The sequence below is a fragment of the Pseudophryne corroboree genome, chromosome 1, assembly GCF_028390025.1.
Source record: "Pseudophryne corroboree isolate aPseCor3 chromosome 1, aPseCor3.hap2, whole genome shotgun sequence".
NCBI lineage: Eukaryota > Metazoa > Chordata > Amphibia > Anura > Myobatrachidae > Pseudophryne > Pseudophryne corroboree.
Window position 1 is genome coordinate 740,606,483 of NC_086444.1, and position 1,102,526 is coordinate 741,709,008.

At 45.6% G+C, this 1,102,526-nt stretch overlaps 4 protein-coding genes and 2 pseudogenes across 6 annotated transcripts; 4 read left to right on the forward strand and 2 right to left on the reverse strand.

Moving 5' to 3' along the window:
* Positions 1–50,177: 50,177 nt before the first annotated feature.
* On the reverse strand, positions 50,178–222,522 carry ANKLE1 (ankyrin repeat and LEM domain containing 1). Its single transcript, XM_063916311.1, has 9 exons — positions 222,107–222,522; positions 180,013–180,165; positions 127,197–127,302; positions 127,011–127,110; positions 121,697–124,327; positions 121,017–121,191; positions 99,689–99,848; positions 82,150–82,279; positions 50,178–50,580 (listed from the first exon to the last, which is right to left on the reverse strand). The coding sequence occupies exons 1-9, from the start codon at positions 222,157–222,159 to the stop codon at positions 50,408–50,410; spliced, it is 3,681 nt and encodes a 1,226-aa protein (XP_063772381.1). The 5' UTR covers positions 222,160–222,522; the 3' UTR covers positions 50,178–50,407.
* A 75,899-nt stretch (positions 222,523–298,421) lies between these two features.
* Positions 298,422–299,813, reverse strand: LOC135048058 (paraneoplastic antigen Ma2-like). The gene has a single exon (XM_063955501.1). The coding sequence runs from the start codon at positions 299,811–299,813 to the stop codon at positions 298,422–298,424; it is 1,392 nt and encodes a 463-aa protein (XP_063811571.1).
* A 3,229-nt stretch (positions 299,814–303,042) lies between these two features.
* LOC134935522 (5S ribosomal RNA) lies at positions 303,043–303,161 on the forward strand (annotated as a pseudogene).
* Positions 303,162–337,583: 34,422 nt separating this feature from the next.
* On the forward strand, positions 337,584–620,066 carry LOC134909459 (rho guanine nucleotide exchange factor 18-like). Its single transcript, XM_063916346.1, has 6 exons — positions 337,584–337,814; positions 555,369–555,493; positions 597,694–598,112; positions 604,778–604,955; positions 607,164–607,278; positions 619,755–620,066. Exons 2-6 carry the CDS (start codon positions 555,455–555,457, stop codon positions 619,925–619,927), a joined length of 924 nt encoding a protein of 307 aa, XP_063772416.1. The 5' UTR covers positions 337,584–337,814; positions 555,369–555,454; the 3' UTR covers positions 619,928–620,066.
* Positions 620,067–635,348: 15,282 nt separating this feature from the next.
* Positions 635,349–962,047, forward strand: ARHGEF18 (Rho/Rac guanine nucleotide exchange factor 18). 3 transcript variants are annotated; one of them, XM_063916323.1, is made up of 23 exons: positions 635,349–635,428; positions 686,891–687,050; positions 759,751–759,818; positions 761,178–761,235; positions 781,186–781,324; positions 784,338–784,444; positions 786,247–786,387; positions 787,137–787,384; positions 840,220–840,345; positions 841,576–841,693; positions 843,108–843,356; positions 844,006–844,082; positions 845,744–845,922; positions 846,936–847,027; positions 847,115–847,303; positions 856,657–856,791; positions 870,509–870,594; positions 890,269–890,325; positions 911,433–911,480; positions 913,632–914,096; positions 921,265–921,583; positions 938,066–938,188; positions 958,487–962,047. In XM_063916323.1, the coding sequence occupies exons 2-23, from the start codon at positions 686,897–686,899 to the stop codon at positions 958,648–958,650; spliced, it is 3,342 nt and encodes a 1,113-aa protein (XP_063772393.1). In that variant the 5' UTR covers positions 635,349–635,428; positions 686,891–686,896; the 3' UTR covers positions 958,651–962,047. The 3 variants fall into 3 exon arrangements, with proteins under 3 accessions (XP_063772393.1, XP_063772399.1, XP_063772403.1); XM_063916329.1 differs by lacking the exon at positions 786,247–786,387; XM_063916333.1 differs by lacking the exons at positions 635,349–635,428; positions 686,891–687,050; positions 759,751–759,818; positions 761,178–761,235; positions 781,186–781,324 and adding an exon at positions 783,772–784,001.
* A 28,479-nt stretch (positions 962,048–990,526) lies between these two features.
* Positions 990,527–990,645, forward strand: LOC134939779 (5S ribosomal RNA; annotated as a pseudogene).
* The last annotated feature ends 111,881 nt before the right edge of the window (positions 990,646–1,102,526 follow it).

Consider the following 1,102,526-nt stretch of genomic DNA (forward strand, 5'->3'; position numbering starts at 1 on the left):
TCCCCTCTTCCAATGAGTATCTTGGACAAACACAACACCCGGTTTAAATTTGCAGAGATGCGTAACAATGCGTTTGCATTTAATTGGGCTGTTAGCTCCTCCAACATTCCAAGATAATAGCCAAAGATCAATCAGAGTATTGGGAGTGGAAGTGTTACAGGATGACATGGCTAACCCACCCCCTCAGGGGCCTCATAGAATGTGCAGATTTTAGGAACATTGATAAAGAGTGCGATGAGACTCCATTAGTTGTGCCAACATGAACAAGTCTTCCCAAATCCCAATGGGGATGCAGCTGAACAACGGGTGTCACAACATCTGTACATAATAAAAATAACAAAAGCATAATGCGATGCTTCAATCCTCCACATTTTCTAATTTTCCTAACCAATACACCAAACCAATTGAGACCTTGCAGCATTACAACTGACGTAGGCCACGAAAGAAAGAAAGAAAGAAAGAAAGAAAGAAAGAAAGAAAGAAAGAAAGAAAGAAAGAAAAAAAAGAAGGTGGGGAGGAAAAAAAACAAACATAACCGCCCCCCCCAAAAAAAACCACAGTTGGGAGAAGAAAAGATAAAATAAAAATTGAGGGGGGGGACCCATTAGTACAAAGAAGAGACAAAACAGGTATTGTGTTCTTGTGTTTCCGTATCGTTACCCCAACCAGACATCTCAAAGGTATATATGAGGCTAAAGGGATGACCTTCACGGTCATTCCTAATAAAGCATAGTGATAGTTTCTAAGCGGCCGTGGAACTGGCCAATGGGAATATTTGAACACATAGATAAAAATCAGGCTGTGACCAGGGCAGTATCTCAGGGAGAGTTAGAAGAGCGTGACGGGGAGCAAGGAGCCATTAAGCGGTGTTTAGCCAAGATAGGGTCATCGAAATATACTGGTTGGCCATCTATCATAACCCTAAGTTTTGCAGGGTATAGTAGGGCAAAACGGCGGTCATGGTCGTGGAGATAACGACAGACTTCTGAAAATGCTCGCCGTTTTTGAGAAACACTTCCAGAGAAATCTTGGAAAATTAAGAGTTTGTGGTCGTTAACCACTACAGACTGTGACCTGCCGTACTGAGCTAATATTTGCTCCTTGACTCTGTAATCTACGAATTTAGCAACCACTGGTTGTGGTTTCCCTTGAGCAGTGCATTGTGGTATGCCCACTCTGTGAGCTCTTTCAATTTGTGGTGTGGGAAAATCGCCATCTAGACCCAGTGCCAGGGGTGGTCTATACTAAGGAACTCAATTAATTTAGCATCAGGAAGTGACTCAGGAATACCGATGAACCTAAGGGCAACTCCTGTTCCGATTCTCTAAGTCATCAATTTTTTCCTGCAGGGCCCGAATTGTGTTCGAGTGGGAGTCGCTCTGTTGTTGAACTACATGAAGACAATCTACCACATCACTCATACGTTGCTCTACAGTATCGAGCCGTGTGGTGTGTGAATCAATTTTGGCCAATGTGTTATCCAATTTAGTATTCATCCCCAGTTGTTTATCAAAGGCAAAATAATTTTTGACATTTCCCTCGCCATGTCTGCTAAGGGGAGAGATTCCACAGGGATAACTTTAAGGTAGGGGTTATGCCCGACTCTCGAGAGTCTTCAGGGTGGGTAGTAGAAGTGGAGGGGTGAGATTTGTCCATTTTTTGTTTGGGCTTCACCATGTCTGGCGTGGGCGTTGATTGATGGGAGACTTGCAATTTGTCTACAAATCTATCCATGCCCCTCTGAGGGCACATCAAAATGACAAGGACACTAGTGTTTAGCTAGATAACACCCTTTGCATCCGGAGCCTACGTTTTTAGGTAAAGAACACAGACCTGAGTATTTTGTTTATCTGTATCAACAAGAATGAAGCATAGGTCCCCAACTCCCTCAAAACATAGCTATGACATTATTGCATTGTCAACAAAGCAAGAGGGGAAAAAAAGGAAAAAATAGGGAAAAAAAGGGGGGGGGGGGTGATAATAATGTTCACCGAGAGAGTATCAAGTGTCCGAGGATATAAATTATGTAGTTGCCTATTTTAAAAATGACTTAATAAGTGTCTCCACCAACTTTCAAGAGTAAGAGTGCAGTATGTCTTACATAAAATGAGTAAGCATCAATATGTAAACGATCGTCAATAAGTGACTGCACAAATGTGTCAAAACATTCCTGTATTAGAGTGCATGTAAGGGAAGGATATGCCAAAGTTTAACAGCACATACGTACAGATATAGTTTTCCCAGAAAGTTATGCAATGTGAAAATAATCTGATAGATGGCAACACAAAAATTCCAATAAAGTCGCCAAATATAGTGGGAACCTACAAACCCCCCCCCCCCCCCCCCCCCAAAAAAAAAACCAAAAAACCCACAACTCCAATTCAATTACTGTAGGCAATAGAATCAGTAAAGTGACCACAGAGTGACTGTGGAGCACCAATCAGAGCCGTTGGTTGTTAGATAGCCAAAGAAGGTCACATACTGTATATTAGACTTTACAATACAATCTTCAATTGGGCCACTAGATGGTAGTGTGGGATTATTTTTATAATGTCCCAGTGCAACTAAGCAGATATGTCTGGCAATTTAGGTTGCAGTTAATGTACCACAGAAAACTCATACTAGGGAACTAGATATTTAAAGCAAATTCCCACGTACCTGCAGTGAGAGGCATAAATTCAAACAGACTGAAGTGTGCAAACTATATGAAAACTTAGTACAGTCGTAGAGCAAACCACAGTATAATGTTAATATCAAGTATCACAGTTCGACAGATTAGAACAGGAATTGCTATACTTATACCACCAGGTTGGAGGCATAGTGTTCCACACAGTAGAAGAGGGTAGCAGACACAGATGTTGAGGTCACTGAAACAGCGAGGAATAGGAGTCCTCCAGCAGCATCCACAAGCTGGCAGCTGCGGTCACTGCCGTCAGCCACAAGAACCAGTAGAAGTGGGGCATCTGGGCAGCAGCACATGGGAGCTGAGCAGCCCCTCCACAAACAGGGGGGACAACTCAGAGTGAGATGTCAGGCAGACTACCCAAACATGCAGGGCCAGCTGGAGACCAGGACAGAATATGTAGATGCGCAGTGCTGGTTTTAAAAATACGGGGGGGGACCCCTACTTCTTTTGTCCATCGTATTTTTGAAACCAGGACCGGTCCAAGATCCCAGTGCTGGTTAATTAAATACAGGGGACTCATACTCACTTTTTTCCCTGTATTTTTGCAACCAGGACTGGTTCAAAGAGCCCAGGTCTGATTATGCTTTCAGGGGGGGAAAACTGCACGTAATTTTTTTTCCACATTTTTAACTATATCTTTACTGTCCCATGCAGAAGCATGCACGGATCTCACTGAAGTGTGCATGCTTCTGTCTAAATTTGCAACTTGTAATGCAACTCGGATTACAAGGTGCGAATTTCACGAGACCTCGCGTGCAGATTGAGTTTTTCACTAAAAAATTGCACAGCATTACATTTGCGAGTTGCGCCGCCAACTTGCACCCCTTAAAGTGGGAGAAGGTGCGAGTTGGAATTTGACTTGTACAGCATTACATCCCGGCCATGGTGTGGCAATACTATTCTATAATTCCCTACATTTTTAACTATCTTCCCAGACTTGAGATAAGGATGGTCGCTATCTGATTCTATAGGGAAATTAGAGGATAAAGATATAACGATAGTGTCCTTGTACGCTCCTAATTCTCATTGCAGCTATCTTTTCTGAAGACATTTTTTTAAATAATACAAAAGGGCCAGAAAGGCCATTTTGTTATATTGGGGGATTTTTATTTAGTTCCAGATGGGAAAATAGATAAAACGTCCTCTACTAAAATGTCCTCTTCTAAAAGTATAACTCAGAAACAAGAATCCCCCAAAAAATTACAACATTTCTTAACAGAATTTGATCTCTATGATGTTTGGCGTATTTGCTCCCCAACTGTTAAAGATGAGACTTTTTTTCTCACGTACACAACTCTTATTCTCATTAGATTTGATTTTATTAGACAAATGTATACTACAGCATTCCCGTAGTTCAACTTTTTCACCGGTAGTGTGGTCAGATCATGCGGCAGTAACCTGGACAACGGACTGCTACAACTCTAAAATACCTCCGCGTCCATGGAGGTGTTCAGAATACTTAATAACTTCTCCTGAAGCGATTGCAGCTATCTCTGGTGCTTTAACTACCTATTTCGCAATGAACTCTCCTAATGACACCTCAATTCCAACCCACTGGTGTGCCCTGTAAGCTGTTCTGAGAGGCGTAGTTATTCAGGAAGGCACCAGATTACGTAGACAATTCTTAAGCAACAGTCTGATTTAATGGAGAGATTACTTCAAGTAAAGTCATTAAAAAGAGCCCATCCTACATGATTTTTGAAACGCAAATTAGTGTCAATTCATAATCAACTTCATAAATTATTCCTAAACCTTATGAAACATGGTTATTTTAAAATGCAGCAGACATTTTGCTCCTTAGGCAACAAAGCAGGTAAATTCCTGGCTCATAGACTTAGACTAAGACATACTAGGAATAGAATCAAAGCTACACAATCTTCAGAGGAAAAAATGATACATAACCCAGCAGAAATTGTAGAGACTTTTGCCCATTATTATGAAAAATTATATAATTTATAGACTGACCCTTCTGTAGTCCAACCTAATTCTTCAATAATAGTTTCCTTCTTAACCACTTGCCTGGCATGGTTGCATCAGATGCGACCATGCCTGCAAGTGCTCTATCTGACCTGGTCGCACAGGATGCGACCAGTCAGATAGAGAGTGTTAGCAGCGGCAGGGAAGGGAAACTTCCCTCCGCTGCTTCTGTCAGAGGGACCAGAAGGTCCCTCTGCCTCCCTGCACTCTCCCCGTGTCTGATGTGCTGCCAATCACTGCTGATCGGTCAGCACAGCAGTATCCCCCCCCCCTCCTCCAGTGGCTGCAGACAATGGCAGCCGCTTGGGAGGGTTAATTTACTCTCCCAAGCGGCAGCCACCCCCAGACCCCCCCTGTATACCAGCAGGCTGTCCCAGCTTTCAAAATGAAAGCCGCGATGGTCGCGATGTTCCTGATCGATGTTTGGGGAAAAAACACCTATTTTTAAAAAATAAAAATAAGATTTTTTTTTTTTTTTGTTTAACTAAAATCATTTGGGATGATTTTAAAGTCATGTTCTTCACCTAATTCACTCATAAAACCCCCCGACAATTTCAGAGAGGTTTTCTGCGAAATAAATCGTCAGTTAAGTGGTTAAAAGACATACAGCTTCCTAGTTTGTCCTCTGACGATTTATATTTTTTGAATTCTGACTGGACAAATGAGGAAATACCAGCAGTTATTGGCTCCCTACCTGTGGGAAAGGCCCCAGGTCTGGATGGATTTACTAATTTGTTCTATAAAACATTTGCTCAAAACCTTGCATCCCCTTCTTACCACCCTCTATAGGTATGCCACTGAACATGGGCCATTAAACAAGGAAATGCTTCATGCTCGGATTATTCCTATCCACAAATAGGGAAAAGACCCTTCTATGTGCCAAAATTACAGGCCCATAGCGAATAGATTGTCACCCCTTATCCCTCATCTCATACACTCAGATCAAGTAGGCTTTGTGCGAAGTAGACAATCTTCGGATAATACGTGACGGATGTTTCTATTAGTGGAATATCTTGCAAAAGATGAAGGGGAGGCCATCTTTCTCTCTTTACAGTAGATGCTGAGAAAGCATTTGACCATTTGCATTGGGGATTTCTTAAAAAGATATTGCTGAAGGCGGGCCTAAATGAAGCAATCCTATTGTCAATATTAGCACTATATAGCTCCCCATCAGCCACAGTGTTCCGTAATGGCTTTACGTCTTTTCCCTTTGTAGTTTCAAATGGTACTAGGCAGTGGTGCCTATCCCCACTTATGTATGTTTTTGCCATAGAACCATTGGTGGCCTTATTGCAACAACCCCAATCATTCCCGGGAATATGAGTAGGCTCTTCATTCTCTGTCCTTCATGAGATAGTTAAACGTTACAATGAAGCTTCTTTTTATAAATTTTAATACATCCAAAACGGAAGCTCTACATTCAACCTGAGCCTTGACAAGCTGACCAGATTTAATTCCCTCTATAATTATAATTGGAAAACAGACTGCATACTCTATCTAGGTATCAACATTCCCAACACGTTGACCAAAATAGCAGAGAGTAATTACACCCTTTTACTTTCTCAGGTAGAAGCGATTCTAAAAAGATGGGGACGACTGGATATATTGTGGTTGGGCAGGTTGGCAGCTTAACAGATGTCAATTCTCCAAAAACTTATGTACCTATTTTGCACAATCCCCTATTTTGTCCCCCAAAAGTTTATCAGAAAAGTGCACTCAGTAATAAACCATACATTTGGAAAAAATGGATTTTGGTACTTCTCGGTAAATCCATTTCTCCGATTCCACAGGGGACACTGAAGTTCCATTTTACAGTGGGTATAGCAGCGTAGTCACTGGAAGCTGGGCACTTTAAGAATTTAGAAATGCGACTGCTCCTCCCCCTCTATACCCTTTCTCTAAGCCAGTCTTAGTAAACCATGCCCGAGGAGACTTGGAAGAATAACATCAGAGGAAGAATGTGGAAGTACACACAAGAACGCAACACCAACAGGTATGAAACAGGAAGTAGTAATTAAGTAAGAACTGACAACATTGAGACAGAAAAACCACATGCAACCATGGCTGAAAGAACTGATAACAGGGAAGCTGTAATAATATAAAACCATGGCAGGAATGAACAATGCAGGGTGGGTGTCCAGTGTCCCCTGTGGAATCGGAGAAATGGATTTACCGGTAAGAACCAACATCCAGTTCCATTTTACATTGAGGACATCCCAGAGCTCCCATCACAGGCAGGAATGCACTGAGAACCCTGCAAAACACCACGGCCATACCGCAAGGCAAAGGGCGCGAACATGTCAAACAGGTACAACCGGACAGAAGTATGGCGACCCGACCAGTTGGCTGCCCGACAAAGCTGTGCCATTGACACCCCGCGTGCAGCCACCCACGAGGTACCCACCGAGCGAGTAGAATGTGCTGGTATGGAAGCCGGAGGTTCCCTGGACGAGGCTATATCAGCCGGTCTGATGGTAAACCAGATCCATCGTGCTAGTATTTGCTTGAAAGCAGGCCAACCGCGACAAACAACAAATCTTATTTTTGTACAGAAGAAGTTCTGTCCACCTAGATCCTGAGAGCCCTGACAACGTCTAATGACCTGGAAGCAGGTGAGTCTTCCGGGAGAACCAGTACCACAATAGGTTAGTTAATGTGGAATGCAGAGACTACCTTAGGAAGGAATGACATCCTTGTGCATAGTTCTGCTCTATCTTCGTGGAAGATGAAATATGGAGGGCGACAAGAAAGAGCTCCAAGTTCGGACACCCTCCTGGCTGAGGCCAGAGCAAGTAGCGTGACCACCTTCCAAGAGAGATATTTGAGGTCTACTGTGTCCAATAGTTCGAACAGGGAATACTGTTAGAAGGAAAGGACAATGTCCAGATTCCACGGAGCAGTAGGAGCAATAAATGGTGGTTGAAGATAGACAACTCCATGTAAGAAGGTCTGAGCCTCTGGTAACACTGCCAGTTTCCTTTGGAAGTGCAGAGACCTGTACTTTAATTGATCCCAGCCATAACCCAGCTGAAAAACCAGACTGCAGCAAAAGAAGTAGGCGAGGAGTCTTGAAGACATTTTGGGACGTTCTTTGACATTCACACCAGGCTACGTGAACCTTCCAGATGCGATGGTAGTGTTTTGAAGTGACTTCCTTCCTAGCTCTAAGCATAGTAGGGATAACAGATGAAGGGATACCTTTGTTCCACAGGATTGCCCTTTCAACAGCCACGCCATCAAACAAAGCTGCCTTATGCCTGGATAGACAAAAAGGACCTTGTTGAAGCAGGTCATCATGTAGAGGCAGAGGCCACGTATCGTCAACTAGAAGCAGTTGGATGTAGGAGTACCAAGTCCTGCAAGGCCAATCCGGGGCCACTAATAGAACCAAGGCCTTTTATCTTTTGATGCATTGAAGATGCAGAAGTAGAGGGAATGGTGGGAACAGGTAAGCAAAGTTGAACTCCAGGGTGACGTGAGAGCATCTACCGCCTGTGCTGCTGGGTCCCTTGTTCGAGAGTAATACCTTGGCAGTTTGTGATTTTTCTGGGATGCCATCATGTCTACTTGTGGAAGTCCCCACCGATGAACTAGTTGTTGAAAAAGTTTTAGGTGAAGAGTCCACACCTACTGGAACCACATCCTGGCGACTTAGGTAATTGGCTTCCCAATTTTCCACGCCTGGAATGTACATTGCCGAAATAGTCATGGCATATTCTTCCGCCGACTTGAGTATGCGGCTGACCTCTCTCATGGCTGTCTGACTCTTGGCGGTTTATGTAGGCCACTGCTGTGGCGTTGTCTGATTGGACTCTGACTGCCCGGCCTAGCAACTGTTAGTGTGCTAACCGGAGTGCGTACAGTTCGAGAACTCAGAGCGGTGGGCTATTGAACCACTGTTCCTTGTCTGACAGCAAGGTCATACAGATGTTCTCTCTCTAATGTAACAACTTTATGAACATGTATGACCTGATAAAGGATCAGTTTGAGCAAGACATAACCTGGTCCCAAGCCATATTAGGCCTGCATAAGCTGCTGTTTGATCTGTATTTTTTTAATAGATCCTTCCAGTCAGTGGCCTCAAGGGTGGTGGGCATTTACTGTATTAACCTATGTTCTTCTGCCATCTCACCCAGATGTTGGCCAACCTAAAGACCTTCTCCAACTCTGCTACCACAGCGAGGAGTCACAGTGACATGAGCGAAGGGTAGCTTTCTATAGCATTGTAGGCATACCTAATGTCCTGGAATTATAGATTGCACACACACTTGGCTGAGACTGCCTAAGCAGAGAGTTCAGGCCTACAGTGCTCTATAGGCACTTTGCCTTTTAACTCACTGCACAGTGAGTTTGTGATGCAATAATTATGGGTGTAGAAGCTGGATCTACTGGTGTGTGTGTGTGTGTGTGTGTGTGTGTGTGTGTGTGTGTGTGTGTGTGTGTGTGTGACAGGCCATTATCCTCAGTCACCCTCCATGATAAGTAGAGGTAGATTTGCTGCAAGAGGGTTGGCTGTTAGGTAAGTTTTCTATGTTGCTTTTCAAGCCTTGTAGTGTCACACATGCTAAAACTGTTTTTATTATTATTATTTACAAACAGGTGATTATGATTCTGACTTTGTTGTCACTTCTGCAGACTCCTGCTGAGCATAAAAATAATGAGGTTCACAAATCCAACAGATCAGTGAAAGAGCATACTTTTAGACTTTTAAAACCAGGTTCAGATGTCTGGATAAATGTGATGGTACTGTATATTACTACACAGTCCATCTAACGTCTCAGATATTGTGTTTTACTGCTATCTATTGCATAATTTGACATTATATCAACATTAGTGATAATGTAATAGTGAGCATCAAATGACTCTGAATAAGGGAGTGGTTTGATATTAAAGTCTTAAAATGCTTATATTGTGCTTGGTTTAGTATGGGCATTTTATTAACACAGGTGGTGGGTCAACAGTTACTATGGTGACATTCATGATGTCAACATGATAATGTTGACATGTTGCAAGTGTTCACAGAAACACAGAATTTGACGGCAGATAAGAACCACTTGGCCAATCTAGTCAGCCCTTTTTAACATTGAAAACCTATTTGATCCTTAGAATTTTGTAAGGATATCCTTAGGTCTATCCAAAACATGTTTAAATTGCTCTACTGTATTGGCCTCTACTACCTCTGAAGGCATGACATTCCACTTGTCCACTACCATTTCTCAAAGTATTTTTTCGTTAAATTTTGCCTGAACCTACAGTAGCTCTCTACAGTTTCAATGCATGTCGTCCTCTAATAATCCTCTATTTTTAAAGAATGTTTCCCTCCTGTACCTTGTTAAAACCTTTGATATATTTAAAAAACTTTCCTGTCACCCTTTCCCTTCTCTGCTCCAAACTTACATACAGTATTAGGATCTTTTAGTCTTTAAAGGTATGTTTTGTGATGTAGGCTATACATAATTTTTGCGGTCTGTCTTTGTATAGGAGCTAATGTATTTATATCTTTCTGGAAATATGGCCTCCAGAGCTAAACACAGTATTCTAGAGGAGGCCTTCCCAATGAGCTATTCAATGGCCTTTTTACTTCTTTCCTCTCACTATGCAACCAAGCATCTGACTTGCCTTTCTCATTGCTCAAATAGTGACTCCTAGATCTCTTTCCTCCTCATTAGTTTCCATTATTGTGCCATTAATACTATATTAAGCCTTTGGGTTTTTGAGAAACAAGTATATGAATTAGTATTTTTTGGCATTAGCCTATTGTTGCCACGCTCTTGATTATTCCTGTTGTTACAGTACCTAGATCATCAATTATTTGTAGTACTCCTTCTGGTGTGTCTACCCTGTGGCATACTTATTTGTTATCTGCAAAAAGGCATACTTTCCCTTAAATTCCATTTGCAATGTAAACAATAAAGATATTAAAAAGCACTGGTCCCAGGGGGTGATTCAGAGATGATTGTAGATGTGCTAAAATTAGCATATCTACGATGAGATTCTCTGACATGCAAGAGGATGCCGAGTACAGGGCTAGTCCGCCCGGCATACCAGGCACTAACCCCCCCCCCCCCCCCCCCCCCCCGATGCTTTCGCACCTGGTGAGTAGCTCCCTGCCTGCGCTACCCGCCATGTTTTGGGTTGCAGTGGCTGCTTTTGCATCTCAAATGGCTGCAGGGTAAGATCAATGTTGTAGAAGTATGGATCCCTGGAGAACTCCACTGGCAACCTTTTCTTCCTATGAATGCTCACCATTTACTACAACCCTGTTTTCAATCCTGCAGTGAAGATCTCATCCATTAAACTATCCTAGAATCCAGTACCAAGCTTTCAAGTTTAACAGTCTGCAATGTGGGACAGTGTCAAAAGCCTTACTAAAGTCTAGATATACTACATATATGACCCTCCTTGATCTAGTCACCAAGTCAATAAGATTTGTTTGATATGATCTCCCCCAGTGTATTCATGCTGTTTGGGATCCTGTAAGTTGTTGGATTTGAGATGTTCTATAACTTTTTTCTTGAAAAAGAGAATTTCCATCAATTTCCCTACTACTGATGTAAGGCTCATTGGTTGATAGTTGCTTACGTCTTCTTTGCTTCCCCCACTTTTGTGCAGTGGGACTAGATTTGCTTTTTCAGCACTCTGGAATTACTTCTGTAGCTATTGCCTGGTTGAATAATTATATTTATGCTGTTACCAGCACCCATTTTAAGCTCTTTTAGAATACTTGGATACATTCCATCTGTCCGCATTGATTTATCCATTTTCTGCTTTTTTAGAGTTCTGTTAGATACAAGTCCATTTACAAAGGAGAAGGTCCTAACAAGTTTTGGAATCAGTATGAAATACCTACAATCAAAATCCCGACGGTCAAAATACCAACAACAATTGACCAATGGTCAAAATACCAACATGGTCAAAATACAGACCTTTAAATTGTCGACACGGTAAAATAACATTTGAAATGTTGACAGGTGAAAAATTCGACATAAGTTATTCATTGTTTTCTGGTGTGTATGTCGACATAGGTCGACATAAACACCGTATAAGTGTACCACGTCCCCTTGCATGGCTCACTGCGCTCACCATGCTTCAGGCACGGTGCCTCGCTGCACTCGGCACACTATTTTATTCCCCCTCCAGGTCCACTGGGATGGTAAAGTATGAACAAGTCGGTTTTAATGAAAAAAATCATGAAAAACCCATGTACACTTTTTGACCTGTTGACATTTTAATTGTCTGTATTTTAAATGTCGGTATTTTGACCATGTTGGTATTGTGACCTTGTCAGTATTTTGAACATTGGTCAATGGTTGTCGGCATTTCGACGGTTGAGATTTTGATTGTAGGTAAATCGACTGCATCCCCAATTTTTTATGAATATCATTGCAACTTAACTGTGGCCTCTTCCACTCTCATTCAAAAGTGAATACTTAGCAAAAATAATTAAAATGATCTGCTATTACATTGCCTCCTTCTACAAGACTCTATGTCACGATCCGGGTATCTGGACGCCATTTCTTACCTATCAGATGCCTCCTAAGGCTGGCTCAGCGCTCCAGGACCGGATCCCATCTGTCATCCTGATGTGCACATTCCCGCATCCTCTCCTGTCTCTCTGGACGCAGTCACAGTAACGCCTTATACATCTGGCATGGCGTCTCCCGCGGCCTCCGCCGCCGTCCCTGAGCTTCTGCATTCAGAGTGGAGATTACGCCAGCCGCGGCCTCCGCTGTGTCCGCGTGGTCGGATGTGCATCTGTCAGCCTGGCGTCCCCTGTCTCTGGTGGCCGGCGCCGCCGTTACTGTTTTCCAGACCACATGGATTACAATCCAAACTTCCCTCCAAGTGTCTGCATGGGCGCAGCCATCTTGGATTCTGTCAGCTGATCATTCCTACCAATCCGTTGTCAGTATTATTAATTTGCATAATTGCCTAGCCAATGCCTTCCTTGCTGCAGGTATAAATAGGTTGTGCCTGAGCAAGGAAGGCGTCAGTGCTTTGGTTGTCAAACCTAGTTCCAGTTTGTCTCTCTCCTGTGATTGTCTTCCAGGTTCCAGCTCTTGTCTCCAGACTTCTGCTATAGAGACCCGCACCAGCATTCCATCTGCGGTGTAGCCTGACTCTCCGATCCATTCTGGACTCACCTGTTTCCAGCTTCAACAATCACCTGCTTCCAGCCCAGCTTCCAGCAGTGTACAGCTTCTCTTAAAGGGCCGGTGTACCAGCATTCCATCTGCGGTGTAGCCTGGCTCTCCGATCCATTCTGGACTCACCTGTTTCCAGCTACAACAATCACCTGCTTCCAGCCCAGCTTCCAGCAGTGTACAGCTTCTCTTAAAGGGCCGGTGTCCTTTCTGCAGTTTACCTCTCTCCACCGGTATTATTATTTCTCCGTTCTCAAATTCTACATTTCATCCATATTGCATCGCTCTCAAGCCTCATTTATTATTTAACTGGTTCCAGCCAGTATCCACTCTGTGCCAACACCTGTCTGGTTCTAACCAGTACCCACAGCAGCATTTTATCTTCAGCAGTCCAGCTTTCCCTGGAACACCAGCTGGTACGACCCTGGGCTTTCTGCATTGCTACAGTTGAGCCTGGTAAGGACTTTCCAACTTGCAGATAATAAGAACTGTCTCATACCACCAGAGCTCTGTGGCCCCTGCCACCCTGTAGTACCCAGGAACTGTATTATTATTTCTCTGCTGATTTTTATGTTTCTTTACTGCTACTGTGATGCATGGAGTTTGTCATAAATAAACATCATTGACTTTTATTCCTGGTTGTCGTGGTCACGCCTTCGGGCAATCCTTCTATATGTCTAGGGGTCTGATACAACCTGCCAGGTTCCATTACACCTCAGCCCCTACAACTGAGGCTGCCTCCCGTCAGCTCAGGCCCTCAGTTGTGACAGTAAGCACTGACCTAATGAATCCAGCCGGAGACCAGGATCAAGCGGCTAGGCCAATGCAAGAACTGGCAGCCCGACTTGAACATCAGGAGGCTGCACAGGGCCACATCATCCGCTGTCTCCAGGATCTCTCTACTCGGCTGGATGGGATTCAGACAACCCTCCGTGGATCAGACGCGTCCGGTGCGTCAACCACAGTGACTCCAACTATAACCCCACCCACCTTACCCGTTTCTGCTCCACGTCTTCATCTTCCAACGCCAGCAAAATTTGACGGATCTCCAAGATTCTGCAGGGGATTTCTCAACCAGTGTGAGATTCAGTTTGAGCTACAACCTGGCAATTTTCCCAGTGACCGTACAAAAATTGCCTACATCATCTCTCTTCTCAGTGGCTCAGCCCTTGACTGGGCATCACCGTTATGGGAGAGGTCCGACACCCTGCTATCTTCTTACACTGCATTCGTGTCAACATTCAGGCGCATCTTCGACGAGCCAGGCCGGGTAACTTCAGCTTCGTCTGAGATTCTCCGTTTACGCCAGGGATCACGTACTGTAGGACAATATCTTATACAGTTCCAGATCCTGGCATCCGAACTGGCATGGAACGACGAGGCCCTGTATGCTGCATTTTGGCATGGTTTATCCGAGCGTATTAAAGATGAGTTAGCTACCAGAGAATTACCCTCCAAGTTAGATGAGCTAATCTCACTTTGTACGAAAGTTGACTTACGGTTCAGAGAGAGAGCAACTGAGCGTGGAAGATCATCTGCTCCAAAATCTTCTGCTCCTCCTCCTCGCCAACTGTCACCATCTAAAGATGAGCTCATGCAAATTGGTCGTTCCCGTTTAACTCCTGCTGAGCGCCGAAGACGTCTCTCCGAGTCTCTCTGTCTTTATTGTGCAGCTCCGTCTCACACCATTAATGCCTGTCCCAAACGTCCGGGACTCCAGACCCTAGCTCGCCAAGGAGAGGGCCGGCTAGGAGTAATGATCTCCTCTCCATCTCCTCAAGATTGTAATCTCCCAGTCTCGCTTCAAGTTGCTCAACGTTATCAGAACGTCATTGCCCTCCTGGATTCCGGAGCAGCTGGGAACTTTATTACCGAAGCCTATGTTAAACGGTGGTCCCTACCCACCGAGAGACTTCCTTCCTCCTTTTCCTTAACTGCCGTGCATGGCAGTAAAATTTTTGATACAGTTATTGCTCTAAGGACTCTACCAGTTCGTCTGAGAGTGGGAGTTCTTCATTCCGAACTTATTTCACTTTTAGTGATTCCAAGAGCCACACATCCTGTGGTCCTGGGCCTTCCATGGCTCCGTCTTCACAATCCTACAATTGATTGGACGACTACGCAAATCCTGGCATGAGGTTCCTCCTGTGCTGAGACATGTTTGTTTAAAGTGTTGCCTGTCTGTTCTTCCTCCCCCAGGTCGTCTGATGTTCCACCTCCTCCATATCAAGATTTCACGGATGTGTTCAGTAAAGCTTCTGCTGATATCCTTCCTCCTCATAGAGAATGGGACTGCCCGATTGATCTCGTTCCAGGGAAGGTTCCACCTCGAGGCCGAACTTATCCGTTGTCTCTGCCCGAGACGCATTCTATGGAGGAATACATTAAAGAAAACCTAGCAAAGGGGTTCATTCGACCTTCTTCTTCTCCAGCCGGCGCAGGCATCTTTTTTGTAAAAAAGAAGGATGGTGGTCTGCGGCCGTGCATCGACTACAGAGGTTTGAACGACATTACCATCAAGAACCGCTATCCTTTACCCCTGATTACTGAGCTCTTTGACAGAGTTAGTGGAGCTACCATCTTTACAAAGCTGGACTTGAGAGGTGCATACAATCTCATCCGGATCCGTGAGGGTGACGAGTGGAAGACCGCATTTAACACCCGTGACGGACATTATGAGTACCTCGTCATGCCCTTCGGATTGAGCAATGCTCCAGCTGTCTTCCAGCATTTCGTCAATGAGATCTTCAGAGACATTCTATACCGTCATGTCGTGGTCTATCTAGATGATATCCTCATTTTTGCCAACAATTTAGAGGAACATCGTTTTTGGGTAAAGGAGGTTCTGTCCCGTCTCCGTGTCAATCATCTCTATTGCAAATTAGAGAAATGCGTCTTTGAAGTCAAGTCCATTCCGTTTCTAGGGTACATTGTGTCCGGTTCCGGACTAGAGATGGATCCTGAGAAACTACAAGCAATCCAGAATTGGCCGGTACCCTTAACCCTCAAAGGGGTCCAGAGGTTCTTAGGGTTCGCCAATTATTACCGAAAGTTTATACGAGACTTTTCCACCATTGTGGCGCCTATTACTGCTTTCACCAAGAAGGGTGCTAACCCGTCCAAGTGGTCTGAAGAAGCCATGCAAGCTTTTCATCTTTTAAAACAGAGGTTCATCTCTGCGCCTGTCCTGAAACAGCCTGACATCGACTCTCCTTTCATCTTAGAGGTGGATGCCTCCTCCGTTGGAGTAGGAGCGGTGTTATCTCAGAGGGCTAAAGATGGCCATTTACATCCTTGCAGTTTCTTCTCACGGAAGTTCTCCCCAGCGGAGCGCAACTATGCCATTGGCGACCAGGAGTTGCTAGCCATCAAGCTCGCTCTAGAGGAGTGGAGATATCTGTTGGAGGGAGCTTCTCATTCAATCACCATCCTTACAGACCACAAGAACCTTCTATATCTGAAAGGCGCACAATGTCTCAACCCTCGTCAGGCCAGATGGGCACTTTTCTTTTCCAGGTTCGACTTTAAACTCCAGTTCTGTCCGGGCTCTCAGAATCGCAAGGCCGATGCCCTTTCCCGCTCATGGGAGCAAGAAAATGAGTCAGAGTCTTCAGACAAGCATCCTATTATAAATCCGTTGGCATTCTCCACGGTAGGGATAGACTCTACGCCCCCATCAGGGAAAAGTTTTGTGAAGCCGACACTAAGGAAGAAGCTCATGCATTGGGCCCATGCTTCCCGCTTTGCCGGACATACAGGTATCCAAAAAACCCTGGAGTTTATCTCTAGGTCCTATTGGTGGCCAACTCTGAAAAAGGACGTTTTGGAGTTTATTGCATCTTGCCCAAAGTGTGCTCAACATAAAGTATCCCGCCAGTCGCCTGCGGGGCAACTGGTTCCACTATCTGTTCCCCGTCGACCATGGACCCATTTGTCGATGGATTTTATTACAGATTTGCCCATGTGCAACAAGTTTAATACCATCTGGGTGGTAGTTGACCGGTTCACCAAGATGGCACACTTCATTCCTCTCACCGGTCTTCCGTCAGCTTCCAAGTTGGCTCAAGTGTTCATACAAGAGATCTTTCGACTCCACGGTCTTCCAGAAGAAATTATCTCAGATCGAGGAGTTCAATTCACAGCCAAATTCTGGCGAAGTTTATGTCAAGTCCTCCAAGTCAAGCTAAAGTTTTACACGGCTTACCATCCTCAGACCAATGGTCAAACTGAGAGGGTGAATCAGGACTTGGAGTCCGTCCTCCGCATCTATGTGTCCTCCTCTCAAGATGACTGGGTTCAATTACTTCCCTGGGCCGAGTTCTGTCATAACAACCAGTATCATTCTTCATCTTCTTCAACACCATTCTTCACCAACTTTGGATTCCACCCTAAAGTCCCTGAGTTCCAACCGCTTCCAGCAACTTCTGTTCCCGCAGTGGATATCACCTTGCATCAGTTTGCCAATATCTGGAAGAGCGTACGATCAGCTCTGCTCAAGGCATCGTTCAGGTACAAGAAGTTTGCGGATAAGAAGCGTCGAGCAGTTCCTGCTCTCAAGGTGGGTGATCGGGTATGGTTATCCACGAAGAATTTGAGGTTAAGAGTTCCCAGTATGAAGTTTGCACCTCGCTACATCGGTCCTTTTAAAATTGATCAAGTCATCAATCCTGTTGCTTACAGACTCCAGTTGCCTCCCTTCTTAAAGATACCCAGGACATTCCATGTTTCCCTGTTGAAACCGCTAATCTTGAATCGGTTTCATTCCTCACTTCCTCCAACTCCGAAAGTCCAAACTCAACGAGGCGTTGAGTATGAAGTAGCCAAGATCCTGGACTCACGTCACCGTTACGGTCAACTTCAGTATCTTATTGACTGGAAGGGTTATGGCCCTGAGGAACGTTCATGGACCAATGCTTCTGATGTCCATGCTCCTGCCTTGGTCCGGAGATTCCATTCCAAGTTTCCTCAAAAGCCAAAGAAGTGTCCTGGGGCCACTCCTAAAGGGGGGGGTGCTGTCACGATCCGGGTATCTGGACGCCATTTCTTACCTATCAGATGCCTCCTAAGGCTGGCTCAGCGCTCCAGGACCGGATCCCATCTATCATCCTGATGTGCACATTCCCGCATCCTCTCCTGTCTCTCTGGACGCAGTCACAGTAACGCCTTATACATCTGGCATGGCGTCTCCCGCGGCCTCCGCCGCCGTCCCTGAGCTTCTGCATTCAGAGTGGAGATTACGCCAGCCGCGGCCTCCGCTGTGTCCGCGTGGTCGGATGTGCATCTGTCAGCCTGGCGTCCCCTGTCTCTGGTGGCCGGCGCCGCCGTTACTGTTTTCCAGACCACATGGATTACAATCCAAACTTCTCTCCAAGTGTCTGCATGGGCACAGCCATCTTGGATTCTGTCAGCTGATCATTCCTACCAATCCGTTGTCAGTATTATTAATTTGCATAATTGCCTAGCCAATGCCTTCCTTGCTGCAGGTATAAATAGGTTGTGCCTGAGCAAGGAAGGCGTCAGTGCTTTGGTCGTCAAACCTAGTTCCAGTTTGTCTCTCTCCTGTGATTGTCTTCCAGGTTCCAGCTCCTGTCTCCAGACTTCTGCTATAGAGACCCGCACCAGCATTCCATCTGCGGTGTAGCCTGACTCTCCGATCCATTCTGGACTCACCTGTTTCCAGCTTCAACAATCACCTGCTTCCAGCCCAGCTTCCAGCAGTGTACAGCTTCTCTTAAAGGGCCGGTGTACCAGCATTCCATCTGCGGTGTAGCCTGGCTCTCCGATCCATTCTGGACTCACCTGTTTCCAGCTACAACAATCACCTGCTTCCAGCCCAGCTTCCAGCAGTGTACAGCTTCTCTTAAAGGGCCGGTGTCCTTTCTGCAGTTTACCTCTCTCCACCGGTATTATTATTTCTCCGTTCTCAAATTCTACATTTCATCCATATTGCATCGCTCTCAAGCCTCATTTATTATTTAACTGGTTCCAGCCAGTATCCACTCTGTGCCAACACCTGTCTGGTTCTAACCAGTACCCACAGCAGCATTTTATCTTCAGCAGTCCAGCTTTCCCTGGAACACCAGCTGGTACGACCCTGGGCTTTCTGCATTGCTACAGTTGAGCCTGGTAAGGACTTTCCAACTTGCAGATAATAAGAACTGTCTCATACCACCAGAGCTCTGTGGCCCCTGCCACCCTGTAGTACCCAGGAACTGTATTATTATTTCTCTGCTGATTTTTATGTTTCTTTACTGCTACTGTGATGCATGGAGTTTGTCATAAATAAACATCATTGACTTTTATTCCTGGTTGTCGTGGTCACGCCTTCGGGCAATCCTTCTATATGTCTAGGGGTCTGATACAACCTGCCAGGTTCCATTACACCTCAGCCCCTACAACTGAGGCTGCCTCCCGTCAGCTCAGGCCCTCAGTTGTGACACTCTAACTCTGTCTTTATTCTTATATATATTCAACTTTTGTTTTTTCTCCTTTCACTTACATACTTGATACTTCTTTCACAAACCACACGGGGGGTCATTCAGACCTGATCGCATGCTAGGTTTTTCGCTGCGATTAGGTCATAACTGCGCATGCATATGCACCGCAATGCGCAGGCTCGTCGCATGGGTACAAAGCCGCTCATTGCTGTGCGATGGATTGTACGAAGAATCCATTCGCAAAGCTGATTGCTAGGAGATTGACAGGAAGAAGGCATTTGTGGGTGTCAACTGTCCGTTTTCAGGGAGTGTCTGGAAAAATGCAGGCGTGATCAAGCATTTGCAGGGCGGGTGTCTAACGTCAATTCCAGGACCTGACAGGCTGAAGTGATCACAGCGGCTGAGTAAGTTCTGGGCAACTCAGAAACTGCACAAAACTTTTTTGTACCACTTGGCTGCACATGCGTTCGCACAATTGCAAAGCAAAAATACATGGGCGGCGACTATCTGCTTGCAGCAGTGCAAAAAATCCCTAGCGAGCAATCAGGTCTGAATTATGCCCCTTGTCTCCTTTTTCTAACCCTTTTGATACAAAAGGTCTGTTCTTTCAGTAGTGCACCTTTTCATTTATTTAATTTTTAAATAAAGTATCTCCAGTATAGCCCAGTTATGATTTGCATTGCACAATGACTCTATAATAGCTACAATATCCCTGTCATTCTTTGTCATTATTGCAGTTAGTTCTGGGATTTTATTTTCTAAACTCCTACCATTTTCACACATAGCTCTAAGGCGGTAATTTAGACTGGATTGCTGCAGCGGCAGCGATCGCAGTCTGAATTTTTGCGCATGCCCAGCACAGGAGCCCAGTGAGATGCTAACAGATTGACAAGCAGAGGGGGTCGTGGGACAGGAGGGGGCGTGCCAATGGCACTAGACCGTTGCAGCAGCAGTGATGGCTGCGTGATGTCACACATTGCCGCTGTGATCTGGGACGCAGTGGGTAGCCCCCTGCCAGTGTGCAGGAGCTGCGCAGGCAGGGAGATACTCGCCGGGTGCAAAAGCATCGCTGCCGTTCAATGCTTTTGCACTCTTGTGGGGAGGGGGGGGGGGGGGGGGAGGGCCTGACATGCGGGGCGGACTAGCCCTGTGCTGGCCGACCACCCGCATGTCTGAGTAAATGATCATAGATATGCTAAATTTAGCACATCTACAATCAGATCTGAATTACCCTCTAAGAGTCTCCTATTTTCTAGCTATGTTCTTCTCTACGCATGATTATTTGGTTTTGATCTACATGGTCTTCTGTTGCTGTGGATATGATTCCTGTTCCATTTGCATGCAGAAACAATACATCTTGGTTGGGGCAAGAATATTGCTTTATTACTATTTAATTGACAGACATATCAACATATTAAGCATGTCGACACTGATGAAGTGTCAACATGGTCGCAATATCAACAAGGCATTTTTCAGGTAACTATAAACCCTAACCCTTATGGTAATGTCAACATGTTTACTATGTCAACATGTTATACATGGACATCTTGCATATGTCGACATTCCTACCATATCAACATCATAACATTGAACATTCGCCATTCTGAATGTTAGATATTGTAGATATTTTGACTGCATATCCAAGTGGCTATTAATCAACGTAAAACTATAATAACTTTTTAAAGGTATAAACAGCAACCCAGGTTGAAATAATAATATTTATTGATACCTTAATAAACTGTAAACGCTGATTTACATACAGGACTAAAAGCAACACTTTAAAAAGACATTTCATACACTTTAAATGAAGCCGCTGCGGCCGCTATACTTAATACACAACCTACGTACTTATTACACCATTAGCGTACAGAGTCCCGTACCGTGTACGGACTTTGTGTACAAGCGCCGCGCTGGCTGTACAAAGTACACACAGCGCGTACACACCCAAAGTTACACAGTGAACCCTTAACAGCTATGCGTGCGATAGTAATACACTTTAAACCTTAGCAGGGAAAGAAAACACGACACCAGATTGTAGTTAAACGGCTGGGTTCCGACACCACAGCCTATTATTACTGAAAGGGGGTTACAATCACAAAGCAATACAATACAATAGAATGGCTACAGTCAATGTTACATACTTGTTGGAATTTCGCCGCGCTACCCAGTCTGGTCCTCGGTCATCTAGATAGATAACTTTGTGAGTCTTGAGAAAGAGAGACCAGGCCTGCAGCTGGCTCCTTTTATACAATCTTCCAAAACTTAACACAATGGATACTGTAATCTCTTTGTCCATTGGACACAAGGATTGTCATTTACAGTACAGGAGAGGTCATAGGTTGTTTTGAATAGGTGGGCGATGTCTGTTCCAGGTGCACTTGTAGGTGGTCTCCTCTGGGTTCCCGCCGCATACCTAATGTACAGTAAATAGTTTATATCTATATTCTGCTCCTGCACATAACTATTCGCAGGAACTTGCGATCTTCTGCAAACCAACACCGGAATATTACCCTTAAAATACCCTACAGCTGGATACCAAACAACACCTTATAACCTTGTTCTGTCCCCTCCTATCCTGTAAAGGTGAATCCCTTTGTTCTGATACCATTTAAACTGTTGTAACTTGCTGGTGTGATGCAGGGAGACTATGTGTACATTGTGCACTATTTGGATTAAATATGTAATGTGTTTTGATAGCTTTTCCATGCGTCCACAAACCCTACCGTAAATACTCATACCACGCGCTAATGCGCATGACCGCGGGAGCGACCATACGCAAATTGCGAATATGCGCACCCACGGCAGAACAAGTACACGCACGGAGGCCATCTGTGTGTAGTTTGTACGTGATGTGTGTACTGCAATATTTTTCGACTTCGACAGTCCACCCTTTGGCAGTCACCAATAACTGCCACTACCTAATCAATAAACAGAAAAATATCTATACAATATCTACAGAAGCTTGGATGGTTGGGGGAGAGTTGTAGCTGGGAAATGTATGACCTAGTGGGATAGTAAAAAGCATGTATGTATGTATGAATCCATGTCTGAGGGGCATGTATCATCGTGCCGTATATGTTCTACATAAGCTTCGAGGTATTGCGAAGTATACATTAAATCCTTCTCATCCCGTATTAAGGGTCTGTAAATGGGCCAACCAACACTACCGAGCTCTTTTCGGCTTCTTGTTCCAACAAATGGGGTGCACATTTAGTTGATGATACAAGGAGGGGGAAACATATGTGAGTGCTAGTATATGTGGATATCACCTGTCGACTGTGTGTGCCATTAACTGGAGGTTACAGAGATGAAGATAAGACACATATCTAAAAATACATTCACAAACATTTTGGGTAGGGCTGATGTCTTTTTCCGGATGGATGTATTTGGGCAGACAAAAGAAAAACGGGTGAAAGAAACAGGCCATGAAATTCATTTGCAATCCTTATCATAACACTGTCTCTATGGATGTGTCATAAATTAAATCTGCTGCTGTAATAGCGCCCTCGCTCCTTAGACTCATCAAATTTGTGCCGTGCTTGCACCGCATTAGAATTTGAACACACCTAAATATCGAACCAATAATTATGACGACTCCCAGGATACAAAGGAGAAACTTCCCAACACTCATAATGACATTCTAAGCCCACTCTCCTAAACCTGAGAACCATTTGCGTGGGTTCAACCATGAGACCCAGCCAGTCAGTTCATTACTCACAGTCGCTAAGGTAAGGTTGTGCTTCCTCCTGAACTCCCACTTCAACTGCAAGAGATCGTCCATCTTTTGATCGATAATCTCCGTTGGGTCGTCAGTGCTGTTTGTAATATACGTACAGCACTTCACACCATATTGAGTTGCCAGAGTAATACAGTACCCACCTGTCACGGCTGTGACATAATTAAGGACCATCCTGTTCTGAATCAGTTCCTTCTTGTAAGCTTGTAACTCCCTTCCCGTATATCTGAAGGTGTCGTCATACATCTCAGTGATATTATCTATCAAGTTCGCTAGCGCATGGATATACCTATAATTTATAGTTCCTCTGGCAGTACGAGTAATGTCTAATGCGAGAAGGAACTGAATCCCGGTGGATTTGTGGATCAAATCAGAGGCTGCGTGCTCTGCCCTATCTATGAGGTGTCTCTTGATGATGTGTTCATAGTGAGTATAAGGAGCCTGAGCACTGCGGTGAACGTCTTTCATGTTCTCATGGGTTATGGTCATGACCTCTGGTAGTACTCTCCCAATATAACACAATCCCTCTGAGCTCGGGGCAAGCCACTTGTACGCCTTCCTCCCACATATGAAATAGGCATCATCTGGGAGAACATAGGGGACAAAATATAACATCGCCATATTACAAATTTTCCAAGTAAAGAAACCAGTCCCTAGTTCTCCCATCTGTGCAGTACAAGTATCGGGCTGGATGATTGAGCACAATACCCTGACGATACTTTTCCAACCCACATGGTCTTGCTTCCACGAGTATACCTATACCGAAAATACCTCCCACTGTTGGCTATTTGGCGTACAAGTTCAGAGTCTATGGGTATCCTATCAGCTCTGTATGAAAAGGTCATTGTCTGGTTATTCCACGTCACTTCCCAATTTCCCGGTTTTCGGTAATTGGAAATATTAAAACACAATAAGGACCTGTCTACATGATACTGGTGGAGCTTCAAACTAGGGGGCCTAGAGATATTGAATTTCTTGTCCACCAGTCTCCCACCCCGCAATTCAAGTACCTTATATTTTGCTAAAGGGTATGGTACTAATCCTGACTTACTCTGACCTTGAGGTACTTGTGAGCACACCCAGCATTCTGTCTGGTTTAAGACCTTACCCACTAGTGAGTGGTAATCACTCAACGGATGGCGGTCCATGTCGATATTAAGGTTTGGACTGACATCTCTGGATGCACCCATCCTCTACTATATTCTCACTATTCCTACAAATACAATATTCATCAGACAATAACCCCTCACAGTGCCTCCGAGCTCCCTGACTACCAGAGCGCTTACTGATGCCAGCCTTTACTAAAGTGATGTGCTCCTGAGATCCTACAAATTCATACTCGCCATCAGAACCCATTCCAGATCCCTGCTCGACCTCTCTGGGACCCTCACCAAAACAAACTGTCCTGATCAAAACCAGAATTACTAACAGGACCCAAAACGCAGTCTCTTGTGATCGATCCATTTCGCTAGGGGAAAGGAGGAAAATAAGGAGAAAAGAAAGGAAAATGCAGGGGGAGGTGAAAAAAGAAAAATGGTGCGACAACCGTACTAGATCTTGTTACTCTCTGTGCTCAGATGCCCTTCAACAGTCCTGCCTCTCAACTTTCCCGAAACAAACACTCCAGTGATACGAGATTCTCTGTACTCTGCTCTTTGTCACGAGTTCTCTCCGGGTCAGCGACCTTCTTGCAGTGGGATGAATGGACCCAAGTCTCTCTTTCGGCGACCTTCAATACTGTCGTGCTGGGTAACAAGACTTGGTACGGTCCTTCCCATCTGTCTATGAGGCAACCAGTTCTTTCAGTGGGGAACACTGGTACTGCTCTAACTGGATGGACAGGCCCCACCTGACTTTCCTGCAAAGCGACTGCCTGAATAAGAGCTGTGATTTGGCTGGATCCTTCATCTTCCTGTGACCTATGACCTTGAAAAGACTTCATAACAGGATACAACTTGCAAAGGTTAGGGTTAATACATTGCTCTTGCATACTACTATCATTTACAGATGTACCATTGATTGTAGCCATCTTATTCCCTTCGACCTGTGTCGGTAATGGTGGGTTCGGGTCTCCATTCCTGCTAAGTTTGGAACCTGCTTTACGAGTTTGTTCCCTTTGCATCTCCCCCTCTTGCTGCCATAAATTTAAACAATCGTTATGTCTAATCCTTTGTTTTCTGGATTTAAGAAGACATATTTTACTGCTTACATTCTGCAGCACCTCGGGTTCAAAGCTGCCCACCCTAGGGAATGGTACCCTATCTTTGTCAGTCATACGTAACCATTCATTGCATAAAACTTCTGTGTGTGAACCATATTTTTCACACATGATAAACCTTGCTGAGCCTTTCGGCCACAATTCTGCCTGAACCCTGCCTAAACGTCTCTCACTTGAGCAACTGGCTCCCATATTTGTGGGTCTCTTAATAACTAAAAAATTCCCACAAACACCAAAATACTCAATGTAAGTAGACGGTGGAAGTATCTCCGAGCGCCTTCCACTCGCTCTCCGCCCACGTTGGCCAGTACTACGATACACTGTTGATAGCGAAGGCAATGTACCCAACCTAGGGCTCCTATCAGACTTTACAACACCGTAATTTCTTTCGGTGGAAGTTCTGTTTGGAATATTTTCCTGAGAGAGGCAGCAAAAAATAAGAATTTACTCACCGGTAATTCTCTTTCTCGTAGTCCGTAGTGGATGCTGGGAACTCCGTAAGGACCATGGGGAATAGCGGGCTCCGAAGGAGGCTGGGCACTCTAGAAAGATTTAGGACTACCTGGTGTGCACTGGCTCCTCCCACTATGACCCTCCTCCAAGCCTCAGTTAGGACACCGTGCCCGGACGAGCAGACATAATAAGGAAGGATTTAGAATCCCGGGTAAGACTCTTACCAGCCACACCAATCACACCGTACAACTCGTGATACAATATCCAGTTTGACAGTATGAAAACAACTGAGCCTCTCAACAGATGGCTCAACAATAAACCTTTTGTTAACAATAACTATTTACAAGTATTGCAGACAATCCGCACTTGGGATGGGCGCCCAGCATCCACTACGGACTACGAGAAATAGAATTACCGGTGAGTAAATTCTTATTTTCTCTAACGTCCTAGTGGATGCTGGGAACTCCGTAAGGACCATGGGTATTATACCAAAGCTCCCAAACGGGCGGGAGAGTGCGGATGACTCTGTAGCACCGAATGAGAGAACTCCAGGTCCTCCTCAGCCAGGGTATCAAATTTGTAGAATTTTGCAAACGTATTTGCCCCTGACCAAGTAGCTGCTCGGCAAAGTTGTAAAGCCGAGACCCCTCGGGCAGCCGCCCAAGATGAGCCCACCTTCCTTGTGGAATGGGCCTTTACAGATTTTGGCTGTGGAATGCCTGCCACAGAATGTGCAAGCTGAATTGTACTACAAATCCAGCGAGCAATAGACTGCTTAGAAGCAGGAGCACCCAACTTGTTGGGTGCATACAGGATAAACAGCGAGTCAGATTTTCTGACTCCAGCCGTCCTGGAAACATATATTTTCAGGGCCCTGACAACGTCTAGCAACTTGGAGTCCTCCAATTCACTAGTAGCCGCCGGCACCACAATAGGCTGGTTCAGGTGAAACGCTGACACCACCTTAGGGAGAAATTGGGTACGAGTCCTCAACTCTGCCCTATCCATATGGAAAATCAGATAAGGGCTTTTACATGATAAAGCCGCCAATTCTGACACTCGCCTGGCTGAAGCCAAGGCTAATAACATGACCACTTTCCACGTGAGATATTTCAGATCCACGGTTTTTAGTGGCTCAAACCAATGTGATTTTAAGAAACTCAACATCATGTTGAGATCCCAAGGTGCCACTGGAGGCACAAACGGGGGCTGAATATGCAGCACTCCCTTTACAAAAGTCTGAACTTCAGGTACTGAAGCTAGTTCTTTTTGAAAGAAAATCGACAGAGCCGAGATCTGTACTTTAATGGAGCCTAGTTTCAGGCCCATATCCACTCCTGCTTGCAGGAAATGCAGAAATCGACCTAGTTGAAATTCCTCTGTTGGGGCCTTATTGGCCTCGCACCATGCAACATATTTTCGCCATTTGCGGTGATAATGCGTTGCCGTAACATCTTTCCTGGCCTTAATAAGCGTAGGAATGACTTCTTCCGGAATACCCTTTTCCTTCAGGATCCGGTGTTCAACCTCCATGCCGTCAAACGCAGCCGCGGTAAGTCTTGGAACAGACAGGGCCCCTGCTGCAGCAGGTCCTGTCTGAGCGGTAGAGGCCACGGGTCCTCTGAGAGCATCTCTTGAGGTTCCGGGTACCACGCTCGTCTTGGCCAATCCGGAACCACGAGAATTGTGTTTACTCCTCGCTTTCTTATTATTCTCAATACCTTTGGAATGAGAGGCAGAGGAGGGAACACATAAACCGACTGGTACACCCACGGTGTTACTAGAGCGTCCACAGCTATCGCCTGAGGGTCCCTTGACCTGGCGCAATATTTTTTTTACTTTTTGTTGAGACGGGACGCCATCATGTCCACCTGTGGTTTTTCCCAACGGTTTACCAGCATCTGGAAGACTTCTGAGTGAAGTCCCCACTCCCCCGGGTGGAGGTCGTGTCTGCTGAGGAAGTCTGCTTCCCAGTTGTCCACTCCCGGAATGAACACTGCTGACAGTGCTAGTACATGATTCTCCGCCCATCGGAGAATTTTTGTGGCTTCTGCTATCGCCATCCTGCTTCTTGTGCCGCCCTGTCGATTTACATGGGCGACTGCAGTGATGTTGTCTGACTGGATCAGCACCGGCCGGTGTAGGAGCAGGGATTTTGCTTGACTTAGGGCATTGTAGATAGCCCTTAGTTCCAGAATATTTATGTGAAGGGAAGTCTCCTGACTCGACCATAGTCCTTGGAAGTTTCTTCCCTGTGTGACTGCCCCCCAGCCTCGAAGGCTGGCATCCGTGGTCACCAGGACCCAGTCCTGTATGCCGAACCTGCGGCCCTCTAGAAGATGAGCACTCTGCAGCCACCACAGTAGAGACACCCTGGTTCTTGGAGACAGGGTTATTAAGCGATGCATCTGAAGATGCGATCCGGACCACTGGTCCAAAAGGTTCCACTGAAAGATTCTGGCATGGAACCTGCCGAAGGGAATTGCTTCTTAAGAAGCCACCATCTTTCCCAGGACCCGCGTGCAGTGATGCACTGATACCTGTTTTGGTTTCAGGAGGTCTCTGACTAGAGATGACAACTCCCTGGCTTTCTCCTCCGGGAGAAACACTTTTCTCTGGACTGTATCCAGAATCATACCCAGGAACAGTAGCCGTGTCGTCGGAACCAGCTGTGACTTTGGGATATTCAGAATCCAGCCGTGCTGGTGTAGCACTTCCTGGGATAGTGCTACTCCCACCAACAACTGTTCCTTGGACCTCGCTTTTATTAGGAGATCGTCCAAGTACGGGATAATTAAAACTCCCTTTCTTCGAAGGAGTATCATCATTTCCGCCATAACCTTGGTAAACACCCTCGGTGCCGTGGACAGTCCAAACGGCAGCGTCTGGAATTGGTAATGGCAATCCTGTACCACAAATCTGAGGTACTCCTGGTGAGGATGGTAAATGGGGACATGCAAGTAAACATCCTTGATGTCCAGGGATACCATGTAATCCCCCTCGTCCAGGCTTGCAATAACCGCCCTGAGCTATTCCATCTTGAACTTGAATTTCTTTATGTATGTGTTCAAGGATTTCAAATTTAGAATGGGTCTCACCGAACCGTCCGGTTTCGGTACCACAAATAGTGTGGAATAATAACCCCGGCCTTGTTGAAGTAGGGGTACCTTGATTATCACCTGCTGAGAATACAGCTTGTGAATTGCCGTTAGCACCGCCTCCCTGTCTGAGGGAGCAATTGGCAAGGCAGATTTTAGGAACCGGTGGGGTGGGGACGCCTCGAATTCCAGCTTGTACCCCTGAGATACTATTTGCAGGATCCAGGGATCCACCTGTGAGGGAACCCACTGATCGCTGAAATTTTTGAGGCGACCCCCCACCGTACCTGGCTCCGCCTGTGGAGCCCCACCGTCATGCGGCGGACTTGGAAGAGGAAGCGGGGGAGGACTTTTGCTCCTGGGAACCTGCTGTTTGTTGCAGCCTTTTTCCCCTACCTCTGGACAGGCAGAGGCCTTTTCCACGCCAGTTTTTCTGGGTCCGAAAGGACTGAACCTGATAAAACGGCGCCTTCTTAGGCTGTGAGGGGACATGGGGTAAAAATGCTGACTTCCCAGACGTTGCTGTGGAAACTAGGTCCGAGAGACCATCCCCAAATAATTCCTCACCCGTATATGGCAACACTTCCATGTGCTTTTTAGAATCTGCATCTCCTGTCCACTGGCGAGTCCATAAGCCTCTCCTAGCAGAAATGGACAATGCACTAACTTTAGATGCCAGTCGGCAGATTTCCCTCTGTGCATCTCTCATATATAAGACTGAGTCTTTTATATGGTCTATGGTTAACAGGATCGTGTCTCTGTCTAATGTGTCAATATTTTCTGACAGTTTATCTGACCAAGCAGAGGCAGCACTGCACATCCAAGCTGACGCAATAGCTGGCCTAAGTATAATGCCTGTGTGTGTATATACAGACTTCAGGATCGCCTCCTGCTTTCTATCAGCAGGTTCCTTGAGGGCGGCCGTATCCGGAGACGGTAGTGCCACCTTTTTTGACAAACGTGTGAGCGCTTTATCCACTCTAGAGGGTGTTTCCCAACGTGACCTATCCTCTGGCGGGAAAGGGAACGCCATTAGTACCTTCTTAGGAATTACCAATTTTTTATCAGGGAAAGCCCACGCTTCTTCACACACTTCATTTAATTCATCTGATGGGGGAAAAACTACGGGTAGTTTTTTCTCTCCAAACATAATACCCTTTTTAGTGGTACCAGTAGTTATATCAGAAATGTTTAACACCTCTTTCATTGCCTCAATCATACAGTGAATGGCCTTAGTGGGCATCAGGTTTGACTCATCGTCGTCGACACTGGTGTCAGTATCAGTGTCGACATCTGGGTCTGCTTGAGGTAGCGGGCGTTTTAGAGCCCCTGACGACCCATGCGACGCCTGGGCAGGCACGAGTTGAGAAGTCGGCTGTCCCACATTTGGCATGTCGTCGATTTTCTTATATAAGGAGTCTATACGTGCACTCATTACTTTCCATAAGCCCATCCACGCAGGTGTCTGCCCCGCAGGGGGTGACATCCCTTCTAAAGGCATCTGCTCCGCCTCCACATCATTATCCTCATCAAACATGTCGACACAGCCGTACCGACACACCGCACACACACAAGGAATGCTCCGAATGAGGACAGGACCCACAAAAGCCCTTTGGGGGGACAGAGTGAGAGTATGCCAGCACACACCAGAGCGCTATATAATGCAGGGACTAACTGAGTTATGTCCCCTATAGCTGCTTTTTATATTATATATGTATTGCGCCCAAATTTAGTGCCCCCCCTCTCTGTTTTTACCCTGTTCTGAAGTGTAGACTGCAGGGGAGAGCCAGGGAGCTTCCTTCCAGCGGATCTGTGAAGGAGAAATGGCGCCAGTGTGTCTGAGGGAGATAGCTCCGCCCCTTTTCCGCAGCCTATTCTCCCGCTTTTTCCAGGATTCTGGCAGGGGAATTTACCACATATATAGCCTCTAGGGCTATATATTGTGGTATTTTTGCCAGCCAAGGTGTTTTTATTGCAGCTCAGGGCGCCCCCCCCCCAGCGCCCTGCACCCTCAGTGACCGGAGTGTGAAGTGTGCATGAGGAGCAATGGCGCACAGCTGCAGTGCTGTGCGCTACCTTGGTGAAGACTGATGTCTTCTGCCGCCGTTTTTCCGGACCTCTTCTTGCTTCTGGCTCTGTAAGGGGGACGGCGGCGCGGCTCCGGGACCGAACACCAAGGACTGGGCCTGCGGTCGATCCCTCTGGAGCTAATGGTGTCCAGTAGCCTAAGAAGCCCAATCCGGCTGCAAGCAGGCGAGTTCGCTTCTTCTCCCCTTAGTCCCTCGCTGCAGTGAGCCTGTTGCCAGCAGGTCTCACTGAAAATAAAAAACCTAAAACTATACTTTCTTTCTAAGGGCTCAGGAGAGCCCCTAGTGTGCATCCAACCTCGGCCGGGCACGAAATCTAACTGAGGCTTGGAGGAGGGTCATAGTGGGAGGAGCCAGTGCACACCAGGTAGTCCTAAATCTTTCTAGAGTGCCCAGCCTCCTTCGGAGCCCGCTATTCCCCATGGTCCTTACGGAGTTCCCAGCATCCACTAGGACGTTAGAGAAAATTCATTTTCGGTATCTTTCAACTGGAATTGTTTGTAGGGTGAAAAACAGAGAAATTAGATAACTATCCTTCACCCTTTCCAGTGAAGCCCACCAGGGAGATTTCCCGACGTTGTCAAAGAAAAAACCCTTTTGTCTATGCAATCACGTCTGCGTATGCTCTCCCACAGCGCATATGACACAATGGTATCACGTTGTGCTGTGCAGAACACACGGACATGCGATGCAATAGCACAGCCTATAGATACTAGTTATCTATATGCCCTACGATTGCTGTAGACCAGCTAGCCTAGACCACTTCAGTGTATGGGATCACTAAGACCACTTCAGACCACATCAGTTCTAATCACGCAGGGTAGCGAACCCTACGCCGCCGGGCCTCTACTAACTTGGTGTTACCACTTCAGACAACTTCAGTTACTGGATTCAGTTCCACTCTGTCCGCTTTCACTCACTCAAATACACTTTGGGTTTTCTGTACAGAAAATTTAAATTCATTCAGATAGGCAGCTTTACCCCAGAGGCAATACAGTTTAAAAAAAAGTTTTATACTAATCTGCTTTAGAAACCGTGTAGTTTTGTGCTATTGTAGCATGGCTACTGTCCCACCTTTTAACTAAACGACACTATTGTGTAATTTGTACTTAGCGCTCGCACTCTTACGCACTTTGCGTAAACACGCGACCGTGCGTGTCTCTTACGCTACGTGCGCAGTCCTGTACTTTGTCCGAGACAAAACCGTGCGTCTGCAGTAAAACAAATCCCACAACTTCTATAAATGTGAGCAATGCTAACTATAATCGCTCACTTAACACAACACCGTTTTTTCTGTATAAACCTTTACAACCAGGCCAGACTGCGTTTGTGTCTTTACACTTACTTCCTTAAACACTTATTTTAGTTTTAACTATATAGCAACAAATGTCTCCGGTTTCACACAGATCTAAATGAATCTAGCACTCTGAGTCTTTATGGCAACAATGTGAGAGGGTATGCAAAGTATGGGTGCCTTTTGTGTACGCTATTTGGTGCCAAAAAAAAAATAAATCACAGTTTTTTTAAATAGCTTTTTTCCTGTTGTTTTACGGGTTCCACCAGCACCTCTGCAAACCATACAGAGCAGACGTCATCTAATCAGCACACAAGTAGGGCTTTCAGTGTATCCATCGACCACGAAAAGGTTACGTAGGATACTTACTGTCCACCCTTTGCTGATAGATTAAGTCTGCTATGACCTGTTAGGCTGTGAGTATGTGGAAAATCGGACGATGCCCCCAATTGTAAATGCTGATTTACATACAGGACTAAAAGCAATACTTTAAGAAGACATTTCATACACTTTAAATGAAGCCGCTGCGGCTGCTATACTTAATACACAACCTACTTACTTATTACACCATTAGCGTAGAGTCCCGTACCGTGTACGGACTTTGCGTACAAATGCTGCGCTGGCTGTACAAAGTACACACAGCGCGTACACACCCAAAGTTACACAGTGAACCCTTAACAGCTATGCGTGCGATAATAATACACTTTAACCTTAGCAGGGAAAGAAAACACGACACCAGATTGTAGTTAAACGGCTGGGTTCCGACACCACAGCCTATTATTACTGAAAGGGGGTTACAATCACAAAGCAATACAATACAATAGAATAATGGCTACAGTCAATGTTACATACTTGTTGGAATTTCGCCGCGCTACCCAGTCTGGTCCTCGGTCATCTAGATAGAGAACTTTGTGAGTCTTGAGAAAGAGAGACCAGGCCTGCAGCTGGCTCCTTTTATACAATCTTCCAAAACTTAACACAATGGATACTGTAATCTCTTTGTCCATTGGACACAGGGATTGTCATTTACAGTACAGGAGAGGTCATAGGTTGTTTTGAATAGGTGGGCGATGTCTGTTCAAGATGCACTTGTGGGTGGTCTCCTCTGGGTTCCCGCCGCATACCTAATGTACAGTAAATACAGTTTATATCTATATTCTGCTCCTGCAGATAACTATTCGCAGGAACGTGCGATCTTCTGCATACCAACACCGGAATATTACCCTTAAAATACCCTACAGCTGGATACCAAACAACACCTTATAACCTTGTTCTGTCCCCTCCTACCCTGTAAAGGTGAATCCCTTTGTTCTGATACCATTTAAACTGTTGTAACTTGCTGGTGTGATGCAGGGAGCCTATGTGTACATTGTGCACTATTTGGATTAAATATGTAATGTGTTTTGATAGCTTTTCCATGCGTCCACAAACCCTACCGTAAATACTCATACCACGCGCTAATGCGCAGGACCGCGGGAGCGACTATACGCAAATTGCAAATATGCGCACCCACGGCAGAACAAGTACACGCGCGGAGGTCATCTGTGTGTAGTTTGTACGCGATGTGTGTACTGCAATATTTTTCGACTTCGACAAAACAACAACAGTATTGGTATACATTTTTTGTAGGAATGAATAATAGTTACATCTCATAAAATATATTTTTTTTCTGTAAAGAATACCTGAAATTGGAGGTATATATAAGTTTGGTGCAACTAGTGTAATAAATATAAGTAGTTATGGTAGACTGACTGTTGATAACTCTATTTCTCCAAAGTCCGCAGTATCCATAGGATAACATTGGGATATAAGTTAACGTCAGCGGAATAGCACCAATCAAAGCTTTCGGCCTCCCAGCATGCAATGGGCCAGTCTCCTATAACCCCAATTCCTGGCTCAGGCAATTCAGTTATTTTCCAAAGCTCAAGGCAGGAGCATCATAGAGAGCCCTAATTAGGCGAGAAGAATACATACACACCCTTCCACACAAGAGGGAAGAGGTTAGTAAGTGCAAAGATCCTCAAATCAGGTGCGTCAGGGTGGGATATCTGTGGATACTGCGGACTTCGGAGAAATAGAGTTATCGAAGGTAAGTCTACCATAACTACTTATTTCTCCTGTAGGGTCCACAGATTACCCACAGGATAACAATGGGATGTCCCAAAGCAATATTAGTGGAGGGGACGCTCCTGATTGGACAGGAGAATCCTTTGCCTGAATGCAGCGTCCTGAGAGGCAAAGCTATCAAAGGCATAATGTCTAATGAATGTGTTAATGGAAACACATGTGGCCGCCTTACATATCTTTCAGCTGAGGTACCACATTGTGCTGCCCATGAAGGACGTACCTTACGAGTAGAGTGAGCAGAGACATTAGCCAGAATTGGGAGATCAGCTTGAGAGTATGCTTCTGAAACAGTCAGCCGAAACCACTTAACCTGTGTCTGGTTGTCAGCAGGCCATCCTCTCTTGTGAAATCCATAGAGAATGAAGAGAGTGTCTGTCTTTCTGATGGCACTGGTACGATTCAAGTAGATTCTTAACGCATGGACAACGCTCAATGATGAATCTCCCGTAGAGAAGTCTGGTCCCTGAAAAGCCGGAACAACAATCTCTTCATTAAGGTGTAATTTAGAGATCACTTTAGGAAGACAACCAGATCTAATTCAGAGAACTACTTTATCTGGATGAAATATCTGAAAAAGAGGGCAACATGATAATGCCCCTAAATCTGAGACTCTTCTAGATGAGGCAATTGACAGTAGAAAACTTTTGCTGTCAACCATTTCAAATCCACTTCATTCAGTGGTTCAAATGGGGCAACTTGAAACACCCTAAGGACTATTTCTAGATCCCAAGGGGCTGTAGGGGGAACAAAAGAAGGCTGAATGTGAAGCATTCCTTGAAAAAAGTGCGAGCATCCTGTAGGTTAGCAATTTTCCTTTTGGAACCATACAGTTAGTGCCGACACTTGTACTTTTAAGGAACACATACGTAGACCTTTATTCATTCCTTAAAAAGGGTAGTGTTGAAGAACTGCGCTACTCTACCATGCAACCCAACAAGCTGGTTGCTGCTGTTGAACTGTTCGTGGGTGTACTACAAGACCCCACTATAGGGAGGATATATATGTAGAAAACAGTTCAGCGCTCCCTTAGCTTGTATTGGTGGAAATTCAATATGTTGTACAAAATTGGTATATAAATGTATATACAACGTTATTTCAAATAATGTCTGTATTTTATTTATAAATAAATAAATAGTATTTTTTTTAAAAAGGGGGGGGAGGGATAAATTATACCGGTATATGACTAACAGACATGTAACACTTAAGACAAGACAAACATATGGGACAATTCCCGTGGGCACACTGACTAGTGGTTTACCCCACTTGGATTAAGAATTTCCTCTGGGCTGGAGTGTGAACACTGTCTCAGTAAAAAAGGTACTTAAAAAGCTGGTGCTTATTTTGCAAGTGCTGTTGAATCTCAGCCTGGTGAATGCAGGGGTTAATGTCAGTGTGAACAGATCAGAGTTCTCCTACCGTATCCAATGCACAGTTCTTTGAACTTGTTCCCCGTTTGGGAAGTGCTGTATCTTCCTTGCTGTGGCTTCAGCGATACAGCGATGGTACTGTCTGCCGGCAGATACCCATCCGTGAGGCTCCGTTGTTCCTTGCTTCCGGGCGCTGTACGGAGCGGGATCGATTTCTCAGCGATCGACGCGTTTCACCTGGTAAGGCTTCGTCAGGATTGCAGTGAAGTCGATTTGTAGATTATCTAATACATTGGAACATATATTTTTGTGTATTATATGGATGTATTGCTCTATAACTCTTATTCTCACCTTAGCGTATGGTGTGTTCCCTAACATTACAGACTATCCTAACTGGAGCATAAACTTGATTATCAGACTATGTGATTATTGTATGGATGAATGATTCTTCTTATGCTGGTTTTGTTGTTGCTTATGTTGGTTTTATTACTTCAAAAAGGGTATGATTTCCATATCAATATTGAGCCCCCTAGGGGTCAAGGTGCCCAATTTGTATATCATCCTGGTTTCTTCTTTTGATAGGATATCTTCCATATTACCACCTCTCCATGGTCTTTGGATTTGTTTCAGTCCAATAAATTGTAATAGACTTTGATCCAAATTGTGTGCTTCCTTAAAGTGTAAAGGTACACTATGATTATCACGTCCATTCTTTATGTTGCACAGGTGTTCCTGGATACGTATATGAAGGTTTTTTTTTGTCTTTCCAACATACTGTAGGCCGCCACAGCATGTAGATGACTCCAGTCGTATGACAGCTTATTCTCCCCTTAATTTTAAACGTTTTCTTATTGGAAAAGGAATTGATTTCCTTAATTACTTTTATGGAGTTCTGTCTGGTCTTTTTGCAGGATGTACAAACTCCACATCGACAAAAACCTTGATTCTTTTGTGTTTGTTCTGTTTTGGGACGTATAAACACAGTTGCCTTGAATTTTAACAAAGGCTCTGTTGACTCCTATGAGGATAGAATGGCTTTCATAGCATTAACTAGCTCAGATATACCTACCGATCTTGAACCTTTGTCCTCATCTCTGTATGCAGACCCAGAATGTGAGGAATCATCTCCGAAGTGTCCCATCCGTGTAGACTGTGAAGACATGTGATTTAGACACCACAGGCCTTTCAGACGGTTTTTGTTGCAGCTTCCTGAACTGGATGTGTCATAATCCAGGGGGAATGTTGAATGTAAGGGTTAATAGGGAAACCTATACCTAGTACTGGAGCTGGCACTATTCGCTCAGCTATATTAGATAATGTTTGTGCAAATGATGCACATGAATGTTCTGCCTGAACCTGAGCCTGCCTTGGCATGTTAAGGAGGCTTTGATGGAAGCTATAACAATTTGCACATAACCCATTTTTAACCAGATCTTGAGAGGTTAACTCTGCTTTGCATGACAACCATGATATCAATGTAGGTACAACTGTGGAGAGTGTATCCTCCTCACCCTTGCCTCTCTTTGACATGATAAACAAAATCACACACCTGACTGGTATTAACTACACAATTTTTGACTGAAATCACTTTAATGTTTGCTAAAGTGATATACAATCCGATCCCTCCCTGCTTTGCACCAACATTGAGGATCAGATATATGGGAAAACAAAACTGACAGAAACACAGTATAAGTCAGCAGCCACACTAGCAATCAGTCACATTGTTATACATCAGAATACATTGGCAATATGAGCACATTTTCAACTACAGATACATTTCAGGTATGTAGGAAAAACATTACTGCATTACCTTATATAGGACTTTTAACGTATTCATTCGCACAGGTGAAAGAAACAGCAGTAATCGTTTACAAGACTCATATGCAATAGGCACTTGTACAACTACTCGTACCCCAATGGTAGGTAAAGACCCAGTGCTGTATCACCTGCCTCAGGAAAGCGGGATACAGGGAGACTTAACCCCACTTCCAGGATCGTTCAATACGCCTGCAAACGCAGAGTGGATCCAGATGCTAATAGTGAACACAAACGCTCAAGTGAACACATCCGTTATCAGTGAACACAGACGCACCAGTTACACAGCCGCCTGGGTTAGTTATTATCTAGCGCAGAGGTTCTCAAACTCGGTCCTCGGGGGCACACACAGTGCATGTTTTGCAGGTAACCCAGCAGGTGCACAGGTGTATTAATTACTCACAGACACATTTTAAAAGGTCCACAGGTGGAGCTAATTATTTCACTTGCGATTCTGTGAGACCTGCAAAACATGCACTGTGTGTGCCCCCGAGGACCGAGTTTGAGAACCTCTGATCTAGCGTCTCAGACGGAATCGGGAAATCAGTTCATGACGGGAGACTCGGAGGAAACTGGTTATGAACTGGGAGGAGGGGCAACAAGGGGAGCATTTTACTCCGCACTGCTGACTTCAACCCCAGGAATTGCAGCCTCATACGAACCCCTGGATCCTATGATCCCTGAGGCCTAGCGCTGGTGCACCCGAGGTGGCAGCCGCATCAGCCCCCGATAAGAGGAACAGACGCCTTACCTTCTCCCCGTGCTCCGGCCACAGCCTGGTAATGTCTGCTGGACTTGCTAGTACATCCTACACAGACGCGAGTCGAAACAGCACTGTACACGTGGGTAAGCGTTGCCGCAACCCGACAGGGAGTTGTTGGAGTGACTCTAAGGTAAGTATAAGACGGTGTTTAGAAAGATCACTCAAAAAGAATAAAATTATAAAAATGAAATAATAAAAAGCTAATGGCTGCTAAAAAAACAGCAGCCCATTGACCATGGTACGGCTCCTGCTGCACCAAACAAAAATTTGAATTGCCTGAGCCAGGGATATAGGAGACTGGCCCATTGCATTCTGGGAGGCCGAAAGCTTTGAGCGATAGGTGCCATTTCGCTGACGCTACCTTATATCCCAATGTTATCCTGTGGATAATCTGTGGACCCTGCAGGAGAAATATTTTTTCCCTTTAGGGTGAAAAATATGGGAGGACTTTTCAGGGTGACGGTGTACCTAACCACCTCTCATACAGAGACCAAGCCTGGGTGGAGATGGTGGGGTAGAACTTGGTGGTGTGCTGCTGGCCATGTCGATCTGGATGGATCTCAGGTAGGAGAGCTAATATTAGTGCTCCTAACATAGCATATTATTGTTCAATTCCCTAATTGCATTATTTTGTGACTCCTGCATTCTATTCCAAGCATTTCTTTGTGCATTTTGCATTGTAATACATGCAGAACGTTAAGCTTATTCACATCCTATAAAGGTTCTGGGTAATAGTCAACATATGGATACACCTGCTCATCTGCCTTGACATGTGGGTATTTTACCTTAACTATGTTGATATACTGTAAAATACACTTGTGTTTTCTCAAAGCCAACTGTGGCCCCAATCATGTCCATCGCAGAATCTCTTGCGAACCGCTCAGCACACATCTCTCCCCCCACTCAGCACAGCGCGTTGTGTGCTGAGCGTGCGGGGGGAGACGGGGGTAGGGGGGGTGGGCGCTCATTTAACCCAGCGGGTGAAGTGTGCGACCTGCTAGATTGGCCAATCTAGCACCAGCGATGTGAGGGTACACACGGAGTAATCGCTGCTTAAAATCTAAGCAATCTGGTCAGATTGCTTCGATTTTAAGCAACGATCGCTCCACTGTCGATGTCTGTTGGTTTCCAACTGACAGCAAAACAGATGCCTAGTATATTTACCCCATAATGTGATAGTCATCCAGGAGACACAGTTGATCTTTTACATGTGTCCTCGCAATTAGGTTAGCTTAATTAGCATACCAAAAGATGGTATATTTGGAAAATATATATTTTGTGTGCTTTTGTTTTAGTTGTTGACACTACTTGTAGTTCATAGACAAAACATAATAAGTAAACCAGAGAATATTGCTTACCATATTGAGCCATCAAATGAAACAACTCTTTAGCAATAAAAAATAATTTATTACATACTATACGGAGCAATAAAAAAAACAGGACATTTTCTGAAGAAATCCCTGTTGAGATTACAGGACCACTGTGAGAAAACAAGGAACTGTACAATTACGAGATAAATACCCATGAAATGTAAACAAGAGTCCATGTCCCAATAAACAATCTCAATAAATAAGGTGCAAAATGCCACACTTGCAATATATTGCAAATGCCACTTAGTTGATAATGCCCTTAAGCTTTTTTTGTCTATACATTGTGTTTTCTGAAGAGGATCTAGTCAATTCTTCTTTATTGGCTGCAGAACTACATATTTTTATATAATTTCTGAGCACCCATATCTTTTTTTTTTTCTTCTACTTGTAGTATACGAGTTTTATTCAATAATTTTACCAACGGGTTTTAAAATGTACCCTAGTTTAGGCTAAAGTGATGCAACAATTTAAAGCAGGCACAGTTTGCGTGTTCCTATTTTGGGAGTGCATATATGGAATAGTGGGGCAGATGTATTAACCTGGAGAAGGCATAAGGAAGTGATAAACCAGTGATATGTGCAAAGTGATAAAGGCAGCAGCCAATCAGATCCTAACTGTTAATTTACATATTGGAGCCGATTGGCTGGTGCCTTTATCACCTTGCACATATCACTGGTTTATCAATTCCTTATGCCTTCTCCAGCTTAATACATCTGCCCCAGTGTGCGCTATTTGGCAATACAAAGAATAGCTGTACTTAAAAAATAAGATTTTACTTACCGATAAATCTATTTCTCGGAGTCCGTAGTGGATGCTGGGGTTCCTGAAAGGACCATGGGGGATAGCGGCTCCGCAGGAGACAGGGCACAAAAAGTAAAGCTTTTTCAGATCAGGTGGTGTGCACTGGCTCCTCCCCCTATGACCCTCCTCCAGACTCCAGTTAGGTACTGTGCCCGGACGAGCGTACACAATAAGGGAGGATTTTGAATCCCGGGTAAGACTCATACCAGCCACACCAATCACACCGTACAACCTGTGATCTAAACCCAGTTAACAGTATGATAACAGCGGAGCCTCTGAAAGATGGCTTCCTTCAACAATAACCCGAATTAGTTAACAATAACTATGTACAATTTATGCAGATAATCCGCACTTGGGATGGGCGCCCAGCATCCACTACGGACTCCGAGAAATAGATTTATCGGTAAGTAAAATCTTATTTTCTCTATCGTCCTAGTGGATGCTGGGGTTCCTGAAAGGACCATGGGGATTATACCAAAGCTCCCAAACGGGCGGGAGAGTGCGGATGACTCTGCAGCACCGAATGAGAGAACTCCAGGTCCTCCTTAGCCAGAGTATCAAATTTGTAAAATTTTACAAACGTGTTCTCCCCTGACCACGTAGCTGCTCGGCAAAGTTGTAATGCCGAGACCCCTCGGGCAGCCGCCCAAGATGAGCCCACCTTCCTTGTGGAGTGGGCCTTTACAGATTTAGGCTGTGGCAGGCCTGCCACAGAATGTGCAAGTTGGATTGTGCTACAGATCCAACGAGCAATCGTCTGCTTAGACGCAGGAGCACCCATCTTGTTGGGTGCATACAATATAAACAACGAGTCAGATTTTCTGACTCCAGCTGTCCTTGCAATATATATTTTTAATGCTCTGACAACGTCCAGTAACTTGGAGTCCTCCAAGTCACTTGTAGCCGCAGGCACTACAATAGGCTGGTTCAGATGAAATGCTGACACCACCTTAGGGAGAAAATGCGGACGAGTCCGCAGTTCTGCCCTGTCAGAATGGAAAATCAGATATGGGCTTTTGTAAGATAAAGCTGCCAATTCTGACACTCTCCTGGCAGAAGCCAGGGCTAGAAGCATGGTCACTTTCCAAGTGAGATATTTCAAATCCACCTTATTTAGTGGTTCAAACCAATGAGATTTTAGAAAGTCCAAAACCACATTGAGATCCCACGGTGCCACTGGAGGCACCACAGGGGGCTGTATATGCAGCACTCCCTTAACAAAGGTCTGGACTTCAGGAACTGAAGCCAATTCTTTTTGAAAGAAAATCGACAGGGCCGAAATTTGAACCTTAATAGATCCCAATTTGAGACCCATAGACAATCCTGATTGCAGGAAATGTAGGAATCGACCCAGTTGAAATTCCTCCGTCGGAGCACTCCGATCTTCGCACCACGCAACATATTTTCGCCAAATTCGGTGATAATGTTGCACGGTTACTTCCTTCCTTGCTTTAATCAAAGTAGGAATGACTTCTTCCGGCATGCCTTTTTCCTTTAGGATCCGGCGTTCAACCGCCATGCCGTCAAACGCAGCCGCGGTAAGTCTTGAAACAGACAGGGACCCTGCTGAAGCAAGTCCCTCCTTAGAGGTAGAGGCCACGGATCTTCCGTGATCATCTCTTGAAGTTCCGGGTACCAAGTCCTTCTTGGCCAATCCGGAACCACTAGTATCGTTCTTACGCCTCTTTGCCGTATAATTCTCAATACTTTTGGTATGAGAGGCAGAGGAGGAAACACATACACCGACTGGTACACCCAAGGCGTTACCAGCGCGTCCACAGCTATTGCCTGCGGATCTCTTGACCTGGCGCAATACCTGTCCAGTTTTTTGTTGAGGCGAGACGCCATCATGTCCACCATTGGTCTTTCCCAACGGGTTACCAGCATGTGGAAGACTTCTGGATGAAGTCCCCACTCTCCCGGGTGAAGATCGTGTCTGCTGAGGAAGTCTGCTTCCCAGTTGTCCACTCCCGGGATGAACACTGCTGACAGTGCTATCACATGATTCTCTGCCCAGCGAAGAATCCTTGCAGCTTCTGCCATTGCACTCCTGCTTCTTGTGCCGCCCTGTCTGTTCACATGGGCGACTGCCGTGATGTTGTCCGACTGGATCAACACCGGTTTTCCCTGAAGCAGAGGTTCTGCCTGGCTTAGAGCATTGTATATTGCTCTTAGTTCCAGAATGTTTATGTGAAGAGACGTTTCCAGGCTTGTCCATACTCCCTGGAAGTTTCTTCCTTGTGTGACTGCTCCCCAGCCTCTCAGGCTGGCGTCCGTGGTCACCAGGATCCAATCCTGTATGCCGAATCTGCGGCCCTCCAATAGATGAGGACTCTGCAACCACCACAGAAGAGACACCCTTGTCCTTGGAGACAGGGTTATCCGTAGGTGCATCTGAAGATGCGACCCTGACCATTTGTCCAACAGATCCCTTTGGAAAATTCTTGCGTGGAATCTGCCGAATGGAATTGCTTCGTAAGAAGCCACCATTTTTCCCAGGACTCTTGTGCATTGATGTACAGACACCTTTCCTGGTTTTAGGAGGTTCCTGACAAGCTCGGATAACTCCTTGGCTTTTTCCTCCGGGAGAAAAAGCTTTTTCTGAACCGTGTCCAGAATCATCCCTAGGAACAGCAGACGAGTTGTCGGCATTAACTGGGATTTTGGAATATTCAGAATCCACCCGTGCTGTTTTAGCACTTCTTGAGACAGTGCTAATCCCATCTCTAGCTGTTCTCTGGACCTCGCCCTTATTAGGAGACCGTCCAAGTATGGGATAATTAATACGCCTTTTCTTCGAAGAAGAATCATCATCTCGGCCATTACCTTTGTAAAGATCCGAGGTGCCGTGGACAATCCGAACGGCAGCGTTTGAAACTGATAGTGACAGTTTTGTACAACGAACCTGAGGTACCCCTGGTGTGAGGGGTAAATTGGAACGTGGAGATAAATGTAATTTTTGAGACGACCGCCCACCGTCCCCGAGTCCGCTTGAGAAGCCCCAGCGTCATGCTGAGGCTTTTGTAGAAGCCGGGGAGGGCTTCTGTTCCTGGGAAGGAGCTGCGTGTTGCTGTCTCTTCCCTCGACCTCTGCCTCGTGGCAGATATGAATAGCCCTTTGCTCTCTTATTTTTAAAGGAACGAAAGGGCTGCGGTTGAAAAGTCGGTGCCTTTTTCTGTTGGGGAGTGACTTGAGGTAGAAAGGTGGATTTCCCGGCTGTAGCCGTGGCCACCAAATCTGATAGACCGACTCCAAATAACTCCTCCCCTTTATACGGCAAAACTTCCATATGCCGTTTTGAATCCGCATCGCCTGTCCACTGTCGCGTCCATAAAGCTCTTCTGGCCGAAATGGACATAGCACTTACCCGTGATGCCAGTGTGCAGATATCCCTCTGTGCATCACGCATATAAAGAAATGCATCTTTTATTTGTTCTAACGACAGTAAAATATTGTCCCTGTCCAGGGTATCAATATTTTCAATCAGGGACTCTGACCAAACTACCCCAGCACTGCCCATCCAGGCAGTCGCTACAGCTGGTCGTAGTATAACACCTGCATGTGTGTATATACTTTTTTGGATATTTTCCATCCTCCTATCTGATGGATCTTTAAGTGCGGCCGTCTCAGGAGAGGGTAACGCCACTTGTTTAGATAAGCGTGTTAGCGCCTTGTCCACCCTAGGAGGTGTTTCCCAGCGCTCCCTAACCTCTGGCGGGAAAGGGTATAATGCCAATAATTTCTTTGAAATTATCAGCTTTTTATCAGGGGCAACCCACGCTTCATTACACACGTCATTTAATTCTTCTGATTCAGGAAAAACTATAGGTAGTTTTTTCATACCCCACATAATACCCTGTTTAGTGGTACCTGTAGTATCAGCTAAATGTAACGCCTCCTTCATTGCCAAAATCATATAACGTGTGGCCCTACTGGAAAATACGGTTGATTCGTCACCGTCACCACTGGAGTCATCGCCTGTGTCTGGGTCTGTGTCGACCGACTGAGGCAAAGGGCGTTTCACAGCCCCTGACGGTGTTTGAGTCGCCTGGACAGGCACTAATTGATTGTCCGGCCGCCTCATGTCGTCAAACGACTGCTTTAGCGTGTTGACACTATCCCGTAGTTCCATAAATAAAGGCATCCATTCTGGTGTCGACTCCCTAGGGGGTGACATCCTCATATTTGGCAATTGCTCCGCCTCCACACCAATATCGTCCTCATACATGTCGACACACACGTACCGACACACAGCAGACACACAGGGAATGCTCCTAACGAAGACAGGACCCACTAGCCCTTTGGGGAGACAGAGGGAGAGTTTGCCAGCACACACCAAAAGCGCTATATATATATCAGGGATAGCCTTATAATAAGTGCTCCCTTATAGCTGCTTTGTTATATCAAAATATCGCCATAAATTTGCCCCCCCCTCTCTGTTTTACCCTGTTTCTGTAGTGCAGTGCAGGGGAGAGACTTGGGAGCCGTCCTGACCAGCGGAGCTGTGAGAGGAAATGGCGCCGTGTGCTGAGGAGATAGGCCCCGCCCCTTTTCTGGCGGGCTCGTCTCCCGCTATTTAGAAAAATCAGGCAGGGGTTAAATATCTCCATATAGCCTCTAGGGGCTATATGTGAGGTATTTTTAGCCTTTATAGGTAATCATTTGCCTCCCAGGGCGCCCCCCTCCCAGCGCCCTGCACCCTCAGTGACTGCCGTGTGAAGTGTGCTGAGAGGAAAATGGCGCACAGCTGCAGTGCTGTGCGCTACCTTTTGAAGACTGCAGGAGTCTTCAGCCGCCGATTCTGGACCTCATCTGACTTCAGCATCTGCAAGGGGGCCGGCGGCGCGGCTCCGGTGACCATCCAGGCTGTACCTGTGATCGTCCCTCTGGAGCTTGATGTCCAGTAGCCAAGAAGCCAATCCATCCTGCACGCAGGTGAGTTGACTCCTTCTCCCCTCAGTCCCTCGCTGCAGTGATCCTGTTGCCAGCAGGAATCACTGTAAAATAAAAAACCTAGCTAAACTTTTTCTAAGCAGCTCTTTAGGAGAGCCACCTAGATTGCACCCTTCTCGGCCGGGCACAAAAATCTAACTGGAGTCTGGAGGAGGGTCATAGGGGGAGGAGCCAGTGCACACCACCTGATCTGAAAAAGCTTTACTTTTTGTGCCCTGTCTCCTGCGGAGCCGCTATCCCCCATGGTCCTTTCAGGAACCCCAGCATCCACTAGGACGATAGAGAAATGACTGGCATTATACAACTCAACACGGTCTAAAAAGCTAGACAGATGATGTGGCTACAGAAAGGACTGGGAATATGGGATGAGAGGGTTACTATGTCATTTAGCAGATAATGCACCAAGTGACAATGTACTGAACAGCTACAGTATTTAACAAAATTGCATTTTTTTTTGTAAATTATTACAGCAAAACTTCCAGTGCACTTAAATCCTGTCACATATTAAGATGGGATGTAGTTAATTTCCAGGTGGTCGGGATCCCGATCACCGAGAAAGCAGACAGCTGAGCCAAGCCTATTCCCACTTGTGGGTGTCCACGACACTCATACAGTGGGAATAGAACCTGTGGTGAGCGGAGAGAGCCACAGAGCCCGCAGCGTGGCGAGCCTACAAGGGGCTTTCTAGCAATTGCCCCGCTGCTGGTCAGGATCCTAGTGTCGGTATACTGACCTCCCCAACCCCTTAAGATATGTATCCTTTTGCCTCAAATAACTACTTTCACACGCTTCAAACAATACCTAATGACTCCTAATTTAGGAACTAATAAATTCATTTATCAGGTACAGTTCTGTTACAAAGTAATATTAGTGAACAATATATACAATATATGCTTTGTAGAAAGCTATCTGGACAAAATCATCTGATAAAAATTGACAGCTGTATAATCATGACAAAGTATTTTTTTGTTTTGTTTTTTTAAGACAAGGTCAGTAATCCAGTTCTGAAAGAGATAATGGAATATCATGACAATTATGACTTTGTAGAAATAATTCTAAAATACAACTCTTCTTTGTGCATATGTGTGCAATAAGTACCATATAAATCGCATGATGAAGACTGGATAAATAGCAGACATGAAGCAGAGAATCAGTTACAATTATAAACATCAGAAACTGCACAACAGTCAAAAATCATAGTGCATAAAAACATTACTTGCATGCCGAAAAGTCTTTAACAATCAGAACAAATCATATTTTAATTTAGTCTATCAGAATTAAAATGTCATTATGCATTATTCTCCCCTTTCCACTGACGTGTAAATTGTTAATTTCCATGCAAGTGGGAAATCCAGCCATTCAGCAACAATAGGAGAACAGTTTGAGCATGATTTTCGTTTTCCATGTCAATCCTACCTTAGATCTGATGAATTTACATTTTATTTTACAAACAATTAAATTAATAGCAAATACAAGATTATTTACATCCTACAGATCTGACAATTTAATAAGTTACCCAACCATATAATGTACTTATTTGAGATGGTCAATACCGTGCGGCTCTCAGTCTGTAAACATTGGTACTCAGTATTATAACCTAACAGCAAAAACTACAAAGGGGATCTGCACTCTCCAATTGTGTATTCAAAGATATTAAAGTGAAAAAGATCACTTCTAATAACCCCAATGTATATTTCAGGGATTAATATACCTCAATCTTGGGGGTGCTACCTAAGACAACCAATTAACAACGTATATTACAGACAAAAGAGAATGGGGTTGTACAGGTAAGGTGCACATAAGGTCAATTAAAATATAACTTTTATTATCACATTAAGAGACCGTAAATCGGTCAGCATGGCGAAATATATGGTTAAAATTAAGTATGAAGAAAAACTTAAAGTGCTCTAAGATAGAAAGGTGGTGAAATTAAAAATATCTCCACTAGATGGATGCAAGAACTACGGATAATAGAAATTTGTTTAATTGGCAATTATCAAATGAGTTTGTTATATACTCATATAACTATATCATGCCTATATTTGTTGGCTGCTGTGAAACTTTCTCGGTATTCTATCTAATATGTGTCTCTATCATAGATTTTAGATATGTCTCACACCTTACACTCAGGGACACGACTAATGGATGCTTCCCGTTCACAGCAAAAGTGAACACTGCTTAAGTTATCCTTAATTGTTATGGGCTGATTGCGTATTGCCTACTACTACAACATATGCCCAATCTGTACTTGCCCCCTTATTGCTGCACCTGGTCTTATATTAAACCTGATGAATGCATGCTATAAGGATGGAATGCATGGCATGATGTGTTTCAAAATTAATGTGTGGACATATGATAAGTCCCGTATTTTTCTAATACCATACAACTTTTTTTTATCACTGAATGTCAGGGCCCACATCAAATAAATGAAGTAGGAAGCATAGAGAGTTAGCTCAATCAGCATGTGTGGAGGCAATACACATATTCTTTTATTAATCCTATAATCAGTGTCCCAGAAATATAGACAATTTATGGTTTGTAAAGAATATCATTGATCATTCAATTATTCATATACTGGTATTTCCTTTACTCCTATAGTGGCTAGCTGATATAATTGATATAATCAATGTAAAGGAAAACACATGTGACTAAGGATTGCAAAGGTAAGAGTATTGTTGCCGACGTATACAATACACGAGAGATCGGGAGATTGAGACACGCTGTAGTGGCATTTATCACATCGGCATTTGTCCGGTCATGGGTGATACCGTTTAGCCATGCAGTAGTCCTGCTCCCTGATGTATATGGAGTTTGATCAATGGTACACAAGAATTGGGAGATTAAGACACGCTGCAACGGCACCTATGAAATCGGCATTTGTCCGATCACGGGTAATCCCGTTTGGCCGTGCAGTAGTCCAGCTCCCTGTTATGTGAAAAAAATTTTTTTAGCAAATAGATTTAAGGTGGACACAATATATGGTAGATAAGGAGACTAAGACAAATTGCATCGGCACCTATGAAATCGGCATTTGTCCGATCACAGGTAATCCCGTTTGGCCGTGCAGTAGTCCAGCTCCCTGTTGTATATAGAATTTCACAAATGGATTTAAGGTGGACACAATACACACAAAATTGGGAGACTGAGACACACTGCAACGGCACCTATAAAATCGGCATTTGTCCGATCACGGGTAATCCCGTTTTAGCCGTGCAGTAGTCCAGCTCCCTATTATATCCGAGGTTTCAACAGCTAACGTAGTTATTGCAAAAACATCTCAGTGGAGAGAGATGCCCTTGGCATCTCTCTCCACTGAGATGTTTTTGCAATAACTACGTTAGCTGTTAAAACCTCGGATATAATAGGGAGCTGGACTACTGCACGGCTAAAACGGGATTACCCGTGATCGGACAAATGCCGATTTTATAGGTGCCGTTGCAGTGTGTCTCAGTCTCCCAATTTTGTGTGTATTGTGTCCACCTTAAATCCATTTGTGAAATTCTATATACAACAGGGAGCTGGACTACTGCACGGCCAAACGGGATTACCTGTGATCGGACAAATGCCGATTTCATAGGTGCCGATGCAATTTGTCTTAGTCTCCTTATCTACCATATATTGTGTCCACCTTAAATCTATTTGCTAAAAAATTTTTTTTCACATAACAGGGAGCTGGACTACTGCACGGCCAAACGGGATTACCCGTGATCGGACAAATGCCGATTTCATAGGTGCCGTTGCAGCGTGTCTTAATCTCCCAATTCTTGTGTACCATTGATCAAACTCCATATACATCAGGGAGCAGGACTACTGCATGGCTAAACGGTATCACCCATGACCGGACAAATGCCGATGTGATAAATGCCACTACAGCGTGTCTCAATCTCCCGATCTCTCGTGTATTGTATACGTCGGCAACAATACTCTTACCTTTGCAATCCTTAGTCACATGTGTTTTCCTTTACATTGATTATATCAATTATATCAGCTAGCCACTATAGGAGTAAAGGAAATACCAGTATATGAATAATTGAATGATCAATGATATTCTTTACAAACCATAAATTGTCTATATTTCTGGGACACTGATTATAGGATTAATAAAAGAATATGTGTATTGCCTCCACACATGCTGATTGAGCTAACTCTCTATGCTTCCTACTTCATTTATTTGATGTGGGCCCTGACATTCAGTGATAAAAAAAAGTTGTATGGTATTAGAAAAATACGGGACTTATCATATGTCCACACATTAATTTTGAAACACATCATGCCATGCATTCCATCCTTATAGCATGCATTCATCAGGTTTAATATAAGACCAGGTGCAGCAATAAGGGGGCAAGTACAGATTGGGCATATGTTGTAGTAGTAGGCAATACGCAATCAGCCCATAACAATTAAGGATAACTTAAGCAGTGTTCACTTTTGCTGTGAACGGGAAGCATCCATTAGTCGTGTCCCTGAGTGTAAGGTGTAAGGTGTGAGACATATCTAAAATCTATGATAGAGACACATATTAGATAGAATACCGAGAAAGTTTCACAGCAGCCAACAAATATAGGCATGATATAGTTATATGAGTATATAACAAACTCATTTGATAATTGCCAATTAAACAAATTTCTATTATCCGTAGTTCTTGCATCCATCTAGTGGAGATATTTTTAATTTCACCACCTTTCTATCTTAGAGCACTTTAAGTTTTTCTTCATACTTAATTTTAACCATATATTTCGCCATGCTGACCGATTTACGGTCTCTTAATGTGATAATAAAAGTTATATTTTAATTGACCTTATGTGCACCTTACCTGTACAACCCCATTCTCTTTTGTCTGTAATATACTCAGTATTATACTAATTTGTGGTAATTTGCAAAGCCAATAGAATTTCATCATTTGTAATATTTACTATTCCAGGTATTTTTCTATTTCTAAATACAGGAAAATAGGTGATGATTGTGCTACTCTGCCAATATGTCTAAAGCATAGAATTTAGTTTCAATGAGAAAAAGTAATATTGAAGACTCAGCTACTTCATAATCATTTGTGAAAAAATTCCACTTTTACTGCACTCTGTTCACGGTCTAATACGTATGTCGGGAGGACGGAGCTGGCGTTCACCTTCAGCCAGGAAGATTTGCATTGCTCTGTGAAGCATATGTACTCCAAGACTCCGTTGACGTGTGGGGGTCCAGTTCAGAGCTTGTCCATAGTATACTCCCTTCTTTTGATTGGTTAGCATTTTTAAGCCTAAAACAATAGAAGCAGATGCACAATTACACACAACAGCTTTCCAATAAATAGAACTGAAACCAGGGCCAGATTAAAAAAATAGAGATATAATCAACAAATTCTATTTATTGAAATTATTAAATATTCTGCACATTGACTTGTCTTCTTAAATTATTTAATGTCCAATGTGTGCGTGTTAAGCAGAGAAATGTAATTGACTAGGCTTCATTGCATAAGCAAGCAATGAAGCCTAAATAATGCTTGAATTTCTAAGCTATAGATTTTTTTTTTATTACTATTATTAGAAACAGACTTTTTGTGTGTTGTAATGTACTTTTCAGCATTGGAGCAGAGTAGGTTTTCCTAGCTGGGGGAGCTGCAGAAGGAAGGTATGTAGACTTACCCACCATAGCTCAGGATATCCACGTATACAGTTCAGCTCCAAACAGGGCCTCACCTGTAAATGATAGGTTTTCCACACCTTTCCTGGAATCCGCGTCCGCAGTCCACTGGCATAGCCATAGGCCCCTGCGTGCTGACACTGCCATGGCGGTGTTGCGTGCACTGAGCAATCCTATTTCTTTTATGGCCTCTACCATAACATTTGCAGAGTCCTGTATATGCTGTAGGAGTAAAACTATCTCCCCCCTGGATAAGGAATCTAACTCTTCAATTAGATTTCCTGACCATTTTGCAATGGCCCTAGTGATCCATGCACAAGAAATAGTGGGTCTCTGGGCCACCCCAGCAGCTGTGTACATTGATTTGAGAGTGTTCTCAATTTTGCGGTCAGCCATGTCCTTTAAGGAGGCTGCCCCAGGGACAGGTAAGACTATCTTACGTGACAACCTAGATACCGATGCGTCAACAATCGGTGGGTTTTCCCTTTTTTCTATCATCCTGAGGAAACTGGAAGGATGGGAGTAATCTTAGGGATCTGAAACTTTTTATCAGGATTAACCCAGGTTTCCTCAAACAGAGAATTCAACTCTTTTGTGCAGAAAAAGTAGCAGAGGATTTATTTTTTACATTAAAATAAGACACCTCATCCTCCTCTGTCACCATATCAGGAATTTGCAGAACGTCTCTAATAGTTTCTATCAGAGCCTGTACTATCTGTGACAGAGCTGCATGCTCCCCCCACTGAGTCTACCTCACCCTCCTCTGCATCTGACACGTCGTCATCAGTGTCAGTCTGCAGGATCTGGGCCAGTGTACTCTTATGTGGACAAGTGGCAGGGGTCTGAGATGCTGGAATGGCCAGCGTCTCAGACCCCTGCCATTGATGAATCTCTATTCATCAGGTCATCCACAGATTGTCTTAAGTATTGCATCTCCTCCTCATTTTGGGATAATTTATGTGAAATATTTGAGATCATCCCTTTTAATGAATCCAACCATACTGGTTCGGACCCACTAGCCTGAGAATGTGTACTAGCCTGAGTATACTGTAGGGATCCCCCTGAGTGAGAAAAACAATCTGCTGTGCATGTAACACACTCCTTTGACATAGTAAAATGTAAAAGAGCACACACACACATACAGGATGAATAGGTTAAAAGCACAGTTAACTAACATAGCCACCTAGGGAGACACAGAGTATGATGGAGCCAGCCACATAGCGCCCCTATAGCTAATTATAAGGTTAGCTGGGTCGCAAACTAAGCCCTCTTAATAAAGGCTCAGTATTCTAATACTGCACCCCCCTTTGTTATGACCCCCTGATCCCGCTGAGGCAAGCTGGAGTCCTTGTGGAGGGGCTGCGCTTCCCTGCCAGTCTGTCTGTGTAGAGCTGCAGAGGGAAAATGGGGCTGGTGAGCTGCTGGGTCTGCTCATAGTGAAGACCCGCTCCCGTAATGGCACGCGGTCTTCCCGTTTTTTTTTTTTTATACTGGCTGAGGTATGCATTGTACTTAACAGTGGGTTAGAACCCATGTAAACTAGTTTGCCAGTGTGGGTAATGTAAGTAGTGGCTCAGCGCGCCCCTCACAGCGTAACACGCGCACACAGCATGTCATCCTGAGCCCTGGAGCGCAGCCTGCCCATCAGCGCTGCACTCCACACCTTTATGCCGCCATTTCAGCCGGTGACCCGCTAACCGAGATACCGGCCACCTACTCCCCACTCTTCTTACTTCTGGCTCTGTTAGGGGTGGTGGCGTGCTGCGGGAACGTGCGCTCGCCGTGGCAGGGCTTGCAAATAGGACCCTCAGGTGCTTAATGTCCTGTCAGCAGGGAACGGGACCATTAATCCTGGAGGAGGTTGGGCCGTTTACCCCAAGTCCCACGAAGCAGACAGGCTGTTGCCAAACAGCACTGTCTGAAAATAACAAACAGAAAAAATAAATGTTGAAAACTCTTCAGGAGCTTCCCTAAGCGTGACCGGCTCCTCCGGGCACATTTTCAAAACTGGGTCTGGTAGGAGGGGCATAGAGGGAGGAGCCAGTGCACACTATTGATTTCTTAAAGTGCCCAAGGCTCCTAGTGGACCTGTCTATACCCCATGGTACTAATTTGGACCCCAGTATCCTCCAGGACGTAAGGGAAATAAGGAGTGTTATGGTAGACTTACAATTGTTAACACTTTTTCTGCGAAATACACAGGGTTCCATAGGGAAACATTGGGGTGTAGAGTGGATCTGGATCCAGAGGCACCAACAGGCAAAGCTTTAGCGGTCCCGGGATGAATAGGGGCCTTCTCTATATCCCCGACTCCAGGCACTGAGAGTTCAGTTTTATTAACCAGTCCAATGCATGAAGCAGGCAAGAGAGTAGGAAGATGTTAGTCACATAAGAACACATTCTCACGACAGAAGAAGGTACCAGTGGCTAATGCCATACAAACCCAAAAGAAGCTAGGTGGGGGCCCTGTGGAACCCTGTGTACTTCGCAGAAAGAGTGTTAACAAATGGTATGTCTACCATAACACTCCTTTTCTGCAACAGGGAAAACAGGTGTCCACAGGGAAACATTGGGGATGTCCTAAAGCAGTTCCTCAAGGGAGGCCTTAGCGGATGTGAGAATCCGGCGTCCAAAGATAGCATAATGGGAGGCAAAGGAATCAAAGGCATAGAACCTAAGAAACATGTTCACTGAAGACCACGTAGCCACCTTGCACAATTTTTCTGTGGACGTGTCACCGCAGGCCACCTAAGAAGGACCAACAGACCATGTTGAGTGGGCCTTAATCAGAGTAGAAGCTGAAGACCAGTCTGTGTGTAAGCAATAACCATTCTAATCCATCTGGCCAAGGTTTGCTTATTCGCAGGCATCCAAACAGGACAAATAGGGCATCAGACCGCCTAATAGAGGCGGTCCTGTCCACATAGACAAGGAGAGCCCTAACCACACCTAAAGACCGTTCTTTAGCCGACAAGTCCGAAGAGATAAAGGTCGATACCACAATCTCTTTGTTAAGGTGAAAAGATACCACCACCTTAGGTAAGTAACCGGGCTGAGTTTGGAGAACCGCCCTGTCACGGTGGAAAATCAGAAAGGGCGGATGACAGGACAAAGTGCCTAAGTCTGAGACCCTTCTTGCCGAGGAAATAGCCAACAAGAACAGGACCTTGGCCGTGAACCATTTAAGGTCCACCGAATCAAGAGTTTCGAAGGGAGACTCTTGACGGGCATTAAATACTATAGACAGCTCCCATGGAGCCACTGGGGTAACATAGGGAGGCTGAATACGTAGAAAACCCTGAATGAACGTATGTACATCAAGAATAGAGGCAATCTTGCGCTGAAACCACACAGACAAGGCAGATATGTGAACCTTGAGGGAGGCAAGACAAAGACCCAAGTCCAAGCCTCTTTGCAGAAAACTATACTATGGCCGATTTATAGATGATTTATTCATTATATGGGGTGGTGGTATAGAAACATTAAAATTATTCACGGAGAGTCTTAATAATAATACTTTTGGACTCAAATTCACGTCACAATATAGTCCAAATACAATAACCTTCCTTGATATAGAACTGTCTGTTGAATATGGGGTATTAAGTACCAAGACATATATAAAGCCTGTTGACCAAAATCGTTATCTACACTATAAAAGTTCGCATAAAACATGCTGGAAGGATAATATCCCTAGGGGTCAACTTATCCGCATACGTCGTAATTGTACATCAATTGAGACATTTAGAATACAAGCTACCACCTTACTAGAATCATTTCATGAACAGGGATATCCATCCGATATACTGGCAAAAGCATATAAAGAAGTGGAACAGATGGATAGAAGTGTATTGCTGAAACCTAGAGCAACATTACAGAAAGCGAAAGAAATTAAGTATGAAAAAAGTATGTGTTTCTCTACCCAGTATAACAACTGTGCCGATCAAATTAAACATATAATAAAGAAAAATACCTCATTACTCTTGTTAGATGAACTACTTCATGATAATATCAATCCCATAGGACCTACATTGTTCCGTAAGGCAGAAAATTTAAGATCTAAGCTTGTACCCAGTCATTTCTATAAAAAACCTGAAGTGACATCAATAAAGCCATGGCTCCCAGAAAGACCTATGGGTTTCCACAAATGTGGGAAAACCTCTTGTTTATCTTGTAAATCTATGCCTAGGAAAAGTACGGAAGTCCAATCAACAAGAACAAAGGAGATATTTAAAATTAAGGATTTTTTAAATTGTATGTCGACATTTGTAATTTATATAATTACGTGCCAATGCGGTAAACAATATGTTGGCCGCACTACTCGAACCCTCCATATAAGATACATGGAACACAGAAGAAATGTCATAAAAAAAGCAAAACACCCATTATCAAATCATATAGTAAATTGCCAGGATGCTGATTTTGATGATATTAAAATGCTAGCTGTTGAGCATATTAAAGCAACTAAACGAGGTGGGGATAGATACAGTATGCTTTGCAGACGTGAGGCATACTGGATTTTTAGGATGGACTCTTTAGTACCAGGGGGATTAAATGACACTGTGGAATTAAATGGGGTATAAAACAATAACGATTGAATATTGAATTGAACGGGGCTCATAATGATCTTTATTAAGCTTTGTGCTAATTTCCTTTTGAGAACTATTAATGGGAACTAAGGGGTAATATAGAGAACAATATATTATTCTGACCCCACCTGATAAAGAATAGAATGATTTTTTGGGTACATCCCCCCATCATTTCTTGTCTCTGTCTCTATGTGTATATATATATATTTCTGTGTGGTTTTTTTTTATGTGTTGTTGTTTGTCTGTCAAAATGTGCTTACGAATATTGAAGTGTAGAAAGATGAAAGTATATATATGGTGATCGACTGTAAATGGTTGTAGACACTGGGGTTGGTTTGCTGGGGTGGGGAATCGTTGGAGCTGGGGGTGTCGCCCGTGGCGACTGGCCGGACTATACTTACCATTCACTGGGTCGCTTGTGGCGGGTGGTGGGTGTGGTCTGGCTGGCGGCATCGTCAGGTTCTGGGGATCTCCTACCTCAATAGATTCACCCCATGATAAGTCACATTTTTATGTGTATACATGCATTGACGTCTGTATATAATTCTACAAACATATTTACTAGGTCGGACACATTTGAATGTTATTTTTATGGATACGTGTGCAGCACTGAATGAATATTGTTTCATATCTATATATATCCGTATATGTTTATATATATATATATATATATATATATGTGTGTTTTTAAAAAAATATGGTCTAATGTCATGTGAACAGATTCATTTAAGATTATCGGGTGATATCATCCAGAGAGTTTATTATTGAGTTAATACACAGTTTGATAAATAATTAATCAAATGGAACGCATAGAATCCCAATATGTGAAAATCAAAACGAGGTATGGACCGCAACATTGACGTATGCGCCATTAGGGAGGCGCCTGATTTAAAACCCTGTACCATTGCAGTGCATGTATGGACACTGAGGAAGCCGCTGAGCTGTATATCTAAGCGGGGAAACGCGTTTGTCGGATGCACTGCTAAAGAGCCTTTGGTGAGACACCTTCATTTATTACTGGCCGGCCAGAGACACTAATACCTACGGATAACACCTGAGATTATACCTGCTATCCACCAGGCAGTGGACTCCGGATAAGGCTGTTTATGGAAGCGACAGCCGGGAGAGGTATCTATGTGATATGTGCAAAGCTGTACATCTGTGCACAGTCTATCATCTTCACAAGAAACTATAATTACAAAACAGAATAATTATAGCTCACACTGGTTGAAAATTTAATGGTGTGAGGAAGTTTACCGGGAAGGTATAATTTATTGGCTGTATGCGTTTGCCAAAAGAACTGCAATCTGTGTGAATTAACTGACCGGATAATTGCTCATCATAATAACTGAGGAAATATATTTATCAGCTGGACAATTGTATCGATTGATAACATCTATGCGGTCATGATTTATTGTCAAAAGCACATAAAGAAATAATATCTAGCTTTAAATTCAGCTGTATATAATTATATAAAATCAGTGAGGAACAGTTTTCTCTGGTTCGGTATATAGAGCGGAATTATCCGGTGGGATATATAGCTTAATTAACATATATTATAATTGTTTTTACAGGATATGGATATGAAGGATGTATTTTAATATGCGATATTAAATCAATTAAATATATTTTTTTAGTGTAAAAGTGCCAGCGCTGTTCTTTTTCCTTCTTTGCAGAAAAGCCAGAATTCTGGAAGTCCTGAATCCATAGGCGTCATAATTCTTAATCAGCACACCAGGTGAAGTAAGAATGCCGAACCTTGTAATAAAACCGGGCAGATGCTGGTTTGCAGGCCTTCAGCATAGTCTGTATAACAGCCTCAGAAAACCCTGTTGCCCTTAGGAGTGAAGCTTCAAGAGCCACGCCGTCAAAGCCAGTCTGGCCAGGTCCAGATAGAGAGAAGGGCCCTGCTGTAAAAGGTCTTGACTCTGAGGAAGTAGAAGGGGACGCTCTGTCGATAGACACTGCAGATCTGAGAACCAATGCTGTATGGGCCACGCTGGAGTGACTAGAATTAGCATGCCACGTCTTGTTTGAACTTCCGCAGCATACTGGACAGGAGTGACACTGGAGGGAATATGAAAGTTTCACGGAACTGCCAATGCATCCAAGAACGCTGCCTGAGGATCCCTGGTCCCTGATCTGAAGACCGGAACCTTGTGATTGTGTCGAGACGCCATGAGGTCCACGTCCGGCAGACCCTATCTGTCCATCAGGAGCTGGAAGACTTCTGGATGAAGGCTCCACTCTCCGGAGTGAACGTCTTGGCGTATGAGGAAGTCTGCTTCGCAGTTCAGGACACCTGGAATGAATACTGCCAATATGGCTGGCAGATGGCGTTCGCCCAACAGAGGATTTTGGACACTCCCAACATTGCCATGCGGCTTCGAGTGCCACCTTGATGGTTTATGTATGCCACTGTGGTGGCGTTGTCTGATTGTACCTGAACAGACCTGTTCCATAACAGAGGCAGGGTGAGAGACAGTGCATTGAACACTGCCTTCAGCTCCAAAATTTTGATCGGAAGGAGTGATTCTTCCTTGGTCCAATGACCCTGAAATGAGTGTTGCTCCAACACTGCTCCCCATCCCCGAAGACTGGCGTCCATTGTTAGGAGGACCCAGTCTGGGATCCAGAAGGTACGATCCCTGCTCAACTGCTGGTCCTATAGCCACCAGGACAGCGACAGTTGTACCTCCGGAGTTAAAGAGACCATTTGGTATCTGATCCGATGAGATAGGCCGTCTGATTTGGAAAGGAGCAACCGGAGAGTGAAATTGAGCGTACTCTATCATGTCGAAGGACGACACCATCAGGCCAAGGACTTTCATCGCAGAGTGTATCGACACTCTGGGACGACGAATGAAGTATCTTATCATGTCCTGAAGTTTCAGGACCTTGTCTGGGGCCAAGAACAGTCTCTGACTGTGAGTATCCAGTAGCTCCCCTAGGTGCACCATGCTCTGAGATGGAACCAAGGAGGACTTTTTCCAATTTATCAGCCAACAGTGGGCTTGCATGAAGGTCACAGTTAGTGGAGATGACTGAGGAGGACTTTGTGTGAACTTGCTAGAATCAGGAGATCGTCCAGATATGGGAGGAATTCTGATTCCCTGGCAACGGAGGTGAGCCATCATAAAGGCCTTGACCTTGGTGAAGATCCGAGAAGTGATAGTCAGTCCAAATGGCAGAGCCTGGAATTGGTAATGAAGGTCGCCAATAGCAAACCGAAGGAACTGCTGATGCAAGACGGCAATAGGAATATGCAGATATGCATCTTCTATATCCAGGGATACCATATAGTCTCCAAGTTCCATAGCCAGAGCTATTAGTTCCATAGCCAGAGCTATTGGGAGTCATTCCGAGTTGATCATGTTCCCAGACATGCGGGGTGATGTCCAGCACAGAGCTAGCCCGCCCCGCATGTCTGTCCGGCACTCCCGCACAAGTACAAAAGCATCGCACAGCGGTGATGATTTTTACTTGTTGAGTAACTCCCGGCCAGCGCAGCTCCTGCAGCTGATCGGGAGTTGCTCGTCGCTGCCCCTGGTCGCAGCGGCTGTGTGTGACATTACGCAGCCGCTGCGGCCCGCCCCCACCACGGTCCGGCCACGCCTGCGTTGGCCGGACAGCGCCCCCAAAACGGCAGACAAATGCCGCCATGCCGCCCCCTCCCACCCAGCGACCGCCTCTGCCTGTCAATCAGGTAGAGGTGATCGCTAGGGAACGACTGCCTTCGGCCGTCCAGCATGCGCTGGCGCATTGTGGCGTCGGCGCATGCGCAGTTCCGATCGCTGTGCTGCAAACTGCTGCGAGCGATCGGGTCAGAATGACCCCATTGAGCACAGCGTTTCCATACGAAACTTGGATACTCACACAAACTTGTTCAAAGACTTGAGGTTGAGTATAGGCCGGAATGACCCATTGGGTTTCGGAACCAGGAACAGAGTCGAGTAGTAACCTCTGCCCCTCTGGGACAGAGGAACCGGTACAAACACTCCTACAGATGTAGCCACCTTTATCTTGACCGATTCTCCGCCAAGACGGACGTTTAGTGACGCTAAGGCGATAGCCGAGTTTAATCACAGGCAGGCGCGTTGAGGCGATTCTAGATACTCAGCATGCATTACACGTGGCTAATGCTCCACTAATCCAGTACTTTCGATCGTACAGTATAGTGGCGGATTGATCTACAGCTCTGGCAATTGGTCAGTGATGACTGTAATGTTAATACTGTAGGCGTAACGGTAGGCGGCGGAAAAAGATGGTGACCTACACTGTGCTTTTAAAATACATGTACAGTACATGAGCGTCTGAGTTCCCTAAGGCATAATGGGAATGGTGGGCTAGCGGGAGGCGGTGGAAAATACTGTGCTTTACAAATGCGAGCGTCTGAGTCCCCTAAGGCATAAACCAACACCAATGGGGAGGGGGCTGGGCGCTGTTTGCTGTACTTTTACACATGAAATTGGGAATCTCTTATGATGCGTTGTGGGCTAGCGATGAAGGCTCCCACCTCCCACGCTGGGGGTCTAGGGTTCGAGACCTGATGTGCCTTTTTTTTTTTTTTAATTGTAATAATATACTGTATTATTTTATTTTCATTGTAAGACAGTCAATGGAAAGGTGCACACAACTTACATATAAATCAGAGTACATCTGCAGGAGCGATTCTTTACGCTAAATGCAACTACACAGCGGCAATGAGTAGAAATGAGTGTATTCTGACGCAACGAATTGAGCAAAACAGTACAGTAGATCTTCGGCGTTTGTGTATTGCACAGGACCTGAATTCCCTCCCTGTCTACTGCATGATCTGTGCAAGCTCCCAGGGGGGAAGGGCGATGGGGGTAGGGGGAGACGATGGAAAATACCGTGCCTTTGAAATGCAATTATATTAGCGTCCGAGTCCCCTACGGCATAAACCAACACCAATGGGAAGGAAGTGCCAACCTTTTTTTTTTTAATGTGTTCCCGTGACATTCACTTTAATATTTTTTTTTTCTCTCTAATACATCCAATGGAAGGATGCACACAAGTTTCACATAAATCAGAGTAGATCTGCAGGAGCGATTCTTTACGCTAAATGCATCTACACAGCGGTAATGAGTAGAAATGAGTGTATTCTGAGTGAGCAAAACAGTACTGTAGATCTTCGGCGTTTGTGTATTGCACAGGACCTGAATTCACTCCCTGTCCACTGCATGATCTGTGCAGGCTCCCAGGGGGGAAGGGTGATGGGCTAGCAGGAGGCGGTGGAAAATACCGTGCTTTACAAATGCGAGCGTCTGAGTCCCCTAAGGCATAAACCAACACCAATGGGAAGGAAGTGCCAACCTTTTTTTTTTAATGTGTTCCCGTGAACAAGCACAAACAGCTAATTAGTACCCTAATAGAACATACTGTACAGAGATACTAAGTACGGTTATTTGGCATCTGGTAAAACAGCTGTTCATGCTAATTAGTACACTAGTAGAACATACAGTACAGAGATACTAAGGATGGTGATTTGGCAACTTTCAGAGGAGCTTTTATCTCTCTCCATTATACATAGAAAGATTAAACTTGCAACTGTACGTTACAAGCTGTTCGTGCTAATTAATACACTAGTAGAACATACTGTACAGAGATACTAAGGACGGTGATTTGGCATCTAGGAACTTACTGAGGAGCTTTTATCTCTCTCCATTATACATAGAAAGATTAAACTTGCCACTGTACGTTACAAGCTGTTCGTGCTAATTAGTACACTAGTAGAACATAGAGTACAGAGATACTAAGGACAGTAATTTGGCATCCAGGAATTTAGGGAGGAGCTTTTATCTCTCTCCATTATACTTAGAAAGATTGCAATGGAGAGATTAAAGCTCCTCCCTAAGTTCGTGGATGCCAAATCACTGTACTTAGTATCTCTGTACAGTATGTTCTACTAGTGTACTAATTAGCACGAACAGCTTGTAAAGTACAGTGGCAAGTGTAATTTTTCTAAGTATAATGGAGAGAGATAAAAACTCCTCCCTATGTTCCTGGATGTCAAATTACCATGCTTAGCATTTCAGTACAGTATTTCCTATCTAGCCAGAAACCCTGCATCCTGTGCAAGCTAGGCGGACATCTGGAGGGGACCCGATACATGGTTGCTTCACATTTCCCTTGTCACATAAACTAGTGGTTGGTCTGCCCCGAAAGCCAAGAGTCTCCTCTTTTGTATGGTAGCAGTCCTGAGTCTCTGGGACACCCAGAACCAGAGATATCAGTACGCAAAGTGGACCCATTTTCCCATAGACTATAATGGGACCGTTAATTCAGACCCACCATGGGTTCCGACGCTTGCCATGAGCCTTGTGGGGGTCACAGAAACTTGGGGTTGGTACCCTCCGGTAGCTAATTGTCTCCCCTTCCATACCAACCTAGTGATGAAGGCTCCCACCTCCCATGCTGAGAGTCACAAAGTGCCAACCTTTTTTTTTTTATATGTTCCCGTGACATTCACTTTATTATTATTTTTTCTTTGTTGTACATTCAATGAAAGGGTGCACACAGGTTTCACATAAATCAAAGTAAATCTGCAGCAGCGATTCATTCCACTATATACAAATACACAGCGGTAATGAGTATAAATTAGTGTATTCCGATGCAACTAACTGAGCAACACAGTACTGTAGATCATCAGTATTTGTGTATTGTACCTGACCTGAACTCCCTCCCTGTCCACTGCATGACCTGTGCAGGCTCCCAGGGGGGAAGGGCGATGGGGGTAGGGAGAGGCGGTGGAAAATACCGTGCTCTTGAAATACAAGTATTAGCGTCCGAGTCCCCTAAGGCATAAACCAACACCAATGAGAAGGAAGTGCCAACCTTTTTTTAATGTGTTCCTGTAACATTCACTTTATTATTATTTTTTTTCTTTGTTATACATTCAATGGAAGGGTGCACACAGGTTTCACATAAATCAGAGTGGGCGGGGGATTTTCCTACATACAGTAGTATACTGTTGCAAATGTCTTGTAACCTGATCGGAACTTCCTCCCTGTCTACTGCATGTACTTTGCAGGCTCCCAGGGGGGAAGGGGAAAGTGGGATGGGGGTAGGGTGAGGCAGTGGAAAATACCGTGTTCAAAGAAAAGGCATAATCAAAACCATGGGGAACTTTGCGGTGTATCATTATGTGCAAAGACCTCACTTATCCCTATCACCCCTGTGTATTTTAGCTAGGGGATTCTGACGCTCCTTCAGCATTGCCCCGTGACCTACCAAATCTGTGCTGTTACTTGCTCCATAGCCGAGGGCCTCCATTGGGCGAGGAGTCACAGGCGGTAGCCATTTCAATTGAGTCTGCCCTGCTACAGAATTGTATGTGTACCGTATGGTGCATAGAACCTTAACAGTACAACTGCTCCTGAATCTTTGCCCTGGTTTATGTGAATAACTCCCCCCCTGTCTACTGCATGACCTGTGCAGAATCCCAGGGGGAAGGACGATGGACTAGCGGGAGGCGGTGGAAAATACTGTGCTTTTGAAATGCAAGTACTGTATGAGTCCAAGTCCCCATTATGTTCTTCTAGTGTACTAATTAGCACGAACAGCTTGTAACGTACAGTGGCAAGTTTAATCTTTCTATGTATAATGGAGAGATAAAAGCTCCTCAGTAAGTTCCTGGATGCCAAGTCACCGTCCTTAGTATCTCTGTACAGTATGTTCTACTAGTGCACTAATTAGCACGAACAGCTTTTAACTGGATGCCAAATCACCGTACTTAGTATCTCTGTACAGTATGTTCTATTAGGGTACTAATCAGCAAGAAAAGCTGGTAACGTACAGCGGCAAGTTTAATCTTTCTATGTATAATGGAGAGAGATAAAAGCTCCTCAGTAAGTTCCTGGATGCCAAATCACCGTCCTTAGTATGTCTGTATAGTATTTTCTGTTAGGGTACTAATTAGCACGAACAGCTAATTAGTACCCTAATAGAACATACTGTACAGAGATACTAAGGATGGTGATTTGGCATCTAGGAACTTATAGAGGAGCTTTTATCTCTCTCCATTATACATAGAAAGATTAAACTTGCCACTCTACGTTACAAGCTGTTCGTGCTAATTAGTACACTAGTAGAACATAGAGTACAGAGATACTAAGGACAGTAATTTGGCATCCAGGAATTTAGGGAGAAGCTTTTATCTCTCTCCATTATACTTAGAAAGATTACAATGGAGAGATTAAAGCTCCTCCCTAAGTTCGTGGAAGCCAAATCACTGTACTTCGTATCTCTGTACAGTATGTTCTACTAGTGTACTAATTAGCACAAACAGCTTGTAAAGTACAGTGGCAAGTTTAATCTTTCTATGTATAATGGAGAGATAAAAGCTCCTCTGTAAGTTACTAGATGCCAAATCACCGTCCTTAGTATCTCTGTACAGTATGTTCTACTAGTGTACTAATTAGCACGAACAGCTTGTAACGTACAGTGGCATTTTTAATCTTTCTATGTATAATATAGAGAGATAAAAGCTCCTCCCTAAGTTCCTGGTTGCCAAATCACCATCCTTAATATCTCTGTATAGTATTTTCTATTAGGGTACTAATTAGCACAAACAGCTAATTAGTACCCTAATAGAACATACTGTACAGAGATACTAAGTACGGTGATTTGGCATCCAGGAACTTACTGAGGAGCTTTTATCTCTCTCCATTATACATAGAAAGATTAAACTTGCCGCTGTACGTTACAAGCTGTTCGTGCTAATTAGTACCCTAATAGAACATAGTACCCTAATAGAACAGAGATTCGAAGTATGGTGATTTGGCATCCAGTAAAAAGCTGTTTGTGCTAATTAGTACACTAGTAGAACATACTGTACAGATACTAAGGATGGTGATTTGGCATCTGGGAACTTCCAGAGGAGCTTTTATCTCTCTCCATTTTACATAGAAAGATTAAACTTGCCACTGTACGGAACAAGCTGTCCGTGCTAATTAGTACCCTAATAGAAAATACTATACAGAGATACTAAGGACGGTGATTTGGCAACCAGGAACTTAGGGAGGAGCTTTTATCTCTCTATATTATACATAGAAAGGTTAAACTTGCCACTGTACGTTACAAGCTGTTCGTGCTAATTAGTACACTAGTAGAACATACTGTACAGAGATACTAAGTACAGTAATTTGGCATCCAGGAACTTAGGGAGGAGCTTTTATCTCTCTCCATTGTAATCTTTCTAAGTATAATGGAGAGAGATAAAAGCTCCTCCCTAAGTTCGTGGATGCCAAATCACTGTCCGTAGTATCTCTGTACAGCATGTTCTTCTAGTGTACTAATTAGCACGAGCAGCTTGTAACGTACAGTGGCAGGTTTGATCTTTCTATGTATAATGTAGAGAGATAAAAGCTCCTCCGTAAATTCCTGGCTGCCAAATCACCGTCTTTAGTATCTCTGTATAGTATTTTCTATTAGGGTACTAGTTAGCACGAACAGCTAATTAGTACCCTAATAGAACATACTGTACAGAGATACTAAGTACGGTGATTTGGCATCCAGGAACTTACTGAGGAGCTTTTATCTCTCTCCATTTTACATAGAAAGATTAAACCTGCCATGTACGTTACAAGCTGTTCGTGCTAATTAGTACCCTAATAGGACATAATGTACAGAGATACTAAGTGCGGTGATTTGGCATTCCGTTAATAGCTGTTTGTGCTAATTAGTACACTAGTAGAACATACTCTACAGAGATACTAAGGACGGTGATTTGGCATCTAGGAACTTACAGAGGAGCTTTTATCTCTCTCCATTATACATAGAAATATTAAACTTGCCACTGTACGTTACAAGCTGTTCATGCTAATTAGTACACTAGTAGAACATAGAATACAGAGAAACTAAAGACTGTAATTTGGCACCCAGGAACTTAGGGAGGAGCTTTTATCTCTCTCCATTATACTTAGAACGATTACAATGGAGAGAGATTAAAGCTCCTCCCTAAGTTTGTGGATGCCAAATCACTGTCCTTAGTATCTCTGTACAGTATGTTCTACTAGTGTACTAATTAGCACGAACAGCTTGTAACGTACAGTGGCAAGTGTAATTTTTCTAAGTATAATGGAGAGAGATAAAAACTCCTCCCTATGTTCCTGGATGTCAAATTACCATGCTTAGCATTTCTGTACAGTATTTCCTATCTAGCCAGAAACCCTGCATCCTGTGCAAGCTAGGCGGACAACTGCAAGGGACCCGAAACACGGTTGTTTCCCGTTTCCCTTTCCAGTGTCACATAAACTAGTGGTTGGTCTGCCCCGAAAGCCAAGACTCTCCTCTTTTGTATGGTACCAGTCCTGAGTCTCAGGGACACCCAGAACCAGAGATATCAGTACGCAAAGTGGACCCATTTTCCCATAGACTATAATGGGACCGTTAATTCAGACCCACCATGGGTTCCGACGCTTGCCATGAGCCTTGTGGGGGTCACAGAAACTTGGGGTTGGTACCCTCCAGTAGCTAATTGTCTCCCCTTCCATACCAACCTAGCAATGAAGGCTCCCACCTCCCACGCTGAGAGTCCCAAAGTGCCAACTTTTTTTTTATATGTTCCCGTGACATTCACTTTATTATTTTTTTTTCTTTGTTATGCATTCAATGAAAGGGTGCACACAGGTTTCACATAAATCAGAGTAGGTGGGGGATTTTCCTACATACAGTAGTATACTGTTGCACATGTCTTGTAACCTGATCGAAAATCCCTCCCTCTCTACTGTATGTACTTGCAAAAAAAGAAGGGGTTGGGGAAAGGTCTAGGGAGGGCCGCACAGGATTAATTATTAGACAAATTATAACTACCTCAGAAAAACTGACACTCTTGGGATATTTTTCCCTTTTATTGGTCAATTGTATACCTATAACCCAAATGGTATAATTGGTAACAATAAATTTTGACGGTCAGTGGTGCTCCCAAGGGTATAGAAGCACAAATCATGAAGAAGACTACAAAGAAGACAAGATAACCCTGGTAGGAAGCACTCTTATCTGAGGTAACAAGATAAATTAATGGATAAAAATGAAATAATCTTAAAATTACAAATTTTATTAGATATGCCTTAAAAATGGTTTTACATAGTCCATGTGAATTCACTGATAAGTATGTGATCTTTTGCGAAAATATGTTGAAAAATATGGTCTTATCTATATGACCTCAGTCAGAACAATTAAATATATGTTCAAGTCCGTCTGCGTGATGATTCCCTTACCATTGTTGTGTGGCTAAATCAGAATGTGTCAAAAATTTGATAATGTGACCATCATCTTTATCATTTATATAGCCCATATGTAAATTCTCAGGGCAATAATTTTGAATCATAAGTCACTGATGGATTGTTTTTAGTTGGGTCACTTATACATCAGTATGAGGCCCAGTTAGCAAGGAGAAGTGTCTGTGAAGCCGTTTCTTAAAGATATAGCAGGCATGGGCATGCCATCAATTGGACATGAGATGGTGTCACCTGTGTGCAAAAATGATGATATTCAGTTTGTGTTAGTTTACACGCATACACAAATTGAAAGAATATGAGGCACCCGTACTTGAAAAAATAAGAATTTACTTACCGATAATTCTATTTCTCGTAGTCCGTAGTGGATGCTGGGGACTCCGTCAGGACCATGGGGAATAGCGGCTCCGCAGGAGACAGGGCACAAAAAGTAAGCTTTTAGGATCACATGGTGTGTACTGGCTCCTCCCCCTATGACCCCCCTCCAAGCCTCAGTTAGGTACTGTGCCCGGACGAGCGTACACAATAAGGAAGGATATTGAACCCCGGGTAAGACTCATACCAGCCACACCAATCACACCGTATAACTTGTGATCTGAACCCAGTTAACAGTATGACAAACGTAGGAGCCTCTGAACAGACGGCTCACAACAAATAACAACCCGATTTTTTTGTAACAATAACTATGTACAAGTATTGCAGACAATCCGCACTTGGGATGGGCGCCCAGCATCCACTACGGACTACGAGAAATAGAATTATCGGTAAGTAAATTCTTATTTTCTCTAACGTCCTAAGTGGATGCTGGGGACTCCGTCAGGACCATGGGGATTATACCAAAACTCCCAAACGGGCGGGAGAGTGCGGATGACTCTGCAGCACCGAATGAGAGAACTCAAGGTCCTCCTCAGCCAGGGTATCAAATTTGTAGAATTTTGCAAACGTGTTTGCCCCTGACCAAGTAGCAGCTCGGCAGAGTTGTAATGCCGAGACTCCCCGGGCAGCCGCCCAGGATGAGCCCACTTTCCTTGTGGAATGGGCCTTGACAGATTTAGGTTGTGGCAAGCCTGCCACAGAATGTGCAAGTTGAATTGTGCTACAAATCCAACGAGCAATCGTCTGCTTAGAAGCAGGAGCACCCATCTTGTTGGGTGCATACAATATAAGCAGTGAGTAAGACTTTCTGACTCCAGCCGTTCTTGAAATATATATTTTCAATGCCCGGACCACGTCCAACAACTTGGAATCCTCCAACTCGTTAGTAGCCGCAGGCACCACAATAGGCTGGTTCAGGTGAAACGCTGACACCACCTTAGGCAGAAAATGAGGACGCGTCCGCAGTTCTGCCCTGTCCGTATGGAAAATCAGATATGGGCTCTTATATGATAAAGCCGCCAATTCTGATACTCTCCTGGCTGAAGCCAGGGCCAGTAGCATGGTTACTTTCCATGTAAGATACTTCATCTCCACCGATTTGAGCGGCTCAAACCAATGGGATTTTAGAAAATCCAAGACTACATTAAGATCCCACGGTGCCACTGGGGGCACAACCGGGGGCTGTATATGTAGTACTCCTTTTACAAAAGTCTGGACTTCAGGAACTGAAGCCAATTCTTTCTGGAAGAAAATCGACAGGGCCGAAATTTGAACCTTAATGGACCCCAATTTGAGGCCCATAGACAATCCTGTTTGCAGGAAATGTAGGAATCGACCCAGTTGAAATTCCTCCGTGGGGGCCTTCCTGGCCTCACACCACGCAACATATTTCCTCCAAATGCGGTGATAATGTTGTGCAGTCACCTCCTTCCTGGCCTTTACCAGTGTAGGAATGACCTCTTCCGGAATGCCTTTTTCCTTTAGAATTCGGCGTTCAACCGCCATGCCGTCAAACGCAGCCGCGGTAAGTCTTGGAATAGACACGGTCCCTGCTGAAGCAGGTCCCGTCTTAGAGGTAGAGGCCACGGATCCTCCGTGAGCATCTCTTGAAGTTCCGGGTACCAAGTTCTTCTTGGCCAATCCGGAGCCACTAGTATCGTTCTTACTCCCTTTTGCCGTATAATTCTCAGTACTTTTGGTATGAGAGGCAGAGGAGGGAACACATACACTGACTGGAACACCCACGGTGTTACCAGAGCGTCCACAGCTATTGCCTGAGGATCTCTTGACCTGGCGCAATACCTGTCCAGTTTTTTGTTGAGGCGGGACGCCATCATATCCACCATTGGTTTTTCCCAACGGTTCACAATCATGTGGAAGACTTCTGGATGAAGTCCCCACTCTCCCGGGTGTAGATCATGTCTGCTGAGGAAGTCTGCTTCCCAGTTGTCCACTCCCGGAATGAATACTGCTGACAGTGCTATCACTTGATCTTCCGCCCAGCGAAGAATCCTTGCAGCTTCTGCCATTGCTGTCCTGCTTCTTGTGCCGCCCTGTCTGTTTACGTGGACGACTGCCGTGATGTTGTCCGACTGGATCAACACCGGCTGACCCTGAAGCAGGGGTTTTGCCAGACTTAGAGCATTGTAAATCGCTCTTAGCTCCAGTATATTTATGTGAAGAGACATCTCCAGGCTTGACCATACTCCCTGGAAGTTTCTTCCTTGTGTGACCGCTCCCCAGCCTCTCAGACTGGCATCCGTGGTCACCAGGACCCAGTCCTGTATGCCGAATCTGCGGCCCTCTAACAGATGAGCACTCTGCAACCACCACAGAAGAGACACCCTTGTCCGTGGCGATAAGGTTATCCGCTGATGCATCTGCAGATGCGATCCGGACCATTTGTCCAGCAGATCCCACTGAAAAGTTCGTGCGTGGAATCTGCCGAATGGAATCGCTTCGTAAGAAGCCACCATCTTTCCCAGGACTCTTGTGCATTGATGCACAGACACTGTCCCTGGTTTTAGGAGGTTCCTGACGAGTTCGGATAACTCCCTGGCTTTCTCCTCCGGAAGAAACACCTTTTTCTGAACCGTGTCCAGAATCATTCCCAGGAACAGCAGACGTGTCGTCGGGGTCAACTGAGATTTTGGAAAATTCAGAATCCACCCGTGTTGTTGCAGCACTAGTTGGGTTAGTGCTACTCCGTCTTCCAGCTGTTCTCTGGATCTTGCCCTTATCAGGAGATCGTCCAAGTAAGGGATAATTAATACGCCTCTTCTTCGTAGAAGGATCATCATTTCGGCCATTACCTTGGTAAAGACCCGAGGTGCCGTGGACAATCCAAACGGCAGCGTCTGAAACTGATAATGACAGTTTTGCACCACGAACCTGAGGTACCCTTGATGTGAAGGGCAAATTGGGACATGCAGGTAAGCGTCCTTTATGTCCAGGGACACCATAAAGTCCCCTTCTTCCAGATTCGCTATCACTGCTCTGAGTGACTCCATCTTGAACTTGAATTTTTGTATGTACAGGTTCAAAGATTTGAGATTTAGAATAGGTCTTACCGAGCCGTCCGGCTTCGGTACCACAAATAGCGTGGAGTAATACCCCTTTCCCTGTTGTAGGAGGGGTACCTTGACTATCACCTGCTGAGCAAACAGCTTGTGAATGGCTTCCAATACCGTCGCCCTGTCCGAGGGAGACGTTGGCAAAGCAGACTTTAGGAACCGGCGAGGGGGAGACTTCTCGAATTCCAACCTGTAACCCTGAGATACTACCTGTAGAATCCAGGGGTCCACCTGTGAGCAAGCCCACTGTGCGCTGAAATTCTTGAGTCGACCCCCCACCGTTCCTGAGTCCGCTTGTAAGGCCCCAGCGTCATGCTGAGGGCTTTGCAGAACCCTGGGAGGGCTTCTGTTCCTGGGCAGGGGCTGCTTGCTGCCCTCTCTTACCCCTTCCTCTGCCCCGAGGCAGATATGACTGTCCTTTTGTCCGCTTGTTCTTATAGGAACGAAAGGACTGCGGCTGAAAAGACGGTGTCTTTTTCTGTTGGGAGGGGGTCTGAGGTAAAAAAGTGGATTTTCCGGCAGTTGCCGTAGCCACCAGATCCGATAGACCGACGCCAAATAATTCCTCCCCTTTATACGGCAATACTTCCATATGTCGTTTGGAATCCGCATTACCTGACCACTGTCGCGTCCATAAACTCCTTCTGGCAGATATGGACATCGCATTTACTCTCGATGCCAGAGTGCAAATATCTCTCTGCGCATCTCGCATATAAAGGAAAGCATCCTTTAATTGCTCTATAGTCAATAAAATACTGTCCCTATCCAGGGTATCAATATTTTCAGTCAGGGAATCCAACCAGACGACCCCAGCACTGCACATCCAGGCTGAGGCGATGGCTGGTCGCAGTATAACACCAGTATGAGTGTATATACTTTTCAGGGTAGTTTCCAGCCTCCTATCAGCTGGATCCTTGAGGGCGGCCGTATCAGGAGACGGTAACGCCACTTGTTTCGATAAGCGTGTGAGCGCCTTATCCACCCTAGGGGGTGTTTCCCAGCGCGCCCTAACCTCTGGCGGGAAAGGGTATAATGCTAATAACTTTTTTGAAATTAGCATTTTTCTATCTGGGTTAACCCACGCTTCATCACATACATCATTTAATTCCTCTGATTCAGGAAAAACTACAGGTAGTTTTTTCACCCCCCACATAATACCCCTTTTTGTGGTACTTGTAGTATCAGAGATATGCAAAGCCTCCTTCATTGCCGTGATCATATAACGTGTGGCCCTACTTGAAAATACGTTTGTTTCATCACCGTCGACACTAGATTCAGTGTCTGGGTCTGTGTCGACCGACTGAGGTAAAGGGCGCTTTACAGCCCCTGACGGTGTCTGAGACGCCTGGGCAGGTACTAACTGGTTTGCCGGCCGTCTCATGTCGTCAACTGATTTTTGTAATGTGCTGACATTATCACGTAATTCCATAAACAAAGCCATCCATTCCGGTGTCGACTCCCTGGGGGGTGACATCACCATTATCGGCAATTGCTCTGCCTTCACGCCAACATCGTCCTCATACATGTCGACACACACGTACCGACACACAGCAGACACACAGGGAATGCTCTTATCGAAGACAGGACCCCACTAGCCCTTTGGGGAGACAGAGGGATAGTTTGCCAGCACACACCCAAGCGCTATAATATATATGGGAACAACTCTATATAAGTGTTCCCCGCCCCCTATTCCGGCGGGCTTTTCTCCCGGAGTTTTAGACATTTGGCATGGGTTAAATACATACATATAGCCTTAATGGCTATATGTGATGTATTCTTTTGCCATAAAAGGTATTATATATTGCTGCCCAGGGCGCCCCCAGCAGCGCCCTGCACCCTCCGTGACCGTCTGGTGTGAAGTGTGTGACAACAATGGCGCACAGCTGCAGTGCTGTGCGCTACCTTCATGAAGACTGAAGAGCCTTCTGCCGCCTGTTTCCGGACCTTCAATCTTCAGCATCTGTAAGGGGGGTCGGCGGCGCGGCTCCGGGACGAACCCCAGGGTGAGACCTGTGTTCCGACTCCCTCTGGAGCTAATGGTGTCCAGTAGCCTAAGAATCCAATCCATCCTGCACGCAGGTGAGTTGAAATTCTCTCCCCTAAGTCCCTCGATGCAGTGAGCCTGTTGCCAGCAGGACTCACTGAAAATAAAAAAACCTAAAAAACTTTTTCTAAGCAGCTCTTTAGGAGAGCCACCTAGATTGCACCCTGCTCGGACGGGCACAAAAACCTAACTGAGGCTTGGAGGGGGGTCATAGGGGGAGGAGCCAGTACACACCATGTGATCCTAAAAGCTTACTTTTTGTGCCCTGTCTCCTGCGGAGCCGCTATTCCCCATGGTCCTGACGGAGTCCCCAGCATCCACTTAGGACGTTAGAGAAACCCTTATGTTCTATGCCAAATAATCCTATATTAATCACCCAGAAGGAAATCAATTTACCTTTGATATGGATCACAATCGCTGCTATGTAGAGGTATGAGGTGCATGTGCCTCCATTTTCAGCAGTTGTCAACCCTTACACTTGCTGGGTTAAGGAAGGAGTATGAGGTGTCAGTACTCAAAACAGTTATCTGTATAAAACAGTCATGTAGTAATTGCACCAAAGGGGTTATGCCTCAATTATCAGCAGCTAAATACATCCATGTCTTGAGAGACAATTCTTTTCTGTAGGAAATCCCCGCCGTGTCACTCCAAAACTCTTTGCCATTAATTCTTCCACATATATCCCAGCAGTTTGTACAAAAAAACTGTATTGAATTAGTCAATGCTTGATGACAATTATCTAATGAAATTTAGTTGTTAAGTACACTCATGCTTGACCAGAGGTGTGAGGCACGTATACCTCAATTTGTTCAGTAGTAGCCTAACAATTTCAGAATGCTGAATTCAAAAACAGATATTGATTATAGTCATGTCCCAACAGAGGTATGAGGCACCAATACCTCAGTTTTTATCAGTGGCTCTCAGGCAGTTTAAAATGCTTTACAGAGGTATGTGGCACAAAAAATCTCAGTTCTTTTCAGCGGCTACCAAGCAATTTCACATACTGAATTCCTATACTAATTGCCATCTACTTTAACAGAGGTGTGAGGCATATATATCTCTCAATTTCTTCAACAAATGTCAGCCAGTTTAGAATGCTGAATTATTAACTTAGTATTCGGTTTCTTTAAACACATAGAGGTGTGTGAAGTGGCCAAGATACAGATAGACCTCCCTTCTGCTGTTCTCCCGTCTTGCCAGCAGGTATAGGACGAGGAATGAGAGAGGGTAGGTGCACCCAACTTGGCCAGAAGGAAGAAAGAGGAGGTATCAAGCAAGGAGACTTAGGCGGGTACTCTCTGGTGCCTTAACACTGAGTTAATTTTAAACAATTTGTATCCACATGACTAGTATCCTGGTCTATTGAAATGAAAAAACAGGGTATTTACAGCGTCGTGGAAGAAATCTATGAATAAATTCACCGGCCACCACTGTGTCTGTATAGTTACCACTCTTAAGATAAATTGCAGAGAGAAAGGGGGGATGCTGCCCCAGAGTCCCACTGGTAGGCGTCTTTAGTTAGAAATGATCTCCGCCGCCCATCAGCCACGCGGGGTCTCGTCCGCTTATGGCCGCTCCGATCAGCGGCAACCAAACACTCCCTCCGTTTTCTGCTGCCACACTGCTATTCGGAATGTTTTTTCATTTCAATAGACCAGGATACTAGTCATGTGGATACAAATTGTTTAAAATTAACTCAGTGTTATTCCCAAAGGGTTATCTCAAAAAAACAGCAACATGTCCTGTGACAATGTATCATCTCTCTTGATATAGGATTTATATTCAAACCACAATTTGTTACTAAGATGCGGGCAATAGCTGGAAATACTCAATAGGGAATAACTGATTGCTATACCTAGTGAGCTCTAATAGTGGCTGCAATTATTGGCAGCAGCAGCAAAACTGCATAGGAGGGAACAGCTGATTATGATACTTAATGAGCTCTGCTTGTGATTGTGATTTTCTCTACCATCTTTTTTCTCTGTTGGGGTGCATGTAGGAAGACAAATTTTGTGGTATAAAGAGAGATGAGGTATTATTATATATAATAGAAACCATTCTGTTTCATTACTGGCAATAGTCAATAGTGATCAGTTCTCCTTGGCTGTTAAGTTTCTTTCTCTTTATGTCTCTCACCAATTAAAAACTAACCATTCGGGAGTGTACCGCATTAGAGGCAAATTAGCAGGTTCAAACCTCTGCACTACCTGTTATAAGGCACCAGAGAGTACCCGCCTAAGTCTCCTTGCTTGATACCTCCTCTTTCTTCCTTCTGGCCAAGTTGGGTGCACCTACCCTCTCTCATTCCTCGTCCTATACCTGCTGGCAAGACGGGAGAACAGCAGAAGGGAGGTCTATCTGTATCTTGGCCACTTCACACACCTCTATGTGTTTAAAGAAACCGAATACTAAGTTAATAATTCAGCATTCTAAACTGGCTGACATTTGTTGAAGAAATTGAGAGATATATATGCCTCACACCTCTGTTAAAGTAGATGGCAATTAGTATAGGAATTCAGTATGTGAAATTGCTTGGTAGCCGCTGAAAAGAACTGAGATTTTTTGTGCCACATACCTCTGTAAAGCATTTTAAACTGCCTGAGAGCCACTGATAAAAACTGAGGTATTGGTGCCTCATACCTCTGTTGGGACATGACTATAATCAATATCTGTTTTTGAATTCAGCATTCTGAAATTGTTAGGCTACTACTGAACAAATTGAGGTATACGTGCCTCACACCTCTGGTCAAGCATGAGTGTACTTAACAACTAAATTTCATTAGATAATTGTCATCAAGCATTGACTAATTCAATACAGTTTTTTTGTACAAACTGCTGGGATATATGTGGAAGAATTAATGGCAAAGAGTTTTGGAGTGACACGGCGGGGATTTCCTACAGAAAAGAATTGTCTCTCAAGACATGGATGTATTTAGCTGCTGATAATTGAGGCATAACCCCTTTGGTGCAATTACTACATGACTGTTTTATACAGATAACTGTTTTGAGTACTGACACCTCATACTCCTTCCTTAACCCAGCAAGTGTAAGGGTTGACAACTGCTGAAAATGGAGGCACATGCACCTCATACCTCTACATAGCAGCGATTGTGATCCATATCAAAGGTAAATTGATTTCCTTCTGGGTGATTAATATAGGATTATTTGGCATAGAACATAAGGGTTTTTCAAGTACGGGTGCCTCATATTCTTTCAATTTGTGTATGCGTGTAAACTAACACAAACTGAATATCATCATTTTTGCACACAGGTGACACCATCTCATGTCCAATTGATGGCATGCCCATGCCTGCTATATCTTTAAGAAACGGCTTCACAGACACTTCTCCTTGCTAACTGGGCCTCATACTGATGTATAAGTGACCCAACTAAAAACAATCCATCAGTGACTTATGATTCAAAATTATTGCCCTGAGAATTTACATATGGGCTATATAAATGATTAAGATGATGGTCACATTATCAAATTTTTGACACATTCTGATTTAGCCACACAACAATGGTAAGGGAATCATCACGCAGACGGACTTGAACATATATTTAATTGTTCTGACTGAGGTCATATAGATAAGACCATATTTTTCAACATATTTTCGCAAAAGATCACATACTTATCATCGAATTCACATGGACTATGTAAAACCATTTTTAAGGCATATCTAATAAAATTTGTAATTTTAAGATTATTTCATTTTTATCCATTAATTTATCTTGTTACCTCAGATAAGAGTGCTTCCTACCAGGGTTATCTTGTCTTCTTTATGATTTGTACTGCATGTACTTTGCAGGCTCCCAGGGGGGAAGGGGAAAGTGGGATGGGGGTAGGGCGAGGCAGTGGAAAATACCGTGTTCAAAGAAAAGGCATAATCAAAACCATGGGGAACTTTGCGGTGTATCGTTATGTGCATTGACCTCGCTTATCCCTATCACCCCTGTGTATTTTAGCTAGGGGATTCTGACGCTCCTTCAGCATTGCTTCAAATCTGTGCTGTTACTTGCTCCATAGCTGAGTGCCTCCATGGAGCTAGGAGTCACAGGCGGTAGCCATTTCAATTGAGTTTGCCCTGCTATAGAATTGTATGTGTACCGTACAGTGCATAGAACCTTGACAGTAGAAACTCTCCTGCAGCTTTGCCCTGCTTTATGTAAAACTTGTGTTTTGTTAGTTTGCCATGCGATCGAGCCCGGTGTAACGTAATGTGCATATACCTCACTTATCTCTATCGCCCTGTGTTTTTTGGCTAGGGGATTGTGACGCTCCTTCAGCATTGCACCGTAGCCTGCAAAACTTATACCATCTCTCACTCCATATCCGAGCGCTGCCTGCCACATGGTGGGGGTTCAGGGGCAGTGGCCATTTTGCCAGTGTGCTATGCGATCGAGTCCGGTGTACCGTAATGTGCATAGACCTCACTTATTCCTATCGCCCCTGTGTATTTTAGCTAGGGGATTGTGATGCTCCTTCAGCATTGCCCCATAGCCTGCAAAATCTGCACTGCTACTTGCTCTGTAGCCTAGGGCCTCCATGGGGCAAGGAGTCATAGGTGGTAGCCATTTCTATTGAGTCTACCCTGCTACAGAATTGTATGTGTACTGTACGGAGCATAGAACCTCAACAGTAGAACCGCTCCTGCAGCTCTGCCCTGGTTTATGTGAATAAAAATAATAATAAGGTGTCTGGAAAAAACTAACATGCATTCGTACTTTAGGAATTGAACCCGGGACTATGAGTATAGGAAGCGGAACACTTCACCACTTCGCCGCAGACAGATGAATAAATCCATTGGTCTTTTATTATGCTGTAATGGCTACGGGATTAGGACGCTAACATACTGTACAAAATTCCTAATCTCAAGAGGCAATAGTGAACTTCTAACACGTCAATTTGCGACAGTATACACTACTGGTTTTATGTTGTTTTGTCTGCGGGACTTGGACGCTCACATATTCATAAAGTACTGTAGATGGATCATATACTGTACTATTTGCATCTGTACCGTATATACTGTATTAAATAACGCAGCGTAATGAGTATTTACTGTATTAAATAATGCAGCGTAATAAGTATTTACTGTATGCAGTGTAATGAGACGCCTTACAAAAGTAGTCCTTATTATATATTTCAGTATTGTATTTTATGGGAGACCACACGCATGCGCAGTGGTGATTGTAAAAAGCGACATCTGGTGGATGATCACAGGTATTACATGTAAAGGTAACGCCAAACGCTCTCCGTGCGATTAGGTACGCCTCTCTGTGACTAGGCGCGCCTCCCTACACCTCGGGACGCTGCGTATGCTCGATCGGGACAAACACCTCAGCCAGTCAAGATAAAGGTGGCTACATCTGTATACTCAGGAGGGAACTTACAACTGTTTGTAGAGACTGCGCTTTCAACGGGTCCGACGGGAGAGCCGTTGTGCAGAACTGGTGAGGGTCGACGTCTCCTGAATGAGACAGCATACTCGTGAGAGACAACTTCCAGTACCCAAGCATCTGAAGTGGTCGTGAGCCAGACCTGGGCGAACTGTAGGAGTCGGCCTCGCACCCTGGGGTCACCAGGGGGTGGCCCGCCCCATCATGCAGCAGGCTTGTCATATTTTGCAGCAGGCTGACGGGCTGCCCAAGACTGCTTCGCCTTGGGCTTGGAGGATTTGGAAACGGGAGACTGTCTAGGATATGACTGATCTTTTGCTTTCCCTTGAGGCCAAAAGGAGTGAAAAGTGGTACTTTTTGCCTTCTGAGAAGGGATAGTAGTGGGGAGAAAAGTTGCCAATTCAGACACAATTTTATTCAGGTCATCCCCAAACAAAATGTTCCCAGTGAAGGGGAGGACTTCCAAAGTTTTCTTTGAGTCCAAATCCACTTTCCACGACCTCAACCACAGAATGCGATGAGCCAGGACAGACATAGCTGACGCCTTTGCTGCCAACATTCCCTCCTCAGAGGACGCTTCTTGAATGTAACAAGAAGTGGTGGCAATATGAGACCGGTATTGTCAGAAATATCTTCAGGTAGCTCCTCCTCTAGCGCCTGAATCCATGCCTCGATAACTTTTGCGGCCCAAGAGGCAGCTATAGTGCATCTATGAACAGCCCGTCTGGGAGTAAACAGATTTCAGGCATCATTCAATGCGCTTATCTGACAGTTCCTTCTGCGAGGTGACAGTGCTGGCAGGCAGAGTGGACGACACCACGAGTCAGGTGACATGAGAGTCCACCGGAGATGGAGTCTCATTTGGTACATAACTCTGCAGGGAGAGGATAGCGAGCTAAAGCCCTTTTGGGAACAGGGAATTTCTGCCCTGGGTTAGACCAGGGTTCCCATCTGATGTCCACTAAATGATCAGAATGGGGTATAACAGTTTTAACCGTTTTCTGCTGTTTAAATTTGTCAGTTTTCTTAACCACTGTAGTGGAATCCTCCTGTGATTTGGAGACTATGCTTAAGAGCCATTATCAAGGCAGGGACATCTACCATTAAGGGAGCATCCTCATCTGCAACACAGGAGTCAGTGTCAGATAGGACCGTATGCTCCCCCTCCTCGTCAGAGGAATTATCAGAGAGGTTAGTAGATTGAGAGGAGGAAGCAGCCAGCTTAGAGAAAACAAAGACACGTGAGTGACCCAAGGTAGATTTCTGTCTACCCAGAGACTGATTTAGTTGTTGCAATTGGTTAGACAAATTTTCCGCCAGTGGGACAATTTGTGGAGGTAATGCATTAGGCAAGACGCTCCATCAGAGTACCTAGCAGGGTAGTGAATGCTGCTCAAGGTGGTTCCTGACTAATTGCAGGTGCTGCGGACTGACTGGGAGGTGCATCACAAGCAGTACAGAGAGCTCTGCATGTTGCAGGAGCTTCCGCAGATTTGGTGCCCTTTTTGTTAGACATTGCACAATGTAAACAAGTGGTCTTACACAGTACGATATATAACCAGACAATAACAATAATCTGTGGAGAGAACAGATAATGTATAGCGTGACTGTGACACATATGTAATATACTTATATATGAATAAACACTGTGCACAACAATATTACTTGACCCAAAAACATCTAGCCCAGGGTATAGAATATAGTGATAGGTATAGCTGGGAAACACTGAAAGTAAAACCATACAGCGGCACAGTCACATGCAATGCAGCATTTACAGCACAATAAAGCTGCACTGGACTAGTATATCACAGCACGGTCCAAAGACCGGAAGATATAGCAGACTACTCGTACAATATAATCTGCAGTATGCACTGGGACAGAATCTACTGTCCAAGGTCCATCCTGACAATGTTGTAGTACAGAATTGAAACATCAGCTATTGTTCTTAAACAGGGCCAGGTGTGATGTTTTATTCTGGACCAGTCACTAGACACTAATAACAGGAAGCGGGAGCAGCTGGAGCCGCTCTGAGGTCACAAATGACTATTAGAGGTTAAAACAGGGAGTGACTGGCTATCTTCCCCATCACCAAGGGATTAATTGCATCAAGATCCCATTGTTCTCCCCTAGGACTGAGTCAGACACTGGGGCATGAGAACAGCAGGGAGGATCTCCTCATGACTCATCTCTTTTACAGACCCTCATTTATCTCTACCAATCAGGCAGGACCTTTCCCTAAAGCCACCCTTTGCAGGAGGAACTTTGGTGGTGGAAATTGGAACCTTTTTTTAAAAAAGGGAATGCAAGAGATCTCCAAGGTGTGCGTTAGTTTGGCTTCTAAAAGCTTCTAGTCTTGGAGTCTCAGCTCCTGCTTGTGTGCGGAGGATTTTGCCTGGGAGTATTGTGACTACTGGATTACAAACTTTTCTCCGGATTTGCAGACTTGTTGGCTCTGCTGTATGAACATTCCTTCAAACTCCTGTGATCCTGCACAATTATACTGCATCCAGACAAGAGCATTTGGGAAAGTGTTGGGAAGTCGGTAGACTGGTGTTTATTGGGACCTGTTGTTCTGGAGTTAATTTCAAATGTGTTTATCTTAAAGCTAATTTAGAGAGCATGTACTAAGTAAATCTCTAATAAATATATTGTTATATCTTTATCTGTCTCCTGTCTGCGTGACCTGACCCAGAAGTCCCGGAGTACACTGAGTTTATGCTCTAATACTCCTGGTCCTCACATACACAATTTCTCACCTGACGCTGTCTCAGAGACAGGTAGGAGACTTAAGTGTAATGTAAATGTACAGCGCTGTATAGAGGTGGCTTTACACGGGAGACCTTACCCAGCAATCCCGGAGACCTGCTGCTGCTATGCTGTTAAGATGACGGCCAGCGTCTCTGTGAGGGAATAGAGAGTGAAGCAGCTCCAGGGCGGGAAATCTGCAAGGAGATGGTGCCGTGGGCCGGGGGGAAAGGCTACAGGTCAAGCGCCGCCTCCCCTATGCTAGTCTTCCACCCCAGGTACTATGGAGCCTTATTAAATGAGGTGTTAATACACCTGACCTGCGCTCCTATTGCCTTGGTGGTCTAGTGGGGTCCCTGCCCAGTGACAGTGTCCACGTCAGTGCCACGACCTGTCTCCCTAGGTCGCGCACGGAGCGCGATTTAAGAGCAGGTCCCGCAAGGAGACCCTCTTACCTGCCTCCCAGTAGCAGCCATGCGATCCTGGAAGGTGATCCGGGACTGTGCCTACATCTGCGGATGTCCCCACCGCAGGTACACGGGAACAAGGGCAGCGGGAGTATGCAGCGCCACTTGGAAGGTAATGGAGCTGCAGTACTGAACTCAGACTGACTTACAGTGCTGCCAGCTCTGGAGAAAAACACAATTCGTTCTGTCTGTCAGAAAAAAAGCTTTCAGGGCTGCAAGAGCAGCCCCCTATCTAGTGACCTGCTGCTGCAGGCACCAACTAAAAACTGAGCTCCCAGTGTCTGGAAGCGGGGTTATAGAGACGGCCCCTATGCATCCTGGGACAGCTAAAGCTTTGCCTGTTGTCGCATTTTCTACAAAAAAAAGTGACACGGACATTAGCAGTGTTGCACAGGACCTGGTAGCTCCCCGATGGCAGGCATTTTGTGCAGCATGACATACTGAGGCTAGATGTATGAGGACGTATGTGTACAGATGGGCTCACATTAGGCGGGATGTACTAAAGGGAAAATGTTATAAAATCCCCGTTTTCGGGGGTTTTATCGCATTTTTATATGTTCAAACCCCTATAGAATCCTATTACCTTCTTACCGCAGGCCCCTTCAACCCACCGCAGACTCCTCCCCCTGGCATACCTTCATCCAGGAAGCCCTGGTCCCGGAAGCCAAACTCCTCCTCCCCCTAGCAACACAGCCGGAGGTCCTTCCGGCTGCAGGGAGGAGGAGGCGGCGCCCCGGACAGCCTGCTGCCTGCTTCCCAGCAGGTGGACACCCCTGGGAGGTGACGGAGACCCCCCGCACACCACCTCACCTCACAAGTATCGCGGAGGGCCTCTGTCACCGCACTGCAATGCTAATCGCATATGTTAGTACATATGCGATCAACATCGCTGCGAGGGGCGGCGATGTATGTTAATACATCCCGCCCATCATGCATTTCATTATTATACACTTGCTACATAATACTGCATTCCCAGGACTATGGTATATTCACTATGGTGCATAGCAGTTATCAATCTGGTACATCGTCATATATGCAGTAGTATTTACTATACATGGCTACATATCCTCTGGTGACCGACCACAACCCTTAAGCATGGTTCCCCTAAACTGCATTGCCCCACTGGCCCTTTATGCCCCATCCAGACACTGCCATTTGCCCTAGGTTTGAAGCACTTATTAACCAAGTATTCCAGAATAGTTCATAGGTAGGATCAACAGCCAAATAAAAGTCTTACCCATGGCATCCACCATACAGGCTTCTCTTGTATATGCCTCCACTGGGATGGTGTTTTGAAAACAATGTAGAGAGAGCACACCCTGGCCACTTTTCCAGATATCCAGAATATGCTGTGCTTTAGAACATGGCTGAAAATACAATTTATGACAAAAGAGAAAAAAAAATAAGAATTTACTCACCGGTAATTCTATTTCTCGTAGTCCGTAGTGGATGCTGGGGACTCCGTCAGGACCATGGGGAACAGCGGCTCCGCAGGAGACAGGGCACAAAATTTAAAAGTTTGACCACTAGGTGGTGTGCACTGGCTCCTCCCCCTATGACCCTCCTCCAAGCCTCAGTTAGGATACTGTGCCCGGACGAGCGTACACAATAAGGAAGGATTTTGAATCCCGGGTAAGACTCATACCAGCCACACCAATCACACTGTACAACTTGTGATCTGAACCCAGTTAACAGTATGATAACCGAAAAGAGCCTCTTAAACGAAGGCTCCCAACAATAATAACCCGATTTTTGTAACAATAACTATGTACAAGTATTGCAGACAATCCGCACTTGGGATGGGCGCCCAGCATCCACTACGGACTACGAGAAATAGAATTACCGGTGAGTAAATTCTTATTTTCTCTGACGTCCTAAGTGGATGCTGGGGACTCCGTCAGGACCATGGGGATTATACCAAAGCTCCCAAACGGGCGGGAGAGTGCGGATGACTCTGCAGCACCGAATGAGAGAACTCCAGGTCCTCCTTAGCCAGGGTATCAAATTTGTAGAATTTTACAAACGTGTTCTCCCCTGACCACGTAGCTGCTCGGCAGAGTTGTAATGCCGAGACCCCTCGGGCAGCCGCCCAAGATGAGCCCACCTTCCTTGTGGAGTGGGCATTGACAGATTTAGGCTGTGGCAGGCCTGCCACAGAATGTGCAAGTTGAATTGTGCTACAAATCCAACGAGCAATCGTCTGCTTAGACGCAGGAGCACCCAGCTTGTTGGGTGCATACAGTATAAACAGCGAGTCAGACTTCCTGACTCCAGCCGTCCTTGAAATATATATTTTTAATGCTCTGACAACGTCCAGCAACTTGGAGTCCTCCAAATCGCTAGTAGCCGCAGGCACCACAATAGGTTGGTTCAGGTGAAACGCTGATACCACCTTAGGGAGAAACTGAGGACGCGTCCGCAGTTCTGCCCTGTCCGAATGGAAAATCAGATATGGGCTTTTGTACGATAAAGCCGCCAATTCTGACACTCTCCTGGCCGAAGCCAGGGCCAGTAGCATGGTTACTTTCCATGTAAGATATTTCAAATCCACCGATTTGAGTGGCTCAAACCAATGGGATTTGAGAAAATCCAAAACTACATTGAGATCCCACGGTGCCACTGGAGGCACAATCGGGGGCTGTATATGTAGTACTCCTTTTACAAAAGTCTGGACTTCAGGAACTGAAGCCAATTCTTTCTGGAAGAAATTCGACAGGGCCGAAATTTGAACCTTAATGGACCCCAATTTGAGGCCCATAGACAATCCTGTTTGCAGGAAATGTAGGAATCGACCCAGTTGAAATTCCTCCGTCGGGGCCCTCCTGGCCTCACACCACGCAACATATTTTCTCCAAATGCGGTGATAATGTTGTGCAGTCACCTCCTTCCTGGCCTTCCGCAATGCCTTTTTCCCTTAGGATCCGGCGTTCAACCGCCATGCCGTCAAACGCAGCCGCGGTAAGTCTTGGAATAGACACGGTCCCTGCTGAAGCAGGTCCCTTCTTAGAGGTAGAGGCCACGGATCTTCCGTGAGCATCTCCTGAAGTTCCGGGTACCAAGTCCTTCTTGGCCAGTCCGGAGCCACGAGTATCGTTCTTACTCCCCTTTGCCGTATAATTCTCAGTACCTTGGGTATGAGAGGCAGAGGAGGGAACACATACACTGACTGGTACACCCATGGTGTTACCAGAGCGTCCACAGCTATTGCCTGAGGGTCTCTTGACCTGGCGCAATACCTGTCCAGTTTTTTGTTGAGGCGGGACGCCATCATGTCCACCATTGGTCTTTCCCAATGGATCACAATCATGTGGAAGACTTCTGGATGAAGTCCCCACTCTCCCGGGTGAAGATCGTGTCTGCTGAGGAAGTCTGCTTCCCAGTTGTCCACTCCCGGGATGAACACTGCTGACAGTGCTATCACATGATTTTCTGCCCAGCGAAGAATCCTTGCAGCTTCTGCCATTGCCCTCCTGCTTCTTGTGCCGCCCTGTCTGTTTACGTGGGCGACTGCAGTGATGTTGTCCGACTGGATCAACACCGGCTGACCCTGAAGCAGAGGTTTTGCCAGGCTTAGAGCATTGTAAATTGCTCTTAGTTCCAGTATATTTATGTGAAGAGACGTTTCCAGGCTTGACCACAAGCCCTGGAAGTTTCTTCCCTGTGTGACCGCTCCCCAGCCTCTCAGGCTGGCATCCGTGGTCACTAGGACCCAGTTCTGTATGCCGAATCTGCGGCCCTCTAACAGATGAGCACTCTGCAACCACCATAGCAGAGACACCCTTGTCCTTGTCGACAATTTTATCCGCTGATGCATCTGCAGATGCGATCCGGACCATTTGTCCAGTAGATCCCACTGAAAAATTCGTGCATGGAATCTGCCGAATGGAATCGCTTCGTAAGAAGCCACCATTTTTCCCAGGACTCTTGTGCATTGATGCACAGACACTTTCCCTGGTTTTAGGAGGTTCCTGACGAGTTTGGATAACTCCCTGGCTTTTTCCTCCGGAAGAAATACCTTTTTCTGAACAGTGTCCAGAATCATCCCTAGGAACAGCAGACGTGTCGTCGGGATCAGTTGGGATTTTGGAAAATTCAGAATCCACCCGTGCTGTTGGAGCACTACTTGGGTTAGTGCTACTCCGACCTCCAGCTGTTCTCTGGACCTTGCCCTTATCAGGAGATCGTCCAAGTAAGGGATAATTAATACGCCTTTTCTTCGAAGAAGGATCATCATTTCGGCCATTACCTTGGTAAAGACCCGGGGTGCCGTGGACAATCCAAACGGCAGCGTCTGAAACTGATAATGACAGTTTTGTACCACGAACCTGAGGTACCCTTGGTGTGAAGGGCAAATTGGGACATGAAGGTAAGCATCCTTGATGTCCAAGGACACCATAAAATCCCCTTCTTCCAGATTCGCTATCACTGCTCTGAGTGACTCCATCTTGAACTTGAATTTTTGTATGTACAGGTTCAGAGATTTCAGATTTAGAATAGGTCTTACCGAGCCGTCCGGCTTCGGTACCACAAATAGCGTGGAGTAATACCCCTTTCCCTGTTGTAAAAGGGGTACCTTGACTATCACTTGCTGAGAATACAGCTTGTGAATGGCTTCCAATACCGTCGCCCTGTCGGAGGGAGACGTTGGCAAAGCAGACTTTAGGAACCGGCGAGGGGGAGACTTCTCGAATTCCAACCTGTAACCCTGAGATACTACCTGCAGGATCCAGGGGTCCACCTTCGAGTGAGCCCACTGTGCGCTGAAATTCTTGAGGCGACCCCCCACCGCCCCTGAGTCTGCTTGTAAGGTCCCAGCGTCATGCTGAGGCCTTTGCAGAAGCCGGGGAGGGCTTCTGCTCCTGGGAAGGAGCTGCTTGCTGCAGTCTCTTACCCTTTCCTTTGCCTCGGGGCAAATATGAATGTCCTTTTGCCCGCTTGTTCTTATAGGAACGAAAGGACTGCGGCTGAAAAGACTGTCTTTTTCTGCTGGGAGGTGACCTGAGGTAAAAAGGTGGATTTCCCGGCTGTTGCCGTGGCCACCAAATCCGATAGACCGACCCCAAATAATTCCTCCCCCTTATACGGCAATACTTCCATATGCCGTTTGGAATCCGCATCACCTGACCACTGTCGCGTCCATAAACTTCTTCTGGCAGATATGGACATCGCACTTACTCTTGATGCCAGAGTGCAAATATCTCTCTGTGCATCTCGCATATAAAGAAATGCATCCTTTAAATGCTCTATAGTCAATAAAATACTGTCCCTATCCAGGGTATCAATATTTTCAGTCAGTGACTCCGACCAAGCCACCCCAGCACTGCACATCCAGGCTGAGGCGATTGCTGGTCGCAGTATAACACCCGTATGTGTGTATATACTTTTTAGTGTATTCTCCAGCCTCCTATCAGCTGGATCCTTGAGGGCGGCCGTCTCTGGAGACGGTAACGCCACTTGTTTTGATAAGCGTGTGAGCGCCTTATCTACCCTAGGGGGTGTTTCCCAGCGCGCCCTAACCTCTGGCGGGAAAGGGTATAATGCCAATAACTTCTTTGAAATTAGCAGTTTTCTATCGGGGGTAACCCACGCTTCATCACACACTTCATTCAACTCCTCTGATTCAGGAAAAACTACAGGTAGTTTTTTCACACCCCACATAATACCCCTTTTTGTGGTACTTGCAGTATCAGAGATATGCAAAGCCTCCTTCATTGCCGTGATCATATAACGTGTGGCCCTACTGGAAAATACGTTTGTTTCTTCACCGTCGACACTGGATTCGGTGTCCGTGTCTGTGTCGACCAACTGAGGTAAAGGGCGTTTTACAGCCCCTGACGGTGTTTGAGACGCCTGGACAGGTACTAACTGGTTTGCCGGCCGTCTCATGTCGTCAACCGACTTTTGCAGCGTGCTGACACTATCACGTAATTCCATAAACAAAGCCATCCATTCCGGTGTCGACTCCCTAGGGGGTGACATCACCATTACAGGCAATTGCTCCGCCTCCACGCCAACATCGTCCTCATACATGTCGACACACGCGTACCGACACACAGCAGACACACAGGGAATGCTCTGATAGAAGACAGGACCCCACTAGCCCTTTGGGGAGACAGAGGGAGAGTTTGCCAGCACACACCCAAGCGCTATAAATATATAGGGACAACCTTAAATAAGTGTGTTCCCCTTATAGCAGCTTAAATATTATTAATATCGCCAAATAAGTGCCCCCCCCCCTCTCTGTTTTTACCCTGTTTCTGTAGTGCAGTGCAGGGGAGAGCCTGGGAGCCTTCCTAGCAGCGGAGCTGTGTAGGAAAATGGCGCTGTGTGCTGAGGAGAATAGGCCCCGCCCCCTTTTCGGCGGGCTTCTTCTCCCGGTTTTTCTGAAAACCTGGCAGGGGTTAAATACATCCATATAGCCCCAGGGGCTATATGTGATGTATTTTAGCCAGAATAGGTACTTTTCATTGCTGCCCAGGGCGCCCCCCCAGCGCCCTGCACCCTCAGTGACCGTTGGTGTGAAGTGTGCCGAGAGCAATGGCGCACAGCTGCAGTGCTGTGCGCTACCTCATGAAGACTGAGAAGTCTTCAGCCGCCGGTTTCTGGACCTCTTCTCTTTTCGGCATCTGCAAGGGGGTCGGCGGCGCGGCTCCGGTGACCCATCCAGGCTGTACCTGTGATCGTCCCTCTGGAGCTAGTGTCCAGTAGCCTAAGAAGCCAATCCATCCTGCACGCAGGTGAGTTCACTTCTTCTCCCCTAAGTCCCTCGTTGCAGTGAGCCTGTTGCCAGCAGGACTCACTGAAAATAAAAAACCTAACAAAACTTTTTCTAAGCAGCTCTTTAGGAGAGCCACCTAGATTGCACCCTGCTCGGACGGGCACAAAAACCTAACTGAGGCTTGGAGGAGGGTCATAGGGGGAGGAGCCAGTGCACACCACCTAGTGGTCAAACTTTTAAATTTTGTGCCCTGTCTCCTGCGGAGCCGCTGTTCCCCATGGTCCTGACGGAGTCCCCAGCATCCACTTAGGACGTCAGAGAAAATAATAATGGGTCAATGGCCAAACAAATTCCCCAATTTTTATGAATGGTTTGCTTGGAATACTATTTATCAGGAAATGAGCAAAGTTTTCAGTGTATTAGAGCAATTGGCCTGTCAGCAAATTGGAATAAAGTTTTATTTTATATCTTTGTATATGATGACAAAAAGATAAAATAAAAGCAAATATAGTAATTTATATACATATACAAATGAAATTACTCCCAATCATAGTTCTATGCAGTTAGTGTAACCCTGTATATCCGTTACCACAAGATTTAATTTATGGCCATTACAATGCAAAAAATAAGCTTTTACTTACCAGTAAATCTATTTCTCGTAGTCCGTAGAGGATGCTGGGGACTCCGTAAGGACCATGGGTAGAGACGGGCTCCGCAGGAGACATGGGCACTTTAAGAAAGAATTTAGTTCCTGGTGTGCACTTGCTCCTCCCTCTCTGCCCCTCCTCCAGACCTCAGTTAGAGAACTGTGCCCAGAGGAGATGGACAGTACGAGGAAAGGATTTTTGTTAATCCAAGGGCAAGATTCATACCAGCCACACCAATCACACCGTATAACTTGTGATAACAATCCAGTAAACAGTATGACAATAACATAGCATCAGTTCACGCCCGATGCAACAATAACGTAACCCTTATTGAAGCAATAACGATATACAAGTATTGCAGAAGAAGTCCGCACTTGGGACGGGCGCCCAGCATCCTCTACGGACTACGAGAAATAGATTTACCGGTAAGTAAAATCTTATTTTCTCTAACGTCCTAGAGGATGCTGGGGACTCCGTAAGGACCATGGGGATTATACCAAAGCTCCCAAACGGGCGGGAGAGTGCGGATGACTCTGCAGCACCGATTGAGCAAACATGAGGTCTTCCTCAGCCAGGGTATCAAACTTATAGAATTTTGCAAAGGTGTTTGTACCCGACCAAGTAGCAGCTCGACACAGCTGTAGTGCCGAGACCCCTCGGGCAGCTGCCCAAGAAGAGCCCACTTTCCTAGTGGAATGGGCCTTGATCGATTTAGGTAACGGCAATCCTGCCGTAGAATGCGCCTGCTGAATCGTGATACAGATCCAGCGAGCAAGAGTCTGCTTTGAAGCAGGGCCGCCAAGCTTGTTGGCTGCATACAGAACAAACAGCGCTTCTGTTTTTCGGACTCTAGCCGTCCTGGCTACATAAATTTTCAAAGCCCTGACCACATCAAGGGACTCGGAATCCTCTAAGTCCCGTGTAGCCACAGGCACCACAATAGGTTGGTTCATATGAAAAGGATGAAACCACTTTTGGCAGGAACTGAGGACGTGTCCGCAATTCCGCTCTATCCATATGGAAAACCAGATAGGGGCTTTTATGTGATAAAGCCGCTAATTCCGACACTCGCCTAGCCGAAGCCAGGGCTAATAACATGACCACCTTCCAAGTGAGATATTTCAACTCCACCGTTTTCAGTGGTTCAAACCAGTGTGACTTTAGGAAGTCCAAGACCACATTAAGGTCCCAAGGCGCCACCGGAGGCACAAACGGAGGCTGAATATGCAGTACTCCCTTTACAAAAGTCTGAACTTCTGGGAGAGAAGCCAATTCTTTTTGAAAGAAAATGGATAGGGCCGAAATCTGGATCTTAATGGAGCCTAATTTAAGGCCCAAATCCACTCCAGTTTGTAGGAAGTGAAGGAAACGGCCCAGATGGAATTCTTCCGTAGGAGCATTCCTGGCCTCACACCAAGAAACATATCTTCGCCATATACAGTGATAATGTTTTGCTGTTACTTCCTTCCTAGCCTTTATCAGCGTAGGGATAACCTCAACCGGAATACCTTTTTCCGCTAGGATCCGGCGTTCAACCGCCATGCCGTCAAACGCAGCCGCTGTAAGTCTTGGAACAGACAGGGTCCCTGTTGCAAAAGGTCCTTTCTTAGAGGAAGAGGCCACGGATCTTACGTGAGCATATCCTGCAGATCTGGATACCAGGTCCGTCGTGGCCAATCTGGAACAACGAGGATTGTTCTCACTCCTTTTCTTCTTACTATTCTCAACACCTTGGGTATGAGAGGAAGAGGAGGAAATACATAGACGGACCGTAACACCCACGGTGTCACGAGGGCATCTACCGCTACTGCCTGAGGGTCTCTGGACCTGGCGCAATACCTCTGTAGCTTTTTGTTGAGGCGGGACGCCATCATGTCTATCTGTGGCAGTTCCCACCGACTCACAATCTGTGCGAAGACTTCTGGATGAAGTCCCCACTCTCCCGGGTGTAGGTCGTGTCTGCTGAGGAAGTCTGCTTCCCAGTTGTCCACTCCCGGAATGAACACTGCTGACAGTGCGCTTACATGATTCTCCGCTCAGCAAAGAATCCTGGTAGCTTCCGCCATTGCCGCTCGGCTCCTTGTGCCGCCTTGGCGGTTTACATGAGCCACTGCGGTGATGTTGTCTGACTGGATCAGAACGGGTTGGTCGCGAAGTAAGGCCTCCGCTTGACGTAGGGCGTTGTATATGGCCCTTAGTTCCAGGATGTTGATGTGCAGACAAGTCTCTTGACTTGACCAAAGACCCTGGAAATTTCTTCCCTGTGTGACTGCTCCCCAACCTCGGAGGCTTGCGTCCTTGGTCACCAGGATCCAATCCTGAATGCCGAATCTGCGGCCCTCGAGAAGGTGAGCACTCTGCAGCCACCACAGGAGCGACACCCTGGCCCTGGGGGACAGGGTGATCAACCGATGCATCTGTAGATGTGATCCGGACAACTTGTCCAACAGATCCCATTGGAAAGTCCTCGCATGGAACCTGCCAAAGGGAATGGCCTCGTATGAGGCCACCATCTTTCCCAGGACTCGAGTGCAATGATGCACGGACACCTGTCTTGATTTCAAAAGGTTCCTGACCAGAGTCTAAGTTCCTGGGCTTTTTCTATCGGAAGATAAACCCTTTTCTGGGTCGTGTCCAGAATCATGCCCAAGAAAGGCAGACGAGTCGTAGGAACCAACTGCGACTTTGGGATATTGAGAATCCAGCCGTGTTGTTGTAACACTTTCAGTGAAAGAGATACGCTGTTCAGCAACTGCTCTCTTGATCTCGCTTTTATGAGGAGATCGTCTAAGTACGGGATAATTGTGACACTCTGCTTGCGCAGGAGCACCATCATTTCCGCCATTACCTTGGTGAAAATCCTCGGAGCCGTTGAGAGACCAAACGGCAACGTCTGAAATTGGTAATGACAGTCCTGTACCGCAAATCTTAGGTACGCCTGATGAGGTGGATAAATGGGGACATGAAGGTACGCATCCTTTATGTCCAGTGACACCATAAAATCCCCCCCTTCCAGGCTGGCGATGACCGCTCTTAGCGATTCCATCTTGAACCTCTTCAAGTATAGGTTCAGAGATTTTAAATTCAATATGGGTCTGACCGAACCATCCGGTTTCGTTACCACAAACATGGTCGAATAATAACCCCTTCCCTGTTGAAGGAGGGGAACCTCGACCACCACCTGCTGAAGATACAATTTTTGTATTGCATTTAACACTATCTCCCTCTCTAGGGGGGAAGACGGTAGGGCCGATTTGAAAAACCGGCGAGGAGGCACCTCTTCGAATTCCAACTTGTAACCCTGAGACACAATTTCTACTGCCCAGGGATCCACCTGGGAGTGAACCCACATGTGGCTGAAATTCCGAAGACGCGCCCCCACTGGCCCCGACACCGCCAGTGGAGCCCCAGCGTCATGCGGTGGATTTTGCAGAGGCCGGGGAGGATTTCTGTTCCTGGGAACTAGCTGTATTGTGCAGCTTCTTTCCTCTGCCCCTCCCTCTGGCAAGAAAGGACGCACCTCGAACTTTCTTGTTTCTTTGTGAACGAAAGGACTGCATTTGATAATGCGGTGCTCTCTTAGGCTGTGAGGGAACATAAGGCAAAAAATAAGAATTTACTTACCGATAATTCTATTTCTCATAGTCCGTAGTAAGGACCATGGGGAATAGCGGCTCCGCAGGAGACTGGGCACAAAAAGTAAAAGCTTTAGACTAGCTGGTGTGCACTGGCTCCTCCCCCTATGACCCTCCTCCAAGCCTCAATTAAGATACTGTGCCCGGACGAGCGTACATAATAAGGAAGGATCTTGAATCCCGGGTAAGACTCATACCAGCCACACCAATCACACCGTACAACTCGTGATCTGAACCCAGTTAACAGTATGATAACCGTAGGAGCCTCTGAAAAGATGGCTTCCAACAATAAACAACCCGATTTGTTTGTAACAATAACTATATACAAGTATTGCAGACAATCCGCACTTGGGATGGGCGCCCAGCATCCACTACGGACTATGAGAAATAGAATTATCGGTAAGTAAATTCTTATTTTCTCTGACGTCCTAGTGGATGCTGGGAACTCCGTAAGGACCATGGGGATTATACCAAAGCTCCCAAACGGGCGGGAGAGTGCGGATGACTCTGCAGCACCGAATGAGAGAACTCCAGGTCCTCCTCAGCCAGGGTATCAAATTTGTAGAATTTAGCAAACGTGTTTGCCCCTGACCAAGTAGCTGCTCGGCAAAGTTGTAAAGCCGAGACCCCTCGGGCAGCCGCCCAAGATGAGCCCACCTTCCTTGTGGAATGGGCTTTAACAGATTTTGGTTGTGGCAGGCCTGCCACAGAATGTGCAAGTTGAATTGTACTACAAATCCAACGAGCAATCGTCTGCTTAGAAGCAGGAGCACCCAGCTTGTTGGGTGCATACAGTATAAACCTATTTAAACTTTTACTTCTAAGCAGCTCAGGAGAGCCACCTAGCTTGCACCCTTCTCGTTCGGGCACAAAAATCTAACTGAGGCTTGGAGGAGGGTCATAGGGGGAGGAGCCAGTGCACACCAGCTAGTCTAAAGCTTTTACTTTTTGTGCCCAGTCTCTTGCGGAGCCGCTATTCCCCATGGTCCTTACGGAGTTCCCAGCATCCACTAGGACGTCAGAGAAAATTTGACTTTCCAGCCGTAGCTGTGGAGACCAGGTCCGAGAGACCTTCACCGAACAATTCCCCGCCCCTGTAAGGTAAAACCTCCATATGCCGTTTTGAGTCGGCATCACCTGTCCATTGCAGAGTCCACAGGACCCTTCTGGCAGAAATCGACATAGCGTTTATTCTAGAACCCAGCAGACTAATGTCTCTTTGAGCATCTCTCATATAAAGGACAGCGTCTTTAATATGCCCCAGGGTCAATAAAACAGTATCCCTATCTAGGGTATCAAACTCCTCTGATAAGGTATCAGTCCATGCCGCTACTGCACTACAGACCCAGGCCGACGCGATTGCCGGTCTGAGCAAGGTACCTGAATGTGTATAAATGGACTTCAGGGTACCCTCCTGTTTGCGATCAGCAGCATCCTTGAGGGTAGCCGTATCCTGGGACGGCAGGGCTACCTTTTTGGATAAGCGTGTTAAAGCTTTGTCCACCCTAGGGGAGGATTCCCATCGTAACCTGTCCGTTGGCGGGAAAGGATACGCCATAAGAATCCGTTTGGAAATCTGCAGTTTTTTATCTGGAGATTCCCAAGCTTTTTTACATAACTCATTCAGTTCGTGTGAGGGGGGAAAAGTTACCTCAGGTTTCTTTCCCTTATACATATAAACCCTTGTGTCAGGGACAGGGGTTTCCTCTGTGATGTGCAAAACCTCCTTAATTGCTATAATCATATATCGGAGTGATTTAGCCAACTTTGGCTGTAACTTTGCATCATCGTAATCGACACTGGAGTCAGAATCCATGTCGGTATCTGTGTCAACAATTTGGGATAGTGGGCGCTTATGAGACCCCGACGGTCCCTGCGACATAGGATCAGGCACGGCTTGAGACCCTGACTGTCCTAATGCATCAGCCTTGTCTAATCTTTTATGCAAGGAATTTACATTATCATTTAAAACCTTCCACATATCCATCCAATCAGGTGTCGGCGCCGTCGGCGGAGACACCGCATTAATTTGCTCCCGCTCCTCTCCCACATAGCCTTCCACATCAGACATGTCGACACAAGATTACCGACACACCACACACACAGGGAATGTCCTTTCTGAAGACAGTTCCCCCACGAGGCCCTTTGGAGAGACAGAGAGAGAGTATGCCAGCACACACCCCAGCGCTATATAACCCAGGAATAACACAGTAACTTAATGTTAACCCAGTAGCTGCTGTTTATATACTTTTTTGCGCCTAATTATGTGCCCCCCCCCCTCTCTTTTCAACCCTCTTCTACCGTGTATCAGCAGGGGAGAGCCTGGGGAGCTTCCTCTCAGCGTGCTGTGGAGAAAAAATGGCGCTGGTGAGTGCTGAGGGAGAAGCCCCGCCCCCTCGGCGGCAGGCTTCTGTCCCGCTTAAATTTTATTTCTTTGGCGGGGGCTCCTACATATATACAGTGCCCAGCTGTATATATGTGTACATTTACCAGAATGAGGTCCCAAATGCTGCCCAGAGCGCCCCCCCCCCAGCGCCCTGCACCCTAACAGTGACCGGAGTATGTGTAGGTGTGTGGAGCAATGGCGCACAGCTGCAGTGCTGTGCGTTACCTCCAGTGAAGATCACGAAGTCTTCTGCCGCCTGTGAAGTCTTCTTGCGTCTCATACTCACCCGGCTTCAGTCTTCCGGCACTGCGAGGGGGACGGCGGCGCGGCTCTGGGACGGACGGCGAGGGCGAGATCCTGCGTACAGATCCCTCTGGAGCTAATGGTGTCCAGTAGCCTAAGAAGCAGGACCTAGCTTCAGAGAGTAGGGCTGTTTCTCTCCCCTCAGTCCCACGATGCAGGGAGTCTGTTGCCAGCAGAGCTCCCTGAAAATTAAAAACCTAACAAAAAACTTTCTATCAGCAAACTCAGGAGAGCTCACTGAAAAGCACCCAGCTCCTCTGGGCACAGAATCAAACTAAGGTCTGGAGGAGGGGCAGAGAGGGAGGAGCCAGTACACACCAGGAACTAAATTCTTTCTTAAAGTGCCCATGTCTCCTGCGGAGCCCGTCTCTCCCCATGGTCCTTACAGAGTCCCCAGCATCCTCTAGGACATTAGAGAAAATATATTTTAAGTAAAATAAAGACAGGTAGCTAACCCCTACTCTCCTTCCCCCAGATGATGTATGATGCAGTACCTAGTCTTTCCTTAGGCCTTTGAGTGTCTTTCCAAACGGACTCTGAAAAATATATATCACTGGAAGGTATTCTGACATGTGACATCTACATCCTCAGTTGCAAATATCAGTATAAATTCTGACATTAAAATGTTTTCAATATTTCCAAATGAGGATCCAAAAGTGCCTTCCATTACCAACCTTTGCATAGAAGCTAGGATGAAAGTTTCTCTGTCCTGGGTGCAATTATTGATCCTAACATCTATTGACGCTATACACCCCTTTGTGCTATCTGTAGAATAATCTTTGAAACATGGGAGGGAGATCTGGACTGTATTACAGGTTGAGTATCCCATATCCAAATATTCCGAAATACGGACTTTTTTTTAGTGAGAGTGAGATAGTGAAACCTTTGTTTTTTGATGGCTCAATGTACACAAACTTTGTTTAATACACAAAGTTGTTAAAAATATTGTATTAAATGTCCTTCAGGCTGTGTATATAAGGTGTATATGAAACATAAATGAATTGTGTGAATGTACACACACTTTGTTTAATGCAAAAAGTTATAAAAAAATATTGGCTAAAATGACCTTCAGGCTGTGTGTATATGGTGTATATGAAACATAAATGCATTCTGTGCTTAGATTTAGGTCCCATCACCATGATATCTCATTATGGTATGCAATTATTCCAAAATACGGAAAAATCCCATATCCAAAATACCTCTGGTCCCAAGCATTTTGGATAAGGGAGACTCAACCTGTAGTAGTATTTCTCCTTTAATACTGTATGGCAGACATTACAATGGTATGTACCCAAGCAACAATAGAGGGGGGCTCCAAAGAAAAAGACACATAATACGGTAGCCCAACATGGGGTGCAAGGAAAATTCAGCTTTGTTTGTGGTCTTAAGATGCCAGTTAAATGGTTGATCATTGCTACTAATTGAATTGTACCCCTAAAGTCTTCTGTCCTGGATAAGTATAGTTATTGCTCTTCTGAGTTCAATTGCATTCAAGTTCATATTTTTTACATTGATTGCGTGTTAGTGAAAAATATGCTAGCAGAAATTCTTGGTCAATATGAAATATAGATACAACTTTTGGTTATAAAGTTAGATTCACTAAAACTCTCTCCTTCCTTAGTAATGACTGTAACTCTCCAACTCTTTTAGGCAGAAAAAAAAATGTCTGGCTTCAGACAGTGGCGGAAACCGGACCGAACACAAATGACCCAGGCCATTATCCAATTAGCTGCAGTAATTTACTTAAGCTAATGGATTCGCCAGGGGCTATCCAATTAGCTACGATACCCGGCACTTATCGGGAATTATGCTTCGGGTGCCTCAAGCAGATCCTTTTTTCCCTGCAATAACACATGGGTCTGGATACTTATCCCAGATCCTGTGTGTTATCAGCTGAAAACAGAGCATTTGTCGGCCAATGAAAACAGGCTATAATTGGATAGCCCGATAAAGGCCTGTTTTTATCAGCTAAAAAATGCGTGCATCTAATTAGATACCCCCCTCTAATAGTGAGGTCAATTATCTTCACCATTTAATCAACGGAAAGCAATTCTTCTGGGGTCAATGTGGTCTCCAATAAAATACTCAGCAGAAATACTTATATTTTAAATGTGAATAAGGAAAGACTTTATGAAGTCCATTCCATAAAAAAAAATAATCAAGGATGTGTGCAATAATTGCTTTAAATGTATTGGTTTTAGATTCACACAATGTTATTTCTGTGACCATGTACTGTATTGTGTGTTGCGTTTTCTTTGTGAAGAGGTTAGCTTTCCCAATCTGCAGCACAGAACTGGTCAACAGTATTAACCTATGGGTGCACAAAGAATATTGTTTAGGTCTTTAGCCTTACGTTTTGCCACCACTTCTTGGTTGTTGTTGATAATCTAAAGTTGAGCCCTAGAGTGGCCTATTTGTAGTCCTACAGTGCTAACAGTTCGCAGTAAACAATATTGTGCAAAGGAAACGACCCCTACAGTGAAGAAATACATGAAAAAAAGTTGATGTTCTTTCCTTACTGTTGGATCAGTAATTGATGTGCGAAGTACTATTTTTCTGACAGCATTACCCTGTTCTTCAGGATACAGAAACATAGCCAGATCTGTCGGTAACAAATTGGCCCACACCCATCACCTTTTCATTTCCAACTCTCTGAATCTACTAGCCATGACAGAAAGCTGGGTTTCCCCCTGACACCACGTGGTGGTGTTGGGATCTTTCTATCCTTCAGTTACTCCTACTAACTCATACACCAGAATCTTCCCTTACTTTTTATACATTTGAGGTCCACGCTATATGCCTCGTTCAACCTGTTCACCTTCCAGTAGCTGTCATTTACTGTTCACCTGGCAGTGGAGGAAATTACGCTCTAAATCTGACTAACATCACTTTCAAGTTTATGTTCCCATTCTCTAGCGCTGCACTTTCAGTCTCTAAACAATCGTGCTTCAAGAACATCATCTCCTCCCAATCCTCAAACCCATTATGTATCTTTGCTACGGCCAACCCCCTCCTCTGTCCACCCCCACCTCGACTCCCTTTTACCTTGTGTGTGAATGGGAATTATTATGGCATCTTTTGTCAGGATCCCGGCTGTCACAATGTCGGAATCCCAACAGGCGGTAAAATAGTGCCGCCGGAATACCGACGCCACTGGCTTTTCTCCCTCTGTGGGTGTCCACGACACCCATAGAGGGAAAATAGATCCTGTGGGGAACACAGTGAGCCACCGTGCCCGCAGTGTGGTGAGCACAGCGAGCTCCAAAGGGGCTTTCTATCGCTCACCTTGTTGCCAGCATACTGGTGGCCGGGATCCCGCTGTCGGGATCACGACAGCCGGGATCCTGTCCGCCGGTAATAGGTATGTATTCCCTTTGAAGTGTTCTGGCATACAGAAGTCTTTCCTGGCAATTGCATATATGTCTCTAAGTTGGTTTACTATTACCAATCATGCTTTTAAAGCTTCTGCTGGGAGGTAATCAATGCATTATGCTTTTCCATTCTTCAGCTTTTTAATTGCTTATATTATAATTTTGTCTGTATTTGGAGGGTTATCCAAAATGTCACTACAATATTTAAGCTCATTATTTTCTAGTAACTCAGTTTCTAACTCTTCAGATCTTGGGTAATTTAATAGGTGCTTAAAGCAGAGGTTCTAAAACACAGTCCTCAAGGCACCCCAACGGTCCAGGTTTTAAGTTTATCCATGCTCGACCACAGGACTTAATAAGCATCTCAGTCAATTTGATTTAACCATCTGTGATGAGCCATGGAAATACTTCAAACCTGGACTGCTGGGGTGCCTGGATGACCGCATTTGAGAACCTCTGGCTTAAAGTGTTCTTGCAATCTTTCAAGTTTGCTGCTCATTAATTTAATATGTTGGCCATTGAGATCTTTGATGGTTGTGGTGGAGGTTCTAAATTTTCCATTGCAGCTGCATAATATGATGCGCAGCAGCTGTGAATCATGCTTTCTACTGACCTATTCCATTTCTTGGGCTTTACCTTTCCACCATGCTTTTTTACCTGCTTGGCATAAGTTTATAAACAACATCCAGCAAAATATTAACATCAATTATACACTTAATGCTACTGAGAACACGAGACAGCAACTGCAGAGAACAACAAGCTGGATTTAGACCCAGTAGAGGATGCAGTGACCATATTTTCGCTATCAGGAAAATGCTCGAATGAGGTCTACAATCAAAAGAAAGAACTTTTTGTAGTTTTTGTAAAGTTTAAATATGCCTTTGACAAATCTAAAATTTATCTTGCAAGAATGCAATAGCACAAGCCTCTGTACTACTTACACACTGGGACACGACTCAGGAGGACTGTGTGTGTGTGTGTCTCTCTAGAACCGAAACCTGATACTCCTGTGTCAATGCCTGTACTGCATACTATTCTCACATTCTGGCTACCTGGTTCTGCCGCTGCAGAAGAGGGAGAGCTAGTGATGTCAGTGTGCTTCGGCCTGATAGATGGGGGCCCGGGGTACAGTATATCCTGCCCCCACCTTAATCTGTCTTATGCCTGTCAGGGTCTGCTCCAATTTTACACTGACTACAGGATACACAGTGCTGGAAGCATTACCCCACTCCACCCCCAACTGATGTGTGTGCAGTGCAGTAAATACAAGTCAAGATGCAGGCGGTCTGGACATGCGGCCAAAAGGCAGACACCGGAACTCTTACACCTGTACTGTTAGCATACAGAGGGGAGGTTAGGTTTAGGCACCCCCAGGGATGTTTAGGGTTAGGCTGTGGCTTGAAGTTAGAGTGGATTGGGGGAGGGAAAGTATACTTACCTGTTGGGACTCTATCCATCGGGATGCCACGGTCAGTATTCTGACCACCGTCATCCCGAACACTGGACAAGCAGTTCACACCCTTCTGTACTAGGCACCTAGAGGGTGAAGAACATTTCATTGCTAAACCAACATTGTACAGCTTGGATACATCCAGGCAGCCTCAACATTCTATAATCATCAACCACTATTATTATAAGCTTTGTCTAAGCAGCACTGACCATATCACATTTAAACTAGTAACTTTGGTGATATAAAGATATTTGTATAGTTGGTACCTTTTTACAGCTGCCTTTGTAGAAAGTCAATGCCTCGTACAGATGGCAATATGGACGAGATCTCTTTCCTTTTCCCACGTAAAATACAGCTCTGACAAAAGTGCGGAAGCAGTCATGTTGGGAAATATTATGATAATGTGATGGAAGATTCCGAGTAACCCTTAAGAAAGAACATGGATATAGTTATTATAAAGCACTCACTGAGGAGGTTTGTATTACAGGATTGATTAGCAGCATACATTTACTTTTAATATTTCTGATACTAGAAACACAGATTCACAGATTCTAGGGTACATAATTACATATGTTTAACAGTTGATGTTATGTCTATATCTTAGTGATCAAATATATGTACTGTATGTATTTACAATTTGTGAGGTAAAACCTCCCATAAGAGAGATATATATATATATATATATTTTTTTTTTTTTATTTATTTATATATATATATATATATATATATATATATATATATATATATATATATGTAGGATCTTGATCCAGGCTCAAAGCTTTGACCTTCTTCACAAGATGCATAGCGCCGCCTCCTCTATAACCCCGCCTCCGTGCACAGGAGCTCAGTTTTTGTTAACCAATCCAATGCAGTAGCAGGCAAAAGTGACGACAACTGTTAGTAGCCACAAACACCACACACTCACGACAGGAGAGGGTGTCAGCGGCTAATGCCATACCAACCCAAAGAAGCTAAGTGCGTCAGGGTGGGCGCATTGTGGAGCCCAGTGTACCTCGCAGAAAGAGATTTAACAAAGATAAGTTCTTACCATAAATCTCGTTTTCTGCTGCAGGGTACACTGGGCTCCACAGGGAATGACATTGGGGATGTCCTAAAGCAGTTCCTTATGAGAGGGGACGCACCGTAGCGGCCACAAGAACCCTGCGTCCAAAGGAAGCATCCTGGGAGTCGGAAGTATCGAAGGCATAAAACTTTATGAACGTGTTCACTGAGCACCACGTAGCCGCCTTACACAATTTGTTTAAGGGTCGCACCACGGCAGGCCGCCCAAGAAGGTCCAACTGACCGAGTAGAATGGGCCTTTATAGTAGCAGGAGCTGGAAGACCAGCCTGTACATGAGCATGTGCAATCACCATTCTAATCCATCTGGCCAGGGTCTGCTTGTGAACAGGCCAGCCACGTTTGTGAAAACCAAACAGAACAAGGAGAGAATCCGACTTCCTAATGGAAGCTGTCCTCTTCACGTAGATACGGAGAGCCCGTACCACATCCAAAGACCTTTCTTTGCAAGACAAATTGGGAGAGGCCAAGGCCGGAACCACGATCTCCTAATTAAGGTGGAAAGAAGACACCACCTTAGGCAAATATCCAGGACGTGTTCTAAAAGCCGCACGATCACGGTGAAAAATCAGATAGGGAGACCTACAAGACAAGGCACCCAAATCTGACACCCGTCTAGCGGAAGCAATAGCTAGCAGAAACACTACCTTAAGAGTAAGCCACTTAAGGTCAGCAGATTCAAGAGGCTCAAACGAAGACCCTTGCAATGCCACCAGAATCACCGACAAGTCCCAAAAGGGCCACAGGCGGGACGTAAGGAGGTTGAATCCGCAACACACCATGAGTGAAGGTATACACATTAGGCAATGTCGAAATTTTTCTCTGAAACTAAACCGAAAAGGCAGAAATATGAACCTTGATGGAGGCCAGACGAAGGCCCAAGTCCAGGCCTTGTTGTAGAAAGTCCAAAAGTTTGCCCGTACTAAACGTGTAAGCGTCATGATTGTTAGATGCGCACCAAGCAAAGTAAGAATTCCAGACCCTATGATAAATCTGGGCAGAAGCCGGTTTCTGGGCCTTCAACATGGTCTGAATGACCGCCTCTGAAAATTATTTGGCCCTTAAGACGGAAGCTTCAAGAGCCACACCGTCAAAGCCAATCCTGATATACAGGGGCCCTGAACGAGGAGATCTGGGCGCTGCAGAAGTAAAAGGGGCCGCTCTATCAAGAGACCCTAAAGGTCTGAAAACCAATGCCGTCTGGGCCACGCTGGAGCGAGCAGAAGTAGGATTCCTCCTTCTTGTTTTAACTTCCTTATTACTCTGGGAAGGAGTGACACCGGAGGGAACACGTACGGCAGCCGAAAGTTCCATGGAATTACAAGTGCATCTACGAACGCTGCTTGAGGATCCCTTGTCCTTGCTCCGAAGACCAGAACCTTGTGATTGTGTCGAGACGCCATCAGGTCCACATCTGGAAGGCCCCACTTGTCCACGAGGAGTTGAAAAACTTCTGGATGGAGGATCCACCCTCTGGCGTGTTAATCCTGATGATTGAGAAAGTCTGTTTCCCAGTTTAGGACCCCCGAAATGAACACTGCCGATATGGCTGGTAGATGGCATTCCGCCCACTGAAGAATCCGTGATACTTCCCTCATTGCCATGCGGCTTCGAGTGCCGCCTTGATGATTTATGTCAGACTGTACTTGAGCAGGTCTGTTCTGTATTAGATGCTGGGCCAAGTTCAATGAGTTGAACACCGCCTGCAATTCCAGAATGTTTATCGGGAGGAGAGACTCCTCCTTGGTCCACCAACCCTGAAGGGAGTGTTGCTCCAACACCGCTCCCCAACCCCTCAGACTGGCGTCCGTCGTCAGAAGGACTCAGTTGGAGATCCAGAAGGGACAACCCCTGCTCAAGCATTGGTCCTGAAGCCACCAGCTCAGTGACAGGTGGACCTCCGTAGATAATGAGATTATATGAGATCTGATCCGGTGAGGTAGGCCGTCCCACTTGGCTAGAATCAGCCTCTGGAGAGGGCGGGAATGGAACTGAGCGTACTCCACCATGTCGAAAGCCGACACCATGAGACCTAGCACTTGCATTGCCGAATGTATCGACACTTGCGGACGAGATAGGAAGCATCAAATCCTGTCCTGAAGCTTCAGGACTTTCTCCTGAGACAAGAACCACTGGTTGTGTGTGTCCAACAACGCTCCCAGGTGCACCATGCTCCGAGCAGGGACCAGGGAGGATTTCTTCCAGTTGATGAGCCACCCGTGGGCTTGCAGAAACCGGATAGTCAAAACTAGATGACGTAGGAGAATCTCTGGGGAATTTACCAGGATCAACAAGTCGTCCAAGTACGGTAGGATCCTGACCCCTTGACGGCGGAGTACAGCCGTCATTACCACCATAACTTTGGTGAAGACTCGCGGAGCCATGGTCAAACCAAAAGGTAACGCCCAAAACTGGTAATGGAGGTTGCCAACCGCAAACCTCAGGTACTGCTGATGCGACACTGCAATGGGAATATGCAGGTAAGCATCCTGTATGTCCAGTGAGACCATATAGTCCCCAGGCTCCAAGGCTAGAACAATAGAGCGAACAGTTTCCATACGAAACTTGGAGACCTTCACAAACTTGTTCAGGGACTTGAGATTGAGAATGGGCCGGGAAGACCCATTTGGTATCGGGACTAGGAACAGCAGTGAATAGAACCCCTTGCCTCTCTGAGCCAGAGGCACCTGCACTACCACTTCTGTGTCCAGGAGGGACTGTTCAACCGAATGAAGAGTCTTTGCCTTCACCTTATCCAAAAGGATGTCTGTCAGTCAAAATCAATGAGGGGGACGATTCTTGAAGTATACGGCGTAACCTCGAGTGACGGCTTCCCATTCCCAGGCATCAGAAGTGGTCTTCAACCATTCCTGGGTAAACCCTAGAAGTTGGCCCCCACCCTGGGATCCCCCAAAGGGAGGCCCGCTCCGTCATGCGGCAGGCTTGTCAGTCTTGGAAGCAGGCTGATGGGCAGCCCAGGCCAGTTTGGGTTTGGGCTTATTGGGTTTGGAAGTGCAAACCTGTTTTGGGTATGCCTGACCTTTTGTTTTCCCTGAAGGACGAAAGGAAGTACTTTTAGCCTTCGGCACCGAAGAAGTAGTACTACGAAGACATGCTGTTTTAGCAGACGCTAAGTTAGCCACTATCTTGTCAAGGTTTTCTCTGAAAAGAATGTCTCTTTTGAAGGGGAGTAGCCCCAGGGTTTTCTTAGAGTCCATGTCCACAGACCAGGACCTTAACCAGAGAATTCGGCGAGCCAAAATGGATGTAGTAGAAGCCTTGGCCGCCAGAATACTGGCATCAGAAGCCGCCTCTTTAATGTAAAAAGACGCTGTAACAATATATGATAGGCACTGTCTAGCATGATCAGAAGCATTGGAAAACAACTCCGCCTCCAGCTCCTGAGCCCAGGCTTCCACAGCTTCTGCAGCCCATGTTGCTGCAATAGTGGGCCTATGCACCGCACCGTTCAGGGTGTAGATTGCCTTCAAACAACTCTCCACACACTTGTCCGTCGGCGCTCTCAAGGACGTGGCAGTAGTTACAGGCAGAGCTGAGGAAACTACCAGCCGCGCCACTTGCGAATCCACTGGCAGTGGAGTTTCCCAATTTTTACTAAGCTCTGCAGCGAGGGGGTAGTGAGCCAGCATCTTCTTGTGAGGCGAAAACTTCTTTCCTGGATTTTCCCAGGACTCCTGATAGCCTCTAACAAGTCAGGAACATCCACCTGCAAAACAACTTCCCCATCAGAAGCATCAGGATCAGAATCTGTGGGGTCCGTATAAGCGCCATCCTCATCAGACGAGGTGTCTGGGACATGAGTGGATTGTGAGGAAGTAGTTGCCCGCTTAGAGGACCCCTTGGTCTTAGGCGGGCAAGAGTTAGACTTTTGAGTAGTCAGTGATTGGTTCAATTGCTGTAACTGGTTGGACAGTTGATCTGCCCATGGCGGATTAACCGCGGGGACCATAAGCGGTTGTACCGGTACAGGAGGTTCCATAGGGGGCGTTAGTCTAGTTACCAGCTTATTTAATAGCGTGGAGAAGGTAGCCCAAGGTGGGTCATTATGCACCCCCGTTGCTACAATCCCACTGGGGGGCAAGGAACCCCCAGAACCTGAACCCTCAGCTGCTGTGTTATCCTCAAATGTGTCTGCAGCGTGAACACCACGCAGTGTGGGATCAGCCCCAGCTCCGTTGCCCTTTGTAGCTGACATAATCCAAAGCTCAATGCAAGGCAACACAGTACAATTATCTGCAGCAAAATACCTGACAAGAACCCCCTGTGCTGTGTATCAGCACAAACAGGGGATTCAAGAGGTATATCGTGACAAACTCACAGAGAAAAATACACACTGAGTATATCCTGTGAAATGCCTATATTATGGTAAAACTGACACACTTAGTCCCCTCAGGTAATAGAATATAGGGATAGAAATCTGAGTGAGACACACGAAATGGAGTTCACACAGCAGCTACATGCACACACACAGAGTCACAGTTTGTACAATGCAGAAATTATGACATGCAATAAAACTGCACTGGACTAGCAATACAGAGTAGTACTATGTATAGCTATAAAATGAATTAGATATAACAATGCACAGTAAAGACTGGATGTATATCACAGGGTACTTGTACTAAATAACCCTGACTAAATGCACTTTTTCTTAACTAACACTGTCAGCAGACATGTAGAATACTTAAGTGTCCTGTAACATGCACAGCGCTGACAGGCAGATGGCTTTACAGAGGAGGATTTGCCCAGACAGTCCCAGGAACAGTGTTGCTCTGTGTAATGGCGCCCAAACACTGACTGGGAGTGAGGGAGAGAGAGATATGCAGCTCCAGGGCGGGAACATTTACTCTAAATGGCGCCCTGGGGCTGGGGGAGGGGCTACAGGTCAAAACCTTATCCCCCTGCTGGACTTCACCAACGGGTACTGGGGGTTTAAGAAAACGTTTTTTGAGAGAAAACCGACCTGTGCTCATGACCTGGTGGTCTAGTGGGGTTTCTGTACTGCCACAGTGTCCACCAGCCGCGCGGGATCGCGATTTACAGCGGGTCCCGTTGCGGGGACCCCTTACCTCCTCCCTGTAGTGCGGCCACGCGGTCTGGGAGAGCAGCGGTCGTGTGTGTGACTAACTTCAGAAGAAAACCGGAGCCTCCACTGTAGGTACCCGGCAACCAGGGCGCGGGAGTGTACAGCGCCGCTGGGGGAGGTGATGGAGCTGCAGCAGGAGATGTCTCACTGACATCTAACACTGTCAGTGTCTCTACTGTAACCCTTGAAGTCTTCAAATTTCTTAAAAAGCTTCTTTTAGGGCTGCTGGAGCAGCACCCCTGTTAAGTGCCTGCTTACTGCAAGGCACCAACTATAAAACTGAGCTCCTGTGCACGGTGGCGGGGTTATAGAGGAGGCGGCGCTATGCATCTTGGGAAGAAGGTCAAAGCTTTGAGTCTGTTGGTGCCTCGGATCAAGATCCTACTGTACACCCCAATGTCATTCCCTGTGGAGCCCAGTGTACCCCGCAGCAGAAAACTGGTTATATATATATGATATACTGTAGGTGTTTGCGTTGGTATATATGTAAATTGGTGGCCAGTGCTGTAAAGAAGGTTCTGGAAGCTCCTTGCGCTCTTAGCCATCAATCACCTAGCACGAAAAGAGGCGACTGCCATTGGGTGGGGCATTACCTCAGGAGCTGAGGGTATAAAAGAGCTATCAGTTACAGCTGACAGTCAGACGGGCATTCCCCCTCCAGAGCTAACCTTCTCGATGTCCTGTGCTGGCCAGGAGCTGTATATGGAGATGTAATCTGGGCAGCCAGGCACTGGGGAGAGTGGAGCCAGAGAGGGCATTGTGGAGGTACTGCTAGTGGGTAGGGTAGGGTAGGAAGTGGCTTTTGGTGCCTGCAGAATGGAGACTGTGGAATGCGATGCCGGTGGCTGGAAGTAGCTAGCCGACAAGGAGGATGGAGCTGGCTTAGTATTCAAACTGAGCTCCCACTACCACCAATGGCTAAGAATATGTGACCTAATGGGGGAGTGACTCCAGCCGTCCCTGGGAAGCTACAGCTGGGTTGCAAGACACAGAACCGCACACTGCATGGCACACCACAATATCTAAGGGAAGACAAGTCATAGCTATCCATTACCTTTGCTGCAAAGGATCCCGGGATCTTGGATAGTGCAGTATAAGCTATCCCTATCGGTAACCATATACAACCTGTGCTTAAGCTGGACAGTGGAGCTCAGTCAGAGAAGTTATGCCAGAACTTTAATATTAGAACAGAGATTTTTTTTATTTTTATCTGAGATTTTTTTAATTTTCTTTTATCTGCTGTACACCAGTGGTTCCCAAACGTTTTCCAATCACAGCGCCCTAGAGTTTTCAGCATTGTTTTCACTGCACCCCTAGGCCAAAAGTTTCTTATTGAGATATTTAGAAAGTAATATTAAATTAAGTAAATTGTATTTATAAGTCATTCTTAGGTTCAATTGTGTGGTGAGGGACAAGATTTTCTTGTTTGTCCACATATGTTATGATTGACAGCCACCAGCACTGTTTTTGCATATTACATTGACCATACATAATATGAATTGGTGTTGGACCACCAACCCGAGGCACCCCAGAGTGCCGTGGCGCACAGTTTGAGAACCACTGTTGTACACATTAAGACTGGTCTGCCAGACTGTAAAATCTTTAACTGGTGGTGCACCACCTAGTGACTGAAAGTAGTACAGGTTGAGTATCCCTTATCCAAAATGCTTGGGACCAGAGGTATTTTGGATATCGGATTTTTCCGTATTTTGGAATAATTGCATACCATAATGAGATATCATGGTGATGGGACCCAAGTCTAAGCACAGAATGCATTTATGTTACATATACAGTTTATACACACAGCCTGAAGGTCATTTTAGCTAATATTTTTTATAACTTTGTGCATTAAACAAAGTGTGTCTACATTCACACAATTCATTTATGTTTCATATACACCTTATACACGCAGCCTGAAGGTCATTTAATACAATATTTATAAAAACTTTGTGTGTTAAACCAAGTTTGTGTACATTGAGCCATCAGAAAACAAAGGTTTCACTATCTCACTCAAAAAAGTCCGTATTTCGGAATATTTGGATATGGGATACTCAACCTGTATATCATTTCAAAGGGAGCTAACATGATCTCTGGCAATACATATTTACAGGTAAAGTAGAGATAGCACTTTTGCTATTGCAGCCAGCAGGGACTTGAAGGAAGTGGTACAGTGAAGAGTGGCAGAGGACAAGTTATTAACCCCTTAAATCTGTCACCCTGTATCGCAATAGAAGCAGTACAACTGCCAAAACACTAAAGAAAAAAAGACCCAAATACAGATGGAGCAGCATTCATCCAGTGCGGCTCCACTGCATACGTGCACTACTGGCGTCACTAGGCGATGAGTCTGCCTAGCCCCACCGGGAGTGCACAGAGACGCTCCCATTCTAGTGAATGGGGCGTGTGTGCGCCCCAGACGCGGCAATAGACAGAGCCATGATTAGCGTAGCTCCACCTGTAACGTACATCCTATTGGAGTTATTCTTGTACACCCAACCATCTAAATATATGCATATATAGACAAATCTGCCACGTCTATGTACTTGTGCACAAAGGAAAGGCTATTGTTTCAGGTATATGTACTCATATAGGACAATAGTTTAATGAAATATATGTACAATTCTGTATAAGAAAAACATTGTTGGCATGGGAGTTGTTGGGACTCATGGTGTTTTACAGTATATATGAAGATTACAAGATTCCTGAAGATCAAAGGCCAGAAATAAACTACTTACTGATGAGTAACTTCCTGATTGTGGTGTAAGTGGTGAATTAAACATAACGTACACTTGTTTATGATACTAATGTAAGGGGTATAAAATAGTTACTCATTTATTAGGGTTTTCCCAAGTAGGCCACATAGCGAGATCAGGACATTAATAGTTGGGTGGAAGAACATAGTCTAAATATTAGCCCACTTTTCCAGTGTAGATCAGGGTGGGTTACATAGATAAAAGGTTCCATCCATGTAGAATCGGAGCTTGTCAGTCTTACCTTTGCTATTGATGACTGTCTCTATCTTGGCAGTTCACCTGCTAGCCAGCTGTATTGTGTACTTAGATCTATGGTGCTACTTGTTACTTGTATCCTATTTATGTTTATGTTTTGGCTATTGTGATGTTCTGTTTTACCCTGTTCTGTCTGTTGTCTTTGTATGGCGCTGCGGACCACTTGTGGCACCATATAAAGTATAATTGGTGTAAGCGGGTACACTCTTATGCAGTGCAAGAGCGTACCCACTGACACACTAGTCAAGGTTATGATGAGCATTGCCTCATCTATATGTATGGCATGGAGAAAAATGCCGTCCAGCATGGGGATAGCTCTTAATACTGAAGAACAGGATTTCCACGCTCCTGGTTAACTATAGTCACTCTAGTCATGGCTAGAATAGCATATTACTGATATCGACACTCTATCTTCCCTGCCCCACTGATTTGTGGATTTTGCCCAAGCCAGCTGCAATAGTGCTGGTATTGTTTATTTGAGAGGAAGGATGTTTATATAAATTTAATTAAAAAAATGTCTAGATCATTTGAATGGATGTGATAATCTTGCTCCTGACAGGCATAACGGTGTCTGCTTCCACCCCTACATTCTATGTAAGGTGCATGGGAAGCAATTGTTCTACTTGCGCAGGCTTGCCTCATTCATCCCGTTTCACATCTCTAAGTGTATTGATGTTCAACAGAAAGATACGTATAAGTCTGCATACTGACTTCTATATATGTTTTTTTATAATGCATGCTCCGTAATTAATGTGTATTTAGCGCTTTAGAGTTGTACAGAAGACCAACTCTACACCAGTCCTTGTGCTCAATACCACTGAAGTATTAAAAAAGAAAAAGTCCCTGCATTGGTTTCATTGTTCTTTGCATCCATCACATGTATACTTAGAGCCCCAAGTGAGGTGCACTTATTCTCAAATCAATTCCCGGAGGTGGATGGGCCAACGATATGGCTGCTTTTATCTGAGCTCCTATATAACTACACAAACCAAAATTAATAGGGGCCTTTTTGCTGGGTGTGGGGACCCTGAGGATTATAGCAGGCAAGCGGCAGAACATCGTCTGGCTCTCTGCAGCAGCCAAATCTTGGAAGCCTAAGGACTCATCTGCAGTAGCGACAGTTATCTTAATATCCTTGCCCGTCTACACTGCCAGCATATACCGCTCAGCCAGCAGCCTCTCTACTTGCACCAGGGGACAGAGAACAGACTGCTTCCCCCTCCTGCATAAGTGCCTGCAATTCTCCTGTGCATTGGAGTGCAGTGAATGAAGGCAAAGACGCCTGCAGCTGGTGACCCTTGAGCTGCATAGACGTGGTGGCCACAACTATCTGCTTACCACTCTTGACAACTAAAAAATAAGAATTTACTTACCGATAATTCTATTTCTCATAGTCCGTAGTGGATGCTGGGGACTCCGTAAGGACCATGGGGGATAGCGGCTCCGCAGGAGACTGGGCACAAAAGTAAAAGCTTTAGGACTACCTGGTGTGCACTGGCTCCTCCCCCCATGACCCTCCTCCAAGCCTCAGTTAGGATACTGTGCCCGGACGAGCGTACACAATAAGGAAGGATATTGAATCCCGGGTAAGACTCATACCAGCCACACCAATCACACCGTACAACCTGTGATCTGAACCCAGTTAACAGCATGATAACAGAGGAGCCTCTGAAAAGATGGCTCACAACAATAATAACCCGATTTTTGTAACAATAACTATGTACAAGTATTGCAGACAATCCGCACTTGGGATGGGCGCCCAGCATCCACTACGGACTATGAGAAATAGAATTATCAGTAAGTAAATTCTTATTTTCTCTAACGTCCTAAGTGGATGCTGGGGACTCCGTAAGGACCATGGGGATTATACCAAAGCTCCCAAACGGGCGGGAGAGTGCGGATGACTCTGCAGCACCGAATGAGAGAACTCCAGGTCCTCCTCAGCCAGGGTATCAAATTTGTAGAATTTAGCAAACGTGTTTGCCCCTGACCAAGTAGCTGCTCGGCAAAGTTGTAAAGCCGAGACCCCTCGGGCAGCCGCCCAAGATGAGCCCACCTTCCTTGTGGAATGGGCATTTACAGATTTTGGCTGTGGCAGGCCTGCCACAGAATGTGCAAGCTGAATTGTACTATAAATCCAGCGAGCAATAGTCTGCTTAGAAGCAGGAGCACCCAGCTTGTTGGGTGCATACAGGATAACAGCGAGTCAGATTTTCTGACTCCAGCCGTCCTGGAAACATATATTTTCAGGGCCCTGACAACGTCTAGCAACTTGGAGTCCTCCAAGTCCCTAGTAGCCGCAGGCACCACCATAGGTTGGTTCAGGTGAAACGCTGAAACCACCTTAGGGAGTAACTGAGGACGAGTCCTCAATTCCGCCCTGTCCGAATGGAAAATCAGATAAGGGCTTTTACAGGATAAAGCCACCAATTCTGACGCGCGCCTGGCACAGGCCAGGGCCAACAGCATGACCACTTTCCATGTGAGATATTTTAACTCCACAGATTTAAGTGGTTCAAACCAATGTGACTTTTGGAACCCAAAAAACTACATTGAGATCCCAAGGTGCCACTGGAGGCACAAAAGGAGGCTGTATATGCAGTACCCCTTTTACAAACGTCTGAACTTCAGGGACTGAAGCTAGTTCTTTTTGGAAGAAAATTGACAGGGCCGAAATTTGAACCTTAATGGACCCCAATTTCAGGCCCATAGACACTCCTGTTTGCAGGAAATGTAGGAATCGACCCATTTGAATTTCCTCCGTCGGGCCTTACTGGCCTCGCACCACGCAACATATTTTCGCCAAATGCGGTGATAATGTTTTTCAGTTACATCCTTCCTGGCTTTGATCAGGATAGGGATGACTTCATCCGGAATGCCTTTTTCCTTCAGGATCCGGCGCTCAACCGCCATGCCGTCAAACGCAGTCGCGGTAAGTCTTGGAACAGACAGGGTCCTTGCTGGAGCAGGTCCCTTCTTAGAGGTAGAGGCCACGGATCCTCCGTGAGCATCTCTTGAAGTTCCGGTTACCAAGTCCTTCTTGGCCAATCCGGAGCCACTAATACAGTGCTTACTCCTCTCCATCTTATAATTCTCAGTACCTTGGGTATGAGATGGCAGAGGAGGGAACACATACACTGACTGGTACACCCATGGTGTTACTAGAGCGTCTACAGCTATTGCCTGAGGGTCCCTTGACCTGGCGCAATACCCGTCGAGTTTTTCCCAACGGTTTATAATCATGTGGAAGACTTCTGGGTGAAGTCCCCACTCTCCCGGGTGGAGGTCGTATCTGCTGAGGAAGTCTGCTTCCCAGTTGTCCACTCCCGGAATGAATACTGCTGACAGTGCTATCACATGATTTTCCGCCCAGCGAAGAATCCTTGCAGCTTCTGCCATTGCCCTCCTGCTTCTTGTGCCACCCTGTCTGTTTACGTGGGTGACTGCCGTGATGTTGTCCGACTGGATCAACCCCGGCTGACCTTGAAGCAGAGGTCTTGCTAAGCTTAGAGCATTGTAAATGGCCCTTAGCTTCAGGATATTTATGTGAAGTGATGTCTCCAGGCTTGACCATAAGCCCTGGAAATTCCTTCCCTGTGTGACTGCCCCCCCAGCCTCGCAGGCTGGCATCCGTGGTCACCAGGACCCAGTCCTGAATGCCGAATCTGCGGCCCTCTAGAAGATGAGCACACTGCAACCACCACAGGAGAGACACCCTTGTCCTTGGTGACAGGGTTATCCGCTGATGCATCTGAAGATGCGACCCGGACCATTTGTCCAGCAGGTCCCACTGGAAAGTTCTTGCGTGGAATCTGCCGAATGGGATTGCTTCGTAGGAAGCCACCATTTTTCCCAGAACCCTTTCATTGATGTACTGAGACTTGGCTCGGTTATAGGAGGTTCCCGACTAGCTCGGATAACTCCCTGACTTTCTCCTCCGGGAGAAACACCTTTTTCTGGACTGTGTCCAGGATCATCCCCTAGGAACAGAAGACGAGTCGTCGGAATCAGCTGCGATTTTGGAATATTGAGAATCCAATCGTGCTGCCGCAACACTACCTGAGATAGTGCTACACCGACCTCCAACTGTTCCCTGGATCTTACCCTTATCAGGGAATCGTCCAAGTAAGGGATAACTAAAATTCCCTTCCTTCGAAGGAGTATCATCATTTCGGCCATTACCTTGGTAAAGACCCGGGGTGCCGTGGACCATCCATACGGCAGCGTCTGAACTGATAGTGACAGTTCTGAACCACAAACCTGAGGTACCCTTGGTGAGAAAGGTAAATTGGGACATGAAGGTAAGCATCCTTGATGTCCCGAGACATCATGTAGTCCCCTTCTTCCAGGTTCGCAATCACTGCTCTGAGTGACTGAATCTTGAATTTGAACCTCCGTATGTAAGTGTTCAAGATTTTAGATTTAGAATCGGTCTCACCGAGCCGTCCGGCTTCGGTACCACCACAGTGTGGAATAATACCCCGTTCCCTGTTGCAGGAGGGGTACCTTGATTATCACCTGCTGGGAATACAGCTTGTGAATGGCTTCCAAAACTGCCTCCCTATCAGAGGGAGACATCGGTAAAGCCGACTTTAGGAAACGGCGAGGGGGAGACGTCTCGAATTCCAATTTGTACCCCTGAGATATCCCTTGAAGGATCCAGGGGTCTACTTGCGAGTGAGCCCACTGCGCGCTGAAATTCATTGAGACGGGCCCCCACCGTGCCTGATTCTGCTTGTAAAGCCCCAGCGTCATATTGAGGGCTTGGCAGAGGCGGGAGAGGGCTTCTGTTCCTGGGAACTGGCTGATTTCTGCAGCCTTTTTCCTCTCCCTCTGTCACGGGGCAGAAATGAGGAACCTTTTGCCCGCTTGCCCACGAAAAGACTGCGCCTAATAATACGGCGTCTTCTTATGTTGAGAGGCGACCTGGGGTACAAACGTGGATTTCCCAGCTGTTGCCGTGGCCACCAGGTCTGAAAGACCGACCCCAAATAACTCCTCCCTTTAATAAGGCAATACTTCCAAATGCCGTTTGGAATCCGCATCACCTGACCACTGTCGTGTCCATAACCCTCTACTGGCAGAAATGGACAACGCACTTAGACTTGATGCCAGTCGGCAAATATTCCGCTGTGCATCACGCATATATAGAAATGCATCTTTTAAATGTTCTATAGGCAATAATATACTGTCCCTATCTAGGGTATCAATATTTTCAGTCAGGGAATCCGACCACACCAACCCAGCACTGCACATCCAGGCTGAGGCGATTGCTGGTCGCAGTATAACACCAGTATGTGTGTAAATACATTTTAGGATACCCTCCTGCTTTCTATCAGCAGGATCCTTAAGGGCGGCCATCTCAGGAGAGGGTAGAGCCCTTGTTCTTACAAGCGTGTGAGCGCTTTATCCACCCTAGGGGATGTTTCCCAACACACCCTAACCTCTGGCGGGAAAGGATATAATGCCAATAACATTTTAGAAATTATCAGTTGTTATCGGGGGAAACCCACGCATCATCACACACCTCATTTAATTTCTCAGATTCAGGAAAACTACAGGTAGTTTTTCCTCACCGAAAATAATACCCCTTTTTGGTGGTACTCGTATTATCAGAAATGTGTAAAACATTTTTCATTGCCTCAATCATGTAACGTGTGGCCCTACTGGAAGTCACATTTGTCTCTTCACCGTCGACACTGGAGTCAGTATCCGTGTCGGCGTCTATATCTGCCATCTGAGGTAACGGGCGCTTTAGAGCCCCTGACGGCCTATGAGACGTCTGGACAGACACAAGCTGAGTAGCCGGCTGTCTCATGTCAACCACTGTCTTTTATACAGAGCTGACACTGTCACGTAATTCCTTCCAACAGTTCATCCACTCAGGTGTCGACCCCCTAGGGGGTGACATCACTATTACAGGCAATCTGCTCCGTCTCCACATCATTTTTCTCCTCATACATGTCGACACAAACGTACCGACACACACCACACACACAGGGAATGCTCTGATAGAGGACAGGACCCCAACTAGCCCTTTGGGGAGACAGAGGGAGAGTTTGCCAGCACACACCAGAGCGCTATATATATACAGGGATAACCTTATATAAGTGTTTTTCCCCTTATAGCTGCTGTATCTTTAATACTGCGCCTAATTAGTGCCCCCCTCTCTTTTTTAACCCTTTCTGTAGTGTAGTGACTGCAGGGGAGAGCCAGGGAGCTTCCCTCCAACGGAGCTGTGAGGGAAAATGGCGCCAGTGTGCTGAGGAGATAAGGCCGCCGAGAAGGGGGCGGAGCCTATCTCCCGTTTTTCTGTGAATTCTGGCAGGGGTTAAATGCATCCATATAGCCCAGGAGCTATATGTGATGTATTTTAAGGTGTTTATATTGCGTCTCAGGGCGCCCCCCCCCCAGCGCCCTGCACCCTCAGTGACCAGAGTGTGAAGTGTGCTGAGAGCAATGGCGCACAGCTGCGGTGCTGTGCGCTACCTTATTGAAGACAGGACGTCTTCTGCCGCCGATTTTCCGGACCTCTTCAGTCTTCTGGCTCTGTAAGGGGGCCGGCGGCGCGGCTCTGGGACCCATCCATGGCTGGGCCTGTGATCGTCCCTCTGGAGCTAATGTCCAGTAGCCTAAGAAGCCCAATCCACTCTGCACGCAGGTGAGTTCGCTTCTTCTCCCCTTAGTCCCTCGGTGCAGTGAGCCTGTTGCCAGCAGGTCTCACTGAAAATAAAAAACCTAAAACTAAACTTTTCACTAAACAGCTCAGGAGAGCCACCTAGTGTGCACCCTTCTCGTTCGGGCACAAAAATCTAACTGAGGCTTGGAGGAGGGTCATGGGGGGAGGAGCCAGTGCACACCAGGTAGTCCTAAAGCTTTTACTTTTGTGCCCAGTCTCCTGCGGAGCCGCTATCCCCCATGGTCCTTACGGAGTCCCCAGCATCCACTTAGGACGTTAGAGAAAAAGGTGATCTCAACCGCGCTCACAATAGTTGCTGCCAGTAATGTCACAATAGAGCCTTCACCAAAACCTCCAAGTGCATAAATAAATCAATAAAAGTGATATCAATATTGCACTATTGTATTTTCTTCTGATTTTCAGAGATTGAAGTGTTAAAAGATTCCATATATCTTACTAAAGAATCTCATTGTTGTTGTGTAAGCAGTTCACACACAATTGAGTGATTTATGGTAGCGCTGTGTGATATCACTTTTATTGATTTATTTATGCACTCTTGACAACTGCCGAGTGAGAGGGCTAAGGATACCTCACACACCAGCTACATCTGAGCAGACACTGGCAGCTTCTTAGCACAGTGCTGGGCGTTGAGTAAAGATACGGTGTTTGGCAGCCTAAGCTTTCCTCTTGCAGTGTTAACAGACACCCCTTTGCCCCTTCCTACTTCTTTCGGAGATACTGTCCAAAACATACACCACTAGCTCTGCGACTCTCCCTTCTCATAGAAATACTGTGCAAAAGATACAGCACCAGCTCTGTAAATATTTCCCCTTATAGGGGGTTTTGTGCTGAACACAGCCACTCTGCCTTACTCTTGATAATTACCATGTCAGTATAATTTTTATTTGGAAGAGTGTGCAAACTGCAATATATATATATATATATATATATATATATATATATATATATATATATATATATATATATATATTTTATTAAGGTGCCAATACATGCAGTAATTGTTCTGTCTTACCTTAACCTTTTAACAATCCTACTCTCTGGGGCAAAAGGGTACACTTCTATAGAAGGTTACACCAACTCGCACTGCTATTGCCACTTCCTCATACAGCCCTTGGGAGCCTATAACGCTACCTATTTACTATTATGAAAACATTTGTGTTCAAGCACCAGAGAGGTTCTAAAGGAGGCGCTACAGGTATAACAAAGGAGAAACCCCCTTCACCAAACTGTCCTCCATCCTTAGCATCCTCCCATAGTGGGGAAGTGGATGATACTGCAAAGGATCTCCCTTGCTTCAGCACACACTTGATACAGAGAGCCCAGAACATTTCAGAAAGAAGATCTCCACTTTTAAACCAAAAATTTGCGGGCCACGTAAAGTTGAAAAACTTGCTAGATGCTGCTCTTGCCCAATTGCTAAAACACTCAAAATGCCTTATTAGAGCAGAGAATCTCTTCCTTGGACTATGAATTTTCTAAATCCAAAGCTGTGGTCCAAAAACATGAATCAACCATTGCCGCATTCCATGACAAGCGTAAAGATTTAGAGAATCTTTGCATTATTGGTCTCCCTGAATCAGTGTAAAGTAAAAGATCTAATGCAACTAGTTTCCCAATGGCTTCCGTCTGAGCTAGGCATCAATGAGACTTCACACCCCATTGTCATTGAGTGGATACACAGAATGGGACAGGAGAATCAAGCATACCAGTGCAGACCCACATCCGTCATTTTCAGAGTCCTTAACTATGCTGAGAAAGTTTGGGTTTTTGAGGCCTATCGGAAACATTCCAGTCTCACTTACCAGGTAGAGAAATTACTACTCTTTCAGAACTTTTAACACAATGTACCAATGCGACGACAAACGTTTTTCCAGATTTGCAAAGAACTTTTTGAAGGTGGAATCTGTTTTTCGCCTTGCGCTACACTGCAAAACTATAAATTCTTCACAACAGTAAATCTCGCTTATTTGATTCTCCCAAGGCCATCTCTAATTATCTCTGGGCTTCATTCAGTATGGATTGCAATTGCGACTGAATGCACACTGATTGCGTTTGCAAATCTGCAAAGACCTCTAGCCAAACCCACAATCTCATCTGTGATTATACAACCCCATCGCAAATATAGGCCACTCCCATTGCACGCATAGTTCTAAACGCAATATTGCATACATTCACTCAAAATTACGAGAATAAAATGAAACTCTTCTACATCGATGGGATGGTTTGTTTCGTGTTACTTACAATAGTAATAAAAACACTGCTGAAATGAGCATACACAACATACATACCTAAACAAAAGTGATATTTTGTAAATTTAAAAAAACTAATTTTATTTAATTAGGCATGCAGCAGACTAAACAGCATTCCCTGCATCACTGTTAACATCAACTGCCTGTGATTTTGAAATTAGCTTGACCATTGGAACTTTTGCTGCTGCGAACAGTATTTCCACAGTCCTCATCTTGCGTTGTTGAAGTGTTTGCAATTTCTGCAATCGTTTTGGCATATATTACGATTGCAACACCCACTACACGCCCATGCCTCTACCACTCCTTTTATCATTGCTAAATGCAATTGTTACTGTATTCGTAGATGCCTAGGTACAATCACGAAAAACAGACTTTGTGAGTGCGCACTGTCTACTGTTTGGTTGTGTACGCATGTGTCGATAATCGCTCACTGCATGATAATTCGCATTTGCAACTGATGCTGAATCAGGTACACTGTCCAGTTCAACAAACACCACCATGTCACTTCCTGGTTCATCGCATCCTTGGATTAGACTAAATGTTTTTCTCTAGTTTACGGACTTATTCAACACTACTCCTTACATCTGCAGTCCTTCTAACTGCTGGTGTTGTATGGATGAGAAGATGGTGGAAGGACTCAGGGCGGGATGTGCTAATGCTTACCGCCACGGTTTTTCCCATTTACCGCAGTAGAGGCTATTTAACGCAGAGAGATATGTACTAAACCTCGGGCACTGATATGCCCTTCTCACCGTAATACTGGGCGGGGGGACAGCCAGCAGGAGCAGCATGCTGGAGAACAGCAGTGGATGGTGCGGGCTGTACATACCTGAGGCAGCTGGATATACAGCATAACAGTGCTGAGAGCTTCCGGAGCCCACACCCTCGGAGCTGCAGTACTCGGGCAGAAGAGGACACTCATCCCCCGAACCCTGCCTGCGTCGCGGAAGCTGCAGCCACGCCCACTTGTTGCCAGTCAGCTGCTCCTACTGCTGTTGGCTGTCCACCCGCCCGGCTTGGCCACCCAGCATTACGGTGAGAAGGGCATATCAGTGCCTGAGGTTTAGTACATATCTTTCTGCGTTAAATAGCATCTGCTGCGGTAAATGGGAAAAAACCGTGGCGGTAAGCATTAGTACATCCCGCCCTCAACCTCTACGGCTAGTCCACATGGTGTTCTAGGCTTCATGTTTCTTAGTTGGTATGTACAATATATTTCTCTATATTGGATAAAGATATTCAGGATTATGGTGCACGCATTATAGTTAATATAACTAGTCCTAACATAAAAATAAGTAGTCCTATAATAAGACTGCATAGGAGACCACAAATAGGTTGAACTCAATGGACAATGGTCCTTTTTCAACCTTAGTTACTATGTAAAGGGGTGGGGAAGGGGGGCTAGCTAAATGGAATGATGACTTTCCTAACTTAGATCTGCCATATATGGTAAAGGTTACTAAAGAAATGAATACAGCTTTGATCCCTACATCTTATACTCCAAATTCTTACTTAGAGCATACTACACCCCCAAACTGAACTTCATGATAACCTTTTATAACATGGCTGTAATAGATGGAGGGCCACCATTTTAGTTTATTGGGCTGGTTTTCTTTTTCATACAGATTTTTCTAACCAACCTTCACATATCAAGACAGGTTTGCTGATATTAATGTTGAATCCACGATGCATGCGGTAGATCCTTTTTTCTTACCATGTTGTACTCATGAGATTTTCTAAGGCGTTATGGTTGTACATCACTCTTATATGTATTGTATATATGTCATGTCTACAACATTACTCTGGCACTTTCTATTCTACTGTGTACACTATGTCAAAAATTATTTAAAAAAAATAAATTATTCCTTGGTTTCAGAAGGGAGTACAAAAGGTAATGCAGAGGAATCATCTGTATTTATATATCCTAAACCTTGCATTATTATGAGATCAAGGACGGGATGTTATGAAATCAGAGTTCGGTGTCCGTGCGGGATGCCAGCTTAACGTTTTTTTTAAAGGGTCACTCATATACAATGATTTATTTTTTAGTTGTAATAATTTCTGTCATTTCATTGTGATCATATTGTATATTATGCCGAGCAGCTGATGCTTTTATGCTGATTGTGCAATTGATAGATCTGTGTATTTTTATAATTGTCCTTTTATATAATAAAGGCAAAAAAAAAACCTTTCTGCCACATACTAGCACTTTCCTCACTTTTTTTAATTTATTATTTTTCCTTACGGGTTGAGTATACCCGCTGAAGAGCAGCAGGTATCTGGCTAACCAATAGGCTAAGCCATGCCTTGTACATGATTGTCCCTTTAAAAAAATCATCCGAGTTTGTCAGGTATCCCAAAAGGCCGCCGAACTCAGGCTTCATTACATCCCGGCCCAAGTTTGAGTCAGGAATTTATTACCATTCTGCCTCAATCTGATGTGTAAGTGAAAGAGTTTGTATTCTGTAAAGTACACAAATAATAAAAATCAATGCGGTACGTTTCAACAGTAGATTTAAGGGACAGGGTTAAATTTTATTTTAATCCTAATAAAATTATTTTATTATTTGAATATAGCATGTCACCTTACATTATGTTTTGGTTATGTAGTCATACATGTATCTTAGTGTTATCCCTTATTGTCTACAGTATTCTGGCCTCAATAGAATAGGAAAGATTAAAAAGGTTGAATCGCTGCAAGATTATACTTGATGCCCCATTAGTAGAAATGAGAAAAACCTAAAGGGGTACACACGGAGAGATCTGTGTTAAAATCTAAGCAATCTGACTAGACTGCTTAGATTTAAGCATGGATCTGCCATGTGTATGCCCCCCAGCGATAGCGATGCGCGGCCCCGCGCATCGCTATCACCGGTGATAGATTGAGCCTGCATGCAGGCTCAATCTAGCGGGTCGCTCACTTCACCGCTCTGTGAAGTGAGCTGCCCCCCGTCCGTCCGTGCCCTCGCTCAGCATGCTGTGCTGAGCGGGGGAAGAGATGTGTGCTGAGCGGTCTGTGTTAAGATCGCTCAGCGCACCTCTTTCGTCAGTACCTAATTCAGAGTTGATCGCAGCAGCAAATTTGTTAGCAGTTGGGCAAAACCATGTGCACTGCAGGGAGGGCAGATATAACATGTGCACAGAGTGTTCGATTTGGGTGGGGTGTGTTCAAACTGAAATCTAAATTGCAGTGTAAAAATAAAGCAGCCAGTATTTACCCTGCACAGAAACAAAATAACCCACCCAAATCTAACTCTCTCTGCAAATGTTATATCTGCCACACCTGCAGTGCACATAGTTTTGCCCAACTGCTAACAAATTTGCTGCTGCGATCAACTCTGAATTACCCCCTAGGCTCCCCAGACATAAACGTGTACCACGTTAACAGAGAAACAAGAGATCATTTCAACAGTTATGTTAAAAGGAGAGTGAGAGGGAATCTTGTTTCTTACCTGGGATCCAGCAATAGGTAATTAAAGCTAGACTTCAAAACACCCTCTCGCCACTTGCGTGTCTTATCAGGCTGGTCAAATTCTAGAGAAAGTGCTGCCTCATCACTACTGCACTCTGGAATGTGAAAGGTTCGGAGGGCAAAGGAGAGCTCGGGGCTATATTCAGAGGACACACCTAACAAAGAATAGCACCGGGTAATTTGCAGAGTATACTACAATTCAACAGCAACCAATCAATCAAATACTGGACTTAAATCGGGTATGGTGCTAATCTTCAAAAGGAAAGATTTAAAATAAAGTTACTATTCTTTTCAAAATTTGGAGCAATTAATTCCTGCTTTATGCCATGATCCACAAGCACAACTCACAAAAATGTTCTAATATTCCACAGAATCCATAAAAATTATCAGAAATTAAATATATGGGGAGCATGGAATAATAAAGGGATTGGCATCTGCTAAATACACATTTAAACGCAAATACTAGAGAGAACAGTTATGGGCACAGATTCTCATGTCTACACCCAAATAATGTCACATGTATACTGTTTTAGCAGAGGAAGGATTGTATTAAAAAACTGGCAATTTATAAAAGATTTCCCTGATTTATTAAAAAAAAAAATTTTCAAAATGAAAAATTACAAATAGTAAATACAACAAAAGCTTCATTCTGTATCTTACCTGCTCTACCACATGTCGCTTGTTCCTTCAAATGCTTGTCTAAAAGTAATATGCAAGTCTTCCTATTTTTGGTGGTAACTTGAATAGAGTCCTCGCCTAGCTCCCTCAGTCTTTTTGCAAGTTCAGCATTAGAAAGTCTGTAGAGCTCCACTGCTACCCGATTAGGTGGACGTGCTGATGAGACTTTGCTTATTTTTTGGTTGCTACTATTATAGTTTCTCCAGTCATATAAAACGGTATCATCTACATTTTCTGAGATGTTGGAGGTCGACTGATCTTTGCATGGTATATGCCTTTCAATTAGTGCATGCCCTTTTTCATTGTCCATATACAGATATTCTACAGGTTCATCTTCATTTAGGTTTACTGGGCGACCACCTGGTGATAAAGGCACTTCCTGGTTACCAGACTCACTAAAGCGGTTTTGTTGGTTTAATTGTATTGAGTTGTTACCTATTTTCGGAACACAGGAAAACCTACTAAAGCTGTAACGTGGAAGTTTAGAACAATTCCCAGCAGAGTTTTCTGTTATTGTACTGTGAAGGAAAGATCCATTTACTAAAGATTCAGACCACGGCTTCCCTTCTATGGCAGAACCTATGACTGCATATTTATTATCTGATTCCCCAATACTTTCGGAATCTCCATCCTCTGTTAGCCATTCACTTTCAAAAATCCCACAATCTGCAAAGTTGTTTTTTTTAAATTGCAAACTAGATTTGATTTTAGTTTCTGAAGAAGACAGGTCATCAGTTAGAAAATCACTGATGTTGACTGTGGTTTCTTGCTCAGAAATGTCTCCTCCAACATTCCCTGGCCTTTGGTTTGTGGAGGCCAACTGTAAGAAATTTTGTTCCTCTATGTGTTTCTGTCTTGGAGAAGTATGTCCAAGTTCATATGGTTGCAATGGAAATACTGACATGCTGTCTGGACTCCTGACTCGCCTATCTCTTCTAGGCATTTCCACAGAGTCCTCAAATAGAGAAACATTTTTATGGCGAGACTTGGAAGATAGAATCCTATTTTTGGAGCGTGGTGTAAAGAAACAGGGACTTCTCTCTCCGTTCACAGGTGGGGACTGTATGGCTTTAGTTGCCAACATCATTTTTCTCAATTCTTCACACAGTTCACTGTCAACTTTATCTTTCACATTATGCTCATCAGATTCAGAAATCAACGTGTCTGCAGAGGTGTTAGAGAAGGATGAACTCCCATCTTTGAAATTCTGGTTAATTGCCAGATCATGTTCTACATGTGTTTTTGTTTCACTAAGAACTGAAACTGGAATAGTGTCAAAACAAGATGCTTCTGCTTCAGCCACTGGAATGGTGTGTACAGTCTGCAAGTCCTGCTGAGACATGTTTAATCTGCAGCCCTTAGTCAACAGCAGTAGCTCCCTTAAATTAATTTTTAAATCCTGGCTTTCACTTTCATAGTAACGAGTGCCTTCTACAGAAAGAGTTGGAGATTGTGAAGTGCATGATATTCCTGAGTTTCTAGCAGTTTTATGTTTGTCAACTGTCAATGTTACACTTTGAATGGATGTATCAAAGTGCTCTCTCTCTGTTCCTTCCTTAAATCCTTTGTGGTCTATTGTAATGCCTGGTATCCTTTCTGGCAATGTCTCAATAGCACCTAGTACTGAGGGTTTGCATAAATATTTCTGACAACATGAAAGTGCACCAGCACTATTCTGATTGCAAATCAGATTACTGTGCGAGTCCAAGAAAGATTTGTCTGTCACATCTGAGTCCCATCCTCTTTTGTCACTACAGTAGGAATTTTCCCAAGGGCTGGTATAGAACTCATTCTGGCAACTGTTATACCTACTGCTGTAGCTCTCTCCATGCTCTATAAAATGGCCACCCCCAGCAACTTCACCATAATTACACATATCCAATGTATTTTCCATGTCATTACCACTGTGTCCCTTGTTGTAAGTGTACGCATGATCTGGAGAAGTTACATCCAATCCTTCAACTCCATCTACAATCACAACGTGTGTTAAATTCGTTGTGTGGTTTAAAACCAACTGGTCATTGTTCTCCATAACGCTCTTAAATGCTGAACACTCCTGGTTGGTGGCATTAGTGCTCAAAGGTATTTCTTTTACTCCTTTGTTTTCAGCGCAATTATATTCTGAGGAGCCTGAATCCACTAAAGTACGAGTATTAAAGGGCACGGTTCGCTGTTGAATTTCTGTATTTAAGGGCTGATTATCCAAATCTATTAGGTCAGATTGCAAGCCACTAGAAGGGTCTTTATAACAACAAGCGGGCTGAGTCATCCACTTAACAGAGACTCCTGATTCAGTTGCTTCTAATTCACAGTTGTTATTATTCAGGGCTTTGTTATTAACACTAAAGTGCAATTTAGAATATTCTATATCACTATTTCTTTCATATTTGTTTCTTGAAGGAACCTTTGTATCCAGTCCGGACAGTTCTATCTGACTTGATATTGCTGCATCGTTCATGCCCTTTCCTGTGGTTACATTTCTTGGAGGAGACATGAAAGGAGAGATCTTTGTGCTGTTAAACGGAGATTTTGCGTAAGATGACTCAAGAAGGTGGGTGATGCTGCTCATCTCAGTGATATCATCAGTTGGACAAGAGTCATGTTTGCTATACCCTGTGGAGAAAATTGAAGGGATGTGAATAAAATGTTATATCTCTGGAAATGTTTTTATAGAAAAATCAAAGCTAAACCTACATTTAAACAGACAAAATCAGAAAAACTCAAATCAACAAAAGATCAAATAATAAGCCACAACAATTTTGTAACACAAACTTCTGAGCACACTACAACATTCTAATCTAATGTTTTTCTCAGTGCTACATGTCATCACTTAAAGTCAGATTTTTTTCCTTTAAATAGAAGACTAACAAAGCCGAGCTCAGCGTACAAAATACACCATTTGTATGTGCACCAAACATTTTACCATTCACTGGATATTTGTGTACCGGTTGAGTCTCCCTTATCCAAAATGCTTGGGACCAGAGGTATTTTGGATATGAGATCTTTCCGTATTTTGGAATAATTGCATACCATAATGAGATCTCATGGTGATGGGACCTAAATCTAAGCACAGAATGCATTTATGTTACATATACACCTTATACACACAGCCTGAAGGTAATTTTAGCCAATATTTTTTATAACTTTGTGCATTAAACAAAGTGTGTCTACATTCACACAATTCATTTATGTTTCATATACACCTTATACACACAGCCTGAAGGTCATTTAATACAATATTTTTAATAACTTTGTGTATTAAACAAAGTTTGTGTACATTAAGCCATCAAAAAACAAAGGTTTCACTATCTCACTCTCACTCAAAAAAGTCCGTATTTCGGAATATTTGGATATGGGATACTCAACCTGTAATATGGTCACTGCATACACCAACAATTCAGTGGCTGGAGCCCTTGAATGTTTTCATCAAGGGGAGTCTGAGAGGCTCAGCAGTGGACAAATAGCCATTTAAAAAAACAAATTGGGAATCCAGGAATCTGCCGAGAACATCAGATACGGGTGTAGTACGGTATGCCGGCGCTCGGGCTCCCGGCGACCAGCATACCGACAGCGTGGCGAGCGCAAAGGAGCCCCTTGCGGGCACGGTGGCGCGCTGTGCGCACCACACTATTTTATTCTCCACGAGGGAGAATAGTTGTAGGTATGCCGGGTGTCGGGATTCCGGCGCCGGTATACTGTGCGCCGGGATCCCGACATTCGGCATACAGAAGACCACCCTCAGATACACTAGGCCTTGTTGCAACTGCCAGACTGCTCAGACCAAGGCTTGTGTAGGGTAAGGATTCCTGCTAAGGGGTCTATTCAATGCCTGTTAGATCCTCTCCGACTGAGAGGATCCGACAGTTCAGTATTCAATTTGCGTGTATTTCGGACAGGTTTTGCCCGTTTTCGACAATGCTGATCTGACTTTTTTTAAGTCGAATCAGCTTTGCTGAAAATGGCCCAAACAGCTGTCAGAAAAGGCCGCAAATTCTACAAAATACGTGGATCCGCAGCTAATCCGCCGATCAACGTGTTTTCCGACAAGGAAAAACAGCAACTGAGTTGAATAGGTTGAATCCTGATTTGACCTAAAAAAGTCGGAAAGTGCAGTGTTTCCGACTTGACGGCAATTCCGACTTCAGATGAATATTTCCGTAAGTATGTTTGGTGTTATCGAAGAGATAGCCTCACCAAAACACTGGCATAGTAATTCAGCTATAAAAATAGGTCACCCAGGATTTTGTGCTTCGGTAGCGGTTTAAAACGACATAAAACCCCCACAAAAAAACGCTCAGAAATGGTCTGGTTTTTTCACTTAATAAAGATTAAAAGGTATTTAATGTATTAAAATATTTTATTTAAAAAATACATATATTTCTAGGAAGTGTTGTGCACCCCCCCCCCCCCCCATCATCCACATAGTTCCAAATTATAAAATAACTTCCCACATCCCATTAGCAATGGATCACCCCAGTAGTCATAGATCCTAACAATACCCCCCACACTGCCCAGAGAATTAAAAGAAATCCCTGTTTTATAAACCATTCCCTATGTAAAAAGACCCTGGTTTTTTTGCATCCCCACCTTTCTGACACCGCCCAGACTCATATGGCTCTATGATTCCCTTTCCCAACCACCATTGATACTCTTCCCCATGGGTATATACCCACCCTACCCCACACGCAGAATGCAGGGGATAGTGGGTCATGAGGGACTAATCATCAGACCCCCCTACTGCAGCTGATCTCTGTTCATGCAGAGATCAGCATAATTGTGCTGGAGGGTGAACTATGTCCCCTTCCTAGCCCTTTTAGTACCCATGCGTGCAACTTCTAAGGCATTCTGGGGCACGATTTTGGGAGTGATGTCAGAGGTCATAGACTGCAACCTCATTCCCTGGGGGCAGCAGCAGGATTTCCCCTATACAGACAGGGAACGCAGCAGTGCGGCATGGGCATATGGGATACAACCTAGTCAGGTAACACACTCCTGGCTACGGTCATATTCCATAAGTTACTACTAGTTGAGATGTGTAATATTTTTATCCCTTGGAACACTATGGGGGGAATTCAAATGTTTGAAAAGTCAGTTGGGTGTCTGTTTTTTCCTATCTAATAATTAGGAAAAAACAGACACCCAATCGACTTTTCAAACATTTGAATTCCCCCCTATGAATTGTATACTGTACATATTTCCTTGTTAATGGACTTGCATGTTTGTATGTTAGGTCTTCTATTTATCTCAATGTCAGAGAAATACAAAGAAATACAAAAGTACAATTTTAAAAATTTACCGTGCATTTGATCTGAACTTATCTCATCATATTCTTGAAGTGCTACAACGCACCTTCTATTATTTTCCATCAATGCCAACTCTAGTGCTGTATTTCCCTCCTACGACAGACACACATGATACAAATTCAGGTAAAGTGCTTCAGTATATTTCACATTTATTTTATGGAAGAAAAGGGAAATCAAACCTGATCTTGAAGAGTAGGGTCACCACCTTTCCGCAGCAAAAAGATAAGTGCCTTACAACAGCCCCAAGAAGCAGCTACATGTACTGGGGTCAACGCTTCTATGGACCTAAATGGAACAGCAAAACTGTCAACGAATGTAACATTCAGTTAAGAGATCTCTCTCACGGGACCCTAAAGGTGCCCATATACTAGATGACCTGTAAATGAAGATTTCTCGTTACATATGATATATCTTAAATATATATCTTAAGATCTGGGAGTGTCTACATCCAGGAGCATGCTGTCATTGACAAAAGCTTTAGATCTTTCCTGCAAGAGGGAAGATCAGAAGCTCCGATCAACGGGGCCGCGCATCGTGATCCTTATCGTTCACAGACACTAAACGATCTGCACTATTATGAATGACTTGTAGTTCCGATCCGTCGGAAATGGGAAAATTGCTCATAATATCGTCTAGAGTATGCGCACCTTTAGACTTGGTGCTACACTCTTGGCCCCCAAGATCCCCAGACATTACACCCTGTAACTTTTTCATGTGGGGATATGTCAAAGACAGTAATTTCGTGCCACCATTAGCGGTTAATTTAAATGACCTTAAAAACAAAATCACGGCAACGGTGACTTCATTGGAGAAAGACACTCAGAAGTGTTTGGGACTAATAAAACTATCGTCACGATGTTGTCTGTGCAGTAGGTGATTGTAATAATTGTAACACAAAATATTGTGAAATATATTGCTTTGAAATGGAGTCCATGGTTTTGAAACACCCTGTATTTACAGACATAGCCACTCTCATTCATCCTGTGTCTAGCCTCGCATTCAACTCATGTGGCGTGATGTGCATACGGCCATGCTGAAGGATGGATGAGCGTGGCTATGTATGGATGAAAAAAATAAATAAAAACACTGTTCCTTTCCCAAACACGGGTTGCAGTGTCCCACAAGTGGGAAAAGTTGCAGTGTAGCAATCACCACCGGGTGAATAGATGCCATGGACATGCGCACGGCATCTATTCACAGTCAGAGGAGAGCTTGGGGGAAGGCCAGCACCACAGTAAGTGTTGGGAACGTTTCCAAGAGTGATGCCTATGGGACCACGCCTCCGTTTTTGGGCGCTATCCCTATACCTTAGTGCCCTGCATGCATTCTAGTCAGAACACTACATACATACACACGTATGTAAACACACACAAATATATATATATATATATATATATATATATATATATACACACATATATATATATATATATATATATATATATATACCTACCTTGACAAAGGTCCGATAAGGACCAAAACATCGGTGTGATGATTCTATTTATGCCACATTAAACCTCCACTGACTACCAGTCTGGTGAGTGCACTCTGTACAGGATATATGATATATATATATATATATATATATACATACATATATATACACACACATATACACACACAGTATATTATATATTTACTTATTTTTTTATTATATATTTAAAACACACTTGAAAAGGAGCCCACACCCCTGTACAATGTTAATTGAAGGCGCATAGCACAACTTAAAACAAAGTAAAATGTTTATCAGATACATATTTTGCAAATAACAACCAATTTAATGACCATATAATGACTCAAACTTTCACACATTCGTTTGCTGCAAAGCGCTTCTGACCCATTTGTGAATCCTATTGTAGAGGTTTTGTTGCTTAAAATTGTTCTAGTTCCTGCTATACCATTATGATAAACTTCTACAAGTTCCATTAAAGCTATTTGGATGTAAAAGCTTTCTAGTATATTCAGGTGTTTTCAAAGATACCTATATACTTACATTACCTATTAGTAGATAAGCTTCACCAAAGCTATTGGGATTTAAAAACCTTAATTGGTTTTTATATCCAGGTTGTTGCTTGACCATTTGTATATACCATTTCAATATCGCATTCGGTCCTTCCTTCATTACTTAACTACCCCTGCTGAAGTCGATTAGAAGAAACACGTAGGGTCTGTCAGCTATGAGTTATTAATCCAGTTTGTGAAGATTCTCCCTTTTGAGCTCACACCTTGTTAAGGTGCGGGAGGATCTAATTTACCATCATCATATTCTGGGCATTTCTCAATGATGTACAAGTTTTATTTCTGTACAACTTTTTAATGTGTATGCTTAAAACCTGTGTGAATAAATGAACAACTGGTATTAATTTGCCTTGGGTCTCTTGTTTGGGTGATTCTCTGGTGAGGGGATATCTGTTTCAGGACCACGGGAAACAGTATTTACAAGATTTCTCCAGTTTGCTGTCTATACCCATTGGGTTTATCTTGGAAGAAACTATGAAAAAACAGCTTGTTTGTGCAATCATCTCAGAATGCTCAACAAGCTACAGAACAGGAAGGAAAAGGAGAGAGGATCTTATTAAGAAGGTTAAGAAAATTTAATACCTTCGTTTTTAGGAGGACCATATACTAAAACCCTATCTGTCAAATTTTTAATTGATTGGCTGGGACCGCTAACCGCAGAATTTAGAAAAAAAGGACATCAAGTACATGAGGGCCAATTTATAATCAACCACTCAATCCAATTTTTGGACAGGAGGAAGAGTCTGATTAAGCGCCACTAAAGACACATATTTGTTTGAAAATCCAATTGAAAAGGACCACACTATTAACAAAGAGTCCATCAGTACAGACTCATTTTGTAATACAGCCCTGATGAAGTCAGATGACGAAACGCGCTGAGTGATATAGTGTTTGGATTCAAGACAAAAGACAAAAGCTGTTTCTTCGATCATTTAGAAATACAAGTGTATCTATGTATCAAATTATTCTATTAATTTATTTTAAGTATTTTTAAAAAGTGTTTTAATAAATTATATATATACTTTGAAGATCAAGTACTGTGGTTGTATTTAATGTACAATAGGTTATAACAAATAGACCAATCTTGGTAGCATAGATATATATCTTGTTGCTCTATGAAGGGTGTTAATATATAAAAACTTTCACAATAGGCGCCCTCCAAAGATACAATTTCCATAAATAAAATATAATAAATAAATAAATATATATATATACTTATTTTTTTAATATATATTTAAACACACTTAAGCAGGAGCTCACACCCCTGTACAATGTTAATTGAAGGAGAATAGCACAACTTAAAACAAAGGAAAATGTTTATCAGATACATATTTTGTAAATAATATAACCAATATAACCATGTTTTGCTTGCTCTCTGTATGTCTACCTATCAGATTGTAGTCTAAAAGTAAAACTTATTTTCTCTAACGTCCTAAGTGGATGCTGGGACTCCGTAAGGACCATGGGGAATAGCGGCTCCGCAGGAGACTGGGCACAAAAGTAAAAGCTTGAACTAGCTGGTGTGCACTGGCTCCTCCCCCTATGACCCTCCTCCAAGCCTCAGTTAGATTTTTGTGCCCGAACGAGAAGGGTGCATGCTAGGTGGCTCTCCAGAGCTGCTTAGAGTAAAAGTTTATTTTAGGTTTTTTATTTTCAGTGAGTCCTGCTGGCAACAGGCTCACTGCATCGTGGGACTAAGGGGAGAAGAAACGAACTCACCTGCGTGCAGAGTGGATTGGGTTTCTTAGGCTACTGGACATTAGCTCCAGAGGGACGATCACAGGTTCAGCCTGGATGGGTCCCGGAGCCGCGCCGCCGGCCCCCTTAGAGAGCCAGAAGAACGAAGAGGTCCGGTGAAATCGGCGGCAGAAGACGTTCCTGTCTTCAACTAAGGTAGCGCACAGCACTGCAGCTGTGCGCCATTGCTCTCAGCACACTTCACACTCCGGTCACTGAGGGTGCAGGGCGCTGGGGGGGAGCGCCCTGAGACGCAATAAAAACAGAAATACCTTAGGATGGCAAAATAAATACATCACATATAGCTCCTGGGCTATATGGATGTATTTAACCCCTGCCAGTTTTCCAGAAAAAAGCGGGAGATAAGGCCGTCGTGAAGGGGCGGAGCCTATCTCCTCAGCACACAAGCGCCATTTTCCCTCACAGTTCCGCTGGAAGGACGGCTCCCTGACTCTTCCCTGCAGTCCCTACAGAATCAGGGTAAAAACGAGAGAGGGGGGGCACTATTGGCAGCTAAATTATAAACAGCAGCTATAAAAGGGAGTAACACTTATATAAGGTTATCCCTATATATATATATATATATATATATATATATAGCGCTCTGGTGTGTGCTGGCAAACTCTCCCTCTGTCTCCTCAAAGGGCTAGTGGGGTCCTGTCCTCTATCAGAGCATTCCCTGTGTGTGTGCTGGGTGTCGGTACGATTGTGTCGACATGTATGAGGAGGAAAATGATGTGGAAGCAGAGCAATTGCCTGTATTAGTGATGTCACCCCCTAGGGAGTCGACACCTGACTGGATGGTTGTATTTAAAGAACTACGTGACAATGTCAGCACTTTACAAAAAACTGTTGACGACATGAGACAGCCGACAAATCAATTAGTGCCTGTCCAGGCGTCTCAGACACCGCCAGGGGCGATAAAACGCCCGTTACCTCAGTGGGTCGACACAGACCCAGACATGGATACTGAGTACAGTGTCGACGGTGAGGAGACAAACGTAATGTCCAGTAGGGCCACACGTTACATGATCACGGCAATGAAGGAGGCATTGAACATTTCTGACACTACAAGTACCACAAAGAAGGGTATTATGTGGGGAGTGAAAAAACTACCAGTAGCTTTTCCTGAGTCAGATGAATTAAATGAGGTGTGTGATAAAGCGTGGGTTTCCCCCGATAAAAAAGTGCTAATTTCTAATAAATTATTGGCACTATACCCTTTCCCGCCAGAGGTTAGGGCGCGTTGGGAAACACCCCCTAGAGTAGATAAAGCGCTCACACGTTTATCTAAACAAGTAGCGTTACCGTCTCCTGATACGGCCGCCCTCAAAGAACCAGCGGATAGAAGGCTGGAAAATATCCTGAAGGGTATATACACACATACTGGTGTTATACTGCGACCAGCAATCGCATCAGCCTGGATGTGCAGTGCTGGAGTGGCGTGGTCGGATTCCCTGACTGAAAATATTGATACCCTGGATAGGGACAGTATATTACTAACTATAGAGCATTTGAAGGATGCATTACTATATATGCGTGATGCACAGAGGGATATTTGCACCCTGGCATCAAGAGTGAGTGCTATGTCCATTTCTGCCAGAAGAGCGTTATGGACGCGACAGTGGTCAGGGGATGCGGATTCCAAACGACATATGGAAGTATTGCCGTTTAAAGGGGAGGAGTTATTTGGGGCCGGTCTATCGGACCTGGTGGCCACGGCAACGGCCGGAAAGTCCACCTTTTTACCCCAGGTCACCTCTCAGCAGAAAAAGACACCGTCTTTTCAAACTCAGTCCTTTCGTTCCCATAAGTACAGGCGGGCAAAAGGCCACTCATTTCTGCCCCGGGGCAGAGGAAGAGGAAAAAGACTGCACCAGGCAGCCTCTTCCCAGGAGCAGAAGCCCTCCTCTGCTTCTGCCAAGTCTTCAGCATGACGCTGGGGCTTTACAAGCGGACTCGGACACAGTGGGGGCCCGTCTCAAAAATTTCAACGCGCAGTGGGCTCACTCGCAAGTGGACCCCTGGATTCTGCAGGTAGTATCACAGGGGTACAAACTGGAATTCGAGACGTCTCCCCCTCGCCGGTTCCTGAAGTCTGCTCTACCAAAGTCTCCCTCCGACAGGGAGGCAGTTTTGGAAGCCATTCACAAGCTGTATTCCCAGCAGGTGATAATCAAGGTACCTCTCCTACAACAGGGAAAGGGGTATTATTCCACGCTGTTTGTGGTACCGAAGCCGGACGGCTCGGTGAGACCAATTTTAAATCTAAAATCCTTGAACACTTACATAAAGAGGTTCAAATTCAAGATGGAGTCACTCAGAGCAGTGATAGCAAACCTGGAAGAAGGGGACTATATGGTGTCTCTGGACATCAAGGATGCTTATCTCCACGTCCCAATCTACCCTTCTCACCAAGGGTACCTCAGGTTTGTAGTACAAAACTGTCATTATCAGTTTCAGACGCTGCCGTTTGGATTGTCCACGGCTCCTCGGGTCTTTACCAAGGTAATGGCCGAAATGATGATTCTTCTTCGAAGAAAAGGCGTTTTAATTATCCCTTACTTGGACGATCTCCTGATAAGGGCAAGGTCCAGGGAACAGTTAGAAGTCGGAGTAGCACTATCTCAGTTAGTGTTACGTCAGCACGGGTGGATTCTAAATATTCCAAAATCGCAGCTGATTCCAACGACACGTCTCCTGTTCCTAGGAATGATTCTGGACACAGTCCAGAAAAAGGTGTTTCTCCCAGAGGAGAAGGCCAGGGAGTTATCCGAGCTAGTCAGGAATTTCCTAAAACCAGGCCAGGTGTCAGTGCATCAGTGCACGAGGGTCCTGGGAAAAATGGTGGCTTCTTACGAAGCGATTCCATTCGGAAGATTCCATGCAAGAACGTTTCAGTGGGATCTTCTGGACAAATGGTCCGGATCGCATCTTCAGATGCATCAGCGGATAACCCTGTCGCCAAGGACAAGGGTGTCTCTTCTGTGGTGGCTGCAGAGTGCTCATCTACTAGAGGGCCGCAGATTCGGCATTCAGGATTGGATCCTGGTGACCACAGATGCCAGCCTGAGAGGCTGGGGTGCAGTCACACAGGGACAAAATTTCCAGGGCTTGTGGTCAAGCATGGAAACATCTCTTCATATAAACATTCTGGAACTAAGGGCCATTTACAATGCCCTAAGTCAAGCAAAACCCCTGCTTCAGGGTCAGGCGGTATTGATCCAATCGGACAACATCACGTCAGTCGCCCACGTAAACAGACAGGGCGGCACGAGAAGCAGGAGGGCGATGGCAGAAGCTGCAAGGATTCTTCGCTGGGCGGAGAATCATGTGATAGCACTGTCAGCAGTGTTCATTCCGGGAGTGGACAACTGGGAAGCGGACTTCCTCAGCAGACACGACCTTCACCCGGGGGAGTGGGGACTTCATCCAGAAGTCTTCCAAGAGATGGTAAACCGTTGGGAAAAACCAAAGGTGGACATGATGGCGTCCCGTCTCAACAAAAAACTAGACAGATATTGCGCCAGGTCAAGGGACCCTCAGGCAATAGCGGTGGACGCTCTGGTAACACCATGGGTGTACCAGTCAGTGTATGTGTTCCCTCCTCTGCCTCTCATACCAAAAGTACTGAGAATCATAAAAAGGAGAGGAGTAAGAACTATACTCGTGGTTCCGGATTGGCCAAGAAGGACTTGGTACCCGGAACTTCAAGAGATGCTCACGGAGGACCCGTGGCCTCTACCTCTAAGAAAGGACCTGCTCCAGCAGGGACCTTGTCTGTTCCAAGACTTACCGCGGCTGCGTTAGACGGCATGGCGGTTGAACGCCGGATCCTGAAGGAAAAAGGCATTCCAGAAGAAGTCATCCCTACCCTGATAAAGGCCAGGAAGGATGTAACCGCGAAACATTATCACCGCATTTGGCGAAAATATGTTGCGTGGTGTGAGGCCAAAGAGGCCCCTACAGAGGAATTTCAACTGGGTCGCTTCCTACATTTCCTGCAAACAGGACTGTCTATGGGCCTAAAATTAGGGTCCATTAAGGTTCAAATTTCGGCCCTGTCGATTTTCTTCCAAAAAGAACTGGCTTCAGTGCCTGAAGTCCAGACGTTTGTCAAAGGGGTACTGCATATACAGCCTCCTTTTGTGCCCCCGGTGGCACCTTGGGATCTCAATGTGGTTTTGGGGTTCCTAAAATCACATTGGTTTGAACCACTCACCACTGTGGAATTAAAATATCTCACATAGAAGGTGGTAATGCTGTTAGCCCTGGCTTCAGCCAGGCGTGTCTCAGAATTGGCGGCTTTATCTTATAAAAGCCCTTACCTGATTTTTCACACGGATAGGGCAGAATTGAGGACTCGTCCTCAATTTCTCCCAAAGGTGGTTTCAGCGTTTCACGTGAACCAGCCTATTGTGGTGCCTGCGGCTACTAGGGACTTGGAGGACTCCAAGTTACTGGACGTAGTCAGGGCCCTGAAAATATATATTTCCAGGACGGCTGGAGTCAGGAAATCTGACTCGCTGTTTATTCTGTATGCACCCAACAAGCTGGGTGCTCCTGCTTCTAAGCAGACGATTGCTCGTTGGATTTGTAGTACAATTCAGCTTGCACATTCTGTGGCAGGCCTGCCACAGCCAAAATCTGTAAAAGCCCATTCCACAAGGAAGGTGGGCTCATCTTGGGCGGCTGCCCGAGGGGTCTCGGCTTTACAACTTTGCCGAGCAGCTACTTGGTCAGGGGCAAACACGTTTGCTAAATTCTACAAATTTGATACCCTGGCTGAGGAGGACCTGGAGTTCTCTCATTCGGTGCTGCAGAGTCATCCGCACTCTCCCGCCCGTTTGGGAGCTTTGGTATAATCCCCATGGTCCTTACGGAGTCCCAGCATCCACTTAGGACGTTAGAGAAAATAAGAATTTACTTACCGATAATTCTATTTCTCATAGTCCGTAGTGGATGCTGGGCGCCCATCCCAAGTGCGGATTGTCTGCAATACTTGTATATAGTTATTGTTACAAAATTCGGGTTATTATTGTTGTGAGCCATCTTTTCAGAGGCTCCTTCGTTTATCATACTGTTAACTGGGTTCAGATCACAGGTTGTACGGTGTGATTGGTGTGGCTGGTATGAGTCTTACCCGGGATTCAATATCCTTCCTTATTATGTACGCTCGTCCGGGCACAGTATCCTAACTGAGGCTTGGAGGAGGGTCATAGGGGGAGGAGCCAGTGCACACCAGCTAGTTCAAGCTTTTACTTTTGTGCCCAGTCTCCTGCGGAGCCGCTATTCCCCATGGTCCTTACGGAGTCCCAGCATCCACTACGGACTATGAGAAATAGAATTATCGGTAAGTAAATTCTTATTATAGATGGTACATAATTATCTAATAAGACTTAATAATAAGTGAGTCTGGAGATAAATGAACCTTCTTTAATACTGTAAGTCGTTTTTTTTTACTGCTGTATAACCTAATTTGTTTGTCCATCAACTTAGTAAGTGTATCATATCTACATAAAATGAGCATTAGTGTTTTACACTCCGTGCATAGATATATGTATCTAGATCTAGGAGTTACTGTACAGTACATGTTTTTAATAAATAGTTTTACATCCTGTAATTTTTAAGTGGGAGTGAGTGATGACACTCATCACTCACTCCCACTCAAAATTACAGGATGAGAGACAGATCTTATGCAGATTAGAGGGGTCGGGTAGGGAGATATTTTGAGATGAGTGAAGAAATGTAAATTATGTTGATGCAGTTTGGTTAATAGTCTTGTATGTAAAAGTATTTATTTTGAATAAGGTAAAATACCGGTAACCAATGGAGGGACTGACAGAGTGGATCTGCAGACAATAAACCTCTAACGAGGAAGATCAGCCTCACAGCTGCATTCAAAATGGATTATAATGATGAGACCAGTAAGTGGTGGGAAGACCAGTAAGGAAACTATTGCAATAACACTGCCCAATAAAAAATAAATAAATTTTGTTTGGTACTTGGAACGATAGTATGAATTTGGTTATATTGGGTGTGGTAATTCTAAATACAAAAACTGTTTTTCTGGGCAACCACAAAGCTCAAAACTATGCTGAGTTAGTAAACAACATGCTCTTTAATTTCAGAGACCTTGGATGGAATATGACTGGCCTGGCCAACCTGTGGCTCTCCAGATGTTGTGAGACTACACATCCCAGCATGCCCTGCCACAGTTTTAACATTCCCTAATAGCAAAACAGTGGCATGGCATGATGGGCCTTGTAGTTTTACAACAGCTGGAGAGCCACAGGTTGGCCAGGCCTGGAATATGAGCATAAAAGTTCATTACTTACACAGCCACTTGGACCATTTCCCAGAAAATTTGGGTAATATGAGCGAAGAGCAAGGTGGAATATTTCACCAGGACATTAGATCATGACATTAGATGGGGATGGGGGGAGATGGGATATACATATGATGGCAGATTACAGCTGTAACATACAAAGAGACTGTCCATTCAAGAATGTCCCACAAAAGAAGCTTCCTAAACTAATTGTCTTTTCATTTATGGTTTCATTTTATTAATTTGAAGAAAAAGTTTAGTGTTACTGTAATGTTAGTATGTTTTATTGATGGCACTAAAATATTATAGAAAATATTTTTATACCAAGTTTAACATACAGTAGTAACATAGTAATTGAGGTTGAAAAGAGGCAAAATGCCCATCGTGTTCAACCTGTATTTGTTTTTTTAACATTTTGTGTTTTATAATATGAATCATAGGGATGCGGTCAAGATCCCGCCGGACGGAATCCCGGCGGTCGAAATACCGATGCCGGAATCCCGACATATTCTCCCTCTGTGGGTGTCCACGACACCCATAGAGGGAGAATATAATATAGTGTGCCGAGCGTGGCGAGCGAAGCGAGCCCGCAAGGGTCTGCGTTCCGCTCGCCACCCCTGTCGGGATTGTGTGGTTGGGATTCCGGCGTCGGTATTTCGACCGCCGGGATCCCGTCCAGTGGGATTTAGTACTGATCCCGAATCATAGGCCTAATATGAAACAGGGTAACACAAATCAGACGATGTTTATAACTCAAAAATTAGAGCCGAGAGGCGAAAATTTAGGTTATAGTTGAAATCAGCACACCAAATATACATAAAATCAGCTCAAAAATACTGGGCACCAAAACACGTGTTGGGCTGTGTAACCGAAGTGGGAGACAATGAGAGCATGTATACATTTTTGGCAGTGTCTTGTGTAAGGAACTGTCGTATTTTAGATATGTTTCTTAGATGTATGTAACATGATCTTGAGACAGATTGAATGTGGGGAACAAAGGACAGTTCAGAGTCAAAGATGACACCTAGGCAACGAGCTTGTGGGGTAGGGTTGATTATTGAGTTATCAACAGTGATAGAGATATAAGGTTGGAAATTTTTATAAGTCGGTGGAAATATAATTAATTCTGTTTTGTAAATATTAAGATTGAAGTGACGGGATGAAACGGCAGAAAATAAGATTTTACTCACCGGTAAATCTATTTCTCGTAGTCCGTAGTGGATGTTGGGACTCCGTAAGGACCATGGGGAATAGCGGCTCCGCAGGAGACTGGGCACAACTAAAGAAAGCTTTAGGACTACCTGGTGTGCACTGGCTCCTCCCACTATGACCCTCCTCCAGACCTCAGTTAGGATACTGTGCCCGGAAAAGCTGACACAATAAGGAAGGATTTTGAATCCCGGGTAAGACTCATACCAGCCACACCAATCACACCGTATAACTCGTGATACTATACCCAGTTAACAGTATGAAATATAACCGAGCCTCTCAACGGATGGCTCAACAATAACCCTTTAGTTAGGCAATAACTATAAACAAGTATTGCAGACAATCCGCACTTGGGATGGGCGCCCAGCATCCACTACGGACTACGAGAAATAGATTTACCGTTGAGTAAAATCTTATTTTCTCTGACGTCCTAAGTGGATGCTGGGACTCCGTAAGGACCATGGGGATTATACCAAAGCTCCTAAACGGGCGGGAGAGTGCGGATGACTCTGCAGCACCGAATGAGCAAACTCTAGGTCCTCCTCAGCCAGGGTATCAAACTTGTAGACTCTTGCAAAAATGTTTGAACCCGACCAAGTAACAGCTCGGCAAATTTGTAAAGCCGAGACCCCTCGGGCAGCCGCCCAAGAAGAGCCCACTTTCCTCGTGGAATGGGCTTGTACAGATTTAGGGTGCGGCAGTCCAGCCGCAGAATGTGCAAGTTGAATCGTGCTACAGATCCAGCGAGCAATAGTCTGCTGAGAAGCAGGAGCACCCAGCTTGTTGGGTGCATACAGGATAAATAGCGAGTCAGTTTTCCTGACTCCAGCCGTCCTGGAAACATATACTTTTCAGGGCCCTGACTACGTCCAGTAACTTGGAATCCTCCAAGTCCCAAGTAGCCGCAGGCACCACAATAGGTTGGTTCACATGAAAAACTGATACCACCTTAGGAAGGAATTGGGAACGAGTCCTCAATTCCACCTTATCCATATAAAAAATCAGATAAGGGCTTTTGCATGACAAAGCCGCCAATTCTGATACACGCCTGGCCGACGCCAAGGCCAACAGCATGACCACTTTCCACGTGAGGTATTGTAGCTCCACGGATTTAAGTGGCTCAACCCAATGCGACTTCAGGAAATCCAACACCACGTTGAGATCCCACGGTGCCACTGGAGGCACAAACGGGGGCTGACTATGCAGCACTCCCTTAACAAAAGTCTGAACTTCAGGCAGTGAAGCCAGTTCTATTTTGGAAGAAAATCGATAGAGCCGAAATCTGGACCTTAATGGAACCCAATTTTAGGCCCATAGTCACCCTGACTGTAGGAAGTGCAGAAATCGACATAGCTGAAATTCCTCCTTTGGGGCCTTCCTGGCCTCACAGCACGCAACATATTTCCGCCATATGCGGTGATAATGGTTTGCGTTCACTTCTTTCCTAGCTTTAATTAGCGTAGGGATAACTTCCTCCGGAATGCCCTTTTCCTTCAGGATCCGGCGTTCAACCGCCATGCCGTCAAACGCAGCCGCGGTACGTCTTGGAACAGACAGGCCCCCTGCTGCAGCAGGTCCTGTCTGAGCGGCAGAGGCCATGGGTCCTCTGAGATCATTTCTTGGAGTTCTGGGTACCAAGCTCTTCTTGGCCAATCCGGAACAATGAGTATAGTTCTTACTCCTCTCCTTCTTATTATTCTCATTACCCTGGGTAAGAGAGGCAGAGAAGGGAACACATACACCGACTGGTACACCCACGGTGTTACCAGAGCGTCCACAGCTATCGCCTGAGGGTCCCTTGACCTGGCGCAATATCTTTGTAGCTTTTTGTTGAGGCGGGACGCCATCATGTCCACCTGTGGCCTTTCCCAACGGTGTACAATCATTTGGAAGACTTCTGGATGAAGTCCCCACTCTCCCGGGTGGAGGTCGTGTCTGCTGAGAAAGTCTGCTTCCCAGTTGTCCACTCCGGGAATGAACACTGCTGACAGTGCTAACACATGATTTTCCGCCCATCGGAGAATCCTTGCGGCTTCTGCAATCGCCATCCTGCTTCTTGTGCCGCCCTGTCGGTTTACATGAGCGACCGCCGTGATGTTGTCTGACTAGATCAGCACCGGCCGGTGTTGAAGCAGGGGTTTTGTGTAGGGAAGTCTCCTGACTTTTCCATAGTCCTTGGAAGTTTCTTCCCTGTGTGACTGCCCCCCAGCCTCGAAGGCTGGCATCCGTGGTCACCAGGACCCAGTCCTGTATGCCGAATCTGCGCCCCCTAGAAGATGAGCACTCTGCAGCCACCACAACAGCGACACCCTGGCCCTTGGAGACAGGGTTATCCGCCGATGCATCTGAAGATGCGACCCGGACCACTTGTCCAACAGATCCCACTGGAAGATCCTTGCATGGGACCTGGCGAATGGAATTTCTTCGTAAGAAGCTACCATCTTTCCCAGGGCTCGCGTGCATTGATGCACCGACACCTGTATTTGTATTAGGAGGTCTCTGTCTAGAGACGACAACTCCTAGGACTTCTCCTCCGGGAGAAACCCTTTTTATCCTGTTCTGTGTCCAGAACCATACCCAGGAACAGTAGACGCGTCGTAGGAACCAGCTGCGACTTTGGAATATTCAGAATCCAGCCGTGCTGTTGTAGCACTTCCCGAGATAGTGCTACTCCGATGAACAACTGCTCCCTGGACCTCGCCTTTATAAGGAGATCGTCCAAGCACGGGATAATTATTTCGTTCATTACCTTGGTAAATACCCTCGGTGCCGGGGACAGACCAACGGCAACGTCTGGAATTGGTAATGACCATTCTGTACCACAAGTTTGAGGTACTCCTGGTGAAGAGGGTAAATAGGGACATGCAGGTAAGCATCCTTGATGTCCAGTGATACCATGAAATTCTCCAGGCTTGCAATAATCGCCCTGAGCGATTCCATTTTGAACTTGAACCTTCGTATATAAGTGTTCAAGGATTTCAATTTTAGAATGGGTCTCACCGAACCGTCTGGTTTCGGTATCACAACATTTTGGAATAGTAACCCCGGCCTTGTTGAAGGAGGGGTACCTTGATTTCACCTGCTGGAAGTACAGCTTGTGACTTGCCGCCAGTACTACCTCCCTTTCTCCGAGGGCAGCAGGCAAGGCTGATGTGAGGTAACGGCGAGGGGGAGTCGCCTCGAACTCCAGCCTGTATCCCTGTGATAATACTTGCAGAACCTAGGGATCCACCTGTGGGCAAGCCCACTGGTCCCTGAAGTTCTCGAGACGCGCCCCCACCGCACCTGTCTCCACCTGTGGAGCCCCAGCATCATGCGGTGGACTCAGAGGAAGCGGGGGAAGATTTTTGATCCTGGGAACTGGCTGTCTGGTGCAGCTTTTTCCTTCTTCCCTTGTCTCTGTGCAGAAAGGAAGCGCCTTTGACCCGCTTGCTTTTCTGAAACCGAAAGGACTGTACCTGAAAATACGGTGCTTTCTTAGGCTGTGAGGAAACCTGAGGTAAATATTTTTCTTCCCAGCTGTTGCTGTGGATACGAAGTCCCAGAGACCATCCCCAAACAATTCCTCACCCTTATAAGGCAGAATCTCCATGTGCCTTTTAAAGGCAGCATCACCTGTCCACTGCCGGGTCTCTAATACCCTCCTGGCAGAATGGACATTGCATTCATTCTGGATGCCAGCCGGCATATATCCCTCTGTGCATCCTTCATATATAAGACGACGTCTTTAATATGCTCTATGTTAGCAAAATATTATCCCTGTCTAGGGTATCAATATTATCTGACAGGGTATCAGACCATGCTGCAGCAGCACTATTTATGCTGAGGCAAATGCAGGTCTCAGTATAGTACCTGAGTGTGTATATACAGACTTCAGGATAGTCTCCTGCTTTTTATCAGCAGGCTCCTTCAAAGTGGCCGTATCCCAAGACGGCAGTGCCACCCTTTTTGACAAACGTGTGAGCGCCTTATCCACCCTAGGGGATATCTCCCAACGTGACCTATCCTCTGGCGGGAAAGGGTACGCCAGCAGTAACTTTTCAGAAATAACCATTTTCTTATCGGGGGAACCCACGCTCTTTACACACTTCATTCACTCATCTGATGGGGGAACAAAACACTGGCTGCTTTTTCTCCCCAAACATAAAACCCCTTTTATGTGGTACTTGGGTTCATGTCAGAAATGTGTAACACATTTTTCATTGCCGAGATCATGCAACGGATGTTCCTAGTGGATTGTGTATATGTCTCAACCTCGTCGACACTGGAGTCAGACTCCGTGCCGACATCTGTGTCTGCCATCTGAGGTAACGGGCGTTTTTTTGAGCCCCTGATGGCCTTTGAGACGCCTGGGCAGGCGCGGGCTGAGAAGCCGGCTGTCCCACAGCTGTTACGTCATCCAGCCTTTTATGTAAGAAGTTGACATTGTCGGTTAATACCTTCCACCTATCCATCCACTCTGGTGTCGGCCCCACAGGGGGCGACATCCCATTTATCGGCCTCTGCTCCGCCTCCACGTAACCTCTCTCATCCAACATGTCGACAAAGCCGTACCGACACACCGCACACACACAGGGAATGCTCTGACTGAGGACAGGACCCCACAAAGTCCTTTGGGGAGACAGAGAGAGAGAGTATGCCAGCACACACCAGAGCGCTATATAATGCAGGGATTAACACTATAACTGAGTGATTTTCCCCCCAATAGCTGCTTGTATACACATATTGCGCCTAAATTTAGTGCCCCCCTTTGAGCCTGAAAACTACAGGGGAGAGCCTGGGGAGCTGTCTTCCAGCTGCACTGTGAAGAAAAAATGGCGCCAGTGTGCTGAGGGAGATAGCCCCGCCCCTTTTTCGGCAGACTTTTCTCCCGCTTTTTTCATGGATTCTGGCAGGGGTAATTTATCACATATATAGCCCTGGGACTATATATTGTGATGATTTGCTAGCCAAGGTGTATTATATTGCCCTCAGGGTGCCCCCCCCCAGCGCCCTGTACCCATCAGTGACCGGAGTGTGAGGTGTGCATGAGGAGCAATGGCGTACAGCTGCAGTGCTGTGCGCTACCTTGTTGAAGACAGAAGTCTTCTGCTGCCGATTTTCCGGAACACTTCTTGCTTCTGGCTCTGTAAGGGGGCTGGCGGCGCGGCTCCGGGACCGAACATCGAGGTCGGATCCTGTGGTCGATCCCTCTGGAGCTAATGGTGTCCAGTAGCCTAAGAAGCCCAAGCTACCACCAGTTAGGTAGGTTCGCTTCTTCTCCCCTTAGTCCATCGCTGCAGTGAGTCTGTTGCCAGCAGATCTCACTGTAAAATAAAAAACCTAAAATATACTTTCTTTCTAGGAGCTCAGGAGAGCCCCTAGTGTGCATCCAGCTCAGCCGGGCACAAGATTCTAACTGAGGTCTGGAGGAGGGTCATAGTGGGAGGAGCCAGTGCATACCAGGTAGTCCTAAAGCTTTCTTTAGTTGTGCCCAGTCTCCTGCGGAGCCGCTATTCCCCATGGTCCTTACGGAGTGCCAGCATCCACTTAGGACGTCAGAGAAAGGCATTCAGTGACACGGACCAATACAGATGGTGACAAATCTGAGGAGGATAAGTAGAATTGAGTATCATCTGCATACAGATGATACTGAAATCCAACAGAGCGGATTCGTTTTCCAAGAGATGTGGTATAGATTGAGAAAAGCAGAGTCCCTAAGTATGGGTACACGCCAGGACGACACAGTGTAAAAAGCCCCAATATCGACGCAATCTAATGGAAAAAGTGCTGATTCGTACCTGTTTTGCAGACTAATCCGATGCGCGTGCTCGCTGCTCGTATGTCGAATTGGAGATCTAGACCTGCAGCAGTCAAGATTACTCAATACGATCTCAGAGTGGGTGCTGATCGTGTGTTTTTGCATCGTACGACTGTCGTGTGACCTGCGTCCTTTGAGAGGCATTTCTGGTAAACACCCACCCGCCATCATCTTCTCCAGCCACACTCAGCTAGTCCTGCCCATTATTTAAATTTCAGGCCAATCGGCAAGACGGTCGCCTGGTGTTCTGTGTACCAACATGCATCGGATCGGATCGGAGTCGGGTCGGAATCGTTTGACACAAACGCACCGTTTTTGCCAAATCGTGAGCCTAGGCGCTCCGGGGAAGTTGAAGGGAAATAGTCTCATGATCGAACAATCGTTCTTGGCGTGTCCCCGCCCTTAGACTCCAACTGACAGAGGTAGCAAAGAGGAGGTAGATTCAGAGAAATGGATACTGAAAGAGCTACTGTATTAGATAGGTAGGATGAAAACCAAGAAAGGGCTGTGCCCTGGAGACCTAGGTATTGTAATATGTATTAGAATAGAGTCAACAGTGTCAAAAGCAGCAGAGACATCTAGAAGAAACAAAAAGTGAGTAATGGTCTTTAGAATTAGCATTGACCACAGCATTCACTACCTTAGTCTTATTTGCTATCTCTAAGGAGTGTTGGGCACAAAAGCCTGACTGAAATGGGTCCAACAAGTTGTGTGAGATAAGAAATTGTGTGAGGCGACTGTAAGCAAGTCACTCAAGTAGCTTGGAGAGACTTGGGTGATGAGAAGTGGGATTGTAGTTTGAGAGAATGTTAGGGTCAGAAGTTTTTTTTCAGAATAGGAGTAATCACTGGATGTTTTAACAGGGATAGAAAGATACCAGTAGATAGAGATTACAGATTTTAATTAAGGTTGGGATGAGCACAGGAGACGGAGCTTTACTTATTTGTGAAGGTATAGGATTAAGAGGAGAGGTAGTAGAGTAGGCAGAGGAGAAGAGCGTAGATACTTCATCTTCATTTGTGGGATCAAATGAAGATAAGGGGCTAAATTTACTAAGATGGGAGTTCTATTTAAGATGGGATGTTGCCCATAGCAACCAATCAGATTCTACTTCTCATTTATCTAGCAACTTCTAGAAGAAGCTAGATAAATTAGAAGCAGAATCTGATTGGTTGCTATGAGCAACATCCCATCTTAAATAGAACTCCCATATTAGTAAATATACCCCAAAGTGTTGTGAATTGAGTGTGCCATGGTTGACATCTAAGTCTACGTGGAGTGTGATGGGTAGTCAACATTCTGAACATCAAAATAAATGAGTACATACCGCTATTTGTAAAGAATAGCTAAGTAAAAGATGGCCTGATTCAGAGATTTACATACATTTGATATTTACAGGAATCTCTTATGTTTTCTGAACAGCACATGTGCAGGAGCCTAACTGTGCATGGGCAGACCTGTTTTTTTGCGATGTTACTTGTAGTAGCTTATAAGTCATAGCATGGTTGACATGCTGCTGGCATTTTAGGGCGGCTTCGGGAATGTTTCAGACAACATGAGAACTGCAGCCACATTTCCAGAGCATTATAAAACCAGTGGTTTCATCCTTGGATGCAGCTCCACTGGCCCCGACAGCGTGATTTTACTGGACATCCTGAGTAACCTGGTGGCTACTGAGAGGTCTGATGCTCACACAGATGAACAGGTGCTGCCTTTTCAGATGCCGCAGTGGATCAGAGAAACCAGCAGTGGGTAGTCTTTTTACTAAAGACGTCTCCTATGACTATTGCATAATTTCACACAGCTGCTGCATACAAAGACTATTAGCGCCAGAGCTAAAGCCAACAGACTTTTCTCCCCCAAGATTCTTTCTAACTATATTGTTTGAAATTGGGTAAACTTAGTATTTAGAACCAAAGTAACTGTTTTTAAGTGCAACAAGTGTTTTAGGAATAATATTGTTGAATTTGCTACTAATACACTCACAACAGTTTATGAAAGATTTACTGTCAGACAACTGTTTAAATAATATTTATATATAATTTTCAAATGAAAGATCACAATGAGATTATAACTGTGGATTATGCATAAGGTTTATTAGTTTGCTCAAACCTGCATAGCAAAAGATAATCCCTACAGTCTTTAATATTCACTGTTAGTTTAAAAACCATTCAGTAATGGGTTTTTGCTTTGATGTGAATGTAAGTAGAGTAATAGTATCCAATGAGAATGCTGCACCTGACTTGTTTTTCTAGGCAGCAGCTACCTGTCGCTGCAAGGGTTGACTGCCAGCATCGGGAAGATAGATAAGGGAGATGTGACTGGCTTACTTACTGGGGATGGGAAGCCACATTACAGTCTAGCTGGGTAACCGCTTCTCTTGGCAACCTTTAAAAGGGAAGTACAACTAGTCCTATGAAGTATCATTAACAAGCAGGCAGGTGGGAGATCCAGAGGTTGCAAGAAAGACTGAATAGGCAACATAGAGAAAGAAGAAAGAAAGAAAGAAAGAAAGAAAGAAAGAAAGAAAGAAAGAAAGAAAGAAAGAAAGAAAGAAAGAAAGAAAGAAAGAAAGAAAGAGAGAAAAAAGAAAGAGAAAAAAGAAAGAAAGAAAGAAAGAAAGAAAGAAAGAAAAGAGTGAGAAAGAAAGAGAAAGAAAGAAAGAAAAGAGTGAGAAAGAAAGAGAAAAAAGAAAGAAAGAAAGAAAGAAAGAAAGAAAGAAAGAAAGAAAGAAAAGAGTGAGAAAGAAAGAAAGAAAGAAAGAAAAAGAAAGAAAGAAAAAGAAAGAAAGAAAGGAAAAAGAAAGAGAAAAAAGGGAAAAAGAAAGAAAGAAAGAAAGAAAGAAAGAAAGAAAGAAAGAAAGAAAGAAAGAAAGAAAGAAAGAAAGAAAGGAAAAAAAAAAGAAAAAAAGAAAGAAAGAAAGAAAGAAAAAAAAAAGAAAGAAAGAAAGAAAGAAAGAAAGAAAAAAAAAAAGAAAAAAAGAAAGAAAGAAAGAAAGAAAAAAAGAAAGAAAGAAAGAAAGAAAGAAAGAAAGAAAGAAAGAAAGAAAGAAAGAAAGAAAAAAAGAAAGAAAGAAAAAAAGAAAAAGAAAGAAAGAAAGAAAAAAAGAAAAAGAAAGAAAGAAAAAAAGAAAAAGAAAAAAAGAAAGAAAGAAAGAAAGAAAGAAAGAAAGAAAGAAAGAAAGAAAGAAAGAAAGAAAGACAGGAAAGAAAAAATAAAGAAAGAAAGAAACCGAAAGAAAAAAAATAAAGAAAGAAGCAGAACGAAAGTAAAATACAGAAAATTTTTGTATTTTAATACCTACCGGTAAATAAAACCTTTTCTCGTAGTCCATAAGGAATATTGGGGACACATTAGTACGATGGGGTATAAACGGGTCCAAAGGAGCCAGTGCACTTTACATTTCTTCAACTGGCTGTGCTGGCTCCTCCCCTCTATGTCCCTTCCCACAGGCAGTATAGGTAAACAGTGCCCGAAGGACAAATGACATGCTTGAGAGAAGGAACATAAGAATAAGTGTGGTGAGATTTACACACCAGCACACCATAACGTAAACGGGCCAGCAACGGCTGGCAAAAGAAACAGTAACAGCTGAACAGGAAACACATAACAGAGAACCTGCAGAAAGTTACTGAACAGAGGCGGGCACCCAATGGTGGTCATTCCAAGTTGATCGCTAGCTGCATTAGTTCGCTGTGCAGCGATGAGGCAAAAAAACGGCACCTCTGCGGAATGCGCACTCGCGTCGTACTATTACAACGAACAATGTAGTTTTACGCAAGGTCTAGTGAAGCTTTTCAGTCGCACTGCTGGCCGCAGAGTGATTAACATGAAGTGGGCGTTTCTGGGTGGCAACTGACCGTTTTCAGGGAGTGGTCGGAAAAACGCAGGTGTGCCAGGAAAAACGCAGGCGTGGCTGGGCGAAACGTAGGGCGTGTTTGTGACGTCAAAACAGGAACAGAACAGTCTGAAGTGATCGCAAGCACTGAGTAGGTTTAGAGCTACTCTGAAACTGCACAAAAAAAACAAAACGTTGTAGCCGCTCTGCGAACCTTTCGTTCGTACTTCTGCTAAGCTAAAGCATAGCGTTTGCACGGCTGCTAAAAACGTTTAGCGAGCGATCAACTCTGAATGACCACCAATATCCCTTATGGACTACGAGAAAAGGATTTACCGGTAGGTCTTAAAATCCTGTTTTCTCTAGCATCCATAAGGGATATTGGGGACAGATTAGTACGATCGGGATGTCCCAAAGCTTCCAGAAAGGGCGGGAACATGCGGAGACATCTACAGCACCGCCTGCCCAAATTTGGTATCCTCCTTGGCCAGGGTATCAAACTTGTAGGACTTCACAAAGGTGTTCTTCCCCAACCAAGTAGCAGCTCGGCATAGTTGCAAGGCCGAGACACCCCAGGCAGCTGCCCAGGAGGAGCCTACCCATCTAGTAGAGTGGGCTTTTAGAGACTTAGGAACAAGCAAGGCTGCCGACACATGGGCCTGAGCAATGGACTGCTTTGAAGCAGGGCAACCCTTTTTCTGCCCATCATACAGCATGAACAAGGAATCCGTCTTTCTGATCCGAGCCATCCTCTTAACAAAGATCTTCAAGGCTTGCACTGCATCCAATGCCTCCGGAGGGGCAGAAGAGCCAGAACTGAACGGAATCACAAGAGGTTGATTCAAGCGAAACGTGGAGACCACCTTCTGCAGGAACTGCAGCCTAGTCCTGAGCTCCGCTCTGTCCTCGTAAAAGACTAAAGGCCAAATGTAATAGAGTGAGAGTTTAAAAAAGTAAGAGATTTAGTAAGGTTTTGAAGGTTTTTTTTGAAGTGTCAATCATTTGCACAGCAAGATCAACCTGGTTTTGCAGTGTAAATGATTGCCACTTGAAAAAAACCCTGCAAAACCTTACCAAATCTCTCACTTTCTGAAACTCTCACTCTTTTACATTTGGCCCTAAGTACAGACTTTTACAGGATAAGGCCCCCAATTCTGAGACACGTCTAGCAGAAGCCAGGGCCAATAACATCACAGTCTTCCACGTGAGGTATTTGTCTTCTACCGTCATCAGAAGTTCAAACCAGGAGGACGGTAGAAAGCGTAACACCACATTTAAGTCCCAAGGCGCCATAGGCGGCACAAACGGAGGTTGTATGTGACTCACCCCTTGCAAGAAGTCTGAACTTCTAGCAAGATAGCCAACTTCTTCTGGAAGAAGACGGAAAGCTGAAATCTGGACCTCAATGGACCCAAGACGTAAGCCTTTATCCACTCCAGACTGTAAGAAACAAAGGAATCTTTCCAAGTGGAATTCTGCAGATAGATATGCGTGTTCCTTGCACCAAGAGACATATCGCCGCCAGATATGATGATAGTGTCTTGACGTCACAGGTTTTCTGGCTTGCACCATACTGGCAATGACCTTTTTGGAAAGCCCTTTGTGAGCTAGGATGTTCCGCAAGACTTCCATGCCATCAAACAAAGCCGCCGTAAGTCCGGGTAGATGAACAGCCCTTGCTGAAGAAGGTTCCCTTCTTAGTGGCAGAGGCCAAGGGTCTTCTATGGACATGTCCAGAAGAGCCGCGTACCGTGCTCTCCGGGGCCAATCCGATGCAATCAAGACTGTTTGTACCCCGTGTTGTCTGATCCACTTTAGCACCCTTGGGATCAATGGAATCGGAGGAAATAGGTAGACCAGCTGGTAAGGCCAAGGCGATGTCAGCGCATCCAGTGCGCTCGCCTGAGGGTCTTTGGTTCGCGAGCAGTAGCAGCAAAGCTTCTTGTTGAGGCGAGATGCCATCATGTCGAACTGTGGGCATCCCCACCTGTCGACAATCTCATGAAACACCTGAGGGTGTAATGCCCACTCCCCCGGGTGGAGATCGTGGCGACTCAGGAAGTCCGCTACCCAGCTGTCCACTCCCGGAATTGTGGACAGTGCTCTTACATTTCTTTCCGCCCAGAGAAGTATTTTGGACACTTCTCGCATGCAGGCCTTGCTTTTTGTCCCTCCTTGTCGAATGACATACGCCACTGCCATAGCGTTGCCCGACTGAACATGGATCGCCTGATCCCGGAGTAAAGGGGAGGCCTGAATCAGAGCATTGTAGATAGCCTGAAGTTCCAGTATGTTGATCGGAAGTAGGGAATCTTGGGCAGACCACCTGCCCTGGAACTGCGCCCCCTGGGTGACAGCTCCCTAACCTTTCCAACTTGAATTCGTCATGAGGAGTATCCAATCCTGAATCCCAAAGTGTCGACCCTCCAGTAGGTTGGAAGACTGTAGCCACCACAGGAGTAAAAACCTGGCCTGAGGTGACAGCCGAATCATCTGGTGCATCTGAAGAGGGGAACCGGACCACTTGTTCAGGATGTCCAATTGGAAGGGTCTGGCATGGAACCTTCCGAACTGTATTGCCTTGTATGAGGCCACCGTCCTTCCCAACAATTTTATGCAGAGATGAATGGAAACTCAAGCAGGTCAGAGAACCATGCAACCCATTTCTTGAAGTGTTCTCACTTTGTCCTCTGGGAGTAACACTCTCTGAGCTACAGTATCCAGTATCATGTCCAGAAACAGCCGTTGAGATGTAAATTGAGAATCCACCGTAGGGAGACAGAAGTTGGATAGTGCGATCTATATGGAGCAGTAGAAGGTCCCTGGAACTCGCTTTTATCAGGAGATCGTCCAGATAAGGGACAATGTTGACCCCCTGGGCTCTGAATTGAAACATAATTTCCGCCATCACCTTCGTGAACTCCCTCGGAGCTGTAGACAGGCTGAAGGCTAACACCTGAAACTGGTAGTGATCGCTCAGTAGGGCAAACCGCAGATAGGCCTGATGAGGAGGCCAAATTGGGATATGGAGGTAAGCGTCCTTGAAATCCAGGGACACTAGGAATACTTGGTGTTCCAGACCTGCGATCACCGTTCTCAAAGATTCCATCTTGAATTTGAAAACCTTCAGGTAAGAATTCAAGGACTTCAGATTCAAAATGGGTCTCACAGACCCGTCTGGTTTTGGCACTACGAACAGACTGGAGTAGTAACCTTGTCCTTGCTGTAGCAGGGGTATTGGAACAATAACCTGGGACTGGATCAACTTGTCGATGGCCAGTAGAAGCGTAACACGCATATTTTCAAAAGCTGGTAAGCTTAATTTGAAAAATCGTTGGGGAGGTGCACCGTCAAACTCCAGCTTGTAACCCTGAGAGATAAGGTCCCTTACCCAGGCATCTTGGCAGGAACCGTCCCAGATGTGGCTGTAGTGACGTAACCGTGCTCCCACCATGAGATCCCCTCAGGGTGGGTGGGCACCGTTATGACAAAGTCTTTGTGGAAGCTGAACTGGTGCTCTGTTCTTGAGAACCGGCAATGGCTGGTTTCTTAGGCTTACCTCTGGAGCCCCTAACTGCGTTGGAGGCACCCCTGGCTCTAGATTGAAATCTGCAGGATAAAGGACTGAGTAGACATCCCGGGTAGGCATGCCTAGCAGGTGGAGCCCCAGAGGGAGAAACTTGGATTTCCCAGCAGTAGCTTTGGAGATCCATGCATCCAACTCCCCTCCGAAGAGCCATTCCCCTGTGAAGGGAAGAGATTCCACATTACATTTGGAGTCAGCATCTGCAATCCACTGACGCAACCATATGGCTCTGCGTGCAGACACAGCCATAGACGTGATCCTACCATTAATATTGCCAATCTCTTTAAGGGAGTCACAGAGGACTCTTGCCGTGTCCTGAATGTGTTTCAGGAAAGTTACAGTAATAACTAAGGTCATATCACCTGAAAGACCCTCCTGAATTTGAGTAGCCCACGTATGAATTGCATGTGTCATCCAGCAACCAGCAATGACCGGTTATTGAGCTACACCTGCAGCAGTGTAGACAGATTTCAGAGTGGTCTCAATTTTCCTATCTCCTGTGTCCTTTACCGTAAAGGAGCCCGGAGCTGGGAGCACCGCCTACTTAGAGAGGCGAGAGACTGAGAGGTCTACTGCTGGAGATTCTACCCAGAATTTCCTGCCTTCAGGGGCAAAGGGGAAGGTATGCAAAAACCTTTAGGACACCTGATTTTTTTTTCAGTTATTCCAGGATAACTGAAATAAATCATCCAATTCCTTGGAATTAGGAGATGTGACGGTCAGTTTGTATTGTGGGAGGAAAAACAACTGCTGATTAGTAGCGTCCTCTAGGGGAAGCTGTAACACATCCCGTATAGCCAATATGAGGGGGTTCAACACCCTGTGTAGGGGTGGAAACCCCACTAATGGGATCCACATCATCCCTATCATCCTGTACATCATCATCGGTATCTGATAGGATTGCAGGTAAAGCACATTTTTGTGCACCTGCAGTAGACATGGGGGGAATGTAGCTACTGTTTGTTGCAGTTCTTGTGTTTTACTGGCATTGGCAGTGAGTTGAGAGGACATATCAGACATCATAGTTTTGATAGCCCCCAGTCAGGAAGGCTCTTGACTCTCCCCCACATTGTTATCGGCATTTTGTGATGACTGACTAAACTGCTCACATGATATGGAGCTAGATGAAATAAGGGAGAATCTGGCATTACATACACTGCATAACTTCTGTTTCACCATTATGAAATACAGATACAATACACATACAACACAGACTGATTACAATACAAGCCCGCCCTAATGCATGTGAGAGGAGACACAGAAGAGAGGACCCCAGCGCACCCAACGCTGTACAGCCCCAGTGAGGCTGTCAGCGTTTTATATATATATATATATATATATATATATATATATAAAATAAGAATTTACTTACCGATAATTCTATTTCTCGTAGTCCGTAGTGGATGCTGGGAACTCCGTAAGGACCATGGGGAATAGCGGCTCCGCAGGAGACTGGGCACAAAAAGAAAGCTTTAGGACTACCTGGTGTGCACTGGCTCCTCCCCCTATGACCCTCCTCCAAGCCTCAGTTAGGATACTGTGCCCGGACGAGCGTACACAATAAGGAAGGATTTTGAATCCCGGGTAAGACTCATACCAGCCACACCAATCACACCGTACAACTTGTGATATGAAACCCAGTTAACAGCATGATAACAGAGGAGCCTCTGAATAGATGGCTCACAACAAGAACCCGATTAGTTAACAATAACTATGTACAAGTATTGCAGACAATCCGCACTTGGGATGGGCGCCCAGCATCCACTACGGACTACGAGAAATAGAATTATCGGTAAGTAAATTCTTATTTTCTCTGACGTCCTAGTGGATGCTGGGAACTCCGTAAGGACCATGGGGATTATACCAAAGCTCCCAAACGGGCGGGAGAGTGCGGATTACTCTGCAGCACCGAATGAGAGAACTCCAGGTCCTCCTCAGCCAGGGTATCAAATTCATAGAATTTTGCAAACGTGTTTGCCCCTGACCAAGTAGCTGCTCGGCAAAGTTGTAAAGCCGAGACCCCTCGGGCAGCCACCCAAGATGAGCCCACCGTCCTTGTGGAATGGGCTTTTATTGATTTAGGCATCCTACCGCAGAATGCGCCAGCTAAATAGTGCTACAAATCCAGCGCGCAATAGACTGCTTAGAAGCAGGAGCACCCAGCTTGTTGGGTGCCATCAGGATAAACAGCGAGTCAGTTTTCCTGACTCCAGCCGTCCTGGAAAAATAAAATTTTCAGGGCCCTGACTACGTCCAGCTACTTGGAATCCTCCAAGTCCCCAGTAGCAGCAGGCACCACAATAGGTTGGTTCAAGTGAAAACCTGAGACCACCTTCGGGAGAAACTGAGGACGAGTCCTCAACTCTGCCCTATCCATATAGAAAATCAGATAAGGCCTTTTACATGACAAAGCCGCCAAATCTGACACACGCCTGGCCAAGGCCAAGGCCAACAGCATGACCACTTTCCACGCGAGATACTTTAGCTCCATGGTTTTAAGTGGCTCTACCCATGCGACTTTAGGAAATCCAACACCACGTTGAGATCCAAAAAGTGCCACAGGAGGCACAAAAAGGAGGCTGAATATGTAGTACTCCTTTAACCAAAGTCTGAACTTCAGGCAGTGAAGCCAGTTCTTACTGGAAGAAATTCGACAGAGCCGAAATCTGGACCTTGATGGACCCCAATTTGAGGCCCAAACGTCACCCCTGCTTGCAGGAAGTGCAGGAATCGACATAGTTGAAATTCCTCTGTCGGGGCCTTCATGGCCTCCCACCAAGCAACAAATTTTCGCCAAACGCGGCGATAATGTCTTGCGGTGACATCCTTCCTGGCTATGATCAGGGTAGGGATGACTTCCTTCGGAATACCCTTTTCCTTTAGGATCCGGTGTTCTACCGCCATGCCGTCAAACGCAGCCGCGGTAAGTCTTGGAACAGACAGGGTCCCTGCTGCAGCAGGTCTTGTCTGAGCGGCAGAGCCCAAGGGTCCTCTGCCAGCATCTCTTGAAGTTCCGGGTACCAAGCTCTTCATGGCCAATCCGGAACCCCGAGTATGGTTTTCACTCCTCGCCTTCTTATTATTCTCAGTACCTTGGGTATGAGAGGTAGAGGAGGAGACACATAAACCGACTGGTACACCCATGGTGTCACTAGAACGTCCCCAGCGATCGCCTGAGGGTCCCTTGACCTGGCGCCATATCTTTTCAACTTCTTGTTGAGGCGGGACGCCATCATGTCCACCCGTGGTCATTCCCAACGGTTTACCCGCATTTGGAAAACCTCTGGATGAAGTCCCCATTCTCCTGGGTGTAGGTCGCCCATCGGAGAATCCTTGTGGCTTCTGCCATCGCCATCCTGCTTCTTGTGCCGCCCTGTCTGTTTACATGGGCGACCGCCGTGATGTCGTCTGATTGGATCAGTACCGGCTGGTTCTGAAGCAGGGGCTTGGCTTAGGGTATTGTAAATGGCCCTTAGCTGCAGAATATTTATGTGAAGCGAAATCTCCTTGGAAATTTCTTCCCTGTGTGACTGCACCCCAGCCCCGAAGGCTGGCATCCGTGGTCACCAGGACCCAGTCCTGTATTCCGAATCTGCGGCCCTCTAGTAGATGAGCCCTCTGCAGCCACCACAGCAGCGACACCCTGTTTCTTGCTGACAGGGTTATCCGCTGTTGTATCTGTAGATGGGACCCGGACCATTAGTCCCACAGGTCCCACTGGAACGTCCTTGCGTGGAGTCTTCCGAATGGAATTATGCTTCGTACGAAGCTACCATTTTTCCCAGGACTCGTGTGCATTGATGTACCGACACCTGTCCTGGTTTTAGGATGTCTCTGACTAGAGATGACAACTCCTCGGCTTTTTCCACTGGAAGAAACACTCTTTTCTGGTCTGCGTTCAGAAACATTCCCAGGAACAGAAGACGTGTCGTCGGGACCAGCTGTCACTTTGGAATATTGAGAATCCAGTCGTGCTGTTGTAGCACTTCTGCTACCCCCACTACCAACTGTTCTTTGGACCTCGCCTTTATCAGGAGATCGTCCAAGTACGGGATAATAAAAACTTCCTTCTTGCGAAGGAGTATCGTCACTTCGGCCATTACCTAGGTAAAGACCTTCGGTGCCGTGGACAACTCCAGCGGCCGCGTCTGGAACTGATAGTGACAGTCCTGTACCACATATCTGAGGTACTCCTGGTGAGGGGGGTAAATGGGGACATGCAGGTACGCATCCTTGATGTCCAGGGAGACCCTGTAATCCCCCTCGTCCAGGCTCGTAATAACCGCCCTGAGCGATTCCATCTTGAACTTGAATCTTCTGATATAAAAGTTCAAGTATTTTAATTTCAAGATGGGTCTCACCGAACCGTTTCGGTACCACAACCACTGTGGAATAGTAACCCCTTCCTTGCTGAAGGAGGGGTACCTTGACAATCACTTGTTGTGATTATAGTGTTGAATATCCACCAACACCGTCTCCCTGGCAGAGGGAGGTGCCGGTAAGGCAGATTTTAGGAAACGGCGGGGGGAAGAACGTCTCGAACTCCAGCCTGTACCCCTGAGATCCTGCTTGAAGGACCCAGGGATCCATGTGAGAGAGCCCACTGTCCGCTGAAATATCTGAGACGGGCCCCCACCGTACCCGGGTCCGCCTGAGCAGCCCCAGCACCATGCTGTGGACCTACCGGACGCAGGGAGGACTTCTGCTCTTGGGAACTAGCTGTGTGTTGCAGCTTTTTCCTCTACCTTTGCCTCTCGGCAGAAAGGATGAGCCTCTAGCCCTCTTGCTTTTCTGGGGCCGAAAGGACTGTACTTGATGATACGGTGCTTTCTTTTGTTGTGGGGTAGCCTGTGGCAAAAAAATCGATTTCCAAGCAGTAGCTGTGGAAACGAAGTCTGAAAAACTATCCCCAAACAGTTTTACCCCCTTATAGGGCAACTTCCATGTGCCGATTCGAGTCTGCATCGCCTGACCATTGTCAAGTCCATAACCCCCGTCTGGCGGCAATGGACCTAGCGCTTATTTTTGATGCCAGCCGGCAAATATCCCTCTGTGCATCACGCATGTATAAGACCACGTCTTTTATATGCTCTATTTTCAGCAAAATATTGTCCCTATCCATAGTTATTTTCCGACAGGGAATCTGACCACGCAGCGGGAGCACTGCACATCCATGCCGAAGCAACGGCTGGTCGCAATATAATGCCCTAGTGTGTGACCATATCTTATAGGGTAACCTCCTGCTTTCTATCAGCAGGTTCCTTCAGGGCGGCCGTATCCGGAGACGGTAGTGCCACCTTTTCTGATAAGCGTGTAAGCGCTGTATCTACCCTATGGGGTGTTTCCCCGCGTGACCTATCCTCTGGCGGGAAAGGGTACGCTGCCAATAACCGTTGTAGAAATTATCAATTTCTTACCGGGGGAAGACCACTCTTCCTCACACACCTCATTTAATTTCTCAGATGCAGGAAAAACTACTAATAGTTTTCTCTCACCAAACACAATACCCTTTTATGTGGTACCTGGGGTATAATCATAAATGTGTAATACATTTTTCATTGCCTCAATCCTGTAACGGGTGGACCTATTTGGAGGGTACACCAGTCTCATCGATGTCGACACTGGAGTCAGTATCCGTGTCGACATCTGTGTCTGTTATCTGAGGTAGCGGGCGATTTTAAAGCCCCCCATGACATTTGAGACGCTGGAACAGGCACAAGCTGAGTAGCCGGCTGTTCCGTGTCGTCGACCTTTTATGTAAGGAGTTGACACTTTCACGTAATCCTTCCATAAGTTCAACCACCCCGGTGTCGACCCCGCAGGGGGTGACAACATATTTACAGGCATTCGCTCCGCCTCAACCTCATTATCCTCCACATACCTGTCGACACAGCCGTACCGACACACAGCACACACACAGGGAATGCTCTGATAGAGGACAGGACCCCACAAAGCCCTTTGGGGAGACAGAGGGAGAGTATGCCAGCACACACCAGGGCGCTATATATCACAGGGATAGCACCTATAAAAAAAAGTGTTTTCCCTTATAGCTGCATATATTTGTATACTGCGCCTAAATTGTGCCCCCCCTCTCTTTTTAACCCTTTCTGTAGTGTATTAACTGCAGAGGAGAGCCAGGGAGCTTCCCTCCAACGGAGCTGTGAGGGAAAATGGCGCCAGTGTGCTGAGGAGATAGGCTCCGCCCCCTTCTCGGCTGACTTTTCTCCCGCTTTTTTCTGGAATCTGGCAGGGGTTAATATACATCCATATAGCCCTTGGGGTTATATGTGATGTATTGCCAGCCAAGGTGTTTATATTGCTGCTCAGGGCGCCCCCCCCCCCAGCGCCCTGCACCCCTCAGTGATCGGAGTGTGTGGTGTGCATGAGGAGCAATGGCGCACAGCTGCAGTGCTGTGCGCTACCTTGGTGAAGACTGATGTCTTCTGCCGCCGATTTTCCGGACCTCTTCTTGCTTCTGGCTCTGTAAGGGGGCCGGCGGCGCGGCTCTGGGACCAGACTCCGAGGCTGGGCCTGTGTTCGGTCCCTCTGGAGCTAATGGTGTCCAGTAGCCTAAGAAGCCCAAGCTGGCTGCAAGCAGGCAGGTTCGCTTCTTCTCCCCTTAGTCCCTCGATGCAGTGAGCCTGTTGCCAGCAGGTCTCACTGAAAATAAAAAACCTAAAACTAACTTTTTCTAAGAAGCTCAGGAGAGCCCCCTAGATTGCACCAAGCTCGGTCGGGCACAAAAATCTAACTGAGGCTTGGAGGAGGGTCATAGGGGGAGGAGCCAGTGCACACCAGGTAGTCCTAAAGCTTTCTTTTTGTGCCCAGTCTCCTGCGGAGCCGCTGTTCCCAGCATCCACTAGGACGTCAGAGAAATATATATATATATATATATATATATATATATATATATATATATATATATAAATAGGAGACGGTCCGGCACTCCAATAACTAATGCACTGGTCCCTGGTGCCCTCACTTTCCGAGGGGTAAATGCATTCTGAACAGTGTGCGGCACTCAGGTTTGCAGAAGAAAATCACCTACCACGGACTATCAACGTTTCAATTTTAATGAAAAAATTGTCATCAGGATAAACACAATGATTAAAAACTCACCTTATATCCCAGACACCAAAGTGAAGTGAAGTGTGCATCGCTCGCCCGGCGGGGACCCGCTCGGCCGTGGAGGCGCTGAATGATGACGTCATCGCGTATTACGCGATGCACGTCAGTGACCCGTCACCATGGAAACCCGGTGTATACTAACTGGGAAAGACAAAATAACATGGATATACAGTTGCTGTGTGTAAATACACACAAAGCTGGGTCAACAAGTGTAAAAATGTCAAGGAGGATACATGCCTATAAGGATTATGAGAAATTGAATAAATGTTAAAATGTCCATCTGTAATATGGGTGTAAATGTGTTGACACGGAAGGAGCCATAGAGCTCACCGCTAGTGTACATGCTAGGTAGTGAATGTCTGAAAGCACTGGGGCCAAGCCCTGGTCGTAAGATGTGCTGATCATAAAATGTTATCAGGTTAATGCAAATACAGATCTAGATAAAAGATCTGTTGCTGTGGCAAGAGAGCTTGCATATTGCTAAAGTATTAAATGAAAATTAGATGTATGCTCAGACAACATGAGCTGTGGTAAAGGAGAGGGAGCTATATAATGGTGGGAACAGAACATTAAGAACAGAATAAGGGTAACAGTGGAAATTAGAGACCACAATTAAAAGAAACAAGACAATGGTAGTGCATTTTCTAGATCTGTATTTGCATTAACCTGATAACATTTTATGATCAGCACATCTTACGACCAGGGCTTGGCCCCAGTGCTTTCAGACATTCACTACCTAGCATGTACACTAGCGGTGAGCTCTATGGCTCCTTCCGTGTCAACACATTTACACCCATATTACAGATGGACATTTTAACATTTATTCAATTTCTCATAATCCTTATAGGCATGTATCCTCCTTGACATTTTTACACTTGTTGACCCAGCTTTGTGTGTATTTACACACAGCAACTGTATATCCATGTTATTTTGTCTTTCCCAGTTAGTATACACCGGGTTTCCATGGTGACGGGTCACTGACGTGCATCGCGTAATACGCGATGACGTCATCATTCAGCGCCTCCACGGCCGAGCGGGTCCCCGCCGGGCGAGCGATGCACACTTCACTTCACTTTGGTGTCTGGGATATAAGGTGAGTTTTTAATCATTGTGTTTATCCTGATGACAATTTTTTCATTAAAATTGAAACGTTGATAGTCCGTGGTAGGTGATTTTCTTCTGCAAACCTGAGTGCCGCACACTGTTCAGAATGCATTTACCCCTCGGAAAGTGAGGGCACCAGGGACCAGTGCATTAGTTATTGGAGTGCCGGACCGTCTCCTATTTATATCAGCAGTGTTCCCAGACCACAGGGAACCCAGCAGGTCAAGGCAACCAACGGAGTTACTACCAAACAGTTCATCTACTTGCATCTGGAAATCAATTTGGATTATTGTGTGCATACAATAATCATATTCACTTTTGTTCACGGAACCCGGCACAGCACTCCTGGGAAACATTACCATGGAGCATTCATCACAAGGAGACGAGAACCTTTTCAATCCAGCTTTGATTCCCTTACAGGAACACTTCAGCTACTCTGAATCAGACACTGAAGCTATATTGCACAAAGAACAACTGTGGACTCAGGCTGAAGCACTGGCTCCAGAAGCAATATACAGAGATTTACTTCGCATGAAAAAGAAAGAAATTGACTTCACTTATCATGCGATCACACTGAGTGATTATTACCGGGCTAAAAAAATCCCTAGGGGATTTAGGGTGAGGAATTGTCCCACCATTGGTAGATTCAATCCGGCATTTTGCCGCAAATTAGTCTCCATTTTGAATAAGTGCTCAGCAGATCTCATGCTGTTAGTAATTGAGCAAGCTAATTTGGAGGTAGACAACTCCAAACAAAAATTAATAATTACGAAGCAAAACATCTTCCCATACTGACTGCTGACTCAGAGAATGACTGGCTGGCTAAACTGGAGAATCAATTAGCCATCTATAAGCGGGATCTAATCAAATTCAAAAAAGCAAAATTCGATAAGGTAGATCAGGATTATGAGAACCATCAAGTGTATAGATGGCTCTCTGGGAATGATCCTGATGCAAAAAGAAAACCATTCTTCAGACGACGACGTTATCCACGAACTGACATGGATACTGACACATCAGCGGAAGGCCAGAGTACGAATAGTGACCAGGACTTACCCTCTAAGGGAGTTGCCCCTTTAGGAGTTGGTACTCGCGAAGCAAGACCACGCAGAGCAAAGCAACACGCAGAGGGGGCCAATACAAACGTAGCCGCGGCTGGAAAGAAACCACCCGCGCCAAACAAGCGGAGGTAATAGTCAACTTATCCCATCACGAACTCTCTTCTAGTGAACGTAGTTTACTATCCAAAGGTCTATCATTTATCCCAGCAACCCCAATTGATGAATTAGATTGGCAAGTGGCTAAAAATCAGCTCCATCGTAAGCTGAAATTGAAGGAGCACTTTGCTGAGACAACCATGCAAAGTTCCAGCAATATACCTTCCAAACTGATTCAATTCAAACCACCATCTACCTTCGATCCACTATCAAACAACGCCAGCATCAAAACGTATATGCGTCTAGTGGATCTTGAATCGCAACATCTCACAGCAACCAATAAGGTTTTTAAGCACAATCTATCTAAGTCTGAATCAGAAGCTCTCCATAATCTATCACAGAATAAGCAAATAATTATTCGCCCGGCAGACAAGGGCGGAGCCATCGTCCTGCAAGATGTCTGTGATTACCGGGCAGAAATTTATCATCAATTGGAGGAACCGGGTGTGTACACAAGATTGAATGGCAACCCTACGTCAACATTCCTGAAAGAACTCAAAGAAGCACTACTGAGGGCCTGTGATGCAGGGATCATCACAGAGGAAATTATGAAATTACTACTCCCAGAACACCCAGTGGTCCCTATCCTATATACAGTCCCTAAGATCCACAAGGGCATCAACCCTCCTCCAGGGCGACCAATCATCGCGGCCAGGGGCTCACTATTCCAACCTGCCTCAGTATTGCTGGATTCCATACTGCAGCCGTATGTCCAACAACATCCCCATACTCTGATGGACACTACAGCTTTACTCAATCAATTAAGTGAAATTGGACCCATTCCTCCTGATGCATGGCTGGTAACAGCCGATGTTACCAGTTTATACACAATTATACCACACTCTGAGGGCCTCCATGCAGTTAACAAAGTTCTGCTGAATGAGCTGAAAATTGATCCAGCACATAGTGAGATTCTGGTTCATTTGCTGGAACTTGTATTAACAAAAAATTTCTTTTTGTTCGACAACAAGTTTTATTTACAACAGAGGGGGTGTGCCATGGGATCGGCCGTGGCCCCCACCTATGCCAACATATACATGGTACAAGTGGAACAGGACATCTTTTCAGATCTCAACGTCTCATCCAATATCATCCTATACAAGAGGTATATAGACGATCTGTTCATTATATGGAAAGGTCCACAAGCGACATTGCAGAGCATTCTGGATGCTCACAATATCTCCTCCAGTCCTGTAAAATTGGTCTACAAAATGGACCAACATACCATAGACTTCCTTGATGTTAGGATATCCATTGTGAACACAAACATCCACACCACTGTATTCACCAAACCGACAGACAGGAACACCTTCTTGCATAATGCAAGCTGTCACCCCAAAGGACTAAAGCTTGGTCTTCCATACTCACAAATGATAAGGATCCACAGAATCAATTCAGATATAAAGCAAGCAGCTGCTCAAATCGATGAGCTCATTAATCGCTTTATTTTACGTGGATATAACTCTAAGCATCTATATGAGACCAAACTTAAGGTGCTAACCATGAATAGAAATACTCTACTACAGAAGAAGCCAAAAGCTACCACAGCACCCAAGTTCATCTGGAAGAGTACCTTCAATGTGGCCTCAGAGGAAACTAATAAAATAACCAAAAAACACTGGCACCTTATCCAATCTGACAATAAATTGAACCTACAGGATACGAACATCATGCCATGTTACCGTCGGTCTAGAAACCTCAGAGATATACTGGTCAAAACAGATATCTCCACGAGAACCACTATTGACAGACCAACCATTTTCTCAAGCTGTAAAAGGGGCTGCTTTAGATGCACGTGCACAACGTGCCAATATCTCATTGCTGGAGACACCTTTCATCATCCACATTTGGGCTATAAAATACCCATCAAATACCATCTAACCTGTGAATCCTCTTTTGTGGTCTATCAAATAATATGCCCTTGTGGTTTGACTTACATTGGTAAGACGAAGAGGAAGTTTAAAGAAAGAATGACTGTCCACAGATCGGCCATCAGACTGGCCTTGACTAAAGGGAAGAGTGATCAGCCAGTGGCACGCCACTTTATGACCTTTAAGCATTCCTTGGCGAGTTTACGATACCGCATGATTGACCATATACCTGCGAACATTAGAGGTGGAGACAGACACAAAGCCCTGCTGCAATGCGAATCACGGTGGATATTTAAACTGGATGTAATTACACCGAAGGGACTCAATGAAGCACTACCATTGTCTTGTTTCTTTTAATTGTGGTCTCTAATTTCCACTGTTACCCTTATTCTGTTCTTAATGTTCTGTTCCCACCATTATATAGCTCCCTCTCCTTTACCATAGCTCATGTTGTCTGAGCATACATCTAATTTTCATTTAATACTTTAGCAATAATGCAAGCTCTCTTGCCACAGCAACAGATCTTTTATCTAGATCTGTATTTGCATTAACCTGATAACATTTTATGATCAGCACATCTTACGACCAGGGCTTGGCCCCAGTGCTTTCAGACATTCACTACCTAGCATGTACACTAGCGGTGAGCTCTATGGCTCCTTCCGTGTCAACACATTTACACCCATATTACAGATGGACATTTTAACATTTATTCAATTTCTCATAATCCTTATAGGCATGTATCCTCCTTGACATTTTTACACTTGTTGACCCAGCTTTGTGTGTATTTACACACAGCAACTGTATATCCATGTTATTTTGTCTTTCCCAGTTAGTATACACCGGGTTTCCATGGTGACGGGTCACTGATGTGCATCGCGTAATACGCGATGACGTCATCATTCAGCGCCTCCACGGCCGAGCGGGTCCCCGCCGGGCGAGCGATGCACACTTCACTTCACTTTGGTGTCTGGGATATAAGGTGAGTTTTTAATCATTGTGTTTATCCTGATGACAATTTTTTCATTAAAATTGAAACGTTGATAGTCCGTGGTAGGTGATTTTCTTCTGCAAACCTGAGTGCCGCACACTGTTCAGAATGAATATATATATATATATATATATATATATATATATACACATACATATACAAAAACAGTGATACTGTCTGTAAACTGTGCACCAGTAGCGGCTCTCCCCCTCTACACCCGGTACCAGTGATCCTGTGAACGTGCGGAGGAGCTGTATGAGGCTGCTGCTGCTTATGCAGGGGAACGCGCCAAAATGCCGCTGAGCCCGCTCTGATGTAGCTCCGCCCCCCATAATGGCGCCGGAGCTACTAATAATGTTTATACTGGCCATGTCTCCCACACCATTTGTAGCCTCACATAAATGTTTGGTACATCCTCCCCCAGGAGGAACTCATGCGCCTACCCGCGCTTCTGCTGCACAATGAACCGGGTGACCCCCCTAGCGGGCACCCAGTTTGTACTCACCACCGACGATCACCTTCAGGTTTTGTTAGGGGTGTGCGGCATGCTGCGGCAGCTAAAGCGCAGTGCCCCGCTGAACAAACAGCCCCTCAGGACGGTGGTCCTGCAGCGGGGAAGTGGCTCTGCACCTCACGAGACCGGTGACCATACCCCCTACCTCCCACAGCACAGGTATGCTGTTACCCAAAGAAATAAAAGTTTAAAAGAAATTGAAGAAAAAATTCTGGAGCTTGCAGAGTGTGCATCCTCTCCTGAGGGAACTTTTTTTCTAAACTGCCTGTGGGAGGGGACATAGAGGGGAGGAGCCAGCACACCCAGTTGAAGAAATTTAAAGTGCACTGGCTCCTTTGGATCCATCTATACACCATCGTACTAATCTGTCCCCAATATCCCTTATGGATGAGAGAGAGAGAGAGAGAGAGAGAGAGAGAGAAAAGAAAGAAAGACAGAAAGACAGAAAGAAAGACAGACCAATATGCAACAACATGAATAAACATACGTTTAAAACACTTATATTGATACTAGGTGATTCATCGCGCCCTATGAGCACTCTTCACACCGTCATAAGGGGCTACACCCCCTTAACCCTTGCACACCCTTGTGGCGTGCAATATTTTTATTATATGGAGTATTACCTCCAATCATAATTGTGTGAGTGGTTAAATATTGCACGGACAAAGGCCATGCGATGGTTATTTATTTTACAGGTTGAGTATCCCATATCCAAATATTCCGAAATACGGAATATTCCGAAATACGGACTTTTTTGAGTGACAGTGAGATTGTGAAACCTTTGTTTTTTGATGGCTCAATGTACACAAACTTTGTTTAATACACAAAGTTATTAAAAATATTGTATTAAATGACCTTCAGGCTGTGTGTATAAGGAGTATATGAAACATAAATGAATTGTGTGAATGTAGACACACTTTGTTTCATGCACAAAGTTATAAAAAATATTGGCTAAAATGACCTTCAGGCTGTGTGTATAAGGTGTATATGTAACATAAATGCATTCTGTGCTTAGATTTAGGTCCCATCACCATGATATCTCATTATGGTATGCAATTATTCCAAAATACGGAAAAATCCCATATCCAAAATACCTCTGGTCCCAAGCATTTTGGATAAGGGAGACTCAACCTGTATTTATTTATTAAGTTTCTTATATAGCGCAGCATATTCCACTGTGCTTTACATTTAGAACAACAGTAATAGAACAAAACTGGGTAAAAACAGACAGACATGGAGGTAGGAAAGCCCTGCTCACAAGCTTACAATCTATAGGGAAATAGGCATAGATACACAAGGATAGATGCTACATATTGCATAATGGTCCACCAGATTGCTAGGTTCTAAATGGGTTGTATAATATGATCACCCCACAATGTTGGCCAAGTGTCAGGAGGGTGTGAGAGTAAAGAAAGACAAAATATGTGATGTTATGTGTACTGTACAGAGAGGATGTAATTAGATAGGGAAGCACTGAAGGTTATGTGGGTGGGTCTGGAATTTGATAGGCTTGTCTGAAGAGGTGAGTTTTCAGGAAACGTTTAAAGATTTGGAGACTAGAGGAGAGTCTTATTGTGCATGGGAGGGCATTCCACAGAGTGGGTGAAGCCCGGATAAAGTCCTGTAATTTTGAGTGTGAACAAGTAATGCGTGTGGATGAGAGAAGCAGATCTTGTGCAGAACGGAGAGGTCAGGTAGGGAGATATTTTGAAATGAGTGAAGAGATGTATGTTGGTGCAGTTTGGTTAATAGCCTTGTATGTCAGTAAAAGTATTTTATATTTAATACGGTAGAATACCGGTAACCAATGGAGGGACTGACAGAGCGGATCTGCAGATGATGAACGTCTAGCAAGGAAGATTAGCTTCGCAGCTGCATTCAAAATGGATTGTACTGGTGAGAGCCTATGTTTGGGAAGACCGGTCAGGAGACTATTACAATAATCAATGCGGGAGATAGTGAGAGCATGGATTAGAGTTTTTGTTGTGTCTTGTGTAAGATATGGTCGTATTTTGGATATGTTTCTTAGATGTATGTAACATGATCTTGAGACAGATTGAATGTGGGGAACAAAGGACAGTTCAGAGTCAAGGATGACACCAAGGCAGTGAGCTTGTGGGGTGGGATGATTGCCGAGTTCTCAACAGTGACAGAGATATCAGGTTGGTAACTACTATTGGTCGGTGGAAATATAATTAATTCTGTTTTGGAAATATTAAGTTTGAGGTGGCGAGATGTCATCCAAGATGACATGGCAGAAAGACATGACACGGCCCAATACAGAGGGTGACAAATCTGGGGAGGATAGGTAGATTTGAGTATCATCCGCATACAGATGATACTGAAATCCAAAAGAGTTGATTAGTTTGCCAAGAGATGTGGTATAGATTGAGAAAAGCAGAGGACCTAGGACTGAGCTTTGTGGTACTCCAACTGAGAGAGGTAGCGAAGAGGAGGTGGAATCAGAGAAGTGAACACTGAAGAAGCGATTAGATAGGTAGGATGAGAACCAAGAAAGGGCAGTGTCCTGAATACCTAGGGATTGTAGTGTTTGTATGAGAAGAGAGTGGTCAACAGTGTCAAAAGCAGCAAAGAGATCAAGGAGAATAAGTAGTGAGTAATGGCCTTTAGATTTATTAGTGACCAAATCATTCTCTGCCTTAGTCGGTGCTGTCTCTGTGGAGTGTTGGGCACAAAATCCTGACTGGAGTGGGTCCAGTAGGCTGTGTGAGGCGAGTGTAGGCAAGTCTCTCCAGTAGCTTGGAGGGGCATGGGAGCTGAGAGATGGGACAGTAGTTTGAGAGAGAGTTAGAGTCAGAGTTTTGTTTTTCAGAATGGGAGTAATCACTGCATGCTTGTACAGAGATACCAGTAGACAGAGAGAGATTACAGATTTTAGTTAAGGTTGGGATGAGCAGAGCAGACAGAGCTTTACTAATTTGTGAGGGTATAGAGTCAAGGGGAGAGGTAGTAGAGTAGGCAGATGAAAAGAGTGCAGATACTTCATCTTCATTTGTAGGATCAAATGAAGAGAAGGTGTTAGAGGGTTCAGGCAGGGAATTGAGCAGGTCACTGGCTGTGGAAGAGCATACCATTTCATTTCAGATCTTTTCAATCTTGTCCTTGAAATAGGAAGCAAGATCTTGCGCACTGACAGTGGCTGGTGGGTTGTGTGAGGGAGGGACAAGAATTGATTTAAATGTAATAAAAAGTTGCTTCAGGTTAGAGGCTTGAGCAGAGATGAGAGATTGGAAATATGTTTGTTTGCCAGTGTCCAGAGCATTATGATAAGAGTGGCACACGGTCTTATATGTGAGAAAGTCACTTGAACTACGAGATTTAAGCCACTGGCGTTCTACTTTACGTGAGAGTTTTTGGTTGGTTGGTGCTTTGAGGTCTATTCATGTAAAAAAATAGGATTTTAATACCTACCGGTAAATCCTTTTCTCCTAGTCCGTAGAGGATGCTGGGGACTCCAAAAGGACCATGGGGTATAGACGGGATCCGCAGGAGCTTGGGCACACTAAAAAAAGACTTTGACTGGGTGTGAACTGGCTCCTCCCTCTATGCCCCTCCTCCAGACCTCAGTTATAGGAACTGTGCCCAGGAGAGACGGACATTTCGAGGAAAGGATTTTTGTTTAAACTAAGGGCGAGAAACTTACCAGCCCACACCACAAACATACCGTACAACCGGAGTAGCAGCAAACCAGATAACAGTATGAACCAACAGCAACAAGCTGTACATAACTAATACACAACCCACGTGTAATCAAATATAACCGGTAATAATAAAACTGCAAGTAACAGTCCGTACTGGGATGGGCGCCCAGCATCCTCTACGGACTAGGAGAAAAGGATTTACCGGTAGGTATTAAAATCCTATTTTCTCTTATGTCCTAGAGGATGCTGGGGACTCCAAAAGGACCATGGGGTCTATACCAAAGCTCCAGAGCGGGCGGGAGAGTGCGGACGACTCTGCAGCACCGACTGAGCAAACATGAGGTCCTCATCAGCCAGGGTATCAAACTTATAGAACTTAACAAAAGTGTTTGAACCCGACCACGTAGCTGCTCGGCAAAGCTGAAGTGCCGAGACCCCTCGGGCAGCCGCCCAAGAGGAGCCCACCTTCCTGGTAGAATGGGCCTTTACTGACTTCGGCAACGGCAGCCCAGCCGAAGAATGAGCTTGCCGAATCGTATTACAAATCCAGCGTGCAATAGTTTGCTTAGAAGCAGGATTTCCAATCTTGTTGGAAGCATACAGGACAAACAGAGCCTCTGTCTTCCTAGTAAGAGCCGGTCTAGCGACATAAATTTTCAAAGCTCTTACAACGTCAAGAGATTTTGGGACCGCTACAGCATCCGTAGCCACAGGCACCACAATAGGTTGGTTTATGTGAAACGAAGAAACCACCTTCGGCAAAAATTGTTGACGAGTCCTCAATTCCGCTCTATCCGAATGAAAGATCAAATATGGGCTCTTGTGAGACAAAGCCACCAACTCGGACACTCGTCTGGCAGACGCCAGAGCCAAAAGCATGACCACTTTCCAAGTGAGAAACTTTAACTCAACCTTACGCAAAAGGTTCAAACCAGTGAGACATAAGAAACTTTAACACATCAAGATCCCACGGCGCCACGGGTGGCACAAATGGAGGATGGATATGCAGCACTCCCTTCACGAAAATCTGAACCTCAGGAAGTATGGCCAATTCTTTTTGAAAGAAAATAGATAAAGCCGAAATCTGCACTTTGATGGAACCCAATTTCAGGCCTGCATCGACGCCTGCCTGCAAAAAATGGAGAAAACGACCCAAGTGAAACTCCTCTGCAGGAGCTGCCTTGGTTTCACACCATGACACATACTTTCTCCAAATACGGTGATAATGTTTCGCCGTCACCTCTTTCCTAGCTTTAAGGAGAGTGGGGATGACCTCCCTGGGAATACCTTTCCGAGCTAAGATTTGGCGCTCAACTTCCACGCTGTCAAACGCAGCCGCGATAAGTCCGGAAACACGCAGGGCCCTTGTAGTAACAGGTCCTCTCTTAGAGGAAGCGGCCAAGGATTTCCCGAAGATCCGGATACCAGGCCCTGCGTGGCCAATCTGGAACGACGAGAATCGCCTGAACCCTTGTTCGACGTATGATCCTCAGCACCTTTGGAATGAGAGGAAGCGGAGGGAACACATACACTGACTGAAACACCCACGGAGTCACCAGGGCGTCCACTACACTGGCTTGGGGGTCCCGTGACCTGGAACAATATCTCGGAAGCTTCTTGTTGAGGCGAGACGCAATCATGTCTATCAGAGGAATTCCCCAACGCCTTGTCACTTCTGCAAAGACCTCTTGATGAAGGGCCCACTCTCCCGGATGGAGATCGTGTCTGCTGAGGAAGTCTGCTTCCCAGTTGTCAACGCCCGGGAGGAAGACTGCTGACAGAGCGCTCACGTGCTGTTCCGCCCAGCGTAGGATTCTTGTGGCCTCCGCCATAGCCGCCCGGCTCCTTGTTCCGCCTTGGCGGTTTACGTACGCCACCGCTGTTATGTTGTCCGACTGGATCAGGACAGGAAGACCCTGAAGAAGGTTCTTCGCTTGCAGCAGGCCGTTGTAAATGGCTCTTAACTTGAGAACATTTATGCGGAGACAAGATTCCTGGTTTGACCATTTTCCCTGGAAATTTCGTTCTTGCGTGACTGCACCCCAGCCTCGGAGACTTGCACCTGTTGTCAGCAGGACCCAGTCCTGAATTCCGAATCGGCGTCCCTCTAGAAGGTGAGACCTTTGCAGCCACCACAGGAGAGAAATCCTGGCCCTGGAAGATAGACTTATTTTCCGGTGAATGTGCAGGTGAGACCCGAACCATTTGTTCAGCAGATCCCACTGAAACACCCGGGCATGAAACCTGCCAAACGGAATGGCTTCGTAAGCCGCAACCATCTTCCCTAGAACCCGAGTGCATTGATAAATCGACACACTTGTCGGCCTCAGAAGCTCCCTGACCATTGTCTGGATTTCCAGAGCTTTGTCTTCCGGAAGAAACACTCTCTGTAGCACCGTGTCTAGAATCATGCCCAGAAGGGGCAGCCGAGTGGCCGGGATCAACTGAGACTTTGGCAAATTTAGAACCCAACCGCGTTGTCGCAGAACCGACAGGGAAATATCCACATTTCTTAACAACTGTTCCTTGGACCTCGCCTTTATCAGGAGATCGTCCATGTACGGGATAATGGTAACCCCTTGCTTGCGAAGGATAACCATAATTTCTGCCATGACCTTGGTGAAAACCCTCGGGGACGTGGAAAGCCCAAGCGGCAACGTCTGAAATTGGTAATGACAATCCTGCACCGCAAATCTTAGGAAAGCCTGATGCGGAGGATATATCGGGATGTGTAAGTAGGCATCTTTTATGTCGACTGACGCCATAAAATCCCCCCCTTCTAGGCTGGCGATCACAGCTCGAAGAGATTCCATCTTGAACTTGAAAGTTTTCAAGTATGGATTGAGGGATTTTAGGTTCAGAATCGGTCTGACCGAACCGTCCGGCTTCGGTACAACAAAGAGGCTCGAATAGAACCCTTCCCCCCGTTGAGACTGGGGAACGGGAACAATGACCCTCTGTTGACACAACTTTTGTATCGCAGCAATTACCACGTCTTTTTCCGGAAGAGACACTGGCAAGGCCGAAACGAAAAAACGGTGAGGGGGCATCTCCTGAAACTCCAGCTTGTACCCCTGAGACACTATGTCTAAGACCCAGGGATCCAGAGCTGAATGAACCCAGACCTGACTGAAGATCCGGAGACGGCCCCCCCACCTGCCCGGACTCCCTTAGGGGAGCCCCAGCGTCATGCGGTGGACTTGGTAGAGACGGGGGAGGACTTTTGGTCCTGGGTGCCTGATCCTGCAGGCGACTTCTTTCCCCTTCCTCTACCCTTTGAAGTGAGGAAGGACGAGCCTTTACCTCGTTTGTATTTATTAGGTCGAAAGGACTGCATTTGTTGATGGGGTGCCTTTTTCTGTTGTGTGGGAACAAAAGATGACTTACCCGCAGTCGCGGTAGACACCAGGTCAGACAGGCCGTCACCAAACAAGACACTACCTTTGAAGGGGAGAGCTTCCATAGCTTTCATGGAGTCGGCATCAGCATTCCATTGATGGATCCACAGCGCCCTCCTGGCCGAGACCGCCATGGCATTGGCTCTTGATCCCAAGAGGCCAACATCCCTCGCCGCATCCTTTAGGTAATCTGCAGCGTCCTTGATATAACCAAGAGTCAAAAGAATATTATCTTTATCAAGGGTATCCATATCAGAAGCTAAATTATCAGCCCATTTAGCAATAGCACTACTCACCCATACCGACGCCACAGCAGGTCTGAGCAATGAACCCGTATTAACAAAAATGGCCTTCAAAGACGTTTCCAGCTTGCGATCCGCCGGATCCTTGAGAGCAGCCGTGTCAGGGGACGGAAGCGCCACCTTCTTGGACAAACGGGATAGAGCCTTGTCGACATTCGGAGACGACTCCCATTTTTCCCTGTCATCAGAGGGGAAAGAATACGCCATAAAAATTATCTTGGGAATCTGCCACCTCTTGTCCGGAGACTCCCAAGCTTTTTCACAGAGAGCATTCATTTCATGAGAGGGGGGAAACTTCACCTCAGGTTTTTTCCCTTTAAACAGGCAAATCCTTGTTTCCTGAACCGTAGGTTCGTCAGAAATATGTAAAACATCTCTAATAGCCACAATCATGTACTGAATACTCTTAACTACCCTTGGGTGTAAAATAGCCTCATTAAACTCGACCTCGGAATCTGAGTCCGTGTCGGCATCTGTATCTACCATCTGAGGAAATTAACGTTTTTGAGACCCTGAGGGGGTCTGCACCTGAGCCAAAGCATCCTCCATGGATTTTCTCCATGTCTGTGTCTGAGAATCAGATTTATCCAACCTCTTAGACAACAAAGCAACATCAGCATTCAGTGTACTCAATATTGCAACCCAATCAGTAGTCGACTGATTTTCTGCGCCCCCAGCAACTTCCTCCGGGGAGGAACACTCAGTCTCAGACATGTCGACACTAAGTACCGACACCCAACACACACACTGGCCAAATAAAGGGGACAGCCTACAGGGAAGCCTGGAGAGAGAAACACAGAGAAAGTATGCCAGCTCACACCCCAGCGCCCATATACTACACCAAAATAATATATGTCAGTAGCGTTGTTAAATACAATAAAAGCACCAAAATATTTGTCCCACCACTCCCCCGTTTTTGGTCCCTGTTACTTGCGAGGAGCTTGGAGGTCTGGGCCAGCGTTCTCTGCAGCGGCTGTGGAGAGAGGAAAATGGCGCTGGTGAGCTGTGCGGCTAAGCCTCACCCCTTCCCGGCGCGCTTCAGTCCCGCTGAAATTCAAATCTTTATACTGGCGGGGGTTTAATATACGGTGCCCGGGCACCGAATATAGCTTTCACCAGTCTGAAAAACCTGCTGCCCAGGGTGCCCCCCCCAAGCGCCCTGCACCCTGTGAGTGCCGTCGGTGGATGTGTGTGGGAGCATGGAGCGCAGCGCTACCGCTGCGCTGTACCTCGTTGCTGAAGTCTTCTGCCGTCACTGAAGTCTTCGGATCTTCTAATACCCGGCTTCTGTCTCCTGGCATCTGTGAGGGGGTTGACGGCGCGGATCCGGGAACAAGCAGCTAGGCGAACCAAGTGATCGAACCCTCTGGAGCTAATGGTGTCCAGTAGCCGAGAAGCAGAGCCTTGAAACTCACAGAAGTAGGTCCTGCTTCACTCCCCTCAGTCCCTCGATGCAGGGAGCCTGTAGCCAGCAGGTCTCCCTGAAAATAAAAAACCTAACAAAAGTCTTTTTCCAGAGAAACTCAGGAGAGCTCCCCTAGTGTGTGTCCAGTCACTCCTGGGCACAAAGTCTAACTGAGGTCTGGAGGAGGGGCATAGAGGGAGGAGCCAGTTCACACCCAGTCAAAGTCTTTTTAGTGTGCCCAATCTCCTGCGGATCCCGTCTATACCCCATGGTCCTTTTGGAGTCCCCAGCATCCTCTAGGACGTAAGAGAAACTAAAAATGAATTGTTACTAATACATCGCATCGGTTCAATTGATAAATAGCTGTAATAATAAGAATTTACTTACCGATAATTCTATTTCTCGTAGTCCGTAGTGGATGCTGGGGACTCCGTCAGGACCATGGGGATAGCGGGCTCCGCAGGAGACAGGGCACATCTAAAAAAGCTTTTAGGTCACATGGTGTGTACTGGCTCCTCCCCCTATGACCCTCCTCCAAGCCTCAGTTAGGTACTGTGCCCGGACGAGCGTACACAATAAGGAAGGATCTTGAATCCCGGGTAAGACTCATACCAGCCACACCAATCACACCGTACCACTTGTGATCTGAACCCAGTTAACAGTATGATAACAAAACGAAGTAGCCTCTGAAAAGATGGCTCACAACAAGAATAACCCGATTTTTGTAACAATAACTATGTACAAGCATTGCAGACAAACCGCACTTGGGATGGGCGCCCAGCATCCACTACGGACTACGAGAAATAGAATTATCGGTAAGTAAATTCTTATTTTCTCTAACGTCCTAGTGGATGCTGGGGACTCCGTCAGGACCATGGGGATTATACCAAAGCTCCCAAACGGGCGGGAGAGTGCGGATGACTCTGCAGCACCGAATGAGAGAACTCCAGGTCCTCCTTAGCCAGAGTATCAAATTTGTAAAATTTTACAAACGTGTTCTCCCCTGACCACGTAGCTGCTCGGCAAAGTTGTAATGCCGAGACCCCTCGGGCAGCCGCCCAAGATGCGCCCACTTTCCTAGTGGAGTGGGCCTTTACAGATTTAGGCTGTGGCACGCCTGCCACAGAATGTGCAAGTTGGATTGTGCTACAGATCCAACGTGCAATCGTCTGTTTAGACGCAGGAGCACCCATCTTGTTGGGTGCATACAATATAAACAGCAAGTCAGACTTTCTGACTCCAGCCGTCCTAACTATATATATATATATATATATATATATATATATATATATATATATATATATTCTTAGGGTCCTGACAACGTCTAGTAACTTGGAGTCCTCCAAGTCCCTAGAAGCCGCAGGCACCATAATAGGTTGTTTCAGGTGAAAAACCTGACACCCCCTTAGGAAGAAAACTGGAGACGAGTCCCAGTTCTGCCCTGTCCGAATGGAAAATTAAATATGGGCTTTTGTAAGACAAAGCCGCCCATTCTGACAATCGCCTGGCCGAGGCCAGGACCAACAGCATGGTCACTGTCCATGTGAGATATTGGTCAACAGCATGTTCACTTTCCATGTGATATATTTCAAATCCACAGATTTGAGCGGTTCAAACCAATATGATTTTAAGGAATCCCAACACTATGTTGAGATCCCACGGTGCCACTAGAGGCACAAAAAGGGGTGTATATGCAATACTCCCTTGACAATCTGGACTTCAGGAACTGAAGTCAATTCTTTTCGGAAGAAATTCTACAGGGCCGAAACTTAAAACCTTAAAGAACCCCAATTTTAGGCTCAAAACACTCCTGTTTTCAGGAAGTGTAGAAATCGACCTAGTTGAATTTTCTTCGTGGGGCCTTCCTGGCCTCACCCACGCAACATATTTTCACCACATGTGGTGATGACGTTGTGCGGTCACCTCCTTCCTGGCTTTGACCAGGGTAGGTATGACCTCTTATGGAATGCCTTTTTCCTTCAGGATCCGGCATTCAACCGCCATGCCGTCAAACGCAGCCGCGGTAAGTCTTGGAATAGACATGGTACCTGCTGAAGCAAGTCCCTTCTTAGCTCCCCAGGCCCTTAGTCCTCTGTGAGCATCTCTTGAAGTTCCGGGTACCAAGTCCCTCTTGGCCAATCCGGAGTCACGAGTATAGTTCATACTCCTCTATGTCTTATAATTCTCAATACCTTGGTTATGAGAAGCAGAGGAGGGAACACATACACCGACTGTTACACCCACGGTGTTACCAGGACATCCACAGCTATCGCCTGAAGGTCTCATGACCTGGCGCAATACCTGTCCCGTTTTTTGTTCGGGCGGGACGCCATCATTTCCACCTTTGGTCTTTGCCAATGGCTCACAATCATGTGGAAAAACTTCCCTATGAAGTTCCCACTCTCCCAGGTGGAGGTCATGCCTGCTGAGGAAGTCTGCTTCCCAGTCGTCCACTCCCGGAGAGAACACTGCTGACAGTGCTATCACATGATTTTCCGCCTAGCGAAAAATCCTTGCAGTTTTTTCACTGCCCTCCAGCTTCTTGTGTCGCCCTTTCTGTTTACGTGGGCGACTGCCGTGATGTTATCCCACTGGATCAATACCGGCTGACCTTGAAGCAGAGGTCTTGCTAAGTTTAGAGCCTTATAATTTTGCTCTTAGCTCCATCTATGTGGAGAGAATTCTCCAGACTTGATCACACTTTCCTGGAAATTTTTTCCCTGTGTGACTGCTCCCCAGCCTCTCAGGCTGGCCTCCGTGGTCACCAGCATCCAATCCTGAATGCTGAATCTGTGGCCCTCTAGAAGATGAGCACTCTGTAATCACCACAGGAGAGACACCCTTGTCCTTGGATATAGGGTTATCCGCTGATGCATCTGAAGATGCGATCCGGACCATTTGTCCAGCAGATCCCACTGAAGAGTTCTTGCGTGAAATCTGCCGAATGGAATTGCTTCGTAATAAGCCACCATTTTTACCAGGACTCTTGTGCAATGATGCACTGACACTTTTCCTGGTTTTAGGAGGATCCCGATTAGCTCGGATAACTCCCTGGCTTTCTCCTCTGGGAGAAACACCTTTTTTCTGGACTGTGTCCAGAATCATCCCTAGGAACAGTAGACGTGTCCTCGGAAAAGCTACGATTTTGGAATATTTAGAATCCACTCGTGCTGTCGTAGAACTATTAAAGATAGTGCTACTCCGACCTCCAACTGTTCTCTGGACCTTGCCCTTATCAGGAAAGCGTCCAAGTTTCTTTTAAGAAGAATCATCATTTCGGCCATTACCTTGGTAAAGACCCGGGGCGCCGTGGACAATCCAAACGGCAGCGTCTGAACTGATAGTGACAGTTCTGTACCACGAACCTGAAGTACCCTTGGTGAGAAGGGCAAATTTGGACATGTAGGTAAATGTCCCTGATATCCAGTGACACCATCTCGTCCCCTTCTTCCTGGTTCGCTATCACTGCTCTGAGTGACTCCATCTTGATTTGAACGCTTGTATGTAAGTGTTCAAATATTCCAGATCTCACCGAGCCGTTTGGCTTCAGTACCACAATATAGTGTGGAATAATACCCCCTCCCTTGTTGTAGGAGGGGTACTTTGATTATCACCTGCTGGGAATACAGCCTGTGAATTGTTTCCAATACTGCCTCCCTGTCGGAGGTAGACGTTGGTAAAACAGACTTCCGGAACTTGTGAGGAGGAGACGTCTCGAATTTCCAATGTACACCTGGGATACTACATGTAGGATCCAGGAGTCCCCTTGCGAGTGAGCCCACTGCGTGCTGAAACTCTTGAGATGACCCCCTACCGCACCTGAGTCCACTTGTACTGTCCCAGCGTCATGCTGCGGACTTGGCAGAAGCTGTGAAGGGCTTCTGTTCCTGGGAATGGGCTGCTTGCTGCAGTTTTCTTCCCTTTCCTCTACCCCTGGGCAGATATGACTGGCCTTTGCCCGCCTGCCCGTATGGGGACGAAAGGACTGAGACTGAAAAGACTGTGTCCTTTTCTGCTGAGATGTGACTCGGGGAACAAAAGGTGGATTTTTCAGCTGTTGCCATGGCCACCAGGTCCGATGGACCGCCCCTTTATACGGCAATACTTCCATGTGCCGTCTGGAATCTGCCTCACCTGACCACTGTCGTGTCTTCGTCTGGCAGATATGGACATCACATTTACTCTTGATGCCAGAATGCAAATATCCCTCTGCGCATCACGCATATATAGAAATGCATCCTTAAAATGCTCTATAGACAATAAAATCTTGTCCCTGTCAAGGGTATCAAAATTTTCAGTCAGGAAATCCGACCAAGCCCCCTCAGCGCTGCACATCCAGTCTGAGGCGATTGCTGGTCGTAGTATAACACCAGTATGTGTGTATATACTTCTTAGGCTATTTTTCAGCTTCCTATCAGCTGGCTCCTTGAGGGCGGCCGTATCTGGAGACGGTAACGCCACTTGTTTTTATAAGCGTGTGAGCGCCTTATCCACCCTAAGGTGTGTTTCCCAACTCGCCCTTACTTCTGGCGGGAAAGGGTATACCGCCCATAACTTTCTATCGGAGGAACCCCACGTATCATCACACACTTCATTTAATTTATCTGATTCAGGCAAAACTACAAGTAGTTTATTCACACCCTACAAAATACCCTTATTTGTGGTACTTGTAGTATCAGAAATATGTAACACCTCCTTCATGCCCTTAACATGTAACGTGTGGCCCTAAAGGAAAATACGTTTGTTTCTTCACCGTCGACACTGGAGTCAGTGTCCCTGAGGTAAATGGGCGTTTTTACAAGCCCCTGACGGTGTCTGAGACGCCTAGACAGGTACTAATTTGTTTGCCGGTCGTCTCATGTCGTCAACCGGCTCGCAGCGTGTTGACATGATCACGTACTTCCACAAGTAAGCCATCCATTCCGGTGTCGACTCCCTAGAGAGTGACATCACCATTACAGGCAATTTGCTCCGCCTCCTCACCAACATTTTCCTCATACATGTCGACACACACGTACCGACATACAGCACACACACAGGGAATGCTCTGATAGAGGACAGGACCCACTAGCCCTTTGGGGAGACAGAGGGAGAGTTTGCCAGCACACACCAAAATGCTATAATTATACAGGGACAACCTTTATAAAAGTGTTCCTCCCTTATAGCATTTAATATATATTTATATCGCCAAATCAGTGCCCCCCCTCTCTGTTTTAACCCTGTTTCTGTAGTGCAGTGCAGGGGAGAGCATGGGAGCCTTCCCCTCAGCCTTTCTGTGAGGGAAAATGGCGCTGTGTGCTGAGGAGAATAAGCTCCGCCCCTTTTTCGGCGGGCTTTTTCTCCCGGTTTTTAAGAACTGGCCTGGGTTAAAATACATACATATAGCCTTAATGGCTATATGTGATGTATTTATTTTGCCAATAAGGTACTTATATTGCTGCCCAGGGCGCCCCCAGCAGCGCCCTGCACCCTCCGTGACTAGGTCAGTGAGCCGTGTGACAACAATGGCGCACAGCTGCAGTGCTGTGCGCTACCTTCATGAAGACTGTGAAGTCTTCTGCCGCCTGTTTCCGGACCTCCGTTCTGCCGTCTTCTTCAGCGTCTGTAAGGGGGATCGGCGGCGCGGCTCCGGGACGAACCCCAGGCTGACCTGTGTTCCGACTCCCTCTGGAGCTCAGTGTCCAGTAGCCTAAGATCCCAATCCATCCTGCACGCAGGTGAGTTGGAGATCTCTCCCCTAAGTCCCTCGTTGCAGTGATCCTGTTGCCACCAGGAATCACTGAATGAAACCTAAAAAAAAAAACTTTTCTAAACAGCTCTTTAAGAGAGCCACCTAGATTGCACCCTTCTCGGACGGGCACAAAAACCTAACTGGGGCTTGGAGGAGGGTCATAGGGGGAGGAGCCAGTACACACCATGTGACCTAAAAGCTTTTTTAGATGTGCCCTGTCTCCTGCGGAGCCCGCTATCCCCATGGTCCTGACGGAGTCCCCAGCATCCACTAGGACGTTAGAGAAAAGTAACAATTCATGTATACTCACCTCTCAGCGATATGATCCATTATCCTAGGGTCCAGCGGTGAGGTCTTCCCCTGACGGTCCCCTTTGCAATGCACAGAGTCAGCCGGCAGGTCCTTCTACGCATGCGCTGCTGGCTGATCTCCCTGGAGGCCGCAGGGGCTGCTGGGAGGTCAGGGGGCCGAGCCAGCAAAGGTGACAGACAGCGAGCAGGGAAACATTGAGCTACCCTGCAGTCCCCGCACCACAGCTCAGGTTGCATCATCTCCGTTTTCCTTTCCTTCATGAATCGTAATCACCATACTAAAATATGGTGATGCGATTCAGCCGCAGAGCGGGAACTTCCCCACGGTAACCTGCTCTTTGAATAGCACGAAACAGAGAAAAGTCATGTTTTCCACAAAGCAGGGCTTTTCTCTGCTTTATGAATAGACCACTTTATCTCTCTCCACGGCATAGTAAATAGCCCTTAAAGTGCTGTCTGGCCTCAACTGTCTATTTCACAAAATATAGAACAGTTGCAAAGTTTGCAATAAAATGCCATTTATTAGTATATTAGTTCTTGAGTGGCAGGACTGCTGTGCTTGTGCTTTGACTCACAGGTCCCCAATAATACATACCATACCACCACACAAGTAAGCAAGAATCTTCACATTTTTTTATAGCCAATTTATATGCAAATGGATGATATTATTATTAGTAATACAGCATACCACACGTCTTCCATATTAGCCTATTATTACACCTGCAAAATTAGACAATACCAATTTCCAATCAGCATAATGGATCTCAGGCTCTCTCCTGATTAATTACAGTGTTCTACTTAAATATATCAATTTAGTGTATACAAAAGGTCTTTAACTGACGCATACCTGACATTGGGATCTCCACCATGCTGCAAAATCACTGTCAAACATCTGAGGGCACTCTCGCTCTCCTTCCCTGAGGCCAGGTGAATAGCTGCAATCCCTTCGGGGAGTATCAGGTTTGGATCAGCTTTGCATACCAGGAGATTTTCTACCTCCCTGAAGATAGGGGGGGGGAAAAAAACACAAAAAAACTCTGTGTATAATAAATAAATTATTATATATATATATATATATATATATATATATATATTTATTTATTTATTTTTATTTATTTATTTTGTTAAAAATTACGAAGGAGAATATGACATATACAAATATGCCACAGTATATTGTGACAATTATTGTTGAGCATATAAAAATAAGATTTTACTTACCGGTAAATCTATTTCTCGTAGTCCGTAGAGGATGCTGGGACTCCGTAAGGACCATGGGGAATAGACGGGCTCCGCAGGAGATAGGGCACTTTAAGAAAGCTTTGGACTCTGGGTGTGCACTGGCTCCTCCCTCTATGCCCCTCCTCCAGACCTCAGTTAGGGAAACTGTGCCCAGAGGAGATGGACAGTACGAGGAAGGATTTCTGTAAATCTGAGGGCGAGATCCATACCAGCCACACCAATCACACCGTATACTTGTGATAAACTACCCAGTTAACAGTATGAACAACAACATAGCCACGGTTGAACCGATAAACTGTAACATAACCCTTATGTAAGCAATAACTATATACAAGTTTTGCAGAAGAAGTCCGCACTTGGGACGGGCGCCCAGCATCCTCTACGGACTACGAGAAATAGATTTACCGGTAAGTAAAATCTTATTTTCTCTAACGTCCTTGAGGATGCTGGGACTCCGTAAGGACCATGGGGATTATACCAAAGCTCCCAAACGGGCGGGAGAGTGCGGATGACTCTGCAGCACCGATTGAGCAAACAGGAGGTCCTCCTCAGCCAGGGTATCAAACTTATAGAACTTTGCAAAGGTGTTAGACCCCGACCAAGTAGCTGCTCGGCACAACTGTAATGCCGAGACCCCTCGGGCAGCCGCCCAAGAAGAGCCCACTTTCCTAGTGGAATGGGCCTTACCCGATGCGCCTGCTGAATCATGTTACAGATCCAGCGAGCAATAGTCTGCTTTGAAGCAGGAGCGCCAACCTTGTTGGCCGCATACAGAACAAACAGAGCTTCAGTCTTCCTGATTCTAGCCGTTCTGGTCACATAAATCTTCAAAGCCCTGACCACATCCAGGGACTCGGAATCCTCCAAGTCCCGTGTAGCCACAGGCACGACAATAGGTTGGTTCATATGAAAAGAGGAGACCACCTTTGGCAGAAATTGGAGGACGAGTCCTCAACTCTACCCTATCCACGTGAAAAACCAAGTATGGGCTTTTATGTGATAAAGCCGCCAATTCTGAAACACGTCTAGCTGAAGCTAATGTTTGCAACATGACCACTTTCCACGTGAGGTATTTCAACTCCACAGTTTTGAGTGGTTCAAACCAAGGTGACTTGAGGAAACGTAACACCACGTTAAGATCCCAAGGCGCCACCGGAGGCACAAAGGGGGGCTGAATATGCAGCACCCCCTTCACACAAGTCTGTACTTCAGGAAGAGAGGCAAATTCTCTTTGAAAGAAAATGGATAAGGCCGAAATTTGGACCTTTATGGACCCTAATTTTGGGCCCAAAGTCACTCCTGTTTAAAGGAAGTGAAGCAGACGGCACAAATGGAACTCATCCGTAGGAGCAGCTCTGGCCTCACACCAAGAAACATATTTCCGCCATATACGGTAATAATGTTTTAACGTCACGTCTTTCCTAGCCTTGATCAGGGTAGGAATGGCTTCCTCCGGAATTCCTTTTTCCGCTAGGATCCAGCGTTCAACCGACATGCCGTCAAACACAGCCGCGATAAGTCTTGGAACAGACAGGGCCCCTGCCGTAGCAGGTCCTGCCTTAGAGGAAGAGGCCACGGATCTTCTGTGAGCAACTCTTGCAGCTCCGGATACCAAGTCCTCCGTGGCCAATCTGGAACAATGAGGATTGTTCTGACCCTGCTCATTCTTATTATTCTCAATACTTTGGGTATGAGAGGAAGAGGAGGAAACACATAGACCGATCTGAACACCCAAGGTGTCACCAGAGCGTCTACCGCTACCGCCTGAGGGTCCCTTCCTTGTTCCGCCTTGCCGGTTTATATGAGCCACTGCCGTGACGTTGTCCGACTGAATCAGAACCGGTTTTCTCCGAAGCAATTCCTCCGCTTGACACAGGGCGTTGTATATGGCCCTCAACTCCAGGACGTTGATGTGGAGACAAGTCTCTAGGTTTGACCAGAGACCTTGGAAATTTCATCCCAGTGTTACTGCTCCCCAGCCTCGGAGGCTTGCGTCCGTGGTCACCAGGACCCAGTCCTGAATGCCGAACCTGCGACCCTCTAGCAGGTGAGCACTGTTCAGCCACCACAGGAGAGATACCCTGGTCCTGGGAGACAGGGTGATCCTTTGATGCATTCGTAAATGGGATCCGGACCACCCATTGAAAGGTCCTCGCATGGAACCTGCCGAAAGGGATGGCCTCGTATGAAGCCACCATCTTCCCCAGGACCCGCGTGCAATGATGCACTGAAACCTTTTTTGGTTTTAAGAGGTTCCTGACCATGGCTATGAGCTCCTGAACCGTTTCGATCGGAAGAAAAACCTTTTTCTGGTCTGTGTCTAGAATCAGGCCCAAAGAAGTCAGACGCGTTGTAGGGACTAGCTGGGACTTCGGTATATTGAGAATCCAGCCGTGTATCTGCAACGTCTTCATGGACAGAGACACACTGTCCAGCAACTTCTCCCGAGATCTCGCCTCTATGAGGAGATCGTCCAAGTATGGGATAATTGTGACCCCCTGCCTGCGCAGGAGCACCATCATTTCCGCCATTTCCTTGGTGAAAATCCTCGGGGCCGTGGAAAGCCCAAACGGCAACGTCTGAAATTGGTAGTGACAGTCCTGCACTGCAAATCTCAGGAACGCCTGATGAGGGGGGAATATCGGAACATGAAGGTATGCATCCTTTATGTACAGGGACACCATCCAATCCCCCCCCCTCCAGGCTGGCGATGACCGCCCTGCGTGATTCCATCTTGAACTTGAACCTCTTCAAGTACAGGTTCAGAGATTTTAGGTTTAAAAGGGGTCTGACCGAACCGTCCGGTTTCGGAACCACAAACAGGGTAGAGTAATATCCCTCTCCTTGCTGGAGATGAGGAACTGTGACAAACACCTGTTGAATATACAATTTTTGGATTGCCGCCAACACTAGCTCCCTCTCTGACGGGGAAGCCGGCAGAGCCGATTTGAAAAACCGGCGAGGAGGCAAGTCTTCGAATTCCAGCCTGTATCCCTGAGAAACAATCTCTAATGCCCAGGGATCCACCTGCGAGTGAACCCAGACGCGGTTGAAAAACCGAAGACAAGCCCCCACTAGATCTGCCTCCCCCCGGGAAGCCCCAGCGTCATGCGGTGGACTTTGCAGAGGCAGGGGAGGACTTTTGTTCTTGGGAACTAGCTGTGTGCAGCTTCTTTCCCCTACCTTTCCCTCTGGCAACAAAGGACGATCCCCGTACCTTTTTGTTTTTATTGGAATGAAAGGACTGCATTTGATAATGAGGTGCCTTTTTTGTATGCTGCGGGGGGACATAAGGTAAGAAATTCGACTTACCAGCCGTAGCCGTACAGACAAGGTCCGAGAGGCCGTCTCCAAACAACTCCTCCCCTTTGTAAGGCAAGGGCTCCATATGCCGCTTTGAATCGGCATCTCCCGTCCACTGTCGGGTCCACAAGAGCCGCCTAGCAGAAATAGACATAGCATTTATTCTGGAGCTTAATAAACAAATGTCTCTCTGAGCATCTCTCATATACAAGGCAGCATCTCTGATATGCTCTATGGTCATTTGAATAGCATCCCTATCTAAGGTGTCAATCTCCGTAGATAAGGAATCTGCCCATGCCACAACCGCACTACAAACCCAGGCCGACACCATAGTCGGTCTAGCAATAGTACCTGAATGAGTGTAAATGTGCTTCAAGGTAATTTCCTGCCTGCGGTCAGCAGGTTCCTTGAGGGAAGCCGTATCCTGAGAAGGCAGTGCCACCTTTTTGGACAAGCGTGTCAGCGCCTTGTCTACTTTAGGCGAAGATTCCCTGCGTATCCTATCAGTTTGTGGAAAAGGATACGCCATAAGAATCCTTTTGGGAACTTGTGGTCTCCTATCCGGAGATTCCCAAGCCTTTTCGCACAATTCACTTAGTTCAAATGAGGATGGAAAGGTGACTTCAGGCTTTTTCCCTTTATACATGTGTACCCTCGTGTCAGGGACCGGGGATTCTTCAGTAATATGCAAAACCTCTTTAATGGCAATAATCATGTACCGAATACCTTTTGCCACCTTCGGCTGTAATTTTGCATCTTCATAGTCGACACTAGAGTCAGTATCTGTGTCGGTATCTGTGTCATCGATCTGGGATATGGTGCGCTTCTGAGACCCCGAAGGGCCTGGCGCCACAGGGACAGGCATGGACTGGCTACCTGACTGATCCCTAGCTTCTGCCTTGTCTAACCTTTTATGCAATAGATTAACATTTGCATTCAAGACATTCAGCATATCCACCCATTCCGGTGTCGGCGTTGCCAACGGCGACATGACATTCAAGCACTCCCCCTCCACATTAAGCGAGCCTTCCTCGTCAAACATGTCGACACACGCGTACCGACACACTTCACACACACAGGGAACCCCTTTCCTGAAGACAGTATCCCTGTCATGGCCCTTTGGAGAGACAGAGAGAGAGTATGCCAGCACACACACCAGCGCAATGATCCTGTTTTTCCCCAGCAGCGCTGTATAATATGTTATCCGCCAATTATGTGACCCCCCCCCTCTCTTTTAAACACCCCTTCACCGCGTGTAGGCAGGGGAGAGTCCGGGGAGCTTCCTCTCAGCGGTGCTGTGAAGAGAAAATGGCGCTGGTGAGTGCTGAGGGAGAAGCCCCGCCCCCTCGGCGGCAGGCTTCTGTCCCTCTCAAACTTACAAAAATATGACGGGGGCTCTTTTATATACATGTACAGTGCCCACCAGTACATGTATATTGTCTTTTGCCATAAGAGGTGTTTATATTGCTGCCCAGGGCGCCCCCCCCCCTGCACCCTTACAGTGACCGGAGTGTGTTAGGTGTATGGGAGCAATGACGCACAGCTGCAGTGCTGTGCGTTACCTCCGTGAAGCTGAAGGCTTCTGCCGCCTGACGACTTCTGTCTTCTGTTCTTCTAGCTCTGTGAGGAGAACGGCGGCGCGGCTCCGGGGGTGGACGCCCAGTAAGAACCTGCGTTCACCCCCTCTGGAGCTAATGGTGTCCAGTAGCCGAGGAAGCAGAGCCTATCTTAGACAAGAAGGTTTGCTCCTCTCTCCTCAGTCCCTCGATGCAGGGAGCCTGTTGCCAGCAGCGCTCCCTGTGAAAAAGTAGAAAAAGTAAAGAAAAAATCCAAACAAAAATGCTTTTAGGCAGAGAACTCAGGGGAGCTCTCTGCAGTGCACCCATCCTGCTCTGGGCACAGTGTAAAACTGAGGTCTGGAGGAGGGGCATAGAGGGAGGAGCCAGTGCACACCCAGAGTCCAAAGCTTTCTTAAAGTGCCCTATCTCCTGCGGAGCCTGTCTATTCCCCATGGTCCTTACGGAGTCCCAGCATCCTCAAGGACGTTAGAGAAATGGGAATATAAACCCTTTTGGTTTAAAATATACTGCACTAGAATATATTAGACGCCAATAATGTCTGTATTAACATAGGTGGACACGTATGTTCATGTTGGTGGTCCACTTTTAAGCCTGACTATGGCCTCCAATGTGAATGATGAAGCATCTGTGCACACACTTTAAACACACACACTGGGGTATATTTACTAAAGTCCCGATTTTGACCGAGATGGTGTTTTTTCTTCAAAGTGTCATCTCGGGAATTTACTAAACTCAAATCTCGGCAGTGATGAGGGCATTCGTATTTTTTTGGAAGTCAAAGAAAAAAAATACGAATGAATACACCATCGGTCAAATACGACTGTTTTTTGATACAACTCGGTAATTTACTAAAAAGTGTATTTCACGAACACTGCCGGCAATAGCCAAACACTGCCGTGAAAAAAATAAGAATTTACTTACCGATAATTCTATTTCTCGTAGTCCGTAGTGGATGCTGGGAACTCCGTAAGGACCATGGGGAATAGTGGCTCCGCAGGAGACTGGGCACAAAAAGAAAGCTTTAGGACTACCTGGTGTGCACTGGCTCCTCCCCCTATGACCCTCCTCCAAGCCTCAGTTAGGATACTGTGCCCGGACGAGCGTACACAATAAGGAAGGATTTTGAATCCCGGGTAAGACTCATACCAGCCACACCAATCACACCGTACAACTTGTGATATGAAACCCAGTTAACAGCATGATAACAGAGGAGCCTCTGAATAGATGGCTCACAACAAGAACCCGATTAGTTAACAATAACTATGTACAAGTATTGCAGACAATCCGCACTTGGGATGGGCGCCCAGCATCCACTACGGACTACGAGAAATAGAATTATCGGTAAGTAAATTCTTATTTTCTCTGACGTCCTAGTGGATGCTGGGAACTCCGTAAGGACCATGGGGATTATACCAAAGCTCCCAAACGGGCGGGAGAGTGCGGATGACTCTGCAGCACCGAATGAGAGAACTCCAGGTCCTCCTCAGCCAGGGTATCAAATTCATAGAATTTTGCAAACGTGTTTGCCCCTGACCAAGTAGCTGCTCGGCAAAGTTGTAAAGCCGAGACCCCTCGGGCAGCCGCCCAAGATGAGCCCACCGTCCCTGTGGAATGGGCTTTTATTGATTTAGGCTGCGGTAATCCTACCGCAGAATGCGCCAGCTGAATAGTGCTACAAATCCAGCGCGCAATAGACTGCTTAGAAGCAGGAGCACCCAGCTTGTTGGGTGCCATCAGGATAAACAGCGAGTCAGTTTTCGTGACTCCAGCCGTCCTGGAAAAATAAAATTTTCAGGGCCCCGACTACGTCCAGCAACTTGGAATCCTCCAAGTCCCCAGTAGCCGCAGGCACCACAATAGGTTGGTTCAAGTGAAAACCTGAGACCACCTTCGGGAGAAACTGAGGACGAGTCCTCAACTCTGCCCTATCCATATAGAAAATCAGATAAGGCCTTTTACATGACAAAGCCGCCAATTCTGACACACGCCTGGCCAAGGCCAAGGCCAACAGCATGACCACTTTCCACGCGAGATACTTTAGCTCCATGGTTTTAAGTGGCTCTACCCATGCGACTTTAGGAAATCCAACACCACGTTGAGATCCAAAAAGTGCCACAGGAGGCACAAAAAGGAGGCTGAATATGTAGTACTCCTTTAACCAAAGTCTGAACTTCAGGCAGTGAAGCCAGTTCTTTCTGGAAGAAATTCGACAGAGCCGAAATCTGGACCTTGATGGACCCCAATTTGAGGCCCAAACGTCACCCCTGCTTGCAGGAAGTGCAGGAATCGACATAGTTGAAATTCCTCCGTCGGGGCCTTCATGGCCTCCCACCAAGCAACAAATTTTCGCCAAACGCGGCGATAATGTCTTGCGGTGACATCCTTCCTGGCTATGATCAGGGTAGGGATGACTTCCTTCGGAATACCCTTTTCCTTTAGGATCCGGTGTTCTACCGCCATGCCGTCAAACGCAGCCGCGGTAAGTCTTGGAACAGACAGGGTCCCTGCTGCAGCAGGTCTTGTCTGAGCGGCAGAGGCCAAGGGTCCTCTGCCAGCATCTCTTGAAGTTCCGGGTACCAAGCTCTTCATGGCCAATCCGGAACCCCGAGTATGGTTTTCACTCCTCGCCTTCTTATTATTCTCAGTACCTTGGGTATGAGAGGTAGAGGAGGAGACACATAAACCGACTGGTACACCCATGGTGTCACTAGAGCGTCCCCAGCGATCGCCTGAGGGTCCCTTGACCTGGCGCCATATCTTTTCAACTTCTTGTTGAGGCGGGACGCCATCATGTCCACCCGTGGTCATTCCCAACGGTTTACCCGCATTTGGAAAACTTCTGGATGAAGTCCCCATTCTCCTGGGTGTAGGTCGCCCATCGGAGAATCCTTGTGGCTTCTGCCATCGCCATCCTGCTTCTTGTGCCGCCCTGTCTGTTTACATGGGTGACCGCCGTGATGTCGTCTGATTGGATCAGTACCGGCTGGTTCTGAAGCAGGGGCCTTGCTTGGCTTAGGGTATTGTAAATGGCCCTTAGCTGCAGAATATTTATGTGAAGCGAAATCTCCTTGGAAATTTCTTCCCTGTGTAACTGCACCCCAGCCCCGAAGGCTGGCATCCGTGGTCACCAGGACCCAGTCCTGTATTCCGAATCTGCGGCCCTCTAGTAGATGAGCCCTCTGCAGCCACCACAGCTGCGACACCCTGTTTCTTGCTGACAGGGTTATCCGCTGTTGTATCTGTAGATGGGACCCGGACCATTAGTCCCACTGGAACGTCCTTGCGTGGAGTCTTCCGAATGGAATTATGCTTCGTACGAAGCTACCATTTTTCCCAGGACTCGTGTGCTTTGATGTACCGACACCTGTCCTGGTTTTAGGATGTCTCTGACTAGAGATGACAACTCCTCGGCTTTTTCCACTGGAAGAAACACTCTTTTCTGGTCTGCGTTCAGAAACATTCCCAGGAACAGAAGACGTGTCGTCGGGACCAGCTGTGACTTTGGAATATTGAGAATCCAGTCGTGCTGTTGTAGCACTTCTGCTACCCCCACTACCAACTGTTCTTTGGACCTCGCCTTTATCAGGAGATCGTCCAAGTACGGAATAATAAAAACTTCCTTCTTGCGAAGGAGTATCGTCACTTCGGCCATTACCTAGGTAAAGACCTTCGGTGCCGTGGACAACTCCAACGGCCGCGTCTGGAACTGATAGTGACAGTCCTGTAACCACATATCTGAGGTACTCCTGGTGAGGGGGGGAAATGGGGACATGCAGGTACGCATCCTTGATGTCCAGGGAGACCCTGTAATCCCCCTCGTCCAGGCTCGTAATAACCGCCCTGAGCGATTCCATCTTGAACTTGAATCTTCTGATATAAAAGTTCAAGTATTTTAATTTCAAGATAGGTCTCACCGAACCGTTTCGGTACCACACCCACTGTGGAATAGTAACCCCTTCCTTGCTGAAGGAGGGGTACCTTGACAATCACTTGTTGTGATTATAGTGTTGAATATACACCAACACAGTCTCCCTGGCAGAGGGAGGTGCCGGTAAGGCAGATTTTAGGAAACGGCGGGGGGAAGAACGTCTCGAACTCCAGCCTGTACCCCTGAGATCCTGCTTGAAGGACCCAGGGATCCATGTGAGAGAGCCCACTGTCCGCTGAAATATCTGAGACGGGCCCCCACCGTACCCGGGTCCGCCTGAGCAGCCCCAGCACCATGCTGTGGACCTACCGGAAGCAGGGAGGACTTCTGCTCTTGGGAACTAGCTGTGTGTTGCAGCTTTTTCCTCTACCTTTGCCTCTCTGCAGAAAGGATGAGCCTCTAGCCCTCTTGCTTTTCTGGGGCCGAAAGGACTGTACTTGATGATACGGTGCTTTCTTTTGTTGTGGGGTAGCCTGTGGCAAAAAAATCGATTTCCCAGCAGTAGCTGTGGAAACGAGGTCTGAAAAACTATCCCCAAACAGTTTTACCCCCTTATAGGGCAACTTCCATGTGCCGATTCGAGTCGGCATCGCCTGACCATTGTCAAGTCCATAACCCCCGTCTGGCGGCAATGGACCTAGCGCTTATTTTTGATGCCAGCCGGCAAATATCCCTCTGTGCATCACGCATGTATAAAAGACCACGTCTTTTATATGCTCTATTTTCAGCAAAATATTGTCCCTATCCATAGTTATTTTCCGACAGGGAATCTGACCACGCAGCGGGAGCACTGCACATCCATGCCGAAGCAACGGCTGGTCGCAATATAATGCCCTAGTGTGTGACCATATCTTATAGGGTAACCTCCTGCTTTCTATCAGCAGGTTCCTTCAGGGCGGCCGTATCCGGAGACGGTAGTGCCACCTTTTCTGATAAGCGTGTAAGCGCTGTATCTACCCTATGGGGTGTTTCCCCGCGTGACCTATCCTCTGGCGGGAAAGGGTACGCTGCCAATAACCGTTGTAGAAATTATACATTTCTTACCGGGGGAAGACCACTCTTCCTCACACACCTCATTTAATTTCTCAGATGCAGGAAAAACTACTAATAGTTTTCTCTCACCAAACACAATACCCTTTTATGTGGTACCTGGGGTATAATCATAAATGTGTAATACATTTTTCATTGCCTCAATCCTGTAACGGGTGGACCTATTTGGAGGGTACACCAGTCTCATCGATGTCGACACTGGAGTCAGTATCCGTGTCGACATCTGTGTCTGTTATCTAAGGTAGCGGGCGATTTTAAAGCCCCCCATGACACTTGAGACGCTGGAACAGGCACAAGCTGAGTAGCCGGCTGTTCCGTGTCGTCGACCTTTTATGTAAGGAGTTGACACTTTCACGTAATCCTTCCATAAGTTCAACCACCCCGGTGTCGACCCCGCAGGGGGTGACAACATATTTACAGGCATTCGCTCCGCCTCCACCTCATTATCCTCCACATACCTGTCGACACAGCCGTACCGACACACAGCACACACACAGGGAATGCTCTGATAGAGGACAGGACCCCACAAAGCCCTTTGGGGAGACAGAGGGAGAGTATGCCAGCACACACCAGGGCGCTATATATCACAGGGATAGCACCTATAAAAAAGTGTTTTCCCTTATAGCTGCATATATTTGTATACTGCGCCTAAATTGTGCCCCCCCTCTCTTTTTAACCCTTTCTGTAGTGTATTAACTGCAGGGGAGAGCCAGGGAGCTTCCCTCCAACGGAGCTGTGAGGGAAAATGGCGCCAGTGTGCTGAGGAGATAGGCTCCGCCCCCTTCTCGGCAGACTTTTCTCCCGCTTTTTTCTGGAATCTGGCAGGGGTTAATATACATCCATATAGCCCTTGGGGTTATATGTGATGTATTTTTGCCAGCCAAGGTGTTTATATTGCTGCTCAGGGCGCCCCCCCCAGCGCCCTGCACCCATCAGTGACCGGAGTGTGTGGTGAGCATGAGGAGCAATGGCGCACAGCTGCAGTGTTGTGCGCTACCTTGGTGAAGACTGATGTCTTCTGCCGCCGATTTTCCGGACCTCTTCTTGCTTCTGGCTCTGTAAGGGGGCCGGCGGCGCGGCTCTGGGACCGGACTCCGAGGCTGGGCCTGTGTTCGGTCCCTCTGGAGCTAATGGTGTCCAGTAGCCTAAGAAGCCCAAGCTGGCTGCAAGCAGGCAGGTTCGCTTCTTCTCCCCTTAGTCCCTCGATGCAGTGAGCCTGTTGCCAGCAGGTCTCACTGAAAATAAAAAACCTAAAACTAACTTTTTCTAAGAAGCTCAGGAGAGCTCCGAGATTGCACCCTGCTCGGTCGGGCACAAAAATCTAACTGAGGCTTGGAGGAGGGTCATAGGGGGAGGAGCCAGTGCACACCAGGTAGTCCTAAAGCTTTCTTTTTGTGCCCAGTCTCCTGCGGAGCCGCTATTCCCCATGGTCCTTACAGAGTTCCCAGCATCCACTAGGACGTCAGAGAAAATACAAATCGTAAAAAAAAGCAAATTTAAAACAGACCTGCTTTTTTTTACCGTGTTCTGATAGGCATGCACGGATCCATGAGATCCGTGCATGTTTATTAGTGGGAAGGGGTGGGAAAGTGTTACATTTTCTGGAAAAAAATGCGTGGGGTCCCCCCTCCTAAGCAAAACCAGCCTCGGGCTCTTTGAGCCGGACCTGGTTGAAAAAATATGGGGGGGAAAATGGCAGGGGTTCCCCCATATTTAATCAACCAGCACCGGGCTCTGCGCCTGGTCCTGGTTCCAAAAATACGGGGGACAAAAAGCGTAGGGGTCCCCCGTATTTTTTAAACCAGCACCGGGCTCCACTAGCCAGGTACATAATGCCACAGCCGGGGGAAGCTTTTATCTAGGTCCCCGCGGCCCTGGCATTACATACCCAACTAGTCACCCCTGGCTGGGGTACCCTGGAGGAGTGGGAACCCCTTAAATCAAGGGGTCCCCCCCTCCAGCCACCCAAGGGCCAGGGGTGAAGCCCGAGGCTGTCCCCCCCATCCAAGGGCGGCGGATGGGGGGCTGATAGTCTTTTGAAAAAAATGTGAATATTGTTTTTATTAGCAGTACTACAAGTCCCAGCAAGCCTCCCCCGCAAGCTGGTACTTGGAGAACCACAAGTACCAGCATGCGGTGGAAAACCGGGCCCGCTGGTACCTGTAGTACTACTACTAAAAAAATATCCAACAAAAAACAGGAGACACACACCGTGACAGTATAAGTTTTTCTCTAACGTCCTAAGTGGATGCTGGGGACTCCGTAAGGACCATGGGGAATAGCGGCTCCGCAGGAGACTGGGCACAAAAGTAAAGCTTTAGAACTACCTGGTGTGCACTGGCTCCTCCCCCTATGACCCTCCTCCAAGCCTCAGTTAGATTTTTGTGCCCGAACGAGAAGGGTGCACACTAGGTGGCTCTCCTGAGCTGCTTAGTGAAAAGTTTAGTTTTAGGTTTTTTATTTTCAGTGAGACCTGCTGGCAACAGGCTCACTGCATCGAGGGACTAAGGGGAGAAGAAGCGAACTCACCTGCGTGCAGAGTGGATTGGGCTTCTTAGGCTACTGGACATTAGCTCCAGAGGGACGATCACAGGCCCAGCCATGGATGGGTCCCAGAGCCGCGCCGCCGGCCCCCTTACAGAGCCAGAAGACAGAAGAGGTCCGGAAAATCGGCGGCAGAAGACGTCCTGTCTTCATCAAGGTAGCGCACAGCACTGCAGCTGTGCGCCATTGCTCTCAGCACACTTCACACTCCGGTCACTGAGGGTGCAGGGCGCTGGGGGGGGGCGCCCTGAGACGCAATAAAAACACCTTGGATGGCAAAAAATGCATCACATATAGCTCCTGGGCTATATGGATGCATTTAACCCCTGCCTGAATACATAGAAAAATGGGAGATAAGGCCGCCGATAAGGGGGCGGAGCCTATCTCCTCAGCACACTGGCGCCATTTTCCCTCACAGCTCCGTTGGAGGGAAGCTCCCTGGCTCTCCCCTGCAGTCACTACACTACAGAAAGGGTTAAAAAAGAGAGGGTGGGCACTAATTACGCGCAGTATTAAAGATACAGCAGCTATAAGGGGAAAAACACTTATATAAGGTTATCCCTGTATATATATAGCGCTCTGGTGTGTGCTGGCAAACTCTCCCTCTGTCTCCCCAAAGGGCTAGTGGGGTCCTGTCCTCTATCAGAGCATTCCCTGTGTGTGTGCTGTATGTCGGTACGTTTGTGTCGACATGTATGAGGAGAAAAAGGATGTGGAGACGGAGCAGATTGCCTGTAATAGTGATGTCACCCCCTAGGGGGTCGACACCTGAGTGGATGAACTGTTGGAAGGAATTACGTAACAGTGTCAGCTCTGTATAAAAGACAGTGGTTGACATGAGACAGCCGGCTACTCAGTTTGTGCCTGTCCAGACGTCTCATAGGCCGTCAGGGGCTCTAAAGCGCCCGTTACCTCAGATGGCAGATATAGACGCCGACACGGATACTGACTCCAGTGTCGACGGTGAAGAGACAAATGTGACTTCCAGTAGGGCCACACGTTACATGATTGAGGCAATGAAAAATGTTTTACACATTTCTGATAATACGAGTACCACCAAAAAGGGGTATTATGTTAGGTGAGGAAAAACTACCTGTAGTTTTCCTGAATCTGAGAAATTAAATGAGGTGTGTGATGATGCGTGGTTTTCCCCCGATAACAACTGATAATTTCTAAAATGTTATTGGCATTATATCCTTTCCCGCCAGAGGTTAGGGTGCGTTGGGAAACACCCCCTAGGGTGGATAAAGCGCTCACACGCTTGTAAGAACAAGGGCTCTACCCTCTCCTGAGATGGCCGCCTTTAAGGATCCTGCTGATAGAAAGCAGGAGGGCATCCTAAAAGGTATTTACACACATACTGGTGTTATACTGCGACCAGCAATCGCCTCAGCCTGGATGTGCAGTGCTGGGTTGGCGTGGTCGGATTCCCTGACTGAAAATATTGATACCCTAGATAGGGACAGTATATTATTGCCTATAGAGCATTTAAAAGATGCATTTCTATATATGCGTGATGCACAGCGGAATATTTGCCGACTGGCATCAAGTCTAAGTGCGTTGTCCATTTCTACCAGTAGAGGGTTATGGACACGACAGTGGTCAGGTGATGCGGATTCCAAACGGCATTTGGAAGTATTGCCTTATTAAGGGGAGGAGTTATTTGGGGTCGGTCTTTCAGACCTGGTGGCCACGGCAACAGCTGGGAAATCCACGTTTGTACCCCAGGTCGCCTCTCAACATGAGAAGACGACGTATTATCAGGCGCAGTCTTTTCGTGGGCAAGCGGGCGAAAGGTTCCTCATTTCTGCCCCGTGACAGAGGGAGAGGAAAAAGGCTGCAGAAATCAGCCAGTTCCCAGGAACAGAAACCCTCTCCCGCCTCTGCCAAGCCCTCAGTATGACGCTGGGGCTTTACAAGCAGAATCAGGCACGGTGGGGGCCCGTCTCAATGAATTTCAGCGCGCAGTGGGCTCACTCGCAAGTAGACCCCTGGATCCTTCAGGTGATATCTCAGGGGTACAAATTGGAATTCGAGACGTCTCCCCCTCGCCGTTTCCTAAAGTCGGCTTTACCGATGTCTCCTTCTGACAGGGAGACAGTTTTGGAAGCCATTCACAAGCTGTATTCCCAGCAGGTGATAATCAAGGTACCCCTCCTGCAACAGGGAACGGGGTATTATTCCACACTGTTGTGGAACCGAAGCCGGACGGCTCGGTGAGACCGATTCTAAATCTAAAATCTTTGAACACTTACATACAGAGGTTCAAATTCAAGATTGAGTCACTCAGAGCAGTGATTGCGAACCTGGAAGAAGGGGACTACATGATGTCTCGGGACATCAAGGATGCTTACCTTCATGTCCCAATTTACCCTTCTCACCAAGGGTACCTCAGGTTTATGGTACAGAACTGTCACTATCAGTTCAGACGCTGCCGTATGGATGGTCCACGGCACCCCGGGTAATGGCCGAAATGATGATACTCCTTCGAAGGAAGGGAATTTTAGTTATCCCTTACTTGGACGATTCCCTGATAAGGGTAAGATCCAGGGAACAGTTGGAGGTCGGTGTAGCACTATCTCAGGTAGTGTTGCGGCAGCACGATTGGATTCTCAATATTCCAAAATCGCAGCTGATTCAGATGACTCGTTTTCTGTTCTTAGGGATGATCCTGGACACAGTTCAGAAAAAGGTGTTTCTCCCGGAGGAGAAAGTCAGGGAGTTATCCGAGCTAGTCGGGAACCTCCTATAACCGAGCCAAGTCTCAGTACATCAATGAAATGGTTCTGGGAAAAATGGTGGCTTCCTATGAAGCAATCCCATGCGGCAGATTCCACGCAAGAACTTTCCAGTGGGACCTGCTGGACAAATGGTCTGGGTCGCATCTTCAGATGCATCAGCGGATAACCCTGTCACCAAGCACAAGGGTGTCTCTCCTGTGGTGGTTGCAGAGTGCTCATCTTCTAGAGGGCCGCACATTCAGGACTGGGTCCTGGTGACCACGGATGCCAGCCTGCGAGGCTGGGGAGCAGTCACACAGGGAAGGAATTTCCAGAGCTTATGGTCAAGCCTGGAGACATCACTTCACATAAATATCCTGAAGCTAAGGGCCATTTACAATGCTCTAAGCTCAGCAAGACCTCTGCTTCAAGGTCACCCGGAGTTGATCCATTCGGACAACATCACGGCAGTCACCCACGTAAACAGACAGGGTGACACAAGAAGCAGAAGGGCAATGGCAGAAGCTGCAAGGATTCTTCGCTGGGCGGAAAATCATATGATAGCACTGTCAGCAGTATTCATTCCGGGAGTGGACAACTGGGAAGCAGACTTCCTCAGCAGACACGACCTCCATCCGGGAGAGTGGGGACTTCACCCAGAAGTCTTCCACATGTTTATAAAACTCGACAAGTATTGCGCCAGGTCAAGGGACCCTCAGGCAATAGCTGTAGACGCTCTGGTAACACAGTGGGTGTACCAGTCAGTGTATGTGTTCCCTCCTCTGCCTCTCATAACCAAGGTACTGAGAATTATAAGATGGAGAGGAGTAAGCACTATATTCGTGGCTCCGGATTGGCCAAGAAGGACTTGGTAACCGGAACTTCAAGAGATGCTCACGGAGGATCCGTGGCCTCTACCTCTAAGAAGGGACCTGCTCCAGCAAGGACCCTGTCTGTTCCAAGACTTACCGCGGCTGCGTTTAACGGCAGGGCGGTTGAACGCCGGATCCTGAAGGAAAAAGGCATTCCGGATGAAGTCATCCCTATCCTGATCAAAGCCAGGAAAGATATAACCGCAAAACATTATCACCGCATTTGGCGAAAATATGTTGCGTGGTGCGAGGCCAGTAAGGCCCCGACGGAGGAATTTTCAACTAGGTCGATTCCTACATTTCCTGAAAACAGGAGTGTCTATGGGCCTGAAATGGGGGTCCATTAAGGTTCAAATTTCGGCCCTGTCAATTTTCTTCCAAAAAGAACTAGCTTCAGTCCCTGAAGTTCAGACGTTTGTGAAAGGGGTACTGTATATACAGCCTCCTTTTGTGCCTCCAGTGGCACCTTGGGATCTAAATGTAGTTTTTGGGTTCCAAAAGTCACATTGGTTTGAACCACTTAAATATGTGGAGTTAAAATATCTCACATGGAAAGTGGTCATGCTGTTGGCCCTGGCCTGGGCCAGGTGCGTGTCAGAATTGGCGGCTTTATCCTGTAAAAGCCCTCATCTGATTTTCCATTCGGACAGGGCGGAATTGAGGACTTGTCCTCAGTTTCTCCCTAAGGTGGTTTTCAGCGTTTCACCTGAATCAACCTATTGTGGTGCCTGCGGCTACTAGGGACTTGGAGGACTCCAAGTTGCTAGACGTTGTCAGAGCCCTGGAAATATAGGTTTCCAGGACGGCTGGAGTCAGAAAATCTGACTCGTTGTTTATTCTGTATGCACCCAACAAGCTGGGTGCTCCTGCTTCTAAGCAGACTGATGGATTTGTTGGATTTGTAGTACAATTCAGCTTGCACATTCTGTGGCAGGCCTGCCACAGCCAAAATCTGTAAAAGCCCATTCCACAAGGAAGGTGGGCTCATCTTGGGCGGCTGCCCGAGGGGTCTCGGCTTTACAACTTTGCCGGGCAGCTACTTGGTCAGGAGCAAATACGTTTGTAAAATTCTACAAAATTGATACCCTGGCTGAGGAGGACCTGGAGTTCTCTCATTTGGTGCTGCAGAGTCATCCGCACTCTCCCGCCCGTTTGGGAGCTTTGGTATAATCCCCATGGTCCTTACGGAGTCCCCAGCATCCACTTAGGACGTTAGAGAAAATAAGAATTTACTTACCGATAATTCTATTTCTCGTAGTCCGTAGTGGATGCTGGGCGCCCATCCCAAGTGCGGATTGTCTGCAATACTGGTACATAGTTATTGTTACCAAAAAATCGGGTTATTGCTGTAGTGAGCCATCTTTTATAGAGGCTCCTCTGTTATCATGCTGTTAACTGGGTTTAGATCACGAGTTATACGGTGTGATTGGTGTGGCTGGTATGAGTCTTACCCGGGATTCAAAATCCTTCCTTATTGTGTACGCTCGTCCGGGCACAGTATCCTAACTGAGGCTTGGAGGAGGGTCATAGGGGGAGGAGCCAGTGCACACCAGGTAGTTCTAAAGCTTTACTTTTGTGCCCAGTCTCCTGCGGAGCCGCTATTCCCCATGGTCCTTACGGAGTCCCCAGCATCCACTACGGACTACGAGAAATAGAATTATCGGTAAGTAAATTCTTATTATTACATACATGCACACCTCCAAACATCCATACTTACCTATGTTCACACGAGGCTCGGTCCTCTTCTCCATGTAGAATCCTAGGGGTACCTGTGAAAAAAATTATACTCACATAATCCAGTGTACCTTCTGTTCTTTGTATAATCCACGTACTTGGCAAAATAAAAAAAACGGAAACCCGACCACGCACTGAAAGGGGTCCCATGTTTTCACATGGGACCCCTTTCCCCGACTGCCAGGACCCCCCCTGACTCCTGTCAAAGAGGGTCCCTTCTGCCAATCAGGGAGCGCCACGTCGTGGCACTCTCCTGATTGGCGGTGTGCTCCTGTAGCGTCCGTCAGGCAGCACACGGCAGAGATACAATGTAGCGCCTATGCGCTCCATTGTATCCAATGGTGGGAACTTTGCGGTCAGCGGTTGACTGTCCTGTCGACCTTTTGTACCGTCTACCTTTTACTTGTCAACCTTTTGACCATTAGTGGTTGACCTATAGTCCAGATCCCGGGCTGCACATGCACACAGTATTTTGACCTGGGTAGGGGGGGGCAGCAAACCATCAGCTTTGCTAGACCCCAGCAACCAGACTATGCAGATACCATCCCGAGATGGCATTAGCTGGCAGTGATCCTTGCATTACACTGCTTAAGAAATTGGTCACAAACAATGTTGGTGCAAGGTCTATAGTAAAGGCAGTAAGCTGATGAAACAAGCATATTTAGTGCACACTTCACAAATTCATTGGGCAACGACACAGACTTAATGGGCAATATTCAATTGTTTATTGCACCTGATCTTCCGGTTAGAGTGACGGGAGATCGTGGGGGCAATGTTCAATTGTATCCATTTATCGCGCTCATAGAGGCCTGACCAAAGTGCTAAGCACAGCTGCAAAAAGTGCCTCTTGAACCCAAACAGGTCACTTTTTCGCAAATTACAGCTCACCACCCCTAGGGGGAGGAACAACTGAATTCCATCCATTGTGTCACAGGAGTTTATGCTCAAAATCCAATAGAATGAGCTCTCTGGCTTCCCATTATTTCCCATCTGCCTTCTTCGCTCACAATGACAACTAGAGGATGGCAGCAATGGAATTCCATCAGCAGCGCCACACTCCCAATAACCGAATCCTCCATGGAATGACAGATGGGAAGAGTTCATGTGTCTAGTGGCAACCATGTGATTAAGAATTACTTTATCTTCTAAATAAACAGTGCTGTTTACAAATAATATGTAAAGATGGAAAAAGACAACAACATAAAAAAAACACACACTTAAGCAACATCTTAAAAACACTGTGCAGCTTCTACATTACCTGGTGACCAGGAAATATATGTGCTTGATCTGCTAAAAAATGTCAGTATAAAGATCAAAGTTACATTATACATAAAGCGCAGAACATTGTATTTTAGCCACACCCATCATCGCATGGCTGGGATCACTTCAGCACAAAAGCAGAGGAAAAACACCCTTAATAATGTCACTTTCAATATATGCAAATTCGTAAAATTACCTACATTCCTCGTCATTCCTTTGCAATGGTCCTCAATGGAGACCTGAATGGCCCCCACTGTGTGAAATTTTCTACCATTTTCTCTCAAATCTGGTTTTGTATTAAATTACGTACAGGAAAATAAAATTTATGTATAAAGTGACCAGCCGATCACTCGACATTTTTTAAAGGCCAGCACACATTAGTGTCTTTGAGATACCGTGTGATTGATCACATACAAGCCTCCCTGAGAGGAGGTAACCGACCATTTAAACTCCATAGAAGGGAATCGGAATGGATCTATCGTTTAGAGACATTGGGGGACATTTACTAAGCAGTGATAAGAGTGGAGAAGTGAGCCAGTGGAGAATTACCCATGGCAACCAATCAGCACTGAAGTAACATAGATCATTTGTATACTATGAAATGATACAGAGTTGCTGATGGGGCAATTTCTCCACTGGCTCACTTCTCTGCTATTATCACTGCTTAGTAAATGTCCCCCATTGTCCCCAAAAGGACTTAATGAACAACTGGGCCTTAATTGGTTCATCTGAACTTATGATTGTTGAATATTAATGGTCCCATTTCATTCAATACATCTAATATAAGTATCTGACATTTAATCATTATGCCCCCATACCTAATATTTAATATATAGGATTATACTGACTAGAGTCATTAGTAGCTTGATGTTATTCCAGCATTCTATATGTTTACAAATGGATTCAAATACCTATTCTGCTAGCAGTTTTCTTGCATTGTTTATATTGTAGTTACAGTGATGTGGGTGGCACTTCCAAACTGTGAAAACACGATGTGTGCGTCTCCGCAGTGATGACATTATACAGGCGTCGCCAGATACGGTTGCAGCGGGACCCGGACGGTACGCTTGTGATATATGGTGGAGGGTTTTTAAAAGGTGAGCACAAGTTAATTACAGTATATTGTATCATGATGAAATGGAGAACAATCCATGAAACGTTGACCGATACTGGTGTCGCTGGGTGAGTTTATTTGATCCTGGAGCACTGCATTCTGAATATATATATATGTATATATATATATATATATATATATATATATATATATATATATATATATATATATATATATATATATATATACACATACACACACACACACACACACACACACATATACATGAAACGAAATAGAGGAGATGGCGCCAAGGGAGTTATATCAACGCCCTACCTAAAAATGGACCCTTACAGTACTCTCCGGATAAATTACGTCAGATAACAAATACTAACATAAACATTTATTAAAACAACATATAAACCCGACACAAATGTTCATAAGTATACAGAGTTGATACATTTACATTTGTCGCACAATTTGAACAATCAGTTTGTAGTGATGAGGAAAAAGCGTAGATATATCACTACGATTTCATCCTTCTCCTTATTGTAGATTCGGAGGTAACATCAGATAATAGATAGATAAATAACAACGCGTTTTGTCTTGTTCCAAGACTTCATCAGGGGTAAAATCTCTTCATTTCAGAACATATTGTCAACACATAAAAGGTCATTCAAAGATGTATGAACAACGTTTCAATATTTCAATGGGACTTGATTGATACAGCGAGGACCATACCTCATATATCAGCTTGAGTCTGACATTCAGATATTCGAATATGGGGAAGATTCATATGTGTATAGAATCTAACTGGTTCACAAGCATAAGGAACCTCATCGGTCAGCAGCTTGAACCTGACACTCAGAGACTCAGGAGTGAAGGCAATTCAAATGGGTATAATGTCTAACCAATTTAGAACACGTGGTAGACCCTCCAGTAGTGCAGTGCTGACAGCCAAGTCTCTGTATACAGAGCGGTCAGAACTGTCAGAGTTCTGCCCAAATCCAGTACATCTCACCAGTCATGCACAAAGGGTGGAGAATGAGAATACTGGTGAAGGGAGACTGTGTACAGACACCGATATGCATGATGGTGTGACAGCCTGTTGATGAATGCCAAACCTGACATTTTCTTTTTATTTACTATTTTTCCCATCTCTTCTCTCATCCAGAGACGGTTTACTTCACACAACTGATAACACACGATCATTAAATTGAAATGCAAAATTTGTGTTCCCTACAGGAAAAGGCAGTCTGGAGGGCAAAGGGGTATGGCCAGGAGTCCTCAGGACTTTGGACAGGTGGACACGGTAAGCCAGTAGCCCCCAGAGCATATCTTCCAAGTCTAGCTGAGGTGGCACACGGTCTGACTCATCTAGGCAAAGAGGGTATGTGCAAGTTGGTAAGAGCCTACTGGTGTGCGCCAGGATTCTCTTCTCATGCAGGTAAGAGACAAATGACATGTTTTACTTGCTTGAGGAAGAATATTGGAAAGACAATATCAACAGAGCCATCCCATATCCCTCCGACAGACGGACCTTTTCAGGTAATACAAATCGATTTCATACAGTTACCACCCTGTAGGAATTTGAAATATGTGTTAGTTTGTATTGATGTATTTTCCAATTGGGTAGAAGCGTTCCCTGCTGCCATAAATACTGCTACGTTCACTGCAAAGAAAATTGTGCAGGAATGTGTGTGTAGATATGGTATCCCTAGAGTAATTTAAAGTGACAGGAGTACCCATTTCACAGGTGAAGTCTTTCAGGTCATGTGCAAACTGATGGGAATTAATAGCAAGCTGCATACTCCGTACCGGCCACAGGCGAGCGCAAAGGTAGAGAGAGTGAACAGCACTATTAAGAACAAGCTGAGCAAATTAATGGCTGAAACTGGATTGTTGTGGCCAGAAGATTTGCCACAAGTGTTGTACAGCATCAGAACCACTCCCAGGTCTCCACTTAACTTATCACCCTTTGAAATTCTTTTTGGTCGACAACTTCATGTAATGATAGACCCCCAGGATGATTTGAAATGTAATAATGAAGTGACTGTGAAATATTTGGTTGGGATGAGCCAGCAGCTGAGAAATCAACAAAGAAATCTAAAGCTGCTGATTCCTGACCTACCGAACAGTAATTGTCATGACATTGAGCCTGGGGATTATGTGATGATTCGAAATTTCTTACGCTCAGGTTGCCTCATAGACAGGTGGGAAGGACCATATCAAGTCTTGTTAACCAGCACGACAGCATTGAAGGTCGCCAAAAGAGAGACTTGGGTCCACTCGTCCCGCTGCAAGAAGGTTGCTGACCCGGAAAGAACTCGTGACAAAGAGCAGAGTGTAGAGAACCTTGTATCACTGGAGTGTTTGTTCCGGGAAAGTTGAGAGGCAGGACTGTTGAAAGGCACCTGAGCACGTAGAGCAACAAGATCTAGAACGGTTGTCGCACCATTTTCTTTTTTCACCCCCTCCCCCCTGCATTTTCCTTTCTTTTCTCCTTCTTATTTTCCTTCTTTCCCTTAACGAAATGGATCTATCACAAGAAACTGCGTTTCGGGTTCTACTAGTAATTCTGTTTTTGATCAGGACAATTTGTTTTGGTGAGGGTCCCAGAGAGGTCGAGCAGGGATCTGGAATGGGTTCTGATGGCGAGTACGAATTTGTAGAATCTCAGGAGCAGCACATCACTCGAGTAAAGGCTGGTACCAGTAAGCGCGCTGGTAGTCATGGAGCTCGGAGGCACTGTGAAGGGTTATTGTCTGATGAATATTGTATTTGTAGGAATTGTGAGAATATAGTCGAGGATAGGTGTATCCAGAGATGTCAGTCCAACCTTAATATCGTCATGGACCGCCATCCGTTGAGCGATTACCACTCACTAGTGGGTAAGGTCTTCAACCAGACAGAATGCTGGGTGTGCTCACAGGTACCTCAAGGTCAGAGTAAGTCAGGAATAGTACCATACCCTTTAGCAATAGATGAGGTACTCGAATTACGGGGTGGGAGACCGGTGGACAAGAAATTCAATATCTCTAGGCCCCCTAGCTTGAAGCTCCACCAGTATCATGTAGACAGGTCCTTATTGTGTTTTAATATTTCCAATTACCGAAAACCAGGAAATTGGGAAGTGACGTGGAATAACCAGACAATGAACTTTTCACACAGAGCTGATAGGATACCCATAGACTCTGAACTTGTACGCCAAATAGCCAACGGTGGGAGGTATTTTCGGTATACCCGTGGAAGCAAGACCATGTGGGTTGGAAAAGTATCGTCAGGGTATTGTGCTCATATCATCCAGCCCGATACTTGTAGTGAGCAGATGGGAGAACTAGGGATTGGTTTCTTTACTTGGAAAGTTTGGAGTATGGTGAGGTTACATTTTGTCCCCTATGTTCTCCCAGATGATGCCTATTTCATATGTGGGAGGAAAGTGTACAAGTGGCTTGCCCCGAGCTCAGAGGGATTGTGTTATATCGGGAGAGTACTACCAGAGGTCATGACCATAACCCATGATAAAATGAAAGACGTCCACCGCAGTGCTCAGGCTCCTTATACTCATACTCACTATGAACACATCATCAAGATACACCTCATAGATAGGGCAGAGCGTGCAGCCTCTGATTTGATCCACGAATCCACCGGGATTCAGTTCCTTCTCGCATTAGACATTACCCGTACTGCCAGAGGAACTATAAATTATAAGTATATCCATGCGCAAGCGAACTTGATAGATAATATCACTGAGATGTATGATGACACCTTCAGGTATACGGAAAGGGAGTTACAAGCCTACAAGAAGGAACTGATCCAGCACAGGATGGTCCTTAATTATGTCACAGCCGTGACAGGTGGGTACTGTGTTACTCTGGCAACTTAATATGGTGTGAAGTGCTGTACATATATTACGAACAGCACTGACGACCCAACGGAGATCATCGATCAGAAGATGGACGAGATCTTGCAGTTGAAGTGGGAGTTCAGGAGGAAGCACAACATTACCTTAGCGACTGTGAGTAATGAACTGACCGACTGGGTCTCATGGTTGACCCCACGCAAATGGTTCTCAGGTTTAGGAGAGTGGGCCCAAAATGTCATTATGAGTGTGGGGAAGTTTCTCCTTTGTATCCTGGGAGTCATCATAATTATTGGTTTGATATTTAGGTGTGTTCAAATTCTAACGCGGTGCAAGCACGGCACAAATTTGATGAGTCTAAGGAGCGAGGGCGCTGTTACAGCAGCAGATTTAATTTATGATCCATCCATAGAGACAGCGTTATGATAAGGATTGCAAATGAATTTCATGGCCTGTTTCTTTCACCCGGTTTTCTTTGTCTTCCCCTCTGCCCAGATACATCCAACTGGAAAAGACGTCAGCCCTACCCAAAATGTTTATGTGAATGTATTTTTATATATGTGTCTTATCTTCATTTCTTCAACCTCCAGTTAATGGCACACATAGTCGACTGGTGATATCCACATATACTAGCACTCACATATGTTCCCCCTCCATGTATCATCAACTAAATGTGCACCCCATTTGTTGGAACAAGAAGCCGAAAAGAGCTCGGTAGTGTTTGTTGGCCCATTTACAGACCCTTAGTACAGGATGAGAAGGATTTAATGTATACTTCGCAATACCTCGAAGCTTATTTAGAACATATACACATACATGCTTTTTACTATCCCACTAGGTCATACATTTACCACCTACAACTCTCCCCCGATCATCCAAGCTTCTGTATATATCGTATAGATATTTTTCTGTTTATTGATTAGGTAGTGGCAATTATTGGTGACTGCCAAAGGGTGGACTGTCGAAGTCGAAAAATATTGCAGTACACACATCACGTACAAACTACACACAGATGGCCTCCGTGCGCGTACTTGTTCTGCCGTGCGTGCGCATATTCGCAATTTGCGTTTGGTCGCTCCCGCAGTCCTGCGCATTACCGCGTGGTATGAGTATTTACGGTAGTGTTTGTAGTCGCATGGAAAAGCCATAAAAACACATTACATATTTAATCCAAATAGTGCACAATGTACACATAGTCTCCCTGCATCACACCAGCAAGTTACAACAGTTTAAATGGTATCAGAACAAAGGGATTCACCTTTACAGGATAGGAGGGGACAGAACAAGGTTATAAGGTGGTGTTTGGTATCCAGCTGTAGGGTATATGAAGGGAAATATTCCGTGTTGGTTTGCAGAAGATCGCACGCTCCTGCGCATAGTTATGCGCAGGAGCAGAATATAAATATAAACTGTATTTATTGTACATTTGGTATGCGGAGGGAACCCAGGAGGAGACCACCTACAAGTGCACCTGGAACAGACATCGCCTACCTATTCAAACCAACCTATGACCTCTCCTGTACTTTAAATGACCATCCCTGTGTCCAATGGACAAAGAGATTACAGTATCCATTGTGTTAGGTTTTGGAAGATTGTATAAAAGAGCCAGCTGCATGCCTGGTCACACACAGACTCTTTCATCTACCCTGATGACTGAGGACCAGACTGGGAAGCGCAGGCGAAACTAAACATGTATGTACCATTGACTGTAGCCATTATTCTATTGTATTGTATGGTTTTGTTATTGTAACCCCCTTTCAGTAATTATATGTTGGTGTGTCGGAACCCGGCATTTTAAATACAATCTGGTGTCGTGTTTCCATTTCCTGCTAAGGTTTAAAGTGTATTTACAGCCACTCGGGCTGCTGCATTGTGCTAACAGCGTATAGGCCTGTGTACGCAAACTGTGTAGTCCCTACACCCTTTCGGCGTACATACGCAGAGTGCGTACTGTCATACAGCCGCCGCGGCTCCCGTACTTGCCTCTCCGGGGGTGCTGGATCTCCGGGCGGCTGTCTTCGCTGGCGGTCTCCGGCTCTCTGCGCTCCGTCCAGCGCTCATAGTGTGGACGTCGCGGGTGCGGGTGACGTCATCAAGCGCTCCCCAATCAAACGCTGGCGGGAAGTTCAAATCAGACGCCGGGCAGAGCTCCGGCGCCTGAGTATCATCTATTCTGCCTACAGAAGTTGGGATCTCCAGTGCTCCCGCATTCCTGTGGTTTCCAGCCCTCCCAGACGGACTCCAAGCACCTCAGTGCCTCAGCGCCTCCAAGCACTTCAGCGCCTCCAAGCACCTTGGTGCCTCCAAGCACCTCAGTGTCTCCAAGCGCCTCAGCGCCTCCAAGCGCCTTAGCACCTCCAAGCACCTGTGTCTCCAAGCGCCTCCAAGCACCTCAGTGCCTCCAAGCGCCTCCGCGCCTCATTGTCTCCAAGCACCTCAGTGCCTCCAAGCGCCTCCAAGTACTTCAGCGCCTCCCCGCACCTCGGTGCCTCCAAGCACCTCAGTGTCTCCAAGCACCCAGTGCACTTTAGCGCAGTTTGTGCCTCCAGCACCTGGTATTCTTCACTGATTCATCAGCGCCTTTCAAGTTCTGTCTTTCAGGAGACCTTCAGCGTCCACGCGTGCCTCCTGTCTGCCGACCTAATCCTGCATGAGGAAAACTTACATTCGGCCATCTCTGCTGCGGTCCAGTTGCGATTCCTCTTCCCGGTCACCGGAAGAAACCCCGAGTCCACAACACTCCCAAACCAGGTCAGTGATAGTATACTCAGGCCACATGGACCCGGGGGATCGGATCACGGACTCAAGTGCCATCCAGAATTTGGCTTCCCGCATGCAAAGTCAGGAAGCAGCACATGGCCAAGTGATGCAGTATCTCCAGGAGTTGTCCGGTCGTTTGGATCAGATTCAAGCATCCTTAGCTTCTGTAATTCCGGCCCCAGCTCCCGTAGCCGCACCAGTTGCCGCTCCCAGCAATGTTCAACCATCGGCTGGTATCAGTCCGCGTCTTCAACTCCCTACTCCTTCCCGTTATAATGGGAATCCAAAAAATTGTCGAGGTTTCTTAAACCAATGCGAAGCTCATTTTGAGCTACTCGCACATAATTTTCCCACAGACCGGTCCAAGGTGGCATATATTATTTCTTTGCTTGAGGGATCTGCATTGGATTAGGTGTCTCCACTACGGGAACGATCTGATTCATTGGTTTCCAATTACACTGAATTCATTACGTCTTTCCAAAGAAATTTCGACGAGCCCGGCAGGATGACCACGGCCTCTTCCGACTTGCTACGCATCCGTCAGGGCTCCCGATCCGTGGGCCAGTACGTGGTTCATTTTCAGACCATTGCTTCTGAACTTCACTGGAATAATGACGCCCTGAGAGCAGCTTTCTGGAACGGTCTCTCTGATCGCCTGAAGGACGAGTTGGTCACTAGGGAACTCCCGGATTCGTTAGAGGAACTGACTTCTCTCTGCGTCAAGGTGGATCTCCGGATGCAGGAACGTGGAGGTGAACGTAGTCGATCGGAGCGTTCCAGGTTCCGGCTTCCTTCTTCTAGGCAAGCAGTGGTACCAAGTCCGGACGAACCCATGCAGATTAACCGGTCCCGATTGTCTCCGGAAGAACGACAGCGTCGTCGTGAGGGCAAGCTCTGTCTGTACTGCGGGGCCGCAGATCACTTTATCAAATCCTGCAGGTCCCGTCCGGGAAACGGGCAGGCCTAGCTTGTTCCGGAGGAGTCAAGTTGGGGGTCACGACTAAATCTTCTCCGACTTTGGATTGTTTGCTTCCTGTGTCCTTAATCACCAAGTCAGTCTCCAAGTCTTGTGAGGCCCTGTTGGATTCTGGAGCTGCGGGGAACTTAGTTTCTTCATCCTGTGTCCAAAGCATGTATTTAAAAGGTACGGCCTATCGAGCGGCCTATTTCGTTGACGGCTATCAATGGTACTAGTATATCCAAGGGTCTCATAACGTGGCGCACGGAGCCAGTTAAGCTGCAAGTCGGAGCTCTACATCAAGAATGTCTGGAATTCTTGGCAATTCCGGAAATGCATCATGATCTGGTCCTCGGAATGCCTTGGCTCAAAGTTCATAATCCCCACATTGATTGGAAGTCTTCTCAAATTCTGTCTTGGAGTTCTTTTTGTCACGCTAACTGTCTCACTCCCGTCTGTCCGCTCCGTGTCTCTTCTAAGTCGGATGAAGAGCATATTCCGGAGGCGTATCAAGAGTTCAAGGATGTGTTTTCGGAACAGGCGGCTGACCAGTTACCACCCCATAGGCCTTGGGACTGCCCCATTGACCTTATCCCAGGGAAGATGCCGCCCCGTGGCCGCACATATCCTCTGTCACTTCCTGAGACCCAAGCTATGTCGGACTATATTAAGTCCAATCTGCTCAAAGGATTCATTCGCCTCTCTATCTCCCGGCTGGAGCGGGCTTCTTTTTCGTGAAGAAGGAGGACGGGGGGTTGAGACCATGTATCGACTACCGCGGCTTAAACGATATCACCATCAAGAATAAATACCCCTTGCCACTAATCACAGAGTTATTTGATAGGGTTCGTGGCGCTCGCGTTTTCTCCAAGCTCGATTTGAGGGGGGCCTATAATCTTATACACATCCGAGAAGGGGATGAATGGAAGACCGCCTTCAATACCGGGGATGGGCATTATGAATATCTGGTGATGCCGTTTGGCCTTAGTAATGCCCCTGCCGTCTTCCAGGGATTCGTCAACGAAATCTTCCGAGACATGTTATATCGAAGTGTTGTGGTATATTTAGACGACATACTGATTTTTTCCAAAGATCTTGCTGAACACAGGACACAGGTCAAAGAGGTGCTCCACCGTTTACGAAAGAATCATCTCTATGCTAACATCTCCAAATGTACCTTCGAAGTAACATCAATTCCGTTCCTCGGTTATATCATCTCGGGGACGGAACTTCGCATGGACCCGGAGCAACTTTCTGCCATTCGTGACTGGAATCAGCCTCTCTCTTTGAAAGCAATACAAAGATTCCTGGGCTTTGCAAATTATTACAGGAAATTCATTAGGGGTTTCTCTACTATAGTTGCACCCATTACCGCCTTGACCAGAAAGGGCTCCAACCCGGGTTTGTGGTCTCCCGAAGCCATGGAAGCTTTCACCTACTTGAAATCAGCTTTTATGTCAGCCCCGGTACTTCAACAACCAAATTTCGAAGAACCTTTTTTCCTGGAAGTTGATGCATCCTCGGTCGGAGTCGGAGCCGTTCTCTCCTGGTACTCCTCGGATAAGAAATTGCATCCGTGTGGCTTCCACTCTCGAAAGTTCTCCCTGGCCGAACGGAATTATACTATTGGTGATCAAGAGCTCTTAGCCATAAAATCCGCTTTGGAGGAGTGGAAGTATCTTTTAGAAGGGGCCAAACATGTGATTACTATTTACACCGATCACAAAAATTTGTTGTACATTGAAACCGCACAGTGTTTGAATCCTCGTCAAGCTAGATGGGCGCTTTTCTTCACTCGATTTTCTTTTGTTATCAAGTACCGGGCCGGAACTTTCAATACTAAAGCGTTCACAAACTCCCCCAGATGAAGAGGATTCTTCTGAACGGAATTTAATTCTGAATCCAATTTCTGTTTCCGCTGGTTCCACTACTCCGGGCCCTCCCCCTGGGAGAATGTCTGTACCAACTAAATTCCGACCGAAAATACTGCAGTGGGCTCACATCTCCAAGTTCTCTGGTCATCCCGGCGTCCAGAAGATGCTCAAGTTTCTACAAAGATCTTACTGGGTGGGACACCATGAGGAAGGATGTACAGGATTACGTTAATTCTTGTCAACAGTGTACCGAGCATAAATCTCCTTGTCTACCTCCTGCCGGGTTGCTTCGCCCTCTGTCCATTCCTATGAAACCCTGGACTCATATTTCCATGGACTTCATTACCGAATTGCCCTGTTCCAAGGGTTACAATACCATCTGGGTGATTGTTGACCGCTTTTCAAAGATGGCGCACTTCGTTCCATTGACAGGTCTGCCGACAGCTCCCAAGTTGGCTTTATTGTTCATCCGGGAACACTTTCGGTTGCATGGTTTACCTCAAGAAATAGTCTCTGATCGAGGGGTACAGTTCACCGCAAGGTTTTGGAGAGCCCTCTGCTCAGCCTTACAAATTACACTTAAATTTTCGTCTGCCTATCATCCCCAAACGAATGGACAAACGGAACGAGTCAACCAAGATCTAGAGACTTTCCTCCGCCTTTATCTCTCCCCTTCACAGGACAACTGGGTGGAGTTGTTACCTTGGGCGGAGTTTGCCCATAACCATTCATTTCATTCTTCCACTGGCGAGTCTCCATTCTTCATAAACTATGGGTTCCACCCACGAGTTCCGGACTTACCAATTTTTCCAACAGAAGAGGTACCAGCTGTGACTTCCACTCTACTACACTTCAGACAAATTTGGAGTAAGATTCATGCTAGTCTTTAAAAGGTTTCTGTCCGATACAAGTTCTTCGCGGATAAGAAACGGCGAGCCGCTCCTCAATACAAGGTTGGTGATAGGGTATGGCTTTCCACACGCAATCTCCGGTTAAAGGTGCCCACTATGAAGTTTGCTCCAAGATTCATCGGTCTTATCCTGTGCTACAATTCCTGAATCCTGTGGTCTGCAAGTTGGGTTTACCTTCTCACCTACGTATACCAAATGCCTTCCATGTTTCTCTTCTTCGTCCTCTCGTCCTTAATCGTTTTCATTCAAAGTCTTCTAGCCCCACCTCAGTAGAAACTGAAACGGGAACAGACTTCGAGATCAAAACTATTCTGGACTCTCGTTACCATCACAAGAATCTGTAATATCTGGTGGAATGGAAAGGTTATGGTCCCGAGGAGAGAAGTTGGATAAAAGCTTCTGAGGTCTCAGCTCCTCGACTAATCCGGATTTTCCATTCTAAACATCCTACGAGACCAGGAAAGTGTCCAGAGGCCACTCCTAGAGGAGGGGGTACTGTCATACAGCCGCCGCGGCCCCCGTACTTGCCTCTCCGGGGGTGCTGGATCTCCGGGAGGCTGTCTTCGCTGGCGGGCTCCGGCTCCCGGCGCTCCGTCCAGCGCTCATAGTGTGGACGTCGCGGGTGCGGGTGACGTCATGAAGCGCTCCCCAATCAGACGCTGGCGGGAAGTTCAAATTCAGACGCCGGGCAGAGCTCCGGCGCCTGAGTATCATCTATTCTGCCTACAGAAGTTGTGATCTCCAGTGCTCCCGCATTCCTGTGGTTTCCCGCCCTCCCAGACGGACTCCAAGCGCCTCAGTGTCTTCAAGCACCTCGGTGCCTCCAAGCACTTCAGCGCCTCCAAGCACCTCGGTGCCTCCGCGCCTCCAAGCACCTCAGCGCCTCCAAGCACCTCAGCGCCTCAAAGCACCTTGGTGCCTCAAAGCGCATCCAAGCACCTCACTGCCTCCAAGCACCTCACTGCCTCTAAGCGCCTCCAAGCACCTCGGTGCCTCCAAGCACCTCGGTGTCTCCAAGCACCTCAGTGTCTCCAAGCACCTCAGCGCCTCCCCGCACCTCGGTGCCTCCAAGCACTTCAGCGCCTATAAGCACCTCAGTGTCTCCAAGCACCCAGTGCACTTTAGCGCAGTTTGTGCATCCAGCACCTGGTATTCTTCACTGATTCATCAGCGCCTTTCAATTTCTGTCTTTCAGGAGACCTTCAGCGTCCACGCGTGCCTCCTGTCTGCCGACCTAATCCTGCATGAGGAAAACTTACATTCGGCCATCTCTGCTGCGGTCCAGTTGCGGTTCCTCTTCCCGGTCACCGGAAGAAACCCCGAGTCCACAACACTCCCAAACCAGGTCAGTGATACGTACACTGTGCGACCTTGTGTACGTAAGGTTTGTAAATAATATAAAGGTGAAAGGTTAATTACTGCAGCCGCAGCGGCTCAATATTAAAGTGTATCAAGTGTGTTTAAGGTATATGCTTTTTAGTCCTGTAAGTAAACCAGCGTTTACACTCTCCAGTGCCAAACAATGAGAACCATTCTCATTGTTTGGCACTGGAGAGATAGGAACACTGCAGATTTTGTGTGCTTCTGAATTTTTAGCGAAGTGTATTGATCAGAGGCCCAAAAAATATTTTTTTAATTGAAAAAATTACAACATTAGGGTCATGGGACCACTATGAAATTCTCCAGATCATTGAAAGTGTCCAAACCCTGGGATTAGATTTATTTTTATAGATTTGTTGTTTGAAATCTCCATTGGAGAAATACATACATCCACCATAACAGTCATTAGGTGTTTTTACCCCTGAGGAAGTCCGGCTAATGGACGAAACGCCTAGGGTTTAAAGGTGACTAGGATACATAATTACATTAGGGAGCCCCTACCACTGAATTCACATCTTAGGGTGGTTGGTGGCACCAATTACATCTATCCTAATGTTGATTGGGTTCCTGGAAACACCTGTATGTTAATGCGAATCGATCTGGCATTGTACCATATTTTATTTGGATGTTCCAATAGCAATCAATTTTGATTAATCTAAGGCCTTTGGCCAACTGTTCTGGGTGTCTATATTTTTGGTGAGAGGGTATCATTACAGGAGGATTACCTTTTGGCTGAATCCGAATCCGAATTGTTTCCCTACCCTAAGTAGAATTTTGAATGAAAGTCCGGAAAAGAAAACATCGTTGGGACACTCATCGTATTGTGTATGGACTTTATTTGGACAATTTCATGAATTAGCGCCCTCCGGGTCCATCTTTCTTCTACAGATTTATTGTTCCTGCTAACAGAGGTTCTACTGTGAGGTGCTACTTCTAAAGCGCGTGAGAAAGGTCTTTTTTTCTCTTTTTTATATATCTTCTGTATAAAAATGAAAATCTGTCATTCTGTCCTTCTGTCTTTCTATCCAAATCCACAGTTTACAAGCGAAGATTGTGAAATTTCACATACAAGCGTATTAAAAGGTTGAAAGCGCTGTCCACAATAAAAGAGTTTTTTATTTGGTTAAAAAATTATAAAATCACTAGTTCACATATAATCACTAATCAATACTGATCTAAAAAAGTTAGACATCAAAGCATATTGCGGACCATAACTATTTTTCAGTGGTACCTAATAGTGAAACAGTTTAAACACAGTGGATACACTTGCATTAAATTGACACACTCTATTCCAAGTGAAACAATTGTATCAGATGTTATATATTACTCCACTCAGTGTTTTTTCCCCTTGGTAATTATCTCCTTTGAACAGCCTCCTAAAAAATAGAAGTAATTGGAAGGATTTAAATGTTCACAGTCCCAGACATATCTGGAGAGATATAATCACCTTAAATCTGAATTAATTTCACAGAATATTTATATATATCTCCTCACGCTGGGAAAATAATCCATCCAAAAGCACAGATTTGAAGCACGCAATATCTGAATTATAAGAGATACAGTTGCCACTTTTCGTAATACAGTCTCTTAATTGGAGGCTACTGAAACTGAATTAATAGACCGTTCTGACGGGCGTCCCCGTCTGGTGATGAGAATTAAATAAATACAGTAGAGCTCCTGTTAGATGATAAGCATGCTCCACAGTTCATTCATAAATTCTTATTCAGTAAATGGAGGCCGCATACACGGCTAGTCTCACCCCTGTTAGGCTCGGCTACTGCTCCCGCCGGGCGTCCGTCGGTATCATAGGCAGCACACAGCTGCTTCACTTGCACCAAAGATCTCGCGGCCCGCCTCTCCTATGACAGTGCCACAGAATGCTTGTGATGATGCAGCCTGTCGGACTAGTTAGCTCCGGCGGTATCCGTCAGCGACTGCGCGCTGTTTTCACAGTTCCCGAGACTTTACCAGGTGCCTTGCCGACAAGGGGGAACTCATGAGCTGTTTTCACGATTAGGTCCACACACGCAAGGAGCACTCTTGACGCGTTTCTCAGCCGTATGTCTATGGCTGTTTCCTCAGAAGAATGCACTCCCCTTCCTATTCACTGCTTTTATCCTCAGTGGGGTATCAATCAACATCTTAATAGGGTCCTTATGTTCATTAACCCTTTCACTTTCAGATTCCATTCTTAAACCTATAGTTGTTAATAGCAACCTTAAAGTATTGATCCTAAAAACCTACACAGTAATTAAACATCTCTAATATCAAACTATATAGGAACTGTTTTATCACACAGCTGACACACACTATAAGACATCCTCTACATCACAAAAAAATATAAAATAAATTAAATTAAATGAAAAACCAACTCAATTAAAATAGATGTTTTCCACTTGGATCGACCATCCAGTATTTTATATCTATTCATAACCCATATTATCATGAGCAGGCTATATGAAATTAGACATCAAGGTTATACAATATATCAAAGTTATAAAATACAGTCAGACTATGAATCAGACCCAAATTCACAGTACACCCATATTTGACGTTGATAGTTAACCAATTACTAATAACCCAAAAACAAAAAACAGCATAATAATATTATTATTACTTATAGTATTAATAATTAAAAAGAGACAGGATTCCATAGGGTGGCCCTCAGCAATTACCCATATGTACCACCTCCCTTATATGGGAAATGGGGCCCTAGTGGCTCACCACCTCGGTACCGACCCAAACAGGGTAGGCAACTCAGTATCATAGGTTAAATAGTATATATACACATAGTGTGATATATGTGGATATATAGAGTTAGGGACGTTGGTACCGTGTGGTCTTAATGACACAATTGAATTGAATAATGTTTAGTTAATGGTGTACCTGTCGGTATTCTCTATATTGTATAACCTTGATGTCTAATTTCATATAGCCTGCTCATGATAATATGGGTTATGAATAGATATAAAATACTGGATGGTCAATCCAAGTGGAAAACATCTATTTTAATTGAGTTGGTTTTTCATTTAATTTAATTTATTTTATATTTTTTTGTGATGTAGAGGATGTCTTATAGTGTGTGTCAGCTGTGTGATAAAACAGTTCCTATATAGTTTGTTATTAGAGATGTTTAATTACTGTGTAGGTTTTTAGGATCAATACTTTAAGGTTGCTATTAACAACTATAGGTTTAAGAATGGAATCTGAAAGTGAAAGGGTTAATGAACATAAGGACCCTATTAAGATGTTGATTGATACCCCACTGAGGATAAAAGCAGTGAATAGGAAGGGGAGTGCATTCTTCTGAGGAAACAGCCATAGACATACGGCTGAGAAACGCGTCAAGAGTGCTCCTTGCGTGTGTGGACCTAATCGTGAAAACAGCTCATGAGTTCCCCCTTGTCGGCAAGGCACCTGGTAAAGTCCCGGGAACTGTGAAAACAGCGCGCAGTCGCTGACGGATACCGCCGGAGCTAACTAGTCCGACAGGCTGCATCATCACAAGCATTCTGTGGCACTGTCATAGGAGAGGCGGGCCGCGAGATCTTTGGTGCAAGTGAAGCAGCTGTGTGCTGCCTATGATACCGACGGACGCCCGGCGGGAGCAGTAGCCGAGCCTAACAGGGGTGAGACTAGCCGTGTATGCGGCCTCCATTTACTGAATAAGAATTTATGAATGAACTGTGGAGCATGCTTATCATCTAACAGGAGCTCTACTGTATTTATTTAATTTTCATCACCAGACGGGGACGCCCGTCAGAACTGTCTATTAATTCAGTATCAGTAGCCTCAAATTAAGAGACTATTACGAAAAGTGGCAACTGTATCTCTTATAATTCAGATATTGCGTGCTTCAAATCTGTGCTTTTGGATGGATTATTGTCCCAGCGGGAGGAGATATATATAAATATTCTGTGAAATTAATTCAGATTTAAGGTGATCATATCTCTCCAGATATGTCTGGGACTGTGAACATTTAAATCCTTCCAATTACTTCTATTTTTTAGGAGGCTGTTCAAAGGAGATAATTACCAAGGGGAAAAAACACTGAGTGGAGTAATATATAACATCTGATACAATTGTTTCACTTGGAATAGAGTGTGTCAATTTAATACAAGTGTATCCACTGTGTTTAAACTGTTTCACTATTAGGTAGCACTGAAAAATAGTTATGGTCCGCAATATGCTTTGATGTCTAACTTTTAGATCAGTATTAATTAGTGATTATATGTGAACTAGTGATTTTATAATTTTTTAACCAAATAAAAAACTCTTATTGTGGACAGCGCTTTCAACCTTTTGTCCTTTGATTTATATAATAACTATTGGGATTCAACTACCCATTATTGAAAGCAGCAGTGCACAATTGGGAGGAGGTGTATTTTAATACTAATGCTAGCCGTACATCAGACCAACTTTTCTCCAACACTCCAAACTTCCAACCATCCAACTTGTCTGTTCAACTAAAACAGTGCCCCACACATCTCACCAACATTTTGCCAGTGCTCCACACATCTAACCAACTTTTCATCAGACCACCCAACCTTCCAACTTCTGTCCAACTTGTGATGTCACCGAAGTAGGCGGACAGTGCCTGCCTATAGTTCTTCAGTTTTGTTTTTTCATTTCAAAACATGCAGAAGTGTCTTTTACTCAGTGAAACTGGGCTTTTCTTTCACCACCATACATTTATTAGATTTACTTATTTTTATACTGAACTATGGATACCAGCATGGTTGGGCTGCCAAGGCAAATTATATATATATATATATATATATAAATATATACATACATACGAGATGTAGATATTCGGCACTCCCAATGTAGTAAAATGTACAGCTTGCCTGGTGCCCTCCTGGGGTGTGGTTTGTTTTATCGACAGTGCCTAGGTCGACAATGTTTAGGTCGACCACTATAGGTCGACAGTCACTAGGTCGACATGGATGGAAGGTCGACAGGGTTTCTAGGTCGACAGGTCTAAAGGTCGACATGATTTTTTTATTTTTTTTGGTGTCGTTTTCTTCGTAAAGTGACCGGGATCCCAAATTAGCGCACAACTTCGCTCGCCATGCTTCGGGCATGGTGCCTTCGCTCCGCTACCGCTTCGCTCGGCACACTTTACCGTTCCAATCGTAGTCCACATGGATCGTTAAGTATGAAAAAATAAAAAAATAAAAAAAATAAAAAAACTCATGTCGACCTTTAGACCTGTCGACCTAGCACATGTCGACCTAGAAACCCTGTCGACCTTCCATCCATGTCGACCTAGTGACTGTCGACCTAAACATTGTCGACCTAGGCACTGTCGATCTTCAGACCGGATCCCGCCCTCCTGAGCTTCAAAAAGCAAACATATCACAAACGATAGGCGGCACTCTAGGACTTTTCAAAAATCAAGAACATACGTGACCCTGTTCTGACAGCTTAACGTTTCGGTCATTTTCAATCCGCCACACTTTGCTGGCGGAATCTAATAAAAAAATTTAAAAACATGTTTTTTTTGTGTTTTTTTTGGGGGGGGTAATAGCATATCTATTTATATTAGAGGGGATTAGGTACTTGGTTTGTCTTTTTTGGAGGCACAAGTATTATTTATATATTTTTAAAAAGATTATTATTATTATTATTATTATTAATATTTTTTTTTTTTTTTTTTAAATGGAATGGGAAAAACCCGAAAAAAAATTGCGTGGGGTCCCCCCTCAAAAGCATAACCAGCCTCGGGCTCTTCGAGCCTGTCCTGGTTCTAAAAATCCGGGGGAAAAACGGACAGGGGATCCCCCGTATTTTTAAAACCAGCACCGGGCTCTGCGCCTGGTGCTGGTGCAAAAAATACGGGGGACAAAAAGAGTAGGGGTCCCCCGTATTTTTTACACCAGCATCGGGCTCCACTAGCTGGACAGATAATGCCACAGCCGGGGGTCACTTTTATACAGTGCCCTGCGGCCGTGGCATTAAATGTCCAACTAGTCACCCCTGGCCGGGGTACCCTGGGGGAGTGGGGACCCCTTCAATCAAGGGGTCCCCGTCCCCAGCCACCCAAGGGCCAGGGGTGAAGCCTGAGGCTGTCCCCCCCATCCAAAGGCTGCGGATGGGGGGCTGATAGCCTTGAGAAAATTAAAAGAATATTGTTTTTTCCAGTAGTACTACAAGTCCCAGCAAGCCTCCCCCGCAAGCTGGTACTTGGAGAACCACAAGTACCAGCATGCGGGAGAAAAACGGGCCCGCTGGTACCTGTAGTTCTAATGGAAAAAAAATACCCAAATAAAAACAGGAAACACACACCGTGACAGTAAAACTTTATTTCACACATGTCGACACACACATACTTACCTATGTTGACACGAAGCAGTTGGTCCTCTTCTCCAAGTAGAATCCACGGGTACCTGAAAATAAAAGATAATTATACTCACCTGATCCAGGGTCAAGATTATAATCCACGTACTTGGCAAAACAACAAACCGAACACCCGGACTGAAAGGGGTCCCATGTTTACACATGGGAACCCTTTCCACGAATGCAGAGACACCCCGGTGACAGCTGTCACAGAAGTGTCTCTTCAGCCAATCAGGAAGCGCCACTCCATGGCACTCACCTGATTGGCTCTGTGCGCGTCTGAAGTGACAGAAGGCTGGCGGGGGGAGGGGGGGGGGGGTGAGGGGGAAGGGGTGCCGCGATCTTGGGGGGCAGTGACTGCAGGAGGGGAGCAGAGGTCCCGCGTTTGCGGGTGATATGCGGGGGGTGCCGCGATCGCGGGTGATATGCGGGGGTGCCGCGATCGTGGGTGATATGCGGGGGTGCCGCGATCGTGGGTGATATGCGGGGGGTGCCGCGATCGCGGGTGGGGTGCGGGGGGTGCCGCGATCGCGGGTGGGGTGCGGGGGGTGCCGCGATTGCGGGTAAGCTGCGGGGGGTGCCGCGATTGCGGGTAAGCTGCAGGGGGTGCCGCGATCGTGGGTGATATGCGGGGGGTGCCGCGATTGCGGGTGGGGTGCGGGGGGTGCCGCGATTGCGGGTGGGGTGCGGGGGGTGCCGCGATTGCGGGTGGGGTGCGGGGGGTGCCGCGATTGCGGGTGGGGTGCGGGGGGTGCCGCGATTGCGGGCAAGCTGTGGGGGGTGCCGCGATCGCGGGTATGCAGCGGGGGGTGCCGCGATCGCGGGTGGGGTGCGGGGGTGCCACGAACGTGGGTGGGGTGCGGGGGGTGCCGCGATTGTGGGTAAACTGCGGGGGGTGCCGTGATTGCAGATAAGTTGCGGGGGGTGCCGCAATTGCGGGTAAGCTGCGGGGGGTGCCGCGATCGCGGGTATGCTGCGGGGGGTGCCGCGATCGCGGGTATGCTGCGGGGGGTGCCATGATCGCGGGTGGGGTGCGGGGGTGCCGCGAACGTGGGTAAGTTGCGGGGGGTGCCGCGATTGCGGGTAAGCTGCGGAGGGGTGCCGCGATTGTGGGTAAACTGGGGGGGTGCCGTGATTGCGGGTAAGTTGCGGGGGGTGCCGCGATTGCGGGTAAGCTGCGGGGGGGGGGGTGTGCGGGGCGTGCCGCAATCGCGGGTGGGGTGCGGGGGTGCCGCAACCGCAGGTGGGGTGCCAGTGATCGGGGGTGGCGTGCGGGGGTGCAGCAATCATGGGTGGGGTGCGGGGGGTGCCGCGATCATGGGGTATTGCGGGAGGGGTGCCACTGCTGGGTGTCCTGTGACAGCGGCAGCCCGGCAGCAGTGATGTGCTACCGTAGCTGCCCCTGCACCTCCTCCCGCCCCGCCGCCGTCGCCGCTCCACGGGGTCCGCTGTGACAGGGGCAGCCCGGCAGCAGTGATGAACTGCCGCAGCTGCCCCTGGTCCTCCTCAACGCCGCCGCCGCCGCTCCATGGGGTCCGCTGTAACAGGGGCAGCCCGGCAGCAGTGATGACCTGCCGCAGCTGCCCCTGAACCTCCCGGCTCGTGCTGCCCAGTAGGCAGTGATCGGGAAGAAGTAGGCGGACACTGCTGGTCAGTGTCCGCCTGCTTATCGTTCAGTTGGGGGGAAAGTTTCCCCTACACCTGAACGATTAGTTGGGAACATCAAACAGGTTTGATTTTCACAACTAGTTGGACAGACCGTTTCTGGCCGTTTTTCAGCGTGTGGGAGCAAACGGCTGATAATCGTTTGCTACCACACACTGCCAGATTATCGTTCCAACCAGCCAACTAGTTGGCTGGTTGGAACGATATCTTCCTGATGTATGGCCAGCATTAGGAGCTGCACAGCTGACACACACAAGAGCATAGCGCTTTCTAAGTTTGAGGAAGCGTATTAAAACATGCCGGACGCGACTAAAACAATTTACAACAAACTGGGTACACATATTACTTACACTTGGGAAACAAACAATGTGGGGGTCAGACACCCCTAGGGGTCGGACAGCAGCACAGAGTACGTCAGCAGATAGCATTAACGTAGAAGGCCTGGAGCAATTTACACCAAACTTGGTACACATCTGACTTACAATCTGGGAAGAAACTCCATGGGGGTTATACACCCCTACCACCCCTAGGGGTGGGACAGCAGCACAGAGAATTTCAGGAGACAGCATAACTCCAGAATGCCTAGACCAATTTATAACAAACTTGCTACACATATGACTTACAAGCTGGGAACAAACACTGTGGGGATAAGACAACCCCTAGGGTTGAGGCAGCAGCACAGAGTTTTTCAGCAGACAGCATAACTCTGGAATGCGTGGAGCAATTTACACCAAACTTGCTACACATATTACTTACTCTCTGGGAACAAACACTGTGGGGGTAAGACACCCCTAGGGTTGAGGCAGCAGCATAGAGTTTTTTTTAGCAGACAGCATAACTCTGGAATGCCTGGAGCAATTTACCCCAAACTTGCTACACATTACTTACACTCTGGGAACAAACACTGTGGGGGTAACACACCACTAGCACCCCTAGGGGTGGCCCAGCAGCACAGAGTATATCAGGACATGCATGATATGTAAGTGATGACAGGGCTGCATGGGACAGGGGCAGTGACATGATGTGAGGAGGGGAATGAAGGCAGCACGAACCCACACACTGAGAGTTATATAGTGGAAGTAGCATGGTCCCCCAGCAGCACATTGGGTTTTCATTTTTATTGATGTGTATAACATTTTACATGTTTTTTACACTATGGGGTCGATTCTATTCGGCAACTAATGAATAGCGCCGGGAATTAGCTCCCGACGCTATTCAATTCAGCAACTAGTTACGTCGGCGATGGCCCGTTCTCGCCGACAAAACAGGTAGTTTTGTCGGGAGAACGGGCATTCTCCGACTTAACTCCCCGGCGAGAGGCTGATTCCCGACAGAATCAGCCTCGCGCCGGCCGCGAGGCAGCACTTTTGTCGGGTTTCTCTTCTCATCCCCCGGGGATGAGAGAAGAATTCCCGACAATTGCAGGTAACTAGTTGCTGAATTGAATAGCGTCGGGAGCTAATTCCCGGCGCTATTCATTAGTTGCCGAATAGAATCGACCCCTATGTTATGTATACTGTGTGTTTAATATTTAAATTCATTTTTGTAAACAAACATTCTTAAACTCCTGGGCAACGCCGGGTACTCCAGCTAGTATATATATATATATATATATATATATATATATATATATATATATGTGTGTGTGTGTGTGTGTGTGTGTGTGTGTGTGTGTATTGCACACAATTAACAACAGACAATCCAACGTTATCTCCTGCTGCATGTCATTGTAGTGTATTTGTGTGAGAAGGTGCGGTGCAGTGCTGTGTACTGTGCCGGCGTTGTAGTAATGAGGGAATGCATTACTACACAATGTTAATGACGTCCCATAAGCCAATGAAGCACTAATGCACGCAGGCAGCACAGCTGCTAATGTACTGTAGAATAGCCCGGCATTGTTTCACTCACCGTGCATCATCATTCTCCACCGCCTCACACAGCTTGTGTGCCAGGGCCGCCATCCCCGGGCCGGACAGAGGGGCGCTGCACGGTGGGCGCAGGACAGGGGCAGCTAGAATGATGCCAAGTGAGGGCACACTCGTGGTGGCATGGTGCAGGGGAGTTCATGTGTACACCAGACCTAGGTTACTCGTGCTAAGGAGGTTAAGCCAGCGGCTCATCGTGTCCTAACAGCGGAAGAACACGGCTGGCGATTCAAACTTCCCTCCTTGGTGACAAATCAATAGCGTCCCTCCTCCATCCCTGCCACTGCTGCTGGTCCCGCCCAGTCCTGCCCCCGGCACACCCCCACTGCATCCTCCGTGCTCCGGCAGGCCGGAACTGAGCCCTCAGATTTGCCTGTACGGACACGCCGCCCGATCGCTCGAAGCTGTGTCGCCGCATCCACAGTTGCGAAAACACAATTTGCAGGCAAAAAAGCAGAAGTTAAAGATTTCTGTCCAACTCTACATGAGTCCACATATCTTCTATTTCTCTGGACTTTATGCATTATAATATCAGATGGAAAAATAGTATTTCACATAACACTGCTTTCTAACTGCAAACATTGCACGAAGGGGATTGTTGTGTACAAAAGACTTTGGAAATGGTGGGGGTCATGCAGGTCTCCAGTGAGGAGCAGTGCGGGAAGGAATGAGTAGCGTGTAGGGAGTTATACAGTTTACGAACTTGCAAATGTTGAAAGATACTTATATTCGTTCGGGGAAGGAAAAGTATAGAAGCGAGCCCTACAAAGCCTAAATCTAGAGGAAAAAGAATGTTATGATGAGACTAAGCATAAAATGATTTATGGTGCGTACACACTATGCAATATCGTTCGCAAGCTGAACTATATTGGCCCTCATTCTGAGTTGATCGCAGCAGCAAGAAAGTTAGCAATTGGGCAAAACCATGTGCACTGCAGGAGGGGTAGATATAACATGTGCAGAGGGAGTTAGATTTGGGTGTGGTGTGTTCAATCTGCAATCTAATTTGCAGTGTAAAAATAAAGCAGCCAGTATTTACCCTGCACAGAAACAAAATAACCCACCCAAATCTAACTCTCTCTGCACATAATATATCTGCTTCCCCTGCAGTGCACATGGATTTGCCCAATTGCTAACTTTCTTGCTGCTGCGATCAACTCAGAATGAGGGCCATTGTTCGGTCCTGAACCATATTGCATAATGGTGATCATTCCGAGTTGTTCGCTCGCTAGCTGCTTTTAGCAGCATTGCAAACGCTAGGCCGCCGCCCTCTGGGAGTGTATCTTAGCTTAGCAGAATAGCGAACGAAAGGTTAGCAGAATTGCTGCTAAATAGTTCCTTGCAGTTTCTGAGTAGCTCCAGACCTACTCCTAGATTGCGATCACCTCAGTCTGTTTAGTTCCTGTTTTGACGTCACAAACACACCCTGCTTTCGACCGGCCACTCCCCCGTTTCTCCAGCCACTCCTGCGTTTTTACCTGGCACGCCTGCGTTTTTTAGCACACTCCCGGAAAACGCTCATTACCACCCAGCAACGCTCCTTTCCTGTCAATCACTCACCGATCAGCAGTGCGTCTGAAAAGCGCCGCACGAACAACAGCAAAACTGCTAAGTTCTTAGTTAAATAACTAAGCGCATGCGCGCAGCGTACCATGCGCATTTAGCAGCAAATCGCAGCATAGCGAAAATCGGCAATGAGCGAACAACTCGGAATGACCACCCATGTGTATGCCCAAACCGACGTACGATGCGCCCTTCCGTGGGTCGCATACAACGTCGGACTGCATGCAGTCTTGAGGTGATATTGTGTGGTTTTTAACTCCAGTGATGACTTTGACATCATTTGTAGTGTGTACATACAATCCAATCCGATATGATCTCTTATACGATATCGTATCGTATGGGATTGCATAATGTGTACATAGTATTAGGGGTCTATTTACTAAGCCTTGGATTGAGATAAAGTGGATGGAGATAAAGTAGCAGCCAACCAGCTTCTAACTGCCATGTTACAGGCTGTGTTTGAAAAATGACAGTTAGGAGCTGATTGGCTGGTACTTTATCTCCGTCCACTTTATCTCCATCCAAGGCTTAGTAAATAGACCTCTATATCTGGTCAATACCCATGGGAAAAGGTGGACTATTCAACAGGGATCTAGAGGGGACGAAAGTAAAGTGTAAAACCAGGTGTAATGGTCCCAGATAGAAGGTGAGAAATGGCTTGTAGGAAAGGCTTTGACTATATCAGGGCAAACCATAAGGGGGGTACTCACGGAGCGATCGCTGCTAAAAATCTAAGCAATCTGACTAGATAGCTTAGATTTTAAGCATGATCGCTCCGTGTGTACCCCCTATAGCGATGCGCAGCCCCGCGCATCGCTATCGCTGGTGCTAGATTGGCCTGCCGTGCAGGCCAATGTAGCGGGTCGCTCATTTCACCCGCTGGGTGAAATGAGCGCCCCCTGCATGCTCAGCACACATCTGCTGAGCATGCTGAGCGGCGGGAGAGATGTGTGCTGAGTGGTACGCTCAGCACACATCTCTCCCGCATCGGCCAGTGAGTACTGGCCTTTAGAGGAGATCCATAGTAAACAATAGGAGGATTAGAATGAAAGCGCCTCTACTTCTATAGTGGCCCAACAACAATAAATAGGGGGTGCATGCCACAGGAAACATTGACAGGTATATTGCATGGTAGTACTTCACTAGGTTGAGAATACCTATTCCACCATGAGAATAACAGCTTTGTAGAATCTGCATCTGGACCCAGGGTTTCCTACCACCCCATATAAATTCTGATAGCTTTTTGCTAGTGTTAAAGAATTTTAGTAATAATGTAAGGGTGCCGATACAGTGTAATGCCTGCGGCCGTGCAGGTGTACCGCTCCTTACCTCAAGATGTTTTCCTCGTTTCCAGACCGCTCAATTTCTGTTTGTCCGGGCGAAATTCTTCCTCGGGACCTCTACACGGGGACTCGACCTGGAGGACCGACGACTAGAGGAAAAAGAAACACTGTCACCATGTGCCCACCCCTTCCACGACGGGGAAAGAGTGGCACACCGCGGTGGCTGCGACGTTCACCGGTTAGGTGAATGTCATCATTGGCCCGCGGGCCTCAGCCACCCAAAATGTCACCTACTCGGCACTTGCGCACCTAGGTGAAAGCGAGCCCGCTAGGCCTAGCGGGGTCTCGCAACCGGCAATGCAAGTCCCAGCGGATGCAAGCCCCTCCGTGCCGGAAGCTCGCCGCGACGCCATTTCCCGTCGCGTACCGCCGCTGCCTGTCCGGGGAAGACGGAGGTGAGAGACCTCCCTCATTCCCCCAGCCTGATGTCCCCTCACAAGAACATGAATCGGGAGCGTCTGCCAGATGTATTACAGTAGAGTAAAGACAATAATTTTAGCTGCAGCACTGCGACCAAACAAGGAAATTAAAAGTTTGTGCAGGGTTGAGAGATCTGAGAGGATGGATGCGAGGAGACTTGGGAAATTGGCATCTTATAGCTGTGAGTAATGTTTAGCTAGCTACTGTAGGTATTCCCCAAGGTACTTAAGTTTGTGAAGCTGCCAATGAAACTCATAATGGGTGGGATATATTAACATACATCGCCGCCCATCACAGCGATGTTGATCGCATATGTACTAACATATGCAATCAACATCGCAATACGGTGACGGAGGCCACCCGCAATACCTGTGAGGTGGTGTGCGGGGGGTCTCCGTCACCTCCCTGGGCTTTCCCTCTCCTCCCTGTCCGGGAATCAGGCAGCAGGCTGTCCCTGGCGCCTCCTCCCTCCCTTTCCCACTGCAGCAGGAAGGACCTCCGTCTGCGTTGCTAGGGGGAGGAGGAGTTTACCTTCCGGGTCCAGGCTTCCTGGAGGAAGTTATGCCGGGGGGGGTTCTGCGGCGGGTTGCTGCAGCTGGCGATAAGAAGCCCATAGGTTTCTATAGGGTATCACAACCCTGGGCGGCGAAAACTCGGCGTCCGGGTCTTGGTACAATTGAATATGTGGTAAAACTCCTGAAAACGGGGGTTTTACCGCATTTTTCCCTTAGTACGCCCCCCCCCCGATAAGCTTTTAAGGAAGTGGGTATGGGGGGATAATAAGATCTGATATTTCAGATTTATCCTTACTGAATTTATAGTTGGAAAGAAGACTGTGGGGTAAGTGTAATAGGGTGCGTAAAAACGGAGGTGCAGGTGTTTCTGTGAGAATGCCCTTTTTTTAAAGCGCCAATCATTTACAAGGCAAAACCAGGTTGTTTTTGCCTTGTAAATGAATGCTGTTTTAAAAATACTGGTATTTCTCATACGTCATAGAGGATACTGGGGACTCCAAAAGGACCATGGGGTATAGACGGATCCGCAGGAGCTTGGGCACACTATAAAGACTTAAACTGGGTGTGAACTGGCTCCTCCCTCTATACCCCTCCTCCAGACCTCAGGTAGACTTTGTGCCCAGGAGTGAATGGACACACACTAGGGGAGCTCTACTGAGTTTCTCTGAAAAGACTTTATGTTAGGTTTTTTATTTTCAGGGAGACCTGCTGGCTACAGGCTCCCTGCATCGTGGGACTAAGGGGAGAGAAGTCAGACCTAATTCTTCTTAGTTCAAGGGCTCTGCTTCTTAGGCTACTGGACACCATTATCTCCAGAGGGTTCGATCACTTGGTGCGCCTAGCTGCTTGTTCCCGGAGCCGCGCCGTCACCCCCCTCACAGAAGCCAGAAGAAAGAAGCCGGGTGAGTATGAGAAGTACAGAAGACGTCAGACGGCAGAAGACTTCAGTAACGGAGGTAAGCGCAGCGCTCCGTGCTCCCACACACCAACGGCACTCACAGGGTGCAGGGCGCTGGGGGGGAGCGCCCTGGGCAGCAGTTACTGAGGTGTGGTTTAACTGGCAAAAGAGCATACTACGGGCCCCGGGCACCGCGTACGATACCCCCGCCAGTTCATAGCAGCGGTCGCGCTGCGCGCCGGTGCTCCCACACACCAACGGTTTTACTTGGGTGCAGGGCGCAGGGGGGGGGGGACGCCCTGAACAGCAATATGTATAGGGTTTCAGGAGGTATATAGTGTGTATACACTATATACGGTCCCCGGCCTGCATATATACTATAACGGGGCTGAAGCGCGCCGATGGGGGTGGGGCTTAGCCCTCACACACAGGAGTCAGCGCCATTTTCTCACTGTCCCCGCCAAAAAATGTGTAAAGCACAAACAGGGGGGGGACAGTCTTTTAGTGTTATGTTGGACATATATAACACTAGTAGATTTAGAGATGAGCATGTAATCAGTCTTGTGTGTATTTTCTGTGTGCTCCCTGTCAGATATACCCACTTTAGTTCACTTGTGTCGACAGGCGTGAGTGTTCTGTCATAAACACCTATGGGGTTTACTGTCGTCATCGCTGACGCATGTGGGTACTTGATACAGTAGTCAACAGGTCAGTAGTGGTATGCTTGTAAAAGTAAATACTATATGGGAGGCACAGTAGTATGTGGGTGACCCTGTCGGCACCAACTGTTATCACCGGGTGTATATGTACATGTTGTAACTGACTTATACCTGTATATATACATTGATAGGTATATGTATGGTAAGGTTCCATGGGCCTATAGCTTGAGCACAGACATGGTAGTTTTTGTTGGGGAGTGATATTGGATTTGTATAGGTATGCTTCCCTCGGACCCCTCGGGGTAGCCTTGTTACTAATCCCTGCTGTCGACGAATACTAGGGTTTTCTGTCGACTATAATGTTTCCTGGTAGATCCACAACTGGGGCATTTCAGTACATGGTCATACACGTTCAGAACACATTAATGTCACTAGGGACCCGAAGGCTCCGTACAATCCGCTTATATGTATGATATATATATATATATATATATATATATATATATATTTATATATTTAGGATATGTGTGTATATGTGTATTACAATATGTATATTCATATTATGATTTATAATGTATACTGAAGTAATAGTATTCCTTCTCATGTGCTGGTCGCTCTGTTGATAAAGCTCTAGGTCGGCCGTGACTCACACCCTCTCAAGGTGTCCGAAGGTTTATTCTTTTCCCGCCACGGATAGAATACTGTGAAAGTCAACTCCTGGTCAACACAGGGCCCTGTCTCAAAGGATCGTTTACAGGAAAGCTAAGTGATATTATATTTCTATGCTGTGGGCTTATTTGCATTACATGCACATGAGGGAGTGTTTGTATTCGGTAAGACACCGGATAGATTTACCCTAAAGAGAGAGGGGAGGTTCCTTATGTTGGTTCTTCTCTATAACATTGCGGCAGGCTGCCATACGTATACAGGAAGTGTGGCCGGGGGAATGCTGAGGCTGACTCCGAGAGTTACTGGAGTTTTTCCCTGGGACGGTGTACCGCTGTTTAGGGGGATGCCTCAGTTCAGTCAATCTCGGTGGATACTGCTGGTGAGTCTAACTTCGGGAGTTAGATTCCCTCACAACGGTTGGTGACGCATTCTTTTGTGGGATGCAGTCGTTTTAACCGGTGAGATACAGTTCTTTTTTCCTTTTCTGTGTAGCCTGTGGATGGTGAAAAGGTAAGAGTTCTGCAGCCTTGTTAGGTTCGCAGAAGAGGATGTCGTTTCTGTTTCTACCACATACACCACATGTCGCGGAGTCTATATGGCTGGACCCCACTCCGGTGAGGACTCCGTTACTACTTTCAGTTTGTCCGGGAATAGACTAGGACCGGGGAGTTACTTATAGAATCCAAAGGGGGACATTTTGGAGTTACAGAAGTTTCCCCGCACTGATTTTCTAATGGATATTGCCGTTTCCCCACTGGAAGGGGAGGTAGTACGCGACGCCATACCAGAGGTGCGTCAGGTTCAGGGCCTTGACCCCCTGTCCCGGTTATAAAAAAAAAAAAGTTTACATGCGTTGTTCTACGCATTCAGATTACCTGGAGGGATATTCAGGATTGTCTTTGCCATTTCACCGGAGTGATGGTAGTATGATGGTTTTCTTTTCAATAGTAAGAGCCATTGTTATTCTGTTCTGAGACGTTCTCCTGATTGAGGCAAGGTCAAGAAACAAGTGGTGCAAATCATTGTTTCTCTCTGACTATTCTTCAACACAGGGAAGGGCTGTTGTTCCCAATGACGCTGATGTCGGAGGTGGGTATCAGAGTAGATACTGAACGGTTCAGGTTCTGTGTTTTCCTGTGGAAAGAGGTCTGAGGATCCAAAGTCGGATCAGATTTGCAGTGACAATCCATCAATATGTTCCGTTGATGAAGAAGTTGGGTGCGGCCTAAGAGGCCTTTTCGGCGTGCAGGTCAAATGCCAGAGTGGTTTTCATGGGACCAGTTGGAAATGTGGTCCGGGTCTCACCGGCACATGCATCGGAATATAATCCTAATGGCCAGGATATCGCTCCTGTGGTGTCTGCTCAGTTCTCACCTCCTAGAGGGACGTAGGTTCGGAATCCAGGATTAGATCCTGGTGTCCATGTATGCAGATCTTCGCAGTCATTGCATGGGAAGTATTTCCAGAGGAAAAGGTCAAGCTGCGAAACTTGTCTACAATAAGCTTTCTTGAATTAAGAGCTATTTTCAACGAACATATTCTTCGTGATCTGCCCGTGTTAATTCTGTCGGACGACTTGACAGCAGTGGCGTAAGTAAGCCGCTAGGGCGGAACAAGGAGCAAAGTGGCAATGGCAGAAGCTGAAATAGTTTTCCGCTGGGTGGTAAGACTAGTAAACGTTATATTAGCAGTCTTCGTTCCAGACGTAAACGACGGAGAAATAGATGTCCTCTGCAGACGCGATCTCCATCCAGGAGAAATACACTCGTCATTGCGACGTTTCACAGAAGTGACAAGTCTTTGAGGAGTGCCTCAATTGGGCATGTTGGCGTCTCGCCTCAACGAGAGACCTCAGGGATATTGTTCCAGGTAAAGGGACACTCAAGCTATAGCAGTGGATGCCTTCGTGACACCTTGTGTGTTTTTTCAGTCGGTCTATGTGTCCCCTCCGCTTTCACTCTTCTGAAGGTGATAAACGTAAGAAGAACAGAGGTTCCGGCGATCCTCATTGTTCCGGTCTAGCCAAGGAGGGCTTGGTATCCAGTTCCTCAAGATTTATTCATAGAAGATCCCTGGCCTCTTCCTCTATGTGAGGAACTGTTACAGCAAGATCCGGGCGTGTATCAAGACTTACCGTGGCTACGTTTGACAGTGTAGCGTTTGAACGCCATATCCTAGTCCGAAAGGGTATTCCCAGTGAGGTTATTTCCACACTTCTTCAGGCTAGAAAAGAAGTAACGGCAAAGCCTTACCAACGTATTTGGCGTAAATATGTGTCTTGGTGTGAATCCAAGTAGGCTCCTACAGAAGACTTTCAGCTGAGTCGTTCTTCTCCATTCTTTGCAAGCAGGTGTGGATGCAGGCCTAAAGTTAGGCTCCGTTTCAGGGCAGTTTTGGCCTTATAAATTTTCTTTAAAAAAAAAAAGAATTGGTCACCTTTCCGGAAGTTCAGACTTTCGTGAAAGGAGTACTGCACGTCCAAGTGGTCATGCTATTGCCTTTGGGCGACCGCAAGGCGGTTGTCGGAAGTAGCGGCTTTGTCTCCCAAGAGCCCCTGTTTGATCTTCCAAGTGGATAGAATTGAGAACTCGGATAGTAGTTCTGCCGAAAAGGGTTTTCTGTGTTTATCAAACACCTGCCTATTTTGATGCCTGTGGTAACTTCAGCTTTGGCTAATTCGAAGTCTCTCGATGTAGTCAGGGCTTTGAAGATTTATGTCGACAATTGGGCTCAGATTGGGGAAACAGAGGCTCTGTTTGTCTGGTATGCTCCCAGCGTGCTTGGGGCGCCTGCGTCTCTGCAGTCTGTTACACGCTGAATCTGTAATACGATTCAGCATGCGAGTTCTACGGCTGGATTGCCGTTACCGAAGTCGGGGGAGACCCATTCTAATAGGAAGATGGGCTCTTCTTGGGTGGATGCCCGAGGTGTCTCGGCGCGTTAACTTTGCCGAGCGGCTACTTGGTCGTGTTTCAAACGCCTTTGCTAAGCTCTACAAGTTTGATACCCTGGCTGATGGGGACCTCATGTTTGCTCAATCGGTGCTGCAGAGTCGTCCGCACTCTCCCGCCCGGTCTGGAGCTTCGGTATAAACCCCATGGTCCTTTTGTAGTCCCCAGCATCCTCTAGGACGTATGAGAAAATAGGATTTTAATACCTACCGGTAAATCCTTTTCTCTTAGTCCGTAGAGGATGCTGGGCGCCCGTCCCAGTGCGTACTGTGTCTGCAGTTATTGATTTTGGTTGCACTTTGTCAGGCTATCGCTGACATTGTTCATGCCATGGCATGCGGTTTCTTATTATTGGTTGTGTTGACACTCAGGTTGTGTTACATATTCTCTCAGCATATGGCTGTATGTTTTTCATACCATGGGCTGGTATTCTGTTGAATGCCATGTTTTGCGGTATGTTCGTGGTGTGAGCTGGTATAACACTCACTGGCCAGTATTTACTAAAAATCCGAGTTTGGCCGATTTGTGTTTTTTTTTCAAAGTCCCAATCCGGGAATTCACTAAGCACCAATCTCGGCAGTACTGGTCTATTCGTAATGGTTTGAATGACAACGTTCCGAAATACGAATGAATAGACCATCGGTCAAACGCGGCTGTTATTTCATAGAATACGGGAATTCACTATTCATTCGTATTTGGGTGTTAGTCTCTGAGTGCTCAAATGCGGTCGTATTTTTTTGTGATTCGTTAAAAAAAGCGGCAAAAAAATAGACCTGCTTTTTTCAGTCGTGTTTACATGTGTTGCAAATAAAAAATCACTCACACCTGAATTAGGATGCCTATAAAAGGATGTTAGGCCCATTTCAATACACCTACACTCAGAAATGGCAGCAGGACTGTGGGCCAGTGTTTTTTTGTGTGCTGTGGGATTCCTCAGACTCAGACATCAGCTTGTAAGTACCCAGGGCCAAGAAACTGAACATGGTCAGTAGGTTGTACAGGTTCCGCGAAGGCTGCGCAGGCCTCGTTTTTTTAGGGGGCGTTTAAACTTGAACGCATTGTCCGATGATAAGGTCATACAGATGTTCCGTCTAAATCGTAACAACATTTTCCGTCTATGACCTTGTCAAACTGGGCCTAGACCCTGAGACAGCACGCTCTCGCCCTGTCTTAGGCCTGCACAAACTCCTGGCTGTGTTGCACTTTATGGCTACTGGCAGCTTTCAGGCTGTGTCTGGGGATGTCATAGGAATCTCACAGCCCTCATTTTCAAGAATCTTAACACAGGTGATGTATACCTAACGACCTCTTCTGTTTTGTGTTTGTTTTAATTTCTCGGTGGCCAGTTCTGTCCTAAAATCTCATGTTTATTGTTCTTTAAAATGTTCACACAGGTGTTGGCTGTTTTGCAGCCCCACATCAAGGCCTCAATCTGCTTCCCTACCCAGGAGTCTCAGTGGCATGCCATCAGGGTAGATTTCTATGAGCTGGCTGGCATGCCCACTGTGCTTGGAGCCATAGATTGCACACACATTCAGCTGAGACCACCTAGGGGCAGGCAGCACATATATACAAACCGCCATTTCGAACACTCCACAAATGTGCAGGTGGTTTGTGATGCAAATCTCAAAATAATGAGTGTTGTTGCTGGTTACCCTGGGGGCTGCCATGACTCCTTCATCATCAGTCAGTCATCCCTCTTTGATAAGTTTGAGGATGGACAAATGCCAGATGGATGGCTGCTGGGTATGTAATTTGATATGTGTAGGCCTGCGTATACTTTGTCCAAATACAGGTGCAGATGTATTAACCTGTAGAAGGCATAAGGAAGTGAGAAACCAGTGATCTGTGCAAGGTGATAAAGGCACCAGCCAATCTGCTCCAATATGTAAATTAACATTTAGGAACAGATTGTCTGCTGCCTTTATTACCTTGCACATATCACTGGTTTTTCACTTCCTTATGCCTTCTACAGGTTAATACATCTGCCCCACAGTGTGTTACTTATGTGTTGCTGTATCTTAACATGAATCACGTTACTATATCTGTCTTTTAGGTGATGGAGGATATGGCTGTTTCTCTTGGCTTCTAACTCCATTGTCCCGACCTGATTCCCCTGCTGAACACAATTACAATAATGCACATAAGTCCACGCGGAATGTGATAGAAAGATGTTTTGGTGTGCTGAAATCTACGTTTCGGTGTCTGGATAAGTCTGGTGGCCTTTTGTTGTATAGTCCCTCCAAGGTGACTCAAATTGTGTTCTGCTGCTGCTTTCTTCATAACATGTGTTTGCAACAACATCTGCCACGTGTTGAGGAGGAGGAGGAGGAAGAAAGCAGCCAGCAAGCAGAGGAATTAGAGACATCTCGTGATACTTGGAGTACTGATGTAGGGAGGCAGGTTAGGCAACAGATCATCAATCGCTATTTCTAAGGTAAGCTTGGTTTGCTTATTTCATTTGTTGTGTATTCAGAAATAGATGTTTTGCCTTTTTTACCAAAATCCATTACTCAGAATGTGTCTGTCTCCTTGACACATACAAACATACCCTCGCTATATGAAAAACAAATGTTGCATGTGTATTGTGTGTATTTTGAATCTCAAAACAACAGATTATGAGTGGCATGCATTAAGTCTGGATAAGTGATCGTAAACTTGCAGTGCTAATTTCTTACAAGCCCACATCATCCATTTAGTATTTCACTTTATCATTGTGTGTAACGTCCTAATGCACAGGTTCACAAACTCGGCCCTCAGGACCACACACAGTGCATGTTTTTCTCGTAACCCAGTAGAAGCACAGGTGTATGAATTACTCACAGACATATGTTAAAAGGTTCACAGGTGGAGCTAATTATGTCACTTGTGATTCTGTGAGGAGACCTGCAAAACATGCACTGTGTGGGTTCCTGAGGGCCGAGTTTGAGAACCTGTGTTCCCAAAAAACACTCCTCAACATATAATATGTTAGCCTTGAGGAATACATGTGTCCCTATGTGTGATGCACCATCATATTTAAGACTCACAAACTTACTGTAATCAGGAATAATTTATTTCCTAATGTTTGATGCTGTAAACTTGATGATGTGTAAGTAAATACACAGTTTGCCACACATATACATTATTATACACAGTTTTTGTTTTTTGTTGTAAAAGTACATATTTGTTTGTTTCAGCATCATGTTTAAAAACGTGCTTAATAATTTTTAACACACACAAACATGTCCCAACAATACTGACATTCATTTGGACAATGTTTTTCAAACAAAACAAAGGCAACATATTACAAGCTTTTTACGAAACACAATTGTGTTCTTCTTGTAATGTTGTATAGATAAGATAGCTAAGATATGTATCACTAACAATGTAATTTGGATTGTCTGCAGGCAAAGAGAATGATTGGAATCTAGAAAGAGTAATGATTAGAAAAAAATCAAGTGGTCAGTTTACTTCCTGCTAAAGACATTCTGCCTGGCTGGCAATTATTGTATCTGCAGGCAAAGAGAATGATTGGAATCTAGAAAGAGTAATGATTAGAAAAAAATCAAGTGGTCAGTTTACTTCCTGCTAACATGTATGTGTGGCTCCATCAACATTTCCCTCCCCCAATACCAAAAAAAAAATGTTAATTAATAAATGTGCGTACTAAATTTATGTTTTTTTTTGGCCCACTTATAATTAATGATGTTGAAAAAAGGGTCAAGGAGCTAAGTGTTATATTTTTTGAGCAACAAAAACACTTGCTAAGTATCACAAATGTCTAACTTGTTTTTTTTCACGTTTTTTTGGGTGGCTGCTTGTCCTGCCCTTTGCCTTTAGCACTGTCATATTGTCGTGCTCTGGTGGACCGTCTTGGTGGTGATGAGACTGGCGTGATATTTGGAGTAGTCTTACCAGAACTGCTGCTTGTTTGCTGTTGGTGCATGCATGTTAGTGAGGGTGGCATTGAGTACACGTGTAGCAGCATTTTGATTGTCTACTATTCGGAATAAACTTTCATTAATCTTTTGATTGTTTTGAAAAATGCTCATATAACTTTGCTGTTGTCTGTGCTGTTCTTCCATTATGCGCTGTAAGTTGCCCATGACCTGTGTAATGTCTGTACGCATGAGTTCCATGGTATTGCCTATTCTGGTTGTTTGCTCATTTTGTCTACTCAGATTTCTTGATATTCTTCTGAGGTGAGATGGTAGGCTTGCAAACATTTGTGTCTGCTTACGCAGGCAATCTTCATTAGTGGCCTGCTGTCTAGCACAAATAGTCCAAAACACCTGATCAGGGCCTTGTGTTCCTGGTGTTGTTGGGCTGTGTTGTGGTGGTGGTGTGCTTTGCTGTGGTGGTGTACTCACAGGTGCTGGGGGGCTCATTCCTTGCATTAATGGCTGCATTTCTAAGATGTTTGTCTCCTCCATGTCACTGTGTTGGTGTTGTTGCGGAGGAATGCTGTTCCCAGGACTTGAAGCTGAAATGTTAAACAAATCTCCGTTAGCTATCCATATGTTTGTGAAATGTTAAAAAATCACTACACATGGAACACATGTCATTCACTATTGCTTTCAACTATTCTGGCTACCAACATCATCACTCATAGCTTAAATACATACATATGCCTGTTTGAGGCAAATGTGTCTGGTTACTTAATTGTGAAAGCAAACACTTTAGTTTTATTGTAGCTCACACATACTCCACCATAAAAACACATTGGAATACATAATGTGTTACCTTATAGCTTTGTTCAAACAAACATAGTAATGTTTTTATATGTATTTTGCAATGTTAACTCAAGCACACATGTGATTTTTGGATAAACAAACTTAATTTTTGCAAACAAACCAACATGCTTTTTTTGTTCCAGCATCTTATACCCAATGTCATACTGTATGGCTCAAGTGGACATACATATCTTTACTGGATGTGGACAAGGCCATTCAGTTTGGATTCCATTTCTGCTTTTACTTACTGCGGTAAGTATTTTAGTTTTGGATGTGTTTTGACTTAATGCGGTTATGACTGATTTTGATTATGTTCTGACATTTTACACATTTTTTTCAGTTTGATACTCACAATCAAGATGAGGGGAGTGTGGATGATGTCTTGGAGGTGTGTCCAAAATTTGGAGTGGGGGTACAGAACATACGGACGATAATCTTCGTGGCGGGGTAGCCTGCTGTGTTTGTGCCGGGACATACGACCTTGCTTTCTTTTCGGCCACAGGTTTCTTGTGGTGATGTCTTACAGAAGTGCCACTTCTGCTGCTCCATACTTCTTTTGATGGACCTTTTAATGAAAGTGCAATTTTGTTATGCCCATTCCTTTACAAGCATACCCTATACTACAATGGACACTTTACCTGCTTCCGCAGCGTCATCATCATCAGATGTGATAGGAGTTACTGGCCGACGAGTAGTACTGCTTTTTTCAGACAGTGTATAAAATGAATTATAATAAAAATTCATGCTATTGTATATACATCCACCCATTATGCTTATAAACATTTTTTCTTTTAGAAATGCTTGGTTTTAATTTAAAACAAACATAAGGACCAGAAATTAAAATACATTTTTTTTTTTTTAAACCAAAACACATATGCACTATGGCAACATCAACACAGGAAAACATGTACAGGACACTGACATAGGCCACAAGTTCAAGGAAAGGTTTTTTTTTGTTTTTTTAAAAACCCACATCTTCATTTTGTATTGGAAGTAAAAATATTACAGATGCAATATCTAATTTGCTCTGTGATGTGGCACTCCAAAGACACATTACCACTATATGAGCAAAAACAAAATGCTGCAATTTATAATAAAATTACACTGCAGTATGGTGTCACGGTACAAATACAAGCAAAAAAAAAAAAATGTTCATTAAATTAAATAAATAACATTATCTAAAAATGAAATTACACATGTAAGTGGTTTACAAACCACTTTCCAGTACTCCAGCCTCTAACATGACAACTACTTTTTTTTAAAAATTCAACATGGCTCATTTATATATAAAACATAGTCACAATTTTTAAAAACAAAACGCCCAAAAGGAAAACATTATTGCAGGACAATTCAGAGACACACCAAGTCCAAACTACACATGCAAAATATCTGTCTGAAAAACACATGACATACAATAAAGTAAGATGTTACATTGGCTTTTATATAAAACATTAACAAAAAATTTTTATTTGCTGACACACACTTGAAGATGGGAGTAATATGCAACGTCACATGACACATTACAAAAAAAAAAAAGTAAATGCAAATACACATGCTCACCATTCTTCCTGGGCCTATCTGAATCCCGGACATGGGTTGCAGAGACAACTTCAGGAGGTATTACACTCCGCATGGGCTCCTCATACTCCAGATAACTTGCAATATAGGGCTGCCCACCACCGGTTTTCCGAGCCGACTTGGCCTCCTTGGCCATTTTGGACTTGACACGTCGCTTTATGTCATAGTACCGTTTGCGGCACGTGTCCTCCGTCCGCTTGACCACCCCCTCACTATTGACAGCAGCAACTACTTTCACCCACAACACCGTCTTCCTCCGTGTTGGCACCTTGGCGGACTCAGGACCAAATAGCTGCCTCTGATACTTCATCAGCTCACGCACCAATGCCACATTTTCAGCAAAACTAAACTTAACATTCCGCCCAGTCTTAGTAGTGGTGCGTGGCTGCGGAGCACTCTGACTGTCACTATCACTTGAGGCTGCTGCAGCAACCTCACCCACCTCCTCCACCTCACTAACACTCACCTCCTCCACCTGACCAACCTCCTCCCCCTCACTCACACCCTCCACCTCTGAGTCACACATAATTGTGTGTCTAAACAGTTAACACAGGGAACTAAAAATACAAAAAACACACTCCTCCACTACCACTAAACAACTCACACACACACACAAACACTGACAAGGGACTATAAAGAAAAATAACTAGGACTAAAAATGAGACCAAACCACAAAATACAAGACAACAAGAATGACAAGACGACTTTCAAACACAATACCACACTCAGAAATCGCTACCACCACTCCTCTTCAAACCACAAATTCACCTACCTCCACAGCACAACCTCCCTCCTCCTCACCACTAACTAAACCCACGAGGTGCGGACGGTTTGGGGCGTATTTATATGGTTGCGCACAGACACTCCTACCATCTGAATCACAACCAGTCACGAACGGGGATGAAAATCGAAACTGAAAGTGAAAATGCGGCCGCGGGGGAAAAAAAACCCTGCCGCGTTTAACTTAGGAAAAAAAACAGCAAATTCAACAAAAACACGTACGCAAACGACAATGACGGCCGTAAATGAGGGAGGAAAAAACCGACTGGCATCGACATCGGAAAACACGAAAACCATAAAGTCGACTGCTTCGTAACTTTGCGTATATGGATTCAAAAAGTTGCATGAAAATGCACCCGATACAAAACGAGTTTAAACACTACACAAACCGACTCAAACACGAATATTAGTAAATATTGCCCACTGTGTTTAAATTATAAATCCTTTCCTCCAAATATCCGTCTCTCCTGGGCACAGTTTTCTAACTGAGGTCTGGAGGAGTGGCATAGAGGGAGGACCCAGTTCACACCCAGTTTAAGTCTTTATAGTGTGCCCAAGCTCCTGCGGATCCGTCTATACCCCATTTTCCTTTTGGAGTCCCCAGCATCCTCTACGGACTAAGAGAAAAGGATTTACCGGTAGGTATTAAAATCCTATTTTTTGCACAAACTCCTGCAACCTCGGCTTCTCGCACCCTATTACATTTACCCCTGTAAGTCCAAATTTCTTGAAATAGGTTTGAATGAGAAAGGGGTGGCTTAGCAATAGTAAGCATAGCATTGTCTGCATAAAGATGAATTTTGTGGTCTCGGGGTCCTACAGAGATACTTGAATTCAAATTAATACAAGAGACTACAGGCTCCATTATAATTGCAAACAAGAGGGGGGAGAGAGGATAACCCTGGTTGGTTCCACTGTTAATAGGAGAGGGGTCTGAAGAGAAATCACTCACTAGGATAGAGGCAGAAGGGTTATGATAAAGTGCAGTAAGACCCTTACAGAAGGCGCAACAAATCCACATACTTAGAAAAGTATGATGTATTAATGGGCAGGCCAATCAAAGGCCTTCTCAGCACTGAGTGTCACTACTACAGTCGGTAAGATTTATTTATTAGCTGTGTGTATAAGATTAGTGATTCTTCTTGTATTATCTGCAGTTTGCCGATTTGGAATAAAGCCACCCTGATCAGGATGGACTAGTGATGTCATGGCCAAACCAAGCCCTGTAGCCAAGATTTTACCAAAAAGTTTAAGATCTATGGCCCTCATTCCGAGTTGTTCGCTCGTTGCCGAATTTCTCTACATTGCGATTAGTCGCTTACTGCACATGCGCATGGTTCGCAGAGCGCATGCGCTTAGTTATTTTACTCAAAAGTTTGGTATTTTACTCACGGCATTACGAGGATTTTTCTTCGTTCTGGTGATCGGAGTGTGATTGATAGGAAGTGGGTGTTTCTGGGCGGAAACTGGCCGTTTTATCGGTGTGTGTGAAAAAACGCTGCCGTTTCTGTGAAAAACGCGGGAGTGGCTGGAGAAATGGGGGAGTGCCTGGGCGAACGCTGGGTGTGTTTGTGACGTCAAACCAGGAACGAAACTGACTGAACTGATCGCATGGCAGAGTAAGTGTCGAGCTACTCAGAAACTGCTAAGAAATTTCTGTTCGCAATTTTGCGAATCTTTCGTTCGCAATTCTGCTAAGCTAAGATACACTCCCAGTAGGCAGCGGCTTAGCGTGTGCAATGCTGCTAAAAGCAGCTAGCGAGCGAACAACTCGGAATGAGGGCCTATGTTTAAAAGATGGATCAGTCTATATTTTTCCATCTCCACTCTCTTCCTTCTCAATCAGATTTCAGAACAATCCTTATATTAGCATTTAGTGTTCACTCTAGGCTGTTTTAGCAGGGCGCCGCGCCCTGCCCGATTTTTTAAGGGCAAAACCCACCCTGCCCTTTCTGTGGTGCCCTGCTAAAACAGCAGCTCGCTTTCTGCCCTCTCGGCGTGTAAAGATGCCGCGCGGATGTGCACGGCATCCATTCACGCTGTCAGAGCTTGGGGGAAGCCCAGCACCTCCGTAGGTGCTGGGCACGCCCCCAACAGTGACGGCGCCGGCCGCCCACACCCCCGTCTGTGGACTGAACCGCCCACTTGCATTACGTGCAAGTGGCCACGCCCCCTATTTGCATGGTCACGCCCCCCTTTGGCACGCGCTTGTGCCCCTCACGGACCCGCGCCCTGCCCTGCCTGTCCCCTAGAGTGAACACTAAGCACTGGCAGTGGCACTGTCAAGTTTTTTGCCTTGAAGCAGAGACTTAAATGGACTGAGGAGCATGGTGGTCAGGGGCTCTGACATTTTTTTATAATACTGAGCAGTAAAACCATCAGGACCTGGAGCTGCTAACCTCCAAAGATGCTTAATTGTCAAATCTATTTCCTCAGAGGAGATTTTATTTATTTATTAACAGTTTCTTATATAGCGCAGCAAATTCCGTTGCGCTTTACAATTGGAGCTAATGATATAACAAAACTGGGTAATAACAATCAGTCATAGAGGTAGGAAAGCCCTGCTCCCAAGCTTACAATCTATAGGGAAATAGGCATGTATACACAAGGAAATGTGCTATCTATTGCATAGTTGTCCACCAGATTGCAAAGGTTGTTGGTGGGCTGTATGATATGGTCATACAGCAATGATGAACCAGGGTCGAGAGGAAGGGAAAGTGAAGAATGAGAAGACATGCGAGGATATGTGTGGACTGTGCAGAGTGGATGCAATTTAATAGGAAGGTTTATGAAAGTTATGTGGGCGGTTCTGGAATTTGATATGCTTGCCTGAAGAGGTAAGTTTTCAGGGAATGCTTGAAGGTTTGGAGACTAGAGGAGAGTCTTATTGTGCGTGGTAGGGCATAACACAAAGTGGGTGCAGCCCGATGAAAGTCCTGCAATCGAGAGTGGGAGCGAGTAATGAGTGTGGATGAGAGACACAGGTCTTGTGAAGAGCGAAGAGGTCTGGTTGGGAGATTTTTTGAGATAAGCGAAGTGATGTATGTTGGTGTAGTTTGGTTAATGGCCTTATGTGTGAGTAAAAGTATTTTATATTCAATACGTTAGAATACAGGTAACCAATGGAGGGACTGACAGAGTGGATCTGCAGATGATGAACGTCTAGCAAGGAAGATTAGCCTCGCCGCTGCATTCAGAATGGATTGTAGTGGTGAGAGTCTCGTTTTAGGAAGACCAGTTAGGAGAGTATTGAAATAATCAATGCGGGAGATAATGAGAGCATGGATTACAGTTTTAGCAGTGTCTTGTGTCGTATTTTGGATATGTTTTTTAGATGCTTGTAACATAATTTGGAGACAGATTGAATGTGGAGAACAAAGGACAGATCAGAGTCAAGGATGACACCTAGGCAGCAAGCTTGTGGGGTAGGGTAGATTGTCGAGTTTTCAACAGTGATAGAGATATCAGGTTGGTATCTACTATTGGCCGGTGGAAATATAATTAACTCTGTTTTTGAAATATTAAGTTTGAGGTGGCGAGATGTCATCCAAGATGAAATGGCAGAAAGGCATTCAGTGACATGGCCCAGTACAGATAGGGACAAATCAGGGGAGGATAGGTAGATTTGAGTATCATCTGCGTACAGATGGTACTTAAATCCAAAAGAGCTGATTAGTTTACCAAGAGATGAGGTATAGATAGAGAAAAGCTTCTGTGTTTGGGATAGCTTGGGAAGATGACAAGATCACAGACAGGACTGAATGGCTTCATCAAGTTGTTGGGGATCTGTCTGCTCAGGTAAGAGGTTGTAGAAAGACATATAGTAGTCTGAATAGTTTGAACATTTATTGAGGATTGCACATTAGGGTGCTAATTGAGCTCTTAAGAGACAGAATTCTGTTACATGTTCATTTGGCACAAAGTTTGCAGAGCATCTGCCCAATTTTCCTTCTCAAAATATCTCTGCTGGACCCAAAGTGAAACTTTAGTAGCCCTTTGGAATACAATTTATGCCTTGTGCTCTTGGCTGAGACGGGATGTGGGAGGCCTGAGGCACTGTACGAGACTTGCCCACCTTTCCCAGGGCCAGGACTGGCACCCAATTTTCAGGAGCCTCCTGGCCACTCTGGAAGGGTAGGCAAGTATGATAATACTACACAGGACCATGGTGTATTTTCTACAGTGTAGTGGTGTTATTAATCATTGCTGTTATTCTACGTTGCAATGACGTTATTACTTATTATGCATGCACTAGCTGTATGTACTATATATATTTATGAAGGGGGTCAGACCATGCACTTGCTAATGGTTAGCCAAGCCTCTAAGCATGGGCCCCAGCCACTGCATTCCCCCGGAGATCCCTTCATGCTCCAGTCCGACACTGTGTATGGGCCCCATTAGTTTTGATAATTTGTATATTGCAATGAATAGTATTTTACAGTTAATACTAAAAAGCAAAAAATGTTTACTTCTGCTTTCATTTCTGTTTTGGGAGTGGTATGTATGTACTTTTTGAAAACCACCAGGAAATTAGGAAATGATCAGTTTGATACAGTTGTGAGATAGAGTGAGGCCAGTCGTCAAATACTGTAATAAAAATAGATAGTATATGGAGCCCTTGCAACAATAAGACAGAAGATATAGATAATCGGGTTTACTGTGCGACTGGTCTTTATACAGTAAGCACTGAATGGTATTCTCTGCTGATGAGGTAAGTGATATATTGAGCTTTTGCACAGAAATATTAGAAGTATTATGATTATTTAAATTTGAAGTATACATAGTATATTATATAAGAGGGATTAAGTATTAAGTAGCTCCCATTTAGAACATTACAAATTTTGGCATCATATTTTGGTTATGCAGTAATTCAACTACAAATGGGCTGATAAAGAGTCTCAGGATTTAATACTTTGCACTGGATTTTCAGTCAATGTCAATAATGAGCACATGCATATGATGCATAAAACCTATATGATGGCAGCAAAAGAATGGCCATTAGATGTGGAGAGAGCACTAGTAGGAGATTAAAGACTTTAGGAATTCGTTAAAAATGTACTGTATTTACCTTAAATCATACAAAAATGTAATCATTCATGAACATTTTGTAATATTACCATGTATCACTGCATCAGGGAAGGGAATGGTAGCAAAATAGGTATCCATTCAGATGGTCGACCATGTGGACTACGATTGGAACGGTAATCTGTGCCGAGCGAAGCGGTAGCGGAGTGAAGGCACCATGCCCGAAGCTTGGCGAGCAAAGCGAGCCATGCGAGGGGACGCGGTGCACTAATTGGGGTTCCCAGTCACTTTACGCAAAAAATGACACCAAAAAAGTAAAAAAAAATGCATGTCGACCTTTTCATGTGTCGACCTTTCATGCGTCGAACATTTTCATGTGTCGACCATGTGTCCATGTCGACCATGTCAATGTCGACCAATAGTGGTCGACCTAATGACTGTCGACCATAACATGGTTGACCATTCATACCGGAACCACAAAATATACTATTAGAGATCTATATATGTTTCCCCATCAATCTATGTGGACTGATGTGAATGAGCAAATATTCTCTGTAAAGCGCTGCGGAATATGTGTGCGCTATATAAATAACTGGTAATAAATAATAAATAATAATAAATATTAGGAGCCGGGAAACTGAATAAAATAACGAGGAGTCTGACTAATGGAACTGTTGCACGAGAGCAGATATTAAGATAGCACATCTATATATAAAAAGTCCTTCTAATTAGATATGCATTGCGAAGGTACTAAATATATGTGTGTGGTCATGATTTATATCTGACTTTAATGTAGAATGGAATCCAATTGATCAGAGTCTGACAACAGATATATAATATAACACTGTCATATGAGTCTGTCATTGTATACTGCCAGAAGCACAATTTATGAATGAAACAAATAAATAACTGAAATAGATAGATGTAAACTGTTGCTGGAGAATCTGAGGACGTTCTATGGGGTTCATTCCGAGTTGATCGCTCGCTAGCTATTTTTAGCAGCAGTGCAAATGCGTAGTTGCTGCCCACGGGGGAGTGTATTTTCGCTTCGCAAGTGTGCGAACGCGCGTGCAGCCGAGTGGGACGAAAAAGTTTTTTGCAGTTTCTGAGTAGCTCTGGACTTACTCAGCCCTTGCGATCACTTCAGTCTTTTTGGTACCGGAATTGACATCAGATACCCGCCCTGCAAACGCCTGGACACGCCTGCGTTTTCCCAAACACTCCCAGAAAACGGTCAGTTGACACCCATAAAAGCCCTCTTTCTGTCAATCACCTTGCGTTCGGCTGTGCGAATGGAATCTTCGCTAAATTCATCGCCCAGCAGCGATCCTCTTTGCCGAGGCACAGTCCTACGCCCCCGCCAGTATAAAAATATATTGACATTTTCTGAGGAGAAACGCGCCATTACAGGGGCGAGGCTTCCTCCTCAGTCAGCCAGCACACTGCTCAGCGCCATTTTCTCCAGGCAGGCTGCAGGGGAAGAAACGCTGGTTCTCCACTTCTGAAACAAGTATCAGGGTGAAAATAAGGGAGGGCAGAGTGTATATTGGTGCTCAATTTATACAATTTGGCAGTGTAAAAGCGCTAACGGTCTCTGTAGACATTTTACATGCACAGGGATTTTAGTCACTGGCGCTGAGTTGTGTGCTGGCAAGTGCTTCTGTGTCCTTCTGACAGATTTTACTGTGGGTCTGTCCCCTATAAGCCCCGGAGTGTCTGTGTGTGTGTGTGTGTGTGTGTGTGTGTGTGTGTGTGTGTTTGTGCATGCAGGGCCGGTGCAAGGTTTCTCAGCACCCTAGGCAAAACTTCTGCCTACTGCCCCTTCCCCCTACCCGCCCTTCAGATGAATGGCATGCTGCTGGTCTCCCCCACGCCCAATCTGTTGCATGGCTGCTCTCTTCTCCCCATCTTTCCAGTATGTGTGGTGCCTGCTGCTCACACCCTCCCCCATCTCTGTTAAATGTCTTCTGTTCTATTCCTCCCACCATCTGTGTGCATGCCTGCTGCTCATATCCCCCCCTCCCCCCCACACACTGCTGCTCTCCCCCACTTTCCTTATCCAATTCAGGCAGTGCACTGTGCAGCCACCTTACCTGCAAGCTGTGATGCAGAGTTGGGACTGAGTAGTCTATGAAAAAGCCTGGACTGAAGAGCAGCGCCGCATGTCACCCCCAGCCAGGACTCCAGGAGCTGTCAAAGTTACTGCCTGTGCCGGGTGGAGGCAGAGCTGGAGGCTGCAATACGGGAGCTTGGTAGTCACAGCTACTGTAAGATACGAGTGTCGGGCGGATTGCGGCAGCTGTGAAAGGTAGGACCACACCACCTTAGTCAGGTTGCTATAGTTGACTGCCCCATCAGGTCCTGGTGCCCATAGGCAGCTGCCTAGTGGAAGCTCCGGCCCTGTGTGCATGAGTGTGACATGTCTGAGGCAGGGAGCTCTTCCCCTGAGGGAGCCATTTTAGGGACACAGAGTTGTAATGTGGTGGCGCTGCAGGCACACCATGAGCCTGAATGGTTGAAAAAATTATGTGATAGTGTGAATCATATCAGTAAGAGATTGGATAAGTCTGAGTCTCATGCAGGCACCTGGAGAAAATCCTTGGAAGATGTGATTTTTAGTAGTTCTGCTTTTTCATCCACAGGGGATCCCTCTGGGTCACATAAAAGGTAATTTGCACAAGTAGTACAAACTGATACAGACACGGATTCTGACTCCTGTGTCGACACTAGTGATTCCAGGGGAATAGATCCAAAGTTAGCATAAAACATACAATACATGATTATTGCTATAAAGGAGGTGTTAGAAGTTACAGAGCCCCCTCCTTTACCACAGGAGAAGGCTTACTTTTATAAAGAAAAGAAGATTAATGTAACTTTCTCTTACGTCCTAGAGGATGCTGGGGACTCCAAAAGGACTCCTCCCTCTATGCCCCTCCTCCAGACCTCAGTTAGACTTTGTGCCCAGGACTGACTGGACACACGCTAGGGGAGCTCTACAGAGTTTCTCTGGAAAGACTTTTGTTAGGTTTTTTATTTTCAGGGAGACCTGCTGGCTACAGGCTCCCTGCATCGTGGGACTGAGGGGAGAGAAGTCAGACCTACTTCTTCTTAGTTAAGGGCTCTGCTTCTTAGGCTACTGGACACCATTAGCTCCAGAGGGTTCGATCACTTGGTTCGCCTAGCTGCTTGTTCCCGGAGCCGCGCCGTCACCCCCCTCACAGAAGCCAGAAGAAAGAAGCCGGGTGAGTATGAGAAGTACAGAAGACTTCAGTGACGGCAGAAGACTTCAGTAACGAAAGATACAGCGCAGCGGTAGCGCTGCGCTCCATGCTCCCACACGCTTCACCAACGGCACTCACAGGGTGCAGGGCGCTAGTGGGGAGCACCCTGGGCAGCAGTTACTGAGATTATTTGGTGGTAAAAGAAGGCTATTCGGTCTCCGATCGCCGTATAGAGCACCCCCGCCACTTTGCAGTTTCAAATTTTAGCGGGCTACAGCGCGCCGGAAAGGGGGCGGGGCTTAGCCGCACATTGCTCACCAGCGCCATTTTCTCCTATGCTTACAGCACTGCAGAGACGCTGCCCGGACCTCCGAGCTCCTGCAAGTACTTGGGGAGGGAAACGGGGGGGGGGGGGGGGACACTTAAATTTGGTGCTTTTCAAGTTATATTGTCAGAGCTGAACATATTACTAATTTCTGTTAGTATATATGGGTGCTGGGGTGTGGGCTGGCATACTCTCTCTGTGTTCTCCCTAAGGGCTTCTCTGTGGGTCTGTCCCCGGGCTTGTGGACTGTATGAATGTGAGTGTGTCGGCAGGAGGTGTCGACATGTCTGAGCCTGGGTGTTCCTCCCCGGAGGAAGTTATGGGGGCTGCAGAGAAAGATTTAAGTATGTGTTTGTCTGCACAGCCGACTGCTGATTGGATGACTATGCTGAGTACACTGAATACGAATGTGGCTTTATTGTCAAAGAGACTAGATAAATCTGATTCTCAGACACAAACATGGAGACAGTCGGTGGAGGACGCATTGTCTCAGGTACAACCAGTCTCAGGGTCACAGAAGCGTGCTTTTAACCAGATGGCAGATACAGGTACCGACACTGACTCCGATGTCGATTTGAATGAGGCTTCTTTGCATCCACGGGTTGTCAAGAGTATTCAGTACATGATTATAGCCATTAAAGATGTTTTACGTATATCTGAGGAACCTGCCGTTCCTGACACAATGGTTTGTTTATTTAAAGGGAAAAGACCTGAGGTAAAATTTCCTCCCTCTCATGAAATTAATGAGCTTTGCGAAAAGGCTTGGGAGTCGCCTGAAAAACGGTGGCAGATTCCCAAGCGAATTTTGATGGCATATCCTTTCCCCTCTGACGATAGGGACAAATGGGAGTCGTCCCCAAATGTGGATAAAGCTCTCTCGCGATTGTCCAAGAAAGTGGCGCTTCCATCTCCCGACACGGCTGCCCTCAAGGATCCGGCGGATCGCAAGCTGGGGACGACGTTGAAGTCCATTTTCATCAATACTGGTGCATTGCTCAGACCTGCTGTGGCGTCGGTATGGGTGAGTAGTGCTATTGCAAAGTGGGCTGAAAATATGGCTTCTGATATGGATGCTCTTGATAAAGATAATATTCTTTTGACTCTTGGTTATATCAAGGACGCTGCAGATTACCCAAAGAATGCGGCAAGGGATGTTGGCCTCTTGGGATCGAGAGCCAATGCCATGGCGATTTCGGCCAGGAGGGCGCTGTGGATTCACCAATGGAATGCTGATGCCGACTCCAAGAAGAATATGGAAGCTCTTCCTTTTAAAGGTAGTGTCTTGTTCAGTGACGGCCTGGCTGACTGGTGTCGACCGCTACGGCGGGTAAGTCATATTTTCTTCCATATGTTTCCACACAACAGAAAAAGGCACCCCATCAGCAGATGCAGTCCTTTCGGCCTAATAAGTACAAAAGAGGTAAGGGCTCGTCCTTCCTCGCTTCAAAAGGTAGAGGTAACATAGAAACATAGAATTTGACGGCAGATAAGAACCACTTGGCCCATCTAGTCTGCCCCTTTTTTACTTTATCCTTTAGGCAATCTCAACCCTTTTTTAACCTTAATTCTTTGTAAGGATATTCATATGCCTGTCCCAAGCATGTTTAAATTGCCCTACAGTCTTAGCCTCTACCACCTCTGATGGGAGGCTATTCCACTTATCCACTACCCTTTCTGTGAAGTAATTTTTCCTTAAATTTCCCCTGAACCTCCCCCCCTCCAGTCTCAATGTATGCCCTCTGTCACACCTCGCGGGCAGCGGCGGCCGCGCTTGCCTCTGCGGGTGTCCTGGATGGCCTTGCGCCTCTCTCCTCCGGCGGTCTCGGGTGTCCGGCGTCGGGTCGGCGGGTCTCTCCGGCGGCTTCCCGGAGCGAGGGCGCCGCCATGTTGACTGGGACTAGGTAGGCGGAGCGGGGCGGACGTCATCTGCACGCTCCGCCAATCAGGCAAAGGCGGGAGGTTTAAAGCCAGACGCCGAGCAGAGATCCGGCGCCTGTGTATCATCAATTCTGCCTGTCAGAAACCGTGATCTCCAGAGCTCCCTTGTCCCTGCTACTACTGTGCTTCCAAGCATATCTGTGTTTCCAGCATCTCAGCGTTCCCGAGCACCTCCGTGCCTCCCAGCACCTCCGTTCCTCCAAGCGCCCGAGCGCCATCACGCACCTCCGTGCCTCCAAGCGCCCGAGCGCCATCACGCACCTCCGTGCCTCCAAGCGCCCGAGCGCCATCACGCACCTCCGTGCCTCCAAGCGCCCGAGCGCCATCACGCACCTCCGTGCCTCCAAGCGCCCGAGCGCCATCACGCACCTCCGTGCCTCCAAGCGCCCGAGCGCCATCACGCACCTCCGTGCCTCCAAGCGCCCGAGCGCCATCACGCACCTCCGTCCCTCCAAGCGCCCGAGCGCCAACACGCACCTCCGTGCCTCCCAGCACCTCCGTGCCTCCAAGCGCCCGAGCGCCAACACGCACCTCCGTGCCTCTAAGCGCCCGATCGCCAACACGCACCTCCGTGCCTCAGCGCCCGAGCGCCTCTACGCACCTCTGTGCCTCCAGCACCTCAGTGCCTCAGTACCTCAGCGTCTCTGTGCCTTCAGCACCTCAATATCACCAGCACCTCTGTACCTCAGCACTCAGCACTTTTACAAGTCTTGTTTTCCAGAAGACCTTCAAGCATTCCTCCGTGCTTCCTGCTTACCGTCTTCATCCTGTATGAGGAAGACCTACATCCGGCCATCTCTACTGCGACCCAGTAGCGGTTCCTCTTCCCGGTCATCGGAAGAAGCCCCGAGTCCACAACACCCTCCGACCAGGTCAGTGATAGTATACACAGGCCCCATGGACCCGGGGAATCGGAACCCAGAAGCGAGTGCCATCCAAGATCTGGTTTCCCGTGTTCAGAGTCAGGAAGCGGCGCAAAACCAGGTGATGCGGTATCTCCAAGAACTATCCGGCAGGCTGGATCAAATTCAGGTTTCCCTGGCTTCAGTAGTTCCGGTTCCAGCTCCGGTACCCACTCCGGTAGTCGCCCCCGTTAATGCTCACGCAATGTCCATAACCAGGTCACGCCTTCAGCTTCCCACTCCCTCTCGCTACAACGGCAACCCGAAGAATTGCCGTGGTTTTCTTAACCAGTGCGAGTTACAGTTTGAACTCCTCGCGCACAACTTTCCCACGGATCGATCCAAAGTAGCATACATTATTTCCTTGCTTGAGGGCTCAGCGCTGGAATGGGTGTCTCCGTTATGGGAGCGATCTGATCCTTTGGTTTCCAGCTACACCAATTTCATCTCATCTTTCCGCAGGATCTTTGATGAGCCTGGCAGAACGACCGCTGCCTCTTCAGATCTTCTCCGAGTTCGACAAGGCTCCCGTTCAGTGGGTCAGTATGTGATTCATTTTCAGACCATAGCCTCCGAATTGCGCTGGGATAATGATGCCTTACGGGCCGCTTTCTGGAACGGGCTGTCCGACCGTCTTAAAGACGAATTGATTACAAGAGATTTGCCAGATTCTTTGGAACAGTTGATCTCGCTCTGTGTGAAAGTGGATCTCCGCATGCAGGAACGAGTTGGCGAACGTTCTCGGTCTGATCGATGCAGATTCCGGGCTTTTCCGTCTAAACAATCGCTTACGACAGCTCCAGACGAACCCATGCAGATTAATCGGTCTCGACTGTCTCCAGAGGAGCGACAGCGTCGGCGTGAGAATAGACTTTGCCTCTACTGTGGAGCCGCGGATCACTTTCTCAAGTCTTGCAAGGTTCGCCCGGGAAACGGGCAGTCCTAGCCTGTTCCGGGGAAGTCAAGCTGGGTGTGGTTTCTCAATCTTCTCCAGAAGTGGACTGTTTACTCTCAGTATCTTTGTCTACTGAAACAGAAGTCAAAACTGTTATGGCTCTTTTGGATTCAGGAGCTGCGGGGAATTTTATTTCTCTCCCCTGCGCCCAGAGTTTGGGCTTGAAGTTACAGTTGGTCGAACGACCTATTACGATAACAGCTATTAACGGTGTTCAAATTCCTAACGCCTTGATTACGAGTCAGTCTGAGTCAATTCAGCTACAAGTGGGAGCTTTGCATCGAGAACAACTGAAGTTTCTGGTTATTCAGGAGATGTCTCATGATCTCGTTTTGGGTCTTCCCTGGCTCAGGCTTCACAACCCTCATGTCGACTGGGGGTCGACACAAATAATTTCTTGGAGTCCTTTCTGTCGATTGAATTGTCTTACTCCTGTCGTTCCACTCCGTGCATTGGCCAAGTTGGACGTGGAGTCAGTTCCTGAGGCTTATCGAGAATTTTTAGATGTCTTCTCGGAACAGGCGGCTGATAAATTACCTCCGCATAGGGCCTGGGACTGTCCTATTGAGCTCATTCCTGGGAAAATGCCGCCCTGAGGTCGCACTTATCCTTTGTCGGTTCCAGAGACACAAGCTATGTCAGAGTACATTAAGTCGAATTTGCAGAAGGGGTTCATCCGTCCCTCCACTTCCCCAGCGGGAGCTGGCTTCTTCTTTGTAAAAAAAAAGATGGAGGCCTGAGACCATGTATTGACTATCGTGGTTTAAATGAAGTCACCATTAAGAACAAGTATCCTCTGCCGCTCATCACAGAGCTTTTCGATAGAGTGCGTGGAGCTCGAGTATTTACTAAGCTTGACTTAAGGGGAGCATACAATCTGATACGTATTCGACAAGGAGATGAGTGGAAGACGGCTTTCAATACTAGAGATGGGCATTACGAGTACCTGGTAATGCCATTTGGCCTCAGCAACGCCCCCGCCGTCTTTCAGGGATTCATTAATGAAGTCTTTCGGGACATGTTGTATCTGAATGTAGTAGTCTATTTGGATGACATTCTGATTTTTTTCAAAGAATCTTTCTGAGCACCGACTACAAGTTAAGGAAGTACTCCTTCGGTTGCGCGAGAATCATCTTTATGGCAAAATCTCCAAGTGCACCTTTGAGGTTCCTTCTATTTCATTTTTGGGCTACATTATTTCTGGAACTGAATTGCGTATGGATCCGGAGAAACTCTCGGCCATCCGAGATTGGACTCAACCTCTTTCCTTGAAAGCAGTGCAACGATTTCTAGGATTCGCAAATTATTATCGGAAATTTATAAGAGGTTTCTCTACTATCGTGGCACCTATTACGGCTCTGACTAAGAAAGGGGCTGACCCAAGCAATTGGCCCTCTGAAGCAGTAGCAGCGTTCAAACAGCTGAAGACAGCCTTTATATCCGCTCCCGTACTTCAGCAGCCAGATTTCCTAAAACCATTCTTTCTGGAGGTTGATGCTTCCACGGTAGGCATAGGTGCTGTACTTTCGCAGTACGCCTCAGATGGGAAGTTGCATCCGTGTGGGTTTCATTCTCGCAAGTTCTCCCCTGCTGAATTAAATTACACCATTGGAGACAAAGAGCTACTGGCAATTAAATCTGCATTAGAAGAATGGAGATATCTTCTGGAGGGTGCTAAACACTTAATTACAATTTTTACGGATCACAAGAATTTACTGTATCTAAAGACGGCCCAATGTTTGAATCCCCGTCAGGCAAGATGGGCGCTCTTCTTTGCCAGATTTTCCTTTGTTATCAAGTATCGGGCTGGAACTCTTAATACCAAGGCGGATGCCCTATCCCGTTCAGTGATGGCTTCGGATGAGGAGAATACAATGGAGAAGGCATTAATCCTTAGTCCCATCTCTATTTCTGCAGCTCCCACTAGGTTGGGCCCTCCTCCTGGAAGAATGTCGGTACCAGTTAAATTTCGACCGAAACTGTTGCAGTGGGCTCACACTTCTAAGTTTTCTGGTCATCCGGGAGTTCAGAAAATGTGGGAATTTCTGCGAAGATCATACTGGTGGGACACTATGAAAAAAGATGTTCAAGAGTATGTCAATTCGTGTCCTCAATGTGCTCAGCACAAAACTCCACGTCTGCCGCCTGCGGGTTTGTTGCATCCTTTATCCATTCCAAAAAGGCCTTGGACTCATATCTCGATGGACTTTGTTACTGAATTACCTCTCTCTAAGGGTCATAACACCATTTGGGTGATCATTGACCGATTCTCTAAGATGGCACATTTTGTTCCGTTGACCGGATTACCATCCGCTTCCAAGTTGGCCCTGTTATTTATCCAGGAGCATTTCCGCCTGCACGGGTTACCTCTGGAAATAGTCTCAGATCGGGGAGTACAGTTTACAGCAAGATTCTGGAGAGCCCTCTGTTCGACTCTACAAATTAAACTCAAGTTCTCTTCTGCTTACCATCCACAGACTAATGGGCAAACTGAACGCGTCAATCAGGATCTAGAGACTTTTCTCCGTGTTTACCTTTCCCCTTCTCAAGATAACTGGGTGGAGTTGTTGCCTTGGGCTGAGTTTGCCCACAACCATCTATATCATTCTTCAACTGGTGAGTCTCCATTCTTTATTAATTATGGATTTCATCCCCAAGTTCCGGAGTTGCCCATTTGTCTTCCAGAAGAAGTTCCTGCTGCAGCCTCAACTCTCCGACATTTCACCCAAATCTGGAGTCGAGTTCATGCCAATCTTAAGAGCGTTTCCGGTCGCTATAAATTCTTTGCGGATAGGAAGCGACGAGCAGCTCCTCAATATAAGGTTGGTGACAAGGTATGGCTCTCTACCCGCAATCTTCGTCTGAAAGTACCTACTATGAAATTTGCCCCAAGGTTCATTGGTCCTTTCTCAGTGCTGCAAGTCTTAAACCCAGTCGTTTGCAAATTGGAGTTGCCTTCCCACCTTCGAATTCCAAACTCCTTCCACGTCTCTCTCCTCCGCCCACTCATTCTGAATCGGTTCCACTCAGCGTCTCCTAGGCCAACTACTATAGTGTCTGAAGCTGGGACAGAATTTGAAATCAAAGCTATTCTTGACTCTCGTTATCTTCATAAAAAACTACAGTACTTGGTAGAGTGGAAAGGTTATGGTCCTGAAGAGAGAAGTTGGATCAATGCTACTGAGGTAATGGCTCCCCGACTGGTTCGGATCTTCCATTCCAGACATCCAACTAAGCCCGGAAAGTGTCCAGGGGCCACTCCTGGAGGAGGGGGTACTGTCACACCTCGCGGGCAGCGGCGGCCGCGCTTGCCTCTGCGGGTGTCCTGGATGGCCTGGCGCCTCTCTCCTCCGGCGGTCTCGGGTGTCCGGCGTCGGGTCGGCGGGTCTCTCCGGCGGCTTCCCGGAGCGAGGGCGCCGCCATGTTGACTGGGACTAGGTAGGCGGAGCGGGGCTGACGTCATCTGCCCGCTCCGCCAATCAGGCAAAGGCGGGAGGTTTAAAGCCAGACGCCGAGCAGAGATCCGGCGCCTGTGTATCATCAATTCTGCCTGTCAGAAACCGTGATCTCCAGAGCTCCCTTGTCCCTGTTACCGCTGTGCTTCCAAGCATATCTGTGTTTTCAGCATCTCAGCGTTCCCGAGCACCTCCGTGCCTCCCAGCACCTCCGTGCCTCCAAGCGCCCGAGCGCCATCACGCACCTCCGTGCCTCCAAGCGCCCGAGCGCCATCACGCACCTCCGTGCCTCCAAGCGCCATCACGCACCTCCGTGCCTCCAAGCGCCCGAGCGCCATCACGCACCTCCGTGCCTCCAAGCGCCCGAGCGCCATCACGCACCTCCGTGCCTCCAAGCGCCCGAGCGCCATCACGCACCTCCGTGCCTCCAAGCGCTTGAGCGCCTCTACGCACCTCTGTGCCTCCCAGCACCTCCGTGCCTCCAAGCGCCCGAGCGCCAACACGCACCTCCGTGCCTCTAAGCGCCCGATCGCCAACACGCACCTCCGTGCCTCAGCGCCCGAGCACCTCTACGCACCTCTGTGCCTCCAGCACCTCAGTACCTCAGCGTCTCTGTGCCTTCAGCACCTCAATATCACCAGCACCTCTGTACCTCAGCACTCAGCACTTTTACAAGTCTTGTTTTCCAGGAGACCTTCAAGCATTCCTCCGTGCTTCCTGCTTACCGTCTTCATCCTGTATGAGGAAGACCTACATCCGGCCATCTCTACTGCGACCCAGTAGCGGTTCCTCTTCCCGGTCATCGGAAGAAGCCCCGAGTCCACAACACCCTCCGACCAGGTCAGTGATAGTCTCGAGTTCTAATACTTCTTTTCCTTTGAAGAATGTTTCCCTCCTGAACTTTGTTAAGACCCTTGATATATTTGAAAGTTTCTATCATGTCCCCCCTTTCCCTTCTCTCCTCCAAACTATACATGTTAAGATCTTTTAGCCTTTCCGGGTAAGTTTTGTGATGTAGGCCATGCACCATTTTAGTTGCCCTTCTTTGTACACTCTCTAATGTATTTATATCCTTCTGGAGATAGGGTCTTCAGAACTGGACACAGTATTCCAGATGGGGCCGTACCAATGACCTATACAGTGGCATTATCACTTCTTTTTTCCTGCTACTGATTCCTCTCCCTATGCAACCAAGCATCTGACTTGCCTTTCTCATTGCTTTGTTGCATTGCTTTCCTGCCTTCAAGTCACTTGAAATAGTGACTCCTAAATCTCTTTCCTCCTCAGTAGTTTCCATTATAGTACCCTTGATACTATACTTAGCCTTTGGGTTTTTGAGACCCAAGTGCATTATTTTGCATTTTTTAGCATTAAACTGTAGTTGCCACGTTCTTGACCATTTCTCAAGCCTACCTAGGTCATTAATCATTTGTTTGACCCCTCCCGGTGTGTCTACCCTGTTGCATATCTTTGTATCATCTGCAAAAAGGCATATCTTCCCTTCAATGCAATCTGCAATGTCACCAACAAAGATATTAAAGAGAACTGGACCAAGTACAGATCCCTGGGGTACTCCACTGGTAACATTTCCCTCCATAGATTGCACTCCATTAACTACGACTGTCTGTTTCCTATCCTGCAACCAGGTTCTTATCCATTTAACTGATTTATAATCCACCCCCAGGCTTTCAAGTTTATTTAGCAGTCTGCGATGTGGGACAGTGTCAAATACCTTACTAAAGTCTAGATATGCTACATCTACAGCTCCCCCTTGATCTATTATTTTCATCACAGAGTCAAAAAAGTCAATAAGATTTGTTTGGCATGATCTCCCACCAGTAAATCCATGCTGTTTTGGATCCTGTAAGTTGTTTGATTTAAGATATTCCACTACTCTTTCTTTTAATAGTTTTTCCATTACTTTCCCTACTACTGATGTAAGGCTTACTGGTCTGTAGTTACTTGCTTCTTCCTTGCTTCCACTTTTGTGCAGTGGAACTACATTTGCTCTTTTCCAGTCCTCTGGAATAGCACCTGTATTTAGTGACTGGTTAAATAATTCTGTTAAAGGTGTAACCAGCACATCTTTTAGCTCTTTGAGTATCCTTGGGTGTATCCCATCTGGTCCCATTGATTTATCCACTTTTAGTTTTGAAAGTTCTGTTAGGACCTTTTCCTCTGTAAATGTATTTTCATCTACCTTATTTTTATGAATGTCCTTGCAACTTAACTGTGGCCCCATCCCTTCTTCTGTAGTAAATACTGAGCAAAAATAATTATTTAGGTGATCTGCTATTGACTTGTCTCCCTCCACCAAATGCCCACTCTCTGTCTTAAGTCTTATTATTCCTCCATTTGATTTTCTCCTTTCACTTATATACTTAAAAAAAGTTTTGCCCCCTTTATCTACTGACTGGGCCATTTTCTCCTCAGCTTCTGCCTTTGCACGTCTGATCACTTTCTTAGCATCCTTTCGTCTGTCCAGATACACCTCTTTGTCGTTATTATTTTGAGTCTGTTTGTATTTCCTAAAAGCCATCTTTTTTGCTTTCACACTAGTTGATACTTCTTTTGTGAACCACACTGGCTTCCTTTTCCTGGTGCTTTTCCTAACCATTTTGATACAAAGGTCTGTTGCACTTAGCATTGCACTTTTCAGTTTTTTCCACCTCTCCTGCACTCCTTCCAAGTTCCTCCAGTCTGCCAATGAATCACTTAAACATCTCCCCATTTTTGCAAAGTCAGCATTTCTAAAATCCAACACCTTTGTTTTTGTGTGACAGGAGTTGGATCCTGTCTTTATACTAAACCATACTGCTTGATGATCACTGGATCCCAGGTGCTCACCCACATATAAATCAGATATCCTATCATCATTTGTAAGAATTAGATCTAATATTGAGTGTTTGCGAGTGGGCTCCCTGTAAGGAATGTAAAAATTTGCCACTTGTAGCTGAACTTGCAAAAGACCCCTCCCAATTTACATCAGTTAAATTAAAGTCTTCCATGATTATGACTTCTCCCTTAAAAGCCATTTTAGAGATGTCCAACAATAGGTTCCTGTCCAAATCCTGCCCCTGGCCTGGTGGTCTATAGATCACCCCAATACGAATAATGTCCTTCTTCCCAGTTTCTATGGTGACCCAAAGGGCCTCAGTTTTGGCTTCAATATTTTGTATTAAAGTAGCATTTATGCTTTTTTTTCCACATACATTGCTACCCCTCCTCCTATTCTTCCTATTCTATCTTTCCCAAATAAATTGTATCCTGGTATAGCTAAGTCCCAGTCATGATTCTCATTGCACCAAGACTCTGTAATTGCCACAAAATCCAGGTTATCCCTTGTCATTATTGCAATTAGCTCTGGAATTTTGTCTCCTAAGCTCCTGGCATTTGCACACATAGCTTTAAGAATTTTGTCTGTGCATTTGTTATTAGTAGCCATGTCCAGAGCGTACAAAATAAATGACAAGTTTAAAGTTGAAATGACCTGTTTGGGGATGTTGCTCAGTATTTGTTTTCTTTTACTAATCGGTAATCATACTCTGTCCTTTACACCATGACTACACCTTACTAAATATAAAGATATAGTACACCTGACCACAATGGTAAATGTTCAAAGGAGGTAAACACCAGTCAGTATGCAATAATAAAATGTTTCACCGGGCAACTTCCCCACACATGCAATGACATTTACAAGAAATCATTACATCAAGAAACATACATAAGTTTGCCTAAGAGAGAACTGTAGTGAGCAGATTGGGGATGCCTTTTCATAGGTTTTTAAAAACAGATAATATGCATAAGATGAATTACATACTTTTGAGGCATTAAAGCAGTCCTTTTGTGGTAGTGTTGGTGTGTTGATGTTTTCCTTCTGTTTTCCTTCGGTTTAACGCAGGTATAACGCTATTTTTATAATAACACTTTTATGTCAGCACTCCTATGGAAGCACGACCAGCCGATGGCTATCCAGCCGTATACTAGACTTCAAATAGGAACAATATCCATGTGAATGCAATGATTGCAAACTCCACCCAATACAACCCCCCCTTTAAGCTAAGGCCATAAATTAGCTTAGAAAAACAGACATTACATACCAATAAGGCAGCCAACTATATCTTTACAAAGAGAAAAACAACAAAACAAAAAAAAAACTTGCATTTTCAATATACCTAGACTATTCAATCATGATATTCATTTGACATAATCAGCAAATGCAGTACAACTTGCTGGGATGTGTAGTTCCACGAATCATACCTAGACTATTCAATCATGATATTCATTTGACATAATCAGCAAATGCAGTACAACTTGCTGGGAAGGTAGGGGAAGGAAGTTGCCTGCAGTGTCCAAAAGTCCTCCCCTGCCTCTACCAAGTCCACCGCATGATGCTGGGGCTCCCCTGGGGGAGTCCCTACCGGTGGGGGGCCGTCTCCAATTCTTCAGTCAGGTCTGGGTTCGTTCGGCCCTGGATCCTTGGGTCTTAGACATAGTGTCCCAAGGGTACAGACTGGAGTTTCAGGAGATGCCCCCAACCGGTTTTTCGTGTCGGCTTTGCCAACTTCTCTTCCCGAAAGAGAGGTGGTGAGGGATGCGATACAAAAGTTGTGTCAACAGAGGGTCGTGGTGCCGGTTCCCCCGTCAGATCGGGGGAAAGGGTTCTATTCGAGCCTCTTTGTGGTGCCGAAGCCGGACGGTTCGGTCAGACCGATTCTGAACCTAAAATCCCTCAACCCATATTTGAAAACTTTCAAGTTCAAGATGGAGTCTCTTCGAGCGGTGATCTCCAGCCTCGAAGGGGGGGATTTTATGGCGTCAGTAGACATAAAGGATGTTTACTTACACATCCCGATATTCCCTCCTCATCAGGCTTTCCTGAGGTTTGCAGTGCAGGATTGTCATTACCAATTTCAGGCGTTGCCTTTTGGTCTTTCCACGGCCCCGAGGGTTTTCACCAAGGTAATGGCGGAGATGATGGTCCTCCTTCGCAAGCAAGGGGTCACAATTATCCCGTACTTGGACGATCTCCTAATAAAGGCGAGGTCCAAGGAGCAGTTGTTAAGAAATGTGGATTTCTCCCTGTCGGTTCTGCAACATCACGGTTGGATATTAAATTTACCAAAGTCTCAGTTGATCCCGACCACTCGGCTGCCCTTCCTGGGCATGGTCCTAGACACGGAGATAGAGAGAGTGTTTCTTCTTGAGGTCAAAGCTCTGGAAATCCAGACCATGGTCAGGGAGCTTCTGAGGCCGACAAGTGTGTCGATTCATCAATGCACTCGGGTACTAGGGAAGATGGTTGCGGCTTACGAAGCCATTCCGTTTGGCAGGTTTCATGCCCGGGTGTTTCAGTGGGATCTGCTGAAAAAATGGTCCGGGTCTCACCTGCACATGCACTGGAAAATAAGTCTATCTTCCAGGGCCAGGATTTCACTCCTGTGGTGGCTGCAAAGCTCTCACCTTCTAGAGGGACGCCGTTTCGGAATCCAGGACTGGGTCCTGCTGACAATAGATGCAAGTCTCCGAGGCTGGGGCGCAGTCACGCAAGGAAGAAATTTCCAGGGAAATTTGTCTCCACATAAATGTTCTCAAGTTGAGAGCCATTTACAACGGCCTGCTGCAAGCAAAGAACCTTCTTCAGGATCTCCCTGTCCTGATCCAGTCGGACAACATAACAGCGGTGGCATACGTAAACCACCAAGGCGGAACAAGGAGCAGGGTGGCTATGTACGAGGCTACAAGAATCCTACGCTGGGCGGAACAGCACGTGAGTGCTCTGTCAGCAGTCTTCCTCCCGGGAGTGGACAACTGGGAAGCCGACTTCCTCAGCAGACACGATCTCCATCCGGGAGATTGGGCTCTTCATCAAGAGGTATTTGCAGAAGTGACAAAGCGTTGGGGAATTCCTCTGATAGACATGATGGCATTGCGCCTCAACAAGAAGCTTCTGAGGTATTGTTCCAGGTCAAGGGACCCCCAAGCCAGTGCAGTGGACGCCCTGGCGACTCCGTGGGTGTTTCAGTCGGTGTATGTGTTCCCTCCGCTTCCTCTCATTCCAAAGGTTCTGAGGATCGTTCGACGAGCAAGGGTTCAGGCGATACTAGTTGTTCCAGATTGGCCTTGGAGGGCCTGGTATCCAGATCTTCAAGAATTACTAGTGGAAGATCCCTGGCCGCTTCCTCTAAGAGAGGACCTGTTATTGCAGGGGCCCTGCGTGTTTCCGGACTTACCGCGGCTGCGTTTGACAGCGTGGAAGTTGAGCGCCAAATCTTAGCTCGGAAGGGTATTCCCGGGGAGGTCATCCCCACTTTCCTTAAAGCTAGAAAGGAGGTTACGGCAAAACATTATCACCGTATTTGGAGGAAATATGTTTCATGGTGTGAGACCAAAGCAGCTCCGGCGGAGGAGTTTCACTTGGGTCGGTTTCTCCATTTTTTGCAGGCAGGCGTAGATGCAGGCCTGAAATTGGGTTCCATAAAAGTGCAGATTTCGGCTTTATCTATTTTCTTTCAGAAAGAATTGGCCGTCCTGTCTGAGGTTCAGACCTTTGTGAAGGGTGTGTTGCATATACAACCTCCATTTGTGCCGCCAGTGGCGCCGTGGGATCTTGAAGTGGTCTTACAGTTCCTTATGTCTCCTTGGTTTGAACCTTTGCGTAAGGTTGAGTTAAGGTTTCTCACTTGGAAAGTGGTCATGCTTTTGGCTCTGGCATCGGCCAGGCGAGTGTCTGAGTTGGCGGCCTTGTCTCACAAGAGCCCTTATTTAATATTCCATTCGGATAGAGCGGAATTGAGGACTCGTCAACAATATCTGTCGAAGGTGGTTTCTTCTTTTCACATCAACCAACCTATTGTGGTGCCTGTGGCTACGGATGCTGTGGCGGTTCCAAGGTCTCTTGATGTTGTAAGAGCCTTGAAAATTTACGTCGCCAGAATGGCTCTTACCAGGAAAACAGAGGCTTTGTTTGTCCTGTATGCTTCCAACAAGATTGGAAATCCTGCTTCTAAGCAGATTTGTAGTACGATTCAGCAAGCTCATTCTTCGGCTGGGCTACCGTTGCCGAAGTTAGTAAAGGCCCATTCTACTAGGAAAGCGGGCTCATCTTGGGCAGCTGCCCGAGGGGTCTCGGCACTTCAGCTTTGCCGAGCAGCTACGTGGTCGGGTTCAAACACTTTTGCTAAGTTTTACAAGTTTGATACCCTGGCTGAGGAGGACCTCATGTTTGCTCAATCGGTGCTGCAGAGTCGTCCGCACTCTCCCGCCCGTTCTGGAGCTTTGGTATAGACCCCATGGTCCTTTTGGAGTCCCCAGCATCCTCTAGGACGTAAGAGAAAATAGGATTTTAATACCTACCGGTAAATCCTTTTCTCCTAGTCCGTAGAGGATGCTGGGCGCCCATCCCAGTGCGGACTGTTTCTTGCAGTTGTATTATTACTGGTTGTACTTGTTTACACACGGATTGTGTATTGGGTTTCTTCAGCTTGTTGCTGTTGTTAGTTCATACGGTTATCTGGTTTCATTCTATTCCAGTTGTACGGTATGTTGTGGTGTGGGCTGGTATGTTTCTCGCCTTAGTTTAAACAAAAATCCTTTCCTCGAAATGTCCGTCTCTCCTGGGCACAGTTCCTATAACTGAGGTCTGGAGGAGGGGCATAGAAGGAGGAGCCAGTTCACACCCAGTTAAAGTCTTTATAGTGTGCCCAAGCTCCTGCGGATCCTGTCTATACCCCATGGTCCTTTTGGAGTCCCCAGCATCCTCTACGGACTAGGAGAAAAGGATTTACCGGTAGGTATTAAAATCCTATTTTTCCTCCTTCTCATGAGCTGAACAGTCTCTTTGAGGGTGTCTGGGCAAATCCCGAAAAGAAATTCCAGATTCCCAAAAGAATTCAGGTAGCGGTAGGTATTAAAATCCTATTTTTCCTCCTTCTCATGAGCTGAACAGTCTCTTTGAGGGTGTCTGGGCAAATCCCGAAAAGAAATTCCAGATTCCCAAAAGAATTCAGGTAGCTTATCCTTTCCCTGCAGAGGACAGGAAAAGGTGGGAGTCACCCCCTGTTTTGGACAGTGCCCTGTCACGTTTAACAAAAAAGGTGTTTCTCCCTGCGCCTGGGATGGCTTCACTTAAGGAGCCGGCAGACCGCAAGTTGGAGACTATGTTGAAATCTATTTATGTGGCCAATGGGACACTACTCAGACCTACCATTCCCTGTGCGTGGGTGAGTAGTGCTATTGAAAAGTGGTCAGAAAACTTGTCATCAGACATTGACACAATAGATAGAGACGAGATACTCCTAACATTAGGTTATATCAAAGACGCTGCTGCGTATATGCTAGAAGCCATGAAAGATATTGGTCTCTTGGGATCAAAAGCCGCTACCATGGCAAACTCAGCACGGAGGGCGTTGTGGAGTCGCCAATGGAATGCTGATGCAGATTCCAAAAGGAATATGGAGGCTCTCCCGTACAAAGGTGAGACCTTGTTTGGAGATGGGCTGGATGCTTTAGTTTCTGCGGCTACCACAGGTAAGTCGACATTCTTGCCTTATGCTCCTGCATCGGCGAAAAAGACACATCACTCTCAGATACAGTCCTTTCGGCCCAACAAATACAAAAAGGGTAAAGGTTCCCTTTTCTTTGTGGGTCGTCTGAAACTCTTCAGTCATTTCTGGGTTCAATCTGGCCTGGACCCGTGGGTTGTACAAATAGTGTCCCAAGGGTACAAACTGGAGTTTCAAGACATTCCCCCATGCCGATTTTTTAAATCGGCCTTGCCAGCTTCTATCCCGGACAGGGAAGTGGTGGAAGCAGCAATACAAAAATTTCTCTGACGTCCTAGTGGATGCTGGGAACTCCGTAAGGACCATGGGGAATAGACGGGCTCCGCAGGAGACTGGGCACTCTAAAAGAAAGATTAGGTACTATCTGGTGTACACTGGCTCCTCCCTCTATGCCCCTCCTCCAGACCTCAGTTAGATTTCTGTGCCCGGCCGAGCTGGATGCACACTAGGGGCTCTCCTGAGCTCCTAGAAAGAAAGTATATGTTAGGTTTTTTATTTTACAGTGAGACCTGCTGGCAACAGGCTCACTGCAACGAGGGACTAAGGGGAGAAGAAGCGAACCTACCTGCTTGCAGCTACCATGAGCTTCTTAGGCTACTGGACACCATTAGCTCCTGAGGGATCGACCGCAGGACCCGTCCTTGGTGTTCGTTCCCGGAGCCGCGCCGCCGTCCCCCTTACAGAGCCAGAAGCATGAAGATGGTCCGGAAAATCGGCGGCAGAAGACTTCAGTCTTCACCAAGGTAGCGCACAGCACTGCAGCTGTGCGCCATTGCTCCTCATACACACTTCACACTCCGGTCACTGAGGGTGCAGGGCGCTGGGGGGGGGCGCCCTGAGCAGCAATAAAAACACCTTGGCCGGCAAAATAATCACAATATATAGCCCCAGAGGCTATATATGTGATAATTACCCCTGCCAGAATCCATAAAAAAGCGGGAGAAAAGTCAGCGAAAAAGGGGCGGAGCTATCTCCCTCGGCACACTGGCGCCATTTTCTCTTCACAGTGTAGCTGGAAGACAGCTCCCCAGGCTCTCCCCTGTAGTTTTCAGGCTCAAAGGGTTAAAAAGAGAGGGGGGGCACTAAATTTAGGCGCAATATTGTTTATACAAGCAGCTATTGGGGAAAATTCACTCAGTGATAGTGTTTATCCCTACATTATATAGCGCTCTGGTGTGTGCTGGCATACTCTCTCTCTGTCTCCCCAAAGGGCTGTGTGGGGTCCTGTCCTCAGTCAGAGCATTCCCTGTGTGTGTGCGGTGTGTCGGTACGGCTGTGTCGACATGTTTGATGAGGAGGCTTATGTGGAGGCGGAGCAGATGCCGATAAATGGGATGTCGCCCCCTGTGGGCCGACACCAGAGTGGATGGATAGGTGGAAGGTATTAACCGACAGTGTCAACTCCTTACATAAAAGGCTGGATGACGTAACAGCTATGGGACAGCCGGCTTCTCAGCCCGCGCCTGCCCAGGCGTCTCAAAGGCCATCAGGGGCTCAAAAACGCCCGCTCCCTCAGATGGCAGACACAGATGTCGACACGGAGTCTGACTCCAGTGTCGATGAGGTTGAGACATATACACAATCCACTAGGAACATCCGTTACATGATCCCGGCAATAAAAAATGTGTTACACATTTCTGACATTAACCCAAGTACCACTAAAAAAGGGTTTTATGTTTGGGGAGAAAAAGCAGGCAGTGTTTTGTTCCCCCATCAAATGAGTGAATGAAGTGTGAAAAAGCGTGGGTTCCCCCGATAAGAAACTGGTAATTTCTAAAAAGTTACTGATGGCGTACCTTTTCCCGCCAGAGGATAAGTTACGCTGGGAGATATCCCCTAGGGTGGATAAGGCGCTCACACGTTTGTCAAAAAAGGTGGCACTGCCGTCTTAGGATACGGCCACTTTGAAGGTACCTGCTGATAAAAAGCAGGAGGCTATCCTGAAGTCTGTATTTACACACTCAGGTACTAGACTGAGACCTGCAGATAGTGCTGCTGCAGCGTGGTCTGTGACCCGGTCAAACAGGGATACTATTTTGCGAACATAAGTCGTCGTCTTATATATGAGGGATGCACAGAAGGATATTTTGCCGGCTGGCATCCAGAATTAATGCAATGGCCATTCTGTCAGGAGGGTATTAGAGACCCGACACTGGACAGGTGATGCTGACTTTAAAAGGCACATAGAGCCTTATAAGGGTGAGGAATTGTTTGGGGATGGTCTCTGGGACCTCGTATCCACAGCAACAGCTGGGAAGAAAATTTTTTACCTCAGGTTTCCTCACAGCCTAAGAAAGCACTGTATTATCAGGTACAGTCCTTTCGGCTTCAGAAAAGCAAGCGGGTCAAAGGCGCTTCCTTTCTGCACAGAGACGAGGGAAGAGGGAAAAAGCTGCACCAGTCAGCCAGTTCCCAGAATCAAAATTCTTCCCCCGCTTCCTCTGAGTCCACCGCATGACGCGGGGGCTCCACAGGCGTAGCCAGGTACGGTGGGGGGCCGCCTCAAAAATTTCAGCGATTAGTGGGCTCGCTCACAGGTGGATCCCTGGATCCTTCAAGTAGTATCTCAGGGGTACAGGCTGGAATTCGAGGCGTCTCCCCCCCGCCGTTTCCTCAAATCTGCCTTGCCGACAACTCCCTCAGGCAGGGAGGCTGTGCTAGAGGCAATTCACAAGCTGTATTCCCAGCAGGTGATAGTCAAGGTGCCCCTACTTCAACAAGGACGGGGTTACTATTCCACACTGTTTGTGGTACCGAAACCGGACGGTTCGGTGAGACCCATTTTAAATTTGAAGTCCTTGAACACATACATAAAAAAATTCAAGTTCAAGATGGAATCGCTCAGGGCGGTTATTGCAAGCCTGGAGGAGGGGGATTACATGGTATCCCTGGACATCAAGGATGCTTACCTACATGTCCCCATTTACCATCCTCACCAGGAGTACCTCAGATTTGTGGTACAGGATTGCCATTACCAATTCCAAACACTGCCGTTTGGACTGTCCACGGCACCGAGGGTCTTTACCAAGGTAATGGCAGAAATGATGATACTCCTTCGAAAAAAGGGAGTTTTTAATTATCCCGTACTTGTACGATCTCCTTATAAAGGCGAGGTCCATGGAGCAGTTGTTGGTCGGAGTAGCACTATCTCGGGAAGTGCTACAACAGCACGGATGGATTCTATACATTCCAAAGTCACAGCTGGTTCCTACCACACGCCTGCTGTTTCTGGGGATGGTTCTGGACACAGAACAGAAAAAAAAAAAAAAGTGTTTCTCCCGCAGGAGAAAGCCAAGGAGCTGTCATCTCTAGTCAGAGACCTCCTGAAACCAAAACAGGTATCGGTGCATCACTGCACACGAGTCCTGGGAAAAATGGTAGCTTCTTACGAAGCAACATTCCATTCGGCAGGTTCCATGCAAGAACCTTTCAGTGGGACCTCTTGGACAAGTGGTCGGAATCGCATCTTCAGATGCATCGGCTGATAACCCTGTCTCCAAGGACCAGGGTATCTCTACTGTGGTGGCTGCAGAGTGCTCATCTTCAAGAGGGCCGCAGATTCGGCATACAGGACTGGGTCCTGGTAACCACGGATGCCAGCCTTCGAGGCTGGGGGGCAGTCACACAGGGAAGAAATTTCCAAGGACTTTGGTCAAGTCAGGAGTCGTCCCTACATATAAATATTCTGGAACTGAGGGCCATTTACAATGCCCTAAGTCTGGCAAGGCCTCTGCTTCAAAACCAGCCGGTACTGATCCAATCAGACAACATCACGGCAGTCGCCCATGTAAACCGACAGAGCGGCACAAGAAGCAGGATGGCGATGGCAGAAGCCACAAGGATTCTCCGATGGGCGGAAAATCACGTCTTAGCACTGTCAGCAGTGTTCATTCCGGGAGTGGACAACTGGGAAGCAGACTTCCTCAGCAGACACGACCGACACCCGGGAGAGTGGGGACTTCATCCAGAAGTCTTCCAACTGTTGGTAAACCGTTGGGAAAGGCCACAGGTGGACATGATGGCGTCCCGCCTAAACAAAAAACTAGATATTGCGCCAGGTCAAGGGACCCTCAGGCAATAGCTGTGGACGCTCTAGTGACACTGTGGGTGTACCAGTCGGTTTATGTATTCCCTCCTCTGCCTCTCATACCAAAGGTACTGAGAATAATAAGAAAACGAGGAGTAAGAACGATACTCGTGGTTCCGGATGGGCCAAGAAGAGCTTGGTACCCAGAACTTCAAGAAATAATATCAGAGGACCCATGGCCTCTACCGCTCAGACAGGATCTGCTACAGCAGGGGCCCTGTCTGTTCCAAGACTTACCGCGGCTACGTTGGACGGCATGGCGGTTGAATTCCGGATCCTAAAGCAAAAGGGCATTCCGGAGGAAGTCATTCCTACGCTGATAAAAGCCAGGAAAGAAGTAACCGCAAACCATTATCACCGTATTTGGCGAAAATATGTTGCGTGGTGTGAGGCCAGGAAGGCCCCAACAGAGGAATTTCAGCTGGGTCGTTTTCTGCACTTCCTACAGTCAGGAGTGACTATGGGCCTAAAATTGGGTTCCATTAAGGCCCAGATTTCGCCTCTGTCGATTTTCTTCCAGAAAGAACTGGCTTCACTGCCTGGAGTTCAGACATTTGTAAAGGGAGTGCTACATATTCAGCCCCTTTTTTGTGCCTTCTGTGGCACCTTGGGATCTCAACGTGGTGTTGAGTTTCTTAAAATCACATTGGTTTGAGCCACTTAAAACTGTGGATTTGAAATATCTCACGTGGAAAGTGGTCATGTTATTGGCCTTGGCTTCGGCCAGGCGTGTGTCAGAATTGGCGGCTTTGTCATGTAAAAGCCCTTATCTGATTTTCCATATGGATAGGGCAGAATTGAGGACTCGTCCCCAGTTTCTCCCTAAGGTGGTATCAGCTTTTCACTTGAACCAACCTATTGTAGTGCCTGCGGCTACTAGGGACTTGGAAGATTCCAAGTTACTGGACGTAGTCAGGGCCTTAAAAATTTATATTTCCAGGACGGCTGGAGTCAGGAAAACTGACTCGTTTTTTTATCCTGTAGGCACCCAACAAAATAGGTGCTCCTGCTTCTAAGCAGACTATTGCTCGCTGAATTTGTAGCACAATTCAGCTGGAGCATTCTGCGGCTGGATTGCCGCATCCTAAATCAGTAACAGCCCATTCCACGAGGAAAGTGGGCTCATCTTGGGCGGCTGCCCGAGGGGTCTCGGCTTTACAACTTTGCCGAGCTGCAACTTGGTCAGGGGCAAACACGTTTGCTAAATTCTACAAATTTGATACCCTGGCTGAGGAGGACCTTGAGTTCTCTCATTCGGTGCTGCAGAGTCATCCGCACTCTCCCGCCCGTTTGGGAGCTTTGGTATGATCCCCATGGTCCTTACGGAGTTCCCAGCATCCACTAGGACGTCAGAGAAAATAAGATTTTACTCACCGGTAAATCTATTTCTCGTAGTCCGTAGTGGATGCTGGGCGCCCATCCCAAGTGCGGATTGTCTGCAATACTTGTATATAGTTATTGCCTAACTAAAGGGTTATTGTTGAGCCATCTGTTGAGAGGCTCAGTTATATTTCATACTGTTAACTGGGTATAGTATCACGAGTTATACGGTGTGATTGGTGTGGCTGGTATGAGTCTTACCCGGGATTCAAAATCCTTCCTTATTGTGTCAGCTCTTCCGGGCACAGTATCCTAACTGAGGTCTGGAGGAGGGGCATAGAGGGAGGAGCCAGTGCACACCAGATAGTACCTAATCTTTCTTTTAGAGTGCCCAGTCTCCTGCGGAGCCCGTCTATTCCCCATGGTCCTTACGGAGTTCCCAGCATCCACTACGGACTACGAGAAATAGATTTACCGGTGAGTAAAATCTTATTTGTGTCAGGATCAAGGGTTTTATTCAAGCCTGTTTGTAGTTCCGAAGCCGGACGGCTCTGTCAGACCGTTTCTAAACCTGAAAAATTTTAATCTCTACCTGCAAAAGGTTCAAGTTCAAGATGGAATCTCTGAGGGCAGTGATTTCCAGTCTGGAGGAGGGGGAATTCATGGTGTCAGTGGACATAAAAGATGCCTACTTGCATGTTCCCATTTATCCTCCACATCAAGCTTATCTGAGATTCGCAGTACAGGATTGTCATTACCAATTTCAGACGTTGCCGTTCGGACTCTCCACGGCACAGAGGGTGTTCACCAAGGAGATGGCGGTGATGATGGTCCTCCTTCGACAGCAAGGAGTCAATATAATTCCTTACCTGGACGATCTCCTGATAAAAGCGAGGTCCAGGGAAAGGTTGGTGCAGAACATTGCACTATCCCTGACAGTACTCCAACATCATGGTTGGATAGTAGATTTTCCAAAGTCACAATTGGAACTGACGACAAGATTGTCCTTTCTTGGGATGATACTGGACACAGAAGTACAGAGGGTATTTCTTCCAGTAGAAAAGGCTCTGGAAATCCAGAGAATGGTCAAACAAATTCTGAAACCAACAAGAGTGTCGATTCATCAATGCATTCGGTTGTTGTGAAAGATAGTTACGGCCTACGAGGCCATACAGTTGGCTGATTCCATGCCAGAGTATTCCAGTGGGACCTATTGGACAAAGTGGTCCGGATCCCATCTGCACATGCATCAGAGGATAATCCTGTCATCCAAAGCCAGAATTTCACTCCTGTGGTGGTTACACAGTTCTCACCTCCTAGAGGGACGCAGGTTCGGGATTCAAGACTGGATCCTGGTGACCACGGATACAAGTCTCCATGGCTGGGGAGCGGTCACACAGGGGGAAAGCTTCCAAGGAAGGTGGTCAAGTCAAGAAACTTGTCTTCACATAAACGTTCTGGAGTTGAGAGCTTTTTACAACGGCCTTCTACAAGCGGTACATCTTCAAGATCAACCCGTACAGATCCAGTCGGATAATGCAACAGCAGTCACGTACGTAAACCGTCAGGGCGGAACGAAAAGCAGTGCAGCAATGGCAGAGGTGTCAAAGATCCTCCTCTGGGCAGAAAGACATGCAAAAGCTCTGTCGGCAATTTTCATTCCGGGAGTGGACAACTGAGAAGCAGACTTCCTCAGCAGACACGATCTCCATCCAGGAGAGTGGGGACTCCACCAAGAAGTCTTCGCAGAGTTGACAGGTCTTTGGGGAATTCCTCAAATAGACATGATGGCGCCTCGTCGCAACAAGAAGCTTCAGAGATATTGTTCCAGGTCGAGAGACCCTCAAGCAATAGCAGTGGATGCACTAGTGACCCAGTGGGTGTTTCGGTCGGTATATGTCTTCCCTCCACTTCCACTGATACCAAAAGTTCTCAAAATCATAAGAAGAACAGGAGATCGAGCGATCCTCATTGTCCCAGACTGGCCAAGGAGGGCTTGGTATCCAGATCTTCAAGAGTTGATCATAGAAGATCCTCGACCCCTTCCTCTCCGCGAGGACCTGCTGCTGCAGGGGCCGTGCGTGTATCAAGACTTACCGCGGATAAGTTTGACAGCATGGCTGTTGAGGGCTGAAAGGGTATTCCAAAAGATGTCATTCCCACTCTTATTCAGGCCAGGAAAGGAGTAACGTCTAAACATTACCACCGTATTTGGAGAAAATATGTGTATTGGTGTGAAACCAAGAAGGCTCCAACGGAAGAATTTCAGTTAGGACATTTTCTCCATTTTCTCTAGGCAGGTGTGGATGCGGGCCTACGATTAGGTTCAATCAAGGTCCAGATTTTGGCTTTGTCCGTTTTCTTTCAGAAACAATTGGCCTCCTTTCCAGAAGTTCAGACTTTTGTGAATGGGGTTCTGCACATCCAACCTCCATTTGGGCCTCCTGGGGCACCATGGGATTATTATAACGTGGTGTTGCAGTTCCTTCAATCAGACTGGTTTGAGCCTCTCCAAGAGGTCTAGTTGAAGTTTCTCACTTGGAAAGTGGTCATGCTATTGTCCTTGTTATCCGCAAGGCGGATGTCTGAGTTAGGGGCCTTGTCTCACAAGAGCCCTTATTTGATCTTCCATGAAGATAGGACTGAGCTAAGAACTCATCAACAATTTCTTCCAAAGGTGGTTTCTTCTTTCCATATAAACCAACCTATTGTGGTGCCAGTGGCTACTGACACCTTCGCTGCTTCAAAGTCTTTGGATGTGGTCAGAGCTTTGAGGAGCTATGTCACAAGAACAGCTAGGATAAGGAAAACAGAGGCTCTGTTTGTCCTGTATGCTCCCAACAAGATTGGGTGTCCTGCTATTGCGCGCTGGATCAGAGGTACGATTCAGCACGCTCATTCTACGGCAGGATTGCCGATGCCGAATTGGGTGAATGCCCATTCTACTAGGAAGGTGGGCTCATCCTGGGCGGCTGCCCGGGGAGGGGGGGGGGGTCTCTGCATTACAGCTTTGCCGAGCAGCTACTTGGTCAGGGGCAAACACGTTTGCTAAGTTTTACAAGTTTGACACCTTGGCCGATGAGGACCTACAGTTTGGTCAATCGGTGCTGCAGGGTCATCCGCACTCTCCCGCCCGTACTGGAGCTTTGGTATAACCCCATGGTACTGAAGTGGACCCCAGGATCCTCTAGGACGTATGGGAAAACAGGATTTTAATACCTACCGGTAAATCCTTTTCTCCAAGTCCGTAGAGGATGCTGGGCACCCAGCCCAGTGCCTACTTTACGTGCAGTTGTAAATTTTGTTGAAAATGTTTTCAGCACGTTTGCTGTTGTGTTTCATGCCTGTTGGCATGTGGTTTGTTGAATGCCATGTTGTGCGGCATGGTTGAGGTGTGAGTTGGCATGAATCTCACCATTAAAGTAAATCCTTTCCTCAAAATGTCCGTCTCCCTGGGCCAGTTCCTATACTGAGGTCTGGAGGAGGGGCATAGAGGTAGGAGCCAGTTCACACTCTGAAAAAGTCAAAGTGCCCATGGCTCCTGCGGAACCGTCTATACCCCATGATACTGAAGTGGACCTCAGCATCCTCTACAGACTAGGCGAAAAGGATTTACCGGTAGGTATTAAAATCCTGTTTTTTACCTGATCGCTGTGCTGCGAAAATCAACAGCGAGCGATCAACTCGGAATGACCCCCTATATGCACTAGACCAGGCCTTGGTAACCTTTAGGTATCAGTGTGCTGCCTATAATGTAATTAGTCTCAGTGTACATTCACATACAAATAGATACTGATATATAGCATACATATTGGGATCCCAGCAGTCACCATCCCATCTATCAGAATACCGACAGCGATATCAACTGGGGTTAGGGTTAGGTACTAGGAGGATAGTTAGGCTGCGGGGGGTAGGGGGGGTTAAAATTAGGCTATGGGAGGGAACGATTAAGCTTAGGCTGCGAGAGGGGTGGGTTAGGGTTAGGCTGCTGGAGAAGTGGGTTAGGGTGAGGATTAGGGTAAGGGTTAAAATTCTCCCTGGGATCCACTGGGATTTTAAACATCGAAATTCTGACCTTTGGCATGGTGACTGCCAGGATATTGATACCAACCCATACATATGATAACATATTGCAGTTGCCGGACATTTTAACCTGACTCATTGGAACAAGCTCCTGAGACAAAAGGTTAATGTTTTCTTCCTGAGCAGCAGTGGATGTAGCAGTAGGGCTTGCTTTGCTGGCCATGCAGCTCAGTGACCCCACTCACCAAAGCTCTCAGAAGATCCTCCATGATTGTGTCCTGCTGTATAGGGAAGCAGAATCTTGCCTCCCTGCGATCTCATTTGTTCTCCACCGAGGTTCTCCACCTGTGTGTAGCTGTGTAGACGTTGGGGGAGCGCATGTTTCCAAAAAAAAAGAAAATTTGTGCAGTGACCATGGCTTATGCTCCACAACAAATGGAATGTCTGCAATGCCGAGAACCACCTGGTCACTCTAGCACTGACTTTGTTGTGTGTAATTTTTGAATAAACTTTTTATTCAAGTTTAAAAGTATACAAATAGACAAGGGATTAATTTGAATTAAAAGTAAAGCAAACAAACATAGTTTATGCAATCTACATAATGTGAATAATTAGTACAAAGACATATTCTAATCTAATCGCGAATGTATACAGACAAAATTCCACACAAGATCATATGGACAATCAACAATGTATTTGGAGTTATGAGAAAATCCCAAATTGTGATAGCATCCCTTAATTGGTAAGTAATAAGTAAGGTAAACGGAAGAGGTGAGGAAATACACTATTGGGACACATAGTAGGTGGGGGGCAGAAGAGAAGAGAGAATGTGTAGAAACTTCATTAATTCAAAGCTGAAGTAATAGAAGCATCCAAACTAACTAGTAGTGGAATAGCAGTAGAGAAACATTGAAGGGAAATAAGCAGTTACTGATCACTAATACAGATTTAACCAATAAAGCCTGGGAGGTATATACTTAGTAACTAAGAGAGTTCTGAGGAGTCCACTAATAGTCTTTGATGGAGATACAATCTGTGGAATTTAGTTTAAATATGTGATTTTTAGTGGCTGTATTGAGTTTGTCAATATAACAACCCTATTTTGCATTTTCCAACCCCTCTGTTAACATCTGGAAGATTGGATTTCCTGTCGAAATATATAATTTCTAAGAGTTTTTGTTCCAATTCACGAATGGAAGGGGTGGATAAATTAGTCCAATGATTAAGAATTTTTAATTTTTTTTCCCAAATCACATTGATGGTAAGGGAGTTAACATTTTTTTATCCAGACCCAGCTTCCAATTAAGAATATAAGAACAAAGACAGGCAATGGGATCTAGAGGTAGATGTAACGCAAATACGGGCAGTACGGATGGTATAATGGTTAGCATTACTGCCTCACAGCACTGAGGTCATGGGTTCGATTCCCACCATGGCCCAACTGTGTGGAGTTTGTATATTCTCCCCGTACTTGCGTGGGTTTCCTCCGGGTACTCCGGTTTCCTCCCACAATCCAAAAATATACTGGTAGGCTAATTGGATCCCAACAAAAATTAACCCTAGCGTGAATGTGTGTGCGCGTACATGTGGTAGGGAATATAGATAGTAAGCTCCACTGGGGCAGGGACTGATATGAATGGCCAAATATTCTCTGGGAAGCGCTTCGGAATATGTGTGCACTATATAAATAACTGGTAATAAATAAATAAAATATGCAAATTAAAACAGTTTTGGAGATCTGAAAAAGAGAGAAGGATCTCATCTGGGTCAGATACCTTGGAGATTGTGCTTGAGCCTTTAGAATGCCAATGTAAAAATGTTTGGTCAGATAACATAGAGGTGAAAGATGGGTTATACCAGAGGGGACTATAAGGTGAGGTGGAATAACATCTGCAGGGATCCACGCATTGTTGCCTTGACGAAGCAGTACTGTGAAACGTACGTAGGCATTTCAGGGACTGCTAGGTCAAGTTAGATACCGCTGATTATGTGTCTATGAAATCTATGTCTATAAACTACATGTCTAACAATAGATCCAAAGTCCGTTGAATATAGAAATAGTATGCCTATGTGGGCAGCGGCGGAGATAGTGCCGGTAGTTGAGGGAACCTTATCCCAGCACACAGCCACGGCGGGATCACACGTGGTCTGACCTGGAGATACGGGAGCTAGCGGCTAATTATAAGTTGCAAGGGGAGCGCGTATTGATGTGGTTTTGGGAGCCTTTTGACATGGAGAGAGGTGTTTGTGCATATAATTAAATAAATGTATACTCCAATTTCTGATCCAGCAGCCCTCAATATATATCTTAGAGTTTAAACAGCAGCCAATCACCAGTATCCGCGTGGAAAGTATGTGATGCGAGTGGACAGATGTCCCTGTCACCTTCCATCAGGGGCACATATTGAGAGGAATATTGCCATTAATATACCAAAAATATCTGTACTAATCATATAGGTATATTAAGTTAGGTATAATTCCTATCAAGACTACATCAATATGTTTATAAGAGAGCGATTATTTACCCGCATCTGACACCATAGGATTTCCCTCAACAGTACAATCACAAATTACTAGCATGTTTAGTAGTATCAATGCACTAGAGCTTACATAACAATTGATCATAAGTATTTGTGTGTCAAGTGTCGAGTGATAGCGGTCACTGCAGGATTGCAGAAGGACATACACTGAAACTCAATAGCACAATTTTATATATTCACACAATACAGGACTTGGATTTAAGAATAACAACTATAAAATAACAACATAGACAGCAACCGACATTTTATTGCCCCAGGAAAGGATTTTAGATTGTAAGCTCTCACGAGCAGGGCCCTCTTCCCTCATGTGCTTATCCTTTGTCTTACTTTAATAATCTTCAATTGTACCACATCCAGTAGTCTTCTGCCACCTGATACTTATTCCAGTGTCATCTGCTGATGTAACTGTTTATTTACCCTGTACTTGTCCTATACTGTCATCAACTGTAAGCTGTTGTTTTCCTGTTTGATTATTTATGTACTCTGTAATTGGGCACTGCGGAACCCTTGTGGCGCCATATAAATAAAGGATAATAATAACAAGAGAAATAGGAAGTGAAGGATATAATTTATTGGAATAGATACATTTTATGTCTCAGTGATACATATTAATGTCCATCATAGCATGAAAAAGAATAAGAATGTTAAAGATTCATCACGTACCGTAGTTAGAATACATGCTATAGATTCGTGCAGGAAGAATACAGATATATAGAAATATCCACTATAATATAGACATTTCAGCGGGGACTATAATGTCCTAATAGGAAGAAACATTCTCTAATGAGCACCTAGCAGTCCCTGTTTTATAGATTTAATTCAATTTTAGTACACCACTTTTCACACTCTGTACATTTTAATATTTCATGTAGGCTATATTTACATTTTTAAGTAATTTTGGAAATAAAAGTTATATTTTAATATTTTTTTTGTGAGGATCCAAGTGCACCCAAACCATGGCTTCTGTTTCTGTGTGTTATTGTTGCTGTTATCATGCTGGGAAAGGTATATTATCAACTTTTTTTAAAAAATGTAATAAGCATTTGGATAATTTACATTATAAAGTAAATATGACGTACTGTATTAGGAAAAGAAACATTGGCAATAACAAAGCATGTTCAGAGCATTGAATTCCATCAGCTTAACCATAGAAAAATGAAAATATAAAAAAATTATCAGAGACTACTATTCATTATAAGCTTTGACATGACATCATATTTAAAAGAGAAATAGGAGAAAGAAAAACATGTAATAAAAAACACAGAAAACCTCCATGTTAAGTATATCAAGGAGCACCTGTCTAGACAAGCCTAGGGTCGATAGCAAAGTCCTACAAGTGTTTATATAACGTTGCAGGCAAAAGGCCTGAAATCAGCTTTGGGAAAAGGCAGAAGCCTTAAGGAAGGGAAGCTGTGTCCAACCTCAAGTATGGATTCAGGTTTGGAAAGGAAAAGGGTCCATGATATCTGAGCAGCCAGCCTGGTTCTCTTCTTGCAAACAGGCATAAGCATGATCTGGAGGAGTACAGTCCTTAAAGGAACCACCTTCAAATAGATGTAGCCTGACTGGTTAGATAAGGGCAAATTTGTTTCCTTAACCAATTGAGAACATATGAGAGAAAACGCCTTGCATGCCCTTGTAAGCTCCACTGAAAAGTATTGGAAGGTATAGAAAGCCATTTCATTCCCAGGAAATATAGTATTTTTTTCTGAATGCTATCCAGAAGGCCATCTTATGTAGATAATTTAAACAGCAAAAGAGAATCACTCCCGGACGAGCATCAGGTGTTCTTATGGGAGACAATCACCAGACCACCTGTCAAGATCCCGGCGGTCACAATGCCGACACCGGAATCCGGACAGGCGGTGAAATGTCGCCACCAGAATACCAGCAACACAGGCTTTTCTCCCTCTATCAGTGTCCACGACACCCATAGAGGGAGAATACAACCCTCTAGCACTCGCTGCGCTGCCGGCACATTGGTGGCTGGGATCCCGATGTTGGGATCATGACAGCCTGGATCCCGGCTGCCGGTAAAAAGTATGTATTCCGTTCTTAGATAGGGGCTAACTCTGTGTGCACATTCCACAACTAAATCCTTGCATTCCTCTATACCCAGCAAGTAGGGAAGGATGTTACAGATAAAATGTTACAAGCATGGTCCCTTGTGGTTTTTGGAAATCCCACAAGCCTTATATTATTTCTATGGGAGCAATTTTTATATCATCCAGCTTATTACATAGCTAGTCATTTTCTCTTTCTAGGTACTTCATGGAATATTGCATGTCCGTTATATCATGACAGACCACCCCAATCCTATTCTCAGTGTCAGTGACATGCTGATTCAATTGTTGCATTTGGTAGAAGTTGTCAGAAACAGCCTGAGATAACAGTGGCTCAATAGTGAATTTTATGGTGTCAACCATATCGCCATATGTAACAGGTGAGTCTGTTGGTCGGCGTACCTCGACAAAGAGTCTGTGTCCTTCTGCATTACACTGATAGAGAGGAAAGAAGTTCTTTTTTGGGCGCACTCTTGGGAAAAGAAATTAATAATTAGAAGTTAAAAAAAATGTTTTTAATTGATTATTATTAAAAATAGGTTGAAATGTATCCCAGGCAGACAAACATAACATAAAGGTAACACACAAATTAAAAAAAGCTATAAGTCCTGAGTCTATTGATAAAAGGGTAACCACGTCACCTGCCCATAGGGTGTGGTCTGTTCAGCGTGTACCCAAGGTACACAGATAGGTCTAGTTTTGATTATAAATTAGACCTATATATAGGTCAATTTCAAAGAAACTCCTGGGAAATGTCAGATGAGTGGTATCAAATGATACAATTTGATTAAATGGGACTTCTAAATCTAGATTAATCCTATTATACAGCTTCTAAATCTGAATGAATCCTGATATAGAGTATAATCTACAGTGCAATTGTGATGAAGTTATACTCGGTAATCCTGTTAGGAGAAATTCAGAAGTGAAAAACAGACAAGTGATTCTGCTGTCAGCGTTAGGCACAGAGTATGGTAGCTCCCATGATTTCCCAGGAGGTCTCCCATCCAAGTACTGACCAAGCTCAACACTGTTTAGCTTCCAAGATCGAACAGAATTGGGCATATACAGTATGGTATGACAATAGACAGCACTGAGTGGAATAACTCTGGGATCAATGATAAGAGTGCACCTATTTAGTACCAGAAGGCAGCGAGTACTGTAGATCAAAGAACAAAAGGATGATAGAGGGATAGTTAGATAAAAGGAGGATCTGCTGCCGAGGTTAGACAGAGAAACTGTGTGCAGGTAACCACCTCACATTCTCTGAATCATCGGTGAGAGTCCATATATATACAAGGGGGTATATTTACTAAGATTCGTGTTTCTGCTGATTTCATTCGAAATTGAACTCGAATGACATCGGACGTGCAAAATTGCAACTTTTAGAATTTATGTTCGGTAATTTACTAAGCGTTCGTGTTTGTCCTTTTCGTATTTTCCGATGTCGATGTCATTCGTATTTCTGGGGTGTCTTTTTCGGCCGAATGTGTTTGTGTTCAACCGAAGATACATATTGTGACGCATGATTCCTATATTTCCAGCTCGGCAGTGTTTAGTGTTTTTGCTCAATATTAAAGTGTATCAAGTGTGTTTAAGGTATATGCTTTTTTAGTCCTGTAAATAAACCAGCGTTTACAATTGGGACATCGTCCGGTTTTCACATGCTCACAGCCTAACAGGTCATAGCAGACTTAATCTATCAGCAAAGGGCTGAAAGTTATCCTACGTAACCTTTTCCTGGTCAATGGATAGGCTGAAAACCCTATTTGTGTGCTGTTAGATTGCGTCTGCTCTGTATGGTCTGAAGAGGTGCTGATAGAACCCGTAAAACAGGAAAAAAAGCTATTTAAAAATCTGTGAAGCGTACACAAAGGGCACCGATACTTTGCATACCCTCTCACATTGTTGCCGCAAGACTCAGATTGCTAGATTCATTTAGATCTGTGTGAAATCGGATACATTTGTTGCTATATAGTTAAATTTGAAATAAAAGTGTTTAAGGAAGTAAATATAAAGCACAACATGCAGGTCTAGCCCGGTCGTTAAAGGTTACACAGAAGAAGCGGTTGTGCTTGTGGGCGAGCATAGTTAGTAATGCTCACATTTATAGAGTTGTGTGATTTGTTTTATTGCGTACGCACATTGGTACACGTGGTGCGGAACATGAGGACAGCATACAAAAACATGCACGTGGCGCAAGGCCGCACACGTGGCATAGAGGTACGCACGGTTGCGTAATTATGCAAGTTTGCGTAGGGTTGTGTGCGCATAATAAAACCACACGATAGTTTAGTTAAAAGGTGGGACAGTAGCCATGCTACAATAGCACATAACTATCCGGTTTCTAAAGCAGATTAGTATAAAACTTTTGTTTAAACTGTATTGCCTCTGGGGGTAAAACTGCCTATCAGAACGAGTGAAAATTTTCTGTACAGAAAAACAAAGCGTATTTGAGTGAGTGAAAGCGGAGCGAGTGGAGCTGAACCCAGGAACTGAAGTGGTCTAAGTGGCTGGAGTGGTAACACTGGGTTAGTAGAGGCCCGGTGGCGTAGGGTTTGCTACCTTGCGTGATTAGAACTAAGTGGTCTAAGTGATCTTAAGTGGTCTAGGTGTCCCATACAACTAGGTGATCTGGAGTAGTCTAGGCTAGGTGGTCTCTAGCAATCGTAGTGCATATAGATAACTAGTATCTATAGGCTGTGCTATTGCATCGCATGTCCGTTTGTTCTACACAACACAACGTGATACCATTGTGTCATATGCGCTGTGAAAAAGCATACGCAGATGTGATTGTATAGACAAAGGGGTTTTTCTTTGATAACGTCGGGAAATCTCCCTGGTGGGCTTTCACTGGAAAGGGTGAAGGATAGTTATCTAATTTCTCTGTTTTTCACCCTACAAAAAAATTCCAGTAGAAAGATACCGAAAAGGAATTTTTTCTCTGCCTCTCTCAGGAAAATATTCCAACAGAACCTCCACCGAAAGAAATTACGGTGCTGTAAGGTCTGATAGGAGCCCTAAGTTGGGTACATCGCCTTCGCTATCGACAGAGTATGGTAGTACCGGCCAACGTGGGCGGGAGTGGGTGAAAGCGCTCTAAGAACTTTCACTGTCTACTTACATTGAGTATTTTGGTGTTTGTGGGAAATTTTTTTTAGTTACTAAAAAGACCCACAAATATGGGAGCCAGTTGCTCAAGTGAGAGACGTTTGTGCAGGGTTCAGGCTGAAGAAGAAAGACCAAAAGGGTCAGCAAGGTTTATCATGTGTGAAAAATATGGTTCACACACGGAAGTTTTATGCAATGAGTGGATACGTATGACTGACAGAGATAGGGTACCATTCCCTAGGATGGGCAGCTTTGAGCCAGAGGTATTGCAGAACTTAAGGATAAGGGTATGTCTGATAAAATCCAGAAAACAAAGGATTAGACATACAGATTGCTTAAATCTATGGCAGCAAGAGGGGGATGTGCAAAGGGAATTAGCTCGTGCAGAATGTTCCAAACCTAGCGGGAAAACAATGGCGACCGCACCACCACCACCATATATTGTTGGGGAGAAAGTGGCTACAAGCAATGGTGCATTGGTACAGGATAGGAATGTGATTGATAAATGTACTAATGCTAACCCTTGCCAGCTGTATCCCGTTTTAAATTTTCCCCAGGATTGTGAGCAGGAGGATGAGCCCAGCACGATATCGGCACTCTCTCTAGCAGCCACCATACAGGACACCCAGGTGGGCACGGCCCAACCACCAAGAGTTGTAGCAAGGCCTCCTAGTGGAGGGATAAGTGAGGTCGTGTCCACGGGTAAGCACGGTACCATATACTATACAGAAACAATAGCTCCTCACATTATAGAGTCAAACCAGAATGACGTAATTGAATTAAATCCTGCCAGGGTGATTGCAGTTCCCAACGGGAGAACTGACAATCAGGGAGTTACTCCCATCAGGAACATTGCCATGCATTGTCCTTGGTCCCGAGCAGAATTAAGGTCAATTATGTCAGAATTTCCCGATCCCAGAAAAGATCTAGTCGGATGCAAGAAGTTTGTTAAAGAGTTAGGTAACGCCCATGAGCCCACAAATAAGGATTGGCGAACAGTGCTACGAGTGTGTTTACCCTCAAATATTGACACCACGAAATTCATAACAGACTGTAAGTTAGATGCAGAAGTACCTCTCACTGATGAGTACAATCAGGAGAACGTAAAGCAAATCAATCTGTAATTAGGAGTGTATTTCCCTATTGTTGTCAAATGGAATAAAATCTTCTCCATAAGACAAAAGGAAGGTGAAACGGCATCCGAATATTTCCATCGAGCACTGTACGAAATAGCTAGATACACTGGGATCGAGGACATTAAAGATAATGCACATCATAGGGAGGTAGCTGTTTCCGTATTAATGGACGGGTTAAAGGAGGCACTGAGAACAAGAGTACAGACCTCTCTACCTAACTGGAGAGGTATCTCGGTGGCTGCATTGAGAGAGTCCGCTGTCGAGCACGATAGGAACATCAGTAAGCACAGGGAGTTACAGGGGAATAAGCTGATGACGGTAAGTATACAGGCTCTTACAGCAAAACCCCATCAGCCAAAATCCCAGACACCTGCTGTTTGGAAAAGACCTAGAATATGTTACATTTGTAAAAAGGAAGGACATTTTGCCCAGGATTGTAGGAGCAGTGGGACACATAACGTATACCGACCCCCTAGACCAGTATACGAACCACACTACAATTCACATAATTGGGATCAGGGACCACCTAGGAGGAATTACGAGCCACATGCAGGGGAAGCAAGGAGGTACCCACCAAAGAGAGATTGGCAGACCTCCGAAAATTCTCAGCTACCCCCCTCACATATTGTAGCTGCCAGTGCGCTGCGGGAGGGTCCCAATACACAATAGGGGTTGGACCACGCCTGTAGTCTGCAGGCAGTGAAGTTGATTGCTAGCCTTGGTAGTGAACCTGAGGTCACGGTTGATGTAGCTGGTGTACCATTATCATTTCTTGTAGATACAGGGGCGGCCAGGTCAGTGTTGAATTCCACATCAGGTATAAAGACCACGGGAAAAATGATTTTGGCAATGGGAGTAACAGGAACAGTGCAACAATACCCTTTGAGTAGACCTGCAGAGATTACTATAGGGCCCTTGCAAACCAAACATTATTTTCTGCTGGCTGCATCGGCTCCGACTAATCTACTCTGCAGAGACTTATTGTGTAAAATGAGGTGTGTCATATATTGCACTCCTGAGGGTGTCTTCTTGGATATACCTGAGAACCATGCTCAAGAAGTGCAAGATATACTAGACACCCCTCAAAGGCTAATGTCGCATTCTACTGTTATAGACAAGTGTCCATCAAAGGTAAAGGAAATGATCTCGCAAATACCTGGTTCCCTTTGGACCAAAGATGGACAAGACACTGGATTGATGGCGAATGTAGCTCCAGTAGTAGTACAAGTAAAAGATGGTAGGTTAGCTCCAAAAATCCCTCAGTATACTCTGAAGCCAAAGTTAGAGTTAGGAGTGTACCCCTTCATAGAGCGGCTGCTAGAGCAGGGCTTCCTAGTCAGGATGTTCAGCACCGCCAATAGTCGCATCTTCCCTGTGAAAAAGAGTGGGGGGAGGGGTTACAGGCTAGTGCAGGATCTAAGGGGGATCAACAAGATAGTTGAGAGCCAATTTCCCGTAATGCCCAATCCAACTGTCATCCTCATGCAAATTCCCTCTACTGCAAAATTCTTCACTGTCATTGACCTCTGTTCTGCTTTCTTTTCTGTCCCTCTTCACCCTGACAGCCAGTACCTTTTTGCCTTTACATACAGGGGAGTACAGTACACCTGGACTCGTCTCCTCCAAGGTTTCATTGACAGCCCAAGTATTTTCTCCCAGGCTTTGCATGACTGTTTACAATCCTTTCAACCTGAGAGTGGATCAGTACTAATACAGTATGTTGATGACTTATTGTTGTGTTCTGACTCACTCGAATCATCCTTGAAAGACACGAAACAGCTACTGTTTCATCTTTCCCATACGGGACACAAGGTTTCAAAGGATAAGTTGCAGTTGTGCCGGACCAGGGTCAAATATTTGGGACATTGCTTGACTCAAGGATTTAGACACCTCACTGCTGATAGAATAAAGGCGATTCGCGACATGACTCTGCCACAAACTCAGCAACAGATCCGCACTTTCCTTGGAATGTGTGGGTACTGTCGAAACTGGATTCCAGGGTTCTCTATACTGGCTTTACCTTTGCAAGAAATGGTCTCTTCGAACAAACCGGAACGGATTTCTCACACAGATGAGTCCGAACTGGCGTTTGAGAAACTCAAACAGTGCCTATCACAGGCACCTGCATTAGGTATGCCAGATTATGAGAAGCCCTTCGAGTTGTACGGTACTGAAAGTGCTGGGTGCGCGGCAGATGTCTTAACACAAAGACATGGTGATGCCAGCAGACCGGTAGCTTACTACAGTGCACAGTTGGACACTGTAGCGCGGTCTCTCCCCACTTGTTTGCGAAGTGTGGCAGCAATAGCTTTGCTGGTAAGTAAAAGCAAGGACGTAGTGTTAGGACATAACCTGACCATTCATACACCTCATGCAGTATCAGCCTTACTAAACTTCGCCCAAACCAGACATGTCTCATCTGCTTGGTTTACAAAGTGGGAATTATCACTGATGGCCCCGGTAAACATCACCATTAAGAGATGCAGCTCACTAAATCCTGCAACTTACTTGCCAAGTGTGCCTGGACAGGCACAAAGGGTGGAGGATGAGAATGATGGTGAAGGAGGATTTAGTGCAGATACTGATACGCATGATTGTATGGAATACCTGAATCAGACTTTCACAGCGAGACCACCCACTGGAAGGAGTAGACTTTACCTTCTACACTGATGGTAGTTGCCACAGACAGACAGAATCAGGAGACTTGTGCACTGGATATGCAGTTGTAAATGACGACGGTATCATAGAAGCTGAACCCCTGGGCCCACCGCACTCAGCACAAGTTGCTGAGTTGGTCACCCTAACCAAAGCGTGTGAATTGAAATGCAAAATTTGTGTTCCCTACAGGAAAAGGCAGTCTGGAGGGCAAAGGAGTATGGCCAGGAGTCCTCAGGACTGTGGACAGTGGGACACGGTAAGCCGGTGGCCCCCAGAGCATATCTTCCAAGTCTAGCTGAGGTGGCACAAGGTCTGACTCATCTGGGCAAAGAGGGTATGTGCAAGTTGGTAAGAGCCTACTGGTGTGCACCAGGATTCTCTTCTCAAGCAGGTAAGAGAGCAATGACATGTTTTACTTGCTTGAGGAAGAATATTGGAAAGGCAATACCAACAGAGCCATCCCATATCCCTCCGACAGACGGACCTTTTCAGGTAATACAAATCGATTTCATACAGTTACCACCCTGTAGGAATTTGAAATATGTGTTAGTTTGTATTAATGTATTTTCCAACTGGGTAGAAGCGTTCCCTGCTGCCACAAATACTGCTACGTTCACTGCAAAGAAAATTGTGCAGGAATTTGTGTGTAGATATGGTATCCCTAGAATGATTGAAAGTGACAGGGGTATCCATTTTACAGGTGAAGTCTTTCAGGTCATGTGCAAACTGATGGGAATTAATAGCAAGCTGCATACTCCGTACCGGCCACAAGCAAGTGCAAAGGTAGAGAGAGTGAACAGCACTATTAAGAACAAGCTGAGCAAAGTAATGGCTGAAACTGGATTGTTGTGGCCAGAAGCTTTGCCGCTAGTGTTGTACAGCATCAGAACCACTCCCAGGTCTCCCCTTAACTTATCACCCTTTGAAATTCTTTTTGGTCGACAACCTCATGTAATGATAGACCCCCAGGATGATTTGAAATGCAATAATGAAGTGACTGTGAAATATTTGGTTGGGATGAGCCAGCAGCTGAGAAATCAACAAAGAAATCTAAAGCTGGTGATTCCTGACCTACCGAACAGTAATTGTCATGACAGTGAGCCTGGGGATTATGTGATGATTCAAAATTTCTTACGCTCAGGTTGCCTCATAGACAGGTAGAAAGGACCATATCAAGTCTTGTTAACCAGCACGACAGCATTGAAGGTGGCCGAAAGAGAGACTTGGGTCCACTCGTCCCACTGCAAGAAGGTCGCTGACCTGGAGAGAACTTGTGACAAAGAGCAGAGTGTAGAGAATCTCGTATCACTGGAGTGTTTGTTCCGGGAAAGTTGAGAGGCAGGACTGTTGAAAGGCACCTGAGCATGGAGAACAACAAGATCTAGAATGGTTGTTGCACCATTTTCTTTTTTCAACTCCCCCTTCATTTTTCTTTCTTTTCTCCTTATTTTCTTTCTTTCCCCTAACGAAATGGATCAATCACAAGAGACTGTGTTTCGGGTTCTACTAGTAATTCTGTTTTTGATCATGACAATTTGTTTTGGTGAGGGTCCCAGAGAGGTTGAGCAGGGATCTGGAATGGGTTCTGATGGCGAGTATGAATTTGGAGGATCTCAGGAGCAGCACATCACTCGAGTAAAGGCTGGTATCAGTAAGCGCTCTGGTAGTCATGGAGCTCGGAGGCACTGTGAAGGGTTATTGTCTGATGAATATTGTATTTGAAGGAATTGGGAGAATATAGTAGAGGATGGGTGCATCCAGAGATGTCAGTCCAACCTTAATATTGACATGGACCGCCATCTGTTGAGTGATTACCACTCACTAGTGGGTAAGGTCTTAAACCAGACAGAATGCTGGGTGTGCTCACAGATACCTCAAGGTCAGAGTAAGTCAGGATTAGTACCATACCCTTTAACAATAGATGAGGTACTCGAATTACGGGGTGGGAGACCGGTGGACAAGAAATTCAATATCTCTAGGCCCCCTAGTTTGAAGCTCCACCAGTATCATGTAGACAGGTCCTTATTGTGTTTTAATATTTCCAATTACCGAAAACCGGGAAATTGGGAAGTGACGTGGAATAACCAATGACCTTTTCACACAGAGCTGATAGGATACCCATAGACTCTGAACTTGTACGCCAAATAGCCAACAGTGGGAGGTATTTTTATACCCGTGGAAGCAAGACCATGTGGGTTGGAAAAGTATCGTCAGGGTATTGTGCTCATATCATCCAGCCCGATACTTGTACTGAGCAGATGGGAGAACTAGGGATTGGTTTCTTTACTTGGAAAATTTGTAATATGGTGATGTTATATTTTGTCCCCTATGTTCTCCCAGATGTCTATTTCATATGTGGGAGGAAAGCGTACAAGTGGCTTGCCCCGAGCTCAGAGGGATTGTGTTATATTGGGAGGGTACTATTGCAGGTCATGACCATAACCCATGATAAAATGAAAGACGTTCACCGCAGTGCTCAGGCTCCTTATACTCATACTCACTATGAACACATCTTCAAGAGACACCTCATAGATAGGGCAGAGCATGCAGCCTCTGATTTGATCCACGAATCCACCGGGATTCAGTTCCTTCTCGCATTATACATTACCCGTACTGCCTGAGGAACTATAAATTATAAGTATATCCATGCGCTAGCGAACTTGATAGATAATATCACTGAGATGTATGATGACACCTTCAGGTATACGGGAAGGGAGTTACAAGCCTACAAGAATGAACTGATTCAGCACAGGATGGTCCTTAATTATGTCACAGCCGTGACAGGTGGGTACTGTGTTACTCTGGCAACTCAATATGGTGTGAAGTGCTGTACATATATTACGAACAGCACTGACGACCCAATGGAGATCATCGATCAGAAGATGGACGAGATCTTGCAGTTGAAGTGGGAGTTCAGGAGGAAGCACAACCTTACCTTAGTGACTGTGAGTAATGAACTGACCGGCTATGTCTCATGGTTGAAGCCACGCAAATGGTTCTCAGGTTTAGGAGAGTGGGCTTAAAATGTCATTATGAGTGTGGGGAAGTTTCTCCTTTGTATCCTGGGAGTCATCATAATTATTGGTTTGATATTTAGGTGTGTTCAAATTCTAACGCGGCGCAAGCACGGCACAAATTTGATGAGTCTAAGGAGCGAGGGAGCTGTTACAGCAGCAGATTTAATTTATGATCCATCCATAGAGACAGCGTTATGATAAGGATTGCAAATGAATTTCATGGCCTGTTTCTTTCACCCGTTTTTCTTTGTCTCCCCCTCTGCCCAGATACATCCAACCGGAAAAGACGTCAGCCCTACCCAAAAATGTTTATGTGTATGTATTTTTATATATGTGTCTTATCTTCATCTCTTCAACCTCCAGTTAATGTCACACATAGTCGACAGATGATATCCACATATACTAGCACTCACATATGTTCCCCCTCCATGTGTCATCAACTAAATGTGCACCCCATTTGTTGGAACAAAAAGCCGAAAAGAGCTCGGTAGTGTTTGTTGGCCCATTTACAGACCCTTAATACAGGATGAGAAAGATTTAATGTGTACTTCGCAATACCTCAAAGCTTATTTAGAACATATATGGCACGATGATACATGCCCCTCAGACATGGATTCATACATACATGCTTTTACTATCCCACTAGGTCATACATTTCCCACCTACAACTCTCCCCCGATCATCCAAGCTTCTGTATATATATTGTATAGATATTTTTCTGTTTATTGATTAGGTAGTGGCAGTTATTGGTGACTGACAAAGGGTGGACTGTCGAAGTCGAAAAATACTGCAATACACATATCACGTACAAACTACACACAGATGGCCTCCGCGCGTGTACTTGTTCTGCTGTGCGTGCGCATATTCGCAATTTGCGTATGGTCGCTCCTGCGCATTAGCGCGTGGTATGGGTATTTACGGTAGAGTTTGTGAACGCATGGAAAAGCCATCAAAACACATTACATATTTAATCCAAATAGTGCACAATGTACACATAGTCTCCCTGCATCACACCAGCAAGTTACAACAGTTTAAATGGTATCAGAACAAAGGGATTCACCTTTACAGGATAGGAGGGGACAGAACAAAGTTATAAGGTGGTGTTTGGTATCCAGCTGTAGGGTATTTTAAGTGTAATATTCCGGTGTTGGTTTGCAGAAGATCGCACGCTCCTGCGAATAGTTATGCGCAGGAGCAGAATATAAATATAAACTATTTACTGTACATTTGGTATGCGGCGGGAACCCAGAGGAGACCACCCACAAGTGCATCTGGAACAGACATCGCCCACCTATTCAAACCAACCTATGACCTCTCCTGTACTGTAAATGACCATCCCTGTGTCCAGTGGACAAAGAGATTACAGTATCCATTGTGTTAAGTTTTGGAAGATTGTATAAAAGAGCCAGCTGCAGGCCTGGTCACACACAGACTCTAAAGGTCATCTACCCTGATGACTGAGGACCAGACTGGGAAGCGCAGGCGAAATCAAACAAGTATGTACCATTGACTGCAGCCATTATTCTATTGTATTGTTTTGTTATTGTAACCCCCTGCAAGTAAAGAACTGTTGGTGGTTAGACCCCCAACCTAGTTTTGAATTACAATTGGTGTCGTGTTCCATTTTCCTTGCTAAGGTTTAAAGTGTATTTACAGTCACTCGGGCTGCTGCATTGTGCTAACAGCGTATAGGCCTGTGTACGCAAACTGTGTAGTCCCTACGCCCTTTCGGCGTACATACAGTACGCAGAGTGCATGCACTGTGCGACCTTGTGTACGTAAGGTTTGTAAATAATATAAAGGTGAAAGGTTAATTACTGCGGCCGCAGCGGCTCAATATTAAAGTGTATCAAATGTGTTTAAGGTATATGCTTTTTTAGTCCTGTAAGTAAACCAGCGTTTACAAGGTGTGTGTCTTGTCTGTTTTGGTTTTTTTGAGTGTTCAGTGCTGTTTGTCCTAAGCATGTCAGAGTCAGAGGTTGGTGAGGTGGAGGAGGTTAGTGAGGTGGAGGAGGGTAGTGAGGGAGGTGAGGTGGAGGAGGTTGCAGAGGAAGCGCCTGAGACTTCTAGTGATACTGATGTGGCTCCGCAGCCACGTACCAGGACGAAGACAGGCCGCAATGTCGTTTAATTTTGCAGAGAATGTGGCCCTTGTGTGTATGATAATGAAATACCATCGGCAGCTTTTTGGTCAAGCTGCAGCTAAAGTGTCATCTCGCAGAAAGGCAGTAATTTGGCAGAAGGTGGTTGATGCAGTCAATAGTGAGGGCCTGGTGAGGTGAACAGAAGAGATGCGCAGAAAGCGCTTCCGACGACATAAAGCGTTGTGTGAAAGCTAAAATGGCAAAGGAGGCAAGGTCTGCGCAACAAACTGGAGGTAGGCGGCCATTTATAGCAACTTATCTGGAGTATGAGGAGCCCCTGCAGAACCTCATTCCTCCTGAGGTAGTAAGGGCGACTTATGTTTGGGACTTCCGATCGGCCGAAGGATGCAGGTAATTTTGTTTTTTATTTTTTAAATACATTTAAGTGAGCAGTTTGTTTATTTTTAAATTGCCAATAATGTTGTATATTGTTTTTTTCTCATTTTCCATTGTGTATGTTGGCAGCACATACATTTATGATGTGCCTATTGTTCTTAAAACATCATATTTTTTGTTTTTATTTGTAAATTTTGTTTTAAACAAATCATTTAATAGTGCATAATTCATATTGCGTCACATGCCCTCATTTTAGCAAAAACAAAAATAAAGCAAAAAAATCTAGACATGAATCCAGTGTGTTCTACTTTGAAACAATATAGAACAGGTCCTGGGTAGCTAATTATAGTTGCATCAGTAAACAGCACTTTAACAAGTATCAGGATGGCTGACAACCTAAGGCAATTGTTCCCTCAAAGGGAGTATTGTTGTGAAGATGCATTAAGAGACAGGAGAAGACATGATGGAAGAGGGCCCTGCTACTGAGACCGTGCCTTTTTTTTTAAATTAAAATGTTTAATGTTTCTTTCATTTATCAACAAATTAAGTTCAAATATTTCTTCTCTTTTTTCAGGCTCTAAAAAGACACAAAGACATTCTCGGCCTGTGGCCACTTAGTGAAGCCTCGGATGCTGATGATGCTAGTAAGTACATTAGCATTGGGTGTGTTTTTACTGAAATGTTGAACCAATATTAATTGTTATTGACATAATTTTAAAGGTCCATCCACACACGTAATGCCTACGTGGAAGAGCAGTCTGGGAGTGTCTTCCAGAGCAGCACAAGAGCCTCCACCACAACGAAGAATCTCATAGGTCTAAGACAGGCCCCCACAGCAACTGCTCGACAGTCCACCGCCCATGTCACTGCAATCCCAAGACCTGCCTGGTGAGTTGATTGGCACAATAACAACACAAATATTTACACACACACACACACACACACACACTTTTCCATAATGCAAACATTGTACAAATTAAAGTAAGATTGTTGGGCTACTTAAGATGGTATGTTGGCCTAAACAACTCACAATAAAATGGACATTTATGTTGTACCTTGTAGAAGACATTATACATGAAATGTTATTGTTAGATATGTCCAATATCACACATTAAATACCATTACAATCTTAATTATAATACCCCATTGTATTTTCTCAGTTTAAGGAAGCAACTTAGCAAGCACATTTAGTGTTCAATGGTGGTCATTCCGAGTTGTTCGCTCGTTGCCGATTTTCGCTATATTGCGATTAGTCGCTTACTGCGCATGCGCAAGGTTCGCAGAGCGCATGCGCTTAGTTATTTTACACAAAAGTTAGGTATTTTACTCACGGTATAACAAGGATTTTTCATCGTTCTGGTGATCGTACTGTGATTGACAGGAAGTGGGTGTTTCTGGGCGGACACTGGCCGTTTTCTGGGCGTGTGCAAAAAAACGCTGGCGTTTCTGGGAAAAACGCGGGAGTGTCTGAAGAAACGGGGGAGTGTCTGGGCGAACGCTGGGTGTGTTTGTGACGTCAAACCAGGAACGAAACTGACTGACCTGATCGCAATGGCTGAGTAAGTCTGGAGCTACTCAGAAACTGCTAAGAAATTTTTATTCGCAATTCTGCTAATCTTTCGTTCGCAATTCTGCTAAGCTAATATACACTCCCAGAGGGCGGCGGCTTAGCGTGTGCAATTCTGCTAAAAGCAGCTAGCGAGCGAACAACTCGGAATGAGGGCCAATATTCCCCCGCAAACCAAATTATATTAGGCCCTCAACATACTTATTTACGAAAATGTGAGGGCCATATGATGACCAAAGTGATAAAACATATATATAAAAAAAGAATTAAACAAATTTAACATCAAAAAAGAATTAAAGTAACATTAGGAACACTAGTAAACATAACAGAAATGAACTTCTACATTAAGTATTCTAAATATACTTACACACAGCTGGTTTTTAATTTCAGCCGACAACATGCTTCAGCCAAGTCAGCCAGGACAACTGCCTGAACTGGACAGTGAGGAAACATATACCCTCATCTTCACTGCAATAACACCGCATGACCAAACACCCACACATTTTGGTATGCCGCCCACTCAACTAACACTTGAGCAGGACAGAAACACAACCACACTTACACCACAGACTCAAGACCAGGCTTTTTGGAACGTCTGGTCCACACAGCAAGCAAATAATTTAGAAGTTTGCGGAGGCAAACACAATGTATTTCAAGTATAGCCCATCACGTTCCTAGACTCTGCAGAAGCAACAGCAGACAAACTGCAGAACTAACCAGGATGGCCAACACCTTAGAATTATTGAGGGCAGACACCAATCGTATGATAGACACATTTCAGCGAGTCATAGATGACAATCACAGGCTCCATCAAGCTTTCTTGCAGATCATAACTGTCACGCAAAATACCCAAGACACCATGGTCAGAATCATGGAGAGTCACACGTCTACCACAAGAGACTTAAATGTAACTCTTACAACCCTTACCCAACATCTCGGTCATCAAGGGGAGCAGACAAGTTCCTCAACCACAACCCCCTTAGTAACACATATAACATCCCCACCCAGACGTTCTGGCCGAACACGACCATACACCAGTGGGAAAGGGCCATCCAGCTCAAGAAGGACGACCTGATAAATAAATGCAAAGTGTTGGAAATAATTTTTATTTTTTGCTGGTTGCATTGTTGTTTTTGTGTACACAATTCAGAAATGGGTTTATTTAGGATATCAAATGTACTTTTGATACATTCACAAGTAAAAACAAAGTAAAATGTCCAAAAGCTGTATGTGTCTTTTTGTATTATCCTTTTAACAATAGTTGTTTTAGAAAATAAGATGCATTGTTACAATCAAACTACATACATTACACATGCAGCAGTGGTTAAGTATATATTTATCAAAGTATGTTTAATTCGTAACTTCTCAATTCCGTTACATTACCTTAGGGAGATGGGTAAGCATGAGGTAACATTCACAAGCAAAAGTAAACACAACATAAATGCTGGACAAGTATATTGTTTATAATAACTGGACAGGAGTTTTATATGTGAAAAAATGGATAATGCATTTCTTCCAAAGTGTACTGTTGTGAAAAACAAAACAGGTGTACTATACAACATACACAATACATACAAAACCAGAAAGGAAGATTCTAACACTTAACATAGTAATTGGAGAGTACTGATAGATGTTAAACAAACGTCAGCCAAAAGAAGTTCTATTTGAAATGGGAACTTTTATACGATTCAAGGTATTTTGCGGCAGAGTTTAAGGTATTTTTGGCCACATTCATGTAACCCTTATTCTGTTTGAATCTGGTTAATTTAGGTCATAGAGTATATATAGTTTATAATTTGTTAGTGCCTCCACCCGGGCTTTGTTTTATGCGTGATAGCAATGGGTCAGCTCGGGAAAACCCACTCAGTTTTGCGGTAAATATTTTAAAGAGTTGTTACTTACTTATTACTTCTCTTTCTTCTGTTCGTAGGATGATACCGTACTCATCTCATCTATAAACCACTTTTTCAGGTAAGTATTATATAGTATATATTTATTTAATAATCATAGACTTTACTCATTTCAGGGAATAGCTATACACTACAATACGTACTACAATATTATAATTATACACATTCTATACAGTGTTTAATGCATGCAAATACAAAAAAGTTACCTTGGTACCAAAAATATTAATTAGTAAAAGATGTTTGTTATTAAATACCCGGGTATTATACTGTGGAGTATTGTTTTAGGCAATAAAAGTTATATTAAACACTACTCCTTCTGAGTGATTTTTCACTTTAGTTATTAGTATATTGATATATCTTCCAAGACTGTTTGTCTATATGGTTAACTCCGTATCTGAAACTTTGGTAGTAGCTTTCGAGGTGGAAATTATCAAGCTTCACTTAGTATATTTATGCAGGGTGATTCCTGTGCCTCAATAACCACGCATTTTAATTGATGCAATATGTCTCCTCAAAAAAAATGGGAAATGTGACATCAGTATCCCTTCAATGAACCCTATTTCCAAACGGCATCCTAACTGGAATAGTGGAGTTAATGATTATATCATCCGATGATAATCCAATCGACAGCGGGCTGGCCACATTTAATATATAAATTACCTTACTGATCAATGCTGTAGTATAGTCCAAGGACAGTCAATGGGTAGGTAATTGGGTAGCAGAAATAAAAGTTTACAGCGGAAATACTTCCTCAAATATTACTCTCTCTGATTCAATGAGTAGAGCTGCCTGTTACCACTTCAAATATATATTTAATTCAAAGTACACTATGCGTATTAGGAGCGGACTATTAACTGCTCTCTCCATCTGTTGTTCAAATGAAGGTCTTTGTGTATCAGTAATAGAAATAGATACGTATTTGCCCAATGTCACTGTCCTGGAGCATTTATATTACAGGCTTAAATATGGATCCCTTTTATCTCTGATCCACTATCAATATGAGAGGGGAAAGTGATAATGATCATGCTATATATCCCTGGATCCAGGTGGGCGCTGTGTTACAAATGTACCCGCTTTATCATCACATACTGAGGAGGAGGGTATCGTATGAAGTCCCCTCCTGCTGGGCGGCATTAATCTCAGGCCGATCCCCTTTTCTCTCTCGCAGAGGCGGGCCCGAGGAGTAGTGTTACCTCCGGTGCCTCCTTACTTGCTTCCAGCTCCTCCCCTCTGCTTCCCGCTCCCCTTTGGTTTTAGTGGTCTTCAGCCTTCCACAAACTCATGAGACGTGTCGGGGTGATACCGGAGTACTAGCTCCTTCGTATGGTAAGTCTCCGATCTCCACTCCCTAAGTCCGCTCCTCTCTCCGTCTCCGTCCGGCTTTCACCTCTCTCTCTCCGTCCCGCTCTCAAATCCTTCTGCGCCACCAACCGCCGGTATCTGTTCCCGTGCTAGTCCCTGCTCCCGGACACTCTGAATTCATCCTCACCGCTCCTCCCGCTATCCGCACGAGTACACTTATTTATATACATATGCTGTCAATGAGTCCACATCTCCCCTTGGAACAATCTTCCACCATAACTTCTATATATATATTATTTTATATATACAATCAAGTTGACACATTTGCTTCTATATATATTATTTTATACCAACTGACTAATAATGGCAAAGTTTAATGCATTACCTAAATCAATACCGGTAATATACTATAAAATGTTGCTCCTGTTAAACATTTAAAGGAATTATACAATATATACATACATCATGGATTAGTACTTAACACCCAACATACCACTGGGTTACATTCTCCCCCTGGGGATTTCATAGTCCTAAACATGAAGATCACCACCTCCCTCTTTTCCTATGGTGAATATCAATTTTTTTCTAAGAGGATGATTGCCTATAACTGTCTATCACTGGCCATATGATATTCAAAATAGGGCCACAAATTTACTGTCCCAACCGGGTATACTAATGGAATTTCTGTAGGTATCCCCAGCTGATCATATGTCAATATTTTTGGAGGCCGTCTTTCTCGTTGTGGTCGAGATATCCTACATTCTGAATCATCTATATTACCGTTGTATAGATTAGCGGTATCCATCACTTGTTCAGAACCCAACTCATCCCCTTCCCACTCTTCACTGTATAGACTCGGCATCCATTCAGTCTCCAAATCAGGTGTATGTCTTTTGACACTACTATCAGTACTAATGGGGTCGCCACTGTTACCACTGGGACTCGGATTCTTATAATACCACCCTGATACCAAATAGTCATCACTCTCCTCATTTATAGCAGAGCCTGAATCGCTCTCCTTATTCATCTTCATTGCTACTGGGCCCGACTCAGGTCCAATGGCTCCCTCAGGGATTGACGATTCAACTTCATTCTTTTCCCATCTTATGTCCTGCGCAATAGGTAACAAATGATGTCTATGATAACTTAGTATGGGCCCCACTTTCCCTTCTGGTTTCAACTGATATACAGGCAAGTCAGATAATTGTTGTACCACCACATAAGGATCTGATCTCCACCTATTATTCAATTTCTGTCGTCGACGAGACCCCAACAATTTGATTAATACTCTATCTCCCGGCATCAATCGATTCTCTTTTACATGACAATCATATCGACGTTTGTTTCTCTCCCCCAATTTCCTAGCTTCTTGCTGAGCTAATTGATGAGCTTCTTTTAAATGATGTTTAAGACGCTGAATATATTGACTGTGTGATTCCCTATCTTTAGTAGATATCGGAGTTTCGGGATTGCCCAAACATATATCGATCGGTAGACGTGCCTCCCTTCCAAACATCAATAAATATGGAGAATACCCAGTTGCCTCATTTCTTGTGCAATTGTATGCATGCACCAGGTGAGATAGGTACTGTTTCCAATGTTGTTTCCTTTTAGACCCTAATGTGCCCAGCATATTCAACAAGGTTCTATTGAAGCGTTCTGGTTGGGGATCCCCCTGAGGGTGGTAAGGTGTTGTTCGTGACTTCCGAATTCCACAACAGTTACATAATTCATGTATTAGCTTACTCTCGAAATCCCGGCCCTGATCAGAGTGTATCCGAGTGGGTAATCCATAATGGACGAAAAAATTTTCCCAGAGTGTTTTGGCAACCGTAATGGCTTTCTGGTTTGTCGTTAGATATGCCTGGGCATATCGCGTAAAATGATCTGTGATGACTAAAATATTACTATCCTTTCCGTCTGGCCCTTCTAATGCCAGAAAATCGACACATACCAGCTCCAAAGGGCCAGTACTGGTGATATTCTTCAGAGGTGCAGTCTTTTCAGGTAACGTTTTTCTCATCACGCAATTTCCACATGTCCGACAATATTTCTCTATATCCTTATTCATAAATGGCCAGTAAAACCTTTCATTAATTAACGATTGGGTTTTCTCATAACCTAGGTGTCCATGGTCATCATGCAATGCATGTAACACTGGCAATATATACTTCTCAGGTAACAACAGTTGTAAGTTTTCAGTGCCATCTCTCCTAACCGTTCGACGGTACACAACCCCTTGTATCACTCTTAATTTATTTAGTTGTCGGACTAGAATTCTCAACTTGGGAGACAAACATACAGCAATTCCAGGCCTTGCAGAACATCCTAACCTTTGTCTAATATGTGCTAGATCATAATCCTCTTCTTGCTGGATAGCCATCTGTTTCTGGTCCACCATCTCAAGTCCTTTTACACCAATGGTGCTTACACAACAATATAGCCGAGGTAGAGCCAATTCAGATGCTCCCATCCCAATTATGGCTGGACTTCCAGTCAGACCCATGTTAGTAACATGATGACACAGTCCTTTAACAGTGGCAGCTGGTACCTCAATCCACTCATCCACACAGGGCTCCATCTCCGGGTGAGGCAACCTGGATAATGCATCAGCATCTATATTAGACACTCCAGGACGATATTTGACGGTAAATTCATAATTAGACAGAGCCGCCAGCCACCGATGACCTGTGGCATCCAATTTGGCAGTGGATTGAATATAAGTAAGTGGATTGTTGTCTGTCTGAACGGTAAACAGAACACCATATAGGTAGTCATGAAATTTTTCCACTATGGCCCATTTTAATGCCAAAAATTCTAATTTGTGGACCGGGTAATTTTTCTCTCCAGTAGATAATCCCCGACTAATATAGGATATTGGCTTCAATTGTTGATCTTGCAATTGATATAGGACTCCCCCTAGTCCAGCGTACGATGCATCAATATGTACTTCATAAGGAAGTAGAGGATTAACATACGCTAACACAGGCGAATTAGTCAAACTGTTTTTTAATTTGTTAAATGCATCCTCACAAGATGAATCCCATCGTTCACCAAAAGGCTCATTAGGTTTGAAATATCCTCCTTCCTTCTTAAGCATAGCTGGCAATGTTCTTCGTTTTTTACATGGCGGATACCCTCGAGTTAAATCAGTCAATGGTCTTGCAATTCTGGAATAATTTGATACAAATTTCCTATAATAACCACAGAACCCTAAAAATGAACGGAGATCTGGAAGGTTGTTTGGCCGTGGCCAATTTTGAACCACTTTGACTTTATCAGGGTCAGTAGATATTCCATGTCGACTGACGATGTGCCCTAGATACTTAACCACCGACTGACAAAATTGGCACTTCTCCACGGATAGTTTCAAACCGCGGGCTTGGAGTCTATCTAACACCTTCAGTAGTCGATCATTATGTTCTTCTAATGTCCGCCCAAACACAATGACATCATCCAAGTAGACCAACACTTCCCGAAAACACATATCCCCAACAGTTTTTTCCATCATACGTTGGAATGTAGCAGGGGCGCCCTTTATGCCTTGTGGCATTTTAATGAATTCGAAAAAACCTATTGGGCATATGAAAGCTGTCTTGCATCGATCTTCTGTAGCCATAGGAATCTGATAATACCCACTACGAAGATCCAATACCGAAAACCACAGGCTCCCTTGCAGACAGTCTAATGCTTCGTCAATTTTGGGCACAGTATATTGGTCAGGTATAGTCCTGGTATTTAAGGTTCTATAATCTATGCAAAGTCGTATATCGTCACTCTTCTTGCGCGCAACAACAATAGGAGAAGCGTAGGGACTCTCTGAATCCACTATCACTTGGTTTTCGAGCAATCCTCGCAAATGCTTTCTTACATCTTCAAAGTCCGCTGGAGCCAGTCATCTAGATCGTTCTCTGAATGGAGCCTCATTGCTCAGCCGGATAGAGTGTTCCACACCATGAGCAGTACCTAGATCCCATTCTCCTTTGGAAAATACCAACTCACGTTGCTGTAGTTGATCCATTAATTTAGCTCTTCGTTCAGAATCAATATCACTGCCTCTAAAACATGGCTCCAACAAGGAAAACATTGTAGTTCCTATCTGTTTCACCTGATCTCCCTTCTCTGAAACCGTCCCCCAGCTTCCTTCCGTTACAGGCGTTATACCATAACATTCTACATGGCTATCAACACTAGGCACCTGTTTGTCACTCCATTCACGAAGGGTTCTGAAAAGATTAGTGTTAGTTCCCACAATCACAGGCAGCTTTCCATTATCTCCAGGAGAATCAGGGCACACTAGTGCCACCAATGGAATGGTCTCATTAGTGGTGCTCAGCCCCGGATCGAAGGTTATTCGGGTCACAATATATCCCAGATAAGGGTACTTCTGCTCACTGAGTCCCCATATAGTTAATCCACTAAGGGGCCGAATGGGAACCTCAGCCAAATGGGATCTATACCATGTCTCAAACACTATAGAGACCTGCGATCCACTATCCAACAAGACCATGCACTCCTGCCCATTCACCATGGCTTTGATCACTGGCGCTGGCCCTAGTAAACTATCTGGGATCTGATCGGACCATTGAGCACTCCCCATAGCCTTTACATTTATGATTGGGGAGTCTGTGAGGGGGCCACAGAACTCCCGCCTAAGTTCTCCGACGGGGATGATCTCTGTCGATTGTATCCTCGGTTCTCCCTTTGTTCTGAATCAGTAACCGGACACTCAAAAGCTCGATGTCCCACCTGACCACACGCATAGCATATTAATGGATTCCGATTCTCTCCTCTGCGGTTCATCCCTTGACCACGTCCATAATTTCCGAACATCCTATACGGCTGAGAGCTTTTACTGGACTGTAGGGCAATCAACTGCTCAATTTTCTTGTTTTGTTCCTCTATTAGAGTTAATAACCGTTCATCCAGCGACGGCTTATCTGGGGCAGGTATCACAACTTTCACCTTTTTTATAGTTTTTTCTCGATTCTCGATCTGTACCTCTTCAAGTTTAACCTCCCTTACCAACTCACTTAAAGTGGGGGGACTCGCCTTGCACATGGTACATCTTAACTTTTGTGCCACTGGACTACTGGTGAGAGCCCCTTTCAATACCTGCTTAATTCGATTTTCATCGGCTTGTGTCTTATTCATTCCTCCTTTATCGATGATTTTGTATATTAACCTATCCACCCGATATATATAATGAGTCAATGACTCTCCATATTCCTGGTATGTACTATTCAATCGCGCCAACAGATCTTCCACATCTTCTAAGGTGCCATAAGAGAAGTCTAACGCTTCTAGGTAATCACCCAGTGTGGCTTTAGGGTTGCTCCTCCTGGTGGCTTGAATAACTCCCATCGCAGGTCCCCTCAAACTTTCCACTACTCTTTGTCTTTTTACATGCTCCGGGCATTGCCACTCTTCAGAATGTTGAACGGCGGCTTCTCTCCACAATTCAAAATTTTCTTCGCCAGCTGGAACAGGGATGATCCCCGAGAATATTCTCAGCCTCCGATACCCCCCTTCAAATTGCCACCTTTCCAATTGGCTGACAACTTTATCTACCACTGCTTCAGCAGAGGAGCAACGGCCGGTGTCTACATTCACACCCATCGATTTGTCTTGTCCATCAACAGCAATATCCTCCATTTGATTTGGTACCTCTGGGATATCTCCTTCTCCCCCATCTCCACTCATTTCCGGCCAAAGAATTTTCATCCGTCTTGCCGGAACACTTTCAAGCGCTATCATTCCTGGTAACAGTATAGAGTCTAAACTATTATCATTGCTGATTAATAATACAACCGTGTTACCTACAGAACCCTTCCATCTATCTACCACATACGGATGACATACTCCATATAGTTTGACTACTTCCTTCAGTACCAATTCATCACTAATCCCATCAAAATCTCCCCCCAAGCCAAAACTACATCTACGGTCTATTCCCTTCTCTACACACCACTTATAAACATCACCTCCAGTTACATTTTCCATATTGAATGAGGTGCTATGGGCTTGTCTGTGATAACCAGGAGATCCTTCAAAAGGTCAAAGGTCACGATCTCAGCAGTGCCTCCAAAATGTAACCCTTATTCTGTTTGAATCTGGTTAATTTAGGTCATAGAGTATATATAGTTTATAATTTGTTAGTGCTTCCACCCGGGCTTTGTTTTATGCGTGATAGCAATGGGTCAGCTCGGGAAAACCCACTCAGTTTTGCGGTAAATATTTTAAAGAGTTGTTACTTACTTATTACTTCTCTTTCTTCTGTTCGTAGGATGATACCGTACTCATCTCATCTATAAACCACTTTTTCAGGTAAGTATTATATAGTATATATTTATTTAATAATCATAGACTTTACTCATTTCAGGGAATAGCTATACACTACAATACGTACTACAATATTATAATTATACACATTCTATACAGTGTTTACTGCATGCAAATACAAAAAAGTTACCTTGGTACCAAAAATATTAATTAGTAAAAGATGTTTGTTATTAAATACCCGGGTATTATACTGTGGAGTATTGTTTTAGGCAATAAAAGTTATATTAAACACTACTCCTTCTGAGTGATTTTTCACTTTAGTTATTAGTATATTGATATATCTTCCAAGACTGTTTGTCTATATGGTTAACTCCGTATCTGAAACTTTGGTAGTAGCTTTCGAGGTGGAAATTATCAAGCTTCACTTAGTATATTTATGCAGGGTGATTCCTGTGCCTCAATAACCACGCATTTTAATTGATGCAATATGTCTCCTCAAAATAAATGGGAAATGTGACATCAGTATCCCTTCAATGAACCCTATTTCCAAACGGCATCCTAACTGGTATAGTGGAGTTAATGATTATATCATCCGATGATAATCCAATCGACAGCGGGCTGGCCACATTTAATATATAAATTACCTTACTGATCAATGCTGTAGTATAGTCCAAGGACAGTCAATGGGTAGGTAATTGGGTAGCAGAAATAAAAGTTTACAGCGGAAATACTTCCTCAAATATTACTCTCTCTGATTCAATGAGTAGAGCTGCCTGTTACCACTTCAAATATATATTTAATTCAAAGTACACTATGCGTATTAGGAGCGGACTATTAACTGCTCTCTCCATCTGTTGTTCAAATGAAGGTCTTTGTGTATCAGTAATAGAAATAGATACGTATTTGCCCAATGTCACTGTCCTGGAGCATTTATATTACAGGCTTAAATATGGATCCCTTTTATCTCTGAACCACTATCAATATGAGAGGGGAAAGTGATAATGATCATGCTATATATCCCTGGATCCAGGTGGGCGCTGTGTTACAAATGTACCCGCTTTATCATCACATACTGAGGAGGAGGGTATCGTATGAAGTCCCCTCCTGCTGGGCGGCATTAATCTCATGCCGATCCCCTTTTCTCTCTCGCAGAGGCGGGCCCGAGGAGTAGTGTTACCTCCGGTGCCTCCTTACTTGCTTCCAGCTCCTCCCCTCTGCTTCCCGCTCCCCTTTGGTTTTAGTGGTCTTCAGCCTTCCACAAACTCATGAGACGTGTCGGGGTGATACCGGAGTACTAGCTCCTTCGTATGGTAAGTCTCCGATCTCCACTCCCTAAGTCCGCTCCTCTCTCCGTCTCCGTCCGGCTCTCACCTCTCTCTCTCCGTCCCGCTCTCAAATCCTTCTGCGCCACCAACCGCCGGTATCTGTTCCCGTGCTAGTCCCTGCTCGCGGACACTCTGAATTCATCCTCAACGCTCCTCCCGCTATCCGCACGAGTACACTTATTTATATACATATGCTGTCAATGAGTCCACATCTCCCCTTGGAACAATCTTCCACCATAACTTCTATATATATGTTATTTTATATATACAATCAAGTTGACACATTTGCTTCTATATATATTATTTTATACCAACTGACTAATAATGGCAAAGTTTAATGCATTACCTAAATCAATACCGGTAATATACTATAAAATGTTGCTCCTGTTAAACATTTAAAGGAATTATACAATATATACATACATCATGGATTAGTACTTAACACCCAACATACCACTGGGTTACATTCATAAATACGAACCCATAGTAAATGACAGAGTTCTATTAAATAACAGGCGTATTTGACTGATGGTCTGTTCATTTGTATTTGTGTAGACGGCCGTGAAAAAAGATACGAATGCCCCACTGTCGAGTTTAATGCTTAGTAAATTCCTGAGATCACACTTACAAAAAAAATGGAACTCGAATGGATTCGAATTAATTCGGGACCTTAGTAAATATACCCCAAGGTGGGAAAGAGATAGATTTGAGAATTGATTCTTACTGTTGGATTATACAGTACTTAGAAATTGGTGTCGAGTGACCTAGACTGTAATGACTCAATACATTAAATTTTGGTATATATGTAATACAAAGGGAAGGTCCCAATTATCGACAATTATGTCACAGCAAAAGAGATATATGTGCTATATGGATCTCTCGCAAACGGTCAATGATTGAATTACAACTGAGAAAAAATATATAATATATATGCCATGTAGAAATATCACATTCCATGTAAGGAGTAAGTATCAAACATCTGACTCACTATCAGGTATATGAAAAATAAATGAACATGGACAATAATTGTCCAGTACTTGTCAAAAAATGAGCATTAACCCCAGTGTTTAGATCACAGATGTATCACACTTGTGGATGTACACAAGAGTCATATAGTTGGGAAAAAACAGAATTTTATAGATACAAAGTATATCAGCTGAGACAAATAAGCTGCCAATGTATCACACATGCAATTTCACTGTAGAGAAATTTGTGGCCTTTGGAGAAATGGGCTTATTATAACACAGTGTATATCAGCTAAAGAAAATTGATCCGCATCAGCAGGTTACCAAGAGTCTCCCATATGCATAGTGTTTATCATGCCATTAACTAACTAACAGGTAACAAAAATTGAACCTGGACAATAATTATAAAGTACTTTTTAGCAATGGAGGATTAACCCCAATATTTGGCTCACAAATGTATCACGTGTAAATATAGACAGGATTCATATCATTGGGAAAAGTCAAACTGTATCGATACAAAGTAAATCAGCTGTGAAAAATAAGTTGCAAACTAAGTTACACATGCAAATCAATATAAAAAGGATTCATAGCATTTACAAAACCAGACTACTAAATAGGTGCACTCTCATTGGTGATCCTAGAGTTATTCCACTCAGTGCTGTCAACTATCATACCACACTGTATACGCCCAATACTATCTGATCTTGGAAGCTAAGCAGTGTTGGGCTTGGTCAGTACTTGGATGGGAGACCTCCTGGAAATACCAAGTGTCGTAGAAATCATGGGAACTGCCATATTCTGTGCCTAACGCTGACAGCAGTATCACCACTTGTCTGTTTTTCACTTCTGAATTTCTCCTAACAGGATTACCAAGTATAACTTCATCACAATTGCACTCTAGATTATACTCTATATCAGGATTCATTCAGATTTAGAAGCTGTATAATAGGATTCATCTAGATTTAGAAGTCCCATTTAATCAAATTGTATCATTTGATACCACTCATCTGACATTTCCCAGGAGTCCCTTTAAAATTGACCTATATATAGGTCTAATTTAGAATCAAAACTAGATCTATCTGTGTACCTTGGGTACATATTGAATAGACCACACCCTATGGGCAGGTCACGTGGTTACCCTTTTATCAATAGGCTCAGGACTCATATCTTTTTTAATTTGTGTGTTACCTTTATGTTATTTATGTTGTCTGTCTGGGATACATTTCGACCTATTTTAATAATAATCAATTAAAAACATTTTTTAACTCTTATAATTATTAATTTCTTTTCCTAAGAGTGCACCAAAAAAGAGTCTTCTTTCCTCTCTCTCAGTGTAACTTTGTACAACCCACTGACTCGGGGTGCACCACCAATAGATGGCCATTGGGGAAATCTTCCCCTTAATTAATTTTGTTCTTCTCATACATCTAGTATTTACATATACATCTTGATTAGTGTGGTGCTCATCTCTCCTTCCGCATTACTGCAGTCTTTTTAGCAGCAGGAGAGACTGCTGCTGTGTCAGCATCTGGTACCATTAGTGTCTATTTCGGAGCTTCTCCTTTCATGGCGGCTGTGGTTTATCAGGAAATGCGGTAGTCAGGAAATAAACTATAGGCTGCTGGGGCACTAAGGATAGTGTTTGTCCTTTGTGTGGAGGCTAATTAACAGCCTTTAAAATGTTTAAGTGATGGTACTGTAGCTAGCGGACTCTCACTCCATGCAGCCAGAACTTGAAGTCCCTAAAACTGATTTAGAGATGTGCACCGGACACTTTTAAGGTTTTGTGTTTTGGTTTTGGGTCTGGATCTCCTTTCGTGTTTTGGATCTGGATTGGTTTTGCCAAAACCACCGTTTTCTGGCTTAGGTTTTGGATTTTGGATTTTTTTTTTAAAAACAAAGCATAAAAACAACTAAAATCACAGGATTTGGGGGGAGGGGGGTTGTTCCTACAGTATTATTAACCTCAATAACATTAATTTCCACTCATTTCCAGGCAATTTTGACCACCTCACTGCTCAATATTGTTCACCAACATAGGCCAAAGCCTGGCTGGCTAAACTAAGCAACAGAGCAGCGTCATAAACACACAGCAGTAATTTACAAATTAGTACTGTATTACCAATAACCAAACAAACCAACTCACAAGTACTATCAATAGAAAACAATCCAACACAGAAATTTCTTGAGAATCATGTGTACAATAACATTGCTCTAAAGTAGTTACCAAACAGCAAAGAAAACCCCCCAGAAACCATGTGTAAATAAGCAACAGCAGACATTGATGCCCCCTACACACGTGCACATGCTCCCAGCACATGCCTATTCTCAGTGCCCAGTCTGTACCTCCCTACTAGGGGCCCTGGGTCACTGATGACTGGCACTTTGTGCCCGTGTAAACCCCGATCAATCAGCCTTTTTGTCAAACAGCTCCACAAAATCTCCCCAATCCCAAAAAAACAGCATTCTGTACCTGCATAGTACAGTGCGGAATACTTTGGGACACACAGTTAAATATTGACCAGGTTACAGTGCTAGTCGGATACAGTGCAGGTCAGACACAGTGCAGGTTGGATACAAAGTGGATCGGATACAATGCAGGTTACAGTGTGGGTCAGATACAGTGCAGGTGGATACAGTGTAGGTGGAATTCATTGCGGGTTGTATACAGTGCGGGTCGGATACAGTGTGGGTTGGATACAGTGTGGGTCAGATACAGTGCAGGTTGGAGTGTGGGTTGGATATAGTGCACATTGGCTACGGTGCAAGGTCGGATACAGTGCAGGTCGGAATGCGGGATGGATATAGTGCACGTTGGCTACAGTGCAAGGTCGGATACAGTACGAGATACAGTGCAGGTCGGCTACAGTGCAAGATACAGTGCGGGTTGGATATAGTGCACGTTGACTACAGTACAAGGTCGGATACAGTGTGAGATACAGTGCAGGTCGGGTACAGTGCGGAATACAGTTCGGGTTGGATACAGTGCAGATCAGAGTGCAGGTTGGATACAGTGTAGGCTGCAGTGAAGGTTGGATACAGTGTGTGATGCATACAGTGATGGTTGGCTACAGTGCAAGGTCAGTTACAGTGCGCATCGGATACAGTGCAGGTCAGATACAGTACAGGTCGCATACACTGTGAACTGTATATATTATGGGTCAGATACAGCGTGGACTGGATAAAATGCAGGTTACACTGTGGGTCAAATACAGTGTAGGTTGGATACAGTGCAGGTCGGATACAGTGTGGGTTGGATACAGTGCAGATCAAACACAATGTGGGTCAGATACAGTGTGGGTCAGATGCAGCACAGGTTACAGTGCAGGTCGGATACAGTACCGGTCAGATACACCAATAGTGCACTTACTGTGAGAGAGGGTCCTCAGTGCAGGGTTGTCAGCGGTGTCTTCAGTGTGTTGGTGCCAGCAGTGTAGGGGTGCCAGCGATTGTACTTAGAGTGGTAGTGTCAGCAGTGCAGAGGTGTCAGCGGTGTCCTTAGTGCAGTAGTGTCAGCAGTGCAGGGGTGCCAGCGGTGTCCTCAGTGCGGTGGTGCCGGCAGTGCAGGGGTGCCAGCGGTGTCCTCAGTGTGGTGTTGCTGGCAGTGTTGGCAGTGCAGGGGTATCAGCGGTGTCTTCAGTGCGGTGGTGGCGGCAGTGCAGGGGTGCCAGCAGTGTCCTCAGTGTGGTGGTGCCAGCAGTGTAGAAGTGCTGGAGGAGTCCTCAGTAAAGGAGTGCCGGCAGTGTCTTCAGTGCGGTGGTGCCGGCAGTGTCTGCAGTGCAGGGATGCCAGCTGTGTCCTCAGTATGGTGGTGCCAGCAGTGTGGGAGTGTGAAGGTGTCAACAGTGCAGGAGTGCCATCAGTGTCCTCAGTGCAGGGGTGCCAACAGTGCAGGAGTGCCAGCAGTGTAGTCAGTGCAGGAGTGCCGGCAGTGTCCCCAGTGCAGGGGTGCCGGCAGTGTAGGAGTGCCGGCAGTGTCCTCAGTGCAAGAATTTCGGCAGTGTCCCCAGTGCAGGGGTGCCGGCAGTGTGGGTGTATCGGCAGTGGTGTTGGCTATGCGGGCGGCAGCACTATTAGCATTGTGAGGGCATTGCCCATAGTAGACTATGGGGGGATACTGATTGGCTGAGATCCGTGACAGACGGCTCTTTCAGCCAATTTCAGCCAATCAGCGGTCTTCCATAGGTTACTGTGGAGACCGGCGTCCGAGGCAAAACCTCAGGATCCGACAGCGAGATCCTGAGGTTTTGCCTCGAATGGGGATCCGACTCAGGCAGGGAGATTTGAGCCTGACGCGGTTGCGGGATCAGATCCTCAAGTTCGGGCGGTTAGATTCTCAGGGAATCGTACCTGCTCATCCCTAGTTTCCATATAGTATGACCTTTAAGGACTATGGGGGTAATTCCAAGTTGATCGCAGCAGGATTTTTGTTAGCAATTGGGCAAAACCATGTGCACTGCAGGGGAGGCAGATATAACATGTGCAGAGAGTTAGATTTGGGTGGGGTGTGTTCAATCTGCAATCTAAATTGCAGTGTAAAAATAAAGCAGCCAGTATTTACCCTGCACAGAAATAAAATAACCCACCCAAATCTAACTCTCTCTGCAAATGTTATATCTGCCCCCCCTGCAGTGCACATGGTTTTACCCAATTGCTATCAAAAATCCTGCTGCGATCAACTTGGAATTACCCCCATTGTTCAATTGATGTGTATTTAGCTATACTAAGCACCGAACCTTATTCTCCACATGAATTTATGTCACAGTGCTCCTGCAGTAACTCCTTACTTGCACCTGTATTGACCAACCGGCCATAGCCAAGAACTAGCATTGTACTAGAAAATAGCTACTGCCCAAAGCCAAGAACCAGAACTGTACCAGTAATTATCTATTGCCTATAACTAGCTCTGTACCAGTAATTGTTTACAGCCTGGAACTGGGAACAAAACAAAAGCTACAGTACAACTGTTACCACTCTTTTATACCAAGAGTACACCACACCTATAAGATAAGCAAAATTAGGCAGGGCCATCTTTATCTTCTATTTCACATCAATGTATGTAATTTGTTTGTTTAATGGTCAATGCATTGTTCATCGCTGTGTAATATGTTGGGCTTTATGAAAAAATATATAATAATAACAACTATAATTGAAACACAAAGTTGCAGCAGGATTTATTTATTTATTTTTTATTAACAGTTTCTTATATAGCGCAGCATATTCCGTTGCGCTTTATAATTAGAACAACAGTAATAGAACAAAACTGGGTAAAAACAGACAGACATAGAGGTAGGAAGGCCTTGCTTACAAGCTTACAATCTATAAGGAAATAGGCATAGATACACAAGGATAGATGCTATCTATTGCATAATGGTCCACCAGATTGCTAGGTTCTTAATGGGTTGTATGATATGATCACCCCGCAAAGTTGGCCAAGTGTCAGGAGGGTGTGAGACTAAAGAAAGACAAGATATGTGATGTTATGTGTACTGTATAGAGAGGATGTAATTAGATAGGGAAGCAATGAAGGTTATGTGGGTGGGTCTGGAATTTGATAGGCTTGTCTGAAAAGGTGAGTTTTCAGGGAACGTTAAAGGTTTGGAGACTAGAGGCGAGTCTTATTGTGCGTGGGAGGGCATTCCATAGAGTGGGTAAAGCCCAGATAAAGTCCTGTAATTTTAAGTGTGAACAAGTAATGCGTGTGGATGAGAGACGCAGAACTTGTGCAGAGCGGAGAGGACTGGTAGGGAGATATTTTGAGATGAGTGAAGAGATGTATGTTGGTGCAGTTTGGCTAATAGCCTTGTATGTCAGTAAAAATATTTTATATTTAATACGGTAGGATACCGGTAACCAATGGAGGGACTGGCAGAGCGGATCTGCAGACGACGAACGTCTAGCGAAGAAGATTAGCCTCGCAGCTGCATTCAAAATGGATTGTAGTGGTGAGAGCTTATGTTTGGGAAGACCGGTCAGGAGACTATTACAATAATCAATACGGGAGATAAGGAGAGCATGGATTAGAGTTTTTGCTGTGTCTTGTGTAAGATATGGTCGTATTTTGGATATGTTTCTTAGATGTATGTAACATGATCTTGAGACAGATTGAATGTGGGGAACAAAGGACAGTTCAGAGTCAAGGATGACACCTAGGCAGCGAGCTTGTGGGGTAGGGATGATTGCCGAGTTCTCAACAATGACAGAGATATCAGGTTGGTAACTACTATTGGCCGGTGGAAATATAATTAATTCTGTTTTGGAAATATTAACTTTAAGGTGGCGAGGTGTCATCCAAGATGAAATGGCAGAAAGGCATTCAGTGACACGGCCCAATACAGAAGGTGACAAATCTGGGGAGGATAGGTAGATTTGAGTATCATCCGCATACAGATGGTACTGAAATCCGAAAGAGTTGATTAGTTTGCCAAGAGATGTGGTATAGATCGAGAAAAGCATAGGACCTAGGACTGAGCCTTGTGGTACTCCAGCTGAGAGAAGTAGCGAAAAGGAGGTGGAATCAGAGAAACGAACACTGAAGAAGCAATTAGATAAGTAGGATGAGAACCAAGAAAGGGCTGTGTCCTGAATACCTAGGGATTGTAGTGTTTTTATGAGAAGAGAGTGGCCAACAGTGTCAAAAGCAGCAGAGAGATCAAGGAGAATAAGTAGTGAGTAATGGCCTTTAGATTTATCCGTGACCAAATCATTCACTACCTTAGTCAGTGCTGTCTCTGTGGAGTGTTGGGCACGAAATCCTGACTGTAGTGGGTACAGTAGGCTGTGTGAGTTAAGAAAGTGTGTGAGGCGAGTGTAGGCAAGTCTCTCAAGTAGCTTGGAGGGGCATGGGAGCTGAGAGATGGGACAGTAGTTTGAGAGAGTTAGGGTCAGAGGTTTGATTTTTCAGAATGGGAGTAATCACTGCATGCTTGTACAGAGATACCAGTAGACAGAGAGAGATTACAGATTGAATACTGTACAGAGGATGTAATTAGATAGGGAAGCACTGAAGTTTATGTGGGTGGGTCTGGAATTTGATAGACTTGTCTGAAGAGGTGAGTTTTCAGGGAACGTTTAAAGATTTGGAGACTAGAGGCGAGTCTTATTGTGCATGGGAGGGCATTCCACAGAGTGGGTGAAGCCCGGATAAAGTCCTGTAATTTTGAGTGTGAACAAGTACTGAGTGTGGATGAGATACGTAGATCTTATGCAGAGCGGAGAGGTCGGGTAGGGAGATATTTTGAGATGAGCGAAGAGATGTATGTTGGTGCAGTTTGGTTACTAGCCTTATATGTGAGTAAAAGTATTTTATATTTAATACGGTAGAATACCGGTAACCAATGGAGGGACTGACAGAGCGGATCTGCAGACGATGAACGTCTGGCGAGGAAGATTAGCCTTGCAGCTGCATTCAAAATGGATTGTACTGGTGAGAGCCTATGTTTGGGAAGACCGGTCAGGAGACTATTACAATAATCAACGCGGGAGATAATGAGAGCATGGATTAGAGTTTTTGCTGTGTCTTGTGTAAGATATGGTCGTATTTTGGATATGTTTCTTAGATGTATGTAACATGATCTTGAGACAGATTGAATGTGGGGAACAAAGCACAGTTCAGAGTCAACAATGACACCTAGGCAGCGAGCTTGTGGGGTAGGGATGATTGCAGAGTTCTCAACAGTGATAGAGATATCAGGTTGGAAACTACTATTGGCCGGTGGAAATATAATTCATTCTGTTTTGGAAATATTAAGTTGGTGGCGAGATGTCATCCAAGATGAAATGGCAGAAAGGCATTCAGTGACACGGCCCAATACAGATGGTGACAAATCAGGGGAGGATAGGTAGATTTGAGTATCATCCGCATACAGATGTTACTGAAATCCGAAAGTTGATTAGTTTGCCAAGAGATGGGGTATAGATCGAGAAAAGCAGAGGACCTAAGACTGAGCCTTGCGGTACTCCAACTGAGAAAGGTAGCGAAGAAGAGGTGGAATCAGAGAAACGAACACTGAAGGAGCGATTAGATAGGTAGGATAAGAACCAAGAAAGGGCTGTGTCCTGAATACCTAGGGACTGTAGTGTTTGTATGAGAAGAGAGTGGCCAACAGTGTCAAAAGCAGCAGAGAGATCAAGGAGAATAAGTAGAGAGTAACGTCCTTTCGATTTAGCAGTGACCAAATCATTCACTACCTTAGTCAGTGCTGTCTCTGTGGAGTGTTGGGCACGAAATCCTGACTGAAGTGGTCCAGTAGGCTGTGTGAGTTAAGAAAGTGTGTGAGGCGAGTGTAGGCAAGTCTCTCAAGTAGCTTGGAGGGGCATGGGAGCTGAGAGATGGGACAGTAGTTAGAGAGAGAGTTCGGGTCAGAGTTTTGTTTTTTTCAGAATGGGAGTAATCACTGCATGCTTGTATAGAGAAGGAAAGATACCAGTAGACAGGGAGAGAGTACAGATTTTCGTTAAGGTTGGGATGAGCACAGTAGACAGAGCTTTACTAATTTGTGAGGGTATAGAGTCAAGGGGAGAGGTATTAGAGTAGGCAGATGAAGAGTGCAGATACTTCATCTTCATTTGTAGGATCAAATGAAGAGAAGGTGTTAGAGGATTCAGGCAGGGAATTGAGCAGGTCACTGGCTGTGGAAGAGCATACCATAACGGAGTCTGAGATCGCCGGAGGTGTGAGATGCCGGCTGATCTCAGATGTTTTAGTTTTTTAAAGGGGCAATTACTTACAGGGCATGGTTATGCTTTGTAAGTGTTTGCCCCTTAAAAAAAACGTCCGAGATCGGCCGGCATCCTGCACCACCGACGATCTTGGACTCCATTAAATCCTGCTGTGATGTAACTAGAGTAAAGATAAAGCAGTTATCAATCTTAAGTTTATGTCTATGACGTCTGTAGAAATGCATACATTTTAAAAATCAGGCCGATTTAAATGTGGTTGGAATTGCTGTTGCTGCAGCTTACATGGAAGCAGCAGCAACAGGACTAATATGTTAATGCAGCAGGAGGTGTCATGGATCCTGCATGCATTACTGATCCGAGCTGTGTCCTAGGAGATTCTAGCCTCGTCGCTCCATTTTGGAACAGAGACGCTGTTGCTGCCACCTTCACACCCTGAAATTTCATCACTGGCAGTCTGCTGCAGATGTGCGTTCGACATTGCAGACCCTTACTGCACATGCACACAGGAGTGGATCTACTATGAAACAAATGAAACTCAAGCTTCAGGGCCACTAATCCCAGAGGGGTCCATTTTCACCTCCTGTATTTATGTACTGTATGGTTATAGCACATTACCAATAACATGATAACCAGTCTTCTATCACAGCACAGTTGCTATTACAACTTGGCTGTGCGTTGTTTTGTACCACGGGAGCTGCTGGAAGTTGTAGTCTAGCTCTGTAATTTGCTATCTGTAAATAGCGTGAAACATCCATTTTAAACTACAATTCCAATGCCCGGGAATAGTGGAGCCTGAGAGTGCCAGTCCTAGGAGGCTGGGAGCAATGAAGGTGAGAAGGATCCCGGGACAAGAAGGCGTCTAATAAAGTCACTTTGCTGGTGCTGAGCAGTGCGTGCTGTCAGGTGTTTATTGTAGAGATGGGGGGAGACTGCTGTAAGAAGATTCATGTAGCGGGTGTTCTGCAAAGCAATTATTAGAAGGTGTGTGCCTGTGAGGTAATTGCTGAAGGGGGGCTGCTGTTCATAGGTGGATTTAGACCTCATGGGGCCCTAAGCAAGCCATTCTTTCTTGACACCAACACCCTCCTACACACACACACAACACACACACACACACATACTGTAGGTGCTGCCAAACTGACAGGACTGTGACATTAGTACCCTTCACAGACACATCCTACTGCCACCTTCTACGAGCGCTGTTAGTAGCGGCATACATTGTTTAATCACCATTGACACTACTGTAGTGAGCTGTGGGTAGAGTCCACCCCATGGTGCAGCCTGTGGGGAGCGTGGAAGGTGCACTGTATCCCTCCTTTCTGTCTCACTGGACACATGCAGTGGTCTCCCTGAGGTGTTCAGCCGGTCTGTGCCACTTCGTGTATTAAGGGTGGGCATTTCCAACACTTGTGCTGGAGCCAGCACCCGGCAGATGTCTAATCACTTACAGCCTGCCGGTTGTATTCTGCCAGCCCAGCGGTGCACGCAGTCCTCTGGAAATATCCTCTATACAGCCTAGTCGCGGGACCCCTGTAACCCGCTGGGACCTAAGCTTACCCCTATGTCGCATAGTGGTAAATCCGCCACTGGTGCTGTTAGGTAAGTATTGAAGGGGGGGCGGGGGTTGCTGTAACCAGACCCACTGTTAGGATTCTGTTCAGTATGTATCTGGTGTCAGCTGATCCATGTGTGTTCTGTTCCTTTGGCTCTGTGTACATGCAGCTCAGCAGGTGCACAGGGTTAGTAATTAGAGATAACACTCCCAGCCTGGCCTTGTTCATTGGTTAGTGTGGCTGTTAAAAGCCAGCTAGCTGAGTTCTCAGACGCCGGTGATATTATACAACTTTCCTGCCTGAACGACCGGCTTGCCTGGTCTGGGGCAGGGGCCTTTTGGGGTCTTCCCCTTGCGGGGAGCCCCTGGCTTTGAGTGGTGATCGCACACCGGTGCACACTTCTGCATTAGTACCTTGGGTACATCTTCCCTGATTGGAAATGTCTGGCGTAAAGAATACTATTCGTTTGGAGTTGGAAAAGGATTCATCGCAGAATGATCTGAAATTTGTCTTCCATGAGATACTGGAGAAGCTAGGGAAAGTGACTCTGAGTGACCTTTATTGTATTCAAGACTTCCCTAAACAAGGTATTTATGACGTGACATTTCATTCAAATGGCTTCTGCCTCAATGTGTATGAGGTTTTGAGGGGCAAGGAACATGAGCCTGCAATGAGGTTGGTGAGAATGAAACCTCTTTTTGCCCTTGAAGAAATTTCAATTACTGTTCATGTTTATAACCCATACACAGAGGTGAGCTTGTTAAAAGCCTTCCTACTGCAATCCTGTTCTAATGTGCGGGGTGGAGTAAAACAAAAAAATGCCCTGGGAATTTTCAATGGCAAAATACGGTTCTGGGTGAGACTAAAACCTGACCCAGATAATGTGGGTGGTACTAAGCATCCCCCTGCTAGTTTCTGCATTGGTGGTAATAGGGGATTCTTGTACTATTTTGGACAGCCAAGCTTCTGCAGACTGTGCTTTATGTATGGACACACTAAGGAGGAATGTTCCACAGGCAAAGTTTGTAGGAATTGCAAGCAAAAAGATCATGAGGCTGGCAATTGCCCAATGGCAAAAAGCTGTGATATCTGTGGAGAGGTAGGACACAGTGTCCGAAACTGTCCTGCTGCTAAAGTCAGTATGCGAAGGCAAATGTTTAAAGAGCTTGATGCTGAGATGAGAGCAAAAAACTTTGCAGATCGTGGGGTTAATATACAACAGTCTGTGCCTGGTGGGAATTCCACTAGTGAAGAGCAGGCTAGGTCTGGACCCAGTGCTGATAACGAGGAACAGCTTGTTCGGTCTGATGAGCCTGCATGTGTGGCTGCAGATGAGGGACAGCAAGAGGAGTTTGCTGATGTAATGGAGGATGTGGTGGAAGCATCAAGTGACTGTGTGGAGAGTCCAGCTCTTAGTCTGGTAATAGATGACTGTCAGAGTCCTGTACCATCGGTGGACTCTACTAGAGTGGAGGAGTTCAGCAGTGGGCCTGAGGAGTCTGGCTCAGTGGCTAGGAAAGCTGAACGACAGGTGCGCAGAGCTAAGAAGCCACGGATGGAGAATACAACAGGACATAATACTGAAGGTATAGAAGATGTGTCCTCTGCTGAGGAGGATGGCGATAGATCACAAGAGGCATCGGCTTATTTTTTAGATGGGGGAAATGTTATCCCAAATGTAAAGAAGTGTGCCTCTTACAAGGGGCCGCAAGGTATAGGGTGAGGAGGACTGCAAAGCTGTTGAGGAAGAACTGCTTTAGATCTCAGCTAAAGAGATGGTGGTCAAAAATAGCTATTTTTTGTGCTGTACCTTGGGCTGCTTAATTAGTTCCCTGATGTTTTTTAGGGTGAACTTTTGTTTACGTGCTGTGATGCTAACAGTGCATAGTGGATGTCTAATGTTTTTGTTTTACAAAGTTTATTATTATTTTTTTGTTGTCTGTTTGTTTTATTTTGTTTCAAATGTTTAATTTAAAAATATTCTCGCTGAATGTGAGATTAATCACAAGTAAAGCCAGAAGATCGGCAGTATTAGAATATGTGGCAGCAAGAAATGCTGATATTATTTGTTTGCAGGAATGTGGATTGCTCATATACCGAAAAAAGAGGAATGGGGCTATGGGGAGGCTATATGGTCTGGTTCTAGCTGTAACAGGAATGCAGGGGTGGGTATTTTGTTTAAAAATAAAGAAATTAATATAGAAAGTTATTTGGTGATAGAAGAGGGGAGAGCTATCTCTGTAAGTGCTAAATATAGAGGCTGGAGATTTAGGGTGTTTTGTGTTTATGCTCCAGCAGAGAAGAAAGAGAGGAAATGTTTTTTTGAAAAATTAAAGTTTTTTTTGTCTGGAAGAATTCCTACATTGCTTGTAGGTGATATGAATTGTATTCTAGAGAAGGAAGGTAGGAGTGGGAGAGGGGAGGTAGTTGTTGATATTACTGGGAAAATCCTGAAGGATATTATTCTGGATTTTGGTTTTGTTGATATTGCAGAGACAAGTATGGGTAAGCCTGTCCCAAATACCTTTTTTGCGGACAGAGGAGGGGTAATGTCTCGTATAGACTATTTACTTTGTTCTAAAGATGTGATGTTTGGAGAGTTTGTACAGGAGAAAGTGCCTTTTACAGATCATGATTCTTTATGTTGCAATGTTTGTTGTGAGTCTAGTACAATATATGGGAAAGGATTGTGGAGACTAAATGTTAAGCTTTTAGAAGATGAGGTGTTATTCAAAGATTTCTGTAAGAAATATAGTTTCTGGCAAAGTAGGAAAAATGAGTTTGTCAATATATTGGAATGGTGGGACTGGGTTAAGGAAAGGGTTAAGAAGTTCTATCAGAGAGCAGGATATAGGAAAGCTGTGAGAGAGAGGAATAAGTATCAGCTGTGGAATAGCAGGCTTAGTTTTCTTTATAAATTAAGAGAGGAAGGTGTGGATGTGAATGATGATATTATTAAAGCAAGATCTGAGGTTAGTAAATGTTTGAATAATAGAGGTAAAGAAATTATTTTTAGGTCTAGGGTGGAGGTATTAGAGGAAAATGAAAGATGTACAAGGTTTTTTTTTCAAAAAAAGCTTGAAAAATAAGCATGTGATAAAGTATGTGTTAGATAAAGATGGAGAGGAAGTGAGTGGTGAAAGAATGATGGATGTGATTACAGAATTTTATGAAAAGTTGTATGATAGGAAGGAAGTAGATAGTGATATGGAAGAAGAAGTATTGTGTGGTTTGTCTGAGAGAGTGTATGAGGGAAATTTGCCGGTTTTGATGGATAAGGTAACAGGTGATGAAGTGAAAAGAGCTGTGGATAGTGCTAAACGGAATAAAACTCCAGGTATGGATGGGTTGCCGATTGAGTTTTATAGTTGTTTTTGGGATGTCATAGGGAAGGATGTGTGTGATTTGTGTGCTTTTATGTTTGGAAATGCAAGATTATGTGATAGTATGAAAGAAGGTATTGTGGTGTTAGTGCATAAAAAAGGTGATAGGGGCTTGTTAGAAAATTGGAGACCTATTACGCTTTTAAATTCAGATTATAAAATTCTGGCAAAAATATTGGCAAATAGGATGCGGGATGTGGTGGATCAGGTGGTGGGTGATGATCAAGTGTGTGGTGTGCCTGGTAGAAGGATAACAGATAATTTGATTTTGCTGAGAGATGTGTTGGGTGACTGCAGAGAAAGGAAGAGAGTATGTATGTTATTAGCTTTAGATTTTGAAAAAGCGTATGACCGCGTGTCTCACAATTTTATGTTTAAAGTATTGGTACGTATGGGGTTCCCGGTGGAATTTGTAAGATGTGTGAGAGGGTTATATGATTCTGTTGTGAGTAAGTTTTTGGTGAATGGGAATATAAGTAAGAATGTAGTGATTAGGTCAGGAGTACGACAAGGATGTCCATTGTCAGCTATTTTGTTTATTTGTGTTATTGAACCATTATTGCAGATGATTAGGAGAGATAAAGTTGTAGGGGGGGTGTTGGTACCAGGTAGTGGAGGTAGGATGGTGAAAGTATTGGGGTATATAGATGATGTTGCGGTTGTGAGTAAGAGTGTTGCAGAATTGAGAAGAGTTAAATTACTGGTTAGTTTCTTTTGCAGTGCTTCTGCATTTAAAGTTAATTGGTGTAAAACAAAATTGAAGTGCTTTGGGGATGAAAGTTGCAGTGTGGAAGGGATTATGAGCGTGAGTGAAGGGATTAAAATATTAGGTGTGGTGTTTGAGGATGATTTGAAAGGGAGAGTGAGTTGGGAAGAATGTAGTAAGAGGGTACAGAAGAAGGTGGATTTTTGGAAGATGAGACAGATGACAGTGTTTGGGAAAGTGTTGGTGATTAAAAGTGTGGTGTTACCTATTTTATTGTTTCTGGCATGTGTTTTTCCTCCGTCTGTGCTGGAGATCAAGAAAATAAACAGAGTTCTTTTCATGTTTGTTTGGGGTGGGAAGATGGAACGTTTGAAACGTGAAGTGTTGATAAAGGCAAGAGAGAAGGGTGGGTTGGATTTCCCTGATATTGAAATCTTTTTGTATGTTAATTATATTCGTGTTATAGTAGAGTTAATGGGGAAGGGGAGTAAAACTGCCTGTATGGTGAGATATATGGCTGGGTGGACTTGGTATGGTTTAGGGTGGATCAAAAGGGACCTGAAGGTACCTGTGGCGTTTAGAAGTCCGTGGTGGTACAATGTAATTGAAGTTTTCATTAAAAAGAAAGATCTTTTGAATATTTCTTTAAGTGGGTTTAAAGACAGAAAGAAGGTTATGAAAGTTATAAAAGAGAGATAGTTTGTAATATCAATTATATGCGCTCAAGTGAAGCTGTGATTATATGGAAGAGGCTATGTTCGTATGGCATGTCAAATACACAAAAGGAGATTGTATGGTTGTGTATGCATGAGGGGTTGCCAGTGAGAGTGTTTATGAAAAAAAAGAGACTTGGTAGCTTCAGATGTCTGTCCGAGAGACAATTGTTATAATACTGAAACAGTGATGCATGTAATGTGGAATTGTGGTTTTGCAAATGATGTATGGAAGTGTTTGGGTGGCTTGTGTAGAGAGATTACTGGTGTTAGGTATATTGGATGGAAGGTGGCATTATTTGGTATGGGAGCATGTGATAGAGGAAAAGAGAGACTTTTGTGTTTGATCATGAGCTGTGTGATGGAAGTTTTGTGGAATGCAAGGAATCTGTGTGTGTTTAGGAGTGAGTGCTGGTCTGTGAATGAGTGTGTTAGAATGGTATTGGGTAAGTTATATGTCTATTATCTGAGAGATAGGAAAGGAAGAAAAGAGCCTGATGCTGAGGGAGTTTGGAAAGTAAAAAAATGGAGGCATGTGGTTAGATATGTTAACGAAGATTGATAGCCTAATAGTGTGGGTATGTGTTAAGTTGTATATTGTTTTTTGATTATGAACAGGTGTTTTTTTTTTGTTAATATTAATAATTGTTGTTTTTAAAAAAAATCCATGCTGATGTTTTGTTTACTGTCTAAATCTGCATTGTAGATGACTATGTTTACTAACCTAAATGGTTTAATAAAAAAAAAAAAAAAAAAAACCTGCATTGCCTGGTGTCTTCGTCCTAGCTCCTGTTCATGCCGAGAAGCCTGGTTTGCCAGTTCATGTTATCCTGCCTCAACCATTCTTGCCAGTTCATGTTCATGCCAAGACTATTTAGTTAAGTATTTTGGACTTTCACTGTGCTCTGTGGATTCTCTAGTATTCATTACTTGTGTTACATGTTACTATGGACTTCCTCTATGCCTGTATGCCGTTATGCTTTATTATACAAATCCTGCAATCTGAGTTCCGTGGATTATATTACTCTGGTTCCTTATTCAACTGTCTCATTACTCTGCTGCAATTCTCAGTCTGAAAACCCATTTACTCTTTGCTCATATTGTACCCTGGATTGTTACTGTGATTCCTCTGCCATACCTCATTATACCACTGCTATAATAAATACTTAGTATTCCTGCACTTCTGTGGACATTCATTACCTGCAACAGTGATTGTGATACATTCTAGTCCTGTAATCAAGTCCTGGCTCTTAGCTGTTATATTACTCACCTGCTGTCCATAATCAGTGTAAAGTGTGGTGCTGCACATTTCAGTATTAAAGGGAGAGTCCATAGTCTGCTAACCTTCAATTCTGCTACAACGTGCTCAAGTTATTACTGTATTCCCCAGTCTAGTCTGGTTAACCATTTCTATGTCACACTGCATCTGCCTGCACCTCCAGTAGTAATTCTCTCCTTGTAATTCACCTGCCAAACATTAGAGGCAGGTGAATCGTAACATTATCACCGGCCACAAAACACACTACTGGAGTAGTATGCTCAGAATGGACCCAGTCGTTTCAAGTCCAGTCCAGATCTCAGCCGGTCAGACTCATGTTGCAGATCCAGTTCCGGGTCTTCTGAGCAAGCTGCAGAACTTTGAGAGTACACAGACACTGCTGTTACAAGCCTTTGTAGGAATGTCTTCTCGTGTGGATCTGCTGCAGCAGCAGAGTATTCCAACCTCTCAAAGTGTCCAGGATGCAGTTAATCCTTGCCATAATCAGCCTGGTGAGGACAATTTTGTTGGTACATTTTCTTGCAACTGTTCCAGGTCCTCTCTGTCCCATGGTGGAGTGAATCCTGAGCGACTGAGTAATTTGTTCGTGAAAATTGAGCAGTTACAAACGTTTTTTACTGGTATAACTCAATTGATACCAGAAATTTTTGGGAGTTTTCTGGACCTTTTCAAAGCTTACTCTCAGGTTTCTGAGACCAATGTGACTACAGACTCTTGCTTCCCCACTACTGAAATTTCCTCGTCAGGTTGGAGTGAAGGGAGATTTCGGAGTTACCTGCGACCCAGGCTTTCTGAAGCTGAACGCCAGCTGCGTATGGAGAATGGTCTCTGTCTCTATTGTGGGAGTGCTGAACACCTGATTAAAGACTGTTCATTATGCAGGTTCAGAAATAGTGATAAACTTCAGCCTTCCAGGGTTCAAGCTGATAAATCACTCAATGTTCTTCCAGACCCTATTACTCCCAAAAGCCCAAAAGAAAACTCTTATTTACAATTGGAGTCCTGTGACGAGGGGCTCAGAACTTAAATTTGGGAACCAGCAGGAGACTATTAAGTCTCTTATCAGCAGTGAGGTGTTCACCGCCTGTGCCCCAGGAGGGGTCTCGAGTGGCTGTGCCCCAGGAGGGGTCTCGAGTGGCTGTGCCCCAAGAGTGAACTCGTGTGCCAAAGCCCCAGGAGTGAACTCGTGTGCCAAAGCCCCAGGAGTGAACTCGTGTGCCAAAGCCCCAGGAGTGAACTCGTGTGCCAAAGCCCCAGGAGTGGTCCCCACTGCCCTTGCCTCACGGCATGAGGACCCGTCTGCCCTTGCCTCACGGCATGAGGAACCGTCTGCCCTTGCCTCACGGCATGAGGACCCGTCTGCCCTTGCCTCACGGCATGAGGACCCGTCTGCCCTTGCCTCACGGCATGAGGACCCGTCTGCCCTTGCCTCACGGCATGAGGACCCGTCTGCCCTTGCCTCACGGCATGAGGACCAGTCTGCCCTTGCCTCACGGCATGAGGACGCTGTTTTCCCTTCCATCGGGCAAGCGAGGACTGCCGTGTCAACGGTCAGTCCAAATGTTGTCTTGTCTTTCAGGGTCACTCAGTCATCCAAGTCTGCCTTTCCAGAGGTCCGTGAGGTGCCTGCCTTGCCAGAGGTCCGTGAGGTGCCTGCCTTGCCAGAGGTCCGTGAGGTGCCCGCCTTGCCAGAGGTCCGTGAGGTGTCCGCCTTGCCAGAGGTCCGTGAGGTGTCCGCCTTGCCAGAGGTCCGAGAGGTGTCCGCCTTGCCAGAGGTCCGAGAGGTGTCCGCCTTGCCAGAGGTCCGAGAGGTGTCCGCCTTGCCAGAGGTCCGAGAGGTGTCCGCCTTGCCAGAGGTCCGAGAGGTGTCCGCCTTGCCAGAGGTCCGAGAGGTGTCCGCCTTGCCAGAGGTCCGAGAAGTGTCCGCCTTTTGCCAGAGGTCCGAAAGGTGTCCGCCTTGCCAGAGGTCCGAGAGGTGTCCGCCTTTTGCCAGAGGTCCGAGAGGTGCCCGCCTTGCCAGAGGTCATGCCAAGGCCTGTCCAGCCCCAGGAGGGGGTTCTGCCTGTCCAGCCCCAGGAGGGGGTTCTGCCTGTCCAGCCCCAGGAGGGGGCTCTGCCTGTCCAGATTCAAGAAAGGGTAGTTGATGGCCTCTCACCAAAAGGGTCATCAAACCCTGAAGTCCCAGGATGGGTTCCAGTTTTTGTGTCCAGTTCTGAAGCCCTAGAAAGGGCCTCTGATTCAAGTTCTAGTGTTAAACATTGTGCCTCAGAGTTGATTTCCAGTGTGAACACAGCTTTCTCAAATGCCTCCAAACACTATCATGTCGCATCTGTTAGCTTTAGTTCCAAGAAAGATCTCCATTGTAATACTCCAGGGAATATTGTCTTTGAAGGAGATCTTGCCCAGTTCCGTGCCCTGGCTCGTCAGTATCTCGTATACATCGAATCAGACTCGTCAATCAGCATCACTCCTGCCAATGCAGTTAATTATTTCCTCAGATCCTTCAGAGGGGAAGCTTTGGACTGGGCCAAACCCTTCATCAAGTCCAAAAATCCATTGCTCACTGATCTTCCTGCCTTCATTAAAGCGGTACAACAAAGATTCACCCCAAAATCAGACTGTTCAAAGTTGTCCATAGATTCAAATTCTGTTGTATCTATTTCCAGTCAAAGTCTACCTGTTCCGGTCAGTAAAGTTAAGTTAACCGCTTCTGCTAATGAGTCTCCATGTCTTGCTGATCCTAAAGAGAAATTTCCTGCCTTACCGGTTCCCGGGAAGAACCTTAAGTTTCGTAAGTCTCAAGTAGGGGCTTCATGTCCTGTTGGTCCTGAGAAAGTTCTTCCTTCTGTCAAGCCTGAAATGAAAGTCCAGTCTGTTGGTCCTGCTAAAGACTCTCATTCTTTTGATCCTGACCAAGACCCAGACCTTATTATCTTTAATGGGAGGTTGGAGCAATTTCGAGATCTGTTACTTCAAGTTCGGGAATTGGGTCCATGCCTTTCCTCTGATGCTGAGGTAATTCTATTCTTGGGCATGGCCTTCAAGGGGGAGGCTCTGGAATGGCTTAAACCACTCATCTCTTCCAACGATCCTGTTCTTCAAGACTTGAAAGCCTTCTGTAATGCTGTTACTAAAAGATTTAGTGGTCCTGAAATAGATTTTTCTGAATGTTCTGGGAGTCCTGCCTTGTCCACGAAAGAACCTTCTATTTCTGAAGTCGGATCACCTTTGAGGAACCAGCACACGAATGACTCTTCATCTCACAAAGACTGCAGGCTTCCAAAATCTTCTCCAAAACAACAAACCAAGTACATAATTTACTGGCTGTATGTCATTCTCCTCCCCATACAATTGGTCTTCTGAAAATTCCTGTCATTTGAACACATCATCTGCTCAGTCTGCCAAGTTTTTATCTCCTGCTAAGAAAGCTGTGGTTTTGCCTTGTGACGTTGACTCCAATTCGGATTATGACTCGGTAGCTGAAGAAACTCTGTTACTGGAGTCACCTGTAAGCTATGACAATGTCTTTATGCTTCCAGTGGTAAAACCAAAACGGTCCCGTAAGAAGAAGCATCGTCGGAGATCTTGAATTTATGATTTATCTCTAAGACTTTTTGTTTCCCTTAGTCCTGTTCGGGTGTCCGGAGTCCACCCTGAAGGGGGGGGTAATGTTAGGATTCTGTTCAGTATGTATCTGGTAAAAAAAGAGGTTTGAGGACGGCCGCACAGGAAAAAAACTGTACATTATATAGTTACCTCAGAAAAAACTGACACTCTCGGGATATTCTTTCCCTTAATTGGTCAATGGTATACCTACACCGAATTGGTATGTTGGTAACAAGGATTTTGACGGTCAGTGGTGCTCCCAAGGGTATAGAAACATGTATCGGAACAAGGGGGGGCTTACAGAGAAGACAAAAGATGACCCTGGTAGGGAGCACTCTTATCTGAGGTAACACAAGGATTTATTTTTTCATAGAACAATCATAAAATAACAATTTTTATTGGTATGCCTTAAAAATACTAATTCATTAATAAATATGTGATCATGAGCGAAAATATTTTCGGAGAGTGTGTGTATTCTTTAATAAATGGCCTCAGCCAAAATCATAGAATGTATAAAGGTCCGTCTGTATAGTAGTTCCCTTAACACAATGTGTTGGGAATCGAAGTATTTAAAAATTGAATAGTGTGACCATCATCTAATCAGTTATATAGCCCATACAAAAGTTTCACAGGGCAATTGGTTTGAATCATGGGTCACTGGTTGGTTACTTCGATTGGGTCACCTGTACAACAGTACAGGTCCTGAAAGTCAGCAAGAAGTATCTGTGGAACTGTAAGTGGTGGACATAAACATGTTATCCACCCACCTGGTGATACTGCCACCTCTGTGAAAAAAAATATATATATAGTTGTTATTCACATGTGTACTGAAAGCAGGGGTTTGCAACCCTAATGCTTGTACAGAGACTCAAAAGCAGCACATTTGCTCAATGTAGATTATTCACAAAGGACAGGGGCGGAGCCTGTGAATCTGCAATGTACAATAATCTCTCAATATATCTCTTTAGACTGTACACAATCTCCAATGCAGCATATTCCTGGACAAGTACTGTGATTATTGTGCTTTAACAGTAATGTGAGGCACACCTCATGGAGGATAATTTCCTAGTCGTGCTTATGGCTAAAATATAAACACATATACCACAGGAATACAAATTGACATGATTGTTAGAAGATTTGATATAATCAATTGTGAGATATGAGGCACATATACCTCAATTATTCACAGGTTGTCAGACAGTTTTAATACCAATTCTTTAAGCACTAGATAGAGATATATACAGTGGCCAAGATACAGGTATGACTACCCTTCTGCTGTTCTCCCGTCTTGCCAAATGGTATAGGACGAGGAATGAGAGAGGGTAAGTGCACCCAACTTGGCCAGAAGAAAGAAAGAGGAGGTATCAAGCAGAGTGACCTGCGGCAGGTGCTCCCTGATGCCCTTTTAACAAGCAGTGCAGAGAATGTTTAACCTGCATTTCGGTCTCTAGTGCGGTACACTCCTGAAATTTCCTTATTGTACTGTCAGATACTTGTATGGAGCATATGTATCTTTCAATTTCTCAAAGAGCTGTGTCTATTTTTTGAAAAAATGATATGCTCATGACAGACTGCTATTCTTGTTGTATTTGTGCCAGCAAAATAGAGCACATGTAACTCTTTGAACTTGCACTTAATCTCTCTAGCAGTACACTTCTATATAGTTACTTTTCTTAGTCACAGTGGTATATGGCACACAAAATACATCAATTTTCTAAATAATTGTCAAACACTTGTAGGTGCTTGTCAAACACTTGTAGGTGCTTAATTCACAACCTCAGTTTAGGATTAAAGGGGGTCGTGCTCCAGCAAAGGTGTAAAACTCACAAATTTAACATTGAGCAGACATTTACAATTGCTGAAATCATAATGTGATAATTAGAACGCAACCCCTGTTGGGGCTCACTGATAATCATAAACAGCTGTTCCCTCTTGTGCAGATACATCAATTGTACATGATACAATGTGATCTTGTGCAGATACACCTATCAGCGACCAAATAGCAGTTAGCTGATAATGTTAATCCTGCTACAATTGCACATGATACAATGTGATCTTTTGCAGATACACCTATCAGCAACCAAATAGCAATTAGCTGATAATGTTAATCCTGCTACAATTGTACATGATACAATGTGAGAGAGTATAGGATATTGCCAGCAGTCTGATAGCAGTTAAAATAGTAATTGTTAATCCTATTGTAATTATAGGGGATGCAATGTAACAATTACTTATTCAAAGAGTGGTCCACTACATAATCCTAAATTCTAATATAGTGAGAAACAATGTGCATGATTAGTCTCATATATCATATATAATTGGCAACATAAAGGAGGATTTGTGTGGTTAATCATACAGTTACCACTCCTAAAGCTGGCCTCGTAGGGGAGAGGAGACACTGCCCCAGGATCCCATACGAGAGTGTCCACAATCTCGGGCGCTTTCCTCCCGCTCGTTAGCCGCACAAAACCCGCCCGCCTGAGCCGCTCAAATCAGCGGCGGCTGGCCGCTTCCTCTGCTTTCGCCACCACAGTGCTGATTGTAACTGACGGACCCGTGAATCACGTGTGCGCACCACGTGACTCTCACAGTGTTCCTGACGTACGTTTCGCAATGCTTGATTACTGTTAAAGCACAATAATCACAGTACTTGTCCAGGAATATGCTGCATTGGAGATTGTGTACAGTCTAAAGAGATATATTGAGAGATTATTGTACATTGCAGATTCACAGGCTCCGCCCCTGTCCTTTGTGAATAATCTACATTGAGCAAATGTGCTGCTTTTGAGTCTCTGTACAAGCATTAGGGTTGCAAACCCCTGCTTTCAGTACACATGTGAATAACAACTATATATATATATTTTTTCACAGAGGTGGCAGTATCACCAGGTGGGTGGATAACATGTTTATGTCCACCACTTACAGTTCCACAGATACTTCTTGCTGACTTTCAGGACCTGTACTGTTGTACAGGTGACCCAATCGAAGTAACCAACCAGTGACCCATGATTCAAACCAATTGCCCTGTGAAACTTTTGTATGGGCTATATAACTGATTAGATGATGGTCACACTATTCAATTTTTAAATACTTCGATTCCCAACACATTGTGTTAAGGGAACTACTATACAGACGGACCTTTATACATTCTATGATTTTGGCTGAGGCCATTTATTAAAGAATACACACACTCTCCGAAAATATTTTCGCTCATGATCACATATTTATTAATGAATTAGTATTTTTAAGGCATACCAATAAAAATTGTTATTTTATGATTGTTCTATGAAAAAATAAATCCTTGTGTTACCTCAGATAAGAGTGCTCCCTACCAGGGTCATCTTTTGTCTTCTCTGTAAGCCCCCCCTTGTTCCAGTATGTATCTGGTGTCAGCTGATCCATGTGTGTTCTGTTCCTTTGGCTCTGTGTACATGCAGCTCAGCAGGTGCACAGGGTTAGTAATTAGAGTTAACACTCCCAGCCTGGCCTTGTTCATTGGTTAGTGTGGCTGTTAAAGGCCAGCTAGCTGAGTTCTCAGACGCCGGTGATATTATACAACTTTCCTGCCTGAACTACCTGCATTGCCTGGTGTCTTCGTCCTAGCTCCTGTTCATGCCGAGAAGCCTGGTTTGCCAGTTCATGTTATCCTGCCTCAACCATTCTTGCCAGTTCATGTTCATGCCAAGACTATTTAGTTAAGTATTTTGGACTTTCACTGTGCTCTGTGGATTCTCTAGTATTCATTACTTGTGTTACATGTTACTATGGACTTCCTCTATGCCTGCATGCCGTTATGCTTTATTATACAAATCCTGCAATCTGAGTTCCGTGGATTATATTACTCTGGTTCCTTATTCAACTGTCTCATTACTCTGCTGCAATTCTCAGTCTGAAAACCCATTTACTCTTTGCTCATATTGTACCCTGGATTGTTACTGTGATTCCTCTGCCATACCTCATTATACCACTGCTATAATAAATACTTAGTATTCCTGCACTTCTGTGGACATTTATTACCTGCAACAGTGATTGTGATACATTCTAGTCCTGTAATCAAGTCCTAGCTCTTAGCTGTTATATTACTCACCTGCTGTCCATAATCAGTGTAAAGTGTGGTGCTGCACATTTCAGTATTAAAGGGAGAGTCCATAGTCTGCTAACCTTCAATTCTGCTACAACGTGCTCAAGTTATTACTGTATTCCCCAGTCTAGTCTGGTTAACCATTTCTATGTCACACTGCATCTGCCTGCACCTCCAGTAGTAATTCTCTCCTTGTAATTCACCTGCCAAACATTAGAGGCAGGTGAATCGTAACACCCACAGACCCTTCACCCTGTCACACACCACATCAGACCCACAGACTCTCTAACCCCATCACCCACCACATCTGCCCCCACAGACTCGCACAGTGCCAAATACCTGACCTGAGGCTGGTGGGAAGGGACTCACTGTATGGCCCACTTTCAAAGACTCCACCCCACCATCCCGTAATCCACCATTCGGTTCTTGAGGTCCTTGCAAGGGCCGCAAGCCCCTATGGACCTTGTTGGATGTTCGCCACTGTATGCGCAGTACAGGTCTGGCACATGCACAAAGTACCAAACATGGGTACTACGCCGTTCTCTGCCACTTGGTCCTCAAGGTCCTTGCAAGGACCACAAGGTCCTTTGGACCTTGTTAGATGTTGCCCTATTGTTGCTGGTTATGAAGGGGCCCCATAACAGTTTAAGTTTGAAGGTCCCAAAAATGTAGGTCCAGCACATGGGCAAAGTACCAAACATGGGTACTTTGCGGAATGCATTGCTGATCCAAATCCTGAATCAGGCCCAAGGTGAGCCAAACTATTTAGCATTGCCCTAGTTTGTGGGCACACTTTGGGGGTCATTCAGGTGCGGTGCATTCAAGACCACACTCATTACTTGCTCCCATGCATAATTACAGAACTTTCTTCGGGCTGCACCCACTCTGTGGAATGCCCTACCACGTACAATAAGACTCTCCTCTAGTCTTCAAACCTTCAAGTGTTCCCTGAAAACCCACCTATTCAGACAAGCTTATCAAATTCCAGAACCGCTCACATTACTTTCATAGTTTTCCTATCCAATTATATCCCCACAGTACAGTCCACACATCCCCCACATATTTTCTTTCTTCACTCTCCCTCCCTCCTGACCCTGGTTCATTACTGCTGTGATGTAATATCACGCAGCCCACCAAGAACCTTTATAATCTGGTGGACAACTATGCAATAAATAGCACCTATCCTTGTGTATCAATGCCTATTTTCCCATAGATTGTAAGCTTGCGAGCAGAGCCCTCCTACCTCTATGACTGTTAGTTTTCACCCAGTTTTTCATCTAATTGTGTCCAGTTGTAAAGCGCAATGGAATTTGCTACACTATATAAGAAACTGTTAATAAATAAATAATAAATAAGACCATTGGCACAAAGCAACTATTTTCGGTACTTTATGCATGTGCAGAACCAGAAACTATGAGATTAATAACAATTTGAAGCTACTTGTACTCTGTAAAAAAATAATCAGTATAGCAGTTGAGTAGATCTATGTAGTGTGCAGCCACACATCCAATCTCTTGCAGCCACACGCTACATAGACCTGCTCAACTGCAATGCTGATCATTTTTTCATAAAGTACAAGGTAAGCTTCAACTAGTTAGAATTCTCATACTTAAAATTCTCTAGCTTTCTATATAAGGGCAGATAACTCAGTGAGTAGAGTGTCTCACTGCAATGCCACATGCAATGGGTTCAAATCCCAGGTATGTCAGCAACTTGAAATGCAATAGAGAACAGTGTGACTGAATAACAAAGAGCTATCAAGTTAAGTTCATGAATGTTGTATAGGTATTAGCGATGGTAGGGGTGGGTGTAGGAGACAGGAGCGATCAGGAGTTGCTGGACTTCAAAAAAGGGGAAAGCTGCAAATGAAAGTAACTAAAACAGGTATTTGACAAGTGCTGCCAACAGTGCCCCCCTACCCTGCAGCGCTATGTGCAGTGCACACTCCGCACACACATAGTTACTGGTGGCACACAGGTCACACATAGAGGTGGTAGCGGCAACACTGGCACTGTGATAGGTGGCACACATAGGTGGTTGTGTCAACACTGGTACTGTGATATGTGGCACACACAGGTCACTCAGAGGTGGGGGCAACACTGGTATTTTGTCCAGGGGGCCCTCTCAGCCAGAGCTGCTCCAACCCAGCTCTGGCCCCAGCAGCAGCACAGTTGCCATCCTGCTGCTGGAGACAAATACAATGAATCTATCCTGCCTTGCCAGAGAGGACTCTTCGGAGTCTACCCTCACTGTAGGCATGGCTGGGACAGGGTGGACTGGGCACTTGATTGGGTTACTGGATGTTGCCAAGCAATCGGGATGCCACATCACTACTGCCACACTATCCGGTGTTCCCACCGGGCAGGGAGTTCGGGTGGCTGCAGTGTTTCCTGGTCCTGGCTGTTGCTTAGTAGCCGGTATGCTGTGTATGGATGTGCAGCCACTCAGCTGGGGCTGCTGATTGTTCCAGGTGCCTAGCTTGTTTCTGGTTCCTGTTACAGGGCATTTAGCCCTATGGTACAGCGCCGGTGATATTTTCATGCTGCGAGTTTGTTGTTGTTGTATATGCTCCCTGGCCCTGCTCTGTGTTCTGAAATTGTTGTCCGCTGCTTGGGTGAAAGTTCCAGACTATGGCCTAGTGCCTTACCTTGCCTGCTGTTAGTCCTTGAATTCCAGTGTCATATTGGCAACCTTGGTTAACGCCTACACTACCACTAGTCCCTGCCAGCTGGTCTTAGAATAGCAGTGTTGGGGATTCTGGCCACATCATAACCTCCACCGGTGGCCTTAATATTTCCTGTAGGGTGACCCCTGTCCAGTCTGAACATTAGTCTTCGTCTACCTAGTGATCCCCTAACAATTATATAAACCCCAACTGTTCCAAGTGTAAGACCTGGTAGCATCCTAAGTACCGGTGAGTGTGTCATACTCTAAGGGAACAATGGGTGGTTGTTATAGGCAGACCTCACTAGCGTGACTAGGGGTCTTATGTAATTGCTCGGGTGTTTCATAACATTATCACCAGCAATTACTGGAGTGGATTGGTTTCCAGATGGATCCTGTAGTGCAAAGTCTAGCTCAGGTTCTTGCTAACCAGATTCTGAACCTGACCCAGATGGCACAAAATTTGTCCATATGTTTGAAAGCTCAGGGGAATCGTCTTCTATCGGTTCTGCCAGTCCAGGTGATTGTAAATTAGCCTAAGACAAACTTCCAGATCACTTTTCTGAAGACCGTAAGGATTTCTTTAACTTTAAAGATAGCTGCAAATTATATTTTCGGCTAAGTCCTCATTCTTCCAGCTCTGAGACCTAATGAGTGTGAATTGTCATTTCTTTGCTACAAGGGGATCCCTAGACCTGGGCCTTTGGGTTAAGACCCAATGACGTGGTACTGCAGTCAGTGAATGCTTTCTTTGAATGGAAGCAAGGGCAAAATTCCACTGACATCTACTGCACGGAATTTAGGCAATGGTCCACCAACTGTGGGTGGAATGACCTAGCATTAAGAAGCCAATTTTGCCTAGGTCTGTCAGAGCAGATCGAAGATTGCCTTATACAGTGCCCAGTTCCAGATTCCTTAGATAAGCTGATGCAGCTCGCCATGTAGATCGACAGGAGAGTCATGGGACAGAAGCTGGAAAAGGAGTCATCTTCGCCTACTCCTAGTGCTGTTGTTCCATCATGGAACTGGAAGAGCCCATGCACCTCGGGTCTTTTAGACTGTCTACAGAGGATAGAACCCAGAAATGAACATTAGGCCTATGTCTTTACTGCAGTGGTAAAGGTAATTTCGCTCATAATTGTCCGTGCATGCTGGGAAATACAAAGCCAAGTGAATTTGGAAGAGGTTCATTTTTAAATACGTCTAGTTTCTTCCAGAAATTCAATGCTAGTTCCAGCCCAGATTTCTATAATAGTCAGACAGCCAAAGTATCAGCATTTCTGGAAAGTGGGGCTGCTGGTAATTTTCTAGATTTAAAATTTGCCCAGACTCTCTGCATTCCTCCTCATGACCTCACCCCAGCTGTCATCATTTGTGGACTTGACGGCAATCCTCTTCCAAATTGCAAAGTTGATATGCAGACTCCATATGTACCTTTAACTATTGGAGATTTACACACTGAGACAATGATCTTCTACCTTATTCATTGTCCTATAGTTCCCCTCATATTAGGGCAGTGATGGCTAACCTTGACACTCCAGCTGTTGTTGAACTACACATCCCAGCATGCCCTGCTACAGTTTTGCTATTTGGCCATGTTAAAACTGATGCAGGGCATGCTGGGATGTGTAGTTCAACAACAGCTGGAGTGTCAAGGTTAGCCATCACTGAATTAGGGCATAACTGGGTGAAGTGTCATAACCCAGTGATCAATTAGGAGAATGGAGAAATAACCCAAAGGGGGCCAAATTGGGCTGCTGGATGTCTAATGTTGCTGGTCCGGATCTTGCAATTGATTCCTGAAGGGCAGCCTCCCCAGTGACATGAGTTTGCAGATGTATTTGTTAAAAAGAAAGCTGACATCTTACCCCTTCATGGAGATTATGATTGTACCATTGACTGAGTGGCAGGAGCTCGGTTGCTTAAGCAAAGGTTATACACCTTGTCTATTCCCGAAACTCATGCTATGGAAGAATACATCCATAATAATCTCAGTAAGGGTTTTACTAGACCCTCAAAATCCCTGGTAGGCACAGGATTTCTTCTTTGTAGCCAAAAATAGATGGTATCCTCAGGCCTTGCATTGATTTCCGAACCTGAACAAGATCATGATTAAAAACACATACCCTCTACATTTGATCTCAGTGTTACTTGACCAGCTTAGAGAAGCTACTATCTTCTAAAAAATTACCTGTAGGGTGCATTCAACCTCATTTGTATAAGAGAAGGCTATGAATGGAAGACATTGTTCAATACTCAATTTTGGCATTATAAGTATTTGGTTATGCCCTTAAGCCCCTCTAATGAACACACATCTTTAATGATCTGATTAATGATGCACTACATGAGTTCCAGGGAAAGTTTGCAATAGTTTATCTAGACGACCTCTTGATTTACTCCCAGTATTTGCAGCAACACCAAAGTTATGTCAAACAGATCCTGCTGAAGCTCAGAGAACACCATGTATATGCCAAACTTGAGAAGTGTGAATTTCAAGTTAAGGAATTTTACTTCCTGGGATACATCATCACCCCAAATGGGTTCACTATAGATCTCAGAAAACGTCAGTCCATTCTCAACTGGGTCCGGCCCACCAACCTTAAGGTGCTACAAAGGTTTCTAGGTTCCTCAAATTATAGGTGGTTTATTCGCTCATTTTCAGTGCTGGTAGCCCCAATTGCTGCTTTAACCAAGAATGGAGCTGATCCATCTAATTGGTCTCCTCAGACTGTCCAAGCCTTTGAATAATTTCTACATTTTCCATCCATGCTGGGTTAGCGCTGGACCTCTACACACAGTTACGGTCAATGCAAACCCAGGCTCCTCCAGAAACCCCAAATGACTTCTGTTCATTCTTGAACATTTGATATGTACTGTCCTGTTGGAATTTCATTCAAATAAAGCTTCTGATCATCCAGGAATAACAAGTCACTGGAACTACTTTTTCATTCTGCCTGGTTGCCAACTGTCTCTAAGGATGTCAAAGAATTTATTCAAGCATGTGAAATCTGTGCCAAGAACAAAGTTCCTCGTATACTGCCAACTGGATAACTCTTGCTTCTCTCTGTTCCCACTAGGCTGCAATCACACATATCGATGGATTTTATCATGGATCTGCCAGTCTCTTCTGTTTACGATACCATCACGGAGGTGGTGGGTCATTTCAGAAAGATGGCCCACTCTGTTCCCTAGACCAACCTTCCCAGTGTCGGAGATCTTGCCTCCTTGTTTATGCAACATGTTTTCAAGCTTCACAGGTTATCTTTGGATATAGTATCAGAGAAAGGTACTCAGTTTGTTGCCCAGTTTTGGAGAGCTTTCTGTTCTTTGTTGGATATGAATCTCAGTCTGTCATCTTTATATCATCCACAATCATATGGTCAGATGTCAATTAATCCCTCGAACAGTATCTATGTTGTTACATCTCCAAGTTACATAATAATTGGAGTACCGGTTGAGTATCCCTTATCCAAAATGCTTGGGACCAGAAGTATTTTGGATATCGGATTTTTCCGTATTTTAGAATAATTGCATACAATAAGGAGTTATCATGGCGATGGGACCCAAGTCTAAGCACAGAATGCATTTATGTTTCATATACATCTTATACATACAGCCTGAAGGTAATTTAATGCAATACTTTTAATAACTTTGTGTATTAAACAAAGTTTGTGTACATTGAGCCATCAGAAAACAAAGGTTTCACTATCTTATTCTCACTCAAAAAATTCCGTATTTCAGAATATTTGGATATGGGATACTCAACCTGTACTATATTTCCCATTAGTGGAGTTTGTGTATAACAATGCTCGTCACTCCTCCACTAGAGTGTCTCCATTTATCTGTGTGTTTGGATATAATCCTAGAGAATTCCTTTTTTTCCACTGTCGCCCAGTAATGTGTCTCTAAATCTGGCTATGGTTTCTCACCTCAAGACTATTTGGAAAAAAACTGCACTTTGCCCTCAAGAGAGAATCCTTCTGGGCAAGATTTTTTGCAGACAAGCATTGAAGGCCTTGTATGTTCAAGGTAGGTGTGGCTGTCTACTCTCAATATTAAGCTTCATCAGCAGCAGTTAGGTCCTAGGTATAATGGGCCTTTTTTGATTGTCAAGCAGGTGAACCCAGTGGCATTTCATCTTAAATTGCATAAATCCTTGAGAATTTCAAACACGTTCCATTGTTCATTTTTAAAGCCTGTGTTTTTTTCCAAGTTCTTCTCCAGTTATGATTCATGAACATCAGGAATATGTTGTGGAGAAAATCCTGGACTCAAAGTCAGGTCCACTTTTTGATTAATTGGAAAGGCTATGGGCCTGAAGAAGGAACTTGGGTTCAGGTGCAGCATTTTCATGCACTTCAGAAGGTCTTCAAAGAATTCCCTGATAAACCCAGGTCTAGGGGTTCCTTAGCCCCTCCACAAGTGGTGGTGGTGGGGGGGTGGTACTATTATGAGCCGTGGATGCGGCTCATTTCCAGTATCAGTCCCAACCATTGCCAAGTGACTGAGATGTCGCACCACTACTGCCACACTAGCAACCAGGCCCACCAGTTGCTAGGCAACTGGGACTTCTGGCGGACACAGTGCTTCCTGGTCCTGGCTGTTGCTTAGCAGCCGGGATGCTGTGCATGGACGTGCAGCTGCTTAGCTGAGGCTGCTGATTGTTGCTGGAGGCCTGGCTTGTTTCCTGGATGCTGATTGGTCCTGGGTCCTTTTATAGGGCACTCAGCCCTATGCTCCAGTGTCATTGATAGCTTCATGCTGCATGTTTGTGGCTGTTGTTTAGGCTTCTTGGCCCTGTGTCCTGAAATCCTGTTTTCTGCTTGGGTGAAAGCTCCAGACTATGTCATTGTGACTTATTTTACCTGCTTTTAGTCCTTGAATTCCAGGCTCATATTGGGAACTTTGGTTAACTCCTGCAGTACCACTAGTCCCTGCCAGCTGATCTTAGAATAGCAGTGTCTGCTGGGGATTATGGCCATGTCACAACCTCTATAGTCTCCATCTCCATCCATTCCTGCTACTACCTAGTGATCACCTGAAAATTATATAAGCCCCTAACATTCAGAGTGGAAGACCTGGTGGCACCCTAAGTACAAGTGAGTGTTTTGTACTCTAAGGGAACAATGGGTGGCTGTTATAGGCAGAAGACCTAGCTAGTGTAACTCTAGGGGTCTTATGTTATTGCTTGGGTGTTTCATAACAGTTGTGCTAGGGGTGTGGTTCAGTTGTTCAACAGCATGGTTCAACTTTTCAGCGGCCCTATGCAATCTTATCCGGTCAGCAGCCAGCACGCATGATTGTGGTGCTGGGGCCGGGCCTCCCTGTCATTTAACCCTGCAATGGGTTGATGTTTGGAAATTGAATCCTTTGTTTAATCATTAACTCCTTCAGTGCTTTCTGCACCCCCAAAACAGTTTGACCCACCAGGAAAACTCAGAGGGAGGTTTATTGCCAGTCTGTCTCTTTAGCCAGGTTTCACGAGACAAGTTATACAAACATTTGTATGTCTTTGCTGTCAATAACTTGTGCTTGCATTCCTGTGCTTGCTTCTCCAGGCATAGGGGTTTGCTATTGGGAATGACTGGGTGTAGTATGACTTATTGACAGTGACCATGTTGATATTCATTATGTCTACTCGGATGATAAGTCAGCATGACGATCTGTCGAAAAAACATCTTAAGTGGTGTAGTAGTCTCTTACTTTCTCCTGGTGGCAGTGGCTGTTTCATCATCATCTTTCTGGCCCTGGAGGTGCTGTGACTTCCGACAATGTTAAGGTCGACACTCATTAGGTTGACCACTATTGGTCAACACTGACATGGACGGCATGGACAAATGGTCGACACATTAAAATGGTTGACACATGAAATGGTCGACATGGATTTTTTTTTAAAAATGAAAAGATATTTAACTTTTTCATACTTTGCCATCCACATGGACTATGATTGGGAAAAGCATGGCGAGCGAAGTGAGCCATGCAAGGGGACACGGTACACTAATTGGGGTTCCAGGTCATGTTACGGAAAAAATTACACCAAAAACAGTTAAAAAATCCATGTCGACCTTTTCATGTGTCGACTTTTCATGCGTCAACCATTTCCATGTGTCGACTATTTGTCCATGACTGTTGACCTTAACATTGTCAACCATTCATACCGGAACCGTAGCCCTCCCCCCTAGAGCCTGACACTAACCCACCTGCTCTGCGCATCCTAGCCATAACATCCCCCCCTAGCAGCACCGAACTGTCGGCATCCTCAGAATGTTGACATTTTACATGGCAACAATTCAGCTGTAGATACTGTGAACCTGTCAACAGTTTGAGGATGTCAACCAACCTCGTGCCTGCCAAGCTTGATCCATGTCACAGTTCTGATTAGATATTGAGGTGTTCACAATATAAACGTTGACATGGTTACTAATGACCATTCAACCAGATAATAATTTACTTTAACTTACAATTCCACTTTGTTTTTTTGCACATGCACAGGGTGTTAAAAAACAAAAAAAGTGTTCCATAATCAAGTATTATGTGGCAAAGGTAATTTAAATTCTGTCTCACATAGATTGAAGGGCTACTTGAATTTATTTTAAAATAACAGTTTATTTGAATATATATCAAGCTATGTACTGTTTCATAGAGGTATACTATAAGATGTTTAGATAATACAGTTATTGCTTTTTTGTTATGCTATTAAGGTTCTTCATGTCACAGAACATGAGTCTGGGCAGTCTGCAATTAAATATTTTTCTTTTGGACATGAATTACACAGCAGCCAGAACAGACTCTTAGAGGATGTACCTCCCTCCCCCTGCAGTCAGCCCCTAATTTGGAGCTCGGATGGGAATCCTGGGCTGTTTTGGTCCTGATGGTTCAGATAGAGCTTGACTTCTGCATGCACACAGCTAATGTCTCCGTGAAAAAGCAGCTAGGTTTCGAGATGTCCGACTCTCTTCTAAACAACTCCTGGCCGTCATTTTCCAAATTATGGATGAAGAGATGGTCGTTCAAAAGAGGTAAATATAAATTAAACAAAATGAACACAGGGAGATTTCACTTGCTGAGAGAGCAGTCAGTTTGCCTGGAACAGGTGGCAGTACAAAGACAGTTGTAGGACAGTTGTAACATGCATGAGAAAGAGCATACAGATAACTGAAAGTTCTGATACATAAAAGTTTATATGATAACACTCTATAACACAAATGCTAAAAATTATATAAGGGCCCTTTAGATAATATAATCCAGTTGCAATTGTACAGACTGGCAATGTGCTATTTCACTTTAAAGTTATTCAGTTTTCAATATGAATATGTCATTATAGTAAAAAGACATACAGCAATAGAATGAAACAGTTGTTAACCAAGATTTTTTTTTCTGTCGAATCAAAGTGATATTATGTCATAACTACTGTTACACACTTTTGAAAACTGTCACTGTATTTACTGTGTATACTTGAAATACTAAGTCATACCTCCCAACATTGGTGGTTCGTGGAGCGGGGGTCCTGCACCCGGCGAAGGGGTTGGAGCCTTGGGGAAAGAGGGAAGCTTTGCGGCAACCCTGTTCGTGTCACTGTGGGGGAGTGCCCAGCACTCTCCGAGAATGCTGGGCTGCCCCCCGGCTCTCCCAGCACTGTGAATAGATGCCGTGATCTATTCTCCCAGTCCCACTGATTACTTGCTGTTCCAAAAAGCAGGCTGTGTTATCCTGGTGAGAGGTGCGGTCCACCAAGATATCGCCTTCTCAGCAAGTAGGACCTGACTACGCATGCACAAGCACTGCAACCAGCAGAACAGTGGATCATCAGGGACAGAGCAGGGGAGGCAGATGAGTTGCCATGGGGGGAGCAGTCAGCATCAAACAGCACAGAGCGGTTGGGGCAGAGCGAAGCAGCTAAGAGGAGGGGGGAGAGTCGGCATCGGGCCACAGTGTCCCGTGCAGGGGGGAAGGTTTAGGCAGGGGGGTAGTTAGGGGGTCCTTTGATCGCCCACTGCTCTGCACTGCAACTATACAGTACATGGAAGTGATCATGGGGCAGCCCCCAAAAATGCTGAAAAAAAACAGGTCCATGCAGCGAGGCCACACCCACTCAGCAGAGACCACACCCCTCCCACTCAAGGTCATGCCCCCTTCTCGGGTCGAGTGTCCCGAATGTCCACACTAGAAAGTTGGGAGGTATGATATATATATATATATATATATATATATATATATATATATATATATATACAAAAAGTTTGCTGGTGACCAGCACTCCATCTGACACATATGTGGAACTGCCTGGGTGCCATGACCTGAATTGTGGATGTCCCTCTAAGATGATTGGGATAATTTGAATTTGCATCAAGTCCTGAGAGTGCCGCAAACAACCTGACTTCTATATATAATACAGACAGGATGGGAGTATGGAGGAGAGGCAGCAAATAGAGAAGAGACATTGCTTTTACTCTCCACAGACAGGCTGAATAGCCCAGGCGCCTCTGATTGGCTGGTGTCAGTGAAAGGGGTGGAGAGGACAGGGAGGAGACACTGCTTTTCTCCTGTCTGGAGGCTTGTTACACCATCCATAGATTTAATGATATTTTTCTGACAGGAAATGGAAAGCTGAGCTTTCCAGTCTCGTATTAATCGCTTTCCCCATTGTAGTGTATTGGGAAGCAATATCTACACTAACCAGGGTCATCGATGAGAAAATATGAGGTTTCCCTACTGCTGCATGAATAGACCCCTGAGTTGAAACAGCTATGATCATTTTCATTCTGGTAATGACCTTATGTTTGCCTTTTTATCTTCAATCCTGTTATTTGTAAAAGGTATACGAGTAACTTGGTGCTGTTAAAGTATATGTGTGGTTATTCAGTTGGTGTGGAACTACAAGCCTCTGTGTGTCCTGACACAAGTTGCAGAAGTCTGTTGTAAATGCATTAACACAAGAAAGTCTTGTAGATGACAAGGTGGTACAAACCGCTGGACCTATCCATACGTAATTTGTGTATAATTAAGTTATTTGTGTTAATGTATTTTCATGTATTATAACAAAGGGCCTCATTCATAAACTGACTTTGGTTTTGCACTGGTATGCTCCAAAGGCCCACTTAACACACATTAAGGTACATACCTTACTTGCTCTTCACCCATGGAAGATGCCTATGGAAATGTGATGTGTGCAGGAAATGCTGAAGTGCACTGCACAAAAATGTAACCATCTCATTAAAGTCCAACCTCTTACGCCTTTGACCTCTTTCAGTAAATAAAACTTAAAAAACAACAACCTGACTTGTACTATTAAGCTTACATGAACTATTAGTGTGACTATTGGGACTTGTATTACATGACTTGTAGTGTGCCTAGAATTGCGCTTCTGTGCTGCTGTTCACACTGATCTGCCAAGCTATGCACATTAATGTTGTGAGACACCCACACTTGCCAAACTTCTCCTCTCACACAGTGCAGCTTTCTGCTTCTCTACCCATGTAACCGCCTTCAGGGCTGGAATAAGGGCCACATGGACCTGAGGCTGAAAATTACCATGAGGTCTATTGTGAAACATGGAGGAGCAATGGTCAGTGCTGTGTGAGTGCTGCCCATGCCATGTGGATGTATAACTTTTACCAGGGGCGTAGCCAGAACTCTGTGTGCCCCATTGCAACATTTTAAAGGGGTCCTTGTCCTAATGCTTCTAGAGAAACACCTCTCTGCAGCAGTTGTTAATGTTATGCCCCATAGTAGTGTCCTAGCTCATTTTATGAACCATAGTAATGCCTTTGTTCACATTATGTCACATTATGCAACACAGTACACCCAATTCACATTATGACATAGAGTTTTCCCCATTCATATTATGTCACACTATAGTGCTTCCTCTTCGTATTGTGCCACATTACAGTGCCACAATTTATATTATGTATCATTATAATGCCCTCCAGTTCAGTTTATACCATATTACAATGATATATTGCAGGCCCCAAGGCAAAAGTTTGTAAGGGACCCTATGTACCACCCAATGGTGACAAATATATATAACACATGTAACTATGACAGGGAAGATGGGCCCCACTGCAGCTACACTCCCTACACCTATGGTAGCTATGCCCTTGTCTCTTACACTATTCGCTCCAACGTCTCTATAAATATGTAAAAGCAGAACATTTGCATACTTTAGTGAGGAAACTAGAAATACAATTTTAATGCCATGTATTATGGCCGTGGCCGACCATGTGACCAGTTGGGCGACTACTCATCATCTTGAAATCATGATGATGGGGCTACTTTTATGTTGAGGGCTCCAGCTGTAGTCCCATCCACCCCATTGTTATTCTAGCCCTGGCCTCCTTGCTCCACCACCAAAAGATGATTTTGCACTGTGTGTCTGACATCTTGCTTTTGGTAAATGAAGTCTGCAGTGTTTTGAAAATGTCATCAACAGTTACATGAAATAATTGTTTCCAATGCCACTTACGACAAAGCTTCCCAGTCTGCACCACTGCCGTCCAGGTTTTCAGGATATCCATGCTTACGTCCAGATGGTTAAATTAAATTGACTGAGGTACCTATTAAAGTTATCTGTGCTTAAACACATAGGTGCCGATCCTGTGGGTGCTCCCGAGCCCGAGCACCCACGGAAAATCATGAGCACCCACGGGGCTGGCCCTATGCAGATCCTTACAGTCACCACCGGCGCTCATCCCCACTGGCGTCTCATTGAATGTCAACTGGGGGAAGCTGAAGTGCTGTGCCCGGGGCTCCGCTGAGACCATGCTGCGCTCACCCCTGCTGGCAACTCATGTACTCCACATGAGCTGCCAGCATCGGTGAGCGCAGCATAGTCTCAGCGGAGCCCTGGGCACGGCACTGCAACTCCCCCCAGCCGACATTCACCACATGAGCTGCCAGCAGGGGTGAGCGCAGCATAGTCTCAGTGCTCCGGAGCCCCGGGCACAGCTTTGAATCTTCCCCCAGCCGCCGAATACGAAAGAGACCAGGAGGCTGAATGTGAGCTGGGGGTGGAGCTGCAGGCCGGAAATTCCTCAGCCCTCGGCTCCACCCCCAGCTCACAATCAGCCTCCTAGTCTCTTGCATGTGAGGCCGTGGCGTGATGTAATTACGTCACGCGTAACGTGATTACGTCATCTAGCACTGCGGCACCCACCAGCAAAAAGAAAAATCGGCACCCCTGCGGATATCCATAAAACCTGGACTGTATGGCTGAGTTTGATGTAAGTCTACAGAGCTTTGATGGCCTAATTGTTATGAACTTTATCTTGCAAAATGACAACAGGTTTGTAGAAAAATGAGTAGTCCATTTCAAAAGTTTATGTTTTCTTCTTTGTATTAGTTTGGAACATGATATATTAAATGTCTTCTACAGTACTTGTAAAATTGCATATGAATGTCATACAGTAACAGTCTTAGGATTTTCATTGAATCATATAAGAGTCTATGCACAGAGAGCAATGTGGTGTTGCTTTCTGTGACCTTGGAGAGTCAGCTGCTTTTGCCAGTCAGTGTAAGTGTCTTGCTGATAACTACTGTATTGTGAATTCTATCGTGTTCTTCTCACTCAGTCTGAGGTTTGAGAGTGATTTGAAAGAGGTACAATGAGTTTAAAACAGAGCAAGCCTGCAAGGCTCCAAGGTCCTCCAATAAACCAGGAGAAATATATAGAAGTTAAAAGTTGGAGACTTGCTTGGTGCTAAGCCTTGTAAATATACATGAATATGTAGTACATAAACATTGGTCAAATACTGTATGAAAAAATAGGAACTTCCCTGTTGAAGTTACATGTTCAGGTTCTATATGAGATTCACTGGTCCTGGTCAAATTGCATGTAATAAAGATGGAAGAAAAGTCCACAAAAGTTTTACAGATTTTAAGATAAAATAGTGTTGTACAACATGTGTCATAAGTTCTTTGGTCTGTTCTGTTCTAAAAAGGAGTAACAGGTGGAAGGAAAATTGGGGGGATCACCCTTGTTGGTAATATGCTTACTTCAAAAACCTTATAAAAAGCCCATCTGTCGTGTCTTTACACTTGTACGTATGTCATGAAGTATTAAATAGTGCATATCCTTAAACAAGTTTAATGAGACACATAAAACATTCATTCATGTGCTATAGCTACAGTTTCTACTACATAAACTTTGTCAGCCCACATATCTATACAGAGAAATGCTGGGACTAAAGGGAAGTTATATCAGTAACAAGGATTTCTTAAAGGTAACCATTTAACCATTTTGAATGAGATATTCCTAATTTTGTGATGATAAAGGATAACACCACTAAATATTTAAATAAAATATAATAGACACATGCAAACTAAATATTGAACCAAGGATAGAGCTGGCAGTTGTGTAAAACTGGAAAAAAAAAAACACCTTTATTCTATAGGCTGTTAGAATAAATGTGATTTACATTGTGTAATGTTTCATACCCTATGCAACATTAGCACACCTATAGAGCCGCCTGAATAGAGACATACTGTATACGTAAAAGATAAACAAACTCACTCCCATACCGACGCCAGAATCATTCCAGGGAATGAAGAGGCAAAGGAGAGGCTTCAGTATAATATATGATAGCTTGTTGGGTCATTGTAGTAAAAGCCAAACAATAAACTTATCTAACAATCTACAGTAGGTCCTTGGTCCATTGGAGTAATCTTTAGATAATCCATCATTCTAAAGTATGTCATAGCTCAATGCAGGAAAATGTAGTACACCTACCGTTGAAATGTAAATAAAGAATACCACAGTATGCCTCTTCCAAAAATCCTGACTGCATGTGTGTTCAGCAGCATTAGAATAGGAAAGTATGAAAAAACACAATAATATATTCCACAGAAGGCTAAATTTGTATCACATTATATACATAAATAGCAATAAAACAGATTATTAGCAAATACACAACATTTTTTTACCAGAGGCTGGATACATTATTATTATTATTATTATTATTATTATTATTTAATTTTATGATGCCACTAAGGGTTTGTAGCGCCACAAAGATAAAAATACAGGGTGAGGCAAAAAAACCTCCCACATTTTAAAGGTTAAAGGGGGGTACACACGGAGAGATGGCTTCCAGAGATGTGTGCTGAATGATCTAGCACAGAACGCTCAGCACACATCTCAGGATGTTCAGCATACAGCGCGATGTGTGCTGAGCGAGGGGAAAAAAACAAAAACACTCACTTCACCCAATCTAGAGTCAGCGATAGCGATGCGCGGGGTTGCGCATCGCTATTACTATGGGCTATACACACGGAGCGATGTGTGCTTAATTTCTAAGCAATCTAGTCAGGTTGCTTAGAATTTATGCAGACATCTCTACGTGTGTACCCCCCTTCACAAAAAGGCATGGTATAAATGCTATTCACAATTTGAGTACATAATCTAAAAGTGCATGGAATAAAGTTTATTTTCAGGTTTTTTTATTTGGTACAGATGTTCAGAGGGTGATGACCACAATGTTCCAATGTTTGGGGGGGGAAATATTTTACAAATGGTCATTTTTTTATTTCTTTTTTTATAAAATCATTTTTCATAAGCTTTAAATTTATGTTCTTGACCCAATTCAGTTATTAACAAAAAAATCACAATATTTTAGCTGTTTTTGGAAAAAATCTGCTGGTTAAGTGCTTAATACCCACCTCTACATACTCCAGTGGCAGCAGCGTCGTCGCTGCACAAGTCATCTGTGCATGCGCAGTAGAATATTCGCCGGGAAAATGAATGGGCGCATTCATGTTTAATCCAAGGATTCTCTTTCTTACTGTTCTTTTTATTAACCAATATTTGTATATTTTTCAGTTGACACTGTATATACTTTGGAGATCATGTATATTTGGACACATTTACCCTGAAAGCTGTTTGGATAAAAATTATATGCTCAGACTGATGCATGTTAAAATCTGTCCAGCTGTCAATACTAGCGTACAATGGCCCTCATTCCGAGTTGTTCGCTCGCAAGCTGCTTTTAGCAGTTTTGCACACGCTAAGCCGCCGCCTACTGGGAGTGAATCTTAGCATAGTAAAATTGCGAACGAAAGATTAGCAGAATTGCGAATAGACACTTCTTAGCAGTTTCTGAGTAGCTCCAGACTTACTCGGCAACTGCGATCAGTTCAGTCAGTTTCGTTCCTGGTTTGACGTCACAAACACTCCCAGCGTTCGCCCAGACACTCCCCCGTTTCTTCAGACACTCCCGCGTTTTTCCCAGAAATGGCAGCGTTTTTTCACACACACCCATAAAACGGCCAGTTTCCGCCCAGAAACACCCACTTCCTGTCAATCACATTACGATCACCAGAACGAAGAAAAAACCTCGTAATGCCGTGAGTAAAATACCTAACTGCATAGCAAATTTACTTGGCGCAGTCGCACTGCGGACATTGCGCATGCGCATTAGCGACAAATCGCTCCGTTGCAAAAAAAAAAATAACGAGCGGTCAACTCGGAATGACCACCAATGGGGGTAATTCCAAGTTGATCGCAGCAGGAAATTTTTTAGCAGTTGGGCAAAACCATGTGCACTGCAGGGGAGGCAGATTTAACATGTGCAGAGAGAGTTAGATTTGGGTGTGGTGAGTTCAATCTGCAATCTAAATTGCAGTGTAAAAATAAAGCAGCCAGTATTTACCCTGCACAGAAACAAAATAACCCACCCAAATCTAACTCTCTCTGCAAATGTTATATCTGCCCCCCCTGCAGTGCACATGGTTTTGCCCAACTGCTAAAAAATTTCCTGCTGCGATCAACTTGGAATTACTCCCAATATGTATCAGTTTTACATCAGGAGTAATACAGCATGTTTGCAGTAAATAGCAGAGAAAGTTTAGAAATCACATAGAGATTGACAGCGTTAGTAATAAAATGCAAAATTCTCATTACCCAATTTGTACACAATGTAATTCAGCAGTTGGGATCCCAACAGTCAGAAGACCGACAGCAGAATCCAGATGGTCAAAATCCCAATGGCTTCTGGGTATTTCCACCCTATCCCTAATCATAACCTGCTGTTCTTTGAATATGGGGGACCCCTGTACAATTACACACAGAAGTCCCGCAGAGATCACATTAATCTGTACAGGCTTTTGCAAAACACGTTGCTGAGCATGTTGTCTAGTTGGAAAGTCTATTTTGGCCTGAGCTTGCACCATGTTTATAAGCACGATGCTTAGTGTATTTCCCTGTTGTTTCCTTTTGCATGGAAAATACGTGCGAGTTGGTTCAATGGTGTAGTGATAGTAAATTGATCCCCTACTGTTGAAATTTCACGTATTCTTTAAAATGGCTTGAGGAAAAATACGAAGAATCAATTTTTAAGTCTTCATCCTGAATGACAGCAGGATGAGGTCACACTGAGAGCATTCTGTATAATCCTTCTACAGCCTTCACTGATCCCAGAGAATGTACTAGCCTGTATTCGTGCTGAACTGGTACTGTTTTTCATCAATATGTGGCTGTAATAATGAGCATGCGTCATTGTGAAGTGGCATGTCAGAATGTTATAAATTTCATGTAACATACTGTATTTTAAATTGCAGTTTATATAACAGGACATTTTCAGAGCTCCTTTATCGTGGCTAAGTCATGTTATGTAGCAAAACATTGGTGGCTACGTCAACAGTGTAAACATTGTCATAGGCCATGGCTTGTGATGGGTCTCGCATGTTTTCTTTTTTTTGATCAGAATGTATTCTTTATATATACAATATATTTATTGGAGTTGCTCGTGTGAACACAAACGATACAAATAGCAACATATGTATTGGCAATGAATAGAGAAGGGTAGGGAAAGAGACCCAACGTGTGATATAGGACAATATCATGGTCTGGCACTATCAATACTGAAGGTTAGCCAAAATGCCCATTGCAACAGGGTGATTGTGGTCCAGGAGGGTTTACATGTTCCCGATCTTAGGATCATAGCTGTAGATTTAAGAATGTGCAAACATTAATTAAATATTAATTAGAGGGTTCATTAAAAAAGAGATAATATATGCAGTACTGAACATAACAACAGTGGGTATGCTTGACCGCTGCTGGGGATCCCGGCGGTTAGCATACTGACTGCGGGACCCCATGGAAGAATGCCAGTGGGGGGTGAGCCCAACAAAGCAGTTGCAGGCTTACTGCACTCGCCACGCTGAAGACTCAGTGGTGAGCTGCGTTCACCACAGGTTCTTCTATTTCCCCTCTATGGGTGTTGTGACACCCACCCTGTGGGCTCAGTGGTGAGCTGCGCCTGCCACAGGTTCTATTTCCACTCTGTGGGTGTTGTGGACACCCACGAGTGGGAATAGTGCCTACTAGTTGACATGGCGTCTGTCGGGATATCGGGGGTGCCGGATGTAGCCGTTGGTAATGTGACCGGTATGTATTACAGTATGTTTAGGCAGATTGTAAGTGATTTTACAATGTCTATCTTGGTAGTGTTCTACCTTTCCTGAGGAGCGACCCCTTTGATAACTGACAGGCATAAAACGTAATACCAGTACTGACAAGGTCATTACATGACTGTGTCATATGGTAGAATGCATTTTCTACTAACTTGATTTACCTCTATAGGAGCTGTCAAAGTCTAAAAATATTGCAGAACACACCGCACGTATAAAATACACACACATGCCCACTGCGCGTGCACTTGTTCCGCCGTGCGTGCACATATCCGCAATTTGCGTATGGTCGCTCCCGCGGTCCTGCGCGTGGTGTGGGTATTTACGTCGGAGTTTGTAAACGCATGGAGGGCTATCAAAACATTACATATTTAATCCAAATTGTGCACATTGGAGGTCATTCCGAGTTGTTCGCTCGGTAAAAATCTTCGCATCGCAGCGATTTTCCGCTTTATGCGCATGCGCAATGTCCGCACTGCGACTGCGCCAAGTAAATTTGCTATGCACTTAGGAATTTTACTCACGGCATTTTCATCGTTCTGGCGATCGTAATGTGATTGACAGGAAATGGGTGTTACTGGGCGGAAACAGGCCGTTTTATGGGCGTGTGGGAAAAAACGCTACCGTTTCCGGGAAAAACGCAGGAGTGGCTGGAGAAACGGGGGAGTGTCTGGGCGAACGCTGGGTGTGTTTGTGACGTCAAACCAGGAACGACAGGCAGTGAAATGATCGCAGATGCCGAGTAAGTCTGAAGCTACTCAGAAACTGCTACGAGGTGTGTAATCGCAATATTGCGAATACATCGTTCGCAATTTTAAGATGCTAAGATTCACTCCCCGTAGGCGGCGGCTTAGCATGAGCAAATCTGCTAAAATCCGCTTGCGAGCGAACAACTCGGAATGACCTCCATTGTACACATAGTCCCCCTGCACCACATCAGCAAGTATCAACAGTTTAAATGATTCCAGAACAAGGGGATTCACCTTTGCATGATAGGAGGGGACAGACTAAGGTTATAAAGTGGTGTCTGAATCCAGCTGTAGGGTATTTTAAGGGTAACATTCCGGTGTTGGTTTGAGGAAGATCGCATGTTCCTGTGGATAGTTAGGTGCAGAAGCAGAATATAGGGGGTCATTCCGAGTTGTTCGCTCGGTAAATTTCTTCGCATCGCAGCGAATTTCCGCTTAGTGCGCATGTGCAATGTTCGCACTGCGACTGCGCCAAGTAAATTTGCTATGCAGTTAGGAATTTTACTCACGTTTTTTTCATCGTTCTGGTGATCGTAATGTGATTGACAGGAAGTGGGTGTTTCTGGGCGGAAACTGGCCGTTTTATGGGTGTGTGTGAAAAAACGCTACCGTTTCTGGGAAAAACGCGGTAGTGGCTGGAGAAACGGAGGAGTGTCTGGGCGAACGCTGGGTGTGTTTGTGACGTCAAACCAGGAACGACAAGCACTGAACTGATCGCAGATGCCGAGTAAGTTTGAAGCTACTCAGAAACTGCTAAGAGGTGTGTAATCGCAATTTTGAGAATCTTTCGTTCGCAATTTTAAGATGCAAAGATTCACTCCCAGTAGGCGGCGGCTTAGCGTGTGTAAAGCTGCTAAAAACAGCTTGCGAGCGAACAACTCGGAATGACCCCCATAGATATAAACTGTATTTCTCTAACGTCCTTGAGGATGCTGGGACTCCATAAGGACCATGGGGAATAGACGGGCTCCGCAGGAGATAGGGCACTTTAAGAAAGCTTTGGATTCTGGGTGTGCACTGGCTCCTCCCCCTATGCCCCTCCTCCAGACCTCAGTTTTACACTGTGCCCAGAGCGAGATGGGTGCACTGCAGGGAGCTCCCTGAGTTCTCTGCCTGGAAAGCATTTTTGTTTGGATTTTTTCTACATTTTTACAGGGAGCACTGCTGGCAACAGGCTCCCTGCATCGAGGGACTGAGGAGAGAGGGGCAGACCTTCTTGTCTAAGATAGGCTCTGCTTCCTCGGCTACTGGACACCATTAGCTCCAGAGGGGGTGAACACAGGTTCTTACTGGGCGTCCACTCCCAGAGCCGCGCCGCCGTTCTCCTCACAGAGCCAGAAGAAATGAAGTCAGAAGACGTCTCAGGCAGCAGAAGCCTTCAGAGCTTCACTGAGGTAACGCACAGCACCGCAGCCGTGCGTCATTGCTCCCATACACCTCACACACTCCGGTCACTGTAAGGGTGCAGGGCGCAGGGGGGGCACCCTGGGCAGCAATATAACACCTCTCTTATGGCAAAAAGTATATATACATGTACAGGTGGGCACTGTACATGTATTTAAAGGAGCCCCCGCCATATTTTAGTAAGTTTGAGTGGGACAGAAGCCCACCGCCAAGGGGGCGGGTCTTATCCCTCAGCACTCACCAGCGCCATTTTCTCTCCACAGCACTGCTGAGAGGAAGCTCCCCGGACTCTCCCCTGCTTGACACACGGGGAAGAGGGTTTTAAAGTAGAGGGGGGGCACATATTTGGCGATTATACATTACAGCAGCGCTACTGGGTAAACATTCTGTGTTTTTTCCTGGGTTATATAGCGCTGGGTGTGTGCTGGCATTCTCTCTCTCTGTCTCTCCAAAGGGCCTAGGGGGGAACCTGTCTTCAGATAAGAGATTCCGTGTGTGTGGAGTGTGTCTGTACGTGTGTGTCGACAGGTCTGCGGTAAAAGGCTCTCCGAAGGAAGAGATGGAGCAAATCTGTGTGGGTGCGTGGTCTCTCCGTCGACAACGCCGACACCTGATTGGATATGTGAAATTAAGTGCTAAGATGACATCATTACAAAAGTTTAGAGAACAGACAGGGAATCTACCCATGTCTGCCCCTATGTCACGGAGACCTTCAGAGTCTTACAACGCTTACTATCCAAAATAATAGGCACTGTTATCGACACGGAGTCTGACTCCAGTGTCGACTACGATAATGCAAAGTACAGCCAAGACTGGCAGAAAAGTATTCAATATATGATTATTGTAATAGAAGATGTTTTGCATATCACTGATGACTCATCTGTCCCTGACACAAGGGTACACATGTTTAAGGGGAAGAAAGCTGAGGTAAATTTCCCTCCTCTCATGAAGGAAAAGAGCGGGAATCTCCAGACAAGAAGCTGCAGCTTCCCAAAAAGAATTCTCAGGGAATATCCTTTCCCTAATGGGGCCAGGATAAGATGGGAATCTTCCCCTAGGGTGTACAAGGCATTGACACGTTTACCCAAAAAGGTAGCGCTGACTTAACAGCTATCCTCAGGGATCCTGCAGATAGCATGCAGTAAAAGTACTTTGAAGTCCATTTACACACATTCTGGTACACTACTCAGACCGGTGATTGTGTCGGCATGGGTTTATAGCGCTGTAGCAGCGGTGGTTTAACCCCTAGATAAGGATGCCATGTTATTGTCCCTAGTAGATAGGTATATATATATATTTATTTATATGTAAAAGATGTTGTCTTTTATATATATATATATATATATATATATAGAGATCCGAAAGAAACAGCGGCACTCGAGGATTTTCGTGGAGCAAGCAAAAATGTATTCAAAGAAAGCTACAAAAAGCCGACGTTTCGGGGCTTACATGCCCCTTTGTCAAAGGGGCATGTAAGCCCCGAAACGTCGGCTTTTTGTAGCTTTCTTTGAATACATTTTTGCTTGCTCCACGAAAATCCTCGAGTGCCGCTGTTTCTTTCGGATCTCTGCATTTCTACTACAGAAGGCACCGGGGTACCTTCACGCCAGATAGGAGAGTGCCAGTCCCATTTGGGATATATATATATATATATATATATATATATAAGACATGCCCAAAGAGACGTTAGTCTACTGGGTTCTTGAGTCAACGCTATGTCGATTTCTGCTAGACTTGTCCTGTGGAACATGCAATGGACAGGTGATGCCGACTAAAAGAGGCATATGGAGGGTTTACCTCACAAGGCTGAGGAATTGTGTGGAGAAGGGCTCTCGGACCTGGTCTCCACAGCTATAGCTGGTAATTCTGATCTTTTGCCTTATATTCCCTCACAGACTAAGAAGGCACAACATTATCAAATGCAGTCCTTTCGGTCGCAGAATAACAAGAAAGTATGAGGAGCGTCCTTTCTTACCAGAGGTAAGGGCACGGGGCACAGCTAGTTCCCAGGAACAGAAGTCCTCCCCGGCCTCTACTACATCCACCGCAGGATACGAGAGCTCCGCTAATGGAGTCCGTCCCAGGGGAAGCACGTCTTTGACTCTTCAGCCACATCTGAGTTCACTCACAGGTGGATCCCGGGGCAATAAAAATTGTTCTCAGGGTTACAAAGGAATTCGAAAGGTGCCTCCTCGCCGGTTTTCCTTATCGGACCTACCGGCTTCTCCCCCAGCAGGGGAGTTATATTAAATACAATTCACACATTGTATCTCCAACAGGTGGTGCTCAAGGTTCTCCTCCTGCAACAAGAAAGGGGCTATTACTCAACCTTGGCTGTAGTCCCGAATACGTATGGTTCGGTCAGACCTATTTAAAATTAAAACCTCTGAACCTATACTGGAAAAGGTACAAATTTAAGGTGGAATCGCTCAGAGCGATCATGGCCAGCCTGGAAAGGGGGGATTTGATGGTGTATCTAGACATAAAGGCTGCATACCTTCATGTTCCCATTTATCCACCCCATCAGGCGTACCTGAGAATTGTGATACAGTATTGTCATTACCAATTTCAGGGTAATGGGCGGAAATGATGGTGCTCCTACGCAAGCTAGGAGTCACAGTTATCCCATACTTGGACGATCTCCTATAAGGCGAGATCAAAAGAGCAGTTGTTGAACAGCGTGTCACTTTCGCTGAAGGTGTCACAGCAACACGGCTAGTTTCTCAATATCCCGAAGTCACAGTTGGTTCCTATGACTAGTCTGCCCTTCTTGGGTATGATTCTGGATACGGACCAGAAAGGGGTTTACCTTCAGATAGAGAAGGCCCAGGAACTCATGACTCTGGTCAGGAACTTATTGAAACCAAGACAGTTGTCGGCGTCGCTGCACCCGAATCCGTGGAAAATCATTCCCTTCGGCAGGTTCCATGCGAGGTCTTTCAAATGGGACCTACTGGACAAGTGGTCCGGGTTACATCTACAGATTCATCAGTTGATCACCCTCTCCCCCAGGGCCGGGGTATCTCTCCTGTGGTGGTTGCAAGGTGCTCACCTTCTATAGGGCCGCAGGTTCGGCATTCAGGACTGGATCCTGGTGACCACGGACACGAGCCGCCGAGGTTGGGGAGCAGTCACACAGGGAAAAATAAAATGTCCAAGGTCTTTGGTCAAGTCAAGAGACTTGTCTTCACTTCTTGGAACTAAGGGCCATATACAACGCCCAACGTCAGGCGGAGACCCTACTTCGCCACCAACCGGTTCTGATCCAGTCAGACAACGTCACCGCAGTAGCTCATGTAAACCGCCAAGGCGGCACAAGGAGCAGAGTGGCGATGGCGGAAGCCACCAGAATTCTTTGCTGGGCGGAGAATCATGTAAGCGCACTGTCAGCAGTGTTCATTCCGGGAGTGGACGACTGGGAAGCAGACTTCCTCAGCGGACACGACCTACGTCCTGGAGAGTGGGGACTTCATTAGGAAGTCTTAGCACAGATTGCAATTCGGTGGAGACTGCCACTGATAGACATGATGGCGTCCCGCCTCAACACAAAGCCGCAGAGTTATTGCGCCAGGTCAGGAGACCCTCAGGCAGTAAGCTGTGGACGCCCTAGTGACACCGTGGGTGTTCCGGTCGGTCTCTGTGTTTACTCCTCTTCCTCTCATACCCATGGTGTTGAGGATAATAAGAAAAAGAGGAGTGAGACCAATTCTCATTGTTCCAGATTGGACACGGAGGACCTGGTATCCAGATCTGCAGGAAATGCTCACAGAGAATCTGTGGCCTCTTCCTCTAAGACAGGACCTGCTGCAGCAGGGGCCCTGTTTGTTCCAAGACTTACCGCGGCTGCGTTTGATGGCATGGCGGTTCAACGCAGGATCCTAGCTGTTAGGTGCCGCGGTCCACGGCGCCACTCAGTCTGCTTCCGAGCGACGCTCGCGGCCGCCGCACCTCCCTCCCTGCCCACCCGGCGCCTAGCAACGCCAGGACGCCATGCGTACTGTAGCCGCCAGGTCCATGGCAACGCTAGGACGCCGGGCGTCCTCAGCCGCTGGGTCCATAGCAATGGGGATGCCATTGGCGGACCGCGTTCCCCGTTGCCAGATAGGATTGATTAGTTGCTCGTGCAGCAGGGCAGCTGCACGGGAACTAGTAATTAGGGTCTGGGGGCTGGTCTTGCTGGCCCTCCTGTCATTGGCCAGCAGGGTCTTTTTATGGGAGCCAGCACACTGCAGCCTCGCCGGTGATAGCTTCCTGTATGCTGTTCCTGCCTTGCAACGTCTGTTCCTGGTCAGCTGTATCTGGTCGATCCTGCTCCCTGTGCTCCTGAGTTCTGGAGTTCTGAAGCCGGTCCTGGGAATCCTTCCTGTCCCAGTGAACCTGTTGCAGTCATCTGGGGGTTCTCGCTTGTTTGGGTTCTCTCCCGGTTTCATGAGTAGCGGCTTCTGCCGCGTGTTGCGGCCTAGGCCGCTTAGTCCTTGTGTTAATTTTGTATTGGTGGTTTTTGCGGAGGTTTCCGCTTTTCACTGTCCTCCCCGGAACTCGGCGGTGCCGTGTGGGGGAGTGGACAGTGGTATCTTTTGTTGTTCTTTTCCTTTGGCGGCGTGCCGCACATATATTTAGTTTTAGGGTAGTTAGTAGCCCCTAGCTTTCTGTTTGCTTTAGTTAGAGGTCCCCTTGTTATTATCCTGTCTCGGTTCACGCCTTGTCTCACTCTAAGACCTGGGGGCATCGGAGTTGGGCAGAACTAATCCGCCCTTCAAACGCAGCTGCCGTGGGCCCAAGAAACCATAGTCACTCAGGCGTGAACTGACCACACGGGTAAAACAATGGAGGTAGGGTGCTAGGGGCTATTCCCGTACCACCCCTTATTTCAGTGTCACGTCCTGGTGCTCTGGACTCACTACGCAACATCTCTCTAGTTCTGAGCATCAGGAACGTAACATTATCACCGGCCAAAAAACAAAAAAAAAGAATAAAATAAAGAGTTATTTGTTTTTGGTGGGCCTTGAAATTCGGCCTCATGAATCCGGCAGTATTAGGACCGAATCCCAGCCAGCTTTTGGCCAACCAGATTCAGGAACTAACTGAGATGGTTCAGGATCTTACTCTTCGGGTGAGATCGCAGGAAGATCTTTTGTGAGCCTCCCCGAGTATGATTCCAGAACCAAAGATGCACCTTCCTGACCGTTTTTCAGGTAACCGAAAGGATTTTTTTAATTTCAAGGAAGCTTGTAAGCTTTATTTTCGTTTAAGGCCCCGATCCTATGGTACTCAACGGGTCGGGATTGTGATGTCTTTGCTACAAGGCGATCCGCAAACCTGGGCTTTTGGGCTAAAAGCTGATGATGTTGCCTTGCTTTCTGTAGATGCCTTTTTTAAGTCTCTAGGCCTTCTGTACGATGACCCTGATAGAGAGGCGTCGGCTGAGAGCCACCTGCGTGCACTTAAGCAAGGGAAAAATCCAGCAGAGGCGTTTTGTACCGAGTTTCGCCGTTGGTCGAACGACTGTGGCTGGAATGACCCGGCCCTGCGCAGTCAGTTTCGCCTCGGTTTGTCTGAAGTTATTAAAGACAGTCTCCTTCAGTACCCCGCTCCAGAGACTTTAGACAAACTCATGGAGCTTGCTATTAAAATTGATCGTCGTCTCCGGGAGCAGAGGGCTGAAAGAGGAGCTAGTTTCAGGCCTAGTCCATGTATGTATACTTTCCCTGAGGACGTCGAGGAGCCCATGCAAATGGGTCTCTCCCGGCTGTCCCCAGAGGAAAGAACCAGAAGGCTAAATTCTGGCCTTTGCTTGTATTGTGGTGGCAAGGGACATATCGCACGTAATTGCCCGAATAAGCAGGGAAACGCTCTGACCAAGTGAATTGTGAGGGGGTTCACTTGGGTCTGCAATTGATCTCCTCTACTGATTCCTTATTAGTTCCTGTAAAAATTTCCTTTGGTAGTCTCAGTTCGTTGGTGTCGGCCTTCGTCGGCAGTGGAACTGCGGGAAATTTCATGGATCTTGGTTGGGCTCAGGCTTTGGGCGTTCCACAGATACCTTTGGATAAACGTATCACCATGCACGGCTTGGATGGTGGTCCGCTTTCTAATGGGGTAATCACTCACCGCACACCTCCAGTACAACTGACAGTGGGGGCCCTACATTCGGAGAAAATCGAATTTTACCTTACCCCTGGTCCGGATGTCCCCGTAGTCTTGGGTCACCCCTGGCTTGCCTTTCATAATCCCACCATAGATTGGCGGTCTGGGGAGATTTCTCGATGGGGTCCCTTTTGTATTAAGGGATGTATTTCCCGTCCAGTCCGGGTTGCGGCAGTCACCCCAGAACTTATTCCTTTGAATATCAGGACTTTGCCGATGTTTTCTCCAAGGGTAATGCGGATATTCTGCCTCCTCATCGGTCCTATGACTGCGCTATTGACTTAGTTCCCGGTGCCTCTTTGCCTAAAGGGAGACTATATGCCCTGTCTGGGCCGGAAACTACGGCAATGAATGATTATGTACAGGAGAGCCTAAAAAAAGGCTTCATTAGGCCCTCGAAATCTCCATTGAGTGCAGGGTTCTTTTTTGTTGAGAAAAAAGATGGGTCGCTCAGACCATGTATTGATTATTGGGCTCTGAATAAAATTTCTGTTAAAAACACCTACCCCTTGCCACTGATTTCAGTACTATTTGATCAGCTCCGGACAGCCGTTATCTTTTCCAAGATCGATCTTAGAGGGGCTTACAATCTCATCTGAATAAAATCTGGGGATGAGTGGAAGACGGCTTTCAGCACACAGTCGGGACATTATGAGTACCTGGTGATGCTGTTTGGGCTGTCTAATGCTCCTGCTGTATTTCAAGATCTCATTAACGACGTCCTTCGCGACTTTCTAGGAAAGTTCGTAGTCGTTTATTTAGACGACATTTTGATTTATTCTGAGTCTTTTGAACAACATATTACCCATGTGCGACTGGTCCTTCAGAAGTTACGGGAAAATCATTTATACGCCAAACTGGAGAAATGTGATTTCCACATCACAGAAGTGTCCTTCCTGGGGTATATTATTTCTCCTAAGGGGTTTTTCATGGAACCAAAAAAACTCCAGGCCATCCTAAATTGGGCACAACCCACGAACTTAAAAGCAATTCAGCGCTTTTTAGGGTTTGCAAATTACTATAGGCGTTTTATTCATACCTTCTCAGATTTGGTTGCTCCTATTGTGGCATTGACTAAAAAAGGAGCGGACCCTTCCAATTGGTCGCCTGAAGCCAAGTCTGCCTTCCTGGCCTTAAAGCAGGCCTTTGTCTCAGCTCCAGTACTCAGACACCCTAACACGGATCTCCCCTTTATTGTCGAGGTAGATGCCTCAGAGGTTGGAGTGAGGGCTATCCTTTCTCAGGAAGACCCAGAGTCTCAGGAATTACACCCATGTGCCTTCATGTCCAGAAAATTCTCCTCCGCAGAATCCAACTATGATGTTGGTAATCGAGAATTGTTGGCAGTTAAATGGGCTTTCGAGGAGTGGAGGCACTGGCTGGAAGGAGCAAGGCATACCATTACGGTGTTCACTGACCACAAGATCCTGCAGTATATTGAGTCAGCTAAACGGCTTAATGCTCGACAGGCACGTTGGGCGCTGTTTTTGACTCGTTTCAGGTTTATTATCACCTTCAGGCCCGGTTCCAAGAATACAAAAGCCGATGCCCTGTCACGTTGTTTTCTTCCGGTTCACAATAACCACCCAGCTACTACCCCCATAGTCCCATCGTCTGTCATCCGGGCTGGCCTCACACAGGATTTATTTACACAGCTAGTTCAGCTTCAGCAGCAGGCTCCCAAAGTCACTCCTGCAGATCGTCTCTTTGTCCCTGAATTTCTGAGAGGCACTGTTCTAGCTGAGTTTCATGATAATAAGGTTTCTGGTCATCCGGGTATCACTAAGACCTTGGAGTTAATCTCTCGCTCAGTGTGGTGGCCTAATCTTTCTAAAGATGTAAGGGAATTTGTCCGTTCCTGTCAGGTTTGTGCTCAGTACAAGGTATCTCGATCGTTGCCGGTCGGGCAACTCATGCCTCTAGCCGTTCCTCTCAGGCCATGGTCACATATATCCATGGATTTCGTGGTGGACCTTCCTCTTTCAGCTGGATTTCGAGTCATTTGGGTGGTAGTAGACCGTTTTAGTAAGATGGCCCACTTCATTGCTCTCCCCCGATTACCCTCTGCTCAAGGGTTGGCAGTTTTGTTTCTCCGCCATGTGTTCAGGCTCCATGGTTTACCCAGGGATATTGTCTCTGATCGGGGACCGCAATTCATCGCCCGTTTCTGGAAACGTTTTTGTGCCTCATTAAATATGAAACTCTCTATAACATCTGGGTACCATCCACAGTCTAACGGACAAACTGAACGTGTTAATCAGTCGTTAAAACAGTATTTACGGCTATATTCGGCCAAACTTCAGAATGATTGGTCTGAATTTCTTCCTTTGGCCGAGTTTGCCTATAATAACTCTTGTCATTCTTCCACCAAGGAGTCCCCATTCTTTTCGGTCTTGGGCTTTCATCCTAGAGCCAATTCTTTTTACCCTCATTTTCCAGTCTCCTCGTTGACCTTAACTTCCCATCTCAGAATGATTTGGAAAAAGGTGCACCTTGCCCTTAAGAAGGCTGCCTTCCGAGAAAAAAAAATTTCTGATAGGTTCCGACGCCCATGCACTTTTAAGGTGGGAGATAAGGTGTGGTTGTCAACCTGCAACATCAAGCTCCGACAACCCTCGGCTAGACTGGGACCCAAATTTATTGGACCGTTCCTTATCGTTAAGAAGGTCAACCCAGTTGCTTTTCGGCTACGCTTGCCTAAATCACTCAAAATTGGCAATACTTTTCACTGTTCCCTTCTGAAGCAGTATTTTTCTTCCAGGAGATTCCCTCGGAAGACTTCCCAGGGTAGACCTCCAGTGGATGTTCAGGGGCAACAAGAGTTCTTGGTGGAGAAGGTTTTAGATTCCAAAGTTTCTCGGGGCCGGCTTTATTTTTTGGTTCACTGGAAAGGCTATGGCCCGGAAGAAAGGTCTTGGGTCCTGGATAACAATTTACATGCCCCTAAACTTAAGAGATTATTCTTTCAGGAATTTCCTCAGAAACCCGGCTTTGGTGGTTCTTTAACCCCTGCTCAAGGGGGGGGGGGGGGTACTGTTAGGCGCCGCGGTCCGTGGCGCCGCTCGGTCTGCTTCCGAGCGACGCTCACGGCCGCCGCACCTCCCTCCCTGCCCGCCAGGCTCCTAGAAACGCCAGGACGCCGTGCGTACTGTAGCCGCCGGGTCCCTGGCAACGCTAGGACGCCGGGCGACCTCAGCCGCTGGGTCCATAGCAACGGGGACGCCATTGGCGGACCGCGTTCCCCGTTGCCAGATAGGATTGATTAGTTGCTCGTGCAGCAGGGCAGCTGCACGGCAACTAGTAATTAGGGTCTGGGGGCTGGTCTTGCTGGCCCTCCTGTCATTGGCCAGCAGGGTCTTTTTATGGGAGCCAGCACACTGCAGCCTCGCCGGTGATAGCTTCATGTATGCTGTTCCTGCCTTGCAACGTCTGTTCCTAGTCAGCTGTATCTGGTCGATCCTGCTCCCTGTGCTCCTGAGTTCTGGAGTTCTGAAGCCGGTGCTGGGAATCCTTCCTGTCCCAGTGAACCTGTTGCAGTCATCTTGGGGTTCTCGCTTGTTGGGTTCTCTCCCGGTTTCGTAAGTAGCGGCTTCTGCCGCGTGTTGCGGCCTAGGCCGCTTAGTCCTTGTGTTAATTTTGTATTGGTGGTTTTTGCGGAGGTTTCCGCTTTTCACTGTCCTCCCCGGAACTCGGCGGTGCCGTGTGGGGGAGTGGACAGTGGTATCTTTTGTTGTTCTTTTCCTTTGGCGGCGTGCCGCACATATATTTAGTTTTAGGGTAGTTAGTAGCCCCTAGCTTTCTGTTTGCTTTAGTTAGAGGTCCCCTTGTTATTATCCTGTCTCGGTTCACGCCTTGTCTCACTCTAAGACCTGGGGGCATCGGAGTTGGGCAGACCTAATCCGCCCTTCAAACGCGGCTGCCGTGGGCCCAAGAAACCATAGTCACTCAGGCGTGAACTGACCACATGGGTAAAACAATGGAGGTAGGGTGCTAGGGGCTATTCCCGTACCACCCCTTATTTCAGCGTCACGTCCTGGTGCTCTGGACTCACTACGCAACATCTCTCTAGTTCTGAGCATCAGGAACGTAACACTAGCGGTAATGGGTATTCCGGAGGAGGTCATTACTACCCTAATTAAGGCTAGATAGGAAGTGACATTGAAACATTATCACTGAATATGGCGAAAATATGTTTCCTGATGTGAGGCCAGGAATGCTCCTATGGAGGAATTCCTTTTGGGCCGTCTGCTTCGCTTCCTTCAAACTGTAGCAAACTTGGGCCTGAAATTAGGATCGATAAAGGTTTTAAATTTCGGCCTTATCCATTTTCTTCTAAAAAGAATTGGCTTCTCTTCCTGAAGTACGTTTGTGTAGGGAGTACTGCATTTTTAGCCTCCTTTTGTACCGCCGGTGGCGCCTTGGGACCTTAACGTGGTGTTACGGTTCCTTAAGTCACATTGGTTTGAACCACTTGAGTCAGTGGTGTTGAAATATTTCACCTGGAAGGTGGTCATGTTGTTAGCCTTGGCTTCGGCTAGGCGAGTTTCGGAATTGGAGGCTTTTCTCACTAAAAGCCTTATCTGATTGTCCATATGGATAGAGCGAAATTGCGGACCCGTCCTCAATTATTGCCAAAGGTGGTCTCATCCTTTCATATGAACCAACCTATTGTCGTGCCTGTGGCTACGCGTGACTTGGAGGATTCCGAGTCCCTTGATGTGGTCAGGGCTTTGAAAATTTACGTGGCCAGAACGGCTAGGATCTTCAAAACAGAAGCACTGTTTGTCCTGTATACAGCCAACAAGGTTGGCGGCCCTGCTTCAAAGCAGACTATTGCTCGCTGGATCTGTAACACGATTCAGCTGGCGCATTCTACGGCAGGATTGCCGTTACCTAAATCGGTTTAGGCCCATTCCACTAGGAAGGTGGGCTCTTCTTGGGCGGCTGCCCAAGGGGTCTCGGCACTACAGCTGTGCCGAGCTGCTACTTGGTCGGGGTCAAATACCTTTGCAAAGTTATGTAAGTTTGATACCCTGGCTGAGGAGGACCTCCTGTTTGCTCAATTCGGTGCTGCAGAGTCATCCGCACTCTCCCGCCCGTTTGGGAGCTTTGGTATAATCCCCATGGTCCTTACGGAGTCCCAGCATCCTCAAGGACGTTAGAGAAAATAAGATTTTACTTACTGGTAAATCTATTTCTCGTAGTCCGTAGAGGATACTGGGCGCCCGTCCCAAGTGCGGACTTTTTCTGCAAGACTTGTATATAGTTATTGCTTACATAAGGGTTATGTTATAGTTTATCGATTGAACCGAGGCTATGTTGTTGTTCAAACTGTTAACTGGGTAGTTTATCACAAGTTATACGGTGTGATTGGTGTGGCTGGTATGGATCTCGCCCTTAGATTTACAAAAATCCTTCCTCGTACTGTCCATCTTCTCTGGGCACAGTTTCCCTAACTAAAGTCTGGAGGAGGGGCATAGGGGAAGGAGCCAGTGCACACCCAGAATCCAAAGCTTTCTTAAAGTGCCCTATCTCCTGCGGAGCCCGTCTATTCCCCATGGTCCTTATGGAGTCCCAGCATCCTCTACGGACTACGAGAAATAGATTTACCGGTAAGTAAAATCTTATTTTACTGTATATTATGTATGCAACGGGAATCCAGAGGAGACCACCCACAAGAACAGTTGAGAAAGACATCGCCCACCTTTTTCAAATGAACCTATGACCTCTCCTGTACTGTAAAGATGCATCCCTGTGTCCAATGGACAAAGGGATTACAGTGTCCATTGTATTGCTTTTGGAAGTATTGTATAAAAAGCCTGTTGCTGCCTGGCCGGACACACAAGACTCTCAACGTTATCTACCTGATAGCGGAGACCAGACCGGGAAGCGCATGCGAATATTCTCACATATGTACATTGACTGTAGCCATTTACTCTGTTGTATTGTAGTGCATAATTTGTATTGTTAACCCCCTTTCAGAAATATTACTCTGTGGTGTCGGAACCCAGTGATTAACTACAAATCGGTGTTGTGTCCTCTTTTCCCTGCTAGGGTTTAAAGTGCCTAACTGTATAAGGTTTAAAAGTGTATTAATTGAGTGTGTACGCGCTGCGTGTACTTTGTACCCCCAGCGCGGCGTTTGTACGCAGAGTCCGTACATGGTACGGGACTCATTACGCAAATAGCGTAAAAGGTACGTAGAGTGCATATTAATTTTAGCGGCCGCAGCGGCTCCATGGTAAAAGTGTGTTTAAAGGTATAGCTTTATGTTTTTAGATAATATCGACATTATCAATTGGGGGCATCGTCCGGTTTTTCCACATACCCGCAGCCTAGCAGGTTAAAGCAGACTTTATCTATCAGCAAAGGGCGGACAGGTATCCTACGTAAACCTTTTTCTGGCCGCAGGATACACTGTAAACCCTATTTTATTGCTGATTAGATGGCGTCTGCTCTGCTTGGTTTGTAGGGATGCTGGTGGGACCCGTAAAGTAAATACACAAAGCTATTTAAAAAGTCTGTGAATTTCTGTTTGGCGCCAAATGCGCACACAACACAAGCGTACACCTGTACTCTGTATACCTGCTCACATTGTTGCCATAAGTACTGATTACTAGATTAGTTTAGACCTGTGTGGAGAAATTTGTTGCTATTTAGTTAAAATATATTAAGGACGTAAACGTAAAACACAAACACAGTCTGGCCTAGTTAAAAAGGTTTATACAGAAAGAAACTGTGTTGTGTTAAGTGAGCGATTATAGGTAATATCGCTTGCATTTATAGAAGTGTGGGATTTGTACTATTGCGGACTTACGGTTTTTGTACACGTGTCTCGGACAAAGGACGGGACTGCGTATGCAACGTAAAAACATACACACGTCGCGTGTTTACGCAACGTGCGTAAGGGTACGACCGCTAAGTACAAATTACACAATAGCATTGTTTAGTTTAGGAGCGGGACAGTAGCCATGCTACATTAGCACAAATTGCTCGGTTTCCAAGATTTAGTTTAAATAAAACCTTTTTTACTGTATTGCCTCTGGTAGTAAAGCTGTTTATCTGAATGAAAGATAATTTTCTGTACAGAAAAAAAACCAAAGTGTATTTGAATGAGTGAACGTGAGTGAGCAAACGTAACAGAGAACGTAGTGGACCCAGGGAATTCGGGATCCCGTCGAGTGGTACATCAAGTGAGTGGAGACTTGGTGGCGTGAGGCAGCTGACTCATGTTAATATAGATTGAAGTACAAAGGAGCAAGGTAGCAGAGTACCGCGGCCCAGGGGGTTAGCGAAGGTTTACCCATTTAGGTTTTTTTTATACGCTCCGGCTGAGGTTTCGCAGCCTGAAAATCGATTCCAGTGGTCGTACGGCGGATAAGTAACAAGTACCTATACGCTGTGCGATTGGACCGCGCGTTCGTGGGTGCAATATTTAGCGCAACGTGATACCCTTTTTACGAGCTTTGCGTAAAATCGTGGTATCATTAGCGCTGTATATAGCATACGCAAACGTAATTTGTGTATAATAAAGGTTTAGGGAGTTTTCGCTGGTCTCTCTCAGGAAATCTCCAACGGCTTATATTTACTGGAAAGGATAAATTATTCCCAGAAACTTCCAGTAAATAGAGGTTACATAGGGCCCTAAGTTGGGTACATTGCCTTCGCTATCGACAGTGTATGGTAGTACTGGCCAACGTAGGCAGTGAGCGGGTGAAGAGCGCTCTGAGAACTTTCACCGTTGCCTTATATTGAGTATTTTGTTTTTGTTTTGTGGGATTAGCCGAAAGGACAATACCTGCAAAATATGGGGGCCAGTTGCTTAAGTAAGGGACGTTCAACCAGGGTTCAGGTTGACATACCGCGGCCCAGGGGGTCAGCGAGGTTCATAATGTGTGAGAAGTATGGACCACACACAGAAGTTTTGTGCAATGAATGGGAACATATGACTGCGGGAGATAGGGAACCATTCCCTAAGGTAGGCAGTTTTGAACCAGAGGTATTGCAGAATTTAAGGATTAGGATATGTCTGATAAAATCCCAAAAACAAAGGGTCAGACACACAAATTGTTTAAACTTATGGCAGCAAGAGGGCGATATGCAAAGAGAATTAGCTCACGCAGCAGGTTCCAAACCTAGCAGGAAAATGATGGCAACCGCACCACCACCACCGTATATTGTGGGGGAGAAAATGGCTACAGACATTGGTATCCGCATATTGGTATCCGATAAGAGTATAGTTGATAAATGTACTAACCCTAACCCTTGCCAGTTGTATCCCATTTTAAACTTTCCTCAGGACTGCGAGCAAGAAGATGAGCCCAGCACGATATCGGCACTCTCTCTAGCAGCCACCATACAGAATACTCAGGTGGGCACGGCCCAACCAGCAAGAGCAGTAGTAAGGCCCCCTAGTGGAGGGATAAGTGAGGTCATGTCCACAGGTAAGTAGTGTACGGTACCATACATTATGCAGAGACAATAGCACCTCAGATTGTGGAGTCAACTCAGAATGAAGTAGTTGAACTAAATCCTGTTAGGGTGATCGCAGTCCCCAATGGAAAGACTGACGCTCAGGGAGTAACTCCGTCAGGAACATTGCTATGCATTGTCCCTGGTCCCGGACAGAATTGAGGGCAATTATGTCAGAATTTCCCGATCCCAGAAAGGATCTAGTCGCATACCAAAGGTTCATTAAAGAGTTAGGTAACGCCACCAAACCCACAAACAAAGATTGTCTAACAGTGCTACGAGTATGTTTACCTTCCAATATTGACCCCGCGAAATTCATTACTGATTGTAAATGTGACGCAGAAGTACCTCTCACTGATGAGTACACTCAGGAGAATGTAAGACAAATCAATCTGCAATTAGGAGTATATTTCCCTACTGTTGTCAAATGGAATAAAATCTTTTCCATAAGACAAAAAGAAGGTGAAATGGCATCTGAATATTTCCACCGAGCACTGCAGGAAATGGCTAGATACACTGGGATCGAGGACATTAAGGACAATGTACATCACAGGGAGGTAGCTGTGTCAGTATTAATGGACGGGTTAAAAGAGACATTAAGAACAAGGGAACAAACCTCCCTACCTAACTGGAGAGGTATCTTGGTGGCTGCATTAAGAGAGTCCGCTATCGAGCACGACCGGAACGTCATTAAGCACAGGGAGTCTCAGGGGCATAAGCTGATGACAGTAAGTATAAATGCTCTTACAACAAAACCGCATCAGCCAAAACCCCAGACCCCTGATGGTAAGTCACGTGTAGTAGTATGCTATAACTGTCAGAAGGAAGGACATTTTGCACGGAATTGTAGGTATAAAAACACACGTAAGGTATACCGACCCCCTAGACCAGGATATGAACCACATGATAATACACATAATTGGGATCAGGGATCTAATAGGAGAAGTTATGAGCCACATGCAGGGGAAACAAGGAGGTACCCACCTAGGAGGGACTGGCAGACCTCCGAAAATTCTCAGTTACCCCCCTCACATATTGTAGCTGCCAGTGCGCTGCGGGAGGGTCACAATATACAATAGGGGTTGGGTCACACCTGTAGTCTGCAGCCAGTGAAGTTGATTGCTAGCCTTGGTAGTGAACCTGAGGTCACAGTTGATGTAGCTGGTAGATCATTACCTTTTCTTGTAGATACAGGGGCGGCCAGGTCAGTGTTAAATTCGACGGTAGGTATGAAAACCATGGGTAAAACAATTTCAGCAATGGGAGTAACAGGAATAGTGCAACACTACCCTTTGAGTAGACCTGCGGAGATTACGATAGGGCCTTTGCAGACCAAGCATTCCTTTTTGCTAGCTGCATCGGCTCCGACTAATCTACTTGGGAGAGATTTATTGTGTAAAATGAGGTGTGTCATATATTGTACTCCAGAGGGTGTCTTCTTGGATATACCCGAGAATCACATTCAGGAAGTTCAGGATATGTTAAACACCCCACAAAGGCTAATGTCACACTCTGCTGTTATAGACAGGTGTCCATCAAAGGTAGAGGAAATGATCTCACGAATACCGGGATCCCTCTGGACCAAAGATGGACAAGACACTGGATTGATGGTGAATGTAGCTCCAGTAGTAGTGCAAATAAAAGATGGTAGGATAGCTCCAAAAATCCCTCAGTATCCTCTGAAGCCAGAGGTGGAATTAGCAGTATACCCAGTCAAAGAGTGCTTGCTACAATAGGGCATCCTAGTCAGGACGTCCAGCACTGCCAATAGTCCCATCTTCCCTGTGAAAAAGAGTGGGGGGAGGGGTTACAGGCTAGTGCAGGATCTAAGGGGGATAAACAAGATAGTTGAGAGCCAATTCCCCGTAGTGCCAAATCTAGCTGTCATCCTCATGCAAATTCCCCCTACTTCAAAATTTTTCACTGTCATTGACCTCTGTTCTGCCTTCTTTTCGGTCCCTCTGCACCCTGACAGCCAATACCTGTTTGCATTTACATACAGGGGAGTACAGTACACCTGGACTCGCCTACCCCAAGGTTTCATTGACAGCCCAAGTATTTTCTCCCAGGCTTTGCATGACTGTTTACAATCCTTTCAACCTGAGAGCGGATCAGTATTAATACAGTATGTAGATGACTTACTGCTGTGTTCTGATTCACTCGAATCGTCCTTGAAAGACACGAAACAGCTTCTGTTTCACCTTTCTAATACGGGACACAAGGATAAGTTGCAGCTGTGCCAGACCAGGGTAAAATATTTGGGACATTGCTTGATGCAAGGACTTAGACACCTCACCGCTGATAGAATACAGGCGATTCGCGACATGACTCTGCCACAAACCCAGCAACAGATCCGCACCTTTCTTGGAATGTGTGGGTACTGCCGAAACTGGATCCCAGGGTTCTCCATACTGGCTTTACCTTTGCAAGAGATGGTCTCTTCGAACAAACCAGATCGGATCTCGCACACAGATGAGTCCGAACTGGCATTTGAGAAACTCAAACAGTGCCTATCACAGGCACCTGCATTAGGCATGCCAGATTATGGGAAACCCTTTGAATTGTACGGTACGGAAAGTGCTGGGTGTGCAGCAGGTGTCCTAACCCAGAGACATGGTGATGCCAGCAGGCCGGTAGCTTACTACAGTGCACAGTTGGACACCGTAGCGCGGTCTCTCCCCACATGCTTGCGAAGTGTTGCAACGATAGCTTTGCTAGTAAGTAAAAGCGAAGACATAGTGTTAGGACACAACCTGACAATCCATACACCTCATGCAGTGTCAGCCTTACTGAACTCCGCCCAAACCAGACATGTCTCATCGGCACGGTTTACAAAGTGGGAATTAGCACTAATGGCCCCTGTAAACATCACCATAAAGAGATGCAGCGCACTAAATCCTGCAACTTATCTGCCGGGTGTGCCTGGACAGGCACAAAGGGTGGAGGATGAGAATGATGGTGAAGGACCCACCGCACTCAGCACAAGTTGCTGAGCTGGTCGCCCTAACCAGAGTGTGTGAATTGGCCAAGGGTAAGTCAGCCAATATATACACAGATTCTAGGTATGCCTTTGGAGTAGTGCATGATTTCGGGGCCCTATGGCGCCTCAGAAATTTCATGACGGCAGCTGGCACACCTGTAGCGCATGCATCCCACATAAAAAGGCTTCTAACAGCGATACAAGAAACAGACAGAGTGGCTGTTATCAAGTGCAAAGCAGCCAGCACCCCCATACAAACGAACATCACATCACTGATGACATTCAACACAATCAACACACAAAAATGAATTAAAACGCAAAATTTGTGTTCTCCACAGGAAAAGGCGGTCTGGAGGTCAAAGGGGTATGGCCAGGAGTCCTCAGGACTCTGGACAGGTGGACAGGGTAAGCCAGTGGCCCCCAGAGCATATCTTCCAAGCTTAGCTGAAGCGGCACACGGTCTGACTCATCTGGGTAAAGAGGGTTTGTGTAAGCTGGTGAGAGCCTACTGGTGTGCGCCAGGATTCTCTTCTCATGCAGGTAAGAGAGCAATGACATGTCTTACTTGCTTGAGGAAGAATATTGGAAAGTCAATACCAACAGAACCATCCCATATCCCTCCGACAGACGGCCCTTTTCAGGTAATACAAATTGATTTCATACAGTTACCACCCTGTAGGAATTTAAAATATGTGTTAGTCTGTATTGATGTATTTTCCAATTGGGTAGAAGCGTTCCCTGCTGCCACAAATACTGCTACGTTCACTGCAAAGAAAATTGTGCAGGAATTTGTGTGTAGATATGGTATCCCTAGAATAATTGAAAGCGATAGGTGTACCCATTTTACAGGTGAAGTCTTTCAGGTTATGTGATAACTGATGGGAATTAATAGCAAGCTGTATACTCTGTACCGACCACAGGCAAGTGCGAAGGTGGAGAGAGTAAACAGTACTATTATGAACAAGCTAAGCAAAGTGATGACTGAAACTGGATTGTTGTGGCCAGAAGCTTTGCCACTAGTATTGTATAGCATCAGAACCACTCCCAGGTCCCCCCTTAACCTATCACCCTTTGAGATTCTTTTTGGCCGACAACCCCATGTAATGATAGACCCCCAGGATGATTTGAAATGCAATAACGAAGTGACTGTAAAATATTTGGTTAAGATGAGCCAGCAGCTGAGGAATCAAAATAGGAATCTAAAGCTGGTGATTCCTGACCTACCGAAAAGTAATTGTCATGACATTGAACCTGGGGATTATGTAATGATTCGAAATTTTCTACGCTCAGGTTGCCTCATTGACAGGTGGGAAGGACCGCACCAAGTCTTACTAACCAGCATGACAGCATTAAAGGTTGCCGAAAGAGAGACTTGGGTCCACTCGTCCCACTGTAAGAAGGTCGCTGACCCGGAGAGAACCCGTGACAAAGAGCAGAGTGTAGAGAACATCGTATCATTGGAATGTCTGTTCCGGGAAGGTTGAGAGGCAGTACTGTTGAGAGGGCACCTGAGCGCGGAGAACAACAAGACCAGAGGCGGTTGTCGCACCAGTTTTTCTTTTTTATTATTTTCTCCATCTCCCACTACCCTCCTTCTCTCCTTCCCTTTCTCCCCCTTCTTGTTTCCATCCTCTTACTTTAACAAGATGGACCTACCCCAAGAGACTGCGTTCCGGGTTTTCCTGTTAATCCTGATGTTGACCAGGACAGTCTGTTTCGGTGAGGGTCCCAGTAAGGTCGAGAAAGGATCTGGAATGGGTTCTGATGGCGAGGATGGATTTGTAGAATCTCAAGAGCAACACATCACTCGAGCAAAGGCGAGTATCAGAAAGCGATCTGGTAGTCAGGGAGCTCGGAGGCACTGTGAAGGGTTATTGGCTGAGGAAAATTGCATTTGTAGGAATTGTGAGAACATATTCGAGGATGGGTGCATCCAGAGATGTCAGTCCAGCCTTAATATCAACATGGACCGTCATCCATTGAGTGATTACCACTCACTAGTGGCTAAGGTCTTAAACCAGACAGAATGCTGGGTGTGCTCACAAGTACCTCAAGGTCAGAGCAAGTCAGGATTAGTACCGTACCCTTTAGCAATAGATGAGGTACTCGAATTACGGGGTGGGAGACCGGTGGACAAGAAATTAAATATTTCTAGGCCCCCTAGTTTGAAGCTCCACCAGTATCATGTAGATAGATCCTTATTATGTTTCAATATTTCCAATTACTGAAAACCGGGAAATTGGGAAGTGACATGGAATGACCAGACAATGGCCTTTTCGCACAGAGCTGATAGGATACCCATAGACTCTGAACTTGTACGCCAAATAGCCAACAGTGGAAGGTATTTTCGGTATAGGTATACTCGAGGAAGCAAGACCATGTGGGTTGGAGAAGTATCACCAGGGTACTGTGCTCATATCATCCAGCCTGATACTTGTACTGAGCAGATGGGAGAACTAGGGATTGGGTTTTTCACTTGGAAAGTTTGTAATATGGTAATGTCATATTCTGTCCCATATGTTCTCCCCGATGATGCCTATTTCATATGTGGGAGGAAGGCGTATAAGTGGCTTGCACCGAACTCAGAGGGATTGTGTTATGTTGGAAGAGTGTTGCCAGAGGTCATGACCATAACCCATGATAAGATGAAAGATGTTCACCGCAGTGCTCAGGCTCCTTATACTCATACTCACTATGAACACATCATCAAGAGACACCTCATAGAGAGCACAGAGCAAGTAGCATCTGATTTGATCCACGAATCCACCGGGATTCAATTCCTTCTCGCATTAGACATCACCCGTACTGCCAGAGGAATGATAAATTATAGGTATATCCATGCGCTAGCGAACTTGATAGATAATATCACTGAGATGTATGACGACACCTTCAGGTATACGGGTAGGGAGTTACAAGCTTACAAGACAGAACTGATCCAGCACAGGATGGTCCTCAATTATATCACAGCCGTGACGGGTGGGTACTGTGTCACTTTGGCAACTCAGTATGGTGTGAAGTGCTGTACGTATATTACAAACAGCACTGACGACCCCACAGAGATTATGGATCAAAAGATGGATGATATATTGCAGTTAAAGTGGGAGTTCCGGAGGAGACACAACCTTACCCTGACCGCTGTGGGTAATGAGCTAACCGGCTGGGTCTCATGGTTGAACCCACGAAATTCGTTCTCAGGATTAGGAGAGTGGGCTCAAAATGTTATTATGAGTGTAGGAAAGTTTCTCCTTTGTATCCTGGGAGTCGTCATAATTATTGGTTTGATATTTAGGTGTGTTCGAATTCTAACGCGGCGCAAGCACGGCACAAAATTGATGAGTCTAAGGAGCGGGGGCGCTGTAACAGCAGATTTAATTTACGACCCATCCATAGAGACAGTGTTATGATAAGGATTGCAAATGAATTCCATGGCCTGTTTCTTTCACCCATTTTTCCTTTGTCTCCCCCTCTGCCCAGATACACCGATCCGGAAAAGACATCGACCATACCCAAGAATGATTATGAAAATGTTATGTGAATGTATTTTTGTCTTATCTTCATCTCTACAACCTCCTGTTAGTGACACACATAGTCGACAGGTGATATCCACATATACTAGCACTCACATATGTTCCCCCTCCATCTATCATCAACTAAATGTGCACCCCATTTGTTGGAACAAGAAGCCGAAAAGAGCTCGGAAGTGTTTGTTGGCCCACTTACAGACCCTTAATACGGGATAAGAAGGATTTAATATATACTTCGCAATACCTCGAAGCTTATCTAGAACATATACGGCACGATGATACATGCCCCTCAGACATGGATTCATACATACATGCTTTTTACTATCCCACTAGGTCATACATTTCTTGCCTACAACTCTCCTCCTACCATCCAATCGTCTGTAGATATTGTATTGATATTTTTCTGTTTACTGTTTTGATAGTGGCAGTTATTGTTGACTGCCAAAGGGTGGACTGTCAAAGCCAAAAAATATTGCAGAACACACAGCACGTATAAAATACACACACATGCCCACTGCGCGTGCACTTGTTCCGCCGTGCGTGCACATATCCGCAATTAGCGTACGGTCGCTCCCGCGGTCCTGCGCGTGGTGTGGGTATTTACGGCGGAGTTTGTGAACGCATGGAGGGCTATCAAAACATTACATATTTAATCCAAATAGTGCATATTGTACACATAGTCCCCCTGCACCACATCAGCAAGTATCAACAGTTTAAATGATTCCAGAACAAGGGGATTCACCTTTGCATGATAGGAGGGGACAGACTAAGGTTATAAGGTGGTGTCTGGTATCCAGCTGTAGGGTATATTAAGGGTAACATTCTGGTGTTGGTTTGAGGAAGATCGCATGTTCCTGTGGATAGTTATGTGCAGAAGCAGAATATAGATATAAACTGTATTTACTGTATATTATGTATGCGGCGGGAATCCAGAGGAGACCACCCACAAGAACAGTTGAGAAAGACATCGCCCACCTTTTCAAATCAACCTATGACCTCTCCTGTACTGTAAAGATGCATCCCTGTGTCCAATGGACAAAGGGATTACAGTATCCATTGTATTGCTTTTGGAAGTATTATATAAAAAGCCTGTTGCTGCCTGGCCGGACACACAGACTCTCAACGTTATCTACCTGATAGCGGAGGACCGGACCGGGAAGCGCATGCGAATATTCTCACGTATGTACATTCACTGTAGCCATTTACTCTGTTGTATTGTGGTGCATAATTTGTATTGTTAACCCCCTTTCAGAAATATTACTCTGTGGTGTCGGAACCCAGTGATTAACTACAAATCGGTGTTGTGTGCTCTTTTCCCTGCTAGGGTTTAAAGTGTATTACATTGCCTAACTGTATAAGGTTTAAAAGTGTATTAATTGAGTGTGTACGCGCTGCGTGTACTTTGTACTCCCAGCACGGCGTTTATACGCAGAGTCCATACATGGTACGGGACTCATTACGCAAATAGCGTAAAAGGTACGTAGAGTGCATATTAATTTTAGCGGCCGCAGCGGCTCCATGGTAAAAGTGTGTTTAAAGGTATAGCTTTATGTTTTAAGATAATATCGACATTATCAGAGCAATTCAGTTGTGGGCAATGGGCTTAAAGTGCCATCCAAATGTTATCACTTTACATTCACCAACATCACCAGTTTACTCTCACAAACCATACAGATGTTCAAGACAGTTTGGTATATTGGGCCTGATTCATGTTTGTAGCTATGGCTGATATTCCCGCAAGTGAGCGATTATTGGCAGACTGTGCATGTGCTGCAATCGCACTACGCATGTGGCAAGATGCAGCTGCGATCCTACTCACAATGAGGATTTCATGGGAAAGAGATTGACAGAAAGTGACTGTTTGAGGGTGTTAACAAGGAATGGTTGCAAAATGTCAAGTGTGTAATTTTTGGGGAGTGTAACTGCTGTCAGCTGCCGTCTCATATGTACAAAAACATGTCTCCTGCATTACTACTGCCATGTCCAGTCTGCATAGCCATAAGGCAGTTGATGTCCCTTGTTTTTGCATATATAGGCTGCAAATGTGTATGCAATTGTGAATGAGTTTGTGATGGCTTCATTGGACATGTCTTTTCATTTCTGGGTGGCAGCTTCACTAACATTGGCAGCAATTGCATTTGCGTACAAACATGAATAAGGCCCACTGGGGTATTGTATTCTACCGCAATGTGTGCAGATGGACATTATGAATAACTGAATACAGGCCTGTATGTTTTCATTAAAGCTAATGATAGCTACCCATGCATAAATTAAGACAATCGCAATGGGTCTGTAGATACTGTGGAGACTTTATGGGCAGAAACTGCATGCGGAGGAAAGGGAATTAAAAAGCTACTAATAGGGATTTGCTATAAGCTGCCTGATATTAATGTGATGAGGAATTGTTACTGAAGCAAATTGAAAAAGCAGCAGGATTAGGAGACCTAATAGTTTTGGGAGATTTTAAATATCCAGAGAATAACTGGACAAATGATTCATGTGATACTGCTAGGGGAAAAAGGTTTTTACACACACTAAATGATCACTACTTCAACTAATTGAGGAACCAACTAGGTACAATGCAATCTTAGACCTGGTATTAACAAACAATGGGGACTTGATATCAAATATTATAGTAGGGGAGCCCATGGGAAACAGCAACCACAATATGGTCACATTCAATATCAGTTTTCACAAGCAGCCCTATGTAGGCTCCACTAAGACTCTAAACTTTAGCAAAGCCCAATTTGACATGATGAAAGAAGCTTTAAGGGACATTGACTGGGAAATTTTGTTTCAAGGCAAGAATACCACAGAGAAATTGGATGTATTAAAGTTGCTGCTTGCTAGTTATACTAGTAAGTTCAATTCCAGGGGAGCAAACGAAGGAGTAATAATTCCAAACCAATGTGGCTCAACAAAAAGATTAAGGAATTAATGGCCAAATAAGGGCGAGCATTCAAAAAGTATAAAGCGGATGGGAGGGCGGAGTCATTCCAGCACTATAAGGATTGTAACAAAATATGCAAAAAAAGAAATCAGAGCGTCTAAAATAGAAACGGAAAAGCTAATAGCAAAGGAAAGTAAATCAAACCCCAAAAAGTTTTTTGAATACATCAACAGCAAAAGATTAAAGAAGGAGAGTATTGGCTCTTTAAAAGGCAAGTCGGGCATTCTAATCAAAGATGACAATGACATAGCGGAAACATTAAACAAGTTTTTCTCATCTGTATTCACAAGAGAGGACCAGATGGTGGGATTAACACATAACCTCAGCAATGATAATGTCCCACTGCTAAATGCTTGTTTAAGTGAGGAAGTAGTATGTGACAGATTTAAAAAAATTAAGATTAATAAATCAGCTGGTCCCAACGGAATTCACCCAAGGGTTCTCATGGAGCTACACTCCGAACTAGCAAGACCCCTATATTTGATTTTCAAAGACTCACTTATCAGGCATGTAGATAATAAATACTTGCAAACACATATAAAAAAAGAGAAATACGAATAGAAGCTTAGGTGGACCTATCTAACTGACGCAATAGAAACCAGTTTGTGGATTCAAAGATTTTCTGAATGTTAAGTTGGGTGTCAACATCCAATTTATTAATATAAATGTCCCATTTGTAATACAAGCGCACAACAACTTTCTCCACATCTGGGAGAGTGGCTTGATGGTCAAAATATAAGGTTCGAACTATTAGGTTTTTCACCTCCAAAAGCATTGGGGAATTCTTGCCAACCCAGTGAGTCAAAATAATTTTCCTAGCCACAGTTAAAATAACGGTTAACACTGGAACCACTAAACGTGACTCGGGACCAAGATCCCAGGAAGAGAAATTTAACAGTAGGTAGGGGATAGGGAGTTTAGTTAAATGTAACGCAAGAGTATCATTCAGGCTTGGACTGGCCCACAGGGGTACAGGGGAAACCACCGGTAGGCCCCACTGCCTGGGGGGCCCTCCTCCTCTAGGGATCAGTTTCCAGACTGTGCACTTGAAATATATATTATATATATGTTAATTTATACTGCAAAGGATTATGATGTATTCTCTACAGTACATTGCTGTCATTAATCTGGCTCATTATCATGCATGATTAGCATTAATTACTATATAAATTATCAAGGAGTCCAGACCAGGTACTCTATAATGGTTAGCCAAACCTCTGTGGTGGCTGGCCACACCCACTTTGGAGGCTGGCCAAACCTCTAATCATGGGCCCCTACCACAGCATACCCCCGGTGGGCCCTTCATGCTCCAGTCCGACACTGGTATCATTTATAAAACCTATAACCTTATCCCAAAATCTATTAATTTTGCCACACTCCCAGAAATTATGAAAGAAAGAAGTAACACTCGCTCCACACTTCAAACAGGCACCTGTCTCTGATGGAACCATATGCTTTCTTTGTGCTTGGGATACATAAGCTCTGTGTAAAACATTTAAGTGAACTTCCTGAAGAGAGGCAGAGGACAAGTGTTTTAGAGAAGTCGTGCAATGTTGTAACCATATTCGCGGAGATTCCACAGTTAGAATATCTATCACCCATTTACTAAACGTATGATTCCATATCTTACCACCATGAGGTGCAACAAGATAGTGAGATAAGTAACAAAGTTTATAAAATTTAGTACGAATAAATGATGTAACTGAAAGGATATGGGGGTAATTCAGACCTGATCGCTCGCTAGCATTTTTTGCAGAGCTGCGATCAGGTCAGAACTGTGCATGCATATGCACCACAATGTGCAGGCGCGTCGCACAGGTACTTTGCGGATCGCCACTCAGCAATGGGTTTGTGCGAAGAATGCGATCGCAAGGAGATTGCCAGGAAGAAGCCGTTTGTGGGTGGTAACTGGGAGTGTTTGGAAAAACGCAGGCGTATCCATGCGTTTGCAGGGAGGGTTTCTGATGTCAATACCGGTCCTGGACAGGCTGAAGTGATCGCAGCGGCTGAGTAGGTCCTGGGCTACTCAGAGACTGCACAAGGGGGGGGGGGGGGTCATTCCGAGTTTATCGCTAGCTGCCGTTGTTCGCAGCGCAGCGATCAGGCTAAAAATCGGCACTTCTGTGCATGCGTATGCAGCTCAATGCGCACGTTCGACGATGCAGTTTCACACAAGGTCTAGCGACGCTTTTCAATCGCACTGCTGGCCGTAGAGTGATTGACAGGAAGTGGGTGTTTCTGGGTGGTTTTTCGGGGAGTGTGTGTAAAAACGCAGGCGTGTCAGATACAAACGCGGGCGTGCCTGGGGAAACGCAGGCGTGGCTGGCCGAACGCAGGGCGTGTTCGTAACGTCAAAACAGGAACTAAACAGTCTGAAGTGATCGCAAGCTAGGAGTAAGTCTCGAGCTGCTCAGAAACTGCACAATCTTTTTTTGTAGCAGCGCTGCAATCCTTTCGTTCGCACTTCTGCTAAGCTAAGATACACTCCCAGAGGGCGGCGGCTTAGCGTTTGCACGTCTGCTAAAAGCAGCTAGCGAGCGAACAACTCGGAATGAGGGCTAAGATCTGTTCGTACAGCTCTGCAACACATGCGTGTGCACACTTGCAAAGCAAAAATACACTCCCCTATGGGCGGCGACTATCTGTTCGCAGCAGTGCAAAAAAACCCTAGCGAGCGATCAGGTCTGAATTAGGCCCCTGGTCAACATCTTGATCTGTAAAGAGAGTAGGGGGTAAAGTTTGAGTAAAATGTTGAGTCTGGTGGTACATAAAAATGTGATTATTGGGCAAAGCAAACTTAACTTTTAAAGCCTCAAAGGAAAGGATTACTTCACCTGGAACTAGTATATTGTCTCCACAGAGTCTTATTTAGAAAGCACCAAGTTTTATAGGTATCTCTAAATAATATATTAGAAAGTATTGATGGAGGAATCAATTTTTTAGTAGTATGTAAGAGAGTGCTCAATGAATATGGGTGGACTAAAGCTGCTTCCAGTATATAATTTGGAAAAAATGGGGGATTGCGTGAACCAGTCAGAGATATATCTAAAGAAAGCAGGATGTGTAAATGATACCAAGTCAGGAGCCCCAAAGCCACCGTCTCCCTTAGATTGTCTCAATTTAGGGATTGCCAAAACGCGGTTTCTTGCCATTCCAGATAAAACTTGAAAAGAGAGCATTCAAATTGGTAGCATCATGTTTAGAAACATGTAGGGAAAGCATCTGGAGTAAATAAGATAGATTAGGAACGCCACACTTTTTGCTACTGCAATTCGGCCCGTCAAAGAGAGGAGGAGAGACATCCAGTTGGATAGCATTTTATCCAAGACTGCCATAATGGGTTTAAAATGAGCCACATACAGTGTTTCCAGCAAGAGTGGGATCATGACACCCAAGTATTTCAAAGGGGTCCTACACATAGAAAAATGAGAGAGAACGGGGAAGGGACCATGTGATAATGAACCAGTGGATAAGGGTTGTCATTTAGATTTAGGGTATTTAACTTTGAATCCTGCGAACATCCCAAACTTATTGATAATATCAACGACAGACTAAAGTGGATTTATAAGAAACAACAACATGTCGTCTCCAAAAAGACTAGGTTTTACCTCTGAACTATCAACCTGGATACCAGTATATAGGGGAAAGGCACATAATGCTATGGCTAGAGGTTCTAAGGTGACAGCAAAAAGCAAAGGGGAAAGCGAGCAACTTTGCCGTGTGCCTTTCATAACCTGGAATGGAGAAGATAAGTAGCCATTACTTAAAATTTGAGACGCTGACCCTGAATACAGATAACGGAGTACAGAGATGAAGTCCTCTAGGGCACCAAACCTACGGAGAGACTCAAAAAGATGATCCAAAGAAATGAGGTCAAAGGCCTTCTCGGCGTCTAAAGAGAGGACAACCTGAGCTTGTGTGTCACCAGAGGAAGCCAACTGCTGCATCACTGTTAAAACTCTTCTAATATTTACAACCGAGTGGCGTCCCCAAATGATACTGGATTTGTCGTCATGAATTATAGAGGGTAAAAGTACTTTACAGTAAGTCTATCACCTAGATTTTTTGTGAATAATTTATAGTCTGTGTTTAGAAGGGAAATCGGCCTATAAGAACTAGGCAATTCCGGGTCCCAACCAGGTTTATGCAAAACCGTAATGAGGGCAGAGTTAAAATAAAGAGGGGGGTTATGTGAGCCAGAAAGAAGCAAATTGAATACTCTCTGCAAAGGTTCATTGAGTTTAGACACTAAAATCTTATCCTATTTGTAACAAGCGACCTTCCACCAGACAAGACGCTGACACAGTTGTATGAAAAAATGCAGACCGTTTACTTCCACAGCATAGTAAACAGACTTTTTTCACAACAAATTTCAATGTATACCTGAATTAGGCACCAGTTCACAAACAGCATGTACACAATCTCAGGCTCCTTGTCTCTAACCCAATGGCCCGCCCTCTATCGCCTGGCCACTTGTTGGCATCAGGAGCCCTGAGCCCTTGCCCTTGCCCTAACAAGCTTTATAAAAGTGTGGCAAGGTGTGCCTGATTTCTGGGAGTGTTTGCTACAATACCTGGACCGGACCTGCATGGATGGGATCTCATGTATGAAATTGCAGGGTATTTCTGTGTATCAACAGCAATACAATACTATCATTTCCAACTGCCAGATAATCTTTGACACAACATTACAGAGACAACCTGCTGTGTCCCAATGCCTCCCTGGGCTTCCTCTTGGTCCAGTCCTAAACCCAGGTTGCCTTAGCCCAGGGCACCCAAACTGTTGTGACCTGTCCTGGGGTGGCAGCCGGACTGGACTGCCACATATCCTCCCCCTAAGCTTCAAGCCTACAGGTGAAGCTGAGTCCTTCTTTGGCGCACATACCTGCTTGCCAATCTCAACAGGCATACCCCTTTTCCGGTCGGTCTCTCTCCGAGTCCTCCTTCCTTCCTCTAGCTTCACCCCACAGAGATCTGCATCTTTTGAGTAGAGGAACTTCCTTTAAAGGGCATCCGCGTTGCCCTGTAATCCTCCTGTTCTGTGCTGGACCTTGAAGCGGTACGGCTGGAGGGCAAGGAACCACCGTGTTACCCGGGCGTTGGTCTCATTATTCAGGCACATCCATTGGTGCGGAGCGTGATCGGTGATTAAGGTGAACTCCTGTCCCAGGAGATAGTACCTCAGAGTCTCTACAGCCCACTTGATAGCCAGGCATTCCTGCTCTACCGTGGCATATCGCTGTTCCCTAGGCAGTAGTTTCTTACTGAAGTAGAGGACTGGTTTCTCTTTCCCACCTACCTCCTGAGACAACACTGCACCGAGGCCTGTTCCTGAATCATCCGTCTGCAGGATGAACCTTTTACCAAAGTCCGGGGCTATCAACACTGGTGCTTTACACAGGGCACTTTTTAAATCCTTCCAGGCCTCATGTACCTGAAATGTCCACACAAGCTTGTCCGAACTTTGCTTTTTCAAGCAATCAGTGAGCGGGGCTGCTCTGGTGGCAAAGTTTGGGATAAACTTGCGATAATATCCCACCAGGCCTAAAAATGCCCTGAGTTGGATTTTCTTCTCAGGCCTTGGCCAGGCAGCAACCGCCTCCACCATATTGACCTGAGGTTTGATTTGGCCCCGGCCCACCACGTACCCCATTACTTGGCCTCCAACATAGGCGTGCGCAGCACATTTTATTAGGGGGTGCACCGTCAGAGGGGTGTGTCTAGCACCGCCTTTTGGGCGTGTCTAGCACCATCTATTGACGGTCAACGCAATATAAAATATCCACCCTTGCACCAATCCTAATAATGCAGATACATTGCCAGATGTTGTGGTGTGCACCAAACAAACACCCCTGATGGCACTTACTGCAATTACACTGCTCCTCCTCAGCCTGGCATTTTTTCCTTGGGCGGTGAGCACAAGAACAAGCCTCCAAAATCCATTTGTCTTGGAACTGTAGCACCTAATTATAAGGTGAAAAACCACAGTATAAAGTGGAAATACTAAGGGCACCAATCTACCGAGAGCAATTTAGGAACGGGCATATAGGATTGACTAAATCTGTGTATTATCACATTTCAGTGGGTGAGATCCTTGTTTTTAAAGTAATTTTATTTAACAAATGATGTGCAATATGTAATGGTTTTTAATAATATTAAATTGTGTTAATAATTCATACCAGAATTGTGTATTCACATAAGCGCTGGTTTAGGTTATTGTATTAGCTGTGGGGGTCATTCCGAGTTGTTCGCTCGCAAGTGAATTTTAGCAGATTTGCTCATGCTAAGCCGCCGCCTACTGGGAGTGAATCTTAGCATCTTAAAATTGCGAACGATGTATTCGCAATATTGCGATTACACACCTCGTAGCAGTTTCTGAGTAGCTCCAGACTTACTCGGCATCTGCGATCATTTCACTGCTTGTCGTTCCTGGTTTGACATCACAAACACACCCAGCGTTCGCCCAGACACTCCCCCGTTTCTCCGGCCACTCCTGCGTTTTTTCCGGAAACGGTAGCGTTTTTTCCCACACGCCCATAAAACGGCCTGTTTCCGCCCAGTAACACCCATTTCCTGTCAATCACATTACGATCGCCAGAACGATGAAAATGCCGTGAGTAAAATTCCTAAGTGCATAGCAAATTTACTTGGCGCAGTCGCAGTGCGGACATTGCGCATGCGCATTAAGCGGAAAATCGATGCGATGCGAAGATTTTTACCGAGCGAACAACTCGGAATGACCCCCTGTATTACGAAGACTGACTATCTCCACTCAGCAGCCGCTAGGTAGAAGCAAACCACATCAGCGCCTTAACTACCATTTGGTATAACTTCTCTTGCTCCTCATCAGTGGCTGGCATTGGCATAGCATAAAAGGAGTGAGGTGGGCGTGCGAGCAGCATGACGTAATCACTTCACAGCACGTTGTTTTTGTACATGGAAGTGGAGTAGGAAATCTGAAAGCTGGTGGCAGTGGCACCCTTGATTAACCCAGGCGTCTGGTCAGTAATGCAGTCCTGACAGGGTGCAGTGCAGAGGGGACAGTAATCAGCCTGCTCGGCAATCGCTGCATCAGGCATGTGAGATCGGGGTGCCAGACATTAGGGGGTGCCTGTGCGCACCAGGCACCCCCCCTGCGCACACCTAAGGCCTCCAACATACCTATCGCACACTTCTCTGGGTTGGCCGTGAGTCTTTAATACGGCTTCCACTTTGGCCAGATGAGACTCCCAGTCATCGCTGAAAATAACAATGTCATCTAGGTATGTGGCTGCGTACCTCCGGTGGGGCTGGAGGAGCTTATTCATAGCCCACTGGAATGTGGCCTGGGGCCCCAAGAAGAGCAAATGGCAAGACTAGATACTGAAACAGGGCATCTGGGATGGAAAAACCTGTTTTTGCCTTGGCAGCCACGGTTAGGGGAATTTGCCAATAGCCTTTAGTAAGGTTAAGAGTGGTCAAGTATTGGCTTTGGGCCAGTGCTCAATCATCTCATCAACGCGTGGCATGGGATAGGCATCAAATTTAGATACTTGGATTAACCTACGGAAGTCGTTGCAGAACCGCAGTGCTCCGGACGGCTTGGGAACCAGCACTATGGGGTTATTCTATGCGCTGGTGGACTCTTCAATAACACCCAGGCATAACAACATGTCCTACACTTCCTTGTGTACTGCGTCCCTCTTTGCCTCGGGTATCCGGTACGGGCGCAGATTGACCACTACCCCCGGAGGAGTAACGATATCGTGCTCGATGATCTTTGTCCTCCCTGGAATCGCCAAAAAGACATCTAAATTTCTCCTGACCATGTCTTGAGCTTGACGCGTCTTGACCTTGTCGAGCAATCTGTCAATTGGGACTGCGCATGCCGAGATCTTGGCCACTCTTGCAGTTGCTGTCTCTGAGCTTTCCTTCCAAGGCTTCAGCAGATTTATATGATAGATCTGTGTAAGCTTTCGCTTTCCTGGTTGGTTCACATTATAAGTCACTGGTGCCACAGCCTTGAGCACTGTATATGGCCCTTGCCAATGGGCATAAAGCTTGCCCTCCACTGTGGGTACCAGGACCAAGACCTTGTCTCCAGGGCTAAAACTCTGTTTCTCAGCAGGGACATCATAATGACATTTCTGCCTAGACTGGGCCTGAGTCATATGGTCCCTGACCAATGGAGCTATCTTCTGGAACCACCCGTAGAGCTGGTGAACGAACTGTACTACATTTGGTTCTGGGGACGTCTTTTGTTCCCATCCCTCCTTTAGGAGGTCCAGGATTCCCCGGGGCCGTCTGCTGTACAACAGTTCAAAGGGGCTGAAGCCCGTAGAGGACTGGGGAACTTCTCGGATGGCGAACATCAGAAAAGGTAGGAGCTGGTCCCAATCCCTTTTGTCCTTGGCGACTGCCCTCCTGAGCATCTGCTTGAGTGTGTGGTTAAAACGCTCCACCAAGCCATCAGTCTGGGGATGATACACTAAGGTGCAAATCTTCTTAACCCCCAGCAGCCGATATAAGTCGCCCATCAGCCGGGACATGAAGGGGTCCCCTGGTCAGTGAGGACCTCCTTGGGCATGCCCAGGTGGGAGAAGATCAGCAATAGTTCTTTGGCAATGGTTGCTGTCTTCATATTTCTTAGAGGGATGGCTTCAGGGTATCGTGTGGCATAATCAAGGAGGACTAAGATATACTGATGTCCCCTTGCTGATTTTTCTACTGGCCCCACAATATCCATCCCAATCCTTTCAAAGGGAACGGAAATTACCGGAAGAGGGATGAGGGGAGCTCTGTATTGGGGAGTTGGTGTGGTATGCTGGCAGATGGGACACTCCTGACAGTACTTTGCTACCGACGCTCGGATTCCCAGCCAGAAAAACCGCTGCTGTATCCTCTGCAGATGTTTTCTCCTCCCCCAAATGTCCTCCCTACAATTGTGAATGGGCAGCTTCTAGGACCAGAGGCTGATGGACCCGTGGTACTATAAGCTGCTCAACTTTCTTGCCCCATTCCTCGACAACCCGATATAGTAAATCCTTCTCTACTATGAAATAAGGGCTGCCCTCCCTGGGTAAGGGTGAATACATTTTCCCATTATAAGTACAAATGTTCTAGAAAGCATTCGCGAGGTTCGGGTCTTCCTGTTGATCTCGTCCGAAATCCTGAAGCGACATTACAGTTCTTAATGTCCCTTCATCACTCAACCTTTGAGCCACGAAGCTGGGAAAAGAAGGCAGCTCCTTGAGTTGAAATGCCAACAGTTCCAATAGGCCAGGGAAATCTCGTCCCAGAATCACAGGATAGGGCGAGCGCGGGGTGACGGCTGCCACCAGCTGGATTGTCTGCCCCCGATGTTGTACTGGAAACCGCACTCTGGGGTACTTGCGAGTTGCACCATGGACGCAGAGCACCTCAACCGCAGGTAAGACCTGGTCAGCTCCTTCAGGGACCGACCCAGCAGAGATAATTGACAATTGACTCCCGGTATTGACAAGCACCTGGATTGGCCATGCTGTGTTCTAGAGGTTCACCTGGAATCGGGAGGGCACAGACGAACCCTTGCTTCCAACACAGCCGTAGGCTGGTTGCCCTGAATTCCCTGTTCCACACTCCATAGGCTCAGGTTGTTTGGTACAGTCCTTTCGGATGTGGCCCTGTTCCCCGCACTCATAGCAGATGACCGGATTGGTCCGGGTCCCGGCTTCCGGGGTTTGACTGGTCCACGGTCTTGGGACTGGTCAAGTCTCTCAGTCTAAAGGCTTAGCCATTTTCCCCAGTGCAGCATATCTCTCCATTGCGGAGGCTAGGTCCTCCATATTTTGAGGGTCAGCCTGGAGAACCCACCTCTGCATGCCTCTGTCTAAGACCCGCACACAGTGGTCTATGGCTATGGTCTCCACCATTTGGGCAGTCGTATTCTTTTCCGGCTGAAGCCAAGACCTCGCCATTTTTAGCAGTTCAGCCAGATGGATTCGAGAATTTTCTATCGAGGTCCAACACCAGTCCTGGAACTGCTGGGCTTTGCAGGCCTTGGTTACGCCAATGCAACCCAGTATGGCAGCTTTAAGCTGCGAATAGGTGGATGCCTGGTCTGCTGGGAGGTCATGGTACATTTTCTGGGGATCCCCCGTCAAATATGGGGCCAGCTTATTCACCCAGCTATCCTCTTGCCATCCCAGGCGTGCGGCCGCGCACTCAAAGGTCACCAGGTAGGCTTCCACATCGTCTGAGGGACACATCTTTTGCAACGGCTTAGGCTCCTGGTGATGCTGTCGCAGTAGACCCACTTCATCACGAATCAGGTGCAGGGTTTCCTGCTGAGCCTGTACTTGTGTTTGGAGAAGCTGCATCTGGGATTGTTGCCCCGCAGCCACATTATTTAGGGCTATAAACAACTCCTCCATGGTGGAAGGGACGAATGCATGATATATGAATTTTGCGTCCCTTAACATACACCACCAAACCACAATTCAACAACAACAACAACAACAAAAAACACACAAAGGGAAACACCCCCCCCCTTTTTTTTTTTTTACTAATTGACACACACACCCTGGCTGGTTAATAACCTGACCAGAGGAAGTTTGCAGAGTCTGTGGAGACTGTCACGACTCTGCCTGCTCCTGCAGCCGCTGGGTTCCCGCTGCGCTTGGTGTATCCAGCAGATGGTTCCTGTTCGAGTGCCAAGTTGTAACAAGCGACCTTCCACCAGACAAGATGCTGACACAGTTGTATGAAGAAAAGCAGTCCATTTACTTCCACAGCGTAGTAAACAGACTTTTCACAGCAAGTTTCAATGGGTATCTTAATTAGGCACCGGTTCACAAACAGCATGTACACAATCTCAGGCTCCCTGTCTCTAACCCACTGGCCCGCCCTCTATCGCCTGGCCACTTGTTGGCATCAGGAGCCCTGAGCCCTTGCCCTTACGAGCTTTATAAAAGTGTGGCACAGGTGTGCCTGATTGCTGGGAGCACTTGCTCCAATACCTGGACCGGACCTACATGGATGGGATCTCATGTATGAAATTGCAGGGTATTTATGTGTATCAACAGCAATACAATACTATAATTTCCAACTGCCATATAATTTTTGACACAACATTAAAGAGACAACCTGCTGTGTCCCAACACCTCCCTGGGCTTCCTCTTGGTCCAGTCCTAAACCCAGGTTGCCTTAGCCCGGGGGCACCCGAACTGTTGTGCCCTGTCCTGCAAACAGGACATCCGGACTGGACTGCCACATAATCATTGGAGACCCCGTCCGGGCCTGGTGATTTACCAGATTTAAGATGGCCAATAGCAGACTTAACCTCGTCAATAGTAATCGTGTCAGGAGTATGGCAGTCTGGTCATTAGATAATTGGGGCAAGGGAAGGTCCCTCCAAAATGCTGCTTTCTCAGATACATCCACCCGGTGGAAAATAAATCAGTATAAAATGAATGCAGGATATCAGAAATATCCTTGCCTTTTTCAACAAGTATACCATCCCCTTTTCTAAGTGATTTTATGGTGCAGGGTGGACGCTGACCTTTCAACAAATTGGAAAACAATCTACTGGACCTGTTGCCATGTGTATAAAATCATAAACCTGAAAAGGAGAGTCTAGATTCTGATTGAGATAACACAGCATCAAAACCAGCCTTCTGAGTCAGATGCAACTCTCGGTGAGAAAGCATAGGGGAAGTCTTATATTGTTGGTAAGCTGTTGTAAGGGAGGCTTGCTGCTCTAGATAGGGATAAGACTTTTTGCCAAACCTATGAGCACAATAGGACAATATTTCACCTCTAAGGACAGGTATAGATGCCTGCCAGAATAGGAGCAGGGTTTCATGTGCCATTGACAAATTATTATTAGTATACGATTCCAACGCAGCTTCCAACATATTCCTAAACTGAAGATAGCTGCCTAAATGAGAGGGAAATCTCCATTGCCTGTAAGGACCCCTGTCTGCGGAAATAGCAAGCTTGAACCAGCACAATTCATAATCAGATACACAGATTGGCTCAATACAAGTCTCCAAAACTCTTGGGAAGAGAGTAGAGGAAAGTAGTAAATAGTCTATTATTATTATTATTATCCTTTAGTTATATGGCGCCACAAGGGTTCCGCAGTGCCCAATTACAGAGTACATATGCACATAATCAAAACAGGAAAACAGTGACTTACAGTTGAAGACAATATCGGACAAGTACAAGGTAATTAAGCATAACCACATCAGTAGACGACACTGAGATAAGTATCAAGGTGGCCAAGAACTGCAGGATTTGGGCAGTTGAGGATTATTAAAGTAAGAAAAGGATAATCGCATGAGGGAAGAAGGCTCTACTCATGAGAGATTACATTCTAAGGGGGGGGGGGGGCAGACAGACAGGGGTGACACAGATGGTGCAGACTGATCTAGGGACAGAGGGTTAGGATGAGATTTGGCTGGGAGTGGTAAAGAAGTGGGTCTTGAGAGCCCGTTTGAAGTTCTATAGAGAGGTGGAGAGTCTGAGCGGGAGAGGTAGAGAATTCTAGAGTAAGGGAGCAGCACGTGAAAAATCTTGGAGGTAGGAGTGGGAGGAAGTGATAAGAAGACAGGAGAGTCGGTGTGCATTAGCAGAGCGAAGAGGACAGGTGGGAGAGTAAAGGGAGATAAGGTCAGAGATGTAAATGGGAGAGGAGTGGGTGAGTGCCTTGTAAGTGTGTGAGAAGTTTGAATTGGATTCTGAAAGGGAAGGGAAGCCAATGAAGGGCTTGTAGGAGAGGGAAGGTGGACATAGTGCGTGTGGTGAGAAAGATGAGCCGGGCTGCAGCATTGAGGATAGATTGGAGTGGAGAGGTAATTGTCAGCGAGGCCAGTTAGGAGGAGATTACAGTAATCCAGTCTGGAAATAATCAGTTAGTGGATAATGGTCTTCGTGGCACCCTGGGTGAGAAAGGGTCTGATCCTGGAAATGTTTTTGAGATGAAAATGACAAGTTTGTGAGAGGTGCTGAATATGTTGTTTGAAGGAGAGGGAGGAGTAAAGGATTACGCCAAGACAGCATACTTGGGGGCTAGTGGAGATAGTCGTGCCATCAATGGATAATGAGATTGTGGGAGGTGAGGTTGTATGGGAGGGAGAGGAGATGATCAGCTCAGTCTTGGACATGTTGAGTTTAAGAAAGCGCTGGGACATCCAGGAAGAAATAGCAGAGAGACAGTTGGAGGTACGAGTGAGGAGAGCCGGGGAGAGATACGAGGAGGAAATGTAGAATTGAGTGTCATCAGCATAGAGGTGATATTGGAAGATAAAAGAACTAATGAGTTCACCTAAAGAGGATGTATAGAGAGAGAAAAGGAGAGGGCCAAGAACAGAACCTTGGGGGACCCCAACAGTTAGTGGAAGTGGGGGGGAGGTAGTGTCATGCGAGAGTGGAAGTGGGGGGGAGGTAGTGTCATGCGAGGAGACAGAAGAAACGATCAGAGAGATAGGAGGACAGACAGGAGAGGGCAGTTTCACGCAGACCAAGAGAGTGAAGGATTTGCAGAAGGAGAGGGTTGTCCACAGTGTCAAAAGCAGCAGAGCGGTCAAGAAGAATAAGCAGAGAGTAGTGGCCCTTAGATTTTGCTGCATAGAGGTCATTGCACACTTTTGTGAGGGCAGTTTCAGTGAAGTGGAGAGAATGGAAACCAGACTGGAATGGGTCAAGCAGTGAGTGGGAGGAAAGAAAGTCAGTGAGCCAGTTATAGACAATACACTCAAGGAGTTTGGAGGCAAAAGGGAGGAGAGAGATGGATCGATAGTTGGAGAGGGTGTTTGGATCAAGGGTAGGCTTTTCAAGAATAGGGGAGATGAGTGCATGCTTGAAGGCAGATGGGACAGTGGCTGATGACAGGGAGACATTGAGAAGGTGGGCAAGATGGGAACAGGCAGAAAGAGAGAGGTAACGGAGGAGGTGGGAGGAGATAGGGTCAAGTGGGGAGGTGGTGTGGGAGAGGAACGGATGAGGGCCATGACTTCCTCACCAGATACATGGGAGAAAGATGTCAGAGTTGGCGAGAGGGAAGGGAAGGGGTGGCAAGGGATGGGTGGTGGCTGGTTGCTGGTCTGGTGGGATGTGATGTCCTGACATATGGAGTCAATCTTGGATGTAAAATAAGTGGCAAAGTCAAGAGCAGAAAATGAGGAAGGGAGAGGAGGTTGTAGTAGGCAGAGGAGGGAGTTTACAGTGGCAAAGAGGCGCCGGGGGTTGGAAGACTGGGTAGAGATGAGAATTTTGAAGTATGATTGTTTAGAGAGGGAAAGGGCAGAACTGAAGGCATGAATTTGAAATGCCTTAGAGCGTGATTTCCTCCACTGTTGCTCGGCAGTACGTGAGCATTTTTGAAGATATCTGGTGCATTTGGTGTGCCAGGGTTGAGGTGTTGATCTGTGAGGGTGAATAGTGGTTGGTGGAGTACCAGAGTCAAGAGTAGAAGTAAGAGATGCATTGTATAGGGATGTGGCTTGTTCAGGGTATGTGTGAGAGAGAATTGGAGAGAGAAGCAAGTCGAACAGGGAGGATATGGATGAGGTGTCAATAGCCTCAATGTTACGCTTAGTGACAGTAGCCTTAGGAGGGAGAGATGGGGAAGCAGAGTGTCACTGACCTGGTTTGGGAGTGTTGTGGACTCGGGTTTCTTCCGATGACTGGGAAGAGAAACCGCAACTGGGCCGCAGCAGAGATGGCCGAATGTAGGTTTTCCTCATGCAGGATTTGGATGACAGGCAGGAGGCACGCGTGGATGCGGAAGGTCTCCTGAAAAGACAAGACTTGAAGAGGCGCTGATGAATTTGGTGAAGAATACCGTGAGCTCACCGAGAGCGATACTGAGGAGCTGGGAGGCACTGAGGTGCGGGGAAACGCTAAGGTGCTTGGAGGCACTGAGGTGCGTGGAGACGCTGAGGTGCTTGGAGGCACTGAGGTGCGTGGAGATGCTGAGGTGCTTGGAGGCACTGAGGTGCGTGGAGACGCTGAAGTGCTTGGAGGCACTGAGGTGCGTGGAGACGCTGTGGTGCTTGGAGGCACTGAGGTGCGTGGAGACGCTGAGGTGCTTGGAGATGCTGAGGTGCTTGGAGGCACTGAGGTGCGTGGAGACGCTGAGGTGCTTGGAGGCACTGAGGTGCGTGGAGACGCTGAGGACACTGGAGACTGTGAGACAGAGGACACGCTGAATGCTGGAAACACTGGAGACTGTAGAACAGGGAACACGCTTGCACAAAGGGAGCACTGAAGTCTATCACTAAGGAGAGACGATACTCAGGCGCCGGGCTCTGTCCGGCGTCCACCTTTGAATTCCCCGCCTTCCTCCGATTGGTGGAGGGGAGCCAGCGACGTCACCCGCCCACCACCCACGTGACAGCCGGGCGCAATGGCGGCGCCCACGCTCCGGGGAACCGCCGGGAGCAGCGCCGCCAGACGCTGGGACCCAGTGACCACCGGAGGCGGGGACCGCCAGGAGGACCAGCGGACACGCAGGGGTAAGCGCGGCGGCCACTGCCCCTGGTGTGTGACAGTACCCCCTCCTCCAGGAGTGGCCCCTGGACACTTTCCGGGTTTCGTTGGATGTTTGGATTGGAAGATCCGAACTAGTCGAGGAGCAGTGACTTCGGAAGCTTTTACCCAACTTCTTTCCTCAGGACCATAGCCTTTCCACTCCACTAGGTACTGAAGATTCTTGTGGTAGTAGCGGGAGTCAAGAATCGTTTTAATCTCAAATTCTGTTCCACCTTCGGTCTCCAAAGAGACTGGACTAGGAGACACTGACTGGAAACGATTTAAAATGAGAGGCCGGAGGAGAGAAACATGGAAAGAATTTGGTACACGAAAGTGAGAGGGCAAACCCAATTTACAGACTACAGGATTTAGGACTGGGTAAGGCCCGATGAATCTTGGAGCAAACTTCATAGCGGGCACTTTTAGACAGAGGTTGCGGGTGGAGAGCCATACCCTGTCACCAACTTTGTATTGAGGAGCTGCTCGTCGTTTTTTGTCTGTAAAGAACTTGTATCGAATGGAGATTTTCTTGAGATTAGCATGAACCTTACTCCAAATTTGACTGAAGTGCCGAAGAGTGGAAGTAACAGCAGGAACATCCTCTGTAGGAAGGAGTGATAATTCTGGAATTCGTGGATGGAATCCATAATTGATGAAGAATGGGGACTCACCCGTGGAAGCGTGATACAGATGGTTATGGGCGAACTCAGCCCAGGGTAAAAGCTCCACCTAGTCGTCCTGTGAAGGAGAGATAAATGCGGAGAAATGTCTCTAAATCCTGGTTGACTCGTTCAGTTTGGCCATTATTTTGTGGATGATAAGCAGATGAAAACTTGAGTTTTTTTTGCAACGCCGAACAGAGAGCTCTCCAAAACCTTGCAGTGAACTGTACCCCTCGATCAGAGACTATTTCCTGAGGTAACCCATGCAAGCGAAAGTGTTCTCGGATAAATAGTAGAGCCAACTTGGGAGTCGTTGGTAGACCTGACAACGGAACAAAGTGTGCCATTTTTGAGAAGCGGTCAATAATCACCCAGATGGTATTGCAACCCTTGGAGAGAGGTAACTCGGTAATGAAGTCCATAGAAATATGGGTCCATGGTTTCCTAGGAATGGACAGTGGACGAAGCAAACCGGCAGGGGGCAAACGAGGAGTTTTGTGCTGAGCACACTGTGGACAAGAGTTAACATTGTCTTGTATATCCCTCCTCATGGTGTTCCACCAATATGTCCTTCGTAGAAACTCGAACATTTTCTGGACTCCCGGGTGACCGGAGAACTTGGATATATGGGCCCACTGCAGTAACTTCGGTCGAAATTCCACCGGTACAGACATTCTCCGAGGAGGAGGTCCTAGAGAAGTGGGAGCTGCGGAAATGGAAACTGGACTGAGAATTAGACTCTTCTCAAGGGAATTCTCTTCGTCTGAGGCCGTTAGGGAACGGGACAGCGCGTCAGCTTTGGCGTTGAGAGTCCCAGCCTGGTACTTAATAACAAACGAGAACCAAGTGAAGAAGAGCGCCCATCTAGCTTGACAGGGGTTTAGACATTGGGCAGTTTTGATGTACAGCAAGTTCTTATGATCAGTGTAAATAGTAATTAGATGTTTAGCACCTTCCAATAAATATCTCCATTCCTCCAAGGCAGATTTTATTGCCAAAAGTTCCTGATCTCCAATAGTGTAGTTTCGTTCCGCAGAGGAGAACTTCCAAGAATGAAAACCACATGGATGCAACTTTCCATCAGAAGAGTACTGTGAAAGAACGGCTCCAATGCCGACTGAGGAAGCATCGGCTTCCAAGAAGAATGGTTCTGTGAAATTTGGCTGTTGGAGTACCAGAGCTGACATAAAAGCTGATTTCAACCGGGCAAACGCTACTATGGCTTCTGAAGACCACAGACTTGGATCGGATCCCTTTTTTGTCAATGCAGTAATGGGTGCAACAATGGTGGAGAATCCCTTAATGAATTTTCTGTAGTAATTCGCGAAGCCCAGGAATCTTTGTACCGCTTTGAGAGAGAGAGGCTGAGTCAAATCCCGAATGGCCGAGAGTTTTTCCGGATCCATGCGAAGCTCCGTGCCTGAGATGACATAACCGAGAAACGGAATTGAAGGGACCTCAAAGGTACATTTGGAAATTTTGCCGTAAAGACGATTTCTTCGTAGGCGGGAAAGTACCTCTTTGACCTGTACTCGGTGCTCCGCAAGATTCTTGGAAAAAAATCAGAATGTCATCCAATTACACCACTACACTTTGATATAACATATCTCGGAAGACGAACGGCATTACCAGATATTCGTAATGCCCATCCCTGGTATTGAAGGCAGTCTTCCATTCATCCCCCTGTCGAATGCGTATAAGATTATAGGCTCTTCTCAAGTCGAGCTTCGTAAAAACATGGGCTCCACGAACCCTGTCAAATAGCTCCGTGATTAGTGGCAAGGGATATTTATTCTTAATGGTGATATCGTTTAAACCACGATAATCGATACATGGTCTTAATCCCCCGTCCTTCTTCTTCATGAAGAAGAAACCCACTCCAGCCGGGGAGGTAGAGGGACGGATGAATCCTTTAAGCAGATTAGACTTAATATATTCCGACATAGCCTGGGTCTCAGGTAGTGACAAGGGATACGTGCGCTCCCGGGGTGGCATCTTCCCTGGGATAAGCTCAATTGGACAGTCCCAGGGTCTATGGGGTGGTAACTGATCAGCCGCCTGTTCAGAGAAGACATCTGCGAACTCCCGATAGATCTTCGGAATGAGTTCTTCATCCGACCTAGAAGACGCACGGAGCGGATAAACGGGTGTGATGCAACTAGAGTGACAAAACGAGCTCCAGGACAATATTTGCGACGACTTCCAGTCGACGTGAGGGTTATGAATTTTGAGCCAAGGCAACCCCAGGACAAGATCGTGGGGCATCTCCGGAATCACTTGGAACTCTGAACGCTCTTGATGTAGAGCACCGACCTGTAGCTTGATGGGCTTTGTACGACTTGTAATAAGACCATTGGTTATTTTGGTACCGTTGATAGCAGTCAGCGTAATAGGTCTTTTGATAGACTGCAGCTCTAAACCCAGCCTCTGAACACAAGAAAGAGAAACAAAATTCCCTGCAGCCCTAGAGTCCAGTAGGGCATTAAGAGGTTTGGCAACTGACTCAGAAAACAGAGATACGGAGAGTAGACAATCCACAGTCGGAGAAGATTTGGTCGTGACCCCCAACTTGACTCCTCCAGAACAAGCTAGGCCTGCCCGTTTCCCGGATGGGATTTACAGAACTTGATAAAGTGATCTGCGGCTCCACAGTACAGGCACAGTTTACCCTCACGACGGCGCTGTCGTTCCTCCGGAGACAGTCGAGATCGGTTAATTTGCATGGGCTCGTCCGGACATGGTACAACCGCTTGCCTCGGAGGAAGAAGCCGAACCCTGGACCGATCCGACCGACTATGTTCACCACCACGCTCTTGCATGCGGAGGTCTACCTTGACGCAGAGTGAGATCAACTCTTCTAGTGGATCCGGCAGATCCCTAGTGACCAGCTCGTCTTTCAGACGGTCAGAGAGCCCGTTCCAAAAGGCGGCCCTGAGAGCATCATTATTCCAGCGTAGTTCTGAGGCAATGGTCTGGAAATGAACAACGTACTGCCCCACAGAACGGGAGCCTTGACGAATACGAAGCAAATCAGAGGAAATGGCGGTTGCCCTGCCGGGCTCGTCGAAGATTCTTCGGAAGGACGTGATGAAATAGGTGTAATTGGAAACCAATGGATCAGATCGTTCCCATAACGGAGACACCCAATCCAACGCTGACCCTTCGAGCAGGGAAATAATATACGCCACCTTAGACCGATCCGTAGGGAAATTATGAGAGAGAAGTTTGAAGTGCACCTCGCACTGGTTTAAAAAACCACGGCAATTCTTTGGATTTCCATTATAGCGGGAAGGAGTAGGAAGCTGAAGGCGTGACCTGGTACCGGCCGGAGGTTGGACGTTACTGGAAACGGCAACTGGAGCAGCTACGGGAACTGAAACCGGAATTACGGAAGCTAAGGATGCTTGAATTTGATCCAATCGGCCGGACAATTCCTGGAGATATTGCATCACCTGGCCCTGTGTCGTCTCCCGAGTCTGAACTCGGGAAGCCAAACTTTGGATGGCGCTCGACTCTGTGTTCCGATCCCCCGGGTCCATGTTGCCTGAGTATACTGTCACTGACCTGGTTTGGGAGTGTTGTGGACTCGGGGTTTCTTCCGATGACCGGGAAGAGGAACCGCAACTGGGCCGCAGCAGAGATGGACGAATGTAGGTTTTCCTCATGCAGGATTTGGATGACAGGCAGGAGGCACGTGTGGATGCGGAAGGTCTCCTGAAAAGACAAGACTTGAAGAGGCGCTGATGAATTTGGTGAAGAATACCGTGAGCTCACCGAGAGCGATACTGAGGAGCTGGGAGGCACTGAGGTGCTTGGAGGCACGGAGGTGCGGGGAGACGCTTAGGTGCTTGGAGGCACTGAGGTGCGTGGAGACGCTGAGGTGCTTGGAGGCACTGAGGTGCGTGGAGATGCTGAGGTGCTTGGAGGCACTGAGGTGCGTGGAGACGCTGAGGTGCTTGGAGGCACTGAGGTGCGTGGAGATGCTGAGGTGCTTGGAGGCACTGAGGTGCGTGGAGACGATGTGGTGCTTGGAGGCACTGAGGTGTGTGGAGACGCTGAGGTGCTTGGAGGCACTGAGGTACGTGGAGACGCTGAGGTGCTTGGAGGCACTGAGGTGCGTGGAGACGCTGAGGTGCTTGGAGGCACTGAGGTGCGTGGAGACGCTGAGGTGCTTGGAGGCACTGAGGTGCGTGGAGACGCTGAGGTGCTTGGAGGCACTGAGGTGCGTGGAGACGCTGAGGACACTGGAGACTGTGAGACGGAGGACACGCTGAATGCTGGAAACACTGGAGACTGTAGAACAGGGAACACGCTTGCACAAAGGGAGCACTGAAGTCTATCACTAAGGAGAGACGATACTCTGGTGCCGGGCTCTGTCCGGCGTCCACCTTTAAACTCCCCGCCTTCCTCCGATTGGTGGAAGGGAGCCTGCGACGTCACCCGCCCACCACCCACGTGACAGCCGGGCGCAATGGCGGCGCCCACGCTCCGGAGAACCACCGGGAGCAGCGAAGCCAGATACCAGGACCCAGCGACCACCGGGGGCAGGGACTGCCAGGAGGACCAGCGGACACGCAGGGGTAAGCGCGGCGGCCGCTGCCCCTGGCGTGTGACACAGAGATAGATAAGTTGAAAGAGATCAGGTGGTGGTTAGAGAGGGAAAAATGGGAATTGGAGAAGTCAGAAATATCGCAGCAGTGAGTGAAAACCAGATCCAGTGAGCTCCCATTCACATGGGAGGGTGAGGCGGTCCACTGGGAGAGACCAAGTGAAGAGGTGAGGTTAAGGAGTTTAGAGGCAGGTGATTTTATGGGGTTATCAATAGGGTTGTTGAAATCACCTAGGATAATGGAGGGAATGTCAGAAGAGAGGAAGTGAGGTAGCCAGGAAGCAAAGTTGTCAAGGAATTTGGAGGAAATGCCAGGTGGACAGTAAATGACAGCAACTCGAAGATTAGTAGGTTAGTAGAGGCGTATAGCATGGACCTCAACTGTAGAGAATGTAAGGGATGGTTCTGGAGGTATAAGTTGGTATGTGTGGGTAGAGGGTAAAAGGATCCCAACACCACCACCATGGCGTCCCCCGGGTCGGGGTGAGTGTGAGAATGTGAGGCCCCCAGCAGAGAGAGCAGCAGGAAAAGTGGTGTCATAGGGAGTAATCCAGGTTTCTGTAATGAGAAAGGAGAGGAGAGAGGATGAGATGTAGAAGACTGGGAGAGAAGGATAGAGATGATACCAGGGGATAGAATAAAGGATTAGGAAAACAAGGATTAATGGGGGATTTTGCCAGCCTGACCATAGTGTGGATAGGGTAAATAGTGGTAGTAAAATTAGAATAGGAGGAGGAGTGTTGGCTGAACGAGAGAGCAGTGGAACTGCAGAAATAAAGATGATTTGCAAGTATTTAAAATGTGGTTAATGTCTACAGGTTAACAGTAAGGTAAATGTTTTGCTGATGTAAGATGGAAAATTACAGTGTCAGCAAACAGCAAGTCGGTGTTCCTTCATTAACTATGCTTCTTGGTGCAAAATTGTTTTTTTCAGGTATTTGTAGGGTCTGATTAGAAATTGCATTACCAGTGTTTTGTTTTGTTTTTTTGTGCAGAAAGTGATTGTAAAGTTGCCTGAGTCAGTAAAGATTGGAGAATATTAGAAGTGAACATACATTTGTCGTTGGGACGCAGTCCAAGTAGTGTTGGCTTTTGAAGGATTTTTCGTATTTGTTTGTTGTTTCATTTCAGTTTTCATCCAGTTTAAGTCCAGTATAAGTCACAGACGACATCCTTAGAAACATTCATCCTTTGATAACTTTCATCCCAGTCTGATTCAGCCAAAGCTTATTGAGCTAGACTACACATTAATTTCAAGACATACAAACATGTGTTTATAGGCACATTGATTGATTGGACCCACCCCTAGCCCATCACCCATTTGTGGCAATAAAACTTAAACAAACAAATGTTGCGTGGGGATGAGACCATCATAGATTCCCCAAATAACTTACAATAGAACCTGCTTAAATCTACTTATAACAATAAATCAACTATTCATTACCTAGTGCTAAACAATCATGGTATTCATTTGTGATAATCAGCAGATGCAATAAAACTTGCTGGTAAGTGTAGTTCCAAGAGTTATTATCTAGTGCTAAACAATCAGTCAATCAGGGCTAAACAGTCTATGCGGGTCATGTGCCGCAGACAGGCAGGTAAAGTCACGCTCCAGTGGATGTGACGCTCTCCAAACATCTACTAAATACAATTGATGGTAATATAAGGAATACCAATCTTTGGAGTAACCCGACCAGAAGAGACGAGGTGGGAAGATTTATCCATCTGAGGTGACGCTACAATATTAAAGTCACCTCCAAAAATAATAGAAGAATCCGAGAAAGAATATAACCGGGATATAATGTCTAAAATGAAATCCGTGGAATAAATATTTGGGGTATAAATATTACAAAAAACTACACGGGTGGATCCTAAAGAGACATCCACTATAACATAGCACGCTTGAGAATCAATCACGGAGGAATGTATAATCGATGGAATATGCTTTTTAACCAATATCACTACCCCTCTTGCTTTAGATGAGTAAGGGGCAGAGGCCAGGACAGACCACCTAAGCATATTTAATTTCAAGATTTCAGGGGGAGCAAGTGTGGTTCCTGTAATAAAGCCACATCAATATTAAGTTTGTTTAAATAGATAAGCAGCTTCTTACGTTTAACAGGTGAGTGGAAACCACCCACATTAAGGGTACCAAATGTTAGACTAGACATAAGACATCATAAAAAATGGCATAATCGTCACAACCTAAGAGTAGAAGAATAACATCAGTAACAATGCAGATAAGTAATCGAATGTACAAGCACACTTGAGGACAGACATAACAAGACACAGTGGGGGAAGAAACATGAGGGAAAAAGAGGACCAACAGATGAAAGAAGATGAGAAAAAAGAAAACCCAGAGAGTGAGAGGCAGCACAAAGCCCCAAACTCTTAGACAAAATTTTAACTTGAGACAACCAGCAAAAAAGAACAAGGCATAGCAAACTACAATACCACAAAATAGCACTATAAAAAAGGGGGACATTCTTAGCAGTCCTCAGCTAATGTAAACAGTATATTCATAAAAAATAGAAAAAATTATAGGGTGAGGCACGGAGCCCAACCCACACATATAGGTATACATATATAAAAAATGCAGCGATATAATAACATAATACAGTAAATACAAAGATGTAGTAAGAGCAAAAAATATGTGGATTAGTAAATTGTGGTAATGTGAGTCAAATGTAAAACATCATGTGTAATCAAAAGGGGGAAAAAAGGGATGGTCAGTACAAATAAGGCAAAATAGAAAAAATCAGCAAATGAATGATCTCGATGTGTGGCAAGTTCCTGAGGCCATTGTCCAAAGGAAAAAGTCTGAGAAGGTATATAGAGACATACTGTGCTCACAGCCAGGACTGACATGACGAAGCAGGAGAAATGCATAGTCCAGTGAAAATAATCACGAAAAATCATCCAAATCGAAGATAACAGAGATAGGAAAACATGGCATGCAGAAACCTCACGTACCTTGCATGTCTTGAATGGGAGCCAGGTTCCTCTGCAGCATCAGTGAGATACAGTAGCTTTCTGCGACCGTTAGGAAATCCGCAAAAAAGTCAACCTCAAATACGCGTAGGCGGGCGGGAAACAACAATGCAAGATTCCTGTTTTTCTTTACAAGCTGTGAACAGAGTGGAGCAAACTCCTTCCTTGCTCTGGTGACCTCTGAGGAATAATCCTGGAAAATAAAGATCTTTGATGCTTCCCAACGTAAATCCCTATGATGCCTGGACGCTGACAATAGAGCTTCCTTATGGACAAATTTCAAACATCTGAATATAACAGCACATGTTCTCAGGGGCATAGCCAGAACCTTGTGGGCCCCATAGCAACATTTTAAAGGGGCCCCATCCCAATGCTTCTAGAGAGACAACTCTGCAGCAGTTGTTAATTTTATGCCCTATAATAGTGCCCTAGTTTCTGAACCATAGTAGAGCCTTATTTAAGGTTATGCCCCATAGTAGTGCCCTAGTTTCTTTTTTGAATCGTAGTAGTGCTTAAGTTCACCCTATGTCACATTTCAGAACTGCCAGTACACATTATGCCGCACAGTACCCTCAATGCACATTATGATATATAGTGCTCCCTGTTCATATTGTGCATCATTACAGTGTCCTGGTTCATATTATATAACATTAAAATGCACTCCAGTTCATTTTATACCACACTACAATAAGCAGGTCCAGGGGCATACCTAGATATATGCAGGTCACAAGGAAAAATCTTGAAAGGACCCCTACGTACTACCCAGTGTCTAAAAATGCATATAACACATGTAACTTTGACAGGGAAGGTGGCCCCTCTCAGCTCTGGGCCCCGTAGCAGCTGCACTGCCTGCACCTATGGTAGCTATGCCCTGTATACAACATATGTAACTTTGACAGGGAAGGTGGGCCCCTCTCAGCTCTAGGCCCCATAGCAGCTGCAGCTGCACTTCCTGCACCTATGGTAGCTATGCCCCTGCGTGGTCTGCTGCCTGCAGCAGTGCGGGGGGGGGGGGGGGGGGTAGTCTGTGAACCCGTTCAATCACTAGGCCAGTGTATGCATCTTGTATATCAATTCAGTTCAGGCAAAGAGAATTGTGAAAAAGTAAAGACGGAAGGCCCATTGATACTTTCAGGGAAGCCTATAACACGGAGGTTATTTCTCCTTGATCTGTTTTTCAGGTCATCAACTTTATTTATACCCCTTATTTATACCCCTTTTCCATCTAAAAATGCCGGTCGCAGCCGGATCCTGACACGGGTGCTACCCGGCTGCGAACCGGGTCAGCCCCATTTCCTATCTGCAGTTACCATTCTGGCATATTGCCGGATTGGTGATGCTGCCAGTGACATGGCGGGGGCGGCGCTGGAGATCACATGATCTTCCAGCGCCGCCCTTCCATACAGTGTAAACAGGAAACGGGTCGCATCAACCCAGCTTCCATTTACACAGCCTTACTTGCCATGTTGAACCCGTGTTCAACCCTGCCAGCTACCCGAGTTGGAATACTGGGTCACTCGACCCGGATTATTCCAACTCAGCCCTTTTACACCAGCCAGCAACATGGGTTATGCGCGTTCATGTGCAATAACCCATGTTATATGCTGGTGGTGTTAAAGGGGTAATAGTAACTGAAGTGGGATTTTAGGAGAGTGTCATACTGAGATTTTAGATCAGAGACATCCTGGAAGTTTTCCCCTAATCTCTGCTCAGTGGTAACACTTTTCTTAGCCAATTTTTTGAGCTGAGATTTAATATCAAGAACAGCCTGATTAAGCTTTTCAGCATGTGCATCTAAAATCAGTCCCATGGTGTCTTTAAATGCTCTGACTACATCAGCATAAGTGACTGGCATGTCAGCAGGGAAAGAAGGTGTCTGTAATAACAAAGAAGAAGCAGCCTGGGAGCACAGCTCGGTGCTTCTGGAAGCATGGTCTCCCACCTGTGTAGCAGTTGCAGCGGCCGTCTTCGACACCGGCTGCCGTTTTTCCAGCTTCTGGTGCTGCTGTATAGGTGGCTTGTATGCGGACAAAAACTTGTCCATAAGATGCCCACAGTGTTCCCCTGCTGATAGAGGCCCAAATCGCAGCTGTTAGATGCGGTGTGGCAAAGTGCAAACCTAGATCAGGGTAAAGAGGTGGATGTAAACTTTTTAGACTTTGCCAACACTTTTGATACAGTACCTCACTTGAGACTTATCTACAAATTAAGAGAACTTGGGTAGGGAGCACATTATGCACTTGGATTAGAAATTGGTTGGACAAAAGGGAGCAGCGAGTGGTGGTAAATGGAACTTTTTCAAAATGGACTGAAGTACTAAGTGGTGACCAACAAGGGTCTGTACTTGGACCAATATTGTCCTTCATTTTCAAAAATGATATAGAAGTAGGTCTAGAGAGCATGGCAAAAAATTTTTGCAGACGATACCAAACTGTGTAAGATTAAAAATTCGGAGGGGTATGCTGAGTCTCTTCATAACAATTTATTTAATCTGGAAGCATGGGCAGCAAAATGGAGAATGAGGTTCAATATAGACAAATGTAAGGTAGCAAGAACAAAATACTACCTACATACAAAATGGGGGAAACTAGGGGATTCTGTACTGGAAAAAGATTTAGGTGTTCACATATATAACAAACTTAGCAGTAGTACCCAAAGTAGGAATGCAGCAAACAAGGTATTAGCATGCATAAAGCGGGGAATTGATACATATATACTCCCATTATATAAATGATGTTATACTCCCATTATATAAATCACTTGAGGTCACATCTCGAATAATGTGCACAATTATGGGCACCATACTACAAAAAGGATATCCTGGAACAAGAAAAAGTTCAGAGACGAGGTACCTAATTGATTTAGGGGATGGAGACGCTAGAATACGAGATTAAGAGGGGACATGACTAACATTTACAAATATATAAGGGGACAATACACAAAGCTAGTGGGGGATTTGTTTTTGGTAAAATCAACACAAAGTATACGTGGACACCCGCTTAGGTTAGAGGATAGGAGATCTAGCACACAGAGATGGAAAGTTTTCTTCACAGTAAGGACAATACGTATTTGGAATTCCCTGCCAGAGAGAGTAGTAATGGCAGACTCGGCCATCACATTTAAGAGTGGGCTAGATAAATTCCTAATGGATAAGGATATACAGGTTTAGGGCAAGTAAATCATGCACTATGGTAATAAAAAAAAAGAGGAATAGACACAATGGCTAAACATTCACCACAGGTAAAATTAGTTTTCAAAGTATAGGAGTGTAGGAGATCACAAACAGGTTGAACTCGATGGACAACTTGTCGTTTTTCAACCTCAGAAACTATGGGGGTGATTCAGATCTGATCGTAGATGTGCTAAATGTAGCACATCTGCGATCAGTTTCTCTGACATGCAGGGGACGCCCAGCACAGGGCTACTCCGCCCCACATGTCAGGCCCTAACCCGCCCCCCTTCCCCCGCAAGGGTGCACACACGGCGGCAATGCTTTTTCACTTGCTGAGTAGCTCCCTGCCTGCACAGCCTGGCATCACGCAGCTGCCGCGGCCCAACCCCGCAACGGTCCGGACATGCCTGTGATGCACGACCCTCGTTCTAATGACGGTGGCGCAACCCTCCTGCCCACTACTGCCTCTGCCTGTCAATCAGGCAGAGGCGATCGCAGCCCTGAGATGCTGGTAGCATCTCACTGGGTCTCCCGGGGTGCGCACTCCACAAAGGGCTTCAGACTGCAATCGCTGCCGCTGCAGTGATCCAGTTTGAATAACCCCCAATGTTACTATGTTACTATAAAGAGAGAAAAAAATCACATTCCAGTGGTTTTCTTTTTCTGTTAACTGCTTAACACAAAAAGTTAAAGAAAATCAAGTTAAGCACTTGTATTACCTAAACAAGAGGTATTAAACAAAGTTTTAAAGGAGGGCATGGCTATACTTGGGCAATATAATCACAAAACCTTAATGAAATTAGTACAACAATCACTTATGGCTTTTAGAAGGGAACAGAAGCAACAAGCGCTAATATTTCACAGAGGATACTCCAGTGGATCCATTGTTTTTAGTGAATACTTCTACTATATAAAAACAAAAGTCCACCTTCCGCTGCGCTATCCGTAAGTCCTTAAATTATAAATTATTCAAACAAAAGATAACAGTCTCAAATTCTAGAGTCCATAAAGGGGAATCCTCCACAATCTGGATAATTATAGGTGAATGATACGTGGGAGTCTTCAATTAACAATACTTGACAGAAGTCTAATCTGCACGTGTAAAAGGAGAATTCTGTATAGGTACGCACCGTACTCACATGTACAATGTGCGTGCTGTATCCATAAAGGTATCTTTCTCCCCCATGCAACTTGATCCTCCTCCCTTGTAGACTCCCCTCAAAAGCAAGGAGAAGAAAAGAAAAAGGGGTGGGAAACCCCAATGGTGTAGTACGTTCAATATGATAAATCAGATATGCAGAACTGCCACAGATGTTTTAAATCTTATTTATAATTGGGAGCATACCCGACTCACATGAATGGAGACGTAATACTCCTATAAAGGTATCTTTTATCCATTTATTGTTAAAAACAATTTAAAACAAATGAATTCATTTGTTTTAAATTGTTTTTAACAATAAATGGACACATTATCCTAAAAAAACTTCCTTCTTTGTGGGTTCTACATATCTGGTGGCCCTGGGTAGAGTGCAACAGAGAAGAGGCAGGAAAACCACCTTCTAAAGAAACCCTGATGTGCCTTTAGGAATCCTGTAGAACGTGAGTTTGGGGTACGCATCACCCCCATTTTTTCCTGAATTAATAAAAGATACCTTCATAGGAGTATTACGTCTCCATTCATGTGAGTCGGGTATGCTCCCAATTATAAATAAGATTTAAAACATCTGTGGAAGTTCTGCATATCTGATTTATCATATTGAACGTACTACACCATTGGGGTTTCCCACCCCTTTTTCTTTTCTTCTCCTTGCTTTTGAGGGGAGTCTACAAGGGAGGAGGATCAAGTTGCACGGGGGAGAAAGATACCTTTATGGATACAGCACGCACATTGTACATGTGAGTACGGTGTGTACCTATACAGAATTCTCCTTTTACACGTGCAGATTAGACTTCTGTCAAGTATTGTTAATTGAAGACTCCCACGTATCATTCACCTATAATTATCCAGATTGTGGAGGATTCCCCTTTATGGACTCTAGAATTTGAGACTGTTTTCTTTTGTTTGAATAATTTATAATTTAAGGACTTACGGATAGCGCAGCGGAAGGTGGACTTTTGTTTTTGTTCTAAGTGTTTTGGTACATCTCCTTGTACACCTTCACTGCTGTTATCTGCGGGCGCAGTGTATACTCCCCTTCCTTCTGTTTGCACTTCTACTATATATTGTGAGGAAATATGGATAGGGGTGTCCTTTCCTGGAGTAGATGGGCACCTCCAAATACACAGCAGCTAGGGAAACAGCACACCAATCCAGGGTTTTCGTGCAACCTAGCCGTGGCAAGTTTTATTGTGCAGTATAAAAACAAAAATAGGATTTTGATACCTACCGGAAAATCCTTTTCTCCTAGTCTGTAGAGGATGCTGGGGTCCACTTCATGACCATGGGGTATAGACGGTCCCGCAGGAGCCATGGGCACTTTAAGACTTTTCAAAGGGTGTGAACTGGCTCCTCCCTCTATGCCCCTCCTCCAGACCTCAGTTATAGGAACTGTGCCCAGGGAGACGGACATTTAGAGGAAAGGATTTACCGTACTTTAATATTAATGGTGAGATACATACCAGCTCACACCTCAACCATGCCGCACAACATGGCATTCAACATAACACACGCCAACAGGCATGAACCAAGTACAGCAACATGCTGAAACTAATATAACACAACATGTGTAATTCCAATAAACCAAACTGCAGGTAGAGTACGCACTGGGATGGGCGCCCAGCATCCTCTACGGACTAGGAGAAAAGGATTTACCGGTAGGTATCAAAATCCTATTTTCTCATACGTCATAGAGGATGCTGGGGTCCACTTCATGACCATGGGGTTTATACCAAAGCTCCAGTAGGGGCTGGAGAGTGCGGATGACCCTGCAGCACCGATTGACCGAACTTGAGGTCCTCATCGGCCAAGGTGTCAAACTTGTAGAACTTTGCAAATGTGTTTGACCCTGACCAAGTAGCTGCTAGGCAAAGTTGTAATGCCGAGACCCCCCGGGCTGCCGCCCAGGATGAGCCCACCTTCCTAGTAGAATGGGCCTTCACCGACGTAGGCAACGGCAATCTAGCCATAGAATGGGCATGCTGAATCATTCCTCTGATCCAGCGCGCAATAGTCTGCTTGGAAGCAGGACACCCAATTTTGTTGGGAGCATACAGGTCAAACAGAGCCACTGTTTTCCGTATCCTAGCTGTTCTAGCGACATAAATCTTCAAAGCCCTAACCACATCTAGAGACTTTGAGTCAGTGAACGTGTCAGTAACCACTGGCACCACAATAGGTTGGTTTATGTGGAAAGATGAAACCACCTTAGGAAGAAAATGTTGACGAGTTCTCAACTCTGCCCTATCTTCATGGAAGATCAGGTAAGGGCCCAATTCAGACACCCGCCTTGCGGATGCCAAAGCCAAAAGCATCACCACTTTCCAAGTGAGAAACTTCAACTCTATCTCTTGTAGAGGTTCAAACCAATCCGATTGAAGGAACTGCAACACCACATTAAGGTCCCATGGTGCCACTACAGGCACAAATGGAGGCTGGATGTGCAGAACCCCTTTCCCGAAGGTCTGAACTTCTGGAAGAGAGGCCAATTGTCTTTGGGAAAAAACTGACAAGGCCAAAATCTGGACCTTGATCGACCCCAATCGAAGGCCCGCATCTACACCAGCCTGTAGAAAATGGAGAAAACGTCCCAACTGAAACTCTTCTGCAGGAGATTTCTTGGATTCACACCAAGACACATATTTTCTCCAAATACGGTGGTAATGTTTAAACGTTACTCCTTTCCTGGCCTGAATAAGAGTGGGGATGACTTCCTTGGGAATACCCTTTCGGGCTAGGATCCGGTGCTCAACAGCCATGCCGTCAAACGTTGCCACGGTAAGTCTTGATATACGCACGGCCCCTGCTGTAGCAGGTCCTCTCGAGGAGGAAGAGGCCGAGGGTCTTCTATGAGCAACTCCTGAAGATCTGGGTACCAAGCCCTCCTTGGCCAGTCTGGGGCAATGAAGATTGCACAAACTCTTGTTCTTCTTATTATCTTGAGAACTTTTGGGATCAGCGGAAGTGGAGGGAAGACATACACCGACCTGAACACCCATTGGGCCACCAGCGCATCCACTGCTATTGCTTGAGGGTCTCTCGACCTGGAACAATATCTCTGAAGCTTCTTATTGAGGCGAGATGCCATCATGTCTACTTGAGGAACTCCCCAAAGTCTTGTCACCTCTGCGAAGACTTCTTGGTGGAGGCCCCACTCTCCTGGATGGAGATCGTGTCTGCTGAGGAAGTCTGCTTCCCAGTTGTCTACTCCCGGAATGAAATACGGGGACAGAGCCTTTACATGTCTTTCTGCCCAGAGGAGGATCTTTGTCACCTCTGCCATTGCCGCTCTGCTTTTCGTTCCGCCCTGCCTGTTTATGTACGCGACTGCTGTTAAATTGTCTGACTGGATCTGCCCGGGATGATCTTGCAGAAGATGTACCGCTTGTTGAAGGCCGTTGTAAATGGCTCTCAATTCCAGCACGTATATGTGAAGGCAGGTTTCCTGACTTGACCATTTTCCTTGGAAGCTTTCCCCCTGAGTGACAGCTCCCCAGCCTCAGAGACTTGCATCCGTGGTTACCAGGAGCCAGTCCTGAATCCCGAACCTGCGTCCCTCTAGTAGGTGAGAACTGTGTAGCCACCACAGGAGCGAAATCCTGGCTTTTGACGACAGGGTTATCTTCCGGTGCATGTGTAGGTGGGATCCCGACCACTTGTCCAACAGGTCCCACTGGAATACTCTGGCATGGAACCTGCCAAACTGTATGGCCTCGTAGGCTGCCACCATCTTTCCCAACAATCGAATGCACTGATGGATCGTCACACTTGTTGGCTTTAATATCTGTTTCACTATTTTCTGGATTTGCAGAGCCTTTTCCACCGGAAGAAAAACTCTCTGAACCTCTGTGTCCAGAATCATTCCGAGGAAAGACAATCTTGTCGTCGGTTCCAACTGTTACTTTGGAAAATTTATGATCCAACCGTATTGTTGGAGTATAGACAGGGAGAGTGTGATGTTCTGTAACAACTGCTCCCTGGATCTCGCCTTTATCAGGAGATTGTCCAGATAAGGAATAATATTGACTCCTTTTTGATGAAGGAGGACCATCATCATCGCCATCACCTTGGTGAATACCCTCGGCGCCGTGGAGAGACCGAAAGGCAACATCTGGAATTGGTAATGGCAATCCTGAACCGCGAATCTCTGATAAGCCAGGTGGGGCAGATAAATGGGAACATGCAGGTAAGCATCCTTTATGTCTACTGACACCATGTAGTCCCCCTCCTCCAGACTGGAAATCACTGCCCTCAGTGATTCCATTGAACCGTTTCAAGTAGAGATTCAAGATTTTTTAGGTTTAGGATTGGTATGACCGAGCCGTCCGGCTTCGGAACTACAAAGAGGCTTGAATAAAACCCCTCCCCTTGTTGTGAGAAAGGTACCAGGACTATGACCTGATCCTGACATAATTTTTGAATTGCCGCTGTTACTGCTTCTCTTTCTGGAAGAGAAACTGGCAAGGTCGATTTGAAAAATCGCCATGGGGGAACGTCTTGAAACTCCAGCTTGTACCCCTGGGACACTATTTGTAAAACCCAGGGATCCAGGCCAGATTGAACCCAACCTTGACTGAACAGTTTTAGACGTGCCCCCACCCGAGCGGCCTCCCTCAAGGGAGCCCCAGCATCATGCTGTAGATTTGGCAAAAGTAGGTGTTGACTTCTGCTCCTGGGATCCTGAAGCCGCTGTGGACTTCTTTCCCTTTCCCCTTCCTGCAAAGAAGGGGGAACCTTTGGCCTTTTTGTATTTATTGGGCCAAAAGGACTGCATGAGAGAGTGATATGTCTTTTTTGCCGGTGCCGGAGCAGAAGGCAAAAAGGTCGACTTACCTGCGGTAGCCGGCGAGGCTAACGCATCCAGTCCATCACCAAATAAGGCCTCACCTTTATACGGGAGAGCCTCCATATTCTTTTTGGAATCTGCATTCGCGTTCCACTGGTGAATCCACAACGCCCGCCTAGCCGATACTGCCATGGTAGCGGCTGTTGAACACAAGAGTCCAATATCTTTCATGGCTTCTAGCATGTATGCGGCAGCGTCTTTGATATTCCCTAACTTAAGGAGTATCTCATCTTTATCAATCGTGTCAATCTTGGATGACAAGCTTTCTGATCGTTTTTCAACAGCGCGACTCACCCACGCGCAAGCAATTGTGGGCCTGAGCAGCGTACCATTGGTAACATAAATGGATTTTAATGTAGTCTCCATTTTGCGGTCTGCCGGTTCCTTTAGTGAAGCCGTCCCAGGTGCAGGGAGAATCACTTTCTTTGTCAACCTGGACAGTGCACTTTCTAACACCGGGGGTGATTCCCACTTTTTCCTGTCCTCTGCAGGGAAAGGATAAGCCATCTGAATCCTCTTGGGAATACGAAATTTATTTTCGGGATTCACCCACACCCCTTCAAAGAGAGTATTTAGCTTGTGGGAAGGAGGGAAAGTAACCTTAGATTTATTTTCTTTATAGAAATAAGCCTTCTTCTGAGGTACAGGAGTGGTTTCTGTAACCTCCAGAACTTCTCTTATAGCCACAATCATATATTGTATATTTTTCGCCAATTTATGATCTATTTCCCTGGAGTCACTATCGTCGACACAGGAATCAGTGTCCGTGTTGGTATCAGTATTTACAATATTTGCAAATGGTCTCTTATGTGACCCAGAGGGGTCGCCTGCGGGTGGAAGAACAGAACCCTGAAATATCACATCTTCCACAGACTTTCTCCAGCATTCTGCATGAGATTCAGACTTATCTAACCTCCTATTGATATGATGCATACTATCACGTATTTCTTTCACCCATGCAGGCTCTTGGTGTGCCGGCAGTGCCACCACATTACAACTCTGTGTCCCTAAAATGGCTTCCTCCGGGGAAGAACTCCCTGCCTCAGACATGTCACACTCGAATACAACACACACACAGACACTCTGGGACTTATAGGGGACAGCCCCACAGTAAAATCTGTCAGAGGGACAAGTTTAGGAGCAGCCAGTTCACAACCCCAGTGCCAGTATACAATGCCTGTGAACACAAAATGGCCACTGACATGCAGCGCTGTTTTACAATGTAAATACACCTGTAAAGCACCAAAATCGCTGTGCCCCCCCCCCCCCCCTGTTTTGCACCCTGATACTTGCAGTCAGAAGTGAAGGAGGACCAGCGTTGTCTCTGCAGCCTGAGGAGAGAGAGAAAATGGTGCTGAGCAGTGTGCTGGCTGACTGAGGAGGAAGATCCGCCCCCGCAATGGAGCGATTTCACCTCAGATATTTTCATATAATATTTATACTGGCGGGGCTAGGGCTGTGCCTGGGCATCTTATGCCCCCTTTTAGCCAGTTTGTAATGTATTTTGCTGCCCAGGGCGACCCCCCCCCGGGCACCCCCCTGCGCCTTGCACCTTGCAGTGCCTGTGTGTGTGGGCAGCAATGGCGCGCTGCGCTCCCACCAGCCGCGCGGTACCTTTAGCCGTCACTATGTTGATTGAAGATCTATCTTCTTACACTCACCTGTCTACTGACTTCTGGCTCTGTGAGGGGGTTGACGGCGTGCTGTGGGAGTGAGCATCTAGACACGGCTAGCGTTCAGTACCCTTCAGGAGCTAATGGTGTCCTGTCAGCCAGAAGCAGAGCCATGAAACTCTTTAGGAAGTTGGTTCCTACTTCTGCCCCTTCAGACCCACGAAGCAGGGAGACTGTTGCAAGCAGTTCTCCCTGAAAATAAATAACCTAACATAAGTCTTTTCAGAGAAACTCAGTAGAGCGCCCCTGGAGTGCATTCAGTCTGCCTGGGCACATTTATAAAACTGAGGTCTGGAGGAGGGGCATAGAGGGAGGAGCCAGTTCATACCCTTTGAAAAGTCTTAAAGTGCCCATGGCTCCTGCGGAACCGTCTATACCCCATGGTCATGAAGTGGACCCCAGCATCCTCTAGGACGTATGAGAAACATAAAAATAAATCCTAGCCACCTGGACACCAACTAAACATCATAGATTCTCTCTCTCAAAGTGGTAGGACCTATTGTCCCTACCACAAACACATGCATATGCACAGTATTACAGTCAGTAAATCACAGTGTCCCATTACAGGCCTGCTGCCTATTTTCCCAGGTAGTAAGACCATGAGCCAAGCCCTGACACATGTATACATCAGTCTCTTACAGGTGCAGGCACTCAGCCTGCTCTCAGGCTGAAAGCCTAAAGGGGGTACACACGGAGAGATCTGTGATTAATTTCTAAGCAATCTGACTAGATTGCTTGGAAGTTAAGCACAGATTTCTCCATGTGTATACCCCACAGCGATAGCGATGAGCAGCCCCGTGCGTCACTATCGCTGGTACTAGATTGGCCTTAATGCTGGGTGAAATGAGTGCCCCCCCTCCGTCCCGCCCCCCTCGCTCAGCACATATCGCACTGTGTGCTGAGCAGGGGAGAAATGTGTGCTGAGCGGTCTGTGACAGATCACTCAGCACACATCTCTCCCCGTGTGTACGGGGCTTAAAGCATACTTGCCTACTTTTGAAAACTACTTTCAGGGAGATTATAGTTAGAATGCGCCGAGTGAAGCGCGGTGCACAGCTGAGGGGGAGTGTCATGCTCCACATGTCTAGCTCCACCTATGGGCGTATCTATTTCTCGTAGAGTGCAGACAGACTATTTTCAAAAAGATTATAAATAAGAAAAGGCTTCAGCTAACTGCGGCAGAACTACAAGTCCCAGAAAGTCAGATCAGTCACCATATACATATTGGGGTTCTTAATGGTACCAAGAGTTGCATAACCACTAGATGCCGGATCCTCTGTATATAGGCATCAGACTATTTCAATGACATGTGTCAGTCACTCAGCCATCTTTCTAGATGTTCTGCAACAGGTCTCCACTGAGTATGAGGGGCAAAAGGTGTGCATCTAAAAGGGGCACAATCCAGAAACCTTTAGGCAATAAATTAATATTTAATAAAGGAAACATATATTATGTCAGAAGTACAAAGAAGTAAAATAAAAAATTAAAAGAACAGTTGTCGCACAATATTGCATACGAGACTCATAGGAGAAAATAGTGTATTTGACCATTCACATCAGTCCCTGCCGCAGCGGAGCTCACAATCTACATTCCCTACCACGTGTTACCACACACACCTGCACCAGTGGAGCTTACAATGTATATTACCAAACACATGTACACACACACATACATTCATGCTAGGGTTCATTTTGTTGGGAGCCAATTAACCTACCAGTTGGATTGTTGGAGGAAACCGGAGTACCCGGAGGAAACCCACGCAAGTACGGGGAGAATATACAAACTCCACACAGTTAGGGCCATGGCGAAAATCAAACCCATGATCTCAGCTCTGTGCGGCAATATTGCTAACCATTATGCTGTCTGTGCTACAGTATTACAAGTGCATTATCTAAAACAATAGTAGGAATCAATAATAATACATTTTAATATAAGGTATTAAGTGCTTTGAATGGCCTTTGAGCAGGGGTGGGCAATTATTTCAGCTCGGGGGCCGTTTGGCAGGTTTTGGATAAGTATGGAGGGCAGCGCATGGTGGATCGGACCTGACCGCCTGGATGGTCACGTGTGTGTGTGTACAATATATGTTATTCCCACATATAAATAATGCATGCTCCCTATAAAAGTGATCAAAGATACTGTACAACCCCCTGCTCCTTTAACGGTACCAGTTTAGAATAGATTGCAGCTCTTTTCCCTATATAACTGAGGCAGATAAATTAGGCTGAAGGGTGTATAAACAGGGTATACTATATGATTGGGGATGAAGCTGTTGTGCAGTAATCTGAACCCCATATGCAGTAAATAGGACTGCAAGTAGTGCACATGAGGCTACTTTGGGCTTTATGCATTGGCTGTGTTTTATACAGTATGCATAGGGTGTACTTTTTTGCCATACAAAGCAACATAAATTAACTTTATCACCAAGCATGTATATTTATTTTTGAATTCTGCTATGAGTGGCACACATTATGCAGCCTTTGTTCTGTATCTCAAATGTATAATATATTTCCTTAATACTAAGTGCCCCACACTGCCTGGCCCTCCATCATGCATGTTTTCAAATTTTGCTTACGTGCTACTGTACCTGTCCCCACTCCTGCAGTGCTCAGCACTGCTGAATCAAGGTCTCTCTCTCTTATCTGGAGCTGAATCCCCTGCTCGGGACCTTCTGTCTCAGGACTGCTACTGCCGGAGGTTGGCTCCGCCCCCTGTGCACTAAGCTCAGCTCTCCAGCAGCTACGGCTGTCTCCTCGCCTGCAGTTTACCTCTGTTGGCCGGCAACAGTAGAGAACAGCGCAGGGACTGCATTAAACTGCCTGGACCCAAATGTACAGTATTTTGCCCACCTGCCTTAACCATGGGGTCTTGTGTAAACACGCCAGCTACATTTTGATGCTGGAAGTGGATTTGATGAGGCACCTCAGTTCTCTCCGAAGACTGGTTGTACTGCAGCTCAAACTCCGGGTGGTGTCACTTAGCAGCGGAGTGGGATAGTTCCGGAGGGAACAGGACACAGAGATCATTTGCTGGGCTGGCTCCTCTCATCTGCTTCCTGGTCATATGGTGCCATGACAGGAGTCAGTAGGGGAAGCAGTGAGCTCGGGTTTACAGCTGGTGCAAGTGTGAGGTCTTGGGGCATGTGACATACTCTCGTCATGCCCCTCCCCCGTAACTGCCCGACGAGACAGTGGGGAATCTGGGGGGTTTGTTAAATTGTCCGGGGCAGCGGGAGACGCCACTTAAAATCGGGAGTCTCCCGCAGAATGCGGGAGGGTAGGTAACTATGGCTTAAAGACCCAAAATTTACCTTGTGGATGGAGCCCTTCCTTCTCTCTCACATCCACATCTCCAGGACCTATTTCCAGTTTTTAATAAAAGCCCAAACTCTAATAAAGTCTGAGTAACAGAAACAGACATTTCCTGGGGGTTTAAAATTCATAGGCTAGAAACCTGGGACAAACATATATCCCCTTTACTAGTGCTTCTATCATATATAGCCACAGCTGTATATATGAAAACCTCATATACAGTAGGCATAAGACACACAGGTTTTGCTTCTACATCTGAACTTTATGCACACAGGAATTAGTAAATGCACTGTTTTGCCAAAGATATCTTGTGAATGAACTCTTTGCTTCTCTAGCTATAAACAGTCACATGCACAGAGCTGGGCTGGGATTCAGCTCTACGAATGAAGAAGAACCATTTTTGGCAGGCCATTAAAGGATGTTCCAAGAACAGACCTGGTTCTACTTATTCTCTGTATACTGTATATATCGCACTATAAACACCAGTGTGGCAAGGAGACAGGTGGATGAGTAGAGAGGAAACATGGATTCAGACAGATTTGTGGATGGCAAATAAATTGCTGGTGTTTGAATTCAGGCTTCTGCAATCCAATGTGTAGCAAATGGAATAGGTATGAATCGGGCTATAGGGACTGTATGAATAAAATGTAGGTTAGTAAATGGTAAAATTTATATGACTGACATGTTCAAGCTTAGTAATTATGCTACAAATTACGGTGGCCATTACACAGTAGCGGATCTTGCCACGGGCAAGCAGGACTTTTGCCCGGGGCGCCGCCTTCCGGAGGGCGCCGCACCGTGGCAAGATCCGCCACTGCTGCCCGCTGTGTCCCCCGTCCGCCTCCGCTGCCCGCTGCCATCCCCGTCCGCCTCCTGGGAAGGGAACTAGACGCTATGCGTCTAGTTTCCCTTCGTGGAGAGTAACTTTGCTGAGCGGTGCGCGATGACGTCATTGCGCACCGCACAGCAAAGGTCCTCTCCACGAAGGGAACTAGACGCATAGCGTCTAGTTTCCCTTCGTGGAGAGGACCTTTTGCTGTGCGGTGCGCGATGACGTCATCGCGCACCGCTCAGCATTCAAGCGGCGCTAGCAATGTACAGGGGGCGTAACTGACCACGCCCCCTGTATTAGGCCACTCCCCCTTTCCTGCCCGGGGCGCAGAGCGCCCTTGAACCGGCCCTGTCATTACATTTATAGCAGTAAAATGCATACATAGTGCTGGTCTATGTGTTACTTGTCTATGGACCTAATTTTGTAGGGCATATTGAAACAGATTTGCTGTTTTACAGGCAACCAGTGAAGAGAATGGTAAAAGTCTTATTCAGCAGACTCATAAATTGCGCCAATGAAGTTTATTGTATCAATGTACAGTGCTTCATTGTGGCTATACCTGCTTTTAACCCATACTTCCCAAATGTCCCGATTTTCGTGGGACAATGCCATTTTTGGGGGATTGTCCCACTGTACCACCCGCGGGCCGCAGTGTCCCGTGGTGGGGGCAGTTGGGAGGCTCCTGTCACATTCTGCCCTGCATGCGCACAGCATCTATTCAATGGAGATGAAGGGAGAGGGGGCATGCCAGCAGCTCTCAGAGCGCCTTAGTGACGTAAAACGGGGTCGTTCCTCACAATCGCAGAACTGCAACAAGGCCAAGCCCCTTTTTGGCTGCGTGCGCGTGCACAGAACTCCCGACCTAAACAACTTTGGTTAGAATGGTTGTCTCTAAGCCTGTCACTCAGCCTAAAAGGAGCAGACTTGCATTGTCAAGGTACTTTTTATTTCTTTTTCATCCACTACGGGTCACTGGAGTACTCTTGGGATATGGACGGCTTCCGCCGGAAGAAGGCACTGAATAAATTAATTTTTGAAACTACTCCCCCCCTCCATATCCCAGAGTACCTCAGTGTTTTTTCTGTGCTCGACACAGTTAGAAGGCTTGTGGAGTTTGTCCACACTTATTGGAATTTTTTCTAAGTTTTTATTTTTTTCATTGATTGCCACATCCCTTCCCCCCTTCCAATAGGGACCGGGATAGTGGAAGCTGCTATAGAGCAGCTGTGGGGGTCGGCCCTCTCTAAAAAGAGCTCCCTCACACCACGCGCAGGCTGCCTGCAAGAAGCTGGACGGAGCTTGAACAAGAAGCCCAGTCATAGCCCTCACTACAGGGAGTCCAGGTATGTTGGGTAGGGGTGGTCAGCTCACGCTGCCGCCCCGCTGTGTGGGGAACTGTATTGGGGAGAGCGCTGACACCGCTGACAAGCCCCGCCGTTACCCGGAGTCGCGCGTGCATAGGCCGCTTCACGGCTCTATGCCATGCGCTCTCCGGCTCCCGCTAGCCGCCGCTTCCAGCGCCGCCGCATCTATACAGGTTCCCCGCTGTCCCGGAGCCGCGCGTGCTTAGGCCGCTCCACGGCTCTATGCTGTGCGTTCTCTGGCTCCCACTGACCGCCGCTTCCAGCGCCGCCGCATCTAATGAGATCCCCGCTGTCCCTGAGCCACACGTGCATAGGCCGCTCCACGGCTCTATGCTGTGCGTTCCACGGCTCCTCCGGCTCCGTGTACAGAGAGCAGTACACGGAGCTCGGGGGGTGGGGGTGGGGGAGGCACATAAGAAGGTGCAACAGTGATACAAGGGTTTTTAGTAGGCTATTAAGCCTTGTATCAGAATATGTATATATTTGCAGTTTAGTGAGGATAATCTGCATTTTTGTTTGTGTTATACTGGAACCTTGGATATTTAACAATGCTTCCTGTTTTTTCCTGTCTGTTTCCAGGGTTCCTATATTACATCTCTACTAAAGACGCAGGGGTGTTAGGGGAATTTGGGAACAGGTTTTTTCATATTACTGGTGTGCACTGCACTTTGCCAGATATATATATACAAGAACCTTAGTGCTATTTACTGAGTCGTGCAAATTGTCTGTGTTTGTAGTTTGTATTGTCTGTCTGCATAATGAGTAAGGCACCAGCAAAGTCTAAAAAGCAATTTCCTTGTCATGTCTGTAAAAGTGTGTTGCCTGATGGATCTACCACATGTACAGTATGTTTTGTGAATTCAGCTACAAATATGATTTCCACTCCAGTTTTAAAGCCAGTTTCATCTCCGAACCCTCCATGGGCTATGCTTGCAAATGTCCTGGTTGGATTGCAATCAGAATTGGCCGCCACTCGTCTAGAGCGGGAGGCGGCAAGATCTGAGTCTAAGATGAGACCGCTAGAGTTACCAGAGGGGTCTCAATCTGGCCAAAAGTCCAAGTCCACCTTGGGTGGAAAGGATAAGTTTCTTTTGTCTGATAATTTGCCAGTTTCTGCTATGCTAGACCTCACTGCGGATGAGGGTGAGGAGGGCGAAATAGACCAGCAGTCAGATAGTGACGATTTTGACAGCCCGGGCATTGATAATCTCATCAGAGCGGTGCGTCAGTCTCTGAAGTTTACAGAAACTGAGGAGCCTCTGACAAATGATGAAGTAGTCTTTACTAAACGACAGAGATCTCCGATGTGTTTTCCTGTTTCGGAATCTCTTAATAAAATGTTATTAGAAACACGAAAGAATCCGGATAAACGGTTTTCTATACCTCGCAGATTTAAGTCGAGTTACCCATTTCCAGAGTCCATGACAGCTACATGGGAGAATCCGCCATTGGTGGATTTGTCTGTATCTAAGCTTACAAGGAAATTAACCATATCAGTACCAACTGCTACTACGCTTAAAAACCCTGCAGACCATAAAATAGAAACTATGCTAAAGTCCATGTATATAGCAGCAGGAGTGCTGCTGAGACCTGGGTTGGTTGGCATTTGGGTAACTAAGGCGCTAATGGTATGGATAAAAGAGCTCAAGTCGGCTCTACAGGACGATCATCTTATACTTCTCGCTGATCAAATCTGGGAAGCTGCTGGCTATCTATGTACAGCTTCTACTGACGTCTGTCAGCTCACTTCTCACCTTTCATCAACGCTAGTCACAGCACGACGAGCACTCTGGCTACGTTCTTGGCAAGCGGAGGCGGAGGTCAAAAAAGGTATAGAGGCGTTACCTTACGGTGGCGAGAAGCTGTTCGGTCCTGAATTGGACAGATGGATTTCTGAGGCCACGGGAGGAAAGTCTGTGTTCTTACCATTGCCTCCAACGGTACCTAGACGCAAATATTCTGGTCCGGCGTTCAAATCCTTTAGAACTCAGTCCTTTCTTGGGCGGGGCAGAGGATCGGCCACGGTTGGTAGAAGAGGTCGGGGACGTGGTGCCCAACAAACCAACACAAGTCGTCAAGACGCTAAGGTCGCCAACAAGCCAGTGGCATGACGGGCTCCCAGCCCATCTCGGATCTCCAATTGTGGGAGCACGCCTTCAGACGTTTCAGGGGGCGTGGCTTCAGACGTCCACAGATGGGTGGATCCGCAATTTAGTGTTAAAAGGTTACAAAATAGAGTTCGATTGTCTTCCGCCAATGCGGTTTTTCAAGACAGGTTTGCCTGTGTCGGACGACAAGAAGGCGGTTCTGCAGATTGCCATTCAGTCTCTGCTGAATGCAGCAGTTTTGATTCCGGTCCCTGTACAACAACAGGGGCAGGGTTATTATTCCAGTCTGTTTGTGGTACCAAAGCCGGACGGGTCGGTCAGGCCAATATTGAACTTAAAGGGCCTCAATCAGTACGTCACTTACTACAGATTCAAGATGGAATCTCTGCGGTCAGTAATTGCAGGTTTAGAGCCACAGGAATTCAGGATTGCGCTGGATCTCAAAGATGCGTACCTACACATTCCGATTTGGCCACCTCATCAGAGGTTCTTGCGGTTTGCAATGCGGCAAGACCATTACCAGTTTCAGGCTCTACCTTTTGGCCTTTCATCAGCGCCTCGGGTATTCACCAAGGTGATGTCGGTGATGATAGCTCATCTCAGATCCCTAGGAGTAATAATTGTTCCGTATTTGGATGATTTGCTCATCAAGGCTCCGTCTCAACAGATGCTTCTCCAACAGGCGTTGCTAACATACAATGTACTAGTTCGGCACGGTTGGATAGTCAATTTCAAGAAATCACATCTGATTCCGTATCAGCGACTTCAATTCCTAGGTATGATTCTCGATACAGTAAATCAAAGAATTTACCTACCAGAACAGAAAGTTCAGGTCATTCGTCATCTAGTACAATTAGTACTCAAGCCACGCACAGTCTCGGTACAAATCTCAACATAACCCTCTGTTCCACGCTCTCTATGTACCCCATCTGTGTCATCCCTGTCTGTCTACCCCTCCCCTTAGAATGTAAGCTCTCACGAGTAGGGCCCTCTTCCCTCATGTGCTTATACTTTTCTTACTTTAATAATCCTCAACTGCCCAGATCCCACAGTTTTTTGACCACCTGGAACTTATCTCTATGTTTACTGGTGTAGTTATGCTTAGTTGCCCTGTACTTGTCCTATATTGTATTCAACTGTAAGTCACTGTTTTCCTATTTTTTATGTGCATTTGTACTCTGTAATTGGGCGCTGCGGAACCCTTGTGGCGCCATATAAATAAAGGATAATAATAATAATAATTTGTGCATTCGCCTCTTAGGCACAATGGTAGCGGCTTTCGAATCGCTTCAGTTCGGATGATTTCACTCACGTCCTTTTCAACTAGATGTGCTAGCACAGTGGTCGGGCTCGCATCTGCAGATTCACCACAGGGTGAAGTTGTCGCCACAGGCCAGAGTGTCTCTTCTCTGGTGGCTAAAAGTACACAATCTAACCGCAGGGAAACGGTTCGGCGTCTGGAATTGGATAATTCTATCGACAGACGCGAGTCTCAGAGGCTGGGGAGCTGTAGTTCAAAGTTATCGGCTCCAGGGTCTCTGGGCAGATCACGAAAGATTGCTGTCTATAAATGTCCTGGAACTCCGGGCAATTTACAATGCGCTACGACAAGCAGTGCACATGTTTCGGTTTCAGACTGTCCAGGTGCAGTCAGACAATGCGACGGCGGTCGCATACATCAACAAGCAAGGAGGAACGAGAAGCCGCATGGCAATGCGGGAAGTAGCTCGGATACTCAGGTGGGCCGAATATCACCATGTGAAATTGTCGGCAATGTTCATTCCGGGAGTGGACAACTGGGAGGCAGATTATCTCAGTCGTCGGGATTTTCATCCAGGAGAATGGGCATTAAATCCAGAAGTGTTTCACATGTTGGTCCAAAGGTGGGGTTACCCTCAAGTGGATCTGATGGCATCTCGCCACAATCACCAAATGCCCCAGTATGTGTCCAGAACGAGAGATCCAAAGGCGGTGGCGGTGGATGCTCTCACAGTCGCGTGGCCATACAGCCTCGTGTATCTGTTTCCACCGTTTCCGCTGCTCCCTCTGTTGCTAAAACGGATCAAGAGAGAGTCCGTCACAGTCATACTAGTGGCGCCTCATTGGCCTCGGAGAGCTTGGTTCTCGGATCTCCGCGGACTACTCGCAGACGATCCTCGGCCGCTCCCACTACATCCGGACCTGTTACAACAGGGTCCGTTCCTTTACCCCGATTTAGCGCGGCTGCGTTTGACGGGGTGGCTGTTGAAACCGCCCTCTTAAGAAGAGAGGGCATTCCTGAATCGGTTATACCAACCATGTTACGAGCTAGGAAGCCGGTTACGGCAGCTCATTATTACAGAATCTGGCGTGCCTATATAGGTTGGTGTGAAGCTCGGAAGTTTCAGACATCATCTTTCAAGTTATCTCGTCTTTTGTTATTTCTACAGATGGGGTTAGATGGAGGACTGCGTCTATCCACACTAAAAGTGCAGATATCTGCGTTGTCAATTTACTTTCAAAGAAAATTGGCTCTGTTGCCGTCGGTACATACTTTTCTGCAGGGTGTACTCAGAGTACAGCCTCCATTCATTCCACCTACAGCGCCATGGGACTTGAATCTGGTTTTAGATTTCTTACAATCCTTATACTTTGAACCCTTACAGCAAGTGGATATTAAATTTCTCACTTGGAAAAAAAATTTCTTTTAGCCTTAGCTTCAGCAATTCGTGTTTCATATTTAAGTACCTTGTCGTGCAAGCCACCGTATTTAGTATTTCATGATGACAGAGCGGAACTTCGGACAAATCCCGCTTTCCTACCAAAGGTAGTGTCATCTTTTCACATCAATCAACCAATAGTAGTTCCTGTATTAACAGGAAATTCTGGAACCTTGGATGTGGTACGCGCATTACGTGTTTATGTATCCCGAACGTCTACAGTTCGTAAGACGGATACGTTGTTTGTTCTCTATGATGCTGCCAAGATGGGTTGGCCAACTTCTAAGCAGACCTTATCCAGATGGATTAAACTGACCATACATCAGGCTACCTTCATGCTAGCTTACAGCCACCTACGTCAGTAACAGCTCATTCCACACGTGCTGTGGGAACATCATGGGCAGCGAGTCGTGGAGCTTCTACGACACAGCTTTGCCGGGCGGCTACATGGTCTTTAGTGCACACGTTTGTGCGCTTTTACAAGTTTGATACGTTTGCGGCATCAGCATCTAGCTTTGGCCGCCTAGTGTTACAGGTGCCAAACAGCTCTCCCGCCCACGGGGAAAACTTTGGTACGTCCCAAGAGTACTCCAGTGACCCCTAGTGGATGAAAAAGAAAATAGGATTTTGGTACTTACCAGGTAAATCCTTTTCTTTGAATCCATAGGGGGCACTGGACGCCCACCCAGAGCAGTTTACCTGGTTTGTGGTAAGTTCAGGGGATCTTATGGTAACACATTCTCACCGACTGGTTCAAATTTAACAAGTTCTGATCGGTTATGGTGTCAACTGTTTAGTTGTCAGTTACGTTATGTGTCAACTTTATTGTTGTCCGTTATGTTATATGTAATTCTCCATTGTCAACCTCTCTATCGCTCCTGTTCGGCTCAGTAAAAAACATTGAGGTACTCTGGGATATGGAGGGGAGGAGTAGTTTCAAAAATCAGGATAGTTGGGAGGTGTGTTACTGGAACAGTTAAAGATGCAATTGTGTATAAAAACATACAGTAGCTCTGTCAGCCATGATTCCTGCAATGCTGTGAGCTGTACCGACCATCTTTTGTCCCCTTCTGACACCTCATCTTCCTGAGCCAAAAAGAGTCAATTTAAAATGAAATCCATGGTGTTTTAATTGCTGACCCGGGTTGAGTTAAAAGGAGCCAACCCTGCAATAACCCAGGTTGAAAGTGTAGTGTGAAACGGTCTGACCCATGTCCGACCTGGGTTGAACCCGGGTTCAAAATACTGGGTTGGACCCGGGTTTGCGGTGTGAAAGGGGTATAAGTGTAGGTCTCATATTATTTCCTGGCTGGGAAGAATCGTCACAATTAAAATGATCCTTATGCCCCAGCTTCTTTACTTACTTCAAACTTTACCTGTTAGAGTCCCATAGAGGGTTCTCAAAGATATCCAGGCCTGCTTTTCGAGATTTGTATGGAACAACGGACCTGCATGTATAGCTCTTAGTATACTTAAGCTTCCTAGATCGGGAGGAGGAAGAGGCTTTCCTGATGTTAAATATTATTATTTGGCTAGCCATTTGAGCCAGATTGCGACCTCCTGCACTCCTCCTGGATCTATAGCCTGGATAGATTTGGAATACTACTCTCTGGGAATCCGTTCTTTCGCTTCTCTATGGGGGTTGGATAAACCCTATAAATATTCTCTCTACTCAAATCAAAGAAACTTCCTATAAACTCTTCTATAGGTGGTACTACACCCCTGATAAGTTGTCTAAAATGTTTCCCTCCCCTGCTCCTGTTAGATGGCGGAACTGTGGCCAGAGGGGAACCCTCCTCCATATTTGATGGACCTTTAAGCAAAGGTTTAATATATATCTTGCTGCATGTGGAGCTGATACAGAGACTGACAACACGAAGGCATCCATTTTCCTCCATGTGATAGGAGAGGATGTGCTGGACATTTATAATAGTTTTCAGTTTGATGAGGGGCAGAATATGGTGCTATCTTCTGTAATGCAAAAGTTTGAAGATTACTTTGTGCCAAGGAAAAATGTGACATATGAAAGATATAAGATTTCACATGTGATCAGAAGTCTGTAGATGGATTTGATCAGTATGTTACAGAGCTGTAATCACTCAGTAAAACCTGTGAGTTTGGTGATTTAAAGGATTCACTGATTAGAGATCGTATTGTCTGTGGATTTCCTGATATTGGACTCAGAGAGAGACTGCTGAGAGAGCAAGACCTAACACTAGACAAGGCAGTGACTATGTGCAGATCTGCAGAAATAACTAGATTTCAAGCCAAGACGTTACACAAGGAAGTTGATGCTGCTGTCCATGTAGTGCAGGAAATAGAGCCAAGCAAACCTCCATTCTCAAGAATGAAGCAGTCTAAGCCACAGTCTAATAAGGAAATGTGTAGTAGATGTGGAAATGCTCACAATCCTAAAATGTGCCCGGCTTATGGTAAAACCTGCATGAAATGTGGTAGACTTAATCACTTTGCCAAATGCTGTAAAATGAAAAGTAAAACAACCAATGTGCATGCTGTTAAACAAACAGAGGAATTCTTTGTGGATTGCATTGAACTTTGCAGTGCAGATAAGAAAGAATGGATTGTCCCTTTAACTGTGAACGAGATTGTCATTCCCTTTAAGCTTGATACTGGCACGCAGGTGAATTTAATATCGTTTCAAGACTATAAGACTTTTAGAGTAAAACCTAAAATTCATCCAGCCAAAGTTACAGGGTACACTGGGGAGGAAATTCCTGTGAAAGGTACATGCTTAGTGACACTGAAATATAAGGGACAACAGTTTAAAACATCTCTACTGATTGTGGATAAAAATGTGCAACCGATTCTAGGATTAAGTTCCTCTGAGAAACTAAGCTTGCTAAAGAAAGTTTTTATGGTGACATCACAAGTAGAAGATGACTGCAAATCGATGTTTACAGAATACAGAGACTTGTTTGAAGGTCTAGGTTGTTTGCCTGGAGAGCATACAATAAATATAGACACACAAGTTTCTTCAGTCATACACCCCTGTAGAAAAGTGCCGTTTGCGATGAGAGAAAAACTGAAACAAGAGTTAAATCGCATGGAAGCCTTGGGTGTGATACAGAAAGTTGATGAGCCTAGTGAATGGGTAAGCTCCTTAGTAATTGTTGAAAAGAAAAATGGACAACTCAGAGTATGTCTAGACCCCAGAGATTTAAATAAAGCTATTAAACGAGAACATTTCAAACTGCCAACCAGAGATGAAATCATGTTGCAATTTGCGGGAGCAAAATGGTTTAGTAAATTGGACGCATCTTCAGGATTCTGGCAAATGAAGCTAGATGAGGCCAGCTTAAAACTTTGTACATTTAATACACCAGAAGGTCGATACAGATTTCTTCGACTACCATATGGAATATTGTCTGCTCCAGAAGTATATCACAAAAAGATACACATGATTTTTGAACATATTCCAGGTATTGAAACAATGATGGATGACATTTATTGTCTGGGGATCTACAAAGGAAGAACATGATTCTAGATTGAGACAAGTAATGGAACTTGTCAAGAAAGTGAATCTAAAGCTAAACAAGGACAAATGTGAATTTGGCGTGAATACACTTACCTTTATGAGCGACGTGGTCTCGGATCAAGGTGTAAAACCAGACCCAAGGAAAATATCAGCCATAGTGAACATGGAACATCCTAACAACAAAGACGACGTCAGAAGATTCCTAGGAATGATTACTTACTTAGGAAAGTTTATTTCTCAACTCTCTGAACGAACAGCCTCTCTTAGATGGTTGTTGGACAAAGATAACGAGTGGATGTGGTCACATGAACAAGAAGAAAGTTGGCAAAACTTGAAACAGATCATTACAGAGCAACCAGTGCTAAAATTCTTTGATCCTGCGAAAAGAATAAGAATTTCAGCAGATGCTTCGCAATTTGGCCTAGGCTCAGTGCTGTTACAAGAACATGAGGATACATGCCAACCAGTAATCTATGCATCAAGAGCACTGACAAGTGCTGAAACAAGGTATGCTCAGATAGAAAAAGAACTTCTAGCGATCATATATGCATGTGAGCGATTTCATCAGTTTGTGTATGGTCAAACATTTACAATGGAAACTGACCACAAGCCATTGGTAGTTATCATGACTAAATCATTACATGACTGTCCCATGAGAATTCAACGAATGCTAATCAGACTACAGAAATATGATGTACACTTGCTGTACTGTCTCGGCAAATACATGTACATTGCTGATACACTTTCTCGTGCTGTGGACAAAAGTGAAGGTTCCAAAAGTCTGATGGATGAAGAGATAGAAGCCTATGTTAAGTTGATCATAGCTTCTCTACCAGTGTCTCTTGCAAGACAAGAACAAATTAGGAAAGAAACTGAGACAGATGACACAATGAAAGTGTTGAAAGATATCATTCTGAAAGGTTGACCAGCACAAAAACATGCGTGCCCGCTGTCTATCCATGATTATTGGATGTACCGCAGTGACCTTACAGTTGTCGATGGTATTATATACAAAGGCAATAGGTTTGTCATACCTTTACGACTAAGAAAAACTATGCTGTGCAAGATACATGAAGGCCACTTAGGAGAAGAAAAATGTAAGCGGAGAGCGCGTGAAGTTATGTATTGGCCAAGAATGAACCAAGACATAGCACAGACTACAGCTACATGTGAATTAGGTCTTATGTATAGATCGAAACAACAAGTCGAGCCACTGAGTCCTCACGCAGTGCCAGAAAGACCGTACTAGAAAGTTGGCGCAGATTTGTTTGATTGTAATGGGAAAACGTACATTGTCGTGACTGATTATTACTCTAACTACCCTGAGGTGAAGACACTACATACAACTACTAGTAAAGCCGTAATCAGTTGCATGAAGTCAATCTTTGCAAGGCATGGTGTTCCTATGGAAGTGTTCACTGACAATGGTCCTCAGTTTTTCAGTGCTGAATTTAGACAATTTGCTGATGATTGGGAATTTGTCCATACTATGTCAAGTCCCCACTATCCACGCTCAAATGGGTTGGTGGAAAGTTCAGAAAAAACTGTAAAGAGTCTCATGAAAAAAGCTCAAGAAGGTTAAGAAGATTTCTACAAAAGTCTTTTAATCTACCGCAGTACACCTTTACAGAATGGACTTTCTCCTGCACAAATGCTGATGGGAAGGAGGATTAGAGCAAATCTCCCGATACATGATGAACTTCTTAATACACATAACTCAGCGTTGGTCAGACTGAGTAAGGAACGTCAACAGGCGAAACAGAAACTGTTCCATGACAGGCGAGCAAAAAGCTTATCTGATCTAAAATCGGGTGACCAAGTCAGTCTCAGAGATCACGAGAAAGGTATTTGGGTGCAGAAAGGTATTGTGCAAGCACAAGTAGCACCAAGATCTTATACTATACGTACACAGCATGGAACGGAAGTAAGAAGAAATCGGGTGGATTTAAGATCTCAACCTAACCATAATGAAGACAACATGACTGAAGAATACCCTTCATCTGACATGTATGATGATCCTCATAATGGTGAACAAACCACGATTCTAGAAAGATCCAACATGGTCGATGAAACACAGACTGTGTATGAAAGACCCAAAAGGGAAATACGCAGACCTGAGAGACTCATTGAAACGTGTTAGATGATGTTCTTAATATGACGTTGTTAATTGTTGCATTGAAGCGTACAGGGCTTATCTTTAAAGAAAATAGGATGTGATGTTAGTGTATTAGAATGCTTAATATTTGTAGACACTCCCTTACTAATATGTGTAAGCCTGAATCTTCAGTGATGGTCCCTGGGACCAGGGGGATGCTGGGAAGTGGGTGGTCCAGTGTGCAGTGTGTCTGGAGTTGGTGATGGAATAAAAAGCACAGCAGTGAACTCACATGTCTCTATGTCCTGATGACTGGATTTACAAACATATGAACAAAACACCATCTATCCAAAAGGTGTATTCAGACTTCAAGCAGGAATAAATACAAGAACTATGTGTTATCTGCTTGATTTTTCCTATAGCTATGAGCTATATAAATCATAGAAATATACATGATGTCTGTATGCAGGTCTAGTTATATTTTAGCGTACTGTACAGATGTGTTCAATTGCATTGCTGCTTCCAGCGCACTGCAGCATGCCAATTTCCGTGCAATACGCCACACTGCGGCACCATTTGCACCATGCAATCCTATGGGATTGTGGGTGTGAATGCCATACATGCGCCTGCTAGCAGAGCCCTTTTTCAAGTCATACATGCTGCAGCACAAGCAAAGATGGAAAAGGACACATTTGTACCTAGAACATATGGCTTGGGAAAAATGAGGAGTCTAACCAATCACACATCACAGTGTAGTTGTGTTTACACTCATATTATATCTGATGTCAGTAACATTAATGTGAACATACCACATGAAATGTAGCTGTAACACAGGGGAAATCACGTACAGTTATTTTTACGTAGGATAAAAGTTATGCGGGCAGTCCTCTTATGGATCCTGGGTTAAAATTAGCAAGCCAGTCAGACTTCAGGAGCATGGTTAAAATCACTTATGGGGTGGGGGAACCGGTGATAAAAGACATGGGAACCTTTGGTTCTGTATCAGACTTTGGGGCTCATTTCTAAGATGAAGCTTGGACTTGCATTTTTCTGCCCTGTAAGTTTCTTCCTTTTTATTTTGAAATTGCAACACATATTTATTAGTGATGTGCACCGGAAATTTTTCGGGTTTTGTGTTTTGGTTTTGGGTTCGGTTCCGCGGCCGTGTTTTGGATTCGGACGCGTTTTGGCAAAACCTCACCGAAAATTTTTGTCGGATTCGGGTGTGTTTTGGATTCGGGTGTTTTTTTCAAAAAACCCTAAAAAACAGCTTAAATCATAGAATTTGGGGGTCATTTTGATCCCATAGTATTATTAACCTCAATAACCATAAGTTCCACTCATTTCCAGTCTATTCTGAACACCTCACACCTCACAATATTATTTTTAGTCCTAAAATTTGCACCGAGGTCACTGGATGGCTAAGCTAAGCGACACAAGTGGCCGACACAAACACCTGGCCCATCTAGGAGTGGCACTGCAGTGTCAGGCAGGATGGCACTTCCAAAAAATTGTCCCCAAACAGCACATGATGCAAAGAAAAAAAGAGGCGCACCAAGGTGGCTGTGTGACTAAGCTAAGCGACACAAGTGGCCGACACAAACACCTGGCCCATCTAGGAGTGGCACTGCAGTATCAATCAAGACAGGATGGCACTTACAAAAAATTGTCCCCAAACAGCACATGATGCAAAGAAAAATAAAAGAAAAAAGAGGTGCAAGATGGAATTGTCCTTGGGCCCTCCCACCCACCCTTATGTTGTATAAACAGAACATGCACACTTTAACGAACCCATCATTTCAGCGACAGGGTCTGCCACACGACTGTGACTGAAATGACTGGTTGGTTTGTGCCCCCACCAAAAAAGAAGCAATCAATCTCTCCTTGCACAAACTGGCTCTACAGAGGCAAGATGTCCACCTCATCATCATCCTCCGATTCCTCACCCCTTTCACTGTGTACATCCCCCTCCTCACAGATTATTAATTCGTCCCCACTGGAATCCACCATCTCAGGTCCCTGTGTACTTTCTGGAGGCAATTGCTGCTGGTGAATGTCTCCACGGAGGAATTGATTATAATTCATTTTGATGAACATCATCTTCTCCACATTTTCTGGAAGTAACCTTGTACGCCGATTGCTGACAAGGTGAGCGGCTGCACTAAACACTCTTTCGGAGTACACACTGGAGGGAGGGCAACTTAGGTAGAATAAAGCCAGTTTGTGCAAGGGCCTCCAAATTGCCTCTTTTTCCTGCCAGTATACGTATGGACTGTCTGACGTGCCTACTTGGATGCGGTCACTCATATAATCCTCCACCATTATTTCCATGGTGAGAGAATCATATGCAGTGACAGTAGACGACATGTCGGTAATCATTGGCAGGTCCTTCAGTCCGGACCAGATGTCAGCACTCGCTCCAGACTGCCCTGCATCACCGCCAGCGGGTGGGCTAGGAATTCTTAGCCTTTTCCTCGCACCCCCAGTTGCGGGAGAATGTGAAGGAGGAGATGTTGACGGGTCACGTTCCGCTTGACTTGACAATTTTCTCACCAGCAGGTCTTTGAACCTTTGCAGACTTGTGTCTGCCGGAAAGAGAGATACAACGTAGGTTTTAAATCTAGGATCGAGCACGGTGGCCAAAATGTAGTGCTCTGATTTCAACAGATTGACCACCCGTGAATCCTGGTTAAGCGAATTAAGGGCTCCATCCACAAGTTCCACATGCCTAGCGGAATCGCTCTGTTTTAGCTCCTCCTTCAATGTCTCCAGCTTCTTCTGCAAAAGCCTGATGAGGGGAATGACCTGACTCAGGCTGGCAGTGTCTGAACTGACTTCACGTGTGGCAAGTTCAAAGGGTTGCAGAACCTTGCACAACGTTGAAATCATTCTCCACTGCGCTTGAGTCAGGTGCATTCCCCCTCCTTTGCCTATATCGTGGGCAGATGTATAGGCTTGAATGGCCTTTTGCTGCTCCTCCATCCTCTGAAGCATATAGAGGGTTGAATTCCACCTCGTTACCACCTCTTGCTTCAGATGATGGCAGGGCAGGTTCAGGAGTGTTTGGTGGTGCTCCAGTCTTCTGTACGCGGTGCCTGAATGCCGAAAGTGGCCCGCAATTCTTCGGGCCACCGACAGCATCTCTTGCACGCCCCTGTCGTTTTTTAAATAAATCTGCACCACCAAATTCAAAGTATGTGCAAAACATGGGACGTGCTGGAATTTGCCCAGATGTAATGCACGCACAATATTGCTGGCGTTGTCCGATGTCACAAATCCCCAGGAGAGTCCAATTGAGGTAAGCCATTCTGCGATGATCTTCCTCAGTTGCCGTAAGAGGTTGTCAGCTGTGTGCCTATTCTGGAAAGCGGTGATACAAAGCATAGCCTGCCTAGGAACGAGTTGGCGTTTGCGAGATGCTGCTACTGGTGCCGCCGCTGCTGTTCTTGCTGCGGGAGGCAATACATCTACCCAGTGGGCTGTCACAGTCATATAGTCCTGAGTCTGCCCTGCTCCACTTGTCCACATGTCCGTGGTTAAGTGGACATTGGGTACAACTGCATTTTTTAGGACACTGGTGAGTCTTTTTCTGAGGTCTGTGTACATTTTCGGTATCGCCTGCCTAGAGAAATGGAACCTAGATGGTATTTGGTACCGGGGACACAGTACCTCAATCAAGTCTATAGTTGCCTCTGAATTAACGATGGATACCGGAACCATGTTTCTCACCGCCCAGGCTGCCAAGGCCTGAGTTATCTGCTTTGCAGCAGGATGACTGCTGTGATATTTCATCTTCCTCGCAAAGGACTGTTGGACAGTCAATTGCTTACTGGAAGTAGTACAAGTGGTCTTCCGACTTCCCCTCTTGGATGACGATCGACTCCCAGCAGCAACAACAGCAGCGCCAGCAGCAGTAGGCGTTACACTCAAGGATGCATCGGAGGAATCCCAGGCAGGAAAGGACTCGTCAGACTTGACAGTGACATGGCCTGCAGGACTATTGGCTTTCCTGGGTAAGGAGGAAATTGACACTGAGGGAGTTGGTGGTGTGGTTTGCAGGAGCTTGGTTACAAAAGGAAGGGATTTAGTGGTCAGTGGACTGCTTCCGCTGTCACCCAAAGTTTTTGAACTTGTCACTGACTTATGATGAATGCACTGCAGGTGACGTATAAGGGAGGATGTTCCGAGGTGGTTAACGTCCTTACCCCTACTTATTACAGCTTGACAAAGGCAACACACGGCTTGACACCTGTTGTCCGCATTTGTGGTGAAATAATTCCACACCGAAGAGCTGATTTTTTTTTGTATTTTGACCAGGCATGTCAATGGCCATATTCCTCCCACGGACAACAGGTGTCTCCCCGGGTGCCTGACTTAAACAAACCACCTCACCATCAGAATCCTCCTTGTCAATTTCCTCCCCAGCGCCAGCAACACCCATTTCCTCATCCTGGTGTACTTCAACAGTGACATCTTCAATTTGACTATCAGGAACTGGACTGCGGGTGCTCCTTCCAGCACTTGCAGGGGGCTTGCAAATGGTGGAAGGCGCAAGCTCTTTCCGTCCAGTGTTGGGAAGGTCAGGCATCGCAAACGACACAATTGGACTCTCCTTGGGGATTTGTGATTTTGAAGAACGCACAGTTCTTTGCTGTGCTTTTGCCAGCTTAAGTCTTTTCTTTTTTCTAGCGAGAGGATGAGTGCTTCCATCCTCATGTGAAGCTGAACCACTAGCCATGAACATAGGCCAGGGCCTCAGCCGTTCCTTGCCACTCCGTGTCGTAAATGGCATATTGGCAAGTTTACGCTTCTCCTCAGACGCTTTTAATTTTTATTTTTGGGTCATTTTACTGAACTTTTGTGTTTTGGATTTTACATGCTCTCTACTATGACATTGGGCATCGGCCTTGGCAGACGACATTGATGGCATTTCATCGTCTCGGCCATGATAGTGGCAGCAGCTTCAGCACGAGGTGGAAGTGGATCTTGATCTTTCCCTTTAACCTCCACATTTTTGTTCTCCATTTTTTAATGTGTGGAATTATATGCCAGTATCAATAGCAATTGCCTACTACTATATTTACTGCGCAAAACTAAAATGCACCACAGGTATAGAATGTAGATGGATAGTATACTTAATGGATGATGAGTGACGACACAGAGGTAGGTACACAGCAGTGGCCTACCGTACTGCTATATATAGTATACTGGTGGACACTGTCAGCAAACTGCAAAACTAAAATGCACCACAGGTATAGAATGTAGATGGATAGTATACTTAATGGATGACGAGTGACGACACAGAGGTAGGTACAGCAGTGGCCTACCGTACTGCTATATATAGTATACTGGTGGACACTGTCAGCAAACTGCAAAACTGTCTAAAATGCACCACAGGTATAGAATGCAGATGGATAGTATACTTAATGGATGACGAGTGATGACACAGACGTAGGTACAGCAGTGGCCTACCGTACTGCTATATATAGTATACTGGTGGACACTGTCAGCAAACTGCTAAACTAGTCTAAAATGCACCACAGCTATACAATGTAGATGGATAGTATACTTAATGGATGACGAGTGACGACACAGAGGTAGGTACAGCAGTGGCCTACCGTACTGCTATAAGTATATATATATAGTATACTGGGGGACACTGTCAGCAAACTGCAAAACTGTCTAAAATACACCACAGGTATAGAATGTAGATGGATAGTATACTTAATGGATGACGAGTGACGACACAGAGGTAGGTACAGCAGTGGCCTACTGTACTACTATAAGTATATATATAGTATACTGGTGGACACTGTCAGCAAACTGCAAAACTAAAATGCACCACAGGTATAGAATGTAGATGGATAGTATACTTAATGGATGACGAGTGACGACACAGAGGTAGGTACACAGCAGTGGCCTACCGTACTGCTATATATAGTATACTGGTGGACACTGTCAGCAAACTGGAAAAATAAAATGCACCACAGGTATAGAATGTAGATGGATAGTATACTTAATGGATGACGAGTGACGTCACAGAGGTAGGTACACAGCAGTGGCCTACCGTACTGCTATATATAGTATACTGGTGGACACTGTCAGCAAACTGCTAAAAGAGTCTAAAAAAATGCACCACAGGTATACAATGTAGATGGATAGTATACTTAATGGATGACGAGTGACGACACAGAGGTAGGTACAGCAGTGGCCTACCGTACTGCTATATATAGTATACTGGTGGACACTGTCAGCAAACTGCTAAACTAGTCTAAAATGCACCACAGGTATACAATGTAGATGGATAGTATACTTAATGGATGACGAGTGACGACACAGAGGTAGGTACAGCAGTGGCCTACCGTACTGCTATATATAGTATACTGGTGGACACTGCCAGCAAACTGCTAAACTAGTCTAAAATGCACCACAGGTATACAATGTAGATGGATAGTATACTTAATGGATGACGAGTGACGACACAGAGGTAGGTACAGCAGTGGCCTACCGTACTGCTATATATAGTATACTGGTGGACACTGTCAGCAAACTGCTAAACTAGTCTTTAAAAATGCACCACAGGTATACAATGTAGATGGATAGTATACTTAATGGATGACAAGTGACGACACAGAGGTAGGTACAGCAGTGGCCTACCGTACTGCTATATATAGTATACTGGTGGACACTGTCAGAAAACTGCTAAACTAGTCTAAAAAAAATGCACCACAGGTATACAATGTAGATGGATAGTATACTTAATGGATGACGAGTGACGACACAGAGGTAGGTACAGCAGTGGCCTACCGTACTGCTATATATAATATACTGGTGGACACTGTCAGCAAACTGCTAAACTAGTCTAAAATGCACCACAGGTATACAATGTAGATGGATAGTATACTTAATGGATGACGAGTGACGACACAGAGGTAGGTACAGCAGTGGCCTACCGTACTGCTATATATAGTATACTGGTGGACACTGTCAGCAAACTGCTAAACTAGTCTAAAAAAATGCACCACAGGTATACAATGTAGATGGATAGTATACTTAATGGATGACGAGTGACGACACAGAGGTAGGTACAGCAGTGGCCTACCGTACTGCTATATATAGTATACTGGTGGACACTGTCAGCAAACTGCTAAACTAGTCTAAAATGCACCACAGGTATACAATGTAGATGGATAGTATACTTAATGGATGACGAGTGACGACACAGAGGTAGGTACAGCAGTGCACTCTGCACTGTACTACTCCTATATAATATTAATTATACTGGTGGTCCCCAGTCCCCACAATAAAGCAGCACACTGTGAGCACAGATATGGAGTGTTTTTCAGGCAGACAACGTATACTGGTGGTCACTGTCAGCAAAACTCTGCACTGTACTCCTGCTATAGCTGCTCCCCAGTCCCCACAATTAAGCAGTGTGAGCACTCAGCACAGATATATCATGCAGCACACTGAGCACAGATATGGTATGGAGCATTTTTTTTTTAGGCAGAGAATGGATAAAAAAACTGGTGGTCACTTATCAGCAAAACTCTGCACTGTACTCCTAACAGCTGCTCCCCAATCCTCCCCACAATTAAGCAATAAAAAACAAACAAGAATCAACTGTCTTCTACAATAAATGGAGAGGACGCCAGCCACGTCCTCTCCCTATCATCTCCAATGCACGAGTGAAAATGGCGGCGACGCGCGGCTGCTTATATAGAATCCGAATCTCGCGAGAATCCGACAGCGGGATGATGACGTTCGGGCGCGCTCGGGTTAACCGAGCCATACGGGAGAATCCGAGTATGGCTCGGACCCCTGTAAAAAGGGTAAAGTTCGGGGGGGTTCGGTTTCTGGGAAACCGAACCCACTCATCACTAATACAGGTTGAGTCTCCCTTATCCAAAATGCTTGGGACCAGAAGTATTTTGGATATCGGATTTTTCCGTATTTTGGAATAATTGCATACCATAATGAGATATCATGGCAATGGGACCTAAATATAAGCACAGAATGCATTTATGTTACATATACACCTAATACACACTGCCTGAAGGTCATTTTAGCCAATATTATTAATAACTTTGTGTATTAAACAAAGTGTGTGTACATTCACACAATTCATTTATGTTTCATATACACCTTATACACACAGCCTGGAGGTCATTTAATACAATATTTTAATAACTTTGTGTATTAAACAAAGTTTGTGTACATTGAGCCATCAGAAAACAAAGTTTTCAGTATCTCAGGCTCACTCAAAAAATTCTGTATTTCGGAATATTCCGTATTTCGGAATATTTGGATATGGGATACTCAACCTGTATTTATTAGAGATGTGCACCGGAAATTTTTCAGGTTTTGTGTTTTGGTTTTGGATTCGGTTCCATGGCCGTGTTTTGGATTCGGACGCGTTTTGGCAAAACCTCCCTGAAAATTTATTGTCGGATTCAGGTGTGTTTTGGATTCGGGTGTTTTTTTTCAAAAACCCCTCAAAAACAGCTTAAATCATAGAATTTGGGGGTAATTTTGATCCTATAGTATTATTAACCTCAATAACCATAATTTCCATTCATTTCCAGTCTATTCTGAACACCTCACACCTCACAATATTATTTTTAGTCCTAAAATTTGCACCGAGGTCGCTGGATGACTAAGCTAAGCACAGAGCCGGCCCTAACCAATATGATGCCCTAGGCAAGATTTTGGCTGGTGCCCCCTATCACCACCGCTGGTTCTCCTCTGACCTTGCACCTCTATCCCAGCACCATCACCTCTCACCCATAGCAGTCCTTATTTTGGTGTTTGTACCCCCTATATTGGAAATAGGAACAGTTGGCACATTTGTTGCAGAGCCCAAACAGGTGTGTTTTTGCTGGCAAGGGGCATGGCCACACAATAGTAACCCCAATTCCAATTACGCCACACAGTACTGCAACTTTATTCACATTTTATCATGCGATAGTGTCCATAATTCATATTACATCCCACAGTAGTATCACTTTACCTTATAAACGTTACTCCTCACAGTAGAGCCCCTTATTCACATTACATCACACTGAATTGCTCCTTATTCACATTACACCACACCCTATTGCTCTTTATTCACATTAGACGACACAGTAGTGCCCTTTCTATACGCAACGCCACATAGTAGAGCACCTTATACACATAATGCCACACATTAGTAATGCATTTATACACAATTCCACACAGTAATGCCCATTACACATATGACAACCTTTATTAATGCCCTTTTACACATAATGTCCCTTACACATATGCCGCACATTATTAATGCCCTTATACACATAATGACACACACAGTGCCCCCTACACATTTGCTGCACATTATTAGTGCCCCTATACCCATAATGACACACATACAGTAGTACCCTGTTACACATATGCCGCACATTATTAATGCCCTTATACACATAATGACACACATAGTGGCCCTTTACGCATATGCTGCACATTATTAATGCATTTTTACATGACACACATAATGCTCCTTACACATATTCCGAACACTACTGCACAACCAACCCACTCACATGCACACAGCACTCGCACTTCCACTAACACTGTGACCTCTGCCTCTGCTTGGATACTGATATATCCTTATAAATCTTGCATCAATGCTAAGGTCGGGCACCTTTTTTTATGAAAATGCATCTTATTTGCATTGCTATGTGGCTAGGATGCACAAGCAGCTTCTGCTGAGTAAACTGCAGCATGCCTATATACTGTGTGAGACTGTGGCTGTATCTGCATATGAAATGCTACATACAATATAGGCATGCCACATATCATTTTAATCAGCAGAAGCTGCTGATGCCCCTAGGCATATCAAATGCCCTAGGCAATTGCCTAGCTTGCCTATGCCTATGGCCGGCTCTGGCTAAACGACCCAAGAGCAAGAGGGCGGCACAAACACCTGGCCCATCTAGGAGTGGCACTGCAGTGGCAGACAGGATGGCTCTTAAAAAAATTGGCCCCAAACAGCACATGATGCAAAGAAAAGAGAAAAAGAGATGCACTGTGGTCGCTGGACGGCTAAGCTAAGCGACACAAACACCTCAATATCACAGGAATTATTCGTTCTAATCAATGGTATTATTGGTCCAAATCACTGGAAGAAAATGACAAAATCACTGGAATTATTTGGCAATATCACTGTAATTAATAATTAATTATAAATCACTGATATTAATTGGTAAAATCTCGCTATCGCCTGCCTAGTGAAGTGGAATCTAGATGGGATTTTGTACCGGGGACACAATTACTTCATCAATTGTCTAAATCCCAATGCACTAATGGCGGAAAACGGGCGCACGTCTAACAGCGCACTGATTATACTGAGAACTGATTATACTGATCACCGATTATACTGAGCACTGATTTTAATGAGCACTGATGATCCTACGGAGAACTGACACTAAGCAGCGAGAACAGCACTGGACTATTGTACTGTAGTATACTGGTCACCACAATGCAGCACTGACACTGAGCACTGATCAGGATACTAGAAGTGACACAGAGCAGCAAGATACAGCAATGGCCTACTGTACTGTACTACTATATATATACTAGTGGTCACCAAAATGCTGCACTGTACTACTATACTGCTCACAAACAATGCAGCACAGACAGAGGCAGAACTTTGGGAGGCAACGGAGTCATCTGCCGCCGGGCTCCTGCTCTGAAGGGGGACACCTCTCCTCCCATTCTGTGACACCATTGAATTAAGTTAATTGATAGCTGCCGCTGTCTTTTCAGTGGCCGACTTCCTCACTGGTCCCTGCACCTTACAAATCACACCCTCTTTATTATACACATTTTACAAGTGTCACACCCAGGATTAGAAACCACAACCTATTACACTGGAAGCAGACACCTTACTGATGAAGCTGTTTGCTCCTGTATAGGAAATATGAGAATTTTAACTAGATGAAGATACTTCTCTGACAATTACACGTAACTTCATATAGTTAGCATTCTCATGCTTCCTCTACAGGAGCAAATAGCTCCATCAGTAACGTGTCTGATGTCAGTGTAACAGGTCATGGGTTCCAATCCTGGGTATGACTGATAAGAAATGTGTGATTTAAAATAAAAGACAATTAAATGTATAAATACAGTATATACATTTTTTTTCAGAACACACACACACACACACACACACACACACCTTGATATTGGAAATAGGGGGGCACCAATATTTAACTTGCCTCCGGGCAACTGGGACGAACTTACGCCACTGAGCACAGATATGGATACTTGAAGTGATACGGAGCTGCAAGATACAGCAATGGCCTACTGTACTGTACTACTATATATATACTGGTGGTCCCCAAAATGCTGCACAGTACTACTATACTGCTCACAAACAATGCAGCACAGATATGGATACTTGAAGTGACACGGAGCTGCAAGATACAGCAATGGCCTACTGTACTGTACTACTATATATATCTGGTGGTCCCCAAAATGCTGCACTGTACTACTATATAGTATAATGGTCACACAACAAAGCAGCAGATATTGAGCAATGATCATCAGGATACTGTCTTGAACGGAGTCTGACACGGAGCTGCAAGATACAGCAATGGCCTACTGTACTGTACTACTATAATACTGGTGGTCACCACAATGCAGCACACTGAGCACAGATATTTGCAGCACACAGAGCACAGATATTGAGCTTTTCAGGCAGAGAACGTAGTGAGAAGTTCGATAGACTTCTTGGAAAACAGCCACTAACCCCTATTGCACACTGTAACTGAAGCCGCTGCGGCTGCTGTAATAAATACTCTGTCTCCAGTTAGCGTACACACGCCGGAATAGCCGTGCAGCTTACACTCAGTGCATACACACAGACCGACACACTGAGAGCACGAGGCAGCTCTAGGTGTGGCAATTATACTATACAAACGCTCAACAGAAACTGAATGCGACACCAGTATTTGATTGTATGTTGTGGTCCAAAGCAGCAACAAATAATAATATATTTGTAATAGGGGGTTACAATAAGTTAAAATATAATGGTACAACAGAATACAATTCAATCACAGAGAGAGAGTCACACCCAATGATACGTACGCTTTGTCGCTTGCGCCACCAGGATCCGGTCCCCAGCCGTCTGGCAAGACGACCTATGAGTCTTTTAAAAACCAGAGAGAGAGTGACCGGCCCAGGTGCAAGGTTTATATACCCTTGCCCAAAATACAATACAATGGGGTTGTATGCTCTCCACTGATTGGTTGGAGGGATGGTCGTTTACAGTACAGGAGAGGTCATTGGTCGGTTTGAAGAGATGGGCGATGCCTTGATCCAGGGGTGTGTAGCTCTGGATTCCAGCTGCATACCAAGTACATAATAAACACAAATATACCTTTAATCTGCCTTTGCGAATAACTATTCGTAACGACATGCAATCTTCTCCAAACCAACACCGGATTATTACTCATAATTATCCGAACACGTAGATACCATGCATGATGCTCTGATCAGTTACTGTCCCCTCGCATACTGTAAAGGTGTATAATTCCCTTGTTGTGCCTTGCAAATAAGTAAAAGTTGCATGAGGGGAAAGGGGAGTCTATGTGCAATGTGTGCACCAAGTTTGGGAAACATGCAATGTGTGACAGATATTTCCATGTTCATTAGGTTACCCTGTCATGCGATCTCTCAAAGCAACATGATCCTACACATGAAATGACCAACCATTCTCAAGATACACACAAATATATATATATATATAATTCCAAGAGTTTTGACTATAAATGTTACACCTCTGATCCATGTAAGTTGTCAGCTGCTAGTGATCTGTATCAGCAAGGCCTGTGCTCTTTGTATAGTATATTTGTCTCCTATTGTCCTGGTTTCCATTAAACAATGACAGTTTGGTTTGTGTGTATCTTTCTTCACAGACCAGGAGGTCTGTTCAAACATTGGAATACCAAGACATTGTGTTGGAAGGATGTGCATGTTTGGTTAGATTAGTGTGTGTGTGAACAGTGACTCGACACAGGCTGGGCACTGTGGCATGTCTCTGCATTAATATTAAGAATCTTTCTGAAATTGCTCATACCACGCCCCGTACGCGCACTCCCGTGGGAGGCGATTGTACGCAATTTGCGAGTATGCTGCACGCACGCCAGACTAAGTACATATATGGATGCCATCTGTGTGGTGTTTGCATGTGGTGTGTGTATTGCAATATTTTCCGACTTCGACAGTAGCCATGTCCTCTCCACTCAATCTCCAATGCACGAGTGAAAATGGCGGCGACTCGCGGCTCTTTATATGGAATACGAATCTCGCGAGAATCCGACAGTGGGATGATGATGTTCAGCCTCGTTTGGGTTAACCGAGCAAGGCGGGAAGATCCGAGGCTGCCTCGGACCCGTGAAAAACACGTGAAGTTCGGGGGGGTTCGGATTTCGACGAACCGAACCCGCTCATCTATAATATTTATCTAAGTAACCTGTAAACCTTTATACAGTATTTATATCCATATATATATATATATATATATGTAAATAACGTATTCCTTTATAAATCTATTTAATGTATACTGTTCTCCAGAACCCTGTGTTTGATCACTAAGGTTATACTATAACTATTATTGATTGCTAGAAGCAGGGGGTCACCAGCTAACTGCGTTGTAGTTTGTGTCACCGATCATGTCCAAATATTGAAAATATTGAAGGTGAGTACTATAGGTAACCCTGCCCTCACTACATCAGGGTTTTGGGATCTTTGCGATCACAGTCCTGATGCTAATTACCAGTAAAGGTAAATCAAATTACTGACTCTGACCACAAACTCAGGGATACCTACTGCAGATGTGTATGTACCCCTGTGAATTGGTTTTGGTTATAATTCATCATCATGTTTTGGCAATACCACACTCAAGTGTTTTGGTTCAAGAGTCGGCTTATGGTTCAGTTTTAAATCAATAAAGAATCGATAATCATTGCTAAGAATTTATAAAAACAACTAAAGTCATGTCATTTTTGCAATCCAAAACCCAAAATTCGTATTAAAATCTGAATGCCAAACCGCGGGAAGATCTGAACCGGGCTCTCTGGATCGGGTTTTGGTTTAGTTCGAATCCACAAAAATTGGGTGGATTTGGGATTTCTGGAGAACTGACCCACACATCTCTAATACCTACTGGGGTCTCTGACACTTTGTACTTGTGGGTTTTTTTTTCGAGCGTTGGATGTCTGGGCATACTGGTGCTTTCTGTTCTATAGTGCTGGTCCTGGAAGTCTGGGTTTTAAAGAGTGCTAAGATGGGAGCAGGCCCCCAATCTAGAGAGACACCTCTCTCCACAGTGCCCCACCAGAGCTTTTTAGAACATTAAACTAACCCATACATGCCTTCTCTCCCAGAAAAAATAGGCAAGTGTCATTAGTGAACGGGGCAGTCTGGGTAGCTTGATAACAAGATTTGTACAGAATTGCATCATCGTAGCCCCATTCCCGATTTACAGTGCTGGCAATGGTGGCATTTTATAGTGGGGGCAGAGTTATGACCTATGCACTGCCTATTTGTTTGCACCAAGCCCACCTGTACTTTACACCTGGACGACCCCATCGTGTTGGGGCAGCCAGGAAGTTCGCAAGTATGCTCTAACCCATTTTATTCTGTCTTCTATACATACCACTACACATTCAGTTTCTGCAGCGGGGTACACTGGTATTCCACAGGGAATAACATTGGGGTGTTGAGTTGGATCCTTGATCCGGGGCACCAACAGGCTAAAGCTTTGACTGTTCCCAGGATTCATTGCACCGCCTCCTCTATATTCCTGCCTCCAGGCACTGGAGCTCAGTTTGTAAGTTGGTGCCTGCACAACAGGTTACTAACAGGGGAAACTGCGCTAGGCAGCCCTGAAAAGAGCTTTTTAAGAAGACTTCAAGGGCCGCAGCACTTTCTATATCATTCTGACATGCTGTGCTGTGGCTCCATCACCTCCCCCAGCAGCACTGCATACTCCTGTGGCCTGGTTCCCGGGTACTTGTAGCGGAGGCACACCGGACTTTAGGCACACACCGCTGATGTTCTCATGGATCACGTGGCTGCACATCAGGGAGGAGGTAAGAGGGTCCCCCAGGTGGGACCCGCTGAAAATCGCGGTCCACTTGCGGTCCCAGGAGACGGACCACGCCGCTGGCGTAGACACTGTACAGCACAGACCCCACTATATCCACCAGGGCAAGGGAGCACAGGTCGGATTTACAAAAATTCCTTCAATATAGGCTCCATAGTACCCGGTGGTGAGGCCCAGCATAGGGGATAAAGCGCTGACCTGTAGCCCCTCACCCAGCTCTGGGCGTTATCTGCTGCTGGTGTTCCTGCCCTGGAGCTGCATTTCTCTCTCCCTCACTCCCTGGCAGAGATTTTGGCGCCATCTTCACTACTAGCTAGGCTGATCTCCGGGACTGCAGGGCTCTGTCTCCTCTGTAAAGCCGCCTGTCTCATCAGCGCTGTGCATTTACAGGCACTTAAATATTCTACATGTCATTTTAGACAGTGTTAGTTAAGAACAAGTGTACTACTATCTGAATATTTAGTACAAGTATTATGTGATATACATCCACTGCATTGTTATATCTATACTCATACATATTTATATGTAGTTTACTAGTCCAGTGCAGTTTTATTGTTTATATGTAATAACTTCTGCATTGTACATGTGACTGAGTGTGCCTGTAGCTGTTGTGTGGGATTCCATTCTCCTATATCACATATTGCTATCACTATATTCTGTACCCTGAGGGGCTAAGTGTGTCAGGGTCCCATATAGATATATATAGTGTTACACAGAATATACGATTGTTTATTTTTACTGTGTTTCAGCCATGTCACACCGCTTAAATCCTCTGTTTTATGTACCGTGTTCACTGTCACATAACATAGGGGTTATTTGCAGGTTTTGTGTTTGTTTTGCTATATTGTACTGTTACGCCCTAAGGCTACATTCCTTATAATGTCTGCTACACAGGGCGGGAAATCTGTGGACGCTTCTGCATCCTGCAGTACTGGCACCACGGATTTACCTGAGGGGGAAGTTTTAGCTGCTGGTTCAGGCGCTGAGTGCCATACACCCAGTCAATCTGCAGCACCTGTGGCCAATCAGGACCCACCATGGGCAGCGTTCTCAAGTCTGCTGACTACATTTGTGATACGTCTTACGCCCCCTGTGGGACCTCCTGTCCCACTGCAGTCCCTGTAGTTAATACACCCTGGGCGGATACTCTGTCTACCCAATTACAACAATTAAATCAATCTTAGGTTAGACAAAAGTCTACCCCACGCTCCTCTGGGACCAAGTGGTCATCTAAACGGGCCATTTCTTCCTCATAATACACTAAAATTTTGGATAATTCTTCCGATGAGGATGGGGAACATACTGATCCGTCAGACACTGATACAGTTGCTTCTGATGATCAATCTACAACCCTGGTTGATGTTCCTGACCTAGTGGAGGCTATTAAGCTATTTTTTCAAATAGATGATGACATTGAGCCTCCTACTGCGTCTAAGAAACCTGATAAGTTTTCAGAAGGCTGCTAAAGTAGTCTTACCACATTCTGACCATTTAATTGACATAAGTCAGGAATCCTGGATGTCTCCAGGAAATAAAATTTCCCTGTCTAAAAACATGCTAGCTCATTATCCTATCCCTGAAGAGTTGAGTAACAAGTGGGAAACTCCACCGCCGGCTGCGAAAGGTATTGAAGCATGGGTTCAGGCAATTGAGAATGAGTTGCCTCAGGATTTTTCTGACACTGCCAGACTATATTTGTCTTATATTACCACAGCCTCCCACTATATTCAGGAGGCAGCCTCTGATGCAGGTGTAATGGCGGCCAAGGCATCTACTACGTCTATCCTGGCTCGTCGAATTATGTGGTTGAGGTCCTGGAAGGTGGACCTGGACTCCAAAAAGACCTTGGAGGTGCTCTCTTTTAATGGAGACATCCTATTTGTGAATGACTTGGCTAATGCCAAGACTGCATGTCTCCCAAATACTAATCCTTCTGTTCCGAAGGCTAAGAGTACCACCTTTTGTTCTTTTCGACCTCCAGGAAAAGCAAAGGGTCAGGTATATCCGCAACAGGATTGTGCTTCCAAAACCACTAAGCCTAAATCTAAACAATCCTGGGCCACCCATCAGCCTGTTCCAAACAAGACAAGCCTGCTGCATGACGGGGCAGGCCTCCCCCTGGGGGACCCCAGGGTGGGAGGCCGACTTCTGCAGTTCGCCTAGGCCTGGATAAAGACCACTTCGGACGCCTGGGTGTGGGAAGTTGTCTCTCACGCGTATGCAATCTCTTTCAAGAGACGTCCCACTTGCCAGTTTTGCACAACGGTTATCTCTGCGGATCCGTTAAAGGCGCAAGCTCTACACTTGGTTGTACAATCCCTTCTGGATACAGTAGTGGTAGCGCTGGTACCTCTGTCTCAGAGAGGCAGGGATTACTATTTGACCCTGTTTCTAGTTCTGAAGCCAAATGGGTCCTTCCAGCCTATACTCAACCTCAAATCATTGAACAGGTTTGTGAGAGTATCCAAATTCCGTATGGAAACTCTATAGTGCTGGCCATGGAACCCGAAGACTATATGGTATCCCTGGACATACAGGATGCTTACCTGCACATATATGCGGTTTGCTATTGCCAACCTACATTATCAATTCCAGGCACTGCCTTTTGGATTAGCCATGGCCCCTCGGATCTTCACCGTCTTCACTAAGGTCATGACCATGATGACGGCTCTTCTCTGCCACCAGGGTATCAGGATCCTGCCGTATCTGGGCGACTTGCTGATCCTGGCGAACTCCCAAGAGGTTCTCCTCAGTCATCTGGAACTGACGGTCCAATTCCTACAAGCCCACGGGTGGCTCATCGACTGGAAAAAGTCCTCGCTGGTCCCAGCTCGGAGTATGGTGCACCTGGGGGCACTACTGGACACACACAACCAACGATTGTTTTTGTCTCCAGAGAAAATCCTGAAACTTCAGTACAGGATCAGATATTTCCTCTCTCGCCCAAAAGTGTCGATACACTCGGCGATGCAAGTACTAGGCCTCATGGTGTCGGCTTTCGACATGGTAGAGTACACTCAATTTCATTCCCGCCCTCTGCAAAGGTTAATTCTTTCCAAGTGGGACGACCTGCCTCATCGGATCAGGTCTCAATTAATTGATCTCCTTGACTCCGGAGGTTCGTCTGTCACTGAGCTGGTGGGTAAAGTACCAACAGCTGAGCAGGGCCATCCCTTCTGGATTCTCCACCTGGGTCCTCCTGACAATGGATGCCAGTTTGCGGGGTTGGGGTGCGGTGTAGGAGCAACACTCTCTCCAGGGTCGGTGGACCAGGGAGGAGTCTCTCCTCCTGATAAACATTCTGGAATTGCGGGCGGTACTCAATGCATTGACATAAATCATCAATGCAGCACTCGAAGCCTCATGGCAATGCTGGAAGTATCAAAAATCCTCAGTTGGGCGGAACGCCATCTGCCAGTGATATCGGCAGTGTTCATCCCCGGAGTCCTCAACTGGGAAGCGGATTTCCTCAGTCATCAGGATGTTCACGCCGGAGAGTGGAGTCTTCATCCGGAAGTCTTTCAACTCCTAGTGGACAAGTGGGGCCTACCAGACGTAGACCTGATGGCGTCTCGAAACAATCACAAGGTTCGGGTCTTCGGATCAAGGACAAGGGATCCTCAAGCAGCGTTCGTGGATGCACTGGCACAGTTTAGGACACGTGGGCACTCGCTGCGACTGGAGGAGAGAAAGTTCCGAACGCAACGGAGGAAAGGGTTCTTCACTGTTAGGACAATCAGGATGTGGAATTCCCTGCCAGGGAAGGTGGTAATGGTGGACTTTGTAATTGGATTTAAAAAAGGAATGGATACATTTCTGAATGAAAAAGCTATCCAGGGTTATAATACTTAAAATATCAACGTGGTTAATCCGGAGGTAACATGAGTTATAGTAGCTAACTAGTCATAAAACATTATTTTGCAAGTATGTAGAATCATCACAACTTAAAAGAGGTTGAACACGATGGGCAATTTGCCTCTATTCAACCTCAAATACTATGTTACTATATGTTATGTATGTCAGAGACCGGGTGTCACGATCCGGGTATCTGGACGCCATTTCTTACCCATCAGATGCCTCCTAAGGCTGGCTCAGCGCTCCAGGACCGGATCCCATCTGTTATCCTGATGTGTACATTCCTGTATCCTCTCCTGTCACTCTGGGACGCTGTCACAGTAAACGCCATATTACACCTGGCATGGCGTCTCCCGCGGCCTCCGCCGCCGTCCCTGAACTTCTGCATGCAGAGTGTCTGAGTGGCGATTACGTCAGCCGCGGCCTCCGCTGTGTCCGCGTGGTTGGATGTGCATCTGTCAGCCTGGCGCCTCCTGTCTCCGGTGGCCGGCGCCGCCATTACTGTTTTCATTACCACATGGATTACAAACCAAACTTCCCTCCAAGTGTCTGCATGGGCGCAGCCATCTTGGATTCTGTCAGCTGATCATTTCCACCAATCTGTTCTCAGTATTGATAATCTGCATAATTGCCTAGCCAATCCCTTCCTTGCTGCAGGTATAAATACACTGTGCCTGAGCAAGGAAGGCGTCAGTGCTTTGGTTGTCAAACCTAGTTCCTGTTTGTCTCTCTCCTGTGATTGTCTTCCAGGTTCCAGCTCCTGTCTCAAGACTTCCACCATAGAGACCCGCACCAGCATTCCACCTGCGGTGTAGCCTGACTCTCCAATCCATTGTGGATTCATCTGTTTCCAGCTACAACATTACCTGCTTCCAGCTCAGCTTCCAGCAGAGTACAGCTTCTCTTAAAGGGCCGGTGTCCTTTCTACACTTTACCACTCTCCACCGGTATTATTATTTCTCCGCTCTCAAGTTCTACATTTCAGTTCATATTTCATCGCTCCCAAGTTCATTTATTATTTAACTGGTTCCAGCCAGTATCCACTCCGTGCTAACAACAGTCTGGTTCCAGCCAGTATCCACAGCAGCCGTTTTATCTTCAGCAACCCAGCTTTTCCTGGAACACCAGCTGGCACAATCCTGGGTTATCTCCATTGCTACAGTCGGGCCTGGTAAGGACTTTCCATCTAGAAGATTATAAGAACTATCTCACACTACCAGTGCCCTGTGGCTCCTGCCATCCTGTAGTACCCAGGAACTGTATTTATTCTTTGCTGACTTTTACGTTTTCTTTTACTGCTGCTGTGTTGCGGAGTTGTCATAATAAACATCATTGACTTTTATCCAAGTTGTCGTGGTCACGCCTTCGGGCAGTTATTATTCATGTTACTTACATGTCCAGGGGTCTGATACAACCTTCCAGGTTCCGGTACATCTCAGCCCCTACAACTGAGGCTGCCTCCCGTCAGCTCAGGCCCTCAGTTGTGACAGTAAGCACTGACCTAATGAATCCAGCCGGAGACCAGGATCAAGCGGCCAGGCCGATGCAAGAACTGGCAGCCCGACTAGAACATCAGGAGGCTGCACAGGGCCACATCATCCGCTGTCTCCAGGATCTCTCTACTCGGCTGGATGGGATTCAGACAACTCTCCGTGGATCAGGCGCGTCTGGTGCGTCAACCACAGTGACTCCAGCTATAACCCCACCCACCTTACCCATTTCTGCTCCACGTCTTCATCTTCCAACGCCAGCAAAATTTGACGGATCTCCAAGATTCTGCAGGGGATTTCTCAACCAGTGTGAGATTCAGTTTGAGCTACAACCTGGCAATTTTCCCAGTGACCGTACAAAAATTGCCTACATTATTTCCGACGAGCCAGGCCGGGTAACCTCAGCTTCATCCGAGATTCTCCGTTTACGCCAGGGGTCACGTACTGTAGGACAATATCTGATACAGTTCCAGATCCTGGCATCCGAACTGGCATGGAACGACGAGGCCCTGTATGCTGCATTCTGGCATGGCTTATCTGAGCGTATTAAAGATGAGTTAGCTACCAGAGACTTACCTTCTAAGTTAGATGAGCTAATCTCACTCTGCACGAAAGTTGATTTACGTTTCAGAGAGAGAGCAACTGAGCGTGGAAGATCATCTGCTCCAAAATCTTCTGCTCCTCCTCCTCGTCAACTGTCACCATTTAAAGATGAGCCCATGCAACTTGGCCGTTCCCGTTTAACTCCTGCTGAGCGCCGAAGACGTCTCTCCGAGTCTCTCTGTCTCTATTGTGCAGCTCCGTCTCACACCATTAATGCCTGTCCCAAACGTCCGGGAAACTCCAAATCCTAGCTCGCCAAGGAGAGGGCCGGCTAGGAGTAATGATCTCCTCTCCATCTCCTCAAGATTGTAATCTCCCAGTCTCGCTTCAAGTTGCTCAACGTTATCGGAACGTCATTGCCCTCCTTGATTCCGGAGCAGCTGGGAACTTTATTACCGAAGCCTATGTTAAACGGTGGTCCCTACCCACCGAGAGACTTCCTTCGTCCATTTCTTTAACTGCCGTGGATGGCAGCAAAATTTTTGATGCAGTTATTTCTTTAAGGACTCTACCAGTTCGTCTGAGAGTGGGAGTTCTTCATTCCGAACTTATTTCTTTTTTAGTGATTCCAAGAGCCACACATCCTGTGGTCCTGGGCCTTCCATGGCTCCGTCTTCACAATCCTACAATTGATTGGATGACTACGCAAATCCTGGCATGGGGTTCCTCCTGTGCTGAGACATGTTTGTTTAAAGTATTGCCTGTCTGTTCTTCCTCCCCCAGGTCGTCTGATGTTCCACCTCCTCCATATCAAGATTTCACGGATGTGTTCAGTAAAGCTTCTGCTGATATCCTTCCTCCTCATAGAGAATGGGACTGCCCGATTGATCTCGTTCCAGGGAAGGTTCCACCTCGAGGCCGAATTTATCCGTTGTCTCTGCCTGAGACGCATTCTATGGAGGAATATATTAAAGAGAACCTAGCAAAGGGGTTCATTCGACCTTCTTCTTCTCCAGCCGGCGCAGGCTTCTTTTTTGTAAAAAAGAAAGATGGTGGTCTGCGGCCGTGCATTGACTACAGAGGTTTGAACGACATTACCATCAAGAACCGTTATCCTTTACCCCTGATCACTGAGCTCTTTGACAGAGTTAGCGGAGCTACCATCTTTACAAAGCTGGACTTGAGAGGTGCATACAATCTCATCCGGATCCGTGAGGGCGACGAGTGGAATACCGCCTTTAACACCCGTGACGGACATTATGAGTACCTCGTCATGCCCTTCGGATTGAGCAATGCTCCAGCTGTCTTCCAGCATTTTGTCAATGAGATCTTCAGAGACATTCTATACCGTCATGTCGTGGTCTATCTAGACGATATCCTCATTTTTGCCAACGATTTAGAGGAACATCGTTTTTGGGTTAAAGAGGTTCTGTCCCGTCTCCGTGTCAATCATCTCTATTGCAAATTAGAAAAATGCGTCTTTGAAGTCAAGTCCATTCCGTTTCTAGGGTACATTGTGTCCGGTTCCGGACTAGAGATGGATCCTGAGAAACTACAAGCAATCCAAAATTGGCCGGTACCCTTAACCCTCAAAGGGGTCCAGAGGTTCTTAGGGTTCGCCAACTATTACCGAAAGTTTATACGAGACTTTTCCACCATTGTGGCGCCTATTACTGCTTTCACTAAGAAGGGTGCTAACCCGTCCAAGTGGTCTGAAGAAGCCATGCAAGCATTTCATCTTTTAAAACAAAGGTTCATCTCTGCGCCTGTTCTGAAACAGCCTGACATCGACTCTCCTTTCATCTTAGAGGTGGATGCCTCCTCCGTTGGAGTAGGAGCGGTGTTATCTCAGAGGGCTAAAGATGGCCATTTACACCCTTGCAGTTTCTTCTCCCGGAAGTTCTCCCCAGCTGAGCGCAACTATGCCATTGGCGACCAGGAGTTGCTAGCCATCAAGCTCGCTCTAGAAGAGTGGAGGTATCTGTTGGAGGGAGCTTCTCATTCAATCACCATACTTACAGACCACAAGAACCTTTTATATCTGAAAGGCGCACAATGTCTCAACCCTCGTCAGGCCAGATGGGCACTTTTCTTTTCCAGGTTCGACTTTAAACTCCAGTTCTGTCCGGGCTCTCAGAATCGCAAGGCCGATGCCCTTTCCCGCTCATGGGAGCAAGAAAATGAGTCAGAGTCTTCAGACAAGCATCCTATTATAAATCCGTTGGCATTCTCCACGGTAGGGATGGACTCTACGCCCCCATCAGGGAAAAGTTTTGTGAAACCGATGCTAAGGAAGAAGCTCATGCATTGGGCCCATGCTTCCCGTTTTGCCGGACATACAGGTATCCAAAAAACCCTGGAGTTTATCTCTAGGTCCTATTGGTGGCCAACTCTGAAAAAGGACGTCTTGGAGTTTATTGCATCTTGCCCAAAGTGTGCTCAACATAAGGTATCCCGCCAGTCGCCTGCGGGGCAACTGGTTCCACTATCTGTTCCCCGTCGACCTTGGACCCATTTGTCGATGGATTTTATTACAGATTTACCCATGTGCAACAAGTTCAATACCATCTGGGTGGTAGTTGACCGGTTCACCAAGATGGCACACTTCATTCCTCTCACCGGCCTTCCGTCAGCTTCCAAGTTGGCTCAAGTATTCATACAAGAGATCTTCCGACTCCACGGTCTTCCTGAAGAAATTATCTCAGATCGAGGAGTTCAATTCACAGCCAAATTCTGGCGAAGTTTATGTCAAGTCCTCCAAGTCAAGCTAAAGTTTTCCACGGCTTACCATCCTCAGACCAATGGTCAAACCGAGAGGGTGAATCAGGACTTGGAGGCCTTCCTCCGCATCTATGTGTCCTCCTCTCAAGATGACTGGGTTCAATTACTTCCCTGGGCCGAGTTCTGTCATAACAACCAGTATCATTCTTCATCTGCTTCAACACCATTCTTCACTAACTTTGGATTCCACCCTAAAGTCCCTGAGTTCCAACCGCTTCCAGCAACTTCTGTTCCCGCAGTGGATATCACCTTGCATCAGTTTGCCAATATCTGGAAGAGCGTACGATCAGCTCTGCTCAAGGCATCGTTCAGGTACAAGAAGTTTGCGGATAAGAAGCGTCGAGCAGTTCCTGCTCTCAAGGTGGGTGATCGGGTATGGTTATCCACGAAGAATTTGAGGTTAAGAGTTCCCAGTATGAAGTTTGCACCTCGCTATATCGGTCCTTTCAAGATTGAACAAGTCATCAATCCTGTTGCTTACAGACTCCAGTTGCCTCCCTTCTTAAAAATACCCAGGACATTCCATGTTTCCCTGTTGAAACCGCTGATCTTGAATCGGTTTCATTCCTCACTTCCTCCAACTCCGAAAGTCCAAACTCAACGAGGCGTTGAGTATGAAGTGGCCAAGATCCTGGACTCACGTCACCGTTACGGTCAACTACAATATCTTATTGACTGGAAGGGTTATGGTCCTGAGGAACGTTCATGGACCAATGCTTCTGATGTCCATGCTCCTGCCTTGGTCCGGAGATTCCATTCCAAGTTTCCTCAAAAGCCAAAGAAGTGTCCTGGGGCCACTCCTAAAGGGGGGGGTGCTGTCACGATCCGGGTATCTGGACGCCATTTCTTACCCATCAGATGCCTCCTAAGGCTGGCTCAGCGCTCCAGGACCGGATCCCATCTGTTATCCTGATGTGTACATTCCTGTATCCTCTCCTGTCACTCTGGGACGCTGTCACAGTAAACGCCATATTACACCTGGCATGGCGTCTCCCGCGGCCTCCGCCGCCGTCCCTGAACTTCTGCATGCAGAGTGTCTGAGTGGCGATTACGTCAGCCGCGGCCTCCGCTGTGTCCGCGTGGTTGGATGTGCATCTGTCAGCCTGGCGCCTCCTGTCTCCGGTGGCCGGCGCCGCCATTACTGTTTTCATTACCACATGGATTACAAACCAAACTTCCCTCCAAGTGTCTGCATGGGCGCAGCCATCTTGGATTCTGTCAGCTGATCATTTCCACCAATCTGTTCTCAGTATTGATAATCTGCATAATTGCCTAGCCAATCCCTTCCTTGCTGCAGGTATAAATACACTGTGCCTGAGCAAGGAAGGCGTCAGTGCTTTGGTTGTCAAACCTAGTTCCTGTTTGTCTCTCTCCTGTGATTGTCTTCCAGGTTCCAGCTCCTGTCTCAAGACTTCCACCATAGAGACCCGCACCAGCATTCCACCTGCGGTGTAGCCTGACTCTCCAATCCATTGTGGATTCATCTGTTTCCAGCTACAACATTACCTGCTTCCAGCTCAGCTTCCAGCAGAGTACAGCTTCTCTTAAAGGGCCGGTGTCCTTTCTACACTTTACCACTCTCCACCGGTATTATTATTTCTCCGCTCTCAAGTTCTACATTTCAGTTCATATTTCATCGCTCCCAAGTTCATTTATTATTTAACTGGTTCCAGCCAGTATCCACTCCGTGCTAACAACAGTCTGGTTCCAGCCAGTATCCACAGCAGCCGTTTTATCTTCAGCAACCCAGCTTTTCCTGGAACACCAGCTGGCACAATCCTGGGTTATCTCCATTGCTACAGTCGGGCCTGGTAAGGACTTTCCATCTAGAAGATTATAAGAACTATCTCACACTACCAGTGCCCTGTGGCTCCTGCCATCCTGTAGTACCCAGGAACTGTATTTATTCTTTGCTGACTTTTACGTTTTCTTTTACTGCTGCTGTGTTGCGGAGTTGTCATAATAAACATCATTGACTTTTATCCAAGTTGTCGTGGTCACGCCTTCGGGCAGTTATTATTCATGTTACTTACATGTCCAGGGGTCTGATACAACCTTCCAGGTTCCGGTACATCTCAGCCCCTACAACTGAGGCTGCCTCCCGTCAGCTCAGGCCCTCAGTTGTGACACCGGGCGCTTACCTCCAGTGTCAGGGTCCCGGGCTTGCCCCTTCGGTTGCTGGCAGTGGCGGGGAACTGGTCATGGCCGAGATGAGGCGCGGCGGGTTTGGTGGCAGTGACTAGTGGTACCAGAGGTGGGTAACTGGGCAGGTGAGTGAGCGCACCCTTGTGTGTCTGCTGTACTGTGGGTCACCATGTTGGAGACCAAACTTCTCAGTAGTCAATGGATGGGCTCTGTGGTTTCATTTAGTCAATCCCAGGCAGCTTCCTCTTTTAAAGGGAGTCAGCCCAGACTCTAACACTGCCAGTGCTTCAAGTTACTGCCAAGAGCAGAAGATCCAGCTCTGCGCTTCCTCAGGAAATTCCTGTGGTTGTATCTCGTGCTTCAGGGGCCTCCATCTTCACTCTCCGAGTCTTCCCTGTAACCTGCCGCTGTACTCTTGTCAGCTGTCTTTCCAGTTCCGTAGATCATGGCTGACCGCTCTCCGAGCGGTGACCTCAGGTTCTCTGTGACCGTAGAGGGGATCTCGGGTCTGCAGCAGTGCTCTCCAGCCAAGTCAGCCAAGCATTCATTCTTCAGTGTTCTTCAACCACATCTGCCAAGCATTCAGTCTGAATCTTTATTCTTAAGTGTTCTTAGTCACATTTGCCAAACATTCATTACTCAGTCTTCAATCTTCATTTTTCAGTGTTCTTCAGCCACGTTTGCCAAGCATTCATTCTTCAGTCTTAAATCTTCATTCTTTAGTTTTCTTCAGTCATGTTTGCCAAGCATTCATTCTTTAGTCTTCAATCTTCATTCTTCAGTGTTCTTCAGCCACATTTGCCAAGCATTCATTCTTCAGTATTCAATCTTCATTGTTCAGTGTTCTTCAGTTATGTTTGCCAAGCATTCATTCTTCAGTCTTCAATCTTCATTCTTCAGTGATCTTAAGCCATGTTTGCTAAACAAACACTCTTTAATCTTCAAGTCTACATTTGTCAGTGATCTGCAGCCTTGCCCGTCAACCATATCTCCTCATCCTCCTTAGGCTTCATTTGCCTCCTCTGGCGCTCCAGGTTTCATGAGGAAGGAACTACATCCGACCAATTCCCTCCTGCTGTGACATCCACTCAGCAAATTCCCACACGACGGATCTTCATCTTCAGCACGTTGTGACAGTAAGCGCTCTCCTAGTGAATCCAATGGATGAGAAAGCAACTGTGGTTGACGTGACCATGGACATCTTGTCTCGCCTGGGTAAGGAGGAATCCACACAAATGCAGTTGGTACAGTTTATGCAGACCATGGGGGTAATTCTGAGTTGATCGCAGCAGGAATTTTGTTAGCAGTTGGGCAAAACCATGTGCACTGCAGGGGAGGCAGATATAACATGTGCAGAGAGTTAGATTTGGGTGGGTTATTTTGTTTCTGTGCAGGGTAAATATTGGCTGCTTTATTTTTACACTGCAATTTAGATTGCAGATTGAACACACCACACCCAAATCTAACTCTCTCTGTACATGTTATATCTGCTCCCCTCTGCAGTGCACATGGTTTTGCCCAACTGCTAACAAAATTCCTGCTGTGATCAACTCAGAATTACCCCCCATGTCCGCTTATCTGGATACACTTCATGCTGCCATAACGACGCTTCAGGTCTCGACTCCTGCAGCCTCTCCTTTCGCGATGACATCTTCCATTCCGGTTCTGGTGTATCGCTTACGGTTGCCGCCTCCTAGTAAACTTGACGGGAATCCAAAGTTTTACAGAGGATTTCTTAATCAGTGAGAGATTCAATTCGAATTACAGGCTGCCAGTTTCCCGTCTGCACGGACAAAAATCTCACTCTTAACTGGTCAAGCTTTGTGGGAAAGAGCTGATCCAGCCCTCTCAAATTATTCTGAGTTCATATCCTCTTTTTGCAAGATTTTCTATGAGCCGGGCAGAACAATCTCGGCCTCCCTTAGTAGCGCACGCAGGGGGGGTTTCCGAGTATCTGGAAAGCCCCCCTGATGAGCCAAATGTTTTATTACTGAGACGGAGACAGCATTGTATGCATCTCAGCAAAAGCCGCGATCGCAGAACTGCTGCAGCAGCAGCAGAGGGCTACAGCACGTAGCTCTCTGCAGTGCATAGTGAAAGTCCGGGAGGAGCTGCTGGCTATGGAAGCTCCCTCCCTCCTCACAGAACTCCCGCTCCCAGTCCCTGGTGCTATGTATACCACCATATATTTATACTGTATGACTGATATAGATATATATTATACATATGTGTGTGTATGTATTTATATATGTGTATGTATGAGTATATATATATATATATATATATATAAACAAGGGTGAAAAAAAGCGCTAACTACCGATGTTACTCAATGTAAATTTTTAAACACCAATATTTAAAAATGAGTGCTAAATGTATACCAAAAGAAGGATAACAATAAACATAAAATTCGAGTTTTCCTTATAAAAGTCTTTCTGTATTATTGCACCCCAGATAAAGTGGCAGCAAAACAGTTTTCAGGTGGCTTATATTTCTGTAAGTGCAAGTAATTAATGTTTATATATATATATATATATATATATATATATATATACTGCTCAAAAAATCACACAAAAATTATCAATGGAAATCAAATTTATTAACCCATGGGGGTCTGGATTTGGAGCCACACTCAAAATTAAAGTGGAAAAACACACTACAGGCTGATCCAACTTTGATGTAATGTCCTTAAAATAAGTCAAAATGAGGCTCAGTAGTGTGTGCGGCCTCCACGTGCCTGTATGACCTCCCTACAACGCCTGGGCATGCTCCTGATGAGGTGGCGGATGGTCTCCTGAGGGATCTCCTCCCAGACCTGGACTAAAGCATCCGCCAACTCCTGGACAGTCTGTGGTGCAACGTGGCGTTGGTGGATGGAGAGAGACATGATGTCCCAGATGTGCTCAGTTAGATTCAGGTCTGGGGATCGGGCGGGCCAGTCCATAGCATCAATGCCTTCATCTTGCAGGAACTGCTGACACACTCCAGCCACATGAGGTCTAGCATTGTCTTGCATTAGGAGGAACCCAGGGCCAACCGCACCAGCATATGGTCTAACAAGGGGTCTGAGGATCTCATCTCGGTACTTAATGGCAGTCAGGCTACCTCTGGGGAGCACATGGAGGGCTGTGCGGCCCCCCAAAGAAATGCCACCCTACACCATTACTGACCCACTGCCAAACCGGTCATGCTGGAAGATGTTGCAGGCAGCAGAACGTTCTCCTTGGCGTCTCCAGACTCTGTCACGTCTGTCACATGTGCTCAGTGAGAACCTGCTTTCATCTGCGAAGTGCACAGGGCGCCAGTGGCGAATTTGCCAATCTTGGTGTTCTCTGGCAAATGCCAAACGTCCTGCACGGTGTTGGGCTGTAAGCACAACCCCCACCTGTGGATGTCGGGCCCTCAAACCCCCCCTTGGAGTCTGTTTCTGATCATTTGAGTAGACACATGCACATTTGTGGCTTGCTGGAGGTCATTTTGCAGGGCTCTGGCAGTGCTCCTCCTTTTCCTCCTTGCACAAAGGCGGAGGTAGCGGTCCTGCTGCTGGGTTGTTGCCCTCCTACAACCTCTTCCACGTCTCCTGATGTACTGGCCTGTCTCCTGGTAGCGCCTCCATGCTCTGGACACTACGCTGACAGACACAGCAAACCTTCTTGCCACAGCTCGCATTGATGTGCCATCCTGGATGAGCTGCACTACCTGAGCCACTTGTGTGGGTTGTAGACTCCGTCTCATGCTACCACTAGAGGGAAAGCACCGCCAGCTTTCAAAATTGACCAAAACATCAGCCAGAAAGCACAGGAGCTGAGAAGTGGTCTGTGGTCACCACCTGCAGAACAACTCCTTTATTGGGGGTGTCTTGCTAATTGCCTATAATTCCCACATGTTGTCTATTCCATTTGCACAACAGCATGTGAAACTGATTGTCAATCAGTGTTGCTTCCTAAGTGGACAGTTTGATTTCACAGAAGTGTGATTGACTTGGAGTTACATTGTGTTGTGTAAGTGTTCCCTTTATTTTTTTTGAGCAGTATATATATATATATATATATATATATATATATACGCATACAGATAGGTGCAGCACTCCTGGGGGTAAATTTACCAAGATGGGAGTTCTATTTAAGATGGGATGTTGCCCATAGCAACCAATCAAATTCTACTTCTCATTTATCTAACACCTTCTAGAAGATAATACCTGGAATCTAATTGGTTGCTATGGGCAACATCCCATCTTAAATAGAACTCCCACCTTTGTAAATTTACCCACTGGTGTCTTAAGTAATGCAGGCTCAAACAGGCATGGGTAACAGCAACGTTTCAGTGCCCTTTATTACTGGCACGGGCACTGAAACGTTGCCTGTTTGAGCATGCGTTACTTAAGACACCAGGAGTGCTGCACCTATCTGTATGTATATATTTTTCCATTGTGCAGGTACCCGGCGCATTGTGACTTATACAGGGAGAGCCGGACCTGCTATGTATTTTATATATATAACGGGATGCTGTCTGTCAGTGTCAGCATCCTGTATGTTGGAAGCGAGGCAGCGAGTCACCTACGCTCACAATGCCTTGGGCCCGGTGGCTCACTTTGCTCGCCACATGTTATATTCACACTCGGTTGGTGGCTTGGACCTACCAACCGAGTGGAATACCCTGTGAATGTTGGGATTCCGGCATCAGTCTCCTGAACGGCGGGATCCCGGCAGCCGGCATTTTAACTGCATCCCATACATATACAGAGAGAGAGAGAGACACACACACACACACACACACACACACACATACGCACCCACGGAAACCCCCCTGGATAAATCCTGCATTTGCCCCTGTCCCTGAAGATTCTTAGTCTTCGTCAGGGTTCTCGTTCAGTCAGTCAGTAAGTGATTCACTTTCGCACCCTTTTGTCAGAATTAAACTGGAACAAGAAAGTATTGGTGGTCGCCTTCTGGAATGGACTATCGGATAAAGATCAAAGACAACTTGACTACCCGGGACATTCCAGTGAAACTTGACAATCTAATATCCTTATGTAACAAGCTTGATTTTCGTTATAGGGAAGGCTGTAGGGAGAGGTCCAAGTCCGAACGTTCCAGAACCCGGCAAAATGCAGCTCCGAGGCAACCCTCTCCACCAACTGAGGAACTGATGCAGACTAACAGTTCCTGGATCACCAATGAAGAACATTTGCGTCATCGACAGGGGAATCTCTGTATGTACTGTGGCTCACCTGACCATTTCATTAAATCTTGCAATCTTTGGCCAGGAAACTCCCGCTCCTAGCTTACATAGAAGAGGTTAAGCTAGGAATATCCTCTAAATCACTTCTTTACTTAACATCTCTGCATTACTCAAACCTGGTGCGGCGGAGAGCTATATTACCTCAGCTTTAGTCATACAAGCCAGGATTCAGACAGTTCATTTGGAACGGGTTGTCTCCATCACAGCAGTAGACGGAAGTCGTATACCGGAAGGTATCATTACTCTCCATACTGTATCACCCAGAATGAAGGTGGGAGCGCTATACTCCGAGAACATTTTGTTAGGGGTGCCACCAGGATGGTACTAGTTGGTGCTGTTGCTCTTGCCCAGCAGTCCTTTAGCCTCCTGCAGCCAAAGACTTCACCTATAGCAGCTGCCTTTCCCAGGAGGATTCCCAGTACTCAGATGACCCAAGGTTTTTATGATAGACAAGGCTGCTGTGGGTGGCTGGGCAAGGCAAGTGTGGAACTGGAGTCAGACTGGGACACAAAAGGAAGGACCAGACACACAGGACAAACAATAACTTAAGTACACTACCGTGTGCGACTGGCACGGGATCACTGCGGCAGATGGTACTCACTAGCACCAGAGTACTGGAGATGGAAAACCAAGCACTGGGGAAATAAAAAAACCTGGCATGCTGGTACAAACAGACAATGGCAAGAAGACAGAAACAAGCTGTGGCTACAGCTTGTAATACATTTTCTTTCTTGTGATTCCCAAAGCCTCTCATAACATTATACTTGGTCTCCCATAGCTGCAGAAACATAATCCACATGTTGACTGGCAGAATATAGAAATACTCGCCTGGGGAAAATATTTAGTAGTTGTTTAGTCTGTACAATTAATTCTTCGGAATTGCCTCCAGCCGATCGGTCCCTCTTAGATGTCTTTAGTAAGCATGGAGCGGATACGCTACCACCTCATTGGGAATGGGACTCATGATCAACTCGTTGCCAGAGGCCGAAACTATCCCCTGACTCAGGCTTGACTCAGGCCATGTAAAGAATTTGGATAAAGGCTTTATCAGACGATCTTTCTCACCCACTGGAGCGGGATTGTTAAATAGAAGGACAGTGGGCTGTGGCCTTACATTGATTATCGGGGTCTTAATGAAATAACTGCCAAGAACCAATATCCACTCCCTTTGATTCCCGAACTGTTCAACCGAGTTAAAGGGGGCCACAGTTTTTACTAAAGTAGATTTACGTGGAGTCTACAATCAGATTTGCATTTGCTCTGGGGACAAATGGAAGATGGCTTTCAACACTCATTAAGAATTACTCTTCCATTGTGACTTCCATCACTGCACTCATGAAGAAAGGAGCATCCTGCTGGCTGTCTGAAGCAGTAGAGGCTTTCTTGACACTGAAACGGCCTTCATGACTGCACCCATCCTTGGTCAACCCGATTTAAGTCGGCCATTTATGGTTGAGGTGGATGCATCCACAGAGGGGGTTGCAGCCATATTGTCACAACTCTTTGAAGATAGGAAGGTTCACCCTTGTGGGTACTTCTCTTGGAGGTTTTAGCTTGCGGAGCAGAATAACGCTATCGGAGAACAGGAGTTGTTAACGATTAAGATAGTCATTGAAAATGGAGGTATTTATTGCAGAACGCTCTACATCTACATATTGACAGATTATAAAAATCTCTTGTATCTACAGACCACACAGTGCCTTAATCCGCGTCAAGCAATGTGGGTTCTTTTATTCACCCGCTGCAATTTCAAACTTAGTTACCATCTGAGTTCACTAAACAGAAAGGCAGATGCTCTCATCCGTTCACTAAGTTCTAACTAATCCATGGATGTTACGCAAAAGCAGTCCATCGTGGATACAGCGTCTTTTTTAGTTACCCAAATCTCTCCAGCTCCGCCACCGGGAAAAACTTTCTTAGCCCCAGATCTCCGGAAAAAGCTACTCATGTGAGCTTATACCACACCTTTCATGGATCATACCGGGGGACTTAAAACACTCAAATTAATTTACCATTCCTACTAGTGGCCACAACTTATAGCTGATGTTCCGGACTTCATAGACGCCTGCCCGAAGTGTGCTCAGCACAACATGCCCCAAAGGTTCTCCCCACAAACTTTTACATATGTTACCTATACCCATGCAACCGTGGACTCATATATCGATGGATTTCATTACAGATTTACCACCTATAAAAGCACAAAACACCATCTGGGTAATAGTGAACTGGTTTTCAAAAATGGCACACTTTATCCCAATGTCGGGAGTTCCGTCAGCACCTCAACTGCATGGATTACCTATAGAAATTATTTCTGACCATGGTACACAATTTGTCACTAAATTCTGGAGATCGCTCTGTTCCTTTCTGGATGTTAAATAAAATGTATCTTCCGCTTACCACCCTCAGTCGGACGGGCAGACAGAAAGGGTGAATCAGAACTTGGAAACTTTTCTGTGGTTGTTTATGTCCTCCTCTCAAAACTAATGTCTGAGTTTGCCTATAATAATTTCTTCCACATGTCTTCCGAATCAATGCCATTTTTCACTAACTATGGATTCCATCCCCGAGTCCCAGACTTCCAAATATCTGGTAGGACATAGCAGTCCCACCAGATAGCAGAGACTGTCCTATGGTATGTAATTAGATATAAATACTTCTGAATGTGGGCGGTTCAGGAATTTGATAGGCTTGCCTGAAGAGGTGAGTTTTCAGGGAACACTTGAAAGTTTGGAGACTATAGGAGAGTCTTATTGTGCATGGGAGGGCATTTCATAGGGTGGGTGCTGCCAGAAGAAAGTCTTGTAATTGTTAATGGGAGTGAGTTATCCGTGCAGATGAGAGACGCGGATCTTGAGCAGAGCGTAGATGTCGAGTGGAGAGATATTTTGAGATAAGCGTAGAGATATATGTAGGTGTAGTTTGGTTAATAGCTTTATATGTGAGTAGAAGTATTTAAATTTGAATACAGTAGAATATGGACAGCCAAAGAAGGGACCAACAGAGAGGATCAACAGATGATGAACGTCTTGCTAGGAAGATTAGCATTGCAGCTGCATGCAGAATGGATTGTAATGGCGAGAGTCTTTTCTTGGGAAGACCAGTAAGGAGACTATTGCAATAATGAATGCGGGAGATAATGAGAGCATGTATTAGAGTTTTTTCAGTGTCTTGTTTGAGATATGGTCATATTCTGGATATGTTTTTTAGATGCATGTAACATAATTTAGAGACAGATTGAATGTGTGAAACAAAGGACAGTTCAGAGTCAAGGATTACACCTAGACAGCGAGCTTGTGGGGTAGGGTACATTGTCGAGTTGTCAACAGTTATTGAGATATCAGGTTAGTAACTACTCTTGGTTGGTGGGAATATAATTAAGTCTGTTTTGGAAATGTTTAGTTTGAGGTGGCGAGATGACATCTAAGATGAGATGGCAGAAAGGCATTCAATGACACAGACCAATACAGATGGTAACAAATCTGAGGAGGATAGATAGATTTGAGCGTACAAATTAAACTGGAATCTGAAGGAGCTGATTAGTTTACCAAGAGATAAGGTATAGATTGTGAAAAGCAGAGGACCTAAGACTGAGCCTTGCAGTACTCCAACTGATAGAGGTAGCAAAGAGGAGGAGAAATCATAGCAGCAAACACTGAAGGAGTGATTAGATACTGTATGTAGGATGAGAACCAAGAAAGTGCTGTGTCCTGAAGACCTAATGATTGTAGTGTTTGTGTGAATGGTCAACAGTGTTGAAAGCAGCAGAAAGATCTACAAGAATAAGAAGTGAGTAATGGACTTTTGATCTAGCAGTGACCAGATCATTCACTACTTTTGTCAGTGCTGTCACTGTAAAAAGCCTGACTGAAGTGGGTCCAATAAGTTTTGGGAGTTAAGACAGTGTGTGAGGCAAGTGTAGGAGAGACTCTCAAGTAACTAAGAGGGGTATGGGAGCAAGGAGATGGGACGGTAGTTAGAAAGAGAGTTTGGGTCCGAATTTTTTTTGTTTTTCAGAATGGGAGTAATCACTGCATGTTTGAACAGAGAAGGAAAGATACCAGTAGAGAGAGAAAGATTACAGATTTTAGTTAAGGTTGGCATAAGCACAGGTGACAGAGTTTTACTGACTTGTGAGGTTATAGGATCAAGAGGAGAGGTAGTAGAGTAGGATGAGAAGAGTGTTGATACTTCATATTTATTTGTGGGAGCAAATTAAGAGAAAGTGACAGAAGGTTCAGGTAGAGAATTGAGCAGGTCACTGGATGAGGAAGAGCATACCATTTCATATTGGATTTTATCAATCCTGTCCTTTAAGTAGGAGGCAAGATCTTGTGCACTGACAGTGGCTAGTGGGGTGAGTGGTGAGGGAGAGAAAAGAAGTGATTTAAAGGTATTAAAAAGTTATTTGAGATTGGTGGCATGAGGAGAGATGAGAGATTGGAAATATGGAAATATGTTTCTTTGGCAGTGTCCAGGGCATTACGATAGGAGTGGTAGGTGGTCTTATATGTGAGGAAGTCACTTGGATTCTGAGATTTACGCCACTGACGTTCTACTTTATTTGACAGTTTTTGGAGGTGTCTTGTTGATTTAGAGTGCCACGGTTGGCATATAAGACTACGTGGAGGGTGATGGGTAGCTAGAGCTACTTTATCAAGGGCTCTCTCTAGAGTCTGGCTTAAGTGGGATATAGCAGTCTCAGGAGAGGTAAAGTCTGGCTTAAGTGGGATACAGCAGTCTCAGGAGAGGTAAATGAACAAATTGGTGAGAGCAATTGTTGCAGAGAGGTGGAAAGTTGTTGAAAATGAATAGAGTTAGTATTTCTGTGGGTTAGCTTACTGAATTTCAGTGTCATAGAGTTTGGATTAATGGAAGAGATTAAGAAAGTGATAAGGTTGTGATCAGATTTAGGGGGTCATTCAGACATGGATGCAGATCACTGCATATGGGCTAGAGCATGACATACACAGTTAACTGGAAAAGCAGATGCATTTGCCACAGGATCTATTCTTACTCTGGGTGCCGTAGACACCCACGAGTGGGAATAGTCCTGTTTTGCTGGCATTCCAGCTGGTGGCAAATTGAACAGATCCTGGTCAGAGCAACAATGGGGGTATATTTACTAAGCTCCCGATTTTGACCGATTTTGCGTTTTTTCTTCAAAGTGTCATCTCGGAAATTTATTAAGCACAAATCTCGGCAGTGATGAGGGCATTCGTTTTTTTCTTGAAGTGCAAGAAAAAAAATATGAATGAATACACCATCGGTCAAATACGCCTGTTATTTTATAGAACTCGGTCATTTACTAAAATTTGTATTTCACAAACACTGCCGGCAATAGCCAAACACTGCCATGAATAAATACAAATCGTAAAAAAAAGCAGTTTTAAAATAGACCTGCTTTTTTTTACCGTGTTCTGATAGGCATGCACGGATCCGTGAGATCCGTGCATGTTTATCATTGGAAAGGGGTGGGAAAGTGTTAATTTAAAAAAAAAATAATGCGTGGGGTCCCCTCTCCTAAGCAAAACCAGCCTCGGGCTCTTTGAGCCGGTCCTGGTTGACAAAATATGGGGGCGGAATGACAGGGGTTCCCCCATATTTCATAAACCAGCACCGGGCTCTGCGCCTGGTCCTGATTCCAAAAATACGGGGGACAAAAAGTGTAGGGGTCCCCCATATTTTTTAAACCAGCACTCCACTCCACTAGCCAGGTACATAATGCCACAGCCGGGGGACACTTTTATAGTTGTCCCTGCGGCCCTGGCATTACATACCCAACTAGTCACCCCTGGCCGGGGTACCCTGGAGGAGTGGGAACCCCTTAAATCAAGGGGTCCCACCCTCCAGCCACCCAAGGGCCAGGGTTGAAGCCCGAGGCTGTCCCCCCCATCCAAGGGTGGCGGATGGGGGGCTGATAGCCTTTTGTAAAAAATGTGAATATTGTTTTTAGTAGCAGTACTACAAGTCCCAGCAAGCCTCCCCCGCAAGCTGGTACTTGGAGAACCACAAGTACCAGCATGCGGAGGAAAACCAGGCCCGCTGGTACCTGTAGTACTACTACTAAAAAAATACCCCAAAAAACACAGGACACACACACCGTGAAAGTATAATTTTATTACATACATGCACACCTCCAAACATGCATACTTACCTATGTTCACACGAGGCTCTGTGCTCTTGTCCCTGTAGAATCCTTGGGGTACCTGTGAAAAAAATTATACTCACATAATCCAGTGTAGATTCTGTCCTTTGTATAATCCACGTACTTGGCAAAACAATAAAACGGAAACCCGACCACGCACTGAAAGGGGTACCATGTTTACACATGGGACCCCTTTCCCGACTGCCAGGACCCCCCTGACTCCTGTCAAAGAGGGCTTCAGCCAATCAGGGAGCGCCACGTCGTGGCACTCTCCTGATTGGCTGTGTGCTCCTGTAGTGTCTGTCAGGCTGCACACAGCAGAGATACAATGTAACGCCTATGCGCTCCATTATATCCAATGGTGGGAACTTTGCGGTCAGCAGTTGACCGAAAGTAACCTCACCGCTGACCGCAAAGTTCCCACCATTGGATACAATAGAGCACATAGGCGCTACATTGTATCTCCGCCGTGTGCAGCCGGACAGACACTACAGGAGCACACAGCCAATCAGGAGAGTGCCACGACGTGGCGCTCCCTGATTGGCTGAAGAGACCCTCTTTGACAGGAGTCAGGGGGGTCCTGGCAGTCGGGAAAGGGGTCCCATGTGTAAACATGGGACCCCTTTCAGTGCGCGGTCGGGTTTTCGTTTTTTTTGTTTTGCCAAGTACGTGGATTATTCAAAGAACACAAGCAACACTGGATTATGTGAGTATAATTTTTTTCACAGGTACCCCAAGGATTCTACAGGGACAAGAGGACAGAGCCTCGTGTGAACATAGGTAAGTATGTATGTTTGGAGGTGTGCATGTATGTAATAAACTTATACTGTCACGGTGTGTGGTTTTTTTGGGGGTATTTTTTTAGTAGCAGTACTACAGGTACCAGCGGGCCCGGTTTTCCACCGCATGCTGGTACTTGTGGTTCTCCAAGTACCAGCATGCGTGGGAGGCTTACTGGGACTTGTAGTACTGCTACTAAAAACAATATTCACATTTTTTGCAAAAGGCTATCAGCCCCCCATCCGCCGCCCTTGGATGGGGGGGACAGCCTCGGGCTTCACCCCTGGCCCTTGGGTGGCTGGATGGGGGGGACCCCTTGATTTAAGGGGTTCCTACTCCTCCAGGGTACCCCGGCCAGGGGTGACTAGTTGGGTATGTAATGCCAGGGCCGCCAGGACCACAATAAAAGTGTCCCCCGGGTGTGGCATTATGTACCTGGCTAGTGGAGCCCGGTGCTGGTTTTAAAAATACGGCGGACCCCTACGCTTTTTGACCCCAGTATTTTTGGAACCAGGACCAGGCGCAGGGCCCGGTGCTGGTTGATGAAATATGGGGGAACCCCTGTCATTTTCCCCCCCATATTTTGTCAACCAGGACCGGCTCAAAAAGCCAGAGGCTGGTTTTGCTTAGGGGGGGGGGACCCCACGCATTTTTTTTTTAGGCTTTTTCACATTTTTTTATTTTTTACGAAAGGTGCACAATGAAGCCCTGCACGGATCTCACAGATCCGGCAGAGATTCATTGTGTTAATGTCGGCAGTGTTTTACTATTCACTCCCGTAAAGCACTGCCAAAAAATACGAATGACATCGACATCGGAAAACACGAAAATGCAGAATACGACAGCTCAGTAAATTAGTCGTAATAAATTCAAAAAGTTGCAAATTTACACATTCGATGTCATTCGTGTTTTAACTTTAACCTCATTATGAAAAATACGAATTTTAGTAAATATACCCCAATGTGTTTTATTATTTTCTACTGTATCTACTCTTCTGGTCTTTGGTTATGACTAAGCAATGTCATTTTAGTTTAACTACAAAATACAGACAAGAAGCAATGTACATAAACTTTAATATATCAAGAAATAGAAACATAACGTGTATTTTTATTTGGAAGGTTTACGGGAGCGTACTGTACAAAACATATTAGTAATAGTAAGTAAGATAGCTATATATTTTGTTTCCAAAATATTCTTAGTAATGAGTCATAAGCCATCTGCATTGTACAGCACATCCCACCCAATGACTCACACAGCCCATAAACCTAGATGACTGTACACGCTACTCTAAATATTATTACTTCTACTGTGGATTGACCTTGTACAATAAATCAGTCAGTACACCACATAAAATTCACACTAACTACCATATATTGCAGGGATACAGAAATAATGTGAATAAAATTAATCAAGAGGAAAAAAAAATATTTAAAGATTATGGATGAAAATGAGATATTTGTAAAAATAAAGTACTGTTCATACAAATAAATAAATTCTGTTTCTCTGATACAGTCAACAGATAATGAAACAATATTTGAATGGACAGGAGCATTATATGGATTGAATGGACATGTATGTAATAGTGGCACTAGAGTCATCCCGATTCCTCATATGCAGTGCAATCACTAGGGAGGCTGCAGACCAAACCCACGTGTCACCGTCTGAGAGGTGACACCAAAATGGCGGTTCCTCCCCAGTGACAGAGAGCTGGGTGCTGCACTGTACCATTAAGTGCAGCACTCGGCTCCCGTCACAGAGTGCATGCAGACTAGTGTCCGGGGCAGCCCAGCATCTCCGGGAACGCCTCTGGAGTGATGAAACTGGGGTTGGCCAATGAGCCCACACCCCTTTATCAATAGGTCATTCCTCTTTTTGGACTTTTGACCCTTTGGCGTGTGCGGTTTTTTCCCCCACTGAACTTGGTGTTAGTAATCACAGTGACACCCCTGCTCATATGTGACAAGGGCAGAATTGTGGGGAACATATGACAGGGTAGAGTGTGTAGGCCAGGGGTGGGGAACCTCCAGCCCGTGGGCCGTATAAAGCCCGCAAAGCCATTTGCTCCGGCCCACCCGCTTGTGTCAGTGAGATACGCTGCCGCTCAGTCCGGCGGCAGCGTGTCTCAGCTGTCAGGGCAGGGAGGAGAGCGCGGCTATGTCGGGCCGCGGCGGCGTGTAGGACTTCAAACCAGCCGCTGGTTCATGAGACAATCAGAGCTCGCGGACCGGCAGCCAATCAGGAGCTGCCGCTGCCGGTGCACGAGCTCTGATTGGCTCACAAACCGGCAGCTGGTTTGAAGTCCTACACGCCGCCGCCCGACATAGCCACACTCTCCCCCCTGTCCTCCTGACCCCCTGACACCTGAGACACGCTGCCGGATGGAGTAGCAGCAGCGTTAAGCAGCACAGTGGGGGGGGGGGGGGGCACTGTGGGGGCATTTGTGGATCTGGCACTGTGGGGGCATTTGTATACCTGGCACGGTGGGGGCATTTGTATACCTGGCACTGTGGGGGGCATTTGTATACCTGACACTGTAGGGTCATTTGTATACCTGGCACTGTGGGTGCATTTGTATACCTGGCACTGTGGGGGCAATTGTGGATCTGGCACTGTGGGTGCATTTGTGGATCTGGCACTGCACTATTGGGGGCATATGTGTATCACGTCCCATTTTAATTGTCCACACCCATTTTTTTGGCGCACACGCCTCTGGCGCGTTCACTCAGTACCTCTGAGGGGCAGAACTACTATGGGGCAGGGTAGTTTTTTAAGTTGAAGGATTTTATAAATATCCAAATGGCCCTTGGTAGAAAAAAGGTTCCCCACCCCTGGTGTAGACAAATGTTTTGTACATCAATTTGCCACACAAAATCCTCACAGGTTCTTATATGGCCTGGCACATCACAGCAACTCCTTCCAGGGCTGCCATCAGAAATTGTGGGGCCCCGTACAAATTAAACAGACAGGACCCACTCCTCCTTGGCCCAGCATGGAGGATGCAGAGATATAGCATAGAGCTATAGCAGCTCCTATCAACCAATGATTAAACTCGTTGTGAATGATACAACTTGTTGAGTATGATAAATGGTGCTCCAGACAATCAGCCCCTGTCATTTGTGGGAGCTGATTGGCTAGAGCACCATTTATCAGACACAATGTTTTATCATTCACAGACGGTTTTACTTGTTGATAAATGGGCACCACATGTTGAACCTTTTATTATATTGTTGACGTTAGCAGTGTTTATGCCAGCAGTAACCCTTCCTAGTGAGAAACCTTCATGATTTATTATGTGATTACCTGCAATCCATAGCTAAGTCATGTTGAACACAAATGTACCTCCGTTCTTCCACATCACATCTGAACGGCATGAAGAGGGGAGAAGTAGAACATGAAGGTGTGATTCAAGAAGAAAGTGGTTATTAGGGGCAGATGGTAGAAGGGGACCAATTGATGGGGGGGATATGGGATGAAGGGACAAAGGAAGGGAAACATGCATGCAAAGAGGAGAAAGAAACCAAAAGACATACACTGAGGCACTCATGGTAAGAGTCACAGAGGCTTGCCAAAGTGCTGGCAGCGTCACACATGTAGAGGAGTGGGTCAGAGGCGCAATGGGGGAGAGGGGGCAGAGGCACATATGCAGAGAGAGGGGAGGAAGCACACATGGGGAGGAAGGTGCAGAGGCACACATGAGGAGGGAGGAAGTAATAGAGGCACACATAGGGAGAGGGACAGAGATGCACATGGGCATAGGGAAGGTAGAAACACATGGGCAGAGGTGTCTGGAGGTACACATGGACAGGGGAATAGAGTTGCACATCGACAGGAAAGCAGAGACGAACATGGGCTAGAAGGGAAGAAGCACACATGGGTAGATATGGCAGAGGAATAAATGAGCATGAAGGGCAGAGGCACACATGAGCAGGGGAAGATGAGCAGAGTGCCAAGGAGCAGCTGAAGTACTCCCACACGGCGGTACGTAATGTGTTTACCTTGAGATCCGCTTCGGTTACTTCACTCCGGCGCAGAGAGGTGAGAATTATGGGAACACTTGTAGACACGCTGAGTCAGGTCTCCTCTTAAAAGGAATGAGTTTTTATTAGAGGGTCGACAGAAGTTAAGCAACACACTTATCAGAGACTTTTCAACAGATCATGACATACGTATAAAGCATGCGGTGAACTAGCAAGAAGCACTACCCTGCGTATTGACCATGACAAATCATGATATAATGTGGGATAACATTTACTAAGGCAATATACAAGTCTGATATTCACTATTGCAAATAACAATGGCTACATAGCATGTGCAGACTGTATCACGGTTTTCCTAAGCATGTGCTCCACATGACAATGCGCTTTTCAATACATTAGCATTTGCGACAATAATGGACCATAACACATTCAGTATCATAAATAAATCAAAACACCTCAATAATATGCATCAGCAATGTTATAAAATTCAATAAATCAAACAATATACCTGCTGGATATGTGTCAGGTACCCGTTATGAAACTAGCGTCCTGCAAAAGTGTTCCTCCCCTACCTGTGCACAGGGTTTTTGGAAAAGGGTTACTACATGAGCAATTAAAGTTAGGCGATGTCACTCCTCAATGGCAAAAGGGGAAATAGCAGGAATGTTCCTTTTCTGGGAATATGAAAATAAGTAGAAGTGGCAGAATAGCTTGAAGTAACACGCTGTACAATGGGACCTTGGATAGCAACGTAAATGTTGCTATCCAACCTGTAGCAGTGACACTTGCACACGTTACGCACCATGTACCATTGACGCTTGCACGAGTAATGCACCCTGTAGCAGTGGCGCTTGCACACGTAACGCACCCTGTAGCAGTGACACTTGCACATGTAACACTCCCTGTAGTAGTGACACTTTCACAAGTAATGCACCCCGTAGTAGTGATACTTGTACAAGTAACGCACCCTGTACCAGTGACGCTTGCACACCTAACACTCCCTGTACCAGTGACGCTTACACATGTAATGCCCCATGTACCAGTGACGCTTACACATGTAACACCCCCTGTACCACTGACGCTTACACGCGTAACGCCTCCTGTCAGAGCCGGCCTTAACCAATATGATGCCCCAGGCAAGATTTTGGCTGGTGCCCCCTAGCACCGCCGCTAGTTCTGCATGAGATGCCTGGCATGAGTCAGCTGGCAGCTCTGCTAACGTCGGGCACCTTTTGTTTATGAAAATGCATATTATTTGCTTTACTACATGGTTAGGATGCACAAGCAGCTGCTGCTGATTAAAATTATATGCAGTATGCCTATATTCTGTGTGCGACTGCAGCTGTATCTGCATACGAAATGCTACATTACAGTGATTTCCAGGAATACACGCAACATAGCAATTTGTATGCAGATACAGCCGCAGTCACACACAGAATATAGGCATGCCGCATATCATTTTAATCAGCAGAAGCTGCTGGTGCCCATAAGCATACCAAATGCCCTAGGTATTTGCCTAGTTTGCCTATGCCTAAGGCCAGCTCTGCCTCCTGTACTAGTGGTGCTTAGACATACAGTATAACGCCCCCTGTACCAGTTACGCTTACACACGTAATGCCCCCTGTACCAGTGACGCTTACACACGTAAAGCCTCCTGTAACACTGATGCTTACACACATTATGCTGCACAGTCACACACACACAAACTGTACATATATTACACACATACACAGTCACACATACATATACACAGATGCTGTATACACACACACACACTGTATATACAGATACTGTACACACACACACTCACTCACTTGTTTTCCAGCCACTTACATAAGGAAGTCTCTGGCAGCTTATCCCCTGTGTTGCAGTCTGCTGGTCCAGTGTAGCTCTGCCCCTTATTACTGTGAAGCCCCACCCCATTTTAGGTCCGCACACTGCACTGTGAGTGTGTGACAGGGGAGGGGAGGCTTGTAGCTGCCGGCGCCACTGCCTGTCATGGAGTGTGACAGGTGCAGCAGCCAGCATCAGCAGGGGGAACAGGGCAGCGCAGCAGGGACATAAGCTCAGCACAGGGATACAGAGCAGGCAGAGTGCCTCTCCTTCCTGTCGCCTCCCTGCACTGCATCACTTTGCTGAGCGGTTACCGCCGGGCCTGCTATGGGGGATGAGGCTGCCGATGGGAATGTAGGGATCACAGCAGGTTTCAGAGCTATATACTGCAGTCCTCTCCTACATACATTCCAGTGATACTTAATATTTGGACATTTAGAGCCAGGCACAGTTTATATGTGGCTGTATTAAATAGTGATGTGCACCGGACATTATTCGGGTTTTGTGTTTTGGTTTTGGATTCGGTTCTGCAGCCGTGTTTTGGATTCGGACGCGTTTTGGCAAAACCTCTCTGAAATTTTTTTGTCGGATTCGGGTGTGTTTTGGATTCGGGTGGGTTTTTTTTACAAAAAACCCTCAAAAACAGCTTAAATCATAGAATTTGGGGGTCATTTTGATCCCATAGTATTATTAACCTCAATAACCATAATTTCCACTAATTTCCAGTCTATTCTGAACACCTCACAATATTATTTTTAGTCCTAAAATTTGCACCGAGGTCGCTGGATGACTAAGCTAAGCGACCCAAGTGGCTGACACAAACACCTGGCCCATCTAGGAGTGGCACTGCAGTGTCAGACAGGATGGCACTTCAAAAAATAGTCCCCAAACAGCACATGATGCAAAGAAAAAAAGAGGTGCACCAAGGTCGCTGAATGGCTAAGCTAAGCGACCCAAGTGGCCGACACAAACACCTGGCCCATCTAGGAGTGGCACTGCAGTGTCAGACAGGATGGCAGATTAAAAAAATAGTCCCCAAACAGCACATGATGCAAAGAAAAAAAGAGGCGCAATGAGGTAGCTGTGTGACTAAGCTAAGCGACCCAAGTGGCCGACACAAACACCTGGCCCATCTAGGAGTGGCACTGCAGTGTCAGACAGGATGGCACTTCAAAAAAATAGTCCCCAAACAGCACATGATGCAAAGAAAAAAAGAGGTGCAATGAGGTAGCTGTGTGACTAAGCTAAGTGACCCAAGTGGCCGACACAAACACCTGCCCATCTAGGAGTGGCACTGCAGTGTCAGACAGGATGGCAGATTAAAAAAATAGTCCCCAAACAGCACATGATGCAAAGAAAAAAAGAGGCGCAATGAGGTAGCTGTGTGACTAAGCTAAGCGACCCAAGTGGCCGACGCAAACACCTGGCCCATCTAGGAGTGGCACTGCAGTGTCAGACAGGATGGCACTTCAAAAAATAGTCCCCAAACAGCACATGATGCAAAGAAAAATGAAAGAAAAAAGAGGTGCAAGATGGAATTGTCCTTGGCCCTCCCACCCACCCTTATGTTGTATAAACAGGACATGCACACTTTAACAAACCCATCATTTCAACGACAGGGTCTGCCACACGACTGTGACTGAAATGACTGGTTGGTTTGGGCCCCCACCAAAAAAGAAGCAATCAATCTCTCCTTGCACAAACTGGCTCTACAGAGGCAAGATGTCCACCTCCTCCTCATCCTCCGATTCCTCACCCCTTCTCACTGTGTACATCCCCCTCCTCACAGATTATTAATTCGTCCCCACTGGAATCCACCATCTCATGTCCCTGTGTACTTTCTGGAGGCAATTGCTGGTGAATGTCTCCATGGAGGAATTGATTATAATTCATTTTGATGAACATCATCTTCTCCACATTTTCTGGAAGTAACCTCGTACGCCGATTGCTGACAAGGTGAGCGGCTGCACTAAACACTCTTTCGGAGTACACACTGGAGGGGGGGCAACTTAGGTAAAATAAAGACAGTTTGTGCAAGGGCCTCCAAATTGCCTCTTTTTCCTGCCAGTATACGTACGGACTGTCTGACATGCCTACTTGGATGCGGTCACTCATATAATCCTCCACCATTCTTTCAATGGTGACAGAATCATATGCAGTGACAGTAGACGACATGTCAGTAATCGTTGGCAGGTCCTTCAGTCCGGACCAGATGTCAGCACTCGCTCCAGACTGCCCTGCATCACCGGCAGCGGATGGGCACGGAATTCTTAGCCTTTTCCTCGCAGCCCCAGTTGCAGGAGAATGTGAAGGAGGAGCTGTTGACGGGTCACGTTCCGCTTGACTTGACAATTTTCTCACCAGCAGGTCTTTGAACCTCTGCAGACTTGTGTCTGCCGGAAAGAGAGATACAATGTAGGGTTTAAATCTAGGATCGAGCACGGGTGGCATAAATGTAGTGCTCTGATTTCAACAGATTGACCACCCGTGAATCCTGGTTAAGCGAATTAAGGGCTCCATCCACAAGTCCCACATGCCTAGCGGAATCGCTCTGTTTTAGCTCCTCCTTCAATCTCTCCAGCTTCTTTCTGCAAAAGCCTGATGAGGGGAATGACCTGACTCAGGCTGGTAGTGTCTGAACTGACTTCACGTGTGGCAAGCTCAAAGGGTTGCAGAACCTTGCACAACATTGAAGTCATTCTCCACTGCGCTTGAGTCATGTGCATTCCTCTTCCTTTGCCTATATCGTAGGTAGCTGTATAGGCTTGAATGGCCTTTCGCTGCTCCTCCATCCTCTGAAGCATATAGAGGGTTGAATTCCACCTCGTTACCACCTCTTGCTTCAGATGATGGCAGGGCAGGTTCACAAGACCCACAAGGGTCTTCGTTGCGCTCGCCATCCCAGCGCCAGTCACACAACTTGAACCCCAAAAAAAAACACCCTCCAGTAAAGTAAGTACATATTTTAAAATTACAATTAGTTGCACTCACACATGTCTATGAGCTTGTAATGTGGAACCTTTACAAATAATAATGATATCGATAATGATGATGATGGGGCAGACTAGAATGGGCCAAGTGGTTCTTATCTGCCGTCAAATTCTATGATGATTATTAATGCTAACTACAAAATAAATATAAAATTGGGAGCTCTCTAACTTAGGGTTAGGGTTAGGGTTCTGAATGGACTAGTTCTATTATTATTTTTCATTTTATTTTATTTTCAACATGCATACAGCTACTAATTTTTTTTTTCAATTCGATTTAAAGAAAATTTTATTTTTTGTAATCTATTCAGTAAATTTACCACAATGCAAAGGTGCACATATTTTTTCTCTTATAAACATAACTTATGAAGAATTTGTCTAGTATTTATTAGCAAAATTGTTGGCACTAAAAAGGTTAGACACAATTTTGTTCCTGCTCTACTAGAGCTGGGGATTCTGCTTGGCTGAGAAAAACATCCCCCCCCCCCCCCCCCCTCTATATATCCTTTTATGGATGTCACAGAGGGGAGAGAGAGAGAGTGTATATATATATATATATATATATATATTGTATGTATGTACAGTATGTGTACAGAACTTAGCATGCCTTTTATTTGTCTCCAGTTATAATGGTATACTACGTACATAGTGACAGAAACAGTATTTTATGTTTTGGATTCATTTGGCAAATGTCACATTGTTTCCTTCATTGTACTATTTAGTATAAAAATATTTTTTTATTATTATACAACATGCAGTTTATCAATAAGTTTTGTTTTTGTTTGTTTTTTGCATTTTTGCATTGCAGCAGTAAATCACCAATTGTATCTAAAACGACAAACAATGGGGGTAATTCCAGGTTGATCGCAGCAGGATTTTTTTTTAGCAGTTGGGCAAAACCATGTGCACTGCAGGGGAGGCAGATATAACATGTGCAGAGAGAGTTAGATTTGGGTGGGTTATTTTATTTCTGTGCAGGGTAAATACTGGCTGCTTTATTTTTACACTGCAAATTAGATTGCAGATTGAACACACCCCACCCAAATCTAACTCTCTCTGCACATGTTACATCTGCCTCCCCTGCAGTGCACATGGTTTTGCCCAACTGCTAAAAAAAATCCTGCTGCGATCAACTTGGAATTACCGCCAATATTCTACATATAGGCCCTCATTCCGAGTTGATCGCTCGCTAGCTGCTTTTAGCAGCAATGCAAACGCTAGGCCGCTGCCCTCTGGTAGTGTATCTTAGCTTAGCAGAAGTGCGAATGAAAGATTAGCAGAATTGCTCGAAAATCTTTTCCTGCAGTTTCTGAGTAGCTCCCGACCTACTCCTAGATTGCGATCACTGCAGACTGTTTGGTTCCTGATTTGACGTCACAAACACGCCCTGCGTTCGGCCAGCCACTCCCCCGTTTCCCCAGCCACTCCTGCGTTTTAGCCTGACACGCCTGCGTTTTTTAGCACACTCCAGGAAAACAGTCTGTTTCCGCCCAGAAACACCCACTTTCTGTCAATCACACACCGATCAGCAGAGCGACTGAAAAGCGTCGCTCGCCCCTGTGTAAAATTGCTTAGTTTTGTGTGAAAGTACTTGGCGCGTGCGCCCTGCGGCCCATACGCATGCGCAGAACAGCCGTTTTTTTAGCCTGACCGCTATGCTGCGAAAAACAGCAGCGAGCGATCAACTCGGAATGAGGGCCATAGTAAAGTATCACATAAAACAGTTATTTAATACATATCTTGATGGGAGGCAGTCAACTTACCAGCTGTCGAAATCCCCAGTGAAATTTCAAGCGGTCGGAATTACGACCGCCTGCTGGAATCCCCACTTGGGTGGTAGTCCACGCCACCACCCGACAGGGAGTATAACCCTGTGGTGACCAAAGGTCGCTACCGGGCCCGAAGCATAGTAAGCGCAGCGAGCCAGCGAGGGGGCACGCTGCGCTCGCTGCCGGTATCACGGCTGTCGGGATATCATACTGATCCCATCTTAACAATTATGTACCTTCTACAATTACTTTTAGCATAGCTATAACATCATTATTAGTTTTCTCTGGTTTCAAGGACAATCCAAGTTTGCCAAGTATTGTCAACTTTGCAGCATGTTGTTTGTGCAAAGTGCAGTTTTTCAGAGCTGTTACGAGACATTATAGTACCCTGGGTGAGAGAGAACACAGGCGTATGATACAGCCGCTGCCTGTAGTTCTGTTATGTGCAGAATGTCTTCACTGTCAGGTGGGGCATGCACAGAGGGGGGAAGTGGCAGAAACATATACAAACTGTCAGTTCAGGCTTAGATATAAGTACTATACTAACACACCCACCACACTTACCCCTCTACAAATACACCACCCACCCATTTCAATACTTCTTGCCATACATTAATGCTGTACATTACCTCCTACCCATTACTACTCACAGATACCTTCATACAAACTTTAAAATATCCCTTTTTACCCCATAACTTACCCACTGAAATGCCCTTCACTCACTATCACCATCATGCTCTAACCTCATAATGACACCAAAAGAAAAATGCATAACATTTGTTAAATCATGGGTACATCTGTATAGTGTGTGTGTGTGTGTGTGTGTGTGTGTGTGTGTGTGTGTGTGTGTGTGTGTGTCTCTGTATAGATAGATAGATACTGTATATATTAGTGATGAGCGGGTTCGGTTCCTCGGAATCCGACCCCCCCCCCCCCCCCCCCCCCGAACTTCACCCATTTTACACGGTTCCGAGGCAGACTCGGATCCTCCCGCCTTGCTCGGTTAGCCCAAGCGTGCCCAAACGTCATTATCCCGCTGTCGGATTCTCGCGAGATTCGTATTCTATATAAGGAGCCGCGCATCACCGCCATTTTCACACGTGCATTGGAGATGATAGGGAGAGGACGTGTGCAGTGTTCTCTCAGTTGTGTTCAGTGTGCTGCAAATATCTGTGCTCAGTGTGCTGCAAATATCTGTGCTCAGTGTGCTTGCAAATATCTGTGCTCAGTGTGCTGAAAATATCTACGTTCTCTGCCTGAAAAACGCTCCATATCTGTGCAGCATTGTAGTATATAGTAGGAGGACAGTGCAGAATTTTGCTGACCAGTGACCACCAGTATTATATCAGTAAGGTACAGTAGTCCACTGCTCTACCTCCCTCTGTGTCGTCAAGTATACTATCCATCCATACCTGTGGTGCATTTAAGTTTTGCGCAGTATATATAGTAGGAGGACAGTGCATAATTTTGCTGACCACCAGTATATAATATATAGCAGTACGGTACAGTAGTCCACTGCTCTACCGACCTCTGTCTCGTCAAGTATACTATCCATCCATACATGTGGTGCATTTAAGTTTTGCGCAGTATCTATATAGTAGGAGGACAGTGCATAATTTTGCTGACCACCAGTATATAATATATAGCAGTACGGTACAGTAGTCCACTGCTCTACCTACCTCTGTGTCGTCAAGTATACTATCCATCCATACCTGTGGTGCATTTAAGTTTTGCGCAGTATATATAGTAGGAGGACAGTGCATAATTTTGCTGACCACCAGTATATAATATATAGCAGTACGGTACAGTAGTCCACTGCTCTACCGACCTCTGTCTCGTCAAGTATACTATCCATCCATACATGTGGTGCATTTAAGTTTTGCGCAGTATCTATATAGTAGGAGGACAGTGCATAATTTTGCTGACCACCAGTATATAATATATAGCAGTACGGTACAGTAGTCCACTGCTCTACCTACCTCTGTGTCGTCAAGTATACTATCCATCCATACCTGTGGTGCATTTAAGTTTTGCGCAGTATCTATATAGTAGGAGGACAGTGCATACTTTTGCTGACCACCAGTATATAATATATAGCAGTACGGTACAGTAGTCCACTGCTCTACCTACCTCTGTGTCGTCAAGTATACTATCCATCCATACCTGTGGTGCATTTAAGTTTTGTGCAGTATATATATTGTAGGAGGACAGTGCATAATTTTACTGACCACCAGTATATAATATATAGCAGTACGGTACAGTAGTCCACTGCTCTACCTACCTCTGTGTCGTCAAGTATACTATCCATCCATACCTGTGGTGCATTTAAGTTTTGCGCAGTATATATATAGTAGGAGGACAGTGCATAATTTTGCTGACCACCAGTATATAATATATAGCAGTACGGTACAGTAGTCCACTGCTCTACCTACCTCTGTGTTGTCAAGTATACTACAAAAGTTCAGTAAAATAACACAAAAATCAAAATTAAAAGCGTCTGATGAGAAGCGTAAACTTGCCAATATGCCATTTACGACACGGAGTGGCAAGGAACGGCTGAGGCTCTGGCCTATGTTCATGGCTAGTGGTTCAGATTCACATGAGAATGGAAGCACTCATCCTCTCACTAGAAAACTGCAGTGACACTCCTAGATGGGCCAGGTGTTTGTGTCGGCCACTTGTGTAGCTTAGCTTAGTCACACAGCTACCTCATTGCACCTCTTTTTTTCTTTGCATCATGTGCTGTTTGGGGGCTATTTTTTGAAGTGCCATCCTGTCTGACACTGCAGTGCCACTCCTAGATGGGCCAGGTGTTTGTGTCGGCCACTTGGGTCGCTTAGCTTAGTCACACAGCTACCTCATTGCACCTCTTTTTTTCTTTGCATCATGTGCTGTTTGGGGACTATTTTTTGAAGTGCCATCCTGTCTGACACTGCAGTGCCACTCCTAGATGGGCCAGGTGTTTGTGTCAGCCACTTGGGTCGCTTAGCTTAGTCACACAGCTACCTCATTGCACCTCTTTTTTTCTTTGCATCATGTGCTGTTTGGGGACTATTTTTAAATCTGCCATCCTGTCTGACACTGCAGTGCCACTCCTAGATGGGCCAGGTGTTTGTGTCGGCCACTTGGGTTGCTTAGCTTAGCCATCCAGCGACCTTGGTGCACCTCTTTTTTTCTTTGCATCATGTGCTGTTTGGGGACTATTTTTTTAAGTGCCATCCTGTCTGACACTGCAGTGCCACTCCTAGATGGGCAAGGTGTTTGTGTCGGCCACTTGGGTCGCTTAGCTTAGCCATCCAGCGACCTTGGTGCACCTCTTTTTTTCTTTGCATCATGTGCTATTTGGGGACTATTTTTTGAAGTGCCATCCTGTCTGACACTGCAGTGCCACTCCTAGATGGGCCAGGTGTTTGTGTCGGCCACTTGGGTCGCTTAGCTTAGCCATCCAGCGACCTTGGTGCACCTCTTTTTTTCTTTGCATCATGTGCTATTTGGGGACTATTTTTTGAAGTGCCATCCTGTCTGACACTGCAGTGCCACTCCTAGATGGGCCAGGTGTTTATGTCGGCCACTTGGGTCGCTTAGCTTAGTCATCCGGCGACCTCGGTGCAAATTTTAGGACTAAAAATAATATTGTGAGGTGTTCAGAATAGACTGGAAATGAGTGGGAATTATGGTTATTGAGGTTAATAATACTATGGGATCAAAATAACCCCCAAATTCTATGATTTAAACTGTTTTTGAGGGTTTTTTGTAAAAAAAACACCCAAATCCAAAACACACCCGAATCCGACAAAAATTTTTCAGGGAGGTTTTGCCAAAACGCGTCTGAATCCAAAACACGGCCACGGAACCGAATCCAAAACCCGAAAAATTTCCGGTGCACATCACTAGTATATATATAAAATAAACATTGCAACATTCCAAAAGTCCTGCAGTGCCATGTCGTGATTATATACCTGTGCTAGAGTGTTTTTCACACGGGATGCGGATAACTTTTTGCTAATGGCACACAGGCCGTTGCTCACTATAATATTGAGTGCCAAACCAAAGACTCACTCTCACTCTCTCTCTCTTTCTCTATATATATAGTTCAGAGTGTCTGCACTCTCCAATAAAATCTCTAATAGTTGGGTGCTCCAATAAAGACTAACAGTCCAAAATGGAAAAAATAGGATTATGGTACTTACCAGGTAAATCCTTTTCTTTGAATCCATAGGGGGCACTGGAGTACTCTTGGGATATGGACGGCTTCCACAGGAAGAAGGCACTGAATAAATTAATTTTGAAACTACTCCTCCCCTCCATATCCCAGAGTTCCTCAGTGTTTTTTACTGAGCCGAACAGGAGCTATAGAGAGGTTGATAATGGAGAATTACATATAACATAACGGACAACAATAAAGTTGACACAACATTACTGACAACTAAACAGTTGACACCATAACCGATTAGAACTTGTTAAATTTGAACCAGTCGGTGAGAATGTGTTACCATAAGATCTACTGAACTTACCCCAAACCAGGTAAACTGCTATGGGTGGGCGTCCAGTGCCCCCTATGGATTAAAAAAAAAGGATTTACCTGGTAAGTACCAAAATACTATTTTCTTTTTCATCCACTAGGGGTCACTGGAGTACTCTTGGGACGTACCAAAGTTTCCCCCGTGGGCGGGAGAGCTGTTTGGCACCTGTAACACTAGGCGGCCAAAGCTAGATGCTGATGCCGCAAACGTATCAAACTTGTAAAAGCGCACAAACGTGTGCACTGAAGACCATGTAGCCGCCCGGCAAAGCTGTGTCGTAGAAGCTCCACGACTCGCTGCCCATGCCGTTCCCACAGAACGTGTGGAATGAGCTGTTACTGATGTAGGCAGCTGTAACCTAGCATGACGGTAAGCCTGACGTATGGTCAGTTTAATCCATCTGGATAAGGTCTGCTTAGAAGCTGACCAACCCATCTTGGCAGCATCATAGAGAACAAACAGCGTATCCGTCTTACAAACTGTCGACGTTCGGGATACATAAACGCGTAATGCACGTACCACATCCAACCTTCCAGAATCTCCTGTTAATACAGGAACTACTATTGGTTGATTGATGTGAAAAGATGACACTACCTTTGGTAGGAAAGCGGGATTCGTCCGAAGTTCCGCTCTGTCATCATCAAACACCAAATACAGTGGCTTGCACGACAAGGCACCCAAATCTGAAACACGCCTTGCTGTAGCTAAGGCTAAAAGAAAAATTGTTTCCAAGTGAGAAATTTAATGTCCACTTGCTGTAAGGGTTCAAAGTATAAGGACTGTAAGAAATCTAAAACCAGATTCAAGTCCCATGGCGCCGTTGGTGGAATGAATGGAGGCTGTACTCTGAGGACACCCTGCAGAAAAGTGTGTACCGACGGCAATAGAGCCAATTTTCTTTGAAAGTAAATTGACAACGCAGATATCTGCACTTTTAGTGTGGATAGACGCAGTCCTCCATCTGTAGAAATAAAAAAGACGAGATAACTTGAAAGATGATGTCGGAAACTTCCGAGCTTCACACCAATCTATATAGGCACGCCAGATTCTGTAATAATGAGCTGCCGTTACCGGCTTCCTAGCTCGTAACATGGTTGGTATAACCGATTCAGGAATGCCCTCTCTTCTTAAGAGGGCGGTCTCAACAGCCACCCCGTCAAACGCAGCCGCGCTAAATCGGGGTAAAGGAACGGACCCTGTTGTAACAGGTCCGGATGTAGTGGGAGTGGCCAAGGATCGTCTGTGAGTAGTCTGCGGAGATCCGAGAACCAACCTCTCCGAGGCCAATGAGGCGCCACTAGTATGACTGTGACGGACTCTCTTTTGATCCGTTTTAGCAACAAAGGGAGCAGCGGAAACGGTGGAAACAGATACAAGAGGCTGTACGGTCACGCGACTGTGAGAGCATCCACCGCCTTTGGATCTCTCATTCTGGACACATACTGGGGCATTTGGTGATTGTGGCGAGATGCCATCAGATCCACCTGAGGGTAACCCCACCTCTGGACCAACATGTGAAACACTTCTGGATTTAATGCCCATTCTCCTGGATGAAAATCCCGACAACTGAGATAATCTGCCTCCCAGTTGTCCACTCCCAGAATGAACACTGCCGACAATATCACTTGGTGATACTCGGCCCACCTGAGGATCCGAGCTACTTCCCGCATTGCCATGCAGCTTCTCGTTCCTCCTTGCTTGTTGATGTATGCGACTGCCGTTGCATTGTCTGACTGCACCTGAACAGTCTGAAACCGAAACATGTGCACTGCTCGTCGTAGTGCATTGTAAATTGCCCGGAGTTCCAGGACAGTTATAGACAGCAATCTTTCGTGATCTGCCCAGAGACCCTGTAGCCGATAACTTTGAACTACAGCTCCCAAGCCTCTGAGACTCGCGTCTGTCGATAGAATTATCCAATTCCAGACGCCGAACCGTTTCCCTGCGGTTAGATTGTGTACTTTGAGCCACCAGAGCAGAGACACTCTGGCCCGTGGCGACAACCTCACCCTGTGGTGAATCTGCAGATGCGAGCCCGACCACTGTGCTAGCACATCTAGTTGAAAAGGACGTGAGTGAAATCATCCGAACTGAAGCGATTCGAAAGCCGCCACCATTGTGCCTAAGAGGCGAATGCACAAATGTACCGAGACTGTGAGTGGCTTGAGTACTAATTGTACTAGATGACGAATGACCTGTACTTTCTGTTCTGGTAGGTAAATTCTTTGATTTACCGTACCGAGAATCATACCTAGGAATTGAAGTCGCTGAGACGGAATCAGATGTGATTTCTTGAAATTGACTATCCAACCGTGCCGAACTAGTACATTGTATGTTAGCAACGCCTGTTGGAGAAGCATCTGTTGAGACGGAGCCTTGATGAGCAAATCGTCCAAATACGGAACAATTATTACTCCTAGGGATCTGAGATGAGCTATCATCACCGACATCACCTTGGTGAATACCCGAGGCGCTGATGAAAGGCCAAACGGTAGAGCCTGAAACTGGTAATGGCCTTGCCGTATTGCAAACCGCAAGAACCTCTGATGAGGTGGCCAAATCGGAATGTGTAGGTACGCATCTTTGAGATCCAGTGCAATCATGAATTCCTGTGGCTCTAAACCTGCAATCACTGACCGCAGAGATTCCATCTTGAATCTGTAGTAAGTGACGTACTGATTGAGACCTTTTAAGTTCAATATTGGCCTGACCGAGCCATCCGGCTTTGGTACCACAAACAGACTGGAATAATAACCCTGCCCCTGTTGTTGTACAGGGACCGGAATCAAAACTGCTGCAATCAGCAGAGACTGAATGGCAATCTGCAGAACCGCCTTCTTGCCGTCCGACACAGGCAGACCTGTCTCGAAAAACCGCATTGGCGGAAGACAATCGAACTCTATTTTGTAACCTTTTAACACTAAATTGCGGATCCACCCATCTGTGGTCGTCTGAAGCCACGCCCCCTGGAACGTCTGAAGGCGTGCTCCCACAATTGGAGATCAGAGATGGGCTGGGAGCCCGTCATGCCACTGGCTTGTTGGCGACCTTAGCGTCCTGACGACTTGTGTTGGTTTGTTGGAAACCACGTCCCCGACCTCTTCTACCAAGTGTGGCCGCTCCTCTGCCGCGCCCACGAAAGGACTGAGGTCTAAAGGATTTGAACGCCGGACCAGAGTATTTGCGTCTAGGTACCGTTGGAGGCAATGGTAAGAAAACAGACTTTCCTCCCGTGGCCTCAGAAATCCATCTGTCCAATTCGGGACCGAACAGCTTCTCGCCACCGTAAGGATGACGCTTCTATACCTTTTTTGACCTCCGCCTCCGCTTGCCAACAACGTAGCCAGAGTGCTCGTCGTGCTGTAACTAGCAATGATGAAAGGCGAGAAGTGAGCTGACAGACATCAGTAGAAGCTGTACATAGATAGTCAGCAGCTTCCCAGATTTGATCAGCGAGAAGTATAAGATGATCGTCCTGTAGAGCCGACTTGAGCTCTTTTATCCATACCATTAGCGCCTTAGTTACCCAAATGCCAACCAACCCAGGTCTCAGCAGCACTCCTGCTGCTATATACATGGACTTTAGCATAGCTTCTATTTTACGGTCTGAAGGGTCTTTAAGCGTAGTAGCAGTTGGTACTGGTATGGTTAATTTCTTTGTAAGCTTAGATACGGACTAATCCACCAATGGCGGATTTTCCCATGTAGCTGTCATGGACTCTGGAAACGGGTAACTCGACTTAAATCTGCGAGGTATAGAAAACCGTTTATCCGGATTCTTTCGTGTTTCTAATAACATTTTATTAAGAGATTCCGAAACAGGAAAACACATCGGAGATCTCTGTCGTTTAGTAAAGACTACTTCATCATTTGTCAGAGGCTCCTCAGTTTCTGTAAACTTCAGAGACTGACGCATTACTCTGATAAGATTATGAATGCCTGGGCTGTCAAAATCGTCACTATCTGACTGCTGGTCTATTTCGCCCTCCTCACCCTCATCCGCAGTGAGGTCTAGCATAGCAGAAACTGGCAAATCATAAGACAAAAGAAACTTATCCTTTCCACCCAAGGTGGACTTGGACTTTTGGTAAGATTGAGACCCCTCCGGTAACTCTAGCGGTCTCATCTTAGACTCAGATCTTGCCGCTTCCCGCTCTTGACGAGTGGCGGCCAATTCTGATTGCAATCCAACCAGGACATTTGCAAGCATAGCCCATGGAGGGTCCGGAGATGAAACTGGCTTTAAACCGGAGTGGGAATTGTATTTGTAGCTGAATTCACAAAACATACTGTACATGTGGTAGATCCATCAGGCAACACACTTTAACAGACATGGCAGGGAAATTGCTTCTTAGTCTTTGCTGGTGCCTTACTCATTATGCAGACAGACAATACAAACTACAAACACAGACAATTTGCACAACTCAGTAAATAGCACTAAGGTTTTAGTATATATATATCTGTGCACGCCAGTAATATGAAAAACCTGATCCCAAATTCCCCTAGCACCCCTGCGCCTTTAGTGAAGTAGAGATGTAGTACAGGAACTCTGGAAACAGACAGGAAAAAAACAGGAAGCATGGTTAAATATGCCAAGTTTCCAGTATAACACAAAAATGCAGATTATCTCCACTAAACTGCAAATATATATATCCTGCTACCAAGGCTTAATAGCCTACTAAAAAAACCCTGCATCACTGTTGCTGCTAAGTGCACTTTACTTATGTGCCTCCCCCCCGTGCTCCGTGTACTGTTCTCTGTACACGTAGCCGGCTTACATGCCTGAGAAGAGGCCGGGAGGCGGCTAGCAGGAGCCGGGGAGCGCACAGCATAGAGCCGTGGAGCGGCCTATGTACGTGCGGCTCCAGGAATCGGCGGAGTGTTAGAGGCGGTGGCGCTGGAAGCGGCGGCCGGGAGGCGGCTAGCGGGAGCTGGAGAGCGCACAGCATAGAGCCGTGGAGCGGCCTATGCACGCGCGGCTCCAGGAATCGGTGGGGTGTTAGAAGCGGCGGCGCTGGAAGCGGCGGCCGGGAGGTGGCTAGCGGGAGCTGGAGAGCGCATAGCATAGAGCCGTGAAGCGGCCTATGCACGCGCGGCTCCAGGTATCGGCGGGGCTTGTCAGCGGCGTCAGCGCTAGAAGCGGCGGCGGGCGGCTCTCCCCAATATAGTTCCCCACACAGCGGGGTGGCAGCGTGAGCTGACCGCCCCAACCCAACATACCTGGACTCCCTGTAGTGAGGGCTATGACGGGGCTTCTTGTTCAAGCTCCGTCCAGCCTCCTGCAGGCAGCCTGTACGTGGTGTGAGGGAGCTCTTTTTAGAGAGGCCCGACACCCACAGCTGCTAGTAGCAGCTTCCACTATCCCGGACCCACGCCTATTGGAAGGGGGGAAGGGATGTGGAAATTGTTGAGAGAAAAAACTTAGAAAAAATCCAATGAATGTGGACAAACTCCACAAGCCTTCTAACTGTCGAGCACAGAAAAAACACTGAGGTACTCTGGGATATGGAGTGGAGGAGTATTCTAAATTAATTTATTCAGTGCCTTCTTCCTGTGGAAGCCGTCCATATCCCAAGAGTACTCCAGTGACCCCTAGTGGATGAAAAAGAAACAGATCAGAATAAAACTATTCCATTCAGGAACTCACCAGTTTAAAGCAGGCTGTTTTAATAAAAAAAATTTAAAGTGCAAAAAAGGACATGGTCGACGTTTCAATCCCTCAGGATTTTCTTCAGGACATAGCAGCATAATCAACCATCCACCAAGCAGCCAAAGGAGTGAATGACAACCATCACCAGAAGCAGATATATATACCCCTATCAATTACTAATCAGGTGTTATGTCATATCATAATGCATCATGGGAGATGTACCAAATCTAACCATTAAAACACATCCCATAGTTCCACAAAATACTATAGTACCAGCATCAGATATAGGGCCTAATTCAGACCTGATCGCTGCTGTGCGTTTTCGCACAGCAGCTGATCAGGTCTGAACTGCACATGCACTGGTGCCGCAGACAGCCGACAGCCATCTCAGCGCTGCGATTGCCTCAGCCTGATTGACAGGCACAGGCAGTCACTGGGCGGGAGGGGGCGGGGCGGTGGCGTTTGGCCGCCATTTTAGGGGCGCAGTCCGGGCAATGCAGGCATGCCCGGACCGTGCGGGGGGCAGGTCATGGTGGCTGCGTGACGTCACACGCAGCCACTGAGACCCAGACTCGACGAGTAGCTCCCTGCCAGCGCGCAGGAGCTGCACTGGTAGGGAGCTACTCTTCAAGTACAAAAGCATTGCCGCTGTGCAATGCTTTTGTACTTGTGCGGCGGGGTAGGGCCTGACATGCGGGTTGGACTAGCCCTGTGTTGGGCGTCCCCCCGCATGTCAGGGAAGCTGATTGTAGATGTGATAAATTTAGCACATCTACGATCAGGTCTGAATTAGGCCCATAGTTAGACCGGCGCCTTAGCCAACTGAATAACCAACAGCATAAACAACAATAGATAAGAGGACTGAAACATACATAAATAAGAATAAATAAAAACGCTGGTCTGGACTGGAAGTGTCATGCATTCAACCGGCGGTGGAACGCATAGACGTCACCGGAAATGCCGCGGCCATTAGGTAAAGCCGCTAGCAGCCATGTTGACCGGAAGTGCCATGCGCTCCACTGCCAGTGGAGCTCACGCACATCACCGGAAGTGATGTGGCGATAGCTCACATTTGCGTTCCAGCTATCAAACCAAAATATAATTACAACTACAAGAGATGGCTACTCGTTTTGAGCAAAGGTGGTATACTCCTATGACCATAAGTAGGTGTCTGTCACAACTGAGGGCCTGAGCTGACGGGAGGCAGCCTCAGTTGTAGGGGCTGAGATGTAACGGAACCTGGGAGGTTGTATCAGACCCCTAGACATGTAAGTAACATGTAGAATAACTGCCCGAAGGCGTGACCACGACAACCAGGATAAAAGTCAATGATGTTTATTATGACAAACTCCGTAACACAGCAGCAGTAAAAGGAAACATAAAAGTCAACAGAGGATAAATACAATTCCTGGGTACTACAGGGTGGCAAGGGCCACAGGCACTGGTAGTGTGAGACAGTTCTTATAATCTTCTAGTTGGAAAGTCCTTACCAGGCCTGACTGTAGCAATGGAGAGAACCCAGGATCGTACCAGCTGATGTTCCAGGAAAGGCTGGGCTGCTGAAGGTAAAACGGCTGCTGTGGATACTGGCTGGAACCAGACTGTTGTTGGTACGGAGTGGATACTGGCTGGAACCAGTTAAATAATAAACGAACTTGAGAGCGATGAAATAATAATGAAGTTTGGAGTTTGAGAGCGGTGAAATAATAATACCGGTGGAGAGTGGTAAACTGCAGAAAAGGACACCGGCCCTTTAAGAGAAGCTATACACTGCTGGAAGCTGGGCTGGAAGCAGGTGATTGTTTGAGAGCGGTGAAATAATAATACCGGTGGAGAGTGGTAAACTGCAGAAAGGACACCGGCCCTTTAAGAGAAGCTGTACACTGCTGGAAGCTGGGCTGGAAGCAGGTGATTGTTGTAGCTGGAAACAGGTGAGTCCAGAATGGATCGGAGAGTCAGGCTACACCGCAGATGGAATGCTGGTGCGGGTCTCTATAGCAGAAGTCTGGAGACAGGAGCTGGAACCTGGAAGACAACCACAGGAGAGAGACAAACTGGAACTAGGTTAGACAACCAAAGCACTGACGCCTTCCTTGCTCAGGCACAGCATACTTATACCTGCAGCAAGGAAGGGGTTGGCTAGGCAATTATGCAAATCAACAATACAGACAGCAGATTGGTGGAAATAATCAGATGACAAAATCCAAGATGGCTGCGCCCATGCAGACACTTGGAGGGAAGTTTGGTTTGTAATCCATGTGAGAATTGAAACAGTAATGGCGACGCCGGCCACAGGAGACGCCAAACTGACAAGCGCACATTTAACCACGCGGGCACAGCGGAGGCCGCGGCTGATGAAATCACCACTCTGACATTCTGCATGTGGAAACTCAGGAACAGCGGGATCCGGTCCTGGAACGCTGAGCCAGCCTTAGGAGGCATCTGAAGGGTAAGTAATGGCGTCCAGATACCCGGATCGTGACAGCACCCCCCCCCTTTAGGAGTGGCCCCAGGACACTTCTTAGGCTTTAAAGGAAACTTTGCGTGGAAATTTCGGACCAAGGCAGGAGCATGGACGTCTGAGGCATTGGTCCAAGAGCGTTCTTCAGGACCATAGCCCTTCCAGTCAATGAGGTATTGTAACTGACCGTAACGGAAACGTGAGTCCAAAATCTTGGCCACCTCGTACTCGACTCCCCGTTGAGTCTGAACTTTGGGAGCTGGAGGAAGTGCGGAATGAAACCGATTCAGGATCAGCGGTTTCAACAAAGAAACATGAAATGTCCTGGGTATTTTCAAGAAGGATGGTAACTGTAACCTGTAGGCAACAGGATTGATGACTTGTTCAATCTTGAAGGGTCCGATGTAGCGAGGTGCAAATTTCATGCTGGGAACTCTCAACCTCAAATTCTTCGTGGACAGCCACACACGATCACCCACCTTGAGAGCAGGAACCGCTCTACGCTTCCTATCGGCAAACTTCTTATACCTGAATGAGGCTTTAAGCAGGGCTGCGTGGACGTTCCTCCAGTTAATTGAAAACTGACGCAAGGTGACATCCACTGCTGGAACAGAAGTTGCGGGAAGCGGTTGGAATTCTGGGACTTTAGGGTGGAATCCATAATTAATGAAGAATGGTGTAGAAGAAGATGAGGAATGGTATTGATTGTTGTGGCTGAACTCGGCCCAAGGAAGGAGTTGAACCCAGTCATCTTGAGAGGAAGACACATATATACGGAGGAAGGCCTCCAAGTCCTGATTCACCCTCTCGGTTTGACCATTGGTCTGAGGATGGTAAGCCGTGGAAAACTTTAACTTGACTTGGAGGGCTTGACACAAACTTCGCCAAAATTTGGCTACAAATTGTACTCCACGATCCGAGATGATCTCTTCAGGAAGACCGTGAAGTCGGAAGATCTCTTGTATAAACACTTGAGCCAACTTGGAAGCTGACGGAAGACCGGTGAGAGGGATGAAATGTGCCATCTTGGTGAACCGGTCAACTACCACCCAGATGGTATTAAACTTGTTGCAGATAGGTAGATCGGAAACAAAGTCCATCGACAAATGGGTCCAAGGTCGACGGGGAACAGATAATGGAACCAGTTGCCCCGCAGGCGACTGGCGGGAGACTTTGTGTTGGGCACACTTTGGGCAGGAGGCAATAAATTCCATAACGTCCTTCTTCAGAGTTGGCCACCAGTAGGACCTAGAAATAAATTCAAGGGTTTTCTGAATGCCTGTATGTCCAGCAAAACGGGAAGCATGGGCCCAATGCATGAGCTTCTTCCTTAGAACTGGCTTAACAAAACTTTTCCCTGGTGGAGGCGTAGAGTCCATCCCTACCGTGGAGAATGCCAACGGATTAATAATAGGATGCTTGTCTGCAGACTCGGACTCATTTTCTTGCTCCCATGAGCGGGAAAGGGCATCGGCCTTACGATTCTGAGAACCCGGACAGAACTGGAGTTTAAAGTCAAACCTAGAGAAGAAAAGTGCCCATCTGGCCTGACGAGGATTCAGACATTGTGCGCCTTTGAGATATAAAAGATTTTTGTGGTCGGTAAGTATGGTGATTGAGTGGGAAGCTCCCTCCAACAGGTATCTCCACTCCTCCAGAGTGAGCTTGATGGCTAGCAACTCCTGATCGCCAATGGCATAGTTGCGCTCAGCTGGGGAGAACTTCCGGGAGAAGAAACTGCAAGGATGTAGATGTCCATCTTTGGCCCTCTGGGATAACACTGCTCCTACTCCAACGGAGGAGGCATCTACCTCTAAGATAAAAGGAGAGTCGGTGTCGGGCTGTTTCAGAACTGGTGCAGAGATGAACCGTTGCTTCAGAAGGTGAAAGGCCTGTGTAGCTTCCTCGGACCACTTGGACGGATTAGCACCTTTCTTGGTTAATGCAGTGATAGGCGCCACGATGGTGGAAAAGTCTCGTATAAATTTTCTATAATAATTGGCGAACCCTAAGAACCTCTGGACCCCTTTGAGGCTTAAGGGTATAGGCCAATTCTGGATTGCTTGGAGTTTCTCAGGATCCATCTCTAGTCCGGAACCGGACACAATGTAACCTAGAAACGGAATGGTTTTAACTTCAAACACACACTTCTCCAATTTACAATAGAGGTGATTGACACGGAGACGGGAAAGAACCTCTTTTACCCAGAAACGATGATCTTCGAGATTATTAGCAAAGATGAGGATGTCGTCTAGATAAACCACGACATGGCGGTACAAGATGTCCCTGAAAATCTCATTCACGAAGTGCTGGAAGACTGCTGGAGCGTTGCTCAATCTGAAGGGCATGACAAGGTACTCATAATGTCCGTCACGGGTGTTAAAGGCGGTCTTCCACTCGTCACCCTCACGGATTCGGATGAGATTGTAGGCACCCCTCAAGTCCAGCTTTGTGAAAATAGTTGCACCACTAACTCTATCAAAGAGCTCGGTAATCAGGGGTAAAGGGTATCGGTTCTTGACGGTAATGTCGTTCAGACCTCTGTAGTCGATGCACGGACGCAGACCACCGTTTTTCTTCTTAACGAAGAAGAAGCCTGCGCCGGCTGGAGAAGAAGATGGTCGGATGAAACCCTTCGCCAGGTTCTCTTTGATGTACTCTTCCATGGAGTGTGTCTCAGGCAGAGACAACGGATAAGTTCGGCCTCGCGGTGGAACCTTCCCTGGAATGAGGTCGATTGGGCAGTCCCATTCTCTATGAGGAGGAAGGATATCAGCAGAGGCTTTACTGAACACGTCCGTGAAGTCTTGATATGGAGGAGGCGGAACATCAGATGACCTGGGGAAGGAAGAACAAACAGGAAGAACTTTGGCTAAACAAGTCTCAGCACAGGAGGGACCCCATGCCAGTATTTGTGTAGTCGTCCAGTCAATTGTAGGATTGTGAAGACGGAGCCATGGAAGGCCTAAAACCACTGGATGTGTGGCTCTTGGAATCACTAAAAAAGAAATATACTCAGAATGAAGAACTCCCACTCTCAGACGAACTGGAAGAGTCCTTAAGGAAATGACTGCGTCAAAAATCTTGCTGCCATCCACGGCAGTCAAAGAGATGGACGAGGACAGTCTCTCGGTGGGTAGGGACCACCGTTTAACATAAGCTTCGGTTATGAAATTCCCAGCTGCTCCGGAATCAAGGAGGGCAATGACGTTCCTGTAACGTTGAGCAATTTGGAGCGACACTGGGAGGTTACAGTCATGAGGAGATGGAGAGGAGATCATTACTCCTAGCCGGCCCTCTCCTTGGCGAGCTAGGATCTGGAGTTTCCCGGACGTTTGGGACAGGCATTGATAGTGTGCGACGGAGCTGCACAGTAGAGACAGAGAGACTCAGAGAGACGTCTTCGGCGCTCAGCGGGAGATAGACGGGAATGACTAATTTGCATAGGCTCATCCTTGGATGGAGATGGTTGACGAGGAGGAGGAGCAGAAGATTTAGGAGTAGATGATCTTCCTCGCTCGGTTGCTCTCTCTCTGAAACGTTGATCAACCTTCGTGCAAAGAGAAATTAGCTCATCCAACTTAGAGGGCAAGTCTCTGGTAGCTAACTCATCCTTGATGCGTTCTGATAAGCCATGCCAGAATGCAGCATACAGGGCCTCGTCGTTCCATGCCAGTTCGGATGCCAGGATTTTAAACTGTATAAGATACTGTCCCACAGTACGTGTTCCCTGGCGTAAACGGAGAATCTCAGATGAAGCAGATGTTATCCGGCCTGGCTCGTCGAAGATGCGCCTGAATGTAGCTACAAAGTCAGTATAGGAGGATAGCAGGGGATCAGACTTCTCCCATAAAGGTGATGCCCAGTCAAGGGCTGAGCCACTGAGAAGGGAGATGATATAGGCAATTTTGGTACGGTCACTGAAGAAATTGCCAGGTAGAAGCTCAAAGTGGATTTCACATTGATTGAGAAATCCCCTGCAGAACCTTGGAGATCCATCAAATTTTGCTGGCGTTGGAAGATGAAGATGTGGACTGGAAATGGGTAAGGTGGGTGGGGTTACAGCTGGTGTTACTGTAGTGGACGCACCGGACGTGCCAGGTCCACGGAGGGTCGTTTGAATCCCATCCAGCCGTGTAGAGAGATCCTGGAGACAGCGGATGATGTGGCCCTGTGCAGCCTCCTGATGTTCAAGTCGGGCTGCCAGTTCTTGCATCGGCCTGGCCGCTTGATCCTGGTCTCCGGCTGGATTCATTAGGTCAGTGCTTACTGTCACAACTGAGGGCCTGAGCTGACGGGAGGCAGCCTCAGTTGTAGGGGCTGAGATGTAACGGAACCTGGGAGGTTGTATCAGACCCCTAGACATGTAAGTAACATGTAGAATAACTGCCCGAAGGCGTGACCACGACAACCAGGATAAAAGTCAATGATGTTTATTATGACAAACTCCGTAACACAGCAGCAGTAAAAGGAAACATAAAAGTCAACAGAGGATAAATACAATTCCTGGGTACTACAGGGTGGCAAGGGCCACAGGCACTGGTAGTGTGAGACAGTTCTTATAATCTTCTAGTTGGAAAGTCCTTACCAGGCCTGACTGTAGCAATGGAGAGAACCCAGGATCGTACCAGCTGATGTTCCAGGAAAGGCTGGGCTGCTGAAGGTAAAACGGCTGCTGTGGATACTGGCTGGAACCAGACTGTTGTTGGTACGGAGTGGATACTGGCTGGAACCAGTTAAATAATAAACGAACTTGAGAGCGATGAAATAATAATGAAGTTTGGAGTTTGAGAGCGGTGAAATAATAATACCGGTGGAGAGTGGTAAACTGCAGAAAAGGACACCGGCCCTTTAAGAGAAGCTATACACTGCTGGAAGCTGGGCTGGAAGCAGGTGATTGTTTGAGAGCGGTGAAATAATAATACCGGTGGAGAGTGGTAAACTGCAGAAAGGACACCGGCCCTTTAAGAGAAGCTGTACACTGCTGGAAGCTGGGCTGGAAGCAGGTGATTGTTGTAGCTGGAAACAGGTGAGTCCAGAATGGATCGGAGAGTCAGGCTACACCGCAGATGGAATGCTGGTGCGGGTCTCTATAGCAGAAGTCTGGAGACAGGAGCTGGAACCTGGAAGACAGCCACAGGAGAGAGACAAACTGGAACTAGGTTAGACAACCAAAGCACTGACGCCTTCCTTGCTCAGGCACAGCATACTTATACCTGCAGCAAGGAAGGGGTTGGCTAGGCAATTATGCAAATCAACAATACAGACAGCAGATTGGTGGAAATAATCAGATGACAAAATCCAAGATGGCTGCGCCCATGCAGACACTTGGAGGGAAGTTTGGTTTGTAATCCATGTGAGAATTGAAACAGTAATGGCGACGCCGGCCACAGGAGACAGGAGACGCCAGACTGACAAGCGCACATTTAACCACGCGGGCACAGCGGAGGCCGCGGCTGATGAAATCACCACTCTGACATTCTGCATGTGGAAACTCAGGAACAGCGGGATCCGGTCCTGGAACGCTGAGCCAGCCTTAGGAGGCATCTGAAGGGTAAGTAATGGCGTCCAGATACCCGGATCGTGACAGCGTCTCACCAAAGCAAGGCAGAGATTTTCCCAGAGTGTTGGAAAACAATCAAGTGGATTAGATCCCTCATGTGTGATCTTCACAAGCACATACGATGTGGCAGCTAACCAAGCATGCAAAATAGTAACCAAACATTGGCCAAAACTATCTACAGATCCAACACTGACAACCAAAGGTTCAGCACCTCCTGTCTTTGCAAATAGATAGGGAAGAAATTTGAAGGACCTTTTGATGAGGCCCCAGTCACAATGCGACAGTTGGTTGCCAAGGGGCAGGAATGGTTGTTTCAGGTGTGCAGATTGCAAAATCTATGCTAACAGGATCTTATATTAAACATCCACATAGTGGAAAGAAAATGTCATTACGACATAAATTGCATTGCAGAATGGACTCTGTAATGTATGTCCTAATTTGCCCCTGTGGGCTGTATTATGTTGGAATGACAAAAAGATGTTTCCGTGATCGTATGGCGAACCATCGCTCTACTATAAGGTCGGCGTTGGAAACACAATCGTCCGATAAACCTGTGGCCATGCATTTTCAGGAAGCAGAACATTCTATTTCCAGCCTACGGTGTTGTTACAATCCTGAGCGCTCATGTTTTGTTTTTGTTATAAATTACATTTGCTTCAGTTTGTGGAACTACAGGTCACAGCTAGCTCCTGCATAGTTGTCTCCCAGTGCCTTTGCTCCTGCACTCAGCAACTGACTTCACAGGTGTCTGGATTCTGTAATTACAGCTCGTTACCTGGAAACTACTATTCAGCTTGTCAGCCTGCTCAGTCTGCACGGCAGCTGCATGTTATATCAATTACTGGGGGCCTGTCTGGTGCTCACAACTGATTGGTCCAGCCTGTTCTTTTAAGCCTCTCAATCCCAAGAGGCTTTGCCAGTTATAACTACTCCATGTGGTGTTCTGTTTCCTGGTTCCTCTCTGGTCTCAGTTCATCTGTCCAGTGGGTATTGCCTTGTTCCAGTATTGAATTCCAGCTTCAACATCTTGCTGACGACTTCAGTCTGCCGACTGCCGCTACCTCCTGTGTCACCCCTGGAGTGCCTGCTGCTGTTCCATCTCCACGGCCCCAGCGTACCATCTGGCCATGTGCACCTTGCCACCTTCTCCAGTTCCTGTTTGTTCCTGTGTATCCCTGCGGTTGGTCATATACAACACCTCTACCATAACTCCAGTCCAGTTCAGGTATCAAGTGACCCAGACAGGGGGCCGCGACCTGCACGTCGGAAGCCGCGAAGCCCATATCCCCTTGCGGGGTTCCCTGGTGAAAATCTTCCGGCGTGTTAGACTCCGCGCCTCTGTTCTGGGTAACGTCTACCACTTGGTACCTGATCCCGAATTCCGGATTCTGCACCAGTTCCTGACATTATAACTGGCCCACCACTTCCTGGGCATGGACCCATCACAGCAAAATCCGGCTCAAATCTTGGCTGGTCAAATACAAAATTTGACGCAGCAACTGCACGATCTAAAGCTCCGAGTTTCCACCCAGGAAGAAACTAGCAGGTCATTGGTTGTAACCAGAGCTCCTGGGCCTGAACCAAAGCTGCATCTTCCAGATCGGTTTACAGGTGACCGGAAACAGTTCCAGAATTTCCGTGATAGCTGCAAGCTATATTTCAGACTCCGGCCATTATCGTCTGGTTCTGAGGCTCAGCGAGTAGGTATCATCATCTCCCTCCTGCAGGGGGAACCCCAGTCCTGGGCGTTCGGATTAAAAACGGAGAATCCCGCCTTGCACACAGTGGATGCCTTTTTTAGCGCCCTAGGAATTCTTTATGATGACCCGGACCGAGCAGCTTCTGCAGATGGGCAGGTGATAGTGGTTGGAATGACCCAGCCCTCCGAAGTCAGTTTCGCTTAGGCCTCACTGAGCAAATTAAAGATTACCTTGTCCAGTATCCTACTCCTGAAACCCTGGAAAAGCTCATGCAGTTAGCAATTCAAGTAGATCGTCGGATCAGGGAACGGAGGATTGAGAAAGGTGGAGGGTCACCATCTCCCTCAGCAGTAGCCTTGGAAGAAGCCGAAGATTCCAGTGAACCCATGCAGATTGGGGCCTTTCGTCTTTCTGCTCAGGAAAAATCTCGTAGACGATCGATGGGCCTATGCTTATATTGTGGAGCAAAGGGTAATTTTGCTAATGTTTGCACCCTGAAGTCGGGAAAAGACAAGACCCAGGGGTAAAAGGGGAGTTACTCCTGGGTCTGGCTGGAATCTCTCAAAAAAAATTCAGTCTTGCTTCCAGTTCTACCTACTCAGCAAGTTGCAGTCAAGGCTTTTGTTGATTGTGGTGCAGCTGCCAACTTTATGGATATCTCTTTCGTCCGGTCCTGGAACATTCCTATACTAAAGATGAAGCCTTCTGTGACTATTTGTGGCCTTGACGGTAACCCCCTCCTCAGTGGGCAAGTGTCTCAGCAAACTCCTCCTGTTCATTTAACTACTGGTCTTCTGCATTCGGAGAAGATTATTTTCCTCCTTGTCAATTGCCCCATGGCCTCCATAGTCCTAGGGCTTCCATGGTTGAAATCCCATAATCCATCCATCTGCTGGAAGACAGGAGAACTCTTACAGTGGGGAACAGAATGTACAGGAAGATGTCTGTCCTTGCCAGTGCGATGCTCTCAAGTTATACCAGAGGCGCTACCGACTCCATATCATTCATTTGCGGATGTATTCTCCAAGAAAGAGGCGGATACTCTTCCCCCCCCATCGACCTTACGACTGTGCCATCAGTCTGGTATCCGAAGATAAATGACCTAAGGGTAGATTATATGCTCTTTCTTTGCCAGAAACTAAAGCCATGGAAGACTATATTCAGGAGAACCTAAGCAAAGGGTTTATTCGTCCCTCAAAATCACCAGTAGGAGCAGGATTCTTCTTTGTGGCAAAAAAGGACGGCTCCTTACGTCCATGCATTGATTATAGAGGACTCAACAAAATCACGGTTAAGAATTCTTATCCTTTGCCTTTGATTTCCGTGTTGTTTGATCAACTCCGGATGGCGGAAATCTTCTCTAAAATTGATCTTCGGGGGGCATATAACCTCATACGAATTAAGGCCGGTGACGAGTGGAAGACGGCCTTCAACACTCATTCTGGGCATTATGAATACCTTGTTATGTCATTTGGATTGTCAAATGCTCCTGCCGTCTTCCAAGATTTTATCAATGATGTGCTCCGAGAATTCCTGGGAAAATTTGTTGTGGTCTACTTGGACGACATCCTGATATATTCACGGTCACTTGAGCAGCATCGAGTCCATGTCCAGATGGTGTTGCAAAAGCTCCGAGAGCACCATCTATACGCCAAGTTAGAAAAATGTGAATTCGAAGTGAAGGAAGTCGCTTTCTTAGGATACGTCATCTCTCCCAAGGGGTTCTCCATGGATCCCAGTAAGCTTCAAGCAATTCAAGATTGGGCACAACCTACTAACCTTAAAGCTATACAACGCTTTCTTGGGTTCGCTAATTATTACAGGAGATTTATTCGTTCATTTTCAGACATTGTTGCACCTATTGTTGCTTTGACCAAGAAAGGTGCGGATCCATCACATTGGTCACCTTCAGCTCTACAAGCTTTTCTCAAGTTAAAAAAAGCCTTTATATCTGCACCTGTTCTTAGTCATCCAAATCCTGACCTGCCTTTTGTTATGGAAGTGGATGCTTCTGAAGTGGGAGTGGGAGCAGTCCTATCACAGAAAGATCCAGTTGATTCTAAACTTCACCTGTGCTCTTTTCTGTCCAGAAAGTTCTCTCCTGCCGAAGGCAACTATGATGTTGGAAATCGTGAACTGCTTGCTATCAAGTGGGCTCTAGAAGAATGGAGGCATTGGTTGGAAGGGGCGAGACACGTGATTACAATCCTCACTGACCATAAAAACTTATCCTATATTGAGTCAGCCAAGAGACTGAATCCAAGACAGGCACAATGGGCATTATTCTTCACTAGATTCAACTATGTGATCTCCTATCGGCCAGGATCGAAGAATCTTGAAGCAGATGCCTTGTCACGAAGCTTCCTTCCAATTCAAAATTCATCCTGCTCTTCTGAACCAATTATTCCTGTTTCCAATATCCATGCTGGTCTTGCTCAAGATTTAGTCTCCCAGATTCAAGCCAAACAGTCTCTTGCACCCATGGGGACTCCCTCAAGACTCCTCTTTGTCCCTAAAGAGTACAGGAAAGCAGTTTTATCTGAATTTCATGTAAAAAGAGTCTCTGGGCATCCAGGGATTTCTAAGACTCTGGATTTATTGTCTCGCTCAGTTTGGTGGCCTTCTATGTATCAAGATGTTGGAGAGTTCATGCTTGCTTGTGAGATCTGTGCTCAACATAAAACTCCTCGTAAAGCTACCATGGGACATCTTACGCCTCTTACGGTTCCCTCAAGACCTTGGTCCCATATTTCTATGGACTTTGTGGTTGATATTCCCAAGTCATCGGGGTACAATACCATTTGGGTTGTGGTAGACCGGTTCAGTAAGATGGCTCACTTTGTTCCTCTTCGCAAGCTCCCCAGTGCCAGAAAATTGGCAACCTTGTTTATCCAACATCTTTAAATTACATGGATTACCACAGGACATCGTCTCCGACAGAGGAACTCAGTTTATTGCTCAATTCTGGCGAGCTTTCTGTTCAGCCTTGGATATTAATCTTAGTCTGTCCTCTGGTTATCATCCGCAATCCAATGAACAGACTGAGCGAGTGAACCAGTCTCTTGAACAGTATCTCCGTTGTTATGTTTCCAAGTACCATAACGATTGGGTGGACCATCTGGCATTTGCTGAATTTGCATATAATAATTCCAGTCACTCTTCTTCATCCATGTCACCCTTCTTTTGTCTCTCTGGGTTCCATCCTAGGTCTAACGCTTTTGACATCCTGCAGCAACAGACTTCTTCCCTTGATCCTGTAGCTCGTCTGAGGAAAATTTGGAGGAGAGTACGTCTGGCACTCAACCAAGTCTCTGTTCGTTCCAAACAATTTGCTGACAGACGACGAAGACCTTGTACTCTTAAAGTGGGTGACATGGTGTGGCTGTCCACTCGAAATATCAAGTTACGCCAGCCCTCTCAAAAATTTGGGCCTAGGTTCATTGGTCCATTCCGGATTATTAGACAGATTAATCCAGTAGCCTTTCGACTCCTTTTACCAAAATCACTTAAGATCAATAACACTTTCCACTGTTCCTTGTTGAAACCAGCATTTGTGTCCCAGAGATTTAGCAGATCTCCTTCCAGAAGGCCTGCCGCTGTGTTAGTTCAAGGTCACAAGGAGTTTGTTGTGGAGAAGATTCTGGATTCCAAGTTCAGGAGGGGCAAGTTCATTTCCTCGTGCATTGGAAGGGTTACGGTCCGGAAGAGAGAACCTGGGTACCAGAGCGGTTTCTTCATGCACCCAGACTTAAGAGGTCTTTCTTCTGTGAATTTCCGGATAAGCCTGGTTCTAGGGGTTCTTAACCCCTCTTCAAGGGGGGGGGGTACTGTTACAATCCTGAGCGCTCATGTTTTGTTTTTGTTATAAATTACATTTGCTTCAGTTTGTAGAACTACAGGTCACAGCTAGCTCCTGCATAGTTGTCTCCCAGTGCCTTTGCTCCTGCACTCAGCAACTGACTTCACAGGTGTCTGGATTCTGTAATTACAGCTCGTTACCTGGAAATTACTATTCAGCTTGTCAGCCTGCTCAGTCTGCACTGCAGCTGCATGTTATATCAATTACTGGGGGCCTGTCTGGTGCTCACAACTGATTGGTCCAGCCTGTTCTTTTAAGCCTCTCAATCCCAAGAGGCTTTGCCAGTTATAACTACTCCATGTGGTGTTCTGCTTCCTGGTTCCTCTCTGGTCTCAGTTCATCTGTCCAGTGGGTATTGCCTTGTTCCAGTATTGAATTCCAGCTTCAACATCTTGCTGACGACTTCAGTCTGCCGACTGCCGCTACCTCCTGTGTCACCCCTGGAGTGCCTGCTGCTGTTCCATCTCCACGGCCCCAGCGTACCATCTGGCCGTGTGCACCCTGCCACCTTCTCCAGTTCCTGTTTGTTCCTGTGTATCCCTGCGGTTGGTCATATACAACACCTCTACCATAACTCCAGTCCAGTTCAGGTATCAAGTGACCCAGACAGGGGGCCGCGACCTGCACGTCGGAAGCCGCGAAGCCCATATCCCCTTGCGGGGTTCCCTGGTGAAAACCTTCCGGCGTGTTAGACTCCGCGCCTCTGTTCTGGGTAACGTCAACCACTTGGTACCTGATCCCGAATTCCGGATTCTGCACCTGTTCCTGACAGGTGTATGCTAGTGGACCATGTTCCTATCTTCCGACGTGGTGGTGACCGCCTAACTGCCCTTTGAAAATGTGAAGCCCGCTGGATTTATGAACTTGATACATTGGTACCTAAAGGACTAAATGAGTCAAAAACTTATAATATATTTCTGCGCTGAATTTTTTTAACATTTTTTCTATATGCTAAATATATTTTTTATGAATGACCTAGCACACTTCTGACATCAATTTTTGATGTTGTTATTGTCTTTTTCGATGTTATTGTCTTTTATGTTCTCATCATAAATATTTGTCTGTTATGTCACTAAGGGTGTTTAGAGCAGATCTATAATACTCCTGACCAGTTTTGATAAACTGTACTATTTTCACTTACTATGATGTTTAATATGCGAGTCCCATTCTTGTTTCTGGAGCCCTTGTGGTATATTGCACTATATTCAAACAGGGTCATAGTTATTGGTACCATTATATTATGGTTTGATAGCTGGAATGTAAATCTCAGCTATCGTTGCATCACTTCCGGTGACGTGCGTGCACTCCACTGACGGTAGAGGCTAGATCCAAGTGGCCTAAGGGACCTTTTCCTTCAGGGGGAGGAGCCACGAAACAAGGGGGAGGAGCTACGCCAGCGGTACAGTTGGTCTAGTATCCACACCACCAACTGTTACCTTTAGTAATTAGGTGGCGAGCGAAGCGGAGCGGAGCGAGCCACCGTGCCCGAAGCGTGGCGAGCGAAGCGAGCCCGCGAGGGTACTTTTCGGGCACCTTGTTCGGCCGCAGCTCCTCCCCCTGGTGACGGGTCTCCTCCCCTAGGTACGTCACAAAGTCCCTTCTCCCACTCCAATATAGAACCAACCCTCCACTGACAGTGGAGCGCACGGCACTTCCGGTCTATGTGGCTGCTGGCGGCTTTACCTAATGGCCGCGGCATTTCCGGTAACGTCTATGCATTCCACCGCCGGTGGAACGCATGACACTTCCGGTCCGGACCAGCGTTTTTATTTATTTTTATTTATGTACTGTATGTTTTGGTCTTCTTATCTATTGTTATTTATGCTGTTGGTTATTCTGTTAGCTAAGGCACCAGTCTAACTATATCTGATGCTGGTTCTACAGTATTTTGTGGAACTATGGGATGTTTTAATGGTTTGATTTGGTAGATCTCCCATGATGCATTTAATATGAGGTAACACCTGATTAGTAATTGGTAGGGGTATATACAGGGTATATACAGTATATACTATATATATATATATATATATATATATATGTATATATATATATATATATGTATATATATATATTTACTGTATATATGCTCCTGGTGATGTCTGTCATTCACTCCTTTGGCTGCTTGGTGGATGGTTCATTATGCTGCTATGTACTGAAGGAAATCCTGAGGGATTGAAACGTCGACCATGTCCTATTTTTGCACTTTAAAAAAACTCTATTAAAACAGCTTACTTTAAATTGTTGAGTGCCTGAATGGATTATTTTTATTCTTTTATATATATATCTATATATATATCTATATATATATATATATATATATATATATATATATACACAAAGCAGATGAATAGGCACTCCCACTAGTGACTTACATGCGCACCGGTGCCTTCCCAGAAAGAATTTTCAGCTAGTAGAAAATACCGACGTTTCGGGGCTCACATGCCCCTTTGTACACCTTGACAAAGGGGCATGTGAGCCCCGAAACGTCGGTATTTTCATGTGTTGTTTCAATACAAGTTTGTGATTTCAAGACGCCGAGTGCCGCTCGTTCTTTCTACTAGCTATATATATATATATATTATATATATACATATATATATAAGTTGTAACAGTATTAGGGAACAGCTACCATCTCCTGGGGTAGATGGCAGTGCACTGCTGCTGAAACATCTCATAAGTCTAATGTGTCTGGTGCAACTGAGTCAACCAGTTTTATTAAGCAGCAAAATAAAATAAAGCATCAAAATAAATACCTTGCCATTTGGCATTAACTAAACATAAGTCATTCCTGACTGACACTACAAAACACAAGAAGTTTCACCAAGCATAGCTCACTTGTTTTCAATAGCAGGTTTCCTGTCAAAGAAACTCTGCAGTCCCTTTTCCCCAGGCAGTGTGAGAGACAGAATAACTAGACTGATATCCTGTTAACACCCTTATGCAGGTGCACTTACTAATTAGCCTGCTGTAAGGCTAAAGGCCATAAGCATAATGACAGGCACAATTGATGGAGCCCTCCCTCACTCTCCATCCAAACTATTATCAGGGACCATTATCCAGCTTTTGCCAAAACAGGAACCATTATCCAGCTTTTACCAAAAGCTGTTAGTAACACAACTTCCAACACTTTCCAGATGTTTAAAATACATAGGTTAGAAACCTGGGGCAAATATACAGTACCTGCTTTCAAACACTATTCCAGTGATCTTGTCACACATCCTCCTCCTCTTCTGACCTAACACTTGTAGCCCCTATACAAAAGATACGAGACAATTCATCTGCATTAGCCAGTTGTGTACCAGGCCTATGTTCTAAGGTAAAACGTAAAGTCTTGCAATGCAAAAACTATCTTGTTACTCGGGAATTCTGGCCTTTATTTACACTCATTCGTTTTAATGGAGCATGATCTGTCACTGTGGTAGATTTATGTATATATACTGTGTAATCAATTATGTGTTTAAACAGCTGAAAAAACCCCAGCGTTTTATGTAAAAAAAAAAATACTTTCATGTATTTAATAATGTTCAAGCCCTTTTGTGGGTTTGTTAGTTTTTATGGGGTCAGTGGCTGTTTGGGCCCGTTAATGTTTTTCTTAATATTGCACTTTCCCAGCCGGCGAGGTCTGTGCAGCCGGAAGCGGCGGTATGAAGTATTTCTGGTCCCAGCAACAACGCGTTTCATGTGCGGTACACTTTGTCAAGGATGCCTCACTTTCTGTTTGGTCTAAACATAGATATGGAACTTAATGTCTTTTTACATTAACAAACTAACACACACAAGCAAAGAAATTTACTTTTTTAGAACAAAATGGCTGAACAGGCAGAACACATGTTTGCTGCTGTTTTTGTCCAGATTCGAGAATACTACTTCCGGTTTTAACCTAAAGAACAATAAAGTTTATTGAAATTCTTCTACTATAAGTATGGACCAAGCAGTAAGTGAGGCATCCATGATGCACATGAAACGCGCTGGATGCTAGGTCCAGAAATACTAGTATTGCCATCACCGCTGCTTCAGGCCGCACGGACCTCGCCAGCTGGTTAACGCTGGTTAACGCTGCACCAGAAGGGTGACCACCACCAAGAGACATCATGTAGTACAGGGAAAGCTAGTTAGCCTCTCGGTTTCTACCACTGGCACCTACAAGAGCAACATTAAGAATAACATCAGGGGACCCAAACGGCCCCCGGCCCCCAAAAACACAATAAAACAAATCCACAAAAGGGCTTAAACATTATTAAATGCATTAATGTATTTTTTTATTAAATAAAACTCTGTTTTTTCAGCCATTTTAAACAAATCATTTCTTACACCGTATATATACATAAATCTACCATAGAGCTCCTTGTTAAACAATTAAATGTACTACAGATGTAGCCACCTTTATCTTGAATGATTCTCCGCCTAGACAGACGTTTAGTCATGCTAAGGCGATAGCTTAGCTTGCTGAGTTTAAACACAGGCAGGCGCGTTGAGGCGATTATAGATACTCAGCATGCATTACACGTCTCCACCAATGGGTGGCTAATGCTCCACTAATCCAGTACTTTTGATCGTATTGCTGCAGATTGATCTACAGCTCTGGTCAGTGACGACTGTAATGTTAATAGATGGTGACCAATGGTCAGACGGTGAGAGTTCTCAATATAAATAAATAGTTTATACAGACACAAACGAACATGTTAAAACACTTGTGTATGCAGACGCAAGATTGTGTATGGAGACGCAACTAATTGTGTAAAAGGAAGTATGTACAATGCATAAGCACCGTGCTTTTGAAATACATGTACGAGTTCCCTAAGGCATAATGGGGAGGGGTCGCTATTTGCAGTACTTTTACACCTGAACTTGTAAATCTCTCATGAAGTGTCGTGGTCTAACGATGAAGGCTACCACCTCCCATGCTGAGAGTCCCGGGTTCGAGTCCTAAAGTGCCAACTTGTTTTATTTTTTTTATGTGTTCCCGTGACAGTCACTTTAATATTATTATTTTTTTCATGCTAATACATTCTATGGAAGGGTGCACACAGGTTTCACATAAATCAGAGTAAGTCTGCAGGAGCAATTCTTTACGCTAAATGCAAATGCACAGAGGTAATGAGTATAAATTTGTGTATTCCGCCGCAACTAACTGAGCAACACAGTACTGTAGATCGTCGGTGTTTGTGTATTGCACATGACCTGAACTCCCTCCCTGACTACTGCATGACCTGTACAGGCTCCCGCGGGGAAGGGCGATGGGGGTAGCAGGAGGCGGTGGAAAATAAGTGCTTTTGAAATACAAGTATGAGCGTCCGAGTGCCTTATGTCATAAACCAACACCAATGGGAAGGAAGTGACAACCTTTTTTTTTATGTGTTCCCGTGACATTCACTTTATTATAATTTTTTTCTTTGTTACAAATTCAATGGAAGGGTGCACACAGATTTCAAATAAATCAAAGTAAATCTGCAGGAGCAATTCTTTACGCTAAATGCAAATGCACAGAGGTAATGAGTATAAATCAGTGTATTCCGCCGCAACTAACTGAGCAACACAGTACTGTAGATCGTCGGTGTTTGTTTATTGCACATGACCTGAACTCCCTCCCTGACTACAGCATGACCTGTGCAGGCTCCCAGGGGGGAAGGGCGATGAGGGTAGGGGGAGGCAGTGGAAAATACGTGCTTTTGAAATACAAGTACTCTATGAGCGTCCCTAAGGCATAAACCAACACCAATGTGTTCCCGTGACATTCACTTTATTATAATATTTTTCTTTGTTATACCTTCAATGGAAGGGTGCACACAGGTTTCACATAAATCTTGTCTTGTAACCTGTTCGGAACTCCCTACCTGTCTACTGCATGAACTGTGCAGGCTCCCGGGGGGAAGGGGAAAGTGGGATGGGGATAGGGCGAGGCAGTGGATAATACCGTGTTCATAGAACGGGCCAATGCTGAAGGAGCGTCAGAATCCCCTAGCTAAAATACACAGGGTCGATAGGGATAAGCGAGGTCTATGCACATAACGATACACCAGACCCCATCGCATCACAAAGTGACAAAATGTCTGAGGCACATGAACCCCCACCTTGTAGCATTATGTGCATAGACCTCGCTTAACCCTATCGCCCCTGTATATTTTAGCTAGGGGATTCCGACGCTCCTTCAGCACTGCACCGTAGCCTGCAAAACCTATGTCGTCACTCGCTTCATAGCTGAGTGCTGACACAAGGCGGATGTTCATGTGCCTTGGACATTTTGTCACTTTGTGATGCGATGGGGTCTGGGGTATTGTTAGGTGCATAGACCTCGCTTAACCCTATCGCCCCTTTGTATTTTAGCTAGGGGATTCCGACGCTCCTTCAGCACTGCACCGTAGCCTGCAAAACCTATGTCGTCACTCGCTCCATAGCTGAGTGCTGACACAAGGCGGATGTTCATGTGCCTTGGACATTTTGTCACTTTGTGATGCGATGGGGTCTGGGGTATCGTTAGGTGCATAGACCTCGCTTATCCCTATCGACCCTGTGTATTTTAGATAGGGGAGTCTGACGCTCCTTCAGCATTGCCCCGTGACCTACAAAATCTGTGCTGTTACTTGCTACATAGCCAAAGGCCTCCATGGGGCAAGGAGTCACAGGCGGTAGCCATTTCAATTGAGTCTGTCCTGCTACAGAATTGTATGTGTACCATATGGTGCATAGAACCTTAATAGTACAACCGCTCCTGCAGCTTTGCCCTGGTTTATGTTAATAACTCCCTCCCTGTCTACTGCATGACCTGTGCAGGCTCCCAGGGGGGAAGGGCGATGGGCTAGTGGGAGGCGATGGAAAATACTGTGCTTTTGAAATGCAAGTACGGTATGAGTCCGAGTCCCCAGTATGTTCTTCTAGTGTACTAATTAGCATGAACAGCTTGTAACGTACAGTGGCAAGTTTAATCTTTCTATATATAATGGAGAGATAAAAGCTCCTCCCTAAGTTCCTAGATGCCAAATCACCGTCTTTAGTATCTCTGTACAGTATGTTCTACTAGTGTACTAATCAGCACGAACAGCTTTTAACTGGATGCCAAATCACCGTACTTAGTATCTCTGTACAGTATGTTCTATTAGGGTACTAATTAGCACGAACAGCTTGTAATGTACAGTGGCAAGTTTAATCTTTCTATGTATAATGGAGAGAGATAAAAGCTCCTCCCTAAGTTCCTGGATGCCAAGTCACCGTACTTAGTATCTCTGTACAGTATATTCTATTAGGGTACTAATTAGCTGTTCGTGCTAATTAGTACCCTAATAGAAAATACTATACAGAGATACTAAGGATGGTGATTTGGCAACCAGGAACTTACGGAGGAGCTTTTATCTCTCTCCAATATACATAGAAAGATTAAACTTGCCACTGTACGTTACAAGCTGCTCGTGCTAATTAGTACACTAGTACACTAGTAAAACATACTGTACAGAGATACTAAGTAGCGTGATTTGGCATCCAGAAACTTAGGGAGGAGCTTTTATCTCTCTCCATTATATTAGAAAGATTACAATGGAGAGAGATAAAAGCTCCTCCCTAAGTTCCTGGATGCCAAATCACCGCCCTTAGTATCTCTGTACTTTATGTTCTATTAGGGTACTAATTAGCTGTTCATGCTAATTAGTACCCTAATACAAAATACTGTACAGAGATACTAAGGACGGTGATTTGGCATCCAGGAACTTAAGGAAGAGCTTTTATCTCTCTCCATTATACATAGAAAGATTAAACTTGCCGCTGTACGTTACAAGCTGTTCGTGCTAATTAGTACCCTGTTAGAACATACTGTACAGAGATACTAAGTACAGTGATTTGGCATCCAGGAACTTAAGGAAGAGCTTTTATATCTCTCCATTATACATAGAAAGATTAAACTTGCCACTGTACGTTACAAGCTGCTTGTGCTAATTAGTACACTAGAAGAACATACTGTACAGAGATACTAAGGATGGTGATTTGGCATCCAGGAATTTAGGGAGGAGCTTTTATCTCTCTCCGTTATACTTAGAAAGATTACAGTGGAGAGAGATAAAAGCTCCTCCCTAAGTTTCTGGATGCCAAATCACTGCACTTAGTATCTCTGTATAGTATTTTCTATTAGGATACTAATTAGCACGAACAGCTAATTAGTACCAAAATAGAACATACTGTACAGAGATACTAAGTACGGTGATTTGGCATCCAGGAACTTAGGGAGGAGCTTTTATCTCTCTCCATTATACATAGAAAGATTAAACTTGCCGCTGTACGTTACAAGCTGTTCATGCTAATTAGTACCCTAAAAGAACATACTGTACAGAGATACTAAGTACAGTTATTTGGCATCCAGTTAAAAGCTGTTCGTGCTAATTAGTACACTAGTAGAACATACTGTACAGAGATACTAAGGACGGTGAGTTGGCATCTAGGAACTTACAGAGGAGCTTTTATCTCTCTCCATTATACATAGAAAGATTAAACTTGCCACGGTACGTTACAAGCTGTTCGTGCTAATTAGTACACTAGTAGAACATACTGTACAGAGATACTAAGGATGGTGATTTGGCATCTAGGAACTTACAGAGGAGCTTTTATCTCTCTCCATTATACATAAAAAGATTAAACTTGCCACTGTACGTTACAAGCTGTTGTTGCTAATTAGTACACTTGTAGAACATAGAGTACAGAGATACTAAGGACGGTAATTTGGCATCCAGGAACTTAGGGAGGAGCTTTTATCTCTCTCCATTATACTTAGAAAGATTACAATGGAGAGAGATTAAAGCTCCTCCCTAAGTTTGTGGATGCCACATCACTGTACTTAGTATCTCTGTACAGTATGTTCTACTAGTGTACTAATTGGCACGAACAGCTTGTAACGTACAGTGGCAAGTGTAATTTTTCTAAGGATAATGGAGAGAGATAAAAACTCCTCCCTATGTTCCTTGATGTCAAATTACCATGCTTAGCATTTCTGTACAGTATTTCCTATCTAGCCAGAAACCCTGCATCCTGTGCAAGCTAGGCGGACAACTGGAGGGGACCCTATACACAGTTGCTTCCCATTTCCCTTTCCAGTGTCACATAAACTAGTGGTTGGTCTTCCCCGAAAGCCAAGAGTCTCCTCTTTTGTTTGGTACCAGTCCTGAGTCTCTGGGACACCCAGAACCAGAGATATCAGTACGCAAAGTGGACCCATTTTCCCATAGACTATAATGGACCCATTAATTCAGACCCACCATGGGTTCCGACGCTTGCCGTGAGCCTTGTGGGGGTCACAGAAACTTGGGGTTGGTACCCTCCGGTAGCTAATTGTCTCCCCTTCCATACCATCCTAGCGATGAAGGCTCCCACCTCCCACGCTGAGAGTCCCAGGTTTGAGTCCCAAAGTGCCAACTTTTTTTTTTTTTATATGTTCCCGTGACATTCACTTTATTACTAAGGCATAAACCAACACCAATGGGAAGGAAGTGCCAACCTTTTTTTAATGTGTTCCTGTAACATTCACTTTATTATTATTATTTTTCTTTGCTATACATTCAATGGAAGGGTGCACACAGGTTTCACATAAATCAGAGTGGGCGGGGGATTTTCCTACATACAGTAGTATACTGTTGCACATGTCTTGTAACCTGATCAGAACTCCCTCCTTGTCTACTGCATGTACTTTGCAGGCTCCAAGGGGGGAAGGGGAAAGTGGGATGGGGGTAGGGCCATAATCAAAACCATGGGGAACTTTGCGGTGTATCGTTATGTGCATAGACCTCGCTTATCCCTATCACCCCTGTGTATTTTAGCTAGGGGATTCTGACGCTCCTTCAGCATTACCCCGCAGCCTGCAAAACCTATGCCGTTGCTCGCTCCATAGCTGAGTGCTGCCACAAGGCAGGGGTTCACGTGCCTCGGACATTTTGTCACTTTGCGATGCGATGGGGTCCGGTGTATCGTTATGCGCATAGACCTCGCTTATCCCTATTGCCCCTGTGTATTTTAGCTAGGGATTCTGACGCTCCTTCAGCATTGCCCCGTAGCCTGCAAAATCTGTGCTGTTACTTGCTCCATAGCCGAGTGCCTCCATGGAGCTAGGAGTCACAGGCGGTAGCCATTTCAATTGAGTCTGCCCTGCTATAGAATTGTATGTGTACCGTATGGTGCATTGATCCTTGACAGTAGAAACTCTCCTGCAGCTTTGCCTTGCTTTATGTAAAACTCGTGTTTTGTCAGTTTGCTATGCGATCGAGCCCGGTGTAACATAATGTGCATAGACCTCGCTTATCTCTATCGCCTCTGAGGCATCCATCTGTTCTTTCAACAAGAATGGTTATGTACATAATGACGCTTCTAATGTCTGAAATGCTCTTCCTATCTCAGGGTTCCATTACACCTGTTATGCACACCAGTGCCTGCAGGAAAGTACTGGTGTCAGAACTGTTATGCACTCCAGTGTCTGCAGGAATGTACTGGTGTTTGAACTGTTATGCAAAACAAATGGACTCACAGACAAACTGGGGAATATGACATAACGTACACAGAAGGTAATAGGGTAACAAAATACACACAAAGTGAACAGAGAAGCCCAGAGGCTAAGGAACTGGGTATCTCCTTTGTATTAGAACTGCACAGATGGAAAAAGCAAGATGTTGTGTTTCAATACATAGAGAACCCGAAATGCTGTTGCTAAGGGCAACAGCAAAACCCTAAAGGGTTACCAACGGGTGTGGCAGTAAACTCCTTGGTCAGAGATGGAATGATAGACACAAGGAGAGTCTCCACAATCCTATTTCTCACTTGCAGTGCACAGGTTTTAGCTTACTGCCACTAAACTGACCCCTGACACCTAGCACAGTGAGACAGGATTAGACAGGCAAGTCTTAGAATACAGCCGCAAACTTGCTAAGTTCACAGAGTGGTAACAGAACCCCAGCAAGCTAAACGACTGACACCAGTCTTACTGCTAGGTCTGGATTGGCAGAGTGTAATACCAAATCCCCAGGCCTATTTGCAGTAAGCAACAAACAAATACAAAGCTAACTTTCATGAACTGACTAACCAACAAAGATTCAGCAGCATCTGCTTATCCTGAAAAGAGGCCTTATAAAGCAGGTGCTGTCCACGCCCCACTCAGACCTCACAGACTGTGAGCACAAAAACCAGCACCGGATCCCCTGCCGTGCACAGAGCCTATAACCACTGCACAGCAAAAGACCCGAACCGGAGTATCAGCTGCGCTCAGGTTACTCCACTAGCACTTGTCTCCCGGTTGCCATGACGACGTGGCAGCACAGGGCAGGAGACCCTAACAGTACCCCCCCTCTGACGAGGGGTCAAAGAACCCCTACCACCGGGTTTATCGGGGAACTGCGAGAAGAAAGAGCGTATCAGTCTGGGGGCATGAAGATCACAACTGCGCACCCACGACCGCTCCTCCGGGCCATACCCCTTCCAGTGCACCAAAAATGACAGCCGACCCCGAACCACCTTGGAGTCAAGAATCCTTTCAACAACAAACTCCCTCTGGCCACGTATCAGAAGAGGGGAAGGTCTTCCACTGGAAGAAGGATTACTAATCGCCCGTTTTAAAAGGGAACAATGAAATGTTTTATTGATACCCAAAGAACGGGGCAGATCTAACTGAAATGCCACCGGATTGATAACCCTGGTGATCTTATAAGGGCCGATGAACCGGGGCCCTAACTTATGAGATGGCTGTCTCAACTTCAAATTCTTGGTAGACAACCAGACGAAGTCTCCTAATTTGAAGCTGCAGGGTCTTTTCCGCTTATCAAAAACCCTTTTGGTCACTAATGACACAGACACAAGGGCTTTCTTCACTTTCCGCCAAATACCTCTAAGGACCGAAACCACAGAGGAACCACCAGGCGTGGAGTCCAGGGGGTCAAAAGAATTGGCCTTAGGATGATGCCCATACACACAAAGGAAGGGAGAGATCCCTGTAGCAGAGTGAGCCGCGTTGTTATAGGCAAACTCCGCCATGGACAGATGAGCAACCCAGTCAGTCTGACACTTGGAGACATAACACCTGAGGAACTGCTCCAAGGACTGGTTCACCCTTTCAGTCTGCCCATTAGACTGCGGATGGTAGCCTGACGACAAGCTGACAGAAATCTGGAGATCGGAACAAAATGCCCTCCAGAATTTGGCCACAAACTGGGATCCGCGGTCAGAGACCACATCAAGTGGCAACCCGTGGAGACGCACAACATGCAGCATAAATAATTCAGACAGGCGTCTGGCTGATGGCAGCCCAACCAGTGGAACGAAGTGCGCCATCTTCGAAAACCTGTCAACGACAACCCAGATGGCTGTCATCCCCGAGGATTTGGGCAAGTCCACCACAAAATCCATTGAAATGTGGGTCCATGGCTTAGATGGGATAGAGAGTGGATGTAATGGGCCAACAGGAACCCCTCTAGGAGTCTTATTTCGGGCACAGATGTCACATGCCCGAACCCACTGATCCACATCCTTAGCCACCGAGGGCCACCACACCGCCCTAGATAGCAACTCCCGAGTTCTGGCAATACCCGGGTGACCTGCCGACTTCTTGGCATGGAATTCCAGGAACACTCGCTGTCTTAACCTAGGAGGCACAAACAAAAGACCTACCGGAAGGTCTGGAGGAGCCTGCTCCTGTGCTCTAAGGACTAATGATAAGAGGTCCTGGGTAATGCCCACTTTAATACATGATGGGGAAACAATGGGCAACGGCTCCTCGGTGGTCTCCTGGATTGGAGCAAAACTCCGCGAGAGCGCATCAGCCTTGATGTTTTTTGACCCAGGGCGATATGTTATCAAAAAATTAAAGCGAGCAAAAAACAAAGCCCATCGTGCCTGCCTGGCATTGAGACGCTTCGCTGACTCTAAATATGCCAGATTCTTATGGTCAGTGAGAATTGAGACCACAAACTTAGCCCCCTCAAGCCAGTGTCTCCACTCCTCGAGTGCATCCTTAATAGCCAACAATTCCCGGTTACCCACGTCATAATTCATCTCGGCAGGCGAAAATTTACGGGAAAAGTAAGCACAGGGATGAAGGCGATTATCAGACACTCCCATCTGAGAAAGCACTGCCCCAATACCCATCTCAGAGGCATCCACCTCCACCACAAAAGGACGCTCTGGATCTGGGTGTCGCAGCACCTTGGCCGAAACAAATGCCCTTTTGAGACGGGCAAAAGCCGCTTTAGCCTCACAAGACCAGTGAGCAACATCCGCCCCTTTCTTAGTGAGTGCCACCAAGGGCGCCACTATAGACGAAAATCCAGCGATAAATCGTCTATAAAAATTCGCAAAGCCCAGGAAACGCTGAAGCGCCTTCAAACTAGTGGGCTGCACCCAATCCAGGACTGCCTGTACCTTGGAACCCTCCATTTGGAAACCTTCTGGGGAGATAATATATCCTAGAAATGCGATTTGCTGAACTTCAAATTCGCACTTCTCCAGCTTCGCCCCAAGCCGGTGGTCTCTGAGTTTCTGGAGGACTAAGCGTACATGCTTCCGATGTTCCTCCAGGGAATGGGAGAAGATTAGGATGTCATCTAAGTATACAACTAAGAATCTATCCAAATATTCCCTGAGCACATCATTCATGAAATCCTGGAAGACTGCCGGGGCATTACAGAGCCCAAAAGGCATCACCAAATATTCATAATGCCCTGAGTGGGTATTAAAGGCAGTCTTCCATTCATCCCCCTCTCTTATTCGGATTAGATTGTACGCACCGCGTAGGTCAATCTTAGAAAAAATGGTGGCAGTACGAAGCTGGTCAAACAAGACCGAAATGAGAGGCAGTGGGTATGAGTTTTTAATCGTGATACGGTTCAATTCCCTGAAGTCGATGCAGGGTCGCAACGAACCGTCCTTTTTACCCACGAAGAAGAACCCCGACCCAACTGGAGACTGTGAAGGTCTGATAAATCCCTTAGCCAAGTTCTCCTGAATGTACTCTGCCATAGCCTGAGTCTCAGGACGTGACAGGGAGTACAACCTGCTCTTGGGAAGCTTAGCATTTGGCAACAAATCAATGGCACAGTCATAGGGGCGATGGGGAGGTAGTACCTCTGCAACTTTTTTGGAGAACACGTCCGCAAAATCTGCATAACACCCTGGCAATCCTGGCAAACTTAGCTGCGAGAGCCTGACTGGAAGGCTCAAGCATCTCCTGAAACAATCAGTACCCCAACTAAGAATCTCCCTAGAGACCCAGTCAAATTGAGGATTGTGGGCCCTTAACCAGGGTAACCCCAACACCAATGGGGCAAAAGTACAGACAGTCACATAAAAGGACAATTTTTCAGAGTGTGTGGCTCCAATAAACAAAGAAATCGGGCTAGTGCAAGAGGTAATTTTACCTTGGGATAATGGTTCCCCGTTTAACCCACAAATCTCAATTTCCGATGCCAAGGGTACTAAGGGAACAGAGTGTTTCAGGGCGAATTGGCGGTCCATAAAAACCCCGTCGGCCCCACTGTCCACAAAGGCCTCAGTCTTGACAGTTTGACCGAGGATCTTCAAGGTCACCGGAATGATAAAAGTCTTCTTGGGAAATTCTGACTTCTGGCCTGACAGGATATTTCCCATCACCCTCAGGCCCTGAAGTTTTCCGGCTTTTCTGGGCATGATACTACCACATGACCTTTATTCCCACAGTACAAACACAACCCCTGCTGTCTCCTCCGCGTCTTCTCACGCGAGGAGAGGCGGGTAGCCCCAATCTGCATAGGCTCCTCAGAAAATTCCTCAGAGTCTGAGGTTCCCTTGGGAAGGAAGGAAATCTCAGTCTCCCTTTCAAGCCTACGCTCTCTCAGCCGTCTATCCACCTGGATGGATAACTGCATGAGCTGATCCAAGCTATCAGGCAAGGGATATTGTACCAGTTGGTCCTTTATCTGGTTAGAAAGACCTCTTCGGTACTGGTGTCTCAGGGCTGGGTCATTCCACTGGGTATCATGGGCCAACCTCCGAAACTCCGTACAGTAAACCTCAACTGGCCTTCGCCCTTGCTTAAGGATCGAAATCTGAGCCTCGGCTGAGGCCGTCTTGTCAGGGTCATCATACAACATGCCCAGTGCCGTAAAAAAAGCATCAACACTTTTAAGCGACGGACAGTCAGGCTGCAACCCATATGCCCAGACCTGTGGGTCTCCTTGTAGCAAGGAAATCACTATGCCCACCCGCTGAATCTCCGACCCAGAAGACTGAGGCCTAAGCCGGAAGTATAGCTTGCAGCTCTCCTTGAAACAAAAGAACTGCGAGCGATCTCCAGAAAAACGATCCGGGAGATTTACTTTCGGCTCCTTAACCCCTGCAGGTGCTGCTGCTGCGGGAGCTCCACTAGCAGCCTGGGAGGTGTGCATTTTAATGGACAAATCATTAAATTGTCGAGTCAGGACCTGCACCTGATCGACCACCTGTTGCAACGTATTTTGAGGGGTATGCTCCATATTCCCACAAAATTTCAACAGGAGTATTAGGCTGCTGAATATGTTATGCACACCAGTGCCTGCAGGAAAGTACTGGTGTCAGAACTGTTATGCACTCCAGTGTCTGCAGGAATGTACTGGTGTTTGAACTGTTATGCAAAACAAATGGACTCACAGACAAACTGGGGAATATGACATAACGTACACAGAAGGTAATAGGGTAACAAAATACACACAAAGTGAACAGAGAAGCCCAGAGGCTAAGGAACTGGGTATCTCCTTTGTATTAGAACTGCACAGATGGAAAAAGCAAGATGTTGTGTTTCAATACATAGAGAACCCGAAATGCTGTTGCTAAGGGCAACAGCAAAACCCTAAAGGGTTACCAACGGGTGTGGCAGTAAACTCCTTGGTCAGAGATGGAATGATAGACACAAGGAGAGTCTCCACAATCCTATTTCTCACTTGCAGTGCACAGGTTTTAGCTTACTGCCACTAAACTGACCCCTGACACCTAGCACAGTGAGACAGGATTAGACAGGCAAGTCTTAGAATACAGCCGCAAACTTGCTAAGTTCACAGAGTGGTAACAGAACCCCAGCAAGCTAAACGACTGACTCCAGTCTTACTGCTAGGTCTGGATTGGCAGAGTGTAATACCAAATCCCCAGGCCTATTTGCAGTAAGCAACAAACAAATACAAAGCTACACAGTACTGGCTAACTTTCATGAACTGACTAACCAACAAAGATTCAGCAGCATCTGCTTACCCTGAAAAGAGGCCTTATAAAGCAGGTGCTGTCCACGCCCCACTCAGACCTCACAGACTGTGAGCACAAAAACCAGCACCGGATCCCCTGCCGTGCACAGAGCCTATAACCACTGCACAGCAAAAGACCCGAACCGGAGTATCAGCTGCGCTCAGGTTACTCCACTAGCACTTGTCTCCCGGTTGCCATGACGACGTGGCAGCACAGGGCAGGAGACCCTAACAACACCATATTTTTTTTATTTTTTTTTTCATTTTCTTAAGGTCTGATAATGGAACTGCTGTGGTGGCACAATTAAGATTAAACTGCCAGTAATACTCTGTGAACCCAAAAAAATCTCTCACTTGTTCTTTATTTACTGGATGGGGACAAGTCTGGATAGCCTCAATATTGTTCAGTTGGGGATGAATCAGACCTCTACCTATGGTAAACCCCAAGTATTTAACCTCTTCCATTGCTAAGCAGCATTTCTTTGCATTGGCTGCTAGCCCTGCCTTTCTGATTGAGGGCCTAATTCAGACATGATAGTAGCAGCAAATTTGTTAGCAAATGGGAAAAACCATGTGCACTGTAGGGGGGGGGGGCAGATATAACATGTTCAGAGAGAGTTAGATTTGGGTGGGTTATATTGTTTTTATGCAGGGTAAATACTGGCTGCTTTATTTTTACACTACAATTTAGATTTCAGTTTGAACACACCCCACCCAATTCTAACATGTTATATCTGCCCCCCCCCCCTGCAGTGCACATGGTTTTGCCCATTTGCTAACAAATTTGCTGCTGCGATCAGGTCTGAGTTAGTCCCCGAGTTCAACACTGCTTGTACTCTAATTAAGTGGGGCTTCCAGTCCTGACTGTGGATTACCACATCAGCCAGACAGTGACATACTGTCTATGGAGCTTCAAAATTCTATCCATTGCACGCTGGAAGGTTGCTGGGGCCCCATGCAACCCACAAGGCAACATCTTATACTGAAACAGTCCTTCTGGGACAGAGAAGGCTTTTGCCCTGTCAGTTAATGGTATTTGACAGTAACCTTTTGTATGGTCCAGTGTGGTGAGATATCTGGCTGTTCCTAGTGTTCGTATCAGCTCACCCACATGGGGCATGGAATACGCATTAAACTGGGACACCTCATTTAATTTACAGAAATCATTTCAGAAGCACCAACTAAACATAAGTCATTCCTAACTAATACTACCAAAACACAAGAAGTATCACCAAGCATAGCTCACTTGTTTTCAGTAGCAGGTTTTCTCTCTCAGAAATTCTACAGTCACGTATTCCCAAGGCAGTGTGAGAGACAGAATGACCAGGCTGATAGCCTGTTAACACCCTCATGCAGGTGCACTTACTAATTATGTGAACCATGTAGAAAAGCGCACTGGTAAACCAATAATCCACAAAGTGACCACGTGACAGGTGTAGTGATTAAAAGCTTTGAGATAATTTTATAAACACTCCTAAATTAGTGACTGACAGCTCTGGTCCGATATTTTGTGAGGCACAGTTTTAGCAATTTATGAACCAATGAAGAAAAACAGAGCGCCTACTAGTGCAATGAACAAGTGTAATAGGTGAAATATAAAGGGCCATTGCCTGGAGTGCTGTACATGCGACCTCTGCCTAACCCTGGTACGCCTCAACCCACCCACATCACACTAGGTCTGCCTAGAGATTACATTTACACGCTGTGGCCAATAGTATTTGACTGACTCTGTCTCCTGCAGTAACCAGCACCCACTAATCCTCCCTCTGTGATCAGACTGCATCTGATAAGTAGCCAGATACCTTCCCCTGCTGTACACTGAGGTGGGATGTTCTATGTGACATTGCCACAATGCTAAGCGCATATGTACTTACATATGCGCTTATCATCACGAAGGACAGCTCTCGTGTTCTCCGGCGTCTCCCTGACTCTGGGTTTCACCCCCCTGTGTCATTCTGCGTACGTGCAGAATGATAGGGGCGGCCGCGAGGCATGCTGGGAGGGATCCGACCGGATCAAAAATGCGGTAAACGGAGGTTTACCGCATTTTCCATTTAGTACATCCTGCCCTCATTGTTGACTAGGTTCACATGTTGTTTCAATTAAGCCAATCACAGCTCAATATGCTACAGGCTCACTTTTCCAGCTATTTCAACAGAGGAGCAGCCTGATTTTAGGTCAAGTGTTTTAATAAGCTTTGCTAGTATTGTCCTGCTTATCCACTTCAGAAACCAGAATACTTTACAAAGTGTGTTGGTATGAACAGTATGTGCTATACTTTATATATTTTTCTAATTCTAGGCTAAAAAATGCTACATTAAATAAAGACAAACCAGTCATTTGCTAGTATAGCCACCCCTGGATGTGGTGTTTATTATGAAATGGCACCTTTATATACTCAATTACTTTGATGTATACCACAATATTCCATACTTGCCTACCTGACCCTCTCCATGAGGGAGAAAATGCTCTGTTCCTGGACTTTCCTGGTAATGTATGATTGCCATCACCTGTGGTGAAACACCTTTCTTATCAATTAACTAGCTCCCCACAGGTGATGGCAATCATACATTACCAGGAACGTCCCGGAACAGAGCATTTTCTCCCTCATGGAGAGGGTCAGGTAAGCAAGTATGCAATATTCACAGCTATGTCCAGAATTAACAGTATTTTCTTTTATTCTTTCAAAAGCTGTGTTTGTATATAAAATAAGATGTTGTGTTTTAAATAAACTTCCTATCTCTGTTTAGTTCCACTTCTATGTCAAAATAATATTAGAAAGTTAATCCCCTCTCAGACTGGGCCTGTAAGCAACAAACAGTGCAGACATGCATTATGTCAACTGAGCCAGTATGCAAAGGGTAATGAATGGTCTCTGGGATGGCATATAAAGGGGCATGTGGGGGCTCTGGACTATCATAAAAGGGCATGACTGAGATCCGGGTTGGCATATTAAGGGGCATGAGGGAACACTGAGACACACAAAGGGGCATGAAGAGGCTCTGAGACTAATATGATCAAAGACTCCACTTGGTATAGAACCAAGTATATATATATATATATATATATATATATATATTGGTATACTGTAGGTATATATATATATATATATATATATATACATACACACACGCACACACAGAATCCATAGGTGCGGCACTTACGGAATAAATTTCACAGACACAGCATGTTGTATCAACGTTTCTGTATTTTAACCATCATCAGGATGTAAAAGATATCAAACAGCTCTTACGTTTATAGCAAACATCTCCAAGTACAGGAGCAGGACATGGGGTGGACACCTGCGCCGGACTGAAGCTGCACGCTGCTCCCGTTGTTCTCGCTGCTCAATGACGTTACTGCACAGCCATGCAGAGCGACAGTGTGTGAACACATCACCATGGAAACAGCATTGGCAACCACATTAATCACAGTAATACAGTAGTGGTAACAAATAACAAGAGAACTCCAGCATAATCATAAATCCAATACATTATTTAGGAATAGAGATAATATATCAGAGAACAGGATGCTACACATAGAATAATGCACAGTATGATGTAAAAATACATGGATTATTAAATCTTTATACAAAACACCACAAAAGAATAAACACTCATAGGAACACTGACCAAGAAATGAGACCATGAGGGCTAAGTACATCCAGTGTATAAATCCACTTATTCTCACATTTCAATAAGAGAAGATTTCTGTCACTACCTCTGCGCAATGGGGGAATGTGATTGATCATTCTATATTTAATACTAGACAAATTGTGGCCCTTCTCCACAAAATGCCTGGCCACTGGTTGCTCACTCTTCCCACTATTAAGTAGAGATGAGCGGGTTTGGGTTTTATTCGGATTTACGCGGTTCTCAAAATGGCATCTTATTGGCTTTCCAAAACAAGAGACATCCGTGAGCCAATAAGATGCAGTTTTGAGAACCGAGTAAATCCGAGTAAAACCGAACCCGCTCATCCCTACTATTAAGTGCTGCGATAATCGCAGTCCTATGGGCTGACATCCTTTCTTTGAATTTACATTGTGTCTACCCAATATATGAGAGGCCGCATGGGCAAAAAATTTGGTAAACAACAAATGTGCTGTTACAATCAAGGTGGTGTCTGATCTGGTATTGCTTCCCAGAATGCGGATGAGCAAATTTATCTCCGGTAATCATAAATCTGCATGTCGTCTAAGTGCATCAAAAACACGCCCATCTTTTATTGGTAAGAAAATGTGGTTCCTTATTGATACCTGTGATATCGGTATGCATAAGGATGTCTCTAAGGTTTCTATCTCTAGTATAACACGGCATGGCTGTGTGTTGATTAAGATGGTGCATTCATCTGATTTTTTGGTCGTCTTTTTAATTACTAGAGAGAGACTATTAAATCTATTAATGACAGGAAATTTATTAGGCAATGGGTTCCTAACCTTTTTCTGTAATAGTAACCTCCCATACATACTTAGAACTTTCTCCTTCATCTGTAATAGAGCTGTACGGTCATAACCTGTATTGATACATTTATTGATTGTTTCATCTATCTGATTACCAGCTCTTTGTAGATCGGAATTGATTCTATGTATCCTAAGTAACCATCTGTGAATATGGGAGTCCTAATTTCAGTTCCCGTAGATGGTTGCTGTTCATATGTAGCAGTGTATTTCGGTCAGTAGGCTTACAGTAGACTGAAGTTGATAATTCATTACCATTACAGGATACCTGCACACATCCAAAAAATGTATCTAAGTTTGACTCATGTTAAGAGTTAACTTGACTGGACTATTGGCATGATTTATGGATGATGGAGGCCACTGTGCTCATTGGGACCTTCAAAGCAGCAGATATTTTTCTGTACCCTTCCCTAGATTTGTACCTTGAGACAATCTTCTTTCGGTGGTCTACAGACAATTCCTTTGTTTGGGTTGTGCTCAGAGATGCACTGTCAAGTGTGGTACCTTATATAGACAGGTGTGTGCCTTTCCATGTCATGTCCAATCAACCAAATACTACAGGTAGACTCCAATTAAGCTGTAGAAACCTCTCAAGGATGATCAGTGGAAACAGGATGCACCTCAGCTCAATTTTGAGCTTTATGGAAAAGACTGTGAATACTTATGTATATGTGATTTCTTAGTTTTTTATTTTTAATTAATTTGCAAAACTCTAAAAAAAAATGTTCACGTCGTCATTATGGGGTATTGTGTGTAGAATTCTGAGGGGAAAATTAATTTATTCCATTTTGGAATAAGGCTGTAACATAAAAAAAATGTGGAAAAATGTAAGCGCTGTGAATACTTTCCAGATGCACTGTATGCTAGTTACAGAACAACATAACAGTAATATCAGTGCTGGCAACTGTGCACGCCCAAACGGAGCAACAACTAAATTGCTCTGTCAGATGCCATCTAGTGGCAAGCAGTGCGCAAAATAGTTGTTTTCCCCCCATAGACGTGAGTAGCAGCGTTAGCCTTTTATTTTATTATATAGGATATATATAAACAGGTTGAGTATCCCACATTTAAATATTCCGAAATATGGAATATTCCGAAATACAGAATTTTTTGAGTGAGAGTGAGATAATGAAACCTTTGTTTTATGATGGCTTAATGTACACAAACTTTGTTTAATACACAAAGTTATTAAAAATAATGTATTAAATGACCTTCAGGCTGTGTGTATAAGGTGTATATGAAACATAAATGAATTGTGAGAATGTACACACACTTTGTTTAATGCACAAAGTTTTTACAACTATTGGCTAAAACTACATTCAAGCTGTGTGTATAAGGTGTATATGAAACATAAATGTTTTCTATGCTTAGACTTAGGTCCCATCGCCATGATATCTCATTATGGTATGCAATTATTCCAAAATACGGAAAAATACGATATCCAAAACACTTCTGGTCCCAAGCATTTTGGATAAGAAATACTCAACCTGTATATATATATATATATATATATATATATATATATATATATATATGGAAAAGACAGCACTCAGTGAAAGATGTAAACAACAAAACAAATGGTGGTACAAGGTTAAAATAGGGTTAATATTGACACTCACTTTTCCCAGGTAATGAAGAAAGAATATACCAGCACTCACTTTTAGAGATAACATAAATTATTATTTAGTCTTCATAAAGATTCCATTGCATATAGACCAACAGCTGCAGCCAGACAGCTGTTTCAACCAGCACAGAGTGGTTTTCTTCAGGGGTCTATATGCAATGGAATCTTTATGAATAATAAATAATAATTTTTTTCACCTCTAAAGGTGAGTGCTGGAATATTCTTTTTTCAGTACCTGGGAAAAGTGAGTGTCAATATGTGTGTGTGTGTGTGTGTGTGTGTGTGTGTGTGTGTGTGTGTGTGTGTGTGTGTGTGTGTGTGTGTGTGTGTGTGAATTACCCACATTGTGGGATCAACTCCCTCTAAGGGAGACAAAGTAAACCCTTTGCACTCTGCAGCAGCAATTCCGTGTTTTCCAGGTTGCCCAGAGTCAGCTGGGAATCATCACAGAGAACCGGAAAAGTTTAAAACTCCCATTCACCTAGAGTTCTGGGCACTGATAACGGCAGCAGCCAATTAGTAGGCCAGAGTCTTCTTAGTGCCAGGGACCGATGATATTAGCTGTGCCAGAGGGGCACAGCGAATTGGAGTTGCATGCCATTGCAAGAGATCACTAAGCAAATTAGTGCTAGGACATTTACTTTGAACTTTTTTTTATTTTTATGTGCCTGTTTGTCCAGGCCTTTGTATATGCATGTATATGTCATTAAATATACTGATCTCCGTGAACCTGCCTGTCATGAGTTCTCATTTCTACAACCTTTTACAATAACTATATATATATATATATATATATATATATATACACACATACAAAAGGCTTTAATCCACAGCACTCAAACATTCCAGTGGAATATTTGATTTAATTAAGAAAATTATACAAACTCAGCACTCACCTAATTATACTCCAAAATATACATTATCTGAATTCAGGGAAAGTTAATTCCAACATATTGTTATAATTTATTAAGCTGACCAGCTCCATCATGGCCTTCTCTTTTGGTCAGTCCCTATACTGACTTTCAACATTGTAAGTATTGCACGGGCTCAGGCATCATATGGATTTTAAATACACAGTACAGTATGTTTCTATCATGGGTTTAGGGCCTGTCCCACCAGGGCCGTCTTAACAGCAGTGTAGGCCCCTGGGCACAGCAATGCACTGGGCCCCCTACCCATCATCCGGCGGTAGGGGTGGGGGGTGCTCTCAGTGGCAGCTTTGATGTCCTGCGGGTGGTAGAGGGTGTTTTATCTTCCGCTCAGCATGTAGGACCTGGAGCAGTAATTTCTGCTAATTACTACTTTACTGCACAGATGGGGCTAAACTGTGGAGGGGGCATTAGGCTGAATGAAGAAGTCCTGGTACATGACGTCCAGGGTGGTAGGGGGTGTTTAATACGTAAAGGAGGGGTGGATAGTGGAGTGGGCTTAATATTTATCATTTTACGGTGGGAGGGCAGTTAGCTTGACTGCAGATATCTCAAGTTCCTGAAAATATATTTCTTAGCTTTGAATGGGATAAAAAAACTAGAGAGTCCCACCTTGCAGGAGGTGTTGGGGATTTGGGTATCTGTGGTTCTGGGCACAGTAGAGACAAGCTGCCAGTGTCCACTGAAAGGGGAGAGTCCCAGCTTTAGGATTATACCTGCAGAAAAACTCTATGTCAGACAGAACCTGAGATATCTGGCTGGGAAGAGCAATTAACAGGCTTGGATTGGGACCACTGCTTTCAAGTCAGATATCTCCGGTTCCCCAGGGCCGATTTTCAAAAATCTGGTACCCCTGGAAAGAGGGGACCCTCCGCTAGCAACCTAGGGCCCTTATACTCATGGGGCCCTTGGGCAAGAGCCCATTGAGCCCATACGAAAAGACGGCCCTGTGTCCCACTCTTTTAAAGAAACAGAACCAGCTCCAAGCATATTAGTTAATGAACACCTTGGGAATATCTAACAACATTTGTCTTACTTATGGAAAATAAGGGTTCACCCCAAATACGGTGTGGCCACAAATTCTTTTATATAAATAAGCTTTAATCCACAGCACTCAAACATCCACGGTGCCAGTGGTATGTGACCACACCATTTAAATAAAAAAAATCATACAAACTCAGCACTCACCTAATCACACTCCAAACTGTAATTCATCTGAATTCAGGGAATGTTTTATATATACAGTACCAGTAAAATGTTTATGTTTAGACACACTTTCTCATTCAAATGAATGAGAAAGTGTGTCCAAACTTTTGACTGGTGCTATATAGCTATATATATATTAGTGATGAGCGGGTTCGGATCCTCGGGATCCGAACCCCCCCGAACTTCACCCATTTTACACGGGTCCGAGGCAGACTCAGATCCTCCCGCCTTGCTCGGTTAACCCGAGCGCGCTCGAACGTCATCATCCCGCGGTCGGATTCTCGCGAAATTCGTATTCTATATAAGGAGCCGCACGTCGCCGCCATTTTTCACTCGTGCATTGGAGATGATCGTGAGAGGACGTGGCTGGCGTCCTCTCAGTTTCTATGTTCAGTGGGCTGCAAATATCTGTGCTCAGTGTGCTGCAAATATCTGTGCTCAGTGTGCTGCAAGTGCAAATATCTACGTTCTCTGCCTGAAAAACGCTCCATATCTGACTGTGCTCAGTGTGCTGCAAATATCTGTGCTCAGTGTGCTAATTGCTTTATTGTGGGGACTGGGGACCAGCAGTATTATATAGTAGGAGGACAGTGCAGAGTTTTGCTGACCAGTGACCAGTGACCACCAGTATTATACGTTCTCTGCCTGAAAAACGCTCCATATCTGTGCTGCATTGTAGTATATAGTAGGAGGACAGTGCAGAATTTTGCTGACCACTAGTATAACTATATGTATAGCAGTACGGTACAGTAGTCCACTGTTCTACCTACCTCTGTGTCGTCAAGTATACTATCCATCCATACCTGTGGTGCATTTCAGTTTTGCACAGTTTGCTGACCACCAGTATATACTATATAGCAGTACGGTACAGAAGGCCACTGCTCTACCTACCTCTGTGTCGTCAAGTATACTATCCATCCATATCTGTGGTGCATTTCAGTTTTGCACAGTTTGCTGACCACCAATATATACTATATAGCAGTACGGTACAGTAGGCCACTGCTCTACCTACCTCTGTGTCGTCAAGTATACTAGTATCCATCCATACCTGTGGTGCATTTCAGTTTTGCACAGTTTGCTGTCCACCAGTATATAATATATAGCAGTACGGTACAGTAGGCCACTGCTCTACCTACCTCTGTGTCGTCAAGTATACTATCCATCCATACCTGTGGTGCATTTCAGTTTTGCACAGTTTGCTGACCACCAGTATATAGAGCCAGTTTGTGCAAGGAGAGATTGATTGCTTCTTTTTTTGGTGGGGGCCCAAACCAACCAGTCATTTCAGTCACAGTCGTGTGGCAGACCCTGTCGCTGAAATGATGGGTTCGTTAAAGTGTGCATGTCCTGTTTATACAACATAAGGGTGGGTTGGAGGGCCCAAGGACAATTCCATCTTGCACCTCTTTTTTCTTTCATTTTTCTTTGCATCATGTGCTGTTTGGGGACTATTTTTTTGAAGTGCCATCCTGCCTGACACTACAGTGCCACTCCTAGATGGGCCAGGTGTTTGTGTCGGTCACTTGGGTCGCTTAGCTTAATCACACAGCTACCTCATTGTGCCTCTTTTTTTCTTTGCATCATGTGCTGTTTGGGGACTATTTTTTTGAAGTGCCATCCTGTCTGACACTGCAGTGCCACTCCTAGATGGGCTAGGTGTTTGTGTCGGCCACTTGTGTCGCTTAGCTTAGCCATCCAGCGACCTTGGTGCACCTCTTTTTTTCTTTGCATCATGTGCTGTTTGGGGACTATTTTTTAAATCTGCCATCCAGTCTGACACTGCAGTGCCACTCCTAGATGGGCCAGGTGTTTGTGTTGGCCACTTGGGTCGCTTAGCTTAGTCATCCAGCGACCTCGGTGCAAATTTTAGGACTAAAAATAATATTGTGAGGTGTGAGGTGTTCAGAATAGACTGAAAATGAGTGGAAATTATGGTTATTGAGGTTAATAATACTATGGGATCAAAATGACTCCCAAATTCTATGATTTAAGCTGTTTTTGAGGGTTTTTTGTAAAAACACACCCGAATCCGACAAAAAATTTTCAGGGAGGTTTTGCCAAAACGTGTCCAAATCCGAAACACGGCCTCGGAAACCGAATCCAAAACCAAAACACAAAACTCGAAAAATTTCCGATGCACATCACTAATATATATATATAGATAGATAGATAGATAGATATGTATATATATATATATATATATATATATATATATATAAAACAAAAACAGATTCCTGAGTGCGCTGATGTATGGATGTCTACTGGAAGGAATATGCCAGAATCTGAGCTTTCCAATAGAGGTTTCTCCAGTTTCTTGACCTTTTGTGGTCTCTCTGATGAGGGCCTGTAGAAAACACCCTCTCACCAAAAAGTCACCCAAATTTAATAATGAATTATTTTAAAACAGACAATCAATAAAAGATACCAAAACCGATTTATTTTACAGATTCTGAAATGATTGATAATACACGATCAATGTGAGTATTGGTTACAGTTTCTCATAACAGGATTACAGCAATAACAATTTTAACTCGCATAAACACACCAGTGTGAAAGAATAGTTGACAAAATCAAGCTACCCTCACCTTCACAAGGTGTGAGCTCAAGGGTGGGTACTCAGACAATTGGGTGATAAACGAGAATTGATAAACCCTACGCGTTTCATCCAAGGTGGACTTCTTCAGGGGTAGGTATCTAATAGGTGAAGAAAAATGTTGTTCAAAAAATGGGGGTGTGGATATGAAGGATTATTAAATTAATAGTAAATTGATCAATGGTACATACCTAGAGAAAAGCTTCCATAAATCACGTATATCAAGTGAATTCTGAAGGCCATGAATAACACTAAAGACTGTCTTTAGATGCCTAGCGATAAAGGATGACTTCATTATTAGTGTGAACTTTCACTTAGATACAGAAAAAAAAATCTTTTTTTTTTTTCTTTCTGTGTATCAAGAGTTAGTACTAAGACAGACTCCTGGTGGCCTCTCTCTTTAACTAGTGTAGATACTGTGAACACCAGAGAGAGTAACTAATTGTGCCTACAAACAGGCCCGGCGCTACCCGCTCAGCGAAGGGATGCAGTGCAGGGAGGCGCTGGGACAGAGAGGCGCTCTTCCTGCTCTGAATCCCTTCACTGCTGCGCCGTCCTGTCCCCCTGCTGCTGCTGTGACTGTCACGGTATGACAGTCACTGGCAGCAGCGCCTGCTGAATGAAAAACCTCCTGCCTCCCCTCCCCGTGTGACAGCGACTGAGTACGGGACAGAAGGGGGCGGAGCTAAACGGTCCGAAAGGGGGCGGGGCTAAACGGGATAGAAGGGGCGGAGCTACACTGACCAGGCTGCAGTACAGAGGGAGACTGGCTTAGGTAAGTGGTGTGTGTGTGTGTGTGTGTGTGTGTGTGTGTGTGTGTGTGTGTGTGTGTGTATATGGTGGGTGGGTGTGTATGTGTGTGTATATATGTGTGAATTGTGTGTGTGAGGTATGTCTGCGTACGCGCACTTTATGGATGCTAGTATTGGGGGGGCATTACGTATAATGACGCTACTACTAGGGGAGGCCATTACATGCAAGGACGATACTACTACTAGGGGGGCATTACGTATAAGGACGCTACTACTACAGGGGGGCATTACGTGAAACTACGCTACTACTGGGGTGGCCATTATTTATAAGGACGATACTACTACTAGGGGGAATTACGTATAAGGATGTTACTACTACTGTGGGTGCACTACGTATAAGGATGCTACTACTACAGGGGGGGCTTTACGCGTAACGACGCTACTACTACTGGGAGGGTGCATTACGTATAAGGACGCTACTACAGGGGGGGCATTACGCGTAACAACGCTACTACTGCTGGGGGGGGGCATTACTTATAAGGACGCTACTACTACTACGGGGGAATTACATATAAGGAGGCTTCTACTGGGGGTGCATTATGTATAAGGACGCTACTACTACTGTGGGGCATTACGTATATGGACGATACTACTATTAGGGGGAATTACGTATATGGACGCTTTTACTACGGGGGGTGCACTACGTATAAGGACGCTACTACTGCTGGGGGGGGCATTACGTATAAGAACGCTACTACTACTTGGGGGCATTATATATAAGGACGCTACTATTACTGGGGGGGCATTACGTATAAGGATGCTACTACTAGGGGGGCATTATGCATAAGGACGCTACTACTACAGGGGGGGGGCATTACATGTAAAGATGCTACTACTGGGGGGGGCATTACGTATAAGGACGCTACTAGTACTGTGGGGGGGCATTACGTATAAGGACGCTACTACTACTAGGGGGGAATTACGTACAAGGACGCTTCTACTACTGGGGGTGCACTACGTATAAGGACGCTTCTACTACTGGGGGGGGCATTACGTATATAAGGACGCGTCTACTACTGGGGGTGCACTACGTATAAGGATGCTACTACTACTCTGGGTGCATTATGTATAAGGATGCTACTACTACTGGGGGGGCACTATGTATTAGGATGCTACTACTACTGGGGGCATTATGTATAAGGATGCTACTACTACTGTGAGTGCATTATGTATAAGGGTGCTACAACTACTGGGGTGCATTACATATAAGGACGCTACTACTACGGGTGGGGCATTACGTATAAGATTAATAAGATTGTGCTACATTGTGGCGTAATTTTAAATGGGGGTACTATTGTGTGGCCATGCCCCTTACTTGTGAGACCACACCCCTTTTCCCGGCGCACGCCAACGGAATATGGGAGGGCGCAATTTTATAGTTTGCAGGGGGGCGCCGAACACCCTAGCACCGGCCCTGCCTACAAAGTAAATAATATTTAATATATTTATCTACTTTTATTTATATATATATATATATATATATATATATATATATATAGTCGAGTCACATTATTATGACTACCTCCTACATTTGATGCCAGCTGCACATAGCCCATGAAGTAGTTGGTGGGTATATAAGGTGTGTGATAGGCCGTATGCACACATATCACTTGCTGCTGTCATAGGTAAGAGGGGAGATTTATCCAAATTGCAAAAAGGGATGATCATCAGCTTTCGGGCCAAGGGTGGCAGTATTTCTGAAACAGCGCAGTTTGTGAACTGTTCGCATGCTGCTGTGGTGAAGTTATATTGTGACTGGACAAATGGCACCATTGCAAATAACCGACGTGGAAACTGCGGAGCACCACGTGCCATTTATGTGAGAAGTGAACGTTGGCTATGAAAGTGCGTGATGGCTGGCCGACATGCTACATGTGTCTAAAATGACAGTTCAGCCCATCTAGCTGCTGTCCATGCTGCATACACAGGTTACTCTGGCTATTAGCTGGTGGTCATAAAAATGTGACTCGACCGTGTATATATGTATTATGTATTTATGTAAGTGTGTATGTGTGTATCTGTAGAGAGAGAAAGGTCATGGAATCAAGTAATTCTAATTGTAAATGATCTGTTGTTTGTATAAAGATTGCCTTTATACTATTTGACCTTCTATGTCCAAATGTACTTGCCTCCTATATCTCTATATGTTGCACTCAGGACCCCCCCCCCCCCCCCCCCCCACACACACACACTGTTTTTCTTTACTTGAGAAAAATCTATAACTACTTTCTGAACAGATATATACAGATGTGTCCATATGCATCAGTGCCCTGGTGCGTACGCATCGCAAAATAAGAGGCCCTGACATTCATGCTCGCACCCGCGATCCATACGCACTGCATGTTGAAACCATGTGGGCATTTTCATTCACTAATATCCACTCTCCAATTAGCAGAACCCATCCCCCAATTTAGTGGAACTCTGGAGCCGGGGTGGATTTAGGGGTTAGGGCACCGCTAGGCACAAGAGTTATGGCTGCCCAACTTTGCTTAGTTTTGTTATAAGCCCTCATTTGATGATTGGCAAAATGATATACTAATTAAAAAAAGTCATGAACTATGACAATTTTATTTTATTTAGAATTCTGTATACATGCAGTATTTACCAAGTAAGACAGTTTACAGGGGCAGTATGTGATAATCCTACCGGTTTACATGCCACTCGAGATGGTACATGGTATAGTAGAGTGGAAATATTTAGAAATTATTGGTATATTTTGGACTGTCGCCCCCCCTAAAGGGCCCTACACACTACCCGATCCCAATATCGGCGTCGGGCAATATCGGCGTCGGCCGGGACCCGGCAAGGGGGGAGCTGCATCGCCAAGTGCATACACACTTGCCGATGCCAGCGAGCAAGGGACCAATGGCAGGGGGGCGGCAGGGGGGTAGGCGGGGGGGAACGACAGATGCAGCATGGCTAACATTAACGAGGACCTCCCTCGTCCGTACATGTTCGGACGAGGGAGGGGGTCGTTAACGATGCGCGGGAGCGTGCCTCGTTAATAACGACATTTAGTGTACACACTGGACGAGATTGTGAAAGATCTCGCTCAGATCGGCCATTCTGAGCGAGATCTTTAAAGATCTCGTCTACTGTGTATGAGGCTTAAGAGTGGCATCTCTAGGCGTGTACATCACATGCCTAATGGGAAATTCACCACTGCTCTGTAGAATTCATTCCAGTGGTGAGGATTCCAAACTTGTTATCACAGTATGAGAAGCAACATCAGGATCTTCATAGCTCTGCTAGCTGGAAGGAGGGTGATTGTAGCCAGAAAATGTCCCATGCAGGTGGTTATATTGTAATAACCCTTAGCATTATACCTGATGGTGTTTAAATCAAATGTAAGTTAAAACACAAGTAAAAACACGTCAAAGCATATACATTAGTCATTTGATTTGTTAACTAGCATTTTTACTTGCATTCAGGTGATGTCTTTCCATTGAGATCAACTTGATTATTTTTAACATAAAACCTAAAAAGCATTTAAAAAACTGAAAAAATGAAACAGCCAAATGCCAGTGAAAACAGAAGTGGCTATGCTGACACTTGTTTCCATTATCCTAACATTCCTAAACATTTTGTTTATTGAGTATTATGCGATTCAATATTATTATTTCAACAGAGAAACAAAATGTCTGTTTGTTTTAGAGGAACAGGCAGGCCGCAGGCATAATCTCAAGATGTGTCTCAAGGTGCTACATGTACCTGTATGCAGGGTGAGCTGTTACAGTGAAGTAAGCTGGAACACTAGCAAGACAGAATTCAAATCAAGGAGATGGGGCCGGTAAAGCTGTGTCCAAAGACCCCTAGAAAACAGGGCTGACATGCCGCCATTTTCTGGATCACTCCTCATCACTGTCACCAACTGCCAGCTGCATGTCAATCATAAAGAGGATTTGCGGGTACTGCAAGTGACATCACATTCCCAGATCTGAACTATAGGCCAACTGTAAAAATTATCGAAATAGCACCAATCTCATAATCTGCCCCAGAGAGAAGAACACAAGCAGGGCAGAGAGAGAAACAAGAGCAGGGCGGCGAGAGGCAGAGGCGTAACTAGGGTTTTTGGAGCCCAGGGCAAGATGAAGAGTGCCCCCCCCCAAAAAAAAACAAAAAAAAAACAAACACACAAAAAGAAGTATGTGCCGAAAAAAACGGGCGTTACCATGCACCGGAAGGGAAGTGGCCACGGCCCAGAAGGGGTGTGGCCACTGAAAATGGGGCATGCCAACATGACTATCACCTACACCCTGTGTCGCCTCTCAGCACACTATGGGGGTAATGTTGAGCTGATCGCAGCAGCAAGTTTGTTAGCAATTGGGCAAAACCATGGGGGTAATTCCAAGTTGATCGCAGCAAGAACTTAGTTAGCAGTTGGGCAAAAGCATGTGCACTGCAGGGAAGGCAGATATAACATGTGCAGAGAGAGTTAGATTTGGGTGGTGTGAGTTCAATCTGCAATCTAAATTGCAGTGTAAAAATAAAGCAGCCAGTATTTACCCTGCACAGAAACAAAATAACCCACCCAAATCTAACTCTCTCTGCAAATGTTATATCTGCCCCACCAGCAGTGCACATGGTTTTGCCCAACTGCTAAAAAATTTCCTGCTGCGATCAACTTGGAATTACCCCCCATGTGCACTGCAGGTGTGGCAGATATAACATTTGCAGAGAGAGTTAGATTTGGGTGGGTTATTTTGTTTCTGTGCAGGGTAAGTACTGGCTGCTTTATTTTTACACTACAATTTGGATTTCAGTTTGAATATACCCCACCCAAACCTAACTCTCTCTGCACATGTTACATCTGCCTCCCCTGCAGTGCACATGGTTTTGCCCAACTGCTAACAAATTTGAAGCTGCGATCAACTCAGAATTAGGCCCAGTCACCTACCCCTTGTGTCGTCTCTCAGCACACCTTCATTCAATTTTTGCACAGTACGCATGCAGAGTCCCCTTTTTACACAGTGCCAGATACACAATTGCCCCACAGTGCCAGATACACAGTGCCCCACAGTGACAAATACAGTGCCCCACAGTACCAGATACAATGCCCCACAGTGCCAGATACAATGCCCCACAGTGCCAGTTACAATGCCCCACAGTACCAGATACAATGCCCCACTGTGCCAGTTACATGCCCCACAGTGCCAGTTACATGCCCCACAGTGTCATACATGCCCCACAGTGCCAGATACATGCCCCACAGTGCCAGTTACATTGCCCCACAGTGCCAGTTACAATGCCCCACAGTGCCAGATACATGCCCCACAGTGCCAGTTACATGCCCCACAGTGCCATACATGCCCCACAGTGCCAGTTACATGCCCCACAGTGCCAGTTACATGCCCCACAGTGCCATACAAGCCCCACAGTGCCAGATACAATGCCCCACAGTGCCAGTTACAATGCCCCACAGTGCCATATACAATACCCCACAGTGCCAGTTACATGCCCTACAGTGCCATACATGCCCCACAGTGCCAGATACAATGCCTCACGGTGCCAGTTACATGACCCACAGTGCCATACATGCCCCACAGTGCCAGATACATGCCCCACAGTGCCAGTTACATGCCCCACAGTGCCATACATGCCCCACAGTGCCAGATACAATGCCCCACAGTGCCAGTTACATGCCCCACAGTGCCATACATGCTCCACAGTGCCAGATACATGCCCCACAGTGCCAGATATAAGACCCCCAGCCCCCCGTCACTCACCGCTTCCTTCCCTCTGCTATGTGAGGGGAGGAGAGCGCAGCGCCTCTCCTATCCCTCAACGCTCCAGGTCTCCGGCGGCAGCAATGTGGCGCCGGTTCATTAGCCAATCAGAGCTCGCGGACCGGCAGCCAATCAGGAGCCGGTCCGCAAGCTCTGATTGGCTAACGCCACCGGAGACCAGACACACGCGCAGCGCTGCTGGCAGCGCTGAGCGGCAGGCAGTTAGCACATTGAGGGGCAGGAGAGACGCTGCGCTCTCCTCGCCTCACATTGCAGCATGACGGGGGCGAGTGGGCATGATGCCCTGGCCGCCGCCGGAGCCCTCCTCTGCTGGGCCTGCCAAGGCACCCAGGGCACGGGCCCCACTCGCCCTGCCTTAGTTACGCCTCTGGCGAGAGGAGAGTAAAAACAGAGAAAATGCACTTGGCTGCTGTAGCTAGCTGTAGGATGAGGTAAGACACCCCGGACAAAGAGGTCAATGATACCGTTCTAGCGCTTGATGCTGGAGTCATGGGTGTAATAATATGCAAATGCTGGTTTAAGCCTTCCCCTCGTGTTCTAGCATGCGCCCGAATGTGCAGTACCAGAGATGCCCCATTTATGTGCCTGTGCATAGCCGGTGGTTCTTGTCACTTTACCATCGGAGCACCATCTCACGCACCACCAACACTTGCACCTGCTCTATGATAGGTGCAATTCCTCCATCTGCACATAGCCTGGGTAGTTTCAGACTCTTAATGACTGAAGAAGTTCCATTGTAGATTAAAAAAAAACTTTGTAAATAGTTTATATTAATCCATGCTTATATCATGAGTTTTTTGGGTCTACAAGTTGGCACTCCATTCATATGTATCAATTTGGTTTCATGAAGTGAATGACAAGGAGCTGGCTTGGCAGCTTCCCCTACCATTCTTCCAGAGACTCATCAAGAAAAATCTTTTCAAGCAGCGAAAGGGTTAAGAAAATGTTTTGGGGGTTTTTTTGGCAGAAGGTATTGACTTTTATGTCATTTTGCTGGTGGTGCTCTTATTTCTGACTACAACTCTCCATATATGGTCTGTGCACTGTCTGCCCTGACCTTTCATTGTCACTGAAACAGGTACAATGATTTCCTGGATGGATTTATTGCATGTAATAACACAGTCCAACAAAAGGAAGCAGTCAACATCCAAATGAAGATTCAAACTATTCTCCCAAAGAGGTTATATATTGCAGCAAGACATGTTTTGGTAATATGGAAAATCAGCCATATATTTTACATGGGTGTAGTATGGTATGCCGGTGCCCTGGCTCCCGGCGGCCAGCATACCAGTGCCGGAATCCCGACCAACGGCATACCGACAGTTGGGTGAGCGCAAATGAGCCCCTTGCGGGTTCGCTGTGGGCGCAGTAGCGCGGTACGCGCGCCATGCTATCTGTTCTTCCTCCAGGGGGTTGTGGACCAATCAGATCTTCTAAGGCAGTAATTCTCAAATTTTCTTGAATCACAGTGCTCTAGAATGTCAGCAATTGTATCATGGTATCCAAAAGATTGAGAAGTTCTGTAAACATTGTTGAATTAAGTAAATTGTGCTTATATGTCATATTTAGATTCAGTTTTGGTGGCGGACAGGAATGTGCTTATGTTTGTCAATATATTTTATGATTGCCAGCCACCAGCACTGTTTTTGACTATCACATTGACTATACAAAATTTGATTTGGTCCTAGACCTTCGACTCGTGTCACAGGGCCCCACAGCACCCAATTTGGGTACCACTGTTCTAAGTCATTCCTGCTAGAAGATTAGATTTTGACATCGGCTACCTCAGAGGGCAAATCATGACCCACACAAATTTTCCTTATACAGCATGAACATTTGTCATATAATTCATGTATATTATATAAGCAATGTTACATCTAGCTACAAGGCAAAATATATTAAATTAGAAGTTTGTGTGATATGCTTTATTTTCAAAATGAATTACATATATTTTTCTACAAAATCTACTACCAACCACTACACAAAGGAGACTACTGAATTTCAAGGAGCTCTATCGATCTCGGCCTTGTGTATGGAAGTGTGTGGTCCAGACGCTCGGTGACAGCAACACGCACCTGGCACCTACCAATCAAGTAGCGTCATCACCCTCCCATGATGTTTTACCGCAATATTTGTAACACCACCCACTTCACCTGAAAAAACTCTCCAAAAAACAGAATGTGGGAGACTTGTCCACTTTCATGATTGCTGAGAAATACTACCTGGCCCCCTCAAATTCGAGAGTCTCCTGGAAATTCTGATGGAGTAAGTAAGCATGAACTTCTCAGGCAACTACTATGGGACAGATGTAAGAAGCAGAGGAGTGTGCCAGTGAAGATGGAGACTCCCTGAAATAGAAGCAATCTCCCTGACTCCCTGAATTGTCCATCAATCTCCCTGATTACACCTTATCTCCATTATGCAGCTGTTACATTCTTGGGGGAAAATAGAAATCAGAGATACATACATTCAAATGGGATCATCAGTGCCATTTCCCTGCATTGGTTATAAGGCACAATGGTCCCTATCGCTACATGCATTTTAAATAAGGTTTCTTGTGGCCTCTTACAGTATATGGAACCTTTTGTAAAACTCAATATACAAAAAAATCCTGAAAAATATCTGTGTCTTTTCTTCAACAAGTAGATCTTACTAACTTTGGGGCTCATTTACATTTGGATGTAAGTAATTTTTATGACACGTCTCTCAGATGTAGCAGTACACTTCTGCACTGATAGGTGTTACTTTCACAATCTTCCTGAAATGCTTTTTCAAAAGTAGGTAAGTATGCTCCAAATATACAAAAATATAAACTCTGGGAAGTTTTGCTTTCTGGAGATTGATGCATATGGAGAATGCAGTCAAACCTCTGAAAACAAATTTTTCGGAAGTTTGACCACATTTTTGCGTTTGATTCATCCCACCCTAAAGCAACAGCCCTAAAATTGTTGTGCCTACCTCAGCTATGGTACAATCCTGCCTTTCTCTCTTTCTAGTCTCTTTGCACTAACTCTCCGTATTTCATGAGCTCTAACTAAGGCTGTATTAAGGCTTGTGGTGGCCTCGGGGCAACTAAATTGTGGGGCTCCACCTCCAAAAATTTGTCCCCTTAACCACCTCCTCCAACATGAACACAGTCCACACCTTCCTAACCTGTATGTCATGCAGTTGCCTAAGTGTGACTCCTCCTTACTGGGGTCCGAATGTAACACCTACTTACCTCTCCTGCTATGCGCCAGACATCCAGACCCTGTGCAGGGGTGCGGGGTTGCTATAAAGCAAGGCTGGTCGGGACAAGTTGTGACTGTGGCTGTGGTATGGGACGCAAACACCCTGTTTATCGCTGCTGCCCATTCCTCCCCGGATTCGAGTTGGGAGCTGCTCAACACTGCATGCAGTCTATCTTTATGCATTATGCAGAGCAGCAGCAGCCTCCATATAAGAATAGGTACTGCTGGATACCTTTTCTCAGCTGGGGGCTGCTGCAGCTATTCATTCAGACAGACTGCATACAGCGCAGAGCAGATCCCAACTCAGATCGGGGGTTGGGGAGGAGGGTCACAGTGGTGAACAGGGTGATCGCCCCCCCCATAACACAGCCACTCTTCCTCTGTAACTGAACTCCTGAAACCTAGAACTCCTTGAAAGTTAACCTTCATATGACAATGATAGCATCAAACTATGGGGGTAATTCAGACCTGATCGCTAGGTTGCGTTTTCTCACAGCCTGCGATCAGGTCCAAACTGCGCATGCGTATGCACCGCAATGTGCAGGTGTGTTGCACGGGTAAAAAGCAGATCGCTGCTCAGCGATGGGTCTGTGCGATGGATCCGTTCGCACTGGCATTCGCAAGGAGATTGACAGGAAGAAGTGGGTGGCAACTGACCATTTTCAGGGAGGGTTTGGAAAAATGCAGGTGTGTCCATGCGCTTGCAGGGAGGGTTCCTGACATCAATTCCAGTCCCGGACAGGCTGAAGTGATTGCAGCGGCTGAGTAATCCTGGGCTGCACAGAGACTGCACAAAATCAGTTTGTGCAGCCCATTCGCACACTTGCACAGCTATTTATTTATTTATTTATTTATTAACAGTTTCTTATATAGCGCAGCAAATTCCGTTGCGCTTTACAATTTGAAATAACAATAACAAACTGGCTGATAACAGTCATAGAGGTAGGAAGGCCCTGCTCGCAAACTTACAATCTATAGGGAAATAGGCATATGTACACAAGGAAAGGTGCTATCTATTGCATAGAATGAAAAGACATGTGAGGATATGTGTGGACTGTACAGAGTGGATGTAATTTGATAGGAAGGTTTATGAAAGTTATGTGGGCGGTTCTGGAATGTGATAAGCTTGCCTAAAGAGGTGAGTTTTGAGGGAACGCTTGAAGGTTTGGAGACTAGAGGAGAGTCTTATTGTGCGTGGTAGGGCATTCCACAGAGTGGGTGCAGCCAGATGAAAGTCCTGCAGTCGTGAGTGGGAGCGAGTAATGAGTGTGGATGAGAGACGCAGGTCTTGTGAAGAGCGAAGAGGTCGGGTTGGGAGATATTTTGTGATAAGCGAAGTGATGTACGTTGGTGTAGTTTGGTTAATGGCCTTGTGTGTGAGTAAAAGTATTTTATATTGAATGCAGTAGAGTACAGGTAACCAATGGAGGGACTGACAGAGTGGATCTGCAGACGATGAACGACTAGCGAGGAAGATAAGCCTCGCCGCTGCATTCAGAATGGATTGTAGTGGTGAGAGTCTCGTTTTGGGAAGACCAGTTAGGAGACTATTGCAATAATCAATGCGGGAGATAATGAGAGCGTGGATTAGAATTTTTGCAGTGTCTTGTGTAAGGTATGGTCGTATTTTGGATATGTTTTTTAGATGCATGTAACATGATCTTGAGACAGATTGAATGTGGGGAACAAAGGACAGATCAGAGTCAAGGATGACACAGAGGCAGCGAGCTTGTGGGGTAGGGTAGATAGTCGAGTTTTCAACAGTGATAGAGATATCAGGTTGGTACCTACTATTGGCCGGTGGAAATATAATTAACTCTGTCTTTGAAATATTAAGTTTGAGGTGGCGAGATGTCATCCAGGATGAAATGGCAGAAAGGCATTCAGTGACACGGTCCAGTACAGATAGGGACAAGTCAGGGGAGGATAGGTAGATTTGAGTATCATCTGCGTACAGATGATACTGAAAACCAAAAGAGCTGATTAGTTTACCAAGAGATGAGGTATAGATAGAGAAAAGCAGAGGACCCAAGACTGAGCCTTGCGGTACTCCAACTGAAAGAGGTAGCGAAGAGGAGGTAGATTCAGAGAAGCGAACACTGAAGGAGCGATTAGATAGGTACGATAGGAACCAAGAAAGGGCTGTGTCTTTAAGACCTAGGGATTGTAGTGTCTGTATGAGAAGAGACTGGTCTACAGTGTCAAATGCAGCAGATAGGTCTAGAAGAATAAGTAGTGAGTAGTGGCCTTTAGACTTCGTAGTGACCAAATCATTAACCACTTTAGTCAGTGCCGTCTCTGTGGAATGTTGGGAACGGAAGCCTGACTGAAGTGGGTCCAACAAAGTGTATGAGTTAAGAAAGTGTGTGAGTCGAGTATAGGCAAGTCTCTCAAGTAGCTTAGAGAGACAAGGGAGCTGAGAGATAGGGCGGTAGTTTGAGAGAGCATTAGGGTCAGAATTTTGTTTTTTTAAAATAGGAGTAATCACTGCATGCTTGAAGAGTGAAGGAAAAATACCAGTAGAGAGAGAGAGATTACAGATGTTAGTTAAGGTAGGGATGAGCACCAGAGACAGAGCTTTACTTATTTGTGAGGGTAAAGGATCAAGAGGAGAGGTAGTAGAGAAGCAGGATGAGAAGAGTGATGATACTTCATCTTCATTTGTGGGATCAAATGAAGAAAGAGTGCCAGAGGGTTCAGGTAAAGAACGGAGCAGGTCACTGGCTGCCGAAGAGCATACCATTTCATCTCGGATCTTAGCAATCTTCTCCTTGAAGTAGGAAGCAAGATCCTGTGCCTTGATAGTGGCTGGTGGGGTAGGTGCGGGAGGATTCAGAAGTGATTTAAATGTATTAAAGAGTCGTTTGGGGTTAGAGGCTTGAGCAGAGATAAGAGTTTGGAAATATGTTTGTTTGGCAGTGTCCAGGGCATTTTTATAAGAATGGTAGACTGTCTTATATGTGAGGAAGTCACTTGAAATACGAGATTTACACCACTGACGTTCAAGTTTTCGTGTGAGTTTTTGTAGTTGTCTTGTTAATTTGGAGTGCCATGGTTGACATCTAGGCCTACGTGGAGTGTGATGGGTAGCTGGAGCCACTTCATCAAGGGCTAGTTCTAGAGTCTCATTAAGGTGTGATACAGCCATCTCAGGAGAGGTGAATGCAGAAATAGGTGAAAGCAGTTGTTGGAGTGAAGTGGAAAGTTCTTGAAGATTAATTGTGTTAATATTTCTGCGAGTTTGAGGAAGATTGGAGAACTTCCGCAACACAGGGTTTGAATTAACAGAGGAAAGCATGCAGGTGATAAGGTTGTGATCTGAGAGGGGGAAAGGAGTGTTGGTGAGTTCAGCGATGGAGCATAGTCTGGTGAATACTAGATCAAGGCAGTGGCCCGCCTGATGAGTAGAGGAGTCAGTCCATTGGGAGAGGCCAAGAGAGGAGGTTAGAGAGAGTAGTTTGGAGGCAAAATACAGACCCCCTGTAGGCGGCGACTATCTGATCGCAGCAGTGCAAAAATTGCTTGCTAGCGATCAGGTCTGAATTAGGCCCAATAAGTCTGGTTTGTGCACCATGTGGATACTGGTGACTACAATAATTAATTTTAGCCCCAATCTAACCTTCAATTGGGGCTATGAGGAGAAGGTTAATAACCTAGGAGAACCACCATTTTGTAGTGGATGACTGATGTAAGCCTCTAATATAACATATGTGGCATTGGGGGAACTGAGGCTTAAACCTAGCTAAACCTTGAGTCATGGAAGTACTATGCAGTGAACCTAAAGCCTAGTTCAGGGTAACTTTATCTGACCCACTGATACAAAGTTGGCTAAGGCTTCAAACCAAGGATAAACAGTTACAGTTTCCCTTGTGCAGTTGGGACGTAGCGACATTATTGTCACATCCAAAGACTTATCCATCCCTCATAACACTGGTGCTTTTGTATTGGTCTTGGGGTCACAATGCTAAACTTTACAACACAGAAATCATGATTCATTAGCAGGCAAATATTATGAATACATCCTTTTGTTGGCAGAGGTTTGCAGATAGCAAAAATGGCTTTTCTTTGTTTTTTCTTCTTTTTTTTTTGTTACCCATAAGTGTGCGTACAACTCTGCTGTTCTACAAGCTTAAAGAGTTTCAGCATTGCATGCAATGGAAACATTTCACATCAACATTAAATTCATTTCTACCTTAACCCGAAAGGAAAGTATGCAAGTCTCAGACACATCCATCCTGGGACAGCTGTGAGAGATTTACTTTACTTTAGTTATCATTAGAAACTAACCTTGACCCTGAAGATGTGTCTCCTACATTTCCTAGAGCAAGCCTTCTGTAAACAAAATTGTACTTTTTGTGCTAGATTGATTTACAGTAGTAAATTCAGTAGCAAATCTGAGCAGTATTAAGGGCCCCATAGACTAGTACGATTTTACACATTTTCATACAATTCCAATATATCCGTCTGATATATTGTATGAAATTGTGTACAATCGTATGTGTTTTAGATCGTATCCAATCTGATGCGCGTCCCCGTGGCTGTCAGATAGTATCCCCTAGGTCGTTGGTGCTGCACTAATGATTTATCGGAATTGGATGGAATCGGATGAAAAAAGTGTGTTTTTTGTGCATGTGATATATCGCATGCAATGTATCACAGGGAAGTTTGACTGGCATTCTCAGGACACTCCCAGCCCCTGTAGCCCTCTATCCAGCACATCAAATATATCTCATGGTACAGTTGTATGCCGTACGATATATTGCATGCGATGTATTGCGGCTTCATCAATCTCATGCGATATATCTTATGCAAAAATAGCACAAAAGTGCCAAATCGTATGGTATCACTCCCGGAAAGGTCCCGGGGGAGTTCAAGGGAAATAACATCCGACTTCAGCCTCAGACATATCGTTGTAGTGTATGGGGCCCTTTAGACTGGGGAATGAGAGGCCCACTAGGGAATGCAGTGGTAGGGCACCATGTTTACAGGTGTGGCTAATCCCCAGAGGGTTGTGGTCAGCCACCACATTGGTTAGCCTAACAATTAACAAGAGCATGGTCTGGGCTCCTTGATAACTATACATAGTAAATACTGCTAGTGCATGCCTGATAATGTACCAGATTAATGACAACAATGCACAGTAGAAAATACACCATAGTCCTGTGCAGTATTAGGTAACATATGTATAATGTATATTGCAAGTGCACAGTCTGGAACCTGATCCCTAGAGGAGGAGATGGACCCATAGGCAGTGGGCCCTCTGGGGGGTTTCCCCTGTACTCCTCTAGGCCAGTCCAACCCTGAATTTGAGTCTCTAACTTGGAAATGTGGAATGTTAATGATTACCCATTCTTGATTTAAAGGTATAGTAACAAAAGTGGAAAAAAAAAAAACATAATATCAGGTATCTTGGTTAAATAAAAACTGTTCTGACATTCATTTTTTTATTTCTTACTTTTATTATTTATTTATTATGGAACAGTTGTTCGATTACCAACACAATGAAAGTGAAGGATCTCGGTAAATGGCTGTAACTCTTGCTTATGAAGGTGCAAACGGCATTATAAATGTTCTTTTACTTACCTTAGATGCACCCACTTTATGTAGCTTTCCCTATCTTTTATTAGGCTGCAATATATTTCCTTCCCCCACGAAAGTACTTGAATTTTTGGTGCCCTTCACTATGATGGAGTAAAGCACTTTTAGTGGTTTATAAATTACCCTTCTGTCATTTGCTTATTGTAGAAACCAATGTTAAACAATTGTTGGTCGTGCTTCCAGCCTAATGCAATGTTTTATAATAACTCCCAAGCCATTGTATTTGGGCCAAACAGCACATGGGGCCTACTGCCAAAGAAAAACATGCATCTGAAGGTTTCCTGAATCTGACATTACGTTTCTTCAGGTAGCAATTGAAAATACCAATTACTGAGGATAAAACAAATATTCATTATTCAGACAGATTGATAAAAATGAAATGTATGTGTTACTATGTGCTGCTCCAGAGCAGATACTGATTAGGGACTAGGGAGTATAATATTGCTAATCATTTCAAATCAGAGACTAGTTTAGAAGGGCAGACAGACTGTGGTGCCCAGTATTTGTGAACTATGAATTTTAACCTATGCATAAAATGATACTTCTGTTCATTGGATTACATCTGCTTTGGAATCATTACATTATTCTCCATTCATATGATGTTTGCTGATAATAATTGTAATAAATGCTTTAGGGGCAGATGTGGATGTTCTTGTGATTGCTGTTGCTATCTTTTGCCATACACAATTGCGATTATATACTAATATGGGCAGAAGCTAACCTGAGCATAGGGACGCCCACTGGGACACCCACTGTTGCATCATTTCCATCTGACGGTGTACAGATGCTGATATATTGGTACCATCGACACAAATTGGGTCATGTTGGAAAGTCTGACTGCCTCTGAAGACACGCAGGCTAAGTTCTCCCAGGATGCAGAGGGCTCCCCAGTAGCATGTAAGATCACAACTGCCAATTTATACATGCCCAGAAAATCCAAACCCACAGAACCTGACCTTAGCATTCTACTCTCCCCTGTTTTGTAGAATGGTCCGCGTTTTTCCCACCAAAAATGCCACAGCATGTCAATCAGGCTGCAGGTAATGGGGACTGCAAATGATCATGCAGAACCAGTTCTGCACATGTGTAGACCCACAAACACTGGAGATGCCAATCACTCATACCTCCCAACTTCAGAAGGCGGTGATGCGGGATCTGGTGCACATCCAAAATAATTATGCTCGAAAAGGTGTGGTGCCTCACATTGAGGGGGCAGGGCCTCGCTTTATGACCCCCATTACGTTCCCTGAGCAGCTGGGCAGCCCCTGTCTCGCCTCCCTGCCTGTGTGAGCGGGATCTATTCAGTGATCACCGGCTGCTTTACAGAGCAGAGCAGCAGTGATTACAGGCTCTTCCATCTCCCATGGGCGGGACAGTGTACTGCTGAAATTAGGACAGTTGGGAGGTATGCCCTCATTGGATTTATGCACATCACATTTTACACACATATCACATGTAACCATCTGCAACATTGTTTTACCCATGTGCAAAGTCACTTGTTTTTTTTCACTTTCAACTCAGAATCAGCTCTATGACTTTACTACATTGATTTATTTCATATAGCATTGCTTTCTAAAAAGGATTACAACATGACAAAATATGACCTATTACTCAGATTAACCGGGCACTCTTTGTTCTACACTGCTTTGCAATATATTGGACAACTGTGCTGTTTTATTTGTACTGCATTCCCTATAACTTGGCCTTTGAAATTATCCAGATCCTGAAATACAGCTTCTAGTTCAGACTGTTTACCGGATACTATCAAACAAATACAAATTTTTTTGGCTTATATTTTTTCTGCATATAGGACCTGTCTTATAACACTACATTAGAGTGTGCTATAAGCAGGAGACATTTCTGAACTTCCGAGTACAGTAATGGCTTTCTTCCTACCATGGACATTCATTCTACAGATGAGTGGGTTCAGTTCTCAGAGAACCGAACCCCCCCAAACTTTGGCTTCCGAGTCCGGATCCAATCTTCCCTCTTGACTTTGAAACCCAAATTTGGCAAAACGTCATCATCCTGCTGTCGGATTCTCGCGGGATTTGGATTCACTATAAGGAGCCGCACGTAGCGGGCATTTTCACTTCAGTCTCGGAGAGTGAGAGGACGTGTACTATTCAGTGTGCTCAGTCTCTGTTTATTCGGGCGGGAAAGTGGTTTGACAAGTGTTATGCTGCTCAGTCCAGTCCATATATCCAGTGTAGCTGTATAAAGTGGTGCTGTGTTGTGCAGACCAGTCCAGTGTAGTCACTCAGTGTATTGTGCTGCATCAGTCCAGGCAGTCACAGTGTTGGTGTTCTCTGCTGCCATATATCCAGTGTCCTGTGTCATCAGTAATTCCAGTGACGACATACGCTGCTGCTATATATATACACTGCTGCAGTATAACAAATTACAATTATATTATTATTAAAAAGCTGTTAGGCTGTATCAGACCAGTGGTAGTGTGTGTCCTGTGTCATCAGTAATTCCAGTGACGATATACGCTGCTGCTATATACATCCACTGCTGCAGTATAACAAATTACAATTATATTATTATTAAAAAGCTGTTGGGCTGTATCAGACCAGTGGTAGTGTGTGTCCTGTGTCATCAGTAATTCCAGTGACGATATACGCTGCTGCTATATATATCCACTGCTGCAGTATAACAAATTACTTACAATTATATTATTATTAAAAAGCTGCTGGGCTGCATCAGACCAGTGGTAGTGTGTCCTGTGTCATCAGTAATTCCAGTGACGATATACGCTGCTGCTATATATATATCCACTGCTGCAGTATAAAAATTATAACAACCTGTTAGGCTGCATCAGACCATTTGTAGTGCCCTGTGTCATCAGTAATTCCAGTTATTCCTGTGACGCATATTGTCTCTTATAACTCCCAAAAAATAATGAAGAACAAAAAATTTGAGGAGAAAATAGGGAAAGATCAAGAAGAACCACTTCCTCCTAGTGCTGAAGCTGCTGCCACTAGCCATAACATAGACGATGAAATACCATCAACGTCGTCTGCCAAGGCTGTTGCCCAATGTGATAGTAGAGGGCGTGTAAAATCCAAAAAGCCAAAGTTCAGTTAAAAGAACCAAAAAAATTAAATTTAAATTGTCTGATGAGAAACGTAAACTTGCCAATATGCCATTTACGACACGGAGTGGCAAGGAACGGCTGAGGCCCTGGCCTATGTTCATGGCTAGTGGTTCAGCTTCACATGACGATGGAAGCCCTCATCCTCCCGCTAGAAAAATTAAAAGAGTTAAGCTGTAAAGAGCACAGAAAAGAACTGTGTGCTCTGAGATGGTATCACAAATCCCCAAGGAGAGTCCAAGTGTGTCGGCGGTTGCGATGCCTGACCTTCCCAACACTGGACGGGAAGATGTGGCTCCTTCCACCATTTGCACGCCCCCTGCAAGTGCTGGAAGGAGCACCCACAGTCCAGTTCCTGATATTCAAATTGAAGATGTCACTGTTGAAGTACATCAGGATGAGGATATGGGTGTTGCTGGCGCTGAGGAGGAAGTTTACGATGAGGATTCTGATGGTGATGTGGTTTGTTTAAGTCAGGCACCGGGGGAGACACCTGTTGTCCTTGGGATGAAGAAGCCCATTGTGATGCCTGGGCAAACTACCAAAAAAGACACCTCTTCGGTGTGGAATTAGTTCTCCTCAAATCCGGACAACAGGTGTCAAGCCATCTGTTGCCTCTGTCAATCTGTAATAAGTAGGGGTAAGGATGTTAACCACCTAGGAACATCCTCCCGTTAACGTCAGAAGTCACTGTCAAGTTCAGAAACTTTGGGTGAGAGCGTGAGCAGTCCACTGACACCTAAATCCCTTCTTCCTCCTGTACCCAAGCTCCTGCAAGCCACACCACCAACTCCCTCAACGTCAACTTCCTCAATCCGGAATGTCCGTAGTACTGCAGGCCATGTCACTGTCAAGACTGAGGAGTCCTCTTCTAACCGGGATTCCTCCGTAGGATCCTTGAGTGGTATGCCTGCTGCTGTTGTTGCCGCTGCTGTTGTTTCTACTGGGAGTCGATCATCATCCCATAGGGGAAGTCAGAAGACCACTCGTACTACTTCCAGTAAGCAATTGACTGTCCAACAGTCCTTTGTGAGGAAGATGAAATATGACAGCAGTCATCCTTTTGCAAAGAAGATAACTGAGGCCTTGACAGCTATGTTTGTGTTAGAGGTGCGTCCGGTATCCACCATTAGTTCAGAGTCACTTAAAGATTTGTTTGAGTTACTGTGTCCCCGGTATCAATTCCCATCTAGGTTCCACTTCTCTAGGCAGGCGATACCGAGAATGTACACAGACGTCAGAAAAAGAGTCACCAGAGTCCTAAAAAATGCAGTTGTATCCACTGTCCACTTAACCACGTACATGTGGACAAGTGGAACAGGGCAGACTTAGGACTATATGACTGTAACAGTCCACTGGGTAGATGTATGGCCTCCCGCAGTGGCACCAGTAGCAGCATCTTGCAAACGCCAACTCATTCCTAGGCAGGCTACGCTATGTATCACCGCTTTCCATAAGAGGCACAAAGCTGACAACCTCTTACGGAAACTGAGGAACATCATTGCAGAATGGCTTACCCCAATTGGACTCTCCTGGGGATTTGTGATATCGGACAACGCCACCAATTTTGTGCGTGCATTACAACTGGACAAATTCCAGCACATCCCATGTTTTGCACATACAATTAATTTGGTGGTGCAGAATTTTTTGAAAAATGACAGGGGTGTGCAGGAGATGCTGTCAGTGGCCCGAAAAATTGCGGGCCACTTTCGGCATTTTGCCACTGCGTGCCGAAGACTGGAGCGCCTGCAAACACTCCTGAACCTGCCCCGCCATCAACTGAAGCAAGAGGTGGTAACGAGGTGGAATTCAACACTCTATATGCTTCAGAGGATGGAGGAGCAGCAAAAGGCCATTCAAGCCTATACATCCACCTACGATATAGGCAAAGGAGGGGTAATGCACCTGACTCAAGCGCAGTGGAGAATGATTTCCATCTTGTGCAAGGTTCTCCAACCCTTCGAACTTGCCACACGTGAAGTCAGTTCAGACACTGCCAGCTTGAGTCAGGTCATTCCCCTCATCAGGCTTTTGCAGAAGCAGCTGGATAAATTGAAGGAGTTAAGACGGAGCGATTCTGCAAAGTATGTGGGACTTGTGGATGGAGCCCTTCATTCGCTTTGCCAGGATTCAAGGGTGGTCAATCTGTTGAAATCAGAGCACTACATTTTGGCCACCGTGCTCGATCCTAGGTTTAAAGCCTACGTTGTATCTCTCTTTCCAGCAGACACAAGTGTGCAGAGGTGCAAAGACCTGCTGGTTAGTAAATTGTCAACTCAAGCGGAATGTGACCCGTCAACAGCTCCTCCTTCAATTTCTCCCGCCACTGGGGCTGCAAGGAAAAGGATAACATTTCCTAGCCCACCCACTGGCAGTGATGCAGTGCAGTCAGGAGCGAAATCTGACATCTGGTCCGGACTGAAGGACCTGCCAACGATTACTGACATGTCTACAGTCACTGCATATGATTCTGTCACCATTGAAAGAATGGTGGAGGATTATATGAGTGACAGCATCCAAGTAGGCATGTCAGACAGTCCGTACGTATACTGGCAGGAAAAAGAGGCAATTTGGAGGCCCTTGCACAAACTGGCTTTATTTTACCTAAGTTGCTCCCTCTCCAGTGTGTACTCCGATAGAGTGTTTAGTGCAGCCGGTAACCTTGTCAGTGATCGGCGTAGGAGGTTACTTCCAGAAAATGTGGAGAAGATGATGTTCATCAAAATGAATTATGAAGTCTTCCGGGAAGACCTTTACCAGCAATTGCGTCCAGAACGTACACAGGAACCTGTGATGGTGGATTCCAGTGGGGACGAATTAATACTCAGTGAGCAGGATGTACACGGTGAAAGGGGTGAGGAATCGGAGGATGATGATGAGTTGGACATCTTGCCTCTGTAGAGCCAGTTTGTGCAAGGAGAGATTGATTGCTTCTTTTTTGGTGGGGGCCAAAACAAACCAGTCATTTCAGCCACAGTCGTGTGGCAGACACTGTCGCTGATATGATTGGTTTGTTAAAGTGTGCATGTCCTGTTTATACAACATAAGGATGGCCGGGAGTTCCCAAGGACAATTCCATCTTGCACCTCTTTTTCTTCTTTGCATCATGTGCTGTTTGGGGAAGAGTTTTTTTTAAGTGCCATTCTGTCTGTAACTGCAGTGCCACTCCTAGATGGGCCAGATGTTTGTGCCGCATACTTGTGTCATTTAGCTTGGCCATCCAGCTACCTAATTGCACCTCTTTTTCTTCTTTGCATCATGTGATGTTTGGGGACTAGTTTTTTTTAAGTCCCATCCTGTCTGTAACTGCAGTGCCACTCCTAGATGGGCCAGGTGTTTGTGCTGCACACTTGTGTCGCTTAGCTTAGTCATACAGCCACCTCGGTGCAACTTTTAGACCTAAAAACAATATTGTGAGGTGTGAGGTGTTCAGAATAGACTGGAAATGAGTGGAAATGATTGTTATTGAGGTTAATAATACTGTAGGAGCAAAATTACTCCCAAATTCTGTGATTTTAGCTGATTTTATGGGTTTTTTCAAAAATCATCCAGATCCAAAACCAAAACACGAAAGGGTGGTTTTGGCAAAACCAAGCCAAAACCAAAACACGAAAATGGAATTAGAACCAAAACACAAAACACGAAAAGTGCCAGCCGCACATCTCTATTTCATTCCTAATTTTACTGTAACCCTGTTTGCCTGGTTGGTGATGGGTGAACTATTAGAATGACCTGTGCGGAGCATTGGATCAGCTTCTCAGCTGCACCTCTCCCTCACAACTGATTTCTGTGGATGAACAGCAATCGTTCATCCCTGCGATACATGCTAGTGACAAAAGCAAATATATATACTGTGGCATCTAACTTAATGTAGGCTGCAATATTGTGGCCCGAATATATATGCAAATATTCAGCAGCAAAATTGTGGCCTAACATCTATTTATTTTGAGTTACATATACCTCAAGACAGGGTCGGACTGGCCATCTGGCAGTTCTGGCCATAAGGGCCGAGCCACCCACACAGAGTTACCTGGACTGGCCGTGCAGCTCAACCTTCCATTTTTTTGTGACTGTCCCCGCTGTCCCACCCACGGGTCTCAGTGTTCCACGAGGGAAAAGTTGGGGGAGCGTTGTCACGTCAATAGAAGAGATGCCGGCCAATCTGCTTGTCATCTATGCACAATGAAGGGAGAGCCTGGGGGCAGACCAGCATCTCAGAGAGTGCAGGACACGACCCCACATTGATGGAATTGGGGATTTGCTGCAAGGCCATGCCCCTTCACCATGAGGCTCTGCCCTTCACCATGAGGCTCTGCCCCTTCACCATGAGGCTCTGCCCCTTCACCATGAGGCTCTGCCCCTTCACCATGAGGCTCTGCCCTTTCACCATGAGGCTCCATCCCATTTTTCATACCTGCCAAAGTTGGGAGGTATGCTATATTTTTTATTGATTTGTATTAGGGCACTGCATCACATTACAAGAAAACATTGAAATAGTCTTAGAAAATCTTAGCAAAACAATTCAAATGCAACAGAAGAAGCAAAAAGCTCCACAATAATGTAATAAATCTTCTTGTGGTGTGTATCACTGCAAACAGTTATATGAGGTGGACATTCCTGCCAAAATTGGCTGTGAGGAGAAAAATTGGTTTTATGGAATATGTTGAAAAACATTTCCTGAAACTGAGCTAAAAAAAGTGTTGCACGAGAAGTTTTTAAAGCTTTTAACAACACCTCACATAAGTGTCTTGGGAACAGGGCTGGTTTGGGACTGAAAATAGGCCCTGGCGTTTAAAGCACACAAGCCCACCTCTGCCTCAGCATCTGGCTCCTGACATAGGCCCTCATTCCGAGTTGTTCGCTCGCTAGCTGCTTTTAGCAGCATTGCACATGCTAGGCCGCCACCCTCTGGGAGTGTATCTTAGCTTAGCAGAATTGCGAACGAAAGATTAGCAGAATTGCTACTAAATATTTCTTTGCAGTTTCTGAGTAGCTCCAGACCTACTCCTAGATTGCGATCAGCTCGGTCGGTTTAGTTCCTGGTTTGACGTCACAAACACGCCCTGCGTCCGTCCAGCCACTCCCCCGTTTCTCCAGCCACTCCCGCGTTTTTCCCTGACACGCCTGCGTTTTTTAGCACACTCCTGGAAAACGCTCAGTTACCACCCAGAAACGCCCCTTTCCTGTCAATCATTCACCGATCAGCAGTGCGACTGAAAAGCGCCGCATGAACACCAGCAAAACTGCTAAGTTTTTAGTTAAATAACTAAGCGCATGCGCGCGGCGTACCATGCGCATGCGCATTTAGCAAGAAATCGCAGGATTGCAAAAATCTGCAATGAGCGAACCACCATAGACTCCTCCCTTACAATAAAATAGGTTAAAAGTGGGCCAAAACCATATAAGTAACCTTACATATGTGTCCTTATGAGGCTTGAAAGGAATTATCTCCTAGTTTAGCAGGCTCTGTGTTCTAAGGTCCCTTATGTGCATATCTTCAAAGGTAGAGAGCAATTCTTATCTCGGTAAAAGAAAAAGGATCATGGTGCAGACCAATTTCACAGGGACAACAGATTTATTCACACAGAACACTCACAATTGACAAGAATAAGAAAGCGTATAGCCACGATCCAGAATAGATCACCACCTGCTTTACGCATTTTGGACGCTATGGTCCTTCCTCAGAAGACAGGTAGTGAGGTAGTGCATCTGAGGAAGGACCATAGAGTCCGAAACGCGTACTGACCTGAAACATCGAATTCGTTTGCACTGTTGGTGATCTATTCTGGATCATGGGTGAACTGACCTGGAACATCGAATTCGTTTGCACTGTTGGTGTCCGGGACTTCCAGTGCTTCCCTTGGTGCCATCCTGGGAGGGTAATTTTATGATGTCAGATGCCAGCGCCCCTTTCCATCCACATTTGTGTGGCTATATGCTTTTTTATTGTCAATTGTGAGTGTTCTGTGTGAATAAATCTGCACCATGATCCTTTCTCTTTTACCGAGATAAGAATTGCTCTCTACCTTTGAGGATACGCAGATAAGGGACCTAAGAACACAGAGCCTGCTAAACTAGGAGATAATTCCTTTCAAGCCTCATAAGGACACTTATGTAAGGTTACTTAAATGGTTTTGCGCCCACTTTTAACCTATTTTATTCTATGCTTTGTTATTTGGAATTGTTGTGAAGATTCCCACATTAATACCTAGGCAGCGTATTTGTTTGATTTTTTCTGTTTATAGACTCCTCCCTTTACTATTCCTGACTCCTCCTACTTCTTAGTCTAGGCTCTTGCAAATATAATTAATATTAGAGCAAAAATACAAGTGTACATCATTCTCTGTATTACAATACACACAACAGAGCTCATCCTGCAGGGGAGTCACACATGTGCCATAGTCAGACATTTGGTATTTGGTTGGTACTGTTCGGTAAAGCTGGCACTACACTGGTGTAGCTCACACACAAAGAAAAGGGAATGCATTTTCCCAACTGACCAAGCCCTGGTTTAGCAGTATAGGGGATTAGAAAGTGTTCACTGTAGGACTTTTTTAGGATAGGGGAGCTGAACACAGGGAAGCACACATAAGTGCACACCAAAGCAGAGCCATTACTATACATTTTTTTGCCCTGTGCAAAGAGCATTGGTGTCCCATAATTTAAGTAGAAAGAATGTGCTTCTTTGGGACCCACCAGAAGGAAAAGGTGTGGCCTTGCTGGGAAGGGGCGTGACCACACAATATATTCTCACTTTATTATACTACACAGTAGTAGTGCCCCTTATGACACATTATGCCACCAGCAATGCCCCTCTTCTGTTCCCCTGAGTTTCTGCAGTAGCCTTCTCCCCTCATGGGGGAGGGGCATGCTGCATATCATTTTAATCAGCAGAAGCTGCTTGTGCATCCTATCCACATAGCAATGCAAATAAGATGCATTTTCATTAATGTGCCCAACGTTAGCATTGAGGCAATATTTATGAGGACACATCTGTATCCAAGCAGAGGCAGAGGTCATAGGTCACAGTGTTAGTGGCAGTGTGAGTGCTGTGTGCATGTGAGTGGGTTGGTTGTGCAGCAGTGTTCGTAATATGTGCAAGGAGCATTATGTGTGTCATGTAAAAATGCATTAATAATGTGCAACATATGTGTAAGGGGCACTATGTGTGTCATCATGTGTATAAGGGCATTAATAATGTGCGACATATGTGTAACGGTACTACTGTATGTGTGCCATTATGTGTATAGGGGCACTAATAATGTGCAGCAAATGTGTAGGGAACACAATGTGTGTCATTATGTGTATAATGGCATTAATAATGTGCAGCATATGTGTAAGGGACATTATGTGTAAAAGGGCATTAATAAAGGTTGTCATAATGTGTAAGGCGCATTATGTTTATAAGGACATAAATAATGTGTCTCATATGTGTAAGGGGCTTTACTGTGTGGCATTATGTGAATAAGGTGCTCTACTATGTGGCATTGCGTATAGAAAGGGCACTACTGTGTTGTCTAATGTGAATAAAGAGCAATAGGGTGTGGTGTAATGTGAATAAGGAGCAATTCAGTGTGATGTAATGTGAATAAGGGGCTCTACTGTGAGGAGTAATGTTTATAAGGTAAAGTGGTACTACTGTGGGATGTAATATGAATTATGGAAACTATCGCATGATCAAATGTGAATAAAGTTGCAGTACTGTATGGCGTAATTGGAATTGGGGTTACTATTGGGTGGCCATGCCTCTTGCCAGCAAAAACACACCCCTTTTTGGCCTGTGCGCCAAATGTGCGAACTGTTCCTATTTAAAATATAGGGAGTACAAACACCAAAATAAGGACTGCTATGGATGAGGGGTGATGGTGCTAGGAAAGAGGTGCAAGGTCAGAGGCGGAACCAGTGGTGGTGCTAGGGGGCACCAGCCAAAATCTTGCCTAGGGCATCCTATTGGTTAGGGCCGGCTCTGATTAAACGTAACGGTAAAACCACTGCAATTAATATTATTTTAAATCCTGCAGGTGAAACCAATGAAAATTGGTGGAATTTAAAGTCATAGCTTAGTAAATATAGGGCCAGATTACAGTATGTTCGAAATTGTACAGCTACAAGGTAGCGACTGTGCAATACCGTACAACTGAAATGCTAATACAGCTGGATGCATCTCTAGGAAAAAGATATCTCTTGTCAGCATCTGAGATCTGAGTGGCGTATGTATTATAACTAGAGATGTGTGGCTGGCACTTTTCGTGTTTTGTGTTTTGGTTTTGGTTCTAATTCCATTTTCATGTTTTGGTTTTGGCTTGGTTTTGCCAAAACTACCCTTTCTTGTTTTGGTTTTGGATCTGGATGATTTTTGAAAAAGAAAAAACCCACATAAAAACAGCTAAAATCACAGAATTTGGGGTTCATTTTGCTCCTACAGTATTATTAACCTCAATAACAATCATTTTCACTAATTTCCAGTTTATTCTGAACACCTCACACCTCACAATATTGTTTTTAGGCCTAAAAGTTGCACCAAGGTGGCTGTATGACTAAGCTAAGCGACACAAGTGTGCGGCACAAACACCTGGCCCATCTAGGAGTGGCACTGCAGTTGCAGACAAGATGGCAGATTTAAAAAATAGACCCCAAACAGCAGTGGACATATAGCAGCAGCGTACATTGTCACTGGAATTACTGATGACACAGGACACTACCACTGGTCTGATGCAGCCCAACAGGTTGTTGTTGTTAATAATAATAATAATAATATAATTGTAATTTGTTATACTGCAGCAGTGGATATATATATAGCAGCATTTTATTTGTATAGTTTTCACTTTTCCTTTTAGAGCTACTTGTAGGCAGCATTATGTGGCATCACATGTCAAAAAGAGATGATGAACTAAAAGAAGCTTTCACAATTGATTTTAATGAAGAGGAAATAGAAATGACAGATGATAACTTAGAGACAGCCATGCATGGACTAGGGGAATGGCTGATAAAGGAAAACAAACTTTGGTGGGAAATTGCCACACTTGAAAAATATTCTGCAGAGCAAGTAATCCCCAAGGGCCTAAAATTTGATAAAAAACCTTTGTTTGATGACGCTACAGAAGAATTCAGCAAAGATTGGATAAAGATTTTAGATGACTGTTCCATGAAGTTAATTGTGCTCATTATGAAAGAACAGAAACACAAACTTAAGGAAGTTAAAGAAAGAATTAACATTTTGAAAACCTTGATTACACCATATGACCAACTTCCCATGTATAGTGTTTTGGAGAAAGATATCGCAGGGAAGCTAGACCATAATACAAAAGAACTAATAAAGAAAAAAAAGTAAAAACTCCAACGGGACTTCGATTTTTACAAATTTGTCATCACAAAAGTAAGAAAACCACTACCTACAAGAGAGAATCAGAATAGACCCTATGACTACAAGGGGACACGAGGACAACATCCACAATACATACCATATCAACCGCAGCGACCACGATATAACCAAAGTCTGAGAAGACCTGTGAGATATGAACAACATGACTACAGGAGAACGACATACGACCAGAGGAGAGACGACAATCACTATCATCAAAAATACCGAGGATCACAGAGATACTATGAAGATAGGAGAGTCAGATATCCTATTCATCAAAGTGGGAGACGAACACCAGCCCCTAGAGAGGACACAACAATGGAGAATCAGAAGACCACACATAGAAATCGTCCAAAAGAAAGAACATCAAGACAGTCACCTTTTTTAGAAGAAAGGAAGAGTCTAAGATGATGATGCTAAAGAAGATGAGTCCAAAGAAGAAAAGGAGAGGGAAGAGAGCTGGGAAACATTTGCAAAAGAAGAAAAAGACTAATACAACCATAACGCCCAATACTGAGGATACAGTGAGTGAGGAAACAGAGAACAAAGTCATATATACAATTTAAGTTCAAGAATTCTCACAAATATAGAAGAACGAGTCCTGAAAAAAGGCTTAACATTTGCGCCAACTACAACTACCGATGACTTCGACAGATTTGTGGACATACACAAATTCATAAGGAAAATTTCCCTGAAGAAATTCTTTGAAATGAAACGGAAAGAAGAAACCCTTACACCACAAACTACAGAAGATCAAACTACTCAATCAATACACATAAAAAAAAAAATCAAAATTTTACCTTGCACATATTAAAGGCAATTTCATAGAAACCTTCCAGAGACTTGTGATTGAGGACATCAGCAAAATGGACGAGAGAAAGGGGGAAGAATAGGAAATTTAATCTCACCAAGAAGGAACGGGAAGCGATAAAATCCCTCCAAGAAGATCAAGACGCCGTTATCAAACCATGCGACAAAGGGGAGGCATAGCCATTTTGAACAAATTGGACTATGTGAATGAGATTTACCGCCAACTATCAGACAGTTACACTTATCAAAAACTTAAAGCAGACCCTTCAACAAAGATAAGGAACAATTTTCAGAAACTTTTACAAACCCACTTGGAAAAAGGAGGTATCTCGGCATCTGAATTTTCTTTTCTTAATATTGAAGATCCCATCACTCCAACCATCTACGCATTACCCAAGATACACAAAAGCATCACATACCCCCAGGAAGACCAATTGTTGCCGGAACAGGATGCCTAACTTCCAATCTTTTAGCTATGATTGACCATGAACTTCAACCGTTGGTAATAAAAAATCCTTCATACCTTAAAGATACGAGTGACACCATCAAAAGATTGGAAGAAATACCTTGGGATCCTGAGATCATCATGGTGACAGCTGATGTCACTTCCCTGTACACCATTATTGAACTTCAGAAGGGTATAGAAGCCACATCTTGGTTTATTAATCAAACTGAATTTTCAGAGGCAAGGAAATCATTTATTATCGAGTCCATTGATTTTATTTTGAAAAATAATTTATTTTTCTTTGAAGGGAATTATTACCTCCAAAAACGGGGAACTGCGATGGGCACACATTTTGCCCCCAGTTTTGCAAACCTTTTCATGGCACATTGGGAGAAAGAAAACAAATATACACACAATGCATGGAAAGACAAGCTAATAACATGGAATCTTTAAATTGACGATGTCATATTCTTTTGGAAGGGAGACATGGACAGCCTTACTCAATTTTGTGATCAATTGAACCAGAACGACAGAAACATAATTTTTACTTTTGAAAAAAGTAAGAACGAAATTAATTTTCTGGATTTGTCAATTTATATCAAAGATAATCATATTCACACAAAAACCTACAATAAACCCACGGACTCTAACAACTACATTTCCAAAGAGAGTGAACACCATAGACAGTGGCTCAATGGTATACCAAAAAGCCAATTTTTAAGAATACGTAGGAACTGCAGTGAGGATAGCATTTGCCTTTCTCAAATTAATAAATTGAAGAGTGCCTTCATTGAAAAGGGATATCATCCGCATAATCTGGAGAAGATTCAAGCCGACACTATGAAGATGAACAGGACATCTCTCATACACAGAAATAAACAAGACAGAAGTGAAACCAACATTCCTAATCATTCCCAATGGTCTTTCATCACCGGGTATGACCATCAGTATAAGAAAATAGAATCTGTTATCAAGAAATATTGGCACTTACTACGTATGGACAATACATTAAAAGACATTATTCCCAAGAAACCAACATTTATATACCGTAAAGCATCCAATTTAAAAAACAAATTAGTACGGAGTGCACTACCACAAAAAAGCATTAACCCTATCAGAACCAGTGGGTTTCATAGATGGGACTTTGCCCACCTTGCAGACAAATCAAGACAGAAACATCAAAGTTTACAGAAGTAATGGCCAATGGAACCACCTTTAAGATCAAAGACTTTATCACATGCCACACTAGCAATGTTATTTATCTTGTGGAATGCACATGTGGCAAGATTTACATTGGACGCACATCTAGAGCGCTGAAAACCAGATTAGGCGAACATTTGCGAAACATCAAGAATGGCCTCCTCACTCACAATTTATCTGAACACTTCAAATTAGAACACAACTGTTCTTCCACTTCTATAAGAAAATTTGTGGGACTTCAGCATATAAAATCCACCTGGCATGACAGAAATATTGGGCTACTGGACACTTGTACGCTGGGACCAGAACAACTGCTGACAGAACTTCATTGGTAATCTTCGGAGCCAGAGCAAGGTGAAGTCTGGACCACCCTGCCATTATATACCACCTGCGGCTCCTTGGCTACCATTCTGGTACGCTTTGTTTGAAATAAGAGATTGGGATATTTATCCCTATTTTATGCATATTGTGTCATATTAAACCCATATGTTTTTATTGCTTTAACACTGCTACTGTATGATAATATATCAGAGGTACCGATTCAGTCTGGATATCAGTTTAGGCAGCAAACCATTATCGTGGTTATTATATTCGGCCACTGAAAGAGGGCGCCCAGGCTACACCATCTTTTGCATTTTCACATACGTTTTTTGTTTGGGGGAAGAAGGAAAACCCCTAGGTGCATCCAAGGCAGCCCACTTCCTTTCCAGCGCCCAACAAGTTCCTCCGCATTTTATTTATATATAGCAGCAGCGTATATCATCACTGGAATTACTGATGACACAGGACACTGAATATATGGCAGCAGAGAACACCAACACTGTGAATGGCTGGACTGATATAGCACAATACACTAACTACACTGGACTGGTCGGCACAACACAGCACCACTTTACAGCTACACTGGATATATGTCAGCAGAGAACACCAACACTGTGACTGCCTGGACTGATGCAACACAATACACTGAGTGACTACACTGGACTGGTCTGCACAACACAGCACCACTTTACAGCTACACTGGATATATGGCAGCAGAGAACACCAACACTGTGACTGCCTGGACTGATGCAGCACAATACACTGAGAGACTACACTGGACTGGTCTGCACAACACAGCACCACTTTACAGCTACACTGGATATATGGCAGCAGAGAACACCAACACTGTGACTGCCTGGACTGATGCAGCACAATACACTGAGAGACTACACTGGACTGGTCTGCACAACACAGCACCACTTTACAGCTACACTGGCTATATGGACTGGACTGAGCAGCACAACACTTGTCACCCCACTTTCCCGCACCAATAAACAGAGACTGAGCACACTGAATAGTACACGTCCTCTCACTCTCCGAGACTGGAGTGAAAATGGCCGCGACGCGCAGCTCCTTATATGGAATCCAAATCCCGCGAGAATCCGACAGCGGGATGATGTCATTTTGCCGAGTTCGGGTTTCCGAGTCAAGATGGAAAATCCGAGCCTGGCTCAGATCCGGACTCGGAAGCCAAAGTTCGGGGGTGTTTGGTTCTCTGAGAACCGAACCCGCTCATCTCTAATTATAACGGCATGGATCATGCAGCTGTAACACTTTCTGCTTCATCTTATTAACAAGGCGAAGCAGGAAGCTACACCGACAAGATGTACTAACATCTTGTCTGCCGAAGCGAGGAAGTGATAAGTCCCCCCTCCGAGGATCCCCGTCTGAGATCACAGCACATCAGCTTAGTGCTTATATGCTGTGTCTCCCCCTTGGTCAGCTCCAGGGCGCATGCATGAGATCTCGCTACTCATGCGAGATCACACATGCAGCTGGTAGCCGCCGCAGCCAGGGACAGCACTGTCCCTGCTGTGGTGTATGGACAAAACTGTCGTGCAGAGTGTGCTATGCATATGGGCCCCTGAGTCCAGAGGGGGCCCCCACCGCACATGCTGCACCCATTTTTTTTATAATTACCCCTCTGGAGTCCCGCGCCAACATCAGCAGTGTTGTGGAATGACTGAAAATGGCACAGCGGCCATTTTCATGGTGTTCTGCTCATGCGCAGTAGAGAAATCACTGGGAAAATGGCTGCTGCAACATTTTTCCGGTGATCTGCACATGTGCAGTAGAGTTTGAGCCCTCTAGTACTCAGACTCTCCAGTGTTGCCGGCAGAGAGGAGGGGGCCCAAACTTAGGAGGCTGCACACAGGCCCCCTCCTCTCTTAAAGTGCTCCTGATGGGCAACGACATCTGCAGCTGTTGAAATCGATAGCTGCAGTTGTCAGAACAGTCAGTGCCACTGACCATTCATAAATTAACCCAGCATATCGGCGTGCTATCTTAAAGATAGCACATAGCAGTGCTGATAATGCACCCCTGTCACCTTGCTCGCAGCACCAGAGTCATAAATGGGGGTGAAGCATACTTGCCGACTTTCTGGCTGCTCTCTCCGGGAGAGAGCAGCCAGGTCGGCTAAGCAGCGGGGCGGGCAGTGATGGGGAGTGAAGAGGGGGCGGGCCAGAGGCATCATGGGGCGTGACAGAAGCGGAACGGGGCGTGGCTGCAGAAATCGCGTCACGTAAGCCACGCCCCCGCTGTGTAATGCCGCTATTACCGGCATTATACAGCAGGGGGCGTGGCTATGATGACGCGATTCAACAACAATTGCGTCATCGCCTGCCCGGACCGCCCACTTTACTCGCTAAATGGGCGGCAGGGCAGTGGGGAACCCCTGCAATCGGGAGACTTGCCTATTCTTCCGGGGGGCCAGGAGGGTCACACGATTTTCGGGAGCCTCCCGGCCATTCCGGGAGAGTAGGCAAGTCTGGGGTGAAGCAGTATCAGTGCACATAACTTGCACTGATACCACTTCTCCCCCATATTGGAGGATCGTACATTTACCCTTGAGTACTGCATCTTAACCCTTGGCCACCTGTACCTAACAAAAACAAGGTACCATAGCTCATAATTTTACAATGAACACAGAAATTCCATGTCCACTACATGTTATAATTATTAAATGATTACATATGGTAAAAATGTGTTAATAAAAAAAATATACAGTACTGTATAATGCAAATTTGTAGCTTTCCCATCCTCTTTTCGATTATTTTTTAACCAATTACTGTATCTCTACAGGGAACAAAGAGTGTATAATGTAACCAACATATTTTGTAGCATGGGAGTGGACACTTCCTAAAGTTTTACATTTTTATCAATTATTATTAAATGATGGCCTTTTGAATAGCATTACTCAATAAAAATAAATCAAAATTAACCTGAATCCAAGGAAGGTTTGGCTTGAATTTATCCAATCATATTCACTTGGAGGCCAGGCCTAGCAACATTCTCTAAATATCATATAATAAAATGTTAAACTTCATGACGGTGTCCCATAATAATAATAATAATAATAATATAATTATATTGTGCAGAAATAAGTTTGTGTTCTCATTCTTACTTTTAGCATCGGAATGTAAACCATGTTCAGAATTCTCTGCTATCCCTGATTCGCGAAGTGTGACTCCTGATACAGAGCCACGCCCACCCTCGATGGTTAACGAGGAAGTGTTTTTCATGCCAGAAGAAAAGGTAAAAAAACCCTGTTTTTTTATTTCAAATTAAACTAAACTTTATGGGGTCAATTTACTAACATTCGTGTTTTTGCCAAGTTTAAACTTGGCTGGTTACAAACGTACTCAGGTGTATTTTGAAAAAAATTCTGGTAATTCATTAAGCTCCCGAGTTCGCTGGACTCATGTTTTCCGATGGTGTATGCATTCGTGTTTGACTGCTGGGTTTTCTGGCACTCAACTCAGACACTGCAAAACATGAAGTCCACACAGATCAGTGAGATACGTTCAGTGCTTATTTGTGTAAGAGTTGAAAAAAGAGTAAAAATTCCCCAAAAAATGCATGAGGTCCCCCCTCCTAAGCATAACCAGCCCCGGGCTCTTAAAAGCCGGTCCTGGTTCTAAAAATACAGGGGGGAAATTGCGTATGGTCCTCCTGTATTTAAAGAACAGGCACTGGGCTCTTGGACCAGTCCTGGTCACAAAAATATGGGGGGAAAAGGATGCTGGGGTCCCTCATATTTTTTAAACCAGCACCGGGTTCCACTAGCCAAGGAAGTAATACCACAGCTGGGGGACACATTTATTCTGGTCCCTGCAGCCATAGCATTACTCCCAACTAGTTAGTCCTTGCTGGGGTTTCCTGGGGAAGTGGGTACCACCCAAATAAGGGGTCCAGGACACCCAAGCGCCAGGATTTTTCCCATAGAAGCGTATGGGCTCCACTTGACTGACAGTCCAGCAGCACTAAACCAATCAGGAGAGCGCTACTACGTGGTACAGATGTCATATGGAGGCCCACCATTCATGAAAGGGGATCCATGTGTAACTGTATACATATGGATTCCCTTACATCCGCTGGATTGGGTTTTTCGATTATTTTATTTTTTTAACCACTGGGAAGTCTTCATAGACGAAAGAGGACCAATCTACACTGGAATAAGGTGAGTATTTGTTTTTATGAGTAACCTTTGGATTACTACTGGACAAGGGGACTAATAACGCTATGGGGGATGGTAGGTAAGTATGTATGTGAGTGAGTTTGAATGTGCAATGGTGTTTGATTAAAGCTATACTATCTAAGGTGTGTGTGTACTTTATTGTAATATTTGTTTTACTGGTGGGACTACAGGTACTAGTGCCCCTTAATGTCCGCATGCTGATACTTGTGGTTCTCACAGTACCAGCATGCGGGGGAGACCTGTAGTTCCATAAGTAACACAATATTAATTCTACTTTTTACACTCAATTGACGGACTATCAATTTGGCATCCACAGCCCAGGGATGCCGTGGATAGCCCCGGGTTACAGCTCTTGCTCTTGGGTGCCCTGGAGTGGGGGACTCCCACTCCCTCAGGGAACCTTAGCCAGGGCTGACTAATTGGGGGGTAATACTATGGCCGTAGTATAAACGTGTGTTTCACGGATGTGGTATTACCTCCTTAGCTAGTGGAACCCGGAGCTGGTTTTAAAGATATGGGGGACCCCTACATCCTAGTTCCCCCATATTTTTGGAACCAGGACCAGTCCAAGAGCCCGTTGCTAGCTCATTAAATACAGGGGGACCTCACACATTTTTCCCCCTGTATTTTTAGAACCAGGACTGGCTCAAATAGGCCGCGACTGGTTATGCTTAGGAGGGGGCACCCCACGCCATTTTTGTTATTTTTGTTTTACATTTTAACTCTTTACTTAACTTTACACAAAGATGTACTGCACGGATCTGAGTGATCCATGCAGCCTTCTCTAAACACTCTGCTCAAGGGGATGTCTATTTGAAAAGTGCATTTTGAGCCGTATCACAGTTATTTTTGCAGTAACTAATCTTGGTACATTTCCGTGTTGTAGTGAAACTTATGGAAAGTCCTTACGAGTTTGGCTGATGATATATTCATACACATCTGTTTTACTGTGTTTCTCAGTTCTATTTGAGCAAACAGTGCCATGTTTTGTGTTTAGTAAATTACCGAGATGGGAATTACGCCGTGATTGCCAACTCGAATGAACACAGTGCTTAGTAAATTTACCCCTACGTATCTTGTATTACCAACATCTCTTAGATTGTAAAAGCATTTGGACAGAACTATTATTTGTTACTATTTTTAGTTCTATCTATTTTACCTTATGTTATAGTAAATTAGTTTATTTTAAGATGGTTCTTCAGGGTCTTTTTCTTCAGTAAGAGCACCAAACTAAGGGCCCGATTCAGACCTGATTGCTGTGCTGCAAATTACACTGTCCTGCGATCAGATAGTTGCCGCCCAGGGGGACTGAAAGTTTGCCTGTGCAAGTGTGCGAATTCATGTGTACGCTGTGCGATAATTCCACTCAGTCAGCAGACAGCTAATAAACCGATCGCATCACACTCACCATCAAATGTTTTTCCCATCATGTGCAGTGTATGCAGTCTGTGCGTAGCTCAATACTTACTCCTATAGGCCCTCATTCCGAGTTGTTCGCTCACTAGCTGCTTTTAGCAGCGTGCAAACGCTAAGCCGCCGCCCTCTGGAAGTGTATCTTAGCTTAGAAGAAGTGCGAACGAAAGGATTGCAGAACTGCTCCAAAATATTTTCGAGCAGTTTCTGACCAGCTCCAGACCTACTCCTAGCTTGCGATCACTTCAGACTATTTAGTTCCTGTTTTGACGTCACAAACACGCCCTGCGTTCGGCCAGCCACGCCCGCGTTTTCCCAGGCACGCCTGCGTTTGTATCTGACACGCCTGCGTTTTTCAGCACACTCCCTGAAAATGGTCAGTTACCTCCCAGAAACGCCCATTTCCTGTCAATCACTCAGCGGCCAGCATTGCGATTGAAATGCGTCGCTAGACCTTGTGTGAAACTGCATCGTTTGTTGTGAAAATACGTCACGCGTGCGCATTGCATCCCACACGCATGCGCAGAAGTGGCACTTTTTAACCTGATCGCTGCGCTGCGAACAACGGCAGCTAGCGATCAACTCGGAATGACCCCCATAGTGCGAAGAAATCATGCTGATCGGGTACGGAGCTGACGTTACACACCCTCCCTGAAACACCCAGAAAATGGGCAGTTATCACCCACAAGCGTCCACTTCCTGTCAATCACCTTGTGAACACCTGTGCGATTTAAATTTTCGCACCATCCTGTCGCTGCTTGGCGACGCGCGTGCGCATTATGGTACATATGCATGCGCAGTTTATTGATGATCGCATGCTGTGTGGAATTGGGCCCTAAGTTTTATCATTTGTATTGGTATTATTCACAAGAGCGCTGTGTCCCAATAAATCTTTTCTCTAGATTTAAGTGACCAGTAGAGTATACTATCTCTCTGCATGTGATGGATATAATCACTATTGAATGCATACTTCATTAATCCCTATGCTACATAAAGAGTGCCAGACTGATTGCTGTAGCGCGTACACACACACACACACACACACACACTTCTGGAACATGTAGATTAATGACAGACGTCACTCATTGCAGGAAGCGAGAGGTTCACCAAAGTTTCGATGTTTTGTGATTAACATTTGCCCTGATGAAAATGTTAATGACATAACATTGAAACATTGGTGAACCTCTCACCTCCTGCTGTGTTATTTCTGCAGTGAGTGTATGTGGATGTCAACCTTGTTTTCGTATTCTGTAAGTTTATCCATCCCAATGAAAACCTATACTGTATACAGGAGCAGTTCTTGGTGCGGGCAAGCAGCTGCGGACTGGGGGTGCAGACGCAGTCACCCAGCAGGCAGCGCCGCCTACCTGCACCCCGCTCCCCACCTACCCTGCAGCAGACACCGTGGGCTGTGTGGACATCCGCTGCAGCCGGCTCCAATGACAGACACTAGAGGTCATTATTGACCTCTAGTGTCTGTGCGGCGCTGCTATGGGAGAGACGTCATGACATCTCTCCCATAGAGAGGAGCCGCGGGAGGCCAGACGGAGCAGCAGTGGTCGGGAAGCAGGAGCGGGGCAGTGGTAATTATTGTTTTTTTTTATTTTTGTGTGTGTTTGTAAGCGGCTACTAAGGGGCACAGCGACAGGGGGCACAACTACTGGGGGCAAAGCAACAGGGGCCCAGCAACAGAGGACACAATTACTGGGGGCCAAGCAACAGGGGGCACAACTACTGGGGCAAGTCTACTGGGAGCATAGCTACAGGGGGCACAACTACTGGGGGCACAACTACTGGGGCAAAGCAACAGGGGGCACAGCGACGGGGCACAACTACTGGGGCAAATCTACTGGGGGCATAGCTATAGGGGGCACAACTACTGGGGCAAATCTACTGGGGGCATAGCTATAGGGGGCATAACTACTGGGGCAAATCTACTGGGGGCATAGCTACAGAGGGCAAATCTACTGGGTGCAAATCAACTGGGGGGCACAACTACTTGGGGCAAATCTGGGGGCACAGCTACTGGGGGCATAACTGTGGCCACACCCCTCCCCAATGAAGCCACGCCCCTATTTTTATGTGCACTAACTGTTTTGCCCCCGGGGGGGGGGGGTGCGCGCCAGTGGAAACTTTCGCATTGGGTGCAGAATCGGCCCTGATTGTATATAAAGGATGAAAGTTTAGTAGAAATGTTTCCATTCTTCTCATGGTGCTAGGAAGACCTAACATAGATTTGGGACCTGTTTTTCTGTGGTTCTTTAGAATACTTTATCCAGGTGATGCCTGTGGCAGTGAGCTGAAAAGTTTGTTGGATATAAATAGTTCCCTGGTGTCACCAGCAGATGTAAACACTCTTGTAGCAGATGTAAACACTCTTGTAAGATTAATGGTGGCGCGTCCAGACGCAGCAACTGCAGCTCTTACGCTAAGGAGGACTCACCGGGCGCTTCTTGGACTACTCCTGGGGCTATGGCTTGTGCTGGCCGCTGCTGTGCTCCCGCCGTGTGCGGGCAGGATTGTGTACTTCAGGGGGGACCTGTTGTGGGTCTTTGGAGAGGATGAGTGGGCTGGTGGCTCCGTTGGTCCGGTGGTGGTTGCCGTGGCGATGCATCTCTGTCTGTGAGCTCCACTGTGCTGGAGGCTGTGTCGGGGGCATCCTCGGTGGGCGTTCTATGTGTCTCCTGCAGCGCTGCCCCCTGGAGGGGTGCGAGGGCCGCCAAAGGCTCTTCTCAATCTGTGACAAGGGGTTCATCGTTCCCTGCTCTCTCTGGCGCTGTTCCTGGGAGAGGTGCCAGGAATTACCAGCATTAAAGCTGGAGCAGCGGCAGAGGTGGTTGGAGGAGAGGACAGTCCGGGCACTGGGAAAGAGAGCAGCAGCATTCTGCCAGTAGTGTCGGCGGCACCCTCGCAGGTTGCGGAAACAGAAGAGGGGGAAGAGAGCAGGTACCCTGGCAAGATTGAGGGACCATCCCTTTAACCCTGCCCTGCCTAGTGTGTTCTTAGCAAATGTAAGATCACTAACCAACAAAATGGAAGAGATTAGGCTGAAAATTGCCTGTAGCCAGTCACTTAATAACTGCTCGGTTTTGGTATTTACCGAGACCTGGCTGGGGGGGAATGATCTGGTATGCTCCTTTGAACTACCTGGGAGGTCCCTGTTTACAGTCGATAGAACCTTAGAGTCTGGGAAGAAAAAAGGTGGTGGACTTTGTACTTATACCCATAATAAATGGAGTTCGGAACTGGTTTGAATGGAGAACTATTGCTCTGTGGACTTAGAATTTATGCTATTAGGGTGCAGGCCATTCTATCTGCCTAGGGAGTTTTCCGTCATCTTTGTAGCTGTGGTTTACATTCCTCCTCAAGCTAATGTCAGCATAGCACTGGATTTTCTATTTGTTTCTTTTTCACAACAGCTCACTTGTCACCCAGACTGTGCTTTTGTTGTGGCTGGAGACTTTAATCAGGCAAACCTGAAATCAGTCTTCCCTAAGTTTGTGCAGAATGCAAAGGTGCCGACTAGGGGTATTAATACACTTGACCATGTTTATATGAACATTAAGGACGCCTACAAGACCATTCTGTGCCCTCATATTGGACAGTCTGACCATTGTTCGCTCTTTATGGTCCCTAAGTACCTTCCAGTAGTAAGGAGGAAGAAACCTGTTACTAGGGAGGTAATGGTTTGGTCTGATGGAACTTTATTGAGTTTGCAGGGTATGCTTAGGAAGACCAATTCTAAAAAGGTCCCGGGCCCGGATTGTATTCCGGGAAAGGTTCTACGTGTATGTACCGATCAATTGGCTGGGATTTTAACAAAAATGTTTAATTTATCCTTGGCACAATGTATTGTCTCACGTTGTTTCAAAACAACCACTATTGTTCCCATTCCTACTGTAAGTCTTTTGTAGTAACTGGTCTGAATGATTTTTGACCGATTGCTCTCACTTCATTGGTTATGAAGTGTTTTGAAAGTGTTGTTTTGAATCATTTAAAGGGCGGCATTTCACTGGGGTTGGACCCCAATCAGTTTGCAAAATAGGTCAACTGAGGATGCGGTCCTTATGGTTCTTCATAGGGTTCTCTGTCATTTGGAGAACAGAGACTCCTATGTTAGACTATTATTTGTGGACTACAGTTCCGCTTTTAATACTGTTGTGCCAACTGTGTTGATTAGTAAGCTTCTAAAGATTAGCTATGACACACATATTTGTAATTGGTTATTGGACTTCTTGACAAATCGTCCACAGTCAGTTAGGATAGGCTCTGTTTTGTCATCAGAATTGACATTAAATGTAGGAGTCCCTCAGGGTTGTGTCTTAAGTCATTTTTTATATTCTGTGTATACTTTTGATTGTATGTTTCATTCAGATTTAAATTTTATGGTAAAATTTGTGGATGACACTACACTTGTGGGGTTGATTACTAAAGGAGAGGAGGACAGTTATAGGGTAGAAGTAAAGCAGCTAGTTGAATGGGGAGAGCATAACAACCTGCTGTTGAACAAGAAAACAAAGAAAGTTGTGATCGACTTTAGACATCCGCTTTTCATCAATGGTGAGGAAGTGGAAAGGGTTTCAGGAATAAAGTTTTTAGGAATTAATTTCTCTGAAAATCTGTCCTGGTCTGCGCATATCACTGCTGTGGCGGGAAAGGCTTAGCAATGCCTTTTCTTTTTTTGTAGACTTCGGGCAGCGGGTTTGCAAAAAATTATTTTAGTTCATTTCTTTTCTATTGCTGTGTGATTGAGAGTCTGTTGACATGCAATCACGGTGTGGTATGGTAATACTAAATGTACTGATCCTAGTACATTGGGTAGGGTACACAAATGTGCTGAGAGGATGATTGGTTTATCCCTGCCTAAATTGGAGGAGATATTTAATAAAAGGAGTATGGCTAAGGCTAACAAAATAATTATGGATTGTAGTCAGCCTTGTTACTCAGTTTTTTTCTCTCTTGCCCTCTGGGAAGCGTTTTATATGTGTCTTGGTTGCCATACTAGCAGGATGAGAAACAGTTTCTTCCCTTCCATAATTGTTGGTTTGAATTCTCATTTGTCTATCGAAGCATAAGTGTACTGTACTATAATTTTACTTCTGCATTTTCTAATGTTTTTAGTGACAATAAACTATCTTATCTTGTAAATGTACCTCTTCTGCTGTTTGATTGTTATAAAAATTTCTTATCAATTGCCAGATTATCTTCCCCTCTTTCTGACAAATTGTGGCCTTGATGTTCTGGCTTTGTACATTTTCTTTGCGTTATGCCGACAGAGCCATTGATTTAGCAGCTACTGTTTGAGACTTTGACAATGACATTTATTATTGCATTTGTGTCTTTCTGAGCATTACACTGTGTATTACATCCATAAACTCTGCCATATTCGTATTACTTGGATCTTCACAACATAATCTGGCCAGCAGGACTCAGTTGTCATTTTTGGTACTGAGTTCATTTTTTTCACTCTAGTACTCAGTGGAGCACCGGGGTCAGTGACACCTGGTGGGGCTATTACCCCTTCTACCTTGAAAAGGGGTGTGGCCTCCCAGAAAGGGGTGTGGTCTCACAGTAAGTCTCCCCGCTGACATCACTATGGAGTAGGGTTGCCACCTCATCCCTTTAATTCTGGACACATATTAATTACACAGTTTCTATGGCTGGCTGACTTCAAGACTCCATTTCACCTGGTTTTAATCAGCCACAGAACCTGTGTAATTAATATGTGTCCAGAAATAAAGGGATGAGGTGGCAACCCTACTATGGAGGTATGGCCTTGTGGTAAGTTCCCCATTTACTTCACTTCGGGTGCATGCCCAGCATCCCTGAAGAAGCTATGTTGCACCCAGAGACGCTTATCTGCACTGTCGGCTCCTTCTTAGTGACAGGAGACAGGCACTGCAAGATAATGTCACACTGCATGCACCCGGCTCCCGGTCACTATGGAGAAGCCAGGATTTTGGAGTCACACCCTGGAAGGGTGACACTCAGGTAGACATGTAACCAAGGGTGGCTCCAGAGGTGGGGCTGCAGCTCAGTTTAAAATTGAAATAGGAGAGACACACCAACTGCCAGTGAGTCAGTATGAAATGACAGTTGGGCTGGCTACCCTATTTAAAATTTGAACTGACCTGCAGCCCCACTTCTGCAGCCACCATTGGCCGTAACTAGACATTTTGGTGCCCTATGACAGAAAGAGAATCCATAATCAAAATAGGGACAGTGCGCGCCGAAGGCACGAGTCAAAAATGTAAAGGCATGGTTTTATGGGGAAGGGGCATGGTCACAAAATTATACCAATTCATATTACACCGCACTGTAGTCTCCATTATTCAAATTACGCTGCACAGTAGTTCCACTTATATAAATAACGCCAGGTAGAACTCCTTTTACACATTTCTTTTACACATTATTCCAGGAACAGCCCACTTTTACACATTGCACCAGGCAGAGCCCCCTTTTACACATTCCTCCAGGTAGAGCCTGCTTTTACATATTACTTCAGGCAGAGCTCCCTTTTACACATTACTTCAGACAGAGCTCCCTTTTACACATTTCTTTTACACATTACTCCAGGCAGAACTCCCTTTTATACATTGCGTTAGGCAGAGTCCCCTTCACACATTATATCAGGCAGAGCCCCCTTTTACACATTACTCGAGACAGAGCTTGATTTTACACATTGCACCAGGCAGAGCCCCCTTTTACACATTAGACCAGGTAGAGCCCCCTTTTACACATCACTCCAGGCAGAGCCCCCTTTTACACATTACTCCAGATAGAGCACCCGTTTACACATCACTCCAGGCAGAGCCCCCTGTTACACATTACTCCAGGCAGAGCCCCCTTTTACACATTACTTCAGACAGAGCCCCCTTTTACACATTACTCCAGGCAGAGCCCCCTTTTACACATTACTCCAGGTAGAGTCCCCATTTACACATTACTCCAGGCAGAGCCCCCTTTTACCTCCCACTCATTGGAACCTCAATCTCAGCCCAGCGTGACACTTTAAAGGGATTAGTTACTGAGCTGCACTGAGAGATAATTGGGCAGGTAACACCAATGAGTAAAAGTGGTGATAGAAAGAAATTAATTAATTCTGCAGAGAGAATTATTCTGGTCGAAACCTGCTTATATACAGCTGAAGGGGTATGGCTAAATTGCTAGGTGATGTATTCAGGATCTATGTCACATAAGTAGTATCTTTTACTTTGAAGGGATGATAGAACGTATATAGTATGGATAGAGTTTGGAACGTTATGTGTGGACGAACATTGTTCATTTTATTTATATCATTGATTCATTGTCTCAATGTATTCCTTATGCTATTACTAGATGGCTACATTATGATTAATAGATGGATTTATTGGAAGTATCCAGTGTGTTTTAATGCATTACATATGATGTAATAATACAGCACTGTAAGGTTATCTGGCTGCAGGTGACTCATTAATGTTAACTCTTAAATTTTTTATGATTCTGCATTCTTTTAATTTTCACTAAGTTATCACAGCAGTGTTTGATGATGGAAACAGTAATATTATCAGAAGGCATTGGACTTATCATTGTTAGATTTTACATTATGCATCAATGTTTCTTGCTCATATAGTAATGTGTCAGGTTAGTAGGCATCTGTCATGGTACTGTATATATGCATCACATAACAGGAGCTTCATGTTCTGTGTCAGACTTAACTCAGTCAGATACTGTAGCTTACACCTGTCACTCTGCTGCCTACTTTGGGTCCCCCCCATGCATCATTGGGAGGAGGGTGGGGAGGGGGGGGGGAGGGGATTGTATTGGAGAAGGCACCAGAGGATCTCAGAACAACAAATAAAATCTGAGTTATAATAGCCCATAGGTCCACATGTTAGCAGATAAAGCCATCATCAGATGGCATTAGCTGCTGGGACCAGTAAATCTAGAGAACCTGGGGGGGCTATTGGTTGTCAAAAAAGGAGGGACAATGAGCCTAATTCAGACCTGATCGCTGGGCAGCGATTTTTGCTGTCCTGCGATCAGATAGTCGCCGCCTACAGGGGGAGGCTATTTGAGCTGTGCAAGAGTAGCAGAGCTGCACAAACTGATTTTGTGCAGTCTCTGCGCAGCCCAGGACTTACTCAGCCGCTTCAATCACTCCTGCTTTAGATCATTTTAACTGGATCAGCATTATAACTGCAAACAGGGCTCAAAGTGGTCCTGAAGAGGTGGTGGAACTCATTTATCCACCTCCCCCTGTCACCCCCCTCCCCCATCACTAATCCCCCACCCACCCCCCCACCCACACATTAAGCGGAGCCCGGACCAGTGCTAGTCTTTTCTGCACCCCCCTGCAAACTTTAAATTAGTACCTTAATTACCATACTTTACATCGATCTCACAAAGAAGTAGCGTGGTCACATAATAGTGCCCCCAATTCAAATTACACCACATACTGTAGTAATACCCCTTATTCAGGTTATGTCACTTACAGATGTGTCCACATACATCTTTGCTATATCCCACCATGTATGTCACAGTTTTGCGTGCCATAGACTCAGAGATTTAGTAGTGCCTTGTGATTTTTCTTAATTTGCTTCTTTAATATGTTACTTTATGCATATTCTGTTATGGCAAACTTTATTCACATTGCACTACACCATGGTACCCTCTATACATGTTATGCCACACAATAGTGCTCCTTATATACAATGCCCACAGTAGTGTCCCTTATACAGAATAGTAGAGCCCCTTACACATAATGATCACAGTAGAGCTGCTTATATACATATTGCCCACAGTAGTGCCCCTTATACACAGCTTCTCCACTCTCTTGTCCCTACAGCCCCCTCTCATCTTGTTTTCAAGATGCTCAGAGCCCGCTCCACTTTACTTTAGCAGCAGTGACAACATGACATAACATACACCGTGCTAGAAAATGAAGCCACTTGGACCTGAGGAGGTAATTAATGCTGTCCAACAGACACCGCGTGTGTGAGTACCAGGAGGAGTGGGCTGTAAATGGAGGAGGACTGTGGAGCCACCAGGACCTGAGAAGGAGGTGGCTGCAGCTCATCAGTAACACTAGCGCCGCCTGTATCATCTATTGATGTAGATGATGAGGCAGGTTTTTCTGTTAAAATGACTAGTGATGTGCACCGGACATTTTTCGGGTTTTGTGTTTCGGTTTTGGGTTCGGTTCCGCGGCCGTGTTTTGGATTCGGACGCGTTTTGGCAAAACCTCACCGAAAAAATTTTGTCGGATTCGGGTGTGTTTTGGATTCGGGTGTTTTTTTCAAAAAACCCTAAAAAACAGCTTAAATCATAGAATTTGGGGGTCATTTTGATCCCAAAGTATTATTAACCTCAATAACCATAATTTCCACTCATTTTCAGTCTATTCTGAACACCTCACACCTCACAATATTATTTTTAGTCCTAAAATTTGCACCGAGGTAGCTGTGTGACTAAGCTAAGCGACCCAAGTGGCCGACACAAACACCTGGCCCATCTAGGAGTGGCACTGCAGTGTCAGACAGGATGGCACTTGAAAAAAATACTCCCCAAACAGCACATGACGCAAAGAAAAAAAGAGGTGCAATGAGGTAGCTGTGTGACTAAGATAAGCGACCCAAGTGGCCGACACAAACACCTGGCCCATCTAGGCGTGGCACTGCAGTGTCACGCAGGATGGCCCTTCAAAAAAATACTCCCCAAACAGCACATGACGCAAAGAAAAAAAGAGACGCAATGAGGTAGCTGTGTGACTAAGCTAAGCGACCCAAGTGGCCGACACAAACACCTGGCCCATCTAGGAGTGGCACTGCAGTGTCAGACAGGATGGCACTTGAAAAAAATACTCCCCAAACAGCACATGACGCAAAGAAAAAAAGAGGCGCAATGAGGTAGCTGTGTGACTAAGATAAGCGACCCAAGTGGCCGACACAAACACCTGGCCCATCTAGGAGTGGCACTGCAGTGTCACGCAGGATGGCCCTTTAAAAAAATACTCCCCAAACAGCACATGACGCAAAGAAAAAAAGAGGCGCAATGAGGTAGCTGTGTGACTAAGATAAGTGACCCAAGTGGCCGACACAAACACCTGGCCCATCTAGGAGTGGCACTGCAGTGTCACGCAGGATGGCCCTTCAAAAAAATACTCCCCAAACAGCACATGACGCAAAGAAAAATGAAAGAAAAAAGATGTGCAAGATGGAATTGTCCTTGGGCCCTCCCACCCACCCTTATGTTGTATAAACAGGACATGCACACTTTAACAAACCCATCATTTCAGCGACAGGGTCTGCCACACGACTGTGACTGAAATGACTGGTTGGTTTGGGCCCCCACCAAAAAAGAAGCAATCAATCTCTCCTTGCACAAACTGGCTCTACAGAGGCAAGATGTCCTCCTCATCATCATCGTCCGATTCATCACCCCTTTCACTGTGTACATCCCCCTCCTCACAGATTATTAATTTGTCCCCACTGGAATCCACCATCTCAGGTCCCCGTGTACTTTCTGGAGGCAATTGCTGCTGGTGAATGTCTCCACGGAGGAATTGATTATAATTCATTTTAATGAACATCATCTTCTCCACATTTTCTGGAAGTAACCTCGTACGCCGATTGCTGACAAAGTGAGCGGCGGCACTAAACACTCTTTCGGAGTACACACTGGAGGGAAGGCAACTTAGGTAGAATAAAGCCAGTTTGTGCAAGGGCCTCCAAATTGTCTCTTTTTCCTGCCAGTACACGTACGGACTGTCTGACGTGCCTACTTGGATGCGGTCACTCATATAATCCTCCACCATTCTTTCAATGGTGAGAGAATCATATGCAGTGACAGTAGACGACATGTCAGTAATCGTTGGCAGGTCCTTCAGTCCGGACCAGATGTCAGCACTCGCTCCAGACTGCCCTGCATCACCGGCAGCGGGTGGGCTCGGAATTCGTAGCCTTTTCCTCGCACCCCCAGTTGCGGGAGAATGTGAAGGAGGAGATGTTGACGGGTCACGTTCCGCTTGACTTGACAATTTTCTCACCAGCAGGTCTTTGAACCTCTGCAGACTTGTGTCTGCCGGAAAGAGAGATACAACGTAGGTTTTAAATCTAGGATCGAGCATGGTGGCCAAAATGTAGTGCTCTGATTTCAACAGATTGACCACCCGTGAATCCTGGTTAAGCGAATGAAGGGCTCCATCCACAAGTCCCACACGCCTAGCGGAATCGCTCTGTTTTAGCTCCTCCTTCAATGTCTCCAGCTTCTTCTGCAAAAGCCTGATGAGGGGAATGACCTGACTCAGGCTGGCAGTGTCTGAACTGACTTCACGTGTGGCAAGTTCAAAAGGTTGCAGAACCTTGCACAACATTGAAATCATTCTCCACTGCGCTTGAGTCAGGTGCATTCCACCTCCTTTGCCTATATTGTGGCCAGATGTATAGGCTTGAATGGCCTTTTGCTGCTCCTCCATCCTCTGAAGCATATAGAGGATTGAATTCCACCTCGTTACCACCTCTTGCTTCAGATGATGGCAGGGCAGGTTCAGGTGTTTTTGGTGGTGCTCCAGTCTTCTGTACGCGGTGCCTGTACGCCGAAAGTGGCCCGCAATTCTTCTGGCCACCGACAGCATCTCTTGCATGCCCCTGTCGTTTTTTAAATAATTCTGCACCACCAAATTCAAGGTATGTGCAAAACATGGGACGTGCTGGAATTTGCCCAGATGTAATGCACACACAATATTGCTGGCGTTGTCCGATGCCTCAAATCCCCAGGAGAGTCCAATTGGGGTAAGCCATTCTGCAATGATCTTCCTCAGTTGCCGTAAGAGGTTTTCAGCTGTGTGCGTATTCTGGAAAGCGGTGATACAAAGCGTAGCCTGCCTAGGAACGAGTTGGCGTTTGCGAGATGCTGCTACTGGTGCCGCCAATGCTGTTCTTGCAGCGGGAGGCAATACATCTACCCAGTGGGCTGTCACAGTCATGTAGTCCTGAGTCTGCCCTGCTCCACTTGTCCACATGTCCGTGGTTAAGTGGACATTGGGTACAACTGCATTTTTTAGGACACTGGTGACTCTTTTTCTGAGGTCTGTGTACATTTTCGGTATCGACTGCCTAGAGAAATGGAACCTAGATGGTATTTGGTACCGGGGACACAGTACCTCAATCAAGTCTCTAGTTGGCTCTGAAGTAACGATGGATACCGGAACCACGTTTCTCACCGCCCAGGCTGCCAAGGCCTCAGTTATCCACTTTGCAGCAGGATGACTGCTGTGATATTTCATCTTCCTCGCAAAGGACTGTTGGACAGTCAATTGCTTACTGGAAGTAGTACAAGTGGTCCCAGCAGCAACAACAGCAGCGCCAGCAGCAGTAGGCGTTACACTCAAGGATGCATCGGAGGAATCCCAGGCAGGAGAGGACTCGTCAGACTTGCCAGTGACATGGCCTGCAGGACTATTGGCATTCCTGGGTAAGGAGGAAATTGACACTGAGGGAGTTGGTGGTGTGGTTTGCGGGAGCTTGGTTACAAGAGGAAGGGATTTACTGGTCAGTGGACTGCTTCCGCTGTCGCCCAAAGTTTTTGAACTTGTCACTGACTTATGATGAATGCGCTGCAGGTGACGTATAAGGGAGGATGTTCCGAGGTGGTTAACGTCCTTACCCCTACTTATTACAGCTTGACAAAGGCAACACACAGCTTGACACTTGTTGTCCGCATTTGTGTTGAAATAATTCCACACCGAAGAGCTTATTTTTTTTGTATTTTGACCAGGCATGTCAATGGCCATATTCCTCCCACGGACAACAGGTGTCTCCCCGGGTGCCTGACTTAAACAAACCACTTCACCATCAGAATCCTCCTGGTCAATTTCCTCCCCAGCGCCAGCAACACCCATATCCTCATCCTGGTGTACTTCAACACTGACATCTTCAATTTGACTAACAGGAACTGGACTGCGGGTGCTCCTTCCAGCACTTGCAGGGGGCGTGCAAATGGTGGAAGGCGCAAGCTCTTCCCGTCCAGTGTTGGGAAGGTCAGGCATCGCAAACGACACAATTGGACTCTCCTTGGGGATTTGTGATTTCGAAGAACGCACAGTTCTTTGCTGTGCTTTTGCCAGCTTAAGTCTTTTCTTTTTTCTAGCGAGAGGATGAGTGCTTCCATCCTCATGTGAAGCTGAACCACTAGCCATGAACATAGGCCAGGGCCTCAGCCGTTCCTTGCCACTCCGTGTCGTAAATGGCATATTGGCAAGTTTACGCTTCTCCTCAGACGCTTTTAATTTTGATTTTTGGGTCATTTTACTGATCTTTTGTGTTTTGGATTTTACATGCTCTGTACTATGACATTGGGCATCGGCCTTGGCAGACGACGTTGATGGCATTTCATCGTCTCGGCCATGACTAGTGGCAGCAGCTTCAGCACGAGGTGGAAGTGGATCTTGATCTTTCCCTATTTTTTTAACCTCCACATTTTTGTTCTCCATATTTTAATGCGCACAACTAAAAGGCACCACAGGTATACAATGTAGATGGATGGATACTATAGTATACTTATGGACGACGAGTGACGACACAGAGGTAGGTACAGCCGTGGACTACCGTACTGCTATATACAGTATAATGGACCTGGTGGACATTGTCAGCAGACTGCGTTTATAGTATAAAAAAAAGACACCACAGGTATACAATGTAGATGGATGGATAATATAGTATACTTATGGACGACGAGTGACGACACAGAGGTAGGTACAGCAGTGGCCTACCGTACTGCTATATACAGTATAATGGACCTGGTGGACACTGTCAGCAGACTGCGTTTATAGTATAAAAAAAAAGACACCACAGGTATACAATGTAGATGGATGGATACTTTAGTATACTTATGGACGACGAGTGACGACACAGAGGTAGGTACAGCAGTGGCCTACCGTACTGCTATATACAGTATAATGGACCTGGTGGACAATGTCAGCAGACTGCGTTTATGGTATAAAAAAAAAGACACCACAGGTATACAATGTAGATGGATGGATACTATAGTATACTTATGGACGACGAGTGACGACACAGAAATAGGTACAGCAGTGGCCTACCGTACTGCTATATACAGTATAATGGACCTGGTGGACACTGTCAGCAGACTGCGTTTATGGTATAAAAAAAAAGACACCACAGGTATACAATGTAGATGGATGGATACTATAGTATACTTATGGACGACGAGTGACGACACAGAGGTAGGTACAGCAGTGGCCTACCGTACTGCTATATACAGTATAATGGACCTGGTGGACACTGTCAGCAGACTGCGTTTATGGTATAAAAAAAAAGACACCACAGGTATACAATGTAGATGGATGGATACTATAGTATACTTATGGACGACGAGTGACGACACAGAGGTAGGTACAGCAGTGGCCTACCGTACTGCTATATACAGTATAATGGACCTGGTGAACACTGTCAGCAGACTGCGTTTATGGTATAAAAAAAAAGACACCACAGGTATACAATGTAGATGGATGGATACTATAGTATACTTATGGACGACGAGTGACGACACAGAAATAGGTACAGCAGTGGCCTACCGTACTGCTATATACAGTATAATGGACCTGGTGGACACTGTCAGCAGACTGCGTTTATGGTATAAAAAAAAAAGACACCACAGGTATACAATGTAGATGGATGGATACTATAGTATACTTATGGACGACGAGTGACGACACAGAGGTAGGTACAGCAGTGGCCTACCGTACTGCTATATACAGTATAATGGACCTGGTGGACACTGTCAGCAGACTGCGTTTATGGTATAAAAAAAAAGACACCACAGGTATACAATGTAGATGGATGGATACTATAGTATACTTATGGACGACGAGTGACGACACAGAGGTAGGTACAGCAGTGGCCTACCGTACTGCTATATACAGTATAATGGACCTGGTGAACACTGTCAGCAGACTGCGTTTATGGTATAAAAAAAAAGACACCACAGGTATACAATGTAGATGGATGGATACTATAGTATACTTATGGACGACGAGTGACGACACAGAGGTAGGTACAGCAGTGGCCTACCGTACTGCTATATACAGTATAATGGACCTGGTGAACACTGTCAGCAGACTGCGTTTATAGTATAAAAAAAAAAGACACCACAGGTATACAATGTAGATGGATGGATACTATAGTATACTTATGGACGATGAGTGATGACACAGAGGTAGGTACAGCAGTGGCCTACCGTACTGCTATATACAGTATAATGGACCTGGTGGACACTGTCAGCAGACTGCGTTTATAGTATAAAAAAAAAAAGACACCACAGGTATACAATGTAGATGGATGGAGACTATAGTATACTTATGGACGACGAGTGACGAAACAGAGGTAGGTACAGCAGTGGCCTACCGTACTGCTATATACAGTATAATGGACCTGGTGGACACTGTCAGCAGACTGCGTTTATAGTATAAAAAAAAGACACCACAGGTATACAATGTAGATGGATGGATACTATAGTATACTTATGGACGACGAGTGACGACACAGAGGTAGGTACAGCAGTGGCCTACCGTACTGCTATATACAGTATAATGGACCTGGTGGACACTGTCAGCAGACTGCGTTTATAGTATAAAAAAAAAAGACACCACAGGAGTGTTTTTCAGGCAGACAAACGTATACTGGTGGTCACTGTCAGCAAAACTGTGCACTGTACTCCTGCTATAACTGCTCCCCAGTCCCCACAATTAGGCAGTGTGAGCACTCAGCACAGATATATATCATGCAGCACACTGAGCACAGATGTGGTATGGAGCGTTTTTTTCAGGCAGAGAATGGATAAAAAAACTAGCAAAACTCTGCACTGTACTCCTCCTAACAGCTGCTCCCCAGTCCCCAATCCTCCCCACAATAAGCTAAGCAATCAGATCAACTGTGTTGTATACTATTAATAATTAACTATATAAACGGAGAGGACGCCAGCCACGTCCTCTCCCTATCAATCTCAATGCACGTGTGAAAATGGCGGCGACGCGCGGCTGCTTATATAGAATCCGAATCTTGCGAGAATCCGACAGCGGGATGATGACGTTCGGGCGCGCTCGGGTTAGCCGAGCAAGGCGGGAGGATCCGAGTCTGCTCGGACCCGTGTAAAAAAAGGTAAAGCTCGGGTGGGTTCGGTTTCTCGGAAACCGAACCCGCTCATCACTAGAAATTACTGTGCAGTACAATGGAGGTGGTGGAACTTTGCACCACTGCCAGAAATGGCAGAACTTTAAAAAAATAAAAGTAAATCATGTACACGCCCAGTGCTTGATGGCAGACAGGGGCCTCCCAATATAAGGGGGTCCTTGGGTACTGTGTCCCCTGGGCACCCCCATTAATCCAGCTCTGCCCCCTACACATCTTGTCCCTGACACATCTAATACCTAACAGATTTCTCCCCATTCACACAGCTCTCCTACCTCAGATTTCTTCCCTTTCATACAGCTCTCTCCCCTTACACAGCTTATCTCATGTGACTCCCCCATGCAGCTTATCTCTCCTCATTTGCCCCCACCTTATGTAGCTTATCTCCCCTCTTATGGCTCCCCCCATGTGACTTATCTCCCCTCTTATGGCTCCCCCCTACCCTGTAGCTTATCTCCCCTCATTTGCCTCCCCCCCCCCCCCCTCCCATGTAGCTTATCTCCCTTCTTATGGCTTCCCCCATGTAGCTTATCTCTCCTCATTTGGTTTATCTCCCCTCTTATGGTTCACCACAGGTATCTTATCTCCCTGCTTACGGCTCCCCCATGTGGCTTATCTTCCCTCTTGTGTCTCTCCCCATGTAACATAGTAACATAGTTAATAAGGCTGAAAAAAAATAAAAATGTCCGTCGAGATTAACCTGTATTACATTTCTTACACTAATCTGCATGTAATTATAGTTTAACTATAGTGACCTAAATGAAGTTATGTTTTAAAGTCTAAGTAACCACTATGATTCGTGCTTTTTCTAAAAATACTCTTCCCTTAAATGCTATATCCTTGAATATTTCTTTCAGCTAGGAATTTATCTACTCCATTTTTTAACATATTGGGTTAGATTCAAATGATATATCACGCCCAATTTCCTTTCTAAAATGATCTCCGTTATCGCGCATATTGCGCCCATAGTAATCAGGTTTAGCTGTGTAAAGGGTTGGGTGCCTCGCTACTCCGGGTAGTGAGCTGAAATAATGATACAACATCCCAAAGGGCAGAAACAGAATGGGTGTGGAAAGGGGTGAAAAGAATTGAATCCCGCCCATTGAGTCCACCATTACTACCTTCTCTGGCAGAGAATTCCAAATTTTCACTGCCCTTACTGTAAGGAACACTTTCCTTTCGTTGTGTATTAAATTTTCTCTCTTCTAACCTCAGAGGGTGTCTGCATGTCCTGTGTAGAGGTTTTTAAATAAACAAATCGCCTGATAGATCCTTTATTGTCCCTTTATATATTTGTAAATATTAATATTGTCCCCTCTTAGCTGCCTCTTTTCGAGTGTAAACATATTTAACCTAATAAGAATCTCCTCATAGTCCAGTGCCTCTAACCCCTTTGATCAGTTTGGTGGATCGCCTCTGGACCTTTTCAAGTTTGAAGATATCTTTTTTATAATGCAGTGCCCAGAATTGTACACAATATTCCAGGTGTGGCCGCACCAGTGATTTATACAGTGGCAGGATTACACTCTCATCTATTGTCTCAATTCCCCGTTCCTCAATTATGTAGCTTATCACCCCCATTTGCCCCCCCCCCCTCCCCCATGTAGCTTATCTAACCTCTTATGGCTTCCTCCATGTAGCTTATCTCCCCTTTTATGGCTCCCTCCATGTAGCTTATCTCCCCTCTTATGGCTCCCTCCATGTAGCTTATCTCCCCTTTTATGGCTCCCCCATGTAGCTTATCTCCCCTTATTCCCCCCCCCCCCCATGTAGCTTATCTCCCCTTATAGCTCTCTCCATGTAGCTTATCTTCCCTCTTATGGCTCCCTCCATGTAGCTTATCTCCCCTTTTATGGCTCCCCCATGTAGCTTATCTCCCCTTATCCCCCCCCTCCATGTAGCTTATCTCCCCTCTTATGGCTCTCTTCATGTAGCTTATCTTCCCTCTTATGGCTCCCTCCATGTAGCTTATCTCCCCTTTTATGGCTCCCCCATGTAGCTTATCTCCCCTTATCCCCCCCCCTCCATGTAGCTTATCTCCCCTCTTATGGCTCCCCCATGTGGCTTATCTCCCCTCTTATGGCTCCCCCATGTGGCTTATCTCCCCTCTTATGGCTCCCCCATGTGGCTTATATCTCTTCTTATGGCTCACCCATGTGGCTTATCTCCCCTTTTATGGCTCCCCCATGTAGCTTATCTCCCCTTATTTGCCCCCCCTATGTAGCTTATCTCCCCTCATTCCTCCCCCATGTAAATTATTTCCTCTCTTGTGGCTCCCCATGTAGCTTATCTCCCCTCTTGTGGCTCCCCATGTAGCTTATCTCCCCTCTTGTGGCTCCCCATGTAGCTTATCTCCCCTCTTGTGGCTCCCCATGTTTCTTATCTCCCCTCTTGTGGCTCCCCATGTAGCTTATCTCTCCTCTTGTGGCTCCCCATGTAGCTTATCTCCCCTCTTGTGGCTCCCCATGTAGCTTATCTCCCCTCTTGTGGCTCCCCATGTTTCTTATCTCCCCTCTGGTGGCTCCCCATGTTTCTTATCTCCCCTCTTGTGGCTCCCCATGTAGCTTATCTCTCCTCTTGTGGCTCCCCATGTAGCTTATCTCCCCTCTTGTGGCTCCCCATGTTTCTTATCTCCCCTCTTGTGGCTCCCCATGTTTCTTATCTCCCCTCTTGTGGCTCCCCATGTAGCTTATCTCCCCTCTTGTGGCTCCCCATGTTTCTTATCTCCCCTCTTGTGGCTCCCCATGTTTCTTATCTCCCCTCTTGTGGCTCCCCATGTAGCTTATCTCCCCTCTTGTGGCTCCCCATGTTTCTTATCTCCCCTCTTGTGGCTCCCCATGTTTCTTATCTCCCCTCTTGTGGTTCCCCATGTTTCTTATCTCCCCTCTTGTGGCTCCCCATGTAGCTTATCTCCCCTCTTGTGGCTCCCCATGTTTCTTATCTCCCCTCTTGTGGCTCCCCATGTTTCTTATCTCCCCTCTTGTGGCTCCCCATGTAGCTTATCTCTCCTCTTGTGGCTCCCCATGTAGCTTATCTCCCCTCTTGTGGCTCCCCATGTTTCTTATCTCCCCTCTTGTGGCTCCCCATGTTTCTTATCTCCCCTCTTGTGGCTCCCCATGTAGCTTATCTCCCCTCTTGTGGCTCCCCATGTTTCTTATCTCCCCTCTTGTGGCTCCCCATGTTTCTTATCTCCCCTCTTGTGGCTCCCCATGTTTCTTATCTCCCCTCTTGTGGCTCCCCATGTAGCTTATCTCCCCTCTTGTGGCTCCCCATGTTTCTTATCTCCCCTCTTGTGGCTCCCCATGTTTCTTATCTCCCCTCTTGTGGCTCCCCATGTAGCTTATCTCTCTATTGTGGTCTCTTCCCTCATGTAGCTTATCTCCCCTCATTTGGCTCCCCCTTGTGGCTTCCCTTCCCCTCATGTGGCTAACCACCCCTCTTGTAGCTCCCCCATCATGCAGCCTATCTTCAATCATGTAGCTCCCCCCTTGCAGCTCTTTTTTGCTTCTCTTTTGCGCTCCTCGTGCAGCTCTCTTCAGTTCTATACCACTTGAAAGCTGTCACAGATGTCCCTTTTCAGTGTCTAAATGGGTCCCCCATGATGTCGTACTCCTCTCTGGGCGTTGGCTGTTGCACTTCCTGTGGCAGCACAGACAGACACGCGGCAATTACGTCACTGCGTTATTGCCGCCAATGCCCACAGGGGGACTGAGGGAGGTGGGGATATGCACACAAGGCACCCCCTGTCCGCACGCCTAGGCTTACGGTCACTATGAGATGCACTGTGAGAGTTGATGTGTGGTGGTTAAAGTAGTTAGTGATGGCTGCCCTTTAGTCCAGCTCTGTGCCCTATCTTCCATATAGTCTTTCTCTCACAAATATAAAAGATTGGAATACCTGTTTGAAATTACAAGTTAGTGCTGATAACATCATCACACCAAAAGTAAGGTTGTTTTGATGATCTACTCTGTTCAGCTGTTGGACCCACTAAGATTGAATATACTGTATTTATCAGATGATTCTGATTAATCAGCAATGTCACTAGGGGCCTAATTCAGACATGATCGCAGCAGCAAAATCTTTCTGTAATGGGCAAAACCATGTGCACTGCGGAGGGGGGGGGGGCAGATATAACATGTGCAGAGAGAGTTAGATTTGGGTTGATTATATTGTTTCTGTGCAGAGTAAATACTGGCTGCTTTATTTTTACACTGCAAATTAGATTTCAGTTTGAACACACCCAGGGCCGGTTCTGGGGCTTCTAGCGCCCCGGGCGGCATTAGGGGCGTGGCTTCGTACAGGGGGCGTGATCATTTACGCCCCCTGTACAGACTGAAATGATGTGCGGTGCGCGATGACATCATCGCGCACCGCACAGCAAAGGTCCTCTCCACGAAGGGAAACTAGACGCGTAGCGTCTAGTTCCCTTCGTGGAGAGGACATTTGCTGTGCGGTGCGCGATGACGTCATCGCGCACCGCACAGTAAAGGACCTCTCCACAAAGGGAAACTAGACTCGTACGCGGCTAGTTTCCCTTCCAGCGGGCAGCGGCAGCGGGCAGCGGGGGGCACACAGCAGCAGCGGATCTTGCCCTGGTGCGGCGCCCTCCGGATGGCGCCCTGCGCCCTCCAGATGGTGCCCTGCGCCCTCCGGAAGGCGGCGCCCCGGGCAAAAGTCCTGCTTGCCCGTGGCAAGATCCGCTACTGAACACACCCCACCCAAATCTAAAATTTTGCTGCTGCGATCAGGTCTGAATTAGGCCCTAGATATAATTTTGTATGGGGTAGTTTACCTGCCTACTCTCACCTAAAAAGTAACAGCTCTATGTATCGGAGCATTCAAATTAGAATATGCTTTATTTCTAAGATTATTTATGAGCAATGGCGCCACAACATTTTTAGGTTTGGGGGCATATACACAAGCGCATACATTTATTTTAAAAACAGCATAAAGAACACTATGGGGAATGCAGATAATAGTGTAATAGAATAAAAGGAGTGCCATGGAGGTGGGTGGAAAAGAGCTACTGTATGGTGTGGGAATAGGTGAAACAGCTGCAAAAGGGAATTATCTCTATCCTGACGCTGCCTCTGGTAACACTAGATGACCTAATACATTGACTGGCGTCTTTCAAATTTTTGGGGGGGCAAGCCACCTCCTTGCCCAAGTTCCGACACCTATGAGTCATCACAGCTGGGGAAAGTACTCCATGAGCAGCTGATGAACCAATGACTTAGCATACTGCCTGAGGAAGGATTACAGAATTGGTTGGCAAGTACACAGTATTCAACATGATACCAACTACAAGACAAGTAGCAGTATACAGTCATTGTAACATTTTTGATGTTGAAAACCTGGGATTGGAATTTTCAAACCCAGGGCAAAAATGTGCCCTTCTGTACTCAAACCACAGGAACCATTAGGCTTCTTGGGTATAAAGGGAATCACCAGGCCCGCCATTAAGGGGGGACGGTGGGTACTGCAGTCCTGGGCCCAGATTGAGATGGGGCCAGGTTGCTTGAAGTCAGGATCAGGGACAAAGGTCAGCTGCCTGCCTGCACATCGGTGGGCAGCAACGGAGGGACAGAAGCAGAGCAGCGGTGCGCAGCCATATTTTTAATACAGAACCGATGTGAGCCAATCGGAGCTCACAGACCGGAAGACAATCAGGAGCTGCCATTTGGAGCTCCTGATTGGCTGCCGGTCCATGAGCTCCGATTGGCTCACGGCCAGCTCTGTATTAAGAATATGGCTATGGGCCGCGGCTCTGCCTCTGTCCCTCCGTTGCTGCCCCTCCAATGCGCTCTGCCCATCCGTGGTGCTGTGACCTGGCCCACCTGATCCTGACTACAACCACCCCGGCCCCCTCAAAAGGTACAGTTTGGGGAATGCAAGGGAGGAGGGGGAGTAGACAGTGTGTGTGGGGGTGGGGCCCTGGCTTGTGAGGGTCAGTCCCGGGCCCCATCATTTCTGATGGCAGCCCTGGGTACCACATTGTACTTGCCTACTTGTGATAATGCTCTTCAGGGAGATTGTGAAAGCAACATCTACAGTATGTGTGCATCTCAGCAGAGAGCTATATATTAATAAGAGATTAGGTGTAAGAGCAGGGATGTATTAAGAGAGGAAGGGACCCGTGTGCAGTCTCCATCTGAACCCCCTACTCTCTAGCAGGCAGCGGTAGTGACTCTGAGCACTAGGTAGAGCACAGTTTATTTCATACAGCGATTTTTCCTACTGCACATGCGCAAAATGCCAAGAAAATGGTAGCTACACCATTTTTCCAGAGACCTAAGCACTGCTAGTGCTCAGAGTCACTGCTGTGGGAAGGGAAAATATTGAAAGTACGCAGTGTGGTCCCCTCTGGACCCAAGGGCCTGTGTGCACTGCGCACACTGCACCTATTATAGATACACCACTGTGTAGGAGCTAATATCTTAAAACAAACAATATAAATAAATATATACTGAGTAGCCAAATTATTTTGAACTCTGGGTTAGTATATTGATGTGCCACCTTTTGCCCTACATATGGCTTGAAGTCTTCTAGGTATGGATTCTGCTAATGGTCGGTATGTTTAATGGAGAACATAAGCCTAATGTGATGAACTGCATCTCCAGTGTTGCCTCAGCAGCTAGCCTGAATAGTGGGATCCTTGCTTTAGTGCTGTTGTGTCCATACCCTCACTCTGTTATCTGCATGGTGTAATTGAAAATGTGATCAGATCACGTGACCCATTTCCAATTATTTACTGCCCAATTCCTGTGTGCCTGAGCAAACTGAAGGCATTTCACCCTGTTTACAGCAGATAGCAATGTCATACAGACAGGCCTTCTGCTTCTGTATACAAAATTTGGACAACGGAAAAAATACTTGTATAAGCACTTAATGGAAAGCAAATGAAATATACATTCCTTATATGTTATGTAGTATTTATCTTTGTTCCTTATGTCCGTCTCCCATCCACGGTGATCTTAAACAGTAGGCTCTCAGTTCCAGCAGATATTTAAAAAAAAAGACAAATAAAGCAAACCAATGTGTAGAATTGCCATATAACAAGTTGATTCTGTACAGCCCACTGGACCCCAAGGAGGAAACGGTAGAAGTCAGGAGAGCGTACGCCAACTCACAATGAAGCCCCACCGAATGTGTGCATAAAGGCTTCTTTATTTCTTTAAGCCCTCATGTGACCTTCACCATAGAGAATAAAAGGAGGTGCATACCCTACTCACTTATGAGCAGGGAAAATATATGCAACAAAAGGTTTCTTTTATCTGTACAGTTATACACTTGAGATGCGTACCACACTCACAGGTCAAGTAGTAGTGTAAATCCAATCTGGGTTTCTTTATCCACCATCCTAGTCATTCATTCCAATCCAAAGACCACAGATGTTAGAGATATAATTGGTGGTGTGAGATGATCACCAAAACTCCCAAAAAAATATTCAAACAAAGGATCCAGACCAATTTAAAAGTTCTTTATATTAAAAATTGATTACACAAACCCTATAGTTGGGGTGAAAAAGAATAAATAAAAACAATAATAAAAACAGTACATCAATTATTAAAAATCAGGCACAGAGGAAAAATCCCCAAAAATCACCATGAAATGGGAGATCCAGACCCCCAAACAGGTAAGTGATGGAGTGTTACCTTTGGTCGCAGATGGTAGAAAAAAACAATTTGAGTGTCACAGTGCCCAGTTCTGTCAACTAGTGATGAGCGGGTTCGGTTCCTCGGAATCCGAACCCCCCCGAACTTCAGCCTTTTTACACGGGTCCGAGGCAGACTCGGATCTTCCCGCCTTGCTCGGTTAACCCGAGCGCGCCCGAATGTCATCATCCCGCTGTCGGATTCTCGCGAGGCTCGGATTCTATCGCGAGACTCGGATTCTATATAAGGAGCCGCGCGTCGCCGCCATTTTCACACGTGCATTGAGATTGATAGGGAGAGGACGTGGCTGGCGTCCTCTCCGTTTAGAAAATAGAAATAGAGAGTGAGAGTGAGACACTTGATTTACTGGAGCTTAGGAAGTTAGGAGTACTCAGAGAGTGCAGAGTTTACTAGTGACTGACCAGTGACCACTGACCACCAGTGCAGTTTTATTATTATTTAATATAATCCGTTCTCTGCCTGAAAAAAAAACGATACACAGTGTGACACAGTCACATACCATATCTGTGCTCAGCCTCAGTGTGCTGCATCATCTATGTAATACTGTATATCTGACTGTGCTGAGTGCTCACTGCTCACACAGCTTAATTGTGGGGGAGACTGGGGAGCAGTTATAGCAGGAGTACATATTTTAACAGTGCACACTTTTGCTGCCAGAGTGCCACTGCCAGTGTGACTGACCAGTGACCACTGACCACCAGTATATTGTGATTGTCTGCCTGAAAAAGTTAAACACTCGTCGTGTGGTGTTTTTATTCTATAAACGCATTCTGCTGACAGTGTCCAGCAGGTCCGTCATTATATAATATATACCTGTCCGGCTGCAGTAGTGATATATATATATTTTTTATATCATTATCATCCAGTCTATATTAGCAGCAGACGCAGTACGGTAGTCCACGGCTGTAGCTACCTCTGTGTCGGCAGTCGCTCGTCCATCCATAATTGTATACCACCTACCCGTGGTGTTTTTTTTTTTTCTATCTTCTTGATACTAGTAGCTTACTTTAGGAGTCTGCAGTGCTGAGCTGACAGTGTCCAGCAGGTCCGTCATTATATAATATATACCTGTCCGGCTGCAGTAGTGATATATATATATTTTTTATATCATTATCATCCAGTCTATATTAGCAGCAGACGCAGTACGGTAGTCCACGGCTGTAGCTACCTCTGTGTCGGCAGTCGCTCGGCCATCCATAATTGTATACCACCTACCCGTGGTGTTTTTTTTTTTCTATCTTCTTGATACTTGTAGCTTACTTTAGGAGTCTGCAGTGCTGAGCTGACAGTGTCCAGCAGGTCCGTCATTATATAATATATACCTGTCCGGCTGCAGTAGTGATATATATATATTTTTTATATCATTATCATCCAGTCTATATTAGCAGCAGACGCAGTACGGTAGTCCACGGCTGTAGCTACCTCTGTGTCGGCAGTCGCTCGTCCATCCATAATTGTATACCACCTACCCGTGGTGGTTTTTTTTTTCTATCTTCTTGATACTAGTAGCTTACTTTAGGAGTCTGCAGTGCTGAGCTGACAGTGTCCAGCAGGTCCGTCATTATATAATATATACCTGTCCGTCTGCAGTAGTGATATATATATATATATTTTATATCATTATCATCCAGTCTATATTAGCAGCAGACGCAGTACGGTAGTCCACGGCTGTAGCTACCTCTGTGTCGGCAGTCGCTCGTCCATCCATAATTGTATACCACCTACCCGTGGTGGTTTTTTTTTTTTTCTATCTTCTTGATACTAGTAGCTTACTTTAGGAGTCTGCAGTGCTGAGCTGACAGTGTCCAGCAGGTCCGTCATTATATAATATATACCTGTCCGGCTGCAGTAGTGATATATATATATTTTTTATATCATTATCATCCAGTCTATACTAGCAGCAGACGCAGTACGGTAGTCCACGGCTGTAGCTACCTCTGTGTCGGCAGTCGCTCGTCATCTATAAGTATACTAGTATCCATCCATCTCCATTGTTTACCTGAGGTGCCTTTTAGTTGTGCCTATTAAAATATGGAGAACAAAAATGTTGAGGTTCCAAAAATAGGGAAAGATCAAGATCGACTTCCACCTCGTGCTGAAGCTGCTGCCACTAGTCATGGCCGAGACGATGAAATGCCATCAACGTCGTCTGCCAAGGCCGATGCCCAATGTCATAGTACAGAGCATGTAAAATCCAAAACACCAAATATCAGTAAAAAAAGGACTCAAAAATCTAAAATAAAATTGCCGGAGGAGAAGCGTAAACTTGCCAATATGCCATTTACCACACGGAGTGGCAAGGAACGGCTGAGGCCCTGGCCTATGTTCATGGCTAGTGGTTCAGCTTCACATGAGGATGGAAGCACTCAGCCTCTCGCTAGAAAAATGAAAAGACTCAAGCTGGCAAAAGCACAGCAAAGAACTGTGCGTTCTTCGAAATCCCAAATCCACAAGGAGAGTCCAATTGTGTCGGTTGCGATGCCTGACCTTCCCAACACTGGACGTGAAGAGCATGCGCCTTCCACCATTTGCACGCCCCCTGCAAGTGCTGGAAGGAGCACCCGCAGTCCAGTTCCTTATAGTCAGATTGAAGATGTCAGTGTTGAAGTACACCAGGATGAGGAGGATATGGGTGTTGCTGGCGCTGGGGAGGAAATTGACCAGGAGGATTCTGATGGTGAGGTGGTTTGTTTAAGTCAGGCACCCGGGGAGACACCTGTTGTCCGTGGGAGGAATATGGCCATTGACATGCCTGGTGAAAATACCAAAAAAATCAGCTCTTCGGTGTGGAAGTATTTCAACAGAAATGCGGACAACATTTGTCAAGCCGTGTGTTGCCTTTGTCAAGCTGTAATAAGTAGGGGTAAGGACGTTAACCACCTCGGAACATCCTCCCTTATACGTCACCTGCAGCGCATTCATCATAAGTCAGTGACAAGTTCAAAAACTTTGGGCGACAGCGGAAGCAGTCCACTGACCAGTAAATCCCTTCCTCTTGTAACCAAGCTCCCGCAAACCACCCCACCAACTCCCTCAGTGTCAATTTCCTCCTTCCCCAGGAATGCCAATAGTCCTGCAGGCCATGTCACTGGCAATTCTGACGAGTCCTCTCCTGCCTGGGATTCCTCCGATGCATCCTTGCGTGTAACGCCTACTGCTGCTGGCGCTGCTGTTGTTGCTGCTGGGAGTCGATGGTCATCCCAGAGGGGAAGTCGTAAGACCACTTTTACTACTTCCACCAAGCAATTGACTGTCCAACAGTCCTTTGCGAGGAAGATGAAATATCACAGCAGTCATCCTGCTGCAAAGCGGATAACTGAGGCCTTGGCATCCTGGGCGGTGAGAAACGTGGTTCCGGTATCCATCATTACTGCAGAGCCAACTAGAGACTTGTTGGAGGTACTGTGTCCCCGGTACCAAATACCATCTAGGTTCCATTTCTCTAGGCAGGCGATACCGAAAATGTACACAGACCTCAGAAAAAGACTCACCAGTGTCCTAAAAATATGCAGTTGTACCCAATGTCCACTTAACCACGGACATGTGGACAAGTGGAGCAGGGCAGGCTCAGGACTATATGACTGTGACAGCCCACTGGGTAGATGTATGGACTCCCGCCGCAAGAACAGCAGCGGCGGCACCAGTAGCAGCATCTCGCAAACGCCAACTCTTTCCTAGGCAGGCTACGCTTTGTATCACCGCTTTCCAGAATACGCACACAGCTGAAAACCTCTTACGGCAACTGAGGAAGATCATCGCGGAATGGCTTACCCCAATTGGACTCTCCTGTGGATTTGTGGCATCGGACAACGCCAGCAATATTGTGTGTGCATTAAATCTGGGCAAATTCCAGCACGTCCCATGTTTTGCACATACCTTGAATTTGGTGGTGCAGAATTATTTAAAAAATGACAGGGGCGTGCAAGAGATGCTGTCGGTGGCCAGAAGAATTGCGGGACACTTTCGGCGTACAGGCACCACGTACAGAAGACTGGAGCACCACCAAGAACGCCTGAACCTGCCCTGCCATCATCTGAAGTAAGAAGTGGTAACGAGGTGGAATTCAACCCTCTATATGCTTCAGAGGTTGGAGGAGCAGCAAAAGGCCATTCAAGCCTATACAACTGAGCACGATATAGGAGGTGGAATGCACCTGTCTCAAGCGCAGGTCATTACCCTCATCAGGCTTTTGCAGAAGAAGCTGGAGACATTGAAGGAGGAGCTAACACAGAGCGATTCCGCTAGGCATGTGGGACTTGTGGATGGAGCCCTTAATTCGCTTAACAAGGATTCACGGGTGGTCAATCTGTTGAAATCAGAGCACTACATTTTGGCCACCGTGCTCGATCCTAGATTTAAAACCTACCTTGGATCTCTCTTTCCGGCAGACACAAGTCTGCTGGGGTTCAAAGAACTGCTGGTGAGAAAATTGTCAAGTCAAGCGGAACGCGACCTGTCAACATCTCCTCCTTCACATTCTCCCGCAACTGGGGGTGCGAGGAAAAGGCTACGAATTCCGAGCCCACCCGCTGGCGGTGATGCAGGGCAGTCTGGAGCGACTGCTGATGCTGACATCTGGTCCGGACTGAAGGACCTGACAACGATTACGGACATGTCGTCTACTGTCACTGCATATGATTCTCTCCCCATTGAAAGAATGGTGGAGGATTATATGAGTGACCGCATCCAAGTAGGCACGTCAGACAGTCCGTACTTATACTGGCAGGAAAAAGAGGCAATTTGGAGGCCCTTGCACAAACTGGCTTTATTCTACCTAAGTTGCCCTCCCACAAGTGTGTACTCCGAAAGAGTGTTTAGTGCCGCCGCTCACCTTGTCAGCAATCGGCGTACAAGGTTACATCCAGAAAATGTGGAGAAGATGATGTTCATTAAAATGAATTATAATCAATTCCTCCGTGGAGACATTGACCAGCAGCAATTGCCTCCACAAAGTACACAGGGAGCTGAGATGGTGGATTCCAGTTGGGACGAATTGATAATCTGTGAGGAGGGGGATGTACACGGTGATATATCGGAGGATGATGATGAGGTGGACATCTTGCCTCTGTAGAGCCAGTTTGTGCAAGGAGAGATTAATTGCTTCTTTTTTGGTGGGGGTCCAAACCAACCCGTCATTTCAGTCACAGTCGTGTGGCAGACCCTGTCACTGAAATGATGGGTTGGTTAAAGTGTACATGTCCTGTTTATACAACATAAGGGTGGGTGGGAGGGCCCAAGGACAATTCCATATTGCACCTCTTTTTTCTTTCATTTTTCTTTGCGTCATGTGCTGTTTGGGGAGTGTTTTTTGGAAGGGCCATCCTGCGTGACACTGCAGTGCCACTCCTAGATGGGCCAGGTGTTTGTGTCGGCCACTTGGGTCGCTTATCTTAGTCACACAGCTACCTCATTGCGCCTCTTTTTTTCTTTGCATCATGTGCTGTTTGGGGAGTAGTTTTTTTAAGGGCCAGCCTGCGTGACACTGCAGTGCCACTCCTAGATGGGCCAGGTGTTTGTGTCGGCCACTTGGGTCGCTTATCTTAGTCACACAGCTACCTCATTGCGCCTTTTTTTTTTCTTTGCGTCATGTGCTGTTTGGGGAGTATTTTTTGGAAGGGACATCCTGCCTGACACTGCAGTGCCACTCCTAGATGGGCCAGGTGTTTGTGTCGGCCACTTGGGTCGCTTAGCTTAGTCATCCAGCGACCTCGGTGCAAATTTTAGGACTAAAAATAATATTGTGAGGTGTGAGGTGTTCAGAATAGACTGAAAATGAGTGGAAATTATGGTTATTGAGGTTAATAATACTATGGGATCAAAATGACCCCCAAATTCAATGATTTAAGCTGTTTTTTAGGTTTTTTTTAAAAAAAAAACACCCGAATCCGACAAAAAAAATTCGGTGAGGTTTTGCCAAAACGCGTTCGAACCCAAAACACGGCCGCGGAACCGAACCCAAAACCAAAACACAAAACCCGAAAAATTTCCGGTGCTCATCACTACTGTCAACGCGTTTTGGCTCTATTGGAACATTTATCAAGACATGTGGGCACTGTGAGAACCCCTGCTATTTAACTGAGAGGTAACCAATTGGATAATACCAGGAAGTGACATCATCATTGGTAAAACATAATAACACAAGTGACAAAAAGAAATTATATAACAATTCTCAATAACGAAACAAGTTCATAACATACAATTTCATTGTTACATTTCCATTTTTATCAACTTTATACAATAAAATACTTCAGAGTAAAAACTCTACCAATGGACTTTTGCAGAAAATCATTATGTGCGGATACTGTCTTTTGTCTTTGTACAGTTCTCCTTACTAAATATTATGGAGTTCGTTTTGTGCCTCCCACTGGTGGGAATGTCAGGTTGCCTCAGACGCCTGGTCCCGGGCGATGTGGTGGTCTTTATTCCCTCCCGATGGGATAGACACAATGGACTGTATGTATTTTATTATGCATGTAAATACGTTACATAAAAGTAATATTTGTCATGAAGCGGTAGTGTATAAATAACTGAATCACTTTCCATTGTGTGTCATGCCATATAGGTACTGTTATGCTAAAAAAAAAATTGTCATAATTAGGGTAAACTTCCGCATATGTGGAATACAATGTGGTGACCGGCTGACACGCATGTGTCATTTCATCTACGCCAGAACCCGGGGGCTTTTGGAATACAGGGGCGCCGCGGTAGAATGCATGCGGCACCGCTGATATCTATTTACCATCCGACGATCATGACTCGCATACGTCACTTCTGTTGAGACGGAGGTGGGTGGCCGTTGGAACGCAACGATGCAGCAGTGGAACGCATGAGGCACCGTTGCATCGTTTTTTCGGATTGACGGTCAGGACATTCAAAATAGAGGATCACTATTTAAGATTATGGAGTACTTATGTATGGCCTGACACAATTGGGGCTCAGTTGTATATTATTGTAAAGAATATCATTTTGGATGCAATGTGATTTTACTTCCGGTATTAAACTTCCGGATCATATTTCCCGAAGTATATGTAATTTATGTGTAAAGTTGAGGAAAATGGAAATGTAACAATGAAATTGTATGTTATGAACTTGTTTCATTATTGAGCTTGTTTTCCATAAAGTGCTTATACGAGTATTTTTTCCATTGTCCAAATTTTGTATACAGTTGTTTTGTGGGTGTGGTGACATCCACTTTGGAAAAAGTCAGCTTGTTAAAGCAGCTAACTGCGCACATCTCTGAGATTCCAAATTTTTTTCAATTCTTCTGCTTCTGTAGCCCATTATTATTATTATTATTATTATTATTATTATTATTATTATTATTATTATCTTTTATTCATACGGCACCATAAGGGTTCCACAGCACCTAACAAAGTATATAAACAAATGAGCACACAAGAAAACAGTACCTTAGGACATTGCTAATAAACATTTCTGTATCAGTGGTCATAGTAGTCAAATAAGCAGCAGGGTGGTGGTAAGCAAGGGTTAGATGCCGTTGAAGGGAAAAGGGATGGTGTAGATGATAATATAAGTAAGGGAAGCCAAAGCACATGAGGAAAGAAGGTTGGGTACGGAATCCCAACGGTCAGAATCCCATCGGTCAGAATGCCAGCAGAAGAATCCTCATGGTGAAAATGCAAGCAATTTTTTTGTAAGTATCCTAAGGCTAACCCTAACCCCAACCCACACCTGCACAGCCTTACTCTAACCCCTCCTCCCTTAGTGCAGGCTAACCCTAACTCCCTCCCATAGAGCATAACCCCAACACCTTCCATTACTGCAGCCTAACCCTAATCCCCCTTCCCACAGCCTTACGTTAAACCTCATACTTATCGTTTGAAGTTGTTGACATTTTGACTCGCCGATATTGTGAAAGTAGGAGGAAGTAATCAGGTGGCATGATATGTGGCATTCATTTGTGGAGTGTGATGGGAGGTGAGATCATAGATGTAAATGGAAAAATGGATGGGTTAGGGATTTGTGAGTGTGAGAAGCTTGAATTGGGTTATGAAGGCACTGTTCATTGAGAGGCCATCTGAATTGATACCTAATTCAGATTATCCGTAATTTTATGCCCTGTTGCCCAACTGTGGGAGTCTGCCCACTCTCCATTCTGCTCAGACCCAGATTTTTGTCTGCTGGACATTCTTTGTATGCTTTAACCACTTAACTGATGATTCCCCCCCCCCCCCCCCCCCAAAAAAAAAAAAAAGCGCACAGAAATTGTTGAGTTTTTCATGAGTGAATAAGGTTAAGAACATGTATTTCTTTTTCGTTGATTTTATAATAAAATAAAATTATATTTTTTATATTTGTAAAAAATCATCATTGTCGTCCCCTCCCAAAAACATCGGAATATCAGATCATCACTATCAGAACATTAGGAATATTAGGCAGCCACCAGGTACACGCTGGGGGGCCTAATTTACATTTTCCCGAGCTGCTGCTAATGTCTGTAGGTGCTGAGTGGGAGGTCCTGCCATGCTGACTGATCAGCAATGATTGCTAGCACAGCAGACAATGGGGAGGATGCAAGGAGGCAGAGGGACTCTAAGAGTGGCAGCTGCTGGAAGTTTCTCTTTCCTGCAGCTGCACACACTGTGTATTTGACTGGTCGCACTTGCTGGTGTGGTCGCATGTGACAGGACCATACCAGGCAAGTGGTTAACAACTGCTACCAGTGTAGCTGTTTTGCTAATGCTTGCACCACTGCTGCAAGTCATTCAGTGCAGGTTTAAAGTCCATCAGATTGCGTTGTTTGCCCATTATTTCATGAGTGACACACTTCATCAGTTTCTGCATGAACCTTTAGCTATGGGGAGGAAGGGGTCTGTTGAACAGCTATTACCCCATGGTTACATGAGGTGGAGGAACTATGTCTAGACAGTGCCTTAGTTCTGGGGCTGTGACCAGCGGTTGTGGCAGGTGGTGGGCGGAGAGACTGGGCAGAGGACATACTCAAAGAGGCTGTGCAATAGATCAGCACTGTCTGGTGTAGCCGTGTAACAGGCAATCACCTCCAAGCAAAGAGAAATGCCCCTTGGAGCTAGATCAGTGTTGTCAAATCTAGCAGGGGATAGGCAAGAGCCACAAGGTATGAGTTACACACCCTATGTAGTAGCCACTAGCAGTCCTCCTGCCTACTCATAACAACTCTGACACCACTATTGGAATAACAAAGGAGGGGAAGTGTCAGTTAATGGTGCTAGCCAGAACTAAAACCCAGCCATCTCCATCTCTAGAAGGAGTCGTTTAGTAATGCATTGCTACAGTACTTGCTGCTTTGGAGACTGGATTTTGCAACATTGTAGCCAGTAATTAAATTGCTGCAATGAACCTTAAGAGCTGATAGAGATTCACAAGTGAGATATTCCTCATACTGGTTAAAGTTGCATTACTTTTAGTAAAAGTAACCCTTCTTAGGACCAAAAACTCAGTTCCATTACTATGGGGCTGAAAGTCAACTATCCAGCCAGTATTGACTGCAAAAATGACAAAAGAAGCCAGTGCACCAACAAGGTTAACCTAGCCTTACACCCTTGAGGGGGGTTTTATATTACTGTTATTCTAATTGATGATGTTCAATGTAAGTATTATTTATAATAGTATAAGTTGTTAATATTATTATTATTATTATTATTATTATTAATACAATTATATGTCAACGCCTTATGTGGTAAAAGTACCGTGTAATAGAGTTTAGAGAAAAGTTTAGCTATTGAGTAATGACGTTGCTTTTTTTCTTTGAAAGTGGTTAATATAAACTGTGACTAGACATAAAAGGGTTGGGGCTGGGAGACCGACGTTTGGGATTCCGGAGGTCAGCATGCCGACCCCGGGATCCCGGCAGCAGAATGCTGGCGGAGGGTCAAGCGGGGGGGTCAAGTCCCCTGCGGGCTCGCTGCGCTCGCCATGCAGAGGGCTCAGTAGCTTGCTGCGCTCACCATAGGTTCTATTCCCACTCGATGGGTGTCGTGGACGAGTGGTAATAGAGCCTGTGGGTCGGCATTCCGACTTCCAGCATTTTGATCGCTCGGGATTCCAGTGTCAGCATGGTCATATGACCGCATCCCACATATAACGCACATTTGCCTAGTGTCCAAGAAGTCGCGAGAGACACCCAAATGTAATGCAGTTATGAATTGATTCTACTGTGGTTCCCTTCTAATAGCATTACGCATACAGTATAATATAGTTGCTGTTTTGGATATAATATAATTGCTGTTTTGCTCACAGGAAAGGAGTTTGACGTAATAGTCCTCAGAGTGAAAAAAAAAATAGACACATTTCCTTCAGATTTAAGACCATGCATAAAATTTGCCAGAACAGTAGGTCTCTAATGATTGTAAGAAGTCCATCCCCCTCACAACTTAGTTTAGGTTTACTTAAGCTTAACCATTGAAAAAAGATAGAAGGCAGTGAGGTAGGGAGAAATGCAGAATATTTTATATAATACAAGTACAGCATTATTGGAATTTGGCACCTTCCAAGGAAGCCAACACACACTTAAAAAGAGCTTAAAAATAACTATAGCACAGAGATCACTACAATGAAGATAAATTAGAATGCAACCATAGTCTAAAAATAATCTTTAAACATAAAGTGTGGGGCTGGTGGTTTCTTGAACTACAGATGTAGCCTCCGTTATCTTGACTGGCTGAGGCGTTATTCCCGATCGGGCATACGCAGCGTACCGAGGCGCAGGGAGGCGCGCCTAGTCACAGAGAGGCGTGCCCAATCGCACGGAGGCAGACAGAGCGTTTGGCGTTACCTTTACGTGTAATACCTGCGATCATCCACCAGATGTCGCTTTTTACAATCACCACTGCACATGCGTGTGGTCTCCCGTAAAATACAATACTGAAATATATAGTAAGAACTACTTTACTAGTGCGTCTCATTATGCTGCATACAGTAAATATAGCGTCTCATTATGCTGCATTATTTAATACAGTATATACAGTACAGACGCAAATAGTACAGCATATATGATCCATTTACAGTACTTTAGGAATATGTGAGCGTCCAAGTCTCGCACACAAAACAACATAAAATCAGTAGTGTACGCTGACACAAATGGACGTGTTAGAAGTTCACTATTGCCTATTGAGATTAGGAATATTGTACAGTATGTTACAGCATAATCAAAACCAATGGATTAATTCATCTGTCTGCGGTGAAGTGGTGAAGTGTTCCGTTTCCTATGCTTAGAGTCCTGGGTTCGATTCCTAAAGTAGCAATGCATGGCAGTTTTTTCTAGACACTTTATTATTATTTTTTATTCACATAAACCAGGGCAAAGCTGCAGGAGCGGTTCTAACTGTTAAGGTTCTATGCACCGTACAGTACACATACAATTCTGTAGCAGGGCAGACTCAATTGAAATGGCTACCACCTGTGACTCCTTGCCCCATGGAGGCCCTCGGCTACAGAGCAAGTAACAGCACAGATTTTGCAGGTTATGGGGCAATGCTGAAGGAGCGTCACAATCCCTTAGCTAAAATACACAGGGGCGATAGGGATAAGCGAGGTTTATGCACATCACGGTACACCGGACTCGATCGCATAGCACACTGGCAAAATGTCCACCACCCCTGAACCCCCACCACGTGGCAGCGCTCGGATATGGAGTGAGAGATGGCATAAGTTTTGCAGGTCATGGGGTAATGCTGAAGGAGCGTCACAATCCCCTAGCTAAAATACACAGGGGCGATAGGGATAAGCGAGGTCTATGCACATTACATTACACCGGACTCGATCGCATAGCACACTGTCAAAATGTCCGCCGCCCCTGAACCCCCACCACGTGGCAGCGCTCGGATATGGAGTGAGAGATGGCATAAGTTTTGCAAGCCACGGGGCAATGCTGAAGGAGCGTCACGATCCCCTAGCTAAAATAACAGTACACAGAGGCAATGAGGTCCCGTAGAATGATCAATTATTAAATACTTTATAATGTATAGTATAGAGACCCAAAACAAGGAGTTTAAGCAACAGTGTGGTCTATTAAAGTCAGGGATATGGTACAGTACAGTAAGTCAGCGGCCAAGTCCCCTAGCCATTAGGGCTTAATATAAAACCAATGGCAAGGGATTACTTCTTACTGTACATTTAGACATGAGCTTGTGTACAGTATCTGTCATGAGGTGTTTTTTTCACTGACAGTATTATTTTTTCTATTGTAACAAACAGAGCCGGCAAACTAGCCAAACGGGGCACAATCAGCTTCTGCTGAATAAAATGAGATGCTGCATGCCTATATTCTGTGTGTGACTGCGGCTCTATGAAATGAAATATGAAAATTGAAATATGAAATGCATTACTAATGTGCGGCATTATGTGTATAAGGTGTACTACAATATTTTCTGGCGTAACATAAAGATAGGGCACTACTGCATGGTCTAATGTGAATAAAGATCAATGTGGTGTGGTGTAATGTGAATAAGGGGCAATACTGTGAGGAGTAATGTGGTACTATCATATGATGTAACGAGAATAAGAGACACTATTGCATGGTATAATGTGAATAAAGTTGCAGTACTGTGTTGTGTCATTTCAACTGGGGGATTGCAGTAGACAGGGAGGGAGTTCAGGTCATGTGCAATACACAAACGCCGAAGATATACAGTATAGTGTTGCTCAGTTAGTTGAGTCAGAATATACCCATTTATACTCATTACCGCTGTGTATTTGCATTTAGTGTAAAGAATCGCTCCTGCAGATTTACTCTGATTTATGTGAAACCTGTGTGCACCCTTCCATTGAATGTATTACATAGAAAAAAAATAATATTAAAGTGAATGTCACGGGAACACATTAAAAAAAGGTTGGCACTTCCTTCCCATTGGTGTTGGTTTATGCCTTAGGGGACTCGGACGCTCAAACTTGTATTTCAAAAGCACTGTATTTTCCACCGCCTCCCCCTACCCCCATCGCCCTTCCTTCCTGGGAGCCTGCACAGGTCAAGCAGTAGACAGGGAGGGAGTTCAGGTCATGTGCAATACACAAACGCCGAAGATCTATACTACTGTGTAGATCTGCACTACTGTGTTGCTCAGTTAGTTGCATCAGAATACACTCATTTATACTCATTACCGCTGTGTTTTTGCATTTAGCGTAAAGAATCGCTCCTGCAGATTTACTCTGATTTATGTGAAACCTGTGTGCACCCTTCCATTGAATGTCTTAGAAAGAAAATAAAAATTATATGTAAGTAAATGTCACGGGAACACATACAAAAAAAAAAGGTTGGCACTTTAGGACTCGAACCCTGGACCCTAGGCGTGGGAGGTGGGAGCCTTCATCGCTAGCCCACGATGCCTCATGAGAGATTTACAAGTTCATGTATAAAAGTCCTGCAAATAGCAACCCCTCCCCATTGGTATTGGTTTATGCCTTAGGGGACTCGGACGCTCATACTTGCATTTCAAAAGTATGGTATTTTCCACCGCGTCCCGCTAGCCCATCGCTCTTCCCCCCTGGGAGCCTGCACAGGTCATGCAGTAGACAGGGAGGGAGTTCAGGTCATGTGCAATACACAAACGCCGACGATCTACAGTACTGTTTTGCTCAGTTGCATCAGTATACACTCATTTATACTCATTACCGCTGTGTATTTGCATTCAGCATAAAGAATCGCTCCTGCAGATTTACTCTGATTTATGTGAAACTTGTGTGCACCCTTCCATTGACTGTCTTACATAAAAAAAAAAAATATGTACTGTAAGTGAATGTCACGGGAACACATTAAAAAAAAGTTTGGAATCCCCTCCCCATTGGTGTTGGTTTATGCCTTAGGGGACTCGGACACTCATACTTGCATTTCAAAAGCATGGTATTTTCCACCGCCTCCCGCTAGCCCATCGCCCTTCCACCCTGGGAGCCTGCACAGGTCATGCAGTAGACAGGGAGGGAGTTCAGGTCATGTGCAATACACAAACGCTGAAGATCTACAGTACTGTTTTGCTCAGTTAGTTGCATCAGAATACACTCATTTATACTCATTACCGCTGTGTATTTGCATTTAGCGTAACGAATCGCTCCTGTAGATTTACTCTGATTTATGTGAAACTTGTGTGCACCCTTCCATTGACTGTCTTATAAAGAAAAAATAATAATATGTACTGTAAGTGAATGTCACGGGAACACATGAAAAAAAATGGCACTTAGGGACTCGAACCCTGGACCCCCAGCGTGGGAGCCTTCATCACTAGCCCACGTCGCCTCATGAGAGATGCACAATTTCATGTGTAAAATTACTGCAAAGGGCGACCCCTCCCCATTGGTGTTGGTTTATGCCTTAGGGGACTCGGACGCTCATACCTGCATTTCAAAAGCACGGTATTTTTCACCCCCCCCCATTATGCCTTAGGGAACTCAGACGCTCATGTACATGTATTTCAAAAGCACGGCGTTTATGCATTGTACATTCTTCCTTTTCCACAATTAGTTGCGTCTTGATACACAATACACAAGTGTTTTAACATGTTCGTTTGTGTCTGTATAAACTACAGTATTTACAGTATATTGAGAACTCTCACCGTCTGACCATTGGTCACCATCTATTAACATTACAGTCGTCACTGACCAATTGCCAGAGCTGTAGATAAGTCCACCGCTATACGATCGAAAATACTGGATTAGTGGAGCATTAGCCACCCAGTGGTGGAGATGTGTAATGCATGCTGAGTATCTAGTATCGCCTCAACGCGCCTGCCCGTGATTAAACTCAGCAAGCTAAGCTATCGCCTTAGCGTGACTAAACGTCCATCTAGGCGGAGAAACAGTCAGGATAATGGAGGCTACATCTGTATAAACAGTTGCATTTATTTGGTATGGGTTCTTGTGAGCAAATGTGCGTCCAACAGGAGCAGTATGGCTTTGCCCTGGATTTGTATTCAAGTATAAAAAGAACTCCAAATGTTCTATGGGGGTCATTCAGACCTGGACACAGCCACACGCTCGAACGCAGCAGGATGTGGGCGCAAGGTGATTGACAGCGGCAGCCTTTGGGGGTGGGGGCGGTGACACAATGTTGCAGGTGCATGGCGGGCCAAATGGGGGCGTGTTGGCAGCGTGCTTGCTCACTAAAAATATGGATGCAGATCTTGCTGCGGATGCGACATTCTGCGTCCATCTCTGAATGAGGGCCAATATAGCATCCCGAAGAATCCTATGTGGGGGTATAAAGTCTGCCATGTTTATGAAAAAATGCCATTGGTGCTACCTATGTGGCTCTGCTTTTTAAACTCTCGATCTTGCAGACACTTTTGTTCTGAGAAAATTCCAACTATAGTTAAATATTTCCACTGGTCAACACGGAACGGCCCTGGAACATTAGTTGACATAGTAATGTGAAATACATAACTTAATTTATCTGAATGTTAAGTGATTTTTTATATATTACCTACCATACTGTAGCTATATATATATATATATATATATATATATCCTCTTCTTCATGTGCTTATCCTTTTCTTACTTAAACTATCTGCGACAGCTCCAAATCCCGCGGTTTTCTACTACTCTGATATTTATGTCTGTGTCATCTGCTGCTGTAGCTATGTTTATAAATCATGTACTTGTTCTATATCGAATTCAACTGTAAGTCACTATATTCCTGTGGCGCCATATAAATAAAGGGTAATAATAATAATAATAATAATAATAATATATAACTATATAGTAAAAGTAGTGAACTGCTTACATAAACTCTTTAAAGGGGTTAGTAATATTACTCAAATTTGTAGAGATTAAGGGGTATATTACTAAAGTGTAGGTTTACAGAAGTGAAGATGTTGCCCATAGCAAACAATCAGATTACAGCTGTTACCTTCTAGAAGGTGCTAGATAAATGATAAGTATAATCTGATTGTTTGCTATAAGCAATAGCTCCACTTCTATAAACCCACACTTTAGTAAATATACCCCTGAGCCTGTTTTTGGAATCTGAGCTGAAACTTTTCTATCTATCTATAGGATGACCAGTCAGATGACCTTGAGAATTGTTGCAGTGAAATGATGAGCAGCAGTGAAGACTTGCACTCTCTGGACTCATCGCTTCAAGGAACTGAATACTATAAGGATCTAGAACAGCTAGAAGATAAGAGCACTGATCAAGAAACCTCAAAACCTACAACTGCTGCTTTCTGTGTTGCCAGTGGACCCAATATTAGCTTTGATAATGGGGAGGTTGTCATTACTTATTCCAAGCCTTTTCTATGCCCCTTGGTTTTTGAAGCTGGAACCAATTCAGAATCTGAAAGAGAAAAGAATGAAGGATCACAAGAAGATTTGACAAGAGCCAAAGAAACCATTCCTATCTTAGTGAGGTCACTTTCGACATCCAGGAGACACAGCTGGGATGATGCAGTCTCGCCAACAGATACTGTACGCAGGTAAAAGAGACAAAACTTTTATTGAAGAACTAATTGCTTAACTTTGAATCTGCCATATAATGCTCATTAAAAGACAATTCTATGTACTAACTATTTAGCTTAGAATTTGAGATTTGCGCAAGCTGCATGTTTTTGCTCTGAGAATGCTCCAGTATTAAGTGTACACAGCTACAAGCAATGCAGAGTCATATGCAGACAGAAAGCATCCGCACTTGCGGCTGCTGGGGCATTACTGGGTGATGGAATTGTAGGCTATACAGAGCAGTACTTATGTGTAAACAGTAGAGATGTGCACCGGACATTTTTCGGGTTTTGCGTTTTGGTTTTGGATTCGGTTTCGTGGCCGTGTTCTGGATTCAGACGCGTTTTGGCAAAACCTCCCTTAATTTTTTTTTTTTTTTACAAAACCCCCTCAAAAACAGCTTAAATCATAGAATTTGGGGGTAATTTTGATCCTATAGTATTATTAACCTCAATAACCATAATTTCCACTCATTTCCAGTCTATTCTGAACACCTCACACCTCACAATATTATTTTTATTTTTAGTCCTAAAATTTGCACTGAGGTCGCTGGATGACTAAGCTAAGCGACCCAAGTAGGCGGCACAAACACCTGGCCCATCTAGGAGTGGCACTGCAGTGTAAGACAGGTTGGCACTTAAAAAAATAGTCCCCAAAAAGCACATGATGCAAAGAAAAGAGAAAAAGAACAGCACTGGACTATTGTACTGTAGTATACTGGTCACCACAATGCAGCACTGACACTGAGCACAGATATTAAGCACTGATCAGGATACTAGAAGTGACACGGTGCAGCAAGATACAGCAATGGCCTACTGTACTGTACTACTATATACTGGTGGTCACCACAATGCAGCACTGTACTACTATATACTGGTCACAACAATGCAGCACAGATATTGAGCACTGATCAGGATACTAGAACTGAGTCTGACACGGAGCTGCAAGATACAGCAATGGCCTACTGTACTGTACTACTATATACTGGTGGTCACCACAATGCAGCACTGTACTACTATATACTGGTCACAACAATGCAGCACAGATTGAGCACTGATCAGGATACTATAACTGAGTCTGACACGGAGCTGCAAGATACAGCAATGGCCTACTGTACTGTACTACTATAAACTGGTGGTCACCACAATGCAGCACACTGAGCACAGATATTGAGCTTTTCAGGCAGAAAACGTAGCCACGTCCTCTCCGCTCAATCTACAATGCACGAGTGAAAATGGCGGCGACACGCGGTTCTTTATATGGAATACGAATCTCGCGAGAATCCGACAGCGGGATTATGACGTTCGGCCTCGTTCGGGTTAATTGAGCAAGGCGGGAAGAACCGAGGCTGCCTCGGACTCGTGAAAACCACGTGAAGTTCGGGGGGGTTCGGATCTCAACGAACCGAACCCGCTCATCTCTAGTAAACATGCATGATTTCAGACAAATATAGTTGCATACAAGTACATACATACAGACAGACGTACATTATAATTGCTTCCTTTCTAGCTGTCCCCACCGGGAAGAGGCTGCCAGGTCTGCTCAACAGGGGAAGGGGCATTGGCGTAGATGGGCAGTGCTGGGGCATGAAGGAGTGATCGTGTCATCATGGCCCTGTCACCCACTGTATAATGCCTAGATCACTGGCATTGTGAAGCAGGAGGTGGGGCTATGATGACGCAATTCAGCACGGATTTCATCATCGCCCTGCCCACGCTTGCTCTGCAATTGGGTGGATGAGGGGGGAAGCAGGGGATGCGTTGGTGGCTGGCCAGCTTCGGGAGACTTGCCTTCTTTTCAGCTGGTTGGGAGTGCCATCTGATTTTTAGGAGCCTCCCACCCATTTCAGGAGAGTAGGTAAGTATGACATACATAGTTTGCATGCATGTAGTACAGAAGTAATCATGACTAATTAACATTCAACTCAGCCCACAATTTAGAAAATAAATGAGCATAGTCTAATCATAAGTTATAGACTTAGCTTCAACGCAGTAATAATTTTGTGTTATGGTGGTTTATTCTTAGAACCATACCTTCCCTGTGTGTGTCCTTGTTGTTCCATAAGTGTAATAATCATTCTACTGATGCTTCTAGAATGGGTGTAGTTATGTTATGCTGGCACTTGGGATCCTGGCGCCCAGCATTCCGGCACCGGGATCCCGACCGCCGGCATGCAGGCAGCGGGGTGAGCGCAAAAGAGCCCCTTGCGGGCTTACGAGCTACGCGTGCCACGCTATTTATTCTCCCTCCAGGGGTGTCGGTATGGTGAGCGTCTGGATCCCGACAGCCGGCATACCAAATGCCCCCCTTCTAGAACTGAGAGCAACAAGATACACTGAGATAGAATGAGTTAACCAACTGATATAAGTCAGTATAAGATAATTTGGCACTTACGTCATGAATAAATGTCTATTACATGGAATTCTATATTTTTCCAGGGTGGGTTTTTTTTTTTTAAATAATAAGAAAGACAACAAAATAATGGAAATGATAAGTACTGGTTCTTTGTTCTACCGTCTACACTTCAATAAATATATAAAGCAGTACATATTTATACTGTAGTACAATTTGCTGTCTGTGTGCAGATGTGATCCAGGCCTAGGTGTACTTAGAGAATGAATCCCAGTGGCTAGATTTCTATCAGTACGTAGTTTGATGCAACTCTATATTGATCTGGGCTATTTTTATCAATTCCCTCCTTTTAAGGTGTGCTCCTGTTCTCTAGAGGCAGCCTTGTCATATACAGGACCCTGATCTACAGTTTATTCTGAGTAACAGGGGATTGAGAAAAAAAAAAAGAAATAAGCCAGGCCTCAACTAAGGGGGATGTTTGGGTGAAGGAAAGTAAGGAGAAATGAAATGTCTTAGGGAAATCCCTGGTAGACATTAGAACTGAAGTAATACATAGTAACGATGAGTTTATAGAGTTAGCAGCTCAGGAAGGAATGTGTTAATAAAAAAATGTTTATGATGAGAGAGCCAAAGACATATTAAACAGTAGAAGCGTGTGTTCCCTGAACCAACAACTGCTTGCAAAGGATCCTTGTTACATAGAAAATCTTTTCAATTGTGTTTCTAATATATTTTCTCTCTCACCACACTGCGGGAGTGTAAAAAGCTTCCTGTCTTATGCCAGAGAAAGTCATGGGCAGGGTGTGGGGAATGGAGTGTGTCTCCCTTCATAGTACATTATTCATGCCTAACATGCAGCAATCATTGTGGGCTGTCAGGCAGGTACCTGGTTGTACTTTGGGGCAGTCCAGGACATGTGAGGCTGAGTAAAATATGAGAGCAAAGCATGATGCGGGTCTGTGGTCTGATCCCACTGCTAAGGAGTCAGAGGATACATATCCTTACCCATCAGCAGCTGTAGGGGAGATGTCTGGCTTGGTACAGTGATCATATGACCTCATGCGGCCAGGCGATCACAGATTTGATGTACGTAATAGGAGGTTACTCGTCGTTGAGCAACCTGAATGGGCTTACTTTACCACTCCTATGGTCTAGGATTTCCCTTTTACCATCAATAACCACTTATTACTGATTACTCCCTTTGTGTCATGTCTGTGTGACTCACTGCTACCACCAGACTCCTAAACCAGCACCTGGAACTACTTGTTCACCCCAGAGATGCCGAGCGGGGGGGGGGGAGGGAGTGGATACTAGTTACCCAGGCCCGGGCTGCTGGAGGGGCCAGTGTCCACTGCCCCCCACCTATCGCGAATATACCAATTCTTACCGGTGCCATCTTCTCAGTGATATGTTTGGGAAGATGGCACCCACACGTTGAAAGCAAAGACTCTGGCACTGTGCAAGAGTCTTTTCTCTATAGTGCACATTCGCCATCTTCCCAAATATCACTGGGAAGATGGTGCCGACCGAGGAGGAAGGACCCGCTTCCCATAAGCACAGTAGGATGCCGGTGCCCTCCCCCGTGCCTCCTCCTGCCCCCCCTTCATTAGAATTGCACCTCCTGTGAAGCGCCCTCCAAGGCTTAGTACATAGACCCCACTGTCCCTAATGGACAGCGGGTAGTGGTTGCTCATCTTGTGCCTGGAAGACTTGAAAGGGGGGAATGATTTCCCTCCAATTCTTACTTCCAGGATTCTGCTGGGGAACCTAATTACGTCCTCGGACTGAATTTGGGCTCCAGAGGTAGAGTGACCGGAAACCCGGGCAGTATTCCCCAGGATACCATGGTACCTGGTCCCCAGCCTTCCTCTCCAAATAGTGCCATGATACCCAGTACTTTCTTTCCCAGTCTGCCATTTGGATGCACACAGCCCTGTAGCCAGGAAAACATGCTTCTGGATGTAAGGTCCTTGCAGTGACATACATCCATTACTATGGTGGACTGAGTGCCACATTTGCCGAGATTAGACCAAACATGTGGCATAAAGTAAAACACTTTGGTTGCCACAGCAACCTTTTACACAAGGGGGTGGTACAGTAGTTTGGCTCCTTTTGTAAATGTTGTAGGGTAGTAGGCTCAGACAGAAAGTAAGCAGCCACTTTGTGTCTGCTATTATGCGTACTGCTTAGCTTGGAGGAAGGAGAGACCGCGTGGTAACTGTAGCTCAGTAGCTCTTTACTGAATTTGTGCTAGACACACAGCCTTAACTGCTCATACAATAGATTTTTTTTTCTTTAATCTTGTAAAACAATGCTTGACCTTTTACATTGAGGAGTCTCCAGAAGTACTCATCTACATAGAGACAAATTAAGCATTGATCCATATATGCTGACTTTTAAAGCTTCCTCCACAAGATAGTTTCGGTTCAGAGATGCAGCTGACCAGGCACTTCTTGTCATTAGGCTCCACCTCCTTGTGACATAGAGACACAAATTGCTGTTGTGTCATGATTATGTGATCTCCCCTACTTTTTACTAGAAAGTGGGTGGGATTAGGTTGGCTGATTTACTCTTTCAGGTGTCCATGGGACTCCCTGTGGGCATATTTATCAAAAGATATTGATATACACTGAAAGCACCCATTTTCAGGGGGGAGGGAGTGTATCTAGGGAGGACTGTAGCAGCTAAAATGTTGTGTTTTCCTTTGCATTCCGGAGCTTGGCTCTAGTATCCAAAACCATTTTTAGATTGTATTAGCCATTATAGACTATGGATCTGAAGTAGTACTGCTGACCCGGAACCAGAAAGTAAAGTGGTAACATTAGCAATCACGTTACTTCTAGCACATTACAGGGACAGGCTTCTATCAGAGCTCCTGTCCCTGCATGCCTACCAAGGGATTCAGGATTTGCACTGTCCCTCTATAAAGTATGGTTGGGAGGAGGTTATGGGTATTACACTTATGTCAGAAAAGACTATCTTTCACTGTTAAAAAAATTCTGAAATGGCAGATTCTATAATTAGGGCGGGCTGGAGATTACTGCCTTGCCTCAGGTGACAATTCCTAATTTTGTCCCTGGAAGTAGAAATACATCACAATTATTGCTGGGTGAAACAGGAGTTTGTGCAAATTGGGTGCAGAACAACGTGTTCCAATTTTCTAATTTTGAATTGTTGGGAGGTATGACGGGCTGATTAGTACAACGGATGAACATCTACATTAACTATAACACTCTATCCAAGTTATATGGGTGTAGATTTCAATTTTAATTTAGAGAAATATCCAATCAAATACCAGCACCTACCACAAATAAAATAAGAATTTTGTTGTAATGAAAGATTTTTTTACTCAAACAAGTCTTATATTAATACAGTTGGCATGATACAGTATTTATTACAACAAGGCCCATTTACAAAAACGACAAAGTCACTCAGCCTGTCCACTTCCAATGCCCCTACTTTTTCAGTTTGCACAAAAACCTGAAAATGAGCATGATGGGCATGATGAAAAGAGTCATGTCATTGAATTGTAACATCTAAGTCCTACCTACTACCACTTTAGGATGGCATCCTTCATTAACTTGGCATGATCATCATAGGCAAATGCAGGGGGAGGGGGGGGGGTTCCGGTTTCCCAGAAACCCTGCTTCTCTTGGCAAGTGGCTCAAATTATGACAACAGTAGCAATGATATAAAATATGATTACTAGAGCTGCTGCCACATCATGCAGTTTGAGGGAAAGAGCAGAGCTGCTGCACATGCTCAGTGGTAGCAACTTCCTCTACCAAGTTTGCTGTGTGTGTGTGTGGTTCAATCAGTCCTTAATCTGTGCACTGGACCAAAGAGTTGCTACCAGGAAGAAGAGACAGGAGCCTTACCATGAGGTGGGAGAATGTGTGCTTAGAAAGTGCAGTGCTGGTTCTATTATGTTTGTGTATTTATTTATTTATTTATGTATGTAATTATTAATTATAGTATGTTTAACCTTTTCCTGACCACTTATTTATGTTATTTAAATATGTTTGATACAGCCTATACTATAGACCATCTGTTAATTATTAATACTGTATTCCATGTTCCGCAGAATGGGAGATTGTGGATTGCATTTGTAAACCCACCTCTAGAAATCCTGCATTTACCACTGTTTATAAGACATTCTTCAATTACATATCTTAATTTATGTCTTCCATTAATCAGGAGTAACGGGATATCAGAAATGGTTTCAATAGATGTCTGATTAAAGGCTCAGTATATACAGTAGTTATGTATTAAATTTTATGTGTCTTGGAAGGTTTAGCCTTGATACTTCAGAGATGGACAGTGATGGAGAGAGGGAAATGGAAGACACCACCTGTGTCACAACTCAAGAGATTCTTCCATTATCACGGACATGGGCAACAAAAGCGAACCTGAGGATAGAAGCAGACATTGGGAGTCTTGATCTAATGAATACTGATACAGAGAATAAGGTACAGACATACAGTATTTCATAAGAAATATCTTGTAGATACAATATAAGAACAGATTTCACTATGGTAAAATACATTTGCTTGTACTACTGTATTATATGCAAAATTCCAAATTGAACAAGTCAGACCTGTAGGTAGCAGCACTTTTAAGCAGGTCCGGGAAGATACAGCCGGCGTAAAGTTCCATCAGAGCCTTTCAAAAAATATTGATAAAATATCTGTGGCAAAAAGCACTTTTTTACCACTGCAATGAAGAGATAATTTTAAAAAAAAGTATACTTTGTGCTATGGAAAAATACAAAATATATTTTAGCAAATGAGCACTTACTGTCCATTTGTATTTATAAAGAACCAAAAATGCAGGCTCTTTAGATTACTTCCATAGGATTGCTAATATATTACTGAATGTAAAAAAAATAAATTACATTACATTTTAATGTACTGTATTTTTAACAAAGCATGTTGGTACTTTTGATATTTGCCTTATATTTTCATGTTAATATTTCTTAAATGTATAGTTTACTTGTTATGTTACTGAAGATGAAAAAAATCTAGTATGCAGTTAACCCAAATATGTCCACAAATGCCTGTGTTTGTTGTGCCTTTCACAATCTGTTTTTCATTTAATATTGATAGATGTATATTGGTTGTGGAAAATCTGTATAAACTGCATTCAGTTCCTGTAATTTTGAATATGGTGTTTCTTAGTCAAGTTAATTTGAGTTATCTTAGAGGAGGGACTTTCAAAATGTCATGTCAGTAATATGTTAATAATAATAATCATCATCATCATCATCATTTTCAATATAATACATTAAACAGGAGAGAGTTTTTATTTAAAAATCACTAAAAAGAATAAAAATCTTCATTATTATTGATCATTAAGATATTACATATGCTGTAATATTAATTCAGATGTGACATTTCTTGACTGGAATTTAAATAAAATAAGTATTTTATGAAGCCACAATCCTTATGGAACTATTTGTGCTGTATGCTTTTTATATATATATATATATAGAAGATAGATGGTACGGCACTCCAAGCGTCTTGAATAATTCAATCTTACACCACCATCTTCATGCTGGTGTAAGATTGAATTATTCAAGACGCTTGGAGTGCCGTACCATCTATCTTCTGTTGCTATCACTTCCTCGCTCAGGCACCCGGCGCACAGACACTATTGAAGGGAGAGCCGGACCTTCTACTGTATATATATATATATATATATATGCAATAAAGCTGGATATGGCTCCTTATATAATTAACATGTCCAGGTGCCTTCTACAACAGATTACTATGTCTTTATAGGTTGTATTTAGCACTCTAAACAATTTGTGTATACTGTATGTAGGCTTGCCATAGTATTCCTTTATTCTGGGACACCTGTGACTTACACAGGTTCTGTGGGTGAAAAACACAGGTGAAAAGCAGGCTTGAATTTAGCCAGCTATAGAACCTGTTTAAATCATAGGAGTCCCAAATTAAAGGGATATTATGGCAAACCTACATAAACATAAATTATTGAGAAATATTGAAGACATGGGTGGTGTTTATAACCTACTGTATAAAGACATAGCTGTTTAATTAAAACCACTTAATTGGCATGGTCAGATCACATGCAACCGTGCCACCCCACTGTGTCCCCCAGTTTTTTATAAGAAGATCCGTTCTGCAGATGTGAATAATATAATATTTAAATATTGGAATAAATTACTTTTTACGCTATATTAAATTGAAAAAAATTGAAAAAAATATTGTTATGAACAGTTTTGAAGGGAAAAATCATTAGTTAAGTGGTTAAACGGGAAATGGTTAATTGCCTGAAACTATGAAAGTGTTCTATCTTCTGCCACTATACTATGAAGATAAAATAAATCCTCTTTTAAAAATCGAAAACTGATATTTCAAAGTGGTAACTTCATTTCTTGTTGACAGTGTACCCTTTCTATATAATACAATTTTAGTCCTTCATTTGGGTCTGACATTTTTATCTTTGTGGTGTACATCTGCAATCAACAAATAGAGCATTCAGCTTACAGTAGACACATTTATGGAGCAGATTTTAAGTGCCCATTTATAAACCCCCACGTAATCATCTCTAACAGCAACGAGTTGCTTGCTTAGCCAGGATAGTCATGCACTATTACTACTACTGCTGGAAAGCTGTGTTATGAAGCTAACATTTTTTGACTCAAATACTGGCAGGATGAGGACAGCACTGGTAAGAGATTGCGTTCAAAGTCAATGCCTTCCACACTGGATAAGATTTCAACCCCAAGGATCTCTCGAAGTTTGGAATCATCCTGTCCAGTAATTGAAGGTGAGATAATTGTATGCCTGAACCTAAATATGTTTTCACAATATAAGTATTATATGCTGGAAATATAATGGAAACTGTTTAAATAAACATTAGTGATGATAAATGGCAATGAACAAAATAATGTCCATGTTTCTTGCCATTGCTTGCATTAATACTCATAGATAGCTTAGTGTGTTGTCTTGCTTGCTATACTCTAGGTGCTGATTCTAAAATCATATTCCCATGGGGAGGCAGTTGATAGACAGACAGTTAAAAAATAGACAGTCATTTGGTCGACATCAAATGGTCGACAGTCAAACGTCCGACAGGGTCAAAAGTCCGACAGTCAAAAGGTCAAAACATTTTTAGGGATTCTTCACGCTTTTACAACTTTTTTTTATTTACTATCCATGTCACACAAAATTACCTTTACCACCTTTAGTGGCGAGTGAAGTAAGCTTGAAGTGTGGTGAGCGAAGCGAGCCCGCGAGGGGATGAATTTCAACAAATTTGTGAAAAAAAATGTTTAAAAACACAGAATAACACAAAAAAAATTGTGTTAATATTTTGACTCTGTCAACCTGTTGACTGTCGATCTTTTGACAGTCAGACTTTTGACCGTGTCAGACTTTTGACCCTGTCTGACTTTTGACTGTAGAGCATATGGTGTCAACCTAATGACTGTCTATCTTTTAACTGTCTAACTTGTATACCACACCCTTCCCATGTACATAACTTCTACTGTTTTCTAGTTGTTGCTCACAGAGTACAGGCTAGAAACCTGTGACGTGATTAGAGTCAGACTGAACATTTCCCAACATGTTACAGTGAACCTCTAACCACATATGTGAAAGTTTCATTCTAAAAAGATAATGCCTTTGTGGCAGGGTGGAACTCTTACATTTGAAGAAAGGGTTAATCCATTGTGGCTTAGGAAAGAACCACAGCTTTCCTTCAATAAAGGAGAGCGAAGGTATATAAACCTGCTTAAACTGTATGGGTTGAACGGGGTGAGAGATAGGAGGGTTAGCACCTTTAGAACAGCACTGTGCACCGAATGATGCATACCCTGACTTCCCATAATGCTGTGTTCGTATGACACTACATTGCTATGTTCCTGAGTTGCTGTTTATACTCCTGTAAAAGTTTTTGAATTGGCTGTACCTTTCTGCTGGAATAAAAGACTATTTATTTTGAAGCACTTCATCTCCAGTGGTCACCTGAATCTACCTACTATAAGTTGGTGAAGTTGGTGTCACAAGTGGGATCAAGTGTGTCCTTTTCCAAGGGATCTAAACAAATTGCTATGAAGGCTATGATGCAACAATGTTTAGGCTACAGTAGTAGTGAGGGAGAAAAGAACCGCTCTCCATAAGGAAAATGGGCAAAATCACTGCTGATGCAGTGGCAACGACTGGCTCAAAAATTCAGAGGCCATATGGATGCCCTGCTGTTAACGGATGAGACCCAAGCTGAATATATGGCCCTCTCCACAGAGGATGCAAAGGTTTATGACTGAGTGAAGGTTGCCATCTCAGACCACTTTTACCTCTGTCTGGAGGCTTACCATCAGAGGTTCTGTACCATATGATCCTCCTGTCAGAACTCGGGTTGTGGCCAGAAACTGACCAATATTGCCATTAAATGGCTGTGACCTGAACAGCATAACTCTGCCCATTTGGTAGAACTGGTCCCTTTGAAACAGTTTACTGGCCATGTGCATTGAGCTGAGAATTTGGAGTCTGCTGTCCAGCTAGTGAAAAATGCATTGCTGACGAGAAGTCTCCTCACTTATCTCCGCAGCGAAAATCACCCCTGCACTAGTTGTCTCCAGTCCTGGATTTCGACAGGCTCCAGTTCAGAATAAATTCCAGATCCACGGTTCCCCAGCCTCGCTTTACGTCAAGAGGCTTTTCACCCCCGAATTTGCTCTACAGGAAAGGGGATGGTCACTTGCTTTACAGAAGTCAGTGATCCAGAGTTTTGGAGTTACCCAGTATTTCCACATCAGGTGTGTTCATCATGTGGCCAATTCGGGCTGCGTAATACACACTAGTGATATGTGCAATCTGCAAATTAATAATGAGTGTAGACTTCTGGAAGAGACAGGTACTGTAAATGTGGACTGTACCTGGAATTGCAAACTAAAGTATGAGAGCAGTAAGTAACACACAGGATGAGATGCAGGCTGTAGTGGGTACTGCATGATGGTGAGCAGTCTGTAGCTGGCAGTACACGTAGTAAATGCATATGGTAGCTGGTAGCACACAATGGTAATGCCAATGGTAGATGATAGCACACAGGTGTAAATTAAGTAGGGCTGAGTACAGGACTTATAGCAGTGGGTAAGTGGAATGGAGCACATTGCTTTTAATAGAGTAGCGCTAAATACAGGAGCAATAGCAGTGGGTGACTGAAAATGGAGCACACTGCTTGTAACAGAGTAGCACTGAGCACAGGATCAGTAGTGTAAAATACAGAGAACACTTGCACAGTGTAACAGGTACTGCAGGCTATTAACGATGTGCACTTCATAGGCTTAGCTGAGACTGCAGGCTGGCAATGATGTGTACTTAGTAGGCTGAAGCAAAGAAATAGGAGATGCACTCTGGTGTAGCAGAGAAACTCAGAGCACAATGAGGAATGCAGAAAGCTCTAAGCCCGAGGAGTCAGATATAGTATAGCATAATGGAGTGAACGCAGGACAGACAGCAGTGAGTAACTGTAGATGGAGCACACTGCTGAGCTGGAGTGCACAGGACTAAAACGTGTACAATGGAATGAACAGTAGTTACAGGAGTCAGAGGGCAGACAGTGCTGACAGTGGAACCAGTAACTAGTGTAGACAGGTTGTACTGGCAATGAGCAGGTGCAGGTGAGGAGTTTAAATAAGGTGCTCTGAACAGGCACTGGATACACAGGTCATGTGGGAAGCAAGTCCTCAGCGATAGTATGCAACAGAGTCAAAAAAAACATTTCCTGCTGGCCTCAGGAAAAATGCCATCATGTATAATGGTAATTAGGCACAGTATGTGAATCCTTAGAAGTGCCAACAGCGGAAGTGCACCAACTGATGAACTGACAGTGCTGGAAGTGGTAAGAGGGTCAGTCTGTTGTGTAACAGGTAGAAAGGATAGACACCCGATTCTTTTAGGCCAATGTTTATAATGAGGTTGCTTGGTTTTGTGATGCCTGCTCAGAGTGTCAAAAGACAGCGGTGGACTGGCTGTCTCCTGTTCCATTATTTCTCCTCCCAATTGTAGGGGTCCCCTTTGAGAAAATAGGTATTGATTTAGTAGTCCTATTCAACCAACAGGAGTAGTGGTGTGGCAAGAGCCCTATAGGCCATCAAGAGGAATATGAGAGCAGGTAATTAAGGCGGGGCATCACCAACCATAACGTCTGCATGTGAATGCAAACTTTTTATCCCGAACAGGGCTGAGGAGTCGGGCTTCCATCAAGGGTGATTCAGAATCACTGGGTACTGGTGTAAGTCTTATGTTTCTGTAGATCTGTGGCCACATATAGCAAATTTTAGCAAACAGCACATTTACTGTAGCAAACATGCATCTTCATATTCATATATACAGTAACTGTTTTCTAATTTCAAAAGTGGATATTGGGTATAAGGTATTAACTATAAATATTTAATTTCATACTGGTCTCCAGTTTTTGTGTCCTTTGGTGATGCCTTTGTAAAATCATAACATACACATTTTAACACTAGCCTGTACTCCTATATTAATGTTATGAAACAGTGACATGTTATGATGCTAAGCAGTGCCATCTGGCTGTTGCAAATACAAGTGGCACCAAAATAATCCAGGGCTTCCAAAGAGGATGTATAACTGTTCTACATGCACTGCATATCAGGGATATTTCAGAGTTTAGAGAAACCATGTAGCACTGCAGGTGGGTAGATTTAAAATGTGCAGAGAGATTTATATTTGATAGGAGTGTGTCCAAACTCAAATCTAAATTGCAGTATAAAAATAAAGTTGTTCATCATTTGTGGGCTACATTCAAAAGCAACTACAAAAGAAACTAGGTGACCCAAAACAATATCAAATTAGGTTAACATGAAAAGGAACACCTGCTGTCATTAGCAATAGGGGGTGTCAGTTTTATACCCCTTTTCCACTGCCGCTAAAACCCAGGTTATTGCCGTGATAACCCTGGAGCAGCTCAGTGGAAAAGGGTTAACCTGGGTCCAGTGACCCTGGAATCCAACCCGGCTAGCTTGCAGGGGTGCAGGGGCAAACGCAGGATTTGTGAAGGGGGGTTTCCAGTGTGGGTGTGGAGCCATGCATACAGTAGGTGGGGGCAGGGGAAGGACTAAAGTGACACTATATGTGTACATAAATATATAGCACACATACCTCTTTCACTTTATACGCACACACACAATCTCACTTATTACGCACACACACAATCTCTTTCATTTTGTATATGCACACACACCCCTTTCACTTTATACGCACACCTCTTTCACTTATAACACACACACCTCTTTCACACACACCTCTCACTTATTGCACACACACACACATCTCTTTCACTTTAAACGCACATACACCCTTTTTCACTTTATACGCACACCTTTCACTTATTACGCACACCTTTCACTTATTACGCACACACACTTTTCATTTATTACGCACACACATCTTTCACTTTAAACACACACACATTTCACTTATTATGCACACACACACCTCTTTCACTTTATATGCACACACACACCTCTTTCACTTATTACACAAACACACACACACACACACACTCCTTTCACTTTATATGCACACCGCTTTCACTTATTACGCACACACACTTTTCCCTTATTACGCACACACACACACCTTTTACTTCAAAATATGCACACACACCTCTTCACTTTTAACAAACACACACCACTTCACCTTAATAACACACACACACACACAAACACACACACTTCACCATAATAACACACACACTTCACCATAATAACACACACACTTCACCTTAACACACACACACACACACACACACACACTTCACCTTAACACCCACACACACACACACTCACTTCACCTTAATAACACACATACACTTTACTTTCCCCTCTCCCCTATATCACTTAATAATATGTATGCACATAAACACAGGTGGATGCGATGCCTCCCCTGCCGTCCCCCAGCACCCCATACTTGCGCCACACATGCTTGATCCGCGGGCTTCATAACTGTGACTATGGCTGGCCGGGACGGAGGAAGAGAGTGCTTATCCCGGCCAGCATTGTTACCATGGGGCAGATGTATTAACCTGGAGAAGGCATAAGGAAGTGCTAAAGCAGTGATAAGTGCAAGGTGATAAAGGCAGCAGCCAATCAGCTCCAATATGTTAATTAATAGTTAGGATCTGATTGGCTGGTGCCTTTATCACCTTGCACATATCACTGGTTTATCACTTCCTTATGCCTTCTCCAGGTTAATACATCTGCCCCCATGGGCACTGCTGCTCCTGAGAAGCTGTGCTCCTCAGCGCCACCTATTGTCGAGTCAGCCCGCTGCCGGCGCCTCTATGAATAGACCAGCTCCTCCGTCTTTATTAAAAAAAAAAATTTTTAAACTAATCGTTCAGCTGGGGTGATGGAGTGGAGAGCAGGGGGGGGGGGGTTTTCTAGGTACTCAGAAACCCCCCCTGCGTGCACTAGTGGGGGTGGTCCCGGGAAGGACCCAGGTCATGGTGCAGTGTAAACGGGTAAGCCAGGTTGATGCATCCGGGTTCAGTATGATTTCCCGATGGACAGGATGCAGTCAGTCAGAATCCCAACAGTCGCATCCCGTCAATCAGAATTCTGACAGCCTCCTCTAAAGTACCCTAACCCTCCCTTGTGGGTGCCTAAACCTAACCATTTACAGTATAGGGAGAGACAATACTGAAAGAGAATATCATCTCCAAGCACCGGCGGCTGCACCTGTGTGCGGTGACGTTGCTGTCCATGCAATAAGCCGGGTCCTGCCGCCAGTCTGAAAGGGGTCTCAGCTGGGGCGGCCCTCCTCATGCTTGACCTTTATACAAAATCCTGGGTGCAACCCAGCATTTTAGTCTAAAAGGGGTATAAAATGTAATAAGATCCAAAGAGAAAGCTAGCTGCTGGGGTCACATGCAGGAAAACTACTCAATAGATATAATTAATGCATTTAATAATAAATAACCCACAAAAAACTATTACACAAAAGAAAAAAAAAACTCCCAGGAGTAAAATACCCACTAATTACATATATTCACTTCAGCAAGTGTCCATCGTAAGTTAAAAACAAAATACTTTACATGGAAACATAGAATATGACGGCAGATAATAATTTCTAGGTCAATCTAGTCTGTCACTTTTTCTTTTATCCTTTTGGTAACTCATTTGTTCCTTAGGTCTTTGTTGGGCTCCTCCATTTCTTAACCAGCACTAGCGCTTTCAGCTTAGTGACTGTTGCCCAAAAAGCAATGAAAAAGATGACATGAGGTCCCCCTTGATTTTAGTCTCAGACCAGTTGGCAATAGGGATGGCTTCGCAAAAAAATACCTGCTCCCCTTCATAGGCATTTACCAGTCCTTGTGTAAATAACACTAAGGTTCTTCCAGGAGCTGTGTAGCAGTGGGTGTTGGGTAATAAGTGTAAGAATATATTTATGACTCTTTGTTCTTGATGCATTACAGGTATCAGAGTGGTCATGTGCCAAAAACAGAAATGTTGGCACTTGGAGAATTACAAGTGCTAGTTAGTCTCTAAAACAAAGGCACAAGTTTAATAACAAAAGCTGCCTGATATCGCTCCGAAGAAGATATTTTTATTAACTTCCTGAAGTCTTCTACTTTTAATCTAATTAGGGGTTAAGAAAACCCCTAACCTAACAATTGCAACTGCATGCCACAGAGTCTACCAAATGACTAAATATAGTATAGATGGAAATTCACCTATACTGCTTAATACTGGGAGGCATTTGATATGCCGGCTGTTGGGATCCGGGCGCTCAGCATACCGGCACTGGAATCCCGACAGCTAGCATACCGACAACTATCTTCCCTCTTGGGGTGTCCACGTCACCCCTGGAGGGAGAATAAATAGCGTGGAACGCATAGCACGCCACTGTGCCTGCAGCGTGGCGAGCGCAGCGAGCCCGCAAGGGGCTCTTTTGCACTTGCCCCGATGCCAGCATGCCAGCTGTCAGGATCCCAGTGCCGGTATGCTGGGCACTGGGATCCAGAGCGCCGGCATACTGTAGTAGACCCCTTAATACTGTATGGTGCATTTCTGCAGTCTCCTGGTGTCAACTGGCCTGCCAAAGCCTGCTAACGACACTAGGCTGAAAGTGATAGTTCTGGTATACAAAAGGTACATAGAACATGAAACCAATCCCACACCAGTACTTCAAGAGCTCAATAAATAAATATTTACTAGAATATCCTATGGTTCCTATTCATTTTCTTATTATTGTGTCTGATATCACAAATATATTTTTTAGGTGCTATCCTAATGTTTCAGGTCTGGGACCAAAAATTCAATAAAGAAAACGAAAAATAAGTGAAACATTTATCTGGATGCACACTGGAACCAATAAAATTCATTTAAAATTTCTTAATTTTTAATGGTATGCATTAAAATTATTTCAACAAGAGTGGTGAAATATTAAAATATAGTGTAATGGAAAAATAAAGTGTGACAATAAAAACTAAAATGTCCGATCAGTGTTATTTGCTGTGAACTTTTATGTCTTTAGAAAGGCGATATTGCCTATAGAATCTGTGTGTGTTTATATTACAAATAATCATCCTGCACATGTATGTCTCTTATCTTGACACCATGTTTTTAATATAATGATGTTTGTTACTGTGCAGCAGGGGTATAGTATTATCTTAGTATTTTACACTTCTCTCCTCTCGGCTTGCAACACAGGGGGTAATTCCAAGTTGATCGCAGCAGGATTTTGATAGCAATTGGGCAAAACCATGTGCACTGCATGTGGGGCAGATATAACATGTGCAGAGAGAGTTAGATTTGGGTGGGTTATTTTGTTTCTGTGCAGGGTAAATACTGGCTGCTTTATTTTTACACTGCAAATTAGATTGCAGATTGAACACACCCCACCCAAATCTAACTCTCTCTGCACATGTTATATCTGCCTCCCCTGCAGTGCACATGGTTTTGCCCAATTGCTATCAAAAATCCTGCTGCGATCAACTTGGAATTACCCCCACAGTATCTATTATTCTGAAACTGTATTCTTAGTGTAGCAATTACTTTTAAATTTATGCAGCAGACATGGTGAAGTTATTTAATTAGCGATGTTTGTTATTTCCAATGTAGTAAATTAAATAAAAGTTCCCCTATCCAGGATTTTTATCCCCTTTTATTTATTGCAGTGTCTTATACCCCTTTTCCACTAGCTAAATTTACCCGTGTTTTTGCACAGAGGCGCGCATCAACACAGGTTTTTAGTAAGTGGAAACAGCTCAACACGGGTTGAGTGACCCTGGAATCCTACCCGGGTAGCTACCTGGGTTGAACACGGTAACATGGTAATGACCTGGATAATTGTGCAGTGAAAACGGTCATTACCCGTGTTTTCAGACCCAAGTGACATCAATAGCTTTTACAGAGCTTACCCGGGTTAAGTGGAAACAGATCCAACCCAGGAATAACCCGTGTCGAAGTGCAGTGGAAACGGCGTGGCCGACACGGGTTGTAGCCGGGTTAAACATCCTGGATCGGACCCGGTACTCAGGTGGAAAAGGGGTATTATTCATTCACATATCATATTCACTAGATTTTCTTATTGGCACACTGGAGGTATTTTAATTTGTATCAGGTATATAGTTTCAAGATGTCTCTGTCATCCTTTATTACATTTCTCAATACTTCCAATGTGTCCCTAGATATGATATTGTGTTTTATTGATTGTAGGGGTTCACTTTATTACCCTTTATCACCTCTGTATTCAATAATCCACCATCCTATGCTGTGAATCATGAAATATAAAACAGCACACTGTTGTTATTCTAACCAATCCTGGTTTGTCATACAATGAATATGGATTATATGCGTCTTTGCTGTTAGTATATTTACCTCAAGTATCAGCTGTGTGCACGGCCCTGCTGCACCGTCCCGTTAAGAAAGTTTTAAAAAATTGTATTGGTTCCAGTGTGCATCCAGAAAAATGTTTCACTTGTTTTTCTTTTTCATTATTGAATTTCTGGTATACAAAAGGTGTCTGCCTGTATAGGTGACACGGAAATTGTTTAGTTGATAGAAAATAATGCAACATTCCAATACACTGGCTGTAGGTCTGTCAAATAAAGTATGTTGGGAAACCAAATTACTGTAGTTTGTGACATTTTTTTTCTCGTTTTTTTTTATTTTTATTTTTTTTAGCATTTGCTTAATTATAGTTTAGTACCATTCCCTGAACAATAATCGAACAAAACAACAAGCTTACATGATTATCAAGCAGTGTATGGTTCTAGTTGTGGACATGTAATCACATATGAAACAAGATTTTGCAACATTCATAAATATAACGTTTTCTTGCAAGTTGTTGGTTGATATTAAGTAGTCTACCTCTGTATCCAAACTGAAGACTTTAACAGCCCCACATGTCTTGTTTATTGTTGTTTGGCAAAGCCATTGGATAACCAGATCAGTCAGCAATTTGGGCAACTTTCACTGATCTATTGGTTATTACTCCTTGCCAGGGGCACATTGGGATGGAAAACCAGCCCAGGAAATTTATGGAAGCAGCCCTAATGGGGGTGCGGTCTGATAAGGTGGTAGGGTCTGTTGAGGGAGTGGCCTTGTAAAATTGTAGCAATGGCAGCATCACTGGATGGCAGAGTTGCTGTACAGCAGAGATGGAATAACAGAATGAATGGGGAAAATGCAGTGTACTGAGTGCGGTGGGCTGCCTGTCATAAGGGGAGTGGGGCCACATGACAACACACAAAACAGGCCCCACAGACATGTCGGCCTACCAGGAACCTTCCTGGTGAGCCCTATGACCAATCCGCCCCTGCTCCTTGCAATACTATTGTATTGTATATATGGTCCACTACACATGGGATTATACTGGGACAGTTCAGCCAGACATTGGGGTCAGTGTATTAGCTGCAGGTTAGTTCGCAGCATGAGTAACAGTGATTATATACAGCACTTATGGTACCTCCAGACTTGCTGAATTTAGTTCTCAGCTCCAAAGGGCATACAACAATCTGCAAGTGTGGGGCAAGATTGTACCTTGGTGTGGGGTGCCATGGAATCAGTCCCCTCCCCCCACGCCCCACACCTAATCAAATCTAAAAGTGTTACCACTATTTTGTAATAATAACAATTATAATATCATAACCAGGCCCGGACTGGCCATCTTGCACGTCTGGCACTGGTCTGAAGGGCCATCCCCCCTGGCACAGTCCCTCCGTGATTGGCACATTTCCCTTCTGCCATCATGGGAGTTGTATCTCTGCAACCCTCTGGAGGCATTTTAGCTGATATACTGTATATACACCTTATCAATGAGTTTTAATTTAAATTCCCTTGTATTTAAAACAAACGTGCTCAGCATGCCATGCAGGGAACTTGAACTCCCATCCATATATACTACAGTCAGACACTTACCACATGAGCTATGTGCTCCTGTGCAGTAAACCAGTCTAATTCTAAAGCTAGGCATGCACTATTCAATTATCTGGCAGATGCTTGGAATGAAAATCTGTTAATGGGTGAAAGCAAATTACAATTGACCATTTGTTACCAAACACTGAAAAATGGACAAAAACTGTTGTTCATACAAATTGGTTAAATCACTGTCAGATTTTGTCCAATTTCCAGTGTTTGGTAACAAATGGTCAATTGTAATTTGCTCTTATCCATTTCAAAATTTTCATTCCAACCAGCCATAATTGTATAGTGTATTCCCAGCTTAACTATATGATAATAGTAATTCTTAGCTAAGAACACTACAGCTAAGCAGATCTATGGAGCTGCCTGCTAGTAAGAGATTCTGAGACAGCCCATGCTGCCCTTACTAGCCTGCAGTTATACACAAACTACATAGATTTACTTAACTACAGTGGTATAAACTAAGAATTACAGCTAGCTTGCATATACAGTACCGTAGTTAAAAATAGAAGAGTATCAACAGAGAAACAAATATCTCATGTGTGAACTGTCTGACACCAGTACATGAGGTTGTGAGTTCAAGACCCCTACATGGCATGCTGAGAATTGTATATTTTAAATATAGGGAAGATTTAAATGAAAGTAACTATTGACTAGGTGCACTTATATTATATTATACTATTACTGATAGCTCAAAAGTTTACTGTCTGAATCCCTTACTTGGAGTGTTGCGCATTTTAATACAGGTGGATTATACCTATACCTATCCTGCTCAATGTGTGACTATGGCACATGTATTTTGGAGTTTCAGTCCTCCCACCCCTCCTTCAGAATGACCTGTGATGTGTGTATTTACAGAGAATGATGTACATTTGAGTGTTGTTTTCATTGTAATTATATTTGTATAGTGAGTGTATAGATTAAGAAGTAGGAGGAAGGAATAGAAAGGGGAGGAGTCTATATCAATTGTTAATATGCCCCTCCTAAAAAGTCTACATCAAGGTGTCATGACATACTAAGGGTAGCTTAGAGCAGCTCAGGGAACCAAAAGTAGGACGCCAGGAGTCCAACGCTGTTGCCCAGTTGGGGCCTGTGTGTTTTATATGCCAAAAATGATTTTTAATCCCAGTCCAGCCCAGCTCATAGCTCTAGTGCTAATAATGGTTTGAGGATTATTCAAAATGTAAATGAATTCCATTTCCACACTGTAACCATATCCTTAACATTATTCTTACCAATGTGAAGTATTTGTCAGTAGCAAGGTACCCCTCACGTTGCAGCTGCTGGAAAGTAAACAGAAAGTTGGGATGGACTGAGGCTCTTAGACCGCTTTGGCAGTGCATTATGTGCGCACACGCACAACAGGGACATGGTCACATTTCACAGGGACAAGCCACAAGTCAGGGGCACCAGCCTTTGTTTAACTGTGTGAAGTGTGGCCGAGCAGAGCTAGACAGGCCAATCAGACCATTGGTCCCTCTGGCATTTGCCAGAAGTGCCAGGTAACAAGTCTCTCTCTGGCTCTCACTATATAAACTTGAATAATTGACAGAATTCTGTGTATGAGTTCATCGTTCACATGGAAAACGTAAAACACACTATTTAGCTATTTAAGACGTAACATGTTTGAACCTATTTGCCTTGCTCAAATTGTGTACTCTATCTAAAGTTCACACATTTATCACAAATGATTGAACATTATAAGAGGTTACTTTGAAAATGTAATGTGTACATCTACAGATTCAGCTATTACTGACAAATGGCTACTGTACTCATCCAATCAAGAGCCAACTGTCAGTTGAATAATAAGTAATAATAAGAATAATAATTATGTACGTTTATTTTTCAGTAATCCAACCACCTCAGATGGAAGTTATTGAAAAGGACCATGTGGAACCAACCCATGTGTATGACAATACAGTAGATTTTTTATATTGCATAGGCCGAGTCTTCTTAGAATTAAGACATAATAAGCCTGAGACACCTGAACTAAACTATTTCAAAAGTTCACACAAACTATGAGGAAACACAGCATGTTTGGTTTTGCGCAGATGTGCCTATTTCACTGCTTAGCACATATGTAGTAATTACCCATCATTCCTGTTTTGGGAACTTCCCCTGTAAATTGTGGTGGCACTTATTGCAGGTGCACTTGACTAAAAATGCATGGTGGAAATAATAAAATAATTTATTTTAATTATCTGAGGGGGCATCAGTGCTCTCTATCTTATGTTTCACTATTGTGTTTAAATTGCATGTAAGTTACAATAGTTATTCTGTATGCTTAGCAGAAAGGTTACATTATTGGAAGTTGAGAATGACTCCCAATTACTAGTACCTCATGTAAATATGTGTAGAAGAAAAATAAAATACAGGGAACAGTCACTGTAGCTACCCACTAACTAGGGATGGTCCCCAAAATGCACCATCTGTACTTACATACTGTGAGTCCTGCTCTGATATCAGTATGGAGACCCTGACAGTTCTTTCCATCAATATTGCACCACCCAGAACATTGAATCATACCTTCCAATGGTCCCAGTTAGTGGGCTTTGAAAGGGGATGATCAGAGATTAGTCTTATTTCATCCCATCTTTACACGTATTACTGCTTCCCAGGATTGTCAGGGGTGTACACCTTTGCATGAAGAATGACACTGTACATACAATGCAATATTTTTACATATATGGTAATGACAAATAATATCTTGCCAATTCTCTAGGGGTATGATGTAATGCACCTCACCCTCTCAGGTGTGATATCATAGGTGTACTGCCCCCCAGGATTTACAGGCTGTTGTAAGAATAACCCATATATATATATATACTGTAAATATATATATATACTGTATATATATATTGTGTTGTAATACTTTTATGGCCACAGATTACCATGTAGTAGAATTATTAGCGAAAACCCATAATAATGTGCTATGACTATTGTGGGTCTTCATCTATGCCATAGGTATCTAACAGACTATAAATTAGGAATCAATGGCCTTGTAGTGGAAATATCATACAGTGCAAGCCTTTAATTGTTAGGTTCAGTGCTGGTTTTAACTTAGGGACCATACATCTTTACCAGACACAGAACATGTCATTTTCTAAATGTACAGGATGCGTAGCACAGCGAGCCAATGTGCATGCCTATACTCTGCACTCAGGACATGTCTTCTGCATGCTACAACTGCATCTAATGTAACTGTGTGGAGAGGTGGAAACTCTTAGGGGTATATTTACTAAAGTGCGGGTTTACAGAAGTGGAGATGTTGCACATAGCAACCAATCAGATTCTACTTATTATGTATCTAGCAGTTTCTAGAAGATAATAGCTAGAATCTGATTGGATACTATGGACAGCATCTCACACTTTAGTAAATATATACCCCTTAAACCCTGTGCAAAAGTAATCAGAAAAGTCCAGCCCCCTATCACTTTAGAGAGCCATCCTTTCACATTTCTAAGTGAATGGTACACACATTTATTCATTGAAATACTGCTCAGTCTAAACCAAGAAATGCATCTTAAAAATGCCCATCCACATCTCTTTTTGATTTTAATAATCTCACAACTGAAATCTTTTTTTGCACTGCTCTGCAAAATTAGGCCCACTAGTATAACTTACTGTTGAGTAAGAAATGCCCACTCACCTCCTCCCATTGGCCACTGCAAATGTTTGCTCCTCCGCATATGTAGTCATCTTGCTTTGTAAGCAAGTTACCTGTTGTTAATTAGTGTTAAGAACTATTGTTGGAATATCTATACAGGTTTCACATTCTGCAGTGTATTAGACGACTTTCCTCCTCTCCATCACCGACCTGCTCAAATCTCTTACTATGTGTGCTGACCCTTTTGCATCTTCCTTTTGCTTGAATGATGTGGTCTCTATTAACTATATATATGCCTCTTACCGCTTTTCCACTGACATAAAAAATCCCGGGTACTTGCTCGTGAACGTGCAAAACCCGGGATGTTGGTCAGTGGAAAAGGAGACTACCCGGGATTAAGTCCCACGGTCCCTGTCCCTGCTCTCGACCAGGGTCAAGGAGTGAGACCTGGGAATTTGCTGAGATGATAGACATGGCAGTTTCCTGGGTCGCAGTGGAAAAGGGGCATAAGGCACTCTCTAGACCAGTGATGGGCAACAGGTGGTCCTTAAGCCTCATTAGCGGCCTCCAGTTACTTCCTACTTTGATGTCATAATTGTTTGTTATAATTTATAATGCTTGTTTAAAAAGCCTACTGATGTGTTATTACAGACCGGTGTTTCTTTCAGTAATTAAATGTATTCATTTAACTTTCTACTGAGAGTTATAGGCCCTATACACTGGACGATCCGCCGCCGAGCGACCCGGCGGCGGGGGGGCAGTGACGGGGGAGTGAAGTTTCTTCACTCCCCCCATCACCCGGCTGCATTGAAGTGCAGGCAAATATGGACGAGATCGTCCATATTGGCCTGCATGTACAGCCGACGGGGGACCAGCGATGAACGAGATCATTCATATCGTGCAGTCATGTCAGCCAGTGTGTAGGGCCCATAAGAGTACTGTGCAGCCCTTTGAAGGCTAGAAGGCTGCCCAGAGCGGCCTCTGAACACTGTATCAGTTTGCCTATCACTGCTCTAGACTATGCTTCACAAGCACCTTTACTCTCCAATAACCATCCTTATTGGTGCTGTTAATATTTTTTACTTGCTATGTAATACAATATATCATCTATTACAAATATATCTATCTATATACTCCCAGATATCTCTTTGTCTTTTTGACAATTTTCAGTCTTGTTTTACTACTGTGTTTGTTTCTGATTGTAAAGTGTTGCTGAATATGCTGCCCCAGTTTGCGCTTCTTAAATGACTTCCACCTTATACAGAAGATTATTAAAAAGAAAGTTTGGATAAACATATTCATGGCATATTAAACTCCATTTCTACAAGTAGGGCGATTTAAGAAACAGGGGATGCTTTCTTAGCTCTTTCCTTTAGCTCATGAATGTTTTTAATGGTGTCCTTAACGAAGATATAAGAATGGTGAGCCAAGCAAGGTTGTAGAAAAAAATAATTATACTAGTTGATCTTTCACAAGTAAATGGAAAAAAACAAACAAACAAAAAAGTTGTTTTTCTTTGCAGATTAATTGTACAACAAGTGCTCCAAGAATTAAAGCAATATCATGGGTAGGTGCACATTACTTACTGCTTAATATGGTGGTAATTGTGCTGTAATGATTAGTCCTAATAGTTCTTTAGTAAAAAGTATTTTATTATGAGAGTCCTATAGGACATTTCATTCTTGATTTTACTTCATTAGGACCAAAAATAAGCAAGGGAGCTGTGAGCCGAAGCAAAGTCTAACCTGGTTCGAGTTCCTGTCAAACGAGTGGGTAATTTCACAAACTACATATGTAAACTGGAACTATGGGTTAATCCTATTACATGTGTACCTTTTTTATTTTGTTATTTGCCCTACATTCTGTATCTAATTCCCCTTATTGAATAGAATATGTTAACAAAGCAAAATAGTTGGTATCTGATCGCCCTATATTAAGTAGGGGTAATAAGTAAGGAACGATACAAAAAGTTTAGAGAGTAATTAAAATAATTTTATGGAAAAGTTATACAGTAATTATATTTAAGCGAAATGTCAGGGTATGTTACAGACTGGGCGCTGCTCCATGTGAACCAACATGCAGGGTGATAAAAAGGTATACTGAACACACACACACACATATATATATATATATATATATATATACCGTGTGTGTATGTATATATATATATATATATATATATATATATAGAAAAAATCCAAGAATAACCACAAAAGCGATCAAACCCAGAAGAACCAGCACACAGCTTAGATGCAAAAGGAAGTTTTACTTGTCCAGAAAATTCATTAAAAGAGGCAACAAGCATATAGCACACATGATGGTAGCAGCATGAATATATCAATGAGTACTTATCATTCCATTCCGACAGCTGTTTCGATTATCTTCTTCATGGGAATAGATAAAGTGACATGGTGCTGTACACTGCCAACCGCAGTGTCTATTTCCAAAGTGACATGTGCCTTGAGTGCTTAGCCCATGAGTGCCTTATATAGTGTGTGGAGTACTTACCTGTGAGCTGTCTCACCTGTTCCCCGTCACATGTGGAAGTCAGTTACGTCACCTCCAAGCAGCACGGCGAGCCGTGAACCGGAAGTGACGTACAGGGGAAGGTTTTGTCCGCTACACATCGTCTGCAGCCACACGATGGAGCCGGACCCTATCCTTCCTGCACGGAGAAACACGTCTCCGTAACTGTGTCCCAGTGCTGTGGGTCGCCCTCGGGCTGCGCGTCACCACTAACGCGTCACCCGTGGCAACCAGCAGGCTGCGCTCAAGACAGTCCGGGCAAATGAACACACCCGGAACTGAAGAGCCACCTAGCCTGTTTCCGGGGACAAGGGGAGAGGCGCACAGGCATCGAATAACAACAAATACTATACAGTACAAAATGACATAAAACAAATAATATAAAAAGATGAATCATATGATTAATGCACAAATATAGTATGATAATAAAGCATGTATATGGCCAGTAATGAGTTATTTGACAATAAGTTGATATGGATTAATGTATGTCACTGGCTACATTACTAATTACTATGCGTTAATTATATCCTATAGATCATGCTTTATAAGAAAGCCAAAACATGCAGGCCTTTTAGTAAGTAGATATATGAATCATCAACTGAAATATACATATAAATACAAAAAAATTTTTTTTAAAATGAACAAATAGTAACTAGATTAGACAATGGATCCGGATGCAAAGTCATCAGGCCCACATGTGCTCAGATACAAAAAATGAAAAAATATATAAAAAAGGAAACAAAAGAAAAAAGAAAAAAAAGAGAAAAAAGAAAAAATGAATTATTTATAAAAAAGGTACCAAAGAGAATTCCTCATTAAGTCCCAATGGTGAAAGGGAAAACAGCCGTCGGATCCAGCGGCATTCCTGTTGTAGTAGCAGCTTATGACGGTCACCACCCCTCTTCAATGGTGGTATATGGTCGATGGGCATAAATAATAGATCTTTAATATGATGACCTTGATGAACAAAGTGTTTAGCAACTGGCGGAGTAGAGTTCTCAATTTTAATGAACGCTTTCTTAATCGATGACCGATGCAGGGCCATTCGTTCTTTGAGCATTCTGATGGTCTTTCCAACATACAGTTTCTTGCAGGGGCATTGGATCACGTAAACGACATATTTAGTCTCACATGTCATTCGATGTTTCAATCGAAAAATATCTCCCCTGGTTGGATGGACAAACGTGCTGCCTGTGTGCATATGCTTGCAATTAACACAGGAGCCACATTTGTGTGCTCCTGGTCTCAATTGTAGCCAGCCAGTGCCTTGTTGTGACATTGGTGCTATATCAGAGTAGGTGATCTGATCTTTGAGATTTGGACTACGTTTGTAGCTGAATAATGGTAAGCTGTCGCAGAATTTTCCCATAGTTGGATCTGCCTGTAGAATGTGCCAATGCTTGGAGATCGCACGTCTCATGGCACCAGAGGCAACGGAATATGTACTGGAAAAGACCAATCGTCCAATCTCTGGATCGTTATTCTTAGATCTTGATACTTCTGAGCGTTCCATCTGGAGGCATCTCGTGATAGCCCCTTGTATCTCTGTCGAATCATAGCCCCTCTCAATAAATTTCTTGCCCATCTCGGTCAAAGCAGCTGGTATTGATAATTCATCAGAGGTTATTCGCATCACACGTAAAAGTTGAGAAAAAGGTAGTCCCTTCTTTAATGGCTGCGGATGGAAACTTGTAGCCAATAAGAGAGAATTTTTGTCTGTAGGCTTCCTATACACCTGAGTGGTGATAGACCCATTGTTTAATTTAATCGTAACATCCAAAAAATTAATAGAAAAAAAGTCGTGAACACATGTGAGCCTGATAGACCCTGGAATTTGATTTAATCTGGTAATAAATTGTTGAAGCTTAGTCTCACCCCCAGTCCACAGCATGAACAGGTCGTCAATATATCGCACATAGAACAAAATATAAGATGAAAATTCCTGATCTGCCATGATATATTGTTGTTCATACTGAAACATAAACAAATTAGCATACGATGGGGCCACATTGGACCCCATCGCTGTGCCCTGTAATTGTAAGTAAAATGAATTTTCAAACAAAAAATAATTTTTATGTAAAATAAAATCTAACAAAAGTAGCAAAAATTCACTTGGTGGACCCTCATACTGTGGACTGGAGGCGATGGCCTTCCTAGTTGCCTCAATGCCCTCAAGATGATTAATACAAGTGTATAAACTGGTGACATCAAGTGTCACCAGTATACAATCATTGGGAACAGAACCAACCGCCTTTAATTTCGATAGAAAATCTGAAGTGTCTTTGATGAAATATGGCGTTGATTGCACAACCGGCTGTAAAAAGAAGTCTACAAATTGGGATAATGTCTGGCACAAAGAGCCCCTGGAGGATATGATAGGTCTTCCAGGGGGTTTGTCCAGACATTTGTGGACTTTGGGCAAAACATAAATCAAAGGAATACGGGGAAAATCCTGAGTAAGGAATTTGGCAGTTTGGTCGTCAATCCAATAATTAGACACACCTAAGCCAATAATGGAGTCTGCCTCGCGTTTAAAATTATTGGTTGGATCAAAACGCAGTTGTTTGTAACATTGTTTGTCGGCCAGTTGTCGGTTAATTTCATCAATATAATCAGTACGGTTTAATAATACCACGCCCCCACCCTTGTCGGCGGGGCGTATGATGACCTTAGGATTATCTCTTAGAGATTTGACTGCCAGCCTTTCTAATTTGGTCATATTGTGATTTTTAATTTTGATGTTCTTAATGCAGGGTAAGGTTTCTTTTTTAACTAAATTCATGAAAACCTCAATGGCAGGATTCATAGACGGTGGGTCAAAATTACTGGGTGTTTTAAATTGACTCCTATTGGCAGAATCAGTGTCCTTTTTTGAGAAGTAGTCTTTAAGTTTAAGTTGTCGAAAAAATTTAAATAATTCAACCTCACATTCAAACTCATTTTGTTTATACGTTTGAACAAAAGTGAGTCCTTTAGATAGTACTGACATTTCTGCCTCAGTTGGAGTATATTCTGATAAATTAAAGACAGTTATTTCCGTCCCCCCTTGTAATTCCTGCCTCCTGCACTTTTTGTGTTTGAGCCCCCCTCTCCTGCATGGTCTCTTGAGTCCGGGGTCTCTTTTGTTTTGCTCCTGGTGAACGTTTTGTCCCCTAAAAAATGGAATGGAATGATAAGTACTCATTGATATATTCATGCTGCTACCATCATGTGTGCTATATGCTTGTTGCCTCTTTTAATGAATTTTCTGGACAAGTAAAACTTCCTTTTGCATCTAAGCTGTGTGCTGGTTCTTCTGGGTTTGATCGCTTTTGTGGTTATTCTTGGATTTTTTCTACATGATTATACCAACCGTGCACTAGCGTTCTGTCTAATTGTAAGTGAGAAGCGGCTGCTTTTGTGGATTTGTTTATATGTCATGGTAACGGACTGTTATTATGGACTGGGAGCTGCACCACAAATATAATCTTCATTTTTTTCATATTTTTTCATTTTTTATTTTTCATTTTTCAGTTTCTTTTGGAACTTGTTTTTTCTAAAGTAACTGTTTTTGTGCATCTTATTTTTTTTTGTGTGTTGTGTATTTTTTTGGGACAATGGATCTGGATGCTAAGGATATTACTGGGACAAAACGATTCTTGGACAAAGAAGTTTCCAAGATTTTGTTTTCTTCCACTGAACAATTAGCATTTGATGTAGATACTCCCACTGAAATATACTCTGATTTGTTGCAATTACGTAAAAGGCTTGTAGAACTGGAACTACACGGTTTAACGATATCCCAATATCATAAAGAAAATTTAATTCCCCGTGGTTTCAGAATTAAAAACCAGCCTACACTTGGTCGGAACAACAAAGAGTTTTGTCGTCAGTGGTGTCAGATACTCAATCAATGTAGTTTTGACTTAATGGTATTGGTGGTGCAACAAGTCAACACTGACATTGACAATATTAAAAAGGAAATATTGGGCTATGAGCGTGCAGGCTTAGAAACTTTAAAAACAGACTCTACAAATGATTGGTTAACCAAACTAGACGACTCAATCCAAACATTTAAAAACGAATTATTGGTTTTTAAAAAAACTAAATATCGTAAAGTAAAAGACGATTATAGGGATCTGAGAGTCTACCCGTGGTTATTCACACAGACTAACAGACGTCCCTGGAGAAAAGGTCAAAATTTCCGTAATAAAACTGAGGTTCAATTCACGGATATAGAATCACACACTTCTCAAAGTGATTCGGACCATTCAGGTAACTACAGGGGTCGTTTTTTAGGGGACAAAACGTTCACCAGGAGCAAAACAAAAGAGACCCCGGACTCAAGAGACCGTGCAGGAGAGGGGGGCTCAAACACAAAAAGTGCAGGAGGCAGGAATTACAAGGGGGGACGGAAATAACTGTCTTTAATTTATCAGAATATACTCCAACTGAGGCAGAAATGTCAGTACTATCTAAAGGACTCACTTTTGTTCAAACGTATAAACAAAATGAGTTTGAATGTGAGGTTGAATTATTTAAATTTTTTCGACAACTTAAACTTAAAGACTACTTCTCAAAAAAGGACACTGATTCTGCCAATAGGAGTCAATTTAAAACACCCAGTAATTTTGACCCACCGTCTATGAATCCTGCCATTGAGGTTTTCATGAATTTAGTTAAAAAAGAAACCTTACCCTGCATTAAGAACATCAAAATTAAAAATCACAATATGACCAAATTAGAAAGGCTGGCAGTCAAATCTCTAAGAGATAATCCTAAGGTCATCATACGCCCCGCCGACAAGGGTGGGGGCGTGGTATTATTAAACCGTACTGATTATATTGATGAAATTAACCGACAACTGGCCGACAAACAATGTTACAAACAACTGCGTTTTGATCCAACCAATAATTTTAAACGCGAGGCAGACTCCATTATTGGCTTAGGTGTGTCTAATTATTGGATTGACGACCAAACTGCCAAATTCCTTACTCAGGATTTTCCCCGTATTCCTTTGATTTATGTTTTGCCCAAAGTCCACAAATGTCTGGACAAACCCCCTGGAAGACCTATCATATCCTCCAGGGGCTCTTTGTGCCAGACATTATCCCAATTTGTAGACTTCTTTTTACAGCCGGTTGTGCAATCAACGCCATATTTCATCAAAGACACTTCAGATTTTCTATCGAAATTAAAGGCGGTTGGTTCTGTTCCCAATGATTGTATACTGGTGACACTTGATGTCACCAGTTTATACACTTGTATTAATCATCTTGAGGGCATTGAGGCAACTAGGAAGGCCATCGCCTCCAGTCCACAGTATGAGGGTCCACCAAGTGAATTTTTGTTACTTTTGTTAGATTTTATTTTACATAAAAATTATTTTTTGTTTGAAAATTCATTTTACTTACAATTACAGGGCACAGCGATGGGGTCCAATGTGGCCCCATCGTATGCTAATTTGTTTATGTTTCAGTATGAACAACAATATATCATGGCAGATCAGGAATTTTCATCTTATATTTTGTTCTATGTGCGATATATTGACGACCTGTTCATGCTGTGGACTGGGGGTGAGACTAAGCTTCAACAATTTATTACCAGATTAAATCAAATTCCAGGGTCTATCAGGCTCACATGTGTTCACGACTTTTTTTCTATTAATTTTTTGGATGTTACGATTAAATTAAACAATGGGTCTATCACCACTCAGGTGTATAGGAAGCCTACAGACAAAAATTCTCTCTTATTGGCTACAAGTTTCCATCCGCAGCCATTAAAGAAGGGACTACCTTTTTCTCAACTTTTACGTGTGATGCGAATAACCTCTGATGAATTATCAATACCAGCTGCTTTGACCGAGATGGGCAAGAAATTTATTGAGAGGGGCTATGATTCGACAGAGATACAAGGGGCTATCACGAGATGCCTCCAGATGGAATGCTCAGAAGTATCAAGATCTAAGAATAACGATCCAGAGATTGGACGATTGGTCTTTTCCAGTACATATTCCGTTGCCTCTGGTGCCATGAGACGTGCGATCTCCAAGCATTGGCACATTCTACAGGCAGATCCAACTATGGGAAAATTCTGCGACAGCTTACCATTATTCAGCTACAAACGTAGTCCAAATCTCAAAGATCAGATCACCTACTCTGATATAGCACCAATGTCACAACAAGGCACTGGCTGGCTACAATTGAGACCAGGAGCACACAAATGTGGCTCCTGTGTTAATTGCAAGCATATGCACACAGGCAGCACGTTTGTCCATCCAACCAGGGGAGATATTTTTCGATTGAAACATCGAATGACATGTGAGACTAAATATGTCGTTTACGTGATCCAATGCCCCTGCAAGAAACTGTATGTTGGAAAGACCATCAGAATGCTCAAAGAACGAATGGCCCTGCATCGGTCATCGATTAAGAAAGCGTTCATTAAAATTGAGAACTCTACTCCGCCAGTTGCTAAACACTTTGTTCATCAAGGTCATCATATTAAAGATCTATTATTTATGCCCATCGACCATATACCACCATTGAAGAGGGGTGGTGACCGTCATAAGCTGCTACTACAACAGGAATGCCGCTGGATCCGACGGCTGTTTTCCCTTTCACCATTGGGACTTAATGAGGAATTCTCTTTGGTACCTTTTTTATAAATAATTCATTTTTTCTTTTTTCTCTTTTTTTTCTTTTTTCTTTTGTTTCCTTTTTTATATATTTTTTCATTTTTTGTATCTGAGGACATGTGTGCCTGATGACTTTGCATCCGGATCCATTGTCTAATCTAGTTACTATTTGTTCATTTAAAAAAAAAAATTTTTGTATTTATATGTATATTTCAGTTGATGATTCATATATCTACTTACTAAAAGGCCTGCATGTTTTGGCTTTCTTATAAAGCATGATCTATAGGATATAATTAACGCATAGTAATTAGTAATGTAGCCAGTGACATACATTAATCCATATCAACTTATTGTCAAATAACTCATTACTGGCCATATACATGCTTTATTATCATACTATATTTGTGCATTAATCATATGATTCATCTTTTTATATTATTTGTTTTATGTCATTTTGTACTGTATAGTATTTGTTGTTATTCGATGCCTGTGCGCCTCTCCCCTTGTCCCCGGAAACAGGCTAGGTGGCTCTTCAGTTCCGGGTGTGTTCATTTGCCCGGACTGTCTTGAGCGCAGCCTGCTGGTTGCCACGGGTGACGCGTTAGTGGTGACGCGCAGCCCGAGGGCGACCCACAGCACTGGGACACAGTTACGGAGACGTGTTTCTCCGTGCAGGAAGGATAGGGTCCGGCTCCATCGTGTGGCTGCAGACGACGTGTAGCGGACAAAACCTTCCCCTGTACGTCACTTCCGGTTCACGGCTCGCCGTGCTGCTTGGAGGTGACGTAACTGACTTCCACATGTGACGGGGAACAGGTGAGACAGCTCACAGGTAAGTACTCCACACACTATATAAGGCACTCATGGGCTAAGCACTCAAGGCACATGTCACTTTGGAAATAGACACTGCGGTTGGCAGTGTACAGCACCATGTCACTTTATCTATTCCCATGAAGAAGATAATCGAAACAGCTGTCGGAATGGAATGATAAGTACTCATTGATATATTCATGCTGCTACCATCATGTGTGCTATATGCTTGTTGCCTCTTTTAATGAATTTTCTGGACAAGTAAAACTTCCTTTTGCATCTAAGCTGTGTGCTGGTTCTTCTGGGTTTGATCGCTTTTGTGGTTATTCTTGGATTTTTTCTACATGATTATACCAACCGTGCACTAGCGTTCTGTCTAATTGTAAGTGAGAAGCGGCTGCTTTTGTGGATTTGTTTATATATATATATATATACAATGCTCAAAAAAATAAAGGGAACACTAAAATAACACATCCTAGATCTGAATGAATGAAATATTCTTATTAAATACTTTGTTCTTTACATAGTTGAATGTGCTGACAACAAAATCACACAAAAATTATCAATGGAAATCAAATTTATTAACCCATGGAGGTCTGGATTTGGAGTCACCCTCAAAATTAAAGTGGAAAAACACACTACAGGCTGATCCAACTTTGATGTAATGTCCTTAAAACAAGTCAGAATGAGGCTCAGTAGTGTCTGTGGCCTCCACGTGCCCGTGTGACCTCCCTACAATGCCTGGGCATGCTCCTGATGAGGTGGCGGATGGTCTCCTGAGGGATCTCCTCCCAGACCTGGACTAAAGCATCCGCCAACTCCTGGACAGTCTGTGGTGCAACGTGGTGTTGGTGGATGGAGCGAGACATGATGTCCCAGATGTGCTCAATCGGATTCAGGTCTGGGGAATGGGCGGGCCAGTCCATAGCATCAATGCCTTCGTCTTGCAGGAACTGCTGACACACTCCAGCCACATGATGTCTAGCATTGTCTTGCATTAGGAGGAACCCAGGGCCAACCGCACCAGCATATGGTCTCACAAGGGGTCTGAGAATCTCATCTCGGTACCTAATGGCAGTCAGGCTACCTCTGGCGAGCACATGGAGGGCTGTGCGGCCCCCCAAAGAAATGCCACCCCACACCATTACTGACCCACTGCCAAACCGGTCATGCTGGAGGATGTTGCAGGCAGCAGAATGTTCTCCTTGGCGTCTCCAGACTCTATCACGTCTGTCACATGTGCTCAGTGAGAACCTGCTTTCATCTGTGAAGAACACAGGGCACCAGTGGCGAATTTGCCAATCTTGGTGTTCTCTGGCAAATGCCAAACGTCCTGCACGGTGTTGGGCTGTAAGCACAACCCCCACCTGTGGACGTCGGGCCCTCATACCACCCTCATGGAGTCTGTTTCTGATCGTTTGAGTAGACACATGCACATTTGTGGCTTGCTGGAGGTCATTTTGCAGGGCTCTGGCAGTGCTCCTCCTGTTCCTCCTTGCACAAAGGAGGATGTAGCGGTCCTGCTGCTGGGTTGTTGCCCTCCTACGGCCTCCTCCACATCTCCTGATGTACTGGCCTGTCTCCTGGTAGCGCCTCCATGCTCTGGACACTACCCTGACAGACACAGCAAACCTTCTTGCCACAGCTCGCATTGATGTGCCATCCTTGGATGAGTTGCACTACCTGAGCCACTTGTGTGGGTTGTAGGGAGGTCATACAGGCACATGGAGGCCACACACACTACTGAGCCTCATTTTGACTTGTTTTAAGGACATTACATCAAAGTTGGATCAGCCTGTAGTGTGTTTTTCCACTTTAATTTTGAGGGTGACTGCAAATCCAGACCTCCATGGGTTAATAAATTTGATTTCCATTGATAATTTTTGTGTGATTTTGTTGTCAGCACATTCAACTATGTAAAGAACAAAGTATTTAATAAGAATATTTCATTCATTCAGATCTAGGATGTGTTATTTTAGTGTTCCCTTTATTTTTTTGAGCAGTATATATATATATATATATATATATGATATCCAGTAGTATTAAAAAAAGTAGCAGTAGAAGTAGTAGTAAAAAAAGGCAATTTAATATTAAGAACAGATACAATGGACACAAAAATGTAAAATATGGTTTAAAGGTGTGCAAAGACAAGTTAAAGCATATGCAATGCTGGGAGCAGTGCTTCATCAGTGTCTTCATTTCAGAATGTCAAATGAGAATGGATCCTACCCATATTGGTCAAGAGGAGCCGCAGGTTTTTAGAGAACAGACATGCAGGGTACCCAGGTGAACCCTGCATATAGCTCCTAGACTTTGTCCAAAGTGGGCAATCAAATCCTGATGAAGGTGATCCGAATGCACAGATCAAATTTTCCAACGCGTTTTGAGACAGCTGCGGTCTTTTCTTCAAGTACTAGCCAAGGATCCATTATGATTTGACATTCTTAAATTAAGGGGTCTATTAAGGGGTCTATTTACTAAGCCTTAAGGGCCCTATACACTACAACGATAATGCCCGATTTAATCTGATTTTGACCTTTCGGGTCGATAAATTGGATGGAAAGTGGCAAATTGGATGTGTTTTACATCCGATCCGATGCGCGGTCCCGTGAGCATCGGACCGGAGCCCCTAGGTCATTGGTGCTGCACTCGTGATATGTCGGTTCCCGCAGGCATGGCTGGGATCGCATAAGATACATCATATGCAAAAGGATCGCATACGATGTATCGTATGCGATCCTGCCGCCTGGAAGGCTGCCGGGCGGGCCAAGGGAAATCTTATGTAACATGAGGGTCCGACATGTCGCTGTAGTGTATTGGGCCCTTTAGAGTGAGATGGAGATAAAGTACCAGCCAATTAGCTCCTAACTTCCATGTTACAGTCAGTGGGGCAGATGTATTAACCTGGAGAAGGCATAAGGAAGTGATAAACCAGTGATATGTGCAAGGTGATAAAGGCAGCAGCCAATCAGATCATACTGTTAATTTACATATTAGAGCTGATTGGCTGGTGCCTTTATCACCTTGCATTTATCACTGGTTCATCACTTCCTTATGCCTTCTCAAGGTTAATACATCTGCCCCACTGTGTTTGAAAAATGACAGTTAGGAGCTGATTGGAACTCTGTCTTCATCCACTTAGCAAATAGACCCCCAAGACACATACAAAGCTCTGTTCCCAGCACTGCATATGCTTTAAGTTGTCTTTGCACACTTTTTAATCATATTTTACATTTCTATGTCCATTGTATTGTCCTTAGTATTAAATTGCCTTTTTTTTTTTTACTACAAATACTACTGGATATCTTTATTTATATATATATATATATATATATACAGTATACCTTTTTATCACTCTGCATGTTGGTTCACACGGGACATCGCCCAGTCTGTAACATACCCTGACATTTCACTTAAACTAAGGTTCCACAAGGGAAACCCCTTTGTTGGAATACGTACAGGAGTCCACCAGATGGGATGCCGGCTGTCACTATACTGACAGCGGCATCACATCAGCTGGAATCCCAGCAGTGAGGTAGCGAGTCCCCTTTTGGGCTTGCTGCGCTCACCACGCTTCGGGCTCAGTGGCGAGCTTCCCTCGCCACAGCTAATAATCCCACTTGGGTGGTGGCATGGACCCACGACCCGAGTGGGAATACCGAGCTGCATTCCTGAATGCCGGGATCCCTACAGGTGTTATTTTAACCGCATCCCCCTTTGTCACAGCAGGCTTGCTAGCATCCAGGGAAGCAACCAATTGGCAACCTCAAGCATACCATCTAGCAGTTATATTTAGTTTCAATTTGTGTGGTATCATCTCCTGGTTAACATACTTTATTATTGTTGTCCCACATAAAGGCTAGAAGGCACAGGGAAACCTGAGAAAGTGGAAAGGGGGACAAAAGTGAAAAGAAGACTTAGCTCACTGAAGAATAGAGTCACTGGATCCTGGCAAAAAGATAAGGTACTAAAATGAATTTATGGGTTACTATCACTGAGTCTTTAGCAATCTATATTGTAATACAAATAACCATGACTTACCAATAAACCTCCACTAAGGATTAACAGTCCATGGGTTGAATGTGACGCACTGTAATAGTTGAGAGTCAGCGTGATTCAAGGCCTGATTCAGAGGTGGGAGCTAAGTGAACTGAATGCTAGTGCACATGCATCTGAGTCACACTGTGCATATGCTCATTGGTCTTACAACGGTGGTCACAGTGCAAATTTGTATGTAGAGTGATTGATAGTCAGTTACCATTAATGGGAGGTAATGGCGATAGTGAATCAACTGCAGGCATGTCTCGATCATTTTGGGGGCATGTCTCAGCCTACAACTGCACCAGTGTACACAGGGGTGTGGTATGTGTGACCGGCGGTCAAGAGACCGCCAGTCAGCATATCTATGCCAGTATCCCAGCAGCGGAATGCCGGTGTGTGTGTGTGTGTGTGTGTGGGGGGGGGGGGGGGGCGGCGATGCAACAATCCCCCACGAGTGGGAATAGTCCCTGTTGCCGACCATCGGGATTGTGAGGGTGCAGGATGTAGGGGGAGGTATTGTGACCGGCGGTCTCCTGACCACCGGTCACATAACTACATCCCATACACAGTTACAATGGCGATGCGGCTTATTTCCAATGAACATTCTGAGCAACCATAGGTGGTGTGACTGATGCTGCATCTTTATACGCAAACATCAGATTAGAGACACCATTAGTGTACATCTCTGTGCACATAACAATGGCTGCATCATTAGGATATTTTTGCAACTCTGTTGCATACAAAAACCACATCCACCTCTGAATCAGGCCCTCAGTAAAAGCATTACACAAAAATTTGTCGAATAAGTCTTTAACTTTGTGTGGCAACTCTCAGGGCTGACATCAGAAATTGTGGGGCCCAGGACTGACAAATTAGGCAGCCCCCCACCGAAACCATATTATGCCCCATGCACCATATTAAGGGCCTAATTCAGACCTAATCGCAGCAACAAACTTGTTCTCTAATGGGCAAAACCATGTACACCGCAGGTGGGGCAGAGAAAACATGTGCAGAGAGTTAGATTCGGGTGGGCTATATTGTTTCTGTGCAGGGTAAATACTGGCTGCTTAAGTTTTACACTGCAATTTAGATTTCAGTTCGACACACCCCACCCATATCTAACTCTCTCTGCACATGTTATATCTGCCCCCCCCCCCCCCCTTCCTGCAGTGCACACAGTTTTGCCCATTAGAGGAAAATTTGCTGCTGCGATCAGGTCTGAATTAGGTCCTACGTCCCCACAGTAATGCCCCTAACACCATATTATGTGCCTACAGTTATGCCCCTATCACCCTGTTATGCCCCACACTGTAATGACCCTGACAACATATTATGCCCCCACATTAATGCCTTTGTCACCATAATATAATAATTATGCGGTACCTGCTCGTTGTCAGGGCGTTCTGCTCATTGTCAAGGGCTTTTGCTTGTTGTCAGGGGTTCTGCTCATTGTCAAGGGGTTTTGCTCACTGTCAGGGCCTTCACCCCCCTTCCCCCTCCCCGACTGCCGCTGCAACCTGTCTGCTTCCTTTCAATAGTTAGAACTATTGAAAATGTCCCTCCCAAAATGACCACCCCCTCAGAGGAGACAGTTATTAAAGATACTACAGCCCCCCCTAGTATCTTTAATAACTGTCTCCTCTGAGGCGGTGGCCATTTTGAAAGGGACATTTTCATTAGGGAGCTGTGGGCAGACAGTGGCAGATGACAGTGACTAGTGGCGGTGAGCCGCATGTGTGGACCTGCCCTTTCCTCTCTATTAAAGAGGCTTTACCCGGGGACAGCTATGCCCGCAGCACTCCCCTGATGGCGGGCTTGCCAACTCTTACAGCACTATTATCATGAACTTAAGTAACCTGGTTGTTGCAATGCGTGTGGGTTACTGTGATAACTGTAAGCAATATAAATGTTGGTGGTTCTGTAGACAGTATTACTATTTTGCTAATTATAAAAAGAAAATATATGTGTTTATGTAGTGAATGAATAAGGAGGCTTGGTAAAGTAAAATAACATGTTTAAACGCATAACTTTCAATCAATAAAATGACGTCAGGAGCATACAGTTTGTGAGAGTCCAATGGAAATGCAATTTTCCTACAATAAGCTAAATGATCTGTACTGTAAAATCAGATGTGTTCTAACTATTCTATGGGCCCTTAGATTTTATTTTTATTTATACAATTATATTTAGTGTGTGTACTGTATTAAGGAGTACATGATATTTCTTCTATTTGGAAAAGGCAGCAAAATATCAGGAAAATTGGTAAATCTCCTTAAAATGCTGAGTTACAGATGGTTATTGACAAAATATACTATAGAAAACTGGATATAAAGAAGACCACGACTAAACATCTACAGTATGAAAAAAAAAAATCCAGAAGCTTGGGATTGTTCTGGTCTTGTCCTACAGTTGGTGTGCGTATACCCAGTAAGAAAGAGTAAAAATTGTTGCCAACTGTATAGCAACAGTGAACTGGATAGCCTGTCAGAGACTGCAAGATTCCAATAATTAGGAGTAGAGTGCCAGCTAATGACAGGGTGCAATAAGATCTTGAAAGTTAATATAAACAGGAGCTGCTTCTGCAGTCACAAGGAGAACCTTCACTGACTTGGCTTCAGTTAAGCTTCAAGCTGCTGTACTCAAGATTGTTGCATACGCACTGTATGTGATCAAAGTCGGATCTGAAGGAGGTGACAGATAGGTGAATATTTATGTTAGGAGGAGAATGTGGTCCCCCCTTGGCTGAGCTAGTGGCTGGATATGTTCTAGCATTAGCACCATGGTGGCACAGTGCTTAGGATTGCTATGTCAAAATGTAAGGAATGCGCACAGAAAAGAGAGGTTGCGTAACCATAATTCTAGCTTTTGTGTCTTTGCCATGTTTCCAACCCAGCAGAGTAAGATATTGGGTCAATGTCAGGGTCCATTTGAGGTTATATATACAAGTTGCAGAAGTAGACTATGAAATTGTTCTGCAGCATGGCACCTAAAGGTGAAAACAAATAAATCATGTATTGTTAACTTTCTAATGTTTGGAGGAATCATGGAGCCTTATTTGTACACCCACTTAGGGATGGCATTAAGCTGTTTCCTCATGACACTATAGACCCTAGTCAGACTCCATGGTCCTTTATAAGCTGGTCATAATTCCTAAGTAGGAGGAATCTTTAGAAGCTTATTGTGGAATTGTGGAAATTTTAAGCATTCTCGGGAGAGAAGAAACCTTGTACAGCCCAACATTGTTATGTTTTCAGGGCTTGTTGTTCATTCCCAATATACTGTACTTCCAGAGGTGATGGTGATTAAAAAGTTCAAGATATGCCAAGTCTGTAGGTCATTCTGGAGTCCATGAATGAAGGGTGTAGACCTACTGTATTGGTCCCAAATTGGAGAGAGGTACCCATTTAATTTGTTGACTTTCATAAAGTTAACAGTGTCTTCACATTTGGTGCCTACACCATTCCACATGTGAGCCTCTTAACCATCTCAGATCTGCCAATTATATTTTCATATTAGGTCTCAAAATGGGGGAGTTGTAGATAAAGGAGGATTGATAGGAGTAGAGGTAAACCAAGAAGACAAAGCATAAAATCCTCTTTGTCAATCCCATAGGGCTAAAGTTAGGATCTTTGGTCTCCATGGAATCCATTTCTCATTAAATATAAATGGGAAGTATATTCTACTTAAAAGCAGGTTCTGTGATCACTTTACAATAATAATTCATGCTGTAAGACTACCACCTATTTCTGAGGTCTACCAATCAGATAAGCTCTACTACTGCAAACAGAATGTATGCACATTAACTTTATTGGCTGTCTTCCATTCTAAACAAACTATTTAACTCTCACATTTTTATAATTTATTTAGCAGGTGGATTGTTTTCTACAATAGGCAGCAACAGAAGTGGACTGATCATTGAATCTGTGCAAAACTTGTATCAGGTGCTATTAGGGTGGTGTTTTACAGGATTTTCATTTCATCAGCTAAAAGATCTGATGAAAAACTCAACCACCAAACTCATTCCAATGTGTCAGGTGGTGCTTTGCATGAACAAACAATTATTCTGTGAAAGCATTGTCCTTTGTCCTCTGATTTCCAGCAAAAAATAGAGCTTCTGTTGGTGGGATTGGTGTTCCCTATGTGTTAGGGTCTCATGCCCTGTGCTGCCACGTCGTCGTGGCAGCCAGGAGACGGGTGCTAGCGGAGTGGCCTGAGCGCAGCTGATGCTCCGGTTCGGGTCTTTTGCTGTGCGGTGGTTGCGGGCTCTGTGCACGGCAGGGGATCCGGTGCTGGTTTTTGTGCTCGCAGTCTGTGGGGTCTGAGTGGGGCATGGACGGCACCTGCTATGTGGGGCCTCTTCTCGGGTTGAGCGGATGCTGCTAAGTCTTTGTTGGTTAGTCAGTTCCTGAAAGTTAGCCAGTACTGTGTAGCTTTGTATTTGTTGTTGCTTACTGCAAATATGCCTGGGGATTTGGTACTACACTCTGCCAATCCAGACCTAGCAGTAAGACTGGAGTCAGTCGTTTAACTTGCTGGGGTTCTTTTGCTACTCTGTGAACTTAGCAAGTTTGCGGCTGTATTCTTAGACTTGCCTGCCTAGGTCCTGTCTCACTGTGCAGGGTGTTCGGGTGTCGGTTTGGTGGCAGTGGGCTGGGCCTGTGCACTGCGGGTGAGGATTAGGATTGTGGAGACTCTCCTTGTGTCTATCATTCCATCTCTGACCAAGGAGTTTACTGCCACACCCGTTGGTAACCCTTTAGGGTTTTGCTGTTGCCCTTAGCAACAGCATTTCGGGTTCTCTACGTATTAAAACACAATATCTTGCTTTTTCCATCTGAGCATTACTAATACTAGGGAGACACCCAGTTTCTTAGCCTCTGGGCTTCTCTGTTCACTTTGTGTTTATTTTGTTACCCTATCACCTTCTGTGTACGTAATGTCATATTCCCCAGTCTGTCTGTGAGTTCATTTGTTTTGCATCCCTATCCGTTCAGACACCAGTACACTCCTGCAGGCACTGGTGTGCATAACAGTTCAAACACCAGTACATTCCTGCAGGCACTGGTGTGCATAACAGTTCAGACACCAGTACATTCCTGCAGGCACTGGTGTGCATAACAAATTTCAGCAGCCTAATACTCCTGTTGAAATTTTGTGGGAATATGGAGCATACCCCTCAAAATACGTTGCAACAGGTGGTCGATCAGGTGCAGGTCCTGACTCGACAATTTAATGATTTGTCCATTAAAATGCACACCTCCCAGGCCGCTGGCGGAGCTCCCGCAGCAGCAGCACCTTCAGGGGTTAAGGAGCCGAAAGTAAATCTCCCGGATCGTTTTTCTGGAGATCGCTCGCAGTTCTTTTGTTTCAAGGAGAGCTGCAAGCTATACTTCCGGCTTAGGCCTCAGTCTTCTGGGTCGGAGATTCAGCGGGTGGGCATAGTGATTTCCTTGCTACAAGGAGACCCACAGGTCTGGGCATATGGGTTGCAGCCTGACTGTCCGTCGCTTAAAAGTGTTGATGCTTTTTTTACGGCACTGGGCATGTTGTATGATGACCCTGACAAGACGGCCTCAGCCGAGGCTCAGATTTCGATCCTTAAGCAAGGGCGAAGGCCAGTTGAGGTTTACTGTACGGAGTTTCGGAGGTTGGCCCATGATACCCAGTGGAATGACCCAGCCCTGAGACACCAGTACCGAAGAGGTCTTTCTAACCAGATAAAAGACCAACTGGTACAATATCCCTTGCCTGATAGCTTGGATCAGCTCATGCAGTTATCCATCCGGGTGGATAGACGGCTGAGAGAGCGTAGGCTTGAAAGGGAGACCGAGGTTTCCTTCTTTCCCAAGGGAACCTCAGACTCTGAGGAATTTTCCGAGGAGCCTATGCAGATTGGGGCTACCCGCCTCTCCTCGCGTGAGAAGACGCGGAGGAGACAGCAGGGGTTGTGTTTGTACTGTGGGAATAAAGGTCATGTGGTAGTATCATGCCCAGAAAAGCCGGAAAACTTCAGGGCCTGAGGGTGATGGGAAATATCCTGTCAGGCCAGAAGTCAGAATTTCCCAAGAAGACTTTTATCATTCCGGTGACCTTGAAGATCCTCGGTCAAACTGTCAAGACTGAGGCCTTTGTGGACAGTGGGGCCGACGGGGTTTTTATGGACCGCCAATTCGCCCTGAAACACTCTGTTCCCTTAGTACCCTTGGCATCGGAAATTGAGATTTGTGGGTTAAACGGGGAACCATTATCCCAAGGTAAAATTACCTCTTGCACTAGCCCGATTTCTTTGTTTATTGGAGCCACACACTCTGAAAAATTGTCCTTTTATGTGACTGTCTGTACTTTTGCCCCATTGGTGTTGGGGTTACCCTGGTTAAGGGCCCACAATCCTCAATTTGACTGGGTCTCTGGGGAGATTCTTAGTTGGGGTACTGATTGTTTCAGGAGTTGCTTGAGCCTTCCAGTCAGGCTCTCGCAGCTAAATTTGCCTGGATTGCCAGGGTGTTATGCAGATTTTGCGGACGTGTTCTCCAAAAAAGTTGCAGAGGTACTACCTCCCCATCGCCCCTATGACTGTGCCATTGATTTGTTGCCAAATGCTAAGCTTCCCAAGAGCAGGTTGTACTCCCTGTCACGTCCTGAGACTCAGGCTATGGCAGAGTACATTCAGGAGAACTTGGCTAAGGGATTTATCAGACCTTCACAGTCTCCAGTTGGGTCGGGGTTCTTCTTCGTGGGTAAAAAGGACGGTTCGTTGCGACCCTGCATCGACTTCAGGGAATTGAACCGTATCACGATTAAAAACTCATACCCACTGCCTCTCATTTCGGTCTTGTTTGACCAGCTTCGTACTGCCACCATTTTTTCTAAGATTGACCTACGCGGTGCGTACAATCTAATCCGAATAAGAGAGGGGGATGAATGGAAGACTGCCTTTAATACCCACTCAGGGCATTATGAATATTTGGTGATGCCTTTTGGGCTCTGTAATGCCCCGGCAGTCTTCCAGGATTTCATGAATGATGTACTCAGGGAATATTTGGATAGATTCTTAGTTGTATACTTAGATGACATCCTAATCTTCTCCCATTCCCTGGAGGAACATCGGAAGCATGTACGCTTAGTCCTCCAGAAACTCAGAGACCACCGGCTTGGGGCGAAGCTGGAGAAGTGCGAATTTGAAGTTCAGCAAATCGCATTTCTAGGATATATTATCTCCCCAGAAGGTTTCCAAATGGAGGGTTCCAAGGTACAGGCAGTCCTGGATTGGGTGCAGCCCACTAGTTTGAAGGTGCTTCAGCGTTTCCTGGGCTTTGCAAATTTTTATAGACGATTTATCGCTGGATTTTCGTCTATAGTGGCGCCCTTGGTGGCACTCACTAAGAAAGGGGCGGATGTTGCTCACTGGTCTTGTGAGGCTAAAGCGGCTTTTGCCTGTCTCAAAAGGGCATTTGTATCGGCCAAGGTGCTGCGACACCCAGATCCAGAGCGTCCTTTTGTGGTGGAGGTGGATGCCTCTGAGATGGGTATTGGGGCAGTGCTCTCTCAGATGGGAGTGTCTGATAATCGCCTTCATCCCTGTGCTTACTTTTCCCGTAAATTTTCGCCTGCCGAGATGAATTATGACGTGGGTAACCGGGAATTGTTGGCTATTAAGGATGCACTCGAGGAGTGGAGACACTGGCTTGAGGGGGCTAAGTTTGTGGTCTCAATTCTCACCGACCATAAGAATCTGGCATATTTAGAGTCAGCGAAGCGTCTCAATGCCAGGCAGGCACGATGGGCTTTGTTTTTTGCTCGCTTTAATTTTTTGATAACATATCGCCCTGGGTCAAAAAACATCAAGGCTGAAGCGCTCTCGCAGAGTTTTGCTCCAATCCAGGAGACCACCGAGGAGCCGTTGCCCATTGTGTCCCCATCATGTATTAAAGTGGGCATTACCCAGGACCTCTTATCATTAGTCCTTAGAGCACAGGAGCAGGCTCCTCCAGACCTTCCGGTAGGTCTTTTGTTTGTGCCTCCTAGGTTAAGACAGCGAGTGTTCCTGGAATTCCATGCCAAGAAGTCGGCAGGTCACCCGGGTATTGCCAGAACTCGGGAGTTGCTATCTAGGGCGGTGTGGTGGCCCTCGGTGGCTAAGGATGTGGATCAGTGGGTTCGGGCATGTGACATCTGTGCCCGAAATAAGACTCCTAGAGGGGTTCCTGTTGGCCCATTACATCCACTCTCTATCCCATCTAAGCCATGGACCCACATTTCAATGGATTTTGTGGTGGACTTGCCCAAATCCTCGGGGATGACAGCCATCTGGGTTGTCGTTGACAGGTTTTCGAAGATGGCGCACTTCGTTCCACTGGTTGGGCTGCCATCGGCCAGACGCCTGAATTATTTATGCTGCATGTTGTGCGTCTCCACAGGTTGCCACTTGATGTGGTCTCTGACCGCGGATCCCAGTTTGTGGCCAAATTCTGGAGGGCATTTTGTTCCGATCTCCAGATTTCTGTCAGCTTGTCGTCAGGCTACCATCCGCAGTCTAATGGGCAGACTGAAAGGGTGAACCAGTCCTTGGAGCAGTTCCTCAGGTGTTATTTCTCCAAGTGTCAGACTGACTGGGTTGCTCATCTGTCCATGGCGGAGTTTGCCTATAACAACGCGGCTCACTCTGCTACAGGGATCTCTCCCTTCCTTTGTGTGTATGGGCATCATCCTAAGGCCAATTCTTTTGACCCCCTGGACTCCACGCCTGGTGGTTCCTCTGTGGTTTTGGTCCTTAGAGGTATTTGGAGGAAAGTGAAGAAAGCCCTTGTGTCTGTGTCATTAGTGACCAAAAGGGTTTTTGATAAGCGGAAAAGACCCTGCAGCTTCAAATTAGGAGACTTCGTCTGGTTGTCTACCAAGAATTTGAAGTTGAGACAGCCATCTTATAAGTTAGGCCCCCGGTTCATCGGCCCTTATAAGATCACCAGGGTTATCAATCCGGTGGCATTTCATTGTTCCCTTTTAAAACGGGCGATTAGTAATCCTTCTTCCAGTGGAAGACCTTCCCCTCTTCTGATATGTGGCCAGAGGGAGTTTGTTGTTGAAAGGATTCTTGACTCCAAGATGGTTCGGGGTCGGCTGTCATTTTTGGTGCACTGGAAGGGGTATGGCCCGGAGGAGCGGTCGTGGGTGCGCAGTTGTGATCTTCATGCCCCCAGACTGATACGCTCTTTCTTCTCGCAGTTCCCCGATAAACCCGGTGGTAGGGGTTCTTTGACCCCTCGTCAGAGGGGGGGGTACTGTTAGGGTCTCCTGCCCTGTGCTGCCACGTCGTCGTGGCAGCCGGAAGACGGGTGCTAGCGGAGTGGCCTGAGCGCAGCTGATGCTCCGGTTCGGGTCTTTTGCTGTGCGGTGGTTGCGGGCTCTGTGCACGGCAGGGGATCCGGTGCTGGTTTTTGTGCTCGCAGTCTGTGGGGTCTGAGTGGGGCGTGGACGGCACCTGCTATGTGGGGCCTCTTCTCGGGTTGAGCGGATGCTGCTGAGTCTTTGTTGGTTAGTCAGTTCCTGAAAGTTAGCCAGTACTGTGTAGCTTTGTATTTGTTGTTGCTTACTGCAAATAGGCCTGGGGATTTGGTACTACACTCTGCCAATCCAGACCTAGCAGTAAGACTGGAGTCAGTCGTTTAACTTGCTGGGGTTCTTTTGCTACTCTGTGAACTTAGCAAGTTTGCGGCTGTATTCTTAGACTTGCCTGCCTAGGTCCTGTCTCACTGTGCAGGGTGTTCGGGTGTCGGTTTGGTGGCAGTGGGCTGGGCCTGTGCACTGCGGGTGAGGATTAGGATTGTGGAGACTCTCCTTGTGTCTATCATTCCATCTCTGACCAAGGAGTTTACTGCCACACCCGTTGGTAACCCTTTAGGGTTTTGCTGTTGCCCTTAGCAACAGCATTTCGGGTTCTCTACGTATTAAAACACAACATCTTGCTTTTTCCATCTGAGGGATTACTAATACTAGGGAGACACCCAGTTTCTTAGCCTCTGGGCTTCTCTGTTCACTTTGTGTTTATTTTGTTACCCTATCACCTTCTGTGTACGTAATGTCATATTCCCCAGTCTGTCTGTGAGTTCATTTGTTTTGCATCCCTATCCGTTCAGACACCAGTACACTCCTGCAGGCACTGGTGTGCATAACAGTTCAAACACCAGTACATTCCTGCAGGCACTGGTGTGCATAACAGTTCAGACACCAGTACATTCCTGCAGGCACTGGTGTGCATAACACTATGGCAGAACTTTAAAGGGTAGAGTATCTGGTGTATATTGAAACCAGAAGTCCTATCTCTAGGAAACCTCAATTTAAAATGGATGGTTGAGGCCTTTCATTACCACCTGGGTGTGGATCATTAGATCGACAGTGTCTAGGTTGACAATATTTAGGTCGACCACTATAGGTAAACAGTCACTAGGTCGATAGGATCAGAAGGTCAACATGTTCTATGTCGACAGGTCAAAAGGTCGACATGAGTTTTTTATGTTTTTTTGGTGTCGTCTTCTTCGTAGAGTGATCGGGAACTCCAATTAGTGCACCGTGTCCCCTCGCATGGCTCGCTTCGCTTGCCATGCATCGGGCAAAGTGCCTCGCTCCGCTACCGCTTCGCTTGGCACAGATTACCGTTCCAATCGTAGTCCGCGTGGATCGTTAAGTATGAAAAAGTAAAAAAATTAAAATAATTTTTTTTATAACTCATGTTGATCTTTTGACCTGTCGACCTATAACATGTCGGCCTTCTGACCCTGTCGACCTAGTGACTGTCGACCTATAGTGGTCGACCTAAACATTGTCGACCTAGACACGGTCAATCTTCAGACCGGATCCCTACCACCTTGGGTGTTGGCATTTGTGACCGGACGCCTTTCGTACGAAAGCACTCACCGCTTCCGTGTCCCATTCCCAGTGCACAGAATGGAAGGTTTAGGTCACACGGGAACTGACCACATAGGGGATTCCCGCTTACCGTCAGTAACCGCCTGTTACTGACTCCACCCACTGCACTGTCGGCGGGTTTATGCTGCCACCACCAAACTCCTAACCTGCCGTGGCGTTTGGAACCACGGTTCTGCTCTGTATGTGCCGACACACTGCCTTACCACACCTGTGTGGTATTGACGAATCCCCACTAGCCACTTGCTAGGCCTCTACCGGTAGCTGGTGGAAGGCGGAACTTGGAGACGTGAGGTGCTTCCCTGGACAGCCGGAGGACGGGGCTATGTTTGGCATAACCCTGTAGGTCAGAAGATGAAGCAATCTTCTTGAGGCAGATGATGTTTATTTGCTCAATAATAGTCTTAAAAAAGACTATTGCTAGGGGCAACAGCATACAGCAAGATGTTCCAGCAGAATGAAGATGGTACAAATACAATTTCCAAGGGGCAACTGCCCTCCTTTTATCCTACTCCAATACACATTACCACAGGGGGTAAGCCCGTCCTGTGGTGTACAACCAATCAATGTTTACCCATGGGCTGTGCATGCCTTGGTCACATGCACAGCTAACATTGTTCTCTATGGACAGTGGGGAGTGGTCACTCTCCTTTGACTGTCCTATTCTGGAGGATCAGGATACGCCCCGGTGCCATTCAGTCTAGGCTGGGGGAAGTTTTCCCGCCTAAACTGACTTCCAGAAACCTGCCCGGGACCTAGCCCACTGCCTGCAGCCTGGATTTGGGCTCCAGAGCTGGGCAGCCTAGATCCCCGGTAAAGGTTTCCTGGCCACTACGGGTGATCTCCATGGAGCTCCAGAAAACCACTCAGCTTGTTTCAAAGCTGAGCATCTCCTCTCTCTCCCAATGCCCCTTTCAAGTGTGAGGCTGGAAGGGAAAGTATTCAGTTTTTGGGGAAAAGGTCTGGGAGAATCCATCAGCCTGCACAGCCATGGATTCACCAATCCTGGAACACACAACCAAGTAAGTGCAATTTACCTTTAAATACATTTCATTTAAACACATGTGTTTCCCTTTAAATCTACACTGAGCCTGTGCCCTGCACAGGCTCCACATTCCCAGGCACTGCAGTGCCTCATAACACAATATATTTATATATATATTACATTTAAAAACCATTGTTCTGTGTTTATTCCTGTAGCCTGGGGGACCGCTGGGCTCTCCCCAGGGGCAGCAGGACACACTGGGAGCTAGAAGCACCGCTGGGGGTGCTGGCTGCAGCAGGGGCTAACTTCCACATGCCCCGCTGCTGCCCTCCGTCCTCCAGCGTGGCTGAAATTGCCGCCTCGCCGCAGCCCCCCGACCCGAGGCTGCGGCCCACCCCCCTTCTGAAACCCGGCGGCTCGGGACGCTTATCCCAGCCGCCGTGGCTCTGTGCCGCTGGAGCGCTGAGGCGCAGGGAGCTGCGCTCCCTGTCCCCAGCGTCCGGTTGCCTTCACATGCCTCCGCCGCTAGGGAGCCGGCTAGCCCGGTCACTGTGTGCGGCGCACCCCCCAGCATCGCAGCAGACCAAGACGAGCTCGTCCCGGCGGCTGCGCTCAGCCAGTCATGTAGCGCTGAGGCGCCGGGAGCAGAGCTCCTGCCCCCCAGCGGCGGCACACACAGAGAGTGCTGCAGCGGGAGTGGATCTCCCGCCTGCAGCGGCTCTCCCTTCTCCCCGGCGCGCACACAGCTAGTGCGCCAGGGGCTGTACTGACCACTGCAGTTGCCGGGAGCAAAGCTCCCAGGCTCCGGCGGTCAGCAGCTCCCCTCTCCCCCGGCTCGCACACAGAGCTCAGTGCGCCAGGGGCTGCCCTCACTGCCGCAGTCGCCGGAGAGGTCCGGGACCGCGGCAGACATTAAAAAATACAATTTTTAAACATTCTATACACACAGCGCCTAGCGCCCACAATATTTTAAACCTGGTGCCAAGTGCCCATTGTCCTTATAATGGCGCCGAGCACTAGGGGTTAACCCCTTCAGTGCCGCGGCCGCCATTTTTCACGGGGGCTGGGGGGTCTCTCCGGCCACACTCCTCCCCCCCCCATTCAAGCAGGGTCAACCAGGGACCCATGTCCCAACGATTTGGTCCCTGGTCCCGCAGTCCTTAATGAGGTTACCGGGAGTTCTTTGGGGGTTCAGGCTCCTCCTGACATGACAGTCCATCCGCATTGCTATGAGCCTTGCCTTGCTTGTGAATAATATGAAAGTCATAAACCTGAAGAGCAAGGCTCCACCGCAGCAGTCTGCTGTTTTCCTCCGTGGTGTGCTGGAGCCACCGTAATGGATTGTGGTCCGTTACCACCATAAAATGGAGGCCATACAAAAAGGGCTGAAGCTTCTTCACAGCCCAAACAATAGCCAAACACTCCTTCTCAATTGTGGCATACCCCACCTCCCGCGGTAGCAGCTTCCTGCTCAAATAGGCCACAGGGTGCTCCTGTCCATCCGGCCCCTCCTGGCTCAGTACTGCCCCGAGTCCGTACTGTGACGCATCAGTCTGTACAACAAAGTTTTTACTATAGTCCGGCGCCATCAGTACTGGGGCTTGTACTAGAGCTGTTTTCAACGACTGGAATGCCAACTCACATGCAGTCGTCCAGTCAACTATCTTGGGGAGTTTCTTCTTAGTCAGATCGGTCAGGGGTTTGGCCACGGAACTAAAGTCAGGGACAAAACATCTGTAGTACCCGGCGATCCCTAAGAAAACCAGGACCTGTCTCTGGGTTGTGGGCCGGGGCCAGTCGCGGATTGCCTCCACTTTCACTGGTTCAGGCTTCACCTTACCTCCCCCCACACGGTGTCCCATGTACTGTACCTCTGACATCCCCATTTGGCACTTGTCTGCCCTGATGGTCAGACCCGCCCACCGAATCCTCTCTAACACCAACCCCACATGCCTCAGGTGCTCTTCCCAGGTTCGGCTGAAGACGACAATGTCATCCAAGTAGGCCTGGGCAAAATCTCTGAACCCCTTCAGCAGGTCATCGACCACATTCTGGAAGGTGGCTGGCGCATTCTTCATCCCAAATGGCATGGTTTTGAACTCAAACAAGCCAAAGGAGGTGATGAAGGCAGACCATTCCTGAGCCTCGGGAGTCATTGGTATCTGCCAATACCCCTTGCTCAGGTCAAACGTAGAGATGTACTTCACTCCAGCCAACTCGTCTAACAGTGCGTCAATGCGGGGTAGGGGATAGGCGTCGGATTTGGTCACTTCGTTCAACCGGCGTTGTCCGGTCCTTCTTGGGAACCAGTACAACAGAGGCGGCCCAGGGACTGTTGGAGCGCGTGATTATGCCTAGCGCTAACATCTCCTGCACCTCCTGGTAGATACTCGTCTGCGCCTCTGGTGAGACCCGATACGCGGGTTGCCGAATCGGCCTATGCTCACCAGTGTCTACATGATGGGCACGTAGGGAAGTCAGGCTGGGCTTCCTGCTGAACTGGGCCTCAAAGGACTGCAGCACTGACTCCAGCTGCTCTCTCTTGTGGTTACCAAGCTCACTGCTCCAGCTTACTTCCTCTACACCACCCTCACCCTTGGCATCCGCGAGGAGGTCAGGAATGGGATCTTTTCCTAATTCCTCCATCGGCAGGCAGCACACAGCGGCTACCGACTCCACACGCTCGTTGTATGCCTTTAACATGTTTACATGGTAGGTACGCTGCCTCCTACAATCGCTGTCAAATGACACCACGTAGGTGAAGTCGCTTAGGCATTTTGCGACCAAATACGGTCCCGCCCAGGCAGCCTGGAGCTTGTTCTGACGTGTGGGCACCAGAATCAGCACCTTCTGCCCTACTCCAAAGACCCGAGCACACGCGCCCTGGTCATACCAAGCCTTCTGCTTGGTCTGTGCTTCCGCAAGATTCGCTTGCGCTAGTCCCATGAGATTCTCTAACCGATCTCTGAGCTTCAACACATACTCCACCACGGACTCATCCTGGTGGATCAGCTCCCCCTCCCAAGATTCCCGGAACAGGTCGAGAGGTCCATGGACTCTGCGGCCATATAGTAACTCGAAGGGCGAGAATCCAGTTGAGTCCTGGGGCACTTCCCGCTATGCAAACAGGAGGTGCGGCAGGTATCGCTCCCAGTCTCCCCCCCCCTCCGAAGTTACAAATAATACACCACGGTGAGGATGTATCTCTTCCCCGATCTACTGGGCACAGGTAGGGGACCTACTATGTCCACGGCCACTTGTTGGAAAGGTTCCCACACTATTGCAAAGACCTCAGGGGAGCCCGAGCACTGGGGCGTCCAAGCCGTTGGCATACATCACAGGACTTACAGTAGGTCCGGACGTCATCCGACACTCCGGGCCAAAAAAAGTTCTGCGTCAGGCGCCTCAGTGTTCGATCCCTCCCCTGGTGTCCCGCCAAAGGAATTTCGTGTGCAACTGACATCAGTTGCTCCCGAAAGCTCCTGGGAACCACCAGTTGAACTTGCTCCCGCACCGGCCTATCCCCTTCTACCTTGGCTACCCGGTACAGTAACCCTTTCCACCATGTCACACTCCCTGCCCCCATACCAGCAAGGCCGCGGCCAGCTTGGCTCCTCATACCTTCCAGGGATGGGTCAGAGAGCTGAGCTTCCCTAAACTCCTGCCTGCGGCCCTCACTTTCTCCTAAGTCTGGACACTCTACAGGGGGAATATTGGGGTCAGTCAAGTTGGGGTCAGTCATGGTAGGGTCGGGGTGGTCGCTCATACTCACCGCCGGAGTTGGAAAACCACTAGGGACAGGAGCATCACTGGGCACCCCCACAGGATTCAACAAACTGGAACCGACATCCTCTGCGTTGCTAGGGGACGTAGGGCCACCAGAGGCAAGGGGCAGATGTGCTGATCTGGCCGCTGTGGTCTTTTCCTCTGGGATGGCTGACGCTGTGGTTGGCCGTTGTTCAGCCGCTGTGGTCTTTTCCTCTGGGCTGGGCTGTGCTGGCAGAGACGATGAAGACTGTAGTCTGTACGCTTGACTCCGGGTGATGGCGTTAGCAAAGGCAGTAACGATTCCTCCACCGAGATCATTCCCCAAGACGACATCAGTTGGGAGGCCATCCATTACGTGAACATCTCTTAGCTCTTGTCCAGCTCCCCAGTCGAGGTAGACTCTGGCCATGGGCACTTCTCGCTCTAGCCCATCAGCCACTGTAACTTTTGCAGTGCAACCCTGCAGTACTGCAGCAGGATCGACAACGTGGGGGCTCACAACAGTTATGGAGGCCCCAGAGTCTCTTATGCCTTCGCCCTGCAGGGACCCCACTTGGACCGGCTGCAGGTGCTGCCACATATTTGGTGGGGGCTTCTTAGCCATACAGGTGACTCTCTCCGCAGAGTCCACCTGTTTCTCGCCACACTCCATCGGACTGACTGGAGGGGGTACAGTCTCTGGAGGCTCACCTCCACGGGTTAAGCAAGCAATCCGGGCTCCAGCACTCGGATTTGGGGCACGAGTCTGGGGTGCTTGGGATGCAGGACAGTTCATCCTCAGATGTCCGATTTTCCCACAGCCATAACACTTTTTGTCCAGGCGTGGCTCCGATGTACTCTGATTACTGGCAGGGGCACTGCGGGGCGATTGCTGGCCAAAAGCACCCGGGTTGGAAGATGCTTTCTTTGGGGGGCGATGAGCTGAAGAGGGGTGTCCCCCTGGTGGTACAGTCTTTTGGGGCAGGCTGCTGGTTGGGCGCTTCTGCCCCTGCAGCCGAATTGCCACATACTTGTCTGCTAACTGGGCAGCCATCTTTAAGCTGGGTGGCTCCCGGTCTAGCACCCACTCCTTCACTTCTGGGGCGCACCTGCGGTAGAACTGCTCCCTGCAGATCAGGTCGATCAGTGCGTCCCATGTAGTGGCTTCCGAATCCCTCACCCACTTCACCACGTACTGCCGCAGCTGGTTGGCGAACTGCTCATGGGTGCTGCTAGGATTCTTGGGCAAGTCTCTGAACTTCTTCCTGTAAGACTCTGGAGTGATGAAGAATCGCTGGAGGAGGGCCTTCGCGACTTCGTCGAAATCCCCAAAGTCCTCCGTGGCCACTCCTCGATAGGCCTCCAATGCCTCTCCATGCAGTGTGGGCACAAGGTGTCTCACCCACTCCAACTTGGGTAAATCGTGTAGTTTACAAGTCCTTTCAAAAACTTGTAAATGTCCATCAATGTCCCCATTACTGTCTGCAAACTTGGCAAACTGAATACGTCCCGTTCTGTGTACAGCAGTGGTCAACGGCTCCCGGGGTATCACGGCTTGTGATGCCGCTCTGCTTGCCACATCCGAATGACAAGCATGCGTTCTTGCTCTGTTGCCCTTTCCCCCAATTCCGCTAGCCGATCTACTAGGGTATCTGGGCCGCCCTCCCTGGGACGAAGGGATCCTGGCCCTGCTAGGGATGGCTGGGAAACATGGCTGCCGCTAGAAGGGGCAGGGCTTGTGGGTCTCACCGGTTCCGTACGAAGGTCCACTGGTGGGCCGTCCTCTGCGATGCTGACGCCGTCAGTGCTTTCCACCTCCGCCCGATGGGACTCCAAGCTCATGAGTGCCGCCTTCATGACGCTTCTGGACGCGTTGAAAGGGATATCCACACCCTTCTCCTGGCACACGATCTCCAGATCGCCCTTAGACGTTCCACTGAAGTCCGTCATCTTGTGCGTTCTCCTGCGCTGCAGTTACTCCTCTCCTGAGTAACTCGGCTTCTCCAATCGGGTGACCAAAAAGCCACCTGGGATTATCCCACCGCTGCCACCAATTTCTGTGACCGGACGCCTTTCGTACGAATGCACTCACCGCTTCTGCATCCCATTCCCAGTGCACAGAATGAAAGGTTTAGGTCACACGGGACCTGACCACATAGGGGATTCCCGCTTACCGTCTGCCTGTTACTGACTCCACCCACTGCGCGGTGGGCGGGTTTATGCTGCCACCACCAAACTCCTAACCTGCCGTAGCATTTGGAACCACGGTTCTGCTCTGTATGTGCCGACACACTGCCTTACCACACCTGTGTGGTATTGACGAATCCCCACTAGCCACTTGCTAGGCCTCTACCGGTAGCTGGCGGAAGGCGGAACTTGGAGACGTTAGGTGCTTCCCTGGACAGCCGGAGGACGGGGCTATGTTTGGCATAACCCTGTAGGTCACAAGATGAAGCAATCTTCTTGAGGCAGATGATGTTTATTTGCTCAATAATAGTCTTAAAAGAGACTCTTCCCTATTGCTAGGGGCAACAGCATACAGCAAGATGTTCCAGCAGAATGAAGATGGTACAAATACAATTTCCAAGGGGCAACTGCCCTCCTTTTATCCTACTCCAATACACATTACCACAGGGGGTAAGCCCGCCCTGTGGTGTACAACCAATCAATGTTTACACATGAGCTGTGCATGCCTTGGTCACATGCACAGCTAACATTGTTCTCTATGGACAGTGGGGAGTGGTCACTCTCCTTTGACTAGAGATGAGCGCCTGAAATTTTTCGGGTTTTGTGTTTTGGTTTTGGGTTCGGTTCCGCGGCCGTGTTTTGGGTTCGAACGCGTTTTGGCAAAACCTCACCGAATTTTTTTTGTCGGATTCGGGTGTGTTTTGGATTCGGGTGTTTTTTTCAAAAAACACTAAAAAACAGCTTAAATCATAGAATTTGGGGGTCATTTTGATCCCAAAGTATTATTAACCTCAAAAACCATAATTTACACTCATTTTCAGTCTATTCTGAATACCTCACACCTCACAATATTATTTTTAGTCCTAAAATTTGCACCGAGGTCGCTGTGTGAGTAAGATAAGCGACCCTAGTGGCCGACACAAACACCGGGCCCATCTAGGAGTGGCACTGCAGTGTCACGCAGGATGTCCCTTCCAAAAAACCCTCCCCAAACAGCACATGACGCAAAGAAAAAAAGAGGCGCAATGAGGTAGCTGTGTGAGTAAGATTAGCGACCCTAGTGGCCGACACAAACACCGGGCCCATCTAGGAGTGGCACTGCAGTGTCACGCAGGATGGCCCTTCCAAAAAACCCTCCCCAAACAGCACATGACGCAAAGAAAAAAAGAGGCGCAATGAGGTAGCTGTGTGAGTAAGATTAGCGACCCTAGTGGCCGACACAAACACCGGGCCCATCTAGGAGTGGCACTGCAGTGTCACGCAGGATGTCCCTTCCAAAAAACCCTCCCCAAACAGCACATGACGCAAAGAAAAAAAGAGGCGCAATGAGGTAGCTGACTGTGTGAGTAAGATTAGCGACCCTAGTGGCCGACACAAACACCGGGCCCATCTAGGAGTGGCACTGCAGTGTCACGCAGGATGTCCCTTCCAAAAAACCCTCCCCAATCAGCACATGATGCAAAGAAAAAGAAAAGAAAAAAGAGGTGCAAGATGGAATTGTCCTTGGGCCCTCCCACCCACCCTTATGTTGTATAAACAAAACAGGACATGCACACTTTAACCAACCCATCATTTCAGTGACAGGGTCTGCCACACGACTGTGACTGATATGACAGGTTGGTTTGGACCGCCCCCAAAAAAGAAGCAATTAATCTCTCCTTGCACAAACTGGCTCTACAGAGGCAAGATGTCCACCTCATCTTCACCCTCCGATATATCACCGTGTACATCCCCCTCCTCACAGATTATCAATTCGTCCCCACTGGAATCCACCATCTCAGCTCCCTGTGTACTTTGTGGAGGCAATTGCTGCTGGTCAATGTCTCCGCGGAGGAATTGATTATAATTCATTTTAATGAACATCATCTTCTCCACATTTTCTGGATGTAACCTCGTACGCCGATTGCTGACAAGGTGAGCGGCGGCACTAAACACTCTTTCGGAGTACACACTTGTGGGAGGGCAACTTAGGTAGAATAAAGCCAGTTTGTGCAAGGGCCTCCAAATTGCCTCTTTTTCCTGCCAGTATAAGTACGGACTGTGTGACGTGCCTACTTGGATGCGGTCACTCATATAATCCTCCACCATTCTATCAATGTTGAGAGAATCATATGCAGTGACAGTAGACGACATGTCCGTAATCGTTGTCAGGTCCTTCAGTCCGGACCAGATGTCAGCATCAGCAGTCGCTCCAGACTGCCCTGCATCACCGCCAGCGGGTGGGCTCGGAATTCTGAGCCTTTTCCTCGCACCCCCAGTTGCGGGAGAATGTGAAGGAGGAGATGTTGACAGGTCGCGTTCCGCTTGACTTGACAATTTTGTCACCAGCAGGTCTTTCAACCCCAGCAGACTTGTGTCTGCCGGAAAGAGAGATCCAAGGTAGGCTTTAAATCTAGGATCGAGCACGGTGGCCAAAATGTAGTGCTCTGATTTCAACAGATTGACCACCCGTGAATCCTTGTTAAGCGAATTAAGGGCTGCATCCACAAGTCCCACATGCCTAGCGGAATCGCTCCCTTTTAGCTCCTTCTTCAATGCCTCCAGCTTCTTCTGCAAAAGCCTGATGAGGGGAATGACCTGACTCAGGCTGGCAGTGTCTGAACTGACTTCACGTGTGGCAAGTTCAAAGGGCATCAGAACCTTGCACAACGTTGAAATCATTCTCCACTGCACTTGAGACAGGTGCATTCCACCTCCTATATCGTGCTCAATTGTATAGGCTTGAATGGCCTTTTGCTGCTCCTCCAACCTCTGAAGCATATAGAGGGTTGAATTCCACCTCGTTACCACTTCTTGCTTCAGATGATGGCAGGGCAGGTTCAGTAGTTTTTGGTGGTGCTCCAGTCTTCTGTACGTGGTGCCTGTACGCCGAAAGTGTCCCGCAATTCTTCTGGCCACCGACAGCATCTCTTGCACGCCCCTGTCGTTTTTTAAAAAATTCTGCACCACCAAATTCAAGGTATGTGCAAAACATGGGACGTGCTGGAATTTGCCCATATTTAATGCACACACAATGTTGCTGGCGTTGTCCGATGCCACAAATCCACAGGAGAGTCCAATTGGGGTAAGCCATTCCGCGATGATCTTCCTCAGTTGCCGTAAGAGGTTTTCAGCTGTGTGCGTATTCTGGAAACCGGTGATACAAAGCGTAGCCTGCCTAGGAAAGAGTTGGCGTTTGCGAGATGCTGCTACTGGTGCCGCCGCTGCTGTTCTTGCGGCGGGAGTCCATACATCTACCCAGTGGGCTGTCACAGTCATATAGTCCTGACCCTGCCCTGCTCCACTTGTCCACATGTCCGTGGTTAAGTGGACATTGGGTACAGCTGCATTTTTTAGGACACTGGTGACTCTTTTTCTGAGGTCTGTGTACATTTTCGGTATCGCCTGCCTAGAGAAATGGAACCTAGATGGTATTTGGTACCGGGGACACAGTACCTCCAACAAGTCTCTAGTTGGCTCTGCAGTAATGATGGATACCGGAACCACGTTTCTCACCACCCAGGATGCCAAGGCCTCAGTTATCCGCTTTGCAGTAGGATGACTGCTGTGATATTTCATCTTCCTCGCAAAGGACTGTTGAACAGTCAATTGCTTACTGGAAGTAGTACAAGTGGGCTTACGACTTCCCCTCTGGGATGACCATCGACTCCCAGCGGCAACAACAGCAGCGCCAGCAGCAGTAGGCGTTACACACAAGGATGCATCGGAGGAATCCCAGGCAGGAGAGGACTCGTCAGAATTGCCAGTGACATGGCCTGCAGGACTATTGGCATTCCTGGGGAAGGAGGAAATTGACACTGAGGGAGTTGGTGGGGTGGTTTGCGTGAGCTTGGTTACAAGAGGAAGGGATTTACTGGTCAGTGGACTGCTTCCGCTGTCACCCAAAGTTTTTGAACTTGTCACTGACTTATTATGAATGCGCTGCAGGTGACGTATAAGGGAGGATGTTCCGAGGTGGTTAACGTCCTTACCCCTACTTATTACAGCTTGACAAAGGGAACACACGGCTTGACACCTGTTGTCCGCATTTCTGGTGAAATACCTCCACACCGAAGAGCTGATTTTTTTGGTATTTTCACCTGGCATGTCAACGGCCATATTCCTCTCACGGACAACAGGTGTCTCCCCGGGTGCCTGACTTAAACAAACCACCTCACCATCAGAATCCTCCTGGTCAATTTCCTCCCCAGCGCCAGCAACACCCATATCCTCCTCATCCTGGTGTACTTCAACACTGACATCTTCAATCTGACTATCAGGAACTGGACTGCGGGTGCTCCTTCCAGCACTTGCAGGGGGCGTGCAAATGGTGGAAGGCGCATGCTCTTCACGTCCAGTGTTGGGAAGGTCAGGCATCGCAACCGACACAATTGGACTCTCCTTGTGGATTTGGGATTTCGAAGAATGCACAGTTCTTTGCTGTGCTGCTTTTGCCAGCTTGAGTCTTTTCATTTTTCTAGCGAGAGGCTGAGTGCTTCCATCCTCATGTGAAGCTGAACCACTAGCCATGAACATAGGCCAGGGCCTCAGCCGTTCCTTGCCACTCCGTGTGGTAAATGGCATATTGGCTGTCATGACTAAGGTTTTGTGAACCCGGTGTTAGTGAAGTCTGTGCGGGCGACTGGAGGATTATATGAATACTACCACTGACCTGGTTTGGGACTGTTGTGGACTCTGGGTTTCTTCCGGTGACTGGGAAGAGGAACCGCAGCAGAGATGGCCGAATCTAGGTTCTCCTCATGCAGGATTAGGTCGGCAGACCGGAGGCATGCTGAAGGTCTCCTGAAAGACAGAACTGGAAAGGCACTGATGAATCAGTGAAGAATACCAGGTATAATTGTGCTAAAGGGCACGGGGTGCTTGGAGACACTGAGGTGCTTGCGGACCCTGAGGTGCTTGCGGACCCTGAGGTGCTTGCGGACCCTGAGGTGCTTGCGGACACTGAGGTGCTTGCGGACACTGAGGTGCTTGGAGACACTGAGGTGCTTGGAGACACTGAGGTGCTTGGAGGCACTGAGGTACGTGGAGGCACTGAGGTACGTGGAGGCACTGAGGTGCGTGGAGGCACTGGGGTGCGTAGAGACACTGGGGTGCGTAGGGGTGCTGAGGCACGGAGGTGCTGGAAGCACGGAGGTGCTGTGGCACGGAGGTGCTGGAAGCACGGAGGTACTGAGGCACGGAGGTACTGAAAGCACGGAGGTGCTAAGGCACTGAGGCACGGAGATGCTGAGGCACTGAGGTGCTGAGGCACGGAGATGCTGAGTCACGGAGATACTGAGGTGCTGGAAGCACGGAGGTGCTGAGGCACGGAGATGCTGAGGCACGGAGATGCTGAGGCACGGAGATGCTGGAAGCACGGAGGTGCTGAGGCACGGAGATGCTGAGGCACGGAGATGCTGGAAGCACGGAGGTACTGAGGCACGGAGATGCTGAGGCACTGAGGTGGTGAGGCACGGAGATGCTGAGTCACGGAGATACTGAGGTGTTGGAAGCACGGAGGTGCTGAGGCACGGAGATGCTGAGGCACGGAGATGCTGAGGCACGGAGATGCTGGAAGCACGGAGATGCTGAGGCACGAGGTACTGAGCCCTGGAGATCCCAACTACAACAGTAGTAAAACTGAAACACGACAGCTGTGGTTTTCAGTGGAGAACACGGAATTCAGTACTGTGCCTTTAAGACGAAACATTGCAGCTGTACCTTTACATTGAGACTCAGGGAAATGGTGAAATCAAATGGCAACACACAAATAAACCAAACGGTAACAAGGGAACAGAGTTTCCACAGGAACTTAGGTACAAAGGTTACCTTTAGGGAGCTCAGCTTAAGACCCACACAAGGCTGTATGTGACACAAGGAACTGGCCCAGATTCCAACTCAGCCTCCTGATTTATACTTCCTGGTCCTTGATGATTGGTGGGCAGGATTAGGTGATGTCACTGTCATGTGACTACCCTAGCCAAGGCTGTGATGTAGAATGAGGCCTAGCAGGCCAAGAGAACACTGAAGCCTGGACTTCTGCAAAACACAGGATGCTTGCTTTTAGATTACTGAATTCAGCCTCACACAGGAGATCACCACAGGTGGAGCTGATTACCTCTCAGGCAGAGAACTCAGGAAAACTCATAGTGCTGACAAGCTGTTTAACTCCGTGAGTGAAAAGACACAGGATCCAGGACAGATGGCAGGGGTAAGTCACCAAATATAAACCTACAGTCAGGATTGTGACAGTATCCCCCTCTTCAAGGGTGGACTCCGGACACCCATCTTGAATCTTAGAGGAACTTGATGAATAACTTGTACACAAAGCTTCTAAAAAGTGGAAACCAGAGGGTCCAGAACAAAACTTAAGCTGGATTCTTTAGAAGTCTTCCTGATCTTCATCTTCAGAACAGGTAGACCATCCATCATAGACAAGACTGGAATTTCCTTCATCCGAAAGGACTGAGGAATAAACTGTAGAAGGTTCCTCTCCTCGTTTTGTAGTGAGAGAAGATTGTGCTTTCGAAGCTAGCACTCCACTGAGGCTTAAATTAAATCTTGTTCTATAACGAGGACTTTTCATACAGAGACCTGTAGAGCTTTTTGGTGATTCTGGAACCTCTTCATGCATGGAAGCATAACAGGAAGGAACAGCACCTCCCAGGAAAGGAGTAGCATCATAAACTGGATCAAATTCAGAGTCTGAGTCCAAGTCTAACGGAAAATACGAATCTCCTTTAGATACACAGTTTGAAAATGACCTAGAAGTGCACTGTAACTTTAAATTCTTTGGCGGAGAACTTAGTATTGAGCTAGGAGAGACTCCTACATGACCAACCTGAATGGTCGGATTCCTACGGAAGGAGATACTTGGACTATCTTTGGCAGGCTTAGAGGATGAAACTGAAGAAAGCTTTGGCTGGACGAGTAGGACTGGATTGGATCCGAGGATACTTGAATTGGCTGGAGCCAAAGGAGACGGACCAGGCTGGTCCTGGAGTATTGCTGGACCAGCTGTAACCGGGACGGACTGACCAGGCAGAACCTGGAGTATTGCTGGACCGGCTGGAACCGGGACGGACTGACCAGGCGGAGCCTGGAGTATTGCTGGACCGGCTGGAACCGGGACGGGCTGAGCCCTTTCTTCACAGGGCTGGGCTGAGGCAAGAGCCCCCACTTCACGGGGCTGGGCTGAGGCAAGAGCCCCCTCTTCACGGGGCTGGGCTGAGGCAAGAGCCCCCTCTTCACGGGGCTGGGCTGAGGCAAGAGCCCCTTCTTCACGGGGCTGGGCAGCACTCTGTAGAATCTCTGGCTGGGCAGCACTCTGTAGAATCTCTGGCTGGGCAGCACTCTGTAGACTCTCTGGCTGGGCAGCACTCTGTAGACTCTCTGGCTGGGCAGCACTCTGTAGACTCTCTGGCTGGGCAGCACTCTGTAGACTCTCTGGCTGGGCAGCACTCTGTAGACTCTCTGGCTGGGCAGCACTCTGTAGACTCTCTGGCTGGGCAGCACTCTGTAGACTCTCTGGCTGGGCAGCACTCTGTAGACTCTCTGGCTGGGCAGCACTCTGTAGACTCTCTGGCTGGGCAGCACTCTGTAGACTCTCTGGCTGGGCAGCACTCTGTAGACTCTCTGGGGCTGGACGCTCTGAAGACGCCCCTCCTGGGGCTGGACGCTCTGAAGACGCCCCTCCTGGGGCTGGACGCTCTGAAGACGCCCCTCCTGGGGCTGGACGCTCTGAAGACGCCCCTCCTGGGGCTGTGGACACGGACTCCTCTGTGACTGTAAATGGCTTGAACATTCTTCTCTGGACACCCAACTTGGGATAAGGTCTTTTAACCACCGGACCCCAGTCATAAATTTGAGTCTCTCTCAGAAGAGTAGCCTTCTTGATACCCCCGTCAGCAGCAAAAGGATCGGATACTGTGGATGACTTGTAGACATGAGCACTATGATACTGAGATTTGTCACTATTACCTGGCTTGCGAAGAATGCAGTCTTTAACAAAATGACCAGAATTTCCACAGTAAAGACAGAGATGTAGCTCCTTACGCCGCTGACGTTCAGCTTCAGAGAGCTTGGGCCGTGGATAGCTCTGATGAAAAACGTTCCCTTGCGCAGAGGAAGAGACTCTATTAACTGGATGGGACAAAACAGGATCAACAACGTTGGTAGTATTCCTGAGGAGATCAGGCATCACAGAGAGAATACTAGGCAAAAGTTCTTGTAACTGTAGTAACATCTGGTAGAAAATCTGCAGTTGGTCAGGAGTCTTAGAGCAGAAGGTCATAGAATCTCTGGAGGACGAATTCCGCTGCAGACACTGTGCCAATCGATGCTGAGTCGACTCCAGACCTTCCAAGCGTCCTGCAATATTGCTTAGGAGGTCATGCGTCAGACAAACACTTTCGGCCGGGTCCATGTGGCCAGTTCCTACTGTCATGACTAAGGTTTTGTGAACCCGGTGTTAGTGAAGTCTGTGCGGGCGACTGGAGGATTATATGAATACTACCACTGACCTGGTTTGGGACTGTTGTGGACTCTGGGTTTCTTCCGGTGACTGGGAAGAGGAACCGCAGCAGAGATGGCCGAATCTAGGTTCTCCTCATGCAGGATTAGGTCGGCAGACCGGAGGCATGCTGAAGGTCTCCTGAAAGACAGAACTGGAAAGGCACTGATGAATCAGTGAAGAATACCAGGTATAATTGTGCTAAAGGGCACGGGGTGCTTGGAGACACTGAGGTGCTTGCGGACCCTGAGGTGCTTGCGGACCCTGAGGTGCTTGCGGACACTGAGGTGCTTGCGGACACTGAGGTGCTTGCGGACACTGAGGTGCTTGGAGACACTGAGGTGCTTGGAGACACTGAGGTGCTTGGAGGCACTGAGGTACGTGGAGGCACTGAGGTACGTGGAGGCACTGAGGTGCGTGGAGGCACTGGGGTGCGTAGAGACACTGGGGTGCGTAGGGGTGCTGAGGCACGGAGGTGCTGGAAGCACGGAGGTGCTGGAAGCACGGAGGTGCTGTGGCACGGAGGTGCTGGAAGCACGGAGGTACTGAGGCACGGAGGTACTGAAAGCACGGAGGTGCTAAGGCACTGAGGCACGGAGATGCTGAGGCACTGAGGTGCTGAGGCACGGAGATGCTGAGTCACGGAGATACTGAGGTGCTGGAAGCACGGAGGTGCTGAGGCACGGAGATGCTGAGGCACGGAGATGCTGAGGCACGGAGATGCTGGAAGCACGGAGGTGCTGAGGCACGGAGATGCTGAGGCACGGAGATGCTGGAAGCACGGAGGTACTGAGGCACGGAGATGCTGAGGCACTGAGGTGGTGAGGCACGGAGATGCTGAGTCACGGAGATACTGAGGTGCTGGAAGCACGGAGGTGCTGAGGCACGGAGATGCTGAGGCACGGAGATGCTGAGGCACGGAGATGCTGGAAGCACGGAGATGCTGGAAGCACGGAGATGCTGAGGCACGAGGTACTGAGCCCTGGAGATCCCAACTACAACAGTAGTAAAACTGAAACACGACAGCTGTGGTTTTCAGTGGAGAACACGGAATTCAGTACTGTGCCTTTAAGACGAAACATTGCAGCTGTACCTTTACATTGAGACTCAGGGAAATGGTGAAATCAAATGGCAACACACAAATAAACCAAACGGTAACAAGGGAACAGAGTTTCCACAGGAACTTAGGTACAAAGGTTACCTTTAGGGAGCTCAGCTTAAGACCCACACAAGGCTGTATGTGACACAAGGAACTGGCCCAGATTCCAACTCAGCCTCCTGATTTATACTTCCTGGTCCTTGATGATTGGTGGGCAGGATTAGGTGATGTCACTGTCATGTGACTACCCTAGCCAAGGCTGTGATGTAGAATGAGGCCTAGCAGGCCAAGAGAACACTGAAGCCTGGACTTCTGCAAAACACAGGATGCTTGCTTTTAGATTACTGAATTCAGCCTCACACAGGAGATCACCACAGGTGGAGCTGATTACCTCTCAGGCAGAGAACTCAGGAAAACTCATAGTGCTGACAAGCTGTTTAACTCCGTGAGTGAAAAGACACAGGATCCAGGACAGATGGCAGGGGTAAGTCACCAAATATAAACCTACAGTCAGGATTGTGACATTGGCAAGTTTACGCTTCTCCTCCGACAATTTTATTTTAGGTTTTGGAGTCCTTTTTTTTCTGATATTTGGTGTTTTGGATTTGACATGCTCTGTACTATGACATTGGGCATCGGCCTTGGCAGACGACGTTGCTGGCATTTCATCGTCTCGGCCATGACTAGTGGCAGCAGCTTCAGCACGAGGTGGAAGTGGATCTTGATCTTTCCCTAATTTTGGAACCTCAACATTTTTGTTCTCCATATTTTAATAGGCACAACTAAAAGGCACCTCAGGTAAACAATGGAGATGGATACTAGTATACAATTATGGACTGCCTGCCGACTGCAGACACAGAGGTAGCCACAGCCGTGAACTACCGTACTGTACTGTGTCTGCAGCTAATATAGACTGGTTGATAAAGAGAAGATGTCTATGTAACTATGTATGTATAAAGAAGACTGAAAAAAATCCACGGTTAGGTGGTATACAATTATGGACGGACTGCCTGCCGAGTGCAGACACAGAGGTAGCCACAGCCGTGAACTACCGTACTGTACTGTGTCTGCAGCTAATATAGACTGGTTGATAAAGAGAAGATGTCTATGTAACTATGTATGTATAAAGAAGAATGAAAAAAAACCACGGTTAGGTGGTATACAATTATGGACGGACTGCCTGCCGAGTGCAGACACAGAGGTAGCCACAGCCGTGAACTACCGTACTGTACTGTGTCTGCAGCTAATATAGACTGGTTGATAAAGAGAAGATGTCTATGTAACTATGTATGTATAAAGAAGAATGAAAAAAATCCACGGTTAGGTGGTATTACAATTATGGACGGACTGCCTGCCGAGTGCAGAGACACAGAGGTAGCCACAGCCGTGAACTACCGTACTGTGTCTGCTGCGACTGGATGATAAATGATATAAAAAATATATATATATCACTACTGCAGCCGGACAGGTATATATTATATATTATATAATGACGGACCTGCTGGACACTGACACAGAGGTAGCCACAGCCGTGAACTACCGTACTGTGTCTGCTGCGACTGGATGATAAATGATATAAAAAATATATATATATCACTACTGCAGCCGGACAGGTATATATTATATATTATATAATGACGGACCTGCTGGACACTGTCTGTCAGCAGAATGAGTTTTATTTTTATAGAATAAAAAAAAAAAAACACACAAGTGAAGTCACACGACGAGTGTTTAACTTTTTCAGGCAATCACAATATAAGTATACTACTAACTATACTGGTGGTCAGTGTGGTCAGGTCACTGGTCAGTCACACAGGCAGTGGCACTCCTGCAGCAAAAGTGTGCACTGTTTAATTTTAATATAATATGTACTCCTGGCTCCTGCTATAACCTATAACTGGCACTGCAGTAGTGCTCCCCAGTCTCCCCCACAATTATAAGCTGTGTGAGCTGAGCAGTCAGACAGATATATATAATATTATATATAGATAATAGATGATGCAGCACACTGGCCTGAGCCTGAGCAGTGCACACAGATATGGTATGTGACTGACTGAGTCACTGTGTGTATCGCTTTTTTCAGGCAGAGAACGGATATATTAAATAAACTGCACTGTGTGTCTGGTGGTCACTCACTATATAATATATTATGTACTCCTGGCTCCTGCTATAACCTATAACTGGCACTGCAGTAGTGCTCCCCAGTCTCCCCCACAATTATAAGCTGTGTGAGCTGAGCAGTCAGACAGATATATATAATATTATATATAGATAATAGATGATGCAGCACACTGGCCTGAGCCTGAGCAGTGCACACAGATATGGTATGTGACTGACTGAGTCACTGTGTGTATCGCTTTTTTCAGGCAGAGAACGGATATATTAAATAAACTGCACTGTGTGTCTGGTGGTCACTCACTATATAATATATTATGTACTCCTGGCTCCTGCTATAACCTATAACTGGCACTGCAGTAGTGCTCCCCAGTCTCCCCCACAATTATAAGCTGTGTGAGCTGAGCAGTCAGACAGATATATATAATATTATATATAGATAATAGATGATGCAGCACACTGGCCTGAGCAGTGCACACAGATATGGTATGTGACTGACTGAGTCACTGTGTGTATCGCTTTTTTCAGGCAGAGAACGGATATATTAAATAAACTGCACTGTGTGTCTGGTGGTCACTCACTATATAATATATTATGTACTCCTGGCTCCTGCTATAACCTATAACTGGCACTGCAGTAGTGCTCCCCAGTCTCCCCCACAATTATAAGCTGTGTGAGCTGAGCAGTCAGACAGATATATATAATATTATATATAGATAATAGATGATGCAGCACACTGGCCTGAGCCTGAGCAGTGCACACAGATATGGTATGTGACTGAGTCACTGTGTGCTGTGTATCGCTTTTTTCAGGCAGAGAACGGATTATAAAGTAAACTGCACTGTCCTCACTAGTAAACTCTCTCCACTCAGTCTCTACACTTCTACAGTAACAGTACTCCTCCTAGTCAGCTCCAGTAAATCTCTCTCAGTCTCTTATAATCTAAATGGAGAGGACGCCAGCCACGTCCTCTCCCTATCAATCTCAATGCACGTGTGAAAATGGCGGCGACGCGCGGCTCCTTATATAGAATCCGAGTCTCGCGATAGAATCCGAGCCTCGCGAGAATCCGACAGCGTCATGATGACGTTCGGGCGCGCTCGGGTTAACCGAGCAAGGCGGGAAGATCCGAGTCGCTCGGACCCGTGAAAAAAAACATGAAGTTCTGGCGGGTTCGGATTCAGAGAAACCGAACCCGCTCATCTCTACCTTTGACTGTCCCATTCTGGAGGATCAGGATACGCCCCGGTGCCATTCAGTCTAGACTGGCCACTACGGGTGATCTCCATGGAGCTCCAGAAAACCACTCAGCTTGTTTCAAAGCTGAGCATCTCCTCTCTCTCCCAATGCCCCTTTCAAGTGTGAGGCTGGAAGGGAAAGTATTCCGTTTTTGGGGAAAAGGTCTGGGAGAATCCATCAGCCTGCACAGCCATGGATTCCCCCCTCCTGGGACACACAACCAATAAGTGCAATTTACCTTTAAATACATTTCATTTAAACACATGTGTTTCCCTTTAAATCTACACTGAGCCTGTGCCCTGCACAGGCTCCACATTCCCTGGCACTGCAGTGCCTCATAACACAATATATTTATATATATATTACATTTAAAAACCATTGTTCTGTGTTTATTCCTGCAGCCTGGGGGACCGCTGGGCTCTCCCCACGGGCAGCAGGACACACTGGGAGCTAAAAGCACTGCTGGGGGTGCTGGCTGCAGCAGGGGCTAACTTCCACATGCCCCGCTGCTGCCCTCCGTCCCCAGCGTGGCTGAAATTGCCGCCTCGCCGCAGCCCCCCGACCCGAGGCTGCGGCGCACCCCCCTTCTGAAACCCGGCGGCTCGGGACGCTTATCCCGGCCGCCGTGGCTCTGTGCCGCTGGAGCGCTAAGGCGCAGGCCTGTTCCCAGCGTCCAGTTGCCTTCACATGCCTCCGCCGCTAGGGAGCCGGCTAGCCTGGTTCCCGTGTGCGGCGCACCCCCCAGCATTGCAGCAGACCAGGACGAGCTCGTCCCGGCGGCTGCGCTCGGCCAGTCATGTAGCGCTGAGGCGCCGGGAGCAGAGCTCCCGCCCCCCAGCGGCGGCACGCACAGAGAGCGCTGCAGCGGGAGTGGATCTCCCGCCTGCAGCGGCTCTCCCTTCTCCCCGGCGCGCACACAGCTAGTGCGCCAGGGGCTGTACTGACCGCTGCTGTTGCCGGGAGCGGAGCTCCCGGGCTCCGGCGGTCAACGGCTCCCCTCTCCCCCGACGCGCACACAGAGCTCAGTGCGCCGGGGGCTGCCCTCACTGCCGCGGTCGCCGGAGAGGTCCGGGACCGCGGCACACATTAAAAAATACAATTTTTAAACATTCTATACACACGGCGCCTAGCGCCCACAATATTTTAAACCTGGCGCCAAGCGCCCATTGTCCTTATAATGGCGCCGGGCACTAGGGTTTAACCCCTTCAGTGCCGCAGCCGCCATTTTCCACGTGGGCTGGGGGGTCTCTCCGGCCACACTATTAATGTTGTTTTTGTCACCAAAGTGTTAACTTCTCTAGAAATTTGCGATAGCTCAAACCCTTCCTCACTCTGGCCATTGTTCTTAAAGCCCAGTATGAGATACAGTTCTAAGTGGAACAACTTAAATATATTAGCTCACTCTGTGCTACTATCTGCAGGTGTAGAGTGTTTAAAGTTGTATACAGCCCCTTCAACTTCTCAACACCTCCTGCTGTATTGCTTGTTTCTCCACACATGGCACTAACAAAACTACTACAGGTTGAGTATCCCATATCCAAATATTCCGAAATACGGAATATTCCGAAATACGGAATTTTGTGAGTGAGAGTGAGATAGTGAAACCTTTGTTTTCTGATGGCTCAATGTACACAAACTTTGTTTAATACACAAAGTTAATAAAAATATTGTATTAAATGACCTCCAGGCTGTGTGTTTAAGGTGTATATGAAACATAAATGAATTGTGTGAATGTACACACACTTTGTTTAATGCACAAAGTTATTAAAAATATTGGTTAAAATTACCTTCAGGCTGTGTGTATAAGGTGTATATGTAACATAAATGCATTCTGTGCTTAGATTTAGGTCCCATCACCATGATATCTCATTATGGTATGCAATTATTCCAAAATACGGAAAAATCCGATATCCAAAATACTTCTGGTCCCAAGCATTTTGGATAAGGGATACTTAACCTGTATTGACCTGTATGTCAGTCTAATAGGGAGTATACACGTACCAATGTGTACAGAGATGTGTGTTGAGCGATCTAGCACAGAACGCTCAGCACGCATCTCTCCCCCACTTTACCCAGGCCCATCTAGAGTCAGCGATAGCGATGCGCGGCCCCTATCGTCGCTCGGGCATACACACGGAGAGATGTGTGCTTCATTTCTAAGCAATCTAGTCACATTGCTTAGAATTTAAGCACACATCGCTACATGTGTACCCCCCTTAAGAACTCCAAATCCCCGCTTGTAACAGAAGACACCACCCGTTATTAAGTTTGTCTACTTTGTATTCTCGGAGATGGATGACATATGGGTTGGGATCGGGTGACTGGCGGTCGGGATCCTAGTGGGATCATAACTACATACCTGAGATATTGCTTGTTAGGCTTCTGAGTAATTTTATAGATATAAAATTTTTGTAGCTTAATGAAGCCTAGTAAAATACATACACTTTCAGTCTTAGCAAACTATAATGTACAAGGATTGTTAGTTATGCAGCACTCGGACTTGTTTCTATGTAAATTAAATAATGGCCAGTGATCTATAAATTAATACGGAATGGGTATGTGTGTGACAAGGTTTATTTAGGTGCAATTAAACAATCAACTATAATGTAGATGTTATTTAGGTACACCAGAAAAGTGTACTTCTGACTACTTATATCTTTGGATTAACGTAATATAAATTCAGTTTTATTACATATTTTTAAGCCTGCCACTATAAAGTGAAAGTAGCTTATAACTTTTCTGCAAATGCATCAATGACATGACAGTAACTATATCCAACACATACATAACCAAATCAAAATAATTGTTTATTTAAGTCTGCTTCCAAAATAAATTCTGGTTGCTAGTTTGCTAATTTTATGGTGCCACACTTGACACAGAAAGGGATATTCAATTACCCGCACATACTGTCGGGTGCAAAGTATCGCCAGGGGGGGGGCTATCTAATTTGCCCCGATAAACCGGCGCGTGCCTCCGGCAGGCAAAGCAAAATCCCTGATAACAGCCTCGTTTTCATCCAAAACGGGGCTATTTCACCATGTGTGTTTTCAGGTGAAAATGCACTTTTTAACCGACAAGCTAATCGAATAGCCCAATCGCAAAACCCGAAGAAACATTGGGGGGTTTTCCACCTAATGTCTCTTCGGGGGTAATTGAATATCCCTCAAAGGATGAGCTGTGCAGCTTCATGCCCTGCTATCCAGCATATCTTTCCTTTCACAGACACATTGGGGGATATTCAATTGTTTGAAAAGTCAGTTGGGTGTCTGTTTTTTCCTATCTAATAGATAGGAAAAAACAGACACCCAACTGACTTTTCAAACATTTGAATTCCCCCCATGGTGTCTCCCGATTCCCTAAAAAAGTACATACCCAGTAACAGGTGGGTGGAGTTCATGTTTGAGTGGCTCCTCTGTTAAAAGTGTGCTGTCAGTACATAAATTATTATGGAGTTGACCACTAATCAGAATAAATATATCTTGCCCAATAAGCATATATATATAATCCTACTAACACTAAGGGGGGTATCCAATTAGCTATGGTAATTTACTGTGGCTAATTATGGACCTTATTCAGCTTCAGTTGCAGTTTTACTATTTTAGCAAAACTGCAACTGGCTACGATCACATGCTGGGGGATGTCCAGCACAGGGCAAAGCAACCCAGTATGTTAATGGCCGGCAGAGATGCGTTCGCAAATCAATTGCGATCACATCCCTGATTAGTGGATGTCCCCCTGTCTCCGCAGCTAGGCTGCAATGCCAGGTGCAGGACAGGAATTTTTCGGGTCACAGCAGCCGCGTGCGATGTCACGTGGCCACCCCTGTTTTCATTACCACCACGCCTACCCAACGACAAGTCGCCACTCCCCGTAACACTGCGTTGCCGCCCCGTTCTGCCCTATGAATGTGAGATGCGATCGCATCTCACTGTCTGCGCACACGCAGTACGGCTGCTGTGCGCTCGTATTGTGCACAGAAAAGTCAGTTTGCTGATGCGACGCATACTGAATCGGACACATCTCCCCCATGGCTATCCAATTGGCCCTGATTGTCTGAAGTTATCTGGGATTTTTTTTTTTTTTTGCGTGCTTCAGTAACACAAAACAAAATCCCTGATAAACAGCCCTTAGAGAGCCATTTTTCCATGAAAATACATGAGTCTGGGAACTTATCCCAGATCCTATGCGTTTACAGATGAAAAAGTAAAAAAAAACTGTCTGAAAAAACTGTAAAATTGTATTTAAAAAAAACTGGCGCAAATAATAAAAATCATGAAAAAAGAAAAAAAGAAAAATTTTCATGGCTAATTGGATGACAAGCATAAATAAGATGGACTATGTTCTGTAAATATGGACAGTAAGATGAAACTAATATTATATTGCCTAGTTATATTGCAATCCCATCAGGAAGAGTATCCTGGCTCAACTGGATCAATTATTTGTAAGACTCTTATACCACTTTCACACCGCAGCTTTAACCCGGTAAATTGCAGATTTTTAAGCCTTCCAAAACGGTTCTAGCTCCGGTGTGAAAGGGCCACCTTGAATTTACCGTTTTCAAAATACCGGTATTTTGAAACAGTTAAAAAGCAGGGTCCTACCCGGTTCAGAACCGTTTCACTGTGCAGTGCGAAAGGCTCAGAAAATAAGATTTTACTCACCGGTAAATCTATTTCTCGTAGTCCGTAGTGGATGCTGGGACTCCGTAAGGACCATGGGGAATAGCGGCTCCGCAGGAGACTGGGCACAACTAAAAGAAAGCTTTTGGTCTAACTGGTGTGCACTGGCTCCTCCCTCTATGACCCTCCTCCAGACCTCAGTCAGGATACTGTGCCCGGAAGAGCTGACACAATAAGGAAGGATTTTGAATCCCGGGTAAGACTCATACCAGCCACACCAATCACACCGTATAACTCGTGATACAATACCCAGTTAACAGTATGAACAATAACTGAGCCTCTCAACAGATGGCTCAACAATAACCCTTTAGTTAAACAATAACTATATACAAGTATTGCAGACAATCCGCACTTGGGATGGGCGCCCAGCATCCACTACGGACTACGAGAAATAGATTTACCGGTGAGTAAAATCTTATTTTCTCTGACGTCCTAAGTGGATGCTGGGACTCCGTAAGGACCATGGGGATTATACCAAAGCTCCCAAACGGGCGGGAGAGTGCGGATGACTCTGCAGCACCGAATGGGCAAACTCTAGGTCCTCCTCAGCCAGGGTGTCAAACTTGTAGAATTTAGCAAATGTGTTTGACCCCGACCAAGTAGCTGCTCGGCAAAGTTGTAGAGCCGAGACCACTCGGGCAGCCGCCCAAGAAGAGCCTACCTTTCTCGTGGAATGGGCTTTCACTGATTTAGGATGCGGCAGTAGCCGCAGAATGTGCAAGCTGAATCGTACTACAGATCCAGCGAGCAATAGTCTGCTTTGAAGCAGGTGCACCCAACTTGTTGGGCGCATGCAGGATAAATAGCGAGTCAGTCTTTCTGACTCCAGCTGTCCTGGAAACATACATTTTCAGGGCCCGGACTACGTCCAACAACTTGGAAGCCTCCAAGTCATTAGTAGCCGCAGGCACCGCGATAGGTTGGTTCAAATGAAAGGCTGATACCACCTTAGGGAGAAACTGGGGACGAGTCCTCAATTCTGCCCTATCCATATGGAAAATCAGATAAGGGCTTTTACATGACAAAGCCGCCAATTCTGATACACGCCTGGCCGAAGCCAAGGCTAACAACATGACCACTTTCCACGTGAGATATTTCAATTCCACGGTTTTAAGGGGCTCAAACCAATGTGACTTTAGGAAATCCAACATCACGTTGAGATCCCAAGGTGCCACTGGAGGCACAAAAGGGGGCTGAATATGCAGCACTCCCTTAACAAAAGTCTGAACTTTAGGTAGTGAAGCCAGTTCTCTCTGGAAGAAAATCGATAGAGCCGAAATCTGGACCTTAATGGAACCCAATTTTAGGCCCATAGTCACCCCTGACTGTAGGAAGTGCAGAAAACGGCCCAGGTGAAATTCCTCCGTTGGGGCCTTCCTGGCCTCACACCATGCAACATATTTTCGCCAAATGCGGTGATAATGGTTCGCGGTCACTTCTTTCCTAGCTTTAATCAGCGTAGGAATGACTTCCTCCGGAATGCCCTTTTCCTTCAGGATCCGGTGTTCAACCGCCATGCCGTCAAACGCAGCCGCGGTAAGTCTTGGAACAGACAGGGCCCCTGCTGCAGCAGGTCCTGTCTGAGCGGCAGAGGCCATGGGTCCTCTGAGATCATTTCTTGAAGTTCCGGGTACCAAGCTCTTCTTGGCCAATCCGGAACAATGAGTATAGTTCTTACTCCTCTTCTCCTTATTATCCTCAGTACCTTTGGTATGAGAGGAAAAGGAAGGAACACATAAACCGACCGGTACACCCACGATGTCACTAGAGCGTCCACAGCTATCGCCTGAGGGTCTCTTGACCTGGCGCAATATCTTTCTAGCTTTTTGTTTAGGCGGGACGCCATCATGTCCACCTGTGGCCTTTCCCAACGGTTTACAATCAGTTGGAAGACTTCTGGATGAAGTCCCCACTCTCCCGGGTGGAGGTCGTGCCTGCTGAGGAAGTCTGCTTCCCAGTTGTCCACTCCCGGAATGAACACTGCTGACAGTGCTAACACGTGATTTTCCGCCCATCGGAGAATCCTTGTGGCTTCTGCCATCGCCGTCCTGCTTCTTGTGCCGCCCTGTCGGTTTACATGGGCGACTGCCGTGATGTTGTCTGACTGGATCAGTACCGGCTGGTTTTGAAGCAGGGGTTTTGCCTGACTTAGGGCATTGAAAATGGCCCTCAGTTCCAGAATATTTATGTGTAGGGAAGTCTCCTGACTTGACCATAGCCCTTGGAAGTTTCTTCCCTGTGTGACTGCCCCCCAGCCTCGAAGGCTGGCATCCGTGGTCACCAGGACCCAGTCCTGTATGCCGAATCTGCGGCCCTCTTGAAGATGAGCACTTTGCAGCCACCACAGCAGAGACACCCTGGTCCTTGGAGACAGGGTTATCAGCCGATGCATCTGAAGATGCGATCCGGACCACTTGTCCAACAGGTCCCACTGAAAGGTTCTTGCATGGAACCTGCCGAATGGAATTGCTTCGTAGGAAGCTACCATTTTTCCCAGGACTCGCGTGCAGTGATGCACCGACACCCGTTTTGGTTTTAGGAGGCCTCTGACTAGAGATGACAGCTCCTTGGCCTTCTCCTCCGGGAGAAACACTTTTTTCTGTTCTGTGTCCAGAACCATCCCCAGGAACAGTAGACGTGTCGTAGGGACCAGCTGTGACTTTGGAATATTTAGAATTCAGCCGTGCTGTTGTAGCACCTCCCGAGAAAGTGCTACCCCGACCAACAACTGCTCCCTGGACCTCGCCTTTATCAGGAGATCGTCCAAGTACGGGATAATTAAAACTCCCTTTTTTCGAAGGAGTATCATCATTTCGGCCATTACCTTGGTAAATACCCTCGGTGCCGTGGACAGACCAAACGGCAACGTCTGGAATTGGTAATGACAATCCTGTACCACAAATCTGAGGTACTCCTGGTGAGGATGGTAAATGGGGACATGCAGGTAAGCATCCTTGATGTCCAGTGATACCATGTAATCCCCCTCGTCCAGGCTTGCAATAACCGCCCTGAGCGATTCCATCTTGAACTTGAATTTTTTTATATATGTGTTCAAGGATTTCAAATTTAAAATGGGTCTCACCAAACCGTCCGGTTTCGGTACCACAAACATTGTGGAATAGTAACCCCGTCCTTGTTGAAGTAGGGGCACCTTGACTATCACCTGCTGGGAATACAGCTTGTGAATTGCCTCTAGCACTGCCTCCCTGCCTGAGGGAGTTGTCGGCAAGGCAGATTTGAGGAAACGGCGGGGGGGGAGACGTCTCGAATTCCAGCTTGTACCCCTGAGATACTACTTGAAGGATCCAGGGATCCACCTGTGAGCGAGCCCACTGATTGCTGAAGTTTTTGAGACGGGCCCCCACCGTACCTGGCTCCGCCTGTGGAGCCCCAGCGTCATGCGGTGGACTTGGAGGAAGCGGGGGAGGACTTTTGCTCCTGGGAACTGGCTGTATGCTGCAGCTTTTTCCCTCTACCTCTGCCTCTGGGCAGAAAGGACGCGCCTTTAACCCGCTTGCCCTTATGGGGCCGAAAGGACTGTACCTGATAATACGGTGCTTTCTTTGGCTGTGAGGGAACATGGGGTAAAAATGCTGACTTCCCAGCTGTTGCTGTGGAAATGAGGTCCGAGAGACCATCCCCGAACAACTCCTCACCCTTATAAGGAAAAACTTCCATGTGCCTTTTAGAATCTGCATCACCTGTCTACTGCCGAGTCCATAACCCTCTCCTGGCAGAAATGGACATTGCACTTATTTTAGATGCCAGCCGGCAAATATCCCTCTGTGCATCTCTCATGTATAAGACTGCGTCTTTAATATGCTCTACGGTTAGCAATATAGTGTCCCTGTCTAGGGTATCAATATTTTCCGACAGGGAATCTGACCACGCAGCTGCAGCACTGCACATCCATGCTGAAGCAATAGCTGGTCTCAGTATAATACCTGTGTGTGTATATACAGACTTCAGGATAGCCTCCTGCTTTCTATCAACAGGCTCCTTTAGGGCGGCCGTATCCGGAGACGGTAGTGCCACCTTCTTTGACAAGCGTGTGAGCGCTTTATCCACCCTAGGGGATGTTTCCCAACGTGACCTATCCTCTGGCGGGAAAGGGTACGTCATTAGTAACCTTTTAGAAATTACCAGTTTCTTATCGGGGGAAGCCCACGCTTCTTCACACACTTCATTTAATTCCTCAGATGGAGGAAAAACTACTGGTAGTTTTTTCTCTCCAAACATAATACCCTTTTTTGTGGTACCTGGGGTAACATCAGAAATGTGCAACACATTTTTCATAGCCTCAATCATGTAACGTGTGGCCCTATTGGAAGTTACATTAGTCTCATCGTCGTCGACACTGGGGTCAGTATCCGTGTCGACATCTGTGTCTGCCATCTGAGGTAGCGCGCGTTTTAGAGCCCCTGATGGCTTTTGAGACGCCTGGGCAGGCACAGGCTGAGAAGCCGGCTGTCCCATATTTGGTATGTCGTCAAACCTTTTATGTAAGGAGTCGACACTGTCACGTAATTCCTTCCACATAACCATCCACTCAGGTGTCGGCCCCGCAGGGGGTGACATCACATTTATCGGCATCTGCTCCGCCTCCACATAAGCCTCCTCATCAAACATGTCGACACAGCCGTATCGACACACCGCACACACACAGGGAATGCTCTGACAGAGGACAGGACCCCACAAAGCCCTTTGGGGAGACAGAGAGAGAGTATGCCAGCACACACCAGAGCTGTCACAACTGAGGGCCTGAGCTGACGGGAGGCAGCCTCAGTTGTAGGGGCTGAGATGTACCGGAACCTGGGAGGTTGTATCAGACCCCTGGACATGTAAGTAACATGAATAATAACTGCCCGAAGGCGTGACCACGACAACTTAGATAAAAGTCAATGATGTTTATTATGACAACTCCGCATCACAGCAGCAATAAAAGAAAACGTAAAAGTCAGCAAAGAATAAATACAGTTCCTGAGTACTACAGCATGGCAGGAGCCACAGGGCACTGGTAGTGTGAGATAGTTCTTATGATCTTCTAGATGGAAAGTCCTTACCAGGCCCGGCTGTAGCAATGGAGATAACCCAGGATTGTACCAGCTGGTGTTCCAGGAAGAGCTGGGTTGCTGAAGGTAAAACAGCTGCTGTGGATACTGGCTGGAACCAGACTGTTGTTAGCATGGAGTGGATACTGGCTGGAACCAGTTAAATAATAAATGAACTTTGGGAGCGATGAAATGTGAACTGAAATGTAGAACTTGAGAGCGGAGAAATAATAATTCCGGTGGAGAGTGGTAAAGTGTAGAAAGGACACCGGCCCTTTAAGGGAAGCTGTACTCTGCTGGAAGCTGAGGCTGGAAGCAGGTAGTGTTGTAGCTGGAAACAGATGAATCCACAATGGATTGGAGAGTCAGGCTACACCGCAGGTGGAATGCTGGTGCGGGTCTCTATGGTGGAAGTCTTGAGACAGGAGCTGGAACCTGGAAGACAATCATAGAAGAGAGACAAACAGGAACTAGGTTTGACAACCAAAGCACTGACGTCTTCCTTGCTCAGGCACAGCTTACTTATACCTGCAGCAAGGAAGGGGTTGGCTAGGCAATTATGCAAATCAACAATACAAACAGCAGATTGGTGGAAATGATCAGATGACAGAATCCAAGATGGCTGCGCCCATGCAGACACTTGGAGGGAAGTTTGGTTTGTAATCCATGTGGTCTGGGAAACAGTAATGGCGGCGCCGGCCACCGGAGACAGGAGACGCCAGGCTGATAGATGCACATTTAACCACGCGGGCACAGCGGAGGCCGCGGCTGATGAAAACACCACTCTGACACTCTGCATGTGGAAACTCAGGAACAGCGGAATCCGGTCCTGGAACGCTGAGCCCGCCTTAGGAGGCATCTGAAGGGTAAGTAATGGCGTCCAGATACCCGGATCGTGACAGCACCCCCCCCTTTAGGAGTGGCCCCAGGACACTTCTTAGGCTTTAAAGGAAACTTTGCGTGGAAATTTCGTACCAAGGCAGGAGCATGGACGTCAGAGGCATTGGTCCAAGAGCGTTCTTCAGGACCATAGCCCTTCCAGTCAATGAGATACTGAAGTTGACCGTAACGGTGACGTGAGTCCAGGATCTTGGCCACTTCATACTCAACGCCTCGTTGAGTTTGGACTTTCGGAGTTGGTGGAAGTGAGGAATGAAACCGATTCAAGATTAGCGGTTTCAACAGGGAAACATGGAATGTCCTGGGTATTTTTAAGAAGGGAGGTAACTGGAGTCTGTAAGCAACAGGATTGATGACTTGATCAATTTTAAAAGGACCGATGTAGCGAGGTGCAAACTTCATACTGGGAACTCTTAACCTCAAATTCTTCGTGGATAACCATACCCGATCACCCACCTTGAGAGCAGGAACTGCTCGACGCTTCTTATCCGCAAACTTCTTGTACCTGAACGATGCCTTGAGCAGAGCTGATCGTACGCTCTTCCAGATATTGGCAAACTGATGCAAGGTGATATCCACTGCGGGAACAGAAGTTGCTGGAAGCGGTTGGAACTCAGGGACTTTAGGGTGGAATCCAAAGTTGGTGAAGAATGGTGTTGAAGAAGATGAAGAATGATACTGGTTGTTATGACAGAACTCGGCCCAGGGAAGTAATTGAACCCAGTCATCTTGAGAGGAGGACACATAGATGCGGAGGAAGGCCTCCAAGTCCTGATTCACCCTCTCAGTTTGACCATTGGTCTGAGGATGGTAAGCCGTGGAAAACTTTAACTTGACTTGGAGGACTTGACATAAACTTCGCCAGAATTTGGCTGTGAATTGAACTCCTCGATCTGAGATAATTTCTTCTGGAAGACCGTGGAGTCGGAAGATCTCTTGTATGAATACTTGAGCCAACTTGGAAGCTGACGGAAGACCGGTGAGAGGAATGAAGTGTGCCATCTTGGTGAACCGGTCAACTACCACCCAGATGGTATTGAACTTGTTGCACATGGGCAAATCTGTAATAAAATCCATCGACAAATGGGTCCATGGTCGACGGGGAACAGATAGTGGAACCAGTTGCCCCGCAGGCGACTGGCGGGATACTTTATGTTGAGCACACTTTGGGCAAGATGCAATAAACTCCAAAACGTCCTTTTTCAGAGTTGGCCACCAATAGGACCTAGAGATAAACTCCAGGGTTTTTTGGATACCTGTATGTCCGGCAAAACGGGAAGCATGGGCCCAATGCATGAGCTTCTTCCTTAGTGTCGGCTTCACAAAACTTTTCCCTGATGGGGGCGTAGAGTCCATCCCTACCGTGGAGAATGCCAACGGATTTATAATAGGATGCTTGTCTGAAGACTCTGACTCATTTTCTTGCTCCCATGAGCGGGAAAGGGCATCGGCCTTGCGATTCTGAGAGCCCGGACAGAACTGGAGTTTAAAGTCGAACCTGGAAAAGAAAAGTGCCCATCTGGCCTGACGAGGGTTGAGACATTGTGCGCCTTTTAGATATAGAAGGTTCTTGTGGTCTGTAAGGATGGTGATTGAATGAGAAGCTCCCTCCAACAGATATCTCCACTCCTCTAGAGCGAGCTTGATGGCTAGCAACTCCTGGTCGCCAATGGCATAGTTGCGCTCCGCTGGGGAGAACTTCCGTGAGAAGAAACTGCAAGGATGTAAATGACCATCTTTAGCCCTCTGAGATAACACCGCTCCTACTCCAACGGAGGAGGCATCCACCTCTAAGATGAAAGGAGAGTCGATGTCAGGCTGTTTCAGGACAGGTGCAGAGATGAACCTCTGTTTTAAAAGATGAAAAGCTTGCATGGCTTCTTCAGACCACTTGGACGGGTTAGCACCCTTCTTGGTGAAAGCAGTAATAGGCGCCACAATGGTGGAAAAGTCTCGTATAAACTTTCGGTAATAATTGGCGAACCCTAAGAACCTCTGGACCCCTTTGAGGGTTAAGGGTACCGGCCAATTCTGGATTGCTTGTAGTTTCTCAGGATCCATCTCTAGTCCGGAACCGGACACAATGTACCCTAGAAACGGAATGGACTTGACTTCAAAGACGCATTTCTCTAATTTGCAGTAGAGATGATTGACACGGAGACGGGACAGAACCTCCTTTACCCAGAAACGATGTTCCTCTAAATCGTTGGCAAAAATGAGGATATCATCTAGATAGACCACGACATGACGGTATAGAATGTCTCTGAAGATCTCATTGACGAAATGCTGGAAGACAGCTGGAGCATTGCTCAATCCGAAGGGCATGACGAGGTACTCATAATGTCCGTCACGGGTGTTAAATGCGGTCTTCCACTCGTCACCCTCACGGATCCGGATGAGATTGTATGCACCTCTCAGGTCCAGCTTTGTAAAGATGGTAGCTCCGCTAACTCTGTCAAAGAGCTCAGTAATCAGGGGTAAAGGATAGCGGTTCTTGATGGTAATGTCGTTCAAACCTCTGTAGTCGATGCACGGCCGCAGACCACCATCTTTCTTCTTTACAAAAAAGAAGCCTGCGCCGGCTGGAGAAGAAGAAGGTCGAATGAACCCCTTTGCTAGGTTCTCTTTAATGTATTCCTCCATAGAATGTGTCTCGGGGAGAGACAACGGATAAGTTCGGCCTCGAGGTGGAACCTTCCCTGGAACGAGATCAATCGGGCAGTCCCATTCTCTATGAGGAGGAAGGATATCAGCAGAAGCTTTACTGAACACATCCGTGAAATCTTGATATGGAGGAGGTGGAACATCAGACGACCTGGGGGAGGAAGAACAGACAGGCAACACTTTAAACAAACATGTCTTAGTACAGGAGGAACCCCATGCCAGGATTTGCGTAGTCGTCCAATCAATTGTAGGATTGTGAAGACGGAGCCATGGAAGGCCCAGGACCACAGGATGTGTGGCTCTTGGAATCACTAAAAATGAAATAAGTTCGGAATGAAGAACTCCCACTCTCAGACGAACTGGTAGAGTCCTTAGAGAAATAACTGTATCAAAAATTTTACTGCCATCCACAGCAGTTAAGGAAAAGGACGAAGGAAGTCTCTCGGTGGGTAGGGACCACCGTTTAATATAGGCTTCAGTAATAAAGTTCCCAGCTGCTCCGGAATCCAGGAGGGCAATGACGTTCTGATAACGTTGAGCAACTTGAAGCGAGACTGGGAGGTTACAATCTTGAGGAAATGGAGAGGAGATCATTACTCCTAGCCGGCCCTCTCCTTGGCGAGCTAGGATTTGGAGTTTCCCGGACGTTTGGGACAGGCATTAATGGTGTGAGACGGAGCTGCACAATACAGACAGAGAAACTCGGAGAGACGTCTTCGGCGCTCAGCAGGAGTTAAACGGGAACGGCCAATTTGCATGGGTTCATCTGTAGTTGGTGACAGTTGGCGAGGAGGAGGAGTAGAAGATTTTGGAGCAGATGATCTTCCACGCTCAGTTGCTCTCTCTCTAAAACGTAAGTCAACTTTCGTACAAAGTGAGATTAGCTCATCTAACTTGGAGGGTAAGTCTCTGGTAGCTAACTCATCTTTAATACGCTCGGATAAACCATGCCAGAATGCAGCATACAGGGCCTCGTCGTTCCATGCCAGTTCGGATGCCAGGATCTGGAACTGTATAAGATATTGTCCTACAGTACGTGATTCCTGGCGTAAACGGAGAATCTCAGACGAAGCTGAAGTTACCCGGCCTGGCTCGTCGAAGATGCGCCTGAATGTTGACACAAATGCAGTGTAAGAAGATAGCAGGGTGTCGGACCTCTCCCATAACGGTGATGCCCAATCAAGGGCTGAGCCACTGAGAAGAGAAATAATGTAGGCAATTTTTGTACGGTCACTGGGAAAATTGCCAGGTTGTAGCTCAAACTGAATCTCACACTGGTTGAGAAATCCCCTGCAGAATCTTGGAGATCCGTCAAATTTTGCTGGCGTTGGAAGATGAAGACGTGGAGCAGAAATGGGTAAGGTGGGTGGGGTTATAGCTGGAGTCACTGTGGTTGACGCACCAGACGCGCCTGATCCACGGAGAGTTGTCTGAATCCCATCCAGCCGAGTAGAGAGATCCTGGAGACAGCGGATGATGTGGCCCTGTGCAGCCTCCTGATGTTCTAGTCGGGCTGCCAGTTCTTGCATCGGCCTGGCCGCTTGATCCTGGTCTCCGGCTGGATTCATTAGGTCAGTGCTTACTGTCACAACTGAGGGCCTGAGCTGACGGGAGGCAGCCTCAGTTGTAGGGGCTGAGATGTACCGGAACCTGGGAGGTTGTATCAGACCCCTGGACATGTAAGTAACATGAATAATAACTGCCCGAAGGCGTGACCACGACAACTTAGATAAAAGTCAATGATGTTTATTATGACAACTCCGCATCACAGCAGCAATAAAAGAAAACGTAAAAGTCAGCAAAGAATAAATACAGTTCCTGAGTACTACAGCATGGCAGGAGCCACAGGGCACTGGTAGTGTGAGATAGTTCTTATGATCTTCTAGATGGAAAGTCCTTACCAGGCCCGGCTGTAGCAATGGAGATAACCCAGGATTGTACCAGCTGGTGTTCCAGGAAGAGCTGGGTTGCTGAAGGTAAAACAGCTGCTGTGGATACTGGCTGGAACCAGACTGTTGTTAGCATGGAGTGGATACTGGCTGGAACCAGTTAAATAATAAATGAACTTTGGGAGCGATGAAATGTGAACTGAAATGTAGAACTTGAGAGCGGAGAAATAATAATTCCGGTGGAGAGTGGTAAAGTGTAGAAAGGACACCGGCCCTTTAAGGGAAGCTGTACTCTGCTGGAAGCTGAGGCTGGAAGCAGGTAGTGTTGTAGCTGGAAACAGATGAATCCACAATGGATTGGAGAGTCAGGCTACACCGCAGGTGGAATGCTGGTGCGGGTCTCTATGGTGGAAGTCTTGAGACAGGAGCTGGAACCTGGAAGACAATCATAGAAGAGAGACAAACAGGAACTAGGTTTGACAACCAAAGCACTGACGTCTTCCTTGCTCAGGCACAGCTTACTTATACCTGCAGCAAGGAAGGGGTTGGCTAGGCAATTATGCAAATCAACAATACAAACAGCAGATTGGTGGAAATGATCAGATGACAGAATCCAAGATGGCTGCGCCCATGCAGACACTTGGAGGGAAGTTTGGTTTGTAATCCATGTGGTCTGGGAAACAGTAATGGCGGCGCCGGCCACCGGAGACAGGAGACGCCAGGCTGATAGATGCACATTTAACCACGCGGGCACAGCGGAGGCCGCGGCTGATGAAAACACCACTCTGACACTCTGCATGTGGAAACTCAGGAACAGCGGAATCCGGTCCTGGAACGCTGAGCCCGCCTTAGGAGGCATCTGAAGGGTAAGTAATGGCGTCCAGATACCCGGATCGTGACAAGAGCGCTATATAACACAGGGATAAACACTATAACTGAGTGATTTTCCCTTATAGCTGCTTATATATATATATCTCTGCGCCTAAATTTAGTGCCCCCCCTCTCTTTTTTACCCTTTGTAGCTTGAAACTGCAGGGGAGAGCCTGGGAGCGATCCTTCCAGCGGAGCTGTGAGGGAAAAATGGCGCCAGTGTGCTGAGGGAGATAGCCCCTTTTTCGGCGGACTTTCTCCCGCTTTTTTATGGATCCTGGCAGGGGTATTTTTCACATATATAGCCTCTGGGACTATATATTGTGATTATTTGCCAGCCAAGGTATTAATATTGCTGCTCAGGGCGCCCCCCCCCCCAGCGCCCTGCACCCATCAGTGACCGGAGTGTGAGGTGTGCATGAGGAGCAATGGCGCACAGCTGCAGTGCTGTGCGCTACCTTGTTGAAGACCGAAGTCTTCTGCCGCCGATTTTCAGGACCATCTTCATGCTTCTGGCTCTGTAAGGGGGACGGCGGCGCGGCTCCGGGACCGGACGATCGAGGTCGGGCCCTGTGTTCGATCCCTCTGGAGCTAATGGTGTCCAGTAGCCTAAGAAGCCCAAGCTAGCTGCAAGCAGGTAGGTTCGCTTCTTCTCCCCTTAGTCCCTCGTAGCAGTGAGTCTGTTGCCAGCAGATCTCACTGAAAATAAAAAACCTAAAATATACTTTCTTTTCTAGGAGCTCAGGAGAGCCCCTAGTGTGCATCCAGCTCAGCCGGGCACAAGATTCTAACTGAGGTCTGGAGGAGGGTCATAGAGGGAGGAGCCAGTGCACACCAGTTAGACCAAAAGCTTTCTTTTAGTTGTGCCCAGTCTCCTGCGGAGCCGCTATTCCCCATGGTCCTTACGGAGTCCCAGCATCCACTTAGGACGTCAGAGAAACGGTATTTCCAAGCCATAGAAGGTGATAGGCTGTATCCATGCATGATGTCACCAGGCAGAAGCAGGAAATAAACTGGAGGAAACACATGAGAGTGAAGGGAGCGTTTTATTATACAGAATACAGTTTAAAATGGCAAATTGGAGTGATGAGGAGCAGGGCCGGCTCCACGGTTTGCAGCGCCCCGGGCGGGCAATAGGGGGCGTGGCTGAAATGTGCGGTGTGCGATGACGTCATCGCGCACCGCACAACAAAGGTCCTCTCCACAAAGGGAAACTAGACGCTACGCGTCTAGTTCCCTTCGTGGAGAGGACCTTTGCTGTGCGGTGCGCGATGACGTCATCGCGCACAGCACAGTAAAGGTCCTCTCCACGAAGAGAAACTAGACGCTAGGCGTCTAGTTCTCTTCACGGCGGGGGACAGCGGCACCGGGGGGCACAGCACTGGGCACAGCACTGACAGCAGCAGCGGATCTTGCCATGGTGCGGCGCCCTCCGGATGGCGCCGGCGCCCTCCGGAAGGCGGCGCCCCGGGCAAAAGTCCTGCTTGCCCGTGGCAAGATCCGCTACTGATGAGGAGGTTAGGAAGCTGCTTAGGATCAGAGGGGATGAAGAAATATGTAGACAAACCACAGACAGTGAAGGATGTAGTAATCTACAAAAACGTGGTAAAGATGCTTGAAGCTGCTGGGTTCCATCGTACGACTAGCCAAATTATTAATAATTAATTAATACTTAATAATTATTAATAATGTGTGGGCCAGAAAAGTCCATTTACAATGACAACCACTGTTTTCTATGGGTGAAACGGGTTCAGTGTGAAAGGTACCAAAACGGTAATGAAATGGTAATATACTGGTTACAACATGCGATGTGAAGGGGGTTTAACTGCTCAGACCCGTTTTAAAAGGAGGGTTTGCGATGTGAACGCAGCATTACTTAAAGGGGACTTAACATTAAAAGCGGGTTTTGTTACTGATAATCGCCACTAAAAAGCATGGAAATATATGTACAATTTAACAGTGTCCATAGTTTTTACTCTTGAAGTCTTTCATTTAATTCAAGTTTTCAGCTCTCACAGTAGCTGGTCTCCTTGTTCACAAGTGGAATTGTTTTTTTCAGCTAGTTTTATCATTTTAGAACACACAGTTCTATCACAGTTACATTTGTTAGATCTGATTAAGGAGGACAAGTCAATCTGTTTGCAGATGACCTCACACAAATGCCAATGTGAATACTTTATAATGTACTGTCAATTTCTGCTTGTTAAAAACAAGGAAATTTGTGCTCGCTGTCCTGAAAACTTTATAATGTATATTGGCAAATCAGAATTACTTGTGAATTATACTGTACCGTGGGGGTTATTCAGAGTTGTTAACAAACCAAAAAAGTTAGCAATTGGGCAAAACCATGTTGCACTGCAGGTGGGGTAGATGTAACATATGCAGAGAGAGAGTTAGATTTGGGTGGGTTGTGTTTAAACTGAAATCTAAATTGCAGTGTAAAAATAAAGCAGCCAGTATTTACCATGCACAGAAACAAAATAACCCACCCAAATCTAACTCTCTCTACACATGTTATATCTGCCCTACCTGCAGTGCACATGGGCCCTCATTACGAGTTGATCGATCGCTAGCTGCTTTTAGCAGTTGCAAACGCTAAGCCGCCGCCCTCTGGGAGTGTATCTTAGCTTAGCAGAAGTGTGAACGAAAGTTTAGCAGAACTGCACAGGAAATATTTCATGCCGTTTCTGAGTAGCTCCAGACCTTGCGATCACTTCAGTCAGTTTAGTTTCCTGCTTTGACGTCACAAACACGCCCTGCGTTCGGCCAGCCACTCCCCCGTTTCCCCAGCCACTCCTGCATTTTTGTCTGGCACGCCTGCGGTTTTTAGCACACTCCCTGAAAACGCAGAGTTGCCGCCCAGAAACACCCACTTCCTGTCAATCAAACAATGAACACTTGAGCGACTGGAAAACGTCGCACGAGCCTCTGTAAAACGGCAAAGTTTTGTGTGAAAGTACTTAGCGCATGCGCATAAATGCCGATTTTTCACCTGATCGCTACGCTGTGAAAAACAGCAGCGAGCAATCAACTCGGAATGAGGGCAATGGTTTTGCCCAATTGCTTAATTTCTTAGTTTGCTAACAACTCTGAAAAACCCCTAGTAAGTACTATTTTGCACACAAAAAATAAAAAAATCCATGTAGGTGATAAACAAGAAAAATGTGTGTGTGGAGATGATTTGCTGGCCACATTGACAATTCAGCCTAATCTTTGAATTTGGGTAAATTACTACAATGATTCAAAGAGTGGTAAACATCATATAGTAAGTTGCATTTTGTGTTTAATGCCATCAGTTCCTATGCTGATGTGTGTATAAACTAGGGGGTATATTTTCTAAAATCGGAGTTCTCCAGATTCCAGGTATTATCTTCTAAAGTGGGGTACACACGGAGAGATCTGTGTTTAAAATCTAAACAATCTGACTAAATTGCTTAGATTTTAAGCACGGATCTGTCGTGTGTATGACCCCAGCGATAATGATGCGCGGCCCCGCGCATCGCTATCACTGGTACTAGATTGATCCTGCATTCAGGAACAATCTAGCGGGTTGTTCACTTCAGCGCTGTGTGAAGTGAGCGGCCCCCCTTCGTCACCCCCCCCCCCCCCTCGCTCAGCACATCGCGCTGTGCTGAGCGGGGGGATAGATGTGTGCTGAGCAGTCTGTGTTAAGATCGCTCAGCACACATCTCTGCCGTCAGTACCCTCATTTAAAGCATACTTGCCTACTCTCCCGGAATGGCCGGGAGGCTCCCGAAAATCGGGTGACCCTCCCGGCCCCCCGGAAGAGCAGGCAATTCTCCCGATTTGCGGGGTCCTCCCTGCCCGTCCGCCCACTTAGTGTGTAAAGTGGGCGGTCCGGACAGTCGATGATGCGATTTTTGCTGAATCGCGTCATCATAGCCACGCCCCCTGCTGTGTAATACCTGTGATCGCGGCATTACAGAGCGGGGGGCGTGGCTTAAAGAAGGTGTCACTGTGACCCCGCCCTTGCTCCGCCCCATCCCGCCCTTGCTCCGCCCCTGTCCCGCCTCCGGCCACCCTCTCCTTTACAGCACAGCCTCCCCTGCCCGCCTGCTGAGCCGACCTGGCTGCTCTCTCCCGCAGAGAGCAGCCAGAATATTGGTAAGTATGATTTAAAGGTGCTAGATAAATGAGAAGTAGAATCTGATTGGTTGCTCTGGGCAACATCCCATTTTAAATAGAATTCCCATCTTAGTAATTTTACCGATACGTTTTCTTTGGTTACAACATACTGTATAACTTCACATTATTTCACTAAGTTTAGAAGCATGACTCAACTGAAATCGACCTTGAAATAGGATGTGACAGGTGAAACAGAACAAGGCAAATGCTGATTTGTGTAACAGTCATGTATTTTTGACAATTTGGAAGAGTTCTAAAAGCTGAAAATGTACCACTTAATTTACTAAGCGTGATAAAAGAGTAAAACAATGTCATTACAATTAAGCAATTTGAATAAGTACAATAAGTTCTGGTTCAACCATGTTTAAGTGTGTTTTCTGATTATCTCCCCCTTGTCTCCTAGGGTAAGATGAAAGAGCAGCTGAAAGAGAAGGGCAAAGAGCCAATAGACAAGTGGATTTATTCCAGTGGGCATGAGCTGGTGCCAGGCTGCTTCTCAAGTCACGCCAAATGCACTTTATGCACCAGGGCACTTGCAAACAGGCGTGGACTGCAATGCATGCGTGAGTAGGCACTGCTTGATTGAGGGGGGAGGGCGCACTACCACATAACATTATTTTCTTAAAGCACTCTGCTTTATATGCACTCAAAAAATTACAATTCCCAATATTATCAGTAACATTTATTTACTAGTATACTCCTCAATGCTTTACAAGTCGCAGTACCTGGCTACAGCTAACCAATGGAGCAGAGATATTTAGGCAAAGTAATGTTTACAAAACATGGGCTGTCACCTGTCTAAGCAATAACACACTTCTTTCAAATGCCATTGTTCTGTACTGCTTTGAATGAAATACCACTGTTTGTTTATACTTTACCACTCTGCTGATTGCACAATCCGGTCCTGAATAGTGGAGACCTGTGCTGTAAGAAGAGATACAGATTATTCTTGCAGGAATGTTCTACAGTATGGGCCTGATTCATGTTTGTAAGTAAAGAAAACAAGCCATTGACTGGGCAAAAACCATGTGCACTGCAGGTGTGGCAGATATAACATGTGCAGAGAGCGTTAGATTTGGGTGGGTTGTGTTCAAACCATATTTGCCGACTTTATGGCTGCTCTCTGCGGGAGAGAGCAGCCAGTTTTGCTCAGCAGGGGGGCGGGCTGTGATGTGACGTCCAGAGGGGGCGGGCAAGAGGCGGAACGGGGGGGGGGGGGGGGGAGGGTGGCGGGGGCGGGATGGGGCGTGGCTGCGGGATCGTGTCATGTAGGCCACGCCCCCCACTGTGTAATGCCGCTATTACCGGCATTATACAGCAGGGGTCATCGCCTGCCCGGACCGCCCACTTTACTCGCTAAGTGGGCGGCTGGGCAGGGGGGGACCCCTGAAATCAGGAGACTTGCCTGCTCTTCCGGGTGGCCGGGAGGGTCACCCGATTTTTGGGAGCCTCCCGGCCATTCCGGGAGAGTAGGCAAGTATGGTTCAAACTGAAATCTAAATTGCAGCATAAAAATAAAGCTATCTAACATTTGTGAGCTAGATGCAAAAGCAACCAGTATTTACCCTGCACAGAAAAAATATAACCCACCAAAATACAAATCCCTCTGCACGTGTTACATCTGCCACACCTGCAGAACATGGTTTTGCCCAGTTGCTTGCTTTTTTGCTTTACTTATAAACATGAATCAGGCCCTATGTCTCCGGCCTATGTACAGTAGCTAACATTTCACAAGGAACCATTGTCTCATGAATACTGATGCTAGGCCTCATGAATCAGTGTGGCAGATCCCAAGAAAGGTCAATACATTTTTTTATTTGACAAAAAAAACCCAACATATATAAAGTAGTATTTAACCAACTATTAACATGATTTAAAAGCAATGCAAAATAAAAAAATGATTGTTTTATCTTCCTTTTTTTATGACAGAAAATGTGTAAGTTGTAGATTTGGGTGCCCCATGTTGGGTTAAGAAAATTGCTATAATACATTGTAGATGCTATCTACAGTGTATTATGGTGGTCATTCCGAGTTGAACGCTCGCTAGCAGCTTTTAGCAGCCGTGCAAACGCTATGCTGCCTCCCATTGGGAGTGTATTTTAGCTTAGCAAAAATGTAAACGAAAGAATCGCAGAGCGACTACAAAATAATTTTGTGCAGTTTCAGAGTAGCTTCAGACCTACTCAGCGCTTGTAATTCCTTCAGACCATTCAGTTCCTGGTTTGAAGTCACAAACACACCCTGCGTTCTCCCAGCCGCGCCTGCGTTTTTCCTGGCACGCCTGCGTTTTTTCAAACACTCCCTGAAAACGGTTAGTTGACACCCAGAAACGCCCACTTCCTGTCAATCACTCTGCGGCCAGCAGTGCGAATGAAAAGTGTCGCTAGACCTTGTGTGAAACTACATAGTCCATTGTGAAAGTACGTCGCACATGCACATTGCGCCGCATACCCATGCGCAGAAGTGCCTTTTTTTGCATCATCGCTGCACAGCGACCATTTTCAGCTAGCGATCAACTCGGAATGACCACCAATATGTTTTATTACTCCCTTTTGTATAGTGCAAACATATTATGCAGCTCTTGATAGAAAGTTTAATTATTCTTATCAGTCAATGGGCCTAATTCCGACCTGATCGCTGTTGTGTGAAATCTCACAGCAGGTGATTATCCAATGACTGCACATGCATACAGATCTTAATGCACAGGAGCGAGGCCAAACTGTGAAAAAATCCTGCATCTTTTTGATCGCTAGGCGAACGCAGGCTGATTGACAGGAAGCAGGCGTTTGGGGGTGGTAACTGCCCATTTTCTGGGAGTGCCTGGAAAAATGCAAGTGTTTCCAAGTGTTTTCAGGGAGGGTGTGTGACGTCAGCTCCGGCCCGGTCAACCTGTTTCTTTCTCACTGTAGGATTAAGTCCTGGGCTACGCACAGACTGCAAAAATCATTCGATGGTGAGTGAGTTGCACACGGATTTGCAGATGATCGGCGTTTGCAAAGCTTTTCACATTGGCGTATGCGGACTTGCACGGGGCGGTATTTCACTCTGTGTGGGCAGCAACTATCCGATCGCAAACATCTGCAAATTTGCAGATGTGCAATCAGGTCTGAATTAGGCCCAATGTGTAACGTTTTTTAGGGGTCATTCCGAGTTATTCGCTAGCTGCTTTCGGTCGCTGCACAGCGATCAGGCAATTAAAGGTACGTCTGCGCATGCGTAAGCGTCGCAATGCGCACGCGCGTTGTACTATTACATCGAACGCACCTCTGGCCGCCCAGTGATTGACAGGAAGAGGGTGTTTCTGGGTGTCAACTGACCGTTTTCAGGGAGTGTTCAGAAAAACGCAGGCGTGCCAGGAAAAACGCAGGCATGGCTGGCCGAACACAGGGCGGGTTCATGGCGTCAAAACAGGAACTGAACAGTCTGAAGTGATTGCAAGCGCTGAGTAGGTATGAAGCTACTCTGACACTGCACAAAAAAATGTTGTAGCCGCTCTGCAATTCTTTCGTTCGCACTTCTGCTAAGCTAAAATACACTCCCAGAGGGCGGCGGCATTGCGTTTGCACTGCTAGCGAGCGAACAACTCGGAATGACAACCTTAACCCATTAATATATACATTTTAACACAAGCAATGTCAAGCCCTCCAACTATCCATGAGATGAAAGGCCGCTCCTGATGGATAACCATTTATTAAGTAGGCAGACACTCATAGATTTACTAATTTTGCATTAGATGCTACTGTATGTGTGAGTGGTCTGTGTCATTTTAATTGCTTTTTTTATGTTTGTTTGTCTTTTAAACCATGGATTACTTTGGATTAAGAAGAGTGTAGGTAAGCATTTGGTGATACCACTACACGGTTGGTAATTTTAAGGTCCTATAGGTAACGGGGGAAAAAATCTAACAAAAAATGGGGCAATATTATTTATTGTAATCAATATGGGGCACTTTTATTAAATCACTATAGTTGAATACAATTAAAAAGGGAGTATGGCTATTTTAATACTATTAGTATGGGAGGCGGTCCTAGTTAATAATGTAAAGAGGCACTTATACTGATTAATATAAATAGAGGCACAATTACAGTATGTATTAAAAGTATACGTGGCCACAATTATTTACTTTTTAGAAACAGGGTACTAGATGATTATTGCCAAATCAAAAGTAGCATGGTATGTTAGTAAAGAAGTTATGCTTTTTTTTTTGCCGGCACAGGCTGAAACTACCGCCTCTTTTCTGGAGCGCTCTCCGGTACACTTTCCTGTGAAACTGCAGGTTGACATTGCCCTTGTTGTGACAAAATAGAGTGAAACAGATACAGGAGAAAAAAATAGTTCAGAATATGCTGTTTAATTTGAATTATTTTTCATGAATAAACATTTAACTGGATAACAGTGTAAGTGAATAAAATAGCTGTCAGAAATGTCTATGTCACTATCAGTGAGGCAGGGATGTGCCGCTGTCATTGAGGCAGGGATGTGCTGCTGTCAGTGAGGCAGGGATGCGCCGCTGTCATTAAGGCAGGGATGTGCTGCTGTCAGTAAGGCAGGGATGTTCCGCAGTGAGGCAGGGGTGTGCTGCTGTCAGTGAGGCAGGGATGTGCTGCTGTCAGTGAGGCAGGGATGTGCTGCTGTCAGTGAGGCAGGGATGTGTGGCTGTCAGTGAGGCAGTGATGTGCTGCTGTCAGTGAGGCAGAGATGTGTTGCTGTCAGTGAGGCAGTGATGTGCTGCTGTCAGTGAGGCAGGGATGTGCTGCTGTCAGTGAGGCAGGGATGTGCTGCAGTCAGTGAGGCAGAGATGTGCTGCTGTCAGTGAGGCAGGGATGTGCTGCTGTCAGTAAGGCAGGTATGTGCTGCTGTCAGTGGGGCAGGGATGTGCTGCTGTCAGTGAGGCAGGGATGTGTGCTGTCAGTGAGGCAGGGATGTGCTGCTGTCAGTGAGGCAGTGATGTGCTGCTGTCAGTGAGGCAAAGATGTGCTGCTGTCAGTGAGGCAGTGATGTGCTGCTGTCAGTGAGGCAGGGATGTGCTGCTGTCAGTGAGGCAGGGATGTGCTGCTGTCAGTGAGCCAGGGATGTGCTGCTGTCAGTGAGGCAGGGATGTGCTGCTGTCAGTGAGGCAGGGATGTGCTGCTGTCAGAGGGGTAGGGATGTGCTGCTGTCAGAGGGGCAGGGATGTGCTGCTGTCAGTGAGGAAGGGATGTGCTGCTGTCAGTGAGGAAGGGATGTGCTGCTGTCAGTGAGGCAGTGATGTGCTGCTGTCAGTGAGGCAGGGATGTGCTGCTGTCAATGATGCAGGGATGTGCTACTGGCAGTGAGGCAGGGATGTGCTGCTGTCAGTGGGGCAGGGATGTGCTGCTGCCAGTGAGGCAGTGATGTGCTGCTGTCAGAGGGGCAGGGATGTGCTGCTGTCAGTGAGGAAGGGATGTTCTGCTGTCAGTGAGGCAGGGATGTGTGGCTGTCAGTGAGGCAGGGATGTGCTGCTGTCAGTGGGGCAGGGATGTGCTGCTGCCAGTGAGGCAGTGATGTGCTGCTGTCAGAGGGGCAGGGATGTGCTGCTGTCAGTGAGGAAGGGATGTTCTGCTGTCAGTGAGGCAGGGATGTGTGGCTGTCAGTGAGGCAGTGATGTGCTGCTGTCAGTGAGGCAGGGATGTGCTGCTGTCAGTGAGGCAGGGATGTGCTGCTGTCAATGAGGCAGGGATGTGCTGCTGTCAGTGAGGCAGGGATGTGCTGCTGTCAGTGAGGCAGTGATGTGCTGCTGTCAGTGAGGCAGGGATATGCTGCTGTCAGTGAGGCAGGGATGTGCTGCTGTCAGTGAGGCAGGGATGTGCTGCTGTCAGTGAGGCAGGGATATTACGTAGAGAGGCATGGGTGTGCTGCTGTCAGTGGAGTGGTGATGTGCTGCTTTCTGTCAGTAGTCTCATTATGGGTAATGCACATGTTTACAGTTGGACTGATTTACAGATGTTAGTGTGAAAGTGGGAAGTAGTTCAAGCATGTGGTTAGTTACACTGGGAACTGTGCGGTCATTGGTAAACAATACATGGTCATATGATCTAGTGTGTCCAATCATGTTAGTTAGTTTTCTATCATTATATTCTGGCATCCCAACATAACCACAAATCGGCATAGGAATTTGTACTCGCGTATCAGGGTTGGATCAGGCAGGTTTGCAACAATTTTGCTTCAATAAATCCGGCGGTTTGTAATCTGCCCAATCATATACGAATAGTAGAGATTTCACAAACTCTGCACTTCCCAAATTTAACCACAGTTGTGTGCAGGATTTTAGGGAACTTGACGAACCTTAGGCAGTAAGACTTGGGTGGGATCAGAGGTGGATTGGGATGGAAAACCAGCCTGAGAAATTTATGCAAGCAGTCCTAATGGAGTTGTGGTTTTTATGAGGGCATGGGGTCGGTTGAAGACAGGATCCCCCTTTATAGTGCCTAATTGTATGCAAATGTGGCTTTCCTTGCGTCTTTGCTGCCACTGTGTCTGAGACCAGGGGCGGATTGGGAACTAAAAGTGGCCCTGTACTATTGAGTAGAAGTGGCCCAACATGGGCAGCACAAGAGGTACAGTATAACATACTGTACCATGCAGCCATGGCGGCATCACTGGATGGCAGAGTTGCTGTACTGTAGAGATGGAATGACAGAATGAATGGGGACAATGCAGTGTACTGAGTGCAGTGGGCTGAATGTCATGTGTGGGCTGGGGCCACATGAGAAAACACAAAACAGGCCCCACAGACACATCGGCCTACCAGGATTCTTCATGGTGAGCCCTGTGGCCTATCCACCCCTGGGTGGGATTGATCTAATGATATTCCACCAAACTTTAATTCCTAGTTTTATGTTGAATCATTACTTAACCTACAGTACCACAACACAAAAGAATGGAGACTGATAAATAAATTCAGCATACAGAAATAGACGAGGTGCTGAGCAGTTTTTTATTCTTGTTGCACGCAGAATTTTGCTACTGAAGTTCATGGCCATTGGATATGGATTTTGTCATTCAGCAGTCTGGGTGGTGCAAGAGACGTTTTTGCCCACAGATGTATTGTATCTCTGCCTAGATACTTATCAGACCGAGGGCACTGTGTCAACAATAATGGAATTTTAGATATATTTTTTTGTAAATGATTTTATTGTATGTAGATACTGCTTTCAAGTAACCACTAGGTGGCAGTACACACTAAAATGATTTTTTCTTCAACCAAAGAAAAATACAAAGAAAAAAAAGGTAATATTTATTTTAGGTTTATTTTTTATTTTTTTTACTGTTAAATGCACAATCAGTCAGTTCATTACCAGAAACTAGCTTTTGGAAGAAATGTTACTGACTGAATATGTGCTAATAAAATTGCTTGCGTTTTGTGTGCCCTGCATACTACACCTTCACTGTTTTTTTTTTTATATCATTGCATCTATGGCTGTTTTTCTGGTGCCCTATAAATAAATGTTAAGGATAAAATATATATCTGAATAGAATCACTACCAAGGGTTATTCACATATTCTAAAATACAACTGATTTCCATCATGCATAATATTTTGTGGCTTGCAGTATTATTTTATCAGAATTTTTTTTGTAAGCACACCAGGAAACAACATGTGGAAAGAATAATGTAGTTGGATACATTTAAATAGCTAAAACCTAATAATAATCAATGAATGATGCTAATAAAAATCAATTTGAAATTGCCTTACGCTAGAGCAGTGGTTCACAAACTTTTCTGAATCACGATGGCCTATTAGGATTTTTTTCACGGCACCCCTAGTACAAAAGTTTCTTGAGAATTTAGAAATAAATATTAAATTAAGTAAATTGTGATTATATGTCATCCTTAGGTTCTACTGTGTGGGGAAGGACAAGATTTGCTTCTGTTTGTCCACATATTTTATGATTGACATTGACAGCCACCAGCACTGGTTTTACCATAAATAATTTGAATTGGTACTGGGCCACCAACCCAGGGCACCTCTGCAAGTGCTCTGAGGCACCCCAGGGAGCCACGACACACAGTTTGAGAACCACTACTCTAGATGGAATATATATACTTTGAAATGTCCTACATTTGATGAAATGATTCTTATCGACTGGGTCAGAACCAGGGGCGGATCCAGAAAAGAATTACAGGGGGGGCACCATAAGTGGTTGTGCTATCAAGGAGGGGTGGAGTTAGAAGTGCAGTGGGCGTGGCCAAGTGTCAGTGCGTGTGACCAATTGTGTGAGGGGATGTGGTCAAGTGCTCAATGTGAGTATCGAGTGTGTCTATGATCGAAATGCACTGCTGGAGGGGGTACAGGTCCACAGGTAATTCTTATACCTTATGGGGATCATTCCGAAACGTTCGCACGCTGCTGGTTTTCGCAGCCGTGCGAACGGGTCGGAACTGCGCATACATGGCGGACGCAATGCGCAGGCGCATTATTGCCCAGCGACGGCCGTTGCTGGGCAACGATAAGAACACAGAAGAAAGCAATCGGCGGCGATCGCATGAAGATTGACAGCAGAAAGGTCACCCCCACTCCCCCCCCCCAGCAAAAGACTGCTCACAGCAGCACCATTCTCTCTCCCCGTGTCACCCTCACTCCCCCCCCCCCTCCCCTCGAGGGGGATATACAGGGAGGGTGAGGGTGCTTAGTGATAGTCACAGGAAGAGTGAGGGTAAGGGTACTGAGGGTGAGATACAGGGAGGGTGAGGGTGCTGAGGGGGAGTTACAAGGAGGGTGAGGGTAAGGGCATTGAGGGGGAAATATGGGGAGGGTAAGGGCACTGAGGATAGTTACAGAGAGGGTGAGTGCTCTGAGGGGGAGTTACAGGGAGGGTGAGGGTAAAGGCGCTGAAGGGGAGATACAGCGAGGGTGAGGGTAGGAGTGCTGAGGGGGAGATACCGGGAGAGCGAGGGGGAGAGTAAGGGCGCTGAGGGGGAGTTACAGGATGAGGACAGGGACACTGAGGGGGAGTTACAGGATGAGGACAGGGACACTGAGGGGGAGTTACAGGATGAGGACAGGGACACTGAGGGGGAGTTACAGGATGAGGACAGGGACACTGAGGGGAGATACAGGGAGGGTGAGGGGGCTGAGGTGGCGATACAGGGACAAAACTTTTGTTTCAGGAAAGAAAAATATACAGTATATATATTATATACACATGATGTTACTGTACATACTATTCTCAAAAAACCATACTTTCCTATTCAAAATAATCTAAATAATGAAGCATTCCCTGACAATATTGCACGCCCATGCCTCCCTCCCGGCATCACATTTACTATAATACTACAAGTGCATGGACTGTAATATAACGCTACAAGTGCCTGTAATATAATGCTACAATGCATGGGATATAATATAATTCTACAAGTGTATGGACTATAATAAAGTGCATTATAGCATTATATTACAGGCACTTGTAGCATTATATTACAGTCCACGCACTTGTAGTATTATATTATAGTCAAGGCAGTGGGCATTGATTATTTTAGAGCAAATACCTTACAGCAGGTTTGCCCCACTGGCTGGAACCTGAGGACTGGAAGGAGCCGACAACGCACGGCGGGTACAGGTCCTAAGGGTATAGGAGAAGACAGCTGCTGCGGATGGCGTGATGTCTTCACATTACGTTGCGGGCACCAGGTTCCCTTTGGTTATTAGGCAGGGGAGGATCGGCCCTGGCGGCTAAGAGTGAGAGTGTGAGTAGTACACTTTCACTGCACAGCGTACACGGCGTGGTGTCAGTGGGGAGCACAGCACCACGCCGGAGATCGGTAGTAGAGATCCCCAGCGGCGGCGGGCTGCATCTGTGAAGTTCCTCCTCCTGCTCGGCTCCTCTGCACTGACTACATGTCACATTTCTCCAGGGAGCCAATCAGGAGGAGGAACACACGTGTGAGCAGAGCAGCAGCAGCAGGTGACAGGAGAGCAGGGGGACATGTCAGGTGTCGGGGGCGCACAGCGGCGGGGGACATGTTGGGTGCCGGGAGCGGATGCGCACAGCGGCACGGACAATACAAAAAATCTATTAAAAATGACAGGGGGGGGCACGTGCCTTGGTGCCCCCCCCCCCCCCCCCCTAAATCCGCCACTGGTCAGAACACCCCCTAAATAGCAGTTTGTTTGGTGTTCCTGGTATACAGTGGATAGTACCCACCAAAAGTGGTTCAAAGAAGGCCAACTGGTGAAGCGGTGACAGGATTATAGGCGCCCAAGGCTCAGTGATGCACATGTTGAGAGAAGGCAAGTTTATCTGGTCTGATCCCACAGAAGAGCTACTGTAGCGCAAATTGCTGGAAAAGTTAATTCTGGCTATGATAGAAATGTGTCATGACACTGAGTGCATTGCAGCTTTCTGCGTATGGGGCTGTGTGTGCAGCCACAGAGCGATCAGAGTGCGCATGCTGACCCCTGTATATCACTAAAAGTGCCTACAATGGGCACATGATTAGGGATCGGTATGAAATACCAGCGGACAGGATCCCGGCTATCATGATCCTGAAAGCGGGATACCGCCTGTCGCAATGCTGTTAGCGGGGCAAACACTAGAAAGCCCCTTGTGGGCTTGCTGCGCACGCCATGCTGCTGGCACGGTGGCTCGCTGCACTCTCCACAGGTTCTATTCTCCCTCTATGGGTGTCATGGACACGCACAGAGGGGGAATAGCCTGTGTGACCGGTATGCCGGCGGCGGCATTTCACAGCTAGTTGGGATCCCGGTGGTGGCATTGTGACCGCAGGGATCCCGACTAGCAGTATTTTAACCTCTTCCCCATGATTATCAGAACTGGATAGCATACATTTGATTTCCACCCTTTGAATATAAATGATAACCACACTTACGTACTTGCACCGCATGGGTGCTAATAGGATAAACCCCAAAGTCACATTATTTGATTGATGTTTGAACTTCAGAGATTGTCTCAAGTTCTGATAATGTTTTCAATTATTTACAAAAACTTTTTTATTGATTTATGATTATAAGAGTTAGGGGGTATTTAAAAATTAAGAATATTACGTTATGCAGCGTTTCATGGCATTTTATTTTGCAATTTTCCTCATATATAATTTACAATGCTGAGACAGACCACGCAATAAAGGTCTGTCCAGGTGAAGACATACCAATTATTAAGTGACATCCTTTGCATTTGCCAGTATCCGCACTGCATATGTGCTGCGTTTGCTCAAGCGGTCATGTGACTCTCCGGAGCTGAGCAATCAGTGCATTATGGGAGAAAGCAGGAAGGGATCAGTCTCTTCTTTGCTTTTCTCCATGTCTGTCTCCTGACACCTCGGAAGTGTACATACAGTAATGCCACCTTTAGCTGACATTATGTTACTTTTGCATTGCAAAACTTTAATGTTTCTTTAAATCTTGAAGTGTATGGACCTTGTTGTAAGCTGTGGGGCCAGCACATCCATTGGTATTAATTCAATTAGCCGTATGGCAGTAAGTTGTCATTGTAATGGCCAGGGCAGTCAGTGGCGCACCCAGGGGGGGGTTTCCGAGCACCCAGAAACCCCCTCCACCAAAAAAAAAAAATGTTTTTTATTTTTTTTTTTGCTGCATGAGTATTATTAATGGCTGTCTAGCGTCATCTGCAGCCTGCTGTCTTCCTGGTGGCACTTGTAAGTGCCTAATAAAAGTTTACTTTATTTTAATTATAGTACATACAGTATATATCCATGTGCATGCATATATATATATATATATATATATATACACACATGTATATACATACATATAAACACACACACACACACATGATATATATACATGTGTATATATACGTGTACTGTATGTATGTATGTATATATATATATATATATATATATATAAATATGTGGAGGAAAGAATGGCACTCCCAAAGTAATTAAAGGCAAAACAGCCGGTGCCCTCACGGTAAATGCATGTAGTAGAATGGAGGTGCGGCACTCACGGCATTCAATAACGGACTAGCAGCGGTCACGTACTTGTAGTAACGTTTCAGTGCCCCAGCACTGTCGTCAGACTTTATTAAACGATAAAAACAGAATACACATACCTTTATAGCAAGTGAACAAAAGAAGTGAAACCACGGTGAACGCCGGGATCGGGACGAAGCACCCGCCCAGAGGCAGCAAATGATGACCATAATACTGAGCACCAGTAAACGAGTATCATTAAACCCACATCACCATGGTGATACTATAAACAGGAAGTAAGCGAAAAAATACAGCAGCATAGTAAATGATAAGAAACAAGCATCATAGATATAATACCATAAACGGAGCTATGCAAAATCAATACTATAAGCTGGCATGAGAAATAGCATCATTAAAAATCCATAAATACCAATCAATGAATTATAATGCCACATACTTAACAAAACAAACTGACAAAAATAGCAGCATATGAAACCAGACCAAATGAATCACTCAGTAAAAACAGGCATATGAGATAACATCATTAAGGCCTTTTGGTGCTAATACACCCAAACGCATAATCCAACGGGTCTCACGCTGTAATAGTTTGCGTGATCTATCACCCCCTCTAATAAAGGGAGGGATATGATCGATCATACGATTACGCAAGCTATTAAGAGGATGACGGAGCTCGACAAAATGACGGGCAACAGGTTGATCGGAGCTACCTGATTTCAGTGCATTCCTAATTACAGACCGATGCGCGGACATCCGTTCTTTAAATTTACGTTCAGTCTTGCCCACGTAGCTAAGGCCACATGGGCAAATGAGCTGGTAGACAACAAAAGTGGAATTGCATGTTAACAAATGATTAATATAAATCATTTTTCCAGTATGAGGGTGTGCAAACTGCGCAGCTGATACTCCGGTCCGGGTTTTTACTGTGTAGTGGTTACAGGCTCTGTGCACGGCAGGGAATCCGGCGCTGGTTTTGTGCTCACAGTCTGTGAGGTCTGAGTGGGGCGTGGACAGCACCTGCTATATAAACCATCCTCTCAGGCTAGGCAAATGCTGCTGAATCTTTGTTTGTTAGTCAGTTCCAGAGAGTTAGCTAGTACTGTGTGACTTTGTATTTACTTGTTGCTTACTGCGAATAGGCCTTGGGATTCGGTACTTCATTCTGCCAATCCGGACCTAGCAGTAAGACTGGAGTCAGTTGTTTAACCTGCTGGGGTTCATTTGCTATTCTGTGAACCCAGCAGGTTTGCGGCTGTACTCTCAGACCTGCTTGCTTAATCCTCCCTCACTGTGCAGGGCGTCCAGGTGTCAGTTTAGTGGCAGTAAGCTGAACCTGTGCCCTGCAAGTGGGGGTTAGGATTGTGGATACTCTCCTTGTGTCTATATTTCTATCTCTGACCAAGGAGTTTATTCCCACACCCGTTGGTAACCCTTTGGGGTTTTTCCTGTTGCTCTTAGCAACATCATTTTGGGTGCTCCACATGTTAAATCACTACATCTCGCTTCATTGTCCGCTCTATTCCATCTGAGCATTCCTGACACTAGGGAGACACCCAATTCCTGAGCCTTTGGGCTTCCCCGTTCATTTTGTGTTTATTAGTTATTCCATCACCTCCTGTGTATGTTGTGTTATACTGTCTGTGAGTTCGTTTTGCCTCGCATCCCTCTCTGTTCATACACCGGTATACTCCTGTTAGCACCGGTGTGCGTAACATATTCAGCAGCCCTACTCCTGTTGAAATTTTGTGGGAATATGGAGCATACCCCTCAAAATACTTTGCAACAGGTGGTCGATCAGGTGCAGGTCCTGACTCGACAATTTAATGAGATGTCCATTAAAATGAACACCCCGCAGGCCGCTAGCGGAGCTCCCGCAGCAGCAGCGGCAAGTTTAGGGGTTAAGGAGCCAAAAGTAAATCTCCCGGATCGTTTTTCTGGAGATCGCTCGCAGTTCTTTTGTTTCAAGGAGAGCTGTAAGCTATATTTCAGGCTTAGGCCCCAGTCTTCTGGGTCGGAGATTCAGCGGGTGGGCATGGTGAATTCCTTGCTACAAGGAGACCCACAGGTCTGGGCATATGGGTTGCAGCCTGACTGTCCGTCGCTTAAAAGTGTTGATGCTTTTTTTACGGCATTGGGCATTTTGTATGATGACCCTGACAAGATGGCTTCAGCCGAGGCTCAGATTACGGTCCTAAAGCAAGGGCGACGGCCAGCTGAGGTTTATAGTACGGAGTTTCGGAGGTTGGCTCTTGATACCCAGTGGAATGACCCAGCCCTGAGAAACCAGTACCGAAGGGGCCTTTCTGACCAGATAAAGGACCTACTGGTACAATATCCCTCACCTGATAGCTTAGATCAGCTCATGCAGTTATCCATCCGGGTGGATAGACGGCTGAGAGAGCGTAGGCTTGAAAGGGAGACCGCAGTTTCTTTTTTTCCCAAGCGAACCTCAGACTCTGAGGAATATTCCGAGGAGCCTATGCAGATTGGGGCTACCCGCCTCTCCTCGCGTGAGAAGACGCGGAGGAGACAGCAGGGTTTGTGTTTGTACTGTGGGAATAAAGGTCATGTCGTAGTATCATGCCCAGAAAAGCCGGAAAACTTCAGGGCCTGAGGGTGATGGGAAATATCCTGTCAGGCCAGAAGTCAGATTTTCCCAAAAAGACTTTTCTCATTCCGGTGACTTTGGAGATCCTCGGTCAAACTGTCAAGACTGAGGCCTTTGTTGACAGTGGGGCCGATGGGGTTTTCATGGACCGTCAATTCGCCCTGGAACACTCTGTTCCCTCAGTACCTTTGGCATCAGAGATTGAGATCTGTGGGTTAAACGGGGAACCATTGTCCCAGGGTAAAATTACCTCCTGCACCAGCCAGATTCCTTTGTTTATTGGAGCCACACACTCTGAAAAATTGTCTTTCTATGTGACTGTCTGTTCTTTTGCCCCATTGGTTTTGGGGTTACCCTGGTTAAGGGCCCATAACCCTCAATTTAACTGGGTCTCTGAGGAGATTCTTAGTTGGGGTAGTGATTGTTTCAGGAGTTGCTTGAGCCTTCCAGTCAGGCTCTCGCAGCTAAGTTTGCCAGGATTGCCAGGATGTTATGCAGATTTTGCGGATGTGTTCTCCAAAAAAGTTGCGGAGGTACTACCTCCCCATCGCCCCTATGACTGTGCCATTGATTTGTTGCCAGATGCTAAGCTTCCCAAGAGCAGGTTGTACTCCCTGTCACGTCCTGAGACTCAGGCTATGGCAGAGTACATTCAGGAGAACTTGGCTAAGGGATTTATCAGACCCTCACAGTCCCCAGTTGGGTCGGGGTTCTTCTTCGTGGGTAAAAAGGACGGTTCGTTGCGACCCTGCATCGACTTAAGGGAATTGAACCGTATCACGATTAAAAACTCGTACCCACTGCCTCTCATTTCGGTTTTGTTTGACCAGCTTCGTACTGCCACCATTTTTTCTAAGATTGACCTACGCGGTGCTTACAATCTAATCCGAATAAGAGAGGGGGATGAATGGAAGACTGCCTTTAATACCCACTCAGGGCATTGTGAATATTTGGTGATGCCTTTTGGGCTCTCTAATGCCCCGGCAGTCTTCCAGGAATTCATGAACGATGTGCTCAGGGAATATTTGGATAGATTTTTAGTTGTTTATCTAGATGACATCCTAATCTTCTCCCATTCCCTGGAGGAACATCAGAAGCATGTACGCTTAGTCCTCCAGAAACTCAGAGACCACCAGTTTGGGGCGAAGCTGGAGAAGTGCGAATTTGAAGTCCAGCAAATCGCATTTCTAGGGTATATTATCTCCTCAGAAGGTTTCCAAATGGAGGGTTCTAAGGTACAGGCAGTCCTGGATTGGGTGCAGCCCACTAGTTTGAAGGCGCTTCAGCGTTTTCTGGGCTTTGCGAATTTTTATAGACGGTTCATCGCTGGATTTTCGTCTATAGTGGCCCCCTTGGTGGCACTCACTAAGAAAGGGGCGGATGTTGCTCACTGGTCTTGTGAGGCCAAAGCGGCCTTTGCCCGTCTCAAAAGGGCATTTGTCTCGGCCAAGGTGCTGTGACACCCAGATCCAGAGCGTACTTTTGTGGTAGAAGTGGATGCCTCTGAGATAGGTATTGGGCCAGTGCTCTCTTAGATGGGGGTGTCTGATAATCGCCTTCATCCCTGTGCTTACTTTTCCCGTAAATTTTCGTCTGCCGAGATGAATTATGATGTGGGTAACCGGGAATTGTTGGCTATAAAGGATGCACTCGGGGAGTGGAGACACTGGCTTGAGGGGGCTAAGTTTGTGGTCTCAATTCTCACCGACCATAAGAATCTGGCATATTTAGAGTCAGCGAAGCGGCTCAATGCCAGGCAACCACGATGGGCTTTGTTTTTTGCTCGCTTTAATTTTTTGATAACATATCGCCCTGGGTCAAAAAACATCAAGGCTGATGCGCTCTCGCGGAGTTTTGCTCCAGTCCAAGAGACCACTGTGGAGCCATTGCCCATTGTGTCCCCATCATGTATTAAAGTGGGCATTACCCAGGACCTCTTGTCATTAGTCCTTAGAGCACAGGAGCAGGCTCCTCCAGACCTTCCGGTAGGTCTCTTGTTTGTGCCTCCTAGGTTAAGACAGCGAGTGTTCCTGGAATTCCATGCCAAGAGGTCGGCAGGGCATCCGGGTATTGCCAGAACTCGGGAGTTGCTGTCTAGGGCGGTGTGGTGGCCCTCTGTGGCTAGGGATGTGGATCAGTGGGTTCGGGCATGTGACATTTGTGCCCGAAATAAAACTCCTAGAGGGGTTCCTGTCGGCCCATTACATCCACTCTCTATTCCATCTAAGCCATGGACCCACATTTCCATGGATTTTGTGGTGGACTTGCCCAAATCCTCGGGGATGACAGCCATTTGGGTTGTCGTTGACAGGTTTTCGAAGATGGCGCATTTCGTTCCACTGGTTGGGTTGCCATCGGCCAGACGCCTGTCTGAGTTATTTATGCAGCATGTTGTGCGCCTCCACGGGTTGCCACTTGATGTGGTCTCTGACCGTGGATCCCAGTTTGTGGCCAAATTCTGGAGGGCATTTTGTTCTGATCTCCAGATTTCTGTGAGCTTGTCGTCAGGCTACCATCCACAGTCTAATGGGCAGACTGAGAGGGTGAACCAGTCCTTGGAGCAGTTCCTCAGGTGTTATGTCTCCAAGTGTCATACTGACTGGGTTGCTCATCTGTCCATGGCGGAGTTTGCCTATAACAACGCGGCTCACTCTGCTACAGGGATCTCTCCCTTCCTTTGTGTGTATGGGCATCATCCTAAGGCCAATTCTTTTGACCCCCTGGAATCCACGCCTGGTGGTTCCTCTGTGGTTTCAGCCCTTAGGGGTATTTGGAGGAAAGTTAAGAAAGCCCTTGTGTCTGTGTCATTAGTGACCAAAAGGGTTTTTGATAAGCGGAGAAGACCCTGCAGCTTTAAATTAGGAGACTTCATCTGGTTGTCCACCAAGAATTTGAAGTTGAGACAGCCATCTCATAAGTTATGCCCCCGGTTCATCGGCCCTTATAAGATCACCAGGGTTATCAATCCGGTGGCATTTCAGTTAGATCTGCCCCGTTGGGTATCAATAAAACATTTAATTGTTCCCTTTTAAAACTGATTATCATATAAAAATAAATTTTTTGTTAAAATCAGTTCAAGGAGTGTCAGAAAAAATTCAATGTACAAAGCAGAAAATGACCCACTTTGCACCATGAATTTCCTGACAGCATGAAGACCATGCAGGTTAAAGGTTGCTCAATGGGCTCTAGTGCAGCCCCTTCTTATGCAAATACAGTAATGTTTGCCGTTGAGCAAGATTTATTCTTTATGGATCCTTTAATACCTAGCAGATTGGAGTTCTTTACACGCTTTATTGACGATCTACTAATTGTCTGGCATGGTGATATCGGTGATTTTATTGAAATCATTGATACTCATAGTGCAGGGTTATCCCCCATCAAATTTACTTATAACTATAGTAGAGAACAGATTTCTTTTCTTGATGTTATGATTTTTTTGAAAGATGGACAAATCAATACATCATTATTCATGAAACCAACTGACCGCAACATGCTTTTACAAGCTAGTAGTTGCCATCCTAAAAGCCTTATTCGCAAATGATTCGTTTGTACAGGATTAATTCTAACATCGAGGTAGCTGCTAAACAAATTGACACATTGATTACTAAATTTGTCCAAAGGGGTTATTCTTTCAGTGATCTGTTAAACACCAAGGCTAGAGTATTGAAAATTGACCGTAATACACTTTTGGTATCCAGTTCAAGAAGTACTAACACCTCTAACAGACTCCCTTGGGTTAACAGATATAACGTTTCTTCCCCTTTTATTAATAACATCACTAAAAAACATTGGCCCATGATTGAGTCCGATCGTAATTTGCCATTAAGTCACACTCGTCTTATGCCCTGCTACTCTCGTGGTCATAATTTACGTGATTTCCTTGTGAAATCTGATATTGCTAAAAAAACCTCTACCTCTCAACAGACAGGGTGTATATGCTGTACTTGTGTTACCTGTCAATTTCTTTTGACGGGTAACAAGTTTGCACACCCTCATACTGGAAAAATTATTTATATTAATAATTTGTTAACATGCAATTCCACCTTTGTTGTCTACCAGCTCATTTGCCCATGTGGCCTCAGCTACGTGGGCAAGACTGAACGTAAATTTAAAGAACGGATGTCCGCGCATCGGTCTGTAATTAGGAATGCACTGAAATCAGGTAGCTCCGATCAACCTGTTGCTCGTCATTTCGTCGAGCTCCGTCATCCTCTTAATAGCTTGCGTTATCGTATGATCGATCATATCCCTCCCTCTATTAGAGTGGGTGATAGATCACGCAAACTATTACAGTGTGAGATCCCCGTTGGATTATGCGTTTAGGTGTAACTGTATTAGCACCAAAAGGCCTTAATTATGTTATCTCATATGCCTGTTTTTACTGAGTGATTCATTTGGTCTGGTTTCATATGCTGCTATTTTTGTCAGTTTGTTTTGTTAAGCATGTGGCATTATAATTAATTGATTGGTATTTATGGATTTTTAATGATGCTATTTCTCATGCCAGTTTATAGTATTGATTTTGCATAGCTCCGTTTATGGTATTATATCTATGATGCTTGTTTCTTATCATTTACTATGCTGCTGTATTTTTTCGCTTACTTCCTGTTTATAGTATCACCATGGTGATGTGGGTTTAATGATACTCGTTTACTGGTGCTCAGTATTATGATGTCATCATTTGCTGCCTCTGGGCGGGTCCTTCGTCCCGATCCCGGCGTTCAGCGTGGTTTCACTTCTTTTGTTCACTTGCTATAAAGGTATGTGTATTCCGTTTTTATCCTTTAATAAAGTCTGACGACAGTGCTGGGGCACTGAAACGTTACTACAAGTACGTGACCGCTGCTAGTCCGTTATTGTATATATATATATATATATTTTTTTTTTAATATGCTATGTATATATATATATATATATATATATATGTGTATATAAATATATATATATATATAGGTGTATATATGGGTGTAGTATGGTATGCCGGCGGCCGGGCTCCCGGCGACCAGCATACCGGCGCCGGGAGCCCGACCGCCAGCATACCAACAGCGTGGCAAGCGCAAATTAGCCCCTTGCGGGCTCGCTGCGCTCGCCACGCTGTTGGCACGGTGGCGCGCTATGCACGCCACGCTATTTATTCTCCCTCCAGGGGGTCGTGGACACCCACGAGGGAGAAAATCTGTCGGTGTGCCGGCTGTCGGGATTCCGGCGCCAGTATACTGTGCGCCAGGATCCCGATAGTAGGTATACTGAAGACCACCCGTATATATGGTATATATATGTGTAGATATGTGTGTCTGTATATATATATATATATATATATATATATAGACACAGACACACTAGTTTTACGGACCCAGCATATACTGGGTCACCTCAGTCCCCCCACCCCCGTGATTGGCTCCACCCAGTTCTGGAAACCCCCCCATGCAAATCCTGCGTTTGTCACTGGCAGTAGAGAGCCTGGCTGGGCCCAGGTACTTTTCAGGGTGTGTGGCCTAATCACAGGAGGTGTGGTCATGCACCCTTAGAAAAAACTACAAAATAATTGTATTTTAAGCGCCTCCCTGTCCACAATGCAGCCCAGCACACAGCAGCGTGTGCTGGGCTAAGGAGAAAAGCTGCAGCTGCTGCCGTTAGGTAAGGGGGGTCTGGGCCCCCACTGGGCCCCTCCAGCAGACTTGGGCTCGGGTAATTAGTACCCCCCTCCTCTGTGTGCCACTGGTAACGGCCAGAAAACGCTGGCAGCGGCAACAGCACCTTAAATTGCTCCCTGATCTTACTCCGTACTCGTGGATGTTTGTATGAAGCCCTATGGAGGCGCACTTGCTCAGATGGACTGGTGGAGCGAGTCTAATTAAATCATACTTGCCTACCTTGCTGCCCCCTCCTCCGGGAGGAGGCAGCGTTGTAGGTGCATGGGCGTGTGACCGGCGGCATAATGGGCCATCCAAGGGCGTAGTCAGAGCCAATGTGGGCTGTCCGGGGCCGTGATGATGGGGAAATGGGCAGTCCGGGGGCGTGACATCACGATTGCGTCATTGTGGCTCCGCCCCCCGCTATACAGTGCCAAGAATATAGGCACTGTATAGCGGGGGCAGAGCTACGATGAAGCGATTCAGCACGAATCGCATCATCGGATCCCCCAGGCTGCCCACTTGTTTTCTGCTGTGGGTGGCCGAAAGGGAGAGTGGTGGACCTAACAGGGAAAACGGGAGGCTTGCCCACCTTTCCGCCCCGATTTTCGGGAGCCCCCCGGCCATTCCGGGAGGGTAGGCAAGTATGAATTAAATCAACACAATTATGGGCAAGTGAAACAGCGTATATCTGAGTGCTTTCTCTGCTGTTTCAGGTTTTTCTGTATAGTGTGAACCCATTTCTCCTACTACAAAGCATTTATTACTATTCTAAATAAACCCTTTGGTCTATTAGGTGTCAGATGCAAGATCCAACTTTGACTCAGCTACTGAGACTTCAAGTTTACCTTGTTTGCTTCATTACCTAGAAGTTGTTTTTCTTATGGTGATAAATGCACCCTTAAAATATTTTACCTATTTGTCATCCTTTTTATAATAATGACAGAAATGATTTTATACATCAGACAGGTTTTTCCTTTAATCACATGGTAGGTTTTATGTCTATTAAAAACAATGCTATTTGAAAGATTAAATAATCCCTTAATTAGCTTGCATTAATACTGATTTAGCTGTTTTTTTCCGTATAGTTTTAAAATTTTAATATATAATCGGTAAATGAGGAAAAACTTTTGTTGAAGTATAAATTAATGGCGTTTTCAGACGTGTGACCCAGGAATTTGCTGGGTCTAGCAGCCAGAAAATCCACAGGTCTCTGCTCCATGACCCTGGTCGGGAACAGGGTCAGGTTGTTTCCTTTCACACATGCAGAAATCCCAGGTTGATGCGTGTTCACATGCAGAAACCCGGGATATAGCTGCATGTGTGAAAGGGGTAGAAATGGCAGTCTTTACTACTTGGTCAGTGACTAATGACGTTTGCAGACATCTGGGTGCATTCAACTTTTAAATGATTTCTGATTAACCAGAGTTGGCTTGCAATGCGTGAATGATAACGCCCAAACGGACAATCACATAAAAATTTGGATTGCACCTCCAGTGTGTAGAATTTAATAAACTACAAAAAATGGTCCTGTCACTTTTTACCGTATCTGCTACGGGTGCTCCTCAGGTAACGCCAAGAAACATGGATTAATTTTGACTTACATTAAGACGTCTCAAATTTACATCTCTGTAGATTGACCACATTTTTAACACTCAATTATATTTACAGTACAACCATGAAATTCAGAAACTCCCATACACAAAAAGGAGTGGGGAGGTGGGAAAACTGGAACAAAGAGGCGGATCCTTTGACTCACACCATACTTAAAGACAAAAAACTCTTCCCCATTTAACTACTATTGGCTGTTAAAAATGAATCTGACTGCCTTGAAGGGGAAACAACCAGCACATTATTAGGGGGAAACAATCAAACTCCTTGTGGTTTAATGTCCGTCAGGGCTTATACAGCCTACGGTGAACCTTTTATTTAAATATTCAGATATTTACAAGTTATTTAGGTTCATTTTAATTATTTTTTTTTGCTAAAAATGCTGTGAACATTTTGTTTTTCATTATTTTTGCTATCCAATGCTGTTCCTGTGGTACACAGAAATTATCACTGTTATCACCCCTTTATAGTGATATATTAGATATGTTTTATGCTATGCAGAGATAATGTAAAGTACAAAAGTACTCAAAAGTAGGATGAAATGCACATCTTTGCTCAGAACTTTCAAATCAGTCACCATACTGGTTGGAGCAGGGAAAGCTGTCTGTACACAATACTTGCCTACTCTCCCGGAATGGTCGGGAGGCTCCCGAAAATCAGGTGACCTGGGAAGAGCAAACCTCTCTCCCGGAGAGAGCTGCCAGAAAGTAGGTAAGTATACTGTACACTGATTGATCAGAGCTTGAATACCAAATAAGTGTAATTAGCAGAAATAAACTGTAGGAGGGGTAAGGGAAAGATTTTGTTTTAAGTGTAGAGAAGCTTATGTACAAAGTAGACTGAGATTTACATGAGTTTACAGAGCACATATTGACCATTTGCTCATATGTACAGAATAAGAACAAATGCAGGTTGTATACAGAACTGGAAGCAGAGGCGTAACTGTGGTAGGCAATGGAGCCAGCTGCTGTGGGGCTCCTGCTCTGTAGGGGGGCACCTCTCCTCCCATTCTGTATGTTCGAGCGACACCATTCAATTATTCAATTAAGTTAATTGCCACCATCTCTTCCTCCCTGCAGCTTACAAGACATACCATTTTTATTATACATACTGTACACATTTTATAAGTGTCATACCCAGGATTAGAACCCATGACCTATTACACTGGAAGCAAACACCTATTACACTGCACCTTACTGATGGAGCTATTTGCTCCTGTAAAGCCAGCATGAGAATCCTAACTATATAAAGTTACTTCTTTAACAATTGGTAACTTCATGTAGGGGGTCATTCCGAGTTGTTTGCTCATTATTTTTTTCTCGCAACGGAGCGATTAGTCGCTAATGCGCATGCGCAATGTCCGCAGTGCGACTGCGCCAAGTAAATTTGCTATGCAGTTAGGTATTTTACTCACGGCATTACGAGGTTTTTTCTTCGTTCTGGTGATCGTAATGTGATTGACAGGAAGTGGGTGTTTCTGGGCGGAAACTGGACGTTTTATGGGTGTGTGCGAAAAAACGCTACAGTTTCTGGGAAAAACGCGGGAGTGGCTGGAGAAACGGAGGAGTGTCTGGGCGAACGCTGGGTGTGTTTGTGACGTCAAACCAGGAACGAAACTGACTGAACTGATCGCAGATGCCGAGTAAGTCTGGAGCTACTCAGAAACTGCTAAGAAGTGTCTATTCGCAATTCTGCTAATCTTTCGTTCGCAATTTTGATAAGCTAAGATTCACTCCCAGTAGGCGGCGGCTTAGCGTGTGCAAAGCTGCTAAAAGCAGCTTGCGAGCGAACAACTCGGAATGACCCCCATAGTTAGATTCTCATGCTTTCTGTACAGGAGCAAATAGCTCCATCAGTAATGTGCAGTGTAATAGGTTGTGGGTTCTAATCCTGGATATGACACTTGTAAAATAATTGTCAGAGAAATAAAAGGCATTGTGAGTGACTGAGCAGATCTATGTAGAGTGTAACAGCACACTACATGGATCTGCCTAGTTGCAACGGTTTTGAATTGATAATTCTAGCTTCATATAGTTAGAATCTGCAGGCTTGCTATGCAGCAGCAAATAGCTCTATCAGTGTAACAGGTCATGGGTTCTAATCCTGGGTATGACCATAACTCCCAGCTTTTGAAGAGAAGGGGACGGGACCCTCGTGCGTCAAAGCCATGCGTGACCCGGAAAGGGGGTGTGGTCTAGGGTTAGAGGGGACGTGGTTTCTGTTTGGGGGGGCGGAGCCTCATTATGTGGAGCTCTTTTTCAACACTTTGGGGACGTGCCCAGTGCTTCCCGAGCAGCTAGGCAGCCCCTTGCTCACCTCCCAGCACTGAATACATGCCGTGCGCATCTATTCAGCAATCACTAGCTGCTTTGCAGAGCAGTGGGTGATCAAAGGATTCCCCAACTCCCCCCCTCCCCCGCGGTACAATGCGACTCGCGGGTGGGACAGCGTCCAAATATCTGGACTGTCCCTCTGGAATCGGGACAGTTGGGAGGTATGCAGTGTCGGACTTGGGCATGAAGGGCCCACCGGGGGAATGCTGTTGTAGGGGCCCATGCTTAAGGGTGTGGCCAGGCTCCATTAGGGCGTGGCCACAGCCACCACACAGGTTTGGCTAACCATTACAGAGTACATGTTCTGTACTTCTTGGCAAATATATAATAAACCATATTCTTGTGAAGTATAACGTAACATATGTATAATGCATAATTCAAGTGCACTAGGATAGAGTCTGGAACCTGATCCCTAGAGGAGGAGGGGGGCCCACAGGCAGTGGGGCCCACCGGTGGTTTCCCCTGTTACCCTGTGGGCCAGTCCGACCCTGGAGGTATGGTATGAAATAAATGACAATAAAATGTATATGTGTGTATTTTTTTTATCAGAACACTCCACACACACACACACACACACACACACACACACACACACACACACACACACACACACGTGTATACATACATACATACATATATTTATTTATCTATATATCGATATCTTGCCTCCGGGCATCTGGGATGAACTTGCACCACTGACTAGAAGTGCTACTGTGCAGTTGTCTCAACATACTGTACATTAAAATCCAAAACTGATGATTACTTTCTTATATGCAGTGGTGCGAGTATAAAAAATGTCTTATAGGTATTGTATGCGCTTGCCGAAGGCGCACGCATGTTAAAAAAATGGGTGTTGCCAAATGCCACACGGGGCGTAACCAATTAAAATGGGGTCGTGATACACAAATGGGGGGGCCAGATACACATATGGCCCCAATAGTGCCAGATACACGTTGCCCCACAGTGCCAGATACACGTTGCCCCGCAGTGCCAGATATACATTGCTCCACAGTGCCAGATACACATTGCCCCAGAGTGCCAGATACACATTGCCCCAGAGTGCCAGATACACATTGCCCCAGAGTGCCAGATACACATTGCCCCAGAGTGCCAGATACACATTGCCCTACAGTGCCAGATACACAAATGCCCCCACTGTGCCAGATACACAAATGACCCCATAGTGCCAGATACACATTGCCCCAGAGTGCCAGATATACAAATGCCCCCACAGTTCCAGATACACAAATATCCCCACAGTACCAGATACACATTGCCCCACAGTGCCAGATACACATTGCCCCACAGTGCCAGATACACAAATGCCCCACAGTGCCAGATATACATTGCCCCACAGTGCCAGATACACAAATGCCCCCACTGTGCCAGATAGACATTGCCCCACAGTGCCAGATACACATTGCCCCACAGTGCCAGATACACAAATGCCCCCACAGTGCCAGATACACAAATGCCCCCACAGTGCCAGATACACAAATGCCCCCACAGTGCCAGTTATATATTGACCCACAGTGCCAGATATACAAATGCCCCCCACAGTGTCAGATATACATTGGCCCACAGTGCCAGACACACAAATGCCCCCACAGTGCCAGATATACCTTGCCCCACAGTGCCAAAAAACACAAATGCCCCCACAGTGTCAGATATACACTGCCCCACAATGCCAGATACACAAATGCCCTACAGTGCCAGATACCCATTGCCCCACAGTGCCAGATACACAAATGTCCCCACAGTGCCAAATACACAAATACTCCCACAGTGCCAGATACACAAATGACCCCACAGTGCCAGATATACATTGCCCCAGAGTCCCCCCCCCCCTGCTCACCGCTGCCTCTGTTGCTGCTGTGTGAGGGGAGGAGAGCACAGCGCGCACCTCTTCTGCCCCTCAGTGCTTGTGAAGTCCGGTCTACGGCGGGTATCTCAAATGAGGTGCCGGTTCATTAGCCAATCAGAGCTTGCAGACCGGCAGCCAATCAGGAGCCGTGGCTGCCGGTCCGCGAGCTGATTGGCTAGCAAACTGGTGTCTTATTGAGATTCACCCCGCCGCCGCCACAGCCACCGGAGACCGGACATCACAGAGAATTGAGGGGCAGGAGAGGCGCTGCGCTCTCCTCCCCTCACATAGCAGCCAGCGGGATGCAGGTATGGTGGATGGCCCGGTAGTACGGCGTACCGGCTGGGAATTTCTTACCGGTACGCCATACCGCTCCGTACCGCCATACTTGCAGCACTGCTTATATGTGATGTAGGCGAGTTGTATGCCTACTGTGTGTTACTGTGGAATTGTCTATTATGTTTACTAAACTTCATTTACATAGATCCAACATACAGTATAACAAAGTGCATTTACACAGAATGGTTAGCCTTTTCTCACAACACAAACACTAGTTAATTTAATCAGAAACAAGTTAGTCTACAAGTATTTTTTGAGAAAGTAATGTTCGTTTTGTTAACATCCTTTCCCTTAGAAAAACAAGGTCAATTTGTTTGTCTCCCTCCAGCAAATGAACAGGTATGCCCACTATAGCTGTACTCTGTCGCCTAGACCGCTACAAACCAGATTTCTGCAAGTCACTAGATGCGCAGGTTCAAAATGTATAGTGGTTTGCTTGTACTGTAACTTGACTTAATTGTGCAAGATAGCTACTGTTTGTTTGCAATGCACAGAAAGCGAAGTCTGGTTCAGACAATGCCCATATATAAATGACCCTACTAAATATGTATTATTTTCAATGAATAAAGTATGTTATTTATACCATATTAGATGTGGAAAAACACAGAGGAGATGTGGTAGAGGAGAACACTAAATTGGAAGAAGATCACTGAAAGCAATACAGGCCTCAGGACACACCTTAGAGATAAGCAGAGGCGCATCAACAAACATTGATCCTTGAAACTCAGTGTTAACCTGGTGTAGGGAAGTGACATTAGATCAGAACCATAGATAATGGGACATTCGTTAGGTTATAATTAAAAGTTACAGTGTCTTACATAAAAGTAATCAGCATTTTCTGTGCTTGCTAAGAAATCATGATAAAATAAGTTTCAGTCATTTATAGGTTAAATTGTCCAACGTGCCAAGGTACTGAGGTTTTGTTTTTTTGTTTGTTTTTTCTTAACAAATCAGCCTCGATTTTCCTTGATTAGAAATTGTTCTGAATCCAATGCTGATAGTGTGTGGGAGTCCCACCTAAAGGGGGGTACTACACATGGAGAGATCCGTGCTTACATTCTAAGCAATCTGACTAGATTGCTTAGAAGTTAAGCATGGATCTCTCCATGTGTATGCCCCATAGTGATAGCTATACGCGGCACGCGCGGAGCTATCGCCGGTACTAGATTGGCCTGCATGCAGGCACAATTTAGCACATCGCTCATTTCACCGCTGGGTGAAATGAGCGCCCCGCATCCCCTCGCTCAGCACACATCGCGCTGTGCGCTGAGCGGGGGAGAGATGTGTGCAGAGCGTTCTGTCATAGATCGCTCAGCACACATCTCTGCCAGTGTGTACTGGCCTTAAGGGTTGATTGGTTTAAAAGTAAATACGTTACTATACTATTATACAGTAATGAGATATGTCTTAATTCAGCACTGTACAATGAAGCAACATTTACCTAAATATTACTTGTAGGTACAAGGTAAAGCAAAAGTTAAAGATATGTGGCATCACAGCCGGTGTATTGGTTGGCATTTTCGCTACACAGCCCTGAGGTCATAAATTAAATTCCCGAGTAAGGAACTATGGGGGTCATTCCGAGTTGTTCGCTCGCAAGCTGCTTTTAGCAGCATTGCACACGCTAAGCCGCCGCCTACTGGGAGTGAATCTTAGCTTAGCAAAATTGCGAACGAAAGATTCTCAAAATTGCAAATAGAAATTTCTAAGCAGTTTCTGAGTAGCTCGACACTTACTCTGCCACTGCGATCAGTTCAGTAAGTTTCGTTCCTGGTTTGACGTCATAAACACACCCAGCGTTCACCCAGACACTCCCCCGTTTCTCCAGCCACTCCCGCGTTTTTCCCAGAAACGGCAGCGTTTTTTCACACACTCCCATAAAACGGCCAGTTTCCGCCCAGAAACACCCACTTCCTGTCAATCACACAACGATCACCAGAACGAATAAAAAACCTTGTAATGTCATGAGTAAAATACCAAACTTCTTAGCAAATTTACTTGGCGCAGTCACAGTGCGAACATTGCGCATGCGCAGTTTGCGGAAAATCGCTGCGATGCGATGAAAAAGAACGAGCGAACAACTCGGAATGAGGGCCTTTGGCCCTCATTCAGAGTTGATCATTTGCTAGCTGCTTTTAGCAGCCGTGTAAATGCATAGTCGCAGCCCACGGGGGAGTGTATTTTGGCTTTGCAATTGTGCGAACGCCTGTGCAGCCGAGCTCTGCAAAAAAAATTTTGTGCAGTTTCTGAGTAGCTCTGAACTTACTCAGCCCTTTCGATCACTTCAGTCTTTTTGGTGCAGGAATTGACGTCACACACCCGCCCTCCAAACGCTCGGACACGCCTGCGTTTTCCCTACCACTCCCAGAAAACGGTCAGTTGACACCCATAAACGCCCTCTTTCTGTCAATCTTCTTGCGATCGGCTGTGCGTATGGATTCTTCGTTAAATCCATAGCTCAGCAACGATCCCCATTGCACCCGTACCATGCATACGCATGCGCAGTAGAGACCTGATCGCAGCGTAGCGAAAATTGGCAGCGTGCGATCAACTCGGAATGACCCCCTATATGTTGTAGTTTATATGTCCTACCCATGTTTGTGCGGGTTTCTTCTGTTTACTCCATTTTTTCCTACACTCCAAAAAGAAGCATACTGGCAGGTTAATGGCTTCTTACAAAATGATACCCTATTGTGTATGTGTGTCCATGTGATAGGGAACATAGGAACACCATTTTACATTTACCCCATAGATTGTAAACTTTACTGAGGCAGGGACTGCTGTGATTTACTGAAATATTCTTTGTAAGCACTGTATAGTATGTGTACCCTATATAAATACCTGTCAATAAATACCCTGATTGAGTCAAACGGGGGTTATTCAATTAGCACCAGCAATTTCGGAGCTATCGAATCTACCCCACTCAGTATTCAATTGCAGGCCATTTTCGCCCATTTTTAAGGCATTTTCGCCAATGCCTTTTCATTTCATTTTTTTTAGTGGAAAGGAATTATCGAAAACTGCCTCAAAATCCCTATTCGCCCTAAAAATAGAGGAGACTGCCGGTCAGCATATCGACACTGGTATCCTGGTAACGGAATGCCGGTAGAGGAGGGCCAAGCGCAACAAGCCCCTTGCGGGCACGCTGCGCTTACAATGCTGCGGGCTCGGTGGCAACCTGTGGTCTCCACGGGTTCTATTCCCACTCTATGGGTGTCGTGGACACCCAAGAGTAGGAATAGTCCCTACTAGTCTGTAACCCTGTGTATAAAATGCTAATGTATTTCGGTATACTAATAGTAATGGATAGTTCCTGTGTATACTAATGGTGGGTGATTGGGGTCCCTGCCACTGTTCCTGTCCCTTCTGCATTGCTGACTATTATGACCATAATTCAGCGGTTAGCTGTGACTGAGTAGGACAGAGGGGAACGTGCTGTCCGGAGGTGAAGAGAGCGCGACACAGCACGAGGAGAGAGGCGGTTGGTGGCGCAGGAGGATGGGTAAAGGAGTAACGGCCGGAGAGGGATTGGAGGTCATGGGATGACGGAGCGGCTGATTACCGAGGCTGACGGCGGGACACGGAGCAAGGGAACGGATGAAGCAGAATATAATTACCTGCTTCAGGCGTCACTGCGGAACCGTTCACGGCACTGGAGATCATTGAGGCAAGGAGGTAGCTGATGATATGGGAGGATGCACCTCCAGATGAGTTCCAGCTAAAGTCGCCCTGGGGGAGGATCTGTCTGCCGGAGGTCTCCAATCCCCATCCAAGAGGTGTGAGTACCCGCTGGGGAGCCGCCCAGTAGGGGAAGGATTGAATTGAATATTAGTTCACACCCATCCGCATTGTCCTGGGTAGTGAGAATAGGTGCACAGCCAAAGGGAGATATGATGATAGCGTCAGTAGAGAGCATCCGGACAGGTAAGTACCGCTGGTCCCGGACCCCGATCCGCCGGACCGTGACATTACCCCCCCCTTTTAGGGATGGCCACTGGACAGCCACCAGGTTTGCTGGGATTTTCTTCATGGAACTTGTGAAGTAAAGCGGGAGCATGAACATCCAAAGAATCCTCCCAGGAATGCTCCTCAGGACCGTAGCCCTTCCAATCCAGAAGATATTGTAGACGTCCATGTCTTACTCGGGAGTCAAGGATCTCCTTGATCTCGAATTCAATACCACGATCCGTGACAACCTTTGGAGAGCGAGGAAGGATCTTACAAAACTTGTTTAACACTAAAGGCTTCAAAAGAGAAACATGAAAGGCTGGGAAGACTTTCAGGTACGGGGGTAACTTAAGCCTATAAGTTACGGAATTGATGATTTGTTCAACTGGGAAGGGCCCAATGTAGCGAGGAGCGAACTTCATAGATGGAACACGTAACCTTAAATTGCGCGTAGAGAGCCAGACCTGATCTCCAATTGCCAATTAAAGTTACCACCCTTCTCTTCTTATCAGCCCAGAACTTATAGCAAGCGGAGGCTTTTTGTAGATTTTGGTGAACTTTTCGCCAAACTCCGGAAAGTCTCTTGAGAGATTCCTGAACCGCAGGAAGATCTTGAGCTGGTAAAGCCAGGAACTGAGGAACTTGAGGATGGAAGCCATATACGGTATAAAAAGGGGTATGACCTGTAGAAGAGTTGTAGGAGTTGTTGTGAGCAAACTCTGCCCATGGTAGTAGTTCTAGCCAGTCGTCTTGAGAAGAAGAGACATGAATTCTGAGGAACATCTCCAAGTCTTGATTGACTCTCTCTGTACTTCCATTGGTTTGAGGATGATATGCCGTTGAGAATTTTAACTGTACCCGTAGGGCGGCACAGAGAGCCCTCCAGAATCTAGCCACGAACTGGACTCCCCGGTCAGAAACAATTTCGGTCGGAAGACCGTGGGACTTGAAGATCTCTGCAATGAAAAGCTGAGCTAACTCGGGTGCGGTGGGAAGACCCTTAAGAGGTACGAAACGAGCCATCTTAGAGAAGCGGTCTATGATTACCCAAATAGTAGTAAATCCTTTACAAGAGGGTAAATCCGTGATGAAGTCCATAGAAAGGTGGGTCCATGGCATCTTAGGAATAGTTAGGGGTATTAGCTCTCCCGCTGGCCGAAGATGAGGGATCTTATGCTGTGCACACTTGGTGCAGGAGGCGATATAAGAGGAAACATCAGACTTCAGTGCAGGCCACCAATACGAGCGTTGGATAAGGTCGGTTGTCTTATGGACTCCAGCATGACCGGAAAACCGAGAGGTATGGGCCCAGGTCAGTAATTTCTTCTGAAGGTGAGGAGGTACGAACACTTTACCCAATGGAGGCTGTAGTTTAGTGGAGGCGAAGTTCCGAGACTCCAATACAGGCTGAGGAGAAGGAGAGTCGTTGGAATCCTCAGAGGAGTAGGATTGGGAGAGAGCATCTGCCTTCTGGTTTTGAGAACCAGGTCGAAAGGTTAGGGATAATTAAATATTGAGAAGAACATTGCCCATCAGGCTAGACGAGGATTCAAACAATGAATATTCCTGAGAAAGATTAAATTGCTTGTGATCAGTGAAAATAGTGATAGGAAACTTAGCCCCCTCCAAGAGATACCGCCACTCTTCCAATGCTAACTTAACAGCCAGTAGTTCTTGCTCTCCTATCGTATAGTTCCTTTCTGCTGGTAAGAACTTCTTGGAAAAGAACCCGCAAGGATGAAGTTTGTTGTCATTCAGACGTTGGGAGAGAACTGCTCCCACAGCATCGGCCGAAGCATCTACTTCTAAAACAAAGGCTTTATTGACATCGGGTTGCCTCAACACTGGTGCTGTAGTAAAAGCCTGTTTTAATCGTTGGAAAGCTTCGTCTGCAGATGTTGACCATTCTCTGGGATTAGCCTCCTTTCGAGTGAGAGCGGTGATAGGTGCCACTATAGAGGAGAATCCTTTGATAAATCTCCGGTAGAAATTTGCAAAACCCAAAAAGCGTTGGATTGCTTTAAGGGTGGTGGGTTTGGACCAATTTAGAACCGCTTGTACCTTGGCTGGATCCATCTCTAATCCTGAACCAGATATTGGGGGTAATTCCAAGTTGATCGCAGCAGGAAATTTTTTAGCAGTTGGGCAAAACCATGTGCACTGCAGGGGAGGTAGATTTAACATGTGCAGAGAGAATTAGATTTGTGCAATCTAATTTGCAGTGTAAAAATAAAGCAGCCAGTATTTACCCTGCACAGAAATAAAATAACCCACCCAAATCTAACTCTTTCTGCACATGTTATATCTGCCTCCCCTGCAGTGCACATGGTTTTGCCCAATTGCTATAAAAAATCCTGCTGCGATCAACTTGGAATTACCCCCATTATGTAGCCCAGGAAGGGCATGGAGGATTGTTCGAAAATACATTTTTCCAATTTGCAGTACAAATGATGTTGGCGAAGCCTCCGCAGCACCTCTTGGACTTGAGAACGGTGATCTTTCAGGTTGGTCGAGAAAATTAGTATGTCATCTAAATAGACTACTACAGAACTATAGAGTAAATCACTGAAAATTTCATTTACAAAATTTTGGAAAACTGCTGGTGCGTTGCTAAGCCCGAAGGGCATGACTAAATACTTGAAGTGCCCATCACAAGTGTTGAACGCCTTTTTCCATTCGTCACCCGCTCTGATCCGGATCAGGTTGTATGCTCCCCTGAGGTCCAACTTGGTGAAGACAGAGGCACCCTTAACCCGGTCAAATAGCTCTGAGATCAAGGGCAACGGGTAACGATTTTTTATTGTTATGTCGTTCAGACCCCGGTAGTCGATGCAGGGACGAAGACCACCATCCTTTTTTTGGATGAAAAAGAACCCCGCACCGGCTGGAGAGGTAGAAGGCCGAATAAATCCTCTAGCTAGATTTTCCTTGATGTATTGCGACATGGAGTCGGTCTCAGGGGCCGATAGAGGATATATTCACCCTCATGGAGGAATCTTTCCCAGAATCAGGTCAATAGGGCAGTCCCAGGGTCTGTGGGGTGGTAAGACTTCTGCTGCCTGTTTGCTAAGACATCAGAAAAGGAGGAATACTGAGACGGAATTTGTGGTAGGATCTCCAGTTGGCTCTTATTCACATGTTTAACACTGGTAAGACAAGTTTGAGTACACGACTCTCCCCAGGCCAAAATTTGCATATTCACCCAATCGATTCTTGGGTTGTGCTTCTGGAGCCAAGGAAGTCCCAAAACAATTTCACGAGTAGCTATTGGAATGACTAAGAAATTAAGTAACTCCTTATGGAGAGCTCCTACACATAGCTAAAGAGGAAGAGTCTGGTGGGTAACTACTCCACTGCAGATTCGACTTCCATCTACAGCGGAAAGGGCAATTGGTCGGGAAAGCTCAACTGTAGGAATCCGTAGTCGCTGTACCACATCTGCCGTGATAAAGTTTTCAGCAGCTCCTGAATCTAGGAGAGAGAAAAACCCTTTAGAACCCTGTGGCAGGCCCAAAGAAACCTCTAGGACAGGCTCAGAACGAGATGGAGACGATGTCACCACTCCTAACCTAATGTCTCCTCTTCTGGTTAGGAGCATTAGTTCCGGACGCTGGGTGCAAGAGGCTACCAAATGTCCTGAACCTCCGCAGTATAGGCACAAGTTCTCCCTGCGCCTTCTCTGACGCTCCTCTGGCGAGAGACGAGCCCTATTGATCTGCATAGACTCATCCTGGGACGCTTCAGCTGACACCATCGAGGAAGAAGGCGGAGGAGGACGGAACCTTGGGCGCTCCCCATGATTCTTCTCTAACTGGCGCTCTCTAAAATGAAGGTCAATCTTGGTACAAAGGGAAATCAAGTCGTCTAATTTGGGCGGATGGTCCCGGGTAGCCAACTCGTCCTTGATTTTGTCAGACAGACCTTTCCAGAAGGCCGATACTAGTGCCTCCTCATTCCACCGTAATTCTGAAGCATAGGTCTGGAATTGTACTACATACTGTCCCACAGACCGGTCTCCCTGCCGGAGGCGCATTATCTCGATTGATGCCGACGTGGTTCTTCCGGGCTCATCGAAAATTTTTCGGAAGGTAGCGATGAATTCATCATATTTGTCAAGTAGAGAATCAGCTCTCTCCCACAGGGGTGACACCCAATCCAGGGCTGGACCGGCCAGGAGGGAGACGATATATGCTACCTTTGCCTTCTGTGATGGGAAGTTAAAGGGCTGTAAAGAGAAATGAATCTCACACTGGTTTAAGAACCTGCGGCACATCTTCGGGTTCCCGTCGAATTTGGTGTGCGTCGGTAGTCGCAGGGATGAAGGGGAAGCTACCATAGGAACTGGGGCGGTCGGCACTTGCTGAGTCTCCGGGCGTCGACCAGTGGCGACATGAGCAATGTCGGCTTGCATGGAATCCTGGCGGGTAGCCATCCCTTGAATAAATTGAGCTAATTGGCGCTGGGATTCCTCTAGACTCTCCAGACGAGCTGCTATGCCCTGCAGAAGATCCGTACCGGAACAATGAGCACCCTCCGGATCCATAGGGCCAGTGCAAACTGTCACGGGGACTGGGTTTTGTGAATCCGGAATTGTGGCGTGCGGTTTGGTATCGGTGACTTTAGGCAGGATTAGCCGAGCAAGTTGAATGAAAGTCTTTTCATAGAGCTTTAAAGGAGGTTCCACAGGTGCCCTAGCTGTTTACTTGTTAGAGCGGTTGCGTCGGCAGGACCTGTACGTCTGTGGACGAACGTCTGGCGGAAACCCGGATAGGAAGACTGTAGACTGGGGTAACTGAGACTCGCTGAGAGGGATGGTGATTTGGAGAGGTCAGCATACGAGGAGAAATAACCGGGTGTAGATCCAGCAATCCAGGTGAGAACTCAGGGAACAGGATGCTTTAGAAGCAATGCTGTGGAGCACAGGGAACTAGCACACACAAGGCTGTGTGAGAGACGTTGCACTGGCAATTTGCTTACCCAGAAATCCCTAGATTTATACCTACCTGCAGACTGTTTCCCATTGGTTTTGCAAACCTTGCAGGTGACTGAGTGTTTTAGATTAGCTGACCCTTCCAAGGCGGCGACGCCCATCCCGGACCTCTGCAGTTGGAAGCTGCACAAATGTTTGCTGCTGCCTCTGAGCCCTCTACTCCCAGACATGCCTGCAAGTTGTGCCCCTCGCCAGCAGCCCGCACCCCCACCGGAGGGACCACGCCAGAGCGTCCGGACAGGTAAGTACCGCTGGTCCCGGAACCCGATCCGCCGGACCGTGACAAGACCTTTAAAGACCAACCTATGCAACTGTATCAATCAGCACTGCATTAGTTATAGTGTAGCATATAGTGGCTACAGGAAAAAATAATTCCCCAGGGTGAGGATTTGTATTCCAACTTCGGGAGTATACAGGGAGCTGCAACTATCATCAAGGAGACCAGTGAGAGCAGTGAGATTTACAAGTGAGAGGAGAACCAGACCTCTCCCTATAACTACTTACCAGACTAAGGATATATAAGTGTAAGTTCCGTACACTGGAGATTTCGCCTATCTTCAAGGGCCCCAACGTGTGCACCAACCTAACATTGGAGTATATTGACGGGACCAAAACTAGTGCTAACATTGCGTACCCTATCATACTAGAAGTACTCTTGATGACCTGAGTTTTTACATTTTTAACCGGTTTTAAATATTTTTTGTGTGTAAGTGCATGCATAACAGAGTGTATAGACCGAGGGTATAATATTAGGAATATGGTAATATAGATATGTATATGTGAAAGAAATAATACAAATACTATTTGGTATCTAGAAAGGTGGTGGTGTGTTATTACTTAACAACCTTACCTGGCTATTCGAAGTTTGAAGAAGCTTGCCGGAACAGGTCTGAAAGACAATAACGACTACAATAGGTAATTGTAACATAAATATAAAGATTGTATAACTGTTAAGGTATTAAAAGTTAGTATAACCTAATACTACGGGCTTTCCCAAGCAAGCTCAACCCTAAAATCGCTTGGGTGGAGGCACGCCTTAGATTTAATTATTAGTAACTTCCTTTCCCCGGATAACAGCGAGTAGGGAGGGGTTACATGTCGACTGTCGGGATTGTAAGTGGGTGGGATGTAGGGGGAGGTGTTGTGTCCCGCTGGTCACAAACATCCCGCTTTACATGGAAGCAGAATGTGTCAGGATAGTCCTAACTGGCGCTAAGCTGCTCAGATGTAACAGATTTCAGAATAAATGTCACCACATTTAGATCAAGAAATAAAAACCAGTAATTTGAAATACTGTCATACACCACAAGCGCTAATTTGAGATATCACCATAACGTCCCTTTTAGGCTGAGTGACGGATCCTTTCCTCTCAGATGTATCTCCAATTCAGATCAGTATAATATAGGATTCCCAGGTATGGATACCGTAAAAAATACAAAATAACAAGGACAAGCCAATGTGTAGTAAGTAATATCAAAACTAATTAACGTTCATATGGTGCCTTTAAGTGATTGAAGTGAATTCAGAGCGTACCCCACTCACACTAAAAATGGAGGTGTAAAACGCATCAAGGTTTCTTTGTGGGGGTCACCTTCATTTATTCATATAACACCCAGTGTGCCAGAGATGGGATCACACTCAGATTCAAGAGTGACTTGTGATAGTTTTCTGAAGAAGGCAGGAGATGTGTACCCCAACACTCACACTTGATAAACTGGTTGCAAGCATATAAAGGTATCTTTCTCTCCTTCAAGAATAATCCAAAAATCGCGTACTACAACTCACAATTTGAAGGACTGTGTAACTCCTATCAAGGTATCTTTCAATTTTCATATGAGGATAATAGCTGGATATTTCTGGTATGGTCTCCAGGCGTGGGTCATAAATAGAAGTAATAGAGACAACCAATATGTAACAAATCCTACTGATATTGAGTGTGATATACACAATATCTCTAACAAACTTAAATGGATTTAGGGCGTACGCTATTATCCTCATATCCCCAGGGCATGATTCTTTCCTCATTTGTTACATTCTATCCCCTAAAAATGAAACATGTTTTACTCGTGTTACAGAATATTATTATAGTTCTGAGACCTCCTTTCTGCCACATTAATCGGTCAAAACGGTACTAAAAAATGTTTAAGTGTGACTTGATGAGGAAACAATTAAATTAAGGCATTGTTTGCATGATGTTTGCTATAATAAAATGAAAGAGTTGCTGTATGGCAAATATGCATTCTTAACATACATCAGATAGCAGTGTCAATGTAGAATGGTTTATTTTAGACTGTTAATTATACTACGTGTGTCTACTAATTGGTGTTGCGTTCTACACCAATTTTCTTAGTTGCTGTATCCCGTGAAACTAAGCCCCGAATGGTTGGATGCATGATGATCTCTGAAGTGTACGGATAGAGGGTGATATTCCGCCCCTTTCTTAATGTTGCGGCTATGTTCTCCTACTCTTATCTTGAGAGGTCTGATGGTTCATCCTATGTACTGTAGTGGGCAGGCGTATTCTAACAAGTATATGATACCCTTGCTGTGGCATGTGATCCTATCCTTGATTTTGTAGGTGTGAGAATTGGCTGTCGATTTTTTGATAAGTTTCGTTGTTGTGCTCCTTGCTTTTGTTGTTTTGCATCCTATGCATGTGCCACAGTGAAAAAAGCATCCTTTCTGATGTGTATTGTCTATGGTTGTTTGTACTGATTTAGTCGGCGGTATGTGGCTGTGTACTAAATTCTTCTTGATATCTGGTGCCTTTCGAAAAACTACTCTAGGTTCTGTCGGTAGAACTCCTGATAGTGTATGGTCTTGTAGGAGAATAGGCCAATGTTTTTTCAAAATCTTTTTAACCTGATTTGCTCTGTCTGAATACTGCGTAATGAAGAGTGGGGTGTCATTCATGGCATTATGTTCTGGTTTGTTCTTGTAAGCTAAAAGGGGGGCTCTATCATCTTCCCTCACTGTTTCAAAAGCCAATTGAATTTTTTCAGTGTGATACTTCCTTTCCTTAAATTTCTTACTCAAAGACTGCCCTTGTGTCTCATAATCTTCCAGCCTAGAACAATTCCTTCTGAGTCTTTTAAATTGTCCCATTGGTATTCCGTTAAGCCATGTTGGATGATGTCCACTGGAGGCTAGAATAAAGCTGTTAACATCAACCTGTTTGTTGAATGTATTCGTGTGTATCTCATGATCATGAATGAAAATGTTGAGGTCTAGGAATTCAACTTTCTCTTGGCTATATGTGGTAGTGAATTGAAGATAGCGATAATTTTGATTAAGATGTGTGATGAAGGTAGTTAGGGAATTTTAATCTCCCTGCCAGATGAAGAATACATCATCAATGTATCTGGCACAGAGGACGAGGTTCGCGTAGAGACTACGGTCAGACTAGATGACTTCGTCCTCCCACCTACTCATAAAGAGATTTGCATAGCTCGGTGCAAACCTCGTCCCCATAGCGGTGCCAGTGACCTGGAGATAATGTCTGTTGTTAAACCACAGATAATTGTGCATCAATATGTATTTGATGCCTTTGAGGATAAAATCCCATTGTTCCTGTGTCATCTCAGGATCCTGTTCCAAATAGTGTTGTGTACTGGCCAGTCCCTGTGTATGGTCAATAACTGAATATAGGGATTTAACGTCACTTGTATCTAGCCAGTAGTTGTCCTTCCATGTGATGGATTTAAGTCTCAATAGAATGTCTGTAGTGTCTCTGAGGTAGTCCTTTTGTTGTTTGACGTATGGCTGTAAAAAAAGTGTTGATGTATTGTGACAGGTTGGAGGTGATGGAACCTATTCCGGAAATAATTGGTCTGCCTGGTGGTTTTGTGGAATTCTTGTGAATTTTTGGTAGATAGTAGAAGACTGGTATAATGGGATGTTGAATGTTTAGATATGTATATTCATGAGTAGTAAGTATCCCTGTTTCTTGACCCTCTTTCAATAGCCTTTGCAACTGATGTTGGAATGTGCTGGTTGGGTCCCCTTGTAATTCCTGGTAGGTGTTTGTGTCTTTCAGAATGTTGCTGTCTTCTTCTAGGTAGTAATCCTTGTTCAGGATGACTATCCCTCCCCCTTTATCAGCTGGTTTGATTATAATGCTCGTGTTTCTACTCAAATCATCCAGTGCTTTCCTCTCTTTGGCCGTCATGTTTTGTGTTTTTGCTTTGTTTTGTGTAGTTTCTAGTTCCATGATATCTTTTTCTATCATGCTTGTGAAGGTGGCTATGTGACTGTCCATCATGTAACTGGGGTAAAACTGTGATTTGGGTTTTAAGTTGGTATGTACATATGAGTCGTTGTTTGGAGGTTTATATTGTGGAAGCGGTGCTTTATGAAAGTATTTTTTCAATGTGAGTTTGTGTGTAAATTTCTGTATATCCATGTAAGTATCGAACTTGTTTAATGATGTGGTTGGTGCAAATTTTAATCCTTTGTCTAACTCGCTGATTTGATGTTTGTCCAATACGTGACTGCTCAGATTAAAAGTCCCTTTTCCTTTTTCTTCTCTATCTTTCAATGTGTGTGTTTTGCTTTTTTGTCCTCCCCTACATCCTCGTCTGATTCTGATAACTTTCTCTTTGTTTTCTGGTTCAGTGTTCTGACAGACCCCTCCCGATGGGCCAGGTCTGTCTTGTGACCTAAAAAAGAATCTCCTCATGTCTGTGATGTGTTGGTGATGTTTGGTGCTACGCTGGCACTGATGTTGTCTACATTAAGATCAGTATGCCGTTCGGATTCAGCTGGTGTCCTATTAATGAGTGCTAATTCTGTGTCAAGCCAGTCTTGTTCCACAGATTGTCTGGCCAGATCGAGTGTGAATTCTTTCTCTATGTCATATATGGAGAATGAGGTGTCACAGTTGGTGTCAATGGATGAGTCATTGGATGTGTCACTAGTTCTTGGTGCAATCTTGTTATGACCTATGGGCAATTGCTGAGAGTGAAGTTTTGTCATGTATTGTTGATATGTGAATTTAAGGCTTTTGTAGACCGGTGTTCTGGACGAATTTGTAGTTTTAATTTTGTTTGTTCTAATCTCTTTTCTCTGATTTCTACCAGTATGTGCTGATGAGGTGTTTTTCTTTTTGGTAAGGTGTTCTTGTGTATGCCACATTTATCTCTGAGTATCTTGTTTTTCTTGGTCTGTATGATTTTCTCCTCCCCCTGTTTTACCCTCTTGAGTGTTAGTTCAGTCAGTGTGTGAAATTCCTTCTCCTGTTCATATGGCTGAAGGTCTGCATTCAATTGTTCTATGGTGGAACCCAATTTCTCTAATTCCTCGGTATGTGTGTCTATCAATAGTTGTATCAGCTGGTGGGAGCATTCATTTATGATGTTGTTCCATTTGTTCACAAATGCTTTGTCTGGCTCATGTAATGCTGGTGTTTTTTTTATTTTGAGTCCTTTCGGTATAATTCTATTATTCTGGTAGTATTTCAGGGTCTGTGTATCCCACCATAACTTATTCTTTTTCGTGATGCATTTTTCTAGTTGTGTAATTTTATTGAAGAAATTGACAGTGTTTGGAACATGAGGTATGGTGTCATCAAACTGTGAGAACAGTTGTTGTGCCCTAATTTCCCTGTCTTTGTAATTGTAGTTGATACCCATATGAGCGTACCTCACCACTTGCAGCAGATTAATGGACAATTTGCTGAAATTGTAAAGGAATGGCAATCTGCGCACTGGGGTATTATGTATTTGGGGGTCGGGGTGTGCTGCAAGTTCAAGGGGTGTCCAATCCCTATTGATGCAATCTCAAAAATTAGAATACACAATGCAGATAACAGTGTGATAAACTAAACTGCGCTCGACCCCTGATGAATGTATATCTCAAGTGGTTGATGTTTGGCAATACCTTGTGCCTGCCCCAGTATTTTATAACAATGAAAAACAGTGGGAGATAGTAACTAAAGGAACATTTATTATTTATAAGACAGGTTAAGGTGTTCTTTTAACCCATGTACCATCCTTGTTCACAAAAGAAATGTACAAAAGTTCCGAAAGTTCTTTTTGCCTGCTCTGGCTAAAGATGTCCTTTCAAAAACAGTCTGATACTTGTGTGACGTCCTTATCCTGAAGGTGCCAAAATTTTACAAGTACTTAGTTCCTTAGTGAAAAGTAACAGAGACCGGCGTCCCGTGTCTCTGCGTACAGTCTGGTCGATAATTTAGTTCTTACCGTTGCGGCTGTGTTTATGAGGAGTCCGAGTGCGGGTAGGCGCCGGGATTCTGCAGGGGCTCCTGGACTGATCAGTTGGCGGCAGTCAGCACTTGCTCACTCGGTGCATCCTGGTTCGGACTTACTGGGAGCCTGCTGTATATGCCGTACTGATCGTGCATCTGTGTGGATGGCCGCTGTGGAACCTGTCCGGGAATCCACAGCAAGGCACACAAACACTTGCTGAGCCTCCCTGCAGTCACCCTCCTCGCTGCCCGTCCGCCTGCGCTCACTTACCAATCTTCCTGTGCTGCTGCTGCACGTCTGTCGTCGAAGCTCCGGAGTCCTTCTATTATCCACTGTTCACTTTGCTGTTGTAGTTCTCCTTAATGTCAACCAACGCGTTTCAGCCGGGTCTGGCCTTCCTCTGGGAGTTTTGCAGTATCTAAAAGTCTGTGCTGTGAGGATTTTGTATCGTCATGATGGGGCGGGATCTTTGTCCATTCGTCCATTCCTCATTGTCTAATTGCAAAAATGGTCCAGAGGCTTGGTCCAGGCTTCACTGTGAGCCCCACAGCTTGGTCCAAGGTGTGGTACTCACAGTGAAACGCATTAGTGCAGCACCCTCCACTTGTCTTCTTGCTGCTTGGAACCACCAAAAAACCTCTGATAACCTGGACCAAGCCTCTGGACCCATTTTGCAGGGCAGCATTATGGAATCTCCAACTAACCACTGTAAATCTGACCAACTGACATCAGGCTGATCAAGGCCAAGGGACCAAAGCTTCTGCATGACCTAATACCCCTTACACATCGCACAAATAACCCAGTATCGACCCGATATAATGCCGGATTGACATGGGTCACTGTGCGGTGTGAAAGGGTCCCTTCAGAAATCCTGTGTCACCTGACCTGGTAATTCAACCTGGATTATAAAAAGGGTTATTCCTGGGCAGTGTGAATGGGTTGCCGGGTCGATGTGACCCGGGACCCGTTCACTACATAGGGAGAGGCGGCACGTAGATGAGCTCATCTCCAGCGCCGCCTCCGCACCCACCCCCAATGACACCACAGTCCCGCCCCCGCATAGCAACCCGACCCGCCATATTGCCGGGTCGGGATGGCAGCGCATAGGGTCCAATGCCAGATCCCACCCGGGTAGAACCCGTTTCCAATTCCCGGGTGGGACCCGGCATTGGCGATGTGAAAGGGGTATATGAGGGAATCCCTTCTCGTGGTCGTGGCTGTGGTAACCATATATTGCTGAACTTTCCTGCTTTTCAATTGACTGATAAATAAATTCCCCACTATCTCTACTCAGTGAGTTATATATATCAACCGCTATCATAGATCTTTCTGGAAACTTAAAGGCGCTTTTCTTGCTGGACAAACACCCAAGTGCAAATTGCTTGCTATAGAGGACAGTGGATCACCTATGTTATTACATGTTACATCACTGATTGTTAACTCAGTATACATGGACTAAATGGGGAGATTCAAATGTTTGAAAAGTCGGTTGGGTGTCTGTTTTTTCCTGTCTATTAGAAAAAAACAGACTCCCAACTGACTTTTCAAACATTTGAATCTCCCCCAATGTGTTATATTGTTTGAAATAATTTGAAATGTGTTTTTATTAAATGTGACTAAAGATTTCTAAATCCATTCCATTCCTACTGAATGTGTTTACACTAGCTCTGTGTTTTTATATTTTGCGTTGTCAGTGATTGACAGTCTGATGCCATTTGGGGGTGGTGATGGGGTAGAGATTTCCTCTCTTTCCCAAAACGGAGGCATATCACGCTGTTGTTGGGGAGGGACGAGGCCAGGATCTCCATTGGAGGACAGAGATTTCCTGGCCTCTTTGTTGTACCTGTGGTAGTCGGCTTGCGCAACCCCATGGGTCACACAGCCAACGCATAATGTTGTAGATGATCCGATGCAGCTTGGATCACTAATGCAAGCAGGCGGCTTGATGCCTCTAGCTGCATTAGCATATATAAGTGCTGTCGCTGCTGCTTCCATGTAAGCAGCTGCGATAGCTACTCCAAGCACATCTGAATCAGGCCATGTGTACAGTTAGCCCAGAGCTAGGTTCTCCCATGCTTGCATTCTTTAAAACAGCTTTGTTTGACACTACCCCAGTCTTTATTGAAGTTTCACATTAGCACATCCAGATCTCCCCCACACTCAAACATATATCACTGAGTGAACACTAAACTTCTCTTGACCCTTTAGCTGCATGTAGTATTTGTCTGGAGTATGGCTTTCTGCTGAATGTGTTTCTGATCAAGGCATGTGCTCAGAACTGCCAAGTTTGAAACTAAGGAGGTGATTCAGACCTGATCGCACGCAGTCGGTTTTTTGCAGTACTGCGATCAGGTAGTTGCCGCCTACAGGGGGAGGTGGTAGTTGATGTGCAGGGGTGCGAACACTTGTGCAAAGAGCTGCACAAACAAAAGTTTGTGCAGTCTCTGCACAGCTCAGGACTTACTCAGCCGCTGCGATGCTCCGATCAAGAGCTGACGTCAGGAATCCTCCCTCCAAACGTCTGGGCACGCCTGCGTTTTTCCAGACACTCCCTAGAAACGGTCAGTTGACACCCACAAACGGCCTCTTCCTGTCAATCTTCTTGCGACCACCGGTGCGATCGCTTTCTTCGTAAAATCCATCACTGTCCGGTGATGCCCGTCGCTAGCGGCCGACGCACCTGCGCATTACGGTGCATACGCATGCGCAGTTCAGACCCGATCGCACCACTGAAAAAAAAGCTAGAGTGCGATCGTGTTTGAATGACCCCCAAAGTTACATACAAAATATAATTTACTGTACATTACAGGCTTCCGTAAGATAAAAGCTGGAAAGCTTTACAGTACCATGTGTAAAAATCACATTTATTTAGGTATTTATGGACTGCTTGCAATTTTGTGAGAAACCACTTTCTAGTCTTATGCGTTGTGTTATTGATATTGCTATTATTACCTATGTTTTGTTTTGTCAACATATTGACTCACACAGCGCTGAACATGCCCCCATAGTGATGGAAAACAGGGGCCCTTTTCGGACAGGCACGACTTTGGCCCGATGATAGTGACCGGCAGCTATTCCATTGTTTTGCGCCAGCAGTCCAGAGGCTTGCGGATTTCTGCTTGCACCTCATCCGTGTAAATTAGTACTTTGGGGCTGCTTGTGAGTGCCAGGTGCACTGTAACTGCACAGCGTCTATTCACGGGAGTCAGAGGGACTGGAGGCACGCCAGTAGCTCACAGAGTGCTGGCCATGCCCCCATAGTGACAGAGAACGGGGGCCCTTTTCCGACAGGCATGGCTTTGTCGCACCAGGAAGTCACTCCTTATCATCTCCTGATGTTGGGAGGTATGCCTGTGTGTGGAGTTTGTGTGTTCTCACAGTTTTCATGAGTTTCATCTAGGTGCTCTGGTTTCCTACCACACTACTAAAACAAAAACATATTGCTAGGTTAATTGACTTTTGATGTGATAGTGAACTGTAAGCTCCACTGGGACAGGGACTGATGCCTACAATATTCTCTGTAAAGTGCTGTGTAATGTGTGTTCTATATAAATAACTGCCAATAATAATACAGTCTGATCTCAGTGCATTTATGCAAGAGTTTGATTAATGCATGTGTGATTTTTCCATCCACTTTGCAGGGCATACTAATTACCACATACTTGGCATTCCTGAGCCCAGCCCAGTTTTGGTTTCTGTTTCTACTAGACTGAGAGTTGTATGATACATTATTTACGGAGTCATTTCTTTACAAAGCATTGCATGCACAACACACTTAAAAATAATAATAATAATAAAATTATCATTGTTATGATCATTATCATCATTTAAAGTATCCAATAAAAATCTGGAATCATATACGTACTTAAACAGTTGCAAAGCAGGCATACTAAAGAGTGTTAAGGGACATACATTTGTAGCGATGTGTGCTTAAATTCTAAGCAATCTGGCTAGATTGCTTAGAAATGAAGCACACATCTCTCCGTGTGTATGCCCCACAGCGATAGCGATGCGTGGCCCCGCGTGTTGCTATCGCTGGCTGTAGATTGGCCTGTTAGATCGCTCACTTCACCGCTGGGTGAAGTGAGCGCCCCCTCCTCGCTCAGTATATATCACGCTGTGTGCTGAGTGGGGCAGAGATGTGTGCGGAGCGTTCTGTACTAGATTGCTCAACACATATCTCTGTAAACATTAGTTGTCGATGCAATGTTGTGTAAACAGGATAGCAGTGTGAAAGATAGGTAAATACTAAATTATCATGTACCTCCCAACATGACACTCTGCATCTGGACTTTTCTCTTACTGTATGATTGCTGGCACCTGTATTGAACAGGTTAATAGATAAGAAAGGTGTTTCAGCACACGTGATGGCAATCATAAATTAGGAGGGCAGTCCAGGAGCAGAGCATTCTGTACCTCCTAGAGAGGGTCAAGTTGGGAGGTATGTTTTAATGCAAAGTCCTGCCTGCTAATCTATGCTCTTTACTTTTAAACTCATTTAGCAGGGACAGGGCCGGAGTAAAGGTGTTTGGCACCCCCATGCAAACTATAAATTTGCACCCTCCCATACATAATAAAGGGGTGTGGTCTCACAAGGAATGGGCATGGCCACATAATAGTAACCCCAATTCAAATTACGCCACACAGCATACCTCCCAACATGACCCTCTCCAGGAGGGACACAATCCTCTGCTTCGGGACTTTTCTCTTAATGTATGATTGTCTGCACCTGTGTTGAACAGGTTAATAGCATACTTGCCTACCTGACCCTCTCCATGAGGGAGAAAATGCTCTGTTCCTGGACTTTCCTGGTAATGTATGATTACTGTGGTGAGCTAGTTAATTGATAAGAAAGGTGTTTCACCACAGGTGATGGCAATCATACATTACCAGGAAAGTCCAGGAACAGAGCATTTTCTCCCTCATGGAGAGGGTCAGGTAGGCAAGTATGGTTAATGGATGAGAAAGATGTTTCAGCACAGGTGATGGCAATCATGAATTAAGAGGGAAGTCCAGGAGCAGAGCATTCTGTCCCTCCTGGAGAGGGTCATGTTGGGAGGTATGCACACAGTAGTACAATCTTATTCACTTTACACTGCATGTAGAAAATGGAATGCAGATTTTTTTTTTTTTTAATGTTTGATATTGAAAATAGGCCCATTGTTCTATACCAGATTTCTTTAAGAAGCTTGGAATACATGGTTACAATGTCACATACCACACATGTCCACCATTGTAGCCGGAAGGGCAGCAGCGGCCGTTCCGCAGGCAGAATAGTAGCTGCTGATGCCTGATACAGTGCGTCCTTGTCCCTGGGTGACGGCGCTGTGGGTGTTCAGCTGTAATCTCTGACGCCATGTCAACAGCGTAACAGGTGTTAGTTGGCTCCCTGGCAATCGCTGGCTGGACGGGACTCGGCTGCTTTCTGTGGGCGCTGATAGCGCCGGGAAAGGAGCGCTTAGTGGAGATGCACATGGTAAGCATTAGGTGATGGAGGGGCAGAGGAAGGAGCATGTCGCGGTGGCGGGAGCAGCCTCAGGGAGAACCTGAGGCTGAACCTGAGGGAGGCCTTCCAGTCCCTGCCATTGTTTGATCTGTGTAGGGACGGGGAGAGGTCAGTGATGAGATGGGCAATGGGGCGGGGCCTCAGTTGGATGGGCGCTGGCAAGGCTGCTGTAACAGGAAACATGCTGGATGAGCCGGATTTCATGGCACCCGCCTAAATCTAAATCTGCCCCTGGTAATGCCCCTTACATATAACACCCACTGTAGTAGTGCCACACATAATGCCCAGAGTAATTGTGTCCCTTAAACATACCGCCCACAGTAGTAGTGCCACACATAATGTCTATAGTACAGGGGCATTTTAACAGAGGAGGGGGCCTGTGTGCAGACTCCGGGTGGGCCCCCTTCTCTCCACAGCTCAGTAGGCTCTGGCATTGTGGCACCCGCCATGTCTTGGAGACTAATCACTACTGTGCATACGTGGTGCCCATTTTGACAATGATTTTGCCACAGCTGCATCGTTCAATGAAGGGGCTTGTGTGCACCGCACACATTGCGCCCAATATAGAAATCTCAGTGCCACAGTAGTGGTGCCCCTTACACATAACACCCACAGTAGTAGTATCACACATAATGCCCACAACAGTAGTGCCACACATAATGCCCACAGTGGTAGTGCCCTTTACACTTATGTCTACAGGAGAGGAGTTTTTAGACAATATAGCCCCCAGTGCGAACAGTACAGTAAAAATGTGCCCCCCAATATTTTCAAAATGCAGTATAGCGAGAATTATTTCTGTGCACCGCAGGTGCACACCCTAAAAATGGGTATGACCTCACTACAAGGGGCGTGGACTCTAAAGAAAACACTACCTTGCACTCCAGTTTTGCACTCTGCACCTCCCAGACATTGTATCCAAAGGATTAAGGGAAAAGAAGTAACGGATCAGAGAAAGCAGTTCTTAAAAAGTTGTTATTAAAAATAAGAAACATGGGGAACCACAAACAAACATTTCCTGGCAAGTCGACATTTTTAGTTTGTTTTGGGCCTCCACATGTATATGTATAGACAGTCTTCAGCGTTTGGGTCCCCCATGCAGTCACCATGCAGAATCAGCAGGTGTTTGAAACTGAATCAACATGGGTGATCAGTCAGTCAGCTCCGCAGCACCACCATCCAGTCTAGCTCATCACAGAAGCAGCCAGGCAGCTGAACAAGCCAGAAGCCAGCAGGAGAGCAGCCACTTTTAGTGAAGCAATTCCCAGGATGGCAGGGAGGAATAGCTGGGAACCAGCAGAACAGGACCACTAAAGAAGAGGTGTGGAGTGAGGGACTGCAGCCCCAGGCAGTGAGAGGACTCTGCAGTCCCTTTTCCCCCAGGCAGTGAGAGGACTCTGCAGTCCCTATTCCCCCAGGCAGTGAGAGCACTCTGCAGTCCCTATTCCCCAAGGCAGTAAGAGTTCTCTGCCGTCCTTTTTTCCCCAGGCAGTGAGGGGACTCTCTAGTCCCTTTTCCCCCAGTCAGTGTGAGGACTCTGCAGTCCCTTTTCCCCCAGGCAGTGAGAGGACTCTGCAGTCCCTTTTCCCCCAGGCAGTGAGAGGACTCTGCAGTCCCTTTTTCCCCAGGCAGTGAGAGGACTCTGCAGTCCGTTTTTCCCCAGGCAGTGAGAGGACTCTGCAGTCCCTTTTTCCCCAGGCAGTGAGAGGACTCTCACTACCTGGGGAAAAGGGGACTGTAGAGTTTTTGTGACAGAAAACCTGTTACTGGAAACAATCTTGTTGTACAGATACATCTTGAAAAAGATGCAGCAGTGCGTATTACATTATTGTATGCTTTTTCTCTTTTGTTCATATGTATGGACTTCCTCATTGAAAATAGCTGGAAACTGTGACATCTAGAGCGCAAGTGAGATTGTTCTCTGTTTTAACTGTCTATATTATCACTTATAATTACCTATATTCAATTTCTTATATAGTTTATTATTTAATTGTTGAAGTTATGCTTCCTACTATACATTGCAATGCAACATTTTCTATGGCTACCACGAGTGACTAAATAGCAGGCTATAGACTTTGGGGGTCATTCCGAGTTGATCGCTAGCTAGCAGTTTTTAGCAGCCGTGCAAACGCTATGCCCACTGGATAGTGTATTTTAGCTTAGCAGACGAACGAACGCATGTGCAGCCGAGCTCTGCAAAAACAGTTTGTGTAGTTTCAGAGAAGCTCTGAACCTACTCAGCGCTTGCGATTACTTCAGCCTATTCGTGTCCGGATTTGATGTCATACACCCGCCCAGCCATGCCTGCGTTTTTTCAGACACGCCTGCATTTTTGCAAACACTCCCTGAAAACGGTCAGTTGACAAACAGTAACGCCCCCTTCCTGTCAATCTTCTTGCGGCCGCCAGTGCGAAGGAAAACTTCGCTAGAACCTGAGCACAACCACAAAGAGCTTTGTACCTGTACATCGCGCGTGCGCATTGCTGCCCATACGCATGCGCATAAATGCTGTTTTTTCACCTGATCGCTGCGCAGCGAAAATCGGCAGCGAGCGATCAACCCGGAATGACCCCCTATGTGGGGGTGATTTAATTCTTTGAAAAAATTTAGCTTCCATCTAAAGTGGCCCAGAGCTAATTCGATTGTTTTGCATGACTAGCTCCGTGCTGGTAACGCTGTATTCTTGTACGGGATTAGCCGGGATTACCGTTAAGCAGTTTCTCCCATGCTAAGTGCCAGGTGCGCTGCAGTGCGCCAGAGCCCTACTTTATGCAGGTTTCTGCTTGCGCCTTCAAAGGGAGCAACCAGAAATTCATGATTAATGCTGCTCAGGGTTGGTCACCCAAAACAATTGCATTAGCTTGTGGTCACATCAGATGGGAGCTACAGATGTGGCCCCCGTTAGCTTACCCATGAACAGGTCGTACATGAGGTCGCATTGCAATTGTGACTAGCCATACCTGCGTGAGACCCATTTCACAGGAGTGCACGCACATCTGTACATGCTCTCATACAATTTTCATTGCCCCCTACACCGATCACCCATAGCACTAAAACCACCTACCTAATAATGTGTAGGTCCCCTAATGCCACCAAAACAGCTCTGACCTTTAGAGGCATGGACTCCACAAGACCTCTGAAAGTGTCTTGTGGTATCTGGAACCAAGACACTAGCAGTAGATCTTTTAAGTCCTGTAAGTTGCGAGTTGGGGCATCCATGGCTCGGATGCTCGATAGGATTGAGACCTGTGGAATTTGGAGGAGAAGTGAGCACCTTGAACTTTTTGGTGTATTCAAACCCTCCCTGAACACTTTTGCATTGTGGCAGGGTGCTTTATCCTGCTGAAAGAGGCCACTGCCATCAGGGCATACCGTTGCCATGAAGGGGTGTACTTGGTCTACAACAATGTTTAGGTAGGAGGTACAGTACGTGTCAATGTAACATTCACATGAATGTCAGGACCCAGGTTTTACCAGCAGAACATTGCCTATAGTATCTCTGCCTGCTTGTTTTCTTCCCATACTGCCACCTGGTCCTGTGTCTTCCCCCGTAAACACCACACACAACTGGCCATCCACATGATGCCATTTATAAGACCTCGCCACCTTCTTCCATTGCTCTATGGTCCAGTTCTAATTCTCACATACCCATTGTAGGCACTTTCATCAGTGGACAGAGGTCAACATGAGCAGTCTGACCGAACTACAGCTTCAAGCTGCAATGCACTGCATGTTCTTACACCTTTCTATCATAATCAGCATTAAGTTTTTCAGCAATTTGTACAGAATTTCTTTTATGGGATAGTCGTGCTAACCTTTGCTCCCCATATGCATCAATGAACTTTCAGCACTTAAGATCCTGACGCCGGTATCCCGGTTGTCCATTTGTTAACCATTTTTTGTAGGTAAAACCACTGCATTCCGTGAACACCACACAAGGCCTGCCATTTTGGAGATGCTCTGACTCAGTCACCTATCCTTGATAATTTGTCCCCTGTCAAAGTAACTCCTTATGCTTGCCCTTTTTTACTGCTTACAATACATCAACTTCAACAACTGAGTGTTCACTTTCCCACCCCTTAGCAGCTGTCATTGTAATATGGTAATCAATATTATTCAAGTCAACTTTCAGTGGTTTCATTGTTATGGCTAATCGCTGTATATACTATATAGTCTCAGTACAGTGGGGCCAATTCAACATGGATCCCATTTGTTAAGGTGCCTCCTGCTGGCTAATATTAGCCAGCCCAAAGGGGTGGAGTGATAATGTTGTGAGCTGTGGAAATCTACCAATGCAGTGGTGGAAACCTACCACCACTACCCTACGCCCACTGCTGAACGTTATAGTAATGGCTGACGGGGACAGGATACTCCAGGATCCTGACCAGCCACCTCTGCCGTGTCCACCGCAGATCCAGGTCTGCTGCCTCTGACAGGTCCCTCTGGATCTGGTACCGCCGCCATGCCCGACTGCAGATGGTGTGCTGAGCTGCTGGAACTGGAGATTGGTAGCGAGCTCCAGTCTTAGCACCCTACACACTGCACAATTGGTCTGCTGGTCAGTAGTCAGGTTTAGAAACCAGGAGACCCAATAAGTGGTTAGGATTAGGTGGGCTGATCAGTTTGGGGAGGGTACACACTTGCCCAATGTTGGACCAACTGGTCAGTCGGGAGTCTGATCTCCTGAGGAATGGACAAGTGTGCATCCGACTTAGGTCTCCGGAATAATCAGAATTTGGATGGACAGTCTGTGTACTGATACTCAAGAAAGATTAAGTTTATAAAGCTTCCTAACAGATATGAATATTATAAGGAAAATTATTTTGTCAAGTCTCAATGGGTACTTTTATCCTTACAGCTAAAGGTATATAATCCACAGCTGTGTCTAGCAGAGCCCTATGGCGTATCAGCCACCTAAAAAGAGCTTAACTACTTTCAAGATGGTTACCTCTTTGGGAAAAGAAAATATATATATAATAAATAAATAAATCTTCACTTAGGCGCTCTTAGGTATTACCATGTTGATATCAATCCAAATAAGCACAGCTGGTAGTGGACAGTGGATTTTTTCGATATAATTTATATGCTTCTTTTAAAAAGATATGTGTCTTTCTGCTCAAATACACTCATACAGAGTGAATGCAGATTTGGGACAAATTAACCATGTTGTGTGTGTTGTAAGGAATGTAGATTGTAAGCTCCCATGGGACAGGGACTAATGTGAATGGTGAAATATTCTCTGTAAAGCGCTGCAGAATATGTGTGCGCTATATAAATACCTGGGAATAATAAATAAATAATGGCTTCATTGGGAAAGTGCGTGGACACAGAATAGTACTAATTCACATTATACTGCCGTGTCTGTTATTCACATTGCACCACACAGTAGTACCCCTTATATTTGTTACGCCACACAGTAGAGCCCCTTATACTCGTTACACTATGGTTGAGCCCCTTATACACATTACACCATGTTAGAGCTGCAATGGAAGTAGCTGTATTTAACTATTTACTTGTTTAATCAAATAAATTAAAACACTATATATGCCCCGACTGACCTGACCTCACAACCCCCTAATGCCTCAATGAAAATAATGCCCCCAATGTGACCCCTCCTTCCACAGACCTGAAACTCCCCCAAACTCTCAATGATAATAATGCACCAAAATTGTCCCCTACCACGACGATTTGATAATTTCCCAATCTCTCAATGAAAATAATACCCTAGAACTGTCACCCCAGACCTAATAATCCCACTTCATTGAAAATAATGTCCCAGAATTACCTGAGTGGCAGATAGAGCTTTGCCACAGCAGCCTGAGGGGCAGAGAGAGGTGTTGCAGAAGCTTGAGGGCAGAGAGGTGCTGCAGCAACCTGAGAGACAGAGTGAGGTGCTGCAGCAGCAGCTGGGACAGAGAGAGGGGCTGCAGCATAAATGTAGAGAGAAGTGCTTCCAGGATGTTTACCAAGCCACACAAATGAAGAGCACCTCTGTATCCCTGATCTATGTTTATTTATTTATTACCAGTTATTTATATAGCGCACACATATTCCGCAGCGCTTTACAGAGAATATTTGTCCATTCATATCGGTCCCTGCCCCAGTGGAGCTTACAATCTATATTCCCTACCACATGTACACATTAGTGCTATGGTTAATTTGGTTGGGATCCAATTAACCTACCAATATATTGTTGGCTTGTGGGAGGAAATCGGAGTACCTGGCGGAAACCCACGCAAGTACGGGGAGACTATACAAACTCCGCACATTTAGTGCCATGGTGGGAATCGAACCCATGACCTCAGTGTTGTGAGACAGTAATGCTAACCATTACACCATCCGTACTGCCCATGTTAAGAAAAATACTAAAATTGTGATATTTGTGAAACTCTGTACACGTATTTCTTGTTATATGGATATGTTTAAATAAGATTTTACTTACCGGTAAATCTATTTCTCGTAGTCCGTAAAGGATGCTGGGGACTCCGTAAGGACCATGGGGAATAGACGGGCTCCGCAGGAGATAGGGCACTTTAAGAAAGACTTTAGGATTCTGGGTGTGTACTGGCTCCTACCTCTATGCCCCTCCTCCAGACCTCAGTTAGGGAAACTGTGCCCAGAGGAGACGGACAGTACGAGGAAAGGATTTTTGTTAATCCAAGGGCAAGATTCATACCAGCCACACCAATCACACCGTATAACTTGTGATAAACTACCCAGTTAACAGTATGAAAAAACAACATAGCATCAGTACATGATCGATGCAACCATAACATAACCCTTATTGAAGTAATAACTATATACAAGCATTGCAGAAGTAGTCCGCACTTGGGACGGGCGCCCAGCATCCTCTACGGACTATGAGAAATAGATTTACCTGTAAGTAAAATCTTATTTTCTCTAACATCCTAGAGGATGCTGGGGACTCCGTAAGGACCATGGGGATTATACCAAAGCTCCCAAACGGGCGGGATAGTGTGGATGACTCTGCAGCACCGATTGAGCCAACAGGAGGTCCTCCTCAGCCACGGTATCAAACTTATAGAACTTTGCAAAGGTGTTTGACCCCGACCAAGTAGCTGCTTGGCACAACTGTAATGCCGAGACCCCTCGGGCAGCCGCCCAAGAAGAGCCCACCTTCCTAGTGGAATGGGCCTTAACCGATTTTGGCAACGGCAAACCTGCCGTAGAATGTGCCTGCTGAATCGTGCTACAGATCCAGCGAGCAATAGTCTGCTTTGAAGCAGGAGAGCCAACCTTGTTGGCCGCATACAGAACAAACAGAGCTTCAGTCTTCCTGATCCTAGCTGTTCTGGACACATAAATCTTCAAAACCCTGACCACATCTAGTAACTCGGAATCCCCCAAGTCCCGCGTAGCCACAGGCACGACAATAGGTTGGTTCATATGAAAAGATGAGACCACCTTTGGCAGAAATTGAGGACGAGTCCTCAATTCTGCCCTATCCACATGAAAAACCAGGTAGGGGCTTTTATACGACAAAGCCGCCAATTCCGAAACACGCCTTGCAGAAGCCAAGGCCAATAACATAACCACTTTCCAAGTGAGATATTTCAATTCCACCGTCTTGAGTGGTTCAAACCAAGGTGACTTGAGGAAACTTAATACCACGTTAAGATCCCAAGATGCCACCGGAGGTACAAAGGGAAGCTGAATATGCAATACCCCCTTCACAAATGTCTGTACTTCAGGAAGAGAAGCCAATTCTTTTTGGAAGAGAATGGATAAGGCCGAAATTTGGACCTTTATGGACCCTAATTTTAGGCCCAAATTCACTCCCGTTTGCAGGAAGTGAAGCAGGTGGCCCAAATGGAACTCCTCCGTAGGAGCAGTTCTGGCCTCACACCAAGACACATATTTTCGCCATATACGGTGATAATGTTTCAATGTCACGTCCTTCCTAGCCTTGATCAGGGTAGGAATGACCTCCTCCGGAATACCTTTTTCCGCTAGGATCCGGCGTTCAACCGCCATGCCGTCAAACACAGCCGTGGTAAGTCTTGGAACAGACAGGGCCCCTGCTGCAGCAGATCCTGCCTTAGGGGAAGAGGCCATGGATCTTCTGTGAGCAACTCTTGCAGATCCGGATACCAAGTCCTTCGTGGCCAATCCAGAACAATGAGGATCGTTCTGACTCCTCTTAGCCTTATTATTCTCAACACCTTGGGTATGAGAGGTAGAGGAGGGAACACATAGACCGATCTGAACAACCAAGGTGTCACTAGAGCGTCTACCGCTACCGCCTGAGGGTCCCTGGACCTGGTGCAATACCGCTTTAGCTTTTTGTTGAGACGGGACGCCATCATGTCTATCTGAGGCAGTCCCCACCGACCCACAATCTGTGCGAAGACTTCTGGATGAAGTCCCCACTCTCCCGGATGCAGGTCGTGTCTGCTGAGGAAGTCCGCTTCCCAGTTGTCCAGCCCCGGGATGAATACTGCTGATAGGGCGCTTACATGGCCTCCCGCCCAGGGAAGAATCCTGGTCGCTTCTGCCATGGCCACTCTGCTCCTTGTGCCGCCTTGGCGGTTTACATGAGCCACTGCCGTGACATTGTCTGACTGAATCAGAACCGGTTTGTCCCGAAGCAATGCCTCCGCTTGGCGTAGGGCGTTGTATATGGCCCTCAACTCCAGGACGTTGATGTGGAGACCAGTCTCCAGATTTGACCAGAGACCTTGGAAATTTCTTCCCAGTGTGACCGCTCCCCAACCTCGGAGGCATGCGTCCGTGGTCACCAGGATCCAGTCCTGAATTCCGAACCTGCGGCCTTCTAGGAGGTGAGCACTGTGCAGCCACCACAGGAGAGATACCCTGGCTCTGGGAGACAGGGTGATCCTTTGATGCATTTGTAAATGGGACCCGGACCATATGTCCAGTAGATCCCATTGAAAGGTCCTCACATGGAACCTGCCGAAGGGATGGCCTCGTACGATGCCACCATCTAACCCAGGACACGTGTGCAATGATGGACTGAAACCGTTTTTAGCTTTAATAGGTTCCTGACCAGGGCCATGAGCTCCTGAGCCTTTTCCATCGGAAGAAAAACCTTTTTCTGGTCTGTGTCTAGAATCAGACCCAGAAAGGTCAGGCGCGTTGTAGGGACTAGCTGGGACTTCGGTAAATTGAGAATCCAGCCATGCCCCTGCAACATCCTCACTGACAGCGACACGCTGTCCAGCAACTTCTCCCGAGAGCTCGCCTTTATGAAGAGATCATCCAAGTATGGGATAATTGTGACCCCCTGCTTGCGCAGGAGCACCATCATTTCCGCCATTACCTTGGTGAAAATTCTCGGGGCTGTGGAAAGCCCAAACGGCAACGTCTGAAATTGGTAATGACAGTCCTGTACTGCAAATCTCAGGAACGCCTGATGATGGAAAATCGGAACATGAAGGTATGCATCCTTTATGTCCAGGGACACCATCCAATCCCCAACTCCAGGATGGCGATGACCGCTCTGAGCGATTCCATCTTGAACTTGAACTTTTTCAAGTACAAGTTCAGGGATTTAAGATTCAAAATGGGCCTTACCGAACCGTCCGGTTTCGGGACCACAAACAGGGTTGAGTAATACCCCTTTCCTTGCTGGAGAAGAGGAACTTTGACTATCACCTGTTGAAGATACAATTTTTGAATCGCAGTCAACACTAACTCCCTCTCTGACGGGGAAGCTGGCAGAGCCGATTTGAAAAACCGGTGAGGAGGCACGTCTTCGAATTCCAGCCTGTATCCCTGAGAAACAATCTCTATAGCCCAGGGATCCACCTGTGAGTGAACCCAGACCTGGCTGAAAAATCTAAGACGCGCCCCCACTTGAGCTGACTCCCCCCGGGAAGCCCCAGCGTCATGTGGTGGACTTTGCAGATGTAGGGGAGGACTTCTGCTCCTGGGAACTAGCTGCATGCAGCTTTTTTCCCTTGCCTATTACTCTGGCAAGGAAGGACGATCCCCGTACCTTCTTGCTTCTATTGGAACGAAAGGACTGCATTTGATAATGAGGTGCCTTTTTAGTATGCTGCGGGGGAACATAAGGTAAGAAATTCGATTTACCGGCCGTAGCAGTAGAGACAAGGTCTGAGAGGCCTTCTCCAAACAACTCCTCCCCCTTGTAAGGTAGCGACTCCATATGCCGCTTTGAGTCGGCATCCCCCGTCCACTGTCGGGTCCACAGGAGTCGCCTAGCAGAAATAGCATTTATTCTGGAGCTTAGTAAACAAATGTCTCTTTGAGCATCCCTCATATACAAAGCCGCATCTTTGATATGCTCTAGGGTCATTAGACTGGAATCCTGATCTAGGGTTTCAAGTTCCGTAGATAAGGAATCTGTCCATGCTGCGATAGCACTACACACCCAGGCCGATGCCATAGCCGGTCTAATGATAGTACCGGAATGTGCGTAAATGTGTTTCATGGTAACCTCCTGCTTACGATCAGCAGGATCCTTGAGGGAAGCTGTATCCTGAGAAGGCAGTGCCACCTTCTTGGATAAGCGTGTCAGCGCCTTGTCTACCTTCGGCGAAGATTCCCATCGTATCCTGTCCTTTTGTGGAAAGGGATACGCCATAAGAATCCTTTTGGGAACTTGTAGTCTCCTATCTGGAGATTCCCAAGCCTTTTCGCACAAGTTGCCTAGTTCAAATGAGGATGGAAAAGTGACCTCAGGCTTTTTCCCTTTATACATGTGTACCCTCGTGTCAGGGACAGGGGGTTCCTCAGTGATATGCAAAGCCTCTTTAATGGCCATAATCATGTAACGAATACCTTTCGCCACCTTTGGCTGTAATTTTGCATACTCATAGTCGACACTAGAGTCAGTCTCTGTGTCGGTATCTGTGTCAGTGATCTGGGATATGGTGCGTTTTTGAGACCCCGAAGGTCCTGGTGCCACAGGGACAGGCATGGTCTGACTACCTGACTGATCCCTAGCTTCAGCCTTGTCTAATCGTTTATGCAGTAAATTTACATTTGCATTCAAGACATTCCACATATCCACCCAGTCCGGTGTCAGCGTTGCCGACGGCGACCTGACCATCATGCACTCCCCCTCCTCCTTAGGTTAGCCTTTCTCGTCAAACATGTTGACACACACGTACCGACACACTTCACACACACAGGGAATCTCTTTTCTGAAAACAGGTTCCCCCTGAGGCCCTTTGGAGAGACAGAGAGAGAGTATGCCAGCACACACCCCAGCGCTATATGTCCCTGGAGAAAAACACAGAATGTTTACCCAGTAGCGCTGCTGTAGTGTATAAACGCCAATAATGTGCCCCCCCCCTACTTTAAAACCCCCTTTCACCGTGTGTCAAGCAGGGGAGAGTCCGGGGAGCTTCCTCTCAGCGGTGCTGTGTAGAGAAAATGGCGCTGGTGAGTGCTGAGGGTGAAGCCCCGCCCCCTCGGCGGCGGGCTTCTATCCCGCTCAAACTTTAAAAAATGGCGGGGGCTCTTTTATATATATGTACAGTGCCCACCTGTACATGTATACACACTTTTGCCATAGGAGAAATGTTTTATTGCTGCCCAGGGCGCCCCCCCTGCGCCCTGCACCCTTACAGTGACCGGAGTGTGTGAGGTGTAGCGGAGCAATGACGCACAGCTGCAGTGCTGTGCGTTACCTCTGTGAAGCACCGAAGTCTTCTGCCGCCTGAGACGTCTTCTGTCTTCGTTTCTTCTGGCTCTGTGAGGAGAACGGCGGTGCGGCTCTGGGGTGAACGCCCAGGACGAACTGTGTTCATTCCCTCTGGAGCTAATGGTGTCCAGTAGCCGAGGAAGCAGAGCCTAACATTTAAGTAGGTCTGCTCCTCTCTCCTCAGTCCCTCGATGCAGGGAGCCTGTTGCCAGCAGTGCTCCCTGAAAAAGAGAAAAAATCCTAACAAAAAAGCTTTCTAAGCAGGAAACTCAGGAGAGCTCCCTGCAGTGCACCCATTCTCCTCTGGGCACAGTCTAAAACTGAGGTCTGGAGGAGGGGCATAGAGGGAGGAGCCAGTGCACACCCAGAATCCTAAAGTCTTTCTTAAAGTGCCCTATCTCCTGCGGAGCCCGTCTATTCCCCATGGTCCTTACGGAGTCCCCAGCATCCTCTAGGACGTTATAGAAATTAAATGAAATATGGAATCACCTAAGATTCTCCTGTCCTCGGATACAAATGGGTCATTGGCCCAAATGTATGAAGCCTTAAAAAGTGAAAGAGTGGAGACAGATAAAGAGTGATAAAAGTGCCAGCCAATCAGCTTCCTAACTGCCATGTTACATCATGTGTTTGAAAAATAAGTTAGGAGCTGGTTGGCTGGTAACTTTATATCATTCTTTAGCCATCCCCACTTTATCATTTTGTAAGGCTTAATACATTTGGGCTTATGTACCAAGCCTTGGAGAGAGATAAAGTATCAACCATCCAGCTCCTGGCATTATTCAAATACAGCCTGTAACATGGCGGTTAGGAGCTGATTGGCTGGCACTTTTATTACTCTTTATCTGCGGCGCCAGCGCATGCGCAGTTCCAACCCAATCGCACGGCTGCGAAGCAGTGCAGCATGCGATCGGGTCGGAATGACCCCCTGTAATCCCAACCACCTTCACTAATGCTGTTTAGCATCTTAAAACTGTTTTCACCCATTGTTGGTCTCTTCTAGATTACTATGCCCCATCTGAACAAAATGTTTTTTTTCGCAGTATTCGTCACCAGTTGAACAGGCAATAAAAAATATTGTAAGATGGAAAAAATAATAATAATAATAATAATAATAATAATAATAATAATAATATATCAATTTCTTAATGGTTTAATGGTAGAACTATAGAGGAGCATGTAGTCATGAGTGGGCAGAAACCTTTTTGCTCCCCAAACATCACTGTCTTATTTTGACAATTACATATAGATCCATATTTACAAACTGGTATACAGTAGCTACTAGGATTAGCCATTGCTGTAGATTTGGGACTTTTCAATAAACACAATGTTTAGCTATTAGTTTTTTGACCAGGTAGGCTATAGTGTTTCTAAAAGTAACATACAGTACAGTACCCATGCTGGACCCTAGCTTGATAGAGAGTCAGCAACTGGGATTTCAGCATTGCCATATACAGTAAAAGTAAATTACCTGTAATCAAAAACTTTTTTTTTAACAAAGGTTTTATTGGACTTTGTAACAATTGTAAGAGAAACAGCAATAGCTAACAACATCATGATAAATCATGTATGCATAAGGGATGTGAAGTAAATGGGATCAGGGGTGAATAGTGGAGAGGGAGGAGGGGGAATCAGAGGTAGACGCCAGGGAACATAAAAGATGGAATGGAAGAGAAATATAAACTTCTACATGTTATGAATAAATAAATGTTTTTTTCTTCTTACTTTTCCTTACAAACTGTTGTATGTGTACTATTTATTAATATTAATAAAGTTGGGTTATTTTTTTTCAAATATTTTTTGCAATGATCCAGTTGCAAAGGTAAGCTGGCACTTGGAGAAACACAAGTATAGCTTGCCCTTGTAGTTCAGTATCTACTATAGTGATTTTCTTGTTTAAATGTTAAAATGTACCCTTTGGATTACTTCTGGATAGCTGGACCAGTGTCAGTGTATTTATTACCATTTTGACTTTGTTGAAAAACAGTTTACAGCATTCCCTGGAGTTAGGGCAAGCTGGCACTTGTGGTCCTGCAAGTGCCAACAGTCTCTGCCAGTCAGTTATTTTGACTGCCAGCCCATGCACTGTCTTTTGGTGTGTGACTAGTGAGATTGTGCGTGCATATTTAACATATGCATGTGTGTACTGAATAGATAGCTAGATAGATAGATATACAGTAGATGTGTTTGTTCTATGTAATGTCAAATGCAATAATTACAGACCACCATGTACCCTTCAGCGTAAAGCAGATGCCCCCGAGTCTGGAGCAGGTACCACTCAGCATGGATCAGGTACCCTCAGTGCAGGCTACTTGCAGTATGTGTGCACACTGTGTGTTTGAGGGGACAAAAAATTAGCTGGTGGAACATTTGTACAACTTTTCCATGGATGACAAAGGAGCCCCTCCATACACAATTTACGAGAACATTTGGAGACTAACATGGGTGTATACCTTTCACAAATTGTGATCGTGTTATTTCCTTAATGTACAGAAATGTGGGGTATGTTGCTGGTGCTGAGAGCACTGAGAGTGGCATCAGGGGCACCATCTAATTCTGGCACAAATCTGCCCCATGTCCACCCTAATAAACCCCTGTGTAGTGTGTCCATGGGCTGGTTGAAAGTGGTGAGGTCAGCTATGCATGGTCAGGTCTCTCCTTGATGGCTAGCATGGCATCCCATGGCCACCCCGACACTGTGCCTCTCTACTCCTTTGCACTCTCCAAGTAGCTTTCTTCATCCAGCAAGCAGAGATAATGTAATTGGCTGCCCTATCACAATATGCATCTCATGAATGAAAGTATACCAGTATCAGTGTCTGATACCAATGGTGAGACCGTATCATGTGGTGATCGCCATCGCAGGGCTGTATGTGCAGGGGGCAGAAGTAAGTGAACGCCTACTCCTGCTAAATCGTGCAGTTGGGAGGCAAAGTGTCAAACTTTCCCCCTACACTGAAACGATTAACAGCCAACTGATTGTGAAGAATCAAACATGTTTCATTTCTCCTGCTAGTTGGAACGACAAGTGTGGGAGCAAATTAATGATTACTGTAACTGTTTGGCTTGTTGGAACAATAGGCCAAATTCAGACCTGTTCGCTGGGCTGCTAATTTTGCTGTCCTGCGATCAGATAGTCGCTGCCCAAGGGGAGTGTACATTTTTTCTGTGCAAGTGTGCGATAGTATGTGTAAGCATAATAAAAATGTCCCTTAGTCAGCGGACAGCTGCAAATCCGTTCACACCTCACTCTAATGCTTTTTCACTGTGTGTAGTCTCTGCGCAGCCCAGGACTTACTTCTACAGTGCGATGAGAACAGGCTGATCGGGTTCAAAGCTGCCGTCACACACCCTCCCTGAAAACACTTGGGAACGCCTGCGTTTTCCCTGACACTCCCAGAAAACGGACAGTTACCACCCACAAACGGCCTCTTCATGTCAATCAGCTTACGAATGGCTGTGCGATTGAAATTTTCGCACCAGCCTGTCGCTGTTTGGCATTGCGCAGTCTATCGATAATCACCCGCTGTACGAAAACGCACAGCAGCGATCAGGTCTGAATCAGGCCCAATATCATTCTGGTGTATTGCAAGCTTCAGGGGTTCATTTATCAATCTGAGGTTTTCCAATGGGATTAAAAAGCTGCGGTTAATTACATTATTAATTACAGTTATTAATATTACCAATCATTACAAATAATTGTTTGTCTTGTTTGTTGTGCGATAGGCATAGAAATAATTTAGCTTTTGGATGAATATTCTGAAAGCAATTTGAAAAGCTATTCTATTGTATGAACAAGTACAAATAATTGTCTAATGGTTCTAGTTGAACAAGGGTGTTCTGATTCAATAGATTGTTAAATGTATTGTTTATTTAAAAACAATGAAAAGTGGTGATGTGTATTTCACTTTTTATGTTATTAAATTAATACTTGTTTCTTGCATATTTCTTTTTGCTTTATACTATGAAAAGTGATTTGCTAATTGCGAGCTTGATTCATGTTTGGATGGAATTGCACAGCTGCAAGGAAGTGGCTGTGCAATTCCGTGTCAGTAAAATTCTAATGTAACAGGAGGGGTCTGTAGGAGATAGACGCCTCCTGATAGCATTTGCGAAATCCAAGTGCTGCGTCTGAGGACTCAGCCTCGGACCACCATTGGGACCATGAAGCCTACTCGGGCTGGCCGTAGGATCTGGACACCCGAGTCCAGGAAGTCTGTAACCGATAACGCAGACCCTGGACCCGTCACGCCTTCAAAATGCTTGCCCACCCCCAAACGCTGCAGCATGTCAATTATATCGCAGCTGATAGTTGGTTGCAAGCAACATCGCAAGACCTATACATGTGCAGAATGGATCTTGATCCTGTGCAGACCCCCAAACATCGTATTTGTACTAAAACCATTGGGTTTGCGTAGAAACATGAAAAAGGCCCTGTGAATGGGAAGGATACGTGTTGAGATAAATGTTTAATATCTGCTTTAATGTTTTACATTGCAAGGTGACAACTTTGATTGGATATTATTCATGTACATCCCTGTGTTGTGTTTAGCAACAATTACATGTACAGTACACCATGTCTTTAAGGAAAGTTTAAATGTATGTCAACCTGAGTACAAGTTTTACGTTTTATATAACCTTAACATCATCTCCATAAAATGTTATATAAGGCATTTTGCTACAGCTAAATTTATAGTCAGGAAAGCTCAGATGTATCTTATCTTAGTTTGAAGCTTCCTTCAATCAGCAATAGATAGTTTTCAGGCGGTCATTGGATTAGTGGACTTTGTCTTGAGATAATTAGGTCTTCTGTAAGTGGTGGATGAAAGTGCAGGTCAACCAGCAGGGTCCAATTTTGCTCAGATCAATATGTCTTCACTGTGTTAGTTTGCGGTCGATGCTTAGAGCAGCAGGGACACCAGGGAAACATTAACAAACTAACAAGCAGCACTACAAAGCCAGCACACACATTTTTAAATCTTAGGGCAAGCTGGCACCTAATTTGTTGTCTGCCACCCTTTCCGAGCCACAGGGCTCATATTGCACCCTGTTGTGGCATTGCTAGGGCTTATACACATTGGCTTCTAAAGACAGTGTATGTTTAGTTCAAAGTGTACATATACTTTGTCCTTGCTTGTAGGTATAAGCTTTTTCTTTGACTGTATGTAGCATAGTATACTGTGTGCTTTATACGCTTATCTGTGAACAAGCAGAAAAGAATGTGAAGTGAAAGTATGTTTAGGTTACTTGCATATTGGTCCACTTGCTTACAATACAACACATTACCAGGCTTTAATAACCTGTGTTAAATGCTTTATATTAAGGAGCTTTAGCTAATTTGAAGGATGTGCTTGTTTAATAAGAGCAAACATTTTTTATTATTAAATGGTATGCATTTATTAAGTCAACATTTAGTGTTGACAGTCATGTTGACATGGATAATATAAATATTGTGATGGACAAAATGTCGACTATGTGAAAATGTTGACGTTAGGCTTTTACACGCACATTGTCAACATTCTGACCATGTCAACATTTCATGAGATGAACGTGTTGACCTTATGTACTGAACCCTACTATTATTATTATGGTTGGATAGACAAGAGTAATTTGATCGAGAGTGGAAATTGGGACAGCAGTGGCACTAGTAAAGCAGGGGGTAAGTAAATGAGCAATCAATTGGGGTAATTTAACATTTTGCAGATATTTGTGTAAATAATCTGCAATGTACTGTATATGGATCACAGATCAAAAATTCCGGCCAATCTGGTAATGCTAGTGTATGTTTGCATTCTGCAGATTTGCACACCGTTTTAGTAAAATTATGAGCCTTTCAAGACTGGCAAATCTGTATTTGCTGAAAATGATCTGCAAATCTGTTAAGAAAATCTGTAATGTACGGGTGCAGATTGACGGATTGGGGAATCTGAAAATTGGGTAGAAAAATAACAGAATCTGTGTTTTTATTGTGTGTGATTATTGGAGTATGGGCCCCTGAATCCCAATGGTGGGTCGCAGCAAAGGAGGGTAAATAGTAGATAGATGGTCACATGAATCTAGTACAAAAGGAAATGTCAGAGGATGGAGAGGTAGATTTGGTTGTCAAAGTTGATAAACAGAATGAGCAAATAATTTCACTAAGAATAGGCGTACAGTGAGAAACACTGGAAGTGAGGAGAGTCTTGTGGGAACAGAAAGCTAGACGAGAGTATGCCCAAGAGATAGAGACACAGAAGGAGTGATTGAATAGGTGCGACTCAAACCAGTAAAGGTCCTGTTGGAGGAGTATAGAGAAGTGACTGTAATACTTTGCTGTAAGTAGATCATTGATCAGTTCTGTAGGGGTTGTCTCTGTGAAACGCTAGTGACAGAGACCCAATTGCAACAAGTGTCAGTGCTCAGCCAGAGAGAATGTGGACAACCCCAGATATTACATAGCCAGGCCCTTGCTCTACCATTTTCTCTATTTACCATACAATGACAGTGTCCTGTACACCTCTGATTGTGGCCCTGTCCTTAAAGTTACGGTTTGCCAGCCACAAATTCTTAGAACGATACAATGGAATAATTGATTGAATGAATCATTGTTTTATGGTATTATGTGCTCAATAGGAAGCATTAATATTCTGCATATGCTGGGGCATTTGACATTAAACAGTTGCCTATCCTAAGAGGTTGGGCATGTGTGACTGGCGGTCAGGAGACCGCCGGTCACAATATCAACGGCGGGATCCCGGCATTTACACAATATTGTACAAAGAATATTCTCTCTGCATATGTCAATTGTTTTAACCTAGATGTTTTGGATACAATTAAAGTTGACATGTCACTTAATGTACGAACAACTGGGAAAAATGTGAGACATAGCAGTGTCTAGTTGCTATCTAGCTGCCTGTCTACATTTTTCAGTAGAAATTCCTGAGCTAATCATATTATGATGTCTGAGGACAGCTTGTTAAAATTACAGGCAAATCCTCTACTTCACTGTAACAATCAGTACATGTTTTTTATGTATTGTAATTTGTGTCTACAAGTTATAAATAAAGCTGCAACATGTTACAGGCATTTGCAGAAGGAAAAATAAGATTTTACTTACCGATAAATCTATTTCTCGTAGTCCGTAGTGGATGCTGGGGACTCCGTCAGGACCATGGGGATTAGCGGCTCCGCAGCAGACAGGGCACAAAAATAAAGCTTTAGGATCAGGTGGTGTGCACTGGCTCCTCCCCCTATGACCCTCCTCCAAGCCTCAGTTAGGATACTGTGCCCGGACGAGCGTACACAATAAGGAAGGATTTTGAATCCCGGGTAAGACTCATACCAGCCACACCAATCACACCGTACAACTTGTGATCTGAACCCAGTTAACAGTATGACAACGTAGGAGCCTCTGAACAGACGGCTCACAACAAGAACAACCCGATTTTTTTGTAACAATAACTATGTACAAGTATTGCAGACAATCCGCACTTGGGATGGGCGCCCAGCATCCACTACGGACTACGAGAAATAGATTTATCGGTAAGTAAAATCTTATTTTCTCTAACGTCCTAGTGGATGCTGGGGACTCCGTCAGGACCATGGGGATTATACCAAAGCTCCCAAACGGGCGGGAGAGTGCGGATGACTCTGCAGCACCGAATGAGAGAACTCCAGGTCCTCTTTAGCCAGGGTATCAAATTTGTAGAATTTTACAAACGTGTTCTCCCCCGACCACGTAGCTGCTCGGCAGAGTTGTAATGCCGAGACCCCTCGGGCAGCCGCCCAGGATGAGCCCACCTTCCTTGTGGAATGGGCCTTGACAGATTTAGGCTGTGGCAGGCCTGCCACAGAATGTGCAAGTTGAATTGTGCTACAAATCCAACGAGCAATCGTCTGCTTAGAAGCAGGAGCACCCAGCTTGTTGGGTGCATACAGTATAAACAGCGAGTCAGATTTTCTGACTCCAGCCGTCCTTGAAATATATATTTTCAATGCCCTGACAACGTCCAGCAACTTGGAATCCTCCAAATCGCTAGTAGCCGCAGGCACCACAATAGGCTGGTTCAGGTGAAACGCTGACACCACGTTAGGCAGAAAATGAGGACGCGTCCGCAGTTCTGCCCTGTCCGAATGGAAAATCAGATATGGGCTTTTATACGATAAAGCCGCCAATTCTGACACTCTCCTGGCTGAAGCCAGGGCCAGTAGCATGGTTACTTTCCATGTAAGATATTTCAAATCCGCCGATTTGAGTGGCTCAAACCAATGGGATTTGAGAAAATCCAAAACTACATTAAGGTCCCACGGAGCCACTGGGGGCACAACCGGGGGCTGTATATGTAGTACTCCTTTTACAAAAGTCTGGACTTCAGGAACTGAAGCCAATTCTTTCTGGAAGAAAATCGACAGGGCCGAAATTTGAACCTTAATGGACCCCAACTTGAGGCCCATAGACAATCCTGTTTGCAGGAAATGTAGGAATCGACCCAATTGAAATTCCTCCGTGGGGGCCTTCCTGGCCTCGCACCACGCAACATATTTTCTCCAAATGCGGTGATAATGTTGTGCAGTCACCTCCTTCCTGGCTTTAACCAGTGTAGGAATGACCTCTTCCGGAATGCCTTTTTCCCTTAGAATTCGGCGTTCAACCGCCACGCCGTCAAACGCAGCCGCGGTAAGTCTTGGAATAGACACGGTCCCTGCTGAATCAGGTCCCGTCTTAGAGGTAGAGGCCACGGATTTTCCGTGAGCATCTCCTGAAGTTCCGGGTACCAAGTTCTTCTTGGCCAATCCGGAGCCACGAGTATCGTTCTTACTCCCCTTTGCCGTATAATTCTCAGTACTTTGGGTATGAGAGGCAGAGGAGGAAACACATACACTGACTGGAACACCCACGGTGTTACCAGAGCGTCCACAGCTATTGCCTGAGGGTCTCTTGACCTGGCGCAATACCTGTCCAGTTTTTTGTTGAGGCGAGACGCCATCATATCCACCTTTGGTTTTTCCCAACGGTTCACAATCATGTGGAAGACTTCTGGATGAAGTCCCCACTCTCCCGGGTGTAGATCGTGTCTGCTGAGGAAGTCTGCTTCCCAGTTGTCCACTCCCGGAATGAACACTGCTGACAGTGCTATCACATGATCTTCCGCCCAGCGAAGAATCCTTGCAGCTTCTGCCATTGCTCTCCTGCTTCTTGTGCCGCCCTGTCTGTTTACGTGGGCGACTGCCGTGATGTTGTCCGACTGGATCAACACCGGCTGACCCTGAAGCAGGGGTTTTGCCAGGCTTAGAGCATTGTAAATCGCTCTTAGCTCCAGTATATTTATGTGAAGAGACATCTCCAGGCTTGACCATACTCCCTGGAAGTTTCTTCCCTGTGTGACCGCTCCCCAGCCTCTCAGACTGGCATCCGTGGTCACCAGGACCCAGTCCTGTATGCCGAATCTGCGGCCTTCTAACAGATGAGCACTCTGCAACCACCACAGAAGAGACACCCTTGTCCGTGGCGATAAGGTTATCCGCTGATGCATCTGCAGATGCGATCCGGACCATTTGTCCAGCAGATCCCACTGAAAAGTTCGTGCGTGGAATCTGCCGAATGGGATTGCTTCGTAAGAAGCCACCATCTTTCCCAGGACTCTTGTGCATTGATGCACAGACACTTTTCCTGGTTTTAGGAGGTTCCTGACAAGTTCGGATAACTCCTTGGCTTTCTCCTCCGGAAGAAACACCTTTTTCTGAACCGTGTCCAGAATCATTCCCAGGAACAGCAGACGTGTTGTCGGGGTCAACTGAGATTTTGGAAAATTCAGAATCCACCCGTGTTGTTGCAGCACTACTTGGGTTAGTGCTACTCCGTCCTCCAGCTGTTCTCTGGACCTTGCCCTTATCAGGAGATCGTCCAAGTAAGGGATAATTAATACGCCTCTTCTTCGCAGAAGAATCATCATTTCGGCCATTACCTTGGTAAAGACCCGAGGTGCCGTGGACAATCCAAACGGCAGCGTCTGAAACTGATAATGACAGTTTTGCACCACGAACCTGAGGTACCCTTGATGTGAAGGGCAAATTGGGACATGCAGGTAAGCATCTTTTATGTCCAGGGACACCATAAAGTCCCCTTCTTCCAGATTCGCTATCACTGCTCTGAGTGATTCCATCTTGAACTTGAATTTTTGTATGTACAGGTTCAAAGATTTCAGATTTAGAATAGGTCTTACCGAGCCGTCCGGCTTCGGTACCACAAATAGCGTGGAGTAATACCCCTTTCCCTGTTGTAGGAGGGGTACCTTGACTATCACCTGCTGAGAAAACAGCTTGTGAATGGCTTCCAATACCGTCGCCCTGTCTGAGGGAGACGTTGGCAAAGCAGACTTCAGGAACCGGCGAGGGGGAGACTTCTCGAATTCCAACCTGTAACCCTGAGATACTACCTGCAGGATCCAGGGGTCCACCTGTGAGCAAGCCCACTGCGCGCTGAAATTCTTGAGTCGACCCCCCACCGCTCCTGAGTCCGCTTGTAAAGCCCCAGCGTCATGCTGAGGGCTTTGCAGAACCCGCGGAGGGCTTCTGTTCCTGGGAAGGAGCTGCTTGCTGCCCTCTCTTACCCTTTCCTCTGCCTCGGGGCAGATATGACTGTCCTTTTGCCCGCTTGTTCTTATAGGACCGAAAGGACTGCGGCTGAAAAGACGGTGTCTTTTTCTGTTGGGAGGGGGTCTGAGGTAAAAAGGTGGATTTCCCGGCAGTTGCCGTGGCCACCAAATCCGATAGACCGACGCCAAATAATTCCTCCCCTTTATACGGCAATACTTCCATATGCCGTTTGGAATCCGCATCACCTGACCACTGTCGTGTCCATAAACTTCTTCTGGCAGATATGGACATCGCACTTACTCTCGATGCCAGAGTGCAAATATCCCTCTGAGCATCTCGCATATAAAGAAAAGCATCCTTTAATTGCTCTAAAGTCTGTAAAATACTGTCCCTATCCAGGGTATCAATATTTTCAGTCAGGGAATCCGACCAGACCACTCCAGCACTGCACATCCAGGCTGAGGCGATGGCTGGTCGCAGTATAACACCAGTATGTGTGTATATACTTTTTAGAGTAGTTTCCAGCCTCCTATCAGCTGGATCCTTGAGGGCGGCCGTATCAGGAGACGGTAACGCCACTTGTTTTGATAAGCGTGTGAGCGCCTTATCCACCTTAGGGGGTGTTTCCCAGCGCGCCCTAACCTCTGGCGGGAAAGGGTATAATGCCAATAACTTTTTTGAAATTAGCCCTTTTCTATCTGGGTTAACCCACGCTTCATCACATACATCATTCAATTCCTCTGATTCAGGAAAAACTACAGGTAGTTTTTTCACCCCCCACATAATACCCCTTTTTGTGGTACTTGTAGTATCAGAGATATGCAAAGCCTCCTTCATTGCCGTGATCATATAACGTGTGGCCCTACTGGAAAATACGTTTGTTTCTTCACCGTCGACACTAGATTCAGTGTCCGTGTCTGGGTCTGTATCGACCGACTGAGGTAAAGGGCGTTTTACAGCCCCTGACGGTGTCTGAGACGCCTGGGCAGGTACCAACTGGTTTGACGGCCGTCTCATGTCGTCAACTGATTTTTGTAATGTGCTGACATTATCACGTAATTCCATAAACAAAGCCATCCATTCCGGTGTCGACTCCCTAGGGGGTGACATCACCATTACCGGCAATTGCTCTGCCTCCACACCAACATCGTCCTCATACATGTCGACACACACGTACCGACACACAGCAGACACACAGGGAATGCTCTATTGAAGACAGGACCCCACTAGCCCTTTGGGGAGACAGAGGGAGAGTTTGCCAGCACACACCCAAGCGCTATAATATATATGGGAACAACCCTATATAAGTGTTGTATCCTTATAGCAGCTTAAATATAGTAATATCGCCAAAAAAAAAGTGCCCCCCCTATCTGTTTTACCCTGTTTCTGTAGTGCAGTGCAGGGGAGAGTCCTGGGAGCCTTCCTCACAGCGGAGCTGAGCAGGAAAATGGCGCTGTGTGCTGAGGAGAATAAGCCCCGCCCCCTATTTCGGCGGGCTCTTCTCCGGAGTCTGTGAGATCTGGCAGGGGTTAAATACATCCATATAGCCTCAAGGGCAATATGTGATGTATTTTTAGCCATAAAAAGGTATTATACATTGCTGCCCAGGGCGCCCCCCCAACGCCCTGCACCCTCCGTGACCGCTGTGTGAAGTGTGCTGACAACAATGGCGCACAGCTGCAGTGCTGTGCGCTACCTCAGGAAGACTGAAAAGTCTTCTGCCGTCTGCTTCTGGACCTCTTCCATCTTCGGCATCTACAAGGGGGGTCGGCGGCGCGGCTCCGGGACGAACCCCAGGGTGAGACCTGTGTTCCGACTCCCTCTGGAGCTAATGGTGTCCAGTAGCCTAAGAAGTCAATCCATCCTGCACGCAGGTGAGTTCACTTCTCTCCCCTAAGTCCCTCGATGCAGTGAGCCTGTTGCCAGCAGGACTCACTGAAAATAAAAAACCTAAAAAACTTTTTCTAAGCAGCTCTTTAGGAGAGCCACCTAGATTGCACCCTGCACGGACGGGCACAAAAACCTAACTGAGGCTTGGAGGAGGGTCATAGGGGGAGGAGCCAGTGCACACCACCTGATCCTAAAGCTTTATTTTTGTGCCCTGTCTCCTGCGGAGCCGCTAATCCCCATGGTCCTGACGGAGTCCCCAGCATCCACTAGGACGTTAGAGAAATGTATTTACTTTTTGTAGGATGAGCTAATTCTGTTAAATTATAAAAAATATTATTATTTATTAAAATATTATTTATTTTCAGTGTTTATTTTTCAAACTAACATTTTACTGGTCACATTCCATTACGCAGGGGTTGTGTTATGCAGTCTCTTCTCCTGGGTAGAGACCAATGATCGGCCCGAAAGCAACCCCTGTGTAGCTAGCAGAAATTGGTTATTTTCCACACAACCCATTGGGCAATTGAATCTGCTATTATTATTATTATTATTATTATTATTATTATCATCCTTTATTTATATGGCGCCACAAGGGATCCGCAGCGCCCATTACACATTACATAATCAAATGAGCAAACAAGAAAACAGCACTTACAGTTCAAGACAATATAGGACAGGTATGGAAACCAGGGTTTAGGTGCCATCAAAGGGAGTATGGAGTATAAGATAGTATAAGTAAGAAAAGGAAAGGCACATGAGGAAAGAAGGCCCTGCTCTTGCGAGCTTACAATCTAAAAGGGATATGGGAAGACTATAAATATTATTCTGAAAGCTTCTACAGAAAATATTGCAAACATTGCTTGAAAAGTATACTTAAGTGCCATTGTCCTTTTCCGATCATCCTGTTATCGCCTCACATGTTATAGGTATGTAATAATGCTCACATAAGTAAATTGCTTTCAGACATGATCTATTGGTTATTGAGTGTTGGAAATACCTTAGACCAGGCATTCCCAACCGCGGTCCTCAAGGCACACCAACAGTGCAGGTTTTAGTAATATCCAGGCTTCAGCACAGATGGTTAAATCAAAATAACTGAGGTACTAATTAAATCACCTGTGTTCAAGCCTGGATATCACTAAAACCAGGACTGTTAGTGTGCCTTGAGGACCGAGGTTGGGAAACACTGCCTTAGACAGTAGAGCAACTGCATTTATTATTTCACATTCTAGGCATTATTAGGAAATGTTTGGCTTTAGTGTCATTGAATATCATCAATAGATTCTAACTGAAGACTGCTTTTAGTGGTTTATTAATGAACTTTACCTGGGCCAAGTTCTAAAATATATTTTGTCACATTCTATCACTACACAATACACTGTAATTTATTAACTGGATATGTGCTCACAATGGGCTCTACTCAGAGTTCACAGAAGTGAGCCGCAATTATACTGACGTTGTATACATAGAACTAAATATGGATAGTTGCCTGCTATTTTGACTTATATGCATCTATGTGACTGCACTGCTCCAATCCATAAACTTGCTTCCATAGTGCCATCATTATCAGTGCACACATGCGCCAGCCCTGATCTTGGTGCAAAACATCTATGTGAAATAGGGCCAACCTCCGCAGACTCACAACTCGGCATAAGCCGCAATTCCCTCATCACATCCTCACTAAACTCTGCATACTCGTGAAAGCCACATTACACCCATTTAGCCTAAATTGGAGATACATACAACTTGTAATCACGGCTAGATGCGTACCCACAGCTATAGAGCACATGCAGTGCGATAAATAACAAGATCTGTCCTGGGCCATATAGAGTGGGTCTGGGCCCAGGTACTGTAGGAGGCATGGCCATGCATCCTACAAAAAATATATATTTATAAAATACTACTTGCAGGCCTGCGCAGGGTAGAGGCACTGCTTGCCCCACAGCCAGGGGCAGATACAGGGTGGGCAGTCAATGAGCTTGGATAATTAGTTCCACCTCTGGCACCAGTGAATCTGTCTGATAGACAAACTTGCATGCAACTCTGCATCAGACCCAATGTGACCTGCTGCATCACTGTCTGGAGTCACAATTCTTTACGAATGTCCTGTCTGCTGATCTTAGATCACCCCTCACTGTCTAGCAGACTGAATTGAATTTTGTAAAAATTCTTGTTTATTACAGATTGTGCTGTAAATGTCCATAAAAATTGCAAAACATTACTCCCTGAGTGCACAAGCAGCAAGTCGAAGGTAATTGTTTTTGTGTGGTGTTTTATTTTGTATTGTGCTTTCTTTTTGTATTTTCTTTACCATTATACATTTTTGCTTCATAATATTAAATGGCAATACATTTGTTACATGTGGAGGACATTTTCTAGCATATTTGCTTTGCACATATTACATGCTTCGCTTCCTGACTAATGACATTACATTTTGTGTAAATGATCTTGAAGTTGCTTTATGGAGGAATTAACTTCAGTGTTGCATTTAGCGTAGGCCTATATCCAGCTTTGCCAGTGTCTACATTCAAGAACACAGACACCTGTAATTCGGCAGCATACATGGCCTAATTAAGATGCCGTTGCAATGCCAACACAGGAGCAATCCTTTTTGGTAACGGAACTGTGATGCATCGCAGATGCTAGGAACATCGATTCGCTGAATGCCTCCAGAGTGGCTGCGGAAGCTACCACTCTGGTGCCATGTTTTATGCTTACAAGATCGCAGTCACATGCCGGGACATGCCCCCAAAATGGTAACAATGCGCCTGCGTTTTTTGTAGGCACTCTGTTACATCCCCCAAATGGCCTCTTCCTGTTAATCACTCTGCGACTGATTCTGCCCTGGGAGCAGCATCGCAAAGGTACCACTGCAGCCATGATGCATATGCAGTCTATCGATAATTGCTCAGTTGCGTCACCATCACAGTTGCGACCACATCCGAATCAGGCTAACAGTATCCAAAAATTGTTCACACTGCTAAGCTTTTGTGACAAGTACACTACTAGTCATTAGAGATAAGCGGGTTCGGATTTAATGCCAGTTCGGTTTTATCCGTATTTTTCTTATTGGCTATCCAAAACACGTGACATCCGTGAGCCAATAAGATGCTGTTTTGAGATCCAAGTAAAACCGAACCCGCTCATCTCTACTAGTCATACAGGATACCACACATGCTATTTTGTGCATACCTTTGGTTTGGAATCTCCGACTATTTGATGTCAAGGAGTACATTTATTTTAATACAAAAATGGATGATCACCCTAATATTTCTTTTTCTAGCCACAAAGTGGCCATTGTCAGGTCAGCCTGCAATAGGTGATGGTATCACTAGCAAACAACAGTTTGTCAAAGATTTTCTTGTTTATCTAACAGAATAAATCAGAGCCATACCAAAGTGCCAGTAGCAGCAGACGTTAGCTTTTCAGCTCTTCACGTTAGTTCAATATGCACAGGCCTACATCAAGAGAAATGTAGTGAAAGAAAATAAATATGTAATTCTAGGAAGATTTAAAACCTGAATGCATTCACCCATAGCATGCTAGACCCAGGATATTTGCACCATATCAAGGTTAGTAGTCAAGGCTTTTCTTCTGTATGTCTTTGCAGAAGGACAGCTCCTATAAACCTGTAACATCTCCCCAAGTATCGTCTCTGACCTACAAAGGTAAAAGCCTGTTTTTGTCTTAATTGTAAATATTGTATCTACAGTGACTTAAGGGGTCCATACATCAGGGAAGTAACAGGGCAATTCCTGATGCTTGAATCAGCAAAATCCAACATGTTGGAAACTCTCGATTTGCTGATTCCGACCCAAAATAATTTTTATTGTCTGCTTTCCTGTAAAAAAATTAAGCTAGGTGGATTTTTTTTAAATCATAAAATATTAATACAGGTTGAGTATCCCTTATCCAAAATGCTTGGGACCAGAGGTATTTTGGATATGGGATTTTTCCGTATTTTGGAATAATTAGATACCATAATGAGATAACATGGTGATGGGACCTAAATCTAAGCACAGAATGCATTTATGTTACATATACACCACATACACACAGCCTGAAGGTCATTTTAGCCAATATTTTTTGTAACTTTGTGCATTAAACAAAGTGTGTCTACATTCACACAATTCATTTATGTTTCATATACACCTTATACACACAGCCTGAAGGTCATCTAATACAATATTTTTAATAACTTTGTGCATTAAACAAAGTTTGTGTACATTGAGCCATCAAAAAACAAAGGTCTCACTATCTCACTCTCACTCAAAAAAGTCCGTATTTCGGAATATTTGAATATGGGATACTCAACCTGTATTGTGTTATTAAAGTAATTAATCTGTACATTTTATATGTACTTTCTCTTCACTATGTGTTCTCTCTTGTGGTTTAAATACTGTATTTATCTAAAACTAATTTTGAGGTTGGGCACTGGGACCCTGTCTGTTTGTGAGGAGATTGAATAGATAACAAACAAAAAAAATACAATAAAAAAATGGCAATAACTTTACTTATATGAAGTCAGCTAGTATTTCTGAGTAGCACTCAGGTCTTGGGTTCGATTTCTATCAAGGCCCTATTGAGGTGGAGTGTGTATGTTCTCCCTATGTTTGCATGCATTTCCTCCGTGTACAGACAAGAAAAAATGTTTCCGCACAAGTCTAGTATGACTTAATCCCCATGTAACATATTAACCTTAAAGTGTGGGTATATTCATGAGGGGACGTGCTACCTACTACCTAAGGAACCTATATTGTATCGAAAAAGAGAAAGAAAAGAGGTAGCATTGTGGTGCACACAGTCAAAAATTGGCTATTAATTGATACCTTAAAACATAACTTTTATTGTTGTATTTCAAATAAACTCCCCACTTATCTAAAAAGCGAAATATTAAAAAATAGAGAAAAGTAAGAGATGAAATATTAAAATCTGGCACTGAGGCACCTGATATGGCTCCTATTAATGTTCAATAATAGATCTAAATATCAATAATAATATTGTGTGGTGGTATATCAATTGTCACCACTGTGTATATTGTGTAGTGATCCACTAATCGACACCAATAAGAACGGTGACGGAAAAACACTCCTCATATATTTAATCCATATTATTATATAATTAGGGAGTGATACAAGGGTTATTATGATATGTGTTTATCACTGAATGATAGAGTACTATGTCTCCCCCATACACTGTTGCAAAAAATGTGTTCTTCTAAGTTCTCCACTGTTAGGTAGTAGCAGAACAGATTACTGTAACAATAATGTAACAAATACGCTATGCATTCCTTTATCTTTATCTGTGGTGCAGGACATCATCTGCAATACTTGTTATTCACAATGTCTGGATGATTATTCCTGGTGAACGTGTTACAATCTGCATTGGTGCAGAATACCAAGGATAATAGAGGTGACAGAGTAATTGATTGATTAAATAATAATTGCTTCACTGATTATTCTGTCCTCTTTGTGCTGTTTGAATCTATGATAAATTGCAGAGTGGATACCCAACACGTCTCAATAAGGAATTGACAATTCTCTTCCAAATAGATGCAAGGGATTGTCATCCCATTCATATGCTACCCATATGGTTAATTATAGGTGTTATTAATCCCATATAATTGATTGCTCTTAAGGGTATGTGGTGAACCATCTGGTTTGGTTACCATTTAAACATGATTATATTACTGACGCGTTATCTGTCTTGCACTCGTCAGTTATTATACTGTATATGCAATAATCAATCGCCAGTATCTACTTATATATTAGACTAGAAACAATCTGTTGCGGTCACATAGATTATGTTAAATGGAAATACCCGTCTGCACAGTGCTAGACTAGAAATAACATGTGTCTCATATTGGGGGCAATGTTGTATTGCATAAACATTTGCACCCACAGTTAGACAGTGTTTCTTGCTATATTGGACTAACACTGATCAGCTAAGTTCACGTTAGCCGTGCTACATGAAACGGCATTAAGTAATCCTGGTCTGCACAATGTTACAAACGATCATGAATCTCTTACAGTGAAAGAGACTAGAGATATCATGTGTCTCCTATTCAGGGGAGCAGTGTTATGGTTTATTAACCCTTGCAACCTCGGTTAGATCACTTTAATAACACTAACATATATTATATACACAATATCATTAGGAGCCTATCTAGGGCCGTCAGCGCCTGACTCCAATGCGCATTTCGCCCGTAGCTTAATCATGGAGCTGACCCAACTGTGGGGTCTGCCAAGTATATATAAGGGTATGTGTGTCCGTTAAAATTCGTACTGACCAATTAGAGCCGCTCTGGATGTAAACGCGGCTCATGCGTCTCATGCTAGTCGCTCGCCGAGTTACCGACAGGGCTGAGCAATAGAGCTCCTATCTTACTCAATACGTAACTAATGCCGTTCATCCCGTTAGTATGAGCCTATGCACATTAAAAATTATTATCCTCATGCTAAAAGGTACATTCGAGCAGTAGGATAAATCGGAAGGCAACAATAGGAGTGTCTTCATAGTTAAATTGATATTATATTGATGGGCAACCTGAAATTACTATCTCAATATAGTCGTATATAAATCAGTTGCAGCGTTGCTAACAATGTTAGAAAACCAAACCTAATTGATCAAAAAAAAATTTATGTTTACCAAAATTACCAAAATTCGTGTTAATATCAAATGTCTATACTATTAAGGTTAATATGCCTTATCTCCAGCCTACAAATATCTATGCATATTAAAGTGCAATCATAATTAAACCTATGACTCTCTTTATTGGACTACAAGTGAAGTGTGGACAAAAACAATAATAAAAAAATAAAAATATATATATATGAAAGTGATGAAAAATATAATGTAAGGGAGGGATATTAATTACCCATCTAAGACCCTCCAGAAAAAATATATATGTGAGGAGAATAAAAGAGAGATATCACATTCCAGAACCTCCAAAAAAAAAACGGGGGTGTATAAAGGGAAAATAACAAAAAGATTAATGGATGCTTGTAATAGCTTCCATTCATGTATTGAACAAATATATGTGTTAAATAAATCAGGATATTGATCCAAAAGGTTACAAATTTCTATAATTTTGGTCTACTATGATTAGGAAACAAAAATTAATTATCTATGAATACACACTAATTGTGCAATTGATCTATTTTTATTGTTTAATAACAACTACATCCAGAGTAAATATTGAATAAACTATAATGCTCCCAGGTATATCTGTTCTCATAAGAAGGCAGAATAACTGATGTTCTCATTCAGTCCATTTGGTTGGATGCTTCCCATCAAGAAGATGAGACGTGCTTCTCTCCTCAGCAGTTGATTAGTCATGTTTCCTCCCCTATTGTCTGATTTGACTCTTTCCATCGCAAAGGCCTTTGCGTCATGCTGAAGGCTTAGAGGAAGCAGAACCGAGGTTCTGTTCCTGTGAACCTGCAGTTGCTGGTTTTCTGAGTTTACCTCTATTGCCTTTGAAGGCCGTAGAAGAACCTTTAGGTTTGTTTTTAAACTTCACTGTCCGAAAGGACTGCAGAGTTGGAGCAGTGTAGGATTTTCTAGCCGGGGGAGCTGCGGAAGGTATGTAGACTTACCCGCCATAGCCTTGGACATCCATGTATCCAGTTCATCTCCAAAAAGGGCTTCACCTGTGAAAGGTAGGCTTTCCTGGAATCTGCGTCTGCAGTCCACTGGCGTAGCCACAAGCCCATGCGTGCTGACACTGCCATGGCAGTGGTGCGTGCATTGAGTAAACCAATTTCCTTTATGGCCCCCACCATAAAGTTAGCAGAATCATGTATATGCTGTAGGAGTAAAATTACCCCCCCCCCCCTGGATAATGAATCTAACCGGCCAATTAGATTACCTGACTATTTTGCAATGGCCCTAGAGATCCATGCACAAGCTATAGTGGGTCTCTGGGCCAACCCCGCAACTGTGTACAGAGATTTGAGAGTGGTCTCAATCTTGCGGTCTGCAGCATCCTTCCAGGAAGCTGCCCCAGGGACAGGTAAAACTATCTTACGTGACAGCCTAGAAACCGATGCATCAACTATCGGTGGGTTTTCCCATTTTTTTCATATCATCTTGAGGAAATGGGGAGGATGTGAGTAACCGTTTTGGGACCTGAAACTTCTTGTCAGGATTTATCCAAGTTGCTTCAAGTAGGGAATTCCTTAGATGCAGGGAAAGTAGCTGAGGATTTCTTTTCCACGTTAAAATAAGATTCCTCCTCGTCCTCTGACACCTTATCAGGAATGTGCAGGACATCTCTAATAGCGTCTATCAGGGCCTGTATACCATGTGACAAAGCTGCATCTCCCCCTCCCGAGTCCACCTCACCCTCCTCTGGGTCTGATACATCATCATCATCATCATCATCATCGGTATCAGCCTACATGATTTGGGCCAGAGTACGCTTCTGTGGACAAATGGCAGGGGTCTGAGATGCTGGAATGACCACTGAATCTCTATTCATGAGGTCATCAACAGATTGCCTTAAGTATTGCGTCTCCTTCTCATTTTGGGATAATTTGTGTGAAATATTTGAAATCATCCCTTTTAATGAATCTAACCATACTGGTTCAGATCCACTAGCCTGAGAATGTGTACTATCCTGAGTACACTGCAGTGATCCCTCAAAAAAAACACTCTGGTGTGCATGATACTCCTTTGACATAGTAAATGTGAAAGAACACACACACACACACACACACACACACACACACACACACACACACACACGAATATAGGTTAAAAGCACAGTTAACCGACACAGAGCCCTTCCAGTGAGACACAGAGTGTAATGGAGCCAGCCACACAGCACCCCTGTAGCTAAAGAACAAGGTTAGCTGGGTCGCAAACTAAGTATCCTTAATAGGGCTTAGTACACCAAATACTGCTCCCCCCCCCTGCTATGACCCCCTGATACCTTGGAGGTGTTCTGGAGTCCTTGTGGAGGTGCCAGTCCCCACTATCAAATTCTTAACGTGCCCATGGCTCCTGGTGTACCCATCTATACCCCATACTAATAAGGACCCCAGTATCCTCTAGAATGTAAGAGAAAATTGTTCTGAGAAAAAGTTCTATTTTCCTATCCACTGCATCCTAAAGGGAGGATACAGACGTAATGGGTAATGTAGAGCTTTTCACTAAACAAGCTATATGAGCATCTACTGAAGGGGCACTTACAACTTAGTACATTCTCCCTGTGGTAGGGTAGAGAGAAGCCAGCTTTCTTTCTTGGTAACTGAAACTTCTTCCTGTTCGGTGTACTCCAAGCCTCACGCATAAGTTCCGTGAGCTGGTCTGACTGAGCTGGTCTGACTCTCTTAAAGACTGGACCTTTAGGCTTAGAAGCCGGCTCCTCTTACTCTATGTTAAAGACAGTTTTAACTGTCCTAACTAAAGCGGGAACATCCACATTGACGCATTGCCCCTGACGCAGAACCAGGGTCTGAGGCATAGGTGTCATCTGCCTTTTCAGGGGATATCTCAGAATCCAAAGCTTGTGCTGGCTGAGATGAAGGTGCCCGTCTAAGCTCTTTAGAGCCTTCTGGCCACTCACTTTGTAACACTTCTTGAAAGGCGACTGACGTCTGTGCTAAGCTCTGGACAGACTGTGAAAACATGTCCATCCTAGGAGGCTGCATTGGAGGAGCCAACAAACCAGGCTGAAACTGTTGAGGCAATCCCTGTTGTGCAGACAGAGTAGGAGCTGGCAAGCGTTCTACTAACTGCATCATAACCAGAGATAAAGAAATCACCCATGGTGGTTCTTGAACAGGCACTGATGTGACAGTCTGTTGTGGTGGTCATAATACCTTAAATATAGACTGTCCTGTCCTGTACTCAGGGTCTAAGCCAGCCAAACATGATCTGCATGTAATCGGTATACGAGTTTTAGCCCCCACCTTGCCTTTAGACATAGTTAATAAACACAATGTGTAATTACTAAATATGCAAGGCGACACCCTTTCCAATTTACATGTAAATGTGAGGTACAATAAAGACCTTTAAACACCTGGTATGGGTTACAGGAGAGGAAATACAATATAAATATATACAGTACAGCATGTATTTGAAAAGCACAAACAGCAGTACCTAGCAAGTCACATACAATGCATATAATTTGGGCACTGAATCAACTACACAAGCTTCATAAGTGCTATATTACATGGCCCGTGGGAGAGGTATACAGGATTACTAGATACCAGACCTGGCTCATGAGACTTGCTGTGGCAGGCTTGTGTAACAGTAGCTGCTGAGTGTCTCACTGGGGGAGAAGGGTAGAAGTAGCAGATCAAAAAGGAGGGAAAATCCTCAGAGGAATCTTTTTTTTTTTTTGTTAAAATAAATACTGTAGTCAAATTTGGGGTACATAAAAATGCCCACAAGTTGATTTGTGAGTCATTTGAAGCCACTTTAAAAAATTATTTCAAAAACACTTGTAACTCCCTGCAGTCTAAAAAATACCTGTCCCATCCATACAGCACCCCAGTATACATTGTAGTACCTGTTTCACATCTTTAAACCCATTATTCTGCATTTTGGAAAATACTACCCCAATAATGACATGTGCTTTTAAGATTGTCAAGATTTCAGACTGAACAATGCTTGCTCCCAAACCAGCCTTCTGATTACCTCACATGCTGGAGAAAGCTTTCCCAGGAGAGACTGTGGCATGTGAATAGCATCTAAAACCACAGTTTGTTTGCTTTCTAAACATACAATATAAATAAAAAAATATTTGACATCATTTATTATGGTGACAAAGTCCTTCTTAAGATAATGTTATTAGTATGGGGTACAAGTTATCATACATTGTTGATAAAGAATGCAAATATTCACTCAGAAATGTTAACTACAAAAAGTACAGTTGCAACAAAAAGTATGTGAACCCTTTGGAATTTCCTGGATATGTGCATAAATTGGTCATAAAATGTGATCTGATCTTCATCTAAGTCACAACAATAGACAAACACAGTCTGTTGAAACTAATACCACACAAACAATTATATGTTCTCATGTTTTTATTGAACACACCATGTACACATTCACAGTGCAGGGTGGACAAAGTATGTGAACCCTTGGATTTAATAACTGGTTGACCCTCCTTTGGCAGCAATAACCTCAACCAAACGTTTCCTATAGTTGCATATCAGACCTGCACAACGGTCAGAGGGAATTTTGGACCATTCCTCTTTACAAAACTGTTTCAGTTCAGCAATATTCTTGGGTTGTCTGGTGTGAATCGCCCTCTTGAGGTCATGCCACAGCATCTCAATCGGGTTGAGGTCAGGACTCTGACTGGGCCACTCAAGAAGGCGTATTTTCTTCTGTTGAAGCCATTCTGTTGTTGATCTACTTCTGTGCTTTGGGTCGTTGTCCTGTTGCATCACCTATCTTCTGTTGAGCTTCAATTGGTGGACAGATGGCCTTAAGTTCTCCTGCAAAATGACTTGATAGACTTGGGAATTCATTTTTCCGTCGATGATAGCAATCTGTCCAGGCCCTGAGGCAGCAAAGCAGCCCCAAACCATGATGCCCCCTCCACCATACTTCACAGTTGGTATGCTGTGCCTTTTTCCTTTTTTTCTCCACACATAGTGTTGTGTGTTTCTTCTAAACAACTCAACTTTGGTTTCATCTGTCCACAGAATATTTTGCCAGTAGTGCTGTGGAACATTCAGGTGCTCTTTTGCAAATTTCAAAATGTGCAGCAATGTTTTTTTTGGACAGCAGTGGATTCCCCCGTGGTGTCCTCCCATGAACTCCATTCTTGTTCTGTGTTTTACGTATGGTAGATTCGTCAACAGAGATGTTAGCATGTGGCAGAGATTTCTGTAAGTCTTTAGCTGACACTCTAGGATTCTTCACCTCATTCAGCATTCTGCGCTGTGCTCTTGCAGTCATCTTTACATCTTCCTAGGGAGAGTAGCAATAGTGCTAAACTTTCTCCATTTATAGACAATTTGTCTTAACATGGACTGATGAACATCAAGGCTTTTAGAGATACTTTTGTAACCCTTTCTAGCTTTATGCAAGTCAACAATTCTTAATCGTAGGTCTTCTGAGAGCTCTTTTCTGCGAGGCATGGTTCACATCAGGCAATGCTTCTTGAGAATTGATAACTCAAAACTGGTGTGTGTTTTTAAGGGGCAGGGCAGCTTTAACCAACACATCCAATCTCGTCTCATTGATTGGACTCCAGGTTGGCTGACTCCTGACTCAAATTAGCTCTTGGAGAACTCATTAACCTAGGGGTTCACATACTTTGTCCACCCTGCACTGTGAATATTTACATGGTGTGTTCAATAAAAACATGAGAACATATAATTGTTTGTGTGGTATTAGTTTCAGCAGACTGTTTGTCTGTTGTTGTGACTTAAGGGCCCCATACACTACAGCGATATGTCTGAGTCTGAAGTCGGATGTAATTTCCCTTGAACTCCCCCGGAACCTTCCCGGGAGTGATTCCATATGATTTGGTACTTTTGTGCTATTTTTGCATTAGATATATTGCATGAGATTGATGAAGCCGCTATACATCGCATGCAATATATTGTACGGCATACACATACGATTGTACACAATTTCATACAATATATCAGACGGATATATCGGAATTGTATGAAATCGTGTAAAATCGTACTAGTCTATGGGGCCCTTTAGATGAAGATCAGAACACATTTTATGACCAATTTATGCACAAATCCAGGAAATTCCCAAGGGTTCACATACTTTTTCTTGCAACTGTAAGAACTTGCATCTTCAGATGTGTAATTATGTGGCAAATGTACCTGTTGTTAGATGACTTTTAAACACTCTAGCAGAAATGTACAACGTGTCTTTTATTTATTATCTCTTTCCCACCAAAAATAGGATTTTAATTACCTACCGGAAAATCCTTTTCTCGTAGTCCATAAAGGATGCTGGGGTTCCATTTAGTACCATGGGGTATAGACGGGTCCTTTGGGAGCCACTGGCACTTTAAGAGTTTAACAGTGTGGGCTGGCTCCTCCCTCTATGCCCCTCCTACCAGACTTAGTCTAGAAACTGTGCCTGAGGAGATGGACATACTTCGAGAGAAGGAAATACAGATAGTGGTGAGATACACACCAGCTCACACCGAATCGAAAAAACCATGCTGACCAGCATGCAACATGGAGAAACCATGCTAACCAGCATGCACCATGAAGAAATCATGCAAAACCGCATGAAACATGAAGAAATCATGCCAACCATCATGCAACACGAAGAAGACATGTTATCTAGCATGCAACAGGAAGCAACCATGCCAATCAGCATGTAACCTGAAGAAACCATGCTAACCGTGCATGAAAGAGGAACAGCAACAGCTGAACCAATACTTAACCAAGTAGCAACGCAGGAAAACGAAGCACTGGGCGGGCGCCCAGCATCCTCTACGGACTACGAGAAAAGGATTTATCGGTAGGTAAAATCCTATTTTCTCTTACGCCCTAGAGGATGCCGGGGTTCCATTTAGTACCATGGGGATGTACCAAAGCTTCCAGTATGGGAGGGAGAGTGCTAAGGATCCTGCAGAATGGAGTGACCAGTATTTTCTGATAACATGCTGCATTCATCTTGCTATCAATTTTGACCAAGTTTAAAGTGCCTTTGTAGATCACACATCCCCAAAACATCAGCGATCCACCTCCGTGTTTCAAAGTACGAATGGTGTACCTTTCATAATAGGCCTTGTTGACTCCTCTCCAAATGTAACGCTTATGGTTGTGTCCAAAAAGTTCAATTTTGGTCTCATCACTCCAAGTGACTTTGTTCCAGAAGTTTTGAGGCTTGTCTCTGTGCTGTTTGGAATATTGTAAGCGGGCTGCTTTGTGGCATTTGCGTAGTAATGGCTTTCTTCTGGCGACTCGACCATGCAGCCCATTTTTCTTCAAATGCCTCCTTATTGTGCATCTTGAAACAACCACACCACTTTTTTTCAGAGTCCTGTATTTAAGCTGACGTTATTTGTGGATTTTTCTTTGCATCCCGCACAATTTTCCTGGCAGTTGCGGCTGAAATTTTTGTCGGTCTACCTGACCGTGATTTGGTTTCCCTCAGAATCCCTCATTTTCCACTTCTTAATTAGAGTATGAACACTGCTGATTGGCATTCTCAATTGCTTGGATATCTTTTTATATCCCTTTCCTGTTTTATACAGTTCAATTACCTTTTCCCGCAGATCCTTTAACAAATCTTTTGCTTTCCCCATGACTCAGAATCCAGACACGTCAGTGCAGCACTGGATGAAAGATGCAAGGGTCTTTCAGGAGTCCAAAAACTCATTGACCTTTTATACTGTAAATGCTGATTTACTTACAGGACTAAAAGCAATACCTTAATACACTCAATACACTTAAAATAAGAATTTACTCACCGGTAATTCTATTTCTCGTAGTCCGTAGTGGATGCTGGGAACTCCGTAAGGACCATGGGGAATAGACGGGCTCCACAGGAGACTGGGCACTCTAAAAGAAAGATTAGGTACTATCTGGTGTGCACTGGCTCCTCCCTCTATGCCCCTCCTCCAGACTTCAGTTAAGGAAACTGTGCCCGGAAGAGCTGACACAACAAGGAAAGGATTTGGAATCCAGGGTAAGACTCATACCAGCCACACCAATCACACTGTACAACTTGTGATAACCATACCCAGTTAACAGTATGAACAACAACTGAGCCTCAGTAACAGATGGCTCATAACAATAACCCTTTAGTTAAGCAATAACTATATACATGTATTGCAGAGAGTCCGCACTTGGGACGGGCGCCCAGCATCCACTACGGACTACGAGAAATAGAATTACCGGTGAGTAAATTCTTATTTTCTCTGACGTCCTAGTGGATGCTGGGAACTCCGTAAGGACCATGGGGATTATACCAAAGCTCCCAAACGGGCGGGAGAGTGCGGATGACTCTGCAGCACCGAATGAGCAAAGGCAAGGTCCTCCTCAGCCAGGGTATCAAACTTGTAGAACTTAGCAAATGTGTTTGAACCCGACCAAGTAGCAGCTCGGCAAAGCTGTAAAGCCGAGACCCCTCGGGCAGCCGCCCAAGAAGAGCCCACCTTCCTTGTGGAATGGGCTTTTATCGATTTAGGATGCGGTAACCCTGCCGCAGAATGAGCCTGCTGAATCGTGTTACAGATCCAGCGCGCAATAGTTTGCTTTGAAGCAGGAGCACCCAGCTTGTTGGGTGCATGCAGGATAAACAGCGAGTCAGTTTTCCTGACTCCAGCCGTCCTGGCTACAAAGATTTTCAAAGCCCTGACTACATCCAGTAACTTGGAGTCCTCCAAGTCCCGAGTAGCCGCAGGCACCACAATAGGTTGGTTCAAATGAAACGCTGATACTACCTTAGGGAGAAATTGGGGACGAGTCCTCAATTCTGCCCTGTCCATATGGAAGATCAGATAAGGGTTTTTACATGACAAAGCCGCCAATTCTGACACACGCCTAGCCGAAGCTAAGGCCAATAGCATGACCACTTTCCACGTGAGATATTTCAGCTCCACGGTCTTAAGTGGCTCAAACCAGTGGGATTTCAGGAAATCCAACACAACGTTAAGATTCCAAGGTGCCACTGGAGGCACAAAAGGGGGCTGAATATGCAGCACTCCCTTAACAAACGTCTGAACTTCAGGCAGTGAAGCCAGTTCTTTTTGAAAGAAAATAGATAGGGCCGAAATCTGGACCTTTTTGGACCCCAATTTTAGGCCCATAGTCACTCCTGACTGTAGGAAGTGCAGAAATCGCCCCAGCAGGAATTCCTCTGTTGGGACCTTCCTGGCCTCACACCAAGCAACATATTTCCGCCATATGCGGTGATAATGATTTGCTGTCACATCCTTCCTAGCTTTTATCAGCGTAGGAATCACTCCATCCGGAATGCCCTTTTCCATTAGGATCCGGCGTTCAACCGCCATGCCGTCAAACGCAGCCGCGGTGAGTCTTGGAACAGACAGGGCCCCTGCTGTAACAGGTCCTGTCTGAGAGGCAGAGGCCATGGGTCCTCTGAGATCATTTCTTGTAGTTCTGGGTACCAAGTTCTTCTTGGCCAATCCGGAACGATGAGTATAGTTCTTACTCCTCTCTTTCTTACTATCCTTAGTACCTTGGGTATGAGAGGAAGAGGAGGGAACACATAAACCGACTGGTACACCCACGGTGTCACTAGTGCGTCCACAGCTATCGCCTGAGGGTCCCTTGACCTGGCGCAATATTTTTTTAGCTTTTTGTTGATGTCCACCTGTGGCCGTTCCCAACGGTTTACAATCTGCGTGAAGACTTCTGGATGAAGTCCCCACTCTCCCGGGTGGAGGTCGTGCCTGCTGAGGAAATCTGCTTCCCAGTTGTCCACTCCCGGAATGAACACTGCTGACAGTGCTAGCACGTGATTCTCCGCCCATCGAAGAATCCTTGTGGCTTCTGCCATCGCCATCCTGCTTCTTGTGCCGCCCTGGCGGTTTACATGGGCGACCGCCGTGATGTTGTCTGATTGAATCAGCACTGGTTGGTTTTGAAGCAACCTCGAGAAGATGCGCACTCTGCAGCCACCACAGCAGAGACACCCTGGCCCTTGGGGACAGGGTGATCAACCGATGCATCTGAAGATGCGATCCGGACCATTTGTCCAACAGATCCCACTGAAAGATCCTTGCATGGAACCTGCCGAAGGGAATTGCTTCGTAAGAAGCCACCATCTTTCCCAGGACTCGCGTGCAGTGATGCACCGACACCTGTTTTGGTTTCAGGAGGTCCCTGACCAGAGATGACAATTCCTGGGCCTTCTCCACCGGAGAAACACCTTCTTCTGTTCTGTGTCCAGAATCATGCCCAGGAAAAGCAGACGCGTCGCAGGAATCAGCTGCGACTTTGGGATATTCAGAATCCAGCCGTGCTGTTGCAACACTTCCCGAGAGAGTGCTACGCTGACTAACAACTGCTCTCTGGACCTCGCCTTTATAAGGAGATCGTCCAAGTACGGGATAATTATAACTCCCTTCTTCCGAAGGAGTATCATCATTTCGGCCATTACCTTGGTAAATACTCTCGGTGCCGTGGACAGACCAAACGGCAACGTCTGGAATTGGTAATGACAATCCAGTACCACAAACCTGAGGTACTCCTGATGAGGTGGGTAAATGGGGACATGCAAGTAAGCATCCTTGATGTCCAGCGACACCATAAAATCCCCCTCTTCCAGGCTTGCAATAACCGCCCTGAGCGATTCCATTTTGAACTTGAACTTCCTTATATAAGTGTTCAAGGATTTTAAATTCAGAATGGGTCTCACCGAACCGTCTGGTTTCGGTACCACAAACATTGTGGAATAGTAACCCCGTCCCTGTTGAAGGAGGGGAACCTTGATTATCACGTGCTGGAGGTACAGCATGTGAATTGCCGCCAGTACTACCTCCCTTTCCCTGGGAGCAGCTGGCAAGGCTGATTTGAGGTAACGGCGAGGGGGAGTCGCCTCTAACTCCAGCTTGTATCCCTGAGATACAATTTGTACAGCCCAGAGATCCACCTGTGAGCGAACCCACTGGTTGCTGAAGTTTCGGAGACGCGCCCCCACCGCACCTGGCTCCGCCTGTGGAGCCCCAGCGTCATGCGGTGGACTTAGAGGAAGCGGGGGAGGATTTTTGTTCCTGGGAACTGGCTGCCTGGTGCAGCTTCTTTCCTCTACCCCTGCCTCTGGGCAGAAAGGATGCGCCTCTGACCCGCTTGCCTTTCTGAGGCCGAAAGGACTGTACATGATAATACGGTGCTTTCTTAGGCTGTGAGGGATCCTGAGGTAAAAAAGTTGACTTCCCAGCTGTTGCTGTGGATACGAGGTCCGAGAGACCGTCCCCAAACAATTCCTCACCCTTATAAGGCAAAACCTCCATGTGTCTTTTAGAATCAGCATCACCTGTCCACTGCCGAGTCCATAATACTCTCCTGGCAGAAATGGACATTGCATTAATTCTAGATGCCAGCAGGCAAATATACCTCTGTGCATCCCGCATATATAAGACGACGTCTTTTATATGTTCGATGGTTAGCAAAATAGTATTCCTGTCGAGGGAATCAATGTTGTCTGACAGGGTATCAGACCATGCTGCTGCAGCACTACACATCCATGCTGAAGCAATAGCAGGTCTCAGTATAGTACCCGAGTGTGTATACACAAACTTCAGGATAGCTTCCTGCTTTCTATCCGCAGGTTCCTTTAGGGCGGCCGTATCCTGAGACGGCAGTGCCACCTTTTTTGATAAGCGTGTGAGCGCCTTGTCCACCCTAGGGGATGTTTCCCAACGTAACCTGTCCGTTGGCGGTAAAGGGTACGCCATCAGTAACCTCTTAGAAATCACTAGTTTCTTATCGGGGGAACTCCACGCTTCTTCACACAATTCATTTAATTCATCAGATGGGGGAAAAGACACTGACTGCTTTTTCTCCCCAAACATAATACCCTTCTTGGTAGTAACCGGGTTAACATCAGAAATGTGCAATACATTTTTCATTGCAGTAATCATGCATTGGATGGCCTTTGTAGACTGTACATTTGTCTCATCCTCATCCACACTGGAGTCAGACTCCGTGTCGACATCTGTGTCTACCATCTGAGCTAGCGGGCGTTTTTGAGCCCCTGATGGCCTCTGAGACGCTTGGGCAGGCGCGGGCTGAGATCCCGGCTGTCCCAAGGCTGCTGCGTCATCGAACCTTTTATGTAAGGAGTTGACACTGTCTGTTAAGACCTTCCACATATCCATCCAATCCGGTGTCGGCCCCGTCGGGGGCGACACCACACTTATCTGCCCCTGCTCCGCCTCCACGTAACCCTCATCAAACATGTCGACACAGCCGTACCGACACACCGCACACACACAGGGAATGCTCAGACTGAGGACAGGACCCCACAAAGTCCTTTGGGGAGACAGAGAGAGAGTATGCCAGCACACACCACAGCGCTATATAACACAGGGATTTACACTATAATGAGTGATTTTTCCCAATAGCTGCTTATTATCCTATTTGCGCCTAAATTTATGTGCCCCCCCTCTCTTTTTTACCCTTCTCGTACAGGATACTGCAGGGGAGAGCCTGGGGAGCGTCCTTTCAGCGGAGCTGTGAAGAGAAAATGGCGCTGGTGTGCTGAGGAAGAAGGCTCCGCCCCCTCAGCGGCGGGCTTCTCCCGCGTTTTGTATAGCTTAATGGCGTTTTTTTTTACACATATACAGTCTCCCAGACTGTATTATGTGTATTTAGTGCCAAAAGGTATTCTTATTGCTGCCCAGGGTGCCCCCCCCCCCCCCCCCCCCAGCACCCTACAGTGACCGGAGTGTGTGGTGTGCAGTGGGAGCAATTGCGCACAGCTGCAGTGCTGTGCGCTACCTTAATGAAGACAGGAGTCTTCTGCCGCCGATTTAATCTGTTCTTCTGTCTCTGCAAGGGGGACGGCGGCGCGGCTCCGGACGATCGAGGTCAGGCCCTGTGTTCGAACCCTCTGGAGCTAATGGTGTCCAGTAGCCTAAGAAGCACAAGCTATCTGCAAGCAGGTAGGTTTGCTTCTCTACCCTCAGTCCCACGTAGCAGTGAGTCTGTTGCCAGCAGATCTCACTGAAAATAAAAAACCTAACACTTTTTTTCTAGCAAGCTCAGGAGAGCACACTAGGAGCACCCAGCTCTGGCCAGGCACAGATTCTAACTGAGGTCTGGAGGAGGGGCATAGAGGGAGGAGCCAGTGCACACCAGATAGTACCTAATCTTTCTTTTAGAGTGCCCAGTCTCCTGCGGAGCCCGTCTATTCCCCATGGTCCTTACGGAGTTCCCAGCATCCACTAGGACGTCAGAGAAATTCGAGCCGCTGTATGTGATCTTTAACCTACATACCTTTTACACAGTTAGCGTACGAAGGCCCGTACCGTGTACGCACTTTACGTACACACACCGCGACGTACGTACAAAGTACACGCAGTGCATACACACACAGACCGACACACTGAGAGCACAATGCAGCTACACGTGTGTCTGAAATACACTTTAAACCCTTAGCAGGAAGGAGACACGACACCAATTGTATTTAAGATGTTGGGATCCGACCCACCAACATATAATTGCTGAAAGGGGGTTACAACAGATATACAATCACAATAACAGAAAAGAGGCTACAATCAATGGTACATACGTTTGGTTTCGCCAGCGCCACACGCTCCGGTGCTCAGTCAATCTAGCAAGATGACCTTCAGAGAGAGATGAATGACCGGCTAAGCAGCTTGGCATTTATACAGTTGGTCAAAACACAATACAATAGAAACTGTAACCTCTTCATCTATAGGACAAAGGGCTGGTCATTTACAGTACAGGAGGGGTCATAGTGAATAGGTGGGCGATGTCTGGTCCAGGTGTGCTTGCAGTTGGTCTCCACTGGGTTCCCACCGAATATCAGAGTACAGTAAACACAGTATCCTGTTCCTGCGCATAATTATGCGCAGGAGCGTGCTATCTTCTGCAAACTGCAACCGGAATGTTGCTCTTAAAATACCCTACAGTTGGATACCCTACAGTTGGATACCAAACACCACCTCATAACCTAATGCTGTCCCCTCATATCCTGTAAAGGTGAATCCCTTTGTTGTACCTTTTAAACAAGTATAACTTGCTGGTGTGGTGCGTGTGGGCTATGTGTACATTGTGCACTATGTGGATTAAATATCAGATATGTCTTTGTGGCTTTTCCATGCGAATACAAATGCTACCGTAATTACTTATACCACGCGCTAATACACAGGACCACGTGAGCAGTCATATGCAACTTGCGAATATGCGTACGCACGGCAGAACAAGTACACGCACGGAGGCCATCTGTGTGTAGTTTGTACGTGATATGTGTACTGTAATATTTTCCGACTTCGACTATACACACACACTGATTACAAGCAAACAGATCACAGGTGAGGATGGTTACCTTTAGTAGCCATTCAAACCCGTTTGTGTCAACTTGTGTGCATGTTATCAGGCCAAAATCTCCAGGGTATGTAAACATTTGATCAGGGTCATTTGGTAGTTTCTGTTGTCATTATGATTTAAAAAGAGTAAACACAGTTGTTTGTCAATAAATGGCTTCACCCAACCACTAACCATGAGTGAAAGAAAAGTTTGTGAGTTATCATTCATAGTCTCTGACAAATGGCCAGAAAATCACAAATTCTGCTAGGGTATGTAAACTTATGAGCACCACTGTACATATAATAATAATCCTCATCCCTAATAGCCTCAAACATATGTTGGACCCCTCATATATATGCATTATATGGACAAGTGTATGCTTTCTAGGGTACGGAGTTGGGGTGAGAGGCACAGCAGTCGGATTTGAAACCCCACACTTCTCAAAACTGCGGCTTCTACCCAGTATGGGATATATTTGAAGCAATATATTTTAAAGTACACCTTATGGAGGCCACCCCAGGGGGAACTACCACCAAAGTTTGAGATGTGTACAGTTTTGAGCATGGTATAGACTCCCCAGGAGAAGATATACATTCTGCAGTACAGGACAAAGTCCCTTAAACATGGTAAAGTAGATTACACATACACAGGAAAATGTCAGCACAGTTCCCCCCCCCTCCAGAATATCTTCAGAGTCACAGAGCACAAGAAGCCAGCCACAGCGCATCCTTATAGGCTTTTATAAAGATAAAAACCCTGCTGAGTAGCGTTACCTTAACAGGGTAGCTAGTACATAATATCACTCCCCCCTTGTTTATAACACCTTTTACCTCAGTGTAGTTATGTGGGGGACAGCATTCCCTGTCAGCGTTTGTCTGCAGGGAGAAAATGGCGCTGGTTAGTGCTGGAACCGATCTGAGGAGAAGCTTCGCCCCTGTAATGGCGTGTCTTCCCGCACTTAGAGATTATACTGGCCTGAGGTAATTTTTGCAGCAAACATTGGGTTAGACCTTGAAAGCTATGTTTGACCAGTGTAGGGTATCGCGCTGGCCCAGGACGCTCCTCACAGCGCCGTACAGTGGGCCGCTAAGCCTTCCGCAACACAGCCTGTCAGAGCTGCGCTCCCACCCTTGTGCCGTCATTCACGCTGGGGACCCGCTTACCGGGACTCCGGCGTCAGATTCACCACTCTTCTTTCTTCTGGCTCTGTTAGGGGGTGGCGGCATTCTGCGGGAGTGAGCGGTAGCCTCGGGCGGCTAACGATCATCACCCTCAGGAGCTCAGTGTCCTGTCAGCGGAGATAATGGCCATTAACCTCTCTGGGTTGGACACTACTCCTCCCCCAAGTCCCACGAAGCAGGGTGGCTTTTGCCAGCAGCCTGCCTGTAAAATAAACTCTAGAAAACAATAAAACTAAGAAAACTCCTGGGACCTCCACTAGCTGTGACCGGCTCCTCCGAGCACATTTTCTATACTGAGTCTGGTAGGAGGGGCATAGAGGGAGGAGCCAGCCCACACTGTTAAACTCTTAAAGTGCCAGTGGCTCCCAAAGGACCCATTTATACCCCATGGTACTAAATGAAACCCCAGCATCCTCTAGGACGTAAGAGAAATATACATGTTCTGGGTATTCAACACTACAGATGTTGCTGACAACACTGATTGGTGAGTTACAGATAATTAGAACATTTAGGCCCACATTTATCAAGCCTCGGAGAGTGATAAATTGCACAGTGATAAAGTACCAGCCAATCAGCTCCTGTCATTTTTCAAACCCAGCTTGTAACATGTCAGTTAGGAGCTGATTGGCTAGTACTGTACTTTATCACCATGCAATTTATCACTCTCCAAGGCTTGATAAATCTGGACTTTAGTTATCTGATTGATAGTGTTACACCGTGGAAATTCTTACTAGAATCCACTTTTACTGCGTTTAAACTCCACAGCAATTAGCATAATTTACCCTAAATTGAATACCTCTCTAATTGTCCTCAGTTACTTGTTTTTCTCCTAAAAGCTGTATTTATATATTTTGCAATTTATTTCAAAATGTCATGTTATGCATATTATCATCCTTTTGAAAACATTTAATGAATTGTGTATACAGGTTTTTCTATCATTTTTTATTTAATATGTTGAGGAAATCTCATATTATACAGTATTTGCATACAGGAGACAATGTGCATGTGAACAACTGCTACAGTACTCCCTACATAGGAGAGCTAACTTCATTTATCTCATAGCTACAATTGACTGTTAAAAAGCACCAGGAGAGATGGTCTATGATTGCCATCTACGCAGTTTTAGTCAATAATGGTTTGTTAAGCAGCAGGAGGGTTTTCTAGAAGACTCTCTAGTGCGTTTCAAAGACAGAAATCCTGAGACTCCGGCCGTCCATTTAGAGGTTAGCAGTGACCGTCAGCAGCATGGGGAATGCTAGCTTCAGACGAGAGAAGGGAAGTGGATGCCAAACTTTTCCCCCTAGAATTTCACTATACAGTTCCTACCCAAGGAAATGGGGTAGAAACTTTGTCCTGGAGAATGAGCTGTTGACATTTCGCATTTTCTCTGGTCTGCGCCAGAGAGCCCATCGGGGCATCCAGCCTGACAGTAGATACTCCTACTCCAACTCAGTGTTTGCATCTGTTGCAGCTTCCTTGAAGGATCATCCCCGCATTAGTTTAGTGGGATTGGATGGGACTCATGCACAGGTACGGGGGCTTGGAATGACTGCCACCAATAGAGGATATTCAAGAGTGGAAATACAAGCAACAGCAGGCAACAGAGCTGGGTAAGATATTTCTGATGTTCCCCTTTTCTCCTGCAGACACAGAAGCCAGTTTATATCCCATAATATTGTCCTACCAATACTGCTATTGGAAAGCATTTTTTCCATAGATTCTTAGAAGAGTTTGAATGGAAACTGCTTGCACATATAGGGGCCTATTTGTCAAGATAAAAAAAAAACATATAGAGAGAAACTGGAGTTTCTGCATAACTTTATGTATTCCCACTATAAAGTAACAGCCTAATGCAGGATATTTCACAGAAATCTCCTGCAGGCTAAATTACTGCTGCAGCAAGCAGTCCCCACTATTATCAATAGGGACTATGACCTGACCCTCTGTACCAAACTCTTAAAACAAAGCAGTTTTTTGGAGTTTGGCATCGCTAGTTTACACCAGCTTTTAGCCGATGGAGGAATAGCAGCAGGAGAGAGATCTTCTGGTCCCTTTCCTGCAGCCTCCTTCCCTACAGAAGGCTTTCACAAACGTGAAAAACTCCTCCAAAATGCTGGGGATGGATGGACAGTGGTTATTGCTACAGCTGTCCCTGTGAGTTTCACTTAGTACACAATAGGGATATTTTCATTAAAAAGTAAAGAAAAAAAAAAAATCTGCACAGCAATTATTAATACATAGGCTCCTTACCTGGCGTGGTCGCACCAATCCAAGCCAGGCTTTCCCTGCCACAGGGGATACGGTCGTTAGGTCGACAGTCATTAGGTCGACCACTGAATGTCAACATGCATTAGGTCGACATGGTCACTAGGTCGACATGGTCATTAGGTCGACACAAGTTTTTCACATTTTTTTTCATTTTTGGGATTTTTTCATACTTAACGATCCACGTGGACTACGATTGGAATGGTAACGCGAGGCACTTTTCCCGAAGCATGCCAAAAACAGTCAAAAAACCCATGTCGACCTCATACATGTCGACCTATTGTCTCTGTCGGCCTAATGCATGTCGACCTAAGTTGTGTCTATCCAACGACCCGTACCCCTGACACAGTCACAACTGATGCAACTGTGTCAAAAACACCCTCGAGTGGCCTCTGGAAGGTAATATTCCAGCGGTAGGCAGGCTCAGGAGGCAGTACTGGCCACTCTGCTCCCTCCAACCCCCAGCAGCCCCCTCCTCTGTCTCTGGGCGTAATAGAAGGATCGCAGCTATGGCTGGAGGAAGACAGTCTTGCTGCAGCGCAACCTCACAGTGCTCAGGTAGCCGAGGCTGCCTGAACCTCTCTCTATTCAGACTGTGATCATGATCCCATCAGGATGGCTCACAGTCTGAGTCTGCCTCTCAGGTCACAGCAGCTGCGCCTCCCACCAAGCTCTGCTCCTACGCAGAGAACTGCAGCAGCACCCAGTCCCTGCTGCTACTCTTCTTACACTTATGGCTCTTGCTAGATTGTCAAGTCCTGCAAGAAGTAGGTTTTATGCCACATACAATTTAAAAACAAAACAATAAAAGAACACACACACACATATATATATATATATATATATATACACATATTTTTTTCATTGTTTAACTGTATAAAACCTTTTTTCCAGATATGTCCCTAAATTGTTGATTTTTTTTAAATTGTCAAAATGTGCATATAATAGCTTTATAACCTTGATTAGCTAGAATTTTATTACCAAATCAAATATGCATAAAAAGCTAGAGAAATCTAATCATTTGAAGCTTACCTCGTACTTTGGGAAAAAATGATCAGCATTGCAGCTGAGCAGATCTATGTAGTGTGTGGCAGCAAGGGATTGGATGTGTGGCGGCACACTACATAGATCAGATCAATTGCAAGGCTAATTATTTTCTTACAAAGTACAAGTAGCATCATGTTGTTAGAAATCTCAGTTTTTATAGAGGATCAAGTAGACCAATGAGTAGGGTGTTTGGAATGCAACAGGTTATAGGCTTGAATCCTGGGTATGGCAGTATATTGAAATGTGTTATGTAATAAAAGGTATTGTAACTGAATAACCTCAAGAGTTAAGTGCATGAACGTGGTATAAAGAGGATTTATGTCTAAAGCCATTTTCTGGCCGTGTTCTATAAGAGTGTGTGTGTGTATATATATATATATATATATATATATATTAAAGCACGGGCTTTCGCTGGGATCAATTTTGTCATGCCCTTTCTCCACAAGGTATTCACCTTATGCCCTATTGGAAGAATGGGTGGACGGCGCCAATCCTCTTTTTGGCACAGGTCACTAAAAAGTCTAGTCAGGGGTCTATCAGATGTTGTCTGTCATTCTGCTGTAAGAGAAGCAGCTACTACAGGGGACCCAAATGTGTAGTTACCCAGAGTGATATAATTAAACCATGGCATGAATAAAATAGTCATTGTATAAGTTATTGGAACTATGTTCTGCCATTGCTCTGTCACAGTGTCCTCCCCACGTTGCCGCTCGCCTGCCAGGCTGCCACTGATCCCCGCCGCCCGGCACTGTGCGTGTATGATGTTGTTGCCGATGTCGCCCTGACGTGAGCTCAGCGCGACTCATTGACCGCGTCACTGTCCGCGTCATATGCTGCTCTCTCTCTCTCCTCTGCTCGGAGCCGCCCCCGCCGGAAGGAGGTTCCTGGCCGCCCCCTCCACTTCGTCCCCGGCCCACCCGGCACTGGAGGCGAGCACTGCAGCCTCCCCCTCTCCTACCCGGAGCCCACCAAACAGTAAGTGGGAGGGGGTGCACAATGGGCTGCTGCCTACCTCCTGTCATAGGGTTCGGTAGAGTCCCCGTATCCATGGTTTTCTGTATATGTTATCTCTAGTCTTATATTGCATTCCTGCTGCTAAGTCTTCTTATATCAAGGTAGAAGTGAGCACTGATTTGCTGTGGATCTTAGAAGATGGGATACATGTAGATGTATGTGTAGTGACCAGCAGCTATAGCGTATACCTCCAGTCCGTAAATCAGAGCACACACATCTATATCACTCCACTTGTTGCATACAGTTATAGCTCTTACATGTTTTCAACACAGTTTATATTTTCACTTTTTTATGTAGTTCTGCATCAGAAATGGATGAATTAGATTCACATTTCACAAAGCTGAAGATATTCACAGATGATAATGTTTCCCTGGCTTCTACCACTGAATCCACTTTTGTAGAAGGTAAGTTTTATACTATAAAAATTAAGATTAGTAAGACTGCACAGGTGAAAGAGTGATCTTTATTATCCATAAAAAATATTAAAACATCATTAACTTAATATGGTAAACTACCTGCTGGTGTATTCCCATGCATACAAAGCATAAAAACGTTATAAGCTTGATATAGTTAATATATTAGCTCCTGTAAGCTCGGACTTGTGTGTATATATACTTCTACAGAAACATATTAGTCAGGGTTAGCGGTCCGTGCTCTTCTTAGTTGATAGCCAGGTAGGCAGTCGATATTACTTAATTTATCCTCAGTCACTATGGTGTTAGTGTCCTCAGCAGTTAGGCTCTGTTAAATATACAAGCAGTCTGGTTAGAGAATAAACTAGCTTGCTGTAGCAGTCATTCTTAAGTGCTTCTCTGCATGTTTTATACTAAGGACGGATCCAATTACAGGCGATCTGTGTTCAGCGGATCAAAATGGCTGGATATCGCAATTTTTGACCGATGGTCATTTTTGCATCATCCAATTAGAGACTACTTTGACCGAAAATGGACCCGTGATTATGCGATAGCACATGGGATCCGGGATAAGCTCCCAATCCCATGTGTTATCTGGCAGGCCACTGCTTCGGCCATAATTTCCGATATGTGCCGGCATGAGGGAGCTTGCCACTTCGGGGCTAACAGGATTGCCCCTGGCGATACAATTACCTGCGGCCGTTGACAGCGGCTAATTGGATACCAATGTGACAGGCACAACTTGTACAGCATGGGTCTTCAACTTGCGTCCCTCCAGCTGCTGTGGAACTATCCATCCCAGCATGCCCTGCCGTAGTTTTAGCCTGCCTTAATAGCAAAAATGTGGCAAGGCATGCTGGGATGTGTAGTTCCACAGCATCTTGAGGGCCGCAGGTTGAAGACCCATGCTGTACAGTTTAACTACTGTAGCTCAGTTCACAATAGATGGGTTATATTTATAGCATATGGCGTAACTCCATACTGCATCAGCTCACGCTTTTATGTAAGACAATTCTTATTTAACCTTTATCTGAATTAAACCATCCCTAGTATATTTTTGGTTCAAATAGTTTTAGCGTTGTTGATGTCAATGGAACAATGGTTTTTCAGTTAGACATTTTCCTGGTAATTATTTTTACCCTATGACATCGATTATAATACTGGTAACAATGGCAAATCAAAAATCGTTCAAGAAAAACAATGGAACTTGAATGAGTAATACCACTAACCATTAAGTAATGCACATGTTCTGTAAAGGTCTAATTCCACCTTTTATTTTAGATATTTTGAAAATATACCCACAACGCGGCATGCTCAGCTTTGTATTATGGGAATCTCTCCCCAATACTCTCTTTTGCAGGTTGGGGTCAATATCTTATATGGGTCAGCACAGCAGTGAGCCCAATGTGTTAATTGGTCTAAAGCTGAGCCATGTGTTGTTCCACCTCCTGTACAGTATCTCCTCATTACATTATTGAGGCGCTTCAGGAAAATTACATGATACTGCAGTACTTTTGCAGGAAGCACAGACTCTGAATGACCAGATGAGATTGATGTCCTGGTATAATTAGCCCACAGGATAACCCGCAACATCAGCTAAATGAAATATTGCCTATAGTATTCTTGTAGAGTAGGGTGACTTTTACAGCTAATTTACGGCTAATTGTTTGTGAGATTAGTCTAGTTACTAATTAAAATGCAGTTGGATTTGGACTATTCTAAGCTGCCAGACAGGCACTCCTTGCCATATCATTTCCTATAGCATGTAAGCTTTTGTTCATTCCATCTTTTAGATGCTTTTTATTCCTCTGTGAGAGCCGAATTAGAAGCTGATGCTGCTGAATTTGAGTTTGAGACATGGAGCAGTGCAGTAGAACCCCCGTATGCCAAAAAGCAGAAAAAAGAGGTTATCAAGCGCCAGGATGTCATTTATGGTGAGAAAAAGTTGCTCTCTAAGAATGGCATACCTTTTGTTACTCTATATCAGGGGTGGGGAACCTTTTTTCTACCGAGGGCCATTTGGATATTTATAAAATCCTTCGGGGCCATACAAAAATTCTCAACTTAAAAAATTACCCTGCCCCCCAGTAGGTCTGCCCCTTAGAGGCACTGTGTGTGCGCGCCGGAGGCGTGTGCGGCAAAAAAATGGGTGTGGCCAGTTAAAATGTGACGTGATACACATATGCCCCCAATAGTGCAGTGCCAGATCCACAATTGCCCCCACAGTGCCAGGTATACAGATGCCCTCACAGTGCCAGGTATACAAATGCCCCTCACAGTGCCAGGTATACAAATGCCCCTCACAGTGCCAGGTATACAGATGCCCCTCACAGTGCCAGGTATACAGATGCCCCTCACAGTGCCAGGTATACAGATGCCCCTCACAGTGCCAGGTATACAGATGCCCCCCACAGTGCCAGGTATACAGATGCCCCCCACAGTGCCAGGTATACAGATGCCCCCCACAGTGCCAGGTATACAGATGCCTGCGGGCCGGAGGTTCCCACCCCTAATCTATATACTGTACACAGTGGCATAATAGTTTGTGCAGTTTCTTCTAGATTACTTGCTTACAGTATGTGTGAGGTTCTCTGATATACCAATGCTTTTTCTTTTTGCCTTTATTTATCTATGGAAATTTTGAAATGCATAATATTTATTGCCTTTTTCTATGTGTTATCAGAGCTTATGCAGACAGAGATGCACCATGTGCGAACACTAAAGATCATGTTAAAGGTGTACTGCCGAGCACTGCGAGAAGAACTGCATGGGAGTAAAGAAGTTCTCCAGCTCTTCCCTTGTGTGAATGAGCTTTTAGATCTACATGGACAGTTCCTAGCACGGTTTAAGGAGAGACGCAAAGAGTCTCTTGAAGAAGGCAGTGATCGTAATTACATCATACAGAAGGTTGGAGATATCCTTGTACAGCAGGTGGGAAATAGCTATTGTTATGTAATGCCTTGTGATAAGCCCTTAAGGGTAACATAGTATCTAAGGTTGAAAAAAGACAATTGTCCATCGAGTTCAACCTATTTGTGGTCTCCTATGCACGATTATTTTGTATAAAATTTTGACTGAAGTTGATGACTGCCATTACGTTTTACCCCTTTTTTTTATAATAACCATAGTGCGTGACTATGCCCCGTAACCCTGGATATCCTTATCCATTAGGAATTTATCTAACCCATTCTTAAAGGTGTTGACTGAGTTGGCCATTACAACTCCCTCAGGCAGGGAATTCCAAACATGTATCGTCCTTACCGTAAAAAAAACCTTTACGCCGTATTGTGCGGAATCTCCTCTCCTCTAACATGAGCGAGTGTCCACAAATTCTCTGTGTTGATCTAACCAAAAACAGGTCCTGCGCAAGATCTGTATATTGTCCCCTTATATATTTGTAAATGTTGATCATGTCCCCTCTTAATCTCCTCTTTTCCAGTGTAAACATGCCTAGTCTTGCAAGCCTTTCCTCGTATTCCAGCGTCTCCATACCCTTAATTAGTTTGGTCGCCCGCCTTTGAACCTTTTCTAGCTCCAGGATATCATTTTTGTACTAAGGTGCCCAGAATTGTACACAGTATTCAAGGTGTGGCCTCACAAGTGATTTATATAATGGAAGTATAATACTCTCGTCCCTAGCATCAATTCCCCATTTTATGCATGCTAATATCTTATTAGCCTTCTTTGCTGCAGTCCTACTTTGGGTACTACTGCTTAGTTTGCTATCTATGAGGACACCTAAGTCCTTTTCCAGTACAGAATCCCCTAATTTTACCCCATTTAGTAGGTAGGTGTTATTTCTGTTCTTGTTACCACAGTGCATTACCTTACACTTATCTGTATTGAAGCGCATTCTCCATTTCGCTGCCCAAGCTTCTAGTTTAACTAAGTCGTTCTAAAACGACTCGGCATCCCCCTCCGCATTTATAACTTTACACAATTTGGTATCATCTGCAAAAATTGACACCATGCTCTCTAGACCTTCTGTTAGGTCGTTAATGAAAATATTGAACAATAGCGGTCCTAATACTGAGCCTTGCGGCACACCACTTAGCACTTCAGTCCAAGTTGAAAAAGATCCAACGCGCTGCTCCCTATTATTTAACCAGTTTTTGACCCAAGTGCATATTGTGCTTCCTAGCCCTGATTCTTGTAGCTTGTAGATAAGTCTCATGTGTGGTACAGTGTCGAATGCTTTGGCAAAATCTAAAAAGATTACATACACCTCTTTACCCTGATCTAGGTTTGCGCTTACTGTTTCATAAAAGTCAAGTAAGTTGGTTTGACAGGATCTGTCCTTCATAAACCCATGTTGATTCCTTTTAATTACCTTATTGACTTCAAGGAACTTCTGAATACTATCTCTTAGAATACCTTCCAATACTTTCCCCACTATAGATGTAAAGGTCCATACACACGGAGCGATATAGCTGAGAGATTTTGACTATATAGTCAAAATCGCTCAGAAAGTTAGTGCAGATCGTCCCCGCCAGATCGCTATCGCTGCTAAAAATAGACTGTGCAGGCAAGTCAATTTTGGCTAGGTCGCTGGAAAAGAAAAAACATCCCCTTGCTTAAATGAGTTAGCCAAAATCGCTCATAGCCAAAATCGCTGGTAAAGTTAGTCAAAATCTCCTGCTGCCAGTTCAATGGAAAACGCTCAGTCAAAATCTCTCATAGTTAAAATCTCTCCGTGTGTATGCACCTTGAGACTAACTAACTGGTCTATAATTACCTGGTTCAGCTTTACTTCCCTTTTTGAATATAGGCACTACTTCCGCTATACGCCAGTCTTTTGGAACCATACCTGATATTACTGAATCCTTAAAGATCAAAAATAGCGGTTTTGCAAGTTCAGAGTGAAGCTCCATTAGAACTCTTGGGTGAATACCATCGGGACCTGGTGACTTATTAATCTTTAAATGTTTTAATCGGTCACAGACTACTTCCTCGCTTAAATAAGTACCCATCAGTGGGATATTCTCATTATTGAGATTGTGTTAGTCCCTGAATTGGGTCCTCTCTAGTAAACACTGTTGAAAAAAACTCATTTAGTGTGTCCGCTATGTCATTATCATTTTTGCTTAAGACTCCCAACTTGTCTTTTAAGGGGCCTGTACTCTCCTTCTTTAATTTCTTGCTATTAATGTATTTAAATAATTTTTTGGGATTCGTTTTGCTTTCCTTTGCTACTAGTTTCTCTGACGTCCTAGTGGATGCTGGGAACTCCGTAAGGACCATGGGGAATAGCGGCTCCGCAGGAGACTGGGCACAACTAAGAAAGATTTAGGACTACCTGGTGTGCACTGGCTCCTCCCTCTATGCCCCTCCTCCAGACCTCAGTTAGAATTTTGTGCCCGGCCGAGCTGGATGCACACTAGGGGCTCTCCTGAGCTCCTAGAAAAGAAAGTATATTTTAGGTTTTTTATTTTCAGTGAGATCTGCTGGCAACAGACTCACTGCTACATGGGACTAAGGGGAGAGAAGCGAACCTACCTGCTTGCAGCTAGCTTGGGCTTCTAGGCTACTGGACACCATTAGCTCCAGAGGGATCGAACACAGGTCCAGCCTCGGTCGTCCGGTCCCGGAGCCGCGCCGCCGTCCCCCTTACAGAGCCAGAAGCAAGAAGACGTTCCAGGAAATCGGCGGCAGAAGACTTCGGTCTTCATCAAGGTAGCGCACAGCACTGCAGCTGTGCGCCATTGCTCCCCATGCACACCACATACTCCGGTCACTGATGGGTGCAGGGCGCTGGGGGGGGGCGCCCTGGGCTGCAATATGAGTACCTTGCTGGCAAATACCACATAATATAGTCATAAAGACTATATATGTGTAAAATACCCCTGCCAAATATACATTTAAAAAGCGGGAGAAGTCCGCCGGAAAAGGGGCGGGGGTACCTCCCTCAGCACACTGGCGCCATTTTCCCTCACAGCTCCGCTGGAAGGACGCTCCCAAGGCTCTCCCCTGCAGTTTCCAGACTACATAGGGTAAAAAAGAGAGGGGGGGCACTAAATTTAGGCGCATATAATATATATATATATAGCTGCTATAGGGAAAAATCACTTGTGTGGTGTGTATCCCTGCATTATATAGCGCTCTGGTGTGTGCTGGCATACTCTCTCTCTGTCTCCCCAAAGGACTTTGTGGGGTCCTGTCCTCGTTCAGAGCATTCCCTGTGTGTGTGCGGTGTGTCGGTACGGCTGTGTCGACATGTTTGATGAGGAGGCTTATGTGGAGGCGGAGCAGGGGCCGATGAATGTGATGTCACCCCCTGCGGGGTCGACACCTGAATGGATGGACATGTGGAAGGAATTACGTGACAGTGTCAACTCCTTACATAAAAGGTTTGACGACATAGCAGATGTGGGACAGCCGGCTTCTCAGCTCGTGCCTGCCCAGGCGTCTCAAAAGCCATCAGGGGCTCTAAAACGCCCGCTACCTCAGATGGCAGACACAGATGTCGACACGGATACTGACTCCAGTGTCGACGATGATGAGACTAGTGTACATTCCAATAGAGCCACCCGTTACATGATTACGGCAATGAAAAATGTGTTGCACATTTCTGATATTACCCCAGGTACCACAAAAAAGGGTATTATGTTTGGGGAGAAAAAACTACCAGTGGTTTTTCCCCCTTCTGATGAATTAAATGAAGTATGTGAAGAAGCGTGGGCTTCCCCCGATAAGAAACTAGTAATTTCTAAAAAGTTACTAATGGCGTACCCTTTCCTGCCAGAGGATAGGTCACGTTGGGAGACATCCCCTAGGGTGGATAAAGCGCTCACACGCCTGTCAAAGAAGGTGGCACTACCGTCTCCGGACACGGCCGCCCTAAAGGAACCTGCTGATAGGAAGCAGGAGGCTATCCTGAAGTCTGTACATACACACTCAGGAATTATACTGAGACCGGCTATTGCTTCAGCATGGATGTGCAGTGCTGCAGCTGCGTGGTCAGATTCCCTGTCGGAAAACATTGATACCCTTGACAGGGACACTATATTGCTAACCGTAGAGCATATTAAAGACGCTGTCTTATACATGAGAGATGCACAGAGGGATATTTGCCGGCTGGCATCTAAAATAAACGCAATGTCCATTTCTGCCAGGAGAGGATTGTGGACTCGGCAGTGGACAGGAGATGCAGATTCTAAAAGGCACATGGAAGTTTTGCCTTACAAGGGTGAGGAGTTGTTTGGGGATGGTCTCTCGGACCTCGTTTCCACAGCAACAGCTGGGAAGTCAGCATTTTTACCCCATGTTCCCTCACAGCCAAAGAAAGCACCGTATTATCAGGTACAGTCCTTTCGGCCCCAGAAAGGCAAGCGGGTTAGAGGCGCGTCCTTTCTGCCCAGAGGCAGAGGTAGAGGGAAAAAGCTGCAACATACAGCCAGTTCCCAGGAACAAAAGTCCTCCCCCGCTTCCTCTAAGTCGACGATGGGGCTCCACAGGCGGAGCCAGGTACGGTGGGGGCCCGTCTCAAGAACTTCAGCAACCAGTGGGCTCGTTCACGGGTGGATCCCTGGATTCTACAGGTAGTATCTCAGGGGTACAAGCTGGAATTCGAGACGTCTCCCCCTCGCCGTTTCCTCAAATCTGCCTTGCCGACAGCTCCCCCGGACAGGGAGGCAGTGCTGGAGGCGATTCACAAGCTGTATTCTCAGCAGGTGATAATCAAGGTACCCCTCCTTCAACAAGGATGGGGTTACTATTCCACAATGTTTGTGGTACCGAAACCGGACGGTTCGGTTAGACCCATTTTAAATTTAAAATCTTTGAACACTTATATAAGAAGGTTCAAGTTCAAGATGGAATCGCTCAGAGTGGTGATTGCAAGCCTGGACGAGGGGGATTACATGGTGTCACTGGACATCAAGGATGGAGGAGAAGGCCAAGGAGTTATCGTCTCTAGTCAGAGACCTCCTAAAACCAAAACAGGTGTCGGTGCACCACTGCACGCGAGTCCTGGGAAAGATGGTGGCTTCTTACGAAGCAATTCCATTCGGAAGGTTTCATGCAAGGATCTTTCAGTGGGATCTGTTGGACAAGTGGTCCGGGTCGCATCTTCAGATGCATCGGCTGATTCATTCATTCTCTCTGAGGAAGCCGCCGAGTCGCACATAGGCGGGGAAACGCGTTAGAGGAGTGCTATCCTCGGCTGGGATCAATTGCCGTTCACAACCAGCACCACAAGCGTGAGGACCGGCTAGGAGCATAAGGAGTGAGACGTCACCCCGGATAATCACCATCCAGGTCTGAAGACACGCCGAGTTGCTGCTTGCTAAGCGTGGCCACGCTGGACTGATAAGTACATAATCATTACCAAAAGCTGTTTGCAGTGGATATATTGGAGCAAAGGGATTCCTGCATTAATACGCTTGTTACTAACAAATTCCATGCTTTGAACTTTATTCAAAATCTCCATCAGCTGAAAGAGTTTCATGCTTTGAATTTTCTCTGATGATTCTAAGTTTTCCATTATGGCATGATTAATGGCTACTAACATCTATTGCACTAATTAAGCTTATTAACCCCGGAGTGGCTACAATATATATATATATATATATATATATATATATATATATATTATATTATATTATATATTATATTTTATATATATATATATATATATATATATAATATATTATATATGTTTTAAGTGATATTAGAATAACACCGGCCGTGTGATCTATGTTTGTCATGTATTTGTTAAATAAATGTTATATGTTTAAAAATACACATTGATTTGGACAGCGCTTCATTATTGTGTACATATCTTTTGGAACTTTTTGTGAGGTTGGCAGTGACCTCTTGGTGAAGCAGCAGTCTCAAATCAGTGATATTCAATATCATAGTAATTATTGTCAGCGCCCAGTTATTTGTTATATTATTTTTCTGGCTGATAACCCTGTCTCCAAGGGCCAGGGTGCCGCTACTGTGGTGGCTGCAGAGTGCTCATCTTCTAGAGGGCCGCAGATTCGGCATATAGGACTGGATCCTGGTGACCACGGATGCCAGCCTTCGAGGTTGGGGGGCAGTCACACAGGGAAGAAACTTCCAAGGACTATGGACAAGTCAGGAGACTTCCCTACACATAAATATTCTGGAACTAAGGGCCATTTACAATGCCCTAAGTCAGGCAAGACCCCTGCTTCAACACCAGCCGGTGCTGATACAGTCAGACAACATCACGGCGGTCGCCCATGTAAATCGTCAGGGCGGCACAAGAAGCAGGATGGCGATGGCAGAAGCCACAAGGATTCTCCGATGGGCGGAAAATCATGTGTTAGCACTGTCAGCAGTGTTCATTCCGGGAGTGGACAACTGGGAAGCAGACTTCCTTAGCAGGCACGACCTCCACCCGGGAGAGTGGGGACTTCATCCAGAAGTCTTCCAAATGATTGTACACCGTTGGGAAAGGCCACAGGTGGACATGATGGCGTCCCGCCTCAACAAAAAGCTAAAAAGATATTGCGCCAGGTCAAGGGACCCTCAGGCGATAGCTGTGGACGCTCTGGTAACACCGTGGGTGTACCGATCGGTTTATGGGTTCCCTCCTCTGCCTCTCATACCCAAGGTACTGAGAATAATAAGAAGGAGAGGAGTAGGAACTATACTTGTGGTTCCGGATTGGCCAAGAAGAGCTTGGTACCCAGAACTTCAAGAAATGATCTCAGAGGACCCATGGCCTCTGCCGCTCAGACAGGACCTGCTGCAGCAGGGACCCTGTCTGTTCCAAGACTTACCGCGACTGCGTTTGACGGCATGGCGGTTGAACGCCGGATCCTGAAGGAAAAGGGCATTCCGGAGGAAGTCATCCCTACGCTGATTAAAGCTAGGAAGGAGGTGACCGCAAACCATTATCACCGCATATGGCGGAAATATGTTGCGTGGTGTGAGGCCAGAGGGGCCCCAACGGAGGAATTTCAGCTGGGTCGATTTCTGCACTTCCTACAGTCAGGGGTGACTATGGGCCTCAAATTAGGTTCCATTAAGGTCCAGATTTCGGCTCTGTCGATTTTCTTCCTAAAAGAACTGGCTTCACTGCCTGAAGTTCAGACGTTTGTTAAAGGAGTGCTGCATATTCAGCCCCCTTTTGTGCCTCCAGTGGCACCTTGGGATCTCAACGTGGTGTTGGATTTCCTTAAGTCACATTGGTTTGAGCCACTTAAAACCGTGGAACTAAAATATCTCACGTGGAAAGTGGTCATGCTGTTGGCCTTGGCCAGGCGTGTGTCAGAATTGGCGGCTTTGTCATGTAAAAGCCCTTATCTGATTTTCCATAAGGATAGGGCAGAATTGAGGACTCGTCCCCAATTTCTTCCTAAGGTGGTATCTGCTTTTCATTTGAACCAACCTATTGTGGTGCCTGCGGCTACTAAGGACTTGGAGGATTCCAAGTTGCTGGACGTAGTCAGGGCCCTGAAAATCTATGTTTCCAGGACGGCTGGAGTCAGGAAAACTGACTCGCTATTTATCCTGTATGCGCCCAACAAGCTGGGTGCTCCTGCTTCAAAGCAGTCTATTGCTCGCTGGATCTGTAGTACGATTCAACTTGCACATTCTGCGGCTGGACTGCCGCATCCTAAATCTGTAAAAGCCCATTCCACGAGGAAAGTGGGCTCTTCTTGGGCGGCTGCCCGAGGGGTCTCGGCTTTACAACTTTGCCGAGCTGCTACTTGGTCGGGTTCAAACACGTTTGCTAAGTTCTACAAGTTTGATACCCTGGCTGAGGAGGACCTTGCTTTTGCTCATTCGGTGCTGCAGAGTCATCCGCACTCTCCCGCCCGTTTGGGAGCTTTGGTATAATCCCCATGGTCCTTACGGAGTTCCCAGCATCCACTAGGACGTCAGAGAAAATAAGAATTTACTCACCGGTAATTCTATTTCTCGTAGTCCGTAGTGGATGTTGGGCGCCCATCCCAAGTGCGGATTGTCTGCAATACTTGTATATAGTTATTGCTTAACTAAAGGGTTATTGTTTAGAGCCATCTGTTGAGAGGCTCAGTTATTTCTCTGACGTCCTAGTGGATGCTGGGGACTCCGTAAGGACCATGGGGAATAGACGGCTCCGCAGGAGACTGGGCACATCTAAAGAAAGATTTAGGACTATCTGGTGTGCACTGGCTCCTCCCCCTATGACCCTCCTCCAAGCCTCAGTTAGATTTCTGTGCCCGGCTGAGCTGGATGCACACTAGGGGCTCTCCTGAGCTCCTAGAAGAAAGTATAGTTTAGGTTTTTTATTTTCAGTGAGACCTGCTGGCAACAGGCTCACTGCAACGAGGGACTAAGGGGAGAAGAAGCGAACCTTCCTAAGTGGTGGTAGCTTGGGCTTCTTAGGCTACTGGACACCATTAGCTCCAGAGGGATCGAACACAGGACCCGACCTCGTCGTCCGTTCCCGGAGCCGCGCCGCCATCCCCCTTACAGAGCCAGAAACAAGAAGGTGGTCCGGAAAATCGGCGGCTGAAGACTTCTGTCTTCTCCAAGGTAGCGCACAGCACTACAGCTGTGCGCCATTGCTCCTCATGCACACCACACACTGCGGTCACTGATGGGTGCAGGGCGCTGGGGGGGGGCGCCCTGAGCAGCAATAATAACACCTTGGCTGGCAAAACTAACACCATATATAGCCCCAGAGGCTATATAGGTGTATATTAACCCCTGCCAGAAACGATAAAATAGCGGGAGAAAGCCCGCCGAAAAAGGGGCGGAGCCAACTCCCTCAGCACACTGGCGCCATTATTCCCTCACAGCTTCGCTGGAAGGAAGCTCCCTGGCTCTCCCCTGCAGTCCTGCACTACAGAAAGGGTAAAAAAGAGAGGGGGGGCACAATTTAGGCGCAGTATATATATATAAATAATTTATAGGCAGCTATAGGGGAAAACACTCTGTATAGTGATATCCCTGTGTTATATAGCGCCCTGGTGTGTGCTGGCATACTCTCCCTCTGTCTCCCCAAAGGGCTTTGTGGGGTCCTGTCCTCTGTAAGAGCATTCCCTGTGTGTCTGCTGTGTGTCGGTACTGCTGTGTCGACATGTATGATGAGGATAATGATGTGGAGGCGAAGCAAATGCCTGTGAATGTGATGTCACCCCCTGCGGGGTCGACACCAGTGTGGATGGACTTATGGAAGGAATTACGTGACAGTGTCGGCTCCTTACATAAAAGGTTTGACGACATAGGACAGCCGGCTACTCAGCTTGTGCCTGTCCAAGCGTCTCAAATGTCATCAGGGGCTATAAAACGCCCGCTACCTCAGATGACAGTTACAGATGTCGACACGGATACCGACTCCAGTGTCGACGATGATGAGACGAGTGTACCCTCCAATGGATCCACCCGTTATATGATTGAGGCTATGAAAAATGTATTACACATTTCTGATAATACCCCAGGTACCACAAAAAAGGGTATTATGTTTGGTGAGAAAAAACTACCAATAGTTTTTCCTGCATCTGACGAATTAAATGAGGTGTGTGAGGAAGCGTGGTCTTCCCCAGATAAGAAATTGATCATTTCTAAACGGTTAATGGCTGCGTACCCTTTCCCGCCAGAGGATAGGTCACGCTGGGAAACTCCCCCTAGGGTAGATAAAGCGCTGACACGCTTATCAAAGAAGGTGGCACTACCGTCTCCGGATACGGCCGCCCTAAAAGAACCTGCTGATAGAAAGCAGGAAAGTACCCTAAAAGCTATATACACACACACGGGCATTATATTGAGACCCGCTATTGCATCAGCTTGGATGTACAGTGCTGCTGCTGCGTGGTCAGACTCCCTGTCGGAAAACATTGATACCATGGATAGGGACAATATTTTGCTAACGATTGACCATATTAAAGACGCGGTCTTATACATGCGTGATGCACAGAGGGATATTTGCCGGCTGGCATCAAAAATAAGCGCTATGTCCATTGCCGCCAGACGGGGGTTATGGACTAGGCAATGGTCAGGTGATGCCGACTCCAAGCGGCACATGGAAGTTTTACCCTATAAAGGGGTGGAACTTTTTGGGGAAGGTCTTTCAGACCTCGTTTCCACAGCTACTGCTGGGAAATCGACCTTTTTGCCACAGGCTACCCCACAGCAAAAGAAAGCACCGTATTATCAGGTACAGTCCTTTCGGCCCCAGAAAAATAAGCGGGCTAGAGGCTCATCCTTTCTGCCAAGGGGCAGAGGAAGGGGGAAAAAGCTGCAGCGCACAGCTAGTTCCCAGGCGCAGAAGTCCTCCCCTGCGTCCGGTAAGTCCACAGCATGACGCTGGGGCTGCTCAGGCGGAATCGGGAATGGTGGGGGCGCGTCTCAGGTTTTTCAGCACACAGTGGGCTCTCTCACAAGTGGATCCCTGGGTCCTTCAAGTAGTATCTCAGGGGTACAGGCTGGAATTCGAGACGTCTCCCCCCCGCCGTTTCCTAAAATCTGCCTTGCCGGCAACTCCCTCTGCCAGGGAGGCAGTGTTGGTGGCTATTCAAAAACTGTATTCACAGAAAGTGATCGTCATGGTACCCCTCCTTCAACAAGGAAAGGGTTACTACTCCACAATGTTTGTGGTACCGAAACCGGACGGTTCGGTGAGACCCATCTTAAATTTAAAAGCCTTGAACACTTATATCAAAAGGTTCAAGTTCAAGATGGAATCGCTCAGGGCGGTTATATCGAGCCTGGATGAGGGGGATTACATGGTATCCCTGGACATCAAGGATGCGTACCTGCATGTCCCCATTTACCCTCCGCACCAGGAGTACCTCAGATTTGTGGTACAGGACTGTCACTATCAGTTTCAGACGCTGCCGTTTGGGTTATCCACGGCACCGAGGGTCTTTACCAAGGTAATGGCCGAAATGATGATACTCCTTCGCAAGAAGGGAGTTTTAATTATCCCGTACTTGGACGATCTCCTGATAAAGGCGAGGTCCAAAGAACAGTTGATAGGGGGGGTGGCACTTTCTCAGGAAGTGCTACAACAGCACGGCTGGATTCTAAACATTCCAAAGTCACAGCTGGTCCCGACGACACGTCTTCTGTTCCTGGGAATGATTCTGGACACAGACCAGAAAAGAGTGTTTCTTCCACTGGAAAAAGCCGAGGAATTGTCATCTCTGGTCAGAGACATCCTAAAACCAGGAAAAGTGTCGGTACATCAATGCACACGAGTCCTGGGAAAAATGGTAGCTTCGTACGAAGCAATTCCATTCGGAAGGTTCCACGCAAGGACGTTCCAGTGGGACCTGTTGGACAAATGGTCCGGGTCCCATCTCCAGATGCAACAGCGGATAACCCTATCAGCCAGAATCATTTTTAAATGCTCACCTTTTCTTGCCCATAAGTTCCTTTTATCTTTTTGTTAAGCCACATCGGTTTATGATTTTTATTCCTTTTTTTGCTGCTCGTAGGAATAAATTTGAGTGTATTTTTAGCTAGCAGGAATTTTAGTACCTTTCATTTCTCCGTAGTATTTTTTCCTAAAAACAAACCTTCCCATTCAATATCCCTGAAAAATACCCTCATCTTTTCAAAATTCGCTTTGCTAAAGTTTAGAGTCCTAGTTGAGCCAGTATAGGGCTGTTTATGAAAACTGATATTGAATGTGACCATATTGTGGTCGCTGTTTCCTATGGGTTCCCCTACTATAATACCTGATACCAAATCCCCATTGTTTGTTAATACCAGGTCTAAGATTGCATTGTACCTAGTTGGTTCCTCAATTAGTTGAACTAAGTAGTTATCATTAAGTGTGTTTAAAAACATATTGCCCCTAGCAGTATCACATGAATCGTTTTTCCAGTTTATCTCTGGATAGTTAAAATCTCCCATCACTACTATGTCTCCTACTCCTGCTGCTCTTTCAATTTGCTTTAGTAACAATTCCTCATCAGATGCGTTGATACCAGGCGGCCTATAGCATACACCCAATACTAACTTTTTTATTCCTTTTTCCCCGCATGCAATTTCTACCCATAATGTCTCGACAGTGTCTACAGTCCCCTCCTGAATATCTTCCCATATATCAGGTTTTAAAAACGGCTTTACGTAAAGACACAACCCTCCACCCTTTTTATTTAGTCTGTCTCTCCTAAACAGTGTATAGCCCTCTAGATTGACTGTCCAATCATGAGATTCGTCCCACCAAGTTTCAGTAATGCCTATAATATCATACTGTTTGCTTGCTGCAAGTATTTCTAGTTCGCCCTTTTTACCAGTAATGCTTCTAGCGTTTACATACATACAATTAAGATAAGTATTTTCCCTTGCGTTAGGGACATCTTTCACCTTATGTAGCAATGATGACCTGTAATCGTCATTGGTTAGTGCTTTGGTAAAATCTCTTTTAGTACCCATGTTAGTAACCTTACCGCCTGCTCTTACCCTCCCCCCAACTTCTCCCCCATTTCGTTTACTACCGCCATCCCCACTATTCTCACTGCACGCCCCGTAGTTTATAGCTAAACCCTCCCCTCCAGGCTCCTAGTTTAAAATCTCCTCCAACCTTCTAACCATCCTTCCCCCAGCACCGCTGCCCCCTCCTCAGTCAGGTGCAATCCATCACGACAAAAGAGATGGCGCCTGACTGAGAAGTCCACCCAGTGTTCCAGGAAAACAAACCCCTCTTTCCTGCACCAATCCCTAAGCCACACATTTACCTCCCTAATCTCCCTCTGCCTCCCTGGACTAGCGCGTGGCACGGGTAATATTTTGGAGAATATTACCTTCAGATGTCCTTGCCTTAAGTTTCTTTCCTAAGTCCCTATAGTCTTTCTTAAGGACATCCCACCTTCCGCTAACTTTGTCATTGGTGCCAACGTGCACCAAGACCGCCGGGTCTTTCCCAGCCCCTCCCAACAATCTATCTACCCGGTCCGCGATGTGCCGTACCCGAGCACCCGGGAGACAACAGACTGTACGGCGATCTCTATATTAAGAATGCAGACACCAGAAGTCAATATGCTTAAGTTATCAATATTTGTAATAGCAACAAGGATGCTATGCTGACAGTCAAATGTCGACAAGCACAGTGTCGGCAGCTCATGTAAGGGCTAGGTTATGGCTTAAATGGACAAAAAACACTGTCAACATGCTGACGTTGACATGTCAATTTCCACATGTCAACATAACTCCATGTCGGAATTTTTTACTGCATCCGCCACTTACCAAGTACTTTTAAATAGGCATGGAACGTGTAGGGAACAAGTGCACAGTAATAAAATAAATGCAAATGATGTATGGTAGTATGTTCACCTGCTGTGAAATCTGAGACTACTAGTCACTGAGACCGCACACCTTGTGCTGTAGTACAGTTTCATGTTAGTGTTTTTCCATAGTATCGGGCACATTTATTCCTTGTTCTACATGATTAGTAGTTATTTATGAAGCATTTCAACGTTAAGATTTGTAATGTATCTGTATTGCTGCTTTTTTATGAGAAGGAAAGCTATCATGCGGCTGTGTTCCTGTCAATTCATGACAGACTATTATAGGGAGAAATTGGCTGGAAGTGAAACCAGGTGCCTGGGTGGTGCTGTGCCTGTTTATGGGCAGTTCAGTCTCTTACAGTATTGTACCTTCCTTACTTGATAGCATATTCTGCCTAGAAACACAAATATAGTGTTCTGTTTTTGTCATTGTATAGATGATAGATGAAAAATGTTCTTGATTGGACTCCATAATGAAATATGCTGTTATCTCTGTTGCTTAGTGACAAAGTCGAGGCTGTCTTTCACAATTGTATTATACTGTAAGTACATAACGTGTCATAGGCTAATAACAATATAATGGCCATGCAATGGGAAAAGGTCAAAGGCTGAAGTTGTAAAACAAAAAAAAAAATAACAAAATGTTTGAATAGTAAAAAGCTTATCTTGAAATTAATTATTTAGCAAAAACACTCACTGAACAGTTTTTTATTTCTCTTTTCATTTTAAAGATAATTGAGGTACTGCAGTCACTAAATGGCTTAACCTCCATCAGTACCAAGAGATGTACTGTATAAAGCAAAACCTGGTGAATAATTTGATATATATGAAATATGAAGTACTTTACTTTGCGATAAGTTTTAAATGACAAGAGCACACCACCATTTAACCACATCACTGGCATGGTCAGATCACATGTGACAATGCCGTCCCAATGTGTCACCCAGTTTTTGACAAGGAGGTTCATTCTGCAGATGTGCATAATATACTATTTAAGTGTTTTAAAAAAAATACTTTTCAAGCTATAGTACATTTTTTATTTTATTTTATTTTTTATTTTGAAGGGAAAAATCGTCAGTTAAGTGGTTTTAAATAGTTACTTAAAGTGTATGAATCAAAAAGCAGACCTAGTAATCCAAGGCAGTGTCAAATCTGATTCCGCAATATGCAGGCATGGCACACTAATCTCTGCCATGTGCTGAATGAAGTGTGCAATTAATGGCCATTGATTGTACTGTATACTTCAACATAAGGCAGATATACATTTTTGGATTTACTATGGCTGCTTTCTCAATAATACCCTTTATGTAACTATTTAGATAGTGGTGTGCGGGTCTTTTTTTAGATTATCGCAAGCTGAAGTGTATTTTATCTTCAGTATACTGTATATTGGTAGCGATGAGCTCTCTACCAATTATGGTCTGACTAAAGTCTATTAACAGATCAGTGTCCTGTTCATATATGTAGTTACATTCCTCTGTGTGGTGGCTGCGTATATTCTTTAGTGACTGGTGTTGTTCAGCCAAAATACCTCTAAAACAATGTGTTGAACAGCGCCATCTAGTGTAGTATTAATATAATTTCTGTTAGAAAATCAAATAATGTGCAAATTTACAAGAAATAAATAATATAAAGCTTATCTACAAGATTATGTAATTCCTCCTGGATAGCTTTTCTTAAGATGACGAAAGAGACTGCAGTAATAACACTAAAATATATATTGTAATGTTAATGATTATCTCCCGTTTATATAATTTGTTGCTAATTGTTATTACTAAAACTCTTGCTGCAAGTCGCTGATGAACAATATTGTTCTTTTAACCTAGAATCAGTTGTACCTGAATTACCGTGTGTTGTCTAATTTGTTGCTTACAGACATCAATAAATATTTATTTTCTGCAAGAAGCTCCTATACAAAATTGCTTCACTAACCAAACAAAATATCCATTTGTCTTAAGTTGCATACACACGGTGAGATATTGACTTTGCGATTTCCCCTGAACTCCCGGGGAGACTTGGCCACCGATATTGACTATCTTTACTTGAGATTTTCACTAAGTGCCAATTTTGACTATACTATGTACTAGATAATACACAATATAGTGAAGATTGACTTGCCTGCACACAATTTCTTGCAATACCGACCCCATGGGAGTGCACATCGGTATCGCAAGCTGTGTACACACGGTGCAATTTGCAATAACTTTCCTTACAATTTTTACAATATAGTCAAAATCGTCAGGTCACATTGCACCGTGTGTATGCACCTTAAGTGCTGGGTTTGCTGTATGCGAGGAATATAAGTGGCTGGAGGGCATTTAACCACTTAACTGACGATTTATTTCACCAAAAACTGCTCCGAAATTGTCGTTTTTTTTTATGAGTGAATTAGGTGAAGAACATGAATGTAACCCTATCCCAAATGATTTTAGTAAAAAATAATATATATAAAATATTTCCCCCCCAACATCGAAACATCAATTGGGTACATCACGACCATTGGAACATCGGGAACATCGCGGCTTTCATTTTGAAAGCCGTGACCGCCTCCAGGTATACAGGGGGGTTCTGGGGGTGGCTTGGGAGGGTTAATTTACACTCCCCAGTGGCTGCCATGGTTTGCAGCCGCTGGAGGGGGCGTCCTGCCATGATGACCGATCAGCAGTGATCGGCAGCACGGCAATCAGTGGGGGAGAGTGCAGGGAGGCAGAGGGACCTTCTGGTACCTCTGACAGCCGCTGCTAACACAGTTTATCTGACTGGTCGCATCCTGTGCAACCAGGTCAGATAGAGCACTTGCAGACATGGTCGCATCTGATGCAACCATGCCAGGCAAGTGGTTAAAGAAACCTTGTTGCAAAATGGCGAAAGCCATGATTAGCCACTTGTTACAGCCGTATATGAAGGATGGTGCTTCATTAATACCACTTTCATGCTGCAGTCCCAGGTCCATCACGGTCACTGAACACAGGTTTCAAGCCATTTCACAACGGATTGAAGCCTGTACACACTGCAGGCTGGACCAAGGTTTTTACCGAGGTTTCTCATCTCCTGTCATTTGGAGATGATGTCATCTCCAAGTGCCAGTTGGCTCCACTGACGCGGGTTACCCGGTCAGGTATCCGGTCTTTAGGTTGACCACTATTGGTCGACTTGCATTAGGTCAACATGGTCTATAGGTTGACATAATCACTTAGTCGACATGAGTTTTTTAAAAAAAATGTGTTTTTTTTTGTTTGTTTTTTTTTGAACGTTTTCGTACTTTATGAACCATGTGGACTACAATTGGGAACGGTAACCTGTGCTGAGTGCAGCAAGGTATCTTGCCCGAAGCATGGCAAGTGAACACTGTGCCCTAATTTGGGTTCCCGGGCACTTTACGGAGAAAACAACACCAAAAAAACATAAAAGACCCATGTAGCCTTCTTTCCATGTTGACCTCATGACCATGTTGAACTATTTCAATTGTCAACCCTGCAATAACGGGTCGAAGTGCCGTGTGAAAAGAGTATAACAGAAGCAAAGCTTATTCTTTATACTTGCAAAAAAAGAGGATTTGTGCATTTGTTGAAAGCTTTATGGATAACTGTGGAATTAAATTCTTCATCCGGTTCTAATGTTGAAATCAGACTGCAGTAAAATCAATTTATAGTGATCACATTGGTGATATATAGGGCAGTATGGATGCTGTAATGGTCAGCATTCTTTCCTCACAGCACTGAGGTCATGGGTTTGACCCTAACAGTAGCCGTAACTGTGTGGAGTTTGTATATTCTCCCCATGCTTACTTGGGTTTCCTCCGGGTACTCTGGTTTCCCCCCCACACTCCAAAAATCAACTGGTAGGTTAATTGGCTCCCCATCAAAATTAACCCTATTGTGCAAGTGTGTGTACACATGGGCAGACTAGGTGGGCCAAGTGGTTCTGATCGTCCATCAAATTCTATATTTATATGTTTATATATGTGGATGCACAGAGGGGGGGATATTCAATTGTTTGAAAAGTCAGTTGGGTGTCTGGTTTTTCCTATATAATAGACAGGAAAAACCGGACACCCAACCGACTCTTCAAACATTTGAATTCCCCCCCAATGTGTTATTAAATCTGATAAATGGAAGTTATATTTCATTACATCAGCTGTGTGATTTTAAATACATATTTTGTGTGTGTGTGTGTACAATAAATATACTTGTTTTTAACAAACAGCGCTTCCTTTTTTGTCGATGATTGTAGTGCTGAGATCACCAATAAAGTGTGTCTGCTCATACCAATTATTTAAATGGTGCCTTTCAATTGTATTCTCAGCAGTTTTTAAATACTTATGGACTTATGTTTGGGTGCATTTTTAAAGGTAGGCTCATGGCTGCTGGTGTGTAGATGGACTTATTGTAGCTGATGGGTGGGGTAATATGTATTAGATAGGAGTTGCGGTGATGTATGTGAGGCAGGGTGAAGGTTTGAATGTTCTGTCTGTTAATGTTTGTTACAGGGAAAGGTATTTGTGGTTTGCTGTGGAGGTATGGTATCGTGTATCGGGTTGGTTCTTATCTGTGGCGATTAATGGTATTTCATAATTGGTTGCTTATGGTTTTGTTACATTTGTGTGCAGGGCCGGCCTGGGCTTTTTTATTTGTTTGGGGTAAGCAAAATTTTGGCGCTCCTTGATGGGATGAACATTTTAAAGGGACAGTGTGCACTGTAGGCAAAAAGGAATGTGGTCTCATAAGAAAGGGGAGTGGCCACACAATTGTACCCCCAAAGTCATAGGGAGATAGTTAGTGACTGGGGAGGCAGGGGTGACAGGGAGATAGTGGTCACCCATTGCCACTAATAGTAGAAGCATTAAGCCCATACCATACAGGTACATGTGTCCAGTCCAAATATTTTAACAAGGCTTCTCCCTCATCGGCCACTCCACGTAAGCAAACCATGCAGTGTGGCCTGAGATGCAAGCATGGAGTCCTCATCTCAGTGGATACCTCCCAGCTAACAGATGCGCTGTGGTGGGTCCTCCTACAGTGCTCTTCAGTCCTGGATGGGGGGACTGTCCAGTGTCCACTCTGACGGTGGTGTTTTGAGAGCAGGGATGCCGGCTGTATCCTGGGGGAGTGCAATGTATGGAGAATGCAGCTGCAGTGCCTCTATAGTGTGGTGCTCTACGCAGCTGCGTACTCTGCGTAATGGTCAGGCCGGCACTGTTTGTGCGTTACATTTGTGTGATGTTCCATATTTTGTGTGGTAGGTATCTTCGATTATGGGTGTGGGTTTACGTAGGGATGAATTGTGTATTGAAATTTATATTCAGTCCTTTTTTGGGTTTTAGGGTTTTCAGTGTATAGTTTCATCCAGGGTTGGCTGAAACATTTTTGGTAATACTAGTAATGGCAGTTTATCTGTTTAAAACAACAACAAAAAAAGGCTATGAGAGCGCTAGTTGGAGTACTGTATGTCAGTTTCTACACCTATTCAATAAAAGTACCCTGTGACATGGACTGTGGCTTTCATAAATGAGGTGCTGACCCTAAAAACTTGTAGACAATCAAAGACAAAAAATAGAAAGCGCTGTTAATATACAAATGGGCATTTATTCAATAGAAATTTGTGTATGTGTATATATATATATATATATATATATATATATATATATATATATATATATATATATATATATATATATATATGTGTGTGTGTGTGAGTAGCACAAAGAAATGTATTCACATTAATGTATCCATAATTATGCGGCAGACACATAAAACATTTAAAAATGTTAATTCATAATTGACGCGTTAGTATAAGCCAGAAGCAGGATAAAGGCAGTCTTGTCCAATGTTAAGGTGCGTACACAAAAGGCAGTGTGCTCCATGAATGATATTGTCTAGTGTGTCCCCCTCCCAGCTTGGGCCGCACGACGTGATATCATACTAGCGATATCATACAGTGACGTCATACAGCGGCCTGGCAGTGCATGCAGCTTTGGACAATGAGTCCAAATTGAGCTGCATGCACGGCCGACACGAGGGTCCCTGTGCCGGGATCCCGACCGCTGGCATAACATACTACACACGGCATGCCGGCAGCGGGGTATGCGCAAATAAGCCCCTTACAGGCTCGCGACGCTGCGGCCACGCTATTTATTCTCCCTCCAGGGGGGGCGTGGACCCCCAAGAGGTAGAATAGTCGTCGGTATGCCGAGTATCGGGATTTCAGCGCCGGTATACTGAGTGCCGGGATCCCAATAGCCGGCATACTGAATACCACCCTCTTTTGAGTGGTCTCTCTGTAAGCGATGTTAATGTTTACACTTGTAGCTTTGTGATGAGGTTTTGGTCACAGTGGGAAGTAGATCAGGTGTGTATTCACGCTGGGAAGAGTGCAGTCATTGGGTAATAATGCATGGTCATGTTATTTTGTGTGTTCAAACATGTTATTGGGGTTTTTGTGTATATGTGTATATATACAATACTGTGCAAAAGTTTTTAGGCAGGTGTGGAATAAATTTTGCAAAGTAAGAATGCTTTCAAAAATTGAAGTGTTAATAGTTTGCATTTTGTTAATTGACGAAAATAAAGTGAATGAACAGAAGAGAAATCTAAATCAAATCAATATTTGGTGTGTCCACCCTTTGCCTTCAAAACAGCATCAATTCTTCTTGCACAAAGTCAGGGATTTTGTAGGATTATAGTCGGGTGTATGTTTAACCAATCATACCAAACAGGTGGTAATTGCTGTGTAAGAAGCTTAAAAACTGGGTACGGAACAACTAAACTCTGCTACAAAGGTGAGAGGTTGTGGAAGACCGTTTCGTGTCACAGATCATAAACCATGGCAAGCAACAGCAACAAGACACAAGGTAGTTACATTGCATCAGCAAGGGCTCTCACATGCAAAGCTTTCAAAGCAGATTGGGGTTTCAAGATGTGCTGTTCAAGCTCTTTTGAAAAAGCACAAGGAAACAGGCAATGCTGAGGACCGTAGACACAGTGGTTGGTCAAGGAGACTTGGTGCATCAGATGAAAGACGTATCATGCTTATGTCCCTTCAAAATCGAAGATGTCCAGCAGTCCCATCATCTCAGACTGGCAGAAGCCAGTAGGACCCATGCACACCCATCTACTGTTCGGAGAAGACTGGACAGAAGTGGTCTTCATGGAAAAATTGTAGCCAATAGCCATACCTTTTGACGTGGAAACAAGGTCAAGCGACTCATCTATGCATTAAAACAGAAACTGAGGTGCAGAAAAATGGCAGCTGGTGCTCTGGACTGATGAGTCAAAATGTTAAATATTTTGTTGTTACAAAAGGCAGTTTGTGCACTGAAGGGCTGGAGAGCAGTACAATAATGAGTGTCTGCAGGAAACAGTGAAGCATGGTGGAGGTTCCTTGCAAGTGTGGGGCTGCATTTCAGCAAATGGAGTTTGGGATTTAATCAGGATTAGTGGTGTCCTCAATGCTGAGAAATACAGGCTGATACTTATCCATCATGCAATACCATTATCTGATTGGCTCCAAATTTATTCTGCAGCAGGATACCCCAAACATACAGCCATTGTCATTAAGCGCTATTTTCAGCATAAAGAAGACCAAGGAGTCCTGGAAGTGATGATATGGCCCCCATAGAGCCCTGATCTCAACATTGTCGCGTCTGTCTGGGATTACATGAAGAGACAGAAGGATATGAGCAAGCCTACATCCATAGGAGATCTGTGGTTCGTTCTCCAAGATGTTTGGAAAAACCTCCCTGCCAAGTTTCTTCAATAACTGTGTGCAAGTACACCTAGAAGAATTTATGCTGTTTTAAAGGCAAAGGGTGGTCACGCCAAATATTGATTTGATTCAGAATTCTCTTCTGTTCATTCACTGTGTATTTTGATAATTCAACACTTCTGTTAGTGTTTTCCCCACACCTGCCTAAAACTTTTGCACTGTACTGTGCGTGTGTGTGTGTATAATATATATATATATATATATATATATATATATATATATAAATATAGCATGTGTGTGTATATGTATATATATATATATATATATATATATATATATATATATATATATATATATATATATATATATATATATATGTGTGTATATATATGTATAAATACAGGTTTTTTTTTTTTGGAAAAAATGATAGCACTCTCCAGACTTCGAAATCAATTAGTCAACATTGAAAATTTAATAAAGGTAGTCTCACAGTTCCAAGGTGGTATTCAGAAACAATCTCCAACGTTTCGGTCCTCGGCGGGACCTTTGTCAAGGAATGCACAGTTTAGTCAGCAGTGTCAGCGTCATAACAAACATCAGAGTAGCAGGGAAACCGGAGACAGAGATATTGCCTCACCGGCCCCTGCTAAATACCCCTCAAAAACGCGCAAAAGAGCATAGGGCACGCCCCCAGCACGGCTGCAAGCCGTGTGGAGCGCACCTGTGGAACGCAGGCACGTCACTTCCGCCGGAAGTGGGCTGCGTCCCTGGTAACAGTAGATCATCGAATGTATCCTGCGAGTGAACCGCATGCGTGGAACGCATCGCGTCACTTCCGGTATTACCGGAAGTTGGCTATCACTATGGTAACCGGGATAAGCAGCGGGTTTACTGTCCGCGGACGTCACTATTGCTAGCTCTGGTGTCACGGCACCATGCCACTAGGGCATGACACTTTGTTGGGAAACGTCGGACCCTCATACCACCCTCATGGAGTCTGTTTCTGATCGTTTGAGTAGACACATGCACATTTGTGGCTTGCTGGAGGTCATTTTGCAGGGCTCTGGCAGTGCTCCTCCTGTTCCTCCTCGCACAAAGGCGGAGGTAGCGGTCCTGCTGCTGGGTTGTTGGCCTCCTCCACGTCTCCTGATGTACTGGCCTGTCTCCTGGTAGCGCCTCCAGGGATGCGGTCAGAATGCCGCCGGACGGAATCCCGGCGGTCGAAATACCGACGCCGGAATCCCGACCGCCACAATCCCGACATATTCTCCCTCCGTGGGTGTCCACGACACCCATAGAGGGAGAATATAATAGTGTGCCGAGCGTAGCGAGCGAAGCGAGCCCGCAAGGGGCTGCGTTCCGCTCACCACCCCTGTCGGGATTGTGTGGTCGGGATTCCGGCGTCGGTATTTCGACCGCCGGGATTGCGACCGGCGGCATTTAGTACTGATCCCCGCCTCCATGCTCTGGACACTACGCTGACAGACACAGCAAACCTTCTTGCCACAGCTCGCATTGATGTGCCAGCCTGGATGAGCTGCACTACCTGAGCCACTTGTGTGGGTTGTAGGGAGGTCATACAGGCAAGTAAAGGCCACACACACTACTGAGCCTCATTTTGACTTGTTTTAAGGGCATTACATCAAAGTTGAATCAGCCTGTAGTGTGTTTTTCCACTTTAATTTTGAGGGTGACTCCAAATCCAGACCTCCATGGGTTAATAAATGTGATTTCCATTGATAATATTTGTGTGATTTTGTTGTCAGCACATTCAACTATGTAAAGAACAAAGTATTTAATAAGAATATTTCATTCATTCAGATCTAGGATGTGTTATTTTAGTGTTCCCTTCATTTTTTTGATATACACACACACACACACACACACACACACACACACACACACACACACACACACACACACACACACACGTGCTTGACAGTTTGTGAACCCTTCAGTATTTTCTGTTTCTGCTGAAATGTGGCCTAAAACTACCTCTAGAATTTCGAACAAGTCTTAACAGTGGAAAAGAGAACCAAATCAAACAAATAAGACAAAAAAAAAATATTAGACATGCTAATTTTTTTTTTTTTATTGCGTAAAATGATCCAATATCACATATCTGTAAGTGGCAAAAGTATGTGAACCTTTGCTTTCACTATCTGGTATGGGATGTAGTTATGTGCCGCTGGTCACAATACCGACACCTGCATCCCGTCCCCTCAAAACTGACGGGGACTATTCCCACTCGTGGGTGTCCATGACACTCCCGCAAGCACCTTTGTTGCACTTGCTCACCTTCCCCGTCTGCATTCTAGACCCCGGAATCCCGGTGTCGGTATGGTGACCGGCGGGATCCCAAAAGCCGGACACCCATACCCAACCCTCTGGTATAACCCCATTGTGCAGCAATAACTGAATATAAACTATTTCCGATAATTGTTGATTTGTCCTGAACATCAGCTTGGAGGAATTTTAACCCATTGCTCCATACAAAACCGCTTCAACTTTGTTATGTTGGTGGGTTTCCACTCATGAACTGCTCACTTCAGGTCCTTCCACAACATTTCGATTGGATTAAGGTCAGGGCACTGACTTGGCCACTCCAAAACTTTACATTTATTCTTCTGTTATCCTTCTTTGGTTTGACTTGTTTGCTTTGGGTCGTTGTTTTGCTGCATGCTCGTGGGCAGGGGTTCGGTATGTATTACCGGCAGACGGGATGCCGGCTGTCCATATCCCAACAGCGGCATCCCGCCCATCAGAATGCCGGCAGCAGGGCGAGCACTAAGAATCCCCTTGCGAGGCTGGGCATCCACGAGTGGGAATAGCCCTGGTGCACCAGCAGTCTGGCTGGCGACATTGTCAGTTGTCAGGATTTCGGCATCTGTATCCTAGACGCCGGGATCCCGACTGATGGCAAATTGACTGCATCCCCATGGTCCTGACATTTTCCTTTTAAAATATTCTGGTATGATTCATTGTCCCATCAATGATGGCAAATCATCCTGGTCCAGATGCAGCAAACCAGGCCCAAACCATGCTACTACCACTGACGTGTTTTACAGATGGTATGAGGTTTTTAATCTGGAATGCAGTGTTCTCCTTTCTCCAAACATAACTCTTCTCATTTAAACCAAAAAGCTCTATTTTGGACTGATTTGTCCACAAACCATTGTTCCAATAGCCTTCTGGCTTGTCCAGGTGATCTTTAGCAAACTGTAGACGGGCAGCAATGTTCTTTTTGGAGAGCAGCGGCTTCTTCCTTGCAATCCTGCCATGCACACCATTGTTGTTCAGTGCCCTCCTGATGGTGGACTCATGAACATTAGCTAGTGTGAGAAAGGCCTTCAGTTGCATAACTGCTAACTTGCGAACTATTAGACACCTTGCTCTTGACGTGATCTTTGTTTATCACCCACTCCTGGGGAGGGTAGGAACGGTCTGGAATTTGCTCCATTTGTACACAATCTGTCTGACTGTTGATTGCTGGAGTCCAAACTCTTTAGAGATGGCTTTGTAACCTTTTCCAGCCTGATGAGCATCAACAACTCTTCTTATGAGGTCCTCAGAAATCTCCTTTGTTCGTGGCATGATACACTACCACAAACATGTTGTTAACATCAGACTTTGATAGATTCCTGTTCTATTAAAAATGTTGACCACTCACACCTGTTTGTCTTCCCACAGATTGAAAATACCTGACTAATTTCACCTTCAAAATATCTGCTAACCCTAAATATTCACATACTTTTGCCACTCGTAGATAAGTGATATTGGATCATTTTTCTCAATAAAAAAGCACGTCCAATTTTTTTTTTTTTTTTTGTCTCCCTTGTTTTGATTTGGTTCTCTTTAACTACTATTAAGACTTGTGAAAGCCCTCACTACGTAATTAGAATGTTAATAAACCTCCCTTAAGGGGATCAAAAGTGGGTTGGCATAATGACATCACCGATGCATGGCTTGCGTAGTGTATGTGTGTATGTGCAAATATGTATAATTGCAGGGATTTGGATATAAATAATTCAACATCCACATTATTCTAGTGACATCAGAAAAACCAGCACACCAAATTGCAAATGTTGAAAAAGTGTGATGTAGGTGCTTCAGAGCGCAGAAACGGTCGTCTGATTGCTTGCCAGATTGCTGCTGATGATACTTATCAGACATCCCATGACTCATGTAGTAACAAGTTTCCTCATGCACGTGGAACGTTTTGTAACTGTTGGTATTAATTTTGATATTTGGCGATGCAGTTTGATCATATAGAAAAGCTTCTGCATTTGCAGTTATATGGTATGTTTTTGGGTGGGTTTTTTTTTGTTTGTCGTTTCCAGAATACTGTGGAATTATTATTTTTTTGGTGTGAATATATTAAAAATCTCACTCCGATCAGCCATAACATTTAAACCTACTGATAGGTGAAGTGAACATTGATTATCTCCAAACTTTTTTCTCTAACGTCCTAAGTGGATGCTGGGGACTCCGTAAGGACCATGGGGATTAGCGGCTCCGCTGGAGACTGGGCACAACTATAAAGAAAGCTTTTAGACTACTGGTGTGCACTGGCTCCTCCCACTAAGACCCTCCTCCAGACTTCAGTTAGATTCTTGTGCCCGGCTGAGCTGGATGCACACTAGGGGCTCTCCTGAGCACCTAGAAAGAAAGTATATTTAGGTTTTTTATTTTCAGTGAGATCTGCTGGCAACAGACTCACTGCAGCGAGGGATTAAGGGGAGAAGAAGCGAACCTACCTAACAGGTGGTAGTTTGGGCTTCTTAGGCTACTGGACACCATTAGCTCCAGAGGGATCGACCGCAGGACCCGACCTTGGTGTTCGTTCCCGGAGCCGCGCCGCCATCCCCCTTTCAGAGCCAGAAGCAAGAAGAGGTCCGGAAAATCGGCGGCAGAAGACTTCGGTCTTCACCAAGGTAGCGCACAGCACTGCAGCTGTGCGCCATTGCTCCTCATGTACACCTCACACTTCGGTCACTGATGGGTGCAGGGCGCTGGGGGGGGGGGGGCGCCCTGAGTGCAATAAATAACACCTTGGCTGGCAAATATACATCATATATAGTCCTAGAGGCTATATAGATGTAAAATTACCCCTGCCAGTATTACAGAAAAAGCGGGAGAAAGTCCGCCGAAAAGGGGGCGGGGCTTCTCCCTCAGCACACTGGCGCCATTTTTCCCTCACAGTTCCGCTGGAAGGAAGCTCCCTGTCTCTCCCCTGCAGTCTGAATACTACAGAAGGGTAAAAAAGAGAGGGGGGGCACTTAATTTAGGCGCAGTATAGATATTAAAAGATATATAAAAAGCAGCTATAGGGAAAACACTCATTGATAGTGGGATCCCAGTCTTATATAGCGCTCTGGTGTGTGCTGGCATACTCTCTCTGTCTCCCCAAAGGGCTTTGTGGGGTCCTGTCCTCTGTCAGAGCATTCCCTGTGTGTTTGCGGTGTGTCGGTACGGCTGTGTCGACATGTTTGATGAGGCTTATGTGGAGGCGGAGCAGATGCCTGTAAATGTGATGTCACCCCCTGCGGGGTCGACACTTGAGTGGATGGTGCTGTGGAAGGAATTACGTGATAGTGTCGACTCCTTACATAAAAGGTTTGACGACATACCAAATGTGGGACAGCCGGCTTCTCAGCCTGTGTCTGCCCAGGCGTCTCAAAAGCCATCAGGGGCTCTAAAACGCCCGCTACCTCAGATGGTTGACACAGATGTCGACACGGATACTGACTCCAGTGTCGACGACGAGGAGACTAATGTAACTTCCAGTAGGGCCACACGTTACATGATTGAGGCAATGAAAAATGTGTTGCACATTTCTGATGTTACCCCCGGTACCACAAAAAAGGGTATAATGTTTGGAGAGAAAAAACTAACAGTAGCTTTTCCTCCATCTGAAGAGTTAAATGAAGTGTGTGAAGAAGCGTGGGCTTCCCCTGATAAAAAGCTGGTAATTTCTAAGAGGTTACTAATGGCGTACCCTTTCCCGCCAGAGGATAGGTCACGCTGGGAAACATCCCCTAGGGTGGATAAAGCGCTCACACGCTTGTCAAAGAAGGTGGCACTACCGTCTCCGGATACGGCCGCCCTGAAGGAATCTGCTGATAGCCTCCTGCTTTCTATCCTGAAATCTATATATAAACACACAGGTGTTATATTGAGACCGGCTATAGCTTCAGCCTGGATGTGCAGTGCTGCTGCTGCGTGGTCAGATTCCCTGTCAGAAAATATAGATACCTTAGACAGGGACACTATTTTGCTAAACGTAGAGCATATAAAAGACGCACTTTTATACATGAGGGATGCACAGAGGGATATTTGCCGGCTGGCATCCAAAATTAGTGCAATGTCCATTTCTGCCAGGAGAGGGTTATGGACTCGGCAGTGGACAGGTGATGCAGATTCTAAAAGGCACATGGAAGTTTTTCCTTATAAGGGTGAGGAGTTGTTCGGGGATGGTCTCTCGGACCTCATTTCCACAGCAACAGCTGGGAAGTCAGCATTTTTACCCCATGTTCCCTCACAGCCAAAGAAAGCACCGTATTATCAGGTACAGTCCTTTCGGCCCAATAGGGGCAAGCGGGTTAAAGGCGCGTCTATTCTGCCCAGAGGCAGAGGTAGAGGGAAAAAGCTGCAGCATACAGCCAGTTCCCAGGAGCAAAAGTCCTCCCCCGCTTCCTCTAAGTCCACAGCATGACGCTGGGGCTTCACAGGCGGAGCCAGGTACGGTGGGGGCCCGTCTCAAAAATTTCAGCAATCAGTGGGCTCGCTCACGGGTGGATCCCTGGATCCTTCAAGTAGTATCTCAGGGGTACAAACTGGAATTCGAGACGTCTCCCCCCCCCCCCCCCCCCCCCCCGCCGCCGTTTCCTCAAATCTGCCTTGCCCAACCACTCCCTCAGGCAGGGAGGCAGTGTTACAGGCAATTCAAAAGCTGTATTCACAACAAGTGATAGTAAAGGTGCCCCTACTTCAACAAGGAAGGGGTTACTATTCCACAATGTTTGTGGTACCGAAACCGGACGGTTCGGTGAGACCCATTTTAAATTTGAAATCCTTGAACACACATATAAAAAAATTCAAGTTCAAGATGGAATCGCTCAGGGCGGTTATTGCAAGCCTGGACGAGGGGGATTACATGGTATCGCTGGACATCAAGGATGCTTACCTACATGTCCCCATTTACCATCCTTACCAGGAGTACCTCAGGTTTGTGGTACAAGATTGTCATTACCAATTCCAGACGTTGCCGTTCGGTCTCTCCACGGCTCCGAGGGTCTTTACCAAGGTAATGGCCGAAATGATGATACTCCTTCGAAAGAAGGAAGTTTTAATTATCCCGTACTTGGACGATCTCCTGATAAAGGCGAGGTCCAGAGAGCAGTTGTTGGTAGGGGTAGCACTATCTCGGGAAGTGCTACAACAGCACGGCTGGATTCTAAACATTCCAAAGTCACAGCTGGTCTCTACGACACGCCTGCTGTTCCTAGGGATGGTTCTGGACACAGAACAGAGAAAAGTTTTTTTCCCGGAGGAAAAGGCCAAGGAGCTGTCATCTCTAGTCAGAGGCCTCCTAAAACCAAAACAGGTGTCGGTGCATCACTACACGCGGATCCTGGGAAAAATGGTAGCTTCCTACGAAGCGATTCCATTCGGCAGGTTTCATGCAAGAACCTTTCAGTGGGACCTGTTGGACAAGTGGTCCGGATCGCATCTTCAGATGCATCGTCTGATAACCCTGTCTCCGAGGACAAGGGTGTCTCTGCTGTGGTGGCTGCAGAGTGCTCATCTTCAAGAGGGCCGCAGATTCGGCATACAGGACTGGGTCCTGGTGACCACGGATGCCAGCCTTCGAGGCTGGGGAGCAGTCACACAGGGAAGAAACTTCCAAGGACTATGGTCAAGTCAGGAGACTTCCCTACACATAAATATTCTGGAACTAAGGGCCATTTACAATGCCCTAAGTCAGGCAAAACCCCTGCTTCAAAACCAGCCGGTACTGATCCAGTCAGACAACATCACGGCGGTCGCCCATGTAAATCGACAGGGCGGCACGAGAAGCAGGACGGCGATGGCAGAAGCCACAAGGATTCTCCGATGGGCGGAAAATCACGTGTTAGCACTGTCAGCAGTGTTCATTCCGGGAGTGGACAACTGGGAAGCAGACTTCCTCAGCAGGCACGACCTCCACCCGGGAGAGTGGGGACTTCATCCAGAAGTCTTTCAAATGATTGTAAACCAGTGGGAAAAACCACAGGTGGACATGATGGCGTCCCGCCTAAACAAAAAGCTAGAAAAATATTGCGCCAGGTCGAGAGACCCGCAGGCGATAGCTGTGGACGCTCTGGTAACACCGTGGGTGTACTGATCGGTTTATGGGTTCCCTCCTCTTCCTCTCATACCAAAGGTACTGAGGATAATAAGGAGAAGAGGAGTAAGAACTATACTCATTGTTCCGGATTGGCCAAGAAGAGCGTGGTATCCGGAACTTCAAGAAATGATATCAGAGGACCCATGGCCTCTACCGCTCAGACGAGACCTGCTGCAGCAGGGGCCCTGTCTGTTCCAAGACTTACCGCGGCTGCGTTTGACGGCATGGCGGTTGAACACCGGATCCTGAAGGAAAAGGGCATTCTGGAGGAAGTCATTCCTACGCTGATTAAAGCTAGGAAAGAAGTAACCGCAAACCATTATCACCGCATATGGCGAAAATATGTTGCGTGGTGTGAGGCCAGGAAGGCTCCAACGGAAGAATTTCAGCTGGGCCGTTTCCTGCACTTCCTACAGTCAGGGGTGACTATGGGCCTTAAATTGGGTTCCATTAAGGTCCAGATTTCGGCTCTATCGATTTTCTTCCAGAGAGAATTGGCTTCACTACCTGAAGTTCAGACTTTTGTTAAGGGAGTGCTGCATATTCAGCCCCCTTTTGTGCCTCCAGTGGCACCTTGGGATCTCAACGTGGTGTTGGATTTCCTAAAGTCACATTGGTTTGAGCCACTGAAAGCCGTGGATTTGAAATATCTCACGTGTAAAGTGGTCATGTTGTTGGCCTTGGCTTCGGCCAGGCGTGTTTCAGAATTGGCGGCTTTGTCATGTAAAAGCCCTTATCTGATTTTCCATATGGTTAGGGCAGAATTGAGGACTCGTCCCCAGTTTCTCCCCAAAGTGGTATCAGCTTTTCATCTGAACCAACCTATCGTGGTGCCTGCGGCTACAAATTACTTGGAGGCTTCCAAGTTGTTGGATGTAGTCAGGGCCCTAAAAATGTATGTTTCCAGGACAGCTGGAGTCAGAAAGACTGACTCGCTCTTTAACCTGTATGCGCCCAACAAGTTGGGTGCACCTGCTTCTAAGCAGACTATTGCTCGCTGGATCTGTAGTACGATTCAGCTTGCACATTCTGCGGCTGGACTGCCGCATCCTAAATCAGTGAAAGCCCATTCCACGAGGAAAGTGGGCTCTTCTTGGGCGGCTGCCCGAGGGGTCTCGGCTCTTCAACTTTGCCGAGCTGCAACTTGGTCAGGGGCAAACACGTTTGCAAAATTCTACAAATTTGATACCCTGGCTGAGGAGGACCTTGAGTTCTCTTATTCAGTGCTGCAGAGTCATCCGCACTCTCCCGCCCGTTTGGGAGCTTTGGTATAATCCCCATGGTCCTTACGGAGTCCCCAGCATCCACTTAGGACGTTAGAGAAAATAAGAATTTACTCACCGGTAATTCTATTTCTCATAGTCCGTAGTGGATGCTGGGCGCCCATCCCAAGTGCGGATTGTCTGCAATACTTGTATATAGTTATTGCTTAACTAAAGGGTTATTGTTGAGCTATCTGTTGAGAGGCTCAGTTGTTATCATGCTGTTAACTGGGTATTGTATCACGAGTTATACGGTGTGATTGGTGTGGCTGGTATGAGTCTTACCCGGGATTCAAAATCCTTCCTTATTGTGTCAGCTCTTCCGGGCACAGTATCCTAACTGAAGTCTGGAGGAGGGTCTTAGTGGGAGGAGCCAGTGCACACCAGTAGTCTAAAAGCTTTCTTTATAGTTGTGCCCAGTCTCCTGCGGAGCCGCTAATCCCCATGGTCCTTACGGAGTCCCCAGCATCCACTACGGACTATGAGAAATAGAATTACCGGTGAGTAAATTCTTATTTTTTTGTGTCAAAATTAGGGGAACTTACACAATATTAGGCAGGTATGTTATTGTAAAGTTACTTTTATTCTCTTTCCAGTTTAGAGGAGCTTGGAGATCTTACCTTATTGCCATGCTAAGGGGACCCATACACATGCCTGCAGTGGTAGTATAGTGCTTAGATCGACTCCTGAGAGGGTCCCACTGTCAGCCCATGCTAGGCTCACCAACAGTCATGGAAGCTCTAGAACCCACTCCAGGCATCATCAGCATCTGTTGACTAGAGATGCCATTATAAGAGGAAAGAAGGCTTCTCCAGAGAGAGACTTAAAAAACACTAGTTTGAAAGGTAGCCAGTAGAGGTACTGTATAGAGGAGTAGAAGCCTTAGTTAAGAATTTGCCCAGGCTCCTCACACCAATTGCTATGTCCTAGTGTTCCAGTCTCCCATAGGCTGCAGAGAAAAGCTAATTTATCTTTCATACATAAATACAATTTTGGCTTAAATAACATAATGCTTTTTCATTAATTTGAATAGGTTGTGAGATTATTGAACTTTAATAGGCTTGTATTTCTTGTGCGTCCCCTAGGGGGCACAGAAGATGCTTATACGCTGGGTATTGGTGGTGTGGAGTGAGCAGGCACCAAAGAGTTAAACAAATGTTCCTTGCATGCCTCAGTACCCCTTTCCCTATACCCTGCCCTTCCGGCCCAGACATGCCAGTTTTTTCTTTGGCACTAGTAGGAGCCGCACTGTTATGAGTGGGGCTGATGTTTATCCCTGAATTTTTTTTATTTTTCAACGCGCAGCGGTATGGGAGTCTAGGGAATGGCCAAACAGCAGCTCCAGCACATGGCGACGGCGGCGTCAGCATCGGCGAATGTGTCAGTGACTTCTGCTTTGGGGGATCTCAGGGGAGAGCGCACACTCCGGGAGACTCCGCATCCGGATGCCGGGAAGGTTACAAGGAGCCGCGACATGGCGGCGATCCTCCCTGCTGCGGGGGGGCAGCAGGTGACAAGTGCGGTGGGAGCACAGAGTACTGCACAACGCCACTAGACCACCAGGGCATATGCTACAGGCTGTGGCAGGTCCTTGAGGGTTAAATTGGCACCGGAGGGGGAGAGGACCAGGCCTGTAGCCCCTCCCCCGTCCTTGAGGCTAGCTTGGAGCCTGAGCTAACGGTTGATTCTATATCGGAGTGGGAGAAGGGACCTTCTGACGTACTAGGGGAGGAGACCCGTCACCAGGGGGAGGAGCTACGGCCGAACAAGGTACCCGAAAAGTACGCTCGCCATGCTTCGGGCACGGTGGCTCGCTCCGCTCGCCACGCTTCGGGCACGGTGGCTCGCTCCGCTCGCCACCTAATTACTAAGGGTAATAGTTGGTGGCAGAGCCGGCCATAGGCATAGGCAAACTAGGCAATTGCCTAGGGCATTTGATATGCCTAGGGGCATCATCAGCTTCTGCTGATTAAAATGATATGCGGCATGCCTATATTCTGTATGTAACATTTCATATGCAGATACAGCCACAGTCTCACACAGTATATTGGCATGCTGCATAACGAGGCTGAAGTTAGCTTCTTATTCACTTCTTATTCAAGCTCCAGCTTCTTATTCAGATCATTCAGTTTTGCAAGGGTTAATGAGTCTTGGGCAACACATTTGACACCTGAAATTCACAGAGTAGGGTCCCTTTCATATGACCCACATGTATTTTGGCTTGCCCAATGCTGGTTTGGGCATGAAATACGCTGGCAAAGTGGGCACATACACTATAATTCACCATTTTGAATAAGTAGCTGTAGTTTTGCAAGGGTTAACGAGTCTCTGGCAACAATTTTGACACCTGAAATCAACTGAGTTGGGTCACTTGCATATGAATCACATGTATTTTGCCTTGCCCAACACTGATTTGGGCATGAAATACGCTGGCAAGGTGGGCACATACACGATATTATAATTTACTATTTTGAATAAGTAGCTGTAGTTTTGCAAGGGTTAACAAGTCTCGGGCAACAATTTTGACACCTGAAATCAACTGAGTTGGGTCACTTGCATATGAATCACATGTATTTTGCCTTGCCCAACACTGATTTGGGCATGAAATACGCTGGCAAGGTGGGCACATACACGATATTATAATTTACTATTTTGAATAAGTAGCTGTAGTTTTGCAAGGGTTAACAAGTCTCGGGCAACAATTTTGACACCTGAAATCAACTGAGTCGGTTCAATTGCATATGACCCACATGTATTTTTGCCTTGCCCAACACTGGTTTGGGCATGAAATATGCTGCCCAATTGGGCACCTAAACACTATCTTTTTCTATTATGAATAAGTAGCTGTAGTTTTGCAAGGGTTAACGAGTCTCGGGCAACAATTTTGACACCAGATCTCAATAGAGTCAGGTACTTGCATATGACCCACATGGATTTTGCCTTGCCCGACACTGGTTTGGGCATGAAATACGCTGGCAAGGTGGGCATATACACCGTATTATGAATTACTATTATGAATAAGTAGCTATAGTTTGGCAAGGGTTAACGAGTCTCGGGCAACAATTTTGACACCTGAAATCAACTGAGTCTGGTCACTTGCATATGACCCACATGGATTTTACCTTGCCCGACACTGGTTTGGGCATGAAATACGCTGGCAAGGTGGGCATATACACAGTATTATGAATTACTATTTTGAATAAGTAGCTGTAGTTTTGCAAGGGTTAACGAGTCTCGGGCAACAATTTTGACACCAGAAATCAATTGAGTCGGGTCACTTGCATATGACCCACATGGATTTTTCCTTGCCCAACACTGGTTTGGGCATGAAATACGCTGGCAAGGTGGGCACATACACGATATTATAATTTACTATTTTGAATAAGTAGCTGTAGTTTTGCAAGTTTTGTAGTTACCGGCCCCCCTGACAAGCGGGGACCAGGTGTGAAGATGGCGGCATCAGGGTAGGGAGCGCAGTTAGTCCTGCGCTCCCTACCCTAACCCTAGTGCTAACTGCGCTCCAGGGCTTAGCGATACTTAGTGCGGAGCTGAGAGCGGCGACCTGAGCCAGCGCCTACACCCTACACTGTTTAGAAAGCCTGTCAGGGTCCCAGGATCACCGCCAGCACATTCCTCAGGCCAGTATAAAATTCACATCAGAGCGGGAAGCGTTCAGTGCCATCTTTCTTGCATGCAGGGACGCTGACAGGGGAGAGCTGTCCCTCCACATCAACTCCAGCTATCTGTACGGTACCTGGGGGTTGTAGAAGGGGGAAGGGCTGTGTAATAGACTTTGTAACATATTAAGGTACACAGTTAGCGCTGGTAAGTGGTATCCTTTATCTTAAATAGCGCTGTGTGTGGTTAGGTCCAAACTCTGTGGGGTATATTTACTAAGCTCCCGATTTTGACCGAGTTGGTGTTTTTTCATCAGTGTGTCATCTCGGGAATTTACTAAACACAAATCTCGGCAGTGATGAGGGCATTCGTATTTGTTTGGAAAACAAAGGAAAAAAATACGAATGAATACACCATCGGTCAAATACGCCTGTAATTTTATACAACTCGGTAATTTACTAAAAATTCGAATTCACAAACACTGCCGTGAAAAAATACAAATATAAAAAAAAGCAGTTTTAAAATAGACCTGCTTTTTTTTTTACCGTGTTCTGATAGGCATGCACGGATCTGTGAGATCCGTGCATGTTTATCAGTGGGAAGGGGTGTGAAAGAGTTATAAATCAGGAAAAAAAATTGCGTGGTGTCCCCCCTCCGATGTATAACCAGCCTGGTTGTAAAAAGACGGGGGAAAAATGGACAGGGGTTCCCCCATATTTGAACAACCAGCACCGGGCTCTGCGCCTGGTCCTGGTTCAAAAAATACGGGGGACAAAACACGTAGGGGTCCACTAGTCAGAGAGATAATGCCACAGCCGGGGGACACTTTTGTATTGGTCCCTGCGGCCCTGGCATTAAATCACCAACTAGTCACCCCTGGCCGGGGTACCCTGGAGGAGTGGGGACCCCTTAAATCAAGGGTCCCCCCTCCAGCCACCCAAGGGCCAGGGGTGAAGCCCGAGGCTGTCCCCCCCCATCCAAGGGCGGCGGATGGGGGGCTGATAGCCTTCTATGTAAAAATAAGAATATTGTTTTTTGTAGCAGTACTACAAGTCCCAGCAAGCCTTCCCCGCAAGCTGGTACTTGGAGAACCACAAACATCAGCATGCGGGGGGGGGGGGGGGAAACGGGCCCGCTGGTACCTGTAGTTCTACTACAGAAAAATACCCAAATAAAAACAAAACACACACACCGTGATAGTACAACTTTATTACATACATGCACACCTACATACACACATACTTACCTATGTTGACACAAAGCAGTCGGTCCTCTTCTACAATAGAATCCCGGGGTACCTGTAAATGAAAATTATACTCCCCAAAAATCCAGTGTAGTTCGGTCCTCTTCTATAAATGTGTAATCCAGGGACTTGGCAAAACAAAGAAACGGATTACCCGAACCACGCACTGAAAGGGGATCCATGTTTACACATGGATCCCCTTTCCCCGACTGGCGGGAGCCCCCGTGACTGCTGTCAAAGAGGGTCCCTTTAGCCAATCAGGGAGAGCCACGTCATGGCACTCACCTGATTGGCTGTGCGCTCCTGAGCTGTCAGTCAGGCTGCGCACTGTAGATACAATGTAGCGCATATGCGCTCCATTGTTTCTCTATCGTCCTAGTGGATGCTGGGGTTCCTGAAAGGACCATGGGGAATAGCGGCTCCGCAGGAGACAGGGCACAAAAAGTAAAGCTTTTCCAGATCAGGTGGTGTGCACTGGCTCCTCCCCCTATGACCCTCCTCCAGACTCCAGTTAGATTTTTGTGCCCGGCCGAGAAGGGTGCAATCTAGGTGGCTCTCCTAAAGAGCTGCTTAGAAAAAGTTTAGCTTAGGTTTTTTATTTTACAGTGAGTCCTGCTGGCAACAGGATCACTGCAACGAGGGACTGAGGGGAGAAGAAGTGAACTCACCTGCGTGCAGGATGGATTGGCTTCTTGGCTACTGGACATCAGCTCCAGAGGGACGATCACAGGTACAGCCTGGATGGTCACCGGAGCCGCGCCGCCGGCCCCCTTGCAGATGCTGAAGTCAGAAGAGGTCCAGAATCGGCGGCTGAAGACTCCTGCAGTCTTCTAAAGGTAGCGCACAGCACTGCAGCTGTGCGCCATTTTCCTCTCAGCACACTTCACACGCAGTCACTGAGGGTGCAGGGCGCTGGGGGGGGGCGCCCTGGGAGGCAAATGTAACCTATATAAAGGCTAAAAATACCTCACATATAGCCCCCAGAGGCTATATGGAGATATTTAACCCCTGCCTGGATTCACTAAATAGCGGGAGACGAGCCCGCCGGAAAAGGGGCGGGGCCTATCTCCTCAGCACACGGCGCCATTTCCTCTCACAGCTCCGCTGGTCAGGACGGCTCCCAGGTCTCTCCCCTGCACTGCACTACAGAAACAGGGTAAAACAGAGAGGGGGGGCAAATTTATGGCGATATTTTGATATATATAAAGCAGCTATAAGGGAGCACTTATTATAAGGCTATCCCTGTTATATATAGCGCTTTTGGTGTGTGCTGGCAAACTCTCCCTCTGTCTCCCCAAAGGGCTAGTGGGTCCTGTCTTCGTTAGGAGCATTCCCTGTGTGTCTGCTGTGTGTCGGTACGTGTGTGTCGACATGTATGAGGACGATATTGGTGTGGAGGCGGAGCAATTGCCAAATATGAGGATGTCACCCCCTAGGGAGTCGACACCAGAATGGATGCCTTTATTTATGGAACTACGGGATAGTGTCAACACGCTAAAGCAGTCGTTTGACGACATGAGACGGCCGGACAATCAATTAGTGCCTGTCCAGGCGACTCAAACACCGTCAGGGGCTGTGAAACGCCCTTTGCCTCAGTCGGTCGACACAGACCCAGACACAGGCACTGACTCCAGTGGTGACGGTGACGAATCAACCGTATTTTCCAGTAGGGCCACACGTTATATGATTTTGGCAATGAAGGAGGCGTTACATTTAGCTGATACTACAGGTACCACTAAACAGGGTATTATGTGGGGTGTGAAAAAACTACCTATAGTTTTTCCTGAATCAGAAGAATTAAATGACGTGTGTAATGAAGCGTGGGTTGCCCCTGATAAAAAGCTGATAATTTCAAAGAAATTATTGGCATTATACCCTTTCCCGCCAGAGGTTAGGGAGCGCTGGGAAACACCTCCTAGGGTGGACAAGGCGCTAACACGCTTATCTAAACAAGTGGCGTTACCTTCTCCTGAGACGGCCGCACTTAAAGATCCATCAGATAGGAGGATGGAAAATATCCAAAAAAGTATATACACACATGCAGGTGTTATACTACGACCAGCTATAGCGACTGCCTGGATGTGCAGTGCTGGGGTAGTTTGGTCAGAGTCCCTGATTGAAAATATTGATACCCTGGACAGGGACAATATTTTACTGTCGTTAGAACAAATAAAGGATGCATTTCTTTATATGCGTGATGCACAGAGGGATATCTGCACACTGGCATCACGGGTAAGTGCTATGTCCATTTCGGCCAGAAGAGCTTTATGGACGCGACAGTGGACAGGCGATGCGGATTCAAAACGACATATGGAAGTTTTGCCGTATAAAGGGGAGGAGTTATTTGGAGTCGGTCTATCAGATTTGGTGGCCACGGCTACAGCCGGGAAATCCACCTTTCTACCTCAAGTCACTCCCCAACAGAAAAAGGCACCGACTTTTCAACCGCAGCCCTTTCGTTCCTTTAAAAATAAGAGAGCAAAGGGCTATTCATATCTGCCACGAGGCAGAGGTCGAGGGAAGAGACAGCAACAGGCAGCTCCTTCCCAGGAACAGAAGCCTTCCCCGGCTTCTACAAAAGCCTCAGCATGACGCTGGGGCTTCTCAAGCGGACTCGGGGACGGTGGGTGGTCGTCTCAAAAATTACAGCGTGCAGTGGGCTCACTCGCAGGTAGATCCCTGGATCCTGCAGATAATATCTCAGGGGTACAGGTTGGAATTAGAGACAGGTCCACCTCGCCGTTTCCTGAAGTCTGCTTTACCAACGTCCCCCTCCGAAAGGGAGACGGTTTTGGAAGCCATTCACAAGCTGTACTCTCAGCAGGTGATAGTCAAGGTACCTCTTCTACAACAAGGGAAGGGGTATTATTCCACTCTTTTTGTGGTACCGAAGCCGGATGGCTCGGTAAGGCCTATTCTAAATCTGAAGTCCTTGAACCTGTACATAAAGATGTTCAAGTTCAAGATGGAGTCACTCAGAGCAGTGATAGCGAACCTGGAAGAGGGGGACTTTATGGTATCCTTGGACATCAAGGATGCGTATCTCCACGTTCCAATTTACCCCTCACACCAGGGGTACCTCAGGTTCGTTGTACAAAACTGTCACTATCAGTTTCAGACGCTGCCGTTCGGATTGTCCACGGCACCTCGGGTCTTTACAAAGGTAATGGCCGAGATGATGATTCTTCTTCGAAGAAAAGGCATATTAATTATCCCATACTTGGACGATCTCCTAATAAGGGCAAGGTCCAGAGAACAGCTAGAGATGGGATTAGCACTGTCTCAAGAAGTGCTAAAACAGCACGGGTGGATTCTGAATATTCCAAAATCCCAGTTAATGCCGACAACTCGTCTGCTGTTCCTAGGGATGATTCTGGACACGGTTCAGAAAAAGGTTTTTCTCCCGGAGGAAAAAGCCAAGGAGTTATCCGAGCTTGTCAGGAACCTCCTAAAACCAGGAAAAGTGTCTGTACATCAATGCACAAGAGTCCTGGGAAAAATGGTGGCTTCTTACGAAGCAATTCCATTCGGCAGATTCCACGCAAGAATTTTCCAAAGGGATCTGTTGGACAAATGGTCAGGGTCGCATCTTCAGATGCACCTGCGGATAACCCTGTCTCCAAGGACAAGGGTGTCTCTTCTGTGGTGGTTGCAGAGTGCTCATCTATTGGAGGGCCGCAGATTCGGCATACAGGATTGGATCCTGGTGACCACGGACGCCAGCCTGAGAGGCTGGGGAGCAGTCACACAAGGAAGAAACTTCCAGGGAGTATGGACGAGCCTGGAAACGTCTCTTCACATAAACATTCTGGAACTAAGAGCAATATACAATGCTCTAAGCCAGGCAGAACCTCTGCTTCAGGGAAAACCGGTGTTGATCCAGTCGGACAACATCACGGCAGTCGCCCATGTGAACAGACAGGGCGGCACAAGAAGCAGGAGTGCAATGGCAGAAGCTGCAAGGATTCTTCGCTGGGCAGAGAATCATGTGATAGCACTGTCAGCAGTGTTCATCCCGGGAGTGGACAACTGGGAAGCAGACTTCCTCAGCAGACACGATCTTCACCCGGGAGAGTGGGGACTTCATCCAGAAGTCTTCCACTTGCTGGTAACCCGTTGGGAAAGACCAATGGTGGACATGATGGCGTCTCGCCTCAACAAAAAACTGGACAGGTATTGCGCCAGGTCAAGAGATCCGCAGGCAATAGCTGTGGACGCGCTGGTAACGCCTTGGGTGTACCAGTCGGTGTATGTGTTTCCTCCTCTGCCTCTCATACCAAAAGTATTGAGAATTATACGGCAAAGAGGCGTAAGGACGATACTAGTGGTTCCGGATTGGCCAAGAAGGACTTGGTACCCGGAACTTCAAGAGATGATCACGGAAGATCCGTGGCCTCTACCTCTAAGGAGGGACTTGCTTCAGCAGGGTCCCTGTCTGTTTCAAGACTTACCGCGGCTGCGTTTGACGGCATGGCGGTTGAACGCCGGATCCTAAAGGAAAAAGGCATGCCGGAAGAAGTCATTCCTACTTTGATTAAAGCAAGGAAGGAAGTAACCGTGCAACATTATCACCGAATTTGGCGAAAATATGTTGCGTGGTGCGAAGATCGGAGTGCTCCGACGGAGGAATTTCAACTGGGTCGATTCCTACATTTCCTGCAATCAGGATTGTCTATGGGTCTCAAATTGGGATCTATTAAGGTTCAAATTTCGGCCCTGTCGATTTTCTTTCAAAAAGAATTGGCTTCAGTACCTGAAGTCCAGACCTTTGTTAAGGGAGTGCTACATATACAGCCTCCTGTGGTGCCTCCAGTGGCACCGTGGGATCTCAATGTGGTTTTGGACTTTCTAAAATCTCATTGGTTTGAACCACTAAAGAAGGTGGATTTGAAATATCTCACATGGAAAGTGACCATGCTTCTAGCCCTGGCTTCGGCCAGGAGAGTGTCAGAACTGGCAGCTTTATCTTACAAAAGCCCATATCTGATTTTCCATTCGGACAGGGCAGAACTGCGGACTCGTCCGCATTTTCTCCCTAAGGTGGTGTCAGCATTTCATCTGAACCAGCCTATTGTAGTGCCTGCGGCTACAAGTGACTTGGAGGACTCCAAGTTACTGGACGTTGTCAGAGCATTAAAAATATATATTGCAAGGACAGCTGGAGTCAGAAAATCTGACTCGTTGTTTATATTGTATGCACCCAACAAGATGGGTGCTCCTGCGTCTAAGCAGACGATTGCTCGTTGGATCTGTAGCACAATCCAACTTGCACATTCTGTGGCAGGCCTGCCACAGCCTAAATCTGTAAAGGCCCACTCCACAAGGAAGGTGGGCTCATCTTGGGCGGCTGCCCGAGGGGTCTCGGCATTACAACTTTGCCGAGCAGCTACGTGGTCAGGGGCTAAGGAGGACCTGGAGTTCTCTCATTCGGTGCTGCAGAGTCATCCGCACTCTCCCGCCCGTTTGGGAGCTTTGGTATAATCCCCATGGTCCTTTCAGGAACCCCAGCATCCACTAGGACGATAGAGAAAATAAGATTTTACTTACCGATAAATCTATTTCTCGGAGTCCGTAGTGGATGCTGGGCGCCCATCCCAAGTGCGGATTATCTGCAATAATTGTACATAGTTATTGTTAACTAATTCGGGTTATTGTTGAAGGAAGCCATCTTTCAGAGGCTCCGCTGTTATCATACTGTTAACTGGGTTTAGATCACAAGTTGTACGGTGTGATTGGTGTGGCTGGTATGAGTCTTACCCGGGATTCAAAATCCTCCCTTATTGTGTACGCTCGTCCGGGCACAGTACCTAACTGGAGTCTGGAGGAGGGTCATAGGGGGAGGAGCCAGTGCACACCACCTGATCTGGAAAAGCTTTACTTTTTGTGCCCTGTCTCCTGCGGAGCCGCTATTCCCCATGGTCCTTTCAGGAACCCCAGCATCCACTACGGACTCCGAGAAATAGATTTATCGGTAAGTAAAATCTTATTATCCAATGGTGGGAACTTTGCGGTCTGCGGTAGACTGCGAGGTTAAGAGGGGTCACTCTTGTGGTTGTCCCGACTCTGTTGATTTCTGGTGTCAAAATTGTTGCCCGAGACTCGTTAACCCTTGCAAAACTACAGCTACTTATTCATAATAGAAAAAGATAGTGTTAAGGTGCCCACTTGGGCAGCGTATTTCATGCCCAAACCAGTGTTGGGCAAGGCAAAATACATGTGGGTCATATGCAAGTGACCCGACTCAGTTGATTTCAGGTGTCAAAATTGTTGCCCGAGACTCATTAAACATTGCAAAATTAGAGCTACTTATTCATAATAGAAAAAGATAGTGTTAAGGTACCCACTTGGGCAGCGTATTTCATGCCCAAACCAGTGTTGGGCAAGGCAAAATCCATGTGGGTTATATGCAAGTGAACCAACTCAGTTGATTTCAGCTGTCAAAATTGTTGCCCGAGACTCGTTAACCCTTGCAAAACTACAGCTACTTATTCAAAATAGTAATTCATAATACTGTGTATATGCCCACCTTGCCAGCGTATTTCATGCCCAAACCAGTGTTGGGCAAGGCAAAATCCATGTGGGTCATATGCAAGTGACCCGACTCAGTTGATTTCAGGTGTCAAAATTGTTGCCCGAGACTCGTTAACCCTTGCCAAGCATAAGCTACTTATTCATAATAGAAAATGATAGTGTTAAAGTGCCCACTTGGGCAGCGTATTTCATGCCCAAACCAGTGTTGGGCAAGGCAAAATCCATGTGAGTCATATGCAAGTGACCCGACTCACTTGATTTCAGGTGTCAAAATTGTTGTCCGAGACTCGTTAAACCTTGCAAAACTACAGCTACTTATACAAAATAGTAAATTATAATATCGTGTATGTGCCCACCTTGCCAGCGTATTTCATGCCCAAACCAGTGTTGGGCAAGGAAAAATCCATGTGGGTCATATGCAAGTGACCCGACTCACTTGATTTCAGGTGTCAAAATTGTTGTCCGAGACTCGTTAAACCTTGCAAAACTACAGCTACTTATTCAAAATGGTGAATTATAGTGTATGTGCCCACTTTGCCAGCGTATTTCATGCCCAAACCAGCGTTGGGCAAGCCAAAATACATGTGGGTCATATGAAAGGGACCCTACTCTGTGAATTTCAGTTGTCAAATATGTTGCCCAAGACTCATTAACCCTTGCAAAACTGAATGATCTGAATAAGAAGCTGGAGCTTGAATAAGAAGTGAATAAGAAGCTGGCCGAATAAGAAGCTAACTTCAGCCTCGTTGCTGCATATCAGTTTAATCAGCAGAAGCTGCTTGTGCATCCTAGCCAATAGCAATGCAAATAAGATGCATTTCATTAAAAAAAAGGTGCCCGACGTTAGCATTGATGCAAGATTTGTGAGAACACATCTGTATCCAAGCAGAGGCAGAGGTCACAGTGTTAGTGGAAGTGGAAGTGCTGTGTGCATGTGAGTGGGTTGGTTGTGCAGAAGTGTTCAGAATATGTGTAAGGAGCATTATGTGTGTCATGTAAAAATGCATTAATAATGTACAACATATGTGTAAAGGGCCACTATGTTTGTCATTATGTGTATAAGGGCATTAATAATGTGCGGCATATGTGTAACAGGGTACTACTGTATGTGTGTCATTATGTGTATAGGGGCACTAATAATGTGCAGCAAATGTGAAGGGGGCACTATGTGTGTCATTATGTGTATAAGGGCATTAATAATGTGTGGCATATGTGTAAGGGACATTATGTGTAAAAGGGCATTAATAAAGGTTGTCATAATGTGTAAGGTGCATTATGTTTATAAGGACATTAATGTGTCTCATATGTGTAATGGGCATTACTGTGTGGAATTGTGTATAAATGCATTACTAATGTGTGGCATTGTGTGCATAAGGTGCTCTACTATGTGGCGTTGCATATAAAAAGGGCACTACTGTGTCGTCTAATGTGAATAAAGAGCAATAAGGTGTGGTGTAATGTGAATAAGGAGCATTTCAGTGTGATGTAAAGTGAATAAGGGGCTCTACTGTGAGGAGTAACGTTTATAAGGTAAAGTGATACTACTGTGGGATGTAATATGAATTATGGACACTATCGCAAGATAAAATGTGAATAAAGTTGCAGTACTGTGTGGCGTAATAGGAATTGGGGTTACTATTGTGTGGCCATGCTCCTTCCCAGCAAGAAGATGCCCCTTTTTGGGCTGTGCATTAAATGTGCGAACTGTTCCTATTTAAAATATAGGGGGTACAAGGACTGCTATGGGTGAGGGGTGATGGTGCTGGGAAAGAGGTGCAAGGTCAGAGGCAGAACCAGCGGTGGTGCTAGGGGGCACCAGCCAAAATCTTGCCTAGGGCATCATATTGGTTAGGGCCGGCTCTGGTTGGTGGCGTGGATACTAGAGCAACTGTCCCGCTGGCGTAGCTCCTCCCCCTTGTGTCGTGGCTCCTCCCCTTGACGGAAAAGGTCCCTTAGGCCACTTGGATCTAGCCTCAACTGCCTGCCTCAGGGTGAACACACCTTCCTAGCTGTATATATTTATATTTAAATAGTATTTGCTTCTTGCCTTTGCCTATCTTTTTTTTATTTTATTGTATTTCATTTTCATCATCTGTGATCAATGACCAGAAACAAATAGAAATGGAATGAAAGTTGACCATTATTTACTTGAGTTGCTAATTGCTTGACCTTTTCACAGAGCTAAGCTTTGCATGTCATATTGATATATCTGTGTGTACAGAGCGGTTATCAGTTTAGTCCAGGTTTCTATTTCCTTCTTTATTTAGAACTTCAAAGAAAGAGAAATATATATCTATTTCTCTTAAGTCCTAGAGGATGCTGGGGACTCCAAAAGGACCATGGGGTATAGACGGGATCCGCAGTAGCTTGGGCACACTGAAAAGACTTAAACTGGGTGTGAACTGGCTCCTCCCTCTATGCCCCTCCTCCAGACCTCAGTTAGACTTTGTGCCCAGGACTGACAGGACACTCACTAGGGGAGCTCTCCTGAGTTTCTCTGGAAAAGACTTTGTTTTTTATTTTCAGGGAGACCTGCTGGCTACAGGCTCCCTGCATCGTGGGACTGAGGGGAGAGAAGCAGACCTACTTCTTCTTAGTTTAAGGGCTCTGCTTCTCGGCTACTGGACACCATTAGCTCCAGAGGGTTCGATCACTTGGTGCGCCTAGCTGCTCGTTCCCGGAGCCACGCCGTCACCCCCCTCACAGAAGACAGAAGTCGGATGAGTATGAGAAGTACAGAAGACTTCAGGACGGTAGAAGACTTCAGTAAAAGTACAGCGCAGTGGCAACACTGCGCTCCATGCTCCCACACACACATTTCCTCCAGCACTCACAGGGTGCAGGGCGCTGGGGGGCGCCCTGGGCAGCATGTTACTGTGTCTTCTTGGGCCGGCAGATGCTTGTTCGGTGTATTAGCACCGTTTTTGGGACCCTCGCCGGCATTTTAGTATTTTTGAATTTGGCGGGCTGAAGCGCGCCGGGAGGGGGCGGAGCTTAGCCGCGCTGCTCACAGGCGCCATTTTCTCCTCGCGTGCAGGCAGGAGACGCTGGTCCGGGACCTCCACGAGCTCCATTAACGTAACGGGGAGCTTATCGGGGGGGGGGGGGGGGGGGGGACACACACAGAGTAGCTGGTGCATATTTGGTATATTGGGCAGCGCTGGTACATATATTTTCGTTGGTGGGATATATGGGCGCTGGGGTGTGAGCTGGCATACTCCCTCTGTGTTTCTCTGTCCGGGCTTCCTTGTGGGCCTGTCCCCTGGCTGAGGCATTGAATGTGTGTGTCGGTGGGTCGATACTAGGTGTCGACATGTCTGAGGCTGAATGTTATTCACCGGAGGAGGTTTTGGGAGAGGCAGATGCGGGTATGTAGTTGGCTCTGTCGACGCAGCCGACACCTGACTTACTTGCACTGTTGAATACAATTACAGGTTGAGTATCCCTTATCCAAAACGCTTGGGACCAGAGGTATTTTGGATATCGGATTTTTCCGTATTTTGGAATAATTGCATACCATAATGAGATATCATGGTGATAGGACCTAAATCTAAGCACAGAATGCATTTTTGTTACGTATACACCTTATACACATAGCCGGAAGGTAATTTTAGCCAATATTTTTGTTAACTTTGTGCATTGAACAAAGTGTGTGTACATTCACACAATTAATTTATGTTTCATATACACCTTATACACACAGCCTGAAGGTAATACAATAGTTTTAATAACTTTGTGTATTAAACAAAGTTTGTGTACATTGAGCCATCAAAAAACAAAGGTTTCACTTACTCACTCTCACTCAAAGTCCGTATTTCGGAATATTCCGTATTTCGGAATATTTGGATATGGGATACATAACCTGTAATTCTAATGTGACTTCTTTATCAAAGAGATTAGATCAATCTGAATCACAGACACAGGTGTGGAAAAAATCCATGGAGGATGCTTTGTCACAGGTACAGACCCCGTCGGGGTCGATAAAGAGGCCGTTCACTCAAGTGGTAGATACTGAGACCGACACGGATTCTGAATCCGATGTCGACTTCACTGAGGCTCCTTTACATCCTAGATTAGTTAAGAGTATTCAGTACATGATTGTGGCTATAAAAGATGTGTTACGCATTTCTGAAGAACCTGCCGTACAGGAAACAAGGATTTGCTTGTATAAGGAGAAAAAACCTGAGGTGCAGTTTTCCCCCCTCTCATGAGATGAATGCTCTTTGTGAAAAGGCTTGGGAGTCGCCGGACAAGAGGTGGCAGATTCCCAAGAGGATTTACATGGCGTATCCTTTTCCATCAGTTGATAGGGGAAAGTGGGAGGTGTCTCCTAATGTTGATAAAGCTTTATCTCGTTTGTCTAAGAAGGTGGCGCTTCCGTCTCCTGAAACGGCAGCTCTCAAGGATCCGGCGGATCGCAAGCTGGAGACGTCTCTAAAGTCCATTTTCGCTAATACGGGTGCATTGCTCAGACCTGCTGTGGCGTCGGTATGGGTGCGTAGTGCTATTGCTAAATGGGCTGAGAATTTAGCTTCTGATATGGATACCCTTGATAAAGATACTGTTCTTTTAACTCTTGGTTATATCAAGGACGCTGCAGATTACCTGAAGGATGCGGCGAGGGATGTTGGTCTCTTGGGGTCAAGAGCCAATGCCGTGTCGATTTCGGCCAGGAGGGCGCTGTGGATACATCAATGGAATGCTGACACCGATTCAAAGAGAGCTATGGAAGCGTTACCCTTCAAAGGTAATGTCCTGTTTGGGGAAGGCTTGGTGGACCTGGTTTCTACCGCGACAGCGGGTAAGTCATCGTTTCTTCCCTATGTTCCCACACAACACAAAAAAACACAACATCAGCAGATGCAGTCCTTTCGTCCAAATAAATACAGGCGAGGAAAAGGTTCATCCTTTCTCGCTTCAAAAGGTAGAGGAAGGGGAAAGAAGTCGCCTGCAGTGTCAGGCGCCAAGGACCAGAAGTCCGCCCCTGCCGCTATCAAGTCCACCGCATGACGCTGGGGCTTCCCTGGGGGAGTCCATCCCGGTGGGGGGCCGTCTGCAGTTCTTCAGTCGGGTCTGGGTCCAATCGGACTTGGATCCGTGGGTTCTAGAGATTGTATCTCAGGGCTACTGGCTGGAGTTTCAGGAGACGTCCTCTCACCGGTTTTTCATGTCGACCCTGCCAGTGTCTCTTCCGGACAGGGTGGTCGTGCTGGCAGCAATACAAAAGTTGTGTCTACAGAGGGTCATTGTTCCCGTTCCCCCGTCTCAACGGGGGGAGGGGTTCTACTCGAGCCTCTTTGTGGTGCCGAAACCGGACGGTTCGGTCAGACCGATTCTGAACCTAAAATCCCTCAATCCATACTTGAAAGTTTTCAAGTTCAAGATGGAATCTCTTCGAGCGGTGATTGCAGCCTAGAAGGGGGGATTTTATGGCGTCAGTGGACATAAAGGATGCTTACTAACACGTCCCGATTTATCCTCCGCATCAGGCTTTCCTAAGGTTTGCGATACAGGATTCTCATTACCAATTTCAGACGTTGCCGTTTGGGCTTTCCACGGCCCCGAGGATTTTCACCAAGGTCATGGCGGAGATGATGGTTCTCCTTCGCAGACAAGGGGTTACAATTATCCCATACTTGGACGATCTCCTGATAAAAGCGAGGTCCAAGGAACGTTTGCTGAGGAGTGTGAGTTTGGTACTGTTGGTGCTCCGGCAGCACGGTTGGGTGCTAAATTTGCCGAAATCTCAGTTGATTCCGGCCACTCGGCTGTCGTTTCTGGGCATGATTCTGGACACGGAGTTACAAAGAGTATTTCTTCCAGAAGAAAAAGCTCTAGAACTGCAGTCGATGGTCAGGGAACTTCTGCGGCCGAAGACTGTGTCCATCCATCAATGTACTCGGGTTCTGGGGAAAATGGTAGCGGCGTACGAGGCCATTCCGTTTGGCAGGTTTCATGCCCGGGTGTTTCAGTGGGATTTGCTGAGCAAATGGTCCGGGTCTCACCTGCACATGCACTGGAAGATAAGTCTATCTCCCAGAGCCAGAATTTCTCTCCTGTGGTGGATGCAAAGTTCTCACCTCCTGGAAGGTCGCCGGTTCGGTATCCTGGACTGGGTGCTTCTGACAACAGATGCAAGTCTCCGGGGCTGGGGTGCAGTCACCAAAGGAAGAAACTTCCAGGGGAAATGGTCGCTCCAGGAAGCTTGTCTCCACATAAATGTTCTCGAGTTAAGAGCCATTTACAACGGCCTGCAACAAGCAAGAAGCCTTCTTCAGGGTCGACCTGTCCTGGTACAGTCAGACAACATCACAGCGTTGGCACATATAAACCATCAAGGCGGAACAAGGAGCAGAGCGGCAATGGCGGAGGCCACAAGAATCCTTCGCTGGGCGGAACAACACGTGAGCGCACTGTCAGCAGTCTTCCTACCGGGAGTGGTCAACTGGGAAGCAGATTTCCTCAGCAGACACGATCTCCATCCGGGAGAGTGGGCTCTTCACCAAGAGGTATTTGCAGAGGTGACAAAGAGTTGGGGAATTCCGTTAATCGACATGATGGCGTCTCGTCTCAACAAGAAGCTTCCGAGGTATTGTTCCAGGTCAAGAGACCCCCAAGCAAGTGCAGTGGACGCCCTGGTGTCTCCGTGGGTGTTCAGGTCGGTGTATGTGTTCCCTCCACTTCCTCTCATTCCAAAGGTACTGGGGATCATTCGACGAGCAAGGGTTCAGGCGATTCTCGTCGTTCCAGATTGGCCAAGAAGGGCCTGGTACCCGGATCTTCAGGAGTTACTGGTGGAAGATCCTTGGCCGCTTCCTCTAAGAGAGGACCTGTTGTTGCAGGGTCCATGCGTGTTTCCAGACTTACCGCGGCTGCGTTTGATGGCATGGAGGTTGAGCGCCAGATCTTAGCTCGTAAGGGTATTCCCGGGGAGGTCATTCCCACTCTCATTAAGGCTAGGAAGGAGGTTACGGCGAAACATCACCGTATTTGGAGAAAGTATGTTTCCTGGTGTGAGACTAAAATGGCTCCTGCGGAAGATTTTCACTAGGGTCGTTTTCTCCATTTTTTCAGGCAAGTGTAGATGCAGGCCTGAAATTAGGCTCCATCAAGGTGCAGATTTCGGCTTTGTCTATTTTCTTTCAAAAGGAATTAGCTGTCCTCCCAGAGGTTCAGACTTTTGTGAAAGGAGTAATGCATATCAATCATCCGTTTGTGCCTCCTGTGGCTCCATGGGATCTTGACGTGGTCTTACAGTTTCTCATGTCTTCCTGGTTTGAGCCGTTGAGTTGAAGTTTCTCACCTGGAAGGTAGTCATGCTGTTGGCGCTGGCGTCTGCCAGGCGGGTGTCTGAGTTGGCGGCTTTATCTCATAAGAGCCCGTATTTGATTTTTCATTCGGATAGGGCAGAATTGCGGACTTGTCAACAATTTTTGCCGAAGGTGGTGTCTTCGTTTTACATTAACCAACCTATTGTGGTGCCGGTGGCTACGGATGCTGTGTCGATCCCAAAGTCTCTGGATGTGGTGAGAGCTTTGAAGATCTACGTCGCCAGAACGGCTGTTGCCAGGAAAACTGAGGCGCTGTTTGTCCTGTATGCTTCTAACAAGATTGGTCATCCTGCTTCAAAACAGACTATTGCACGCTGGATTTGTAGTACGATTCAGCAGGCTCATTCTTTGGCCGGGCCACCCGTGCCGAAGTCCGTAAAAGCCCATTCTACCAGGAAAGTGGGCTCGTCTTGGGCGGCTGCCCGAGGCGTATCGGCTTTACAGCTTTGCCGTGCGGCCACCTGGTCAGGGGCAAACACTTTTGCCAATTTCTATAAGTTTGATACCCTGGCTGATGAGGACCTTGCGTTTGCTCAGTCGGTGCTGCAGAGTCGTCTGCACTCTCCCGCCCGGTCTGGAGCGTTGGTATAGACCCCATGGTCCTTTTGGAGTCCCCAGCATCCTCTAGGACGTAAGAGAAAATAGGATTTTGGTACTTACCGATAAATCCTTTTCTCCTGGTCCGTAGAGGATGCTTGGCGCCCATCCCAGTGCGGACTGTTACTGGCAATGTATTCTTGTTGGTTAACTTGGTTTATACACTGGTAGTGTATTTCTGGTTTTCAGCTTGTTGCTGTTGTTATTTCATACGGTTATCTGGTTTACTATTACTCCGGTGATACGGTATGTTTGTGGTGTGGGCTGGTATGTTTGTAGCCCTTAGTTTACACAAATCCTTTCCTCGAAATGTCCGTCTCTCCTGGGCACAGTTCCTATAACTGAGGTCTGGAGGAGGGGCATAGAGGGAGGAGCCAGTTCACACCCAGTGTAAGTCTTTTCAGTGTGCCCAAGCTCCTGCGGATCCCATCTATACCCTATGGTCCTTTTGGAGTCCCCAGCATCCTCTACGGACTAGGAGAAAAGGATTTATCGCTAAGTACCAAAATCCTATTTTTTGTAGGTGTAGGACTTTTTTTTTTTTTTTTTTTATGTGCAGTTACTGCTTTTTTGACCAGAGTAATACTCTGGGCACTAAAGACTTATTTACCTATGCATACCAAAACATTTGTGTTGTATAGCATTATGATATGTTATTTCTGAAAATATTTTAATATTTATTTATATGTATATACACTACATGGCTAAAAGTATTTCAGTAACCCGTATATGCATCGCATGCCAAAACCAGGGGCATTAATACTGTATGGCCCATATACACCAGAAAAAAATTCACTACAGTAATTGTAATGTAATCATAGAAGGTACAGTTTTCAAAATACTATTTGAGACCCTTGCACTGTCCTGCAGAGGTTTTTTAAATTCTTGAAGGAACGATTTACTAGTGATTTTTTCTTTTTTTTTCTGGTGTATATTTTCTATGAACAAAGTTTTTCAAACTTGGACACCAGAAAACAAATATTTGTGATATAGAAACAGCTCTAGTACTTGAATGTATGTACTGTAAATGTTACATCACACAGGGATTCGCCCAGGAATGAAGATATCAGTACAAACAACAAAAACACAGCCCAGGGCTTTATTCCTCCATCTACAAACTTGGCATGTAGGTTCAATCCGTGTGGAGTGGTCCAGCCCTGGTTGCTTGACCATTTAAAAAGAAAAATATTTTGTGTATGAGAACCCCTGTAAGTTAGTAATCAGAAACCACCATGCTTGTGACAAACCAATCTAGGTTCGGCAATGTCAGAACATTCTTAGTTTATTATTTTTCGTGTGTGAGAACCCCTGTAAGTTAGTGGTCAGAAACCACCATTACTTTTTATTTAGCTTCATATGAAGATGGCGGACATTTTTAAATCATGGTGTTTGACATTTCTCACTGTTGCGGGCGTTTGAGGTAAATGCAATATCTCAGCTCATAAAAGTCATAGAAAGCTGGGATAATATATATATATATATATATATATATATATATATATATATATATATATATATACACACACACACTTGTGTGTGTGTGTGTGTGTGTGTGTGTGTGTATATATATATATATATATATATATATATATATATATATATATATATATACACACTTTAATATCACACCTACGTATGCTAATGACAAAACAATCTAGGTTTGTATCAAGGCGTATGACATTTTTCACTGTTGGAGAAGTTTGGGTTAAATGCAATATGCATTTATGTGCTGTAAATAATGGTTTATATATATATATAAACAGACACCAAGGCCGGATTATATTTGGAGGGAGGTCGAGGTCGCTAATCACACAAGAGCTGCCCGGTTTCTGCTGCCGAGAGCCAGAGCTTTGTCATGCTGTGTGTCTGTCTGTTTTCAACCTTTTTATAAATATAGATGCTGTATATCTGTAATGGGCAGGCTATAGTATATGCAGCATAGTATATGGAGGTGGGGATGCAGAGTATGCGGTATATGGCGGGAGTAGTATGTGGAGGAGGGGGGTGCCCTGTATATAGGGGGCACTATATGGAGGGATTTGAGGGTGCAGTGCATATAAATAGGGGCAGTAAATGGTGGGGGGTGTACAGTATGGTAGATGATGGGGGTGCAGTATATATAGGGGCAGTATATGGTGTGGGGTACAGTGTAAATAGGGAGTGTGTGTGTGCGTGTCACACACAGGGGACTATTGAAAAAATGTGCATCTCTCTGTCCACTGTTCATATCTGACCCTACCACTCTACACTCTCCGCAGACAATATCTCACCCAACCCCTCCCCACTCGCTCTCCCTCCAGTCCCTATCTGCCCCAACTCTCCTGCCCGTACCCCACTTTCTACCTCCCAGTCCCTATCTGCTCCTACGCTCACTCCCTCTCCACAGCCCCCTCTCTCCATATGCGGTAAGTTTGAAACAGTCAGATCAGTATTATTAATATTAGTAGCAATATTGGCGGCAGCAGCAGGCTAGTATGCTGTAACATCTCCCTTCAATATTAGTTTGATTCTGAGCTGTGTCCGCTTTCCAGCACATAAAGGAATCATTTGGTCCATGTGGCGGCCACTAGTGGCCAGCAGTGCACATAATAGAGGTGAGGAGCAGACTTGGCTTTTATAATATATATACACATACGCAATTCAATTAGGGGACTACCCTGCTCGTGAGTCCGCGTACAAATGGCAATATTCGGCATTCACGCATGAGAATCAAACATCGATTCAAAGATTACATGCCTGACATCCCGACTGCCGCAGGGAATTTTGGCCTACAGTTAGCCAGTGGCTAATTGAATTCTCCCCCACCCCCCTTCCCCCCATAGTCAGAAAATATATAATTTGTCTGATGTCCTTGTTTGATTTATAATCTCTAAAACCCCTGGTTAATGTGCTCAGTTCTCAGGTGAGACTGGTGAGAAGATGAAGGACATGTATGGGGTATTCTGTAGCCAGCATAATAAAGCAGTAACTTACTACAAGTTCCTGATGCGAGAGAATAAAAAGTTCCAAAACCTCATGAAGGTGAGTAGAGGATTTATGAAAAAAACAAAAAACATTGAATGCAGTAAGGTGTTTTTGTTTTTTTGTCATAGGTGTATATTAGAGAAGTACAAAATGACACTTCATTGTTACATGCGATATAAAGAAACAGTGGGAAACCCCCCCAAAAAAATTATATATTTATTAAATATATGATATAGATAATTTTTAAAGAATGCACTCACCAGTTTTATCCATAGTGAAAAAAAATGGGTTTTAATCCAACCTCACATCAGTAGTAGGGTCAAGGTCAACGTTTCGGTCCCTGTCAGGACCTTTCTCAAGACCAAAGCTTCAGGCTGCCAACTCCCCTGCCTGAATCTTTGGTCTTGAGAAAGGTCCTAACAGGGACCGAAATGTTAACCTTGACCCTGTTACTGATGTGAGGTTGGATGAAAAACCACTTCTTTCACTATGGATAAGACTGGTGAGTGCTTTCTTTAAAGATTGTTCTATTGTTGGGATTGCCTGGATTGGAGAAGTCTCTGGATTATGCATCCCAGCTGATATGGACACCTACCTTGTGAGTGCAACTTTGTGTACTAAGTATATATATCCAGGATTTGTCATGGAGTAATCTGTGTATCAGGGACTATACACATATTCAGCAAATAGACCATCTGAATAGGTAAAGTAGTTAGATAATCTTCATTCCTGTATAAATTTCAGGGGGCTGTTGAGGTCAGGGATTTTCTATCCTCACTTTCTGTAGCTTAGAGAACTTTCCCGTGCAGAAGTAATATTATAAAAATAATCACAAAGTAGAATAATCATAAATTGGTGAATCTAAAATAAAATAGATTGCTAAATATATCACTCGTCCTCAGGACCCCACACAGTTCACGTATTCCATGTTACCTGTGGATTTTAAAAATGTGATATTTGGTGATTCACACTGTACCTGGCAAGTGACATGGAAAACGTAAACCCTTTGGGGTCCTGAAGACAGAGTTTGAGAACCACTGATCTAGAGCAGTGGTTCTTAAACTTGATCCTCAGGACCCCACACGGTTCATGTTTTCCAAGTCACCCGGCAGGTACACTGCGTATCGCCAACTGCCACATTTTAAAAATCCACAGGTGATCTGAAATACGTGAACTGTGTGGGGTCCTGAGGACAGAGTTTGAGAAGCTGTGATCTAGAGCTTCAACTCTCATCCATCAGGAAAAATACTTTCAAAAACAATGTATTATTTTTATTTCCTTGAACAGAAAATAGGTAACTCCTCTATTGTGAGGCGGCTGGGTGTCTTGGAGTGTATTCTTTTGGTTACTCAAAGGATTACAAAGTATCCTGTTTTGCTGGAAAGAATTATTCATAACACAGAAGGTAAGGATTAATTTTCTCTACATAAATATTCCTAGTCTGTACCGCCACTTCTGCTGATCTATATGCATGTAAAGGGCGTAGATCATTTTTCTTCAGTTCAACTTAGCCGGTTTAACATTTGCTTTTTTATTTAGTCTGTTCCCTTTGGGCCACAAAACGATTGGGAAAAATTTTGAAGTGTGACTAATATCCAAGGTTGTCCAGTGCCGGATATCTGTGTGATGGGATAGGGGGAAATTTGTTGGTATAGAAGTGTTGTGAGCCATACAGTTACTATCTTGTGTAATGCCGGAGGAGTCACAAGTTGTGTAGAATGATGAGTCAAATGTACTGATGTCTCCTCACACACTATTGCTTCAGTCAAACAACCCTTCTCGGCGTTCCATGTCCCATGCAACTTGGCTTGCGTAGAGCATCTTTTTTGCTCGGTTGTGCATCTTGGTCACAGTCAAATGCAACAAAACCACTTCATAATACTGCACTGATATGCGACACTTGTATATCTGTGTGTACGATGCAGCGGCCGCTGCTTTCTTTCATGCCAAGTTCCGTTGTTCTCCGTGTACAGATACAGAGAGATGCAATTGTGTATATCAGATTAATCAGTGCAGTCTCGTGCAGCAGTTTTGTCACACTCGATTACAAGTAAAGGTCCTTCTACATATGATCCACGCAACTGGAACCTCTGTTCGGCGATCCATAGGGGAACCAAGGAAATTCTTTGTTTTAAAAATCCTTGATTTACCAATCTTGACCGTTGCCAGGGTTGGAGAATCAAGATTTTTAAACATGTTTAATATTCCCAATTCCCTGAACTGGCTGTTGTGGGATCAGGAAATTTTGACAGTATATTGTTAATGTATAGGGGCCATAAGAAGCACATTGGAGTGAAAACAGATGCTACATTCCTCAGCATGGCTCACTTACGCCAGGTGTTAAGCACTGCATGGCGTATTAAGTCTAGGTGGATGAGGACAAATTTATAATTCACTGTATACAGTTGATTCCCCTTTTTCGATGTCACAGAGCTGATATCATCGTGTCTGATTTGTGAAGTGATATTAAGGCTACTTTGGTGAACGATGATAAATGCCAGCTGGGGGATCATTAGCTGCTGCAGAATTAAGTAAATGTCTTTAACGCCTTATATTTTATCACATATTTTTGCTAAATGTTTTTAGGACTCTGTAGAAGGTAGCAGCATTTGTGTCCTGCTAGTGGGGATTTTCTATAAGTGAGAAAATAATGATTCTGTATGGGTTTTTTTTTAATCTTAAACCAATTTGCTGAGAGAAAATCTGTATTTTATTTTATTTTTTTACTGCCAACTCTACTTTGAACTCTTCCCGGAAATATTATATGTCATAATTGATTAAAGAGATTTTTTTATCGAGTTGTTTGTGGTTTTAAACAGAGGGAACAGAAGATTATGAGACATTGACTCGGGCGCTCATACTACTGAAGGAAACCATCACAGAAGTAGACACCCGAGTGCATAAGAGTGAGAAGGGACAGCGTCTGGATGAAATCATTGGAAAAATGGAGCCAAAGTCCACTGGTAAATTAAAAAATGGGATGACATTTAGAAAGCATGACATGGAGCAAAGGCAGCTTCTACACGATGGCATGCTATACTGGAAGACTGCTTCGGGACGCTTGAAAGGTAGGACATCTAATTACATGGGCCCTCATTCCGAGTTGTTCGCTCGTTCTTTTTCATCGCATCGCAGTGAAAATCCGCTTAGTACGCATGCGCAAAGTTCGCACTGCGACTGCGCCAAGTAACTTTACTATGAAGAAAGTATTTTTACTCACGGCTTTTTCTTCGCTCCGGCGATCGTAATGTGATTGACAGGAAATGGGTGTTACTGGGCGGAAACACGGCGTTTCAGGGGCGTGTGGCTGAAAACGCTACCGTTTCCGGAAAAAACGCAGGAGTGGCCGGAGAAACGGTGGGAGTGCCTGGGCGAACGCTGGGTGTGTTTGTGACGTCAACCAGGAACGACAAGCACTGAACTGATCGCACAGGCAGAGTAAGTCTGGAGCTACTCTGAAACTGCTAAGTAGTTAGTAATCGCAATATTGCGAATACATCGGTCGCAATTTTAAGAAGCTAAGATTCACTCCCAGTAGGCGGCGGCTTAGCGTGTGTAACTCTGCTAAATTCGCCTTGCGACCGATCAACTCGGAATGAGGGCCATAGGACTTTACTATACCTTTTTAGATTAATTTATATAATCCAATAAATGGTGATAGCTGATATTGCACAATTATCAACTTGTTTACTTTTATACATGTTTCCTGTTTTGTAGACATCTTGGCTGTTTTACTGACTGATGTCTTGCTGCTTCTTCAAGAGAAGGATCAAAAATATGTATTTTCTTCTGTGGTGAGTGTGGGGGAAAAATTTTCTTCTTTTATTATTTATATGATTTGATCAAAAGCAAATTCATAAAATCAGATTCTGTTGTAGTTCTCTTTCAAGAGCTGATATTTCTAGGTCATCTTAAATATATCTGATGAAGGACAATAATTAAATGCAAAATACATAGGGCCCAGACCAAAATTGCACGCATTGCTGATGTTCAGGGAAAAATGCATTTGCCTGAAAATCCCTAGAACTCGTACAGCACCTGCGTTCTAGATTGTGTGTGCATAAAGGCCCTGGTGCATCTGATGGGGAGTATTATGGGACTGACGCTGAAGGGTTTGCATACGCAGATACTCAGTCGTTCACATCGGAGGTCCAATTAGGATGGGAAAATCCATATGTCTAGTGCATATTTCGATGGTACGACCAATGGCAGCTACTAAAGACACCCCAGACAGTGTCTACAGACGTACGGATGTGCACCCTGGAAGGGCTTTGTTGCGTCATTTTCACGAAGTTGTGGTAGACTGGTGACCATCAGCACACACAGATGCATCTGCTTTCACCTCTGAATCTGGCCCATAATGTTATTTATCTTATTAATTGGCTGAAGCATCACTGGCCATGCCCCCTGTACATTATTCCAACCAGTCCATACCAAGCATTTCTTTAGGGAAAGAAACCCTCTTACACACAACTGCTTATTTTATAACATTCGGTGATAAAGCCTATAATGATTTCATACATCAGTGCTCCATTTCTTTTCTTTTAGTTTCCAACTTGTTTACTTTTCTCTTTCTCTCTCTCTCTCTTCTGAAGCTGGATATATACAAAATCGATCTAGCAAACTCTGACAGAGCTGATATATAGAGCCCATGTGCATGCTTCATGGTCCACCGCACAGCAGCACAATTTATCATTGCTGTATCAATGTTAGCGAACATCAGATGGGAAGATGCGACCATGCAATTCATGAAACGATGAATTGGATGTACACACTATACAATGGTCTTTGCAATCCATTGCAGATCCCAAGTTTGGCCAATATATTGTATAGTATGTATCCAGCTTAATACTGGTACACCATTAACTGCCATCTCTGTTTTAAGCATACATATAGGAATCCGCTGCTCACTAGTTATGGTGAAAATCTAAAATGTTTAAGTTATATTAATGTGTTGATGTTGTGCAAGACATTGGGCCTAATTCACAGATGAACGCTAAACTGACAGTTTACGTACATCTCCGATGTTTACAGAATTTGTACTGCGCATGTTCAGGTCTGAGTCGTAGAGGGCGGTCACAGTGCCTCCTTAGCCTCAACTTGATTGACGTTTGGATACAGGGAAGGGGCAGTGGCGGCAGCCAGCACTTTAAAAAAAAAAAAATTAGGGCATGTCAGCCCTGTTTTTTGGTGCAAACCTTGGATACTCAGATGACCGGTGTTTACACAAAGTAATGCCGTGAACTGATGCTGTGAACTGATGCTATGTCTTCGGACATAGCAGTGGTTCATAGAAGCTGTCAGGAAGCGTCTACTTACACATTTGCTCCCATACATTACAAGCTTTTCATTCTAACCCAAAACAACTAATTAGTTAGATGAAAGTTGGTCTATTGTATGGTCAGCTGTAATTATTTTATGGTAGTCACATTAACTACAGTCATTTACCCTGCAGGATGCCAAGCCGCCTGTAATTTCACTGCAAAAGCTGATTGTTCGTGAGGTGGCTAATGAGGAAAAGGCTATGTTCTTAATCAGTGCCTCACTGCGGGGCCCAGAGATGTACGAAATTCACACTACCTCTAAAGAAGAGCGGAATTCTTGGATGACTCTAATTCGTGGGGCTGTTGAGAGGTAGTATTCATAGTTTGTGATGCACCTTTGTTGTTATGACAGATATGCACTTTGTCCATTTGGGTACTGTGCTTTGGTGTCCCGGAAAGTGATGTGTTCAGATCTTGGGTTAAATATTTTAGTTGTGTTTTAGCAAATAATGTTGTAAAAGCAAGTTTCATGTAAAAAGCACTTTACATAAGTATCACCTTTACCCCTTTCAGACTGCATGGCCCAGTCGCACAGGGGATTTGTACACTGTTCCTTTCCTGGGTGTGACCCGCCTGAGGCTCCTTTCAGACTGGGGGCTTGTCCTGGCTTATTGCCAGGTTGGTGACTTCACCTCTGATGCGTGCGGAGGCGGCGCTTTGAGATGAGATGATCTCGAAGCGCTGCCTCTTCTTATTCACTGAACGGGTGCCGGAACTGATCGACCCTGCTTACCTGTTCACTGCACCATGAGCCGGGTTGAACACGTGTTCAACCCTGCTTGCCACCCGAGTTGAAATACCGGGTTGCTCGACCTGGGTTATGTCAAATGGCCTCTTTCAGACTGCGCCGCAACCTGGATTGCTGCACATTCACATTATTGCTGATGGTCTGAAAGGGTTCTATGTCAACTCTGATCAACGTCAGGTTAGTTCTGAGCCTGTGATCATTTTTGTCCACTGAATGAAACATAGAAACTTAGAATTTGACAGCAGATAAGAACCACTTGGCCCATCTAGTCGGCCCCTTTTTCTTTTATCTTTTAGGTAATCTCAACCCTTTCTGATTCTTAGATCTTTAATGACTACAGGCTTTTCCAAGAATGCTTTCTCCAAGGACTAAAAAAGTGCTTACATAGAATTGATCAGTCAAGTATACCTGAAAATACTTAAATCCTTTTTTATCAATGCCCCCTCAATAGTTTCACATTATATTCTAGAAGCCTGAAGCACATGACCTGTGAACACTGTCACAGAGAAAGTTTTTATACTTTTAGACTCGTCGCCATTTGTATTTTAGCTAAAGTTGTTTAATCCTATGTGCAGTTGCCCTGATGAAGGGGAAGAATTCCCCAGTGAAGCAGATGAAGAACGAAAACAGGCCATTGAGCGTCTTGCTAGAATAAAGGAGCTTCAAGGTGATGAAAAATATTACTGTCATTTTTCTCTGGTTCCCACATTTGAGAAATAAATTAAAAGACATTGTGTTCTCTTTACTCGTACAGACCGGCTGAACATGAAGGATTCATTTATCATGCAAAACCTTAGTGAAAAGCTACAGATTACTATGGAAATGGCTGATTTGTATGGTTTTGAGGATTCTTCTCAAGTGTCCAGGGTCAGACTTCTTGTTGGATGTGACAATGGAGGGAGCCTCCAAGGGGAAACCATTCTTCTATCTGTCATAGCCAGAGGTACAGTTGTACAGTTCCTTTTGACAAGTTAAAAAAAAAAAAAAAGCTAAACAAAGAAAATTAACGTTCATGTAAACTTGCGCACACACACATTATTTGAAAAATATCTCAAGATGTTAGACTCTAAATTACGTTAGCGGCAAAATGTTTATTTATATGACACATTTTGATATTTTGTGTGAGTGGGAGGTATACACATAGAACTGATACATATGTATATTCCTCTATCATCCATCTGGGGAACACTCCCATTACCTTTGGGTTATGTGCATGACCATTGGAGTCTGGCACTAAAAAGGTTAAAAAGCTTTCTGCTTTCCCTTTATAACCTCTCCCACTTCCGGTAACCCCTCAGTCTTGTTTTAGTGCCTTGGAGCAAGGCACGATTTCTAAGCTTAGCTTTTAGTTAGGTTATATTTATTTTATTATTTGGGTGCTTAGTCCCTGTTACAGGTGGTAAGTACTAACAGAGTGGGAACAATTAATATTAGATGCTTGCTGGAGCCTGAAACCCGCCTCTGCAGAGTTACCATACCGTGAGCGGTCCCTGGCGCACTGCCTTTGCCGGATAGGTAAGAGTGATTTGTTCTGCGATTCCCCTCTTTCTGCTAACCTGGCACGCATGCCTACCTTAGCTGCGGCCAGGTCTCGGGGATCTCTGTGCAACTTCCGGTCCCAGAGCCGGTGAGGGCTTAGCTGTCTGCATAAACCACTAAGCCTTGGCCGACTACGGAATGGATGGGCATGGCAGTGGCAGTGGTGGTACATACGGATTGGGTTGTGTGGGGGCGGCATGAACAGCAAGGCTGGTGCTTCCGGGTGCCGGTTAAGCTCTGCCCCAGCACTCTGAGCTCGGCTGCTGTGCTAAAGCTCCAACATTTGTCAACAATTTAGGCTTCGTCCCCAGCATTATTTGGTGGCCTCTGAGCGCAGGCACCACTGTACTCTCCACATCAGCCACTGGAGACCGCTGCTTACACTTTGTAGTTTAACTTAGGGGGTCATTCAGATCGGATTGCTGCTGTGTGTTTTTGCACAGTGGGCAAGCAGGCACTAAATGCGTATGCACTGCAATGCGCATCCGCGTCGGACAACAACAACTGGCATCTCCGGCCAGCGATGGGATGGTGCGAAAATTCCATTCGCACAGGCGTTCGCAAGGTGATTGACAGGAGGAAGCCGTTTGTGGGTGACACCTGACCATTTATTGGGAGTGTTCGGAAAATAGGATTTTAATTACCTACCGGTAAATCCTTTTCTCGTAGGCCGTAGAGGATGCTGGGGTCCACATTAGTACCATGGGGTATAGACGGGCTCACTAGGAGCCACTGGCACTTTAAGAGTTTGAGAATGTGGGCTGGCTCCTCCCTCTATGCTCCTCCTACTAGACTCAGTCTAGAAACTGTGCCCGAGGAGACAGACAACTTCGAGAGAAGGATTTTACACAGATAGTGGCGAGATTCACACCAGCTCACACATACAAGGCAAAGCAAGCTAACCAGCTTGAAAAATCAGCAACGGCTGAACAATATTACTTAACCAAGTAACAAAACAGTACTTAACCAAGAACAAAGCAGTACTGAACTAATAAATCACTGCAGGATAACGAAGCGCTGGGTGGGCGCCCAGCATCCTCTACGGACTACGAGAAAAGGATTTACCGGTTGGTAATAAAAATCCTATTTTCTCTTACGTCCTAGAGGATGCTGGGGTCTACATTAGTACCATGGGGATGTGCCAAAGCTCCCAGAACGGGAGGGAGAGCGTGGAGGCTCCTGCAGAACCAATTGACCAAACTTTAGATCCTCAGAGGCCAAAGTATCGAACTTGTAGAACTTGGCAAACGTGTTTGACCCTGACCAAATAGCTTCTCGGCAAAGCTGTAAAGCCGAGACACCCCGGGCAGCCGCCCAGGAAGAACCCACCTTAGGAGTAGAGTGGGACTTAACAGATTTTGGACACTGCAATCCTGCCGTAGAATACGCATGCTGGATAGTGAACCTGATCCAGCGAGAGATCGTCTACTTAGAAGCAGGACACCCAATTTTCTTGGGATCATACAGGACAAACAGAGAGTCCGATAAGCTGTGACGAGCAGTCCCCTTCACGTAGATTTTTAGAGCCCTTACAACATCTAAGGACTTTGATGAAATTGAGGAGTCAGTAGCAACTGGCACCACAATAGATTGGTTAATATGAAAAGCCGACACAATCTTTGGAAGGAACTGCTGACGTGTCCGGAGTTCAGCTCTATCTTCATGGAAGATCAAGTAGGGGCTTTTACAGGACAAAGCCCCCAACTCCGACACACGTCTAGTAGAAGCTAAGGCCAACAAAGTGACAGCCTTCCACGTGAGAAACTTGACCTCAACCTCCTGTAGAGGCTCAAACCAATCCGATTGGAGGAACTGTAACACCACGTTAAGATGCCAAGACGCCAAAAAGGGAGGCTGGATGTGCAGAACCCCTTTCAAAAAAGTCTGAACCTCAGGGAGGGAAGCCAGCTGTTTCTGGAAGAAAATGGATAAGGCCGAAATCTGGACCTTTACCGATCCCAACCTCAGGCCCATATCCACACCTGCCTACAGGAAGAGGAGAAACCATCCCAGTTGAAACTCCACCGTAGGAAACTTCTTGGATTAAAAACAAGATGCATACTTTTTCCAAATGCGATGGTAATGTTTAGACGTTACTCCTTTCCTAGCCTGTATCAGGGTAGGAATTACTTTGTTTGGAATGCCCTTCCGAGCTAAGATCTGGCATTCAACCTCCATGCCGTCAAACGTAGCCGCGGTAAGTCTTGATAAGAGAACGGCCCCTGTTGCAACAGGTCCTCCCGAAGAGGAAGAGGCCTTGGATCTTCCAGCAGTAGATCCAGAAGATCCGCGTACCAAGCCCTTCTTGGCCAGTCCGGAGCAATGAGGATTGCCTGAATGCTTGTTCTCCTTATGAGTTTTAGAACTCTTGGAATGAGTGGAAGTGGAGGAAACACGTACACCGACTGGAACACCCACAGAGACACTAGGGCATCCACTGCCACGGCTTGCGGGTCCCTTGACCTGAAACAATACCTCCGAAGCTTCTTGTTGAGAGGAGAGGCCATCATGTCTATTTGAGGTACACCTCCGTGAACACCTCCGGATGGAGGCCCCACTCTCCTGGTTGTCTACTCCCGGAATGAAGATTGCTGACGGCGCCAACGCATGTTTTTCCACCCAGAGGATGATTCTTGTTACTTCTGACATTGCAGCTCTGCTCTTCGTTCCTCCCTATCGGTTTATGTAGGCCGCCGTCGTTACATTGTCCGACTGCACTTGAATGGCTCGATCTCGCGGAAGATGGGCCGCTTGGAGAAGACCGTTGTAAATGGCTCTTAGTTCCAGAATGTTTATTGGAAGGCTGGATTCCAGGCTTGACCACCTTCCTTGGAAGGTTTCCCCCTGAGTGACTGCACCCCAGCCCCGGAGGCTTGTATACATGGTTAGAAGGATCCAGTCCCGAATCCCGAACCTGCGGCCCTCCAGAAGGTGAGGTATTTGCAGCCACCAGAGGAGTGAAGTCCTGGCTTTCGGCGACGGACGTATTCTCTGGTGCATGTGTAGATGGGATCCCGACCACTTGTCCAGGAGATCCAGTTGGAAGAACCTTCCGTACTGTAGAGCCTCGTAAGAGGCAACCATCTTCCCCAGAAGGTGAATGCACTGATGAACAGATACCTGGGCTGGATTCAGGACATCCCGGACCATTAATTGAATCACCAACGCTTTCTCCTCTGGCAGAAACACCCTTTGCACTTCCGTGTCAAGGATCATCCCCAGAAAAGACAATCTCCTTGTCGGCTCCAAATATGATTTTGGAAGGTTCAGGATCCAACCATGTTCCCTGAGCAGATGAGGCGTGAGAACAATGGACTGCAACTATGTCTCCCTGGACGATGCCTTTATGTTCACCCCCTGTCTGTGGAGAACCATCATCTCTGCCATCACCTTGTTGAACACCCTCGGTGCTGTGGAGAGGCCGAATGGCAGCGCCTGAAATTGATATTGACTGTCTAACAGTGCAAATCTGAGATAAGCCTGGTTCGGCAGCCAAACCAGAATGTGGAAGTACGCATCCTTGATATCCAGGGATACCAGAAACTCTCCCTCTTCCAGACCTGAGATCACTGCCCTGAGAGACTCCATTTTGAATTTGAACACCTTCAGATAAGGGTTCAGCGATTTTAAGTTCAAAATTGATCTGACCGAACCATCCGGTTTCGGTACCACAAAAAGGTTTGAATAATAACCCTTGTTTTGCATATGAGGTGGAACTGGATCAATGACCTGTGACTTTTCCAGTTTTAGAATGGCTTCCTGTAGGATAGCCCTGTCTGTCAGCAAGGCTGGCAAGTCTGATTTAAAGAATCGGTGAGGCCGGGAGTTCTTGAAACTCCAGTCTCTACCCCTGGGACACAATATCCTGTACCTAGGGATCCAGGCCGGACGATACCCAGACGTGCCTGAAATGCCTGAGTCTTGCACGCACCAATTCTTCCTCCAGGCTGTGCAGTCCACCGTCATGCTGAGGATTTTGAGGAACCAGAAGCAGGTTTCTGGTCCTGGGAGCAGGCTTCTTGGATTTCACACGACCACCTCTAAAGAAGATGGTAGGAGGCTTGGACTTTTTGGCCTTAGCTGTCCGAAAGGACTGCGAAGCAGCTGATTTCTATGCAGGGGGTGTAGCAGAGGGAAGGTGACTTACCCGAGGTTGTTGTGTATATCCACGCATCCAATGCTTCCCCAAATAGAGCCTGACCTGTGTAGGGTAGGTTCTCCACACTTATCCTGGACTCTGCATCTGCAGACCATTGGCGTAGCCAGAGACCCTGCGAGCTGTTACCGACATGGAAGTTATCCGCGCAGTAAACGTACCCAGGTCCTACATGGATTCCACCATGAACCCCGCAGAATCCTGTATGTTACGTAAAAACAATTCAATGTCACTTCTATCCATTGTATTCAGATCCTCTAGTAATGTGCCTGACCACTTTACTATGGCTTTAGAAATCCACGCACAGGCAATAGTGGGCCTCAACGCCACTCCTGAAGCAGTGTAAATGGATTTGAGCGTAGTGTCAATCTTACGATCAGCCTGTTCTTTTAACGTGGCAGATCCAGGGACAGGTAAAACCATCTTTTTTGACAGTCTGGAGACAGATGCGTCAACAATGGGTGGGTTTTCCCATTTTTTCCTATCTTCCTCAGGGAAGGGAAAAGCAACCAGAACCCTTTTTGGGATCTGGAATTTTTTCTCCGGGTTTTCCCAGGATTTTTCAAATATTGCGTTTAATTCCTTATACGCAGGGAAGGTTAGCGAGGCTTTCTTATTGTCAGTAAAGTAAGCCTCCTCAACCTGCTCAGGTGGCGTCTTAGTAATGTGTAACACATCTCTAATGGCCTCAATCATGAGCTGCACGCCCTTAGCAAGGGATGCCGCCCCCCTCAGCACATCCCTATCACCGTCTGTAGTATCAGAATCGGTATCCGTGTCATCTTGCATAACTTGCATAACTTGGGCAAGTGCACATTTCTGTGGGAACATGCTACGGGATTTTGCAGGAATAGAAACAGAACCTGACCAAACTGCCATAGACTTCTTCAACACCTGAGTGTCAGTCTCAGTATTAGCTACCCTAGTAGAGATCTGAGAGATCATTCCTTTGATAGGTAGGTAGGATAACCACTCAGGCTCAACAATAGGTACCTGAGACAAAGCATTACATTCCTGTGTACATGGAATGAATTCCTCCTGAGAGGAAACATCTTCTGCAGCATATGACACAGTCCCTAGACATGGCTATGGGAGATATTAAAAACACACACACACACACACACACACACACACACACACACACACACACACACACACACACACACACACACACATGTCTGCTCTGAGGAGAAGCTCCGCTCCCCGAACATGGCGCTGCTTCCCGCTCTTCATTTTATTATACTGGCCGAGGATGTTTGCTGGCAGCGATCCGGGGACCCCGACAGGCTTGCTGGCCAGTGTAGGCGCTGGCTCAGGGCGCCCCTCACAGCGCCGCACTATGTACCGCTGAGCCCCGGAGTGCAGTTAGTACTGCGCTCCCTACGCTGTTGCCGCCATCTTTAAACCGGCTCCCCACTTGCCAGGGGGGCCAGTGACTCACTCGCCACCGAAATCTTCTGGCTCTGTAAGGGGGTGGCGGCATGCTGCGGGAGTGAGCGGTCGCCTGGAGCGGCTAACGATCAGCACCCTCAGGAGCTCAGTGTCCTGTCAGCAGAGATAGTGGTGCAGACCCCTCAGGGCGGACACTACTCTTCCCCCTTAGTCCCACGAAGCAGGGAGGCTGTTGCCAGCAGCCTCCCTGTGCCTAAACTAACTCTTAGAAATAAAATAAAACTAAAGAAGCTCTAGGAGCTCCCCTAGCTTTCTAACCTTAGTCTGGTAGGAGGGGCATAGAGTGAGGAGCCAGCCCACTCTCAAACTCTTAAAGTGCCAGTGGCTCCTAGTGGACCCGTCTATACCCCATGGTACTAGTGTGGACCCCAGCATCCTCTAGGACGTAAGAGGAAAACACAGGCGTGTCCAAGCGTTTTTTTGGGAAGGTGTCTGACATCAGCTCCAGCCCTGATCAGCCAGATGTGATCGCACTGTAGGAGTAAGTACTGGGCTGTGCAGAGACTGCACACACTGGATTTTAGCAGCTCAGTGTACACACAGCATTTTACACTTGCACAGCGAAAATACACTCCCCCAGTAGGCAGAGAATATCTGAACGCAGGACAGCAAAATTAGCAGCCCAGTGATCAGATCTGAATGTATTTTGAATAGTTGGTGTTTGAATTATACATACTGTAGTGGTAGATAGGTATTGCTGAACTGTTATTGTAAACGCAACATACATTGCGCCATTCTCTTTTTGGGGATTTAAGCAGTTTTTTTCTACATTTAAATTTCTCTTCACATTACATGTGTATAGCAGAGAGTTTATTGTGGTTCTAAGTAGACATTCTGCACTATTCCCTCCAAGGGCTTAGTCAGGCTTACTTTTGTAGTACTTACTATATTTTGGGCATTATCTCTGGGAAACCAGACAAAGAGGTTCAGTAGAATCTCCCAACAGTCAGGATCCCGGTGGTCGAAATACAGACGCCGGAATCCCGACAGTCAAAATCCCGACATCGAGCACAGCGTGTCCTCTCGCAAGCTCGCCCCACTATTATATTCCATGCCACCACCCTAGTGGGAATACTGGGCGGCAGTCGGGATTTTGATCGCCGGAACTTTGACTATTGTTGGGATTCCGGCATCGGTATTTAGACCACCGGGATCCTGGCTGTCGGGGAAATTAAATGCATCCCCTACAAAGGACCCTGATCAGGTTCAGTAGCAGATTCTCCTAAAAAGCTGAATCTGCTACTGCTGAAGATCGCATGCTGGGGGCCGCCCAGTGTTGCAATCTAATTTTAATCTCATCATTGAACTGGAATTTGAGGATGCCCCTGCATACGCAGCATGGCTGCGTATACAGCCACACCGCGCCATCTCTATTTTGCAGTGGTTGCGTTTGACGTCATGCAGCCACCCCGAAAATGGTTCGGGCACGCATTTGTTGTCCAGACCATGTCCCTGCAACACCGCGTTGACACGCCTCTCGAAGCCCAATGCTGCAATCGCAGTGCGATCGCACCCTTCAGGGATTCGATCACACTGTGAGGGTTTACACATGCGCTGTGTGTCTGCAGCACATACGCAGATTGCTGAAAATCACTTATTTGCAATTTTCAGTAATCTGCTGGCCTTTCTGAACAAGGCCCATAGTTCCCAAAGGTAGGCTGGGATAGGCTGTTTATTTTACCTGTGCTAATTGCTGTAAGAAATTACTTAAAGGTTGTGCGGATATGGGCTTGCTATGTGTAGCATGCTCAGTGGTGTCAGTGGCTTCACAGCCCAGGTGTTCTGCAGAGCAAACGGTGATGCCTGATTGGTCCAGATCTATGGCAGATGCTATAGCTGAGCTACGTCAGTCTCAGGCTAGTGAAATACCCTGTGCTCAGTCGCAATATGATTCCTCTGTAGAGCCACATTTATATTAGCCCATAATATGGACAGGTATCTCTCAGATATGGCCAGATCCTTAAATAAAATGGTGGCATCCGTAGAGACTGACTCTACAATCTCCCCATGAATTTCCTGGAGAGGATTCAAAATCTGCCACCTCTTCCCAGGAGGAAGGGGAATTAGATCCTGACTGATACCTCTGTTTGGGAGGGGGATACACACCCCAGTTCAGGAGTGGCTCTTCTCATTGAAGCAGTCCATCAGACTTTGCAATTACAAGGGGCTGCTGAAAGTGGGAGGGGATATATAAGGGAAAGAGCTAGCTTTTTAACAGTTTGAGCGTCGGACTCCAATAGTCATACACATAACCCAGAGGTAATGGTAACGGTGAGGGGAAAAAATCCACTTCTTTCTGTTGGAGATATCTGTGACTTTGCTTTCTGTTTTCTGATTAGTTAATTGTTAATGTGATCTGTGCAAGAAGAGTAATGTGTGGCTGTTTTTGTGTTTGTGTATCTGACAATATGGGGGAATTCATTTAGCATTGCAGTAATGTAGCCCAGGTTAAGTGCCTGGAGCCATCCAATTGAGTGCATCACGTCTGGCATTTAACCTTGGAGATGTAGTTTATTGCAACTAATGCCCGGGGATCTGTCACAGTAAACTGCATCTCCCAGGGTCAAGTGCCAGGAACAATGCTGTTACTGCACGCTGCAAGGCTGCGACTAGCCCCAAGGCTCTCGTGCCTGCACCCTCAGGAGCAGAAATCCACCAGTTGCAGGCTTACAGTGTGAGCAGTAGAATAGCTTTGGGCACTTAACCCAGGAGGAATATACTTGTGATGCTAATTGAATCACTCTCTATGTTTTAATGGGTGTCTTCCAGAATGTTGAGTGTTTGAAATGAATTGGGTGTATTATGAGTAATCATGCACCCCTTACAGTGATATGTAAGGTTATTAGAAGTCATCTTGGATTTTCATGTAAAAACACAAGGTGTTAACTTATCAGAGACTTCACATTATCTTTTCTTACTCAGGGGTGGATTATAGAACATATTACTACACTCCCAATGTTTCTTAATTTTCAAAGGATATATTGTACTTCTATGAAATAAGGATATATATTCCTTGCAATATACTTTATAAACAGAAATGTTGATAAAATCAGGATGATTTTTGTTAGCTTTTATTTGTGATCAAATTTCATTTACATCCTCATTATTTTATAAATTAAGTGTGTGTTAAATTATGATTGATTTTGCAGCTGAAGAAATACAATCCTTGCTACTGACACAGTTTTCCAAACCAAATGATGACACCAGCACTGGCCTTTCCCCTCTACCCAGAAGATCAGAGACTTTTGGAGGCTATGACAGTAGCTTCGAACATACAAACAAAAGTGAGATTGCTTATTTACTACACTAACAAAGAATTGGAGTACACTGTAATAGCAAATTGCAAAGTTAGATGTATCAATAAGCAGTGTTTGGTTTTTTTTTTTGGGGGGGGGGAGGGTTTACTGGCTCTGATGTCATTTTTTCTTTTTTTTTATTGATTACATTTCATTCCAATATTACGGTCTAGGATATTTTTCATTCTAAATCACATTTCTTATCACTATTTTCAAAACAGCAAATTAATGAATCATTACATAATTTGTACAGTGATGTATAGTATGTTCGCAATAAATAAATCACAATATTATACAGCCCCCCCCCCCCCCTTCCCCCCACACACACAGAGGCGTAGCGTGAAAATATGACACCCGGAGCAGGGTCACGTCACTGCGCACCCCCCTACCCTCCGCGACACACACACGCGCGCGCGCACACACACACACACACACACACACACACACACGTACACATAAACATAGATATATTCAAAGACATACATATACTGTACAAACAGATATACACAGACATACATATATACACAGACATACATAAACACACACATACTGTATACAAAGAAATATACACAGAAACACACATGTACACACAGACATACATAAGCACACACACATACAAACATACACAGAGATAAATGTATACACAAACACACACATGCACACACTTACACACACAAACACACACATACAGACATATACACATAAACACACAGTATACACAGACATAAACGCAGAGTATACACACATAATACTAACCAAGAAGGCAGCAGCTCCTCGTTCTAACATGCAGGGGCGTCGCTTCTATGTGATTGACAGGCAGGGCCTCTGTGGGCAGGAGGAAAGGACTGAGCAAAGGGAAGGGGTGGCCACCACACTGCCTGCATGTTCCATATCAGAGAAATGCAGATACAGTACCTGACAGCCAGGAAGGTTTTTCTGACTAGCCTCCTAACCTCCCCTCTTTCCTAACAACACACTGCACTGCACTGGACTCTCTGTGCTGCAATCAGTGACATGGAACATGCAGGCAGTGTGGTGGTCACCCCTTCCCTCTCTCTCCTCCAGTCATCTCCTTCTACCCTGAGTCCCTGCTCTGTTACAAAAAGCCGGCGTCTTCTGTCTCCAGCGACGCCTGGAGCTCAAGCTCCACTCGTTCCACCCTCGCAACGCCCCTGCCCCCACATTGCGGTCACTGAGATTTTAGGCCTAATGTTAATTCGTATGAAATATCAGTGTATCCTTTATCACATGTGTAAGTAGGTATTTCTTAAATGGAGTTTAAAAATAAGTATCTGTATTCATTGCGTATTCTTCAAATAGACTTTCTTGCGCTTCATGGGATGTCTCTTTCACAGCTCATTAACACAACTTAAAGTCAAGTGGATTACTATAGTCGTACAATTTACGTTAATGTGAGTTAAAGGAAGAGCAGATTGACACATTTTGCAGAATGCATGCTTTTGTTGATATTGCCAGTACAGTTGGTAAATCCTTTTTTTTATGTTCTCTTATGGTTTTTCCCTTTGGCTATTTATTTTGAGAAATAATGGAAGTAGGAAGAATCAGATGTTAGCCTGTTCCCTTAACAGTTAAATTGAGACACTGTTTTTTATTCACTTGAAAGATAATATGATGTTTGCATCAACCATTCTTGCGTAAAGACAATTTACCTTACACATACCCTATTTTTGTAATTTAGTTTATCCGTTTTCATAATAATTATTAAAATGTTAACTCTCTTTTGTATTTACATTTTATCTAAAAGAACAAAATACATAGGGGGTATTCAATTTCAGGCGAAAAAACAGCACTAATTTGACACCGGGTATTCAATTGCGGACGTTTTTGCCCATTTTTTGATTCATTTTCGCACATGCTGTTTCACTTTTTTTTTTTTTTTAATCGGCATGGGTGAAAATTCCACCAAAAAGGGTCGAAAACCCCTGCGAATTCACCAAAACTCGTGTATTGGCGGCAAATTCACCGATACACGTGGTGTTCGCCAGTGCTGGATTTTTCGACAAGTCGAAAAAACGGCACTGGCATTGAATAGGTGGAATGTAAATTCAACCTAAAAATGGGCAAAAAGTTACGTTTTTTTTTCCCGACTGGTCGAAAAAATAGCACTAATTGAATACCCCCATATTATGAAAAAAAAGTCTTAATTACTGTGCATTCAGAATCGAAACAGGTTCTGCCCCTTAATGTGGAACTAAAGTTAAAATAAATAATGCTTAAAACTTTTAGTCTTATGTATAGAAGTGAAAGTGAAGGTTCTACAATACAGATGGTTCTTGTGAGACTTTGACAGAAATATCTTTTGCAGAGTAAGTGATTCATTTTTACATGCAGAGAGCAAAGAACATTGTGTTGGAAATTTTTTGCTCCTGTCTGTTTAAATTTTGAAATGTATTATACAGGAAAATATTATATACACAAAAAATAATCAGCGAAGTCCAGATGTGCATAATTCACATACTGCATGAAATGTAATTATTTTATGCTCTAGAAAACTCCAACCCTTTTTTTCATCAATATACTGTAAATGATATTTTAGATAACATCAAACTAAGCTTGATGCAGGTGTATGTAATGAAGGTTGTTAAGCATGCCTGTCCATGGTGTGAGATCCTTTTATTCTTACATTAAATACCTTTCCCAGAATTCATTAGGGGGGAACACTGGGAACGGAGTATAGTGTAGTATCCAAGAGTGTGGGCACCCATAAATTTTAAACAGGTTTGTAGTGTTTCCATTTCTATAATCCACGCCTACTGTGGCCTTTTTGTGTTTCACCTGGCTTCATATAACATGATAGAGAGGTATGACCAAGAATGAAGAGAGGAACATTGTTCTACAACCAACAAAACCTATAGAAGGGCACAGTGTAAAGGGTGGGAAACTAATGTCTCTCAATGTATTCAGACAAAAGGAATTGGCATAATTATAAAAATCCTGTTTTCACAGTCATCTAATTGTGGTTGCACTAGAAACATTGGCATGCCCTGGATACAAACTTTTTAAACTTGTAGAATAATGTCTTGCGAACTTAATTCATCCTCCAAATATGTCCTGACAACATCCAACGAACGACAAGACCCCTCCCCTAGTAAGGTCTAAAGCTGAAATCGCAATATACAGATTAATGTGTAACCTGGACACCACTTTGGCAGAAAGGGTGGCATTGCCTGAAGGAGGGCCTTTTTGGGAAATGAGAAAAGTAGACATTGAACACCAGATAAATATCCCATTCAATAATGAGGGACATATGGAGGCTCTACCTGCATATGCCCTACAAAAAACCCCTCTAGATTTTTATTACCAACTCAAGTTTTCTGTAAAAAAAAAAAAGAAGAAGCAAAAAGAGCCGAAACCTGCCAGACATCGCTCTAAGAATAGTAGCATTGTGGACAACCAGAAGGAAAAAGTAAGAAACCCCTGACTCGCTCACACTACGAGATATATCTTCCATACTGTGCAATAAGTCTTGGCCAAAACTAGTTTCCTGGCTGCTGGAAAGCAATATAAAAATCCTTTGCACTGCTAGGACACTTAAACGATAACTTGGCATAGTTGCATGAGATGCTAACACAGCCAAATGGGCACTCACTGACCGTCACATACCATGTCTTCCTCCTCTATTCCCTGATGATTTGCGGAACTGATTTCCTGCACTGTCTGCCCCACCAGGCAGTGTGACCAACATCACAATGCTGTGTGAACAGCGGTAAAGAAAGTGCTAAGTGTGGAACAGAAGTTCCTTTCTGAGAACTATTGCTGATCTCTGCACTCCAAGTTCATCTGCTCCAATACACTCTGCAATGGGGCGTGGGGGATGACAAATGGGATCAATGGCCACTGGAATGGGTAATGCCTCAAGGGTATTTATTGACAATGAGAGATATGTTTCTGCCATTGACACAATGCTTTCCGCATCACCTGATATGCAGTATTGTACCTTGTACAGAGATACCTTATGCAGCAAAGGGCTGCATAGTCTGCACATCTCCTGTCAGTGAAGGGGTAGTGGCGTCTCTTCTACCTTGGTCTTATGAGTAAGAACTCGGAAATGTGTGATAACCTGAGTTTCTACACATCACAGCCTGGCATACACATACACACACTGCTCCTTATATGGGAGTTCTTGGTCGATCATATGCTAATAACAATTAGTGGTGATTCTACTGAAAAGATTTCTTTTCAGTTGACCGTATTAGATTCGATTTGCCTGTTGTCTTGCCCATAAACTGTGATCAGAGGAGCTTACTTTCTATCATATTATCAGATAATGCACAGTTTCTCCATCCATCCATCAATATAGAGAACATTTTCAAGAATGTGCGCAATAAAACCACCAAGTGCAGCTGGACGATGTGCTAGAGAGGCAATCCACAACCACTCAAAAGATAGATTAAAATTTAGCTGGAAGCACACAGAACATATAGCGCACTCAGAGATAACATGCAACCATATACAGATATTTCACAATAGAGTAAAAAACAGGATTCACCCTTCTGTTTATTAACTTGAATGTATCGACTTGATATATTCCAACATCCAATAAACGCATCTAAAAGACAAGTGTTTCTCTTGCCACACAAAACAGGTGAGTTTAAGAGAAACACATAAATAGACAAATATAGTGTAGTCATTTTCAAACACCATTAATTCAGAATTCCAAATTTACACTTACAGACGTAAGTAAAATGACAGCATGTATAGAAGTATCCAAATAAGCAAAACTGCTCCCAGGTGATTCATTCTTCTTCTTAACCGGTCTTTCATCACCAACCTAAGAGGACAAAACCTCTAATCCCTGGACACTTTGTAGTGTACCCAAGTTAAAGAGGGATAAGAATAATAGTGCAGCAGTTCTTTTTAAAAACATAACAAAATTTAATACTGATTGCACTTACAAACACACACAGGATAACAGCATGTAAAAGTACTCCAAAAAAGGCAAACTGCAGACAAGCAGGGCTTCTGTCACCTTCCCAGATGGAACAAAGATGGGAAAAGGGGGATGAAGTCCGGAATTCCAGCCCCTCAGACAGCGATTCCTGATGTCCATTTGTTTGCCTGGAGTCACACGTATATAGTCCCGCTTAACGCGTTTCAGACCGTAAAGGTCCTTCCCCAGAAGCGTACAGGACTAGTTTACAGAGCCACTATATATACCCCCAGACAAAGAAACCACAGGTGAAATCACTCGCCGCTAACCGGCGTGTCCAGCAAGCCGCGCATGCGTTCGTCGTCCGGGACCCGGAAGTTCAATGCGTTCCAAATGCGTTCCACGCGGCAGCCGGGTCAGAAATGAAGAGTTCCTTTCGTTCTGTCTGTAGAATAATATTTCCCAAGGTTTATAGTTCTGGGGGTTAGTGGTCCTCCCAAACAAGCAGTAAAGTCCAAAAGGTCCATATATCCATAAAATAAAAACAAAATAAAATAACATTTTAACTTTTTAATGTTATTTTATTTTGTTTTTATTTTATGGATATATGGACCTTTTGGACTTTACTGCTTGTTTGGGAGGACCACTAACCCCCGGAACTATAAACCTTGGGAAATATTATTCTACAGACAGAACGAAAGGAACTCTTCATTTCTGATCCGGCTGTCGCGTGGAACGCATTGAACTTCCGGGTCCCGGACGACGAACGCATGCACGGCTTGCTGGACACGCCGGTTAGCGGCGAGTGATTTCACCTGTGGTTTCTTTGTCTGGGGGTATATATAGTGGCTCTGTAAACTAGTCCTGTACGCTTCTGAGGAAGGACCTTTACGGTCTGAAACGCGTTAAGCGGGACTATATACGTGTGACTCCAGGCAAACAAACGGACATCAGGAATCGCTGTTTGAGGGGCTGGAATTCCGGACTTCATCCCCCTTTTCCCATCTTTGTTCCATCTGGGAAGGTGACAGAAGCCCTGCTTGTCTGCAGTTTGCCTTTTTTGGAGTACTTTTACATGCTGTTATCCTATGTGTGTTTGTAAGTGCAATCAGTATTAAATTTTGTTATGTTTTTAAAAAGAACTGCTGCACTATTATTCTTATCCCTCTTTAACTTGGGTACACTACAAAGTGTCCAGGGATTAGAGGTTTTGTCCTCTTAGGTTGGTGATGAAAGACCGGTTAAGAAGAAGAATGAATCACCTGGGAGCAGTTTTGCTTATTTGGATACTTCTATACATGCTGTCATTTTACTTACGTCTGTAAGTGTAAATTTGGAATTCTGAATTAATGGTGTTTGAAAATGACTACACTATATTTGTCTATTTATTTGTTTCTCTTAAACTCACCTGTTTTGTGTGGCAAGAGAAACACTTGTCTTTTAGATTCGTTTATTGGATGTTGGAATATATCAAGTCGATACATTCAAGTTAATAAACAGAAAGGTGAATCCTGTTTTTTACTCTATTGTGAAATATCTGTATATGGTTGCATGTTATCTCTGAGTGCGCTGTATGTTCTGTGTGCTTCCAGCTAAATTTTAATCCATCCATCCATCCATCCATCCATCCATCCATCCATCCATCCATCCATCCATCCATCCATCCATCCATCCATCCATCCATCCATCCATCCATCCATCCATCCATCCTCACACTATTGCTGCAGTTGCATCAAACAGCCATTCTTGGTGTAAAAGATCCTGTGCAACTCCGCGTTTAGCCCAAAAATGTCATTGCAAATGGATGATTCATGATTTCTCTAGCATCCATAATGGATATTGAGTACGATGGGGTATAGACGGGGTCCAAAGGAGCTAGTGCACTTTAAATTTCTTCAACGGGGTGTGCTGGCTCCTCCCCTCCATGCCCCCTCCCACTGGCAGTTTAGAAAAAATTGCCCTCAGGAGAGGATGCACATCTCTGTAGCTCCAGAGAGTTTTCTTCAATTTATTTTTTTCTGTTTGTTATTTTCGGTATGCTGTCTGGTCAACAGCTTACCTGCACCATGGGTGTTAGGGGGGATGTGGTCACCGGCCTTACGAGGTGCAGAGCCACTTCCCCGGTGCAGAACCACCGTCCTGAGGGTATTGTTGTTCAGCCGGGCCCTGCGCCTTGGCTGTCACAGCCACAGCACACCGCACACCCCTAAAGCTGCCTGAAGGTGACATCGGGGGTTCCCTGGTTCAAAGTGCGGCTGACCACAGGCGCGGCATACGGGACCCTCCCAGGGGAGTCCCGCTAAGATGCCCCATGTGGAACTGGCACAAAAGGCTTGACTAGCACTTGTTGTGATGTTTTGTGCTAAAAAGGAGACTTTGCCAGTATAATATATTAGTGTAACTCCGGCGTCATTGAAGGGGGCGGAGCTACATCAGAGCGGGACCTGATGTGTTTTAGCGCCTTCCTCTGCTTACTGCAGCCATATATAGCACACACAGCGCTTCCTGACTCCTCAGCCACGCTGGATATCTGGTACAGGGTGTAGCAAAGGAGGAGAGCTGCTTGTGTACACTATCTGGATCCTATTTAGGACAATAGTTATTATTGTTTACGGTATTATAGGGAGCTGACAGCCTCACTGGGGCTGTGCAGCTTAGAGTGTGCTGGTGTCCTCTCTCTGTCTCCTCTCACATACAGTAGGGCAGGCTTGCAATATAACTGTATGAATGTGTATTCTTACTGTGAAACATGGGTAAACACAAGCTGTGCAGTGTATGTCACACCAGATTCTCTCCATTATCTACTGATACTGTTTCATGTGAACAATGCAGTCTATCTTCACAAATCAGTGAATGGGTTGGGGTAGAGGGTCCAGAGCCCCCATGGCTAGGGTCTCTTAAAACTATGATGTCCGATCTGTCTTCCCAGCTCACTGCTAATGTACAGAAGACTCAGCCACTGTAACAAGCTATTTCAGATTTAGCTGCTAGGGCTGATGCACAGCCCCCACCTCTCTCATGTATGTCCACAGAAGTGTGGTTCACCTGCTCTACACTCTGATACAGATGATGATATACAGGAGGATGGGTATGACCCGGATCCCGATTCTGCTCAGGGTATTGAACCCCTAATTTTGGCTATAAGGGATGTGTCAAAGCTCCCTCTAGAGGACGCTGCGTCACAGCAGTCGTTTTTTTTTTTTTTTTGTACAAAAATAACCTAATGTCACTTTCCCTGACTCTGCAGAGTTAGATGACATATTCAAACAGACCTAGAAAAATCCAGACAAAAAATTCCAAGTGTCCAAAATGTTTTTGCGCACTTTCCCATTTGCTCCTGAAGATCGAAAATTTTGGGAGGATCCCCCTGGGGTGGATGTATTCATCTCTCGCCTGTCTAAAAAGGTCGCTGCTGCCTGCCCCGGGCTCGTTTACTATGAAGGATCCTGGGGATAGCAAGATAGAGACTACACTAAAGTCTGTATACACGGTCATTGCGTGTTGCTGGATGACCCATGCCATTCATTCCTGGGCCACTCAAATTCAGGTGGGCCTCCCGGGGGATATGCCCTTAGATACTATGGTAACTCTCCTAAAACACATTCAGGACACTACACATGTCCTCTGTGATTCTCTCAAGGAGATGGGGAACATTAATGTTTGGACTTCTGCCATGGCAGTGTCTGTGCGCAGGACCTTGTGGTTGCGTCCGTGGATAGCGGATGTGGAGTCCAAGCATAGTGTGGAATCCCTCCCGTTTTCTGGGGAATGGCTCTTTGAAGTTGAATTGGATACCTGGATTTCCAAAGTTAGGGCTGGGAAATACATGTTTCTCCCCTCTGGGGCACCGCCGACGAGACGCTTCTATCCAGGACAGTCTGTCCAGTCCATTCGGTCTCACAGATTTTGTTCTATGGCCAGAGGTGACTCCAATATAACTAGAGGCACCAGAGGTAAGTCCAGAAAACCTGGCAGCACCAGTCCTCAGGAACAGTCCACCGGTTCTGTGTCCACTAAGGCCTCAGCATGACGATGCCCACCCAGCCCGAGGGGATCTCGAGGTGGGAGCTCGACTACATCACTTCAGCCGTGTCTGGGAGACTTCCTGCCAGGATGCCTGGGTCAGAGATCTCATTTCTCAGGGCTACAAGCTGGAGTTCGACAGTACTCCTCCCCAACGATTTTTCAAATCAAGCTTACCAGCTTTGGAGGATATGCAAGTTACTTTGCAACAGGCCATCCGAAAGTTGGTCCAGTCGCACGTCATTGTTCCAGTACCAATACCGTAACGCGGCATGGGGTTTTACTCAAACCTGTTTGTGGTGCAGAAACCGGACGGTTCGGTCAGACCTATTTTAAATCTAAAATCCTTGAATCCTTATTTGAAGGTGTTCAAGATGGAATCCCTGTGAGCAGTGATTGCGGGCCTGGAAGAACAGGAATTTATGGTCTCTTTGGACATCAAGGACTCCTACCTCCATATTCCGATTTGGCCGCCTCATCAGGCGAACCTGCGGTTTGCCCTTCTTGACAATCTCTTCCAATTCCAGGCACTGCCCTTCGGCCTGTCCACAGCCCTGAGGGTGTTCACTAATGTGTTGGCGGAGATGATGTTCCAACTCCGGGTCCAGGGGGTCCAATGTTGTCCCTTATCTGGATGATCTTCTGATGAAAGCACGATCCAAGGAGCTTTTGTTGCTCCATATCAACCGCACTATCCATCTTCTGTCGGACAATGGGTGGATCCTCAACTTACAGAAGTCCCACCTGGAGCCAACTCAGATGCTCCTGTTCCTGGGGATGTTGCTGGATACTGTGGCCCAGAAGGTGTTTCTACCAGAATACAAGGCCACTTCAGGAGATGGTCTGCATGGTGCTCAAACCTACTCGAGTGTCCGTCCATCTTTGCATCAGATTGTTGTGAAAGATGGTTGCCTCATACGAGGCAAGCCAGTATGGGAGGTTCCATGCCACAACGTTTCAGTGGATCTCCTGAACAAGTGGTCCGGATCACATCTACAGATGCATCGGATGATTCGGCTGTCACCTCAGGCCAGGATTTCCCTCCTGTGGTGGCTACAGTCTTCCAATCTCCTGGAAGGCTGGAGTTTCGGGATTCTGGATTGGACCCTCCTCATGACGGATGCAAGTCTACGGGGATGGGGAGCTGTCACCCAAGGGGCGCAGTTCCAGGGCAGGTGGTCAGCCCACGAAGCCCTCCTTCCGATCAACATTCTGTAACTTCGGGTGATCTACAATGCTCTGCTTCAAGCCTCTCTGCTCAAGGATCACACGATCCAGGTACAGTCAGACAACGCCACGGCAGTGGCGTATATCAATCGTCATGGAGGGGCAAAAAGTAGAGCCTGCATGCGAGAGGTGTCAAAGATAATCCTCTGGGCAGAAAGAAATGCGAGAGCAGTGTCGGCAATCTTCATTCCGGGTGTGAACATCTGGGAGGCGGACTTCCTGAGTCGTCACGATCTCCACCCAGGGGAGTGGGGGCTCCACCAGCTGGTGTTCCAGCAGATCATCGAGCGGTGGAGTTGCCCACAAATAGACATGATGGATTCTCGGCTCAACAAAAAACTTCCCTGGTATTGCTCATGGACCAGGGACCCTCATGCGAGGGCAGTGGATGCACTGGTGTCGCCTTGGCTGTACCGGCTGGTCTACCTGTTTCCTCTGATTCCATTGCTCCCAAGGGTGCTAAAGCAAATCAGGAAGGTGTCCAGGCACTTCTGATTGCCCCGGATTCACTTCGGAGGGCGTGGTACGTGGATCTTCTGGACATGTCCGTCGAAGACCCTTGGCCTCTGATCTTCTTCAAGGTTATTACTACCATGGTTCAGGCCAGGAAACCTGTGACTTCAAAACACTATCATCATATCTAAAGGAGATATGTCTCTTGGTGCGAGGAACGCACGTATCCATCTTCAGAGTTTCACTTGGGACGTTTCTTACGTTTCCTGTAGGCTGGTGTAGATAAGGTCCATATTTCAGCCCTCTCCATTTTCTTCCAGAAGAAATTGGCAGTGTTGCCAGAAGTTCAGACCTTCTTGCAAGGGGTACTCCACATACAACCACCTTTTGTGCCGCCTACGGCACCATGGGATTTGGATGTAGTGTTGGCATTTCTAGAGTCCTCCTGGTTTGAACCTCTGATGACGGTAGAAGACAAGTACCTCACATGGAAGACGGTGATGTTACTGGCCCTGTCTTCTGCTCGTTGTGTTTCAGAATTTGGGGCCTTATCGTGTAAAAGTCTCTACTTGGTCTTTTACGAGGACAGAGCGGAGCTCCAGACTAGACAGCAGTTCCTGCCGAAGGTTGTCTCCACGTTTCACCTGAATCAACCTATTGTGGTTCCGTCCAGTTCTGGCAGTTCTGGCATTGGATGCTGTGCATGCCTTGAAGATCAATGTCAAGCACACAGCTCGGGTCAGAAAAACCAATTCCTTGTTCGTGCTCTATCATGCGCAGAAGAAGGGTTGCCCTGTTTCAAAGAAGTCCATTGCTCATTTGATTAGGCTTACTATCCAACAGGCCTATGTATCGGCAGCCTTACCTGTTCCTCAGTCTCTGAAGGCCCACTCTACAACATCAGTGGGCTCTTCCTGGCCGGCTGCCTGTGGGGTCTCGGCCTTGCAACTATGCCGAGCTGCTACCTTGTCGGGGAAGAACACCTTTGTGAAGTTCTACAAATTTGATACCCTGGCCAAAGAGGATACCCAGTTTGGGCAGGCGGTGCTGCAGCAGTGTCCACACGTTCCTGCCCGTTCTGGAAGCTTTGGGACGTCCCCATCATACTAGATTCCCCAATATCCCTTATGAATGCTAGAAAAAACAGGATTTTAAATACCTACTGGTAAATCCTTTTCTCGTAGTCCATAAGAGATATTCTGCACCCGCTTCAGTTCGTTCACTTTTCTGCCGGTTTTTGTTATGTGGTTACCTGTTCAGCTGTTGTTGTTGTTGTTGTTGTTGTTGTTGTTGTTGTCGGCCGTTGCTGGTTGTTATATGTTAGTGGTGTGCTGGTGTGTAAATCTCACCACCCTTTATCATGTTCCTTCTCTCATATATGTCCTTTCTGCTTCGTGCACGTTTTTACCTATAACTGCCTGTGGGAGGGGGCATAGAGGGTAGGAGCCAGCACACTCAGTTGAAGAAATTTAAAGTGCACTGGCTTCTTTTGACCCCGTCTATACCCCATCGTACTAGATTCCCCAATATCCCTTATGGACTACGAGAAAAGGATTTACCGGTAGGTATTAAAATCCTATTATCTGCCACTTCTTCAGTATATCTATGTTACTGTGTCTGAATCTATATACAAAGTGATGTGGCTTTTTCAAGCTAAAATCCGTTGTGCGTATGCAGACATCAAGCTGCTTGGAGAAGGTCTTATAACCTTTACCTTTAACGTACTTGTCTTTATTTTCTTGATGATCTCCTCAGACAACTATCTCCTTGCCTTTTTCTAGTCCAAGCTCAGTGGTGCACACAATGATATCAAACAGTAGGCTGAATGACGGATTAGAGCAGTGGTGGCCGACCCGCGGCTCTTTCTCCCTCCACATGCAGCTCGGTCGGTTCCTTGCTCCCGCTGCCCGGCACGCAGATCACCGTTTCTAAGGGTGCCGGCCTGTGAACCAATCAGAGCTTGTGGACTGGCAGCCAAGACTCCTGATTGACTGACGGACCGCAAGCTTTGATTGGCTCATGGATCAGCGCCTGATTGGATATATACACTGCCGCCGGAGACTGAAGGGCAGAAGAGGCATACGCTGCGCTCTACTCCTCTCACACACAGCAGACTGAGCAGAGCAGCAGCGCGGTGAGCAGCAGTGGGGAAGGGGGGGGGTGTTCCTGGCACTGTGGGACATATGTGTACCTGTCACTGTGGGTACATATGTGTACCTCCCTGTCACTGTGGGGACATATGTGTACCTGCCACTGTGGAGGCACCCATTTTTTGGCTTTCGGCGCCCACACACAGTATCACTGACAGATTTTTTTTTTTTCCTACTTGTACCACTGACTGGGGCATTATATATATATATATATATATATATATATATATATATATATATAGCACTGTACTGGGGCATTATATATATATATATGTGTGTGTGTGTATATATATATATGTATGTGTATGTATATATAGCACTGTACAATGTGGCTAAAAACAGGGTTGTGACACAAGGTCGTACTGAAAGGTGTGTGCACAAAAATGGGGTGTGGTTTTGTAACAACTAGGCCATGCCCCCATTTTTGAGCTCTTTCACTTGACTACAGGTTGGCCACCCCTGGATTAGAGGATTAAAGTTGTGTGATATTAATTTAAGAAAGCAATTAGTTTGAAATATCACTATAATTCAATTGTTTATTTTTGTTGTAAGGGGTATCAACAAATCTGTCCAGGCTATTTTTAAATATCTTTGGAGTATAAGTTATAATTAGTCTCTTTTCACAGTTTCTTTATTCTATGACATACTAAAGACATGCAGTTTTTCATTAGACTATAGCTTTTAATTGCTTTCCTCACTTTTCAGGAGGAATTAAACATGTAAGGTTACTAAGAAATGTGTACACAAAAATAATTTTTTTTGAAGGGATGGTTGGGCGGTTGTGTTATTGTGTGGTATGATATCATAGCAGTTTCCCATCTAGTCAGTAACAAATTATCTGGGTCATATCTTCACAGATATAGATTTAATTCCCTCACAAGTTGTATTGACACACTTTAAATAAAATTGACACCACTATTTAGAATTTCTGAACTCACCATTTGCTGCATTTTGTTTTCAGCTGGCAGCTTTAAACAGAGGGTCAAGGACCGGCGTACCATTTCTACAAGTTCAGAACCCCAAATTCAAGACCTTGTGTTTAATGAGGTAAGCATTGCTTTTCCCCCTTGTTTTAAAACAGGTTGTATGGAAGATAAAGTGCTGCTGTTTGGTATGTTTTTTTTTTTCCAGTTTTGAATTATATAATGGATAAAAATCCTATTTCTTTTTGTTTCAGTATTGTATTTCTTTTCTGATGATAAAAAAGCTGACATGGTTTATAATTGTGTTGCCATTCATTTCTGTTGGTATAACTATACAATTTCACTAACGTTACAAAGAGTTTGGCACATTGTGTTTTCTTTTAAAACTAGGATACTAACTATGTAGCCCCCATTGGTATCCAGATGATAGGTCGACATGCATTAAGGTCAACTGATACAAAAGGTCAGCAGGTACAAAAGGTTGACATGACAATGGTCTGCACACAAATGGTCAACATAAGTTTTTTTGTTTTTTTTTACAATTTTCTGTAGTATCCATAAGGGATATTGGGGGAAACTAGTACGATGGGGTATAGACGTGGTCCAAAGGAGCCAGTGCACTTTAAATTTTTTTCACTGGGTGTGCTGGCTTCTCTCCTCTATGTCCCCTCCCACAGGCAGTTTAGAAAAAAAAGTTCCCTCAGGATAGGATGCACATCTCTGCAGCTCCAGAGAGTTTTCTTCAATTTCTTTTCAGTCTTTTATTTTTTTTGGTATGTTGTCTGGGCAACAGCACACCTGCGCTGTGGGCGTTTGGGGGGAGGGGTCGCTCACCGGCCTTGCGAGGTGCAGAGCCGCTTCCCCGCTGAAGGACCACTATCCTGAGGGGCTTTTTGTTCAGCGGGGCACTGCGCCTTGGCTGCCGCAGCACGCCGCACACGCTGCCTGAAGGTGACATTGGTTTTGAGTACACGGGGCCCCCGGCTCAAAGTGCAGCTGATCACGGGCGCGACGTACGGGACCTTCGCTGGAGGTTCCGCTAGGATCCCCCTGGAGTACACTGGCTCAAACATGCTTAACCAAGTACTTGTGTGAGGTTTTAATCTTAGGGGAGACTTTGCCAGTATAAATATTGTGTAGAGCTCCGGCGCCATTGGAGGGGGCAGAGCTTTCTCAGAGCGGGACCAGCCACGTTTGGAGCCTTCCTTTGCTTACAGAAGTCATCAGCAGCACACACTGCCTCACAGACATGCTGGAAACTGGTACAGGTTGCAGCTAAAGAGGGAGAGCCGCTGTTGTACACTATTCTGAGCCAGTTCAGGACTGCATTTATTAGTGTTATTGTGATACAGAGCTGACAGTCTCACTGGGGAAGTACAGCTCCGGGTGTGCTGTTATTTCTCCCTCTCTGTGTATCTCCTCTCACATACAGTAGGAAAAGCAGGCTTGCATTATAACTGTCTGTGTGTAAGTTGTATGTGTTTGTACTTACTGTGAATATGGGTAAGCACAAGCTGTGCAGTATCTATCACACCAGATTCTCTCCATTGTATAATGACTCTGTTTCCTGTGAGCAATGTAGTCAATCTTCACAAATTAGTGAAGAGTTTGGGGGAGAGGGTACAGAGCCCCACTGGTTAGGGTCTCTTTAAACTATGATGTCAGATGTCATCCCAGCTCACTGCTAATGTGCAGAAGACTCAACTACTCAACAAGCTGTTGCAGATTTAGCTGCTAGGGCTGATGCACAGCTCCCCCTCTCTCATGCAGGTCCCCAAAAGCGTGGTTTACCTGCTCTACTCTCTGATACAGAGGATTATGTCCAGGATTATGGGGATCACCCGGATCCCGTTAGTGGGGATCCCGATTCTGCTCAGGGTATTGAACCCCTCATTTTGGCTATAAGAGATGTGTTGAAGCTCCCTGTAGAAGATGCTTCTTCACAACAGTCTTTTTCTTTGTACAAAACAAGCCCAATGTCACTTTCCCTGAATCTCCCGAGTTAGATGACTTACTCAAACAGGCCTGGAAGAATCCAGACAAAAAAATTTCAAGTGTCATTTTGCGCACTTTCCCATTTGCTCCTGAAGGTCGAAAATTTTGGGAGGAACCCCCTGGGGTGGATGTATCAGTCTCTCGCCTGTCTAAAAAGGCGGTGTTGCCTGCCCCAGGCTCCTTTACCATGAAGGATCCTGGGGATAGAAAGATTGAGACTACCCTAAAATCTATATACACTGCAGCTGGCCTTTCCCAAAAACCGGTCATTGCGGGTTGCTGGATGACCCATGCCATTTGTTCTTGGGCCATGCAAATTCAGAGGGGCCTCTTGGGGGATATGCCCTTAGTTACCATGGTTACCCTCCTAAAACATATTCAGGACACTACTCGTGTTCTCTGTGATTCCCTCAAGGAGATGGGGAACATCAATGCTCGGACGTCGGCCATGGCGGTTTCAGCGTGCAGGGCCTTGTAGTTGCGTCAGTGGATTGCAGACGTAGAATCCAAAAGTAATGTGGAGTCCCTCCCCTTTTCTGGGGAATGGCTTTTTGGGGTTGAGCTGGATGCCTGGATTTCCAAGGTTACTGCCGGGAAATCCACGTTTCTCCCCTCCCCTATCCGGGACAGTCTGTCCAGTCCTTTCGGTCTCCCACATTTCGATCAAAGGCCAGCGGTGCCTCCAATGCTGCTAGAGGTACCAGAGGTAAGTCCAGGAAACCTGCAAGTACCAGTCCTCAGGAAAACTCCACTGGTTCTGCTTCCACTAAGGCCTCAGCATAACGGTGCCAACCCACCCCGAGGGGATCTCGAGGTGGGAGTTCGACTGCTTCACTTCATCCGCATCTGGGAGTCCTCCTGCTAGGATGCCTGGGTCAGGGGGCTCGTTTATCAGGGCTACAAGCTGGAATTCGACGGTACTCTCCCCCCCTTACATTACAACAGGCTATCCAAAATTGGTCCAGTACCACATTGTTGTTCCAGTACCTCTACCGCAAAGCGGCAAGGGGTTTTACTCAAACCTGTTTGTGGTGCCGAAGCCAGACTCTTCGGTCAAACCAATTCTGAATGTGAAAGCCTTAAATCCTTATTTAAAGGTGTTAGTGTTCAAAATGGAATCCCTGCGTGCAGTAATTGCGGGCCTGGAAGCCCAGGAATTTATGGTCTCCTTAGATATCAAGGACTCCTATCTCCACATTCCGATTTGGTCTCCTCATCAGGCGTACCTGCGGTTTGCCCTGCTGCACAATCACTTCCAGTTCCAGGCTCTACCCTTCAGCCTGTCAACAGCACCGAGGGTATTCACGAAGGTGATGGCAGAGATGATGCTTCAACTCCAGATCCAAGGGATAAATGTGGTGCCTTATCTAGACGATCTCCTGATAAAGGCAAGATCCAGGGACTTTTTGTTGCTCCATATCGACCGCACCATCCGTCTTCTGTCCGACCATGGGTGGATCCTCAACTTACAGAAGTCCCACCTGGAGCCAACTCAGAGGCTCCTGTTCATGGCGATGTTGCTGGATACCGTGGCACAGAAGGTGTTTCTACCAGAGGACAATGCGAGAACTTTTCAGGAGATGGTCCACATGGTGCTCAAGTTTCCATCCATCATTGCATCAGATTGTTGGGGAAGATGGTCGCCTCATATGAGGTGATCCAATATGGGAGGTTCCATGCCAGAACATTTCAATTGGATCTCCTGAGCAAGTGGTCCGGATCATATCTCCAGATGCACCGGATGATTCGGCTGTCACCTCAGGCCAGGATTTCCCTCCTGTGTGGTGGCTTCAGTACTCCAATCTCCTGGAGGGCAGGAGTTTCGGAATTCAGAATTGGACCCTCCTCACAATGGATGAGAGTCTGCGAGGATGAGGAGCTGTCACCCAAGGGGTGCAGTTCCAGGGCAGGTGGTCTTCCAACAAAAGCCTCCTTCCAATCAACATTCTGGAACTTCGGGTGATCTACAATGCTCTACTTCAAGCTTCTCCTCTGCTCAAGGATCACGCGATCCAGGTACAGTCGGACAACGCCACGGCGGTGACGGAAAGAATTGCAAGAGCCATGTCAGCAATCTTCATTCCGGGTGTGGACAACTGGGAGGCTGACGTCCAGAGTCGTCACAATCTCCACCCGAGGGAGTAGGGCCTCCACCATCTGGTGTTCCAGCAGATCATCGACCGGTGGGGTTGCCCACAAATAGACATGATGGCTTCTCATCTCAACAAGAAACTTCCCTGGTGTTGCCCGCGGACCAGGGACCCTCAGGCGATGGCAGTGGATGCACTGGCGTCGCCTTTGCCGTACCAGCTGGTCTACCTGTTTCCTCTGATCCCATTGCTCCCAAGAGTGCTAAAGCAAATCAGGAATCAAGGTGTTCAGGCAATTCTGATTGCCCAGGATTGGCCTCTGAGTGCGTGGTACGCGGATCTTCTGGACATGTCCGTCGAAGACCCTTGGCCTCTACCACTAAGAAGCGATCTTCTTCAACAAGGACTGTTCGTCTACCCGGACTTACGGCGACTCCGTTTGACGGCATGGAGGTTGAGCGGAACATCCTAGCTCACAAAGGTCTTTCCAAAAAAGTTATTGCAACCAATGGTCCAGGCCAGGAAACCTGTGACGTCAAAACACTATCATCATTTCTGGAGGAGATAGGTCACTTGGTGCAGAGTTTCACTTGGAACGTTTCCTACATTTCCTGCAGGCTGGTGTGGATAAAGGCTTATGTCTGGGTTCCATTAAGGTCCAGATTTCAGCTCTCTCCACTTTCTTTCAGAAGAAATTGGCAGTGTTGCCAGATGTTCAGACCTTCTTGCAAGGGGTACTCCACATACAACCTCCCTTTGTGCCGCCTATGACACCCTGGGATTTGGATGTAGGAAATTTATACAGACCTCCTGGTTTGAACCTCTGATGATGGTAGAAGACAAGAACCTCACATGGAAGACAGTGATGTTACTGGCCCTGGCTTCTGCTCGCCGTGTTTCAGAATTGGGGGCCTTATAATGTAAAAGTCCCTACTTGGTCTTTTACGAGGACAGAGCGGAGGATTCCTTGTTCGTGCGCTATGATGCGCAGAAGAAGGGTTGCCCTGCTTCAAAGCAGTCCATTGCTCATTGGATTAGGCTTACTATCCAACAGGCCTATGTGTTGGCAGCGTTACCTGTTCCTAAGTCTCTGAAGGCTCTACTAGATCGGTGGGCTCTTCCTGGGCGGCTGCCCGTGGAGTCTCGGCCTTGCAACTATGCCGAACTGCTACCTTGTCGGGGAAGAACACTTTTTTTTGTGAAGTTCCACAAATTTGATACCCAGGCCAAAGATATTTCCCCAAATATCCCTCAGTGCGTGGACTTTTCTGCAGGTTCTATAATTACCTGTTCAGCTGTTGTTGTATGTTAGTGGTGTGCTGGTGTGTAAATATCACCACCCTTTCTGTTATCATATTCCTTCTCTCATATATGTCCTTTTCTCCTTCGGGCACGTTTTTACCTATAACTGCCTGTGGGAGGGGGCATAGAGGGGAGGAGCCAGCACACTCAGTTGAAGAACTTTAAAGTGCACTGGCTCCTTTGGACCCTGTCTATACTCCATTGTACTAGTTTCCCCCAATATCCCTTATGGACTACGAGAAAAGGATTTACCGGTAGGTATTAAAATCCTATTCCCCCCCCCAACTTTTGCTTAATTCACTATCCATGTGGTTGGCTTTTGGGCTAGTTACTTTTGGCGATTACAGCAAGCCACCTTGTCAGAAGCATGGCGAACGAAGTGTGCACATGAATGTACTCGTTTCCACAGATTTTGGTCACATATGATGAAACTTCAAATTACAATAATAGTGTCTACTATCGTCATGTCGATCTTTTGTTCTTGTCAACCTTACCCACTGTCCACTTGTCGACCTTACCTCTTTTGCCTGTCCACCTTTTGACTCTGTCGACCTAATGCATGTTGAACACATTGGGTTGACCATATGGGGTCGACCTAATGACTGTATACCTAGACCAGGCATTCCCAACTGCGGTCCTCAAGGCACACCAACAGTGCAGGTTTTAGTGATATCCAGACTTCAGCACACATGGTTAAATCAAAATAACAGGTACTAATTAAGTCACCTGTGTTCAAGCCTGGATTTCACTAAAACCAGGACTGTTAGTGTGCTCTGAGGACCGAGGTTGGGAAACACTGACCTAGACACTGTAGCTCTTCTATACTACACCTGCCTCCACACCAATGCTGTTACAGCTCCGCAGAAAATGACAATAGAATGCATTGCGCATCATACACATTCCATAGCCCACTTTAGCTGTAGCGGTACACATACAGGGCTATATTCAATTGAAGTCGGATCCATTCCGACATGCAATGGATCCGACCTGGGGTTTTCAGTGCAATCTCAATTCGACTTTGAAAAAAAGTCGAATTGAGATGCGGGAGCTGAGACGGGGAAGAGCAGCGGTACAGCAGCGGGCAACGTAGCCGGAGGATGTCACAGCCGCCGCTCACGGCAGCGTCCACTCGGCTCCAGCAAGCGAGGCCCCAATAATTTGGGGTTAGATTGAATAGGTCAGAACCCCTTCCAACCTACAAAAGTCGAAAACTGACGTCTTCTCGACAGACGGCAGCTTTCGACTACCTCTAAATAGGCATGTGTCCTAGTGGAACTTGATAACACAGTGGTTGCTGCATTTGCAAGTTTGGCTCAACCTCTTCCTGTTTGGGATTCAGCATCATTTAAAGATCCACTAACTAATAATAGGACAGTAGTCGCAAGTCTGTTGTGGTAGATTCTAGTCTTGCATGGGTGGTTTTCAGCTATATTAACTTAAAACGGTCCAGGATTGGGTAACGTTTTTCCCTCCGATGGCCTGCGCATTTTTCTTACGGTGACTTCCCTATTGACTGTGGTAAAGCTACATCTGTGTGTGTTTGTACGGTATATACTGTATACAGAAAAGTGGACAAAAGTTTTAGGCAGGTGTGGGAAAAAAAAGGCTGCAAAGTAAGAATGCTTTAAAAATAAGTTTTACGTTTATTCTTTAGCAATTGACAAAATACTGGGTGAATGAACAAGAAAAATCTAAAATCAATATTTGGTGTGACCACCCTCTGCATTTAAAACGGCATCAATTCTTCTAGGTACACTTGCACAAAGTCATGGATTTTGTAGCATTATGCCCAGGTGATTAACCAATCAAACCAAACAGGTGAAAATTATCATAATTTCCATATGTACTGCAGGAAGAAATGTTGAAACACAGTCATTAACTGAAACATAAACAGGTGTGTGTGTGTGTGTGTGTGTGTGTGTTTGTGCGCGCGCGCATCTACTATACATACATACATACATACATACATACATACATGCATATACACACACACACACGTGTGTGTATATGTATGTATGTATATGTATGTATATATATATATATATATATATATATATATATATATGAAGCAGGGATAGCCTGGTACTCCTCCTGATGTCACTGTGCCCGGTTCCCTCAGTAAGCAGTTATGGCTAGGTAGAGAAAGGAGACTGCGGCACTCCGGGTCTTGTAGAAGGTCAAATTGTATTCAAAAAATCACAACATAGAACACCAACGTTTCGGGGTGTCTAGCCCCACTCTCACATCTTGACAAAGGGGCTAGACACCCTGAAACGTTGGTGTTCTATGTTGTGATTTTTTGAATACAATTTGACCTTCTACAAGACCCGGAGTGCCGCAGTCTCCTTTCTATATATATATATATATATATATATATATATATATATATATATATATATATATATATATATATATATATATATATATATATATATATATATAGATAGATATAATCTGTAATTTGACAGTATAACCTCGATTAGAGCACCCTCAGAAATCTGTTCTGTGTTTTTTTATATATATATATATATATATATATATATATATATATATATATATATAAAATGCAGAGTCTGGCACTCACAAAGCATGTGCTTAACTGCAGCTGGTGCCCTCATAAAAGAATAAATATACAGTGCAAAGATGCGGAACTCCAGGCTTGAATAATTCACGGCAAGCTAGTACTTTGCAGCAACGTTTCAGTAGTCACACCTACTGTCGTCAGGCTTTAATACAGAATTAAAACACTGTACATACCTTTCTAGTATCACCCCATGTGCATTCCCGCCAGCTCATCCCGGGACCGCTCACCCGCTGAGCCGCATAAGACGTGACGTCATCGTCAAGCGACGGCGCCGTGCAATAGACACCCAACACCATAACAACCAAAGTAGCGTGCAGTAAACTTTAAAGCTGGCTGGAACAATATGATAGTTATCTTCAACACATTTTGCACAATGTTACACCGCATCAAAGCGTGTCTGTTACAATTGTTGTCCATATCATAGCCAATACTTATATATGCTGTTTTACGATTGCCACTGGCAAGTATCACTAACTGTTTCATTTAAAAAAAACATGAATATGAGACTGTTTTATTGAGACTTCTCTGGGGTGTATTACACCCAGGCGCAATATCCATTTTGTTTCTAATTGTAATAATTTCGCACCTCTGTTGCCTCCTCTCATATCTCCCAGAACACAGTCTATCGTTCTATATCTGATGCTATGTACTGGATGTTTAAAATGGGCAAAATGACGGGGCAACGGGCTGTTCACTGTCTCCCGTGTGCAGGGCATTTCGAATGGCTGATCTGTGGGCTGACATCCTTTCTTTGAACTTTCGCTCAGTTTTGCCGATGTAGCTCAAGCCACATCGGCAGATGATTTGATAAATGACAAAATTCGAGTTGCATGTCAGCTGATGTTTAATGGGGATTTTTTGCCCCGTATGGGGATGATTAAAGAAGTCTCCTACAAGGAGATACTGGCACGTAACACAAGAACATGTAATATTTCCTAATTTTATTATAGAAGGCAAAAATGACCTTTTGCCTACAGGTTCTCTCTTTAATTTTGCCACATCAGTTTTTACCAACAAATCACGTAGGTTCTGGCCTCGTGAATAACAAGGCATTAATTTTGTTTCTCCCAAATGCAAATTATTGTCTGAACTTATGATTGGCCAATGTTTTTTGGATATAGAATTAATATGTGATGATCCCACATTAAAATAAGATTTTAAACCTACCGGTAAATCTTTTTCTCGTAGTCCGTAGAGGATGCTGGGGACTCCGTAAGGACCATGGGGATAGACTGGCTCCGCAGGAGACATGGGCACTTTAAGAAAGACTTTAGATCTGGGTGTGCACTGGCTCCTCCCTCAATGCCCCTCCTCCAGACCTCAGTTAGAGAAACTGTGCCCAGAGGAGACGGACAGTACGAGGAAAGGATTTTTGTTAATCCAAGGGCAAGATTCATACCAGCCACACAATCACACCCTATAACTTGTGATATACTACCCAGTTAACAGTATGAAAACAACATAGCATCAGTCCAAGACCGATGAAAACTATAACATAACCCTTATGTAAGCAATAACTATATACAAGTCTCGCAGAAGTAGTCCGCACTTGGGACGGGCGCCCAGCATCCTCTACGGACTACGAGAAAAAGATTTACCGGTAGGTTTAAAATCTTATTTTCTCTTACGTCCTAGAGGATGCTGGGGACTCCGTAAGGACCATGGGGATTATACCAAAGCTCCCAAACGGGCGGGAGAGTGCGGATGACTCTGCAGCACCGATTGAGCAAACAGGAGGTCCTCCTCAGCCAGGGTATCAAACTTATAGAACTTTGCAAAGGTCTTTGAACCCGACCAAGTAGCAGCTCGGCACAGCTGTAGTGCCGAGACCCCTCGGGCAGCCGCCCAAGAAGAGCCCACCTTCCTAGTGGAATGGGCCTTGACCGATTTTGGTAACGGCAATCCCGCCGTAGGATGCGCCTGCTGAATCGTGTTACAGATCCAGCGAGCAATAGTTTGCTTTGAAGCAGGGGCGCCAACCTTATTGGCTGCATACAGGACAAACAGTGCTTCTGTTTTTCTGACTCTAGCCGTTCTGGCCACGTAAATTTTCAAAGCCCTGACCACATCAAGGGACTCTGAATCCTCCAAGTTACGCGTAGCCACAGGCACCACAATAGGTTGGTTCATATGAAAGGATGAGACCACTTTTGTCAGGAATTGAGGACGGGTCCGCAATTCCGCTCTATCCATATGGAAAACCAGATAAGGGCTTTTATATGATAAAGCCGCTAATTCCGACACTCGCCTAGCCGAAGCCAAGGCTAATAACATGACCACCTTCCAAGTGAGATATTTCAATTCCACCGTTTTAAGTGGTTCAAACCAGTGTGGCTTAAGGAAACTTAACACCACGTTAAGGTCCCAAGGCGCCACCGGAGGTACAAAAGGAGGCTGAATATGCAGTACTCCCTTCACAAAAGTTTGTACTTCAGGGAGAGAGGCCAATTCCTTTTGAAAGAAAATGGATAAGGCCAAAATCTGAACCTTAATAGACCCTAATTTCAGGCCCAAATTCACTCCAGTTTGTAGGAAGTGAAGGAAGCAGCCCAGATGGAATTCTTCCGTAGGAGCATTCCTGGCCTCACACCAAGAAACATATTTTCGCCATATACGGTGATAATGTTTAGATGCCACGCCTTTATCAGCGTAGGAATGACCTCATCCGGAATACCCTTTTCCGCTAGGATCCGGCGTTCAACCGCCATGCCGTCAAACGCAGCCGCTGTAAGTCTTGGAACAGACAGGGCCCCTGTTGCAACTGGTCCTGTCTTAGAGGAAGAGGCCACGGATCTTCTGTGAGCATTTCCTGCAGATCCGGATACCAGGTCCTTCGTGGCCAATCTGGAACAATGAGTATTGTTCTCACTCCTCTTTTTCTTACTATTCTCAACACCTTGGGTATGAGAGGAAGAGGAGGAAATACATAGGCCCTCATTCCGAGTTGTTCGCTCGGTAAAAATCTTCGCATCGCAGCGATTTTCCGCTTAATGCGCATGTGCGCAATGTTCGCATTTTTTACTCACGGCTTTTTCATCGTTCTGGCGATCGTAATGTGATTGACAGGAAATGGGTGTTACTGGGCGGAAACAGGCGGTTTTATGGGCGTGTGGGAAAAACCGCTACCGTTTCCGGAAAAAACGCAGGAGTGGCCGGAGAAACGGAGGAGTGTCTGGGCGAACGCTGGGTGTGTTTGTGACGTCAAACCAGGAACGACAAGCAGTGAAATGATCGCAGATGCCGAGTAAGTCTGGAGCTACTCAGAAACTGCTACGAGGTGTGTAATCGCAATATTGCGAATACATCGTTCGCAATTTTAAGATGCTAAGATTCACTCCCAGTAGGCGGCGGCTTAGCATGAGCAAATCTGCTAAAATCCGCTTGCGAGCGAACAACTCGGAATGACCTCCATAGACCGACCGGAACACCCACGGTGTCACTAGGGCGTCTACAGCTTTCCTGAGGGTCTCTTAACTTGGCGCAATACCTCTGTAGCTTTTTGTTGAGGCGGGACGCCATCATGTCTATCTGGGGCAGTCCCCACTGACTTGCAATCTGTGCGAAGACTTCCTGATGAAGTCCCCACTCTCCTGGATGCAGGTCGTGTCTGCTGAGGAAGTCTTCTTCCCAGTTGTCCACTCCCGGAATGAACACTGCTGACAGTGCGCTTACATGATTCTCCGCCCAGCGAAGAATTCTGGTGGCTTCCGCCATTGCCGCTCTGCTCCTTGTGCCGCCTTGGCGGTTTACATGAGCTACTGCAGTGACATTGTCTGACTGGATCAGAACTGGTTGGTCGCGAAGTAAGGTCTCCGCTTGCCGTAGGGCGTTGTATATGGCCCTTAGTTCCAGGATGTTGATGTGAAGACAAGTCTCCTGACTTGACCAAAGACCTTGGAAATTTCTTCCCTGTGTTACTGCTCCCCATCCTCGGAGGCTCGCATCCGTGGTCACCAGGATCCAGTCCTGAATACCGAACCTGCGGCCCTCTAGAAGGTGAGCTCTCTGCAGCCACCACAGGAGAGATACCCTGGCCCTGGGGGACAGGGTGATCAACTGATGAATCTGTAGATGTGACCCGGACCACTTGTCCAGTAGGTCCCATTGGAAGATCCTCGCATGGAATCTGCCGAAGGGAATGGCCTTGTATGATGCCACCATCTTTCCCATGACTCGAGTGCAGTGATGCACTGACACCTGTTTTGGTTTCAATAGGTTCCTGACCAGAGTCATGAGTTCCTGGGCCTTTTCTATCGAAAGATAAACCCTTTTCTGGTTCGTATCCAGAATCATGCCCAAGAAAGTCAGACGAGTCGTAGGAACCAACTGCGACTTGGGGATATTGAGAATCCAGCCGTGTTGCTGTAACACCTTCAGTGAAAGTGATACGCTGTTCAGCAACTGCTCTCTTGATCTCGCTTTTATGAGGAGATCGTCCAAGTACGGGACAATTGTAACACCTTGCTTTCGCAGGAGCACCATCATTTCCGCCATTACCTTGGTGAAAATTCTCGGGGCCGTGGAGAGACCAAATGGCAACGTCTGAAATTGGTAATGACAATCCTGTACCGCAAATCTTAGGTACGCCTGATGAGGTGGATAAATGGGAACATGAAGGTATGCATCCTTTATGTCCAGAGATACCATAAAATCCCCCCCTTCCAGGCTGGCGATGACCGTTCTTAGTGATTCCATCTTGAACTTGAACCTTTTCAAGTATAGGTTCAGGGATTTTAAATTTAATATGGGTGTGACCGAAGCAGGGTAACCTTGACCACCACCTGTTGAAGATGCAATTTGTGAATTGCATTTAACACTACCTCCCTTTCCTGGGGATAAAATGGTAGGGCCGATTTGAAAAACCAGCGAGGAGGCACCTCTTCGAATTCCAGCTTGTAACCCTGAGAAACAATTTATATTGCCCAGGGATCCACCTGCGAGTGAACCCAGATGTGGCTGAAAACTCGAAGACGTGCCCCCACTGGGGCGGACTCCTTTAGCGGAGCCCCAGCGTCATGCGGTGGATTTTGTACAGGCCGGGGAGGACTTCTGTTCCTGGGAACTAGCTGTGTTGTGCAGCTTTTTTCCTCTGCCCTTACCTCTGGCAAGAAAGGACGCACCTCGTACTTTCTTGTTTGTTTGTGATCGAAAGGACTGCATTTGATAATGTGGTGCTTTCTTAGGCTGTGAGGGAATATAAGGCAAAACATTTGATTTACCAGCTGTAGCTGCGGAGACCAGGTCCGAGAGACCTTCTCCAAACAATTCCTCACCCTTGTAAGGTAATACCTCCATATGCCTCTTTGAGTCGGTATCACCTGTCCATTGCCGGGTCCATAGGACTCATCTAGCAGAAATCGACATAGCGTTGATTCTAGAACCCAGTAGACTAATGTCTCTTTGAGCATCTCTCATATAGGACAGCATCTTTTATATGCCCTATGGTCAATAAAATGGTATCCTTATCTAGGGTCTCAATTTCCGCTGATAAGATATCTGTCCATGCTGCTACCGCGCTACAAACCCAGGCCGACGCAATCGCCGGTCTGAGTAAGGTACCAGAATGTGTGTAAATGGACTTCAAGGTAACCTCCTGCTTGAGGTCTGCAGGATCCTTGAGGGTAGCCGTATCTTGGGATGGTAGCGCTACATTTTTGGATAAGCGCGTCAATGCTTTATCCACCCTAGGGGAGGATTCCCACCGTATCCTGTCCGTTGGCGGGAAAGGATACGCCATAAGAATCCTTTTGGGAATCTGCAGTTTTTTGTCTGGAGATTCCCAAGCCTTTTCACATAATTCGTTCAACTCATGTGAGGGGGGAAAGGTTACCTCAGGTTTCTTTCCCTTATACATGTGTACCCTCGTGTCAGGGACAGGGGGTTCCTCAGTGATATGCAAAACATCTTTTATTGCAATAATCATATATCGAATACGTTTAGCCAATTTTGGCTGTAACTTTGCATCATCGTAGTTGACACTGGAGTCAGAATCCGTGTCGGTATCTGTGTCTACTATTTGGGATAGTGGGCGCTTTTGAGACCCTGCAGGTCCCTGCGACATAAGGACAGACATGGGTTGACTCCCTGGCTGTTCCCTAGCTTCAGCTTTGTCTAATCTTTTGTGCAATAAATTTACATTAGCACTTAAAACATTCCACATATCCATCCAGTCAGGTGTCTGCGTTGTCGACGGAGACACCTCATTCATACCTCCTCCTCCTGAAAGCCTTCTACCTCAGACATGTCGACACACGCGTACCGACACACCACACACTCAAGGAATCCTCTTATCTGAAGACAGTTCCCCCACAAGGCCCTTTGGAGAGACAGAGAGAGAGTATGCCAGCGCTATATGACCCAGGAAAAAACACTATATAATTATGTTTACCCAGTAGCGCTGTTTGTAATTTATAAATGCGCCAATTATGTGCCCCCCCCCCCCCTTCTTCAAAACCCTCTTTCACCGTGGATTAAGCAGGGGAGAGTCCAGGGAGCTTCCTCTCTGCGCTGTGCTGTGGAGAAAATGGCGCTGGTGATTGCTGAGGGAAAGCGGTGGGCGGTGGGCTTCTGTCCCGCTCAAATATACTAAAAACTGGCGGGGGCTCATATATATATATATATATATATATATATATATATATATATATATATACAGTGGCCAGCTGTGTATATATACTATTTTTTGCCAGAAAAGAGGTTTATATGCTGCCCAGGGCGCCCCCCGCCCTGCACCCTTACAGTGACTGCCGTGTGTGAGGTGTATGGGAGCAATGGCGCACAGCTTCACCGCTGTGCGTTACCTCAGTGAAGATCATGAAGTCTTCTGCCGCCTCTGAAGTCTTCTTTTCTTCTCATACTCACCCGGCTTCTATCTTCCGGCTCTGTGAGGACGGTGGCGCGGCTCCGGGACGAACTCCAGGGTGAGACCTGTGTTCTGACTCCCTCTGGAGCTAATGGTATCCAGTAGCCTAAGAAGCAGAGCCTTGAAACTCACAGAAGTAGGTCTGTTTCTCTCCACTCAGTCCCTCGATGCAGGGAGTCTGTTGCCAGCAGGCTCCCTGAAAATAAAAAACCTAACAAATATACTTTCTGTCAGAAAGCTCAGGAGAGCTCCCTGAAAAGCACCCAGTCTCCTCTGGGCACTGTATCAAACTGAGGTCTGGAGGAGGGGCATAGAGGGAGGAGCCAGTGCACACCCAGATCTAAAGTCTTTCTTAAAGTGCCCATGTCTCCTGCGGAGCCTGTCTATCCCCATGGTACTTACGGAGTCCCCAGCATCCTCTAGGACGTAAGAGAAATTTATTTACCCACAGTATAATTGGTTTGTCTACCTTAGTTATCTTATTTGTGGTAAGTAATGTTTCTCTGTCAAGAGCCATCACTTTATTTTTAGAGCATTTAAATGTTTTTAAAGAATACCCTCTATCTACCAGTTTATCAATTAGGGAATCAATCTGTTGTTCTGCCGTCTCGCTGTTACTGTTGATACGTCTAATTCTGATCATCTGAGAGTATGGAAGTCCTCTCGTCATTGATTTAGGGTGACAACTTCTAGCATGAAGGAGTTGTTGTTTATCTGTTAGCTTCACAAACACAGTAGTGGTAAGGACAGAGTTCTTAATCTGAATACTAACATCTAAAAAATTAATAACATCTTGATTCATGCAGTAGGTGAACTTGATGGGTCCCTCTGTGGCATTGTACGCAACAATAATATTTTCCAGTATTGTATGATTACCTTTCCACAAGACAATTAAATCATCTATATACTTGTTAAATAATAGCGCATGAGAAGTGAATAGAGGATTATTGTAAAACAGATCTTCCTCTACCCCGAACATCACTATGTTTGCGTACACTGGAGCCACAGAAGAACCCATCGCACACGCCCTTATTTCCATGTAGAATTGCTGGTCATAAAGGAAAAAAATTATTTTTTATTTATTAATTGTCAAGATTAATTCCAACAACTGTAGTATTACATCAATTTTAGCCAGACTGAATGCCTTTTTCTTCAGTAAAAACCTTTTGACAGCGGCTAATCCGAATTGATGCAGTATTGAGGTTTATAGACTTACTACATCTACCGTTACCAACCATGTATCATCTGGAATTGATGTTAAACCATTGAGATTGTTAAGTAGACTAGTTGTATCTAACAAAAAACTTGGTTTATTGCGAATTAACGGCTGCAACAGAGAATCTAACAGACATGCTGTCGGTTGCAATAATGACCCTCTGGCCGACACAATTGGGTGACCAGGCGGTGGATCTATAACCAACGGATAGTCCGGCATCAAAATCTTAAATATATGATCAGAAATTAAAACTACCACTAAGGCTTGTTGCAGGATTCCTTCTAGTCTCTTTTTACAAAGACTTGTAGGATTAGACTGCAACCTCATATACTCCTGGGGATCAGACAATTGTTTTAAAGCCTCTTTGTTGTAATCAGTGAAGTCTTGGAGGACAATTGCTCCTCCTTTATCAGCTGAACGAATGATCAAATTATGATTATTAGACAATGTTTTTGATGCCTCTCTCTTGTAGTGTTAGATACGGATGACTAGAAACATCACTGTTGGTGACTGCCTCTACATCCTGTTCTAACAACCTCATGAAGGTCTTGATGCTGGGATTGTATGATACCGGCTCAAAAGACAATTTAGGGACAAATGATCTTAGTTGCTTAGGAATTGGGGGGTGTTCTACTGAAGAATGTCCTATATTGTCTTTAAAGTGTTCTTTAAGCTTAATATTTCTTTGCAAGGAATGTTTTTCAATATTCGATTGTAGTGGGTCAAACGGGACTGATGGAATGAATGATAAGCCCTTATTAAGCAAGCTAATTTCTGTGGAGGTCAGTTCATAAGAAGACAGGTTTACTATGATGTCTTTTTGGATGTTGGAGGACGACCTGCTCTTCCTCTGCCTCTCGTTTTGGCCGCTTCTCCTCGTGCGCCATCTTTGTCTTGGAATCTTCCTCCTCTTGTTTTCACCCCTAAAGGGGCAATCTCTTGATTAGATCTTTCTGTGTCACTATTGGTCTCTTCTGAAGATTCTGTATCGAATCTAGTGAAAGGTCTCCGGTCTCTACGAAAAAAGGGTCATCTCTTCCCCTCTGATCTATTGTCTGAGAGCCATCTGTATACGGAATGTTTCTCGTAATCTTGTTCTCCCTTTTGTAATTTTTCTTTTTTAAAAGCAATCAGTTCTCTTTTATATTGAGACACTTGTTGAATTTTTTCCATCCAACTTTCCTCTTTATCAGCTAATAGTGCCGGAGTATGTACCAGTTCAAATGCACTGATCTTATTTTTGATAACCTCCATTTCTTTTTTTAGATTGCTCTATAACCAATAATATTAAATCTAGCGAGCATTTATTTAAGATGGCCGTCTACAGTCGACAAAATTGTACATCATAACGTCCTATCGTAGGACAGTTTCTGACCCGGAATCCTCTAGGTGTTTTTATCATTTTATAGTAATCACTGAGTGACAGTCCATGATGTTTTCCACTGACGTTGCTTCGGCTTCGTCATTGATGCCTTTGTCACACAATATTCCCTCAGCTTCTGATTCTGAGAAAGACCATATATCCCCTGCAGGAAATTTAAAATGTCCAAATTGGTCATCCGTTTGTTCCATATTAACAGTATAGTTAGTGGAAACTCACAGTGTAATCACAGCGCAGCACTGTGAGTTTCCACTAACTATTCTGTTAATATGAAACAAACGGATGACCAATTTGCACATTTTAAATTTCCAATTGTGTCGGCCAGAGGGTCATTATTGCAACCGACAGCATGTCTGTTAGATTCTCTGTTGCAGCCGTTAATTCGCAACGAACCAAGTTTTTTGTTAGATACAACTAGTCTACTTAACAATCTGCAGGGTTTAACATCAATTCCAGATGATTGGTAACGGTAGATGTAGTAAGTCTGTACACCTCAATACCGCATCAATTCGGATTAGCCGCTGTCAAAAGGTTTTTTTACTGAAGAAAAAGGCATTCAGTCTGGCTAAAATTGATGTAATACTACAGTTGTTGGAATTAATCTTGACAATGAATTTTTTTCTTTATGACCAGCAATTCTACATGCAAATAAGGGGGTGTGCGATGGGTTCCTCTGTGGCTCCAGTGTACGCAAACATAGTGATGTTCGGGGTAGAGGAAGATCTGTTTTACAATAATCCTCTATTCACTTCTCATGCGCTATTATTTAACAGGTATATAGATGATTTAATTGTCTTGTGGAAAGGTAATCATACAATACTGGAAAATATTATTGTTGCGTACAATGCCACAGAGGGACCCATCAAGTTCACCTACTGCATGATTCAAGATGTTATTAATTTTTTAGATGTTAGTATTCAGATTAAGAACTCTGTCCTTACCACTACTGTGTTTGTGAAGCTAACAGATAAACAACAACTCCTTCATGCTAGAAGTTGTCGCCCTAAATCAATGACTAGAGGACTTCCATACTCTCAGATGATCAGAATTAGACGTATCAACAGTAACAGCGAGACGGCAGAACAACAGATTGATTCCCTAATTGATAAACTGGTAGATAGAGGGTATTCTTTATTTTTAGAGCATTTTAATGTTTTTAAAGTGATGGCCCTTGACAGAGAAACATTACTTACCACAAGTAAGATAAGTAAGGTAGACAAACCAATTTTACCGTGGGTAAATAAATTTAATTTGGGATCAACACATATTAATTCTATATCCAAAAAACATTGGCCAATCATAAGTTCAGACAATAATTTGCATTTGGGAGAAACAAAATGAATGCCTTGTTATTCACGAGGCCAGAACCTACGTGATTTGTTGGTAAAAACTGATGTGGCAAAATTAAAGAGAGAACCTGTAGGCAAAAGGTCATTTTTGCCTTCTATAATAAAATTAGGTAATATTAAATGTTCTTGTGTAACGTGCCAGTATCTCCTTGTATGATACTTCTTTAATCATCCCCATACGGGGCAAAAAATCCCCATTAAACATCAGCTGACATGCAACTCAAATTTTGTTATTTATCAAATCATCTACCCATGTGACTTGAGCTACATAGGCAAAACTGAGCGAAAGTTCAAAGAAATGATGTAAGCCCACAGATCAGCCATCCGAAATGCCCTGGACACGGGAGACCGTGAACAGCCTGTTGCCCGACATTTTGCCCATTTTAAACATCAGATATAGAATGATAGACTGTGTTCTTGGAGATATGAGAGGAGGCAATAGAGGTGCGAAATTATTACAATTAGAAACAAAATGGATATTGCGCCTGGGTGTAATACACCCCAGAGAGGTCTCAATGAAACAGTCTCATATTCATGTTTTTTAAAATGAAACAGTTAGTGATACTTGCCAGTGGCAATCGTAAAACAGCATATATAAGTATTGGCTATGATATGGACAACAATTGTAACAGACATGCTTTGATGCAGTGTAACATTGTGCAAAATGTGTTGAAGATAACTATGTAGTTGTTAACTATCTGCTATCATATTGTTCCAGCCAGCTTTAAAGTTTACTGCACGCTACTTCAGTTGTTATGGTGATGGGTGTCTATTGCACGGCGCCGTCGCTTGACGATGACGTCACGTCTTATGCGGCTCGGCGGGTGATATCTCGGAGGCGGGTGAAAACAAAATCCCAGGTAATCGCTGGCATCAGGGCTAATAGGATAGCCCGGGCTGTTATTTACCACGACTATTTGGACACCGCTCCATATCTGTATTGATTGTGTATGTAGTTGGGTAGAATGTCCAGTAGTAACATTTTTCTTTTTAATAATTTGCTTGTTTTTAAACCACAGTCTGAAGAGTCAATGTCTGAGAATAACAACCCTCGTCCTTTAGATGATGAATCTCAGGTAATAAATGTTCAAGTTAATTAAAGGACCACAAAACTTATAATGCAAACTATTTTCTAAAGACGCTAATTGTCTATTTACATTTACATACAGTACATGTATTTTTCCAGTTACTCAATGACACTGTGTTAGCATTGTGTAACAAGCAGCATGCAAATAATGTCAGTATAGACGGGCATGACTGTCTACCCCTCAAAATAATAATAAAAAATAATGTATTTTCTCTAACATCCTAGTGGATGCTGGGGACTCCGTAAGGACCATGGGGAGTAGACGGGCTCCGCAGGAGACGGGGCACTCTAAGAAAGAATTAGGACTACTGGTGTGCACTGGCTCCTCCCTCTATGTCCCTCCTCCAGACCTCAGTTAGAATCTGTGCCCGGTCAGAGCTGGGTGCACTTTTGTGAGCTCTCCTGAGCTTGCTAATAAGAAAGTATTTTATTAGGATTTTTTATTTCTCTGACGTCCTAGTGGATGCTGGGAACTCCGTAAGGACCATGGGGAATAGACGGGCTCCGCAGGAGACTGGGTACTCTAAAAGAAAGATTAGGTACTATCTGGTGTGCACTGGCTCCTCCTTCTATGCCCCTCCTCCAGACCTCAGTTAGATTTCTGTGCCCGGCCGAGCTGGATGCACACTAGGGGCTCTCCTGAGCTCCTAGAAAGAAAGTATATTTTAGGTTTTTTATTTTACAGTGAGACCTGCTGGCAACAGGCTCACTGCAACGAGGGACTAAGGGGAGAAGAAGCGAACCTACCTGCTTGCAGCTAGCTTGGGCTTCTTAGGCTACTGGACACCATTAGCTCCAGAGGGATCGACCGCAGGACCCGTCCTTGGTGTTCGTTCCCGGAGCCGCGCCGTTGTCCCCCTTACAAAGCCAGAAGCATGAAGATGGTCCGGAAAATCGGCGGCAGAAGACTTCAGTCTTCACCAAGGTAGCGCACAGCACTGCAGCTGTGCGCCATTGCTCCTCTGTACACCTCACACTCCGGTCACTGATGGGTGCAGGGCGCTGGGGGGGGGGGGGGGGCGCCCTGAGCAGCAATATAAACACCTTGGCTGGCAAAATAATCACAATATATAGCCCCAGAGGCTATATATGTGATAATTACACCTGCCAGAATCCATAAAAAAGCGGGAGAAAAGTCCGCCAAAAAAGGGGCGGAGCTATCTCCCTCAGCACACTGGCGCCATTTCTCCCTCACAGCTCCGCTGGAAGGAAGCTCCCTGGCTCTCCCCTGCAGTCTGCACTACAGAAAGGGTAAAAAAGAGAGGGGGGGCACTAAATTTAGGCGCAGTATAACTTATAGCAGCTATAAGGGGACATAATTCAGTTAGTCGCTGCATTATATAGCGCTCTGGTGTGTGCTGGCATACTCTCTCTCTCTGTCTCCCCAAAGGGCTTTTGTGGGGTCCTGTCTCCTGTTAAGAGCATTCCCTGTGTGTGTGCGGTGTGTCGGTACGACTGTGTCGACATGTTTGATGAGGAGGCTTATGTGGAGGCAGAGCAGATGCCTATAAATGTGATGTCACCCCCTGCGGGGCAGACACCTGAGTGGATGGACTTATGGAAGGAATTACGTGCAAGTGTCGACTCCTTACATAAAAAATTTGACGACATGCCAAATGCGGGACAGCCGGCTTCTCAGCTCGTGCCTGCCCTGACGACTCAAAGGCCATCAGGGGCTCTAAAGCGCCCACTACCTCAGATGGCAGACACAGATGTCGACACGGATACTGATACCAGTGTCGACGACGAAGAGTCTAATTTAATGTTCACTAGGGCCATTCGTTGCATGATTGAGGCAATGAAAGAGGTATTACACATTTCTGATATAAACCCAGGTACCTCAAAAAAAGGGTATTATGTTTGGGGAGAAAAAACTACCAATAGTTTTTCCCCCATCTGAAGAATTAAATGAAGTGTGTGAAGAAGCGTGGAATTTCCCCGATAAAAAATTGGTAATTTCTAAAAAGTTACTAATGGCATTCCCTTTCTCGCCAGAGGATAGGTCACGTTGGGAAACACCCCCTAGGGTGGATAAAGCGCTCACACGTTTGTCAAAAAAGGTGGCACTACCGTCTCCGGATACGGCCGCCCTAAAGGAGCCTGCTGATAGAAAGCAGGAGGCGATCCTGAAGTCTGTATATACACACTCAGGCATTATACTGAGACCAGCTATTGCTTCAGCATGGATGTGCAGTGTTGCTGCTGCATGGTCAGATTCCCTGTCGGAAAATATTGACACCCTAGACAGGGACACTATATTGCTAACCGTAGAGCATATAAAAGACTCAGTCTTATACATGAAAGATGCACAGAGGGAGATCTGCCGGCTGGCATTTAGAATAAGTGCATTGTCCATTTCTGCTAGGAGAGGCTTATGGACTCGGCAGTGGACAGGGGATGCAGATTCGAAAAGGCACATGGAAGTTTTGCCTTATAAGGGTGAGGAGTTATTCGGGGATGGTCTCTCAGACCTAGTTTCCACAGCAACAGCTGGGAAGTCAGCATTTTTGCCCCATGTCCCCTCACAGCCTAAGAAAGCGCCGTATTATCAGGTACAGTCCTTTCGACCCCAGAAAAACAGGCGGGGAAAAGGCGGGTCCTTTCTGTCTAGAGGCAGAGGTAGGGGAAAAAAGCTGCAACAAACAGCAGGTTTCCAGGAACAAAAGTCCTCCCCCGCTTCTTCCAAGTCCGCCGCATGACGGTGGGGCTCCACAGGCGGAGCCAGGTACGGTGGCGGGCCGCCTCAAAAATTTCAGCGATCAGTGGGCTCGCTCACAGGTGGATCCCTGGATCCTTCAAGTTGTATCTCAGGGGTACAAGCTGGAATTCGAGGCGTCTCCCCCCCGCCGTTTCCTCAAATCTGCCTTGCCGACAACTCCCTCGGGCAGGGAGGCTGTGCTAGAGGCAATTCACAAGCTGTATTCCCAGCAGGTGATAGTCAAGGTGCCCCTACTTCAACAAGGACGGGGTTACTATTCCACACTGTTTGTGGTACCGAAACCGGATGGTTCGGTGAGACCCATTTTCAATTTGAAATCCTTAAACACATACATAAAAAAATTCAAGTTCAAGATGGAATCGCTCAGGGCGGTTATTGCAAGCCTGGACGAGGGGGATTACATGGTATCCCTGGACATCAAGGATGCTTACCTGCATGTCCCCATTTACCATCCTCACCAGGAGTACCTCAGATTTATGGTACAGGATTGCCATTACCAATTCCAGACACTGCCGTTTGGACTGTCCGCGGCACCGAGGGTGTTTACCAAGGTAATGGCAGAAATGATGATACTCCTTCGAAAAAAGGGAGTTTTAATTATCCCGTACTTGGACGATCTCCTTATAAAGGCGAGGTCCAAGGAGCAGTTGTTGGTCGGAGTAGCACTATCTCGGGAAGTGCTACATCAGCACGGATGGATTCTAAACATTCCAAAATCACAGCTGGTTCCTTCCACACGCCTACTGTTCCTGGGGATGGTTCTGGGCACAGAACAGAAAAAAGTGTTTCTCCCGCAGGAGAATGCCATGGAGCTGTCATCTCTAGTCAGAGACCTCCTGAAACCAAAACCAAAACTGCACACGAGTCCTGGGAAAAATGGTGGCTTCATACGAAGCAATTCCATTCGGCAGGTTCCATGCAAGAACCTTCCAGTGGGACCTCTTGGACAAGTGGTCGGGATCGCATCTTCAGATGCATCGACTGATAACCTTGTCTCCAAGGACCAGGGTGTCTCTGCTGTGGTGGCTGCAGAGTGCTCATCTTCTAGAGGGCCGCAGATTCGGCATACAGGACTGGGTCCTGGTGACCACGGATGCCAGCCTTCGAGGCTGGGGGGCAGTCACACAGGGAAGAAATTTCCAAGGACTTTGGTCAAGTCAGGAGTCGTCCCTACACATAAATATTCTGGAACTGAGGGCCATTTACAATGCCCTAAGTCAGGCAAGGCCCCTGCTTCAAAACCAGCCGGTACTGATCCAATCAGACAACATCACGGCAGTCGCCCATGTAAACCGACAGGGCGGCACAAGAAGCAGGATGGCGATGGCAGAAGCCACAAGGATTCTCCGATGGGCGGAAAATCACGTCGTAGCACTGTCAGCAGTGTTCATTCCGGGAGTGGACAACTGGGAAGCAGACTTCCTCAGCAGACACGACCTACACCCGGGAGAGTGGGGACTTCATCCAGAAGTCTTCAAACTGTTGGTAAACCGTTGGGAAAGGCCACAGGTGGACATGATGGCGTCCCGCCTCAACAAAAAGCTAAAGAGATATTGCGCCAGGTCAAGGGACCCTCAGGCGATAGCTGTGGACACTCTAGTGACACCGTGGGTGTACCAGTCGGTTTATGTGTTCCCTCCTCTGCCTCTCATACCAAAGGTACTGAGAATAATAAGAAGGCAAGGAGTAAGAACGATACTCGTGGTTCCGGATTGGCCAAGAAGAGCTTGGTACCCAGAACTTCAAGAAATGATGTCAGAGGACCCATGGCCTCTACCGCTCAGACAGGATCTGCTACAGCAGGGGCCCTGTCTGTTCCAAGACTTACCGCGGCTGCGTTTGACGGCATGGCGGTTGAATTCCGGATCCTAAAGGAAAAGGGCATTCCGGAGGAAGTCATTCCTACGCTGATAAAAGCCAGGAAAGAAGTAACCGCAAACCATTATCACCGTATTTGGCGAACATATGTTGCGTGGTGTGAGGCCAGGAAGGCCCCTACAGAGGAATTTCAGCTGGGTTGTTTTCTGCACTTCCTACAGTCGGGAGTGACTATGGGCCTAAAATTGAGTTCCATTAAGGTCCAGATTTCGGCTCTGTCGATTTTCTTCCAGAAAGAACTGGCTTCAATGCCTGAAGTTCAGACATTTGTAAAGGGAGTGCTACATATTCAGCCCCCTTTTGTGCCTCCTGTGGCACCTTGGAATCTCAACGTGGTGTTGAGTTTCCTGAAATCACATTGGTTTGAGCCACTTAAAACTGTGGATCTGAAATATCTCATGTGGAAAGTGGTCATGTTATTGGCCTTGGCTTCGGCCAGGCGTGTGTCAGAATTGGCGGCTTTGTCATGTAAAAGCCCTTATCTGATTTTCCATATGGATAGGGCAGAATTGAGGACTCGTCCCCAGTTTCTCCCTAAGGTGGTATCCGCTTTTCACTTGAACCAACCTATTGTAGTGCCTGCGGCTACTAGGGACTTGGAAGATTCCAAGTTACTGGACGTAGTCAGGGCCTTGAAAATTTATGTTTCCAGGACGGCTGGAGTCAGGAAAACTGACTCGCTTTTTATCCTGTATGCACCCAACAAACTAGGTGCTCCTGCTTCTAAGCAGAATATTGCTCGCTGGATTTGTAGCACAATTCAGCTGGCGCATTCTGCGGCTGGATTGCCGCATCCTAAATCAGTAAAAGCCCATTCCACGAGGAAAGTGGGCTCTTCATGGGCGGCTGCCCGAGGGGTCTCGGCTTTACAACTTTGCCGAGCTGCAACTTGGTCAGGGGCAAACACGTTTGCTAAATTCTACAAATTTGATACCCTGGCTGAGGAGGACCTTGAGTTCTCTCATTCGGTGCTGCAGAGTCATCCGCACTCTCCCACCCGTTTGGGAGCTTTGGTATAATCCCCATGGTCCTTACGGAGTTCCCAGCATCCACTAGGACGTCAGAGAAAATAAGATTTTACTCACCGGTAAATCTATTTCTCGTAGTCCGTAGTGGATGCTGGGCGCCCATCCCAAGTGCGGATTGTCTGCAATACTTGTATATAGTTATTGCCTAACTAAAGGGTTATTGTTGAGCCATCTGTTGAGAGGCTCAGTTATATTTCATACTGTTAACTGTATAGTATCACGAGTTATACGGTGTGATTGGTGTGGCTGGTATGAGTCTTACCCGGGATTCAAAATCCTTCCTTATTGTGTCAGCTCTTCCGGGCACAGTATCCTAACTGAGGTCTGGAGGAGGGTCATAGAGGGAGGAGCCAGTGCACACCAGATAGTACCTAATCTTTCTTTTAGAGTGCCCAGTCTCCTGCGGAGCCCGTCTATTCCCCATGGTCCTTACGGAGTTCCCAGCATCCACTACGAACTACGAGAAATAGATTTACCGGTGAGTAAAATCTTATTTTTCAGAGAGATCTGCTGGCAACAGACTCTCTGCTACGTGGGACTGAGGGGAGAGAAGCAAACCTACTAACTGCGGATAGGTTGCGCTTCTTAGGCTACTGGACACCATTAGCTCCAGAGGGATCGAACACAGGAACTCAACCTTGGTCGTCCGTTCCCGGAGCCGCGCCGCCGTCCCCCTCGTAGAGCCAGAAGACAGAAGCCGGCGAGTGAAGCAAGAAGACCTCAAAATCGGCGGCAGAAGACTCCTGTCTTCATATGAGGTAGCGCACAGCACTGCAGCTGTGCGCCACTAACCCACACACTCCGGTCACTGTAGGGTGCAGGGCGCGGGGGGGGGGGGGGGGGGCGCCCTGGGCAGCAATTGAGTACCTCCTGGCAAAATAGAGCATATATACAGCTGGGCACTGTATATATGCATGAGCCCCCGCCATTATTTTACAAAATCGCGGGACAGAAGCCCGCCGCTGAGGGGGCGGGGCTTCTTCCTCGGCACTCACCAGCGCCATTTTCTCTCCACAGCTCCGCTGAGAGGAAGCTCCCCAGGCTCTCCCCTGCAGAAGCACGATAGAAGAGGGTGAAAAGAGAGGGGGGCACATAAATTTGACGTAAAAACAATATATACAGCAGCTACTGGGTTAACACTACGTTACTGTGTGATTCCTGGGTCATGTAGCGCTGGGGTGTGTGCTGGCATACTCTCTGTCTCTCCAAAGGGCCTTGTGGGGGAACTGTCTTCAAATAGAGCATCCCCTGTGTGTGTGGTGTGTCGGTATGTGTGTGTCGACATGTCTGAGGTAAAAGGCTCCCCTAAGGAGGAGATAGAGCAAATATGTGTGTGAGGGTGTCTCCGTCGACAACGCCGACACCTGTTGGATATGTGTAATTAAGTGCTGAGGTGAATTTATTGCACAAAAGATTAGAGGACAGACAGGAAATCTACCCATGTCTGTCCCTCTGTCGCAGAGACCTTCAGTGTCTCTCAATGCTCACTATCCAAAATAATAAACACTGATGTCGACACGGAGATTGACTCCAGTGTCGACTACGATAATGCAAAGTTACAGCCAAAATGGCAGAAAAGTATTCAATATATGATTATTGTAATAAAAGATGATTTGCATATCACTGATGACTCATCTGTCCCTGACAAGGGTACACATGTTTAAGGGGAAGAAAGCTGAGGTAAATTTCCCTCCTCTCATGAGGAAAAAGAGCGGGAATCTCCAGACAAGAGACTGCAGTTTCCCACAAAGAATTCTCAGGCAGTATCCTTTCCCCACTAGGGCCAGGATACGATGGGAATCTTCCCCTAGGGTGTCACGTTTGCCCAAAAGGTAACCTGTCGTAACAGCTATTCTCAGGGATCCTGCAGATAGCGTGCACATTCTGGTACACTACTCAGACCGGCGATTGTGTTGGCATGGGTTTATAGCGCTGGGGCAGAGTGGACAGGTACCTTATCAGCAGAGATTGAGACCCTAGTATGTCGATATATATAGATATATGTATATATATATATATATATATATATATATATATATATATATATATATAGTAAAGATGCTGTCTTAAGAGATAGATATATATATATATATATATATATATATATATATATATATATATATATATATAAAACATGTCCAAAGAGACATGAGTATACTGGGTCCTAGAGACAAAGCTATGTCGATTTCTGCTTGACGTGTCCTGTAGAATGTGCTATGGACAGATGATGCCGACTTAAGAGGCATATGGAAGGCTGAGGATTGTGTGGGGAAGGGTTCTCGGACCTGGTCTCCACAGCTATAGCTGGTAATTTTGTTGTTTTGCCTTATATTCCTGCACAGCCTAGGAAAGCGCGTCATTATCAAATGCAGCCTTTAGAACAAAGAAACAAGAAAGTCCGAGGTGCGTCCTTTCTTGCCAGAGGTGGGGGCAGTGGAAAGAAGCTGCACAACACAGCTAGGTCCCAGGAACAGAAGTCCTCCCCGGCCTCTACAAAAATCCACCGCATGTCGCTGGGGCTCCACAGGCGGAGCTAGGCCCGGTGGGGGCACGCCTGCGTAAGTTCAGCCACAAGTGGGTTCACTCCCTGTTAGGTCCCTGGGCAATAGATATTGTGTCTCAGGGATGCAAGCTGGACTTTGAGAGGATGCCCCCTCACCGCCGGCCCTGCCGGCTTCCCCCCACGAGAGGGAAACAGTGTTTACTGCAATTCACAAATTGTATCTTCAACAGGTGGTGGTCAAGGTTCCCCTCCTTCAACAAGGAGGGGGTTATTATTCGACCATGTTGTAGTCCCGAAACCGGACGGTTCGGTCAGACCCATATTGAATTTAAAATTCCTGAACATATACCTGAAAAGGTTCAAGTTCAAGATGGAATCGCTCAGAGCGGTCATCGCAAGCCTGGAAGGGGGGGATTATATGGTGTCTCGGGACATAAAGGATGCATACCTTCATGTTCCCATTTATCCACCTCATCAGGCGTACCTCAGATTTGTGGCACAGGATTGTCATTACCCATTCCAGACGTTGTCTGTCCACGGCACCGAGAATATTTATCAAGGTAATGGCAGAAATGATGATGCTTCTGCGAAAGCAAGGAGTTACAATTATCCCATACTTGGACGATTTCCTCATAAAGGCGAGGTCCAGAGAGCAGTTGCTGATCAGCGTAGCACACTCTCGGGAGGTGTTGCAACAGCACGGCTGGGTTCTGAATATTCCAAAGTCGCAGCTGATTCCTACGACGCGTCTGCCCTTCTTGGGCATGATTCTGGAAACAGACCAGAAGAAGGTTTTTCTCCCGGCGGAGAAGGCTCAGGAGCTCGTGACTCTGGTCAGAGGCCTCTTAAAACCAAAACAGGTGACTGTGCATCAATGCACGCGAGTCCTGGGAAAGATGGTGGCGTCATACGAAGCCATTCCCTTCGGCAGGTTCCATGCGAGGACCTTTCAGTGGGATCTGTTGGACAGGTGGTCCGGATCGCATCTTCAGATGCAGCGGCTGATCACCCTATCCCCCAGGGCCAGGGTGCCTCTTCTGTGGTGGCTGCAGAGTGCCCGCCTTATCGAGGGTCGCAGGTTCGGCATTCAGGACTGGGTCCTGGTGACCACGGATGCAAGCCTCCGAGGGTGGGGGGCAGTCACACAGGGAAGAAATTTCCAGGGTCTGTGGTCAAGTCAGGAGGATTGTCTGCACATCAATATCCTGGGACTAAGGGCCATATACAACGCCCTAAGTCAAGCAGAGCCTCTGCTTCGCTACCAACCGGTGCTGATTCAGGCAGACAACATCACCGCAGTGGCTCATGTAAACCGCCAAGGCGGCACAAGGAGCAGGGTGGCGATGGCGGAAGCCACCAGAATTCTTCGCGGGGTGGAGAATCACGTAAAAGCACTGTTAGCAGTGTTCATTCCGGGAGTTGACAACTGGGAAGCAGACTTCCTCAGCAGGCTCAACCTCCACCCGGGAGAGTGGGGACTTCATCAAGAAGTCTTCACACAGATTACAAGTCGTTGGGAAATGCCACAGGTGGACATGATGGCATCCCGCCTCAACAAAAAGCTACAAATGTATTGCGCCAGGTCAAGAGACCCTCAGGCGATAGCTGTGGACGCACTAGTGACACCGTGGGTGTTCCAGTCGGTTTATGTATTTCCTCCTCTTCCTCTCATACCCAAGGTGCTGGGAATCGTAAGAAAAAGAGGAGTGAGAACAATACTCATTGTTCCGGTTTGGCCAAGAAGGACTTGGTATCTGGAATTGCAAGAAATGCTCAGAGGACCCATGGCCTCTGCCTCTCAGACAGGATCTGTTGCAACAGGGGCCCTGTCTGTTCCAAGACTTACCGCGGCTACGTTTGACGGCATGGCGGTTGAACGCCGGATCCTAGCAGGAAAAGGCATTCCGGATGAGGTTATTCCTACGCTAATAAAGGCTAGGAAGGACGTGACGGCTAAGCATTATCACCGTATATGGCGAAAATATGTTGCTTGGTGTGAGGTCAGGAATGCCCCTACGGAGGAATTCCAGCTGGGCCGTTTCCTTCACTTCCTACAGTCGGGAGTGACTTTGGGCTTAAAATTGGGGTCCATTGAGGTCCAGATTTCAGCCCTATCCATTTTCTTTCACAAGGAACTGGCTTCTCTTCCTGAAGTTCAGACGTTTGTAAAGGGAGTGCTGCATATTCAGCCCCTTTTGTGCCACCAGTGGCACCTTGGGATCTTAACGTGGTGTTGAGTTTCCTGAAATCACACTGGTTTGAGCCACTTAAAACCGTGGAGTTAAAATATCTCACGTGGAAGGTGGTCATGCTGTTGGCCTTAGCTTTAGCTATGCGTGTGTCAGAATTGGCGGCTTTGTCACATAAAAGCCCCTATCTGGTTTTCCATATGGACAGGGCAGAATTACGGACTAGTCCGCAATTTCTGACAAAAGTGGTGTCATCTTTTCATTTGAACCAACCTATTGTGGTGCCTGCGGCTACTCGCGACTTGGAGGATGCCAAGTTACTAGAGGTAGTCAGGGCTTTGAAGGTTTATGTAGCCAGAACGGCTGGAGTCGGGAAAACTGAGTCGTTGTTTGTCCTGTATGCATCCAACAAGCTGGGTGCTCCTGCTTCAAAGCAAACTATTGCTCGCTGGATCTGTAACACGATTCAGCAGGCTCATTTTGCGGCTGGATTGCCGCCTCCAAAATCAGTAAAAGCCCATTCCACAAGGAAGGTGGGCTCTTCTTGGGCGGCTGCCCGAGGGGTCTCGGCATTACAGCTTTGCCGAGCGGCTACTTGGTCAGGTTAAAACACTTTTGCAAAGTTCTACAAGTTTGATACCCTGGCTGAGGAGGACCTAGTGTTTGCTCATTCGGTGCTGCAGAGTCATATGCACTCTCCCGCCCGTTTGGGAGCTTTGGTATAATCCCCATGGTCCTTACGGAGTCCCCAGCATACACTACGGACTACGAGAAATAGATTTACCGGTAAGTAAAATCTTATTATTTTTTAAAATTCTCAGCACTTGTGGTGGGATTAACAGCCCCATTTTCTCTTACATCCTAGAGGATACTGGGGTTTCATTTATTACCATGGGGTATAGATGGGTCCACTAGGAGCCATGGGCACTTTAAGAATTTGATAGTGTGTGCTGGCTTCTCCCTCTATGCCCCTCCTACCAGACTCAGTTTAGAAAATGTGCCCGGAGGAGCCGGTCACGCTGAAGGAAGCTCCTGAAGAGTTTTCTGCATTTATTTTATATGTTTGTTATTTTCAGGCAGGGCTGGATGGCACCAGCCTGCCTGCTTCGTGGGACTTTTTGGGGGACGGGACGGCCCAACCTCTTGAAGGGTTAGTGGTCTCATTCCCCACTGACAGCACACTGAGCTCCTGAGAGAACTATTCGCAAGACCCACCACGGCGAGCGTACACTCCTGCAGCACGCCGTCACCCCTAACACAGCCAGAAGAATGAAGAGTGGTGAGTACTAACCTGGCGTCCCGGTTAGCGGAGCGCCGGCCATCATGGCGGCGTGAGGGTACGGAGATGCACGGCTTCTAACCGGGGCGGATTGCGTCTCCAGACACAGTACTCAGCTGTGTCTCAGTACACTGTACACAGTACCCACACTGGCAAAAACAGCCTTAAAACTGTTTTCTCTCCATTTTAAGCACCAGATTACCTCAGCCAGTATAAAAAAGCGGGAAGACCGCGTGCCATTGAAGGGGCGAGGCCTTCACTATGAGAGGATCCAGCAACTCACGAGCGCCATTTTCCCTCTGCAGTGGACGCAGACGCTAACTGACAGGGATGCTCAGCTCCTCCGGAGTGACTCCAATTTACATCAACGTTACCAGGGGGTCAAAGCAGGGGGGGAGCGATTATTAGTGTACTTAGTCTGCGACCCGGCTAAGCTTGGCATTAGCGATAAGTGCGCAGTGGGGGCTGGCTCCAAATAACTCTGTGTCTCCCTGAAGGGCTCTTTGTCAGTTAATTGTGCTTAACCTTTTCCTGTGTGTGCTGTCACATTTACATTGTTAGGCAAAGAGTGTGTTTCTTGTACAGCAGAGTGTTCCTCTTCATCATGGGGTTCCTTACTGGGTACTCAGGGCATTGCACCTTCCCAGAATAGCGGGGCTGAGCCGGAGTGGGTTAATTCCATTAAAGGAATGATCTCCAATATTTCTATGAAATTATCCTGCAATGAGAAAGAGATGCAATACTTAAGACAGACTGTGGATGAGTTTATGAATAGAGACTCAGTCCCCAAACCAGCGTCTCAAACCCCTCCCATTTGTCCACAAAAACGATTTCTGACCCATATCCTGCAGTCTGGCTCTGACGGGTCAGACATGGAGGAGGGTGAGGGGGATTTGGAGGGGGGATGCTACTCTGTCACAGGGAATAGAGGCTCTTATAGATGCTATCAGAGATGTTCTGAAAATTCCAAAACAGGTGTCAGAGGAGTGTGAGGAATCTTATTTTAATGTAAAAAAGAAGTCCTCAGTCACTTTTCCTGTGTCAAAGGAATTGAATACCCTGTTTGAAGAACCGTGGGTTAATCCTGATAAGACATTTCAAATCCCTAAAAGGTTGCTCTCATCTTTTCCTTTTCCTCTGGAGGATAGGAAAAAATGGGAAAATCCACCGATAGTGGACGCATCAGTCTCTAGGCTGTCACGGAAAATTGTATTGCCTGTCCCTGGTGCAGCCTCCCTAAAAGAAGATAGGCTTGCTTAATGCACGCACCACTGCTATGGCAGTGTCAGCACGCCGGGGCTTGTGGCTATGCCAGTGGCCTGCTGATGCGGACTCCAGGAAAGGCGTAGAAGGCCTACCATTCACAGGAGATGCCTTGTTTGGAGATGAACTTGATAAATGGATCTCCAAAGCTACTGCAGGTAAGTCTATGTATCTTCCTTCCGCAGCTCCCCCAGCCAGGAAAGCTTATTCAGCTTCAAATTTACAGTCCTTTCGGACGGCCGAGTTTAAGGGCGAATCCAGAGGTGCTTCTACTGCCTCCAGAGGCGCAAGAGGTAAACCACGCAAACCAGCAAATGCAGGTGCTCAGGAACAGAGCTCAGACTCTGCTTCCTCAAAGCCTTCACCATGACGGTGGACCGCGATGCCAGGAAGGCTGTCAGGTGGGAGCCCGACTAAAATTCTTCAGTCACATCTGGTCAAGTTCGTGTTTGGATCCCTGGGTCATAGATCTTATTTCCCAGGGCTACAGACTGGAGTTCCAAGAGCTCCCACCTCACAGATTCCTCAAATCAGGCTTACCAGTTTCACAAGAGGCAAGTATAACTTGCAGCATGCCATCCAAAAACTGGTACAGACTCATGTCATTGTTCCAGTTCCACCTCATCTACAAAACAAGGGGTACTATTCCAACTTGTTTGTGGTACCGAAACTGGACGGTTTGGTATGGCAGATTCTGAACCTCAAGTCCTTGAACTCGTTCTTAAGAGTGTTCAAGTTCAAGATGGAGTCTCTGAGAGCGGTGATCTCAGGTCTGGAGGAAGGGGAATTCCTAGTGTCTCTGGATATCAGGGATGCGTACCTTCACATTCCGATCAGGCCACCTCATCAGTCTTTTCTTCGGTTTGGACTGCAGGACTGTCACTACTAGTTCCAGGCCCTGCCATTTGGTCACTACACGACACAGAGGGTGTTCACCACAGTGTCGGCAGAGATAATATTTCTACTCCGCAAATAGGGAGTGAATATAATTCCGTACCTGGAAGATCTTCTGATAAAGGCACCGTCCAGGGAGAGGTTGCTGGTCAGCATTGGTCTCTCAACCAAACTTCTTCAGGATCACGGGTGGATTCTGAACCTTCCGAAATCTCACCTAGAGCCAACACGAAGGATTCCATTCCTGGGAATGATACTGGTCACGGAGTCGCATAAGGTGTTCCTTCCGTTGGAAAAAAACATTGGTAATCTAGTCGATGGTTTGGGATGTCCTGAAGCCAACCCGGATATCTGTGCATCTATGCATTAGCCTTCTGGGGAAAACGGTGGTGTCTTACGAGGCGCTTCAATACTGAAGTTTTCACGCAAGACCCTTCCAGCTCGATCTGTTGGACAAATGGTCCGGATCGCATCTTTACATGCACCAGTGGATCTGTCTGTCGCCAAGAGCCAGAATCTCCCTTCTGTGGTGGCTACAGACTTCTCACCTCATCGAGGGTCGGAGGTTCAGAATTCAGAACTGGATTCTGATAACCATGGATGCAAGCCTCAGAGGTTAGGGAGCACTCACCCAGGGGGTGCAGTTTCAAGGTAGATGGTCAAGTCAGGAAGTCACCCTTCCACTCAACATTCTGGAAAAAAATGCTGTGGCGTTGTCAGAGGTCTTCATTTCGGGAGTAGACAACTGGGAAGCAGACTTCCTCAGCAGACACGACCTGCATCCCGGGGGAGTGGGGCCTTCACCCAGAATTGTTCAGGTGCTTGACACGTCGATGGGGATGTCCACAAATCGACATGATGGCATCTCGTCTCAACAAGAAGCTCAAGCGGTATTGTTCCAGGTCGAGGGACCCACAGGCATTGGTCTATCAGATGGTGTACATGTTTCCTCCACTTCCTCTGATTCCAAGAATTCTAAAAAGAATACAAAGGGAAAAGGTTCAAGCAATACTCGTTGGTAGGCCTAGTACGCGGACCTTCTGGAGATGCTCCTCGAAGATCCGTGGCCTCTACCTCTTCGCAAGGATCTTCTGCAACAGGGCCCGTTCGTCTATCAGGACTTACTGTGGCTGCGTTTGACGGAAAGGAAGTTGAACAATTGATTCTAGCCAGAAGAGGTATCCCTAACAAAGTTATCCCAACTATGATCCAAGCCAGGAAGGGGGTAACGTCTACACATTACCACCATATTTGGAAGAAATACCTCTCTTGTTTGAACCATTACAGGAGGTGGACGTAAAATATCATACGTGGATGACCGTCACATTGTTGGCCTTGGCTTCAGCAAGACGTGTGTCGGAGCTTGGGGTTTTGTCTCACAAATGTCCCTATTTAATTTTCCATGAGGTCAGAGCTGAACTCAGAACTCGTCAGCAATTTCTTCCTTAAGTGGTGTCGACGTTTCACATCAGCCAACCTATTGTGGTTCTGGTTATCACCGACACTTCTGCTACTTCAAAGACTTTTGATGTTGTAAGGGCTTTGAAGGTATACGCAAAGAGGACAGCTCGTCACAGAAAATGTGACTCGCTCTTCGTTCTCTATGATCCCAATAAAATTGGGTGTCCTACTTCAAAGCAGACTATTGCACGCTGGATCAGGCTCACTATCCAGCATGCTTATTTCACGGCAGGTTTGCCGGTTCCAAAATCTGTTCAGGCCCACTCCACTCGGCCGGTGGGTTCTTCCTGTGCGGCTGCCCGGGGTGTCTCGGCTTTACAGCTCTGCTGAGCAGCTATTTGGTCTGGTTCGAACACGTTTGATAAGTTCTACAAGTTTGATACTTTGGCCTTTGAGGACCTTAACTTTGATCAATCAGTTCTGCAGGACCCTCAGCACTCTCCCACCCGGTTTGGGAGCTTTGATACATCCCCATGGTACTAAATGGAACCCCAGGATCCTCCTAGGATGTAAGAGAAAATAGGATTTTAATTAGCTACCGGTAAATCCTTTTCTCGTAGTCCGTAGAGGATACTGGGCACCCGCCTGGTGCTTCGTTCTTCCTGCACGGTTACTTGGTTAAGTTTTGTTGGTTCAGCTGTTGCTGTTCCTGTTTAAAGTTGGGTGCATAGCTTTCCTCTGGTTTGTGTGTGCTCGTTCGAAATCTAACCACTATCCTTTATATCCTTCTCTCAAAGTATGTCCGTCTCCTCGGGCACAGTTTCCTAGATTGAGTCTGGTAGGAGGGGCATAGAGGGAGGAGCCAGCCCACATTATCAATTCTTAAAGTGCCCATGGCTCCCAGTGCACCCGTCTATACCCCATGGTACTAAATGGAACCCCAGTGTCCTCTACGGACTACGAGAAAAGGATTCACCGGTAGGTAATTAAAATCCAATTTTTTTTTTAGTTTTGTTTAAGGAAACCTTATTACACCCCTTACTGCATATATAGGACACTAACATATGCTAAACAAATCTATGTAAAAGTTACAGGAACTTTTCATAAATGGACTTGGTGATACAGAGTTTCCTTTGCAGATTATTATTATTATTATTATTTTTTATTCATGAATTTGTTTGAGGTCATTGGTTCTTTGTTTCTTTTAAGAAGTGTATATTATATTATATTTCTGTTCTTTTGTCACTTTCTATAATGCCATCTGCTATTCTACATGTAAATAAAATGTGTAATAGGTAATAACTCTTCCCTTACCGCTGCTCTCGACTCTGTGGCCCTCCTCTCCTCTGTCCCCCTCCGCCGCTCCAAACCCCAACCCTGGCACACCAAACTAACGCGATTCCGACAAATGTTCACACTCCGCAGAACGCTCCTGGAGGAGATCCCACTCTCTAGCGGACTTCCGCCATTTCATGTTTATCCTCTCCTCCTACAGCTCTGCTCTTTCTCTCGCCAAGCAATCCTTTTTCTAAGCACTAATCTCCTCTTCTCAGTCCTCCAGTCCACGCCGACTCTTTGAATCTTTCAACACTCTCCTTCGCTCCCCTCCTTCCTCACTGCCACTGACTTTGCCTCCTTCTTAATCTCCAAAATTGAGGATATCCAAAATGACATCTCCTCCCCTCCCCCCACCATCCCTCCCCTCCATCTATCCCACTCTGTCCTGCTTCCGTCCCACCTCAGACAAGGAAGTCCAGTCCCTCATCTTAACTCCCCCCCCCCCCACCCCCCCTCAACCTGCCCATTGGACCCCCTCCCCTCCCGTCTCCACCGCTCCCTCCCCCCCACTGCCTGCTCCCACCTTGCTCACCTCTTTAACCTATCGCTCTCAGCCGTCTCACAAGCTACCTCTCTGACAACTCCATATCTCTATCACTGTTGACAACACAATCATCTCCCCCGTTCCCCAACTACGCTGCCTGGGCGTCACTCTTGACTCCTCCCTCTCCTTTGCACCCTACATCCAAGCTCTGGCGCAATCTTGTCAATTCCAGCTATGCAACATTGCTCGCATCAGGCCATTTCTCTCCCAGAGTGCAACTAAACTTATCATCCACTCAGTGGTCATCTCACGACTCGACTACTACATTGTTCTCCTCACTGGCCTCACTTGCTCCCACCTCGCTCCCCTCCAATCTGTCCTCCACTTCGCAGCTAGGCTCATCTTCCTCTCCCGCCGCTCCACTTCTGCTACTCCCCTTTGACAAAATCTACACTGGTTCCCATTCCCCTACAGAATCCTCTTCAAACTCCTCACCCTCACATACAAGGCCATCTCTAATTCCACTGCTCCCTACAGCTCCAACCTTCTCTCCCTTCATACTCCCTCCCGCCCACTACGGTCGGCCAATGACAGTCGCCTCTCCTCTGCCCTGGTCACTGCTTCCTATGCACGAGTTCAAGATTTTGCCTGTGCTGCACCCCTTCAGTGGAACGCGCTCCCCCGCTCCATTAGACTCTCCCCGACCTTGCAAAGCTTCAAACGGGCACTGAAAACCCACCTATTTATCAAAGCGTACCCCTCCGATGAATAACCTAGTCCTTAGGCTGCTCCTCCATCCCCCTGCCCCATGCCTTGAACATCTCTGCTTTGCTTGCATACTGCCATCATGCTTCCTCTTGCTTGCTTGCACCTCATGTCATCTGTCTGTCGCCCCTCCCCACTAGATTGTTAGCTCTTTAGAGCAGGGCCCTCTTTCCTCTTGTTGTCTAAGCCCTCTTCTCGATACATTTCACTCAACGACCATCTTTACCTGCTTTTTCTCCTACTAGTAAAGGCTCCTCTCTATGGCCGCCAGCCCCAAGTAGTACAATGATTACTCCCTCGCTACTTACATCTAAGCTGTATTATGTTTTGAGAATTGTGGTGCTCTTTGTTACCTGCACTCAATTTTGTTATTTACTTACTGTTATGCTAAGTTTTGTCTCCCTATACTGTCCTTTGTACGGCGCTGCAAAACATTTGTGACTCCCTATAAATAGAATGTAATAATAATAATAATAGGGATTGAGATCTGTGCTCTGGGGTGACACACTGGTATGCTTTGTTGACATTTGAGCTGTCCAAACTCTGGGGGATACTACAGTACTGCTGATGGTTGTATTAGTGCTGCCACCTATTTGTGTTGGTGTGTGTGGAAGCGTGTAAATAAGATACAAAATTGTATGCAGGGAGCAGCTCTTTTGTGTTGTAACTTACTGTATCTGAAGCTGTAGCAGAATTGACCAGGCAATTGGCTGTGTCCAGGCAATCCCCTCAGGATGCTTCTGCCGCAGAGCCTTCCCCAATTCCTTTTCACCATACTGTGAGGCCTCCATGGCCACATGGTCTCTCTGTCTGTTCAGGGCCTGGTCAACTTTCCACTTCTCTGCACCAGATGTGGGATCATGCTCCGTGTCCATGTCTTGCTAAACATGCAGTGAGTAGATGAATGGGATTCTGAAGCTTTCTCCATACCAGACGATGATTTTCAGCATAATTCAGTCCCGGAGATTGCCTGGGTTCAGGAAGAGGAAGCTTTAATAGTAGCGGTTAGATCTATACTGCTAATTAAAGACTCTGAAGATGCTCCTCCTCATAATGCATCTCTCTTTAAGTGCAAAAAAGGAAGCTGTAACCTTCCCTTCTTTGGTACAGCTGGGGAATCTTCTTACTGAAAATTGGATCCTTCCTTACAAGCTGTTAAAAATTTCCTGATACCTTATGTCTTTTTATCCTCTTCCTTCGTTTGATAGATCCAGATGGTAGATTCCTCCATCTGTGGATGCTCCTATAGCTCAGGTGGCATCCTTGAAAGACACTATAGTTAGAAAACTGGAAGTTTTTATCAAAGCCATTGTTTCAGCTGAAGGCGCATCCGCGAGACCTGCTTTAGCCACAGTACGTGTTTCCAAGGCTTTGGAAAGATTGGCTTATTTTCTGTTCAAAGGTCTTAATTCAGATACACTTTGCTCTGACCTGTTGTCAACAGTGTAGAATGTCATAGGCTTATCTAGGAGAGTCATCTTTAGACCCTAGTATTCTTTCAGCTCTGATATAGGCATTAGTGGCTAGAAGAGTCGTCTGGCTTTGCACATAACAGGGTGACACCACATCGAAACATCGAAACATGCACTGGAATATCCTTCTTTCAATGGTGAGACCCATTTTTGGTTCTGCATTGAATATGTTTATTGCTTCTGCAGCCACCTTTAAGTCAGAGTATATACTGTCCTCAGCTGTTAAACCGAAGGTTCCTCCTTTACATTCCTTTCACTCACAAGGGGTGTCCCAGGTCCCAGCCTTCCTTTTGTGGTCACAGTTCCTCCTCCTTAAGTGAAAAGCCCAAAGGAAGAACATCTTTGACAGGTACCAGGCCTGCCCCAAGCCCATTGAAAAACAAAATGCATGGGCTCCCACCTGGGAGTTCCTAGGGTCAGTTGCAATTTTTCTGCTAGGAATGATAGAAAATGGTATCCGATTCTTGGGTCCGGAGACTGGTGGGATGGGGCTATGTCCTTTCCTTCAAAGAAACTCCTCCCAGACGATTTTTCACCACCGGTCTGTCTTATGATCCGTCCTCAGCCGGAGTTTTAACCGTGTGTGTGTCAGGTACTTTCTTGACTCAGGAGATATATGTCCCTCCACATCACAGAGGGGCAAGTTTATTTATTCAAACCTATTCCTCGTGGGTAAACCAGATAGTTTCTCCGGTCAATACTCAATTTGAAATCCCTTAATGTTTATCTCCAGGTTCCCAAATTTAAAATGCAGTCTCTCCAGTGCATATCTACAGTATGTATGCCGTAGGTTCTGTGTCTCACACTTATCTCTGTGTTTCACAGTATATCTTACTGGATCACTCTCACCTATGTGTATCTCTGTACACTATATTTTGCTGTGTCTCGCACTCGCCTAGGTGTGTTTATCAGTATATAGTACTGTGTCCCTCTCGCATATGCGCATGTATGCCTGTTTTTTCCCTTTCTCCTCTCCGGTCAGGCTTATGCTAAATTAAAACTCTCTGGCATGTATAGGAGACGGGGTATAGAGGAAGAGGGGCCTGAACTGCCCTAAACTTTAAAGCTAAGTACACACTGTGCAATTATTGGGCTGGTTTGCCAATATTTGGGATATCGGCTGGATTTATCGTATAGTGTGTACGAACGATCGTTTTGCCATTTTGCAGATAATTCTGGAAAATCTTGCCTACACACATGAGCTATCGATTTTGTGATCTGTCGTCCCAAACCAAAATTCTCGGCCACAATCTCCCGATATCAAGCAGTGTGTGTGCATTCTCAATAACCTGCCCGTATTTCCTATGTTTTCCTGCCCCTATGTCATCCGCCTTGTGGTTGCAAATGCCGTGTGATGTGGCAGAAAATTGGTAAATTGATTTCCCGAAAAATCATCCAGGCCGACCAAAAAAAATCTTAGTGTGTACCTAGCTTTATTCCTTAGTACCCAGACTCCTTCAGCACCCACTATACCCCACGCTCTCTTCAGTGTCCTCCATGGCATCAGAGGGACCTCTTTAGCAGGTAAGAGCAAGAGTCTTGCTTAGCAATTAAGTCACTGAATCCTCCAATATCCCGTAAAAAGTAATCTGCATATAGGTTTCCAGTACTTAGTGCAATAATGATTAGTAACAAAGTCATTCTGCCACCTTTGCTTATGTATTGGACAATGATTGAGAAATGAACAGCAGCATACTGTCTAAAAGAGAGGGCACCAGAAAATGACATGAATATAGCTTTTGTGTTTTTTATTAGACCTCTTGGGACACGGCAAGCAGGGATGATTAATATTTACTTTGTAACCTAATTTGTACCTAAGTGCAGCTACTTTATAATATTGTTTTTATTCAGTTTTATCTTCTCACTGTACTTTTTCTTTGCAGCTCATTTTCAAGATGCAGACGTTATTACAGCTGCTTTATAGTCTACAGGCAAGTGACATTTATTATAGCAAATATTTTAACATCATCTGGCAAACAAGCAACTGAACTTTCATTGCATAATTCTGAGTGTAGATTGAGGATCTGATTCAGAGGTGAACGCTATACTGATGTTTGCGCAGTTGACCAGTTTTTCTCTTTTGTACTTGGCATGTGTCATGACTGATAACTGAGGGAGGTTGCAGTGAGAATTTGGAAACAGTGCGAGTGACAGTCAGTGTGGGTTTATGGGAGCTAACAGAGGTGGCTATTCAAATGCAGGCGCGTTGCAAGTGTTATATAGGCATGCCGCAGACAAAAACTGTATTTGTGTATGCAGTTGCAATGGACCCGGCAGTTTACTTCCGACTGACATTCTGAGCAACCATAGGGCTGCGAAACAGTTCAATGGTGCGATTAATGTGTGAACGATGTATCGGATGCAATGGATATAGCCGGCAGGTGTCTATACACATTCCAGCGGCTGCAGCTTTAACGTATACAGATATAGCCATGTTCAACAAGCCCACCCATCGCGGCTAGACACGTCTGCACCTAGGCGTAACGAGCTGCAGCATGTGCCGCTCCCATTCATGCGAATGGGGCGCGTGTGCATCTAAGATGCGCCCGCACCCCAGAATTGCACGCGGTTGCGCCTAACAAGGCGCAATCTCAGCAAGATGTAGCCGCGATGAGCATGGCTACATCTGTAGTTGCGTCCAAAAACACAGTTGTGCCGGGATATGCACCCACCTCTGAATCAGGCCCTGCGTTGCTGTCTTTGCTTGAAACCTATGAGAAAATATTTTGATATCTTTCATATTTTGTTCTCTTATTTATGCATAATTTATTTTCAGAAAACATTTAATTTACTGTTTTATCTTTAATATTATGTTTACTTATTATGTATCTCTTCAACTTCTGAAAACAAAACACCAGCCACTTGTAGGTAAACTAGTAGTTTTGGTCCGGTCATACAATGAGACAGGGTCTGTCCCACCCTTTATACTTAAATACTTGTCAATATATGTCCATACAGGCCTGTGTATTTTCTGCCAGAATAATGTTTTTATTAGCGATTGTCGCACTTAAGCAAAACATCTGTTATATGACTTAATGTTGACTGAATCTGCCCACTTACTCTGTACCTAGTAGGAAGGCTGAAGCCAGTATACATGTATCATGCATTCGTAAAAAAAAAGTTACATTAAATGGCTTCATGCTGAAATAATGGCTTGGAATCTGTTCTTGTGTCTGTGCTTATAGTAGGTCTAGCTGGTTACGTTTATGTGAGTTCACAATACCGACGCCAGAATCCCGGCATCTGAAAATCCCGATGGTTGGCATGCCGACCAACAGGGACTATTCCCACTCGTGGGTGTCTACGGCACCCATAGAGTGGGAATATAACCTGTAGCGAGCCCACAAGGGGCTTCGTTCCGCACGCCCCCTTGCCGGCCATCCGACAGCTGGGATCCCACCTTCTGTATTGTGACAGGCAGTCTCCTGACCGCCGGTCACACATACCCAACGCAGTCTAGCATATGCATCCCAGACACTGTTAAGGAAATAAATTCATGAAGGCTACTTTTATGCCTTTATGTTAAGTCTAACAGCTGCTCCAGACAGATAAACACTAATAATCTTGTGTTCAGAAATTAAAGTAAAAGGTTTTACTGTATGTTTACATTCCTTATATTTTGACAGTTGTGTAGTATCTAATTAAAGCCTTATGCTAGGCATACATCGTTAGACATTTCCTCTGACAGCCTGCAACCATCAGATATCTCAGTGTATGGCTATGATATCTGGGCTCCATCCCTGTGAAGGAACAGGGGAAATGTCAGGTGGTCAGCCGCAGCAGCGCATTCACTGCCCAATGTGGCCAACCAATGATTCGATCAGTTGGGCATGTTGGGAGATTTGTCAACACCCAACTGTCTGCGCTGATTGGTCACTGCAATACACTATGCTATTAACAGGACGCTCTGCCTATAATCTGCGGAGGGTCGATAATTGCATAACGTATGCCCAGATTATATCATACTGATACATGCATGTGCAACTTCTGTCCTGCTCCGTTAAATATATTCTGTATATCTCCAACCAAGCAACAGTAATCAAATCTAATAAACTGTTTATATTGAACTCTGATCTTACCAGGCCATGATCGCTCAACAAGACAGCTACTTAGAGACACAAAAAGAACGTGAGAAGCAGTTCAGGCAGCAGTCCTCTAAGGGTAATTGGCTTCTGGAGCAGGAGAAGCAACGAAATTTTGAGAAGCAGCGTGAGGAGCTGGGTAATGTACAGAAGCTGCAGGACCAACTAAAACATGAACGTCAACGGTGGGAACGTGAGAGGAGCAGGCGGCAAAAAGATATGGAGTCAACGGATATGAAGCTGCGGCAGAGAGAGGAGGCTTCTCGTCTTGAAAAAGAGAAGTTAGAACAGGAACGGTTAGATCTTGAAGCACAGAAAGAGGCCTATCAACATGATTTGGAGAGGTTGCGTGAGGCACAGAGAGCAGTGGAGAAAGACAGAGAGCGTCTGGAGCAGTTGAGGAAAATAAAGAGATCAAATGTCAGTGCTGGAACATTTTCACCTGACATGGTGCAGATAACATTGGTATGCCTATTTTATTATAATACTAAATATCTTCTGTCTATCAAAAAATGTCCACTTTCTCTGACGTCCTAGTGGATGCTGGGAACTCCGTAAGGACCATGGGGAATAGCGGCTCCGCAGGAGACTGGGCACAAAAAGTAAAAGCTTTAGACTAGCTGGTGTGCACTGGCTCCTCCCCCTATGACCCTCCTCCAAGCTTCAGTTAGATTTTTGTGCCCGAACGAGAAGGGTGCAAGCTAGGTGGCTCTCCTGAGCTGCTTAGAAGTAAAAGTTTAAATAGGTTTTTTATTTTCAGTGAGTCCTGCTGGCAACAGGCTCACTGCATCGTGGGACTAAGGGGAGAAGAAGCGAACTCACCTGACTGCAGAGTGGATTGGGCTTCTTGGCTACTGGACATTAGCTCCAGAGGGACGATCACAGGTTCAGCCTGGATGGGTCCCGGAGCCGCGCCGCCGGCCCCCTTACAGAGCCAGAAGAGCGAAGAGGTCCGGAGAAAGCGGCGGCAGAAGACGTTCCTGTCTTCAAATAAGGTAGCGCACAGCACTGCAGCTGTGCGCCATTGCTCTCAGCACACTTCACACTCCGGTCACTGAGGGTGCAGGGCGCTGGGGGGGAGCGCCCTGAGACGCAATAAAAACGATATAAAAACCTTATATGGCTAAAAAAAAAATGCATCACATATAGCTCCTGGGCTATATGGATGCATTTATCCCCTGCCAGTTTCCTGAAAAAAGCGGGAGAAAAGGCCGCCGTGAAGGGGGCGGAGCCTTTCTCCTCAGCACACAAGCGCCATTTTCTTTTACAGCTCCGCTGGAAGGACGGCTCCCTGACTCTCCCCTGCAGACTACACTACAGAAACAGGGTAAAACAAGAGAGGGGGGGCACTATTGGCAGCTAATATATAATACAGCAGCTATAAAGGGAGTAACACTTATATAAGGTTATCCCTGTATATATATAGCGCTCTGGTGTGTGCTGGCAAACTCTCCCTCTGTCTCCCCAAAGGGCTAGTGGGGTCCTGTCCTCTATCAGAGCATTCCCTGTGTGTGTGCTGGGTGTCGGTACGATTGTGTCGACATGTATGAGGAGGAAAATGATGTGGAAGCAGAGCAATTGCCTGTGTTAGTGATGTCACCCCCTAGGGAGTCGACACCTGACTGGATGGTAGTAATTAAAGAATTACGTGACAATGTCAGCACTTTGCAAAAAACTGTTGACGACATGAGACAGCCGACAAATCAATTAGTGCCTGTTCAGGCGTCTCAGACACCGTCAGGGGCGCTAAAACGCCCGTTACCTCAGATGGTCGACACAGACCCTGACACGGATACTGAATCCAGTGTCGACGGTGACGAGACAAACGTAATGTCCAGTAGGGCCACACGTTACATGATCACGGCAATGAAGGAGGCATTGAACATTTCTGACACTACAAGTACCACAAAAAAGGGTATTATGTGGGGTGTGAAAAAACTACCAGTAGTTTTTCCTGAGTCAGATGAATTAAATGAGGTGTGTGATAAAGCGTGGGTTTTCCCCGATAAAAAACTGCTGATTTCTAATAAATTATTGGCACTATACCCTTTCCCGCCAGAGGTTAGGGCACGTTGGGAAACACCCCCTAGGGTAGATAAGGCGCTCACACGCTTATCAAAACAAGTGGCGTTACCGTCTCCTGATACGGCCGCTCTAAAGGAACCAGCTGATAGAAGGCTGGAAAATATCTTAAAAGGTATATACACACATACCGGTGTTATACTGCGACCAGCGATCGCCTCAGCCTGGAGGTGCAGCGCTGGAGTGGCTTGGTCGGATTCCCTGACTGAAAATATTGATACCCTGGATAGGGACAGTATATTATTAACTATAGAGCATTTAAAGGATGCATTACTATATATGCGAGATGCACAGAGGGATATTTGCACCCTGGCATCTAGAGTAAGTGCGATGTCCATTTCTGCCAGAAGAACGTTATGGACGCGACAGTGGTCAGGTGATGCGGATTCCAAACGACATATGGAAGTATTGCCGTATAAAGGGGAGGAGTTATTTGGGGTCGGTCTATCGGACCTGGTGGCCACGGCAACGGCTGGAAAATCCACCTTTTTACCCCAGGTCACCTCTCAGCAGAAAAAGACACCGTCTTTTCAAACCCAGTCCTTTCGTCCCTATAAGGGCAAGAGGAAGGCATGGTGGGAGGCCGTCTCAAGAATTTCAGCGCGCAGTGGGCTCACTCGCAAGTGGACCCCTGGATCCTGCAGGTAGTATCACAGGGGTACAAATTGGAATTCGAGACGTCTCCCCCTCGCCGGTTCCTGAAGTCTGCTCTACCAACGTCTCCCTCCGACAGGGAGGCAGTATTGGAAGCTATTCACAAGCTGTATTCCCAGCAGGTGATAATCAAGGTACCCCTCCTACAACAGGGAAAGGGGTATTATTCCACGCTGTTTGTGGTACCGAAGCCGGACGGCTCGGTGAGACCAATTTTAAATCTAAAATCTTTGAACACTTACATAAAAAGGTTCAAATTCAAGATGGAGTCACTCAGAGCAGTGATAGCGAACCTGGAAGAAGGGGACTATATGGTATCTCTAGACATCAAGGATGCTTATCTCCATGTCCCAATCTACCCTTCTCACCAAGGGTACCTCAGGTTTGTGATACAAAACTGTCATTATCAGTTTCAGACGCTGCCGTTTGGATTGTCCACGGCACCACGGGTCTTTACCAAGGTAATGGCCGAAATGATGATTCTTCTTCGAAGAAAAGGCGTATTAATTATCCCTTACTTGGACGATCTCCTGATAAGGGCAAGGTCCAGGGAACAGTTAGAGGTCGGAGTAGCACTATCTCAGGTAGTGCTACGTCAGCACGGGTGGATTCTAAATATCCCAAAATCACAGCTGATTCCAACAACACGTCTACTGTTCCTAGGGATGATTCTGGACACAGTCCAGAAAAAGGTGTTTCTCCCGGAGGAGAAGGCCAGGGAGTTATCCGAGCTAGTCAGGAACCTCCTAAAACCAGGACAAGTGTCAGTGCATCAGTGCACGAGAGTCCTGGGAAAAATGGGCTTCTTACGAAGCGATTCCATTCGGAAGATTCCATGCAAGAACTTTTCAGTGGGATCTGCTGGACAAATGGTCCGGATCGCATCTTCAGATGCATCAGCGGATAACCCTATCTCCAAGGACAAGGTTATCTCTCCTGTGGTGGTTACAGAAGGCTTATCTTCTAGAGGGCCGCAGATTCGGCATTCAGGATTGGATGCTGGTAACCACGGATGCCAGCCTGAGAGGCTGGGGAGCAGTCACACAGGGAAGAAATTTCCAGGGCTTGTGGTCAAGCATGGAAACGTCTCTTCACATAAATATCCTAGAGCTAAGGGTCATTTACAATGCCCTACGTCAAGCAAGGCCTCTGCTTCAGGGTCAACCGGTATTGATCCAGTCGGACAACATCACGGCTGTCGCCCACGTAAACAGACAGGGCGGCACAAGAAGCAGGAGGGCAATGGCAGAAGCTGCAAGGATTCACCGCTGGGCGGAAAATCATGTGATAGCACTGTCAGCAGTGTTCATTCCGGGAGTGGACAACTGGGAAGCAGACTTCCTCAGCAGACACGACCTCCACCCGGGGGAGTGGGGACTTCATCCAGAAGTCTTCCAAGTGATTGTAAACCGTTGGGAAAAACCAAAGGTGGACATGATGGCGTCCCGTCTCAACAAGAAACTGGACAGATATTGCGCCAGGTCAAGGGACCCTCAGGCAATAGCGGTGGACGCTCTGGTAACTCCGTGGGTTTTCCAGTCGGTATATGTGTTCCCTCCTCTTCCTCTCATACCAAAAGTACTGAGAATCATAAGAAGGAGAGGAGTAAGAACGATACTCGTGGCTCCGGATTGGCCAAGAAGAACTTGGTACCCGGAGCTGCAAGAGATGCTCACGGAGGACCCGTGGCCTCTACCTCTAAGGAAGGACCTGCTCCAGCAGGGACCTTGTCTGTTCCAAGACTTACCGCGGCTGCGTTTGACGGCATGGCGGTTGAACGCCGGATCCTGAAGGAAAAAGGCATTCCAGATGAAGTCATCCCTACCCTGATCAAGGCCAGGAAGGATGTAACTGCAAAACATTATCATCGCATTTGGCGAAAATATGTTGCGTGGTGTGAGGCCAAGAAGGCCCCTACGGAGGAATTTCAACTGGGTCGTTTCCTACATTTCCTGCAAGCAGGATTGTCTATGGGCCTAAAATTAGGATCCATTAAGGTTCAAATTTCGGCCCTGTCGATCTTCTTCCAGAAAGAACTGGCTTCAGTGCCTGAAGTTCAGACGTTTGTCAAAGGGGTACTGCATATACAGCCTCCTTTTGTGCCTCCAGTGGCACCTTGGGATCTCAATGTAGTTTTAGGGTTCCTAAAATCACATTGGTTTGAACCACTTGCCACAGTGGATTTGAAATATCTCACATGGAAAGTGGTAATGCTGTTGGCCCTGGCTTCAGCCAGGCGCGTATCAGAATTGGCGGCTTTATCCTATAAAAGCCCTTACCTGATATTTCATTCGGATAGGGCGGAATTGAGGACTCGTCCTCAATTTCTCCCTAAGGTGGTTTCAGCGTTTCACATGACTCAACCTATTGTAGTACCTGTGGCTACTAAGGACTTGGAGGACTCCAAGTTGCTGGACGTAGTCAGGGCCCTGAAAATATATGTTTCCAGGACGGCTGGAGTCAGAAAATCTGACTCGCTGTTTATACTGTATGCACCCAACAAGCTGGGTGCTCCTGCTTCTAAGCAGACGATTGCTCGTTGGATTTGTAGTACAATTCAACTTGCACATTCTGTGGCAGGCCTGCCACAGCCAAAATCTGTTAAAGCCCATTTCACAAGGAAGGTGGGCTCATCTTGGGCGGCTGCCCGAGGGGTCTCGGCTTTACAACTCTGCCGAGCAGCTACTTGGTCAGGGGCAAACACGTTTGCTAAATTCTACAAATTTGATACCCTGGCTGAGGAGGACCTGGAGTTCTCTCATTCGGTGCTGCAGAGTCATCCGCACTCTCCCGCCCGTTTGGGAGCTTTGGTATAATCCCCATGGTCCTTACGGAGTTCCCAGCATCCACTAGGACGTCAGAGAAAATAAGAATTTACTTACCGATAATTCTATTTCTCGTAGTCCGTAGTGGATGCTGGGCACCCATCCCAAGTGCGGATTGTCTGCAATACTTGTATATAGTTATTGTTACAAACAAATCGGGTTGTTTATTGTTGTGAGCCATCTTTTCAGAGGCTCCTACGGTTATCATACTGTTAACTGGGTTCAGATCACGAGTTGTACGGTGTGATTGGTGTGGCTGGTATGAGTCTTACCCGGGATTCAAGATCCTTCCTTATTATGTACGCTCGTCCGGGCACAGTATCTTAACTGAGGCTTGGAGGAGGGTCATAGGGGGAGGAGCCAGTGCACACCAGCTAGTCTAAAGCTTTTACTTTTTGTGCCCAGTCTCCTGCGGAGCCGCTATTCCCCATGGTCCTTACGGAGTTCCCAGCATCCACTACGGACTACGAGAAATAGAATTATCGGTAAGTAAATTCTTATTTTATGTATTTTTCAAAACACAAAGATAAATTGCTTTCAAGTATGGCTGTGAACAAAAAATGTTGGAAACAGAACAATCCGTGGCCTCGCTGCATTCAGCTTCATACTGTACTTTCTGCAATCTTCTATGCTGTATAACATTTATTGTTCATTCACTTCTGCTCTCAATCCACACACTGTACAGCTTAATACCCCAAATAATATATGTATTACTGGCTTTCCTGTGACAATTTATTATTTATAAGATTCTAGAATTGGTCCTCAGCTGCGTGCAAGCAGCACTCTTTACATAGTACACAGTAGTGTAGAACAGTTAGAGATTACACAATGAGTAAAGTACATGTGGAGAATGGAGAGAGATGTGGCAGAGCCAGAAGAAAAAAAGCAATGGGTGTGAGAATCAGGGCAGCGATACTGAACACAGAAACTTAAATTCTAGTTAGAAAAAGCATATCAAAGGGATAGAAGGCAGAATGGAGACTGTTTGAGGAAGTGTGAGATGTAGTCAGAGAGGAATAGCTGAAGGCTTTGTAAAGAACGGTAAGGCTGGATTCTGTAGGCAAAAGTAAAGTGGTGAGAGAAATAATAAGTACAGCAGCGGCCGGTGAAAGAGAAGTAGTTGAAAATTTAGATTAAGTCAAGACAGGCATAAACAAGTGAATTAGGGTTTTTTGATGCATTCAGTGTGAAAAAGGGTCCGATCCCGGAGTTGTTACTTAAGGCCACTGATTCCCAGACTGCACTGCTGATCCTCCGACCAGATTCACAGATCAGCGGCCATCAGTTACTCGTGAACCGTTAGGGAAACTGGCAGAATAAGCATGGTAAAATTCTCTGATTTGCTGTCCCGATTGTTTTCAGTCAGGATTAGGGAACATGTTTAATATTCCCATTTCCCAATCCGGCCGTTGGGGGATCAGCAAATAGTGACAATATGGTGTTGCTGAATGAGGTCATGGGATCCATATGACAGTTTGACAGTCAGTCGGTCAACATGATCAAAAGGTCGATCTGTTCAAATGATCGACATGGCAATGGTCGATATAGCATATAGTGTTTTGTTCTGTTCAAATGATCGACATGGCAATGGTCGACATAGCATATAGTGTTTTGTTTTCATTTTGGGACTTTTTCATACTTTACCACTCACAAGGACTATAATATAGAACGGTAACATGTGTCTAGAGGAGCACATGTGCTCAAATCTACAAATTGACACCAAAAAACCCTAAAAAACTCATGTCAACCTTTTCATGTTTCAGCCATTACCATGTCATCCTTTTGCTTCTGGCGACCTTTTGGGGTTGACCTATACACTGTCGATCATCTAATTGAGTACCTACTATACCACACCCAGGGGCCTTTAGATGAACGTTTTAAGATTGCTACAGGGAGTAAAGAAAAGGGTAAACATGAGTATGACAACAAGGTATGGGACTTGAGGGGCAGGTGGAGTCAGGAGTATATTGAGAAGATGCGTTTGGAAAGGCAGGAGGTAAAATATGAGGACACTATCATGGAGTCTTTGAATAGTAGAAGAGACATATCTTTATAGCACTTTTGTTTTCCAGGGTGTTGCACATTCTGAAAGTTTTAATGGAGAAGGAACTAGTCAGCTTGTCATGAAGCCTTCAGCCAAATCCAGTGCATCTGTGTCTACAGCGGACTACTTGGAGAGGCCTGAAGTTACACGCCGTGATAGTAGCTCTACAGATATAAGACCAACTTTTAAAAATGATGTGCCTATTCATTTATTAAGTGCCACTAACCAGATCCAGAAGCAGGCGTTACTAACAAAGCAGCAGATTCCCACCAAACTGGCAGCATTGACTAAAAGCGGCAGGGAAAAAACTGGCAGAGGAAAAGCTTCACATCGGACTGATAGTTCAGGTCAGCACACTGAAAACATGCTTCTGTTATTCCTGCTAATGCAGCATTGCTAATTGTTTATCATATTTTAATGCTTATTTCTCTTACGTCCTAGAGGATGCTGGGGTCCTTTTTAGTACCATGGGGTATAGACTGTTCTGCAGGAGCCTTCGGCACTTTAAGACTTTTCAACAGTGTGAATTGGCTCCTCCCTCTATGCCCCTCCTCCAGACCTCAGTTTAGAAAATGTGCCCAGGAGACTGGATGCACACTAGTGGAGCTCTACAGAGCTTTGCTGGAAAAAGACTTTCTTATGTTTTTTATTTTACAGGGAAGCTGCTGGATACAGCTTCCCTGCTTCGTGGGACTTAGAGGGGGAAGTGGGAACCAACTTCTCAATTAGTTAATGGTTCTGCCTCCGCTGACAGGACACCATTAGCTCATGAAGGGTACTGAACACAGCCCAAGCCTGGCCAGCGTTCACTCCCACAGCACTGCCGCCACCCCCTAACAGAGCCAGAAGTCAGAAGGCAGGTGAGTATATTACCGGAGTCCTGCAGAGAGGGGATCCTCCGGTCATCGTTGGCGGCATACGGGTACAGCGGCGGGACGCTGCGTCTCATGTCTCTCAGCTCAAGGGTGCAGAGCGCGGGGGGGGGGGGGGGCGCGCTCTGAGGGCGTGTTTTAAAACCTTACTCTCACTGACAAAAAGGGTACGTACATGTACAGCCGCTGATGTGCCATCCCCAGCCAGTATAAATATTACACTGCTGAGGCTGAAGGGCGGGAGAACACTCACTGGGTGCCATTTTCTCCTGCAGAAACTCCAGTGTGAAGCTCCTGAACGCTGTTTCTCCTCATGACAACGCTGATACAAGTACAGGGTGTTCTAGAAGGGGCAGAGAGTGTTCATTATAATTAGGTCTGTGGGCCTATTATTGGTATAAGCGCTGTAAGTGGGTAATATTTCCACAATTCACAATAAGGCGCAGTGTGTGGACTGGTAAATCCCTCTGTGTCTCTCTGACAGACTTTAGTGTGGGTCTGTCCCAATAGCTCCCCTGTGTGATAGGGGGGGGGGGGGGGGGGGGGGTGTATATACAAGTGTGTAACATGTCAGACATTGGGGAGGGTTCTTCCCAGGAAGAACCCATTTTAGATGCACAAGTGGGTAATGTGGTGGCCCTTCCCTCGCAGAAGGAGCCAGAGTGGGTGAGAATGTTGCAAAAGAATATGTCAATGCTTGCAAAGAAATTCTCTGAGTCTGAACAACAGAATAAATATTGGAGACAATATTGGAGGATGCACTGTTTACTGACCCCTCCATATCATCCACTCTGGTCCCATCCAGTTCCCAGAAAAGGTCTCTGGCCCAGATAATGCAAGGGGACACAGACACAGATTCCGACTCTGACGTCGACACTGGGGATTTGAGAGGGGTAGACCCCAAAGTAGCCAAAAGCATACAGTGTATGATAGTTGCTATAAAGGAAGTGTTGGAGTTTCCTGAAACAACACTGGTCCCAGAGGAAAAGGATTATTTAAAATTAAATAAAAAGCAGGTTGTGACTTTTCCTCCTTCAAAGGATTTGAATGCGTTCTTTGAAGAATCCTGGGCTAACCCTGAGAAGAAATGTACCCTTCCCAGAAGGATACGTGTAGCGTACCCTTTCCCTGAGGAAGACAGGCACAAATGGGAGACACCCCCAATGATAGACACCTTAGTTTCTCGGCTGTCTAAGAAAATAGTTTTGCCTGCCCCTGGTTCAGCCTCCTGAAAAGATCCAGCTGACCGTAATTTAGAAACAACCTTAAAATCCATATATACGGCTAACGGAACGGTGCTCAGGCCCACCATTGCTTGTGCGTGGGTAGGTAACGCTGTGGAAATATGGTCTGACAACTTGCTTGTTAACATAGACACAGTTGACAGGGATGAAATAGTCCTAACTCTCGGCCATATCAAAGATGCTGCAGGTTACTTAGTTGAAGCTATGAAGGATATTGAGTTATTGAGTTCAAGATGCTCCGCTGTGGTGATTTCAGCCCGCAGGGCGCTGTAGATCCGCCAATGGAATGCTGATGCGGAATCAAAAAAGAATATTGAGGCGCTTCCTTACAATGGAGAAGCCCTCTTTGGAGACAAGCTGGATGCCATGATTTCAACAACTACATCAGGCAAGTCAGCATTTCTGCCTTCCGCAGCTGCTCCACCTAGGAAAGGATTTCATTCTCATACGATGCAATCCTTTCGGCCCAACAAGTCCAAAAAGGCAAAGGGTACCCCCTTCTTCGCAGGAAGAGGTCGAGGAAGAGGTAAAAAATCTACAACACCATCAGGCTCGCAGGAGCAGAAGTCAACAGCTACTTCTGCTAAAACCTCAGCATGACGCTGGGGCTCCCCTGCAGGAGTACGATCGGGTGGGGGCACGTCTACTGTCTTTCAGCCAGGTCTGGGTTCACTCAGATCTGGATCCTTGGGTATTGCAGATAGTATCCCAAGGGTACAAATTGGAATTTCAGGACATTCCCCCATGCCAATTTTTCAAATCAGCCTTACCAGCTTCTGTTCAGGACAGAGCAAAAGTGCTGAACGCAATACAGAAATTATGTCAAGACAACGTAATTTCGTTCGTTTCTGTGTCACAACAGGAAAAAGGGTTTTATTCAAGCCTGTTTGTAGTGCCGAAACCGGATGGCTCGTTCAGACCGATTTTAAACCTTAAGACTCTGAACCTTTATTTGAAAAGGTTCAAATTCAAGATGGTATCCCTGAGAGCGGTGATCTCCAGCTTGGAGGAAAAGGAATTTCTGGTATCGATGGACATCAAAGATGCTTATTTACATGTTGCCACCAAGGTGATGGCGGAGATGATGGTTCTTCTTTGCAAGAAAGGAGTCAGTCATCCCATACTTGGACAATCTCCTCATAAAAGTGAGATCCAGGGAGAAACTAGTGCAGAACATTGCACTTTCCCTGACTGTGCTTCAACAGCATGGTTGAATCATAAACCTTCCAAAATCACAATTGGAACCCACAATGAGGTTATCATTTCTGGGAATGATATTGGACATGGAAGCACAGAAAGTATTCCTACTGGTGGAAAAGGCTCTGGAGATCCAGAGGATGGTCAAACAAATTTTAAAACCAGCACGCGTATCGATTCATCAGTGTATCCGCCTGCTGGGGAAGATGGTAGCGGCCTACGAGGCTCTACAATTTGGCCGATTCCACGCCAGGGTGTTCCGATGGGACCTACTGGACAAGTGGTCCGGATCGCACCTACACATGCACCGGAGGATAATCCTGTCAACAAAAGCCAGAATTTCACTCTTGTGGTGGCTTCAAAGTTCTCACCTACTGGAGGGACGCAGGTTCGAGATTCAGACTTGGATCCTGGTGACCACAGATGCAAGCCTCCGAGGTTGGGGAGCAGTCACGCAAGGGGAAAGCTTCCAAGGATGATGGTCAAGTCAAGAAGTACTCCTTCACATAAACATTCTGGACTTGAGAGCTGTGTACAACAGCCTTCATTAAGCGGCACACCGTCTTCAAGGTCGTCCCATACAGATCCAGTCAGACAATGTAATGGCAGTAGCTTACATAAACCGCCAGGGCGGAACAAAAAGCAGAGCGGCAATGGCAGAGGTGACAAAGATACTCCTCTGTGCAGAAAGACATGCAAAAGCTCTGTCGGCAATTTTCCTTCCGGGAGTGGATAACTGGAAAGCAGACTTCCTCAGCAGACACTATCTCCATCCAGGAGAATGGGGCCTCCACCCAGAAGTCTTTGCAGAGGTAGCAGATCGTTGGGGCATTCCTCAAGTAGATATGATGGCACCACGCCTCAACAAGAAGCTTCAGAAATATTGTTCCAGGTCGAGAGACCCACAAGCAATAGCAGTGGATGCACTGGTGACCCAGTGGGTGTTTCAGTCGGTGTATCTGTTCCCTCCACTTCCACTAATACCAAACAAGATAATCAGAAGAACAAGGGTTCAAGCAATTCTCATTGCTCCAGACTGGCCAAGGAGGGCTTGGTATCCAGATCTTCATGAGTTATTACTGAAAGTTCCTCAGCCTCTTCCTCTTCGCGAAGACCTGCTTCAGCAGGGGCCATTTGTTTATCAAGACTTACCGCGGCTGCGTTTGATGGCATGGCTGTTGAGCGCCAGATCCTAGCCCGTAAGGGTATTCCCAATTAAGTCATTCCCACACTTATTCTGGCCAGGAAAGTGGTAACGTTCAAACATTACCATCGTTTTTGGAGAAAATATGTATCTTGGTGTGAATCCAAGAAGTCTCCTGCGGTGGAGTTTAAATTAGGACGTCTTCTCCTATTTCTACAGGCGGGTGTGGATGCTGGCTTGAGATTAGGGTCTATCAAGGTCCAAATTTCGGCCTTGTCCATTTTCTTTCAGAAACAGTTGGCTTCCCTTCCTGAGGTCCAGACGTTCGTGACGTTCTGCGCATCCAACCTCCCTTTGTTCCTCCTGCGGTGCCATGGGATCTTAATGTGGTGTTGCAGTTCCTTAAATCGGACTGGTTTGAGCCTCTACAAGAGGTAGAGTTGAAGTTTCACACTTGGAAAGTGGTCATGCTGTTGGCCTTGGCCTCAGGCAGACGAGTGTCTGAATTAGGTGCTCTGTCACACAAGAGTCCTTATTTGATTTTTCATAAAGATAGAGCTGAACTGCGGACGCGTCAGCATTTTCTTCCAAAGGTTGTGTCTTATTTCCATATCAACCAACCTGTGGTGGTGCCAGTGGCTTCTGACGCCTCAGCCGTTTCAAAAGTCCTCGGATGTCGTCAGAGCGTTGAGGACTTATGTTGCAAGAACGGCTCGGATAAGGAAAACAGAATCTTTGTTTGTCCTCTATGACCCAAACAAGATTGGGGGTCCTGCTTCTAAGCAGACTATTGCGCGCTGGATCAGAGGTACCATTCAGCACGCTTATTCCACGGCAGGATTGCCGATACAGAGTTTGGTAAAGGCCCACTCTACAAGGAAAGTGGGTTCTTCCTGGGCGGCTGCCCGTAGTATCTTGGCGTTGCAAATTTGCCGAGCAGCTACTTGGTTAGTGGCAAACACGTTTGTTAAGTTTTACAAACTTTGACACCTTGACTGCTGACACCTTGACTGCTGACACCTTGGCTGCTGACAACCTTCAATTTGGTCAGTCAGTTCTACAGGAACATTAGCACTTTCCCGCCCGTACTGGGAGCTTTGGTATATCACCATGGTACTAAAATGGACCCCAGCATCCTCTAGGACGTAAGAGAAAATAGGATTTTAATTACCTACCCGTAAATCCTTTTCTCGTAGTCCGTAGAGGATGCTGGGCGCCGGCCCAGTGCTCATTTTTCCTGCAGAATTACGTTTTATCTTTTTACACAGGTTCTCATGTGTTAAGATGTTCACAGCTGTTGCTGTTGCGTTATGCATGCACGTTAGCATGTTGAAAGCCATGTTAGGCGGTATGTTTTGTATGGTGTGAGCTGGTGTGAATCTCGCCACTAGTTTAATGTAAAGTCTTCTCTCGAAGTTGTCCGTCTCCTCGGGCACAGTTCCTATATTGAGGTCTGGAGGAGGGGCATAGAGGGAGGAGCCAGTTCACACTGTTGAAAAGTCTTAAAGTGCCGAAGGCTCCTGCGGAACCGTCTATACCCCATGGTACTAAAATGGACCCCAGCATCCTCTACGGACTACGAGAAAAGGATTTACCGGTAGGTAATTAAAATCCTATTTTCTTTGGTGTTAATAGTATTATAATGAACTGTCACTGTTGATAATGATATTTCTGGAACCTTTTGGCTATTGTGAAGTACAAAATGTATATATTGGTCCACAACTTGGCATCTGCAAACAGATATCTTAGATTGTGTGTAAAAAAAATCAAGTGACCTGTTCAAATAATTAGAAAAAAAACTTAAAGTTGAACACTCCCGTCCATACAGATGTGTCCTCTTGTATCTTTGTTACACTGCATGTGAATCCTGGCATAGCAGGAGCCGTGCGTACGGACCCTTCCGCTGCCATTGAATTAACAGTAAAGACCAGAGGGAGCGACTGAGTGCTGGCTTCCGCAGCAAGCACTGCAAGGATACAAAAGGACACATGTATTACATTATTTACAGTATTGAGGTATGCCTGGTCAATAAATGGATGTGGACACAATCTGATTGACTCACTTTGAAACATTCTCAAAAGCTAGACACATCCAAATTTGTTGAGTTTCCTAGCCATTTACAATTAATGTTGTGACCAGGCATTTCCAGCCCTTTTAAATTATATAATGTTTACGATAGTGTGTTTTATGTCAGTCACCCTTGCCACCTTGGCCTCAACAAATTGGGGTCCACAAAGCGCAAACTTTTACAACTGGAGTGACAAAACTGGTCATGTTACAATTTTTCTCTTGCGTCCTAGAGCATAGGTTCTCAAACTCGGTCCTCAGGACCCAAACACGGTGCATGTTTTGCAGGTCTCACAGAATCACAAGTGACATAATTGGGTGGTCTTCAGTATGCCGACTGACTGGATCCCGGCGCACAGTATACCGGCGCCGGCATACCGACACTTATTCTCCCTCGTGGGGGTCCACGACCCCCCTGGATGGAGAATAAAATAGTGTGGCGCAGCGAGCCCGCAAGGGGCTCATTTGCGCTCGCCACACTGTCGGTAAGCCGGCGGTCGGGCTCCCGGCGCCGGTATGCTGGTCGCCGGGAGCCCGACTGCCGGCATACCATAGTGAACCCACATAATTAACTCCACCTGTGGACCTTTTAAAATGTGTCAGAGATTAATTAATACACATGTGCACCTGCTGGGTTACCTGCAAAACATGCACTGTGTGGGGTCCTGAGGACCGAGTTTGAGAACCACTGTCCTAGAGGATGCTGGGGTCCACATTAGTACCATGGGGTATAGATGGTCCACTAGGAGCCACTGGCACTTTAAGAGTTTGAGAGTGTGGGCTGGCTCCTCCCTCTATGCCCCTTCTACCAGACTCAGTTTAGAAAATGTGCCCAGAGGAGCCGGTCACAGCTAGGGGGGCTCTACAGAGCTTCTTTAGTAAAAGTTATTTTATAGGTTTTTTTATTTTACAGGGGGGCTGCTGGCAACAGGCTCCCTGCTTTGTGGGACTAAGGGGTGGGGGGGTGGAGTAGTGTCCGCCCTGCGGGGTCTGAGCCACTATCTCCACTGACAGGACACTGAGCTCCTGAGGGGATAGAACGTTCCCCGCCACCCCCTTACAGAGCCAGAAGATTGGTGGCGAGTGAGTCACCGACCCCCTAGCAAGCGGGGAGCCGGTGTGAAGATGGCGGCAACAGGGTATGGAGAGCAGTACTAACTACGCCCCCCGGCTCAGCGGTACATAGTGCGGTGCTGTGAGGGGCGCCCTAAGCCAGCGCCTACACTGACTTCTAAGCCTGTCAGGGTCCAAGGATCTCTGCCAGCATTAATCCTCAAGCCAGTATAATCCTAGGAAGAGCGGGAAGACAACGCCATTAAGGGGGCGGAGCTTCTCAGAGCGGACCCAGCAGCGTTCAGCGCCATTTTCCAGCCTGCAGAAACGCTGTCAGTGATGTGCAGTCCCTCCCGAGCAACTTCAGCTATCTCTCACGGTACCAGGGGGTTGTAGAAAGGGGGAAAGCTGTATAAATACTGTGTAACCTATTAAGGTACTCAGTCAGTTCTGGTTTAGGGTCTCCCTATACCTGAAAAGCGCTGTGTGTGGGTTGGCTCCAATCTCTGTGTCTCTCTTGCCATTCTTGGGGGTGAAACTCTGTCTGTCCTCGTGTGTGTGTGTGTGGAGTGTCTGTGGTCTCCGTTAAGCTATGTCCAGGGACTCTGTGTCATATGCTGCAGAGGATATGTCCTTTCAGCATGATCCCATTCCATGTAATCAGGATTGCACTGTTTTACCACAGATACCAGCAAGGGAGCCTGAGTGGTTATCCTCTATCAAATCCATGATTTCTCAGATTTCTACTAGGATTGCACAGAATGAATCTGCAACTCAGGTTTTACAGACCTATATGGCAGTTTGGTCCGGTTCTGTTACCTCAGGGCCCCCCTCGGGAGGTTCCATAAACGTGCTCTTGCACAGATTATGCAGGATGACACGGATACCGACTCTGACACGGCAGACAGTGATGGGGATGTGCTCAGGGGGGCCACATCTCTTGCTAAAGGGGTGCAGTTGAAGATAGAGGCAATAAGGGATGTGTTGAATATTGCAGATACAACACCTGAGCAGGTTGAGGAGGCTTACTTCACTGACAATTAGAAAGCCTCGCTAACCTTCCCTGCGTCCAAGGAATTAAATGCTATATTTGAGAAAGCATGGGAAAACCCGGAGAAAAAAAAAATTCCAGATCCTTAGAAGGGTTCTGGTTGCTTTTCCCTTCCCTGAGGAGGATAGGAAAAAATGGGAAAACCCACCCATAGTGGACGCGTCTGTATCCAGACTCTCTAAAAAGGTGTTTTTACCTGTTCCAGGATCTACCGCCTTAAACGAGCCGGCTGTGATACTACGCTCAAATCCATATACACGGCTTCAGGGGCGATACTACGGCCTACTATTGCCTGTGCATGGATTTCCAAAGCTATAGTAAAGTGGTCAGGTACGTTACTTGAGGATTTGGATACTATGGATAAAAGTGATGTAGAATTGTTTTTACGTAACATTCAGGATTCTGCAGGATTTATGGTGGAATCCATGAAGGACCTGGGTTCAATGGCTGCAGGAATTTCTTTCATGTCTGTCTCAGCTCGTGGAGGACTGTGGCTGCGCCAGTGGTCTGCCGACGCGGCATCCAGGAGAGGTGTGGAGACCCTTTCCTACACAGGTCAGGCTCTCTTTGGGCAAGCGTTGGATGCGTGGATCTCCACGGCTACAGCGGGTAAGTCACCCTTTCTTCCCTCAGCTGTACCTGCTGTGTAGAAACCTTTTCCTTCAGCTGCATCACAGTCCTTTCGTGTTACCAAAAAAAGAAAGACCAAACTGTCCAACACCTTCTTTAGAGGAGGTTGGCGAAAATCCAAGAAACCTTCTGCTGCAGGTTCCTAGGAACAGGAACCAGCTTCTGGTACACCAAAGTCCTCAGCATGACGGTGGACAGCGCGGCCTGGAGGTAGGGCCGATGGGGGCGAGACTCAGACATTTTAGTCACGTCTGGGTTTCGTCCGGACTGGATCCCTGGGTACAAGATATTTTGTCCCAGGGGTACCGGCTGGAATTTCAAGATCTCCCTCCTCATCGGTTCTTCAAATCAGGCTTGCCAGCTTTGCCGGGGAGCCATCCAGAAGCTGGTGGAGGCACAGGTTATCGTACCTGTTCCTTCCCAGATGCAAAACAAAGGTTACTATTCAAACCTTTTCGTGGTACCGAAGCCGGATGATTCGGTCAGGCCCATTCTGAACTTAAAATCACTAAAACCCTTTCTGAGGGTGTTCAAGTTTAAGGGGGGGAATTCCTGGTATCCCTGGATATCAAGAATGCGTACCTCCACATGCCGATTTGGATGCCGCATCAAGCTTATCTCCGATTTGCACTGTTGGGCTGTCATTTTCAGTTCCAGGCCCCGCTATTCGGCCTCTTCACAGCCCCGAGGGTATTCACTAAGGTGATGGTGGAAATGATGGTTCTCCACCGCAGACAGGGGTGAACATAATTCCATATCTGGACGATCTGCTGATAAAGGCATCGTCCAAGGAGAAGCTGTTACGGTCCATAGCTCTCACGACACAGCTTTTCATGGAACATGGTTGGATCCTGATTCTTCCAAAATCACATTTGGAACCAACCAGGAGGTTGTCCTTTCTGGGAATGATCCTCGACACGGAAGTGCAGAGGGTGTTTCTTCCAGAGGAAAAAGCGTTGGTGATACAAACAATGGTCCAGGATGTTCTGAAGCCATCCCGGGTGTCGGTTCATCAGTGCATTCGCCTTCTGGAGAAGATGGTGGCCTCTTACGAGACTTTGCAGTACAGGAGGTTCCACGCTCGGTCCTTCCAACTGGATCTCCTGGACAAGTGGTCGGGATCCCATCTACACATGCACCAGAGAATACGTCTGTCGCCAAGGGCCAGGATTTCACTTCTCTGGTGGCTGCAACTACCTCACCTACTGGAGGGCCGCAGGTTCGGGATTCAGAACTGGATCCTTCTCACCACGGATGCAAGTCTCCGGGGCTGGGGCGCAGTCACTCAAGGGGAAACCTTCCAAGGAAGGTGGTCAAGTCTGGAAGCCGGCCTGCCGATAAACATTCTGGAACTAAGAGCCGTATACAACTGTCTTCTCCAAGCGACCCATCTTCTGAGAAATCAGACCATTCAGGTACAGTCGGACAACGTAACGACAGTGGCTTACATAAACCGACAAGGCGGAACGAAGAGCAGAGCTGCAATGTCAGAGGTAACAATCATCCTCTGAGCAGAAAAACACACGTTGGCGCTGTCAGCAATCTTCATTCCGGGAGTAGACAACTGGGAAGCGGACTTCCTCAGCAGACACGATCTCAGCCCGGGGGAGTGGGGTCTCCATCCGGTGGTGTTCAAGGAGGAAACAGATCATTGGGGCATACCCCAGATCGACATAATGGCCTCTCGCTCAACAAGAAGCTTTGGGGGTATTGTTCCTGGTTGAGGGACCGGCTAGCAGTGGTGGTGGACATCCTAGTGACTCAGTGGGTATTCCAGTCGGTGTACGTGTTTCCTCCACTTCCACTCATTCCAAGAGTTCTCAAACTCATAAGGAGAGCAAGAGTTCAGGCGATCCTCATTGCTCCAGACTGGCCAAGAAGGGCTTGGTACGCGGATCTTCAGGATCTACTGCTAGAAAAGCCTAGGCCTCTTCCTCTTCGGGAGGACCTGCGGCAGCAGGGGCCATTCACCTATCAAGACTTACCACGGCTACGTTAGACGGCATGGAGGTTGAACGCCAGATACTAACTCGGAAGGGCATTCCGAACAAGGTTATTCCTACCCCGATCCAGCCTAGGAAAGGAGTAACGTCAAAACATTACCATCGTATTTGGACAAAATATGTATCTTGGTGTTAGTTCAAGACGTTTCCTGCGGTGGAGTTTCACCTGGGACGTTTCCTCCTCTTCCTGCAAGCAGGTGTGGATATGGGCCTGAGGTTAGGATCCATAAAGGTCCAAATTTCAGCCCTATCCATTTTCTTCCAAAAACAGTTGGCTGTCTTCCCTGAGGTTCAGACTTTTTTGAAGGGAGTTCTGCACACCCAACCTCCCTTTGTACCGCCGACGGCGCCTTGGGATCTTAACGTGGTGTTGCAGTTCCTCCTGTCGGACTGGTTTAAACCTCTACAAGAGGTGGAGGTCAAGTTTGTTACGTGGAAGGCTGTCACTTTGTTGGCCTTAGCTTTTGCTAGACGTGTGTCGGAGTTGGGGGCTTTGTCATGTAATAGCCCATACTTGATCTTCCATGAAGATAGAGCTGAGCTTCAGACACGTCAGCAGTTCCTTCCAAAGATTGTGTCGGCATTTCATATCAACCGACCTATTGTGGTACCAATTGCGACTGACTCCTCAATTTCATCAAAGTCCTTAGATGTTGTAAGGTCTCTAAAGATCTATATGAGGAGGACTGCTCATCACAGGAAATCGGACTCTGTTTGTCCTGTATGATCCCAAGAAAATTGGGTGTCCTGCTTTTAAGCAGACAATATCTCGCTGGATCAGGTTCACTATCCAGCATGCGTATTCTACGGCTGGCTTGCCGTGTCCTATGTCTGTTAAGGCCCACTCTACTCATAAGGTGGGTTCTGCCTGGGCGGCTGCCCGGGGTGTCTCGGCATTACAACTCTGCCGAGCAGCTACTTGGTCGGGGTCGAACACGTTCGCAAAGTTTTACAAGTTCAATACTTTGGCCTCTGAGGACCTTAACTTTGGTCAGTTGGTTCTGCAGGAGCCTCCGCGCTCTCCCTCCCGTTCTGGGAGCTTTGGTACATCCCCATGGTACTAATGTGGACCCCAGCATCCTCTAGGACGTAAGAGAAAATAGGATTTTAATTACCTACCAGTAAATCCTTTTCTCGTAGTCCGTAGAGGATGCTGGGTGCCCGCCCAGTGCTTCGTGATCCTGCAGTGGTTACTTAGTTCAGTACTGCTTAGTTCTAGGTTAAGTACTGTTTTGTTACTTGGTAAGTAAGCTTGTTCAGCCGTTGCTGATGTTTCAAGCTAGTTAGCTTGGTTTGCCTTGTATGTGTGAGCTGGTATGAATCTCGCTACTATCTGTGTAAAATCCTTCTCTCGAAGATGTCCGTCTCCTCGGGCACAGTTTCTAGACTGAGTCTGGTAGGAGGGGCATAGAGGGAGAAGCCAGCCCACACTCTCAAACTCTTAAAGTGCCAGTGGCTCCTAGTGGACCCATCTATACCCCATGGTACTAATGTGGACCCCAGCATCCTCCACGGATTATGATAAAAGGATTTGCTGGTCGGTAATTAAAATCCTATTATTAGAAGTCTGTGAGAAAGAACACACAAAAAAAAGTCCCTAATGAGCAACTAACAATAACACTGACTTTCAGAGTAATTCGTCCAGGGATTCCTTACTGGACTTGGCAGAGCAGTTCCACGGAGCAGCTGACTATATGTGCAAGGCAATGCAGTATTGGTCTCCGGTAGCTCCCATGGCTTCGGCAATGGTCATTTCAACTCAGAGGGCGCTTTGGCTCTGCACTTGGGATGCAGACTCAGAATCCAAATGTTCCTTGGGAACGCAACCCTTTGGTGGGAGTGTTCGGTTTAGGCCTGAGTTGGATAGCCCAAGCTACAGGTAGAAAAGGCACCTTTCTTCCTGTGGCTGCCCTGAAACAGCGAGGTCAGTTTTTCCGGGAATTTTGCACTTCATTGCGGGTGGGTGCGTCCAATAGAGGTCAGTTTGCAAGAGGAAGGTACTTCTCAGGCAGGAGTTCAGCACCCTAGGGCAGGTTTTCTGTTGCCAACATACACATGGGAGTGAAAGCTCCAGAGAAGCATAGCACCTGATAGGGTCTCTTCCCACCCAGTCTGACCGCAGGGCGGAGAGCAGTTGCTTCAGTTCAGAAACCAGTAGAGAATCAACTTTGGACGCCTAGATGCTGAGCAGACTTTTCAGAGGTTACATCGTTGACCTCCAGGGCCTGCCACAACGCCATTTTTTCACACTGCACTTCCCCGAGATTTGGAAAAGAGAGTAGTATTAGTCCAAGCTATCAATTCTTTCTTGTCAGAAGGAGTTATTGCTTTGAATGAATCATTTTCAGATGGAATCTCTCTGATTGGTAATTCACGTATGGAATCCAACATGTGTTTGACCTCGCTGGACGTCAGGGACGCATACTGTATCTTCACGTTCCCATTTGGTCAGTTCATAACTCTCTACTCCAGTTCACAGTTGGATCGGCTCACTATCTGTTCCAGGCCCTGCCATTTGGTATAGCTGTGAGGTTTCACCATGCAAAGAAGGTATTACAGTTATACCTTACTTATTAGACTTTCTATTCATGAAGGCCGATTCGGCGTCATGGTTGCAGGTGCACCTGGATTGCACGGTAGAGTTACTTCAGGATCTCGGCAGGATCCTGAACTTTGAAAAGTCTCACCTGATATTTTGTCACCGCCTACTGTTCCTGGAGGACCTTCCAGAATTTTGTCACGACTGTACTGTTGGTACCTTGTCTGTCAATCTTGCTGTGCATGAAGTTGTTGGGCACAATGGTCTCCACCTTCAAGACCATTTAGTACGCCAGGTTCCACGTTTGAAAATTCCAGCGGGAGATTCTCTGAAATTGGACAGGGTGCACGGAGTCCCTTTCGTCTTAGCTTCTTCTGTCCATCAGCACTTTTCAGTCCCTCCATTGGTGGCTGTTTCCGATCATCTGCTCCAGGAGCGATCCTTGGTTGCTTGGGTCAATGCTTTAGGATGAAAGCTCTCACAAGTAGGGCCCCCTTCCCTCGTGCTTATTCTTTTCTTACTTAAACCATCTCCGACTTCACCAAATCCCACATTTTTCTGCCACCGTGATACTTATTTCAGTGTCATCTGCTGATGTAGCTATGTTTATTCACCCTTTTCTTGTCCTATATTGTCTTCAGCTGTAAATCATAAATAAAGGGTGATGGTAATAATTGCGACCTCATTCCCCTCATTTAGCATTCTGTGACATTACATTATCAACGGCTCCAAGGCCTTTGGTCACCATCTAAGACAGCTCTTCCAAATCAGTGTGCTCGAGCTCCAAGCAATCTTTCTGGCTTTTTTGGGTGCTCAGTCCACCCTGGCCAGCCGGTGTGGATTCAGTTGGACAACGTGGTAGTAGCATATGTAAATTATTAGGCCTTTGTTCCTGCATTCTTAAACTGTATTCATACTGGGAGTAGATAATTGGGAGGCAACTTCCTAAATAAAACCATGTTTCTCCCGGGGGAGTGGTCACTCCATCCAGAGGTCTTCCAGCAGTTGGTTCAGAGGTAGGGTCTTCGGGAGGTGCATCTCATGTCCTCTTGTCACAACTTCAAGGTTCTTTGTGAGGTCCAGGGACCCAATGGCTTTCGCTGTGGATGCCATGAAAGTTCTGTTGGATTTTTGACTGGCATATCTATTTCCCCTGATCCCAGTGTTGCCTCAGGTGCTCAAGCGGATCAAGGATCAGTGGGTAACAGTAATCCGAGAGGCTCCGCACTGGCTGCACGGGTTCTGGTATGCTGACATTCTCAAGTTGTCGGTAGGTCCCAGGTGGCGTTTTTCACTACAGCCAGATCTGCTTCTGCAGGGTCGGTTTCTGCATGAGTACTTTCCTCAGTTGTTTGTAACAGATTGGCTTTTGATGATAGGGTGGGTCTACATACGGTTCCTTCTTCCCAACAAAGGTTGTTTGGGCTTTCTGCTTCCCAATTGTCCTTCTGGTATTTCTCCTGCAGGGTCCACAGGTTATCCACAGGATAACATTGGGATATAAGGTAGCGACAGCAAATTGGCACCAAACGATCAAAGCTTTCAGCCTCCCAGAATGCAACGAGCCCATCCCTATAGCCCCGCCTCCTGGCTCAGGTGTTTGGTGTGGCAGGAGCCAGACCATGGTAAATGGGTTGCTCGTTTGTAGCAGCCATAAGCTTTTTATTTTATTTTTATAGTCTTACTAATTTTTTTTGAGCGATCTTTCTAAAAAGCGTCTTATACGTACCTTTAGAAAGAGTCACTCCAACAACTCCCCGCCGGGTCGCGAAAACTCTTACCCACAGTGCTGTTTTGGCGGGCATCTGTGTAGGATGTACTAGCAAGTCCAGCAGACGTTACCAGGCTGTGGCCGGAGCACGGGGAGAAGGTAAGGCATCGGTTCTGCTTAGTAGGAGAAACGCGAGACACAGCCGCACTGTTTCAGGATGGAGACTACCGAACAGTCGCTGACGCGGCTGCCACCTCGGATGCACCAGCGCTAGGCCTCAGAGATCATAAGCTCCAGGGGGGGTAGTATGAGGTTGCGATCCCTTGGGTTGATGTCAGCAGTAGGGAGTAAGACGCTCCCTTGGTCACCCCTCCCCCCTGGTTCATGACTAGTTTCCTCCGAGTTTCCTGCCATAGACAGTTCTCTAGTCAGGCAGCCTGAGCATTACTTGACCTGGGGCGGCTGTTGAAATTCCCATAGTCCAGTTTCCCACAGCCCTGATAAAGGTGAAAAGGAGATTTTTGGTTACTTGCCATTTAATCTTTTTCTCTGAAACAAGCTGGTGGACACTGCTTTCCCTCCCTCACTTTGAGTTGTGCGGTGGTTTGTGTTGACCATCATTTCCCTACTGTTCTGTTTTATTGTTGTTCCAACAGGTTTACTGAGTTACTGCTTTTTCTTGCTTGGCTCTTTTAAAGTTGTACTGGCATGCTGGTGGTTGCAGGGGGGAGTAGCTTAGGAGTTCAAGCTACTGTACAGGTTTAGTTTTAAGTGCCAGCTCAAATTGATGGACCAGTGTCCCCCTGGCCTGATTCAGAGAAAGGGATTCAACGATAAGTACCCAAAAATCTCCTTATTTAGTCATTTATGTAACAATATAAATCACGGAAAAATAATTAAGATTTGCAATTTCTTTAGTAGATAAGAGTAATCCTTTTTATGTATTACTAATGCAGTGCATGTGAGTTGCAATAATACCAAAAATATTATTGTATTCGTTAAATATATTTTTGTATAGATCATTCATTAACTGGTGTGGTTTTGTATTTGAGCTCTTACATAAATGTCCCTATTATGATGGTATGCTTATGGTAAGGTTATTCCAGCACATTGAAGTAGTATGCTTTGAGGCTGTAATTGGGTTTTTCATTCTCTTATTCTGATAAATCAAGCAGGAATCTGATAAATCAAGCAGAATGTTACTTTTCATTCTCTTATTCTGATAAATCAAGCAGGAATCTGATAAATCAAGCAGAATGTTACAATGTTATCTGTAAAATGGGGATATGTATTTTATGTGTTCTTTTACTTATTTCAGCATCCATGGATCACAGACAGCTTTTCCCATCCAAACTTTCAGGAAAGGAAGATAGTACGGTGAGGAGCCGAAGAGCAGCAAGTCCAGGCCTGGTGAATACTCAGCTCATGTTCTTTCAGCAAGGTGAGCTCCTGGCCAACTGTTTTTTAAGTGTTGTGCTGTGGTCATAGGGGGTTATTCCAAGTTGATCGCAGCAGGAAATTTTTTAGCAGTTGGGCAAAACCATGTGCACTGCAGGGGAAGCAGATTTAACATGTGCAGAGAGAGATTGATTTGGGTGTGGTGTGTTCAATCTGCAATCTAATTTGCAGTGTAAAAATAAAGCAGCCAGTATTTACCCTGCACAGAAATAAAATAACCCACCCAAATCTAACTCTCTCTGCACATGTTATATCTGCCTCCCCTGCAGTGCACATGGTTTTGCCCCACTGCTAAAAAAATTCCTGCTGCGATCAACTTGGAATTACCCCCCTAGTGAGAGTTTCAGGAGCAGCATTCCGGCTTGTTCCGGCTAAAAAAAACTAGCACTGGTTTCAGACACCTTCTGTATGAATGTCCATCCTCCTCATGGTTGCCTGTACATTGCGAGTCCCTTTCTTTTGGCTACCTTAATTCCTGACCACAACAGATTTCAGACTGAACAACCTGATTCAACAGATGCTCTAGGTACTGTACGCACCAATACAACAATTGTTTTTAACTAAATAATGTAAAAGGATTATAATCCATATTATATGAATGTATTTCAAGGCTACTAGACCTTTTTAATAATAAGCTTAAGTTGTTACTTTTACAGCTATTGCAGTTTTAATTGCCAGGCTGGTAAAGATCACGTAATTTTTCATATCAGTATCCTACTGTGTGACCATGGACTGTCCAGCTGCAGCTTAAAAAACAAACAAAAAAGCATTCCATCATCCAACTCAAGAATTTGCAGGACATCCTACTGTGGCACCATAAAGTGTCTGCTTGCTGAGGAGGGGACTCTGATGCTGTAACCATTTAATGGCAATAAAAACCATATTCAATAATCCGTTTAAAACATCATAAATTGAATTGGTGACCAGTTTTGCCATTATGCCCACAATAAAAATTGATAAAACATTTAGACAGACAAAACATTTTTTATTCATCAAATCTGCGGGATACTGCTCATCATTGGTTGCTGCCGGGAACTGAAAGAAGCTGGCACTTAATATAAACTCGCTTATAGTAAGACAGAAGCTCCTCACCTCTGCAACAGCTGATCTTCAGTGTCCTTTAAGTGCCCATGGGAGTTGGGCTTCGATGCTGGGGCTGCAGTGCATCCAATTCTACCTTAGTGTTAGATTTGTCATTTTTCTTAATTGAAGGTTGTATGCAGCAACTAGCTGGAGACCTGGCGACAGCTGAGCAGTGCAGGAAGGGGGTTTCCTGCCTTTACTCTACAGATTCGCTGGCCAAAATTGTGGAAACCTTTTGTAAAATGAGTGTTTTTAGGGTTTAATTGCATATAACTGCATTATTTTTACAGAAAAGCCTATGAAGGTATATATCACTGGAAAGATAATTTTATACACAGTGTAATGAAGTTCACCGCAATTAATTATCTTTATTCCATAAAATATAGCTAAATAAAGATAGGTAGACTTTATCTGTAAAAGGAGGGGATTACTTCAACAGCAAGCTGACCAGTAGGAGTGATTGTTCTGAGAGCCAATCTGGTGTTGAGATGCCACAAAATGGATCCAATAAGATGTTAGCATGAGTAAGCTCACATTTGTTGCTACCAGAATTGTTAGTAAAACATCTCATTTAGTTGTTTGATTATCACTAAATTGGTTGCTGTTTTTCTCATACGTCCTAGAGGATGCTGGGGATGCTTCAAGAACCATGGGGTATAGACGGGATCCGCAGGAGACATGGGCACTTTAAGACTTTAAAAGGGGTGTGAACTGGCTTCTCCCTCTATGCCCCTCCTCCAGACTCCAGTTAGATTCTGTGCCCAGTGAGACTGGATGCACTCTGAGGAGCTCTTCTGAGTTTCTCTGAAAAAAGACTCCCTGCATCATGGGACTTAGGGGAGTGAAGCAGACCTACTTCTGTGAGTTTTAAGGCTCTGCTTCTTAGGCTACAGGACACCATTAGCTCCTGAAGGTCTGATCGCTAGGTACGCCTAGATGCTCGTTCCCGGAACCATCCGTCACCCCCCTTGCAGAGCCAGAAGTCAGAAGACGGGTGAGTAGAGGAAGATCAGAAGATTTCAGTGACGGCTTTGAGGTACCGCACAGCGGGCACGCTCAGCGGCACTACAGGGTGCAGGGCGCGGGGGGGGGGGGGCGGCGGCGGCGGCGCCCTGGGCAGCATAAATCCTCATTTAAGTGACTGGCAAAAGTGGTATATAGTGCCTGGGCACTGAATCTGAACCCCCGCCAGTATCAATATTTGAAAAATAGCGGGGTTGAAGCGCGCCATTAAGGGGGCGTGGCTTAGCCCTCACAGCTCTCATCAGCGCCATTTTCTTTCACAGAGCTGCAGAGACGCTGGTCCTGTCCTCCTGCACTTCTGTACAAGTAACAGGGTGCAAAATGGAGGGGGGGGGGTACAGTTAATTTGGTGCTGTTTTAATAATAATAAAAGCGCTAACAGGTCTGAGGCATTGTATAAAACATTTCAGTACCGGGATAGGTGCTGGGTTGTGAGCTGGCAAACTCCCTCTGTGTTTCTCTGACAGGCTTTACTGTGGGTCTGGTCCCTATAGCCCCAGTGTGGTTGTGGGTGTCGGTACACGTGTGTCGGCATGTCTGAGGCTGAGTACGCTTCCCAGGAGGAAGCTGGAGTCGGGACAGAAAAGACGGTGGGAGTGACCCTGTCGGCACCGCCGACTGCTGATTGGGTAAATGTTTTGAGTGTTTTGAATGCAAATGTGGCTCTATTTAATAAGAGATTGGATAAATCTGAGTCTCAGAACCAGGCATGGAAAAAATCCATGGAGGATGTGTGGTCACAGGTCCAGACCCCCTCGGGGTCACAAAAGCGTTCATTTACCCAGATAACAGATACCAACACGGACTCTGACTCCAGTGTCGACTATAGTTATGCCAGATTGAATCCTAAACTGGCTAAGAGCATTCAGTACATGATTGTGGCGATAAAAGACGTGTTACATATCTCAGAAGACCCTGCTGTTCCTGATACAAGGGTCTGTATGTTTAAAGGAAAGAAACCTGAGGTAACGTTTCCTCCCTCTCATGAACTGAACACGCTTTTTGAGCAAGTCTGGGAAAACCCTGACAAGAAGTTTCAGATTCCCAAGAGAATTCTGGTGGCATATCCATTTCCTTCTGGGGATAGGGATAAGTGGGAGTCACCCCCCACTGTAGACAAAGCTCTATCGCGGCTGTCCAAAAAGGTGGCGCTTCCGTCTCCTGACACGGCGGCCCTAAAGGAACCTGCGGATCATAAGCAGGAAAATACATTGAAATCCATTTATGTCACTACAGGTACGCTGCTCAGACCTGCCGTTGCGTCGGCATGGGTGAGTAGCGCTATTGAAAAGTGGGCAGATAACTTGTCATCTGAGATGGATACCCTGGATAAGGATGACTCTGGGTTATATCAGGGACGCTGCAGCCTATCTAAAGGAAGCTGCAAGGGACATTGGCCTTTTGGGATCAAGGGCCAATGCCATGGCAGTCTCAGCCAGGAGAGCATTGTGGATTCATCAATGGAATGCTGATGCTGACTCTAAGAAGGCTATGGAGTCCCTGCCGTATAAAGGTGGTGTCTTGTTTGGTGACGGCCTCGCTGATCTGGTATCTACGGCTACCGCAGGTAAGTCATCATTTCTACCTTATGTTCCTGCACAACAAAAGAAAACGCCCCACTATCAGATGCAGTCCTTTCGGCCCAATAAATACAAAAAAGGACGAGGGTCTTCCTTCCTTGCTGCTAGAGGGAGAGGAAAGGGAAAAAGGTCACCAGCTGTGGCAGGTTCCCAGGAGCAGAAGTCCTCTCCGGTTTCTGCCAAATCCACCGCATAACGCTGGGACTCCTCTGCGGGAGTCCGCAACGGTGGGGGCACGTCTCCAACTCTTCAGTCAGGTCTGGGTGCGTTCGGGCCTGGATCCATGGGTATTAGAAATAGTGTCCCAAGGGTACAAACTGGAGTTTCAAGACGTTCCCCCTCACCAATTTTTCAAATCGGCCTTACCAGCTTCTCTTCCGCACAGGGAGGTAGTATGCGATGCGATACAAAAGCTGTGTCAAAATCAAGTCATTGTCAAGGTGTCCCCGTCACAACAGAGAGGAGGCTTTTATTCGAGCCTGTTTGTGGTCCCGAAGCAGGACGGCTCGGTCAGACCAATTCTGAACCTAAAATCCCTCAATTTCTATTTGAGAAAATTAAAATTCAAGATGGAATCTCTCCGAGCAGTGATCTCCAGTCTGGAGGAGGGGGATTTTATGGTGTCGGTCGACATAAAGGATGCCTACTTACATGTCCCCATATATCCTCCGCATCGGGCTTACCTGAGGTTTGCTATTCAGGAATTTCAGACATTGCCGTTTGGTCTGTCCACGGCTCCGAGAGTTTTCACCAAAGTTATGGCGGAAATGATGGTTCTCCTGCGCAAACAAGGAGTCACAATTATCCCGTACTTGGACTATCTCCTGATAAAGGCGAGATCCAGGGACCGATTACTGCAGAACATTACGATTTCCCTGACAGTTCTGCAACGACATGGTTGGCTGCTAAACTTGCCAAAGTCACAGTTGTGTCCGACAAAACGACTGTCGTTTTTGGGAATGATTCTGGACACAGAAGTACAGAGAGTTTTTCTTCCAGAATAGAAAACTCTGGAAATTCAGAGTCTGGTCAAACAAATTCTGAAGCCAGCGAGAGTGTCAATCCATCAATGCACTCGAGTGCTGGGGAAAATGGTGGCGACCTACGAGGCCATTCCATTTGGCAGGTTCCATGCCAGAGTGTTTCAGTGGGATCTGTTGGACAAGTGGTCCGGATCTCATCTGCACATGCACCGGAAGATAATCCTGTCATCCAAGACCAGAATCTCACTCCTGTGGTGGCTGCACAGCTCTCACCTCCTAGAGGGGTGCAGGTTCGGGATTCAGGATTGGGTCCTAGTGACCACGGATGCGAGTCTCCGAGGCTGGGGAGCAGTCACACACAGGGGGAAACGTTCCAGGGAAGATGGTCAAGCCAGGAAGTTTCTCTACACATAAACGTGTTGGAGTTAAGGGCCATTTACAACGGCCTTCTTCAAGCGGAACGTCGTCTTCACAACCTGCCCGTCCTGATCCAGTCGGACAATGTGACAGCAGTGGCGCACATAAACCGCCAGGGCGGAACAAAAAGCAGAGCGGCAATGGCAGAGGCCACAAAAATTCTCCGCTGGGCGGAAAGACATACAAGCGCTCTGTCGGCAATATTCATTCCAGGAGTGGACTACTGGGAAGCAGACTTCCTCAGCAGACACGATCTCCATCCCGGAGAGTGGGGTCTTCATCAAGAGGTCTTCGCAGAAGTGACAAGTCTTTGGGGAATTCCTCAAATAGACATGATGGCGTCCCGCCTCAACAAGAAACTTCAGAGATATTGTTCCAGGTCGAGAGACCCTCAAGCAATAGCAGTGGACGCCCTAGTGACACCATGGGTGTTTCAGTCGGTGTACGTGTTTCCTCCGCTTCCACTCATTCCAAAGGTGCTGAAGATCATAAGGAGGACAAAGGTTCAGGCAATCCTCATTGTTCCGGACTGGCCAAGAAGGGCTTGGTATCCAGATCTTCAGGAATTACTCATGGGAGATCCCTGGCCTCTTCCTCTACGAGAGGATCTGTTACAGCAGGGGCCGTGCGTATTCCAAGACTTACCGCGTCTTCGTTTGACGGCTTGGCGGTTGAACGTCACATCCTAGCCCAAAAGGGTATTCCCAGTGAAGTCATTCCTACACTTCTTCAGGCTAGAAAAGAAGTGACGGCGAAACATTATCACCGTATTTGGAGGAAATATGTGTCTTGGTGCGAGTCCAAGAAGGCTCCTACGGAAGAGTTTCAGCTAGGTCGATTTCTCCATTTTCTGCAAGCAGGTGTGGATGCGGGTCTAAAGTTGGGCTCAATTAAAGTGCAAATTTCGGCATTCTCAATTGTCTTTCAAAAAGAATTGGCCTCCCTTCCGGAAGTTCAGACTTTCGTGAAAGGCGTGCTGCACATCCATCCTCCGTTTGTGCCCCCAGTGGCACCATGGGATCTTAACGTGGTGTTGCAGTTCCTTCAATCACATTGGTTTGAACCTTTGCAGACGATAGAGTTGAAATTTCTCACGTGGAAAGTGGTCATGCTGTTGGCCTTGGTATCCGCAAGGCGGGTGTCTGAGTTAGTGGCCTTGTCTCACAAGAGCCCTTATTTAATCTTCCATGAAGATAGAGCGGAGTTGAGGACTCGTCAACAGTTTCTACCGAAGGTGGTTTCAGCGTTCCACATGAACCAACCTATTGTGGTGCCTGTGGCTACGGCCGCCTTCACGGAGTCAAAATCCCTTGATGTGGTTAGGGTTTTGAAGATTTATGTCGCTAGGATGACTCGGCTTAGGAAAACAGACGCTCTGTTTGTCCTGTATGATCCCAACAAGATTGGGGCTCCTGCTTCTAAGCAGACTATTGCACGCTGGATCTGTACTACGATTCAGAATACTCATTCTACGGCTGGATTGCCGTTACCAAAATCAGTGAAGGCCCACTCTACCAGGAAGGTGGGCTCATCTTGGGCGGCGGCCCGGGGGGTCTCGGCATTACAGCTTTGCTGAGCAGCAACTTGATCGGGTTCAAACACTTGCGAAATTCTACAAGTTTGATACCCTGGCTGATGAGGACCTCATGTTTGGTCAATCGGTGCTGCAGAGTCGTCCGCACTCCCGCCCGTTCTGGAGCTTTGGTATAAACCCCATGGTTCTTGAAGCGTCCACAGCATCCTCTAGGACGTATGAGAAAATAGGATTTTAATACCTACCGGTAAATCCTTTTCTCGTAGTCCGTAGAGGATGCTGGGCGCCCGTCCCAGTGCGGACTCTATCTACAGAACTTGCCTAATAGTTATTGGTTGTGTTACACACACATTGTGTTTCTGTTATGGTTAGCCTGTGGCTGCCATTGTTCATGCCGTTGACTGGACTTATGTTAAATGCCATGTTGTACGGTGTGTTGTGGTCTGAGCTGGTATGTATCGCACCCTTAGTTTAACAATAAATCCTTTTCCTCGAAATGTCAGTCTCCCTGGGCACAGTTCCTATAACTGGAGTCTGGAGGAGGGGCATAGAGGGAGGAGGCAGTTCACACCCATTCAAAGTCTTAAAGTGCCCATGTCTCCTGCGGATCCCGTCTATACCCCATGGTTCTTGAAGCGTCCCCAGCAACCTCTACGGACTAAGAGAAAAGGATTTACCGGTAGGTAATAAAATCCTATTTTTTTTAACTGTAATTTCCTGCCGTAAGCTGCATAATTTATTTAGGATGACAAGCAAAGTAAAAAGTGTTGACTGGTCACCTAGAAAGAGATCCAAAATAATTACTTTACATGAAGACGTAAACACTTACAATGAAATTATAAGTAAAGTAGGTGGCAACATAACTAAAGGAGGAATGTAGAAATTGCGGAATAATGGTAAAGGTAAGAGAAGATCCACAACACCAGAGTGTGATAGAAGAATGAAAAAACTGTGCTTGAAGAAATAGTGATAGAAGAAAATCGTCTGAGGCAATTTAAAATTATTTACGTGATGTTGTGTAAACCACAGTGCCAGGACTGTTTGACGCAGACTTCAATATTTTGGATTAAACGCCAGAATTCCAAGGAAAAAGTCACTTTTATCTCTCAAATAAAGACAAAAAAGATTAGAATGGTGCTAAAAAGCATATTAATTGGTCAGAAGAACAATAGAACAGTGTCATCTGGAGAGACAAAACCAGAATATCCATATTTGGCTGTGATGGCATGAAATGCTACCTGAGTGCACAACACCTACTGTGAAGCATCCAGTTAGTGTTATGCTGTGGGGATGTATGACAGCGAAAGGTGTGGGACGAATTTGTGATCAGTGGCACTTTAAAAAGCAGCAAATACATTAGTGTCCCGCAGTTGGGAGGAGCACAAACTATGCAGAGCAGTGGGTAAGTGGCAGGTGAAAAGTCGCTATGCGCATAGCATCTATTCACAGTGCAGAGAAAGCCTGGGTCAGCCTAGCATAACAGAGTGTGCTGGGCACACCCCCACAGTGACAGAAACAGGAGTGACATCAGGCCCCACCCCCTTTTCCCTAGGCACCACCCCTTTTCTGATGCAGGCGCGCTTTTGGAACGCAAAAGGTCCCGACCCACTGGCCACCAATGTTGGGAGGTATGTAACTGCAGCAAAAGGCTTCCCAACAAAGTACTAATGAATATTTCTCTAGCATCCATAAGGGATATTGGGGAATCTAGTATGATGGGGTATAGACGGGGTTTAAAGGAGCTAGTGCACTTTAAATTTCTTCATCTGGGTGTGCTGGCTCCTCCTCCCCTCTATGCCCCTACCGCAGGCAGTTTAGAAAAAGTGCCCTCAGGAGAGGATGCACATCTCTGAGCTCCAGAGAGTTTTCTTCAATTTCTTTTTTCTGTTTGTTATTTTCGGTATGCTGTTTGGGCAACAGCATACCTGCACCGTGGGAGTTAGGAGGGTGCGGTCACCGGCCTTACGAGGTGCAGAGCCGCTTCCCCGCTGCAGGACCACCGTCCTGAGGGGTTGTTGTTCAGTGGGGCACTGCGCCTTGGCTGTCACAGCCGCTGCACGCTGCACACCCCTAACGCTGCCTGAAGGTGACATCGGCGATGAGTACACACCGCGGGCCCCGCTAGAACTAGCACTTGTTGTGATGTTTTTTAGCTGTAAGGAGACTTTGCCAGTATAATATATATCTGTAGCTCTGGCGACATTGTAGGGGGCGGAGCTACATCAGTGCGGGACCTGAACGTTTTGGCACCTTCCTCTGCTTACTGCGGCCATTCTCAGCACACACAGCGCTTCCTGATTCCTCAGCCACGCTGGATATCTGGTACAGGGCGTAGCAAAGGGGGAGAGCCGCTTGTGTACACTATCTGGGTCCTCTTTAGGACAGGAATTGTTAGTGTTTACTGTAATGTAGTGAGCTGACAGCCTCACTTAGGCTGTACAGCTCAGGGTGTGCTGGTGTCCTCTCTCTGTGTCTCCTCTCACATACAGTAGGGCAGGCTTGCAATATAACTCTGTGTGTATGTGTGTTATTGTGCTTACTGTGAAACATAAGTAAACACAAGCTGTGCAGTGTATGTCACACCAGATTCTCTCCATTATCTACTGATTCTGTTTCCTGTGAACAATGCAGCCAATCTTCACAAGTCAGTGAAGAGGCTGGGGGAGAGTGTCCAGAGCCCCACTGGTTAGGGTCTCTTAAAACTATGATGTCGGATATGTAATCCCAGCTTACTGCTAATGTGCAGAAGACTCAGCTACTACAACAGGCTGGTGCAGATTTAGCTGCTAGGGCAGATGCAGCACAGCCCCCCTCTCTCATGCAGTCCACAGAAGCATGGGTTACCTGCTCTGCTCTCTGATACAGATGATGATATACAGGAGCATGGAGATGATTTCGATCCCATTAAGGGGGATCCTGAGTCTGCTTAGGGTATTGAACCCCTAATTCTGGCTATAAGGGACGTATTAAAGCTCCCTCTAGAGGATGCTGCGTCACAGCAGTCGTTTTTCTTTATTCAAAACAAGCCTAGTGTCACTTTCCCTGACTCTACAGAGTTAGATGACCTATTGAAGCTGGCCTGGAAAAATGCAGACAAAAATTCCAAGAGTCTTTCCCATTTGCTCCTGAAGGTAGGACATTTTGGGAGGAACTCCCTGGGGTGGATGTATCAGTCTCTCGCCTGTCCAAAAAGGCGGTGCTGCCTGCCCCGGACTCCTTTTCCATGAAGGATCCTGGGGATAGGAAGATGGAGACTATACTCAAATCTATTTACATAGCAGCAGGTGTTTCACAAAGGCTGGTCATTGCGGGTTGCTGGATGACCCATGCCATTCATTCCTGGGCCACTCAAATTCAGGGGGGCCTCTCTGAGAATAGGCCCTTGGTCATTATGGCGACCCTCCTACAACACATTCAGGACACTACACGTGTCCTCTGTGATTCGCTTAAGGAGATGGGTAATATTAATGCTAGGACTTCTGCAATGGCAGTGTCGGCATGCAGGGCCTTGTGGTTGCGTCAGTGGATTACGGATACAGAATCGAAACATAGTGTTGAATCCCTCCCCTTTTCTGGGAAATGACTCTTTGGGGTTTAATTGGATATCTGGATTTCCAAAGTTACGGCTGGGAAATCCACGTTTCCCACATCTGGGGCCCCACTGGCGAGACGCTCCTATCCGGGGCCGTCTGTCCAGTCCTTTCGGTCTCACAGATTTTGATCTAAGGCCCAGAGATACCTCTAATGCGACCAGAGGTAAATCCAGAAAGCCTGCAAGCACCAGCTCTCAGGACCAGTCCACCTCTTCTGCTTCCGCTAAGGCCTCAGCATGACAGTGCACACCCACCCCGGGAACTCGAGGTGGGAGTTCCACTGCGTCACTTCAGCCGCATCTGGGAGACTTCCTGCCAGGATACCTGGGTCAGATATCTTGTTTCTCAAGGCTACAAGCTGGAGTTCGACAGTACTCCTCCCCAATGATTTTCCAAATCAAGCTTACCAGCTTTGGAGGATACGCAAGTTACGTTGCAACAGGCCATCCAGAAGTTGGTCCAGGTACCTGGTTCAAGGTATCAACAGATCCTGTATCTGTTGATACCTTGAACCAGGAACCCGTCACAGCAGCACTCAGTCTCCAATCAGCGTGATCCGCACTGGCATTGTGACCCCCGAAGGCTGCCTCTCTTCAGCACGTGGCTTCCAGCCTCCCGCATCCGCTTGGTGGTACAAATCTCCTCTCCATACAGCTACGTTGTGGGCACTGCAGGACTTATCAACCGAGGACGCTCGGTTGTACCAGCCCACAGGAGAGGTATCTCACTCTTGCACTATTGATTGAGCTCATTTTTAGTACGGCAAGCATTACATGTATTTCAGGACTGCAACAGTTGCACACTGCCTATTAGTGGAAAGCTGAATTGTATCCACTTAATGTGACACTGGATTCCTTTCTTACGGAGAAACAGAATCAAGTATACATATTGGATACAATGTTACCATTGCTGCTATTTAGCCACATTATTGGTTTGATAGACCTTACAGTTATACCATCAGGGTGCCAAGTTATACTACTTCATGGTATCAATTAAGTTTTAGCAATTTCTTTTATATAAATGTTTTAATTATATTGTTTAAATAAACCCTTTATCCATACACGTCTGCTCTCGGTCTTCATAATTTTCCCTGCTACTTTGCGCAGCCGGTTTCATTTTTTTTCTAAATCGGATTTAAGTCTGGGCTCTGGCTGGGCCACTCAAGGACATTCACAGAGTTGTCCTGAAGCCACTCCTTTGATATCTTGGCTGTGTGCTTAGGGTTGTTGTTCTGCTGAAAGATGAACCGTTGTCCCAGTCTGAGGTCAAGAGCGCTCTGGAGCAGGTTTCCACCCAGGATGTCTCTCTACATTGCTGCATTCATCTTTCCCTCCTGACTAGTCTCCCAGTTCCTGCCACTAAAAAACATCCCTACAGCATGATGCTGCCACCACCATGCTTCACTGTAGGGATGGTATTGGCCTGGTGATGAGCAGTGCCTGGTTTCCTCCAAATATGACGCCTGACATTCACGCCAAAGAGTCCAATCTTTGTCTCATCAGACCAGAGAATTTTGTTTCTCATGGTCTGAGAATGCTTCAGGTGCATTTTGGCAAACTCCAGGCGGGCTGCCATGTACTTTTTTACTAAGGAGTGGCTTCCGTCTGGCCATTCTATCATACAGGCCCGATTGGTGGATTGCTTCAGAGATTGTTGTGCTTCTGGAAGGTTCTCCTCTCTCCACAGAGGAATGCTGTAGCTCTGACAGAGTGACCATCGGGTTCTTGGTCACCTCCCTGACTAGGGCATTTCTTTTCCGATCGCTCAGTTTAGACGGCTGGCCAGCTCTAGGAAGAGTCCTGGTGGTTCCGAACTTCTTCCATTTACGGATGATGGAGTCCACAGTGCTCATTGGGACTTTCAAAGCTGCAGATATTTTTCTGTATCCTTCCCCAGATTTGTGCCTCGAGACAATTCTGTCTCGGATGTCTACAGACCATTTCTTAAAGGCCCTACACACTGGCCGATTTTTTGAAAGATATGAACGATCTCATTCATAAATGAACGAGAATTCATTCATATCTTTCAGTGTGGAGACTCCAGCGATGAACGATGCGCGGCCCCGCGCTCGTTCATCGCTGGTCTCCCGTCGGCTGTGCATGCAGGCCAATATGGACGATCTCGTCCATATTTGCCTGCACTTCAATGCAGCCGCGTGACGGGGGGAGTGAAGTCGTCACTGCCCCCCCCCCCCCCCCCGCCGCCGGGTCGCTCGTCGGCCGTATCCGCCGTCGGGCAGCTCGGCGGCGGGTCGGCCAGTGAGTAGGGCCCCTTAGACTTCTTGCTTGGTTTGTGCTCAAACATGCACTGTCAGGTGTGGGACCTTATACAGACAGGTGTGTGTCTTTCCAAATCATGTCCAAACAACTGAATTTACCACAGGTGGACTCCAATTAAGTTGTAGGAACATTTCAAGGATGATCAGTGGAAACAGGATGCACCTGAACTCAATTTTGAGCTTCATGGCAAAGGCTGTGAATACTTATGTACATGTGATTTCTTAGATTTTTATTTCACATAACGTGGAAAAAGTGAAGCGCTGTGAATACTTTCCGGGTGCACTGTATAACTGCTTTCAAAATTACTTTTCCCTGCTGTATAGGCATGTATCACCACTGTATATGTGCTGACAACAAAGCCTCTTCAACATGCAAAGAACCTTGGGGCTAATTCAGCATCAGAAGTGCCAAAGTAGCTATTTGCTGATTTTAGCACTTTAGCTCATGCATGCACTCCGGTGCGCTCATGTGCAAGGTCTTAAACCGCGATTTCTTCAGAACAGTCTTAATTCCTGGAGGAGGCAGTGACTGGGCATCGACACCACGTTTTATGGGCAGGGAGGTGTCCAGACCATTTGTGGGACGGGCGGCTGCGTGACATCAGACACAGCCGCTGCAACCCAAAAGATGGCTGCCCGCCGACTGTCTTTGCAGCTAGGTTGTGTAGGCAGGGGGCAACCCTAATCATGCGAGCGCTTCACTGCTGAGCAAAGCGCTTTCATGTTAGCGGGGGGGCAGGAACCAGCATGTGGGACGGATTTGCCCTATGCTCTGCGTTCCCCCTCGTGTCAGTGTAAAGGGTTGTAGTTGTCGGATTTTTCGCACAACTACAGCCCTTCTCATTGTTCCATTTCTCCCCCTCTTACTCTATACTGCATTGTCCCCCAAGGTTCTGTTCTTCCAGTGTTATCTCTGTTATGATGATGCTCTGATCTACCTTACCCCTCTATTTTCACTCATGTATCCAGCAGTCTTTCTCCTATTCGTTCTAGTATATCCAGGCACTGTCTTAAACTTATCATGTCTATGACTGAGTTTATCAGTTTTCCCACCGACAAGAGTTCTCTTACCTATGTCGATTTCATAATCCCATCAACATACTCATCTCTTCTCTCCCACAAGTCTGCTTTCTTAGAGTTATCCTCGCCTTCTCCTTCAAATCACTCCATTCAGCACCTATCCCAGACTTGCTGCATCCACTTTCAAAATATCTCCCATATTAGATCCTTTCTCGTTCTGGAGGCAATGAAGAGCCTTATCCACTCACTGGTCTTCTCTTGACTGGCCAATTGTAACATTTTCTTATCAGATCTCCTTGACTCCCACCTGTCTCCACTCCAGTCTGTCTTCAGTCCTGCTGCTCTGCTTAATTTCCTCTCCTAATGAATTGCGTCTTCCTTCCCTTTCCAACAGGCTTGCTCTATTCCCCCTTCAAAACCTAATTCAGGTTACTCACAATTTGCCTAGAAATCCCTCATCCAATTCTCTCCCCCTATATCTCCCACTTAATTTCTCTCCACATTGCTGCACGCCCACTTAGCTCCACCAGCGACTGCTGCCTCTCCTACCAATTGGTTACTTTCTCTGATCTCCAAGATTTTGCATATGCTGTTTCCCAACATTGGAACTTTCTACGTATTAGACTGTCCACCTCTCTCCAAAACTTCAACGGGTCTCTGAAAATCTACTTAATTATTCAAGCCTTCCAGCTCTCATTCTAACACACTGCTCTTTCTACTTTGTAAACTGTCTCTCCCCTCTTTGTCAGCCTCGCCTGCCTTTATATTATAATCCCAAGCAAGGACCTATTCTCTTATGAGCCTTTCTGTTTCTCACTATACTATCCTCTTCTACCCATTGCTAACAGCTTGTATCCCATGTTATGCAATTTTTGTACTGCAAGGCTTTTACACGTTTGTTTCTTCTTTCTTTTATGTCCTAGAGGATGCTGGGGTCCACATTAGTACCATGGGGTATAGACGGGTCCACTAGGAGCCACTGGCACTTTTAAGAGTTTGAGAGTGTGGGCTGGCTCCTCCCTCTATGCCCCTCCTACCAGACTCAGTTTAGAAAATGTTCCCGGAGGATCCGGTCACAGCTAGGGGAGCTCTCCAGAGTTTCTCTAGTAAAAGTTTTTTTATAGTTTATTATTTTACAGGGAGGCTGCTGGCAACAGCCTCCCTGCTTCGTGGGATTTACGGGGGGGAGTAGTGTCCTACTATACTGGGTGAGAGCCACTACCTCCGCTGACAGGACACTGAGTTCCTGAGGGGATAGATCGTTTTCCGCCCCAGGTGACCGCTCACCCCAGCAGCATGCCGCCACCCCCTAACAGAGCCAGAAAATGTTCGTGGCGAGTGAGTCATCGGCCCCCCTAGCAAGCGGGGAGCCGGTGTGAAGATAGCGGCAACAGGGTATGGAGCGCGGTACTAACCACGCTCTGGGGCTCAGCGGTACATAGTGCGGCGCTGTGAGGGGCGCCCTGAGCCAGCGCCTATACCCTAAACTGGTCAGCAAGCCTGTCAGGATCCCCGGATCGCTGCCAGCAGAAATCCTCAGGCAAGTATAATACAATGAAGAGTGGGAAGCAGCGCCATGTTCAGGGTGCGGAGCTTCTCTTCAGAGCGGACCCAGCAGCGTTCAGCGCCATTTTCCTGCCTGCAGTTCCTGTGTAACAGACGCTGACAGGGAGAGCTGTCTCTCCAAACAACTCCAGCCATCCTGTGTGGTAGCAGGGGGTTGTAGAAGGGAGGGGGATGCTGTGTAAAGTCTGTGTAGTCTATTAAGGTAGTTCCATTAGTTCTACCTTAAAAAGCGCTGTGTGTGGGTTGGCTCCAATCTCTGTCTCTCTCTCTGGCATACTTGGGGGGAAACTGTGTCTGACATTTCCCTGTGTGTGGGTGTTACTATCTCACATAGTCATGTCTAGGGACTCTGTGTCATATGCTGCAGAAGATGTTTCCTCTCAGGAGGGATCTATTCCATGTACACAGGATTGTAATGCTTTACCTCAGATCCCTATTGTTGAACCTGAGTGGTTATCTTCTATCAAAGAAATGATCTCTCAGATCTCTACTAGGGTTGCTAATACTGAGACTGATACTCTGGTATTGAAGAAGTCTATGGCTGTTTGGTCAGACTCTGTCCCTATTCCTGCAAAATGCCCTAGCATGTTCCCACAGAAACGTGCACTTGCCCAAATTATGCAAGATGACACGGATACCGATTCTGATACTGCGGACGGTGATGGAGACATGCTGAGGCGGCGGCCTTCCTTGCAAAGGGGGCGCAGCTCATGATTGAGGCCATTAGAGATGTGTTAAATATTAATGACACTACACCTGAGCAGGTTGAGGAGGCTTACTTCACTGATAATAAGAAAGCCCCGCTAACCTTTCCCGCGTCTAAAGAATTAAACGCTATATTTGAAAAATCCTGGGAAAACCTGGAGAAAAAATTCCAGACCCCAAAAAGAGTTCTGGTTGCTTTTCCCTTCCCTGAGGAAGATAGGAAATGGGAAAATCCACCAATTGTTGACGCATCTGTCTCCAGACTGTCTAAAAAGGTGGTTTTACCTGTCCCTGGTTCTACCGCGTTGAAGGAACCAGCTGATCGTAAGATTGACACTACGCTCAAATCCATATACACTGCTTCAGGAGTGGCCATAAGGCCCACTATTGCCTGTGCATGGATTTCTAAAGCCATAGTAAAGTGGTCAGGCACATTACTAGAGGATTTGGATACAATGGATAGAAGTGACATTGAATTGTTTTTACGTAACATACAGGATTCTGCGGGGGTTCATGGTGGAATCCATTAAGGACCTGGGTACGCTGACTGCACGGATATCCTCCATGTTGGTATCAGCTCGGAGGGGACTCTGGCTATGCCAATGGTCTTCAGACGCGGAATCCAGGAGAAGTGTGGAGAACCTACCCTACACAAGTCAGGCTCTATTTGGGGAAGCGTTGGATGCGTGGATTTCCACGGCAATCGCGGGTAAGTCAGCTTTCTTTCCCTCAGCTACTCCTTCTACGAAGAAACCGTTTTCTTCAGCTGTGCAGCTGTCCTTTCGGACCACTAAGACGAAAAAGACTACCACTTTCTTTAGTGGTGGTCGGGCAAAATCCAAAAAGCCTGCACCCGCAGGCTCCCAGGACCAGAGACCTGCTTCTGGTTCCTCAAAATCCTCAGCATGACGGTGGAACTCAAGGTTGGAGGACGGGCTGGTGGGTGCGAGACTCAGACGTTTCAGCCACGTCTGGGTGTCATCCGGCCTGGATCTCCGGGTAAAGGATATTGTGTCCCAGGGGTACAGACTGGAGTTTCAGGAACTCCCGCCTCACCGATTCTTCAAATCAGGCTTGCCAGCTTTGCTGACAGACAGGGCTATCCTACAGGAAACCATCCTAAAATTGGAAAAGTCACAGGTCATTGTCCCAGTTCCACCTCATATGCAAAACAAGGGTTATTATTCAAACCTTTTCGTGGTACCGAAACCGGATGGTTCGGTCAGACCAATTTTGAACTTGAAATCGTTGAACCCTTACCTGAGGGTGTTCAAATTCAAAATGGAGTCTCTCAGAGCAGTGATTTCATGTCTGGAGGAGGGAGAGTTTCTGGTATCCCTGGATATCAAGGATGCATACCTCCGCATTCCGATTTGGCCGCCTCACCAGGCTTATCTCAGGTTTGCACTTTTAGAAAGTCACTATCAATTCCAGGCACTACCATTCGGCCTCTCCACAGCACTGATGGCAGAGATGATGGTTCTCTTCCGCAATCGGGGGTGAACATAATCCCATATCTGGAGATCTGCTGATAAAGGCATCATCCAGGGAGAAGTTGTTGCAGTCCATTGTTCTCACGACTCATCTGCTCAGGGAACACGGTTGGATCCTGAATCTTCCAAAATCACGTTTGGAGCCGACAAGGAGATTGTCTTTTCTGGGAATGATCCTCGACACAAAAGTGCAGAGGGTGTTTTTTTCCGGTGGAGGAAACGTTGGTGATACAAACAATGGTCCAGGATGTCCTGAAGCCTGCCTGGGTTTCGGTTCATCAGTGCATTCGCCTTCTGGGGAAGATGGTGGCCTCTTACGAGGCTCTGCAGTACGGAAGGTTTCATGATCGGCCCTTCCAACTGGATCTCCTGGACAAGTGGTCGGGATCTCATCTACACATGCATCAGAGAATACGTCTGTCGCCAAAAGCCAGGATTTAACTCCTCTGGTGGCTACAACTGCTTCACCTTCCGGAGGGCCGCAGGTTCGGGATTCAGGACTGGATCCTTCTAACCACGGTTGCAAGTCTCCGGGGCTGGGGCGCAGTCACTCAGGGGGAAACCTTCCAAGGAAGGTGGTCAAGCCTGGAATCTAGCCTACCAATCAACGTTCTGGAACTAAGAGCCATGTACAATGGTCTTCTCCAAGCCACCCATCTTCTGCGAGATCGAGCCATTCAAGTGCAGTCGGACAATATAACGACAGTGGCTTACATAAACCGACAGGGCAGAACGAAGATCAGAGCTGCAATGTCAGGTAACAAGAATCATCCTCTGGGCGAAAAAATACGCGTTGGCGCTGTCAGCAATCTTCATTCCGGGAGTAGACAACTGGGAAGCGGACTTCCTCAGCAGACATGATCTCCATCAAGGAGAGTGGGGACTCCATCCGGAGGTGTTCACGGAGGTAACAGATCTTTGGGTTGTACCTCAAATAGACATGATGGCCTCTCATCTCAACAAGAAGCTACGGCGGTATTGTTCCAGGTCGAGGGACCCGCAAGCCGTGGCAGTGGACGCCCTAGTGACTCCGTGGGTGTTCCACTCGGTATACGTGTTTCCTCCACTTCCACTCATTCCAAGAGTTCTAAAACTCATAAGGAGAACAAGAGTTCAGGCGATCCTCATTGCTCCAGACTGGCGAAGAAGGGCTTGGTACGCGGATCTACTGCTAGAAGAGCCGAGGCCTCTTTCTCTTCGGGAGGACCTGCTGCAGCAGGGACCGTTCGCTTATCAAGACTTAACGTGGCTACGTTTGACGGCATGGAGGATGAACGCCAGATATTAGCTCGGAAGGGCATTCCGAACAAGGTTATTCCTACCCTGATACAGGCTAGGAAAGGAGTAACGTCTAAACATTACCATCGTATTTGGAAAAAAATATGTATCTTGGTGTGAGTCCAAGAAGTTTCCTACGGCAGAGTTTCAACTGGGACGATTTCTCCTCTTCCTACAAGCAGGTGTGGATATGGGCCTGAGGTTGGGATCCGTAAAAGTCCAGATTTCGGCCCTATCCATTTTCTTCCAGAAACAATTGGTTTACTTCCCTGAGGTTCAGACTTTCTTTAAAAAGGGGTCCTGCACATCCAGCCTCCCTTTGTGTCGCCTACGGCTCCCTTGGATCTTAACATGGTGTTGCAGTTCCTCCAATAGGATTGGTTCGAGCCTCTACAGGAGGTTGAGGTCAAGTTTCTCACGTGGAAGGCTGTCACTTTGTTGGCCTTATATTCTGCTAGACGTGTGTCAGAGTTGGGGGCTTTATCTTGTAAGAGCCCCTACTTGATCTTCCATGAAGATAGAGCTGAGCTCCGGACACGTCAGCAGTTCCTTCCGAAGGTTGTGTCGGCATTTCATATCAACCAACCTATTGTGGTGCCAGTTGCTACTGACTCCTCAATTTCATCAAAGTCCTTGGATGTTGTAAGGGCTCTGAAAATCTACGTGAAGAGGACTACTCGTCACAGAATATCGGACTCTCTGTTTGTCCTGTATGATCCCAAGAAACTTGGGTGTCCTGCTTCTAAGCAGACGATCTCTCAATGGATCAGGTTCACTATCCAGCATGCGTATTCTACTGCAGGATTGCCGTGTCCTATATCTGTTAAGGCCCGCTCTACTCGTAAAGTGGGTTCTTCCTGTGCAGCTGCCCGGGGTATCTCGGCTTTACAGCTTTGCCGAGCGGCTACTTGGTCGGGGTCAAACACGTTTGCTAAGTTCTACAAGTTCGATACCTTGGCCGCTGAGGACTTGAAGTTTGGTCAATCAGTTCTGCAGGAGCCTCCGCGCTCTCCCTCCCGTTCTGGGAGCTTTGGTACATCCCCATGGTACTAATGTGAACCCCAGCATCCTCTAGGACGTAAGAGAAAGTAGGATTTTAATTACCTAATGGTAAATCCTTTTCTCGTAGTCCGTAGAGGATGCTGGGCGCCCGCCCAGTGCTTCGTGATCCTGCAGTGGTTACTTAGTTCAGTACTGCTTAGTTCTTGGTTAAGTACTATTTGGTTACTTGGTTAAGTAATCTTGTTCAGCCGTTGCTGATGTTTCATGCTGGTTAGCTTGGTTTGCCTTGTATGTGTGAGCTGGTGTGAATCTCGCCACTATCTGTGTAAAATCCTTCTCTCAGAGTTGTCCGTCGCCTCGGGCACAGTTTCTAGACTGAGTCTGGTAGGAGGGGCATAGAGGGAGGAGACAGCCCATACTCTCAAACCCTTAAAGTGCCAGTGGCTCCTAGTGGACCCGTCTATACCCCATGGTACTAATGTGGACCCCTGCATCCTCTACGGACTACGAGAAAAAGATTTACCGGTAGGTAATTAAAATCCTATTTTTGTTTGCATTGTATCTTTTTATGTACCATGGAAGGTGCTGTGAAACCTTGACGCAACAAATAAATAAAATATACAGTAGTAATAGATACAGAGTTTTCATTTAAGCCCTGGTGAAACTTTGAGTATATTTTGCCATAATTTGCTAACTTTGTTCTCTATATATAAATATATATTTCAGACCCTCCAGGACAAGCAGATCCCACTAGTGAAACACCAACATATCCATCAAACCTCTACCGACAAAGCAGTGCCCATCTATTGATACCTTCCATTCCTTCACCTCCACCTCCTGCCCTTCCTGCCGAGGAAGAAACAAACAAAGAAGACGTTATATTTTTCTAGGCACCCTAAGAAGATGCACACTTACACTTTTCCTATCCTTTGTGGCACTGAACGGAACTGTTTGGAACAACTCCTTTTCCACTAAGGTCTAAGCCTGTTTTACGTGAATATTGAAGAAATTAACCAGTTTTTCAATAGTGCATCGAGTCCAAAGAGTAACGGTGGAGTCATTACTAGCAGGATAGCAAAATGCAATGTTAGCTTCAATATAAGGTTGGAATTTCTGTTGAACATGTCGGCCAGACAGTACTGGTTTTCAATAATGGAGTGTGTTTTTCAGTGTGATGTCCTAGGGCAACAATGTGTCTATCTGTTCAAGTGGAGTAGTGCCTGCTGGTCAGGATTGCTTGCATATAGCTTAAAAGCCCTATTTTTGTTGTTTTGTCTCTTATAAACCTTTTCTGAGGAACAAACAATACAGCAGCGTAACATACTGTCCATATTTGTAATAATCGTGCTAGCCCACATTAGATAGAATGTAGGCTATGTTTAGGCTTATTGATTGTTGAATGTCTTTAAAGCAGATGGATTTCTAGAATAATTCAAATATTGAAAGTATTTTTAGATTAGTTTCTCTGCAAGAACATTTCCAGAAACTATAAATCAATATTAAAAATAGTCCCAAAGCCTAAGAGCTATTTGACAACTAAGCCACACATGGGTCAAATTAAACATAATTATTGGTATTGTTAACATATAGTCCTTTCATTTTAAAATCTAGTATTTTTATTTAATCTGACCCCTGGACCAAATATAGTAAATATCAGTTGAATAATTTAGCGTTTGTGTATTAATGTAATGTGTTATACATATTTTCTTCAATATAGAGTCCCTTTTTTAATGTCATTGTAAAACAATACAGTGTCACTGCCATTTGCCACGTTATAGGTGAGACTGTTACACAAACAAATGAAGAATTAATCTTGTGCCATTTTTTTTTTACTGTGTACTTTAAATATGTACCGATATATAGAGATATAATTAGAGAAATTAAATACATAAAAACTTTAATGGTCTTTGAGCACTTTTAAGACATGTAGAGCACAACTGTTTAAATGTACTATATAATTGTACATAAGAACAGCTCATTTTAGTTTCATGATCTTTTGTAGGGAAATGAATCCTCATATAACCAGATGCAAATGTTAATTTGTAGGATTGTTTTACTAAATTGATTTTACTTTTTTTTTTTTTCTATCTATATCTTTTTACTTGTCTGTTAATTCTTGAAGGGAGATTATTATAAAAAATGCACCAGTGAGTATTAGGCTATATGAATCATTAATCAGAGAGAATCATTTTCCGAAAACTGTAAAGGTGTTTAAGATTACCAAGTGCAAGATCTTTATCAGTCAATATAGTTAGCCTTCAATTTTAACCGTTCTGTTTCCCACACATTATGCTTACATTTTATAATGGTTCATGCTTTTTAACTGTATATGTATAAAAGTTAAAAATATTTATTACTCATCTGCCAGGATTATTTTGAAGCTTTAAAGATATATATTTTCTCTCCCATTCTGTGGCTGGCCCTCAGTGTTTTATCTTTCCAGTGCCTGTTAGTAGCAACTACAGCACTCTACTATAGAAGTGTCCACATGCCCCGGCTCTACTTTTCATTTGCTCTTTTTATTTTTTTATTTTATATGTATATATTGCACAAAGTGTAGTTGGCAATTATGAATGCAGCTTGTGCCATTTATCAGTTTTTATTGCACAGAATGTGGGGAAGCTGTTCATTTGGCTTTGTTGATGCTGTAAAAATATAGCTTTTAATTCCCACGATTGATCTTTGCACTATTTGGGCCTAATTTAGAATTGCATGCAAGTCAACCGCATGGACATAAATGCAGATACCCGTATTCAGAGTTGGCAGCATCTATAAGGCTACACTGCTTGCGAATGTAGCCATCATAACCATTGGCATTTAATTGCACCAGCTCTATACCTTGTGCAAACGTACAGTCTGACATCGTATGGTCAACTGTACATAGCCCACAATTCTATCTACATATCCCCGACATTCCCTCGGAACACTTAGCTACTTACAAACGTCGCCTTCTTAATCCTGCTAGCTGCACGTGGAATTATACGACTCAGTACCATGTACATTGTGATAACATGGATTTGTGATGAACTCTGAATAAGGCCTTTTATTTTTACCTGTGCATTGAGATTTGATGGAAAGTCTAAAGATCACTCCTAAGCTGCTATGGTTAAACAATGAGAGATGGGATGCATGGAACTCTAAAACGATTGTCCTAGAAAACCTGATCTAAATGAATTTAGCAGCCACAAGTTCTTGCATATTTGGCTTAATTTAATGAACACCTTACAGTTTAGCTCTCTGATTGTTAATGAAGAGGTTTAGTGCAATCACTCAATTAAGTTTTGTCCAGATGAACATATCTTCTAGAGCATATTTGCAGCACTTTAACAGTTCAGGTACACTACTGAAAGACCACAGTGACTCGTATATGTAATTCTAGACTCGCATGCATATTTTTCCATAGAAAGCAAAAGGGCACTTACTGTTTATAGAGGACTGCTCCTGGACACATCAGAGGAACATATGAAATAATCTGTAGGTAGCCAAATGGTGATCAGATACCTACATTTACAGGATTTAAGGACACTTTATTAAAAAAATGTTCTATCACTTGAAATTATTGTTTAATTATCTATTGAGATGGGATTAGCTCCTGAATGTTGATTTTCTTACAAAGTATTGGTCAGAAACATCTGCATAATTTTAGAGAATTTGCAAGCCAGTCCCATCTTCATCATACAGCACAGAGACATGGAATAACGTTAAGTGGTTTTCTTTCTATTGACATAAAAATAGATAGTACTAAGTCTTACTGTCAAAACATATATCCTCAAGGTGATTCACTGTTATATACTGCAGAATGTATGACAATAAAATCATTACCATTGTGATGTGTATGAAGATATTCTGAATTAATCAGACCATGGTTCTTGTTTCTACCTGAAAATGGACTCTATGATGCTATATAAGTATTGAACCATGATGAAAAATTAAGTGTATTATAGGTGCTGGAAAATACGATCTACTTGGATGCAAGTTTTAATAAAAATATTATTTAAGACAAAATAATACAGTAAATCCAGTTATGTATGAATGTATAATTTGTAAATATATCCGTGCATTATATTTTTTTTTCTGGAAATGTTGATAATGTTGTGTAATTGAACACTTTTATGTTTCTGTTGTGTGTCTAATGAACAAATAGTACCCTACAGTATATCGCTAAACTGATACAAATGGAAAAATGTGTGTGTGTGTGGGGGAAGGGGGGAGTATTGACACTGCAAGTTGGTGTAATTTGTTATTTTATTTCATATGGCATAAGAATAAACTGTTGATTTCAGAGTTTATGGTGTCTGAAACTTTTAATTGCTAGCAATTAAAAAAACAACTCACAAAACATCTGTTTTCTTTTTATTTTCCTGATTAACACATATTTCCCTGGAGCTGGAAAGGTCTAGCAATCGGAGGATATTTATGTTGCTGACCATGTAAATTGCTTTCTTACTCCTGTATTTCATATAAAATTTTTGGTGAAAGAAATTGTATGTCTGGAAATTACTGAACTTCATCCTTACATTTTCAGCCCTCTACACTGTAACACTTTCATGCAACCCCCAAAAAGTATATATAACAAAACTTTCAGTTAAAATACTGTTCCATGATAATAGAGCATTTTTTATGTTGCAGATGATGTCCGCTCAAATGGACATGTGCAGAACTTCTTTAGTTTTATAGTTTGAAAAAATAAATAAATATATATATATATATTTCTCTTATGTCCTAGAGGATGCTGGGGTTCCATTTAGTACCATGGGGTATATATACGGGTCCACTAGGAGCTACTGGCACTTTAAGAGTTTAATAATGTGGGCTGACTACTCCCCCTATGCCCCTCCTACCAGACTCCGTTTAGAAAATGTGCCCGGAGGAGCCAGTCACATCTAGGGGAGCTACTAGGAGTTTTCTTAGTTTTATTATTTTCTAGAGTTTGTTATTTTACAGGGAGGCTGCTGGTAACAGTCTCCCTGCTTCGTGGGACTTAGTGGGGAGGGGAAGTAGGAACCAACTTAACAGAGAGTTAATGGTTCTCTACTCCGCTGACAGGACACTGAGCTCCTGAGGGTGCTGATCGCTAGCCCACGAGGCGACCGCTCCCGCAGTACGGCCGCCACCCCCTAACAGAGCCAGAAGATAGAAGGTGGTGAGTACAGTGCCAGCATCCCGGTTAGCAGGTCGCCAGCAGGTATGACAGGCGACACAAGGGTGGGAGCGCAGCTCTGACGGCTGTGCTCCGTGAAGGTTCAGCAACATGCTCTGTATGTAGGCGCTATTGAGGGGCGTCCTGAGCCAGCGCGATTAAACCCTTCACTGGTCACACAGTTAACAGGGGCTAATCCCACTGTTAACACTAATACCTCAGGCCAGAATAAATAATAAAGTGCGGGAAGCCGTGCGCAGGGGGTGAAGTTTCCTCTCAAAGCGAATCCAGCGGCTCACCAGTGCCATTTTCTCCCTGCAGATCTCCACACAAGGCGCTGACAGGGAAGCGCTGTCCCTCCACATAACTCCAGCACCTCTGCGGTACCAGGGGGTTATAGATAAAGGGGGGAGAGTGTAATAAGTATACTAGCTACCCAATTAAGGATAATTAGTCAGCGACGGACTGTTAGCTTAATAACAACCTGAAAGGGTGCGGTGTGGCTGGTTCCTCATACTCTGTGACTCTCTGAAGGTACTCTGGGGGAAACTGTCTGACATTTTCCTGTGTGTGTAAGTGTGCATATCTCACATTATCATGTCTAAGGATTCTGTGTCCTGTGCTGCAGTGTGTTTATCTTCTCCTGGGGAGTCTATTCCATGTACCCAAGACTGCAATATAATTTCTCAGCCTTCTGAAACCGAACCCCCATGGGTGGATTCTTCAAGGGGAATGTTGACCCAGATTTCAACAAGGATATCACATACTGAGAAAGAGACACAGTTTTTGAGAAAATCTGTGGAGGATTTGATGTATTCAACTACCGCTGCTTCATCTAAAAACCCACCTACATACCCACAGAAACATACACTTGCTCAGATAATGCAAGCTGACACGGATACCGACTGATACAGGGGATGGTGAGGGGAATATGCAGGGGGGGGGGGATGCATCCCTTGCTAAAGGGGTGCAACTGATGATTGAAGCCATTAGGGATGTTTTGCACATTACTGAGAAGAGGTACCTGAGCAGGAGGAGGAGTCCTATTTTACCATAAATAAGAAATCCTCGCTTACCTTTCCTGCTTCTAAGGAGTTAAACTTCTTGTTTGAAAAATCCTGAGAAAACCCAGAGAAAAAATTCAAGATCCCTAAAAGAATTCTCATTGCTTTCCATTTCCTGAAGAGGACAGAAAGAAGTGGGAAACCCCACCTATAGTGTCCGCTTCTGTATTTAGGTTGTCAAAAAAGGTGGTTTTACCTGTACCTGGCTCAAATCACTATACACTGCAACGGGGGTGGCCCTAAGACCCACTATTGCTTGTGCGTCGATTTCTAGAGCCATAGTAAAGTGGACAGGCACATTACTGGAAGACTTAGATACTATGGATAGGAGTGACATTGACTTGTTTTTACGTCACATACAGGATTCGGCAGGTTTCATGTGGAGGCCATGAAGGACATTGGCCTGCTTAATGCGAGGGCTACATCCATGGCAGTCTCAGCATGCAGAGGACTCTGGCTATACAAATGGACTGTGGATGCGAAATCCAAGAAGAGTGTGGAGAGCCTACCCTTCACAGGTCAGGCCCTGTTTGGGGACGCACTGGATGCGTGGATATCCACGGCGACTGCGTGTAAGTCTACTTTTCTTCCCTCCACAGCTGCACCGGCTCGGAAATCTAAACCTACGCCTACACTGCAGTCCTTTCGGACTGCAAAATGTAAAAAGTCCAAAGGTCCCCCCACCTTCTTTAGAGGAGGTTGGGGAAAATACAGAAAACCTGCACCAACAGGTTCCCAGGAACAGAAACCAGGTTCTGCTTCCTCAAAATCTTCAGCATGACGGTGGACCTCCCAGCCTGGAGATCGGGCAGGTGGGAGCGAGACCAAAAAGTGTTCAGTCACGTCTGGGCGTCGTCATGCCTAGACCCCTGGGTCAAAGATATTGTTGCCCAGGGGTACAGGCTGGAGTTTCAGGAATTCCCGCCTCAAAGATTCTTCAAATCAGGCTTGCCAGCTTCGCTGACAGAAAGTGCTATCCTACAGGAAGCCATTCAAAAATTGGTACAAACAAATGTCATTGTTCTAGTTCCATCTCGCCTAACACACAAGAGTTATTACTCAAACCTGTTTGTGGTACCGAAACCGGACTGTTCGGTAAGGCCTATATTGAACCTAAAGTCATTGAACCCCTACTTGAGGGTATTAAAATTCAAGATGTAGTCTCTGAGAGCGGTGATCTCAGGTCTGGAGGAGGGGGCATTCCTAGTGTCCCTGGATATGAAGGATGTGTACCTTCACATTCCGATCTGGCCGCCTCATCAGGCTTACCTATGGTTTGCACTACAAGATTGCCACTATCAGTTCCAGACGTTGCCATTTGGCCTTTCCACTGTACCGAGGGTGTTCACCAAGGTCATGGCAGAGATGATGCTCCTCCTCCGCAAGCAGGGAGTGAACATAATTCCATATCTGGATGATCTACTGATAAAGGCATCTTCCAGGGAAAGGCTGTTGCAGAGTATTGCTCTCTCAACTCAGCTGCTCAAGGATCATGGGTGGATCCTGAACCTTCCAAAGTCTCATTTAGAGCTGACAAGGAGACTGCCCTTCCTGGGGATGATTCTCGACACGGAAGTGCAGCGGGTGTTTCTACCCCGGGAGAAAGCGTTGTTGATCCAATCAATGGTCCGGGATGTCCTGAGGCCTGCCCGGGTATTAGTTCATCAGTGCATTCGCCTTCTGGGAAAGATGATAGCCTCCTACGAGGGCTACAGTACGGAAGATTCCATGCACGGTTCTTCCAGCTGGATCTTTTGAACAAGTGGTCGGTATCACATCTCCACATGCACCAGCGGATACGCCTGTCGACGAAAGCCAGAATTTCACTCCTATGGTGGCTCCAAACTTCTCACCTACTCGAGGGCTGCAGGTTCGGGATTCAGAATTGGATTCTTCTAACCATGGATGCAAGTCTCAGAGGATGGGAAGCAGTCACCCAGGGGGAAAACTTCCAAGGAAGGTGGTCAAGTCAGGAATCTCTCCTTCCAATAAACGTTCTGGAACTGAGGGCCATATACAACGGCCTTCTGCAAAAACAAGCTATTCAGGTTCAGGCGGACAACGTCACAGCAGTGTCCTACATAAACAGGCAGGGCGGAACGAAGAGCAGAGCTGCAATGTCAGAGGTAACAAGAATCCTCCTCTGGGCAGAAAGAAACGCGGTGACGTTGTCGGCGATCTTCATTCCATGAGTGGACAATTGGGAAGCGGACTTCCTCAGCAGACACGATCTCCATCCAGGAGAATGGGGCCTCCACCCGGAGGTATTCGCAGAGGTAACAAGCTGCTGGGGCGTACCTCAGATAGACAGGATGGCCTCTCGCCTCAACAAGAAATTTCAGAGGTACTGTTCCAGGTCGTGAGACCCACAAGCAGTGGCGGTGGATGCCCTGGTAACTCCGTGGGTGTTCAAGTCAGTGTATGCGTTACCTCCACTTCCACTCATCCCAAGAATTCTCAAGTTAATAAAAATAATGAGTGCAGGCGATCCTCTTCTGGAATTACTGCTGAAGAAACTGAGGTCTCTTCCTCTTCGCGAGGACCTTCTACAACAGTTCGCCTATCAAGACTTACCGTGGCTACGTTTGACAGCATGGAGGTTGAATGGCAGATCTTAGCTAGGAAGGGCATTCCAAACAAGGTCATTCCTACTCTGATCCAAGCTAGGAAGGAAGTAACATCAAAGCATTACTATCGGATTTGGAAGAAGTATGTGTCTTGGTGTGAATCCAATAAGTTTCTAACGGTGGAGTTTCAACTGGGACGTTTTCTCTTTCTGCAAGCGGGTGTGGATGTGGGCCTATGCTTGGGCTCCATAAAGGTCCAGATTTCGACCTTGTCCATTTTCTTCCAGAAATAATTGACTGCTCTCCCGGAGGTTCAGACATTCTTGAAAGGAGTTCTGCACGTCCAACCCCCCTTTGTCCCTCCTACGGCACCTTGGGATCTTAATGTGGTGCTGCAGTTCCTGCAATCAGATTGGTTTGAACCTTTACAGGAGGTGGACATAAAGTTTCTTACTTGGAAGGCGGTCACACTGTTGGCATTGGCATCTGCAAGATGTGTGTCAGAATTGGGGGCATTGTTGCACAAAAGCCCCTACTTGATTTTCCATGAGGATAGAGCTGAGCTCAGAATGCGTCAGCAAATTCTTCCAAAGGTTGTATCAGCTTTTCATATCAACCAACCTATTGTGGTGCCAGTGGCTACTGACACCTCGATCACCTTAAAGTCTTTAGGTGTTTTGCGGGCTTTGAAAATGTATGTGAAGCGAACTGCTCGTCACAGGAAGTCGGATGCGTTATTTGTCCTTTATGATCCCAACAAGATTGGGTGTCCTGCTTCTAAGCAGACAATTTCTCGCTGGATCAGGCTTACTATCCAGCATGCTTATTCTACGGCTGGATTGCCGATTCCAAAATTGGTTCAGGCCCACTCTACCCGTAAAGTGGGTTCTTCCTGGGCGGCTGCCCGGGGTGTCTCAGCTCTTCAGCTTTGCCGAGCAGCTACTTGGTCGGGGTCGAACACGTTTGCCAAGTTGTCCAAGTTCGATACTTTGACCAAACTTTAAGTCCTCAGAGGCCAATCTGTTCTGCAGGAACCTCAGCACTCTCCCGTACTGGGAGCTTTGGTACATCCCCATGGTACTAAATGGATTTTAATTACCGAACGGTGAATCCTTTTCTCGAAGTCCGTAGAGGATGCTGGGTGCCCGCCCAGTGCTTCGAATTCCTGCACTGTTACTTGGTTAAGTATTGTTGGTTCAGCCGTTGCTGAATCTTTTTATGTTGGTTAGCTTGGCTTTCCTTTTGTTATGTGTGATCTGGTGTGAATCTCACCACTATCTGTGTATTTCCTTCTCTCAAAGTATGTCCGTCACTTCGGGCAAAATTTCTAGACTGAGTCTAGTAGGAGGGGCATAGAGGGAGGGGCCAGCCCACATTATTAAACTCTTAAAGTGCCGGTGGCTCCTAGTGGACCCGTCTATACCCCGTGGTACTAAATGGAACCCCAGCATCCTCTACGGCAGTGATTTTCGACCTTTTTTTAACTCGCGGCACACCGAACAATATTTTAAAATTGTTAAGGCACACCATCAGTTCCCCACGGTAAAAAAAAAAACACACATTGGCCCTCACAGTAAAAAAATAATCCACACATACATTGGCCTACAAAAAACAATCACATTGCTCCCCACATAAATCCTATTGCTCCCCCATAGATCAATCACATTGCTCCCCACATAAATCAATCACATTGCTTCCCATATGAATTAATCCCATTGCTCCCAACATAAATCCTTTTGCTCCCCACATAAATTATTTACATTGTTCCACCCATAAATCCTTTTGCTCCCCACATACTGTATATCCTTTTGCTCCCCACAGGAGAAATAAAATAACAAATATTAGCCCCTTCCTGACAGCTGTCCTCCCTCTCTCTCAGTGGCGGGTGTTGTTCATAGTGAAGTGCTACAAATACTGAGCAACGGGTGGTCGGGCAGGTATGGATGCGGGCAGGAACTGGAAGATGTGTATGCAGGCGAGTGGGCTGGCTGGGTGTTGAGATGTGGCGGCCGTGACCTATGATGTCACACCACCTCGTCTTCAAGGCATAGGTCACAGGCGGGGCACGACATCCTCTAAGAAGAGCCTGGGCTACAGTTAGCTCTGAAGGTGCAGGCAGTGACTCTGCGGCACACCTTGCAACTGGTCGCGGCACACTAGTGTGCCACGGCACACTGGTTGAAAAAGCCTTCTCTATGGACCATGAGAAAAGTATTTACCAGTAGGTAATTAAAATCCTATTTTTTTTCTCGCAAAAAGAAAGGTACAATTAAAAAACAAAAACAAATGTCTGGTATGATTTCGACTTCAGACCTGATCGCAGCAGAAAGTTTGTTAGATAATGGGCAAAACCAAGTGCACTGCATGTGTGGCAGATAAAACAATTGCAAAGAGAGTTAGATTTTGGTGGGTTATATTGTTTCTCTAGCATCCATAAGGGATACTGGGGACACATTAGTATGATGGGTATAAACGGGGTCCAAAGGAGCCAGTGCACTTTACATTTCTTCCACTGGGTCTGCTGGCTCCTCCCCTCTCCCCCCTCCCGCCTACAGGCAGTTTAGAAAAAGTGCCCTCAGGAGAGGATGTACACTCTGGAGCTCCAGAGAGATTTCTTCAATTTATTTGAAACTTTATTATTTTCGGTGAGCTGTTTGGGCGACAGCATACCTGTGCCGTGGGAGTTAGGGGGGGGGTGACGTTCACCGGCCTCGTGCGGTGCAGAGCCGCTTACCCGCTGCAGGACCACCGCCCTGAGGGGCTGTATGTTCAGCAAGGCACTCCACCTCATCTATCGCAGCATGCTGCACACCCCTAACGCTGCCTGAAGGTGATCGTCTGTGGGGAGTACACACCGGGGGCCCCGATAGGGGGGTCCCCCGGTTCATGATGCGGCAAAAGCGAGGGTGAGGCATACGGGTCCCTCCTGGGGGGGACCCGCTGTAACCCATGTGTGACACTGGCTGACATTAGCTGTAGTTAACATTTATGTGACACTACAGCGCATTTAGGAGACATAGCCAGTATAAATATGCAACAGTAGCTCCAGCGACATTAAGGGAGGTGGAGCTATATCAGAGTGTGCTCAGCTGCATTTTGGCGCCTTCCTCTGCATAAGCAGCAGCAGACTCACACCGCTCCAGTCTGTCACACGCTAGATCACTGGTACAGGGTGTTTGAGTAGGGGGAGAGACGCTATTTGTGCACAGTATTCCTCTAGGGGAATCCTAGTTAGAAACCGTTTAATTGATATATCTATATAAAAAACGCTAACAGCCTTACTGGGGCTCTGCAGCGTTGGTGTGCTGGTGTCCTCTCTTACTATTTGTCTCCTCTCACATGCAATAGGGCAGGCTTGTTTGTAACTCAGTCTGTGTTGTATGTATTATTGTGTGTTACTCCATAATGGTGAAACAAAAATGATGCAGTGTATGTAATGCCAGATTCTACCCTCCCTCATCTGGCTTCTTATCATGTGAGCAGTGTAGTCAGTCATCACAAAATGCTGACAATGTGGGGGAGAGTCCAATAAAACACAAGAACTGCAACAAGCAGTAGCAAGTCTAGCTTTCAGGGCTGCCCTCCATCCCCCACTGTCTACTACAGGTGCACATAAATGCTTTAACTGCACTCCTATCAGATACTGATGATGATATACAGGATGATGGGGATGATGAGGACCTCATAAGTGGGAACTCCACCACTGCACAGGGTATTGAACCCCTCATTTTGGATATAAGGATGTGCTAAAGCTCCCCCTAGAGGACGCTACAAATCAGCAGTAATTTTTCCTCCTACAAGACAAACTGACAGTCACTTTTCCTGATTCCAAGGAATTAGATGATTTGTTTAAATTAGCCTGGAAAACTCCTGATAAAAAATATCAGGTGTCAAAACGATTTTTACATACCTTCACCTTTGCCCCTGAAGGCAGAAAGTTCTGGGAAGAAACTCCAGCTGTAGATGTCTCTGTCTTCCGCCTTTCCAAACAGGATGCTTTATGGTAAAGGACCCGGGGGATAGGAAATTTGAGGCCACAATGAAATCTATCTACACTGCTGCAGGTGTATCTCAAAGACCAGTCATTGCAGGTTGCTGGATGACACATGCAATTCATTCCTGGGCTACTCAAATTCAGGAGGGTCACTCGGGGGAAATGACCCTGGTTACTACAGTTACTTTCCTCAAACACTTTCAGGACACGGCTAGAGTCCTCTGTGACTCCCTAAAAGACATATATATTGGTAGATGCTCAATTAGCTTAGTGATATCATTCAGGTGCTCGAAAGGGAGGGGTATTTCTAAGCAAGAAAATAAGGCATCTGTTTCCCCCAGCACGCTGAATGATAACCGTAACCAGATATAAATTCCACATAATAATAGAATTCAGAGATCTTCGTTACACATATTTTTTTTCTTGCTTAGAAATACCCCTCCCTTTCGAGCACCTGAATGATATCACTAAGCTAATTGAGCATCTACCAATATATATGTTTGTTGTGAGAGACAGAGAGGTTCCTGCATTAGGAGGAGGTGCAGGCCCTGACATGCCACATGGAGCATTATGGGGTTGCTCCAAGGTAGGTAGCTCTTAGCTTAGACATATTGTAGTAAGGAGCCATTATCATGTGGCTCCTTGCTGGTTAATCTTAGACCCAGATTGTGTGGTGCCTCTGGACTGGCTGAGCTGGATGGCCTTAGTGTGGCATACCTTTACATTCTATTAACACTTTTCACTTATTAATTTTTTAACACTATTTCTCTATTTTAATTGCATTTCATTTTTGTATCACTTTCTCTATAGCTTCGGCTTCCTAAATACTAATTTATTAACACTATAGTTTTTACACTGGTATGCTACGCTGGGCTTTCTGGCTTATGCTGGTGTTTTGGGGTGCCACACCCTGCACCTAGATATAGCGCTAGGGACCCCAAATATACAGAGACGCCTTGATGCGGCTTTGGGGATTATTCACACATTTGCGCAAATATGTGTAACGAAGATCTCTGAATTCTATTATGTGGAATTTATATCTGGTTACGGTTATCATTCAGGGTGCTGGGGGAAACAAATGCCTTTTTTTCTTACTACCTAAAAGAGATTGGCAATATTAATACTAGGACGACTGCTATAGCTATATCTGCACGCAGAGCCATATGGTTGCGTCAGTGGATTGCAGACTCTGACTCCAAACGCAATATGGAATCTCTTCCCTTTACAGATGAATGGCTCTTCGGAGGTGAATTGGATGCATGGATTTCCAAGGCTACTGCTGGAAAATCCACGTTTCTTCCCTCTGGGACTCCCCCTGCTAGACGTACCTGTCCGGGACCATCTACCCAGTCCTTTTGGTCCACCAGATTTTGATCTAGGACGAGGGGTGCCTCCAACGCAGCCAGAGGCACCAGAGGTAAGCCTAAGAAACCAGCCTTTGCTGGCTCTCAGGAACAGAGCACCAGTTGAGCTTCGACAAAAGCATGGCAGTGCCCACCCACCCCGAGGGTATCTCGTGGTGGGAGCTCGGTTACCTCACTTGAGTCACATCGGCGAAGGTTCCTGCCAGGATGTCTGGGTAAGACACCTTATCTCTCAGGGTTACAAGCTGCAGTTCGACGGTACTCCTTCCCAACGATTCTTCAAATCAAGCTTACCAGCTTTGGAAAATATGCATGTTACTCTGCTACTGGCCATCACAAAGTTGGTCCAGTCCCAGGTTATTGTTCCAGTGCCCCTGCATCAACATGGACAAGGATACTACTCCAGCCTCTTCGTAGTACCAAAACCAGACAGGACTGTGAGACCCATTTTGAATCTGAAGTCCTTGAATCCTTACCTGAAGGTTTGCAAATACAAGATGGAATCTTTAAGAGTGGTGATCGCAGGCCTGGAACCACAGGAGTTCCTGGTATCCCTGGATATCAAGGACTCCTACCTTCATATCCTGATTTGGCCTCCTCATCAGGCCTATCTGAGGTTCGCCCTGCTGAACGATCACTACCAGTTCCAGGCGTTGCCCTTCGGCCTGTCCACTGCTCTAAAGGTGTTCACGAAGGTGATGGCGGATTGATGTTTCAGCTCAGAGTCCAGGGGGTTAACATTGTCCCTTACCTGGACGATCTCCTGTTACTGTAAATGCGAATTCCCGGGAGCTTCTCCTGCTCCATATAGATCGCATGATACAACCTCTGTCTCACCACGGGTGGATCCTAAATCTCCAGAAGTCCCACTTGGACCCGTCTCAGCGGCTCCTGTTTCTGGGTATGCTACTGGATACTGTAGCACAACAAGTATTTTTCCTAGAGGACAAAGCGAGAACGCTCCAGGAAATGGTACGCATGGTTCTCCAATCTGCTCGAGTATCCATTCATCTTTGCTTAAAATTGTTGGAAAAGATGGTGACCTCGTACAAGGCGATACAGTATGGAAGGTTCCATGCCAGACCCTTCCAACTGGACAGCCTGAACAAATGGTCCAGTTCCCATCTCCAGATGAACCGGATGATTCAGCTGTCACCCCTGGCCAGGATTTCTCCTGTGGTGGCTACAGTCTTCCAATCTACTGGAAGGTCGACACTCCGGGATTCAGGATTGGATCCTCCTCACGACGGATGCGAGTCTACGAGGATGGGGAGCTGTCACCCAGGGGGCACAGTTCCAGGGCAGGTGGTCTGCCCAAGAGGCCCTACTTCCGATCAACATCCTGGAACTTCGAGCTATCTACAATACTCTGATTCAGGCCACTCCTCTGCTCCAGAATCTGGCAATCCAGGTTCAGTCGGACAACGCCACGGCCGTGGCATACATCAATCGACAAGGAGGGACAAAAAGCAGGGGCTGCATGCGAGAAGTGTCAAGGATACTCCTCTGGGCGGAAAGAAATGCAAGAGCACTGTCTGCAATCTTCATTCCGGGAGTGGACAACTGGGAAGCGGACTTCCCGAGTCGCCACAATCTCCACCCGGGGGAGTGGGGACTCCACCCTCAGGTGCATCAACAGATTGACTGGTGGGGATGCCCACAGATCGACATGATGGCATCTCGCCTCAACAAGAAGCTTTGCTGCTATTGCGCGCAGACCAGAGACCTTCAGGCAAGCACGGTGGATGCGCTGACATCGCCTTGGCCTTATCAGCTGGTCTACCTATTTCCTCCGATTCCGTTGCTCCCATAGGTGCTCAAGAGGATCAGGCATCAAGGAGTGCAAGCAATCTTGCTTGCCCCGGATTGGCCTCGAAGAGCGTGGTATGCGGCTCTCCTGGACATGTCCCTAGAAGATCCTTGGCCTCTGCCACTAAGAAGGGATCTTCTTCAGCAAGGACTGTTCATCTACCCGGATTTACGGTGACTTCGTTTGACGGCATGGAGGTTGAGCGGAACATCCTAGCTCACAAAGGGCTTTCCAAAAAGGTAATTGAAACTATGGTGCAAGCCAGAAAACCTGTGACGTCAAAACACTATCATCATATCTGGCGGAGATATGTCTCCTGGTGCGAGGAATGCGCATATCCATCTGCTGACTTCCACTTGGGAAGATTCCTTCATTTCCTGCAAACCAGAGTGGTTAAAGGATTACTTATGGGATCCATTAATGTCCAGATTTCAGCTCTTTCTGCCTTCTTCCAGAAGTTCAGACCTTCTTGCAAGGGATGCTTCACATACAACCTCTGTTTGTGCCACCTAGGCACCTTGGGATTTGGATGTGATGTTACGTTTTCTGCAGTCCTCCTGGTTTGAACCTCTGATGATGGTGGAAGACAAGTACCTCACGTGGAAGATGGTGATGTTACTGGCCCTGGCTTCTGCTAGATGTGTCTCAGAATTGGGGGCCTTATCGTGTAAAAGTCCATACTTGGTCTTTTACGAGGACAGAGTGGAGCTCAGGACTAGACAGCAGTTTCTGCCGAAGGTGGTCTCCTTGTTTCACTTGAATCAACCTATTGTGATTCCGTCCAGTTCTGGCACTTCTGCCCTTCCAGAGGCATTGAATGCAGTGTGAGCCTTGAAAATCTATGTCAAGAGGACGGCTTGGATCAGAAAGACGGATTCTTTGTTTGTGCTCTATGATGCGCAGAAGAAGGGTTGCCCTGCTTCAAAGCAGTCCATTGCTCGTTGGATTCGACTTACTATCCAACAGGCCTATGTGTCGGCAGCTTTACCTGTTCCTAAGTCTCTGAAGGCCCACTCTACAAGATCGGTGGGCTCTTCCTGGGCGGCTGCCTGTTGAGTCTCGGCCCTGCAACTATGCCGAGCCACTACCTGGTCAGGGAAGAACATTTTTGTGAAGTTCTACAAATTTGATACCCTGGCCAAAGAGGATACCCAGTTTGGGCAGGCGGTGCTGCAGATGTCTCTGCACATTCCCGCACATTCTGGAATCTGTGGGACATCCCCATTGTACTAATGTGTCCCCAATATCCCTTATCGATGCTAGAGAAAATAGGATTTTAATACCTACCGGTAAATCCTTTTTTCGTAGTCTATAAGGGATATTGGGCACCCGCCTCGGTGCAGTGACTTTCTGCAGGTTCTATGTTCTGTGTTACCTGTTCAGCTGTTGCTGTTATGGTGCCAGCCGTTGCTGGCCCGGTTATGTTATGGTGTGCTGGTGTGTAAATCTCACCACACTTGTTGTTCTGTTTCTTCTCTCAAGTATGGTATTTCTCATTCGAGCACTGTTTTACCTATAACCGCCTGTGGGAGGGGGCATAGAGGGGAGGAGCCAGCACACCCCGTGGAAGAAATGTAAAGTGCACTGGCTCCTTTGGACCCTGTCTATACCCCATCGTACTAATGTGTCCCCAATATCCCTTATGGCAGCGAGAAAAGGATTTACCAGTAGGCATTAAAATCCTATTTTCTGTGCAGGGTAAATACTGGCTGCTTTATTTTTATACTGCAATTTAAATTTCAGTTTGAACACACCCCACCCAAATCTAAATCTCTCTGCACATGTTTTATTTGACCCCCCTCCCCTGCAATGCACATGTTTTTGTCCATTAGCTAACACATTTGCTGCTACAATCAGGTTTGAATTAGGCCCAATGGCTCCAATCACTGCATGCAGATATACTTCGTTTTACGTGTACACGGTGCATTGTGATGCCTGTTAGCATGTTTTACATCTGTAAACTTTGGCCAGGATTTCTCACACTGAACCTGATTTCAAGGAGTGTCTTAACATGGCCCTGCACTTCAGTGGAGGTGGTGTCTCATTTGGTCTTCCTGTTTTACATTGCTACATAGAGCCAGGATTGATCAATGCTCAAGCAATGATGCTTTGAAATCCAGCTGAATCCAGACATTCGATACAGGAGCTATGCATTTATACAAGTCACATCAAGAAAGTGAAAGAACACCTGAATTTACTGTACAATCTCCTCTTGTCGCATTTGTGTAGGTATATCGCCATACACTGATCCATGAGCTCCACTCCCATCATGTGCATAATATGCTACTCTCTGCTAACTTTGATGCTAGATATTCTTGATGTCTGGAGAAAATAAAAACAATACTAATAAAGGGTCCATCATTAGTACCACAGCTGCTACTGCTACTAATGATAATTTGAAATCATTTACAATTTAAAATTTAGATAGCCTTATATGTATCATTATATGTCATCAGCTGTCAAAATTGATATATATGGCTATTAAAGTATATGAGGAAAATTTTTAAGTTAGGTATACTTGCTGGGATAAGCCTTGCATGCAGTATGGATCTTTGTATCGCATGATGTCCACTCAAGTGGACATATGATTTTACATCAACTCTAAATAAAAAAATTGAGTGTTTGATCAAAACATCTAAAATATTAAGCCCTAAATGTTACTTTCCTTGAAAAATAAATAAAATAAAGATGTATATACTGTATTTTACCTGCTCTATTATATTTCATTAAAATGTTACTGCCTGGTGCTGGTGAACTTTTTTCAGCTAGTTTATTTGACCTTTTTGTTTTGGTAGGAATTAAATGCTGCCACTTGGTAGCATACCTACTAAATTTGGTAGAGATCCAAAGCAGACACCATGCACTAGTAATGTCAAAAGAGAGTTTCTATAGGAGATGACAAAAACAGCTGTCTACTGTGGTGGCATCTGTGCATGAAAGGGTTCATGTTAAATTCTTTACATGGCTCCAATCTAACAATTGTTTCTATGAGTACCACTAGTGAGGTAAGTTTTATGAGGCTTTATTAAGGGACATTTTTCAACAACAAAAAAATAAGATGAAAATCATATCATGTATAGGCATCAAGCCAATGACAAAACAGTTCTGAAAGTATAAGACATGACTTCTAACCTACTGTATCTCCTGATTATCCAATTGTCATCTGCTTCCATACATTACCAGATTTTTGTTCCCACCAGATAGATAAATCTTTAGGTGTGTACCCAGCTTTAGACCTACTTTTCCCATAGTTTTAAACCATTATGACGCACTATCCAAAGTACTTTAAAAGACCTATAGGGTTTCATTATCAAGTCCATCGTAACACTTCACTACTGCTGCTTTCAGACATAATATGACCCTACCTAAGGGAAGAGATTCATTTAGAAACATGCCGTTTTGTATAAAAAAAAGGCATAGGAGTCACGCCATTACACTACTGCCCTGAAGGGTTGCTAGTAACACACTGGCCCACCTGAACATGCAATTGTGTTAGATTGTGTTACTCATAGCTTTAAACATTGTGCTGCATTTTTCTAGTTCCAGTTCTAAAAAGGAAGCTGTCCATATAGTGGCGCTTTCAAGTTCATTGAAAAACGACTACTGTTTCTCACATTATACATTACATAAGTGAAGAGACCAACATGCAGTGCCAGATTAAGGTCCACATGGGCCTATTGTGTGTCACCACAGGGAGTAAAATTAGGGATGTGGGGGGCATTACCAGTGCTGGGGGCATGAGGTCTGCACGAATCATGGGCTGTGGCTAGCACTGCTGTCGCCCTCCTCACTCTGCCTTTATCAACAGTGTAATATGAGTCCTCAAATGAATAAAAGGAAATACCCCATGTTAACATGACAAAAATAAAAATTCATTTAGTGATCACATAAATGTGACGCCTCTAAAGAGCATATAGGGGGTAATTCCGAGTTGATCGCAGCAGGAGCTTTGTTAGCAGTTGGGCAAAACCATGTGCACTGCAGGGGAGGCGGATGTAACATGTGCAGAGAGAGTTAGATTTGGGTGTGGTGTGTTCAATCTGCAATCTAAATTGCAGTGTAAAAATAAAGCAGCCAGTATTTACCCTGCACAGAAACAAAATAACCCACCCAAATCTAACTCTCTCTGCACATGTTACATCTTGTTGCTGCGATCAACTCAGAATTACCCCCATAGTTCACTTAGTAATGACATTAATGTGACATCTCTGTATAAAAAAAAAGACCTCTTGCCCAGGACACCCTGATGTCATGTTAAGGTTCTGCATGTATCTGCACAGAAATACCAGTTGCCAATTACGGCTTTATTTATTATTGAAGGCTGATAATGCTATTACCTGACAGTAGCCACTTTCCCCACCAACTGTTATTCCGCTACTATTAACCTGGAAATGTGCTAGTCATTACATTTTGATCTCATTTAAGAAAATAGGTTTTTTTTTCCCTTTTTTGAAAAAAAAAATATGCTGTCTCTTTTTTTTTGGTATCGGTTTATCCACTCTAACCTCCAGTTTCATTTTTCATAATTGTGTACTTGCATTATTTGTTTCCTTATGAACATTAAAGAGTTTCTTAGTGCATTGATCATTTTCATCATTTATTTCCCTGTCATATTCTGATTCCATTCTAGATTTGTCTTCCACCAAAATGCAGAATCCAAAAATACTATTTGAAATCACAAATTAAATACCATGCTTCTATTGAATGTACGTATATTACAGTGCACTAAACCTAAAATACTAACTGGTTAGTATGAAAAATGTATGTTAGAACATTAAACAAATTCCTATTTTAAGGGGTTACATAAAACTATTTGATTTCTAATTCTATCTTCTTTTCAGACCAGCAACTAGTTTTATAGTTACACTTATGATAATGAATGGGTGATTAAGTATGAATATTTTAAAATACTAACTGGTTAGTATGAAAAATGTATGTTAGAACATTAAACAAATTCCTATTTTAAGGGGTTACATAAAACTATTTGATTTCTAATTCTATCTTTTTTTCAGACCAGCAACTAGTTTTATAGTTACACTTATGATAATGAATGGGTGATTAAGTATGAATATTTTACCATTTTATTTTGTTGCATATTGGATGTCTTCTTTCTTTCTTTCCTCTGTCAAAGTCAGAAAAATATCACGCTGCACGTTGCCATATATGCACTTCATGCGTGTGCACGCTACATATTTAATCAAAATAATGGATTTTATAAGTTAATATTCCCCTGAGTCCAGCAGGTATCAGTGGGTCTCAAATGGCTCTTTGACCTTAGAGATTCCCCAAACAATAGTTTGCATGTTGGGAGGGCTTCACGTGTTCTTATGCATAGTTAAGCACAGGAATAGTAATTGAAGATTAATTGTATTCCAAATCAGTATCTTTCCCGCAGACGGAGTACAATAGCCTTTAATTACACTGAGCTTTGAGACTCAATGAGGAGGGCCAACACCTGTGTTTACAAATGGGCTTAGGGTTTGTCTCCAGAAGAATGATTGCTGAGATGTCATTGTCTCAACTGAAAGTGGACATCATGAATATCGAACAAAACCCAGAGACAGGGTTTTGTTTTGTATTCGCCAAACAATAGCTTTCCACAAGACAGGAATGTGTTAGTCATCACCCAACATTTTGCATAACCAAGCTCACATGCTCAGCTCACTGATACAAGACAGCCCACATACTGTGAAAGACACACTTCCTGTGGTTGACACACCCCCACAGCTGGAATGCAGGTATGATATTATCCACTGGAAATCACAGGACTCACTCACACAGCTACCTGGCACCCAGCAGCATGGCTGCTTCATCCCCAGGACTGACCTCCAAGCGAAAGGCTAAGTATTGAATTCACATGGCTAGATACAGATGGCTTTAAGGTCAATGGTGCTGGTTTAAATAGGATATTGTAACTTGTTTGTGTGATAGATCTGGGAATCTGTGATGGTAGCTGGGACATTAGACAACCTGTAGCATAGCATTTGTGGTATTTGTTTGCCTATGGTGATTTAAAATAGATTGTGCTGGTTTGTTATAATATATCTTGTCAATCATGAATACCGCCATGCAGTTACTTGTGAATATGGGTTTTGTAGCAATGGCAGGCTGATATGTGTGGTTACATTGTGATCTGGTCTTGTGATAATTCATATAGCATAGCCAGCATACCATATGCTCTGGTTATTGAGATACTGAGTTTGTTTGGAATGTGAAATTGAATAAGATGGTTCTAGGAAGTTGGATTGGAATGTGGAATAAGATTAGTTGGTTTGTAAGAAATGGCTGCTGCTGGGTGTTTTCCCCTCCCCCTTTCAACCATGTGTTGCAGTCTTTGGAATCATGGGAGTTTTCCCAAAATGGAGTCTAGCTTCTATCCCATGCGGTATTCAGCATTGACTAACTGCGCAGCGATTGTCTCTCACATGTGTAGGTTTATCTGCAACCATATTGTCTCTTATTTAATGTTATAAGTCATTCTCTCTCTCCTTCCCCTTTTAAAAGTAATTGTGTCTTTATTGTATTTTATGTGTAGTAACTTGGTTAGATATTCTATGTTATTTTGGTAGTGTATAGCTTGTATTGTATTATTCTTTTTGAACGTTCATTCTCTCACTAAAGGCGTTAGAACCTTAGACCGGTATTTGATTGATTATTATAAATGCATAAAGGTTCTCAGAGCGTCATAGTCGCTCATACAGCTTTTAAGCTAACAAGGTTACACTGCATTACATCTACACATTGTCACTGCACAAATGTTTACAGTATAAGTACATTCCTTAAGGTATAGTTAAGGGCGTACCCTTGCGGTACTTTTTGCGCCAATTGCGTACTGTGTTCTTTAACCTTTAACGTGTTTTTAATAGGACAAATATTATAGACATTGTCAATTGGGAGCTCCTCCGGTCTTCACATATCTGCACTAGGTAACTTCAGCAGACATTATCGGTCAGCAAAGAGTGGAAGGTAGTATCCCTCGTTAAACCGTTTGGAGGTCGGGGATACTGCAGTGCTGACCAGTTAATTGTCTGCTTCACTTGGTAAGGAGTGCTGAGGGAATTCGGGAACTGGAAGGTAGGAACAGTACGTTATTGTCTTTGAAAATCTGTTTTTTTTTCATTTCTATTTGGTGCCAACTACACACGCAGATTGGATGGTTTATCTGTTTAAGTAGGTTTAAAAGTACATTTAAAAGTTGCTGCATAGCCTTGATATAGTTTTTTTTTTAAAACTCAGGCCTAGAATAACTTTAGGAGTTTGAATGATGACTTTCTTTGTGACAAGAGGCCGCATGGTCTGTCCACCATTTTGTGTGGCCCTCATGGAGGTGAAAGGGGGAGGAGCAGCGGCCATTTTGGGAAGGTCACATTTTTATTTTTTTTCCCTAAGCGGCTGATTTTCAGTTGACTCAGGAAATAATCAGCCATCCATTGTCAAAAAGAAATCATCATTTAATGAGTTTTTTTTTAATGCATTTATTTAATCTATATCATAGTCAATCATAAGTAATAGTGATTGGTACTTATATGTAATATCTATATGCGTGTGCTTACATCAATGTATGTTATTAGATTAAATTTAGAATTGCATGTTCATTTGTGTAATTTTCACATCTCACCTTCCTGTTTGCCATTTCACAATTTGATAACGTGCTAAGAGAGATTTGTTGCTATTTAGTAGTTAAAGAGTAAAAGTAATACATTAAGGGGTAATTTGTAAAGCACGCACACAGCTTTGCCTAAAGATACAAGGAAAGACCTGTGTGGTGTTCGGTAGATGATCACAGTTAAAGATCAGCTACATTGATAAACGTGTTAATTGTGTTACGGTGGATATCTGCCTTGCGTACACGTGTCTCTAACAAAAGGCTGAGACTCGCGTACGCAACCCAAAGGCCGACGCACACAGCGTATATTACGCAACGGAGCGTCCGGGTACGCCCACGTAACTCAAATCACACGATAGTGTTATTTTAACAGGCGAAAAGGTGGCAACGCGATAAATAGCGCAAGTCGATGTTAGTGTCCGAAATTTAAGCTAATAGATCCTTCTCCAATTTACAACTCATCTGGTCTAAAGGAAAGAAATTTCTGCGCAGAAATAGAAATAGAAACAAAAGTAAAGTGTACATGTGGTGAGTGAGTGTTTGTATATATAAGTTTCTACAATTTTTTGGGATTGAACCACAGAAATCATCGAGTTCTCGTGAATTACATACGTGTAAGTGACATGCACGGTGGCTAGGGAGGCATCCCTTGTTAAACATATAAAGAGCATTAGAGTGTAGCAGACCAGGAGGTCATACTGTAGCAGACCAGGAGGTCAGACCAGGGGGTCTTATAACAGACCAGGAGGTCTAGGTACAGCAGACAAAGAAGTCCGCTATAGAGACAAGTAGCCCAACACCAGGAAGGGTTGGTGCGAGACCCATATAGGCCATAAAGCTCAGGCTGAAGGAATTCGCAGCTGCTGAATGTCGATTCCGTTGGTCGCTCCGTACATAAGATTAGTTGCTTATGTGCTGAACGATTGTACCGCACGTAATTGTGTGCATTAGTTAGTAATCTGACCCAGTACCATTTGCGTACGAAAGGGGTCATAAACGCTATTTGTACATTCTGACGTGATTTGTGTAATTTTTTATTTTCTAAAGGGAAGTTCGCTGGTCACTCAGGTATTATCCAACAACCAACAGTTACTGGAAAGGGTTAATGCTCTGCGGATCACACTCACATGTTCCAGTAAACAAAGGTTCATAGGGGCCCTGGGTCGAGTACGCCAGCACTAGGGCAGTGTGTAGGTCGTATTGGTCGGCGTGGGCGAGTGAGTGGGGTACTCGGTAAACCGCCACCGTCGGCCTATCCTGAACATCTTGGTTTTTGTAAGGGTTCGCTGAAGACCCTGATTAAGGTCAGAGGTAGTGAAAGCAACACCTGCAAGTTATGGGGGCCAGTTTTTCAGGTAGGGGGCGATCAACCTCGGTTCGGGTTGATTTAGTAAACCGACCAATCGGGTCGGCAAGGTACATAATGTGTGAAAAATACGGTTCACACACAGAGGTTTTATGTGATGAATGGGAAAGAATGACTGTACATGACGGGGAGAAGTTCCCAAGAGTAGGCAGCTTTAGCCCAGATGTGTTACTAAATCTAAGGAGAAGGATAGGTCTCATTAAATCAGCAAAGAGACGAGTTAAACATTTTGATTGTTTACAGTTATGGCAACAGGAAAGTGAATTGCAAAGAGAGTTAACTGACATATCTGACTCTTATCTTGGGAGGAGAGACATGGCAATGGAGAGGATTATGGTTGCGGAGAAAGGCACAATGTTGAACAATAAAAACGCACTTAGCAACTGTATTATAGATGATAAGAATAAGTGTAATAAACATAACAATGATAATTGTAATACTGTTAAATGTACAACTATTAACCTATGCAAGTTGCACCCCATGTCAAACTTCCCTCAGGAATACAAGCAAGAAAGTGAGCCCAGCCCGATGTCGGCACCCCTTCCAGCAGCCATCACACAAGACATCCAGGTAGACGCGACCAAATCGGTAAAGGCAATAATCAAACCCCCTAACGGAGGGTCAGGTGAGGTCGTGTCCACAGGTACGTACAATGTTTTATATCACGCACAAACAAATGTACCCCATATTGTAAGACCAACACAAGGTGATGTAATTGAATTTAGTCCTGTCAGGGTGATCACAGTCCCCAATGGGAAGACTGACGATCAGGGAATCATTCCCGTCAAGGACAGTGCAATGCGCCATCCCTGGTCCCGGACAGAATTGAGATCAATCATGTCTGATTTCCCAGATCCTAGGAAAGATCTAAGTGTATGATCAAAGATTCACAGAATGTATATCAACTCCCTAGACAACGACATAATCATGGTATCCAAGGAATCAGGGAGGTACAGGGAAAGCGGTTGATGGTGATGAGCATCCAAGCGTTTGAGGAGGCATCAAATAAACCAAGACCCCATTTCACTGACACTTGGAGGAAGCCCAGGGTTTGTGATCTTTGCAAAAGAGAAGGGCATTATGCCAGTAACTGCAACAGCCCACATAAAGTCAGACCCCCTAGACATGAATATGAGCATGAATATGACACACCAAATTATAAAAGGTGATCATTAGGACTGATGGTAAGCCTGAGGTAACAGTTAATAAATTGGGAGGTCATTCCCTGAAGACACAGGAATGACCGGGTGAAACGTTGTAAATGTATCTGTGAAATGTTTCTTTTCTCTCCCCATCTCTGACGATTATTGATAGGACTCAAACATTGCATATCTGCTTGGTCTTTGCAGAAGTCTACCAAACCCCAGCATGACCTATCCGCATCAATGTATCCTGGCCAGATACAGAGGGTGGAGTATGGAGGTGCTGGTGGGAGGGACTGCGCAAGGAAACCATTGGACATGTAGATATGTCAGCCTGATATTCTGACAATGTTTTAAAATGTTTGAAAAATGTTTTTTTTTCCTGTTGTTGTTTATTGATGTGTTATGTTATATATATATATATATATATGAATTGTTCTCTCTCTCTTTTTTTTTTTTTTTTGTTTTCTCTCTTCTCACTCATGTTTTCATGTTTTAAAGATGGTATGTCACACATCAGTTAGACAAATGGTAATGCAAGATTTTTGCTCCTTACAGAAAGATCGCTGGTTTGGAAGGAATATTGCATCACCGGAATGTTCGTTTGGAAGACTGAGAGACAGCACCTTTGAGATGACAGCAGAACGAGAAGAACAACAAGACTAGAGAACTAATTATCGTAACAAGTTTCTCTCCCCCTCAAACTGTTTTCCTATACCCCCATTACAAATTTCTCCTTTTTTTCCTCCTGTAAGATGGACTTGCCCCAAGAGACTGTGATACGGATTTTCCTGTTGACCATGATGTTGACCAGAGCAGTCTGTTCCGGCGAGAGTACCATGGAGGTCGAGAAAGGATCCAGAAAGGTTCCGATGACTGAGACGGAGGTGTAAATTTCCAATAGCAACACAACCACCAAGCAAAGTAAAAAGACCCACTTGGACGAGGAATTTGACAAGCCTGTATACAGACAACTGATGGATTAAAGAAGAAGTTTTGACAACCTTGTACACAGATAATTGATGAACTATGCCATAGACCCCCAGTTTCCCTAGAAATTTTACATTTACGCTAGCCCAACACTTTTGTAAGTCTATGGACATTGACAAAGCTTTTTGCTCGCACTTTTTGGCAAAAGCCCAAAGAAGACTGCATTCAACAGACACCAGACAAGACTTCAACCGACAAATGTTCATTAACCTGACATAGAATACCACTGCATTTACCATAATTGTTTCTTATCTTCATCTCTACAACCTTCAGGTAATGACACACATAGTCGATAGGGAATACAGGCACAGATATCAGCAATCACATATTCCCCCATTCATGTATCATCAACTAAAATGTGCTCCCCCATTTTGTTACAACTAAAAGCCGAAAAGAGCTCGGTAAAGTTTGACAGCCCATCCACAGACCCTTAATACGGGATAAGAAGGAATTCAAATGTATACTTCGCAATACCTCGAAGCTTGATTTAAAACACGTACGGCACGATGATACATGACCCCCCCAAACATGGATTCATACACGCATGCTTCTGCTATCTCACTAGGTCATACCTTTTTCCCACCTTCTTCTCTCCTCCCTTACCCAATCATAGAAATGTATTTACATATGACATATATTTTTCTCTTTTTGAACTGTTTTAGGAAGTGGCAGTTATTGGTGACTGCCAAAGGGTGGACTGTCAAAGTCAGAAAAATATCACGCTGCACGTTGCCATATATGCACTTCATGCGTGTGCACACTACATATTTAATCAAAATAATGGATTTTATAAGTTAATATTCCCCTGAGTCCAGCAGGTATCAGTGGGTCTCAAATGGCTCTTTGACCTTAGAGATTCCCCAAACAATAGTTTGCATGTTGGGAGGGCTTCACGTGTTCTTATGCATAGTTAAGCACAGGAATAGTAATTGAAGATTAATTGTATTCCAAATCAGTATCTTTCCCGCAGACGGAGTACAATAGCCTTTAATTACACTGAGCTTTGAGACTCAATGAGGAGGGCCAACACCTGTGTTTACAAATGGGCTTAGGGTTTGTCTCCAGAAGAATGATTGCTGAGATGTCATTGTCTCAACTGAAAGTGGACATCATGAATATCGAACAAAACCCAGAGACAGGGTTTTGTTTTGTATTCGCCAAACAATAGCTTTCCACAAGACAGGAATGTGTTAGTCATCACCCAACATTTTGCATAACCAAGCTCACATGCTCAGCTCACTGATACAAGACAGCCCACATACTGTGAAAGACACACTTCCTGTGGTTGACACACCCCCACAGCTGGAATGCAGGTAGGATATTATCCACTGGAAATCACAGGACTCACTCACACAGCTACCTGGCACCCAGCAGCATGGCTGCTTCATCCCCAGGACTGACCTCCAAGCGAAAGGCTAAGTATTGAATTCACATGGCCAGATACAGATGGCTTTAAGGTCAATGGTGCTGGTTTAAATAGGATATTGTAACTTGTTTGTGTGATAGATCTGGGAATCTGTGATGGTAGCTGGGACATTAGACAACCTGTAGCATAGCATTTGTGGTATTTGTTTGCCTATGGTGATTTAAAATAGATTGTGCTGGTTTGTTATAATATATCTTGTCAATCATGAATACCGCCATGCAGTTACTTGTGAATATGGGTTTTGTAGCAATGGCAGGCTGATATGTGTGGTTACATTGTGATCTGGTCTTGTGATAATTCATATAGCATAGCCAGCATACCATATGCTCTGGTTATTGAGATACTGAGTTTGTTTGGAATGTGAAATTGAATAAGATGGTTCTAGGAAGTTGGATTGGAATGTGGAATAAGATTAGTTGGTTTGTAAGAAATGGCTGCTGCTGGGTGTTTTCCCCTCCCCCTTTCAACCATGTGTTGCAGTCTTTGGAATCATGGGAGTTTTCCCAAAATGGAGTCTAGCTTCTATCCCATGCGGTATTCAGCATTGACTAACTGCGCAGCGATTGTCTCTCACATGTGTAGGTTTATCTGCAACCATATTGTCTCTTATTTAATGTTATAAGCCATTCTCTCTCTCCTTTCCCTTTTAAAAGTAATTGTGTCTTTATTGTATTTTATGTGTAGTAACTTGGTTAGATATTCTATGTTATTTTGGTAGTGTATAGCTTGTATTGTATTGTATTATTCTTTTTGAACGTTCATTCTCTCACTAAAGGCGTTAGAACCTTAGACCGGTATTTGATTGATTATTATAAATGCATAAAGGTTCTCAGAGCGTCATAGTCGCTCATACAGCTTTTAAGCTAACAAGGTTACACTGCATTACATCTACACATTGTCACTGAACAAATGTTTACAGTATAAGTACATTCCTTAAGGTATAGTTAAGGGCGTACCCTTGCGGTACTTTTTGCGCCAATTGCGTACTGTGTTCTTTAACCTTTAACGTGTTTTTAATAGGACAAATATTATAGACATTGTCACCTCTTTCTTTCTGCTTCTTTTTATCTTTCCTCTTTCTTTCTGCTTCTTTTTATCTTTCTTTCCTCTTTCTTTCTGCTTCTTTTTTATCTTTTTTTCTTTCCTCTTTCTGCTTCTATTTATCTTTTCTCTAACGTCCTAGTGGATGCTGGGGACTCCGTAAGGACCATGGGGAATAGACGGGCTCCGCAGGAGACAGGGCACTTTAAGAAAGAATTAGGAATACTGGTGTGCACTGGCTCCTCCCTCTATGTCCCTCCTCCAGACCTCAGTTTGAATCTGTGCCCGGACGAGCTGGGTGCACTTTAGTGAGCTCTCCTGAGCTTGCTGAATAGAAAGTATTTTGTTAGGATTTTTTTTATTTTCAGAGAGGTCTGCTGGCAACAGACTCTCTGCTACGTGGGACTGAGGGGAGAGAAGCAGCCCTACTGTCACAATCCATGTAGTTTCTCCTCCATGCCTGGGGTGGCGCTCTCTGCTCTGGTGCTCAGCGTTCTGCTCTGTATCTGCAGCTTGATTATTAGCTGTTACCACAGCTGTGAGCAGCACCTGAACTCACTACTTAGGCCAGCCACACAGGCTCCATGTTGCCAGTTCATCGTGTCGAGATTGTTACAGCTCCTGGTTCTGGTCATGCTGGTCTCTGCTGCTAAATCGACCAAAGAACTGCCAGTGCTCTTGTTCCCAGCGAGTTTCTCCGCAGTCTACCCCAGTGTCTCCGGTGCTTCCAGCGTTAACTGCTGCACAGCTTCCAGCGTTCATAAGCAGCTTCTGGACTTTCATGTGTCTCGGTCATCAGCGTGCTGGGAGTCAGTGTCTGCATCAGTGTCTTTAAGTATTATTTTCAAGTTCCTGGAATCATCAGCGTCTTCAGTCACTGTTTACTACTCTGCAAACCACCAGTGTCTTTAATTATTGTTCTCAAGTTCCTGGAATCATCAGCGTCTTCAGTCACCATTTACTACTCTGTAAACCACCAGTGTCTTTAACCATTATTTTCAAGTTCCTTAACTCATCAGCATCTTCAGTCACCCTTTACAAGTCTGCAAATCACCAGTGTCTTCAATCATCATTCACAAGTTCCTTAACTCATCAGCATCTTCAGTCACCATTTAAAAGTCTGCAAATCACCAGTGTCTTTAAATCATCATTCACAAGTTCCTTAACTCATCAGCACCTTTAGTCACCATTCACAAGATTACAAATCATCAGTGCCATCCTGTGATCCAGCTACAGTGCAATCCTGCAGTCCAGCTACAGTGCAATCCTGCAACCCTGGTACGTGCATACTCGACCACAGTCTACATCATTTTCATGTACTCAGTCTCCTGGCATCCTGTGTATTCACAGTCTCCTGGCATCCCATGTCCCCTCAGTTTTCCCTTTGTGTTCTCTAGTTATTCCTGCTTTATATTTATTGTTTACCGTTGTACACTGCTTTAATAAACTTGCTATTATACCGTGAACATCAGTCCCTGCTAATATGTTCTCACAATGGGAGATCCAAACGAATTCTGACACCTACTCACTGTGGATAGGTCATGCTTCTTAGGCTACTGGACACCATTAGCTCCAGAGGGATCGAACACAGGAACGCACCCTTGGTCGTCCGATCCCAGAGCCGCGCCGCCGTTCCCCTCGCAGAGCCAGAAGCCGGCGTGAGAAGCAAGAAGACTTCAAAATCGGCGGCAGAACACTCCAGTCTTCACATGAGGTAGCGCACAGCACTGCAGCTGTGCGCCATTGCTCCCACATTAAACCCACACACTCCGGTCACTGTAGGGTGTAGGGCGCAGGGGGGGGGGGGGGGGCGCCCTGGGCAGCAATTAGAGACCTCTTGGCAAAGTGGGCCTATATACAGTTGGGCACTGTATATATGCATGAGCCCCCACCATTATTTTACACAAAATCGCGGGACAGAAGCCCGCCGCTGAGGGGGCGGGGCTTCTTCCTCAGTACTCACCAGCGCTATTTTCTCTCCACAGTTCCGCTGAGAGGAAGCTCCCCAGGCTCTCCCCTGCAGATTCACGGTAGAAAGAGGGTAAAAAGAGAGGGGGGGGGGCACATAAATTTAGCGCAAAATCAGTATATACAGCAGCTACTGGGTAAACACTAAGTTACTGTGTAATTCCTGGGACATATAGCGCTGGGGTGTGTGCTGGCATACTCTGTCTCTCCAAAAGGCCTTGCACAAATTACTCTCAGTTATATTGCTGGTACTTCCAGCCTAGTTATATTGCATATATGTACTGTTGCAGTTTAGCAGCTTAGGCACACTGAGATTTAACCTTGTGATAGGGGCAGAGATTGGTGGCCCACATTCCTTGCGGGCACCCTGCCTGCCTACCAACTGAGGGAGTGATATTTAACATTTACCTGCTTTTAATCTTCTGAGCCCCCTTCTGCTCACAGAGAGAATCTCTGCTATTAACACTGCTGGTGTTTTCAGTGAAGTAGCATGGTATATCTACGTTTTTTCATTGCCTAAGTACAATGTGCAACATGCTTTTCTCACACCCAAGTGTATTTAGGACAGGTGCGGTGTGATCCTGCATATACTCTGCCCTAGCTAATCTCAGACTGTGTATCGCATGTGCCCGTGAAGTCTTTTCACAATTGAGAGAATTGTACAGGGGTATTTCCGTCCTTTCCTTTTTGCCTCAGACATAGGCTTGTGCCAACAACCTAGATTTGTTTTGATACAGAATATTTTGTTAATATCACTTGTGGAATCTAAAGGTCCTGGTGCACGACACAAATTCATTCATCAATTTCTTAATGCTACTGTAATCTAATGTGCACAAACAACGCTGTTTATATCCTATGCTCTGACACCACTTATAAGACACTGTTACCATCTTTATCTCTGGTGGATAATTGTCTTGATATCTGTCATCATGACTTATTTTTGAACCAGAATTTGTCAGTAATCAAACAATTGAAGTAACCCCTGGGGATCTACTGTAAATCTGGAAATAACCCCCCCCCCCCTTTTTCTGTCATTACTTTTTTCTATCTTACAATTATACATATCTTTTCCTGCTGTTCTTCCTTCTGTGAACTCTCATCCACGATTCAGGGGAGCGTGTCCCCCCAGGAGACACGCCTCCCCAGTCTAACGTGGACAGCAGATTCACACCTTTTTTTTCTCTCATCATTTTTTCTCTCTCTGTATGCATTTCTAGCATTCTTTTTCCGAGGAGGAATCAATCCTCCTGTTTCGGTGCACTCTCATTGGTGCTATAGGGTTGAACCTCCCTACGACCATACCCCTACGTTCACGCCCAATCTCGTCCGATCTTGGAAGCTAAACGCAGGTGGGCTGGGTCAGTACCTAGACGGGCGACCACTAGGGAATACCTAGTGAAGTAGGGAGACTACCTTCCCCCGTAGAAATCACACCAACAGCAGTATCACCACTTATGCTTTACCCTCCTACTCCCATTGTATTCTCTTTACTCATTATAGAGGTTATAGATCAGAAGTGTTACCAAGTGTATGGGTTCTCCCACTCACGACTGTAACCTAATTAGGGCTGCATTAATACAAACACAGTTTGTACAGATCTTGGGCAGATGGAAGTAGCATAGTATGTAGCTAACTTCCGATATGCATTTATCCAGGAATAATTAAGATCTGAACATTCCATGGTCTATCCACACTTGCTCCATCTCCAACCTGTCTTGTTTAGTCCCCATGTATTTTAAAGAGTAGAAAAAAAAAAAGAAAAAAAAGACCTCATTATTACTTCTCAGATACTTCACCTATCAACTAACAGATAGTTAACATAAGAGTGCGCCCAAACAAGAGTCATACTTTTCTTCTCTTACATGTATATTCCCCTCCTTTTTTTTGACTCTGGGCGCACCGCCATACGGACAAACATTAATTGCTATTACTCAGCATTATTGTCCACTTTTTGGCATCTACATTATTATGTACTTTGAATCTAGGTCGGTGCAGATCAAAAACCCTCCTTTTTTGTGCTCCACAGGTGGAGCCAGGATCGGTGGGGGCGCGTCTCCGAAATTTCAGTTACCAGTGGGTTCGCTCATGGGTGGATCCCTGGGCTATACAGATTGTATCTCAGGGATGCAAGCTGGAATTCGAAGTGATGCCCCCTCACCGTTACCTCAAATCGGCCCTGCCAGCTTCCCCCATAGAGAGGAAAATAGTGTTAGCGGCAATTCACAAATTATATCTCCAGCAGGTGGTGGTAAAGGTTCCCCTCCTTCAACAGGGAAGGGGTTACTATTCAACAATGTTTGTGCTACCGAAACCGGACGGTTCGGTCAGACCCATATTGAATTTAAAATCCCTGAACAGTTACCTGAAACGGTTCAAGTTCAAGATGGAATCGCTCAGAGCGGTCATCGCAAGCCTGGAAGAGGGGGATTTTATGGTGTCTCTGGACATAAAGGATGCTTACCTGCATGTCCCCATTTATCCACCTCATCAGGAGTACCTCAGATTTGTCATTACCAATTCCAGACGTTGCCGTTTGGTCTGTCCACGGCACCGAGAATATTTACCAAGGTAATGGCAGAAATGATGGTGCTCCTGCGAAAGCAAGGAGTCACAATTATCCCATACTTGGACGATCTCCTCATAAAGGCGAGGTCCAGAGAGCAGTTGCTGATCAGCGTAGCACACTCTCGAGAAGTGTTGCAACAGCACGGCTGGATTCTGAATATTCCAAAGTCGCAGCTGATTCCTACGACGCGTCTGCCCTTCCTGGGCATGATTCTGGACACAGACCAGAAGAAGGTTTTTCTCCCGACGGAGAAGGCTCAGGAGCTCGTGACTCTGGTCAGAGACCTCTTAAAACCAAAACAGGTGTCGGTGCATCACTGCACGCGAGTCCTGGGAAAGATGGTGGCGTCATACGAGGCCATTCCCTTCAGCAGGTTCCATGCGAGGACCTTTCAGTGGGATCTGTTGGACAAGTGGTCCGGATCGCATCTTCAGATGCATCGGCTGATCACCCTATCCCCCAGGGCCAGGGTGTCTCTTCTGTGGTGGCTGCAGAGTGCTCACCTTCTCGAGGGTTGCAGGTTCGGCATTCAGGACTGGGTCCTGGTGACCACGGATGCAAGCTTCCGAGGGTGGGGGGCAGTCACACAGGGAAGAAATTTCCAGGGTCTGTGGTCAAGTCAGGAGACTTGTCTGCACATCAATATCCTGGAACTAAGGGCTATATACAACGCCCTAAATCAAGCGGAACCTCTGCTTCGCAACCATCCGGTGCTGATTCAGTCAGACAACATCACCGCAGTGGCTCATGTAAACCGCCAAGGCGGCACAAGGAGCAGGGTGGCGATGGCGGAAGCCACCAGAATTCTTCGCTGGGCGGAGAATCACGTGCAAGCACTGTCAGCAGTGTTCATTCTGGGAGTGGACAACTGGGAAGCAGACTTCCTCAGCAGGCACGACCTCCACCCAGGAGAGTGGGGACTTCATCAAGAAGTCTTCACACAGATTACAAATCGATGGGAACTGCCACAGGTGGACATGATGGCATCCCGCCTCAACAAAAAGCTACAAATGTATTGCGCCAGGTCAAGAGACCCTCAGGCGATAGCTGTGGACGCACTAGTGACACCGTGGGTGTTCCGGTGGGTTTATGTGTTTCCTCCTCTTCCTCTCATACCCAAGGTGCTGAGAATCGTAAGAAAAAGAGGAGTGAGAACAATACTCATTGTTCCGGATTGGCCAAGAAGGATTTGGTATCCGGAACTACAAGAAATGCTCACAGAGGACCCATGGCCTCTGCCTCTCAGACAGGATCTGTTGCAACAGGGGCCCTGTCTGTTCCAAGACTTACCGCGGCTGCGTTTGACGGCATGGCGGTTGAACGCCGGATCCTAGCAGAAAAAGGCATTCCGGATGAGGTTATTCCTACGCTGATAAAGGCTAGGAAGGACGTGACGGCTAAACATCATCACCGTATATGGCGAAAATATGTTGCTTGGTGTGAGGCCAGGAATGCCCCTACAGAGGAATTCCAGCTGGGCCGTTTCCTTCACTTCCTACAGTCGGGAGTGACTTTGGGCTTAAAATTGGGGTCCATTAAGGTCCAGATTTCAGCCCTATCCATTTTCTTTCAAAAGGAACTGGCTTCTCTTCCTGAAGTTCAGACGTTTGTAAAGGGAGTGCTGCATATTCAACCCCCTTTTTGTTGCCACCAGTGGCACCTTGGGATCTTAACGTGGTGTTGAGTTTCCTGAAATCACACTGGTTTGAGCCACTTAAAACCGTGGAGTTAAAATATCTCACGTGGAAGGTGGTCATGCTATTGGCCTTAGCTTCGGCTAGGCGTGTGTCAGAATTGGCGGCTTTGTCACATAAAAGCCCCTATCTGGTTTTCCATATGGACAGGGCAGAATTACGGACTCATCTGCAATTTCTGCCAAAAGTGGTGTCCTCTTTTCATTTGAACCAACCTATTGTGGTGCCTGCGGCTACTCGTGACTTGGAGGATTCCAAGTTACTAGATGTAGTCAGGGCTTTGAAGGTTTATGTAGCCAGAACGGCTGGAGTCAGGAAAACTGAGTCGCTGTTTATCCTGTATGCATCCAACAAGCTGGGTGCTCCTGCTTCAAAGCAAACTATTGCTCGCTGGATCTGTAACACGATTCAGCAGGCTCATTCTGCGGCTGGATTGCCTCCTCCAAAATCAGTAAAAGCCCATTCCACAAGGAAGGTGGGCTCTTCTTGGGCGGCTGCCCGAGGGGTCTCGGCATTACAGCTTTGCCGAGCAGCTACTTGGTCGGGTTCAAACACTTTTGCAAAGTTCTACAAGTTTGATACCCTGGCTGAGGAGGACCTTGTGTTTGCTCATTCGGTGCTGCAGTCATCCGCACTCTCCCGCCCGTTTGGGAGCTTTGGTATAATCCCCATGGTCCTTACGGAGTCCCCAGCATCCACTAGGACGTTAGAGAAAATAAGATTTTACTTACCGGTAAATCTATTTCTCGTAGTCCGTAGTGGATGCTGGGCGCCCGTCCCAAGTGCGGACTTCTTCTGCAATACTTGTATATAGTTATTGCTTAAGTAAGGGTTATGTTATGGTTGCATCAGGTTTATCTGGTGCTCTGTTCTTGTTCATACTATTAACTGGGTAAGTTTATCACGAGTTATACGGTGTGATTGGTGTGGCTGGTATGAGTCTTACCCTGGATTCCAAAATCCTTTCCTTGTACTGTCAGCTCTTCCGGGCACAGTTTCCTTAACTGAGGTCTGGAGGAGTGACATAGAGGGAGGAGCCAGTGCACACCAGTATTCCTAATTCTTTCTTAAAGTGCCCTGTCTCCTGCGGAGCCCGTCTATTCCCCATGGTCCTTACGGAGTCCCCAGCATCCACTACGGACTACAAGAAATAGATTTACCGGTAAGTAAATTTTTTTTTTTTTTTCTGCTTCTTTTTATCTTTTTTTCTTTCCTCTTTCTGCTTCTTTTTATCTTTTTTCTTTCCTCTTTCTTTCTGCTTCTTTTTATCTTTTTTTCTTTCCTCTTTCTGCTTCTTTTTATCTTTTTTTCTTTCCTCTTCTTTCTTTCTCACCAGGTCTTCCGGCATCTTCATCTGGTGGGAACCAACCAACAAGGGCTTCCAGCATCTTTGCCTGGCAGTTAATAGCTATTTAGCTCTTTGGCGTGGCCAGCAGATCTCCAGAGTTTCCGGCATCTTCACCTGGTGGATTTCAGACCACCAGGCTGCTTGGTTCTTTGCATGGCTGGCTTGAACCCACCAGGGCTTCTCTTTCTTTATTTCTTTCTTTCTTTTTTTCTCTTTCGTACCATCTTTTATTTTTTTATTTTTGTTTCTCTTTTCTTTCTTTTTCGTATTTCCTTTTTTGTTTTTACTTCTTCTTTCTCTCTTTCTCTCTTTCTCTCAGGCACCTACCCACCATGGCTTCTGGCATCTTTGCCTGGTGGGCTCCAGCCCACCAGGGCTTCTGGTGTATTCGCCTGTCGGTCAGTGGCTATTAAGCTCTTTTGTGCAATCGCTGGTGCTAGCCCCCCATGGCTTCTGGCATCTTCGCCCACCAGGGCTTCCCTTTCTTTCTTCTATATTTCTGCTTTTTTTCTTTCTTTTTCGTGTTTCTTTTTTTTGTTTTTACTTCTTCTTTTCTCTTTTTTTTTCCCTTCTTTCTTTCTTTCTCACCACCTGGCAGGCACCTACCCACCAGGGCTTCTGGCGTCTTTGCCTGGTGGGCTCCAGCCCACCAGGGCTTCTGATGTATTCGCCTGTCGGTCAGTGGCTATTAAGCTCTTTTGCGCAGTCACTGGTGCTAGACCACCATGGCTTCTGGCATCTTCGCCCACCAGGGCTTCCCTTTCTTTTATATTTCTTTCTTTTAGCTTTGTTGTTTTTCTTTTCTTTCCTTTTTTCTTTTTATCTTGCTTTTTTTTATCTCTTTTCTTCTTTAATACTATCTAATACTATCTTTTATTTATAAGACAACATATGGGATCTGCTCCACCATACATGGGCTTTGAGCATTCAGCAAGGATTCAGATAGATCTTTCTTCCTTCTTCTGTTTTCTTTTTTTCCCCTCCTTTCTTCTGTCTGTCTGTCTTTCTGTCTGTCTTCGTTTGTTTCTGTTGTTTTCTTCTGTCATTTTTAGTACTTTTTTCTATAAGACAACATAAGGGTTCTGCAGTACTATACATAGGCATAGACCAGGGCTGGCCAACCTGTGGCTCTCCAGCTGTTGTGAAACTACATATCCCAGGATGCCCTGCCACAGTCTTAGCATTCTCTTATAGCAAAACTGTGGCAGGGTATGCTGGGACTTGTAGTTTTACAACAGCTGGAGAGCCACAGGTTGGCCAGGCTTGGCATAGACCATTCAACAAGATTTCAGACAGATACAGAAATTGGCATATAAACTTCACAAATTAGATAATTAATTAGAGAAAAGAGAAAGAGAGGGCCCTGCTCACTAGAGCTTACATTCTACAAAAAAAAGGGTGGATGTGGAGAAAAAAGGGGATCAGATATAGATTCTGGAGAGTTAGGATGAGGGGTGATGGCCTTGAGTGAATAAGCTAGCTCTAAAATTTGAGAAACTTGTGGAAAGTCTGAGAGTATGATGACATGCCATAACAGTGGAGAGAAATCTTAAAGATTGGAGTCGAATCAAGAGCATAACTGGTTGTTGAAGTAGTGGAGAAATGGAGTGTGTGAGTGTGTGAGTGTGTGTATGTATGTATGTATGTATGTGTATGGAAAAGTTGGAGATGTAGGATGGAGAAGCGTGGTTGAGTGCATTGTAGGTGAATGAGAAGTGTGATTTAACTGATGGAGGTGGGGTGGCAACAACGGATAAAGCAGCAAGAGTTGAGTTGGACCAAAGTGACAAGATTAAAGTGTTGTAGATCATTACAATTTTCTTTCAAATCCAGTGGATGGCCCAGAACAGGCTCCCCGGGTCACAGATATGGGTGGCACTATCTGACGCAAGTTCTGACCAACCCCAACTTCCTACTTTGTCTTCTGGTATCCCATTTTACCACTCTGTGAACTTAGGGCCTACATACATATATACATATATATATTTTTACATAATATAGGTAGATATTGGGCCTAATTCAGTGTTGATCGCAGCAGCAAATTTATTAGCAGTTGGGCAAAACCATGTGCAGTGCAGGGGGGCAGATATAACATGTATAGAGAGTTAGATTTGGGTGGGGTGTGTTCAAACTGAAATCTAAATTGCAGTGTGAAAATAAAGCAGACAGTATTTACCCTGCACAGAAACAAAATAACCCACCCAAATGTTATATCTGCCACACCTGTACTGCACATGGTTTTGCCCAACTACTAACAAATTTGCTGCTGCGATCAACGCTGAATTACCCCCATTGGCCATCATTCCGGGTTATCGCTAGCTGGCGTTGTTCGCAGTGCAGCGATCAGGCTAAAAATCTGCACTTCTGCGCATGCACCATACGTGCACTGCACACGCACAACGTACTTTCACAAAAGCCGATGCAGTTTTACACAAGATCTAGCGATGCTTTTCAGTCGCACTGCTGATCGTTGAGTGATTGACAGAAAGTGGGTGTTTCTGGGAGGTAACTGACCGTTTTCGGGGAGTGTGTGTAAAAACGCAGGCGTGCCAGATAAAAACGCAGGAGTGGCTGGGGAAACGCAGGCGTGGCTGGCCGAACGCAGGGCATGTTTGTGACGTCAAAACAGGAACTAAATTGTCTGAAGTGATCACAAGGTAGGAGTAGGTCTGCAGCTACTCTGAAACTGCACAATTTTCTTTTGTAGCAGCGCTGCGATCCTTTCGTTTGCACTTCTGCTAAGCTAAGATACACTCCCAGAGGGTGGCGGCTTAGCGTTTGCACTGCTGCTAAAAGCAGCTAGCGAGCGAACAACTCAGAATGAGGGCCCTTGTCCTTTCTCCGAAATGGGTGTTTTTTTTTAGTTGAAACCCTGCCAGTATTTTAAATTGGATAATGAAGGGTATTGTACTAAGCTGCTTATATCTTTGTCCAGTCACTAACTTTATGTGAGTAGTGTTTCCGGTGATATCGCCTACTGCTGGTGAGCTATGAGTTGCCAGGTCTTTGGAGGAGTATGAGAAAGGGCAGCAGCAAAGTCCTGATATAGGCAGTTGCCACCATTTTGACATTACAGCGTGACCTTACAGACAGACACAGAAATAGACCAATGCATTTTCTATATGCATTTTCGTGATCTGTGCCCTGGGTTTTTTTCTCATTTGAAACCCCACCTGTATTTTAAGTTGGATAATGAAGGGTATGTGTACCAAGCTTGGTCCAGATCCATCAAGGCATGTAGGAGACTCTGAAGAACAAACATGTAATTATACATCTATACATGCATACTTTGAGATAGCTATATATATATATATATATATATATATATATATATAAACAATAAAACAATAGTGAGCTGATGCTTCTATATAGTTGGTGAGAATAGACCAATATTGCACTCAACTAAATGTAGCTCCTTGGAGTCTGCAATAAACAATATAATAAAATGTTCCAATTTACAAATAATTATTTTAAAAACTTTAGCAATTCAAATTTTTCAAACATAATCAAAACAGTGTCTGCTGTTTACAGAAATCCTTCTCTCCTCCTCCTGTTTATGAAGATTGGAGATCACAATAATGACTATAATCCAACACGTTTCATCTCATGTCAAGACTTCATCAGGGGTTTATCTTTATTGTGTAAAGAATCAATCATCAACTAGACATACATTTTGGTATGAATACTTGGGCCTGATTTATTGGGCTAAATGTTCTGTTTCATGGCCCATTAACCTTGTTTAATGTTCAAAATGACATGACCAGGGCTGGATTAACAATGGGGCGGGTGTAGCTGCAGCTCCAGGCCTGCCCATGCAAACAGGCCCTCAGGATCCTCCTGCACTGCTGTGCAGCCAGTGGTGATATAAGGAAAAACTCCTGTCACCATCAACAGCAACAGCCCACTCATCTCCCGGCCGCTCCCCTCCCTATCCCTCACCTCCTACTCACCCAGGCTCTCAACCCCCACCGATCAGCAAACAGAGGTTTCATCCATGGGGCTGTCCGAAGCTGCAACGATATTATCGATGGTCAATTTTTACTACACACTGGACGATATCAATGATCAATTTGGATGATATGAGAGTACATACATCTATATTGCCCAAATTGACTGGCATGTATCAACGATGATCATTCAACGATTGCAGGCACACTGAAAGATATGAATGATTTAACCTTCATTTATGAACGATATCGTTCATATCTTTCAAGATATCGCCCAGTGTGTAGTAGAGATGAGCGCCTGAAATTTTTCGGGTTTTGTGTTTTGGTTTTGGGTTCGGTTCCGCGGCCGTGTTTTGGGTTCGACCGCGTTTTGGCAAAACCTCACCGAATTTTTTTTGTCGGATTCGGGTGTGTTTTGGATTCGGGTGTTTTTTTAAAAAAACACTAAAAAACTGCTTAAATCATAGAATTTGGGGGTCATTTTGATCCCATATTATTATTAACCTCAAAAACCATAATTTCCACTCATTTTCAGTCTATTCTGAATACCTCACACCTCACAATATTATTTTTAGTCCTAAAATTTGCACCAAGGTCGCTGGATGACTAAGCTAAGCGACACTAGTGGCCGACACAAACACCTGGCCCATCTAGGAGTGGCACTGCAGTGTCACGCAGGATGTCCCTTCCAAAAAACCCTCCCCAATCAGCACATGACGCAAAGAAAAAAAGAGGCGCAATGAGGTAGCTGACTGTGTGAGTAAGATAAGCGACCCTAGTGGCCGACACAAACACCGGGCCCATTTAGGAGTGGCACTGCAGTGTCACGCAGGATGTCCCTTCCAAAAAACCCTCCCCAATCAGCACATGACGCAAAGAAAAAAAGAGGCGCAATGAGGTAGCTGACTGTGTGAGTAAGATTAGCGACCCTAGTGGCCGACACAAACACCGGGCCCATTTAGGAGTGGCACTGCAGTGTCACGCAGGATGTCCCTTCCAAAAAACCCTCCCCAATCAGCACATGACGCAAAGAAAAAAAGAGGCGCAATGAGGTAGCTGACTGTGTGAGTAAGATTAGCGACCCTAGTGGCCGACACAAACACCGGGCCCATTTAGGAGTGGCACTGCAGTGTCACGCAGGATGTCCCTTCCAAAAAACCCTCCCCAATCAGCACATGACGCAAAGAAAAAAAGAGGCGCAATGAGGTAGCTGACTGTGTGAGTAAGATTAGCGACCCTAGTGGCCGACACAAACACCGGGCCCATTTAGGAGTGGCACTGCAGTGTCACGCAGGATGTCCCTTCCAAAAAACCCTCCCCAATCAGCACATGACGCAAAGAAAAAAAGAGGCGCAATGAGGTAGCTGACTGTGTGAGTAAGATTAGCGACCCTAGTGGCCGACACAAACACCGGGCCCATTTAGGAGTGGCACTGCAGTGTCACGCAGGATGTCCCTTCCAAAAAACCCTCCCCAATCAGCACATGACGCAAAGAAAAAAAGGCGCAATGAGGTAGCTGACTGTGTGAGTAAGATTAGCGACCCTAGTGGCCGACACAAACACCGGGCCCATTTAGGAGTGGCACTGCAGTGTCACGCAGGATTTCTGGCCACCGACAGCATCTCTTGCACGCCCCTGTCGTTTTTTAAATAATTCTGCACCACCAAATTCAAGGTATGTGCAAAACATGGGACGTGCTGGAATTTGCCCATATTTAATGCACACACAATATTGCTGGCGTTGTCCGATGCCACAAATCCACAGGAGAGTCCAATTGGGGTAAGCCATTCCGCGATGATCTTCCTCAGTTGCCGTAAGAGGTTTTCAGCTGTGTGCGTATTCTGGAAACCGGTGATACAAAGCGTAGCCTGCCTAGGAAAGAGTTGGCGTTTGCGAGATGCTGCTACTGGTGCCGCCGCTGCTGTTCTTGCGGCGGGAGTCCATACATCTACCCAGTGGGCTGTCACAGTCATATAGTCCTGACCCTGCCCTGCTCCACTTGTCCACATGTCCGTGGTTAAGTGGACATTGGGTACAACTGCATTTTTTAGGACACTGGTGAGTCTTTTTCTGACGTCCGTGTACATTCTCGGTATCGCCTGCCTAGAGAAGTGGAACCTAGATGGTATTTGGTAACGGGGGCACACTGCCTCAATAAATTGTCTAGTTCCCTGTGAACTAACGGCGGATACCGGACGCACGTCTAACACCAACATAGTTGTCAAGGCCTCAGTTATCCGCTTTGCAGCAGGATGACTGCTGTGATATTTCATCTTCCTCGCAAAGGACTGTTGAACAGTCAATTGCTTACTGGAAGTAGTACAAGTGGGCTTACGACTTCCCCTCTGGGATGACCATCGACTCCCAGCAGCAACAACAGCAGCGCCAGCAGCAGTAGGCGTTACACGCAAGGATGCATCGGAGGAATCCCAGGCAGGAGAGGACTCGTCAGAATTGCCAGTGACATTGCCTGCAGGACTATTGGCATTCCTGGGGAAGGAGGAAATTGACACTGAGGGAGTTGGTGGGGTGGTTTGCGTGAGCTTGGTTACAAGAGGAAGGGATTTACTGGTTAGTGGACTGCTTCCGCTGTCACCCAAAGTTTTTGAACTTGTCACTGACTTATTATGAATGCGCTGCAGGTGACGTATAAGGGAGGATGTTCCGAGGTGGTTAACGTCCTTACCCCTACTTATTACAGCTTGACAAAGGGAACACACGGCTTGACACCTGTTGTCCGCATTTCTGTTGAAATAGTTCCACACCGAAGAGCTGATTTTTTTGGTATTTTCACCAGGCATGTCAACGGCCATATTCCTCCCACGGACAACAGGTGTCTCCCCGGGTGCCTGACTTAAACAAACCACCTCACCATCAGAATCCTCCTGGTCAATTTCCTCCCCTGCGCCAGCAACACCCATATCCTCCTCATCCTGGTGTACTTCAACACTGACATCTTCAATCTGACTATCAGGAACTGGACTGCGGGTGCTCCTTCCAGCACTTGCAGGGGGCGTGCAAATGGTGGAAGGCGCATGCTCTTCACGTCCAGTGTTGGGAAGGTCAGGCATCGCAACCGACACAATTGGACTCTCCTTGTGGATTTGGGATTTCGAAGAACGCACAGTTCTTTGCGGTGCTACTGCTTTTGCCAGCTTGAGTCTTTTCATTTTTCTAGCGAGAGGCTGAGTGCCTCCATCCTCATGTGAAGCTGAACCACTAGCCATGAACATAGGCCAGGGCCTCAGCCGTTCCTTGCCACTCCGTGTGGTAAATGGCATATTGGCAAGTTTACGCTTCTCCTCCGACAATTTTATTTTAGGTTTTGGAGTCCTTTTTTTACTGATATTTGGTGTTTTGGATCTGACATGCTCTGTACTATGACATTGGGCATCGGCCTTGGCAGACGACGTTGCTGGCATTTCATCGTCTCGGCCATGACTAGTGGCAGCAGCTTCAGCACGAGGTGGAAGTGGATCTTGATCTTTCCCTAATTTTGGAACCTCAACATTTTTGTTCTCCATATTTTAATAGGCACAACTAAAAGGCACCTCAGGTAAACAATGGAGATGGATGGATACTAGTATACAATTATGGACGGACTGCCGAATGCCGACACAGAGGTAGCTACAGCCGTGAACTACCGTACTGTGTCTGCTGCTAATATAGACTGGTTGATAAAGAGATGTCGTAGTATGTATGTATGAAGAAGAAAGAAAAAAAAACCACGGTTAGGTGGTATACAATTATGGACGGACTGCCGAGTGCCGACACAGAGGTAGCCACAGCCGTGAACTACCGTACTGTACTGTGTCTGCTGCTAATATAGACTGGTTGATAAAGAGATGTCGTAGTATGTATGTATGAAGAAGAAAGAAAAAAAAACCACGGGTAGGTGGTATACAATTATGGACGGACTGCCGAGTGCCGACACAGAGGTAGCCACAGCCGTGAACTACCGTACTGTACTGTGTCTGCTGCTAATATAGACTGGTTGATAAAGAGATGTCGTAGTATGTATGTATAAAGAAGAAAGAAAAAAAAACCACGGGTAGGTGGTATACAATTATGGACGGACTGCCGAGTGCCGACACAGAGGTAGCCACAGCCGTGAACTACCGTACTGTACTGTGTCTGCTGCTAATATAGACTGGTTGATAAATAGATGTCGTAGTATGTATGTATGAAGAAGAAAGAAAAAAAAACCACGGTTAGGTGGTATACAATTATGGACGGACTGCCGAGTGCCGACACAGAGGTAGCCACAGCCGTGAACTACCGTACTGTACTGTGTCTGCTGCTAATATAGACTGGTTGATAAAGAGATGTCGTAGTATGTATGTATAAAGAAGAAAGGAAAAAAAAACCACGGTTAGGTGGTATACAATTATGGACGGACTGCCGAGTGCCGACACAGAGGTAGCCACAGCCGTGAACTACCGTACTGTACTGTGTCTGCTGCTAATATAGACTGGTTGATAAAGAGATGTCGTAGTATGTATGTATAAAGAAGAAAGAAAAAAAAACCACGGTTAGGTGGTATACAATTATGGACGGACTGCCGAGTGCCGACACAGAGGTAGCCACAGCCGTGAACTACCGTACTGTACTGTGTCTGCTGCTAATATAGACTGGTTGATAAAGAGATGTAGTAGTATGTATGTATAAAGAAGAAAGAAAAAAAAACCACGGGTAGGTGGTATACAATTATGGATGGACTGCCGAGTGCCGACACAGAGGTAGCTACAGCCGTGAACTACCGTACTGTGTCTGCTGCGACTGGATGATAAATAATGATATAAAAAATATATATATATCACTACTGCAGCCGGACAGGTATATATATTATATAATGACGGACCTGCTGGACACTGTCTGTCAGCAGAATGAGTTTTTTATAGAATAAAAAAAAAAACACCACACAAGTGAAGTCACACGACGAGTGTTTAACTTTTTCAGGCAATCACAATATAGTATACTACTAACTATACTGGTGGTCAGTGTGGTCAGGTCACTGGTCAGTCACACTGGCAGTGGCACTCCTGCAGCAAAAGTGTGCACTGTTTAATTTTAATATAATATGTACTCCTGGCTCCTGCTATAACCTATAACTGGCACTGCAGTGCTCCCCAGTCTCCCCCACAATTATAAGCTGTGTGAGCTGAGCACAGTCAGATATATAATATATACATAGATGATGCAGCACACTGGGCTGAGCAGTGCACACAGATATGGTATGTGACTGTCTTGTACTCCTGGCTCCTGCTATAACCTATAACTGGCACTGCAGTGCTCCCCAGTCTCCCCCACAATTATAAGCTGTGTGAGCTGAGCACAGTCAGATATATAATATATACATAGATGATGCAGGCATGCAGCACACTGGGCTGAGCAGTGCACACAGATATGGTATGTGACTGAGTCACTGTGTGTACCGTTTTTTTCAGGCAGAGAACGGATATATTAAATAAAACAACTGCACTGCTGGTGGTCACTGTGGTCAGTCACTAAACTCTGCACTCTCTTCTACAGTATCAGCCTCAGGTCAATCTCTCTCTCTCCTAATCTAAATGGAGAGGACGCCAGCCACGTCCTCTCCCTATCAATCTCAATGCACGTGTGAAAATGGCGGCGACGCGCGGCTCCTTATATAGAATCCGAGTCTCGCGAGAATCCGACAGCGTCATGATGACGTTCGGGCGCGCTCGGGTTAACCGAGCAAGGCGGGAAGATCCGAGTCGCTCAGACCCGTGAAAAAAAACATGAAGTTCGTGCGGGTTCGGATTCAGAGAAACCGAACCCGCTCATCTCTAGTGTGTAGGCCCCTTTCCTCCAATTCTGGCTAACAGAGAACTCAGTGAGAAGAGCAGCCCTAAACTTCATAAATTCCTATTAGCACAAAAGGAGTGTATAGTACATTATATATTAAATATGAACCACGGCGGTAAATTACAGAATTAACTCAATCGTCCTCAGCATAGCTAAAGCTCTAGCACATCCATACAATTTCACTCATGATCTGACCAACTTTATGGTTTTCTCAGTGATGAAACAATATTGAGAACATCCTATTTCTAGTGTACACACTAGTAATGTATTGCTCAGATCTAAACAATTATCTCTCCTAGACCTTGGCAAAAAGTTGGTTTTTAAATGGACTGATCATATAAAATGTGATGCATACATACTTCAATATGTACACTATATCATTTTATGTCCAACAAATGTCATGCATGTGGTCAGACTGTTTTATGGAACGATAGACTGCCACAGGTGCTGTGTACCGTATGAGATTATTGGACTGAGTAGCTGAAAACTGGCTGATTAGCATATTGCAGTGTGTAGCTAGCATAATGCCCTCATAACATGACATCCAGCTGCAGATGAATGAACGAATAGTAGACATTTTACATTTATGCTCTACATGCAGCAACACGCAAGAAACACTGCTTGCTTAATCACACAAACATTATCAGAACTGTTTGTGCAGCTAGAAGACTAGTTGCAGCTGGTTACTGCAGTACAATGCAGTGTAAAGCTAAACTGCCAAATCCTTGCAGCATTTAGGGTACCACTGAAAGACAATAATGTGCTCTTTTTCGGTTTCCCCTAATGGCGGTACTGGGTGCGTGGGCTGGCAGGCAAATATGCTGTCAGTCTCCTGTGGGCCTATTTTAATGGGAGGGCCTGGAGCTGCAGCTCCACTCGCCCCATTGTTATTTCGGCCCTGTAAACATGCAAATTAGTCAAAATGCTTAGGATTTGAACCAGTTGCAAAACAACCATTAATGCAGTGTTGGACAACCTGTGGCTCTCCAGTTGTTGTGAAACTACACATCCCAGCATGCCCTGCCACAGTTTCAGCATTCCCTAAGACTAAGAGCAAAACTGTTGTAAGGCATGCTGGGACTTTTAGTTTCACAACAGCTGGAGAGCTACAGGTTAGGTAGGCCTGCATTAATGTATAACGTATGACTGCTAATCTACTAAGGGGGACATTTACTAAGCAGTGATAAGAGCGGAGAAGTGAGCCAGTGGAGAATTTGCCCATGGCAACCAATCAGTACTGAAGTAACATCTATAATTTGCATACTATAAAATGATACAGAGCTGCTGATTGGTTGATGGGGCAACTTCTCCACTGGCTCACTTCTCCGCTCTTGGGGGTAATTCCAAGTTGATCGCAGCAGGATTTTTGTTAGCAATTGGGCAAAACCATGTGCACTGCAGGGGAGGCAGATATAACATGTGCAGAGAGAGTTAGATTTGGGTGGGGTGTGTTCAATCTGCAATCTAATTTGCAGTGTAAAAATAAAGCAGCCAGTATTTACCCTGCACAGAAATAAAATAACCCACCCAAATCTAACTCTTTCTGCACATGTTATATCTGCCTCCCCTGCAGTACACATGGTTTTGCCCAATTGCTATCAAAAATCCTGCTGCGATCAACTTGGAATTACCCCCCTTATCACTGCTTAGTAAATGTTCCCCTAAGTCTCTTGTTCAATCAGATTTAGATTTTTTATTTTCCTGTAGTTTTTACAATGTTAAACATACAGTACTTAAAAGGATAACACTTTCTCAAACACTTCCTCTCCTTAATAAATAATCCTCGATTTTATAAGGGGAGATTCTCTCCTCATATTTGCTCTTGGTATCAACAGCGATTAGAACTTTTTTATTAGTTTATACTATGATAAATGCTCTTTAAAACCCATTTTCATATCCAAGATAAATTTTTGCGAATAATGATTCCATATTTTCCCTACCTTCAAACTCCTAGGGAGATATTGAATTGTCCCCACTAAAGTTTTGCATGGAAAAAATAGGGGAATATTGGATTTTTTGCTCAGTGTTTTGTATTGAGCTACTCAATTATATTCTGTTTTTTTTCCATGCAAATCTTTCCAGTTTTCTTGTGAAAACACATACAATTCAGGATAAGTCCCCGGACCTATGTGATTTTGTGAACAAACAAGGCTGGTTATTGATGATTTTATCCCCGATAGCTGACAACATTGGGGACAATTGAATATCCGGGGTGGGAGGTGAATACTAGCCGCTGTAAATTACCGTAACTAAATATAGGGCAACACATTGCACAGTAATACATAGCACAAGTGGCCACAAGGTAACATGGCACAGGGGGGCACAGGATAATACACAGCACAGTGTAACACATAGCACAGGGGTCACAAGGTAACAGATGGAACAGGAGGGTACAGGCTAACACATTACATTGGGAAAAGGGCAACACAGGGTAAACATGGCCCAAGGGGGAACATGTTAACACATAGCACAGAGTAATGCATAGCACATGGGGACACAGGATAACACATGGCACCATAGGGGCACTGCCAGGGGTCTTTATATGGAGAGAGAGAAGGATGGAAAGGATGGGCACAGTACCTGGTGGTAGCCGGCTGCTGGGTGACACCATGCCTTGCAGGAGAATTGGGAGCACGCACTGCTGCCTCCTGTCACCGGCACTATTTCGGTTGCTGCTGTGTGCCTGGTCCTCTCCCACTAATGGAGAGCCGGGCTGTCCCTGCAGGGCTGGTTCTTCTATCAGGTGGTGTTAGGGTGGCAAATAGATCCCCTTCAGCCTAACAGTTAGGCAGCAGCATTTCCGGGGAAGGTGGCATGGGGAGTACAGGGGAGAGCAGCTGCTGAGATTCTGACCATCCCCCCCCCCCCCTCTTCCTACCCCGAGAGGCAAATCTCGCATCAGGCCATTTCTCTCCCAGAGTGCAACTAAACTTATCATCCACTCGCTGGTCATCTCTCGGCTCAACTCATGCAACGTTCTCCTCACTGGCCTCATTCGCTCCCATCTCGCTCCCCTCCAATCTATCCTCAACTCCGCAGCTAGGCTTATCTTCCTCTCCTGCCACTTCACTTCTGACACTCCCCTTCAACAAAATCTACACTGGCTCCCATTCCCCTACAGAATCTTTTTAAAAGTCCTCACCCTCACATACAAGGTCATCTCTAATTCCACTGCTCCCTACATCTCCAACCTCCTCTCACTTCATACTCCCTCCCGCCCACTGTGGTTGGCTGATGACCGTCGCCTCTCCTCTACCCTGGTTACTGCTTCCCATGCTCGAGTTCAGGATTTTGCCTGTGCTGCACCCCTTCAGTGGAATGCGCTTCCCTGCTCAATTAGACTCTCCACGACCTTGCAAAGCTTCAAATGGGAACTGAAAACCCACCTATTCATCGAAGCTTACCCTTCCGATGCATAACCTAGTCCTGAGGCTGCTCCTCCAACCCCCTGCCTCATGCCTTGACCATCTCTTCTTTGTTTACATGCTGCCATCAGGCTACCTCCCACATGCTTGCACCTCATGTCATCTGTCTGTCGTCCCTTCACACTAGATTGTTGGCTCCTCGGAGCAGGGCCCTTTTCCCACTTGTTGTCAAAGCCCTCTTCTCCTCACATTTCACTTACCGCTCTCTCCTACTCAGCGACCATCTTTACCCGCATATTCTCCTGCTGGCAAAGACTCATTTGCCAGCCCCTAGTAGTACGCTGATTACTTCCTCGCTACTTACATCTAAGCAGTATTGTGTATTGAGAATTGTAGTGCTCTTTGTTACCTGTACTCGATTTTTGTTATTTTTTACTGTAATGTTAAGTTCTGTCTCCCTGTACTGTTCTATTGTATGCTCTTTGTATGGCGCTGTGAAACACTTGTGGCACCTTATAAATAAAATGTAATAATAATATTAATCTGATATCTGACTAACTGGGTCCTTTTTCTATGCAGTATTATTGACTGCAGTGCGGCCTTCACCCCACTTCCAGGCACTTTCTGACACATGGAGGGGAGGTAGAGCTGGTTGCTGCCTGATATCTACTCTCTGCTGGCAATGAACAATTAACCCAAAGCATGAAACCCCTGGCAACGAGCATTGAACCGAGAGCATGAAACCCCTGACAATGACCATGAGACCCCTGACAACAAGCAGGTAATTTCAAAGTAATTAGAAGCCTTACTGTGGGGCATAATTTGTAGGGGGCATTATTGTGTATGGGGCATAAAATGGGGTCAGGGGCATAACTGTGTGTGGCATGTTGTGTAATGGGCATTACGGTGTGTGACATATTGTATGTCAAAGTCAGAAAAATATCATGATGCACACTGCCATATTTGCACCTCATATGTGTCCTCGCTGCGCATGCGCGCGCTCTCCCGTGCCTGCGCATACCCGCCGTTACGTGCACCCGCAGGCGCACTGTATGCGCATTTACGGTAGAGTTTATGTGCATCTAGCGTGCGACTCAATCGTTACATATTTTCACCATATAATGTATTTTGTAGATTATGTTCCCTTTGATAGAATCTGAAAGTTTAGTTAATGTAGCATGTTCATGGACAAAGAGATCCCTCTTTGTTTGATACGAAGGGTCAGACAAGGGTTATACAGTGGTGTTTAGTACCCATCGGAAGAGTATTTAACTAGCAATATTCCGGTGTTGGTTTGAAGCGGATTAATCGCTTGTGCGAATAGTTATGGACATAAGAAGTTTATGGACTTTTACTATATTTGCACTTTATTATCCATGCGGCGGGAAACCTAGTTTCCCACCCACCTGAGCAGTTGGAAATAGTCACAGCCCACCTGTATGAATCAACCTATGACCTTTTGTTATAATGCGAAGAGGAATTCCTGTGTCCAATGAACAATAAGAATATAGGACCATTGTACTGTATTATGTGTAGGGTATAAAAGGACAAGCCGACCTGGGCCAGCTCTCTATTCTCTTCAACGGTTCTCATTGCTGATAATCGGGAGCTGGATATCCAGAGGCGCATGCGATTGTTTCCCTTGAGAGTAAGTTTTCTCCGCAATCATATTGTCTTTCTTGTTATTGTGAGCCATATCTCTCTCTCTCTCTCTCTTCTCTTTCTCTCTCGTTTCTCTTATATAGTTATTGTACTGATATTGTATTTCATGTGTAGTTATCTGGTTAGGTAATCTATGTTATATTGGTAGTGTATGACTTATATTGTATTATTCTTTTTGAACGTTCATTCATTTCCTTAAAAGGCGTTAGACCCTTAGACCGGTATTGTGTGTTCATTATATTGCAGTGGGTAATAGGAGCGTCTCTATCGCTCAAACAGCTTTAGTGTAAACCCGCTTACACAGTGTTGCATTCTCATCTTATCACTACGCAAGGATTTACAGTATAAGTACATTGTTTATGGTATAGTTATAAAGGTTTAACATTGTGAGCGTCTGCGCCGCTGGTGATCTCCTCGTGGTCCCGAGCGTCCGCTACGCTAATAGCGAACCATTACGTTAGTCGGCAGCCAATACCGTGCCTGCCTGTGGTCTCTTGGCCGTAAGCGAACGTGACGCTTGAGCGTCTCGACTACTGCTAAGCGATTGCTACGCAACATGCGTACCCTTACGGTATTCCATACGTCAATAGCGTACAGTGTTCTTAGACCTCTTAAAGGGTTTTAAGTAAGATAAATATTCTGCTTTAACAATTGGCGGCTCGTCCGTCCTTCACATATCTGCACTAGGTAATTTCAGCAGACATTATCCATCAGCAAAGGGCGGGAGGTCATATTCCTCGTAGTGCTGTCTGGATAAGCGTCTGCTTCGCTTAGTAAAGGGTGCTGAAGGAATCCGGAACCGGAGGTAAGAACAACACGCTAGTGTCTTTTAAAACTGTTTATTTCTGTCTTGCGTACGCACGCACGCATATATCTGCATTTCTTTTAATTTGTGTATTTTCATATCACTCTCCTGTTTGCCATTTCACAATTGTTAACGGGCTAAGAAAGATTTGTTGCTATCAGTAGTTAAAAAGTAAAGGTAATACATTTAAGGGGTAATTTGTAAAGCACGCACACAGCTTTGCCTAAGATACAAGGAGAGACTTGTGTGGTGCTCGGTAGATGATCGAGGATCACCTACATTGATAAACGTGTTAATTGTGTTACGGTGGATACCTGCCTTGCGTACACGTGTCTCTAACAAAAGACTGAGACTCGCGCACGCAACCCAAAAGCCGACGCACGCAGCGTATATTACGCAACGGAGCGTCTGGGTACGCCCACGTAACAAATCACACGATAGTGTTATTTTTTTTTCAGGCGAAAAGGTGGCAACGCGATAAATAGCGCAAGTCAATTTTAGTGTCTGAAATTTAATTTAATAGATCCTTCTCTAAATTTACGACTCATCTGGTCTAAAGGAAAGAAATTTCTGCGCAGAAATAGAAATAGAAACAAAAGTGTACATGTGGTGAGTGAGTGTTTGCATATATAAGTTTATACAATTTTTTGAGGTTGAACCACAAGAAGTCGAGTTCTCGCCGGGTACATACATGTAAGTGACGTGCATGGTGGCTAGGGAGGCATCCCTTGTTAAACATAAAATCTGAGCATTAGAGTATAGCAGACCAGGAGGTCATACTGTAGCACAGACCAGGAGGTCCAGAACAGACCTGGAGGTCCAAGGTACAGCAGACAAGGAAGTCCGCTATAAATAGAGAAAAGAGCACAACCCAGGGGGTTGGTGCAGAACCCATATAGGCCATTAAAGCTCATGCTGAAGGAATTTGCAGCCGCAATTTTCGATTCCACTGGTCGCTCCGCACATAAGATTAGTTGCTTATGTGCAGACTGATTGTACCGCACGTAATTGTGTGCATTAGTTAGTAATTTGACCCAGTACCATTTGCGTACGAAAAGGGATCATAAACGCTATTTGTACATTCTGACGTGATTTGTGTAATTTTTTATTTTCTAAAGGGAAGTTCGCTGGTCACTCAGGAATTATCCAACAACCAACAGTTACTGGAAAGGGTTAATGCTCTGCGGATCACACTCGCATGTTCCAGTAAACAAAGGTTCATAGGGGCCCTGGGTCGAGTACGCCAGCACTAGGGCAGTGTGTAGGTCGTATTGGTCGGCGTGGGCGAGTGAGTGGGGTACTCGGTAAACCGCCACCGTCAGCCTATCTTGAACATCTTGGTTTTTGTAAGGGTTCGCTGAAGCTAAAGCAACACCTGCAAGTTATGGGGGCCAGTTGTTCGGGTAGGGGGCGATCAACCTCGGTTCGGGTTGATTCAGTAAACCGACCAATCGGGTCGGCAAGGTATGTAATGTGTGAAAAATACGGTTCACACACAGAGGTTTTATGTGATGAATGGGAAAGAATGACTGTAAATGACGGGGAAAAGTTCCCAAGAGTAGGCAGCTTTAGCCCAGATGTGTTACTAAATCTAAGGAGAAGGATATGTCTCATTAAATCAACAAAGAGACGGATCAAACATTATGATTATTTGCAGTTATGGCAACAGGAGGGTGAAATACAGAGAGGATTGGCTCAGGCGGCGGGATCTAACCCTATCAGGAAACTGATAGCCACGGCACCGCCGCCACCATATATATCAGGAGAGAAATTGGTTGCGGAGAATGACGCATCAGGGGGTAACAAACAGGCACTTAGCAACTGTATAAATGTTAAGGATAATGTTAATAAGTTAACTAATGCAAGTATTAACCCGTGCAAGTTGTACCCTGTTTTAAACTTTCCCCAGGAGTGTGATCAAGAGGACGAAGCATCAACAATATCGGCGCTCTCTCTAGCAGCCACCATATCAGAGACAACAGTAGGCACGGCCCAACCCTTAAGATTAGTAACAAAGGCCCCTAGCGGAGGGACAGGTGAGGTCTGTCACGATCCGGGTATCTGGACGCCATTTCTTACCCATCAGATGCCTCCTAAGGCTGGCTCAGCGCTCCAGGACCGGATCCCATCTGTTATCCTAATGTTCACATTCCTGCATCCTCTCCTGTCTCTCTGAGACGCTGTCACAGTAACGCCATATTACATCTGGCATGGCGCCTCCCGCGGCCTCCGCCGCCGTCCCTGAGCTTCTGCATGCAGAGTGTCGGAGTGGCGATTACGTCAGCCGCGGCCTCCGCTGTGTCCGCGTGGTTGGATGTGCACTTGTCAGCCTGGCGTCTCCTGTCTCCGGTGGCCGGCGCCGCCATTACTGTTTTCATTACCACATGGATTACAAACCAAACTTCCCTCCAAGTGTCTGCATGGGCGCAGCCATCTTGGATTCTGTCAGCTGATCATTTCCACCAATCTGTTGTCAGTATTGTTAATCTGCATAATTGCCTAGCCAATCCCTTCCTTGCTGCAGGTATAAGTAATCTGTGCCTGAGCAAGGAAGGCGTCAGTGCTTTGGTTGTCAAACCTAGTTCCAGTTTGTCTCTCTCCTGTGATTGTCTTCCAGGTTCCAGCTCCTGTCTCCAGACTTCTGCTATAGAGACCTGTTTCCAGCTTCAACAATCACCTGCTTCCAGCCCAGCTTCCAGCAGTGTACAGCTTCTCTTAAAGGGCCGGTGTACCAGCATTCCATCTGCGGTGTAGCCTGACTCTCCGATCCATTCTGGACTCACCTGTTTCCAGCTACAACAATCACCTGCTTCCAGCCCAGCTTCCAGCAGTGTACAGCTTCTCTTAAAGGGCCGGTGTCCTTTCTGCAGTTTACCTCTCTCCACCGGTATTATTATTTCTCCGTTCTCAAATTCTACATTTCATCCATATTGCATCGCTCTCAAGCCTCATTTATTATTTAACTGGTTCCAGCCAGTATCCACTCTGTGCCAACACCTGTCTGGTTCTAACCAGTACCCACAGCAGCATTTTATCTTCAGCAGTCCAGCTTTCCCTGGAACACCAGCTGGTACGACCCTGGGCTTTCTGCATTGCTACAGTTGAGCCTGGTAAGGACTTTCCAACTTGCAGATAATAAGAACTGTCTCATACCACCAGAGCTCTGTGGCCCCTGCCACCCTGTAGTACCCAGGAACTGTATTATTATTTCTCTGCTGATTTTTATGTTTCTTTACTGCTACTGTGATGCATGGAGTTTGTCATAAATAAACATCATTGACTTTTATTCCTGGTTGTCGTGGTCACGCCTTCGGGCAATTCTTCTATATGTCTAGGGGTCTGATACAACCTGCCAGGTTCCATTACACCTCAGCCCCTACAACTGAGGCTGCCTCCCGTCAGCTCAGGCCCTCAGTTGTGACAGTAAGCACTGACCTAATGAATCCAGCCGGAGACCAGGATCAAGCGGCTAGGCCAATGCAAGAACTGGCAGCCCGACTTGAACATCAGGAGGCTGCACAGGGCCACATCATCCGCTGTCTCCAGGATCTCTCTACTCGGCTGGATGGGATTCAGACAACCCTCCGTGGATCAGACGCGTCCGGTGCGTCAACCACAGTGACTCCAACTATAACCCCACCCACCTTACCCGTTTCTGCTCCACGTCTTCATCTTCCAACGCCAGCAAAATTTGACGGATCTCCAAGATTCTGCAGGGGATTTCTCAACCAGTGTGAGATTCAGTTTGAGCTACAACCTGGCAATTTTCCCAGTGACCGTACAAAAATTGCCTACATCATCTCTCTTCTCAGTGGCTCAGCCCTTGACTGGGCATCACCGTTATGGGAGAGGTCCGACACCCTGCTATCTTCTTACACTGCATTCGTGTCAACATTCAGGCGCATCTTCGATGAGCCAGGCCGGGTAACTTCAGCTTCGTCTGAGATTCTCCGTTTACGCCAGGGATCACGTACTGTAGGACAATATCTTATACAGTTCCAGATCCTGGCATCCGAACTGGCATGGAACGACGAGGCCCTGTATGCTGCATTCTGGCATGGTTTATCCGAGCGTATTAAAGATGAGTTAGCTACCAGAGACTTACCCTCCAAGTTAGATGAGCTAATCTCACTTTGTACGAAAGTTGACTTACGGTTCAGAGAGAGAGCAACTGAGCGTGGAAGATCATCTGCTCCAAAATCTTTTGCTCCTCCTCCTCGCCAACTGTCACCATCTAAAGATGAGCTCATGCAAATTGGTCGTTCCCGTTTAACTCCTGCTGAGCGCCGAAGACGTCTCTCCGAGTCTCTCTGTCTTTATTGTGCAGCTCCATCTCACACCATTAATGCCTGTCCCAAACGTCCGGGACTCCAGACCCTAGCTCGCCAAGGAGAGGGCCGGCTAGGAGTAATGATCTCCTCTCCATCTCCTCAAGATTGTAATCTCCCAGTCTCGCTTCAAGTTGCTCAACGTTATCAGAACGTCATTGCCCTCCTGGATTCCGGAGCAGCTGGGAACTTTATTACCGAAGCCTATGTTAAACGGTGGTCCCTACCCACCGAGAGACTTCCTTCCTCCTTTTCCTTAACTGCCGTGGATGGCAGTAAAATTTTTGATACAGTTATTGCTCTAAGGACTCTACCAGTTCGTCTGAGAGTGGGAGTTCTTCATTCCAAACTTATTTCACTTTTAGTGATTCCAAGAGCCACACATCCTGTGGTCCTGGGCCTTCCATGGCTCCGTCTTCACAATCCTACAATTGATTGGACGACTACGCAAATCCTGGCATGGGGTTCCTCCTGTGCTGAGACATGTTTGTTTAAAGTGTTGCCTGTCTGTTCTTCCTCCCCCAGGTCGTCTGATGTTCCACCTCCTCCATATCAAGATTTCACGGATGTGTTCAGTAAAGCTTCTGCTGATATCCTTCCTCCTCATAGAGAATGGGACTGCCCGATTGATCTCGTTCCAGGGAAGGTTCCACCTCGAGGCCGAACTTATCCGTTGTCTCTGCCCGAGACGCATTCTATGGAGGAATACATTAAAGAGAACCTAGCAAAGGGGTTCATTCGACCTTCTTCTTCTCCAGCCGGCGCAGGCTTCTTATTTCTAAAAAAGAAGGATGGTGGACTGCGGCCGTGCATCGACTACAGAGGTTTGAACGACATTACCATCAAGAACCGCTATCCTTTACCCCTGATTACTGAGCTCTTTGACAGAGTTAGCGGAGCTACCATCTTTACAAAGCTGGACTTGAGAGGTGCATACAATCTCATCCGGATCCGTGAGGGTGACGAGTGGAAGACCGCATTTAACACCCGTGACGGACATTATGAGTACCTCGTCATGCCCTTCGGATTGAGCAATGCTCCAGCTGTCTTCCAGCATTTCGTCAATGAGATCTTCAGAGACATTCTATACCGTCATGTCGTGGTCTATCTAGATGATATCCTCATTTTTGCCAACAATTTAGAGGAACATCGTTTTTGGGTAAAGGAGGTTCTGTCCCGTCTCCGTGTCAATCATCTCTATTGCAAATTAGAGAAATGCGTCTTTGAAGTCAAGTCCATTCCGTTTCTAGGGTACATTGTGTCCGGTTCCGGACTAGAGATGGATCCTGAGAAACTACAAGCAATCCAGAATTGGCCGGTTCCCTTAACCCTCAAAGGGGTCCAGAGGTTCTTAGGGTTCGCGAATTATTACCGAAAGTTTATACGAGACTTTTCCACCATTGTGGCGCCTATTACTGCTTTCACCAAGAAGGGTGCTAACCCGTCCAAGTGGTCTGAAGAAGCCATGCAAGCTTTTCATCTTTTAAAACAGAGGTTCATCTCTGCGCCTGTCCTGAAACAGCCTGACATCGACTCTCCTTTCATCCTAGAGGTGGATGCCTCCTCCGTTGGAGTAGGAGCGGTGTTATCTCAGAGGGCTAAAGATGGCCATTTACATCCTTGCAGTTTCTTCTCACGGAAGTTCTCCCCAGCGGAGCGCAACTATGCCATTGGCGACCAGGAGTTGCTAGCCATCAAGCTCGCTCTAGAGGAGTGGAGATATCTGTTGGAGGGAGCTTCTCATTCAATCACCATCCTTACAGACCACAAGAACCTTCTATATCTGAAAGGCGCACAATGTCTCAACCCTCGTCAGGCCAGATGGGCACTTTTCTTTTCCAGGTTCGACTTTAAACTCCAGTTCTGTCCGGGCTCTCAGAATCGCAAGGCCGATGCCCTTTCCCGCTCATGGGAGCAAGAAAATGAGTCAGAGTCTTCAGACAAGCATCCTATTATAAATCCGTTGGCATTCTCCACGGTAGGGATGGACTCTACGCCCCCATCAGGGAAAAGTTTTGTGAAGCCGACACTAAGGAAGAAGCTCATGCATTGGGCCCATGCTTCCCGCTTTGCCGGACATACAGGTATCCAAAAAACCCTGGAGTTTATTTCTAGGTCCTATTGGTGGCCAACTCTGAAAAAGGACGTTTTGGAGTTTATTGCATCTTGCTCAACATAAAGTATCCCGCCAGTCGCCTGCGGGGCAACTGGTTCCACTATCTGTTCCCCGTCGACCATGGACCCATTTGTCGATGGATTTTATTACAGATTTGCCCATGTGCAACAAGTTTAATACCATCTGGGTGGTAGTTGACCGGTTCACCAAGATGGCACACTTCATTCCTCTCACCGGTCTTCCGTCAGCTTCCAAGTTGGCTCAAGTGTTCATACAAGAGATCTTTCGACTCCACGGTCTTCCAGAAGAAATTATCTCAGATCGAGGAGTTCAATTCACAGCCAAATTCTGGCGAAGTTTATGTCAAGTCCTCCAAGTCAAGCTAAAGTTTTCCACGGCTTACCATCCTCAGACCAATGGTCAAACTGAGAGGGTGAATCAGGACTTGGAGTCCTTCCTCCGCATCTATGTGTCCTCCTCTCAAGATGACTGGGTTCAAATACTTCCCTGGGCCGAGTTCTGTCATAACAACCAGTATCATTCTAAATCTTCTTCAACACCATTCTTCACCAACTTTGGATTCCACCCTAAAGTCCCTGAGTTCCAACCGCTTCCAGCAACTTCTGTTCCCGCAGTGGATATCACCTTGCATCAGTTTGCCAATATCTGGAAGAGCGTACGATCAGCTCTGCTCAAGGCGTCGTTCAGGTACAAGAAGTTTGCGGATAAGAAGCGTCGAGCAGTTCCTGCTCTCAAGGTGGGTGATCGGGTATGGTTATCCACAAAGAATTTGAGGTTAAGAGTTCCCAGTATGAAGTTTGCACCTCGCTACATCGGTCCTTTTAAAATTGATCAAGTCATCAATCCTGTTGCTTACAGACTCCAGTTGCTTCCCTTCTTAAAGATACTCAGGACATTCCATGTTTCCCTGTTGAAACCGCTAATCTTGAATCTGTTTCATTCCTCACTTCCTCCAACTCCGAAAGTCCAAACTCAACGAGGCGTTGAGTATGAAGTAGCCAAGATCCTGGACTCACGTCACCGTTACGGTCAACTTCAGTATCTTATTGACTGGAAGGGTTATGGCCCTGAGGAACGTTCATGGACCAATGCTTCTGATGTCCATGCTCCTGCCTTGGTCCGGAGATTCCATTCCAAGTTTCCTCAAAAGCCAAAGAAGTGTCCTGGGGCCACTCCTAAAGGGGGGGGGGTGCTGTCACGATCCGGGTATCTGGACGCCATTTCTTACCCATCAGATGCCTCCTAAGGCTGGCTCAGCGCTCCAGGACCGGATCCCATCTGTTATCCTAATGTTCACATTCCTGCATCCTCTCCTGTCTCTCTGAGACGCTGTCACAGTAACTCCATATTACATCTGGCATGGCGCCTCCCGCGGCCTCCGCCGCCGTCCCTGAGCTTCTGCATGCAGAGTGTCGGAGTGGCGATTACGTCAGCCGCGGCCTCCGCTGTGTCCGCGTGGTTGGATGTGCACTTGTCAGCCTGGCGTCTCCTGTCTCCGGTGGCCGGCGCCGCCATTACTGTTTTCATTACCACATGGATTACAAACCAAACTTCCCTCCAAGTGTCTGCATGGGCGCAGCCATCTTGGATTCTGTCAGCTGATCATTTCCACCAATCTGTTGTCAGTATTGTTAATCTGCATAATTGCCTAGCCAATCCCTTCCTTGCTGCAGGTATAAGTAATCTGTGCCTGAGCAAGGAAGGCGTCAGTGCTTTGGTTGTCAAACCTAGTTCCAGTTTGTCTCTCTCCTGTGATTGTCTTCCAGGTTCCAGCTCCTGTCTCCAGACTTCTGCTATAGAGACCTGTTTCCAGCTTCAACAATCACCTGCTTCCAGCCCAGCTTCCAGCAGTGTACAGCTTCTCTTAAAGGGCCGGTGTACCAGCATTCCATCTGCGGTGTAGCCTGACTCTCCGATCCATTCTGGACTCACCTGTTTCCAGCTACAACAATCACCTGCTTCCAGCCCAGCTTCCAGCAGTGTACAGCTTCTCTTAAAGGGCCGGTGTCCTTTCTGCAGTTTACCTCTCTCCACCGGTATTATTATTTCTCCGTTCTCAAATTCTACATTTCATCCATATTGCATCGCTCTCAAGCCTCATTATTTAACTGGTTCCAGCCAGTATCCACTCTGTGCCAACACCTGTCTGGTTCTAACCAGTACCCACAGCAGCATTTTATCTTCAGCAGTCCAGCTTTCCCTGGAACACCAGCTGGTACGACCCTGGGCTTTCTGCATTGCTACAGTTGAGCCTGGTAAGGACTTTCCAACTTGCAGATAATAAGAACTGTCTCATACCACCAGAGCTCTGTGGCCCCTGCCACCCTGTAGTACCCAGGAACTGTATTATTATTTCTCTGCTGATTTTTATGTTTCTTTACTGCTACTGTGATGCATGGAGTTTGTCATAAATAAACATCATTGACTTTTATTCCTGGTTGTCGTGGTCACGCCTTCGGGCAATTCTTCTATATGTCTAGGGGTCTGATACAACCTGCCAGGTTCCATTACACCTCAGCCCCTACAACTGAGGCTGCCTCCCGTCAGCTCAGGCCCTCAGTTGTGACAAGGTCGTATCAACGGGTAAGTACGGCACCTTACACTATGCTGAAACCATTTCACCGCAGGCTGTAGAATCTAATCAGAATGAGGTTATTAAACTTGCTCCCGTTAGGGTAATCGCAGTTCCCAATGGGAAAACGGACACCACAGGAGTCACTCCTATCAGAAACATTGCCATGTACAGCCCGTTTTCCCGAATGGAATTAAGAACCATAGTGTCTGAATTCCCTGATCCTAGGAAAGATCTAGTTGCTAGCCAGAAATACATCAGAGACCTAGGGAACACTGTAGAGCCCAATAACAAAGACTGGCAGATATTGCTGAGGGCATGTTTACCCTCCAATGTCGACTCAGCTCAATTTTTAGCTGACTGTGGATTAGACCATGATGTACCCCTTTCAGATGTGTACAAGCAAGACAATGTAAAAAGAATAAATTTACAGTTAAAAGAGTATTTCCCAGCTGTAGTTAAGTGGAACAAAATTTTCTCCATTAAACAAAAGGAGTCAGAAACAGCTGCATAATATTTTCACAGGGCATTACTAGATATGGCTAAATACACAGGCATAGAGGACATTAAAACCAACATAAATCATAGAGAAGTAGCAGTATCTGTGCTAATGGATGGTTTAAAAGAAGCATTAAAGACAAGGGTACAGACCACACAACCATGTTGGCGAGGTCTGTCGGTGGCTACTTTGAGAGAGGCAGCTGTTGATCACGATCGGAATATCACCAGACACAGGGAGTCACAAAGTGATAAGTTAATGGCCGTAAGTATACAGGCCCTGACCACAAGGCAGCCTTTGTATAGATCACCAAACCCTGTGGGTAAGTCAAATGTGGTAACCTGTTATTCCTGTCATAGAGAGGGACACTTTGCACGAGACTGTAAATCGAGAAATACACAAAAGTCTTATCAACCCCCTAGACAACGACACGACGCACGACATTGGGATCAGGGTCCGCAGAAACGGAGTTATGAGCCACATGCAGGGGAAACAAAAAGATATCCCCCGAACAGAGACTGGCAAGCCTCTGGTAGTTCCCAGTTAACTCCCTCTCAAGTAGTTGCTGCCAGCGCGATTCAGGGAGGTCACCATACCCAATAGGGGTGTGGCCACACCTGTAATCTGCAGCCAGTAAAAATGATTGCAAGTCTTGGAAGTGAACCCGAAATTGCAATTAATGTAGCTGGTAAATCATTAAACTTTCTTGTAGATACGGGGGCGGCCAAATCAGTGATAAATTCGACAGTGGGCATGAGAACCACTGGTAAGACAATTCCAGCCATGGGAGTAACGGGAGTAGTCCAGCACTACCCTGTTAGCAAACCAGCCGAGGTTACAGTAGGGCCTTTGCACACCAAGCATTCCTTTTTGCTGGCGGCATCGGCACCGACTAATCTCCTGGGAAGAGATTTATTGTGTAAAATGGGGTGCGTCATTTATTGTACTCCTGAGGGTGTATTCTTAGACATACCTGATAATCACGCTCAGGAAGTACGAGACATGTTAGACTCCCCATCAAAATTAATGTCCCACACTGTTATGTTAAATAGGAATCCATCCCAGGTAGAAGAAATGACATCTCAAATACCAGAGTCACTGTGGACTAAAGATGGACAAGACACTGGATTAATGGCAAACGTAGCTCCAGTAGTTGTGCAAGTAAAAGATGGTAGGATAGCTCCAAAAATCCCACAATACCCTCTGAAGCCAGAGGTGGAGTTAGGAGTTTACCCAGTAATAGAGCGCTTGCTACAACAGGGCATTTTGGTAAGAACATCCAGCACTGCCAATAGTCCCATCTTCCCTGTGAAAAAGAGTGGGGGGAGGGGTTACAGGCTAGTGCAGGATCTAAGGGGGATTAACAAAATAGTTGAGAGTCAGTTCCCCGTAGTGTCAAATCCAGCTGTCATCCTTATGCAGATCCCTCCCACTGCAAAATTTTTCACTGTTATTGACCTCTGCTCCGCTTTCTTTTCGGTACCCCTGCATCCTGACAGCCAATATTTGTTTGCATTTACATACAGAGGAGCCCAATACACATGGACTCGATTACCACAAGGTTTCATAGATAGTCCAAGTATATTTTCCCAGGCTTTGCATGATTGTTTACAGTCTTTCCAACCAGAGAGTGTATCAGTATTGATACAGTATGTGGATGATTTACTACTGTGTTCAGATTCATTGGAAGCGTCCCTGAAGGATAAGAAACAGCTCCTGTTTCATCTTTCAGACACAGGACACAAGGTTTCCAAAGACAAATTGCAATTATGCCAAACTAAAGTAAAATATTTGGGACACTGTCTAACACAAGGACTGAGACACCTGACCGCTGATAGAATTCAAGCAATTAGAGACATGACTCTGCCACAAACCCAGCAACAGATAAGAACGTTTTTAGGAATGTGTGGGTATTGCCGTAACTGGATCCCAGGGTTTTCCATTCTAGCGTTACCTTTGCAGGAGATGGTCTCCTCAAACAAACCTGATCGGATTTCGCATACAGACGAATCCGAGATGGCATTTGAGAGACTTAAACAGTGCCTAACGCAGGCGCCAGCATTAGGTATGCCAGACTATGGGAAACCCTTTGAGCTGTACGGAACAGAAAGTGCTGGTTGCGCGGCAGGCGTCCTAACCCAAAAGCACGGTGATGCCAGCAAGCCGGTAGCATACTACAGCGCTCAGCTAGATACGGTAGCGCGATCCCTCCCCACATGTTTGCGAAGCGTTGCTGCAATAGCATTGCTAGTAACGAAAAGCGAAGATGTAGTGCTAGGTCACAACCTCACAATTCATACACCACATGCAGTGTCAGCCTTGCTAAATTCTGCCCAAACCAGACACGTCTCATCAGCGCGGTTTACAAGATGGGAATTGGCACTAATGGCCCCCGTAAACATCACCATAAGGAGATGCAGTGCATTAAATCCTGCAACATATCTCCCAGGTGTGCCTGGACAGGCACAAAGGGTGGAGGATGAGAGTGGTGGGGAAGGAGGATTTAATACAAAGGATGACACACATGATTGTATGGAATATTTGACCCAAAATTTCACGGCAAGGCCTGACATCAGTGACAACCCACTAGAAGATGTAGACTTTACTTTCTACACTGACGGTAGTTGTCACAGACAGTCAGACTCGGGAGACTTGTGTACTGGATACGCAGTCGTAGATGATCAAGGCACCATAGAAGCAGAACCGCTAGGCCCACCTCACTCAGCCCAGGTTGCTGAACTGGTCGCCCTAACCAGAGCATGTGAATTGGCTAAGGGCAAGTCAGCCAATATCTACACCGATTCTAGATACGCCTTCGGGGTAGTTCATGATTTCGGAGCCCTATGGCGCCTCAGAAATTTCATGACGGCAGCTGGTACACCGATAGCGCATGCAGCTCACATCAAAAGGCTTCTAACAGCGATACAGGAACCCGACAGAGTGGCTGTTATCAAGTGTAAAGCACACACATATAGCCAGGACCCAGTATCACTTGGTAACAGCCGAGCAGATGAAGCTGCTAAGTTAGCAGCCAGTACCCCCAGACAGACAGACACCACACAATTGATGGTATTCAATACCATCAACACACAGAAGTTGTGTGAGATGCAAAATTTGTGTTCCACACAGGAAAAGGCAGTCTGGAAGGCAAAAGGATATGGCCAGGAGTCCTCAGGACTCTGGACAGATGGACAGGGTAAACCAGTGGCCCCCAGAGCATATCTTCCATGTTTAGCTGAGGCAGCACATGGGCTGACTCATCTGGGCAAGGAGGGAATGTGTAAGTTGGTAAGAGCATATTGGTGCGCCCCAGGATTTTCATCTCATGCAGGTAAAAGAGCAATGTCATGCCTTACCTGTTTGAGAAAGAATATCGGAAAGGCAATACCAACAGAACCATCTCATATCCCACCTACAGGCGGCCCTTTCCAGGTAATACAGATTGACTTTATACAATTACCCCCTTGTCGAAATTTGAAATATGTACTTGTTTGTATAGATGTATTCTCAAATTGGGTCGAAGCATTTCCTGCGGCCACAAATACCGCTATGTTTACTGCTAAGAAAATTGTGCAGGAATTTGTATGTAGATATGGTATCCCTAGAATAATCGAAAGTGATAGGGGTACCCATTTTACAGGTGATGTCTTTCAAGGAATGTGTAAGTTGATGGGAATTGATAGCAAGCTGCACACTCCATACCGTCCACAGGCGAGTGCGAAGGTGGAAAGAGTGAACAGCACTATTAAAAATAAACTGAGCAAAGTTATGGCAGAAACAGGATTGACATGGCCAGAAGCTTTACCCATTGTACTATACAGCATCAGAACCACTCCCAGGTCCCCTCTTAATCTGTCCCCCTTTGAAATCTTGTTTGGTCGACAACCACATGTTATGATTAACCCTCAGGATGATTTGAAGTGTAACAATGAAGTGACTGTAAAATACTTGATTAACATGAGTAAACAGCTAAGGAATCAGAATGATAATTTGAAGTTGGTGATTCCTGATTTACCAGATAGTAATTGTCATGACATTGAACCTGGGGATTATGTAATGATACGGAATTTTCTACGTTCAGGTTGCCTTATTGACAGATGGGAAGGACCATACCAAGTCTTATTGACTAGCACTACAGCATTGAAGGTTGCCGAGAGAGAGACTTGGGTTCATTCGTCCCATTGTAAGAAGGTTGCTGATCCAGAGAGGTCCCGTGATAAGGAACAGACGGTAGAGGAAGTTGTATCACTGGAGTGTCTGTCCCAGGAGGACTGAGGCGGCACCCGAGCATTGAAAATCACAAGATCGAAAGCAGTTGTCGATTCCCTGTTCCCTTTTATTGTTTTTCTCCACTTCCCATCCCATCTCCCTCAATTATTTCTTTCCCCCTTCTCATTTTTCTCCATTTCCTCCTCTAAGATGGACTTGCCCCAAGAGACTGTGATCCAGATTTTCCTGTTGACCATGATGTTGACCAGAGCAGTCTGTTCCGGCGAGAGTACCATGGAGGTCGAGAGAGGTTCTGGAATGGGTTCTGATGACAAAGATGGAGGCGTAGTTTTCCAAGAACAACATAATCAACAAGCAAAGGCGAGTATCAGAAAACGATCCGATAACATTGACCATAGAAGGAATTGTGAAGGATTGTTAGCTGAAGAAAACTGTATCTGTAGGCTCTGTGACAATGTAGTTGAGGATGGGTGCATCAAGAAATGCCAATCCAGTTTTAATATCCACATGGACCGGCATCCATTGAGTGACTATCACTCCTTAGTGGGTAATGTGTTAAATCAGACAGATTGTTGGGTATGCTCTCAAGTACCTCAAGGCCATAGTAAATCAGGCTTAGTACCATTCCCTTTAACGATAGGGGAGGTACTTGAGCTAAGTGGTGGGAGGCCGGTGGACAGGAGGTTTAATATCTCCAGTCCTCCTAGTTTGAAGCTCCACCAATATCATGTGGATAAGTCCCTAATATGTTTTAACATTTCCAATCCCCGAAAGCCGGGAAATTGGGAAGTGTCATGGAGTAACCAAACCATGACCTTTTCATACAGAGCCGACAGAATGCCAACAGATACAGAGCTTATACGCCACATAGCTGGTAGTGGAAAATATTTCCGATATAGGTATACCCTAGGAAGTAGGATTATGAGAGTTGGAGAGGTATCACCAGGATACTGTGCACATATCGTACAAACTGATACGTGTACTAGACAGATGGGAGAATTAGGGTTAGGAGATTTCACATGGAAGATGTGTAATATGGTTATGTCCTACTCCGTCCCATATGTTCTCCCCGATGATGCATATTTCATATGCGGGAGGAAGGCGTATAAGTGGCTTGCCCCAAACTCAGAAGGGTTGTGTTATATTGGAAAAGTACTGCCTGAGGTAATGACTGTATCACATGCCAAAATGAAAGATATACACCGTGTTGCCCAAGCTCCTTATACTCACACTCATTACGAGCACGTAGTTAAACGGCACCTGATAGAAAGAACAGAGCATCCGGCCTCTGACATGATCCATGAATCCACCGGGATTCAGGTTCTACTCGCGTTAGACATCACTCGCACCGCCAGAGGAGTGTTGAATTATAAATACATATCTGCGCTCGCAAATTTTTAGACAATATCACTGAAATGTATGACGACACTTTTAGGTATACCGGAAGGGAGCTTCAAGCTTATAAAACAGAACTGGTTCAGCATAGAATGGTTCTCAATTATCTCACGGCAGTGACAGGCGGATATTGTGTCACACTGGCAACGCAGTACGGCGTGAAATGCTGCACATATATTACGAATAGTACCGAGGATCCGGTCGAGGTCATAGACCAAAAGATGGATGACATTCTCCAATTAAAGTGGGAATTTCGCAGGAGACACAATCTCACCCTTGCTGCTGTGGGTAATGAGCTGACTGGTTGGGTGTCATGGTTGAACCCGCGAAATTGGTTCTCTGGTTTAGGAGAATGGGCTCAAGGAGTCATAATGGATGTTCGGAAGTTTCTCCTATGTATCTTAGGTGTTGTCATATCGATTGGCTTGATATTTAGATGCGGTCAGGCTTTAATGAAGTGCAAACGTAGTACCAGGGTAATGAGTCTAAGGAGTGAGGAAATTGTAATTCCAATGGATTTGATCTATGACCCAACGGTAGAGACAATGATGTGATGAAAATGCGATTATACGGTCCGTTTCTTTCACCTGTTTTTCCGTTTTCTCCAAGGTAAAAAGGCCCACTTGGACGAGGAATTCGATGATCCTGTATACAGACAACAGATGGATTAAAGAAGAAGTTTTGACAACCTTATACACAGATATTTGATGAACTATGCCATAGACCCCCAGTTTCCCTAGAAATTTTAAAATTATGCTAGCCCAACACTTTTGTAAGTCTATGGACATTGACAAAGCTTTTTGCCCACACCTTTTGGCAAAAGCCCAAAGAAGACTGCATTCAACAGACACCAGACAAGACTTCAACCGACAAATGTTCATTAACCTGACATAGAATACCACTGCATTTACCATAATTGTTTCTTGTCTTCATCTCTACAACCTTCAGGTAAAGCACACACATAGGCGATAGGGAATACCGGCACAGATATCAGCATTCACATATTCCCCCATTCATGTATCATCAACCAAAATGTGCTCCCCCATTTTGTTGCAACCAAAAGCCGAAGAGAGCTCGGTAAAGTTTGACAGCCCATCCACAGACCCTTAATACGGGATAAGAAGGAATTCAAATGTATACTTCGCAATACCTCGAAGCTTGATTTAAAACATGTACGGCACGATGATACATGACCCCCCCAAACATGGATTCATACACACATGCTTCTGCTATCTCACTAGGTCATACCCTTTTCCTACCTTCTCCTCTCCTCCCCTACCCAACCATAGAAATATTTACACATGACATATATTTTTCTCGTTTTGAAATGTTTTAGAAAGTGGCAGTTATTGGTGACTGCCAAAGGGTGGACTGTCAAAGTCAGAAAAATATCATGATGCACACTGCCATATTTGCACCTCATATGTGTCCTCGCTGCGCATGCGCGCGCTCTCCCGTGCGTGCGCATACCCGCCGTTACGTGCACCCGCAGGCGCACTGTATGCGCATTTACGGTAGAGATTATGTGCATCTAGCGTGCGACTCAATCGTTACATATTTTCACCATATAATGTATTTTGTAGATTATGGTCCCTTTGATAGAATCTGAAAGTTTAGTTAATGTAGCATGTTCATGGACAAAGAGATCCCTCTTTGTTTGATACGAAGGGTCAGACAAGGGTTATACAGTGGTGTTTAGTACCCATCGGAAGAGTATTTAACTAGCAATATTCCGGTGTTGGTTTGAAGCGGATTAATCGCTCGTGCGAATAGTTATGGACATAAGAAGTTTATGGACTTTTACTATATTTGCACTTTATTATCCATGCGGCGGGAAACCTAGTTTCCCACCCACCTGAGCAGTTGGAAATAGTCACAGCCCACCTGTATGAATCAACCTATGACCTTTTGTTATAATGCGAAGAGGAATTCCTGTGTCCAATGAACAATAAGAATATAGGACCATTGTACTGTATTATGTGTAGGGTATAAAAGGACAAGCCGACCTGGGCCAGCTCTCTATTCTCTTCAACGGTTCTCATTGCTGATAATCGGGAGCTGGATATCCGGAGGCGCATGCGATTGTTTCCCTTGAGCGTAAGTTTTCTCCGCAATCATATTGTCTTTCTTGTTATTGTGAGCCATATCTCTCTCTCTCTCTCTTCTCTTTCTCTCTCGTTTCTCTTATATAGTTATTGTACTGATATTGTATTTCATGTGTAGTTATCTGGTTAGGTAGTCTATGTTATATTGGTAGTGTATGACTTATATTGTATTATTCTTTTTGAACGTTCATTCATTTCCTTAAAAGGCGTTAGACCCTTAGACCGGTATTGTGTGTTCATTATATTGCAGTGGGTAATAGGAGCGTCTCTATCGCTCAAACAGCTTTAGTGTAAACCCGCTTACACAGTGTTGCATTCTCATCTTATCACTACGCAAGGATTTACAGTATAAGTACATTGTTTATGGTATAGTTATAAAGGTTTAACATTGTGAGCGTCTGCGCCGCTGGTGATCTCCTCGTGGTCCCGAGCGTCCGCTACGCTAATAGCGAACCATTACGTTAGTCGGCAGCCAATACCGTGCCTGCCTGTGGTCTCTTGGCCGTAAGCGAACGTGACGCTTGAGCGTCTCGACTACGGCTAAGCGATTGCTACGCAACGTGCGTACCCTTACGGTATTCCATACGTCAATAGCGTACAGTGTTCTTAGACCTCTTAAAGGGTTTTAAGTAAGATGAATATTCTGCTTTAACATGTATAATGGACATTATGGTGTGTGGCATAATGTGTAATGGGCATTATGGTGTGTGGCACAATGTGTAATGGGCATTACTACTGTATAAGGAGAAAAAATTATAAATAATGTAATCCTAATGTAAAATCCGGATTTTTTTGTCTGTGGTGGCCAATGTCTGGGCATGCAGGTTGCAAAACTGGGTCATAAGGTAGTCTTCCTGCAAGGCCACGCCCCTTGCAGTGAGGCTATGCCATTGCAGCTATGCCACACCCCTTTTTGGAGCATGCAAATTCTTTATTTTTAAAATGTCTATGGGGGTGGGGGTACTTTTCACAGTAGGAGACAAATTGCCTAAAAAGGGCCCTGTTTGTTTTACCAAAATGCCTTATAAGGGGGCGCCAAAAACTTTTTATTTTGGAAGGGGGAAGCAAAATTTCTAGTTATACCACTAATGACAATTGAGGCTCTGCCTCTCCTGACTGCACGTCCGTGTGTGTGTGTGTGTGTGTGTGTGTGTGTGTGTAACTGTACACATTGTTATACATTAAACTTAATCCTTTAAGAAAAAATATTTTTACAAATATATATATTATTGCCATTGTGTGGTTTATTACCAGTTTCACTTTTGCAGGTAGAGACCATTATCTACTTACTGTAGTTTTGAATGTGCAGCATTTGTGTGTGTGTGTGTGTGTGTGTGTGTGCGTGTGTGTGTGTGTGTGTGTGTGTGTGTGAAGGGGGGGGGCAGGGGGGAGGTTGTGGTGACTCTATTATTAATAATAAAACAAGAATGTGAGCTCTTGAAAATTAAAATAATTAAAATAATCAAAAAGAAACAGTAGAATGCACCAGAAAAATAGAAACTCTTATTTGTATTCTACTTATTATTATGAGTTCATTTTTTCTGCAATTGTTTTTGACACAAACATTACATTAATCATTAAGATGTGACTCAGAAATAGTCTATTTTTGCTCCACTATAAAACATCAGCATTGACTCTTTTTTCTAACCCAAAAGCTTTCACTTGGGATTGTGAATTACGACAGAACTCAGCTGGTAAAGAGCCTACTTCCTAAAGCACAATAAAATTCTCCCATGACAGAGACAGAGGATATGCGTTCAACTCTTGAAGTTAATGTCAAGAATTTTCTAAGGAAGGTAAATCTTTAAAGTGGCTACAGTGATGAGGTATGTACTGTTCTGCTCACTGGACACATAAATAGAGGAGAGAATGTATTTTAAATGTAGATGAAGCATAATCCCGAGTGTACAATGTCTTCTCTGGATGGAAAGAAGTTAGGATGTGCTGTTCAGCAGAATAAATCTACAAGAGAAACATTCAATCCTGCAATGACCCAAGAGAGCATTCCACAGTTTACTATCCCATCTCTTGACATTCTAGAAAGTCATCAAGTCTTCCCTGCTAAAAAATCTATTTCATGGAAGTCACACCAATGGCACAGCCAGGAGGAAGGAACTGAGGATTGGAAGGCCACACGGAGATGTTCTGATCCTGTTGGTAAAAAGGTCCATGGATCATTCTCTTTCTGCATTGAAGATTCTACAGATCCTGTCACTAGGGCAGCAATGTCCTTCCCACATCTTCTGAAGATCACTACTCCCTATGTATTTCCTGCTCTTGGGGAAAGCCCACTTGTTGCAAACAAAGAATCAGTCTTCTTTGAGACAAAGAAGGTTTTTGTTGAAGCTGTACTATTACAAAGCTCTTCTAGCCTACAGAAAAGTTTGTTTTCTAGGGTTCCAGAAAAATCTGGCTTAAAAAGTGCTAATCCTAATGCTGAAACCATTAGCCATGATCTGAAATATACAGAACAACCAGCATTTGTATATCCCACTCAGAAGAATCTTGTAGAATCCCAAAAACTCAATTTATCTAGAAGATCCATACCAGCCAGCAGTATAAGTCGCTATGGGCAGATAGCAAGAAGCAAGTGTGTTCATTCATATGTTACTCAAAGAAGCAATTCATTGCCAAATATCACTACCAATAAGTCATCTAGAAATCTTTTCCAGTCTCTTCTAAAAAAACATCTTTCAAACCTGAAGCAGTCAAAACCGACAAGTTTTGAAACGGTAAACAGCGATTTATGTTTAGATTTACAATATTCAATACTAGTGATACTGTATATCCGCAAAAGGACATATGTGAAAGTTGTGTTTGCATTAAAAAGCTGTTAAAATGCTTTTTTGTGTGTTTATCATGTTTTTAGATCCCGTTAGATGTATCATATGATTTTATTGCAATTTTTTCTCTGCTTTTGTAATAATGCAGAACAATTCTGGAGCCATAGAAATAAACAGAAATGTGATAAATTTTATATGTATCAAGATTTCACCTCTGATTTTTTCCATCCTTTATTCTATAATTATCTACATTGTTTGATGGCATAAATTGGAACAGAATATTTTTTATTTGCAATTAGCATTGTAATTTGCAAATTAATTAGCATTTAGCATTTTTTATTATTTCATTTTGACATTGTAATCAGTTTGTAAAAAAAAAGATATATACATTTATATTTAAAAATACACTTATTCAAATATACATTCAGTATTTACAGTATATTTATACATAATGTATTTCATATACATGTATATAGAGAGAGATTAATATTAATGTCCAGGTGGAGAATAGATTATAATGACTGTAAAGTATATTCCTGGGTCTCAATTGTTATCCCCAAAATTTCATTATTTTTATACAGAGATATCTAGTGGGGCTATTACCTAAAACATGCAATAAAAATGCGATAAAAAAAATTAGATAACAATACAAAACAATGACAAAAGTAATTGTTTATCGCAAGCCATCTCAACATTGATACATTTGCCAACAAAAAACTAATTCAGAGATGCAAAAACAGGAATTGAAATCCTGTTATGTACAAGTCTGCTTTGCGAACAATTATACATTCTGTGCTAATTTACTCACAAGTAATAGAATTGTGACTTCTGTTAGCAAAATATGTTTTGTGAAATGTTTAAGAAGAAAAACCTATTCCCAGTGTAAATTATTTGTATGGTAAAATTTCAACCTTTGTAAAGATTAATGGCCCTCATTCCGAGTTGATCGCTCGCTGCCGTTTTTCGCAGCATAGCGATCAGGCTAAAAAATAGCTGTTCTGCGCATGCGTATGGGCCGCAGGGCGCACGCGCCAAGTACTGTTGCACAAAACTAAGCAATTTTACACAGGGGCGAGCAACGCTTTTCAGTCGCTCTGCTGATCGGTGTGTGATTGACAGGAAGTGGGTGTTTCTGGGCGGAAACAGACCGTTTTCCGGGAGTGTGTTAAAAAAAGCAGGCATGTCAGGCTAAAACGCAGGAGTGGCTGGGTAAACGGGGGAGTGGCTGGCCGAACGCAGGGCGTGTTTGTGACGTCAAATCAGGAACCAAACAGTCTGCAGTGATCGCAATCTAGGAGTAGGTCGGGAGCTACTCAGAAACTGCAGGAAAAGATTTTCGAGCAATTCTGCTAATCTTTCGTTCGCACTTCTGCTAAGCTAAGATACACTCCCAGAGGGCGGCGGCTTAGCGTTTGTACTGCTGCTAAAAGCAGCTAGCGAGCGATCAACTCGGAATGAGGGCCAATGTCAGCAGAAAAAAGAAACGGCAATAGTTTATTAATTTTCTTTTGTTTTAGCTTAACAGACTTTTTTTAGGTAATTTTTTGATTTAAGAGTACTTTCTCAGTACTATACAGTATAAAACACAGAGAAGAAACATAGCTAATTCATTTCTAATTTCCTACAAAGTTTTTTTGTTAGTAAAATTTTACTCTGATTCTTTTTAAGAAGCATAGCAGTTCACCTAATTTTCTGAAACATATAGTTGTGAAAAAACGCAATTTTGATTTAGGGGGTAATTCAATTTGGCCAGATAATTTTCTGTGATTTTTATCGCAATTTTTTTCTATCCCAATTTAATCATCCTCCATTTTTTGTGCCCGAAAAATTATTTTTTTGCAGCATCATTAGCGAAAACGGGGCTGATTATTGGGGATTTTTTTTTTGCCTGCCTTAGGCAGTTGAAAAAAAAAATCCCTGATGACTGCCGACTTCAGGGCCAATTGGATAGTCCGGGGTGAGCAATTAGCCTGTGGTAAATTCCTGTGGCTAATTCAATTCTTCCCTTAGTTTTCTTACACAGAAAGTTGAGATAGAGTCTGCTCTGAAATCCTACCAGCAGTCTATTATGACCTGTACTTTTTGTTCTGCTTCAGAATGTAAAACATTGGACCTTATTCATCAGGGGGATAGGTACTAAATCTTGGAAAATGAAAAATGGAGATAGATAAAGGGGTCTGTTCATGAAGCAGGGAAAAGTGTTGATAAATGAGCCAGTGGAGAAGTTGCCCATGGCAGCCAATCAGCAGCTACATATAATTTTATAGAATATTCCCTCAACACTGATTGGTTGCATTGGGCAACTTCTTCACTTGCTCACTTCTCATCTTTTCACTGCTTCATGAATTAGATCCCAAAGTATTAGCCAATTAGCTCCTAACAGTCATGTTACCGACTGTGTTTGAAAAATGACAGGAGCTAGTTGGCTGGTACTTTATCTCTCTCCACTTTATCACTCTCCAAGGATTAGTACATCTGCCCTTCAGCATTGTATTTAATGCTGGTTTGCACATCTTTTCTCATCACCCTGGTGATTTTGGCATTATGGCTCTTTATGCCAAGTGTGCCTGGATGGCGGATTAGGAAGGAGTGTAGATTTGGACAAACTACAGTAATGGGGACGCCCCGCATGTCAGGCTCTATTCCCCCTGCACAAGTACAAAAGCATCGCACAGCAGCGATGCTTTTGTACTTGACAAGTAGCTCCCTACCTGCGCAGCTCATGCATGCTGGCAGAGAGCTACTTGTCGCTTCCTGGGTCTCATCGCCTGCGTTGCCCGGACCGTGCCCCCAAAACTGCGGCCAAACACCATCGGCCCACCTCCTCCCGCCCAGCGAACGCCTCTGCCTGTCATTCAGGCAGAGGCGTTCGCTGGGCTGAGATGCTGATAGCATCTCTGGCATGCACATGCGCACTGCGGCACATGCGCAGTTCAGACCTGATCGCCCACTGTGCGAAAAACGCACAGCAATGATCGGATCTGAATTAGCCCCAAAGTGAAGCCACACCGTCGGTTATATTTCTGCACCATCTGCTACTCATTTTCAGGGGCAAAGAAGCGAATTTCCTACCTACAATATGCACAGTAGCTCCAGTTTGACATCTGCGGCCCCAGGCACATTTTCTCTGACGTCCTAAGTGGATGCTGGGACTCCGTAAGGACCATGGGGAATAGCGGCTCCGCAGGAGACTGGGCACAACTAAAGAAAGCTTTAGGACTACCTGGTGTGCACTGGCTCCTCCCACTATGACCCTCCTCCAGACCTTAGTTAGAATCTTGTGCCCGGCTGAGCTGGATGCACACTAGGCGCTCTCCTGAGCTCCTAGAAAAGAAAGTATACTTTTAGGTTTTTTATTTTCAGTGAGATCTGCTGGCAACAGACTCACTGCTACGAGGGACTAAGGGGAGAAGAAGCGAACCTACCTGCTTGCAGCTAGCTTGGGCTTCTTAGGCTACTGGACACCATTAGCTCCAGAGGGATCGCACACAAGGCCCGACCTCGATCGTCCGGTCCCGGAGCCGCGCCGCCGTCCCCCTTACAGAGCCAGAAGCAAGAAGATGGTCCTGAAAATCGGCGGCAGAAGACTTCGGTCTTCAACAAGGTAGCGCACAGCACTGCAGCTGTGCGCCATTGCTCCTCATGCACACCTCACACTCCGGTCACTGATGGGTGCAGGGCGCTGGGAGGGGGGGGGGCGGCCCAGCAGCAATATTAACACCTTGGCTGGCAAAAAAATCACAATATATAGTCCTAGAGGCTATATATGTGAAAAATACACCTGCCAGGGATCCATAAAAAAGCGGGAGAAAGTCCGTCGAAAAAGGGACGGGGCTATCTCCCTCAGCACACTGGCGCCATTTTCTCTTCACAGTGCAGCTGGAAGACAGCTCCCCAGGCTCTCCCCTGTAGTTTTCAGGCTCAAAGGGTTAAAAAGAGAGAGGGGGGGCACTAAATTTAGGCGCAGAATTGTGTATTATAGCAGCTATAAGGGAAAAATCACTGTGGGTAGTGTGAATCCCTGTATTATATAGCGCTTTGGTGTGTGCTGGCATACTCTCTCTCTGTCTCCCCAAAGGACTTTGTGGGGTCCTGTCCTCAGTCAGAGCATTCCCTGTGTGTGCGCGGTGTGTCGGTACGGCTGTGTCGACATGTTGATGAGGAAGGTTACGTGGAAGGCGGAGCAGATGCCGATAAATGTGATGTCGCCCCCTGTGGGGCCGACACCAGAGTGGATGGATAGGTGGAAGGTATTAACCGACAGTGTCAACTCCTTACATAAAAGGCTGGATGACGTAACAGCTGTGGGACAGCCGGCTTCTCAGCCCGCGCCTGCCCAGGCGTCTCAAAGGCCATCAGGGGCTCAAAAAACGCCCGCTACCTCAGATGGCAGACACAGATGTCGACACGGAGTCTGACTCCAGTGTCGACGAGGTTGAGACATATACACAATCCACTAGGAACATCCGTTGCATGATCTCGGCAATGAAAAATGTGTTACACATTTCTGACATTAACCCAAGTACCACAAAAAAGGGGTTTTATGTTTGGGGAGAAAAAGCAGCCAGTGTTTTGTTCCCCCATCAGATGAGTGAATGAAGTGTGTGAAGAAGCGTGGGTTCCCCCGATAAGAAACTGGTAATTTCTAAAAAAGTTACTGATGGCGTACCCTTTCCCGCCAGAGGATAGGTCACGTTGGGAGATATCCCCTAGGGTGGATAAGGCGCTCACACGTTTGTCAAAAAAGGTGGCACTGCCGTCTTAGGATACGGCCACTTTGAAGTAGCCTGCTGATAAAAAGCAGGAGGCTATCCTGAAGTCTGTATATACACACCCAGGTACTATACTGAGACCTGCAATTGCCTCAGCATGGATAGTGCTGCTGCACTGTTACCCTGTCAGGACAGGGATACTATTTTGCTAACCATAGAGCATATTAAAGACGTAGTCTTATATATGAGGGATGCACAGAGGGATATTTGCCGGCTGGCATCCAGAATTAATGCAATGTACATTCTGCCAGGAGGGTATTAGGGACCCGGCAGTGGACAGGTGATGCTGACTTTAAAAGGCACATCTGCCTTATAAGGGTGAGGAATTGTTGGGGAGGGTCTCTGGGACCTCGTATCCACAGCAACAGCTGGGAAGAAATTTTTTTACCTCAGGTTTCCTCACAGCCTAAGAAAGCACGGTATTATCAGGTACAGTCCTTTCGGCTTCAGAAAAGCAAGCGGGTCAAAGGCGCTTCCTTTCTGCACAGAGACAAGGGAAGAGGGAAAAAGCTGCACCAGACAGCCAGTTCCCAGGATCAAAAATCTTCCCCCGCTTCCTCTGAGTCCACCGCATGACGCTGGGTCTCCACAGGTGGAGCCAGGTGCGGTGGGGGCGCGTCTCGGGAACTTCAGCGACCAGTGGGCTCGCTCACAGGTGGATCCCTGGGTTCTGCAAGTAGTATCACAGGGATACAAGCTGGAGTTCGAGGCGACACCCCCTCGCCGTTACCTCAAATCAGCCTTGCCTGCTGCCCTCGGAGAAAAGGGAGGTAGTACTGGCGGCAATTCACAAGCTGTACTTCCAGCAGGTGATAATCAGGGTACCCCTCCTTCAACAAGGCCGGGGTTACTATTCCACAATGTTTGTGGTACCGAAACCAGACGGTTCGGTGAGACCCATTCTAAAAGTGAAATCCTTGAACACTTATATACGAATGTTCAAGTTCAAAATGGAATCGCTCAGGGCGGTTATTGCAAGCCTGGACGAAGGGGATTACATGGTATCACTGGACATCAAGTACCCATTTACCCTCCTCACCAGGAGTACCTCAAAATTGTGGTACAGGACTGTCATTACCAATTCCAGACGTTGCCGTTGGTCTGTCCCCGGCACCGAGGGTATTTACCAAGGTAATGGCCGAAATGATGATACTCAAAAAAAAAAAAAGGGAGTTATAATTATCCCTACTTGGACGATCTCCTTATAAAGGCGAGGTCCAGGGAGCAGTTGTTGGTCGGAGTAGCACTATCTCGGGAAGTGCTACAACAGCACGGCTGGATTCTGAATATTCCAAAGTCGCAGCTGGTTCCTACGACGCATCTACTGTTCCTGGGTATGGTTCTGGACACAGAACAGGAAAAAGTGTTTCTCCCGGAGGAGAAGGCCAAGGAGTTGTCATCTCTAGTCAGAGACCTCCTAAAACAAATACAGGTGTCGGTGCATCAATGCACGCGAGTCCTGGGAAAGATGGTAGCTTCTTACGAAGAAATTCCATTCGGCAGGTTCCATGCAAGGATCTTCCAGGGGGATCTGTTGGACAAGTGGTCCGGGTCGCATCTTCAGATGCATCGGCTGATAACCCTGTCTCCAAGGGCCAGGGTGTCGCTGTTGTGGTGGCTGCAGAGTGCTCATCTTCTAGAGGGCCGCAGATTCGGCATACAGGACTGGGTCCTGGTGACCACGGATGCCAGCCTTCGAGGCTGGGGGGCAGTCACACAGGGAAGAAACTTCCAAGGACTATGGTCGAGTCAGGAGTCTTCCCTACACATAAATATTCTGGAACTAAGGGCCATTTACAATGCCCTAAGTTAGGCTAGACCCCTGCTTCAACACCAGCCGGTGGTGATCCAGTCAGACAACATCACGGCGGTCGCCCATGTATACCAACAGGGCGGCACAAGAAGCAGGATGGCGATGGCAGAAGCCACAAGGATTTTCCGATTGGCGGAAAATCATGTGTTAGCACTGTCAGCAGTGTTCATTTCCGGAGTGGACAACTGGGAAGCAGACTTTCTCAGCTGGCACGACTTCCACCCGGGAGAGTGGGGATTTCATCCAGAAGTCTTCCAAATGATTGTACACCATTGGGAGAGGCCACAGGTGGACATGATGGCGTCCCGCCTCAACAAAAAGCTAAAAAGATATTGCGCCAGGTCAAGGGACCCTCAGGCGATAGCTGTGGACGCTCTGGTGACACCGTGGGTGTACCAGTCGGTTTATGTGTTCCCTCCTCTTCCTCTCATACCCAAGGTACTGAGGATAAAAAGAAAAAGAGGAGTAAGAACTATACTCATTGTTCCGGATTGGCCAAGAAGAGCTTGGTACCCGGAACTTCAAGAACTGATCTCAGAGGACCCATGGCCTCTGCCGCTCAGACAGCACCTGCTGCAGCAGGGGCCCTGTCTGTTCCAAGACTTACCGCGGCTGCGTTTGACGGCATGGCGGTTGAACGCTGGATCCTGAAGGAAAAGGGCATTCCGGAGGAAGTCATCCCTACGCTGATTAAAGCTAGGAAAGAAGTGACCGCAAACCATTATCACCGCATATGGCGAAAATATGTTGCGTGGTGTGAGACCAGGAAGGCCCAACGGAGGAATTTCAGCTGGGCCGTTTTCTGCACTTCCTACAATCAGGGGTGACTATGGGCCTAAAATTGGGTTCCATTAAGGTCCAGATTTCGGCACTGTCGATTTTCTTCCAGAAAGAACTGGCTTCACTGCCTGAAGTTCAGACATTTGTTAAGGGAGTGCTGCATATTCAGCCCCCTTTTGTGCCTCCAGTGGCACCTTGGGATCTCAACGTGGTGTTGGATTTCCTAAAGTCGCATTGGTTTGAGCCACTTAAAACCGTGGATTTGAAATATCTCACGTGGAAAGTGGTCATGCTGTTGGCCTTGGCTTCGGCCAGGCGTGTGTCAGAATTGACGGCTTTGTCATGTAAAAGCCCTTATCTGATTTTCCATATAGATAGGGCAGAATTGAGGACTCGTTCCCAGTTTCTCCCTAAGGTGGTATCAGCTTTTCATTTGAACCAACCTATTGTAGTGCCTGCGGCTACTAAAGATTTGGAGGATTCCAAGTTGTTGGACGTAGTCAGGGCCCTGAAAAATTATGTTCCAGGACAGCTAGTGTCAGGAAAACTGACTCGCTATTTATCCTGTATGCACCCAACAAGCTGGGTGCTCCTGCTTCTAAGCAGACTATTGCTCGCTGGATCTGTAGTACGATTCAGCTTGCACATTCTGCGGCTGGACTGCCGCATCCTAGATCAGTGAAAACCCATTCCACAAGGAAGGTGGGCTCTTCTTGGGCGGCTGCCCGAGGGGTCTCGGCTTTACAACTTTACCGAGCAGCTACTTGGTCGGGGTCAAACACATTTGCAAAATTCTACAAGTTTGATACCCTGGCTGAGGAGGACCTAGAGTTTGCTCATTCGGTGCTGCAGAGTCATCCGCACTCTCCCGCCCGTTTGGGAGCTTTGGTATAATCCCCATGGTCCTTACGGAGTCCCAGCATCCACTAAGGACGTCAGAGAAAATAAGATTTTACTCACCGGTAATTCTATTTCTCGTAGTCCGTAGTGGATGCTGGGCGCCCATCCCAAGTGCGGATTGTCTGCAATACTTGTATATAGTTATTGTTTAACTAAAGGGTTATTGTTGAGCCATCTGTTGAGAGGCTCAGTTATATTTCATACTGTTAACTGGGTATAGTATCACGAGTTATACGGTGTGATTGGTGTGGCTGGTATGAGTCTTACCCGGGATTCAAAATCCTTCTTTATTGTGTCAGCTCTTCCGGGCACAGTATCCTAACTGAGGTCTGGAGGAGGGTCATAGTGGGAGGAGCCAGTGCACACCAGGTAGTCCTAAAGCTTTCTTTAGTTGTGCCCAGTCTCCTGCGGAGCCGCTATTCCCCATGGTCCTTACGGAGTCCCAGCATCCACTACGGACTACGAGAAATAGATTTACCGGTGAGTAAAATCTTATTTTAACATTTCACTTATGACATCTTTCTCTGAAAGAGATCCGTTATGAGGATTGCCTGTTAGTTTATAATCTACCAGAAAGTAAATAAAATCCAATTTACAGTATGATCTGAATGTTAAAAGCAAAATATTACATGCCTTGTAGTTGGTATGATATAAATAATGTTTACGCACTTTATGTGCACTTAAAATGCAACCTAGTTTTCTGTTTCTTTATATTTTCATACATTTTCAGTAAATAACTGGACATACAGTATCTGTAAGTCATTTTTCTTAAAGATATATTATAGAGAGAGCGCTACACACCTGCAGTGTCTATAAACTTATAGTGCAATTTAAGGTAACAATTATACCAACATAGTATATATAAAAAAGTGCTTAAAATATTCTTTATATATTATATTATAAACAATTTATTGCACATAAAAAGCTAGATCTTTCACAACTTTATGTTAATCACTGATTCACATAAATGGAAACACTCAGAAAGCTAATGGTTACTAAAATAGCTATTGGGACAGTCCTTGGTCTCCAACTCCAGTGAGATACATGTGTTGCCACTCCTAATAACGAACTTTACTTTGTGTCAAACGACCATGATTGGTAATTTTGTATCGTTATTATTTCCAAACTCTGATTCAAGTGCTGAACTTTTGATTTGGTAGAGTAAGTCAGTGTAGGCTCATGCAATTTTTCAATGTATCAGAGTTTTAGTGAAGGAATGTCGTGAAATGGTGGTGCTCACCTCCCCAGCAGCAGAAGTCCAGATATTGTGCTCCGGAAAACGCAGTGCCCGGCTGCGGCAGCGCGCCGCTCGATGTGTCTCTGCCGGAGTCGCGTATTCCCGGAGTGATTGCAGCCTCGTGTGCTGACCTAAGTTCTTCCAGTTGGGGAGTGAGAAAGCAACTCCCAGCTGTGGCTGCTCGCCTCTCAGCTACTCCTCGTTAGTGCTTTTAAAGGAGATCTTCACCAAGATGTATGTAGGAGGTACTTTACCAAGGTATCAGTTCCGTGGTCCCAAACATAGGTGTTCCCAAATAAATATAGAAGTGTCCTTAACGCGTTTCTCCGTTATATCAATTGAACAGTTTCATCAGAAGGTATACACTGCTTATTCATATCCTGATATTTAAGCACTATTTCCACCAATCGTAGGCTAGCACTCATTATAACCTGCAGGTGTACTACAGGTGTTGTTTAAATAACCAGTATTCAATCTATGGCAATCTTTAGTATGACAGCACATTCTGGGAACTATGTCCTTTATAGCTACATAATATAATACATATTATGCTTAAAAAAGAGATTCACAATCTCTATATTATTAAACATATCAAAACTACAACCCTCAAACAACCCATTTAAACACGTCATTCATAATAGTACACATTTTCGTTCTACAACGTATAATACTGAGTTTGAGATAAAGGGTCATATTGATTGTAATTCAACATATATTGTTTATCTGATCACATGTAGCTGTGGGGTACAATATGTGGGAAGAACCCCATGCAGTTGTTTTCCTTTATTTTCCCGTGCCCGGATAAGAGGCTCTGGTCTGGTTACAGGTTACAGGTTACTGTTTGTTTGGTTTTGGAGGGGGGGAGGCACATGCATTTTCTTAAACATTTGTTTACTATTTCAATGCAGATCATACTGATCTGTGTAGTGCTTCTCTCAGACTTGCTTGCCATAGGCAGGTCTACTGTTTGGGTTGTTTTGCCATTGTTTTGCCATTGGTTTTTGGGGGTGTAGTATGGTATGCAGGCGGCCGTGATCTCGGCGACCAGCATACCGGCACCAGGATCCCGACTGCCAACATACCGACAGCTGGGCAAGCGCAAATGAGCCCCTTGCGGGCTCGCTGCGCTCGCCATGCTGCGGGCACGATGGTGCACCCTCCAGGGAGGTCGTGGACCACCAAGAGGGAGAATAGTTGTTGGTATGCCGGGTGTCGGGTTTCCAGCGCCGGTATACTGAGCGCCGAGATCGCAACAGCCGGCATACTGAATACCACCCGTTTTTGGTTGGTTTGAAAATCTGTGGATCCTACTGTTGTCTGATTGTTGGTCCGATGTTTTACAGTGTTCTAATGTCATGTTTTTAAATGGTCTTTCATTAGTTATGACTTTAAGTAAACGGTCGGTTTGCAAAATCGATGGAAAATTGACCAAAAGCATGTCAAGTACATCATAAGGGTGTAATTCATTTGTGCTAATTACTTTCTCACTCTTAAGTGAGTTTTCATGATTAGTTTACCTATCCATACTTTAATATTGCGATCTATAGTCATATAATACCAAGAGAAAAAGCAGAACTTTTTTTTAACACTGTTTCTAATAAAAATATCTTTTCAGAATATTATGTTCTCTAAAATTTGTCTTTCTGATAGGTAAATGTACAGAACAGGAATATGATCTTCTTGGCAACTACTTTTATTAAAGAATAAGGGGGATATTTATCAAAACTTGATAAAGTCGACATAGATAAAGTGCTAACCAATCAGCTTATGTTATTTCACAGGCTGTGTTTGAAAAATGACTGCTGGGAGCTGATTGGTTTGTACTGTACTTTATCCCTCTTTACTTTATCTCTAAGCTTTGATAAATCTCCCAAAGTGATAAATCTGTGTTTACAGTGAGGGATATATAATTGCAGGATAGCAGTTATTTAAGTTGTTCATATTCTCATATCTGTCTACAGTATAACTATTTTCCTGACAATAGGTTCATTTTCAATTTCTACATTTTAAAATGTCAAAAGAATACATTTGTAATATTTAATTAGAACATAATAAAGTCCATCAGCTAACTAGCTTATATACAGTATTCCATGGAGATGCATTCAATTTGGCGGTTGACGGGATCCCGGCTGTAAGTGGTTACCGCCACATGTTTGTTGTCCTCCCCGCTCACACACAGCACCCGGAGCTCACACAGAGTCCTTTGGCCGTGATTGTGCACTGCACGCCCCAATGCTGCGGCCATCCTAATGGCTCCTTTGTGCAGGGCACTGTGGTAATGATGAACTATGAGAGACATCATGGTGTATCTCTCAGACCCAAGAGAAACTGCAGGAGATGGGGTAATGTGTATGATAGCAGTGAGCCCGACAGAAAAGGAGCCGGGTGCACCACATTATACATTGCAGCGGGCAGCAGCTGTTGGTGGAACATACAAAGGAGACCGCAAGTGGATGTAGCCGCTGCACCTATAGGGCAAAACTGTCTGCACCACTCTAGTTATGGCCCTGGAAGCACTACAAAAAGCATACCTGCATATCATTTACTAAAGAAAATGGCTAATATATTTGATAAAATCATACCATGTAACATCCATTATACTTAATTTTTTAAATATCTAAGAAAAACTTGTATATATATATTATAAGGGCACGGTCGTGCCCTTATATTAAGGCTGAATCGAACAAACGGAATTCTCCCATAGGGAACTTCTGAGATGGGGGCATGGTGTTTGAGGGGCTACACCTCAAAACTGATTGGACGTACCGAGCTGAAATTTGGCATGGACGTGTAGAATCGTCACCCGCTGGTGCATGCCAAATTTCAGGGCAAAATAATAAAAAATGAGGAATTGAGAGTAAGCTAAAGTTCCAACTGTCAGTTTTTTTCTGCCACTCCCTCTGTGGCTTTTTGACATGGTTTTCCTATAGAGTGAATGAGGATTTTTTTGGGAAGGCATAACTCAGGATAGAGGACAAATTAAGACTTGGGGTTTGTTTTATTAGATAGAGTATGTCCCAGTGTAGTGCCTTTTGGGGTTGTGGTTTTTCAAAAAGTTATAGTTTTTTTTTAATTAAGTAAAATATGCCCCATTTTAAAGATAGGGCTTTTCAATTTGTTGCGCCTGCGCAGTGGCCGCCAGCAGGGGGTGAACATAGATGAGCTTGTCAAGTTGTGCACGAGGAGAGCGCGGGAAGCAGTGTCTCGTGCATGACGAGGACAGCTGCAGGCGGCGGGAGGACGAGAAGGAGGGAGCCTCTACAAGACCCGGAGGAGATCGCGGGACGTGAGCGACGGAGGGAGCCTTACTGGGGGAGGAGAACGACGGAGCAGAAGCCGGGTCCCCTTCAGGAGTGTCAGCGGGAGGAGATAGCCGCAGCTCGGAGGAAGCCGGGCCCACTTAACTCAGTGGGAGCGTCGGCAGGATGTATGCCATCCTTTCTTATTTTTCTTATACTTCTCCCGCCCTGTTGTGTCCGCCCGCCCGGCCGCCCTGCTGTGTCCGCCCGCCCGGCCGCCCTGCTGTGTCCGCCCGCCCGGCCGCCCTGCTGTGTCCGTCCCCCGCCTGCCCGCCCGCCCGGCCGTGTCCGCCCGGCCTGCTGTGTCCGTCCTCCGATGCTGTGCCCGGCCGCCCGCCCTGCTGTGTCCGCCCGGCCTGCTGTGTCCGTCCTGCCGTGTCCGTCCTCCGCCCTCCCTGCTGTCTACGCCCATCCCCCCCCGCCCTCCCTGCTGTCTACGCCCATCCCCCCCGCCCTCCCTGCTGTCTACGCCCATCCCCCCCCGCCCTCCCTGCTGTCTACGCCCTCCCTGCTGTCTACGCCCACCCCCCCCGCCCTCCCAGCTGTCTACGCCCACCCCCCCGCCCTCCCAGCTGTCTACGCCCATCCCCCCCCGCCCTCCCTGCTGTCTACGCCCATCCCCCCCGCCCTCCCTGCTGTCTACGCCCATCCCCCCCGCCCTCCCTGCTGTCTACGCCCATCCCCCCCCGCCCTCCCTGCTGTCTACGCCCATCCCCCCCGCCCTCCCTGCTGTCTACGCCCATCCCCCCCCCGCCCTCCCTGCTGTCTACGCCCATCCACCCCGCCCTCCCTGCTGTCTACGCCCATCCCCCCCGCCCTCCCTGCTGTGTACGCCCACCCCCCCGCCCTCCCTGCTGTGTACGCCCACCCCCCCGCCCTCCCTGCTGTGTCCGCCCACCCCCCCGCCCTCCCTGCTGTGTACGCCCATCCCCCCGCCCTCCCTGCTGTGTACTCCCACCCCCCCCCCCGCCCTCCCTGCTGTGTACGCCCATCCCCCCCGCCCTCCCTGCTGTGTCCGCCCATCCCCCCCGCCCTCCCTGCTGTGTACGCCCACCCCCCCGCCCTCCCTGCTGTGTACGCCCGCCCTCCCTGCTGTGTCCGCCCCCCCCCCCCGCCCTCCCTGCTGTGTCCGCCCATCCCCCCCGCCCTCCCTGCTGTGTCCGCCCATCCCCCCCCGCCCTCCCTGCTGTGTCCGCCCATCCCCCCCCGCCCTCCCTGCTGTGTACGCCCATCCCCCCCGCCCTCCCTGCTGTGTAAGTCCACCCCCCCCCCGCCCTCCCTGCTGTGTACGTCCACCCCCCCCCCACCCTCCCTGCTGTGTCCGTCCATCCCCCCCCCGCCCTCCCTGCTGTGTCCGTCCATCCCCCCCGCCCTCCCTGCTGTGTCCGTCCATCCCCCCCCGCCCTCCCTGCTGTGTCCGTCCATCCCCCCCCGCCCTCCCTGCTGTGTACGTCCACCCCCCCCGCCCTCCCTGCTGTGTACGTCCACCCCCCCCCCCGCCCTCCCTGCTGTGTCCGTCCATCCCCCCCGCCCTCCCTGCTGTGTCCGTCCATCCCCCCCGCCCTCCCTGCTGTGTCCGTCCATCCCCCCCCGCCCTCCCTGCTGTGTCCGTCCATCCCCCCCCGCCCTCCCTGCTGTGTCCGTCCACCCCCCCCCCCGCCCTCCCTGCTGTGTCCGTCCATCCCCCCCGCCCTCCCTGCTGTGTCCGTCCATCCCCCCCGCCCTCCCTGCTGTGTCCGTCCATATCCCTGCTGTGTCTGTCCATCCCCCCCCCCGCCCTCCCTGCTGTGTCCGTCCATCCCCGCCCTCCCTGCTGTGTCCGTCCACCCCCCCCCGCCCTCCCTGCTGTGTCCGTCCATCCCCCCCGCCCTCCCTGCTGTGTCCATCCATCCTCCCTGCTGTGTCCGTCCATATCCCTGCTGTGTCCGTCCACCCCCCCGCCCTCCCTGCTGTATCCGTCCATCCCCCCGCCTTCCCTGCTGTGTCCGTCCATCCCCCCCGCCCTCCCTGCTGTGTCCGTCCATCCCCCCCCCGCCCTCCCTGCTGTGTCCGTCCATCCCCCCCCGCCCTCCCTGCTGTGTCCGTCCATCCCCCCCCGCCCTCCCTGCTGTTTCCGTCCACCCCCCCCCCCGCCCTCCCTGCTGTTTCCGTCCACCCCCCCCCCGCCCTCCCTGCTGTGTCCGTCCATCCCCCCCGCCCTCCCTGCTGTGTCCGTCCATCCCCCCCCGCCCTCCCTGCTGTGTCCGTCCATCCCCCCCCGCCCTCCCTGCTGTGTCCGTCCATCCCCCCCGCCCTCCCTGCTGTGTCCGTCCATCCCCCCCCGCTCTCCCTGCTGTGTCCGTCCATCCTCCCCCGCCCTCCCTGCTGTGTCCGTCCATCCCCCCCGCCCTCCCTGCTGTGTCCGTCCATCCCCCCCGCCCTCCCTGCTGTGTCCGTCCATCCCCCCCGCCCTCCCTGCTGTGTCCGTCCATCCCCCCCCGCCCTCCCTGCTGTGTCCGCCCATCCCCCCCGCCCTCCCTGCTGTGTCCGTCCATCCCCCCCCCGCCCTCCCTGCTGTGTCCGTCCATCCCCCCCCTGCCCTCCCTGCTGTGTCCGTCCATCCCCCCCGCCCTCCCTGCTGTGTCCGTCCATCCCCCCCTGCCCTCCCATCCCCCCCGCCCTCCCTGCTGTGTCCGTCCATCCCCCCGCCGCCCTCCCTGCTGTGTCCGTCCATCCCCCCCGCCGCCCTCCCTGCTGTGTCCGTCCATCCCCCCCGCCGCCCTCCCTGCTGTGTCCGTCCATCCCCCCCGCCGCCCTCCCTGCTGTGTCCGTCCATCCCCCCCGCCCTCCCTGCTGTGTCCGTCCATCCCTCCCCGCCGTCCCCAGACGCATCACCTGACACTCACACGGACCTGACACACACGCACACATTCACACGCAGCGCCTGACACACACAGACGCGCAGCGCCTGACACACACAGACGCGCAGCGCCTGACACACACAGACGCGCAGCGCCTGACACACACAGACGCGCAGCGCCTGACACACACAGACGCGCAGCGCCTGACACACACAGACGCGCAGCGCCTGACACACACAGACGCGCAGCGCCTGACACACACAGACGCGCAGTGCCTGACACACACAGACGCAGCACCTGACACACACACACACGCAGCACCTGACACACACACGCAGCACCTGACACACACACGCAGCACCTGACACACACACGCAGCACCTGACACACACACTCACGCACCTGACACATGCACTCACACGCAGCACCTGACATACTCACACGCAGCACCTTACACACACACACACATGCAGCACCTGACACACACACGCAGCACCTGACACACGCAGACATGCAGCACCTGACACACGCAGACACGCAGCACTTGACATGCAGCACCTGACACACACACACGCAGCACCTGACACACACACACGCAGCACCTGACACACACACACACACACACACAGCACCTGACATTCAGACATGCAGCGCCTGACACATACACACACGCAGACATGCAGCGCCTGACATGCAGCACCTGACAGACACACACACAGACATGCAGCACCTGACACACACACACACACAAATATGCAGCACTTGACACACCCACACACATACAGACATGCAGCACCTGACACACACACACACAGGCAGCACCTGACACACACACACAGACGCAGCACATGACACTCACACGGACCTGACACACGCACACACTCACACGCAGCACCTGACACACACACACAGACGTGCAGCGCCTGACACACACAGACGCGCAGCGCCTGACACACACAGGCACGCAGCACCTGACACACACACACAGACGCGCAGCACCTGACACACACACACACACACAGACGCGCAGCACCTGACACAGACGCGCAGCGCCTGACACACACACACAGACGCGCAGCGCCTGACACACACACACACACAGACGCGCAGCGCCTGACACACACAGACGCGCAGTGCCTGACAGACACAGACACGCAGCGCCTGACACACGCAGCGCCTGACAGACACGCGCACTCACACGCAGCACCTGACAGACACGCGCACACGCACTCACACGCAGCACCTGACAGACATGCGCACACGCACTCACACGCAGCGCCTGACAGACACGCGCACTCACACGCAGCGCCTGACACACACGCGCACTCACAGGCAGCGCCTGACACGCACACACACTCACACGCAGCGCCTAACACACTCACACGCAGCGCCTGACACGCACATACTAGTGATGAGTGGGTTCGGTTCGTCGGAATCCGGACCCCCCGAACTTCACCCCTTTTACACGAGGCAGGTTCGAACCTTCCCGCCTTGCTCGGCTAACCCAAGCGCGCCCGAACGTCATCATCCCGCTGTCGGATTCTCACGAGATTCGGATGTCTGCATTCGTGGAAAGGGGTCCCATGTGTAAACATGGGACCCCTTTCAGTCCGTCTGTCCGGGTGTTCGGTTTGTTGTTTTGCCAAGTACGTGGATTTAAACTGGAACCTGGATCAGGTGAGTATAATTATCTTTTATTTTCAGGTACCCGTGGATTCTACTTGGAGAAGAGGACCGACTGGTTCGTGTCAACATAGGTAAGTATGTGTGTGTCGGCAGGTGTGAAATAAAGTTATACTTTCACGGTGTCTGTGTCCTGTTTTTATTTGGGTATTTTTTTCCCAGTAGAACTACAGGTACCAGCGGGCCCGTTTTTCTCCCGCATGCTGGTACTTGTGGTTCTCAAAGTACCAGCTTGCGGGGGAGGCTTGCTGGGACTTGTAGTACTACTGGAAAAAACAATATTCTTTCAATTTTCTCAAGGCTATCAGCCTCCCATCCGCAGCCCTTGGATGGGGGGGACAGCCTCGGGCTTCACCCTTGGCCCTTGGGTGGCTGGGGGGGGGGACCCCTTGATTGAAGGGGTCCCCACTCCCCCAGGGTACCCCGGCCAGGGGTGACTAGTTGGATATTTAATGCCACGGCCGCAGGGCACTGTATAAAAGTGACCCCCGGCTGTGGCATTATCTGTCCAGCTAGTGGAGCCCGATGCTGGTGTAAAAAATACGGGGGTCCCCTACTCTTTTTGTCCCCCGTATTTTTTGCACCAGCACCAGGCGCAGAGCCCGGTGCTGGTTTTAAAAATACGGGGGATCCCCTGTCCGTTTTCCCCCCGGATTTTTAGAACCAGGACCGGCTCGAAGAGCCCGAGGCTGGTTATGCTTTGGAGGGGGGACCCCACGCAATTTTTTTTCCGGGTTTTTTACATTCCATTTAAAAAAATAATAATCTTTTAAAAAATATATAAATAATACTTGTGCCTCCAAAAAAGACAAACCAAGTACCTAATCCCTTCTAATATAGATATGCTATTACCAAAAAAACAACAACTTTTATTTATTAGATTCCGCCTGCAAAGTGTGACGGATTGAAAATGACGAATTTACTGTTTAAAAGCACTGTTGTCGAATTTACAAACTTCAATTGAATATACTTTTGTCGAATTGCTGCATTTGTACCATTGCAGAAAAGTCGAATTTGTCAAATGACGAATTTTAAAAAGTCGAATTTTGAAAGCCTGTAAGAATAGGCCCCGCCCCCTTCACATCAGCCGTCCCCTTCTACCCCTGTACCTTGCTCTCTCCTGTCTGTGTTCTCTCCCGTCTGTAGGACTAGGCCCCGCCCCCTTCTTACCCTCCAGTGACTGCTCTCTCCTGACAAGTGGACCAGGCCTGCCCCCTACACGCTGCTGGTGTCTTCATTGTTACTTGGTCTGGAGCTCCGTTGGGGAGAGAACTCACGTGAGCTCATTAAGAATGAGGAACTGGGATGTGCACCTGGCACACACGCACACACGCAGCACCTGACACACACGCAGCACCTGACACACACGCAGACACGCAGCACCTGACACACACACACACGCAGCACCTGACACACACACACAGCACCTGACACACACACACGCAGCACCTGACACACACACACACACGCAGCACCTGACACACAGACACGCAGCACCTGACACACACACACGCAGACATGCAGCGCCTGACACACACATGCAGCACCTGACAGACACGCACACACAAAGACACGCAGCACCTGACACACACGCAGCATTTGACACACACACACACACACACACGCAGACACGCAGCACCTGACACACAGACATGCAGCGCCTGACACACGCAGACATGCAGCACCTGGCACACACATGCAGCACCTGAAAGACACACACACACACACACACACACACACACACACACACACACACACACACAGACATGCAGCACCTGACACACCCACACACACAGACATGCAGCACCTGACACACCCACACACATACAGACATGCAGCACCTGACACACACACAGGCAGCACCTGACACATATATACATGTGGCATTTAACGCACGCACGCACAGCACCTGACACAATCATATACACACGCAGCACCTGCTACTCACACATATATACACATGCAGCACCTGCCACTCCCACATACATGAACAGCACCTAACACACACATATATACATGCAGCACCTGACACACACATACACGCGCAGCACCTGACATTCGCACACATGCAGATGCGACACCTGACACAAACACATACACTCTCAACACCTGACACCCACGTGGCAGCTGACGCATACAAATGAAGCCCCTGAGATACACACATATACACGTGCAGCACCTGAGACACACACACACACATGTATGTACACGCGCGGCTCCAGGCACACACATACGTACGTACACGCGCGGCACCTGACACACACACACACACGTACGTACACGTGTGGCACCTGACACACACACACACACGTATGCACACGCGTGGCTCCTGACACACATACACACATGTACGTACACGCGCGGCTCCTGACACACACACATACACATATATGTACGTACACGCGCGGTTCCTGACACCCACACACATGGACATGCGCGGCTCCTGGCACACACACACGTACACGTGCGGCACCTGACACATACACGCGTGTACGTACACACATGCACAGCACCTGACATACACATGTAGGTACGCGCCACCTGACACACACACACGTACACGCACGACACCTGACACACGTACGTACACGCACGGCACCTGACACACACACGTACGTGCACGCACGGCACCTGACGCACACGTACATACTAGTGATGAGTGGGTTCGGTTCGTCGGAATCCGAACCCCCCGAACTTCACCCATTTTACACGGGTCCGAGGCAGGTTCGAACCTTCCCGCCTCGCTCGGCTAACCCGAGCGCGCCCGAACGTTGTCATCCCGCTGTCGGATTCTCGCGAGATTCGGATGTCTGCATTCGTGGACATGGGACCCCTTTCAGTCCGTCTGGTCCGTGTGTTCGGTTTGTTGTTTTGCCAAGTACGTGGATTTAATCTGGAACCTGGATCAGGTGAGTATAATTTATCTTTTATTTTCAGTTACCCGTGGATTCTACTTGGAGAAGAGGACCGACTGCTTCGTGTCAACATAGGTAAGTATGTGTGTGTCGGCAGGTGTGAAATAAAGTTATACTTTCACGGTGTCTGTGTCCTGTTTTTATTTGGGTATTTTTTTCCCAGTAGAACTACAGGTACCAGCGGGCCCGTTTTTCTCCAGCATGCTGGTACTTGTGGTTCTCAAAGTACCCGCTTGCGGGGGAGGCTTGCTGGGACTTGTAGTACTACTGGAAAAAACAATATTCTTTCAATTTTCTCAAGGCTATCAGCCTCCCATCCGCAGCCCTTTTATGGGGGGGACAGCCTCGGGCTTCACCCCTGGCCCTTGGGTGGCTGGGGGGGGGGACCCCTTGATTGAAGGGGTCCCCACTCCCCCAGGGTACCCGGGCCAGGGGTGACTAGTTGGATATTTAATGCCACGGCCGCAGGGCACTGTATAAAAGTGACCCCCGGCTGTGGCATTATCTGTCCAGCTAGTGGAGCCCGATGCTGGTGTAAAAAATAAGGAGGACCCCTACTCTTTTTGTCCCCCGTATTTTTTGCACCAGGCGCAGAGCCTGGTGCTGGTTTTAAAAATACGTGGGATCCCCTGTCCGTTTTTCCCCCGGATTTTTAGAACCAGGACCGGCTCGAAGAGCCCGAGGCTGGTTATGCTTTAAGGGGGGACTCCACGCAATTTTTTTTACGGGTTTTTCACATTCCATTTAAAAAATAATAATAATCTTTTAAAAAATATATAAATAATACTTGTGCCTCCAAAAAAGACAAACTAAGTACCTAATCCCTTCTAATATAAATAGATATGATATTACCAAAAAAGAAAACTGCAAAAAAAACATGTTTTTACATTTTTTTATTAGATTCCGCCAGCAAAGTGTGGCGGATTGAAAATGACGAATTTACTGTTTAAAAGCACTGTTGTCGAATTTACAAACTTCAATTGAATATACTTTTGTCGAATTGCCGCATTTGTACCATTGCAGAAAAGTCGAATTTGTCAAATGTCGAATTTTTAAAAAAATCGAATTTTGAAAGCCTGTAAGAATAGGCCCCGCCCCCTTCTTCACATCAGCCGTCCCCTTGTACCCCTGTACCTTGCTCTCTCCTGTCTGTGCTCTCTCCCGTCTGTAGGACTAGGCCCCGCCCCCTTCTTACCCTCCAGTGACTGCTCTCTCCTGACAAGTGGACCAGGCATGCCCCTACACGCTGCTGGTGTCTTCATTGTTACTTGGTCTGGAGCTCCGTTGGGAAGAGAACTCACGTGAGCTCATTAAGAATGAGGAACTGGGATGCTTTAATTTTATTGTGAGTAGTGTAGTGTGGTGATGTAGTATGTTGTATGGGGGGTATAGTGTAATTATGAAGTGCAGCATATGGGAGGGCTATAGCATAGTGATGTAGTGTGGCATATGGGGGGTGGTAGCGCATAGGCGTGCGTACAGGGGGTGCCTGGTGCGCACAGGCACTCCCTAATGTCCAGCATCGCTGCACGCCACGCTTGCTGTAGCACAGTGATCACTGAGTGTGTGATCGGTGGAGCCTAGCCTGCAGCTCATTTCCGTACCTCCCACCACCGATGCGCCCGCCCCCCCCTCTGCCTGCTGCTAATACTATGCTGAGTGCATTAGTTGGCGGCCTCACTGGGGGGACTGGCGTCACCTTGCAATGTGACTTGGTGATGTCCGCCCATGCTCTCCTCCCGCCCACCTGTGCTTTCCTCCCGCTGCGGTCTCTCAGTCCTAGTGTGCCGCGGCCGCCACACCACTGGGGACTGGGAGCCGCCGGCAGACACATTCTGCTGAGACTTACTTGTCAGTGCGGGTACCGGACGGCAGGCGGCGGGTGGGAGGGCAGACGGGGAGCAGGTGTCACAAGGAGTGTGTGGGTAACTAATTCACAATACTTCCGCTCAACGTGGCACTGCTGGTCCTTCATCTCCCATGTCTCTTCACCAGGTGGCGGGCGGCCCGGAAATTAAGTGATGTGTTGTGCAGCAGTCAGTGTGAAGTGACTGTGAGTAACACTGGTGGTGCTGATGATGCTGCTGCAGAATCGGGAAGCAATTAATTCATAAATATAATGTACTCTATCAATGTATTATACATACATAAACATGGACATACGTGTATTTGTGTATACATGTATATACATGAGTGTGTGTGTGTGTGTGTGTGTGTGTGTATATATATATATATATATATATGACTTGGGGTTTGTTTTATTAGATAGAGCATGTCCCAGTGAAGTGCCTTTTGGGGTTGTGGTTTTTCAGAAAGTTACAGGTTTTTTTTAATTAAGAGAAATATGCCCCATTAGAGATCGGGCATTTCAATTTGTTGCGCCTGCACAGTGGCCGCCAGCAGGGGGTGTATTAGAGTGCCTTCACTTGAGAGCCGCAATATGGCCGCCTTCTCCCCGGTTATTCTGTAAATAGGAAAATAACCTCACAGGTTCACATAGGGCAGAGTTGCCACCACTAGTGCAGGGCTGTAACGTACAGTACTAAGGAAAAGCCATATACTAAAGCGGCACGGTGACCTCACCCCTCTCAGAGACACCAGGGCGCAGCACACTGTACGGGGTACACTTGGTACACACACCTGTTAGCTCAGGGCAGCACTATAGGACCCTCCTGTAATGCTGTGCTGGAGGCGTGTAGTGATCAGGGCACTGGGAGACTGGCTGGCTGGTCTCCGTCTCTGCTGCCTATAGAACTTCCACCTCTGTTATATATCAGGGCTGCTCTCCTGTGTGTTCTCTTCCTCTCCTACTTCACACTGGAACTAGCCGCCCAGAGAACGAGAGGGCAGCGGCTGACATCAGAGAGGGTGCAGCAATCTGTGTGGGCAGAGCCCCTCACAGCAAGGTGTCCTTTTGCTGTGCCCCATGTAATCACTGTGATCCATACAGACTCTCACCCTGGTAAGCTCTCTATTTATTATTTATTTTTGTACACTGCAGCATGCTCGAGGGAAGGGAGCAGGCACCCCCCCACCCCACCGCCACTACTCCTCCGCCAGCATCACTGCCGAGCCGGTCAGTGTTCCGGTGGCAATGAGCAGTAGGCAGCCACCAGCAACAACAGCCAGGAAGCTGTTACTCCCGGCAGCAGTAGCGTCAAGCTGCAATTCAGCCAGCGGCACGATGATCCGGGAGACAGTGGCAGCACAGGGAAGCAGTACCCCCTCCAATCGCAGCACCAACCTGGAGACTGAGGCAGCAACCCACCCCCAGCAGCAGCACCACCCTGATGATAGGTAAGATGCATTTTGGTGTCACAAGAAGGTGGCCGGAGTAGTGGCTGGCTGTGGTCACACACCGGGCAAAAGTGATAGTGATTTCAGTGTTCCCTTGCGCGGGGATTGGATGTGTAGATGTATGAAGGCTATGTTTGTATAGATGTGAGCGGCAGTGTGCGGATGTATGAGAGCGGCAATGTACAGCTGTATGAGTGCGATGGTGTGCGGCTGTAAGAGTGCGATGGTGTGCGGCTGTAAGAGTGCGATGGTGTGCGGCTGTAAGAGTGCAATGGTGTGCGGCTGTAAGAGTGCAATGGTGTGCGGCTGTAAGAGTGCGGCAGTGTGCGGCTGTAAGAGTGCGGCAGTGTGCGGATGTATGAGAGCGGGGTTGTACGGATGTATGAGAGCGGCAGTGTATGGATGTATGAGAGCAGCAGTGTACAGTTGTGTGAGAGCGGCAGTGTATGGATGGCAGCATCATGGGGAGGGATGTCAGAATGCTGTTATAGGGTTCCTAATACAAAATGGAATCCGTATAGTGGGCGGGGCTGCACCATGGCACCACGTTGGGCTTGATGGGCAGGTAGTGCGGCAAGCACACCCAAATTGGCGTCTGACGTCGCCCGCAGTCCACACTGTTGTGAGGAGTCAGAGTTAATTTTGACTGTGTAGTGTACTCACAGAGGACCTACCGCCCGTCCCCTCCTCGCATCTGAGCAGCAGGTCAGTCTCTTATTTTCTTTTTAATCAGGAGAGGCCGAGTGAACTCTGAGCAGGGGGGCAGAGCTACATGGGACCCAGAGGGGCTGCTGTGCTGTCAGAGAGGAAGAGAGAGATGAAGCTACTGCAGATCCCCAGCTGATTGTGAGGTGCCGGGTTGAAGGGTGATGTGATCACCCTTCTCCCTCGCTGCAGCTGGGGACCGCATCTAGGCTTCCTCCATCGAGTGCATGCGGCGCAGCAGTGGGCGGCGTGTAATGAGTTTGTCTGACTCATTATACTGCTGCCTGTTGTGGACACCTCCGTCCGTACGGACTGGTGTACATGCCCAGCACAGAGGTGACAGTGTTGGTAGAAGTGCTGCCCAGCTCTGACCCTGCAGGCCTCCCTGATCTGGCTGCGGCCGCTGCTCCTGTGGCCTGAAACCCCTGCCGGTCCCCTCCATAGACTTCCGCCTGGCCAGCGCTGAGGTACTAGGGGTAGCCCAGCTGCGGGAAGGGTATGTCTCTGGCTTTCTCTCCGGCAGGGGAAGGTGACAGCGGCGGAGGAAGTGCTGCCCACCTCAGACACTACAGGCCTCCCCGATCCAGCTGCGGCCACAGCTGATGCTGCCAGAACCCCCTGCTGGTCTCCTTTGTTGACTGCCGCATGGCCAGTGCTGAAGTACTGGGGGTAAGCCAGCTACGGGAAGAGTGTCTCTGCCTCTGGCTCTCTCTCTCTGGCAGGGGAAGGAAGGCTGATTCTCTGGCACAACAGGGAGGGCTGGGCTGCAGGAACACAGCACTGGAAGAAACAGGAGGCCGAACTCATGACCAAAAAGTGAGCAGTGCAGTGATCAGCCCCCTAGTCTTTCCCTCTCTCTGGGTGCAGAGCTGTATTCTACAGAGAGAGCTGGGATGGGAAGAAGGGGAACGGCACTTGACATACACATACACGCGCAACCTGACACACACATACACGTGCGGCACCTGACACACACACACGTAGCATCAGACACAATAAAATAAACATGCAGCACCTGACCCACACATACACGCGCAACACCTGACACACACACATATACACGTGCGGCACCTGACACACACACGTAGCATCAGACACAATTAAATAAACATGCACCTGACACATGCATATACACGCAGCACCTGACACATACATATACACGCACACCATCAGACACACACATACACATGCAGCACCTTACTCACACACACATAGACACGTGTAGTACCTGACGCACACACATGTACACGCGCAGCACCTGACGCACACTCATGTACACACGCAGCACCTGACGCACACTCATGTACACGCGCAGCACCTAATGCACACTCATGTACACACGCAGCACCCGACGCACACTCATGTACACGCGCAGCACCTAATGCACACTCATGTACACGCGCAGCACCTGATGCACACATGTACACGCGCAGCACCTGACACAGACATACGTATTCATGCACAGCACCAGACCTACCCTTGTACACACGCGGAGCACCTGATACTCACACACATATACACCCGCAACACCTGACACACATACACGTGCGGCAGCTGACGCATACACACGCACCATCAGACACACTCGTATATACACGCAGCACCTGACACACACACACAGGAGCTGATACACAGGCAGCACCTGACACACACACACATATACACGCGCAGCACCTGACACCACGCACTCACACGTACAAGCAATGCATTTCACGCCTACCTCCAGCCTCAGTCACAGGCTGCTGCCGCCTACCCCCCTCCCTGCATCAGCTGCAAAGGCAGCAAAATATTTTGACCAAAGTCTAAAGGCCCATACACATTAAACGATGTCGCTCTGTGAGCGACATCATCTAATGTTTCCCCCGGCCGGCCGGCGGCCAACTGTACACGCTGAGCGATATGACCGCTCATATCGCTCAGTGACGTCACGCCCCCGCCAGCCCTGCATGAAGGTCGTGGACGACAGTCCACATCCTTCATGCATGACCTACCGACAGCGACGATTGTTGCCGACCCGCGGGGCCGCGCATCGTTCGTCGCTGGCGGCATACACACTTAACGATAAAACGAGCGACATCGCTCAAAGAGGGGGAAAATGAGCGACGTTGCTCATTAAATCGTTAAGTGTGTATGGACCTTAAACAATTCGGTTTGGTTAATAAAATAATTTTGCACAGAACAGTGATGTTATACGAACATTTTCATTAAACATTTAAAAAATCAAATGTTTATTCTTACAGTGAAATTTTACATTTCTGAATAAAAAGAATAAATTTAAAAAAAGCGATGAAATTCCATAGACAAAAAACCTTACGGTTTCACATGTCCCATTAAGGCTTCTTAGACATGATCGAAATTTCAGAAACCTGTTGTAACTCTTCCACTCAAACTCCAAAAAGCAATGAAATTCCGATCATTAAGGCTGACGCCTTAATGGACGTGTTCCTTGCGCAATACAGATATGGTATGCCATCACAGCCTGTGGGTAAGTGCAGATTCAGCACTCTCACAGAGTGAGATTGCTGTCACTCGCACAATGGTGGAGCTGCTAATTCACAGATTTGTGTGCTCATTGGAATACACACATGCAGTCTATGCAACTGAAGGTCTGAGCGGAAGACAAAGCTGCTCAGATGAGGTAAGAGTGTTGTTGATTGGAGGGAGGAGAGCGGTGTGGATGGGGGAACAGAAGTGTGTGGATAGAGTTGAACACTAAGCAGCACTGATGGGGGGGACAAAGAAACACGGGGTAATTCAGACCGCAGCAGCAGCAATCGCAGTCTGAATTAGTTTGTGAGGTGCGCACGTGCAATGGCCGCACTGTGCGTGCGTACCCCAGGAGCCCAGTGAGATGCTATCAGCATCTCACTGGCTGCGATCACCCTGCCTGATTGATAGGCAGAGGTGGTTGCGGGGAAGGAGGGGGGCGTGCAAACAGCGTTAGCATGCCATTGGCAGGGCATGGTCTGCACAACGGAGGCGTTTCCAGACCACTGGGGGGTGGGCTGTAGCGGTTATCCCCCTGCCAAGAGCACATGATCCACGAAATTTACCTTCAGGATGTCAGCTACATGAATGGGGTAAGAGTGGTGTGGATAGGGGGTAGATTAAGCAGCAAGTATGGGAAGGGAGACAGAGCGGTGCAGATGGGTTGAAAACACTGGCATGGATGGGTAGAAAACTGGTGCAGATGGGAGAGAAAATAGTGTGCCATGTACTGAAGGAGGCAGAGTGACGTTGAAGAAGGAAACACTGAGCAGCACAGAGAAGGAAACGGTGGTACAGACAAGGCACAGGTGGGGAAAGACAGATGGTGCAGATAAGTTAGTACAGACTAGCACAGATGGGAGAACACAGCAGTAGGGATTGGGGAAGACAGGGCAGCATGGGGGTGTATAGGGGAAGTAAGTGTAGATGCATAGACCGTAGATAGGGTATTATAGTTTTAGCAATTAACCAAGATGTTTGAGGGAGCTAAATGTGTATACTATGTGAGATGGATGTATGGAGTCAGAAGGATGTTGTAACAAGGTGGGATGGTTGTGGTGACCGAATGGTATGGTTGTGGGCACTGTGTGGGATGGGAGCACCACAAAACTGCTCAGACCTTCAGTTGCATAGACTGCATGTGTGTATTCCAATGAGCACACAAATCTGTGAATTAGCAGCTCCACCATTGTGTGAGTGACAGCAATCTCACTCTGTGAGAGTGCTGAATCTGCACTTACCCACAGGCTGTGATGGCATACCATATCTGTATTGCGCAAGGAACACGTCCATTAAGGCGTCAGCCTTAATGATCGGAATTTCATTGCTTTTTGGAGTTTGAGTGGAAGAGTTACAACAGGTTTCTGAAATTTCGATCATGTCTAAGAAGCCTTAATGGGACATGTGAAACCGTAAGGTTTTTTGTCTATGGAATATATATATACTTGCTTTAAATGCTATAGCAGCTGAGAACACATAATTGGGCATAGCTTTCCATGCAAAATGAGGACCTACTGTACCTAGACTATGGGGTGTTCAAATTACTCTCTGCTGTTTTACTACCATAACTAAATATTATGCATTTATGATGTGGGATTGTTGAGATGTTTTATATCTTGAAACTGTACTTTGAGTAATATGAAACTCGCACCCCACATGCAAATAGACCAAATATCTCTGTATGGAAACTGGTTTTCTCTTAGTGATTATGGAAATATGAATCTTACTTCATAAACCACATGAAAGCTGATGAGGCTTTCATCCGTTCTGTATCTAAACCTCCTTATGGCTGTCGGACTGAATAAACTTGTTGTCTAATTACCCCCTACTGGGTTTGCTTCCTTGGTTGCAAGCAACAACAAAAGTACTTGCACTCTACAGGTCCTGTCAGACAATGCAGCTTTTCCTGCTAACCGATTTAGCATAATTAAATGTACATTCAGGTTGACAAGCTACTCTGGAGTTTCAGAGGTCATTACTATTCTTTTTTTTTTTTTAAGAGTATATATTGGTACCAAAATATCAAGTAAAGCATACAAATCGTATTCATGTATCATCACAGACAAAGAGTAAAACTGTGCCAGATTTATAAACAGGTAATCACAAAAATGCAGCATACAATTAAAATGTACACAGGTGTATTTATGAACAATGAAGAATACTGTATACATAAAAAATAACAAATGCAAAAACAAAGTAAGAAAAACAAGAGGGTACACATGAGAGGTAGGGGAAGACAAGACACTTCATCTACCAGTAAATATGCATATAATAAAGCAAAGATTATTTGCAAGATAAAAATCAACTTAGGGTTTGGCCAATATAACAAGGGAAAAAGGACTTAAGAAAAGGCATCAAGTTGTTTATACAAATACCAAGAAGTGGTTTCAAAAAGTTTCTGTGTATGAGCCTAAATGTCAACTTCCAGGCTATAAATGTGGGTACCCCATTTTTTATAGAAATGTTTTACACCTTTGTCATTACCAGGAAGAGTGATTTGCTGTTCAAAGTGAAGAGTACGAAGAAGTTACATTTTACTTCTGCTAATGAGGAAGAGGACCGTTTTGGCCAATGTTTCAAAATCACCTTTTTTGCACAATGAGAATAATTGTCAAAACTATCTGGATCTCCTTTTTTTCTAGGGCCTGGATTGAGTCCAATCATAAAAACTGGCACAGTGACAAGCTATAAGCTGTTTCGTTAGTTGCAATGAGAAAATCTGATTAATAAAATTAATTATTTTATTTCATAAAATGGCTTTTTTGGGACATTGCCAGAAATTATGTAAAAATGAGGCACACTTTGGACAACAACCTGTTTCTTCTGGAACCATATGCACTCTCTGAGCTTGAAAAATGTATGCTCTGTGTGCAAGTTCGCAGAATGAAGGTAAAGAAATGTCAATGCCAATGTTTCAACAATGTATCAGGAGTACTAAGTACTGGAATATCGTTCACCCATTTTTCAAATGAACGATGCCACAGTCTCTCCCTCCCAATCAAGTTAAGATAAGCATAGTAATACTGTAATCTGTAAACATTAGAGCGAATAAAAGATCCTGTATAGGGTCAAAGGCTCCCCCTGAAGGCATAGACCATGGCATCGCCAAAACAAAATGTTGCAATTGTAAATGCATAAAGAAATGTCTATTGCACAAGTAAAATTTCTTTTAACTCAGAAATTTGCTGCAATGGTTTAACCTTATAAGCAAGGTTGAATTGTCACATCCTAAATTAGGTGGTTGGCTTAGTTTATATAAAGATATTCTGGGGTTTTTATCTGCCCAGATAAATTTGCTGATGGCCATGTTCAAAATGTTCAAATTAGAGTCTAGAGCAGTGATTTTCAACCTTTGTTTACTCGCGGCACACAGAACAATATTTTAAAATTGCCAAGGCACACCATCAGTTCCCCACAGAAAATAACAAAAAACACACATTGGCCCTCACAGTAAAAAAAAATCCACACATACATTGTTTTTTCTGTGTAGCCCAATCACATTGCTCCCCACATAAATCATGTTGCTCCCTACATAAATCCTATTGCTCCCCACATAAATCAATACCATTGCTCCCCTCATAAATCATGTTGCTCACACATAAATCAATCACATTTCTCCCCACATAAATCCTGTTGTTCCCCCCAGGAGAAATAAAATAACAAATATTACCCCTTACCGGTCATCTGTCCTCCTCCCTGTCCCTCAGTGGCGGGGATTGTTCATAGTGGAGTGCTGCAAATACTAAGCAGTGGGTGGTCGGGCAGGTGTGGATTTAGGTTGGCAAGGAAAGCTGTGTATGCAGGCGGGAACTGGAAGATGTGTATGCAGGCAGGTGGGCTGGCTAGGTGGTGAGACACGGTTGCCGTGACCTATGATATCACACCGCCGCATCATCAAGGCATAGGTCATGACCGGAGCCAACTAATCCTCTAAGAAGAGCCCGGGCCAACAGTTCACTCTGAAGGTGCAGGAAGCGGCTCTGGCACCTTGCAACTGGTCATGGCACACTAGTGTGCCACGCAGTGGCGTAAGTTCGTCCCAGTTGCCCGGAGGCAAGATAAATATCGGTGCCCCCCTATTTCCTATATTACGATAAAAATGTGTGTGCGTGTGTATGGAGTGTTCTGAAAAAAAAAGTATATACTGTATTTATACATTTAATTGTCTTTTATTTTAAATCACACATTTCTTAGCAGTCATACCCAGGATTAGAACCCATGACCTGTTACACTAACAGCAGACATTTTACTGATTGAGCTATTTGCTCCTGTAGAGGAAGCCTGAGAATTCTAACTATATGAAGTTACGTGTAATTGTCAGAGAAGTATCTTCATATAGTTAAAATTCTCATATTTACTATACAGGAGCAAACCGCTTCATCAGTAAGGTGTCTGCTTCCAGTGTAATAGGTTGTGGTTTCTAATCCTGGGTATGACACTTGTAAAATGTGTATCTACAGTATAAGAAAAAGGGTGTGATTGGTAAGGTGCAGGGACCAGTGAGGAAGTCGGCCACTGAAAAGACAGTGGCAGCTATCAATTAACTTAATTCAATGGTGTCACAGAATGGAAAGAGAGGTGCCCCCCCTTCAGAGCAGGAGCCCGGCGGCAGATGACTCCGTTGCCTCCCAGAGTTCTGCCTCTGGTGCCACAGCACGCTGGTTGAAAAAGCCTGGTCTAGAGGAAGCAAAGAGAGCATCTGTAACAAATATAATATCCTAGTAAAGGCTATCATTTTAATTAACTGACAGCTACCAAAATATGAAAAAGGGATATGTTTCCATCATTCAATATCAAGAAGTGTACGCTGTATTAGGGCAGGAATATTGGCAGCGTAAAAGCCAGTGGTATGTGGGGTAATGTGAAGACCCAAATATTTTAAGGCAATTGTGGCCCATTGAAAAGGGAAAAGAATGATTTCATCCTCTAGCGGTATCTGGATCAAAACCTTAAGCTTCCATTGTAGTATAATTTATTAAGAAGCCCGAGACAACAGTCCCAGAAAATGTCTAGCAGTTTGGGAAGGGCAGAATGTGGATTTCTGAAATATAAAAATAATCATCTGCGTAAGCCAAGACTTTCACAGTATATTCTCCTGCCAGTCCTTACAAAGAAAAAAGATGTGGATGTGGGGATCTATGGACAGATTTAATAACAAATGGGCAACTCTGTCGTGTTCCCTGAAACAGTAAGAAGAGACGTGACCAAGCCATTAATTGTGAGAAATGTAGTGGAGTCATTATATATAATATTCTAAGTATTTATTTACTAACAGTTTCTTATATAGTGCAGCAAATTCTGTTGCGATTTATAATTGGACACAATGATAAAACAAAACTGGTAAAAACAAAAAGTCATAGAGGAAGGAAGGCCCTGCTCACAAGCTCACAATCTATAGGGAAATAAATTCTAAATAAATTCAATAAGTCCGAGTCAAAGCACTGCAAATGAAAGACACACAGCAGATGTGACCTTGGGGGGTCATTCCGAGTTGATCGCTCGCTAGCAACTTTTTGCAGCACTGCGATCAGGTTAATTCTCGGCAAAACTGTGCATGCACCTCATTGCGCAGGCGCGTCGTACAGGTACAAAGAGGATCGGTGCTGATTGATGGATTTAACAAAGAATCCATTCGCACAGCCGATTGCAAGGTGATTGACAGAAAGAGGGCGTTTATGGGTGTCAACTGACCGTTTTCTGGGAGTGTTTGCAAAAACGCAGGCGTGTCCAAGCGTTTGCAGGGCAAGTGTCTGACGTCAATTCCGTGACCAAAAAGACTGAAGTGATCACAGTGGCGTAAATCCAGAGCTACTGAGAAACTGAAAAAACGTTTTCGTGCCGTCGGCTGCAAAAGCGTTCGCACACTTGCAAAGCTAAAATACACTCCCCCATAGGCGGCGACTATCTGATCGAAGTGCTGCAAAAAGTTGCTAGCGAGCGATCAAGTTGGAATGAGCCCCCATGACACTATCAAAAGCTTTGTCAGCATCACAACTCAGAAGTAGCGTAGCAGCTGTAGTAAACACCACAATCAGATGCCGTACACTGGCCCTCATTCCGAGTTGTTCGCTCGCTGCTAATATTAGCAGAATTACTAATAGGCTAAAATCCGGCAGTTCTGCGCATGCGTATACACAGCAGGGCGCACGGGCTAAGCAATTTTACACAAAACTATGCTATTTTACTCACGGGCGAACAAAGCTTTTCAATCGCTCTACTGATCGTAGTGTGATTGACAGGAAGTGGGTGTTCCTGGGCGGAAACTGGCCGTTTTCAGGGAGTGTGCTAAAAAACGCAGGCGTGCCAGGTAAAAATGCAGGAGTGGCTGGAGAAGCGGAGGAGTGGCTGGCCAAACGCAGGGCGTGTTTGTGACGTCAAACCAGGAACTAAACGGACTAAGGTGATCGCAATCTAGGAGTACGTCTGGAGCTACTCAGAAACTGCAAGGAAATACTTAAGAGCAGAATTGCTAATCTTTCGTTAGCAATTGCTAATCTTTCGTTAGCAATTCTGCTATGCTAAGATACACTCCCAGAGGGCGGCGGCTTTGTGTTTGCATTTCTGCTAAAAGTAGCTAGCGAGCGAACAACTCGGAATGAGGGCCATTATGTAGCAAGTTTCTGTCCTTCATAAATCCTGTTTGGAAGGGATGTATTAAATCGGGAAGCACTAGCTTTGAGCGTTAGGCAATTATGCTGGTGAAAAGTTTGAAGTCCTGGTTTAGCAGGGATATAGGTTGATATGATTAAAGGGCCCTACACACCGGACAATTTCAGCGATTTTGACGACCAACGATATTATCGCTGGCTGATTTTTCAGCAATGATTTTGCATTCACACTGGACGATATCTATGGATGATTTGGACAATATGACCGCACATTACATCTATATCGTTCAAATTGACTTGCATGTATAAACGATGATCGACCAACAATGAACGACTGCGAGGACACGCATCGTTCATCGTTGATGCATACACACTGAACAATATGAATGATTTATCGTTCATTTTTGAACGATATAGTTCACATTTATCATCGATGCCACCAAGTGTGTAAGTCAATGTACAGTCCCCAATAGGTTTAAAAAAAACTATAATACAGGCTTGGTTAAAATCTTGTGGCACACCCTCGCCCTTTTAGAATAGAATTCTAAAGAGAGATTAGGTGGGGTGTCACATGTGGAGCCAACATTTTATAGCATTCAGTGCTAAGGCTGTACAGGCCTGGAGACTGCCATTGGATAAGGATTTAATTGATAAAGAAATATCTAGCTCTGAAATAGGAGCTCTCAGGGATTCACTGCAAGATAATCAGCCTGGATGGAGTATAGATTAGTATAATATTGCAAAAAAGAATTTGCAATATCTTCATCCTTATGGAGATATCCAGAAGTACCCATAATAGACAACATTTGCGAACATGGCTTCTGACTCCAGACAACATTTGCCAAAGGTTTGCCTGCTTTGTTTCTTCAAATAGTGATGTTTCTGGTAGTCTAATGATATTGGTCCCTTTAAGTAAATAATGTATTTTACAGCTGTTTATTAGTCAGTAACAGAATGCAGCATGTTGGCATAAGACTTTGACAAATCTTTACTTACAGCTTGCCAACACTGATTAAGCTGGCCAGAGCCATAACTAGGTGTGGGCCAATGGTGCCTTGCCCACAGCGCACTGTAGGTGCACCATCTGGCAGCACCACCCGAACGGCCTGTCACTCTCTCTCTCCCTTCCTGCCTCCTGCCGCTGCAGCACTTGTATGTATTGGTGTGCGCTGAGCGCCTCTGCTGCTGAGTGCACACACCATACAAGCAGAGGCGGACTGGGCAGGGTGAGAGATGCCCCCTGGCCGATCCCATTGTCAGCAACTCATGCTGGCAGCTGATAGTGGGTTGCCACTCGCCAAGCTATTTGCTCAGCTGTCCGGTCAGTGAAGCCGTGTGTCCCCGCCCCCTCTCTATGCCTCTCCTCCTCTGCCTGCTTTCTTAGAGCAGTGCCACCAACCAAGCTCATTCAGCCGTGAATGAGCCCTTGACAGTACTGCGGCATGCCTGGCCCCAGCTCTTTGCATGTAATCTGCCAACTCCCCCCTCCTCCTTCTTCTTGTATTGTCCAGACTAGTCTCCTCCCATCCCCATCACCTGCCTCCTCTTGTCCCCAGGCTCCCACTTCCTCCTGCCCTAGGAAACTCTGGATCAATAGAGAGGGGTTATAAATATATATATATATATATATATATATATATAAATATATATATATACATATTGAAATTACATATATCCAAAGGTGTGGCACTCACGGCATATTCATATATATATATATATATATATATATATATATAAAACAAGTATAATCCTGCACTCGCATCAGAATTTTAGAACAACAATGGGGTGCTCCTAGTGGAAATCTCCATAAAATGGTAGATCCACAATATTTAGACCGAGGTCCAGCAATGTGGAGGTGCACTCATCCAATCAAATGATTTCTCGCAAGTTCATTTATTTCACAGTAGCTTTATTGCAGTCGAGATTAGGCTTATTTAGTCGACGTTTCGATCCTCAGTTTGGGATCTTTATCAAGATAAGCTTCCAATTTATACACAATATTTTGAGAGCATCATGTATTGATTACTGAAAAAACAAAAAATGAACAAAAAACAAAATACAATAAAACCTCAGTAGACCACCACGCCCATCATGTCAATTATCAAACAAGTTCGTTTGGCACCAAATGTGAGTCAAAAGCACAAGCCAATGTCTCTGTAAGTAATCACCGTGAGTGTGCACACCTACACCGAGGGCTTATATCACCGTGCACAAATACAAAGTATTAACAACCTATGGAGTGGGTTACACCTAGTATCACATTGCCAGTGAATCTGTGCACTTACTCAAACCAATCAATATGTCAGGTTCATGACGCGGTGGTCACTGCGTGCGGACATATTACAAAAAACATATACATCTAACAAAAATCAGAATACAAACTCAAATGTGGTACAACATGAGACAATTAACTGAAACCTCTAAAGATTATATTTCCTTCATGTGAGGTATTCCTCACTCTAAAGGATGCTATCAATATTCAATAGACACATGATCCTTTTATATGTAACATAAAATATTTTAATAGATGTTATCAGGTTATGTCTCATGCTGTAGCACTCACATATTAAACATTTTTTCTCTGGTGAGGTAAACGCCATAAGACCACAGAATCCTAGAGGTTATCCCAATATTGACACCTATTAGAATGTATAGCGCATGGATTCACAGAAAAGCGTTCATAGCAGCATGTTCATTGAGGCCTTTAGGGGACACAGTATTAAGGTGAGCAATCCAGAAACTTTCCCTTTGGCGTAAGGCTAGGGTGCGATCACCGCCGTGACTTAACGGTGGAACCCAATCGATTAGCCTACATTTCAAATTTGCTACCTGGTGTCCTCGTTGTAGATAGTGTCGAGCAACAGGCTTGTCACTGATACCTGTTTGTATTGCAGTCCTAATGGATAACCGATAGTTTGCCATCCATTCCCTGAAACACCGGGTAGTAAGCCCGACATAACATAAACCACAGGGACATGTAAGGGTATACACCACAAAGTCTAACCTACAATGTAGATGGTACCTGATTTTAATATTCCTACCGGAGTGTGGATGGGGAAAGGTAGAACCAGTCTGCAGGGATCTACAGGTCGTGCATTTCCCACATGAAAAACAGCCCGGTTTCTTACTCATGATCTGGAGAAAATTCAATTTAGTCTCGGGTACCAATGTGGGCCTCATCAGCATCTGTCGTAAATTTGGCCCTCGCTTGTAGGCCATCATCGGAGGATTCAAATGCGTAAATGGTAACCCTTGGTCTGATTTTAAAATTGGCCAATGCTTACGCAATGTTTTACGTGTAAAGTGTGCATAGTTGTCAAACTTCGTAGTGTAGACCATACGATTGTCGTTAGCATCCACCTTAGGTACAGTGTTACTAAATAGGTTCCTAGCCCTACGTAAACTGTTACTGATCATTTTGGTAGCGTAACCTCTTTCACTAAACCTCTGTTTCATTTCCACCAATTGTTTCTCCCTAATTTCTCCATCATTGTTGATACGCATTACTCGTAAAAATTGCGAGATGGGTAAATTGTTTTTTAACGAGGGGGGATGGAAACTGGTGGTATTTCTATCTGTGGACTTTCTGTAAAGAGATGTGACAAAAGCTCCATCATGTATGGATACATTCACATCTAAAAAATGAACTGAGTGATGAGAGCTTTCACAAGTGAATTTAACCGGACTATTAAGTGTGTTAATATTGCTAACCATTTCAATAAAGGATTCCTGTGTGTCCTCCCAAATTAGGAAGACGTCATCGATAAAACGTTTGTAGAAAGAAATGTTTGAACCATAAATGGGCAAAATATGGGTTTCCTCAAAGTTGGACATATACAGATTAGCATATGCGGGCGCCAAATTAGAGACCATGGCTGTGCCCGAGCATTGAAAAAAATACGAATCCTTATATTTGAAATGGTTGAGACTCAAAACTAGGCTGGTTAGTTCTAGAATAAATTCAGTGGGTACATTACCAACTGGATTTCCGGTAAGTACATTCCTAATTGCTTCCAGTCCATCACTGTGTGGTATAATAGTATACAGTGATTGTACATCCATGGTACATAGAAGACACTTGCCCCTCGGGGCCTCAATCAATCCTAGTTGATAAAGAAAGTCACTTGTGTCACGTATGTAACTGCGACATTTGCTTGCATATGGCTGCAATATAGAATCCACCCACCTGGCTATCGGTTGTAACAATGAGCCTTCGGCTGCGATAATCGGTCGCCCAGGCGGGTTAGTCGCCGTTTTGTGGATTTTTGGGAGTGTATAGATAATGGGGCACTTCGGCTCCTCTATACTCAAAAAATCAAAAAGATCCTGGTCTATCCAGTTACTCTCTAGTCCTCTTTTCAAACTCAGATCGATGGTCTTTTTGACAGAGGGTATGGGGTATGTCAATACCCTATGATATACATTAGTATCCGCCAACTGACGACTCACCTCTGCATCGTAATCAGTCCAATCTTGGACTACCACAGCACCACCCTTGTCGGCTGGTCTTATTACGACAGAGGTATCATCTCTCAACCTCTTGAGTGCCTTTCTTTCACCAGGGGTAAGGTTATCAAAGATACGTGGTGGCTTAAAATGCTGCACATCGTCATTAACCAGTCGGAGGAATGTCTTCATGCTGGGATTGTGAGAAATGGGGTCAAATTTAGAACTTTTTAAAAAAAACTTTTTGTCGGCCAACTTAGGTTGACCAGAGAAGTGTTCCCTAAGTCTGAGGTTTCTCCCGAACCGGTACTGATCAACTGTACCCTGGAAAGCTTGATGTGGAAAAGTGGGGACAAATGACAATCCTCTAGCAAGAAGACTTAATTCAGACTGATCAAGACTGCGTTTGGATAAATTAAATACCAAATCTAATTTTGTTTCCTGCGCCCCCTTATTTTTTATAACCGCCCCTCCTCGTGTTTGTTCGGTGTTTCGCGAGTCTCCGCGGGCTGGTGGAAGGCCCTTGGGTCCCGTTGCCGTTTCTAAAAAATGGGCGGTGTTACCCCGCTGGGTGTTGGATAAATCGGTGTCAGATGTGGATATGGATGAGGCAATCTCTCGTGGAAAAGGGTTATGTCTACGCTTCCTAAAGAACCGTCCTGCCCGATCACTTTGTTGCGGATTACTGTTGCCTAACAACCACCGATAAACGGTATGGTTTTGATAGTCCGCTGTTACAGTGGACAGTTTCTTTCTTTTAAATGAGGTAAGTTCCTTCCTATATGAATCCACCTGCGTCTGCAGTCTGTCTAACCAATTATTGCTCTTATCGTCCCGTAGAGTGGACAACGAGATGGTCTCAAGTTGCTCAATCTCGACCTTGACCTTCTTAAGTTCACTTCCTACTTCCTCAACAACTAATATCAACAGATCAAGCGAACACTTGTTAAGGATGGAACACCATCTACTACAAAAGACGGGGTTGTTTCGACCCAGGGTGGGTACATTACTGACCCTAAAACCACGGGGTATCAGTTTTCGTCTATGATATTCGGACAAGAACTGTCCGTGTAATAATAGATCCACCTCTCTGCGTTTTAATCTCAATATCTTATAGAATATATCTGCGGATGACTCAGCAGGTAGGGTGTCAAAATCTAATTTATCGAACAGGACTTTTTCAATGTCATCATCAGTAAATGAAATGATGCCCTGTTCGGCCCTGGACAGCAACCCCTCATCGAATATGCATGATCCACCTTGGGCCATGCTGTAGGGATATCTGTGGTGTATAGAGAACCTAACCAGTACAATCTAAAAACAGAAAAACATACAATTTTACTCACAAATTAAAAATAATTTAAAAAAAAAACTGTCCGAACACTTGAGTATTCTACTTTTTTTGTAACTTAATAAATACACAATCTAATGATGGGTGTCAGAAAATATGGAGGTACACAGTCATCCATAGAACATTACAAGTATAATCCTGCACTCGCATCAGAATTTTAGAACAACAATGGGGTGCTCCTAGTGGAAATCTCCATAAAATGGTAGATCCACAATATTTAGACAGAGGTCCAGCAATGTGGAGGTGCACTCATCCAATCAAATGATTTCTCGCAAGTTCATTTATTTCACAGTAGCTTTTATTGCAGTCGAGATTAGGCTTATTTAGTCGACGTTTCGATCCTCAGTTTGGGATCTTTATCAAGATAAGCTTCCAATTTATACACAATATTTTGAGAGCATCATATATTGATTACTGAAAAAACAAAAAAATGAACAAAAAATAAAAATACATACAATAAAAAAACAAAATACAATAAAACCTCAGTAGACCACCACGCCCATCATGTCAATTATCAAACAAGTTCGTTTGGCACCAAATGTGAGTCAAAAGCACAAGCCAATGTCTCTGTAAGTAATCACCGTGAGTGTGCACACCTACACCGAGGGCTTATATCACCGTGCACAAATACAAAGTATTAACAACCTATGGAGTGGGTTACACCTAGTATCACATTGCCAGTGAATCTGTGCACTAACTCAAACCAATCAATATGTCAGGTTCAGACAATACCCGGGCTGTATGGTTAATGAGGCCATATTCAAATGGGGATTCTGTGAATAGGCAAATCAATGCATATATCTGTAAGGGCACTCCAACTCTCGAACATATATATACAAACCACGTGTGTACAGGTTCACCAATAAGTGAGCACAAACCATAGTACTTACACTTATGTTTATTAGACTTCACAATCATGGAACAGCTTAGGCAACCAGGATAATCACTGTAAATGAATATATAATAAGCCAACCTCTCAATCCATTAGAGGCCCAAAATACAGTTACTTTCTTGCCTGATGTATAGTAAAATACAGTACTCACCAATAGTGATCTGGTCCTCACAACCTCTACAGCCACACAGCTTAGAAGCTGATGGGCTGTCCTTATATACCCCTTACACAGGAAGTGGGTTGTGCACCCTGCCAAACGTCTCCCTCACCACTCTCCTACTACACAGGGATCTATCATGCTAGTACTAATGTCCTCAGCAGTCTGTACCTAACCTCCCACGAGTACATAGGCGAGACTCGCTGCCAGACACAGAACAAAACAGTCCGGACATCGATCGCGTTTCAGTGGAACGCAATGCGTTCCACAACCCGAAAGTCAGACGCCGGAAGCGCCATGCACTCCAGTCTCTACGGTGGCCAAACGGGTGCAAAAAGCCTGTTCACGTTATGAACAGACAGCCCTCTGATCACGCCTATGATGAAGTGGACAGATTAAAATACATAGACAATAATAGAATGGAAAATACATCTAATCTCATAAAAAGTGTAAGATTTAATTACACTCATGATTCATTATTCAGAGACATGATCAAAACTTAAATTATTAAGGGGACGCGGTGGTCACTGCGTGCGGACATATTACAAAAAACATATACATCTAACAAAAATCAGAATACAAACTCAAATGTGGTACAACATGAGACAATTAACTGAAACCTCTAAAGATTATATTTCCTTCATGTGAGGTATTCCTCACTCTAAAGGATGCTATCAATATTCAATAGACACATGATCCTTTTATATGTAACATAAAATATTTTAATAGATGTTATCAGGTTATATCTCATGCTGTAGCACTCACATATTAAACATTTTTTCTCTGGTGAGGTAAACTCCATAAGACCACAGAATCCTAGAGGTTATCCCAATATTGACACCTATTAGAATGTATAGCGCATGGATTCACAGAAAAGCGTTCATAGCAGCATGTTCATTGAGGCCTTTAGGGGACACAGCAATCCAGAAACTTTCCCTTTGGCGTAAGGCTAGGGTGCGGTCACCGCCGTGACTTAACGGTGGAACCCAATCGATTAGCCTACATTTCAAATTTGCTCGGGGCCTCAATCAATCCTAGTTGATAAAGAAAGTCACTTGTGTCACGTATGTCACTGCGACATTTGCTTACATATGGCTGCAATATAGAATCCACCCACCTGGCTATCGGTTGTAACAATGAGCCTTCGGCTGCGATAATCGGTCGCCCAGGCGGGTTAGTCGCCGTTTTGTGGATTTTTGGGAGTGTATAGATAATGGGGCACTTCGGCTCCTCTATACTCAAAAAATCAAAAAGATCCTGGTCTATCCAGTTACTCTCTAGTCCTCTTTTCAAACTTGGTACCTGAGACTAAATTGAATTTTCTCCAGATCATGAGTAAGAAACCGGGCTGTTTTTCATGTGGGAAATGCACGACCTGTAGATCCCTGCAGACTGGTTCTACCTTTCCCCATCCACACTCCGGTAGGAATATTAAAATCAGGTACCATCTACATTGTAGGTTAGACTTTGTGGTGTATACCCTTACATGTCCCTGTGGTTTATGTTATGTGGGGCTTACTACCCGGTGTTTCAGGGAACGGATGGCAAACCATCGGTTATCCATTAGGACTGCAATACAAACAGGTATCAGTGACAAGCCTGTTGCTCGACACTATCTACAACGAGGACACCAGGTAGCAAATTTGAAATGTAGGCTAATCGATTGGGTTCCACCGTTAAGTCACGGCGGTGACCGCACCCTAGCCTTACGCCAAAGGGAAAGTTTCTGGATTGCTCACCTTAATACTGTGTCCCCTAAAGGCCTCAATGAACATGCTGCTATGAACGCTTTTCTGTGAATCCATGCGCTATACATTCTAATAGGTGTCAATATTGGGATAACCTCTAGGATTCTGTGGTCTTATGGAGTTTACCTCACCAGAGAAAAAATGTTTAATATGTGAGTGCTACAGCATGAGATATAACCTGATAACATCTATTAAAATATTTTATGTTACATATAAAAGGATCATGTGTCTATTGAATATTGATAGCATCCTTTAGAGTGAGGAATACCTCACATGAAGGAAATATAATCTTTAGAGGTTTCAGTTAATTGTCTCATGTTGTACCACATTTGAGTTTGTATTCTGATTTTTGTTAGATGTATATGTTTTTTGTAATATGTCCGCACGCAGTGACCACCGCGTCCCCTTAATAATTTAAGTTTTGATCATGTCTCTGAATGAGTAATCATGAGTGTAATTAAATCTTACACTTTTTAAGAGATTAGATGTATTTTCCATTCTATTATTGTCTATGTATTTAAATTTGTCCACTTCATCATAGGCGCGAGCAGAGGGCTGTCTGTTCATAACGTGAACAGGCTTTTTGCACACGTTTGGCCACCGTAGAGACTGGAGTGCATGGCGCTTCCGGCGTCTGACTTCCGGGTCGTGGAACGCATTGCGTTCCACTGAAACGCGATCGATGTCCGGACTGTTTTGTTCTGTGTCTGGCAGCGAGTCTCGCCTATGTACTCGTGGGAGGTTAGGTACAGACTGCTGAGGACATTAGTACTAGCATGATAGATCCCTGTGTAGTAGGAGAGTGGATCCCAAACTGAGGATCGAAACGTCGACTAAATAAGCCTAATCTTGACTGCAATAAAGCTACTGTGAAATAAATGAACTTGCGAGAAATCATTTGATTGGATGAGTGCACCTCCACATTGCTGGACCTCTGTCTATATATATATATATATATATATATATATATATAAACAGCGTGGAGCCCAGCACTCTCAGCATAAAATGGTTTACTTTGTCTGTTGCCTTCCGTATTTAGGAGAGTAAAGCAGCTCCCCAACAACAGAGGCGTAGCTAGGGTTTTTGGAGCCCAGGGCAAGATGGAAAATGGCGCCCCCCCAAAAAAAAATAACAACAAACAAACAGCAAAAGAAGCATGTGCGCGCGCCAGAAGGTGTGTGGCCACGCACCAGAAGGGGTGTGGCCACTGAAAATGGCCCAAAGTGCCAGTTACATTGCCTCACAGTGCCAGATACAATACCCCACAGTGCCGGATACATGCCCCACAGTGCCGGATACATGCCCCACAGTGCCAGATACATGCCCCACAGTGCCAGATACATGCCCCACAGTGCCAGATACATTGCCCAACAGTGCCAGTTACATTGCCAGATACATTGCCCCACAGTGCCAGTTACATTGCCAGTTACATTGCCCCACAGTGCCAGTTACATTGCCCCACAGTGCCAGTTACATTTCCCCACAGTGCCAGATACATTACCAGATACATTGCCCCACAGTGCCAGATAAATGCCCCACAGTGCCAGATACATGCCCCACAGTGCCAGTTACATTGCCCCACAGTGCCAGATACATTGCCCCACTGTGCCAGATACATGCTCCACTGTGCCAGATACATGCCCCACTGTGCCAGATACATTGCCCCACAGTGCCAGATACATGCCCCACAGTGCCAGTTACATTGCCCCACAGTGCCAGTTACATTGCCCCACAGTGCCAGATACATTGCCCCACTGTGCCAGATACATTGCCCCACTGTGCCAGATACATGCCCCACTGAGCCGGATACATGCCCCACAGTGCCGGATACATGCCCCACAGTGCCAGATACATGCCCCACAGTGCCAGATACATGCCCCACAGTGCCAGATACATTGCCCAACAGTGCCAGTTACATTGCCAGATACATTGCCCCACAGTGCCAGTTACATTGCCAGTTACATTGCCCCACAGTGCCAGTTACATTGCCCCACAGTGCCAGTTACATTTCCCCACAGTGCCAGATACATTACCAGATACATTGCCCCACAGTGCCAGATAAATGCCCCACAGTGCCAGATACATGCCCCACAGTGCCAGTTACATTGCCCCACAGTGCCAGATACATTGCCCCACTGTGCCAGATACATGCTCCACTGTGCCAGATACATGCCCCACTGTGCCAGATACATTGCCCCACAGTGCCAGATACATGCCCCACAGTGCCAGTTACATTGCCCCACAGTGCCAGTTACATTGCCCCACAGTGCCAGATACATTGCCCCACTGTGCCAGATACATTGCCCCACTGTGCCAGATACATGCCCCACTGAGCCAGATACATGCCCCACTGTGCCCAACTGTGCCAGATACATGCCCCACTGTGCCAGATACATGCCCCACTGTGCCAGATCCAAAATGGCAGCTGTGGGCAGTGCAGCTGCAGTGTGCTGCTGGATTCCGGTGATTAGAAGGTACATGGAGCTGGGTTAGATGCCACACTTGCCTGTCCTTATCCCAGGGACCCTCAATTGTCATTTGGGGCCATTTTTTCATCTATAGCTACAGGACGGGAGAGGGGTACTCCTGGAGCTCTCTAAAAGTGCAGTGCAGCCAATCAGTTCAGCCCACCCAATGTAAGTCGTCTACTTGTCCTTTTTAAAATCAAAGGTGTGAGTGGAGGGCCCAAGGACAAATCCAATCCATATTGGTCATTTTTTTAATTTGCTTGGTACTTGAAGGTATATAGGGCCTAATTCTGAGTTGATCGCAGCAGCAAATATGTTAGCAGTTGGGCAAAACCATGTGCACTGCAGGAGGGGCAGATATAACATGTGCAGAAAGAGTTAGATTTGGGTGGGGTGTATTCAAACTGAAATCTAAATTGCAGTGTAAAAATAAAGCAGCCAGTATTTACTCTGCACAGAAACAAAATAACCCACACAAATCTAACTCTCTCTGCACATGTTATATCTGCCCCCCCTGCAGTGCACATGGTTTTGCCCAATTGCTAACAAACTTGCTGCTGCGATCAACTCAGAATTACCCCCATAGTTTTTTTTATAGTTTTTAATATTATCATCGTCAGCACAGTGGTTATAGATTCACATTTCTTGATAATAAATATAAATAATGGGTATAAATAACAGTGGGTTGTTTTATGCTCACCCAGATGATGGCTACGCCTGCCAAAACGAAGTATCCCATATAGGAACGACGGTCATCCTCATCTGATCCCCAATCTGCATCACAGAAAACTTCCAAAGTTGTACCTTTTGACTTTGTAAACACCAACTTTAATGAACTTGTACCTTTTATGTACCTTAAGATTTTTTTGACTGCAATCCAGTGTTGCCTCCCAGGGTTAATTGCAATTTGGCTTGCCCGGCTCACTGCATGTGAGATGTCGGGGCGAGTCCCAATACATGCATACATCAAGCTACCAACAGCATTTTGATAAGGAATCTCTCTCATTTCCTATATCTCCTCCTGGCTGGTTGGTGACATGGCCTTTACCATCTTTATGCTTTTGTCGATAAGAGGGCTCACTGGTTTTGCATCAGACACTCCATACTTGTGAAGTGTTGCTTCAATATATGTCTGTTGATCAATTGTAACAGTCCCATCTTTTAGGTTTTGTACAATTCTCATGCCTAACAAATGATTGGCAGGGCCTAGATCCTTTAGTTTGAATCTTTTACATCAGTAATGTGCTCTTCTTGACCTGCTAGCAATAGATCATTTACATACACAACTATAGTTTTGTGATTTAAGCAGTGATCAGTCTCTGACCTAACAAAGTTAATCTCTAGCAGCATAGCATCCAGCTTTACATATCAACAACGACCACTTTGCTTTAGGCCGTTCAAAGATTTCTTTAAGAGGCTAACTTTTCCCTCTTGGAACATACTCTCGTCATAATGTTCAGGTGGTTCCATATAAATCTCCTCAATTAGCTCTCCATTTAGGAAGGTAGAATCAAAGTCTAACTGGTATAACAATAAATCATGAATTGTAGCAATGGCAAAAACTAACCTCAAGGTGCTGTACCTTGCGACAGGTGAAAAGATCTCACCGTAGTGGATCCCCCGGATTTTTGTGTGCATCCTTTAGCAACAAGGTGGGCTTTATAATGAGAAAAAGTCTGCATTCAGCTTTCTGCAAAAGACCCATTTGTTATTGATTGTCTTACGTTTATTCGGCCTTTCAACTACAGACCATGTACTGTTACCATCCAGAGCTCACAGCTCTGTATATATTGCTGACTTCCATTCTTTCCAGTCGCTACTTGTTTTTGCTTCCTGTATATCTTGGGGTTCACAGTAAGCTATATTTGCATATTCCTCACTGTATCTTTTGGATGGAACACCTTAATTGCTCCTCATGGAACTCCTGTTTCCGGATTGAGTATCTGCATTAACTATTTCAGGTTCAGACACACTTTCTGCTGCCTGTACATCCAGCGATACATATTGTTGCTGTGATTCTTGTTCCACTGTTCCAGTAATTGGTGCTGTCTCATGGAACACCACATCTCTAGACTTTAGAAGATGCAGCAGCCAAGAAAACTATACTGTCACAATGGGTAACAGAGAACGCTATAGATATAAAGATGCCACAAACTAATATTGAGCATATCTGTAAAATGGAATGGATAGAAATGTTACAAAATAAAGAGCAGAGAGTGAAAAAGTATTATTCCATATGGCGAGCTTTTTTATATATATATATATATATATATATGTGTGTGTAATTTAAATTCACAAGTGAAAGAGGTAATAAACCCAGAGTTAATATTGTCAAAATGGTATCAGGAAGAACTGACAAGGACAGGATAGGTAATGTCATAAGGTTAGGAAGGAATAGAAATGGTGTGATATTAAGATATCATGATGTTCTATAATTATCAACATAGTGTTGAACTGAAACAATATAATGTATGAATAACAGAATGGATGTAACAAAAGAAGAATTATTACTAAGGATATTTTTGAGAAATGTCTTGTAATAAAAAGAATAAAAAAAAAAAAGACGTTTGTTTGTAATGTCCCAAAGCCGTTATCCTTTGCTTTCTTCACAGAATCCTACATAATACTGTACATTCCACTGACTTTGGATCTAATTTTCATATTTTCTCCTTAGGTACAGATGGAGCCACGCTAATCGTGGCTAAGTCTGTGCCTGGGCGCACGTATGCGATGGAGCCGCCTCAGATGAGTGCGGCTCCATCTGTATTTGTGCATAAGCTTTAAAACCGACGACACTGAGATAATTGACAGCTGGCTTTTTTCTGGACCATGCCTCCAGTGGCGTTTTTCCTTTTACGGCTACTGTGGGTGTACGGTTTTTAAGACACTGCTTCCGCCCAAAAGCTTTTCTCCATGCCTGCATCACTCAACATAGTCCGTGCTCTCTCAACAATTGTATGATTTGCACGCTCACTCACTCCATTTTGTTCTGGTATGTAAGCAATTGTTAGTTGATGCTGTATGTCATATTTAGCACAGGAACTGTGCTAAAACTCTGTTGTCTTAGTCTCCACCATTGTCGGATCTTAAGAATTTTAATTTCAGACTCGTCTGATTCTCCACCAGGTTCTTATATTCCACAATTTTATTGACAACTTCACTTTTAGCTTTCATGAAATACACGTGTCATCATCAATAAATGTTATAAAATACCTGTGGCCACTCATTGATTCTATCTCCATCGGACCACATACGTCAGTATGCACTAGGGCTAGTGGTATTTCCGCTTTATTAGTAGACTTAGGAAATGGGGTGCGAGTCTGCTTTTCTTTTATACAACTCTCACACATAGGTTTCTCAGTATTACTCACAGTGATTCCAGTTGCCATTCCATCGAGTAGTTTCTGGACATTGTCATGTCCTAGATGACCTAGGCACTTGTGCCACAGCTCCATTGACTGATTTGAATCAGAGGCCGCCATTGTAGAACACTGCTTGGTGTCCAGGACATACAGTTGGTTGCACCGGATTGCTGAATCCCTTTCTCATTTTGCACCATACATTTGTGAACTGCAAACTGGACTCTGTAACCCTTTTTCTCCAGGAGGCTTATAGCAATGAGATTGCTTCCCAATTCTGGCACGAACAAGACGTCTTGGATGTCCGTAATAACTGTTTCACCTTTAATTCTTAGACGCTCTGTGATTGTCCCAAATTTTGCAGCAGTAAGGACTTTGGGGGTAATTCAGACCTGATCGCTCGCTAGGGTTTTTTTGCACTGCTGCGAACAGATAGTCGTTGCCCATAGGGGAGTGTATTTTCACTTTGCAAGTGTGCACACGCATGTGTAGCAGAGCTGTACGAACAGATCTTGTGCAGTCTCTGAGTAGCCCAGGACTTACACAGCCGCTGTGAACACTTCAGCCTGTCCGGGACCGGAATTGAAGTCAGGAACCCTCCCTGCAAACGCTTGGACACGCCTGCGTTTTTCCAACCACTCCCAGAAAACGGTCAGTTGCCACCCACAAATGGCTTGGAATGGAGTCTTCGCACAAACCCATCACTGAGCGGCAATCCGCTTTGTACCCATGTGATGCACCTGCACATTGCGGTGCATATGCATGCGCAAAAAAATGCTAGCGAGCGATCAGGTCTGAATTACCCCCTTTGTCTCCAATCCCTTTTACTGTTATGGGTTCACATGCTGTCAGGGAATTGAACCATTCCTGATTACAACTGAAATGCCTAGTGGCCCCCGAGTCCATGTAACAGCAATCCTTCTTGTGACTATCTGCTACATTCAATACTGACTCATTTGGTTTGTCACGCTTCTTCTGCGTAGCACTGCAATTTCTCAGTCTGCAATCTGAGGCCTTGTGCCCCACCTTGTGACAAATAAAGCACTTGAAACTGCAGCAGCTTGGCTTGGAACTGCAGCAGCTTGGCTCTTACAATTTCTGTTGTCAGCTTGTTATCGTTAGACTCCAAAGCTACTACCAGGAAATCGAATTCTGGTGTCAGATTCTGTAACATCACCACCGCCACTTCCTCGTTGTCTACCTGTGCCCCTACAGATGCCAACTGCTGAGCTATTGACTGTATTTTATCAATATAATCATTCATATCTTTACAGGCACTTAACTTTGTTATGTACAGCATACGCCTCAAGTTTATTCTTTTCATCAGACCTTTGTCCTCATACGCCATTTGCAGAGCTGCCCACATGTCTTTGGCTGACACTTTCCCACTGATAATGGAGTAGACGTGTTGTTCCACGGCCAAGCCTATCTGCCTGATGGCTCTATCCGCTTCAACTGGGTTTGGGTTTGCTCCTGGCTCAATTGTGAATTTCTACCACTTTTCCTGCTTAAGCTGCATCTCCATGGTGAATTCCCACGTTGTATAATTCTCTGAGTCTTTTTGCTTTGTAAAGTTCATGCTGTTCCCTGTACAGTACATTCTTCTCTATATTTGAAAAAAGTACTACTTCTTTAATAAGCTGCACTTTTATTTCTTATATACCTCTGTTTTAGAATGCCTTTCTAACTTGGGGTCTTGGGCCCATTACCTGTTGGCAGAGTGTTGCGGTGTCGGATAGGGATTGTTAGTCCACAGAATGGCACTTAACCAGGATGATTGGTTTATTCAGATAAATGAGATAACAGCTTGTAGTATATAGAAGATGTTCTGCAGCAGCAGGAACTCACAGTATACATGTGAAGGCAGTACAGCGGTAACACAGCATCTCAGTACACACAGGATGCGGATGTATACACACAGGGTACAACTGCGGGGTAGACAAGGTCACACACTGAAGAGAGCAGAAGATGCACATCTATGCAGTTGTCTCTCCCAGGAAGAACTCTCTCAGACTGTGCACTAAGCACCTCCTCCTGCACTGAGCTGACACTAGGAGAGAAAACACTAGAGCAGGGAAGCTGCGTCTAGTGCTGTGAACGGAGACAGACAGCAGAGTGGTCCACTGTATAACAATCCCCAATCCCGGCGCTTAACAGCCTGAGGGTAGGGGGTGCATCAGTTGCAGACAACCAAGGCTATCTAGAACATTGCTCAAGCAGCATCATTTAAAAAAAAAGGTGTAGGGGTGGGACTGCAAGGTAAGGGGACTCTTCCCAAAAAGTCTGCAACATCTTCACTTTAGCAGCAAAGCCAACATTCTTAATCCTTGTCAGTGAGGAGACCCATGTGGAGACTAGTGCCAGTTGTTCTGTAGTCGGGTCCACCATTTTAATCTTTTTTTCAATAGTCTGGACCACCATTTTAATATTTTTCCTTGTCATAAATGATTATTTATTATTTGTTAATTAATACTAGGTGATTCATCGCGCCCTACGGGCGCTCTTCACACCGTCAAAAGGGGCTACGCCCCTGTGGGCTGAGGGATGGTGGAGGGGGCAGGAGGTGTTGGGCTTGTTGGAGTTGTGGGTGTGTGGGGCAGGGGGAATGGGGAGGGTGTGTCTGAGGCTGCCATGGGTGGTGGAGTTCCACATGGGGTGTGTGGGTGGATGGTGAAGGGTATGGGGGGCTTTGTAGTGTTCATGGGAGGGGTGGAGAGTAGGGTAGGGGGAGGATGATGATTTTGTTGAGGTTTTGTGTGAGCTATAGGGGTGGTGTATTTGAATAAGCTGTGTTTCAAGTATGGGGCTACAGTGTTTGGTGGATGTTATCGTGAGGTGTTGTGGGTGTTGGGCAGGTGTGTGTTGTGTGGATGTGGGGTAAAAGTGTACATGGTGTGTAGTTTGTATGTGAAAGGGGTTGGGTGTAGTGAGGTGGAGGTGTGTGTGTGTTGGCGTTGCCCTGGGATTGAGGTATTGACGGTTTGTGGGGAGGGTTGTTGTAGGTGGTGCGTGTGGTGGATGTTTGATTGTAAAATGGCCTTGTGGATGGGGATGTTGGTGCAGAGGTGGTGGTGTAAATGGGGTATGTGGATGTTGTGAGTGGTGGAGGGTTGGCAGTGGGGGGTATGGAATTTTTCAAGGGGGAACGGATGTGCTGTGTGTGAGGGAGGAACATGTGTGTAGGTGGGTTGAGAGGGAGTGTTGCATTTGGCATGGTGTGCATAGTTGCTTAGGGTTTTTTTTGAGTGTGGTGGGGAGGTTAGATGGGTTAGGGATTGAGGATGTATGTGTTAGGGAGTGTGGGGGTTGGCTTTGGATTGTTGATGGTGGTGAAGGTAATGTGTTTGGTGTGGTGGTGTGTGTGAGTGTTAGTAGGTTTGGCCTGTGGGCCTATAAGATGCTGGGGACGGTGAATGAGTGTGTATGAGCTGAACCGTGGATGGTGGCCGGTGACTGTGTATACAGGCGCAAGGGGTAAGGGATGGTGTAGGTGGTAGTAGGTGTAGTACTTGTTGGATTTGTGTTTGTGGGTTACACGGGGACAGGGGTGGGTGTTGGAACGTGGCATGGGTGGGGGAGTTGCACATGGGGAGTGTGGTGTGATGATGGAGGGTATTTGGGGTGGGGTGCTGTAAGGAAGGGGGGGTGGGGAGTGGGTTAGGGGGATGGTGCATGGGTTGATGGATGGGTGGTGTATGTGTGGACGGTGGATGTTAGATATGGGGTTAGCTTGTTTGGGGATGTGCTTGTGAGGTGCAGCTGATGTGGTGGAGGTGGGTGAGGTGGAGTTGCGGGTGGGGTTGTGTTGAGGGGTAGGGGTTTTTGGGTGGTGGTTGTGTTTTATGATGTAGATAGTGATAGCGTGCAGAGAGGGATGGTGTTGTGTGCAGTGCATGTGGAAGATGGTTTTATGTGAAAGGGTTGTGTGGATGGGGGTGATGTTTTAGAGTGGTGGGTGGAAATGTGGTGTGTACATGATGTGAGAGGTGGAGGGTTTGCTATGGGGGAGATGGCAATCAGGGTGGGTGAAGGCAAAGTGTGTGTGTGAGGGAGGAAGGGCTGGTGGACAGGTAGGTTGAGAGGGGGTGCAGGGTGTGGCAAAGCCATGTGCAAGGTGGTGTTGGTGGGGGGGAGGGTGTGGGTGTATGTGGGTTAAGATTAGGGGGAAAGTTTGTATATGATAGGTTTTGGTTGGCTTTGGGGTGCATTGTGGAGGGGGCTGAAGGGACTGTGGTTGGTGGTGGGTTTTGCGTTAAGGGGTACATGGATTGGGTGGGCTGTCCTGAAGAAGCTGTGGTTGGTGGCTGAGCAGAGTAAGGCTGGATGGTGGATGTGGTCTGGTGACTGTATATTTTGGTCTAAGGGTATGGGTTTAGGGAGGGGGCGTGCGATGTTGCACTTGGTGGACTTGTAGGTGTGAGGATAAGGGGTACGGTGGGCGAAGGTGCCATGGCTGAGGGATGTCTGCATATGTAGGGTCGTGTGGTGTGTGCATGGGACGGTGAGTGGTGAGTAGGTTAGGGGGATGTGGAAGGGTGTGTTGAGGTGCAAGTGCGGGGTTTTTCTGAAAGGTGGTTGTTCCTATTGTGCTTGGGTGGTAGATGGATGTGTTTGTGAGGAGTTGTGGTGTAACTGTAGTGGCGGGGTTTTTTGTGTGTTGTCGTTGTGGGAGGCTTGTGTTCATAGCTGTGAGGGTTACTGTTTGCAAAGTTGTTGTTGGTGGGTGGGGGTTTAGGGAGTATGCTGAACTGTTGTTGTGGGATCTGGGGTGTGTTTGGAGGGTGCGTCTATCGTGTTTTTGTGGGAGCGGTGGGTGGATTGTTTATGTGTGTGGCAAGGTGAAGTGGATGTGGTGTTAGGGTGTTTGTTGGGGGCAGAGGTGTGTTGCGTTAGCAGATGTTGGAGTTGGAATTGGGGTATTAGTGGCTTTAGGATATGGGGTAGTGTTGTGGGGTAGCTGGTGTTTTGATGGTTTGACCGAATTAGTTGGGTGCAGAGGGAGGGAGGTGGGTGTGCGATAGGGTTAGGGTGGTGTGTGGCTGGATTGTGGAGGGTGTTGAAGTTAATGTGTGTGGTGGAGTGTTTTTTTGTGAGGGGTACGTAGTTTGGCGTGTGGTTTTCTGAAATGCTGGGGGTAATGATTTATGGTCCTTGGGCAAGTGTGTGGGGAGGGGTCACTGCCTGTATATGTATTTGCATAGGGGTGATGGATGGGGGTGGTGATAGGAGGTGTAGTGTGGGATGGAGTTGGGTGGCAGGGGGATGGGTGAGGGGGTTTGAAGTTGGCATGGTTGGTGGAGGTCCACATAGGATGGGTGGGTGGATGGTGGAGGGTTTTTGTGGGGTTAGTGGTGTGTGCATGGGAGGGGAGGGGAGGGGGGTGGCAGGATTAGTCAGATGGGTAAGGTTGTGCTGTGGTTGTGGTGGTGTTGGATGGGTGTTGTATTTGTGGTGGCTGGGTGGGCGGTATGGGTGTATTGCGGTTGTGGCATGGGCATGCGGTGTGCACGGTGGTGTTGGGCAGGTGGTTGCGTAGGTGTGGGTTTGTTTGTTAAATGTAGTGTTGTGTGTGTTAGGGTTGTTTCCCCTAGTGGTGTGAGGGCAATGGGGGCAGGGGTGGTTGTTGTTGGGTGGTGGTGTAGCAAAGATGGGTAAGGTGTTTTGTGTGTGTGTTGGGGGAGGGGAAAGGGAAGTGGAGGGTGCGTGCGTGTTGTTGGGAGTGTGGATGGTGAGTGTGTGTGTGTGGAGGGGGAAGAGGGGGGAATGGGAAAAAGGGGGGAGGGAGGGGAAGTGGGAGGGGAAATGGCAGTGGAGGGTGCGTGTGTGTTGTTAGGAGTGTGGAGGGTGAGTGTGTGCGTGTGTAGGGGGGAGTGGAAAGTGGAGGGTGCGGGCGTGTTGCAAGGCATGTGGAGGGTGAGTGTGTGCGTGTTTAGGGGGGAGGGGAAAGTGGAGGGTGCGGGCGTGTTGTTAGGAGTGTGGAGGGTGAGTGTGTGTGTGTAGGGGGGAGGGGAAAGTGAAGTGGAGGGTGCGTGCGTGTTGGTACGAGTGTGGAGGGTGAGTGTGTGCATGTGTAGAGGGGGAGGGGAAAGTGGAGGTTGCGGGTGTGTTGTTAGGAGTGTGGAGGGTGAGTGTGTGTGTGTGTGTGTGTAGGGGGAGGGGAAAGGGAAGTGGAGGGTGCGTGCACGTTGTTAGAAGTGTGGAGGGTGTGTGTGTGTGTGTGTTTGTAAGGTAGAAGTGGTTGCAGTGTGTGTGGTGATAGGTGATGGTATATGTGGGGACATGAGGCTGCTACTTGTTTCCCCCTTGTGATCGACGGGGTACGAGTGGGGCGCACGCCGTATGTGGGTGGTTGGGTGAGGGCGCTGTCTGCACAACACGGAGTAACAGTAACACTGGCCATAGCTGTACATGCGGCATCACCCTGACAGCACGCCGCACCTGCCTCTGTACCAGCTTTACCTGTCTCGCCGCTGCTGCCTCGGACCCGACGACCCCGCTGGATGTTTGGAAACAGACAGGTTCATCAAGTCCGAGGCAGCAGCAGTGAGAGAGATAACGCAGGTACAGAGGCAGGTGCGGCATGCTGTCATGGTGAGGCTGCATGTACAGCTATGGCCTGTGTTACTGTTACTCCGTGTTGCAGACGGCGGGTCCCGGGCAGCGTGTCAGTGGCTGCATGTGGGAACAGGCGACGTGCTGGTGCGGAGAGAGGGGTGTGGGGTGCAGCTGTCAGTGGGCTTCCGGGCAGTGTGTCCTGTCTGTGCAGTCGGTGACTGGATGTGGGTGCAGGGGCCCTGATCCCTGGGGCACACAGCCGCTGCGGGCTCTGCTCCCCCCACCGCCGGCCCCGATCCCCGGGTCACACAGCCGCAGTGGGCTCTGCTCCCCCCACCACCGGCCCCGATCCCGGGTTACACAGCCGCAGCGGGCTCTGCTCCCCGAGTCACACAGCCGCAGTGGGCTCTGCTCCCCCTACCACTGGCCCGATCCCCGGGGTCACACAGCCGCAGTGGGCTCTGCTCCCCCCACCGCCGGCCCCGATCCCCGGGTCACACAGCCGCAGCGGGCTCTGCTCCCCCCACCGCCAGCCCTGATCCCAGGGGCACACAGCTGAGCCGTCCCCCGTGCAGCATGGTGCAGAGAGGGGCTGCGCCTGGAGAGCTGTGCCCCGGGGCAGACCGCCGGACAGGGAGAGCGCTGTGCCCCAGTGTCCCGTGGCTGCAGCCATTCTGGGACAGCAGAGAAAGTGATCCCTCTCCTATATAATTGGCCAGATCTGTGACTCCACCCAGCGTTAGAGGGCCAAGCACAGAGTCACAAGGCTATTATATAGGAGATATATTATATTTAGAGATGTGCGGCTGGCACTTTTTGTGTTTTGTGTTTTGGTTCTAATTCCACTTTTGTGTTTTGGTTTTGGCTTGGTTTTGCCAAAACCACCCTTTCGTGTTTTGGTTTTGGATCTGGATGATTTTTGAAAAAAACATAAAAACAGCTAAAATCACAGAATTTGGGGGTAATTTTGCTCCTATGGTATTATTAACCTCAATAACATTAATTTCCACTCATTTCCAGTCTATTCTGAACACCTCACAATATTGTTTTTAGGCCTAAAAGTTGCACCAAGGTGGCTGTATGACCAAGCTAAGCGACACAAGTGTGTGGCACAAACACCTGGCCCATCTAGGAGTGGCACTGCTGCAGTTGCAGACAAGATGGCACTATTCAAAAACTAGTCCCCAAACAGCACATGATGCAAAGAAGAAAAAGAGGTGCACCAAGGCTGCTGTATGACTAAGCCAAGCGACACAAGTGTGCGGCACAAACACCTGGCCCATCTAGGAGTTTCACTGCAGGATGGCACTTTTCAAAAGCTAGGCCCGAAACAGCACCTCATGCAAAGATGTATAAGAGGTGCAATGAGGTAGCTGTATGACTAAGCACTTTTCAAAAACTAGGCCCCAAACAGCACCTCATGCAAAGATGTAGAAGAGGTGCAATGAGGTAGCTGTATGACTAAGCCAAGCGACACAAACAATTCCCACTTGAATTACATGTCAAAATCACTGGAATTAAATGGCAAAATCACTGGAATTATACGTCGAAATCACTGGAATTATACATCCAAATTACTGGAATTATACGGCAAAATCAGTGGAATTATACGTCCAAATCACTGGAATTATACATCCAAATCACTGGAATTAAATGGCAAAATCACTGGAATTATACGTCCAAATCACTGGAATTAAATGGCAAAATCACTAGAATTATATGTCGAAATCATTGGAATTATACGGCCAAATCAGTGGAATTATACGTCAAAATCACTGGAATTAAATGGCAAAATCTCTGGAATTATACTTTGAAATCACTGGAATTATACGTCAAAATTATTGGAATTATACGGCAAAATCACTGTAATTATACATCCAAATCACTGGAATTATACGTCCAAATCACTGGAATTATACATCCAAATCACTGGAATTAAATGGCAAAATCACTGGAATTATACGTCCAAATCACTGGAATTAAATGGCAAAATGAACGTTATGGTAAGAATTTACCGTTGATAACGTGATTTCTCTTATATCCACAGGTATCCACAGGATAACATTGGGATATTGTCGAGCGACAGCGAAAATGGCACCAACACGGTCACGAGCTTTCTGGCCTCCCAGGATGCATTGGGGCCTTCACTATATAGTCCCGCCCACTGACTCAGTCAGATCAGTTCTTTCCACAGCGATTTTAGGCAGGAACATTAGGTAGAGACCTGTACAGGCGATAAGAACACACATGCACACCCTTCCATACAAGTAGGAAGAGGTTTAGTGATTGTCTAGATCCTCAAATCAGATGCGTCAGGGTGGGATCCCTGTGGATACCTGTGGACATAAGAGAAATCACGTTATCAACGGTAAGTTCTTACCATAACGTTCATTTCTCTCGCTGGGTCCACAGGATTATCCACAGGATAACATTGGGATTCCCAAAGCCATTTTAGTGGTGGGGACGCTCCTGATTGCACAGGAGGACCTTTCGCCCGAAGTCTGCGTCATGAGAGGCAAAAGTATCCAAGGCATAATGTCTAATGAATGTGTTTATGGAAGACCATGTGGCTGCCCTACATATCTGTTCTGCTGAAGCACCCTGCTGTGCTGCCCAAGAAGGACCTACCTTACGTGTAGAGTGTGCAGAGACATTAGCCGGAATAGGGAGATCTGCATGAGAATAAGCTTCTGATATTACCATTCGGAGCCATCTCGCCAGCGTCCGTTTACTAGCAGGCCATCCTCTTCTACGGAATCCGTAGAGGATGAAGAGGGAATCTGTTTTCCTGATGGCACTAGTACGATCTATGTAGATTTTTAAAGCCCGGACCACGTCCAGCGACGCTTCTCCCGCAGAAAGTCCCGATATCTGAAAAGCGGGGACTACAATCTCTTCATTCAGGTGAAATTTTGATACCACCTTTGGAAGATAGCTTGATCTCGTTCTGAGAACTGCTCTGTCTGGAAAAAAACTTAGGAAAGGAGACTTACATGATAATGCTCCCAAATCTGACACTCTTCTGGCTGACGCCATTGCCAGTAAAAAAAGAACTTTAACCGTTAACCACTTAAGATCCGCTCTCTCAAGTGGTTCAAACAAAGGACCCTGGAGAAATTTAAGAACTAAATTCAAATCCCAGGGAGCTGCAGGAGGAACAAATGGAGGTTGAATATGTACTACTCCTTGGAAAAACGTACGTACATCCTGTAGGTCAGCAATCTTCTGCTGAAACCATACAGTCAATGCTGAGACTTGCACCCTCAAGGAAGCAACCTTCAACCCCTTATCCAATCCTGCCTGCAGGAAATCCAAAATTTTAGCTACTTTAAAGGATCTCGGATTGTAATTTTTTCCAGAACACCAATGAATATAGGCTTGCCATATTCTATGATACACACGGGCCGAAGAAGACTTTCTTGCTCTAAGCATGGTTTGGATTACTTGCTTTGAAAATCCTTTAGCCTCTAAGATAGAGGTTTCAACAGCCACGCCGTCAAAGACAGGCGATCCAGATGACTGTGACAACAAGGACCCTGCATTAACAGATCCGAACGTTGAGGGAGCAATATTGGTGCTTCCACGGACATTCTCAACAGATCTGTGTACCAATGCCTTCTTGGCCAAGCTGGAGCTATTAGAATGATTGCTCCTTTTGCCTGTTTTATCTTTATCACTACTCTGGGTAACAGAGATATTGGAGGGAACAGGTATGCCAGCTGAAACCTCCATTCTACTGACAGTGCGTCTACCAGGACCGCTCCTGGGTCCCTTGTTCTTGATCCGTACCTCGGAACTTTGTTGTTTAGACGAGACGCCATAAGGTCTATCTCCGGTAGACCCCATCTGTTCACCAGTGTCTGAAACACTTCTGGGTGTAGTGCCCATTCGGTTTCCTGAATGGTGTGCCGACTGAGAAAATCCGCTTCCCAATTTAGTACACCCGGGACAAATACTGCTGACAATGCCGGGAGATGGAGTTCCGCCCATTTTAGAATGGGAGTTACTTCCTCCATCAGACTCTTGCTGTGAGTTCCTCCTTGATGATTGATTGTCTGAGCGGATCTGGACTGGTCTTCCTTGTAGATTGTCCTTTGCCTGAACTAGGGCCAAGTAAATGGCTCTTATTTCTAACAGATTTATCGGCAGGCGACTTTCCCTTGCGGTCCATTTTCCCTGGAACCATAGGCTTCCGAGTACCGCCCCCCTGCCTTGCAGGCTGGCATCTGTCGTCAGGACTTGCCACTCTTTTATCCAAAAGGGTCTCCCCTTGTTTAAATGGTCTGTCTGTAGCCACCATGCTAGAGACCTTTTTACATTTACTGGAATCTTTATCATCTGCTTTTTTATCGTTTGATGATTTCCGTTCCATTTGGTCAAAATGAGATGCTGCAACGGTCTGGAGTGGAATTGCGCATATTCCAGCATGTCGAACGTTGATACCATCAGACCCAACAGTCGCATTGCTGCATGGACTGACATTGTCTGGGCTTGCAACGCTTCCTGAGCCATGACCTGCACCTTGACTATTTTTTTATCTGGTAAGAGAACTCTCTGTAGGTCTGAATCCAATATGGCTCCCAAATGAACCATCCGCTGTGACGGATTCAGGGACGACTTCTCCCAATTTATGAGCCACCCGTGTCTCTGTAAACAAACTATCGTCTGTTGGAGATGGCTCAACAGTAAATCTTGCGACTGTGCTAAGATTAATAGGTTGTCTAGGTATGGGAATACTCTTATCCCTTGCTTGCGCAGACAAGCTGCCATAACCACCATGATCTTGGTAAACACCCTGGGTGCTGTAGCTAGCCCGAAAGGCAGAGCTTGGAACTGGAAGTGTTCCTTGAGGATGGCAAACCTGAGGTAACACTGATGTGATAGTGCTATAGGTACATGTAGGTAAGCATCCCGTACATCCAGAGATACCATATAGTCTCCCGGTTCCATAGCCAACATTATGGAGCGTAACGTCTCCATGTGGAACTTCGGGATCCATATGTAGTTGTTCAACATCTTCAGATTTAGAATTGGTCGATATGACCCATTTGGTTTCTGGATTAGAAACAGATTGGAGTAATACCCCTGTCCCCTTTGTGATGGAGGTACTGGGACAATCACCCTTGACTGCAGTAATTTTTGGACTGCTACTTGCAGGGCATTGGCCTTCGACTCTATACGAGATGGGCTGGTGCAAAAAAATCTTTGAGGAGGCTGCCTCCTGAATGGGAACCCATACCCCTGAGATACTACCTTCTGCACCCAGGCATCAGTTGTTGACTGTTGCCATATGTGTGCAAATTGCAGGAGTCGGCCCCCAACCCTGGAATCCTCCAGGCGGAGGCCCGTCTCTTCAGGCTGAGGGTTTCTGTTCAGGTTTGGAAGCTGGCTTCTTGCTAGCCCACTGCTTCCTACCCCTGGATTTAAACTGGGGTTGTTTAGGCTCCTCTTTAGCTTTCGCTTTGCTTTGCCAGCGAAATGAGCGAAATTTTAAACCCTTGTACTTAGGGTTATAGGTAGCCGGAAATCTGACCTTTTTCGATTCAGCCTCTGACTCTAGGATATCCGATAAGTGTTTTCCAAATAATATATTACCCACGAAAGGCAATGCTTCCAATTCTTTCTTGGACTCCGCATCTGCCTTTCAGGTCCGTAGCCAAACTGCTCTGCGAGCGACTACTGCCAGGGCTGAAGCTTTAGAAGCAACAGTGCCAACATCAATAGCTGCTTCTTCTAAATACTGGGTAGATTGTCTTAAACGGCAAAGACGATCCTCTTGCTCCCTAGTAGGAGAGGGGATGTCATTCTCTAGTTCCTCTATCCATTCGCCCATTGCCTTTGCTACCCAGGCCGAAGCCATAGCAGGTCTTACCACTGCACCTACAAGAGAAAAAATATTTTTCAATAGGCTCTCTACCCTTCTGTCTGTGACATCATTCAAAGAGGTAGATAACAGTGGTAAAGCAGATTTATGCACGAGTCGCAGAACATGTGCATCTACTTTTGGAGGAACTTCTCTATTCGAACAATCTCCAGCAGGAAATGGATAATAAGAATCCCATCTCTTAGGAATCTTATACTTTTTACTGGGCGCTGCCCAAGACTCATCCATCATTTCCGTCAATTCATCTGACGCTGGAAATTCAGCCTTCACTGACTTTGTTTGTTTGAATACAGGTGCTTTTGCTTTTAACGCTGTCTTGGCTGGTTCTTCCATAGAAAGCACAGCCTTCACTGCATTAATGAGTTCAGCTACATCATCTGAACTAAAGCTCTGCGACTGATCATCATACGGAGTTGACTCTATTGTTTCCGCATCATCATCCGATGTATCATCTTGTGTAGTCTGCCATACAGACGTATCTGTCTTAGTCTTACCTGCCCCTTGGTTGCTTGTAGAAGCTACTGGAACCAAACCATAGGAAGGGAGCTGCATGTATGGGTTCATAGTGTAACCTAACCCTTGAGGTGGTGCTACCGGAGCTAACCTGTCCGCTATTGAAGACAGAGTCTTTGCGAAAATATTCCATGGTGGCTCTACTGGAGGCTGAACTAACTCCTGTTTTTTACTTCGCTGAAAAGCGAAACAGTTTGCACACAAACCCTCATAAGTGACCAATTGATTCATATCAATTACCCCTGACTTACAAGATAAGCATGTTAGGGCTATGGGAGTGCTTGACAAATTCTCCTCATCACTTTTGCCGCTCACAGACATTTTATCTGATATTTACTACACAATTTTGTGACTGAAAAACACCTTATAATCAGTATATAGAGGTGAGATCAATCTGACCACAGTGCACCTGATTTGAGGGTCAGAACAGGACTGACATTACACAGAAAAGTCAGCACGCATACTAGCAGTCAGTCACATGTTAAAGCATTAGACATTGTCATATGAGAATACAACCTCCATAATAACTTAAACATAAGTAGGAAAATTGTACTTCTGTTTAACTGGTTCTTTTTTCAACATAACATACAGAAAACAGTAATATACAGGTCTCATATGCAATAGGTACTAAAAATTAACAATGCATACTAAGGAGTAGAAAGGAATTTTTAGTACTGTATACCCTGCCTCCAGAGAGCGGGATACAGGGAGACTCACCACACTTCCATATCCAAGCAAAGACGCTCGTAAGATGCTGAGTGGATTCAGACGCTACTGGTGTACACTGCCGCTCTTGGTAACTGATATCGGACACGGACGCTCACCAACGGACACGGACGCTGAGCGACTCCACGTGCATGCAGACGCTAAAGGCCTGCGACTCGGTCTGGGCGGGTTTATATCCAGTGTACACAACCGCAGCATCTAAGCTGCGACCGAGTACCCTCGTGGTAGCGTCTGAGCCGGAAGTGAGGTCATTCAGTTCATGAAACGAGAGACACGCGGGAACTGGCCATGAACTCGGAGGAGGGACGGCCAGGAGAGCGTCTGAAACCCCCTGTTGACTTAAACTCCCAGGATCGCGGCCTCACCTAGTCCTGGCGCCTATGATCCCCAGAGCGTAGCGCTGTCACACCGGGATGTTCGGCACATCAACACACTGTTTGTAGTCTCCACCAAATCAATGTAGCTGTGTCCTGACCCCTCTAGTAAGAGGAAGTCCATAGACTCACGGTCTCCCCATGCTCCGGCCACAGCCTGGTAACGTCTGCTGGACCTGCTAGAACATCCGACACAGACGCCCGTCGAGACAGCACTGAACCGCGGAGGTAAGTGTTGTTGCGACCCGGTGGGGAGTTGTTGGAGCGACTCTTTCTAATATGCGTTTAAGACGCTGTTAAGAGAAGTTGCTCTAAAAATATAGTAAGTCTATAAAAATAAAGTAATGAAAACTTGAGGTTGCTTTCATAGCAGCCCTGTGACCATGCGGCTTCCTGCCGCAGCAAGCAAAAAACTGATCTGACTGAGTCAGTGGGCGGGACTATATAGTGGAGGCCCCAATGCATCCTGGGAGGCCAGAAAGCTCGTGACCGTGTTGGTGCCATTTTCGCTGTCGCTCGACAATATCCCAATGTTATCCTGTGGATAATCCTGTGGACCCAGCCAGAGAAATCACTGGAATTATACGTCAAAATCACTGGAATTATATGGCCAAATCACTGGAATTATACATCCAAATCACTGGAATTAAATGGCAAATTCACTGGAATTATACTAAAAAATCACTGTATTTATACGTCCAAATCACTGGAATTAAATGGCAAAATCACTGGAATTATACGTCCATATCACTGAAATGATATGTCCAAATCACTGGAATTATACGTCCTAATCATTGGAATTAAATGGCAGTACCACTGGACATATACGGAAGTGTCAGACAGGATGGCACTTTAAAAAATAGTCCCCAAACAGCACATCATGCCAAGAAGTAAAAGAGGGCAATGAGGTAGCTGTATGACTAAGCTAAGTGACACAAGTTTGCGGCACAAACACCTGGCCCATCTAGGGTTGGCACTGCAGTCCCACTGCACTAATGATGGATACCGGACGCACGTCTAACACCAGAATAGTTGTTATGGCCTCAGTAATTGGCTTTGCAACAGGGTATATATTAGAGATGAGCGGGTTCGGTTTCTCTGAATCCGAACCCGCCAGAACTTCATGTTTTTTTTCACGGGTCCGAGCGACTCGGATCTTCCCGCCTTGCTCGGTTAACCCGAGCGCGCCCGAACGTCATCATGACGCTGTCGGATTCTCGCGAGGCTCGGATTCTATCGCGAGACTCGGATTCTATATAAGGAGCCGCGCGTCGCCGCCATTTTCACACGTGCATTGAGATTGATAGGGAGAGGACGTGGCTGGCGTCCTCTCCATTTAGATTATAAGAGACTGAGAGAGATTTACTGGAGCTGACTAGGAGGAGTACTGTTACTGTAGAAGTGTAGAGACTGAGTGGAGAGAGTTTACTAGTGAGGACAGTGCAGTTTACTTTATAATCCGATACACAGCACACAGTGACTCAGTCAGTCACATACCATATCTGTGTGCACTGCTCAGGCTCAGGCCAGTGTGCTGCATCATCTATTATCTATATATAATATTATATATATCTGTCTGACTGCTCAGCTCACACAGCTTATAATTGTGGGGGAGACTGGGGAGCACTACTGCAGTGCCAGTTATAGGTTATAGCAGGAGCCAGGAGTACATATTATATTAAAATTAAACAGTGCACACTTTTGCTGCAGGAGTGCCACTGCCAGTGTGACTGACCAGTGACCTGACCACACTGACCACCAGTATAGTTAGTAGTATACTTATATTGTGATTGCCTGAAAAAGTTAAACACTCGTCGTGTGACTTCACTTGTGTGTTTTTTTTTTTTTATTCTATAAAAATAAAACTCATTCTGCTGACAGACAGTGTCCAGCAGGTCCGTCATTATATAATATATAATATATACCTGTCCGGCTGCAGTAGTGATATATATATATTTTTTATATCATTTATCATCCAGTCGCAGCAGACACAGTACGGTAGTTCACGGCTGTGGCTACCTCTGTGTCTCTGCACTCGGCAGGCAGTCCGTCCATAATTGTAATACCACCTAACCGTGGATTTTTTTTCATTCTTCTTTATACATACATAGTTACATAGACATCTTCTCTTTATCAACCAGTCTATATTAGCTGCAGACACAGTACAGTACGGTAGTTCACGGCTGTGGCTACCTCTGTGTCTGCACTCGGCAGGCAGTCCGTCCATAATTGTATACCACCTAACCGTGGTTTTTTTTCATTCTTCTTTATACATACATAGTTACATAGACATCTTCTCTTTATCAACCAGTCTATATTAGCTGCAGACACAGTACAGTACGGTAGTTCACGGCTGTGGCTACCTCTGTGTCTGCACTCGGCAGGCAGTCCGTCCATAATTGTATACCACCTAACCGTGGTTTTTTTTCATTCTTCTTTATACATACATAGTTACATAGACATCTTCTCTTTATCAACCAGTCTATATTAGCTGCAGACACAGTACAGTACGGCAGTTCACGGCTGTGGCTACCTCTGTGTCTGCAGTCGGCAGGCAGTCCATAATTGTATACTAGTATCCATCTCCATTGTTTACCTGAGGTGCCTTTTAGTTGTGCCTATTAAAATATGGAGAACAAAAATGTTGAGGTTCCAAAATTAGGGAAAGATCAAGATCCACTTCCACCTCGTGCTGAAGCTGCTGCCACTAGTCATGGCCGAGACGATGAAATGCCAGCAACGTCGTCTGCCAAGGCCGATGCCCAATGTCATAGTACAGAGCATGTCAAATCCAAAACACCAAATATCAGAAAAAAAAGGACTCCAAAACCTAAAATAAAATTGTCGGAGGAGAAGCGTAAACTTGCCAATATGCCATTTACCACACGGAGTGGCAAGGAACGGCTGAGGCCCTGGCCTATGTTCATGGCTAGTGGTTCAGCTTCACATGAGGATGGAAGCACTCAGCCTCTCGCTAGAAAAATGAAAAGACTCAAGCTGGCAAAAGCAGCACAGCAAAGAACTGTGCATTCTTCGAAATCCCAAATCCACAAGGAGAGTCCAATTGTGTCGGTTGCGATGCCTGACCTTCCCAACACTGGACGTGAAGAGCATGCGCCTTCCACCATTTGCACGCCCCCTGCAAGTGCTGGAAGGAGCACCCGCAGTCCAGTTCCTGATAGTCAGATTGAAGATGTCAGTGTTGAAGTACACCAGGATGAGGAGGATATGGGTGTTGCTGGCGCTGGGGAGGAAATTGACCAGGAGGATTCTGATGGTGAGGTGGTTTGTTTAAGTCAGGCACCCGGGGAGACACCTGTTGTCCGTGGGAGGAATATGGCCGTTGACATGCCAGGTGAAAATACCAAAAAAATCAGCTCTTCGGTGTGGAGGTATTTCACCAGAAATGCGGACAACAGGTGTCAAGCCGTGTGTTCCCTTTGTCAAGCTGTAATAAGTAGGGGTAAGGACGTTAACCACCTCGGAACATCCTCCCTTATACGTCACCTGCAGCGCATTCATAATAAGTCAGTGACAAGTTCAAAAACTTTGGGTGACAGCGGAAGCAGTCCACTGACCAGTAAATCCCTTCCTCTTGTAACCAAGCTCACGCAAACCACCCCACCAACTCCCTCAGTGTCAATTTCCTCCTTCCCCAGGAATGCCAATAGTCCTGCAGGCCATGTCACTGGCAATTCTGACGAGTCCTCTCCTGCCTGGGATTCCTCCGATGCATCCTTGCGTGTAACGCCTACTGCTGCTGGCGCTGCTGTTGTTGCCGCTGGGAGTCGATGGTCATCCCAGAGGGGAAGTCGTAAGCCCACTTGTACTACTTCCAGTAAGCAATTGACTGTTCAACAGTCCTTTGCGAGGAAGATGAAATATCACAGCAGTCATCCTACTGCAAAGCGGATAACTGAGGCCTTGACAACTATGTTGGTGTTAGACGTGCGTCCGGTATCCGCCGTTAGTTCACAGGGAACTAGACAATTTATTGAGGCAGTGTGCCCCCGTTACCAAATACCATCTAGGTTCCACTTCTCTAGGCAGGCGATACCGAGAATGTACACGGACGTCAGAAAAAGACTCACCAGTGTCCTAAAAAATGCAGTTGTACCCAATGTCCACTTAACCACGGACATGTGGACAAGTGGAGCAGGGCAGGGTCAGGACTATATGACTGTGACAGCCCACTGGGTAGATGTATGGACTCCCGCCGCAAGAACAGCAGCGGCGGCACCAGTAGCAGCATCTCGCAAACGCCAACTCTTTCCTAGGCAGGCTACGCTTTGTATCACCGCTTTCCAGAATACGCACACAGCTGAAAACCTCTTACGGCAACTGAGGAAGATCATCGCGGAATGGCTTACCCCAATTGGACTCTCCTGTGGATTTGTGGCATCGGACAACGCCAGCAATATTGTGTGTGCATTAAATATGGGCAAATTCCAGCACGTCCCATGTTTTGCACATACCTTGAATTTGGTGGTGCAGAATTTTTAAAAAAACGACAGGGGCGTGCAAGAGATGCTGTCGGTGGCCAGAAAAATTGCGGGACACTTTCGGCGTACAGGCACCACGTACAGAAGACTGGAGCACCACCAAAAACTACTGAACCTGCCCTGCCATCATTTGAAGCAAGAAGTGGTAACGAGGTGGAATTCAACCCTCTATATGCTTCAGAGGTTGGAGGAGCAGCAAAAGGCCATTCAAGCCTATACAATTGAGCACGATATAGGAGGTGGAATGCACCTGTCTCAAGTGCAGTGGCGAATGATTTCAACGTTGTGCAAGGTTCTGATGCCCTTTGAACTTGCCACACGTGAAGTCAGTTCAGACACTGCCAGCCTGAGTCAGGTCATTCCCCTCATCAGGCTTTTGCAGAAGAAGCTGGAGGCATTGAAGAAGGAGCTAAAAGGGAGCGATTCCGCTAGGCATGTGGGACTTGTGGATGCAGCCCTTAATTCGCTTAACAAGGATTCACGGGTGGTCAATCTGTTGAAATCAGAGCACTACATTTTGGCCACCGTGCTCGATCCTAGATTTAAAGCCTACCTTGGATCTCTCTTTCCGGCAGACACAAGTCTGCTGGGGTGCAAAGACCTGCTGGTGACAAAATTGTCAAGTCAAGCGGAACGCGACCTGTCAACATCTCCTCCTTCACATTCTCCCGCAACTGGGGGTGCGAGGAAAAGGCTCAGAATTCCGAGCCCACCCGCTGGCGGTGATGCAGGGCAGTCTGGAGCGACTGCTGATGCTGACATCTGGTCCGGACTGAAGGACCTGACAACGATTACGGACATGTCGTCTACTGTCACTGCATATGATTCTCTCAACATTGATAGAATGGTGGAGGATTATATGAGTGACCGCATCCAAGTAGGCACGTCACACAGTCCGTACTTATACTGGCAGGAAAAAGAGGCAATTTGGAGGCCCTTGCACAAACTGGCTTTATTCTACCTAAGTTGCCCTCCCACAAGTGTGTACTCCGAAAGAGTGTTTAGTGCCGCCGCTCACCTTGTCAGCAATCGGCGTACGAGGTTACATCCAGAAAATGTGGAGAAGATGATGTTCATTAAAATGAATTATAATCAATTCCTCCGCGGAGACATTGACCAGCAGCAATTGCCTCCACAAAGTACACAGGGAGATGAGATGATGGATTCCAGTGGGGACGAATTGATAATCTGTGAGGAGGGGGATGTACACGGTGATATATCGGAGGGTGAAGATGAGGTGGACATCTTGCCTCTGTAGAGCCAGTTTGTGCAAGGAGAGATTAATTGCTTCTTTTTTGGGGGGGGTCCAAACCAACCCGTCATATCAGTCACAGTCGTGTGGCAGACCCTGTCACTGAAATGATGGGTTGGTTAAAGTGTGCATGTCCTGTTTTGGTTATACAACATAAGGGTGGGTGGGAGGGCCCAAGGACAATTCCATCTTGCACCTCTTTTTTCTTTTCTTTTTCTTTGCATCATGTGCTGATTGGGGAGGGTTTTTTGGAAGGGACATCCTGCGTGACACTGCAGTGCCACTCCTAGATGGGCCCGGTGTTTGTGTCGGCCACTAGGGTCGCTAATCTTACTCACACAGTCAGCTACCTCATTGCGCCTCTTTTTTTCTTTGCGTCATGTGCTGTTTGGGGAGGGTTTTTTGGAAGGGCCATCCTGCGTGACACTGCAGTGCCACTCCTAGATGGGCCCGGTGTTTGTGTCGGCCACTAGGGTCGCTAATCTTACTCACACAGCTACCTCATTGCGCCTCTTTTTTTCTTTGCGTCATGTGCTGTTTGGGGAGGGTTTTTTGGAAGGGACATCCTGCGTGACACTGCAGTGCCACTCCTAGATGGGCCCGGTGTTTGTGTCGGCCACTAGGGTCGCTTATCTTACTCACACAGCGACCTCGGTGCAAATTTTAGGACTAAAAATAATATTGTGAGGTGTGAGGTATTCAGAATAGACTGAAAATGAGTGTAAATTATGGTTTTTGAGGTTAATAATACTTTGGGATCAAAATGACCCCCAAATTCTATGATTTAAGCTGTTTTTTAGTGTTTTTTGAAAAAAACACCCGAATCCAAAACACACCCGAATCCGACAAAAAAAATTCGGTGAGGTTTTGCCAAAACGCGTTCGAACCCAAAACACGGCCGCGGAACCGAACCCAAAACCAAAACACAAAACCCGAAAAATTTCAGGCGCTCATCTCTAGTATATATATGTATGGCAGTATCACTGGACTAGACTTATACGCCAGTACCACTGTAATTACACGGCAGGATCACTGGATTTATACGGCAGGATCACTGTAATTATACGCCAGTACCACTGTAATTATACGGCAGGATTACTGCAATTATATGGCAGGATCACTGGAATTAAATCGCAAAATCACTGGAATTAAATGGCAAAATCACTGGAATTATACGTCCAAATCATTGGAATTAAATGGCAAAATCACTAAAAATTATACGTCAATCACTGGAATTATACGGCCAAATCACTGGAATTAAATTGCAAAATCACTGGAATTATACTGCAAAATCACTGGAATTATACGGCCAAATCACTGGAATTATACGGCCAAATCACTGGAATTATATGTCCAAATCACTGGAATTATAAGTCCTAATCATTGGAATTAAATGGCAGTACCACTGGACATATACGGAAGTGTCAGACAGGATGGCACTTTAAAAAAATAGTCCCCAAACAGCACATCATGCCAAGAAGTAAAAGAGGGCAATGAGGTAGCTGTATGACTAAGCTAAGTGACACAAGTTTGCGGCACAAACACCTGGCCCATCTAGGGTTGGCACTGCAGTCCCACTGCACTACTGATGGATACCGGACGCACGTCTAACACCAGCATAGTTGTTATGGCCTCAGTAATTGGCTTTGCAACAGGGTATATATATGTATGGCAGTATCACTGGACTAGACTTATATGCCAGTACCACTGTAATTACACGGCAGGATCACTGGATTTATACGGCAGGATCACTGTAATTATACGCCAGTACCACTGTAATTATACGGCAGGATTACTGGAATTATACGGCAGGATCACTGGAATTAAATCGCAAAATCACTGGAATTAAATGGCAAAATCACTGGAATTATACGTCCAAATCATTGGAATTAAATGGCAAAATCACTGAAATTATACGTCAATCACTGGAATTATACGGCCAAATCACTGGAATTAAATGGCAAAATCACTGGAATTATACTGCAAAATCACTGGAATTATACGGCCAAATCACTGGAATTATACGGCCAAATCACTGGAATTATACGGCCAAATCACTGGAATTATATGTCCAAATCACTGGAATTATACGTCCTAATCATTGGAATTAAATGGCAGTACCACTGGACATATACGGAAGTGTCAGACAGGATGACACTTTAAAAAAATAGTCCCCAAACAGCCCATGATGCAAAGAAGAAAAAAAGGTGCACCAAGTTTGCTGTATGACTAAGCTAAGCGGCACAACCACCTGGCCCATCTAGTAGTGTCACGCAGTGGCTGAATGTCGAGAGTGGGCTACAATTGTTCGGTCCACTGACAGCATCTCCAGCACGCCCCTGTCATTTAAAAAAAATTCTGCAATTGCTGGACTTATATGGCAGTACCCCAGGACTAATACAGCAGTACCCCTGGCCTCATATGGCAGTGTCAGACAGGATGGCACTTTTCAAAAACTAGGCCCCAAACAGCACCTCATGCAAAGATGTCAAAGAGGTGCAATGAGGTAGCGGTATGACTAAGGCAAGCGACACAAACAATTACCACTGGAATTATACGTCCAAATCACTGGAATTAAATGGCAAAATCTCTGGAATTATATTTCAAAATCACTGGAATTATACGTCCAAATCACTGGAATTATACATCCAAATCACTGGAATTAAATGGCAAAATCAATGGAATTATATGGCCAAATCACTGGAATTAAATGGCAAAATCACTGGAATTATACTTCCAAATCACTGGAATTATACGGCCAAATCACTGGAATTATACGGCCAAATCACTGGAATTAAATGGCAAAATCACTGGAATTATACATTGAAATCACTGGAATTATACTGCAAAATCACTGGAATTATACTAAAAAATCTCTGTAATTATACGTGCAAATCACTGGAATTATACGTCCAAATCACTGGAATTATACGTCCAAATCCCTGGAATTAAATGGCAAAATCACTGGAATTATACGTCCAAATCACTGGAATTAAATGGCAAAATCACTGGAATTATACGTCAAAATCACTGGAATTATACGGCCAAATCACTGGAATTAAATGGCAAAATCAGTGGTATTAAATGGCAAAATCACTGAAATTATACTGCAAAATAACTGGAATTATACTAAAAAATCACTGTAATTATATGTCCAAATCACTGGAATTAAATGGCAGTACCACTGGACATATACAGAAGTGTCAGACAGGATGGTACTTTAAAAAAATAGTCCCCAAACAGTACATCATGCCAAGAAGTAAAAGAGGGCAATGAGGTAGCTGTATGACTAAGCTAAGCGACACAAGTGTGCGGCACAAACACCAGGCCCATCTAGGGTTGGCACTGCAGTCCCACTGCACTAATGGTGGATACCGGACGCACGTCTAACACCAGCATAGTTGTTATGGCCTCAGTATTCGGCTTTGCAACAGGGTATATATATGTACGGCAGTATCACTGGACTAGACTTATACGCCAGTACCACTGTAATTATACGGCAGGATCACTGGAGTTATACGGCAGGATCACTGTAATTATACGCCAGTACCACTGTAATTATACAGCAGGATCACTGGAATTAAATGGCAAAATCACTGAAATTATACGTCAAAATCACTGGAATTATACGGCCAAATCACTGGAGTTAAATGGCAAAATCACTGGAATTATACATCCAAACCACTTGAATTATACGGCCAAATCACTGAAATTAAATGGCAAAATCACTGGAATTATACTAAAAAAAAATCACTGGAATTAAATGGCAAAATCACTGGAATTATACGTCCAAATCACTAGAATTATATGTCCAAATCACTGGAATTATACGTCCTAATCATTGGAATTAAATAGCAGTACCACTGGACATATACGGAATTGTCAGACAGGATGGCACTTTAAAAAAATAGTCCCCAAACAGCAAATGATGCAAAGAAGACAAAAAGGTACACCAAGGTTGCTCTATGACTAAGCTAAGCGGCACAACCACCTTGCCCATCTAGCAGTGTCACGCAGTGGCTGAATGTTGAGAGTGGGCTACAATTGTTCGGTCCACTGACAGCATCTCCAGCACGCCCCTGTCATTTCTTAAAAATTCTGCAATTGCTGGACTTATATGGCAGTACCCCAGGACTAATACAGCAGTACCCCTGGCCTCATATGGCAGTGTCAGACAGGATGGCACTTTTCAAAAACTAGGCCCCAAACAGCACCTCAGGCAAATATGTCGAAAAGGTGCAATGAGGTAGCTGTATGACTAAGGCAAGCGACACAAACAATTACCACTGGAATTATACGTCCAAATCACTGGAATTAATTGGCAAAATCACTAGAATTATACGTCCAAATCACTGGAATTAAATGGCAAAATCACTGGAATTATACATCCAAATCACTGGAATTATACTGCAAAATCACTGTAATAATACTGCAAAATCACTGTAATTATACATCAAAAT

Bases quoted from the DNA above. Each gene is read 5' to 3' on its own strand.
- LOC135048058 (XM_063955501.1), bottom strand. From the start codon at position 299,813: ATGGAAAATGTAACTGGAGGTGATGTTTATAAGTGGTGTGTAGAGAAG.
- ANKLE1 (XM_063916311.1), bottom strand. From the start codon at position 222,159: ATGGCGGCCCTGGCACACAAGCTGTGTGAGGCGGTGGAGAATGATGAT. The intron at 180,166-222,106 runs GTGAGTGAAACA...CCCTATCTTCAG, and splicing joins GTGGAGAATGATGATGCACG to GGAGGTAGAAAATCTCCTGG. The intron at 127,111-127,196 runs GTTTGATTTCCC...TGTCTGTCGTAG, and splicing joins ACCCTACTCTTCAAGATCAG to GAGGGAAATACAGCACTAGA.
- ARHGEF18 (XM_063916323.1), top strand. From the start codon at position 686,897: ATGAAAGAGCAGCTGAAAGAGAAGGGCAAAGAGCCAATAGACAAGTGG. The intron at 787,385-840,219 runs GTGGGAAATAGC...TAATGTGCTCAG, and splicing joins GAGATATCCTTGTACAGCAG to TTCTCAGGTGAGACTGGTGA. The intron at 847,028-847,114 runs GTGATGAAAAAT...TTACTCGTACAG, and splicing joins TAGAATAAAGGAGCTTCAAG to ACCGGCTGAACATGAAGGAT.
- LOC134909459 (XM_063916346.1), top strand. From the start codon at position 555,455: ATGGTTAACGAGGAAGTGTTTTTCATGCCAGAAGAAAAG. The intron at 598,113-604,777 runs GTAAAAGAGACA...GTGTCTTGGAAG, and splicing joins CCAACAGATACTGTACGCAG to GTTTAGCCTTGATACTTCAG. The intron at 604,956-607,163 runs GTACAGACATAC...AAATACTGGCAG, and splicing joins ATACTGATACAGAGAATAAG to GATGAGGACAGCACTGGTAA.